Source organism: Tauraco erythrolophus, chromosome 16 (assembly GCF_009769465.1).
Source record: "Tauraco erythrolophus isolate bTauEry1 chromosome 16, bTauEry1.pri, whole genome shotgun sequence".
Taxonomy (NCBI): domain Eukaryota; kingdom Metazoa; phylum Chordata; class Aves; order Musophagiformes; family Musophagidae; genus Tauraco; species Tauraco erythrolophus.
The window spans coordinates 15378094-16353268 of record NC_141480.1 but is presented as its reverse complement, the minus strand read 5'-3'; the positions used below and the strand labels follow the sequence as shown (position 1 = coordinate 16353268).

The 975175-nt window shown below is 38.1% G+C and overlaps 1 protein-coding gene across 5 annotated transcripts; it reads right to left on the bottom strand.

The window, feature by feature from the left end:
- Positions 1–731: 731 nt before the first annotated feature.
- Positions 732–524557, bottom strand: TENM2 (teneurin transmembrane protein 2). Of its 5 annotated transcripts, none has more exons than XM_086621658.1 (31): positions 524332–524557; positions 481763–482038; positions 309408–309491; positions 230551–230760; positions 179347–179581; positions 166363–166601; positions 127288–127410; positions 115853–116058; positions 107638–107833; positions 104746–104847; positions 100799–100831; positions 85339–85533; positions 80103–80303; positions 78394–78606; positions 53643–53789; positions 42489–42699; positions 38125–38244; positions 36380–36641; positions 35373–35640; positions 34084–34227; positions 32274–32523; positions 29285–29305; positions 24265–24497; positions 23117–23271; positions 21748–22622; positions 14787–14962; positions 12985–13220; positions 8412–8708; positions 5901–7515; positions 2706–2836; positions 732–1493 (listed from the first exon to the last, which is right to left on the bottom strand). In XM_086621658.1, exons 1-31 carry the CDS (start codon positions 524555–524557, stop codon positions 732–734), a joined length of 8442 nt encoding a protein of 2813 aa, XP_086477784.1. The 5 variants fall into 5 exon arrangements, with proteins under 5 accessions (XP_086477784.1, XP_086477785.1, XP_086477787.1 ...); XM_086621659.1 differs by having other exon boundaries at positions 78421–78606; XM_086621661.1 differs by lacking the exon at positions 100799–100831 and having other exon boundaries at positions 78421–78606.
- Positions 524558–975175: the final 450618 nt, after the last annotated feature.

Genomic DNA, 975175 nt, shown 5'->3' with positions numbered 1-975175 from the left:
CAGACTACACCCTGTAACTGTGTTATACTGTCCACAATGGAAATCTTCAAAGACAAACAGAGTATGAAATTTATTTGTGGTGATTTATAGCCACCATTTTGAATGTAACTTTACACTCTGCCCTCTTTGAATAAGTTAAGCTTCAGGCCAGACAAGTGGAGGGTCAGAGTGCAAGTGTGGTTTTGTTACTTTTAAATATAATTTTCTTTACTATTTCCAGTGCGCTCTCACTTGCATTCTCATTGTCCTCCAGTTGCTACACACAAATCACCCCAAAGTCATGTTTTAAATGCACCTGTATTTTGCTTTAAATGAAAACCTCTTGGATATTTATCAAACAAGCAGTCTGAATCATCTGTGTTTCATCAGCTGGTTAGTGAAAGTGGCCCACTTGGATTTCTTAGTTTGCTCACGTGTGAATGGAGTGAGGTAATACAATACGAGGCCTTCTTTTTGTTTTTCTTTAGACCCAGAACAAGTGGGTAATATTTCAGGGGTACTTTTTAATTTGTATGGTTAGAGTTTTCAGTCTGGCTTTAGTCCACTTCAGGATGTGGTTTTTAATCACTTGAACAGTAGCATTTAACTCAAAAAATATGAGCTTTTTTGCCACTTACTATCCCAAAGTAGCTCAGCCTAGTGCCCCCATTTAGGTCTTCATCTCCTTAGGAGAGGAGATAACAGTTATGACTACTGATTCATCCAGCAAAGGATGACAGCAGGTTAATTTGTTACCTCTTTCCCATTTCATTCTGTCTTAAAAACTGGATGTTGCTGCTACTGTCTGCTAGCTCTGGGTACTGCTCCACGGGCAGGACATAATATCCCTCGTAACCTTGAACCCTTCCCGTGTTCAGAAGCTGCTGCTTCTCTCCGTCTGTCCATACGCGGCTGCCCTCTCGGCCATCCCGTGCCTTCTGCTGCTCTTTGGCCCAGGCTGATCCCAGGGCTCGCTGCCGAGCCTGGTCTAACACTCTCGCCTTTTCCTCGTCCAGCGTGTCGGGGGTCAGTCCGTAGCGGATGTTGATCAGCAGGGTGGAATACTGAAACTCAACATTCGTAAACCTTCGAGTCCTCCCGTTGACGAGGAGAGTGGGCTGGGAGACGGTGACGTTGACTCCGCTCTCCAGGACCTTCCGCCCGCTGGTCATTGCGAGGGTGACAAGGTCGCCGTCGGCCGAGCCTATCTTCACGAAGTAATGGGTGTCCTTCCCCTCGATGCTGTAGTGCATTTTTTCCAGGTAGTGAGCACTGTTCAGGACAGAGGCAATCTTTCTGCTATCGTCTGTGGCTATGCTGGAAATGCCAGTGGTTACACGGCCTTCCTTCACAGCAAACATGATTCCTTTCCCAATGATAGGAGTGGTTGTTGCGAACCAGTGACCTGCTTTTTCTCTAATACTGGCATGTAATCTTTTAGATATGACCTGTCCCTCAAGAGCCATGAAAGCTTGGTTGTGTCTTTCTGTCGTCTGCTGAACTCCTGTAATTAGCTGGGGAAAACAAAACAGAACAAAAAAACACCAAGGAAGATATAGATCTGAAAACACTCATTTCAGAGACCAATACTAATCTTTGCTTTGCATTTTTAAAGGAAAGCCATGCGGTGGAAAATTCTACACTATGGGAAGACCACCCTCAGTTACCCAGCCCTATACATGTGCCATTCAGAATCAGGTAAATACTCATTTGCCAAATTATTTTGCTATCAGTAATAGCAAATAAAATACTTCTCATTAATCACCCTTTGTAGCATATACATAGCACAAATCTTAATTTTGGCAAATTGTATGATGTCCGTTACAAGAATAAGTAAGACCCAAGTCTACCACAATTTTAATCAGAGCTTAAACCAAACAGAATCAGTTTATTAAAAGATGGCACTTAACTTCTGGACACACTTGCCCAGAGATTTCAACCTCTATGTATGACTAACGTGCTTATGAAGGTAAGCCTTTTGGAAAGTAGTTGAGATTTGGGCTCCAAAATACCAAAGCAATTCCCGAAGAGGGGATTTAGATTTTCAAACAACTTAGAAGCCTGTGAAAGTAGTATGTTTAGATGTATATGACCATTTTGGTTGTCTTACCACAAATGTTGAAGTAAGCCTAACATAGACTTAGCTTGAAATTGGCCTAGTGCTCTAAGTTTATTAAGTGGGTTGGAATTTATTATAAAGGTTGAATGCATGTACCATTTTCCACCTTAACCTGAAAAATAAGTACGAATGCTGTAACTGAAAGTTAACTGTAGTAGCAAACCAAAGCCTCTGCGAAAAACGTCAGATAAAAAATGATGAGAAATCCTATTACAGGGTGAGAAGTAGAACCATTTCTTAGCAGTACAGCAAGTACCAACCTAAGTTTATTGCTACACGTGTTATTAGGATGGTTTTACCAAAGGTAAATGATGATAAATTACCCTGACAAAGTCTCCCTTTGTCATTGCTAATCAAGTTAATCGAGTTACAACTTGTTAATCAAGGAAGAACTCAATAAAAGACAAACTAATGACACTGTAATTATGATAACAACGAAGGCTGGCAAGAAAGGCATATGTTCATTAGTATAAAATCTAGCTATACTCACTTCATTTTACACTGAAATAAATTCTTGGCCTTCTGCTGTATCTACAGAAGAGCCAGCAGTTCTATTCATAGAGTGGGGCAAATTTATCAAGAAAAATAACTTCATGTTTCTGCCTACCTGTCCATTTTCACACGCTTGACTCTCAGACAACTCGTATGGCGGTGACACAAAGTACATTTTTGCTCTAGGGAAACCAGGAATAATGTTGCTAAGCTGAAATCCAAACATCACCAACCAGCTTTTGACATCTAAAAATCAAAAGTAAGCAAGTGAGAAATAAATGTGTGTAATAAATACAAGAAATCAAAAAAATTAGGAAATCCATCCTTGACCCCCTTAATTTCATGTAGCAGTGGAACTCATAATTTATATTCTGGCGTGGCACTTAACAGAATTGTAGTAATCCACCATGAACAGGCACAGGAAATATTGCTTTAAATTTACCCTAAATAGTTCATCAGGGATATGGCACCTCTTTCATTCTTTTTCCATTTTAGCACATGGATTATCCAAACGTTTTATTGCATGCAATACTTGTTCCATCTCTGACACCTTCTGATGAGGCTACTGTAACCTATAAACTGTATTGTAAAATGATGTTTTATTAGGTTAGTACTCCTACAAACATCTGCAAAGTCCTGTGGGAAAATACATGGCTTCTCTTCTGTGTCCTACTTCTGTTAGCTGTCATCAGGTCTCGGGAGACTCCATTAAACACAGTGAGAAGCTAGACTTGTAATTCAGATGTCTAAATTTAGGTACCATGAATAACCTCCCCATCCCTCCAGGCCCGGTACGGAAAAGTAGGAGCTGCATGGGAGGGTTACAGCTCAGCTCCGGGGAGAGCTTCAGGAAGTTCCAGCTCTGGGTTCGACCAGTAAAACTCTGTCTTCATATCTAGTTGAAAAAGCTAAGTAATTAAATTAGTAACAGTAATTCTCACTCAGCAGGTATTAAGAACTAACGATGCATTTTAGTTATCAAAATGATGTTTTGAACTAAAAAAAAAAAAAAAGCCCGTGACCCCGTTTTACATTTCTGTTTCCTGCTTCTGTTTCTGGCAACAGCAGCAGTGTGGGAGCATGGGCACTTCTCATTTGATTTGGACCTATGTTTGTGACCATTTTTGTTTAAAAATCTCTCCTGTCTTCCCCAGTGGCCTTCTTTCCTTGCTGGCCTACGATGGCTCCTGATGCCACTATTGCCACTTCTTCACGCGAGCCAAACTCCGTGTTTGAAAAGAGACAAGACTGTGGCAAGGCGCTCTCCACGCAAGGGTCGCTGGCTGAATTTAGACGACTCCGGGCACGGTGTCTGCAGCAGGTAGGTACACCACAGGCTCGGCGCGCTGCCCACCGACACGCAGAGCGCCTGCAGAGCACCCGCCTGGACATACAGACCTCTGGGACACGCTCAGCCACAACATGGCACCTGCGTGCTATTCCAAAGTGTTTTCCCAAAATTTTTACCAGAGATAACGTTACATCGTAAAAAGTTAACACTTGTTGGTTGTGGACATCTGACAGCAAAAGTCTTCTTTTCTTAGTCATTCTGACACTAAAACAAGTAGTAAAATACTCTGCTTCTACAAAGATATTTGTGTTTATCTCCCATCACACAGTGCCTACTGTATTTTTCCTCTACCTTTGGACAGCACAGAGTTACTGCGTCTTTTTAAGGCTTCAATTTATTTTATGGTATAATGGTATCTCTGGAACAATTCCCTTCAGCTGCCATAATTCCGCAATAAAAGAGGAGGACCTGTATACAAAGCAGTTACTATTTTGCTTAGGCAATGTGCTTTGCAGCACTGCACTTGCTACAGGAATTCCTTTTCAGCAAAAACTGTGAATAAAGCAGTGTCAGGGCTAACAGTAAGAATGGATTGGGGTGGGGAAGTATTTTGCTTGTTCGTTTTCTGTTTGTTTGTTGTTTTTTTTAGAAACGATGACAATCAAGGTGCCACCATAATGACTTCTTGTGCAAGATAATCTGTTTAGTTCATACAGCAACAAATATTTTCATCACCAATGAAGTATTTTTACAGACTAAAAGGTGTGTGTTATAGCAAAATGCAACATATCTTCCTAGATGTCATGGAAGTCTTCCTAGATGTCTTCCAGTGCATGGATAAATTAAATGAATGCAATTTCAGAACATAGCAAAACATTGTAAGATGACACTGAAAATCTAAATCAAACCGTGGTGGATGAAAATAGGAATTTTGTTGAATTTAGGACAACAGAATTTGATCCCAAGGTAATTTTTGTCACCAATGTTTTCACACTATCAGATACAAATCGCATTATCTTCAAATTGCAAAGTAGCTACAGTAGAACCTGTGGTGTGTTACACATACGATTAGGTCTCAACCTACTAATGAAATTTGCTATGATTTTCTTTGAAGGAAATGCACTCTTTTCTTGAAATTCAAATTACTGCTAAAATTAAGATAGCTCCTTTTAAAAAATGGTATCACTGCTCTAATTATTGTATACTACATATTCAGTTCTGAAAAAAGCTTTTCCTGAAGACATATTAATTACCTTTCCTTTTAGAAATTGCCAGCAGCTTGTTCAAGTACTGTGTGATCTTACTAAATGAAAAATTATTACTAATTAAGAAGAGGTTACAAGTTTTATCCAATTCTAACACACACGATCAAAACTACTTCACTGTTTTCCTTACTCAGCTCTACACATTCCGTAAAATTTCTTAGTCTTTCAGGAGAAAATAAATTTTTAAAACATCAAGATTTTTGTTTTAAAGGCTAAAGACTGTTTGCATATTAAAAGTTAAATGGAAAAAAGAGGTTTAATTAAATCCATTCATAGTGCTCATTCATAATGTGCCCATGGGCTTAGTCAGCAGTAAATTTTGAAAGTAGCCCTGTAGGGAAGAGATGCTGAGCAGTTCTGGTTCCCGATTCTGCAACTAACCTGCCAGTGACTCTTGTAGTTAACTTCACTTTTCTTGATATAAAATTAGAGTGAACACATTTTCATACAGTACTAGTTCAATAGAAAGAGCACTATGACTGTCCTGAAATTGAATATTTAGGCAATTTTTTTAATTTCTTTTTTTTTCCCCCCACTCTCCATAATTCATTGTGGCTTCTCATTTATTGCCCTTCATTGAGGAAGGAGCAGTATCAAGGAATCAGGACTAACCAGCCCTTTTCATTGCACAAAAAGGAAAATGGCCCAACCTTGATGAGAGGATTCAGCAATTGGCTAGTAAGAAGTCTCATTTCTTTCCCAAATCAACTTCCTGAATGTAGTGTTATTTATAAGAAACGTAATGATATCTCACCTGTTACATAATTCTTTAGATCCAGTTCATTGCTGAGAGGGTTGTTACTCTTGAACATGTACAGATTGAAAGGAGCAGGTTCTTTACCGATGTTTTTCCACATGGTGTAATCAGGAGACGTCCAGCGTCCAGCTAGGACATCATAGTCCCTTTGGGTAAAATGGACGAGTTTGGTTAAAGGATCATACAGCCCTCCATGGAACCCAATAACCAGCTGAAAATCAGGGTTAGAGTCGTAATAAATCTCCCCATATGCTGTGTACTGAAGTTGTTTGATCATGAGGCCGTTGATGCTGAATACGGCTAATGGAGTGCCTGTGTTATCAGAGGCGACGTAATATTCTTCCCCGCTGCTACTCTCCATCGCGAAGAGGTGGCCTTGCAGATCATAGTACAAAGAGGTAATTTCTGAATTGGAATGATTGTAGACGTGAGTTACCCTTGTTGGATTGTGAAGATCAGCATAAAAGTACTGTAGGTGATGCCCTAGGTTAGTCTTACAAGAAGCCCTTCGGCCAAGTCCATCGTAACGGTATTGAACGCTCCACCCATTTGCTTTGTTGTAAGCTCTTGTTAGGAGTCCTTTGGAGTTGTACTCAAATATATCTGAGCCTCGCTGACACAGGAATCCATCATCATCAATTTTGTATGGTATGTCACCCAAGCGCGTAATCCTGTCTCTTAGGTCATAGCGCAGAGGCATCAATCGGACGCTGTTTCCAGGATTCAGGAGATGAAGGTTTCCATTCAGATCATAACTGTAACGCCAGGTTGGCCTGTCATTTACTGCTACGCTTTGCAGTTGCCCATCTCCATCATAATCATAGGTATACTTCGTTGTGTTTGCATATGGACCAAGTTTCAGTTCTCTCTTAGTTACCCTTCCCATGCTGTCGTATTGCACAGTCATCCAGTACATCAGGGATCTGAACATTTCATATTGGACTTCTTTAATGCGTCCATGGGTATCAAAGTGCTTACTCAGCGTCATGACTGCTGTGGTAATAATTTGATTTATATCATAATAAATAACTCCGAATTTGCCAAAATGTTCTACTTTGCCAGAAATCTCATCGTAACGGTAAAGATCAACTGGAAGAGGCGTCTCACTTATTATGGGTTTGATGCTTGCAATGCGAAAACTATTATCATGATATGTATAATCGAACCTTGCATTGACCATACCTTCCTCAGAGAATCTATAGATTTGTTTGTCAACGAGAGGACCAATTTTACGATAGCGGATTGTACAAGAAAATCCTCCACTTTGCAAATTCACCATTTTTAGCACACCTGTAGTTTCATCATATCCAAAAGTAACTGCAGTGCTGTCATAAACAATTTCAGATAGTTTGGATAGCTTTCCATACTTGTAGAAGACTTGTCGGCCAGTACCTAAGAATGCTGTTTTCAAAATCCTCCCATCATCACTGTAATCAAAAATCACTGATGCATTACTTTCAGGAGGATTATAAATATTTCTGATGTAGCCAACAGAGGTGTGAGTTGACATGCTGTGCCGAGCAACGCTAGGCATGGTAACAGCATGAAGACGGTCTGAAGAATCATACTCGAAGATGTACTGTCGTTGACTCTGAAGCAGTAGTACCATCGACTGTAGGGAAAAAAATTAATACACAGTTACTAGCTTTCAGCATGTGACCTCTAAAAGGCATTATAGAAAAGAAAAGTTGAGGCACTAATGTTAAATGAATAAAAAGAGAATTAGATACGTTAGTTAGGGGCACAAAGCTGCTCAGGAATATTGTCAGATTGCCAGATGAGAGGATCTGCTACTTGGAAATCAATATGCTGACACTCCAGAGAAAGTTTAAGTTACCAACCTATTAGCTACTCTCCCTATAGTAGGACTTTTGTTTTTTTCTTTTTTTTTTACGAGGGATGCAGAGGAGTTAGATAACTGACTTGATTTATCTTTCTGCTAGCAGTTGTAATTCACAACTATCACTGTGAAAGACGAGAGAAACTAAGCAGAGAACATCAGCTCTGGTTTGCTTAAAACAACAGATTTGAAGAAGGAAATGGAAAATAATATGCAATTTTCAAGTATTTAAGACACTTATGATTGAAGTGTCTTAATTAGGCTAAGTAAAAATGCATAATCATATTTTCATTTCATAAATAATGATTAGAGATGGATTACCTGATTCTACCTGGTTTTGTCAGGTTTAGTCATGCATTTTTTGTCTTAATTAAGCACAATTCATTGTGTTAGTTTATGCCATTATATGGCAGCCTAGCCGCTTTCAGGAAAATATCAAAAGACACAAACTATGAACAAAATACTTCCCATTAAAAATTAGTCAAATTCAGTTGACTAATTGACAAATACGGAATTTTGAGACTAGGTACAAAGCGATTCTTAGCAGCTGGAATACGTCAAATTTTAGATAATCTGTGTGGGTATGTTATGTACAAAGCTTAAAATGATGCTGCGTAGTACTTTGTCTCTTTGTAGCTAAGGTCAGGCGATAAAACAACACCACCTACTTTTTCTAGGTAGGTGTAGCTCCAGACTTTCCCATCTGCAAACATGCGCGATACGATCCTGCCTTGCTTATCGATGTCTGTTCTCTCACTCATGGCACCGCGCTGAAGCCCAGCCAGGCGCCCGTTGAAGAAATAAGACACGTTGACAGCAGCCAGGCCGCTGCTGGGTAGCCAGAGGAAAGGCCGTCCTAGCTGATCGTAAATGATCCTCAGCGTAAATTTCCGGTGATCATCATAGATTTTTTCTGTGCGGATGTTCCGGTCGTAATCAATGGACAGTAAATTCCTTCCGTGCACCTATTGAATGGAAGAAGGCTGCATTCAGCGAGCAGTGGGCACTGCGCCGCCGCAGGTTTTCGGCGTGAAAATAGCATGCACAACGGAGAACTCCATTGCTCACGTTTGTGCAAAGGGTAGGACATCTTCCTATTAACTGGCTTTTGCTTCCTCCTTCTCAGTGTATTCAAATACGTAACTTGGAGTGTTTTACTGCGATGTTTCCCATCTCCCTGCAACACGGGAGCTGTAATCTTACAGACAAGGGCTTCCCTTGTTGTCAGCACAGATGGACATACTGCACGCTTAGGTCTCAAAGTGCAGTGTTAACATGGAGCAGAGAAACAAATTATTTTGCATGGAAGTAATTTTCCTACTTCTGTCATCAGTAGCTCTTAGCCTTTTTCCCTACAATGACTGAAGGAACAATAGAAGAAATCATAATTTTGTCTCTTCACTGAGGTTTAGCCACTTAGGTTCTGTAGCTGCAACACCCTGCTTATGAATTCATTCATTTAATGCTTTCTTCATTTATTTTCCAAATACTCAATAGATCCCTCAGCAGCCTGATCACTTGGTATGGCTTTCATTTCTTCTGATTAAAAGTCCTGATCAAAAATCCTGATCATAGACTTCTAGTTTTGAGAAACAAAAGTGCTAAATAATTAGGTTAAATATTTTACTTTTCCCCCCATTTTTTTCAGTTACAATTTCCAAATCAAAGTGCAGCATGAAGTGTTTCAGTCCCAGATTTTTTTATTATTATTTTATTTTTTAATAAAAGAGCAAAACAGAAACAAAGGCATATAAGAATGCCAAATGGAGAGGCTTCTAGTGAGAGTGCTATAATGAAAGATACATAATATATTCACTGGAGGCTAAGCCACAGAATTCAGGCTAATGCTGTAATCTGATAAAGCTTCTTAAGTAATTTAATTGTAGATGCATCATTAATAAAGTAGAAGTCTATAAATTAGATATAATTTGAGAGAAATTACTACTTTAAAAGTATTCATCGGTTTCTGGGAATTTGTTCTTCAGCTTATATTTTACAGTAGCTTTGATTAAGCAACGTTTTCTCTTATCCAAAATTAAACTGCACATCAAACAATATGTAAATTAACCCTGAGCCTTTATCGAGGACATAAAAGTTATTCTGAGATATTTCCACTGGCAGGGGTAAACCCAATTCCCATCCCAACTGACTCTGTAGGAATTCAGTTATACAGAAAGCAAATTTAAAATTAATACAATTTTGTGTTTGTAAAGAAATAATTATTTCAAATTATCGCTCGTTATCCTAATTTTTGCCATTAATAAAATTTAGCTCTTTAACAGTTTGCATTTCCTCAGTGGGCAGTCATTAGAAAAAGCTCTTTTCTGTAGGTTTTCCCAAAGGTTATCCCAGCAACATCATCTCCTGTGACTCAAAGAAAAGATAGAGTAGTCGTTTGTTTTTTTTTAAAACACCTTGGCAAAATAAATCATATTCTGCTCTCCCATTGTAATGGAAACAAAGCCAGGGAAGCCAAACTCAACGTTATTACTGTCTCAACTGGTTACTCTAGTTCTGTAAATGTAGGATCAATCCTGGTGACAGAGACACATCAAACCCTTTCCTTCACAGAGTTTTTAGGGAAGCAGAAGAGAGCTTGCACTTCTCAAAAACATTTAACTATAACATTAAAAGGTTAGCGTATGACTGAAAGAACCGAATTTCTTAAGACAGGCAGATACAGTAAAAAGAAAAAAAAAATCAAGTCTTAAAAATATTAAGAACTGAGTTTTAGCTATTGTGTTTCTTTTATTTTTTTAATTTCTGAAGCTTCATAAAGCAGTTGGAATTTCTGAGGTTTCTTCCCTCCATTACAGTAATTGCAATGGTATTCTGCATGTAGGAAAGTCTGACACCAGGTATCCTCTCTTTTCTCAAAACCACTATAAAGGTTATTTGTTTTTTTCCATACAAAACTAAAGTATTAGGGTTTTTAAAATGATTACACAGAAGAGCTATGCACACACACAAACATCACTTGGAGAATAAAGAAGCACCTGCTTGGGTGCTTCATTTTTATTTGTAAAATAAGTAAAACCAGAGAGTGTAATTGTAGTGTCATATTAATTATATAGAAACCCAAATAAAATTACTAACTCCCACTCTTCCTGGGAACACTAATGACACTATTACAAGCATCATGACTGAAGATTATCTAACAAGCTCTTTCTCTTTTGTTCCACTACCTACATGCACACCTGCTTTTGCCTTGGCTGCTGCTGACCACGCGGCAGAAGGGACGAGCCCTTTGTGCCTTGGGTAAAGGTCTTGCAACAAAAGTCACTTACATGATGCTGCACTGTAACAAAAAACTCTTCAGCGGGAATCTTATCAGGGCTTTATCTGGAACTACCGCAGGACACGGAACACGTGGCGCATAAAACACTAGCGGACAGTAACTGGGATAATATAAAGGTCTTCCTTTCTCGGCTTAATGAAGTTTGCCCAGGCTTGTTTGTGGAGGCCGACACGTAGATCTCAGTGTGCCTACAGCACCTGGGGGGGCACGGGTAGCAGCGCTACCTGAAAAAAAGGTAAGTACTCCTAAGAGGTGAATCCCTCCTAATAACAATCCCTTTTGGTAATTCTTGATTCTGAATTTGGGATTGAGGTGACGGCTCCGCACGCTCCCGCACTGGTCGTCCTGGCGCTGTGTCAGTTCTGCCGCAGTGCCCCCCGGTCTGTGTCGCGACGTGCCACAGCTGTCCCAGCTGCCGTAGCTCACCCTGCCTGCCACCTGCTCCCCGCAGTGTTCCAACACGCTTGCTCTATTTCATTCACTAAACAATTTATAAAGATGAATTAGAATAAATGAGATGCAAATAAATTCTATGCTTTCTCCCTCATTTTCAAATTTCATTTTCAGTCCACTCAACCTGTTATAATCTCATAGCGATTTTCATTTAAAAGAGCTAAATGGATATGTGATTATTGTTACAGGAACTAACACCAGACAATTAAATGTTGAGGTGTTGCTAGATAAAGCGGTGTTTTGATTTGCATAAACATGATGCAAGAAAACTCATCTCGGGCAAGGTTTCAGCTCTAAGACGTGTTTAACTTCAGCTAATTACCACAAGTACCTCTATTAAATTTTTAGTATTGAGAGTTAGGATTACAGCAATTTCATTTCAGGGTCCTATTTCTTTTTATTCAGAACACCTAGTCAAAATGCAGAGCTGTTCTATTTTCTACTTCTAATCAACTTCTGCAGGTCAACACATCAAAAATCAATTACACAGCCATGAAATTTAGTCATTAAGGATTAGCTGCTAATCTCATTCCATTTTTTGTCTAACCTTACCCCTCTCCCCAGTAGGTGCATTCGAAAGATTTGTGAGAATAAGGAAAGACTTGTTAATTCAACACTGTGAATTAGATGTTAAGCAATAAGAAAATACCTAAATTTAACATCCCAGTCTTATTTTTTTTTTGTAAATTACGACATAGTTGCTTACATATATTGCATTAATATATCATCTTAAACACATACAACTGTCTCACGTGCAATGATGTTGAAAGAATTATGAAAAGAACGAGGACTTGATGAGTGCTACATTTGTTTTCTACCCAGTATCTCAAAGCCCTTCTGAAACTGTATACACTGAAGGAGCCAGTGAAAGTTCAGATACTTAAGGGGTGAAAAACAGGCCAGCTAAGCACAGAATGGGATTAATCCAGCTGCAGCAGATCTTTAATTTGGCAAGGGATGAATTACGTGACCTGAGTGTCTTTCTTATCCTATGCTTATGACTTTGTAATTATGGCAATTATTTTCCAATCGTGCCATTTGGGAAAAGGAATAAACACAATATGCCTGTCTCAATGAATCTGTAGGGGGATTTACAGAAGCAGAACCTAACTGCTCAAGCTGTAATTGTGTTTTCTCCCCAGGACTAAGGGTGATAAGTGTGCCACAGCATTTTTACAAATGGTGAGTTGTTGGATTTCTTTTTCCCCCACCTTCAGAAGCAGAGTGACCTGCAGCAACATTCTGTGTATTTCTACCAACCTCTTCTGGAATACTTTTAGTAATGAAGCTTCTGAAGCTGATTGCAGCAGATGATCCTATGCAGTCCACTGACCTCTCAAATAAAAAGAGATTGTCATGCCAAAGACAATCCCAGAGTTGTACATTTTTAACAAGTAAAAAATCAGGAAAGACATGTCCTTCAAAATGGAAAATTATTTTTTTTGCCCACAGAAGAAAAGATCATTATTGTAATGACAGATTCTACTTACCCTGAGCTTTCTTCCAAACACAGTCACTTTGCCTTTAATCTGTTCCTTCCTCAGACGCCATTCAATTGAGTTTAAACCATTTTCCATTGGTAGAGAAATATTACATCGTCCTATGGTGGGAGTCACAGTCCCAGCCAGGACATGAGGCTCGCTGTGAAAGCTAATGCTCATGCCATTGGCATACATCACTCTCAAAGTACCATTATTACAGAGCTGGTAGCTGTTCCTCACTTGATCTACAGCAATAATGAAAAGAAAATAATTTAGCTACTCCAGTCATAAAGAAAACATATAGCTTAATTTGATTGGTTTTTTATTGCACTCCTGTTGATGTTAAATGAAGTCAGCCTGCAATTACCATTTACATGGTACTATGGTGGAAATTACAGATGTTACTGATTCATGTAAAGAACAGTAGTGTAACAGGGAGCCTGCAGAGAGATACTGTGTTTATTTCATTATGTTTTCCCTTTGGTCTTAATTGTGAATCAAAATGCATAGTGATATATTTCAACCATGTCATTTATTTCTAACATGAACAAAAAGTCCTGAGAACTGAACTGCTGGATAAACAACAAACCATTAAATTCCAGGACAAAAAGAAAAAAAAAACCCAAACTGCTGGACTCTTTGTGAACAGGAAGAAGCAAGCCTCTTCTTTTTCTTTCCCTCTGCTTAAAAACTGTCTCCAAGCAGAGGCTTTGTACAGAACTACAGTTTCAAGGTGTGAGGCTGCAGCAATGCAAGCTGGCAGCCACGGTCCTTTACTTGCCTTCCTGCCACCCCACCAGAAGTTCACTAGCCCTTTGCACACCTGGCCTTTGGCTTGTGGAGGAGAGTCATAAAAAAAATCCCGTGCTTTTATGGCTGTGCTGTTCTCCAGCTGTTTGACACAGCGAAGTCCTCTCTCAGACAGGATGGAGCGCAACAGTGTGCAACTGTCACCAAAGCATCAATACTTGTCTGACAGAGGGCAGCATCTACATAATTATTCATCTGGTATAAGAGGAATAAAGTCTTTGTAACCAGATGTGTCACAGTATAATAGTCTATAAATGTTGACATTTATGTCAGGAGGAGACTATTGTTCGATGATGGCATTCTTATTCCAGTGATACTCTGTATTAATTAAAAAAACCTAATCACTCACCAAATTCCTTTCAGCCTATCTTTGATAACTGACTGGTTTTGCTTCATCAGATACAATGCTCGCATGGTGTTGGAAAGGTCTACGCAACCATTTAACCATTTTGTTGCTGATCTCTCCTCCATACTTGGGCTGTAACACTGTTCTCGATAGTGCTAACTATGGCACACGATCATCCACTGCCCTAATGCTTTTACATTTTATTTAACAAGAGTGTATAAATTTGGAAGATTTCATTTCCAATAGTAGGATACTACCTGAGCCTCTCTCCCCACAAGGATTTCTATCCAGGCAGCCAACATTCAGCAGTCAGACTGCATCTCTGTGGCACTGGAGTCAGTACCAATTTCACAGTGGAGTACAGAGAAACACATGAGTGGGTAAAGTGAACCTGGCCCAAGAGGTAACGGCAGGCCTAACTTACACCAGCAGATAATGACCATACGGGTTTGACACAAAGCGTGATTGTGAAATGTCTCTTACCTGTCCTGATGACCTGTCATTTTAGAAGTGAGCTTTATGGGAGTTTTTCTTGCAAACCTTATACTTTTTTCTCCCTTGCTCATGAGTGTACTAATGACACAAATCTTTTGCAAATTGCTTTCTCAAGTTGTGAGTGTGGTTAGGAGATGTGCTGAGAAGTGTGCTTTGGTACCTTGAACAACTGTATAGGAAGCCTCCACAGAGGAGAGATTTGTGATGACCGTGACATCGTCATCCCGATTAGAATTCTCAATGTCGATGGTAATAGACTTTTCCATTTCTCGATGAAGGCTAGTTACCACTCCAGTGGGACGTGTTACATTGGTCAGACGCCCTTCATGATCATAGCTAATAGAAAAGTTAGTAAGAGCAAAAAAAGCATGAGGATATATGTTCATTTCAATACCCAATGTATTAATAATGCACCACATTTGTGCAAAAAACCCAGAATGAAACAGATTTTCAAGAACATCCTGGCCATACCTATTTCTCTGTTCTTGAAAGAGTCTATAACGATGAAATAATAGTTTATAGAGATACTGATCTCAACTACATGAGTGTAAATCAAGGCTAGCATGTTTTAAATTATTAATTAATTAAATTATTACACATATACACAGTGATATTTGGCTCAAACAATTAAAATTTTAAATTCATCTGTATTTTAATAGCTGCATTTCACTGTAAGGAAGTGGACTTACGATGGATACTACAACATACAGTTGCATATACTGCACATTTGCAATTGAATACTTAGTGGAAACTACTAAGTATGGTCTTAAGTCACGTATCGAGGAATAAAGTTGCCACAGGCGATTAAAAATACATCAGCTTGAGAACACAATAATTTAATTTAGATCTTATCTGTGGTATTGAACTGCATTTTGGGGTCAATCTTTTGGCTCATAAACATGAATGATGAGCAGTTAAAGCACAGGATAGGTTGGAGTTGCACAAAGGGCGGCAGTCAGCACTGAGAATATACCTTAGAAGCTGATTTAAGTGCTCCAGAGGCATGAAGATAGAAAAAAAAAAAAAAAAAAAGAAAAAGGGCTCTCCATGAGTTTATTGAGTTAATTTTATTTAGAGGTATAAAGCCTGAGGAAGGGGAAAAGAAGGAATGCTGCCTGAAGTGAAATCATACTGTTTCTCCCTTTCCTTTAGTATGCTATATTTATGTGCATATGTATATGCTAAAGAAGAAATCCCCTGGATCTTAAGGGCAAGAAATGGGGACCTGAAACAAAATCAGTATTCCGGTCTGATACTCTGCTTGCTGCAGTTCTCTACTTGTGCAAGAGGCTCTCACCCAGCCGCTACCAAAGCGCACATACTTCTAAATAGCAGAAAGGCAAGAAAAAATGTCCTGTGTAGATAAAGGGAAAAGTTTAGGTAGAGATTGAAACCAACTGGCCATCCTTCGAACGTAGAAATCCAGGGAGCGGGAAGCCTGGAAGAGAACTGGTAAATCCATTGCACTGCCTGAGAGTAACAGAAGAGAAGAGGAGCACATTTAGTATCATGGAGCTAGCCGAGTTCTTTGTACATCTGTAGTAGGCTGTAAAGATGAAAAAAAAATCAGTGCTTTCAACAGGACTTTTTACAATTAAATCATTCAGAAATCTGAAAGTAGGCCACCTGCACTGTATAGCGTATCTCCAAAATGAATACACAAATTGGCTCCTCGGTTAATACGGATATACAATGTACCTTTCCAATCCATTGCAAATGGTTGCACCCATTCAACTGAATATTGGGGAGGAAGGGAAAAAATCACCTGTGGAGCAACAAGCCTTACCAGAACCGATGGAAGTATTAGGCAAAGAAGTAAATCAATAAAACAAAGCACCATGCGACCTAAAAGGGACCAATAATAGTGTTCATTTAAACAGTTCAGGATCAAATAAAGATTAAGCAGCATGATTTTTCTTAATGAAAGTCACAAGTTTCTATCCATATGTACATATATATATAATATTTTTTTTTAGCTGTATCAACAAGATACTGGATAAATGATCCTATGTTGAGGTAATCTATGAAAGGGGATTTGGGTAAGTCGATATAGAGGTCTTCACAAAAAAAAAAATTGAAAAGTACTCATAAAGCATAGATGAGGGAAGAACTTGATCCATTCAAGCATCCATCTAGCAAAGAAAAACAAAAAGTACAAAAAATGGACAGTTTCAAAAATCTGGAAGGTTAATAATGAGTTACACCCTAGGAGTCTGCACGTGGACTACTTTGGTATGTTTAGTAATTAGCAGAGTGATGAAGAGAATACTTAGGTGTCAAATATTACAGAAGAGACAATGTTAAATAAAGACAGACTAGAAAAGTCTATGAGTGGCTTCAACATGACTATGCAGAGCTCAGTGAATATCCAGAAAATGGCCAGCAAAATTCCCCATCAGCAAATATATTTTAGGCAATGCAAATGGGACATTAATTTAAACTCTTCATTCACATTGCTGGGTTTTTAATTAACCCAGGAAAAATTCCTGGGGATTGCTGTGGGCTACTCACTGAAAACCTCTGTTCCACGTGCAAAGGCAGTCTAAAGTAAATATGGATGAGGAGATACAGAGACTGAAACAGAAAAATGAAAATATTCTACTGCTGTTTCTAGAAAGCAGTGTTTTGTCCCCCATCACGGGTCATGTTTCCCAGTGCTGGTCACACTATTTGAAAAGAGCAATGGTAGCAATTAAAAGGGTTTATAAGCAAGTGATGGACATGCTTAAAGCGATACATGCAAAAGTAATCTCTGTGAAAATCTGCAGACTGTTTAGTTTAGGGGCTAGACCTATAAAAAATTCACAACTTAAATGATATACACGCACTGCAATACCAATGTATAAAGAAGGCATTTCTATTTTATCCATTGCATCAATAAAATCTTATGTAAAAAAATACCTTAAAGGTAAAAAATTTAAAATTAGTAAACAGAAATCTTTACGTACTACATAATTTCCATAATTTAGAAGTGATGTATATTGAGGGCTTTTTTTTTTTTTTTAATTTATGTATTACGTGACAGCAAGTGCTTAGTAGAATACAACACCCAGACATTTATCTGAATAGTAAGAATAAAGCTATAGAGGAATTAAATGGTTATACACCTCTCTTTTTCATGACATGAAGGCAGGTCTAATGAAGTAAAAAAAAAAAAATTTGCAATGGAAACTCTACTAATCAATCTGGGACTTCTTGATATCTTCTTCAGAAACAGCCACTGCCTATCACAGTCTATGACACAGCATCAGGCTAGATGAATCAGATCTGATAAGGCAATCTTTATATCTTCAGATGAGGTGGATTCTGGATACACTCAAATTACTGAGCTTTTGTTACTGACTTCAGTTAGAGTAAGGTTTCATCCCAGGTTTTTCTATTAATAAAATTACAAGGAGAGAGATCCTTTCTTAATCCCAGTATCCTAAATAAGCAGCATCTCCTTGTACCCTCTACTAACTTGCTAACATCGCTAATTGCGACCAAGTCTGCCCAAGCAGGTGCAGGTTTCTGAGACCCTAGTTGCCAGGCTGCTCTGGGTAACACCACCCACCAGCACCCCTGGCAGACGGCAAAGCTGTTGGCCGGTTCTGCCGGCAGCCGGAGATGGTTCCTGACAGCTCGGCGGCTCCGAGCTGGCCGCAGCCAGCTGGTGTGTGCTGGGCTGCCAACACAGCTACGCAGGGGACTTGGTGGACCCTGAGTAGCTCAACCATGAGACACAGCTGAGCATTTGTTTGTCACCTTCTCAGCTAGCTACACCTATCTGACCTGCGATCCCTTCAGCAGGCTTGTGACAATGCTCTGTAGGCTGCTCCCTATGACCGATATTATGACACCTCTATATCTTCCCCATTTTTATTGCCAGCTTTCTGGTCTATGAGGTTTGAAACGCGTACTGCTCAACAGCTTGTAGGTGGGAGTAGCTAGGACAGTGCCATACGCAGTATTGCAGAAAGGAGTAACGGCAGCTTTTGACTTAACATAGGGCAGGGTGAGGTGCAGATCCACATACATTTACGTATATCCCTATTTTCTCTCCCTTATAAAAACTGAGCTGATTCAAGAAAAAAACTGCAGCATTCTCTTAGGATGCTCCCAAGACCAAGCGGAATACCTCTGAGGACCACTTCAAAGATCTGTACTTCATGCCCAAAACCAAGCTTAAATTACCCCATGTGAGCCTGCTGGTAGCTGTTACATTATTTAAGAGCCTTGCCTGTTCCTACTGCAAATGAACAGCGTGCGTATACACATGCACTGTAGATATAATATATGTATGGAGTGTGTATACACACACTCGCACACAAAAATAGTTAGTGTATGCATTTCTCTGCATATGCACATGCATACCTAGATATACTACACAAATTTAATTCTGTTAGCATTTCAGGGTACAGTTTCAGATAAAAGAAAGAAATACACTCAATAAGATAGAACGGCACTTCAGCATCTGATTGATTTAAATGCACCAAACCAAATTTTTCCTAAGAACTTTAGTTCATGTAGTAGATTACTGCTTAGAAGACATATGTTCTCTTCCAGTTCTGCTGCCTTATTAACAATTTTGGGTACTGGCTATCTCTGTATGAATCCATGAATGTAATGGCACAGAAAAAGATTTTGTTCTCCTTATAAACTCTTGTTGGCTAAGTATTTCTTTCCTTTTCAGTTGATACTAACTTACAGCTACCAAAATAACTTGTGCAATAATGAATACAGAATTTTCCCCTTGGAGCTGCTTTGAAGAACAAATAGAAACCAGAAACCAGTACTGAGTGACTGTGGACCGTGACTGTTTAGGTTTGTAAATTTGATTTAAATAATTCTCACAATCTTATTAATAAACCCCTTAACATGTGAGGGTATTTGAGATGACGAAGCATATTAAGGAGTTACTCTAAATCAGCTGATCCTAAGAGCAGCCTAAAGGAGATGCCTCTAGTTTTCTGGTGGTTTGTAATGAGTATCTCCAGTGCATATAGCTAACTTCTAGTCCTCACGTAGGGTTTCCCATGCACGTAAAAAGATACGTATCTTCTTTTAACATCTTTGTGAATAGCATTTTATGGCTTTTTCCTAACCTAGATAACAGTCATCATGTATACTTTATTTTATACATGCACCATAAAGTATATGGATTTTTAATGCAAAAAATGCCTATACTGTCCTCTCATCTATGGGCTCTATGCTTATGAGAATGTATATACAAATCTGGGAGAAAGTTAGTTATTTCCACTGCCTCATCAAAATTACTAATCATCTAGGACAGTACCTCAGGCTGTACTATTTAGACCTAAATTTGGTACTTAACTTCCACAGACCTGAGGCAAGGGTTGTGCATCTTTTCTTATTGAATCTTGGAAAAAAATCTAATCAATGTGTCAGCACTGTATACACATTACATTATATTTTCAGATGCATCTCAGTAAAACATCAAAGCACTTACCTTGTATGTTTACTTAGGAATCATAGGACAATTTTTCTAATGAATCGTGCCTAGTACTTCATGTGATTCTCAGCCATCGGTTACACCAGTTTTGTAATTTGTAACTTTAGGTGACCTTTTTAAAGTTTCACTGATTTTCATGTAGAGCTTTAAATTACTTTGCTATTTAATTTTCTACAATTAATTACTGGTGCTTTGAGAAATAACTATAGTTTATATGACTTCTGATCTGAATCTTGAGCTAGCTATTGAGGAAAAAACGACAGGAAAACCTACCTAGAAGGGCATCTCATCAGCACTAACGTACAGTGAGCTTTTACTCGATCTCGTAATCAGCAGGCAATACTTTCATGTGCTCACATAACTGGATTATTTTTGTAACGCATTTGTAACTTATGCGTGGTAAAGAAATACTCTTTGCAAAATACTAAGGAGAAAAAAACTCCACATCTCTACCCACAGTCTAGATGAAAAATCACAGTGGTCCGATTTCCAGGGCCACATAGAAGGGGACCACGAGAGGGCACTGCTTTCCTTTTTACAGAAACGAAACACAGCGCAGAGGAAATACTGTTGCGCAATGCTGATTTAGATATATTTTGAGCATATTGAACACAGTTCTTTTTATTTGTGCATTACTTACGTTGTCTCTAAAAAGTAAGTAAGTGGTGGCCAAGATGAATGCATTAATAAGCTAAAATAGGTGTGCGTCATTGCTAGCCTGTAACCTTAAAAATAAGCCTACAATTTAAAATTAAATATAAAGCCCTATGCGTGCTTTCTACCCGCTAATTTGAGAAACGGTATTTAGTAATCATTAATTCAAAGAAAATATATGGCGTCAGACTTGCCATGCTTAAAAGTTACATATATTTTCAATGTATCGTTTAGCTTCTATTTTTAAAATTGTTTTGATCAATAAATGGCAATGAGAGTACTAAGAATAGAATAACTGTTAATAAAAATCTGAATAGTGTTGCTAGATTCTTAATATACTTTTGAACTTCATCTCTGATGAATTTCCTTTGAAGAGGAAGTTCTGTCTTTTTAATCTATATGCTCCTGAACACCAGTGTGCTTTTGGGTTATCTACAAATTATGGAAGTTACACCAGGGGTCTGACAGATAGCTGGGGATCTAATTTCCTCACTTGTCTCAAGAACGAGCTATCAGTGAAGTTAATCAACATTTTAACAACCATGAGTAATATAGGAGTCTGAACAGAAGGATTTGAGTTGCAAAGGAAACTGCAGCGTTAGGGTTCCTAGCGAGAGGCGGCTCAGTAGGAGCCCCGCATTGCTGGGGGCTGGTCTGGATGTGAGCTATCTGCAGCCTTGCTGGCGACCAAGAGCAGGGCCCCAGTCTGGCAAATCAAACTCCGTTTATGAATGCGGTACACCGACCTTTGTGCTGGAGGTGGGTGAGCTTCCCCACTGGCCTCAGACTGCGGGCAGGAATCTGGGTGGTTCAGTGCCCACCCAAAGGACCTGGCAAAACTGATGAAATCAAGAAGCCACTTAATCATTTCCAGCACCATACTAGACTCAGATGTAACGGCCTTATTCAGTATCAGTGAAAAGCTTACAGCAAATTTCAGCAGGATCAGTTTAGGGCCTACTCACTACCATTTGAAAAATAAATGTACGCTTAATATATCCAAAAACATTCTTACTCATAAAATGTTGTCCATCCTGTTTCATCACTCTTCGTTGCTAAGAGACCACTGTTTCCGTTATATGTCATTAATCCGAGCTCCAGGGTCTGTGTTGAGACTAGCTTGAGTCCACCATTAGTGCCAACAGCCAGCGTGACAATCTGATTATCCGGCATCAGTAAATGGCGGGGCATCCCACTGGCATCTCGTCGGACCTTCAAGGAGTTGCCATTGTTGTCCATCACCTCCGTGACATCGTTATCGCTGCTATAGGTGAAATTGTACAAGTACTCCCCGGTAACAAGGCTGAGAGTGTACTGGTGAATCCCGTCAGCATTGAAGACATACAGCTCCTGTTCTCCTGGAGATGCAGCTTCATATTGGTTAAAAGAATTAAGAATGGGCCTGTTTTTACTGACAGCCCTAATGCGGATATTTCCAAGATCAGCTATGTAGATGGTACCGTCTGGGGCCACAGCTAAGGAAGATGGTGAATTTAAGATGGCATCAGTGGCATACCCATCATCCCCAGAATAGCAATTACAGTTGACATCATTTTTGCAATCACAGTCTGAAGCTGCCCCTGCAAGAAGGCATATTTCTCCATTGGTAGTTACCTGGCGTAGCCGATTAATTTTTTTTTCATCTGTCTCACTGATGTAAAGAACTCCTGTGTGTGAGATGGCAATGGCACTGGCTGATTCAAGTGCAGAATGAATAGCCAGTTTGCTAAGAGAGTAGTCTATACCAGGAACCTGGCAGTGCATGGGGCGTCCAGCAATAATGCTAACTTGATGATTTTCTGTGATCCGTAAAATAACATTGTTCTCTAGGACATAAAGTGAGTTGTCCATGGGATTGACAGCGAGATCAGTAGGCCACTCCAGCCGTACCTATGAGTTGCACAAATTATTACTGTAAAACTCATAACTGAAAAGTACACTCCTAGTGTTTAAAATTCCACGTGTAACAACAGCAAATTAGTGAGGGGTTTATCAGCGTAAATCATGAAACCAAGTCATGAACGGCAACTATTTCAAACAATCATTTTGGTTTTCGGAAATATTAAAGCTACGTGCAGTGGTAACTTTGGCTAATTGTGTTTCTGTGCAAAGAATGAATGCTACATTGTGGAAGCTCTACAATAATTACAGAAAAACAGGCAATTAAGACAACAACTCCCATTATCTCAACCTTATTTCTCTATAGTTGCATAAATAAGCTGTGTTAGCCACAGTAAAAGGATGGTTCACTCATTTCAGTAATGAATCAAACATGCTATCATCTTGTGCTGCATAATGTATTTATTAAGTGGCCAGGCAGTCATCCAAAATAAATGCCCAACTCTTCTAAGGCAGAGAAGAAAATAAATGCAGTAAGAGTCTACCTGGGTGACATCCATGCTGGAATCGCAGCTGAGAGGTCGAACAGCAGTTAGGTCATTGGAGCCCAGCAGGGTTGATATAATTCCGTTCTGATCCACTTTTCTAATCATAGTGGCATCAACAAAGTACATGAGTCCGTACTTATCCACTGCAATTCCTGCAAATATGAAAACCAGGCATCAGTGAAGCAGTGTGGCTCCTAGCTTCAAGGCAGGCCTTGTCTTATTAACAAGTTTACAACATGGTGACGTTTGTTCTCTTCCCCTGTTCTTTCCTGCCTTCCAACCTGAGCACAGGTCCTGGAACTCTCCAAGTACCTGTCGTTCTGCTGAATAAAAGGCATCAAAGCAGGTTTATCCTTTGGGGCTTTAAAGAAAAGAAAACCACAGAAATCTTGAAAATATGCTGAAGAGCCAACAGAATGCATCAGCTTATTTCTAAGTTCACTTCCTTATCTTCTAAACTTCTATGTAAAGACTTAAAACATGCAAGCAGCTCTGTCCTGTTAATGTACTCTGTATGTATTAACTGAAACTATTACTTACACAAAGAAACAGGACCTTTCATTTTTATTCGCTTTTACAATCTTCTAGTTATTTTCAACCATTGAAATAAAACACAAAGATGTTTGAAACACCTGGCAATACACCTGATTAATTCATCCTTACAATTAAGATGAAACAATGGAAAAAAAATCTTGATAAGAAACGCATCTCCAAATATCTACATCATCTTGAAATCTTTTTGTTAAAAATCAGACACTGGAGATGGCAAAAATCCTTTTATTTTTCCTCCGTCTCTGAAGAAAAAGGGGATACATAGAATAAAAACTCTGACAAAAGCCACAGCAGGCAGTTTTTCTCCCCACAGACTGTATCTCAAACAGTAATTTGTTTCCCAGTTTACACGCTTGCTTCTTGGAGTGAGCGGTACCCTGCTAATTTGTGTTCTGTTCTCCTTTTGCAGCATTCAGTGTCGGGGTAATAAAGTTTGCTTTAACTAAACAAAGCACGAACACTTGCCAATCCACTGTAATTAAAGCCCAGAATAAAAATTACCGAGCAAGGAGTGATTTAATTGCCAGATAATTATTTCCACATCCAGCCTAGCCTCACGCAGTCATTTTCTCCAGCTTCTTTTCCTACTTTACCTCGAGGGCTCATTAGGGTTGCGTCCACTGCCTTCCCTCCATCCCCACATCTGGCTTCGTCAAAAGGCAGGCATTGCTCTCCAGTCCCCGCTACCACTTCGGAGTTACCAGCTAGGTCTTTTGTGCCTGTGAGGGACTTGACTTTGTATATCCGTCGACTATTGGTGTCTGAGACGTACAGCGAGCCTGAAACAGGGTCCACGGCCAGATAGTATTTATGAGCAGGATTGTTGCTTTAGAGAAAAAGAAAGCATAAAACAGAAACAGCTGAGTAGTCTAGAAACTTCACAGGCTTTCAGAGCTTAGATACTCATCAGGCACAGAGAGATCTGGAAAGAAAGTCTGACACCTTCCTACAGAGGTGAGGTCTGAAGGACTTCCATCTGAGGACCTAACTTGATTAGGGCCTGGCCAGTGTTTCAGAAGGATTGTCATTTTAAATCTCATTCATCCTGCTACCCAAAACCTTGCGCAGCAGAGCCCGATAAGCCAAAGCTGCACAGCAGACTTTGCTCTTGATCTCTTTAGCCCTTTAGATCTGCTGCAGGTCAATTCTCTTCGGCTTATCTCTACTTGTTGTCCCCCGTCCCCGCCACCTTGTTTAACTTCCCTTGAAAGCAGAAGTCATAGGAGTAAGATCAAAGATTCAGCTTCCGAGTTACTTATATTATGCCACAAGACTTGTGAGGTCTTGTATAAATGGGAGGCAGAGGCATAACAAATTTATTCCTAAAGCAAATTTGCTCTCATTCATTTTTATCAAGAATCTCATTTACGGCAGATGAAGTTGGTTATATAACTAGAACCAGAGACCCCAAGTGTCTGACTTTAACTCCAAACCTTCTGTTATTGAAAAACTGGTCCTCAGTTTGCGATTAGAATGGGTGCTCATATGGAAAGCTACTTCTCTTCTGAAATATATGTTTTTTGACAGCTTGTCACATTTTGGAACTACTTTCGCAAATCATCTGCAAATTGAGAAACGTCAATCTTAGCAATATATATACATTCACGCACAGAGAACTTCAGTGCAGAAATATTTTCAAAATCTTGCCTGGCTAGTTTAACTCAATTTAGTTGGATTTTAAGCATGACGTGAATTTTCCAGCCTTTGGAGCCTATGAGTGAGTGTAAATAAGGTCAATGGTGGTTTCAAAGCATAGAAGACAAATGAAGACAGCAAGAAAAAAAAATGAAGGTTACTTACCAGTAACCAGAGATATTTGCCTCCAAATATCCACACTCCTAGCTTCATGTGCAAAAGTGCCCATCTCCAAGAGTGAGGATACACAGAGGTAAGTTATGATGGACATAAGCCATTTCTTGATCAGACTCGCTGAAATTATAGTAAGGCCACTTTCGGCAGATGGATTATCAGCAGCACAAAGACAACTGCGTTCATGTCGTCATGACCAGATTTGGAGGAATGAGGATGCCCAAAAATATCACTTTCTACAGTTATCTTCCTCTATGCCAGTCTTTGATGTGTCATGATTTTAGGTCAATAACAGTTTGTTCTAAAACTGTAGAAAGTAGGAAGGAGATTGGTGCGATCAAATTCAGTAGGCAGAGGTAATACCATCTGCTGAAGTCTAGGAGTGTAGAAATTAGAGATGAAAAAATACAGTAAACAAAAATACTTGGCAGGTTTATTTCATGCATGGATCTCAAAGTACTTTAAAAAGACGGGTATTATACCCATTTTACAGAGGAGGAAACTGAGGCACAGAGAGGTTAAGTGGTGTAGACAAAGTTATGCAGGGAGACTAGTGACATGCTTGAGATTAGAGCACAATCTCTTTATTCCCCAAGTTCCTCTCCTTATCTTCAGCACCAGACTGCACCTCTTCGCTAGACCCTCATCACATTCCTTCTCATCCCTCCAAAACAAAGCTTCCTCTTCGTTGACACATGGAAAATTATTTCTTTCCGCTTACAAGATTTCTCCAGTCTCTCGAGTATCTGAGCCACACAAACACCTGCACATTTGTCACCGTTTTGCAATTCTGGTCTCTTCTTCCACCATGCTTTTCCCTTAACACTGAAGAACAAACTTTGCTGTGTCACTGGAGTTGTGCCGTGCTTCACAAACACACCCGAACTGAGCTCAAGGCTTTGCGACAGCAGCAGATGAGCCAGCAAGCGAGTGCTGCTGCTGCATCCCTCCCGCAGGGCTCCGGCCCAGAGCACCTTCTGCCTGGCCCTTGTCCCACACGTGGCACCCCACCTCGGCCGAATGGGGACACCTCAGGCAGGTACAAACTGGAGCTGAGCACAGCCATTGCTGCGGGAGGCAGGGGCCTTGCTTGCTCTCAGTGATGTCTGCTGCTCACAACGGTGCCTGCGGGAGCTGCTCTGCTGCCTGACATGGAGCAGCAGCCACCAGCGAAACTGGAAGGATTCCTCTTTTTTTCGGACATGATTTTGCCAGCTTGTACCTGCCTTCCCGAGTGAGCACACCCCTGCTTCCCTTCTGTCCACATTTAGCCTTGGGTATGTTCCACTGTTACCAGGATAGGATAAGGCATGAGTCAGAATAAAGAGCAATGGCAGAACATGGGCTTATTTCCCTCTCCTCTCCTGCAGTCATTGGTGTCCATGGAGCTCACCCTGCCTTCCTTCTCTGGAATCTCCCTCAGGGCAGTTTTACCAGGGAGTCAGTCATGAGCTTTTGTTCCGGATCATAGAATCATAGAATAGCTTGGGTTTGAAGGGACCTTAAAGATCATCCAGTTCCAACCCCCCTGCCATGGGCAGGGACACCCTCCACTACACCAGGTTGCCAAAGCCTCATCCAACGTGACCTTGGACACTTCCAGGGATGAGGCACCCACAACTTCTCTGGGCAACCTGTTCCAGTGCCTCACCACCCTCAGAGGGAAGAATTTTTTCTTAATATCTCATCTAAATCTCCCCTCTCTCAGTTTAAAGGCACTACCTCTTGTCCTATCACTTCAAACCCTTGCAAAAAGCCGCTCTCCAGCTTTCTTGTAGCTTTACATACTGGAAGGCTGCTAGAAGGTGTCCCCAGAGCCTTCTCTTCTCCAAGCTGAACAGCCCCAGCTCTCTCAGCCTGTCTCCATAACAGAGGTGCTCCAGCCCTCGCATCATATTCGTGGCCCTCCTCTGGACCTGCTCCAGCAGCAGCTCCATGTCCTTCTGATGTTGGGGGCCCCAGAGCTGAACACACTACTGCGGGGAGGACTCACAAGAGCAGAGCAGAGGGGCAGAATCCCCTCCCTCGACCTGCTGGCCACGCTTCTTTTGACGCAGCCCAGGATACGGTTGGCTTTCTGGGCTGCCAGAGCACATTGCCGGCTCATGTTGAGCTTCTCATCAACCAACACCCCCAAGTCCTTGTCCTCAGGGCTGCTCTCAAACCATTTTCAATCCAGCCTGTATTTGTGCTTGGGATTGTCCCGACCCACGTGCAGGACCTTGCACTTGGCCTTGTTGAACTGGAGGTTCACACAGGCCCACCTCTCAAAAGAGATCTGGGAGCAACTCTCTGGAGCTGCAGACTTGTTGTATATCCCTTTTCTCTTCCCTGAGCTTGGTAAAGGAACAGACAGTGTAAGCCTCTCCATGTAAAATATTTGAGGTACTCTGGCAGAGGACTGGTGGAAGGTGACATGCACTCACTGTGTCCCCAGAGAACCTCAACAGGGATGCATTTTATAAGTGACTAGTACATATTTCTCAAACTGGCACCTGAGCAATTAAAGACCTCTGCCTCTCTTTTCTCCAAGCCAGTGTAATCTTTTATGTAAATTACAGACAGCCAAAGAATGTACCTTGTTTTGAAAGATTTTCCATAACATTTGGTATTGCTTAGAGGCCTCTGCCAATCCTGTCTCCTCCTCTAGCCCTCTCGGTGGATGCAGCAGTTACCACCAGATGCAGCCTTACTCTGGTCTGTGTGGGAGTCTGGTGCCTGACAACAAGTACAGGCAGCATCACCTTGTCCTCACTATCCTTCTCATACGTGCATCAAATTCACAACAGTGCAACAATAGCTTTTCTTTAAATTTAACCAAATAGAGAAGCTGCCCAGAACAAGTCTCTAAGAACCTGAAGAATTAACTAAGCTTACAGTTGCGAATAAGGAGCCTCCAGCACCACCAATAATCATTAGCAAACTGTGAACGGATTCATCCAGATAAAAAAATTTGGTGGAGTTGCACTTGCTATACCAAAACATATTGTAAAGGGGAAATGATACTGTTTAGTCCAGACATCGTTTGCATCTAACTTGTATTATAGAAATGGAAAGTATGGTTTTAAAAGGGGGATACGCAGGACACTATGGAATAGTTTACAACAGCTCTTCTTGTTCCTGCCCTTGATATTCTCCAGGGTAAACATCCTCGCCGTCCCAGGTGTGGCCTGAAAAAAGCTACAAGCATTTCCTATGCCATCCAGAAGGTCTAGTGCTCAGGTGAGATGATGAAAAATCTTTTCTCCTAATGTCTGGAAAGGTTACACCTCCCTCATGAACCTTACAGCGACTGCATCTAGTGGTTGCATACAACCAACCTCACTAGTCGACTGACTGTTAAATGTATTTGATGAAGGAAAATAGAAACTAAATTACGAAAAAGGACAGAGGGTTCAGAAAATCATTAATGACCGGAAAATGAGGTTTTGACCTATTTGCAGTCATTAGTGCTTTTGTGAACCTTTCTGGCATTTATAAAACTGCTGTTGTAGTTTACCTCAAACATTTAGACCAATTATAGACAGCAGGGAGAAGTGTTTATATAGAAGTTAGCTTGGGGTTCATTATACTTGCATTCTACTAGAAATTTCTAATTACTGTCGGAACTTATTTGGTTGCTTTTTGACTGCATTTAGTAATTGCTAACGCTTATCATATTCATAACACACAATTAGCACATAAAATGTTTCTATATATGGTACATGGAGAACATAACATTACACAAGAAGCACAACACAAAAAGCAAACACAATGAAGCAAACAAACCATATCAAATTATATGGGAAAGAGCTCGTGTCTTACCTATGTTTAAACTCTTTATTTCTTTATAGAAAGGGAACAGAAGAAAAAAGAACAAACAGTTAGCTGAAGAATAGATGGTAAAGCAAACATAGTATTTGTTTTATTTTACAAAAGGACACAGGAGAAGATATCTCTTTTCAGCACTAGCCTTAGCTTGGGTTACGGATGAGGAGTGGCTGGAAGAGCTAGAGTTGCAAGCTGGTTCCCTAGTAGGATACCTCTGCCCCCAGCCCACCCCCCGCCCCATATATTTTACAGGAAACTTTCTGGACCACTGAAAGAGTTTTCACATGGAAATACGTGTAGCTTGTGGGCTAGGAGTGAGAGAAGCTAGCAGTTTTCTGAATACAGAACTGGGAAGGGGGAAACACTGGTCTTAGGATATTGTCCGCCAGTTGGGGTCAACCTCTTTAATCAAAACAGTTTTCCAACGGGCTATTTCTAAACACATTTCTACTATACCGTTTATTTTCTTCTCCCTCCAGTCTCTAAAATAATTGCTTAAAGAAAGTATGGATGTTACTTGGTACCTATTTAAGCCCATCAAAGCAAATCTTAAGGTAAAAAACCCCAACCTTCTAAGTGAGCAGTAATATACTATAAAATAGGAGAGAGATAGCATTAATTGATCCCTCGCTTAACTTTGACACAAAGTCAAAAGAAGTGTCCTCTGCTTTCCAGAAGTGAATTAATACATTCTCCACACCACAATGTTTCACTGTGTTTATGTCATTTCCATTGAGGAATAGCCAGTGAATGAAACAAAGAGGTGCACGACTCCTGAACTGCACTACTCGATGCACAGCCCCAAACTTGCAATACCGACATTAAGTGTGACGTGCAACACTCTTGAGTCAAAATTCCTCTCAGCCACCCAGATCAGGCACCTTCAAAAAGGACAGTGTGAAGCAAATATGCACACTGGGATATTCTGACTTATAAAGTTAGTCAAAATCTACATTGGCTGTTGTAAAACCAAAATTACGTCCACTGTGAAATCTAAATAAAGTGACATATTTGGTTTGTAATAGTTATGGACATACTATTGCAACGTTATTCGAGCTACTTGATACTAGCTGAAGACTGCTCTCGTTCACACTTACATGGCTCAACTCTTCAAACTCTTCCCATGTAACTCATACAGATTTTAAGATAACCACTGAATCACAATTACTGCTACTGATGTTGTTTGCTGGAATGGACCTTAACTCCCTTTAGAGGAACTAGGGGCAAAAGACATCCCTGCAAATGCTAAAAACCTGCGTGTCAAGTCAAAACCTGTGTGACAAATGTGTCAACATGTGTGCTGTCCAACAGCACTCAAAATACAACAGCTTTATTGTTCATTGCTGTATAGTTATGACAGAAGCTAAAGAAGCTACGCTATGGAAAACAGACTTTCATAAAAGAAAAGAGAAAGTGGACAAAAGCAGATTAAGAAGTTTATCTTCTGTTTCTTTACTGATGTCCTTTCCCATTTTCCCTTACACGGGCTGAAAAGCCCAAGTTCTCTCTTGCATAGAGAAAGGAAAGCACTCAGACTAATGGGCTAAGACTAACATTTTCAAATATCCGGTGTGCTAGGAAACTTTGTCACTGGCTGATATTAGGAAGAGAGGTGCATATAAACGCCTTATATTAAGTACCCTAATTCAAAAATGTTTCTCTTCACCTATAAAGCTGTAGTCCTATTTACTAGAGAGCTAAACAGACTGGACAAGCTAGAAAAAAAATCAGCATATTCTATCTAATGCAGAGTTATAGTGTATATTGATATAAGTATTTATAGCAGGTCACACATCCATACCAGCTACCTTCTGTGGTTTATGCTTGGTTGCTGGCAGAAAGCACTGGATGATCTATGACTTTTTTTTTTAAGATATAATGAGGCAGCCTGATGGTGTATGAGGTAGGTGTCAGAGAGTGATTTCAGAGTAGAATTGGCCTGAATCAGATCTCTTTTCTCTTATATAAATCAGAATTCACAACAGTGACATCAACAGAATGACATGAATGGAAGAGAGGTGTAAAATAGAGCTAGGCCTCCTATTGTCTAACAATTCAATCATTTTGCACTTTTTCCCACTAATTAAAAACTAAAAAGTACAGTGGAAGCAGAGGAATTGGTTATTAGCCAATCATTAAAAAAAGGCTAATGACCTAAATTCACCCAATGTACTCTGCAATGTACCATCCAATTTTCAAGAGCGCTAATCCTCCTGCCTGAGTGGGCTGCAGAAGTACCAGAAGACAGCCAATACAAACTATTTTTCCTCATTTTTCTGCAAATACTCAACAATGCTGTAACTATAAGGTCCAGTTACATGAGTTACACTTCGAAGCAATAGCTCTTGCCTCTCCTAGAGGAATGAAAAAAGGAGATGGAACAGAAAAGGGCGAAGTGGTACACTCTACACTCATGCCTTCCCTACTAAGTGACCAAATCTTATGGCAGAGGGAGGGGATGTGGGGCACATGGGACAAGGGAACAGAGATACAATCTTAAAAAGAGTTCTAATGATGCAAAGTGACTCTCTATGTCAATCTTAACTGCACTTGCCAACCTACAGAAATAGACTTATGAGCATGGGAAAGAAGTGGGAAAACAGCTCTCAAAACCATTGCTAGGAAAACCTTCCTTCTAACCTTGGAAGACTGTTACACCTTTGCTTATCGCTGTGGCTCAATGCCTAAGGGCAGTCGATTCTGTAGTTTTCAAACAAAACTAAATGATGTAAAGTACTGAGAGAAGATTGTATCCAATGATCACCAACAGGACAGAAGAAGGTGGTTTGTACTCTTTAGTCCTTCTCTATAGTCACTGCTCTGGTAAGCTACAGACTTTGAACTATGCATTTCTGTGCCCCATTTCTCCACTGAAATATAAATATGTTGAAAGTGACAATGTTTTACAAAATTATAAAAAGTAATGGTAAAGGCTGATTTGAGCACAGGCTACAGAAATGAAGTGCTAAGATTAACACCTTACCTCAGCTCCAATATACTAGTAACATTCCTGGATGGGAAGATACGCCGAATATAGTTAAAATCCCCAACAAAGAGACTTCCATCAATACCCACTGCCAGTGCCACAGGGGCCAAAAGCTTATTTCCTTCTGCCAGACCATTGCAGCTGGGACAGGATATGCTTCTTCGACGCCCATTCCCCATAATGCTGGTTATCACGGCCGGCTGCTGAGTTAGAAACTGATTTTCCCCATTGCCTTTGTGCAATATACCTAATAACGAAGAGGAGAGGAAGTGGTTATTACAATCATTCATTGCAGGGGGTTCAGGTAGTTCTCTTTTCAACAGCTGCTGTTAAGGACTGTACATCGAAACAACTCCAGCACTTGGTTCTTCAATGGCACAAAAAGAGTGACAGAGCTTTGCAGCAGTAAAAGTAAAGGTGTAATGAAGATTAAAAAACACACACACACATACACAACCACAGACCCAAACCTAAGTTCAGAGTCCTTTGGTATTCATTATGAAAAGAAATGCTGCCATAGATCCCTCTGGCCTGGCACAATGGTTTAGACTGTCTTATTAACTGGGAAGTGAGAAGGCAAAGAGTGGAGGGGGCATGTTCCTTATTTGCATCCCTGGATCCTCTCACTCCAGTTCCTTGTGTTACGTTTTGTTTGGAATTTTGCGCCAACCTTATGTTCACTTTCCACCTCTCAGTCTTTCACATTTTTTTCATGGAAAATGGAAAATGAGAAATGGAGATGCCAGAGAAGAGGACAGCGCAGAAAATGAAAAGATGGGAGAAGGAAGAAACTCCTAGAAGGGCTGCTGAGGATCAGTGATGAAAGGCAAGAGGGAAGCTAGTGGTAATGACCTTTATTAGGCTTCAAGAAATGCCTTTAAGATAGGATTTCTTTTCAAAATATTTGTTTAAAGAGCAGACCCTTGCTCCGAGAAGGGAGTGGGTTCTCTGACAGAGTGGCCATTTTCAGTGTATCAAAGATTGTAGATACTTGGCCAGAAACTTTTAGCCTCGTGTTCTTTTGGAAATGCAGTTATAGATGATCCTCATTTAAAACAACTGGCTCCCAACTGGTGACAACAGTGAATATCATGCACTATCCAAATGGCTATCTCGACAGCGTTTGATCCACTGCACAACATTTAAATTGCGTTCAAATAGCCTGTCTGGCCTATTCTGAACACTCCTGTAGATTTCTTGAGCAACAATAGAGTTTGCAATTTGTTAATGCTGGGATCAGCAGAGAGGGTGTAGAAAACACTTTACAGGGATCAAATGAAAAACATGCTAGGCATTCAGCTCCCTAAGAGTCTCTCATAAAATATGAAGACCAGGAACCTTCAGCTTAGGATATGCAAAGACAAGGAGAAATGAGGAAAAAACAAAGAAGTGACGAAAGAAAAAGACAAATGAGGCTCAGTACCTCGTCACAGACTCATACGCCTTTTAAGCCCCATCTCAGATTAGAGGGAAAAAGGTCACACAAGAGGAACCAGGAATGGATGTGGTTAAGATCAGAAAAACAGGGAAGGAAGACAGAAAGACATTACAGGGGAATAAAGAACAGAATAGAGGATAAAGATTTGGACTTTAAGAAAGCCATGCTATGCAGAACAGTAAAATATCTGTTGAAATTCTACAAAAATTTTCTGACAACTGAAACATGTCCCATATCTTAGTGAGATAAAGATAAAACAAAGAAAGTGGAGAAATTGAATTTTTTAAAGTGGAAATATAATGCAAACAAAAAGTGTTCACAGACAAAACTCCATAGAGCACAGAAAACACATGGTATTAACTAACTCACCACTCTTGACGTTAAGTACATGATGTTTATCCAAAGACCATCCTCCTAGATTTGAAGGATCTAGTTCAAATCCTTGAAGCAGTGCTGTCCTCTTCTCCCACAAAATGAGACTGGGGCAAGTCTCATATTCAAAACCCACAGAAACTGAAATAAATAAAATAAAATCTAATATACTTGCTGAACAAACACTGAATTAAATGTCCAGAGCACATTCAAATCATTCAGCATTCCAGATCCCCAGCCCCCTCAAGAAGATGGAGTGATTATATTCCTCTCTTTTATTATACAATATTAAATTCAAATCTTTGACTAGACAGAAATGTGGAACTTCATTCACATGTACTCTGCAGGGATCTGATCCCTTCTCTTTGAATAGCTGGCACTGGGAAGTGACAGGTTTGGTGAAAGCAAGAAATACAATTTCTAAAATATAATAAAATTATTCTATCTATAACAGGGCAAGATCAAACTCTTAATTTGTCAGATGTTCACAACATTTATTTAGTCTGTTCGTTTTACATACCATATACCAAGGAGCAGTGAAAATTTTGTGTGCTTTTAAGCACACACACAGTGTAAGGATTACTCAGGAAAGCAACACCTTATGCAATAATGTAAGAAAGAAAAGCTGTAGCAAAGCAGATGTTAGAAAATATAGAAAAGAAATAAGATTTTTCAAGTAAACTGGCACATTTTTTAGCACTGTTGTATCAAAATTGTTCTGATATTCAAATGAAAATGAAAACTTTAAAAATATTATGATGATCACTCTTCCCACTCACTAGAACCAAGTGAACTAAGGCAGGTATAGAACTACAAGACTGAACAGCATTAGGAAAACACCGTTTTCATTTCAAATGTATTATACCACAAGAGGCTATATTCAGAATATATATTCAGAATTATATTTTCAGCATGCATGAAAATCCAAATGCACTGAAGAATGCCAGCCAGTTCAGCATGAGGGTCATTTGTTAACTGAAAGAAAATAAAAACATAGTGACAGACTAGGTTTCATCTAAGTTCTGGTGGCTGGTTTTTCGCATTGTCTGGTCTAAGTCTTCCAAGTCAGGTATCGATCAGGAAACACAGGGATGTTGATGAAGTTTAGACGCTCTGAATGTGATCTTTAATGTGTAAAAGAAACATAATACAAAGATAAATTGTGTCAGGAAGACAAGAACTGGTTTAGTCCATATTTGCTTCTCCATAAGAAGTCTTTGCAGTTTTCTTATGAAGAATTAGAGGCGTTATTTGGAAAGTTTCAGATCTTGTATGTGCTGACTTACCTACAGCATCTGACAACCCATAAACCTTCTGACCATATGCATCTGTTTTGTCCCAGATAAATGTATATGCCAAGTTGGGAGATGCCTGAAATGATTTTTGAAACAGATGCCCTTCTACTGCTACCATCAAATGAACTTTGATTAGATTCAGCGGCACAAGTGACTGGGTCATGGCGATCTTAAGTAAGGATTTGTATCCAGCAGTACGGGAACTCAGGTAGCTGAGCTTTATACTAGAGCCAGGGATCTCAATTTCTTCATGAAGAACCTGAACGTGAAAAAAGATCAAACATTTTACCTTAGTGCTTTGATTTTGTTTTTTGTTTTTTGTTTTTTTAGAATAATATCGCCTTGCATATTCTTATGAATTTATGAATTTCTTCCACTGGAAAGGGTTATCCTCAGATCAGTGCAGTGATACAGTTCAGCTGACATTTCTGAACACATAATTATTTGGTATCTGTGTACACTTCCTTTTAAGGGCCCACTGCTGGCAAAAGTGCAAATAAATACAAGTAGTTTTACTGCAAGTTAAATGCAAGGGGAACATGAGAAATACAGTCACAGGAACCCACAGCTTCCACTAACTGTTAGCATAAAGTAAAGACTAACTGAATAACGTAGTGAAACGACGGCACCAGTAGAGTTTGCCTTTGTCCTAAATAGCATACAAGAAAACAGCCTGCAGTTAGCAGCACACATCAACCTTTGCAAAATTCTCTTGAAACACCTGAGCTGTCAACTGAAATACAGAGATATACTTGATATATTGTATGATAATGAGAAGGTGCAAGGCATTCAAAGATAAATGTGTCTGGGTGACGTAAACCTAGGGTATCGCCCGCAGACCTCATTAGAAAACCCAGTACCTGTCAGAATGAATGCAACTCTACAGAGGCGTTGCTCCAGCAATTCCAGGGGACACACGGTGACTCTGTGTAAGTGCTCAGGTCAGCACTGCGTCTGACTACTGATTTCTATATCCTTTTCACGCACACTGTTCTTACCTGTGTTTCTGGTACAATAGGATTCCGGCCAGGAGCATCACTGAAGAAAGTTGAAAGTGGTGATGAAATGATGACTGGATCAGGACGGACAAAACCACTTAGATCACAGCTGGGAATGGAGTTCTCCTCTGTCTTCATCACAAGCGTGTCCATGGCATAGAAGCTATTCCAAGGCAACCATACTGTCCTTTCCTGACTCAGAAATGGGGCCCGTTCAAAGTGCAAGGTTAGGGATGCTCCACCGTTTGCAACCAAGTCAAATCTAGAAAAATGTGGGCTTTAGAAGTGACAAGACTGAATAATTCCAGTAATAGCATTCCTGGCTAATGAAGTAAGCATATAGGTGAATGTTGTGCTTCAAATGATCAGTAAGACATGTGAACCTTAGCAACTGAACAACTGAAATCCAGCCCAGACAAGCATTGATTTGAAGTCACCCAGACAAATCTTGTTCCTATATATTATAAAATCTGCACTAAATAATTAAAAAATACCCAACAAACAAACCACCACATTTATTATTACAAGTCACCTTTATGTATAAAACCAGCAGAGAAGCCAAGTTCATACTGAGCAGAACACGGATTTCTCCCTTTCCTAAAAGATGCCGTCCATCCAGCACAGAATGGGTACACATGGCAGTAATTAAAACTTTTGCTGTTTGTGTTCTACAAATAAGATCAGAATTCCTGTCCCCAGGACAACTGGTCTATCATTTTTCAGAGACATTAGGTACTTAGTCCCAACTGCCTACAAAACCATAGCAGTAATGTGGAGCTGTGCAGGCATTTTGAAATCTGCCCCAAACGAGTAAAATACTTCTGGGTTGTTCTGACAACAGAAGTAGGTATCAGTTGTTTCATGTAAATGCTGGCAACGTAACAAATTACTCAATGATTTCAGTAATCTGTTCAGATCTAAATACAGTTCAGCTCACTATTTACGGTAGCATTAAACCACTGAAATCAACATCATTATACTTTTATTGTAACAGAATAATATTCTGGGAAATGTGGAAATGAAATACTCCCCCCGATAGTTCAGTTGACTCATACTAATTATTTCAATTCAATTGTTTGGATGCAAGATCAAGATAAAATGGCAAATGTTTACAATGCGTGTGTCACAGATACTCTGTTTTGGTTACCGCAGCCAGTAAACGAGATAAACCATGACACGCTGATTTTTGTTTATCTGAATTTGCGTGCATTTCAAATCAGCTGATACAAGGGGGAAAAAGCCCTTTTTTGCACAGCAGGAAATTGTCTAAATATATTCAATCAGAATGTTTTGATTACATTCTACCCTGAAGAAACTCAAAAGATAGTGGATCTTCAAAAGGAAAGAGAGGTAGAAGGGAACTTTTAACAAAATATACTATTCTATAATGATACTACTTTTTTTTTTTTTTTTTTTCCTAGAAGTGTTAGCCTGCCTTGCATTTTAAAATAAAATATTTCTGGTCTCAGCTGGATATTACTGTAGTCCACAAACGTTTTCATAGATAGAGAGCCATTTATTTGAAAGGAATCTGCCTGCTAACCATTATTATCACAAGTCAGCCTTTTCATATTTACTTGCACTTAGTATTCAAAATGCCACGTGAAAAATTACTTTTGTGTTTACTTAATAGCTGTTTGCCCTGGGAGGAAAGCAATGCACATGGTTCCATTAGATCATACCATCTGTTAATCAGCAAATATACTACATATGAAACAGGTACTCAGTGAAGCAAGCAAACTCACGTGCCATCCTGACGAGTGATGGTATAGCCATACTTTGGATACTTGACAAATGACACGTTGACCCCAACTAGAGGAGTTCCATCTGTAGTCACCACTTGGCCTCTTATAAGAGACACAAGACTGAAAAAGAAAAATAATTAAAGGTATTAAAGTTAGTTACAAGGTTACACTGTTTATAAACTGAGTAGTGGAAAACTTGTGCCTCATTTACTCTAAATCCAATTTACTCCAAAGATTTTTAGAATACTGAAGACACCACGATATTGCCCAGCTCTCTCTCTATGCTTCAATGAAGAAAGCTTTGATAAGATAGTGAGGTCTGTGTACACAGAATGGGAGTTAGTGCCTTCTTTATCTAACGAGGCTTTGTCTCATTGTCTAACGAGGCTTTGAACCTGAAGTCCCTCTGAAACGATGACTGGGCACTTCTCAAAAACCTCCCTGGGTACAATAGAGTGTCCCTGGATGCCTAATACACTTGAAAAATATGGTGTAATGCCATACCTCTTTTTTATGCAACTGATTTTCCAAATCAGGGTTCACGTTCCTTCATCTTAGGGAGTGACTGATGTTTGTACACTGCATCAGTCCTGATCTGTGACCCTTGCTTTTCACTTTGTCAACAGGAGAAAGGATTTAGTTTTAAGGCCAGCTTTACGCACAGGCAAAATAAAGAGTTTTCTTAGTGAACTTTGCTTAACCTAAAGGAGATGAAGACGAGTTATTCCTGTAAGAGGCACAGTTAGTCTTCTCTTTTGAGAGTGCTTTGCTGCTGCAAAGTGCACAGCGGGCAGAAATTGCTGCTGCCTGCCTGGCTGCATCCTCAGCCTCCCGAGCGCGGGAAGTAGCAAGCCCCACTTCTCCCTGCTCTGCTGCTCTCTGCCACGGCCCATCTGTTCCTGCCCCTCTCCTCTCACAGCTGGAGAGGAGTCTCCATCCCTGGGCTCCCTCCCCTTCCACCTTCCCTGTACGCTGAGAGAAGCAGATTGGTGAGTGGGAGAAGCTATGCAGTAAAAAGGAGATGGGAAAAGGAGAAGCGCCTTGCAGATGGTTTCCATTTCTACACTGGAAACATGATCCTGGGAAACAGGGAGAAAGTTAAATCCCGCCACAACCCATAACCTCAGGGACTGTAAAATTGTCTTTTGCTTAGCCCTAGGTGAAAAGATTTCTATTTGAGCACTACACACTTCCAGCATGGTCCACCAGCTCTCTGCTGTAGCTACAGTGAGAGCCAGAAAATGGAAAGCCCCGTTTCTGAACTGGCTGTGCTGGCAGGACCGGAGCTGGCCCTGGCCCTTCGCAGGTTTCAGGCACACCAAGAGGCACAGCCTCCTGACACCGCCTGCTCCTCGGAGCAGTCTGAGCTGCAGGACAAGGGGGTTAAAGTCAGCTGTGCTTTGCCAAAAACAGACAAAATGCCGTTGAGTTCTGGGACGGCTGTAACGCTTGCGTTATCTCCTGTGCTTGCACTTCTGAAGTGAGGTACAGATCAGAGCACATCTGTTTTCATTAGTAATACCGTGGGTTGTTTTCAGGTCTTTTCCGTTAACTCTGAAATGTTCAAGGTGCTGTGAAACAAATTTTTGATGGTGTTATACTGGCTGTTTAACAACTACTTCTGCATATTTTTATTCCAAACAAGGTGTAAAATTTTCTTCAGTATTACATAAAAAAACCCCTTTATTAATGAAAATGTGCCATTTCTGTTACTTTTCTTTTAGAACTTTCAACCATTTCTTGACCTTCCAGGTCAATTTTTAATTTTTGAAATCAACATTTTGTAACATATTTTGAAATTTAATAGAAATCAATACCTGTTGAGAAAATCTACTCAGAATACATTGGACCAAGATAACTGTCTTGGCATTATTCACTTTGATTGGATTACTTTATGTTACAAACACACGGAAATAGTTGTAGGAAGGTAGTCACTCCAGCTTCTATAGGGGAACAGTGTAGAAAGCAGATTTAGAAATAAGTCATCATATAGCAGAAGAGAACTAATAATGTTCATGACTTGTTTTTTTCTACCTTCAGTTTTATTATTTCAGGAAATAATTTGAATAAGCAAATTTTGGCCAGTAATCTTCCTTTTTACTTCTAAAAAGCCAAAATATGTAACATAATGAATATTAAAATCTGTAGCTAAAATCTGAAATCACAGAAACAATCAGTGAAATCTAAATAATGCAATCAATGCATTTTGTTAGCTATTGCTTTAGCAAGCTAGGAAATAACTTCTTTTTCTTATACTGGAAAAAATCATAACCACTATTTCATCCCACTTGTTCATCTTTTTCAATGGAATGAGAGGTTGAGCTAAGAAAAGAGAAAGTCCATTATCTTTCACGCTATTTTTTGAGACTATGGCAGCTTCAGTATATATGAAACTTGGAGTCTAACCCTGTGGCACTTTCAAAAAGTAAAAAAATTTAGTTTTAAAACTTTCAATTTGACACTATACACTAGATTTGCCTAAAATTGGTACCAAAAATAACAGCTGAGCTGTAGAATTCTCAAAAGCACCTTCACGACTTAGAGGCTAAGACCCATTTTAAAATGTCATTAATATGCCATTTGCAAAGATATGTTAAAATACATGACGTACTTCAGATGAATAAAACAGAACTAAGACTCCTGTCAGCAGGAACCCTAGAAAATACATTTAAATAAGACCCCTAAAATTTCAAATGAGATTTTCAAAGGACCCACAGGATTGAAGTGCTCAGCTCCCACTTAGTCTAGAGCTCTAGTCCAACCTATATCCATCCATAAACAGCTTCATTAGTTCTAATGTAATTTCTAGTATTTCTTGGATGGTGCAAGAATGTCTGCAAATCACTATACTTGTCTAGAAATTTGGAATGAAAATCACCTGCTTTTGTCAGATACTTCCAGATCTAGGAATAAAGTGTTGGATCATGTTAATAACACAACTAAACATTATCAGATGATAGTGGAATACGGATACAGGGAATACACTCAGTGTCATTCTGAGTGGCTTAATGAGGCAACAGCTCTAGCACTGGTTAGCTAATGATACACACCAGGAAACTGCCTCCTCCTCTTCACTCGAGCAAATTTTGCTGACCATAACATACACAGAGCAGCATGTCTCAAACAGTCTGTGAAAAATATGCTTTTTATGCTGTGCCTGTATTCCTTTTTGGACAAATTATTCAATCTCATGAATTAGTAAGCTACTCTCTTGCCTTGTTTTCCTTTTCATGCAACATTGCAGAAAATTGCAGTAATTCCTCTATTTTATTTTTACAGAGTTGATGAGAAAAAAAAAGTCACAACAAATTGAGATGAACACAGAATAATTTTCTTCAATTTTTCCTAACAACTCCATGTGTGTACACATAGAATACTATATAGAAGAGAATAAAATCTGTATTATATAGAGTAGGATCCAACAGGGCTTTTCTGATAGAATATGGAAATTATTGTGCTATTTGAGCATCATAGGGATGAATACAACAGAGACCTGCCTGGTGTGTCCAGAAACATTATGATCCTTGTTTTACAGACAAGTATTTAGCGACCTGCTCTACATCACCCAGTAAGCCTATAATAAAATCCTGACTGAAAAGAGTCTCCTGTAATGAAGTCCAGTCTTTTGGGTGTTATCTCAAATGAAGTTCGTTCTTCAATGTTAACTTTGGCAATATGAACATAATTAACACGTTCATCAGTTTCTTAGCATCTTTCCATTGAGACATATTTAAATAATATTAATAAATAGGGACACCACTTCTTGTAAGCATACATGGCATCAAATATCAATTAATGATGTGCTGGCTTTTAGATTCATTATAAATGTATCATTAATAATCATAGGAAGCACAGACAAAGAAAAAGAAAATGAAGACCTAGTCAGATATATTGATGAAGCAAGTAAAATAGTTTTATATAAGGAATAAATAATACACCCCTCTAAGTTAAAAAAAAAAAGTTATTTTAACTTTAAAATAAATTGAAATATTATTCTGTTATTAAAACCTGTGTTACCAGTACTAAACAAAATGCCTTCTCTTTCTAACTGGAAACTAGTTTGCATTTTCCCTTGTTCTAGATTGCAGTTTTCATAAAACAAACTTCAGAAGCTCCTATTCAGTGGAAGGAACCTTCTTCTAGGTGTTGCCTGTATGTTAAAATGCTAATAAAACTCAGTGTTACAAATAAAAGCAACATCATAAATTGGAGCAGAGTGCCCTCAGTGGGAATGATGCCTGAGATGCGAACACATGAAGCACCTGAAAGCAGCATCTCATATTAAAACATGAATAAAATCTCCGTGAAAAACATTCCCATACCATGCAACTGCACAGATACAGGGTCATATTTACAGCTGCTACCTGCTGTTGAAGGGATTTTCTCCTGGGATGATATGAGTGCTGTCCTTCCCCACTAAGAGCTTGATTCGATCATAGAATGACTTCACAGCTGGTGAGCCAGAATGACTCTGTTGGATGATGTCAAGAGGATCACGTGAGCCGCGGCACAGCAGGCTGTTTTGACAAGTAGACTGGAGGCAGCAGTCTGGGTCTAGGCAGTCAACCAAGCCATCTGAAAGGTAAGAAACATCAGGATTCAGCCGGCTGCACAGTGCTATCAGGCAATAATATCTAATGGACATCTTGAGGCACTGGGAAAAAATGGTAATGCTTACTCTTCATAACACCTCTACGCCATGAAACTGGTAATTGAACCAATAATGCAACGAGGATGAGGCTTTCTCAAGTACACTGGTTAAAGACCATTATTGCTACAATTAGTTTAAACCAGTGTTAGAAGAGAATCAATCTCAAAGAAATCTGTTAAGGGTTGAAATTAGGAAGAAGGAATAGCAGAAGGAGTACAGGATTTTTTATTTGTTTGTGGCCGTTGTTTGTTTGGTGTTTTTTTTGGGGTTTTTTTGTTGTTTTTTTTTTTTTTAATCTTTCCAACTGTTTTGTTTTACAAAGTTTTTAGATTTCCTTGCTGGGCTATAAGAGTCTTGGGAATTATGCTGTTTAGTTTCCTTTGTTCCATTGGGGCAGATGAGAGGAGGAGATGGGGGTGACAGAGTAAGTTCTCCTTACCTAAGTAAAATAAAAATTACATCGTACCCATTTTGGCAATTAATAGGAAAGTGCTGCTGGAACTCCCACCTCCCATAAATATCTGAATCAGAACTTGTTCACATGCTTGGACAAGGAAGGATCACTCACAAAGCTGGTGGGTTCAGTCATCGTATTACATATTAGGTTGTCTGTCAAGAATATTTAGGAAGTATTTTTTTTAAACATTAGAATTTACACATCAGAAATAAAATAGAATACTCAATGCAGAGACTGATCTGTATACTTAGATAAATCACAAGTGACTATTTATAGCACATACAGTAACAACTTCTAGCATCATCCTTTCCTTTGCTGTCATCATTTATCTGAAATATGTTCTCTCAATGGAGTTCTACTGTAATTTAGAAATTAATAACAATTTACTTTAAAATATCATCATCTCTAACAATTTAGAAACATTTTTTCATCTACTCTGGCAAGAATCAGGCATTCAATCTGCAATCTACTTAGATCTGTAAACTTTCAGAGACTCCCAAAGGCATATTAATCTAATTTTTTAATACAAATATGGTCTGGGCACATACTGAATATCATACACAAGCCAGAACATTCCAGTAGGTTAGTTAGCAAAAGTACCTTAGAGTAAGTCATGACTCATGTATTTTCAAGATTTTCAAATGCACAACAGGCCAGCATTACCCTAAACGGCGGTAACTGGAAAAACAACAACAAAAGAAAAAACAACCCAAACCTATAAAAAGCTTTCTTATTTTACAATTAGCCTTGTATTTCCAATGGATTGTGTGTGCCTGAAATGACTGTTTTTGATTTAAAACCAAAATTGCCAAGGTATGCTGATAATGTTTTATTCAGCCCTCTAAGGAGATTTAAGTTAGACAAACTACCTTGTTGGAAAAGCTACACATTGCTTTAAGGTCAGTCGCCTATTCACATTCAGAGCTCCATTTGTTTTGAAATCCTTTCCAATGTGGTGGTAGGAATTTTCTTTTTTACCACAGTCCCTTTTCCACCCAGTTTATATAATCGTTGTAAGGACACCATTAGCTTCAGATTATAACCCAAGGCAGTTTTCTGATTAAGCTCCCAGAACTTTTTCTCAGCATCCTTTGTTCTTTCTTGGTTTGTGACACCTCTACGACAACGAACTTAAAGCTGTCCACTTAGTCTGCTCAGTTCTTTTATTCAGACAACCACCAGTCGAGAGAATCCTATCAACACATTAGAAATAACAGAAGCAAAACACAGGATATAAATTACTCCCTTCGACAAATTTACATTTTCCTGTTGAAGCTGCCGCGCATTTTTGCTGTATCTGTTATGAGAGGTGAGCATATGTTATGTCAGTAATGACCTCATCACGCAGCAGATTATGGGATGCTGTGACCGAACACTTCTGATGACACCATGAACTTTCAATTGGCATATCAATCTCTCAGCGTCCCGTCAGTCATGCGAATCACATCTTTATGCTCGCAAGCCCCCTTGGATATAGTTTGACATTGCAATCTTCAGTAAATTACCCTGTCACTGCCAATCTCACCGTTATCTCACAAACAATCAAGCAGGCAATCAAACTGCTCTGAATTGCCAGTTCAGGACCTGGGAGGCTAGAAACGTCTCCATTCAATACCAGGGAGAAACCTGTGTATGATTCCTTTCATGTAGGAAGGTTTTTATGCAGTTATGTGAATTCAGACTTGCACACTTTCAGATACAAGAATATTTAGAAAAGACAGACGTGTACTGTAACATAAACATACACATGATTTACTGGTTTGGAACATTATTATAATATATGGCTCTATTTCCCCATACTAATTTATTCCCAGATCGCAGGATTCGGGAGTTAGGATGTTTTTACCTTATGCCAACTAGTTGATCCAGCTTGTGGCAACAGCAGAACTGAGGTAGGGATCTGTTTGGCATATGCAGCCACAACCTGCTGCACTGGGCACTGCTGTTTGGTGTCGAAGGCTCATACACTGCTATACTGTTTGCATTCATAGCTGCATTGCTGCTATTAGTTGCTCTGAAATCTCTGATGCTATGTGTGAAAGAGTATTGATTTCTGTCTGAATGCAATTGTTTCTAGTTCATGTTTTCCTAATTTGCTATCCAGACGTATTATCACAGAACGGCTGAGGCTGGCAGGGACCTCTGGAGGTCATCCAGTCCAAGCCCCTGCTCAAGCAAGGCTACCAAAAGCCAATTGCCCAGGACCATGCCCAGATGGCTTCTGAGTATCTCCAAGGACAGAGACTCCACAATCTCTCTGGGCAATCTGCTCCAGTGCTTGGTCACTCTCACAACAAAAAAGTCTTTCCCAACATACATGTGTGCCTGGGGTTGTTCCTCCCCAGTTGCAGGGCCTTGCACTTCATGAGGTTCCTGTCAGCCCATTTCTCCAGCCATATTGTGGCATTACATATGAAATGAAGTAAATTGTTACAGAATCATTTAGTTGCATTAAACTCACTTGATTAAAACAAGGGATAGAAAAAAACGTACCTTCTGTAAGAGAAAACTCTGCCATAAGCACGAATTTTAATTAGAATTCAGTACTTTGTATTTTAATATATATTTCAGAGCTTGTCGTCTTCCAGATTTCCTCCGGCACACTGAATTATTTATATGGTTAATTCAATGACAAACCCCTCCCCATTAGCTTCACCAAGATATCACTGCTTTTCATACCATACACATCGGAGTTAAAGTGGCCAGTTAGCAGCTCCCTGAAACTCTGTATGCTAAAGGGAAGGGACTGTGGGGGGAGTTAAGACAGTGCTGAACCTCCTTCAACAATTTGAGACCAAAAGAAGTCCTGACTTGACCTTAAATGAGATGAAAGAAATAGCAATTTTTTTATCTGATTTAAACTGGCAGCACAGGATTATCTCTCCATTGCTTTTCGTGGTTCTTCTGAATCCCCAAATCTGTTCAGAAAGCAATCAAGTGATATGGTACTTCTGCTAATGGATACACACCTTTCTTTACTTTCTCTGAACTGTTCCACAGGCTTTTTGGCAGAGTTAGCTATACAGCAGAAAGAAAATTTTGAAGTATTACATACAAGTAAAATAATCTGCTTGTGTAGGTCATGTTTCAAGATGGCTTTATTATTGTGTTCCCCTCGAACACCGTTACAAGGCCTAAAAAGCACTCAGTAGAAATAGTGATATATTTTACTGCTAATGTCTTTAGAACCTCCTATCCTCAGTTTTCCTTCACCACTGAATGTATTTCTCATCACATTCGGGTGACTGGATTCCAGAATTGTGCTACACCTTTCTTTGGAAAGTTGATGCTTGAGCTATTGTTTTGTTGTTGTGTGGTTTTTTTTTGTGTGTGTGTTTGTTTTTTTTTTTTTATCTCCTATGAGTAAATTATCTTTAATTTCCACTCTACTTCAAATACTTGCAGGTCGTGCTTCAGGTTCAATTCATGATGCACGTTACAATGAGTCAACTTTGACCTGACATCCAGCTGCTTGAGAAAATGCTTTCTGTACCCAACAGGGGACAATTTAGTTGCCAAAAGAAAACCTCTGAGCACATAATCAGTAGAGGGCATCCTTACACTTCGCTAGCGTCAGGAGCTGGTGACTTTCAGAGTAATTCCTGGAAATTTTTCTTTTTCCAATAAACATTTCAGACTGATGATTAAAATGGAGGCAGGGGAGTGGGGGGAACAGCAGCTACTATGAGTCCTGAGGGCAAAAGAGCCTTTGATCACTCTGAGGGCAAATTAGTTAATTTATCATGATCCGATTTTAATTATGTGTAGTATTAATATACCCAAGGTGAAAGAATTAGAGATGCTCTATCAGATTATCAAAAGAGTAGGCCTTCTCTCTGCCAACACAGAAATATTTTAATTGAGCTCTGAAACTGCATGCAGAACTGTTTCCACAGACTGGATATTCCACAGCCCAGCAGAAGTTTTAGCTAATATTTAACCCAAATTTTCACTTTTGTAGCTTCATCAAATTACTGTTAGCTATATTGGCATACATAGTTCAAAAGAATTCCTCAGAAGTTCCTGGTGCTAAACAAGAAAGGAAATGCTTCTAATCCTGTTCCAGCCCTATTCCTCAATTAGCCAGACTGGAAAGCCTCTGTAAACTCTCAGGATATCCATGATACCACTGGCTTTTCTAACAAACTGGGAGCACAACAGTATTTTCAGAACCATAAACCTAAACCAAAGCTGTCTTTCAGAAAAACTGGATTGTAAATCCCAAATTGTGGCAAAGCAGAATAAACCTGGCTTCTGCGTAAGCTGAGTGTGCCTCTGAATGCCCGAAAAGTTCCCTAACGAGGTTCTGAAGTACCCTGGAATATGACATTGGTAGAGCAACAGCCCCACTTCCCTTGCCCACTCGGGATCCCTGTGCTGCCCAGAGCTCTGATAATTGGGAAAACTCGCATCTCCTAAGAGCACCAGTTGGAAGAAACTACTGCAGGTGTAGCTCCAGTGATGCTCTGAGCACATGGTGGTCCTTCCCAACCTATGAATACTGGTGGGTTATTGATGCTTCAACTTCAAACCACACATCACCTAGAGCAGAGAGGACCACGAGGGCTCCAAGGTGAAAGCAATCTTAAAAAAAAAAATCATTTAGGTCTCGTGTGTGCATGGATACCTACATGGCAACCGGTGGCTTTTTAAAGCATGGAGTTCGCAGTCACTGAATTTCTTGCTTTTGCTTCTCCATGGGTTATAAGAGCGTGTTATTGTAGCAACACATCCCGTGAGGGACAGCGTAAGGATAAGCTGGCTAATGTGCGTAAAGGCGATTAGAGGCTGACATGATGTTTTAACAAAATCACATACAAGCACACTCATTAGCTCTTGTCAAACGTACATAATGTCTAGTTTTGATACAGATTTTATACTTGAGCCTACATAACTCACTTTGGCCCCCATCCACAATAGATTTCAGCTACTCATTACATTTAATGTTCTAAAACTGACTATTGTACAGGCTCTGCGAAGGTATTTTCTGTGCCAAGAGTATTCTGGGTATTTATATTGAGAACTTCATAAAATCTTTTGTCTGTGCTGAATTAGAGACCCCTGCTGAGGCAATGCTTGTTGAGGCAAGCTAAATTACATGATTTGCTTTTGTGCTGTGAAATACTTGTATTATCTTAAATGTCACGAGCCTGATGCAGTATCAAGTCACAGGATTTGTAATTTTCTAAAAGCAATTTTTTTCTAAATGTTTATTGCAGGAAGACACTTCTCTTTTCTTTCTATTTTCTTTCTGTCTAATTTCAGAGATGAGTTTTCTAAGACAACTCAAATAAACAGCCTTTCAATCAGTCAAGTGCACTGTCCTGACAGTGAACTTCTCTAGAAATGTATTTTTTCTCGTGAATTGAAGAGAATTCGTACTGGAGCAGATAGCTGGCTTTCTCTCATTCATTATCTTTAATGTATTGTGCCAAACAGAATTACCGCCAACTGTATTTCTTGGTGGGGTTACAGCTATATAGTAACAAACGGAAGGGCAAAATCTGCCTTCTGAGATATGCACAACTCTCTTTGGAAAGCCAAGTGGAAAGAAATTAAAATGTATTTTAAAAAGAACGTTCCACTTTGCATAACAAAAAAGGAATTCCTCATTCTATTTAGCTTAGTATTCTATACTGCTGTGGGTTGCTTCCTTTCCTTCCCCACCCAATTTTAGCCCAGATAATTACATTTTGAGGAGAAATGTGACCTGCGAAGTGATATAAGCAGTGATTGCATTTAAGGTTTCTTCTTCTTTTAAACCCGTATGCACCTGTCCTACCTGTCCTGATCAAATCTGAAACAAACCGTTTTAGAAAAATTTTGGTTATTTTCTGCTTTTCTTTCTCTGAGATGACATCGTTTAACTGTCTTGTCAATAAAAATTTTAAACATGAGTAGAGTAACACTGAAAGGATGCAAAAGCTGGGAGGAGAGAGAAGGAAGAAAAAGAAAAGCCTAGAAAGAGCAGCCCCAGTGGGCAATAACGGGACTCCTACCAGGGCTGCCTCTGCAGAGGCCAGAGTTCTTCAATCTCTTTCCCAAATTATTCCATTTAATTCAGGACGAAGGCCCCTGAAACATGAGCTCCGGCTATCAACTGCATGCAACATCTAGTGAAGCTATTCTTTAGAAACGAAATATGATTTTTGCTGTGCATTACATTGTCCATTTTACTTGGAGGCATTGTAAGGTCTAAGGTGGAATCTAAACATACACAATTTATAAAGTCTGTTCCGAGATACTGAAAAAATTTTCAATTTAGGAACAAGCAAATTATCATAAAATATTTCCTGTAAAAAGATGGGTATAAATAGCCACTGTAGTGATTTCCTTAGGCCATATGTCAAAAGACATACGAACTTTAAAAGTAATGTACCTTCTCCCATTCCTCAAAATATCATTTCTAATCCCTTAATTTCCTAAAAGAAATCTATGGTGAATTAAACGGGTTATACATGTCTATTGGGGGATTATACATTGTAATCACAATTATAGGTCTTAAAATAAAGCTATTTCTAATCCCTCCAAAAGATGCTTAATACCTATTAGACTACTGAGGGACTGATTAAGGAAAGGGATTAGATTTATAAGTGGACACAGTGAGTAACTTACGTAATCCAAACATGTTTTGGAAAACAGAAGCATTTTCCAATTAAAGAAGATCTTAAAAGTGAGTCAATGCCAGAAAAACCTTACCTTTCAGTTAGGCTTCCTCCTTAAAAATAAATAAATAGATAGACACACAAATAAATAGTTAAATATGGGACTCAGGCACCATAGTCACCCTAGACAGGTTCATAATGAAGACCCAGTTAAGCCCATATCTAGATTTGACACCTGATGGTAAGGACAAACACAAGTGAATTTGACAGTGCTACCTCGGATCAGGCACAGCTTTAACTCGGACAGCTCTAAGAGGAGAAAGTGGCTCTGGACACTCTCTCCTCTCTCTGCTCTGGAATCCTGTTTTATTTATGTGAGTAATACACACTGACATCTCATTTAAAATGAAGATTTGTAAGTCTCAACAGAACAGGGACACATCTGCCTCTTCTAGGAATAAACCAACAAAAGGGCATTAATCTGAAATTGAACGAAAATATTAAGTATAATCTTTCATTTTTCTCTTTTTGAACTATGGTATGGAGTTCGCATTGTGGCAGATAATAAGACAAAACAGGACAAATGGGAATCCCTTCGGAGTCAGTGGCAATGCTCTTCTTGACATCCATGAAATGAAGACTTGGCCCAAGGCCTTTGAATCTGATTGTGAGATGCGACTGCAATAAGAATGGCTGAACAGTGAAAGAGCACCAAAATATGTTAAATCTGTCGCTGCATGGGGAAGCATGGAAGACAGAAAATGATAGTTGCGTTTCAGTGACATGCTGAAGCAACTACATTTTAAAAACATGAATAGATGGATGGAAAAGGAAGGAGGTTCAGCTGTCCAGAGAACGGATCTCATTTAGGCAAAAAATTGTATTTTTAACTACCCTACTGCCTTTTAACAGAACAGCTTGTGTCTTCAGTACTGCTCCAGAACTACTTGCTTATGTTAACAGAGCAATGTCGTTAATGGAGCAGCAAATAAGTCCAACATTTTGCTGCAAATAAACTCGGTTCACTTTCAGATGAAAAGAGTGACTTGCAGGAGAAGTGATTTCTTTAACTCTCAATAATCTCACGCTTTATGTGAAACTTGGGGTTCTGGTAACTAGCTGAATCTTTAACATCGATTCCTATAGTACAGTTTTCAGCTTCGTCTAATGAGAAAACTTAATTTTATCTGCTCCTTTATATACACAGTCACAATTACATAAAAGTGCACCTTTAAGCACACAGCACACACCCCTTCCTTCCCCTTCATTCCTGCACACTCCCGCGGTCTCCCCTGTGTCAGCATTAATGAAGAGAGGTCACAGGTCGTGTTCCTGGCCAGATGTGTAGTGAAGCAGGCACACAAAGAGCAGTGCAGCTTAAGGCAAAGGCAGAACCGCTCTCTAAGATACCAAATGATTCACGTTATGTTCAGTCTCAAGTTTTGTTGTAGCTTGTGTGACTGGCAACTTGACAAACTGATGGGAACGACAATGACTCTGTCCTTACAGCGCGTATTGGAAGGGACCCCATGCCATCTCAAAGAAATCGGAAACCCAAAATATAATCTAGCAAACTGAAACAGCAAAAATCCCAAAGGCCTGAGAGAGACAGAAGTGCAGTGCCAGCCAGCCTGCGGGGAACTCAGCCTGTGCCACCTGCACCATGTACAAAACACAGCGCGGCTCAATGGAGGGGTTTGTCTGTTCAGGTTTTCAGATACACCTGCAAGTATGTGGAGAAACAGGTAGCTGAACAGTGGCTGAACAGCACCTAAGCTCCCTTACAGAAAAACTTTACTGAAATGTAGTAAGGACGAGACTCAGAGAGTAAGAATGATCCTCAGATTAAAATACTGACCTAAAAGTCAGGAGACAAGAGATTAATTTCTGCCTTTATCATAAAATCCCCATGTGAAAGCATGTGGTCAGATGGGCTTTTCAGGTTGTTTAGACATTGGAACAGGCATAGCTTTTCAAACTATCTACACTCCCACAAGAAGCAATGAGCAGTAATCCCTCCGCCTTTGGAAGAATCCAACTTCAACCTGCAAGTGTTGAGAACATCTGAAGAGTTCTCCTCTTAGTCTTTTTCTTTCAGGTGCACCTATGGTAAACCAGAAACTGTGCACCTTGCATGGTAATGCTGATTAATATTATATGCCCATAGTATGGCATATTTATTCTATGTAATCTTGGACTCCGATGAACTGCTATTTGCCTTCCATGAACAAAGTTTTAGAATTCTGCCATTTTAAATTGGGATGAGCAGCTGAATGGTCTCACTGGTCATTTTCTTCCCCTGTCTTTTGCCTGTCTTTTTCACAAGTGCAGAATATTGTCTTGGATAAGTAAGTAAACATCTTATTCCAGCTTTTCTAATGTTTTCCAAACTCATGTCTTGTTTTGAGGAAAATTTGATGATACATTCATTTTCAAATTTTCCTTCATAATCTTCAAAGCCTGTAAAAAACATAAACCTAAGCAGTTCACCTTTTAGTTTATTATACTGCATCTTAACACAAGTTTAGTGGGTTTTATTGTACAGTTAAATGCCAGCTAATGTAATTTGGCCATTAGGTTCTGCTCTTTACAATTTAGTAACAGCTATAAAGCAAGTTCCATTTTTCTTTGAAATTGAATCAGCTCTAGCTCTGATCTGTTCAGCACTGATCACATATAAAACCAAGAACTAACAGAAGACTTACAGATTAAAACTAGCAGAAGATATCGAGATGTGGTTAATATCATGTAACCAAAACCAAATACACTTGTTCCTCAGCTCAAAGCACTCATCTTAATGATAGTTTTACCCTAGAAGGAGCCATTCAAATAAGCCAAATGTTTCTTTGCAGTTTTAGGAAATACCATGAGTAAAACATTATTAATCAGCAAACGAAAGATGCACCCTTTAGATTAATTATTGGCCAAAGAAAAGCGAACAAGTCTCAAGGAAGGAAGCTGTGTCTGACGTTTGGTTTTTAACAAAGAGCAGAAGCACGTGAAAAAGGATCGACATGACGTACTAAAGACACTGTAATGAAAGGTATAAGAAAGCTACTTCGAATGAAGGAGATAGATAAGCGATCTTATTCAGGTGGCTTAATACACCTAGCCTAATAATACACATAGCCTTAATACACATATAACCTAATACACCACAGAAGGCTCTATAAAATGAGATAAACTAAAGCCATCTTCAAAGGTAAACACAGAACACAAATTCTATATTTAATGGGGATATGCCCGATAACAGCGAGGGAAAACGCAACGGGGATCTTGGAACCTTACCATATGTGACTGTTCAGCGCACCTCCCTCGGCCCGTTAAGGCTGGCACACGAGCTGTGCAGTGTGACACAACACCACGCGAGGTACAACCACGCACACAGGTTGTGTAAACGAGAGCGTGACCCCGGCCTCTAGCACGGAGCAGCACAGACGCTGCTCAACATCCTGTTCAACCAGCCGCTGTGCTGCGCACACAGACGCGGTAAGTGGGTTTGCAGTTCACATGTGCCAAGAGCCCACAGGAAAAGGTTCTGCTCCGCTGGGCCATGCCCTCCCCTGCGGGCTCCAGTGGGACGCGGTGTGCCCCAGCCCGCCCGGCCGCCCCTGGGGCAGGCGCTGGGGGTCACCGCGTCTCTCCCAACCACAGCTCGCTCGGTCTCGTTTCTTTCAAAAGAAACGTAACAACATCACTTGACGACCATGACAGCCGAAGCCTTTCTGAAGGAAAATGACTCCCGAAGAGGGCGTTTATAACCCTCTGTTCTTCAGGGACTGGGAATCGAAAGACTTTTGCTTACCTCCCTCATTGTCCTTGTTATCAGCACAGGCGGTTTCCATGGCAACGTTGCATCCAGGCCCCCTCCAGCCGGTCTGGCAGACACACTGCCAGCTGTTCTGACCCAGCGTGCATCTCCCATTGCCATTGCACAGATCAGGGCAGCCATCTGGTTGAAGAAACGGAGAAGGTAAGTACTAGACCCACTCACTCACACCGCCGCTCACACTTCTGACAATATCACTGTGCAGACAAAAAGGCTCGTTCCTGCCGGTGCGACAAACGCTCTCCTGGCCCAGAGCCACTGCCCTGGCGTGGAGAGAGAAGGTAAAGAAAGGGGACACCTCAGAGAAACGGGGACTTAACTCAAGCCAAAAGAGGAGGAGTCCTACCATCAGCCATAAGATGCTTTAAGAACCCTGTGAAGTTTCAGATCTTGAGTTAAAGGCAGTAGATAGAAGTAACAGTCTGCTGACAGAAGATATACGTGTGGGAATATACGTTCTGCTATATGAAGGAAGATGTCTTCTGCAACAAGCATGTCAGTGTTCAGGGTGCCTTTTACAGTGTGCATTGCATAACTCTCCAGAGTTTCTCTAAACACAAAGTTTAAATAAATAGTTTTGAAAATATTTTCCTTCTTGAATTGTCACTTTAAAAGACCTACTTATTTAACACTGAGTTTACCTATATTATGCTTTCTGAAAGATATGTTAGCAGAGATATCCCACAAAAGACATATGTTTTGAATTGACTACGTATATGACGTGACTTATTGCACAGCAAGCGCTGAATTAGGAACAAAAATATTAATTTGCTAAGGTGCTTCCAGAAACCACTCATTTAGACTACCTGTGTGTTTCTATAAACCTGTTCAGAAAGCCACAGTTCTGAGTTTCTGTTTCTTCCTACTCCTCCCAGCTGCCTTTGCTGTAGCCAGGTGATGTCAGAGAGAAGTTCCTCTGACCCCATACTGGTTTTTACACTGCTGCAGGAGCTTCCCATGGGGGAAAGCAGCTGCCTTGTATCCCTGGGACTCGCACAACTGGTATCACAATATGTAAGCATTCACTTTGGCTTGTTCTCCTTGTGTTGTTACCTGATACATTTATAGTCATTAATTAGATTTTAATAGGACTCAGTAGTCCACAGCCACGTTAATTTTAGGTGTAATCCTGAAAGCTTCCTTCACTATTTTTTAAAAAAAATGAATGCTGGGCCTGTGGAAGGTGCTGGACTAAGACCTCTGAGACCTCAGCTGTCCCACAGAAAACATTCTTCATAGATAACAGCAACCACAGTTACTGTGCATTGTCCTACCAAGGTACCTCAACCTGCATCCCTTCTAGCAGTGGCATGGCAGCCTGATCTCCACCAAAGCTCTGTGGAATAAGACATCAGACCTCTCTGACCAGGGCGAAAACCATTCAGTTCATTTTACCCAGAAAGCTATCAGCAGATAGAAAACAAGTCCTAGCGGTTTTATTTCAATGCTGTTGTGTATTAAAAAAATACAGTGCCCTTTTCACATAAATGTAAGGTTATTTAGGAATAACATATCTTAACTATAAAAAACTGCACTTACTTTGCAGCACACGTAATATATTTTCAAGGTATTTATTTTATCTCTTTCATTTGTCAGGTTGTTTCAATGACCAAAATGATAAAGTTTGAGGGGAGGCATCATATTGTAGGGCACGCTATTTGTTTTAAATGAAAAACAAATAGTAATTGTGAATATACACATGCGGTTGGCTTTATACTGAGGCACTGAAGAGAATTAAATCACCGAGGCAGTTTGCTTTGCAGCATATGAGCAAGATGAAAACATGAACAGTAGGGAGCTCGCAAAATCTCTGAAAAGTTTTACGTGCAGCTGGGGATTAATGGACATGAGACGCAAGCATCACTGGTATAGACATGATGTTGCTAGGAAACACTATGCTACCTCTATAGAGTTTATTTATTTAACTGTGGCCTTCCAAAGACAGACTTTGTGTTTCAATAACATAAATATCAGAAGGAAGTGAAAACACTAGCAGTAGACTACAATAAGATCCAAGTACCTTGACTGTAATGTCTTCCTTAAAAAAAAATCTATTAAACTAAACTAAATTAAACCTTCAGAACAGCTTTAAGTAATGGACAACCGTTTAGATATTTTGCACAGTTATGTGTGTTTCGTACATGCATGTGGGCATATATGCATTTCTGTTTATGCCTGTCTGTCTCTAGCAAATATTTACATAGCATTATAGTCTGTTAGACCAAACAGCAGAGCTCCATTATGATCTATTAATAACAAGTTTTCTTCTGAAAAAGTTTGTATTTAGGCAGTACACTGAATAGCTCTATTCAAATCTTCCTAAATTGTTCTGCAGCCCGAGCTCACATCGAGCAGCGTAGCACCTCCTGGATGTCTTACGCTTTCACTCACAGAGTAAGGTAGTCAAAGAGAGACTAAGGTAGTCACAGAAGGAAGGGCTATCAACATCTAACCTTGAGAAGTAATCTGCCTTGTATGAAGCTCTCAGTAACAGCCCAGAGAAGGACCCTTCGTGCTAAGCAGATAGGTTGCTATTCGTAGCGTGTAGAGAAATTCTACTCATCTTTTCTATTACGGTATGCTTAATGGAAAATGTCAAAAAGCTAGGTTAAAAAAGAAGAAAGTGCTTGCTTAAAGTGCTAGATTGACAACCTATTTATTCACAGAACAGGCAGAGTACGGGCAACAGCAGTTCAAGTGTCTCACACTTTTCTAGCAATGTCTCACAGGCTGCTGGTGCTAGAGGTGAAATACTAATGCAGCCTCCCTCCTCTCTCAGCCTCCAACTTGCCTGTGAGACTGGTAACTGGGAGCTTTAATGCAAGTACACGTGCATTTACAATTAAAACAGCAAGAAAGGTTTCAGTACGTTTTGCACTGTAGCATCAGGAATCTGTGAATAGCATGGTGAGGGGCCATCAGAGTACGAGAAGGTTTCAAAATCAAAACAGTAAAATGCATTCCTCTCCGTACCACAGACAGACAAAATGCCCAGCATTCACAGAAAGTCAATGCTGGAAGGCAGTGGTAAAGGAAAAGGAGAAAATAAAGGCATTATATCTCTGGGTCTCACAGAGAATGATGAAAACTGGTGTTTTGTACATATGAGATCCCAAAACACTTTTTAGCATTGTCACTTAACAGAACAATCTCTATAGAAGTTCTCGAACACTAGGGCTAGTGTTTAATGCCTGATTTGTTTCCTCCCTTAGTTATTTATCCAGCTACCCAACTATACTGGACTTCCAGAACGAATTCATTAATGGGTTTCATAGTGTTTCTTCTTTCCCTTTGTTCAAACAGGCTGTTACATTCTTAACTTGCTCATAGTTTAAAAAGCCCATTTCTTGGCAACTTAACATCATAAAACAGTTACAGCGGTAAGTAGCAAGAGAATGCTACTCTCACAGATCACAACCAGGGCTTGAAGACAACTCTGAAACTCTACAATTTGGTAAGCAGAGATTCAGCAAATGTATCTGTTTGAGTGCACGAGGACACTTGCCCCCTCTATACATTCATGGATGGCTTCTCAGTACTTGAAAGCCCATCGCTTACATTTCCTCAGCTCATCCATTCCAACGCGCACACGATGACAGTACATTACAACAAAAGGAACTTTGGTGATACGCAGTACAAGTGCTCAGTAACAACATGGGAGGACTGTGGCTTAAGAAAAAGTGTGGTGTCCGCCACAAAACAGTCGAGTTCCTTCTTCTAGGAATGAATTAGATGGCTGTCTCTTGACTGTGCCTGTTACTAAGAGGAATAGGATCTACCATGGATGCTGAGTAAATAATGTAGTATCAGAAGAACAGGACCCTATTTAACAAAACACTATGACAAATGAAAGCCTATCGATATGAAGAGGAGTATTTAGCCAACTTCTACTATATAGATACAATTATTACATTAATCTTGTTTTACACTATTAATATTCATGGAGAAGAGGGATCAAAAAGGTTTGAGACCTTTGGTTAGACACAATAGGAAAAGAAATCGCCTATCTAAAAGCTCTTATAATACAAAAGGAAAAAATGAGCTTAAAATAACTAGATTTTGTTACTTGTTTGTAGAGCTCCACATTGCCACAGTCCATGATGGGGCCTAGAGGATTCTATAACAATACAAATTAAAGTGTTTTTCACAGCAACAACAGAAAAGTAAATAGTCTAGAAAACAACAAACATTGCTCTTACTGAGGTCATTGCGAGCAAAATTAAGTGTACTGGTTCCTCCAGGCCTATGTAAACTTTATCTATTTCTATAGTTTCACATTTTCAAAACTTATAAGAGATTTATGAAAAGCTGAATATAACAAGAAAGCCTGCAGAATTATGAATAGTAAACAAAATCAATATGGACAGGGCTTGTTTCTGTGAAAGTAATAGTGCTGGATATATTTACGAGAATACTCATAGGTTTTATCTACAACAAAATTATTCTGAGACTAAATTGTAAGGTGATTAATTCATTTTTTTTTAACTCAGCAAATTAATTTCCAGTATCTAGGCAGTAGGTCAAAAATTCTAATCCAATTTTGGGTAAATTCTGCACAGAGTTCTTTTTCATTCCACTGATACTCACAAACTCCAGGTATACAAATACACACGTACCCAACTACCCAGGCATATGTAGATTTTCCTTTGCATAAATTACTCTAAAACTCCCAAACAAGCACTTCAAGTGCATGTGTAGCGCAGCTATAGTCTGGAATGTAAGATGTCTTGTTTATCTTTCCACCTAAGCCCTTTTTACACATCCTTATCCAAAGCCTGCTGGCAGTCAAGTGGAGTCTTTTCATTGACTTGAACTGACACTGGACCAGGTGGTCCTATGGGTGAAGACGCCCTGCAGTAAAGAGTATGTTGTACAGCACAGTGTTTTCTTGCTCAAAAGATACACATGAGTTTCAAGGGGAACATTTAAATTACTTTTAAATCCTCCTCACTACAGCTGTTAACTACAGAACTGTAGCAAATAAAAGTAGTCTGGGATATTACGGTGCCTACAGAATACAGAGAAATGACATGAAAACAGTAATGATGCTAGATGATCCTTAAGGTCCTTTCCAACCCAAACCATTCTATGAGTCTATGACAATAGCCTGTTTAATTTGGATTTTAGAGGATAATCACTATTTTCATATTTTCTCTTCATTCCTTCAGTGAGTTGCTGGAATGCCTACAGCTATCTAGCAAATAATAAATGAGGTACAAAGAACAAGGTACCTAGCAACATTGAAAAGAAAATTATGCTTTTTATTTGTTATTGTTATTTTTTAATCCTTCAATTCCAAAGCCTACAGAGCTTAGTTAAAGCCAAAGAAAGGGCATACGAATAAAAATGACACATAGTATTATGGTAAGCACACAAAAGTTATTTGCTACGGAGTAATATTTCAACTAAAATAAACTCAAATGCAAAACACGTAACTAAATATATGTCAGTGCAATATAGTTTCGGTTGAGTGAGAGGTGAGTCCTCTTTGAGTGAGTTTGGACAGTTCCAGAACAGGCTAGAGAGACACAGAGAAGCACTAACTCAGATCTTCAAAGCAGGATAGTCACACAGATTGGCAATTTGTTAAGAATTAACCCAGCCTTTCAGTGTAATAAACAGCCTGATTTCACCGCTCAAGTACCACAGCAGCGCTGCTCGTGGTTCCAGAGAGTGCTCACACAGAGCAGGAGCTTCTCCGTGGCACTGAAGCGTTTGTCACTAAGATGCTCTGACTGGCTTCCTTGCTGCTTCTTTTTTTCTCCCATTTATTTTTTAAAGAAAGCATTTTCTAAAAAGTACCCAATACCTTAAATATTTCTCTAAGCTAGATATCCAACAAAGGAATGTATGGAATAAATAACTATTTGCAGATGTGTTGGGAGAGACGAATACATACCTGAGTTAAAGCTAAAGAATGGGCCAGCTACAATTTTATTTATTGAACAGGTTGTAAAAAATGGAAAGGATGAGAAGCAAGTTTCAAGATTTCAGAATCCTGATTTCTTCCACTGTAATACTTTCAGTGCAGGTGAACAATTGTGAATGTTAAGTAAGGTTCCTTAAATTGCCTGGGATGTGTAAGCCATAACAGAATTTCCTTCCAAATTCTATTTGCTATGTATCTATGCAATTTCTGTCTTTCACTTGTAAAGGTAAGAACTCAGAGAACATCCAGCTTTCCAAACAAAACAGGAAAATGTTAGAAAAACAGGTATGATTGTTTAGAAGAAAAGTAAACCTCACACAAAGGGTAACTGCTAGTATTAAAAAGGAAGTCTCAACAAAAGTCACTTGCATCTTTCTGAAAGAAAAAAACTATAAAAAAGACAGATATACACACACACAAAAGACAGAGGAAAGCTCATGTTGCAATATAGGTCACAAAAATTTGAGACTGAAGAAACCCCCACGGATGTCAGACCATCACACCTTGTTAACAAGGGATTGTTCCCAGCAGTACATTCCATTTTATCCAACTTCATTTTATGCAACCCAAGCAGATGGGCTCCCATCACTTTCTTGAAGGAAGACACCCTCGAGGTCTCCCCCTTGTGCACAACCAACAGAGCTCTCTAACCACCATCAGCTTTTGGTGTGTCCCCCTTCAAGCTGCCAACACCTGGGCAGGGAAAAGAGAGTGACAGTTTGTGCTACACTGTCCTGAGACTTGAGGAAACCAAACAGATCCATGATCAAAATAGCCACATCTGCTTAGAAGGTTGGGTATTTGCAAAGAGCTTCAGCTGAGCCCAAGAATTTGGGTTATTATAAAAGACAGTTTCAAGAAGGAAGGAAGACTGCACTGATGGGAAGGTTAGTCATAAGACCGAGAAGCTTCTGCAATGCTGAGACCGAGTGCTCTGCTGTAGCCAGGAGGCCAGATCCAGTCCTGCAAATGCGAGATGTTGATGGGATCCTGCCTCCACACAGCCCCCACAACATCCACAGACTGCAGGTAGTGGTAAGGGATGGTATAAGTGCTGTGTGAAAGCAGTGCCCTGTCTGCGTGCCCCGATATTGTTCACCTTAACACAGAAGATGCATCACATTCTGCACAGAAATCGACTCTGTGCAGGGTGGCTTTATCAACCATGAGGTGAGGGTTGTTTCAGAATGTCCCTATCAGGACATTCAAGTTACACGGTGTATTCTTTTCAAACAAGACTCATATTTAACTCATATTCATACACCAAATAAAAAGATACATAAAAGATGCAGTAAAATTTGTATTTAAGATAGCTGGTTCTTTCAAATTAATCTTACTGTAACAAAATCCATTTAGAATATAATTCCGGGTGAAATTGCATTCATAAAATCGGTACCACAACCATAATCTTTTATTGTATTAATGTTTCTGATATGGGACACAGGACTGGCATCATCCTTTGTAATATGTAATATCGTTTCTGAGAAAGAAGCCTTCTCAAGTTGGATTTATCTCTAAAATAATGTCTATATAAATAGTATACTGGCAGTGAATGATAAAGTGACCTATCAGACAGGATGTGTAAATTCAGTCAATTGAAGAGTAACAAGCAAAACATTGACCTCATATTTAGAAGAATATATAACCTAATTAAAATGTAATAACTAAAATCCCTATATTAATCACAGCATTATGGTAGGGAGTTTCAGTCATCCGTTCATAAAAATTAGGATTCACACAGTAATTGCTACTCAACCTCCTTGCACACAATGCAATTTGCTTTTTTAATATTGGAAATACCGGCAGTCATAGCTTTTCAAAAACATGCATTTGAACTTTTTTGAATAAATGCTTTGGTAAAGTGTTGGTATACTTCTGGATATACTTATTAACTACTAAGCTTCAAGAATCTCATATAAGCTGAAGCACAAAGTACGTCACATTTCAATACTCCTTACCCTTTCTGTCCTCTTTGTGTCATAGGGAAGGACAAAGAGGAAAAAATACAGCTTAAGTCTTATGTTAAGTGATAACTGTATTTGGCAAAAGAATATTTCATATTGTGCTGTCAAATCCCAGACTTTAGATGTCAAAAGGTCAGTTTCATTTGGCTAACTGAAATTTATAAAATTCAACATAAATAACTAATTTTCCTTGTTTCAGACAGAAAACAACGCAAAGCCCTAATTCTGCAATTTTTCACAGCTAAGATGATGCATGAACTCAGAATCATACCAAGTTTACTGAAGTATCTTTGGTATTCTACTCTAACTTTGGAGAAAGCATGCAGTCACGTTGTTTTAAAAGCTTTTCTGGTTCATGTTCCTTTGTGCAATTTTCATATACAGCCCAGGCAACAAAGGACGCTGCTAATCCATCCCATGCTCCCAGTCAGATGAAGCCTGCCAGTGGAGATGGCATGGTGCCATGCTTACCCAAAGTTGAACCCAATTTAATGACATGGTGAATGCAGCCTGTATAAAACTAGAGGTAAGTCCTATCCTTTACCTGCTCAGATATGAACTTTTAAAATCCCTGTAGACACCAAGATGCCACAAAGGTAGGGCCTAATTTCAAATATTTAGAATCTAGACCCTGCTATATACATAGACCTAGATATAAAAAGCAGATGATCAGGCTTGAAAAGGGCAGGATTGCTCACTGCTAGCAAGGCTTTGTCTGGCAGTACAGAGCACTCCCAGATCTCTCATTCGGCTGAAAACCCCCCAGTGAGGCAGATGCACTTTCTCTCTATGAACGCCCCGATGGGTCAGCAGAGGAGATAGGCTGTCACTGCTAGCTTTTCTCAAGACACAAACGCCACCCGGCAGTTGCAGGGCGCTGCAGTGAGAACAAGCAGACAGGATGTACTTATGTTGCTCCATTTGCTACAGAAGACGCTGAGCGACGGCACTGAGCGGTGGCTAACGGCCCATCCAATGCACAGTAAGGAGGGCTGTAGGAAGTCTGCCTTAAAAACTATAGGCCTGAGTCCAACCTCTGGCCTCACAACTAACCCTGCTTTGAGGAAGAGGTTGGACTAGATGATCCCCTGACACCTCTTCCAACCTGAATGATCTACGAACCTTTCAGCTTTAGAGCTTTAAAATTCATAATTCTCAGGGTGGAGAATCCCGGTTTTCTCAGGCATTATTACAAAATAATCACTTGCTATTCATTAGATATTGATGTCTGCACAGAATTTATAATTTAGCAATTAAGTTTCAGGTATGCAAATGCAAATCCTGTGTACATATGCAGGTTTATCTCTATCAGAAGAATAAATATGAGCCTTAACATAAGTCTGCATTTTCCTCCATTATTGCATAACAGCTTAGTATGCTCTATGAGCAAATAAGTAAGGGATATGGTACAGAACTTTGAAACCCCTTCATGATGAAAAGTGCTATACAGACAGATGTATTATATTTTGCAGCTGATGTTCTTAAAGTATTAATTACATGGACTCCAATAAACGGCTGCAAACTGTACAGTTTCAAACTACGGAGTCCAAACATCTCAGCTGTCCCAAAGGAAAATCAAAAGAAAGTGCTGAAGAAAAAAAGAAGTTTTTACGAAGTATTGTGGGATAGTTTGGAATGCAAAAAGCGTTAATAACATCTACTAAATGCTTCTCATACCTCTTCTGGCTTGCAGGAATCCTAAATCTTCAAGACAGTAAAATATAATTGAGAAGTGACAAAAAATAACTGAAATTTGAATGTTAAAATAAATATACCTCACATGTTTGTTAGAGCTAGAATTTATGGAGTTTAAATATATACAAATGTAAAATTTGAAATAACACCCATAAAATAGGAGTATTCTGCCACATAGGCAACATATGTAAAACAAATTAAAGTACATAAACAATGCATTCTGAGTTATGTATTTGTGTATGCTGAGTTGTTTGGCAGATGTAGGATAGAAGATGAATATTTCACTACAGAAAATATATTTTCTAAACATGCCTTTAATTCCAGAGTGCTAGGCATCCATTCTGCATCTCTTTTCAGTATACATAAGCCTCATAAATCTAATGCAATTTTCCAATTTCTTTATCTACCAGCTTCGCAAATAACTAATAAAAGCTACAGAAAAAAAATGTTGTTTTCACAAACAAACTGTTTTTAATCTTGCATGCACAGACAAAGTGTAGGTTAGCTCTCTTTTTGTTCCTTCTTTATCTGCCTAAGCGGTGAAGGAAAAAAACCTCATAATCCTTCAAACACAGCCAGTTGCCTTGATATTTAAATACTGAATAAATCTGGCAAACTGATTTTGATCTACTAGGGAGATCATCTTCACCATTTCACCTCCAAGAAAGCCAAGAGTATTTAATCTGCACTTGGAAGAAATCCGAAAGAGAAAAGACTTTAAGCTCTGCTTGCTTTGTATTGAAAATATTTATTATCTGGCAACTGATAGCTCTGCTCCTCCCCTAGCCTCACTAGAAATGACATTAATTCTCTGAAACAAATACTTCTTTCTGCTTAGAGACAGAGTATTTCTTTTCCATTTCTCCGCTGAAGCCATCAGAAGCACCAACTAGGCTTTTAACTTGGCTGCCTTGCATCTATATTTGACAAAATTTTAAAGCCATGCTGGGACAGGCAGGTTGTTATTACTTATAATGGGACTTTCTGCTAGGAGCACTTCTCTCACGTGGCAAAACACAACATCTAAGTGTGTTGGAGATGCAGCCAAGAAATCTAGAGATTGCTCCACCTTGGCTGCAGTATGATTGTATGATCAATACATCGGATTAATCCACTTGAGTCATCAATTCATGTCAGGTGAAAAGGTGCACAACTATGTATTGTCATTATATTTGTTTCAGTTTAAAAAAAAACAGGGAAAAGAAGGCTTAGCACTATTAAAAACAAAGACCAATCAAAAGGAATTTCCAATAACAAAAAAACAACCACAAAAATATCTGCATGAGACATCTGAAGGACATTTGCTACAGTTTTGTGCAATTTGCTCTTTCTTGGCAATACTGAAAATAAAGCATTGAGTAGCTAATAGTAATTCTAAACATATCAAATAGATGTCAAGGAAATTTTACTTTCCTGTTTTCTATCCAGGTTATTAATTAGCATTATTTACCCTCCGCGTTCAAATAAAATTATAGCTTTGGTTACTGTACTCTGCCTGTTTCCCATCATTTCAATTGGGTATAGTGTCATTTTTCATTTCTTACCCACAGTTGAACTGTTACCACATTCTAAGGAACATGTTAGAAACACATATTAATTAGGCTTTCCTTTAGACAATAATGATTTGTTCAAAGCTGTGAAACCAATCAGCATATAGCAGCCTTTCCCACTGCACAGAAACATTTCATCCGTTCAGAGCAGAACGGGAGAAGCACTGCCCCAACTCCAACTGCAGAAGACTTCCAAATACTCCACTCTATATTCCCTGGCCAGCTCACGAGAGAACACCTTGCAACGTCAAAATGTTAGTTGAAGGTCCCTCACCTGAGGATTGATGCAGTTTGACTCTATTGAGTTTATGAGATCTCCACGGGTCTTAATCAAGCAAAGTGAACTTCGGAATGGCTTTAGGTTTTGGAGTAAATACTTATGTGGGGATATGTTTAATCAGGCACGGTGCATATCCAATTTACTGTAATAACTTCTGTAAGTGGTTCGGAAGTTTTTGCAAAAACTCTTCTTGACTGGGTATTACTCACTGGAAAAACCATCCTGCAGTGTAACGACATCACCTTTCTCCTCAAGGTACAAAGCAGTAAACTGAAGACATCTAAGTGCATTTCCAGCATGCATACCTGCTTCTCACTCTAAACGAAACAACTTAGTAATTTTAATTATTTCCTAAGCTGGAATGAAGTTACCTAGCTCAAGCAGTAGCCTTGTGATGCATTAATAAATACATAATTTTTAGTTATAGAACAACAACAACAAAAAAGCAATGCTGAAAAGAACAAATATCTTTTCACTTCACTGTCATCTGTTCACATTTCAATGACACCTCTCCTCACATTCTGTAACATCTTTATCTGAAGCAATAAAATACAAAAAAATAAAATAAATAATTAAGATATAGAGGCGTATTTTACAAGTAGCTTTTAAGAAAGCTCCCATTTGATATTGATAGGAACATACACCTTAAGAAATCAGATACATTATATACACCTTGCTAGAAATTTTTAAAAATACAGTGTTTTATCTTAGAAATGCTGACAAAAATCCTTAGTGTAGCAGGGGAAAATGAACTATAAAGATTGAATACAAACATGCAGTTTTAAATGGAAGGTAAATAAGGCACATTGCTTCGACTCTGTTGAATAAATATTTCCCTTTACAGAGCATCTCATACTTAAAGCTTTCCATGCAGTAACACTTTTAAATTAGGTAATAAGGATTTTAGGAATTTCATGGTAACTAGAAATACAAATACTGGTGAAAGAAGACAGACTTGACTTATCGAATTCCCTGTGTATGGAAGATTGAAAGATTAAAAGGAACAGAGAATCGTAGGGTTGTAATAAGCACTGCATTTTATTTTAACAAAATTTCATGTGTTATGGAAATATTAACAATTTCAGGAGACACTTCAGTGTATCCACAAAGTTTGATATCAGAGTAATATCTCTTATGTAATTAAGTCTTTTGATAAAGGATATGAACTATGGTTTGAAATTAAGGGAGGGCCTGACCAATTTTGATTCATTTTTTTCTTCAGCATATAAGCAATCAAAATTGTTATAGAATATATAACAAAAGATTCCAATGAAAAATCATAAAACTGATAACCTCAGCAGGGCCCTCTGGATTTGAATTAAGGAAAGCCGCAACTGCAAGCTAATGCTTGGGCATCAATATAGATTTTTTCATTTCCCCTTCAGCCTTTTAGCTACACATGCAAGAGCAACACCGTATATACATTGTTTAGGCTCCTGGTTCATAACCATCTTTGCAGAGGAATAATGCAGAAACAGTGAATGCAGACCTGGTTACACAAGCTTAACATATTCTATAGTGTAACGCTCACCTAGTATTTCCTTCAAGCAACTATTGCCCTCTCTGCTTTCACAAACAAGGTGACCTTGACTCTAATAACCCATTCTCTTAATATGGAAGGCTTTCTCCATTCTAAATCAGTATTTCTGACTTATTTTGGAAAGAAAAAAAGGTTCAAACATTCACAGGACACAATGAAGATATATATGGATTGGCTTCATGATAAAGAATCAATTAATAATGATCCAAGGGAGGCAGTAACAAAAAGCAATTTTACCCCTAGTTTCCAAAGCAGCCAACAAAAAGATGCTGTGGTTATAAAAATCTATGTCATTACACTTTCCCTCCCCACCAAATTCAACTATTAACAATGCTGCATGGTGAGCAACATCAACCTTCATTGCATATTCCTAACAAACTACTATGCAGTGATTTTCTGTCTTGAGCCTGAAACATAATTTCAATTTTTTTTTAAACATGAAAAGGCATATTGCAATTATTTTTCCAGTAGTATTATCAAATTGCTCTAAATATATATATATATATATATGTAAGGGGTAGAATTAATCAGAATCTGTTAAGATTTTAACAAATTCATATAGTGCTTTCACTTTTCAGCAGTAAATAATGATCCATGGCTTCCTGCTTTCAGTAATAATTTTCTTGTTCAAATGCAAGTTACTCTGCAATTTAAAAAGAAAAGAAAATAGGGAAGAGGGAGAGAGACATGCAACTTCCTTTTCTATAACTGCTTAATTCTGGGCACACTATCTTGCATTGTAAAACTGTATGCTATAATGCTAATTTCTCTATTAATTTCAGAGAGAAGTGATCTGTAACCCAGCATATACACATTTTGCCTTGAGTTATTAAACGGAAGGCAAAGAAGTCAGATCAGTTTATATTTAAAATGTGCTGAAAAGTTGATGGCACCACGCTACATTAGAAACCGAGTTCTACTCTGGTATTCCCGGCGGTTAAAACAAAAAGTCAGTTCTCTCATCTGTACTAATGTGTCTCTGGTTCTAGGAGAATCAGCATCTTCTGGGACATTCAGGGTTTTGTGTTTGTGCATGCTGAACTTAGAAAAACAACTTCATTGCTATTCTTGAGGAACTCATTCTACAAGAAGCTCATCAATCCCTTTTGATTCTTAACAATTGGAAAACCACAGTATTTGCAGCAGTACTACTTTTAAGATCAATAAATCACCATATTCTAGGCAAACATGTTATTCCTAAATTGATCTTTTTTATTCTTGTTAATTTGTTCTTTTGGATAATTATCCTCTTAGTATCGTTTCTAGACTAAAATCATAACCTTGTAATATTTTCACTGCAAACTGATTTAGTTTTTAATTAAAAAGAATGTGTTTTAATCATGATTACACCATTGTATTTATTTCTTAGATAACAAAGCTATTATCAGTACAATTTCTTTTCAGAACAGGGACTGCATCTTGATGTACTGTGGTTCTTTAGCTCAGTTTAATGCTCTGAAAAATTGATAATTTGAAGGCAAATTAAAACATATATGGTATGAATGCATTATGAATCTTATTCATTTGTCACACGAATAACTTTACTCTTTCAACATCTACCTAAAAAAAAAAAAATTTCATCTGCAATTTTATAATTAACTGGAATGAATACAGAAGAGATTCCTCATTATACGGGTTTCTGCAAAAATATACTAAAATGTTAAAAGTGTACATTCTTTTTAATTATATGAAAGATCAACTATCAGCTTGCGTAGCTCAGTCAACCCTAATCACTCCAGAACATTTAAGAAGAAATACTTGAACCTTTCCTTGCAGCTGTTTTTTATGGCATCTTATTTTACAGCATTTTAAAAGCAGGCCACAGTCTATTGATGCCGAGTTGATCAACCTGCTCCACACTGGACTGTTCAAAACTGTGAATAGAAACTGAAAATACAAGGGAATTAGGAAAAAGCAGTAGATGATTGATTGGCACTTTGTCAAAATTATGGCTCCCTATTTACAGAATGCAGGAATCCTACAACCTTTTAAAGGGCATTGTACATCAGAGAAAATACAAACGTGCTGGGTAGGACCTAGGTGCCATTATGTAAGCTGTGTTTGAGAGAACGCAGAAACTGTTTTACACTTGAACATCTGTGACTCACTGCATGGCTCCCAATAACCAGTGAGACAGCACGAGAAAAGGCAACAAATCCCAGATGTTAGACATCGGTCACGGACCATAGAGCTGGCAGTAAGGCGAGAGCAAAAGTATCTTTTAAGTTCAGTAGAATGAGAGGGAAAAAAGCTTTACATGGATAAGCAGACAAACATATCTACTCTGCCTAAATTTTCATTAGGTTTAATGTTATGATGACTGAAATCTTTGTGAAAGCAAAAGTTACTACTTTTCCATGAAAACTGCTTAACTTTAGGAGAGGTACTTATTTGGAGTAAAGTCATGTGTGTAGCACCCAGTGCTAAGGGTCAGCTCTCAGATTTGAAAATCTTCAAGAAGAGACCTGGACCATGAATCCTTTCTGCTCTAATCCTGTTATTGAATTAAGAAAGAATGAGGATAAATACAGTAACCTTAATTTTATAGAATCATAGAATGGCATAGGCTAGAAGGGACCTTAGAGATCATCTAATCCAGCCTCCCTGTCATGGGCAGGGACACCTCTCAACTAGATCAGGCTACTCAAGGCTCTGTCCAACCTGGCCTTGAACACCTCCAGGGAGGGGACATCCACAACCTCTCTGGGCAATCTATTCCAAAGTCTTACCACCCTCGTACTGAAGAATTTCTTCCTAAAATCTAATCTTAATCTCTTCTCCTTCAATTTAAACCCATTTCCTTTGGCTTTTAGTACTATCACTGTGAACTGCTGCTAGATTAATGAGACACCAGGATTGCTTTGTCTCTGTCTATCCCATCATGGATGTGTTTTGAATACAAGTGACAGAATGAGATGGACAGTTATATGTCAATCAATACCATATCACTGAAAACATTACAGAAGTATGTTCTGGAAAGTGCAGAAATCTAAACACTTCTTGCAATTTTCACGGCAGCTATAAATCAGCTAATCATGACCCCAATATTACTCCAACTATCTGCACTTTCAACATACAGAATGAACATGGACCATAATCTTCAAAGACCTGAACACCTTCAAGAACACTCAGGCTGTATTTAGTTCTTACATTTCAGTTACATAAAATGATGTTTATAATTTCTGTGGGCAAATGAGCTATGCTACATTATATGACGATTTCTGTTGGACAAAAAACTTTGTTTCTTTTTATATTTGTAGAAAAACTATAACTAAAATGAAATAGACTGAGGCTACCTACAGGAATAATCTCCAGAAGCGAGGCTATCCTAACAAGCATTTCATAAGCAGGTCAGAATAAGAATGGAAAAAAAGAACAAGAGAAAAGAGCTGAATAACACAAATGGAAAAACTTTGTTCAGTAAGAACAGCTCAAGATACCTCACAGCTGTTACCCTGAAAAAGTTCCCATATTCAGTCCTTAAGGATCTTTTAAAAAATTGTCTTAGTAAGGGCTTTTAGTGAAAGAAGGATGTCTCAATATTCAACATCAGTGTGTATTTCATCCTCAGTGAGTAGTTACTGCACAAGAGATAACTGACAGTTTAAAGAGAAAGCTTTCAATAGTTTCATTTTTTCCCCAAAGCCCTAAATAGATCACACAGCAAAATCCTAACCCGACACTTCAGAGGTGCTACGGAGACCACTTTTTCCTTTTTCTTTTTGACACTAATATTTTTAATACAACGTTAAACTAAGAAAATATTAAGTGGAGAATTTCAAAAGCATCAAATATCTTAGGAAGACAAGCCTCTAATTTCTAATGCATCCTACTGTTAATTTGATACTATGTAGGAATCTGAGACAAAATTGACAAGATGATGAAAAGGTAAAGCCTTGTGTCTGAATTGTTATTCCATAGAGTTTGCAGCAGTCAGGCAAAACACATTTGGCTTTATTTGCATCTTCAAGCATGAAAGATTATATGAAACTGATACCGAAGACATAAGAATTGTACCTTGAGAATGTATAAGTAAGAGTGCAAGTGATTAAGGAAAAGATATCTTTAACAAGCAGGCCTCGAAAGGATAGGGAGATATTGCTCTCTTTCTCAGTAAGTATAAATATGATATATATATATATATGTATATACATACATATTTCTCAAGATCTGGTACTGCCTTTCTATCTCTATACAATCTATGTCGCTGACCTCTCACAAGCATTCCTGTGTCTTTGTTGTTTTGTATCCAGCAACACCATGTAATTCACTCACTTGCTGAAGCTGTGCTTGACACCACAGGGTACAAAATAACACAGAAAACATTATCTGTGCAAGAAGAGAAGATTGCCTGACACTGTGAATACTCCTATGAGCAGCAAAATCAGCTTTGCCCTTTCAAAAGTTAGATCAGCTGACTGATTGATTGCCCTCCCCCTCTTTTTGTGGTCTTTTAAGAGCTCAAGAATTGGCCAAAAAAAATCAATTTAACTTATGCAGAACCCCCTCCAAAAGGAGAAAAAAGAAATGTGATTTTAGTTTGGGAAACTATTCACCAGTATCTGCTGGGTGCATCTTTGAAGTACCAGACAAAATGCAGGAAGCTTTGCTGAAAACACGCTCATTAAATTTTTTGGGCTAGAAAGGGAAGAAGTAAGGTCATGTTCTGCAAATATCCTATATATAGAGAAAGAAAAAAGCCACTCAAGTGTTTTGACACTGCACTGTGACATATTTCAATCATTTACAGGAAGCCCTCAGCAAAGAATGCAAACAGGAAAGTTCTTCCTCATGAATAAGCTTGCCTTTTAGCCAAAAAAGATCCCCAGCTGCCCCGTGAAAATTCTGCAGATGAAAAGGAATGCTGTTTCTAAACTCCCTGAAAGTCACACCACTCTCACTGTACACAAATCTCTACATAGACTATTTCCTTCCAAATATATATATAATCAGCTGTCTTGTTCAGCTATGATACAGTAAGAGGATGCATATGGTAGCTCTGGATTCCTTAGTGCTACAAAAATTGTTTTAAAAGTTTACTCATCTCTGAGACAGAAAGTAGCAAAGTATATTTTAGTTACTGGGATAGGAACTCACAAGGTTACAAATCCGAAAGAAAAATCGGCATGAGAGTCAAAACAAGAGCTATTTACACAGTGCGTAATCTGGGGACTTTACAGCCAAGAGATCATATTCATCAGTTTTGGAGGTGAAATTAAAGATGACACATTTATAAAACCAAAGCACCCCAATAGCAAACCTAATTGGAAAAGATAAAAAGCATTATCTTTCCAGGAGGAAATTTCTAATTGCTTGTTTACCAGGAACTTGCATCTTTACTGAAGCACAGGGATGTTGGACTAGATGCCTACTGGTCTAATTGACTAGTACCTTTCCTTGGGTTTGGTTACAAAGCATAACATGATATAATATAACATATGTGACCAAAACGTCACTTTATAAAGAAAACTTCTACTTCACGTGTCTCTCTATGCTTGCATGACAGAAATGAAAATGAAATTATGTGCAGAGAATGACAGAAATTGTTGAGAATCTCTCAGATGAATTCATGAGGTACCTGCTACTCTTCCGTTTTGCTGGAGAGACGCATGGAGCAGGGGGGAACCACCCTATCACACTCCAGATGACAGCTTGACACCACGTACCTAAAAGACTGCGTCACAGATGTGCTTATCAAGAAAGCTGCTACCAGGTGTAAAGACAACAGGATGACTGTATGATACAGGTGATGAACCTGTATCTGCAGATAGAGAAACAGCTGATGTCTCTAACATTTATGGTCATGTCATCATATATATTACTAACATATTTCTATACCAGCAGTAATGAAACGTGGTCATGACCCAAATATTCTAGGCATTTTTCAAATAAAATGAAAAAATGTGTTCCTCCCTCTACAGAACATGCAATCTAAATTTCTATCATCGTTAGAGGTTTTTTTTATGCCTTGATAGGTTATAAACTGTTACAGATTAATTTTAAGTTAGAAGTGCATTGGAGAAATCTAATATATCTAGCTTCTTCTAAATTGCTCTTTGTCAGATATGATGGCTTTCCACTGTCTCCTCCCACACACTTTCCATCTCTCCTGAAAATTGCCTCATCTTTGAACCATTACTGTTGTAATTACAACAAGAAAAATCAGTAGTAAAAGAAAAATATCTTTGACACAAAGAGCATTATCATGGCACAAAATTATTTTGCTGTATCCAAAGATAACACAATGCTGCATTATTAATGTTCCTATCGATTATTGACTTAATGATAAGGTAAAAATCTAAATTTTTACACTTTATAGTGGTATTCCTTCCTGTCTACAAAAAATCTAAACACATCTAAAAGCTGGAAAGGGCATTGTCATCCCAAAACACTCAGGGGAAAAAAATTTTTAGTAAACATTTTTTTAGTTAAAACAGAGGTGGAATAGGATCCATCTGATGTTTATCTGGGAAAGTCTCAGTACTTCAAAGGGAGTGGATTTGAAGTATTTACCTATTGGGTGTAATATTTGCTCTTTGTTTGGATGTTTCAGAGTGGCTCAATATATACATTGACATCCCATTGTTCTGCAAATATAGAACACACAGATTAGTCTCCTTGGTTGGATAAATGATCAATTCCACTTCTAAGAGCTGTATTAGATTCTTAAAGAGGGTGACAGCACAAATCTTAACACGGGCCATTATAAAATAAGGTACTTGGAAGGAATGCTTCCTTTTAAGCTCATTTAAAATCAGACTGGAAGAGAGCTCATACAGTTCAACGATTTTCTAGTCACTTTTCTGCCTCATGGCAGGATGAACTACCTCTCTGCTAGTCCTGACAGACGTTTGTCTAAATTGTTGTTAAAAGCTTCATTGATGAGGATTCCACAATTTCCTTAGACAATCTACTTCAGTTTTTCATTTACTGTTACAAGGTTTTTCCTAACACCTAACTCAAATCTCCCATGCTGTAACTTAAACTTCTTATCTTAGCCACCGCAGACACAGAGTCTCCTCTCTTACTCCTGCACATTTTTATGTATCTGAAAAATTTTAGGTTATTTCCCACTGTGTAGGTGGAAGGATCATGTTTTTTTCAAATCTTTCTTCTTTACTCAAGACCCTCAAAAGGGAGAAGATAAGGTACAGGGCTAATACAGATTTCCAAATCCGCGATTTACTAGGAATCATGTCCTATCATTTGACGTTTTCAGTGCAGAGGCCAAGGAGTCTGTGGAGGAAAGGCAGTGGCAGCTGCCCACCTCTGGAGTTACGTTCTCAAAAGCAGCACCAAGGCCCGGGAGCAGCATCTGCAGAGAAGCGCGTACCACCCCGTCTGTGTTGTGCCTAGCAGGTGGAGAGCTGGAGGTTCAGCTCCCGCGGCTGCCGGCCCAGGTACAGCTCATTTGCATTGAAAATAAAACAAAAAGGAACAGAGAAGATAAGAATCATCTTGATCGTAATCTGCAGCAGAGTATCCGTATTATCAAATATCCTTTACTATAACCTGCTTCCCCTTTCTGTCTGAAAGCAGGAGTGATTAACCTACATCTAATGTAGGACGCGAGCAGACAAGAGCAAGGCTTTGGGAATATGACAGGCTGCCGCAAAGAAATCCTCATATATCGTCTTCTGGTGAGAGCTTACCTTACAAGACACAATATGTCTGCAGACTTGAAAATTTTACTCATAAATATTGGGGATTACATCCTAGTTTCACTTGTGTCTCAGTGGGATTTTTACAAATGACTTAATAACAGTCATATTTCATGCTGCAGGGATATGAATTACGGGATGGAATTATGCTTTTTAAATGCTATGTTTGACTGCTTCTTAACATCTCCATATATATCACACTGTCCTTAGTATACGATCCTGACAGTTTATATGAGAACATTGTCCACAACAGTTTAAAACCAACAGTTTTAAACATTCGAATATTATTTTCAGTGAGAGTAACAGATCTGTTTTATAACAGCACACTTCAGCAACACTCAGATGACTCAAGGACAAGCTAAATCCTCCATCTTAAAATTCTGGCACGAAATTGGTTCAAGATGTAGCAACTGCTATATCTTAAGTCTTTTGCTTTGTTATTAGTTTTCCAATATTTTTTTCCTCATCTAGATTACCCTCTATTATTTAGTTATAACTTCCTCCATAATTGCAATCAATGAATAGTAATCACTTAATAAACATATCCTGACAGGTCTATTTTTGCACTGGGAAAAGATTCATTTTCTTTATCATCACTCCAGTAAGCAATTTTTCTTCTTACCTGAAGTAGCAAAGTGAAATGTAGTGCCTGGTGTAGAGTTCTGCTTTGCTACGTACAGCATTTGAGCAAGACCAGACACCCCTGCTTGCATTTTTATATTATTTGGATATAGATTTATCAAAATTTGTGTAACTTGGAATTTGCACTCACTGATTTTTATATGCAATTCTATTACTGCACATAGGTAAAAGCTGCTTTGCACCCAGAGCTTGTTAACACTGAGCTAACAGTAGCATTCGGGGAGGCTTTTCAGAGTGTTCTTCTCAAAATGCAGGTAATGCAGAGAGAAACTGTGTTTTTGTTAAATTTTTTGAGCTTTGATACTCAACATCAAAACTCCAAAGAGTGTGTATTCTGTCAACTATCTATAAAGGCCTAATGTGATATTAAAAAGAATAAAATATCCTGAATGAACCTGGGTACCTGCAGGTTGCTATAATGATTTCTTTTCCACTGTCATGTGAATACAGCACATAAAACTGGTACAGAAACACAAATAAAAGAAAATGTATTTTGGTTTGTATATAGAGACCTGTTTTTTTTCCCCACAAATTAGATTGATTTGTTCTAAGTAGTCTTGGCCTAAAGTCACTGGAATCAAAGCCAATTTTTCTACTGTCTTCAAGAGATTTCAGACTAAGTGCAGCAATAAATGGAAATTCAGAGTAAATAAACTCTCCTATGAGATTCACATTTTTTTTCTGCTTGCAGTCAGTCCATATGGAGAAATTCTCAAACGTCTGGCGAGGTGACCCTGGCCATTCATTGCTCCTGAAGAACTAATATGGGTATTCAAAAATTCCAACTACATACAGGGAAGGGAGAGATTTAACCACTGCTCATATGCTATTTCACTGGCCTGGCTTTGCCTTAAGACAAACAGACTATGCAGTTTGCCAGGTACCTTCCAAACAATAGCTTAACAATTTTTTACAAAAATTAAAAAACAAGGTTTTTTCATTCCTGAATATTATCTTTTTAGTGGATGTTCCTTAGTGAGTAATTCTGACATTAATGGTCTGTCAACCTTTCAGTCGAAAGCGAAACCATAAATGGAGTACTCTAAATTAAAATGAGTTTTCATAAAATTTAAGTACACATTAAAACACACGCACTTAAAACATCTTGAGCAACTCCTCCTTGTTCCAAAGTATCAATGCACTCTAAGGTAAAATTTTCCAGTAGTAAATTCAAGCGGGTCTTGTATAAATACTGACAAGTTTTACCACCCTTATCCTCCAAACTCTCTGGTTCGGCCCCACGTAACACGAACCAGTGAAATCAAGCTGAGATGTCCCTCGGAACTCAATTCCATTTCTGGCATCATGTTTTGTGTTTTTGTAAATGGCCTCACAATCAGGCCTGATGATACGAACATACAAAAATTCTTACTAGTACTGTCTTGTCACAAGAATCTGTATCTGTCTATGTACAACAGGCAACTTATGACTGCACAAATTTGATATACGATAACTAGAAGGGCAAATCTAAATTTTTTGCCCTAGTCTCATCTTTGCCACAGGCAGCCCCACATTAAGTTTCAAGGAAATCTTTCTAATACATACCAAACAAAAAAAGCTAATGCATATTTTAATCACTTCAGCAGCATCACCCTTCCTCTGAAAAGAAGAATTGATTATGTACATCAATAATAGGGCAAATATTTATTTCACATCTCTGAAAATTAGACTAATAATCTCACTTCAGAGTTCACTAGTTCATCTTGTAATTTTCAGAATTCTTTCAAGATATCAGTACAAGGCATCTTTTTGTTTGCACAGTAATGAAGACTTTAAATACACTAATTACTTCTAAACATAGGCATATTACTAAGAGATTATAAAGCAAAACAAATTTTGCACAAAGCAGCAACTTTTAAAATAAGCAATTATTACACTATTTAATGAAAAAAAATATATACTAGGCATTTTGTAAAGATTTGGGAAGTACTTAATATGAAAACAAAACGCCTGGATTAATCTAGCAGAGATATGTTGATATGACGGAAGTCAGAAAGCAATTGTGAAAAAACACTCTGCATCTATGCTAGTCACAAAGTGTTCAGTCATAAAAGCTTTGATTTAAATCTTATTAACATACTGTGGTGGAAGCATGCAGCACCACAACATCAAAGGATATGCCCCTAAATACCTATCTCTTTTCTTTTTATTTTTTTTTCTTCTCTCCAATAAAATCATATTTTTAGTTTCCAACTCATGCGTGTATCGGAAATGGTTTGTATACCCAAAGAGAAATCAGAGGGGAATGAAAAAGAAAAACAGCTTGAGGGATGCAAGAATCTCACCATACTTTTAAATAAAGAAATAACAATTCACTTGTAATAGGGCTGTCCCATTAGGGTCCCTGATTGCCATGAAAATCTCAATTGACCTACTCCTTTTCTTTGTGAAATTTGCCACTTTGAGATAATTAAAACACTATGACCTTGGATTTGGACTCACTAGGTTTCTTTTAAGGTATACCGCACAGTTCTCCAAAAATTCTTTGGAGAAAAGTACACTTGCCTGAATCTCACATTGTTTCCACAGCTGGATGCTCTTTATCCAGATAATTCTGCTCAGACTTCTCAGAAGAGATGTGATCACTCAGAAGTCCCCATTTTTGATTACAGCATAGGGAAAATCACCATTTTCTCCTTTGTTTTCAGTAACTTTGCAAAATAATCCAAATACACTACCTGCCTGCTTGTAGAGACAAAATAAAGAACTTCATTTAGGAGCAATTAATTCCTCTCCAGAATAGATTTTCAAGCATGGTAATTGAGAGGATAGAACATCATTGCTTTGTGTAAGCATAACCTTTTTGAACTTCCCAGGCTGACACATCACAGCTGAGATGCAATCGTGTTAGTCACGGCGCTCTGCGTGATGCCCATGCTGCACTGAGCAGCCCGCTATTAGGAAAGGGTACAGCAGCACGCTGCACCGCCGGCAGGGCCCTCCCATGCTGGGACTGTCTATATGCAAACACCATGCCCACTGTCACAGCACAACACAGGAGAACGCTGGGGAGCTATTTCTGTAACACCAGGAACACTTATTCCTCCACAACTTGACCCCTGCTCTGTGTGGTGATGGTGGCGATGTGTTTCAGATGTGATGTATAATAGCAGGAGAGCACTGATGCATCAGACCAGGAAATTAAAAAAGACACCATTCACACAAAGGAATGTTTAGTTAAGTTTGAAAATTTTGGCTCAGATGATACTGTGACGGACCATTTGTTACATCTTTACTGACTAATGTTCGTTTGTAGTGGAATTTGTTACTGTTTTTTTTTTTTTTTCCTCTACAAATCAGTTTGTTACTGATTTTAAACGATTCCAAGAGCTCATCTGCATTTCACCCAACGCATTTCCAGTCGGAGATAATGTCTGAAAGCACTAGGGTCCTTAAAGGAACAGCCTATTACAATACACAACAGTAACTATGTTTCTACGATTTATGAAAAGAAAGCAATATGTGCCTGTTTCGGTGCCTGTCGTTTGCCTACCAATGGTGCAGTGCTCCCCATTCCAGCCCTCTCTGCATTCACATTTCCCATCTTTACAAGTTCCGTGCTCCGTACAACGGGGATGACACACACGCTGGTCACACGCCACTCCTGTCCACCCTTCTTCACAGCGACATGCTCCGCCAATGCACACCCCGTGAGTGCCACAGTCCACGGAGCACACTTCTAGGAGAAGAAAAGAATAAAGGTCACAGCGAGCTCGTGCCAGCGGCAATGGGGCAGAAGCAGCAGCCTCATCACCAAGGAAGAAACCAGCGGAACATGAATGCTTTTGCTGAAAACCATGTGCTGTCAAAAGCTGGCCTGTTTGTACCCTGATCAGAACTGGCATTTACTTTTTGCTTAAAACCAAACTAAATTATATTAAGAAGTTGTTTAAAAAAAGAATGTGCTGATGTATGCTGGACACCCTGCTGCCCAACTGCATCCTCCATTCAGATGCAAACAAGTTTCAGAGGTACCTTCCTCACCACCTGTCAGCGGTGAAGAAGGGGAGCACGTAGCTCTGTTTCACTCAAACCTGGACCTCTGGCGATTTTGATACAGACATTGATCTGCTAAGAATGAAACTGAAACTCACCTAAAACTCATTCGGCTGCGAACGGTGGCAGTTCAGGGTCACTTAGACTCTAGGAGTGATGGGTAAAAGACACTTTCAAGGGAGAGATTTTGGAATTCTATTACTAACACTGTCAGTTATTTGGTGTCTCACTCCAAAAATTCTTCTACTGCTCTCTGTCAGCTGAAGTTGCAGAAAAGCAGAGGGGTCTTTCGCCTCATGCATCAAAGAAATTGTCAGTGAAACTCTTGTTCATTAATTTTTCAGCATGAAGCAGAAAAAACACATCTTGATATTCATTTCACTGGTGAGGTATTTCAAGTCAATAATCTTAAGAAATAACTGAATATGTGTGAAAATCATAAATATTATTTTGTGAGAGTTGCTTATGGCCTACAGCTCTGTCTCAAGGTCCAGCTTACAATATAAATGTAAAATTCCCTATTTTTTTTCCCCACAAATAGAACATTTGCTGTCTTGTCAAAACTGTTTTTTTCTCTTTAGCTCCTTCTGTTAGTTTTAGAACTGTAGCTTTGAAGAGGATGAAATCTTGTAGCTTACACTTTTGTGCCTGCTTTTTAGTGTCTCTTGCTCTAAAATAATTTTTAAAAATATTCCATGTACAACTGAAAAGGGAAAAATACCCTTTATTTGAAAAGAAATTTTTCTGGTTTGTGATGTTTTTCATAAATGAGTAGCTTTTTGATGCACAGTAAAGCAAACCCCCAAAATGTACTTAATTGTAGTGTTTTCTATCCCTCAAATGTTATAAACATATTTATAAATTATGGAAGTTTTCATTTACAATTGGGAAACAGATGTGAAGCACGTAAGTAACTTTTTCAGTCCAAACAAGTAGAACGAAATACGAACCCCTAACCTCCATCCCCCTCGCCCCCCAACTAACAGTTGAATGACTAAGAATGTCACAAAAAATAGTATCTGAGATATATACACACTTCTTCCCAACATAACTAAACAGGATCAAACGTGTTCCAAAGACAATTCTCTAAATAATTTGCATTTCAAACTTACCATAGATATTAACATCTTAACAAAACAGGAACATTATTGCAAAATCAGGAAAAAATATTTTTCTTACCAACGGAGCAGTCAGGACCCATCCAGTTGGGATCACAGCTACAAAGACCTGTGTCAGACAGGTAGGTACCGTGCCCACTACACTGGTCTGGACACTGGGCTCTAGGAAGCTCACAACTTATTCCACCCCAACCTGGGCTGCAGAGACACTCTCCATTCACGCAGACGCCGTGGTTGGAGCACGTTGGCTCTAAGCAATCAACTACAGAATAAAACAAAAACAATGTAGAGAAAGGTCAGTTCACACAATATGATGTTTGGAAAACACGTAGATGCCTGCTCTGAAAAGTTTATATCACTGCGACAAATAAAGCAAACCGATGTAGTTCTTCAAGTCATATTAACACCTGGTCTGAACGGGAAAGTGCAAAGTACTTTGTGTTTTACATTAGCTGCAAATAAAACAGGGTATGACTGAACAATGAAAGCTTACTGCAGGAATGCTGGAGTGAACAAGCCCAAAGACTTTAAAATAACACTTAAGTACATATAAGAGTTCCACACATAAGCATTCACCTGCGGACATTCCTTCTGAAATACATTGAATGACTTATGTACTATATTTAAAGAAATAAAAAAAAAACCCCACCGCACAATAAATTGTACCTTTCAAAGGATATTTTTCTCTGGGGTATCTTCATCAATACTGCTATTACTACTATTGAAGTGCTAGAGCTTTGTGAGAATAACATTACGACATCCACTTTAAGTTCCTAGAAGTCAAAATATCAGTGGCTTTCAGCTTCATTTAGACTCCTAAATTATTCAGGCACTTCTGAACATTTGATTCGTGTTCCATTAGTAGCTGAGCTGCGAAACTGAGAGTCTTAGATACTTCAACCCATATTCTAACCAGCAGATAATTCTGCTGAAGGAAATAAAGAAAAAACAGATACAGACATGGATTTCATCTTTTCTTAATCTAGAAACAGCAGAATAAAAAAGTGAAAATAGTTACGATCAAAAAATCATAAAATGAAATTTCAGTTGCAATTTCAATCCTGATAAATAAAGGAATGTTATGATCTGACTTTCAAATAAACTCTATCAGTAACATTATAGTTTTCCATATTTTTATCTTACATCATGAATTTGTATAAGTATACTATGCTGTACCACAAATACCAACATAGAGGCTTTACCAGCTGCCTTTTGCTGTGGAATTGAGGGCCAAGGTCAAATTCATGTCCTAAATCAAATGAATTCATCTCATGACTGGTATATATTAGCTCTGAACAGAAGGACCAAGAATGATTGGCATTCTCTCTTGCAGCTCCAGGAAGATCTGAGTTTATAATGAAAGTGATTTATCTCTCATCTTTTCCAAATTGATCCTTCTAAATTAAGGCAGAGACATTTTCACTCTACCTTATGTGAACAATACTTGATCTTTCAAATCTCAACTTTTCTACAAACATAGAGGCTTGTCAAATTATTTTATGCAGTTGCAGAACATTTAAAGTAAGTATATAGATTAGATACAACACAGAGGATTGAGGCAGGCCCATTTAGAGATGCAATAACACGAGTTACCAGAATAGTTTTGATTTTAATTCAGATTACAGTAGTACAGGAATAAATTACTACAAAATTTCTTACAAGATTTTCCTTTTAATGATGACACTGGCTATAGGTTTTTCTTTTCTTTTTTTTTAAGATTTAAAGCTTAGTTAATTGGACATGAAAATATTGTAATGCAATTTCATGTTTATAGGTAAACTGAGATTATTTTGTGATTCAGCTGAGATAAGACTAGTTAAATTCATAAATTGTTCTAAAATTATCCAGATTGCTTGTCCTGTACTGTTACTCTTTCTTAGTGCTTAACAAAATTAGAAACTGTCCAAAGTTCTGAATATGTCTTTCATATCATTTCTGTTGAATCTGGTAACACAGAGCTGCGATAAAACAATTTGATTGAATAAAGAAATACAGAACACAAAGATTTAAGTCAATTTACATTTAGGATGAAGGTTACCTCTTCCCCCTAAATTAGTCTATTCTTTTTTTTTTTAGATGAACAGAAAATTTAAAAGTGTAATTATGTGTATGACATTGTATGTGGCAGGACAGCTAACTTTAGGAGATATTGCTGAGTCCTAATGTACTTTCAATTCAGAAATATATTGTCTTCCTTCTCAAATGAAAGTAGTAATGAAAGCAATGTGGAGCATATGAAAAACACCACCTTCTCCTACATATATTAACTGTCTTTCCTCTCTCCTGAATTACAGTATTCATGCAGCTGAGACGTATTTCCACAGAATAAGCCCATCAATACCCCTAAGCCTCCAATCTCTCTTGTTTTATAGAATCACAAACTAACCATCTTTGTCCTTTGATCTGAACAAATATACTTTATAGCTGTTTTGTTCTATCATATGGGTAAGTAATAGCTTCCAAAGTTAAAATTGAAGAGAGTTTTTACCTTGAGCCCAAATCTTGTTCTATTTTAATACCTGCTCTTGGAGTTATCATCTTGGGCCAGATCCTCAGCTGCTAAAATTAGCATAACGTGATTACCTGCAATGGAACCACGCTGACTTATGCTGAGAAGGTTCTGGCCCCAAGTCTTTAGAAAGGTTTACAATGGTATTTAATAAGGATTTATAAACGGAGCTTCTTTGGTGTTCAAACAAAGGAGAACGCGCCTTAGCAAGTAAGTGCGTTAGACTTGGAACTCACAGCCCCTTGGCGGCTCAGATCATTAGAGCTCATTTAGTATTGGGCCCTCTGTAGATTTGACAAAAAAGGTACTGAAAACAATTTATATCCCGAAGGACAGAAAAGGAGGTCAAGGAGCTTTCTGAACAACATGTACCAGAAAACCCCCAAAGAGCCATGAATTACACTTACAAAGTTAAATGTCATTGAAAAATGACTCGACCATAAAACCGACAAGAAACACACCCTTAACTTAACCTAATTTGGCAATTTCACTTGTCTCCCCCTATACCAGATTGAATGAAACCTGATACATGTGCCACTTCATCTTGTGTGCAAATTTGTTAATAGAACAGCAGTGTTTATGCTGCAAAAATTGTGCATCACAAATATTGATTTTGGTGCCACTTTCATTTCAGGTAAATTGTTTGAACAATATGACCGTGATGAATATCAGAAATAAAAGCTAACGGGGAAAAAAAAATGCTGACCCACTTGTTCTAATTCAATATCTTAGTTGGAAAAAGGTGAACAAATCAACCTTCGCCAATCCTTTCGGAAGCTCAAATCAGTAGAGAAGATTTCATATATTATATATAAATACAGACATGTTATTTTTTTCATTCTATCATTAGAATGGTAGAATTTTAATTCATGCAAAAACTTTAAATAAGATCAGAAGATTACCTGCAACTGGAGAGACAACACTTCATATTATACCCTTTTTTCCATAGCTCTTGAATTAATATGAGAAATATGTACAGAAGAAATGGAACTTTACCGTAGAAACATGATGATTGTTTTTTATTTATCTGTAGATTGATTTATTGACTTATTTATTGCCCAATGATGTATGCACAAGGTTATTTTAACCTTTCTTGTCATGTTATTGACCCCTTCCAAGTTTGCAGTCAATACCTCATGCCTTTGTAATCCAGTTATCTTTTTAAGAAAAACTTATCCCTTCAAGCACACTGTTAGTTAAATAATGTATATCCTTTCACCTGAAATAGTAACTCACCTCCACAAAAACTTGGTTGACCGATGTTTTGTAGTGCTTCTAACTTAGAATGGTGTTAATGTCAACACCTTTGCAAAAAGATGCACACTAGCTTGTTCCATAAACTTTTCTGGAGCTGGTGAAGTGTTCATTTCACCCATTTCAAATGTTCACCTTAGGATAAGGTGAAATAAGCACTACAAGAGTGACAAAGGATTCAAGATGCCTAGCTCGGATATACCACAGCCATTCTAGATAACTGAAAGTGGAGAGAGAATTCCATGCAAGTAGCTGGAAATTACAATCAAGATGAGGGAGGAACTGCTTACAAGGTAAAATTTGCAGAATCAATGAAAGAAAGATCATTTTAGGCCACCTACCATAGTCTCTCTAGTAATACGAGCATTTATACGACAACACAAAACATGATGAAATTTATATAACTTAATTAGACTAAGCAAACAATTGCAGTTAGTACCAGAAAGAGAGCTTCTGCGTACCTGGGGAATAGACTAGATGTTGCAGAGCATGCTAAAAACATTAGAATCATAGAGCGGTTTGAGTTGAAAGGGACCTCAAAGATCATCTAGTTACAACCCCCTTGCCATGGGCAGGGACACCCTCCACTACACCAGGTTGCTCAAAGCTCCATCCAACCTGGCCTTGAACACCTCCAGGGATGGGGCAGTCACAACTTCTCTGGGCAATCTGTTGCTGTGCCTCACCACCCTCTGAGGGAAGAATTTCTTCCTTATACGTAATCTAAATCTATCCTCTTTCAGTTTAAAGCCATTGCACCTTGCCCAATGACTACATGCCCGTGTAAAAAAGTCCCTCTCCAGCTTTCTTGTAGGCCCCCTTCAGGTACTGGAAAGCTGCTGGAAGGTCTCCCCAGAGCCTTCTCTTCTCCAGGCTGAAAAACTCCAGCCCTCTCAGCCTGTCTTCAGAGGAGGAGTGCTCCAGCCCTCAGATCATCATTTGTTAAATTTTCTCATTCTACGTACACAAGGAATAGGCCACATTCAACATTAAGAGCTTTTCTGCATGTAAAGGACAGTTATTGTTTTTGTGGGCCATCTGCCTTTCTTTAATCCCATATGATTGCAGCTAACAGGAGCACTTTGCTCTACATGAAGTCTGTAAGTAACACGGACACCTAGGTCTTTCAAATTTGTTTCATCAACTTCTGTCTTAATAGTGATGGATATATTTGCTTTGTGTGGAGCTGCAGCTATACAATTTTGTCTACTGCTGCTCCTTTTTCCTCTGCATTTCACATCTAAATTGTTCAATAAATATAATCCATAAGAAGAGATTTATCTTCACTCAAGTTTGTGTGTGGCAGATATTCTTAATACTGCAAACAATGCATACAGAAGGCCAGAAGTTTTGTCTGAACTTTGATAGATCCGTAAAATTGTGATGTACATTTTTACCCCTCATTTACAAAAATCTACTACAGTATTTTTATATTTAAATTTTTACTCCTTTTGGGTTTTCTTCTACCCAATAATAACTCCAAAACCCAGAAAACAAGCTCACGACATAGACAGAAAACGTCCTACAGTATTACCTTCTTCACAGTTTTCTCCTTTATAGCCAACAGAACATACACAGTTCCCTTCGATGCAGGAACCATGACCTCCACATGAAGGATCAATACACTGGCTGATGGGTACATCACATTCTGGACCTTTCCAGCCACTGTAGCATAAGCAGGTGCCTTTAGAGTATTGACCATTGCCACTGCACAGAACCGGGCAGGCAGCTGGAAAATTGAATGAAAGAAAAACAGCACACAGGGTCATACATGTGTTCATGTAAAAGTGCACTAAAATCCGCTACCAAATACTTATACATATATTCAAATATGTTAATTTACTGGGGAAAGTATCTAAGATAATTTGTAGATAAGTTCAGTTCTTCATTTCCCAAAGAAATCATTTGATTACTATCTAATAAAGCACGTATGTGTTGGGCATTCTGAGAATACAACTACTATTCTTTATAGACTACTGATGATGTTTGGGGTAACTAATGAGGTAACGTGAACAGATTTGACTCTGACATTCCTCTGCTTTGTTCCACTAAGTTACATCCAATTTTCACAGATAGCACAACACAAAACATCCAGTCCCCAGAACACTTTATTTTATAGCATCTTTCTTCTTCCATAACGCTTTTCTAATGTAATGCTCCCAAATTTTTGTAGACCCTTTGACTTTTTCAGTATCAGAATCTTGAACACAGGAATAACACAAGTTTTCATCTACAACAAATGCACCTTGCCACCAATATCCCTGCTGAACCTTGTTTTCCCAAATCCCAGAGTGATTGTTTATAACCTGTGTGTATTCACAGGAAAGCACCATTAACCCTTATCCCTCCCTCTTGTATTATTAAAGGGGTAAGACACATTCTGAGCAAGTATTAATTTATGCAAATGAAGTGAAGCCTATGAATAATAAAGGTAGTCAGCAGGTCTTGTATGCCAGGAATCAGATGTCGTACATATGCAGAGCAATGGAAAGAAACAAGTGGTTTATTAAAAGCCAGTTGCACATACTGTTACACTAAGGCGTATTCACACTCCTGTATGCCCGTCTCCCGTGTGAACATGGAACACAGCAATCTGTGCACTTACATGCCTGCCAAAGACTGAATGTGTGGTGACCAGCCAGAGAAATGGAAAAAATAACAGCGAAATAACAGAAAATGGGAGTAATGAAGTGAACATTTGAGAAAAAGTACACTTTGGTGCTGTTCTCTCTGATGGCAGTTTGATAAAGACAGAAAAGTATTTCTCTGTCTTTTCACACTTCAAAGTAATTAGAAACTAACAGCCAGTTTTACAGTGCCAAAAATATACTCAAAAGCTACTATTAATCATTAAAAGGTCCTAATGTCTTCTCGCTTTTATTATCCCTTTAACCTGCATGATCAAGAGCACCACAAGTAATTGATTTCCTAGAAAGAACTGTGTAATGTCTAGCTATACAACTTCTCCACTGTTCAGTCCTGTAACCCTTATTAATCTCAGCTGTCCCATTGATCTGCTGCAAAACACATTTCAGGAAGATTTTTTTCAAGAATTTGCTTATTTGAAATGGGAAAAAATGATCAGAAAAAAATATATTCATACTTGTAACCTCAGACGTTAGTTAAAATTTAGAGTGCTGAGAATTATTTCAGTTAAGACTATAAGTTGATGGGCCACATCATATGTATAATCTTTTTCTAGCCCAGTGTTTCTACAGTAGAATAATAACAAATTCAGTATGCTGAAGTTTGGGGGTTTTTTGCTACCTCTCCTCTGTCATAGGGCCACATTGTCTGTCCTTTAGTAGCAACAGGACTTCATTCCACTTCACTCCTGTTGTTCTCTCTTCCTATGAGTCTTGTTCAATCTTTTTCTTCCTCACTCCAAAATGAATACAAATCTGAATAAAACATAATTTCCAGCAGCAACTTTCTGATTTCAGATGTGACATATGTTCACAAGTGCTTTACTGTGTTCAGTGAAAAAGTTTATGCTAAAGTTCTGCCAGTTTTACTTTTTACAGCTGGTTTCAGAATTAAGTTTACTGAACCAGCTGGATTGAATTACAGCCCGGACAAACATCCATTACGTCCACACGGCACTCTAGGCCAGCCTATTTTACATCTTTTTGCATGTCATCCTGAAATACCCTTCCGTGATATACAACACACTGAACTAGTAGCAACTTGAAAGCCATATGACTATTCCTTCTGCCTGCATGCATTACATCACGGGGTCTATCACAGTTCCTCAGCAGGCACTGCTTTTTCACTGCCTAGATATGCTAACGGCTGCTACGGCAAGTCATATTGGTGAGCCATAAAAAAAAGCATCAAACTAGGACCACTTCCACACTTCAGGTACGAAGACTTAAAATTCTTGGTTTCACTGCAATTAAAAGTCTTTTTAGGGTTGGCATTGATACATTTTCCCAAATTACTATAAGAAAGGTAATCACTTCAGTCCTACTCTCTTTACTTGCCATGGTGTAGAGGACCTGGAGGTGAGAGTGATCAGAAGGCAGCTTGTCCTGAAGTTCTGGAGTAATCATGAATGGCAAGATTCTTGGTGCCACCTTCCACACCCTGACACATGGTAGACACTATCCTTTATCTGGGCCTCAACTTAACACAACAACAACTCTCTAGAAAAAGGCACCTCTCAGCTCCTGTATGTGGTGGTTAAGCTTGTAGTCCCTTTGTTCAAGTCCACCACAGAAGGGAGTAATATCGTTAGATGCAAATTCTCTACGTGCTCCAAGCCATGGCAGAGACTCAATGCTACCACTTTTAATGGTTGCTCAATGTGGATTCTCCAACTGCACTGGGACATGCCAGGATATGGCTTGCCTTTGCCCATCAAAATCCTCCCCATGCTGTGATAAAGCTGCATAGACAAGGTCCCAGGAAAGCTAAATGAATCGGTAGGCAGCAGACAGTTTCTTCACATTTGTTCAAGTAGTTACAAAGACAAAAAAGTTAGAGCTGACTTACAAGCTGGATACAAGTGAGGAATAGCTTTTTTTGTTTTGTTGTTTTACAGGTCAACATGGTGCTCAACACCAGAAAGGACTTCTGCAAATCTCTCCTCTGGAGTCAAAACTCAAATAAAAGCAATAACTCTATTTGAACAACATAGTCCCTTGCAAGAGAGATTGAGCAGAAATAAATCCATTATTAAAAGAAATAAAAAACACAAACCCAAAAACCAACAAGCAACTCAGATGTGACCACTCTAGGCCTAGCTAGATAATACTGTGCCAGCCACCTGCTGTAAGATCGCTTCTCTCCTTGACTTGCCCTTAAGTCTCATTAAGCAATGGCCAATTGTGGTCCAGCTAAGAGAGATGTATACCTGCTATTTGGAACATGTCTATGGAAAGGACATTCTTAGCTCCCTCTTTTGATGTGAATTTGCAAGGTTCAGCTCCTGGGACATCAGAGACTGGCACAGCAGAAGAAAGATTACTAGATGGTGCTGGGTCTTGGGCTAAAGAGCTCCCACAGTAGTTCTTTTAGTGTTCCCTTACTCTGTTACAGTGCTTCAGGAGTTTAAGTGAAGCTGAAAGCAATGTCACAGCTTTTCATTCCTCTGCTCATGCTTCTACCAGGTCGGAGGTCTTGCTATGGTTCATAACTCTATTCAGTCACTGTGAAGCTTGTATGTAAGTTGAACAGTAATCTGCCTTCAGTGGTTTGCCACTGCAGTAAGCATTGCCAAGATGTTAGTGACACCAGAACTGACTTTGGACAAATGAGAGAATCTGTCATTTAACCTCAGGGATGAAATGAATACAGTTAAGATCAAGGCACCTGCAACCTAAAGCCACAAAGTTTAATTTAAAATCCTCTGCTGGGGTTATTCTACAAACTACGTAACAGGAACATCACTCTGAGAATGAGAAAAATGACAGAGGTTCTTGGTCAGATATTGGCATTTCCAAGACTGCCATGTCACTAAGATTCAAGAAGAAACATGTACGCAAGAATGCAAGCAAGCATAAGTTATAAGAAGCGGGCTTGTCCCTGCTGTAATAAATAGCTCTTCATTAATGTTTCTGCTATGGATTTATAGGCTGTCCTAAGTGAAGAACAGAGAGAGAATCAAGCTGCTCTTCCATAGAAAATAGAAGCAGGCAGTCTAAAAAGAGGTCTGCTACGCTTATTTGCTAGATCATGTTGCTGCAGGGCGAGACCCAAACCCGTCCACTGTAATTTTACATCCAGGTGACTTCATTAAAGTGCAAACAACTCAAGAGTCATCTGGAGTTCTTGTTATCTAGGACTTCTTATTTTCCCTATGTGAAATGGATGGCCCCTATTCCAGAACTGTTCAAAGTCTGTTGGAGTGTGAAGGAAGGTTGGTTTGTCTAATGGAACAATCAAGTTCCATCTCATTTCTATGGACAGATAGGTTGCATAAAGACAACTGTGTATCACACACCAGCACTGTCAAAAAGTGGACAGAGGTCTTTAGGAGTAGATATGGCAACACTCAAGTAATTTAAGCACAAGGGTGTATCTCCTGAGTGAAGTCTGAATAAGCACAACAGATACTAACCCTAAATGTGTTTTTGGTGATATGATTCTGCCCTTTACCAGTATTCGAACAAAACCAGGCTAAGCTCTTGATGTGGGTCTCAGCTGATCAATGGATATTACAGACCTTTGAGTCCTGTAGGGTCCACACATTGAAGAGCATGAATTAAGTAGGAAGACCAGCCAAACATCCCTCTCTAAGTTCTCTCTCTAAAGGTTATCTTTGGATAGGTATTTTGGAGTAATGCTAATATTCCCTGATGCATGAGGAAAGGTGATTTGGCAACAGCCTGTTACACATGGACTAGGAAGGGAAATGGTAAGGGATAATGCCCAAACGGTCTGGCATCACAAGCCACCATTTTGTCCAGTGACACTTAACACATGGGTATCCCAGCTGCAGCCTGTGTACACACTCCTTTCACCCACCCTTAAGGTATTCACACGTACATACTCACCAGAGGTGTTCTTCTAGAGCATGGCAAGAAACCAGTAAAGGATATCTGAGGAGTCAAACTCTTGGAGGCTGTTGCAGAACTTGGTTTAGTTACACAGCTGCTTGATTGAGAGGCCTTCCCCTGCTACTTGAAGTTCCAAACAGGATTTGAAGGCAGAGTTCTGGCTTGGTTCCTCTTGCTGTAGAGCAAACATTACTCTGGCGCAGAAAGAGTCCTGTATCACTGGGACCTAGGCTGTCAGTTCTCTATTGCAGGCTTTTTTCAGTTCCTCCTCATAAAATAGACAAATTGGTATACTTCTCTTGAAAGTTATTTGAGTTTCTGGGCACAAAAATACGCAGACTTGAAAGGTTTTTGAACTCGCATCTGCAGTGCTTCCCTGTCCTGGACCAGGTCACAAGCAATGCCCTTAGATTGCTCTTATTTTGCAAGCAGCTCAGTTTTACATGCAAATCTAAACTTTCAAACAGGGCATAAGAAGCTTAGCTTCCTTTGTGCCTTCTACAGGCTTATTCAGAGCCCAGACAAGCTGTCAGGGGTCACCCCGTATCAAGTTAAAATTTTTCAACATATGTACCACAGAATTTTGTGGTGAGATGCTCATGGCAGGTTGGCGAGGGGAGTCACTGGTCTGGATGGACAAAACTGCATCAAGCCTACAGGGGTATTGTCTGAGTAAGGACCAGAACGGTTGCATCCATAATGCTTGTAAGCCCTACTCTTGCATATAAATCAGATTCTTCTTACCACAAGTTGGTGTGCATAAAAGATGAGCTTGACGGCCTATTCACAAGGTAAGCAGTAAGGAAAATTAGGACTGAATGTTGAAGTGTAAGTTTTAATGCTGCATTAACAGAGCACTTAGACTCCATCTGAAGTACCTTTACAATCCTAAGTACTGCTAACTGTTCCATCAACCAATTTCAACAAGATTATCTGAAAAGTTAAAACTCATGGAAGAACATTCCTTGATTGAACACATAATTAGACAAATTAATTGAATGAAAATCTACAAAGGCTACTATACACAAAGGGACATCATCTACTGTGGGAAGTCCTAACACAAGTTCTCTCTAGAAACAAAATAATTGACTGGAGAAGCATCAAAGACAGGTACAATTTTGACTTGCTCTCATCTATCTGTTGTATGCCACTATCAGAGCTGAAATCCTGGCTAAAATGGAATTTTGCTCTGAGCCATTACAGCTTTACTTCTGTAATATAACCTCTATACAAACACACACATTCAGAAAAAAACATTCTGCAGAGACACTATTTATACTCCTATGTAAGATACGTTCAACCCTGTTGAACTGTACAGAACCCTGGCAGACTTAAGAGAAATAAAGATTATTTTTATCTGTAGATGATCCTGTTTAGGAGGAGGAAGTGAGTTTCAGTCCTGAAACTTCTGCTAAAGAACACAGCTTAAAAGATATGTGCCTGACAGCATATGTGCTGACAAAACTGCATAAGGATCACCTCTTCTGTACATGTGATCACATATTTGCACACGTAATCGGTCTACTATAACCACTGTGACCCAACAGCGGAGGATATGCACTACTATTAGCACTCATGGCACTTGCAGTTTACACAAAGTTTGCCTGGGGCCAGACAAAAACTTGGTTCTACTTCCAAACATACAGACACATTTTGAGCCTTCACATCAAAAAGAATTTCCAAATATTTTGAATCTGGTTTTACGCAAACAATTCTTCCCTATACTGATTAGTGCAAGTCAGCCCAGCATCCCTAAGCTTGGGGGAAGCCATTATGTATCATGAAACAGGGTAAATGTTTTTTGAGCCTTTAATACAACCATATTAACATTTGATAGTTGTCTTTCAAAAACTGTCTGAACCTACGGATTGGGCAGGTTTTTATGTCCTCTTTGGACAGAGCTGCATAAACGCCTAGTTATATCATAAAAGAACATACACACTAGCATAAGAGAAATCAAGTTTTTCTTTGTTTCACTGACCACTGGGAATTGTACTGAAGACAGATTTAGGTTGAACTTCTTACCAATGAACTCAATGTGGACCTTCTGGGTGCAGTGCCTGTAGGGTATAATTAATCCAGACTCTGTAATAGCTCATGCTTGGACTTCCTTTTAGCGGAGATTAAAAGCTGCTATTGCTGAGAGATCACGTGCAATTTTGCAAGCACATAAAAAAGATGGATTTATGACAGTCTAATCTAAAACCAATCAATGCCTTCCAGGCCAGCTCCAAACTGGAGTAGAAATACAGGAAAGATCCAAACCCAATGTCATCTACAACTGCTTGGTCCAAATACCTAAAAAATTAGGATAGAGTCACACTGCACTGGTGTTTTTCTCTTTTTGGTCTTTATCTTGCTGATCCATATGTAGTGTTTAGTCTCCAAATGCTAATTTTTCTTCCATGGACAAACTAGACTAAGATGTAAACAGGTGAAGCCCTAAATAATTTTAGATTCACTCCAAAAACTACAACCAAGTTGTTACCTACAGGCAACTTCCTAAAGTGAAGTTATACCTATTTAGATATAAACAATCTTAATTTATAAATGGCTTAAAATCCAGAAAATCACTAAACCCCAAGGAATTGCAAACATTTGCATTGTAGAAAATCAGCTCAGCTATTTAAAAAGTTAATTTCTGACAACCTGATTCAAAATGTTGATTTTGGATTTTACATTTCAGTTTTAAACAAAACAGTATTCAAACATAAAAAATCGTCACACCCCTTGTTACACCAAGTGCCCATAAGATATTTCTAAAACTTAGAAGACATCAGATATAGGAGTATTCTTGTTTTTAGTTTAAAAAGACAACGGTTTTGTCTGACAACGCTTTCCTTCATATTTTATGTTTAAATGTATTTTAATCAGTTGAGTGCACATCTCATTATTTGCCTGCAGCCCTGTTAGTTTTAACTGGAGTTCATTTATGAATATGAACATCTGATATAACTCCTAAGACCACTGAATGGTTTAGGTTGTTTCACTTTTACTAATTTATGCTATGTCTGTGCTACTTTCCCGTTAAGAAGCTGCCCCGCCGCAAACAAACTTTCCCCCAAGAAAATAATTCTGGAATAGGAGACTGAATGAATCCAGGCCACGTTTTTCTCATCTGTTCTTTATGCCTAAACAAACATGATATTTGCATGGTCATAAAGAATGGTGTTTGACTAGACTTGCCTGCTCTTCAGAGATCACTAACTTCAGTGAGGCCAAAACGGTCTTACGAACACTGACAATCAGCACGATCTAGAACATCTTTTAGGTTGCTCTAAGAGCTTGTGCTCTTCCAAGCAGAAGCCATCTTGTAGAAATTCACCCAGAAGCAGAACAACAAACAACTTTGAATAACTGATACTGACACTATATGCTTTATTAGTTACTTCCTGAAACTGTTTACTTTTGACTACAGAACTCACAAATAATTTAAATTATTTAATTGTAGTGTTACTCTGTGCTTGCAGGCATCGGGTCTGTATTAAGACAGAACGTACAGCCCTTCATAGTAGTCATGCTCTGCAATCCGTACCTCAGTTGCTCAAACTCAAGCCTTACCAAGCTCCCTTGTCTAGCTCTGTCAAACTGCACATTAGTAAGCAAGAAAGATTCACAGAAGAATTTCCAGAAGGACAAAAAACCCATCAGGTGTGTCAAATCTCTGACATTCAGAAACCATTTGGGGAAAGCAGCACACGCTGACTTAAGCACTAAAGTATGGATGCTTTAATTAATCCGGGGTGAATTTAATTGCTTTAGTTAAGTGGAAATCGGGTTAAAAATGATGCAGAGCATGCTGGGGTGTGTTAAAAACATGACATATGAGTTGGATGAATCGATAAATTAAAAGCGCACAGATGTTTTAATTAAACCCAGGAAAGTTAACAAAGATCACTAGAGACTTTTAAGCCTATGATTAATTCAATTCATTTAAAATACCTGTAGAGATATGGAGATGCCTCCATTTTGGGAGTTATAGAAGTTCTCAATCGATAAGTACTTATGCTGTTCTACAAAAAAAATGGCAGGATTTTTATAGAAATGACTAAACAGCATTAATTACACAATGAATATTTACATTCTTCTGAACACTTAGCAGACTTTTGATTTGGCCAAAATTTATCAAAAAGGTCATAGTTTTTCTCATTGCCTTCAGTGTGACCTTATCTGCCAAAAAGATAACGCTTGCTGTTCCCTCTTCTACCCTTCTACAAAGTATCTATTTCCATTAGATAACTGCTTTGCTTACAAATATTACCAAAAAAAAAAAAAAAATCTATGTAAGAAATATGAACATGTCTTCCCACACTATCTAGCAGCAATTTCCAGAACCACAGCAAATTTTTAAAATTACCTCTTTGGGGTTGATCACTTGATACAAGAAAATCGAATGTATAGACCCTTATAACATTTTTAATAGCAATAACAATGCAGTCTGTAAGAATAGGGAAAATGAAAATTAAGCAAATGTCAGATACATTGGAACTAATTCAGTGTTGGAATGAAAGGGCTGAAGCTAGCGTGAAAATGAGCTTAGACAATGTAGCTAGCCATCGACAAAGACCTAAGTCTTAGTTCTCTAAAGATACTGGAGTCCCAAGGGGGGAGAGAAAAAGGCCACTGTACTGTCTCACGGGAAAAGTCACAAAGAAGATTTTCAAGTGGTATAAAACAAACTACAAATTTGAGATAGAGAGAAAAGAGGACATTTGAATACAGCTAGACACTTGAAAACTCAGCTAGCTGTGCCAGGGTTCAGCTGTCTAGAGGACTGTCTCTTGTCAGTACCTTCTGGATTCAAGACTTTGCCAGTCTGTTTGCTCCCTCTCCACTACTGCAGAAGCTCTGCAACTGTCACTACCTATATGAAAGACTGCAGACCTCCATGCAGTACACTAAGATGATTTGCAAAACGGTGGATTGATTTGCAGCCAATCCAGTTAGGGTCCTCCCTATCTACCACACTGTTCAAGAGCAGCACAGTTCAATTTCTTTTCCATATGCATCAATGCATTCAAGGAAATGGAAGTTACCCCACACTGCTTCTGGTTTACCACAGAAAAATGTGACTGATCAGTTTGCCATAAATTTTGTGCCTTGGAAAATAAAGGGGGGGTGGGGTGGGGAAGAATTCTTTTCTACTTCTCTGCACGATACATGGGATTGGAGGAAAACATAGATGGTGGATACAAATGCCCTGAAAACATTGCCTTGCAATCTAAAACTCGTTTTCTGTGGGAACTAGTAATAGAGAATCAGAACTGTGAAATTCCTGCTTTAGATATAAGCAGTGAAGTTGATAAAAGAACATGCAGAGAAACAAATTTTACTTTCTACCAACAGATGGAAATAAACAGATGCTGAAATCGACTACTGTCATAGGCAAGCATGAAGATCTTCATTTGTATGTCTTGATAACTTCATCACTAGAAAAACTGAGGAGGAAGGGAAAACTAAACTATTTCAGAGGTTTCAGTTGCTATCTCAGTGGAAAGAGCCAGCGAGGAATCAGAGAGACGATGCTTCAAGCTCACAAAAAGCAGCAGTAAGGACAAACAACAAATACTGGAATTATCCTTCCAAACATATGTGTTGTGATTCATAACAGAGAAGCACTAACAGCATGAAGTCATTCATGCATGTAGAAAAAGAAATGAACAAGTGAGACACGTCTTCAAATAATTTTGGTAAGACTTTACGCCATTCACTTGGAACGGTGTAAAAACTATTACTTCTCTGGTAAAGGTTTACTCCGGCTAAAGAGCAATGCAGTAGGTGTAGGATTGTACCCACGGGCTGCGGTATTCAGGGTATTTAAAACCCAGACTGCTTTGGTCTCATTTTAGTTACTACTATTTGCCTTACTAAATTTACCAAACAAGATTTAAATCACAACATGATGAATTGCAGAGTTCTACGTTAGCTGGAGATATTTAAATATTTTTTTACATTTGAATTAGAAATGTTTTTGTTTGTTTGAGAAAGTGAAGGGGGATGACAGCTAACTGAATTTAGTCTCACTCAAATAGGGTCTAAATATATGAAAAGACCTAAATTTACAGGTTCAAATCTAGATATAATGTAGATATGGAAAAAGTCATGCCTATTGAAATCTGAAGCTGTGATTCAGGGCTGTTTCTGTTATTCAGGGATGGCAAACCTGTAAGGATCTCTTAACAGCTGTATTGCTAAAACATGATTTATAATAGTACTTAATCATAGTTGCTTCAATGACATTTACCGTCATTGAAAGGACTCCAAGATGATCCCAACACAACTGCAAAGACAAACTCTTATAACTTAATGAAATAAACAAATACCAGTACAAGTCCATGGAGACAACGCAATCTAAAAACAAAATGTAGATTGCAACACAATTAAATAAGCTAACCAATTAAACACAAAAACAAATTACAAAGCATACATTACAGTGAGCACGGTTCAGCTCAGCAGAGCATAGTCAGAGCAGAGAGCCACCAACGGAATTGGAAGAAACATTTTTGGCTTGCCACAAACTAAGCTGCACAATAGTTTGCATCCTTCATGTATTTGTATGCATGTCCACCTTTTTGCTGCACTGGGAACCTCTTGAAATACTCTATTTATTGGAATCCCATTGAAACAGAAAGTATTTGTGCAAATAGATGCACTGCTGCTGCACAGGGGTAAGAAGGCATGAAAGACAAAGTGAAGTAACTGACAACAGAACGGAGTTCAAAAGCAGCTGTGAGAGATCAAATGAACGTACGCTGCTTCTAATAAGTACGCAAGTATTACTATAATGCTGTTGAAGAAAAAGCCATTAATAAGACTTTACTGTGTTTCCATATATTTTCCATCTTGGACATAAGCAAAGCAAAGTTCCTTATTCTACTAAGTCAATAAAACTTGGTTTCAGTTTGTTGGCTTCAGCTACAGCACTGCCTGTGCCTGTGTCTTTGGTCTCTGAATTTCTACAGGTTGGGTAATGAGTGATCAGATATAGAGGCACTAATGTTCACTGAAATGAGAGAACCATAATTACCTACATGCCCACTTCTTTTTCCCTATCATGTTTTGTCCAGCAGTGGCATTAGCAACTTTTCTGAGTTATTTCCTTCCTCTTTCATTACTGAATTCCTCAACATTCCTCATCTTTTCCTTAATCCTTTTAGCTTTGTCTTCAAAATTTTCTCCTACAGAAATAAGTCTACCTTCTTAGCTACACCACTATCCTGCAAGCCCTTTGGGAATAAGAGTCATACACAATTTCAAGTTCATACGCTGCAACACGAAGTGAGAAACATATGAAAGGGCAAGGCAATACACAGGCACAGATTTGGCTGTATGTTTACTGGTGGTTTAACATAGAAAACAAATGCTTATTAAGTTGCTATACTAGATGCAAGTATTGGGTATATTTAATAACATTAAAGAAATATCTTAAAAAAAATTAAAGCATATTTGCTGCCCTGTAAAGGCACAACTATAACAAACAGAAGGAAGGACGTGCTCACGTCCTTCCTCACGTTAATCCTCACGCTTAATCTACAATGTACTATAGGGACAGTTACATGTTTCTGAAAAGTAATTAAATGTTAGGATGCTAAATGACTTGTGTTGTACCAGAAATTTAACAAGGTACGTGTGGTACAACTCTGGAGTCTAGACTCCCCAGTCCCCTGTTTTTACCCCTGATCTCCAGAAGAGTTCATGAGGATTGATGAGGAAGGCTGCAGACTAGAAACGATGGTTCCTGTATTCTATTTCGTGTTGCACCACTGAGTGTGTGCCTTGAGCCCCTTTTGGAACCATGACCGCTAACAATCAGAAAGAGTTCAGCCTGTGACCCCTTCAGTTCTTGGCTCCTGTTTAAATTGCCAATTAGAAAGAGTTAGAGCAGTGGATTTTGTGTTGGCTCTACTTGTCTACCTGACACTAGATCAAAGCGGCTACCTCATTTCGTGCAGGTAAGCTACCACCTGATAGATGGCAATGACTGTCAATCATTGTCAAAACAGGTTACATGTCCATTTATTTATTCTGCAATTATTTTAGGCACAGTTGATGGCACAAACCCCATTTCAGAGCGTACTGCAATTCCATAAAACTAAGAAAACTGAGGGCAGACAGGCAAGCACTGCCCTGAAAGTAGAACTCACTGGAAGGCAAGTGAGAACATGATCAGTTTTCCAGAAATGAAAAATGTCTGCTAATAAAATATGAGACTGGGAAAAGAAGAAGAAAATTTATAAAAAAGGCATTTTAAGGTACTGAGTCAGAGAGGTGGGAACTGCTGGAGAGGAACACTGCCAAAGACAGCCTTGTCTGTTCAAGTACCAAAATGATGCTTCCACCCACTGTGAGAGAAGATTTGAGTGACAAGCCAGGGCTGTGCTGCTACTGCAGCACATACGGAAGTTGGCACACACACACACATAAACACACAAAACCCAGAAACAAACCCACCCAGAAAGAGATCTAAGAGAGGAGCTGAACATGCTGAATTTTGTCAACTGCAAGAAAGGATGTGAGATATGTGTGGGTGACAAATCATGAATGCAGTATTTCCAAAGAAAAGCACACTTTTTTTTTTTAATGAGTACAGTGTGAGTGATGAGACATGCTTTCATTATGAACACGTAAAATGCTTACCAATAAAGTTGTTATTTCTCTAATTTCTCTTTTCTCTCTAATCCACTACTTCTCAGCAATGCCCTGCATTTTTGCTCTATCACAGTGGGAACACCATCGTTCTACCTGTCATTAAGGTTCATAATCTGGATGTTATTTTTGACTCATCTGTTTCCTTGCCTCACGTTCAGGCTTTGACAGTCTTACAGATTTATTCTGCATTGCATCTCTTCGTCAGAATTCTTGCCCTAGCTTTCAACAAATAAAATCTACATTAAATCAACACCTTTTTCTCCAGCGTTGATAAAATCAGTAGTCTTCAGTCATTTCTGTGTGTAACAGTACTGCAAAAATCATGTTGTTAATCTGTTAATCTAACCTTCAGTACGTGGCTCTTCTTTCCCAGCCCTGTTTCAGGTCCTTTCCTCTTATCGCACAGAACATGAACTTCATGCTCCAACTTCATTTACAGACCCACTTCACCCTAGACTTCTCACTGCTACAATTCTGACTTCAACCTTTCTGTGACTTACAATGCTTTTGAAAGTCAAATTTAAAAATAGCTTTTTTGAGATCTTTCCTATGCTCTGCCTCCTTTGGAGGCCCCATTTGCCCTCCATTACAACATGATGTTATCTATCCGCCCTATTATCTCTCTTTAAAACCGTTTTTTACCACACTGTTCTCCAGAAAAGACAACAGTCACACTGCTGGTGGGTTTTTTTCCCCGCTGCATATCACATTTTTTCCTTACATCTCCACATCTGTCAATCGGTTCCCATTCGTTCCCTTTCAACTTGTCTTAACGTGGTAAATCCCTGGAGGTAAGCACTGTTTCTATTTGTTTTGCTTGTAAAGCACTAACCACAATAGATGAGCTTTAACAAGTACTATTGCTCATGACAATCTCTTTATAATGCCATAAAACCGGCATCTTTCCTATACCATTGCTCCTCGTCCGCTCTTTTCTCTGCCAAATCAATCTGCTTTGGGTACTATCATGTTTAATCCAACCTACTTCACTTGTGTGATCTATAAGCTGTTATAGTACAGATTTGCATCGAGTCACTTGAATGGTACAAGACACACATTCACGAGTTTGACTGTGCCATGGAAGATCTGAAGTGGTGCCTCACCACAGGTCTCATCTCTTCTGTCAGGCTATGAACATGTGCAGGACAGGCAAAGGAGAAAGGCTATTCCATATAATCTTTCACTTTTTACTTTTAAGTCTAGTGATCTTCTGTCTGCTTGCACTATTTTCAGTTCCTAAAATTTCTAGCCAAGTTATGAAGGCAAATATTGTTTTCCTTACTCAAACAGAGAGGAAATACTAACTCCTATACATTACCAGCATGTGTCAGGCACCATTCATTCATGCGGGACACGAGTCCTACAGCAACTAACCAAGTACTGAATTATTCAGCAAGATGCACTCCAAAATTCATGTTTTCCCCACTGCAATCACTCCCAGAACCTCTTATGCCACTCGGAGCATTCTGGACATGGCACTAAGAGAATAGTTTCAAGCAGAGTATTCAATGGACAAAACCCCATTAATTTATGCACTATTGTCCAAGCAATGAGCCTCTGAAAAACCTCAGAGCAAGAAGAGTCCCAAACAACTGAAATTTGAATAAGAACTGACAAAAAGCAAGACTTGCTACTTCTGGCAATTATACCTTACTTACCTAATAATTGTCAGCTTTTCACATTTTTATACAGAGATTAACAGTACACACATAACAAATAAAATGGCTGGAACAGCAAATCCATTAGAATAAATTTAAAAAGACAGACTACACTTTACAGCTTAGTAACTATTCCAAACTAAATTGATGTTGCAAAAGAAATAAAAAGAAATTTAAAAAAACCTACCCTTCTTTTTATACTTATTAAAGTGGCGCCGTCCTTTGCCAGTAAGCCAAAAACAAACAGAATGAAAATAAAATAATGAAAAACCCACACAAGGAGAACAGGAAAAGAAACTGCGAATAACACAAATCTGAATTATTAGAGTTCTTAAAATCAGATTAAAAAGTCAACTGATCAAACATGGTACAAATTTCTGGTTTAAAAAATCCAAAAGCCTTCAACCCATTTAGATTAAAATATTAGACATGTTTCTTATTACATTGCGTAATCAACTAAAAGTATCTGCTAAATGGAAACTTCATGGCAGCTGACATCAGCTACTTGACTCAATTTTTTTCCTTCTTTTACCAATTGGACACCATCTCTGAGCAGGCTACGCTCATCATGTCAGTGTAGAAACCCCATGTGACAGTGCATCGTTTCACCTTTTCAGATTAGCCAAATATGCCTCTGATGCAAATCCTAGTATTTCAAAATACAAAATTAAAGGAGGTTCTGAGCACATTCGCAAAATAGTATATGACAGTGTCTTTGGAAACATTTTTGTTAAAGGAGTGGAAGAGTTGCATGCCCTTCAAAAATACTATGAGATGAAACAAAATTATAGCCAACTCTGAGTCACTTGTAGGAACTCAACTCATTGTAACACTGAACTCTACAAATGGTCAAAAGCAGGACACGATGAAGGAACCCTGCTTGCAGATTTATCACAGAACTTGGCAGTTGAAAGACCAAACTATTATCAGACATTAACAGCGGGAACATTAAGTAAGAAGGACATTTTGATATACTTGGGTGGTTATGTCATAGAGGTTACAGAAAAATAGAGATGAATATAAAATAGTGAAAATACACCAAAGTAACATAATCATAGCTGCATGTCTGATTCTTTAACTGATCCTTGGCCATAGCATCACTTCTCATCAGTAACTCCTACAGACAATTGTGGACAGGAGGTTACTCACAGTGCAGTTTGATTTACAGCAAATCTTCCACTGGCTTTAACTACACACATTTTCTTTATAAAGATACATCTCCATCCACTGAATTATCTTTTGATTATCAGACTTTCTTTTTCTTTATATGTCATATTTTATTCACATGAGATTGAAATGTATCATTATCTTTTTTGTGTGTTAGATGCAATTCTTAATTAGGTTAAACTCCAAATGATTTCAAAAGGAATCATGCCTGAGCAAGGATAGAGTAGATCTGTTGATACTGGCTACCTGAGAATAAGTTATTTCCACAGATAAGGGTGAGAAATAACCCCCCCCCCCCCCCCAGTATTTGGCAAGAGTGTTTGAGAGGGTAAAATTTCCACCACTTCAATCAGGGTTATGAAAGTATATTTCAGTCTGTGGGTTTGGCCAGAAGTTCATCTCTTTATAATAATTTTCATAGTATTTTCCTGGAGCTAATGGACCTGAAGTCAAATCTGTGCTGTCTCTCATAGATTTCCTTCATTTTTATCTTTTAGAACTACACAGATAGAGAAAAGTAACAGAGGGAGCACCTGCGCACAGTCTGCAAATAGTTTGCAGATGACTCCTCTCAAGATTCATTGCCTCTGATGCCCTTAACATCAGCCCTGTAACAGGGGATTCACTGGCCTAAAGGATCATTCTTCATATCTATCAAACTGGGGTTTCACCCAGTGTGAAGCTCTTAGACTGCTGTGTTATCATCGCATGAATGGAGTCCTAAAAGCCATCCGAGGAGCTTGTTCGCATTTCCTCCACGTTCCTCTATTTGTGTCTTACCTTAAAATATTTTACAGTGGAGAACTGAGACATTGAGAGATGTGTTTCTAGGGAAATGATAATTTAAAAAAATCAGATGGAGAGAAAATAATTATCCTTCCATGCTTCTGGCAGCTTAAATATAAATTTAAGATTATGGTAAATGTATATTAAACATGTGTCCATACCTATAATACGCTGGAAAAGATTTAATTCTCTATCTCATTTTACCGTGTTTTACCATGCATACAATCCCTATTGTGATTTCTCTCTTCTGAAACTGCTCTGACATATAATCAGCATTTGAGTAAGTAGAAAAACCTGCGGACAGGAGAACAGGCATGATAGTGCCTGTGAAATGGGTGAGGCATACAGCTCTTGCACCCTAACTCAGCCACACACTTCTGGATATATAGCAGAAAGATGTGGAGGCTATGTCCTTGCCCAGAACTGCGAGAATTCTGTCAACACACCTACTTTGCCATTTTATGTAGCTTTTCAAGCTTCTTTGTTCTTTAGAAATACCATGACGTCTGACAAGAAAACAGTAAGAAAGTTGAAAAGAAGCTTCCAAGAAACCAGTTTTGCTTTTGAGGGGAAAGAGACAACACAGAAAGGACAAAGCAGGAAGCAGAGGGAATGTACTAAGGGGCAGGAGAAGCCTGACAGATACCATTTGACGAGCACCCTATAAAAAAGCCATTTATCTGACATAGCCTGAACAACGTATTTTCTAGCATTAACACAGAACATAGCACAGAGGTTCAGTACACAATGCAGGATTGCTCCACAACTCCAAATGCCAATGAGTTGATTTAATGGCCATGTATGTGTGAAGAGTGGCAGTGAAGCACACAGTCACTGCATGCATACTTGCACAGGTTAACACCACAGAAACGCATATAGCTGTCAACGTGTATTTATAGCACACATTATCACACCATTTACTTTGTAACACACAGATATCTCCTCTATATATTCGCCAAGTGTCTTAATTTCTCAGGTAATCAAACAACATGCATGTGGGATTTGAGGCATTCTTTAAAATGAGTAGGGCTAGCACTGAAATAACATTATTAGCTTTCCAAGGCCCTTGGGGTCTTTTTTTTTTTCTTTTTCTTTGTACTGGGGCACCTTCAAGAGCCAAATATGGAGACACAAAATGGAAATTACTCACTCCAGTACAACTATAACAGCTATTCAAGGAGTATTTCATAGACACGCACAGGTATGCTGGATGCCAGCCTGCTACACCAGTGAAAGAGGTGGGGCACAACAAACTGTCCTCAGGACTGGATCAGGAGTCTAAGAAGAAATGAGCACATTTCTAAGGCCCTTCAAGGCATTTCAAAAAGCTTTCAAACACCTGGCTTTCCCCCTTTGAACACTAACAACCCTATCTCTGTGGAAAATAATTGTAAGCAGATGATATTGATAGCGTGCCCAAATCTTACACAAACTAAGAAGGAAACAAACCGTAAAATGTTATGGTTGTGCTCAGGAACAGCAGGGAATACGATCTAGTCATTGAATTTAGACAATGTGTGTGCTACTAGCTGTACAAACTAAAGAGGTCCTCCTTTATGAATCTTTTCCCTTTGACAGCTATCCCAAACTCTCAGAAAAACTTAGTAAATGCATACTGCCAATCCATAGCTGTCTTTCACATTTCTATTTAATCCTTGATAATCATGCATCTCCCAAGTTTAGTTGTTAACGTTTACAATTGACATTTAAGAAAAGGTTTATTTTCAGACTTTATCAAGTCCTACTTATTTGCCTAAAAAAGGCCAACTTCCTTTGGTCAAAGAGTAACTGTATATGCAAGAAAGATGCTATGTACTAGAAGTAAGGCTCAGCCAAGCCAGACCATACACTATTTGCTATCAATGAAGATAATCAGTCTTCTGTTGCAGATCAGTTAATGATTATCAGAAAGCATTGATAATTCATTCACTTTTACAGAAAATAAATATTTTCTGCCATTTCTGCCTACTGCCTTTGATACAGAAAAAGTTGTAGTTATGCAAGCTCATCAGCAAGGTAGCAATACTTCCACTTGATCATATTTAACTAAGAGATCTAAGAAAAACCATGCATATTGATCTATTTGAGTCTAGCTTGGACCCATGCTAACTATCAGGCACTGTAGATCCATATATCACAAACACACACTGTGGCTATTTGTAAACACAGGGAAAATTATACCTTTAGCACAATCTGCTCCATGAAATCCTGGAAAACAGTGGCAGACACCTGATACACACTCGCCATTCCCATGACAATTACGTGGGCAGTCTTGCACTGAATCTGAAATACAAGAATCACATTAGTTGGTTCCTATTTAGGCTACAAACACTTTGCTTTATTTTTCTTCAGTTTACGTTGTCTACAATACTTAGAAGAACAATCCCTAATAATATTAACACCACAAAGTCCAGGTGAAGCAGAAAGGTACCAAGTTATATGGCAGCACGAGCACTTGCAGACATCTAGTGATGTACTAAGGTCACATCTTAAGTCTCTGAGCACCATTAGAACTCAAAGTCTTCTGATAGTGCTCAAGTTCTCTGTTCTAACAGGTAGACAGGACTGACTCTTCAGACCTCTACAGCTATGTTTGAATTCATATTATGTAGCAAACATAATGCTTCACCAGAAAAATCGACAGTCTCCCTTTTGCGATGAGACCAATCTTGCACAACCACTCTTCCTTGTGAAACTGATTATCTCAAGAAGTGTTATCTTTTCCTTCTACAGACATTTAAAGCCTCATTAATTAATTTGAGAGAAATATCTGCTGAACATGACAAAGAGAAGCTCTTTTGCTCCAGCAAATATTGTTTATCCTTAAAAAAAAAAATAAAAAAAGGTGCAAGTAGCTATGGAAAAGGATGAAGAAAAGGTCTGTAAAAACAGAGGACAAGGTTAACAGTAGCGTTTAAGTGACCGACTGAAGTGTTGATGATCTCAGTAATCTGAGAAGAGTAAGCACACCAGTGTGATGATAACAGTTCAACTATAACAAAATACTTATTTTCCACAATTTCTGTTATTCTTTGGATAATATATACACTACTTTGCATAATAAAACCCTAGACGTAAAATTGCAATTTTGAAATTAATACTTAAAATCACTTTCATTTAAAAGCTTTTGGATTTCAGTGCAACATATTTTCAGTACTGAATTATTGGAACAAAAATCTAATTGGAATGTTGCTTCTCTTCACTGTTACTCCCTGTTGCTGTGGGATCTGTGGTTCCCAGCTAAATGACTGTCACTCCCAGACACCAAACAAATAGCAGCTGTACAACACAGAATATGAATTTTGGGTTTGGAACTTTGGTTTGACAGAGTATTTTTCTGTCAAATCAAACTGAAAGGAGGGAAAAGATTCAAACACAACTTTAAATCTAATTTCACAGTTGCAGGACACAATAAAAAAAACTCTAAAGCAAATTTTCAAAGCTTGGCCTCTTGCAATGATTCATATAAACAATGAAAATAAAAATTGAAATGTAATGCTCAAAGATAGCAATTTGTCCCATAAAGAAGCTTGTCTATGGATTTATTCGTTATTTTGCTTCATGGCACAAAAAAGCATTTTCTATGTATTCAAAATCATGGTAAATTTAGTATTGTCTGGGAGTTAACACCATTTCTGTTAGTCTTTCTCCTCTTCCACACCAGAGAAACTTTCAGCTGTCTCAGATCCTTTGATTATGAAACGTCTGATACTAGGTGTGTGTAGAAGACCCTCTGACCTGGATAAAACACTATACTTTTCTCTACATTTCAGTCCAATTACTATTATTGCACTATCAAGTAGTCTACCTGACTATTAGACCTTTGATGCTCTTGAAAGCTGTAGCCTAGACCAGGCAACTCTTTTAAGGACAGCTTATCATATCTGAAGGTTTTCTAAGCAGAATAGGGGCATAACAAGATACAAGCACAAATGTTCTTGGTTTTGGAGAAGCAGAAAAAGTCTTCTATTGGTGAATATGGCAATATATATATCAACATGCATAGCACCTAGTCATTCTTACAAAATCACATATGAGCTATGGAAGAAAAATCATTTTTTCATCTTAACTGAGGTTAACAGAAACAATTATATTCATACTTAATGACACAGTATTGGCTATCCTCCTACACTCTTTGGGACTTAAGCCAACAAACTTAATTTTTTACTAATGTAAAAGATAAAAATTAAGCTTCATATCATTAATCAGGCAAGACTGGCAAAGACCTTCAGCTATTTTTCATCCAGCTTAAAAACTCACTTGGACTTTTTGCAGTTAATCTCCCTAAACTACAGGGAGGAATTACAGATTTTATACAATATAGTGTGATTTAACACTTCATCAGCCAGGATGGAACAGCACACAGACTATCAGAAATTTTTATGCTACTGTGACAAGATATTCAGTAAAGTTCATAAAGGGTTTCAAAGTTCAATAAATCTTTGATAAATCTTTAGACACCGTTTGATTTTCAGTTAAATGGAACTCTATTCTTCTAACAAAAATGCGAGCTTCTCAGTTCATAGGCTAGATGTTCTTCTGCTCTTGATTCCACCATGTTGAGGACATGACCCGCTATTAGGTGAGTAGTAAGCTGTAAGACAGCATATGGCTCATTAACTGACCCAATTAATCTCTGAGGTGACTTCCAACAATAACCTCATTCACAGGTGTCAGCTTCTTGTGCTGTCTTTCCTAAGATTAAACAGCTCTCTCATTGGATACTATTCCACCTGGGTGTAAAGAAGCTTTTTGGAAGAAACAAATAATATAAAAATGACAGAGACAAGGGAGTGGAATATTAACTGGGGAACGCTACAACCCAGACTGAACTATCTGAGTCTTGTTTTCCAGAAATAAACTCAAGATTTATGGGAATGCTAAAATCTTAAAAGAGAAACCAGAAAATTAAAATCAGCACCCCATTACAGACCTCTTGACAGAGTGAAAAAATGCACAACTTAACATAAGGATAAACAGGCCAAATACTGAAGACTGCAATAAAAGTATTATGACTTTAAGTAAGGGAAGGTACAAACAGAGGCAAAATGTTCAGCTTGTGGAGATACCTACCCAAAATAACTGTACTGAAAGAGACCACTTCTTTGTCCTTGCCATCGTTGTAAAATGCCAGGTGCCACAGACCCACATCCAAATATTGAACAAACACAGCCTCATTCTGAACAAGGGTCTGAATACTTCGACGTTCCCGTGGGGATTCCACCACACTCCATTTCTCTTTACCATCCAAGCGTTCCATGAAATCATACTGCAGGATAAAAACACAGGAAAAAAAAGAAGGGAGGGGAAAAAAAAGAACACAAACAAACAAAACCCCAAACAGACCTGAATACAGAATGATAGTGCAGCTCAAAATCTCGCATTATATTTTTCTCTTCTACATTGTCCCAAAATAGTATTTCTGGAAGATATGTCTACATGAAACTAATATTTACTAGTCGATCATGGAACACACAGAGATTCTGTGACTCATCCTTTACTTAAACAGTAATATAGGATTATGCACCTTTACTCTGCATAGGTGATCAAAAAATGTACAAATGGTATTTCTTGACAGGCTGGGTTTTGAGAAAGAAGTTGAAATCAATAATTTGACTCATCAAATTTTAGGTTCCTACACAGCTTTAAAAGCCGGAAACCTTCAACCTATGAGACACACCCCCTTTTCTAAGCCATCGCCTTCAATAAATTCTTGCTGCAAGAGGAACAGAAGTCTCAGATGTAGCTCCAGACATATAATTGAATGGAAGCCCCCAGAAGGTGAAAACAAACATGAACAGCACAAACAGGAAATGTGTTTGCCTAATGTTAGATAATTCAGCACCCAGTAAAAATACACTGTACAAGTTTTACATCATAGAGTAAGGGTTGCTTACCTGAGTTTGTATGTGGAACAATCACAGGCAAGTAGGATACAAAAACCAGAGGGAGCATGGAAAGGAATAACACAAATCAAGTGACTGAAGGAATTGAACTTATATTAAGGAAAACTGAGAGTTTCTCATTGGATGGTTTCCAAGTAAAGTAGAACATTACATTAATCTTTGGAAAAGGGATAAGACAGAGCAAGTGATTATTTAGAGTGTAAGAGAGATGGCACCATTAATGGCATGAAACAAAAAAAAAAAAAAAGGAAAGAAATAAATTTTAGATAAATGTCAGATAAGCTTCCCACCTATTAAGCTCAGTAATAGCCTCCCAGCGGAGATGCCACTGCATCACACAATTAAACAGGACTGGAAGAAATATTGGTTAATCTACAACAGGGAATAACTCTGCATAACAAAGCAGCTGGACTAGATGTCCTAACAGTCTTTTTTCCTGTCTTTAATATCTGTGATTCTGGAGCTCTCAAGCTGATGCTATGCCCAACTTACTAAGTCTCATAGTCCCTATCTAAGGGAAGCCCTTAAGAAACAACAAAACCAATATATCTAATCTTTTGATTGTTGTATAACAAGTCCCCTATGAAAACGCATCTTGTGTTAGACACATTTATCTGTGTGGGAGTAGATAGAGATAGATAGACATGTCTAAAGAAAGATGCATGTGTTCAATAAAATATAGTAATAGTATGTGCTTCCTTGTCAGTCGTTTCACCGCATTTCCCTCCATTATCTCTAGCACATACAGTCTGTTGCGACAGCTCTGAGAAAACATACACCTTCACTTGCTTTCAGTTTAAATAGAAAACTTGTAATCTGGCATCCTAAACAGACTAAACATTCACAGAGGGATGTCTTGTAAACTGTATTCCACTCATTAACAGTGACTACTAGCAAATAATATACAATATGCAATAAAATAAAGATTCTCCCTTCTGATAGAAGAGACAGACAGATGAACTGTTTTAACACTTTAGTGCCATGCTACACATCTATCAAACTGGGGTATAAAAGTTGACCTTTCTATTTGAAATTCTGTAACAGTTACATATGAGCAATATAGAGTCCTTGATACACTTAGCCTTACAGCAAAGCGAAAAGTATGGAAGTACTCTTATCTTCCTGTTAAACATATTGAACTGACATCAGTATGCAGCCACAAAGGAAATCCATGGCAGGGTAGGAATTTGAGCACAGGTCTACTAATGCTGTAAGCTATTGTCACAGTAAGTGCATTAGCCCCTCTTTCCAATGCCTTTAATTGTGGGAAAGAGAAGAAGTGGAATAAAAAGTTTCACTGAACTGTTCATACCAGATTGTCATCCATTTGAGCCTTTTTTTCACGCAGGATTTTTGCGGGAGAAAGTAAACCAGGTAAACTAGTATGCTGAAGCCAACACACCCAGAGATTTTGAGAATTCTGGCACATCAGTAACTTCCAGAGTATCAGAGGTGCCAAACACACATATATCTCTCTCTTAAATCAGTGACATTTGGAAATATTGCTAAAACCTATCGTCTAACAGTCAGAGGTTAAGGACAGACTCATCACCTCCTTGGGAAATGTTATTACTCGGGCAACATCTCGGGAAAAAGAAATCTTGCTCTTCAGAACAATCGTTCACAAAGGGTCAACTAAGGAAGCAGCAATAAAAGCTGACATTTCTCACTGGCAACATGCTGTTCGTCTCTGCTTGTGCTGGCAGGTTCCTCTGCCTCCCCTCTGTTTGATGCTGATTCTACCTCATACAGTAGAGAAGGCTCAGCAGTTGGCAAGATCGAAGGGGAAGAGTATTCAGGCTGAAACTGCTTGAAGTAGTTTTAGCTGCAGAATCTCTTTGCACAATGATGGGGTGTGACCTAGTGAGAGCAGGTCCCTTGGCGTGACTGCCCATAAGGCTACAAATTTAACTTTGGTAAAGTTAAGAATGGTATTGCCCCTCTTTAATCAAACTATGAAGAACTATTTCATGCTCAGGCAAAAGCAAATAGCTAAATCTGAATAACTTTATGAACGGTGAAGTACCGATGTGAATTGATACAGAATATAACAATACATTTTTGTCCCTCTTTGGATTCCTTGGGACTGAGGAAAAAAGAAGGAAGAAAATGTATCTGCTGGTGGTTCCCGCAGCGTACAAATCTTAATGTGTCAGCAAGTACCTGGTATATGGACCCCAAAATCTAAAAGCCCTGACTGAAGAGTCAGTGAGATGATACTGTGAATTCGTAACTGGCCAAGATTCTTCATATTGTCGGCTGAATCACCATTTTGCTTCTTGTGGCCTTGTTGATTTCCTGATTTACCACACTTGCGTGATTAATTACTTTTATATAATGTTGTGTTGAAGATATCACTCTTGCTTTAAGGCTACTTATTGACAAATATGCACAGATTAGAAGAACCATCTAGGAAAATAATGAAATTACTTTCATGATCGTTAAGAAGAAACTATCCTAGAATCATTAAATGGTTTGGGTTGGAAGGGACCTTAAAGATCATCTAGTTCCAACTTCCCTGTCACAGGCAGGGACACAGCTAGGGAATTTTTAGTCTAACACACACAACCACTAAGGAAGAGACAACTAAATCACATGAATTAGGGAACAGATCTGTCAAACCAAACTAAATCTCTGAAGTAATTCAGAAGTTTCACCGACTCTCTTTTTTTTAATAATCCCTTATAATTCATGGCTTCATATCGAAAGTCACACCAAAATAGCAAAAACTGCTCAGAAATAAAGTGCACCAAAAATCCCACAGGGCTACATCTTCAGAGTTCAATTTTGCAGGGGGGAGTACTTACTATGATTAAAGCTCCATATAAGCAAGTGACTTGCCAGCCTACTACTTTAAACAAATTACAAATTCATATTCTCAGTGAGTTTGTTTATTTTTACTACACAGCACACCAAAAGCCTACTGCATATTTTTATTTACAAACCTAAATCTCATACTAAGTTCTTTCTGGGCAATTTGTTTTTATAATTTCTCCATTCAGTGTTTTCTAGCCTCTGATATATAATATTCATAGGCTAATAAGGACTTTCTTTTTCCAGTAACCACGGGGAGTCAGCAAAAGAGTTTTGGAACTTTACGTACACAGCAGTGACCACATTGCACAACGCCATCCATACAGCACAGATCCACCGAGCCCAGCTGCATACAGCACGGCACAGCCGAGAGAGCTCGCAGGGCCAAGACTGAAAACGCAAAAGCCTGCATAATCTTTCTTTTTTTCTTAGCTTTGAAACTATGTGCATGCCTCCACAAAATCCCTAACAGTGTCTGAAATTAGGAATTGAAAAGAAAGATTTTTGGAGCTCTTGTCTTAGCAATGGATGCATCTTCAAAAGGGGAGGGGAGAGGGGGGCAGAAAGAAAAACATGTCTGGCGTTGTGGCTAGCAGTTGTCTTTCTGCCAAAGTCTTGTAAGGCCTAAGCAGCCAAGAAAACATATGTCAGGGAAACTTGTTTGCAAAGTGCTTTAAAATTAATTCTTCATAAAATCCAGTTGGTAATTTTTCATTAAAATACACCCATGAAACATCTGATACCCACAGTGACAGCCAACCGATTTGTTTCAACGCTTGAATGTGACGCAACACAACCAGTACAATGCAGCACAGCACTCAGTAATAACAGCACAGTGTCCATCGGATAACTTTAAGGTGGTCAGAGCATCTAAATGTATTTAAGCACTGGCTAAAACCCAGAGTAACACTGAAGCTCCCAAGCTATTTGAGTTGTTTCAAATACAGACATTTCCTGTTCTAAATGAGAAGTTTTCATTTTGACATGAAAAATTTGTGAGTATAAAACACTCTGCTGGAAATGAAAACAATATAACTTCATGCACTGCCTTCTCCAGACATTGCAGTGATGTTTCTATAAGGTTACCTTATTTCATGCGTCATTTGGAATGTTCTACCGATGTGTAGTAACATCATAATTGCTGTAATCTCTGTAGAGTCACTTCATGCATTATTTGACATTTACAGTTCATTTTCTATACATTATCAATTTTATTAATATGACTATCTTCTGCTAATTTCCCATTGATCATTCAAGCCTTCAATGTGCATTCTGTTATTTCTATGTAGCACTACACAGGTTGGAAGAATTTTGCTTGAAAGCAACGCATTCCTGTTTGTAGTCTGCTTGCCACTCAAAACTGCATTTTTTCCTCTCCTCTAGAGCTCCATTCCTTGCTTCTAGACAAGTTTACAGCTACATCAGTTTGACTGACTAAACCAGGCATTTGGAATATTTGCTAAACAGTAATACTGAGAAGGTTAAATCTCAGCAGGGCTCTCAGACAGGAACTGCATCTTGTTGTCTCAGGTTAATCATGTACCTAATTTGCTGATTATTGACTTGCTCCCACAAAGGATTTTACTTGGCTTGACATATCAGCACTGATCAGTGATGAACTGTCAAGTGTGCTTTACAGCTCATGTCCCTAACCTGCAGAAACAAGGATTTTAAATTTCAATTTTAAAATATCGTCTGGTGTCAACTTCAGACTATTTTCATTAATACAAAACCATTCTGCTCCTTTCTGTCAGAACAAGGCTTCTTTTCACTAACTCAGGTCCGTAACAGATTGTCTTTCTTTTTCTAAAATTATTTCTCTTGGTAGCAGCTTGGCTGAATGTTGATTGCTGGGCAAAAATGCCAAGCAATCTTCTGCTGTACCACCCTGTTGACAAGCACCAGGACCCTGCATGAATACAAGAAAGTAATTCTGCAGATTATCCTGGTGGATTTCATTAACTGCAGTTGTGGAAGAGGGTTGGAACTGCTTCCTCTGAAGACTGGAAAACAGGTTCTCTGAGGAGGAATCCAGCTCAGTAGGAAACACAGTTGATAATTCTCATTATTTAATTTAACAGAAAGGTCACAAAATTTATATCTCATCCACGTAAGGTGGAGTGTAAGAAAGAAGAGAAACTTTACCTGATCAGAGCTTTCTCAGATGAGAACATCATCATGAAACGCAGAATAAATACATTTGATCACAGCACAATAGAACTTAAAGTTCAAAATGAATTAAAAAGATATTTTGTACTACCAGTTACATCCAACTGGATTTTTTTTGTAAAAGATACAGGCATACTTCCTTAGTCAGACAATTATAATTAACTTGTATTTGTAGCAAACTTTGATGATTGCTTAGGAGCTTTGGTTGCCATAAGTAATTTTCACTTCCTGATTTATACTTTTTTGTTTGTTTTTTTATTTTCCTCAACTAGATTGCTGTTTTTTTTTCATGGTGGAATGAGGGAGGAAGGGAAAGGGAGAGCCAAAATTCTGAATTAAATGAGACATGCTCAATGAATTACGCCATTGCCTCATTGCAACAGTTAAAGATCCATAGGCATAACTTCACCCTCAAGACAACATATTGAAGTATTACAGCCAAAATCAAAACATTCTTAAGAAACGCTCCCATTCTGAAACATATTCTCTGCGGATATCTTCTGTGTTGCATGGATGTCTGGAAATGGCTGAAAATTAGTCAACAGCCGAAAATTAGTCAACGGCCCTCTACAATTTCCCCAATTTATCTAGTCTTTGTATGGAAATTCAGGATTCTGTATGCTAACCTCTAGCTGTATGGACAACCGATCACTTGCCCTCTCCTCCTTGGGTTGATCCTTATTCTTACCATTCTTATCCATTCAATAACTCACGGAACTTTTTAAAATAGCATACTACAAGAACTTGATGGAGTTTGGATAGTCAAAGCTCCTTGTTTACAAATTCTTAGAAGGAGAGGTCATAAACCCATGTAAATGCCTTCTCTCCTTTCCCCTCAACTCTGTTTAAAGATTTTTGTTCTCAATTCAGACTACAGGCAAGAACAAATGCGAAGGAACAAGAGGTAGTACAGAACAGTTCCATAAATTTGCCTCATATTGAGAGGCAGATCCAAAATTCCGTTAATATAAGTGTAGTTTTCCTCCGAGAATTAATTGGTTCACTGTTTGTACATGCGCATGGACACAGTTCATTTAGGGTTGACCTCTCCTTGCAGGCAATATGAACATACTTTCTCTATATGGCATTATGTAGCAATGAAATTATGTTAAAGCCTCTGGGCTTTTAGCTTAGAATTTGCATTTATGTAATTGCAGTTTGCTTTGCCAAATGAAAAAAAAAAGTAGTAGTAGTTCTTGGTAAATCAGGGCAAGGCATCTAGAAATGTTAAATGAGGCTGTCCCAAAAGGGATACTGGAGTTCTACATTTCTTTTTTGGAAATCATACACTAAATAAAGCATTTTAAGTTTAGATGATAATTTTTGAACAAAGAACCAATTTTTAGCAGCAAGAATATGCATGAAGGAAGAGGTCTTTTCTAAAAGCTGGTTGCTATTTCTGCTTCCCTTGCACTCTAAAGAATGGACGCTCTTTCCTTTTAGTATGCATAACTGCAAATATATTATTTCTCATTTTAGTTCTAATCTAAGTAAATGGGAATCCTTCCATTCACATTAATGAGTTTTCAATACAATAAAAAAATTTCTCTCTGTAACAGAAAATATAGACGTATCTTCTCACAGCAAAGAAATCAAAATACTCACCGCATAACCTAGAAGAAAAAGATACTTAAGTTTGGGCTCACTAACTTTAAAACTATCTTCACCTCAGCCCTTAGCTCTCTACTACAGGCAACTGCAAAAATGCGGTGTTGCTGAGTTTTGATCCTTAAGGCCAGTTAGAAATCAAGAACAACTGAGTTTCCCAACTGCAACATTTGTCCCATGTCTGAGTCAGATATTATACCCTAATACCATCCTTGAGGGAAAAGTAGTAAAATCAAAGCTCTCAAACACATGGCCACTGCATTATGTTCTTGGGTAGGTAGCAGTGGCTGGGTAGCAGTGATGCCAAAGTCTGTTGCATACCCCAGCGATGCCATTCTAACAGCCTGTGGAGATTAAAACTTCTGTGAAGATAGAAAATTATATGTTAACACATTCAGCTGTGCATGCATTCCAACTGTACACAGTGCTTTAATACTGTGAGTTTGACCAGCACCACTCATCATTTTTGACTAGTGTATAATTAGATAAGTTTATCCCAATTGGTGCCAAGATTTTGTCAGAGATTTAAAACCTCAAGTGTCAAACTGCAAGTTACCTTAAAAACCTGGATGGCAAGAACATCATGGATTATTTCTTTTATCGATGTACTGTTGAGGTATATAATAACCTAGAAATTTTAATATCAGGGTGTTCAGTCAAATATCACAAATTATGTAATTCCCAGGAATCCCTAAACTTGAGCTCCACAAGCTCCAACATAAATCTAACGTAGATACTCTAAACTTTTGCATTTTGACATTTAAAGCCAACAAATACATTGATAAAAGTACCTGGGCATGTGATGGTGGAAGTCCTCTTCTTATATAAACACCAAAAAGAGCATCCTTCCCCAAGGATATGTTGAACTTGAGGAACTGTGGCTGGCTGATATGGATCTGAGACCGCCAAAAGACTCCAGGTGGCACTTCCTGGGTGACTCTGCGGCCAACTTCTGTTTCTCCGCTATCTATGCTGCTGTTCCTAGTGACCCATGGTCCTACAAAATAAAAGCAAATATAAATCAAATCAGATAACTGCTTTCAATACAGGTATTTTTATTCATTCAAGATGAACATCTATGGTAATACCACCTTTTAAATCAAACTATAACTTTCCTTTCTTATTCTGATGCAATCTGCTTGCTGTTTCAACCAGTACGCAATAATTTGGCCCCTGTATTTGAAGCAAGAAGACTGTGAACCTTTTTCTGTGGAGTATCTGCAATCTTCTAATCCCTCCAACCCTTTAATTCTGCGATTGCTCTTTACTGATCAAATATAGTAAGAGTAGAGAGTCAATTAAGCACATATGAATCTCCCTGTGCTCTTTTCAGTTCCCTCTTTTACACAACCAGGGTATAAAAAAAATTATCAGAAAGGGGAACTGAAGGAGTAATTTCAATCTAAACAAACTGATTGCAAATTCTTATTACCATTGTTTTATATAGTAAAGCAGTCCAATAAACTCCAGGTCATAGACAAGAGAGTTGACAGAAGAAATGAAATGCACAGAAAAGTATTTAGAGGACAGTTTTTGTACTCTAACATGCTGCTTCTCCTTCTTGAAAGAAAGTTAGTACAACTCAATGTGCTGCTTTTTAAGTTCTCTCTGCAAGTCTTTCTCCCTAGTGCTCTGGTTAGCTAAAATCCATCATTCGATGGTTCTTCAGCATGCATTATTGAAGACAAGATACAAGACCTTTCTGGTTGAGTACTCTGGCTTCCAGCCCATGAAACAGTCAACCTTTAAAACATGGTGCAAATCCCTTCTGTTCTCAGTTGAATAAGATGGTTCTGAGGATACACATATCTTAAACACGGACAGCGATACGTGAAGAGTTAGCAGCACTTTCAGGCTACGGTATGTAGCAATGTTTGATTTTGTGTTCCATATTCCCAAACAACATGGTGATAAATCCATTGTAAAATCATTACAACACTATAAAGATCAGGAAACCACAGAAAATATTTGTTAACAATCACAGAAATGTAAAGGTATCATTAATATCACTACTAATACACACCAGATGGTAGTGATACCTTCGATACAACCTGACAGTATTTGTGAAAAGTTCAATGTTTACTCCTTTTTCTTTTTTTCATGGTGCAATGCTATTTTCAATAAATGGCAAGTTACTTTTGAAATATATTCCAGCACTGCATGAATGTAACAGGATGGCACAGAATGACATATAATTCCAGCAGGTAAGTACATAACAGCTTTTTGTCTTGACTCTGTCTTTAATTGAGAGAGCTGCAATACCATGGTTTCAATTATAGATTCTAAATTATCTATGTTAACAGCACTTACACTTGTACATGATGAAACAGATATTATGTTGGCAGTGTTTTGAAATGGTAAAAGAATGCTCTGAATACCAACTGCTATACAGTTTTTGGCAAATTGTTTGTTTTTTCATTTTCTATTTTAATGAGTCTAGAATACCATCACAGCATTAAAAAAAAAAGAAAGCAGAAGAAGCTGCAAAGAAAGGAAAAATGGCTGAGAATGTCAAGCAACGTGCCTTTAGAGCCACTCAAGAACACAGAAATCAACCAGATTCAAACAAGTAATGTTTTATAAAAACTACAGGATTTAATTTCTAATAGATTACCACAATAGAGGGTATCTCAAAGTTCCTACTTTAACAAAGCCAGGCACCATCTCGCTAGAATTTAAACCAGTCCTTACCCACATGGACAGGAAAACCAGGTACAGAGCATGTAAAACCACCTGGTGAACGCTATATTGCAATCACTGGCAGAGCTGGGAAGTCAGTGTAAGACTGAGGGCTCCTTCATCTCCTCCTCTGAGTACAACCCTATACTTCACAGTTCCAAGTTATGGTAATAAATGACGATTTTTTTTTCAACATTCTTAAAAAGTGCACTGTAAATTATTTCCTTGGAAGTGGACTGTGAATACTTAAATGAACATCAGCTGTACCTAATCTGAAAACAGACTCCTTGAGACACTCTAAAGAACCTTGTTCTTCAGGATCAGTATGTCCGTACTCAAAGTGAAACAGCCAAGGAAAAAGCTATTTCCAGAAAGTATTACAGTAGGCATTGTCATTATAATAAAAGTTGTATAAGTAATTAAGATGGAAAGATTAATAGACCAGTGCCTCTTCCAGTATTCCCTGTCCACATACTAATACTGACTTCTGATACTCACTGAATTATCTGCATTATATACTTTTTTGACTAATCTCATGACTACAACAAAGCTGCTCCAGATCTTGGAAGCTAGTGCAAATCTTTGACATAAAGAATACTGAAGTCAGTAAGTGTAATCTATTTCTGAAATCCACATGTAAAATGGGTGGGAATCTGGAGCTTAGATCAGTTGGAAATCATTAGCCTCCGCCCATGCTGGAATCTGCTTCTCATTTACTTTCTTTTTAAGCAATAATTTATCTTTATACTTTTTAATATAGTGTATATATAATACTTTATACTTTTTAATACAGTTCTAGAATTCAGTGGAGCTGTGGTCACACATATTTAGAGATATGGCTTGTATTAGCAGCACAAATCTAATATTCCAATTAGTTAAAAAATAAGCAGCTTATAGCCACTTACCTCATGTTAAAAACATATATATGACATCTATATATAAACATATATATATATCAGGGCAATTAAGTACTGAAATTGATACTAACACATATAAATAGCTTATGCCACAGAAGAAGTTTTAGAAACATGAATGCTTGTCAGAACACTTTAAGAAGTGACGTGGTGTTAGAAAGCCTTCATGCATACATTTGCTTTACAAATTACTGAGTCACGTGTTTTCCATCTACATCAGACAGAAATGATCTGAATATTGCTTCACTTGTACATCACTTTTATCCAGTGCAGCAAGCTTACTGAGCATGCAAATGGTAAGACCACCACAGTCTGTGTTGGAGATGATGGTTTGATCGGCTATTAAAGCTGCTCCAAAACACCACCTCCAATGACTTTTGCTGATTACATTGCTTCCAAGTCTGCTGAGTATATATTCCTTAGAATTATTATTTTGCAAATAAATTTCATTCTTATGGAGGCTCAGGTTTTAGTATTTCTGGTTGAATTTAGCCTTAGTCTCCATTGTTTTTCCAAAATTCTGTTTTGTATTTCCATCTGGGAAAGAGCACTTTTCAGCAGTCAAGAATCTTCAAACACATCAATTAAGCTAAAAAGAGAATATTCCAGTCATGAGGAGAACCACAGTTACATTCACTACTTCAGCATGCACCTCACAAGTAAACAAATATATGTGATGTCAAACTTTCCCAACAAAATGTTATTGGAAAAAGACCGTTCCTTTATATTTCTCTACTAAAATTTCAAAGTTGTTAGCTCAAAAATTGGTGAAAACTGCAGATAAGACAATTGAATTTGTAATTATCAATCAGCCTAAAGACATGATTCAGGTTCCTAATACTGAAATGATTCAGTTCAGTTTGGCATTATCTTTGGAAGCATCTCCCCATAGATGCTCTTTTTTTTCTCTACAAAATAAATTACCTGGTTTCTAGTTGTCCAAATCACTCCTTTTGTAACATCTCAGTGTCTGAGGAAAAACTACCTAGGAAGAGAACTGTGACAGCTGTAGGGGTTCAGCATAGCAGAGGATTTTAAGAGTAGTTAGATGAGCAACTATCACAAGTGATCAAGATATACTTAAACTACAATACAGAATGGATTGGATGGATGACCCCTTACTTCCAAGTCTGTATTTTTGTAGTATGGCATGTCTCTGCTCTACATCCAGTCTGTGCCACATCTGTGAGAAACAGCTGCTGCCTCACCTCTGGCATGATGAAAGGGATCCTTATTTTTGCTTCTAAGAATTTAATACATGATATCCTGTTTTTATGGCTCTGCATTACAACGCTGAAATAACACGATTTAGAAATGCTTAAAGTTGCACTAAAATGTAAGTTTTATATTTGCAAGTTTAACCAAAAACTTAGGAAGTTTTAAGTCCAGCAAGCTCTCAGAGCTCTAAAGATTATGCGTTATTGAATCATAATCACAAATTCCTGCTGAGTTACTCTTGTTGGTATGAGACACAAGACTAGTGACAGCATTTTCGTTCTACTCCTTGCTTTGATACAGCCAGTGCACTTGAGTTGGTCATGATCTTGAGGCTCTCAGATGACTACTTGTAAAACAGAAATATTAACAATGACCTATTCAAAATTCTCACCTTGAAGATGAGTAATGCAGACAGAGAAGTCACATCAAAATACTACAGAAAGTATCTGAACATTGGCCTCTTCGTGTTCCTTCCTCCCCAAGTTAGAAATACAGAAATGAAATGCAAACTAGATACGGCAACTGAACCTCTTTTCTTAGTTAATAGGCTTAAGTTTATTTTTTTAAACCTGAAAAGCAGAACATCATCTTAGCTTTATATCTGCAATGTCTTTTTCTACACTAACAGCTTCACTTATAAACTCTGTCTCTAGAGACTCCTAAACATTTTTTTATAGCTCCTTTCAATCTTCATCTCCTAACGTAGAGAATGTGTCGTGCCACCTGACTCACTCCCCTCCAGCTATTTTTAGAAGCTTTTCCATTTTGATGGACCACTGCAGATCACATTCAAAAAACATCAACTGCATTTAAGTGAAGTCACAGATGTGACAAACTGAAAAATCTGGGAAGAAAGACTAACCCACGCAACTCATACTACTGTGAGCAAACAAATCCCAACATCATCATCTCTGCTGTGGGTGACTGTTTTAGAGTTTCGTCTGTTTATCTCATAACACCATGGAAACTTGATTTTTTTTTTTTTTCCTGTGATTTCTTCTCTATAAACATCTACAAAAGAGAGTTTTAAAAGCATACTTCTTCATCTTGCCCAGGGGAGCCATTTCAATTGCTCAGTCAAACATATATTTATCAACTAAATAACACTTATTCATTTAAACTGCTGTGTTATTTACCCAGTTGAATTACTATTTTGGCATATACATTTGAAAAGACTGTTTTAGCACTCAAGTATATTTGCCTTTGAAGCTATCAAACAGGCAATACATGACAACAGCAACGCAAACTCCCCCTGCTAACTTGTCAGCAGGCCTCATCTTTGAGCTGGAGGTCAGTTTCAAGGTGGCAGCTGATAGGACATGCCCAGTCAGCCTTTAATTTAACTGATGTCAAGCAGTGGCAGCTTTGGAGGCAGAACTGTATCTACACTGAAACCAGATATACTTGGAGTGTTTATTACAGGCTCCTCTTCCATACTGTAGTTAAAATCACAAAAAAAAAAAAAAGAAATCTGGCTACCAGCAGTGTCACGCTGCAGACATCACATTTAAATAGCAATTAACTCCAGTGCTTTGACTGTGTGCCTTCATAACAGCCATGACTGTAAACCGCGTCTTGAAAAATATCTAGCAGAATAGTCATTGCAGTGGATCCATAATGAACTACCAAGATAATATGGACCATTTCAAATTAAATACAAGGAATAAATATCATCAATGTTGGTTAAAGAGAATTCTCTTTCACTTCTCTTCTTGTACCTCTGCATTCCTTATAAATCACTGCTACAGACATAGCTTTCCTTACCTTTTTCTCTAACTTACTCTTCTGTTGTTGTTTGTTATATAGCTAGGGATTGTCACAGATGACTCGGAATTCCAAAGAAATCTATGGTGCAGCTGTGTAAAGGATATCATTCAATATAAAGATGCAGTCCACTGACTTTTTTGTGTCAAAAAAAAAAAAAAAGCATGGGAGTTACTATGGTTTTCAATGATAGCTTGATTTTTTCCTCAGGTACATTTGCTCCTCATATGATCAGACATTTCTTGTTGTTTCAGAAAAGCAAACAAAAAAACTAGAAAATGTCTTTTCTACATCAATTTTTTCAGTGGAAAAATCAGTGCAATGCACTATTATCATACTGATCACTTCCTATATGAACTTATGCTTTGAAATATCTACTACTAATACCTAAGTGTCCTAGGACCCATGTGAGAAAAGGTTCTTTTTGAAACGTGTTCAATAGATGACTGCGGATGCAAAACAAATTCCCACAGCTACAATAAAGCAAAAAGCCAGGAAATGAGAGTTTGTCTGGAGAAGCTGCTATGACACGTCTTGAACTTCAGTTATGCTGAAGATGCTGAGGTACTAATGAGATCTATTTTGTGAAGTGAGGAGGAAGGAAGCTTCTGAATTTGTATGAGTTTTCAAGAGTCCAGTAAAACAGCTTCTGAAACAAAACAAAAATCTCAGGTTTTCTGGTCAGTATCCCGTATTTCTGTTGTGGCAAAAGGAAAGAAATGCTGCAAAGACAGTGTCCGCTTAAGACCACTGCTCTGGTTCAGCTGCAGTCGAAAAATCTGGCCCTGCAGGTGGAATTAAGAAACATGCCTTAATACCCTGATACACCTAAAAATTTAGGCACGTCTTCACATTGATGTGGGCATGGCTTCACAAGATTCATTGATTTCAGAATCAAAAGCAAATTGTAACTGAAATAAAATTAAGATCTGTTAGTTCGCTGCATTTCACAAAGAACAAATACATACTAGCCTGAATTGCTACATCAACGTAACAATCGTCTCTGACGGTATGTAACACACTTCATCACCTACCTTTAAACACAGCAGCTCATACTATCACATTAACACAATCACAAAAATAAAACTCTTCTACTGAACTTAGTCAAATACTTTGCTTTTGCCAAGGCAGCCCTAGAGCCTGATTTATTTTCAGGAGACCACATCTGCAAGCCTTCACAGCGTCCATATTAATACTTCTGCTTGCTAATGTGTTAATTAAGATCTACATTACATTAGCCACATAACTACTTAATAAGATTAATCCACCTGGAAAATGATGGCATGTCTTGATTAAATTGAATGAAGGTAACGGAAGTGACATTTAAAATACATTGATTGTTATTACGTTTTGATCATCTGTCTCAAAGCGTCTGAAAGGAAATAGTAGAAACAAAAAGATTCATGTTGTTTACATTGTTAATGAGGTATGAGTTTTTTTATCTTTTGCAACATGACAAAGAGTTCCCTCCAGTTGTTCCCAAGTCCTTACACTGTCTGATGAGGAGGATTAGGTTTCAGCAGGAACACAGCTGGGGCTGCACCAGTGTCTCCAGCACTCAAGTCGGGGCCTATTCCATTTGCATCTGAACCCCAACTCATCAATATGTAAGGGTGGTAAATTTTCTCATTTAATAATTTTGTTATTCCTTTAACATTGCCTGTCTGCTGCAGTGCTAATAAAATATCTTAACTATTAGAAAATAATGATTTCTGTGTGCAAATCAAAACGTAACTGCAGCATCTGGCGGAGGTCTCAACGGCATTTTGAGAGAGCTGAAGACAACCTATACAGCTTCACAATGACTGCTGAGCTTAGCTTTCCATATCTATTCAAGGCAAATTTGTGCTAGATTAGTAGAAATCTGGTTTTCTCCTCTCTCATTTCAAGCCAGTAAGATGTTGCCAAATCTAACAGCAAATTTAACATTCTTCATTTTATTATTGCCATTATATTTACAATGCTGAATTTGATAACTGGAAACAAGTATTTTTCATGACACTTCAATACTTTACCATTTAATTAACTGTAATTGTCTTTTCAAAATCCACTCAGTGAAGCAGACTTAGTGAAATATCTCATAAACTGAGCATGAATCTGAACCAAGCTGGTTGGTCCAAAGAGACGCAAACCCTGGATTGTGTGAGTATCAGAACACAAATTCAAATCTACCTTTTCCAAATACTATATTTATGGTAACTGAACCGATCTTTCAGGTCCACAATCCTTGCCCATAATTATCTTTAGTGTCTTTTAAAATGTGGGTTTCTAAGATCAGAGACCACAATTTCTTACTGTGTTTTTCAGCTTTACTATAGCAAATAATCGAGATAAAAGATACTAAGTCAATTTTGAATCAGTAGAAAATCTGCTAAATTTGTGAGCACACCGAAAACAATGACTCATAAACAAAAACCTCTACTCTGAAGCATTCTTTACTTGGATTTGCAGGTGGAGTTAGTTTTGGTATTTCCACATATATGGCAGTTTATCTTAGGTGTTCTCTGAAATGATTAAAGTTGACTTTTATAGCATATTCTGTCAATTTGAAAGGAAACAGCATATAGATAGTCACATACTTCATGGAAATGTGTGCCTAGCCTAATACATAATTTTAAATGTAGAATATATTTTTGGCATAGATTAACAGAATCGAGGCACAGAAAAATCCCATAAGGTCATCTATGTGATGACACACATCTTCCTTGTGAAGAAGCAATTATTCTCAAACATGCTTTTTTTTTTTTCCTCCACTTTTTCCCCAAACGTAGATTTATTACACCAAACTTCTAGCATTATCTTTATGCAACTGTAACAGGTAAATTGGCTTCATTCTCAGAAAGTATTTTTAAAGTCATTACTGTAGCAATTCCACAATCCCAGGTCAGTGCCAACTTTTTGGGTTTTATGTACTATGAAGGGATATTGCCTTATCATCATTAAGAAAGGAACTTTTCTTCACTTTGGTCTCAATCTAAATCCCTAGTTCAGCACAACTTCCAGAGCCTAAAGGCAAAACTAAAAAGCTGTCTGGTGCTTTGTTTACTGTCAGAGCATGGTGGACTTCACTTGCCGTTTTACAGCAGCACTGAGGATTTCTTTACCCATTGCACTTGCCTGCTCCTTTCAGACATCTCCAGTGTTAGCGAGATGTAGTGTGTAATTACAAAAAACCTGCAACTGTGTTATCTTAATAGTGAATTTTGTTTTCATTCAGATAGGAAAATGCAGTAATAAAGTAATTTACATTCCTCTTAAATTGCAGTTTTATTATTTCATACCAGAATTTAGTCTTTTAATAAGGAACAAGCAGATCAAATTGAACTATCTGCTTTTTTTTTTTTTTTTTTTTTTTTTTTTTTCCCCCTTTCGAATTGCTCTACTTTAAAATGCCTTGCTTGCTGAGTAGGCACAGCTTGTGTTTAAGTGGCCGTTCTCAGTCTAGGGGTTAAAGGTTTCTTTGGGAGACTCGTGTTTTGAAAAGAATGGCTTCATCCTGAGTTGTGTCAATTATAGAAAGGTCACTCTCCACAGCCAGAGCCCTGAGCCCTGAAATGGTTGTTGTGTTAAAAGCTGTCAGAGGCTTTCCTAAAAACTGCTGGGATAGCAATATTAACATGGACATAATAAAAGGAAAGGTGAGGTAGAAAAACTTTCCACCCTTCTCTGCTATAAGAATTCATCTTTTAGATATTCTTTGTGTTCACCCAAACCTGTCATTCATGTTATTCCACTGTGGAAAATTACTTGTCTAAATATCGTTCTCCCCCCTTCCCCCAGATTATCAACATTTCAGCAACCTTCTACAGAACGTCAGAAGAACAAGTAAACTTTTCCAACATGCTCTGAGGAAAGCTAACTGCAGCACTTTAAGACATAACTAGCAGTTCTGTCTCCTTGTCTCCTCTACAGGAGGTTACCACTCCCAAAACAGCCAGCATCTCAGCCTCTTAAAATGTGCAAAGCTAATTAGAGTGGGGCTGGGATAAACTGCCAGAACTTGCACTGAAGTGCCCGAGGCAGATGAGCACATTCCAATTCAACAATCCTGCTGCCCTATATTCGCACAGAGACAGCAACAAAAAGCTGCAGGGGAGGGAATTTGGAAACGTGTTAAACACTGCAGTTGTCTGCTAAGTGACCATAATTGTGGACCTGAGCTCTTCAGGTTCCTGCCTAAAACCATAGGGTCTCTCACCTGTGTACAATCTGGAAGAAGTTCAGCGGCAATACAAATATTCTGCCTTGTACTTAGGGATGTGCTGTTCATCCAGTCTGACCTACAGTCAGTCAGAGATGAAAACCAAGCCAACAAACAGCTGTCTGAAAATCTACAGGTTTTTGCCACCACTAGGATGTAGGATGTTATGAAGAGGAGGAAGCCAAAATTAGTCCCTCTATGGAAAACGTGAAGAAGCTGAGGTGCACCAGCATGATTTATTGAAAACAGAAGCAAATCCATGAAACGATCGGGCACATCAAAGAACAATGCAGCTTCCTTTCCCAGCTGTATTTTAGCTGAATTTTTCCCAATACATCCAATGCAAGTATCCTCTGTTAGCATTTGTTTCTAATACTTGCTTCAGCAATCAGCAAGTTCAACACGAGCCACAGGTCCTGAGAGCAAGATGGTGCTCAGCACTGAATAAATGTCTTCTATTGACCAAAAGCAAGTGCTCTTAGTCTCCTCTGTTTCAGTTACCCCATCCCACCTTCACAGCACACTAAGGCCTGGGAGGTGCTTTGACTGATTTAAACATTCTGTTCTGTCTTCTTATCGTAATTTTTGTATTAACCAGGGAAAGCCTCATTGCGATGTAGCACAGAAAACACCTGAACCTCAGCAGCAAAAAAGTGTTCACTCTAAAAGATTGAAGTCCTTTTTATGTCTTGTAATTCCTCTATATTTTTAATAGATACTTTCTTTCTCAGTTTAAGAAAGTATTTCTGTTTCTAGATTTTTTCCTCATTCTTTTCATTGCCCTGTGTCTGCCATCCCCCACCAAAACAGAGTTTTTCTTTAAGAGAAAAAGAAACCATCTGTTGCCCACGTTGCTCATATAAGTATCCCAGGACAGATTATACTCATAATCTTGTATGCTCATAATCTTATATAGCTATATGCTATACTTATATGCTCATATTAGTATCCCAGGTCAAATTCTGCTGTCCTTGATGTTTTCTATTAGAATTACATCTGAGAAAGAAGAAAAAACAGAGATGTGGTCCTGGCTGGAAGCCAAAGTTCTTGATTTCTCCCAGGCAGTGCAATGTACTTCTGCTGCTAAATCAAGCTTTTTTCTTCGCGATTTCTAAGCTCTAAGGTCCCTCAGGCCACGGGTACGACACATTTGTGTGGTTCACGTACACGTGTTGACAGAGCACCTGCTGCGTCAGTGTCCGAGGGAGCGCAGCCTCGTCGGCAGACGGGGTTCCAGCAACGACAGGATCCGCGCCTCATGCAGGGACAGGGACAGGGACAGAACAGCCGCCACCGACCAGCAGCAGGACGGGGCGCTCGCCGGCGGCGCTCAGGGCAGCCTGCGGCCGAGAGGCGGCGCGCACCGCGGCGGGAGCGCGCACCGCGGCGGGAGCGCGCACCGCGGCGGGAGCGCGCCCAGCCCCGCGCCGCGCCGCAGCCGCAGCCTCACCTCTGCCTCCAGATGGCGCCGCCGCCGCGTCCTCGGCGCCGGGCGGGCCCGGCCGCAGCCCGTTGTGGAAGGTGTGTCCGTCCGCCGGCCGCAGCTGCCAGTTCAGCCCCAGGAGGTGCATCGCTGCCGGAGACAAAAGCCGTCAGAAACGGACAGGTCTGAGCGCTGCGGGAGAGACTACGGCTAATTTCGGTTAGGCACCGTTTGGGAAACACGGGAAAGCAACTTGTCTCAGAGGAATGTTCATATGCTTAAAAAAAAGGCAAAAAAAAAAAAGCAAGCTCTGATGCATAAACCTTATTTTTGTTCAGTTACCAGGTCTGCTAAATTACTGAAACACAAAAGGAAAAACGCTTGCAATCCAGTGAATCAAAACAGAGAGGCGAGCGTTTCGTTCCCCCTTTGGCACCGTGTACTGCCTTTCCCACCCGCGCGTTACAGGGGATACACGCTTGGAAACCAACTGCAAATACCAGCTCCGAGTTCCAATTACATCTCATAATTTATATGCTGATTATAAAATTAGCTTTAGCCCTAGGTATACTAATGACATTGTAGTGCAATTATTTTGTGTTTATTACAACTTATTTAAATCAACAGATTTAACAGCCCCAGTCTTCATTTTGTAGATTGAACTTTCCTGACAAACCCAGGTCTTTTCCAATTCTTTGACCTCACAATTTTTTCCTAATCCGGTGCATGCAACTCGTCCCCCCGGGCCACATCACAAAGAGCCTTGTGCAGTCCCAGCCGGGGAAGGTTTGCCTGCCAGCAGAGCTTTCTGGTGGTGGCACAGCACCGTGGCCACTCTGGCCACCCCTAAGGCGGAGGAAGACCCAGGCCGGCCGAGCAGCTGCACCTGACACGGAAGATACGGAATGGGAGAAAGGCCACGGCACCACCTTCGCCAGTGCATGAGTGATAGGCACTGTGGTAGGGGCTAATTGAATAAATCCTGTGCATAATGCATGAGACTTGACAGGTCTGAATCATTCAGCTAGTGGATTTATGTGCATCTTCAGCCTGTATAAACAGAAGCTACCTGCATACATCTCCATACTTGCATCGTATTATCCCTACGGCATCCTCCCAATAGAGCACAGTGGTGAGGGACAGAAAAGCCCACAAAGCTTTTTTTATTCACTTTCTCCATGTCCACCGTCAGCACTCTTCCTGTTTACACAGGATGTTTGTGAACCTACATACCACAGAGAACAGCACTTTCAGTTATATACCAAAATGGCGTTTGAGGGGATTCACTGTCAGTTTAGGGGCAGAAAATATATATGATTATGAGCACCCTTATAATTGTTCACTTCTGCAGTGTCAGAGCCATGGAAGATTAGCAGATATTTTGCATCTAATTTCAAGCAATTGTAGAAGAGCTGGTGCGGTCACAAACGGACCATCAGCGGCCACACAGTAAGTGTTCAGAGATTAAACATCAGGGATAGGTCAGGCAAAAGATTCACCACAGGAACGGCAATTTAAAGGGCTTAAGACATCGCTCAGATAATCTTTGAGTACAGGGAATCCATTTAGATTTGACTGATTCATATACATATTCCTAACACCCAAGAAAACAAAACAAAGCACCTCCCATCCCCAGAACCCATCTATCCCCACTCGTGGAAATCCCTCAGCACACAATCTATACAGAGTTTAACCTCCATATTTTCGACAAAAGCAGCTGAGAAGAAGCAAGACAGCTTTCACAACATCACCTTGCCCCAGACATTCCTGCGTATAAAGCAAGTGTCTAAGAATAGCAACTAAAATCAGGAGACATTTTGTGCGAAGAGGGCAGTTGCCACATTTTGCATTCATGCTGAATTTGCAAAATTTTTTCTATTGGGAAAAAGAATTTGAAAATACATTAAATCATTTAAGCATCTGGTATTTTAAAAAGTATCAAGTATGAACCCGAAAAGGATGTTTTGCTGAGAAACTACTCCAAATTAATTTCTATGGAATATTTAAGAATTCCTGGAAAATATGCAAAAATTTTATGCAGGATCACATGTTTTATTCAATCACAACTTTTTTGTTTCGCCAAAAAAAAATATTTCAAAAGGCTTTTCAGTCTAATCTCAAGCAACTAATTTTCTTTTCAGTATGGCAGTGAAACTGGAAAATTATTAATAAAGCTCAAACGAACAAGTCTCTAGCTCACACAGACTCTCCGCATCGAGTGAGACACATGGTCTATGTTGTAGACGTGAGAGTGCCGAGGACGCCAGGTAGCAGAGCAGCTCGTGGCGTTGGTGCTGCCGGCGGTTCCCAAGCACCAGGGCTCCAAAGCCACCGTTCAGCTGGTCCAGCCCCGTAAGCAAAGAGTGCATAAAGATCCAGTGAATTTCAGAGCCCCAAAATGAGAACAAGTCATAGAGGAGACTTAGACTTTTGTGTTTTATACTCTCAGTGCGTCTATTCAAAGTTGCATTTCTTTTCTATTTTATTGCAAGCGTAACCAGAAATGTAGGTCATGTGCAGAGACGAAAGTCTGCTGCTTCGAGTGTGAACCACTCCTTCTGACAGAGAGATATGGAAATATAACTAATAGTCTGTCCAAGAAAATTATAGTTGCTAACTCATAATTACCAGGTAAATGCATACAAGGAATTAAAAAAGATCTTATTAACATGGTATTAAGAAAAACTTTGATCGATCCACTTCCAAATATGCCATGATTTCATCAGTAACTCCTTCGCTCTGTGTTTTAATCATAGATGTACATTAGGTAGGAGCAATTAGAGCTTCTTCCTAACGGGGCAGGGATTTGCACATCTGCTACAGTGCCTTACAGACAGGGAAAAGATGACAATCTCCCGCACAGCTCACGTATCCATTACGTGATCTACAAACTTCCACTAAGACAACTGAAACATGAGGAACGTTCACCTTCTACCAAGAATACCTCGAGAAAAGTATGTCACAGGGGCCTGAGGGGAAAGCTCCGTGTTTGCATTACATATAGCAAACCTGACTGGCAGCCAAGCAGGGAGAACACGGAGCTACCTATTCTCTCCTGCTTCGGAACGCTATGAGATGGCAAATTTATATGATTAACCTTTTGTTCTGTTAATCAAACAGAAATGCCTCCAGCAAACGAATAAGTAGAAGCCCATTTAATTAGAAATACAGGGATGCACTCGGAAGTTGAGTGCATGTGTATCAGAAAAGAAATTTGGGCTAGTGAATTTGTGCCTGTTGCCTATTTTTTCTACTGTGTCGGGTTTTTCTTTGTTTTTTGTTTTATTTTGTTTTGGCTTTTTAAACTACAACTAAATAATCTGTGATGCTGTTTTGCCTTCTTCCCCAAGGACACACTTTTATCAGATACTGCAGTACCGACCACATTTTCTCCAAAGGATATTCACCAGACAGCTGAGTTGGTATGCTCAGCTAGATCCAAAGCTGATCATCAAGATGAGCACTGACTTTCCAAAACAGCCCACTTACTCAAACACATTTCCAGAGCTCCTCATTTGGTTTACAGACTAACCTTCAGGGACAAACACATCCCTGCAGATTTAAAACACAAAAAAGTGCCATTTTATCTGTTACATGTATGGTATAGTCATAAATTATATTTTACAGAGCGCTTACATACGTTTTGTAGGTATTATTTGGATTTGTTTAGTTTTTCTCACTTAACATCTGAGCATATTTTCTAAGTTCTTGTCTCTAATATCTGATTTTTCAACATTGAGCTTGTCACAATTTATCTGGTTTATTTAACACTAACATCTAGTAACTGAGGATAGTGAATTGTGTATTTATATTCTCTAAAAAATAAGAATATAAACCCAATAAATTCTGAAGTAGAGGTTTAAGTAAAAAGTAATAATCAACCTCTCACTCCCACTCCGGCAACACACACATACACACAGAGCGAAAGCATCTCAAGCTGGAAGCTAAACCTACATGCCCATCAAGAACAAAAGCAGAGAACTAGTTCATCACTCCAGGTGGTAGAGCTGTCACAGATCAATCTAAGACTTACATAAGACAGGGCTTGCTAGAGTGAATCACACATTATTTTAAGAAATCCCCAAAGGTATAAAATCCACAGAAAAATGACAAAACTTACATGCAAAATTTTCTTGAATGTTCTCCAAGACGCAGTAGTGTCCCTACATTCCTCTTCCATTCAGTCTTCTCTCATTCTGGCCATAAACCCAATGCTCACTCCATTCAGAGTTTAGTCTAAAGGACAATGGTTTCCAAGCTCAGAAAGTTCTCTGTCTTCCCTTTGTGATCTAGTGTCACCCTTGACCACATATTTTTAAAATGAGAGACCTCTGGTGTCTTCATGTGCTAGAGATCTCCCTGTAGGATGACTCAGCATCTGACAATAGGCAGGGCAGAATCAGGTCCTGCACATATCCCTTTACTCTGTGGTTTTCCTCCTTAAAGGGAGAAATACGCAGATTAGCTATCCACCATTTTCCCTGTTCCTACTCATCTTCCCAATCGAGATCTGGGAGATATGCATCGCTTGCTTGTTAGAAAATTCAGTATTCCCTAAGTGACTCAGAAAGATGGGAAGATTATAAAAGCGAACAGCATTCAGAATGTTTCCACATATTAATTTTCCAAGTTGTCATGCTCACTAAACCCCAAATTATTGTCATCCGAAATAAACCCATCAAACTGTGCTCTTGCTTTGTCAGGATATGTCTAGTCATACTATGTTTAACTGTAGCAGGCCAGCCTTTTCTCATGTGAAAAAGAAATTGGTCCATTATATCATGAACAAAATTATCAAATAAACACTAAAAGCACAGTTGCTATATGGAGGCTATTGTATTACATGGGAGTGAAAACACTAGATGTTCCCTTTCCATCCACTCACGAGGTGAACAATGATGTAACTCTTGCTGTTCCAGTATACTTAGTCTTGAGCAACATCAATGTGATTTCCAAACCTGGCCTAATGAATCACAGACATGATTAAACAAAAGGTACCTAATAAATCGTAGCAGCATGTAATTTTATAGCATATCTACTTCAAGAACTATCTGCACATCCATATTTTATTTAATATGGTCTGTACATTGTTCTAATGCACCCCAATATTTGTATGAAGCGAAAGAAGCTTAAGTGTTTTACACTGCTGGGTGCATATAAGTGGGTAACCCAGGTAACCTGAAAAGGATAGAAGCCGCTTAAAAAACTAAAAAAACAATTACACATTATTGCATGCTTACTTTGTACTAAATGTTATTCAGCTGAGACTCATGGTTCTTTACTAGTTACTACTTCATGATCATGCAACAGAACTCCAGGAATACCAGAAATTGATCTTACTGATCTCAATTACTATTCATAAAATAAATGCTACTTAAAAGACTAGAAACATAGTAGTTTAATGTTCCACTACTATTCCTCTGGAGAAATAGGTTCAAGTTCAACCCAAGTCATAAATTAAATGAGTATGTTAGGCCTTTTCCCTAGAGATTACTTGCCCCCATTCCAAAATGAATGCACAATTCATCACAGCTGACAACCTCTCCTCAAGAGATGCCTGAGACAGGAATAACAGGGGTCTGAAGGTCAGAAAAGAGCAATGCAGGAACTGCATGGGAAAAAACTTGCATTGTGCCTGGAAATACTACACTTGATTCTAACTAGTGCTTTCAGGTCCCTATCTGAGGAGCACGGACTATTGGGTAGCTATAACAAGAAAAGTAAGAAGTCTTCCCTAGCTCCTCTCATATCTGAAGACGTTACAAGACAGTTCACAAACACACACACAATCAGAATTCGCTGTTGAGATCCGTGTTCTGTGAACATGTTTTAGGATTAAAGGAAACTGAATATAGAGGACAGCTAGGCTTTATCAGATGGGCAATTCGGCAAGTGTTTTTATGCATGAGGTTCCTCATCATTGCAGGCACCAGTAAAAGTCCTCTCCCACAAAATTTGGACCTGGCAACAAATATGCCTGACAAAGTCGGATTTCAGCAAGCGGTAGATGTTTTACAGAGGCTGACACCATCCATTGCTTGGTAATTTTGTTGGCCAGCCTTCAGCTGCAATTGCAGCAAGAGGAATACAAGCCCTGTCAGTATGCAGCTGGAAAGGAGGATGTGACTCCTTGCATTAAATGATGGCTAAGGCAGTTGTCTCAAAACAAGCTGCTGAATCCAAGGACCTGGACTCACAAATTCTACTAACGCCCTTTCGTATTCTGTTACTGGCAGAAAGGGCCGCGTCTTCAGGAAGTTCTAATCTGCTATTCCTCCACTTTAACATATATCAAAGTTGTTGGAAAAACATTACCAAAGAATATGAGTCTTTGTTACTTAAAAGAAGCAGTCTTACAATAAACAATGTGAACAAGTATCACCTTTCCTTGCTAGAGAAACAATGATGTCTCTCCTAAAATTCAGGACTAACTGCCAGAACTTTCTATTCTTCCTTGAATACCCAGTGTGACTGTGACAAGGATGCCAGAGTCCTCCTGAGTGTATCCAAGAGATCTCAGAAAAATTTATCACATTCCTAGGCCTTTTTCTAAAAGCAAAACAAAAGCCATATGGCTTGCTGGGTGGACATCTGCCATTTTTGATATATTATCTACAGGAAAGTTTAAAGTAGCATTTATAAAAAATCCAAACCTATCATATACGATATGGTAGAATTCCAAACGGAAAACAGACCATGCAGGGTGGTGACAGTCTGCTGCTACTGCATTATTCAAGAAGAGGGCTGACCGAGAACTGTGGAAGGACATAATGCAAGTGAGTGACTGGGCCCTAAAATGGCAGACGAAATTCAAACTCAGTGAAAATAAAATAACGTACACTAGAGAGGGGTAATCTTAACTCCACATATAAAATAATGAGCTCTGAGCTGACTATTATCAAACTGAAGTGAAATTTTGGGCTAGATGATAAAGTTCGCTGAAAATTTCAACTAAGTCAAACATTGAATCACCATGAGAAGGGTGGACAAAGCAAGGAATATTGTTATGCCACTTCCCCTCATCTCAGAAAGGACCTAGAAAAACCAGAGGTTGGAAGATCAGCAGGGAAAAGTACATGTATGATTTGCCTGTTCTTACAAGGCAATCACTTTAGGATGGTGGAGATGATAAGTTAATGGATTTTTTGATTTTTATCTGACCCAACACAGCTGCTCCTACATGCATACAACACTCTTTGGTGTAGTCCCAATGTTTCTTGAAGTGTTTGATGCATTTTTATCCCTTACAGCGGACCACCACAGCATGTCCCTACCTATCCCCTAGCCCACAGAATCCTAAAATGGTTTGGGTTGGAAGGGACCTTCAAGATCATCTAGTTCTAACCCCCCTGCCATGGGCAAGGACACCCTCCACTACACCAGGTTGCCCAAAGCCTCATCCAACCTGGCCTTGAACACTTCCAGGGATGGGGCATCCACAACTTCTCTGAGCAACCTGTTCCAGTGCCTCACCACCCTCAGAGGGAAAAATTTCTTTCTTAGGTCTAATCTAAATCTCCTCTCTCTCAGTTTAAAGCCATTGCCCCTTGTCCTGTCACTACATACCCTTATAAAAAGTCCCTCTCCAGCTTTCTTGTAGGCCCCCTTTAAGTATTGGAAGGCTGCAATAAGATCACCCCGGAGCCTTCTCTTCTCCAGGCTGAACAGCCCCAACTCTCTCAGCCTGTCTTCATAGCAGAGGTGCTCCAGCCCTCGGATCATCTTCGTGGCCCTCCTCTGGACCCACTCCAGCAGCTCCATGTCCTTGTTGTTTATATCAATGCATCACAGGCAAATCCTTGAATTTTTATACCACAGAGCACTCCCCAGCAGCAGTGTGATTCTTAGGTACCCTAGGGCATACACTTCAGTACATCTAAATAGGCTTAGAATGTTGTATATAAAATGGCAGTTGCTGACATGCCACCAAGTTTGTGCAGGTTTCTCAACCTAGTGTAGTTATGCACCAGCACAATAGTAAATACTCTAATTAATAGCAGAGTCAGTTATGATTATGAGAGACGTATTTTCAAAATATCTTGTTGGAGATCTCAGGGACACAGGAGGTAAGTATTTAACTTTTACATTTGATACCGGAGATTAAAGATCAGGTAAAAAAACCCAACATTCTCTGGACTACCAGTATATAGAGAATTTACGAACTTACGTTGTAATATTAATAAGATCTTACAGACCTCATGTAAAACATTTGGATGTACTCCAGATCATATTGTCTCCTCTACTTGTTAGCATCCAATTGTTTGCAGGAAAGGTTAAGTCAGTATATCAAAAATAGATCGCTTGATCTAAATTTAATATCACTGTTGTAGAATGTATGCAAAAAGTACATCTTATTGACTGTGACTATTGAAGCTCAACAACGAATAGATGGCTTACTTTCAAGGTCATTCATTCTCATTAAATCATCTTAATCACCAGTATGCTATCTGGTATATGCTTAATAAATTTAAATTAAAAGTTAATTTGGGAAATCCATTTAAAGCATTACCAAAATACACAACTTTAAGAATTAACAGATCACACTATTTTCACTAAAACATTAAGTTTGCCTATATTATGGCTAGAGAGCACAACAAAGAACAACTTTTCTGTTTTATTTGTCCTACACATAACATTGAACAAGACCTTTCACTTCTCAGAGTCACTGGTTTTAGTTTACATTGCTAAATATTGAGAATTCCATTAACTACAATGGCACTGCTGCATATTTTTATATCTTGTAACATGTTTCTTTTCACTCCTGCATCAATTGAATTAAGCTGATATTGTTACCCACGTACAAGCTTCTATACGTTACCCATCTACACGTTTCTACTCTTGTTAACTGTGCCTGAGCTCTTCAATAGCTCTACTTAAAATAACAACAACAAAACCAACTTCTTGTAACTTTCCAAAGAGAAAGACAGGGCGTATTTTCTGACTACACGTGGAAAGCCGTGAAGACTGATTACCCAGTAATCAGAGGTATATTGATTACCCAGTAATCAATAGGTATAACCTACCTAAGAGTAGGTTTATGAAACCATGAACGTAGTAAGAAAGATGCTGCCAGCTCTGCTAGCCTTCTCACAGCTGCAGAGAGAACACAGCTCTGTGCTTCGCCAATCCAGGAGTGATCCCATAAACACAACCACAGTAAAACTGGAATTTCAGCACCTCACTTTGTGGGACACGAGCAGAGGGAAACAGAAGCATACCCTTATCTTTGCTTCTGCACTCTTTGTCAGGACAGTGCTTGCTGCCTAAGAAGGGAAAGCACGGTGCCCCCTTCCGTGGCAGAACTGCCAGGATGCTCTTTCTGCTCGCTGGAGACACACAGGCGATGTTGTGCCTTTTAGAAAACATGAGGCAAAGGATAGTTGACTTCACACAATCTTAAACATAAGAAAGCAGTCCTTAGGCATAATTTCACCCTCAGCATGTAAACTCTTTTAGACAATAACTGTTTAGAACAGGGCTTTTGCTTCATGAAGCATCCAGCCCAAAAAGCATTTTATAGAAATACCACAAAGAATCTATGAATGAGTGTATTGTTATAATTAGCAGCAAAACATCTGCTGGGATTTATTAACTGCTTTCTTTTAAATAAATGTTATTAAAGGTGAAAGAGGACATGGCAGAAGGGCTATAAGATGGCTCACTGTCACTGTGTACACATGAAAGAAATAGGGGGACCCAAAAAAGCAATTTTTTTTTTTAAATTGGTCACCTGCCCCCTCCAAGCTGACTGATTTCTTTCCCTCTGCACATCAGTAAACTGAATGGAATGAATTTTCAAAGCACAGCATGAAAGATATACTCACAAATCCCATTAGTAGTAATGTGATTTGTGTGCTTATCTGCCATGCAATGCTTTGAAAGTTCATTCCTCTATCTCCAACTTCAGTCTTTCTACTTCCAAAATACTTGAAAAGCTTATGCACACTTGCAGTTACTTTGGGGGTGGGGAAAATTGGAGGATGTGAAGACCTGGCTCCCAATTCCAAGGACAACAACAGGCAAGCAAAGCGGGAACAAGATTTGTACCTTGGGTGGTTGTTGGCTCCCCAGTCACCGTTCTGACTGTGACTGAGAAAAAATTCCTCCTTTAGACTTTTTGACTTTTCTTGTTTCAGTCCTCTTTACTGAAATGTTTTGATTTTGTGCCACTTTGAATAATCTTTTTGTCACAAGAAGGGTAACAGCACTGCATGCTACCTTCAGCATCTGGAATCTCACAACAAAGACCTTAAAAGAGAAGCAGAATACAGTGCACTATTCATTTATTCTCGTGACAGGCCTTAGATTGTATAGAGCACAGAAAACTGGCACAAGACTGATTAGTTCCTGAGACTGTATGAAATGAACTCACTTCTTACGGCAATTTTAAGAGTCAAGGCTGCAATCTTTATGGTCTTGCATCTGAACTAGATGGCTGTAACTAACAAGAAAGGTATTCATATTTTCATTTACCTAATACAGCATATTTCAGCCTGGAAGGTCCTAAATCACATTGTACAATATCCACTTCACCAGCCTTGCCAAAATACTGCCACTTTTGAAATAGGCTTAGAATAGCAGAAAGGGATGCCCTTGACTAAAACACAATGGAAAACCTCTTCTTTTTTTTGAGCAATTGGGAGCATTTAATATGAATACAAAGCAAATTGTATCCAATTTTAATTTCACACCTAAAAGACATCATTATCATGAACAAAGTACTCAGCTCGTCTTTATTCTGTTTCCAAGAGGAGGAAGAACCTGGCTGAGATTTGAAACTGGCGTTTCAAGGAATATAGACACAAACATATGCTCTTAAATCACTGATGCCTGAACTTACAGGAATTGGAATAACTGCTTTACTTTAATACTGATTGCAACCCCAAGGGATGTCATGTCAAACAGTTACTCGACTACGCTCATCTTCCAAAACTGCAACTGCCCTAATCTCTACAAACATGATTTTCATAATCTAACTGTTCCTAAGCATTCAGACTTAGACTAAACCTCTGATTGCTAGACTTATTGACAAGAAAATAGTTTTTACCTTTATTACTCCTTTGCATACACTAAATGAAGTGGAACTGCATGATTACGAATGGCCAAATTTTGGTTCACAATGCAAAAAAGTATGATTTCTAATTACAGAGTCTATTCTTCCCTTAATAGAAATTATCCAGAAGAGTTTAATTTAATCACCTGACTGTAAAACCTTGCACGAATGATAAAATTTAGGATTTTACTCTCTACACAAAGTAATTATTGGAGTTAAAAGTTCATTACAAAGAGGAAATAAATCCAAAGATGAAAAGTAAATATGATTTTGATTTCTTCTCCCAAAGCTTCTCATTCATTTTCAACACTATATAAACTGTTTATACTTATTTCATGATATGCTTCAAAAGGTATACATAAACATAGCCTAAATCATATCTTGATATTGAGATAAAAGTACAGATTATATTTAGCATCTAGGTAGATTTAGACCTCCTATATGCCCTGCAAAGCTAACGTTACTAATGTGTTGTGAATTAGACTTTCTACTGATCCAGAATAGAAACATATTGAAAATCAAATATACGGATAAATATCTTACACAACCAGTCAGTTACAGCCTTGTAACTCATATTGCTTTGTGGAGTTTTTCTAATGGTAACTTTTAAAAATATAAACAATTATCAATTTGGACTTTAGATATGTTTTTGAGAAAATTTTTTTCAATTGTCCTTACATGATTTCTATTAAGCATTTCCCATGATGGGTTTACTCTAACTGGGGTACATTTTATTTTTGATCTTATACCTCTCTTATTCTTGGCAGGTTTCCAAGTCTGAAGTTTGCTTATTTTGCCTTCACAGGAAAAAAAAATAATTTCTAACAAAGCAGAGACTGAAAGCTTGCCCTCCTGCCTCTGTGCCTTCTCATCTTCCCATATAGAATTCCAGAGCAGGTAAGGAAGTGCAAGCTGCAAGTGAAGACATGATTTCAGTGTGATCACACCAATATGGAAGCACATTAGGAAACAGAGAAATCAATGAAGGGTTTATACGGTGCCAGGATTTTAGTTTCAGATCACGGCTTTATTTTGAAATGGCAGAGTTGCAAGATTTCAGACTGCAGCGATGCGTATTTCAGAAGGAATTTCTGTGTGCACCTGTGTGTTCATATATGATTATAAGTCGCATCACCAAAATATCCTGTTATTCATTAGCCAATGTAGGAATGAGGAAAAGCTTGCATATGCATTTTAAGTCCCAAGAAACACCATGATAGCACATCAGTCTACATAAGTCCATTTCAAGGACTGTGCACCATGCATAATAGAAGACAATTATATTTAAATTGGATGCCTGGATACCTACATCCTGATTCATCTACGGAACATCATCATAATATACACTTAATTAAATATTCATATTTGTATTACTTTTCTCTATCTGTTTGTCTTAAATTGCTTTTTATGATATGGGTTTTTAAGACTAGCTCAGTTTGATCATCTTCTTGATATAGAAAAATTCTAGTAGAAATCACTGTTACAGATGGAGCTGCTGTCCACAACAGAAAAATGAAGCCAGCTTAGTGTACAGAGCATCTGATAGCTGATCATTTTAATGAAGCTTTCTGTCTTGCATACAAAATGGTGCAGAAGCCAATTCTACTCTCTGAGGTCAGCAATGCAGAATGCATCAGTCAGTTTAGAGCTGTTTAAAATCAAGGTCCATCGTAATCAAGGTCAAAATTGTCACTGACTTCAGTGGAGAGAGCTTCACTTCAGAACTTGTCTATTTATTTTAAGTATTTGAGACGACTATCATAACAATGCACGAAAAAATAGTGTTTTCTACAAGCAACAACAATGCAATCGATAACAAACTTTGCCCTCCAAAGTCAACAGTTTAAATTGAAGGGTGAATTGGACATGAGTGATGATGCATTAGCATATGCATCACTGTATATAATTAATTAATGAATCATGGAATAAAATATGAGCTAGATTACATACCCTCAAAAACCTTTGGCTTCACTTACACACACTTTGTAAAGCATAACTAAATTATGTTAAATGATTAATACAATAAATTTTAACATATGTAACAATACTACTTAATAATACCAATAAAATAACTGGGAATTATCCTTCAAAGAGAAGACAATTTACACTACAAGGGGCAAAAAGCAATATATTGTAGCTAGAATTATACTATTAATACTTCACATAAACACATTAATACTTCATAGCTAACACTGAAGTTCTGCTCCGTCATGTCTGTAACACCCAGCTGGCCAGCAACCAAGCCAGGATTATATCGGTTTTTTCTTTGACGGATGAAACAGTAAATACTGTATTTAAAAAAAAAACAAAACCCCAAATGCTAAACTATATTGAAAATCCATCTAGTATTGCAGCCTCAGTCTTCACTAAGAAATTTATTTTCCTTTTTTTTTTCCTTTCAAGAATTTGCTTCATCTTGGAAGCAAGTATCAAAGCTGTTCCTTGATAACTTAAAAGAAAAATGACTAGAAACTCCTCAGTGTCACTGTATCTGACAAGTTTCTGCAATGTTTTTGCCACCTTCTTTCACAACATTACTAACATTTAAGTACCCAGAAAGTGCTACAGCTGAGATTTTTTTTCATCCATTTCAATTTGAAAAAGATGCATTTGATTTTATGGTCTAATAGAGAAAATCTGCCTCTGTCTGCTGGAAGTGGCTGTCCACACTAATTAGTGAGAAATTAAATACACATAAACTTTATTTTGCTAGGATATGAACGGAAATGAAAATGAAGATGCTACCGAACCTATTCATAAATCTTTATGAATCTCACTTTCTAGGACAGGTTTTAAAAAAACCAAGCCTGTGACAACAGCTACAGAGTTATTTCACTAATTTTTCCATTTAAATGTGATTTTGACATTTTAATGACTGCATTTTTTCTAAAATAACAAAGGTATTATATGACTGTCATGTAAATGTAACTCAGGATTGCTATAAGTTCATAAAATTATTTCAGAAATCTGTTCACATCGCATGTTTTTGCAGAGTTTACATAAACTGTAGCTCTCACTTCATTCTTGAAAAGTACTTTAACATTTGCATTCAAGTCCTCAGAGGTAAATTTTCAGTTCAGATGCAGGATCAACAAATTTCCATCCCTATGCTACATTATGCAATCTTATGCAAAAGCAGTTCTCTTTTTATAGAGGACCACAAGCCTTTGGGACAAAACAGTCTCTGGAGCATTGCATTGTTAGCACTCAGGTTGCAGAAAGCACCATGAAAAAAAAATTGCTTTCACATTGTGCTTTCTAAAAAGTAATATTACCCGATGCAAGAAGTGATGAAGCTGAAACGATCAGACATTGTTCTGAACAATGTAACTGACTGCACAGCACCAGCGAGGCCTGAGGAGGGAACGCATTATATTCTGCTGTATGTTTCTGAGGCAGACCTCTGAAGGTCTTTGAACCTTTACTAAACCAATTTTCTATCTGAAATATTTTCAGAACTTATCTTCTCCGTTTTAGCAAGCTAGACACAACACACTCACCGAGTCCTGCCAGGGGACAATGGGAGGGACTGAGCACGCGGTGGCTAAGCGCTCTCATTGAAAAAAGCAGAGGATGCCGCAATAATTGTCCTGAGAGGCTAGAAAGGAAACAAGACTCTGTGCTGACAGCTTAGCTCAGCGTGAACTCTCATTTTTCACACCGAGCTAATTAAAAACTGAAATTAGTTAAATATGGAAATGACACTTGCAAGCACTTTAGCTGAATTCTGGCAAAATCCCTCTAGAGTGCTGCGACACTACCTGCTGCTTCAAAACTCCCCAACTGAATTTCACAGTTAAAAGGCTGAGCAAAGGGAAAGTTATTACAGAGATTTCCAATTCAAAATGTGTCTGTAAAATTCTAAATTAAATTTCATGGTAGCCCTTTCAGTAACTAGGGACATACTGTGCACTCCAACGATATGGTGCTCAAATAACGTCCCTGCTTGTATTCTCTGATTATCTCACCTTTAGGCACTGTGCTGGTTGTGCCAGAACTGTGAAGCTCACAAGGATACTGGTGTTACAATGCTACAAAGATAAGCCATGTACTGCTGCTGAAGTAGTTATTTGAAAAGTATGGACACACAGCGCATAAAGGAATTACTTCCACAGTTTAACAGCGAAATCTCAGAAAATCAGACCCCAACAACCAAAATATTTTATGCCTCATGATTTTAATTTATATTTGTAAGTGCTGAATACATATGCAGAGAAGTGTCTATACTGCAATAAATTACATGGCCTATATATATATATCTCACTGCTTTACAGGCAAGGTAATAGTAAGCACTTCTGCATATTTAAACGGGCATAAAGAACCAAGGGACTGGATATGCATAAAAGGTATGATGACTGACATTAGCTTTTTGACTAAAGCACCATGTGAATTCCATTTTGGTGCACGTGACTTGCCTGGTATGCATAAAAGCAAGGGTATTTGCCCAAGGGCAAATATGATTTCTGAATGCAATTTAACGAAACCCGCCCACAGAGCAGATCATTTTGGATCCATACCAAGGCATTCAGGATAGCCAATCACCTTCAAAACAACTGGAGCGTTTTGATTTTATTGTTTTTCCTATATTCCATCCTTTACCCTTGAGGCAATCCCCTCCCACTGGCCTGCCGCCACTATTGCACCAACAAATTTCTGTCTAGGAAAGCCAGCAAAAGATGCCACATAGCATGAAAGCCACTGTTACTCCCAAGTCTGCTGGCAGGGGGTACTGCAGCACCCAGCCTGCCAAAACCTCTTCCCTGGCAGCTATCTGTATAATCTGTATATCACACCCAGGCTTTGCTAGTCCAGGGCCTTGAAACATCCCAGCTTACCCAGCTGGAGGGGATATGCTGCAGCTGCACCATCAGACCCTCTTATTTTATTGAATTTTGAATACGCAGTTTCAAAGCAATTCAAATGATTTTGCCCAAGGCCTCAGATCAGTAAAACTACTGATACCATCTGCAGCAGGCTTCCTAAATTTGAAACATTTAAAAACAGGTGACAGGATAGGAGCTTTCAACGTAAGGACTGACACTCATGAAAAGCGTGCTAAACAAACTTGGTTGTGCCCCATTTTGGCAAGGAAGGAACTGTATGGCTTTCAGCCCAGTTCTCACAATAGCACTGGTAATAATGGGATTTATTTTTTAAATCACGTATATTTTTCCAGCTTAAAAAGGAAGCATTTATTTGATCACTGAGTTTCATCTATTTTAAAGCGTCTATTTGAGTGGAGATAAAGAGCAGACTATGATGAATATGAACTCTTAACAAGAGGGTGTACTAAGAAATCCAGAAATGGAACGTCTAGCAGGTTGAGGCCTCTTTCAAGTTTATGAAACTCCAGTGAGGTTATTAAAACACAAGTTGCCCTAAAGGAGGAAATCCAAAGGTGTGATTACAACACCCTTCCTTTCCAGTAATTTTTTTAATAATGCCCATTGCTTCATCAATTAATTCAACACCCTTAAACATCCTAGATGATGTTGAAATATATGTATACACAGCACTATTTAAGTCCTGCAGGGACACAGAGACTAACAGCAAGAACACCGTGAACAGATGTTACATTTTGACCAAGGTCCCTTGTTTAGAACTCTGCTTTTACAAAACAGTGGAACTGTAAATATCGAGAAAGGGCAGAATAATAATAATAATTAAAAAGATACCTTGATGCCTAGGGACGTATATAGTTACATGGAGCTGAGTCTCCTGCAGACTCTGCACTGCCAACATAACCCAGATCTGCCAGGTGGGAAACCACTAATGTTTCTCCATTCATAATGACATTCAATTCTTCTTCTAGCAAGCAGAGGCAAAAGATTCCCTATATAGCAATTGTCCACGCCCATGGTCTATTTGGAATATAGCTGATTGACAGATACAAGCTTAAAAACTACTGGGATATATACTTGGCTGGCTATCAAACCAGGAGCTACCTAGCCTCAGCCAGAGGAAGCAGGGCACGTCAGCCAAAGGCCTTTGCAAGAACTGTGTTCGAGGTGGTTGTGGTCCCAGCCTGGCACCTTACACTTACTCACTTCACACTGAACAAGGAGTCAGTGAGCTGCATATGGGTTTCTGTTTCTCATTGCCCTGACTGTTTCTATATACACAACCCTGTCCAGAGCAATGCCATAGCAGATATCTAGTACCGAATTTCTCCTGTCTGTGGGTTTTAACAGCACCCATATTATTTGTATGGATATCGAGGATCAGTATTCTTAAAGAAAGAAATTATTTTTATCTTTCTTCTCCCTCTTCTGTCGTCCTACCTGAGTATACTGACAGGAAGATACAGCTTGGTAAGGGAGCTAGAAACAGAAAAGGGGAATCTGGGGAAGGGTACTGTCAGATACAGTCAGGCAGCTTACTTTGAATAGCAATCATAAGCCACCGACTTAGGCCTTTTAAAAGATCCCTGAAGAATAAACTATAAAGAACTTGCTAGAAAGAGCAACATATATTCCAATCAACTTGTGATTGTACTTCAGATCTGCAACGAACATTCACTATCCCAAGTGCTTTATGCTATACTCAGCACATGACACAAATCTGGGTAAGCACCACTGGGATAAACCTAAGACATGCTTACGAGGGGGACATCCATGCAGGCAACTGCTGTTGTCACTAACGCTTCTGGAAAAGTATTTATTCAAGAAGAAAATTAATAGTGGCTTAAAGGTGAGAAATTGAGACTTAAGATTTTAATCTTCAGGCACTTAAAGGTATGTAATAATTCCCTTGTTCTTTTCCCTTCTCTTGCACTCATAAATATCCAATACAATTTAAAAACTGGAATTAAGGAAAAAAAAACGGAGCCTGCAGCCTCCCTTTGGGGAGGGAGAAGAGATGAGGGAGTAAAGGGGGCTGACAGACAGAAATACATTATTTAATCTTTCCATAACCAATATAGCATAGCAGTGAGAGCCAGAGAATACATCCACCTAGCACACATGCTACACCCGTCTTTGCTCTCGTAGGAACTATTTCAGTGCTCGGAAGATGAAGCATGCACAACCCAGAAATGTCATCTTTGTGACATAAACCAGCCTCCATATGCAGAAAGCAATGGAGCAAAGATTATTCCCAAAGCTGGAGCCAATAAAGGGCTGCTGGTTCCAGGAGACTGGTGGAGCCAGGTACCCCCAGAGAGTTTCCAAGCTGGTTCTTCGAGCCACAGGCGAGAACAAGACTCGTAAGATCGTTCAGCCTCACTCTGAACTGCTGCCTCATGCCGCTTTTCTTTGCCAATGCAGCCTAAAATCATCCTGTAAGACGCAGGCAGAGTCACTCTCTGACTTTGTCAAACACAGTTCAGTGGGAGCCACACAGGTTTTGCCCTGTAAAGTGATTCTGGCATTCGAGATAGTCTAAATCATTAAATGAATTCCTTGAATTGTAAAACTTTAGTCAAGGTCATTTGCAAATGCAAACCTTGAGTTCAATTATGTTTTACCAGTGGATGACACAATTACAAGAAAAAAACCCTGTTTTTATAACTCAGCAGTCTTTTCCCTTTGGTTATCAATTTTTAAATACAGGGCAAGAAAAAAAAGTGTGCTATTGAGATAATTCTGAACACATAAATGTTTCAGATCAGTTCTACTGCACAGAACAAGAAAATGTTTCTTTTAATACTGTGATTTGATGTAATTTGCCTTATGATTTTTCTTAAGGTACAGCAAATGCCGAACAGAAAACGGCACATATTTCATTTCAAGATACAGAGCCAAATTCATCCCTGCATCCTTTTCATGCCCCATTGGTGTAAGCCAATTATTTTCAATGTAGCTATACCAGTGTGAAAAAGGAATAATGCAATCACGAATCAGTCCATACTTTTCTTCATGACAATTCCACTCCAGCAAAGCCTCAGATATAACCTAGTGAACCACAGATCACAGTAATATTTTATAAAATTTATTCAACAAAAACATATTAAATAAGCTTACCTTTCTGCTTGTATCTTAGCAACCCCTAAAATACCAGAACATTGGGAACATGCCTCCAAAATCTTACCTACAAATGCAGACTTTACTTTTGAGAATAGCTGTGCAGCATTGATAGCCATAATTGCAAGAATAAATTTTGCAGAATGAGGCCATAACGCATACATTTTACCTGTATCTGCACCCAGTCCTTAAGGTATCTCTTAATTAGTGGTATCATTTTCTAGGCTGTTCACTAGATCTGTCATATTAAGGTTTCATTACAGGAGATATCAAAATAAAAGTGGCCCTAAATAGCTTAAGTGCTCCACAGCCACTTGTTGCATGTTTTATGGTTTCCACTGATTTCAGTAACCGCCTCCAAAGTGAGCTGGAGGAAAGAACGTGCCCCATGGCACTGCATTTTGAGCCTGGGCACCCTTCACAGCACGTTTATGCTCTGGGACTAACTACGGCCAAAGAAATACCACGTCCGTGCTGTCCCTTAACAGGAACCCATTGCTAGGGAGTCAAGAGCAGGGCTGTCTAACTGAATTTCAACAGTTGCATGCAGAACAGGGAAACAAAACTTAATTCCTCATGACAAAATGCAGTGGGATTTTATGAAAATCAAAGAAACTGGTCCACACCAGTTTTAGTCATATGTTTAGATAGATGGCAATAAGTTTTTAGTATTTCCAAGGAAAACTGGTTTACAGTAAAGCAACCTGTCATTCTCCTGTAAGAGCCACGAAGCAACTCCACTGCACATGGAGGGTACAACCACCGTCAGCTTTGTGAGACGAGGGAAAACGCAGCGCCAATAGGACCGTGTCCAACTGATAATTAGATCAAAGTAAGAAATCCGGGGTTAAGCCCCATAGCCTTAACTCAAGGTTGTTCCCTCAGTAACTTCCATCAGCTTCTGCATGATTTAGAGTTTAAATTACTGCTTCTAACCCTGAGCTCAGCACTGTGAAAAGCAAAGCAGTGCAGGAGAGCTTGGCTCTTCACTGGGCTACAGAAAGGGCCAGATCCTCTCTGCTTGAGCCTCCGGGGCTCCTTCTCTCCTGTGGGCAAAACAAGTGTTTTGTGACTGGAAAAATTAAATTCCTTCTTTATTAGCACCAGGTTGACATGGCAGAGGTTCCTGGCCACCCCCTGGTTCCTCACACACCTCTCGGCTCCCTGTGGGCGCTGGGAGGCTGCGGGCACTCCCGCCGCAGCACCGCGCTGCCTTCCTCCGCGCCGCCTCGGCACGGGGCTCGGCCAGGCCCGGGCAAGCCATCCTCCAGCGGGGCCACGGCATGCGATAAACACGGGGAGGAGCGATTCAGTCAATGTAAATATTGATACAGCAGACGTAAGGAATGACTTTAGCAACACCCCCTGTCAAATATCCTCACTTTGGGTTTGTCAGAAACACCGTCAAATGCCGTAACTAAAAATCTGAACAGTTCTCAAGCGGCCACAGCAACGTCACTCCGGTACCTGAGGCACTGGCGTCCTGGAGACTGAGCTGGCAAAAAGTTAGAAGACAAAGCATAATGCTGCTGGTTTTCCTCCTTTTTTTTTTTTTTTTTCCCCTAAAAGACAAACTTGAATTTATCATTACTAGAACTTCCCTTGGCACGAGCCCTGTGAGGAACAGCTCGCTGTGCAGCGACACACGCCCGCCGGGCGAATGCCTGCCTGGGCACTGCCGGGAGAAGCGCGGTGCTGTGCCCGTCCCCAACACCAGCCCTGGCACAGGAACTGGCTCTGCCTGGGCACCCTGCTCGGACAGCTTCCCGCTGCTAGCCATGACACCCTGCTTAGCTCAGTTCACCTTACAACCTTCTCGTGGGTGGCTGCACTGTGCACTCGTACCGGTTGATGACTCAGTGGTGGCCGCTGCTATCAGGGACAGAAGCGTTTTTCCCTTCGGTGTCTGCTTTGCAAATCAATCGCTAAACGATGTGCTGCTTCATTCACATCTTCTTGGGCCTTGATCTGACATAAGACACCTGCTGTGGCAATAACTGACAAAATATATGGAATGTGGAGACGGGATGAGGAGAAGGCAGGAAGGAGGGGGCCTCTATCTCTGCACATACGACCCATTGGCAGAAAAGCTCCGGCAGCGGCATACAAATGCTGTAGGCTGAAGCTATTGAATTTTTTAGTAGCACAAAAAACTGCATACCATCGCTGTTGCACCAGAATACAAGCACTTAAAAGAGTAATCTTCAAAGCAGTAAAATAAGATGTACCCAGCTGTGTTTCAATTCATATACATCAACAAGAAAAACTTGAACTTTTCTATACTAATTTCACAGAGAAATCAAAGAATAAAAAGCTATCAAAAAACTGAACAAAATTCTACAGAGTCAAACTGTAACGATCGAGAAAAATAACTCTAGTTTATTAATCCTTATCACAGAAACACAAGTGATTTAAAGGAGCTTTGCAACATCTCTCCTAATTAATATGCATCAGGTTATTTGGATGAAATCACAATCCTACTGTCAAGATCAAAATATTCACTGTCTTCTCCACAAAAAAAACTATCAGTATTTTTAAAAGCAATTTGAGAATGTTGGCAAACAGAATTGTCGACATGACATTACAAACAAATAGGTACTGCTAACATTCACATCTTATATTTTATCTTTCTTTTTTAAGGCCTTATATTTTTTTTTCCAGTAGTAACATAAAAATTATTTCCCTTGGAATCAGATTCCTACAGTTTCTTAAATGAGAAAACACGTTACCACCACTAACAGTCACACAAACAAAACAGAACTACTCCTACACATGATAGCACTGAAAGGAAGAGTGTGTAGTATCAGCACAGATGAGTAAATCAGAGGTGGGAAAAGGCAGATTACTGTGCAAGCAGAGTAATTTTGAAAGCTTTACTAGGGAGATGGGATTTGCTCCCTCCAAAAGAAAATCATCCAGAAAGTAGAAATAATACACTGTTCTTTTTCCTTGTTCTGTGAAGTTCTTTTTATCAAGTTGTATGGGAAACGGAATAAAACTTGTCTTCTTCCCTTCAAAACAGAGCATTAATGTAAAATATTTAATTATTATTGTTACAGCTTCCATGACATTAGATTTTACTTTAACTCATTTTATCTTTTAAGGTGAATATCCTGCTAATAAAAGACACTAGACTGATAGCCTGAGGACCTGATATTTGCCATTTATTCTCAGAAGAGAAATAGCACTGAAAGATTCCCCAAGTGGTCCAGCTTCACTCCTACTCTGAAGAAATTACTCCTTTAACATCGTCTATTCTGGAAAACTAATATACCTCAGCTAAAATAATAGTAAAAGTGACATAGCAATGGGTGTGGGCAAAGGGTGTCATACCTGATACCCTGGCAACAACCAGAGAATTCACTTAATGTCATGGGCTTGGTTCCCCTCAACAGAGCCTTCTCCGAGCTGGGCAGTGCTGATTTCTATTTCCCCTCTGCTCAACTTACAGAAAGAAAAAAGTGCAGAAATAGCTGCACACCCCCAAGGAGCAGTGTTTCCCCAGCAAACAGCTTGAAAAGCAATTACTTTGCCCCACAGAGACAATAACTTGTGGTCCTGAAATAAAAATGGGTAGATAAGGTTGTGCTGGGAGAGCAAGTCCTGCATCCTAAAAGACCAGAGGAAGATGTTAAATGCTTTGGTAGCACCCAGTGCTACAGCCCTCTCCTTGCATAAAATTACCTGGGAAAATCAAACTAGCTGGGGAGCAAGTGGTGAGGTAGAGCAGGACAGTGAGAAAAACACTCTGACACACAGATCCCCAAAGCTCAGCTGACTCTCATATAAAGTTTTAATGGAATATCAAAACTCATCTTAAATAGCATACTGATATTCTTCATTAAAATAATTTACAAAATGTTAGTTATTCACAATTAAAGGTGTTGAGATGTTGTTAGAAAAAATTATTTTGCCTGTTGTAAGGGAAAATACTGATAAAACATTGCTCTAAATGTGATATGAACATCTAGGATTCTTTGGAAAGTGAGTGTAGTGAATCTCACGTTATTGCTGCAGTACTTGGTGAAGAAGTCTCTTCAAAACCAACAGACACAAACATTGACATGCATAGATCTCTCCTTCTGAACTACCTGCAAACGGCCATGAATTGTCCATCATGCTTTACTACCTTGTGCTACGATTTCTTTCTGAAAGCCAATGCTCTTCATTAGATCTAGTTCTTACATTAGCTTTAAATATCAGAATATAGAGCCTGATACTGCTCAAAACAAACACTCAAAATCAGCAGGCTCGAGATCCATTTTTCACCGTAACGTAAAATATATACATTACTGAAGTCACCTGGAATGTAGGAATAATAACATTTATTTTCCCTACAGTAAAATGCTTATAAGCTAAATTAGCATTAACTATTTTTCATCTCAATTCAAGAAAACAGTGAATCATAGCCTTTACTTCAAGCATTATTCAAAAAAATAATGAATAAGTAATTTCATTGAGCAGGAAATAAAACTTTTGTCTTTCTTTTCAATTCCTCCAACTATCATTATTTACCAGAAGCTAATTTAGCCTATTTACAGAAAAATCAAGTCCTTTTTTTGGCTCCTCTGTGCTAGAATTAATCAGAAGCAGCATGATTCCATGTTTAATTTCAATCACAGCAGCTCTTGCTTTACAAATAAATAAAACTTACAAAATTTGTATTACTCCTAAATAAGATGCGCACTTTTTCTTAAGGAAAATAAAATTTAGAATAATGGCTTCTAGACAAACTTTTGTTTAATTATGAGAGTTCCACAGAATATGTGCTTTCCCTTAAAAAAATCCAAGTGCATAATTAAAAGTGCATTTTCTTAAAAGACGTCAGCAATATCTGGGTCATCTAGAAGATGTGCAGACCTTCATGAATTATAATGCCCATAAGGAAATACAATGTGTGGAGGAAAGAAGAAGAAGACGAAGAAGTAGTTATGATTAAAAGAAATCTATCAACCCTAATTTCAACCACAGAGGCAAATGCTAAGAAGCAATACATGGAGTTCCTTTTGTAGATCTGGGACTTGGTTTATTTCAGTTTACGTTGAAAAAGTTCGTTATCAATTTTCTAGCTAGACGTACTAAGACGACAGCAGAATTCAGCCCCATCTGTTAGTCCTTGGCCAGGACACCAGTGCTATTTGTTTTCCTAGCATGGCATCCCAGCCCAGTTCTGACTTGCAAGCTCATACAACAGATTGATGGTGCCAGAGAGACACTGTGAAGCGGTGCCTGCACCATTGCCAAGGGCAGAGAAGAAACGGATGGTCAAACCCAGACGATCTTACATTAAGAGACGAGCAAGTGAAAAACCTGCACTGTCCCCCCCGCCTCCCCCTCAGCCCACGCTTGCTGGAGATTGCATCTAAGCTTTAGCCAGCAAAACAAAGAGAAAACTTTGCTTCAAAGCTTTAGAGTTACCTAAGAATACTTTCAGCTCAAGTTTTGCCCAACCATGGGCTGGTTTTAAATCCATACCATCAAAATGAGAGTTAGAGGGGTTTTCTCCAACTTCATAACTGGGACAAACTGCTTTCTCCTAAATGGCTTTTTCCTAAAGACTTTCTCTAGTGCCCTTATGCTCAAAAACGTACACAGGGAACGTCGGTTTTCTGCAGACCCAGCTGATCTGTAAATCTGTTGGGACAGTCTAGATTTAGTGTGCAGTGAACCTTATGTATTGTATACTAAAACTTGTACAAAATGTTGTACTGAAACTACAGGCAACCCTGTAACAACGATGGGTTTAAGTCACATTTCTCATAAGAACAGAGTACAATTTTGTCATTCACTATCAGCAAGTATTAGTGGCCAATATGTACTTGATTACTCCAAAATATTAAGCACTTTGAGATACTGTGAATTTCACTAAAGAAAACAAAAGCATTTCCAGTTACTGCCTCAGCTGTTTTTGTAAACTTCTCTCCTGCTGCAGAAAAACCTACACAAACTATGATTAATTTTCCCATTCCTGACTTTAGTTACATATGCAGTTCCAACAAACTTCAGAAAGGTATATGTGGAATATTTTCCAGAATGGATCTAGGCTAAAATTCTGACAAATACATTAAATAAGCAAGCTAAAAAATAGGGAGAATATTTTCATTGTTTCTGTCAATTTATAGCCATAATAGTTATTTTTAGTACAGCACAAAAATATTATCTACATGTGACTTAAGTGCATCTAGCAACGCACAACAAAAAGTAGGTGAAAGAAATTAGTAAAATATATATAGACATCAGTTCAATTTTCAGATACCTGCATATATAAACAATAAGCACACTAGAGACATGTATAATATAATTCTGTCTACTACAAATTTGGCCTTTTCATAATCCGCAGCCCAAACTCTATTATAAGCTTGCCATTTCAATCTAGACCTTTGACTTCCAAGAAAAGGCTTTAGGGAAAAACTCTGTTTATATCTAGGAAAAGCTTTAAAAGGTACAACTATCATAAAATAATATTATCTTACCAGACTAGTCAGAGAGTTCAAACTCAAATGGCATTTTATACTAAGCAGTAATGTCTCAATTTGTAAATGGCATGCAGGGCATCTATATTACTGAAAACCAGGGATAACGATTGCAGGATTGGCAGTTCCTGAGCTGACAAAGAAGATATTTTCACAAAGGGGACACATGGGGGTTTCAAAGGCCTCCCCCAGTTCACAGCTGGCACTGGTAAGTAGCATGACTTACTAAAGACTGAACACATGTTGCATAGTGCACATGCATGTTGATGTAAATCATATTTAACAAAATATATCCCAGCAAAAGAGGGTAGGAAGAAGCCCAACAGCCCTACAGACACTTCAGGTGAAGAGAAAGCATCTAGGATTTTGTATTTTCCTTCAGCCAAGGATGGACACGATTATGTTTAAATTTCCAGCCCAGGGAAACAAAGATTCACTGTTGTTTTCAATACAATTGCATGCCTTCACCTTTATCTACCAGTACCTGTGTGGCTAACTTACGATGGAGACAAGCTAAACAGTGACTGCTTAAAGGACTCAACTCACTTTCAAAGCCTGTCTCCTGCCCTCTCATCACATCAGTAGATCTTTCATCTGAAGATTTTCATGAGCAATCTTACTGAGCAAAGTAAAAGTCTGAATTACTGCCATCTCTAAACCCCCGTATCTTACCCTTGGTATCTGAGGCCTGTTTTGCCTTGTGAGAAATACAAAAGTGTCTTTTGTCTCTGAAAATAGAAAGATTTGAGGTCACGCAGTAACACTGAGTAAGAAAACCGGCATATTTTGGCTAAAAGCATCCACACAGAAACTTGCTGGTGATCTGTGGTGTTCAGTGATTTACCCATGTGTCAAACCCCTGAGTACTGAACTTAGGAAACTGCTTTGTACAACCATAAAAAAATATATACGATTCCAGAGTCATGACTATACTAAAGAAAAAGCAAGGTATGCAATATATGCAAACACTACCACCTTTGCAAACTGCTCTGGGATTGTCGGAGTACACAAGTTGTGGTACACAGCAGCACTGTTAAAGGAGAGCATTTAAAACAAAATCTGCTGAATGTATGTAAAGGATAGGTGACAGCTGAAAAAGAGAGTCATCTACGTGTAAAGAGAACTAGAATTCCTAAGGTTTGGGCCCAGAGCTTTGGTTTGGACCTTTCTATTAAGAAAAGCTAAGATCTGTGCTCAGGATAAGGATCCATGCTCAAAAAAAAACATAGGATGGATTCTATGAAGTCATTCCAAAGCCGTGTGCTGCCCCTTCCCGGGGAGATGGCCGAGTGCACGCTGGTCACAGGGACAGGGCAAAGGCATCCACCATGCGAGGCGACAGCCCGAGGGCCTGGCCACAGAGCTGTCAGGGCTTGGCAGGGCAGGATTTGTGGCACAACCCACAACCTGCAGTTCACCTTTTTCCTGTGTCTCTGGGGCCCTTGAAAAAGAGTGCCAGAATGAGCCCAGGGAGTGTAGGGATTGTCCTGCCAGGCTGCACCTGCCCAAGGACCTAAAGCACTCAGCTGTGCTGGACCAGTGACTGCTCACCAGCAAAACACTACTAAAAGTAGCTACTTGAAGGTCTCCTACTTTAGACTCGGGCTGAAATGCAGGTTGGGATGTGGATCTGTGTACCCAGGATTTCCAATACAGTGGATTCCATACCAAACATCTGTTCCTCAAATCATGGAAACCACAGTTAAAATTGTACATTTTTAAATGCACACAGTCAAAGCAAAGAAAATTCCCATTCCTTCAGTTTACCTGTCGTGTTTCTAGTATTCCAGGAGTTTCAAATCAATATTAAGCAAATTGCACTGTGCTTAAAACTCTTTTCCTGTTCTAGCTGTTTACAGTTTTCTACTGCTAAATATGGGAGAAAAGATGAGTGATTTATGATGCTCACTTTAATGTCAAACAACATATTAAAACAATACTTCACGGCACAGTGAAACGGAGTTAAGCAGATGGTTTTCACAGTGATTTTTATAGAAAGAACACGTAGAGATTTTTGACAGGGAAAAAAAATAAAGATGAAGACAGCTGCGTGTATTAGATGTTGTTAAACCTGTATTTGTCCTAAAGCAAAAGATAAAACTCCTTCTGTCAGAGATCTATATAAAATCTAAAAGAAGAGATGAAGATCATAGCTTTTCGACCTCAGTACTTTCCATCTACAAGTATTCGAAGACAAGAACGAGTTAAACCCTCAAACTCCATCCTGAAAACCAATACTATTTCCAGTCTCTCTGTTAATATGAGAGTGGGTAGTGTTGATCAGACGACACAAAACCAACCCAGTAGCAAGATGCATCTTGCTGCTTTCTTGAATGCCTACAAACTCTCTGCTTTCAGTGGCAGCGGCACCCTTGCTGAGCCGCAGGGCCTAATTGGCGGCACTTGCCGGTGGCTGCTCAGGCAATTGCAATGACCCAGGTTGTGCAAGCAAATAACGAGTCCCCGAATTGACTAAGGAGTGTCAGAACGACAGAGGGAAAAATTGGCTGAGGGAGCACATCAGCAGCTGTACGTACATCCTCAGGTGGTGCTCAAGGAGAACGTATATTTTAATTTGTAGCCCATTTGCTGCAAAAAGGATAGAAGTTTAAGACATGTCATGGAGTACAATATGGCAATCCAAGCAAAGAAAAGGAAAACAACTTTTCTGTATTTCTGAGAACAAATAGCTGTCTCTACCATCACATCATTGTTTTACCATTACCAGCTAATACAACAGCAGACAGAAAGTGCAGCTGCGGTCCACAGAATATTTGGCGTTTCTGGCCCAAGCATAATCCCTCATGTAATGAAAAACCTATTTCTATTTCTGCATCCTCGCTACTCTTCATACTGAAGAGGCTTGCGTCTGTCTCCCATTTATTGAAGCGTATTCTTCATCTAGACAGCCAGGTCTGGTTTGTATTAGAAATTAGGTTTTAAATCACTATTTTTCCATTATTTATTTTAGGATTTTCAGGAAGCCTCCAGAGGTGCAGAAAAATTCTTGTTGTTGAAAAAGACACTAATGCTCTCAATGAACCAAGCCTGACATCTCTGATGCATGTTAAAGAACTTTGATGTTTTTAAAGTTCAAAATACATTCTGGCTATAAAGACAATAGCATTATTTTAAGAGTTAAAATTACATAAAAATATTAAAAAAAACCCAACACAAACTTAAAACTCCCCATGCAAGAGTAAGACTAATCAGATCCCTGAGCTTTTCTTAATGAGCAGGCTCCATTCTGGGCTGCTCTTTCTCTTTTCTCATGTGGTTGGAGTGTTGCATTTCAGTGATTAATGGAGTCTCAAGATGTAGAAGGGGATATACATGAAGAAAGAAACAACAGGTGGAATAAACTTTGGGCTCAATAAATCTTACAGGCCTAAATTGCATCTCTCTTCTCTTTATGCTCTTTGCTGCCTTGTGGCCAGTTTTAACATGATTCTCTGTTTTCATGTCCAGCTCTGCACCACGTTCTTATAAACATGCACGGTTCTCTCCTCGGAAAAAACCTGGTATGATATAAGCATACTAACCCGTTACTGCGAGGTAAATGCGACTCCCATGTTCCATTGCCTTTCTCTGGGAACTGTTAGTACTCCTGCTGTGAAACTGCTTAACTTCTGTTTCACTTTAAAGTATTTTGCATTTACCACAGACCAGCAAAGATGTGGCGAGTTCGTATCTACCCTTATATTACCTTGGGATACTCGCTATGTACTCCTGACATTTTCCCAGCAACTATTAATTTTCTCAGCGTTATCAAGCACTGGTTTCCTTTCTTTAATGACTTTTTATAACAGAACACAAAAATCCTATAGCAGCGGTACATTCTTACAGAAGAAGAATCTTCTCTCTTCTGCAAAAGAAAACATGACCCCCAAAGACCGATTCCAGCTGTCAGGAGCAAAACCTGAGTTTGCTGACAAGCCATGTGCCTTGGATCAAACTAGCTCCCCTAGAATTACACAGGGCTTTCACGGTCCCATATTGAGGAGGCACAGCTGTAGCATAAAGTTCCTGATTTCAAAATGAAAATTTGTCATTTTGTTCCTCTGACTACACTGAATTATTTCAGCTTCGTCACCAAACCTTTCGATAGCAGCTCTGTGCTTGCTGTTAGAACAATTGCGCTGAACTTGCTTGATGCAGCCAAATTGGGATGCTGAGAACCGGCAGTTGGTGCCCTGCCTCCTGCTGAGGCAGACATGGATAGGGCCTTCTGATCATCTCCTGCCTTCCTCACGTGGTTCTTCAGCCTCTGATTACTACCTCAGCTATACGCAGTCATCTGGACCTCACAGAAAGTGGGAAGTCTCTTGCAGGATAAATGAGTAAATTGAAAGAAGAAGATGCAAATATACAAAATGTTAAACATAAGTGCAAGAACAGTGGAGTACACTGAGATTCAAACAGAACAACTGCTGACAGACAGGTACAGGCAGCATATATGCAATAGACGGACTGACCTTTCAAAGAGCCTTGTCTAATCCAGCTCAATTCCTGCAAGGCAAATAAAGTACTGCAGAAACAGAGTACACCAAATGGGGAACCTATCCTGCCAGACAGACATTAGTATGTAAAAACATTTTCTATTCTGTGGCTTTCCTCAGAAAGTATTTAGTAAGAAAAATGTTGGAAGAAATCAGCAGATCAACCAACCAGCAAATTAAAAAAAGCTTAAAATTAAATTAACTGCAGCACTGTTATGCATTATGTATATTACCTTTTAAAAATTAAACACGACACAGGGGGATAAATCTGGACATCCCAGAGAAGAAAACAAACTAAACCCAGAGCATATTTAAAGTTTTAGGTAAGGTTCTGTAAGATCAACATAAGAGAATGAAATTCCTTTTCCATTCAGAACTACATTAATACAAATGCTTGTCTTTTTTAGTAATTATTTAGTAATAGCCAAGATAAAGACATTAATAGTGTCTAATAATCACACAGCGGGGCTCAGTAGTGATTCTCTCATTATCAAATCTGCTCAACATACAAGTCAAAACATGATTTTTCTAACCAACTACATTCTTCATTTTGGCATTGCAATTCAAGCTTCTGACATCAGAAACAATTATGAGAAATGAAGTAGGACAGAATTCCCTGAATATTAAGAAAGTACACAGGCACCAGTCAAAACAGGAGCCTCTCCTTTCTACACTCCTTACTCTATAAAATAAAATAAGCTTTGGCTCACCTATGCCCATCATGCCCCAATTCTGTTGTGGAAAACAAACATTCAGCCAAACTCAGAGAAAGCACTACATGACTTAGAGTTTGGCACTCACCATTATTCTGGCAAAAATGCCTCCAATCACTAGAAATGGGAATAACTCCTCGCAGCAGTACAACCCGGGGACTGACTGCCTGGGGAGCAGCTCTGCGTGAGAGGTCCGGAGGTCTCGGTGCACCGAGAGCTAAACGTGAGCCAGCACCATGCCTGGGCAGCACAGGGTATGCACTGAAACAAAGCCAATGACTTTATTGCTGGACATATGGAATATATAAGATGGCTGGGATTTTTTGTATCTGAGTAGCAAAGTGAGCAGGCGGCTCAAAGGATGATGCAACAACACTACATAGAATTCATGCCTGAATACGCAAAAGCTGAAATGAACTTGAAAACTGTTTCTTAAACAGTTTTTTAAATTACTGAAAGAAGGTAGTTTCATCACATCATATTATATGGTGAGTAAAGGTTTCTGTCATTTCGTAGTGATGTGTCATTTCTCTTCCCACTGTTCAACTTCTTTTGCTCCATAATTTCTGTTGTCTGTTATCCTGTCTTATTATTTTCACAACTCGAATTTCATTCCTATTTTTATATTTTCTCTTCCTGCATGTTCCTTAAATATTTTATTGTCTTTTTAGTACACTTAAGTATTTTTTATTTGTGTTTTTTTTCATAGTTTTCATAATAGTGTTGTAAGAGCTACGCTAGCTGCACTTAGAAAATCCATGTTACATCTTTCAATTTGCTATTACCCCATTGAGCCATAGTTATATTCCTAAAGGCAAACATGTACTTCTCCCCTTAAACAAATAAAATCCCTGAGTACCCAAAGTGCAAACAACACAATCAGTTAACAAAGCAGCACAGCAATAAATAGTCAATATAAATGAATCCATAAATGATCAGCTGGTGATCTCAGTATAAACAGCTGCTAACAAAGCAGCATTTCCCTAGGGAGAACTGAGGCATTTTACACTAATATTGAACATTGACTTTTCAGAGAAAATGACCACAGGTTTATTTGATAGGTATCTCTGACTTGGCATTATATTAGCAAAATTTAATCTTCAATATCCCTTATGCTCCCCCTTCCCCTGAAAAATGGTCTCATCTCAGTATGCTGGGCTAGGTTATAAAGCATGTCTCACTACAGTATCTCAAAGCTTTTTCATCATTTCCCCCCCTCCCTTCCTGCAAGACTTGTTTTGCATCTACTTATCTCTGCTTTCTCTTTGCCCTGACAAGACTTCATACCTGTGATTCTCAGATTAAATCCTAGACTACTAAAAAAATTCATAATATTCAGTATTTGCACTGATGAAAATGAGAACAGGCTCTATTCCACACCTACCACGAAGCTCAGGATATTTTCTAGTTTGTGGTAGGACAACAGCAGTGCACATGCTTCACGGCTGAGGGGGAAAAAAAAGCAGCACTGAGGAAGCCATTCTCACAACTTTGAGTAGAAAAAGCCCAAACCTGTACAGTATAAACAATACTTTTACTACTAAACTACTAATCTTAAACACTCTCTACAATTTCCCAGCTGGCCATTGCTATCCTGTTACATCATGTTGCTCATTTTTGTGATACTAACCTCTACCACCTGCCATGGTTTGAGCAGAGCAGCATCAGCTCGGCAGGTACAGTACTCTGCTCAAGTTCACAGCACATTTGAACAGCTTCTGGGGAGCACTACCAGCATCTGTGAAAAAGGTATTCTGAGACCCACCTTAGATTGCGTTGTGTAACAGGCATTAAAAACCAGACAAAAATGTGTCCCCCAAAACACAACCTCAATAACACACAGAAGAAAACATCCTCCTGGGCTCCTGTTTCTTGCCTAGGTTTCGGAGCATGCCCGTGCCACTCGGTAGCTGAGCAGAAAGGGTTTTCAATTTCGAGTGCTAAGCACGTGATAGCACTTTGTGAGTTATGGAAGCATTAGTCTCACTCTAGTTTCAAGTGCTGAGGTTTACTGTATGAAAATCCTGAACAAAGACAAAAGGAGAATGGAATAGACAGATAAAACTGCCCCTTCACACCGAAAGGTAGCTACTTCCATTATCTCTGAGATCTCTGCTAGGCAAAACAATAGGTACACCGTCTTTTCTTGGAATAAATCTCTAGATCAAGCTTTTATTTTTAACTCAGGAAAAGCACAGGCAAACTATGCCCAAGGAATTTCACATAAAAATCCTCCTGTTCTTTGTGGGATTATGCATATACAGCAGCTGCAGCATTTTGTCTCTAGGAAAACTGTCTCCACCTAATGAATCTCTCACACCTTCGGACTGCGAAATAGGACGCTTGCTAGGCTAGAAAGCCACATCTACAGTTCCTGGAGCCAGGCTCCATGATTCCCAGCACTTGTGCACAGTTGTCTTATGCAACGGAGCCAGAGGCTTTTCCCTGAAAGGCTCAAAGCCTCTCTTCTCAGAGGGTGCGTCAGACAAGCTTATCGAGCTCCTCCTCCTCTTTTCTCTCTCAGAATGATTGATACCAGTCAATAAGAATCACTGAACGTGTGACATTTAGAATATGACAGGCATATTCTAAAATTTAATTAGTGCCCCTTAACTGACACCTATTTTCAATGCAAATTTAAGAACAGAACCTTCTGTCATCACCTAATCTCACAAGATGCAGAGCTCCCTCGGTTTACATTGATTTCAAGTGAATCCGATAGCAGTGATTGGCAGCCAGATGACCTCTGCCTCTCAGAGGTTCCATCTTTGCATGATTTTCCCTTTTTTCAGTCTTGGTTTCCAGAATGTCTAGCATATTTGATTTCAGTGAAGCCTGGACAAGACAAAGTCAGTGGTTTTCTGAGCCTAGAAGTTAAAAACCAACAAATGCAACCTAAGAAATCCAATGAAACACAGGTTGCCAAGAGAGAAAAAAATCAATTGATACATAAGATAGCCACTTGAGCATACTGTTTTGATGAGTCCTGATCTGTGGAATCAGGGTCAAAAAGACAATTGGACCCATGAGTGGAAGAAATTACAAAGATGAATGAACAAGAAACTTCACACAAGCACTTACATTAGCAAATATCTGACTCATTTGTGGGAATAAAATATTCAAGTTGATACCAACACCTAAAAATACAATTTTATGCAAGCTGTGATATGTACACATATTTGATGCAGAGTAAAGATGAGACTTTTACTTCCAAGTCTATTTTTTTCAGAAACCCTATAAATTTTATTATCTGACTGTCACAGAAACAAGTGAATACTTTTGTGGGTACAAGAGGGATAAGCAAATAAATTAACCTTTTAAGGAACAAAGACATAAAGGCAAATAAATCACTTACTATGATGCCCTCTAATAGCAAGAAATTTTTTCAAAATATTTGTTCTGTGCACAGCTATTTTTCAGGCTCTAATTTTAAATACATATAGGGAATAAATAAAACAAAAAATAAGACATTTTCATTTTCTTAATTAACTGCCAGGCCCTTTGGCAATTCAGTCCTTTCTTTAGCACAGAGCGAATATATTAATTTAAGCTTATGCAGAAAACTGAAATTTAGCTTAAACTTCCTGTGTCTTTAAGGCCAAATAACACTGAAGAATAAATAAGTAACAACATTTTCATGTGCAACATATGCACTAAAAATGTAGTGCAAATATGCTATTCTCATTTCTTTCTATCATTTTCCTTTTTTTTTCCCCTCCTGTATCTTCTTGCACATGTAGGAGTAGATAAAATAGCATCAATACTCTAAAAGTTATCAGTATGAGTCTCAACATACTATTTTCAAGTGCAGCATCTTTAAACCCATTGTAGCATTTAATTTCCACAGGAAATAACGGGGGGGGGGTGTGTGGTTTTTTTTGTTGTTGTTGTTTGTTTTTTTCCAAAGGAAAGTCTAAATACTTTAAAATAGCACTTTTTAGCATTCTGACATGTTGATGGTCAGATGTTCTTTGATGCTCAAAGTTAGATTGGCAGAAATCAGAGCAGGGTAGGGGGTTACAAAAACGTGGTATTTCTGTTTGGCAGCAATTACTTTGTGAAAAACACAAGGTGACTCTCTTTTTCCTCTCGCTCTTTCTTCTTTTTTATATTTTTTCCCCTCCAAGTTTGGCAGGAATCTAAAGAGCTAAAAACTAATTTAACATGACAAATGCTTTCATCACTCCTTTAACCTCTGAAGCGAACACTCTGACAAAGACAATATGTGTGGTATATTCTTTCCTTTCGACACTTTATAAATTACTTTCTTGTAACTGGGTTTTACCACCAGTCCAATATCTTCAGGATGTCCTAATTTGAATGGTTGGTTCTACATTCTTCAAATGTCACCCCAGGATAACAGGAATAATTCCTGGGCTTTGTGAAGTGATGTGTGTCTCAGACAGGACTGTAGGACAATGTTATTTACATACAGCACGATGGAATTTACCAAAATGTTGTACAATGGTACCAATTTATACTCTGCATTTCATTTCCATCTGGCTATGGGAGAAACAGGGAGAAGGGACAAATCTAGCTTTAAATAAGCAGACAACGTTTTGTGCACCAGGTAAGGAAAAAGTTAACTGAGGTGAATTTTTCTTGTTCTCTGCTATTAAAAATAGTATAGCACTTGGCCACACAAACATCTTTAAATGCTCTTTTTCATGGAAACGATTTGAAAATCTTTTGCCTCTGTCTATTCCTTTAGCAAAAAAGCCCAAAGTTGCTTGATTTTTTGTCAACCTGGTAAATCTAATGTGTGTCAGAGTTTCTGCAGAAACTCCATCAAGGTACTCGGATACTGAACAGTATGTCTGAGATGGCAAACTGCAGGCATACAAAACCAAGCGTATTTTGCACATACATGTGCCGTGTCACTGTAGACCAGTGCCACGCAGACCTGCAGGAATTTTTTTTCCCCAGACATCAGCCAGGATAATTTTCAGCAAAACATTTAGGAAAACTCAGATAATGATGGCCTATAAAGGATAATCTTATTTAAATAGCCAGACTTTGATGGCATTTTATGGTCTAAACCATCAAACTACATGTATCTTAAAGAAGAAAATAAACCCCAACATTTCCTTCTAACAAGACACATTGTCATTATTTTGACAAACATTCAACTTCTTAAAATCTCAGTAGTATCTTTATTTAACATCAATTATGTAGTGTGGCAAAAAGTTCCAAAGGTTATTATGCACTATGAATTTATTTTTAAAGCTTTAAACATACTGCCTTTCATTTCAATCATTGTATTTTTATTTGTGTGTTATCAGAAAGGCAATAGGAATGTCTAAATAATTTTCTAAATATTTATCCTTTTCCATCTGGTATGATACTTTTTTTGCTTGTCTCTTTAAATCACCCCTCATTAGATATTTTTTCATGCCACCCATAATCTTTGGCAGTCCTCTGAAAGTCCCCTGTTTAAACGTGTAGACAGTATGTTTTCAATAATCTATCCATATCAATTCCCTCATCTCTTTTATTATAGGATAATTAATTTAGTAATCTCAAAGACTATGAGAACTTCAAAATAGTCTTACAGTATAATTTACCTCCTATTTGCCAGCATTGTCTTTTTCATTTAGTCCTGCAATAGTCTCGATTAGCATTGATACGACCATCTTCACACAGCCTAGATATATTGACAAATCTAAGTAGCAGAACCATTTGCTGCAAATTTTGATGACTTTTTCCATTAAAAAAAAAACGGCAGAAAAACATTATCAGCACCTTTAGAACATCTCCCATGCTTGGAGTTCTGACAGCAAAATACATCAAGAGGAGCCACTTCAATATGGAGTATTGCCCTTCCTCCTGTGCAGCTTGGGGGAACTTAACATCTTTCTTCATCCCTAGACTGCCAGCTCTCCTGGTAGTTTAACAACTCTCACTTTCCCACTGTCTCAATGATTAGGACAGAACTGGAATTTTGGTCTGATCCGAACATTATTCTCGTCACTCTTTTTGAAAACAGAAGAACATTTTTCCTCCTGACAGAGCAAGACAGAGTTATTTTTTCTTCACAGCAGTTCAAGGATTAGTAGGTCAGGAGCTCCGAAAATGCTGCGGAAGAGCAGGACAGCTGGTATTTTGCATCGCTGCTCTTTCCTCAGGAAAGAGGATATTTAGATTTCCAGGGACTCGAGTTTTGCACATACCCAGGAGAAGTTAACCCTCCAGAGAACTGCAGAACAAGGAAAGATTCTTAAGGTTTTGTTTGTTTGGTTTTTTTTTGTTTTTAATAAGATGATTGAGCACCTTTAAGTACCAAGCACCTTAAATCAAACTATTGGAGGACAGCAAGTCCCAGCAATTAGATGGGTGAATTAGTATATAGCTGATGGTCTTGCACCCGCTCTTCGTCGTGTAGAATAAATCCTCTGATTTTTTGCTGAGAGTAAGGGACTTAAATTAGTGAATGGCCTAACTAAAGCACATCCCTTTTACCTTTTTGTTGTTTGCATGCACCTAAGGCAATGCAACTTCTTTTTCTCTCTTTCCATCATTTTAAATTATGATCACAGTGGATTTACCAAATTTATTCTCAGGATTAATTGCAGCTGTTTTCTGGTTTTGACAGCTACTCTTCAATGTACTTATTCTTTACTGTATATGGCATGAAGCTTGTCAGGTAGCTTCTCATTATTTAATCCTTGAGCCAACACTCTCTTCCTAAAACCTGCTTTCTTGCATTCACTAGACAACTCTATTGCAGTCATCATTCTTTAGTCAGGAAAGAAGACCTCAAAAACTTCTGTCAAAATGGATCACTTGTGTCATTACTTGAAATGATAGATCATTCATCAATTATTAAGAGTCAATGCATTGCCTTACATTCTCTCTTGTCTTAGATAGTTTATGAAAGTGTATAAAGCAATAACCATGTCGCAAAGCTTTGCTTTAGATTACAGTAACCTAAATATCAAGGAAAAATACATTTCACAATCCATCACTTCAAAGTTATGCACATGATTAAAACATTCAACTTGCAGTATACCATTTCCCATGTGCATAATCACTCAAACGGAGAGCTGTTGTATGATAAGTGTCAAGTTCAATAAATCATGTGCTTTCCAACGTTTTTATTTATGTATCTGAGTAAGGCTGTTATTCTTCTAAGGTTTTCTACGGAAGAGATATAGAAAGATGGTTAGCTCTGTAACATTGTGTAGGCTGGGATGTAGGCCTGGCCTAGAGGGACAGCAGCAAGAGAGTAGCCAGTCAGCCCTCTCTCACTTCTGTATATATTAATAATATATGGAAGCTCATTAGTATGAAAAATGGGGTTTCCTTAGAGAACCGTTTCTATCCCATTGACTGAGATTATAGGGGACCATAAATAAATAAATAAATAAACAAACAAACAAATATCTTTAAATGGAGAGAACAGGAAGAAAATTCAGTACATCTTCTTAGGGCTTTTGAGCACTACATACGAGAATAGTTTGGAGATGAACTAAAACCCACACAGAACAGGTCTGGAAAGTATTAACAGACAATATTGACAAGCTACCATAATTTCACCATTCACTCAGAGAAGCTACAGTTTGTGCAGCATGTCATTGTCATCAATGTATTGTTGAATGCACTGTAAAAGGTACAAAATACAGAGCTAGCTTGTGCAGACACTTAGAATAACAGGCAATGAGGGGGATACATGGGGCGGTGAGAGAAAGCAGAAATGAATTAAATTTAAAAAGATAAAATAACAGGAGCGTGTCAAAGAAATCTCAAAAGACCACCGAAAGAATTAGAACATGATGCGGTCATTATTAATATATTAATCACGGGAAACACGCCAACATCCAGAGCTTCCTTTACATATTTTTGCTTACAAAGTACTAAGGATGTGTGGAATACAAAAAATAACAGCACACAAAATGGAACTATCTAACTATTCAGATCTAGCACCACTAGGAATTTAAGTTCACAGATAGATATAGACTAAGACTCATTAATCAAAATGATTTTATGTTTTTTATCTAAAGGCAGCATGCAATGGTAACATTTGAATTAAAATGCTAGTAGCTTCTGTTATTTATATGGATTCACCATCTATCACATTTTTTTCCAAATATTTTTTAAACATATGGTAGTACATCAAAAAATCGTTACGTCGCCCTCTGTTTGGACCATCTATGAGACGCATATCTGACACCTAAAGTTAACTGCACATTGAGAATCCTGAATCGATTTCTTGCTTCCACTGCTCTTATGACCGTGAACAGGACTTGAACATTTTATTTTTCTTCATTAATCAGTATAAAGAATGATAATTTTCTTTGCTCGGTAAGAACACAAATTTGTGAAACAGACTGACTATCCTTTTATCTGCTGAATTTTCATTTGCTGACATAGCTACGCGATTTGACAGAGAAAACACAGCCTTACCTATGAAATATGCTAGCAGGATGGCAAGCAGGACTGCAGCAGCAATTGCAGATAAAGCAGCACATTTCCAGCTACAATACTTGGAGGGTTTTTTCAGCTTGAACGCATTCCTGGAGAATGTATTTCTAGGTAACAGTCTGGGAGGTGGAGTATAAACTGTTCCTGAGGTCAACGGGTAACCAGGGGAAGAACTACTGAACAGCGGAGTAGTTCCAGAAGATGTCTTAAATAAGAAATGCCTGAAAAACATGAAAAGGAACATAGTTGAAAATGGCAAGCCTGCAGTTAAGAAAGAGTATTTCCTGTTCCTGTTCCAATTCCAGTTGACATAACGTGTTAAATTCAACTAAAAAGAAAAAGGATTTTGTATGAAGAAATAAGGAGATGAAAACTCTTATCGTCTTTTTGCTGCTCGAGCTTAACAACTGCCACTAAACCACAGTGTCAGGATATCTTCTGACAGGATATCTGCTTAATCCTGTCTGCAATTAGATGCAACTTGACCAGATACTCGCTGAAACACCATCGTGACCGAAGAAGTGTCTTTGAGTCCCCGTTGAGATCACACCTGTAAGCAGTGCGAGCGGTCTGGTAACAAAGCTTGTATTCAGAAGCGACGCCACTATCGATGCCTTTTTGCCTGTGTTTGGTTAACACAACGCAACTAATTCCACTACAAAATACCTGCAACACTTATTAGCATAGCAGAACACTTCACTTTATGAGAAAACATCTTTTCTGATTTCACTGGTTTACATGATTTCCCTGTGGAATCCACTACCCAACAAATATTCTAACACAAAAAAATAATGAGTCTCATTAACACTCTTGGCAAAGGCTGCCAGCAAAAAAACATTAAGAACATATTAGGCAAAAAACATAGGCTTGTAAGAAAAGATCTTGCCAGAATTAGAATTAACCATTATTTTTTTTAATGGTGCACAGGTTTAGTTGGAACAACTAAGACAAGCACCAAAAGCACAAGACTCAGCAGAAAAAAAAGAGGACTTCTACTACCCATACATTTGTTGAGAAGAAAATAAGGGACAACGTAAACCACCTAACAAATTCTCAAAAAATGCTGCCGACAATGGAGAAAGCTAACTAGAAGACTGGCTTCTCTAGATTAACTTCTCAGTCTGGAACAACTGACTACGAGCAAGTTCCCAGTAAATGATAAAAAGAGAAACACAGAATAAAGGCAGTGGTCCTCAAGAAGGCCACTTGTTTTGAGATAAAAGAGCATGTGCACACTTCCAAACATAAAATTTACTGTGTACTTATTATACAGAATAACTGAAATGATTTTAAAGAGTATTAAAGCATTTGGTTTGAAATGAAACCCAGAGCATTATGAATTGCAGAGAATTTGCATACAGGTAGGAAACAGCAAAAGGAAGGCTGCCTAGGTTTCCCAGTTTTATGATTAAACATTCACACTTGAAGACAATCTCAGAAAGTACGCTCTTTTTTATTGCAATCATTTTTAAACTCTATTAATGAACATGAAAGGTCCCTCAGTTTGATTCTACCTTTGGTTTGGGGTTTTTGTTGGGTGGTTTGTTCTGTTTTGTTTTCCTTTTTTTAAAAAAAAAAACTTCAAATGACCTTGTACATCCCTTACAACAGTGATCAAAATTCAGTTTCTTTCAGAAAATATTTCAGTCACCTAAGACAGTGGTAGTATTCACTGTCATGACTTTTTCTCTGTACTTTGGAGACACTGCAGAAAAAACCTGATACACAAGTACACAATCCCAAGTGGCCTTCAAAGCCCAGCTGAAGCAGATTAATTCTGTGTTTTGTTGCTTGTTCTTTTTTTTAATGTAGTATTTGTAAAACAAAGAATTAGAATTAAAAGGGAATGTTCTAACCAGTCACTTAACAGAAACCTGTCTTGTTTTTCAAATAATGTTGCTCTTCTTTTTTCCTCATCAATGAGGCTCATTAGATATTAGAATAATTTCTGCACATTGCGATCTATGAGAAAACACAGTAAAGGCAAATGCTAAAAGGGTTTCCTCCTCTAGCCTTTTAAATTAAAAACCCCACCTTTCAGTTACAAGAAAGTAAGAAATAATGAAAGTTTGATTTCACCAACACTTAATTTTAAATGTTTCTTTACTTTTCAACAATTGTATTAAAACAACTGTTGGGAAAATGATGCTATCAGCCTGGTTGTGTTATACCAGATGTAGCTGATACATTTTATCTGGTTAAAATCTGATTGACACTTGTTAGCAGAAGCTGTTTCAGTCCTTTCTGCTTGATCTCTGGTGTTGGGAACACGATACCACTTCCAGGATAGGAACTAGGGACTGAAGCGACATGGAGCACAAGGAAGGAAGGAAGGACGGACAGAAGGACAGCGAGATCCGGTGACACAAAGGCAGGCAGGAAGGCTCATCTCTCATTCATAGATTCATAGATTCATAGATTTCTAGGTTGGAAAAGACCTTAGAGATCATCGAGTCCAACCATCCCTAATCCCCATTAAACCATATCCTCAAGTAGCTCATCCACCCTATTCTTAAACACATCCAGGGATGGGGACTCAACCACTTCCCTGGGCAGCTTATTCCAGTGGCTGACAACCCTTTCAGAGAAGAAATACTTCCTAACATCCAACCTGAATCTCCCCTGACTAAGCTTATGCCCATTTCCTCTTGTTCTATCTCCCATCACTAATGTAAATTCAGGCTAACTCTGCATCTATCTCAGCCCAGGAGCTGCTTCTCCTCTTAAATCCTCATGGAGTGAGCGGCCCTTTCAGGCTTGGACCTAAGGGTCTACAACAAACAGTTCTTACGTTTCTTCCTTTTTTTCCTGCCCAAAAGCAGATCTCACAGAATCAAACTGGAAATTGCAGTCCTTGGCACTGCCTTTATCTGAAATATCAAGGGTTTTAAAGCCAGGAATTTTATGTTCTCTTTAGTTGAGAAGGCAGCTACAGTACCAACAGAAATTTTAAGATAAAGCATGTTTAAGTAAACTCAGATATATAATGAAGCCCTGCTTCCATTAATATTGGATTAATCAATATCTAGATATGTTTTAATAGAACATGTCACTCATATACTGTTTCATGGGAGATGACAAAAAAATAGAATAAAAAATAGTTCCACTGGGATCCACTTTGAGATACATAAAGTATATAAAGAAAACCTAAATACTTATCCATGCAAACATGATCTCTATTATATTGTTAAAACTGATCAGAACTTGATAGAAGCAAAAAAGGCCAATTGCAACGGATATGTGGAACAAGGTCATTCTCAAAGCAAAAAAGAAAAATGCATTTAGATAAACTCTGAATTCTGCCACACCTGCAAGTGTGCTAGGAGATAGCACACCAAGTCAAAGTATAGTAATTATGTCTTAAAATTTTTCAAAAAGACATTTAACTAAAGATATATTAAATATCCACCAAGTCCTTTTGGAAAATTGGCATTACATTCAGAAGTTGGGGACCAGATTAGCAGAAATATCTTCAGTTATAGTAAAGCACACCAGAAAAACTGAGAACATAACGGGCAAAACACTTGGACCCCCAGAGTTTTACATCTAGATTCAGCTACTAATGGAAATAAATTGACTTGTCTCAACTCTATCCCTAAACTCAATGACCTATAGCTATATTTTTATGTGGGATTTGACATACTCTGGAACAACCAATTGTCTGTGGGCCCAAGCTGCCCAGAGAGAACGCGAGCATTTATCAACATTAATTACAGTCTCACAGCGGTAAGACTGGGAGGTATTGTACAATGACTGCTTATGAAAAGAAATGAACTTATATGTACCCATTCAATTAATTTAAAATAGATTCCATATTAGAATTAAAAACCTGTATATTCTCTACCTTACCTGCTCATCTATCAAACACTATTAAGAAAAACACATTTTCTACCTCACAATTAGCATTAACACTTTGATTTAGAGTAGGACTAAATTCCTATTTTGACAACATGGGAGTAAATTTGCTAGGTCTCCCTAATTTCTGTGCATCACGAAGACATTCCTATACTGGAAAACTACAAAATACGATTGTCAGTATACAGCAATTCAGTAACGTAAGTATCCATGAGAGCTGTGGAAGGAGCTTGCATGCTGCTCAGAAAATAAGTTAACCCTGTAGCTGGCTCAGCGCTCTCCTCTGCCGCGCTGCAGCTGTCTGGGCTGCAAACCGCAGCCCCCTTTGTTTTAGGCAGCGGGTGCAGCTGATGCGCTGGATCGCAGATGGCGACCTCATCACTGACGCCAGGAGAAAGGTGACATCTATGAAAGTTGAGCTTGCAAGGGGACATTTGTCCACAGCTCTGTGGACTAATGGTAAATGGAAAAAGCCGTATTTTTCTTTCTTCATTAATTCAGAGCGCTCTATAGCATTTATTTTCCCATAGGTCAAAGGGATCTCTGGTGCTCAGGGAATAGTGGTCTGACAGGGACTGTATTAACTTCTATATTCTTTGAAAGAACAATGTTGGGTTTTTTTTCTTCCTGCTTTCTGGACAGATTGTCATGGCAGCACACTGCAAGAATCAGTTGAGGAAAAAAAAAAAAATTGTTTTTGTGAAGAAAAACTATAATAGAAAGGAAGAACAAGACCCTTTTTAACATAAATTGCTTCTTTCCCTCATACCATCCTAAGCTTGTTTTGTATGAAAAAAGAACTAGAGCGCTGTAATGCTAATTTTTTTATAGTTTTTTAATAAGTTTTTAATAGTAATTAATAAATAGAAAAGACACATAGCAAAATAATAGTAACAGCTCAATTTAGTGGTTCTAGGGCTTCAAAATATCCCAAACTGTGGTAAAATTACATCTGTCTACAATTTTATTGGACATTTATTCTTACCAGAAAAAAACAATGCAATATAGAAAGTAAGGTGCTGGCTTTCATTGGGGCGGGGGAATCTGTTGTCTTCTAAGTTCTCCAGAAAAGTAACCATGAGTCATTTTATGTCAGTGGAAGCCTCAAGGTTTCTGCCAAATTCAGACAGTAAAGCGTTATGGCAGTTTTCTAACTTCCATACACAAAAAGAAACCAAGATTGAAGAAAAATACAAGCTGTTCTTATGCCTTTTATGCTAAGAATGAACTCTGAGTGTTAGACTGGTGCAAGCTTTGGTTACCTGTGTAAGGGGGTCTCAGTCTTTCCTCAGATGAGATTTAATTGCATGTTCTTGCAGAGAAACATAGGATCATCAGCCAGGATGACACAGCTGAGGGCTCTCTGATGTGCCAAAATTGCAGAGAAGTCTCTACCCTTTTCAGTGTCTAGAACACAGAGCCTTCGGCGTTCCCCAAATGCACTAACGTTAGCAATGAAGGTTTAAAATATAATCTATACGCGTTTAAATTGTATAGTTGCAGGATACTGTCTCAAGCACCTCAAATCTACAGACTAAACTCAGCAAGACACATTTTTCCACGCTGAGCTATTTGAAATACACACTTAAGTAAATGCACTGGCCGTTTGACGCGAACGTGCCTACGTGCACGCTCACACCCACACGCCTGCCGCACACAGAGGACAGCCCTCCCGAGAACCCGCTATTTCAGTGGTTTTCAGCCCACTGCAGGTAATTAATTTGTAACTAACCGTGTATGGTGCAGGAGCTAAGGACACTATCAGGTGCAGCAACGATAATTCGGAATGAACCCATCGATACCAATGGTGCACTTCTATCCGTGGTAACGTAACTCTGAACCTTGCAGCAGCCACTCAACTTCCATTGCAGCTCTAAGACCAGCGTCCCAGCTCTGGAAAGGCTCGAGATTCCTTAAAGGCTGGGTCCTTCACAGCCCCAGGCAGTGTCTTCTGAATAACGCAGAGCGTTTAGCAGTGTCACCGCTGTTGCCTCCAGTACCAGACCAGCTCGTCACTGCCCTCTCTGCACTCTTAACAAAGACACAGTCAGACACACAGAATCACAGTAATTGAGAGCTGCCTGGCAGGAAGGTAGGATGTTGTACAAAAAGGCAGGTGCCAGCCTTTGGGCACCTCGATCTGTCATGTTACTGAACAAAAACAAACAGGCAATGTTCACAAAGCCACAACTGAAAACAGAGTAGGTAAAAAAAGACAAAAAAATCTGTACTGTACCACAGCTGCAGCGTTAGCTCTGCACTGGATATGTTTTTACGGGACTACCTGCTCTTCATCTGGAAGATGTTAATTGAGATAATGTCAGATAAGCTTTTATAACCTTCTCTCTCTCTCTCTCTCTTATCCCCGCTGTGCCAGAGTCTGCAGACAGAGAACGTGAAAAATATGGAGAGGGGAAGGATTGCTGAGATGGGGACCATCAGTAGCTCAAGAATTTGAGAGGGAGAACACCAAGATGGAAAGAGATGAAATCTGAAAGGGGAAAACCCGGGAAGGCTAGCGAGGATGCACAGGGTTGCGTGGCTGGTGGTGATGAAGCTGGCGGCACACGGCGGCTCAGCGACCCCAGACGGCTACCAGGGCCACCCCTTACCTTCCTGACTGGTGTCTGTGTGGCCAAAAAAGATTCTGGGTGCCCTGCAACAGGTGCTGAGCACACTCACTCAGCACGCCAACTTAAATCCTAGTTAGCTTTTGCGTGACTTAGCCAGTAAATAATTGCTTTACCCTTTAAATTTATGCATAACTTTCTTGCACTATCGTTTACTCTCCAGGAATGCAGCAATGAAACTGCTCGTTAACAGCTAGTAAGAAGTAAGGAATAGCTGCAGACAAACACAAAAAATCAGTTACTTTGCGTATGTACTTAGATTAAATGAGAGCAGGATCAACAATGCAGATATAGGAAGATTTTGGCAGCTCTGAATCAGCTCAAACTATAGATCCTTTCCCTTCTTACGTAGAAAAACTCGCGTCTTTTCTGCTGTACGGTTCTGAGTAGCATGTTGCATAGTGCAAAGTGACGAAATCCAATAATGCCTACATTTGTTATTCCAGTAATGATGATAATGACAACAGTATTTTGCATGTCAGTAGTTCCATTCATTTTTAGCTTTCTACATCAATTAATGAACAGAATTTCAAAATGCTTCTATTTTAAAAGGCATACATGTAAGCTGTTCACTATCTCTTAATTCAACTACTTGCTTAACTGGAAAAAAAGGAAAAGTACTAGCAACAGTGCTATTTCAAGTCTATAAATAATAGAGTAAAAATAATAGAATAATAAACTCAAATCTCTAAAATAATTTTGTTAACAATCTACATGTAAATGTAAAAAGTAGAAACCTAAATCACATAATTTGAGATTAATTTCTTTTAAAATAAAAAGTAACACCCTAGATGTACCTGCCTCTTCCCATACAGTCACTCACGCTGCCTGTTCACTCTGCACAGCCCAAAACTTAAAATGCAAACCAACAAGATCATGAAAACATGCAATTATCTGCAATCTGTAAAAACTGCTTTGAGCTTATATGTGTGTGAGTAGGAGTACATCTAGATTCTGAACCATCATTCCATATCCTGCTTTTGTAGTGTTTTCCTTCACCCTTTTTTCTCTCCTATCACAGTCTACATTTGTTATGAAAACAATACTACAGAAGCCTGCTAAAAATGACCTTTCCAAAATGTTTTTGAAATTCCTCCAAGTACATGGCCCAAAATTTGTGTGAAGTCCTTGGGGATGCTTTTGACTGTGCTTTACTTGACTCTTTAAAATGCTTTTGATTTTTAGATAGGTCCAGAATCTATCTGTGCAGATTCCATTTATTTGGAAAGTCCACAGAACCTTCCTGAGAACAAGAGAATGAAGGAGTTAGTTCTTGCCCCAGTCCTCAAACTCAGAGGACTAAACTGCTGTAGCATACGTGACTGTAGCCTTATAGTTGACGTAAGTAGTAAGAGCAAGCCACATAAGACAACGTAAAATTAGAGCAAGGAGTTATTTCACTGTTCCAAGTAGTTGTTTGTTACGCCAAATATATCCTAGAAATTTGCGTTAACAAAACAAATTTTGTTTTACTATTCTATTCCAGAACATTTTGCATCATGTATAAAGTTATCAAACTATCGAGACATTATTCAAAATAGGCAGACAATTGTGGAGAGCAGCTGCAACTTCGAACTTCTACACGTTCAGAAACTTCACGTTTACATATTCAGTTCAGAAGTTCTGCAGCTGATCCCGACACCCTAATATGGTACAGCATCTGAATTCAGCATTAACATTTCAGATATTTCTTTCTCTTTAAAAAACAAACAAACAAACAAACCCTCAGCACTAAATCATGCTCTTCATGTACTCTATTCTTGGCTTTTTTGCCATGACTGCCTCAGCCTGCACAAAGCCACTACACACCGCGTTCACTCCTTCGCTGCCGGGAAGCTGCAACTACAAAACCGCTGAGCACAGATGCTGCCCCGCTCTGACGCCCCGTGGTTGTGAGTTCATGCGCTGCATTGGTACAGTATGGGATACAGCTCACATTGCTCCTCCAGCCATTAATCTCCCTTTTCTGTCTGGGCTCTCTCTCCTCAGGCTCACCCAGAGCACGTTGGAATCAGGCTGGCGAAGTGAGAAATACAGCTTGAACCCCAGGAGCAGCAAATATTTTGAAGAGCAACATGGGAGATTTTTTATGGCTAATTTTCAGGTTGCTCAATCTTTAAACTGAACTTTGTTCAAATGACCCCAGATTTGGACCACTACTCTTATACTACAACCCACAAGATCCAAAGACACTGATTTTTTCATCACCAGAAGATTGACCATCATCCTTTCTCCTAAAGTACAGGAGAAACGTTAGTATGTTACAGTCTTCTCTGAAGCCTAGCAAGAGATCCTTGTGAGCAAGCTCAAAGAAATTACAGACGTACATACAGAATTATCTCTACAACCAAAAGATTTGGACTGAAAAATATGTGAAAGTATGAGACTAATTATGAGGCTAAAGAATAAGACTAATTTCTATGTAATTTTTTCTTTTCTTTCTTTTTTTCCCCCCTCCTGGAGTAAGTATTATTAATTATAATGGTACTAAATGAATTAATATCAGTATAAAGTACCGGAACAGGCATTAGTACATCAGGCAATCTCAGTCAAACATCCATCCATGAAAGCTCTTCTGTTATCCTTGCTTATGAGTCATTCCATTTTTGACAGGTGCGTGCAGGTGGCCCCGTGTGAGGTTTCCATACCAGAGGACTCTTACAGTGCAAAGAGTGATGCAAACCTTCCTTGCAAAGCCATACTTTTCTCCTTATGCCCTCAAAGCATTTCAAGCTTTAAAGCACAGTGCTGCCTCTCTAGCTGTCTGGAAGTAATGAGACCCACACTGGGATGTACAAAGGTAGTATTTTTATCATTCATCCTCTTCGAAAGCAATGATTAAAGAAGCAATAAAGGAACACCTCTTAACTGGAAAACGTAGAAACCAGCACTTTGGAAAGGAGAAGGAGGAGATGGTTAGAAACAGACTGCAAGAGGACAATAAAATTTAAAGAGCATTAAACAGCAGCTCCGAGCCTAAAGGTAAAGCAGCTAAGTACTGCAGAAATGAACCATAAAAATAGCACTATAAAAATTCTATGGCAATGTGTTACTACATCCTTAGTTAAAGATATTTCAACCCTTCCATTACGGACTCTTATTTCAAAGAAAACAGAACAATTATGTGGCCAACCTGGGGGCCTGTTGCAGCCATAAAGAAGCAGCAGACTAGGGAAGATACAGCCCATATTTGTTTGCCTTGAACCAGAAACAAGCACACTAAAATCAAGCACACATCCCTGGAAGTGTTCAAGGCCAGGTTGGATGGGGCTTTGAGCAACCTGATCTAGTGGAAAGTGTCCCTGCCCATGGCAGCAGGGTTGGACTAGATATCTTTAAAGGTCCCTTCCAACAAAAACCATTCTTTGATTCTGTGACTCTACAAAAGTGTAATTAGCAACTCTGCATAAGCATTTTGCAACCTTGTAACTCCACTAAAAGCAACAAGCTACTGCAACACTGCTAAGCATACTTATGTAAAAAATACAGAATCATAAAGGGTACGTGGACACCTGAGGTAGAGTTGTCTGAAGAGGCGACATGGAAACACGTGCAAGCAGTAAAAGCTTACTTTGCATCACAGAGAAAATAAACCAAATGTCATCAACCCCCTCAATCAATATTGAAACAAGAGGTGGAGAAAAGATAAATTTGGAAAATGTGCTATTTCCAAACAGTCTGAATTTAGCCCAAACTGCCCAAGACAACAAAGGAAAGAGGGAAAGGAAAAATACTCTGACCAGAAAAAAACTCACAACAGGCAGACAGACACACGTTGTATTATTCAATGATTTCTGCGTTTAGTACCGTCAGATAAAGAGACGTCTGGAATCTAAATCGTGATCTGAGTTTTGTAGTGCTGACATAAAGCATTCCCTTCAGACAGCTCAAGTACTGCTTTTTGTTTCATGATCAGTAATGTGACCACTTGCATACTATTTTCACTTGAGAGCAGAATCTGCTGAAGGTAACTGAAAGGTGAAAACTAAAAGTTGTGAAACTCTTTCCCGACAAAGCAGGTGCTGTCAGTGCTGGCTTTGCCTCCTGAGCATTCCACTGCTGAGATTAATAAACTGACAACAAGCAAAAAAATTCAAGTGTAGTGCACTGTGAAGAGGCAGTATAAGAGGGATCAGTGTTTCACAACAACGTAAAGTTATAAAGTAAATGTTGAACCAAAAAGTCAGCAAAAAGCTGTCATCTGTTTTTCTGGCTACTGATATGAATTTAGACAAAATATCAGTTTTAAAGTAGAAGAATTAAAGGCTAATTCTGAAAGCCTTTGATGATTCTGCAGGCATCAATTTCAGCAAAACACTGCAAACCAGGGGGAAAAAAAAATAAAAATCATCATCTTCTGAGTTAATATTCTTGTGATGAAACTTGTCATCAAGCCCTGTCAGGTGTGTAATTTCAGAAAAGAAGGAAAATCGATCCTGTAGCAACTCTGGAATAGTCTTAGAACACAGCAAGCCTGTCAGGATGTTTTCAAATATCTTAATGCTTGCCTATGACAAACCCATCTATGGAAAAGCTCCAATTAACTGCTGGGTATCTTGCAACCTCCAAAAATATCGGTATTTGCAAAGTAACCTTTTGTCATCACATGAACACATATATATTCCCAGAGCTTTTATGATAAAAAAAATAGAAAAGGAGAAGAACCAGAGTTAGTAACAGAATTGGTGGTCTCCACATATAGGGAATTTACACAAAATCAGACAGTAAAAGAAAAACAGTCAGATAAATGCTCAGTCTTGTTTCTCAGGGATGCCAGTATTATGACAACTAATCATTTTGTGAATATCCCAAAGAATTCCCTCCCTATAAAGTGTCTGGTAAATTGGGACAATCTTAACCCATCAGTATTGACATATTTCAGGTACTGTTGTACCCAAGAACAACTTCACATGAAAACAGATGGGCAAGGAACAGTAAGGGGCTACTCCACACTAGAATTAAAATTATGTTGTAATCCTGTGGGCAACGAACCTCACAGCAACTGGCCCAGGCTGAGTAGGACCAACATCGTTATCTTGTAGTTCTTAGTAATAAATACCAAGCCCAAGATACCAAAATTAAGTTCTAAATTGTAGCAGATGCTGTCACAGAAGTAGCAGTTAAGAGCAGAGCTTCACTCTTTTTTTTTTTTTTTTTTTGGCCAAAGTTGGCTCCAAACCTTCAGTAAGTGAGAATTCCTTTCCTTTCCTTTCTTGGACATCTCAGGCTTTGCATAAATTGCATTTGCTTTTCAGCCCCCCCACTTCTGCATGGCACCCATGTTAGCACTTCAGCAAAGCAGGGCAATGTGAACAAAGCCCCTCGTGAGCGTTCCAAAACAGGGCACAGGCTCCCAGCTCCTTTCAGTCTCATTGGTTCCCCACGGTGCTACAACCGCTGATGAACTGCTGGATAACAACAGCCTGGGTACTGTAAGCGTCAATCCAGCTATACCAACTCCTCCCAGAGCTCCAAACCAGAAGGCAATCTTTAATCAAACTCTGGGAGGGATGGGGCTTGCTGCACGGCGGTGTAACTGTACTGTACCTAGCTACTCTGGGCGTAATCCAGCAGAGCAGCATTAAATTCCTGGAAGGCTGTAATATCTCAGAAGCTGTGGCAACCAAGCAGCTGAAACCACTAAGCCAGCGTTACAAGCAGCCCAGCTCATCTACCTGTCGGCTGTGTTTGCATCTATCTGGGCAAGTGAGAACACCCTACTGTTCCAACCACTTCTTTCAGCACCCAGTGGCTAATTTTAAATTCTGGGAGATCAGCTCTGCCAGCTTCGCTATTTAGGCGCAAGTTAAATATGTTTGACATTCCATGCCCCAAAATGACAACAAACCAGAATATTTAGAATGGCAGCATGTCAGGCACTTATTTATTTATTTATCTGGCAGGCCTAAGTGCTGCACCTTTTCATTTATATGCAACTGTTTGCCCCACGGGCATCAAGCTGTTAACACGTACAGAAGAGATTAAAATGAGCTTGCATGTCAGATGAAATATAAATTAAAATTATAGTACTGTCAGTCTTGAATCTGGGATTGTTTCTCAAGGTCTCCCAAAATGCATAATTTCAAATGAGCCTCTGTTTGTTCCTTCAGGAAAGGCAAAATGAGTAATTTCTCAGCAACACAGTCAATATGAATTATAAGTAAGATGTCCCTGAGCCTATGAGTAAGGTACGCTGTACTAACACCACGAGCTGTGTGCGCAAGGATGGTTCAAATCAATAAAAAGCTTTAAAACGGGACATGTGAACAGAGAGACATCCACCTGTCTACCAACACAAAGCACATCAGAGGCTTGTAGATATTCTAATGCCAGTAACTCCCAATGCTGTGTCAGCCAAAACCATCGTTGGCACAAAGCAAACTAAACCCGAGCTCCTAGCGAGCCAAACAGTTTTCTCTGGGCACTTCAGTGACCCGGGCAGTGGCACCCCAGGGAAGGGGTGTCCGTCCCCGCGACCCACCTGGTCTCGAGTGGGACGTTGCTGTTGAGCACCCAGCTGTCCTGGAGCTGCACGGACTCAGGGGTGGTGGCCAGGTCATTGGGCGCCGGAGCGGGCGCGTGGATTTGGTTCCGGCGGTTTGTGAGCGAGTTCCTGTTGAGGGAGTTGGCAGAGGAATGGTGATGGGACAGGGAATGGTTGTGAGGAGGAGGGAGAGGCGGCCTCAGTGTTGACTGGCTGTGATGATTTGAAGGGCCTAAAATAGAAAAGAAAAATAAATCACAAATGTGTGCTGATGATATTATTCGCCTTGGTATTTTCAAGGGACCGCTGCCTGGAAAAAAAGCCAGACCCTGCAAACAGGAAACTAAGCCTGCGTGCCTTTGGACCTACAGGAATCAAAACATGGTTACGTCAGATCAGCGATTATTAGAGATCAGACGTTTTTATAAAACAGTGTTTCCAGGGTGCACAGTTGGGATGTTCACGAAGACTAAATTTAGATTTAAAAATACTTCTTTATGGATTCTTTCTGGAGAAAGGCTCCTCCGTGGAGGAGCCAGGAAAGCAGTCTAGCTTGACCATTCTGTACATCCACTCAGAGGAACTTTTTTCTCTCTCTTTCTAGCAGAGACTTTAAGGAGACAAATCTTAACAGATTAAAAACAGCTTTTGAGGATACGGTCTTTAGGCTTCTATAAAACTTAATCAGAGATCTCAATCTGCTTTCACTCACTGTTATTTTACCAATCAGCTTCAAATGAACAGTATTTGTGCCCGTGAAAGAAGATTAAACTCCAAATATGAAGAGAGGAACAATGAAATTATTATCTTTCCTCTTCTTCCATGTGATCAGGATTTGGCCCATAGTTTTCTGTTTAGTAATGCCACAAACATACACCAAGATCTGAAAATTATGCTACTCTTTCACCCTCTTTCATTGAAAAGTGAGAGATGATGTTTTTAGAGATAAAGAAGGATATATGCTTTTCTCCTTCTTTGAATACTGACATGTTTGCATTGATAATGAAAATACATTTTTCTAATCAACAAGATGAGTAGATTAAATTAAAAAGTACAAGAAGAGAAAATAGAACAAGCAGGTATCATTCCAGCACAGTCACTTTTCTAAACATAAACACAGAAAGGTAAATAACTTTAAGTGCAATTCTATATGTTGCAATAGTTTAATTCTAATAAAAACAGTGAAGAAAACCAACACTGTAAGTGAATTATGAACCACAAGCTTTAGTCATTATATCAATTTGTATTTTTCTACTGAAAAATAATCAGAAAACCTAATATTAATGAAGTTATAATTATAATGATGTATGTATGTTTTTAGAAACTGAAACACATTCTGTAGTTAATGAATCAAACAATAAAAAAACATTATGGGGAAACCATTTGCAGCGAGACTAATCTATTTTTATATGAAACAACGAAGTATAGAAAAACTGCTGAACTGATCAATTAACTGTAAGTTAATTAAGGCCAATATTTTAAAAAAAAACATCCAAACTCGCCCAAAAAGCCAATAAACCATTCAGGCAGGACTAATTCCACTTGAGAATCAGGCGACGCAGCCAGGAACCAAAATTGGTGCATCATTTCAGGCCTCTGAATGCTGAAGTTCTTATCAAAGCACCTTTCAGAATCAGGCACGAGCCACAGCACTGGCCGTGTCCACCCGGTGCTGAGTGCCCCGGGAGCAGCCATCCCTGGCACTGCTCTGCGCCCGCCCTGGTGACAGCGATGGCAACGCCTGCGCCCGATGGCGATGCAAGTGGGGTACAGAGGGACAACAGAGTCGTTCGGAGCGAGGTCACTAATTGTCTTAAGGAGTTCTGTGGGCCTGGGGAGGCACAGACAGGCTGCCTGGGACTCGTGCACGGCGAGTAGACCTTGTCCTGTCACAAGAAACCTGAAGGAGAGAATAATAAACTCTGCATCCTTCACATGCCGCTTTAAATCTGCACAGAAGTGTCTTTAGCTTTTTTGCAGGTCTGCTGCCCGAATGCTCACCCTATGGGAAGGTCAACTGCTTTAAGTACAAACACACCTTTCACAAACACATTCCAAATTTTAGGGCCATCATACGCGTCGCTCGCCTCACTATCCTTGCTTCAGGTGTGTCTTACATAAGCTTGAAAGAGACTGTTTAGCCCAGCAAACTTTGCATTTAAAACCCCCATTTGGACCTCCTAAAACATAAATGTCTAATCTACACTAGGTCCTGTGCCATTCCCCAACAGCGTCTGGAGCAAGACACAGCAGGAAGAAAATGTGTTTGGACAATATCCACACACATAGAAGCTTAAGTGGAATTACTGTCTAGTCTGTGCTAGCTTCAAACAAAGCATGTTTGGATTTCAATAAATGGATATTTATGAGTGATAAAATACAAACATGTGCCCTTGTGTTAAAAACTACTTCAGAAGATTCATGTGCTTCATATTTTCTCAACTTATGTTTGATGCAGCTTTTACTTTTGTAGAATAAACATGGCAAAGTCGCACCTACATAGACAAAAAAGTTTTGCTCTCCGAGACACAGTAGTGCTGGGTATAGAAAGACTCTGAATCTTGCAGCCACAGAATCAGAGAGGCTGTTCTTAAAAGCGAGCCAACTGCACATGAGTGAGAATCAATGGATTTCCTTTCTTCATTAACTGATGACACCAAGTTGTGTGGTGTTGTGGACACGCTGGAGGGAAGGGATGCCATCCAGAGGGACCTTGACAGGCTGGAGAGGTGGGCCTGTGAGAACCTCACAAAGTTCACCAAGGCCAAGTGCAAGGTCCTGCACGTGGGTCGGGGCAATCCCAAGCACAAGTACAGGCTGGGTGGAGAATAGATTGAGAGCAGTCCTGAGGAAAAGGACTTGGGGGTGTTGGTTGATGAGAAGCTCAACGCGAGCTGGCAATGTGCACCAGCAGCCCAGAAAGCCAACCATGTCCTGGGCTGCATCAGAAGCAGCGTGGCCAGCAGGTTGAGGGAGGGGATTCTGCCCCTCTGCTCTGCTGTTGTGAGTCCCCACCTGGAATACTGTGTTCAGCTCAGGGGTCCCCAACATAAGGAGGACATGGAACTGTTAGAGCGAATCCAGAGGAGGGCCACAAAGATGATTTGAGGGCTGGAGCACCTCTCCTCTGAAGAGAGGCTGAGAGCATTGGGGTGGTTCAGCCTGGAGAAGAGTAGGCTCTGGTGAGACCTTCTCGCAGCCCTCCAGTACCTAAAGGGGCCTACAATAAAGCTGGAGAGGGACTTTTTACAAGGGCGTGTAGTGATACGACAAGGGGGTAGTGGATTTAAACTGAAAGAGGGCAGATTTAGATTAGATTTAAGGAGGAAATTCTTTCCTCTGAGGGTGGTGAGGCACTGGAACAGGTTGCCCAGAGAAGCTGTGGCTGCCCATCCCTGGAAGTGTTCAAGGCCAGGTTGGATGAGGTTTTGAGCAACCTGGTGTAGTGGAGGGTTTCCCTGCCCATGGCAGGGGGGTTGGAACTAGATCTCGAACATCCCTTCCAACCCAAACCATTCTAAGTCTATGACTAAGGAAGCAAGAACTGAATTCAGGCTACCACAAATTAATTCTGTCTCAAGACTCAGTTCCCACACAGTAAATAAAATGTACTGCACAAAATAAACTGTGCAGAAGTAACTGAATATATACCGCAGCTGCAAAACCTCAGAAATATGGCATAAGATGAATGTAGCATTTAATATAGAATAATAAAACAAATACAGATATCAGTGTTATGTAGGTATTATATAGCTTATATTAAAGTATATAAAAGCTTATACATATATAAAAAGCACTAACTAGGGAGCATGCACACACACTCATGTGTATATAGGAGAAAGATAAAAGCTTAATATGCTGCTTCTTTATGTTTCTGTTTAAATGAATCAAAAGCAGAAGTTGAACACCATTGAACTTGCCAGAGATATGAAATTGGATTCACACCTGAACATCTGAGCACTTCTTTATGAGCATCTTTGCCTAAATTAAAACTTCAACAGCAGTACCTGCAAATTTGCTGAGCTCAGAAGTTCAGAAAAGTAAATCACTTGTTCCATAATAAAAGATCAGCAGCCTAAAGGACTGGCACAATGTACCTTAAATGCTCTGCAGCCTCTTGCCAATTGCTTTATTATTTGGAAGCTTAAATGCAGTAAGTGTCTTGATGGACTACATCTGGCTTTATACATCAGGAAAGAGATTTTACTTCTGATATAGCAGTTGCCAATATTAGTTTGGGGAAAAATACTGAGGAAATTGTGACTTTTCTCAATTATTACATGAATTAGGGGTTTCACATGAATACACTATACAACCTCAAACATTCAGGATTTAAAGAGAAGTCTCCTAAAACCACAATGAAAACCAGAGCACTGGAAATCTGAAACACTGGTACCGTCCATGTTTTGGCTTTTTTTATTTTTTAATTTCTGATTTAAATTCACAAATAGACAAACATACCTAATTCCAATGAATTTTAGTACACATTGATCGTGTGGAACAGTTCTGAAAAGTCAGGGCCTCATGACCATATAATCAACACACAATTCTTCAATAGATCTTACTGTGGTCAAGAATATCGGCAACGCTCATTTCAAATGCACAAATTAGAAGCTGAGCGAGGATAAATTGTGTTCTTATTAAGTAATCTGAGAATACAAAGTCTGATCTACATATCTTTGAAGTAATCATAAGCTACCCAATTAACTTATTTGGGTCTAATCAAAATAAAAATGCTAAAAAAGAAAAAAAATAATAATGTTTTGTTCTGTTCATTCTTTTATCCAGTACAACAATTAAACAAACCAGACGAGCACAGAGATAAAATTCAGGTAAAGATGGATGCAAAATAGCACTTGTCTCCTTAAAACCAACCAAACAAAAAACCACCAGAAAAACCAACGCTGAGCATAATTGTGTCACTATGGTCTTCCCTTTCTTTGCTGTGGTGATGCAGCAGCCCGGTCCACTCTCAGATCTCAGGATAAGCCCTGTTATCTTGGATACAAATCATCTTGGATAACTCAGATAACAAGTTAACTTGGAGAACTGTTATCCTGGATACAAGCACAGTGACCTGGGCATCAGGCACGCTCTGGCCCCACTTGGGCCAGCTGCTGCCTGAACGACACATTCGGATAAGCCCGGCATGCTTTGGGAGAACTACCCTTGTGCTGTTATCTTGGTTGCAAGTGCAGAAGCCTGGAGCAGGGGTGGCCACACCTGGGCCAGCTCCTGCCAGAATTGTCTACCAGAAGCACTCAGCACGAATTGTGGCCAGAGTGGAGAGCACTGATCAAAGCTGATCATCTTGAGATCCTACAAATAGCCATCCCAAAGTGAGTCCCTTTGAGCTCTCTAGGACCACGGAAGCTGTGTGACCCAGCATCCCCCCTGAGCTGAGACACCTCAGGAGATGTCACCAGGATTGAGAGATCGTCTGACGACAATTTCGCGGGGACTCGAAGGGCTGATTTCGCGAGGTTCACCCACCGTCTGCTGGTGAATGCCGGCACATACAAGTGAGTCATTCATGAAACTCAGGGAAAGGGAAATGTTAATCATAGGTTATCCTCTGTGTATGTGTGTGCAATCTGATTCAGAATTGTTTGCCTGCTTGCCTGTACGTGTGATTCGATTTCACCTCCATCTGTGTATGCAACCCTGCTGTAAGTTTTGGGCAACCCTCACACTCTTGAATCTTTTAACTAAGTCACTATTTTGACTTTAACAAATTCCATAGAATCAGTCTGTTTAATTGGCTGATGATTTGGTGCTCTTAGTAATTATATAACCTAATCTTGTGATCTATCTCAAAAACATTAATTAATCCGATACTGCTGCTAAACCAAAGCTGTGTAACAAAACAGTTTGCCTACACAAGAGAGCAGAGAATCTGCAGCCTGAAGTACAAGCCCTTGGCTATTGCCCTGCTGCACGGGATGCAGGGTGAAAGCTGGGGTGCCACGGGAGCACCGTGTGATGGGCAGCTGTTGCATGTTCTTCGGGAGCCTGTGCTGCTGCATCCTAACAGTCTTATTCTGGCATGAGCCTGGCAGCCTCAGGGATCAGGAAAAGCCACTGGATGTCACAGCGTTACAGATACGACAGCAATGGCTGTGTGCTCCTGAGCACACCCTTCCAAACACCACTTCTCAGCTATTTTTGCAGTTCAAATGTTGCTTAGAATACAAAATGAAACTTCAGATCTACTTTAACATAGCCAAATTATTTTTCAAAGTTCTTGCAAGGCTTCGGTACGCTCACTTAACACGTGCACTAAATCCATGCAACACAACGATCTGAGGAGAACAAGTTAATCTCCCACCTCAGATTAAATTCAAAGCAGAATCAGCAGCATCTGTAATCTAAGCAAAGCAATCGCTTCCCCACGTCCCAGTTCTTTGTCAATACTACCTCAAAAAATAATGTAGATTGTATCTTAGATGTGCTGAATTAGCCTCTGTGCCGTGATTAAATGCTAGAGACAATAAATGCCTTCTCATCAATCCTTTTCACAAAAGAAAAAAACCAAACATATTATTTTTCCAAAATGAACAATGATGTAGCTATTTCCTTATACATCTAAACAATATAAATATTGAACACAAAAAGATAACAAAGTTGATGTATTGAAAAAAAAATGAATTAAGTAAACCCACAGAAAAATCCTTGTTAGCCAGCACTAGAAACCCAGTCTTTGGTATTCCTAGTTCTTTATTCAAATAACTCTACCACGCTGTCTTCTCAAGGAAACCACATCATATGCTATCACAATGAGTAACAGTTTTTTCACAGGACCACAGGGCCACCTTCCAAGCTAAATTCATCTTCAAAGGCAGATCACATTACTCAGAGTCAGGAAGAAAAGAAAGTATTGAGACACCCGGGAATATAATACAGCATCACAAGGAGCTGCCGTCTCCATGGCCAGCTTTCACCCTGGGATCTCAGCCTTCATTTGAGTTTGGCAGGGTGGGACCTGGGCTCCTTCCCAAGCAATATAAACTCTGTTTTATGCTATGTCTGCTTCAGTTCTTCTGTTCGTTTGCTTTAATTCTCTAAATTATTTTGTGCAAGGCCATAGTTAAATGGAATCTAAACGTTCTGAAAATGTTTTCAACATATGCTGTAAAGAAGCAAGTTATCTCACTCATAACCATGGATATCATTACCTCACTCTCTTGTTGTTGTAAACCCAAAGCATTTGCCAGGTGTTCCTTCTTTTGTCCGCATGTTTTTACAGTGTTTGAGGCAAGAATAGGTTGAATGACTGGCTGTCATCCCAGACTGTACGTTTCAAACTGAAAATTCAGAAAACGTGTGGTATAAAATTGTAAGTCACTTATCAGTCTCTGCCAGTGCACTGCAGCATCTCCTCAGCACAATATTAGAATAGAAAATTAAACATTGCTGTGGCAAAAAAGAAACCAAGAAAAAAACAAACAAAAACCACCCCATTGCTTACCCACGATATCCAGACAACCACAGAAAAGGGGAAAGGTGGTTTAACGGATAAAGTCTAGGACTTTGTCATAGTTTCCATATCCCGCTCTGACTGAGGCAACCCTTGAGCGATTGCGGCTGGATCACTTGTTATCTCTAAGCGTCTCCATCCATATCCTTGGCGGGAGCACGGAAGGTAAATTACCTTACCACTTACAAGGCAATCAGATAGCAGTGCAGCACGAGGCAGCGAAACGCTCGGTGGCTGCCGGGCTGCGGGGCTGTGGGGCACGGGTTCATCGCGTGGGAGGCAGAAGCAGCAGCAACCAAATTAACTCCGCCAGAGCGGAGGTGTGCCTGTGTACACAGAGCGCGACTGCTGCTCCATCGCGCTCCCGAAACCGGAGAGAGGGGCTGAGGCGCTCTGTGCACGCGTCCAAGTGCACCTAGACGGAATTAGCCTGCTTGCAGCAGGAATATTAGCTTGTTCTCAGCATCGCTGGGGACAAAGAAATGGAAAGTTTAGTCTTTGTGCCAGATAGATTGGTTGGTTGTGAAAAAGCGGTGTGTGTACCTGTGCGAGCGACAGGAAGGATGCAGGACCCTTCACCAGGAGTCTAACCTGAGGGATTACAGTCATATAACCAGTTTTCACCAGTGAGGGTCACCTACAAAAAGGTTAAAAACTACTGCCCCACAAAGTAGTACTAGCTGAGATACCATGTACTAATTATATTTGCTGAAATACAGGACTTGAATATTCATTATCACACTACACGAGGTGCATGGGCTGCATAAAATAATGGCTAGTCAATGGCAAAACACATCTCTTTAATACTAATGCTTTAGGTGGATTCAGTGTCCTGTCATACTTTTATATATATGTGTATATGTGTGTGTATATATGTATAAAGGTAGCCATACTATTTCAATTTTTACGTATCATAAAAATGAGTCAGAGAGGTTAAAGAAAGAAGCCTTCTTGCCAATTAAAAAACAATTCATGTATTTCACAGCTTTCCCAATCAACTTTTTCATTCAGTTTTCCAATAATGACACAGGTATAAAACATATTTCAGAGAAACTAAGGGTGTATTTATCTTCTTTAACTTAGATATATGACTTTTGTCTGAAGAAGGCACTGATATAAGAATAATTAAATAGATCATACATATGTATTTCTAAGCAATAAATTTCATCATTACCATGGACCATTTCAGTACAGAATGCTAAATGTTGCTCTATATACCTGGTTCTGCAGAACTGGAAAGAAATGAACCCTATCTAGAGACTTACACAAACCCTCTCCAAAGCCTGCACAGTCTGATACACGGAGAACCACACCAAAGAGAAAGTGAAGACATACATGTTTCTGAACAACCTACAGAAACTTCGGAACAGAAATATTTAGGCCAGCATCGTAAGCCTGGTGACATTTTCCTGATCGGAGCACAGCTTGAAAAGTGCTGTTTCCCTGGATGGTCCAAGGGGGAGCCTGAAAATTTTCATAGTGACATAAGAATAATTGTACTGTAATTTCCAATTCATTGTGAGCCTGCAGTCAGGTGCAATAGAAAGTCATCCCCGGAGCTATTACAGCAGTACTTCGGGTTTTACACAACCCAGTCAGTTTGCACACAAAGCTGTTTTCCAAGGGGGCAAAAGAAATGCTAGTCACAGGTGTTCTAATGTAATGTTATCTTGATTATTTCAGAAACACCACAGAACATATTGTCCAAAAATATTTTTTGTGTGTTGTTAAATATAACCTCATAAAAAAAATATACAAGAAAGAGTCTCTCAAAATAAATTACTTAAAGTAACTGTGTCAGAGAGAAGATCTATTAGGAGACTGAGATCTCAGCAATGTCTCGTGAGTTTTTTAATAAATCAGCCTTACAGGCATTGCAGATCCTTTAAGAAGGAAAGGTCTATCAGCAGAGTAACGATTTTGAATCCTTCTGTTGTTCTAAGAGTCTGTAATGTCAAAAGTTTGGCAGCTGAACTATTAATGAAACTAAATATACTGAACATGGCTTTTGGCATCAAGTAATTTTTCTGTTCCTCAGGCAATATTATCATCCTTCCCAGTAGCACTAACTTTTGTCAACTGCTTAATTTTTTCATATTCCATTTTATACTACTGCCTTGGGACGATTCCCCATAATGCAGACTGCACACCAATCTAGAATTTTTTTCAGTTCAACAGCAGTATCAACAAAAATACACTTGTTTTCTTTTTTAAAAGAAAAAAAAATGTTCTGTCTTGCTACAATGCTCTTCCATGGGTGTTCAGGGTTAGAGGTTTTTTTTCAGCAATATTACCCCTTCAGCCCAAAGAAAGTATGAAAAAAATAATACAGTTTTTCCTTTAGACTGAACCACCTGATAATCAAATGGTGGAAATAATCACTGACGTATAAGAATCATTAACATGATGACTTACTGACATATACCAGTAAATACAAGGTTCCTGGAGGAGCTTCCTGGGATAATTCAATTTCACAGCTCCTGGGAAGCCAGTTATTTACTGCTTGGACAATCTGTTTCCCAACATGTAGAATGGGTAAAAATAATTTGTGTAGACTATATGGAAAAAGTAAGAGGAACATTGCATAACGCTGTAGTACAGAAAAGCAAATATAATGCAATGTATATGTCGCACTGAACCAGACTTTTCAATAGGTAATTTCTCTTTTTAAAAGCAGGCAAGATGCAAATAGCTACAAGAAAGAAAAGAGTATTTGTCTGCCTCCAGGGTACCGCAAGCTGCAATACTACATGACTGGCATTTCTTCCACAGGCAGTGGAATTTGGTTTGAATTCTTTATTGGCTGGTACGGGACAGAAAAGAAAGTCACAGACCATTCAAAAAAGAGGTCCTGTTGAAGGCCCCTGACTTTTCAGGGCACCAGAGAGGTTAACTTCAACCACCACAAACAACAGGTTCTGTTATTCAGAAGATGAAAGCATGGGTTAATGAGTAAAAATAAAAAGTATTGTAAGGTGGTACATGAAAGCCCTCACACAGCTTATCGCTTGGCAGCATTAAGCCAGAAGTTCCTATAGAAGATTTTAATTAGAGCTTTTAGTGTCTGAAGGAAAAAAACCCAACCAACTACACCCCCAAAGTCACATGTGGAGAAACAGAAAAATCAATACAAGAGAGTTTCAGCTATAAAAACCATCAGTCACGGGCTGCTGCAGCTGGGCTGTAACGTCTCAAACACGATGTCTGGCGTGATCGGCTCTCAGGGGCTGACCCCAGGGCCCACCATCCGCAGGCTCGGTGCCGCGTGGGTGCCTGGCAAACCACTGTCCTTGGCCCTCAGCGCGGCAGAGCTCAGGGAAAGGCAGGGAGTACAGGGCTCCGAGCGGAGCGGAGCTGCCAGCGCAGGTGAAGCGAGGCCAGCCGAGCGCGGGGAACGCCAGCCGGGCTGGGAACCACCTCCCCGCACCGACCCCGGGCCGTGTTCCAGCTGGTGCCCAAGGGCTGCTGCTTCGGGCACAGCTCCCCGCCAACAGCGCAACAGCTTCCACCCTGCAGCTGGCGTTCAGTCAGCTTGGAGACCAGGAAAATTAACTGCCTAACACCGCTGGGATGAGGGACCTACTGAGTTTATGCTGTCCAGCAATCCTCTCAGTAGTACCCCATCAAACACTTAACTGCCGCTGCACTTACCATGAATGAATTCACCAAAAGCTAGAAAAACACTCTCCAGCAAAGAAAACTAAGCAGCCCACTGGAAACTTTAACTAGCTGGACAAGTTCATGTTGTCTTATCTAAATAGCAACATCTTGCAGAAACTTAATCCTCATCAAGACATTAAACCTCAGTGCAACTTTCTATTACGTGAGTCTGAAGAGGCTCTCAGGATAAGGCTGGGGGTCTTTTTTTTTTTTTTTAAAACAAAATACACCTGTCTCATAACTTATGATCAGTGAAAAAGAAAACACTGTCACTATTCATAAACGAAGCCTCCTAAGGTGAGGATGTTATCAAAATTTTACAGGCACACAAATGGAAGCACAGAGAGCAATGAATTAATACTGAATTGTGTGACCAAACCCTAGTTCCCTGGCTTCATCCTGGTCTTTCTTCTTAAAACAGGCCTTCCTCATCTGGCACATACGTTTCTCCAGTCACAACAAAGTAAAACACATGAAAGCTAATTCTAATGGGTGCTAACAGAAAGTGACTTACGTTGGGGGCCAAGAGGCTGAAAAGTGGTTGCACAGAAGGAGATCGGAGGTGTAGGTTGATGGCAAGTTGAATATGAGTCAGTTGTGCGTCCTGGCAGCCAAAAGGGCAAATCATGTCCTGGCGTGCATCGAGAGCAGCATAGCTAGTTGGTTGCGGGAGGTGATTGTCCCACTCTATGCTGCACTGGTGTAGCTCCACCTCGAGTACTGCGTGCAGTTTTGAGCACCTCAGTATAAGGACGACATCAAACTATTAGACTGTGTCCAGGGGAGGGTGACAAGATCGTGAAAGGCCTTTAGGGCAAGGCTTACAAGGAGCAGCTGGGGTCACCTGGTTTGTTCAGCTTGGAGAAGAGAAGGCTGAGGGGTGACCTCATCACACTCTACACCTTCCTCAAGGCGGGCTGTGGCGGGGGAGGTGCTGATGTCTTTCTGGCGACCAGCAATAGGACACAAGGAAATGGAATGAAGCTGCATCAGAGGAAATTCAGATTGGATATTAGGAAAAGGCTCTTCACTGAGAGAGTGGTCGGTCATAGGAACAATCTCCCCAGGGAAGCGGTCACGGCACCAAGCCTGCCAGAGTTCAAGGACTGTCCGGACGTCACTCTTAGTCTTACAGCTTAGTTTTAGGTAGTCCTACGAGTGCAGGGAGTTGGACTCAATGATCCTTATGGGTCTCTTCCAACTTGAGATACTCTTCTAAATTTAACTCTTATTTCAAACAGGTTTGTTTTTTTTTTTTTTCATGCAGAATATTTGAATAATGTTTTTAAGTAAGCAGAAAAAAAGCAGGCAACTTCTACACTGGATAAAGATCCAAAAATGCAATATAGTTCTGCCTAATCTTTTAGCTAGCTGTTAAAAAAAACAACAACAAAAAAAAACAAACAAAAAACCCATAGTTGATCGTAGAATTTCCAAATGATACATAGCACAAGTCCTACTCATTGGAGAGGATTACGTTTTTAAGCTAATGTCTAATTGGTACATTTTAACAAAAATGTAAAGAGCAGAAGCTACCCTCTATAGGGCATGCAAGTCAATCATTGCTAAAGCTTAAAGACTGTTCCATGCATATTTTCTGCATTGTAAAAAGTAGTTTGGAATAAAATCCAAACTACACATCTGTGTAGGATGCTGATAGACATCTTGATATAGTTTCACTATTTCAATTTACTTGCATATTGTTTGATATAAGCTCAGGGAAACACAGCAAGCTGTGCCATGAACAGAGAGGAAGAGAACTCTCTGTTGCTGTACGCTGTCTTGTTATTAAATGAGACTCCACAAACCTCTAAATTTATGAAATACTCAAGAAAAAATTCTTAAATTATTCATCAGTGATAAGACAATTAAGAAGCAAACTAAGGAGCAAGTGGAAGCTTGGTCCTGAAGGAGAACAGCTGGTCCTCTCATTAAAAGTACGTTTTGGCAGCAAAATACCCTCTGAACAGAGGGAACCTGCTGCTAAGGCAGCCTCAGAGTGAAATTTAGGAGCAAGTGACAAAGAAGGACTCACGTGAAGAGTAAGGTGGGTATACTCTGGGTATCACTGTGTGGCTGAGGCAAGCTGTGTACCCCCTGCTTTTGGAAAAAAGGTGCCGAGTCTTTATTGCACTTTGGGGCCACAACATTACATGGCAGCTGCCTCAGACACTGGGCAACTTTCTGCTGCTGTGTGAAACTACACTGAAGCAAGCCTAAAACCCCAGGAAAGACGTTACTTGTACTGAACAAACCCTTAGCTGAGCAGGGAATCTAGTGGTGAGGATGGTGTTCAAGTCATTGAAATCACACTGCATCTCCATTTCAGATTCCTTGTGCATTAAATAGAAAGGCATGCTGCAGACCATGAAGGGACGTTGGGTGGGTAAGTACAGGAACATTTCATGAGTAGCCTGGTATCTTCTCAGGTGCAGGTACCATGGACACGCTGAACATGAGCACTGTCCAGCTGCAGTGGACAACCCCCCATGGTCAGGAAAGGATGATCTACCTTTGCAGTTGTGATGGTGCAGGTGCTAATGGAAAGAAAAAGGACTCTACGATGTTAGTGAAATGGAAAGCCTTTCAGAGGTGGAAAAAAGAAGGAAAGGGAGTAAGAAAGGGAAGAGAAAGCACTTTGGTACGATGCCTTTTATGGAGTGAAACAATACGAGCAACTACAGCATCATCCTGCTCTAACAGACTGGTTCATAGCACCAGAGCTCTGAGGGCGTCCAGAAAACTCATCAATAAATATCATTGCTCTACTCCTCCTCCTCCCTCTCTGCTATCTACTATTTTTAGTTTGTGTTTTTTTCATACTTTGCTTTTGTAGTTTTTCTTCTCCTGTCCTGCCATCTCAGTATTACTGAATCTGCATAGTTCAGATTTACCCTTGAACTCATCATCTCTTACAATCTATCCTCTAAGACATCCATCTTAAACTTCCAGGGAAAAAAAAAAATCCCATCTCTCACCACAGCATCCAAAGGTCTTATTCATTTGTACAACTCCATTGCTGAAATATATAATTGGTGACAGGTATGCTTATGTTCCTTAAAGAGACTATCCTTAAACATATCTGCAGCAAAAAAACCTTTCTGTATTCACTGTATTTCATATTCACTGAAATATGAAATTCCCGCTCACTGGCACACCTTGTTCTGTATGTTTGAGAAACTTTTTCAAAAAACATAAAAGTCCGTAATTTTTTGGTGACACAGAAATGCAAAATCATATACTTCATCTTAATTTTGTACAAACTTACTTCCTATTTAGATAAACAAGTGCTAAGAACTTTCTTCCCTAAACGCCACCCTCTTCTTTGCCATATTTCCTTATGGGTGTGGAGTATATTTATAACTGAAAGTAGAAAGACACAATTCTTTTATCCTATTCAAATAATCCTGCTTAAAATTGGTACTCCAATTCTTGCATAAGATTCAAACATCTTGCATAACTGGCAGGAATTCTGACATCCCTGCATAGCACCACATTAGTCTCAGCTTGTTTCAAAACCTGATTCATCATATAAAATATAACAATTTCCACCTCAATTCTTCCGCAACTATTTGTTCACTTGGTTCAGCTGGCAAAATAAACATTTTAGCCTTTCCTACTGCTCCAGATATGTCACACCAAAGTGGGTTTTGCATAAAAAGAAATGGCATGCTACTATCTTTGTAACATTCTTAGGGCCTTAGTTATAAATACTTCAGATGATGCTCTAGACAGGAACTCAAGTGATGCAGATTTCAGCTCTTCACATGAACAGCAGAGAGTTACAGAGTCAGTTTGAATCGGTCCTGTACCGATTTGCCCTGGGTGATGGACGAAAAAGGAAGCACAGACAAAGTAGAATCTCTCAAGTGATGGAATTCATACATGCCACGTTAACAATTCATTAGGTACACACAGTTACCTGGGAATATATAGGCACTGCGTATTCGGGAACACACAGGACAACACCCTGATGTACAAAACCAATCCCTGATACACGACACTGATCCCTACCTGCTTGGGAACAAACGCTGAGCAGGTGAAGCAAGTGGATCCCACCGGCCCTGAGCCGGGCTCCCAGCAGAGCCGCCGTGCCGAGCAGCAGGAACCGGGCTGCCGGAGCAGGGGCAGGCACGGCATCAGGCCCCGACGGCCCAGAGCCACAGAGGCAGGACGGGAGGAAAGGAGTTCGAAGGAAGATTGCCGGGTGGCAAAGGCAGTGGGGGAGCTGCCTCTCCCCAGTGCCCCTGACTGCACGTTTCTTAGGTGAGAGGGAGCTACAAGGAGATGGGCAACCACGAGAGCAGAGCAGGCGAGTTGAAAAAGGAGGAAAAGGTGCAGAGCTCCTCCAAGGCAGTTTGCATTTCTCTTCTGGCAAGATTCAGGTTAAATTAAAAGAGAGGGAAGCAACCAGGAGAGCTGTCAAGGACGAGACAAGGGAACTGCGTAGGCAGGAGGAATGCAGCATAGAAATGGGGTAAACTGCACTGCACACTTTAGGTATATCTATATAGCTATATCACATATAGCTATATCACATATAGCTATATCACATACTATAGACATATCTATACCTGTAATTACTTACAAATACACACCTGTCTGTTTTTGATTAGCGCTACCCATGTGCAGCAGTTTGTGTAATGTACACCTTTTCCCTTATTGCTAGTAATACTGTCTTGTTTCCAAACTCAGAGACTTTACTGGGAAGTCTTATGACATGTGTCCTAAAGCTCAATATTATTTCAGAGGGTTTTAAAAATAGGGAGCCAATAGTTATACACCTGTAGAACAGTAAATTAAAAAGATACATTCATAGACACAACATTATTCTTTCAACACTGTAGCTTTTGCAAAACTAAAGTAATTTTCTTTCTCAAGAAGGAGCAGTTTTTGCGAAAAGCGCTTCTGCTAAGGAAAAAAAAAAAAAACAAAACAAAACCATGATCTTAAGCCATGTTAAAGAAATTATTTTAATCTTGCCACTTAGATGTACTCTTTGATGGGTCAACTTCACCCAAACCAAAGACTGATAAAGGAATTATTTTAACCCCAGCACTTCAAGATACAATCTTTGGAGTCATTCCTACTCAAAGCAGGCAGTGACAAGACAAAATTGATACTTCTATATATTCTATACTCTTCAAAAAAATAGATTGTTATTTCCTGGGCTAACATAAACAGATCTGTCTCTTCTTTACACATTAACAATTAATATGGATCCTGCTTATAAACATCTGTAATGCTTTGGGCTGTATTTATGGTGTGATAACTGTGTCATTTTGAGACACAGTGCACCAAGATGACAGAAAGACATAGCTGAACTGTTCACTTATGCTCCTATCTAAGGGACAACACGGTTATCTTGTTACAAAATACTGCCCCAAGCAATGAAAAGTTTCATAAATCTTTTTCTACCAGCGTTGTCAGCTTCTATTTTTGCCTGTGGCTGAATGTGATTATAATCTGTTTTCACTGTACAAGAAAACAAAGTGATCTAGAATATAATGACTGGGGAACATTTTGGAGCCCTCCTGAGCTGCAGGATATTTCCAGCTGCTAGCATAGCTGATAACGGACTTAATAGAGCTAATGATTTCTAATACCACTAACACAAGGCTATTTTCACAGTGGGTAAATAATGACTCTTTTGTTTTGGAAATAGTTAAGGAGTCATGTAGATGTTTGATAAGTAGATGATACAGTATAAATGAAGCAATATTTGAGTAACTAATGGTAGATTACACCATAGCTAGAAGATAATATACTTTTTTTGTTTCCTTTTAAGAACTTAAAAGTTTATAACCCTGTTAACACCACTGTGACAGCAAGGAGATTTCACTGTAAACAATTACAAGTAATGTTTTAATCTAAGCATAAAAATGCATCCATTTGTTTCAGTGCACTGCATCTTTGTTTTTATGGTGGTAATTAATATTACGAATCTACACTAGAAATAAAATAAAAACTAATTGGATAGTAAAAGACATTTTCTTGAGGTTTGAATGCAAAAGCTGCATCGATGGGGCGAACTATGAGTACCATATATATGCCTACAATATTTTACTTGATCACGACTGTATGTTTCTGATGAGTATTAACAACATTTACTTGGTTTTCTTCTTTCCCAGCGCGCAATCTGTGTTCCCCATTCAAAGGCACGTGCTCCCACCAGGGAGAACTCCACTCCGCAGGCTAGAAGATTCCTTCCAGTTTTTTGTTTGTGTTACATTACATACAAAAACTTCCTGTACTAAAAACGTATTTCTTCTTCCCTCCTCTTCTTTCCAGAAGTTACGTATCTATTTATGTCACACACAGGAATCTTCTATTTTTCCTTAAAGACATTTAAGCATTATTTCACATTAAGTTCACGGTAGCTATAAGGACCATTTGGGACTTCTATCCTACTCACTGCAGCATTCTGCAAACCCAGTGTTTCATGTCCTCCTCCCTTACCCCTAACTTTTTCCCTTCTAGCATTCCCTGTCCCAAGCTTGCTTCTCTGCTTGGAGCCTCCAGCCCTTCTGTGGGCCTGTCACCGCTGAGCGGGGATGGGGTCAGGCTTTGCTGCAGGGAAATGCAGGCAGCAGCCAGGAACTGCCCCGTCTCCCCCCCGGAGGAGCCTCCCCAGTTCCGTGGGGTGGGCTGAGACGTGGCATGGTGCGAGGGGCAGGGAGGGGCAGGCAGGTCTGGGAGGAAGGAGCACTGGTTTGAAAGCAAAACTTCATGTGAAATTCTGCACTGTTGAAAGCGTGGCTGTTAGCAGATAGTTCTACGGCCATTGGAGTTTTCTGAGCTGTAGTCAATGACAAACGGGATTCCCTAAATGGGGTTGTATCTCAGCATGCTCTGTGTTCCTGTACCACCCAAAATAGGTGCTATCAAGCTGCTTACGATCCAAACTTCTCAACAAGCAGAAGGAAGATTAATTATATTTCTGATGAAGGAAACAAAGTAAGGTTTAAATAAAATAATTCAAGCTAGACAGAGCTCCTGAAGTTCAAATAAAAGAAATAAAAGGACTTATGGCACAAACAGAGGATAATAAATGGCATAACGCAACAAAGCAATATCTACTCATTACAAACTTTATAGATTTTACGAAAGCATATGATAACCCCCATTGTGATTCATTTTCACGTATCTTGAAATATTACAGGAAGCAAGCAAAAATAATTAAGTTTACCAAACTGTATTTCAAGGTAGGGCTTCTACGGTTAAACGAAATGCAAACTTAAGCAAAGAGTCTAATACAGCTGCCGGTGTCAAACTGAGAATGCAATCTCTTCTCTTGTTTGTCACTGCCATTGTTCCATTATGAGAAGCAATTTTAGACTGGAACAACAGAAATATTTCACGGTCTAAGAGCTAATAGCAGATTTTGTTCGTGCTGGTGATACAGCAGTTCTAAATCACAGGTCAAACATGCAAGGAACACCACAAGATTGTTCCACATCACAAATAAATCAGGTTAAATATTATGAAAAACAAATCTAGCAGGAACTCCAGGTTCCAAATCAGGTTTTGTATTAGAAGGCTAAGAAATACAGGGTTTGTAAACTCATATACTTGACAGGCATGAGCAAGTCAATGGATATAATCATAAGGAAACAATACTAAGTAACATGACAGCTGCATTCATTAACTTCAATGACTTGCTCAAATGTTACTTCTCTCTTAACATACAGATATGGAAACAGGAAAGCCACTAGATGCAGTTATTTATGCATTCTGAATGCTAAGGCTTTCAGAAAATATTATGTTACTTCAATTCCTAAATACTAAGATTCAAAATTCAACTTTTTTTTCTTTTAAAAAAAGCACTCAGTACGAGATGAATTCAAGAGACATTAAAAACTAAGGTAGAGCACACAACATAGCTGGCGTACCACTGACAATTTGAGAAGCATGTCAAAGGGCCTACACATTCTTAAAACAGAGAATATTGAGTCAGTTTGAGAACAAGATGGCTAAGCTGCCAAAAGAATGAGAATTAAGGATTGCGTAATTAAAATCAGCTATATCATAGGGTTGAGAGATATTGCATACATTAGCGCATAAAAAATGAAAAAGTGGGAATTTTGGAGATCAAGAAGCTCTTCTGTACCAATACAGCAGTTGCAATGCCAACAAAAACTACATTTAAACATGAATTTACATCACGAATTTATGACAGAAATAGATGGTTGCTAAAGAAAAAGGTAATAATCAGACAGCGAATTGAGTATTTCCATTATTTGGAAAATGTTTATGGAATAGAAAAAAGTATAGTAGAGAGTACTTAACAATGGCCGTCTTGAAAATTGAGAAGATATATAGGGAACAAATCTTGCTAAATCTAAAAGTTTTCATATTGTGTTAAAAATACTTAAAATACATTATACTATGCAGTCCTTCAAAAGGAAGTAAAGCTATGTAACAGGTGGTGGGGTAGGAAACGCAATTCACTGTTGCCAAATGCAAGAGCAACTTGAAATTCTTGTATTATCTATTGATTCTAAACGACCTAAACAAACTCCAAGAAGAAAAAGGTGTGGAGGGATGAATCTTGGTAAACAGACCAATGAAAATAACTGTAATACAGTAGATATTACAGAATAACATTCTAAATGCCTAACAATGGAAGAAAATAAAAATGCAACGTATCTGTTAAGCTCTGACATCGAGTGACTGCATGCTGCACCCTTATTACAAAAGTGAAAGACAATAATGGGCTGACTTACGGCATACCTTGCGTTAACACGCACGGGTGTGCCAAGGTAGGAAATGCAGCATCATTCACTCACGCTGTGTGGCAGGCATTACGTGTTATCCTACAGCCACCCTGTCTCATTCATGCTTAGTATTGTGAGAAGAGCAAAAAGATTTAAAATGTCTACTTAACACAACCGTTCTCTGTAAACACAGATTACATTGAGAACATGAACCTCATAGTGTCCTCCACCCCAGACAGAGCTGATCCATGCTCACGGGGAGCAGAGGAAACTCGGACCTACCGAGGACCTCAAGGCATGTCCCTGGCTGGCACACAGGCTGCTGACACCTAGGGTCACCGTGCCAAATGCGTTCCCAAAATCTCCTAGGACTCTCTGCATTCCCATCTGTGTATTAGCGAACACAAACCCACCACTTCTTTATTGACTATGTCCCTGACAAAGTTGTTCTTTCTGTCTATATAACGTAGAGTTAGGTAAGAAATCTTACTGGTTCTGTTGGACAACTAAGAACTGGAAAAACTATGAGGTGTGCAGACACATGTTTTTGACACTCAAGTCTCAGCTGAGCAAAGACAGTATTTGAGAGTCAGTCAGCAATCTCTTCCAGTGATTTCTTATTCTGGGGTTTCAGTGAGACATGTGCATACCTGACTATGGTGGTTGAGCACAGGCACTTACTGTAACGTCACCATCCGTGACAAGCACAGAGTTTGGCTTGATGACACGATATGGCTTGGAATAGTAAAGTAAAGAAACTTACCCAAAGGCTCAGGTAGCCAAAAGGAAGCTTGTGATTGACTCCCCAGACACAGCAGGAAGCCATGAACACAATCATTGGGTTTCAGACCTGACAATCAGGTACGCTGCTATTGCTCAGAAGAACAGGCATTCTTTTAACAGTCATGACCCAGCATTTCTGTTGAGAGATCACCTACACTGTCACATCAGATGCAGCAACACACTTCTCTGCTGGCATGTATAACCAACTATACAGGAAAACTAAATACCACGTTCTGATAACAGTTAGATCCATTGACTAAGCCAAATATATTTTCTAAGTGTGCAGAGCTGTTTAAAAAAACCCACCAGTTGCACACACATCCACTGTGCAGAGATCAGGTTCCTGGCTGGATGATGCCGAACAGAATGTCTCTGCAGATGGTTCAGCAGCAACATGTCTTGGAAGCAGTGGCTGTGCAGCACCTACCCCTCCTGCGGCTTTTCCGGCACGGGCAGTGTGGGCAGGAACCAGCACCCAGCGGGGAGGGCAGAGGCCAGGCTGGGCACCCCGAGCTCTACGACGAGTGGCAGACACCTGGTAGTTGAGTGTCCTGCTGGTTCACCCCAAAAGATCCCTAACTTGTCAAAGGGGCTGAGATATCCCCAACTCCAAACGGAGGAGTCCTGTGCCTATATTATAAGCACAGTTTATGGCTGCACATAAACTGCATAAATGAAGTGAGAGCTTCCTGTTCAATGAAACTCCTTTGCGTTATATGTATTATTCTTTTCACTGTGAGTCTAGCCAGTTATTGGTGTATGTTGCTCAAATGAACTGCACCATCAACAGAGCAAAATAAAAACACAGGCATTGCTTAGGCACAGCCTAAGTACTTACATTACTGTCATAAATGATACACGACAATACATTCTCTTCGATTTTCTAACACTTCATAATTCTTCAGCGAAAGAGGCAATGCTCTTCTGCTCTCATTCTTTGGTAATTCAGAAGACTCATACTAACCAGGTCAGATGCAATGCTAACACATTTGTTCTTCAGATATTATTAGTTTACATGTCTGATTTTCTAACTCCAAGCAATTAGAAGCCCAGTGCAACTGAAAACAAAGCTGCTGGTCAAGGAGATGTTGCATAGTAAAAACAGAATAAGGCTTCTCCAGATCATAAATTAAGGAGCTACAGTGTCACAGGCATTGTTTATTCACATTTGATAAGACTGTAAGAGACAGGCATGCTGTCTGCCTCAGTTTTTATGGGGGATGTGTAAAAAAAAAGATTAATCTCACGATTCATAAAGGATAGAAATAGCTCATCGTTTATTTGTGGTCCCTGAATTATCTATCTGGCACTGTCACTGTCAGGCTTGTGCAGGCATACTGCTGGGCTGCTTTCACTCCCATCCCACAGAACAGAAGACCTCTGAAAAAGGAAAATCTATTTCCTTTTTATTTTTCTTTCTAAACACCATGTACTCTCCCAAACCATATTTATTTTCTTGAAGTAAAAACAACAATAATCGTTGCGTGAGAAAAGAAAAAAAATAAGAGAAGGAAATAGAAGTGGGAAATGCTGTCACTGACAAGGACACTGCTGAAGGAAATGTGCAAAATGTATTCACTTGCTTTGATGCTTCATGAAGGTAGGCCTTCCAGAGTTGAGCAAGGCAGGTGAATATTACCTTTGTTTGTCTTTATATATAGGTAGATACATATACATTGCTGCTATTAACAAGTAACTCAATAAACACTTCAAATGCACATTGTGCTTCCTTACAACTTCTCTATCAAATTTTGACACAGAGGTTTTTTCTGCTAAACATGTTCATCAGCACTGTTTCCTACCAAGCTGGTGATTATCATTTACAAATCAGTCGGTATTTATCCCGGGATGTACATGAACGCAAACAACCTTTGCCTTCCTGACCATGTTCTCCCGTACGGTGCAGCATGTTTTCCTCCTGAGAAAGCACTGTGTGCCACCACCACAGTTGGTAACAAATGGTGAACTCTTGGTGCATGAAATTTACTCCAAGCAAAACAGAAGAGTCACCGAGGCACTTGAAGGCTGCGGAGCAAGTCACAGGCCCTGGTCTATAGACATGAGAAAAGGAGGAGGCAGGTGCCCCAGCTATCACGCTTCTATATCCCTGCTCACCTCGGATTATTTTATTAGGTTCCAATTATCAGCCTTCATACCTAAATTGCTCTATCGAGTATTGCAGAACCCTTTTTCCACGCCCGCTCTCTGCTAGTCTGTTCTGACTGCTCTTGTTATTCCTTCTTTCCAACAGAGAGATATTCATTATTCAGTACGTAAATCTGACTCATTTCAGCCCTTTGTTTATAGCTCCAAATCTGTCACTATGCAGAGATTATGCTGGTATTTCTTACCTACCAAACTATTTCATATCACAGCTTTTAAATGAACAGATTTAAGGAAGAAATGAAAAGCAAACTGTTAAAATGATTATTAGAAAGCAAAAAATCCACAGGAAGCATAACAGCTTCCTGTGGCCTCTGGAAATTCAAACATTTCTTGTTTAATTCTCGTTTATACCCCTAAGCTAGTCATTTGAGAAAATTAAAACAAAAAATATTGTTTACAAAGACAACCATACCTGTAAAGCAGCCCATGCTCTACAGCACTCTGGACTTTACTCGGCTCCCTGCTAAGAATAAGGGATAATGCCTTTAAACCATCATTGCTTCCGTTCTGTGACTTCCTCTCTATTGCCACAGTATTCCTCTATGGAAATCGTAGGATTTAGGTATTCATGGGCATTGGCATACCATTACTTTTGTCAAAACTGGTCTCGCACATACTGCTGTCTCTGCGTTCTTATAAACGAACTGGAAAAGCAATTAAGATTCCCCGGCATTTGGAGGGGGGGAGGGGGCAGGCACCGCACTGTTGCTAACACAATCTCCGTAGGCGTGCGCTAGTGCAAAATGACTGCATCTCTGTGTACAGGGAGATAAGAGAAGTGACACAGATTAAAACAAATTGTTGATCCATACCAGAGAGGAGCTAGGCAAACAATAGCAGTAGAAGCATAAACGTCAATTTGGGATGATAAAGGATACAATCTAAATGTAATATGAGAGGCCTCCAGACAAAAGGAAGAAATAGAAATTACACATTACTGAAGTACCAGATGCAATAAGCAAACAAATATGTAAACACACACATGAATATGCATACAGAAAAATTCAGATCACAGGGCTGATTGCTCAAGAACTAGGCTTCAAAGTAAAATACCAAACGATTTCAAAAAAGTTTGCTACATTTGAAGGAAAGATCTTATTTATACTCTTGGCAACTTTGTTTTAATTTTGAATAACCTGCACGTATCTCGACATGCCTTCCCCTATGGCATGCATTTGCATGTTGATAGCACAACTGCCCATAAGACACTGAAACCAACACCAGGAGGTTTTTTCTCACAAGAAGCTGGCTTTTCATCTGCTGAAAAGAGCTGTCAAAAGGTTTCTCTAATTGCTTTCAGAATTTCCTCTCCTCCTCCCCTTAATGTTTTCTAGTACCCTACAGCAGTTTGCCAGAAGAATTAAAGTTTCAAAGCTCATTTAAGTAATCTTATGCCTATTCTAGCCTTGGCAAAAAACCCAAATAGTTTCATTCAAACTATGACCTAAGAACTAGTAACACAGATCTGTAAAAAGACTTATCAAAATTCATTTATCACGGTCGTCTTCAGTAGTGATTTTGCTACATTCTACCTGATACTATTGGATTATCCAAAACTTTATTTTGTTATGAGAACACAAGACACCTAAAAAGGTTAAATTTAACACAATACAAATGAAATATATCAAAAGCTACACGTAAGTAATGAGTTTCTAAAGCACAATATTGCAACAAAAATTTCCGCAGTACCACCAAAGTGGGAGATATCCCATTTATGATTGTGATCTATACTTGGGGGTGTCTGCAGACATACATCAACCTGTCAAGATCAATTTTTTGATGTGAACAAAATCAACACAAAACCAAGTTATCAAAAAAATGTGCATATATAGACATACACAGCTACACACAAACACATTCAGTCTGTGTAATTACACAATAATTATAGCAAAATTGCCTCTGTACTGAGTTTCACATTTAAATAATCATATATATCTGGAGATAGTACCATGCTACAGACCGCAATACTGAATGGTAACAGTGGCCATCTTTACAGTTTCCTGTTGACTCCTCTCTCCTTAGTTTATCATTTCAAACTCTTACATCCAAACATGTAGAGACGAGAGGAGGTGGGAAGAAATGAAAACTTACAGGCAGATGTTTTATTTCTCCAGGTTTGAAATGCAACTCCTACTTGAAATATAGCCTCTAAAGAGTACGTGAAAAATTTTAGAATAATGTAATATGGCATTACTGATGTTGCGTTTGAGTCCTTCAGGAGGCTCTCAAACTAGTGGAAGTTACTGTGTTTCAAAACTATACTATTAGGCAATTCTATTGCCTAACACCTAACATCTCACAAGCCAAACTCCCTTTTGGTTACTAAGAATGAGCTGTGCTAATCTCATATTAGAAAAAATGTAATATTATTCCTTCAAGTATTTTTTTAGAAATGTGAGCTTCTAACTGCATCTACCTTATGGTGTGGGGCTTCCATTCTCAGCAACTCCATATTCTGTTAATGTAAACTTCCTTTTTGTTTACAACCAAACAGCTCTGATATTTTGCATTTTTAGTATTTTAAATTTTGATTGTATCCTACGGATACATCAGAAGGAAATCTCAACACGCAACATGGCTGTTTCAAATATCGCAACTACGCATTGTTATTCCAAGCAAAAACGTATATTTATTTTATAAACATTCTACTATTTTCTGCATACTAATTTTTCAATATGGTTGTTATTCTTAAAGATGCACATAAAGATTAAATTCCAGGTAGCTGCTCCTATTCCAATATTAATAAACTTGATAAAAGTATTTGAACAAAAAAAGAAATACATAAGTTTACATGTCCTCTACATTTTCTGTCTGTACATCTTTTATCCACTACGCCCTCTACTAATTATTAATCTTGTCCTATATTGCCTGCTCTAATATTCTGGTTTTTTTTCCTTATTACACCCCAAAACTGCCTGGTCATCATTCTACATAGTCTGTTTTGGAAAACGTGAGGAAAAAGGCTTACGTGTTTTCTAGAAAACAGGCAGCAGGAATATTTTGGTTTGCCCATATTAATGAAAGCAGAGGAACGTTGTGTTTGAACAGCTAGAGTACCCTGTGCTCTACAGCAGAAATGAGGCATGAGGAAGCGCGGTCAGCTCTGTATCAGGGAAATACTTCTTGCTCTCCCCGTGTCCGTGCACACAACAGCTTTGTTTCACTCTGAAACGTCACGTTTTCCAACACTCTCTCTGCAGTCAGTTGCCTGCCTGGATCAAAGAAGGGCTTTCCTTTCTTCCCTGCAACCCAGACTCCAGGCCACTCGGAGTGCGCCAGCATTACGACAGGCAATGCAACAATACCATACTAACATCACATTTTTCTACATACGTGACAACAAACTCTACCAAAATTATTAGGAACTGGCAGTAGCCTTATAGTAGTCCTCAGCAGTCCCCCGCACTGCCTCGACTCACAGTGTCTCTGCTCACATGGACTGGTGACGCAATTACCAGCAGAGCATCCCTGCTGCAGCGACGGCACATCCAGAAAAGAGCAGAAGTGGCTAACGTTTCGTTACCACCTGCTCAAAAAGCAGCACTCTTTTGTCTCCAGCCATCAACTGTAGCAGGTAGGGGCACATTACTGTGCGGAATCCACAAAGCCTGAGAGTCTTGGACAGGGTGATGCTGTGGTAGAGATATGCCCATCTCTCAGAGCAGTGACATTAATGCTTCCCTTTCCTATCTTACACTGCAGTCTCCACCATAGAGAGAAGTCCTCTGCATTCCAGTCCTGCTACAATTCCACCTACAGAAGAGATTAGGAGGACCAGGGGTTATGGAGAGGAGAGGAAGAGTTAGAGAACAGGGGCTGTGCTCATAATGAACCTTTGTCCAAGAGTTCTAACAGTATCATGAGACTTGATGGTGATGCAAAGCTTTTCCTGATGTCAGTGCTGTAGAAGACACTGCTGCACAGTGTGCACTCTCCAAAGCATTTCTTGCTGAGCAGACACAAAGGATCCTACTGTGCAATTCAACACAGAGGTGAGAACCAGGCCTGCAGAGGAAGCCACCCAGGGATGTTAAGCTGCTGGGACAGGACACTGAAACTAGTCTGAACAGGACTTGTCTCTGACTGGTTAGTCAGGGAACAGGAAGCCTAGGACTGAGAGCCAGAAAAGATTAAGGTGGGATGAGGAGCTGGTTAGTGGAAAGGAGTCAGTCAGGGTGGTGGAGGCAGAGAATGACACATGGAGGTGCTGGGAGAAACAAGACAGAAAGACGGACCTAACAAAGAGAGCGGAGAAACAGACATGTATTTGGAGATCTTAGTAAAGGAAAGAGAGACTGAAAACTATTAAGAAAGGAGGGAAAAAACAACAACAAAAAAAACCACACACACAGAAGCAGACAAAGAAAAGAGTGAAAGCCAGTTCATAAGAAACATTAGAAGATGAGCAAGGAAAATGAGAATTAGGACTGGCTAGACAAGTAGACTGTGTACTAAACAAACACGGAAGCTGGAGGAAGGCCATCACAAACCTGGTGGGAAGAGTACCTTGTTTCCCTTGGGCATGGGCTGGGCACAAAGCTGCTGGGGCTGAGGGGACAGGGGTGATGCTCCAGCTTTCTGTACACTGCATCAGAACGTAAAGACTGGGCAAATCCAGACTGAACAGATAGCATTACTTCTGACAATTAGCAAGCTTCTACATGCTTGATTTTGCAACTTAAGTCTAAGACCTTTTTAAGTTCTTTGTTTTTTATCCCTCTGGCCATTTTTATGTGAAACAGAAAATTACTAATAGTGAACAGAGCACTAGAGCTTCAGCTGATGAGCAGGAGGAGTGGCAGCTGCTACCAAACAACACACAGCTATTAATTTATTTGAGGGTTATCCTTATTATTTCTCATCACGATAATATCAAATCAGCTATGCACATACACTGATAAAAAAAAAGACTTCATAGTTGCTGTATTTATTATAAGTTTGAATTTTGATTTGAAGTTTCCTGAGCTGCTTTGTTAGCTAGCGAGTTGATCTCAATTTTACGTTGACACCAAAGCAGAGCAGATTAACTTGGAGACGATGCCCAGAGCTTGAAGTGCTGCTGGATCATTTGTCCTTATTGAATGAAGGCAGATTTCTGCATTTTATTACATGCTGCGACTGGTGCCACAGTTTTAAATATTGTTCTTTTCATCACACTTTGTCAATTTTCCTACATTCAGAGGATTTTTTAACTAAATAAATATTCCTGCATGGTGAATGTCAGAATTAGGAGAAAAGTCCTGAAAAGCCAGCTTGTAAATGAAATTCTGATTTCAGTAAATTCATTCTTCTCAGATAGCTACATTTCCAGAATAAATTATCATCTCTAATATCATTACCTGAATATAGCAAACCTGTATTGTGAAGGGTCTTGGCACTGAATGATGATAGGCATCAGAGGCTTAATGTTTAATTACTGAACAGAGTTTTCTGGAGAGTTAAGTGCTAATATCGTTCACTCAGTGCTCTTGGCTATGTGGCAGAATATTGTGGTGGTTACGATCTGTCAAGAAGTGATTCATAAACTTTGCTGTGTGCTACTCAAACGCACAGCTGGTGGGAATAAAAAATGGACAGCTATTTATGGCAGTAAATCCCAACAGGAAACGTCTGGCTTTAAACATACATGAAAAATAAAGTCTTAATGAGAAGAGGAACATGCATTCCTATACATTGTGAAGCACAGAACACAAATTAGTTACTGGTATTTGCCTTATATTTGTATGTTTTAGGGGCTAAGAGTAATCTCTGAATCACAACTGACTAATTTTTGGTTTGCTGCAAACCGTAGGAACACACAGTTAGTTGATCAAGGAACTAAAGACTAGAACATCCCCATACGTGCTCACAAGGGTTGATAATTTCAGTGACCCACTGGCAACAGTTTCACAGGGAAGAACAGGTGTAGGTGGTGGCTGACTCACAGATCTAATAAGATATTCCCCGCCCCCCCCCAGCCTGTTTTTTTATTCCAAACCATTGAGCAAGCTGAAATATAGTGAGTCAAAAATCCAGCACCCCCCCAATATATCAAGAATAAGATATACATCTGAGCATTTTTTTCACTTTGTCCAAAAATGTTACTGATAAAGAATGCAAGGCGGAGGCAACAGGGCTGGGAGTGTTCCTGCAGGCACGGCATCCACCAGGGCTGCTGCTCCCCACCAAAGCAGGCCTTCTGCAAATGCAAGCTCTTGGCACCACAACTGAGAATGTTCACTTTCGAAGACAATTTCAAAAGGCAAGAATGTGCAAGTCTCATTTCTAGACATGTTCAACAGTAGTAAGAACAAACATTTGTTGTGGTACTAACAAGAGGCCCAATTTCTATGCTAGATACAGCCTACTTTAAAAAAAAATCTACACTTTCCCTTATTGACATGCGTAAGCAGTTGCATACATGTTTAAGAGCAAAGGAAAAAACAAAGAAATCCTCCTTTTTTGTACAGGAGCCTAAAAGGAGATTAATTCCTGAAAATCTCAAGCTTGATTTTGGGTATTAAATACAAATTTAAATTTGCCTGTCACAGCTCTGTTCTCCACTCTCATCTGTTTCAATCTAGTTAATGGAATAATGTTTTATATAATAAATAACAGAGGAATGATGCTATAGAGTTAACAGTAAGCAGTAAATAATTAATCAATGCAAGTCTTGCACAACACATCACTTAAAGTTTTTTGTAAAAGAACACATACATTAGATTTGGTCTTTCAAAACGAAGCAGAACCCAAAGTTGTTTGGGAAAGGTGACAACAACTCCTATGTTGTACCTGCTGGCAGAAGGCCCAATGATTCTGCAAAGGCTGCAATCAGGAGGAACTGAACTGTTTATGGCTAACTGATAGCTAGAAGGAGGAAGAAGAATAGGAAGTGGGAAGAAAGCAAAAACAAAAACAGTGCAGAAAGGCAAAAAATAGAAGAGAGTCTTTCTCTGATAAAGGTCTCTGTACTTTATTCTAACAAGAGGCATGGCGTGTTTCTGACACATGGTCCAGAGAGCTCAGCAATGAGAATTGGTTTAGACTTAGGCATGAAAAGACAGACAAGGAGCAGCACCTCTCGGCATGGTAGGACATGCTTCACAGGAGACACTGCCAGTGGACCCAAACCAGCGGTAATTACAAGCTCATCTTTGCACAAATATCTGTAAGAGCGCGGCTTTCCAGCTGGTTTTGACAAAGTCCAGACTGCTGCCAGAAGAGGCAGTTTGGTCCCAGCCCGTCCCTGCTGCTGGCCAGCATCAGCATGCTGCAACTCAAACCAGCCTGACAATCCCACCGGAAACAAACCCTGCTCTCAGGGCTGGCCGACCCACCGCTCGGAGCACTGAGCTGGCTCAGCTACCGAGAGCCGGCACAAAGGGAGGGAGAGCGGCGGCAGCAGGAGCCAGAGGCAGGGGAAAACAGGGCTGAGGCTTTCGCAGGCAGCAGCCTTCACCCAGCAGTAACCGGTGATGAAAATGTACCCCGAGGTACGGATCAGCAATGGGATTCCCTGGCCAACAGCTGATTAACTCTGGATCGCTACCAAACTCCACCCTCTCCTGCACCGTCCTTAATGCTCATGCAGCCGTGCAGGGATGTGGTGCCAGGAGCTATCAGCTTGTGAACTGAGCACTCATTTTTTCCCTGGGGGTGAGATTAATTTTCATATCAACTCCATGGGTCAGCCCTTTCTTGGGAGTACTGGTGATGATACGAGAGGTGGGCATGGCAAGAGGAACACACAGCCCTCGGGTAAGCGCACGTTCTGCCCTCAGCCGCAGGGACACAGCTCCCAGAGCACGGGTTGACGCCTGGCCCAGGTCCGTGGAAAGGGAGTGAGGAGTTCTCAAGCCACATGGAGGTGCATGGAAAAATATATAGTGTGAGAGGTTATGCATAGCTAAGTACACGTGCTGTTGTTTCACTTTGCTCTGTTAAGCACTAGTTACAGAAGATGTAGGCTTTTAAGTAAATAATTAACAAAAAAAAAGTTTTCTGCAGCCCTCCAAAAAAAATTATAAGTGATCTTAATCATAGTTTTAAGGGAGGGGAAAGAAGAAAAATATCCTAATACACATTATAGTGAACGCATTTAACACATTTTGAAGGATAAACATTTCACCAGTGGTTTTACGACCAAAGCACATATATTCATAAACTCCACTGACTTAACGCATTTGTACAAGTGGACAAAAAAATTTCTGGCATAATGGTGTATTCAGATACATACGTGTCTGCTCCCACAGAGTGTTTTATAGTTTTACTAACTCCTGAGTAGCTTTAGTTGGCTAAAAAGGGTCATATTTTAATTCTGAATTAATATTAGAGAGTATTTCGCTGTGTAGATAAGTCCCTATATAATAACAGGATATTGATAATTAAAATTTATGGCATCTATAAAGTACCCATTTTAGTAGTAAAAGAGTTGTATAATAACTTGTGGTTTTGTAAGACACTAAACTAAGACTGAAATAACCTTTGTTTATGAACTCTCTCACAGCTCTCTACGGCACTCTCTCAGTCATTATGAAGACTCTCCTACTTGACTAAACACACTACTTGGCCAAAATTGTACGGCACTTCAACAGGAGACACACGCAGGCTGCATTTATAGATATCATACCGTGAAGCCGTACGTCACTTCTATGAAAACGAGGCACTTTGGAAACATGAATGAATTTTAAGAAAAAGTCATCAGTCTTCTGTAGAAGAGACATCGGTGAGCTCCTGTTCTAGAGGGACCGGGAAGGGCAGCTCTGGCCGTGCAGCTGGGGCTGCTCATGACAGTCAGCTCAGCTTGAGCCAAGGCCAGAGCTGACTTGTGCTGCCAAATGAAGGCAATATTTTGTCCATAAGCCTCAGCACTGGTGAACAATCAAAAGAAAAGGCTCTTAATATAGGCATCATTACGGAGACACTCGGAAACAGAGACCTTTTAGAAGAGCCTGGATCTGAGGCTTGCTGCTTGTCAGCACGTAGAGAGGCTTGTCAGCAACACTGATTAACCCGAACCCCTCTTCGTGCCGTGGTAACACAGCTCCTGGTCAGGCAGGAGCACGGGCAGCGCAGGATGGCAAGGAACCACCCTCTGAATCCGGTCTGTATTTCTACACGCTGAGGGAAGCGGTGTAGGGTTCACTAATCAAATAAACTGGGGATATATCCACTTAAATGAAGGAATAAAGGTGTTTCAGTCCTGCACATTTGAGCTCATGTTCTTTGTTTTAGATGCTTTAAGCTTACTCCTCTGTAGATCAGGTATAATTTTTCTTTTTGTCTTTTACTATAAGTAAAAAATTAAGGTGGCTAAGTTTCTTTAATCTGTTCTTTTTATGTGAGTGTAATATAAGTGAGAGCTATAGATTCCTGCTATTATCTAATCGAGTTTTTCTGTGGGCTGGCCATCGGTTCGGAGCGCTACATTACTCACTCCCCCATCTTGCTCGGATCCTGACCCCCCAGGTTCGACAGCTCTGCAGCGCTGCTTCCTAACTGGAAGTATTTTAACAGGACTCGGTAACCTACAGAACATATATACCAAACGGCTGATTTCCACAATGTAAACATCGTTTGGATTTCCATACCTTAACATCTTTCCTCAGTTTTAAACTTTCCACTACCTCTGCAAAAGGAAGCTCTGTCCTGGGCTTGAATTAAATTAGAATCACTTTTAATGCAGAAAACCAAGAACCTTTCTTACATGTTTCCATAACATCTTAAATTGTCCTAGCAGCAACATTAGAGCATTTGCTGTTAACAGACAGACAGAAGTGCTTCATAATAGTATTTTTGTGTATCTTTTTGCAGAAATTTCTCAAAACACAGTGTGATTTGAGCAGCGTAGCATGACTGACCATTTGAAAAAACACAAATCCAAGAAAAACCCACCCCAACCAAACCAAAATAAAATCTTACCCACTGCTGTCTCCCAGGAAATTGTGGCAGAATCTGCGAGAAACCTGGGACCTGTGCACATTAGAAATTCTTTCCTGCAGGGTTAGCAGGTGTGGGCTATGTCAAATAAATTTATTGCAGTCTGTGCTAATAACGAAAATTATAGATAACCTAGATGAAAGTGCTCTGCATCCAGCTAATTTGAAGCTACCTTACGAGACAATAACAAGCTTCTAACAGTTTTTTCCCTTTTTAAAAATACACTAATTATGCTTAATGTTCCCTGTCGCATTAGCTTTCACGGTAATTATATTTCAAAACTTTTGCAATTAGGGTACAGTTAATATTGTGGAATATTGCAATTATTTTTCATTGTGACACCTCTATTGAAAACTGGTGGCATAATGATCACATTGTTCAACTAAATCAGAACTGTAGAAATATGGCAAATGAACCAATTATACATTATTATTTCTAATTACAGATAATGCCCTTTTCCTTGCTTTTGTCCAGAAGAATTTCTCAAATACCCAGACTCTTCCTAATTTTTTAAAAAATAACTAACCAATTTCTCCACCTTTCATTTCCTTATACACATACTAATACATATGTATGCATATATATGTGTGCTGCACATTATGTATTTATAACACACGCGAGCACGGACGTGTGTGCACGGGTACATCAACACACACAGAGATCCCCTACAGTTGGTAGCTATAAATGTAAGTATCACTAAGATATATTTACTCTGTGTAAGGATTTCACTCACTGATTGATCCTCAGAGGTAACCTCAAATGCATAACAAATGCACTCTACACCTTTTCTAATTCAGCCCCATATTGCCCCCAGTAATATTTCCTTATTTCCGCTCAACCTTCCTCTTCAATAAACGCCAGGTCTTCGGGCCGCTTTCCTGAAGCCTCCAGCTCTCCTTTCTGTCATTAAACCTAAACATCAAAACCCCCAAATGTACAGCCCTGATTCTGTGTTTGGTGATGCTGAATGAGCTCGAGCACTCAATAAATGACGACGGCAGACATTTCTAAGAACTAATGTATATAATTGTTATATAAGGAGGCTGTTTGTAATTAAGTCATTCTATAATCTGGTTACACAAAAGCACATTCTGAGAAACCCAGTGGAGGAGACGGAAAGGAAACACTCAAACAAAACAACCAGACAGGTAATAGGAGACATTCTAAGCATTTTCAGTACTTCAGCGATTCTGAGAGTAATTATCATTTACCTACGTTTACGTTCTTTGTATGGAATTTTAATCAAAGCTTGCTTAATTAAGTTTTCATTTCAATTACAACGAACAAGTGATAAATAAATCAATGATCAAATCACTGACTTCAAACAGAGAAGACCTTTACCAAAAACACTGGCTTGCCAAACCTCACCATCTGTACACTTCCCAGCTACCAGCCTAGTGAATTTCAAGGTTATATTACCAAGTGTAAGATATAATTTCTAGTCAACATCAGACAATGGAAATAAAACATGAATAAGATGTCACACCATTTCTAGCATGAAAAAACATCAGGAAACGAGTTTTTTTGACTCCTTATTCCCCTCAATAAAGAACTAAATAAGATTAAAGCAGAACTCCTCAAAAGATAATTTCAGGCAGAAATCTGAAAATTGCAAATCTCAGCTTATTCAATATTGTGGAGTAAGGTGGGTTTTTTTATGACTAAAGCCTCTTTTGGTAACCTGAACAATAAGCACATTTTCAAAATGAACAAGAACTCTATCTCCTCTGACCCTCTGGAACTCTAAAAGCTGATTTGAGTGATTAAATGACAGCTGGAAGTCCTGAAAAATCTGGCACAGAATACAATTTTTTTAAGAATGCCTCAAAGTCCTGCTATCACTAATGTCTCAGTCATCACCTACCTTTCCATCATTTCTTGGCTTGTATTAATTGAATTTTTTAAGTTTATGGGACTTTATTTTTCTGGACATAGAATTTTTCATACAATTTTTGTTTCTTTTAACTTAGACATGCAGTCTCCACTGTCTGCTGAGCATTGCCAAAACACAGGACAAGTAAACTGAGCAGCAGCACCTGTTTCTCCCACTCTGGGTAACATCACAAGTACATATATACACGAAAAGTAGAGGGTGACACAGGGATTACGTGCTCATATATATATATTCGATATGAAAATCACCTATAAACAATACAGATCTCCAGGCTGGATATAGTTAATAACCAAACACATCTAGCAATATAAATATCTGTTAAATAATATCTGCTGAAATATTACCAATAGCAAAATATTATAATAGTCCCGAAATAGTTTGACATTGGGGTTGTACATAGTGATTAGTGGTTTAAAAAAAGAGATTGAATTATTTTCCCCATGAAAAATATAGTAAGTATTCAAAATAAACAGCTTTTTTCCCTAAACTAATGGCCACATATAAGACCAGTGCTATAAAGTCCATCATATTTGAGAATAAATTCATCTTCAAAGACTCCTCAAACATATTCTTAACAAGTAAATTCAACAGTGAGAACATATTAAACCAACAACCATTCTGCAGGACAATTTTTTTGTTTTCTACGGAATAATTCTGTTAAATTCTTTCAAAATGTTCTGTCACATGACAGGTAAAAGTTTTAAGGTAATGATCATCATAAAAGTAAGGGCTGTAAGATTGTGAAGATTTATGAAATAAAGACAATATTTATGTGTATTATACCTATTTAATTGCTAGCTTATTCCCTGCATAAGTATCATGTCTCTTGGATCAATAATGTGGAGCACTGAAGCATGTAAGCATAGGTGTTAATTACCCTATTCATCATAATGATCATTTTTTCCATCAGATAATAATATTTGCTTTACTGACAGCTGTCAGAATAATCCATTACAATCTCCAGAGGACACAGAATGTACACTTCATCATGTGACACGCTGGGTAATGCAATATTTGAGCATAGTGATGACCATCCAAATTACATGAGTAAATTTCACTTGGGTATTCCATCACTTTTGCAGAAGAAACCTGAATCTTCCAAGATCAATTAGAAATCCACCGCTATTTTAATTTCCTTCATTAGACAATTTTTTAAAATTTCTTTTAATCAGATGTGTGTTGTGTTTGTAAGTTGATGGGCAATTTTTTTTCTGAAAACTTTACTATGCAGTTTTAATTCTATGGAAATTCTTGCTGAATTGATCAGCCAAATAGTGCCTATGTGAGGCAGAGCAACTCTCTGTAATGACGCACAAGAGCGGTACGTTGCTCTGAGCGACTGATAGTTAAGTACTCCCAAAGTAAGTACCAACTGCTTTTTTGGAGCTCTTCCAGTACTCAAAAAAGCAACTTAACTTTATTATCACTAAAAGCAACAGCACTATATTTCTTTTACTTGTCTCATCTTTGTGAAGTTTCAACTTTTTATTTTTCCTAGTGATTTAATTTTCATCACTATCAAATCTCAAATGTCTCATGAAAAGGGTTCAACAGAGATAAATGGAAGTTGCAGGAACTTGAAGTTTGATTCTCAATTCAAAAACTTCTTCACAGTTCTGCCTCTATATCTTGACTAAATAAATAAAATTTGCAGTGGACCAGTCAATAAATCAGTACTATTTTAAGCTTGAATATCTATTACTTTTTAAATCCAGTAGGTAAGCTTTTAACACTTTCAGCTAAAGAACTGTGGCATAAGGATTTCTGCAAAAATCCCAAGGTTTACATCAAGACAGCACAAAAACTATTCATATTCTGATATGGATCACTTGTAAAGTATAAGCAGCTTTAATACCCTTACTTTAAATTGCTTAGCAATGAGAATTCAGCTATAGAGCACATTCTTTTGTTGGTTTACGTTTCGTAGTTGTGAAACAGATTGTCACGTGAAAAAGCGCTAAGGCATTGGGTTTGTGGCTCAAACAAGATTTAACAACAAATAAAAGCAAGAAAACAGTTTCATTACCTGAATTTTGATGAATAGGGTACAAACAAGGAATCATTAGAGAGCCTTTAATGATCATCTAATAACAGAGATTAATAAAAAGCAGCTCGGAGAGCAGTATGACAAGATGTTATTTTTAGTTGTATGAAGTCTGTTAGAGCAGGCAGATTCGTGCCACAGGTTGTACCGTGTTTAACGCTTTGTTGTACGTCTGCTCTAAACATTCTTCATTGCTGTGAATTTTGCTTATGGGAATATTTAGCAATGTTCACATATTGTTATTATACTATTAAATTAACAATGCTCATACCCTTCAACAGATTTCAAAATAAAAACTGAAGGTGGACAAGGCATCAAATCTTATGAAAATATGTATGTACTTTCATGTAGAACTTGGCAATTTCTATAGGAACATGGTGGCCTGGCAAGCTGAGAATCCTGCTTTCATGGCTGGGTTGCTTTGGGAAGTGTTAACCGCTTCCCACCTGTGACATTTGCTCTGTGTTTGCTTTGCAGTGACAAAATAAAAACTTTTATCTGATGAAAGGAACAGAAGTCTAACAGTTGCTCAGACTGAAGACTAATGGAGGGAGATACAGAGAGTTGTGGTGTCGGGAAAGACATGGTGGGTTAAAAAAACTATAGAGAAAAAAGCTTTCTTTTTTATTTTCTATTTATTTTTATTTTATTTTTCTGTTCTTTGATAACACTATGCTTAAACCAAAATCTGAAATTGTGTAATTTCACTACAGTTTTCTCAAACTTTTTAGATGTTTTCTCATAAAAGCACCTGAGAGGATTTTCTGGTAACTGGAAATAATTAAACTGCAGAATTTTTGTACAGCCTGAAACCTAAAGGGGACGTTTCTGTAGATCCTTTTAATATAAGTCAGCATGCTAGAGCATTAATTCCTGAAAAGAACCAACTGAAATTTTTTGTTAATGGAATGAACTTAACAGATTGGCTACTTAAAAATAGTTCAAAATTAAGATTCCCAGAAAGACAACAAAGTATTTAATGTATATATTTAAACATCTAGCTAAAAAACCCCACAAAAAACCCAAATCAAAACCACATGCATCCTCCTCGCCCCCTCAAAACCAAACAAACTCCAGCCACCTAGAGAGAACAAACATCAAACCCGCTATCCAGAAACTGAATTTGGGCCTGCAGACCCCTTAGGAATTTGGAAATTTGAATTGAATCTGCATATCCCATACAGAAAATAATATTCTATAAACTAACCTATTCTATCCTATGAAGAAACTATTGAAAGCAAAGGCTTTTGATCCAGCAGGATCCACCAGTACTAATTTCCTCAAAGAAATGTAAATGTTAAACATTAAGAAGTTGCTATCATCCGAACCAAACTTGACTGAACAGTTTAACTTCCACGTTACCCAGAAGAGTGAGCTACGCTGTTGGGGTTCTGGGTCCCAATGAGCAATCGCTGCAGCTCCCCAGAATTAAACTGCCATGATAAAGAGCTGTGAAACAGTACCAGTTGCTTTGAGCCAGCAGGATATTAATGGAAATTGTTCCAAAACCAGAAAATGAAACAAGACACACTAATGCATTTGTGTTTCTGGCAGGATCTCAGAGCAACTGAAGAATGTGAAATCTTTCCAGCTGCCAACAATAAAAAAGAAAAGAAAGAAAAAGAAGGATATTTAGAAGAATTGGTCTGCAGTTGGAAAACAAGTGACGAAATAAGTTTTGCAGCCACCTATATACTTCCAGATGATGATTTCTAGATATTTGTATTACATAATTCTTTTCTGTAAATGATGTGGAAAAAAAGGCTGTGCTACCAGTGTCGACGGACTGGGCTTTAGTTGCTGACAGTACACTTTTCAAAGTTTGTTTTTTAGCCAGTGTCCCAAGTCTTTTCCTCAGATTAGTTTTATAAGTACAGCCCCTCAGCAGCCTTTCTGCTTGACCAGAACCACCAATTCTCAGTCTGTTCATACACACTGGTCTCCATAATCTCATCACGCTTTCAAGTCAGTCTCAAATCGGAAACTCAAGTCTTGGAAACTCCTCTTTTTCTTCAAGCTAGTCTGGTGTTCTCTGCACTCTCTTCTCCAGCTGCCTGGAGCACTCACAAGTATAACTGACTGGCCTCACCTTGTCTACTAAGTTCATGGGGTTTAGAATAAATAGCTATTCTTTAACTGGCTTCTGCCTACTGCCTGCTTCAGACCACAAGACGACAAACTATTCACGAATAGCTAATCAAATTTTGCTACATTTTGAGCTTAGAAAGATAGAGGAGAAAGGGAGAAGGGATTTGGAAAATGCAGAAACAATAACTACCTCATTTTTGAAACGCTGAACCATTTCCTTTGGAAGATTTTTAAGGAAATATTTTCACCTCACGTTTTGAGGATTTGCATTCTGTTATTTTTTTTTTTTACCCTCTCTGAAAAAAAATTAAACAAAAAAGTTGAAATTAAAAATGGAAAAAAAACAACCTACATTTTGCTTTAGATTGAAGTAACTCATACTGCTCTTCCTAAACAAATTTGCAAATTGAAAAGATCCAAACTTCTTTCATTCCACATAAGCCTCACCAACTGCCTTTTTTTTTTTTTTTTTTTAATTTTATTTGGCCTCCACGTTACTCCCTTTTGCTTTCATAGCAAGTTTTCAGCTAGACTGGAAATGAAGGTGCCACGAGCTGATGAAGCTTGTATCACAGGGTCACTAAGGATTCAAACGCACTCTCAAACCATCCCAGTCCCAATCCTCATTCTCAGCACTTGACAGAAAAATTCAAAGCCATCATTTACCACTTGAGCTCCAATTCCCCAAACTCCCTTCCCTTAACTTAGTAAATTATGTCTTCAGAAACTTGGAGATCACAAACTTACAAAGATTCTAATTTTTTTCATGTTTGCTAGTCCCTGTAATTGAGATTTATGTCAGGTGAAACAATCGTCCACCTGTTTGTGGGAATAAATATTAAGAAACATGCTCGCACACTGTGTGTTGTTAGGCAGAACATTTCACACTTCATTACATAACTAAGCAGTTAGCCTGGTGCTTGGTGTGCAAAATTCCCACTGATTCCAGTGGAAAAAGTGATCTGTAAAGCCAAAATAATTACCATGGCCTATACATCACAGATTTAATTAATTCAGTGTATGATACTGAAGTCCAGATTTCCGAGTTCTCCCCCAGTCATGTGAATTTGCAATTGGGACTTCTTATTTTATTATATACTAACAACTGCCCCCCAGGTTCGGAGATTCAAGACCAAGAAGGATCTTTCAAAATAAAAAGGTCATAAATCTTTTTCTTGGGGAGTACTGAGACAATACTGAACTTTTCTGTTCTTATGAATGGAATTTTTGGGGCATGGTACTTCACAGTAAGGCAGTCCCTCTCTGGCAGATTTTGAAAGATCTAGCAGCAGAGTAAGAGTTCCCAGCTTTTAGGGCTTTGGCATACATAGGTTTCTATACTCACACATTGCTTTTATCATTTATAAAAGGGATTCTCATGTTCTACAGTGTTCTAGTTATTGCTCCTAAATTAACAGAGCATCAAGGACAAGGAGTCTTCTGAAAACAACACAACTTCCATACTCAGTTGTCAATTTTATTTCCTTTTGATTTACTAGGGGTTTTTTTTCAGATCCAAGATATGCAAGACAAGTACCAACTATCACTGCAATCATAAAGATGCTCTTACGTTTCTGCTTGCATGCATTTATTTATTTATTTCACAAATCATTAGACCTGACTGGAATAAAAGGAGAGAAAACCTCAATTACTGAAAATCACACTGTTACAGCCCCATGATATCCAACACAAATGCATTGAACAGTGAGGAACTATTGTGAGAGAGTGACTTGTAAGGCAATACCTTGGTGGGGTGAGGCAGGGAACGAAGGAGAGCTAAACAACAAATAGCACCCTATGTAGATAGAAAAGGTCATGGCAATAAAAGCAACCTAGGGAACTGGGAGCAAGGGCAGCCTTGATACAAACTGGAAGAAAACACAGAATCCAAACAACCAGAACAGAGCAAGAGATGAAATTTCATTCCTGTGTGAATGCCACAGATTGAGCTGTGGAAACATTTGGGGAGCTGACAAAATGGAACAGGATTCCTTCTATGCCTTGATGTAGAGTTATCTGAAAAAGTAAGCATTTACTCATGCCAGTAATTAACTTTTACAAACATTCGAAGTCCTCTGTAAGAATCAGGCAGAAAAATAAATGACACATATTTGTAATGTAATAAAGAAGGTAATATTGTTTGGTTGATTAGCTTACGTGAGAAAAAAATAACACCTCATCTATAGTTTTAGTGTGTAATCATTATAAACAACATCAGAATTACAAACTACAAAGAAATCATTCAGTTCAAGACTTGCCCTCAAACTCCTTCAGTTCCTGAATCTGTAGAGTGGGGTAGTGTCAGCTATACAAAGGCAACAGCAGGACAGACATGATGTAAGCAAAGAGCATCACCACAGACAGAACCAAGCTGAAACGCCCTGCTCAGCTCTGAATGCATCCCACAACACCAGAGCCTCCCAACATAAACCTCATGGTGTGCACCTCCATCGTGTTCTATTAGAAGTATTTGTAAACCTGCATCGAAATAAAGCAGTTGTTTAATGGAGGAACCACACATTTTTGTTACATTTCCACTATAACATGGCTGTGCAAGGTTGCTAAAGTTGATTGTAAAAAAGACAAAATCCTGGTCTACAAAAGCATGCATCAGCAAAAGCCAGCAGAAGATGCCATGATGCAAGCAGAGGAGTCCTCTTTATGATATGGCTTAATGCATTTGAGGAAGTGGATTAGGAAGTAACGAGAGCATCTTTTGCTTGGATGAGCTGTAGTTTCAGTGGAATTTTTAATCAATAAAGCTCTATGTGCAAATCCTTTTAGTGTACATACTCCCAGAGGGCAACAGGGCTGTTGCAGGTAAACAGAAAGAGAAAAATATTCAAAGTAAAATGACAGAGTTCAGACTTCTTTCTGTTTATGCTGAAGGAATATAAAAGACATGCATAGGAGAACTGTCAGGCATAGAGTCAGGCATGAATGGGGAAAAAAAACAGTGCAAATAATTAATAATCACTGATTAGCTTCTCCAGTGATGCGGTGAGTTCTCCATCTCTCCTAGTTTTTGAACATCTCATAGTGATTGAACATCTTCTGGAGGAAAAAGAAGTCCTAATTTCTATTGATTGAATCATGCTTTATATGAAGATAAACTCAGTTTCTAGAGCTGTTCATGGAATCAATAGATGACACATATTTACAGATCTGCCTGATAAGGTGCTAATATTTATAAGCATATTAGAAATAGGTATTATATAACTGTAAATCTATTAGATTAATTATTTTACCAGGAATAATAATTAAGCACTAGATAAATGCACAATTTATCATTTAAATAAAGCAGAAGTGTATGGCTTTGTTTTATCAAAATCAGAAAATCCATAAGACAAAACACTGACTCAGATGAAAAGTGCCTCCTTGCCTTCAAGTGTTTGTAACAGCACTGATTTGGATTTGTAGGGAGAAAGAATGAAGTTATTAAACTTTTTGTTATAACAAAACCAACCAACCAACTCACAGAACTTCCTGTGAACAAATATTGCAAAGAATTCTGAGAAAATTATATGCTAAATTTTAGGTTCTTGATTTTATAGCCCGTGAAGCACACATGGCTTACATACGCTTGACTCTTCACTTTGAATCAGCTACCAAACTGTGTTGCTGACAGTTAAAAACATGAAATGGTTTTTAAATGTTGCTTTTCCATATAAAGAGTAGCAGAATCCACTATGGAAGTCATTAGGACTATACTACTGCCAATGAAAAAGAAGATGCAGTTCAGAAGATTAAAAACTCTGTATCAAAAGACAAAATCATTAGAAAGTCTGAGAAATCCTTTCCACACAGCACGGCGTACAGCAGAGAGCATTAGCAAGAACAATTTTAGGCTTTTTTACACACAAACAGCGGCTGTACTCACCATATGAAAGAAGAAAAAAAAAAAAAAAGAAAAAAAGAGAGGTTTTCTGCTTATAATTGTAAAATCCCCAGCACCTTTCAGTTTTCAAGCAAGGTACCAAGTCTCAGAACCCATTTTCTTGGCACAACGGCATAGAGAAACAATATCTAGTCTTTAAGTTTCGAAAACATGGTATTTATTGGCGATCTCCACCTCGCTGCGGAGAGACAAAGTAAGGATCAGTAAGGAGAACAAACAAGGCCTGACTGGCCACACTAACCACGCTGTTTCCCAGCCATTATGGTAGACATCAGAAAACAGCAGAGGAACATGCTGGAGAAATGGAGCCTTGGAAAGTTCGTACTGCAGCTGCTTTGCTGTGCTGCTTTACAGCTCCAGAGGTTTCCAGTTTAACACATTGACAAGCCTTAAACTAAGATGATGTAAATGCAGCTAAGAAAAATATCTCCAGCTCTCAACATCATGGTGAGCTTAAGAAAAATACAGAAACAACAGAATTAGAATCTCTTCTCAATTCTATAGCTTTTTGCAATGCATTATCATTTTTATTACCATAGAACCTTCTGGTTTAGATTTGTTTGTCTGTTATAATTACGAATTCATAAATTAATAAATACAATGTTTCTGCAATAAGTTAATATCTAGAATCACATCTTCTGGCTGCAATTCAGACATCTGCTGGCATCGTCAACATATGCTACACAGATCAGCAGCAGTAATAATATCAGTAATAGTTGCAGCAATATGGAGCTAATACTTAAGAAAAAGTACACCCTTCAGTTTCAATGGGAAAACATGGCTCGTGCTGTTCCTTCCATTTCTAATTCCAGTCCAAAGCTCTAAAATTAGACCTAGTGCTCAAGAGATGCAACAGAATTAGAGTGACTGGCCATTAAGGATTTAGAGAATTTAAGTATTAAAAACAAATAGGAAAATAAAGAAACTATTTAAAGACCTCACTGCTAAATACATGCAGCATTTTAAACTATATGTGTAGAAAGAGAACATTGCTTAAAACCTCCAAGTTCAGCCAGTCTTCATAGCATAAACACTAGAAACCAACAGGTTTTAGTTTCCATTCAATCTGATCCACTGTAATACAGGAATCTTTATCGGACATTGTCATCTGCTGAAGAAAAGTCTTTAAGAAATATAAGGTGGTTTATGCTCTTCAGCCACATTAAGCATTAAGGATAGAGTTCCTTAACATCAGACCTGGAAACAAACACGCATAATTTACTCTTAATTTGGAAATAAAAATTCAAATTATTAGTCTGCAACTCTTTTTTGCATTGTTGTAAGATGTTATAAGAAAAAAGTTGCTTATGGTATTTCCCTGTGAATATATTGACTAGGAAGTTCTGTTCCTCAACATCATTGCGTACACAGGTGTAAGCCAGGGCTGCCTTTCAGAGGCAGAGATTCGAAAGTATATAAAATAATTTAGAAAAAACAACCCTGGAACCTTAACTGATTTTAACTGTTGCTGATCTAAGCATAACTTAGCAAAGTCTAAAATGAAATATTCTGAAAGAGATTTCAGAAAGAGCTGCTGCTGAAATCTTAACAAATGTATACAGCAGTTAGGACAGAAGAGTGAAGATGAAGAAGGCTGAAACTTTTCTTTCTGATTACTGTTCCTCCTTATATGCTCTCAGAAGTCATGCAGAGAACAAAATAAACAAAACCAAAAGTAAACAAACACAAGAACCAGCACCCAAGTAAAACAACACTCCTCCCTGCCCCCAATTGTAACTGACCAGGAGAAGAGGAGTTCAATTTCAAGGCAACAGTTTAGAATGACTTCCAAATGAAAAAAAAACCCAAACCTTTCTGCAAAAGGAAAAATACATATTGATCGAGCACCCTATGCTCATTTTCTGTGCAAGTGTGTGGGTAAGACCTCTACTACCTGCAGTGACACTATATGAGCACGACGAGGTCGATGGCACCATACTGAGTGGACTGAGAAAGAATGCCCATGGACTTCGAGTCACCTTGAGAAAGTCGCTCTGAATCTAAGCAGAATTAAATCTCACCATTTTAATAGTCGACACTGGGAAACTACAAAACTTCTGAGAGTGTAGAGCGTGGAATGAGCGATCTGTACCTCCTGGTGGGGCTGCACAAGGAGCTAAGACAAATCTACTCAGTAAGACCCAGCCAGTATTGGAAGGTTTTCCCTGGAAGGAAAACCTGCAGGTTTTCCATGCCTCTGAAAGCTACTAACTGCTGAAGTTGTTACAGAGGATGGTTTCGAGTCTTTCCAAGGATGCAGACTTCACAGCCTCTCTGGGCAAACTGTGCCAATGACCGATTTCCCTCACGGTAAAACAAGTTTCTTCTTATGTTTTGACTGAATTTTCTATATTTCAACTTAAGCCCGTTGCCTCTTACTCTATCAGCAGACATGACTGAGAAGAGCCTGTCTCCATCTTTTTATTCTTCCCCACTGGGATAAGATCCCTCCAAGCCTTTTCTTCTCCAGGCTGAAGTGTCCCAGCTCTCAGCCTCACCCAGTGTAATAGATGCGCCAATCCCTTCATTACCTCAGTGGCCTTTCACTGGGCATGCTCCAGTATGTCCATGTCTCTTGTACTTGGGGACCCTAGCACTGTACCCAGCACTCCAAACATGTCACACCAGTGCCAAGCAGAGGAGAAAGACCCCCTCCCTGGACCCAATGGCAGTGCTTGCCAAAGGCAGCCCAAGGTGCTGTTGGCCTTCATTGCCCTAGGGCCCATTGCTGGCTTACGGTTAACCTGTTGTCCCCCAGAATCCCCAGGTGCACTTCCGCATAGCTGCTTTCCAGCTGGTCAGACCCAGCGTGTCCTGGTACAGGGGCTTATTACTCCCCAGATGCAGGACTTTGCATTTCCCTTTGTTGAACTCCATGAGATTCCTGTCAAAATGTTTAATGCTCTGTATTGAGCCTGGTTAATGGTGGAACAGTTCCTCAAGCAACTCGATATCATGCTGGGACAGCTGTGCATGCCTATGTTTCTTATCTACAGTTTAAAGCCATGTTGTTCTGGCAATAAGATGAAGGTGCTACCTACTGAGATATCCAAACTCTTTTATTTAGTGTCTTCAGTAAGCCAAAACCAATCCTTTATGAGAAAAAAAAAAATCTGCATTATAATCTTTTTTTTTCCTCATAAAGGATTGGCATGGATTCTAGATTTTTGTTGTTGCTACTTCATTTTCTATTAAGTAAGTTGGCAGATACAGAAACTACTTTCTCCATTCAGTAGGGGATGATACCTCATTATCTGAAGGAGATGTAATTATTTTTCTATAGGATTCATTTATTTCTTCAAGATGACTATCTTCTGTACAGGTTTGCATTATAGACTAGAAACTGAAAATATCTGTTTATCTGATGCCAAACTGCAGAAGGTTATAAAACATACACTTCCAAGCACTCCCAGCAGAGGATCTCAAATAAAGCCTCCAGCTACAGTGTGTTAATGAAAGTTTTGCCTTCCTTCAGAAAAAAAAACCAACATTTTTACATACTGTATTAAACCGCAAGGAGGTGGTGGTAATTATATGTGAATGAATAAATAATAAAATCCTATAGACAGGTAATATCTGTTGAACCCAGGAGATCCTTCTGGATATTTGTACTGAATATAATGAATATTGATATTTTACATAATATTAGCACATAATTACCACAATCTTGGGTCATAAACATAAGGAGCTGTCTTCTTTATTTCAGCTCTAACTCATAGACAACATTACACAACAATTCCTTAATTCAAGAGAACCTATTTCTCCCTTCCTCTCCTTGCTGCCAACAACTGCTTGTGAAAAAAATCAAAGCAAACCTTGTCTTCTAAGCAGTGTTCAAACAACTCTGCGAGCAGGCATCGTTACATTGAGCCAAATGCCTTGTATTATTGTCTCTGAGTCACAGAGACATGTAAACACCAAAAAACCAGGCACAATCTCCCAGTGCAACTTCAGTAACTTCTTGGGAATCATGACACTAACTAATCCACAGTTTAGAATTTTCCCCAAATCAAAATACATCATTCTGCATCTGCTTCCTCATTGTTAGAAGGGTTGAAGATGATGAATGTAATGGAATACATTATATCAAAAACTATTGTGAGAGTAGGTATATCCTAAGTGTTTTACTCAGGTTGAAAAACATACAAACAAACAGTTTTTCTGTTGGGATTCCAAAATTTGGTTTAATAGGAATAAAACCTATGGAAAAAAGTAAAGGCAAAGGTGCTGGCAACAAAAACCCTTATCTTTTCTTTTAATGTAAGACTGAAAACCAGGCTGTTATATTGTATGATGATTGAAGGCATTAAAATGGCATTCCAACAGGATGAGTCACCTTATATTACCAGAAAGAAAATACCTACAATGTAAACAGGAAGAAGAAATAAACCTATTTCTACTGTTAGTTGTAAGAAGCCATTCTAGAAAATGGTGTGACAGGCACAGACCTCCTTTTAAAAGGCGAAAAAAAAAAATCCATTAAGTTTTCATGGATAAAAGGTCTCATTTCCTCCTACAATATTTGTGTTTTTCAAAATACTATCAGCAGGTGCACCAGATTTCAAAAACCTCTTGTCCTTCATCACATGTAATTGTGCTGCATATTATATTAAGAAATACAAGCAGAGGAATGTAAGTGATGAGAGTTCAATTAAAACCAGCATAATATCTGTTGCATAGAAAATGATTCTGCTACTGAAATCAGCTTCTAACGAGAGAAAAAAGGAATACATTTTCACATATTTTTAATTACACAGAATTTCCTCAAACATGATTTTTAATAATATATTCCATTAGGTTAACATCATATTTAAAGAAAGTGCATTTTCTGATTTCATTTTAAGTCTGATTTTCAGCAATTATTGTGTCATTGTTCTGCAGCAGAAAGGTTGAATTCATTTGCTGTGTGGTTATGCTAGTTATGATTGATGTCGCTTCTCCAAATGATAAACCAATCACCCCGATGATGTAATGTCATTTTAAGAGCGCTATAATCACATTTCTTTCAAACTGGAAGCTCTGATGAGTTCTAACAAAGATTTATTGTAGATTAAAGGCCTTCCTAATATCAACAATAGATTGCTCATTTGATGGAAGATTTGATTAGGTAATTTTTTTACGCAAATGAGTTTCCCAGATATATCAAGAATGGCTATTGTGAAGGGCACAGGGCAGCACATGTGGATGACTATCACCTCATAGCCAAGAAGACTCATCTTAAACTTGTTGAGGAGCTGTCCTGTAATTGCAGAGGTTGCAGCCAGCATAAGTGTACAATCAGACAAACAAGAGGATGCTTATTATATAATGTAATCAGTGCAAGACTTCTGTAAATATTTCATCTTCAGCACTTACTTTGAAGACTGTGAAGTCTTAAACAGTCTGAAGAATGTTTAAAGCAGAACCTACAAAGTGCTAGCAAATATTTATTAATGATCAAAGATTATCTGGAATCTAAGGCTTAAATCTAGTGTATCTTCAAATCTTCCTGTTTAACCCAATCCAAAATTGAAACAAAATATTTAAATTTATTTACTCTCTCCCAAATGTTTGCGTTTCTGTTGCTAAGTTTCCATAAGAACAAAAATAGATTAAATAAATAAATAAATAAATAAAATTAATCAAAGCATGGTCTATCTTTCCCTTTCATGTAGAGGGTGAAGTTACTCTGAAAATCTTTCAAGAATAAGGATGTGCCACAAAAAAAGGGTGATCTTTTTCAATTTAAGGTATATGTCACTATCTGTAGTATTTTCTTACAAACTCTCTAAAGGAAAGATTGTGAGAACTACAGAAAAAAAGACATCGCTGGAAAATGCTTATTCGTTTCCAGAGGATGTATTAAGTCCAGAAGAGCTCATGCTATAGAACAGTCTCAGTGGTGATTAAACAATTATGCATCTGTCTATGGTCAAAAAAAAAAAAGACAGCTGTTTTTTTATACCCTGAAAATTAAAAGTCATCATATGTTATATGACTGTTTATTAAAGAAGGAAATGGGATATTTAGGGGGAAAAAAAACGTTAAAATGTAGAATCAGCAAATCAGCCATTCTTAAACAAATCAAAGCATATCTGAGCATGCCAAAAAGGTTCTTTGGGTCAGTCCACGGTAACAAGCGTGAAACACAAAGCTTTTAAGGATATGGAGAAGAAATGATTATTATTTACAATGAAACATAAAGAGCTCTCCCATCGAATTTTCAGATGTTGTTTTACTGCAACTTCCTTCATTTGGCTTCACAAAAAAAGCCATGCTGGTTCACTCAGTCTCCAAGGGCAGCCATAAATACCAAGTATTCAAGTATCTACCAAGTATTCAAGTATCTACCAAGTATTCAAGTATCTACCAAGTATTATTTTTTTTTGTTGTTCATGTTCTCTGACCTTGATTTTCTTCCACTTAGCAAATTTGGTTGCATCTTTCTCCCACTTACTTTTCCCATTCTCCTTTAAACTCTTTTAAACTGTTTGATCCTCTCATCCTTTAGACAATGCTCTCTCTTTTGTTCTTTATTCCTTTCTTCAGCTGTCAACATTTACCCATTCCTGAGCTTGAAATGAAGCACAGATGCCTCCAACAACTCACTCCTGATTGGTAATGGTCTACGACTAACCAGTGAACCGGACCTGCTTTTTCATGAACATCACTTTCAGTTTCTCTGCCCTGAATTTCCTCTGCCATTTTATTGCCCTGTTACTTGGTCTCTGTAATTCTTCACAGTCTGATCTCATCCTTAGCACCCTGCCATCAGCTACCGTTCTTACCTCACAGCTCATCATCTTCTCCAAGTATCCTCATATCCCATGAAAACTCACGGGGGAGCTCCAACTTCTGTTTATCATCTTTCGAATAACTACTTACCATGCAGGGACCTTCTCTCTTACCCCATGTTAGTTTAGTTTCTTTAAAAGCATTTAGCGACAGATTTTGCTGAGACCCTTTTGAAAGTGCAAAGGCCCTTCATCACCTAGATCACCATTATTCAGAAATAGTTGACTTCTTCAAAGAACTCTGAAATGTTTCTAAGGCAGGACTACCCTGTACAGAAGCTATACCAACACATCAAAGATAGATCGCATCCATTTTTTTTTTTTTTTAATTTTTGTGGTTTCTACTGAGTTGCCCATTACAGATTTTGAGGTCTGCAGCTCCCCAGATCCGTCTGAACCTATTAAAAAAACCTCTCAAAACTGGTGTCATATTTTCCACCCTCAAACCTCAAGTAGCAAGAAAGCATGCTCAATCTCTGAATTATTATTTCTTTGCATAATTATATTTTAACATATCTGAACAGATCATAGGGTTAAAGGATGATTCAGGATGGAAGGAACCCCAGGAGGTCCCTAGTCCATCCTCCTGCCAATCAAGGGCACACGTGAGGTCAGATCAAGCAGCTCAGGATTTTAACCAACCTGTTCTTGAAAAGCTCCAAGGACCGAGACCGCACAGACTCTTGGGGCAACCTGTTCCAATCCAATGCTTAGGGAAAAAGTTTCACCTTATATCCACTCTGAATCTTACATTTCAACGTCTGCTCGTTGTCTCATCCTCCCACCACACACCACGAGTCACTGTTTAAAGGGCACCGTTCAAGGGTGCTCTATGCACCCACAAAGGCCAAAAGTTCCACACCACATAGTGTCTGTGATACTGCTCAGGTCTGTATTGCTACAGCAAAGGGTGAACTTGAGCAGATCAGAAACTGCATACAAGACACAAATTTCTAGTGTTTAGTTAAATAGACAGGAACTGCACAACAGATATCTATGCTTAAAATAAAAAAAGGCAAAAAATAAGGAGCCATAACAGCCATCTTTTGTTTTGCCTGTGTTTCTAAAAAGGGATTGCAACTTCATTCCTCAATTTTTGGCTGTCAAAATGAAAAGCCAGCATCTGCTAATAAAAAATTAAAAAAAAAAAAAAAAAGAAAAGAAAGAAAAACCTAAGCACTACAGATTATACAACCGATAGCATAGCAGCAAATGTTTTAAAACAGTGGTCTGAAAGACAAGAATTAATTTGCTGAAAAATAGCAGTATCTTAGTTAAATGTGACATTGGGAGTACAGGATCAGACAGATTCTGAAACAAGAACAGACATAGAATGGCAGAAGCAACACACATTTTTAGATACAGAAGCACATCACCTACATGAGATACTGGACTAGCCCATGCAGAACAAAGAACCATGTGTGTACACCGCTCTCTTACAAGATTCATCAAAAAGAAGGAAACCTACTTTGAAAAATAAATCCCTCTGATGACAAGAATTCAATAATTTTTTTTACACTGCTTATAACACTCCTTGAAATAAAAAGTTGTCTATAGTAAAACAAAGAAAAAACATATATGACATATGGTGTCTCCAAAAAAGCTTCCGTGAAATAAAACAGCAAGATTTTTGTTTGCCTTGTTTCCATAGACGCTCTCAATTTTGTGGTGATGCAAGCACACATTTGCAAATAAAAAAAAAAAATAAGGCAAGAAAACCCCACAACATAAAACTGGCACAAACATGTCACAAACAAACTCCATATGTTTGCAATTTTCTTACCACTGCTGGAAGTCTGCTGTGGCCCTGAACACGCTCTTAGCAGATATGAATTAGGAGAGAACTCCTCATCAGGATTGGTGTCCATGATTTGATGGGACGTATTGCTGTCTAGCAATGGCATCTGGCAGCTAACTGGTGGAGGATTATGAGAACTGGGCAGCTGAGCAGATGGGAGAAGGCTAGACGAGGATGTAGGTGGAATGGGACGACCTGGGAAAGAGGACACAGGGATCAAAGATCAGCAATGAATGTAATGAAAAAACCCAAACAGCCAAGTAATTGCACTGTAACTGCCCGTCGTCATTACATACGATCACTGCTGCGCAGTGCCACCAAACCTCTCTGCTGGCACGACCTTGTCCCTTTGTACCATAGTCAAGGCATTGTGAGCAGCTGTGTTGTGAACTCATTCCAAAATCTCTCCTCACCATCAGCCTGTAAGTCACCAGGTGAGCAGACGCCGGGTGAGCGGGAGCGGCTGCACACCGTGGACGGGCAGCGGTCCGTGCCGCGGGGGCACCGACACACTCAGCAGCCACACGCGGACAGGCCCCGAGCGGCGTTCTCAGGCGCTGCAAAACGCACGCGCATCAGCTACGGGTTGCATCAGAAGAATTTGCACAGAAGTGGTTTGTTTGGCTAAATAAGACCAATGAGAACGGAGACTATAACGAGCTGATTCCTGGAATTACAACACATGTCTGTAATCATCTCTTAAAATAATGGTGTGCTGTAGGTTTTTTTGTTTTTTTCTTTTTTTTTTACCAGGGAAATTGCTCCAACATGGGAATCTGCTAGAGACATGCAACCAGAGCCATATGAAGGCTATCTCCAAGCTAAGGTTCTTCCTGTATTGTAGATCTTTCCACAACCCACCGATGCACGTGACGGGAAGCATAGGGAACAGACAGCAGGACAGAAAGGGAACAGTTCCATTTGCAGAGGGCTAAGCTGGGCCATGGGTTGGAAACTCTCAGCTTTCCTGCCCTTTCACTCTCATTTCTTTCTGCGCTGGTGCTGTAGGGGCAGAATTTCCTGTCGAGCTCACCGGACACATTAACTTCAACTCTGAAACCCAAGTCTTGATGTGTAACAACCTCTATTTGGTCAGCTAAACTAGTGGTACCAAGACAACAAAAAACCCGTTCATACTTATTCACTATTTGCTTTTGTGAACTTTCCTCATAACTTTCTATCAATCCATTTCATCAAATGCACACAAATGAAGAAAGGTTTTGCGGGTTTTTTTGGCATTGCCTGTTAGAATATGACCAGTTACAGGGATGAGAGGAAGAAGAGCAATGTGGATTCTGATCTTTGCAAGTTTCTCTAGTGCACTGGAGAAATTGTTCATGAATAATTTATACATAGGAAAATATGACCTCTGTGATACTGCCAAAGTCTGTGAGGCAAAGACAGATCTGCTGCATGCTTACTACAAATGTTAAAATTGAGCAAAAAAACCTACACAAAACAGTTCATTCTTCTTTCCATCACTCTTAAAGAAAAAGTAGCACAGCAAATACACTCTGGTTTTCTCATTAGTGACGTGCTCATTTTTGGAATCAAGAACCCCTCACTTGATATGAATTACACAAAGATACCATTAAGCTATCTTCTAGAGTAACACAACAAATTCCAAAGGAGGGGAAAAAAAAAAAAAGAAATTCAAGAAAATTTAAAAAATCCAGCCATCACATAATCACATATAAATTATCTTTGGGAGCACCCATCAACCAAAAGGTACACATAGGAACTGAAAAAAACTTTCACTGCATGGTACCAGCAAACAGCATGAACTACTTTCTTACCTTCAAAAAGTTTAAAATCAAATAAATACCTGGATATAGGCAAGTGACTATTATACTTGTTTTTTTATTGTATTTTTAGCACTGGATAAATTGATGATAAGACTAAATGACCAAGTCATCACATGACAGAAATGGGCCTAAGCTACTCCATAGTAACCCCCATCTACCATCTTTTATGCCAGAGAAAACTCAATATTCATTGAATGTTTTCATTGTGGACTTGCATTTACAAGGAAATAATTCTAATATTGATGACAGGAATAATTACAGTTATTATTCATCATTATGCTATTCTTATGAAATACTACAGTGAATATCCTAAACATTCAAGGGATGTGATTGAGCAAAACCAGTTTCTAATTATTTCTTTGCAATGTGTTGGAAAAAAGCAGAGAGGCTGAGGTTTGACACACTTCAGACAGGAATGTGACACTGTGCCCATTGTGTGCATTTCATTTTCACATGTTCTGGCTCTGATTCAACATTATGAAGTTAAAAGAAGCAGCTTACAAATTCAAAACCTGCATTTACTGTATCATATGGAAATTTTACTGTATTATAAAAACGTTGGGCATGTGAGGTGATGAGATGAAGGAAAAAGATTTTGCCTTCCGTGTAAACTACATATGGTATTTCAGAGACATTTAGGTATGTTTTTGCAGAATACATTGAGAGAAACAAAAAACCACAAGAATTCTGTTGCCAGGAAAGCTAATCACATTGTTACCTTCATGAAATAATATGGCCCAAATCCCTGAAGACAAGGTAAAATGTCTAATTACTACAGCTCTGTCTGTAGCTTAGGGGAAACAGAAGGTATCGAGTTGTTAAAACGTTGCATTATTTTGGCAAAAGTTGGCTCCTGAGGAAGATTTGTCCATAAGCACGTATTAATTGAAAAACATGGATGTCTGTGAGCCACAGAATCTATTGCAAATCTGTCCTGTGGTTACATTTCCTAATAAGCTGCCAAATTTGATTTAACCTTTTTCAGTGGTTGGGGCATTCATGATCTTTCTGTCAAGTTGATTTTTGGCATCTACTAGACATTCTGCTCTCACTACAGCCTTTCCCTCTACAGCAGTGGGGCTCTAGTAGAGCTGCTGCTCTCCACCCCACCCCTCGAAACACATATGAATATCTTAAGACACCCAACCTTTTGAAAAATTTGGTAACAAGTCAGTTGAAAAATTACTGAAGAGGAATAGAAAGAGCCACCACTTAGCTTCGTTGCCTTAGGAAATTAATCTAAAGGGCAACTATCTGCAGTACCACAGTTGAGAGAATGGTTGTGAAATTACTGAAGAGAACTGAACGTATGCAGTTAGGCTATAAAAAGCATGATAAATGCAATTTATTTGTTGCTATATACTCTTAAGTTAGAAATAATGGGTTCAATTCATACTGTTGAATACTAATATCTTGGTCAAATAAGTTCAATATATTACTGTGCCATTGAAAATAACAGAGTAAGCTGTACAGGTTCTATAAACCTGAGCTTCTTGCCAGATCCATTCATGTGTCTGTGGACACCTTAACAGTCATATCTTGGAACTCCTCATCTCTTGAAATGATTCTAAATTTCCATCACTTCACAACAGGACTTGGAATACCCTACTGTATTATAAAACATACTGTGATATATGGTAACATCAGTGTTCTATTACACTGCTGTTTCAAAAGTTAAATCCATAATGTAAATAGGAGTTCGTAAAATCTGAGTCTACTCTTCATGTATTAATATGATAAAACTTGTATGAATAAGATTTTTATCTAGTTGTGCATTGACAGAAACCCTATGTAATGGATATTTACTCCCATTGACAGCAATACCGTAATTGTGTAACATACCCAAAGAAACATAAACCAGATACAAATGTTAGAAAGGGAAAAGTCTAAAAGCTGCTATATTACTAATTCAATAGTAAAAATTAATATAAGTTCTTCTTCAAATACCTGCTCGGAGGCATGTTCATACCACATACACCCATGCATGGCAGATCATAGAGATACTGAATATAGTATTTCTAAGGTATTTTTTTTAAAAAAAGCAAGCAGACAAGAACAAAAATCCCTTTTCTCTCCCCCATCCCCCCCAATCTTACTTTCTCCTGTCATTTATCTTATCTTACTACTTAGATTTAAGGAAAAAAACTGGTAACTCTCCTTCTGGAAGGCATTCTGATTTGGGATAGCTTTGGGCTTTCATGTCACATGGCACCTCATTCTGCAAGGGCCTTTTTTACCCTCTTATCACTTATATTCCCTTTTTCCCTTTAAGATTATATATATAGCTGACAGCATAGACTTTTTATTTCCATTTTTTCTTTTTAACAGCATCACATTCTTCATCAACCCAGGAAGTTTTATGAAACCATTCTTCAATTACTGCTGTACTCTAAGTCCCAAAGGCTTAAAACCTGTTGTAGAATCTACATTCAAAAATCGGACCGTGCTTGTAGCTGGTAATGACGCCACAGCTCCACAACCATTTTTAGGAAGACATCCACAAAAGCTGAGCATGACAGTCAAACATTGGTGCGAGGAATTCCTTTATTCTCCCCATTAAGAACAGCTTCACAGCTTTTGTGATGCGCTTCCCATACTCCCCCTCTTCTTCCTCCTCCTCCTTCAAAGGACCTACAGAGTTTGGTGGATGAATAAAGGCCATGTGTGTGTGAAACCCTGGCCTCTATGTTCCACCATGGTGCATAACAGGAAGCAGGGAACAAAAATTCTAGAAATTACTGAAATTTAAGGATTTTGACACGTGAGCAGTCACTGTGTAAACATGCATTACAAAAATACATCTTGAAGAGCTGTTAAGTAATCTTTGAGCTAACTGTAATATAGTATAGCATTACTACCTAAAAACAACAGAAAAGAAACAAATATATTCATAGAAATACTTATGTATTTAAATATATTTACACACATTTAGATAGATATACACAATAACAAAAAAATAACACTATTTTAAGAGGTCTAAGAGGATCAATCCAGACTCCTTAAACAACCATTTTGCCATTAACTTTTTTTGGGGGGGAGAAGATGACAACCTGTATATTGCCATTGCACACTCCTAAGTTATCCATTTCTCTATAAAAACTTACTTTGTTAGAAAAAAAAATCTGCCTCCCAGACATAATAAATACACATCTCACAGCTTATTGTACCTGCAGCAGAATTCTCAAGCTCTTCCTTTCAGGAGAATCTCACGTCTAAGGTTAACACGTGTAGCAAAAATCCACGTAGGTTGTTCAACCCCATGCATTTTCAGCATGTCACACTGAGAATTCCATATGCCTAGCCAGCATATCTTCATCGATGAATTACATTTATGAAGGCATCTTCCTATGTTTAGAGGCTTTTATAAGCAAAATCAAGTTGCAAATAGCTTTAAACAGCTGGCAATCTTTCTAATCAAAAGGTTATGATATAACTATTCTTTACTTCTCTAAGTTAGGCTACCTGCTATTCATGCAGAAAATAAACACAATGATGTGTAATAACTACAGTTAGTCACATATATTACTATCAATAAAGTCACTTATGTCTTTGTTCTACAGCTCTGGTTGCAAGGACGAGGACCCAAATAGAAAAGATATACGCAAGCCAAAAAGTCACTTTGCAATCCTTGACACATTAGGTTGTAGAAAGAAGGGAAACTTTAAGACTTTTTTTTTTTTTTTTTTTTTTTTAAAAAACCACAACCGTTTGGAAGATGAAGCAGCATTCCAGCATTAATGCAGGAAGCTAAGGAAGTAAAAAGCGAAAGGAGATGAGATGTTTCTACATAACTGATGGCATCATAGCAGAAACTGTGTAACACTTAATTGGCAATTAAGATTTTGACATTTATTGATTGAAGCTGATATTCACGTTACCAACACAAAGTATAGAACCCTATATGAAGTAATCCCATAAAACTATGGTAGTGACTTAAACGATGGACAGTATCATCAGCAGCAGTTGCTGCGTTCCTCATATTTACTAAAATTACACAAGGAAGGCTGGCTGGACGTTAACTAGAGACGATAAAAAGGAAGGACCAGCTATCCCTCTCCTTTGCTCCCCTACTCCAGGACACAGAGCTGGAAAGCCAAATGAAGCTCATTCCAAGCTCTCACTCCACGGAGAAGGTCCAGGACCCGTGAGGGGTAACACCCACCCTGTCTCCACCTACAGCACCCACCACCTTCTCACTACATTTCCAATCAGCCTAACTGAAGCACCCACATTGTCACCTTAGGGAGTGAGAAACGTTGTTAGATGTGTCAGGAAACAACTAGATAATGTAGGATGCACGTTTTTGCAGTGCAAAGCACTATAAATTAAGCAGCCAGCTGATGAAGGGGAAACTTTCCTGAAGTATAGCACATTCAGCAGACTCTCCTATTCCTCCCCAGAATAATTGCTTTCTGCAACAAAACAACCCTGTCCTTCAAATATTTGTGCAAAGCACGTCTTACCGATGGGCCGGGCACTCTCAAGCAGAGTCATATTTAATAAATTAAATGTATATTGTCAAAACTGGCATAAGGAATATAAATATTTTGTATTTGATGAAATTACTACAGTTAACTGACAACAGGAAAAATCACCCATTTTCTGTACAGTGAAAGCATCTATTATTTTTGTAGCTAAAGAAAGCAAAAAAGACAGACATAAATCAGGATTTGGATGATAGTTATCAGTAAAGACAGACACTTCCAGGACTTCTGAAGCACCTGTCTCTCTGAAAGCAACAAATGAACCAAACCAGCCAAGCTAAGAAATGGGTTTCCACAGAGTCTATTTCATAAGAGTCAAATGAGAAAATAAGGTCTTTCTAAAACATGGGGCTGGCATTCTTCCACAGACCTGTTTATTGATGTTTTTCAGTATTTCTCTGCATGAGGAAGGATAGTCAGGGCAACTAAGGATGAAGTCGATACCACCACAGCACACCAGAGAAAGACAGGAGAAGGCTTGGAAACAATTAAAAGAGAAGGCCAAGAAAGAGATCTAGACTCAGTAAATCATCATCTGGGATCTACGTAACGATGAATCAAGGAAAACAAATCAGTACTATGGTTTTGTATCTTTCCCATTTAGCAAAATGAACATGACCCTATTTGCCTTTCTTAGTTTTTTTTCAAAACTTTTGTTATGTAAAAAAAAAAAGCATAAAATCAGAGTGAGAGCATGAACAGAGCAAAGATAATAATTTTTTAAAAAATGTAACTACGGTATAGGCAAGAATATGCCCCAAAAGGCAATTTCTATCAATGTATAAGAAAGATTTGTATCTTTTGTTAGTAGCTCCCCTGAGAGCAGCACTGCAGAAGCCTGCACAGCACAGCCAGCGTGGTTACACAGCCTTCATCAACGCTTTGTAGATTCTGCTCTGCCAAGTAAGAAAGGGTGGAACCGTTTGTGGAGTGAAATGGCTACGTCTACAACTGCATGTACAACAGGTTGGTTACTGTCCACTCTGCTCCCTGGGGCTGGGCATACATGAACGTAGCCTGGAGCTACATTCCTTCAGAAAGACTTCACCTGCACCCCTGAAGCCTTGGGACCTCTCTTCGTTTAATTGTTTTTGGTGGGTTTTTTATTTCAAGGTATCTGAAACACAAAAAGGCTCGTGTTGCACTTCCCTGCAGCAGCAGGAGCCAGGTGTGGGTGTCGCTGAGGCACAGCTACATCGCAGCATCCCCACGTGAACTCTTGTTGCGTTCAGCATCAGTGAAGGTACTTATGTTGATGAGATGTCCAAAGATAATACTGAAGACAAACGTAGTGCAAGCAGCATCCACTCCCTCTCCTTTCCAGCAGGCAATGGAACTAACTCAGAATTCTCTCAACCACACCCAGGTTTCCTAGAGCCTTTCCGTGAAACGTCAAACAGCAAAATCAACTCTAAGGGGACTAAAGCCCTTAGGAAAAGGGCACTGGAGAAATTAACACATACTTGCCAAAATCTCTATCTCCTTTATGAAAACATGAAATTGAGTAACATAGGATGATCTGATGAAACATAAAATACACATTGTACAAGCAAAATAGTGTGTTTCCTTAGAAAATATAATCCTAGAAATCATGATCTTACCTGTGAAGTTATAGCGTTTTAGGAGTCTAGAAGTTAAAATATTGTTTAAATAAAATTATCCTAAAACTCCAGTCTACTTTTTCTTAGGAACAGGTTACTAATTTATATCTACATTTCCAAGCAATCCTACAGAGGGGTAGGGAAAATCAAGACAATTCCAAACAAAACAAAATAATCATAGATTCTCATGACAGTAATGCATAAAGTCTCATGGCTTTAGCATTGTTGAATTTCTAGTTACATTTTGCTGACAGGACAAGAAATTGTTTATAAGGTATTACATGTGATAGAAAAAATGAAAAAAATTTAAATGGCAACCAGTTTCTATTACCAAAAAGAAAAAAATTGAACATTAAAATATATTCATATTTAATATGTTCCTCCTCCCTGTCCTGTGAAGTAGAACCATTTACCGCACACCCAGGAATACAGTTTGAGAGCTATAGATAACAGAAGAGGGACGAATGAAGAAGTAGCAGCAAGTCCTGGTCTTTTTTTTTTTTTAACACAATGTGTTCTACAAGCTTGTTCTTTTATTATCTTCCTTAAAGCATGTGACCTCTGCATATGGTCAATATCTCCTGAAGTACTGTGCATGTGCAATTCTTGAATATGAAAATCAGTGTACCAGTGCAAGGTACTATCACTACTAAAAATCTATGCAGAAGAATAAGACTAACATAGGAACCAATCACTTCTCTTCCAACTTTCAGTGTTAAATTTAAATTAATTTTCCTAAGCAATCTATCTGTAAAATAGATCAGTTTTATCAAATTTGGATATTAAAAATAAGTAGACAGTCATGACTTAAAAATTATCTAAACCAATTCAGTACGTAAAGGAATAATTTGCTGCTGTCAAAAGCTAATCTCACTTAATTCTTGTCTTGTTAAATCATCTGATGCCCCTTTCTTTTTTAGTTAAACAAAGATAAATAATAAAAACAATTTACAGCTAGATGATGTTAGGGGTTTGCAGCTGTTCAATGTCTTTTGGGTAGATTAGATTCTGTAATGAGAAGTTATAAGCCTCATTTTATAAAAGCTGTTGCTGTCTTGGGAAAAACATCAGTGAATAAGATTAGAAAACTCTTCTCCTTCATGAACCTATTACACTAGCAAGCTGATTACTTGGCATATGTTTGATACCTTCATAGCTGGAAAACAGTAATTTGTTTCAACGATTTTTTCCCATCACTCATAAAGTCAAAATGTCTTCTCTAATCTTACCGTACCTCTGATTTAACCAGTAAAATCAGAGCTGGAAGAAATAGACAAATCTACACGAGCAGAACTCACAAGAATTTGCATTAACTTCCCTAAATAAGCTTCTGCTGAAGTAACTGTAACTAACATTAAATTATAACAAGTCATAAACTGCCTGTTCCTTGTGGGACAAAAATAACATTGTAAGATTAGAAATTTATTTAGAAGAAACTTACTGAAAGATTCAAAACCATCATCGTATGCGACTGAATTTCCACCTTTACAGTAACTTCATAATACGTGCGGCTTTTGAAAATTGGGAAGGAAGAAACAAAATTTCTTATTTATCAATCTTATCAGCTAAGTGTTCATGCCAGGGAATTCCACTAATGAAAGTGTTGTAATTAAGCCCTAGGTAGGTAATTACCAGGCACCCTACGAAATGTACCTCCTTAGATAAATCTCGGAGTACTTGATTTGATCTTTATTCTTGTGACACAGAGAGTTCAGACTGTGCTGTGCTACAAACTCGCTTCCACTATCCAAACACCTCCTCTGTTTACCTTCACCTGATTTTATTGAAATTCTAAACATTGTTAAACAACCACTCACACCATCTCCACTATGTATCTTCCTGAATGATGCTGGCTTTATTTCTATTAGAGAAATTTATTTCCAGGAATGTTGCAACACTTAGCAATTCAAGTGCCTGGAGTCATTAATAGGTGGGAAAAATAACACTGTCTTCAACAGACATGAGAAAACTCCGACCTGTAATTATTTAACATCCGTGAAAATCAGACATAGATAGCACTAGCTGGTGGGAGTTGGATAATGATCAGAGAGTTTGTGTTAACTTTCTGCAACCTACTTAAAAAGCAGCTCTAATTTCTGGTGAACAAATGTGAAAGGAACACAAGGCTTGACGTGACCAGTATTACGCAAATGGCTACGTAATCTGAATGGTAAGCTTTACATGTGCTCTATCATATAGCGCGGCACCAGCGCCATGTTCTGCCTAATTCTGCTTCGGGTTATTAAAGCCTCCTTTCCTCAGCTACACCTACAGATTGGATACGGTGTTCCCACGTGCCTTCTAAATGTGTGCGGAACGCACTTCTGAACCAGTGCTAACCATCTGCTGCGATACACTCCAGAGATGTCTGTATTGTAGTGCTGGGAGATGCTAAGGTGCAGTAAGAAAAGGATCAGTACGATGGGAATTAATCTTCCCTTACTCTTGATACTGATATGGTATTATCTTGATACTTACATCTTTCTTGCGTCACCTGGTTTCTCCTCTCAAGATCCAGTCTTGCATTTTTTTACACAACCTGTACTGACACTCACAGAAGTTTTGGGTGTACAGGGAACTAAAGGCTGAACTTTTCACTCACGTATGTCACTGGCAGGATTTTCCAAAGCACAAAAGAACATAAGCATTTAACGCCCCTGTGTCTTACTGCACCTTCAGGCAGCTAAACATCTTTCTTTTCTTAACATTTAACAGGTGCTACAAATGTTTAAGACGATTATATTTTACACTGAACATGTGTGCCCTGACAAGAAGCTGTTGGGCTCTGTAACAGATCCTGCATCAAGAACGAACATTCCACCATTTAACAGCAAACCACAGCAGAACCTCAGCTCCATATAAGTCCATACAAATTGTATTTTGCCCTTCTGCACAGCCAGGATTTCACTCTAGAGTCCTAAAAAGCTTTTGCACAGAGAGAAGCTCTCCCAACAGCAATCTTTTCCTGACTGGAATACCAGGCTGCTGCTCTTCATTCAATTCAGGATGGTCCACTGCGCTCAGATCTAGAAATACATCTTGGAGCTAAATTGCAGTTCCAAATCTAAGGGTGAAATGAAATATGGAGCAAGGTCTATTTAGCCCTTCAAAAATCTCTCTGATGTCTTCTGGTAGAGCTGGCTATTCCCTGAAGAAGACATGGAATACAAAAAGTACCCAAATACAGGTTTATGGACAAAACTAACACATCACTTGGCAGATAAGCAATTTGAGTGCAGAAAAAATTTCGTTCACTCCCAGAATTGAAAAAGGTTTTAAATAATTTTGTTCACTCCCAGAACTGAAAAAGGTTTGAAATATTTCCATCTTTGTAAAGCTGATTTCCAATTCAGAGTTTGGGAAGTAGACTTGAAGAAGCAAAACATAAATTACGGAAGCAAGGACAACTATCATTCCCTTTTGTGGGCCACACCTTAAATGAACACTGGAATCTGCTCACTTTCATTACATGAAAGCTGAAAAATGTCGATTTCTTAAGAGAAGTTTACATCAAACTTCACTTTATGTGAAAAGATTTAGTCAAAATAAAGCCTTTCTGAGTGGCAGACTGCAACACTACAGCTATCGGACCATTAACTATTTTAGCATCGCTGTTTATTGCCATAATTAACGGCACTCTGGGAGAACAGTACAGGAAATTAAAAAGATAAAATTTCCTTTTAATGAAAAGAAATTGCAGGCATGAAAGACTACTATATGGAAAAGGGAGCTTCACTCTGCAGTGCTAAGAAAACCTGTAACCTGATTAAAAGGCATTTGCAAGCACAAAATTAGGTGTGTTAAAAAGGTAAGAAATCTCTTCATTATAGTTACAGTTAAATTTGCCAGAACGAAAGGATAAAGATACATGTTCTTCCTCTAAAACCAAACGGGCTCTGTTCCACGCCTTTCAGCAAAGCAACACCCTCTCCCCCCCTCCCCCCCCGAAAATCAAACAGGCTACAGAATATCTTGAATGTGCCAGTCTGTATTTCAGCGTGAACTGTATCTTTAAAATAATGACAGTTTCTCTCATCTTTTCGATCTTAAAGCACTTTATAACTACAGCTCAGAAATACATGGACAGAGAAGAATTAAAGCAACTGAAGCTGAAATATGCTACATAGGAATCCAAAGTTTGTTTACACCATTAGAAGGCACTCAAATATATATCCCCATAAATGACAAGGTCCCAGCAGCAAATTAACAGGAACAATTTTCCCATCTCACGAGCTGTCAAGATGGGCTCTGTTAGCCAATTTATCTTACTCTAGCACATCTCTGGTGCTTGTCAATCAATATGTGAAACATTTGGTGCTGATTGCCATTTTTCTATCCACTTCCTTTTGCCTCTCGTACCAGGCAATTTACTGCAAGTCAATCAAGGTTGAAGCAGACCTTGTTTAAATAAAACACTGTTGAGTTCTTTTCACACCAACAATTTCAAAAACAGAATGAGCTGTAGCTTTTCACATTTACATTTATACTACTTTTTCTGTTTTGCCCAAATGCTGTGCTCAAGCTATAAGTCATAACTAAGCTCAGTCGAAGACTTATGGAGGAAACGGTCAGGGAAGATGAACTGACTATAACTGTATATGCTTTCACTGATAAAAATTCAGTCTACCAACAGAGACAGGGAACATGAGAAAGCGCTTAAGTAATACAGGATTGTTTCTTTTTCATTCTTACTTGAGTCACGTCTTCACGCCATAAAAGCAAGTTCTAACTTGTCTGAACTTCTTAACTCAGGATAGTTATCTCAAATACTCATTTACACTGCAATTTTTAGGTAAGAAGAAGATCAACTACTATATTTATAACTGCATGTCACAAGTAAAAGCATGAAGAAAAACAATTCTCTCAACTAAAAACTTGGCACTATGTTAGATACACTGACAGCTTCCTCTCACATCCAGACAAACCGATCCCACAGCCACCCAGGTCACATCACCTCTAACTTTGGCACTCCCTTGGCCTCACCTGTAAGCAGTGAGGTAGACAACTACTGCAGAAAAAGCCTCCCTTGCAATATGTAATATCACCTGATGCACAACTGAAACAACGTACAATTATTATACATAATGCTAGCAAATTAAATTTTTTGAACTTTGACTCCTTTCTGCCCCGCAAGGCTTGATTTTACAAACAATACCTGTGTAACTTTTCCAATGTGTGCAAAACTATTTCAGTTTTTAAGTCCAGCATGGACTGCAAAATTAACCACATGATCATTCTCAACAGTGGAGCATAAAACTACTGTCCTCTGAGTTAGAACAGCAATTAAATACCTCAAGCATGAATTTTATGTGCTACAACTAGAATGACAATAACAATTTATTCAGTTTAATCTCATTATTTAGTAGACCCACATACACTAAATCCAATGACGTACGACAGCAACAAAAGAAAGTGCAAGTTGGGTCAACCCCTGAGATCCCACAAGTAACAATCTCATAAGAGAAATAGAGGACATATTCCTTTAATAACAGAGCCTTTAATAGAGTGGCTACGTCTTCAGTTGTTACTGTTCTTATAAGATTATCTGTTATTCCCTCCTTGAATTTTTAATGATGCAGGGTGTCAGACATCCTCCCCCAGTTCAATAGCATATATTTATAATTATATATATTTATATACATTTATATATATAAAAATATATATGCTAGAAAATAAACTGCTGTATGTATGCACTAGAAAATTAATGGCTTTTGAAAGAGAAATTTATCAGTTTCTTCGCTAGTCAACAATTTACAGCTATCATAAAAGTATAAAAAGGGCTTAGATTATTAAAAACAATGCCTGATGCAAAGGTCTCAAATTTGCTTATAGTTAATATCTTGTAAAATTTCATGACAGGAATATCCTTGCTTGTTTACTAGTACTTTAATATGAGTCTTAATATCTTCTCAATCTGTACCACATATGATAAAATCCATAACAAATCTATAATGAAACAAAGACTGACTGAAAAATAAAGCAAGCATATTATAAGGCATATAAAATCACCAATCCTATCCTGTGCAGTATTTAAAAATCCTTACAACAATCTTTTTGGCCAACATAACACATGATACAAATCAAACAGATTGTATTTCACTATCTTTTGGATAAAGAATGTACTACTTCAATTATAAAAGAAGAAGTGTTAAGCATTTTATAACAGTAGTCTCCTAAGAAGCAAAAACGTCTTGCTGTTTATCCTCACTAGGGGTGACGCTGTCCCCAGTTTAAGGATCTTCCCCTTTAGGGTGCCACAAGTGATAGAAAAAAAAAAAATCCATATAATATATGAGAGTTAGTTGCATACCATGGATGTGGGTACTACATAAACACATACAAATGTATACGTACACATACAAGTATACGTGTACGCACACTAGGATATGAGGTGTCCTAACCTTAACTTTACCAAGAGTTGGCCTTTCAGTTAACAAGAAGTTTCTCATTACTCATCAGAAGGAAGATGTATGTTTCACTTTATTTTAATGTCACTAAGAAAAAAAAAAAACAACCAATCAACCAACCAGCAATACAAAGATAAGAAAAAGTTACTTCCTGCAAGGCAAAACCAGATAGCCTGATTCATGCAAATATGATCTAAGTATATGCTTCAGTAACAATAGCTGGTAGCCCACAATAAAAATTACCATAAAAGTAGTACAACAATTCCTGATTCCTAGTTTAGGCTTAACTCACAACAAAAGACAATGAGTGGTTCTCTTGCCTAGTCTTCAAAAAGATGCCTCCCACACTAACCCATGAGGAATCACACTTACATAACGTTTATTTCATCATTTTCAATGACAGGAGAACACTACGTATTAAGAATTATTTTCCATTCATTCCACCTCACACATCTAAAACATTCCTGCAGAAAAAAAAAAATCGTTTTAATCTTCAGAAAACTCCGAGCTTATTCAAATCTAAACTTTGCCACTGGCCAAGGCACATGTGGTATGTTTACATTCCTCTGAGCTCTGTGGAAGTTACTCCAAGCTTGTGGAAAGCTCATGTCTGGAATGTAGGTTTACAGCTGGGCTCGGTCAATTTACTGGAAATGCGTTTCCTCCAAAATAAACACAAACACAGCAAATAAAACCCCTTACACCTGCTTATGAACTGTTTCTTTTCACTCATAGCAAAGATTGCCTTTTCATCCCTAACCTATTTTTCCCAACAGTTATACCAATTTCTTGGTATATGCTTTCTGATTATGAATGTAAAAGGGAATGTAAAATGTTTCTGCCATAGAAAGAAGCAATAAATGATGGGTGAAATTATTTGATAGCTGAATGCCTTAAATAAGCAACAGACTTTGGTCAAAATGGTCTGAAGTCTGTTCCCTTTCTGCCCACCCTCACGCCCAGGTCCTCTGTTCCCCAAATCTTTTCAGACTTTCCATTAGGGCCCTACGAAGACTGAACACAACATTTGATGGATTTTAGGGGAACGTAGATGAAGTTAGTAGGACAGAGAAGATCGATAGAGAGAAGCAGCACAGACAGTCTGACATGGCACCTGCCAGAGGGTTACAAAGGAACAGTTAGTTACGATTCTTTCTGAAAACTCAATCACATATTTCACTAACCCTACTGCTAGCCAAAAGTCCAGGATTTCTATCTGTTTCTATCGTCCTTCTTTTTCCCCCAATACCAGATTGTTTAAAGCCTGTACCTTAATTTTAACCCGAACCTGCAATTTTGGCTGCTAAGAGAATTGCACTTCCCTGTCTCTCTACAGCCCCGGGGACTAATTGAGAAGATTACCTGAAGGCTCGAGGTCTAAACGCTCGAGGAAGAAAAACCTGCTTAAAATGATTTCTACAAAGAAGAATGACAGAAACAGGAACAACTAGGAGATCTTCCTGTCACTGGAGGCTTTTCTATCACAAATGACGGTACGCTGTATGTGATCATGTGCTGGGAAAACCAGTAATAAGACAGTGAGTTTCAGTCGTTTCTTTTATTGCAACACATTGAAATCTAATTGATAGATAAGGAGTTTGTTTTCACTACAATTCACAGCACTAAAAAGGAGTCTTGATCTGAAAATATTATAATCTAAGCAGAGGTCGAATTTCTTCTGTCTTTGCTAACTTGCCATGGTGAACAGCTGAAATTTGTTAAATGGATAAGGCTGAAACAGTGCTTGTCTCCAGCTATCATGGAGATCACGTTCAAGTGGTACTGAGGACTAAATGGAGTAGATATGTAAGGAAGTGTGAAAGACAATTTGAAAAGATGCCGTTTTACCTACACTTAATGAAATGAAAACTAGAAAATCCACACTCCTCTTCCAGCAGAAGTCATGACCCCATCAAAAACTGATGCACAAAACTGTTCCACCGAGGTGGGTTAATAGAAAGAATACATCACAATGCCGGCCATTTGGGGCTTTTGTTCTTAAACACTTCAGTAAATGGGCCTGTTTGTTAACTCCAACAGATAATTATGAAGTGCAATAAAAAATTCAAATTATGTTAATAGGCCAGAGAACAACGGCTGTTTCTGAAATCACTGGCAATTACTAGACATAATGGTTCTCAATTAAGCTGGAGGGTATTTTCAATAGTTCATAATTCACTATTTTAAAAGTATCATAAAAATATATAAATGTAAGCTGTTGGTAAAACTTTCAGACCAACAATGTAGTAGTTTGTCACAGAAAGTAATACCTATGCTACTTTTATAGTGTTTTTTCTCTTGTGAACGATATGTGAAGATATAATTAGTGAAAGGAAGATAAGTACATGGGATTTATATTTCATAGTGCTGCTAAGTGCAAGAGGAGCTATATTCCTTTCTTATGCAACTTCATTTTCCCTTAGGAATACAGTCAGCAATCACGTATGTCTTTAACAATTCTGGTTTTGGAAACTGCAGCTCACTATATAAACTTTAATGCATATGCAGATGTGAATCGGGGCACTTGCTGCTTGTCCACTTTCAGATTTTACTTCAGATATTTTTCAAGGGAATAAAACGGATCAGAATTAAAAATGGAAAAATTAAGGCCTAAAATAAGACCAAGATATCCTAAGGATCATCTTTCCATTATAAGCTAGAAATCGTAGATTTCCACCAAACCAAATAAAATAAACACCTTTAATAAATGAAGCCACTAAGGAAAGATCAATAGGCAATAATTGCTATCCACATTTCCACTGAAATTACCTCTGATCCAGCACGTGTAACCTTGCATCAGGAAAATGGCACATTTAGCAATTGCTACATTCTCACCATAACTTTACCACATATGATTAATGATCAATTTATGGGAGACATGCCTGAATACCCTAAGTAGATATACTGAAACACACATGGGTGCGCATGTGTTTTATTTATGTATTTCAAAATCAAGCACACCTTAAAAACATTTTCTCTAATCCAACCACTTCAGATCATCCTCCTGCCAAGAAGCAAAACTTCTTTCATTTTGATTCAAACGCATTTGCATATATATTCCTGAGAAAGAGTAAATCATTCAAGAATAGTTCCTAACTGTAGAAATTTGTATTTTCTTATTTAAACAGACACCCAAAGACTCTGCGCAACACTGTGAATCAGCAGTGGAAGACAGACATTCATCATCCAGACCTTAGGATCTGTTGAGACTCTCTATTGCTTTGACCTCATTAAAATGGTGCAAACCACCAGCTAACATAAATCTGTCTCTCTAAATACTATTCCCTTTAATTTTTTAATAGTTCCACACAAAGGGAAAGGTTAAAGCCAATTAAGAGAGATACAAATACCATTATTATTGCGCTGACAAACTGTTAGTGATTGGATTTGGTCATTTCACTTTAGAAAACCATTACTCCCATTTCTGAAAGAATTAGTAATTACACTGTTTATTGACTTTCCTTGGGGTTTTTGTTTTGTTGGGGGAGGGGAGGTGGTTTTTTTTTTTAGTCTCTTCTTTTTTATTCCATTTTCTCTTTCTCCATTTACTTTTAGTCTCAAACTTAAAGCTAAAGTAAATCTCAAGTGCTACAGCTGGATAAGGATATCTACATAAGGACTAAATTATAATTTTATCTTCATTTCAAACCGGGAAAAAATATTCTGAATTCATTCCTATGCAGTAAAAAACCTGTTTTCATCTCATTAAGATCACCATACAATTCCAACAGATGCTTAAAAGCATCTAGTGCTGAAGGAGCTATTGAGAGAATTGAAACAAAAGTATTGATGAATGATAATTTTTCGGTCTGCAAGATTTTGCTTTCCTGCACTATGTCTAGCAAAACAGACATACCCCCAAAAAACAAATGAAAAACTTTATTAAATAGCTGCTATTTTAATGTTACTTCATACTGTTTGGCACTGCAAGCAGCAGTCATGGTTTACTTAAAAAATAAAAAAAAGGTTAAAAAAAAAGTAGGGGTTACAGTCTCCCAGAATTCCCAATGACCTCAGTAGCTGCTATGCACAGAGAACTGCGAGCAGGATATTACCATTAACATTATAATCATAGTAAACAAGCATCTGGCTGTCATTTAAAATACAGCTTTTCTGTACTGATAATAAGAAGCATTTTCTGCTAATTTCTGTTATCTGTAAATCTCTCTTGGCATTCCAACTCGGTACTTAATGTGCTGTACACACTTCACTTTATGCACAATGAACGCTCGCATCAAATGTCAGTGTGTCTTCCTCTTATCTTAAAGATAGGCAGGGATTCATTCAATAAAACATTTAAAGAACAAGGAGATAAGGCATAAGGAAGTATCTACTTATTATACCACAGATACTCAACAGAAACATTTATTTATTTCCTTTTACATTGGGGAAATAATCATAACCTTTTGGAAAAAAAGCACTTTTATTTCTTGGCTAGCTCTGTCGATTTAATTGCAGAACGGGGCAAGTTCAGGTCAGTTATTTATCTATGTATCACATCTCTAAATAAGCAAAGTATTACAGTACCTGAGCCCCAAGTTAATTGTAGCTGCTCACGTTCAGGTACCACGGATGCTCTCTGCTAGTCTATTCCTACAGGATACCTGCACAGGTGTAAACCACAAACTGAGCCGCAAACAGTTGCCATATTTTGGTTTTCATACTTCCTATTCTGTTAGACTACTAGAAAATTAATCTTTAATTGACCTTTAAAAAAAACGACCAGCACAGCACAGAGGTAAGAAGAAACAGCCTTGAAAAATTAAACTTGCATAACAAATTTCCTCCTTGATTTACTGGTGTAAATGACAAGCAAGTCAGCTGACTGAATTCAGTCATATGAAGGCAGTACAAGGAATGTCACAATTCCACCACAGGTTTTGAACTTGAAAATGGACTTTACAAAGTATTTCATATGCATCAGAAGTAGCAATATACTTATTAAATAAAAGAAAATTTTAAGAATCTAAATTGACTTCAAATTGAGTGCCTATCTTTTTAATTTTTATTAAACTTTGTTTCTCATTCTCCCCCTCATTTAGATGCTTGCAAAATAAATATAATTATATCCAACTTTAATAACTTGGGTACCTTGAGCTGCAGGTGCTAGTATGCTGTATCTATTACCATATTTTAAGCCCTTTTAAGAAGATTGCATTAATTTCTATGATAATTTAGAGCACATAATGCATTCCAAGATGCGAATAGATGTTAATCACCACGGAATGATTTTCCTGTATACTAACGAAGTCATGCTGTAACCAGTAACTACTAACTTTTAAAATTCAATATTGCCACTGAAAGACTAGATTAAAATTTTGTTACAGTAACGATACTCCTGAGAATGGTTTAAAAAACCCAAACTAATCAACAGCTACAAGAACTGCTTTACCTTTCCTATAGAAATTATTAGGACTGAAAACGTTTATAGTATCCATTCCTTTCTTTGCCCAGTATCAAAAGAAGTTATCCATGTATATTTATCTTCTGCCATGACCATAGACTTAGTACAGCAGTAAGTTCAAAGACAGCAGGCAGAAAAGAGTCTTCATTATTAAAATTATATTATGCTCAACATTAGAGATACATCACTGAGGAAAAGCTGACGTCATTGATAGCATAACTATTCTGATATTAGAATATTTAGTTTGATAAAGTAAGGGACTAGTTTGTCTCTATGACTCAAGTCAAAGCTCAGTTTGTTTCAGCACCTTGAACAACCTCTAGCACAGCAACATTCAAATTTAAATCTCTACACAAAGAGGTGAAAATTGGCAACATTTTTCTGGAACAAGCCTATTTTCAGCTTTTCTGCAGCCTAAAAGTAACTAAGGGATGCCTTTTCTGCCTTAGCCTGTTCATGGTTGTTGCTTCTCAACAGTTATTTAAACCACGATGTACCAAGGGCAGCACATTGCTTTGTCACTCCTAGAAAGGTGATGGGTACCGCAGGAATACTCCCAGCTTTTCAAAGATGTTGCCAAGTGACCCATTACACAGGCTGAGAAAAGCTTTCAGCTTTGCTACAGTCCGCCCTCCGGACATGGACACACAGGGACACTGGATATCCGTTTCATTGCTAACTCAACGTGTGTGGCACTGACTCTATTACACCTCGAATCTGCCTTCGATAAGCAAGGAAGAAACAACCTCAGCAGAAATTATTGCTGTGCTCCACAAATTCATTGCACTTTACAATGGATAGTTTCAGCCATGTTATTACATACGAATAGTTCCACCTTCCCAGAACTAGAGTACTAATTTCTTGAGGACTGTGGTCAAAAACCAAGCTTTTGGAGAGTTGACCACGCAGTTGATTTTTTTGGTTTCAGAGTTACACTGCAGAGTAACACCACCATCTTTGTGTCTGCCCAGGTCCCAAGTGATCTGAACAAAAGAATCAAGTTGACGTTTCAAACTTTGTGTGGTTAAAATTTTATATCTTGAATTCTTATAAAGGCAAATTACTGTTTTAACATTTTTTTTGGCCTGTAGTCAACAAGCAGGTTCAGGCGAGCAGCTGAAAGGCATTATGACACAGTGATAATTCAAATCCTTGCTCCCCCTGTCAACAATTAACCTACATGCAGAGATTTAACTGGGTGCCGTGATTCGGCAGCGTGAGGACTGCATGTACGGCGTTCTCATTATAATGAGTATTTTTCCCCAAAGTGTCTTCAAAAATTTTAAAACCAGTAATCACCTCAGTGCCTAACTCTGAGGCGGATTTCAAATTCAGGGGTCTCTACGATGCTGTCAGCACAATCCTTGAAATACATTATGATGTGCTGGAAAAATATCAGCTCCTATGTGAAATATGCCTCAGAAGAAAATAATAAGGAAAAAATTGGGGAGCTTCTAGATCAACTTTCATGGCGATCACTTAAAAGACTGCACTCTTTCTGCCATCATGCTTGATACTGTTGAATACTTTCAAATTCTGCTGCCTTTAACAGAAGTTCATTATACCTTCCCAAAATGCGTCAAAAGGTAGAAGAAAAATTTTAAAAGACAGCATAAAAGGTCCCAAATACTTTGAAATCCACAAATGTAACATTAGGATTCCAGATGAAATCTGAATTTTGAGAGATACATTGAAGGATTCTGTAAGAAGAATAGTGTATTTACTCTTATTTTACATTTAAGCAGCTCACTTTATGAGATTAATATTTAATTGAGAAATGAAGTATTTAAAGCTGTTTTAACTTTTTTAGAGAAAAAAAGCCCACACAAAACAATCTGGGATTTATTTCCTGGTGGTGTATTTTTTGTAGCAGCAGGCAATGTCATTTCACCAGTGACAGGATTTAAACTACCACCAATACAAATTAAATCATTAGCTGCTGTGTGTCGAAAAATTCAGAATCTTGAATTTAAGTCTCAACAGATCAGCAGAGGCAGAATTTATTCTCACACGTTTTATATAAATAATAACTTAAATCTGTACATGTTAAGTACAAAGTATGTGTTAGCATAACCCAGTATCCAGCTCGTACAAATGTGATTCTTGCCTTCCTTATTGGAAGAACACAAATTATTAAAAAAATAAAAGTATAACACAAAGCAACTGCTTGAGGAATTAAATAACTAAACAAAGTAGTGCAGTATATTTACTGAAAAAATGTAGAATGGCTACAGGAATGTTATACCTAGAAGATGAAAAGATTTTTAATAAAAAAAATGAAGTTTCAAAAGGTGCATAAACACCTAAGCAAGGGGTTTATCTGGAGAAGCCTCAGAAGAAAGATGATGAAGGGAGCGCCCGGCCCCTCACTTCAGCCCACAAACTCCAATCTCTCATCTCTTCCTCTAGCTGCCAACAACAGTGTATTCTTCAGTGGTTCCAGAAAACTCGAGACCAATAAGGGCTCACAAGCCCACCTTTGAGTTTCTGGCCCTGTTTCCCCATGTTGGATACCACCCTTTCTCCCCGCAGCCAGACCCCAGGCTGACACCCCACAGGTGCGAGAAAGGACCAAGCGGCCAAGGCTTGGAGAGGAGACACCGACAGAGAATGGAACAGGTTTTACTTTCCCGGCCACGGGCTGCTCCAGGTCACAGCTCTTCAGACCTGGTTTGTCTTGAGCTGTAAAACTTGCCTTGGGGATGGAAGGATGCAAGGGGCATTGGGTGGAGGGGTGTGGGAAAGGCTTTCGAAACACAACGGTAAAGTTGAAAAGGACAGATCAAAAGCGTGGAGTTGTAAAATCAAACCCCATTACTTTCTACTGAAATAGGTCTTAGACATCCTGACAGCATAACCCTACAACAAAACGTGTTTCTAAACCAACATAATAAAACCTCAGAAAACGCTTACTATCTCATTTGCTGTAACTCCACTGATTCAATACGATTAAACTCAATATACAGTCCTGAAACGAAAATCGGGCCTACCCACAGACTGGAGTAGGAGACAGAGACAAATAGTAAAAGTTAAAATAGCCAGCTCTCAATATAGAAAAAGGATTAATGCTATGCTTTGTCAGAAACCTTTTCTCCTCACGTTAATGCTTTACATAGTTAGAAAAAACAAAAGGGCCTCAAGAGGCAACAAGCCTTACGAATGCCTCTGGGAGCTCAAGGGTCTCCAAAGGACCAAGAGGCCACAAAAAATTAACACCACTTAGAGGAACTGAGGAGAGGACCAGGCAGAGCAAGGACCAGAAGTATCTATAATAATTAAGTACACATAGGGACTCTTCTGTTTTGGTTCACAAATTCTTCTTCCTGATATCAAGCTGCAAATTGGGTAGCTCAAAGAACAAGATAACCAATAAAATAAAAATTGAAATTTTTAAAGATAGAAACAGTTGAATAATAATAATTTGTTGTTTTTCTTTTTTAAATAGGGACCCCTGTAATACCAGTGATGGTAAACATTTAAAAAAATGTTGAACCCTTGAGAAAAAAGGACACGATAAACTTCAATGCTTAAAAAAAATAATCATACTAGTTAGAATACATGACAGTTTTTATTCAAAATATCTTACTTGAATTGTACAGTTGAAGAGGAAATTTCTATTCTATAATTTATTATGTCAGTTAACCCACAAAAACCCTATGCTAGAGTTAGGAAGAATTTTCCCATTTACAGCATCACATTACAATATGTGTACACTATCGATATTTTATGACTTATAATAAAGCATTTGCCCTTTATCACTGTCAAAAATAAGACAATTAGTGTAGCTACCCCTTCAGCCTGTTCTGCTGTAGAGTGTGTCTGGTATATCTTAGAAGATGAAAAATATTTTCTAAAATGCTTTTAACTTGAACTGCACAATGCATGCACCTCCAAGAGACTGCTCCGTATACCTTTTTCAAAAAGTATTCCTAGGTTCCAAGAATTAAAAAAAAAAAAAAGAAGAGTTAAATATAGACGTGTGTTAAAAGCTTAAGACTTGTTTAAAAATTAAAATCGGTGGTGATGCACAAAAAATGCCAAACACTTGATCAGCATTATTCTTTAAGAAATCTAGCTCCCTTTTAAAGTTACATTTTTTGAGTCAAGTTTCTTTTTCAATGTAACAATTTCCCTAAAACTTCTTTCTCATTTAGGCTGTACTACCTAACAAATGGCTTCAATGTCCTTTTCATCCCTTGAATGGCCATGCACATTTTGCCAGAAACATGAAAAGTCGGAATGCAATTGCGTTTGTGCTGATGCTAAATGTTAATAGATTTGCCTAAATGTCTGCTAATAGCACCCCCAGAATTAGCTAGACTAGTAGTGCATGCCTAATGTGTTGTTTTTGTTGTTGCTGCATTAGCTGTTTTCTCCTTTTTTTTTCCTCAGTAACAAAAAAAAAGGCATTTTTAGTAAAATGTTTCTATCCATCCACAGCCTGTACAGCAGCCACGCCACTAACATCATGTAGCACTGACACAGTATCGTTAGGATTATAAATCCCAACACTCTACTGTTTCCTTAAATTAAACATGAAAAGTTTAATGTCTTTTTTAAATTAAACATGAAGTCTTGACTTTGCCAGCCAAAACATGTCCTTCTATCACCTCTTCTAATTCCTCCAGGTCACTTTTGCTAGAGAACTTAGCTCCGTGCAGTCGGAGGATGATGCTCTTTTACTGGCGTGTACTTTCAGAACGTTGTGGGTGAACAAAGCCCTTGAAAAACCTTTTCTACAGGCCAAAATATTTAATAACTATGCTTTACACTTCCAGAGCTCATTTACTTTGATTCACAAAGTAATTTACAAATGTAAAAGACTTTTAAAATAAACAGTTATAAGTGGCTTCATTTAACAATCCTATTTTTTTCTAAACTAAATAATCTGTGAAAATCAGATAATACTGTATTATGAAAACCATCAGTTTTCACAATTTGTGTTGGCAGCAGCTGTACAAATGCATCACGTTAGCAAAGTCTTCGACTGTTTCGAAATGCAAAAACATTTTGGAAGACAATGTCTTTCTTTCGATAAGGACTGTTAATTGCTATCTATCAGTTGACTAAGCCACCTTGAAACACTTTACTATTATTGTTGTGCAGGACAGATACTTAGTCTTTCTATTTCTGTTAAAAGTATGTAAAAAAGCTGTATTCTGACTTTAGTCTGCAGATAGCCATTGCAGACAGAGCATTTACTACTAATGGAAAAAACACATTGAAGAGAAATAAAACCAGTAGTTGCTCTAGGTCCAAGAAACTAACTTGCAAATCTCTAATTAGAAATTCTGGTCCTGATTTTAAATACAATAACATAAAAAAACCTGTGCCAAACCTGCAAGTCTTCATCTATGTCAATGGAAATACACCACTGTAAAGGGTATGAAAAATAAGAATCGAGCCGCTGATTATATTACCTTTCAGAAAATTTGTTAGCATGTTATTAGCAAAATGTTTATTTGTTAATTATAGTTTTAATTAAGATACAACAATAAATTATCTTTGCAACATTTCTGCAGCTATTTACAACCCCTGAGACGTAGATATCTCACTCTGTATCTGTAAGGCTGACTGCAGTAAATTAAAGTTATAACACAATGATCACCCTTTGCTCACCCAAAATTCCTCCTGAAACTTCAAAGGAGGAACGCAGTGTTCCTCCAGATGCCTCTGCAAACCACTGCAGCATAAACACTACAACCGCTATTCTCATAAAAAAATGTCTCGAAACTTGTTTTCAAGAAGTAAAATCCTATTTTTTCATTATTTTTTTAAAAACTAATTGCTACACTGTTTCCATAATCTAGACTCTTGCTAATAGCAGTCAAAATTAAAGAAAACCGCATGACTGGGAAAGAAAAGCCTAAATGTAATGGACCATTTACTACCTTACTTTGGTGTCACCTGTTTCCCTCATCTCAACAACTTAAGATAATTCTTTACAATAAGCTTCCACTAGAGAAGATCCTGTGTGGCTTTTCTGCATAATAAAGCATATTCTTCCTGTACCGGTAAGGCAGGAATGTCTCTAGGCATGGGAAGATTCTTCCAAGGTGGACTGCAATGACACATGGCTCATCTATCAGCCACACATTTATGGTGTAACTTCTAACTTGAGTTTGGCAGCACTGCCTTCATGACCTATCACAGAAAAATATATCCATTTGATTTCACATGAATTTGAAAATGCGAGAGCACTATGGAGAACAGGGTATGTGATAAGGAGCACACCAGATAGAAAATATACTCCAAATGTCAACACATTCTAGGTTTAGCAGGAGATGCAGGACCCACCTGATCCAAGTCTCAGCAATATCAATTTTCAGAATTCTGCAGCTCAGGGGCATTTTTCCAATTACAATTAGCAAGCAAAAAAAAATGCAAAACCAAAAAAAAACCCCAAACTCTCTCTCCTGCATACACACTGCCATGATTTGAAAAGTAAGGTACGCCAGAATCAAAAGCAGTGTTTTTTCTTCCTGAAAGCAAGAGAGCTTCATATGCCCTTTGAAGAAACATATACATTGAATTTTTAACTTTCAGTGATAAGTGTGTGTATGTATATATATATGAGGCACAGCTTTCATTCTGGTTCCTACCCAAAATAGCAGAGAGCTCCTCACACAGCATAGGACAGTGAGGGTTCCCTCCTCACCCCAAGGCCAACCCAGAGCAGCTCTATCACCCTATAAACATGTTACTTCAGTTGAAAGAAGAATGCTGAATTAGTTTCATAGGTATTCCACTGTAACCGTAACAGGAAAACAGAGTTTTATTAATTTATTTATTTTCTTATTTTTTCTGCCTGCCCTCCAATTTTAATAGAAAAGAAAGAAGAGCCACATGGGTACCTTCCCGTACCACATCTATACACAGCACCTTCTTCTCCATGAGTCAGAAAGCACAAAGAAATGCAAAACTAAACCAGGAATATTTGAAAGGCAAGTATATTTGTTGGATGATGAAAGCTACGTGGTAATTCAAAGCAAAACACATAAGATCTGTTTTCTGTGGTTCAAGGATGCAGCAATACAACAGCACTAATAAAACTATATTGCAGCAGTTGCTTTTTTGTATTTTTTTCCATATTAATTGCATTTTTCTTGTTACCTATTGATTATCTGGATTTTTATGGTCAAACATAACAAAGGCAACATACTTATCTGCCAGAAAACTTGCAAACAGAAATTGGTTTTATAAATAAAATGAACAATTACTCAATTTTGTATCACTGACATGAGCAGTACTTCCTCATGCTCTGCATCAGAAGTCTTAAAAAAATTACTAAGGGATATGTGTGTGTAAAATAAAAATTAAACTCTTCAGACTTACTTACTTAGTATTTCCACACAATTACTAACGAGTAAGTTAATACTAGAGAGAAGTACTGATTTTGTTCTTTAGTAGCGGCTCCTGGAAATGCATGGGAATAAAGAAACTGTACAGTATTATTCAAAAGCATAAAGTGCATCTAACCGAGGAGGTTTCACAATTTTCCCACCAACTCTACTCAAAAAGATTTGCTCTTCGTCCCTCCTTTAAAGAAGAAAAATGTCTTTCCTCTCTTCATTCAAAGTATTGCAGTAGAATGGTACTTTAGTTTAAAAGGTACTGAAGCTGTTTCCATTCTTCCGCTTTAAAAAGTCTTTCAAGTGCTGCTATTTCTGCATGCCTCTGGTAAGTGTATTTTGCTGCCTTAGTTTTGCATAAAAAGGAACAGGACTAGGTCAAGGATGCAAAACCACCCTGTACCATAACAAAGAGAAGACCTAACCAGTCCTATCTAATGCTGTGTTACTTATCAACATCTTATTTTTTTCTGATACTATTTTGGTATTAATGTCACACTGCATTTCATTACGATGACTTTTGCTTCATAAATATAGATACATACGCTAGAAAAAAATTCTGAAAAATATCCCAGAAGAAATGTGTTTTCCTACAGCAATAGCAATTGACAGCAAACAACTGTTACCCTGTTACCTTGGATTTTCAAAGAATGCACTTAACATCATTATTTCTGCATCCATGTTGTTTGATTTCATTACACAGCTTAGCAAAATCTTGTCTTTGAAGTGTCTTACACTCAAAAAGTGACTCTTAGCTGGTAACAGGTATATTAAAACCAAGCACCTTCAAAGCTGTAAACCAGGGAAAGATATGGTCACCACCATGCAGAGCTTACACTGGAAAGACAACACAGAGAACCAGGCATTGCACTGGATATACTCTAAAGTGTTACAGCCTTGTTGTGGCTTCTTTTGTTCCCATATTAAGGAATAGCACAAGAGGTGAGACCACTTGATTGCAATACCAGTTCTATTACATAATCAGCATATATAGCAAGGATTTGTTAGAAACATAATAAAAGTAAGTGAATTGATACTGGAAAGCGTCCCCCAGGAAGAAAGTCCCTTTGAAAGTACTAAATCTGATATTTTCATTAGAAAATGTACTAATGATAAAGTGCTACCAGTGTCACAGTAAAAAAAAAAAAAAAAATATTTTATTTCACCCTGTGTATTCTAGTAGAAGCAAAGAAACATGTTTGAATTTGGATCAGATGGTTTTAACCATGGAAGTTCAACCTTTTGACAACGAGCTATTTGACAAGTCTTACTTAGCACTGCAGTCACCTGAAGCCTATACTATACAGAGACATCTCTTGCAGAAAGACAGGAAGGTAACAAAAAAACCAGAGTAACACATTTCTTAAAAGATCCTGTCGTAAAGTCCAAATAAAAACACAGGACATACTTTTCTCTAATAGGCTTTATACTGAAATGTGATAGTCAGAAATACACACATATTCTACTCTGCTCATGTCCTCAAAAGCATTCACTATCATAGCCAATTTCTTCAATGGCTCTGTCAATATAGCTACAAGGAAGTATAAAACATTTGCTGTACTTAGAAATATATCACCTTCACTTAAATTTCAATTCTTGTATCTCATGGAGTAGTTGGTGATAAAAAAGTTGACTACAGTTGGCCATCAGTCAGCTGGTCCATGCGTTCCCTACCCAGCCACTGCTAGCAACCCCTTGCCTTGCCTTTCCTTCCCTTTCCGTATCAATCAGTAAATTATTCTCCAAACTAAGACACTTAAACCTTCAGGAGACTGTAAAAGTATTTGGGAACACGTAAAACCAACCCGAAATAAGGCCAGTTTAAGCAAGTTACAATCACCATTACAGAAAGCTTCCCTGTCATACCTGTATCTCAAAGCAGTTCAAACACAACTCAAAGCTAAATCAAAAGCTTTAGTGGATGCCAAGAAGCAGTAATGTGTGGTGTCTAAAAATGCAGTCTTTGTATCATTTGAGACTGAATCTACAGATCTTGTTATAAGGCATCATTACAGTGCTTTCTACCCACACAAAACTCTCTCCCTTCCTCATCCTCATCAGATGGTCAGAAGTACACCCTTCATATTGTGTTCTTCCAATTTGAGCAAGGAATTTCAAGCCACAAAGATTCGATGACACAAACCGTATTTCTTTACCAGGTCACAGGCTTGCTTTGCCTCATAGTGCTTCACAGAGCTGCTCTCCCTTTCATACCATACTTTCTTGTTACTCTGTTTATCCCCTGACATTGCAGTGTATTGCTGATTACTTTCCTCCCATCAAGTCTCCAAGATGCCTCCTTACAACAACAAGCAAAAGGATAAGGCGGCCACTGCTTTTGATTTGGACTACAGGATGTAACCTGCATGCAACTGTCGTTTTTCAGTATTGGAGATAACAAAATACTTTAAACCAGTCACACACTGGATTCTAGCTCTTTAAACCAGTCATAGATGGGATTAGGTAGGAGATTCTGATTCATTAACATCTTCACTACCTGTCCCCATCAAAAAAAAAAAAAAAAAAAGGCCTTATTTTATTTTATTCTACATCTACTAGCACAGTACTCATTTTCTGCTTAAAACTACATCTTGAATGTAATTGACTGAGCTGCACCCTGATGTTGCAGAAGATTTGCATAGATAAATACACTAGTTCTCCATTTCCCTTAAGGTGAAGCCGTGATACAGAACAAAAGAATCTCCTGGTAGTCACAGCCCCATCACAACCTGAAACTAAGTCAGAAAATTTCATCTGCTGTACCATGCAGCACATCCCTATTTTCACTTTGAGAGGCAGGCTTACTGTCTGCTGCGATCCAGAAGGAACTAGCCTTGTAGTCCTTGAGTCCTTTGTTCCAATCACATTGTGCACAGGTGGTTCTTCTCAAGTCTGGCCTTTTCTGACTTATCTGGAAAGCCCCCTATTCCCTTCCTTTACATCAAGCCAGTTTTTGTATTTGTTTACAAAGAGATCGATGAACATTTTATGAAATGACACTGTGTTCTCTACCTAGGCTTCTAAGATTTACACAGAAATACTTACACACTTCCTCTTGATCTCACTATTAATGTGTATGTACCTTTGTAATTTGGGCTTCATTTGATTTGCTCATCCATGCCATTTGCTATCTTCATGTTGTCAACTTATGTTTCGTTCTTTTAATAGAAAATAGTTTATGATTGAACGCCTGGAGGAATGAATCCTGAATGATGTGTGCTTTTGCACTTGTCAATCTTTTCCAGTCTTCTGCTTAAGATCTTTTGATTATATTTTAAATGCCAGCAGTATGTAGCTTAGTACCATTTTGGTTTAGATGAACAATAGTCTTTGAAGAAGAGCAATAGAGAGGTTTACTGGTTCCTGAGAGTTGCTGTCTGCCAGAGATCTGACCTACAATGCCTACATCCACTAGTCGCATATGGGAGAAGAACTTGTAAATGTGGCACAACATAATTCATGTAGTAATTCACAAGCTTCTCAAATCCGCATTTTATTTTGCTTCTAGGGACTTTCAATCTTTCGTATCTTTCTCAGCTTAGGTCCGAGAACCTTTACTGCCTGCATATTTCAATCTCTCTCTCCAACTCAAAATTTAGTCTCAAAATTTTCCTTACATGTTTTGTTTCATATGAACTGTAAATTTCCAGCTCAAGTATAAGTTTCTTGCTCTAGTCATAATTTTTTATTTTTGGATAGGACTAACATCACCTTCCCTGAACAGTTCACAGCTTGCTTCTATACATATGCACTTTTAAGCATAACATCATAGTCTGTGTGAAAGTCTGTGACTAAGATATACTAATCTATACCAGTGTCTTGCAGCCCCAGGAAGGTACAAAACAACTGTATTGTTACATTTGCTGTTGGCTATGTTCCTGTATTTTAAATATGAAGATTAATTTAATTTCTAATTTGACTGTTAATTAAATAAAGTTTATTGTTCTAGGTTTAAAATTTAATAATTAAGATTTCATTTTATTTTAGTACTAATAAAATCGTATTTGGGACATATTACCAGCAGCAAATGCTAAGCTGAATTCATCCACCGCTCTCAAAACCCTGAAAACGTAAACGATTACAATAACTTTGAATGAGTCCAACTCAGGAAGTTCAATATTAAAGTGTTCAAACTATTGTAATATTCATAAGAGTATGTTTTACATGAGGAATACAACTCCATGTTCTTTGTTAATACTGCAACTGCAGTTTATGTTAAAAAAAGGGTATTACTCTGCTTTGTAGAAAGCAACTCGTATTATGGGAGAAAACTGAACAGTCATTTCTTCCATTGGATCTTAATCATTTGAAACAATTGCTCTTTTTTCTTTTTTTTTTTTTTAAGAATTCATCCCTCTGTTCTTCCATTTCTCTTTTCTGCTCTCACAGAAAACAAGTTATTCCCCACGTTTGGCATGCTGTCTTGTTTACGTTGTTCAGACATTTGTCTGTTTGGTAGGTGCGAAGTGAGACTGTCTAGTTTGCACAGGCTTTAGTGTGCTAACGCATGTCGTACGCTGCTGAACAGCACGGAGGTAAAAAAACCCTGCACCTTTATGAAATAAAAAAGCTGCATACGATGAGGTCATATCTATTCAAGAGGAAAATATTTTCTCCTAGACCTTTGTGCCTGACTTCTACTGCCAGATACTAACGCAATTGTTTGCAAAAAACACCCATCAAAGCCAAAGAAATGGAGAAACAGAACAACTCCTTCGAACGTTCTGTTATGAAATTGGAAATCAGTTACCTATGCTCATAGGTAGTTCAGGAACCTGTCCTCTTCCTTGCTGTCCCTGTGTCTAACAGAGCCCACAAGACCACCAGGGCAGGGATCAGTGACTGTAAAGCACTTAATACTGTATACATGATGAATAAATAATGCAGCAACTCTCAAGGTCACAAAATGAAAACAAGACATAGCTAGGAATATTAACATGAACCTGTACCTTAGTTGCCTTTATGAAGCAGAGGTCCTGACAAAATAGCATGTCACGATGGAAGCTGTGTGAGTACCGACACCTTTCAGAAGTAATGGTTTAAAAAAAAAAAAACACACATTAAAAAAATAATCAATATTTACACTAATTCCTATTCCTTAGCTCTTCAATGAGGAATCATAGCGGTTCTATGATTCACTTACATCTTTCTGAGCTATGTCACTGATACACCTTCTTCCCGACTGCTTTTTCCCTCAGGTAAGTCTCTATCCTCATAATGTATTTCTCAGCAGAAATTGTATGCCAATGCTGTTCTCCACAACAGCTGTCAGCACTTCACTGGATCAACAAGTAAACCAACACACTTGTTCACACGTACTTAGTTTACAAAGGTTGAAGATGCTCTTCAGAACCTGAGGAGGTAAGATTTCTGGACCTCTTTTGTATGTGCTATCACACACGTAAGATGATAATGGAAAGCTTGCAACAAATCCGCCTACTGGTGGTAGAACTTCAAAATGCACTTCTCAGTGGTGACCTAGAAGAACTGTGCGTGCTGGAGCATCAGTTCAAGCATTCAACAATACTTAATGTATTTAGGAAGTAATGTACTACCTCCCTACAACCACCTGTCAGGATTTAAACTTGCTGCAAAAGCTGCTGTGAGGTCAAAGTTACCAGTCATCTTTGAAGCACATTCTCCTTATTAGAAAGACTAAGCAATGCACTAGAGAAAACAATCGTTTCTTAAAACATGTTTAAATATAACCAATAAGAAAAATATTTTAAAAAAATCCCTAATTTGATGTGGATTAATCAACAAACAAGATGATCGAGCAGAACATATTTCAGACACAAGTGCAGAGACTACCAGAAACAGTATCCTTAATATTCTCCATCAGATTGGAGCTAGAGCTGACTGGTTTGTCTGTAACACAGGAAAGATTACTGCATTTCTCTAAATGAATTAATATTTCAGTGCTCTAGAATGCAAACACAATCTTTCTTCCCCATTTCAGAGGGAAGAGGACAGTCTCAGGTAATAAATGCAATTCTACAACCTGCACCTAGGACAGGTGAAACTCCTGCAGTGCCTCACGAGGCTTTGCAACACACAAAACACTGCAGACTAAATCTCTTAGAAATGAAACATTCTCGGCCACAACCACGAATCCCCGTGACCTGGAGCAACTTGTTGCAGATGGACCGTATAAAGATGAATTAAAAGGCCTTGAGCTTTTTTAGGCTGTGTTGGGTTTAGAGATTCTTTCATTGAGGATCTTTTCTTTTTTCTCAGGCTTCGGTGTGCTCCTTTCAGTGAAAACTGTACTTAACCACACACTGTTTCATCTCAGCTCAGAAAAAAAATAGCATTTACGATGTGTACGGGCATACAGCTCAAGTCTGAATAATGCAAACCTATAGTGTTCAGATATGTGTCCTAATATATACATAAAACATGCTTTTCATAGACAACACTATATATACACACATATAAAAGCTTATTAGATGTAAATATGTATATTATATAAGCATATTGCATGTTTTATATACGAAAAGCATTTGTATATGTATGTGATGAGACATGGGTGGAAAATTTTGTCCTTAGATTTTGAGACAAGTATCAAACTTTGAACATCATATCCTCTTTGCTGTACTATATTAGATAAAAATCTAATGTTTTTAAAAAAGGTTTTAAATAGGAAATAAATAATCTCTATAAGTCTTATTTGCCTTCAATGTTTTCAAAGCTTTATTTTTACATGAAAAAAGAAAAAAAAAAGGAACTTACTTTGACACAGCACAAAAAAGAAGTTAAAGGTAAAAAACACAAAGAAGGAAAAGAAATAGAGCTCAACTCTTGGGAACTCAGGGTCAGGTTTTTTCCTTCTTAAATATTACATTCATGAACAAGTGCAGCTTTCAGTCATTTTCAGCAAGTATATAAGCATTTGTTAAATTTGTGGAATATATTTAAGTTATGTTTAAATGTTTCAGCGAACAAGGGCAACAGTAGCACTAATCAAAATATAACAAACTATAGAGAATCTAAAAAATAATGTTTATAAGCACTGAGATGACAAATTGTTCTTTGGAATGAAACCAAAAAAATGGTATTTAACCTATTATGGAGTCTAGTTAGTTTCATAAAAAAAATATGCTAAGGAAAGCTAGAAAATTGAACTATGAATATCACCAAAAAAAATCAAAAAATTTATTTTATCATTTCAGTTACCTTTCTGATTTACAGTGTTTTCCACCAGATAATTTCTTTCTCTCTCTTTTCAGTCTGTAAAGAGTTAAGGTCTATCGTGTAACGGTGACACCACTAATCTAAAACTTCGAGAATCACACTACTAAAATCTCTTACCTTGTTTCAAGCAATAAATAGATTGCACTGAACGGAATAATTTTTGCCCAACTGATTAATAACTACATTTTATCAATTTCTGATATCAGTTTATCAAACTCATTTTTTTTCCTGTTGTTTTATAGACGCAGTCCATTTTGACATGGCATCGGTTCTAATTCACCAGAACAAGATCAAAAACCAGTAACATCAAGGTAATCAATCATTTGATGTTAATCTGAGACTGAGTAACTTCAAATGAACACACTCATGCTAAGGGATGTCCATATATTTTAATTTTTTTTTTTTTAAACAAAAAACACAACTACTACTAAAGTATTTTAAATTATCCTGGGGCATCAACAATTTGCAGTTTATCTGCTGGCTTCCAGCTATTACATAATGGGTAATTAGATGCTGAATCTTCTAGTGACTTAGAAAAATAGTCTACATGTTAATTGCTTTTATGAGTCCTTTAATGTAATCTGGGGACAGAAGGAATTTTGGACTGTCTCTGAATAACAACATTACTGGTAGCAAGCTTAATTTCTTTCCCTTTCTTCCCCAGACATTTCTTAGAGGTTTTAAGAGATATCCTTCCCTCTTCCTTGTACACAGCATATATATATTTTTTACCACCACACTATTAGATTTTCTACTTAATTGCAACCAATGGTCACTGATCATTTTCAATCTAGTGTCCTAGCTACCACTAGGTTTCCCCCCCCGCCGTGAAGAGACAATTGTATTTTCAATTGGTTATTTGTTTCTAGTAAAAAACCTTTGTCTCTTTCTTGTTTAGTATCATTTTTTGTGAAATTATAATTGAAAAAGGGGCATTTGCTTTCCTGTACTCCTTCCAAATCCTACCAGTGATCTTTGACCTTTGACTTTCCTACAGACACGGAACCACGAGCAATCCCATCTTCATCTCCAGTGGCTGACAGTGGTGAATATTTTGGCAACAAAACTACTACTGCCACAGACTGCTAAAGGCTTGGCTTAGAACACTGCCTACAAAACTTCAAGAAATGAGGTGAATGTCTCATGCTGAATTGTCAAAAGCAAAAGATTTGTGAAAAGCGGTTTAGTTGAGAAAATATTGAGTGTATTTGAGAAAATAGAAAACAAAAAAACCCACAAAAATTAAAACCACTAGAATGCTCAAAATTAGCGTGGGAATATATAAATATAGGAACTTCCAGAATATTACATCAACACTGTATCTGGTCCACAATAGCAATAAGTATGTCTATAAAGAAGTATATGAATAGGACAAGTATATAGTTAGGCTTCTCAAAAGATTTTCTCCAGTTTTCACCAACTTAAGCCTCTTAAAGTAGTAAGACAGTTTTGTACTCAGAAGGGAAAAAAAAACCCACACAGCAAGAATTTAAACAAGGAAATAAATCATATGGCTTTAGTGAAAAGAGTAAATCATGGAAATTTATATACATGCTGCTACAAGAACGTAATCTTTTTGTGATGCTCTCCACTTTGACCCTCCAAATAAAGAGAAAAAAAAATCTGTTCAAAATTTTTACCTCATTCATATGTATCAACTACAGGATAATCCAGAAAGTTCACAAGTTCCCGCAAATCTGTGATCTCCCTTAACCACCTACTCTAATAATGATGGTAGTCAACAGCAGGAGAGCAGGGTACAAGAGACAGAAGTTTCAGGAGTTTCAAAGCAGATCAGCCTAAACACTGAAACTCATCGGCACAAGACAGGAGAAAAATACTCTTTAATGAAAAGAAATCACAAGTGTTGACATTAACTGTAAAAGGTGTGGGTTTTTTTCCTCTGTTTTGTTACACTTTGGGGATGTAACACGGAAGCATGCATTAAATTCCACAATGTTTTTGAAACCTGTGCATTCTCCAGTTATTCAAGTATGGAATCCAAGAATCCCTTCTTTGAAAGTCCTCTGCGAATCTGAGCATATTAAGTTCCATACTTATTGAGTCTTCCTAAATAATTATCTTTAATCACAGAATTCTTGAAGGGAAGAAAAATTATCAAGAAGCAGTCTGTGCTACTGTGAACAACAGGCTTCCGAGTTGTAGAAGTCTTAGCTCTCAGAAAAACCTATAAAACCAGAAACTGCTTCCAGAATATACCTAAAGAGTCCAGGTTGATGCATAATTCCTGACTCAAGTCCACTACTTACAGGAATGGCAAAACTTCAGTTTTACCAGTGTTTATTCCACTCTGTGACAAAATGGTTCAACCAAAGCATAAACTAACCTCTACCAAACTCTGTCAGGAAGAATAGAATTACTAGCCTTAGGACTACGTAAAACCAGGTGGAAACAAGTGCTTTGCTTGGAGACTGTAGTGGAGAATGATTAATTGACACAGATCTTCAACATAAGAGGAGATGCTGGCTGGCATGAGGAAGGACACTTTTGCCCTCAAGAACTCTACAAACAGAGGAAGCAGCCTGAGCTCAGGGTCCTGCCCCTAGATTCAACATGTCCAGGACTGCACATACAACAGTCCTCTTGCTTTTTGCCTTTTAAAATTAAATTTAGTCTCATTTTCTCAAGATTTCCTGCTCATGATCCTATTACTACTTACATGCACCTCTGATCTAGTAAAATAGCATTGTTATTACAGAGATATTTAAGTAATAATATGAAAAACAGAAAGAGGAGATTATCAACATATGTAATTATCCAAAGCAGGCAGACAGATCTTTTTGCCAAAGTGGTTATCAAAATTTAGAGTACAAGATATTACTGTATTACATACACTACTGGTGAGCTGCAATCAGGCTGTGTGCAAGTTGGTAAAAATCAGAACAAGAAAGATTTACAATTAAACTAATCAAAATCTTACAGGCTGTATAATAAGTACTTCTGAATTTTTGATGTGGCATGCTGATTCTTAAATTTTGAGAACTAGTGCTCTACATGACACAAGCACCCTATTGGGCTCCGTCAAATAAAAGTCTACATCTTAGAAATCTCAATTCCTTATCACAAATCTGGATGTCAGACTATAGAGACTGATGTGTATTGCTGAATGAAAAATTGACCTTTGTGAAAAGAACCTAAGAGCTTTAAGAATGTATTATGGCATGCACAGTCATTTGAAACTACAGTAATCCATGTGCTTACCCTCCAGTGCTTAAGAACTCTTTTTTCCTAAACGTACAGACATAAAAAAACCCACACCCAGCAAAGGGTTCCCACAAAATTTCTTTCAAATTAATTTCTTTAAAAAAAAAACAAACCAACAAAAAAACCGACACCAACAAAAAAAAAAAAACCCTACCACAAACTTTTAGTTTTTAGCTTCATAATATGATGTCACATCAGTCTTCTTACTCTTACAGGGTTAAATACACATTCTATAACTGTCAACACAAATTAAATAATTTGATATTGCTACAGTTTCAGCTCTACCATTTTGAGTTAATTTTACGGCATTAAGATGTTCTATCCATTTTCATGTGTACCTGCCCTCAAAACCTGACAAGTAATTTATTTAGAAGTCAGCATTATCTTCTAAAAAAGAGTGCTTCAAACTAGTCAACACACACTCCCCAACATCCACAGAATTCGACAGCATATAGACGAAAAAACTTTTCTATAAATACTTCTTAAGTATTTTTTAACTACCTTCGATCTAAAAGCTACTCTCTCTCTTCACACAGAAGCATCACTGACTTTGCTTTATCAAGCAAGCCCGGAATAGAGTGGGAAAGAAGGCTGTGCCAACTCTATTGAGGTCAAGTGGATTGAAGTCTGCTTGTGCTATCTGAATCACACATTGGCAGATGAAAAGACATGCCTTTTACCATCTGTAAATTTTAATGTGCCAGATTTTGGCTGCCATGCAACCTAAAGTATTTACTTCACTGAGGTACACAGAAAGAAAAAAGGACACAAAGAAGTTTTAATCCAGATTCAAGCTGGCAGCACTAGATAAAATCAGTTTATGATATAGTTCAACCATTTAAACTTAAGCACTGAAGTAAATTTCTCATCCATATAGAGATGTTCTGATGAAAAAGATACTGATTGTCTCTTGATGTCTCCATGGCTTCTTCCCTGCCTTTTAGAAGAAAACAAGTACGTGGATTTTTACAATGGCCTTGAAAATGCCATTTCACTAAAACTGAAGGTACATACAAATGTCTGATCCTTTCAGGGCTTGTAGTCTCAAAAGACTATTGCAAATGCAAATAGCTACAGTTGTTACTGAGGAAACAGAAACAATGAGATGAATAAGAATGGCAGTGGTGGTAAGGAGGAGAAACAAGATATGTGACAGAAATGATCTTCCTTGCAGCAGGAAAGCTGAAATCTACCTGTATTTTGCAATAATAAGTCATGTAGCAGACTGAGTATAACTTCCATCAGCTGTATAAGCCTCATAGTCTATTTTAAACGATAACAATTTATGCTTTGTTTAGAAACAGAACACAGTGGTGCAGCAAAATACTTTGGGCATATTAATACATTTGCCCCATTGCTCTTCCCTTTAGTCTTTAATCCCATTCATATTAACCCACTGTTTGTCCAAAATCCTTACTGAATAGACTGCTATATTTTCCCCTGTATTTGTGAATGATTTTTAAGGAAAAATCATTCACATATTTTTTTTTGCTGATCTCTACTGAAGCCAGAAGAGTACAACAATATCTACAGTTTTGCACTGCTGCTTTTCTCTTGGCACTAACAAAATGAGAGGAAGGTATTTTAAAGTTCCAACTTGGAAAAAAAAACCCACAATGAGTGAAAAAGTACACAAAAGGCAGATGTGGAAACATGTCTCTTATTGCTCCCATTTCAGTTTGACTGTTCTTTTTTGTACCTTTCCCTTGTTTTCACACATTTAGCTTCAAGAGCCATAGACTTCTATCGGAAGAATTTACATTAAGTAGGGTGAAGATTGTGGAAATTTAAGCGAAGTTCTGCAGAATAGCTGAAATTTTGATCAGTTATACTCTGAAATGGAGGAAACTCCTTCATAGATATTTCAGGAACAAAATCCACCATTTCTGGAACAGAAGGAGGAAAGCAACAAAGCATGCCACTCAGATACTGTCATCATTGTGGAAAAGCCTTTAAGCAAATGCAAATCTGGCAGAATGGAACTATCTGAATATAAGGGAGAAAGAACAAAACATGAGATACACAGATCAGATTTGAAATCATGCTTTTCCTCCAGCTAAGGTCATTTTAATATCCACTGACAATAAAAGAGAAATTCTAAACTGCAAGAGTTTTTCTTTATTTTGTTTTCTCAGTAGCTCTGTAATCAGCAGCAAAATACCAAATATCTAGAAACTTTAAGAAATACGAACATCTTCCTAAGCTAGAAAGATTTGAATTCTGAGCATTTGTGGCTACTGAAAAGCACAAGACCCCTTCCTATGAGACCATTCCCATTAAACAACATTCACTTTTCTGTTCCAAAAACTGGTTTGATGTTGCAATTTATCTTTACCCTGTAGAAAGTGAAAGCCCAGGTGCAAACTCAGCCTTCAGACCCTGCGCTGCAGTTCTCCTGGACCACTGCCGGCCGCCTTCTCCACTCAGACACGTTGACTTTTGTTGTTACCAGAGATAACAACAAAAAAGCAGAATCATCACACAAGCACAGAACACAGGAATTTGCAAAGGATTTTCGCACGTCAGAGATCCAAATATTTTACAAGATACGTGCTTACGGGCACCACACACACACGTAGTGTCTTGCTGTACCGCACACAATTTCATCTATTTGCCAATCTGCCCTAGCGGTGACTATTACAATGCATTCACACAGACACTACGAGACCACTATGGTAGAGGGAATGGACTAAACATCCCAGCTCTGATTTCTATGATTTTCAATTATACTTCCTTTTCTGATGGAACACGGATCACCTGCTCCACCATGCATACTTCTGTATTATTAATTTGTTAGCTTGCTGGAATCACAGTTGAAAACCTTTCAGCCTTGGTTTGCAGCAATAAATTCAACTGACAGCTGAAATTTGGAACGCTCACTTAATATTGATTCTGAATGTAATAACAAGCGACATGACCTTTTGGAGGGTGTAAAATATGGCTGCCACAACATCTGTGCCACATTTCTTGCTGTTTAGTAATATGCTCTAACAGCATGGAGCTGGCATTGAAGTTAAGCTTTATTATCAAGCAGATCACTCCATCTCTCTGGCTTCATTAAAAAAACTCCACAAAACCTTACTCCTCACCCCACCCCCAAAAGGCTTCCCACATCCAGGTCTGGCGCACACATCGCAGTTTCTAAGACCTAATTTATCCTGTGGTAAGAAAAGAGATATTGGCCTACTAAAAGAGACACCCCCCCCCCGCAGTATGGCAATTCCAGCAGACTGAAAATGAGCACATGTCTTTAGGCAGTGAGGAGAAGGGATTTTACATCAAGTATCCTAACTGAATATCTATCAAGCTACGCTGCTTACAGTTATCTTCCTACATATGAGAAAATACCTTTACATCTTTCCTTCCCTTCTGACAAAAAAAAAAGAGAACACATTAATGCCATTTTAGTGTGCTCCGACACCACAAACACCATTTTAATTTAGCATTACCCCAGGATACCTTGAACTAATTTTGCTAGGCTGGATACAGAATTGGTTGCATCTGGTTTCCTTTCAGTAATTTCCTTTGAAGTGCTGGTATCTTTAAAATATAGTCCAAGTAGGCAGAATATCAATTTCTGTATTTTTCAAAATCCAATTTAAATAACTCTGAATTATCTAAGTTTCTAAAACAAGTTTCTAACCAAGTTTCAAAAGCAGATTTCTGCTACAGAAAGCACGAACCCTCAACACATTATAAAGAATGTTTTAAGAATCTTCTCACTTTTTGTTGTTGATGTAACAAGTAAACTGAAACAATGTATCCCTTTATCCTTATGAAAAACACCTCTTTTATCTCTTCATGAATAATAAATGCAAGGAAGCAGATCTTTACTGTGACATTTTAATTTTGAATTTTATGATTTCAGTTTCTACACTGCCAAACACTTGGTAGCAGCTAAAATTTCAAATGGTTTAAAACTTACCCTTCAAAAAAAATTATTAATCTTCATGGTTTACAGTTAAATAAAGCTTATGAATGAAAGACCAGCTGGCACTCTAACAAATAGGTATCATACAAAAAAGATGAAAATATTTTCTTTTAAAAGTCTTAATGGATCATACACTACAAGCTCTGCTAGTATTTATACCTGTACTGGCCTTGTGGCCAGCACATTGTATTGTATATACAATTTCATATATCAAAGATATTATGAATACCTCAAAGTTACACACTGAGTAGCAGGGAGTCGTTCTTCTAATAAATATTTCATAAAAAATTACAAAGACAAAAACCTGAAGTATATAGAAGTATACAAAGTGTATAAAAATATTCCTTGCGACATAACCCTGGGATAGCGGGAACAAATTCCCAACATGTAAGTTTGAAAAGCAGTAAATATCATTGTATGCATGTACTGACAGATAGTAACTCACACATATTACATTTAATAAATATATGTATATTTGATTATTACTGAAGGCAGAAGTAATCTTTATTGATTGCTAGATACTTAGAGTTTGAAATTCATTTAGATCAATTATATATACACACTATCATATTGAAATGGCTAGTTCCCACCTTTCTCTCCCCTGCTCCGAACATAATTTAATTTAATTATAAGATCAGCACCTGAACCAATCAACTCTCCCATTGTGCTACAATAGATGAAACTGAGACTATAGCAAAACACCATGAAAGACTGCGAGGGCAAGACGCGGGAAAATGACTAAGAAAAAGAATTGTTGAATTGTTTCATCTACAATGAAGCCTGGGACTCATTTGAAGGAGCTGGAGAATAAAATAAAATACTTTAAAAGCTGTAACTGACATTTGAGTTCCCTCCAATCTCATAATTAGCTGTTATCATAGAGGAATAAATTACTTGAAAGGTGAAAGTACTAGAACAAAGTTTTATTGAAAGACCCTGAGAAGCCATGGATTTGTTTTTTTCCCTAAGCTTCCATGCTACATAGAGAGTGCCCAGAAGCTTCAGCAGTTGGATCTCTGCTGAAGCACATTTGAAATCAGCACACTTCAGCTGCATGACAGTTGTTCTCTTGAAGAGCGGTATTTGCAAGTCCTACAAGATGGAATCAAGTGAAGTATCAGAGATAGCCAAACACACACAGCTTTGGAAAAGATTTCCCACTATGCAATTGTATTAAACTTGAGAATTTAATGGCACAACCAGGCTTTCGAGCTTTAAGTAGTACGTACCAAACCCACCGTGGTTAGTCTCAAAGACTTGAATCTACTGCTTCTCTGCACCATGAAACTAACTTCCCTCCTTACTGAGGTGCTGATGTGGCCTTGCTTGCTTGCACCCTTTGAATCATCAGGAAAAGCAGAGAAAAATCACCAAGAATTGGATCACTCCTACATTCTCAGCTGAGCTAGAATTCAAAACTAATCTGATTTCATGTATATTATAAGCCACTAAGAATCTTTTTGCAGCAATTACCAAGCTTCTACACATAAAAAAGGGCATTTTCTTCAGCACTAGGCTAATCTATCAAGTGGTAAGCTTCAAAGGGAATATTGGGGTAAAAAAAAAAAAATAATACGAAACAAACAAAAAAACCCCGAAGTAGGTTTATAAAGCAGGGATATTTCTTTTTTATTGAACTGCAAAGAATTATTTCAGACTTTTAAATGCACTAAAAAACTTTCTAATAAAATACAATTTCTCCTTTGGACTTTCAAAACTTAATTCTCAGTGATATAACTTCTGTAAGTTCTAAATGGCTCCAGAGCAGCGACTGGAAATGCTGTCGCTGTTTCTGATGCACAGCTCAAGCCCAAGAGCTCTGGCTGGTGAGGGCAGGCATGCTAACCAGCACTGGCTGACACCTGCTTTAAAAATTCATAGCCAACATTACACGACAATTACCTTTATGCTTCGTAATTGCAACTAAAATTTGTCAGACAACCAAATATGAGCGATATGTGTGTTTATAGATAAAAGAAGGCTGGAAATGACAAACTGGAGGAATACAATATAATGTTATACATGCATATATGCTCATGCACATCTGTAGAACTAGATTTTTACCAAAGCTGTCAGTGAGAATCTTTAACATAGCTGTAGGAGTACAAGACTGCGACACAGGGTGAAAATCAAAAGTAAAGGAGGAGGAGCTGTAAGCGGAGGAGGACTGCAAGAAGGAAAACCACAAGAGGCATCTTCCACATTCCTGCTCAGAAGTGAAGGCCTTCAGACACTTTCTTCAGGTGTCTGTCCACTACCGTGCAGAGACTGGGCAACAATAAGAAAGAAATTCAAGTTCAGTCAGAAACCTATGACATGATCATGGAGATATAGTAAAAGAGCATATGTGACTGGAAAAACGACCACTGATTTACAGAAGACAAGCAAGGATGAGAAGGAGCAGGATTACCACTTGACTGCACAGAGTACTAGTTTGAAGAGATCATGAAATGACTAGTTTGGGATCCTGACAAAGCCTGAGAAGGCAACTAGCAAAAGTTTGGACTCTGAACTTGAGAGTAGGCTTTGGTGTAGCCAAGCAATTGCTTGACAGAACCTCCTGGGGCATAGCCATGAAGGACATGCCCAGGAGGTATGGCCCACAGTGAGGGGGCAGTGAGTTCGGGATGGATGCAGAGGACCGGATAGGGTTTCCCAAGAGTGCTGAAACAACTGATGAATATTGTGATAAGGTAACATCCACTTGTGAAAAATCATTGCTGTGAGGGCAAGCCCTTGCTAACATTGTGCTCATATAATACAGGCAATGAAGAAAACCTGGGGAACTATAGGCTAATCAGTCTCACCTAGAATGATTCCTAGAAAGAATATGGTCTATTTCTCTTTGGAAACCTTTTCCAAAAATATCAATGACAAGAAGATAACTAGGAATAGTTAATTCAGATTTACCAGATTGACAAATCACGCTTGACCAAAATAATTACATTCTACAATGAAACAACTGGCTGTAGAGGTGAGGAGAAAGTAATCAACATTGCACTTAGTTTTTAGTGAACCTTTTGACACAGCATTCTCAACTGTAAGCTGAAGAAATACTGTTTGGACAAATGGACTTTTCAGTGAGCCAAAAACTAGCTGAATTGCTGGGCTCAAAGGGTAGGAATTAATGACTCAGTGTCCAGCTAGCACTCAACAGCAAGCAGAACACTGCAGGGGTAACTAGAGTCTGTATCATTCAATATCTTCTTCAGAAACCTGGACAACGAGACAGAGTACACCGTCAGTATGCTTCTGGTTGGTGTTAAACTAGGGGAATGGTTGACACAACGAATTGCAGAATTTCAACCCAAAAGAGCCTTTAAACTTGAGAAATGGCCCACTGAGGCCTCATGATGTTTTGCAGGGAAACACAGAGGTCTCCAAAGGTAGTGGAATAATCCCAAGCACTAGTACAAGCTGGGAAGTGAACAACTGAGTGGCAGCCCTGCTAAAGTCTTTCTTTAGTTCTATGGAATTCACAAAACTCTATTCTGTCACCTGAGCCTTTGCAGCCAAGTGAGAATCTGCTTTGTTGCTCTCAGTAAGCAAGGAAAAAATAAATGAACTACAGTTTTCAAATATCATAACATATAAGGAATACAATGGCGTGCAGGCTGATTTTTTAAAAAATATTAATCATTAAGTCCATTTAATTCTTGCTCTTTATACCAATCAATTAGCAAATACCAGTTTCAGCAGTACCCGGCAGTCATCATTTTTAAATTGACTCCAAAGACTGGACGAGTGCCTCGTTAGCTATTTAGAACTAGATCCAATAAAAGACACAAGAACTTGCAGTTAAGCCTCGTAACACTTGCTCCCAGTTACGCAACTGCGATTCTCCATAGATAATATAGTAGGAATTTGGTACCTTTGAAAGTGTGAGTAGAAACAGCAATAAAAACTGCAGAGGTTTCTCACAGAACTGCCTTGAGTCAGTCAACAGGAAGCACGGAGCATACTGAAGCATCCACATCCCATCCCACCTCCCCTTCCCTGCAAAGCACAGGCACGCAAGTCAGTGTTGCAAGATGCACTTCCATTCATCTAGGATCTAGACTTTTGAATGTTTAAAATTAAAAGCCTGGAATAGTTAATCCAAAACCCTACCTACAAGAATGGGATGTTTTTAAAAACAAAATAAAAAGTGTAAATAGACAGCTAAAACATAACCATAAGTCAAGTGTACTAGTAACAGAGACCGAGATGAATACTAATAACACAAAATACAAAACCATGTGTATTTTATAAAAACAAGTAACCCTGGCTCTAAAGAATAATCTTTTCATTATCATCAAAACGTAAGTGTATATGAATCTAAAACTGACTATACGGAAAAACAAAATAAAGTTAAATTCCATGGATGCCATCAACTCAAATTCATTACAGTATGCATAGGTGCAACTTTGTTTTAAATTCATCATAAAATAGGAGTAAATTAAAGTAGCACAAATGCCACTAATACAGAAACCAGTGGTGACACACACCAAGCAATATACTTCCTAACAGGATACTATACGTGCTATGCCACAGACATTAGAACGTATGAGCTCTAAAACTGATTCCAGTGTGCACCAGTGTACTTCAAGTACCGTATTGCCAAAACTGACATCTGTTTTATTGAGATGTCAGGTAAAGACTCTGTCATGAGGCTTTCTTAAGTGACTCAGAAAATCGACAAACTCAAACAACATGTAATATGAGTTTATAACTACAATTTGACTTTCTGAGCCAAAAGATAAACACTTGAAAAACAGTGCAGAACCAAACCACTGAAAATAATTCTTCAAAGACTTCCCAGCTAAACCTAAGGCAAGTCACTTCTATCTAAACTCAAGAATGTTTATTTTCCTCTATATTATCTTCAATCAGCAAGAAATTCCTTCAAAAAACACTCACCTGCATTAGTTTTGGTGCTCTTTTGAGAAGTTTAACTGTGGAGACTCTGCCCCAGCATAGTACTTTTTGAAGTATTACCAAGATATCTACTTCTGTGGTCAAGGTTTGTTTCAAAAATCTTTAAATGACAACTGCAATAAATGCTGTTGCCCAGAAATATTTTAATAACATATTTTAATCCTTCACTTTTATAACTCCATTTCTAGGTTAGCAATGCTGTTCTTTGGAAATAATTTATTTTCCATTGTTAAATTTATCTAAAATAAAAGCTAAGTCAAAATAAGATTACAAATAGGGTTACTTTTTCTTATCCAGTTTCTGGAGAATATTTACAAACTAAGACAAATCCTGGGAATATCCAAATTTAGGTTATATGTCCAAAGAGCCTACGAGTGACAGCAGCTATAAATTAGCACCTCTGGTCTCCCAGTGCCCTCCATAAAGAAGCAGATGGCAGCAAGACAACTGATCACAGAATCATAGAATGGTTTGGGTTGGGAGGGACCTTCAAGATTATCTAGTTCCAACCCCCCTGCCATGGGCAGGGACACCTTCCCCTAGATCAGGTTGCTCAAAGCCCCATCCAACCTGTCCAAAAGACAGAGCAGAGCAATTAACTATTGAGATAATTTGACCTGAAATACACTCTCCTATCTTAACTTAGATGTTTAGGATGGGCTTCAACTAATTCTAACAATTAACAAATAGTTGTCTAACCATAACTAGTCAAGTAGTTACCTCTGCAGTTAACGAACATAGATAAACATCACAACAGGGAAATTTCTCCCATGCCACCCTAAGATGAGGTACACAGGAAGGATCACTCTGTAAGTGCCTGTCTTATTTTACCAATGATTAACTTTGAGAAATAGCATATCTTTTATATTAATGCAAATAAGATGAATTCTATCTTTATTTTCTTATTTTGAAGTAATAAGAATCTTAAGCCTTCAAGCCAGACATTTGTTGGAGCCTATAGAATGGTAGAACAATGTAATTTGCCTTAGCATGTCATTTGTGCCACCTCCCTTTAATCTCTAACATATTAGCATATGCTACTCTTTATTACCCTGTTGAATCTGGTGCTATTTATGTCTACTGAGTCACGTATGTTCTATTCTGCTAATGTGACTAACCTCCTTATTTGGTATTTTGCTTCAAGCTCCTACTCCTAGAAGGAGCCGATTATTTGAAAGCCTCAGCGTTACAATCCTCCTAGCTTCAGGAAAAAACTTTTCAAAAAAGGATGTGGGTGTAGTCTAAGGATTTAAAATAAAAAGCCCTCTAAAAATAATCCATTTATAGAAAATAAGCTCATGATATTGTCAGACTTAGCCCATAACCTGCACTTCAAAATCCTTCTTATTTTTAGACCTGTCATTTAACTATATCTATATATTTTAACCTCGTTGATGGACAGAAAGATGACAGCCACAGAATCATCTAGACAAAACACCAACATCTAATTCACATGTTGACTAGTATTATACATGGCAAGATGAGGGCTTCTTGTCCCCAGTAACTTCCCTGCTGGTATGATATCATACCAGTGACTTCTCTGTATATTTTCAGGTCATTCTTTCATTCAATTGCTTTCCTGTGCGGGGAAACCTCTAACAGGCACAGTTCCACCTACTACGTGCCTAACTGGACTGCAGTACTGAAGGCATCTGGCTGTACGTAAAGGCTAATCTGCTAACACAGCAAATACAAAGCCATCTCCTTTCATCATCACCTTTAGAGGCTGAGCATACACCTGACATGGCACAAGTGCCAAGATGTTAATCTCAGGCTGCGGGTAAAATTTATCTCCCAAAGCTTTATCATTCTATGTCTGTAAACCTCACTGTGAATGTTTACTGTGAGGCCTGAAGAGTTCATCTGCATATCTATTTCCATGTGCATATCAGTCAGTTGCAGTAAAAACAGAAGAAAATAGGATCGGTAGAGTTCTCCATTGACACACTGAGCATGAACATTTATCCAGCAATCATAAATATGTATTCTGACAATGTTCTTCCATCCCAGTATGCAAGCGGAGACGAGAATAGCAAAGAGTAGTGAAACATACTCTCAGAAACTCACAGTTTCCGAGTATTTTCCAGGAATATGAAATCACTAAGAACAGACAAACGCAGGACGTTCTCTGGAACCTCTGTAACAATGTGGTTTTTGTACATGTGATAATGTATTCACACAGTCAAGTGGAAAAATATTCCAAGCAGCTTATTAATCACAAATACTGAACAAATATACCAGTGCAACTGAAAATCATCAATGCTAATGCAGAAAGCATCTCTGATTAGAAAATGCTCAAAAATGATTATACAGATGAGCAAGCCTGATTTTTGGGATCATCTTCTTTCTGCATCTGACATGTAAATGTAACTATTCTGATAAATCAGAGTAAGAAGCAGTACAGTATAATACCAAAAGTTGTATTTTAGCTTAAATTGATTTGACCAACTTTTTAGTAAGGAAGTTGTGATTAACTGTATGTTTATCTCTTGCTCTGCAGACAGGTTGCGAAGTGAAGATGCAAAACATGGAAACCATGTTTTGCAGAGTGGGTCAAATTCTCTTCCCTTTATACTAAAACTTCCTAGGACTAGTATTTTGTGACCTTGGGGAAAGCAAAATTATACACTTAATTTAAAAGAGAAAGAAGAATCGAGAGCACCAGGAGAAAGGAAAAGGAGTTAAATCTTGAAACGAGTCTAGAAAAAAACCCAGAAGCCATTTGCCATTAATTCAAAGAACATTATATATCAAGAATAGTAAATGTCATCCCTTTCTTTTCCCTGTTCCTCTGCTGAGGCATAATTATGTCACATTTCACAGAACTGGAAAGCGGGTTGACTCACAGGACACATCTCTTGGCTGGGCAGAGCTGATGGCTCGGTGCTTGCCATGCACTGGCTGGAATACACAAGCATCGCTGCATTCCATAGTGCACCGCTTGACAGCTGGCCTATCAAAAACCCACATGCATATTGGCCAGAGGAAGAAAATATGGCCAGAGTAGCACACGCGGTACTTCTCAGCCCAAGAGACGAGTGCAGAGGAAGCAGTGTCACTAGGATGAAGAGGTAAAGAAATGCACACGAGGGAAAAGCAAGGGACCACTGGTGAAACCTTACGCTGGTAGGTTGGAGCCTGCAATATGTCCCTGCTCTTTCTGAAGGACGCACGCTCCTTCGCCAAACGTCTTCCCCTCCCAGTTTTAGGACATGTGTTGCTGAAATGTCTTCCCGGGTATAAGATTAGCTAATTCCCAGCAAAACTAAAGTTATATTACATTTTAACTGTTCCTAGGGTGATTATATATATATATATATATATATATATATATGTATATATATGAGCACAAGCAGGTGCTCACACCTGCCCAAGGTAAGGAGGGCACCGATAAGTGCAGGGAGAACAAACGCTGTAATGCTGAGGCCCTGCTTTTGTCAATCCCTGATGCTCATGAATTTGCGCTTTCTATTTTGACCTCTCAGGAATCAATTAAAGAAGCCACATTCAGAACGCAGCACTTCAATAGCTCTGCTGGCAGCAACGCTTGATTTGTTTGACATTTACTGATCATCTGGTAAGCTGAACGCTGCAAATTCTAGGTTGTGCAAAGACTAAGCTAAGGAAGGAACAAACACACAGCAGCACTGTGAGGCTGGAGGAACAGAGAAGCTGGGATAGCATTCAATTAAATAACTTCAGACAACTCTACACATAAGCATGAGAAAGTGAAGGATCAAGCACCAGGGATGAGTTGTACTCATTGAAGTTCTTTTCTCCAACACTGAAGGTCTGAAATGGTAATGTTTCCCATTAAAAAAACCTCCATGAAATTTTCAGTGTAAACAATAATTCTCTCTCTTCTTTTTTAATTAGGCCCCTCTTCCTGCCACACTTAAGAGTAACTTATCATGCTTTTAGCACAATGCCATTAATAAAACATTGTCTGAAAATCAGGATTAAAATAATTAGAGCACCATGGAATCGCATCTTCAAATCCCATTAACGCTGACTCAGACCATCATTCAGAAAGTTACAGAAAGCTTCATGAAAATGACACTATTTTAAAACATTAGAGGATTCAAAATACTTTTCCATTTCTTCCTCCTCTTCATTGGTGCTCAGCCACAGCTGCATTTCAGTGCTGATACATCAGAACAGAAGTTAAAATATGGTATTACAGACCTTTAGGAGTTCTGCATCGCTTTCTAACCTATGCCTTATTCCATGTATAAATATCTCAGCTTTGGGACTACCATTTTATTAATCAAACTACAGAAGAGGAAAAAAACTGAAGTGAAAGCAGATTATTTCCTAATTAAATATATTTTACTAATTTATTGTAAAAGGAAAACAAATAGAACCACATAACCATGAGCTTTTATCATACTGAGTTTTGATCTGAACTTGTGACATTCTGTAACTTTGTCCATGCATGCTAATGGTTCTTTAAAGAGAATAATTAAACCACTTTACAGTGGTTTGATAAAACCATTGGTAATGATATGAAAAACATGGACAGCCATGTAGTATCACTGATGCTTTATTAACCATCATTACTGAACGTTTCAAACTTCGGTCTAAACTTAATGCAGATACCTCTGGTACCACAGAGGCATAAAGTTCCAGCAGGAACGTTGAAATATTTCTGATGAGGAAAATACAAAGACAATAAGAAATGAAAATAATTTTTTTTTTTTTAAATCATCAACTACATGAGATTATGGGAAAAAATGAATCTTCAAGCCACTCCATCTAGAAGCTGGTATAGCCTTTTGCCTTCAAATGGAGTGTTAGATATTTTTCTCAAAAACGAGAAACCAAAACAACTAGAATCAGTTACTGGAAAAGTAAAGTCTAGTCCTATAGTTTGCTTCTCATATAACACTTATTTATAACACTTGTTTCTTAACATAACTCTGAGCATATTTACACATTGTAACAAATATTAAAATTTCCATGAAAAAAATGCAACACCAAGCTAAAAAATGTGAAAGGATCTAGAGGTGTCACTGAAATTCTCTGCAAGTATCCCAAAACTATCAAATTCTCTTCCTTTTTTTACGACACCAAAGAATAAAGACTTTTCTCTATCCACAAGTTTAAATGGTCAAAACGACTTTCACTTCCCAACCCAACAGACAGAGCGGGAATCAAAGTATGGTTCAGAGGAACAGTAAGGTCCTCAGGCTAGCCCCAAGCACACTGAAGAACTACAGCTGTTGAATTTTTTTCCTTGATAAGCACACTAGTTACAGCTGTGCTTAGGTTTCATTTGAGAAAAACTATAAACCAAAGTACCATTGTGCAGTTTCAGGTGGTTGGTTGTTCGTTGTTTTTGTTTTTTGTTTTTTTTTTTTTGTTTTGTTTTAAGTGTTTCCATGAAACTACAATTTCATAAATAAAATATGATTACTGCACCTTTTCCCCACATCACCTTAGACATCATTGTATATCCGCCTCTGCTTGACAACACACTGGTGACTTCATAAAGAACAACAAACATTTTTACTAATGTGGACAACCTATGCAGTCTCAATTGAAAGGTGGTGATAATACAGCTTTTATATCCTTTTTGACAATAATATGTAGTCCAATAAGTTGAACATCTCTGAATATATGCTTTGAAAACCTCTGAAAAAAGGCTTTTATCGTTCATCTACTAAAGAACTATTGCTCAAGATTAAAAACGAGCTTCACTAGTTCCTACTTGTATTTTCCCTATGTAGTTAACTACAGCTAAGAACATAGAAAAAGAAAGACAGTCCTGCTGCATAACATTTAAAGTCAAATAATGATTACTGCAAGAGATTAAATCTTGTTCAGCATTTGCGTCTATTTGCTGTTAGTGAGGCTGCAATGCACAGTAAAACCAGAATTTTGTCCTAATCTTGAAAAAAATTAATGGAACAATTTTCCATGAGGGAAAGCTAGACACTTTAAATATAGATGTACAGGTTTTAATATACTTAAAAAAAAAAATTAAGGATCTTACATTCCACAAATCATTTTTCCTATTTAGAAAAAAACTATGATTTCACAAAGGGTTGTGAAGAAGTTTTGTGACTTCTTCCTAGAGGAATGAGAGAATTCTTTCATTTGGACAGAATCAAAAAGCCTGTCTTTTTTTTTTTTTCTTTCCCCCCTTTTCTTTCTTTCTTTCTATTTCTATCTTCTCTGGATTCAGAACGAGATGCACTCAGTTACTGCATTTTATTCATATAAGAAAACACTGTCTTACTGACAGCAAAAATAGTAACATAACACACCTTGCTAACTTAAAAAAGACATTTTCCAAATCTAAAGTCTACATAATTTTTGTTCATGGACATTAAAATTTAAAACCATATCTACCTGAACCAAAGTCATACTTAAAATGCCAAATGTACTTTTTCTTAACGTAAACTAGCCTTGTTGTTTTTTTGCTGCATTCTGACCATATTATAAACAAGTGCATCCATTAGTGGTAACTAATACTATGTCAAATAATCATAATAAACATGAACAATTTGAAAAAAAATGCAATAAGGAGAGCAAACTATTTGCTATAAATCTGACTTTCTATTCAATGTTGCTCTTCTATCTAATACTACTGTTAAATTTGCATAATACTGATTCCAATGATTAGAGTTTATAATCTAAAAGAGGTTAAAAACCATAGCTCTTTGCATTTATAGTGTACCTGCCAAGCTCTCCATGAGAAACACTGGTGCCTAAACTTAAATTATAGCTACCGACTATATTCTGTGTATTCATTAATATATTGATTTTAAGTGATACTATCCTGTTGGATATTTGGTTCTGAGTTTACATTAGCGATGCTTAAATTCCATTTCCCTACCATGCTCTTAAGTCTACACACCACACCAGTCGCATCAAATTAAACATCTGTAGCTCAAATAAATAACTGGAATGTTATCAATAGTACTGCTGGGATAGCGCATATTACGGGGGCCAACATTTCCAGTTTAATTCAATAGTACAGCAAACAGGTTTTTTTATTATCTGGCAGAATTGAGAGGAGAGGAGGCAAAGTAACTGAAACGGCTAAACCAGGGAATCAATTTCCCCACACATCCCCTTTCTTAAATCTGAAAATAGATCCCAATAAAACAGCACTATACAGGTCCCCCTGCAACAGTCATAATTCAGCAGCTAATATTTATTAAACACACCTGATTTGCAAGAGAAGAGATTTTTAACCGACTTTACATGCAGCATACTAGTATTTGCCCATTTGTACCTGCACGACTAATGAGCTGCACAGTTTGATTCGTGTTTTGCATAAAACATGGATTTTATTCCAACTCCAGAAAATTATCATACAGAATGACTGACACAACTCATGGTCTCCCCTTAAAGAGAAAAAAATCCTGTAATACACCTCCACAAAATAAACAATATATGCTTCTACCCCTAGCCCTTCTTCCTCCCTGCAGACAGACTCAGCGTGTGGTTCCTGAGGAATTAGTTGTAGAAGAACTCCCCTGCTGACAGCAAAATGCCAAATGCACGTCCTGCACATGTAATGTGCCTGACATTTCCACATCTCACCAGGTTAACGTTTCTGACAAGTGCTTAAAAATATATACCTTAAAATGTATGTTTATTGCTGCCTTCCTATCTCCACTTTATAATGTTTTAAAATGTTATTTTACTCATGAAACCACCTCCACGTTTCTCTTTCGATTTAAGTAGAAGTAATTGCTTTCCGAGGGTCAAATACCGTTCTGGAATCAATGGGTACATTTCAGTTGATGGATGGTATAAAATGTACAAATATTATCTTCTTCATATGGAACAGAACTGTTAAAAACTGAAAAGAATCAACATGATTGACAGATTTAACAGGGGCACCACTGAAAATGTTTTAACACCCTACCTTCTTTAACATTGTTACCCTTTGCAGTAGGAGACCTTGGGAAAATCTACTAAATTTTCAAGTGTTAAAGCATTTATTCCCTACTTTTATTTTTTCCCATGCATGTACGAATCCCCGGCCAGGACCTTTTATAAACCAAATAGAGATCTGGCATAGACACAGGATCGGTGCATCAACTGTTGTTGTAGAATCTTTACAAAAATTTTTCTTACAGAGCAGCGTATAGTATTTGCAGAAGTGCAGCTCTAAAATTGCACCTATCAGATTTTGTGCACGCCTTCCAATAAGTCTTACGACATTACATACAATGGACGTTATATTAATTTTTCTCAGAAGTTCTAAAATGCTTCTGGACAGCAGGTCAGTCCTCACTGTAAAATGCAAATCATGGACAGTGATTTTGTCTAACTCATCCAAAGAGACTCTTTGTTGTACATATGGCTTTGTATAAAATCATTCTAGTACACATACACGTATCTATCTACACAGGTATCTCATATATATGCCTTTGAATTAATACTTGAAACATTTTCTCCTCATTAAGTATATGTTTTTCTCTCAATACTAATGGTATTGCCAATGACAGTAAGAGTCACTGATGCTAATTAAAGTTTAGGATTTTGCAACAGTGTTCATCAATTACTATAATTTCTTTTAGAAATTGAATTGAATAATTAGGCATCCCTCAGTAACATACTGCACACCATAAAGACAACAAAGTCCAAAACACCAGTGGCATTTTAAACTCTGCTACAGAATAACTGCACCATCCACTAAAAGCATTTTTTCCTTTCTGCACTGTCAGTCCTGTACTTTTTAACTTTGCCCGCCCCTGATCATGATAGAAATAGATTCCAAGGAAAATTAGAGGTTTTTGAACTTTGTTGGTATTCAGTCAGAGAGGTCATTCCTGTTTCAAAAGAAGACAGACCTCTTTGGATGCAACACAGAACACCGAGTTCTCTGTAAATTCCTGCTATCTGACCCAGCCATAGCTACTCTTTTTTTTCTTCTAACTCACAATATATACCGACAGAGTTATGAGGAGGATGGCAAACATCACCAAAATATTTTTCGCTTGAACTGAAATCCCAATCTTTCAAAATATTTCTTACAAATCAACAAAGGAAATGAAGCTTATCATTCTACCAAACAGAAGACAATCAAGCTCAATGGCCTTAAGCATAAAAGCTCTACCTCTGGTGCACAAGAACAGCTGCAGGTACAGAGTAAACCTGGGCAAAAGAACTACAATGTTTTTAGATGCAAGACAGCCATGCCATATAATTCGCTGAAATACATCAAAAACAATAGAGTATTATAACATATGCACTACAGATGATATTATTTAAATCTGGTTTCACCTGAGTTAACCTTATCAAACATTGGTAGAAATACACCTAGAGCACTGACACACTTTCCTAGTGCCCCACACATGACATAGTAGTGGCCTCCTGACAAGGGATAAGGTATAACTGAAGCCATACCTTCTTAAACTGTTCTGAGTTGACTAAAAAATGTGTATTTATTCCTTAAACTTGGCATCCAGTGCTTTCCTGCATCTTCCTGCAGTTTTTTGTATATTCTTTGGAAAGACAAAATTCTCCAGCAATCCACTGGAAAGAAATCCTAGAACAGCTCGTTTTATTACGCCAGACATACTAGGCATATATAGTGGCGAGGGCAACACGAGAGAGGATGGAGTAGCTTCAGACTGGCCGCCTCCTGTTGATGGCCAGTATAGCATCACATCGAAGGTACGCACTTCAAGGGTTGAACTCCTTTTGTTTTTTTCCCTGCCAGGATCAAACATTTGGTACCCCTTTCTGAACTGCACACCTTCCAGACTACTGCTCGCACTCACAAGCTGAACTTCATCAATTCCTCTTGCCTATAGACAGGACAACTTGGCCTTCACTATGGATATATTCTGTTTCTGCTTGCTTTCATTAGAAACGCATTCTGGATTAACCTGTTTTAGAAGTTATTCAAAAGTCACCATTTCTAATATAATTTTGATAACTGACTCCAGGCTCTCTGTCTCATCACAGACTGTGAATGCCCCTGACTTTGAGACAAGGTTAATAAAGTTAATTCATCTAAATAAATACTTGGTTCTGTCTTGTAAATCTGTTCATGTGCTAGGGACTATGTAAGCATGCAATTAACTAATCCTTAAGATATCAAAATGATCAAATGTTAATCTCTTAACACATACTTCAGACATTCACAGACTATCATTACGTGAACTGTATTCTACACTTGCAAAAGATGAAAAGTGAAATTATTTGCAGGCTTTATCTGATAAAGTTTGACTTCATTAGACTCCTACCGTGCTTAATACTCTCAAAAGAACAACTTGTAATAATAATAATAAAAAAATGCCAGTTTTATCATTTCTAATGGTCACCACGCAATCTCAGGCTAAGTAGTAGATCCTATCTCAGTGCTATGAATATTTGTGTACAGGTGAACTTTTGCCTATGTTGCACAGTCCAGGCCTACTGAATGCAGCATGACATAGCAGCACCTGATAGTATAATAATGCTACAACAGGTAACAGCTACAGAAGAGTCATTTCGCACATCACAGATCCTCAAGAGCTAAAAGAACAGATTTCTCTTTCTCCACCTCCCTCTTCTTTTTAACGTTAAGGCACAAATTTCTGATAAGGTTCAGATGGAACTATGATATTTTTGCAATTTGTAAGTTTTCTCTCTGAGTCCTGTAAATTATCTTCTCAGTTTGAGTAATATCTTGCCTTGGCATATGATCGTGTTTTTATTAAAACACTACTGTAAATATACTGTATTGTTAACCGCATATTAAATTGCTTCCTTTTGTTACAAAGTTCTTAAAGTCTAAAAAATTTCTTGAACTCTTGTCTAGCTAACAGATTGAATCATGATTGTGTAACAGATTGAAATCTCCATAATGGCAGATCATATCAAAATTCCTCTGGAAGTCTGCTACTTCTTAAATGAACTATTTAAGATGCAGGGGAATACAATTGTGGGGGGGCAGAAGAGAAAGAAGAAGACTGAACTAGCGGATTCAACAAAAGAAAGGAAAACAGCGCGTAACCAGACTTGCTGACAGAGAGCTCAAAAGCACAGTGAAGAAAAAGCTGTGACTAATTTATTTATTTTAACCAGAGGATGATAAAAAGTACCTGTCTGCTTGATTTAGGGATCAATGTGAAAAACACAAGCGTACCTGTCTGAGAAATTCTGTTTTACATCAGATGCAGAAAACCTGTCTTGCTATGCCCCTACAAATATCTAACAGCATTCTCAGACCTGTTGAAGGGAAGGAGACAAAAAGACGACACAAAAATTTCTTCTGTATTTTCATTTTATTATTTCTTTCCCCTGTTTTATTTACTAACATCCAGATAAGGTATTAACACAGATTTAGCATCAGTAGAAACTCAGATGCTAACTTGTAAATGGGTTTTTCTGTGCTTTGTGTTAAAGGTGCTCGAGCCACTCATATTCCCTACATACCATATCTATATACTGTATAGTGCAGTGTCATCAGCCAGGCAGAGAAATATACGTTTCAATAAAAAGAACAGCTGCTATTTTTTGACATACAGGTTACCAACACGTCCAAGCTATTTTAACTAAAAAGCAGAGCAATTAAGACAGCTGAATGCCTGCAGTCCATCAATTAAAATCTAGGCATTCAGCTTGAGGAATCAGGACCAAAGATTACATAAAGGTATTAGCAACCAACATGTTTAGAAAAGGAAAAGTAAATTCACTGGAGGTACAAAAGCAACATTACACTCAATGCGGAGGGTTTCTTCTGGATATTCCGTGAGACAGCACTGCCTATGGAACCAAGACTGCCCAAACTGCAGAGAATCATAGCATAAAACAAATTGGAAAGAGCTTTCTAATACTGAAAAACAAACGAAGAAAAAACTTCATTATGCCTCTAACAGACTTGCTTCTTTCTTTTTCTTGGTGTTTGTGTTTGCCTTTTTTTTTCCCCCCACATAGAGTAAGACGGACTATTGTAGTCTCTGCCTTTGTCTAAACTCCACCAGTGCGATAATGTGATGTTGCTCTAATTTAACCCCATTATTCTTTTGTCTTTCCCGAAGTGAAATGCCACTTCTCTTCTTCCCTTTGAGGTTTCATCTCAAACAACTGTCTTTGTTCTTAATGAGACCAATCCATATGTTTGCTCCTGCATATTGTGTTCAGTTAATGGGAAGATTTTCTAACACTATAAAAACCCTTCTATTATTTGTTCCAGTCAGCTTTGTATTCTTTTCAATAGCTGTTGTAACCATTACCTTTGATAAAATGTCCCACGTCCAACATGTTCTACTTCTGAATAGTCATCCTTCCCATGAACTCACGCTTATTTATGTCTCTTCAGCATCTGCATATCTCTTTTCCTTGATTTATTCTTTTCTCATTGTATTGCACATGTTTAAAAAACCAAAACCACAATGTGCAGTGAAGGCATTGACCAGGCAGCTTGCAGCAAAGCACTACACGTGAACTGATGCATCAAAGCTATCATTTAGGTTATTCATCTGCAATTATGCTTTTAAATAATTACTTTGCTGACGACCAATAAATCAACAAATAGCCATTATCAGAAAGAAGCAAGTCAATCTCTCTTACTTTTGCTGTTTTTCAGCTACTAATCAATGAAGAAAAAAGAAATTATGTCTACTAACTACTCAGGTGCTTTTTTTTCAATAAAAAGCAGGAATATGTGTAAAAATAACATAAAAGTAACAAGATGAGTATGTTGATGACAGATTTGTATGAGTGTACATGCACAGTGTGAAAATATTATAAAATTCACTGAAATTACTGGCTTCTCTTCTAATGAGAAATAGCTTAATGACTTTCTTGATTTAAATGTAGACTCCTGTGGCTCAAACAAGTTGCTCTGGCAGCCAGACATTAACATGATATTGTCAAGTCTCAGATAAACCCTGTTTCCATGCCACGCCACCTTACACCAGAAGCAACAGCAGCACAGAACGGCGTGGCACAGAATGGCAGCCGTACACTCACCATGAGAGAATACAGGTAATCCTGGAAAATATTGAACGTTATCGGACACTCGAAACGGATGCTGGATGTTTGCTGTTGCTTTGCTCACAAAGCCATGCTGAGAAGTCCCAGTGTTTTAAATAACACTCCCATTTTTCTTTTTTTTTTTTTTTTTTTTTAAAAAAAAGATCTCATGGCTCTGTAAACAAAATATAAGACAGGAAACAGGAGCTCATACAATTGATTTCAATCCCTATACATATAGTGCACATAACAGTTGTTTTGCTTTGGTTTATAGTAAATGTGAGTCCAACAATTTATGTCCAATTTTATTTTGGTGAATACTTAGTAAATTTTTCCTGCACTACAAAGTGTCTCATGGGCATTGTTACTTCAGTTTTCTCTTATGTCCTTTCCCCATCAGATATCACTTGAGTTTCCTCAAACACGCTGGCCTGCTGTAATGTAACTAGTACAGCATCTATCTTGAACAAGTTTTCTTTTTTTCCTACTAACCTGCAACTATGACAGGATTTACTAAAGCAGTTTCCCTCTCTACATTCTATTCCCTTGACAAAAAGATACATGCTTCTTCTCAAAAGGCTTAACATCATTATTCAAATATCACTTTTACAAAATTCCCTTGTTTCAGGCAGGCTGATGGAACTTCTGTGATCAAATTTTACTTTCCCGAGAAATAAGAACTAGGGCTGGAATCTGAAGAATTCCTACTACAGTCTGAAAACATATATCATACAACAATTAAAAACCCTCACAACCTCACTGCATGGGACTGCACTGGCCATACAGTAACCATAGCTACTCGTTTGATTGAAAATGAAAAGAAATCGCAATGAATAACAATGAAACAACAAAATACATTATGAAGAGCCATATCAAATCCTGAAAGCTAAGAAAACCTTCTTAATGTACGGATGAAGAACAAAACTGCCAGCTTTTTGGTTTGCATTTCCCATGGACATATTTATCTCTTCAGTTACACATTTCGACAGTACATACAGGCAACCGTTTCAACATCTTCAGACAGGACACGAACAGGAGAATTTACCAACTGCCTATCATTGTCTGATAAATAACAAGAAACGTGCAATTTTCGTCATAATCCTGTTACATTCAGGTATGTAAAGTAACATCTCCAGTAGAGAACTTAAAGTGAAGAGAATGAAGAAAAGAGTTTGTTATAGTCTTGGGAAACCTAGCACGGCACCAGACTCCCCATCGCAAATTTACACAAAACAGCCTGAGACTAGAACGTTGATCCAGCACTGGCAGCCTGCCACTTTGTAAAGCAATTGTTACTGCTGACCTTCCTTCGCACCTGCTAGATCTACTAAATAGATGCCATGAAGAAAAACATCAGCCAATTCTCTCAAATACAACATGGGAGGTGTACAGGAGAATTTAGATCTTTTACTTATTTACAGGGTAGTTTCTAGTATTTTTAACCGACACCATGTTACGAGGCCTTAAACCTTTTGTTACACATAGCAACAGGGCTCCATAACAGCCTGCCTTTCAAGTCTGCAAGCCTAGGAAAAAGCAAGTGTTGATCATCTGGCATCCTCATCAATTTAATGTTTAACTAATGCAGAAGTTGAAGTACTGCTGTCTTACATGTAACAGAGAACTTTGTGATCCGCTAAGATTTTTCGATGACATTTTATATGAATATTTCTGGGAAATACCAGAAATTTGGGATACAGGTGTCATTTCTTTTTCAGAATGGTGAGTCTCTACTCCTTTGCTATTCATGCTGCTGGAAAAATCTGCAGCAATACAGTGGACCAAGCAACAATCCGGGTTCTGAATAGATTGGAAGTTCCAAAAATGACATCAAAAGGCTCAGTAGCATAAATGCCTATACTTAGGTCAAGATGATTATGATTTCAGGAAACAAATGACAGGGCTCACACAAATTAATTATCTTCTTTCTGTGCCGCAGAGATATATAGGGAGATATTAATACAGATTCGTGGAACAATTAAGGTTAAAAGGGGCCTCGCGAGGTCATCCAGCCCAACCCACCAACCTCAAGAGTCAATCTTAAAGTTAGATAAGGTTAACTTCTCGCTCTTTTTAATTCTTCATATGAATTCTAACATTTTGTCACTTCAGATATCTATTTTTGGTGCCTCAAATAGGAGCAGAAAGAGGAAGAGATGAGCTTAGAACCCTTACCTTTGCTAGTAACTACAATAAAGGGCCTAAATTTTGTTGGCACAAGCATATTAGATACTCTCACACATGCAGGCTTAAACAATAAGCAGTCTTCTACTCTATGTACTCTGTGTTTCTAAGTTTAGAGAAATTATGCAATGTGCTTTTACAAGAATAACGGAGGTGATTTTTAGAACTTAAAAATTTGTTAATTAATGAAACCTATATGAAATCGATGACAGTAAGACACAATGTTGAAGTGACTCCAATGTCAGAGCTTCAGGCATTAGAATAAATGTTTCTCTTTGTCAGATCTAGCACATTCGTAACTCATTTGTAAATCGGGAAGACTGCTTCAAAGTACCCTCATTCAATGACGAAATCACATTTTCCTCGTAACCTCAAGTATGTCATTTATCTCCGCCAGAAGAAAGCTTTCAATGAACAATAAAACAAGTGTCATCACTCTTCATTAACAAGGAATCTGTTAGCAACCCTGACTCTCCCAATCTACGCGTGATATGGATGAGAAGAGAAGGATGAGGAAAGAAATGTGAACATCTATGAATATCAGCATAATTAAAGAAATAGTTGTCATTTTCATATAATAAAATAACTTTGAAATCTGTGATTTAAAAATAAGGACCTGCCTTCTCTATTTCTTCTTGTGTTTTTAGCAACTCTTGCACATTAACTAATATTCTGTCTTCATTTTTTTATTGGTATTTAAATGCAAATCTTGCATTATTTCAGGATGAGTTATGAATAGCAAGTCACATTTAGAAGAAATATCGACGTTTCCTTGAGGTCAGTTTTCTTTTCTTTAGAAAGAAATGATGAAACAATAATAAAGTAATTTGTCAGATCACTTGACTGAAATATGTGCCACTTAGACCAACATGGATCAGCAGGTACACTGCTGCATGAAGTGCCCCCTCCTGCTATTACTTGCAAAGTAAAATTTGTAATGTATCACCATGAAAATTAAAAGTGGGATTGAACAACCTTACAAAGGTATGGCACTCCAGGGTTGCAGATGTTTAAGTACAGACAAATTTAGAAGAAAGGTTATTAAAGTTGCATTTATACAAAACATATTAATCTGCCAAAAGCCAACTTCTGCAACCTCATAGGGATATTTTAAATAGCAAAATCTCAGAAAAATAAATATTCAAAACACTGACTAGGGTATATGAAAGCTCAAAGTATGCTACACAAAGCCACAAACATAACTGAGTGTACGAACATGTCAGTGCTACACACGAAATCCCAGCTGGCAGCAAATCAACAATTTGAAGAAGTATAAACTAATGTCTGAGCTGAATTTAAGAAAAAGATTTTTAGATTAAAACTCTAAACTCAAATATAATTAGTGTCACATTATACATATACAAAAAAAATCTCCTTTAACGAAACTTCAGTAGCATTTATTTCAGATCTATAAAAAAACTGAAGGTCATGCTGAATGTAAAATAATAGTGTAATCCAAGGACTACGTTATAGAACTCATATCTACACAAACAAGAGAAAGTTCACAATCACCACATCTTCTTCTCAATGTACTTTCTATGACACAAAAACCCAAATGGCTAATGCCTTCTTCCAGTTTAAGAACAACTGGTATCTCTCTCTCAAAAAAAACCCAACCCACAATCAAGCTGTTAGAGGCTACCATGATGCTGACTGGGCCTAAGCTTCTTGAGGAAAAAAGAAAAAGCAAACAAGCAAACAACCCAGAGAAAAAAATAACATAATCCACTCCAAAACGTATATCTACAGAACAAATCATTGTTACCACCAGGAAATGCACGTCTTAAATTCAGGGTCTTCCTTTTGAACAAGCAAATACGACATTCTCTGACTTTACCATACAAACAAGAATAGGGTATTTGTATTTTAATTAAGTACCTTTTAGCTCTTAACCATTGATTAAACAGTTTTCATGCCTTATGAAGATATACTTAAAATTATATCAAAGATGTCTCTAGCTGTCAAAGCCTAACTGGCTTAAGAAATTTATTTTTTTTTTTAAAAAAGTACATATATTCCGTCAAGGAAAACCATATTCTGACCTAGCTGCAGAAACAAGACACCTTGGGATAACTAAAGATCTGGCAGACAGTTAAGACTCATGGGAACCAAATATCACATACTTCAGAGGCACCTGGAACACCAGAAAAACTGTGCAGACAAAACTATGTTGGGAAGCATTATATAGGAAGAACAGATGCTATCCTTAATGCATCCTGGAGAATTCTACTGATTTATGTGCTTTGCTTTTAACACAGAACTGAACGAACTATGCATGTTATATTCCCAGCTAACAAACCAACAAAACCCTCAGTACTGTTTCAGTCCATGTATCAACGGCTTGCCTTAAACACAGTTCCGTTAGCTTCCGGTAAATGTTCACCTCTGGTGCACTAATTGTTGAGGCCCTTAACTGGCTGATTAGAATACAATACAAAACGTACGCTGGACTCCTTTAGAACAAATTCTTCAGCTTATTAAAAAAGAAATTATGTTAAAACAGCTGCTAGAGTATGTTTAGTACTTAGTTTCCTCATCTACATCTCGTGCATGTTCAGTATAGATCAATTACGCACTATGCCTCTTAGCATGGCCACTCAGGAAAGAACAACTTGCGTTGTAGTCTGGATTTACAGTCCTTGGTCTTCACTTGCATTTTGCAACAATAAACATCTGCTCATGCTACCACTCGTGAACTTTTCCATAGTATGAACCATACTTAGCAATGACAAAACGCTGAAGGCAGGAGATTTTGTGAGGTGTACATAAACAATAAATAAACTACGTGTACATCTTTGCTATTTAAAAACGTAAACTCACTAGAAACACAACTTACTTTTTCTTCAATGAAATTTATTTTTCATGTCAGGGTGCTTCTAATCTTTTGGATACTAAGTTTGACGTAGGTTTTCAACTAACAAAAGAGTGCCCGCATATGACAGGCATTCTAGTGAAGACAAGGGAGCATGAGCTTACCACAGATTTTATTCTTCTCTAACCTCCAGTAACGCACCTGCTGAACAGCACAGTCTACTTGAGAACTATATTTTAAAAATAAAGAACTCAAAGAGCACATCAGGAATGTTAAGACCTTGACAAATTTCTCAACTACTCTGTGCTCTTCAGGAAGCATACTCAGCTCGTGCCACCACTTCTCTAGGTTGTCAGCAGCCAAACTCTCCTTTACTGTACAGAAGATGTATATATACACGTAATATGTGTTTATCTATACCATTGCCACAGTGTAACACTCTCAGTGCATTTTTTCCACCCAGTTTCTGGACATGTAACATTTTTCATAATAAAAGAAAAACTTTGGGTTTATATCTCTAAGTTATGTTAAAAAAGCCAGTTTAAAACCAATAGAATTTTACTACCTCTTTAATTATACCTTCTGATGTAACATTCTTAAGAAGTGATTTACATTCAAATTGATAGGTTCAAAAATTACAACAAATTAATGATTAAGAATTAAGCAGGCAGTGAGCTACTGCCATGTGTTGCTCACACTACCAAGTGTTTGCTTCTGAGATGCGGTACCTAGAGAGGAGTAGACGCGACAGCTGAGCTTTGCTAAGAGAACACCCATGACACAGGGGAATCTAATAACGCAAGGTGAAATCAGAAGAAATCAGCTGTGACTTTTGTCAACCGGAGCTTACAAAGATGTGGATTATGAAATCAAATTGTTTTTGTTTTTGCCAAGATCTCTTAAAATTAAAGGTAACTTAATTACCTTACCATGTCACAGACAGTAATAGTTGCCACGTACGAGACACAGGAAAGAGAGACATACTGTCACTTTGGACTGAAGGGCAAAAGCTGGCAGGTTAAGTTTAAAAGTCAACACCATTCTGGGAATTCAGAAAGAGCCGAATTCTGTATGTTTTTCTATCAGAAACGTATTGGGTTTGCGTGGCAAGGTTTTGGTAGCATGGGGGCTACAGGGGTGGCTTGCATGAGAAGCTGCTAGAAGCTTCCCCCATTTCTGACAGAGTCAATGCCAGCTGGCTCCGAGACAGACCCACCACTGGCCAAGGCCAAGCCCATCAGCAACGGTGGTAGCTCCTCTGGGATAATACAGTTAAGAAGGAATAAAAAAATCAACAAACCAAACTGCGCAAGAGAAAAAATGCAGCCAGAGAGGAGTGAGAATATGTGAGAGAAAGAACTGTGCAGACACTAAGGTCAGTGAAGGAGGAGCACCAGAGCAGAGATTGCCCTGCAGCCTGTGGTGAAGACCATGGTGAGGCAGGCTGTGCCCCTGTAGCCTGTGGAGGTCCATGGTGGAGCAGAGATCTACCTGCAGCCCACAGAGGACCCCACATCAGAGCAGGTGGATGTCCAAAGGAGGCTGTGAGCCTGTGGGAAGCCCATGCTCAAGCAGGCTCCTGGCACGACCTGTGGACCAGTGGGGAGATGAGACCACACTGGAGCAGGTCTGCTGGCTGGACTCACAACCCCGTTGGGGATCTGCACTGGAGGAGTCTGTTCCTGAACAACTGCACCCACCCCATGGGAAGGGCCTACACTGGAGCAGTTCATGAAGAAGGGATGTGGGAAGGACTCACGATGGAGAAGTTCATAGAGAACTGTCTCCTGTGGGAGGGACCTGACACCAGAGCAGAGGAAGAGTGCAAGCAGTCTTCTCCCTGAGGAGGAAGGAGCGGCAGAAACAACCTGTGATGAACTGATCACAACCCCTGTTATCTATCCCCCTGTGCGACTGGTGGGGAGGATGTAGAGAATTCCAGAGTAAAGTTGAGCCCGGGAAGAAGAAAAGGCTGGGGGGAAGGTGTTTTAAGATTTAGTTTTTATTTTCTCATTATTCTACTCTGATTTGATTGGCAATCAACTAATTTTCCGCAAGTCAAGTCTGTTTTCACCTGTGAAGGTAATCAGTGAACGATCTCTCCCTGTCCTTCTCTTGAACCATGAGCCTTTCCTTGCATTTTCTCTCCTCTCTCTAGCTGAGAGGGGGGAGTGACAGAGCAGCTTTGGTGGGCACCTTGTGACCAGCCAGGGACAACCCACCACAAGAAATGACAGAAGAATGGAGTTTGCTGCATATGTATCTAAAAAACAAAATTGAAATTACATTACATGTTCTCCTCCCACTAAAATAAGCAGTCATCTGTCAGTCTTTTATTAAGTGTTGCCACTTAAAGAACAGTACCTTCATTTTCCACTCTAAGCAGGCAAGGAAAGGAGAGTTGTTCTAGCTACAGGTTCTCACAGCACATCTGAATACTAATCAGATCAGTGCTTAAAAAAAATAAAAAACTTCTGTTATGGTCTTTGTACAATCTGCCTTTTCTCGTGAACGTAAAAAAGGCTCAAAGAGTTGCACCACAGTGCAACAGATGATAAAGAATATCTATATATTAGACATATTATGTATATTAAGAAAAGGACATAAGGCTATTTAAGTCCTGTACATTATGGCAAGATAAAAAGACCTTCTATACATGACACTTCAGAAAATGAAGGGATTGAGATGGTACTCTGAAAAGATTCATTTCATTAAATACAAATTATTATTCACCAATGAATTTTGTATTTCAATAAGCTCTGCCTCCTATCATTATGTGACCTATAACCTTTCAACTGCACAAAACATCCATTGACTATGCTCCTTTAGCTTAATAAAGGCTGTAAATTTAAGAAGCCTAAGAACAGAAAGGTTTAAAGAAATAATTTTATCTACTACACAATAACAAACTGCATATCATTTGTTAGAGTCTTGACTGTACCTGGAATCTTCTCAGAGTACCTCTTTCAACCATTGTCCTGCAGCAACCTATGGAAACACTGCTCTACAGTCATCTCCCATCTTCTAAACGTACTAGCTGAAGGGCTGGCCCTGCTCAAGTTGACAGGAATGGTGCCACAGAGTTCAGGGATACAGAGATGAACACATTATTCCACTCTATTTCAAAATTTGTGTATAAATGAATATAATACAAAGACATGTTTCTGTATATGTAATAACGTGTACACACGTCACCTTCTTGACTAGAAATACACACGTATGCTCCTGTAATTTGTACATACAGATTTTTTTTCATCTATAAATTAAAGAAATTCAATTAGGAGGTCTAACTAAGGAAATGGGAAACTACAGGGAACGCACGCAACATTGAAGTTGGGTAGGAAAAGTCACCCAGACTCAACTTCTCTCAGATATTGCTGTTACAAGTTTAAAACACTCATATGCAGTTACCTGAAGTGTTCAAAATTTTCTAATTTTCTGTAGTAGGAACCTTGAAGAAAATATGTTTGTGGGTGGTTTTTTGTTGTTGTTTGTTTTATTTTTAAAGACAATCTCAGTAGCTAATTAAAATGTTTTAGGAAACAGCTGTATGTAAACAGCTGACAAAAGCTAAGTAGATATTTTAATAAATTCTAGAATTTCCAGATTGATTTTACAAATTACATATCTTTAAAGAAATGCAATTCTTTTTAATTTTTTGAAATGGATCATATTCTAGGTTTGCCTCATTGAGCTCCAAAGGATCAAACAGTGAAATTAAAAAGACTTCCTCCTCTCTACATATGAAATTTCTATACAGCCCAAATGAAAGAAAAACAAAACAACAAAATCAAATGCTAAAAAGAAATCTAGGGGTTTATGAAAACATTGGTTCTACTCTATCTTCATTTTCAAAAATGTATTGATGTAACTGAAAAAGACCAAAATATCTGTGACTGATCGAAGTATATCGTTGCAATTATCAGTTGACAGTAACACCAGAAAAGGTGCTTGTAGGAATAAACAGTTTTTGAACAACATGGCTAGTTCTGACGATGCAGGCTAAACTGCACATGCTGCACTGTTCATCTTACTTCCAGAGTCAGGTTTAAACATATTTCTAGCCTGGTTATGTTAATGCCAAGCGACTTAAGCTTGGGCAGTATAAATTTATGGCAGATATGGGGAAAATAAAAGGAGAGCAGGTCACTATGTCAAGAGAAGCAGCACAGTGGTCTGCCCTGTATTACTCTCTTGGGAGGTCCCTGGTATATGGGGTAGGGCACCTCTGAAAGCAACAGCACTTTAATGATGACAGTCTCATAGAAGCCCTATAACTCCAGAAAACAGCTAACCGCAACGGGAAAACAAATTGTAATGTATCTTTTAAACCTATAGATTACGTATAAACAATAACTTTCCATAGAATCCCATGCTTACATTCCACCTCAACAAGGTGGAGGTCAAGGGGGCTTGGCTAAACAACTCCTATCTTTAATCAGTTTATTTTTGGCAGTTTTACTGGAAACATATTATTAAAAACACAGAACAATTTTCAAGAGGTTGAACACATTCCACATTTCAGTAGTCTGTCTAGCCAAGGGTTATAATCTTAAAGTTAGGTAAGTATTTATTAATGAAAGCCTGTAACTACAATTAATGCTAATCTTAGCTGGCTAACTCATTGCAAATGAGAAGTCAAGTCTTTGCAACACACTCTAGGGTGAAAGAGAAAAAAACACGTTTCAGAAATTACAGTTTCTCAAGATCTACAATGTAATAGAAAGAGACAACACTTCAGAGGGATTTTGAAAAAGTCTGAGTACCTAATACCATCCAATTCCTCCAAAAAAACTTGTATTTAACCTCAGGTTGAGGTTAGAAAAAAATATGAATACTGAAGTAGCTATTTCTATAGCAAGAACAATGAAGGTGAAGGAAAGGGAATTTCTAAATGTTGATTTGATTTTTCATGTGAAATAACACTCAGAATCATGACCTGGGCAAGGAACTAAATTTAGAACTGTATTTAAATTAATTAAAAGCAGACTAAAGAATTCAGCTAAGTACATATATTCAGCGTACAAATTTTTTAAAAAATATATTTTTATATTAATTTCACAAGGAAAACAGAGGTAGAAGCATACTATAATTGTACTGCCTCCATATTTTTAAAATAAATTCCCTGAATTTTCTAACAATACAATTTAATGTTTACTTAGAAGCCTCAATGCCTCAAATTCAGTCCTTTTGTATTGTTACAATAAAGCTAAATCATGAAGGAATGATCACACAAAGAAGGTCTGAGGCTATAGCACCATCTGTACCTCCACAACCTACTCCAACAGAACGATCACAGAACTATTCTAATGCTTTATCAATCCAAATACTTCTCCCCACCCCACCTTCTCACGCTAGAGAGCTAATCCATTGCAAAGTCCCAGTGACCTGCTGAACTTCCTAACTAAAATGCAAAGCTAAAGTATCACCAATCAAACCAGCTACAACCAAGTGCTCCTGCTCAGGAATGATTTCGCTTAAAATCCTCGAAGCTGAACAGCAGCAATTGTTTTTATACAAAATTTCTTAATTTGTATGGAGCAGCTCAACTGCTTAGATTTTTATTGATCTGAAATTTTGTCTGTATGAATCTCCACAGGTATTTAGTCTATCTGTCTACTTAGAGAAATTTCTGTCCTTTCCCATTACTTCACATATAACTTTAAGACAATTTGATTTTTGCTACGACCACACATTTAGAAGGACAGATATGAAAAAGCAAAGGAAATGAAATGTTATTTAAATTTTTGTAATAATTAACACATTTGCAGTGCTTTTCATATTACTACTATTTTATTACTTAACTCACAGTATTAACCATGCTGACAACTACACATGCCTGAAATGACATCGCCTCCTGACACTGTAGACTTGACCAACTCTGAGCCACCATAAAAGGAAGGTCAATAATACATATCACAGAAGTGACTTAGAAAACTAAGAAATCAATACAATACATGTCAATCCTATCTATCTTCCTTAGATTCACCTAAATCTAGCTGAAACATACTTTCCTTATTTCAATTCTGTCTGTTGGCAGAATTTGAATCCTTTAGCCTTTATTACATGTAGCAGTACTGTGCAGTCATGGCAGTTCTGTTCTTAATTTCCTGTTTTAGTCTTAATTTCTCCCCGTATTCAAGAGATTGTTGATACAAACCCTCGATTTAAGCTACAGAAATGCAGGAGCATTGAATACTGCCTTTAAGATAAGGAGCTCGCAATTTTTTACAAAAGTAACTTTTAATCAGATATAATGTTCAGAAATCAACCTACAATGAGGTTAGTTCTGAGTTAGATCTACGAAATGAAGGATCCAAACCCTACTGTCCAGAGCAGAGACAATTTGACAGCAAGTGCAGTTCTTGACATTTTGACAAGGCTTTCTATAAAGAGAATCAGGCCTGACAGTGGCTAAAAGCAGAGATGCCCTTTATTACTCCGAAGATGCCAGAGCCAGGCACCTGGCAAATTAGCACACGTGACTGTTCAGGCTGTACTGTGCAACAAGCCATCAGAGAGGGTGCACAAGCTCTTTACTACGGAAAAGAAGCACCAACATACGTTCCCCAAAATGACGATGATATCACATGATACACAAAGACAAATTTCAGAATCAAAACTCAGGGGCAACATCTACAACTAATCCTCAGAATCCCCAGGTATCCTTTGAGTGGAAAGAGGAGGGAAGGCAGCAGTACAGTTTTACCCTAACAATGAATATATTACAGTGCTCAAAGAAGGCTGAAGATTTTGCAAGCTAGACAGATAACAGACGAAGATTTCTGGTATCTGAAGAGAAAGAGGCCACATGATTTTTGTTCCTAGTTGTAGATCATTTAGTTTTTCAAAATACACTCAATTTCTCACTTTCACACGCTATTTAATCAAATAAAAATCATGCTTTATTTAACAAAACGATTATGTCAGTATGTTTCAGTAAGTCCTTTTGGGATCTTCTGGCATTAACACCACATTCAATATTTTCATTAATCAGGACCAGGTAGTTCAAGCCATGCGGGATTTGAGGCACAGTATTTTCCTACCTCAGACTTTGAGAAAACAAAGCTTTCATTCTAAATAAAAAAAAAAATGAACCAAGTACAATGAAGTATGGCCAGATTCTGAGGATATACAGTACAAAAGAATCTGTCTCTGAAGCACGTTAACTCTACTGAACCACCACTCAAAATATAAACAATTATATTGGGATCAAATACTAACTAATACTAACTAATGATTCTGTTGAAGGAAATAAATTTTGAAGAAGCGTGAAAACATATCACCAGACATGTCTGTAAGTCTTATTGGCAGGACAAATCCTGTGAAGTTGGTTGAAAACACTGAACTCAAGAAGTGTGCTGTGTAAGTCTCCGCTTTTCACCTCTGCTTATTATCCCAAGCAGATTTAATTCCTCAGATACAATATTCTCACCCACTATCTATGTTTCTATCAAAATGCCTGGCCTTCCACTGACAATTTCTGAATGTAGTTACGCATCATCAATGTAAAAATCTTTAATATGGAGAAGAGTTTGCAAGTAACAGTTCAAAAGAATTTATTGCCATCATTTCCTCATTGCTTCTTTGTATTAAAAAAACACGGTGTAATAAATTTTGTTTTACTTACTATTATGGCATAACAGACTGTAAAAGTTTTGCCCCAGATGCAAATTCAGTTTGGAATAAAGCACATTGTATTTCCAAGTTCACTATTCAAACAAATGAAACTGCCTATAAAAGCAAACTACAGAAATTCACAAAGAAAGCACTGGTGAGGCTCCCTCCGCTTTTACGCCCTAGCAGTAGATATAAGTCAACTTAAACCAAGGAATTATGGCACTAGTATTAAAAAAAAGTATACAATTTTGGTTGGGTTTTTTTTTTTTAAATCAGTTCTTCTTGTCTCCCTCTTTATTCAAGTTTCACAGCATACATATGGATATGAATAAGTAAGGAATTCTTCAGCCTAACTTCATGCACAGCAGCTTGAGAAATGTTTCAGATTAACATAAATGATACTACACATACATAAGGCTGTCTTTCAAAGAGGTTTGATAATTCGTTAATGCAATGTTTACACAGATCAGGTCAAGTCAAAAGGTTTGTCATATACGTATTTAACTTATGTAAATCTGTTTATCAGTGCTAAGGAACACGGGATGACTTCAGACGCTCACTATCTAATATACGCAGTACACATTTAGCGCAACTTGCATGAATTCTCATTCCAATTTTTAATTACTATGCAGTCTGCAAAGACAAAAATCCACTAAGTCAGATTGCTCTTTTTTTTTTTAATCAGAATAATTAACATTAATCGCATATTACTTCACAGGCTCTGCTTTTCTACACATTCATTACTGAAATAATAAATTGAATGAAGTTTGAATAAAAGTATTAAAATAATGGCAAGTACAGAAGTTCACCCTTAAACATATTTCTATCAATATTTCCTCAGCCACTGTTCATAAGGAGGTAAGGCAAAGCTTCATTTAAACTCACTCTATGTTCCACGACTCAAGAAAAGCAGAAAAGGCAATTCCTTTTAAAATTGTTGATATTATTTTTTTTTTTCCAGAAGCAATTCTCTGTTTATACTGTATACGGTTTTACTTGCATAACTTGTCAAAATGTTTTGTGAAATCATAAAAGGAGGACAAGGATTTCCTATCATTAAATAGACCTTGGTGGCAGGAACGGAACACACAGAATTTGTTTTTACTTGAGACTTTTAAAGTTTTAGACAAAGAGTCTGAATTCATGTCCCTGTGGAGTCCATCCTGTGCTTTCACCTACTAGGAAATAAAATAGCCAAAGTGGTTTTTTTTTTTTTTTCCAGTTTTTTTTTTTTTTTCCATAAGGTTTCCAATCCATGGCTTCAATTTCTATCTCAAAATCCGAAAATTAAATATCCACCTATCCCTATGGAGATCCAGACATATAGTTTTTTTGATTTATTAAAATCTACTTATACTGGTAACAGCATAGGGACATATGATTTGGCACACTAAACGGAGGTTTAACAGCCTAATTACTTGGATTTTGTATAGTGGATCGTTACGTTAATGCCTCTGCAGTGAAGTGCTAAAGAGGAATTCCCACAACAAAGACTTCTCATTGCCGATTGAGAAGGAAAAGTTAGGACATACTGGGGTTATTTGGTAAGGACTGCTCTTCAGGAACACAAGAGAAGAATCTTCAACCCAACAGGACTACCAAGCTGTACCAAAGGAATGAAAATATGCCACAACATAGAATGCCATGAGATGATTACATCTAGTGTTAACAACCTTGCTTGGGAGGAAAGATAGCTTCATAGAGCTTTAAAGGATAAAGACATACTCTAAAAGCAAACAACTCTGCTTGTACGTAGAATTTCTTATCAGACAGTATTGAACTGGATCTTGAGATAAACCTCATTGTTTTTTTCTGCAGTTGCAATCATGGCCCAGTACATTATGCTCCCTTAAATGTTTTCTGTCACGTAAAGAAATCTGACACTGACCCACATGACACCTGAACCTGCTCTGTCTTTACAGCCCCAGATTCATGGACGTGATAGAAAACTAGGTTTGCTTAGAGGACTGAGAACGTCACTGTCTAAAGATTTTTGCTTTGGTAAAAGAAAGACTAAATGAGAAGTTTTCCATGATAACCAAGTATTTTTAAAGAATAAATTTAACATGTTTGATCCAGTAATACACTGGATCAAAAGGAAAAAATAAATAAAAGGCCTCACCATAGCTATATATTTTGTAAGTTTCTTTTAGTAGTTCAATTTTTCCTTCAAATTCCTCAAAAAGTTTCATTATTGTTTTCCCTAAACTTATGTCCACATTTAATCATTTAATCACCCAAAATGCACCTCCACCACACAGCAGATGTGTCATTAACCATTTCTGAAAAAAAAAGTGAAATAAAATCACCCAGCATGAGAATACTACGGAATAAGTCGACACTAGCAGATGGTGTTTATTTTGTCACTGTTTGTGTTAAAAATTACCACCTATTTAATCAGTTTCTTTAAGGTAGAAGCTTCATGTAAAAAGTGGAAAAGCTATTTTTTATAAGCTGTCGCAGAAGTCCTTAAAATACAAGCTCTTGTTTTCATGGCTTCCAGTTTTCTAGGACATGGTGCAATACACAGGAGATTGGTTCGTATAAATCTGACATGATCGAGTATTTTGCTAGCAGCTCAGTCTTTCAACACACAATCTGTTTTGTTTCTCAAGCAAATTTGCAAATTCTTTAGTTCAAATACCAGTGTTTTCAAGACAAATTCTGCAACAAGTGTTAAGTCTGCTCCTAGGAGAGGCACCTGGTAGAACTGTCAGCTTGCTCTCTTCTAGGACTCAATATGCAAGAGAGTTTTACTTTCCCCTCAGAATTTCCTACATTCTCATTGGTTTATTTTATCCCACACTATGGGATATGTGTTTCACATTCTCTGGCTAATTGTTTCTTAAAAAAACAGTATGTTGCATGAAGAACAATTGTACAATCCGGGCTTGGCTACTTAAAGAAATCATTGCTAAAATTCCATGACAAAACCAGGTTTTGCTCACGTATCTGTGAAAGAATTTCCATTAAAGTGGAAAGCCAAAAAACCTCCCAGAAATGCAAACTTATATAATCCTCAGTAAGGTAAATCCACATTGAAAGCAGCAAGTGAACTAAATTCCTCACTACTGTGATTATAAACATCATCCGCAGTATCCATACACAGTATTTAAATATGATTTTCAACAAATTAAAACAACTTATTTATATCTGAATGCTACTGGACATCAGTCTACCGTTCTCACTGATGATTTTAATGTCATTCCACAGAGAGACCATCCTCCTAAATCAAATCCCTATACAACCAGTTACATTTTGTATCTAAACATCATAAGCACAGGACAAAGTTAAAACCATTTTCTTCCCCCAGAAAAGGCATAATCCTTATGTTACCTAAATTATGGTTCAATTGCTAATGTTCCAAAATTACTGTAAGAACTTCCTCACACATCACAGATTACCACAGATCTTTGAGACAGTAGTGTGCTTGCTGTAACATGTCAAATACATAGCTTATTAACTACATTCAAATCTCTTTTTGGTATTGACAGGAATATGTACGAATTCAGAGACTATGGACTCCACAACAATGTCCAGATTTGCATGCTCACAGCTTACTCAAGATCATCATGTCGAAACAAACAGCAAAGTTGCTTAAACTGCACTACAATTGCTCCAAAGTGGACCAAAAGATAGGAAATGGTCAAAAAAAGGCTGCCTGGACAACCACCGATACTGCACTGCAATGTGTTTTTAATTACTTGACTCAATCCTTTCTCCCTGCCTGTGAAATCTTCTGTTGTACTGAATGGTCACGTCGACTTGCACACACGGCACAAGGAACCGACCCTTTAATCTTCATTATTTCACGAGCAGCACAGGCCTCTCTGTGTTCTATTGAAATCATACTCTAAGCGCAGCGCTATTCAATTTCTTCTTTTGCTTTTACGTGCTGCTCAACGTTGCACTATCCAAATGCTTTAAGCGCATGAATTAATGGCTTGGCTAAATCTCTGAGCTTTTGTTACGTTATTTTACAGCTATAAAAAGAAACCCAGGCTGGTTTTGTTTGTTTGTCTGTTTTTGTTTTTAATTCTGGATGCTTAGTTTGAGAGAGTTCGGACTTTTTGGTAGTGTTTTGGTTTTGTTTGCTTGTTTGTTTTGGTTATTTGGTGGTTGTTGTTTTTAAAAATCTATTAAGAAATCTTCTCCCAGAAAAGGATAAGTCAGAAAAGGTGAGATTTAGGTCTACTCCAAATGCTAAGTAGGGGAGATATTTTCCTATAGGAAGCTTTTACGTTTTTCCTTCCAGAGTCTGAAGACGGATCCGACAACAATCCTTCTGCCTGTATTTCTGAAGCACTGACCATTGTAATACCCATGTTCAGCACTTAACCTTTTCTCCCATTACCTCTAGGTCTGCACCAGCAGCATCTTTCTCCTTAGCAAAGCAAAAGTCAAATAGATCAAGAAAGCTAACATTTTATTAGAACATAGTAAAGCAATCCACTCCCTAAATGAGCACACTTGATAACTGGGTACCTTTAAAATGAAAAGTCTGAGGGCTCTACTTACAGTGATACAAAGTCCTCTTCTGTTGACACAACATGCACACTGAAAGTTTAGCAACACTTTGGATGCATTCTCAGCCAGCTGAGGCTTTAAACCAAGGTTAGTGCCATCTGTTTGCTTTTGGCAGCATCCAGATGTAAAAAATTCTAAGGCACTTTTTAAAAGGAACAGAGATAAAGCTTGGTTTTGGTCAATTCCCTTGAAGTAGTAACATAATAGATTTGGCTGACATCAATGCCAGTCAGCACATCTGGATCTATAAGCTCACTGCACCTTTCTTACCACTTTTAGAGCATGCAATGAACTATTTTATTAGCCATATCAGATTTAGTATGTTCAAGTAATTAGACTCATAAAAGTCATAAAAAGTACTAAGTTTTCCTATTGCTTGACTCAGTTCAATTATTTTCTTAAATGCATGTTACTATCAAGCCAGAGGTGAGAATTAATGCTACTGTAAAGTATTTTTGAGTTGTTACATAGTTATTTATACATTCTCATATAGTCCTTGATTTCTAGAGCCCTGAACAAATACAATACCAAAAATTAAAAGCAATATGTAAATTAAATTTGTTTCAACTGGGAAAGGTATCAGGTTGTCAGGAAAAAGAGCTAAACCAACGAGAAACAACGTCTGATGAAAAGCCTCAAAGCTTCAAAAGAGAAAAGACATTATTCAGATTGTTACAATCTGTAGGGCAAAGCCTTCTGTGATCCTGGAAAACACGCTCCAGTATTATTCTTTCAGATTTAGCATGGCCTAAATAAGATAACCCATTCATTTTACCTGCACCGAAATCCCTTCCACAACACAAATAATCATGAATGCTTCAGATATGCAGATACATATACCTGGCCATTTCTGTTCTTTATTAATTTCAGCTTTATTACCAACCATATACCTGCCAACTTGGGCAATTTTTAGAATTATATACCAGCATTATGAAAATTTAATTGCTTTACCAAATGCTCTGGCTCCCACTCTTCTAAGAGGCAAGGAAAAACAAAAACCAGTCCTTAACTCCAGTTTGAAAACACACTAAGCATTCTTGGGCTGCAATAAGTATGAAACGGTCACAGATGCTCAGCACTTTGCAGAATTTGATGTAAGAAATTGTCCCAGTATTCGGTCAGACACTGTTTGAGATTCAAAGCATAATGCCATTCACTAGTTTTTACCAAAACTCAAGCAATTATAGAACGAAATCTATCAGAAAATCAAATTGGGAGTGACAAGAAAACCTTGTTTTATCTCTCATTTAAATATTAAGCAAGCAGAACATAATTTCTGGTCAGGGCCTAATTCAGCAAAGCACTTATCTAAGTGCTTAAATGAGAAGCCAAATGGAGAGGTATCTTTCATGTATGTAACTAGGTCACGGTTGCAATGGAAGAAAAGAATGAAATATCAAAATATGTCTTTCATCTCATTAGGCAGTCAAAGACAAGGCCAAAATTGCAGTGTTGAGGACAAAAGGCATTCTAAAAAATGGCCCCTGCTAAAATAGTAGGAGAACATACTGATCCTACAGTTAGTATAAGTGCACATATAAAGTGAATGCAAACCATTTTTTGAATTTAAGAAACATCAAGAGGAAGATGTCACTGAATCTTTATCTTCCTTAAGATGCCTTCGGATTTATTTTACTAGAGCTTATTATTTTTTTCTTTTACTAAAAAGTACATTGCAAGCTTTTTTTTCCAAATATCATCCTCCTCCCAAAGGAGTTTTGCTCTCAGGGAAAAAGGTGTGGGTGTGGAGCAGTGGTACTTTAAAAAAAAAAAAAAAATCTCTATCAGTGAGGTAATTCCCTACAAAACAAAAAAAACCACAAAACCCCCTGATTGTTTTGCACAGCCCCTAAGATACAAAACTCCCATGTCACACCAACTGTGACTGTCTGAATCCAAAACTCTTAGATCAAAAAAATTCAAATCGAGATCAGACTTACCACTAAATCTTTCATTAGAAATTCAGATTTAAGAATCGCTGAAGCAACATGTATCAGATTCAAGTTTTTATCAATGGGACAAAACATATGTAATTGCCTTTGTGAAAATAGTGCATCTAAGTGCCATATTGTCTTTAAATCATGCCTGTGTGTACCCAGATCTGGCATGTTTTAGCTCTCTTTCTCTCCATGGAACATGCCCAGCCCTGTAAAGCAACATCAGCTCAGGAAAAATGGAACTGCCCACTGAAGACTCTCAATAAAAAAGCCCTCCCTTACTTAGTTAAATCAAATTAAATTGATTGAGAAGAATGAAGGAGAAATAAGTTGTCAAGAGAGACCAGGTTTATTCAACAGAATATGAACACCCAGGACAAAAACCCAACCAACCAAATCCCGCAATACACAATAAGCAGAACATAACAAAAATAAGCAGAACAAAACCCACAAATTCTAAACTAAGTTCTAAGTTTACAAGGAATACAGTTTAAGCAAGATAAAAACCTTACGTATTAGAGAGTTCTTTGTCTCAGCCAGCTGCTGCCAGCTTGTCTGTCTGTCTTTCAATTTCTCAGAAAGGTGTGTGTGAAAATCTAAATGAAATAAAATAAATACATTTTAGAGATGGCTCTTTTCCTTCTTTTCTTCCATTCCATTCACCTTTGGTATAATACAGCCCATAGAATGTTTCACCTCCTCCCACCCAAAGCATCTCTGAAGAATAAAAAAATACATTACTCATTATTATCTAGAGACTGAGAAATCTTTTATCGTGTTATCAATGACATATCAAAAGGCTTATTGAGCAGCAGTAGTACTGGTGAAATCTTGCTTTGCAGGAGGCACACATACCCACTGTCGGTATCATTAACCACAGAAAAGGACAGAATGTATAAAAAACTAGCTATAATACATGCACTACAATTTAACCTGGAGTCCATGAGAGTTTCCATACACGCTGTACAGTAGGTATTTAAGATCACACCAACTTATTTTCAGTGTATTATCTATTACTGCTGTAGTCGAGTATGTATCATTATAACCTTCTAAAAGCTAATTTTTATTATCTAAAAACAGACACTTGAGATACTTTTGGAAAACAGACACTTTCAGCTGTAATAAATCACTTCCCACATGTTTATTGCAGCAGCATGATGACTTCTACAGTGACTATCAACATAATCAGGCTCATTCTGCTGCATCTCAACTAGACATGAACCAATGAAACTGCACTGTTGCAAGGATGGCAATTTTTTTTGTTTGTTAGTTTGTTTGTGGTTTTTTGTCCTGAAAAACTCTCTAGCTTTAGGAAGGCAGATTTTCATATACATATAAACAAATAACTCTCTAGCTCTGAATAGCCTTTCTCTTTGACCAAAAAGACAACAGCTTTCTTTTGGTTGTATAACTAATTCAAATATACCTGGATTTTGAAATCACGAAGTAACTAGGGAATTCTCTTATATTCAAAAAGCACAAAATCAACTGAAAATTGTTACTGAATTTCATAATAACAAGATTTTTCAGATTTGGTACACTTATTTTTATTTATTTACATGAATTTCCTTGCACAAACCAGTAAGACAAGAAGCCTAATAATTAATGTATGGTCACTTCAATTCTTGTTCCTCACTGCCTTTAAGGCTTCATTGGGAAATTATTTTACCGGGTACATCTCAGGTTCAACCTCTGAATAATTTTTATAAGAAAATAATAATCAAGACTCACCAGAAAATCAAAATTAATCCCTTAACAGTTTATCCATTGTCATTTTATCACATTACCCTTTCAGCTTGTGTACGTTACTGAATCTGCTGTTTTCTCTTTTTACCTATTTGTGGTCACTTTGGGATATTTGATCCTTACAATTACAAAGGATACAGAGGAGGATAACAAACTGTTCCCTCAGGAAAGCTGAGCCATCCCTCTTTTTGATGTGAAACATCTAAAACTAATGGCTAAATCACAAGTTTCCAAGCTCTGTTTCCTCAATAATTTTTTTTTTTTTAAACAAGTTTGTTCCCAATGCCCAAAGGAAAGAATAATTTAAACGTTGAGACACTTTAAAAATAGTGTCATCTGAAGGGAAGTCTCTATGGGTATTACCTTCCTTTGACACTTACAGGGAGTTAAACCTAATTGCATTTAGGGTTATCTCTAGCAGCTACACTCAGAATCCAACATCCTCATGAGAACTATTGTTCTAACTAATCTACTTATTAGGCTTTTATTCAGATTTAGTAGAGCATTTTATAAAAAACATCTCAAAGGGATAGTAATGGATTTTGCAATTATCAGACAGGAAAGAACAGACTATGACCTACAATCTTTGGCCTTCCCAAAAATTAGGAATAAAGTCTTTTGTAAGTAAATCTTTAGACTATTAAGTTAATTTTAGTCCTGATGAGACACCACACTTCACATCTGGAAAAAGTAAAACCTGAGTGAATTAACCATGCTTTCTTCTAAACCACAAACCTCCTATTTTCCACAGGTCTGTCTGCTCCTACAGTAACCGACAGAGAAATCTGTTTTCTGTACACTACTTTCAAAGATGAATGAATAGCAATTTTCAGCTTGCTATCTTAAGTTTCAGTTTAAAAAGTTAAAAAAGTTAAAAATCAATTCTGATACAGCTAATTTTAAATAATAGTATAAATACTTGCAACACTTTGAAAATTGAGAAAACAAGTACTGCAATTCCTAAACCAGTCTCCTGATGTTCAGAATAGCTGTTTGTCTTCTGCACATTAAACTCAGCAAAGTCATTTTCTTCTCCTTTCCTCACAGCAGCCTCTTCAGAAACTGATATTCTGCTTCCGCCATTCAATTACTTTTAAACATTTACCTAATTTCCCTCCCACCCCAACAGTCTCCCACGAGGCCTGGCACTCTGACAAGACGTACACGACATCTTCTTGCTGTCCAAGAGAAAGGCTGACACGAGAAGGCTGTAATTACTCTCCCAATTTTCATTCCCTCTCTATCGCTATGCCGCGTAACCAGCAGCCAGGAGCCCCCTCTGAACACCATGCAGTCAGAGATCCCATTCCTCAGGATCCCACCACAGAGCATTCCTGGGCCTCAAAGGACATGTCTTTCTAACAGTAAAGAGGCTGATCACCAAATATCGTGTTGGTCTTAATTTATGGTTCCTCTTTTGAGCTGGTCTAAAAATGACTCGTAACTGTTACCTATTCAGGAACAAGTATGATTCCTCTCTCTTCTTTCTTTCTCCCCTCCATCCCTGATTGTTTTCTTCCTTTGCAATTTTCCCCTTCATAGCCCTGCATGAATGGATGCTTCCAACTATGCACTATTAATTTTCACCCTTATTCGTTTCATCAGGTATTCTGGAATTTCACTTTTTAACATTTCCCAAAAGGCATCACTAAAAGCTGGGCTACCAATGATACCGTATAGGGTCCACTCTTTAAGATGATAGTACATTGTTTATGATTTATTTTTAGTATACTATTTATTATTCATAAAAGTATGAAATCTTTTTGCATTTTATAAGGCTTGGTTTCTCCACCCATAATTCTTATGCCTCTCTGTCAACCTTCATCTAGAAAATAACTGTGGAACTTTAAATATGACCAGAGTTTAAATATCCTCCTAAGCTCTGTTCTCATTTTCCCTCTTCTATTTATCAAAGTGACATAACCCAATTTTTACAGGTAATAAACAATAAAAAAAGATGGTTTATTTTTATAAACTAGCCCTTCAGAAGCATTTAAAAAAGTCTTACAAATAAACACTCTTAAGTTCTCAAACAGCTTCCCCTCCCTCCCAATATTCACACAAAAAGATCCAATAATGAACACTTGCTCCATTTCTGTCACACCACGGGGCTGAAGGTTATCCCAATTGTCTCTGATTTCCTCTCTATTGAACACTTTCAACGAGCAGAAGTTGCTCCTCTGTTAGTACCTTAGTACATTTTCATTGCTGTTTGCTCCCCGTTTATTACTGACCATCATGGTTTTTGAGGACTAGGACAAAAACCTAACAACTGAGAGAACACACAGTACTGGGTAGGTCAAAACTCTTAACCTATATGAAAATAACTTCTAGAGACAAATAATGATTATGAAGAAATGAGAAAAAATCATGCACCAAAGTATAGGAATATCAACTGTTCTGTAATAAAAGTCACACGTTTTTTCTTTTCCTGTAATTGTCTTAATAGAATGACTATTTGCTGGTTTACTTTTAAGTTATAGTGCACATTTTATATCCAATGTTTGTTTGATCTTTACAGAAGCTGTATTGTTTTTTCTCTCCTCTAAAGCACATTCAACAAGCCAATTAAACTCTAAAAAGCTTTCCCTACATAGTATACCAGCAGCTCTCAGGCAGAATTATTCTCCAATACAAAACATCCATGACATGTATTTAAGTGTACACTTCCAAAAAATCAAATATGTTACCACACCACCAAACATTCATGCAAGAATGACAAACACTACACAGGAAAATGCTCAAACATTAGTTCAAATACATTTGAAAGCCTATTATAGTTCAATGAACTCAACAGAAAACACACCATTTTCCTTCTTCTGTCTACCAAAGGTAAGGTTACAAAATGGGAGTCAGAAGAATTTTTGATTTGTATTGCTATTTGCTATGACCTAAATATTACCAAACACTACCAGCAACAGAGTTACTGCTCCAGGGCTGGATTTTCCAAGCACATTGCCTATGTCTCTTATACAGAATCAACTAAGCAATTAGCTGCCTTAGAGAAAACAGCATAGGACTTAAAATGACAAATACGTTCATTTTGTATTTTCATTTCCTATGGACTGATAAAAGCACCAGGAAGCACTAGTACCATAAGAATCACAGGGACATTCATAACTCAGATCAGCACTTAGTAGAGTACATAGATGTGTCTATTTGTGCAGAAGTCTGTCTACACTTATGAGCTTGAAGTGAACTGAAACTAAATTTCAAGTGGATTTATTTAAGCCAAATTAAATGGTTTCCACTTGTCTTATTTCAAAAAAAAAAATTAATTAAAGGGCCTCTTAAGTCCAAATGAATATGTCTACATAGGAGTTTGCATCAATTTCACAATACCACTTTAAAATCATGCCACAAAATCACTGGTAATTTGGACGAATCTTCTCAAATGTCCTTGAACAGTGAAGCCCTAACGCCTAAAATATCCATAACTACCTCTTAATTCAACATGATCATTGACTCACACCAACAGAAAAACTCCAAGTGAATCTTCAGAACATTTTTTTCTCTTTCTCATAGTGTTTGCTACTGGTTTTGTTTTGCTTTGCTTTTTAAAGTAAGGATCAATTTAACAACTATTACTTTATGCTGTTAGGAACGGGTTAGTATCCCCAGACAAGTCAATGACTCAGCTGCAGGTCAATATCCTTATAGTTCACAAAACCATAAGCCACAACTCTCATGAGAATAATGTATTAAAAACTAAGAAAAGCTTTAGTCTCAAGTAGCAACTACAGGTACTCCAAGGTTGCCTTCTCTTTCTATAATAGCTCCTCCATGCGAGTCTTTCTCCAAAATAACACTTTATTATTAGTTCAGCCTCTGTTCCAATGACTATGTTTCTAGATCAAGAACTTATGCCTGGAAAGATCAATATTAGAATTACTAGGCTAATGGGGAGAATTTAATTTACTGAAGTACAAACTAAACAGTTCCTAGCGAAAGTTTGTATCGCTTTTTAAAATCTAGCTATTTGAAAAACAAAATAAAATTAAAACCAGTATCCTTACATAAATGTCCTGACAAAATTTATATTAACCAAGTTTTACAACAGAAGTGGTCAAGTACAAAGTCTAAATTTAGAGTGGGCTATATACCTGGTACTACAACCAATCAACACTTCAATTAAAGCACCTACTGCTGTTCTTCATCACTTTTGGCAGCACACAAAACTGTGTCAATAAAAATAGAGAATGCTAAAAAGAATTTTAAGAATTATAAAAAGAATTCCTTAACAATAATTTTTCTCCTTATTGTGGGATACATATTGATATCCAGTACTTTTTCAGCTTGAAAGTGGAAAGAAAGAATAAGTCAACCAAAACGCTTCAGTAAAACTTATCTGCCACATAATACTTTGCTGCTTCTTTTGTAAGGGAATAAACCAAAGTTAGTTGCTCTTGATAAGATCGCACTTCTTTTAATTTATCAACTAATGTCAGCGAACAGAGCACTGTGACAGCTGTGAAATGAACATTAAGGGATTCATAAAACAACAGAGAGAAGGTTTTCCAGTACAAGCACGCAATTAAATAGCGCTAAATTATTATAACCACATGTTGTGTGTCGCGTCACCCCATCCCTCCATCAAAAGAAACAAATAAAAAAGTAAATCCCCAAAACATAATTTCTTCTGTCAAAAGAACAGCACAAAGCTAAGACATACGGACAAAAAAACATAAGAAAGACCAAAGTGCTATCTAGTAGCTACTACCTTCTAGTCCTTCTGACATATTAGGCACTTTTTTTCAATGACCTGAATATTCCATAGGCCCTACGACATCCTGTATGCTTCTAACACCGCAGTTTATTATTCATTTATAATCAAGCAGGCCCCTACAATCATACAGAAAACCTTAAACACATACAGTTGTGTTCCTAGGGAGCTGGTGATTCGGATCAATAATAATCCTCATAAAACAAAAAAAAAGCTCTTAAATACCAATTTCAGTATGTGACACTCTTATACAGTTATGTTCTTCACTGTTAAGAATTGTTGTTTTCAAATTGTTAAAGTGAGTTAATTGATGAGCCTCAACCACCTTTAGACCTACTTTTACCTACAGATCTCTCATCATTCTACAGCAAGTTCTATTAGTGAAAAGAAAAAAAATCAAATTACAGTTTTCAAGTAATTTAGTTGGTAAAATCTAATTTGTCATCTGTGCTTGTAAACAATTTTGAAGAACTAAGAACTGACACACAATGCACAAGAAGACAAATAGACAAACTTACTATCTTACTACGTTACTTCTTGAGGAAAAAAATTATGAAGGGCAAGATTTCAATCTCAAATTTTACCAACTATCTCTTCAGCCTCTGTAATGAGATCACCTATAGCTTTGAAACAAATTTATTCTCAGTATCCTTTGACAAAGCATGTAAGTACAACCTGTAGCAAGTCAGATCAAAGATCTTTTATCCCATTTCTAGCCTAAGGAAAAGCATAAAACTAGAGTAAATAGATAAAGATAATCCTTCAGAATAGGCTCTGAAACTCTAGGAGTTTCTCTCAGATTTCCTAAGATTTTTATTTAACAGCCTTTGTTGGATTTTATTTCCATCAATTAGAATCGCAGAATCACTTAGGTTGGAAAAGACCCTCAAGAACATGGAATCCAACCGTAATTTCTCAAGTCTGTCTTTGAACGAGTGCAAACACTAAGTATTTACAAAGGCCAGGGACAAGAAGTACGACAACTTCCCTGAATGTTACATGAATAAGTAGATTTTCTTCATTTTGGATCTGCCATTTGCTAATTTGATACTGTATAGCTCCCACATGGGGAAAAAGCAGCGAACAATCATTCTTTGTTCACATTCTTTAGGTCACTCACCACTGTGCAGACTCAATTACGTCAGCAGTCTCTGTTTTTTTTACACTAAATAATACTATGCTATTAAAGTCATTCTCCACAAGGAAAACTATGCCATACTTTGGGCAACCCCTCTCGCTGGCTTTCATTTTTTGCAGTTCTACTATATCACTCTTTAAGTGGAAGAATGAGAATTCAACATATCATTCAAGGCATGGACATCCCACCCCTTTATACAACAGCAGCGACGGCATTTTCTGTTTTGTTCTTTATATAAACCTTCCTCTGGTTTCTCTTGTTTAAGAAGGGAGTTGTTGGCGTTATTGTAGTATCGTATGGATATCCTTTCACAGATTGTCTGCTGTCACACTAACGTAACTTTGCTGAAAAGTAATGGACAATCTAGATCCCGTCGTATTTCCTCAGCAATTATCAATTTCAACTTCTGTTGTCTCTCCCACCCACTCAGCACCACAAGATTCTTCAGGAAATTTTTCACTGTCTTTGTCTTCACTACCCTGGATAACACCTGGCATACAGAAAATGTTCACCTCAGTATCTGTTTTCTCAGCTACTTTAAAAAAACACTTTCCCCATGAATGGAACAACAAAGCGCAGGAGGAGGCTGCGACGCACTCAAAGCAACAAGACAAATTCAGTTCTTTTATGCAACGATGTACATTTACCTTACGCATCATGGTAGCTGCTTCCCTCTGCATACAGCATAGGCTGTTTCCCGACAGACAGACTCTAGCCTTAAGGACTCTGCCCAGTTTCCACAAACCAAGCAGTTGACAGAAGTGCCAGCAGAATTGCCTGGACAAGGCAGACCTACATAAACATATTACAAGTTCACGCTGTGCACTGTCAGAGAGAAAGCATTAACACAATGACTCAAAAGGGATAACATTTTTGAGTAAATAAATGCAGACAATGCTTTCTGCCTGTACCAGAAGGATATTTATGTTGTGCAAAACACTGCAATATATTCTAGCTAAGCTACAAATACTGAGTCATGTGGTGAGTGACCTAGTTTCCTTTTCATTTCCAGTGTATTTTTAGTTATTCCCTGTTGATCTATGTTTTCATTAGAACCTCAGGGATACGTCCTTTTGAAGTCTGCTGGAGACTGAATGGACATATGATGCTTTGTAAAGAATACCTAGGCATTTTTCCCCAACTTTCTCTCTCTTGAAGTCATACTTCTAATAGGAGCTCAATTGAAGAGCAAATAAGCATCATTTTTTTACCTCTTTATCTTATCTTTCCTTCACAGGAACTTAAATGTAAATGCGAAGTAGAATGAACACCGACCAATGCATCAACTGGTAGTGCAGTGTAATGACTACAGCCAACAAAGCAAAGGAGACTGCTGTGCCCTCTGCTTACCGCCACAGCATTCTGCAGTTGGCAATACTAGCAGTGTTCTGTATATTTTGTTTTTGAAACTGAATTTACATAGAAGTACATTGAAAATCACTCCAGTATTTACACAGAGGTGGCCTAATTCATTTCTGTAACCTTGTGGAATGGCATATAACATTTCATGTAGACAATTAAGGAAATTATATTGATTTGAAATAGAAAAGACAACTCAATTAAGGGAAAAAAGCTGTCTGAGTGCCAGTCGTGCAGAACATGCATTAGAAGAGTTTCATTTTTGGAGCATTCTGAGCTTCATTTGCAATAAGTGAAAACTTCTAATTGTTCTCGGACCAGAAATGTAAAGTCAGTGAAATGAAGTCCAGTGCTGTCGTGTTGTTTTTTTTTTTATATATCAAAACAGACCATTCAACTTCAAAAATTCAAGTATGGACTCTAAAAGTTCAGTGCAACACGTAGCCAAATTTTTTCTTTTGCCCCTTCTCTAGCACTGAATTAAGTTACAGCATTAGATTTTGTATAATAAACAAGCACAAAATATTGCATAATGACCTAGCTTCAAATGAAGGCTCAATTACAGTAATGATCTTGATAATTATATTAGGACAGCCTAGGTTTCCCTACAGCTCTGTTTTTCAAATTTAAAGAGAGTTATGTGCGTGATGACAGCTCTGTCTGCTCATAAAACTATTCTTACTTTATCCTGTCTACTTTCGCGTGCTCCACAAATTCAGTTTTAAGCTGAAGTTTTCAAGTATTTTGTCAATCACAGTTTATCAAATGCATTCTGCTAAGGCAGCTGTCAGGACAAGATTCAGCAATGACAAGCTGTCTTAGCTCCTGTTCATTCTATCCTTAAGTCACCAACTCTTATTTTTATCTCTGAGGAGGAGAAATACTCTGGCTAGAAAAGGCTCTACCTGTTCACTAAACAGGCAGTTGAGTCACTATGTTGTTGAGGCTCCTGACCAACAGAACTAGGAGTACCAATAAATTCTCAGCAGCCCATTTATGCCTACTTTTTCCTTATCACAAGTGCTATTCTGAAAATACTACTGGCACTCTGCACATAGAAGTGATTGAGTAAAAAAGACAGTGCACGTTGTCAATTTATCCTGAAATAGCCTCTAGTGGATAGATAAAAGCCATCTAAACCATAGCAGAAGACAGTGCTATCACACAGAATCACCAAATTCCCCACAAAACATTCCAGATAAAATTCTGGCCTCTTCACACACACATGCCAAATGACGACAGCATAATCACTATTTGTGTACACAGTGAAAGATCAGTGCATACCGAAGTATTTTCTTATCAATTCTGGCAATTAAGAACTTCTTCATGTCCTACTCTGTATAAATGTTGTAAGCGATATTTCATAAAGGCTAAAAACTGGGATTATACCAAACTTGCCTTTTAGCATTAATTATTAACTGTATTACTTAAAAGAATGTTCACCTATAATAGCAAATCACGACTGGGAAAAGAATGTAAATCTGATTTCCACGTCCGTCCGTCCCCGTTATTATCATGGAAATGCAGTAAGCATGAGGCAATACACATGCAGCTTATCTCCAAAAATTTTAGTTGATCAAAATGAATGCCATCTCATCCTGTAAATGGTCTGTTGTGGGATGAAGGAGGGAGTTTGAAAAGTAGTTCCCGTGTTAATCTAAATCAAATCCTTCTGCTTTAAAGGGAACAGAATGAAGAAAGTTTCAGTCTTCATTAAAGAGGAAGCAAGAAAAACATGAAATAGTGACTTGAATTTTAGAAGTGCTGAATATTTCCTACACGAGTCGAGGTTAACAGAAAATAATACTTGAAACAGACTGGCATTTGAACATAGTCCGCATATGAACTTGTGACAAAAACTTTCCATTTTTGTCCATCCTCCAAGTGTCCATTGTTGTCGATTTATGCCATATAAACAGGCATAAAGTAATAAAAGAGCTAGAGCAGTCTCAAAACAAAGAGAAAAATCACCAGGATTGAACAGGAGACATCGAGCTACCTCAAATTTATGTTTCATTGCCGATCCGAGCATGAGACACCTTTAGAAACAGAGCTAGAGGTGAGAGCAAAAGAGCGGGAAGAAGTCAGAGCTAAGATCACAGCATGCAAACATGTCAATAAGCAGCTTGGGAACAGCTGGCCCGATGTTGTTTCATAGCACAGAAGATTGCTTTTGTGACAGACCAAACTGCAATCAGAAGTACACAAAGGACTCTCGCATCTTAGCAACACGCCCCAACTCCCTCTTAGGGCAGTTATTTTTGTATTACGGTTCTTAAGGTCCCAGATAAATGAAACTATAAAGAAAACGAGAGAATTTAAGTTTCATTTGTATCCTATATCCTCAAACAGTTTGGAAAAAATATTGGAATAGGTGAGCAGGGGCTTTTTGCTACTTTAAAGGGAATCTCTTTGACCTAATTAAACGGTGTGCTTCACTGTATCACATAACTGCATTAAGAATTTTGTATCTGTGAACATAATGCAGATGATGCTCAGTGTTCATAGTGTAGCAGTTATTGTCAGAAATGTCAAAGTCTGAGGGCAAAACGGTGGTGGCTGAACCTTACGGAAAGACTAAGATGATCACTACAATGAAACAGCACCAACCCTGTGAGTACATCTGATCATCTCACAGGAACTGTCAATGCTTCAGTTATACTTACTAGCAGGATGTGTAGAACATTGAGAATATTGACATAAAAGCAACAACAACAAAAACTCGAGTACACGTAAATGACAAGTTTTCTGTTTTTCAGCTTTACAGAGAAGAGCCAGATGTTTCTAAGTAGCTTTCTCTCTTTTATTAGCTTAGCAGTAACATTCTTGTGTGTGTGTGTGTGTGTGTGTGTGTATACACAAAAGTAAGTGTTGTTCCACTAGAATAAGCTGCTAAATGTCTGCTAAAGACAGAAGGACATATATTCATATACTGGTTATTTCACAGAACTCTCTTCCTCTACATGAGTAGGTATAGAACAAGGTTCTCATTCATTAGTTTTCGCAGAAACTCAGCATTGCCTTTCTCATGTCTGACATACAGATAAAAATACTTAGCTATTTTCTGATATTTTTAAACAGATTCACAAGTCTATTTTCAACACGTCTTGTTTTCAATACTCAGCCAAAATTACCTCTTTCTTCTTTCCATTGTTCTTAATAGTCTTTGTTTGACATACCTTTTAGAAGATATTATTGTGGATGTGGTCCAAATTCATTATCTTATCAGTGTCCCTATCAGAGCAATTTATAGGAAGAGGCAAGCTTGGTAAGATATCAGGAGACACATAATTAGACTTCATTAACTTAGAAGAAAATCTATTCCCAGGTAGCTACTGTCAAGGGACAAGACTGGAAAGATTACAAACAGACCTGAAATAGATTAAATAAATATGTAGCTACTATTTCTGATAATAATACTTCAAAAGTTAACAATGATGTTGGACAAACAGCTCTGCTGGATTTTGTTATGGTAGCTCAAGCAGCACAAAAATATACTACAGTCAAGGAGCTTTCTGAGTATAGAAAAAAAATCCACCTCTGTGCCTCAGATTCCTATTTTCAGGACACCTATAACAGCTCTAGCTTGGCTGGCAGAGGAAATAGTTAAGGAAAAAAAAAAAAGTGGCCAGAATACTACTGCAATTCTGCAATCTGCTGAAATGGCTTTGGGGCTCAGGAGCACTAGCATGTAAAAAAAAGCTAAGCTGAATAAGCAGTAAAAGGTCTTTTGGGTTTTGGAGGGTTTTTTGCAAGTTTTCTTTTTCTTTTTTTTCTTTTTCTCTGATGTTTTGCATCAGGAATAGCTCATCCAAAACAGAGAACCTACTTCTAGAAAGCTAAACAGTCTTACAAATCTATTTATGTAAGATTCAAACCATTTCCTTAGAGTAAGCACTGTAATACTGATTTTTATAAGCGAGAAACTGAGGACACATAAAGTTACTCTGACTTGACAACCCTGCTCATTCCCATAAGAAAAGACAACTAAATCTGTCTAAAACTAGTGGTACAATGGATGTTCCTGAGTTAGCTAGCTCACCTAGAAGGATAAAGAAGAAGAAAGCCAATTAGATCTTGAAGTACACAAGGTAGAGGAAAAAGTAGTAAGGTCCAGTATTCCACAGAAATAACTTTTGCCTCTCCAGTAGCTTGGGTAGGAACTGAACAGAGAGATTAAGTCTGAGTATTTAAAACCAATGCAAAAGCAAAGCTATGCTGCTAGGAACAAAAAAATTGACTGTCAAGAAGTCATCCCAGTGATGGAGTGGCTCTGTCTCTTTCAGGTAAACTTGGCTAGTCACTTGAAATGGAAAGATTTCCCCTTTTACCGCTCACGACTCACTGAGACCTTGGTATTAATGTGAGACTCACTAAAGTAACCATTACATGTTTTATATCTTCGTATTGTGTCTCCTAGAGTTGCCATTCTGGACATGTACAAAACAGTGTAAAAATCCAGGGTTTTGTTTGTTTTCAAGTGCAACAGCTTAATCCTGTTGCCATCATAGTGACTGACAGAAGTTCAGCAAATCCTTCAAAGACAGATCCCGTTCCTTGTTCTCCTTTTTCACTCTCTACATACACCAAATTAATTTAGATGTTCATACAAGAACTGTACCTTATGTTCACAGCTAGTTTTCCCAGTGAAAAACTGCTATAAAAGAAACTACATAGGTGGTTTCTGCCTGTACATTGCATGCTCCACGCTGGCATATAAAGCAGCAATAAACTCAAAAACCTGTAGGAGAAGCTGGAGTAAGAGTCAGCATACCTGAAAAGATATTGTAACAAGCGTAGCCGAGCATTTTATTCCTCCAAGACAAATAAACTTAACACCTCACACATCCTTCCAGATAAAGGATTAGTTACTGTCCAAACACAAGACTCTATTTAGAATGGGGCAGAGGAGGGTGCTGGCCCCATATAGAGGCCATATTTCCTTTCCTTCACACCCTGGCATGGCACCCTCGGTACCAGCTTCTACCTTCTTCTTGTGCTGGGCACAAATACTGAACACATCATTACTGTTCAGTGAATCCAAGGCTGTATTAGGATGGAAAGTATGCTTTATGCATAAAATACTACATGGAACTTCCAGTTTGCCAATTAATGTAAAAATACGTCCACAAATAAATTTAAGAACACAATAAAAAGAATTGCATTAAAAAGAATTTTCCTTTTTAAATGTATGTCATTTCTCCCAAATAAAAGATGATGACTCAATATCTCCCCTCAGAAACTGGAATTCTAAAATATATTTTCTAGATGGTGCACTAATATGAACAAAGGATTAATGTGCAAAATATGACAGAAATCTGCATGCAATTGTCAAGAAAGCACAATGAAGAGATGCAGTAACAGGACTCTTCGAAAGAGAAATGTTACTTAAGCACTGCCAGCGAGGTGACCACTGGTTCTTGTTTAGTTTTGCAGGAGGGACAAGAGAAAGGTAACAAAAATGTATTCCAGACTTCTTAGGATGCTATATGGAGATAGAAGAACACAGGCAGGAGAAGACAAAGTGAGTGAACGGGTCATTAGAAACCTGATTTCTAAACAGTGGACCTCAGTGGGCCTCAGCCCAGTTGAAATCCTCCAATTTTCATTTCTTTATTTCTTTTACCATGATACCTCCAATGTGACTGAGTGGTCATTAAACTGGGATATTAAATATTTCACCAGTCACCCGTGGCGCATGAGCTGTACAACATGCTGGGCTATTGTATGGCCTATTACAGCTATCAAAGCATCTGGGAGTAAAGGTATATACTAGAAAATAGGATTTAAACCCAAACCTTTACTGTATGCAATGATGTTTATCATTCATAAAGTCTGTACACCTGCTGACCATGTTCCAACACAGAGAAACTTACAGTTGTAAAGCCAGCATTCTTCTCAACTAGGCAGCGAACAGAGTTTGGCAATTATGACAAAACAGAACCTCTGCTTTACGGAGGAAGTTGCAAAGGCGCTAATTCACCTCTGGACATAAGAATTCTACAAAGTAGCATAGTGTGATAGAATTCATGCATTCACTGATGAAGCAACTGATGGCACTCAGACATTTTAACTAGTCTTTCACAACTGAAAGGCCTTTTTTGTCTTAGCTTTTTTAGAATTACTCAGTCTTATTAATTCATCTCAAGCATTTGCAACTACTAAAGTTTCCATATATCAAACCCTATTTTTCAGTCATGACAGACCCTAGCTAATTATCTGGTACAGAGAGACCATTAGGAAAATCACACCTACAACAGGACTTCACAAAAGGTACAACTGCAAGGTGGACCATATTACTTCTGAAAGGTAAAAGTAAGCAATGTCACAGCTGAAGTACCCTTTTCAAAATAAAATACGTTAAAGTTTATGACCCTTCCACGCTGACACTGACAAAAATTTCTCTTTTAAGCTGTTACTTACTGGTCAACATATCCAGCATGCATTAAAAAAATTACGGGTAGGATCTTGTTTACCCAACTTAGGCACTTAGAAGATGGCCAAATTCTTGTCAGTGAGGCCAAATTCCTACTCTCTACAGTCAATGAAGAGAAATAAGCACTCCACAGACATGTTCAGAGGGAGATCTTGCCTACCTGACTTAAATGAGTGAACTCAAGACCGAATGGTCTTCCTCTGGCAAGTATCCAAAAGCACCTGCCACTCTCTGCTGACCCCATAAGGAAATAAAATGCTGTAGTTGCAAACTTGCTTCATTAAGCACAAGCTAGGCGAAGAACTACGTGGACTAAACCTGTGCTTTGGATAGTTCGTTCGTTTAATCCTCAGAACAGAGTGTAAAAACAACCTTGCTAAAAAAATGTTCTTGCACGACTGGGTAACATAAATTGATACAGTAGACAAGAAAAACGTTAAATTTAAATGTCACTAAGCATGAACAACCCTTGGATGCACTAAGGTTTGAGTTGTTCAGCCCAGGAAACAACACTAAGAGAAGTCAAGGCCTGTGACTGAGCCTACATCTCCACTGTCAGAAAATTCTAGAGAGCCACTTCCACTACTTTTCACCAAATTCCTGTTGCTTTGTTCCTGGATTCTGAATGCCCAAGGAAGTCCACTCTTTGCACAGGTATTGAAATTACAGAACACATCACTGGTTTGAGGTAAGAAGTGTATAAAGGGCCTTTAAAACCTTAAAAGGGCCTATAAAAACCTTTAAAACAAGGTTTTAAATTCATACCTGAAAATCGTACCTAATGACTCCTTAAATGGAGAAGTGGAATCTTCTTGATATTGAAGTAACACACTGACTTTTTGAGTAATTGTGTCAATGTATACACAGGATTTGTCATATATCCCATCACAAGAGAACATACTGAGAGAACACTTACAATTCCAGTAGATGGTAACAGTAACTAAACGAACATTCACGTGCCAGATGACTTACGTACACGTGCAGATTCAATGCAGTGTTCAATATTACTGTATCAGATCTATTTATTTAGACTGCCCGATTTTATTTCAAGGTATGCATATGAAGTTTTTTAATAGAATTTTTGAGGACTTAAGTTGTGGATTTTCCCAGAACATCTTTGATGTTCCAGGAGTCTTCATCTGAAAATTAGAGATTAATGGCTCTAAGTGGGAAATGTAGGATGGTAACTACATTGCATATAGCAAATACAATATGTAAATATCACCGCAGTCTCCCTTACATGAAATTAGGCTACAAAGGAAGATAATATCAACAGAACTATGAGATACTGAATTAATTTACCTTCAAATATTAGAAGCAGTAAATTTTCTGCTCATATCCAGTTTTCTAAGAATCTTAACACTAAATATGTTAATGGACCTCTACTAGTTAATGCATTTTTATACCACAATGTTCTTCACAGCATCTTGCGGTTAATACAGATAATGTATACTATGTTTATGGAGGTTCAAATTTTAATTATCTTGGCTTTCAGAAAAAGAAAGAAAATGTTCTCATTGAGTGCCACTTAGCCTAAAAATGATGGGAGTGAGGAATAGTAAAGTAGTGTTGCTATAAACTCCTTGTTTTATTTTGTTTGGTTCACCTAAGACAGACAGATATATAAAAAACCAGGATGATTAAAAAGAATATTTAGGATTGGTTATTCAGATGTACCTGCCAGAGCTGCATAATCAAGATGGATAACATCTGTCCTACAGCAGAAGCATTTCTCCTTTTTACAATCACCTTTATAATTCAACTAGTCTGAAGATTCTGTTGAACTGCAAGAGCTAAAGATAAAGAAGATTTTAATGTTACTGTGAATCAGTTAATTTCTGGTTCTGCTTTTAATTACTTTTCATCAAACAATTATATCTACAACCGTCCTTGCTTGTGTCCCTCCCCAAATTCTAATTTGTGCGACCAGCACACGCAAAACAAAAGATGAGAGGGAACGATATCTATAGCTATGGCAGCACACCTTTCCCTGACAGTGACATACTTTACTATTTACAGAGTAAATAAATTGTTTTTCTGCATTAGGATTATTCCTCTCTCACATCTCCACAATACTACTTCAGAATTGGGCTGTAAAACATAATAAATTAATCTGTCATCGTATCACTAAACTCAGTAAGTATTTTTTACATCCCATTTTCCTTTGGTAATTCTCCTGTATAGGCTCAAACCCCTACATAACTAATCATTTATACTTTTTTCCCCCCTTCACGTTTTTGTGTGTCAGACCATCATTTTCTTCAATTAAACATAGATACGGCCAGCTGTGGCTTTGCAGACAGCTACTTAAGGTCATGCCAGTGGGAAATTACAAGTTATCAACTCCCCAACTATACTAAAGGTCTGTAAGAATTTTAATTCTCCAGCAAGTTAATACTTAATTTATTTTGCTTTGCTTATTTTACAACCAGAGGTTTTTTCCCCCGCTGTTGAGAGGGCCTTCTTTAATGATATCAATACTCCCTAACAATCTATGCCATGTTCACTCCTCCATAGATCTAGTGTTTAATCACTTTCGCATGTCCCTGACCTTACTATTTTGGGGAACAGAAATACAGCAAGAAAGGACAAACTGAGATGATCGGGTAAATGAGTTTCCTAAATCATTAACACCATGAAGAGCAAGGATTCAGTGTGTTACTTCAGCTTCATAGGATATAATTACATGTTTTGATTAGCAGATATATTTTCCCAGCCTCAGGTGTCAACAAGGGTTCAAGTGTATAACATGTATAAATGGGTGCTAATTTTACTAGTCATGAAAATGTGTTTCGCTAATTACATTTATATCCTCTTAGCCAATTTTCATTCGATATTGCTTCTCTGTAATACATCTTCCTGTTTATTTCCTTACAATGACATTTGAGCTCTTCCAAATGACACAGTGATTCTAAAATTTAGTAGGCATGACAAGTTACTTCCCCACTGAACATCTGTTATAGCCATGAAAAAGCAACAAGATTTACCAAAGTCTATACAATTTTGTGGTCATTTCTGTACCTCTGTGAATTGTATCCCATTTAAAACATTACCATCTGGGATTAAAATCTTATGGCAAAAGCGGTGCTCTTCTTTTGCCCAGGTGATTGCCAGGAGTTCAAAAATTTCTGATGTTGACACCAAAAAAATAAGGGAGTAAGCCTGCTTTAAGAGAGTGAAGCCTTTTTACCTGCCCTAGCCTTAGAATAGTTTGGGTTGGAAGGGACCTTTAAAGATTGTCTACTTCCATGCCCTATTCAAAAGCATTACGGAAAATATGGCTTTGGATAGAAACATGGGATAAAACAAGTTGCTGAAAATTGGAATGCCTCACTAAGAGCATGGTTCTACAAATCAGACTGCAAAACAAGAGAACACCAATGACCCAAAAGATTTCCAACAGTGATCCTCTTATCTGTATGTTACGATCTTTTGGAGTATTTTCCAAGAACAATCTAGTGCATGAATGGCATACGGACCAGATTGCACTCTCTTCCCTGAATCATCAGTGTTACCCAATGTTATGTAGGAAATGAAGTGGTATGAAATGAGTTCAAAGCCTCTTCTGCTGCTTACGCCTCTCGTTATACTGAAAAATTGGTCGTGATGCTGAATTGCTGCTACCTACGGGCACATATGGCAGTACAAGCAAAGTAAGCACCATTATATCCAAAATCTTACTCTCTAGACATCTTTGTTTATTTCAACATGAGGCAATTATTTTAAAAGAAAAGTTATGAAACTTAACTTTAGGATGAGATTAACCTTCTTAAACTAATGCTAAGATCTCATACCTACCTCATATAATCAAATGGTTAATATGAAGCCATAATTCACTAGAGAACATTAGCCAATTTTAGCAAACTGCTAAAGACCTCAACGATTCAGTCCTTCAGTTTACAGTGTGGCCTCGTGCAGTGCTGTTGACATGGTTGAGGCAAAACTTCGGAGCATGTAAGAAAGAACAATAGGCCAAGAAGAGAAAATTCCACAGTATGGCTTAAGGGGTTACACGAATGCATGTGATTAAATAGTATTTTAATCCACCCAGTCTGCTATTGCCACTGATGCTTCAAGACTCTTACTAATTATTATAAACATGACTAACTCAAAAAAATAATTACGAGAAAAATCACATAGAAATTACTAACAAATTCAGACTGTGTTGAGTTATTGCAGAAGAGTGCTAGCACAGGGACTGGATTTATAAATTTTCACATGGACTGATATATCATAATTACTAACAACTGACAGACTACAAAAATGATATTAAGAACTTAATGCAAAAACCTTCATAGTGAACAGATTTTAAGAGAAGCCTAACCACGCTCCCCAAAATGAGTATAGGTGATTTACATTCCCCTTGTAAATATTCTAAAAGATTGTTTACAGATTATATACTACATATTCTTCTGATAAAACCTGAGGATGCTTCATGCTTATCCAGTATGTAACAAAAATACTGACTCAAAGCCTAACTGGCACTCAACAAGTACTTGAGCACTGTTGAGAGTATTTGTAAATAATAGTGTCAATACTCTCAAAAAAAAAAAAGTAAAGGAAGATTAAAACTTCCAATTTGTAGTGGCACAGTTTGACAGATAACTGAGCTATGCAACACCTCACTGAAGCTGCATGTAAGGCTTATTGCAAAATGTAAGCTTTAAAAAACAGTAACTAGACATCTGTAAAATGTAACCTTAAAACTAGCATTATATGTTGGGGCACAACAGATCAAGTATGATTATTTTTTTTTTTTTTAAAAAAAGTTTCTGCTTCTTTGCATTAGTTATATTATGTGTCTTCAGAATTATCTACTTGGATGGAAAGACACAATTGAAGTAATCAGAAATATGATGACAGGCTTCTTTTTTTTGTTGTTTTACTCTAAACGTTGCAGAGAGCTTTGCCTTTAATATTTTAAGATTGAAAATGGGAGCAATAAGGACATACATTCAAAGATCCTGCATGCATGTTCACTTCAACGGGGTCATTATACTCTTTAGTTACGGAAGCACAAAACCTCTTATTTCACATGGCCTTGCTCAAGGTTTTAAGCATAAGCAGCCTCATTTCAGAGAATGAGAAGACTCACAACAAGACTCACATGCACAAGAAAAGTGCATGTTTAAGCATTTTAATCACAAGGGAATTAAACGCGTATGTTCTGCACTTTTGAAAAAAAAAATTAAAAATACAATTTTCTGGGCTTTATTTCTTTTCATTAAAGTTATTCTAACTATATACAGTAGTTCTAGCAAGTACAAACAAAAGCACTATGGATTGCACAGTATTTAATGTATGCAAAGAATGTTCAAAAATTAAGTTTTCAAGGTTTTAATTGTATATACACCCAGTCGAGTCAGCTGCCATAACAGAACAATTGATACATTCATGCTGTGTGTTATGAACTCTAATTATTGGAACCCCTTTTCAACCTTGACAACATATACTAATTTGTTCTGGGTTTCTTTGGGTTTTTTTAATGATATTTCTGTTAATAATAGGGTAAGGTTATACATCATACTTTTATTCCTGATCATTAGAAATGTAATGCACAACATGAGCCAGAAATTGTAAGGGAAGGAAAAAAAACACTTAAATATAAGGGGGAAAAAAAAGGCACAAAGTTGTGCTAAACCTGGATGAATTATTAAACACTGATTTTGCTTTTATCTCCAAAAAGACAGTATATTATGATTGAAACTTATAATTAAAATAAAAAATGTGTACAATATTTTTAAAAAAAATCAATTAATTAAAGACTATTTTGGTACCACAGAAATATTCATATCGAGAATAAAAAAAGTTGAGCCTACAGCTTTCAATGAAATACTTGAGAAAAAAAAATAATCCTGCTAACCAATTAGTGATCATCTGAGAACACTCAGAGAGGACAAAGCGCCCCAGAGGAACAGAAAGCAATATCTGCCTTTACAAAGTGAGGAGCAGGGTAGAAAAAGGAAATTAATAGACTCATTGGCTTAACTCTGATATCAAATGACACGGAACCAATTGCTAAACAAACATTTTAAGAAGATGAGAAATGACGATAAGGAACAGTCAGCACAGATTTGTTATGAGTTAACTAAGAACCAATTCAAATTTGTTTCTTTAACTAAAAGGGATGTGGTACTCTTGGAAAGGATTTCAACACAGTGTACCAGATGATGTGTTTTATAGCAACTTAATCTTCAACATGAAGAGACAATGAAAAGATGCCTGGTCCAAGGCAGGACTAACAAGTCACTCCTGAAAGATACTGTAGAGTGTTTCCATCCTTAAGGACTACAAATTTTCAAGATGGCTATCCTAAGAGATTGCTGTATCTAGATTTTATTTCTTTTTTTTTTTTTGAAATTGACACTAAGATTTTTAGAAATCACCTAGTAAATCAACAAGTAAACATCTGACCCAAGTCAAAAAAGGGAATATAATCCAGGTGTACGTTTTTAATTGTACACACCACAAACACACTACCTTTTAAAATACTCTATGAATATTATATTATTATATAAATGTTATTTATGACAGTTCCTCCAGCAGAGATTTTCAAGTGAAAAGAAGAAAAAAGTGTTTCAGAAAAACATGAAGAAAAATAAGACTTGCAAGAGAAGTCATGGAAGGAAAGCAAGCCCCACTCCCCTGCAACTCTAACTTATTTTGAAGTGACAGGGAAACAGATGCTGTAACACATTTTTTAAATTGTTACTGAACAGACAAAGAGGAATGCATCATTCAAAAAGCCATGGACAGCAACCACTTCAGGAACATGCTAAAAAAGCTCCTCTCCACATCTGTAAGTACTTTCTGAGAGCAGTATTAAACATTTTTAATTTTGTATTACACTATTTGTCACAAATCTGGGGAGTCCTTGTTGTGATGGTAAAATAACAACTTTGGCCTGGATGGGAAATCCCAGAAATGGAACCGTCAGGTGCGGAACGGAACTGAGACACTGACCTTCCACACACGTTACCTTCTTCATTTGCTCAGGTGGCGATGAAGGGATTGTCTGACAAGTGAGCCAATTCTCAACACACAAATCAGCAATACTACGCAGTTACTACAAGCCACGTTACCCCAAAGCCTAGTCCAGGCTTTAACTGCTCAGTGGTGTTTACCATATATTGTAACTTTCTTGGCTCTTTGTTAATATCTTCTGGACATAGAAAAACCACGTCAGTCTCCATTCATAGTTCAGCACTGTGCAAATAATGCCGACTTCAGAACATTAAATACTTGGTTACACTTACTTTTCACCCATAGAAGCCTAATTTGAAGAGCTATTTTCAAAGATAAAGACTCGACTCTTCCTCTGAAGGATGAGAACTCCATTCCTTTATTGCAGTGAAAAGACTGCTAGAAGATGTAAAGCACCTTTCTCCTGCTGTGCTGTACACCCAGTCTGCACATCGACGCTCACGTAACTCCTGCTATACAACATCCTGGCTGCTATTTATTCGCTGAATTCACAAATTAAAGTTTTCAAGTAAAATATAAAGACACCATTACCTTGCTCAACCTAAGCACACTTTGATGCACTTTCAGGTTATTATTAGTTCATCTAGTTATTCAGAAACAACAAGGTAAGAACAGTGAATTTCTAGGTGAGCACAGCATGCCCTTGGGTAGCATTATATAGCCTGGGAAGTGAAATAATCTTCATAAAAATACACGGCCTGCCGTGCAGATGTTCCTTTAACAAAATGAACTCTGTATTTAAAAATCGGGGGGGGGGGGGGGGGGGGGGGGAAAGATGAACAATATTTGAGTACACGTGCAATGACATCACTACCACGGCTTTAATGGCACTCAAATCTCAAATATATTTTAATGCTAAATTAGCTTATAAGCCATTTCTGTTTTCCTACTGTTAAAATCATTGCCAGCTTTTGGCATGAATTACACTGTATTTTTAGGACTTCTGTCAGGGGAAACGTTATTTACAAACACCTATGTACTATTTAGCATGCCTGAAGTAAAACAAGAAACCCCCAACACATGAAAAAACCAAAACAAACCCCAAAACAACCTCACATATCTACTACATATAGCAACTATCTGTGGTGAACATCTTTGAAAGGCAAAGAGCCTCAAGCTTCTCTTCTCCTTTTCAAAGCAAAACTACTGAAGAGAAATAAAATGAACAGAAATTTTGCTATCCCATTTTCATGTACCTTTATTTCACAGCATGTTATGCATAACACAGAACTGTCTTTACTGTTGTTAGCAGTATTTACACAGCAACCGTATCGCGGAACAACAAATATTGTCCATAATTAATTCACAGTGTTACATGTGGTTTGTTGCTTAACTATTGATGAAAACATTTAATTTAATGAAATTCAGCCTTTTCCTCTGTATTCCCTCTCCACGTTCTATTGTCACTAATTACAGCACCTTCTCTCTCTCACACACACAGAGAGGGAAAGCTGCCAAGCAACTCCCTCCGGAGCCAACGTCACGGCTACTTTTCAGATTACTAGGAGGGAATATGTAAACTGCACTGCCAAGTATCCTGTCCCTAGGGATTAAGAGTGTCATTTCAGAATCCCCAGTCTCGGATGAGTCAATCTGAAGTCCTCTTGCCTCACTTTGATACCTCAGTCAAGTCATCCCTGCAGGCAGCTAGTCACCTTATACTCTTGCTAAAGTTAAACTAGGAATGCTTATGTTTAAATTGGGCACCAAAATATTTTAGTACCAAAGCTCCTCATTTGTAACCAAAGTATTAGCTACTTAATATTTAAATTAGATATTGCAGTTTTCAACAAGAGTTCAGAAAACTGAATTTTGATATAGTTACAGACAGATGTTTGTTAACCCAATGAAATACGCTCCATCTGCAAAAACACTTATCATCCTGTTTTGCTAATGCTTATTTAGAGACACACCTGTGCTGAACTATTTCATTCATTATTCCTTATTTTTTATTATTTATCCAATGCTGAACAAAACCAAATCCAAACAGTCCCCTCACTTGCACATTTTAAACATCTGTCATTTCTCAAGGTGCAAATTTGTGAAATAAAGCAGCAGCATTTATTGTAAATTGTCTTTGCTCATGGTTTGCTCACCTAGATACAAATGACTCCTCTAACTCCAAGGGGCTGCCTCACCATGACATTTGCTATCACAGGCAAAGCAGGAGCCATGTCTTCAGTTGGTCAGTTCCATACAGAGAGCAATCTCCAGAGCAGCTATGTGCAGCAGAAAGGGCTGCAGTGAGCTTTGCAAAAATAGAGTATCTTCCTTTATTAAAGAAAATGTTTCATTTAGCCAGATTTCAATGGCAGTATCATACGGAGAGCGAAAAAATCTCAGTCATGACCCCACATTAACAGCAAAGCCACCTTGTAGTTGCATCACTACTTTCACAAACGAAGTAACTCTTATGGCACGTGTCCCTTGATATACGCATTACGGTTCTACCCAAACTCTAAGACATCAGTGCTCTCCATCTTGAACACCCTTCTGCTTGGCATTGCTCATGAAGAGTAACCACCATTTGCATCCCTGTTTCCAGGCTCTTCCTTTACTCTGTATCGCACACGAGTACCTTTCCACTACAACCACACTCAGCCAAATCCAAGAAGCGGCCAAGAGAGTTTGTCCACTAGGAATTATTTTGACACACTGGAAAAGAGCACTGACTTCCACAATGATATCTAATTTCACTGAGTGCAAAGTTCTTATCTGCTGAAGCAAAAGTAAGTCTGGAAAGATGACTTCACCCACTGGATTCCTGCTGTTATTGTACAGACTCAGAAAGCTCTGTAACTAAGGACTACTACTGCTGTGTATCTGTAGCTTAGAGAAGTATCTTTTTGCTTCCACATACACTTACAACACAATCAGGACAAGAACAAATGGAGAGTAACCAACAGATGAGAAGAGAAATAATCATAGAGATAATTCTGTATCCTTAACAGAATATTACTCTATTGAGCTAACAAACACGTTTCATTTCCTTTTTGTTTTCAGAAAAAATAATTTAAATTTAGCAATCTTAGACCTCTCATTGCAGGATAAATATAAACTAGACAGACTAAAGCCAAACACAGGCTCTTTCATGATGAACAAATATGTGTAATTTCACTAGAATAAAAGCAATTGTAATCCCACAACATAAAAAAACCTATCTACTCATACAGAATTAGGAAATAGGTTTTTTCATTATGCAGAAAGATATTCTTTGCAAAGAGTTCTCATAAATTTAATAACAGCCTATCAAATTAATACTCCTGTATTAATTCTAAGATTAAAATTCTCTCTTTTTTTGAATTATTGCTTGAGATTTGTTTCAGAATATTTTATGTACAATCTCTGATTTTTTTCAGTAGAAATTCAGTAAGGACAAACACTGTGGGCTATTGTATCCGTAAGATCTCATTGCAGCAACGTACATCTCATCAGATTTCAAAAAAAACATCAAATTGATGTCAGAAGAATGATGAGAAAAACAATAATTCTGACTATTTAAGAAATCAGTATTCAAATTAAATTTAATTTCATGTTGTCCAGAATATTCTCTTTTATCTTGCAGAAAAAAATAAAAATTAAAAATCGACATTATCTCATTAAGAAAACATAACAAAGATACTGGTGAGTTAGCAGCAGTTTCAAAACACAGCCAGAGATAAATAAAAGACAAAACAATCGTCAACAAAGGAAAGGATTCCCAACTCAAGCTCCTCTCCAGCTGTTCAGATGTGTACATACAGAGAATGAAATAATCATAAGGCTGTTTTTCCTTCCTTGGGGAGCCGCTGTCTTTTCCATCACAGCAAACACCACTTCAAGCAATTGTCATGTCTGAAGACCTCTTTGCTTCTCCGCTACCCTTTTTTTAACTAAACATACTATAAACCTTGAACTAGAACACTATAAAATAGAGGAAAATTGTCACCGAATCTTAAATTTATTAACAAAATTCCTTCACGCACCTATATTTTAAAATACAAGTAAATAAAGCCTTTATCTTTTTTACTCCCTTGAAGTAATATCTTAATATTATCTAATCAGGTAGGTCAACCAGTACAAGAAAAAGAAAGCATTATCAACTTCCTTAACTCACCATGTTCATAGAGTATAAACTTACACGGTTGTAAGAAATGGGAAACTAATATAATGTGACTAAGAACAAGTACGTAAATAGTTTAGAGAAAATACTTGCTGTTTGGAATGTCTCATGAATTTTCTCTATCAGATTTAACAGTCCTTTATGGAATATTTCAAACACAGCATAAAATTCTGTACATAAGCAAGCATTATTTTTCTTCAAAACCTAAAGAGGAGTTGAACTCATCCAGTTACAGACTATTGTTCCACCCTTTTCAGGCAGTCTATTACAAAAAGAGAAGCATGCCAGGGAGGTAAAGGACAAGTGAATATTCCAAATTAAATGATCAAGAAAGGGACCATCCTTTCAAGGAAACATCAAAGTTACGTACAAATAGAAGCGTGCAAATTTTTATGATTCCACTAATGCTTGTTCAAAACATAGTATATTGAAAGAAGGGCTTGTCCTCTACAAAATATCGATTTTTAGCAGCGAACTCTGACACATTCAATATCTTCCTGTCTCCTTCAAATTTTAATACAAATAGAAAAGTCTGAAAAAGCAGACAGATGTATGGATTTAGTGTAAGGAAGATCAGCTAAAGCCTAATTCTCCAATTTTGACGTTTGTATGAATGTAGCTTCTCATCTATTGCTGGTTGTGCCAGAGAGAATTTTAATGAAAGAACACATTTATCCATATAAACCATGTGCAAATGGATGATCCTATTTGCATTCTATGAAGACAACACAAATACATAAAGCACATGCAAAGCTGGGGTGAAGTATGCAAGCAACAATATCCATAAACTACCGACAAAGAAAATACTCTGAAATAAATAATTCAATAATCAGATGAAGCACGGCTTCATTTTGTACCTGAAAAGATTCCTCCCATTACTGTAGCAGAAAAGTATCCCTCTATTTTACACAGCATTCCCCTTGACCAGTTTCATACGGCTCTACTCCTATTCTGCCATATGAATATTTGACATTAACAAAATTCCAAGTGGAGACTATCACCATGTTTCCTTGCTGCACTAGTGAACTTACTTTAAAAGCCTTTGAAATGGTCTATTGACCACACCCCTCCCTTATTAACTTCTGAGACATAATGATGCTATAACCTATAAACCTTAGAGCTTCTTTAACAGTCCACGGAACAATCATTAAGTTGGCCATTCCTCATATATCCCTGTAATTGTATTCCAATATGCAGTGGAATGCAGTAAAAATATTGTTAGAGGAGTTCATCGGTAAAGATTAGAGTTAGTTGGAAAACCCAGCTGTCACAGTTCATTATTTTCAACAGATTCCATGACAGTCTGCCAGAATTTGCCTTACAAATTGTTCCACGCTGCCTTAAGAGAGAAAACCTTCAGAAAATGCCTACAGGTTTCAAAATCCACCTCATCTTCCTAAGGCACCAGCTGATTCAAGAACCTGACAGACTGCTCAGGGTTCATGCTGAGTAGTCATCAAACTGTTGGGAATTTCATTTCCTACCCAAACTGGTGTGTTTTGGGTAGAGAAATGTTACGGAAATTTCCATTTTCCAGAAAATTCAAAAAGACTTTCACTCTATTTTGGAAGAAGATCAAATTCAAACAGATAACTGCAGATTTTGATAAGCTTATTAAACATTGTATGTTGTATGTTCTTGGTTGTGTGCAAATTCCAATAATAAAGAATGTCTCTGGACATTATTTATCCAGCTTGGTGAGCTAAACATGGTCTACATTTGTTAACGCAAATACAGACACATTGATGACATCTACTCAGAAGAAAAGAAAAGGGAATGGCAGGGCAATAAAGCCATGATAATGGAAGGAATGTTTATCTTCTCAAACCACTCTTTTTAAAGCACAGAAATCAATATTTTCATGCATATTAGGATATAATACAGTGAAAAATACATAATATCTAGATAGTATTTCAGTTAATTTCATAGGTTCAAAATATTCTTAAGTAATCATTTTTCATCAGTAGGATCTAATTTTAACGGGATCTTTCTAGTGAAACAAACATACAAAAAAGCTGTTTGGATGTTTTGGTACAGAATTACTACCACATTTGCAGATGTTAGAAAGGCTTAGAACACTTTTAGTGGAATCTCGGTAACTAAAAACAGATTTCGTGTTATGTTTTGAAACACACTGCAATTACCTTTTTAAGAAAAGAATTGATTCTAGCAATCCATTCTTAATTTAATTAAGACAGTAAAAACCCCCATGCTAATACTTCCCAAAGCAGTAAGAATCTGAAGAAATAAAGCAATGATGTGTCCAGCTAACACACCTGACACCTTTCCTAATAATCCAGGAGGTGTGTCGGTTTTATTTAAATAGAGATCACAAAGAAGAATGTCACTTTTCAAACTCATTCTCCCCATTGTTTCAATGTGGTAGCAAATGCTGCACTGCATCAAATGACCAAAATGTAATTGAGATTACTGGAGGAAGGGCGAGAGATCTCCCAGTCTATTGTGCAATGTAAGAAATGGATAATTTCTATTCAGCAGAAGAGAAGTTTACACTCAAAAGAACATACACAACAATCAACTACATGTGAATATTCAAAGACGTCAGTCAGCTGGACCCGTGTATGCAACGATTTCTGTATACTGAGGTTCTAATCTATAACACAAAGTCAAAAGCATCTCAAAGAGACCCACAGAAATACTGATGTCTTTCTCACCTCAGATGAATTTCCTTTTCTCTTTCCTGATGAATGCAAGTTTAACCACGCACAAAAAGAAAAGTAATACCTAAGAAAGTTTTCCAAACAAGAACCCATGTGCAACTGGAAAATCAAATGCAGCTTTTCCTGGGGCTAACGTTTTGTTTGCATCTACAGTGTTCAGAAAAAGGCTTTGTTGTTTAAATTGGTAATAATTAGGGTAGGACAACTGTGAGGTGAAACTTCTGGAAAAAACCCACAACATATCACGAAAACTCCACATGGGCAAATAAATTAGCAATTGACGGCTTTTGAGAGTTCTGAGTTGCAGCATTATTTTATTCATTCACTGTGAGGTATGCTCTGTCACATATTTTTTATTCTTTTTCAAGTCAAGATGAAAGGTTTGAAATCTGAAGTAGAAAATCTTCTACAGAAAAAACTGTGTTGAAAACAGTATTGGCATTACCAAAAATGTAAAGTAGTGATTCTCAAAAAACTCTCAAAACAGTTCAAGTGTAAACATGGTTGAACTTAAATACTTTTTCAGGACTTTTTTTTTTTCCTCCAGAAATTATTCTCAATTTTGTGTCTAGGAGTCTATAAACCAAGAATAATAATTTTCTTACTTGCCCATCTTCACCATAGATAGTCTGATAAAACCATAAAATGACAAGCAAGGCCTCTATTCATCTTTAAGCTCACTAAAATACAGAAGGCTAATGAAAATATATAGCTCACTTTCTTTTTGCCAAGGCAGAAATTATGATTATTTCATTAAAATAAAATCAGTTCTATTTATTGTGAGAAAAATCCTTTACAACATATTTCAGTTTCGCAGCATTCATATATCTCTATATATATTTGGCATTTTAAAAGGCAGTTATTTTGCACTAAAGTTGTGCAATAGAGGTTCATAAGGATGTGGACACTTAACATACAGTCATAGGTGGTGAAATATTTACTTCTGAACTTAAACAAATAATATTCCATGATTCCATGACTGAGATTTAAAATAGTAACAATTTGATACAGTAGCAAAATTTTATGTTAAAACATCACTTACACAACCAGTATAAGTTATTAGCTTAGAATGATTAGTAGGTCTGTCAGATGGGCTCTATTGTCCACTCACATCATACTCATTGTAAGACCAACACTTCACATAAGCAAAAACTACATCACAGAATATCAGCACTATTTTTCTTGGCATTGTGCAGTATCTTGAAATGAATGGAAGACAAAAGCAATTTTTAAATACCTGTTTGCTAAGAATTTTCAACAAGATTTACAGTTAGAGAAGTAGCATGACTACAGCCATACAAGTGATTCCATTTTAACACTTGGTTTTTGAGAATATAGTGTAGAACTGAGCACACGCAGCAGAAATTCTATATCAGAAATCTAAACTGAGCTGAGACTGTAAATATAAAAAAAACCCGAAACTAATTTCCTTTAGGGTTTTACATTAGGAAGAATAGAAGAATTAGTTTTAATTATTTTAGATAGTAGACGTTTATTAAATCTATTATCGACTGAATAGTGACTAATGAGTAAGTGAAAAGTAGAATAATTCTGTTTCTAATAAGCTCTTAGGAATGGCAGTTTTACAATCTAGAAGTAATACCAAAATTCTGCTGTTTCTTTACGGGACAGGCCTATCCTCTTCAACAAGGATAAAATCAGGTGTTCTGGATAGAAATCACCATTTCCAATGATTTAATTTACTATAAAATTATGTCCTTTCTGTAGAAAGAGGAGGAAAACGAAACAGCACAAATTTGTATCTGAAGTTGAATTACATAAATAAGTATTCAAAACATCTTTATTTCACAAAATTAAACAAGCACTGTAAGTTAAAGGTAGTCCTATTTTCCAGTTAAATACTTCAGTTCTATATTTACTTTTTCTTTCATAATAAAGGAATCTACCTTTTATGATATTTCTAACTTTCCAATGATTGGACAGACATATGGAACCCTCAAGAAGACGGGAGAAAGAAGCAAGAGTAAGTAGTTATGACTGAAAATATCAGTCCATATCCAATTCTTCAATTACTTATATTTTTGAATGAATTCCTATTATATAGTATCTCCATTAGCATAAAACCACCCACAAACCACCTGAATTACGCACTTCAAAGAATTTTTACAGTATGCATTGTGATTCCCGACTGCATTAGCATTCTACAGAACACAGTCTCTCAAATATGCTTCAGGTAGCCAAAGCAGCCAAGAAACTTTTCAGTCATCCATAGCCGAAGTTTGTACTTCTCCCTGTTTAATTATCCCATTGCACTCCGCAAACAGAGAGTGTTTTCTCAAAGCACTGGTCACGCCATTTTGCAAATCTGCTGGCTCCTGCAAGACCCAACGTAGCGAGCTTTAGTCCATTAGTATGACAGGTAGTGCTCTTACTAACAACTGCTTTTTACTCCCTCTGACAAATGTGCTCTGTGCCACGGCTGACGTTTGTGTAGTAATCAGGACTGATGGATAGGGACGCCAGTGCTGCCGAAAGTGCCCCCCATTTTAATGTGAGCGATTTGTCAAATGTGCTGCTATCACACTGCTGTCAGGCACAGCCAGGAAAGCATTCTGTCATCTTTCCACCAACCAAGGTCACTTTGGCAGGGACAGGAGAACTCTCCAATGAAATTTTCATCTTTACTGGCTATGTGAATGGCCTGGTCTTCACGGCATTTAGTTTATTTCAAGGAGTCCTTAAAAGCTCTTGTGAAATGTCCTTGTTAACAAATACTAAATTAAAATATAAAAATAAAAGCACATTGAAGCAAAAAGTTGCACAGCTAGCTAACAACACAAATTGAGTTTCAGAACTGCAGACTTATTGGAAATCCCTGCTTGTCAGGTTCCCACAAGACAGACTTCATTTAAGAATTATTTAACAATCCAAGGACTTTTGCCACCAGAACACCTTAAAATACAAAGACACCACGGTATGGCACAACAATTAAAAGATCAGAGTGACAACAAAATATGTCTGTGTATCATCATGAAGTTTTGAGTAAACTGGAGTCTCCAAAACCAAAAGATGCAGAAATACAAAGAAAAGTTGAACTTTTGCTCTCTACCATATAAAATGTAGAGAATGGGTAACTGTTTCTGCACTAATTGTCATCTAGGAGCATATTACAAACATTTTTTGCAGTTTAGCAGCCTCCAATTCTTAAGCGTGCTCTTTTTTTTAATAGTTGTGTTTCCATTTGTTTATATCAACAGTCAAACATATAAACACACCAATGAGATTTAGATGCTTCTGCATTTTACAAAACAAGTTACCTGTATCTTCAGTCACTTATTGTCCTGGTTGAACCCCAGCCAGCAACTAACCCCTACTCAGGAGCTCGCACACTCCCCACCAGTGGGATGGGGGAAAGAATCAGAAGAGTGAGAGAACTTGTGGGTTGAGCTAAAGACAGTTTAAGAGGTAAAACAAAAGCTACATGTGCAAGCAAAGCTAAACAAATCCAAGCATTCCTTCACCACTTCCCATGGGTGTTCAGCCATCCCCAGGAAAGCAGGCTCCATCACATGCAATGGTCACTTGGGAACACAAATGCCATCACTCTGAACGTCCTCCCCTTCTTCCTTCTTCCCTCAGCTTTATATGCTGAGCATGTCATATGGTATGGAATATGCCTTCGGTCAGTTGGGGTCAGCTGTCCCAGCTGTGTCCCCTCCCAATTCCCTGTGCACCCCCAGCCTGCTCGCTGGTGGGGTGGGAAGCAGAAAAAGCCTTGACTGTGTGAGCACTGCTCAGCAATAATCAAGACATCCCTGCGCTATCAACACTGTTTTCAACACAAATCCAGAACACAGCCCCATCTGAGCTACTGTGAAGGAATTGAACTCTATCCCAGTCACAACCAGCACAGTCATATAAAGACCTGGTCTTCAGGGACTAAGGAATTTAAAGAACTTAGTTGGTGACTGCAATGCAAAATGGAAGAGAAAAGTTATACCCAAGGCATTTTTGAAGTAATGGCTTACTGGGGGAAAAAAAGTAAAATAAACCCCACCTTTTACAGATCAACCCAGAAAGCAATAGATAAGTCACATCATTCCTTTCACTTAAAGAAACACAATACTGCTTTGTCCATGAGGCAGAATACAAACTGGCGTGTGTGCACACACACACTTGCCTACAACTCCGTCCTAAATCTTCAGTATGTACTGACAAAAATCAAAGCCTGTAAGAAAATACCATTTGAGGTAAAAAGCTGTAAGATACATAGGCAGACAGTAGCTGGAATAACAGAAAATGAGATAAATCAAACCACACTAATCTTTTGCCTGCTACAACAATCTGAATGGTATGGGCAGCCCTAAGCAGTTACTCTCACAGCTACATCCACCTCAGTCCTATTGGCAATTCATTATTTTTTTTCCCAAGGATTGCAAAAACGAAAGACGGACAGTCTAGTTCACAAACATTGATGCTACATCCTTTTTTGCGATGCATTCCTCCAGCACCCCAGATGAACTGAAAACAGCTTAGAAAACCTCTACAACTCCAAAGTCACTTTCAGTGCTCCCATTCACATTCTAAACCACGAGCACAACTGGGTGGTTTGATAAAACCTTCACACACTGGAAGTGCATTATCTCTAATTTGAGTGGACATTCATTCTATGACTATAAAGCAAACACACATTTACTGTTTAGTGAACACAGAAAAACTACTCTCTCCCTTTTTCGGTGGCATATCATTACTTCACACCAACAGAGACTCAAGGATTAACAAAAAGGAAAGTTGGAAAGTCAAGACACCAAAAAAAGGTAGATATTGTTTATATTTTATTTAGAAATTGATCCAGCCCACAAATAATTCTCATATAAAATGTGTTAAAAACCCATCAGAACGTTTGACTAGTCTCTTGTTAAAGGTCTCCTGCTCTTCTTCTGATCATTTCTTTTCTAAAAATTTGGATCAGGTAGTGATTTCAATTTGCTGTGAAAAACGTAAACATGTTTTCTGTGCCAGAAGGCCTTTGTTTGGCTGCAAACTGTGGCTTGGCATTAGTTTAAGCATAGAAGATAAAGAACGACTACGTATCTATATAGTTAAGATTGGCAAAACCCTTTTATTCCAGGTCAAATTTCTGGGAAGGTTCAGAAAAGTGCAAAAGCAGCATCTAGGAATATAGTTAAAAGAATATATAATTTATTGAGAAGGATGAACTCATGCTGTTTCTTCTGTTGAAATCTTGAATACCTTTACCTTAGACAAAGAGAGAGTCATCCTACAATTGTGGGTGAAACTTCCGCTGTTACAAAAGTTCATGCCAAAATAGTCAATGTATGAGACTCCAAAAATTACCGCTTGTACAGGTAAAGTTGTACAATAGGAGAAAGATATCCCCAAGGCCTGTGTTCCTTTAGAAATCGGTATCACCACATAAAAGTCAACCAAACCTTTGTGGAACTAAGGTAACAATAGGCACAGGACAGAAAGGAGGAATATCTGCTCTGCTGTACTTTAAGTTGTAGATGCCCAGAAAATGAAAAATAAGAAAGCAGCTGAGCTTGAATGAAAAGACTTGAAAAGCAGCGTGGGGGAGGAGAAGAGGGGGAATAAAAACAGAAAAATACGAACATTGAAAAGTGAAAATAGCAAAAATCTAACTGGAGCAAAGATTAACAAAACTGCATTCAGGATGGAGGTATGTCCCTAATTTATAGAAATACATATGCAAATCCTGTCATAAAAATGTTTCAAGTTGATCAACTGCAACGATAGAAAGCTTTGGCCAGTCTCCATTTAATATCTCCAGATATTTCCTCAGGTGAAAATAAAGGTATCATAATCAGTTACCAAACACAAGCACTTGCACAAATTACATTTGGACAATTGTACATAAACACACACGACTAACACACAAGTAAATGCACATGGAAAAAACCATACAGATGGAATCCCTTGGATTTTGGAGACAGAATAGCAGCAATTCAAGATCTAAAAGTTATAGTGTTAAGTTAAGGCTCAAAGTTGCATACAATATCAATCAGCAAAATTAATATGTAATCACAATGGAAAGTAACACAGAGTGTGGAAGTTTTAAAAAAAAACAATTACCACAAAACCAAAACTTATCATCATCAAAACAAAAAAAAAGAGCAATTTCTAATCTACTCTTACATTGATATCAAGGAAACTTTCAGCATTCCTTATCAAATAGTAAATATTCAGTCTTATTCTCACAGATTCCTTGCTCACACTATTTCCTGTAGAGGACATGATACACTGAACCCAGGTATACCTTCCAGTTTCCTCAGCTAAGTGCTTCATACTGCCTATTAAATATTTGAAGACAGTCTAGGAGTTACAACAGTATTTGAAAAACTTCAAGCTGAGACACCAAAAATTTACTTTCTGCAAGATGAAAGTAAGCACAAACCGAAACTAAAACCACGAAATGGTAACTTTGTACAAGATGCACAGCTGAGATATACTTCTCTCAGTTCAGCCTATATTTCTGAAGGAACTACAAAATTTTTCCACAGACAAAGAAGAGTTATTAAGCACACTAAATGATGGTAAAATGATAATTACACTGGAGGTTTGTCTTAATAAGTGAGATGCAAAAGGGTCTTTATTATCCACCCATGTGCATGTAGGATTTAATTAGTTATCACCTACAATGCTAATACCAGAGCTGCCAATCAATCTCCTACACAGTAAATGAGGAAACTCCCCAAAATACCACAAGTGAATGCTGAAAAACTCTTTGGTTAGAAAATAGTTAACCCAACAGCAATATGGAGAGAAGGAATTCCTCAGAGAGCCTCAAGAAAGAGATGTTTTCATCTCATTACATCTACCTTCATAATTATAACAAACTCATCAGCCTCTAGATGAATACCACCTATAATCATTTTCCTGCATATTTTCCAAAGCAGGAAACTTAACAAGATATAAATGCTCCAGACTAATTTAAGCTATTTGCAGTTCTCATCTCATCTTGAACCGAAATATGAAGAAAAGAAGGATAGTTAAGCTAAAAATAACTAGACAGACACTTTTGCTTATTTATTTACTGTAATCCTTACTCAAAGCCAAGTAAGTAACAAGTTTATCCTTTTTAAAGGAAGGCAAATTTAGAGCATGGTTAGACTGTGGTCTTTAAATAAACAAAAAAGTAATGCAAATAACTTGAAAAGGTGGCATGCTTCTAATCCACCTAAATGGCTGCTTTCATTAAACCGTTTTGAAATATAGAAAAAAACCCCACAACAACAGCAAAATCAAAAAATGTAAAAAACAAACAAAAAGAATTTGAAAAAGTTGCCCCACCAAAGATTAATTTCACTTAGTTAAACTAACATGAAAAAACAAGCAAACTAGAGGATCACGTTCAGCTGAACAAAATCAATCACATATGAAGTGCGATAATAATAGTCAGGAAAATCCTGACCCACCCAGTCAAAGTGGAGCTCTGCCAGAAATACATTTCTTGGCAAGGCTCTGTGCCCACTAATTAGAGACTGAACCATTTGGGGAAAGTTACTCTGAGTCCTCAGGAACTGATACAGAGCTGTCCAAATCCACCTACCTCTCCACAATGAAATTGTGTTGTTGAACATATTGGCACAGAATCCGATCAGGCAACAGCGTCCAACGCGAATCAGGAGGATTACAGATGAACTGGGGGATAAAGGGTGGGTGTATGTACACATGCACAACACCTGCTTTGCATTCCCCCCAGAAAGGCAATATTTTTCATCATTAGCTGACTGTGCTGGAGAGCGTGCAAAGCTGCCAAAGCTTTGCTTCCACAGAAGAGATGCTATTCCATAGCGCCAGTACGAAGATCACTGAAGGGAGTAATAGTCTGTCCCCTATTTTTATTGACACATATAGAAAAGGAAACCAGTAAGTATCCATGTACCCATTTGACACCAAACACAAATTCCCTATTTAATCCCAAATCTTTCAGATCTGTGTTCTTCACAATCTACCTCACAGTATCAACGTGGACCTGCAGGGAGGAGAGACACTGGGGTTATCTCCAAGAGTGGCCCCAGCAATGACTTGGACAAACACATCTCTACGCTCCCTGCTTCACACGCTCCGCAAGGAATTTCCTCCTAGAGTCAGCGTGCACCACTCCAGTCAGGATCACCGGGAGTTTTTAAACTAACTACTCTGAGAAGGGGTACGCACACCGACCCCATTGTGAAATAACAGCGTTTACGTATTTCTAAAGTCACCAGGGCAGCGGGAGCTCTGCTTCAACAAGCCTTAAAATCTGGCCTGGTAAGGAATTGGGTTTTAACATATGAAATAGACACTTTTAATAAGCATAATGGGGGTCTTTCAGATGTGACATGATTAAACCATATGCTGAAGGAGAATGCCGCTTGCTTTTTCTACTTCACAAGTTAAACTTCAATTTCCTATACTAAGAAAGAAGTATTTAAAAACGCCCCCCTGCCCCAAATCACCCCAAATCATCAAGCAGTATTAACAGGTAACTTATGACAGATAACAATGAGCAAATGCATATGGATAGAGGCAGTTAAAAAGAATTGATATAATAATTTGTATTTTTTCACAAAATATCTAAGAAGTTTTACACAAAACAATTTAAGTTTACTTTTAAATGCTTTGTTTCTTGCCAAAAGCATATTTTACACAAACATTAAAGACAATATATAGCTTTGCAAAAATAGCTACTATAGCTGAAGGGCTAAATTCAACCTGAAATAACAGGCTGAAATCATGTGAGTACAAAGATTTCAGAACTTTTTTTTTTTTAAACCCAAACATATTAGCATAGCAGGCGTCTCACTGTCCTTCCTGTCAGCACACTTTACACTGCCTTTGTGCGCTGATTGGTATGCTGAAAAGGCCATAAAAGAGAAAGAACCAGAAAAAAAAAAAAAAAAAGGAGGAAATATCCGAGAACATCATAAAACGAGCCGAAGTGCTGACTCATGCTGTAACTATACAAAGCTGAAAACTAGGCCATCACAGGGAAAACGATGGAAAGTCTGAAAAATTCACTGCCTTCAGTAATGTGTAAAATTTGTACTCGATAAAAAAGCGTACAACGGAGGAGTTCAACTTTCAAGCAACAGCCTTAATTGGAAAAATCTTCTGGAATGTATTCCTGTCCTAAATTCCTGGTGCAGACGACAGACAAGAGGAGCAGGGCGGCAGCCCTCGTGCCAGTCGCCCCCCAACAAAGGGGAGCGTTGTTCTACGCAGGCAGCCACAGCTGCTTCCCGGAGTTCTAGTGGGAACAGTTCTGAAGATCCCAGTTCCGAGACTCCGAACACTGATGGTACGCTGGAGATACTACCTGCCCCCCCGGCTCAGCTTCAGCTGACTATTATTCTTCACTAATCAAGTAAAGCAGACTAATAACTTTCCTATTCAGACATAATTCATTATCCTTATTTACCCAAGCTGGCAAAATTTAGAAAGATTATTCCTTCCAGCCTTTTTAATTACCAAAATTCTACTTGCTTTAAAATACCATAGTCTCCCTTGAGTATTCAGCAGAGCTGAAGATCACCATGGCAATAAGAAAATGGTGCCAATGTTATCTTGGCACTGACTGTCTACGGATCTCAGGAGACTTAGCACAGGAGAAAACTGAGCTCACGTAAAAGCAGAACTCGCTCTCTCTAATGATTTTAATATACCTTTTATTTTTTGCTAATTTGATGTTAAAGAAGTTGAATAAAAAAACCTTAGAAGCATACACTTTCCTAAACAGACAAACAAAATAGCTAATGAGTTTACTATTTCAAGGTGAAATTGACTGCACTTTTGTAAAAAAAAAAAGCTGAGTCTTACAGTTAGTAGCTGGATACATGTGAAAGTGTTGCCAAAGCACTGGAGAAAAGGAAAACAACCCACATGAAAACAAAGTTTAAGGAAACAAAGTAAATCTGGAGTCTTTCAGATCCCTTTAGATCTTAGATTCAGGCATGCCATGAAGCTTTCCACTACAACCACAACATGCAGAAACCTGTAGTTCTGCTGCCCAGCATAACAATGTCCATGTTTAGGGTTTGTTTGCTTGATTCCCCCCACTCCCTTTTTTTTTTTTCCCCTTTCCTCTCCACTAAACTGCGTCAGGGAAACAAGAAGGGATACTGTTTATCAGGACTACATCTGTAATCTAACACACAACACGAGCACACAAAAACTGGTAGCAATACAAATGCGAAGGAAATGTACTGCAGTGACTGCAGTACTGCTCCAAACTTTCCAACTGGCCTTTGTGTAACGAGCCAGTGCCGCACAGGGTCATCTCCCGAGGGCCCAGCACCACACGGGCAACAGCCACAATGTATACAGAGCAAACTACTGCTAAGCCACGCAGGTCAAGACATAAATAAAGGGCGCCTTCCCTTCAAATTTACTGTAGTGCCAGTACAACTGCAGGTTTTCTTTTTTATGGTATCAAACCAGTCCCTGATACATAATGTTCTTTCGTAGTCAGCAAACAGGACAGAGGGGTAAAATAGACTATACATCATCCCAGTGCCTACACACACAAAAAGACAAGCTAATTCTCTACTAGTTGAAAGATGCATTAGAAATTTCAACGAAGAATGAAAACGCTATATTGCGAACACCAAAAGAATGATTTAACTCATTATAGTGCTGAGTGACTCTGAATTACCAGACTGCAACACGAAAAGAAAATGCCAGTTCTCCCAATTCTCATTTTATAAATCCAGTCTCTAATGTGTACGTACCTCTCTCCCCATATTTACACAGAAAAGTTTTATAGATGTTGAATACAAACTTGTGCCAATATTTCTGTTAAGGAAGTAACTGGAACGTATTAGAATATTGTTTTACAGTGATGCATTAGTAGCAGCAGTACTTCTGCTCAAGATATATTTTGGGGGAGCAAGGAGACAGATTATAGTGGGGAGTGGGGGAATCAACAGTGACTCTTCCCCTTCCTGCATTCTGATGGTCAGAACCATCAGAATGGCATCAAGGTGTAAAAGCCATATGCAGTGCCTGGCTTTTACAGAGTCAGAATTCCGTGCCTAGGATATTCAAATCTTTAATTTGAATCAGACACTTGCTTCAATCAGCATCACTTGTGTCCCTCACAAGTGTCAGAGCTAGCAGGGTACAAGCTCATTCACAAATTAAACGGAATGTTTTAATTCAGAAAGCAAACATTCCAATGCAGGCAGGCTTTTTGTTAATGTAGATGAAAGGTTCTTTTTTTTCCATCAGAAGACAGGGAAGGAACAAAAAGCCCTACACGTGCCACCACACAAAATTATCGATACCCGGACAGCTCTAGTTTAATATACAGGCATTGCAAGTACATTGTACAAACCCCGCAGTTTAGAATGGGCTTGAAATACAACCCCAAGATTGCACAGAAAGCACTCCTGCTTTGCAAAAGGATACTGCATTTCGCAACACTAAAGGAATTCAGATCATCAGGAGCAATACCGATGCCACTAGCGAGGTCAAAAAAGGCTCACTGCTTCCGCAAGCTCGCCAGAACATTTTAGCAAGAAACGTAACTAGTTGCACTTCGGATAAGTATAGCTGGTAAAGGCAACAATCCCCAAGTTCCCATAATGAAAAATGTGATACCATGTTGAAAATTATTGGACTTGGAAAAACATGAATAGAGACTGTTATCCTTTGCCATGCCAGCCTTAATTATGGAAAAGGTCCAACCACACTCCTGAGCTCACTTGAAATCAGCAGGGCTACGATCCGCACAGCGCTGTGGAAGGATGCTTAGCTGGTCACCAACACACACAAAAATATCTCAAGAAGGAATCGCCACTTCCTGTTTAATAACAGAATTATAGATGGACAGGTTATTTTTTGCCCTCAAAATGTATGTGTTTCAAATGAACATTCCTAGACGACCTCTCTTGCACTTCCCAGGATGGACTCTCCAACTGATTGATTTGAAAGTGCAGTTCCTGCTGTTCAAAACAATGGAGGGTGGGAGATGGGAGGAGAATGACACCTTTCAAACTGCCAGGCCTCCTGACATTTGCTTCACAGACATTTTCTAAAAAATAACAGAAATACCTACTGGATTACCATTAGAACAAAGCTAATTCTGACTCAATTAGCTTCTTGGCTTTTCCCCCATATGGTATGACAGTATCAGAAAATTGCAAGAAAGAATTAATTAATTTACCGTTTTTTTAGATATTAAGCTCAACCTTTCAAGTTACTTGCCTCCCCATAACAAGGCTCTATCCTTCCCAAATTAATTCTTCTAAGGAAGTTATTTCAGATGTGACCAAGACAAAACTTGTCATCCAAACATGAACAGATCATCTCGCTTATCTGAAATCTCTTCTGCAGACAAAGTTACTGAACCAAGTACACACAAAAGGGCATAATCTACCTCTTTGAATATAAATGGATGCTGCAGGCTATAGGGCTCTGTGCATATAGCATTTTCGCACATTTTAGTTCCTGGTTCTTCACTCAAACCCACACAACGGAAACCGTATTTGGAAATCCATTTTTTGCCATTTGGAATAAAGAATCTGTTAGTAACAGAAGTAAACAGAAAAATAATGGTAGCTGTAGAAAGCTCTTTCCAGCAATCAAAAATTTATTTTGGTTTAAAAGTACTAGACTACTTCTTTAGACTTCAATCTTCCTTTTGAGCCAAATTCAAATAAAATACTGGTGATACTGAGTCCAGAGAGGATCAAATTTCAATTCAACGGAACAATTACTAAGTAGAATCAATGATCTTCAATAGTCAGATAGACTGTTTTACCTGACTAACATTATAGATTCTAGGCTGCAACCTTTCTCCTAAATTATTAGCCCAAGGCGTAACAACTGACCACTAAACCTGCAGGAAAGTTATTTCATTCACGATTACACAACTCTATGTTCAGCTCCTTCCACCTTCCCTGAGCGTCTCCCCCAGGCACTGCGGTTTTGTTTTACAGATTAAAATTAAAATACTGCATGCTTTAATAGGTTCAACTCTTACAATTATATCTGGGCTAGGAGACTGATGCTGTCTGTCAATGCAAAATGCTGCTCTTTGGCACAAACATTTTATTTGCTTGTTGTTTTTCCCCTCCACCTCTCTGGCATATGTCAAATGTTTAAACAATATGATCTTGATGGCAGATTAACGTTACTACTTAATGTACAAGTGCAGTTTTCCAATGCAAAATGTAAACTGAGAAAATGCAATTGTTTTAAAGCTTTTTCTAAAAGTTAAATCACAATGTATTTAAAGGAAAATAAAACTCACATTTGAAAAAACAAAACAAAACCCCAACACTCCAGAAACATAAATCTATGCCAGCACTTTCCAGTGTATGGTACATTCTAGAACAGCAGTTTTGAAGCATATAAACAAAAATATAGTAGTTTAGGTTTGAAATAAAAAAGTTGTAATGATAAGCCTTTTGTAAAAAAAGGCCTTCTACTAGCTATATTCCTAACAAGCTGTAGCACTATGAAACAACAATCCAGTATAGAGTAAGGGTTTCAGATCAAAACTCCGTTGTATCATAGGAAGTAACCAAACTGTTTTATGCCCACTTGTGATGTATCAGTAGATGATACATATCAATGATACAATTATCATTCACATAAAAGTATGAGCGAAAGTCCTGTAACATTGCCCCTCGTTACAATTTTGTCATCGAAATGGCATTTTTGCAATGCCTGTATTGTCAAACGTTATTTATTGACCTCCATCAATTGTACACTTGAGAGTATACAAATTAATTAGGATCTGTGCCAGTATTGTTACTTCCTAAATTTTTGCTTTTCTAAGTATGTTCTGAAAGGATGTAGCAAAATTCTGAAATTTATACAAAATTCAAATAAAGAAATGTAATATATATTTCATCATTCTAGGTCCTACTGACAAGGACAAAGACTCATTCTGAGATTTAGGAACAAATCTTTTCTAAACTAAGCACATATCTGTTAGCAACTTCTTATTTCAAATTACTCATAAGCAAGAAGGAAATCCCTAAAATATTCAGATACTACATCTTTATGTAGGTACGTTGTAATTGGATCACTAACTCAACAATGCATGGATCATACCTTCCCACTTGAGCACTTAACACAACTACACTTTGACCTACTGAGACATATGGACTCTACGCAATGTAAACCAAGAAGGTGGTTTCAGTAGGGAAATAGTTTGCTGACAAATTAGTTGATTTGGTTCCAGCTGTAACACTGACCTACTTGTATAACATACTGTAAAGAATTTAAAATCCACTACTTCTTGTGAAAGAGAAGACAACCTATCTATTCCACAGTGAAGAAACTGGGTTACTGTTTCCTGATTTTTTTATTCGAAGGGAGCAGATTATCTAGGTGCAATTTTTTTTACAGCATATGAATTCAGGCTCTTTCCAGCATTCATAGCAATTGTGATATTCCATTCTGGAAAGTAATGAATGAAGAAAGACAAGGAGCTACTCAATCCCTTTTCTCCAAGACCCAGTATTATCAGCGACAGAAAACAGATCCAAGTGCTTGTCCGCTTGCAAGCACGCATGCGCGTGTAAAAACTGGAAGGCCCCACAAACCTAACCAACGAAATAGTGCAAAGATAAATTAATTAATATTTATAGAGCACTCAATCTCAAGTGCTTCTGTGAAGATCTCTGTCTTGCTTTCTTGTGTTCTGTTATCAAACATGCAGGAGGTATAAATAAATACAGGTAGGACACGACAAGCTACTCACATGACTATAACTGATTGCACTTTGGGAAAGAGTAGTCCATTTCTCTTCTATCAGATCCTTCTCTAGCCTTTCCTACTACTCGCACGCAATACCCCAGCTATTCACAGTAAAGTGAACCGTTATATTTATAGGCAACACTACGGTAGAACGAAACACAAACATTAGAGAACACAATAAAAAACCAGTTACAAAGATTCCAATTCTTGCAAGTCTCTTCTGACTTCTTAAACAAATAAATAAATGATGGTAAAGTAACTGCCTTGAATAATAATCCCTTTTGTCTTTATTTAAAAAGAAAAGTATTAGCTAGAAACATTTCATGAATCAAACTAATTCCAACTCGATATGGTATGCACATCAGTGTATCAGATATTATTTATCTGAAAAGTTAGACGGACAAGTCCCTCTCAGCTTATCTTAGAATACCTATTTGAAATCCTCCCCTTTTTGATCCTGCCCCGAAATCAGAAGCTAGTTGCCTCTAGCGTTTGGAATTTAGCTGTCAAATAAATCTCCATGAAACACTTAAAAAGAAGAAAAAAAAAACCAAAAAACATACCAGATGCCGAAGAAGCTACACAGTGGCCTCATTCACTACTGAAGGCAGACAGAACCTCTAGATATGACTTTTTCTACCCCCACCTAATAACTGTTAATGCTTCACATTCCCTTCCACTGGAAACTTTTAAGAAATCATTTCTCTAGTAAGAGTTGCTATCACTGGATGCGTGCAAAAGTTTGACTCTTACCACTTAGGCCACTTGTTTTTCTCATTTGCTTTACATTTTGGGTTACGTTTTCCACACCGTACATTTATGAGGAAAGGAATAAGGTGCTTGCATTTTTTTTGAAAAGCAATCAGAGTATTACTGTATCAATGCAATTAAATAATTAAAAATATAATGATCTTGACAGAAGAGGTATTTCAATCTACCTCTCGGCGTTAATGATCGCAATTGAAAACCCCTCTAGACCGCAGCCTACTTGGCACTTGTTTATTTATCAACTTACTCATTTCTGTGCTGTTTACAAAGCGGAGGCAAGGAAGGAAATCTCAAGGGTGTTTTGGTGTTTTTTGGGGCTTAGGTCTGGTTGACATCACTCTCCCTGCATGAAGGAAAAGACTCCCATTGAATGATAAAGGACTCACTGTTACACTATTACAGGAGATGAATTGCATTAACCCCTGCCCTTCCCCATTGTACTCGCTGCCCACTGGAAACAACAACAGAATTACTAAAATCCCACACTCTCTAATGGGATGGTAATAGGATTCAGAGGCCATTAGGGTAAAGGCAATCCATATTTCACAGTTTAATAAGCTCTTGCTGAAGATGCTGGATCCCTCTTCAAAGCCAACAATTACTGATTTAGTACTAACAAATCCACAACAAATGTCAAGACTGCAAAATGCATTTGAGATGAAGTCAGCAGCTTATGGTGACAGACTTTAAAACGTGCGTAGAAAAATGAAACCACTTAAATTGAAATAATTTGTAATTTTACAGTGATACTGGTTATTACTGTCATTTCAGATTTCTTTACATCCAAATGTCATGGTTACGCACATAATTGTCTCAGTTCTGTGGTGTTTGTTTTAGAAGGTGGGCACTTTTGTCCTGTTTTCTAAGCGTATAACTCTCAGCAAAAAAATAAAACACTGAACAAAGAACTAGAAGAGACCAACTGAGAATTTATTAATATTATGATTACCTATAAATGCATTGTCTTCTAGGCTGTAGATTAAAAAAAACTCATCATTCTCCAACAGCATGCCTTGAAGTGTAGGGTGTAAAATACGTACTTTGTCGACTGTTATCTTAATTATTCTTTAAAAACATTGGTTTATGTATTTTTGAAAGGTGAATGTGTTGAATATTTTCTTAGGTTCTTTTAAGATAGAATCTTGTTATCTATATTTTTGCTGTATCCAGTTCTTCTGCATTCTCTTGTCTAACTGACTAGGGACGTAAAAAACACTCCACAGAGGAACCAATCCACTCCTTACATTCGTGAAACCAAAAACATGCCTCACTTTGACACCCACCATAAGCACTGCTGGATCTAAACCCCTTCTTTCCACTATTCTTTTATTTACACGTCTGATGGGGAAAAAAATCCCCATGAAAATAGACGCATTTTTTAGAAATGGTAATTCTGAGATGCAGTTTTGCCCCCACAAACATTGATATAATTCTCAGTGAGGCAGACAAGAGCCACCGTATCTAAAAAAAAAAAAAAAGAACCACTGCTGTTATCATAGAACCATTCCATGCCTGAGAGTTCATATCAGATAAACACAACAACAGGTAAGCAAAATAAAATATATGGACATAAAACAATGAAAACCAAAAGCCTGCAGTCATTTCAAACTGAGGAAATTGATTATTCACCATTTGTTTTCAATAGCTCTTGACAACTTTGCCACATTTTCCAACTTTAATACACGTAATTTATAGAAGTAATATTTCTTTTTTGCTTTTATCAACTTCAGTTAAGTCTTCAGTGTTATGAACTGTGAGATCAGGCTCTTCAGCTTTAATTCCAGCACGTGAAATAACTCTGTATTAAAGACCACAATACAAAATTCTGAGGGACTGGACTAGTTTCTTTTTGCTCAAAATATAGAACAAGCAGGTATTCCCCAAGATAGTGGTTTTCTGGATATTAATTGCCTAGTATGTCCTTCTCTCAGAATCCTGCAGCGTGTCCAGGGGAAACCTGGTTCAGCCTAGCTTGCTTTCTGAAAACCTCCTCTTGTCCAGTACTTCAGTGAGGTACTTGCTTTGAGTGGGAACTCAACAGCTTACTAAAACCCCACCAACTCCCTGAAAAACAGTAAGGAGGCACAAACAGAATACCAAATTAACTGTACATTTCTCTGTCATGGATTGAAAACACAGGCTTTTTCACACCTCTTCTGCCTTCTCAGCAGCACCCCGTCTCAGTGTGTCTGTCGCTAGGAGCCCAAGCAAAGGAGAATTCACCAACAGTTATGTTTAGCTGTGCAAAGGCATTACACTTAGACTTCTTTCTTTCAGATACACTATCCATCTCTGAGGTGATGTTTTCATATATTCAAATATTGCAACTTGAAATACCAGGACCAGCCTGACATTCAAATTTTTTTTACTGTTTATGTTAAGAGCCACCAGACTTCAATAAGGACCACGGATATTCACTACTTATCAGAACGCTACATAATGATTTAAGTATGTCTTTCATTACCTCCACAGTTTGTTAAAAGCATACATTTAATGAAAATTTAGAGTTGATAGTGTTCCCGCTCCTTCAAAAGTAGATACACTGAAGTTTGAGCTCCACTTCAACATCTTTGCTTTGTCACATCTAATGCTTAAAGAAAGTTTTCAGTACACTCAGAGAACAGTGGGGGAAGAAAAAGAGAATGATTCTTATAACAATTAACTGTCTTTAGCTCACTATTAAAAAAATTCCATGCACTACTTTGAAAGATGCCTTCCAGAGTATCTAGGGACATCACAGAGATTTTTGAAGCATAGCTTCCAGGCAAACTAACAGAAATAACTAGAAGCCAAGTAAAATGGGAATTGATGACCTAACTAATTCTAGGACAGGAATCGTCCAATCAATATTTTACGATACAAAACATAACTACAACATCAACACAAGATGCCACACGAATAGTCTATTTGAAGAGAAAAACAGAGAGCATACAAGCTAATAATTTCTAAGGACATGTATATAGAGAGAAATTTAACAGCCTAACTACACTGTTTATACAACATTATGTATGTGTCACTGTAACACAGCCTGACTCTAGGATCAGAATTTTTTTTTGTTTGTTTTAGTTTAGGTAGTGTGGTTAGGCAACAACTGCAAGTATCTTTGAAGATACTAAAAGCCAAGTGTAACCACAGTGGTGTACAGAGTGCTAAAGCTACAGCAAGTATGCCTTCCAAGGACCTATGTTGTGGCACAATCCTTTATCAAATTGAAAAGTAATTTGTGTGCTATGGATACATACCATCTGCTGCCACTTTTTAAGAACTACTGTGCTTTCTTTCTGGACTAAAGGTGAAAAACATTTGATCAGTGGTTGGTGAATTAATGCTTGGAGGGTATCAGTAAGTTTTAAGAGAGTTTTGTTTTCTTCTCAGATGTTTCTTTAAAAAATGAGGAAAAATATGTTATTAACAAGACAGAAATAAAACCCCACAATCTCACAGTACTGAAGCCAAACATGCCCAGCAGGTGCCATCATGGAATCGCCTCTATGAATCAACACATAACTGAATTGAAGCTAGCAGAATGCCATCAGATTAATAAAGCTTATTATTTCTGTATTACTATAGAATCATAGAATTGTCTGGTTGGAACAGGCCTTCAGGATCATCGAGTCCTATAGAGGACTTAGATTCCAGTATCTTTTTGGTCTGACTCTGACTAAAAAAAAATAAAATAAATCAGTTTCATAACATAATGAACCAGTTTATCATTCTCCTCCAGAAAGAAAGGAAATATAGAACAATGTACTTGCCTATTTTCCAGAATCAGTAAACCTCTTAAAACATCTACTTTTTCATTGAGCTAGCTCACATACTTTTATTGTTCAGAACAGACTAAGTTGATTTGATTTTTTTTCAACATATAATTCAAAATTCTGCACCCAAACCACAATCATTGTGAATCAAACAAAGAACAAAAGAAAAACTCTGTACACCCTGCTTGCCTGCTCTAATGTAGAGCTCCTTGAACGGACCATATCAGCGTTAACTCACACTTCATCTCTAATACCCTTTCCTACCTTTCTCAAGAATTCCTTAGCACAGAATTGCAGTTGTTTTAAACGTTGATGTTAGATCTATAAAACACCACTAGAAACACAAAACTCCTTTTCACGTACAACAGAAACTAGAATTTGAATCAACTCCTTCAGAGATAAAAGCTCTACATCTGCTTAGTTTCCCAGAAAACAAAACAAAATCAAGTCATGCAATATTAAAAAACCTTCAAACTTGCAGCTCATAATAAGAAGCTATCAAAATAGTTTTTAAAAGAAAACAGAACCTTCAACCTTAAGTGATCAGTTAATTTAGAAGATTTCATTTTAGAAGGTGGTGAAGAAGGATGAAACAATTAATTTGTGAAGGCTGGCCAAAGCTAACTGGGTAAACATGAAAAGAAAATGTGTTGCCTGCACTTTAGTCCTGGTTTGCTTAGCATTGGACATACTGTGTCTCAAAAGACCATTTTGATTTCTATTTTAGTCATTCTAAAAAACTCTCTCAAAATAGGTAGTAGTAAGGAGATGCAATATAATGAACTGCAATACAATAATAATTGTTTGGATTTCTGTCAAATTTCTTAGAACTAAATGAGCATTTATCAGGAATTTGCCCAAAACAAATAATTTGCACTCATTTCCGCAACAAGACAGACATGATTTTCTTTCATTCAGTTCTTTGTTAAGTCTGAATAATCACTTCACTTTCAAATTTCATTAGAAACATATTAATCTTTTCTAGGTAGCAACAACTGACATGCTGCTTATCAAAGACTCATATTAGAAAACTGAACATCTGCCCATTCCTTACATTCTACTGACCTCTAGAGACTGTATGTATATATGGATAGCACATATACATTATTTATGTGCAGGTACACATACTAGAGCAACGTGACCATAGATTGTCTTTAGAGAAATCCATCTGCAGTATTTGATGTTACAGTTTTTACACTAATCACAAGTTGTTCTTAGAAACATTTTCTTTCCTGTGTATCCTAGACATAAGAATCTCTTATTTTTTTTTCCATTTCCTCTCTGTGTCCTTCCAACCCAAACACGCCATAGTCTTCTTTAACTGTTATGTACACAATTGAGCGACAAGTATGAATATCAATATAAATATTGAGATAATCCAGGTTTCATTTAAGCATGAATACCTGCTGCAACAAAGGGAGTGCAACAAAACCAGGAGCTCCTAGTTACTGTTATTATCGTATGTAGGGAGAGAAGACAAGTCTCTCAACTCAGTATCAACACTTCTTCCTCTCACCAAACGATAACATCTTGCAGCAGCTTCCTTGTCTCCATTTTGCTGCTGGGGAAAAAAACGTACAAAAGTCTGTGTTGGGTTTGACATTTAGACGAAGCAGAGAGGGCTGAAGGAGTTGAATTTGTCAACTAAAACCTATTCAAAATAGACATTAATGCAATAATAAAGAGAAATGAGGGGAACAGAAAGGACTGTGTTCCTCCATAACAATGTTAGCATGACTAATGTTATGAGCCATTACTTGGTAATACTGTGTGGTCAAGTATAATGAAAAACATTACCGCAAATATATACAAAATTAACATGTGGAATTTTAAAGGTGCATTTTTCAACTGAAAATGCTTCGTATTAAGTTTCATATCAAAATGTCCAGAAAATATACAAGGGATTTTCTAAAACTGCTGATGTTTTATGGAGAAGGACCACTCCTAAGATACTTTCATATGACTCTGTCCTGTGGAATCTCACAGACAAAGATAAGTCTAGGGAAACAACCTGAAATAAATGTCCTACTTAAAAAAAGGTTTGGCTATAAAGCTTTTTTAGTTTGGGTTTTGGGTTTTTTGGGTTTTTTTTTTGTTTGTGTTTTTTTACTCTGAGAGGTGGGGGGAATAAAGCTTTTTGATGCAACATTTTACACTGTTATAATCATATTGCATATGATAACAAAGTACAAATTTGATTTAGAATCAGGTATGAGCTACAGACTGAATTTTCTTAAACCATTATAAGCTATAGATAGCAACTGAACTCTGTATCTTTCAAAAATCGCATACATAAAGATGGAGTAAGAACTGCGTTAGCTAAATATATTTTATACCATGCAGCTAAAAGAGAACTTACATCCACTACTGCAAGTTACTCAGGAGTTAATTCAGCATAAATGAGGAAAATACATACATCCAAGTCTTTTCTCTGTAAGTAACATCCTTAAGGTAACTTCATTGCCGAATCCTACTTCTATTTTTTCAAATTATTTTTATTCACCTTATATCAAATTTTAATGAAACTATGACAGTGACGGAACAAATTATACAGATGCATTTGAAACAAGCTTCCCAAATAAGTCATTAAATTACTACTATGTGCAGCACATTTTCCTGTGTACACATCACAGCTTTATATTTCAATAACTTACCGCGAACTCCTAGACATCCATTCCTCCTGTACTCCAATAATGTCAGAGTAGCTATGTATTTCTAAATTTTATATAGGCTTAAATTGAAATACATCGATTGAGATTTGTGTGTTTGTTTATACAACATTAGTGTCATAGACAAACCTACAAACACAATATTGCTGCTACTGAGAAATGTGGCCCTAGACTCAGTTGTGGCCAGAATTATTTACCCTATTCAGCCATTCTGAACTTTTCAAAGTGTACTCATGAATACAGTTCTGCTATACAAGTATACTTGCTTTTCTCTTCATGACTTTGAGAACTGAGAAATACACAGATAAAAGTTTATTCCTTAGGGCTATATTGTGTTATAAGCCTTTAAAGTGAATTTGCCAGTGTTTTCAATAGGGAATTCTCTTTAGAAGCTGATGACATATTACGATCTTTTAAACTAAATAACGTACCATTTCATTGAACTGACAAGTCTGAAAGTAAAACTGAAGTAGGGAAGGTAAAAGAACATAATTCTGGTAATATTCTCTTACTGGTAACAGCCACGCTTATTTTTCTGAATGACACAGAACTGTAAAAATCTAAAAGTGCTCATGAACTTTTGGCCATGCCCAGCTGAGATGCACAAAGTTCCGTATCAATTGCTAATTGTCTCTAAAGACTCAGGAACCTCTAAGTCTGAGAAAAAAAAATTGCAAAAAACTACACAACTACTCAGCAAATATATATAGCATTGACGTTTCCTAAACCATACTCATGAAACACAGGAAGATTTCACTTCTTCCGCATATAACATATGCAAACAATTTTCTGAAGGTTGAGGAATTACCTTCATATGTACACAGCTGTATGCATGCACAAATTCAGCAGTAAATGAAAGTAGCAGAACATTAAGGAAAACCCCTACTGGCAACAGCAAATCTGTACGCAGAAAAGACAGCAGCCTAAAGCTTGTCAAATTAAAGAAGTTTTGGCGCACGCATCTACGAAACCCCATAAAAATACGAAATCATCTACAACACAAATTACATGGGGGATGACTGTAGAGATCTGCCACACATTGTTCTATCTGCATTTTTTTTTTCCAATTGTAAGCAGAATTTTTTTTACACTAAGTAGCAAACTAAAGCCATGCTGCTGCATATTATAAAATTCAGTGAAACATTGTAATTTTAAGTCTAAAAACTGAAATCTCCCCTCTAAAAGGTTTCCAACTCTTTTTTGGTTTTCCTTTTTTATTTAAGGTACCAACAGGTACAAACCAGCTGAATGCAGAGAGATCACATTTTTATTATGTCTAGCCTAAGTATTGCATGTCTATCCTACTTGACATGAAAAGCTAGGACTAAAAAAAAAATAAAAAAATCAACACAACACAAATTACTGTTTTGAATTTGAAATCAGTTATGGTTGATGATCATCTCCAAAAATAAATATTCCCACAGATAGAGGTCAGTGGTTGCCTGAAATTGCATCAGTTAGTGCCTGTATACTAGAATCATCTACTCCTTTGGGACTGCTTTATAATTTTATCAGATTAATTAATAAAACAGTAGGTTTAGCATAGGACATCACAGTTTTCTATCCGTGCATTTGCCATTAGTTACTCTACAATTTATTGATCCGAGACTTATCATAGGATTTCTCTCAGAATTTAAGCACATAAGAAGATAATTCACTGCTGTTCACAGCTAAAAAGAAATACATGTACAAATAAAAAAATAACACAAATTAAGAAAGAGAGGGGGGTTTTGCTTTTAATTATGTTATGTGTTGATCTCATAAGCTCCTACTGTTCTCAAAGGAATACAACTTCACTGCATTGGCATTCTAATTTTGAGGTTACATGCATTTCATTTCTTAATTTATAATTAGATATTTGAATTTTGGGAATGTATTTACACAAACAAGCCAACCCACCCCAGACTTTTAGGGATACTCTTTCAGCCCTTTCTCTGCAAAAACATGCATGTGAAACAATGTTAATTCTAGTGATAACATGTTAGAAGGGGCAAGTAAAAACTAAAAACCTTAAAAAAGGACAGTTATCTCTTCATGTGACTCGTTTCAGCACATGTACCTCTTCAGGTTTTCACACTGAACAGAACTTAGGATGATGATGTAAAAAACTATTGATCTCTTATTATTAAACTACCAACAGCCGGTATAGCCATTTTCCTTGAGATTTTTCTTTGGCTTTTGTAATCTCACTGCATTTCTTTTCCTCTATGAAGTAATCTTTACTTTGCTCTCCAGCAACATCTACTGGAACATCAGTAAAACGCTGCTATTTATATTAATCACCCATTTAACATCTAGTAGGGCAGAGTTAGCAAATGCCAAAAGGAGAGATAAATGATCTGCAATTCAGAGCCTGCATTCTGGGCTCAAACAGATCAAGTTAGCTCATCTTCAACCTTCTAGTTTTCTGTCATTTCATAAGGAACGAATTCTTTATGAGTAATTCACATCTAAAGTCATCTACCGTTTACTCAGATGTACTTACTTAAGTCACGAAATATCATTTAAAATATCACGTTACATCCAGGACTTCCATTTTTGTCACACAAGTTACCCAATTTCAGTTTGATCCAACATGCACTTGAACAGATCTGAAGCATAAAAAGACCTTGGAAGAACGTATAGAGACGTTGTGAAAGGTGAAAGAGGTGTAATGGCGATTCCAGTGCCAAATAATAAACAATAACAAGTTCAGCAAAACTACAGTTAAAAAGTAAAAACGTTCACTGTAGATCATGAAACATTTACAAAGTCTTTTGTCTAAGCCCTCACCAAAAAAATCTGTCCCTTTATACGAGGGTGAACATGGATGATTAACTAGGGCTGAAGGTACGAGTAGTAAGGGGTGAAGTCCCTCTGCACTGATGGGAGACCAGGCTTCCCTGGGGGCTCGATCCCATCCAGTTGTGTGGTGGCTCCTCACTGCTTATCTTGGAAAATTGGCTACTGCCAAGTACACAGAAAGCACTGCCACTGAATTTTGCAGGGTGCGTAGCACTGCGCATTCTACGCCTGCATGCAGGATGGAGTCATTAGGGTAAACTTGCATAAAGACAAAAGTTCTCAAGTCAACACACCAATTTCCAGCTGCAGTACGCTCATTTGTAGGTCTGCAACACTAAAACCTACCTATCAAACAATGTTTACTCTATGACAGCTTACAAAGTTAGCTTTTCATCGTTCTGCTTTCAGAGCCAGTTAATTAGTACTCTACTTTTACAAATAACTCTGATCACTGCACTATTGTTTGCTTTCCTTTAAATCCCTAATAACGGTCTAACTATCCTTGACTGCTTGTTCACTTGTCAGTATGACAATGAAATTCAGAACATCACTGCTGTCAGAATCCTTTCCTTCTATTTAGAGTCTCAGTTTGCTCATACAGAGAGCAACTGTAAAATATATGCACAGAAATGTAGGGAGAGAAAAAAAGGCACCAAAGCCAGCAAAGACTAGAAACGAAAGTCCCAATAGCTAAATATTCCAGTTGTGAACAAAAAGCACGTATCGGCATGTGACATTTTACAAGTAATTAAAATAATTTTTGCCCTTGGAATCCCTATAAAGCCTCAATGTATTTTTAAAGAGAATAGAACAGCACGTTTCCCAAAACCACAAACACTTTAAACTATATGATTTTATATTATCGCAAGACTTAAGTTCATAGGCTTTGCCTGATAAATTAGCTCCTCTCAATAACTGCTAAACAGAAAGCCCTTTATTGTAATCCAAGTGCACTTGTGGACAGCACTTTCAGAGTTAACTCCATTTGACAACTGACATAAATCCATTATTCTAATTCGGTGATTGCTTTACTAAACACAGATGCAGTTTATGAGTTTTAGTCACGTATTTCATTCAGGATGCTACTTAATCTCAATTTACAAAACATAAACACGAAATAGGTTTTACAGTATGTCTAGAAGGGTATAGCTATTCATCCGATGAAATGCCAGGCAAATAAACCACAATCACCTAGACCTAAACTCAATGCTAGATTTTACCTCACTAAATAAACAGTAAATAAGCACAATTAATTTTTAGTTCAGCTGTTGCAAGCAAATTGCAGCATGCCAAGCTCCTCGAGGGTTGTAAGACTCAAAAGCTTTTCTTATACCGAGATTTAAGCACCGAATTTAACCTTAAGCAAAGTACAGCTTTCACAAAAGCTGGTTCTCTGATTTATTTTGATACACAGAGAAAAGGAGGAAAAACAAGAATTCAGTGTGAATACAGCATCTTCACAAACCCATTTCTAATTCAATTTATACCACACACTTTACATCTTAAACAAAAGGAATCTGATCCACCACCGACGCTGCCTCCCGCTGCAGTTGCTTGCCTCAGTTACAGAACGCTGAAAATCTACCGCTCTGACCAAGCCACTCCATAAAACATTCGGATTCAGGCACTTCTTACCTGCCTCAGTTGAAGGCTTCCTTCCCTTGTTAGCAGTATGAAGCATCCTCTAGCCTTCCCAATCCTCACCACCAGCCTCAAATTGCACAGCTAAGTCCCTTTTTTGCAAGAAAACGCTTATTGAAAGTGATTAGTTTTTGTTGTCCCTTTTAAGTCCCTCCTGCGGGAAAGAGCAGGGGAGCGATGTGACGCCACCTTTTAATCTTTTGCAAGAGTGAAAAGGCAGAAAAGGAGCGCTCGATCAAACTGAGCTTCACACATGACTAAAACTCGCCTGAGAGGCTGCAAGCTCTGGCTAAAGCACCACTAGGCGTAAGTGTAAGAACAGAGAAGAGGGGAGAGTCAATGAAATGTGACAACGTATGTGCATCAAAGACAGGAAAAGAGGGAGAGAACAATAAGAGAGAGATCGAGACAGCAATGAGAGAAAGAGAAAGAATGAGAATGCGAGGGAGAATAAGCATGAAGAAAAGATCGCAGAGTTCTGAAGCAAAGAATTCACAGAATAAAGCCAAAGTGTCTGGCAGCTTCTGTTTTTATCTCAGTGAGCATGACATACTGCCTCTCTCATTTAGCAACACATTCTTGTCTCTTCCAGGTTGGAAAACTGAGATAATCACAATGTGTGCCTGTTTTTGCCTGATTGGCATACCCGTGTGCAGTATACCTGAGATTCCCCTCAACCGTCTTCCAGAGAGGCATTTATGTGCAATTAAGTCTGTATATTCATTAGGAAAGACACCTCCCCCCACCCCCAAAAACCAGGAGCTGCTGATTTTTACATCAATTTACAATATAGTTCAACTGGCAGATGGAATTCTACTTATAACTACTAACAAACTGCTACTGATAAACAAATGACTGAACAAATGTTTAATGTTGATAACTGAGTTTTCATAGCAACAAAACATATTAGCATTGATAAATCTGTGTCTGAAAAAAGAGGTATTACACTTTCTTCTATTCATCTCGTTATTTCTATATGAAGTTGCACTAAGTAGTAGAAGAAAAAATGAGACCCAGAACTGACATTTTAATGGAATCCATCAGAGATATGATCAGACTTCCAATTTTTTAAAAAACAATTATAAGCTAAAAACTAAATTTAAAATTTAAAATTTAATTATGAATTCCTACTCATTTAGAAAAGGTCCACATACTAAGTCCTCATACAAGTAGGGTTCATTTTCATGCAAGATGGGGGTAGTGCGTGTGTGGGGGTTGTTTGGTTGGCGTTTTTTTTTAAACTATATATACCATTTGTAACATTAGGACAGCTTCTGTAATTTGCTTTGTTTATACCTTTTACCTTTTTAAGGTAAAAGCAAATAGGCTTTTAGCCAACTGGCAATTAGTCAGCTGGCCAGAAGGCATACTACTTGTCTGCAGAACCAACACCAGTCTACAATCAGACTTGGCTTTACATGGAGATGCAAGGTTAGGAGAGCAGCAGAAACGTAAACAAACCTGAAAAACAACATATTTTGTCTTTGCTGTAGCATCTTACTTTACTCGGGCCTCCCCTTGGATCTCAGCATCTCAACGCTACTATGGAAAAGGAAGGACTACATCAGTGACATAACATTCTGGAGATCTGGGTCTAGATCTCCACTGTACAGCATGCTTCCGTGTTAGCTTACACAAGTCACACAGTGCTACGCTCAGGCATCTGTGACTTGAGGCACCTAGCTAGTTTTAAAAAAACCCAACATTTTAACAGCTCTACACAACTCGGTATCCTCTTTTGTAAGAGTTTCCCAATTCCAGAGAGGAGGTTATGAAGATGTGTTTACTAATGATTATCAGGGAATCAGAGGCCAATTTCAACACTGAGTACTTATATATCATTATTGTACCATCAATTTTACAAGAATTAATATTTTTCTACAAACGTTAACCTCCAGAATCTCACCATGAACTGTTATAATAAGCTCTGGGCAGACGGAACCCAGTTTTCATATTTATAATGCAAAACTTGAAAAACAACTCTTTAAGCTTGCAAACTATTCCAAACCCCACACTTACTGACAAATTTGTGATTGTTTTGGTGTTTCACCTCCTAGTTTTTGTCCCCCGGGCACTGGCAACATACTTATATAAATATGGATCCATTAAAATGAGTTTCTCACTAATCTTCTTGAGCAACCTTCATCACATAAGCTTAGAGTAAAACTTACCATAAGGAGAAAAATATTCATAAGAACATGAGGCTTTTAAACCTCTCTGCTTATGTGTATCAGTACAGCATTAGCCTGACCTGGCAAAGGAGCTTTTTGTGTGATGGTGGTTGATATCAAGTATTTCTCCTTGCTCTGTTGGTGTAAGGAATCTAATCGAAGCAGTGTAGCTGCTTTAAAGTCCTCCTGTTTTCTCTTGCAGACATGAAGGAAATCAACACTGCCTGAAGATTCGGGAGGACAGGAGGAAGAAGGAGAACTAGAGATCCATGTGCTCAGTTATTGCAAATTTTTCCAGAGTATTATTAGTAAATAATCTGATGGAAGTGCTTAGCTACGTTTTGAAAAGAAAAAAAAAAAAGGAAGTCCTAAGGTCCTATAAGAAGCTCACTCTGCCTACGCAATGCGTGCATAGGCACACGCCTGGGCCAACTTCACTTAAAACGAGTAACAGTAACAATTAGGGAAGAGATCTCTCCTGTCTATCTCCCATCTCATTTTGTATTTTCTCATCCTTATTGGCAAATTGCTTTTCTCATGGAAGTCTTGATAAGCAGTTCCCACATATCTTACAATGCACTAGATTATATTCATGACAACAGTTTTCAAAACCCACAAACACATATATACGCACTAGAAGTATTTATTCATTCTCATAGGCTTATCTTCCAACCCACAATGCAACCAAAACCCTGTATTTACATCCCAGGTCAACAAAACACTTGACAACATGCATGCAGTTTATTTGTTTTCATGAAAGATACAAGATTGTGTGGCTACAACTAAGCATAAGCTTACATACGATACTAAATAAATTTTCTACAAGAACTGACCTTGTGTTTAAACTAAAAACGTTTGGACACTGAACCGCTTGAGTCCTGACAGCTCCAGTGACCAAAGCAAGTCATTTTCCTGTGGAAGTAAGTTACTCTATAAATCGGCCACATTTCCACCAGACAGGCTAAGTCTTTCACTAACTCGAATGCAAAAACTGTATTTTACTGCTGTTAAACGTGCTTCCACTTAAGCTTCCTCAAGCAGTACTCCAGTAGCGTACAGGCACCACACCAGAGAACATTACAAAATAACCACACAAAGAAACGTACTAGTAATGTAATTTTGTGTAGAGATATAAACAAGTGATTTCAGCCCATTTTTCATATTTTCACCCTTACAGAGAAAACAACTAATCAGAGCTTTCCCTCGATCTTACCTGAGGAAGCCAAGTCAAGTTTAATCACAGAAAACCTCTTGATCCCTTACTTCTCTACTCTAATGGAAACTGGGATCATTCTTCTGTTTGTTTTAGGTCTAGGATTTCATTAGCCTGCACGCAAACACATACTCTAGCTCTGTAACTTAGAACTTGCACAGTAATAGAACAGTGAGGAACATTCCACACTGCATTGTTTCAGTGATGCTGAACCCCTTTCCCACAAGCCCTGCTGGGAAAACCCATTGACAGTATTACCTAGAACATGGAGCATCATGACAGCAAATTATGGGGGAATGAAGTGGCAAAAGACTACAAAAGTACTCATGTCTATTAAAGGGACTACCGCCAGAAATATTCATCGACCACATATCCTTTGGAGCTAAATGAAAGCCCCTGGCTATGCAAAAGAGCTAATGACCACTTTCCCTTACTAATATCCTTCTGTATTTTCCATCTAGCCAAGCCTTTTTCGTCAGCAACCTAGTTGGATGGCATGAACATAGAACCAATTTTTGCAACCTTTTGGTTTTGTTTCTTCTGTTCAGACCTGAAGAAAGACTGTGTCTGAGAGGATCTGTTTTTTGTGTGTTTTTTTTTTTTTCTCAGTTATATCGGTCAGTTTAATAAAACGTACCACCTTTTTCCCCACAAACCTTGTTTCAATAATACCTTTGGATCTTTCTCTTAGCCCACAACCACTATAAAAGTAGAACAGCACTGTGAGGCCCTTCATTCCTCCCCTATCACCATTCCCCAGACTGTGATCTGTTCACTGCCCAGAGGTAACACAACAGAGTAGCACGAGGGCTAGAACAGAGACGGAGCATAGAAGAAAATCTCTCGTGCCTTCTATTGTCTATACTTAACTCCCTGGCATCCAATTTATGACGTGACACAGAATTGGTGTGGTAAAATAACTGGCACAATCAGACACAATTTTACTGGTGAGAGGCACAAGTTAAAGACCTTGCACAAATATAAGCTACATGTAACATTCTGTCAGGGTGAAGGAAAACGTGTGATGCTATTGCTGGTATGAACCATAAACCCATCTAAATACTGCTTTTTGAGCATAACTGAATACATGCGATAGCATCATTATAAATTAAAACTGCTTCTGACCTCTGTTTGGTCCAAACACTACAACCTTGCTCACTATATGCATGGCTGAACAAATTTATCTATGACCGCTGGTGTTACATGACAGAAGAAATAGTCAAGTTTCATGAAAAGTAAACAAAGAGAAAACACCAGCAGAAGCTTCGTCAGTAGAAGCAGGTTGTAATTTGGCTCTGAGTCATACAGATTTCTTAATGGCTACTGAAAATAATCTTTGATTCTCATTGCTGTCAACTCAGTAAGTGATAATACCTAATACCCAAGTTGTTACTTGTTTATATAGTTAATTTTTACTTTCTCTATATCATAAAATAAGTGTTGCTATATTACAAAAACAGTCATTTCATGAATGAATGGAAATCAGTATTTCTGTAAATTTTGCTTGACAGAAGAACTAAAATAGGAGACAATCAGGATATTCCTGGTTATTTGGGAATATTAACTCCAAAGGACACATCATTCCCCCCTCTCCCCCACTATATTTACTAAAAACATTGCAAAACCATAACAGAATATGCATTAAAATGATATCTCAAAATTCATACTTCTGTAGCACCAACCTGTACTACTGTTTGCTTGGTACATTTCTGTTTAGAATTTTTGCTCCAACTCTAGCTCTGAATACAGCCACACAAGCTAAGGCCTTTTAAGACTGTCATCAGTATGTCAAAACAATTCCTGAATTATCTCCCACAGGTGATTTACATTTTTTAAACAGCAGTAAACTGATCACCTTCACCTGTGCCTAAACAGCAGCCAGTTCATGCGAACCTCGTGTGCCTCAATTGACATTAGGGATGAAAAGAACAACTTACCTACAGGTGTGCCTGCCACCATTTCTTCCCATAACATGGGCTGAGAGCTCCTGCACAATGTACAGATACATTCTGCTTACAAAGACAAAGGCCAGCTTCCAGGAGAGAGCTGTAGAGCTCATAAAGGATTTTCTTCACTACTAGATAATTTAAGTTCTCTACATGAAGCACAAATCTACACTGAGTCAATAGAGTACATAGCTTCACAGAGCGTACAATTTATTTTAGAGTACTGGGCAACACACTTAAAAGCTGAAAAAAAACTGGTTTTACTGCCCAGTCCTCTGAATTAATATGCAACATTCATGCCTTAAGTATACCCTTGAGCATCCAGTGCTTCTCTGAGCCACAGTTTTGAAGATGTGTTGGTTTCCTATGCACTAACCTGACCTATATTCAGGCTGATTTCTATTCTGAGATTATTTCTGCTGTGAATTCAATTTCAGATGCTATATACATTGCTTTGCTACACCTATGATACAGATCCCCAAAAGCAGAAGGATGTCAACAAATTAAAAGGCCACTGCTGTCATTCCCTAAGAACCAAGGCTCATCAAAACATATGTTTTTTTGTGAGCTGATCTTTGCACAAGCACATGTCCTTGATAATGTGAAAGCACAGAACTGAATCTAGAAACCTCCTTAAATTATTTGTTGCTATGCCAGGGTCCAAAGACCTGCTGACTCGCCTGGAGCCGAGCTTGATCTGTGTCATGTGCCAAGAAGGGCTAAAACTCTTCCCTAGAAGGGAAAATAAACCTGCAAGAGATGACTGAAAAACCAAGGGTGGCGGGTGAGGGGGGTGGGGGGAAGAAAACAAAAGAGGAAATTATTAAAGAACAAAGTTCCAAGATGAAAACAGAAAAATAGCTCTCCATCTCTAATAGAGGGCACAGTAGAGGAAATGGAAAACAAAACCAAAGGTCTTACTTCTTTAACATTTGCTTCTGTTTACTCATATCCTGATCCACAATTTTTGCACCAAAACTCCAGTTTTCACATTTATAGTGCAAAGGTGTCACAGGATTAGGTCTTAGCCTATCAGTAACACCTGACAATTCACTAAATGCTTCCAGCTGTTTCATATAATGATCAAGGGGAATAGGCCTATACTACAACAGAAGACCTAAAATGCCATTTATCTCATGGTACAAAATTGTAAAGCCCTCTAAGTCTACCAGGTCAGCTGAAAGACGCCTAAGAGAATTCTGAAGACTCCCATTTCTGCACATTTATAACAGACTCATGATGAACAGTTAACTTCACACCAACAGTTACCACAGCGGTGATGACGTAAGAATCACTGCAGACTGCCGTACCAGCAATGCCATAACAGCAGTGCATAAAAACAACCTCACAGTCCCACCTGGCTGCCTGCATATGTGCGGCGTCCTACTTATGAGTCAAGGTTTTTTATTAAGCAGTTTCATGCTGGATCTATACTATGACTCAAGCAAATAAGTAGGTAAGGAAAAGGGTGGGTAGTTTCAAGAAAGTCTGATTTATTATCTGTCTGTTGTTCTGTCTGTTCAGAATATAGAGTAAAATTCCACCAAAAAGGCTTGACATGGCATGTAAAAGCACCCTCAAAACACTTCTCTTGGCATGCCATCAGCTCCCATCAGACACAGGATATTGGTTTTGATGAACCTTTGGTATGAACCAGAACAGCTGTTCCTGTCTTTATCCCTGTCACACTACTAACAGAGAAAGCAAAGTGAAGCAAAAGACTAAAAAAAATTTGGTAAACGTAAAGTACTGATCAGAACATCGAGAAGAGCAAGAAGTAGACATGCTTGACTCTTGAGAAGTTTAAGACATAGTATTTTAAGTAAATTGTTAAAAAGTGACAGAAATGTTCAAAAAAGTATATGTATGTTAAAAGTTCTATAAAAAGCAAAGATGATATTACATTACAAATTATTAAAACTAAAAAAAAATTCAATGCACATTTTATTTTTGGGTTTAAGACAACTGTTTCATAGTTCTGAAAAGCAACCAGATCACATTACAAATAGCAAGATGTGGTTTTTTAGGCATGTTCATTCTCATAAAAACATCTATTGTAAGTAACTTGCTGTATTTAAAAATACACAAAATTTAATAACAACATACAATTTCCCCTCCCATATCTTTTTTTTTTTTTCTTTAGAATATACAAATCTTGGTTCCATGGAAAGTCAATTAGGACTGTGTCATTTCTTCCACTCAGATGACTAAAAGCACTGGTGAACTACCTGGCTGTTATTTGAAATGTTCTTCAACTTTACAAAGTCAAAGACATTAGAGCAAAAGCTTTCCAGTAAACAGTTTCTGACTAAGTGAAAACAGTAATTAACAAAAAAAAAGAAGTGTTAACTAGCTTTTATATTTTTCAGCCAACCAGTTTATTACAACCACTGTCGTTTTTTGACGTCATCTCTCCTGTGACAATCACAAAAACAATTCAAAACTTTACTTATCAGCTAACTCTCCTTTACAATAACATGATTCTTACTTGTGAAATCTGGAACAAAATGGTACAATTTCAGATGCTGAATACATAAAAAAAACCTCTGGAAGCCGCCAGGAATAGATATGAACTCTGCTATACAATACGATGGAGTCATCACATACGTTTCCTGGAAAGTGACTGTCTTAATGAACACCAAAAGCATAATACTTAAGGGGCCTAATCTTGGGGAAAAAAAAACCACACCAAAACAGAGAGGCCATCTTATAAGTGATCAAATTGTTCAATAACCTCCATTTCCTCTTTCCCTGAACATCCTGGTTTCTTTTTTCAGGGCTTTTTACAATACAGTTCCTTTCTCTGTGATGAGAATATAAAGGTATCAGCTGTTTTGTGAGGGTACTTTGAAAACTACTGTTGAAGAGATCAGAGAGGGGTATCAACACATTTAAAAAAAAAAATCACAACTTTTCAGCCTTTTTTTAAAAAAAAAAACACAAACCTTTTTCTCCATTAAAACTGTGCTTATAGACCTCAACAGGAAAACGTTTGGATCCCTGATGAAATTTTATATAACCTTCCTCCTCACTCATGACAGATTTTCTGCTGATTAAGGTTTCACAGTAACCAAAATAATGTAAAGCAATACTATGCTGTTGTGATATTTTTAATCTTAAGGATATGGCTGCAGTCATGCAACGCCCAAGTCATGAAGGATTAGTCATTTAAACATTCTATTGCTTATCTCTCTCACATCACCTAGTTTTTGTCTCTAACAGATTTTCTGTTAACCAAATTCACAGGGCATTAATTGACATCAACCGAGACATGTTCATGACAAAGGGAAAAAAGTGTGAAGAAACAGTACTGCAAATTTCATTTTTAAAATGCTTCTCAGTTTCATAAGAATTAGCCAAATCTATTCTATCATCACAGGCAAGGTCTGATTCAAGGCCTCAGTAGTTCCAACACCTTTTCTGGCATTCACCAGAACAGAAACATTTCTTTATGCTTGTCAAGAAGCCCTTTAAGAGCAATGAAGGGGCATCACTGAAGTCCTTCCAACACCTACTGATGTTTAAAGCTCACGAGGCAAAATAAGCGTTTACCATAAAGGTAGCAGGAAGAAAAGTTAGCCCAGGACACGCCAGCTGACACCACAGACACACATGCGTTTCTGCTACACACTCTGTTGAAATAACACCCATGCAAAGCCGACGGGCCGCCCCGCGTTTCTGGAGGCAGGTGCCCCCCCCAGGCAGCGACTGCACGACCGCCCCGCGCCGGGACCACCAGCCTGCCCGCCCCCGGCTGTGCGAGGGGCCCGAGCCGCAGCCATCACCGCCCCCGGCGGCGGGACACCCACTCGCCCGCCCCGCTCCGCAGGTGCCGCCTGGCAGGGGGCTGCGGGCGCCCGCCGCCGCCCTGCTGGGCCCCGCGGGCCGGCCCGGGGCAGGGGCAGAACCACCCGCCTTGGCTAAAGGTCTCCGAGCAGCTCATTTGGCGAGCACCGAAGAGCTCTGCTGTGTCACACTGAGCGACCCCTTCCCGCCGAGGTGTAACGGAGAAGTTTAACAGCGACTGAGTCCGCCAGACCTCAGCTGCGTCCATCACCAAGCCCGTAACGCACTTAGAAGTTTTGTCGCTGCACCCGGTATTGACCAAGAGCCAGTAAGGATGTTGCTAATGCTCAACCTCCTCAGCCACGAACACAATGCTTCGCACTGCCAACCATTCAAAGTGAATTTCAGTCTAACACCGCCCCGGCACCGAGGGCTGGGAGCTGGAGGATTCACTCCAGGTATCTGCATCTCTAACACGGCGCTCACGGGAACACTGAAACTCTTTTAAGACGGAGTCTCTGCGGATGAAGGTGCTCGGGCCAAAAGAAACCACAGCTCACTCTGTCCCCAGCCGCCCCCGGCTGTCCCGGGGCGCCCCGGCAGCCCCGCCGCTGCCTCGCCTCCCCCGGACCCTCCGCGCTTGAGCGTCTGCCCGAACTCAGTATCTCTTTAAACAGGGGGAAAAGGAAGAACAAAAAAAGAAGAAAGCAAGCAATCAATCCTGAGTTTTGCTTTAGTTGTAGGCTACATTTTTTGTCAGGTTTTGATGAGTGTTTTTCGTGTTTTTCTGTTTGTTTGGGGTGGTTTTGTGGTTTTTTTTCCTGTTTTTTTTTTTTTTTTTGGGGGGGGTGGTGGGGAGGGGATGGTTTTGTGGCAGCTTCTGTATCTAAATCAGAGTTACAGAGAAAGACAACAGCGACAATAGCCTTGCTCCTGAAAAAATCCCCAACCCCCAGCGGGCGGCCACGGCCGCCGCCCGGGCGGAGCGGAGCCGCCCGGCGCTCCCCGCCCAGCAGCGCGGCGGCCCGGCCCCGGCCCCGGCCCCTCCCGCACTCGCCCCCCCGGAGGGGCGGCCCCCCCCGAAGCCACTGGGGAAAAGCCCCCGCGGGAGCCCCGGCGCCGTCCTTCTCCGGCCCCGGGACGGCCCGCGGGGAGCGGGCGGCGCCCCCGCCATGCCCGGCCCCCCGCCCAGCCCATGAGACGAAGCACACACCTGCGGGCGGGCGGCAGCCCCCCGTGCGCTGCCTTCCCCTTCGCTCGGCGCCGGCTGCCGCGGGCCGCGCTGGCTTCGCTCCGCGGGGGCGGGAGAAGCGCGGCCGCCCCCGCCGCCTTCCCCTCACTCTGCCCGCTCAGCCGAGGGCAGGCGGTGGGCGCCCGCAGCCCCCTGCCAGGCGGCCCCCGCGGAGCGGGGGCGGGCGCTGCCCGGGCAGGTGCCCCGCAGCCGGGGGCGGTGACGGCGCTGGCTCGGGCCCGCGCGCAGCTGAGGGCGGGCAGGCTGACGACGGGCAGGTGTCGGCACTTAACGCCCACCTGAGGGGGTTTCCAGCACTGAGGTTTACTCTGGGACAAGAAATAAAAACCAGCATCCCGTGCCACGGGAAGGCGGCACGAGGGAGCGCAAGAAGTTCGGGCGGCTGCCCGGCGCGTCAGGCGAGCTCCGGTCCCGGCTGGGCACCAGCGAGCGCGGTACGCGGCCGCGGGAGCTGCGCGCACCGGCCAGGGCGGCCCCTCTGGGTAAGGTCAGCGGAGAGGGGAGCGGGGCGTGATACCAACCAGAGCCGACAGCGTCTGAACGCAGGAAGAGCTCCAGAAAGAAGAGGGCAGAGGGATCCTCCGGATAGCCGTCGCGGCTGCGATGTGCGAGGAATAGCTGAGCAGCTCGGCGGGCCCGCGGATCGGCAGGAGATGCCAAAGGGCCAACGCTAATGGCAGCTCTGTCTCGCCGCAGTCACCGGCCTGATAAGGCCGATGCTGCAGGTGCCTGGAGGAACAGATCTTTTATCTTCTTAGAGAGCCAGGTATAGCCTGTGCGCTGTGCTCATGCATAAAACCCCGAATTAGCACAACTGATAGCTGCTAGTAAAGTGAGCACTTAAGGTGTATACTTTCCACTTCAGATTAACGATTTTAAACACTGGATTTCCGTGAATTTAACTACACTGCTGCTGAATGAAAAAAAAACCCCAACTTTTTACATGAGTCCAATCAGAACTGAAAGCTTTAAATTAAGTTATAATCAAATAAAATCTTATTAAAATTTAGTTTCCCTATTAGCCACTTGCCTACAATTCAGCACAACCAAAAAAAAACCATTAAAAATCACACAAAAAAAGAGTAGGAAATTGAACAACAGAGGGAGACAGGGACACGCAGAATCAGTACATATTCCAAAGAACAATATGTGACATGGAAATGCTTTTGCTCTGGCCACGAAGACCTCACTCAATATTTGACTGTGTCAGTCTTCAAGCAAAGCACTTACTTGTACTTTGACCTCAGCCAGTTCCTCTATGGCCTCAAAGTACATCGATGTTATTTCCTCAGTGGTACCTTTCGTATTTCTCACATGCACATCCCAGATTCTAAACGTGCTACGTACCATCCGTTGAACGCTGCTGAGCCGTGTGTGTATGGGCCATAGGGGACAGGAGCGTGTTCTCTTTACCAGCGCAAATGGACACTGCCATTGCATCACCTACACGTTCCTAGGAAAGGATTGTTATTCTAGGTAGTAAAATAAAAAAAGTAAACCAAACAACCCTTCTTGGAAAAGGACGAAATGAGAGCTCCGACTGAACTTCCACCTCTCAGTCTGTCCACACAGGTGACAGATGCTGCCTACTCCAACAGTCACCGAGTGGAAAAGGAGGTTGCATCTATTTCATTTATTAAGTGGATAATGACTCCATATGCTGTCCTGCCGCCAAACAACAAATAAAAATTATAATGTACAGGCCAAATAACTTGCTTGGCATCTAGACACATTACTATGCATAATTCCTGTCTTAATGGTTATAAACAGACCAGAGCAATATACAAAAATAACATTCCACACAGAAGCATGATTATAATCAACTATGTATGACATTTCTGTGCCATTTGGGTTAACTTTCAGCAGCATTCTAACATAGCTTTCATTTTTCAGGTAATGTCTTGCTTCAGTAATTTTATTTCAAAGTAGCAAACAACACCTAAGGTTACAACTAGTAACATAGTTATAGAAGGCAACCCAAATACAAAAGAATATTTTTTTATTTGCAATAAGGACCCCCCAAAAAACCACAGGGCTAGTACTGACAACTTATTTCTGGTGTGATGATGAGAAAATGGAATGTAAACAATAATATTTCTATTGTTCAGACAGGTTACATTAAACTCCTGGGAGTCAGTGTGTTAAAGCATGCAAAATCCATGACTTAAACAGAGCTTTGGAGATCAAATCACATCTCAGTTTGTGATTCACTGCTGGAACTTGGGAAAGACAATTATCTTTGATGTGGTCAATTTTTTCTGTTTATGTAATGGTGGTAATGATACCTCATAGGACCCATTTAAGGGTTTAATAACTAATGTTTACACAAATTTTTCGAGTTGCTAATTATGATTATTTAGCTAAGTGTTAACCTAATACATATCTAAGAAAACAATATTAACGTATTCCCAAAGATGATTATCATCATTATTATTATTAATGCCACTTGCACAAGTGCAGTCGTTCCTCACCTGCCAAGGCATGATGTTTGTACGACATTCTGGGTACTTGACAGGAAAGGCATGGCATGGTGCCCATGCAAATTGCTTTGGACAACTTAAAGGTCATAGTGCATAGGAATTACACTACAAAAGGAAATGCTGGAAGGAAACCGTGCAAGCAAGCACAGTTCTGAAATGCCCTAAAAGCCCCATTTAGAGTCGGCCTGAATCATTTAGATTTAGCATGGTGACTTGCTGGCTCTGCTGTTGGGCAGCAGCAGAGCTGGTGAGATGAAGGAGAAAGCAGCAGGAGACCCAGCACAGACAACCAGGGAAGCAGCCGCAGCAGTCCTGAGACAGAGGAAGAAGTGAGGAAGTAGCAGGAGTCCTGGTGAGAATGGGAGGACCCTGAGAGAGATCTAGGGAAAGAAATGTTGTTGCCAGTTTCCTCAGGTAATGTTTCACCCAGAAAAGACTGGGAACCACTGCACTTGGTGCAGTCCTTCTCAAAATAGAGCAAGGTTTTATTCTAGCAAATACGAATACATTAGGGAAGCGAATAACTGAGAAGACTTTAGAAGACCTCAGGAAAAGAAAAATCCTGTAAACAAGATTGAGCAACAAGTCTTTGAAAGAATCCTTTTGTTCCGAGCACAATGCTCCCAAAATCTGCTTCTTCAGAGGAGTATGCGTTTAAGATTAAAAAAAAAAAAAAAAAAAAAAGGAGAGATAGATAAAGGGAAAGCTGAGAACCCATTTTAAGGAAAAAGAAAAAGCACTTTAAAACCATTTTCTTACTCTTCAGATTTTTTATACCTGTGCGTGGAGATATATTGTCCACATTCCTAAACACTGGAGGTTCTTGGGCTTTACTGTTTGCATGGGTTTCACCCTAGCTGAAATAGAATTTCCTAACAGGGCCAGCACAATTTTGTAGTCAGCAAGAAAAATTCCATTGATTGGCCTGCCAGTGGTTAAAGGACAACACATCCTATACCGTCTGCCCTGGTGCTTATGGGCAGCCAACCGGTGAAAATATATATACCTCTTAGGTGCAGCTTGCTGCTCAGAACACATGTAATTGCAGCTGTAGGTAACAGAGAGCGTTCCACTGCAGTTAGGAATGATGTGTTCTTCTCAAACTGGGCAAAAAAACGCACCACCCCTTTCCCAGAGGAGTTTTCAGAAAGCCAGCTACCTGCCTTTGGCCAGCAGTACCTTCTGCAGAGGTGGGAGCAGTGTGACGAGGAAGCTACAGACTAAGGCTTCCAGGGGAGGGTACCAGACAAGACGGGATGACAGCAGCGGCCTGGGCAGGAGCAGCACAGCTCAGCACTGATAAGCTGGAGACTTTCAGTGACCCTTCACTCTCATGGGGACTGACTGACAGTGTTTGCATCATGCGATATTAGGAGCAACTTTCGGTTCATTAGCTTACGGCCATGTCAGACCAGAGTGGAGTTTCAACATTGTAAGGATTTCCCTAACAAACAAAAAGGGACTGCTATTAGCATGTGAAATAAAAGCATAAGTTTCAATTTATTAAGCAGTGTAGAAAAAAAACTCTTAATACCTACACTTCTAGCTCCTATAGTGGACTTACAGTATAGCCCTGAGGCTGTAACGATTATTGTCACCTTTACTAAAGATTATAGCCAATCCACCTCTGCCCAGAAAAAGCAAGGCTCGTGCTTCAGCTTGTCACAGTCTGTTGCACATAAAAATGTCAGTGCTTTAAAACTATGACTCTTAACGAATAGACACAATAGCAATAATAAAGAGGAAAAAGGAAATTCCAGTTTTTATAATGAAGACTAAAATTCTTCTGAGCTCCAAATGGCTTCAGAAACCAAACATTATCATTGGGACATTTTTACCCTGCCTCTCTGAGAAAATCTGCTTCTCTGTCAGTCCTTCCTTGAAATATTTAGTCAGCTAGGTACACACGAATTTGTGTCAAACTCCAAGGTCTGAGATTCCTAAAAGTTTCACAAAACCCGTAAGATGAGTACAGAACAGGTACCAAAGTTGTTATCCCTCCTGACAGAAACAATCACAATCCAGGAATTGCCTGTCTGTCAGACCTGGCACACGGATGTGCACGTACCATCCCGGACAACCTCGCCAAACCTGACAGCCTGCGTCCTGCGAACGGACGGTGGGTACGAGGAGGGAGGCAGAAAGGAGGACTGCTGGCTGGGGGTGCTCAGGTGTCAGCTGGGTTTTCTTTTTATTCCTACGTGCCAAAATCCCAAAACGCGATACGCTCCACTGAAGTCCGTAGGGCTCTAGCAACATACACTAGTTTACAGTGGGATCTTAAAAGTTTGCATTTTTCGTTCTCTAATACTAGCACCTTTCACCTCACTGTAATTAAGTCTTTACTAGAGTAAACTTGTTTCTAAACTGGCCCCCAGACCCTTCAGCCTGTTATATTCATAGCATATTTCTCAAAGCAAAAATAAAATAACTAGGTTAAAAAAAACCCACCCAAATGATAATTAACATGTATGTATTTTGGCTGCAGTCAGTAGCAAAAACTTACTGTAAAGCAAACTACAATTATACATATTCATGGCATTCAACATAGTAAAATTAGATGACAAGTCTTAGATAAAAGTGACATTTAAATGAATGATTTCCATAGTCTATGTCCCCATATGTTCTCAATGGTCAAATGCTGTCTCTGAAAATATCATACTGATATGGAAGCCCTCAGAGATTTCTTTCAGGGCACTTAAAAGTTTTCTATTAATAACTAATGAAATACAGTGACTTATTGCAATATTTTTATACAATGCTCTTCCTGCTTTGAAACCAAATCCAAAACTATACCATGAATGAGCAACATAAGATGCTCCCTGAAGGGCTATAGTGGTGTGGGTGACACATTTCTTGTCTCCCCAGAGGTGAAGAATGTCATATCCTCAGTACTTCCAATCTCACCCGTCTACAAAGCTACTGACTATTCCCAGAGCAGAATATCTCATATTCACACATGCTTTTTATGTGCTATGGGACTAACAAAAGCAAAGCAAAACAAAACCTCATTTTTCAAGCATACATAAATCAAAACCTAAAAGCAGAAGAAACGTAGACAAATAAATTCATCTGAAAGAAATAATTTAAACAGCTCTAACATTGGACCTCTCGTGTGCCTATCTATTAGAAAACACAGTGAAGCAAGCAGTCAATTTAGGCTTCACTGACATAGAGGCAGAGGTACTTTAATGAGGCCAGGGGATTTAACTATGAATTTAATCTAGAAAAATTGCAGTAGTACTTTTGCAGGATAGGGCAGGGCAGATTGCTACATGATTGAAAGGGGCACATAAAAGCGTGCCGAGTACGTCACCAGGACACGCAAGCCATATTTTGATGGAATGAGAATGCATCACAATGCAAGGCTATATATTGCATTGAAGGCTTTTTTGCTTTGGTCATTACTAGGATCTACTATTACTGATTTTTATTAAAATTACACAGAATTGCAATTGATAACATCTTATTATATCCTCCATGTGAGAAGCAATGAATGCCCTAAAGTAAGCAAAGAACCAAACTTGTAGGTGAATGCAGAGTTGTTCCCACTGGGATTTATCGCAGGGAAGTATTTATCATCCTATGGATTGTTTTAAGACAAAAACGTAGGACGACATTTGCTATGTTTTTTACCAAAAGTAACATTAGAAGTTTGTTTTTTGTTTTTGTTTGAAACAAACTAGAGAGAGATCCAATAGGTTAAAAAGTATAGAGTTCTACTTTATTTATTTAAATTTTCAGAAGTAATCATTTATGTACATACATTTTCCAGTAGTTCATAGGTAGTACTGTTCTGGGAAAGCTGCAGCATAGGTGCAGCTCACTCGACCATATGCTGCTTTCCTTAAGTAACCTATTATACAAAAAAATAAATATCTTGTGCCAGATTGTTTTGACAGCTAAAAAAGATTTTCATTTTTTGAATGCATTTGACTGAAAGGCAAAAATGTTAGATAGATGTTAATTTAACAGATGTCTAGTTTTGCATCATCAGCCTGAAACAGGCAATTTCTAGCAAGTCTCCTTGCTGTATCACAACATGAAATCCTATGGATTCCATACAGATATGCCTTTCACAAACTTCAAATGAGCCATTCTCATTCAAAGGGAAGTAAAATTGTTGTGAGAAGATGGTACCACCTGGTTGTAATTTTGATCAAGCAAGTAAACACATCCAGGGATAATAAAACTGATACACTATCATTTACACTACAGTCTGGAATAAAAGAATATTACTTCAGACTATATATTAAAAGCATTAACTTACATGACAGAAATAAATCAGGTGGTCTCCTAAAATCCATACAGATTCTTGCAAATCTAAATATCATATGGCTAAATATGGACATAGGATTTTTTTTATAAATTCTGCTTTGCATATCTTAAATAAAAAGTTTTTGTATATTAAATATATTGTCATACTCCATATGTATATATGTCTGCAAAATAGTTTAATTCTGGTTTTATATTGGTCGTAGAAGAAACTGAAACAAGTATAGCTTAACTAAAGCTGTTGTTGCCAGCACAGTTACCTACAATCTTAGGAAGCTTTGGGATTCAATCATCATCATCATCAAAAAAACTCACGTTGGTGGTTTCATGACTTCAGTGGGTTATACTGTATAAAAGAAGTTAAACACAGTGAAAAATTTTCCTAAAAAAAGTACAAGGCATTTGGCTATATCTATTTTGGATCTCGCAAGTGGCAAAAACTGTTCTGTGCATTTTTATATTGAATTTGCATATAGTGGTATTGTTCCCATTTTACAGAGGAGGAAACAGAAAATAGAGACATCAAGTTACATGGGAGATCAGGAACTACTTGCTCCTGATTTAGAAAAGATCCCAACATTCAACTGACAAGCTTGAAAATCTGTTGCTGAAACCCGTGTGTTTGGTAATGCTACCTGATCTCTAAATAATGAGGATCAACGATATTTACCTACTTCATAGGCATATTATGAGACTAATCTAACTCACGAAAGGGTACTTAAAATTACACTCTGATTTATATGCTTACATAAACTGCAGTTACCCATTCCAGTTGTGATGTACGTATTGTGGCAAGCTGACGTATCTGTGAAATTTAATCCAGACATCAAAATCTGCATTCTTGAAAATGGAAAACATGCTTCCCCAGGAACAACATTCAGCTGCTCCAGATTCTTTATCAAGTTTATCGCCTTTTACTAAGTAGACACCTGTGTTTCATGACCCTAACTCAGATTTAACTCTTTTTTAAAGAAGCATTTGGGTTGGATCTTTTCCATTTTCTGTGGGTTTGGAATATGTCCTATTTTTTTATCAAGTAAAAATATGGCAACATGTAATTTCTACAAGTTGCATAATATTAATGATAACTCAAAGTTAATTCTGGAAGACAAAATAAAATATTTCTAAGATATTTTTTCTTTGTTTTAACATAAACAGAGTAGAAAAATTTTAAGTACATTCAGATTATTCAAAAATAACTTTCTCAGGAATCAAAATTGAAAAGTTGAGTTAAGGGAATTAAGTTTCTTTCTCTAGCAAAGCCACATCCCAAAACGATTGAAAAAAGGCTTTGAAATTTATGGAAATTTTTTTACGGGGTAATTTTTTACAACAGAGAAAGGTTAAAAACACAAGGAGACTATGAGCTAAAAAGTAGGAAATACAGTAAATAAAGAACCCAACAGAATGGGTTTGCCTACCTATCTCTAAATTGATATGTCACTACATCAAGCACAAAATGTCTTTTTTTTTTTAGTCTATCTTTGCAATAGGAAAGAGAAAAATCAAATAAACCATGAAGTTTTCCCACAGGTAGTAAACCATCATGCGATACGAAGAATCTGCTTATGATTCATAGTTACGATCTGGTCATTGTTGCTTTATATACACATCTCTGATTTCTGACCTTGCTAATTAGGCTGTGTGTAAATATCAGCAAATGTTCGAGACAGATGTCAAACACCTGCAAAACCTATCATGAATTGATGTTTACAGGCTTGATTCCATCTGCTTAATTTAACAGAAATCTTCTTAGAAACACTGAAACACATTATTAGAAGGTATTCTTTATTATTATTTTTCTTTTCACTAGTATAATGATTCAACAATACTGACTATTTTCATTTTGCTCATTATTCTGCTACATAAAATCAATACCGAACAATAAATCTTGGTATATGCAGCACATCTCACGTTGATCACAAAAAAATATTGGGCTTAAGTTAAAACAAGCCTCCCTTGCTCCTGGATTGACACAAACTAGAAGATGGCACACAGCAATGGATCAATCGAAGGCATTTCTAGAGATCCTTTGAAGAGGAGATAACAGCAGTGTCTCAGTATCCCTGTTACCCATGGGGAGGTTGCTCTTGAATTTTCATTGACATGTCAATTACTTGGAAGGGGAGCAGGAATAAAGCCTAAAGGTGTTGAGTTATAAATTAGGACACTCAAGTTGACAGAGAGATTAGCTCGGTCTTTGAGGAAAGAAGAAAGACAGAGTCCTATAGAATACCTGCTATCAACTGATTCTTCTTTCACCTCTGAGTGGTGTTTTAAGACAGACATTCTCCGTAAGTATGACAAAACTCTTGTCCTGGCAAACATACCCTGCTCTGGCAAACATGAGGAATTCAAGAGAAATGAAAGACTCCCCTCAAGTTTAAACAAACACAGAAGACTCCCACAAGTTTAAACAAACAAACAAAAAATATTATTCAACACAAGAAAACCCTCCTGTGTTGAATTTTTCCATAAATATACTAAATTTAGAGTAAACACACTCACATTAAAAAAAAGGTAAAAATGCTAAAATGGATTATGTACTCTATCTATTGTGTAGCAATTCCTGTCCAATTTCCTTAAAACCAAGGAAAAACCTGTAAAGCAAGATCGCTTACCTAAAACCAGCAGTATACACTTTACTATTTTAATAAAGTTCAGAAACTCTTATTTCTAGTGCAGCTAATGCAGCAGTGAGGACAAGTGACTGGAGTCTGGAAAAGTAGGTTGTACTCTCAAATTTGCTTCAAGTCATTTGCCTCCCTCTTCCTCCATGTTCTCATCTGCAAATGGAGATAACGACACCAACCTTTTCTACAGAAACACTTTGCAACTGACTGATCACCAGCTGCATGCAATAGCTAGGCAGCATTGTTGTAAACAGTAGTTGAAATTAGAAAAGTCACAATATACGGTAAACTGCCATTATGCAAACTATTTGTGTAGCATTTCGATGATGAATAAGGCGTGCTGATATGCCCCTTTAAATTCTAAGGAACATCAGGAGACCATACCAGTGTGAATCAGTTCATTTCCAATAATGCTGTTAAGTCATCCATGGAAGCTTCCCTAAAACACACTTATTTTTCCATTTTCATGGATTCAATGCAGAAAAATACCACTTCCCAAATATGCTTCATTTTCCAAGGGTCTCTTTCTAAACTTCCTTTTTTTTCCCTGCATTTTTATTAAGCCCTCACACAGCCTTTATAATCTAAGCACTGTTTTTCACACTTAAATTTTCATTCGCATGTTTAAAAATTTCAGCTCTACTCAGTGACCCACAATTTAGGAACATGCAGTGGTTTTCAAAAGAGGCTAAGACAGAAAGCAACATAAAAGAAAAAAATGAAATTAAGAGTTCACTGGGACTGAAAACAGGGAATAAATATTTGCTCAGCAGTAGAATGGATAAGATTTTTAAAAAGCTGACTCTTGGTCAAACACTTGACAGTCACTTCTCCTGTTGTAGGGTAGGTGTTGGTGACCTATTGATGGCTTTCTTAACAAACTCGGGAGATAGGTGTAAACCCCATGCAGATCTGCCTGCCTGAACAGAAAAAAAAATAAGCACTTCCAGCCTTTATGCTATTTATTTACCTATGTTTTCCACTCAGCTCCTTCAACAAAATAGACTACTCAACTTCTCTAATATTTAGGAACCAGATTCTGAACAGTATGACAAGTTGATATTGTGCAAACACTGCATCATTTGGAGGAAACATTCTGCTGAGGACAGTTGAAACTTCAGTATAAGTCATTTGCACTGAAATGGAGATCAATTCAGTGGAGATCACAGATGAATTGCTTTTTTCTCTATCCATCTAAAAGCTACATTTTGAACCCACATTATCTTTAAAATTAAACTGATAGTAAACAGTTATGGAAAAAATGTTTATGAATATAAACTAGAAGACACTCAGATTCGATAGACAGGCATTTCATTTTCAGAAAGTTGAGCAAAAAAGGTTGCATTATCAAATTCAATAGAGTCTAAAAAGACTAATGCTTCAGTCTTCCACCACTTATTAATATTTTGTTGCATATTTAAACAGTATATAAGTATTTTATCATTTACATTGTTTTCATACATTTCCTACAGTATGGTCATTTCCTGTTTGTATCATTTTAGAGTGAATTTAGAAGTGTTGCCAAAACCAGGAATGAAAACCAGGAATGAAGAACAGCTGGTTTTATTTCCTCCTTTGCCTTTGTAATTCTGATGCTGACAGAAGCACAATGCTATATATTGAGCACTACCTACGTTTCTAGCTAAAATGCATTTATCTGTTCTGTAATAAAATTACTAGTAAGGTAGATTTTATTTATATAGAATTCATGTCTCTCACAAAATAAAAATGCAAAATAAAACCTACATAACTTAATTATTAACTATCAGAACAAGGAGCTTATCAACATGACATACTTGAACTATAAAACTTCAAAATGGTAGAATTCCTATAGCATTTTTCTTCTACCATCCTTAGCAGTACTGTATGTTCAAGGAATTTAGAGTAAGCATAGTTATCTATTTTGTAAATAGGAACATTACAGATAGTTTTTCACCTGGAAAGTAAAACCAAATCAAAATTATATTCTGTTCTGTATAGCGAATTTACCAGCATCTGTAGAAGTTTCAAAATACCTGTATTTTAAGTGTTCTGGATCTTCCCTCACTCATTGTCAATACAGGCATTTTTCCACCCCCAATTATTGGAGCTTAATTTTGCTTTTTACTTTAATTCGCACAGTTCAGAGAAAAATAAAAGTTAAAGTTACTGTACCTTAACAAATGTACCTAAAGTGGCACTATTTTTGCATGCATGAAAGCTCAAAGCCTCAACAACTCCCATGAGTGATTACTCTTCTAACACTAATTAGATATTTGCTAATTAGTGTCTGATGTGTGAAATGAAAAACATTTTGAAGCTGAAATGGATAGGGTCTATAAAGATAGCAGCGCTATCCCAATTCCCTTTTTTCTGTTATCATATTTCATAAATATTAATAAGATCACATGATACTACCCCTTCTACAAAATTATCTTTCTGAAAGAAGTCTATTGTTTGGTATAATAGGGCTGTGTCAATATTTTGCATTTAGTGTAAAGCACTCAATGGAGGGAAGTGTTTTCTCTCAATGTTAAAGAGATGTCACATTTCATGCATCATTTTTATGCTGCACTAACTGGTCCCTCTTTTTATTAGTTTATTGTGCTGAAACGAAGAATGCAAAACAGTATTGAATAATCTTTTACATTTTTGAATAAGCTTGCTAAATTTATGTCATTTCAAATGTATCTGGAATAAAATATAAATTATGAAATAGTTTTTTTTTCCTTAAGCAGATACTGAGAACATCAAATTAATGTCTCTACTGGTCATTTCCAGGAACAGTTCTGGAATGTTAGAATACTTTAAATGTAATAGTGTCTTGAAAAGTAACTTATAAATTTATACTACAGATGTTTGAACAATATCTATCTTTGATATGCGTAGAAAATTGTTCCAAACTGCCAGGGAGAGTTTCCAGTGTCATTTGAAGACATAAAACTATTTATCTATCAGAATATTAATACTTCAATCCAGGAATGAGTTTCAAACAAAAAAAAAAATCATTATGGTGACACAGGTGAATAACTTCAGATGAGGAAGTTAATTCCAAACAGGAATACTGAAGTGCTGTTTTATTATAACTGCTCACCTGTAAATACTGGCCATATCACAAATAATATCTAATCACAGGATTGATACCGAAATTTTAAATGGTAGCTACGCACGAATTGACAAAGGTGACATTGAAACATAATAATGACTAGATTATCACTTTCCTCAGGCTGACATTTTGTGATTATAATAATACCGATCAAGATGATTAAAACGATACTAAAAGGCAAGTTCTAAGAACCAGAATAAAACAGACGCAGGCAAGATAATATATGGCAAGTGAAGCTACAATTTTGCATTACACTTTTTCAATGAAATTTCTTCATTTCACTTCGAAGTCAGGCACTTCATTAGTCCCAAAGGTGTTTCTGAAATAGATACTGCCTTTTCTACAAATACAATATGCTTTTCATTTTTCACATATTCAACAGAATAATAAGTTCTTCAATACCTATTTATCCTGAGACAGTAATTTGTACTTTGCATTAGTTTGATATTTTTATCTCACTTTCATAATTAAAGCATCACAATATTATTCACACTGAGATTCAAGTTCTGATTTCACTTAAATTTGTTTGCTTACTGATGTAAACATATTAATGTCACGTACAATAGCTACGCTTTCTACCTTGAATTGCTACTCCTTCCGTAACAAACGTTACAGGTTATTTTCTAGAACATACTGAAATATTTTGCTATTTACAACCCAAAAGATCACTTCTGTAACAGACAGTGATAGGGATACAAAGGAAATCAATACGGTTCTGATTAAACCTCCATACAAGTGGTCCACTGAGGCGGACAGAAGCCTAAGACGAAAGATGAGCACTTTTTCTGTGATTACGCAGAGAAGCAAGAACCAATCTATACAGATGTGTACGACATGATACAGTACATCCACACACGTTTGTTGGGGGTGTTTTTACATTGCGGTAGACTGAATTGAAGAGTTTCAGGGTGCCTATTAGGTACTCCCTTACGCATGGCAAACCTTCCTCAGCTTTGCCTTAGCAATCATTCTCCTCCCAAGTCCATGGCAGAAGTCACCAAAGGCAACTTCTCTGTAAAGAGCACCCGAGTTCTCTCCTTCGCCGACGAACGCAATGCCCATTAGTTACTTTACATCTAGATTCAAGACTTGTTTGTCTGGGGAGGACAGGGTTTGCACTCTCAGCTGCCAATTAACATCAGCTAAAATGCTTCCAAATAATTAAACTTCACATTTGTGAGCTCTGCACATATTCATCTAGTTGTGCTCTGCAGATATTAAGAAGTAGTGAAAAAGCCACTACTTGTTTGTTTCTTTGATCTGCAAAATAAATGACTGGTTAGAGCCAAACATCTCACAAATACTGTATTTATGGTGCATCTATTAGGAAGAAAAAAAGCAAGAAAATGTAGGTACTTAGGCAAATGTTTCATTTGTTAGGGAAAAAAGAGTGCAAGAGCCACTCAGCTTTAACAAGTTGCTGTGTTCAGGGAAGTACAAACTGATACCGAGCATGCCTATAATCCTGTTTTTCACTGCCTTGGATATGACAAGGATATCTTTCCAACAAAACACAGAAACTTATTCTGGTTCAAACACATCACTTCCAAAACTGAAAGGAACCACTGAGCATTTTGAAGTATTATGAAATAATACTAAAAGTCTGCGCTGGCATATTTTTGATGAACGTTTTGCCCATGCATTTAGAGTTCAGTTAGGTTACACAGCTGCCTCAGTGAGAAGTGAGGTCAAGCAAGCGTGAAATCTGAGGTAAGCACAAGTTGCTATTTCTTGTAGAAATCATTATGGTCCCAAAAAGATTGATTGTATGCTCATTGCTAAAATTTACCTACTGTATCATCAATAGAGTAGTAGCAACTGCTGTCCTGAAGCAATCCATAAGAAACATTTTTGCCAGGGATGATCAAGGGATAAATCAGATTTTCCTTCAAGCTACTTTTACTTATGTAAAAATAGAAGTAGTCTTGGAAGGGCAGGAACATATCTATTTTCAGAGAACATGGAGTTCAAGCAACAAGCTCTATTTTTTTTAATATGTAACTTCAAAGAAAGCCCACATCATTGATGTGCAGAATACTAATAATCTGCACCTTTCTGCTCTTCTGTTTTTCATCAGTCTTACAACCTGTTAAAGCTATTTCATTAATATATTACAAATATTTAATATTCAGTATCTAATTCTTTTAATTTAAACTGCTTTCTTGACACTCTTGCAGCAAATATGTATGGGATTGCAGTGTAGGGCTAATCAACCTCACTGTATGGCTTAAAAAAAATAAATCCACTAATTAAATGAATTTTTGATAAGACTTGTTTTGTGAGCCATCATCTATATGCTCAGGAAAAGGCTTGTCTAGTAACTCTTAGCAGCTTACTGCTTTCGGTGTCATTTCTGCCATTTCCGCATTTCCTTGCATGAATTATGAATTAACTGAATCTCTAGAAAGGCTTTACTTATCTAGCAGGGAAGTTTTTTCCTAAAGAACAGAGAAAAATCACAGTAGAAAAAAAAATCCAGCCTTTACTTAAAATAAAACAAATTTTTAAAACTGTTTCTGTTATGACTAAACATTTATTCATTTAAATGTCTGCAGAAAGAGTAATAGCTTAAGTTTTAAGATAATGAAACTCACTTTCTATGAAAATGAAATGGTATTATATTGTCTAATAAATGATAGTTTCTCCATTTTCTCTCACTTTCACTAACTGAAATTTGACATTCATTGGCAAAGTTTAATTATTGAACTTTTTATCTAAATAAAAACGGAGAAGAATTTGTCAGAAGACTGATTTTATACAGCTGTCAAAGAATAACAGGAACATATTCTTAGTAGGTATTAAAAGTATTTGATAGCCTCGGATTCACGTAGTTGCAGATCTTTCTACACCTTGGTGGAAAGCCTGAAAACTCAAATGCATTTGCATGCTCTCCTAATGTTTCCTGGCATATGGAACCTGCTATTTTTTATCAAATGGATTTTGGTCTTTCAAACAATTCAATTGTACTTCGGAACTGTTCAAGTTTCTACATTTTAATTTTTTTCAAATATTTCCAAGTGCATGAGCTTTTATTCCAAGAATGGAAGTCTTGCATGACTGAAACTTAATGAGCCAAACATTCTGCTTTAATGTTCCTCTTAACGGATCAGATGGAGAATGTGCTAAAATCCAAACAAACAAAAACCAAACAACCCCCTCAACAAAACCCAGCCAAACCTAAAACCCAAAAGACTCTGCAAATGACAGGTAAGAGCTGGTTGACAGTGGTATCATCACCAAAGCCCACAGAGCCAATATCCACATGCTCTCCCCCACTGGTCCTGAGAAAGTTTGTCGTAAAAAGGTTCTGTGCTCAGCGAATTAAACCAATTTCTGTATCTCCATTATGGCCACAGCTGTTTCTAAGACTGCTCTCATGCAGTTTAACTCCATGGATCTGTGAGACTGTTCTATCCTATCGTACTCATGTGGATGTTTAATGAAGGGTCAATGGTAGGAACTATTCTGGAGAAAAAGAGTAACCAAATAAAAATCACATATATTCCTATCATATTTATATACATGAGTGTACAGAGCATAAAAATGATAGAATATTTCCGTGTCATTCATTAGATAACAGGTACTGCTGTAAGGAGTTCAGAAGTTTAATTAAATAGACTCTTTGAGTACATATAAGATTCATAGTTTTCGTATTTATTTTCACTTTTTTTTTTCTCTTTGGTTATCCTTTTACATATAGTATTATTTGCCAGATAATATTAACCTACTGTGGGAGGTTGAACTCCTGAGGAGGAGGAGGTGGCGTTGCAGTGTGGAAAAGTCCCGTACAACCCATTGCACAGATGCGCTGTCAGAGTGCCCAGGCAATAGGACAGTTCAGTACTTGCTGAGAAACAGGAAACACGACAGCAAAGGAGAGGAGTTCAGTTGCATTCTCCTGCTTACACGCTTATCCAGCCCAAGAAACTGGGACAGTTGAATAAACTGTCAGGGTAGCTGTTGAGCAGCTAATGTTAATGTACTGTTACTCTGTGGAGCTCATTGCCAAACTATCAGTGGGATAAAATGCCTGAATGCTGAAATCCACTTGATATGGAAATACCAAACAGAAACGATCACAATCACAGTAAAAGAACAAAAATGGTAAACTGTATAAATCCTTATGCTATCACCAATAACTCTTTAAGGCTTAGGTTTTTCCACTTAATAATCTACATATTTATCGTTTTTATCTATTTATCTATCTCTCTTCTTTGCAAGTTGTTAAATATTCCTATGACATAATTGCTATCGTGACTAGAAGAAAGAGAAGCCTGACTGGCTACACCAAACTCCTACAGTAACAGTAAATTTCCCGTGGTAATAAATTGCAAGACAAAGATTGGCCCCTAAACCAGCTGTATGGACATGGCTATAGATAGTAACTACTAACGGTGCAAAGTAGTTACGGCAGCACTAGGATTATAAAATATAACCATATTGACATAACGTTTCTCGTAATGTGACTGATTTTCGTTTTGTACCTTCAATGTGATAGATTTTGAAAGAGTCACTCAGATGATCAATAGCAATTTTTCACGGCATTTTTGTTACTTCAGACTTATTTTTCCTTTGCTGCTTTTACATTCATTGGACCCAAAGGAGTAACCTCAGCCTCCATTTACAAATTAGTTGAATTTAAGAAAACATACACATTCATTTCCATGTCTGCAAAAATCTGTGAAAAATACTCTTATCACATTGTTACCATTCATACTATCAACAATGTTATCATCAGTATAAATAAATGCACGTAGGGAAGACAGAACCAGACAACGCTGTCAGAATCAGACAGCAGAGCTCTCGCCGACTCGTCTATGAGTGCGGCGGTGATGCCAGTAAAAGAGGCACCAGGCTTTACGCTATCCAACAGCACGGGCCTCTGGCCGCGCAAGCCTTTGTCTGGACTTGTTCTGGCCTCGCTGGAGCTTTGCTTTTACCTCTAACAATGATTTTTTTTGTGGCTATTGACTAATTTGTTTTACTTTTCCTTAGCTCTGTACACTCGTGTGAAATACGTATAATTTTAAAAGTATCGCGATGACAAATGGTTAGTCTGGGCAGCATTAAGCATTTCTGACCCTAGCGTAACGGCACAGCATGGCCGCAAAGAGGGGGACACAGGGTGACACGGGAAACCTCAGCACTATAAACACTCCAGGGGTCAGTGAAAGAAAAAAAGACCTGGGAGGCTGGTAAAACTGGTTTTAAAGGTAGCGAAGAAAACAATGAACAAGTCTATACCACATGTGAGACACTGCATATACAGTAAATTCAGAAGTTACACAGAGCTGCAGATCAGTGAAGGAGGAGTAAGGTGCCAAAGCTTGTCAGAAACTCAATGGGAGCCCCAAGCGTGCCTTAGAGTGAGGAGGATGAAAAACCACTGACAGCAACATGATGCTCTTCCCAGCAAAAGAGAAAGACGAGCTCCTCACCCACAGTGCCATACTCCTCCTCCAAAATGAATGCCTCACCAAAACCTCCCTCCCAGACTGAAGTCCCCAGCCTGTTCACCCAGCGCCAGTGGAACCATGGTACAACGTGGGAAAGGAAGGGGTAGATGCTAGGTAGTGTGTGCAACAATTTTAATTGTATTATTATTGACGTTTGTATTATTCGGGGTTTCTTCATCAAGATTTTTCCTGTAACAGCGTTCTCCCCTCTTCATTTCTTTTTCTGTAACAGCTACATCTGGCCTAACAGTAATTTTTTTATTAGCCTGTTATGATTTCAACTACATTTATAATAAATTCTTGACTTTACGTACAGTTGTTTTTCTTTTCTGTCCATAACAAAGACCTGGGTGATAAAAATCAGGAGGTAACCTGCATTTAAGGCTAGGTCCCCAGTTCCCCAGTGGAACAGTGAGCTTTAACAAAAGTGGAAGATCCCAATCATCTTATGCTTGTGCAAGAGAAGGAAACAAAAGCGGAATGTATTCTTTTAATTATTCATGTTCAAAATCCATATAGATTTTGTTTTGAAAGGCTAACAGTGTGATTAAAGAACAGAAGGAAAACATATGTTTAAAGAAGCACTGTTAAAAAATACTTTAGAAAAATGTTTCATTGCATAAAAAGATCTCTAACTTCAGGAGCTATTTAGCCAGATATTTGCGCACAACCACCAGGAAAAAATGACTGAGTCACTCCAAATGAGTGCGAATTGGCAGGTCTGCAGAGCTCAGCACTCTCTCTGTTGCCAAGTGTCATGCTTCATACAGAAGACTCACGCATCAGGTGTCCATGTCACACTTTTATTTCACTCTGCATAAATCTCACACAGAGATATCTTGACAAGGTTTGTTTTATGCCAACACAAGTACTCCATCAGCATTGCTCTGATGGGAACTGGGAGACCAAGAGCTAGCAGCTAGATCAGCTTAGGTGCAGTTTTGATTCTTACATCAGACAGAGAAGTTACTGAGCAGACAATTGTGCCAGTCGTTGCTGGGACATCAGCACTTACCCAGTAACAGGCGTGTGAAGCCCTGAGAGCTTCAACTACCCCAGCAGTCATGGCTATGCTCTGCTGCATTAGCAAATCTAATACACGTTGACCTTGGTAATACTTCTGCTTTTAGGCTCTGGAGAAAACTTCTTTGTTTTTGTCAAATGAATGATATAATGAAACCTGTCATGTGGCAAAGCACATTCAAATAGATTTAGTATGTCATGTAACTGGTATTTTATGTTTTATTCTATTTAAAGTTCACTCTTTTCTACAACACTCATGAGTTTTGTTTCATTCTGTCTATATTTTATTCTATTTTGTCACATCTGATTAACCTCTATTTGAAACTCTTACTTTGCATTAGCACACTGGCCTCTGTTCATATCTGTTTTGAGCTACATGGATAAATCATGTGCCTGGAGCACTGCCTCAGCAATCAAATTGTCTGCTGAGAGTGCAGTTCCATGCTGTAATTTTTGCTGGTGGTGAACCCAGTGTAAACAGACCCTGCCCTCCTCCTTTTGCACCCACTCATCCCTGCCCGTCCTGCCAGCTCTCCCCCGCTCAGCACACTCAGCTATTTGTGCCGATGAAAGTGGCAGGAGAAGGGGAGACAACTGCAAACACATTAGCTGAGGATCTGACTTCGAGTAACTGCTCTATCCTCAAAAAAAAAACAACCCACCCCAAAACAAACGAACAAGAACTCAAAGAGAAAAAAACCCAAACCCATCAAACTGAGTGTCATTTATAAACTGATCTGGAAATTTCACCTGTGCAATTTCACCTGCACAACTACAGGAACTGTCACAGGGGCCAAGAGTGAGAAGTTGAGCAGAAACTAGGCGGGTGGCTCTTAAATCAGCTCTGCTGGAAGAGATCATTAGTGCAGACCTCTGCCTGGAGGGCAGGAAGGTGATGGGGAACAACATGCATCTTAGTGAAAGGTCATGACCCTGCACATTCCCCAAAGAAGATAATCATGCTAAAGATTTATTCCTCTATAAAGAAGCAATTTCAACTTTGCGCTCAGTTTCCTTTGTATGCTTTGTTCTGTATATATCATGGAATCCATCCATTATTGTATGTTCTGTTTGAAGAAATAAGGGAACACTCTGCAGATAATGTAATCTTTGAAACACTCCATCGCAAGTTTACATTTTGATCATGTTTTTTCTCTAAATATTGTCCATGAATATCATCCATCTAGTTTTTTAATAGTTTTTAGAAATATATGCCACATAGGAAAGAAATCCATTCTAAGATTTACTGGAAGCTAACAACTCCATAGTCATCTAAGAGAATTGTTCTTCCATTCATACAACCCCTGCAGTATCTACAGACTGATTCAGACCACAGAGCGAAGCTGACACCTGCTTTACAAGACTCAGGAACCCTCCGCATTAGCATCTCCAGGTCTTTTATTTTCATGTGATACTGGTTCTCCCTTTGCACTTGCTGCCGCCCTTGAACTTCCCAGTGCTCTGATGCCACACACATTCTGGCTGCTGGCTTACCAAACAGTTCTTGTAATAAAACGTGCTCTGTAATCATTTCATTCAGAGTATGAGGTTTCATTCTGGGAACAGCAGTTTTCAAAAAGAACAACATTTAGCAGGAAAAGGAAAATCACTGTTCCTTTATGTCATAATATGAAAATTCCCTTGAAGAGTATATGAGGTAAGCAACTAAAGTACATTGCCTTTTTAAGCACACGATTCCTTGGAAATTTTGTACTCCAACAGAGAGAATGTTAAATCTGCCTGTGTTATATATCTCCTCCACTTGCACATTTATTTCTTCATCTCATCTTTTCAACTTACTCCTTAAAAATACTTCAAAACATCCCTGATTCTTGGACCAACTCAAGACAGTGAACTCCTTTCCCTGTTAAAAATGACACTCAATATCCCACATTTTAAACTTTACTAACCTGAAATCTGAGCTAATTTAATTAGAGAGGAATGCAAGCTTCTTAATAAGTACAATAATTCCTTTTCCTTTTCAGTGACAATTTCTTGACTTCCATTTCAGCATACATTCTATTTCATATGACAGTGGAAAGCTGGAAGAAGATTCACTGGTACATTACTATAGTTTTGTTTACCATGTGCAGCAAAATGTTCTTAGATAACACCTCTATTTGTCTGTGACACAGCAGGGAGTAAATGAAAATGTTTATTCTGACCCCTCAGCAGAAAGAACTCCCTTAATCCACTCACTGATGAGATAACACTGTAGGATTACAATAATCAACTTGCAGTATGTCCTCTATTAGGGCACTAAAGATACGGCATTTCATATCTGCCAGGAAACCATTCCTCGCTTACATAACAGTGACAGGCTTTCGCCCTTTGAGATCACGTTTTTCACCCCATGCTGAGCCCTCAAACTGCTTCTATATCAAATGGCTAATATTAGGCTAAATACTACAATTTGAAAAGCCTGCAACTAAGAGAAAAATTGTTTGCAATGCCCACTATTATCTAATGCAACGATAAAGAGACAGATGTTAACAATATACTTAAGCTTCTAAGCATCCTCGTAGGGGTAGAGTTACAATGAACTGCTTGTGAAGGGCTCTTATTTAAATGTAGATACAAATCTCAATCACTTCCTGCCCTAACAAATTTAAAAATTGCTAATACTGCAGGATTGCTAGTGGATTCCACCACAGTTCAAGTCATGACCATTGCCTAATGTCACGCAGGAATTCTCAATTTGCTACAAAATTATTGAGTTTTGTCAAAATTCAAATAATGAAACACAGGGAGGAGGGGAGAGAAGACAAGAGAATTCAGATAATTCATTCAAACCTGGATTTTTTCTTTACGCTTTTCTAAAGGAAATTTTAAGTGTCAAAAAATACATATCTTGCGCTCATTATTAAATGCTAAATACCACAGTGTTTTGAGCTGCCTTGTGGCCATTGTAAAGAAAACAGGTGTTCTGATAGATTATAAAGTGTGAGTCAGAGGATGTGCAGAACAGAATTTTAATGAGGCTGTGAGCACAGAAGTCTGACTAGCCTTTTGAACATGATGCTAAAACACTGAAAGTAGTCTTAAAAGAGACAAATAGCAGGAACACAACTAAAAAATCCTCATTAATGTACACCAAGTGAATGCGATATGGAAAGTCATTAAGGCAGGTTTTGTAAGGCGCTGGTGGAGCTGATTACGGCCAGGTCTGCAGTAGAGGAGTCAGATGCTCCGGACAAGCCCCTCAGAGGTGGGGTTGGCTGGTTCAAAGGGGGATGCATCATTTTTGCCTTTGGTCCATCTGACTCCTGCTGCTAAAACATGCAAATTTCTTAATGATTTGCTCGGCTATGTGAAGGTCTAGTCTGACGTTATAGTAACAATAGCAGAAAAATCTTCCCTGAGCACCCAATCCAGCCTCCAGTCTCCATTCTCTCCTGTACTAGCAGCAGATGGTACAGAGCCTCTGTGTGGGCTTGCTGACACCAGCTCTGAGACCTTCCCAAAACAGGAGCTAAAAGCATCCTTATCACATCAGATAACCATTCAAATCACTCCTATCATTACCTTCACACAGAGCCTCTCTAACAGTTTTAAAAGATTATAAACAAAGACATTGCATGATTGACATTTAGGAATAAAATAATTTTGAAAAAATTAAATAACTCTTGCAAGCCTGGTATCTCAGGAAAGTTTTTTTCTGACTGATAACAAAATTGCTGGCTGAAAACCAAACGCAGGCATTACTAAAAGGAGCACATCTGGGCGGGCGTGAATGAAAACAACTGAAAGTGGTTTGGTGTCCAAACTGACACCACACCAATCGCCCTTTAGGTAGTTTTATTCGCATAATTAAACCAAAGGAAAGGATGGAAGAAAAAAAAATGCATCTCTATGCACAGTTTAAATGAGCACTTGCACGGATACTCCGTTATACAAAAGTGTTTGTTTTGTTGTCTGTGAGCTCGAAGTTAAGCGTGAATGTAAATACAGGAGTGGACCTTAGTACTAGCAAGAGGACTGCATCAGATATAAGCCCATGTGCAAAATATAGAGAAAAAAATTCTGAGCAAAAATATGACATTTGCTTTATATGAATTTACTGTTTTAGTATAATTTAATTAGACTGTTAATTAACCACACACTTCATTAAGGTTATTCTCTTCCTACAAATTTCTGTCAAGCACATACTATCAGTATCAGCACTGTGTTTCTGCAGCTATCTAGTCCATGCTTTGTGAAGCTCACAAGTTGTTAAGTGTATGCATTTTTTTGCCTCCCACACACTCTTGGACATATGCTGTTTACTTTTTAAACTCCAAAAAAGTGAGCATAGAAAATTACTTCTACGCAGAGAGGATTTCTTTAGCTCAGCCTTAGAAAGCAACATCCACTTGAGTTTCTGATGTTGGAAGCTAATGAGAAATCACACAGCATTTAACAGAAGAGGACTCATTACTGCAAGACCTACATTAAAAAAAATCAGGTACATAAGTCAGAACGAGAATAAGAGCAGCAGTTTGCTTTCATAAAGATCATTATAACACCAATGAACAAGCTCTTTGGATGACACTGCATACATGATTTGTAACACAGAATGAGGATCCACAGTCTTGAATACAAATGCAGAACAGTCCGACCAACTGGGCTGTACAAGTTTTCAATAGAGAAGGACAAGGTTTTGACTATTTTCCTGAAGGAGAGAAGGTAAAATGGCCAAGCAATGGGGGTAACCCCAGAAAACGTACGGAAAGTCCAGGTAAGAACTTTCAGGAAGCCTGAATAAGAGACATCTTTGGGAAAAACAGGCTGCCAGGCTACTGCCAGCTTTAGCGGCTTGGCTGACTGTCACCTCCAAGAGACCTAGAAAGTGTAAAAATCAAGAATGCCAGGACAAGATTCAAAACCCAAAACGTCAAAAGTTGCTTGGAAAATGTGGTCACATGTTATTTGAGGGAGGAGACTGTGCTCTTCTGGTGTCCTTTTGGGCACATGGATATATAAAAGAGAGTGTGTGTGTGTATATATATTTGTACGTATGTGAGAATATATATCTCCTATGTATGTGAGAGTATAAATCCTATGGATATATAAATGACAGCTTCAGCTTCCACCCAAAATATCCTCTAGCAGGGGCAAACCTGGAACACATCTCTCAACAGCAGAACTCGTCAAACATAGGTCAGGTGCATACAGAATACTCCTAGGAGTGGTTTAATCTTTTCTCTAACCTTCATAGTGTATACTTTGTGTTATTTTCTGTCAGTTGTTTCAGTTCTGCTGTTCTTCTGGATAGATTTACATATTTTTAGAACTACGTCAAAATAAATTTATTCTTTTTTAAATAATCTTATAAAAACTTTAAGGATGTTTCCTGTTCACCTTCATTCTTCTCCCTGCTATTATAGCTTTGAAAAAAATAGATGGAAATACATCTGGTAAAGCCTAATTAAGAAAATCCTGAAGTGGAAAAAAGTGCAATAAAGAAAGAAAACAAGTAATAGAAAGAGAAAGTATGTTGAAATTCCAGTTTATATCCTAGTACGCAGAGGAAGGATCTACGACTAAAAAGTATGCACCAACGCCTTAGTACGTACAAATATAATGAAACTACACCGACTTGCACTGAAGTGCCAGCCCACACATGAAATGCCTTTTATTATAGCTTAGTATAGCAGGTGGTGGGAAAGGTGACTGTGGGTTTCATTTTCCTTGGCTGTATACTCTGGTCTTTCTTTAAAAGCAAAAAAAACATAATGACAAGAAACTGGAAAAACAAGAGTACATTGGGATGAATACCTCTATATTATTCCACACACCCACCTCTCCCAATCATATTCAAAACAAGTCATGATGCAGAAAACCTGTGACCTGAACACACTTTCTGCACTAGAAATACAATTTATATGACTTATTTGCAATGCTCATGAACAATACAACACATACAGCGGGTACATCTGTATCACAAGCATTCCATCTATAAACTGCCAAGTACCTTTAACTAATTCTTTAGCGCTCCCGATTTCCCCCCTTCAGTCAACCGAAGATCAGTGGTGCCAAGGATATCCATTCAGCCATGAATGCAAGATCCTCTCTGAGCACTTTACAGAATTTTTCTCTTAAGAAGCTTTTTAATGTATAGTTAGGGATTTCTGCACCAAGTGGATACTTGTTAGCACTTTACAATCTAGTGCAAATCCTATGTTCTAAAAAGATATTAAACAATAGCTTGAACGGGTATTTTAGTCATCTCAACAACAGTTCCTATCTGGATATTCCTGTGGATACTGGACATTTTCAAGGCATTTATATACACCCTGCCAGAAAACACGAGCATTAGAATTTTGATGAAAATAAGAGAAGCTTCACAGATATCTTTGTATCACAGGCTTTATTTTCACTAGCACTTTTTATTTCAATTTGTAAGAAGGAATTATACAAATGGCAATTTTACAAACTTTCTTTAGAAGAATAAATGTGTCTGCTTCCAAAGCTGTTTCACCTAACTCCCTGTTCTCTCAACATCTCTGTTAGGATAATCCAGCTATATTTAATAAGAATACAAATTATTGTTTCAATTATCAGCAGATGGCTTTCGTGCATACTTTTTCTCAGTCTCACATTCAAACACAAACCTGCTGTAACAACAACTTCTTCCATGCTTCTGTTTTTTAGAGTCAAGGTGAATCAAAGGAGAGGAAGCTCTAACACTAGCTTAATGGAAAATGTGTACTTGATTGTATTCTTACTGATTTCAGCAACAAAAGTTACCGGTAGTAAAGCCAGACTCAGAGCAAGTAAATGTTCTGAAGTTTTAGCATTAGTGCACTATAGATACTATTTAAGCTACATTTTAAAATAACTCTATTGTAAACGTTGCATATTAATCACTTTCCTATGGAGAGGAGGTAGGAGTTTGACAGTGTTGCCAAAGAAATGTTAGTAAATGAAAACTAAGTGCCTAAATTTTCAGTGTGAGAACAATAACCCTTCTAATTATTGCACATAAGTTATAGCTTTTGTGTGGTAAACACCTAATAATCAGTAACTGAAAGTTAACCCTTCAGATTTGAGAACAAAACACTCAAAATATTTAAATGACAATACTAGCACAATGGCCCTTTAAAATTAAAATGCATGAGGTTTAATAGTCTATACTCTGCCAATTCCCTAATTCAGTTCAGAATGCTCAGATCTTCAAGGAAATAATCTTGTTATACCATTTCAAATTCATTCCATAATGTCTTCCTTAGCATGTAAAAGAATAATCAAAGCAAAAGGACCACATACATTTGATTTTTAATTATTTTTTTTTTAAAGTTGATTCCCTGGCAATAACCAGTGTATGAGCACGTCTATAAATCAAATGCTTCAAAGACTTATTCCAGGCAACTAGAAATTGTCCCAAAGGAATCTTCAGCTTTTCTCCTCTTCCTCACTATGATAAAACTGAAAATCGCACAAATACGCATTTATTTCCAATATCAAATTCATCAGTTGCTGTTCTTATAAAAAACAGTATAATCCAGGCCAGAGAGATCAATTTACAATTGACATCAGAACTGTATTGTCCTTCCTTCATCCACATAAAATAATCTCCTGCCAGCCCAGCTCCCAGAGCTCCAGGTGGGAGCTGCATGGCTCAGCTGGGAAATGAGAACCCCACGAATGTCCCCTTAGACCACAGAGAAGCACAGCACAGCATCACCTGGCCATGTAGAGTATTCATCTGAATTTCGATGACTTAGAAAAAGAGGCAGAGGCAACAGAGTCATTGACGTTGCTGTAATAATGGCCACAGACCAGTAATCATACAAAGTTTCCAATTACTGTCACTAACGCACTAAATGGCTCAACAAACTTTGTCCTTAAATGAAGGAAAACATACAGTAAGATGTAAAAAAGACCCCTCTCTTTTTTTTTTTCCCAGAGATTCATTTACAAGCACAAATAACTTTCAAAGGATTTCCATATTTGATGTACAGTCAAACATGGTACAGTAGGAAACAGCTGTAACACAGTCTGTTAGATGTATTCATTTTTGTTTTCTGAGCATCATTCCAGTGGCGCAAATGATATTTCCCACATGCCCCCAGCCTACAAAGATGATGATGGAAGCTTCATAAATTACTGATGCATTGCTTAGACATACTTTATAAAATTAATAAATTCTTCATGAAGCAATGGAATGACGTGAAAGCTTCCAATAGAGATTGTATGTAGGTCTTCCTTGGGTAGCTGTTGAAAAGAAAAGCCCCATCAGAATTGAGATTAAGATGGACCAGCTTCACGATCAGTCAGAGCACTCACACAGCAATGAAATCAGGAACAACTTCATTATTTTCCGGAAGTATGCACAAGAGCCTAATAAAACTTACAAGCCAAGAATGTAAAAGAGGAGAATCAAGGCTGCAATGGGTAAAGACAGGACTGGACTGGGCAGTGAATGCTGGTGCACAGTAACAGACTGCTGGGTACAACTAATACCTAGCAAAAGCAGGCCTCTACCTTCTATCATCTCTTCTGGAAAACTGTCAGTTGAGAAAGTAACTGACTTTACAGCACATTAATTAGTGCACATTGCATATTTAGTGACAACTTCAAGTTCTCACTTGGGTTACAAAAAATCCACAAGGTCTGTAAGGCATATACGAACATGTGCTCCAATCTATTCCCATTGAATGTACAATTTTTCAGCCCTAGAAAACTCAGAAAAGCAGCACACCAGAATAAACTCAGAGAGATACATATTAAATAAATATTAAAATGTTTTCAAATTATTTATAGAAAGATTGGCTCTGCCTTCTCTCAGTGGATGTCAGCATTAAAGAAATTCATATTTTCTTTTCTTCTCCTAAATGTCAGATGTTTCCTACTTCTTATTTTCACTTGAAAACACAGGACCAACCCAAACCTGCTGCACAGATAATCCTGCATGGCTAATACACACAAACAAACTGAAAACAGTACATGCTTTTCCGGAGTGGGTTTAGAAACAATATGCCATTTTCAATTAAAAGTCATACGACGAGCTTTTCCTATGCCAGGGCAAACCAGGAAAGGAAATGGTAGCCAAGGCAACTACGCCCAAATACCCATGAACTATACCATGAAAGCTGATGTTCTTCAGCACTAACATTAGGCAGTCAAGACTGCTGCACGCTGAAGACTACAGCTGAGAGACCAGCGTTCAGGATAAATGCTAGACGGCTGGCACGGAGACGTGGAGCTGGAGAATTCCTCGTGACAACAGGACAGAGATAGAATAAGACAGAGATCCTGAGTGCTCTGATCCAGCAAGGTGTATAAACGTGTGCTTAGCTTTCAGAACGTGCAAAGGACTATGCAGGGGCTGTGGAAACGCTTGGATAGAGTGTATGCTTAATTGCTTTGCTAGACTTGAGGCCTGACTGTTAAAGCATCTGGCGACCCTACTGCAAACCAGATTTGTATGTGACTGCACTCAATGGAGCTAAGCCAGCCTGCTGAAGAATGTGAACGTTTCCAGGGTAAGGACCTCATTTGTTTGTTACAGCCTTTTCCTCGCTACTAGCTTATATTAACATCAGTCAGAAAATCTTAAAAATCCAACAGAAACATGGTGCTTCGTTTACAAAAGCATCATCACACACATATTACCATCACTCATGCGGCAACTGGCTTATATCCGTGACAGGCTCTATTATTTTTCTTTGCTGCAATTATTGTCATCATTGCTGCAATGCCATAAATAGGCCTTGCACTTAAAATATTAGCTTTTTTCTCAGCTTTCTTGGATGTACGATTGCAATATTGAGCTGTTTATGGTTACTAGATGCTATGAATTCCTATGCCATTTCTAGGAACCATTTCTTTTAACTACATATCCAGCTCTACCTTAAAATGAACAGATCCACACAGGAGAATTTAACTCCTTAAATTATGCAGTGGGCAGCAGACACTGTTTAGAATATGAGGGAAATCGTATTTGTAAACCCACCCATAAGCTTGGGATAAATGCATATTTTAAAAGACTACTGAAACGGAAGTACTTTAGATGATGGGATTGAGGAATTAATCCATTGAGGAAGCAGAGAAGTTTATGGTAAAAAAAAAAAAGTTATTGGAAAGTTTATGTGAAAGTTTGCAGACTAGAAAAACCTATTAAAATCAACCCTTTTCATAAACAACCAAGTACTTTTTATTTATAGAAGTATTTGGAGTTCATTATTTGTGAACTACTTATTTCACAAGTAAATTAATACATCATTAAAGCCACTACAAATAAAAATCATGTGCAGAACATATCCTTGGCATATCAAAGTTATTCAGGAGAGTGACAAATTACATTTTTAAATTATTGCTGGTGGGTTAAAACTAGAGAAGCCTTGTGCAACTTACTTTGATCAATATTCTGAGTCGACACAAAGATCAAGGTTAAAATATGGTCATCACATCTTAATGAGGACCTTGCTTCCAGAGGAACCCCATATGAAACTGATCCCTGAGCGCAGCTACATATTATCAAAATTTTTCTCTAAAAAGGAGGAAATCCGGAGTTCAAATACCTTTACAACCATAACAAGAATTGGTACTAGTCTCCAGCTGAAGGAGACCAGAAACAGATTCAATGAAGGAATCAGCTAATTTTTTTTTTTTTGTAAGTGATTCTCCATCAACCTTAATGACAAACACTGATGAGCTAAAAGTTTGGTGACAGCAGAGACATAGGTCTAAGAAACAGACAAAGGAGGACAGGAGCTCATGCCAGTCACCCCCTAGCAGTAGTGGTACAAAGCTTTGCCAGCATCTTGCATCTTTTCAAAGCAATGACTTACGTGTGAAAAAACATGTTGTACCTACAAAGCCAGTATGTCATCCACACCTAGCAGGCAACACCTATGCACAGTATAATCCCACACAAACAAGGACCTCACAATAGTTCAACTACGCAATGCTAAAAACTGACCTCATCGTCCTTACAGTTAAAGTACCCTACCCATAGAGGAGTCTGGGTAACAGTGACAGACACGATTTCCTTCGCCAACTGAAATTAGTGAAAGACTTTCCAACTGAACAAGAGTTTGTATTTCCGTGGATTGTTAGGATTAACAGTCTATTTTATCGCTTTGTTTGGCAGAAGGAGCTCGGTAAGTTTTCTAACAGTCAGGTGCCCTGAGTACTTACAATCTTGAACATCCTTACGGAAGTGTAATGTGCCTCTGGAGCCACCCAGGGGAACCCGTTCAGTAATGGTTTATGGAATACACTGACGGCAAAGCCAGCACCACTCTGTAGCACATACATTTGAAAAACCACATATGAACAAAATCTAAGAATGGCCTGGCCAGTCCTACTGGGTATGAGATACTACGGTACATGTCAGAACTGCACACTACTGTGCCACTGAAAGACCTGATGCCGACCGACGTGAAGTTTGGAGACATCCCAAATGACTCATTATTTGTGTCAATTCAAGAAAGTCATATCCAGATTCATAGAAAACATATAGCACAATTCCATGCAGACAGAAAAAAATAAGAAAGTGTACTTCCTTCAAGGCTGCAGTACATCACATCCTATGCAATACGGAATTCTTTTTTCCTGCTGCAGATATTCAATCCAACAGCATGTTTTGGTTTAGAGACAAAAAAGCACAGCCTACAAGATCATCTTGAACTGACAGGGGTTTTTTCCCCTTCTGAAAGCCTCAGATTGTGAACATCTATCAAGCCATCCTTTCTAATTTAACCGGGTTGTAGTTTACAGTCGTAACCAAACAATAAAGTTAGAGTAATGAGTTTCAGTCACAGGACTCTAGCAAAGACTTTAATTTATATAGATAATTAAAATCGCCATCTTACTGTCCTTTCCTTGTTCTTGGTACTGCACTAGAAATTGTGGACAGTGGAACATTATCACTAGTGATATTCTCAGAGTATTAGAAACTTCTTCAGAGATGAGTAGCAATTTTCCTACTTGAGAGCAGTATCAGGCTCCAATACACTGAAATGAACTGAGCAGAGCACAATCCCAACTTCTTTTACTTATCCCATCTTTTAAAGATCCAACAATACCTTTTGAAGGAGCTTCTAGCAACTTCCTATTTTTAATTATTAGTACTACTAAAATGCTATTAAGTAGTGATTTTAAATTTAACAAAAACCATATACATCTTCTGACTTAATAATTAAACAGATGCAGACCCAAACACAAACAAATTTATCTTGGCATTCATTATTTTACTTAATTTAGAATCAAGAGCATGTTTAACCTTCAAAATGTTAATTAGAAATGTGAAAATAAAATCTTAAAATGATTTCAAAGAGTAACATTTTGCACGATTTCTGAATTACCCTAAGCCAATCGCTTCTTCCTCCTAAGAATTAAACAAGAATTCAATTAGACAAAACCATTACACTGGCAGCTTTAAGAGCGACTCTTCTTTTTACATTTGAATATAAACACTTATCTTAATACCAAGCTAGGCACTGTTAAAATCCCTTGTATTCATGAGAATCCTTGACTCTTGTTATATGAAGCAATTTTGGTATCAGGAAATCAGCTTGATTATTTTTGTTTATTTATTTATTTTCCAAACTAAATTAGTATTTGCCAAAACACTTCAGATTAGAAAACAGCTTTATTATGAAATTACAGCTAGCTGGTTCAGACTTCTTACAACCCCCAGTTCACATAAAACGTCAGATTTGCAGATGTAGAAGTAATCTGAGCAAACAGTTCCAGAAGAACCTGGCCAGAGGATCTATGTGTATTTCCATGGGATCAGTAAGGACTTTCCAAAACAAAACATTTGCAAAACTGTATTCAAATAAGGACTGGGAAACATTGACTGCCCGTATTATTCTGGGATCCCAGAGGCAAAACCTTGTCCCACACTCTTTCAAAGCTCTGCAGGTACATCATATTGTCATGTCTCTGAGAGCTGGGCTGGAAAAGTGGTAACTCGAATCTGTAGGCAGTGTGCAAGGATGAGAGGAATTACAGGCACTATTCTACTTTACATGTCAATAAAAATACTGAATTATTACTGCATTATCAGTTGCTTCAATTGCTATTCACGTTCATCAGGTATTTTCTTAGGACCAAGTAACATTAGAACCTGCTCACTGTACAAAGAAGAGACGTCTTTAAAAGAAAAAGGCAAATAACCACCTGTTGCCCCTTCTTTGCTAAGTGATACTCACTTCAGAAGAACACCCCACATTCATACGTACGGAAAATGAAATTAAAAAGCAGCATAACAAGCAGCCGCTGGTACCTCCCTGTACCAGGACACCTAAATGCCCATTGCCACCCTCCTGGAGTCACATTGCTCGGGGAGAAGCAGCACAGCACATGAGAGGAAGAAGAGCATGACACAGCACTGGTCTCCATGCTCCTCCCTGACCTCCTTTTCTGAGAAAGGGCAGAGGTTTATTTAAGAGGGAAATAGCCACGAAAAGTCAAAGGAAAGAAACCCTGAAAAGTAGTAGCATTAAGAGACCAAGGCAAGGCTAGAAGGAAGCCACGATAATGAGGGCAGGAAAGGAGCCAGCAGAACTGACAGAGCAGAGCACCCCATCAAAATCTCAAAAACTCTCCTTCAATGGCAGAAGGTCCCTGTTTTGGCTACCTTTTCAGCTGCTCCAAACAACAGGGCTTCCTCATGCTGCATGAGAAATGGAAGCAAGAAGGTGTCACACTGGCCTGGCAATTCTGCCTTCTAGGAAGAATCTTGGCGTATTAATAGATAATTAACACCACCTGCTTATTGCTCTCCAGGCAAGGGAAAGGAGCATCTTGCAGATGAGACTGCTCATTGCTCTTCTCTCTCCCATGCACACACCCCTCTTGAACACGACCTCTGGTACCAATTACCCATGAAGAAAAGTGAAATCCTTAACGCTGCCCAGTTTCCCTGCATGAGCAAGTACAGTCACTGCATTTCCCTGGATAAACAAGGGTTTGTTTTTCTCCTTCTTGCATTGTTTTGTGTTACAGTGTTTTGCTTTTCAATAAGGTTGGCATTGTTGCAACAGGTTAATTATATTCTATTTTAATAAGCATCTTGGTTTAACCTCTGCTTGTATGAGACTAAGCTTCAACCTCACCTTTGCTTATTTTTTTTTCATCAGGGAAATACCAGACTGTCTGAATTTTGCTTAACCTTTGTGATAGTTTTTCCAATACATCTTAATTTATTATTAACTATTGGTGCAAGTGTTCTGCATACAGTATCTGCAATGGTCTTACTGAACATGGTCTTAGTGATTATCCCAGCCCTCAAAAGTTTGCTGTGAGGAGTTGCCATTGCACAGACTGCTAGTTACAAACCACTGGCTCTGCACAAAGCACCCTGAAGTAACCAGGAGACAGCAGTGGTCTCATGGTCTCCTATGGAAGAGCTTGTGGACAAGTCACCCAGCTCCACTCCTCCCTCCCGTTGCCAAAAGCACTGATGAAGGGGCCCGTGTGCAGGTCAGAGCACTGATGCACTTGTGCCACATTGCGGATCTTTGCGCAAATGAGAAGCCAGTGCGAGCCTCTCCAACCCCCTCCTCACCCACCTCAGAGAGGTCCCTCTTTGGCGATGAGAGCCTCAGGGAGGGGACGTGGGTGGCACTGCTCAGCCCAGAGGGACAGACAGGCCTTCTGGCCCAAGGTTCTTCGCCCCTCTCTGATTTTGTGAAAACAAAGTATCGTGTTCAATAGAAATGCAGAAAATAAATCAACTGCAAGTAAGGGTTGAGAAGTTTACAGATTGATCTAAATCACAATTTCAGCTACTCTCAGCAGACCAGGCCAGGCAATTTTTTCTGACAAGTAGCTGGTGCTCAGACAGCGGAGGAGAGCTGTGCTCAGACGTTCAGCAGTGCACCCAAGGCAGCCACCAAACTCAGAGCTGGGCGTTAACCCGTGCCTACCCGTACGCCTTCCCCACCCGCTTGTCAAGCAGCAGATGAGAAATACCCATTGCTCTTTCCTCTTGGCTCTCCAACCTTCCATTTTCATACCTAGAGTTCAAGGACTCTTCCCAGTGGTCAAATGACAAGTGTAACAGTCCAGCTAAGAGCACACTTGTGTTTAAAAACTTTTCTCCATTTTGTGACTTGCTTAGGATTTGCTGACCCAGTCACCGTCTCCCCCACAGCCACGGAGTTTTGGTTACTGGTGGAAGCAGAACGCTATGAACACAGAAATGACCATACCACAGCCAATCCCATTCTTCAGTACATACTGGGTTTTCCAACCCACACAGTTGTGGGAAGAAATAAGGAAGGTGAATTCAGGTAAACAAAACAACCAAAGGAGAATGGAAACCCAAAGGCAATTCTTTCTGATCAAAAGCATGGACATGGAAGAGAAATAAAATATTGATTTTAACTAGAGATTGAGGTTGGGGGTGTGTATGTCCCAGATTTGTCCAACTTCAGAATTTCTACAATCCTGTGTTATACTGAAGCCCTTAGTCACTGCTTCTAGCTGGCAGGTTAAAGAAATATTCTCTCCTGCAGGACACAATTTTTCATACTACGGCTTTAAGAAAAGCTTCATATTCAGTAAACAAACGAAAAAGAAAAATCAACATTGTGTTGTATTTAGATTCTGCATATCTAAGTAGCCACGATGAATTAATCCCAGCAACAACGAACTGCAGGAAAAAAAAAATACCAGAAATAAATTGAACTTCCGAATTTCACATTGAAGCAAAACAAACCCCTCAAGTATGATTACCATAACACTGATTTGGCTGTGCACAGTCAGTTAAATAAGATTAATTTAGCAACTTTTAAATATCAATAAGTAATAAACATCTTCATGTATAGGCCATGCTCAGTCATTCATGTGCTCTGGAGTGTATTCAAAAATGATTTCTTCAATTAGCTAGACATAGTGTCTAACGAAGGACCTACTTCTCATTAAGGATTATTTAATCACATGTGGAGATTGGAAGGCATTTTCATCAGCTATTTTTGAGTTCTTGATTAATTTAAGGGATGCTTAAAACGTTTTTCAAATGTATTTTCATCCAATAATAATCCCAAAGAACGCTCTTTCGCAGTCCATTTTTCTACTACCATCAAGCGTAGGAAACATGCAAACGTTGTCAGAGATGTGCCAACAGACCTCCACCTGTACTGTTCCCCAGTCTGTAGCCTGTAACAGGAAAAGGGGAAAAAAATAACAGTTCTTACAAAACTACAGGAAAAAAAAGCAAGATACAATCCTGCTGCACAATTCCACTTTACAATAGCTTGTTGGTTTGTTTTATTTAAAATCTATAAACCTCTAATGGTATTATATTTTATTAGGATTTTGCAACTTAAATCAACACCTTCTAGAAACTAGAACAGTAGTAATATTTTTAGTTTTACTTGCAACTCATTATCTTGGCTTCTACCTATGAAAGATTATATTACAGGAGGTAAGAAGATACTTTTTCACCATCATCTGTCCTGAAATCCATATAGAAACGCATTACACAACAAAAAGGTCTCTTATAAACCACTATTTTCACTCTAGACAACACAGACAATGAAGGAGACATGAAATTTGTATCTTAAGTACTGAGGTAAAATAAATAAAGCAGTAGATGTCAACATATTAACCACAACAATCTCTTGAAAATAAGAAGCAGAAATGAAAGCAGAAAGAATACGGCTGACAGCTACGGTTACAAGTGACACGCACAAATCTTGCTCATTGTTCTCTTTCCTTGTGAGCTGGTATTTTATGTATCCTACTACTTGGGAGTTGATTATGAAAGCAATGCTGGGGTCAAAGATTTTCTTACAACTATTCCTCTGTTTTAATTCCCACCAGAAATAGGGAAATAGGTCACAGCAGCTCGCACACTGCTCTGCCTAGCTAATTTAGTACGCTACCTTCTATTAGCAGGACGCTAATTTTGCCAATAGTACATCACAAGCTGCTGACATTTTCATACACACAAACAATTGCTTTTACAGAAGGTAGTACTTCATCAGTACTACGTTATGGAGTTACTAAGTAATTTCTGAGAAGCTCATCTGAGAAGTCTACCACATGGCAGGGTTTCCCATTCATTTAAATAAAAACAGCTGAAAGGAAAAGTATCACACACCAAGTGTTCCTCTTCCCTCTACTATTATTTCCATATATTATCATGAATACTGAATGAGCTTTAGCAAATACAGAGACTGACAAACAGCACTGCTTTTGGTGAGATAAATCCTTCCCTGAACAGCCTCATAACCGCACTCCTTTTCTGCCTTATCTCCTGGCTCTATTCTGCACCTGTTCAGACAACTATTTTCTCTGCCAATCTTCTAAATCCTTTGCCTTTCTCAACTCATGTTCTTCACTTTCACTTTACTCCCATTACCTCTCCTGCTTTTCCGTATTTTAGCTTTATTTCTTACACAGGAGAGTGTGTTACAACACGTAAGAAAAGGGTAACTGTTACGAACAAACATTAAAAATCAGTACTCCGCACATGATGCTTCATTTCTAACATACCTGCCATACACACATCATTACAGACCTTGGGCACGAGACACCAAAGAAAATTCAAGAACACCAGTGATTTTTCCAAGTTCCACACTTCCCGTAACTAGACAGTAATGTCATTAAAATAGTGCAATTTCTGTGACATTTTTGCCTGAGTCCTTTTTCCCTGAATTGTTAACAAGAATAGAAAACAAATTATATGGTCTATACACTTAAGTGATTTGTAATGGATTCATTTCACACCAAGACATGGTAAGTAACACCATCCAGCATGCAAAGTCAGTATCACAGAGTTTGTGATTAAACGTGAACAATAATTGTACAAAATGCAAGTGAGATATCCAGGAAAAGTGACTGAGCTCTCCCAATGCCCTTCAATGACAGCCCAGGCCGATCAGCCTCTGGAAGGGCCCAGAGCAGCAAAACCGCAAGGACACTTAGTTACAGAGGCACGGCTGTAACATGGTTAAACTGTCCTGATTCCTCACATCGATTAAAGAATCCATCTTCAAGAGCATGGCCTTGGACAGGTCAGAGGGACTGGGAAACCTTGTGAGATGGCTGCAGCAGCTATAGTGTACTCAAAACTATAAAAAAAAAAAATCCCCAAACCAAAACCCAAACAGCTGTTCGTAAAAGGAGATCTTACTCCGGTTTGAAATTTGTTTCTTTGATTTCTCTTGCTAAAGGAAATTAAGTTGTCTCTCAAATCGAACAGAGAGTATATGGGGTTAAGTCCCATGCAAATCTATTTTGTTTGCCTCTGAAATCTTGTCGAGTCTAAAGAGACCACAGACACTTAAGGCTCTCTAGTGAAATGATCTCCCAGCTCAGTCTTTATAGATGACAGGAATGCCCAGAGCTGTGATTTCTACATGATGGAATAGCCTTTTAAAAGGTAAAATCAAGACACCTGACTAGGAATTGCAAAGCCGTATTATTCATGCTACAAAAAGCCTTATGGGGTGTGTGTGTGGGGGAGAAAAACTACAAACCCAGCAAGGTATATGCAAGCACAACAAAAATCTGAACTAAATACAGAACTAGCATCCATAGAAAGACTAGTAGAAATGCACAGGTCACCATTTTCAGACCAAAAGTTTAGTTCATCAAGATGATGGAGAAGCACCTAGAAAAGTAATGACTTCAAACTAAAATTGATAGAATAGGGCAGATAGAATAGGTACACACCAATTAGCACATTATAATGGTAATGTAGAACTGAAATGTTTCCAGTTCATTTGTCTCTTGATTTATTTTATTGTTGATTATTTAATCGTCCTTTTTTTTCCTTTCCCACTGAAAAATACCTGAGATGTGAGAAATGCAGAACCACTCAGGTTAGAAGGGACCTCCGGAGATTATCTACTCTGAGCTGCTGCCCAGTTCAGGTTCAACACAGACTGGAGAGCAGGCTGCCAGGGCTTCCTCCAGCTGCTTCTTAAGGACCTGCAGGAACAGAGATTTTCCCAGCCTTTTTTGGGCAACTCTTTCCTGGATCTTTTCAACACAGGTGAAAATCCTAACCAAATCTAAAGAGAAAATGGTTTTAATGTTCACAGATTGCGAAGAGTTTGAGCAGAGGTTGTGAGGTTTGTTAAGTGTATTTTCAACCTGGTTTATACAAGACTATCTACGTACAGCAAGTAAGTATGTTCAGGTACGCAGCTGAGTGTCTCCTGCCTAAACAGCTACCTGAGCTCCAGCATTCTGCAGTTTGGATTTCTCAGTGGGATTTTTTGACTTTATTTAGGAGGAGAAATTGTACAAATAGAGTTTTAGGAAAAGAAAATAAAGTGCAAAATTTATAGTTTTTCCTTGCCTAGACTTTTTCAATTCCCAATTATGAGGACTTATAGAAATGCCACATATATGAAAACGATATCATTACTTAAACTGATCCAAGAGGACTGCCTCAGTATATTTCTCTTAAAATTGTGCATAATCCTTGGACTAAATAATAGATGGTCCCAAATGAAAAAATAACACTGAAATCAAATTACTTACCTTGCTTGTGCCTCCTTTGACCAGACTCAGCAGTTAAGACAAACATTACAAAGTTTTCATACTTACTGTAATGTGAAGAAGGAAGCAACATAAATATTTCATGTATCACAAATGTTGACACTTGAGAAACACCCTGTACAGGTACACAGGGTATAGTTATACCCATGGTGACTCTGGTAACGGCTGAAGAGATTATTAGTTTATCATTCTCCATCAATGACCTGCTTAATTTCTCAAACCCTAAACCAACCCTAAAACCATCTTATGGCAGCTTTTGCACTTAGCAGAAGACATTTTGATTTTGCAAAGCTTTGTATCCCACGGGAAGTCAAAGCACTTACAGCACTTTACAGATACAGAACATCTCTATCCAGGTTTGGGCAAGAAGTTTTTTAGGGACAGGACTGATAACCCCACATATATTGTAACAGAGATCTTCCTCCTTACATGCAGGAGGGAGAACATCGGTTCCGTAAGTGTCTACGTAATCTTCAAATCACCATGAAAAAAAGAAAACAAAGGAAAACAACACACCAAGAATCAGTTTTAAAGATCACAGTCATGGTCTGTTATGTTGACTAGAATGTTTACCAGATGGTTACCTTTGATTTGTTTTTGAAAACGTATTGCTTCAAGAATCAAGCAAAATTTAATCCTGGTATTATGTTTCTTATTAAAATCCTAGATGGTTCTACACTTGTGGATTACTATGGTTTTGAGAAGCACAGCTGTGTTCTAGAAGAAGCTTCATCAACTCCTCAGCAGACAAATCCCTACTTCTAAATATTATACTAACTCCTGCTCAGGAAATCTTATCACACTGAACCCTCTTTTATTAGAAACTTTATGATTATCAATCTCAGCACAGTTTAAACTATCTGAATACTTTTCTCACATAAATATATTAGCTATATTTTACTGTAGCGTACTGCATGGGATCAGCTTCAAATCCTACTCATAACAATTATATTGGCAATAATACAAATGACACATAATTGGATTTTTTTTAAAGTGCTAGTCTTCCACCCCCCACCAGCAGCATGCATAGAAACCTTTCCATTATTAAAACTTTTCTTTTCTTATTTTTTTTTTTTTTTAATGTATTCCTCTTCTCAAATTCCAATAGACACAGGATACTTATACTATACAGGAAATTAGTGAATCTTTACAAAACTTCTAGTAGTACTGAAAAGAAATGGTAAACAATTAGGTTGTCTATCTTACAACATTCACTATATTTGAGAACATGTTATAAGAGAATGATGTACTGAATATGTAATTACATTATTTCATTTTGAAAATACAGATGGTGCTAACAAAAGTTTTTTAATATAGATATTTAGTGCATGTAATCTTTAAGCCATGGAAAAAAGTAGTATCTTAAGGTTCATTTTAAGTAAGATTTATGATAAATTTTTTTTTCCAGTTTTCTGCATAGATTAAAACGATACTGTCTCAAAGATACTGCAATGACTTTTTTATAAGAATATTTATTTTGAATGATGATTATTATTTATCATGTACTATCTACTAATCCACTTGTGAATTAAGCTATATTATAAAATCTATATCAAAATGAGAAACTCAAAATACAATGCACTTTTTACTTTTGAATGAATTCCATGAAATAGCTTGTCAAAAGTATTCATATCCTGACATTTCTATTTCTGTCTACTGAACAGAAAACTGAGTCATCAAACCTGATGTAAACAGTTCTAATTTTACCTAGCTTTGGAGTCTACTTAAAGGGCTATAAAAAGATCAGTTGTAAAAAGCAGGAATAGTCTTCCAGATATGATCAGGGCAGGGAAGCTGTCTCCTATGGCTGCTAATAACCCTCAGCAGAACATTTTATACATTATGGCATTGGACAGAGAGAATCATCCAAGCAGCAAACTTGTGTAAAAGAGCCTTTTTGGAAAAGGAAAGACATATTCTACCTTTAAGGCAACTCGTTTTAATGAAAAGAATTAGTAGTATCTCTGTTTGAATTCTTTGAGGTTTCTAAAAGATACTGACTTGCCTGATACACAGAATCATCTCAGGTGAGATTCCCTTGCTATACTGCAAACCCAAACGTAGTATCATTCTCAAGGAAATTAAAAAGAATAAATAAACTCTGAATTGATCCCATCTTAAAATACAGTGAAATGCAAAATGCAAACAAAAACCATGTACAGGAAAAAGCAAATTAATCACTTAAAATCTACATAGTAATCACAAATAACTGAATTTGGTTAATGGTTGGGTTTTTGTGTTGTGGGGTTTTTTTCCCCCTAAAAAATCATGATGGCTTGAGGTACTTCAGGAACATCAGCATTCTTAAAACTAAGGTCATTTGTTCCAGTTGTATAAGCTAGTTTCGGGTTTTTTTTTTTTTTTCCTCCTCTGCTCCATTAACAGTATAATTACTTGTGGAAACTAATCATTAACTGTGTGTATTTGTCACAGCAAGAATCGGAGTCCATTATTTTTAAGTTTCTTTTGAAAGCTCCCCATGATTTTTGACATTTTGGAATGAAATGAGTGAGTGGGAGGGTAATGTGCAGGTGAACAGCTGCACTAACTTTGCTGAGAGCTTTAAAATAATAGTCCCCAGCGCTGCATATGCGGCTGGCAAGGAGCAAGATTGCGGAGCTGCGCTGCAGGGAGCCACAGCATCAGTCCAGCAGACTTGAAAAAACGAGCTCAAACACCCGAACTGGCCAAAGGCGATCAAAATTAAAGAAAAAAAAAAAATCTTTAAATTTAAAGAACCTTGAAAATCTTCAAATTGAAGACAAACGATCTCAAGTTTTCAGCAAGGAAAGGGATCCAATCTTCTATCTGGCTCTAGAATCTCAGGCATTCCCTTTGTGTTTCTCATCCTTACGCTGCAGAAGAATGAAATACAGGCAGATTTCAACACGCCTCAGGGCCCCTGAGCAGCCTTTTAATGGAGATGACAGACATCGTGCGGGACCAAGGAGTTAAAGCAAATTCTCAGGGGCAGCACATAAATATCTACAAGAAGTAAAGATTTTATAAAAGTGAAATTAAAAAAAAAAAGACCTATTGATTAATGCAGTACTACAAAATGTACATGTGTAGTTTAATATAAAACGAATGGGGCATTTATTATCGTGGCAATTTCCGAAGCTCATTCCATTTGGTTCCTTTGCCATTATTTATGTTTAAGAAATCTACAACAGTATTTGTAAACAAGAAAAAGACCACAAAAATATCCTGAAAATACTTCTTTGAGAAGAAACTGAGGAAACTGGAAAAAAACACCTTTGGAAACAAGTATTATATTTACAATATAACATAACATCTTTATATTAAAGAAATATTGGAGAGTTGCAAAGGACAGTATCTGAAAGCAAAACAACTGTGAAAATTCTAACCACAGCTACAGTTTCCCTGAAACAAAATTCTGTTTGTTTTTTTTTTTTTTTATACATCAGAGGTTGTTTTGACATGTCAAATGTAATAGATAATTTCTAAGTTGTCATGGAAGTGAAAGAATATTTAATGTTTCTACTGCAAAAACAATAGCTACAAGAATGACTCATTTGTTCACAATCATGAACTGCTAAATAGAACAGTCTGCGAGATATTTGATAAGAGTCTCACATGCCTATTTGCCAGAGCCAAAAGCAACACTTGTTATAGTTTTTCTGTCTTCATTTGTATGTGTAATTTATTCAAGAGACAAGTAGGTGATAAATTATCCATAAACTTAATTTTAGCAACAGAGCACAGAAGAGCTTTGCAGATTACCTGCAGGTGATTCGCTCAGGGTGGCTCTCTGTGTATCTAACATGCTATCACACACATCGCTGGCACGTTTCCTTGATGAACAGCATCAGTGATGAGCAACTAAAATCCAGGGACAACACGAAATCAGGACAGGCACCTATTTGTGCCACTCTGTTCTATATACTCATATGTAGAAAAGGTCTAAATACAGTGAGACATCGTAACACAGTGGATACCCCATGAATCATAGGTCACACCACTCAACTTCTCTTTTTATCCTATGCCACTTAAGAGAACAGTTTTCTGTTGTATGTTTGAGCAAGACTGGTCAAAGGTACGCTGCTAAATACCATGATAATCAGAGTATCTGTGTTATACAAAGCAAGACTTAAAGGAGAACTCCTAGTGATTTATTTGAACGATGCAGTTAACACTTCGTACCTGAGATCCTGCATGTGGAAGGACACCTGGTCCCACCGTCTTCAGCGGGAGACTCTCAAACCTCAACTGCTGCCAAACATACTTTAAGCACATCTTGATTCCCTGTGATGACCTATGAGCAAGTCGCTAGAAATTCGCTGCTACTAGTCGAGTCTCTGATCATCAAGCAGATTTTCAGCTCCGTGACTCGCGTCTGGTAAAAGTAATGCTCCTATTGAGTTCCTGTAATACCTGCCTTTTGTAATTCCTGAATAGTTCAAAAAAACCCAAACTCCATGAGGACTTTATTAAAGATTTTTATTGTAGCTGATGATTTGTATCATCAAAACAGTTTTCTCACATAGAATTTTTTCAAAACAAGACAATATGTATTGTGAAATCAAAGAAAAACTAAGTTCACTTTAAGAACTTGGGCAATTCAAAGCAGCTGCTTGCTTGTCAGTTAGGAATGTGATATTCAATGGTATGTACATTAAAGTACTTCAAAAAATAGATTTGGGGTTTTTTTTCCTCCCATTGTTCCCATACTCAGAAGTATACGGAGTCTCACTGACTACAGAAAAAACTCTCTGAACTTTGATTTAAAGACTTTTCTCTACCAGGGTGACTGATACTGGTTTTATAAACATATACATCTATTTCAAACACTGCCCTTTAGATCATGAATTTCATAAATATTTTCTCTGCCTATAGCACTGGTAAGTATAATCAAATAGCTCCAATGGATTAGCCTTGCAAAGCCAGAACTTTCATCTCGATATACATGAAGGACTGGTACAGGAAGAGAAATGGACCAACTCTGCAGCTGACACTGAGCAAAACCATTCCTTCGCAAAGTCAGAAGTTTTACTACTGGACCTTGGACTTCATTCACTGACTTCAATTTAAATAGACAAAGGAAATAGATCACAATTAAAAATGGAATTTAGATCAAATAATTTTAATAAGTCCTCTGTTGAACTTTCTAACGGCCTGATATTTGTATTCTTACCTGACTGTGGATTACACGTGATTAAGGAGGCTTGCCCGGCACGTATTTGAAACCGTGAGTTAGGCACACGTAGCACCACTTGTACGAATAATGTTTACATTTGCCCTAGCAGCCTGTCTGGTAACTACTAGTCATGAATAGCAGCTCTCAGGTAGGTGGGACATCTTCTGGGAATAAGGTCTGAAACCCTTAGTTCTACTTCTCAAGACTGTTGTATTCATCGGATGGCAATTGAATAAAAATAACGCTCTGAAAACCTCATACAACTGCCTGGAAACATACTGTTCCTGCAAGGCTGACAGATTTGGTTAATTGTAGGAACTCCTTCACTCATAAAACGAAATGGCTTCGTGTCATTTCAACAAGTGTATACCTGGGAACTACAATATGAATTAGTCTTAATTTATCTGCAGTACTGCCTGTATGCTTTATGAAAAGTGTATGTGTACATACAAACAGGGCGGAAATTACCTTCCGCCTAAGGCTACCACCAAATGTCAATTAAGCTGCCAGACTTTCAGGGGTTGGTATTCTGTCTCTCTGCCTGGGGGAAGCTTTGTATTCAATTTATTGTTGAACGAGACAACCAGTTTGGCAGGAAAAACAGATTAACAAATTATACAGTATTTTTTTTAAAGGTGAACGTAACTTACTGCAAACAAATTTAAGGAAGCTTTCTTATTATTGTTATGACTATTTTTCAATATGTAAAGCTGGAGAGGGAAAAAAACATTAACTGTCTGTAAGCAGGATCTAATATGAGCCGTAAAAGTTAAAAACGCACTCTTGGCTTTCTTTTATTCTTTCACTATTTTATTAACATATAAATATTGGTGGGAGAAGCTGCTGCCGTACCCAGCCAGAGGATGTGAAAACCAGTTGTGTTCTAAACAAGATACTAATTCACTGACTATTAAAAATGCTTTGTTCTTTCTATTAAACAAGCACATAAATTATCTCTGAGTCTGTCCTCTTTGCAAAGAAATACTACTTCTCATTTCAAGCTTGGGTCTGTCTTAATATTGCCATACCTTCAGAGATGCTCAAATAGTTAGGTGCTAATTGGTATCTCAATTCTATCCAAACAGAGCCATTCAAGCCCAAATTAATTAACTACACTAAAACACACAGAGTGCTATTTTAGATAGAAAGGGTAACACGTTTGGGTTCACCTCACATAATGCCTACACTGATTTTGTGATTTGAAGGTCGTTCCCCCACTCCTCAACCCCCAGAACTGACAAATTTTCCACGTCAAGCAGAATGTCGTTTCCCACATGCTTCCATGCTGAGTTGTCTGCACACTGGTGCTCTTGCTCAGGTTGGCAGTTCCCATTTAAAACGGCCTATTTTTGGCATTGATTGTGCTGAGATAAGACCTAGTTTGTTTACTCATATCATTATACATACGATCAAACTCTTCCTCTAGGGTGTAAACTGAGCCATTCTGAGGCAAAATCGCCACATGCAGCCAAATGTATGGAGAGGACCTACACCCAACTAGATGTCTTCACTATCAAGTTGTTGTTAACTAATACGGCCAAGTGTCAGAAAGGCAACGTGGTCTTTAGTGGTTTGGGGTTATTTCTAATTTTGAGTAGAACTCTGTTTTACCTTGTGAACTGAAGAAAATCAGTGTTTAGAGAAGTTACCTATGACTGCAGGTACAGGAGGACTTCTGTCTCCTCAACATGTAATTAATTCAGTGTTCTGAGAGGCTGAAGAGAAATCAGAGCTATAAAAATCACCGAGCAAACACACATTTTGTTTGGAGAGTACAATGAGAACATCTTCCCCTGGCTGAGGGGCTCCTGGAATATATATGTGTACTGTCTTACACTGGAGAAAAACTTAAGCCAGAGAAGAGCGTGACCAGTCTGCAGGATTGAACACGTGCGCAGGTCCTGCCGGAGCGGTGCTCCTGCAGCATGGAAGCCTCTTTCATCAGTCTGGCAAACAGGGCACTGGGGGCAAGGGGGCGTTTCGTGTATGAGAGCTGAGTTTCTTCTGCTCCCTCCAAGTAACAGCTTTCCTGCATTTAACTCTCCTCCCAACAATAACACAGGGACTAGAATATGCCATGACTGTAGGTGTCCTGTAGCTCAGATGCTTGGAGCGTGTGCTTTCGCACTTTCTCTCCATACCCCGAGCATATTACACAGTGTCTTTGCCACTCAGCGTACACTCAGCTTATGCTTTTCCAGGATCCATTAAAGGTTACCAACACGCTCGCCGTCAGCTCTCAGTGTCTGGCAACAAATATTGGCTAAAGGGTCCTTTGCTTCATTTGAATGATTTGCAAAAAGTTACCAGTTTACAAACATAGAACGTCAGAAATAAAAAGGCCCACGAGAGCGCTGTGGCAAACAAGAAAATCCTCACAGATGGAGCTCTCATTTTCTCTCCAGGAGTACTCTTCACCATTTAGATTCTTCCTGCATTTAGTTGTACAGTAAAAATATCTTTTGCTGTCTCTCTTCAAGCCATCATTTAGTAAAGAGTGGAAAACGATTGAAACAAATGTATAAAAATTACTAAAAAAGAATAAAAACAATTGCACAGAACTACTGTATTTTCCTTTAGTGTTTTGTCTGTCATGGCTATTCTAACTTTTAGTCTTTTTCAACAGGGCCCGATGTGCCTCAACCTTTGCAACGCGAAGGGCCTTCCTTCTGCTCTTCTCCAGCTCCCCATGACTTCAGCCCTCAGCAGTGGGCAGAGGTTTCCCTCTGCTCCTATGCTGATGTTCCCGTCCTGTTATTCTCATGGCCTTGCAGCTGCAAAGCCTGAAATTGGTATGATGGGTTGCTCATGGCATGAAAATCACTACTTTCCTCCCCCTCTTCCTACTCCTTGTTTTGTAGCTTCTCCTTTCTTTGGAGGAAAACAAGACATAATGAATAACGAGGTAGATAATAGTCATTGCAGAGGTGATAAGCATGACCCAATAATATGCCTGCAGAAAGCTTAACATCCAGAGGGCGTGTGACACCCACCCTGGTCACATCGCACGCTGCACCTGAAGCAGGAATGAGCACAGGGATGCCTGAGCAGGCCCTCGCCAGAATTGGTGGGACAGGTACCGGGAGGGGGACCACCTGCACCACGGGAGAGGCATTGCTCCGGGACACGCTGCCTTTCCTCTACCCAGCTGACCACTGAGCAGTTTTCCTTTTTTCTGTCTCTCTCTCCTTTTCTTTTTCACTACTTACACCCTTAGAGTTGACTCATGTCATTAGCCATGGACCCCACAAATAAACCTTGCAGCGTGTAACCCTGTCTCATCATTCCTTCTGCAATGCTCTGCAGTTATATTCACCAGCTATTCCAGACTAAACCTCAAAATAACTCCTGACACCATTTTCTTATGCTGTGGAAGACGAAGGTAATTTCAATAGGAAACTGAGTTATCACATTAGCAAATTTTCTGGGTCACTGTCACTTTAAGGGGCAAACAGGGGTGTACAGCAAAGCAAGCAAGTTCCGAAGGAAAAAAAAACAAACCTATATCAAGGCAACTGTACTTGTTATCAAAAATTGTATTTTTGATTGTATTTTGATCTTATTTTTGCCTAAAATGCTAAATATTCACTCCAATAGCAGCTTTTTTTTTTTTTTTTTTTAAATTAGGTACAAGTATACTATTTACCATGGCAGCAGTGCTCAAATCTCATTTATTGAATGGACATCATTAGAGCAAGCAGAGCTCAGAAAAGTTATTAGAGCCTCATCTGAACTACGAAAATGTCAAGTCAAGTGGGAATGGTGAATGGTGATATGAAACTTATTCCAGTTACCTTATGTTAATGAGAAGAAACAACGCAGAGTTTTCAACAAAAACAAAACAAAGCAAGGAAAACAGCAACATGAGATGCATTTGCGACCAGAGCCAACAATATATTCAGTTTTATGTATTCCCAACATCATTAAAATATGTCCATCCTACCATTAGTTGATCATTGCTTTTACCTCCAATTCACCAAGTCAGCTTTAGCATGCCAGAGGTTACAACATGGACAAACAACGGCTGTATGGACAGGCAAGTGAAAAACATCACCAACCTCTGCGAAAACAGGGATTTATAATTGCTCTTCTCTCACTAGTGCAAGCCATGTGTCACATCACTTCTTTTTCTCATAAGCTTTTCTTTTCCCCAGGACAAGTCTCTCAATTTATTTGATGAAGTCAGAGAGGTCTGACAAGATTTTAGAAAAGACAAGTATACATTAATTCTACAAATTTTAACAAAATATTGATCGTGTTCAAAATCCCTGTGTTTTCCTTGTTACACACCTTTACTATTTCAGAGCAAAGATGTCTTAATAGGAATGGCAAATGATCATATGACTATGAAGATCCAATTTTTATATTAATTTTGGAACAACATGTTGTAATCCAAATTAAATTAACTGGGCTTCTTTTTTCGTTTGAGTGCGTGCTGGTTTGGTTTTTTTTGTTTTTTTTGTTTTTTTATACAGAATACATCCTTCCTGTTTTTCAGACATAACTTTTATACATGTAGGAAACACATGAACTCAAGAGTGTTTCATGTAAAATACACAATGCCAAAAGCCCCAGACAGAATCTTATGAAAAAATACTGCCTCACCATAACAGCTGACATACATTGCACACATTGTGTGTACTGAGGTTAATGCTCTCAAAAAAGGTTTTTTTTTCAGGGCCAGTAAAGTAAAAGTATCAGCTATGATCTTTTTTCATCTTTAGTGTACGTCTAAGTGTTGTTTTTTCTTTCACATTCTGTTCTACAAAAGATCTTTAGCACCTATTTTGGCAGAAAGCTTAAAATACTATGGCAATCAGAAAAGAAATGTAACAGTGACTTCACAGAAAATTGAAGCTGAGCAATAGGGAGGAAAAAGGATCTTCAGTAATCTGTGTAGGGCACCTGTTTGTTGTTTTTCTTAGAACTGTTTGATATAAATTAATACCTATATTTTTGACCTTTTTCTGTTTTTTTAAAAGACCTCTTCAGTTTTTCAAGAGCTACGCTTACACGATAAGCCTATCTGCAACCCCATCAGTGGTCATCCAGAAAAAACAAAACCTACAGAGCAGTCAAGACCTGAATTGGAAGACTTAATTCTCAAGCAGAAAAAATTAAACATTATTAAAAAATAATAATTAAAGGCTCACACTGTAGTCCTCCTATATATTTCACACTAAAAACAGTATGACAAAACAACATTAAAAAAAACCTGACAGATGACCTTCAGAAATTAATATATAAGAATTGGTTCATTCCAACACACGTTTCACATTCCTTTTTTCCTTATTTCTGCTTATTTAAGACCATGCCACATTGATTTGTTGTGTGGGAGGATTCCAGGATCAGTCTTTGATGGGACTGCAGCAAACGTGAGTCTGCAGAGCAAATTTCCAACCATAAACCTGCACATATTTATACAGGTGTTGCAGTAAAGTAAATTGGACTGTTCCTATGCTCAGTTTACTGAGCTTAAATTTGAAAATAAAAGTTTCTAGAGGCCTGACACAGCCATCACATCACTGTAACATAAACCTCGAATACAGAGAGACTTCCAAACGCAGGCCTAAACATAACGGCACCAGAGACAGTACAACAGTTCAGAAGAAATGGAGTCAAGGCAGAAAGGGCACAGGCACCGCACAAGAAGGGAGACGGGGAGGGAAAAAAGCCGAGTAAAGAAGCAAATAGAATTTGTGCCTCAGGTCTCCTAAAGTCACGGTTGCATAGTTCATAAGGGTTGATATTTGAAAGGCTATGTTGCCTTATTAAGAAATGTTATCTTGATCTATAATTACATCTGGACCATATAAAATAAGCAATTAATTTTTATCAATACAGATTCATACAATTTACGTATTTAAGATCCAAGGAACTGATCTATGTGTTTGTAATCTTTGCTCATTTCATTTTGTGAGGCTGCCTGTAACTGGCTTATTAAAGCCTCATTATATTATTAAATATGAATGTCAATCTTGGTTCCAGTCCAGGCTCTTCTCTCTGTATTTAGTAATTACAAACAGAAGTAATTTCCAATAGCAATGAGTTTGACACTTGCTGACCAATACAATGTTTACAGTAACCTTCTGAGGCTTCATTTCTTTAGCTAAAAGGATATATTTACTCAAGACTAATTTGCAGTATTGGGAAGTGTGGAGCAAGGAAGATCTTTACATGCACATGATAAATATGTGTATCTTTTGCACTGGGAGACTCTCAGCAGAGCTACTTAGTTTACACAACCGTTTGTCTCACCCATGACGAAAACCAGCCACATATCCTGGCAGACTGGCACATGTTTGTTAGAAATGGACAGCAGAATCTGCTCCAGCTCACATCTTTAGCTTTCAAGTCATCTAGAGAGTAGAAGCTATTATTTGCTTTCTGGAACAAATTAAGCTTGTCATATTCCATATTATTTTGCATATTCGTGAGAACTCTCCTCAGTAGTGATGACCATAAATCAACTAAGATTAGCTCATTCTTCCAACAGGTGGTATTTTGTTGTTGTCTTAAAGGTATTATGGCAGGAAATTGTAATTAAAGCAAATGAGTTAAAAAGTGAAAACTGTCTTTTAGAATTTGAGAAATCAATAAAATAATGGCTTCATAGATAACCATTCTGCAGTTCAGAGGACTATCTAAGAGATCTCTAAGTAAATAATTAGATATATCACTGTAAGCCTAAGAAGCATTTAATAATTAACCCAAATTACACCGAACTAGGAATTTTAAAAATACTCTCCATATTAAAACAAGAAGACCTAATCTACCAGGAACAGCTTCCAGGATTCTGTCTAATGTGTTGTCAGTATATTTCAAATTCAGAAATTTGATTTTAAAAAGCAACAGATTTTCCAAAGATTATTCTCACACTGGCTATATATGATACCCATCTGTGAATTAAAATACAGGAAACTATCAAAATGTTCCTTAAAATCAAACATATGGTAAGTGTTCACTATGCCAGGCTCAAGCTAATTTCTGCAGTAGCTGGGCCTCTCCACATCTGACCAATTTCAAGGTTTTGTTTTAGGTTTTTTCCTTAATTTTAATACGTTCCAAAGGCTTAATGAGTTCGTAAGGAATACGTGTAAGATCTGAAAGAACAAGTTAAGGTGGTTTCATTTTAAATGCAGATCAGAAAAGTATGGTTTTTTTATTTATCTTCAGTTTAGAGAAATAAACATCATACTGAAAAAAAGGTTGCTTATGATTAGGAGAAAAAGGATGTTGAAAAGTGTTTTTGGAAGAACAGCCAAACTACAGGAAAAAGCTGAGCTGCTCAGCTTGCTCAGCAATATTGTGCTGTGTTATGATCTGAACCTATTCCAAATGATAAATTTAGGATACAGCGGGAAATAAAAAAGAGGAGTCTCAATCCTTTCTAAATTTCTCCATAGGCCCTGAGCCCAGTACCTTTGATATCCACGTTGAGAAATGAAAAAAACTAGTGGGAAATTTCCAGAAAAATTCCCTAATGTATTAGGGGAGAGACCAGACTTCCTTTCCCATAATGCAAGCAGCCTCCATCTTCCTTTTCCATTTCTACCTCTAGCGGGGGCATCATCTGGACGAGAAGCTCAGAAAAAGATGTTCTGAGTGGGCAATGTGCTGGCAGTGCTGCATGCCCTGCACGGGGAGGCTGTGGGCCATGCTGGTGCTCCAGTTGCTTGTCAGCAACCGGGAATCATCGAATCATAGAACGGTTTGGGTTGGAAGGGACCTTAAAGATCATCTAGTTCCAACCCCCTGCCATGGGCAGAGAAATCCTCCACTACACCAGGTTGCCCAAAGCCTCATCCAACCTGGCCTTGAACACTTCCAGGGATGGGGCATCCACAACTTCTCTGGACAACCTGTTCCAGGTACCTCACCACTCATACAGCGCCTCTCTCTCATACAGCAGCACCAGAGAAAAGCATCTTCCCTCTAAAACATAAATGCACCTGCCTGAGAAAGGAGAATCTGTTTTGGGACAGAGAGCTTTAATAATTCTGAATATTAAAAATACAGGTTTTTAAAAATGAAACTTTGGGCTTTTAAAAAAAAATGGGAAAAAATATTATGAATAAACCATTTCGGCAAGTCAGTAGAAGAAACAGGGAACAGAAAAAAAAAAAGTAAAAATATAGTAAACTATGATGGTAAAAATTAAAGAACTCAATTTCCAAAGTTTGAAGCCTACTTGAATCAGAAACTCCCACTCTCATTTCCCTTTCTTGGTTTATGTATCTATTTATTAACTTACATTTCAAGATGTTATTTTAAGGACTCAAACCTGTACTGTATGGGGACACCTGTTTCTCTTTGAAACACTGTTGGGAGATAGATTCTAAGGGACAATCTGTTTATTCTAGTTGTCAGGCTGAGAACAAGAGATCCAAACACAGATTTTTTCAGATTTCTCTATTAGTTTTTCCTGGTTTTCTAAAATATGTAACAATATCTTTATTAATACTTTTGGCACAATCAATGAGTGCAAGTGGGTGAAAACCACTGGAAGGCTGTGGAAGCCTTCTCCAAGGCTGCAGGTATAGAGAGGAGTGCAATTTCCCAGCAGCAGCTGGAGAGAGGCTCTACCATACATGAGTTTTGACAGTTGTTAACAGCTCTGAACATCTCACTCACCAATGGTTAAAACTCCCTACAACTGGGTTACTCAAATTGAGGTTTTTGTGCTGCTAAGTCCCTCAGCCTGTCTTGGATAGGTTTCTTATTAAAACCAAACCAAAACAAACAAACCACAAAACAAACAAACAAATGCCCCCCTAAAAAAAACCCACCACAATTTAACACTAAAAAAAACTCCAAATAGTTAAAGCTGATGTAGTGCATTATTTTTAGGCAGCTACCTTTGAAGGTCAGTGGACGACAACAGAATGGAAAATTCCTTTCCTTCTGCAGCTCTGCAGGTGCACTTGCATCATGAAGGAGCTTCTGAATAAAGCAAACTGTACATATTACTCTGTCTTCAAAATAGCTTATGAACTTTTCAGTCCATTGTGAACACAGTTCCCTGTATTAGAAGGGAGCCTACTCCCTTTAATCCTAACTCTGTGAACCCTTTCCTTTAAAATATCCAACACGAGAACTTTTTCAGGAACAGGCAAGTCAGAACTCTAACGAGACCCTCTCTGACATTTGTAGAAGAAAACCTTCTATTACATGTACGACAGAGATTGGTAACACATTTGCTCTACCTCTCATTTTTCCTTACGATCCTCTCAGTCACTTCACTAGAGTACAGTGTCCCTGACTGGAATCTACATCATGCTTTTCCAGATGCAAAAAGCAGCAGATTGCAGAGCTTAATCGCTTAAGGAACGATAACTTCATGGAGAGACAGACTACTGTGAACGAGATTAAACAAAGCAATATATTAATGCCTGCAGTAATAAATATATAAATATGGACAAAGTGACACTGCTTCGTACTCTGGCTTCCTTGAAAACCAACCAATTGACTGACTGAGCAGCAACCAAAATTCATTTGGAGTATCCAGCGTCAAGCAGATTTTCTGCAGTGTAGCAAATGACTGAAGGTTAAAAGGTAGGATCTAAGCATCTGAGTCTCTGTGTACAGGAAAGAGAGTAAGGGAGACAATGCCCAACAGGACGGCACAAATCTTGGTATCTTGACTGTATATCCTCTGCTACCTTGCACAACAAATCTAACTGTAAGGTACAAGGAATAAAATACGAGGCCTAAACTTGGAAGCCCACCTAAGGAGATCAATGCAATTGGGTTCAGGAGTTTCCTAAAGCTCTGCTAAAGCCAGAAAGCAATGGAATATCAGTTGTTGTTATTTCAGAACCATGGAAATAGTTTTATTGATTTTAAAGTTTAGAAACTGTGGCCTTCATAAACACATAAACATTAAGTTCAAGTGAGGAACTGTATCAAGATCCTAAGGCAGAATACAAGCTTGTAAGACTTGTCTTCCTACGTGCTGTGAACAGTGGCCACAAATTAAGGCTAAATTTTGAAAGCAAGACAATGCCAGTGTTGTGAGTTTGTTTGTTTGTTGAGTTTTTGTTTATTTGTTGTCCCCCCCCCCCCCCCAAGAGGACAAGAGGAAGAATATCAAAACAACCGTTGAAATATGTATCTCAACTATCTGTCACATGATACTACTCGCTCTTTTCACGACCGCACCACCTCTATCTCTTTTTAGATGGAGCTATTTAGCCAAGCAACACGGAGCCTCATTAAAACTCAATTTCTGCTGAAAGTGGAGTACAGGTAACATTACTGGTACATTATGAAATGTCCCACCTCTTTATTTGGATAGTGCCATCAATATTTGAACTGAAGATGAAGTAATCTTAACTACTGACAAAGGTCAACTACAGATTTAGTTACAATGTCACAGAGAACAACAACAGGCTTATGAGTGGAACCAGCACATCAGCCCCCACTGGCAAACAGCGTTCGAAGCGTTTTAGCTACGAACAGTAACGATAATATTGTGTAGATACTAGTACACTCCCTTGAAGGACACTGAAAAAATTGACACACAGATGTCTTACAGGTCAAAGCATTCTTATGGTTAGCAGATGTCACTGCTATTACTGTCATCCTACAATTCAGAAAAGGGGAAAAAATAAAAAAAAAAGACTAAAAAACGTCCCCAGTGTCACAACAGTCACAAAACAAGGAACAGCACTCAAATCCTCTTCCTCTTCGTGGTCATTATAATTTTTTGCAGCAGCACCCTGTGAGACAATGTTTCCTTCTACCCTTCACTACTGCATACATCACTTCAAAAATTCTTCTTCCAGAAGAGGAAATTTTAGTTTCATCACAATAGTCTGTTTTATAATACTGGAAATATATCTCAAAACAACCGAGTCTTCAGCAAGCCTGTCTCAGATTGTGCCTACAGCATTGTATGCTATACGTGAGGATTTCCAGAATGGCAAAAAAATTCACTCTATGCTTGGCGTTTCTTTAGTATTACATGTCCTCCTCTGTTCATTACATGCGTTCATTGCACCCGATCTATGCAGGTTAAACACCTGAATTCAAAAGCACAGTGCAACCAAGAGGTATATTCTCCCAAAATGCTCCCTTAAACAATCACATGATTTTTAAAAAAGAATAAATATTCTGCCTCTCTTTATTTTTGCTTTTTTGTAAGGAACGCCATTTGACGAAAAAACGTTATGTGCCACAAAATATCTCCTAAAACTAAATTTTAATGATTGTATTAAATAATGGCTAGAGGCCAACAGGAAAAGGGCTTGCATGGCAGTTTAATTGACAGAGTATCTGAAGTGCCCTTGAAAATTATTTAAAAGTTTATTACAGTCCTGGAGGTCAAGAATGAAAGGCTTCCAACAGCAGTTCTGCTGAGGTCCTCCTCTGACCCAGATGCTGTATCTTTGATGTTCCTATTAATTCAAAAATTTAACTTAACACACAGACACCTTCAAAAACTCTCCTCTTTTGAAAATCTGCCATCGTTCATATACCATACAGCTCCATAGTGTTTGAATCTCTAACTGGAACATAAATCTGTGATGAAGCATAATTACTTTAAACGAAATGACCTACAAGATGCCACAAGCTATGGGATTACGCACTTTAAATGTCACTAATTTAATATTCAAGCTGAAAAGAAATGAAATATGTTGAAAATAGGTATAAAGTGACATAAGTATTTCATATATTTATGAAATACCTTACAGTGTTCTTACGGCATTCCTTTCTCATGAACATTGTCACTGTAATGAATTTTTCATGTCAATACCTGCTAGATAAGTAGTTATTGCTCTACTTAGTAACAAAGTTTGCAAAAATTAAATCACTTGTGAGAAAGAGAGTATGCTTTCTACATTGGCATTGCCTCCATCGGACATTTTGGGATCCAGTTTATACATTAGAAGCATTTGAGCACATATATTTGTGTAGAAGATAAAAAATGTCTTCATAGTGAATGGGAAATCTGAGTTTTCGTTCTGCCACAGGACAGGGAATACCTTAATGACTCTGCCATATATACAAAATTATCAGTATGGCAGGCTGACAAAAAAGAGGTTAACTGACAGATACAGTAGCTTCACCTTAACCTAGATGTCAGGAAACGTCATTACTGATATTCAAAGCTGGAACAGAACAGTTAAAGAGAGTCACATAAAGCTGAATAGGCAAGTATTTAAAATATCACGCGTGTAAGAATAAATTCATAGCTCACCTTATCTTAGAAAAAATGAGGTCTTTTTTGTTTTGTGTTTGTTTCAGCGTTTATCATTCTGTTAAGGATCTTTTCTATATGGCTTTGGATGATCCTACGATATCCACATGTGGTCTAAGATAAACAGGCTGATTTTTCTCTGAGTTTTCTGCATTAAATCAAGAGAATTATTCAAAGTCTTAAGAAAATCTGAGCTCAGAATTCAGCCTAACTGATCTCACTGTTATGTATGAATACAATCTCCAGTTCAATCTGATGTGAAGCACAGTTTAAACATGTTGATGACAGTTGGTCAGAAAACGTACATGGTGAAAAAACAAATCTGCATGCTTTGCTTGCTTGATTTTCAAGAATGCAGACAAAATAGGATAAATGTTTCAAGGAAAATGAAGGACAACAGATACAAACGCTGGTTTTAACTTATTTCTCCTCTTCCACACACATATCAGATATTCTTTAAAGGACTTACGAACTGTCAAAACAAGGCTCATCCTCTTATTGCTTTCCCAGCACGTATTTTTATATCTACATAGAAACCGAGAAATGTTCACCATTACATATGGGAACCATACAGCATGCCATTGCAGAGGATCTTGTTATGGATCACAGGACCTGCTCACACACACAGAGGATCCATACTGATTCTCTTATTAAATGTAACTAGCTTTTCATATTTCCAGCAAAAGTACAGTTATAGACATTTTAGGAGAATTTACTTTGAAGGAAATGAGTCACTTGCTAAATATCAGTGAAAGGAAAAAGAATGGTGAAAGGATATCTAGCCTTAGTCCAAAAACAGACTCCACATACTGAAATTACGATACAAATTAGTATCTTCAAGACATGTTAGAAACCTTTCTTCACTTTCCTTAGAACAGATTTATAAATCTGGTCTCCTCAGTGGAGGTGAATAATTTGCAGTTCTCCATCCCTAAGCTGATAATGAAAAGGAGTCCAATTTGAACTTTTAGCTCTTTGACATTGCAGAATAGATAATACAGAATTAGAATGTAATATAAATGCAGGCTGTATCAACCTATTAATCATTTTGTGATCTTAGTAAAAAAAAAAACTATTAAGGAAATTGGTCATTCAAATGAATCATTACATTTCAACAAATGTTAGCTTTTGTATTCTTCATTTAAAAGGAATCCCTACTTTTACCAGAAGCATTTTTCCAGTCACCTTTTTTCTAAAACAATAGACAAATATGCCCCCACAGACTTAAATAACAAAGATAAATTTTAACCCAAAAAGAAAAATTTCCAGCATTTCTTCTAAAAAAATTAAAATCCTTAAAATTCTTTTCTACTTTGTATCCATTTTTGTAACTGTGTGTATCTTTATTACAACTACATATAAGACTTTACAGAAGGGCAACAATGCAATAACAGCCAGTTTGCCACAGCTAACACTCAAGTAGCAATACAACTTGATACATAGATTAAAACCATCAATTATGACGCTGTCAGCCCCTGGTAATGATACAGAATGATTTCTACGATCAAGATCATGAAATTCATCGCAATCTTCACTACAATTCACACCTCTGTTTGATCTGAATTCATAACAAAAGGGACAAGAAGGTCAATTTACCAAACCAGACAAAAAAGAAGGTGCCTGAACACACATTGAATATTCTACTTCAAGCATTCATCCTTGACAAGCAAGTTGCAATTAAGATAATTTTATTTTTATGCATCAAGTGCTTTAGTTTGATCTGTGTAGCTGCACACACTTTCCCCTATTGTTTGAAGCATCATTTCAGGATGTTCAGCACAAACATACATAAAACACTATTAGAAAATACAGTTCTTTCATTCTGTCACAGAGCTGGTCTGAACCAAGGACAGAGAGGATGGTCTGAGCAGCAGCACACTCAGCTAGAATTCAAGACTCCCAGCTTTATTTCTCAAATCAATGGCAGCCTTGCACAGCCTTGGACAAATCTCTTCCGTGTCTCTGTCACCCTCTCCAGTCTATAGTGCAAGTGTTCATAACAATGGCATCAAATTGATATTAAAGTAATAAAATTTATTGATTAATTTTGATGCTATTTAACTACCACACAAGAGGGACTACTATCACTCAACATATGGGCATTTCTTATTTACGCAAACCCCAGTATTCCAGTAGAGCTAGTTACTCAGCAAGTGTCCTATCTCCTTGTTTCTAATTCCACTGAGAAACAAATGAATTTGTATTATATCTGTCCACTGAGCTTTCCTGTAACAGAAGAAAATCACACAGCATGAGTTCAAATATAGGATTTTAAAAAACCTAACCCAAAGCAGCCAAAGACCACACTGCCTAATTTAAGTAGATCTAGACTTTAACTTTCTTCAGATACATGGATATACCAAAGATTCACAGAATCCTGTAGATTGGAAACCAACTCCAGAGGTCATCTAGTCCAACCTGCTGCTCAAAGCAGGTCCAAATACAGCAGAATGCTCAGGACATCATCCAGTGGAGCTCCAAGAACAGATCAGGCGGTACCTCTCTGGGCAACCTGTTCTAGTACTTCATCGCCCTCATGGTAAAAACTTCTTCTGGAATTGGAATTTCCCATGTCAAAGTTTGCATCTATCGTCTCTTGTCCTATGGCTGTATACCTCTGAGAACAGATCTGTCTCCCTCACTCTTCCATTAGGTAGTTGTGAACAGAAACAATGTCTTTTATTAGGGGAGAACAAATCCAGTTCTCACAATCTCTCTTCTAATGTCGCGTGCTCTGGATACGCACTAAATGGAGCTACTGTCTGTACACCTGCCTTGGTGATCGATAGCATCTCAGTTACATGAATAGTGATCAGATCTGAGATTTCCCCAGTTTGCCCTTTGTCTTTTGCCTTAAGCAGAGTCTGACCGAAGTTAGAGCTTCAGTTGAACGATACGTCACTCTATCATTGAGTCACATTAATTGCTACAAGGCCTGCTCACAAAAATGATTATATATCTTTAAAAGGGATGGCTCTTGCTGCCCCATCTCTGATACTAATTATCTCCTTCATGTGTCAGATTTGTCACAGCCATGTGTCAGGTAAGTCGTTGGTCAAGGTACTCTCAAATGTCCACTAGTTATGACAGGAACTCAACATGGTAAGAAAATACATGATCTTCACAAAACAAGAAAAAGGCAGAAATTGGCAGACATGGAAGACTAGGAAAAGTTTTTGTGATAAAACACCTGAAAATTTGGCAGAAAATAAGTCTCTAAGCCATTATTTGTTCAACTTCTGTAACATGGGAGCATGGCTCAAGGAACACGGCTCAAGGAACACCCCATGAGACAGAGATAAGTACCAAGGTAACGTAACTGCTGTATTGCTGCCCACACACAGAGCATTGCACAAGTGACTGATCATTTCTCTCTCGAAAAACATTACCAGGACTGAAATCTAGCTCCTTCTCCTTCCTCCTCCTCATTATCTGAATGCTGTGTCATCAGACCAGTAGCAGCAAACACGTATTCTTGATATGTAAGAGGCCAGAAAGGAGAACAACGGCTTCCCCAAAGGTTCACAGAATAGCAACCTAATAACCACATAAATGATTAAGGGGATTAAACTGAAAACCACCACAAAGAAATTGGAAATCTGTGATGCCTGGCAAGCTGTAAGAGAAAATTGTGTCCTCTTTGTATGATGTGAACAAACGTCAAATGCACGTATAAAATGAGCATCAGTACTAAAGAGCAATCTTTTAGGGATGGTAAAGTCAGTAACTTAAGGAATACAACTAGCTAATACTGTGTATAGTTTAAATACATATTTTTTCTTTGCTATCTGAATAGCCACTACTTCATTTAAAGGGGTATTTTTTGTTTTGTTTTGTTTTTTTTTTTCGGAGGGTTTACTTGGTTGGTTCCTCCCCCCTCCAGTTTCTATATTAAAAATGCTTTAGCCCATTGCTGCTTAAGTTAGGTAAGAACAACTTAACCTTTTTATCTGATTACAGATAAATCAGATAAAAATGTAGCACTCAGATTTTAACAGCCTAAAAATGTTCAGGGATGCCGGATATTTTTACACAGACCCATTCTCTCTAGTATATTACAACTGAGAAAGCATGAGAGAGAATGACCATTTATGTCATTAGAGCAACATTTTCTACTCGCCTAACTGTCTTCAGAGCCTAAGTTTCATTGATTTTCCATGGGACTTATCTTCCTCAGTCACTCCAGGGCTTTTGAAGACATCATCATTAAGCAGTAATCTAATCTTTTTTTTTTTTTTCATCAATTGCTACCAGCCCTGACTGGCGGAAGTCAAAACCATCCTACTTGCTGGCTTAAAATAAATACTTGAAACTAAACCATACAATAAAATTTTGACTTGCTATAAACAATATTGACAGAAGACCACAAAAACACACCTTGGAAAGCTGATGGGTGTTGCTCAGTGAAGAGGAACATATTAAAATAGTCAGAAAGGTGAATCCCCATTAGTCATCCAGCCTGTGAACCACACATAAAGCTCCATTTTGCCATAGATTTTTTCTTTTAATAAACTACTATCTTCAAGTGTTAAGGTGGTTCAGGACAATTAAACTACCTTCCGAGATAGGCTAAGCTGGCACAAAATTTTAGTCATGCGGCTAGATCTGATCTATTCCAATCTATTACAGTCTGATGAACTGTGTGTAGTATGACAGTGAGTAAAAATTCCCTTATTTTGCTGCTAAAAATACCAGTAGCATGTTAGAGATAAGCATTTAAGCCACACAAAACAAGGAAAAGACAAGAAAGTTAATAATATGCGCAGGTATCTATTCCTTGTGTTTTGGGGAAAATTTGCAGCAGCTCAAATTCCTTTTTATGTACATCTCAGACATGACAGAAGTTCTCTACAGTTGAATAAAACCAGCAGACAAATGCGACTGAGAACTTACTCTCAATATAATCGGTAAGATACAGAAACAAGGACAAATTCCAGAAATTTTCAATACTCAACTCTAATTTTCATCTCCATAACTTTCAGACCAACTCCCTGCTTGTGTGGGCTGGAATGGTTCTCCCTCGTGTTATTACAAACTCACCTAATGCTTCCGAGGCCAGACGTGCCCTAGCTATACCTTCTCTCTCATTGGTGTCCCCTTTTGGGAAGTGGGGGGTATTCAGTACGTACCAGCAACATGTTCACCAGAAATTTTGAAGGACTTATTTTTTCCTGGAGGACCTTTCAGTCCTGTCCATGCTCCTGCATTTTGTGAAAACATTTTTAGGCTTATTTTGGCTTGGGTATTTTGACAATCTTGGAAAACAAACCTAGCACAGTATTTTTTAAAGGTGGACTAGCATATCTGCAGTATAGAACTAATTTCAGTGATCATTCTTTGAATATCATTTAAGGTCATCCTGCCCCCCAAAAGGGAGGAAGGCATGACTACACAGCATAAATGTTACAATTTCTCAGAGAGCTCCAGTTACAAGATAAGATTATATCCCTTATATTTCCGCAACATATTGCTCTCTTGCAGGTCAGCATGAGGGGATAAGGAGGTAATTATCCTGCATTGTCCTCACCCACTTACTAATCATTTCTTCCCTTTATCCCCTTTCTACACTTGTCAGCATATCTAGTGATAGACAAACGCTACTTCCTAGTGAATACTATTATTCCTACCTTTTTCACAAAAGCATAATAATAATAACATAAGGAATATGATGAGGAACATTATTAGGTGGTTTAAGACCTCCATGTTTGGCCACATTTCAGCTCTGAAATGAATTAAACTGAGAGAGTGTCCATTTGACATTTATACAGAAGCTTTTGCGATGACTTGGGCTCAGAAAATCAAGCATGTACAACCACTCTCCTAAATTTGTTTTTGCAAGAAAGTTGTTTGATATGTATTTCAAGCTGATGAGACTCAAAACCAATTGTCAGTTGCTAGTTGATTTTCGGAGCTTCATTTTAGCTGTGTTAGCTCCTGTTTATTAAATTTAAGATATGTATTTTTTATTTTTAAACAGCACTTTGTAGTTTTTCCATTGCTGGCAATTAATTTGTTCAGTGAAGGAAAAAAAGAATACTTTCATGTATTGCTGTGTTTTTTAATTCTTTGCTGATGTGTGATTAAGTATTCTCTTTCACACAGAACAAAGAGACTTGTTTCTCTGTTATTTTCTTCTCTTTTGTTTTAGGAAGCACAGATGAATCCATTTTATCTTAATTTGATATTTCTAGTAGAAATTAAACTGATGATTTACTTTATAAAGTTTTTTAAAGTGTCATTTTTTTCCCAAAGTTATAGATAAGCTGAGAATTATGTATTTTATGTAGAACTTTTTTGCCTGTGATAAATACTATGAAAGGAAGATAACCGTAAAAAGTATAGACATAAGTTTCATATGAAGGTTTAAGTCTTAAGTCCAAAAGCACTTCATGTTGCACAAGAACTTGCCAGTCAATTCACCTTACATATTTCCACTCTCAACCTTTTCCAGAAATCAAAACTATTTTACAGAAAGGAAAGAATCACATAGTTAAGTGACGTATTTTAAGTTCAGCATAGCAGAGCAAGAAAAAGCAGTTGCATCTAGTTTAAATTAGCAAAGATGAAACAGAGTTCTCATCTTGATTCCACATTTCAAGATATGAAAAGTCACATAAAATTGAAGTTCCAGTACTTAAAAATGATAGATGTCAATTTAAGAAACAGGTTGAATAAGCTCAAGGAACCGATTGTCACGATTTGAATTCAAATAACTATAAAATAATGGCGATAACTGAAGAACAGAAGAAATAACGACTGAGAAAATGTAGATGTCATGCTTTGGTCCGGTCTTACAACAATAGAAAAGAAAAAGGCAATATTGAAGAGAAGGCACACTGTTGTAAGGTTAATAAAATGGAAATCAGATATTGTAAAGACTAGATTATTTTTGGCAGCATTAACATTTACAGTAGACTGCCTCCTCAAACTCATATTTATCCAGGCATTTATGATATTTTACTCCTGTTCGTTGGGTGCAAAAGTATTTTAAGCAACAAAGACTTTCTGGGAGCAAGAGAAGAACCATTTTAGATAGACTGAAGATACATATTGGTCAAAAAAGGCTAGCTTAAAAACATTAAATGCTTATGCTAGATAGCTTCTGTGTGGCAGACAGATCTTCCAGAATGAGAAGACAAAAAAGTGCAATAATGGTAATAGAATGTATGTTGAAAACGGCTTTGGAAATACTGGAAAAGCACGACTGATTCCCATAAAATCCTTAAGATGCAGTCCTTTATAATGGTGGCAATTAAACAGAAGCAACGCTAAGTGACTGACAAAATGAGTTTAATGAAATACAACCTAATATAACTTTTTAAAAGCAAATATGTATCACTGGATTTAATAAGCATTGACATAGCTTATTTTTTAAAGCAAAATGTTGTAAAATGCTAATACAGGTAGACAATTAGGAAATTACCTTTTCAATACTTTTTTATTCATCTGCTCCAACTGTACAAAGAATATAACCTTTATGTAAAGCAAAATCTAGCAACCTACACATCAAGGCACACCTTCCACTCCCATCTGCATACCTTCAATTACATTAGATGGTCTCATTTTAAGAAAAGTACTAAATAATCTGCAATTCCTACTTTGTTTAATCATTACAACAATAATTCAGTTGAGTTGCAGTTGGAAACCTGACTATATTATTCTTCCATTTTAATAAGCTTTACAAATGGAAATCTATTATGCCTAAACAGCCTGTAGAAATAAAATACATAAAAAAATCTGAGAGTATTAGAAAGCATTGCTTCCTTTAAAAGTGTGCTCAAAGGCTTTAGAAAACATTTAATAGTGCTTGATAAAGCGATTCATTCTCTTCCCACTCCTCGGCCATTGGCTCTGAAATAGAGATGAATCCCTATAGAAGAGGTCTGGAGGACGGGTCTGCATACCCTGAATGCCACGATGTCCCTCTTTGTTGGGCATCCCAGGACAAACGGCTCTGCACACAGTCTCTAACATAAAGTCTATGGCAATGCCAAAAAACCAGTTGCTATGCAACCTCAGTACCCCTTCACATCAACAGAAGGTGGTGATGCATAAGCTTGAAAAAGCTAGTTGTTTAGGGCAAAAAGCCTGCAAGGATGTTACAATGCCAGGCTGGCTCACAAGTCATCCTCAAAAGAACGTGCAGTAGCTGAAAGGGAGCACTACGGAACTTGCTACTGCGGCCCTGAACCGAGGCGAGCCGAAAGCCGGGGCGTCAGCTGGCAGTCTGACCGGCCAGCAGCAAGGGGTCCCGCAACAAGTGGTGGGTCGGTGCATCTCCACACGCTAAAACAATGATTATTTGTATTTCTTAGAGGAGCACCGGACAGTGAAACATCTTCAACATGAGGAACGGAGACTAGAGTATCCTATAAAGTGACACAAGTGTTTGCGTCCCTCCCTCAGGCTGTGGAGGTGGTGAAGAGATGACATCGCTGGACGTGTAAATGATTTAACTGCTAAGTAATTATATGAAGAGGGGACTACGACCTTTATTTTGCTAACTGTCTATTAGAAGAGCTTCTCTAATTTTGACTGGGACAAATTAGACAATTTCCAGAAATAGTTCTTGACCTTGAGCACATAAACCTTGAAGGCAACTATCGCACAGCAAATAATTAACTAAGTGATATATTACCAGATCGTACTACAGCCTCCTTGAACAAGACGATATTCTACATATTCAAGCAGTGAATTCCTATTTTCCAAGTCTGAGTTCTGCACAGATAAAAGTGAACATTAATAAGGGAAGAGAAACCAGAGGCTCAAGTATCTGAACCATGAAGAAGAGAATCATTTAAATTGTTTCAATCTTTTGTTTCTGGCACCATGCCGTCTAGTCACATAAAGCTGTAATTGAAACCATGCGGTGTGTGTAGTGGGTTCATTACTGGCTCTGACTGAGTCGTCTCATGTGCTAACCATGTACTGATTTTTTGCATCCTTAGGGTCAAGAACTCTTCACCTACGTATTTGTTAGCACATATGGGTTCTTATTCCTTCTAGGAAATTAAAACGATCTAATATTTAAGAGCCACAAATTGATTTCTGAGTCCACTCCCATGCGATACTGAATGGTATCTCTAAGCATCCGTAAAATACATCATCTGTGAAGATATTATATTCATAGACCTAAAATATAACAATGGTTTAAATAATTGATTCGTAACACTTTGCTATATGATAAATACTCAGTTTACTGCAAATCCTTATTTGCTGAGTAATAGCTTTCCACTGCTAAAAAGAATGCATCCACTTTAGAATTAAGTACCTTGCCTAGAAATAATTAATACATGTTCTTAACATTAAGTATAATTTTAACTACATCTGGAGGAGACACCATCTAAGTATCGCCTCTAATTTGCCCTGAAATGAAACCCATATATTTTACACAACATATAAAATTGAAGTTTGATAACGATACTTTCATAGATTTTAACATAATTCTATCTATTTCATTTAACTTTACTCATTAGCTTAGAACCGTTATAGAATTCAACTTTCATTCAGGAAATACAGGTGAAAAGTCTGTTACTGTTCAAAACACTTCTTGTCCTCTAAAGTAAGGCACTGCCAAGTAAGCTGACGCAACAGAAAAATACAAAGACACAGGTCTCTGCAGTGCAAGAAAGCTGTAAATTTTGGCCTGAGAACTGCAAGAGGTTTTCAGAACGAGTACGGTACTTTCAGGCTCAAATCTTGCTTTTTTTCAGAAGCATAACCAATACATTTCACACAATTGATGCATTTACTACTACTCCGAAACATTAGCCATTTTAAACCTATTTTACTATCATATGACAAATTCTGCTATCTATAGTAAGATTTTGTAACGTTTCCATAAACAGCTCAAAACAAGAGGATTAAATAAAACCTTATTGTCAAAGGTCTGTCCTTATTACCTCCCTAGAATGTTTTTATGCTTTACCATCAAACAAAGGCTTGTGTTTCCTTGCAAATAAACTAAATCTGTGGTGAAAGCAAGAAGAAAAATCTGAAGAAAATCAGGCCCCCTTTTAAGTTTTACCAAAGTATCACGAGATATTCTAGGAAGGGGAAAGATATACAGGGAAAGAAGAATTCATAGATTGCTTATTGTCCATCCTGAGGTCAAGATTTCACCTTTCTTCTTTTGGACAGTGTTAGTCATTTCATCAGCCTATGAAACCATAAGCACTTAACTTTTTGATTTCAAGCTCTAATAATCCATGGCTGCCCTGGGAATTCACGGGGGGGATAAGGTAAGCACTTCAACTTAGGAAGCAAAATTATTAACATGAGGTATTTCAGCTTGTATTTATTTGTGGGTACGAACCTAGGTTGTGTTGTCCGTGAAACTACTATATTTAGATATGAATGGAAGTAACTGCAATTCTGAAATAAAAATATATTGTTCTTTCTCACTATAAGGGAGCTACTCGTATTCATGTCTGTACATGTCTGACCAAGAAGCTTATTTGACGAAGAAGGTGATCTAAACATAGTTGCTTTGCTATTTCTAAGTACAAGTATTCTCATAACAAGTAAAGACAGGAATATTTTAAAACTAAGATGGGGGCTTTAAAGAAAGTACCCATTTTATTTACACTAAATAAAAGCTAAGCTATAGCACACGATTAGTGTAACATTTAAAAATCTGTGCAAACAGTCAGCAACTTGTAGATTTCCTCAGCGTGATCCATTTCCTTCTGTAGCTTAGCAACATTAAGACTATAACAAACAAAAATTAATTGTGCCAATTCTAATTTCCATATGTGATGCTCATCCAAGTGCACTGGAACCATTTACATTTTAACCTGCAACACACCCTACACCCCATGCATGCAATAATAAATTATTACAATGCAGCTCAGGGAAGCGTGGTGGTGGTGCGCTGCACGTAAGCAGGAACATCGGCGTATCAGTACTGCTGACTGTCAGTGGGAGCCGGCGCAGCTGAAGCAGATGTTTCATGCTGATAAGCAGGAACTGGAAAAGAAATTTCTAAGCCACTTTTTTTCCTTTTTCTTAATTTTCTCTACCATACTGGGCAATAACTGATCTAGTACATTTGCCATGTGCAGTGACTCTGCTTAGTGTAGACTTCCTCATCTCTTTCCATAAATCCAAATTAGCATTAGTCATGCTAAATCACAAACCTCCTCCTTTCAAAGCTCCTTCTCACTCCTCCAATTGGGAACTCTCTCTTGCTATCAGATAGGAGTGTTTAACTTCCTTTTGGTTATCCTTTCTTAGGGATTTAAGAGGGAAACACTCGGCCTATGTCAACACTATTTATCAAAGCACTTATAAAAATTTACGTACAACGGGAATCTACAATCTAAGGCATATGTTATCCTATTGCTAAGACATCTGAATTACAAAACGCAAATTTCAGTACAATTCCATAAAACTGTAATTATACCCTCCCATATTCCCAGTATTTGTTAAATCCACTACAGCATGAATAGTCAAAACTAGACTAGCATTACAAGCCAGAACTAAGGTAATTCAAACCCATTCTGAAACTAAGCAAACAGGTATGTTGGTACAAAAGCTACCCTACAATAGTTTGTATTAGAGGAGAGCTCTGAAAGTCATCTGGTCCAACCCCCCAGCTCAAAGGAGATCCAATAAGACCTGGTTGCTCAGGACCACTGGTCCAGTCAAGTTCTCAGTATCTCCAAAGATGGAGACTCTGTATTGTCTCTGGGCCCTTATTCCAGTGTTTGACCATGTTTCAATCTGTGTCTGTTGCACTTTGTCCAACAGCTGTACACCTTGAAGAACAGACTGGCCTCATCTCTACATCCTTCCACTTGACAGCTGTGGACAGCAACACATGTCAGAGAGGCAAGGGAAGGGTATTCATGCCAGCCCTGAGTGTACTTGCCTGGTGTTTTGTCATTTGAGAGCAGGATGGGACACAAAAAGGTTAATCACTTACCCACCACCACTCCTGAAGAAATAACGCAGTCCACATTGAAATGGTCTCAGATTACATGCCTGTTTGTGGAGTTCCTCCTATAAAGCAGTAACTTTCCCTACTGCCCTTACGGCATGGCTTTGGATATCCACACAGGCTGTAGTTGTCCTGGTTGGTGTAGTTCCAACACTTCTCTCCACTCTTCTCTGATCACACTTTAGATCTGGTAATAAACTCCTCCTTGTACGTGACATCCCAAATATCAACCCAAAGGGCAATTTATTTTTCGAGTATCTCTGCAGTTTTCCTCTCCATCACCACAAGGGCCATGTTAGCTGTACATTCCAAACATCTGGAAGTCAACTGAGCTATGTGGAGCTTTAGGAACTATGTATGAGCCTGAATTTAGAGGGAAGACAATCTTTTTCCTTACAAATTAGTTTAGAAATCAGATAACCAATAGAGAACTATGTTGGAACACATTCTGGAAGATGTGAACACACCACTCAATCTCAATGCAATTGGAGTTATAATTAAAAAAAAATGCACAAAAATCTAACAGTAGGATATATTATACCTTCCTCAATGGTTAAAATATTTGAAGTCAAAAATAAATAATAAAAATCTATAAAACACAGCCTGGAATTTATTGTCCGTTAGAAGCTCTATAATATTAGCTGCAATCACATCCCTACTAATTAAATATATATTAGGCTACAGAAATCAATGTAGTTGGAGAAAGTAAATCAAAGGCAGAACACAGCTTAGCAATTACAGTGAAAACAGCTTGCTGAAAATGCAAGGACTCCAAAATACTGCGAGGCTTTTCAACATATTTCCTTATCCTTAAGCTGCTAGTTTTGTGATGTCAGAAAATATTTAACATTTATTAAGATTTAGTTGCAGCAGAATGTTAATATGTAAAATTTCATTTTAAGAACTACAATTTAGTTAATTAACTGAATTCCTAGGATAAAAATGACAGATGTTAGAAGGTATTAGGGACAAATTTTTAACACTAAGATAAACATCAGAAAAAAATTCTCCACAAGCCATTATCTAATCGCAGAATCTACATTGCCAAAATTTTCAAGAGTAATGCAGGTAAAAGGCAGCTTTTGTTTTAAATTTCCAGAGGTCTTCATTACAGTCATTGTAACTGTGCAGTCTTTTCCCAGTCATTGATCAGTGTAACATCTGCCCACCTTAAAATGGCAACAGGAAAAGACTATTTATTCCCAAACTCTGCCTCATGAGTTCCCATCCTATGAGGTTTGCTGTGAAGATCTACACACAGAGTCTCCTTCACTTCCACTGTGAGATGAATCCAGCCTGTTTGGTCCACTAGCTCAGGAGAGATGCTACCCTGAGAGGCAAGTCAGGGGTTCTGATGCAACAGGTTGGCTGCAGAACCACTGGTCCAGATCTGCTTCCACTGGTGAAAGAGTGGGAGCTGAGTGGACATGTGCAGAGGACAGTTGGCTTTGACCTGTTGGACAGCTGGGTAAAAATGAGCAGAGCTTACACAGGGAAGAAGGGCTGCTCATACAGATCCAAACTGCTTTAGAGCCATGGTTTTGGGGAGATATTCCCTGCTTATGTTATGCAGGGAAGAGAGAAGCTGCTCTGGAATAATGGTAATGGACAAAAGACAGCCCTCTGACAGGGATCTTGGTGGAAAAAAGGGAGAATTCACACAGGTATATTTATTCAGGCAAGTTACTGCACAGAGTTGAGTCTGTTCAGCCTGGAGAAGAGAAGGCTTTGAGGTGATCTTATAGCAGCCTTCCAGTACTTAAAAGGGGCCTACAGGAAAGCTGGAGAGGGACTTTTTACAAGGGTATGCAGTGATAAGTCAAGGGACAATGGCTTTAAACTGAAAGAGGGCAGATTTAGATTGGATATAAGGAAGAAATTTTTCACTCTGAGGGCAGTGAGGCACTGGAACAGGTTGCCCAGAGAAGCTGTAGATGCCCCATCCCTGGAAGTGTTCAAGGCCAGGTTGGATGAGGCTTTGGGCAACCTGGTATAGTGGAGGGTTTCCCTGCCCATGGCAGGGGGGTTGGAACCAGATCATCTTTGAGGTCCCTTCCAACCCTAACCATTCTATGATTCCATGAACAATATTGTATAGGAAGGAACAGGGTAAAATACTCTGAAGCACCTACATGACTTGGCAATCTTTATTTTGGAAACAGATCAATTTTAGTGGGAGTCTCAAATCCCTGTCTGCATCTGACAGTATGTAAAAAATCTCACTTAAGTCCTGTGAAAATTTTACCTCGATGTAAACCATTAAATCTGAACCAGAAGGTGAGCTCGATTTCATATCTTCTGGTACAGTATAGTTTAAAAATATATACATATTTAGCTTACTATGTAAGTAGCAAAAATAACACAAATTGATTTCTTAATTCTTGGATTAAAAATTGTAGCATTGTTAAGACACCCTAGTCATTGATAAAGACTTCTGCACATATTAATTGCACTTCAAGTGAAAAAATGCAAAACCAAAACAAACAGACCTCTAGCAATGAAAACCACCATGAACCGGGCGCTGTCTGTCAGATCTGTGCCCGCAGGTATAAATTGGTACGTTGCAATAACTTTATAATCGTGCATAAAAAAGAAGTATCTTTCCATCTGGACGTAAATGAATCATTTAAATACCATTAAGATTCTACACCTGGTGATTTCTATATACACATAAAGCGTCTAATCTCCTTTCCTTTTTTTTCATCCATTCAACTTTTGTGGTATTTATGACTGGTCAAACATTTACATTTGTTTGAATTAACTAATGGCTTAGGGTTTTGTGAAGGTCATCGTCCTGGTTTACACACATGGCTGAATTACACATCTCCAGAGCTAAAAGCATCAGATATTCAATTTTGAGTTAAGTATCTTTTCTAGCAGCAACGGCAAATCACCATGTGCAGCAGCAATGCCTTCCTTCAACCTTGACATTGCCCTAAACGTCAGACACCACCCAGCCATCAAACCCGTGTGCCCTGCTGAAGGTCACTGCTTTCCCATCGTCCGCTCTGAGCTGAGACATTCCACACAGCTTTCTGGCATGAGCAAAGCCCTGTCCCCACCAGCATCCTGCGGTGAGCTGGGCTACACCTGCAGCCCTTCAGCACAGCCACACTCACTCCTGACTCCCACTCTTTCCACGGAACGAGGGACCCTGTGAAGAAAGGACACTGCAAAACACACTAATCTGACGGGCCCGTCGTTTTGTGTCCGGTATAGGGCACCTAATCCAACCCACAGGAAATCGAGAATATGAAAAAGACTCTGAGCGTCCATTGAAACCCACAAATATTTCTAAAACTGCAGGACAGATCTAACACGTGAAACGCTCACTGTCCAAAAAAGTACATCAGTATTAACTATGTAATATTCATTAATGGCCGCTTCTGTCTTTTCCCTCATAGCAGCTTTGCTATAGCTCCCGCAGCACACTGCCAAAAAGACAAGAGAGCAGAGAAAGAGAAGGAAAGAAAAAGAAGAAAGAGGAGCAAAAACTTAGCCAAACTTGCTTGGCTTAGACACCTACAAGAGGAAGCAGCCATCTCCCATAACTACACTTGACTGCAACCCATCACAGAAGGAAAACACAACAGGCAAAGAAGCTGCAGCTGTTACTGGAAAAGATGTACGAAGAAATGCTGCCAAATTTATTTCCAAAAGTATCACAAACCTGAACATCCCAGGAACATTGAGTGTCTGCAGTACGGCTGTATGGAAAGGAGATGAGAAATGCCATTACATATGTTTATCTGCCTGCATGAAATAAAGGAAAGTGTAAATATTCATTGCCTCTTTCACAAAAAGCAACCAGCCAAAAATCCCACAATTTACTAGCAACTACTGTGAAGCCAAAGGAAGCAGTAGCAATGGACCTTGCCTGAGAAGGCTGGCTCTCTTTAGGGAATCTTGTAGGATGCTGGAAGTTATGTTAACCTTTTATTTCAGAACTCTTTCTGAGCATTATTTAGGTGTAACATAATACATGTATAATGAAAATGGAGACATATAAATGTAGGCAAAAAGAAACAAAAAATGCATACAGATAAACTGTATAAGCTAATGCTGTTTGAACTGCTAATGTTTTTATCATATCCCATAAAAATTAAACAGATACAAGTTTCTCACAGCACGGGGTCGCCAATGTGCTGTAGGCAGAAGCAGATGCACGTTACAATGTACCTGAAGATCTTCAAAAATTTCCTGTGTAATTGTACTACAAAGTTTAAAAAATTCTTTGTGATCACAGCCAGAAGGGCTAACCTTTCACATATCGCCCAGATACCAGAAGATTTTGTTGAACACAGAGTCACCCAGAATGACAGCACTTGGAGATGTAAAACGCTGCTGTTCATCACAGCACAGCCTTAAAGCTGCACCTTCCAATCACGACTGTTCAGCTCTCAGCTTTGTTAGCTGCCTCATCCAGCCACTTAGCTGATTCAGTGAGCTGAGGCTGGTCACACAAACCCATCTATCCAGGCACAGTCAGCTACTGAGGTGACTGCAGCACTGAGGCAGGGTGACAGGTTCAACCATTTGTGGGCAAAAAGAACAAATCTCAAGTCACACTGCTCTCCTTTCCCTCTTCTAAAATGCACAGTATGGAAGTTGATGAGTTATTTTACCTTTACCAGAAGCCTTAACCATCTTGTAATACCAAAAGTGTATCACAGAGTCTGAGCAGCTGACGAGAAAAATATATTCACATTATGCTGAATTCTCAAGGAACAAACGACGACATTCATTTTGAGTCATTATTAACCTAACAGACCATCAAATGCAAATTCTCTAAAGTATGATTCAATTAACGTTTTAACAATTACAGCTTTTCTTACTAAACACATCCATGCCTTCTACAGGTTTTTGAAAGGAAATAAAGGAGAAAAAGCAGCTCAGTTCCATCTCAACAAACGGACTGGTTTTTAATAAAGTATAATGTAACCAAAAGTGTTTCAAGTGAGGATGCACTGGCACAAAGGAAGCCGAAGAAGCCAAGACATATACTTTACGTACGTGGGATCATTAACCAGCCTTACTGAGCCTGGTAGAATTTCAGCTCCATCTAGTTTATCATAGTACTTACTAAGATCAATTTCCCTCAATATTGAGATGCAGTGCGCGTTCATTACTTAACAGCTCAAGATAAAGTCTCCAGTTTCTGGGTTACCAGTGTGGTGACTAATTCTCACCTTTTTGGCACTGTAGGCTTTACTGCTCTGCAAGGTGAGACGGCAAAGTTAGTTTCAACTTCGTTAATTGATATAACTTGCCTGAAGTTGGCAAGTATTTGTCTCTGTGGATGTGCTACACGTGTATGTACGTATATACCTTCTCTTTTCTCCCTTTCTTCCCAAAGAATGACTAGAAAGCTGCATTTGGAAAATTAATAAATAATCTGAGAAATAAAATAAGATTTATTTTTGCTGTCTAATGAGTTAGTTGCATAAAGACTAGTGATGCTAGCAACACAGGCTACACAGTTGAGTGAGGGATAATAAAACCCAGAGACCAGCATTCTCTGAAACATTTCAGATCTGTCACTCAAGAGGGTGACACACTAACTGATGATAAACCAACTCCAGAACATTTCAGTGTATGGAAGTCAATTTAAAATCCTGAAATGTACAATATTTTCGAGCTTTGAGAAAACTAAACTTTGCTTTGGTTTCAAAAGATTTGGCTTTGATAACAGCAAAAGGTAATATGGTAAATAAATGGAAAAATATGGAGCTATTTTAAGTGCAGCAGCTTCTAGAAGAGGAAATCTTAGCAGAATTGCTATCTCTGTTTGGAAGGCACCAGCCATGGGCTAAAAAGGGAACAATATTTCACAAGCAAAAATGAAAGTCATTGCAAACAGACAAGCTTTCCTCACTGCAACTCTCTTATCCTGAACTTAACTTCTAAAATTAATTGAACCCAATTACCCAGGTCTCTATATGAGGAAAAAAGAAACAAAAAAAGAAAGAAAGAAAAGAAAAAAACAAACCACCCCAGCAGAGGGTTTGAAATGAAGCTGTAATATTTAATCGGTATTAAAACTGAGTTGGGAGCCAATCAATACCCGATACATTCATTTTGGTGGCAAACTATTTAAGTTACAGGCTATTAAAGGATTTCTCTCCTCTAATGAATTGATGTCTCACTGCTGAAGAGAATTTCTGCAGTGTTTTATTTAAAAATTCGATTAACCCTTTGACAAATGAAACAATACTTTGTTGTACTGTTCCAACAAGCAAAGGTGTTATAGACTTAACTAAAACATAAAATAGATCTACTTTTAAATTATTAAGAACTTTCAATTCTATTTTGAGAATCAATCACTTTTCTTTTTCCCTATTTTGCCTGACATCGCATCAATGGTGTTGATGAGGTGACATTAACTTCAACCAAAGTGAATTCATATCCCTCAGACCCGTGTGAGATTGGCCTTCTCCGCGCCAACTCCAGAGACCCTTTCTTCTCAATCTGCTTGCTTTGGCTAAATAACCCCACTGACACACAGCACAACTCGTGTGGGTAGCGCAGATCCGCAGGAATTCAGATTGGCTTCCTGTTCCAGAACTTACAGAAATAATTGCTGTTCTCCAAAATACACTGATACAATTCGTGTCAGATCTACAGCAAAAGATAAAATTTCATGCAACCATTGATCAGTACTGTCTGCACAATTATTGCTAAAAACCTCAGGAGCTTCAACAAATTCTGCATTCAGCAGACACACTTTATCCGGTACAACTGCATTTTTGTTATGATAATTTAAAATTGACAACACTATTCTTCATGACAGAAACAGTTCATGATATTACATGAATATTAACATCGCAATAAAATATCTGCATTTTGACAAGATAAAACATAAAATTAGAAAAAGTTACTAAAATAACCTGAATTAGATTTTTTTCTTAAAATACATAGTACAAAGTTCCTGAAATATTATAAGTTGTTCTTTTAAACCGCATGTTTGTTCCTTATCTTCCCTTTTCCCATATCCTAAAAATAACATCCCTTGCATGTTGGGGAGTGTGTGTGTGTGTGTGTGTGTGTGTGTACATCATTGTAAGACTTAACAGAATCAGAGAGAGAGGACTGTTTGTCACATATGAAGAGCAGCACCAATAATTATTCAATGAATTCAGAAATCAACTCCAGCAGTGAAGTATATGAGATTCCTGCTGATATTGGTCATCTGAGAAATAATGATTTATTGCTGTTCAGTGCATGCTTACTTATGTGGATACAATTTTCCACTAAGAAATCAAAACAAAATAAGAAGCCCAAACATTTGCATGGTTCCTTCAAAGAGAACGAGAAATAAACTGAATACCAATAAGTATGTTTAGCACAGCTGATTTAGTTCATGTCCATAAAGTGTAAAACATGCAAAAAACCCAAGGCAGTCAAGTTAACTTTACATGTTTTTTTTTGAAAATGGGTAAAGAAATAAGTACTCTTCTGCACAAAATTAGAGGAAGTCTCTATAACATTCATTTTTTGAGAACATTCTTAATGCTTGCTGTTACTTATTTTAACCTCCATTCATAACTTAATTCATTTGAATGCAGCCACCTTTGATTTACAGCAAGGTAATCATACGAAATTTTAAATCAACTTTGATGGCTTAACAGGGGGGAAAAAAAAAAAAGAAAAAAAAAAGTCAAACTTTCAAACCTGGCCTTTCAATTTGTGCCTTCAACTTTACACCTATTTGATGGCTGGATCTGAAAATGGGTATTAGCATAAGCATGAAAAGCAGCCAGGTACCACAGTACTATAGAACACAAGAATATCCAGCACTATACCCCACAGACTCATCATAAGCAGGTCTGGGAGACTGGATTACTCAGAAGTGGAATGTCCCACACAAGCATTATTTGATTATTTTTTTGCAGAATGCTACAAGACCTACCCAGTCACGGTCTTAATTCCAAGTATGTTGTGCGTTATGTATATTCCAACCCAAACCATTCTATGATTCTATTACTGGGGTCAAACATCTTTGCAATCAGCCCCTTAAAAACCAATTGAACATCACCACCTCAAAATCCCCATGGTAATAATAACTGAAGAAAGCCTTTCAAGATGTTGAGTGAACAATAAACCAGTTAAAACTAAACACATTTCTATTGTGAGCAAGAGTTTTGCAGTACTATGAGATAAGGGTAAAGCGCTGCCACTGATTTTCTGCACCACTTCTCTGGGGGCGACATCCCTGAGGGAAGAGAGGAGACGTCATTCCTGCTGCTTTTTTCTACACGAGCAATACTGTCACCATACCTGGTTCTCTGCAGTTGCCCCAAAACATATGAACAGTAACTCTAAGGTTCCTGTTTTAACTACAAAATGCACATTTGAACCAACAAAAATAAAGTAAGTTTTCAAGAAAAAGAAAAGCAATGAGAAGCTGTATGTTTTTAGTCTGAGATGCTATTTCTATAATTTTATGTGGTTAACCTACATGGTAATAAAATAACTGTAACTTTTTCTTATTTGAAGCAGATCTGCCTGTTCTTCACTTTGTTTTACAGAAAAAGAAATCCAAAAGCATTGTCTTAATGGCAAAGCTTGGATTAAAGTGATTTTTAAAAATAAAGGAAAATCCTCTGAACCTTTGCTTGTAGATGTGATTGAACGTTCCCAAAGTTGGTAGAATTAACAATTCTAAAAATGTACAGTAATGCCAGATGCTGCAGCCAGTTGTTGTTGACTATTTAAAAAAAAAATATGTAAATTTGAACACATCCTGACAGCACGATGCTCTCTTACAACTCTTACGTTTCTTACAGAGTTCCAGCTGGGAAATTATAACTGGAAGACATCTGTCCTTATATCTTATATTCCAAAATCTATAAAGGACAAGCTTTTTATCAGACTGGTGAGAGCTTTTTGTTGAAAATATAATTTCTCAGATAATCAATTATCTATCCAATTAGACAGCTTTTTGAATAAATCCATCTTTTCAGAAAAGGGAGTGACAACTCCTCAGCCTCCCACTAATATCCTACAAATATCCTAATCAGCTTCCTACAGTCATGCATGCTCTGTGAAGCAAAAGCCTGATTGGGTCTCCTTGTAATTGTGAGCCTAACTTCATCTAATAGCTCTTGCTAAGTAATAAGCTTACCAGATATCACACGAAAATTATGGCACCAAGTTGAATACGTACTTTGTACTGCTCCTGAATGAATATGAATGCCTGTTTAACTTTACTTAGCACTCGATCCTGATTCCATTCCGCTCACAGAAAAACAGTCCTTGATATTAATGCCGCAGAATCAAGTCGGTAGGCACGTAACTCACTCAATTTCTGCAGAATACTCAGTTAAGAGTATTTAACTCTAGTTAAACAGATGTCTATGCACTCCGAAAATTGGGTTTAAATATTTGAAATTCGAGAGCCAAATATTACATGGTGAAAGACCACTTCCTTCTGATCCAGTTGTCATACAACTGTTGACAGGCTTTAGTCAGGGAAATCGGATCATTCTACTCACTGAGGTGCCCAGAACATTCCTCTGCAATCACCACGTTTAAGACAGCAGACAGCCTGTACTACGCGGGGGAAGGCAAGGCAGGATGAATAACGCACCTTACGAGCGAGACAGCAACCTCTAGATGATCTCCAGCCATTCCTTCCAAACTGAAATGTTCCATGGCTCCTTAACACAGACTTAAGCCCAAGACACCACTTGTCTTTTGAAAACATAAATAAATTAAAAGATCTAGATAGCTCCTAGTACAAGCCCACAACTGGTTGTTCAAGAGAACCTGTTATAGTTTAACCTGGCCAGCAACTAAACGCCATACAGTCTCTCGCTCATCCTCCCACATCCCCAGGGAATGGGGAAAAGAATTAAAGAGGAAAAGGGAAGGAGACTCATGGGTTGAGACAAGAACAATTTAATAATAATAATAATAAATAAACATATATACATATGATATAATATAAACAAAGAAGAGAGGCACAGTGCAATTGCTCATCACTCGGTGACCAACACCCATCCTGTCCCAGCAAACGATCCTGAAACAGGTCAGTCCCAACACCGCAATCCTGGACAAGTGAGAGGCCCAAAGAGAGAGACAGAAAGAGAGAGACAGAAAGAGAGAGAGAACTCCGAGAGACTGAGTTCCACAGAAGAGAGCACCCAGAAGACAGAGTTCCCTGCTTCCTGGTCAACTCCAAACTTTATACTAGGCATGACATTACATGACATGGAATATTCCATTGGGCAATTTGGCCCTCAATCCTAAATCTAAATTCAAATTATAAGTGGAGCTGTGGACTCTTTGTCCTGGCTGCGCTCCCCCGCAGTCTGTTGTGCTCCTGCACACTGGTAAAGCCTGGGAAGCTGAAAGGTCCTTGATTTCTCAGCACCAACTATAAACATCAGTGTGCTATCAACATTCTTTGCATAACAAATCCAGAACTAAATCCAAAACACACAGCTCTTCTACCTTTTAAAAAGAAGAAATAACTTTGTCCAAGTTAAAACCAGGACAAAACATTACAAAGCTAGAACTGTACATTTTGAAATCTGATTTGTTTTATTTATGCAGTCCCCCATAAAACATAATTCTCTGTGAAGTCCTAGGTGCATATAATTCTTACACTTCCAACTGAGATGCGAACAATCAGGAATGGACTTCATTCTGCTCACAGTTGTATCACAGGTTACCTACCTTTTCCCCTCCTCTGTTAAAATTACATACATAGTTAAGAGAAACAAGTTAAAAGGCTTTTCATGATCATTTTACCTTTAAAATTCAACAGAAAAGTAGCTTTTCTTCTATATGACTCCCCTCAAAATCTTCCAGACACTTTTACTAAATCAAAATCTTGCTAAACATCACAGTTGGATGTTAGATACTTGTACTCCATCAGTAATTTCACTTTCAACGGTCAAACAGCAAAGTCAACCAATTGCTACTTTGTTCCACTTCCTCAAAACAGATGAAAAAAATATCGCAGTGGTAAGCACAAAAAAGAAGCATTTGAATTTTAGCTGGAACTAGTAAGGTCAAAATGAGCTGTGCTTACGCAGCCAAGTCTAGTAACACGGGTATGAAATGACATTGGGTGAGTATTCCAAGAGTTAATGAATACCAAGGGGGACACAAATAAATTTATGTTGATATTTTGATGGAGAATTTGAAAGAGATTAGGTTCGTGGCAAGCTCCTGAGGGAACCATGACGAAGATAAGAAGTATGAGCTATGAGACTTCATTTCTGAGAATTACTTAGAAAATAAATAAATAAGCAGCCATGGAAGTTTTGATGACTGGTGTACGGAGACTTATACCTGGCATGCAACCCTTGGGGAAGAGTTAAAGAAGAGAGACCAAGAAATAATGGATTTTCAAGCAAAAATGAGATATATTGAAAATAAGTGAATAGAAAATACAAAGGGGGGTGGGAAATGAAAACAAGATGATTCCAGTGAACTACAGAAAAGTAGCAAATCGTAAATAACACATTTAAACCATCATGGAGATAGATTCATTGAAGTCCTTGGTATCTAAATGTCATTGTTCTATTTTTAGGTGACTGGTATTTAAAACAAAATATGACCTGTACTAATTGATATTTAACTACTGTATTCAATTTGTAAACATGACATAAAGGAAAAGACAAGATGAATGCTTTATAGACATTAAGAAGACGGCGTCGGCAAGGACAGTGATGAAAATTGGAAGGGTTTAGTTTACATCCTCTGAGATAGCATACTGTACACATCAGTCTCTCACTGTCTGTTTCACTAATTTGCATGAGCATTATAATTGACAGCTTGTTAACAGCTTATTAGGGACTTTGAAATCCTGTAACAAACACCACACACAAAACAGCAGAGTGGACAGAGACTCTGGTCTTAACTTCTACTTTAACAATTCCAATTGAAACCCACAGGTCAAAAATTACGTGTTGACCACACAGGACATAATTATGACTGGGGTGGGGCTAGAACGTCAGCAGATACAGCAGTAAGAACATAAGAACAGTCACATCAGGTCAGACAAACGGTCCATCCAGCTTAGTTTCTTGTCTCCAACAGCAGCACGCGCAGCGATCGCTCCCACACACTCTCTCAGCCTCAAGCAATCTGCAGCTCTGGGACTGCCTAAGCCAGGAGTGGTGTTTCATGTCTAACAGCTGCTGATGGATTTTCTTCTGCTATGAATCTCTCTAAATGTATTTTCAACCTCTGTAAAGTTTGAGCACAATTAAACAGTTTAAAATACCTTGCTATTGCCAAACTTTGTGTAGATACTAACCCAATGATCATTCTGGGGGATGAAACAAACAAACAAACAAATTAATACATAAGTTGTGACTCTTATTTTTCTGCATTTCTAAATGTAATGTAGTTACAACACAGCCTTAGCACGGTCTGGAATGGAAAATGTCTATTAGCATGAATTGCAACGTATCACATGAAAGACAATAACAGCATCATAACACATAGAGAAAGCTATTTGTATTTTCTGGTGAGGGAGTACAGAGCTACTGAATGTTGTCCTTACTTATCTTAGGATGAAAGCCTTATTATAAGCTCATTTCAGTTGAACAAATCTCTCTGGGCTCCCTGCTGAGCAAGGCATTTAAACTTTAAAGCTAAAGGCATTCATTTTCCTTTGCTGACAGTGAAAACCTTCCTGCACAAGCTCCACGATGCACATGGAAGCTTTTAGATCGCTCAGTGGCAGAATGCATTAAGGCATTTAGCTGCTTACTGCGTTTCTCTGCAGTGAACAGACATCAAAGGTATTCATTTCCACGGGTAGCAAGAGTGGACTCTTCAGTGCAACTATCCTTATCTCGCTCAGGTTTAAGTGCTCTTTAGATTCCAAATACAGGATATGGTGACAAAATATTCTGGACAATATTTTTCAGATCATTCTGACTTGCTGTTATTTCTGAGGAGTATTTAGCATAGTGGTCCAGGCCCTGGAGAGTCGAGAGGTCCTTCTCTGGATCAAGGCACATAATATCCATCAATATGGAAAAGACCCATGTTACAGAACCACAGCTTCCTATTTTTCACTGTCCATGTTCCTAACAGCTTCTACTAACAAAGCTTTTTCTGTTTTCTTTTTAAATACAATAATCTTTAGCTTATTCCAGCTGGTAATCTCCATCTACGAAAAGTTACTGTCAAACACAAATATTCAAAAGCCTGACTACACACTACAAAAGGGACCAAGCCCTTTTGTATACACACTTAGAAGCAAGAGCTTAAATGCCTACTCTCTCATGCACTGGGTGACTCAGAGCTCAAAGTTTAATCACTCCAGTTCACCCAAGTGTAACACGTCCCCAAATCAAATACCTAAATCACAAAAACTCCCTGCGACATACAGCAAGGCAAATAAGAAATAAAAATATTTTCATCTCATGCATCTCTTCAATTCTACTTAGCTTAAATGTTGGATCTAGTCCTACACTCACTGATACTCACTGGAATCAAAGAAGTTTGCTTTATTTCACAAGGGCAGCTTTTGATCATCTATTCTCAGAAATAGTTTCTTCTATTGTTACGCTGAAAAAAAAAGTATTTTTAAATAATGATGCTGTAAATATGGCAAAAAGAACAACACAGAAGAAATATTATGTTGTCTGTTATAATTTATGTGTGGGGTTTTTTTTTGTTGTTTGTTTGGTTAGGCTTTTTAAAACATATTCACAGTTTACTGTTGCAAATAAGCATGACAGTAACTTAATGCTAATTGTTATCAGTACATAGATCAGGAAGATTAGGAAATTACTGTGTGACTGTACTGTTCGTTACCTAGACAGCAGGCAGGTAGCAATACGGAGTTCACAATGCTGCAGGAGTAAAGCATGAGACCAAGCCAAGATCTCACTGGAACATGGACTGACTGACATCTGCAGAGCTCAACAGAGGCAATAATTATGGAAACACTAGCTTACCAGACTGTATTTTTTAGTATGTCCTTCACAAAGGTAAAGGCAAAACACGAACCAAAACCAAAAGACCAGAAACCACCATTATTATTATTAGGTTGCAACTTCAGGGAAGATTCTGTGCAGGTCAGTTCAAAGAAACACATAGCCCTAAGAACTCATTCTGTTAGTTGACAAAAACTTTATCTTAGTCTACAAAAATACACATGTACGCTATTAACTTTTAAATGTATAGGTATTTGAGCTATTTTCGATTGAAGTCGAGGGACTATTTGCCTAAACTGAAGAACTGTATAAACAGTTTTCTTAATTAACACCAGTATTAACAGTAGTATTTAGCACTTTACTAATATTAAGACTTCTACCAGTAAAATAACAAAACTGTTGCCAGTTCATGCTACTGAAAACTGTGGTGGGGACATTATTTTTATGACCACATTACATCCATGTTTTGGTTAATGTATTAACTCTAAAAAATTAATACACATGACTCAAACACAGGATTTGAAATGAACCTAATTACTAAATGAAGACAGAAAATCTTAAGTAGAAGAAAAAAAATCAATTCTTGATTAAAAAAAAACAACAACCAAGACTGGGCTTCAACTGTGGTAAAAAGACTCAAACACTAAGAAAAACTTTCTAATTACAAAGATAGTAAAACAAAGGAACAGATAACGACAAGTGGTTAGGTCTTCATCATGCTTATAACTGGTATGCCTTGCCTATGGACTAGGTAATCTTTAGAGGGCTACTGCAGACTACAGCTATGAAAATGTTTCTCTAATGTCAAATTAGCATGTGAAGCTGTTTTATGAAAATGAAAAACTGTATTTGTTCTTAAAGCTGTTTAACAACATGCATAAAGAAAAATCTGCCGGAGCAGACAAGAAGACGAAAACAGTCCTGCTGCCTGGGTGTCAGGTAGCAAATACAGAAGTCTGAAGAATTGTCTCCAGCACCTATGTGCCAGGAAGCAATCCCAGAAGAGATCAAAAATTATGTAGTGGTTACCTATAAAATTAAAAATTCCTCATTTTATAGGATTCCATCATATAACTACTAAAAATATAAGAGTATTTCATGCTTTTTCTTCTCTTGACAAGAGTTTTAACTGACATAAGCAATATTAACAAAAATGACTTGCTCCACTTTATAAAGCTCAACAAGAACTTTAGTCTGATGTTCAGCAAAGATCCATAGTACTACTGACATACCATTTATTAGGCTCACAAAAAGAGTGAGTTAACTACACAATCTGTTGTCTCTTGTATAGTCTGCTTGCTTTTATATTCAGGCTTTGCCTGTTACCACTTAGAAAATATATTTGTAGAATTGGCTTTAATGATTATTACAGAGATTGCCAACCCGCAATATGGTAAATGTTAAAGTGGCAAGATTTTAAATTTAAATTCCCAGTGTCCAGCAACTAAGCAGGACAAGCTGAAAAGAGTGGGAATTGCTACAACGTTGGCCGTGAGTCAATTTTTACATGCTGATTACCTACTGTAACCACCAGCAATTTTGATGGTGTTTGGCAATCTTTATCTTACTTAGAAATATTTGCATAAAGGCAAAATAAGACATTTTAAATAGCCTCAAATCAGTTGTAAGAATAAAAACCAGCTGTATTTACTGTCCTCCTAAAAAGGCCCTGCTGCTGTACCAAAATTTGTGGCACTCTATAACTACTGAAATTGTGATACGAGATTGCATTCACTTTTATCTTACCCTGAGTAATACTATTTTCTACATCTGTAAAGGAACTGCACTATCATATACTATGCACTATCGTATCTTAAACTATTTAAAAGAACTGGCACAGCTACAATAAAAGTCATCCTTTTCTGTAGCTTGTTCTTTGCAAATCACCCAAATGCTAGCAGTTGAAGAGAGCCTTTGATTTCTTTTCATGTTGGCACTGTAAACCCCCTCTTGTTCGATACACACATATCCCTCAACTTCTGTCAAAAGCAAGAACAAATTTCCTAACCAAAACTGAAAAGTCCTTGGCTTTTCAAATGACTATAAATTGCATGGCTAAGTGCATATGGCCACAGGGCTGTCACAGTTACTTTTCTTGACAATTCATCATAGCATACTAATTCTGTAATATCATTACTGTGTCTCTTCTCACTGTACAGATCCAGCCAGCTAATTTAATCAACTAATAATAGATTCAGAAATGGATGCAAAGGGCCCTAGCACTTCAAATTATATTACTAGAGATGCACAGCAGCGAACGCAACATATTCTGTATTTGCCATTAAATATAACTCCAGTAAGTTATATTCTTCTAGTATGTTGGAGATTTTCCTTTGAAAAGCATTTTTGGAAGTTCAGGAAAGGTCTTTTTCAACAAGGCTAAAAAAGCAGTTTTTTCACAGTAAGCATAACTTACAATTACATTGCATTAATTTGAAGAAAAAATTATAATCAACTATTTAATCAATTATCATAATTACTGTAGGTAAGCTTCAAGGTAAAAAAAAAAAAAACACTGCAGGAAAGAAATGTGTGTCTGTAGTGGAAGCTAAAGGTGTATGATTAACCGCAAAGTGAGCCATTCAAAAAAGGACAATTAATTTTATTAAATTTTAATCTTCTCTGAAAATGTCAATGATGATTAAAAACACTATTCTATAACATCTCAGTCCATTTCGCATGCCATGAAGACTAATACTTAAACTTTGTATGATTTAAAAAAAAAAAAAAAGTAACCCAGAACACAGGTAAAACTAAAATGCAGACTGCATCCAATTTTTGCTTCTAAAACACTGACCGTCAAAGCAGAACCCCATGAAATTCCCAGGTAGGCAACAGAGACTCTGATCTCATATCCACTCACTGCAGCTAAGAAATCTGCACAATCCAAAGGGCACATCTTGCAAGATGCCCCAGACTCGGCACGGGGACAGGTGTACTTCATCCCTCACAGAACAGTTCTGAGGTACACATCTATGTGCCTGCGTGCGCGCCAGCGTATGTAACAGACGTGTACGTTCAAAGTAGCTGCATCCTTCATCACCAACATATCTTTGCTTTACTGTTCTCACAAGATGAGGAGCAAAGCTCTCAGGCATGGCTGCATGGAGGGTTGCACCGACTGCGTGGTGGCTGCTCCCTGGTCCTGGCAGCGACCAGGGACCGCGCTCACCTGAAGCCTCTGTCTGAGTTGCTGTAAGTCCCGTTTGCGCTATCGGAGCGCTAAAAAGGAAACGGATGCTGCTCTGGATATGATGTACTGTGAGGAAATCACGTTGAACAGACCCAATTTCAACCCCCACGTAGCATTTTCTACTTAAGATTAAATCTAGACGAATTGCCGATGTCAATCCAATTAATCTTTGGGGGAGCTCAGACTAAAGTCAATGAATCTCTTCACTTGCTGAGGCATTTTGTGTATTGGGGCCTAAAGAAGGCAAAAGTGTGTTTCCTGATGTAAACAGAGTTAATTTTGGCAAAACTCAGTGAGCAAGGCTGATAGAGATTTATAGACTTACTATCTGGCCATGATTCAGGAAGGCAAATATTTAACATTTCAAAAGCGATTAGAGGCCTCCAAAACGCAATGAATCTTCTGTACCCGCCAAAGCACTCTCCCTGAAATGAGGGTGCCCGACTCCAGACTTACATTAAGGCCACATTAAATACACACTTCTTAAAACACATTATGCAGAGATCACCGTGTTCTCTCTCTTTAAGGTGTCCAACGTCACTTGTTACTAGGCGCAACTCAAATTATGCCTACCTAGTCTAAAAGCAAGGCATCTGCTGGAGTACCATAATCTAACAAAACAAATAATTTTCCTTTCATCAATATACAACAGCTTTGTTCATTACTGGGAAACGTTAGGTGGTGAAGTATTGAGTGCTATGCATTTTACGCTTAAATCAATGTACTGTCTTGCAGTTATGCCACCTAATGTGTTTTTAAGCCATGCGCTACAGAAATCAATGTGGTTCTTATTTGATATTCAGTGTTAAGTTCAGCCTCATAAATTTAGAATTGCACTCTGTTATTTTGATGGTTATGTATTAACCATGTCCTGTAAGTTTTATGATTTTATATTCAGGCGTGCAGTAAATCATGCCAGTTATACACAACTGGCATAGGGTGGCTTTATTTTTACTGTCCGTTCTGGAAGAGAAAGAAAAGGATGATTCATTTGACCTATCGGGGAAGAAAAATACAGTATATCAGATGAATTTCAGAAGGTGTATCAGTAACAAAATTAGGCTCCATAAAATTTAACTGAGTCTTTTCTGAGACAAACTGATTTGCAGCAGATAAATGTGTTTGATATACTTCATCTTACCGATATTTCACACTGGAACAGGCACACAACAGTTGATCATTCTTTGTAACACATCTAGCAGGTGCTATGCTATTGTCTAGAAATCAAATGCTATGCTGTAAATATTTTTTCTAAAAAACTGATATTGGTATACAGAATAGAAACTAAGCCCTTCCCAGCAGCTTCTAAGATGCTTTAATAATGGAAAAACTTTTCTTACTTGTTATTTGTCTGAAGTATCTAAATAAACTTCCTCTTCTATAAGAAGCCAGAAAACCAATGCTCTGCAAAGTATGCTTTTTTTGTTAAGTGGAAATATTATTTTTCTTCCAATCTGCAATTTAATTTCTTGCCACAAAACGAACTACAGGTTCCTAGACCACATGACAATATAAAGATTTTTTGCTCGCTTCATTAAATGGCTTCTCTTCACCATTTTACACCATATTTTTCATACAATAGTAATGTCAGTGCTTATTCAATATATTTCAGAACAGTTGGGATTCATGGTTAATTTGAGAATTGTTTATCCCTTCATCATTGCGTTGGTTTGGGCTGGGATAGAATTAATTTCCTCCATAACAGCTCGTGTGGTGCCGTGGTTTGGATCTGTGGCCTAAATAGCGTTGATAACAGAGGCAGGTTTTAGCTTTTGCTGAGCAGTTCTCACACAGCATGAAGCCCTCCTCTGCCTCTCACATCGTCCCACCCGCGAGCAGGCTGGGGATGCACAGGGAGTTGGGAGGGGACACAGTTGGGACAGCTGACCCCAACTGACCAAAGGGATATCCCACACCATAGGACGTCATGGACACCATATAAAGCTGGGGGAATTAAAAGGAAGCATCGGAGTGATGGCATTTGTCTTCCCAAGTCACCACTACATGTGACAGAGCTCTGCTTTTCTGGGGATGGCTGAACACCTGCCAGCCCATGGGAAGTGGTGAAGGAATTCCTTGGTTTGCTTTGCTTGTGTGTGGCTTTTGCTTTTCCTATGAAACGGTCTTTATCTAAACCCACAAGTTTTCTCACTTTTCCCTTTCTGACTCTCTCCCCATCCCACTTGGGGATAGTGAGTGAGCAGCTCATTCCCCAGACAGGTACAAAACATCCTCACGTACCACTGAACTGACTGGCACCACCAGATTTTCAGAGTCTGGCAAATTTCCAGATCAAACGACAAGCCAGCAGTGAGACAGTGTAATGCCCCTCGTGACAAAGGCCACTATGGTTACACCGGACTTCCTCTATTGTCTTCCACTTTCTCAGGTGAAATCCTGAAACTAAAATCCTCTTTCAATTTCCAAGAGCTGTTAAAGACTGAAAAGGCCATTTAAAATCATGCTGTGCAGCGTTGTCATCTTTTTTTCTAATGTCACTATAACTTAAAAACTAAATGGATAAGAATGACAGGAAAGACTGTGTTTCTCCTGATAGCAATTCAAATCACAGAAAATAATCTGACAGTATCTATGGGGTAATCCAGGAGAAAAACAAGAAAGCTTTTCTTTAAAGTTAGCAATGTATATACTGGACATTTGCATGGATTGCTATCTAATCATACTTCAACAGTTCATTGCTTAGCAGAATAAAAAGGTGTTAATTTATGTCATCACAAAGGGCTGGAGCATCCTGGCTCTGCGGGAGGAGGTCCTGTACTTGTCTGCCCAACATTTACCCTGTCAAAGTTTCTTGGTGTTAAGCCCTACATTTTCTGAATTACATGTTAGATCTATATTCCAGTATAGGCTGCACTCTACACTTCAGAATCGGCCCCACCACTACAGTAATAAAACCAAAACATAAATGAACCATGAAATGTCTTAAATGAGGCAGCGCCACACAACCGCATTTGGGTTTGCACGACTTGGAACAGGCCTCACATTTTACACTGACTTGGTTTCATTTCTGAACTTACTTTCATTAGTTGCTTTTGTTAATAAATACAGACTGACTGCACAGGTCTAATTTGGGTGAGTTAAGAAGCACAAATAAGGCCACTTTTATGTGGCCTTGTTAGAGGAAGGCAACGAAAGTTCATTCTGTTTCTGCCTCTGTAGCCCTTGCCTGGGCACTGGGATAACGACTACAAACGCATCATGATGCAACAAATTCTTTCAGTGCAACTTCTATCAACTAGAACTGCAAACAGTCATGAAAGATAATCAAGTGCATTGTACACACAGAGAAAGAAAATTAACAATTGTGTGAAGAAATTCTAACTGACTGATAAGAAATATAGTCATAGTCACTTAGCTGTTGTACAGTTTACTACATATGCAGTGGTACTTGTATTGTTTTACAGTATTTTTTTCCGAAACACAACCTGCTGGCAAGCAAAATTAGATGATCCTCTTTTCCAATTTTTACTGTAATCCTGAGTCCTGATTTTCTCTGCATAAACCACATATAGATTTATATTTTGACAGCAGGAAGTGGGAAATATTTATAGCTAAAGAGACAGAAAAAGGAGTGTGCGCTACGAAGTATGTTACATAATAATTACCGCTCTCTAAAAGAGAAAGGTTTTGTTCATCGTATCCGTTAAGTTGGAGTTCATGCCACAGTAATTTACGGAAAGGATTCCCTAGAACTCTAGCAACTTTTTGGTTGACTAAAGCCCACAGAACTATATCATGAGGACCGTGAAAATTTCCCTTTGAAGAAAAACTTCATTTTATGTTAACAGCTAAGGTCAACGTCCAGCTAAAAGTCATTTCACAGACACACAGAAATGAGATAGAGGGCAAAGGCAGGAAGAGAGAGACCATGATATGGAAACACAACTTCATTGAAAACATTAACCTACAGGGTCCATCTCCTGGATTCCTTCAGCTAAAAAGTTTCTGGGCAGGTTTCACTGACACACCAGTAGCCCATGTTTTAACAATCCAAGGGAAGACACAAAGGCAGCACACTCTTGAAGGATAAAAAGAAAATCTGTGAAGCATATTTCCAATTTTGCTGTAATGGTGTGGAGAAAAAAACCCACAAAAACAAACAAAACAAAACCCAAACAACAGCAATAAATAAACCCCTTCTGAAAACCACAAACTTTGCTGAATGACACAGTCCTTGCCAAACCAAGAAACTAAACTCTCGGAAAGGGCAGGGCTAGAACAGATCAACACAGTGACTTCCATGGAGCAAGGGGATATAGGTCAGACTGTACAGAAATGTCAAGAGAAATGACTCCTCCACACTCCCACTCTGGATCACAACTGCCAGTGGCTGGCACAGCAAGGACCAGCTTTAAAGGAATTCTCAGGTGACACAGACCTCACACCTGAGTAAGAGAGGTGGGAAAAACGCAATCAAGGAACACACTCTGTTTGCTAGAAAGGGAGAGCACGAAGATACTCAGAAAACCTCATTCCAGGTATTATCTTACCATTTTCTCTGAAGAAGGAAAGGGAAAAAAAACCTCCGCTACCACCAGACTCTTCACACCACACCTATGCCTCAGTATTAGCACCAGAGTGCAAAGGAGCCCTGGCTTACGCCAGTATGGATGGAAAGGATACAGGATGCCCATTCAATATCTGGGCATTTGTATGTGATCTTCATTTATATATCCAAGGTCATTAGTATTTGCTTCTGCTACACATACCAATGCATTACATCCATCTGTTTAATCTCTGCTACTCACTGGGAGAGTACTGTGCTTTAAAATCTGAAGTATATTTTTTCTGAAATGTTCTTCCTGCCTAGTATGGGAAAAGATCTTCCAGCAGCCATTAGCTACAGCCATTTTCACATCTCATTTTAACAAGCTATAAAAGCAGAACAACATGCCAATTACATGAAATAAATAAAATGAGTGGGTACAAGATGGCTAAGAAAACCTCTTGCACTGCATATATTTGTTAGAGAGTGGGTTATTAGGGTTTCACTAATGCATTTATAACGCTGCAGAACAGTCTGGCACATCTGCATCTTCAGTACAACAGAACGGCAAAGATGATACAATCCTCAGAGAATTTCTATTTGAAATAATTCTAGATCTGTTTTATGTATACCAAGGAAGCTGCCAGTCAATCTGATCTTCAAACACACTGAACTCCACAGAGGGAACTCTGGTAAACTGCAGACTGTTCACCTAAATGCATTTCTTTTAGCAACATGAAAACTAGTTGCTGTATTTGGCTAATAATACGTTGCACATTTGGAGCTTTGTTAAATGCCTTAATTGTGTAGCAGAGAATAAAGTAGTTAATTTACACAAAAGGACACAGAGGTGAATTTTATGTCTACATCTCAGAACAAAATAAGTAAATTCACTGAACATATGGCTTATTAAATTTAATAGTTCCTTTCCAAGATGATTCTGATTGCCATGTTTTGAAAGATAGGATTTAAAAAAAAAAATTCTTTTGGATATTTGCCGTTAAGCAGATACACCATCTGTCTCCCCAAACGAAAAGAAACTCGAGACTTTGATTACTATTTTCCTAACCAAGATTTAAGGTAACGTATTTCCAGTACACTGATTAACTAGATCTGACATCACATCTTGGACCTGTTTATTATTCTTTTTCAAAGAACTACCCACATACATGCACAAATGTACCACGTGACATACGTACAATGAGAACACCATAAGGAAGCACCAGCACCTCTTGCATCATTTTCAAGCACTGTTGGTGACACCGTGTTATTCAAATAGGCATCTTGTATTTTCACTCAAGTTTCAAGGAGACAGATGTCTAAAGCATAACACTCTAAGTCGGACTTGGAATTTCTGTCACAAAATGCTCACATTAAAAAAGAAAACAAGAAAGGAAGCCACTCACAAATTTCATTGTAAAAATATATATCAAAAATAAGATCCTGGACTGAGCAGATCACAGAAATACTGTATATGAAGGGAAAAAGTGTGAGCCTGACAGTAAGTCAAATTCTTGTAATTTGTATATTTTATACTCCAGATCTTCAGAAGTCCAACTCATTTTTCCTGTCTATTTATTTTATAGGGAAATCTTTTTCACTAGTAGCCTTCAAGCCAACACAAGCAGTAACTCACCTGTGTCTGAACCAAAGTGATTCTTTCATTCCTACCAATAAGTGTATAGATTATGTGTCTGCTTCTTAAGTCACAAAGTATCTCTTTCAAATCCAGCACAAAGTGGGAGAGAAGCCCAGGAGCTGGGATCAATGGACTACTGGCCCCCCACCAGTCACAGGGGCCAGCAAGCCAACACAGCCATCGCTACCGCAGAAATACCACACCGTTTGGTCCTGACTCGGAAGGTGAATATTGCTGTTCATGTAAATCACACGAAGCTTCAATGGGGACTCCAGGCATGTCATGTTCAGCACTTTACAAGAGAGCTGAACAAAAATAAATCCTATACATAGTCAAAGGCATAGTGAAAAACCACAAGTGACAAAACCCCAAAAATAAATAAAAAGCAGTTTCATCACCCAAGTCCTGTGTACACTACGGAACTGATTTACTGCTGCAACATTTTTCTACTGTTCTAATAGCTGCATTAATCAAAGTATTAATCAAAGCAGCTTTTGAAGCAGAGCTTGACTCCTAACTCACACCCTCTCAAACAGCAGAAGGTCCACGTGCTGCTGCCCTCCCTGTCCCTGGTTACCACGGCATGGCAGGACAGTGCAAGGTAGCTGCTGGCAGCTGTAACAGCTCCCTTTTCCCTACGCTATGGACAGAAATGGGTGATATGAAGGCTGCAATGATGTTACCAAAAATTGTTTCAAAAGTTGCATTTGCTTTTGTCCTGAGACAGCACAGCCAGAGCAGAGGGTGCTGTATCCCTAAGGCAGGCTGCCTGCCTTCTGCCTAGACAGAAGGGCTCTGGATAAAACCTGTACAGCTTGCAACAACGTATGAACATTTTTTGACACTGTAACACTGCAAGAAGCGCAACCAGTAACAGCGAGGAAGCATTTTGTAATACTGTTAAATTAAGTACATAAATAATATATAACCATACAGAGGCAAAAGGAGAGCTGTGATATAGCTGGGCAAATGAGGCACAGGAAAACATACGTAAGAATTAAATCTGCAAGATAAGACCGGGGGCTGTAGAATAAGCAGGAATAGATGTCCAGAAAAACATGGTCCTAAAAACAGGATAGACAATGCTGGGAGCAAATGAGATCCTTGCTTTCGGGGGAGGAGGACAACAAGCATAAAAACACTGAGGAAGAGCAGGGAAAAACGGGGAAGATAAAGTTACTCACGTTGGCTCCAGCTCCCCACTCACAAGGTCTCCGTGGCCGCCGGCTCAGCCCTGGCTGTGGCACACGCAGAGCGGGCTCAGCGTGAGGCTGGTGAGCACCAGCTCCGCAAGCATGTAGGCAATCCCCATCAAGAACTAAATGTTTACTGCTAACGACTATTGATCTAGTAAAGTCTTGTTCTGAACTTCCAAACCAGCTGGTCTTTCCAACGCTCCCCTACCCGGTACACAAACCGCTCGGTTTCGACACAGAAGGCTGTTTGCACCAGCAGCTCAGCGGGTGCAGGCGGGAAGCGATGGTCGCCCCAGGCCGGCACGAGGCAGCTCACGGAACCACGAGCGTGCCAGCGCCTCTCTTCTAGCGCAGCACAAGGTAAAAAGAGCCTCAGCCGAGGGGCTGGGCAACGCCAGCTCCCCATCAAAGGGCATCCCTAATCGGGACACACAAAGCAGGAAGGCCCGGAGGCTCCCTAGGCTCTGGGTTTGGATCGAGCACATGGTGTGAATGCAGCTCGTGCTGCCTGCTCTGGTCCCATGTGAGGGTATGCCTGGGTGGCAGATAATAATCGTTAGGTAATAAAATTCCCATCAGATAATTTTTCTTCCAAATATTTGATTCAGAGCATGAAGCAGTACTCAAGCACGTGTTCGACCTGCATGTGATGTTACCATTGCTAATAAAGGCTGCTTGGCTTTATATTAGCTCTTTAGTAACAGCAGCTGAAATGAATTACCTAACAGGATGGATCTTCCATGGAAATCCTTGTACAAAATTATCAGAATTCACTTACTGAACTTGATGTTTAGATAGCATAAGAAAAAGTCTGTAAATAACATTGCCTTTGTCATTTTAATTCCTCAGACTTCAGAAACTCCTTGAAAGATGAATCAAGTATTTTAAGACCATCAGTACACAGAAGAGACTTCATCAAGTTATCAGCCATTTCCCAGACTGATGAATACTTTTTTTGTGCACAAATTAACAGAGCACAGACCACACGTGAGTACATTCAGCACTGCTTGACCTGTGCACATTCATTCTGGGTTCCGTATCTACAATCATCAATTTTTTATAGCATTGCCATAAATTCACATTTTGTATGCGTGCAACTCAGAAGTTTCCATCATTATTATTGATAAATCATCATAATGAAGTTACTCTCTGATTATTTCTTAAAATCCTTCTTAAAATACCATTAGTATTAATTAAGTAAAATTAAATAGACTTGCCAAACCAAGCTTTTTGTTTCTAATACTTGCAAAATTCCTTTGAATGCTAAGATTTACTAAACCTGATTAAAATATATTAAGTTTACAGAGGCATCTTAACAGCTCAGAGTTGTGGAATTTACCTTTCCTTCCATAAATAAGTAAAATAGATCTTGAAAAATTAGAAAAACTGCAATGAAGACTATAATTTTAATTACAGTGTATCTTTCTTTTGGTGGGATGGGTGGATAAGGCTTATCTAAGAACCTCACATGGAGAGCTACATACAAACCCTCCTTTCCTTTCCTGCTGCTAGCTTTTGTCATAGTCGATCTGTTAGACGATGTTTCACCATATTTGTATTCTGATGCAAAAATATTAACTAACCAAATGATAAATCCATTCACAAATGCATTTTAAGCATGAATGAGCCATACACGTGCTCACATAAGAAATGTGAAACAGAAATTATCATAGTATTAGGTGTTTTGGTCCAGCCTTTGAATACATATGTCTCATTGCTATGAAAGTCTGTTGGGCTTTTATTAAATAGCAGAATTTCGTTCATAATTACAGAGTCAAGTCTGTTGGTTATAACTCCTGTCAGAAATATGCAACTTATGTCCATACTGATATATATTAGCTAATTACTTTCAGTTTTAAGAATCATTTCCCCCTCCTTTAAGGAAATTACAAGAAGGTATAATTTTATTCACCCTGCTTGGTATATAGCTTATACTGCTCAGGAAGATTTGAGTGACAATGCTGGGCTTATGAAGAGTCACTGCACTACTCCTGATTTTTTTATGTCAGAGCATTCGAGCATCTCTGTAAATGCAATAAAATATCTAATAAAATAGGATATTTGTGATTGTATCAATAATTTTATCATCACACTCACCGTGACACAGTTCAGATTTCTAACAAGTGAAATGCTACAGTACTTGTCTGTTGGTTTATAAGAAATTCTGAAAGCGTGTCTTTAGGTCTATGTCTATGTCTATACTCATTTCAAAGCCACTGTCTACTTTCTCTCTTCTCTCCTTGTGCAAGTTTGTACATCTTTATAATGCCTTCTGATTAATTTATCACATAGTAAAGATTTTAAAAAATCATTATCCTTTTGATCTAAAAATCCTTATATTTCATCTTTAATATGTTCTTTTGAGAGGATATTTTTGGAGAAGTTGCCACGTATGTTCTACTCCTCTGAGACATAACAGCAGAGCTCAGGTAAGACTTCAGGAGCCTCAAATCGCATTTATAATTGTTTGAAAAGTTTTGTTTGTTAATAAAAAAACATTTATTTCACGATAAGAAAAATTAAAGTACTATTGCAGTATGTATGGCACAAGAAGACTAACAAAAAGAAAATACAAAAAAAAAACAATATATGAAAGAGTGTCAAAATTTATCACCACAGAAACAATTTGAAGCATTCCTAACATACAGTTATTTTGTGAACTAGACTCAGATAAGGAGGGACAAAAGTAGAGAAAAAGAAAAATATTGATTTCTTCAGATTGTTTTTCTAAGATGATCATTATTTCTGTAAGAAGATCTGTTTCTCCTTTTTTTTTAAGCCATGCAAAGAAAAAAAAAAATAACCCTCATTTTGCACATTCATATTGTAATATTCTGCTTTACAAAGAGTGCTTTTAAGCCATCACGTGTCAAATAAAACTAGGAGATTATCTGGAACGACATTAAAGCCTTAAGCTCAAGGCACTATGTTATATTAAAAAAAAAAGAAAAGCAGAAACAGAGAATAAATGGTCTTTTGGGCAAAGACTAGCAAATGCCATAATATTTTTACCAAGACTGAAAACAATGGGAGAAAAATATGGTGAATAATATCCATAAAAAAATGAAATACCTTAAAAAAAGAAGATTCATATAAATTATCAGAGGATCGACAAAAGCCATAGAAACTGTACAGCTACCTGCTCTACCTCCTTTACACTTCATCATGTACAATTATTTTTCTTAATAATGCTGACTGTGAAGTCCTCAGAATTATGTTCAAATCCTCCCCCCACAACTCCAGCCTTCAGGTTGAAGCACAGCAGTACTGATTGCTCCCGGAATGTTTTCTCAGGATCTTTAGCAAAACAGCTGGACTGGGGGTAAGACAGAATACACTGATCATCAACGTCTGCCTGCTGTGGTTATGGGTCAGTCTTCTAACATTTGTCATAGGTCTCTTATTTAACTTTTTTCTTTTTTTTTTTTTTTAAAAAAAGGGGGCCACACAAAATCACATAATGGTAATCACACCAGGCTGCCTTCATCTATCCTGATATCTATGGAAGCAAAATGCAATTAATTCGAACCACCCAGAAATCTGAAAACATAGGGGACATTTTGCTTTCAAATTCGTAGTTCATTTGAAAAGATTAGATGGCATTCTGTCACCTAAGAGAGCTGATACAGTGCTCCATTATGTATAGAATGTCCTTATTTGTGAGTAAGGACATTAAGTCCACAAATAGAGAGTCCACAGAGGAGAGGATGAGTCCTGATTGACACAGACAAGAGGACAGGCTTGGAGCGTGATCCAATCCCAAAATTTAGGATTAAACTGAATATGGGTACCCATCTCCAGATACTCTCAGGGAAGTCAACTTAAAGGTCAAGAAATAAAGAATAAAAACTGGTTAAGTATCACAATAGAAGTGGTCTTGAAGTATGCAGTAATTATCCAGAAAATTAGAGCTGGCAAATTAATCTAGATGATCAAGACTCAAGGAGTCTCTGAGCAGCTCCCCAGGGATGTATTGACAGGACTGTGCAGATAAGGTTTATTATTTCACTATTTAATAATGAAAACGTTGAGAACTTCACAAAGGAAGGAAACAAATGGAATTATTTACATATATTGTTACATTTAGAAATAACTGCGAAATGCATAAAAATGAGAAAAAAAACCTCCAAATATTTGTATCCCATTCACAAACAAATCACACAAATAAAAGCACCCAATTCCTAGAAATCTTGTGGCATTCACTGACACATTAACCCTTCAAGGCCAACAGCTTAGAAGGTTTGCTATAGTAAAAGAGATTATTAAAGTGAACGTCAGCATTTACACGCAGATGAAAACCATCAAAACTTACTCTCTGTAGTGCTACAGCACGCTCTTGAAAAACAACATACATACAAGTTTAGTAAAAATATTTTTGATGGCAGATTACTACTTGCTGGCACAGATGAGTTGTTTCATTGGCTGTGCTAAACCTGAGCATTTGAGTTCTCTGCAGCCTTCTCAGACTCCTCTTTCCTTTGCCCCTCACGTCCCACTACTTGTTTTCACTCATGTCTTTTCACTCTGAAGGTCACAGTTTGAGCCTTTACCTAATCCTTCCGACTCCACACCTTCTTTCTATGCAGTGTTTGGAAATAACTTTTTACTGCAACTGCTAGTGATGCTGTATTTTACGTAGCAAAAAGAAGTTTAAAAAGGGAAAAAAAAAAAAGAGAGCTAGAAAAGACAAACCCCATTTCTGTTAAGTAATTATATCCATTCCCTTGTTTTGTCCTTATTCACACTGTGTAATACAGCTTCAAACTATAAGATTACGTGGGAGATACAAAAAATAGCATATAACTCCTTAAAAATAATTCCTCTTTTTGGAAAGAGAACTGGAAAGAAGAGTAACTTCACTGTAATTCATCTTACTTCAAGTTTACTAAATAAAAATGTTCTATGGAAAACTGATAAATGCATTTCTTATCTAGCATCACTCAATTTTATTTTTTTTTTAAAAACACACATATTTTTCCCCCAGGAATCATGATTACTCATTCTTACAGCTCAGCATCTGAGGAAACAGAAGTTATATTCTCACTCTTGAACACTAATTTGATGTTGAGAAAAGTCCCTTAACCATTTGTGTGAAAAAAATCCAACTGCTACCTTTCAATATTTCTGAATGACAGTCATGGCTCTAAGCAAACAAATGATGCTCACATATTGTGCCTTGCCTACAGGCATGTTGTTGTAATTGAATGATATTATGTCTTCTTACAAGATGGTATCTCAGCTTCAATAGGGCAAACATGGCAAGGAAGTATCAGTTTCCACAGGCGTCTTGAACTTGCTGGCAAATACAACTTCATTAACTGAACGGTCTTCCTCTCGTTATCAGCAAGGCACTCCTGGAAAGCCTTAGACCAACTTGAACAGTCAGGAACTTCTGAGATATTTGTAACTGCAGAAATCACAAAAGCCATCCTTTCCACTGAATTGTTGCTCAGCTGTAAAATCTGTCCCAGAGAGATGTTACCTCAAGGCCCTCAATAATACCAGCATAGTTCTTAATTAATTAAGAAGTAAAAAAACCCTACCAAAACTTCCTCTTCCATCTCAGCTTCTAGGAAAAGAAGCTTGGTAAGTTTATATTTTTATTTCATTTACCTGGATAGCTGCATTGTGTATTTGGGAGCACCGAAAAAATACCAAAGGACAGCAGGTATAAACATGAGTTCATATTGCATCTACGCACAGTCTGATAGCCTCTGCAAATGAACTGTACCTGTGATATACTCCATGCATCCACTAAGCCTCTTAGAGACCAGCTTGTGTCAATCTCTCTCTCAGACCCCACCGCCTGACCACAGATGGATAATCACTGCGCAACCACGGACTCAGGTGGACAGACAGCACAGACAATACATGCAAGCCTAAGGCTCTTACACATTTCTAATGTTACAAAAGGCACCTTGAACTGGATGCCTTGAGGAGACGGGACAGATGATATCAGCAACTTATTTTGTAGTAACTACACCTCTTTCTGTCACTTCATTCACAACTAAAACTGCCTCTTCTTCTGACACCACTATTGTTCCGCTGCACAGCACTAAGCATCTAGAAACTTCAGGCGATTTTCTCCGTAAGAAATGAGTGATGTAGAGTTTGTACGTAACTACAGTGTAAGTGGTGTTAGTTAAATGCATTTACGTGACAAATCCAAGTGGATAACCAAGAAACAGTCCCTTTTTAGGACTTGGTTGTTCCAACTACTGCTTCATATCCTGAAAGCAATAGCACCTGAAGAACTGAATCTACACACTGCTCTGCTGCTAGTTGTGCAAATTATTGTCCATAAGGCCACTTTTTCTCACCATTTAGAAGCAGTACCTCTTCCAAAATTCAGTGGTTTTTAGCACAAGAATGTGAAAGATCACAGCAATGGCACCCTCTGGTGACAAACAGTAACACATTATAAGATAAATTATTCAGCCTCGAAAAGCATGTAAAGCTACTGCTTGATGTAAACCTATTACACGGAAAGCATTCCTACAGCAAGCTGCAAAATGTAGGTGGGTATTTTTAAGAATAATGAAAACTAACCTTCAATAGCAGGCAACTTCAGTGAAAAAGCAAGTTCTTCAAAATAATTCCACCTCTCCAGTATCATGATATCTTCCTCGTATGGGTTCTAGTCTAACCTGAAGTTCTTTAACCATCAGATAGACAAACTATAAACTGCAAAAACGGTCCTCTATTTTTATCATAGATAGTATTTCATGTTCACATATGGTTAAGATTTCAGTATGGCCTCTGTAGTGCTACCAAAAGCTTTTGAGATGTTGGAGAACATCAATGAGAGGTCTGGGAGCCATAGACTTAACAGGCGAGTGTTTTGGAAGTGGACAAACAGCTGCTCATAAGAAATCTTTCTCTTGATTCGAGAGGCAGAACTTCAGCCTTTCTGAAGCATTGCCAATCATCGCAATAGCTTCTTAAAGAAAGAATGTCAGAGAGTCAGCAATTTCAAATGCTACAGAAAGACTTCACAAATATCCAAGTACACCCCTTACCAATGTCAAGGGAGGAGACTGTCACAGAATGTGTAAAAGCTTACATTAAGGGGAAGGTTGTCTTCAGTACATGCGAAATATAGTGAAATTAAACACAAAGAAAACAGCTGATTTCCAGATTGCTCCTATAGCATTTGACAGAAGTAGTCAAATTCTGCCAGGAGCCTCTGCAAAACCTTGAGACAGAAAAAAAATTTATAGGTAAAATTATCAAACTCAGGCTCATGAATTAGATTTCTTCTCCTTTGATCTAAGGAACGGAACTTATGGCACATCTTTATCATTTACTACTGAAGAACTAAGTAAAAAGAAGGTCTTTAATAAAAGAGAGTAAAGTAATAATAATCTGTCTTGAAACTCAGTAATGACGGGATTATTTAGTTTTCAACATGTTCTGTTTATGCTAATACATGCATATTAGTTTCCTATCCATTTCTAACTGAAGAGCAATTCTATTCTACCTGAATACAATGCTACATTTCAACATTATGTTAACAATCAACTCAAATATATTGTCTTCGACAAACTGCCAGATTACCTGAAAAGAACAGTGTGCAGAGTGTAAACACAAAGCATATCAAATGAACTATTTAGAAACAGTAATAACATTTAAACATCCATATACAAGTGTGGTTTTACACTTATGGGAAACAGGCAGTCACTGTACTAACAGACAGACTTCGTTGGTCAGACTCAGGCCAAGCTTCATAAATGAAGGGCTGACTAGAAAAAACAGTAAGTACCTTGACCTAATTATGCACTAATCAGTGAAACATGCAAGTCTTTGTCATTAGCAAGATTATTAAGAGTGGGATATGCTACATGAGCAAAGGTGCCACTATCTGGCTTGTCAAATTTAGAGGAGGCTTTCAGTAAAATGTCACAATCTTTCGAAAAGGAAGATAGAAACTAAATTCAGTGTGTGGTTTCCTGTGATGTGTGTTTCAGTTTACAAGGGAAATGTGAAATACACATTCTTTTTGTTTCACCATGATAAATTTTGTTAAACACCACGCACAGGCAAACCTTCCTGCAAAGGTTTTATCGCTCATCAGCCACTCACAAGGCATTTATTACCAGGCTGGATTGCCTTTATCAGATACACTTTTCTGTTACCGAAAAGTATCAAAAGGCATTATTCTAACTCGGTTACGCTTTGAACAAAGGCACTGCCACTCGCTTACCCAGGTGACATATATCATCTAAGTTTGCTTCACTAAAACTAATAATTGACAAACTGAATGATGTGCTGTAACAGTTTTTGTTAAACGCAGTTTCATCATTTCTCTCTAGTAGATGGAACGGCTCATAATTAAAATATTAATGGAAACATCTCACGGTTATTTTGATAGCTTTTTCAAAAATCTCTGCATCTTGTGACCTTCACATAATGATGTGGATACAGCTTCATGCAAGAGCTCTTTCCTTATGAATCAGGAAACAGCAAGATCACAGCTAGCCTCAGCAGCTTATGAACCCAGCCGCTGCAGTATTTTCCAGGTAGCCTTAATTCACCAGCCTATACTTCTGTTTTCCTCAGTTTACTGGCTAAATACTGGATTTTGTTTCCCAGGTCTCAATTCATGGTTGCCCTGGTTCATGCAATTACATAGGGGGCATTCATATAATCCAAAAAAGTCACTCTGAAGAAGACTGCAAATCAGCCAGGTCCTCATGTGGTATATGGACAAAAAACACTACAGTCAAGGCTCAGCAGCCAGCGCGTGGCCTAGACTGTGGCAGATGTACTGAAATCTCTGATACCTCAGAGAAATGACAATTTAAAATTTTACAGACACTGAAGCCCTGACTGAAATGAATGGGCAAGAAGATTACAGACATTCATGGTGTAAGACCTCACCACACCATGCATAAGAGATTTTCTGTTTTCTTTTCTTTCCCTTCCTTTTTTTTTCTTTTTTCTTTTTTTTTTTTTACATTCCACCCATTTCTTCTATAATCAGGAGGGCTTATATATGTATCGCTTATCAATAAAACTTGAGATCCCAGTGTACGTCCCTTTGGTCAACACTGAACTGATTGGAAACTAACGGCTGCCAAATTGCTAAATGCCAGTTACAAGCAACTGAATGTCAAACCAGCATTTATTTCATCCTTTTAGGCCATCTAAGCAGAGCTGTCACCGTTGCCACATCTGCATTCTTACTTCCTAGAATATCACCAAACACTGTGCTTCGGATAGCACTTATTTAGCACTTTCAATATCCCTGTACGTTTAGCACTACTTCCATCGCATCATCCTGACCTAGACTAGAGTTTTACTGGGTTATAATAAAATTGAAACAAATGTTTAAGATTTGCTATACTGTCATTTCATATTCTTGTCTTCCACAAGGCTTTAAAGTTTACCAGAACCACGTATCCATTTTTTGTCCTGAACCCCATCATCTAGCCTCCCCCTGCACTGAATGCATAAGACATTTACCTGGACAAAACTGTAGTTGATGTGTAGTTAAGTCTTTAACAGTCATTCCTGCTAGTCAATTCCCTCATTAGGAAACCACTTCCTATCAGAAGTGCCCTCAGGTTTTGAGAGCACATCAAAATTGGATCCACTTAAGCAACCGAGCTTTGATACTGCGCTTAATGACTTTCTAAATTTGTCATTTACAAAGTACTTTATAAGCTTTCCTAAAGAAGAGATGAAGTATGCCCATGCACGAGCTAACCTCCCTAGCACTCCTTCTTAAGAAATCTAGTTGATGTATGACGTACGCGATTCCATTTTCTGAGTATATGACATTTCATTTAAATTTCAGCATTTCCTTAGGACCATCTGGGCACTTTCTCAGCTATGAACAGATCGTACAACTGTGGCAGCTCTTCCTCCCTTCTCTTTCATATCTGTCCTTCCTGCTCTTTCCAAGCTACCTGGGTAGATCTGGGAGGGAAACGGGCACAATGTTCCCAGACAGTGCTAACAGCTGAAATTAGCACTCTACTACTGCAATATACAGCAAGTCTGCAACTTCCCTGCTTCTTCTTTTTACACAAAACATAGATACACTATCTCAAAATGTAAGGGCATATTGTTTTTTTTCCCTCAATTAAAGACTACACAGATCTGCTTCAACTGTATCACCACTGTTTAAACACTCCATTTTAACAAGGAAAGTATTTCCCATAGGCAAAATGGAGTATTTCTCAGTGAGAAGATTAAGGAAGGAAGTTTAATTTCCCACCTTTTTAACCCAAACAGAATTCTGTCACCAGGAAGGTTAAAACCTTCTACTTTCAAACTGGTCTTACCACTCAGAGACATTAGCATGCATGTAACAAAACGAAAATCTTCTCAAGAGAAGAAACACAGTTTCACTATAACCTTTTCTGCAAATTATACAGTGTGAAAAAGAAAGTGGAATAAAAATTGAAATAATAATAAAATATTGAGAACAACATGTCAAAATTAAAACAGTAAAAATAAGAAAATAAACTCCTCGGCTGTGATCTGATGGTCTGGTGCCTCTTCGTATGCTCCTCTGATGTGGTAATATCTTTTCCATTGTAAGTCTAAGTCTGTTATTCAACATCAGGCCAGGAAAACCCCAGATTATACCGCTCATAAAATTGAAGCAACAATAAAATATGAGGTTAGTTTGAATTATAGGGTTTTGTTTGTTTGTTTTAAGATTTACTTTACGTATGCATTTGAGAAATTACTATATGAAATCACCATAGCAGGGGGAAAAAAAGATTCAATCAGAAGTAAAACACATAAATCTAGTTTCTCATACTTTATCTTACAATTTTCCTGACTTCACTTTACTTTATTCGTGGTACTCTATTTTATTGTAAGTAATATAAACACGATATCATCTGGTATCCAAACTTTTAATTACTACAACAAAAAACATTACCAAAGTAATGGGGAAAAAAAAATAGAATTCATTGTCACCAATATGTCTAGCATAGAAAATACCCGAAAACATCTGTGAAGCATCCTACAACACCTTTCCACGTGACTTGAATCCTCACACCTGATGCTGGAGACAGGCTGGCTCCAGTGGAGTAGGGAAGATCTTCTCCAGGAAGAAAGGGAGATAAAGTGAGGAAAAGGAAAGTGCATGGCACTACCAGATTCAATGACAGGACTCTCCAGGTTCATTCCAATAATGCACCACTTTTCCACACCTCACCAGGCACAGCTGGGCTATCAACACAGAAATGGTTCTGTGCATTCTAAACTATTTGCTTTTCACAGGCATTATCTACAAAGAACTACCAAAATCACAGTGGATTATTGCAGATTTCTTTAAAACAGACACACGGATTGCCACAGTATGACCTTGAACTATTTCCCTTGTTTTGCTGACGTTCGAGATTGCTTTATTTCTTCCCACTCATCCTTGTCTTGCCACTCAATTCAGAACCACTACCAGTAAGATAAAAGCATTCCTTGATCATTTTTTTTTTTTGGTCTGACATTATTTTAAAAACGTGGTTTCAGTCCTAGAAGTTCTCCTCCTCCCCCCAAGACACGCTTTTTTTTCCTTTTCTGACACACAAATGTAAAACAGAAACATCTCAAGTGTTTGATATTATAACATCGGAGTAGAAATCTCACAAAAACATTTTATGTTATGTCCCATTCTACCAGTAATATTATCCATTATATACAATAATAGTACTAATACAAAAAGTGTCAAGGTAACAATTTTCAACCAAAAAGAAAAGTCACCAACACCATTCCAGATTTTTTCTCTTTTACAACAGGAGAATTAACATGATCTAAATTCATATAAAACTCATGGATTTCCTTTGGGTCTGTTGGTTCATTTCAGCACTCTGAAATATTACCGAGATCTGCTCTGAGTTTACACGCTATTTTTCCGTTCTCCTTTCTTCTGTCTAGGATCATGTTTTCTCTCCTGTATTACTGTTTTTTTCAGCTTTTCCCTCTCCTCTGTCTAATGTTGGTTGAGTCTAATCGCCTTCCTAACAGCCTGTAACTGGTCATTCAGTAACAGCAAAGGCAGGAAAAGAGAAGATTGCAGATCTCTTGCAAAAGCATTCAGAACCTCAATCCTCCTTAATGATGACTATCATGTTTTCATAGATTTTTAAATTGAAAGCAACTTTAATTTACAATGGGTTTTATATTTTGGAGAAGAACATAATTTTCAGCTCAACTTAAAAGAAGAAAGAACAACTGCTCTACTTCAAAGAAAGAAAGAAAAAAAAAAGCCCTAGAAGACTACTTGCTTCTAGATCACTACCTAAACATAATCAGCACCTAAGCTTTGCACTGGAAATAGGAATACTGTAGGCTTAGGAAAGAACACAAGCTAACCGATGACAAATGCTACTTTTGAAAAGTTTTTGTCACATTTTTGAAAAAGCAGTTATAGGATTTAATAAAAGGAAAGAGAAAATAGGCATTCAGGAACCCTCCTGTGTATCTCCTATACTCTGTACCTGTGGGTACTAAAAATAATTCTCTCTGCAAAGCTGGCACATGGTATCAGAGGTGAGCAATATTTCTGATAGATTTTTTACATTTGTATGTATCACAAAAAGATTAATTTACCTAAATCTCACCACTCAATGCATCACGTTGAATAACATCTTGGTGATGGATTTGCTGTTACACATTGACATTGCCATGTCCAATGAGGAGATGGCCAGATCCAGAAAGCAGTAAAAGCTGGGAGATGCGGTAAGAACTAAGAGCCTAATCGGACTTGTGAAAATAAAAGCGTTGTTTTTCAAACTGGATCGTCAATAAGGTGTTCTGTTGAGGAGAATTTTAGTACACCAAGTAAAACATTGAAGTTAAATGAGTTTCCATTATTTCAATTTATCTATAAGCATTTCAAATCTGTTAATATTGCATGGTTCACAGAATTTTAATTTATGATAAAACTAAATCATAATAAATCTAGAAGTGTAGAAAATAGCTTTGTGAATGGATTTGAATGGGAACAAAATCCCATTTTCAGAACAATTTTTAGAAATTAAGCCTCCTCTGTGTTACTTAGAGATGTACTAAAAGTGACGAAACAGATTTAAAATTACAAGAAAAGTGAGAGGTATAGTTTGTTGCTTTTTTGTGTGTTTTTTTTTCTTTTCATTTTTTTTAAAGTACAATGACATAAATTGTGATAGTACCTCAATATTTTAAAAAAAATAAATAAACTTTTGGAGTTGAACTACTGTTTTGTAACACAACAGTTGAATCGTATCAGGGGAAAAAGGTTCAACGGTACTTTAAATAAATTCTGTGGTCTAGGCATCATGAGGTCCCTCTAATATTGCTGGGCATAAATGGATAAAAACTCATACCAAGAAATGTCTTGTTTTATGCTGCTATCCTGCAAATCTTAAACCATAACAGAGACTGAATTTCTCTTGAAGTATAGATTCTTGTTGCTTCCTCTTCAAGATGAATACCTAGCAGGTTATCGATCTGCTTCTGAAGGACATGGTGTTTATTATGTAGGAAAGCACTGCTGAGCACAAGCGTGAGAAATTAATGATGGTTTTGTAAGTGTCCACACTGTGGTGCTGAACCAGTGGGGCAACTGTCAATCTGTATGATAATGCATCCCAAAACTTCATAAAATCAGTGATGTGAAGAAGCATTGATTTTTGAGCAAACCAGGATTTGTGAGAGAGTAAGACTAAAAAGTTTACTGAAGTTAACACCTCTGTGTATATAACAGTTCCTTCATACTTGCGTGATTTTTTTTTAAACACCCGGAGATACAGAAATCCTTATCCCAAAAATCTTTCCAAGTACAAATGAATTGCACGTACTGTTTTGTTTCTTGAATGATGTTTGATCATGTCCTTCTTTCTCTTATTAACATCACTGTTAGAAAAATTACCTATTCAAAAGGAAGTCACTGCACTTTATTTCCAATTACTTAATAATTCACTTATTATAAGGAGGAAAATTAAATGCAAGCGAACAGACTCATTCTTTAATCAATGTCTGCAACAGTATGTATGAAAGTAGGTCCTTCTCAGAATGGCAAGTATCAAAACCTTTAGTTCATATTTTAACTAAGCTGAGTTTGCACCTTTATCACCCTGTATGATGGAGGACAAATCCCTGCAAATCCATTTTTACTATTTTTCCTCTTCAGTTTAATTTAAAAATATATGAGCACAGAAAATTCCCCAGGTAAAAATTTTTAGCTGATACTTACGAAGAACATGAATCTGGGTTATAAGCATTTGGAAGGACAGCTGGCTTACTGTAGTTTATTTTCAGAACCAACCAATGTCTAGGTTTTTGTCACAAATGATTGTTGCACTGCATAAAGTCTCATTTCTATGAACTTAAACTATACGAAACACAAGTGCTTTGCCTCAGTCTGATGCACAGGTTTGCTTTCTAAAAGCCCCTCAATATTTAGCAATAAGCAAACAGTGAATTAGTTTTACTTTTTTACAACTTCAAAAACATGAAAAAATACACAAAACTAAATCTGGTTGTTAAAAATTAGCACCATTGTTACAGCTACTAGCATACTGTAGATTATGAATATTACTTCAAGCTGTGTATAAAAATCATGTATGAGAAACTATTTCTCTTAAATTTCTTTCTGCTTCTCATCATTAAGTTTAATTTAACGTACTCTGAGCACAAAATTCTGTGAAAGATGATTGTGTGGAAAGTAAATTGTAAGGTAAACACTACATATATTATATGATATAGGTGTACTAGACTTCTCTGATACTGATGCTAAAAACCCCCAACATTAAAAAGCACCTTTAGTCAAACTGAGGAAGAAAAGTGAAAAATTCACCTGCAGAAGAATACTCATGTATTTTTAAGCACGATTTGTATTAAGAATAAACTGAAGAAAAAGGCCTACCGTTTTCTTCGTCGGACTTATTCTCATTGTCGGAGTCGGTAAGCGTGAGCGCTGAGTTTTCACGACTTGACAGACCAGAACTTCGCCTGGATTTGATCCCTCTTCCCCACAGCCTGATAGCATGCTCCGGAGACATTCCTCCCTCTGTGTCTGAGTCAGCATCGGAGCCGGTGCTCAAGGAATAGCCTTGATGGAGTATTCCTATGTCTGAGCAGTAGCCACTTCGATGGGGAGAGGGCTCACAGATTCCTAGTTCTGCAAGAGTGAAGTTTGTTCCTAGAAGGGCAATTTAAAAAAAAAAAATAAATAATTTAAAAGCTAGGGAATGAATTTTACGTTTGAAAACAATACATCTTTTAAATTTCTCTTAACTATGCTGTATCCCAAGCCTTTGTAAAGAATTACATACAGAGATCCCCGGTGCAGAGGTCCAGCAAGAGGTAACTAAAACTTACTGAGCATAGTTAAAATGGATGAAATATACAAAACAAAGTTAGGAGAGGTCTCCAAATTTTAGGTCACTGTTTTGACCCCAAATAATTAATCACTTAGGTATGGGATTAATATAAAGCTCATGACAAGCGCTAATGACATGATCAGCTTTATTATGTTTCTAACGTTATATTTGTAGGACCAGAGCATGAGCTTTGAAGTTCAGCATTTGGTTACTCAAAAAGAGGATTTTTTTCTTATGAAGTTAATTTTCTCATACACAAGTCTTTCATACAGATAGGATTTTTTATTCAAATTTTCATATCGTTTCCTATTTCCTGGAAAACAAACACCTGTTTCGGAGAACAGTTTATAGATCAGGATCACTTGAAAGAATGCAAACCTATCAGTGATGTAACATCAAACTTTGTCATCAGTTTTACACTTTTACATTAGGTGAGATTGGTAGTTCCATATCTGATATAGAAATCAAGATAGATTTCACAATCTTTGTAATTGTTTTCTACCTCTTTTCATCATGTTCAAGAAGGAAGTGTGCATCAACACCAAAATCAGGAAGTCACTGGTTTTAAAGGCAAAACTTTCAGGAACAATGTCAAAACGTGACCTTTAGCGTCAATAATGACTCAGTGGACAGTGTCTCATACATTTTTAAAACACATGGAGTCCCTCAGGCTTCTCAGAAAGTATAGACTTGCTGGTTGATTTCTGCTTGTGCATTGGTTTCCTACAGTAATGAACAGGATGGTAAAAAAAAAAAACAGGGAAATATTCACTGGTCTCTAAGGCTTTTGAAGGTTTTGAAAAGTGAAATGATTTTAGCTTCATTACGTTGGGCTAAAAATGAAGAACAAAGACAGACTTAAGTAGCTGGAAGTGTAACTGCCAACTATTCAATTAATTTCTTAATTCACAGGGAAACTAAATCTGTGGTCTCTGTTTGTAAAATAGTAGCTTTATTTTATAAAGTTTGTATTTTCTCCTCTTCCTCTACATTTTTTCAGAATGAAGCTATACAGTGGAAGTTCATACACTCAAAAATATACTTAAGTGTCTTCTATTAATAAAGATGTTAATTGGATTTTTCTTTTTTTTTTTTTTTTTTAAATATTACAACTTCTTTCACCGATTAGCCAGGAAAGATCATACAGTACTAAATCATTCTGGTTCATCTATCTGTATCAGCCCTCCCCAAGTTTCAAACCTAGTCGAAGTATTTTTTGGATATGACATGTATGCACACATCTACAGAAAGTAAACTGGGCCCTAGTTAATGTTCATTCCTAGAGCTCATCCACTAAAGGAAGGTGATGGATTTGTTCTGGAAGACTGAACTCCAACTTCCTCCAGCAACAGCTAGGCAGTAACACCGAGCATGCCAAAAGGGAGGAGATATGCTCCCTTTCTCCCCTAGTGTAACCAGTAAACCAGCCAGCAGCACGAGGGTGGCCAACAAAATCAGGTAAAGAAGTATCACTGACTTCAGTGCTTCAGAAGAAACGCAGCGTTTAGTAGCAATGCCTAAAAAGAATACTAAAAGGCTGACATTAAACAAGTCAGCTCTCTCATCAACACCAAATTAACCCAAACCCTCCTAGTTAGGAGTAAATTGTAACCTGCCTTCTAATATTTATTCTAGTAATCAGAAATTTTGTGGTTTAGTCAAAAGCAATGAACTGAACAGCCCTAAAAATGAGCTTCTCAAGTGCACTTCAGTCTAGAGATTTTTTGCCTTTTTTTTTTTAAACAAGAGCTCTAGCATGACACTTGGATGAAACTTTTAAAGAAAATGTAAATTTTAATCATGTGCAATTTCAGTAGAAGGCATTTAACAAAACCAGCTCAATTGATTAGTGTTGGTTTAGTCATATTAGCAAACTAACCTCAGACTCATTAAAAAAAGGTCAAAATCAACTTAACATATAAAATATATATAAAAAAACAGAGTGAACTGAAGCCTATTAGTCTCACACTTTTTGACCTACACAGGTAATGTGCATGTTGACATGAGATACATCTTAACATTTCCAAACTCACAGTTAAAGTGAAGTTTTTCAAGTTTTCTTGTTTGCTAGTGGCACAAATGTATACAAATGCATGCCAATTATGAATATATTAGCTTAATTAAGCTGTTTTACATTTTAATGATATTCTGTGGATTTGAACAGCCATTACGAGCCCACATGATTTCACCCTGATTAGCATCTTGTATTGACGTCAAAATCTGACTACAACATCTGATGCAAAAAGCAATCTTCAGAGAAATTCTTACTTCATTTGTCCGAGGAAAATGGTAAAGGCACTGGAAGTGGAAGGAAAATATAGTATTTACAGAAGTCATTCATCCATTTGAGTTTTATTATCTCGAAATTTGGCATCTTCCAGAAACACGGAGAAAAAGATTTGAAAACTGATGAAATTTTAAAAATTTGAGAAGTGGATCAGATCAACTCAAGAACACAAATGAAATCAGCCTCTGAGCCTCTGGGAGAGGATCTTCTATGCTGCTTCTCACAAATCTTACAGTCTTACAACAGAAAATCTCAAGCATCCTGATAATAGACCCAAAATATTCTAGAGATTTCCCTCTCTAGCAAAAACATGTTTTTCTCCGGAAGGCTCTAAGCTAGTTTTATTTATTAATTTTCAGAAAGAACCCTACTATTACTTTGCAAATAAGGCAGAGTCTCATGAACAACAACAAAATGTCTAACTCATTTCATATCCACTCATACTGGCGGAATACTCCATACGAGATCCTGATGACAGAAAAGCCACCAAGGACAATGCAGCCTTCCTTGCTCCCACAGTAGGAACCACAGTATCTACGAGACGGAGCAAAGAAACACAGAGACAGCCTGGCCTGGGGTTAAGATTTAGTGTCTCCTTCCCAAATTATCTTCCTTACAGCTCTTTAAGTGACTAGGAGATCAAGTAAATCAAGACCTCCTACAAGAAAAGCAAACAAAGGAGGGCAGCAGTACCCGTTGCTTACCATACCCTGGGAATTAAAATTGTACTGTTGCGTCATCACAGAGAGAAATCTGGCCCGTGAGCTAAAATGCACTACTAGCACTAGCAGCCAAGGCAGACGGATGGCTTCTTACGGTGCTATTCAGCATACTCTAGGGCTTGCAGGGAGTTGAGAGTAACTGTGTTTTACTGAAATGTCACCTGCAAAGTAGGACTGCAATGTGCGAGCAGAATCCATTCTTGCACATTCAAAACTTGGGGTTATTTCTTTCAGATTTTTGTAGCGTCTACTACATTGCTGGTGACGCTAAGTGAAAAGAGATAAAGAACACCAGATCATTATTGGTGGAAAAGAAACCTCTCCCTCTCAAAGAACACACCACCAAAAAAAAAGTCGCAAGTTTTTTTTTCTTTTTCATATGCAACAGAGATTACTAGCCTCCATCCCCACCTGCAGAAATCAGTGGATCATTTCTATTAAAGAAAAGCAGTTAATACCAGCTCCTCCCCTAAGGTGTGTGTAATCTCTCGTACAAAAAGAGACCAGTAATATACCAGTTTAGAAGAGTAATATAATGTTATGTACTTGATCATCATTGCCCATAATCTACATGGTGTGAATAGCCTCTCAAGAGAGTAGGAAAGATGTTTTCCTTTTAATTAATACATTACTTCTATTATCTTTTGAGCACATTTCCTTTTACAGAAATTTACTACTTACTTAGTATATAAATGCTTACTAAAAGTGTGTTTAGTTCAATGACGTACAATTCTACTCATTATCTCATCTAAGACTGGAAAGCATTACCACACAAGCAAAGGTTATTTTCACCTAACCTCTAGGCAGAGGTCTCATTTGGGTAATTACAAATTGCAGGAATTGCCCTTCTGAAGATGGATCTAATCCAGCTGTGATCGCTACAAGATGCCCCAGAGGAAGATCTCTGAAACCAGTAATGTACAGAGATGATAAATTTCCCTTCAACACTAGATCAGCAGTTCAAAGCTGGGCTAAGTCTAAAATCAAAAGGATAAATATCACTTACATTCTTTGCTACTATTATCAGCTACAAGAAGTCAGGATAATAAGAATACATTTATTGTAGACATTCCATCCTTTCTCAAATTTTTCTTATTTTCATAGCTATAATGATTTTTGCTGGCACGAGTACCACAATTTAACTCCAATCTGTGGTATATGAAGAGGTCATTCTTTTTAATAAACTCTGATGCACACTTGATTTTTCTCAATTCTTTATGAATTTATTATATAGGATTCTCATTTATTATAATGACAGGGAGAACAGATGATCACAATCTCTTTTTTTTATCCACTTGTCGTACACATTTTTAACATTTACCCTTTTTACTTATCTTCCTTATCTGAAAAACAACTGCCATTTTTTAATTGCTCTTTGTATTTCACCCGTTTCAATACTTGTCTTCCCCCATAGTTAAAGATCCTGTTTTACAAAACCTTTTACTTAATTTTGTTTCTAATTCTGTACTATCTGATACTCCAAACCTAAGCTGAGGGATACACCACTGTCTTTATGAATTTTTGAAGCTTTTCAACTATTTTATTTCTGATTTAAAAAAAAAAAATATATTAAGGTAAGTCCTATCTTTTGTAAATGGCTCCTTCCCCTCCCCCCTTGACACATCATTATAAAATATACTGCATCTTTCTGGTGGTTTAAATATCCTTAAACCAGAAGTATCTCTTCTGTGCGACACACAGAAATTTTAACCATGTAATCACAACAACTAGCCTCTGTGGCAAATTTAATATTAGCATGAAACATGCCTGGAAAATTCTGTCTCCTAATATCACTGACATTACAATGACTGCAATATTCCATTTGTGAAGAAAGCACAAATTCAAAAAGAAAAGCACAAGGAAAAGATAAGCTCTTCTTTCACTGTGATCCCCTCAAGTAGAGGAAACATCCTGTGGATCGGGAGGCCCGGTAGGAAAAAGGAGATGGTAGCCACGCTAGCCATGAGACTCATCAACCTACAGAAGGTTTATGGGGTAGCTTTCCTCCTCTTTATGATATCCACAAATGTTATTAGATAAACTGAAGTGTTTGCCTCAACTCTCCTAACACTCCCATTTCCTAACTCTCTAACCAGTTTAACTATAGTCCCTTGGTAGCACAGGGAAGGGGCAGTGCAAGCTTCCGGGGCACAAACTCACCACTGATCCAACACTAAAAACACCAGAGAATGGATCCCTTAGAAATTAGAAAACAACAAAAATGAACAAGCCACACCTTGTTCTAGGTTTTAAAATGTATAGCCAGGGGTTAATGACAGCAGGGTTTCCTACACATTTCTGTTATTCACAGATGACATTTTCATTTAAGATCACTAAATCCCAGCTATTGCTAGTCAGGAAAGCTCAACATTTTATAACTAAGCAAATGTTAACTTTAACTCTTAATGATGATAAATCCTACTTTTGTAGAGCACATTTGTGACACGGGCATCTGTAAATGCTTTATAGACGTTACTGAGAAGGATGAGAACACCACAGGGTCTTGATGCTCGTCTCTAACGTGCTGGCTCCCGGCCAGCACACACATACCCACACAGCCCGCTCCAGTAACAAATCACTGCCGTTGAGGATACACATGCACATCCTGACATCTTGTTACAAATACTAGCAAAGTAGTATGCAGACAACAATTTTTTAAATTCAACAGAAACACAATGGTTTTCCTCAAAGTGAAACTCTGGCAGCCTTGGTCCCTTCTGCAGCAAACAGAAATCCATACACACATTACAACACGTGGTTTGAATTTGAAATATATTTTCTAGCTTCTCTCATCAATGACAGCAAAATCCTTTAATTGTCTTTTTCATAATCCTCTTTCTGCCTTGCTTCTTTCTGACTCAGAGATCCCCAAGCCTAATACCAGGATACAGATGTTTCTCTTTTTGACAATAAGTCTGTTGACAGTATTAACTCAGTAGATTCATATCCTAAAAAAATTGTAAGGTTTATAAAACCAGGCATCTAATTAGATTTCACTCTAGCTCACAATATTACATAATTTTCAGTTATGTGATTGTATTCTGTTTTTTCAGTAAAATTTCCTCCTTCACTGACTGTGGAGCTACACTTTTTTCACTTTTTTTTTTTTAACCTTCTTCATTCAGTCTTTCTATAGCAAATAGAGAATACAACATTTTTAATTAACTCATTCTCATTTTCTATGGTTGTGCTGAATGTAGTCTCTGAGAACATCTCAAACACTACTTCATTTATCTTCGTCTCTTTGTGAGGTGAGCTTTTATCATCCCCATTTTATAGCTTTTAAACTAAGGAAAGGGAGACTAGAGCAGCCTCCTTCCAGAGCACACACTAATTTTGGTGGAACAAATACCATCTAAAAATCGTAATTCTGGCATCCCCTTATGGTGATGAACTTCTTTTTAATGATATGCTGGTTTAGGGCAAAGTACGCACTTCTTGTTTTCTCCTCAAATGCCCATGTGGATTAAGGACAAAATCAGATTTGGGAGGACCAGAGGATGGAGCTAGGTGGAAAGCATGATTATTATTTATTATCCACCCAACACGTCCCAGGTTAAAATGCAATTCTGCAGGCTAATGCTTTACTTTCTTAGGCAGTCTTTCATTTATTGAAAGCTTTCCAACTTCTCTAAGCTCTGAGGAATGGTAAAAGAAAAACAGGTTCATTTATTACAAAGGGATGTGTTATTCCTACAGATCTGTCCATTCTGAAACCTGAAGGAGACAGGAAAAAAAGTACGCAATTCTGTAAGCAACTGCTGTGCTCTCCTCTGCTGCTTCGCCCTTCTGCATTCTGCCTAGGTGCACTTCTCCTCCTCCTCCTCCTCGCTGATTAAGTGCCAGCAGAAAGCCAGTTCAGGGCAGAGCCTCCCCCAGTATTCCCAGTGCCAGTGCTTGGCAGTGGCGCGGGCAGAACAGCCATGGGAAAGTCCTGCTCAGCCCTGAGCCCGTGGCAGCCCCTCGGCACACAGGCAAGCTCCCGGCAGTTCTGCAGCCAAACTCCTGTAACTATCGCATTTCAGCAGAGGTGCACGCATTCACAGCAGGGAAACATTTCCTAAATGTGGAAAAGCTGGAGATACTTTAGTTTAACCAACACGACGGCAGCGTGATGTTCGCGCTGCAGGCAAAATATCGCGTTTTCTCTAGCGCGAGTCTCAGAACCAGTCGGATACTCCCCGTCCATCTCGAAACAAATCAACCTGAAGTAGACAGAATTCATGGCAAATTTCAACCCAAATCGTTCCATCTATTGCAGTTTTGAGGTGTTATTAAAAGGAATGTATGTAAACTCAAGTATACACACAACACATTACCATGCAAATAAGATCTTTCTTTCTCAAAGCAATTTTAGACCTCCCCATGTACCTACCTATCTCTAATGAAATGCATCATCTATCATTTAGAAGACAAAGACTGTTTTGTGATCAAAATCAAAGTTAAAAATCCACAGGGTTTCGTGTGCTAAACATGCACAACGCATACCTGTATTTGCATAAGTATGTCCCTTGTCATTGATGGCTTCCTGGGCAACCTCCAGAAGAAGGGAGGGCTACTTTAGGGCTACTTAGTGTCTAGGAGACCATGGCTATGACCAGTAAACTAAAACAACTCTAATCCAATTTTCTACACTTCTTGTTAAAGTGACAAGAAAACATGAGAAATGTTTTCTATTTAAAACTACAACAATACACATTTTTCCTATGTGAACAAGACTGGAAATGCTTCTGCCGATGCAACAATAGACATTTTAGCATTCTGAAATTAGTTGTGCCACATTACTTATGTCAAAATACACTCACTAACATACAAAGTTAACAACTGGGCTGTTGTGCGGTGCTGGGGACGAGCAGAAAGTAACTTCCACATATTAGATAGAAAGACTGACAGCAACCCACAAAAACTGTGGCTGGGGGAAAGCCAGCACAAATTCTGTTCATCTGTAAAGTGTAGACAACAACAACGTGCTAACACAACTGTCCAAATGATTTAATGTGAGACTGCAGTGACAAATAGTGCATTTTGGGGATAAAATCTGTGCCACTTCACAGCTATGTACTGTGATACACTCCAACAAGAACGTGGTTATCAGTGACTAAAATTCAGCTCCTATCACTTTTTCTTTTACAAGCAGCAAAGAAAGAAAAGAACAGGAAGTTTCATGGCAAGTAATGATGTTCCTGCTGTAAACTTACCAGCTCCAGTCCAAGCACCATCAAAGTAACATTGTTTTTTAGAGGGGTTTAGGTTGGTTTTTTTACTGATGGAATCTTATGAAAAGGAGTTAGAGTGCATATTTTCTATTCCCAGTCCAAAATGACTCAAACTATGGAATAATTTTATTATATACTTCTTTCCTTTTTAAAGACCATGAATTTCTAAATAAAATTCACTACAGAAGCAGCCAAAAGATTAAGAATATACTGCATTTGTCTATATAAAGCGATAGGTACCATAAAAGAACACAGAAAGAATTACTTTCAAACTGCTTTTTCCATGTTAAACAACGTGCTCAACACCTGATAATACCTCCTGTCACACTAGTGTAGCACTTTCGTACAAAGGAATAACAACCGTGGCTTCAAAGAGGAGTTGGTCTTCTCCCAATAGAGAAAAAACTAGCATTTACTATCGGTATTAGCTACTTGTGTTTGAAATGCACAGTTAAGCTTATATGACACAAAGAAGCGGTATAACTAGACCATGATACCCACATAATCTAAGACCTCAGTTTCCACCACTAAAAAATGGTACAAGTTATTTGCATTCCAGTGTAGCTCACGAAGATGGTGGTCTTCTGTTGTAAAAGCATTTCAGTCACGTCAAAAAAGACAGTAAGTCCTCCTCAGAGTCCAGAAAAAATAGTGCAGAAAAAAAAAAAACCACAGTTGACCATAAACATTTAGATATGGGTACTTTTGGATAAATCTCTGTACCCTATCAGTGATAATTTTCTGAATTCATGTAAAGCCTTTTCTTATTTTTACACTGCTAAATCAAGATTTACAAACAGTAAAAAATAAACCACTGTTCATGATTTGATACATAAACTGTGCTCTCAAGAAACAGCAGAAGTCACAGGTAATAAGTTTTCTTACTTCCATAACTGTTTAATTGAGAACTCTCGAAAAACCTCAATCAGCTGTCATCACAGACAAAACCTTAATTGTTTTCTTTTATACCTTGCCTCACAAGTTAGGAACATGGATACTCCATATTTTATGAAGGTCCCCAGGCACATATAAAGATTTCTCAGCACTAGCAGCTGTCAGCTGTTTAGTCACAAGGTGCTTCTTCACTGTAAACATCATGTCACTGAGAAATAACGGTAATGTAAATTGTATCCTGTACAGTAGAGTAAAAGAAGTTTAAACCATTATTTGACTCAGAATGTCTGTGTTTGCATTCTGAATGATGCTGCTCATAACAGGTTTTAGAAATGCCAGAGATGTTAGCCTTTAATTCTGCATTTCTGATCCTGCTAGGAGGACCATCAGGAGACCAATGTGAATGACTTTGAGGACTGTCATCTAAAATGGAAGGAGCAGCTTCCCAAAAAATTCAAACAATTTAAATGCAGCATTGAACAAACTCATATAAACTTTGTGCCAAACTTAAAGAATAATGAAATTAAAAATCATTTGAGCACTGTAAGTTTGAATAAAAAGAGATATACGTATGTTATAATCAGGTATAAAGGAAAACAGATTAAGTTCTCAGAGACACTATACCTACTAAGAAACAGGCACAACCACATTTTATTGTATTCATCACTTGTGCTCATTTTATGAAGAGATCAGGAAACATCTTTATTTACTTGATTGAATTATAAATTGCTTTCAGCTTTTAATTTTTAATCCTAGTAAAATAATTCATTATTTTCACGGCTGGTCAGTTGTGGTATTATAAATGGAACAGCTGGCACCAGTTCAGGTTACTCTTGGTCCTGAACTTTGCTACACGTGAAACATACACCCTTAATACAGGACTTCTTGTATCTGCCAATGACTGTAATTTGTAGACTGCGTATTCCATGGCGAAGACAGAAACTGGGTGCATCCCTGCCTTTCCAGCACGTACAATAGCTGCAACGCTACAGGTGACAGCGCAGCAGATCCACCAGTTCCACTGCTGGAACTGACTGGTCTTACCAGGCTTGTGCAGAACAACGGAAGGGAGAAACATGACCTCCTTCCACACACCTCTTTTCCTTCCCTTCATTTTACACACACACAAAACAAGCCGCTATTTTGATTCCCTGTTTGCTAGTCACTGTATACCCAAGTGCAACACCTTCCTTTCAGCCCACGTGGGCCGCTGTGCTGGCAGGCACATGCTGTTCCCAAGATTCTCCTCCTACCTTAGGAGCACAGGTCTGCTTGGTTAATATAACCTGTTTCTCTGTTTTATCTAAATTTCTGGCTGTTCCAGTGGTTTAGGATTTCAGTTCCAGTGTTCTAATCTTAATTTAGATTACTTTTCCCTTCTTCAATGAACAGAAGTGAAGATTTGTAGTATGTACCAATAAATAACTTATAGATTATGTTTACTCTAACTTTATGCTTTTTGAAACAATGTCTTTGTTTTTAATAAAATTTCATTTTAACAGTAGGACCACTCGTTGCTCTTCCATTGTCTTTTCCCTTTCACTTTTGTGTAAGATTTGAAGGACTGCTGGCACTGACTTTAATTTGGTTAATAACAGAATGGAGATGCAAATGTGCCAAGCAGTTCAGTTAAGCTCCAACCATCACTGCAGCATTGATCCTCTGAAGATGCAATATCAAAATATCTCAACTAAAACTATGATTTCGTCAAATCTTCTTTTATGTGTGGGAAAAATGTTGACCCTGATTTTTAAAAACTGATTTTAAAAAACTGTTATTCCCCCACTAGGTCAACTATTCTACACAAGAACCAGCTGTAATGAAAAACACTTTACTGCCTACCCTGCATTAAAAATCTTCAGTCTAAAACGGAAATCATAGCGAGGCGTTAGTACTAGGGGTGCGGTGGTTTAAACCAGCAGACAATTAATCCCCACCCAGCTACTCGCTCACTCCCCACCGGTGGGATGGGGCAGAGAATCAGAACAGTAAAAGTGGAAAACTCATGGGTTGAGATAAAGACGGTTGAGAAGTAAAGCAAAAGCCACACACAGGCAAAGGAAAACAGGAGTTTCTTCATTCCTTCTCGTGGGCAGGCAGGTGTTCAGCCATCCCCAGGAAAGCAGGGCTCTGTCACGCGTAATGGTGACTTGGGAAGACAAACGCCATTGCTTTGAACATCCCCCCCCTTCCTTCTTCTTCCCTCACCTTTAGATGCTGAGCATGACGTCATATGGTGTGGAATATCCCTGTCCCAGCTGTGTCCCCTCCCAACTCCCTGTGCACCCCTAGTCTGCTCGCTGGTGGGGTGGGGCAGGAAGAAGACAAGGCCTTGACTCTGTGTCAGCATCGATCAGCAGAACTAAAACATCCCTGTGCTATCAGCACTGTTTCCAGCACAAATCCAAAACACAGCCCCATCCCAGCTACTGTGAAGAAAACTAACTCTACCCCAGCCAAAACCAGCAGAAGGAGATAACACAGTAAGTATTACAGAGAGAGCCAGACCAAAATTTGGTTCATTTGAAAGAGAGCTACTGTGCAGACTGACTATTTTTAACACACGTCATCTCACTTTGTAAATGCCTTTACTTGCTCCCTGAGTGCCTTGCAGATAAGGCGAAACGATAAATTCACATCTCACTGATTAAGGTCAAGTATACCTGGGTTATATGATGCCATTATTATTGTTGTTGTTGTTGCTGCTGTTGATGTTATTTAGTTTGCAGACTCCCAATTATAGAAATCTTTGGGTGCAACAAGAGCAAGATTAGATTGGCTTATTCATTAATCCTCACGCCAGTTCACACTTTTTAACCTACTAATCGTTTGCAAAGAAGCGTTTTAGGCTAGTTCACATATTTCCTTTTTGGCTACATGGGAGTCACTGGCAGTTTTCAACCTAAAAATCAGGTTTGTTTGCAAAGGAGTATGGAGTAGGTAAGGACAGCACTGAAGACTGAAGATGGAAAATCATCTCTCTCCTGCTTAGAGGATACCTGGGATGAGAGAGCTTGCCTATTCTGCTCTCCTGTCTTTTCCCATTACATAAATACTGGCAGAACTGCTGCGGCTGCGTGGTACTGTGGTACATCTCTTGCCTGTGGCCCTTCAGTCATCGTCTTATCTGAAAAAAATCATTGTGCGGTGGAGCACAAGAGCTAAACACAAATCGTGGTGTGACAGAGCACAAGAGCTAAGCCAGCCAGTAGCTTCAGATGGCTTCAGCTACCATGACAGGCTCTGGACACTTCAGAGATTTATCCATCACTTTCAGGCGGATGAATCTCTGATTCAGCTAAGCATATTAAAACTTGCCAGCACATCACATTAAATTTCAGATTTGTGGTTCTCAAAGGCATTTGGTTGCTCTGTTTTCTTCTTTGTCATCTCTTTAACGACTTCAGAACACAGAACAGGCATACATGCTGGAAAATTACCCTTGATTTAAGTTCTCCTACAACTTCCTTTTGTCATGGAAACTGAACACTGCATATGTTTTATAGGGCTTTTTAAATGAATACTTTTTTCTTTTTTTTTTTTTTTTAAAAACAAGGAATTTGGCAAACAATGTCCATGGGTATCTAATCAAGGAGAAAGTCATTTCACCATTTAATGGAAAAGCCAAAAGAAAGAATTCTCAACCCAAAATAGCAAACAACCCACAAGTTTCCAAGGATTTCTGATCTGGAAAGTCAAAGGAGAAACCTATAGCTAGATAATCAGAAGTGTGCAGTACTGATCAGCTGTGGTTCTCTAAGTCATTTTAGGGATAACTTTAAGAAGTCCAAAATGAGGCATCCACAAATCAAGATAAGCCAACTATATTCTCTGTAGAGAGGAAAGATAATTTATTTTTTTTTAAAGCAGAAATGATCCACACAAAATCATAAAACGTTATGAAAGATGGCCTGGTAAAAAAAAATCATATTCCCGTGGACTCTTTAAAATTATTTGTCTCTAAGAACGTGTTAGAAAATGAGCTCTAAAGTGAAGCTGCTTTTAAAATTACATGTAGGATAACACTGCATGGACACCACGCACCGCACACCCTCAGGATCTACTCACCCACGTAACTATTGTGCACTGGCCACAACACACCAGAATTTTCCGAGGTGGTTCCGTAGGCTGGAGCTGCAGCGCCTTTGTTAGCACTGCAGTCTGTATGTCCTCCATCTCACAGGACATGCTTGACCAGTGACATCAAGCCAGAACCAGTAAAACCTGACTTCAGAGGACTGGTAGCAGAAATTTTGTGAACAGGGAACTGAAACAATGATTGTCAGGCACACGCTCTTGTGCAGCTAACCCACTGCAGCCAGATCAACACGAGAAATACACTGTCATTTCGTTTTCACTTTACCTAAAATTTTGGCTTTTTACCTTTGACCTATTTAACACCACTTGCCTCTTTAGAGTTCCACACAGGCAGGCACAGCACATGGCAAATAGCTATTACTGCTGAAAATTTGTTGCCATTGCAGGCTCACGCCATTGCCATTCTTTTATCAGCTTTTAACACTTTGTTATCAGCAAACTGCCCTTTTTGGAGGGGGGAAAAAGAATCCTACAGAAGTCTGCTCTTATGAATGCCTCAAGCCTTCAAAATTAACGGTGAGAATCTTGTGGTCACTGTATACTCCTGTCTTAAGAGCAGATGTGGCACTGTATAGTTTTGGTATTAAGTACTGTCAAATTTCCTTTCAAGCGAAGAACTATTTATCTACTTAACACAGAACATAGCCAACTTTTGTAAGTTTCATATATTACATTTATTTCAAAATGCTTGGCATTATTAATCCTTTTTATATTGTTAATATAAAGATTTTGCTTCAAAACCTCAAAAACCCAGAAAGTTTATTTTTTTCCTCTCTTTTTTGCATTGCATGCACTGATGAACTAGCCTGCTCAGCAAGCATTTAACAGATTAGACACTTGAACATGGTTTCAGGCAATGCTCTCTCATGTTTCTGCGTATTGCCTGATAAACACTTCAAAGTAAACCGCTCATAAATATGAAATGAAAAGCCGAGAAGTCGTTATGCACAGCTTTGAGATACAAATCTCTTTATTCCCCTCTGAAGTGGAGTTTGATTGACATAATGAGTCATAGATCCTGTCCAGGGACACACTGCCTTATCCCCTTTTCCTCAGGAGACAGGGAGTCTTTAAAGAAATCCACTTCAGAAGTTTCTGATAGACAGCTACAGAAAAGTTGAACACTACACAAATTTATTATTTTGTATTAATACCTACTTTAACAACTATGACATATGTCAAAGACTGATTCCAAAGCCACGAACAGGCCCAAGCAGCTAAACCTTTTCAAGGAGGCCAAAGCCAAGACACATATTTTATCTAGTTATCACTGACACGGCAACACAGGCCTTGGATCTGCAAACACGGGAACACTTGTAGAGCCAGAGAGGGACCTTGCTGAGCCGGGTACGGTGCCCCGCAGCTGCAGGGATCTGCCTATCCATTGGGTGGGTACCTTTGAGAGTCTGGGGACTAACAGCTTCGTTCCCACCCATTCATGAACAGCTATTACTAGCAGAGCTTCACGAAGAAACAGGTAAGCCCTTTTGGCTTGGGCTAGTCCACTACCAAGCCTCACACGCTCCCTTCCACGTCTGCACAACAGCTCCTGACTGCAAAACTGCATCACACACCCCTGTGGCAGACCCCTCTACTGCCTGGCTCTACCTGCCAGACTTGTCTCACCGTGGGGAGAGAGGAGAGGCGAGGTGAGAGGGGGTGGCCAGGGGATGCTGGCACCCCAAGGAAGTCCACGTTGCTACGACCCTCGTTAGAAGGCATACTTATCAGGTACAGACCCCCTACAGTCACTTCCTACACTTCACCAATCTATGCTGTGAAGGAGATTGAGACTTCCATGTGAGAAGGAACAGTTAAAATCATGCAGCCTGAAAAACCTCTGAAATGCTAATTTAGATATTGCTGTTAATAAATGATACTCATATGAAAATGACAAAAACTATGGCATGTGTAATTGCTGGTCATTGCTATTCCACAAAACGTCTGTTCTACAAGAAGCTGAGCTTTAAGCCACCACGGTGAAACTGCTAATCAGCAGCGCTATAAACAAAATTACAGTGTAATAAATTGCTACCTTACAATGTTATATTCACAACCTGCATTCGTAGTATTGTGGAGGTTTTTAGAATGAATCCAGCAAATATCTGCCTAAACTGAGATGCAACTTCTGGCACTTGATTTGCTAGCCATACTGTATGCAGTAAATTATACATCGTTACTGGCTTTTGTTAGTCGCTACTCCCTACGAATTAACCACATATAAAGTATACAAGATCCACCACTCACAACTTCGCTTTCTTTTGTTAATGGTAGCGCTATTATTACTGTTAGACATGAGCCATTCACATAATTTATACGGTAATACATACATCATTAAGATTTAAAGAGTAACGGTAAAAAAATAGCTTAATTTGTGGTGTTCAAAATGCACTCAAAAATATATTTATTTTGCCAATAAAAATGGAAAGGCTAGTATGCATAAAAAGCAGACGGTGAAACAATGAAATGGTGAGAAGACTAAATATTAAAAGAATTGAATTCATATTACATGTAAATAATGAAACATTCAAGCCTAGTTTTTCAGCAAAAGCCTGAAAGGGAGATTTGGAAACTTCAGATGATGAAAAAGCCACACTGTGGTATTGCCATCCATCTGCAAAAAACATTGCTGCTTCTTCTCAGCCCTCAACGACTGAGATTACTTTATTTTTCCCTCTGAAACAGTTATTGTTAAAAACTTTAACTGTTGTTACTTATTGTTTGCAAATTGCAAACACATTTTGACCCTGCCCTATATATTGTTAACACTCGTCCTTCTCTGCTGTATATAATCCTTCATATCTTAAAAGTCAATAGTCTGCAATGGCTTTGCTAATCACTAGTAAGCAATATATATTTACATTTAAATACAAATACACAAATTGCAACAAATACCGAGCAAAATGGGGAAGTGCTGAAAAAGCCAGAAACTAAATCAAAGCTTATGACTACAAACAATTCTCCAATTTTGTAATTTTTGATTACAGATTGTCCTTTCTATGCAAATTAAAAGATCTTTGGCCCAAATTGCAACTGTTTGTAACTATTTGGAAGATTTGTGAGGAATCATTACCATACATACAACTAAGGAATTAGTGGCATGCATCTTGGCACATTCTGAAAAACTGTCATGCACAAGTATTAATTTTAACACATGTATTATTCCAGGGTACTGTTGATAGATTGCCACACTGAAAGGCAAATGAGGCATCTGAGACATTCTAAATTGCCAAGAGTCTTCACAAGATCTTCTGCAGCACTCACAATTCCTATGCAATTTAATTAATATTAGACATATGTGTAAAATTAGATCCTTCAAAAAAGAACTAGACCTTAAAATAAATAATCCTTTTCAATGAGAACTATGTTAGAAATAAAGCGTGTTTCTGTGAACTAATGTTATTTTAAGAGATTATACCTCTGTTACTGAGCTTTCATTACAAGATGTCAAATATTTTGATAGGGTTTCAAGCAGTATTAGGTATTCTGGTGAGGTCCAAAAAGCACAGCTGCCAGTCATACCCTTGGCTCTGTCAGTCACTTCAGCACACTGAACCCAAGTTGTCTCCAGGATAAGTGCTCCTCGGAGATCTGCAGTTGCTGCTTGACCTACAGCCAAACAGCAAGTGCTTCGCTCACTAGATCTATTAGCCCTTTGACTTCATTCATTCACTAGCTAATATAAATACATTGCTAAAGTGAGTGATTAATTCAATTTCTTTAGAGAGAGTGCTAAATTCTTGAAGCCTCTAGCATGACTATCCATGGAGGCTCCAAAACATTCACATAATTAGTTATTAATTGTGGAATTGCAGTTAGAAATCTGGTAAGAGCCATTAAGTTTTTAAATTTTTTCTTTCCATCTTCTCTGCAAGAAAACAAATACCCTTTCCTTACTGCACCATAGCTTCATTTAACACTAGGCACTAAATATTAGACACTAAAACAACAACCATTTCCAACCATTTTTATGGAGTTATCTTTGTGCTGGAAGTCTGTTCAACAAATCGTCATCTTTTCATTTCTTATCCATGCTTTCCAGGTTTGACATCGATACAACAGCTTAAACAATAGCTTACTGTGACTCCTAAAGGAACAGAACTTCCATTAACAAATGCAGGAGACAGACAATTTAAAAGAGAGGAAGAAACCCCAGAACACTTATGCATGTACTGTTGAATGCAAGCCTTTCTCTCCATTCCTGGAGAGAACCAACAAATACTTAAAATTACCTAAGATAGCAACATATAACAAGGAGCCTGGAAAACCTTCTGACATAAAAATCTGGTAATCTGACCTGACGGTCCATTGCTTGGACACAAAAAATGCCATCTCATCTTGGCATCTTCTGATCCAAGCATGGCACTGTGATGAAAAAAATACTAGACAATGCAAGTGTCCAACCTAGAAGACAAAGTTCCCTTCCAATCATGCTGACATTTTTTTTTACTTGTAACCAGACAGAGTATTTATACAGTGAGTTTTCATTCTGTCTTCAGTTTTGAAAATGAGACTTATGTTAATCAAACAAGTTCCACACAGCTGAACTTAATGGAGTAAAACAAATCCACAACATATTTTGGAGCCATCTATAGCGACTTTCTTCCCTACTCCTGCTTAAATCTCATTCTGTGGAGAGAAAAGGAGGAATGCTTTTACACGTGTTACAGTCAATTCTAGTTTTACATACTGGAAGAGCTACAACTGTAAGAGAGAGGCCACATCTGCTAGTTCACTCATCTGAATTGCCTTAAGCTTCACCACTTACAAAAAACGAACTAAAACAAAAAATGCACACAAAAATGCCACAAAACCCCACAAAAGTCTGCAAAATGTGAAAAGAGGAGGGCTTCACTTTTAAAGCTGCTGGTAATGCAGGCGTTCATTTTCAGTACACACAGAACAGTTGCAGCTCAGTCCAGAGAAATGAGCAAGAATATTTTCAACTCATGCATATGCTTATATTTACAAAAAAACTCTTCCTATTTACACCAACAGCTAAAAATTATTAAATTAGCTAAAAATTTCTGATAAATAGTGAAGTGTTCAACAATGTTGTAACTCAGAGCTTATTTGAAAGCTGGAAACCAATTGGAAGAATATGTTTTTGAAGTCAAACTAAAAACCATAAAATATACGTAACTATATATACACATGCACTTCTTTGGTTGTCATTTTCAACAGTGACATACACATATTCTAGTACCGTCAACTAAGGAAACAATTATTTTTGGATACAAAATGCTTACTTGGACGACCTGCACTGCATAGCTGTCTGCACTATGGCCAACAACAACCTGAGCTCATCATAACTTGAAGGATGCCTTCAGACAGACTGCATTTCAGTGATGGAAAGCATGATCCTTCCTACGCAGTATGCACTGCACTATGCATTTAGTCCTATGAGAGCTTTCAGGATGAAAAGACTACAGCTATTACTACCATCATTATTATTAATGAAAAATACACATGTAAAATTAGGTTGCGAACACAATGTTTTATAGCCCCTATTTGTCTCTGTGGACATACGCCATAATGGCTTTAACAGACCTTTAACACTCACTGACTAATTAATCTTTACACTCAGGACCCAGCACTGAGTTTTATTCAGTAAGGAGCAGAAAATAGCATCTGTGGATTGGGCTTGCAAGGTCCACTGCATGAATAAATTGACAGGCTACAGGAAGAGTCGGTATTAAACAGCTCCTCTCCTCCCCTCAGTACTCCTGTAACAGCCTTCGCCAGCCACTGAAGCTTCCCGTCGCAAACTTCTTACATACACTTTATTTTTATTTCCTAAAGTGACTCTTTTCAACCTTACAGAGACTCAGTCTTCCAAACACATTGACACTGATAGAAAAAATATTACAGGGACTAGATATCACTCTAAAATATAACTGCACTTCAGACACAACCAAAGTATGCACCAGTAAATTCAGCTTTCCTATGGAGAGCACAAACGAACCATACAAATTAATAGACCCCAGCAATTCGTCAGAAAAACCTTTAGGCTTCCATTTCAAACTCAAACATGTTCTAAATATGAAAAAGCACAAGGAAAATAGTCTGCAAAAAGAAAGCACAAAGAGAAAATACACCACGCAATTTCTTAATAGAATGAATGCAATCTTTGCTCCTCTAAAAAGAATTTTAAAGGTATTGTAAAAGAACATGCACATGGGGGTAAATTTCCCTCATCTCATTTGCGCGATCCAGTTATAGTCAATATAGCTTACCTGGAGTCTTGCCTTACTTTAGCTATAAAGCCAGGCAACCAGAACACCATCTCCGGTTACAAAAAATAAAGTGTTATGTGTTTACTAGTTAAGCTTCAGTGCTAGAGATTTCATCAAGATGAAATTATTAAGGATTCTAATTGCTTTTTCCAGTATAACTATAGGCAAACCCTGGTAACACTATGAAATTGAAGAGCATGACATTTGTTTTATTCCATTAATCTAACTTCAAGAATAGCTTACTCCATTTCTTCTACAAGTCAAATGGCATTAGGAAACCAGCCTTGTGAACAGCAGGACAACAAGCAGTAACGACGCCAGTACAGCGCTCGTTTTGAGAGTCAAAAATGACCTCCTTAGACTACTGCTTTATCAAGGAAGATCACAAATTAGTTATGGTATATTTCTTACAACAAAGCATTTATTTCTCTGTATACCTATAGAGATAACATTTGTCAGATTAGGTCTTTTTCCTTTGGAGTTGTTAACTAATTCTTTAGTGAGTCTACTTTTCATGGCAAAGAGCTATTAATCAAAGTCCAGTAGGAATGAAATCTGCACTTACTAAAGGTTGGACAGGCCCAAGGAAAGACAAGCATACTCCTACACCTCAGTCTACTCACTCCCCTTGTTTTTCCTCACTTGTTGAAGCACATTTTCAGTCTCCCTCCATAAATTCCACAAAATCCTCCCTATCAATGAGCCATATTCTACTCTCAAGCCACCTCTAACTGGTTTCTCAGCCTGAAAAAGGGAAAGGGAGGTCAATCAACTAGGAAACAAAATCCTCATTTGCCACTGTTTGATCAGTTACAGCTTATGGTTTTATCTCCCCAAGCACTTTCCCATTATAAAAAAAAATGAAGAGTAGTAATGCTCCATGCATCAGTATATACACCAAAAGACTTCTAAATTTAACAGGAGTTTATAGGGACTCAGCTTTGTGAATTATACTCACACACACACACACAAAATCTAAAGTCACTTCTATTTGATTCGAATCCCATTTATGCATGACAATATCTACTATGTTAAGAGATGCTGACAGGAACAGTCCAGCTGAAATTGCAACCCCATGCAGCTGGCAGCTGGCTCTCTTCCCACTTACCTGCAATCCTCTCAAGTGGAGGAGAAACGTTACCGAGCACTGTGCAACCCTTCACTCCTGCTTTAGAATTAAAATAAACCCTGGCATAAAAAAATAAGGAATCCATTAGATTTCTACTCAGACTAACCATTTACTCAAAGGTCACATTTAGCCTAAATTTCTAATTGGAAACACATTATGCAAACATTTTAAAAGCAACGTGGTGTAGGAATAGTCATTTTGTGACCAGCTATATCACATTCATCATTAGGACTAAAATAGTCCTAGCCCTGTCCTTCAGAAAACTGTAAGCACAAGGAAAATACAATTCTAGTGTAAGAACGAGTGGGAAAAGCAGCTGCATAATTCCGGTCTGTTGCTCCAGTTCATCACAAAACACAAACAATGACCCACAACACACCACTGACATATAACACAAAGAGTATGGTTCAAGACAGAAAAGGAAGGGAGCTCAGTGTTAAAGCAGAAATCTAACTTCTGCACCCTCCTACCATGGCCTCGTCTTCATGGTGACGCAGTTTCACAGCCAGGAAAGAACAGGCTAATGGCTGCTGCGAACCGAAAACCCTATTGCACGCAAGTCCAAACTCATGTAGGACGGGATCCACATTGTATCATCTGTGCCATGATTCCTTCTGCTTCACGTACATGAATTGAAAAGAGACAGTGACCCTTGGACCTAAATTTCCTCATGGCACTTCCAAACTGGAATAGTAACAAGCTTTTTTTTTTTTCCAGACTAGAAGAGAAATTAACCCCACATTGCAAGGTAAAAGGCAACCAGAGGACTCCAGCTTAGGTTTCTTGGTTTTGCAACATTTGTTCTGAACAGAAAAAAAATCATCAAATGTCTCATAAAAAAGGTCAGACCATATATTCCTTACAGAACAGTGCCATTAAAGTGCTTATTTATATAAAACATGTAGTTTTACTTGGAACATATCTCACTGTTATTTGGAAGCTCCAGAACAAAATATTCAGCCCCCTCATTCTGCGGTGTCAGTTCTGTAAAACAGCACTCGCAGCCACGGCTGGGACGCGAGAACAGGAGCTTGACTTCTGCTGGGACCCCTGCACTGGGTCGGTACCTTAACACGCTTGATAGCCAAAGTCTTTCTAAAACTGAATTATCTATATAAATATGTCTGGATAAGAATTTAACTGAAAAAACCCAGAAATGTTAAGAACATCATTTGATGATTGCACTAATAAATATACCTAAACGAGCTCCCATTTTTAGTAATGTAATACCTTTACTTTGATGTAGTGGTTTCCAAAAATCAGCTAATGAAACTGAAGTAAGGTCACTGAAATTCTGAATAAGAGTGCCACAAAAGGGAATTAATGCACTTCAACTCCTATTTTAAACTCCTAGTATTATTTTCTTCTCAGTTTTTTCATTTAGATATACCTGTAGTTTAATTTTCTTGGAGGCATTGATAATTACAAGCATTGTCTCCTTATAAAATGTTTTGACTTTTATGAATAGACTTTTAAATTTCTCAGATTATGTATGGATAAGACAGTTTTGTTTAACCATGCACATTTAAAATTACCTGGAATTTAAAATACTTCTTACATGCATTTTTTGTAAAGTTCTGTGAATTCTAAAGACTTTATCTTGCATGTTTCAGTTACCTGACAGTAACTCATATTTTCTTGCTTTCTCAGTATAAACCAGTGGATAAAGAAAGTCTTGTTCTTCACAGACAGATGACACTGGCCACCACACATATAATCTATACGTGTATATTTAGCACCGCCCATATTTAAGACACTTCATGCTTTGCAAATATACTGGAGCATCATACAGAGAGGAGACCCATACCATTACCATCCATGTTACAGAGGAAAACAGAGCTTTTAAATGAGTGCTTGCCTGAAGACTTAGGGGGATTATTGGCCAAAGTACAACGAATCCTCAAATCCTGCATTTTAACTTCATGTTTTAAATCAAGATTGGCTAGGTAATTCCCTAAAAGGAATATTTATTTTTGTCAGCAGGACGCACCCTGAATTTCAGAAAAACAGAAAATAATCTTCTTTCAGGTTTTTAATGAATGCAATGCAAGATTTACATTGCTTATAAGCTAGTCTGGAAGACTTAGCTACTTCATTTTTTGCTAAACACCGTAAATATTGCACATGGGACTGCAAATTATACTGGCACAGGCAATACAAGTTGTTATCAACACCAGAATTGCAAAAAATCAAGTGAACACAACAGTATACTTGAAACACATTTTTCCTTTTGCACTTCAACCACAAAAGCACTCATCTGCTAGAATAACAAAAATCCCTCAGATTTAGACCAAGAGAGTGACTGAACTATATGTGCCAGGGCTTACAAATGTGACAGGGGCCATATCCATGCCATGTTAAACATGGCCTTTTCTCTTCCCTCATGATGCCAGGACAGCCATGCTGAGCTCAGGGGTTGCGTTTTACCTACTGCCTTTTCCCAATGAAGAGCTGATTTATGATTAGATCTCCTGAAACCACAGCACACCAATAAGCAAGAGAGTTTTACAGTACTGCAGAGTGTGGTACATTCTCATTTAGAGTATCACTCAGAGGATCAGCAAAAAACCCATCTCTGGAAAAGGTCCTGCATAGTGAACACAGGATTTAGCCAGCAAGGCGAAAGTCGTCTTACAACATGCTCAGACAAGTAGTATTTACATTTTCTGAGGAGTCACCACAGTGAGAAAATGAACTTTGATTCACAATGAAAGACATAGTTATTACTGACTTCTGAGATCTTACTCCTGCTTGTAAGTCAGAGCTAGGCAACTCCTAAAAGTTTTGGCAAATTCAGCTCATTTTTTTCTTCCCTTCTTCCTTTAGTTTTCTTTTCCTTTAATTTTATTGTTCATCTCTAAGGTGAGAGCCCTCACTCAGCCTCCACTGTTGTCTCCTGAAGCCTACCTTTCCCATTTCTTTGACTATCTTTTGTTCTCCCCGATTCAACAGTGTCAGACTCCTTTATTAAATAAATTATATTAATAAAGCTGTCAAACTACTTGAACATGAGTAATTCCTATCTTAATAAAATTCAGTAAAAGCATATCTTTGACTTCACCTTCATTTTTTTAAATTCTATTTTGTAACAACAAATAAAGCACTCTAAGCTTTATTTTTTTTCTAAATTATTATTACATTTCTGTGATAGATAAAGGCAATATGCATTTGCCAAAATTACCAGAAAATTAGATGAAGGCAAGACACATGGAATTAACTGAAGTTCTCCCTTGTGATGGATGGCTTGAAGTCTCCCTAATCAGAGAAGTTTGCTTAGAATCAGAATAATTTTTGATTAGTTAAGAATACATGCTACATAGACAATAGATAAGGAAGGAAAAACACAACAGTAAAAATATTAGCTAATACAAATAAAAATGGATTACTAGTCTAAGTGCAAAGACTTTTTTTTTTGTCCTTTTTTGTCCAATGTTATTCATGCCCCTAAGCAACTCACTTAATCTTTTTTCTCACGCACTTTGTCTGTAAAATGAGAGTGAACCAACATAATTTATCCCTATGGTATAATATGTGAGAGTAAGAAAAAAATAATAAAATCCAAACATCTCATAATTATTTAAATAGGATTTGGTACATCAATATGACACATACCATCTTAGCTTTTGTTCTCTTCAGGAAAAAAATCATAAATTACTTAAAATGTATACATTTTTCACTCTTAAGCATTCAACTGAGTCTTTGTCTTCTTCCATTTTATATTATTTTCAGCTACATAAAAGATGAAGTAGACGCATTTCAAGTTGTTTTCCTTAGACTTTAAACCTTGGGTAACTCTTCTCATTTACCACCTTTCACCACAAATTAACACGCACATCCAGACAAGTTCATTATCATTTAGAGGCCTGTTAAAAAAATAGAAAAAGAATTGCACCTTAAAGTGCCCTGGACTATCTACTGGTTAATAAAATCAGTCCTGAATAATTTTATAGTTCAAAATAATCACTTTGGTTTTCTTCCTTTCTAATCAAAAAGCTCTGAAAGTAAAATTTACATTCTAAGTAAATAAATGCTTATTCTTGAAAAGTACCATCATACCTGTTTTCTGAAGGTAAGATGTCTATATAAAGAATACAGACATTTTTGAAGAATGATGTTTATATAAAAAAAATAATAAAGACAATTATATAAATAGAACTAACATATGAATACATTTGATTCTTCCAAATACAGTATTTTAGGGAACTGTATTTGAAAAATTACTCTTAGCATGTAACAATCTTAATTCAAAGAAAAGCATCATTGGCATCTTACAGATTTATATGAAAGTTCCATTAATACATTGCAAATGTTTGTGCACTACCTAGGAGAATAATTTATTACATTCTTTTGGAAAAAATAAAACCAAGCTTAGCATATGATTGTCCTACTGATATGAAATTTCACTTCACATTAGCAAAGTGACAGCTGCTTTACATACAGCCTCAGTGCAGAGGAACTGTGAAGCATTCCAGTACATGAAAAATGGTGGTGGCCAAACAGCTACAAAATCATTGCAAGCAAGCATTAACAACATTATAATGAAAACTGTAAAAATTAAAATGGCTGCTTTTTTAGAGTGAACTCGGATATACCATGGCTATTAAATATTAAGGATTAAAAAAAAAAGAAAAAAAAAAAAAGGCAGCATTCCAGCTATAGGCCCTGCAGCAGTGAGGTATTGCAAGCTCTGAAGTAGCCTCAGCGAGTTCAGTCAAAGACGTAACGAAAACGGATTGTGGGGGAAAACCACATTTAGGTGGGGAAAGATGAGAGCACAAGAGCAATTCCAAATCCACAGAAGCCGATGCAAACACTGCTCAGCTCAGCATTGCCTGAGCTTAACAGCAACTAATAACGCCCCACACACTACCTCTGCCTCCAACAAACTCACGTACCTTGGTAGTTATTTTGGTCTCAGTATTATATTTAGATCTGCACTGAATTTCTATAAAAAACACCTTTAAGTACATTCTTCAAAACTTGTGTGGGTTTTCTTTTTTTTTAAGGAAAAAAATAATAATTCCACCGACCAATACAATCTTCCACGCCCAACAGTGCTCACATAAAATTAATTTTTGTATTGCTTATCATTAAATATGAATTCATTCTGTATTTTTACATGCGCTTGGAAATTTAAACAACAAATAAAAAAATCACACTCTCTAAAAGGTGTCAGGTGACCACAGAAATCCTATCTTGCTAAAGACCAATGTACTCCCAGATCATAAAGTCTTTTTAAAAGAAACTGAATCTTTGAGGTTGATGAAATACAGTGACAAAATACTGATGTAAAAGAAAAAATACGCAGCATTTCAATCACTCATTGTTTTGTAATGTTTTGGTTTATTTATGCCATTTTTCCTTTTCCAGTCTTCAATTTACTTTTTGATCCAAATTGCTTTTGAAAGTCTTACTATAATTTGTGCTGGAAAACAGACCAAAAAAATCTCCAAATAATATAAACATCACGGTCTTTTCACCTGTCAGCAGGATGTGTCGAAACTTCATCTGGCCACAAAACCCAAACACTTGCACATTGACATTCCCCCAGTGGGCAACTGCTACGCTCAGAGCATTTTAATGTATTGGCATTTTAGCACGCCACTTGCCAGCCTAGCACTCTGAGCTGTATCTAGCCGACAAAATAAACACACAATGACCTGGAAGGTGGAATCATCATACCTACTTCATAATATTTTGATATTTTAATTCCTCAATTTTCTATGACATTAATGCATTCTTGGTGGACAAAAACTGGAAAAACATAGTGCTAGTAAAACATTTGATTCTGTTCAACAGTTGAGAAGTTCTCCTAAATTCTGATCTAATTATCTAGTTAATTCATATTTAATACGGAAATATTTTTTTCTGAACTCTACTTAGTTAGGTGGAGCTGCTTTCCAAGGAGTAACCGCTCACCTGTCCCACAGCCCCCACGAGGCTCCCCTGCCATTCACATCTGCAAAACCAGTCTCAGTGCGTCACTGCACGTGTTGCTGGTTCTGGGCACGTCGTTTGCTCAGGCCTCATTGTCCTCTCTCAGATGATGCTTTCTGTGATTCCTGTCTTAGAGCACTCTTGCACCTATAGGCAAAGCCTCCTATGTTAAAACTATGTTTAACATAGGGTTATTTTGAAATCTAGCACATTAGGTATCCAATATAGATATGGACTTGATTTTCACTGCATTTTGGACTGTGTTCCAGTTACATAATTGATTTTTCCTTCAGTCAGTCTACGGTTTTGAAACATTAAACAACAACTATATGGCAACATGAATTAAAGAGGCTTTTTCCCTCAAAAGCTGAGATAGTATTTATATTTGCAGCCTAAACACTTCTTAAACGACACCACTGAACTCAGGAATTACTAAAAAGGCTCTGTACCAGGAGAAAATTTCTAAGGGTTTTAGGAAAGGCATTTTGAACTATTTTTTTCCAAGTTAACACAAAAAGCCAAATGACAATTTAAAAGAGCTGGCAGCAAGATCATTTGAAAAAGCTCATTAGCTCTTGTTAAATGAGAAACTCACAAGCTGAAGAAAGGAAGGCATGCCAAACGCGGTTCGGTCACATCACCTTCAGGTAAGTAAAGCCAACCACACACATTTCAGCCACCCTTAGGCATCAGTTGTGCCATATGCACTGAGCAACAAAAGCAGATAAAGAAATAGAAGTATGAACATGCATTGTATTTGTCACCACCACTCATAACCTCTTCCACATTTCCAGTTCTCTCCATGGTTGGGATTGCCTCTTTCCCACATTATTGATAAGACTTTCCAGATAAAAGCTAATTCCAAAAATTCTGCTATAATGCTTCCTCTTCTTGCTGCTTCTGTCCAGAGTTAGCACCCTGAAGCCCATACTGATACCCTTCTTTCTTTATCCCTCTTTCAGCACTGCTCCTGACTAACCTTATTCATCTTCTCTTTGTAACTCTCTTTCGTATCGACCCTCGTATCTCAAAATTTACCTTGCCTTTTCAACACTGAAGATACTGATACTTCAGTCAGCTTCACTAGACTTTTTTTTTTAATGTGATTTTAAAAGCCTTTATTTACCAGTATAATTCTGCACAGGTTAGGAGTCCTCAAGAAAGGACAACCAACACGAGAAAACCAGGTAATTGGTTGGTGAATGTAGAGAAAAAATTAAAAAACACAAACGCATTCAAAGTATTTTGTCAAGAAACTAAAGATTCTTGCAAAGAATTCCTTGAGAGAAGAAAGAATTAGAAACTTTGAAAGACACACTCTACCACCTGCATATCCAAAAATATCTACAGATTTCAGCAGAAATATAAAACCTCAAGCATAACAGTCTCCTTGACAGTAAGACAAGAAGCCACTTTGCACAAGTGCCCTCTCTCCCCTCATCTGCATTTCAGATTACGCTGTATGTTAATTTACAACCTCGAGTCATCAGAAATTTAAGATAGTCCGTACAAAGATGTTTTTAAGCAGAACAGGAGGAAGTTAAATGATAAGGATACACAGTTTGCCCTCCTACACAACAGGGTCTACTTATTACTTTATCTGCTCGAACTGCTAAAAGATTTCCCTTGGATTTTTTGCGAGGGGGTTGTGGCTGCCAAAGATCCTATGCAGAATTAAACCACAATACTCTCTTCTCGGAGCTGCTGACAACAGAAAAATATCTTTTAATAAAAGGCTGTAGGAAGGTAAAGTTTGTGCAGAGATTTAGCTCAACTTCACCCTCTGTCTTGAAAGCTGAAGTGATAAAGCCTTTTAGGTAAGTCGTCTCTGTAGGGGAGAATTTCTCTTACATGAGCAAACAATAAACGAAGTACTTATTTTAAACATCTTATTACATATGAACAAGATCAATTTAAACTGAACAACTTGGCATTTTTTCATGCATATTGTGTAAGCATAGCTCTTGGTAAATTATACTGCTGGACTTAGTGTAGGCTTTAAACATACTAGGTACAATACATCTTATTTTAAAAAAGCATATTTGATATTCACTGATGTTACCAAAATCAGAGTCTGTTCCCTTGCTAAATACCCATGCGGCCCCTAGACACAGAGATTTTAATTCCTGTTCTGAAAAACAGCACCATAAACATGTCCAGTGGCTTAATTTATACAATCACTTTGTGGAAATTTACTGTTCATTTTGGTAACAGCATTTCCTGATATGCCTCCATATCTCCTCTCTTGTAGAACGTTATTTAAGTCACATGAAGAGGATCTAAGGTAAATCTCTACCAGTTTGAGCCATTCGTTTAACGCTTGTACATTCCTGGTGCAAACACAAGTATAGAAGACTTTCCCATGCCTGACAAATACATTAACTACTGCAATTTCTCTGTTATCTGGAAAATGTAAAGAGGGACAAAAAGAGTATCAACTCCACCCTCTCCAACTATAGCTTGAACAATGAGGATACAAAAATAGTGATGCTGGGATAATTAAAATATTTTTAAAATAGCATTCGAAACCACTATATGTTAGGAAAATCATAATTTTCAGGAAAACAAATTTGAATCTAAATTAAATTCCTATTCTCACAATCCACTACTCCACAGCTGAACAGCTGAGCAACAAATTGATACTTTGAATCAATACTATTAAACAATATTCGTATGTTTCACAACACAGTATTACAACTGTGAAAATCACCTCTTAATTTTGGGTTTCTTCAATCTCAAAGACATTCTATTTGTTTGAAGTTATTCCTATGCACAGATACCCCACCTTCTTCTACAGATAACAATCATGTTTTGGAATGTCAAAGTTTCTGATTTATAAATATCACATCTGTATGGTAAGAGGACAGGTTGCCACACTTCTGAAAGTTTTTTTGGTATACGTTTATTCAATTGGATACTAAGATCCTCAGCAGTAAAAGAGATACTGGAGAAAAAATGGATAAATCCTACCTCATTATGTTTTTGTAAGCTGTAGAAATTACAAGGAGACACACAGACAAACATAAAATTCACTCTAAATCAATACTTCAGAGGAATTTTATTAACAAGGACTGTTCTGTGTAGTGCAGTGATGTCCACAGAAAAACCACCACACAGAAAACTCCCTGTGTTGGTTAGATATACTTGGATCAAGGTATAACATTGTTATGCTGTCAAAAAAATGAAGAAAGAAGATTAATTTAAGAGACTGAATTTAAGATGGAGGAGTCTGTCAGGCAATAACAGCTTATGAGAGTTACAAAGTCGACATATAAACATAAAAAGCAAAGCTGACATATTAGATAACCACAAAGCCTGCTTATTCCAAATATACTCTCAATTACAGTCATTCTGGATTACACAAAACGAAAAAAACAGGTTCAGGGAAGCTCAGTATTACAATGCTCCTCTCAGCTTCCATGCTGTCAACCTCTCAAAGCTTCCCGACACGTAACGGAGTCTCCCAACCTCCCGCCTGGGCAAACGCTTGCGGGAAGACAAGGCGGTTTCACCGAGCCCGACTGTGCAACACACATCCCAGCCCTGCACTCACGCTCGGGCAGCGCAAGATCAAGGAAAACGTCATAGCAGCTGCTTGCGGTTTGAAGCTGGACGTCATCGTGCAAGTTAGATGTTCTCTTTGAGGCTCAATTCTAAGAACCAAGCTAAGCCTTTGCTGTGCAAGAGCGTCTCTCAAAGGCCAACAGTTGTGGGCAGGGGACTTTTTTTGAAAAGACCATAACATATTAAGCCAGCACCTCATCTGTGTTGCTTTGTTGCAATTACCCCAGAATAGCCAATGCACAGTAACAAAAGCTTGTTAACAGTAAAAACAAGCACAAAGCTTTGTTTTACTCAAGAAATGGTAGAGAAACGGGCAAACACAGAGAAGAGATTGTTGCGCTGAGTCAACAAGAGAGAAGCACGTAACTGAAGCACTGAAGACATCTAAAACCACAATCTGTTGTGTACACACTGATTTCAGAGAGCAAACAACATTTCACTTTTCTGTGCTGTCTTCTGGCTGAATTTCCACGTTTGAACAATCCTAAATACAAGTACAGGATTTTAGTCTTCTATCAATACTAGATAATATATATTTCCAAATCCCTCAAATTTAATGCTCTTTCCTTCTAATTAGACTGCTCCTAGATCCATAGGCAGCCTTATAAACCACTTTAACATTATTTTAATTTTTCATTATGAAAATTATAAGTGTTCATCAACTTTGGAAGACTCAGCCTTGCAGCTGTGATGTATCATTCCTCATATTATTAACAATGTACTTTCTCAATTCAGTGCTTGAAGCTGACATTGGGGATAATGTCCTAGGAGTTTTATTTTTGTTTGTAAGAATTTAGAAAAAAAAACTTAATAGGAGCATACACATATAGTTGCCTATCGACACACAAAATTTTATTCACTATCGTGATTTTAAAATTAGTGTCAAAATATAATTGCACTAAATTTAGCAGACTCCTTAGAAACTAAACTCCAAACCCCAAACCAAGAAACTATCTGACTAATACTACTCTGTCCAGCACTCCATCCCTTTGGTAAGATTACTTAAGCAAGAATGATGTCCAGACTACCACTTTTTCTGCAGTAAACTTTCAGCATATCGTGAATAATTTTCATTGAAGGTAATAGCTTCCCAGAAAGAATAAGCAACATTTTAGATTTGCTTCAATATTGTTCAAATGCGTATCTTAGGGATACAAAAACTCCAAGAGACAACTGGACAGCGCTATGAAATGGAGTGGAATATTACTTATAAAAAGGGTTTTTAGCCCTGTAACTACATAATTTGAAATACTAATATTATATTTATAATATTTAATATGTCATCTTAAACTGCCATCTTTAAAACACAGTATTCTACTGGAAGTAATTTGAAAAAGCTAGAATACTGTGCTAGACCAGTTACCACAGAATGGACCATTTGCTTGAGGGAATGAAATTTATGCCATTTGTTCTATATCATGGGGTTGTTTGTTTGCTTAATTTGTTGTCGTGGTTTTTTTTTTTTTAATTATCAGATTTAACATTGCCTCTGGCTTACACAGCAAAACCTAAAATACTGATAATTTTTACTTCAATACTTATACAAACTGAGTTGATTAATGTATTTGAGAAGACAAAGTTGTACTGAACTGAGTCATTCCGCAACTGAGCTCTTACTGTTTCATCTAATCAAAATTAAAACTTATTTCTAGTCAGCATCAGCACACGACATGCTAATTTCCAGGTAAAAACTGACCAAATGCTATTCTACCTTCTTCACACGGGAAAAAATACTACTGATGTTGGATATTTGGGGTTTTTTTGTTAACATTAGACATTTCTTGACATTCTACAAACAACAAAATTCCAAAAAGCTTCAGCTGTAGCACGCTCTGTAATCCCACCGTACATGAAACTTTCCATGAAGTTTAGGTCACACATGAGACGCTTACAGAAGCAGCACAGTGACAGCAATTTCAAGTACCTTACTTTGCTGCAGCAATGATTGTGCAAACATTTCATGGTCGCGAGGAAAAGAGCTAAGTAGCATCATCGAACACGACGGTAGTTACACAGAGTGCAGAGAACAGAATCATACGCAAGACAACAGGTGCTGCTTTTAGTGTTATGCCAAGAACACTTTCAAGTGTCAAATTCAGTTTGCAGCATCCAGTTTTTTTACCAAAGTTTACAAAATGGCCTAGTTTTTACCTACTGTGTTTTCCATAACATTTCTTTAGGTGGGTAATTCCTCTCTCCGTTTTAGAGACTTGCTCAAACTCAGCTAAAATGAAATCTCTTACTTTACTTTTCACTGCATTAAGAAAAAAGATAACTGGGTTTTGAGTTTTCCTGTATAAAATTTCTGCATCAATTTTAACAAGGTTCTATCACACACACACACAAACATCTGAGACTCACTCTATTCCATGTATAAGAAACAGCATTCCTTACTGGGGCTTTTCTCCAAACAGCTGTAACAGAAATCTTTTGGTTCTGAACTAAACAGGACGTAGGGATTGCCACCAGTGGAGGAGTAGGAATCACAAACAGCTATAACCCAAATATTCTAAGGAAATGTAAGCAAGTAATTACAAATAAAACTGCTTACATTCATGCAACTTGTTTGGCAACAGCAGTATACCATAAGGAAAGCTGCTACAATTCATAACAGCATCTTGTAATAAAACAGCTTTATGCATCCCTCTCAAACTGTTTAATGCTCAAATCTCATCAGATGGCTGAGTAAGCATTACACTTTGGGACAGTAAATCTCTGTTTCCAATATGCTCTACATCCACAGACATGTACTTTTGTATTCACTGTAAGACACTTCCAGCTAAGCACGCATTAAAAAAAATAGCACTATATAAAAATATCTGCATGCTATTTTGTCTAGTCAGCTATCTAGACTCTGAAAAAATTCGGAAACCTTGAAGGACCAGCAGCTCAACAGAAAATGACTGCTACCAGGAAAAACTCATTTGAGGTTTGGATTTACAAACATGAAAGCAATAGGAAAGGGCTATCCTTATCCACATCACTAAGGCATATACGGGATTGCTATGGTATGTTTCGCTTCCTTTAGAGACTAAAAGATAGGAAAGAGTTTAGAAATGAGCAACAAATCTGAATTGATGACAGAAGATGATACTGTACAGGCAGATGCTTGAAGAGCTCTACCTAGACAGAACAAGCTCACAGAAAAGATGACTGGTTTAACTGCAACATCTAATGGAATCTGTAAACAAAAAACACTGGCTATTATGGGTATTCAATAAAACAGAAAAGGGCATCACCAGATCTGACAGCTAGCAACTGAAGCCAGTTTCCAAAATCCAAAGAGAAGCTGGCATCTGCTTTTAACGTGGAGGCCAACCTCCCACAGACGCTGCCTGACAATGGAAATGATGGATTTTCTGCCTATTCATGTTTTCAAGACTCCAGAATGTGCTTCATTCAAGGACAGATTACTGGGATCAATGTAGAAATAATCTGACGAAAGTTAATGAGCAACTGGATAGCAGGGCAAACAAGATAACTGGTAGGTCTTCTGACCTTAAACTCTGAATCCAGAGACAAATAATAGACATATAAAAAAAAGAACAACTAAAAAATGCTAGGCCCTGCTTACCCAATTATACTTGCTTCTCGTTTTCTACTGATTTTGATTCTCATTGACAGGCTTTAAGTGAATTGGTCAGCAGCACTTTGACTCAACTCCAAAACATCCATGGTTCTGTAAGGAAGAAAATGAGTTTTGGGTCGTGTCTTTGTTTGTTTGTTTGTTTGCTTGAAAGTTTCCTTATGTTTTTCTTACTAAGTAAACTGTGTGTATTTGGATCCAGTCACAACATTTGAAAAGCTTCTAAAAATCACTTAATCCATTTGAGGTATTAGGAGAACAAACAGGGACAAGAAAATATAAACACAGTAATCATCACCACAGTCCAACTCAGTTGTCCACTGAGTCTAGAATTTAGTCCCCAACAATAGTAAGATATTTCAAAAGAACGTAGGGGAAAAAAGGTGTAAAAGACGATTACAGAATAAACATAATAAACACCTCAAACCTGTTCCCAAAGCGTTTGAGATGAAAACTGCCTTGTGCATTGGAGCAGTGTACACACTCTGGTGCTTAACCCATCTTCCACATACTCCAAAAATATACAACTGTCTTTTATTGTCTATTATTTGACAAATGTCAAATTTCCTTATTTTCCAGAAGATGCAGACCTTAAAAACATCTGATATCAGAGAGTTCAACAATGTATAATCCAAAATAAATGTCTTTTGTCAGTTTAAAATGCATGGATTTCCATTTTATTTAAGTATTTATTTCTTTCTGTATTACCAGAAAGAAGGAAGAGAAGCAGAAGGCTTAATTTCTCTTTACCAGAAAACGAGCTTTAGAGGAGTTCCCAGGTTCACAGCAGAAACAAAACAATATTCAATAGAGCAAATTCTTGACTACATGACTTCTAAAGACTAATTTTCTGGTACATGCCTAGGATGCAGGGACAAAGATGTAAAATTCAATCGTAAAAGCTTTTTTTAAATCTAATATTTTCATGGTAACAGGTGTATTAGAAAAGCAGCTGAGTCTCTTCTTTCTATGAGTTTGAGAACACTCAGAAGTAATCATCCTCCTTTCCAAATTCTTGCTCGAAGATACACCCTGAAAAATATCTGTTAAACTACAAATCCTTGTGAAGATAAGAACCCAGAGTAGGTGCAATATTTTCAGAATTTGCACAAGTTAGGAATTTTTGTTAGTAGGATTAATCAGTAACTAAATATTTTAATTTAGAGTATCTTATTTTAAAAAGAAAAATATTATTTCATCTCCTTGGAGTACATCATTTCCCTTTACAATGGATTTTAATATGAGAAAGAGCATCCACATGGACACGCCTAAATATTAGAAACTTCTTAGAAAAGTGTGTGCGTGTGAGAAAATGGAGAAGGATTTACAGGATCAAAAATTATTATTTTCAGTATCCAAAGTCTTAGACTTCTATTAGACAGCCGAGCAAAGGGATGAGGAGAAAAGAAACCATACAAAGAACAGGTTTTCTTCCACATTTATTTAGGCCCTAGCGTCATAAGGTGAGCAAACACTACTCCTATTTTGAAGCACAGGATTTTTTTTGCTTCATACAATATGTAACTACAAAGTATGGCAAGCGTAATTCCTATGTTTTTGTAAAGATTTTTGCATTAAAATGGTTACTAAGCCTATTCTAGAGTAGTCCGAAGGCCTTTAAAAAATTTCATTTATTCACACTGTGTGCCTACTACATGAGTTGATAATTTCTACTTTTTAGAAGTTATTCTTTTATATTTAGTTTACATAATTTTCATGTAACTTTGTAAATAGTTAAAAAAAAGAAAACCACTAGTTTAACTTAATCATTAACTAATGAGGAGCCCAGTACATCTGCAGTAAAAAAAGCATTGGAAATCCCTGCATTCTGATTCTCTAATTTAAACTGTAAACAAATGCTGATTTTTAATGATGATCACCAGCAAGAAACTGACAAGAATAACAAATTTTTCTCTGAGAGAAACTGCGTGTGTACACAGACTTCAGCTATTATGTCTAGCTGTTGTTTATTCTACGAATATATATTCATAGTGGAATTGTACTACGCTTTTCAGCACTGGTCATACTAATTATTACTGGAGTTCTCTGTCAGCATCATAGCCTCTCTGTGTAAAGTTTCATAAGACAGTATTTTATTAAACTCCAACTTCACCTCTATTATGTTCTCCGAGAACAAGATTCCCGGCAATACTTTAATTGATTAATTGTGTATTTAGCTTGCTAGCTGATTACATTCTTTCCATAGCAATGACGCGTTAAATACTGCAACGTGCCACCTCCGAATTGCTGGGCTGGAATACACCTTCTGTCAGGCAGGATCTGCTCTCTCAGAGGAGGACTCCTAACAGCCAAGATCCTGCTCCAGAAGCTGGCTCCACCAGCCAAACCAGCCAGGTAAGAGAGCAAGAGTTACACTTCCATTCACCAAGTCTGTGTCAGACAGTCTGACTTCTGACGCTCTTTCCAGCAGGTCCGAGCAACCAACCTCACTCAGTAAATTAAGTCATAACATATGAAGATATGAAATGGTGCAACACCAATAAAGGAGGATGGGAGGGGAATGAAAGGGAAGTGGGAAGTAAGAGATTATCAGGAAAACTGATTTAAACTACCATTTACAAATCAGGGAGTTTGTGCTCAAAAGGGAAAAACCAAACACAAAAGAGCAAAAGGAAAAAAAATATGCATACTGACTTGGAAGTACTTCGAAGACTGATCGTCTATGCCATGATATCTCCTTGAAAAGCCACTTCTAAAGAGATTTCTTTCTGATTTTATGTTATTGTGACTCAGATCTAACATACACAAAGTTTTAGTTTAATTTGTATTTATCAGCAGATCTTAACATTACAGCTCAAAAGGCTCCTTGACTGACACTAGAGTATCAAAGAAGGGAGACATGTTACATTTTCAGTGGTCTTTCTTATGTTTGCCTTTCCTAAAAGCATATTTGGGCAAGGGCGCTATAAGGGTTTGCACTTTTATTTATTTACTACTATAGTAATGCTGCTACATAGCTTCATTATTAACAACATCAACACAGATGAAAGCACAGATGAAAAGTGTTTTTAAATCACATAACAATAAGAACAATATAATCTTTTATGATTTGAGGAGGAAGAAGGTAGGGGAGGGAGGTTTTTATTCAACATCTTTGCTTTATTAAATAAGGTATACATATTAAAATATAAGTTTTTATTTCGTGCTAATGCCATGCTTTCCAGAGAACATAAATTGAATGCAGTTATCTCACCTTAATACCTGTTTTACACTGGGATCACGTATCTCTTAGGTAACCATTAAAACCAAAGTAAATCTTCATTCAACAGCAGTGAAAGTTACATGTGTGCACCAGTTATAACAGGAAATTTGCCTTGAGGCCTTTTTCCCTGCCACAAGCTACCCTACATCCGAATCCCTGTTAAAGGCTTCCTCCTTAAGCTTCTGCCAAAAATTCTGTTTGATTATGTAAGTGTATGGATATTCCAGAAAGCAACATATTGTAGAATGCAACTCACAACCTAACATGACAAAAAAAAAAAAAAAAAAAATGTGCTCCCACTCTAACCAGAATATGAGAAAAAGTTTTATTTAATATCTTTAATCCAAATCTATATAAAGAAAATGTAATTTTCAAAAGGTCACAGGTTCTGGAAAGAAGTATTAAAACTAAAATTAGTAAAACTCAGTCGAATTTGGAAGGGATACACTAATTTGAGCCTAAAAGTTGAGTATGACTCACGTTTGACGACTCACGTTTGACCAAAATCTCATCTTGGTGTTATTGGGAATACAAGCAGTGAGACAAGTCTAGTTAGCCTGTGAACGTGTAACAGCAGCTACCCCTCTGCACAGCAGCACATTGGACATAGCACAACACAGAACATCTGACCACAATAACTTTAAATCTGAAGAAACTTAATCACTCTCATGAAATTTTCTTACTGCAGTGCAGATCTTCAAATGTGTCCCAGTAAACTATCCGGTGACATTTATAAAGTGAAGAAGAACAAGAAGAGAAAACAACATTTGCTTTTCTCAGAAATCAGAGCTGCCCCAGAGCAGGCTGTAAAAACTAAAATGTAGATTCATCAAACTGGTTTGGGTTACTTTGGTGATTGTTCTGTTTTTGGTTTTGGTTTTTGTTTGGGTTTTTTGTTTATTTGTGGGTTTTTCCTTTGTTTTGTTTTGTTGATATTTTTCTTTTTTCTTCAAGAAATCTATTCAATATATATGGAGAAAAGATGCAGCCTGAAACACCCAAGAGATGACGAGTAGTATGGCATAGTGACACAACTTCATGTGAAAGAAACCTGAGCGCATGACGCTGCCCAAGTGTCCCTCTCCGAGAATTCTGCTGCGATAACTTAATTTGATATTTGATGTTAATAAAAATGGTGAGCAATCTTAAGAGACATTATAAGGGATTTATTATAATCATTCTCACTACTTTTCTCTAGCTCCCGTTAACATGTCTATAGTGTTAAATAGGACACAAAAAGCACACATTTTTTAGTATATGGAATTTGAGCTAACATACAGAAAGGTACTGGCTGTTGTTCTTTACTGAAATTATCTTGCCAAACAAAAAGAGATGCTGCGACATATACAAAGCAATTGAACTGTGCTAAAAAAATTCAAAAGATTTCATAAGACTGTTGGGACCAGTTTAATATGATTGTGGTTTTTTGACTTACTTTCAATAACTTCAATCATACACTCTAGTTGTTCTAACATTTCACAGCAGAGATTTACTGCTAAACCAGACCTGACCTGAGAATGAGAAAGCAGTCAATTCAGTGTAACTATTGGCTAATAAATTTTGCATCAGCTGAAGCCTGGCATTTGGCTCAGGCAGAAATACAAAATCCATGAGCTATGAATGCCAAGTGAGGAACTCTGGAATACTAAGCTTTACAATCACCCCTTTGAAACCCAGTTTAAAACTCTTAACAACTCAGTAGAGTGTTCTTCTAAGCACATGTTGGTTCCAAAGTATACTCAAAGAAAAATTGCCTTTTAAAGCAACCTCTTTAAAGAAAGGTTTTCCAAAATCCTTATTTTTGGCCTTAAAGGACATCTACCTTCACCATACTATGTCACCATATGAAGTCAGAAAGAAGGTATCTTTTTTATTAAAAAAAAAAAAAAGGGTACAGTTTAATAGCATACAGAGAAATTCACATATTGCCAGAAGATTGCAAAATATTCCAAATATTCAGAGGTGTCAGAACTATTGTCAAGCTTGTGAGATATTCTACCAGAAAGTAGAAAAGTTTCTATTAATCTTAAACCACAGCATTCAAAAAGGTCTCCTCAACTTTCAGTAAAAGTTGTAATGTTCGAATGCTCTCTCGGATCCACTGAAGGACAATATTTTTCAGAACAATTGACTAATGAACATCCAGTGCAGGTATTGAATCACAAACACATTTCTATCTATATTAGGGCAAATCTAAAACAAATTAATAGCTCAAGCATGCATTGGACCTTTCATTTTAGCCAAGAAACTGAACATGTGTTTTGAAAAGGATCAGGCAATAAGCTTGACACAAAAATACTAAACCTATTCTGAATCACTTTGTGCAAATATTGTTACTGATACATTAAAAACAGATTTTAGAAGAGGAATTTTATTACTTAAGAAATCACAGGTAAACATCTTAGAAAAAGCACAGTACAAGTAATGCCATACTAAGGTGCTTCAGGTAAATATAGAGTCACGTCACCCCTTCAAGCCTTTATACCAGACCTTCCAAATACCACACCAGAAAGTAGCATCTACGACAAAGGAACTTTTCTTTGGTAGGCACATTTGTCAATGAGTAGCAGAAAAAGCTCATTTCAAAACACGCAAACGATGACAAGGTTTTTAGGTTGTATTCTCAGAGTTGAACTGTCATAAACAAAAATGGAAGTAGTACAACTTGGTCTTTTCAAAACCCACTAAGACAGCAGCTAAAACCAACTGCTTTGCGCAGTTCTAGTGCCATGGTTAAACCAGATACTTTTCAATAAGTCAAATGCATATAGCTTTACTAGTAGAAGAGACAAAATACTGAGGAAAATATCTACAATTGCTTAAAAATATGTCAAACTTTTTTATAACAGAAGAATAAAAAGTTCTCTAAAGACTATTTACTTTAAGCATGTTTATTTCCTACAGAATTTAATCCCATCAAAACACCCTCTCAAATTTAGAATAAATTTACATGTATAAATTCCTAGATTTCTGCAGCTGGATACTGCATGTGTAAGATGTAACGCACAGTATTTCCTACTACATGAACCACACTTTTATCCATATAATAATAATGCAGAAAGTGAGAACACGTACCAAGTTTTAATCTAGATCTACCTGGACAGCATCTCAAATATCATGCCAGTAGAGGAACTTCACAATCAGAAAGATACCGAGCTTTCAAATACGAAGAATCATCATACAGACTTATTTTCTCAAGAAATGTGTTTTCTAAACTTAAGAAAAGCAGAAAAATAAGGAGCTATTGCTCACGTTATTTAACTAAAAACTTACTGTGGCTCTCTAAAATAAACTTTATTAATCTAGATATAACAACACAGACTAGCAGGAGGGAAAAAAACTAGTAACAGTAATAATAATAATAATAAAAAACACCTTTGGAGCGTTTCAATTCAGTTACCAACAATTTGCACTCCCCTTCATAAAGAGGGCAGATAAGAACACATTAAGAGCAGGAGGAGGATGAACAGTTGTCAAATCAGTAATCAAGAGAAAAAGAACACCCTCATGAAATGCCGAATAATGACCTGGAAACTAACACGCAGCACTTGAGCTGAAGCATCAATCATCCAGATAGGGAAAAGTAATATTTAGATGACTCCTGTACACAAAGGCTGAACAAACCACAGTGAAAATGGCTCCAGCAGCTCATATGATCTAGCTGCAGTTTGATGTGTTATCTCTAGGTAAATATCTATAAGCAATGAAAGACCCTACAAGAACAGAGATTACCTTCAGAAAATAGAACTGGATGTTTGATAGACCAAGCACAATGCAAACACTTCCAAATGTCTGTACACAAATGTGAGAGAAATAAGGGATTAGACAAGGGTTTAATTAGCGATGCTAATTAATAGATATTTTGATTTAAAGGTGAAGACAGACACTGACTGCTGGCAGAATGCTTTGAACAAGTTGCATGACAGGATATCAAGTATAAAAAATGACCTTTAATTGAATGATCTCCACAGAGAAGTGTGATAACTTAGAATTTCCTGAGTCAAAATACTGGAAATGTGCAGCAGAGAACTATCATAAAGCCATTAACAAGCACATATATAAAATAGCAGTTTCAGAAATTAAAGATGTACTAGATAATTCCCCTTCCATAGAAAGGGGCACAAAGGGCTACACATTTCTGCCTCAAAACTGCCTGTATCTTGCTGGATATAAACCATATCTCATTCTTCAACTGAAACTAAACCACGTAATTTATTTTAAAAACCTTATCTAATTGTTGACTGAGTGACAAGTTAATCAGGCTATTTGGTCAAGTTGACCAGATGATTAAACACTGTTCCTATCAAGCAACATTCACTACTGGTTTCAACACACAGACTTGTGATTTACTGAGACAAGTAAAAACCTGAATGAGAGTAAAACTAGGTGTGTGTACAGTGCAAAGGCATAATCACAGTTTTTTCAACTAAAACCATTTAGATTGTTAGTTCGTTACTTCATTGGACACAACAAGTATTTACACAGAGGAACATTTTATAAAAGAACTGATTACTTCACCTTGCTTACAAGTTCACATGGGCAGGTTCTTTCAAATATTAGTTCTAGGATCTCGATACTGCGATAATGTGTTATAGCCTATTATAAAAGTAATTAGATGAGTTTCCTCCTGTCAGATTTTTTGAGGTGAAGGGTAAGCAGTGACAAAATGAAGTCAGAGGAAACAGCATTCCCATTCCCACATTTCAATTACACAGCGGTTAAGAACAGGAAAGGAATTCTGAGGCACCTGATTAATAAAGAATATATGTTGGTTGTATGGGGTTTTACCATAACAGTGGTTTATTTATCTTTTCAGTACAGATACTCTGTTAAAGATGGACAAGTGCAAGTGAAAATGCCATTATTTCTAAAATGAATCTAGGAAACAGAATATAAAGTTAGAATCCTGGCAACCCTGAGATCCATGACAAATACAACACCTGGTTAAGGGTCACCAGCGTTCGTGTTTATCAGATGTTTTGAACAGTGGATCCTGGTTTGCCTCATTTACAAATAGTTAATACCGACAGTATCAGAAATCTGAGAAGAGAAAGAAGTTCCTAATTTAACACAAACCAGTTGAAATAATGGTAAAACAGCAACCATTCTCCTACAGTTCTTTCATTAAAACTCCTTATAACACCAGTATACTTTAACAGGCAACAGAGATTGTCTACCAAGGATTACTGTAAAAGAAACTGGTTCCGACTTTAAACATACCTTGTCTTGGAAACTCATCCGACTCCCTGTGAACCAGGTCAGAAACTCGATTTCCATAGTGCATCCTGGTGTCATGATCATACGCCTTCAGTGTCTCACTTGAGCTGTAAGACTTCTGAGTGGGTACTCTGCAGTCCTCACTGTCCAGTGAAGAACTTGTATAGCGACATTCCTTTCCGCACCGGCCCCTCGTCAGAGAACGGTGTCTTCTATCTTTTATATCCATTATGCTCAACCAGGTAGGAGGTTTTCAGAAGAGTTACTCTTTTATTTGGGGTCGGTCACTGTCACCTATAAACAAGACAGGATAAAAAGAGTGAGCAATGTTGCTACTACTTTTGTTTTACTCTACTCTTCCTGACTTATCCTTGAAGATCAATGCAGCACAGATTGAGAAGAAAGAGAAGACCCATATGATGCATCCTTAGAAATTGAAATAATTGACCTGAATGGGTGGGGGAAAGAAGAATCAAATGCTCTAAGAGAACTGCGTTCTATCTAAATTATCATCTCATTGAAGAGTTTAAAAAATAATGATAAAACAAAAACACCTATCTTTTGATTTTTGAATGAGCACTGACAACAACACAGAACCGGCAGAATAGTATCTGTTCCTGTTACACAACAGCACAAAGAAAAGCAGACTCAAACTGGCTGTAATTATTTCCGTTCTTCCTGCAGGAGGGCTTGCAATTAAGAATGAAGCATTCGAGAGAGCTGCATAGAGGAGATTATTCCTACTCAACATTAATACATCACAAAGGTGTACATTATCCTTTAACCATGTGCTCACAAGCGGCAGCAACTGATTTTATTGCCACTGGATAACACAATCCAAGGCCCTGTTCGCAATAAAAGTTGGGCCAGGTACCTCCGGTGGTCCTTTCCAGTCTCAACATTTCTGCATTTTATGAATCTCTGAACACACTTTGGGAATTGGCTGCTCTTGAGCTCCACAGAACATGACTAGATGCTCTTCTTCACAACCCCTCTAGAAACTGACCAGTTTCCCCATCTCAGCAGCTGGAGCTCTTCAAAACTGTGTAAATATCTTCTTGCTCACTGGACCAGAAAGAAAGAGATTCTCACAGTCAACTTAATTAGCACACCTTTACTACAGCATATATTCTTTAATATAACACATGGTTAGCATGCATAAACTGCACAACGAAAGATACTGCAGAAAGCAAGAAATACACTAAGCATGAGCACCCTAACCACTGGAGCACTAATTATTTCGGGTTGGTATATGTATGTATGTCTTTCTCTCATGGCATCCCATGCCCAGCTCTGTACTAGTCCTGAGAAATCCCCATGACAGCTTTTTGCTGGAAATGAAATTTTCCCACTCAAAAAATACCCAGATTTGCTAACAAGCAAAAATTGGAACAAAAACTCTGCTTTTCTACATATGGCTAATGAGGCGAAGAAATGGTTTTAGCAAAGGTAGCTGGGACAGTTGAAGAAATTTTCTATCCCATTGTCTCCTCCCAGTTCAGATGGCTACTCGAAAGCCCAGCCAGTAGAAGAGGAGCAGGTCCTACATGCCAGCTACACTCAGTCCCAGGTCAGAGTCTTTACTTAAACTACTAAAGCACTTGGGCAGTACGACTCCTTCTGCCACCCCTGCCACCAAGGTAACACACTCCAGCGAAAGATGATAAAAATCCCAGGAGGCAGTCATGTCTTCCATTTAGATGTTTGCACCTGTAGGAGAGGAGGTCATAACACTGGCTTAAATATTGCTTAAATCATTGCTTTTTTGGCTGGAATAGATTCTGTCCCTAAGAAAGAATAAATGCACATGGCCAGAGGAGCTAGAGAACTTGAGAAAAGGTTTCTTGGCTTCATTTAGACTCTGACATTTAATTCATGGTGGTGTTTTTTTTCCTCTTTATATTTAAAAAAAAAGAAAGTTAGGTAACCAGGAGAAACAGCTGCTTTAAGCCACCTACAGGTACTCTGCAATCTGTGAGTGATGAAAAGTGTAAACTGCTTATTTTTTTCTCCTTTTTCTCTTATTTTTAATTATGATGGTACATTTTGGGGGGGGGGGGGGGGGGGGGGGGGGGAAGATGGACACGACGACAATGGCACACAAAACTGCACGCTTAGAAAAGCCAAAACAAAGTCAGAAGACATTCAGCACTTAAAACTGCGAGAGTTAGTTTTAGAATTTTAGATTAAGGAGAAAGGAAGACTCAAGATACGCCCCCATTTCTTAGCCCTCTGAACATCTCGCGGCTAAGCTGACTTCTCTATGTCCGAACTATTCAGTCCAATTCTTTGGCCCTGTAATATTTATTAAACTGTAAAGCATGTTAACACTGGTGGGACAAACACTTGCTTGAAGTTTGAGAAGATACATGAGCATTTAGATTAACAATTCCTAGCTCTGATCCTAATTCAATACTATCTCATCAAATTCAGATATCGAGATATCACAATTATGAACACAGAAACAGATGAACACAGCACCTACTGAGCAAAACCTGCCAGTTACTCTGCAGGTCTTCCCGCTACTGTTCAATGCAAAAGCCTATTACTCCATATGAAGGTATTGTCTATCATTTCAGAGAAAAAAAACAGCTTTGTGTTTTGATGATTGCTAAACTTTATGCTGCCTGGCCTGATTTCGACAGTTTCTGAAAGAACGTTTCATTCCTTGTTACTATAGTTAAAAGAAGGATTTACTCTGAGATAGAACTTCTGAGTATTTCCATGATATTAGCTTACTACAGCATCTTCTCAGGCAGACAAGATTTTTTGAAATTGTTCTCTTAATAAATACTATTTTGTAGACTTTTGTGCAATTACACTACAAATACAAAAATAAAAGGAAATGGTAAGACAATGCTCTATTGTTGATAATGCAAAGAAACATTCCTCAGTCACCCTGATGTGCAGAACGCAAGAAGCAACATCTGCACTGTCCTCGCCATGACAAGTCCAACAGGCTAACAGAAGAAAACACATGTAGAAATATGAGACATATGTCCCAACAGCTTTACTTTGACTTTTCTTAAGGAAAATCTTGTTAAAAGAATCTGATATCGTAATAATTTGCTGAATAGTTTGATCTTTCTAATACTATACTAGTAAAAATTTATTGAACTTAAAATTTAGTGAAGAGATGCTTAAAAATAGTATAGATAATTTGAAAAATATTGTAATTGGGGTTTTTATTCAATGACATATTCATATTTATTACAGTACTTGAATTTTTTTCTCATTTTTCTATTACTTGAGGACGAAGCACAAGCATCTGAGACTAAATACATCTAAATAAATGCAACAAAACATTGCCACAGATTCTTCTCTTGTCCTCATCTCTGCTTTGGGGATTTCTGTGAACAAAACAGGCAAAAAAAGCAGTCCCATAGCACTGTCAACAAACCACTCTTAAAATTCAGCCAATAGTATCACCGTACATGGCTAAAACCACAATGAAGTTGTAACGCACTACTACAAAACTTGTTTCACATTTTTAACATGCTTATCTTAAATGGAAGAAATACTGTTTTGATTCAGTGCTAAACACCTTCTGGGCTAGACAGTCAAATCTTTACGTAATTTATTCCTGGGAATGTGATAGCTTTGGTTAAGTGAGAATAATGGTGAGATCCGAGTTTAAAATTCCTGATACTCTTTGGCTTGCCAGTCTCAAGGGCACTCTATGAATGGTTTCTTTTGAGTAATTGACCTAAATAGTAACTGATTTAATAATTTCTTTTGTTTCAAAGGATTTCACCAAGACTGCTCGTATTGTGCACAGCCACTAACAACTGAGTTCAGCTGTTTTTCTCATCTATCATTGTTTTACTTATCTATGAAGCACTAACAGGACCCCCATCTAACTTTCTGAGTAAGGTATTTATGGGTTGCAAAGAGATTGCTCAAGTTTCAAAGGCCCATAGTCTCAGCTGATCCCGACCCCTCACGGACAGCAAATCTAAAGCCATAAATGGGACAGGCTGCACTTACTGCTGACGCGCCGACACGTATCGCATTTGCTGCAAGTTACTTGTGTCTAATAAACTTTGGACTCACTATTCACTCAATGTAAGATTTCTTGTGTTCATGTGCAGCAACTATTTACCTGAACATGACTACAGCAGCGCTAACAAGGGTGTAAGTGTAACTCTGGGGTAGTCCAAGGGCATTACAACACTGTACGTCCTGAAGAGAGAAGAGAGAAAGAAGGAGAGAAAGAAAAAGAGAGGGGAAAGAGAAAGGAAGGGAAAAAATAGAGGAAAAGAGAGAGAGAAGAGAGAGAGAAAGTTGAGGAGTTGAGAAGTGGAAAAAATTTTTTCTTTTTTTTTTTTTTTAAATGACCAGTTTTTTTGTGTTAGCAAAGTCAAATCAATAGGAGGCACGGAGGGAGGACTCAAAATGAATTTTAACGGCTTAGCGAAGCCCATGTGAAAACTCTCTTTAAATTTGAAGCTGATTCGTACCCGGATCTTACTTAAGTTACGTGCTTGTTTCTTGCAGTTTCTAATGATCCCTTCACTGTGACAGCGCACACGGCCATTAGAACTGCCACTCACACAGACAGAATGCAGTAATCGCTTGGAAGTTCCAGAGAAAACAAAGCACTTCACGTTACTTTATGCCCCTAAATAACCCAGCACAACTAGATCCCAACATTACAAACAATATTAGAAACAGTCCAGGTTTTGTTTTGTTTTTTTAAGTAGTAGTACACCACGTACCAATCTGTTCATTAAAAAACAGGTCTCTCAAAAGCCTGTACTTCTTTTCATCGCCAACAATTGAAAATAAGCTTGTGATTTAGAGTTTCAAATGCTGTTCATTATTTTATGCAAAGACTATTTTTAAAATGAGAAAATGGAATAATTCAGATTTGGTACAATACAAGTTTTCAAGGAATACATAAAAAGGTTATTTAACTGCTTGATTTTTTTTTTGCTGATTTTAATATTAGTGAAAAAGTAAATCTCGACTTTTGGATCACTCTGCCTTTTAAGAAAGGCAATAAATAAAATGCAATTTTTTAATGAAATACTACTGTAGTATGTATGCTTCCTTATACAAAATAATGTTGATAAGTATGCTAGTCTGGTTTGGGACAAAAATCAAAGTATATTTGGACAGTGTGTTTGGTGTAATAATGTAACCTCATTTTCCATTGATAAGTCTTTCTTCTGTTTTTTCATATGCTTTTTTTTTTTCTCTGCAAATACTGAATTTTCCTTTTCATGTGGCTACTTTATATATTGCTTTGACAGTTAGACATATCTAGTATAACATGTGAAATAGCTATTTCAGAACAGTTTTGATGAATGTTTCAAGTTTAAGTAATAGAAGACATACAGTGCTTATAGGCATTCAGTGTTGCGGTTTACTGCAGGGAAAAATAGTGCTTTTTTTTCTCCTTTTTTTTTTTCTTTTGCTAAATAAAAGCTAATAGGAAGTATTTTCAGACTAATGGCAGTCAAAATTGTAAACACAACAACAAAATCATTCAGACTAATGGCAGTCAAAATTGTAAACACAACAACAAAATCAAACACTGTGCCAAATATTTTTGTCATGCATGTATTTTTATCTACTTAAACATACATATTTTTATTTCCAGACTATCTTCTGAGATTTCTGTACTCTGGGAACTTCTCACAAATCCCAGAACTCTTTAAATCTATTATGAAAATAACATCCCATTAAGAAAATAACATGCCATCAAGAACTGATGAAAAGCCCAGGAGCTTCGAGACAGCTTTCTAACAGTCTGAGTCTCACATCTTTCACTGACTGCTAAGGATTAACCCCTTATTTTCCACTGTGTGTGGGGCAGTGAGGGTTGATACATGTGAGCACAACCTCTTCTCTGTACCGAGAGGCTTCAGAATCACAGATGACCAGCTGACAGAGGAAAAATGGGGAGTGAGTTTCTCAAAGGTACTTTATGTCAGTTGAAAAAGCAGCTAGAAAAACTCGGATACAAATTCCTAAATCTTACCAAACATGGATTCTGGTTGATGACCCTTATGGGCTGGGGATCATCACAGATTCGGAAACTGGACCAGTAAAATTTCACTATTAGCTAAGCGTGTTTTGCAGTGTGCAAGGTGTGAGTCAGTGTGGTACACCTGAACCAACCAATTCTTCATTTCTTCTGCTGTGAACTGTGTGCTTTTCCCCCTCTGAGAACAACATGAGAAACAGGAAGCTACATAAATGCATGTGAGATTTCCAGAGCAGGAGGAAAAATATTGGCCTTTAAGCTTCCATCACACAAAACTAATTTAGTGCCTTGATTAGCCCACACAGTATGTTTACATGATTTTTCTCAGAAAGTTATTTTAAATTCACTAAAATATTACTTGCATCCTACATACTTCAGTAGCTGGTCATCAAAAGAGTATGGCAACTAAACTGTTGATTCCCATCCTAGATATTACACCAGCCACTACAAGTGGATTGCATCAAACTGACTCAAAGATGGTCATGTTTTGTAAAAACATGTGACACGAGCAATGAAAAAAGTACAGACATTTACAAGTCGCAAAAAGTTAACTCATTTTTCAGAGAAGGGATTATAAACTCACCAAATTACTACTAAGCAGAACATTACCAGTTATATAAATGAGGCTGAAATGACATCCTCTTTTCTTCCTAGATTCACAGAGGTAAAACAGTAGGAAGAGTCTGAAGGACTAAAAAAAAGAAAGTGACAGAATAAAAATATTTTTTGTCCTAGAATTTCTCAGCTATGTGAAGTTTTCAAGTTTTTCCTCTTGGAGAGTGTTTTTCCTTCTTCTCTGAATGAGACATTAACATCCCTCCATCCCCAACACTGCCCAATTAGGAAAGCAGAGGTTTCACCCTAGGATAATATATTTCCACTCCTAACTCAAAGCTAAATACAAATATTCATTAGGCTTTAGGACATCCCAGAGAGCTAAATCTGTATCATCCTCATTCTACAGAAAAAGTTAAAACACCAAAAGGGAAAGTGTTCCACCTGAGGTCATATGACACGTTTGTTGCACGCTGGGAACCCTGAGTTCCAGTTCTCAGGTTTCCTGCTCGCAGGATAGATAGATGTATCTCTAATTGTTATCTACACACTTCCATCATTCTATGCCATGAAATAATAAAAAGAATCAGGTCACCATAGAACAATACAAGCCAACTTCTCAATTAATATAATTTCTTAACGTTAGTATAGCCGAACAAGTTCACAAAACAGATTTAAAGATCAAATACAAACCGGCCACTTCAAAAGACTAAGTTTGCTAAAAATAATTGCCTGAAGAACCTTATTACTCTTCTAATGCCTAGAAAGAACAAACAATACTATTATCAACTTCTAAAATGCTGTTAATGAAGAAAGGTAGAATAATTTATCATTGCATAATTAACACAATGCAGTTAAGCATGCTTTAATGATTCTGTATAATAGTTTCCTATCACTAGAGAATACTTTAGAATCAGGAAATAATTGTCTAAATAATTTTTTATTAAGTCTTTGATCAAACTGATCAACATTTATGGAAGTGAGAAAGATCTAAATGCCCATGCAATGAGTGACAGCTTGCTTTATTTAATTGTCCATTGATGCTGTTCTTTTTCTTTCTAATCCTGGGATAGAATGCTGCCTTTAATTAAGTTAATGGGATTTTTAACCTTACTAGCCATGGAGCCAAGACATCAAGCTGGTTGGAGCACAAGTTGTGCTCCAGCCATTCCCCCTCTCTTTTGCTTTCACCAACACTTAGTCACTAGTTCATTTAATTTTTTACCAGCATTTTCCAGTGTTCTGTCCTCTTATCAGGCTCTGTCTTTCCATTTTCTCAAAACCTTTATTTATGCCCATAGTTTCAGTTATGGACTTGAATGCCGTTCATTTTCACAAGCCTTTTCCTTCACACCCAGGCTAATCCATCAGCTGTCTCTGAGAACTCCTGGGCACTGTGCTTCCACAGTAGACTCAAGGGGGTTGATTTTAAACATGCAACTGTGCTATGAAGTTGGAAAAATGTAATTGACGTGAAAGAACTTGTACTTTTCTTGCACCCAAGCAGGTTCAATGTCAAGAATTTTAGGACAGTTCCTTCCTAATTCTTCTCTACTGCCTTATGTTAAAACATTCTGTAATTCTACGCCCGTTGGGCACCTTCATTCCTGCTGGCAATAGCAGAAGCTGTACCACTGGGTAAAAGATCAGCCAAAAGAAAACCAGCAGGAATGCACCTTTCATTTCTTGTTTACTCTTAATAGATGAACACGCTGTTAAGGGGGAACTATTCCAGAAACTCAGATCAAGCAAAGCTCCTGCGTACATCTCATGAGAGGATACTACTATAAGATCATGTTGCTGAAGAGGTTTCTTAGCGATTTTCAAACCTCTTCAAGACTATTCTCAGAACTCATCAAATGTAGTAATCATGCAAGCAGTTACGAGTTTAGGTACTTTATCATTTCAGTTGAGAACGCCACCTGCTTTTGACTCTAAATTTTCATCATTTTCTCTCATTCTGTCTAAGAAACACTCCCCTTCCTTCTTTAAAGCTTCCATGGAATCTCTCCTACCTCAACTTTATACTAAAAATTTTCATATGCTTATTAACAAGATGTATTAATATGCTTTTTCCCTGCTAGTAGAGTCAACCTACAAACATATTATTTGAAGAAGGCTTTACTAGAGACCATTTTTAAGGCTGCATAAACTTATCATGATAATAAAATGCAACAGTATTTTCAAATGCCTAATAGCATTTAGTACAATTTCAATAAAGAGAGCTATTGCCAGTTACACAAGTAAATGACCCACTCAGCTTAGCTCTGATACTTGCCTCTATTGGGGTGGAGGGGAAGGAAAAAAAAAAAAAGAAAAAAGAAACCTTTCATTTCTGTAAACTATTAGCCTTTCTCCTTGGGAGTTCTCTGCCTTTGTAAACACACAGATTTTATCAGAAATAACTTCCTAAAGTGATCCTTTGTTTTAAAGGTTCAAGGTAAGCTAAGAAAAAGTTGAAGGGAAAAAAGAAATATGAACGGAAGACAATTGAACATCACGTTAAGGCACACGAGATAGATGACGTTATATCTCAACAGCTTCCATAAAAGTATTTTCTGAAACATGTTAAACTCTAGATCACCTCAGACAGCGACGAAACTTTGCATAATGAAGTAAGAAGGCTGCATTATTAAGTTTCTCAGTTAACAACTACAACTCAAGTGCTGTTCCATCTTTCAATGGAGGAAAATGAATTGCTTCAGAAAAATTAATTAAACCTTGCAGCAATAGATAAAATTATTACAACTATTATATAAAATGACAAACTGTAACTCAAAATCTCTGAAGTGGATTTCCAGTGTCCACACAGCAAAGGGTTGGCAGGGACAGAATTGAGGTCTTGTCATCCTGAAAGCAGGTCCACCAAAACATGCCAGTGCAAGGTTTGCTTGCATATTATCGTAGCAGAAGTTAACAGAAAGGGTTAACTTGATTAATGGAAATCTTTTTAATAAGTTCAGTCAAGAAAAATTCACTTCTAGGAAATCAACCTGTCCAAGACCACAAGAAGCAACAAATACCTCATAATATTGTACAGTCACTATGCAGACATTACTACATCCTCTGTTCCAAGTCCAAATCATGAAGAAAAAGGCCACATCACTCTGGAGGAAAATCACTCTGGAGAAAATGCCTCACGCTTCAAGACATGTTACCTACCTAGTTGTTTAGAACAGCACATGTAATCCAACGTACACTCCTTCTGCAGGCCTCTTGGACTGGACCATCATTTCGCTTACTATCCTCGATTTGTGGGTGTCTCCAAAGAAAGCCTGGCATTTGCTGGTGATAAGAGGCTTCTTCTGTATCACTTTGCCAGCAGTCACTGCTCATGTGACTAAGTAGTCAGAAGTAAGCCCATCCTGGCTCCTTAGCTGCCACAATTCTCAATCCTGTATGTGATCTTCATCCAACACCTAGCATGAGGTGCCTGAAGGCACCTGGAGGCAGCAAGGTCTTAATCTGTACCAGCACAGAACATGGGAGCTCACATTCTCAGATAAGCTGTTTGATGAGAAATGCAAAGAACCATCTCCTACTCACCATGTGTGGCTGAGTTTTAGAAAGGAAGAAGAGTCATAGGAAGTAACTAGATAAAAAAACACTCTCAAAACAGCAAGGAATCTTAAGAAAATCCATTTTCTCTTTCTTTCCATTGCCATTTCACAGAAAGAACAACAACAAAGCTGCAATGCCTAATTTCTTCTCGAGACAAAGTTCACTGCATTAAAGCCAGCCCCCACAATTTTGCCATCTGGTGTTTAGATTGCCATGTATCCATCCGCAAACAGAGATGCCTACATTCTTCAACTGCCGTGTTCAAACCTTCCAGACAAAAGCATCAGCATTTTATGACAAGGATAGAGATCCGATCTAAGGGAACATGGCAAGAAAGATTTAAAATAAATTTAAAACAGATGTTTCACTTACCACGTTCAGCTGTACCACTAACCCTTGCAAAATAAGATTTATAACTTAAATGAAGACACTTTGTTTAAACTAAGTATCTGTTGTATCTCTACAGCTATATGGACACCCTGTTCTACATCCTCAGTATATAGAACTGAAAATATTTTAAAATTGGTATTAAAATTTCTTCTTCTGTAAAGTTATTAGAATTGATAAAGTTTATCGCTTTGTTTTTCGAAATAGAAAAGTAACCAGAGGTTCAAAACTGAGTTAATTTTTCTACTAAGGATTAGAGGTTATGTACAGAGGAACAAATAACGCAGTTTAACAAAAATTACATTGTGAAACTAGAATTCTCTACAGTCACAGCCAACTTGTTAAAAGTTAAACATAAGCCTTAAAATGCTCTCTTTGTTACAATGCTGCATTATCTACCTAGGTAAATGATTTCTTAATAGTAGTATTTTTAGCAGTACTTTACAGATGGCAACAATACTGCACCAAGTTCTACTCCTACACAAAACAAGAAAGACGTTCATGAACTGAAGCAAGTCCAGGGAAGGACACCAGTGTCTCAAGAGACTGGAGTATGTGATCTGCATGGAGAAATGAAGGAACTGTGCTTGTTTAACCCAGGGATGGCTAAGCAGGACCTAGCAGTGGCCTTCCTGAACCTAAGAGGCCACGGAGAAGAGGGAGGCAGAGTCTTTTGTGTGGGGAGTCAAAGGCGAGTGAGAAACCATAGTGAAGTACAGGAAGTTCTGATCATAAATGATGCAGGTAAAAAACACTACCCATTTCTTGAGAGACAAGCTAAAAGAGTGGCAAACCCCAGACTGGGCAAGCACACTACGAGTTAACAACTGAGAAAAGAAGCAACACAAATCAAGATCCAACAATTTAACAAGACTGTCCAACCCCACAATTTGGATTGAAAAGTAAATTTTAGTCAAGATCTGATTTATATACACAACTTCCAAATTTCCTTGCTTGGATTTTTGCATAGGATATTCTTCAAATAAGTAAAGCAGCTATTTATTTACTTAGGCTGTAAGTCTCATTCCTCATTCTCATAAAAATATTGACAAGGACAAAACAGTTTGCATGACCTCTTGTTCCTTTAAATATTTTTTTTAATTATCTAATATTATTTTTAAGCTTCAGATCAACTTTCAACTCCAACTTTTTTTTTTTTGGTTAGAGTGGCATAACAGCATGTTCACACACTAAAACAATAAAATGCAAAAAAAGAGTACAAGAAATACAATACTTTTAGAGTTGCTTACGGATCAGGTTTGTCTTTTTATCTAATTGGTGGGAACTAATATTAGTTCTCATAAATTGTAGCCTGAACAAGCAAACTTTCCCCTCTATTTTGCAGAGGTGAAAAATGTTGGATATCTGCCTTTCTTTAAGTCCTTTAGCCATCTGAAATGTTTTTATATTCACTACCAAAAACTTACATGAGACTACGAAATGCTTTCCAATAATCAAGATTACAGAATTAGGAAATGTCCCATTTAGAAATCAAGTTTGGAGTGACAAGACTGAAATACAAATTGTTTGGTAGTTCCATGACTCCACTTAGACTGCACTAATATTAGTTCTGGTACAGTGCAAGTGCATCACCAGACAGATGGTCAGAACAGTGCTTCAAACGGGAATGATTTAAAAATTGTAATTCAATATGAAATTGTGACATATCAGTTAATTAGATTTTTAAAATTAAGAATAAAAATGCTTTTAAAAGTTATTTCTTTATATAGAGAGACTCATCCATGCTTCCTAAGAATTCCAGAAATCAGATAAGTCTAAGGATAAGTATACCTATCTATGTAGAACCAGGCTAATCCTCACCTTGCTAAGTAACAGAAGGACCAACAGTATCAGAAGGACCAAAAGGACGTTTCCTTATCATTCTCATTACAACTTAACTATGGAAAAGTAAGGTGTCATATCACGAACACCACCCTTAATTTCTACTAAAACTTACACATACTAGACTACAAATGCTGTGCTCAAGCTTCCCAGAGACCAAACCTCTTTAACTCATGTCAAAGTAATAAAAGAGAGAGTACCAACAAAGGAAAACATTTCAGGCAGCAGATAATTTTGCTCTAGATTAGCGTGTGACAAGAAGCAAAACAAGACATACTGAAAGCGCCAGAAACAGATTTAATGGACAACTAGATACAAAATTTGTAGTACAGCAGGTAAAATTAAAAAATTAAAAAAAAAAAAAGAAACAAAAAGAAACCAATACAGGTGAGAGTATGGTGAACACATTTCACAGCAGTATACTGGCAATACTGTGAGATTTATTTTTCACCATTTATAATCAGAACTTCATTAACATTCCTAGGGTTTCAGCTACTTGATTTTGACCCATTTTTGCCTCTTAACTTTTACAAGCTTCTTAATTTTGACTGTTCCCCAAACCCATCTGCATTTCTGGAAATCCTACTCCTTCATTTCTCTTGGTTTCACAAATTCTAGGTGGAGTTGCATTTGAAACAATCTACAATTCTCTTTATAAATGAATCCAAATGGGGCAACAGCATAGATTTGTAAAATTCAGCTATTCCTCATGTGCATTTCCAAAATTACTGAAAATTAATGAGTTGCTTCTGTGTATATTTATATGCAACTCTTTGAAGTCATCATTAATAGTCAGTAAAAGTCACTTGGAGACATGGGTTGACAAAAGAAAAATAGCTAACACACTGCCCCTGTACCTGCAGTATCATTCAGTAATACTTCTAATTTTTGTCCTCGATTGAAAATGCACTAAAATAGACCAAACTATAGCCAACAAGTAATGCTGACCAAAATATTAATTTTTAAGTATGCTGAACATGCCTTAAAAAGTGAAGTCTAAACACTTTTCCTCCCAGGAAGATAAGTTTTCGCTACCAAGACTCAATTCCCTTTCGGCCCAAAATAAATACGATTTCATGCACAATTGAGTTTATCTGCCTCAAATCGATAAAAGCATTAAAATCAATATTTAAAAAAACCCAAAACATAGTTAACCAATCTGATTATTACTGCAAGTCTTGTATGAACACAGATGTGCTAAATAAGAAATTTACTGGTTGAAAGGTACTTTGGAAGCTTTTTAGGCATTGCTAGAAAGCTCTCAAAACATGTGCAGCCACTTACAAAAAGTATTCAGGTGCTTTACCCAGTTTGAAAAGGAGTGCTTTTTCATGGCATTAGTTTTATAATGAGTCTTTTCAGGCAAATTTCAAAGAATGTATGGTTCACATACTTTAAATTGAATTCACTTATAATTCTGTATTTGACAGAGCTAATGCTTAATTGTTTCTAGAGAGTCTACAAAGGAAAATATTTCTTTTCTTATTCAACAAACATTTAACTAAAATTACGTTTTGCTTTGTTTTCATACTGAAGATTGAATTTGACACTCTAACAGAGAAAAGCAGCCTGCGCTAGCTAATGTGATTTTAATTATTGTAGTCACAACTCTCCTTGTTTTGTATTAGAAAGAATTTAATAAGACCCAAACTTTGGAATACAGCATTAATGCTGATAGAAGGGGCTTTCTTCCAGCAAATTCTGTTTCATCACCCAAGGAATTCAAAGAATTACTGACAGGTGAGTTAACGCTAGCAGTGTGCAAGTTTGAATTCAAATGTGGGCACAAAGGCATGTTTTCAAAACCTACAAATCCACGGACACAGCTGTTTTAAGCTATAAGTAATGTTTATGAGAAGGCCAAAGTTATTGTTTCAAGTGCTACAAACTTACATATTCTTAGACACCAGAAGCTACTTTCTGTTTAACAGTGCAAGGTTAATAAACAACTTTCCAAATAATGTCACAATCTACTGTGTAGATCTTCAGAGCCAGTTTTATCTTCTTCACACAAATATTATGATGATTATCAGCTCTGCAGCTCCTATAAATCACTTCACCTCCACTGAGTTGATAGAGATATGCTGATTTGCATCCGCTGAGAATTCTGCCAGTTTCTGGCCCCAAGCAGGGTTAGCATCACCATTTTGAAAGCTCTTTTTCAGTCAAAACGCAAAGATACGTACCAGTAAAAGTTTTGTTTTTGTCAAAAATTCGTTTCATTAAAATTTAAACACACCATTTAGAATTTCAGTCAAGTCATCACAGTACAGAGTTACATATCAGCTGATTTAAATGTCTGAGCAACTGAGAACAATAAGATCTCAATGCCATTGGACACGTGTGCCGCGTTCACACTATATCCGCAAACCTGGGTGTACGCACAGCTTAAAATCTAAAAAGTGGAGAGTTGTGAACTGTTGTGTCGCCTTACATAACAATCTAAGAAAACATCTATTTCTCTCAGGAAAGAGATCTGTATCACATCCCAGTCCACAATTCTGGAAAATGCTCCTCCATTTCTTAAACTTCAAATAGATCTTAAACAGAGCAAAACAAAGCTGACATCACACAATCGGCAACGGAAAGTTCGCCAGCTTCTCTCTCTACAGGACACGGCTAAAGCACAGACTATTGAAATATCAAATTCAGACAGCTGGTAATTCTATCGAGATCTGAAACCTGCAGTTCTCACTCACGGGGCTTCTCCCCCTTCTGCCCCACATTTACTGCTTCCCAGTAAGTACCAGAGGAGGACAGAAGTGTTTCTGACAACAGGTCCCTCCCACCCAGCATCCTGTTTGCAGCGGTGGCAGTAAGCAGAAATCCAGAGAAAAGAAGAATAGAGGACGTAGGTCTGACACGTCCAAACTCAGAGTCTTTTTAGCTCAGGATTTACTCAAACTGATGTGAGGTAACTCAAGCTGAAAGTACTTTTCAGTTTTCTCTGGAACTTATCTCAACTTTTTGCAGCTACAAGAACACGTTGGCGTGGACGCTCACAAGCCCAGGCTACCAGCTGTATGAAGAACTACTTTCCTTTGTTCATTTTAACTCCAGCTGGAACCCATACGTGGTCATGTGGGGACTGAATATGCTTCACAAGGGCATGGACTTAATTTTTTTAATTGAAAGTCTTCAAAAAGAAAAGAAAAAAACTTGAGAAGACTTACATGATCTGGGAGGTTGTGTAAGATGACCTTCAGAGATCCCTTCCAACCTCAACCTCTCTGTCATTTTACCTTTTTATCTCTGAAATTGTATGTTCTTTTGAAAGACCGTTAGGAAGGATTGTCAGCAATTCCCTGTGTACATAGATGATGAAGAGGAAATGCAAAATAAGATGTAAGATTTGAGGCCCAAACTTGTAGTGTTTCATTACAAAATTTGAAATTAGCTCTTGAAGGTCCTTCCAAGGAGACAGGAACCAACACAGAGGCGACTTGTTGAATATTTGTACACAAGCTTTCGCTTAGTTTTCTTTTGAAGCCAAAGCTTTTGCTTCTCATTTCCCCTTACACATGACAAACACAAACATTTACATGTAAACACTCATTTTCACTACGGAACATAAGAAAGTGGGAGAATAAATTCTGCTGACAGGGCAGACGGAATGGAAAACTCTCTAGTAATTTATAATGGACTAAACAAATAGTATGTATCTTTTTCACTTCGGTAACTGTGCACGTCATGTATTCAGGTATTTATTTATTTATACAAGCAAATATTCTAGGTAGTTTTAGTAAAAAACCTTCAAGTTTGTTATTACTTGATGGATTTTTAATCTGAATAGATTAATTTCAGAATCTATGGGAGGCTTTAAAACCTCCCATAGACCTCCAAGGGCAATTATAGCAGAGGAGGTTTTCAGATTTACACCTGACTGAGATGGAAAGGTCTGTGTACATCAAATATTAAAAACAAACTCACTATAAATAACCTCTAACTGAAGCACAGCCCCAGTGACAACTACCTTTTTTTTTTTTCTTTCCTTTTTGCCCCTTGACATAGCAGTGTGAAAACAGTAAAAGACAAGATGGAACATGTACCTATAGAATGACCTAAAATTTTCCAAATCGCATGATGGTGCAGTGAAGGAAATGTGCAGGCATGTATGTGGTCATTACACCTTCACATCCAGTTTCTTCATTGCATAAACAAACAAAACTGACCAGAAAACAGAGTGCAGTGTTAATTACAATATCCTGCTACATAATTTCTAGTGAGCTATTTGATTTTTAATGCTATAAAAAATAAGACTGTTCTGTATCCCTCCTAAAATATTTGTAAATTATATTACAGATTAAGAGGTGGCCCTAACTATATGAGCACCACTTAATATTTGCTTTATGTTAATAGATATTATCTTGAGTTGCTGTGCTTGAATATGTTATAAGGAATAAAAGGAAGTACTATTTACCAGTGTTTTTAAAACCTGGAATAATTTCCATAATTTGTGACAGTCGGCAGATTTTGATAGTATCTCATATTGATTTTCATGTTTCAAGATGACAATCATTACACTATTATCTGGAGTTTGAGCAGTGCAACCTAGCCTTCTAATTAGGATGAAAAACTGCTCCAGTTGCAACCCCAGTAAGTCACAAGTCAATAATTTTAATAAGAATTAATTTTTAAAACTCTCCAAGGTTGTAGTGGAAGTTATTCTGGCATGTCTATTGACTAACACTTGGTATTACATCATATAAAGGACTCATTAAACACAGCATCAATCTAAGCGTATTTAGAATGTATTTATTTATGTATTATATTTTAGAATGTATTTATTTTTTAAAAAACTTATTATAAGGTGACATGAAATAGAACAAGCACTAAAAGATGATTAAGGTAAAGAAGCTTTCTGATTGGATGTGTTAACTTCACACTACACTTGAGAGTAACACGATGGAAGACTTGACACTGCGACACTAAAAGCATACATGGCTCGGGAAGCTGGTACTTCCCTTCTATGTCAGCAGAACTATCTCAATGAATCTCACAAATTTCCAGATAGAAAATACATAGTTGCTGCATGTCTTGATCACTGTGATGCTGTTACTATCTATCTATCAAGACAAACTTGGAAACCATTATTATATCCTGTTTCCGTTTGTCTAAATTAAAAAGCTTTTCCCTGTAATATTTGAGGTTTACCATGTAAGAAACGCCTTTTTCCAGCATAAGCATTTATACTCTTAAAGATCATAACAAGGTTCAACAGAAAAATAACTTTAAGCAAAGGCCCGAGAGTGATACGGTTGTAAATCTACAAGTACACATACAAATCTGAGAGTTGATGCTAGGTGGCAGTACGGTGTAATTAAACCCCAAAGATTTCTTCTCTCTATCTGATTCACTTCAGGCATTTTTCAAAACAACCAACTCGAACATTTTGAATAATAATTTAAACTACAAACAGATCTCTCTTTTCCCTTTAGTTTCACCTCCTGAGAACTCTATTCCTTATACTTAAAAGGACTCAGAATTAGATTTCCTATCCACAAACCTGTGTTCTAGCACAGCAGCATTATATGAAACAGCTCACAAACGAGGAGCCAGACTTGGTTTCGATCCTGCAGTATTACACCCCTGTTCTTTGGTATTACACCATTTCTAACTCCTGTGTAGGTTCTGACCTCGCTTTTCTGTGCATCTCAAACAATTACCTAGCGTTTCAGGTATGCTCTTTTGAAGCCTGTTTTAGTCTCAAGATGTATTTGATTGAACAGGTCACTTCTAATCATTTGATCCCTTTAAATGCTACTGCTTTTAACAAGCTATATGTTCACCACAGAGTAGTTATAATTATTTGTAGCTACCACAGATGATCAAGGGTTACCCACATTTTTCTATACAGAATTTTGAGAATGTCTCTCACTTTGTACAATGCTTATTTCCAGAAGGAAAACTTGTTCAGTTCACAGAGTCATTTCAAGTATGATTCAAAAAAGCTCTCCCAAGTAAGGTAAGTCAGCCTATTGGAGACGCATCAATGACAAAAAGCTGTTAGGAAAAGTTTGGGTATTGTTATGACTACAGTAATCACAATAACATCCAAAGTCAGTTAAAATCAGCTTATTCAACAGCGAGTACTGCTTATATATTATGCAGTGTATGTAAATAACACAGTGAGGATTTCTTCTTCATTTAAACACACATCCAAATGGGGATACAGAAGAGCTCTCACTATAATATTAATACAAGAACGACATATTTGTTTTTACTGTGAAACAGACTGTTAAGGACCTGAGAATCACTGATTATGTACGAAGAGGTATCAAATCTCTCTTCCCAGATTTCGCTAATGATCCACATACATAGACTGTATTCATTACAGAGTATTAACCGAGATGTACGGAGTCCCAACTCAATAAAAAAGCAGAGTAGTCAATTAAGTGGCCTCAATCACAGCACTGAGACACAGATGAAAGTAGAGGACACGTGGCTGCTCCCTCACTATCAGAAGAAAACTCGTCTGAAAGTTCTTGAGTCTAGTTACCAACAGGTCTGACATCATTGCTTACATCGCGTGCCCGTGTAAACAGTTTTCTTGTCCAGCTGATCTTATCATTTATTTCTAGGAGGTTAATTTCATGTTCTAGTACTCGTATCACATTTCTCTTTCCTTCCAGTTTTGACCATCGCTTGACATTTTACTATTTGAAAATTCTGCTTACTTTGGAGTTTTCTAGCGCAGAATGTGGACACTCTGGTGTCCAAACATACCTGACAAATCCCCTACAATCACAGACTCTGACTGTTTCAAATACACATATTGGTTGTTCCAACTTCTACAACATAGAGTGAAGAAACCAATTGTGGTACTGAAACACAGTAAGAACTACTTACCATGACACTACCTATCCGTAACAACAATGTGATCTGCAGAAATGTTAAATAATAGAGGGCGGTTCTATGTCAGTATATCATATTCACATTTACATAAAGAACGCTCGTTTCTGCAACTGTGGTTCATCACTCAGTAACTTTAATGCCGACCTGAATTTTTTTAAGGCACACGAGAAAAGTTACTTGGGAACAAAAAGAAAGAGGTTTGCAGACAATCCACATCTGCTGAAGAGCTGAGTCAGTCCTGTAACGCCTGGTGTTGTGCCACGCTGCTGAACCAATGCTTGAGGAACTGAACGGCAGCTGCAAACATTTTTCTCAAAAAACTCTTTTCCTCTCACCAGTCAAATAGTAATTGTGGCCTCAGTGGCCATGCAAAGACTAAGGATCATCATTTCAATCCAGCATCTCAATCTAAATAATCTCAGAAAGAAATGGAACTCAGCTAAGGAATGCTGAACTTGAACTCTCATGCAAGCGAAAGCAATACCGCTTCCTTCTTCCCTTTTAGCAGCTTTTCTAGATCCTTCTCACTGAACCATAATTACTTATTTATTTTTTAGTAAAAGATTAAACCCTTTCTGGAAATGACAGCAAGCCAACGTACTGTGTTTTTCTCCACAACGCAACAGTTCATAATTGACTGCTTATGCAGTAATTGCTCTATTTATACTGATTATTTGCGCGAGAAGTGATTGACATCACCTGGCATTAATGATAGAGGGTTTATTTCACATTTATGACATAAAGCTCTTTTATATAAGATCCTCCCTTCCTAAGATGCTGATGTTCTACAGTATTAGGAATACATCTACGAAATGAAATGCCAGTCTTATCTTTTGTACATTAAGTATTAATAAATATTACTATTCTTTCAAAATTACTTTTACGGACCTCTCTTTCCGTAGCTGTCTAAAAAGACTCTTGCTAGTAACTTAGCGCAGCAACACTTAGCAGCTTGGATCTCTGCCTTCTGCGCATCCATGTTTGCAAGGCTGTTTCTCCTGTAAGTATTCCAGCACAGTATGTACTACACATCCTTTAATTTTGATGGACAAAAGCTCTGACATGCTATCAAGCAATTCCATTTGGCTATCACAGAATAAAGTAGAACAACCGGTAAAGAAATTAGGGATAGAGAGAAGATCCTCCTTTTAAGTTCTGGCTCTCCAGCACTGGAAAACGTAGAGGGGAGGGGAAGGAAAACCTATAAAGGTATTATAGAACATGGGTCTGTCCCAGAGGAAAAAGAATAGCTGGCAAAATTGATCAAAGAGTATTTCAGATTGTAACTAATCATCAGATTCACGTCTCATATAATTTCATTGAGGTCAAGTGAGACTAAACAGTCACTGTACAAGGAAGCAAAATATTCACAGAAGGCTTATAAACTTGCAGCATAATTCAGCTATTCATTAGAAGGATAATAAAGACCACGGCCTTTGAATTATTATGCATTTTCCAGGCCTGTGTTCTAGAACTGGAGCTTGTAGATATTTATACTTCGAACGGTAACACAAAGCCACATTTCATAGGAACGACTGAAAATATTGTCTGTCCTGGATTCATTTGTCAAATTAATTTTTAAGAGATGAGAGTTTGAATATGATTACAATTAATCCCTGACAACACCTTCTTCTTACTAGAGCCCAAGACTATAAATGAAAGGAAATGCTCTTTATTATACAACACACTTGTTCTTCCACACAACAAAAGGCATTTACATTATTGTTAAATAAATAAATTAAGGAGAAAAAAAAATAAAATCAAAGGCAGAACCTGCCACACCAGGTTTGTGTGGCACTGTCTTCTTAACGCCATTACAAATCGAAACTTTACATTTTGGGAAGTTATACTGGGATGTTACAGGAGGGACTGATAAGAAGACTTGCACAAAGCATAACATCTTAATTCAAGGCTTAGCTTCACATTTTACAAGCTACTTAGGAAGTACTAACACCTCTGTTGCTCACAGCAAACCTTTGAAATTTATCAAGGAGATAGCCTAAGGGTTAAAGAAAACATTCCTTTTCCCCTTACGAGAGTTTATTTAGTTTCAGTAGAGCTTTAGCACAGAATTTTGCTTTCCCTTCTCCACCTTTTTCTCTTGGCTGCACACGGAACTCGTCAGTACAACAGGAATAATGACAATTTACAATGAACTTTGAGATGGGTCCCCTCTCTGCTGCCCAAGCTGAGGCCCTGTGAACGCCGAGGGGGCACAGAGCGAGCGATGGAGGCAGCAGGAAAAACCTTCCCACAGAGCTGCTGCTTGCTCTACATTTAAAAACCAAGAACTGAGCTCACAGCTTTGCACCAGCAGCTGCACCAGCTGTTCTTCCTCCTCCCTACAACACACAAAGCTGCAGCTTTCCTGACTGCAATGAGGGAACTGAGACTTGGAGGGACCCCTCCAGATACTCCCTGAACTGGGAACTTGCTGAACTGGGAACTTGCACTCCACTTGCTGTCCGTCTCTCTCACCTTCCTTCCATGCCAACTAGCCAAGCCCAGCTCAACAACAAAGAAAATTCAGATTTCAACTGATGATGAGAATCTTGATAGGGTTTATCACAGATGCCTCTGATGCAACATGCAATGCTTTTCGGAATTTCTTTGAAACCAACTTACAAGCACGTCCACGCACTGATTCTTATTTACAGGTAGACAACCCTAATGCACCAATGCAGCTCATTAGGGTTTTTGTGGTGTTTTTAAACATACTGTTAGCATCTTTCAAGACTACACCATAATATTAAACTCTCTCGTTAGTTGAAATTTATTTTCAAAAACATAAGGATAAAGTATAAAGCAGAACATCTAAAGAAGTAGTTTAACAAATTAAATATATATCATGACCCTAAGCCAACCGTTAATTCTGTAAAATCAAAAGCAGACAAAAGAACTGCTAAATCATGTTTGTGAGTATTGGAAAGCCATGAAGAAAAACCTTTGCTTCCCTCTCTCTCTACACATTTTTTTTTTTTCCTAAAGGCAATTTTCATCTGTTACCTTGTATGGAACCAACATCCATTATCTGAAGAGACAGCGTCTTAACCTAAATGACATCTTTTACAAGTCTATTTAATAAAAATTCATTGTTTTAATGCAGCAAGTGTAATATTCATGAAAACTAAATGGTGTCTCTTTATTATTCAGCTACTGATGCTGCTCTGCAGCTTATGGAACTAGTTCTCTTAAAGCTGAATAGACTTCAAAAACACAATAAAAAAAATAATCAGTGGCATTTTCTAATGCAACAGGAAATGGTTCGTCCAGTATCATCACGGAGGCTCTACAGCTCTGTGACTTGCACACCACATCTGAAAAACCCACTTTATCTCATGCAAAAAAAACAGGTACAGAAACTACACTCATATAACTAGGGTGCTTAACAGGTATATTATTGTTTAATAAAAATCAATACATCTTGGAGTGAGAAAGCAACTTGTAGTCATATGCTGGAAGGATACACTTTACCCAACATAGTTTCAGAGAACACTTCACTTAGTATGTATGTTCTGGAAAGAACTAATGCAAATGGAAATAACTGAAGACAAAATAATTGTTGTGATACTGCATGAGGAATTCTTTTCCTTACATTACACTTCTCAATATGCAACCACGGATCAGTTTGGTCAGTGGGACTCCTGCCTCAGTGCACAAGTTCAGAACAATCAGCAATAGACAATTTAGGTATACTGCTGCAGCATACACTCATTTCTTGAAAACAAAAGTTTTTAATAAATAAAGAGCTGAATGCTTGCAGCTGTTAAGAAAAGACTGAAAACGCAATCCAAATTTTTCATAGATCAATGAAAAGCTTCACCTGTAATGACATCTACTGCATTAAAAAAAAAAATTGTCTCCGTGACTGAGACCTCTAAATTTCTCTCCTAATGTTGACTTCTTATTCAGACCAACACCTCATATGGTAGGAGAAGCATGATTTCTTTAATCTCCCATTTGAACTCTGTTCTTCAGATAAAACCAATTCCTTGGACTTCCTCCAGAACACAATCCTACAGATCTCCTAACGCTTCTCGGACTTTCAGCCCCACTACTTGCAAATGCATTGAAGCAACAGACCAAACTCTAATTTGCACCTTTAAGAGCTTCCCCATTGGAAGCCTGTGTCCAGCAGCGTATCTGAGTAACTCAAAGCACACTTTTCCTAACAAATTTATTTATTCAAACAATCAAAACCACAAAGGATTGCTTTCATTCCTAGAAGTAGCTCCTAGTAATCACCTAAAGTTAACTGCCTCAGCAATATGCCATACAGCCTCATTCGCAGGCTCTGCCCGCCCTCATCACTAGGCCATGCTTCCTATTGAGGGAAAAGTTTGCTGCTGCTTAACAAATTTATCTCTTGCCCTCAACCTTAGTGTATAAAGTGTGTGACACTGAGATGCAGAAGAGAAAAGAAGAAACAACTAATTAGTGATCCAGTCGCGGCCCTAGATAATCTCTTGAAATTATTTATCCTGAGACATTTGATCTTTGGACGTTGCTTCATTCATTAAGAGACTAAAAAATAAAAGTAATTTATTAGGAAGCAAAGTCACTCAAACATACTTGATAAAAACAGAAGCGCAGGCCTCTCCCACGTCTGTCAGAATGACTAACACAAAAAAAGGCCAGAGTCTTGAGGCAAAAAGCGTGCACCTCACGGGCCTGCAAATCCTGCCAGCGCTTCTTCAGCCCTGACGCTTCCCAGCCGTGCGAGTGACGTTTTACCTGCTGGTGTAAATAGGAGGTGGCTGAAGCCCTCCTTTAAAGATGCTTTTGTAAGGGATTTTCTCATTTCTCTCATCTTTCCCTGTCAAGTCACATTACTGCCAAGTACGGCGGCTGAGGTATGACAGTGGCGCTGAGATCTTCTGGGAGACGATGTCGTGGTACAGCTCAGAGCTCAGCTCACTTCCTACAGGAGAGTTTTTCCCTGCCCTCTCTGCCAAGTCACGTACAGAAATTAACAGTGTGCTGGTTTTGGCTGGGGTAGAGTTAATTTTCTTCACAGTAGCTCGGCTGGGGCTGTGTTCTGGATCTGTGCTGGAAACAGTGTTGATAGCACAGGGATGTTTTGGTTACTGCGGATCGGTGCTTACTCAGAGTCGAGGCCTTTTCTGCTTCTCACCCCACCCCACCAGCGAGCAGGCTGGGGGTGCACAGGGAGCTGAGAGGGGACACAGCTGGGACAGCTGACCCCAACTGACCACAGGGATATTCCACACCATATGATGTCATGCTCAGCATATAAAGGTGAAGGAAGAAGAAGGAAGGGGGAGGACGTTTGCAGTGGTGGTGCTTGTCTTCCCAAGTCACCGTTACATGTGAGAGCCCTGCTTTCCTGGGGATGGCTGAACAACACCTGCCTGCCCATGGGCACTGGTGAAGGAATTCCTTGTTTAGTTTCGCTTGCAAATGTGGCTTCTGCTTTAACTCTCAAACTGCCTTTATCTCAACCCGTGAGTTTTCTCACTTTTACTCTTCCAATTCTCTCCCCCACCCCACCACTGGGGAGTGAGCGAGTGGCTGGGTGGGGATTAGCTGCTGGCGGGGGTTAAAACATGACAAACAGCAATAGCTCTACCTGTTTCATATCACATATATCAACCTTTTCTAGGCTATGAACAATGTTTTAATACTTACATTTGTTTAGAAGCCTTTCCTTCTCTAACTCCTTTATTTTTTTCAGGTCTGGTACCATCTCCAAATGCCCATTACCTACAAAGCCTCCACCAGATCAGGGCAGTACTCTCAAACTTCTTTTAATGGTTATTCTTAGATTTCTTAAACTCTAAAAAAACAAATGAAGCCACGCTCCTCTGGTGGTATTGAATGCAATAGGGAGAACTGATTTCGATTACTTTCACTGAAATCTGAGGGAAAGGAAAGGAGAATTTATTTCCCCTCTGCAGGGAACTGCCATGCTTAACTGCTGACAGAAATGGCTCAGACCTCTTCCAGCTGCCTCCCTCACTAACTGTACGGAGTTGTGGTAGGCAGCTGTGGTGGAGTTGTAATCATCTAAGGATATAAGTAAGACAAGCAACAATAATGGCTGTCATTAGACCAAATTATAGGTTAAAAAAAGCTTTGGCAAACAAGCTGTGATTTTTAACAAATTTCTCATTCCTCTTGCAACTAGGAAGCTGTCAGTGAAATTTCAGCCCCCTGTCCCACACAGTAATGTGTAATGCTCTTTCACTTCCCACTACCAACTTCTAAGAACGCGTATTTTCTCTCAAGCACCGGCTAAACCTTGATATCTATAAGCATTCAGAATTGAGATCTCTTCAAAATCCAATATGAAAAGCATGTGTGCCCCTCAAGACACATTGCTGGCAGTCAAATCTGTGGCTACCGACAGCAGCACTATGTGACAGAGTAATAACTACGGTGCACGACTACATACATTATCCACACTAAAGTAATATTATCAATTACAATCAAAATTCATGAAGCTCTACAAAATGCCAGCTCAAGATGATGTAAGTGCCATTTTACATTCTAATCTTTACAAGCTAATGTTTCACAAAATGAGCAGGATATATTCAGTAGTATCACGTTTATTTCCTGTGGAGACACTAGCTAAAGCACTCCTAACTTTTATGTTAAGATAATAGTTGAAGGGTGTTGACAGTTTTAACCTACATCCTTTTATTCAGAAAGACTTCTAATCCCGAATCTCGGTTCTTTGTTTTAAATCAGGGATATATTGATTAACTGTGAGAGTGAATGTATCTCAGCGGTGGCTGAGTCGGGTATCCACTATGGAATTAGGACAGTTAAACACTGGAATCGATCCTCTCATTGTAGAGCCACGGCTGCTGTGGCAAGCAGTTTCTCTAAGCTATTAATTTTATTATTAGCACACCTGGAGACATTGTTTCCCTGAGGGAAAAGCAATTCAATCGTGTGTGCTGCAACGACTAGTGGCATATGATCAATGAGACAGCTGGGACCACAAGCTTTCTCTTGGAGCTTGGGGTGGGTATGACAAAGTAGTTTGTAAAACAGTGACGATACTAAGTAAGATTGCTTTATGTTTTATGCACTCACTGTAAGCATACAGAGAGCTTACAGTTTCCAGTGTCTGGCATTTTTAAGCTTTTTTGGAGTAGTTTGCCCTTCTCAGTCTTTTGATGATATCCTCGCTATGACATCTGATATTAACTGATGTTCATCCTTTTCCTGACCACTAACTCCTTCCATCGTTCCACCGTGCCAACAAGGGAGCACTACACCACCCTCCCTTAAAAGGCAACAGCAATGCTCATGTAACATCGAGGAGAAAAATCTAAATATTTTAACTAGTCTATTTCACAAGCTTGTTAACAAGGAAAAGACACAAAGCCCAATAGGACTGGCAATAAAGCATCAGCTATAACTGACTTTCTAAAAACAAAATAATTGATGTGTCTCAAAAACTCTGATCCAGCAATACCTGAAACTTCCTCAATATTTAAACATAAGAGTAGGTAGAAATTAGCAGGAAAGGAGGATAAAACAGACATTCTTCAGGTATTACAGGCATATATAAATGATGCACCAACATTTACACACACACAAAAAATAAAAAAAAAAAGGAAGAACAAACCAACTAAACCTCTCATAAAAATAAGCTGAAGATAACGCTACATCTGATAGAAACCATAAGGCCACAATATCCATTGCAAACCTTCCAGGAGCTTTGGATCATTACCCTGTTTCCTTCTGAATTGCCACTGTAGCCAAAACAAGTTCTTCATTGTGAAACCTTGTAAGAGATCCTACGCATGATGTAAAGACCAGAAATTAATAGAATTTTTTAGCATTTAAGACTTTCTGAAAATTTTTAGGTCAAGTTGGTCCCCAGTCCACTGTCCAATTCATGTTTATTGACCTTGTTTTTTTTTTATCTTATAATTACATTTCTAAAGACCAATACAGTCTTTATGAATCCATCAGAATGTACGCCACATTTTGGAGAGCAGAAGGAGAAATCGAAAGAAGAATGACTTTTGGGAGAATGCAAAGCTGTGGATTTTAACATACAAACTTGTATGTTTTCTCTTAAGATGCTTCCGTACCATTTGTAAATGTGTTAACACTGTCTTATTTTAAAAAGTAAACCATTGGAGAGCTGCAATTTAACAGCATATTCTACCATTTTTCAAAACACCTAATTATTTTTTTCCATAACTTCTCCTAGTCCTAACACAATTAGTGACAAACTGTTACTGTCTTAAAATCCCCCTCCTGTCCCTTCCCCCTAATAACAGAAACCCTACAGACTTCTTTTCATTCCACAGGCACCAAAACTGCAGTTAAAATAAAACCAACTCTCTTCTAACCACATATTCTGAACCAGGATTTTATTTCTCCTGCACAACCCAGACACACACAGGAAAAAAATTAGGAACTCACTCAAAAAGCAACTGTCATTTTTTAAGTTCCATTCCACTTCATTTTTCTTCCTCCTCCTGCTTAGTGTTTGGCCTAATGTAATCTAAGAGGATGTAGATACAACTACCAAATCTCTTGTTTTTCTGCCTGCTCAGTTTGGGTTTTGTACATTTGACTGGCAGCTGGTCATCAGCAATCATCTATTAAATTCCTTCTGACATGTTCTGGGGCCTTTTCAACATCAGTCTAAATGCCAAATATTCAGGATCTGCTTGTACATACTCTCCAAGAGAAGGGAAAGTAAATTTCTTATCTTTACAATTTAGATTGTATATCCACCTGGTTTATATAAGGATTTTTTTGTTGTTGTTTTGTTTAAAAAAGAAAAGAATGCTCAATCAGCATTCATCATTCTGTGTGCTCTTCTGGAAGGGCAAATTGTTTCGTAGCTAGAATTATCATCATCTGACACAGGCTAAAGCTATGTAAACTGTATTACACACGACAAAACCTCACAGTTTGGTTCAAATCACTGTAAGACAGAATATTACATGGAATAGTATAAAAAACCTGTAGTAAAAGAGAAAATCAGAAGTGAATCCTTCTGTCTGCGTGTTTCCTTCCACAAGCTTTATTACAAGTCTTCGTCATAGAGAGGAGAGACATGTAAAGGTAGGTGTACGTCACCCGAGGAAGACCCCTGGCAGCAACAGATACAACGCAGCCCGACACCAGGCAGGGCTCAGCTCTCCCCTTCCTGCCTGTGCAACCACGGGCACTCCTTCGCGGGCGGGCAGCAGTTGTTACTGAGCCCAAGCTCTTCATTCCAAGTGTGACCACCTACGGCTGAAGGCAATTCAGGCCCCTGGTTCAATGACCACCTGACCTGTCAGTGACTGTAACCTGTCTCACCAACTACAACAGCTGTTTGACCACCATGCCAGCAAGTAAGGCAGCTTTTGGGTATGTTTAGTTTGTCCAGGGGCTTAAGAACTTCCTTTTGAGCAGGTAAGCAAAAAAAAAAACCACAAACACACAAAACCAAACAAACAAATCAGGCATCTCTAAGGCCAACAGATGAGCAGAACATGTATATGCTGACTGGTTGTTTTCAGCTACAAGACATGTACCCCCTGGCTAGTTTCCAAAAGCCTGACAGAAGTTGGTTTGCACTCTGAAATACACCTTTGTGCAGCCTCTGTGAGCACACTAGAAAGACTGTAATATGACAAGGAATAGGGTGAGGGTTTTTTGAATACATAAACTAGATATACACCAGCTGTACCCTCTGATCTATAAGCTCATTACACAAGCATGCTTGCTTTTGCAAAGGAAAAAGGCACTCGCTCCTCTGGAAGTTGCTCCAGAGCCACGTCTTCTCCTTCCACTTGGTGTACAGCACCCAGAAAAATGTAAGGATATAGCCATCCCTTCTGTCAACTCGTATTTACAGTACATATAGTACATAAGCAATTACTCATCAAATGGAACAGAGCACCACTTTAGGACATGGTCAAAAAGCATCACAGGCTTGGAAAAAACGTTGTGCTGTTTGCTGTGGAGAGCAGTCACACATACTCTTTGTTATCAGTCGATATTATCAGAGAACAGAGACAGAATCCTGAAGAGAGTAGCAAGGAGGTAAGAGACATGGAAGCAGGAAAGCTTTAGTAACCAGGAGAAGAAGCAGAAAGAGCGGGATGGTGGGCAGCTCTGTGCTAACGCGCTGCAGTGACCTTTAGTGCCACTCGTGGTCCCTGAGGCAGTTTTGCAATTCAACCATATTCAAACCCTTCTTGGTGCATCCATTCACAGTCCACAAACTTACCTAGTGTCCTATACGCTGGCAATCAAGGACCACTCCAACACTCTATCCCACGTAATTTCCATTGCAGGTTTTGACGACAAAACATTGACTGCAAGTACAATGAAATTTCAACGTTTTTACGATTATTTAATATGTTCAAAATTAACCTATCATAATTGCCACTTCTGCACTAAAATAATTCTGTCAGCCTGCTGTATCCATGTCTAATTTCTGCAATCAAGCAATGAAGAGACTTGGGATTCACTACTCTGATGCCGACAAGCTATTTCAAATAATCTAATCTTTGAGTATTTCTCAAATCAGCCAAAGAATCTCAGTGACTAACCAAGAAACAACAGGTATCCTCGACAGCAGATGTTATAGCAAAACCAAGACACAACCTTTATCCTTCAGTTTCCACTATTTCTAAAAGTGAAATAAAGTAACACCTTTGTAATCCACTGTCTGCATACCTAAAAGCTTGGGGCGTGAGAGGGGGAAGGAGATCTAGCCAAGCCTTCCAGGTATTTCAGTCACCTGAACTTTGGGATCTCAGCCTCAATGAGAATTTTTCTGCACAGAGAAACTACAAGATGCCTTCATTTCAGTAGATTTGAGACTATACAGTTCTACGGTCAAATAAAATCTTTAACCCAAGCTTCCGCAGGATAATCAGTATGATCTCCTGTACAGGACAAACAAGACCAAGCGTTTAGGGATTTAACTGATTTCATTTACTAACAGAAATTAAGGTCTGAGTTTAGAGTTATTTTGGTTCTCTTATACTTTTTACACAGAGAACATTAAGCGCAGAAATTGCTAACATGGAACACACATTCACAGCAAAGTATGGAACGAATTAGCACAGGCATTGCAAGAATAACAACATCATCAGCACAGAATATCATTAATCTAATGAGATTACTTGTTTATAAACAACGGACACTTCCATTTTCTGACATACTTAACCACAGGTCTGCCTAGGCAAGGAATACCAATTACGCTGAATTTGTTCTACAGCAGAACCACGAGCAGGTTTAGAGTCCAAGCAAAGAAACAAACAGACCACCAACCGCTTCTGACACATGCAACTGGAATGAGCCCATTAAAACGGGAATGATTAAAATGAAGGTCAAATAGAAGCCAAACTCCTACAAATTCAAGCTGAATAATCAATTCCCTCTTTGAAGATTTGCATAAGAGTTACAACAAGATTAAAGAACAGTGTCTCAAAAATCACATCCTAATATTTTTCCTTTAATACTTGATGTACTTAAAGAGATGATGTCATAACATCCCACATAAGTAAGATGTGCTCTAGATCCAAACCGGGAATAAATAAGGAAGCATCAACACATGGTATCGGGTCACTCAGACCAGGACCAAAGGCAGAAGAACGTGACCTCACAGCTGTGTTTCACAGGACTCACATTTCCTTGGTGCCTAGAAAACTTCTGGGCTGTTTTGTTTTCTAGCCCACCAATTCCACCAGCTATGCACTCATGTGAATACACTTAGGAAAGCTTGCCTCTGGTCTCAGGTTTCTTCTCTTCATGAGTTAGTTCCTAGATTTTCACAGATTTCTTTAGTTATTCAATAGCTACATCATTTTGAAGTGACAATTTATTGCCAAATTATTTTATTTCTGCCTAGGGAATGCTATCACCCAAATATTTACATATTTTTTGAAATTTAAATCAATTTATAGTCCCAATGAAGCTATCCAGATTATTCACCGTCTTAAGCATGTGATCAATTATTTCCTGAACTGGACATTATTATTAATTTCAATAAAATTAATTTAATGTCTTTCCATCATTTTGTACTGGAAATATTATTTCTACATTATAACACTGTAGGACATTTACAAGATGAAAAATAGTAAAGACTATTATTATGTTTTGGAAAGCATTTTCCAGTGTACTTTATACATCTAACATACCTCCTTGCTTTTACAGGTGCTGGCAATTCATATGTGAAAATCTGTCTGCAGTAGTGTTTTATTCATAAACATAGAGAAGGCAATATGATTTCAACTTGTAGTTGGTGGATTAGATAGACTGAAGCTTAAATAAAATTGTTTTGCTAAACAAAGAAACCTCAAATTTTAAACTAAAAAAAAATAATTTTAAAAAAAATTTCTTGCCACAGACAATTGGACAAAAATATATCAGGAGACCTCTATTTAAAAAAAAATAAAATCAGTCAACCAATAATATATTAAAAAAAAAATATAGCGTTCAACAGAATACCAGAAAAATTATGTGTGAGCGTTTTCATTCAGCTGGCTGTAGACAACATGATTTACATCAGTGGAAACACAAGAGTTCCTGGAAGCACAGAACCAAATTTTCAGCTTTTAATTTGCGGACTGAAACCCAGCACAGCCACAGTCACAGCCGTCATGAATGAGCAGATGTCTGAGCAAGACAAGTTTTCTCTGATTTAAATATCCTACAGCTTCCTAAATCTTACACTGTATTTTCTGTTCTCTTTAGCAAATAGGAAAAGGAATGACTAAGGAAATTTTTTTTTCGAACAGACCAGTTTTAAATCCACCAAAACATGGGCATATTGTCTGAGTTGATCCTATGAGAGGAGACTGCAATTCTCCTCAGAGATCCATCACGATTACTTCCTAACTTGGCAGAAGTTCAAGGATATATTTTTCACCCCACAGAAAAGTAAAATTCTCACTGCGTTTAGGGAGACCTGACTGATGTTTCCCCAGTTATTCTCTGTATCTTTGAGATGTGTACCAAGTAGCCAGGTGTCTGTAGAACAAAACCACCGTCATTACTTCTCAGTTTTGCCACTTAAACAGCTCAGGACCTGTCACGACATGCAGTGTTCACCCGTGCCAAGGAAAAAAGGAGACACTGAAGATTTTTCTTCCCATTTCTAAACCTTCCAATCACTTCATTCTCCCATTTGTTTGAAACATTAAATTAAGAGCAAAAATTAAAAGATAACTCAAACTGCAATGCAAAAAGAGAGCAAGCTGGCTTCCATATAAAAGCATCCAAATCCTTTACAGAATTCACTCTGTTAGTGAATAAAATTAAGAAAAAGATATTTGCTAGATTCCTTTGTTTGATTGCCATCACCTGTACAATGCTTGAACCAAACCGGTGAGATATACACAAACTCAAAAAAGGAAATAACGTTCGTATTCCATGCAGCTTTCTTTTCAAAGAAACTGGTTATCATTCTACAGAGGTATATTAACATGAGATAGGAATTACTGGACAATGCATTAATGAGCAAAGTATTAATTACATAAGACACATGCCAAAATACATATGCAAATTGGGCAAATATTTGAGTTATCACAAAAAAGTACTGAAATAAAGATGACTTTTTTGCATTCCCTGGTAGGACTTTAAAATCCTTTAAGAATTCAGTTGTTTTCACACTATTATCTGCCCCAGTGAGACTAAGAGAGAATTATATGTAAGTGCTGACCCTGCAAACACTTAAACACAGGCAAAACTCTACTGATACATAGCTCTCGTCTTAACACTCCTCATCCTTCGCAATACAAAGCCCTTGTACTACCTTGATCAGTGGAAGACATAAAATATATGTAGTTTTATAAACAGCACATCATCAATGTAAAGACTTCTTCCATTTGATAACTGTAGCATTTGGGTAATTGCAAAGTAACTTTAAAAACTTCATAAAATAATTAAAAAATCATGGTTTTGAAGCTCTCTCAGTAATAATGATATAGTGATTTGTTTTTAACCTGCTTTACATGTTATTAAAGTACAAAGAGATGGGGAGAACAATAAGATACTGAAGAAACGAGATGTTCTATGTAATGTATGTTTGTAAGCGCATCTTTGAAGATTAAAGATTAAGAAGGAAATAGATGAAATTTTGCAAACGTGAAAAACAACAGTTCGGACTCCTACGAGTATCGCAAAATGACGACTATTAACAACAAATACTCGTACATAATTTTTACTTATCTTTGTGTTTCCTTCCTAGTTCTATAGTGTATTCTCACTGGGTTTCAAAGCACACTCTAATGTTTCAGAAAAATGTCTTTGAGAAAAGGACATAGAGACATAATTTCTACTGGAATATTTTAAGTGCTGCACTGAATGACAAGCTGAGTACACATAATTCAGAGGCTAGAACTAGTCTAAACTAAAGAGTACTTGGATGGATGTAGGACATAGGCAGCATATGAAAAACAAGGATATGGCTGCTTTTTTTAAATAAGACAACAGGAAAAAATTGAAGATAAACATCTCGTATAACTAACGGAAGGAGACACTGAAACTAAGGAAAATAAATTCTGTTGTAAATATGCTGCATCAACTCTCTGATACAACTGCGTGACTGACTTACACCCCACGAAGATATGAGGTAGTTTGCCCATAAGTGACAAAAGCATTTGCTGTAGTCTAAGAACATGATTAATCAGTCACCACAGAACAGGTGACTTGTGAAAACAGCTTGACTTACGCTGCGATTAACTGATAACGTGCCCATGTCTGAAATGGTAACTGTGGATGTGAAATGCAAGGGGATGCTTAAACACATGGGTTTGGTATATTCCTAAATACTTGCAATGAGATAGCTCTTTGCTTAGATTATATACATAAGGGCACACAATTATGTCACTCCCTCTCTCCTGAACGCACTAATTCTGCTCTTCTGCTTGTAAATCTATATGCTTCACTATATGTTGCTTCTGGTATTGCCTGCAGATCTAACTTACCTGAGATATACAAACAAAGAATAAGGTGAAATCAAGTACTTTCTTTTATGCCCCTAGTCCCTGGCAGATGAGAGGAGAAGTCTCCATGTCTTAAATAAGACAGTGTTATCAGTATGTGAAGCGAACACTTAGAAAACCAAAGCTGGCGAAGTCCTTAGATATTTGATGAAACGTGAAGGAATGTGTACAGATTGCACTTGGAGAATTAGTACTTTCTGTATTGTTAACTGCTGTCGGCCAAGGAGTTGAACGGAGGGAAAAAGATAAATTACAACTGCCTTACTCTGAGGACTGGGAAGATCCTTCAGTGCTACTGTAATCTACGAGGTTACTGGAAGACACCAAGGCCTGCTGATGCGTCCTCTTTCTCCTTCACAGGGAGAAGGAATGCCTACATGGCATCTGCGCTGGGTCTCTGAGCCCCATGGTGAGCTGAATGAGACCCCAACACAGAGAAGGAAAATTGGCAGAGAGAGCAAATGGTTGTTAGTATGTAGATAGAAATATATATATGAACAAATACATCTAATCTCTGCAGACACAGAATTTATACAGGCACCCCTAAGCAAGGGGTATAGACTGGTACAAGCTACGCTTCCCTCTAGCAGCCAGCGGTTCAGCTCTGCGGGCAGACCTAGCAAGCAAGGCAGGATGTGGAAGCGAGCTTGATCAGAAAAGGGATGTATTCGAGAGCATATGGATCTTTCCATTAGACATTTTTACACGCTACGAGCAGGAAGGGTGCTTTTTGAGACTGAGATTGTGTTACGTGCCACAGACTGGTTCTGCATCAATCCTACCACAGTGTTAGGACAGCTTGCTACTAACCTGTGGGGTGTGGCTTAAAAATTAAGAGCCAGTAACAAACATAGCATATACGTTTTTGGCAATATACGAGCAAATTGTTGCATGTTAAAGCTTTAACACTGTAGTTTCCACTTAAGATCTCTTATAAATTTTCTCTGTGTCACTTCATTAAGGTATAACATGCACTGTTATAAACTTTTCCTATCAATGAAAAGCAGACACGCTTAGGATACAAGGGAGTAGCTGTTTAATAACTCAAAGCATTATTATACTGTAGTTAAGAACAAGAAGCACAGAATTAAACTGGTAGGGAATTTAGACCCAATCTAATTTCACAAGTTGGAATTTATCCAAGACACTGCATTTAACACCTTTACTCCTGTGAACAGTGAGCGAGTTCTTTAATGACCACAAGCGGTCAAGACCTCAGTTTGAGATCTCACCTGACAGACAGGCTAATGAGACTTCCACTACTACTAGGCTTTGCTCAGATTGACAGCCGCTATTCCATAATATTTCCACATTTCTGATCCCTAACGGAACCAAATAGCAAAGCTGTGCAAAAATGGTAATAATAGAGAACCTTTTTCCCCCTCCAAATCTCAAAAGCAGTTTCACTCAGGGTCAGGATAAGCTTTAAGTGCATGCATGCATCAGTTTTTACCTTACATATATTTTGCAGTCTTTGACATACAAACACATACACACACCTCTCTGAAAGACACCATGTCAGAAAACCCTGAATATTCTTTCAATATATCATAACTATAGAATATTCTTTACACAAATATCAAGGATTATTACTGTATCTATGCCTTTTATACAAAAGTGTAATGCATACACAATAGACTGGAGTGTCTCCAAAGGATGTGCCCTGTGCTAGCTATAAATAATTCAGATGGAAAGAAAGCAAACTGGAATTAACCAGAATATCAGAACTGAATAATTATTCAGAATGCTTCTCTGAAACAGAAGTATATAATTTATCCAGTGACTACGACCTCTCAGTTTATCAGATAATCATCAATACTTTTTAATGTTATGAGCATTAATTTTTAAAAATGCCCCAAACCCTAAACACAGCTCCATATAAACCACACTGCTTCCTAAACACACAGCTGAGGCACTGTTGGTGGCTGTGGAATAACTTGTAGAGAGGTGTTTAACTTGTAGAACACGTGCTGCCTTTTGTCTGCTGGAATTATTCATCTCGGCCCATGATCTTCATTTTGAAGGGTGTTGGTTTTTTTTTTCAGGACAGAGAAGGTCAGAAGTACAGATTAATGGACTGGCACCAGTACCTGGCCATTGGCAAGTGACATCTTTCACCGCAGCAACCTCCCTTACAAACCGAGGAAGGGATGGCAATGAGCCGCTGGGAAACGGTGTGCCTGGGATTGGCATGGATGCAATTCCTGGTGTCAGCTACTTGCTCCCAGCTACTGTCTTCCACAATGCAACTGAAGTACACAAGATGTGCAGCGTAGTCTACGTGCACATTTACAACACACCGAGTACTTCAAGGTGGAATAATTTCCACCCATGGATTAGCAAAATGACTCTTGTTTGTGGGTCTCCTCTAACACTCTAGAGCCCTAATGGCTTGGTACAAAGCTTGGAAGAGATGGAGCAAGTACTGCACACTACTGTGCATTACCAAATGCATACAGAACAACACAGTATTTTTTTTTTCCTAAAAACTGAATTCCTGTCCTTCAGGAACTGCACTGTTGTGACTACGCTGACTGTTTTTAATGCGGTGGCATCAATTTAATGATTTTTATTTAAATTACTACATAATGTTTTTTAAAATCCAAAGTCTCAAGGTAGTTTAGTAACTTTGAAAAGCATGTGGGTTTTTAATTTATTCATTTTTACTTTTCAGGCACAATCCTATTAACTGGCTTACCCATAACTTTTCAATATATCGGCAACAAAGGCAACAACTGCTCCAGCTGCAATTTACCAATCCAAACATACTATCACCTTTCCCGTACTCTAGATTACATTTCACAGATAGACAGGAAATCTTAGAGACATTTCATCATATACCTATGCTGGTAAAAATGAGTACATTCTCAGAAACGTTTTTCGCGCAAGTACTCATACATGCTAGTAGCCTGTTTATAAGCACAGTATGATTTTTGCTATCAACCACTCTCTATAAAGTTTCAACTATCTGAATTAGCAAGGAACTTATCTGTCAGCTACATGTTGCATTTTAAGCCAATATTTCTCCAGTCCACCCTTCGAGGCCTGAGTTCATCTTCAAACTGTAATTAATTAAGCTAGAATTTATCAGACTGGCAATCTAGATCATAAAAAAGAAGAGCTTTATTAAGGTATATATCTTTCTTGCTTAATTATAGAAATAAAATATTTTTAACATTATTATTTTCATACTATACAACAATAATAATAATTAGCTAGATACTTCAGTACTGATTTAATCATTATGTCATTAGCACCAGAAAATCAGAAGATTCGAAACAATGAAGCACTTCTCTATGTTGCTTCAAGATTGTCTTAAAATTACTTAAGGAAATGAAGAATTCTGCTGTTATTTATCAGATACTTCATGGCATACGTCGTATTTTCTAAGCTCTGTGAATTATATCCATGTGCCACGTGCAAACCAGAGATCTTTTTTAAATTATTCATTGTCAATTATCTGGTTTTGCCCTCAAAATTGATTTTTATAACAACTCATTTAATCTTGAAATTTTTTTTCTAAAAATATCCCTATACCATATGAAACAAAAAGAAGAAAATATGGTGTTGCCTGACTTCAATGCCAATTACCTGTTTGCAGTCCTATTACTCTGCTAGTGAATAGTAATCTGTGTAAACAATGTATTCAGTGGATCACTGCACTACAATCAATGCACTTCACTATTTTCATTATATCTAAAATTGAATACGAGGGATTTTAAACTTTATTCCTGTTATTCACTGTAACAACTTACAGGCAGAAGAATCTAAGACTGAATCATCCTGAAAAGCAGAGTAGGAGGGAGTTGAGATAATGTATCCTGAGAGATATTTCCTATTGCTCCTGTCTAAAGTTAACTATTGGCTTCTTCCCAATTAATTGCTGAATTTCTTATCTGAGAAAATCATGTGTGGGGCAGGCAGCCTTAATCACATGACACAGGACTGACTGAGACTCTGCTCTTTCCTGGTAGTCTTTGTATTCTTGCTTCCACATCATCAATATGGAAAACTCATAACTTCCTTACAATACAAGTCACATAATACTTGCTTGCACACTGTTTGAGAGTACAAGTGGTAAATGATTCTAGTAAAGCAAGTGGAGAAATAAAGATATGTTTTTATATGGGATATAAGTTTGGTGACGTTTTTTGATTGTTTAGGTTTGTTGGTCATGGGGTTTTTTATGTTGATTTTGGTGACTTTTTTTTCCAAGAGAGTCTTCTTTTCAAGTCAATCATTGAAATAACTTAAATTTATCTTAAAGTTTAGCACGAGGTGCTTAGACTTGGCTGAACAGTCAAGGTAAAGGTGTGGAAGAGCTCCTTCCATAGCTACAAAGGCCTGCAAAGCAGCATACAAGCAAAAGCTGCAAAGCAAAGCCCATGCATTGCGTTCAAGGACAAATGCCCTTTGGTTCTAGGGATAAGGCACTTGGGCTGCAGGGGAGAGGACATGACAAAATATCAGTACCACCACCTGAACACAACAGTCTTCCAATTTAATTTGTTTTTTCTACTCCAGCTCTGCCTCAATCATCTGAAGACAACATGCAGTCCAGTAAGGCACCGAGCAACAGGTATTGGCATCCAGCCTGATCTACAGCACTTGACGCTTTTCTGGTGACTTTCAAAACAGAAGCTGAGATCCGTCACATTAACGTATTTCTCAGTAGGCACAGGCCACCATGAGAAGCAAGAATCTGCGCTACTGAAACTGAAGGCCCTTCAGCATTCTTTTGAAAACCTGAGGCACTAATGCTCTAAGTAAGCAGTACTGAAAAATTTTGTAAGCATCTTCTGCAACTGCTGCAGCAACAGAATTGTGTATAACAGAGAAGTGGGATTAACAGGACAAATATTTATGAAAAGATGTCTGATAGTCTTTTATTAAATCTTAGACAATCTTTGTTCACCCCTATAGCACAAATAAAAAAATAATGGCTAAGTAATATATCGTAGAATATGGGGAGGAATGAGAATTTGAATTCTCTAGGAAAGCTGTCTGGTCAAAGTTGAAAATATTTTTTTTCTTTTTTAATTATGCTTATATAAAGTGAAGTTGGCCCTATCACTTGCATCCACAGATGTAAGGCTTAAAAATAAATAATTATTCCAACAAATGCAAACCTCCACTCTGTGGATTTTTTATCATGTATACACTAAAATGCCAGCAATATGTCATGCCTAAGAAATATCCTTTTATCCTATTTTAAAGCCAGTATTCAACTTAAATGGTAAGGCATATCTCTTGATCTTGTTTTGTAAAGGTTGTACTTGCTACAGGCTTAACACAACTGTGGGAGCCAGTACAGGAAGGATCGATAAAGCAGTATTACCCTTTGTGATAGAGAATCTCTGCAGGACATTCCAGCTTAACTCTGTTGCCTGCACTTAGGCTTCACACTTTCCCACCGGGAGAACGGGCTAAAATATAGTAACAAGACAAGAAGAGGTGTGTAAAAATTCCCCTCTTGTTCCTGCCCTACAGTTGCTACCTTTCCGTAAGAGCCATAAAATAAAAAAATATATTCTGTTAAATTACAGGGTTTGTCTATTAAGAGAAAAATATACTCACAAGCCCTGTTGAGCACAGGTCCTAGCTTCATCTCACAGTGTAGATGCAATAGGTCATGATTTTAGTTTTAGCAGCACAATTAAAAAAAAAAAAAAAAAAAGTGTGGTGCCAGAGAGCTATATATTATCCCTGTGAATTTTAGCAAATGGCAACTCTATTTGGTCTCATACAAGCATATAAACGGAAAGAGTTTTTCTGTTTCAGCACAAACTGGGCTGTTAGAAATCACATGCGGGTGATTTTAGCAAGTCCAGTAGGCTGTATTGATGACAAGTTCTATATAGGAGAATTTGAGTTATAAGTAAAGAGGGTTCTTATTATCTGAAAAAAGATGTGAGGAGACAGGGGTATTTTGGGCACATAGCAAAGTAAACAGCTTCAATTATAAGTAGTAGCATGGAAAAAGTCACAGGCACGTAACTGGGTCAGACATAAGATGAAGACTGGAATAAAGTCAGCAGAGAAGAGGAGGATGCTAAAACCATAAAAAAGTTTTAAATACAGTTTAGAGGAAAAGTTTCAGAAATTAGGACAAGTGTTTTAAACTTGAGTCTGACATGAAGGGTCTGACAGGTAGAGGATCCAAAGGTGGAGATGACATAGCTAGGACAGCAGAAAGGGAGCCTTCTTTTAATATACATCCAGACTGCTGCAGAATCACCTTGCAAAGCATTAAAAATCATTGGTACAAAGACTAACACCGGAGCCAAGAGGCAGTTGTGTAACAGCACTTTATCAAATGTGCTAGAAATATAAATGCACACATATAGAAACAAAATGAACTATCAAAAATCTCTGTGCCCTTTAAAAGGTAAGCGTTCTAGAGCAGATTACAGTGAGCCACTTGTTCACTGTGTCCTTGAAAAGCAGCACACAATACGCGTCTTATATTCTCACTCAGACTATTTGGAGTTTGAGATAAGAAACTTCTTTTGAGTTCTGTAAAACAGGGCAAACTAATACCAAATGAAACGTAGGAGTGAGGTAGGCATGAAATTGCAAGCAGAAGAGTTAAAAAACAGGCAATAGCAGCAGGTGGAAAAAGAAAACGACCCATTTGGAGACAGAGACAGACAAATGTCAAAACTGTTCAAGTGAAAGGACGTAGGGAAATAACACTGATTAACGCAAGAGGCCCTAAACCTACTGAATTTGGTGGGAAAGCCATCATGTAAATATGCATCTCTGCTCTCACCAATTGCAGCAGCTATCATTTCCCTTTTGTATCTTCCTTTTTCCTCCCACATTGCCCATCACCTGCATCTCTCTACCCCTTTTCCACCTTTGCCTGCAGCCAACTAAATCCCATGAGGTTACACATGAAGCTGTGTCTGGAAGCCACAGGTACATATCTCAAAACAAAGGTCTGTGGACAATTATAGCCATCAGTGTCGTGCATTTTTGTGGAGAATGGGAAGCACATGTGGGGAATGACAACACAGTGCTGATTTTTTTTTCCCTGAGGCTCATTATAACAACTTCTACAAATGTTTTTTAACAGCAAAATGATGATACTCTGCCTCCTTATGGGAAGTTATCAAACATGAAAGTGACAATGTGCAAATGGTGCCATAGGAAGAGCCTCATTTCTCCAACAAAGTATAGTTTTAGAAGGAATTACAATGAAATCCAAAAATGGGATTCAAAATATTTTTTTTCAAATAAACTCTCAAGAGCAACTACTTGTATTAGAAAGATGTTTCCATAACTTCACAGTTTTAAAGCACGTGTATGATTTCATAAGAGCAACTTCAAATCAACCTACAGAATGTGAAAGGTTACCTGACGTACGTACATTGCCCTTCTGGACTTCAGAATTGTAACCTTTCCATGTGCTGTTTTGTTTGTTTGGAAGCAGGCTTTTGTTTTGCTTTGTTGTTTGCTTGGGTTTTTGTTTTGTTTTGTTCTAAACAGCAATTGACTATGAGTCTGAGTAGCATGGAAGACAAACCGAGCATGTGCTTTCTTGCCAGGAAAAAGCCTTGTTAATGATTAAGCAGAGAGAAACCCTTCTGAAAGAATCCGGTATGATGCAGGCATGTCGTATTTGTTCACGATACAGATAACGTAAAACTTTTGAAATTTTCTGAAATGTCAGTCTGAAAGTATTGCTTTTATTTTATTTTAATATTTCAAATATATCCCAATATTCTTTTTAAAGAAAGACATTTTATGTGTTTCCTTCGCCAGTGAAACGGGTGCTGTTGTTTACCACGGCTCCATACAGGTACCACATGGGACCAACAACTAAGGTGCTCACCCTGCAACAGCTTCTTCCCCCCAGGCTGCAAAACAGACAAACTATTATCTCCAGACAACAAAACTGACGGTGAGATGTTTCAGACTCAGAAGGCCAAGAGGTCCCTACTGCTCCTGAGCCTGGGTGGTGTCTGAGCACATCCCTGTCCCTCAAACTAACTACCCTGCAGGATCTCAGGCCTGATCCAAAACCCTGCAGGAGCCTTCCCATTGGCACCAATGGGCTGTTAATCAGTCTCCAGGGTCTGGCTGTAAGAAGAGAAATTCACCCAGTCCCAGGGGCTGTCAGCCAGGGTACTATTCTGAATGGTCCCCAGCGAATTAAAGACTTTGCCAACCTCAGTTCTAACCGTACCCAGTGCTCCTGCCAACCGCTTTGTCATCCCATAAGCAATGCTTTCTGAAAATATGGTAAAGAAAAACCCCACCTTGCTTTATACTCAACCATCTCTAAGGCATCTTCATTATCAGGTGGTTTTGCTCTAAACATACTCAGAATTTAGACTTTTTAGTACCAACTAGTGCTAGTCACAGAGAGCAACTGATGAGCAAAGTAACCTTGAAAAATAACTGTAGTTACATGTAAACATATTTCATATTGTTAATGATATAGAGAAGTGCTTTTATTGCACAGGGGTAATAAAGAACAAATGAAGATGATGAGTTTTGTTCATGCTCAGAGTAAGTACTGTTAATATATACCTCACATTTTCTCATTTTCAGTATCTACACTCCACTGTAACAAAGGAAAGTGGAAGTTATTTTTGATCCCAGCTCCTTTGCTAAGTGTTGGAAAACAGCTACTACATTCCTTCTCCTGCTGGCTTTAGCTGTGGGAAACATATTTAGATATTTCACACACAAAACAATTTTGTCCTTTTTAATCTGCTCTACGGGTTCTTATGTGTGCTGTCGGATCACTAGAGAATATTTTGTCCTTTACTCTCAGTTTATGATCCAATTATTAAACTTCCCGCCCAACTAAGTGCAGGTGGCATGAGCAGCTTTCTTCGGAGCTATTGCAAAATCGTGCATGTGAAATAGTTTACACAGGGAATTGATTGTCACGGTCTCACTGAAAAAGAGCTGTGCTGTAGATAAAACTAAGCCAGAAGTACTAGTAAAGCTCTATTCATTGTCTCTTGTTACAAAGTGGAATCAATTAAAATAACACATTATCTAAAAACATGTTGACGACAGAAATAATTTCACACTAATATTAGTTAGCACCCAAACAACTAGACTTCAGAGTTAATCTGAAGTTTTTCTATGTTAAACAATGCAGATATATAAAACTATATATATTGCTATGTACATCTTTATATTTTATGTATATAAAATATACTCAATTATACATAGATGTAATAGATATTTATACAGATATAGATGCTTATAAGATAAGGTAAATAGATTAGGACCATTTCTACCTTTACTTGAAAAAAGTGATTGTGATAAAATAATCTCATCAGTCTTTAATCACTGAAGATTTAAATGAATAATTTCTCATTTCCTAATAAGTCCAGACTGACTGATGAAATTTCAGCAAAAAAAGTAGTTAAAATTCATCTTAGCTTTTCAGTGCAAATCTGGGTTCCAGTTTTTATCAGAGAACTTTCAAACGCAATATTACTTTTTTGTTACATATACAGCCTGCAACTTACCTAGGGCACTATTTATCATTCAGACAACTTAAGTACAACACAAAAAATCACCTTGAGACAAATGAGAATTTCTCTCTTGGGAAACCCAAAACTGTATTAATATGATAAGCAGCAGAGCTTCACTTTTCCTTCATTAATTCTAGCAGACATTTCTGATACAGACAAGAAAAGTTTAAAAAAAACCCAAAAAGTTTAAAAAAATAAAACCAAAAAACCCCTCCAAGGTTTAAACATCCTTCTGGTCATATCAATCATTTTCAGCTCAAATAAGTTTATTCATTGTTACAAAAGCATTAAAATCAAGATGGAAATCAGCTGAAAAATTCAATGCCCACAGGGAAGCCAATGCTTAGATAATCTAATCCATTTGGGAAACAAAAAGTTCATGTCAGGTATTTAGTAACGAAAGCAATTATCAGAAGCTGACTATTGAAATTGGGCTGAGTAATATTTCATCAGATTTCATCAATCCTGCTGGAAAAAAGAAAATCACGGGAAAAAATAACCACACAGCATTGGTCACGTAGCTGAGATAAACCGAAAAACCATGCAATTATTGCAGTTCTCTTTCTGTTAGTATTTCCTAAATACATTGCTCAATATATGAGAAAGTTAATATTTTCAAACCACCGAAACATGCACAGCAGAGCAGCCATTTCATTTTCTGTATCCGCAGCTCAATTATGTTATTCCAAGCTTTACAGGCATTGCAACTGTGTGCACCTCTCGCTCTTCCCACTCCCCTCTTAAAACCAAGAGAGATCCATCCCTGAGTAAACGAGATGTTTAACACCCTCGCATTAATAACATTAAGACCCATCAGTTGAGCAGTTTGTAGGAAACCAGTCTGTGTCATGTACGCAGGGTTTCTCAAGCAGACGTGCACCCGTAGTGGACATGAGCTAGAGATGTTGAAAAAAGTACTTTCATTGAGAATTCTTTAAGTTAGGATTTCTTTAACTTAGGATGATGGAAATAGTTATCATTCTACTGAAAGACATCCTCGGAAAAAATCACATTTTTAAGACACTTCCCTGAAAAAAAACCAACATCGTTTTCAAGCGAAAACACTAAGTTTTAAAAGAAATTTCTACCCATGAACATAAACTAGCATCCACGCAAATGTGTTTTATGCCTGCAGAATCCATCATACCAGACAGTGCAGTTTGATTGAATGTTTTATGCTCATAGTTTAAGGTGGCTTTATATTTAGTTTAAAATAAAACTCCTCATCATCTTAAAAGATCATCAAGTAGGCCTTGAACATCCAGACATTATGCAAATGCTGGTTAACAGAAAGGCTTGTACCCATAGATCGACGAGCATGAGACATGTCTGCTCTGGGAATTTACTGAGTCATATTTGAAAAAACAACAACTTCAACTCAAAAAACTAAGATTCCATCAGCAGAATGGGATTTTTCACAGGGAGCTGTACGCTGAGGATCAGTTCTTACTCATTCAGCAGCAGCTATCCTCACACCTCTGCCTTATAAAAGTGAACAGGAAATTCAGAGTCAGAGACAAGTCTACCATTGCTGCCATGGCCCTCAAACAATCCTACATCTCAGTAGAGTGAGATATCTGCAGCACCATTACCGCTTTCCTTATCCAACTGGTATTTAAGGTCATACATAAGAGAACCATGACTGCCTAGCAAACAGCACAACTAGTCAGCTATCAAGATCCAGCAAGAAACGGTAAACATAAATTAACATTTTTAGAGTTGTATTAATTTGGAACAGCTGCTGCTGCTTATTGAACCATTAGTGTCCAAGATGTTGGAAGTATCTTAGATAAATGCCAAAGAAAAATACAATGCAAAATCTTAAGAGCCTCTCACAGGAAAATAACAGCACGGCCTCTACTGCTTGGTTTGTATAATCAGTTTGTCTACGTAAACTATGTTTATGCTTAATATAAAAACATTGTACCAGTTTTTTTCCCCGAGATGCATTTTTTTAGCTATGTTCCTGATAAAACCTGTTCTTTTTCTGGAGTCACTAACATAGATAAGAATGACCTGTGGAATCCTCTGCCTTTGCACCTCTTCTGGTTCTAAAAGATTCTAGTTCTCAAAGATTTTCCAGTGTTAGCAAATCCATAACAGTTCATCTTTTTAAACAGTTAGGAAATACAGAATTTATTCTAAGGCAAATTAATTATATTACTGGTCTGCATATGGCAGACGTCTGCAAAGAGTTTTTGTAAAAACCTGCCGTACTTCAATGAGTCAGTAGAGGTATTAGAACATCAAAATATTTTAAGCAAAACACTAGGTTACAGGATATTTCAAAGGAAAAAGATAATCACCCTGAACATATCTACAACCTTCCTGTAGGCTAATTCTTAGCCCATGATTCACAAGTCCTCTGAAGAAAATAATGAAACATACCAAATAATAAAAAAAAACCAAACGAGTATCAAGATATTCATGACTTGCTAACAAGCATAGCAGGACGGACGGAAGTAATTTAACTCTGCCCTGCTGAGCCACTTTGGCTGTCCATCTACACAGAATGAACCTCATTAGCTGGTATCAAAAATGCCACAGCTTGAGCAATGGGCAAAATGTACGAGGGAAATAAAATCAATCAGCATGAGACACCTTCATTTCCATTTACTAAATATTAAGTGCAGTACTTTGTCCCAAATTAACTATCAGCTAATGAAGGCCTTATTTAACGATATTCTTCTCAAACTCGGAATGGAAGAGAGATTATTTCTGAGTACCCAAGCTTATCCATCCATTTCAAATTCTTCCAGAGTACACTACATCACAGCATATTTCAACTCGCATTTGTAACAGAACATTCAACTACAGAACACAATATTAAAATAACATTAATGGTCTGTCTTAAACAGACAAAAGTAGGGACAAAAATTCATGGTGACACTTTATTAATGGTCTTCTACTGCTGCGCAACGTATACCCCCCACTCCACCTCCACCAGACACAATGTCTTTGATTAGAACAAGAGTATCTGTCCAGATTTGTAACCTTTCCCCAAAATGCTCTGGCTGTACCACATGTACACAACCACCTAACACCTTAACATCTTCCATAGGTGTCCGTCTGTCTTCAAGGAGCAGATCTGGATTTAAGGATGAGATGCATAATATCATCTTTTTAGTTGTACTACCCATCACTGTCACATAACAGCACATCAGCTAGCAAAAATAAAGATGCATTTTAGTTCATGTATTGATTAGTGCATTCATTCTACCAAGACGAGCACGCTACATGCAGTAAGAGGCTCTATTTAGCACACATTTTACATAGGCTGTAGCTGACTTTTGCACCTCGTTCACACATTTTGACCTTGCTTTTAGAGGCTCTTTACCATAAAATAATCTTAGTGGTTAGAGCCTGCAACTTATGCTGAATTATGGGTACTTTACAGTAAGGAAATAAAAAAGCATAGTCAAATGCTAACAGTGCTCCAAATCTTTTCCCACAAGTCCTCTGAAGAACCAGCCAATTACCCTGCAATTGACACAAGTGACTGAAAAAGGCATCCTCATTTCTAGCATTCGTGTATTTATTTGCAAGTAGCTCATCAAAATTAAATGTATACTTATTACAAAGACATGTTTAAATCACGTTAAAGGGATAATATTATGATACTTGTAATTATTTTTCAAAAAAAAGATTTTTCTATGCTGTTTGTAGTAATTCTTTGCAAGCTTTAAACTTAAATCTGTTTCTTTACTAAACTGTTTTCTTGCAGTGTGTGTGAATACTGGTTTGCTATAATAGGATTGCTCATGAGCATCAGACTTCTGGCATTGATCTTTGTAACAGAAAAACCAACACCGAAACATTTGCTCCTGAGGGTGAAAAAATACACAGAAAGGACTGCATGGTGTTTTAGGAAAAAATTACAAAAAAAGAAAGATCAAATTTGTGACTAAATCAAAGACTGTTGCGTTCCTTTTGCAGTCATGACAAACTGTCAAACATTATTGACATTAAAGAGTTTTATCTAATAATAAATCGTTAAGATCTGGTATTGGTTACCAACTATTTCTGGTAGAGGACAAGAAAAGGAAGATAAAAGGCAATGCAAAGGCAATAATGGCAGCACTCATGACTGTGATTTTAAGCTTTACTTAGAAGTTTATTCACAGTGCTTGTCATTAGTTTATCTGAGTCTTTTATATATATATGTATTTATGGACACACAGACACATCTTTTTTCCTCCTTTTCCCTGCAAACATGAGAAGCCTTTTATTTCTCTAAATAGAAACATGAATTGACAAATACAAAAATTTGTGGCAGAAAACATCATGGATAACACCATTTCCATGAGTCTTGCTCCTCTCATCTGTATTATTACTTCAATTATGAGGGTTTTATATTTTTAGACAGAATGCACCTTACTCTATAACAAATGAAATTGCATTAGAGACTGAAAGCATAATATACTTCTAAAAGGCATGTAACTTAACAGTAAAGAAAAAAAATATCAGAATTAACATCTAAGTTTCAATACGAAATAGTCTGCTCTAGCCTTCAAAATGAAAAACCACATTTAAAAGCCAGGAAACAAACAACTTTGCAAAGGATCATATTTAAATATGCTCCAATAATCTCATAAAACATTCCAGTATTTTTTTTAAACTTGGCTTTACTCTTCCTCAGTAGCAAAAAACAGGTCACAGGTATCAAGAGTTTTTAAAGCTCATTTCTAATCAAATGATAGGAAACTTCATGCTTTAACTTTCAAGCCAAAACCCAACCCTCTGCTCAGGCTTTCTGCTTTTATAGCACTGGCAGAAAATTCCTCAGCGCTTACAATAATCCTCATCATCTTGTTCTCATCCTAGTCATCTTCCACAGAGTTGACATCTCTTTCTGATGAAGGCTACTTTTCATAAGGCCACACACCCCAAAATTGTCCTGAGCACCAATTCAGACTACGATACATTCTAAACCCTCAAAGTAAGCTTTAGGTTCTATTTCCCAGAAAGCAGTTGATTTGCATTGATCCATTCTAGCAAACTGCTTCCAAGTTCCTAATTCAAAAGCCTCTGCGTGTGAAAATCTAGACATGAACTGTTCCAAGTGTCCCCTAAAATAGGGAACAGAAGAAAATACTGCTTTCTTAGTTCCTGTGCCCAGGAATGAGAAGGTTCTAGTCCTCATGCAATAGGCTTATTTTTGAATATTTTTCTGTCCTCTTATACTTAGTTACTCATATATTTATTTTTACGTTTCCATCGTACAAGGAAAATAATGGGATGATGTTTCCTGGTTAAGTACAGAATAATTGTAATCAAGTTTCCAAGCTGCGACATGGCTACGGCAACTCCTGATTGTTGTGGTTTTCTATATATAAACCATCTGAATTTAATTCTGATCTGCTCTTTCTGAATAAATGATGTCTCTCTCACTTGCAAAACAAGACCTCTGAAACACAGAGAAGCAGCCGCAGTACGAAGGGCACACCTCACATGATGCAACAGACCCACTGGGGCTAGCGCAGAAGACCTTCTCCTGCCACAACAGATTGTCACATTACCACATTAGGGTAACGATTTCACACTCAACTAAACATTTCTGCAATGGTAGCCCCACAGACATTTACTGCAAGGGCAGTGACTTCCACTGAGGGCAAAAAGCACGCTGAAGAAAAAGTTGTAAATTATTGACTCGCGCAGAGTTAAAGCTTGGTGGAGATGAGAACAGATGACACAGGAGACCACCCTAAAAGAGAGTGCTAGGTAACATGCAACCGTGCAATTCCTGTGGGGAAAACGGAAAAGCATCATCACTAGTCTTGCTGTTTCAATCACAGAGGAACCACAATGTTACTTAGCAGTCCATCTTAATCAAAGGTGAAAAGATAAACACCAACTCTACAAATCTGGTCTAATCCCTCACCCAAATACTGATTACTTGAGATGTACGCAGAAAAGGGTAAATTTAATCTTTCATCTAAGTTGTAGCAGCTAGATAAATTACAGAAGCCCACATAAAATTGACCTTCAACTACCACTTTCTGATAACAGAGAGGAGTTTCTCCCCTTTTCTTTTATCAGATCGGTCTCAAAATTTCCTACAGTAAGAGATCCCTATATTTAGAAAGCAATCAGTGCCAGCAACTGCAAGATTTGCCCTCCAAGCAATCAAGAGTGGGAAATACGTAAGTAAAAAATCCAGTGAGGCAGAAATTTGTGATCAGACTTTAGAGGAAGCTCTTCGGAATCTACATTCCTACTCTAGAAATTGAGAGATAAAAACTTGACTCTTGCAAAGCACACCACCTTGAGGAACAGTTCCGAGGTTGGAAGTTTTCAGGATAAATTTAAGACCAACAGTTTGGACAAGTGGCATGAACCTACCAGGACTCCCAAAAACTCCTCAGCAGTTCAAAAAAATTATGTGACCAGTATAAGCTGCAGAAACAATTAATACAGCAGGACATAGGGGAAACATGAAGCTGTTCTGAAGCACTGAGTCTCAGTCGCCAAGTATAGCCATCTGGGTACACGGTGGCTGTTGCAGCAGTCGATCTACAGTGTTTGATCACAGCATCTCCAAACACTTTGTGTTTTGAAGACTCCAGAATCTGAATTTTACCACGCATGCGATACAGAAAAGAATGTTACTAAAAGAAGATGAAGTAATATTTCATCCAGCATGATTACATCAATCTTCAGACTGGAAACATGGTACAAAGCGAAATATTTCCTCACAAACCACAAGTTATGGTATTGTCACAGGATTTCAGAACTACCCAATTCATTTTAGGCAAAGCTATTGGATTTCGGAATCGCACTCAGGCCAGAAAAAGGGAAAGGCCTAATGAGCAGGGTACATCACAGCAGTCAAGTTAAAGATTGAGGACGTTATAGATACTTCCTTATCAGTACAAAGCACATATTTATCTTGGTTTATTTCCAGTGACAGCACAACATAAACTAAGGACATGTCTACCTCTCGCTCTTTTCATGGCACTACGCGCTTCAGCTTCACCGGCAGCAAGACTCGATGCACACCCTTAAACAAAGGTCATTTGCAATCACCTATATGCTGCACTTCCACTAAGAAAACCCTTAAGAAGTAACAAACCTTTCTCAAAATAGATGCAATCATGTTAGTGTTAAAATTTACGTTTTGATTTACTGAAATTTGGATTCTCAGGGTAGTCCTGTTAAACACATGTAGAAATACAGGTAAAAAACATCTTACAATGTATTTCAGAAGAAAACTGTCTTTAAACTCCTCAATGATTTAGAAACTATGCTTCAAGACAGAGCGGTGTTATCAGAGAGCATGCTGGAGCTACAAAGTTACATGAACCCACTTGAAATACTGTCTTAAAAGATCGCTATTCTGCTAAATCAGATATTGTTAGCATTTTGCACAGATTATTTAAACATGCAAAAAATATTTAGTAACTGCAGCCTGTGACCTACTATTGTCTTTTTGCAAATTCTAAGATTGTTACAAAATAGGGCATTATACAACCATTTCATTTGCAAATTGCTTTAAGGAAGCTTTACTCATGGAAACCAGGCTAATTCACTTGCCTTCTGCAAAACATATACTAAGATGAACCTACACTTGCTTCTCATCCATTACCTCTTAGCTTCCAATCATTATTTTAATATTGGCAAGTTGTATCTGGTTTAGACAGAATAAAATCCAGGCAATCCTAAGAAGAACTAATCACTGTTCATTTTCACTTAGAGAATTACAAATTATACAAGTTGCTTTCTATTGATTTCGTGTTATACTGAATTTAAGTTTCCATATGGTTGTCAGAAACATCCACTCAAAAATTAGCAACAGGTTTTCAATAGAACCGCCTAAAGAATCTGCTCTTCATAGCTTCTCTCATGCAAATTTCAGAGTATGAACTAAAAAGATCAAACTTCTCTAGAAACTGTAGTTATATTTCACCACAGATTTTTAATACCACTGGACATGTAAGCAAAGATCCCTCAACAATAAGGGGTAAGGGGCTAACAAAAAAAAAAAAAAAGAGGAGAAAACATGGGAAGAAGGAATAATTTCCTACTTTAAAAAAATCAGTTAAGGCCATAACTGCCAAGAGCCTGAAAATATGTAAATCTGTAATTAAGTCTTTAAAAGGTTTTAATATCTCTCATAGTATCTCTCCTACGGCCAAAGAGAAGAATGGAAATCCTCAGCTTATCGATAAATCCCCACAAGTTATTGTGGAAAACTGATTAAGCTACATTTTATTTAATTAAAACAAAAGGAGACTATGATCATAGCCATATTCCACCTCTACACAGAAATAATTTTTTTTACAGCTCTACTGGCCTAGTCATATTGCAGATCCTGTTTCCATCTAGCAATAAAAATAAGTCCTATTCTTAAAACATATGATAGGTGCTAAAAAAATATGGTATTCATTAGTCTTCCAACTTCAGTAACACATCTTTCCATAAGAGGCATAAGACTGACTATCTCAGATATTTTGGAGATAAAACCTCAAGTCTTGCTCACTAACTTCAAAAACACAGCTCAGTGTGGAATTGCACTTTTACAGGAAGGAGCCAGAACATTCTGCGATTCTTCTTTTTTAACATGTTAATTGCTCTTCCATGCACAAGGAGAACAAAAGCAGCAGCATGCCATATTTATCAATGAAAGTTGAGCCACAGGGGTTACGGTACATTCTTTCTCCAACATCAGCCAAATTATCTCAGTGCCCAACTTTTAAGAGGCTGCAATAATACTCCATCATTTGAGAATGCTGGTAGGCTTATGCATCATTTTAACAGCATGAAGGCAGATTGAGATCATCTCCCTGTTATAGGAACCTGGAGACAAGCAGCAGCCCTGGTGAATCATTTTCATACGTTCTTACTCTTCACAATAACCTTAAAGAGATACTACCATACTAGTCCATCTTCATTCAGCATGTACAACAACTTATGTTAGGATTGAAAATGAGTTTATGTTGTGTCTACAATAATAGCTACTTTATATATATATATATATATTTATATATATATATATATATATATATTTGAAAGACTCCAAAATAAGTCATTCTGTCTACTGAGAGAACTCAAGTTCCCTGAAATTGGTGTTGGGAAAGAAAAAAAAAAAACCAACTTCGTAGGTACGAGAAAATGCATGATACCCAATTCTCTTAAATGTTTCTATGTTAAGTTATTGCTAACAAAATTTGGTGACTATGCATACAATGTAACTACAGATGCAAACCTTCACATACACACCGATCTTTAATAAATAAGAATAGTAGACACCACAGAGTGGCGGCTGATGAAATAAAGGTGATAACTTAATTCTTAACGAGAAAGCTCATGGCCCCTAGAATATCATTTTATTTGAATACAAGATGTTAGCCTATGTTCTTCCCAGAAACCTAATCCTTTAAAATAGGCTTTTTTTCTCATTTTCCTTTTTTTTCAAGTAATTTTGATTAGAAAGAATGGTCAAAACCCTCCCTTTTTAAGGAAAAAAAAAAAAGAAAACATTTAAATCTGAGGCCACTGAAATTCAGTTAGTGTTGTCTTCATATTTGTAGGAAATTTAGATATTTGTGGGTATTTGTAGGAAAATACTTCAATTTTATTTTCAGTTTGATGTAAAGTAAAACAGACTTAAAATAGGGCAGCAAAAGGGCTGCCAATTTGTATTAGGTAAGCAATACACTTGTCCTTCCAATGTCACACATTTCTAATTATGCCACAGAGGTTACTCCTGCATTGTTTCATGTATTTTAAAAAAAAAAGAAAAACAAACAAAAAACCAATGTATATCTCATTGAAGTACTTGGAGAGGGTAAGTTGGTCCAAATGGCAGTTTAGGGAAGAATACTATCCTCAGTTTTAAAATCTAACATGTTTTCCCAGAGCATGAGCAATCAACAGTACGTTAACTTATGTCCTCTTTGAACTCACACAGGAAACGATGGAGGGTTGGGAAGTAAAAACGTACCTTCAACACAGCAACTGCCTGAGTCAAGAAAAAAGGGTAAGGACGCCCCTGAATGAGCGGTGTTTTAGAGAATGGGCATCTCCTAGTTATTAGTGCTTTAAAAATAATGTTCATTTTTCTTTGGATATGCAACATTGCTCTATAAGCTCTGACAAACATGGCAGGCTATGCAGTGCATGGCTGTACATTTCAAAAGGCAGTTGTCTAGTGCAAGTTTGGCAAGTGGGTGAATGGAGGGAGAGCAGGAACAGCTGGCTGAGCCAGAGAGCCTCCTTCTGCTCCACCACACCCCTGGACCAGATGAAGTGGTAGAGCATTCATGTTGCAGGGTGTCTGAGCCTGGGACACCAACAGCCCAGAGAGACAAGTGGGAATAGCCAGTTGGTTTCAGGTCAGGGGGAAAGCAAGTAAGACATTTCCCTCAGAGGAAAGCAAATAATAGAGTCATAAAGGAAAACTGGCAGTTCAGAGACTAAATCCCCAATAACATGCTCATTTTTTTGGTAGAGCTTCCTATTTAAAAAGTACAGATTAATTCAGGCCATTCTGAAATCTGCAGTCATATGTTAAAGACTTATTTTTTCATCCAAGGTAGAGATTTGCCTCAATACAGAAACTGAGGCACAAGGTATGACCCGACCCAGACTACGGGATGCCACCCATACGGAACGTTGAGTAACCTGCAATGACTTTGGCCCTTCTTGCCATCCAGACACTCCCAGGCTGTAGCTTTGGGTCACAGGCTCCTATGCTGTTTTATCACAGAAACTAGGAGAGTGAGACTACTGCAGGTAGCTCATTACCCAGCAATATTCTGCTTGCATGCAAGTGACCTGGCAACCTGATAGCCTCTGAACAGTCTTCAAGATTGGAAGAGATGCAACAAAAGGTTCGTTAATAACACCACCTAGCAGAAGAACCTATAAACTCACTGACTTTGGACTCGAGCTAAACGCCAGGCTAAGTATCTTTCACCTTCCCTCAGGAGAACAGAGACAGCTCTTTGGTTCTTGAGTCATGAGGCAAAAGAAGCTTCAAAAGTCATGTTCAAACAACCACAGATATTCAGATCAACTGCCCCAGGTAAATTTTTAATGCTAGCAGGAGCCACTGTTGCCAGGGAGGAAGCATGTCACTATAGGAGAATGACTGGCACCAAGAGAAAGGAGGTGTGGGATCCTCTTCATGGCCCACTTTAAAGGGATGTCAGTATGCTCTTCAGATTGCGACAGGCAGTAGCATTAAAGGCTTGGCAGGATGTGCCTGAGGGTTTCTACTTGATCCTTCTTTTAAAGAAGTGCCAACAAGCCAAGAATCATGGAAGGAAGCAGGCATTACAAAATACATGCCCTTATCAGAATTTTTCTCCACTCTAGGAACAAACATAGTTGGAAGAGTTTCAGAAAACGTAGTCTAATTTGCGGTGTGAGAAGCAGTGTAGTAGCATACACAACCAAAAGTAAAACAGTCAAGTTCCCAGAGGGCCATACGGTCAATGAAGACTTTGTGCTTCCCTGGCCATGATGTAACATTCTGATTTTTGTGCTGTGCATATGCTTCTCCTGAAAAACAGCAGAGCAGATTTTCTGCTCTGCTCTCAGAGAACAGAGTTAAAAATCTGGCACTCATAGGATCCTGGGAGTCCATGATCATGCATGTTCAGCATTGGCAACTAGGAAACTAATGTCTTCCTGTAAGGTAGAACGACTTTTTCATCAAATAAAGAAATATTACTCCAAATGCAGGACCCCAAGTCATTTTGCTTAGTAATTCACAGAGTCATTTTGCATGTGTAAATGGCACCGATACCTGATGAGAAGGGTGAAGGTGAATTATTCTATATACAGCTGAAACAGAGAAGATATTTTATTTCATATAGTCTTCTTGACTTCCCTCTTGAATCTTTCTAGGCAAATGCATTTGTCTCAAAGTGTTTTTAAAATAAGTTCAGCAAGATGCATGGATTGGTCAGTTTGTAAAATTTAATAGAAAGGATCAAGATTTTGCTCACTTAACTCACTAAACAGTTTCTAGTTGATAGCAAGAGAGTCAGTTTTTCACATCTTTTTTAGTGGGTTGAAAAGTCAGATTCCATTTATTAGACCCTTAAATAAATCAGAAGCTGTTACTTGATTCAAGCCTGCTACCTAGATACATTTTCCTTTATTTAACCATTCATTCCATTTGATCATGCACTCAGTGCCTTCTTTGTTACAGAACCTCATCTATGAAAAATCAATAGTGAGGATATATAAACACTTGGTAATTCGAACTCACAAAATAGCTGAAAGAAGACAGAAGTCGATTATACGTAGGTTCATCAATGGTGTTAAGACATACAGACCTGTTTGGGAACAGTGCATACTGCTGATTTTATGTCCATAAAGATACAAGGAGCCAGGAATCACTTGATATTGCTACTCCCTAACTGGGAGAAGACAACCTAAGGACTACTTAAAGGTCAACTCTGATGTAGTTTCAAAAACTTATGTATAAAAGACTGAGGTTCATGTGGTCAAACACACATTTTGCTTGATGAAATGGCTCTAAACAAATGAACCCAGCCATATGAAAGCAAAATCACAACCACAATTATAAAGTCACAAGACTTGTTCTCTATGCCAATAGTATGGTATTCAAACAACAGTATGGAGCAATATGCTCGTTCACGGCTGTTTGGGTACCCACTAACGAAGGAAAAGATTTATTATGTGTCTGGATTCAACAGCAGGGACTGACCGAATACCATCTCTTGGACGTGTCATACTTAAGGGACATCTAACACGGAAATGAAAAGAGCTAAGCAAACAAATTACATCTATGCCCAGGGCTCGGCAAGAAGTGATGCTACACAGCCTGGGCATGCTTAGTAAAGAGAAAAATAGCAACCCATGGGAGCAGCTACCCATCAACAAAGGGTGTGGTGGACAGAAGAGCGCAGACTACTTCACATACAATTTCCCTCCTTCCTTCCTTCTGTTCAACTGGACCGAGTGATTTCAGCATTGCCTGAGACATGGATCACATGGCTGAAGTGTCGAACTGATAACCAGAATATAATTTATACCACAAAATATTTTTTTTTAAATTGTGACCTGCCTTCATATATAGAAATTCTTTAATGTATATCCTTCCTTCAAACTGCCATTTGGCCTAGAACCCTACGCTAGGGCCAAGCAAATCCTGCTGTGAATACAGAACTTATATTTACAGCCTTCATTCTCCGCCTGCTTGGCCTTAGAAAAAAAGGCTTAAAAAATAAGAAAGTATTAAACGTCTTGACTAAAAAAAAACTCCAAAATATTTAACTTCAAAACTGACATGGAGTAGATTATTTCCTTTTTTGTAGCACAGAAGAAATGAACCACTACCAACCTGCAAAATATTACACACAAAATCTATGTCCCTCTCAACATCATGGCAGGGAGCCTAATCCAAGCTATCTGTACTCTGGAAGGAAGTTCATAAATACATATAATAAAGGTGAAAGCCTGTGAACAAAAAAATCAAGTTAGTTTTAGTTTTACTAAAATACCTGCACCGTTCATGTTTCAGCCAATGAAGGACTCAGATGCCAGTGCCTCCATGCAAGGTTTTTAATTGCCATAATCAGCGTAGGGAAAGGCAGTACTTTGCAAACAGTATCCCTTTTCAAGTTCTTAGAAAATAAATGAGGTCCAGTTGGTTTCCTTAATATGACAGGGACTGCACCCATTGAGGTTGAGGCACTATTCTTTCTCAATTTGTTTTCATTATTATTTACCCACACTGCATCAGTCCAATGAAAATCATATCTATTTGCTACAGCTATAATTACTGCCAGTCTTAATATCAAACTATTTCACATACAAACAACAGTTAACTCATGAACAGAATAACATCTTGCTGAAAACAAACGTAAGACCACGTTTCAGGGTTTTGCAGAACACAGGACTCTCCACCAGGCTTGAAGCACCTACTTGAATACCCTGTGAAATTCAGGCTACGGCTACACCAAAGGCCACAGACTTTCCTACATCATTGAAATATGAGAGCGAAAGACAATTATACATGAAAGAACCATTTGTCTTATATTATTTCTCATCTCTGTGCATTTGGTAACTGGAGGCCTGGTAAAGGCAACAGTCAAAGTCTCATTAACCTGTTAAGAGCCCTGATAAAAAGCTTATAAACACCAAAGAGATTGCTTGCCTTGAAAAAAACTCACACCCAAACACAGGAATCAAACAAAGCACATACAAATGCAATGTGTTGTTTAAAGCCTATACCATAAAAATTGGAACAGCCTAATTTTGTGGAGTTTTCTGTTGTGGTTTTTTTTTTTAAACTGAATTGTAAGTGTCCCTTGACAGAGTGACTTAATGATATTTTGATTTTGAACATTTTTTCAATTCAGCTTGATTATAAGTCTGCTACTTTGACATTATCTACTTAGAAGGAACTGAACTAACATTCAAATATTTGACATTAGAGTGGCAAATCACTTGACTGACGAACCTTGAACAAAAATATAATTAAACCATTATATAGATAGGTATTCCTATAAAATCAATCACATAAGATATCATTACTGGTCAAGAGAGCTATCAGCTCTGTCAGTCACACCTGTATTCACAGATGTGCATTAATCAACGAGATAGAGGAATGCTCCTGTAACAGCTGCAGAGTGCATTCATCTTTCCTATAAAAAGTGCAACTACACAAGCAATGGAACTTCTGCTGAGTAAGTAAGGAGGATTAAATAAATACAAAACCTAAAGACCTATTTTAGACACTAGACTGAAGTAAAGCATGTGAGTTAAGGAATACATGCAATCAAAGACAGATACTGACACTGTACTTGAGATCTGTAAGGAAAAAGCACACACAAAAGTAGAGGCATAGCAGATGCTGAAGAAGTCCATTACTCTCTCTCACTGTACCAAAGTCCTGCTCCAACAAGCCAAAAACATAAAAAGAATCTCAAGGAAAACAGTAACTTTACCTCAGGTTTTTCTCATCTTTTATCTTCTGACATTATATTTCAAATACTAAAATTTCTATCAAAAGCATAGTTTTAATGAGATAGCTACATTACAACTGAATTCTCTGTAATATAGAAGATATAAATAAATTACTGTAGTTTGATTCTTGTCTTTGAAACTTATGCACACTCATGAAGGTGCCTTTTTTGTTCTTTTTATCGTTTTTTTTCTTAAAGGAAATCATTAAGAGAAGCAGACCATTAAGCACAAATGGTACTGAACATTTATAATCACAGATTTTCCTGTGATGATAATCACATTAGACTTGATTCTTCTTCTCCCGTTTAGAAAAAAAACAGGCATTTCCTTTGAGAGGGAAACTTGATAAATGCTCCAACCACAAGTGAGAAAAAAATAAAAAAAAAATAATCCAGCGAGCACTTGTAATCCAGGGAAGAAGGCTTCATTCCACGGTTCTTGCGGTTAAGGGAGCCTTTCTACCACAGCATCATTCAAAAGAAATAACACACTGCATGTACAGAACGCAGCACAGTCTCAATACTACCTCTTTTTAAAAAAAAAAAAAACCACAAACAAACACCACCAAACACCTGTTGGTACACATGCTTCCAACACCTTAGAGGTGCTTGTGATCTGCAAGTCTCTCCCTGCAGGTTCCGAACTGGCTGTGCATGCCTGCAGGCCACGGGATGCTGACCTTGGGCAATCGGGGCCTCAGGCACGGCGCTGACCTGACGTACCTGAAACCTCCGTCACAGAAAGGAGGCCTTCAAAGATACACTCAAACAAAATCCGTATGAAGAAAAAGAGAACCTCCAGCAAAGTTCTGATCAATTCTCCAGTAATGGGCAAAACAATGCCAGTTCTCCCTCAAGTTTTATAGGATCGTTTGTCCTATAGCCTGGCAGAGTTTATCTGTCTTTAGAACACTCACTCTTTCGCCCAATTTGGAAGAAGTCAGTCTAAAGTTTCAAAGTGAGTGAGGACAGGAAGGGAGAGGCAGAAACAGGGAAAACAGCGAAAGACTGACAGCATCATCACATTAAGACCCAAGGATAAACATCTGTTATTAAACAACCATCCCTCACTCTCTGTCACAAGTTCCCCATCTACAAGATTGAGGAGCAAAAGCAAAGTAAAATATTCCTAGTGAGTAAATGGTTAATTCGTGGTCTTTTCAAGTCAGTATCCATTCTACGTATTTAACAAGTTATCATTATTTTCAGGAATTCTAGTATATTAGCTTCCTTCAAGGTCAGCTGACCTACCTGTGGTGTTTTCTACCATAATCAGTTTTGTTTCTTTTCTCTTTTCTTTTCTGCCTACTGTTGCAGTTCTGGAAGATATGTCATTTCATCTACGGCCTGAATTTTCTGACACCCAGTTCCAAAATTTCTTGTTCCAACAGAACATTCCATTCCAAATGTAAAAATCAAACCAAAACAAAAAAATGCACCTCCCAGCTATTCTTAGCACCCTGTTCTGCTATGCCATCACCACCGTAACATTTTTCAATGCCGCTTCTGTACATTCCTCATTATTATGTGCTCTGAAAGCTATACATCTGAAACAAATAAGAGAAACATATGGACCATCAAGGTCACCTATTTAGTGAAAAATCCTGCTATGAGAAGGGACTGCTGCTTTGAGAATGCTGCTGTGAGGGATGACCTTAGAGATGATAAATGCTGTTCTTTACTGTGCATGTCACAGATTAATTCACTTCATCCGTTCTGATGGTTCCACAGCGGGCTAACAGGAGCTAAGTGCTACCGGCAATAGGAACTGATTGGTTCAAGAGATGTCACTATCTCTGAAAAAAGGCACTGGTAAAAGAGAATCGTTTCAGACCAAGAGTTGACAGAAGTAACTGATACATCGTCATAATTTTTTCCTCATTCATATAATTCCCAACGACATGCATATTTGTGTATGTTTCAGCACTGCAGTTGCTTCACTTTTCTAAGAACATCCTCTTTTTCTCTTGCAAGAGTATTTCTATTGAAATTCACACGTATGGTACACTACTCGAGTAAATACAATTCGTTTAACAATACTACTCGTCTTGCATTTACATGGCTCAGTTAAAGAAGCGATACCAAAACCCACGCCATATAGTGGTCTAACCACAGGAGGAAATAAAACTCACCAACTCTTTCCTGCCATTGTGCAGCCGGAGAACTACGACATAGTTGCCGTAATGGAAACATGGTGGGATAACTCGCACAACTGGAGTGCTGCAATGGCTGGCTACAAACTCTTCAGAAGGGATCGGCAAGGAAGGAGAGGTGGTGGGGCAGCCCTGTAAGTTAGGGAGCCTTTGGACTGTCTAGAGCCTGATGACGGTGACAATAAGGCTGAGTGTTTATGGGTAAGAATCAGGGAGAAGGTCAACAATGCAGGTATCATTGTGGGAGTCTGTTATACACCACCTATCCAGGAAGAAGAGACAGATGAAATATTCTAGAAGCAGCTGGGAGAAGTCTCACAAACGCTAGCTCTTGATCTCATGGGGGATTTCAAGTTACCAGATGTCTGCTGGAAATAAAATACAGCAGAAAGGAAACAGGCTAGGAGGTTGCTGGAGTGTATAGAAGATAACTTCCTGACACAGATGGTGAGTGAGCTAACTAGGGAAGGCACCCCATTGGACCTTTTACTTTTGAACAGAGAAGGACTTGTGGGTGATGTGATGGTTGGAGGCCATCTTGGACGTAACAATCATGAAATGATACAAGTAAGGAGCGGGGTCAGCAGAACAGCCACCTTGGACTTTCGGAGGGCAGACTGGACTGATTAGGAGCCTGATTGACAGTCCCTGGGGAAGTAGTTCTGAGGGACAAAGGAGTCCAGGAAGGCTGGAACATTCTTCAAGAAGGAAATCCTGAAGGCGCAGGAGCAGGCCATCCCCATGTGCTGAAAGACGAGCTGGCGGGGAAGAAGACGAGCCTGGCTGACCAGAGAGCTTTGGCTGGAACTCAGGGAAAAAAGGAGAGTTCGTGATCCCTATAAGAAGGGGCAGACCACCCAGGAGGACTACAAGGATGTCGTGAGGTTATGCAGAGAGAAAATTAGAAGGACCAAAACCCAACTAGAACTTAACCTGGCTACTGCTGTACAAGACAATAAAAAATGTGTCTATATTAGCAACAACAGGAGGCTAAGGAGAATCTCCATCCTTTACTGGATGTGGAGGAAACATAGTGACAAAGGCTGAGGAAAAGGCTGAGGTACTTAATACCTTCTTTGCCTCAATCTTTAATAGTAAGACCAGTCGTTCTCCAAGTACCCAGTCCCCTGTGCTAGACGACTGATGGGGAGCAGAATAAAGCCCCCATAACCCAAGGGGAAACAGTGAGAAACCTGCTACACCGCTTAGGCACACACAGGTCTATAGGGCTGGATGGGATCCACCCAAGGGTACTGAGAGGGCTGGCAAAGTACTCACCAAGCCATTTTCCATCATTTATCAACAGTCCTGGCTAACTGGTGTGGTCCTGGTTGACTGGAGGTTAGCAAATGTGACGCCCATCTACAAGAAGGACCGGAAAGAGGATCTGGGGAACTATTGGCCTGTCGGTCTGGTTTCCTTGCTGGGGAAGGTTATGGAGTAAACCATCTCGAGTGCCATCACACCACACGTACAGGACAACGAGGTGATCAGGCCCAGTCTGCACAGGTTTGTGAAAGGCAGGTCCTGATCTTCAAAGTTTCTTCCAAGTTAAATGATCCTATGATTCTGCTGCTCTGCCCAAATGTTTCACGTACGCACAGCAGCACTTTGTTTATGCCTAAGATTTATAGCGACTAAGGAATGTGGCAATAGTAACAAATCCAGCACAAACCAGGCACCTGTCGTTAATTCTCCTTAAAAAAAAATCAGAGAGAGGAAAGGACTAAGTTCTAACGACAGCAATGCCGATCTTTCGCGCAGTAACACATAACCTTATGAGAGGACTGCAGTCTAGGTTTTAAGTTGGCAGAGGCATCTTGAAGCTTTTATATGAGCTTTGCATATTCTGAAATGAGACAAGAGTCGAAGGATATTCGTCTGTCCAGCATTTCTGAAAAAAGCAGCCGGTTGGAGAGGCATCAGCTGGCTTTATGCTCAGCAGTGACAGCCCCTAGAGGTGCTCAGTATCACTTTTTCAGTACAAAAATCCTAGGAATCTAAACTGAAGTATAAAGAGCCCACTCTTAAGTCTTCAACAGTATCTTAATGGTGCTTTATCTGTCACGTGTTTATACTGACCTGAGAAAACACTGCAGGTTCATACCCTACGAAAGACTTGTGCATACGCACTGTGATAACTCCCCACCTACTTCTGAATCTTCACAGAACACATACAAGTCAGCACAGTAGAAACTCACCGCTTTATGGATCGGAGTTAGAATTGTTGGAATAAGAGTCCCCCTAAATGTATCAGTAACCTCTCATACTTCTTGCACACAAATTTCTACATAAAACTCCTAAAAATAGTAAGACTTCCTTAATCCAAATTATAAAGTTCTGCGACATGCATAAAAACCTTCAGTTACTTTGCCATCAGAGCATATTTTCATGATTATCAAATAATTTTTCAGAATAGTACATATACGTACTACCTTCATGCTATTTATTCTTTCTGCTGTGAACAGAAGGTTGGAGCTTAACTCTTTTATTTTTAGCATACTCTACCTCCATAATGGTCATTATTATAACAGAGTGTTACTTGTATTATAGTGATGTCTCCTAATTACGTTAAGCCCCAGAGGAGTACTCCTAAAAGAACCACTCAACATGCTCCTTTTTCCAAAGCAATATTTACAAAAAATTCTAGTGTGATAACATGCTAACTATTCTATCTTACAAAAACACAGTTTAGCTTTGGTTCATTCTGGAAATACGCGAAACTTCAATGTCAAGAAAACAGAATTTACATTGAGAGGAAAAAAAAAAAACCAAAAAAACTTCTAACCGCAAGGGAGAAAGGATCACCTTAATTAGAACGGCTGCTCTTTTTCATTTTGTCATCCATGCACCCATTTTGCTGTAGCACAGACTCTTTAGTTCTACAGTTATGCAATGGAGTACTTTGTTTTTATAGCAATTCAGATTACATTTGGTTTTAACTTGAACATTCCTCTAATTTATGTTCTTTTTAAAATATCCATAAAATAGAAACTTGATACAATAGACTAATTTTGTGCACATTTTTAGAAGGCATCTTCTAATCTATAATCATAATTAACATGATCAATAAAGGGTTCCTTAGTTACTAGAGTACAATGATTATCACAAATATAACAAGCCATACATTTATTTCCCCACACTTAGGGGCTAATCCACATAATCTAGTCCTTCACTGTAATTTTTCTGATGTTTTCCCTTAGCATTCTGGGAATAAAGTACCTTTTCATTTGCCCTGGAGAGCAGATTACCAAGTTACAAGCATGTATTAGACAACTGCAAAAAGCAGTAACTTATGTCTTCTTTTTTCTACTTTCAATTAGATATTTTAAAAGTACACCAACAATAATATAAGTAAAAGAGAATCATCTGTGAATTTAGTTTGTTTTCAGGTTTTTTCATGACCTCTTCCACATGCACAGTGGGATCTATGCAAGAACTTACCCAGAAGTGGAAATTACATACTGACATTGTTAAATGTGTTAAATCTATTAATTATTTGCAAATCTCACATATCTGATGTGAGAAAAACAAACAAAAACACAGAACAAAAACACAACAAAAAATTCATAGAACCTAGATGCTTAAACTTCCCAAGAAATTTAAGAATGACATAATGCTTTTATAGAGCTCATTTAAAATAATTAGGAGGTAATAACAACGTAGGGCACATGCAAACTCACTGCAAACAAAGCATAATGCCATGTTTTCCTAGCTTCAGTAATTTCCCTCATTTTCCTCCATTGTACATGCTAGACATAATGCTTATAGTCTGAAAAACGACTAGAAAATTGTACCTTTTATCATCTCTTATTGTTTTCCAGTCATTCCATATTGCATTTGTTTATCAAAGCAACTCTCATACCATACTCACACAACTCCAGCATTTCTTTTGTCCCTCTCTGCCTCAATAGAGGATATTCAACAATATCAACTATCAATTTGTTTGTCAGGTTTAAATTAGGATAGTTATTACCTGATCAATCAATTACTCATTCACGTCAATAACTATTTCAAGTCTCCTGCTTTCCAGAGTTCAAGCTATCTTCTCTTCCACAGGGCAGCTGTCATTTCATTGCTCCCTTTTGCTACAGCAGTATTTCAGACATGTCATGTTCACAAATGTCTCGTTGTAGTTCAGTATTTGTCATCTGGAGCCACAAACTTAATTATCCACATAATAAGGAATTTGATTTTGAGTTGGCAAAATTTCTTTTTACATTAGGCATGCAAACTGAAATGCTTCACCTGAACATGTCCTCTATTGGACTATGTAGGAGACACATCTGGCCTCTCCCTACACATAACCAACATTGATAAGATTTATATCTTAAAAAAAGAGACCAAAACTGTAAGGACCAGAACTGCAAGTGTTACTACATATTTAAGTTCTTTGGTATGTTTTGATAGGCTGATTATAACACAACATTTGAGAAATAAAACTTGTATCTTCTTTATAAAAAGCAGAAGATACTGTATCTGCCTAACAAAATAAATTCCTTCTTGAATAATCACACTGAATTATTGCATCACTTGACAGCTTGTACCCTCCCGCTCCCCTCTTTTGAAGCAGAAGAATCTCACAAGAATTTTGAAGCCCATCACATAGATGAAGAAATCTTTCCTCCTCTGTGACCCAGAGAATCTAGATTTTGACATCACGGATAAAATTTGACCTTACTTATATGCCTGAATTAGGCACTGCTTTGCTCTAAATTTACCATAAATCCTGAGCATACTTTTAGTAACTCTCACACAGAACAGAATTCTGCTGTGCACTCTGCATTGAAACATTCAGGCTACGAAGATAAATTCAAAGTTTCACGGGCTTAAGAATAAACCAGCACCATGTGCTAACTTGTCTCTGTACTTTAAAAATGAACCACTAAAATGCGTTGCTTAGTTTAACAAATTGTCTTCTCAAGAGCTACAGGCTTGCCTCAGACTGCTCATACCTTCTCACATTTAAAGGAAAACAACAGGCGATAAATCATGACATAAGGTCAGTGAAACCCCTTCAGCTCAGATTTCTTTTTTCAAAATAAATAAGCATATGTACTAATCAGTACATAATAATCTCATATTAACATAAAACTAATATAATGGGCAACCTTATGTTAGCTGAATTAATTCTTTCCACTCCTATGTATTTAAGTTCGTCCTTTCTGCTAATTCATTTATTTTTTCTGGTTGTTTAATTTTTCTTTTAAGCTACCTGACTTAATTTTAAGGTTATTTTTTAGTCTTTCTGCAATTATATTCATATAATATGAAGATGAAGGCACACATATTGTTCAATTCAAAAAAGCATTCATAACGCTCACTTCAAATTATTTGTCAAAACACGTTTGCATAAAACTATTTCACTCTGATAAATTGTACACATTGCTTTTTGAATCCTCCTTAAACAGCTCCTTTTGTTTAACTTATCAATACTGCAATTCTCATTTAAAGCTTAATTTAAAATCATACGTGTTTTTTTAAATGTCTTTTTTTCCTATATTTTGTTCCTCTGCAAAACTAATTAAATGAACACTCATTATTACTTTCTTTTGAAAATTATTCTTCTTTTTATGTTACATATTAAGACTGCAGTTGCCCTTCCCAAGAACTGAATCCTGCGAGCTCTATCAAGGATCATTTGATTTCCACAAATATTATACATTTTCTCAACTTTCAATCAACCATTTTACATTAAGGATATTTATATAAAGGAAACAAATCCAATTGTCTCAGAATTTCAGCATTAACATATATTCTAAGGTTTATAATAAGAAAACTAGGATATAATTTTACTCCAGCGTAGTCATAGCCCCATGACTGACAGAAAAAGTTTCATTTCAATCAATTTCAGTTGTGTTGATTATAATTCCTCTTTTTGGTAGCTCTTTCCAAATAAACTCTGACAATTAATGTTGAGAACTAAAGGTAGTCAGGAGATTCACATGCATTGTGTTACGAGGCACAGCTCTCTAGTCACCCTTCCTATATATACATGGTCACACAGAAAAGGAAAAAAATAGAAATAGCCATTTGAAAAAAGCAGCCATGTAAGTATTCCGCAGAATATTTTTTTTAAAACTGCATCAACTGAAGCATAACATATACAATACAGAAAGAGAGAATTTCAAAAGGCATGTATTATCACCGTGCCAGTTTTATGGCATATAAAACCTGTATCCACAATGGAGACTGGAAGCCTTTTCAGACAGAGCAGAAACCAGAGCACTAAGCTTCATTACTTCAAGGACCACTGGTCCCTGACAACTTTGGTAACAAAAAATGTCACAGTCACAGGAAAGAATAAAATTTTAAGTTCACACCAAAAATTACAGTTGAAGGCACTTTCTGTATTATGCAATTATTTGCTCACTACTGTGGAGCAAATATGGGCTTGGATTGCAAAGGCAGCTTGTCCGTATCAACACAGTTCACGTCTGAAGAAGCTGCAAACCCATCACGGTGAAAAGCTCAGATTAAAAGAGCTGACTAAAGGCTTTAGGAAGCAGCAATGTAATCAAGCACAGAGAAACATTACTGAAAACTCAAACTGACAGAATTGTTTAACTGACAGAAGTGACTCTGGCACTTAAGGTAATGAAAAATGCACTAAAAAACAGATAGAAATACGTACACAGTATCTTTCAATGCCAAAATCCTTGCAGGATCCTCTCCGAGTCTTTGAGGACAGGCCTTCTTTAAGTTAACTGCAAAATTTGATACTAATGCATCTAGAAACGTTATTACTCTCGCAATAACATAAACAAATTCAGTAACTGACTAATTATTAATTGAAAACAGGAACTTTTGCTAATCTATAAGTGGCAGCTCCAAGAAATACTTCAGCTCGCTGAACAACTCTGACTGGTCTACTATGAAGTACCAGAAAAAATCTGAGTTACGTTTTATCCATAAAACACTGCTACATGCTTTGCTAGTAACTAGGAATGTTCATACCTCATTCATTTCCCATCAGTTAATCTTTCTAAGTGCAATAAATGGCAAGAGACACATATTTAAGCAAATATCTCGCATTACAAATCTACGAACATGAATAAGTAATATTTAATTCCAACAATCCCCATATACAGAGGTGGGGTGAGGAAATCCCGGGAATATCTTTACCCTTAAAATTGATTCGTACAAAGGTAATCCAATGTTTGTGCACAAGAGAAACGCAAGTGGAACACGGATGTCTAATTCCATCGCTCTCGTGCTCATCCAAATCTCAGCTGCAGTACTAGCCTGCCCCATCCAACACAGTCTTTTACGATGAGAGGTCAACACCACGCAAAAGGACATGCAAAACCTGCACCGCCAAGGGAACCGCAACAGTGCATTGGAACTGAAACCGAGCAACAACAGTGCAACATCCTGGTTCACGTGGCAACCCAGATTTCTAAGTCAATTGATCTCCTCAGCTAGCTGTGGCTTCAAAAGGTTTTGGACTGGCTGATGACGAACTACGAGAGCACATGACATGATGCAGAAGGGCAAGACTGAACGACATCAACTGTTACTCGCTTTTTGCTCTCTCTCAACAACGACACTCAGGACTAGCAATGCTTAATACTGTAATTCATGGAGCTGCTATCAATGATCAACAGAAGATATAGCTCATTATCACTGAGAAATAGGCTCGTCCGTTTTCTTTCAAGAAAACAACCTAAGTGTAGGAAACTGCTGTTACAGGGGATCAGCTGACAGTGAAAGCCTTGAGACAGCAGAGTAACACAGAAAGACATCAGACCAAAACAAAAAAAATAAACCCCCCAAAACCCCAACTTGTTTATATCACTTCAGGCAGCTGCTAAAAAACACTAAAGCCATGTGCGTAAATCTGTTGTAATATTCACCATTTCAAGATTTTAGAAACGTATTTTAAAAATTGCTGCAGGGCATTTAACTCCTGAAGCGTATTCACTGTTCTGTATGCAATGCCACCTCACAAAAACGTGCATTGCCTTCCTCTCTGTAAAACAATTAGAGTGCTTAAATAGTAAGTATTTGACGTCACCTGGAGAAAATTCCATCATTTTCTATATACTCTGAACACTGGGACCGAAATATCATTCAGTTTTGGCTTCCCATTATTAGGCTTCCTTAAAACGAATTAAACTTGATCTCTAATCAATGCCAGTACATCAGGAAAGAATTTGATGCTTTATTTCTTCATCTAAGTGCAAATGTATAGCACAGTCTACAAGAAACAGCCTCAGAGACCAGATATAGAATTATCTACGTTTACACTACAACCTCACCAAATTTCATCAGGTCCATACACACTTTCACTTTCCCACTATTTATATTAATTTTTCATGAACACTCAATATAACCATTTTGAGAGAGATCTTTTCTAGTACAATTTCCAGAAGCAAGATGTGTAAACTATAAACACACCTACAAATGTTTTTAAACCCCTGATGATGAAACCTTGCATTGTTAATTTCTCAACAAAAACTATTAATTCTGTGAGCAATGGAACTAATGAAATTCAGTTGCTGATAAGATATATAAGATATTTTTGTTGGTGTGTTGTTGATTGACTTCGGTACCTTACAAGATACACTCACTGACGTACACTTTTCTGCAGCTGAGGCATTTTAAAATCTGTTTTCTCTTCTGAGAGCTCCTCGTAATATAGGCATTTAAAAGTTCTCTGTCATCTTGCAGGAAACTTGTTGTCTCTGAGGTCTCAGCCTTGATTAATCAAAGCCAGTGGACATGGTGACAAATACAATACTTGGGTTGAAGAAGCTGACAGAGATGCTGGAAACACCATCTCAGAAGCCTCGTTACCACACGCAGAAGCCAAAAATGCCTCAAGAGAAAGTTTTCACTCCTAGTCTCTGTTAGCACTCCTGTCTTCCAAACTCACATAGAAAAATACAAATCAGGTTATTTAAACTGTAAAACATATTAAGTGGGAAGCATAACTGTAATCTAACTACTCAAGAAGTAGCTTTCTGAAATTACCAGCTTTTCAAAACTGAATGGAAATTGTACACTCAATAGAACAAAAAAGAGCACAACTATGAATTGTACACATACTTCTAGTGGCTTAATCAGTAAGAGTAAACCTACTCTGCACATTCTTTAACGAGAACTTTCCAAAAGCAAAGTCTAATGGTTGACTTTTTTTTGAGTATGAAGCTTTAGCATTAAACTTGAGCAATGGGCTGCAGAAGTTAACTTAGACTATTTCTACTATGACACTGTTTCATCCAGTTTTACTTCTTTTTTATGGCACAGAAAGGATATTTTCCAGTAACTTAAAAAGACTTAACTATTTTCTGTGCATTTCACTTCTTCCTGTCTGCAACCAAACTAGCACTCTATGTAGTAAAAGTATTATTTGCATATTAATTATTAGTTACTCGTTTGTGTACCTTCTTATTTCTCACATTCATACCTGCACATGGTCCTCATTTTTCCAATAGTGTTCCCCCGCATCCACAGTAGGCTCTGGGTTCCGCCAGTAGAATAGCTCTAACTGGCTTGAACTTCCCATGCCTGATTTTCAGTCCTTAAGCATCTTCCTTCCTTTGTCTACTGCCCCTAAACAGAAATGAGCTAGAAAGAATATGTGTGACTGACTCCCCCAAGGACCTTTCCTTTCAAGGAGCATAAAACACGACATGAATAACCTGGATTCAGATCCATGGGAAGATGTAAATGTGAAAATGCAGCATGAGGTTGCATAAGCGCAATTGTAAGAAGTTTGTCTTCGAAGTCACGCAGACACATGCAATAACAGAGACAGATATTTGACCTATGTCTAGAGAAGTATCTTCAATGAAAGCAGCAACACGACAGGACCAACCACGAATTGAAGCAATGAAGAGAAACCATAATAAATGGGCCATTTTTGCACTTCAGCTCTGCAACACCTGGTGCACTATCAAGCTGAAGAAAAAAGAATGGATTGTGTTCGATAGCTACATATTCAAACTACACATTCAACTGTATTTTTTAAATTGGTATTTCATTAGTCGTGCTATATATAGTTGTTTAATAAAATAGGAAATGATGCATAGTTCAAAAAAAAAATCATTTAAACACCTGTTACATAGTTTCTTCTACAAGAGCTATTAATCTTCAGACAGCTCCTATAAAGATTTTACTGCATTAAATCACACGAGGAAAGACGGAGCAATCCTGATTTACATTAAAACAGAGAAAAATGCAACAGCTCTGACATTTACCCAAGCACTCAAGTTGTCCTTAGGTACTTGAGTGCATCTCTCATTTCAGTGATGAAGCTGTTCAGAGAAAAACAGCTCCTATACGTCATATATAGATTGGTCTGCTGCTGGCCAAGTGGGCTCTCTGTCAAATCTTTCCCATGTCCCAAGCTAATGTGTATTTTATGGTGTATGATTGTTGTGTTAGCTCAGAAACGTGGCACCAAAAGGGACAAGAGAAATAACATCCTCCAAACTAAGGTACGAATATCTGAACAAGTATCACTTGAGCCATGTCCTTCAGGTAGACATGCTTCATGCACATCACGTTAGAACCAGAAGCATACTGCTTTGACGGAGAGAGGAAGGAGGCACGCACTCCCTACAGCGCTACGCCACGTGCAGGTAATACTAACAGTTCAATTCGCCTGTTTCTACGTACACGTGCATTTCATAGCTACAGAGCTGCTAATTCATTGTATGTGAAATAACGTTTTACAACAGAAGCAATTTCTACTTTGTTACACATGATAAAAATAAACATACTTCTATCCATGCAGTTTTTCCTGAAACAACTGGGAAATTATTTGTACAGAAGGTTAAGGAACCAGGCCTGCCATGTATTTTCCACTTGTAGCACTGTATATTTTTGTGTCCACACGATGCAAAAGCTTAGCATTAATTTCTACTTAGCCAAACACATTTCTTTTTAACAGACCTCATCTTTTCTTTAAATTTATAAGTAATTCCATTCTCATTCACAACATTCTAGTGCAAAAGTAACTTTTGAGTAGACACTTCTTTTGCTGAACTAAAGCCTTAAACTCTTCAGACTTTTAATACTCTTGCAATCAGGAAAGCAAGCAATGACAAGAATGATCTTGTTAACTTCCTCCGAGTAAAGACAACCTTCAATCACTCTAATTCAGGAGATATTTCACCTGGGTTGGAGACTTTTGCTTTGCTTTCCCCTTCCGTTCTGCACTTCCAAATTACAACTGAACAATATGCAGATTTCCTTATGGCCACAACTAGCACTCCTTAGACTGATACAAAGATAGTCTCAAAGCAACTGAACGTTTACTGCTTTACATGAAAATTTGGAGTCATCATATGCGATTTTAACTTTAACAAGAACCGTGAAATAGGAAACTCTAATCCTTTTTCTGAACGTTATGTTATAAAACTGAACTCTAGACTCTATAGTACAAACTTCAACATATACTAACGTTCAAAAACTCAACAGGAGCCTTGTATTGCTCTACAGAGATTTAAGGTTTTGGCAACCTCTTCAAAAGAATTATGCTTCTCTTAACAGCTACGTAAGGGCTAAAGTAGCTTTGCATATACACAATGAAAATCTTTTTAAATTTTTGAGATCAATAAGAAATTCTCATTGAAAAAGAAAATAATATTGTCTCTTCTCACAGAACTATAATACTGCAAAACCTTTTAATTAATTAGAAATTGAAGAGCTATTCCTCAGCGTAGACATGCCCCCTTCTCGTCCCGCAAATTCTTACTCGGAGAAGAATCTGGCATGGCTCCATAAGAGTCAGGGAAAGGCTTAGCTGAAGACCTGTGGTTCACAGGTGGATGTAGGAAATGCAAGCTATACAACGGACAAAGCAGGGAAATTTGAAGAAGGACTGACAACCAGTACTGCTCTGGTACAGCGAGCAATTCACAGCAACTACTCACCGCAGAACAACCAAACGCACCGCAGCCACAGCAACCGCAGCCGAGTGACCAGCCACAGGGCGTTAGTTCAGATGCAGAGCTCGGAAGAGAAGTGAGCATCTCGCATCACCAACAGTCCGTGCCTGCGGTTTATCGTTCCAGCTAAACCTAAACCAGCTTAAGGTGTCCTATCAAATGTCTACCTTCAAATTAAATGTATTTTATCTATATGTAATAAAATAAAGTTGATATACAGGGTCTGACAAAAAACCACTTTATCTACACATTCTGATAGACAGCAAATCAAAATAATTCAAGCAATGAAATGCACTTTGTGGAAGTAGCTTATTTCACTGCGTAGGCTAAACGTATTTTGAGGAAGGATTACATTTTGTTTGGCAATTTATTTTATTGACAAAGCACATTTCATCAGATATTGCTTCGCATTTTGTAGACAAATGCATGTTGTCAAATACCTTATTTCCTTTGGTGGCTGAAAAGCACTTTTCCACCAATTCTAAACTTCTCTGGAGAGCACAATGGATTCCATACAACAGTAGGTTCTACAGAGAAGGTGTTTGTATTATAACTTTGTTAAAATTAGTATGATTTTTTAAGAGTATACCTGGAACATACAATAAAAAATAGCTTTTCGTATTGAGATGTGTGTATCGCGATCTGCCACAGTAATGAATAATCATTACAGTAAGGTTAAAAAAAAAATAAAAGTAACTCAACATCTAAGTAACTTTGGGTTCCATAGTTCTAATTTATGCAGTAGTTTTACTGAAAACTTACACTCAACCCAAAATAAGTGTGAAGTCTTAGAGCGGTAACTGCCAAACAGGTTTTCCTACCATTTCTTAAGACAATTCCTTTTCATATCTTTTTTCTGTAGTATTTCTTCTATTACAGGAGTACAGTCTAACTTTAGTGTTCTAACATTGTGACAGAATTTAGATCCAACTCAAGGAGATTACTTCAGATGGTTTTAGGCTAGTTTTAACAAAGCCACAACAAACCAAGGCAATCCTCCCAGCCCACAAAAGCCACACAAAAACCATAGATGAAACAGTCCTTGCAAGAATATGATTAAACAAATTATATGCACGTTTTGCACGTAGTCGTAACAAGTTAAAAAAAAAGAAAACAGAAGCAAAAACAGGCAGGTTCTGAATATTCAGTCCAGTTAAAGCACACATTAACACCTATATTCTAAAACTTACTTCAAAAATATTAACTTTAGATGTATATTTTCTCTTCGCTGTTACCAACTGTAGTAATTTCAAGTTAAATCCCACTTAAACTTCAAACATAAAAAATTGTGTCTTATTCACAACAGCATTAAACTGACTGGGATTCATTCTTTGAATATCAAAGAAGTATTCTTCATGAGAAGTCTATCTTTAAAAATAACTTGTGGACAGAAATTATGAAGAGCTGCTGAATTATCAGCTATTATCTTTAGGGGTAATTTACCAAGAAGGTTAAAAAGGCACCCATTTGCTATTGGAAGCATTTGAAGAGTTCTATCCATTAAACATACGCGGAAGCGCTTCTACTGAGAGTGCTACCGTCATCAAGCACACCGTTTGCTATTTCTTTTTCACCCAGTGTTATTTTTTTACTCTATTTGAATGATAAAAGAATAGTCTTTCTTCTAAAGAAATTCCATCCTAAGCAAGTAAGCAAATCCATGGACAGTAACAGATAGCTTGTATATTAAACCTAAACACATAGAGAGCATAAAAGAAAATGTGCAATTTACTATCATATACTCTGTAGGAATCATCTACATTTATTTAGAAAGAGCGTCAATATGTAAGCAATAATTTTCCAAAATCCAGGAAACATTGAGACAGCTGGTACTAAGGGAAATTTTGCCCTTCAGTGAAGGGTAAAGTGGGAAGAAGCAACAACAAAAAAAATCCCTTTCATATTTGAAATAGCTGGATGGTCAGCAGAGAAGACAGCAGGTAACTGAAGTTTCTGCTCTTATCTTAAACCGACTTATTCTTTTTCCACCTTGCAGTCATAAACTTTCAGGCATTCCCAAAGAACTAGGGCGTCTTGCAAAGAACCATGCTAATGACTGTATCATTTCTCCAAGCGACAAAGTGTTTCCCCACTGCCTGGTTTGCAGCCTGTGATGCCTCCCTGCCTACCCAGCAAGACACCAGGGTTTGGTACTTCTGTAAGGCTCTTCCCTGCAACAAGACCTGTCATTTTTGTAACGCTGTCCCTGATCACAAATGATGAAAGCCTTCCCTTCTGAGGTCCTCCCACAGATACTTTTCCTCATCCCTCATCCACAAAAGTTACGGTAGGATGAACAGACAACGGTGCCCGACTTCACTAAAACTCACTCTCTCGCCTCCCAGCGTTCCCAAAATCATCTTTCTTTACCTGCCTACAGCAACCTCATCCCTGAGGAGCTCTGATAACCAGCTCCACTTTCAGCATACGATGGATACAAAGAACGCGTGCTTACTGAGAAATCAGAACAGTTTAATGCTTGTGTTTTGAACGACTCTGCGCATCTAACTTGAGCGCAGATGGCTTCCTCTACTGCTTTAGCACAACCAAAGGAGGGGTATGGCCTGCTATCTAAAACTCCCAGGGAAATGGCATGTGGGCAGCCTGCCCACCTGTCTGATGTGCTGGCCAGTTAAAAGGATTACAGCCATAGTTTACTGCTCGCTGCTCCACCCAGCTAATCAGTTCTTCCATAGAGGAAGTTCTCAGTGTTCTTGGCCCTCATACAGGCTCCAGATGGTTCTTTGGTAAAGCTTCTCAAAACCATTTTTGCCACCTACATGTGCCAGAAGTAGTCTCATGCAGAATTATTATTTTCAGGGTTGGAGAGAGAGAGAAAGAAAAAGAAAGCATCAGGAAGAGTACAAACATGATTAAAGGTTGTAGCGTAACAGTAATCTTCCTCACTTTCTCCTTCTATAATTCAAAGTTTTTCTAGTCCTTGGAGTAAAATTCAAGTCAAATACTTTATTTTCTTTTTCATGCCGTATACATGCTATAGTCAGAGAGCACTGCAAGCAATAAGAGAACATGCTCCCCTCCTAAAAAAAAAAACAAAAACAAAAAACCACCACACTAAAAAAAAAAAAAACCCACACAACAAAACCAGAAAGAAAACCACAAGAGACATACTCTGCAGAAGCGTCCAAGAAAATCTATTGTGTGGCTTCAGTGTGCAAGTGCACTGAAAGAACAACTTTTTTTTTTTTACTAAAATGGGTAAAATGACTGATATCGCTATTCATTTCACTGTAGAAGGTGGTCAAATTAGAAAAACACTAGCAGCCCTTCAGCAAATCCACACTGTCACTGATTACCTTCTCATGCTTGACATGTTTGCAAGTAGATTTCAAATCTACAGCCATGATCTTTCCAGGGACTGAGGTTAGGCTGGCCATCATGTACGAAAGGCATAAACCTTTCATCAGCCTGGCTGCACCTCTTCTCCTCAACAATGGTACACAGGCAGGTCTGGAATTAGACTTTGCTTCTGAAGAGCAAGGCAAAACTGGCATCAGGCAGTTAACCTTTTTCTATAGCATCCATCATTAAGATTTCTCCCCATCCATCAGTGGGCACATGAACACCGAGAAATTCCTTTTTCAATGAGCACAGACTCCTGTAAGATCTCTTCTTTTCACTCTTGCTAGCCCTTGCTAGTTTAGCTCCAGCTGAGCTTAAGCCTTCCCAGTTTCACTCATCTGAACATTTCCACATCCCCACCACCACTGTTACTTATCTCCATGTGATGAGCTTCGCAGGTTCACACTATCAAGAAATAAGTTTCATTTTTGCACTAGTTTTCAAGCACGTATGCAAGTCCATCCAGGTGCAGTTAGCTTTGACAGTCACTCAAGACTACGGTAGTAGCAAAGGTCCTTCCCTCTCAACACTGCAAAGGTAATCCTATTTCTCTTGGCTTAGACAGATGAGTTCACATCCTGATCCTGCAGTCCTAGCTCACTGTCCAAATCTCACTTACATGTGCCAATTTCTCGTGATTTAGGAATGCACACTTGGCCATACAAAGATTATGGATCAGTAAGCCCTTTTGAAACCAAATACCGGCTTTAGATTGGGTTATCAAAATCTACAGAAAAATATACAGCAATTAGAGAAAGAGCATCACTATAAAACAAAGTCCATATTCTGAACTAATTTTACTGTTTCATAGCGTAGATTGACGTAGAAAGATATACATATTTGTAAGGCCATGCACGTTTAGTTCTCTGTCTTCAAGGCAAACTGTTCACCAACTTGCTGTGAAGTTGCAAGTTAATAAAACATTAGGTGCAATAACAATCTACACGTTGATACTAAATCTCTCTTAAATAAATCAGAAATAGTCAAGCTTACTCTCGTCTCTGTCACACAGAGGATCACACAATAAATGCATCATAAGAGCTGATAGATTATAGCTCACCTAACCAGCACAGGTTAACTACATAGCTATATTTCAATTAAAGAAAAAAGCCATTTGTTGCATGCCTTATTATCATAATAAAACATCTTGGCAACAATTAATAGCTATCCAATTCATAGAAATTGCTTTCATTATTTTTGAAGCAGCTACTTTGAATGTAATGACTAAGAGAAAAGAAACAGATGTTTCTGTTGCTAAGGAGATCGAATAAAAAAGATGAGATAAAGCAAATATTTAGAATATTTTTTTAAAAGGAAAATTCCTTCCACTTGTACTTAAATACTTGCTTTATAACCAGCAGCACAGTCAGCTATCATATAACAAAACACTAGTGTGTTTCTTTTTTTGCCCTGTGATTGTTCTGCTGCAATACATTCTGCATATTTATTCTGGGACAACACAGCATAACAAATGAAGATGCCTAGACACACGCAGCAGCATCTCCACGTCTTGAGAGGCTGCAGATGCTCATTGTCAAAAGCGGGTATCTGCAGAGCAGCCAGATTTCTGCTAAAGTGAGGGAAACTTCAACTGTCCGTGAAACACGCCACATCAGTTATGACAAAGCTAATATTAAAAAGCAAGAAGAAAGACGCAATCTTGTAAAACAGAAAAGCTCTCTAACAGTAGGCAGGTTGTTTTAATGTAAATGTTCGCGTTATTGTAATTAACCTCGTGTTATACAAGCACGGACCAGATTGCTGGGGGTACAAAATGCTAGGGCAGCAAAGACCTGCATGAAGTAAAGCTGCTTCTAGTGTACCTGCTCAAAAAGGCAAGATTATACTCATCTGCCTGTAAAACAGGCAAGCGGGTGCTAGGTTAGAAAAATAAAATCAATATGCAGTTTTATTATTGTATTAAAAATATAATTTTATATTATTCTGCTGAAACCCATACTTTGAAAGTTGTGTATATTTTGATTTTCTGTAGTAGATCAGGTAAGACAATGGCAGCCATACTGTTTCTCCACCTCAGGCCACTGTAAACACACCAACATTATGAGAAACGTTTATGTAAACGACAAACTTGTATAAGGCACAGTGAAACCAAGAATAAATAACAGCTCGAAGACAACTAGCAAACCGCAACCTTCCCTGCATACAACTTCAAATTTAAAAGAAGAATAAAAGTGCAGAACTGAAATTATTTGTGCTATGAATCATCTTGCCTCATATACCTACTGGAATTGCAACACTGCTACAGTGCAGCATAATCTTGTCACTCTCCAATGCCCTACTGACATGTTTTTCTACTGCATTATTAGCACCCTTGGAGGACTCCCTATTACTCAAAAATGATTTATTCTTGCAAGGCATCTTGCTCTCTCTAATATCTCCTTTCCTGCAGTCAATAGCAGCCATCTCCAGGATGACATCTGAGCCTGTTCTCAGGCTTATTGTAACTGATTCATGTCCCAGCTTCAGTGGCAAATACATCTAGCTGTCAGCTGGAGTGCTGATGGTGGTAGCTCTTCCCAATACCAAAATGTCTGCAAGTCCTCAACAGTTTGATTTTTAGCTGTCATGGCAGTTTAGCTCGGTCTGCTTCTGTTTCCTTTCCATAATGTCTGATTTTCCAAGAAGATACAGCTTGCCGACTAAAAGTTACTTGTGATTTCATTTCAGACTGATACGGAACTGCGGAGTATTTTATAACAGGCGTTCAAAGCCTAATGAAACAGTTTATACCTGCTACTTCCATAAACACAAACAGTGCAATGAAAAGAAAAGGAAAAACCTGGAAGAAAATGTCTATTTACACAAGATTCCCTTCTCCTAAAAACTTTTTTTTTTTCCTTTTTCTTTAAATACACAAAAATAAGCTGCTCATGAGGGCAAAGGCACCAGGGCACCAGCCTGGACTGGAATAAATGGAACTGAAATGCAGCTTTATCCACTCATTCCTCACATATGTGCTCTATTTCACCAAAAATATTTATCAGACACCCACACAGTCACACTACCTCAACCTCCAGTCACAAAGTAATTACAGAGGGTTGATTCCAAGAAGGATGCTGACTGTAAACCTTTTTCTTTTCATGAGGTAGCTCTGAAATACTTCAGTTCACGATTCATCATCAAACATGAAGGGCTACATCTTTCTCAGGCACACAGAATTCCTTTTAAAATCACACCCATTTTCCAGTAAGACTTCAGAATCGGTTCCACAAAAACCTAGAATTGCCAGGACTGAGTTTTCAGTACAGGAAAGAATGGATAAAACCATAAATAAAGGACAGATTATCAAGAGCATCACAACTAGGATTTTACATCTTCCTTCATGTCAGATTCCTTTATTCAGTGCTTGTAGCAGGTTACACAGAAGCATTTCAGAGAGCATCACCTGTAACAAGCTGTAACTCTTTTCTTTGGCTCTCCAAGGACAGCCACAGAATGCCATTTCAGAGTGTCAGTAAAGATCTGTCCACTTCAGTCTCACTTTAAGTAGCCAGATAGTTATCCCAGTATCTCCCTCAAGCTTCCATTCTAGGTCAGCTTGAGTATCTACAGCATTTTGCCCTCACTCTCACACCCATAGTCTCATACTCCCATGGAAGCAAAAGGATGAGTTTTTTTTTTTAAATTATGACATATATTAAAACCTGCTCTTAGTTAGAAAAATCAAAGGTCAAAGCTCCAATGTGTTTTGTTTGGCTTTTTGTTTTGTTTTGGTTTGTTGGTGGTGGGTTTTTTTTTCCCCACAGAGCCTTTTTTTTTATACAAAAGTCGATATTCCACTGAAGTATATAAAAAATACATGCATTATACAACTTCATGGCACAGAATGCAGATTATTGTTAGTACAATCTGTACCTAACTCCAAGAGAATCCTTATAAAACAATACTAACAACATCTATTTATCAATACTCAACTTTGTATGCTACATATTAATCAGTTAGAAATCCAGGTTTTAAAATACCTAGTTATCTTTGCCAGTATGTTCTTACTTTGCATTTAGTGATAATTTTGTGGTTTTATACAGTTAGTTTTTCTCATTACAGCCTCTCAGTCTGGATAATCATATCTAGAGTCCAGTAAAAATATTTTAAGATACCATAATCCTTGGTTTTTGGTTGGTTTTTTTTCCTCCTCTAAATCATCTTAGACTTACTGTTCTGCTTGAATTATTCCCATCTTCCATACATCTGACAGAGGCCTGAATTTATCCAAAATAGGATTCAATTTCTCATCTATTCATGCAAGACTTGAGAAATGACAGTGTTTCATTTATTTTCTTTAATCAAATCTTGAGTCTTAAGAAATGCTGCTAAATAAATTTATCTCCCAACAAGTATTTTTGCAGTCCTAAGGCCAATGTGTGGCCATATGTCCTGATAAACTTAAAGCCCCTTCTAAAACTAAATAGGTTAAACCTCATTAATATTCTACTAGAAGTCCATAATAAAGACAGAAATGGAAAGAAATAGTGTCTTTTCTGTCTTAAAATAGATTTTAGTAAAACAAGTAATTGGTGATAAGGCACAATTTACAAAAGCATGGGTAACATCTGAATCCTACTTCTGTAATCATAATTCATACCACAACAATCCATTTTAATTGAATATATAGCCTTGCTTTTTCATCAGGCTGAACTATTGCTGGTAATTCCAGGAAGTGTCCATTTTACTGTATGCATTTAAAAAAAAAATCAAAACAATTTTCTGATGCATTGTTTCTTATTTGGGATACAGATTTTAAGCGAGGGGTGAGGAATGGGAGAACAACACTGTAGCAATACTGATTTATTGGTTAGTTCAGAGTAATTTACTCTAAGTAAGTTTTATGCTTACACAGGATGGTATTCTGTCCTTGCTGCCAAATTAGTTACGCAGGAGAAAAATCGATAGCAGAAGTTACATTGGTTTTGTGGTTCCATTTCTGAGTGCAAATATTTTATTTATCAGGCTGAGATTGTGTGTTTGCTGCTTAGAAAATAAAAGATCCAACTATTCAAAAACACAGGTATGCAAAAAATCAATTGAAAGGAAATAATTTGCTTTAGGGAAGGATAAGAGCATACTTAAAAATAAAGTGTTTACAAAACTACTTATTTAGAGAATATAGACTTTTTCCTCACATCTATTGACTACTATTTCAACAAAACAGTATCTTGTATCTTTAAAAGACACAGAGAAGTGCATTTATGCAATTTCATGGAAGCGAATCCATTCAATGGAAGTAGAGTTTGGGGTTTTGCAGAAGGGTTGGGTTTTGGTGGCTGCATTTTGGTTTGGGGTGGGGGTTTTCGTGAGGTTTTCTGTTTTGTTTTGTGTTGGTGTTTTGTTGTTGTGTTTGTTGTGGGTTTTTTTTGGGGGGGAGGGAGGGGGCAGGCAGGGAGTAAGGCTGTGAGCACAGAAATACACTAGAAAGGGAGAAGAAGTCAGAAAACTGAACAACTATGAAAAGCAATAAGCACAAGCACACTAGAAATTACTGTTAACTCTCACTGAAGGTACCTCTCAGGAGCCCTGCAAACATATCGCAGGATACAAAGGTGTGTGCAACTGGCAGAAGTAGCCCTGGAATTTGGCAGGAACCATGCAAACCAGACTTGAATCTATAAGCTCGAAACCAGAGCATTAGTGTTGGTGATTGATGCCGTCACTTAGAAAATCCACGATCATTTCACAATATTTTATACACTTCTGTGTCCTTTAAAAATCATCGGAAACTACCAAATCAAACCTGGTAAAGAGAGGCATATAAGCCCAATCGATAGTAAGAAGAGGGCTACTTCAGCAATTTTCTCAAGTAGTTTTGATTATTCATACCAATGTGAGTGTACAGAAGGTTTCCAAACCATATCAAATACAGTCTTTTATACAGAGTGGCAATTCAAAAAGTGCAAAAAATTCCGCACCCTCCATACCCAGGACTAAGAAGAGCACTGAAGGTGGCAGTGACTGAGAGGCTGTTTTCGTTCCCCTCCCAAAGAAGAAGGGAATTTACACTCACGATGTGCAAAGCAAAGAAACTGAATCCCCCCTAGAGGATAAGTTCAGGAGGGCTTTGTTCAATAAGTTAAACTTTCTTTTTTTTTTAAGGTAGTTACTTTCTAAAGGCTTTGATCTACCATGATGGGATGATTGCAGCCTTTGTTGAAAAGAAAACAAATCAAACCCCAAAACAAAAAGCAAACCTAACAAATATGCTGAAACGTTAATGTTGCAGCAATGGCCTCTGAATAGCACAGAAGATGCTGGAGAAGGAAATGAGAAAATGAGAAATAGGAAATGAGTCTCGATATTTGTTTGGGAACTGATGGCAAGTCTTTGTCAGTTGTATAAAGACGAACAAATCAAAAGGCAGAAACAGGCAGTGCTCAGAGGCTGGACAAACAACACAAACGGGAAGTAATTGATCAGTTACCAGTACTACTTCATCACACCAGCAAGTCCACAGGAACACAAATTTAATGAAGGAAATAACGGATGGTACTGGTTCAACACTGCAAAGTCAACAGCAGGGTCTATGACAGGCTGACAACAAGAGATGTCACCAGCACTGGGGACAGAACCCAGGATGAATTCCCAACCTCAAATCCACAGCTAAGGAAAATTCGTTGTGGCATCTAAAAACAGAACATCTCCCAAAGCCCCAAAATAAAACCCCAAATCAGCTGAAGTCATCTACTATGTGTGATCTTCCTGTGGTTCTTCCCCTGCCCAGGGGGTCTGTGAGAATTCCTCTCTAAGCTAGAGGAACTGGTGGAAATCTTCTTAAGCAACTACTTCACTGCTAGTGAAGGAAAAAATCTGCTCCTCACAAACATCACAGCGTTAAGCTCTCTTGTCCTGGCATGTGTCTCGACTCAAATCAAACCCATAGCAAACTACGGCCATACGATGGGAAGCAGTAGCAAGGAATTATTTTTCTTCCGTACCTGAAATCCTTCCTGGACTCAATATTTTCCAGAGCAACATAAAAGCACACTATACAGAATCTAGTCACCACTTTGAAAGCTTTAAGTGGACACATTCTCAACCTCAATTACTGCAGGGAATTATGAATGCGATTTCACATTCAGCTTTGCTCCTGACCTGCTGTCTGACCTTGGCAGATCACTTGCTGTTATTCAGGTCCTCTCATAAAAAATAGGCAGCAAAAGCAAACAAACCGCCCGCCCTACCTACACAAGACTACAGCGGGGGATTTTGAGATTGAGCTATGAGGTGTTTTGAAATTCTCACTGAGAACCTACTTCTGCAAACTTTTCCTGACAAACTGCAGTTGAGATACAGAGCAAAAGTGAGAGCTTCTGGACCAATATCCTTGATCGCTTAATGTTTGTTCTCCGGGAATTTGGTATGAGAAGTACTTGTCGATCTGTTCTTTGACTATTTGCAGATGTGTTACGAAGATCCCTTAACACAAGCATACCAACTTTTACACAGAGTATATAGATACATTTATAATCACCAAAAAAATTTTCAGGAATAGCCTATTTAATTTTTCTAATTATACAGAATTGGCAGAAAACAGTCATGAAAGTCAGACTTGTAAAAAAAGAAAAAAAAAGGTATGCAGAATTACTTATACTGAAGCACTTTTAAAAAAAAAAAAAATCAAAGATTCAGGTACTTAGAATAATTTACTTTATGAGTAGGGAGCACAGAACTTAATGGTCTGAAAACTGAAGAAACACAATCATGGAGTCAGAAAATCATCTTTTAGTAGAAAACACATGACACCCAATTGCCCCATTGCAAACAACGCAGAGGGATGTGTTGTACTCCTGAGCAAGACAGCCTGCTTCCTCTGCTGGACACACAGGGATAAGGGTGCTACTGTATGGAATTACACGAATTCCCAGAGTGCATGTACAATATTAATTAAATTATAGGGTGTCTTGTGAGCATTCTGTTCAGCAGTTAGAGACACCACAAAACAACAGGTAATTTGAAAGGTGCTTCTCTTTATCTTTGCATAGCATGTATTATAGGATACATGGATTTACAACTTTATGATACACAGCCATTCATATAGACTAAATAGTTTTTGTTATGTTAAGAATCTGAATAAAAGACCAACTTGAGTGAAGAAAAAATTATTTCATGCCAGGAGCAATAAATTCTTAACATCCTTATTTGATCCTGAATTTGTCAGGATGGGCAACTCCAGCAAATGAAAATCCAGGGAGGTGGGAAAAAGGCGTATTTCTCTTAGTGAAGCATTCTGAAGTAATTTAGTTGGGCCGGGAAAGACTGAAGTAGATCCTATAAAAGAAAGTGCTGAGACAAATTGCTTTCCTCTACAAAAACACTTTCCCGCAGAGATCTTTCCAGGCATTTTTCAAGCATAGATGGAAGCACTTCGGTCGACAATATAAACACATCTCAGAGCAAAACAACACACAAAACTGAAGTTGTGACTACTCACTGAAAGAGGAGATCAGCAATGCTCTATTTTGCAGTTGTTACAGATGGGGTCTTTAGGTCATCAGGTGAGAGAGAATTCTTACTGTGTTGGGCAATGACAAGCAAGAAGGATCTGGTAGGAAGAAAAAAAAAGAATAACTTTCAGGAAAAAAAAAAGTATAAAATACTAGTAATAAGCAAAGACTTTGAAAGTATTTTGGTATCTATCTGTTTTGATTTTTAACTACCAAAAGGGCAACACAATCTACGCACTCTAGGATGTAAAAAATAATCTTATAGATGCCCCTTTTCCTCATGCCTCTCATTTTCCCTCCTCCTTGCCCTGAATGTAGACACTCAAGCAACAAGAGTGCTTAGTCATTTAATCTTTACACTGCTAAAACTAGCAGAGAGGAAGGGACCATGTCCTCTCTACTTAATTCCCAAAGGGAAAAAAGATATAATAATCTGCGGATAACATTCCTCAAAACTTTTAGATCAAGACATTTCTTTCCTCCAGGTATCTTCACTACGAAAAGCTTATTTAAAGAACTCTCAGATGTCACCACTTCACAGACCACGTGTGCCAATTTATTCTTTTCCTTCTCAGTATGCAATACTTTACGCTACCTGTTTGTTCCCACATTTCCTTCAGAATTTTCATTATCCTCAAAAGTATTTTTTAAAAGGAAAAGTTACATAACATGTTCACAGCCTCACCATCTGATTTATTTTTCACCTGGTTAATGAAATGATCCAGGTAGAGCCACAACTACTTTTACAATTACATGGAAAAAAACATAGATTTTACTTTGCATTATGAAATTTAACAATTGGAAATACTGAAGAAGTGATGCTGCCAAATGAATTTGAACAGCTGATACCCACCCACTCAAAAAATTACAAAAAAATCACCACAGGCTGGAGGTGGAAACAGACAAACAAACCATCGATGCTAGAGCCAAATATTTTATAAATACATACAAAAACCTACAAAGACAAGCTAATGCTTTCCACTGTTACTCGTGCAACTTTAAGCAATTTTCTTTTAACATTGAGAGCATTTAACAGTCATCTTTACCTATTGCTTTCACTGAATTTAAATTACTGGTACTTATTATTGGTTAGAAAAGAAGCTTGATGTACTAGCACTACTTAACTGCTGAGGTCTATCTCCCTGGAAATGAATAGGCATAATTGTATTTCAGGCCAACAGCTTTCCATAAAGCATCAATTATTTAAATAAGACAAAGAATTCGATACACATTGTACATTAGTATCATGTAAAATCTTTAAGGCCAGAATCATGGCATAAGATCTTCTAAGACTATGAATCAATGTGGAAAAAAAAAAAAACAACAGTGCTTTTAATTCGCAAATGTGAAAGCTGAAATACAGATAACCTCACTAATTAGAGGTTGGAATGCAGTCTTTACTTTCATGATCTCCTTATTTTCACTACTATGCTTCCTTTCTTTTGTGCAATCCTATCAACCTGTGCCTTAATGAAAAATTACACTTGTAACACATACTTCCCACTTTGGTAATTCTGCGCCATTTACAGTATTTGCTTATAATTGCTAATTTTTTATACCTTCCTGGTTTGTACATCACCGTTTCAGTACCTGCTGAATTTGGAACAGAAATGTTCATAAATGCAGCATCCGGTTACACAGAGATAGAAACACTGATAATCTACCAAGAAAAAGAAGAATAAGTAATTTGTGAGAGCTAAAAACTGTCTCAAGTCAGGCTCATGCAAAAACTGGCAACCGGATGTGCAGGATCATCTTTTGATCCTCAACAAAGACCATCTTAAACAGGCTTTTAAAACTGATCACGGGAAGCTGTCACTAACAGGAAGACACGCGTGGCGACTCCCAGCCAAAGCTGAGAAGTATTTTGACTTTGAAAGCCAAAAGAACAATTGGAGCCCACGGCACCCAATGCTGCTCAGGTGGCAGCCTAGCACAGCGCGCTGCCCAGCTCACCCAGCAGAGCCGGGCCCGGCCAGCCCCGCGCCAGGAGCAGCCTGCAGCCCGCCGGTGCCGGTCCCTCGCACGCCGTGCCAGCCAAGAGGCTGCCCGGAGCCGCTGCGCACGCTGGCTCTCACTGGGCTCTCCTCGTGCTGCTGGTGTCATGTCTTTACTCATAGCAATGTGTAGCGAAAAAACAACAGATGATGCAAAGATGACTGTGAAAGAAGACTAAGTCAGTATTGAGTTTTTCAAACTCCTCGGAGATGTAAAAGGATTTGATTTGCTTTCTCCAATGACACTGTTAAAAAAAGCAGTAGTGCTACAATCACTGTTCTCGGTTTCTCCTTTGGCCGGTTTTACATGTGAGAGGTCCCAAGAAAGACCAAAGAGTCTAGCTGTAACGGAATAATAATTTAAAAAAAAAAATCCTAAATCCATTTAGTAAATTAATTAAGTAATGAAAATAAAAACAAGTTTCGTGTTTCATTATGGGGTATTTTGGTAAGCTACTTGTTGCCAAGACTGGCTAAAAACGCAATCTGAAAAGTCGAAATGTCTCTCTAAGTTCTAATGACTAAAGTTTTACCTTCATGTGCCTTTCTGTAAGAGGACAGGTGAGAAATATTTGTACACATCCACCAGTGTTTACAAATAAGCAAAACCAAGCAAGAAAAGATGCAAAAATAGACGGGATGGAGTTGTTCCCTTCAGACTTCTCTTAAAATAACAAATAATATCAGATTCTTGAAAAAGAATTTGGGCAGACACTACACAAGCAGCACAAAACAGAGTGCACCATTTCTGAAAAGAGAAGGCACGTCCCAGGCAGGGCCTGTCGCTGACACGGAGCATTGCTGGAGCCCGAGACGCTCCGTCCCTCTTCTAATTTCTCAGCATCTAACGACGAGAGACGGTCATTTTCTAGGCAGCCAGAGGAACCGGGCAACACCTGTCTAGTACCTGGAAAAGCACCTATTTGCTTCACATCGTACTGCAACTTCCTGACGAAATTGTGATTAAGCAGTCAGCTAATCAGTGAAGAAGAGAAATGAGAATTAAGTTTGCAATGAAAATAAAGTAAAAAAGGGCAATTTTGCCAGTTCCATTCCCATGAACCATACGGGTGCCCGAGCCCTGGCGCTGGCCGCGGGGCGCTGTGAGGAGAGGCTGGGGCTGCCCCGCGCCGGGCACGGCCGGTTCCGGCCGGTTCTGCAGCAGCCCCACTCAGGACACTCCTGCAGCGGAGCGTGCGCGCTTCCACAGCCCGTCTCGATGCCAGTGCCAGTGAGGCACGTGGGAAGATTTAAAAGCCCCAGTGGGTTCTGTTTGCACCACAGGACATACAAACCCCTCATGTTGCCCGTGGTCTGTGTTGCCATTTAAATTTCAGCTAATACCCATGGCGCTGGTAACCGCCATGGTGCACGGTGCGCCTCACGAGAGTACAAAGAGGGTAAATTAAAGGTAAAGAAAGGCTGTAACTTACTCTGGGTGCCACTGGAGTGATTGATATAAAAATCTGTACGTTTCCTCCTATACGCTGCGAGGTCTGGTCCTTACAGAGCTATTGAGGCGGCATCCACAACCAGTCAGACACTGAAATACTTTGGGAGGATTTGGGACACTTCATGCTTGTCGCATGTCTTGCCCTTGTTAATGATTAATTAATGAGTCATGTTTCTTAGATGAAGGTTATGGATTACGCACCCAGTAATGACAGAAGTGGAATATCACAGCTGCAAGCATAAAAAAGCCAGGAACTGCAAAATCGACACAAGACAGACAATTTGTATTTGGTCTTGGTTGGTACATACTTTATGCTGCAGCCTAGTACTAATGTATTTTAATATATGTGTTTTTAGTCACTAGGTCACTTAGCGCAAGGCACTCGCCCACTGCACAGCACTAAAGGGCTTTCCTGCTCCTGTTGGCAACAGCAGCCCCAGGCCAGGCAGCTTGCCTGGCTCAGCACTGTGGCACCCGCTGCCACGAGCACTAACCACGCCACTTCTCCGCTCCCAACAGGCCACTATTCCCATTTAATTGGCTGGGATCTTGGCATGGAAAGAGCGACGACAAAGCACCCCCTAACACCATGTGCCCAATTTTCATAGCACTTAGTATTATACAGCACCTTGCGTGCTACAGGAGAGCTCCGAGTTCCTTCAGCTGCATTCTGAGAATAATAAACATTTTTATAAATTAAGGTGTCCTCCCACCACAGTTTCAGGCTCCATCAGTTCTTCAACCTGGCACAGTGCATTGCCATGTAAGTATGTAAAGCCGGCACGTGGGGCTGAGGAGTGCACGGGGAAGGAACGTCCTGGTCAGGTGCTGACGACTGATGGCAGAAGGGACTGCAGTATAAGACAACACGCAGCCTTTTACATTATAAGATGATCCCACTCCTGAACTCTGTTTCATTTACTTCGCCTCAACAGCTAAAAAAAGGCCAAACCAGTGATCTTACAAACCACACCATACTTGGTTTCACAAGACTAATTTGTTCTTAGACAGCATCTGATCAAAACACCACATAAAGCAAGTGTTCTGAGGAAAAGATATCATCATGTAACTTCACTCAAAGGCCAGAACAAATCCGAGTTAAAGATTTCAGTTTTGGCTGCCGAGCCCTTTTACTGTTCCTTGCCACCACCACCATAATTCAAGTTATTGTCAACTTGAATAACTGCACTTTAATATAGCCCATGCTTCAACATAGACAGATAGGTGCTTGCAGAGAGTCTGTTTGTAAGTAAAAGTGGTACACAGCATTTAAAAAATGAAGAAATGCAGTATTTTTATGTCAACTCATTTTGAATGTACAGTGCAAACTTTATCATCAATGTGTAGCATTATCATCCTCAAGAAACTTCATATAAACTAATGCTTTATAAAATACCAATAATTCCAACAAATCAAGGAATATCTATAATTTGTATACTTTTGATACTTAACATAGATGCCAATTATTGAAAGCGATATTGATCAAAACCCAACGTCCTTGACAAATAAGGATAAAACTTTCAAGATATGCTTCTCCTCATCCTGACATTGATTCATATAAGTTAGGTTTGTGACCTTTAGGCCAAACTTGAAAGAAAAAAAAAGGATTTCTTCTTCCTATTAGTCAGCAAAAAGATATGAGAGAGAGAAATAGATTAGTAAATGGAAATTAACTGAATTTGGTGTAATGAATAATAATAATAAAGCTTTTAACAGTCATGAAATTATAAACACAAGTTTTTCAATATTACAGCTGTAGAACAAAAAAAAAGAAATGACATTACAAAAAAAGAAGAAATTATAGATTTCTCAAGTATGTAAATTATGTACTGACATCTTTCCAAACTACCAGCTTAAAAAAAAAAATCCTCTTTTCTAATGAATATTAGTAACAGTTGAAGATAACAGTTTAAATTTTCAAGAGAAATATTGACCGAAGTCAACTAGAATGGGAATGTGGACCTTGACGGTAACAGAATCATGGCAAAAATCTAATAGCACTCCTTGCGAGAGGCAGAGAATGAAAATCGCAGACGAATCATAGCAGAATACAAAACAGAATACACCAGAGAAGTAACTTTGCTCACATCTTCAGAGACACAGCAACCTGAAAAGCAGTAAAAATTAAAAATATATCAGCCTTTGTGATGTATCTAGTGAAATACGTACCCAGAAGAGGAGGGAGAAAGAATGCAGAAGTTGAAGTGAAGCAATACGGTCATCCAAAACATGGAGGAGACCATGATTCCACAAATAAATGAAAAATGCTACAATGGAGTAACACTAAAAGTTGGTGCTTAACAAGCAACAGCTGTGGTACCATCCCTGCAGGAAGAAGCCTCTTCTAGCACATGAATCAGGAGAGCTGACACTAATGAAGCAAAATCATGCTCAGGGAAAAAAATAAAAATAATTCACTAGAACTGCTGGACGTTTTTATCCATGGTTTATATGTAGGTTTATATGTAGTTAAAAAACAGGGCTTTAGATAAGAGTAGAAGCCCCTGGATAACAAAGTTCAAAGATTCTGTCCTGTTCCAGGGCATCAGGAGTTCCGAAAACAGCAAGGGAGAGAACCTGACAGAAAAAGGCCAAAAAAACCTCTAGAGGAGAAATCACTGAACCAAATATTTTCCTGTGAATTTAAAAAGACAAATCTGAAAGGAAAGTTTATTAATTTTTTCAAGAACAGGTACAGTGTGTATTTAACACTTACAAACAATACTCCTTGTTTGCAAACAAAACAAAGCACTGAAAAAGTGTCCGGTAAACAGAAAAAAAAAATCTATCAATAATTTAGAGAGCAAAGAACAGGCCAATTGTGAAGAATTCATTAGTTTCTCAATAGGAAGAAAATGGAGTTGGAAGGAGAAAGCAAAGTGTCTGAGTCAGATTCCTGAAAGGCACTCGGGTGCCGTGCAGCAGGCCAGCAAGAAACACCTTCTGGGCTGTGCCCACCCCAGCCTGTGGCTCAGTACAGCTTCCACCTGTGTGCGCAACAAAAAACCACTACCTCTTGCTATTCAGCTTTGGTTTAGTTTTTCTTTTTAAGCAGCTCAACTAAGCAAAACATTAATCAGTGTCACTGTAGAGAACAGACTACAGCATAAACCTGAGCAATTACTAAAACGTGCAAAGTGTTAGTGTATACACATGCACACACCAACACCACTACTAGCAGTCTGACTCAACCGAGTCCAAAGGATCATTGAAACTATATAAACAAACAGCCAACTAGATAACAACCAGAGCAAACGAATCAGGAGCTTCACTTGTAAGCATGAAAATAAATATAAAACTGTATTTACCATTACTTTACACTGAGAGTTTCCAATTAGAAAGGAAAAAATAAAATTGAGAGGAAAAAATCCCAAAACAACCTTACAGTGAAAATGCCAGAATATCATTAACTTTCAGAACTACTGCAAGCTTCAAAGATGGGCATCATGGTAACCGGATTCAAACAGCAATAGACAGCTGCTCAGGTGAAGCTGCAAACATCAGAGGAGGAGGAAACGGAACAGGAGAGGTGGATAATCCTATTAGGCCAAACACAGCTCACCTAAGGATGAAAGGAACTAGGGTGACCAGAAAGCCAAGGGAATATCAGCAGGGGAGGGAGGAAAAGTGTCTCTGTGAGTCATTCAGTGCTGCTAGGAGCAGCAGCTGGCACACGGTTATGGCTGGTCAACACCTAAAATGCATCCATCTGCAGCCTTGATTCGTAACACGCCCTGCAAATCAAGTCCTGGTCTTTCCTTCTTCACGTTGCACCAGCCACTAATGTAAAGGCACCCGAAGCAGCTTTGGGCATTGAGAAACAGGCTTTTGGTGGGATGAAGGAAACTCTGCAACCATTCACAGCACCATCGCCAGGCACCACTAGAAGTCCGAGTGTAATTTGGTCTGGATATAAGCAAAACTTAAAATTCCAATAAATTAAGAACTATTCCAACAGTAATTTTATGAAAAATCAACAGCAATGGCAATCCCAAATCCTGCCTTTGGATAAGAGTTACTATTTACATCACACTGAGATACCAGTGTATTGTCTCTTTAAAAGGGATGACTGATGTAACTCCAGGAGAGCGCCTCTCTCACAGAGACACACAGAAGCTGTGTGTGCACAAATACATATATAACTTTCTCAGAGGGATACAGACATATACCTCCCCTAGAAATGAAGAGCAGCTGAACTGAGCTGCTACAGGCACGTGCACTTGAAAGGCCGATGAAGAACGCCTCTGTCACCGACCCGATCTCACACAGGTACGCGTGCCTACAAACCATCTAGACCACGACGGGGAAAACGCTGTGCTTCACCGCTCTTCGCATTAAACGCTCAAAATCCCAGTGTTCTTTGATCAGATCTGAAGAGAATGAGCAATACAGCAGCGACCGCCCCGGCAGCCGGGAGGAAGGCTTCCCCTCCCGAAGCCACAGGGTGGCACCTCCTCGTCCCAGCCGGTGACCAGTACTGCCAACAGCAATGCAGCAACAGACTTCATGTACTCCCCTCCGACACAATGACACCGCTCAGAGGAAAGGACACCACAGACAGAGCAGCAAGGTATATTATCCCGACCTGCCTGACTCGTTCCATGCAAGAACCAGGGGACATCAAATAGAACGAGCAGTAGTCCAGTTCAAAACCCTTTTTTTTTTTTTACTTCTCCCCACCTCCTTAAACAAGGCAGCTCTTTACACAGCAAACACACATTTGCTGGACGATGCTGGGGAGGCCACAGGTGGACCAGGACTTAAGCAAAGGCAAGAAAGAGCCACAGAGGAGAACCCCGCTGAGGTTTCCCAAGCAGCCGAGGCCACATCCAGCTCTGGAAGTCCCAGGACCAAAAGGGCTGAAAGCCTGGGAAAGACTAAGTGGCATTTCAATAATGATTGCCTCTTTTACTGTCCCCAGGTATCCACTTACAGCCATCGATCTGAACCAGTATGGCCTATATTCTACTTCTTGTTCCTTCTAGCACCTCTCTGCCTCTAGACAAGACGCAGAAAAGAACTTTTTGACTTCATACCTACCAGCTCATCTTGGTAATGCCTTTTGCACTGGCAAATGAAGACAAGAAGTTATACTTTCACCTTTCACCAGACTATTAATCCAGCCCCAAAATACTAAGTAAGTGCATCAAGCTATGTATTACCTTATTTATTTAGACCACAAGATGGTATGACTTAAAGACACAGAAGAAAAAAGAACACCCCCCCCCCCAAAAAAAAAAAGGCATGAGATGTTAATCCACTTCAGCAAACAGCAGATTCAGAAAAACCCTAAAACCCTGCATAGTTCACAGTTGCTTTTTATCCTGTCATGATTTTAGTAGAGTCTTTCTTCAATTACAGATAGCAGAGACTCTGTTTGACAAAGTGTCACAAACACCATGCATTTTCACAAACTGTTGCACCTGTAGATACGTTCTCTACTGTACACAGTATTAGTCACCCGGTAACAGCAGTGGCTGCTGAAGAGCAATGTAGCACCTTGATGCTGATACATTGCTGCTAATGAGCATAAACTGCTCTTTGCACAGAACTGTGTTGTTGGAAAGTGTGGAAAACTAAAAGGAATTTTTTACTCCTTACATTTATCCATGTTTAAGAATATCTAAATGTGGCTTAAAACTGCCTTTATTTCCTACCCCTCCAAAAAACGTGAGTTCTGTTCTAAAAAAACCCCAGTAATGAAATTTCCCCATCTCTAAGTATAGCACTGCTCTAATAAAACAGTGACATAAAACCACACGGTTGGTTAATTTGTGACACAAAATAAAAGGCCAACTGAGTGGCAAGCCAGAACTGTCATTTGAAATTAGGGCATACGACAACCCTAATGTGATTTGAAATTCAGATTTATATTAGGCCTCATTAACCAGTTTAGAGAAATTCATGCATCTTTTTATTATTTTTTTACCTAATTACTTTTTCAGAATGATGTACATAAACACGTAAATAAAAATACAGTATTTCTAAATCATAAAATATTTTAATGCTACAGTTTTTCAAGTCTTATCATCTCTCAGCTATGAAAGTAGAAAAGGCAAGAGCCTTCACAGTCCACTAAGAAAACCAAAACAACAAAACTATGATAAAAAAATCTGGCGTATGTGTTGGATACACATGCCAGAGGAGAAAGACTTGGGGGTGTTGCTTGATGAGAAGCTCAACAGGAGCCGGCAATGTGTGCTGGCATGAGCCCAGAACACCAACCGCATCTTGGGCTGCGTCAAAAGAAGTGTGGGCAGCAGGTCGAGGGAGGTGATTCTGCCCCTCTGCTCTGAGAACCCCCCTGCAGTGCTGCATTCAGCTCTGGGACCCCCAACAGAAGAAGGACATGGAGTTGTTAGAGTGAGTCCAGAGGAGGCCACAAAGATGATCCGAGGGCTGGAGCACCTCTGCTATGAGGACAGGCTGAGACAGTTGGGGCTGCTCAGCCTGGAAAAGAGAAGGCTCCGGGGAGACTTTCCAGCAGCCTTCCAGTACCTGAAGGGGCTACAGGAAAACTGGAGAGGGGCTTTTTAAAAGGGCATGCAGTCATTGGGCAAGGGGCAATGGCTTTAAACTGAAAGAGGGGAGATTTAGATTAGATCTAAAGAAGAAATTCTTCGCTCTGAGGGTGGTGAGGCACTGGAACAGGTTGCCCAGAGAAGCTGTGGCTGCCCCATCCCTGGAAGTGTTCAAGGCCAGGTTGGATGAGGCTTTGGGCAACCTGGTGTAGTGGAGGGTGTCCCTGCCCATGGCAGGGGGGTTGGAACTAGATGATCTTTGAGGTCCCTTCCAACCTATAATTCTATGTTGCTTCTAAAATGATTTCAAAGTAAAGCAGTACCAAGTATTCAGGGAAGCAGCAAGTTGCCAGTTGCCTTTTTGGTACGGGTTATATTTATCATAAGACTGAAGCCGATTTACTTGTACCAGTCATTGTTTAAAGACCGATTTGCCTTTTTTAATGTAGACTCTGTTTAGTATTTCTAGTCCTACCCACTTACAATACCTGTCAACTCCTTAGCTTAGGGTTTAAGCCAGGACCTTGACACCACAACACAGCAATAAACCATGCGTACCTGTAAATGCTTATGGCTTATCAGTAGCCCCTCATTAACGGAAATAATTCCATTTGTTCATTATTCCCTAAAGAGCCAGCTGTACACTCTCTGCCAGTAGAGGATTCAATGACTGTGGTTTATTTGTTTGCAAAAAATTTCTGCTCAGTATATTTATGTGGTAACCATTGTGGTCTAAAAAATCTCAGATTTTTTTTTTAAACATACCTTTGGGAAACTAAGACATAGAAAAAACAACTTCATATTCACCAAGAGGTTTGGTGCTGTGAGGCTAAGCAAATGCCATCTTGCCAAACACAGCGAGATTCTTCTGCTCCCAGCTATTTCTATTGCCAGTGCTCTGCACTCAGCAAACGGGACAATCTTAAAACTTGGAGCTGTTTTCATTAAATACATATTGATAAAAAACACTGTACATGCTTTTGTTTTTACAAAACACAGAAAGGCTCAATGCAACAAGCAAGTTTAAAGGCCTCAACTGAAAGCACTGGCATTTGGATACTGAATACTAGGCAGCACCTAAGCGAGCATAAACACACTCAGGTAGGATTTTCAAGAATTAAAAGCTAAAACAGTAAATCTATACACAGCCACTAATAAAAGTAGAGCTTAAAAGGACACGGATTGCTCCTGGCTTTGCTAACTTAAAACAACAATAGGCAACAAGTTTGAACTGTTTCCCCTTTGCAATGAAAACAGCAACCTTAAATATCCGTACATACATGGGCAGGTGCACTTTTAGGTAGTAAATCCCTGGAAAACATAATTAGTACCTAAATTTCAGAGTACAGAATTTAAAACGACCTTTCGAGAAATACTTGGTTTATAAAAGAATGCCACGAGTTGCACCTACATGTTCAGTATCTAATACAAATATTGATGATGTAAAAAAAATATGATACGTAAAGTACAAAATTTCATATAAACACAATGGCTAATAGTTCATAACATGACCAAAAAAAAATATCAGCCTGGTACCTTATGTAGCTATAGCTGACAAATTCTGTCTGTATGTCTGCTGGGTTTAAGTTTTTAAAATATTTTCTATATTATCATGTTACTTGCAAAGAATCCTGAAGAAAGCATCTTGAGGACAGGCTGCCATCCAACTTTTATTCTCACATAGTGACGCTCACCTCTCAGATTTTTACACCTTTTCCTGCTTTTACCAGAAAAGCAAATGTTCACATGTAGGCTATTATTCAGAACTGTTCTTTCTCCAGGAAGAATCTGTATTCTGTGACACATCTTAATACGATCGCGGTCAAATTATATTCAGAACACATTTGTGCGTCGCACACGCTTTTGTGTATTACAATATCTGCGGAGAGCCTGGGAGCTGGGACTGTTCTGCCTGGAGAAGAGAAGGATCAGGGGAGATCTCACCCATGGGCACATATTCCTGCAGGGAGGGTGTACCTGAAAAGAACCCACCAACAGGACAAGCAGCGAGGGGCACTAACTGAGGCACGGGACATTCCGGTTAAATGCTGCTTTCCAGCAGAGGTGGTCAAACACCAGAACAGGTTGCTCAGAGAGGTTGTGGTGCCTCCATTTGTGGAGATACTCAAAATCCAACCGGACACAGTCCTGAGCAACCTGCTCTGGTTGACGCTGCTTGAGCAGGCAGCTGGACTAGAACTTGAGAGAGATACTGCAAGGAGGAGGAACTGGTAGGACTCCAGGAGTTCCTTCCAGCCTCATATATTCCATTGTTATTTACCTTTCAGTATCATTTATATGCTGTAATTACCCGATTCACTATTTTTTATTTTTTGAAGCTAAAGATTGTCAGTATTCATCTTCCTCTTTTCTTTTTGGTATGCTTAAAGACAGTCATTTTATACTGTTCTCAAGTGCAAGATCGAGAAGTTTATTACTGGAAGTTGCATACATACCCTTAAAAACAGTAAGGGGCTAAGCACTCCTTTCCTGATCTGTGCTTGCTTTCTCTCCAATTAAGAACATCATTAAAAGGGTGGTAACCATTGCACTCAATTTGCGAAATAACAGAGAGCAAGATTGGAGAAAGCAGTTTAGCAAAAACAAATCAAAATTAGTCTAACAAAGACCAACCACTGGAACAAGGAGGAGGGAATAAAGACACACGTTTAACATCTGTTGATTCATTGCTATGAAATTTAACAGAGGGCAGTCATCTTGAAGACATTAAACTCCCCCGAGCTCTGAGAAAAATCTGTCAAATTGTAAAACAAGAGACTGGAATTAGCATCACGTCCAAGAAGAGAAATCTGAGGCTAATAACTGTTTGTGAGCTGCCCAGCTGCCGCTCGGCACCCGAGTCCCCCAGCGCCAGCAGAAGTGCTGCTGGTGGTTACAGTGGGCAGAAGGAACCTGCGGAAGGGATTGCAGGGAGGTTTAAAGGATGGAGGAAAACAGGAACTGGCATTACTGTAGGGGAAAAAGGACAAGGGGAAGATCATAGGGAATACGAGCAGAGAGAAACGGGTAATCCTTCTGGTGGGAGGGGTGCTGAGGAGATGGGGGATGAAGGACAGAAATCTGCAGGCAGTGAAGCTTCATTAGTTCCACTAATCACAGAACAATTTGTTTACAGGAAAGTATTTTGGTTTGTTTGTTGTTTGCCTTGCAAGGATGAACAGGTGTCTTAATATATTCTGTATGTGGAGTAACAGAGGAACAGCCAATACTGAGAGCACTCTGTTCAGGCTCAATTTATAAATGGAAAAGTGATTCTGCATTCAACAGGAAGGATAAAAACGGTATCCCGCTGTTCACAGTGGGAGACAGAATTTAAATATCCTGTAATATAATTTGGTACATCACTACATGTCAGGCTTGACTTTCCTAATTTACACCAGTAAGTTCTCACACAAGAATAATTTTTTTCAATTCAAGGCGGTTACTTCTGATTTACACCAGGGCAAGTGGAAGAGGATGAGGCCCTTCTTAATAAAATTTGTCATCTACTGTTAAATGCATTAATGGCAGATATAATCATATGTTAGTACTGTATTACAAGATAACCATATCGGCAGTGGGTTGGAAGGGGAAACATTACTATTTGCTGTTAAGTCATTTACATCCCCATTCACAAAAATCCATTAATAGGTTGCAGTGTTCTCCAATTTCAGTTGCTTTTTAATTAAAAGTATAAATAAAATCACAACTGAAAGGAAAGCAGAAGCAGCCACTTTAGGGAAAAAAGTCTTTAAAGAATGGCTTTAACACAAGCTATTATGTTCAATTTTAGATAATACAAGGTCACAACAAAGGTATCACTTCTTTCCGTAAAGTCACACTTCTAGCTATATGGGGAGTGTTTTTTCTCCTTCAGTTCCAGAATTCTTACACAGTACAATGGAGTTTGACCACAGCTACACAGTCTGGAGAAGACAACTCCAACAGAGCATCAATCACAATCCAAATATCCCTTGCCTAAATAATTTTCATTAACATTTTTTAAAAAATATTCCATTTTGAAACAAAGATAGCCAATGTAAATGGACTTAGACTACAGCTTTCAGCACCATTCCCATTTTCAAGCTGCAGTGCATTCTGCCCGCCCCTGTGGCTCACCCATATGGGCACAATTCCAGATGCTTTTGCTCATACATTTTGCATGTAACTTTTTTAAATACAAAACTTCATTAGAAAAGGGCATACAGACTCCTACAAAGACATATGATTTAACTGTTGAAAATTATTTTGCTTTTTAAATCAACAGGATCTGCATTAGGGGAAATTAGAAAGTGAGTTTAAGCTTTGCACCAAGAATTGAAACTTTGTTGGCTTTGCTCAGATTCTCTAATTCTGTGGATAGATGACAGGCAAATGAATAAACAAGAAAACAACAAAATAGTTGGATCAATGCTAAGGAGCATCAAGAGAGCAGGTAGCTACAAAGACAAAATAGAAGATTAAAAGTATAGGAACAGAGACTGCAGAAGGGATCCAGCATGGAGATTCAAGAGAGATCGCATACAAAATCCATCCATGAAGTAAACTGTTAGGCAGCTACATCCTTCGCAAAGTGTAGCTACTAAATTTGCAGAATTCAGAACGAGAAAGACAGAAGGGCTAAACACAAATATACAGGGAAAAAAGAAGGTGTTAAAACAGGTTTTGGAAGAGAAAGTATACCCTGGATCAGTGGATAAATGGACAATATAAGCAACCTCAAATTCGGGTCCAAGATGCAACTACAAGAAAAAAGTTAGATATCATTTGAAGGGAAAATAAAAATAATATATAAAAAAAATATCAATAAAGACTGACTTTCCATTTGGCTAAATTAGATTTCAGCCCTTCATCAACTAGGACGATGAAGTCAGATGTCTCCATGTCATTTCTCCAGTCAGGAGATGGGTAAGTCGTCCGTTGTTTTTCCTTCTGAACCTTCTCTAAATCTACAGATGCTTATGTACTCGAGAGAGGCTTCTTTTGATTCCCTTAAGCTCTGCAGCAATCTAGTTCTTCAGAAGCTCAGCAGGGGTAACGGGAGTCTTGTCTAGCTTTGAGGAAGGAGGAGAGCTTCAGCCAAAGAATGCTATTTATGTGAAGCAGCAATGAAACAACGGAGAGATAACTGCCCGGACCTGAGAAAGAACAAACTACTCCCAAGCTGCTTCACCTTTTCCTGCTCTTACCTTGCCATCTAGATCCTTCATGATGGAAACAACACAGAGGAGACATGTATTCTTTCCCTTAAAGATTACAATCAAAAATTGTGAATTTTTTTTAGGGTAGAGTGTTTTCTCTAATAGATGAGCAACAGGACTGATGCAGTAAGAAAGATCAGTAATGCCAAGAACCACAATTAAAACTCAAAATTGATCTCAGGCTGCCCCTATAAATCTTTCATTATTCTTACCATTAGCATTAGTTAGACTTGTATAATAAAATAAATATCATCCTTCAAACAGCAGGTGGAGAAATCAGCTTTCATGCTTGCTAACTGAAAGACTTGATAAAGGATACTAAGTATTAAGACGGACCCAGATCATTAAGTCTTTGTCTTCAAAGAATTTTCATCATTAGCCAGTTACTTTTCTGAGAGTTTTTGGATGCATGTTTAAAAACATTGTAGTCTCTTCATATTTAACATAAAACTAAACCTCAAGCACTAGAAAAAACTAACTTTCAGTGTTTTGCTAAACCTAAAGCAGTTTTAGGATTATTAGGATCAATCTTCTAGTGCATTACATGAACTTTAATGTCATCAGTTACCAGGGGGTGGTGGAATAACCAGGCTTAATAGATTTAAGCAAAATACAGCCACTGGCATTCAATGACGTGCAAGTTTTCTGGAAGAGAAACTTACCACACCATCTCTGATGCTACTGTACGATAAATCCATTTTTTAAAAAACATAGTCCATTTCATAGCCATAAAAAACAAAGCCAAACCTATATCCACATAGCTAAAACAACAACGAAATAATTAAAAGATGAACAGGCACCATTCATTTTTCTGCTCAATTTAGACATCCACATAACAAAAATACTCATTTTAGTTCTGCTTTTCTAGCAATAGGTGGCACTATGAAATACAACTTTCCTCAGTAGCTATTGTGCACCATAGCGTTCTATATTCAAGTGGAACATCTGCAGGGAAACGTGGATAAAGTTATTTTCCTTTCTGCTTCCCCTGAACAGAACAGAAATTACATCTTGCAGTTGTTTTATTTTCTGTTTTAAACTGTAATAATGCTCAAACACATATTTACAACAGTTAGAAACTCAAGAGAAATATATTGTTATTGTTTTGAAGAGTATACTACTTTAGACAAGTGGCAAGCAGATAAATATGCTACATGCTCCAGCAATCTGCACAGTAGTAAAAAAAAATAAAAATCACAGTTTTAAAATAGGTATTCTTTCAGCTACCTTTTTTGTGACCTGCTAAAATATTGCTATTTTTTCCTTCAATTTTCACCTTTTCCTAGATTTGTAGATAATATGCATAGTTGAGAAACGACACAACCTCTTCACTTGCAAAAATAAGCACTTTGCTACTCTGCCCTTTCAACTTGTTGACCACCTTTCTCTTCCTTCTTTCTTCCAAACTCATCGGTTTCATTCTCTGTGCAACATTCACCCTACGTGCTGCTATCTTTTCTTCTCCCACTAGTGGTATGCTGGCTCTGCAGTCCTCATTTCAGAAAGCTGCTTAACAGTTGCAACACAGAGTGAGAATCCTGAGCTCGGTATTTACGAGGCTGATCATGTACATAATATTGTTTTTGAGATTTGCCACTTCTCCAGTGTAATTTTTGAAGTCCCAACTCCAATATAACATGCTTCTCACCTAAGCTGTTTACATAAGGGATATACTTCATAGCAAAGAAAAGTACACCAGACTGTCTCTTTTGGCTTTTAATTTCTTTTGTTTCACAGTAAAATGCACTGGAAGCCCAGGAACAACTTCTGTTTGTCTCAAAGCAAGGAAAGAATTAAACACCAAAGCTGTTTTCTTAAGTCTTTTGGTTATTAGGGCAAAAGCATTAAATCAGTCTTAAAATTACTACACCCCATTAGGCAACTTCCTACTCTTTCTCCAAAGACCAGCCACATGCCTGCAATTTCACAGCACTTTCTAATGCAAAGCATGCCCAGACTCCGCTGACAGTGCGCTGACACGACAGGCTTCACTCTCCCTTGTCCGCTGTCCTTAGCCGTTCGTTATCTTGACTGCTGTTCCTACAGAATAATGACACACTTGGCCTCTGCCTGTGACCAACACATTTTGCTACGGGGCTTCTTTTAATTGAAACACACAGCATATACTTTCTGTTTGGAGCAACAGCCAAACACTTCCTAGAGAACTTATTTGCTACCCAAACTGATAGAAGGCAAAAAGTAAATACGTTCTTAAGCACCGGGTACGCAGCCCAAATAAAATAGCACCTCCCTTGCTGCACAAAACTTAGGAATTCTCCCTGTAATCCAAGAAACAATGACTCCAAGTTGCGTTGTGCTGAAAGATGCCTTCTACCAAGAAATCCCCCAAATATAAACAGTTTCAATAATAATGAAATAAACATGAAATTAATAGAAAGTTTTCTCACCTTTTTACAAAAAAAAACACCTGCTTTGTGACTGTGTGAATCTTCACTGACTATGTGAAGATTTCAACTCTAAATAACTGGAATGGACTCTCTTAACTACAGAATGATTTAAAGCTGAGCTTAGCCAAAAGCCAGCAATCAGCTCATAACTACAGCAGCTGTTTCCCCAGCTGAAGTCACTCAGTCTAATTCTCTTACCCAGTGACAAGAAACTGGACATCTAAGACTCAGGAACTGTCATATTTAGGCTCTCAGTGAAAAGGAATTAATACTAGAAAAGTTATCAGGCGTGAAACTGTCACACATTTAAATGAGATGATAGCTCTGAATAAAAAAATCTTCCCCCAAAAAGGGCAGCAGATTTTGTTTTAAAAGCTTCATTAGAAAAATTCTGAACTGCAGAAACGCTCAGTTCCTTCAGCTCCAGTTGAACAAAGGAAAACAAGCAGTTGAGACATCTCACTACCTGGCTAACAGTAGCAGCAGCCAACATCTGCAGAAAAAAAACCAACAACCCCATATAGTATCTTGATGCATCAGGCAGAAATTGTTATTTTTAATTAAGATAAAATTGCTAACTTATGACATGAATCGCAACATTTTCTGTTTCACTGAGTTCTCAGTTACATTGCCCATATGTCAGCAATAAATCCTACTAATAAATACATTTACCATTAGAGTTCCAGTTTATATTTTCACCTTACTGTCCTGTATATGTTTAATCTGGGTCTTTGTAGCACATCCTGGTTGCCCTGGCCTCAGATATACCTCAGGACAGCTTCATTTCGTGCCAGAAGTAAAATAACTTGGCATAGGTGTATACACACAGGAAACCCATGACAGCAATATCCAGTCTGCAGCTACTGAAAGGACTCAAGACGACTGACACCTGAGCTGCAGGTCAGCAACACCCATCTGCAGCAGGTGACACTGACCAACAGTCAGGAGGTAACACCCATCTCAATGCCAGAACAGGGTGATTCTGGCCCATGCCAAGAGTAAGGCTGGTCTTGCTCTGCAAAAGAGGTGTCTGTCAAGAAGCCAAGCCTGTGGCAGAGCAATGACACCTGCTTTGGCTTCAGCTCTTGAGCCTGGACATTTCAAATTCAGCAACCATCACAGCCAACATGGTATAATAAAGCTCAGGCTCGCCTGGCTAATATTTGTAATTACTGACTGCTTTTCATTGTTATCAGATAGATTGCCTAGGAATTGTACAAAAACACATGGTTGGTTCAAGTCCGGAAATTTCGCTGGTGTCTCAATCTCTCAGGAAGCTCCCATCGCAGTGACCTCTCCCAGTCCCCTAATAACCACAGCCACCACATCTTCTACCCCACTGACTCATAGTGCTGTACAAAGTTAGATGGTGCTGTGACCCAAAACTGGGAAAACAATGTCTCAGAGTAGCATACTCTCATTTACCATGAGGAACACAGCAGGTTAAGATTGAAAAGTAAGGTTTCTGCTGTGCAAGAGAAGAACTGTTACAGAGGACACCAAGAGGTGTGTTCTATAATAACTTCCAAATTATCGTCTTGATTTATATATAAGATAAGCGTGTACAGCATTACATGTCCTGAGTGATTACATTTGTTTGCATGTAGATCATCAAGGTTTAGCTGCTAAGGGCAGTAAATGTTGCATTGATCATGGCTGCAAAGCCAGCTAATCCAGATACCTCCTTCTCAGAAACCCGTAAACTAAAAAGACATACATTATCTTCATTGAGCAATTAAAATGAAATTTTATTTATGAAAGTTTGAGTTATTCCAATCTGCTTTAAAAAACAAGAGTAGACTGCATAAGCAATAGACTTTTAGAGGACTTTTGAAAATAAGCTACTAGTAAATCTTCCCTGCATGTGGAACAATATTAAATTTCAGCTCTACCTCTAGCATAATTAAGTACCCACAACAGCATAAAACCTTCATTAAATTATGGTGTTTGGAGTGAAATGTAAATTTGTCTTCAGATATGAGGTTGATATTTCAACCCCTTCACAGCCTGAATATCATTATGAGGGGCAGAGGAGGGGGAAGCCACAGAATAAGCAAAACAGACACTGAGCAATCCTCTTCTCTGGTACTGCATAATCAGTAAAGATAACAATTAAATGCCCATGTCTCTGCCACCTCCCTCCAAGGGAGAAAATAAAATAAAATTAAAAAAAAGAAACAAAACAAAAAAAGAAGCTGAGGATACTTTTTAACTACTGTCTCACTAGAAACAATGACTACTTTATTCCTTCTTATGACATTCACATGGAAGTTATTTTTTCCCCCCATCAACAATGGCACTCTTCATGGGAAACAACAACCAAAACAAAAAAAGCTCTTTCCAAAATAAAAAAGAAACAAAAAGGCTTGATTATGCACCCACTCAAAGTCTATAGCACTTTGGCCATTGCAAGAGTGTGAACTGGCTACTAAGTGAAGCACAACACCAGCCACGCTTCACCAATGGGAACAATTTCTATCACCTCCTCAATCCTACTACCATGGAGAACAGCAACTGCTCCCTGAAGATCCTCCTCATCTGTTCATGGTGCCTTCAGAGAGTCTTACATCTCCAGCCCTCCACATCCTGGAGCAGAGACGTGACTGATGCATGTACTTATTTAACACCGGATGACCACCCGGGCCAGCACGCGCCCATGTTGGCACGCGCCACTGAATCCACTTTTGCATCAGGCCGTTGGTCCCTCGAGCAAGATGCGGTGTGCTGAACCAAAACGGCCAACTTACCATATGTAAGACAAACTTCCTGACCCAAATGTCTCGTGGTCACAGTTGGTACCTGCTTAAACATTTATAAATGCACCACATAAAGCTACAGAAAACTGGAAATAAAGTAGCTGATGAATGACCAAACAAGATTAATTCTTTTTTGGTAAAGATCAAGCTGGTTTTATCTTGATCTATACTTTAAATAAATTGAAAAAGATGACATTGGATCAGGTTTATACCAAAATTGTCCTTACTATTAGATTACATTCAAAAGCCCTTTCATTTGTATGCATTGACTATTAGACAAAACACAGAAAATATCTGACGTTCAAGTTAAGGATTTTTTTGGAAGGCCATGTACAGAAAGGCGACATCAACCATGACATCTTAAGCATCTACTTGGGAAAAGAGCTAAAAAAGCCCCCACAAAATAGAGAAAGCCTTATACAATGTCACTTCCTAATATTTTTTCCTCTTTCAAGCACTTTACAAATTAACTTATCTGCAGAAATACAAGACACGAAAATGATGTGTCAATATTCCAGTTTTTTCAAAACATTAGGATTGAACAAAGTGCTCCTGGAACACAGGTAATTCAGTATGTTCTTCACACAACAAAATACTGTCCCTTTAAATATTTCTGTGAATATTTTATAGAAAACTCTTTCATAAAGGTAGTAACAATATTAGAGACACAAAACCTAGGAGTACCATAGAACTTGTAAAAATATTTGGCAAATTATAGTGACTTCTGGAACACTGAACACTCTCCTTCCTCAGAATATTCAGATTTGTAACTCAAGTCTCAAATTCTCATTGAGTTTAATGGCCAGAAACTGCCCTTGTCTAATTTTCCATTCTATAAAATAATTTCATTAAAATTAAAATTTAAATTTAGAATTTTATCCTACAGCATGCCTGTATTTCTGAATATGCAGATGTGGGGTACTAAAATACTTCAGAAAGCCTGATATAAACATTATTGTAAAACAATTACTGTCAATTTAAGAACTGCAAGATTCAATATATTATAGGATCTTAGAAAGATAAGAATATCTGTGAATCCACCTTATCACTTTAGCTACTTACAACGTAAGTTAGAACACAATTAGGTAGCTTCCCGGTTTGTCTACACATCATGTTAGTGTTTGAAGCCTCAAAAGACGATTTACAACAATCAGCATTTTAAAATATACGTCTTCATCTACTGAAATCTAGAAAGCGTGTACATTAAAACAAGCTTGTACTATTAGATTGGAATAATAATTACTTTTCTGTATTTATCTTCCAAAGTTAATACAGCCAAATAAGAAAATAAGCAAACATTCAAGCACTCATTTACAGACATTCTCTTCATAATGAGAACAACAATAAAAGCTATTAGATGGTACATAGCTAAAGGAAAAAGCTTTTCCTTTAGGTCAAATATATCAGTACTAGCTTGTAATAATCAAAACAGAAAGATTATTCCTTCAAAATCCTTTAATTCTTGATATCCACAGTTCTAATCCTCAAGTCATTGTTGAAGGCCACTTTAATGTTTGTGTTATACTGTTTAAATCTTAGTGTCAAGACTTTTTTTCCAATACTAAACCGCTCATGCTTCACTTTCGTAATTTATGTCATTTTAGAAGCCCTTAATTTAATTAAAATCTTGTAAAATTAAGCAGGTTTGACTTCATTCTCTATATGCAAAGGAAGAGAAGCACATTACTTGGATATTTTGTTTGAACAGCTCATTTCAAAATTTATTATAGGTTACTATCATACTGAGAATAATAAAGATATATTTTTAATTACTTTTGCTCACAAGAACAGGCTAATACATATTCCATCAATATTATGATACCCTTGGATGGAGAGAAGCTAAATGCTAACCCAAACAGATTTTTAAGCTATAATTACTTGGTAAACAAGGGAATCATACTAAATAATTATACATTGAGTTCATATTAAATTAAATGAAAAGAAGTTTTAAAGATCCACTGCATAGTATTTTTCTCTTTTGCTCCTGTCTGCTGCAGTGTCATTGAGCATATCATTATCCCAGTGACATTGCTCTCCAAATGCATTTTACACAAAGCAGGCAGACTTTGTACAGCGTGGTGTGCTGCCTTACTTCTCTCTCTGGTGATGAAGTATAGATAAAGATACAATGCCACTTCAAGTACACCGTATTAAACAGCAGCATGTTGCTTTGATGATGCAGTGCCCAACTACACAGCAACAAACCAGGAGGTCACCTGGGCAAGGTCATGCAGAAAGATTATTTCTAATCTGCTTTAAAAATATTATTAGGGCTTTTTGTTGTGATGTCTGTAGAAAGGCTCTCTGGTTGGCTGAATTATAAACACTGCTATCTGTAACATTAAAAAAGAAAGAAAAAAAACACAAAAAAACAAACAATAGAAAAATGTTCCCCTGGCTCTTTTGCCCATTCAGGCATAAAAAAAAAAAACAAAACCCACAACTTTTCATTTACAAGGACTGATGAAGTCCTCTGTGAAATTTAGTATTTCAGCATTAGCAAGAAATGACCTCCTTAAAAGACCATGCCGGAACACAGCACTGCATACACAACACAACTAAGTTTCTCAGAACAGTCTGTCAAAGAAAGATACAGGCTGTAAAGCCTAACAAGTTCACTAGAACACTTGGCTTTTCTCCTCTGAGCACTTCTGTCCAACCCCAGAACACACCAACAGTGAGCTTTGATAAATCTGCAGGTATTGCTCTTCAAGGTCTTGATACGTCATGCCCCTGTATCCCAGTGAAATCACCTGGTAACGTCATGGTTATCCAGAGGCAGCGTTTATCACCTTGTATTGGCAAGAATTTACCAAGTTTCCAGAAAAGTGAAACATCCATTTGCTCTGAACACACAGGAACCGACACGATTACAGGTTGTGCTTTTCGGACCTGACCCAAAACTTCCCGAGGCACTTAGGAGCTTTTCCAACAAGCCCACTGACTTGCACATAACACTAAGGCTGCAAAGTCACCAGCAAATTTGGCCTGAGAAGAGCATGAGCACTGCAGGCCATACCGTGGGGCAGTACAGGATAATCATACTCATCCAAACACTTATAGGGTAAGAACCAGTAACAATGATTTTTAAGCTGCTACAAAATTATGCAAGTGTAGAATGATGTTACAATTTTGTATCCTGTTGCAGATTTGTAATCTTTAATTAGACTAGAGAATAGCAAAGATGAATCAAACCTTATTAAAAAAAAAGTTAAAAAAACACAAACAAACAAAAATCAAACCTTGCTATTAAGCTCCTTTTGCATACTTAGCACATGGAATATTTTGTACAAAAAATCCCAAACTATAGGAGTCGACATTGGTTTAATCTATTAAGTAGCTCTAAAACACTTCTCTGTGTTAAAGAAATTTGGAATCTTGACTTTAAACAAGTTTGCTTATCTAGCCCAATATCATCATCAAAACCTGTCCCGGAGTCTCCTGTAACCTCAGGATCAAATCCTAACACAGGCCCTGACTTAGTCCATCACAGCACATGCGGCCAAATCTTTTGGATTAACCATACTTGGTAATTATTCCTGCAGTTATAAAGCTGCATAACCTCTCCTTGCAGCGTAAGCCCAAACTGAAACACAGCTAATCACAGCTCTGCTTCTCTCTACCTTCTTCGACACACCTCCAGCAGAACATGGCACCAACCTCTGAAAAGTCAAATTCAGCTGAAGTCATCAGGCAGCTCTTGATTTAGCTCTAACTAATAGGCACTGGATCAAAATAAGGATTTGCATCTTTTTGCAAATTTAGGTCACCACAGATAGGGATTTATAGCAACAACTACTGCCAATGATACATTTTTTCCAAATGGCCTTTCCTCTCACACGTCAAAACCTGGCATTCTGAAAGGAGTTGGCTTCTCTCAACTTAGTGGGGGATGCAGCTGAAATTGGTTTATGCTTCCAAATAGTAAGACCATGCCCTGAAGATACGCAACTAACAACCAGGTACTGCTTCAAGGAAAAGCCAAATGAATAACGTCCATTTATGAACGAGTTAGCACTTAGACACACTACCTAAACCTTTTGTTTAACCCTGAAGTATAGTAGTGAGAAACAAAAGCTTTTTTTTTCTGAAAGTATCACAATTTGACCTTCTATCTGACAACAGAAGGGACAAGCTGACTAAGCTAGTGAAGCACAGTCTAGGTAGACAAGTGAGGGGTAAAAGGAGAAAGCTATTTCTAGAATGCTCCATCCCAGAATTCTCTAAGGGATCACAGTCAAAATACAATAATGCATTGTGTCGAGATCTGTAGGGACATGTGCTCCATCTAGTGCAACAACTACCTTGATTGAGAAGCTGCAGCAAACAATCTCCCAAGGTCCCTTCGAAACTAAATTATTCTATCATTTTACAGACTAAAATCTGGAGTATTTAAATCTAGGAACAACATAAAGATGAGAAAGTAGTGCACAAATGGACAGGTTTCAAACTAAAATTCAGCTTGACATACGGGTGAAATGTTTCTGAAAAAAAGAATTCACAACAGTGAGAAAAAGGGCAAGATTTTTCTTTTATGCAAAAATACTCAGCTGCACACAAACAGATGAGAAACAAGTAATTCTGCAGTAAAAAAAAAGCTGTTGGCTGTGGCAGATCACAAGCTGCACATGAATCAACAATATCACGCTGTTGCTCACTCTCTAAATATATATTATGTTTATATTTATATAGGGCTGTATAAACAAGAAAACAGACTCTGAAATAATCCAGCTCTGCTCAGTCGCAGTTCTGCGCATAGTTTGCAGCACCACACTTCAAGAACAAGGAAAAGCCAGGCAAGGTCCAGAAGAGTGCCATAAAGATAATCAAAGAAAACATGACCTACATAAAACCAGACTGAAAAAAATCTAGATTGTTTAGTCTAAAGAGGAGCTGACACTGTAGAGGAAGGGGATAGGACAAGATAACACACTTTCAACTGCATACAATGCAAAATTAAAAAGGAAAGGAAGCGTTTTATTCATATTCATGTAGTTATTAAGTTAGCAACAGTAAGAAATCTAACTGCACAAACCAAGTAAAAGGTTGAAATTATGAAATACTTTTAATGATTAAGAATGATTTGGGTAGGTGGGATGGAGGTTCCACAGCTTCACCATCATTGGAGGCCTTTAAAAATGGCTTAGCCAAGTACCTGATAAGAAGCATTAAGGAGGCTGAATCCTGTCCTCAGGCAAGAGCCGAACCAGAGTCTCTCTTAACGTCATCTCCAGTCCTATTTTTATATGATCCTATCATTTCTGCTTGGCTGGAAGTTGCAATGTTATCTAACATTGTATGACTCTGCAAACATTACTTGGTTTTGTTGGCAACTCACTGCCCTTAAAACCTTTACCTCCAACAGCAGCTCTCATACCTTCGATGCCATTCAAGCATGCCCTCAATCCCAGTAAACCCGTGGCAGTCCTCATGCAGAGAGAGGTTAATGGGTGAAGTCCAATGTAAAGCCCACGGAAGCCACATCCTAGAACTCAGAGAATGGTACTGGCTGGTAAAATACACTATTCTGCATTTTTGGATGAGCCCTGATCTGCAGAACAGCCAATGCCCAGGTTCAGCATGAGGATTTTACACCGTCTCAAAGTGTTGTACAGGTGTGCATGTGATAGGGGGTTTGAAAGTTTATCGCACTTATGTCTCAGTAATTAAGGGAATCATGTAGAGAATGGATCTTTCATAGGCTTTATAAAAATATTTCAAAAAATCTGAATATTCTCATTTTTCCCTTGATTCATGCAATGATTTGCGTTAAGATGCTGAGGTTTTTGGTTTTGACAAGATTCATCTCGGACCAAACCACTTCAGTTACAAGCACACCTGGTTAAGAATTCAGTCTGCTCCAAAGCATCAGACCACATCACGTGAGGTCTGTTATTTCACAAAAATCATAATATTCCGTTATCAAGTCCTTAGGTTAAAAAAAGTTACTATATCAATAAAATGTACACATTGTTTCTTATTTACACTAACTAAATATTTAGCTTTATTCCATGGAAAACCTGTATGATTTATTAACTCTTCAAAACCTTTAACTCAATGGCTCTAACTCAAAGATTCAACTTAACGTTCCCACGCCCTCGATGTGGAATCAGAGGAACACGAAGGCAGCTGCGCGCCAGCGGAGAGCAATATTCCCTCCAACATTCAACCACGTGTTTTTGTAACAGTACATACAACAGCGCTGGGTGTGAATCACTGTTGTGTTTGTTTCTGCTTTATTTCTGATTTTCAAGTAGTCATGAGTGAAACACTGTGCTCAGCCTTCCAAGCATTACGTATTCTCTGAAATAAGAGACAGTTCACTGGTTAGGACAGCACCTCGAAACCTGTGCCGCAGCAGTACAGCTCTTCTGAGCAAGCCACTTTGCTTTCTTCATCTCAGGTCTCCACATGTAAAATAAAGAACTTTCTCTTTCTTACTATTCATACTGTGCATTTTAGTTTCAGATGTTCAGGTGGACCTGACCTTCAAAGTTTGTGTGTGTGTTTCACAAATTTCTCATGCTACACGGCAAACACCTCCATGCTGCTACGTTAGACACAAGCACTCCAAGCAAAATTTGATTTCTGCTCTTCACTGGAATACCATGAAAAACCTCTTCTCAAAGACATCTTTACCACTGTCTTATTTCCAAGATTTTCTCACTTTTCGCCCTAATTCGTACAAACGGACCAAGAATGTTCTCCCGGCCTCTCCCACCAAATTCTACACCTTCATCCTAAAGTTGGGGCTTTGTTGCTACCAACTTCTATGTCCTGAGTTCTCCCTACCTTAAAAAAAATTCAAATGTTTTCACAGGTCTGGGTTAATATTAACAGGCCTCACATCAATATGACTACCAAGTAAGTCAGCATAATATATAGCATAATAGCTCATATGCCTGAGCCGGAATCCAGACAAAAGATCTGTAGAGCCTTATTCAATGAGAACAGAAAATTCCTACTTGGCTCTGCTTTTTCATGGCTGTGTTGCAATCTCACACGATGCAACTTCAGTTTTCCTGAGGGAATGTATTTTTTTGCTGTTCTTCTGAACATAGAACTAATCTCACCATGTATTTGTCATGTCGCTCTTATGGCTTCCAATATTTTTTTGGGCATCCATGCACTTCGTAGAAAACAAAGCACGTCTTATTACCGTACACTTCACTTCAAGGCCACTAAGGTAATCACCTCCGCAATATTCCACCTGTGGTTTTCAGCAGCAGAAGACCCTCGTTCTGCTAATAGTTTTGTAATAAACAGATACTATTTTGTTTCACATAGCCACTCAATTAATTCATTTTCCATTCATATTTAATAGAAATTTACTTATACCAAAGACTAAAATTAACTCACAAGAAAAATAGAACACATCTCTCCCCACCCTGCCACTCTCTCCTTCCACAAACACCACTGCCACACACAGACACTCTCCGAAGAGCTGCTATGCAGCTAAATCTGGTTTTAGAAGGTGATTTGAAAGAACACTGCAATTTAACTTAAAAAGGAAATTAAAATTTTGGCAGGGCTGGAAAACAAAAATCCAGGCCACGCTTCAAAAAAACCCACAACAAAGCAAAACATGCAGAAAGGTGAATGCAACAGCCTTCATTTGTGCTTTATTCAATAAGTACAAAAAAATTTTCAAGTCTGAAATGAGATCATTTTCTCTTTGTATCTAAAAATATAACCTCTACTTTAACAGAAAACTTTTTATACTGGATGTAATGGTAACACAAGTGTTAGGAGTTTAAAGAAAGACAAGTCACAGGCACTTAAACTCTCTGTAAAATTTCTAAGGAATACTTCCTTAACCTACATCCAAGTCTGAATCATTCTTGAAATATTTCACTGACTACAGGAGAAAATGTAACCTCTTCGCAAGGGCACTTCAGTTGGCAACTTCTTGTGAGGTGACATAAATGCCTCTCAATACCAGGAATTCCGGAGCAACATGAGGGATCGTAAGCCTGAAGGACACTAGGAAAAGTAACTGGGAAAAGAGGGGGAAGCACACGAGTCCTCTCTTGACGCTCTTTGCAAGCACTTCGGCGTTTGCAAAGATAGTGAGTGCTGCTCAAGTTGAGACTTACTTGTCCGGGACTTGGCAGTCCTTCTGCAGCACTGCCGAGTCCCAGGGACTGCACGTACAGGGCTGATGCACAGAAAGTGTAAGGTACAGACAAAACACTGAATACAGCAGGGACTGTGGAGCATATCTGCCACTGCAAATCATGTTAGAAAAGAATGGAAAGAGCCTCCACGTTTCCAGTGCTGCCACAACAGAATTTCAGTCCCTGTGAACGTTAACCAGTTCGTTAAGAAATATGAACATCACAACACAGCACTGTGTCACCCGACTTACAAGTTCACAGGTGATTAGTATAAGCCTGACAACAGGTGTTCAGGTTTCAACTCTAAATCTGCTCTTAAAATATTTGAAATTAATATTCCCTTTTTCCATGTCTCAAAATAAGTTTCCTCTCTATGTCAAAAATAAACTGCATTTTTAGGCAAGAACGTTTTTTTATCACAAGTCACAAAAGCAGTATGAAAAATGTCTCTTATTCTGGGAAGCCTTTAATTTGTATACACGTTTTGCTTCAAACTTAAAAGGAAAAACAAAGAAAGAAACCCCCAGTGTTCTAGACTAGCATGTTATTGCATCAGAAAAATTGACAATTTAATTTGTCTAAATTTAGTATGTGGGAAGAAGCACATTTTAGCGGAGCCTAAAACATACCTTCAAGCTTAAATTAAAAGGACAAGTGATTTCCCCTAAGAAGTACAATAGCTTCTCCAGAAAAGTTTTCAAACAGTTTTGCAAGTCAACACAGTACTTTCTATAGATACAGTTCAAGGTCAAGGGGCAACCCTAGTTCATCCAGCCTGACCTCCTGTACATCAAAATGCTGTGACGTTTCATTGGAATAATCCTGGTTTGAGCCAAATAATTCATGTTAAACTATGGCAGAACTCCTAGTCTTGATATAAAGATTGAGAGAGATGGATAATTCACAATTTCCTTTGGTATTTGGATCCTAATTCTTACAGATAGTCCATTACTTACTATTTCTCTGTCTACACAGGTCAGGATTGTCTGGGCCCTTTCTTGTATTTGTAAAAGTAGTGCTGTTTTCTCGGTTTCTGAGTCCTGAAGCTTCTCAATGCTTCCATTACTTACTAGCTTCACTTAATATGCTTTTCCGTCTTAGCTGTAAAGCCCAGCACCTGACTGAACCACAGAATACACTGTGCTTGAATACAGGCAGGATCAGTTCAGATAATTCTGTATTACTCCCATCTCTCACTATTTACCACTTTGGTAATCTTTGTGTCATTTGCAAATTTTATCACAGTTCCATGTACTTCAGATCAATGACTAAACTGTTAAACGGTGTCAAGCACAGTGCTGATCCCTACAGAGCTGCACTCCATTATTATGACTAATTTTTTAGGTTTGTCAGTTGGCCAGCTCTTAATCCCTTTAACTTGTGCTTTGCCAATGCAGAGCGCTGCTATTTTTCAAACTGCAATGTCATGCAAAGCAAAGAACTGTCTTTCTAAACGGGCTGTTACAGCTACACCTTCACCTTTCACAGCCAATCCTTTGAACTTCTTGGAATATTGAAATAGACCTTACTCAAGATTCAACTCCTCTAAAGCTACGCGTACCGAGAATCACATCCCTATTGCTTTTTTCCTTGTCAATCAGTCTTCTGAAAGATTCCCAATACCCTTTCCAAGACTAATGTGTGGATGTTATTTCATGTCTCTCCATGTTTGTCTCCAAAACAGAAGATTTCTGAACGGAAACAGACATAGGGAGACTTGGAATAACTATGGATTGAATATCTGATCTTACCATGGTCTTACCATTAACTCTTCTTACCACATCATCTCCTGAACAGAAACGGACATGGCAGGAACAGTCCCCAGTGAAAGTGCTGATGCAGTAACACAGCTAATGACATGAGTTTTTTGGTAAAGTCTTAGGACATTAGGACACAGAAAAACACCTTTCAGAGTTATGTCCACTGAAGACGAAACAGGTTCCCCTTCTTCTGATCAAACTTTTTGAGCCCTATAGAGAAGAAACCACAGGATTTTAATATCTTTAGTTTGTCTTTAGAAAGGAGACCGTGGTAACTCAGCAATAAATTCTGTAAGAATCTGAATGCTCCTCACTTCTCTGAACTTCAGATGTCGAATAACATCCAAACACTGTCCTTTAGTGTAATTTTCCATTCACTCATTTCTCACCACTGTATTTCATTCTATACTGCTGTGACAATCCCAGTGAAGTGAACCGCCAAAGCGAACACCTTAAATTGTGTTAAGGTCAAGAACTGATGTAAAGCTGGAACACGTTGTTCAGAGAAAGACATAGATCAAACACACTGCCTATGGGTAGTGATCGTCCAAAGGGTCGTGCATATGCCAGAACTCCAGCAACATGGCTCAAGTAATATTCCACCTAAAAAAGACCCCAGGCATACCAGCCCGTTTAGCCCTGCTCCCTATCTCTAACTGCAGGTAGGAGCCAAGGTTAGTGGCAATGACCTTGATGACAGTACTTGGCTATTCGCACCCTCAATCTACAAATCAGCCTGCTCTGTGACAGAGCTGAGGCTGCTGTCTTTCCACCTCTCCCAGAGAACTACGCATACCTCCAGCTTAATAAGAGAACAGCATAAGGAGTTTTCTGTGAAAACATTCATAAATAGGAAAAGAAAAAATACCATTAAGCTATCCATATTGATTAACTTGATTGATTCTAATAGTTACAAACAAGTTTTCCTTGCTCAGTACTGTTGTATTTTTAAGCAAAGATCCCAAAACATGCCATCCCTCTTAATGGTGCATTGCACCTCCCTCCCCTATAATCAATCGCAGAGTAGACGGCAACTCAACATGAGTGAAGGCAGCAGGCTGAGCTGTATGTAATTACCCATTTGATCCTATTAAGACACCAAATTCTAAAATTACAAGGCTGAGGACTGTGCATTGGTACACTGCCATACACCTAGGTACTCGAGCAACTTCAGCCTGAAAAGCTCCCTATCGTTCGCAGTTCAACTCCTCTAAAACAAACAGACACGTATTACTTAAGCTGTTATGCGTACCTTCATCACTTTTAACAAGGTTAATGTAGAGAACAATACAAAGTAAAACTCTAGGAATGGAAAATATCCAAATATATCATTTCTTTTTCATGTCGTTAATGAGCACAGTAATGTATAGGTATTAATCTGACAGGAACATATGTCTGAAATCACATGTGAATTAAACCTACTTTTGAGGAAATTCAAGAACTTGATTTTTCATTATTGGATATCTGAAATCTCTACATAATCATTCATAATGAAAATTATAACAGCATAACAAATGTTACAATATTGAAGCTCAGAGAAAAATATTCAGCACCACAGAAGTGTACAATAAACTGTCAGAGCCGAATTTGGCACATTGTGTCAACAGAAATAGTAAGATACTTAATTTACAATGCCAAAGAAATCTGGTTATTTATCTCAACTCATCAGGAAAAAAAAAAACTTCACTCTGGAAAAAGTACACACGTTACCATAGCTTTCAGATAAACATCTCTATCAAGCATTTTATGCCCATTTATATAATTTGCTTCTTTGCTATCTCATTAATAGGCACCAATAGTCTTCTACTATTTACATAAAGTGCAGAATTATTAATCATAAATAATCTAAGTTTATTTTTTAAACTTTTTTTTCTCCTAATCTCAATATATTTGTCCAAATACAATGTTATACTAAGCATAAAAGACGAGTATCTCAGAGTCATCTAAAAGTCAGAAAACATTTTACACTAAGTCTCCAAAACTTGTCTGAGTGCTATCCTTGTCCCCACAGGATAACCAGCTCCCTCAGCAAGGGAAAAGAAAGGGCTTGCAGCAGGCTCAGAACTTCAAGCTCTCTTGATCAAAAGACTTCCAAAGAAGTAAAAGAAGAGGAAAAATTGGAGAGATGAAGGCATTCAGTTGCCATCAGTTTGAAGTTCTATTAAGAATAACACCTCCACGGCTCGAGAAACATACAAAGATCAAGCTAGGAGGAAGCTGAGATCCTAACTGTTTACATGAAAGCCAGAGCTACTCAAACATCTTATTTTTCTAGATATTCTAAAATGTAACGTCTTGGAAAAATCCTTCCCTCAGCTGCCGCCTGTAACGGAAATGAAGACTGACCAACCAAAAAAGAAAAAAAACAAAACAATTTAAATTAAAAATCAAACCTTCTTGGCAACTGCAAATAACAAATAACAGTGTTCTTGATAACCACATCTACCTGAACATCCAGCAAGAGCTCAGCAACTGATACCATTGCTCTGCTGCCTGGGTACCATATAACAGCTAAAGCCCCGTGAGTAGGTCTGTAAGGAAAACAGTTTCATGGAGGGTGGGGAAGGATGACGAGAGTCAGCGTCTGAATCAAGGGGGAGAGGTTAATCTTGATTCTAAGTGTAATTAAGCAATTTTTTTTTTGCACAAAAAGTAAAAATTCATAGTACTGTCAAGTGAATTGAGTATCATTCAAATGACGTTTTTGCTTCATTTGGAGATCACCTCATACCTTTTAATATTACCTGGAAATTGACATTTGAAATCAAGTAGTTAAAAATTTTAATTATGAAACAATTATTTTCTATTAACTATATAAATAATATTTAAAATCCCATTCTTTCCTCAGAAATCACTATCCAAAATATTTCACAAAGATATCTGAATGGAGGAAGGAAGAGTGCAACAATAATTTTGTCTTAAAAACTGTCCTAAAGGCACTTTTTGTTTCAGTGGTGAGAATTAAGCTCCACGGGCCTTTGGCACACAATGTTAATTATCAATTAGTAAGGATTTTTGTGAATGTTGCTGGACTGTCAAATTACATTTTCAGTTACACACAAAGCCATCGGCAGCATGGAGTGAGGTGGCGGAAGTATCAAACTTCGGCGCCACCCACATGTCAAGCCCCAAACCCTTCTATCACGAGCTGTCCCAGAAACCACCGATGACAGTTTACATCAGATGGTAACACACCATCAGATGGTAAACTCACTGCTCGCAGTATTAAGCTGACATTTTACAAGGCACACACAAGAAGCAAGGACATAACACCATCAAGTTGGTATGGTAAAGGTCTATTCTCCTCCTATAGTTAACAAAAATGACCTCTCAGAAAAGCAGTACTTAAGAAAAATGTTTAAAAGCTTCCACTACAGCTATACTTTTTTAATATGACAGCCATCAACAAGGTTACACAGATTTACACGTACAATCTGATATTAAATGGTTCCTGCTAGTTGACTTCAATTGATTTCCAGTATTTTGTATTTCCAATGTGTTTATCCCTGCTCATCTCATGAAGGAATCTGAACAGTGCCAGTGAATCTGTGCTACTCCTGAATACAACAAGATACTACTTATGTTTATTAACAGCTTGAAGAAAGTGTGTTGAAATAGAAACTGGGAACTTACACGGCTTACCACTCCAGACTAACGTAACTAGCTTTGTATTCATATAAGTGTGTACCTACACTCTTACAGTGCTGCTTGAGCAACAAAAGGATTTGTTTAAAATAAACATTAAGAGCTGAATAAGGTGTAAAATAAAGCAACATTAAAATACAAACTTCTCAGTTTAGTTAGTAGAAAGACGAACAGAGAACAAGGCATTTTATCAGCAAAATTTAAATACAAAAATGTAAATATCAGCTAATATAGATCACTGCCAACTTTTAGTGAAAGAATACCCAAATAGCCTAGTCTGATACTATAGTATATATGAAGCCTCTGGAAAAACAAAGAAGTCATAAAGTTAAGGACATGAGGAGCACTTTGGTGGAATTTCAATGCTTTGATCTGACAGCTAGGTTTGAATTCTAGATATTGCAACAGGATTTGTGACCCATATAAGACTTCGGCTCTCTTTGTACCAAGAACAATACTCCTATCTTTATTAATGAAACAGCAGCACAGTACAACTGACAGGCATAAAATTATGCGGAAAGGTATTACCAAGACTGCTAAAAGAAGAAAGAAACTGAGAAAAATGAAGCTTTATTTATTATCCTAAACAAGTCCACCATGCAGTACGATGAAGACATTTACACGCTGTCAGCCCCAACTTATCTCAGAACCTGCCCTTTTTCCATGGTGGACAGCTAGATATTTATGACGGACGCTTGTCTGGGACGAGGAACGTAGGAAGTAACTTCACCAGTGTTTGCCTGCGGTTAAGCATAGCTACGACTAACTTGAAATTACCTAAATCCAGTATTAGTTGCTTTGGAACACAGCAACACAGCTTCTTCCTCAAAGAAATAACAGAAACCAATCCTCAAGGAGCTCCACACTGCCAGACCACTGCTCCCCCAACCACAGACAGCCGTCATAGATAACTCCGACATCTATCGTAGCACAAGTCGGGTCTGTTCTAGCTCTGGCTGTTCCAGCATAGAGCATTTGGAAACAGCCACCTCAGAGAGCAGCCACAGCCCCAGGCCCAAGGAAGGTGGCACATACACAGTCCTATCAAGACTAAGAAAGCCAAGTGGGATCGATTATCAAATCCTTGACAATTTTACCTATCAAGCCTGTACTTCCATTAAGCTTGTACTTTCCACAAATTCCAGCACAATTTTTCAAAAAGCTTATTAACGCTTCAGTAAACACAGATGGATTTTAGATGACCAGAAGCATATTCCTGACACCATCTTATTCACCAGATCTACCAGTCAAGCACCAAAAAAAAAGAGTCTTTCTCATAGAACAAAGCTCCAACTTCCCAAAGCTAACCCACCCTGCAGCCGGCCCTTTTAGTCATTGAGGAGTCTGTTTTTCTACGAAGTGCAGGATCCCTAAAATATGGGTCTCCACACAAAAAACAACTGTAAGCAGGACTGCTCTCTGGTATCTGTGCGCCCCTGCAAATTGAGTCTGTTCCCACCTGCCCAGCAGTTCCGAGGTGAGCGTAGCAGGGATAAGAACTAAATAAAATGTCACGGGCAAGACAGACACTACAAGGAGCAGTGCAGGTCCAGCAAGTAAGCGCAGAGCACTTCAGCGCGATGCAGTGATCCTATGGGGGTAAACTGAGCATCTAACTGTGGTTTACACAGTTCTCTCTGCTTTAATAAAAATGGAAAAGTGAATATAGAACTTTGGCCTGACTTATGTTGAAAGTTTATTCTATAAAGATGTCTTTAAAATATTAATGTACTCACACTTTTGTGTTTGTTGTTGGTTGTTTTGTTTGTTTGTTTTAACTAATTCAGACATCTAAATAGAGAATTAAAAGTTTGGGTATGTGCACATTTGAAATACTCTTTGAAGCACCATACACAAACCAGTAGACAAAACACACTCGTCCCTATCTTTGACAGATACTGTAATAGATAACAGTTCATTTATTGAGCCAAATATTATTTAACATTATAATAATACTGTATATTATTTAACATTATAATAATACTGTACATTAATGCTGTTCTTCATTTTATTTAACAGTTTATGATGTATAAGCCAGAAGAGCCTGGGATAAAAATTGAGAAATTATTAAAAAGAGAGGACATAGTAAAGCAATTTCTTAGTAGTTAATTTTATCTTCTGATTTTTGTTATGCCTGGCAAATGATGGGTTTATACTTCTTCACATCAGAAAATGCTATTACAGGAATTTCTACAGTGCCCCCATCATTTATCCTCCTTAAAATTTCCCACGTTGCCTACCTAAAAGTTAAAATAGGAAAAAATAAAAAAATGTGGTCTCTCTCTGTCCTATAAAGCTTCCATCCTGTTATATCCTTACAGCAGAGACCAGAGATGAAGACTGGGAGACCAGTGGAATGGAACTGAGTGATGCTTTCTCTAGCCAGGTGGAAAAGCTCAAGATCTGTCTTATTTTTTCAAATATGCTTTTCACCATCTGTGCTCATGACAGTTTTATTCTGGGCTAACAAATGGCCTTTTTTGAAATGTAAAATTAATTTGCACTGTTTTGATAAAGTAGACTGAAGAACAGACACTTTTTACAAAACCATCATCTTAGAGTGAGTATTCCTTTTTGTATATCAAATCAATATAGATGGTTGTCACAGAAGCGAAACATCAACCACTCACAAAAAGACATATAGATGACCACATAAGGACAGAAGTGTAGCTAAAGCATTGTATATTTTCTGCCAGAAAAATACTTTAAAAAAAGAAAACGAAGACATTTGCACATACATTCACAGAGAGAAATATAGATATACCAGTTCAGTGGAGGGGAGGAAATCATAATGTCATTTGTCACATCTCTGTGCTAAAAGATAATCTTTTTCTCAAAAAAGTGAACTTGAACTCTATCTACAACTATCCTGAATATTTATCTACTTTGCAGTCTACAGCATTTTTTTTTTTTAGCAAACGTATTTTGCCATCTACTTAATGTTTCATTTTGCAGTTTTCTAATGAAGGGAATTGTAATAATTTCCATTTTCTGCAAGTACCAAATAAACCTCCCATAACTGTGTCACTCTCCATCATCGGTTTATAGCCTGTATAACCTAAAATAGCTTTCTTTTTCTAGAAAAATTGTACTAAATCCTTACAGAAGAAAAACTTAAAACAAACCCCATATATTTCCAAACAGTCTATTTGAAACATTCTTTTTATTTATATGCACAGACCTAAGCTTAGAGCATTCTATGTCTCCAGCAAGAAGAGAGATTATCACTATCACTTAAATCACCACAAGAAATACTGTTCCAATTCTACTTAGGTTATAGTGATGTTATCAGCTCCTACAAGAGAAAAGAAAATTCAGAGGTGGAGTTTGGCAAGCTTTAAAATAAAAGTTTTTACACTTAAATCTTAGTATAAAGCTTACAGACTTGATTCAACGTTGATGACTGGAACAGATGTAGCTTCAACTCCCAGCTAAATCACAGTTAAAAGGCAAATGAGAAGATATAGTTATGCTTATGTTACAGAAATTCAAGAATTTTTGTCCAATGAATAGCTATCAAACATGTTATTGGTGTGTGTCTATCAGTTACAGGAAATATTTATGTGAAAGTGAACTAACAACATGCAACAGGAAGGAAAACAAGTCAAAGGATAAAATGTTACATTTCTGTGACGTGATTGTGTACCACTATCTTCCAGTAGTTTCATGTCATTAATACAATCTCTTTTTCATCAGAATATGAATTTTTATGATGAAAGTCTTCATGTAACACTAATCTTTCCATTATGACCTGAGGGAATATACTGTAATAATATTAGAAATCTTCATTTTTTTTTTCTTCATTCAGTGATTCAAAGATGATGTCCTGGTTTAAACAGAATTAAATAACTAAAAGAAATTATATTTATGGGCATCACGCCATGCCATGCCATTTTAACTTCCCCTACATAAACCAACGGCACAACTCACTTATTGGAGGAAGCCAATACCCTCTGAAACAAACTCTCACAGCCTTGTAATCGTCTACCTGTTATCCTAAGGTCACAGCAAAGGTGGTGTGTCATGGAGCAGTAAGACAGTGGGAGCCCAGCGCTGAGGGCATGCTTCTTTCTAAATGCTGGGCAGCTAGGAAAAGACTGAAGAGACAAAAGAAGAGCTGTTGTACTAGAAACATTAGGTCAAGAATCTGGAATCTGGCTAAAAATCTGTTAAATAATAGCAACTACAGCAAGGACAGATTTTCAGCCCTGTAAAACTCAGCTCCTGCCATGTAAGCACTCTTCCTGCTACTGCCTTCAAATGAAACACAAAAACAATCCAAAAGCATCCAGATTACTCTGCTTTCAGAGTAAGGGTGAAGCCCACGGCTGCTGCCTAAGGACCTGTGGAGAATTAAAGGGATAGAGTATGAATCCCCCTCCCAATTCTTGATAAAATGAGGGGGTGGGGGGCAGAAGACTACATGCCCTCCTTGTTCTCCCCCTCACTGGGCATTAACCTGATCCCTTCAAGGACCAGTTAACCCCACCTGTCACCTTGCATGTAGCTTTTTGAGTCTGATACGGCCCCACTGCACCATAAATTAGCAAGTCAATTTGGCCCTCAAAATAAATGTATTTGCAAGAGTTAAAAGAATTGTAAGGATTTTAAGTGATACTTTCCATTGGCTAATCATTACTCAGCTTGAATTCCTGATGGTGAACTCCTTGACACTAATGAGCCTACATCTGTTCCTCTAACTCAAAATTACTTTGCTCTATGAGCTACTTCTATTAGCAGACCAATGACCATAATGAATTTTTGACAATGGACAGCTATTCAGCACAAATCAACTTAAGCAATTCTTCCATCAAGTTTAACTGTATTGTGTTAGAGGAAGTAATTGATTGCTACTGTAAATCCGCGCCTCCCAGGCAAGCTGATTTCTTCTCATGCACAGTTTAAGTAACCAAAAAGCAAACAAAAAAAACCTCCACGCACTGGTTAGGGATAGCCAGACCTACCTGTTAAGAAGAAAGCAGGGAAAAAAACCTGTGTTTCACTGAAGGTCACAATGTTGGGTTACAAAGCAGATTATTTAGATGAAACAAAAATAGAAATACTTAAAGCAACCCTGAACTACCTAACCTAAATGACCTCCAGATGTAAAGTACTAATTGGTCTCAAATCAAAAATACTGTAAGTAAAAATTTGCATGGAGGTCCAAGTGGTACTTTTTCCCCCAGAAGCGATGACATGCTTTGGCAGCTGGCTGTAGAGGATCTATTTCTCTGTGCGCAGCTATAAACAGTAGCAATTCTCATATGAACGAAATGGAGAGACTGGAGCAAAACATTCTGTGCTTAATTACATGTGGTGAGGACTTGAGAAAGCTGGTTAACTTTATGATCGCTGACAAAGCTCCAAAGCTGATGTTCTTGCTCAGTTGTTTTGTTCAAGTGACCACAAATGAGGTGGCAACATGTTGTTTCTATCAGCTTCAAGAAGGTTTTAACCACTGACATTTACAGATACATATCTTATGTCTGATATACCTAACAGCAAATGGAGAAACAAACAGGTACAAGAAAAAACCAAGCTGTATGTCTTGCGGTATATGAAATATGGTAGGCATTATGACCTAACTTCCAAAGGAAAAAAAAAAGCCCCTCTAAATTCACTCACTCACAGCTTTCGATCTGAAAATAAAACCATCACCTCCTCATCTTAATAATTTTGGACTCCCCTTTAGACCCCAGCTGTAAAGCACAGGATGGTGATGACACTTCAACTCTAAGGTACAAACACAGACTCAGAGGTAAAACAGAAGGTGAAATTTATGGGTCAGATATATCAAAAATACCTTACGAGAAATCATTTGCTCTTACTAATATTCTCTGAAAGCTCACAGGCGTTGTCAGATCTTTTCTAAATTCAAACCACCGTGCCGATCTGGATATTTCCTTACATACACATACATACTGCATATTATATGTGCAGATGCTGAAATATGTTTGTGTAAAACACAACCTACACACCCCTAAGAGACAGATACTGCTGATGATGCCTGACACTTGATAAGGTCTAAAACAGTCTGTATAAAGGATTCCAAAATTTTTTTCAAGAGCGTTTCATAAGATGTCTGAATTTAAAAAGTCACGGTTACCAAATAGGCAGCTGACAGTTATTTCTTGTGGAAAGTATTTCAGAAATAACCTAACACGATCACAGTATCTCCAAACCTTACATTCTCATTAAGAAGTGAGCAGGTGGGTTTCAGAGTACATGAAAGCATCATGCTCCTAGTAGAGGTAACCTTTTTTGTCCTCATTAGGATGAGTGATGACAGCAGTGAAAAAAAAATGAAGCATTTTCTCTTTTCTTTTTCCGTCCTTTTCCCAGTATAGTAACAATAACCAGCAGAGAAGATTCTTTGCAGCAGATGAATAGATCCACACTGGTTTCATGGTTTAGTTTATCAGACAAGAAGTATCCCAGGTATTTCTGTCTTGTGTTTGACTCAGGATGACATGAAAAGAAAATGCTGCTTGCTATTGCAGCATTTGATCCAGAATTCTTCTTTCATCTTGCTCTTATAACTTTGCATTTTGTCTTTCCTTCTATCCTTCTTTCCAACATACTGCAGGATGCAAAGCAAACAGCATACCACCAGAAGGGCAACGGTTGCAAGATTAATAGAACACACCAACAACCGTATGGCGAAAGACAGCAACAAAGTTCGGGAAGATCATCCTTGTGTAAAATCAGCTGGACACTTAATTCAAAGTGAAATCGTAAGGAAATCAGAAAAACTTGGCAGTTAAACCAAAAGTCTCTAGAATTTACACCAGAGAATTTTAACCTTTTCCATGACAATTCATGCTTTCAGAAGTAAATACATTTATACACACATGGAAATGCGCTCTCCTAACCTTTCTGTCTTTCCAGGCTAATCATTACACACAGCTTCACTAACAGTCCTGCCTTCCCAGAGAATGTAGAAATGGGAAGGCGTGTGCCCATTGGGCCACTGTCAGGCTTACTGGGTCATTCTACTCTGTTAGGAAAGATCCAAGAACTTTATCTAAAAGTTGTATAAGGAGAAAGGCAAATAACTCCATACTGTTTCACAGGTTAAAAACCAAAGGTCATACTCCCTAATCTCACTTCAAATTTTCCCTATTCTGATCAATTCCCTGTAAAATTCTTCTGCCTGCTCTTCAGCCCTCACGCACAGGGCAGAACAGACAGCATGTGTGTACCACCCCGCGGCTGTTCGTCACAACACGGCCCCAGACTACCAGCTGCAGCAAACTCAGCGCTGACTTGGAAGCGATACAAACACAAGGACAGGGAGAGATTTCAGACCTCCTCAATGTCACAAACCAGTTGTGGCCCATTCTTTGTGGCCCAGGGGGAGAAAAGTTGAGGGGCTCTCCAGTTTGTTCCAGCCACGGGTACAGCAAGGGAAAGAAAGGGGAAGAGTATAGAGGAGCTGATACAGTCTCACAAATTCTCCATTTAAGAACAGCGAGGAACAACCCATTGCATTTCCATGCATCACTATTTAATTCAATCTTCCTTCTACCAGTTTTTCTGCAAGCAGCAGACTGAAAGGTCATGTAAGAATATACGTGCTGCTGCAAAACTTACAGAAATAAAGAATAGCAAGAATCAAAACAGATGAGTCCCAAAATCAGCAAGAACCCAACTATGTTAGAGTACAATTGCACCTGATATGTAAAGTTAAAATTTTGTGTAGAATTTTTTTTGATTCAAAAACTCACAAATAACATTGCACTTAAGAGCTCAAAGGGTAAAAAACCATCTCTCTCTAACATGATGATAACAAGAGGTCTAAAATATGCCCAAAAGACTGAGGCAGTAGGCAATGCCATAGTAGAAGAGAACCACAACGCTTCGTGGTCTTGAAAAAAATTAGTTGACATTAAATACTCTGCAGCACATCATAAGCAAGGCAGAGGGGAGAAGAAGGAGTATTTTTTTTTGGGTTGTTTTGGTTTTTTTTCTTAAGTTTCTTAATGCTGAAATACAGTTCCTGTTCAAAAATTCCCACTTATTTCAGTTTTGAAAAATGGACATATTCTGTTTTCAATTAAAATAAAAAGCTTTCATTTTGTTTACAAACAGAAGTGACAAAAGCAAATATTTGCAAAATAATTGTGCATAAAAAAAACAAAATAGGTACTAGCATTGATTCCCACAAATACAGAATACTAAGTAGGTTGCCTGAAATTAATTTGAAAGCATTAATTGCATTCAGTCACAGGACCATAAAATTAAGCAGTTTAATGTTTCAACACTTGAAAAATGCACTTGAACATACTTCCCTAGTGAGCAGTGGTCTAAGCTATGAGCTTCTGTAAAATTCAAACACCAGCACCTCTATCCCCAGAGTTTCCATGAGAGCACTCAGTTACCAGTTAGGGTGTTAGTGGTTACAGCATTGCTCTCCTCCATCTATCGGCAGTTCCAGCACTTCTCCTACAGCCCGGGCTATTCATAAATACCAGAAGGAAACAAACAGCACAGACTGCTGGCATAGCTCTTGCTCAGAAACACACAAGAGGTTTTGCAATTTATTTTTTATGCTGCAGCTACTGCTTCAGAAAGTCATAGGGCTGGACTCAAATTTTTCCTTGAGAGAAGCAGAGAGTGTGAGGAACAGGGAGAATAGCACGTCTGTCTTTTCTTGCCCTCACCTATAGGCAGAGGCTTTGAAGGAGAGGGTAAAGACATACTAACAGCAGTTTTGCATCCTCACACATCTCAAGTTGAAGTAGGAGAGGCCACTGTGCTTTTCTTGAACCATCACATTTCTTGAACGCCTACCTGCCTGAAGTGGCTGTAAAAGTTGAACTCTTGTCTTTACAGACAGTACAAGCTATGTTCAAGGGTGTGGTACGGTCGACACACCACAGTGCTCTCTCTTCTGATGGGAGAGGTAAAATTCTCTATAAAGTACTGCTTTTGAACACACCTGCCATCCGCTTTCACCCTTTTCCTCTCTTTCATCTATTTTTGGCCAAGTATGTCAATTTTCTACCCCATAAATAAAAGTACCTGATACATTTTGCAGTTACTGGAATTTAGGGTTTGACTAATATCATTTCAGGTCTTGAAGCCCAATCAAGCTCTCGGTACCCTTTCCTCTTCTGTTTACCATATTATACAAAGTTCAAAACATTGAAGCTGAGGCTTCAAGTTCAAGGTTGCAGCCCATCTTTAATATTCCATTAATATTACAGAAAAGCAGTTCTGGAACATTATGGTCCTTTATATGAATAATTAGTAATGATTTGCATGGTCATATTTTACAAATAAGACTGTGCTCTTACTTCTGCAAGCATAATCGATAGTGTTCTTATAAAATTTGGATTGCTAAATCCACTGGCATGGAGGGACTCGATAATTCCCTTTTAAACCTACTTTTACAATTTCCCAGCTCTCTAGTTCTCTACGTTTGTCATGACAGACAAAGTTAAATTAAAAATTCTAAACCATCACCCTAGGGCAAAGCTTGATAGGAAAGTGTAGAGCAATACTCTTTAAAACCAGTAACAAAATACATCCCAACACTAGAGAGAAAACACACTGTAATTTTTCCATGTGCATTTACTACCCCAGCCCTTTTTAATAGATGAAATTTTCATGAAATCTAATCACAAAGCCCAACTCAAATGGGTGTCTCACACTATTCTTTTTTTGAATACTCTAATTCAATTGGTCACAGCAATGGAATCTCGTATTCATGAAGGCATGTGTTTAGGCACAGAGGTTAGATGTCACATCTGTGATTGATAATGTTTGTTTTGTGCTCTGCTTTTCAATAACTCTTCACTTGAAGCAGCATTTTGCTTCTAAACAGGAGTGGGTGTAAGGACACTCAGCATAATGGAATGGGCCAGGTTTAATTCCCTTAATCACTTGGTCAGGGCAACAGAATTAACTGTCCACATCTGTTCCCTCCGAGCACACATGCTTAGTTCTCCCTCTTATGCAATAAAGGAGCGCGGGGTCACGATGCCACAACTAGTCTGCCTCTTCCTCCAAAACTGAATCCACAGAGTACCCATGGACTGACTGTAATCAACACAGACTGATTTTGGATCAGAAAATACTTCTGATGTGGCAAAACCAGCTCAATCTTGAGTCTCAAGAATATTTTTTTATATACTTGCTATATTTGTCCAAAGGAAAAATCCTAACAAAAAATGGTGGCTTATTGAAGGTGGTCTTGACAGATCACTGAAAACAGAGTGTAACTGCACTCAGAGTCATCTGTCCAAACAGGTTCACAATAACCACGGTACAGATGATGTTCAACATGATTAGTCACCCCAACAGAGCGCTCTGGACAGCTGCTTAACAAAGCCCAGGGAGAGCCAGATTCAAAAGAAAATTTGAAAAGACATCATTTAAAATGGCAATTAATTCACACCCATTGGTTCGTGCTACTGACCCGCCTCTGAAACCCTGTGTTTCTATGCTGCTGAATGCAAGATGATGGAGGTCAATTGCTCCAAGCCCCTGGTGTCCACAATATGGTGATTATCATGATGCTCAGTCTCAATCTGGAGCCAGTAATAAGCCACCTACGCTCACCCACTTTCGACATTTGTATCAACTATGCTTGTTTAAGGATGAATAGACACAGAAATATTAAGTTCAGGGGAAAAAAAAAAAAAAGGAGAGTTTATGCTGGGAAACAAAACAAACACTGAACCACCAAAAGGGGAAGGAAGGAGTCACCAACAGCCAGTTACGTACAGGGAACAAAACATGGAGTAACAGACAGGGACCTTCAAGAAAGTGACAAAACTGATTAATTTATAGAAGCGGCTGCACTACTTTCTGGTATAAGAAATAAACTAGTTTTACAGAGAAAGAAAACAGCTTTCTCCGTTGAGGCCAAGGACTTCACAACGGGACAGGCAGTAAACACTGTGTTTCACCAAGAAGTTGTTCTCTGCAACAGGCATCTGAAGACATACTGGATGCAAAAGGAGAGGCTGCCAGGGAAACCTGCACGTCAGCTGACAGCAGGAAGGTGAGGGAGAACTTCCTCAAAGTATTTCACTAAAAACTGATTAAGAACCTTTTTCCTCCCTTACACCCTTTGCAGCAACATTTGTGTTGTTTCGTTTGGATGCTGTAACTACTTTCATTTGACATTATGTCCTTCGCCCGACCTGAGCTAAGGGCGATTTCCAGATAGCAGCAGGTTAAACACAAAATAATCCCCTCTCAAGGCTGAGGCAGTCTATGAAATGAGGCAGGAGGTGACATACCTCTTAACTCCTTGGTATACGACATCCCACAGGGTAATCCACGGCACTGGAGGCGGCCGGTGCCCGTGCAGGAGCCCGGCAGACCCAGGGAACAGGAGAGCGGCTGGCACAGTCCGGAGGGCAAGGGCGAAGCACCGCGGCACTGGGGCAGCAGGCAGGGCAGCAGGGAGCAAGCCTGAGCCCCAGACTCCCTCGGGCGTTTGTCCTATCAGCAATGAATCCTCATCCTCCTGGTAACTGCCACCGGTTTCTACATACGCAGAACCCAAGACAATAGCACTTCAAACCTGCCTGTGGACCTCTGATTTTATCACTACAGTAAATAATAAAGAAGTGCAAATGAGGATGGTAATATTGCTTGTTTTACATGCAGAAGGTCAGAGAGCATGAATTAGTTACTCTCCTGTGTAGGCCACTGCTGGCTCTCTGACGGGGAAGAACAGACTACAAAGGACACCATTTCCTCTCTCTGAGCTAAGGAGACACACGTGGTGCTGTGATTCTGCCTTGCCTCGTCCATGAGCCCACTAACAGCCAAGGAACGCGTAGGAGAAAATAATCAACTACTGTCTGGAGATAAGCAACATATTATTTCTGCAGCAAGCAAGTGGGGGAACCAGGATGAAACAGCTGTTTTCAGCCACACTAGTTCTGCCTTGGACTGCTCCCACTACGTACTCTGCCTTACTATGGCTTGAAAGGAAGAGCCTCTATTTATAAATAGGGAGAGATAAATAGATACGTCTGTGCGCGTGTGTGCATCTGGCTGTAGTGCAAAAGTAAGGAGAAAATATCCTTCCCACACACATTAATGCAAAAGTAAAGAGAAAATATCCTTCCTACATATATTTATTTTAAAGTGTGTGTGCTAGCATATTTTTATTTTAGAAAACTGGCTACTTCATCATTGGCTTGTGTCCTTACTGCACTTAGCAGACTGAAAAAAAAAAAAAAAAGGAGTATGAATTCAAATGAAACTCATAGGAAAAATAAGTATTTATTTGAATTTTTAAACAGCCTAGAGATTTCTCCCCTCCGTTTCCTACTATAATATAAAGCATATTAAATGGAAAAATGTGTTACGAATGCAAATCCTCTATAAGTAAAAGTGTATGGAAAGACATTTAAGCTATTGACAAAGTCTAAAATAATTTTTCTACCAGCAAAACTGAAAAGTAACGTTACCAAAAGATAAACATACTTGCAAAACCAGATGTAGGTAGTAAGTCAAATTCTCTGACCTGTATATTTTTGTAAATTGATTTCGAATTCATCCAGTGAACACTTACAGATAGTACTTGAAACAACAATTTTTCGTAACTGGAAATTTTAGAAACAGTTGCTTCAATATTGTGGTGTGTACCTCAAAGAATGATACGTTTAATAGCATTCAGTCATCATATAATTACGTACACTGTACACAGCAACCATTTAACAAGGTAGCTAGAGCCAATTTAGGACAATACGCTCATCCACTAAGCTATTACAGCTTAGAATGACGTTCTTATCCACTTTAAAGTTCAACTTACCATTAATTGCTTAACACTAATAGAGTTCTGAATAAATAAAGTCAACAAATTAGAATGCTATAGTTAATTGTAATTAATGTTGCTGTGTGCAAAATCCTACTTTCATGAAGAATAAGATGGCAAAGAAGATAGCTTTGCATTTTGCTAATTAAGTTTGAATTCTTCTACTGCAAAACAACTACTTAGCATCATCATCTTCACCCAAATAAAAAATGACCAGATAAAAATTAAGAATTAACAAAGAACAACCTATATTTCATAGAAAAAAATACTCTCAATATCATTATTGAGTTCATAGCAAGGGCATCTGCATTGTAAGCTTTCCCACATATGTACGTATAGACACATACAGAAATATATATATATAGTAAAGCCAACCCATCTTCTCAAGAACCCTGATTTATATAACTTCTAACTGCAATTCACTGCCTTCTTTTCCCAAGTCTGTGTTGTACTTCTTTCTGTCGAGCTTCTACATTCAACTCAAATCTGGGACACAAAACCAAAACAAAACAACCCACAACAAAACAAAATCAAAGCCAAATAATACAAAGGATTTTCATCTTTATCTATCTGCCTGTATCTCTTGGTTATATAATCACAGCTGTAATCTCCAGTAAATGCAGACTCAATCAGATAGCACAATAATGCTGGGGAAGATCTCTCAAAGCTGTGATGTGTTGTAGAATCTAAACCGACCGTTAAAGCTTCAAAAAGTTTCCATCAAATGACCAGATGGGGATGCAATCCTTCAAATCTTCTACAACAGTAAGTGTAGCGAGACCGTGAAACGGTACCTTCTTGATCATCTGTCTTAGATTTTTATCCTTTAGATTTTTTTCCTCAATGTTTGTTTCTCATATGTTTCTCCAAAATTATGCACAAGAGACTGCACCGAAACATATCCTCTTTGGTCAAATAAGGACTACTTGTTTGTTTTCTATTTTGTGAATCAAATTACTTTATATTTACTTTGCTAAAATCAAACTGTGAAGTTGCTTGTACTTGGCGAGAGCATCTGCATTTGTCTCCTGAAGACAATGCCATCGTCTGTTGACATTTGCAGGTCCAGAAACATTTTGTGAGGTTTTAAGAATCAATTTACCTTAAGAATCAATATGAAAACTGTGGTCAAGATGTGTGACATTATCTAATTTTCAAAGTTGCAACTTAACTGATTTAAAGCTGAACTGTTTCTCCTGAGTTATACAAGGAGATATCTCATCCATAGAACTAAATGGCAGAAGTTTGGAGAAGAGTCCTGAGTGCAAGACTGTGCAACCTAGAACAGAATGGCGAGTGCTACCATCATCTGCTTTGTTTCTATGTGCTATGAGAAAGCTGAAGAGAATGAAGTGTTACCATTAAAGAGAGAAATAAAATGTTATTGTACATAATAAAGGGACTTGAAAACACTTTATGCTGTATGAATTCAAGTCACATAAGCAAAGATACTCTCCAATTAATGGTGAACTTGGTGGATAAAGTCAGAAGCGGCACATCCCAAATGGAGGGTGAGTCATGGATCTCCACACAGCACAGCCTACAAAAGAAAACACTTTAACACAGTATTACAATTCCTAGCTATCAAAGGGATGTGAGTTGACAAGAACTGGTTCAAATGTGGCCTTACTTCTCAACCAACAGACCAGATGAAGGTGTATAATCACTGACACACCTGTAACACTGTTTGCACAAAATGTAAGAGTAATGACTTAGAAAACAACAGAGACCTTGCAAGAAGGGAGTAGACCCAGCATCTACTGTTCACACACAGAGAACAGGGAAGTCCTATCTTGTACTGGTTTATCTAACACTGGATTTAATCCATTTTCCTTGAGTCTGAGGCAGAGCTATTTTCCATATATTTAGATGTAACACCAGGTGTTTGAACACCACTGGATAAGCATTCTCAAGACGCCATATTAGGCTGCTCATTTCTATTCAGCAAGGCAGCAATCAAAGCCGACTTAAAAATCCAATATAGCTATCATGGCTTTTTCTTTCTCTTTCTTTTACTTTTTTAAGTATTAGGAAACACTGTCTCCTTGAGAATACATTTTCTGTAAAAGAATGAAAGAAATCTGCAGTACTTGCAGTCTGAATCACACACAGAATTTATATTTCTTTTAACTTCCTGTTTCTGAACTTCATCACCTTTAACCAAAATGATAAACCACCCACTTTTTATAGACAAGCTCCTCGGAAATGATGTGCTTACTATGCAAATTTTAGATGATACTTGCAAGTGGCCAGGACAAAGAAATATCTCATTTTCCTCAGATCTATCAAGAGAATTGGCTGCAGGTGAGATTAGATCTAACCATCACACGTACTTTTTTCGCCTTGTCTGCTGTCATAGAGAAGGTACTCACACCTAGACAGACAGAAACGTCTGAAGCAGAAAGGCCATCATATTTTCTCAAGTTCTGTCAGCTTGTCACAGATTACAAAACGAAAAATCTGTTCTCAGATATTAGGACCCACTCTTTAATTTCTCGCACAGGGTACCGTACCAATAAAACGATGACGGACAGCACTGCTGCACCAAGCGAGAGGAGAAAACGACTTGCCCCAGGAACAACGCCAAGAACTCCGACCCTTCTGAATCACTGAACACTTCATTCACTTCGTACTTCACGCCCCAGATCCACGGGAGGGCAGGACACCCCGTGCAGTGTGGCGGCCACGTCTCTTACGATGGGCAGGCACTGCAAGGCAGCAGACACTAAAATAAAGGAATCCTGCGTCGCACAGAACTCACCAAGCAGTTTGCTGACACCCATGCCTGCCACACCAGCTAAAGGCAAATGCTAGGTGATGACTCCACATTACGTGACTGGTTTTGACATGCCTTGGTCATTAGGAAGCAGTGTGAACTGCTCAGACAAACCAAGTTCCGCACTTTTCTGCACCACAGAGAAGAAAATTGACAGAGATCAGGACCACGGCCAATTTGGAGCCAGCAGGACCATCAGCTCTGCCTTCTAACCTGTATTCCTGTCATTCTGCACGGCCACAAGGATCAAACTCACTCTGAATCAGCTACGAATTTGTAACCTTCAGTGCAGCAGCTGAACAACACACAAATTCCCTTCTTAACGTCTCACCTCAGAAAGTTCCGCAAGCACCACGCCGAACGTATTAACAACACAACAGCCACTCCTTCTCCAACGAGGTGTTGGATAACTTCATTGCATTTTTCCCACAACATCATCAAAGATTTAAGAGTCATTGCACAAAAATAATCACTACACTGAAGACGTATGAGAAATCTGCTAGGATAGGTTTTGCCCCAAAAATGCAAATTAAAGAGACAAATGTTTTAGAAATTAAGAAAATAAATTAATAAAGCTTTAAGAGTGGGTTTTTTTAATTCTCTGACATAGTAAATTTATTTAAGACTTGGAGACAGAATGTATTTATTTGTCTGGTATTCTTATAGAGGTTAAATGCAACCTAATGAGGTACATAGAGATATATTTTTTTCCCACAGCAGTTCTAACCTGCTTTATTTTTAATTTTAGAAAACTGAATATTAAAACAATATTATGCATGTATAGTACAATTAAGTACTATATTGTACATTGTACTATATTGTGTTTCGGTTTTAAATTTGGATATAGCACATAACCCCCTTCTCCAATAAACTGAATGGAAAATAAAATTTTTCAGATCAGTCATTAGAAGCCTTCTAGTATTTGACGAAGATTCAAAGGTTTTAAAAAAAAATTATCTGTATTCCTTTCCAATTTTCACATACAGATCATAAAATGGGAAACAATATTTTTGTATGAAAAAGCTCGGACATGATAGGAATTATTTAATTCAATAATAATTCTGTAGTTACATACCTCCTCTTAACAAAAATTTGTTTCAGATTTTCTCTTCCATCTTCATGGAACCAGTAACCAGAAACTTAACTTCCCACATTTACTTCTTTTGAAGGAAATCATATTTATACATCCATGTCCTTCCAAAAGTTAAACAAATTTATCTCAACACAGGAACAAAATAACAGCCTATATGGTGTTGTGCTTTCTCCAAAATAGATTCTGAGCAGCAAGGATTTTATGTGAGATTGTCTGCCAAGTCTTAACTTGAACTATACTTTTGTAGTATTACCCTCACTTTAAACTACTGATTCACAAGAAAAGGCAGTCTCATCATTTTTCTTTCAATACTCAAAGACTTAAGACTATTTTTTTAGATTTTTCTTCTGTGTTTGCTTTCTACCACTAAGAAATAATCACAGTTATCTAATGCTTCGCAGATGAATGTTTTGCAGGTAACATAACTAGGCCATAATAGGAATCAGTATGCTGTACAACAAAATCTACTTTGTAGGTAGCTAACGGAAATTCACCTACTACAGAAATATCACTGGTTGATGACAGATGAATGATTCACAAACGCAAATGAGAAAAAAATATTGTCTACAAAGAAAACGCACATTCGACTTCAGCCATAGTTTTGAAATTTTTACAAGATGTTCTAAGACAAGACACATTCCTTCCAATGCCCTTGTAAAAGTCCTCTACTCGTGCAACATGAAAAGTCTTGACCACTAAACGAAATCTACAGAACTACCACTACACCCCTCAGAACACCAGTGCTGCAACAGCTAACGATACTACAAACCTACAAAATCAAATTGTGCCTAAAAGTTCAATATTGTGGCATCACTCCGTAACTGACTTAGTCATCTACAGTAAAGACACACAGTGGAAAGCGCTTAGTAGAGCCACAGTGATATACTCACTTGCCCCGTGCCATCGGGTTATCTGTGAAGGCTGTTCAACCAGTAAGTAAAAAAGCAACATGAGAGTTCACACCGTCCTGTTTTAACCGTCAGGCTCAAGTATGCCATCTCACCTAAAAAGTCTGAAAAATAAACTGGGATTTGGTATCATGCATCAAGCTAAGCAGCACCAATTCTCTTCTTCAAGAGCCTAATGGACAAGGTCTGATCTTCCAACAAATTCATGAAATATCTGTAATGATCACAACTCTGTCACCGGGGAGAAAAAGTCTGCTTAACAAAACCTGAAAAAAATACTGCAAAGTTTGACAGATTTTTAAAACTAATTATTCAGTAGCCATTTGCTATCTGACCTTCATTAATATTTCCTTCATTATCATGTTGCAAATATCTATTACATTACTGACTGAAGCTATTAGTCACCAGAAAGCCACTACCATGTTCCCCAAAATGGGGAATCATCATTGCCATTAATTTCAAAGGATAGCATTAAAAGAGACAATATTCAATATTTTACTTGCTAATTCCACTCTAATTTATATTATAAAAGCATGCAGGAAGGTTTTGCCAGCCTGGACGATCGGTCATTTTTTCTGAACCACTTGGTTTTCTAGGGAAAGCCTCAACAGTATCTAGGGCATCTGGGGATACCTCAGTGGAATTCAGAGTTCAAGGAGCCGTTCTGTAGCGCTGATACAGTGGCAGTCACAGAGGGCACCTATTTCCACATTTTAAAAGATCAGTACTGATGCAATACCGGGAAACAAGGAGAGAGGCATGGCATTCTCTCACAAAGCTATTATAGCTTAAATCTTTCATCTTACTCTATTTCATGTGCATTCTAGGGACTACCATGAAGACTTTGCTCCTATTTTCCTCTCCTCACAGTATTTCTGTATGATCTAAAGCATGATCTACCTTTCTGTGCTTTTATTTATCTCATGTCAGGTTCACTTACCAAATAAGAACACTTTCATTTTCTTTACAATATATTTGATGAAGTCTCATTAGCTACTTGGGTGCTATTCTCAGGACACGTGACGTCAAATTAATTGCCTGGAATATACTAATACTGATTAGTGCAAAATTTCAACTATGGAGTTATAAGGTTGCTGCAGCGCTTACAGAACAGCTCAGTGAAACAGCTGTCTTATTTTGATCTTAGCCTCTTTCCATACATTAAGGGCTTGCTTAGACAGGAAGCCTTAAAAGGGAAAAACAGTTTCACAAAAACAACACAATATCCCCACCTTGTAATCACAAGGATTTTTGCATCCAAGTTGCAAAGCCATACACATGCATGCATGCACGGATACATACCTCTTTAATCTCAAACAGCAGTAACTGCTATAATCCATTTTTACCACTCTCAAAATACCCAAGTTTTCAGTTGTCCCAACTCTAAATTCCAGTTCAGTAACTTGAAAAATACGTTAAATTTCTAAGAAACATACTTGGAAAAAAAGTTGGAGGGTTTTTCGCAGACATCTGTTTAGATCCACCTCTTTGTATTATAAAGTGCTAGTCCAGTACATTGCAGAAACACGCAGCTGGGAGTGATGCCCACTGCAAAGTTGTCGATCTGTCCCTAACTGCACGACGGTATCAATGGCAACGCCATCATTCTAGAGGGATGCTTGTCTAGTCTGTACTGTAATACCAGTAAGGGTGAGAATTTCACAGTCTCTGCAGATACACAATTCCAATGCTTTACTATTGTTGTCATTTGAAAGGCGATTTTGGGTTTGTTTGTGGTTGGTTTTTTTTTTCTCTAATTTCTAACCTCAATCTGTCTTGGAGAAAATGATTCAAGTTTTAAGGAAGTTCCAAGCAACAGCAGGGTTGTGCAAAGGATACACAAACTGAAGCACTGTGGCAACCATGGAAAATAACAAAAAATCTTCCTGGGCTGAAACTCCTGCCAGGAGGTGGGAAAACAGAAAGATGAGACGATCTGAGGAGAAGTTCTGTGGACCTCAAGACTAAGATGAACAAAACTGAAAGGTTATTGAAGTGGTAGCCAGGATTTGAGAAGCCAGGTTAAGAGCTCCTTTGTGGCTGTTTTGTGTGCAGGTATAATGTCTTTGCCATGGTAAGTCATGGCACCGTAAAGGGAAGATAACACACACACGGCGGAGGGGTGGGGGAGAAGTCTATTTTATGGTTAAAGAAGCTACTCTCTGCTAATAAAACCATGCAAATTCATCTTGCAAAGTCTTGAATAACTCATGCACAACAGAGTTAGACACATCTAAAAATAAACCACTGAAGAAAAGCAGGTAGCTCCAAGGTTTAACTTACTCAGTTTTCCCAAAAATACGTTTCCCATTGAGCCACTGTATTCCACTGTGAGCCACGGTATTCTGTTATCCCTGTGGATAACAGATTAAGTCATATGAGAAGACTGAAATAGTCCTTGTCAGGTATATTCCAGGAGTAAGAGGAGCTCAGCTCTTATATTCCAGAATTTCAGCTTTTAGCTAACACAGACCTTCAAAGATGGCAAGGAAATGGGAAACAAGATGAGAGCAGGATTTTAGTGCTGCCATCCAGTTCTCACTGGGGAGAAGCAAGCACAGGTGCTTCTGCACTATGTGTCATAGTCCTGGTCTCCAGTAAGGTACGTCTGCCCTGCTCACCAAAGGATTTCAATCTTGTAGAAGTTTAAAAAGAAGGGCTAAAATGGGCAGTCATTATTCTACTGAACCTGAGCCTCAGTAAATGAAAGAAGAATATGGTCCCATAATGTGCTAAAAGCAGTCAGTGAACAGGCTACCGAGTTATCACATAGTTCAAATATAACACAGACATCTTAGTTATTTCAAAAGACTTTTTTCCACATTCAGACTAATCACAAAGAGATGAGATAGCCTCTGTAATAAAGCTGTTTATCTGAAATTAAAAATTGGATTAATTTTTCTTCCCCTCCCACACTACTGGAATCTCATCCAACTTCTATCATCTTCCAAAACACTTTCTAATTGAAACACTTGCAAGGAAAAAAATAATCACAGCGGCAAAAGGTGTGCAAATAGCAAACCTAAAGACAAGCATCTTTCCACAAAACTGATACATTTCGGGCAGTAAATCCAGCTCCCAAAGGAATCTACTACAGCAGGCCTGGAAGGAAAGCGCAGTTGTACATTGAGTGGGTGAACTAACCAGCAGAATTTTGTCTGGCAAATTGAGAGGCAATGGATCCAGACCCTTATCTGCAGGTCCGCAACAACCCTTTTTTTAAGTGTAGAATAAATTTCTTTTTCAGTACATTACCTTATCCTGCGCCACTGCTTCCCTACTAAAGGAAGGATTGTTTTCCATAATACAAAAAGCTATTACATATTTACTATGTGAGCAAACTGATACGTTGAATAAGTGCTAAGTAGGGAAGATGAATAACAGCTCTATGGACTTCCAAAGTAATCAAAGTAGAAATAAACATTCATTTATAATACTCTGAGTTTAGCTACAATCTACTGGTAATAGACACAAATAAGTTTCATACACAACAGGACAAATGGCACCAAGTATTCATACAACTTCTGGCAATAAGATAATTAGTCAACTACAAACATTGAACTATACCTGTAAAACCATCCCCATCAATGCCATGGCTGGGGGAGCAGGGTAGGGCGGAGGGAGGAAGGAAGGTGGAAGAGAGAAAAAGAATCACCATCCAACCAAAGAGATTCCTTTCAGGGTCATGGCATAAACGTGACAAATTCACCACCCAACCACCTGACACAGAAAGCACTATTTTAAAATACACAGCAATATGCATACTGTGACTTCTGACATGGACAGACCTGTTCATAATAATTCTGGGAATTATTCTCCAAAATATTCATGAACGGACTGAACCAAGTCAAATAACCCTTGGTCAGGGAGCTTATGTCATGGAGCTTAAAATACAGCTGTGACAGAGTTAAGTTTAGAGCAGATAAGCAAAGTGAGAAGGAAGACAGCAAGAAAGATTTTAATCCACATTTTTGCTAGCTCACCACCTGGACCCAGGAAGCAGCACACCGGCCACGGTCCTTCCAGTCTGCCAATATTCTTTTTTGCAACCAAGACAAGACACAAATGGAGTAACGCATAGCTGCTCTTGAACTACCAGGAGAGTCCCCAGTTTTACTTCTGTTTGCCCTGCCTGAATGGAGAGAGATCTTAAACCAAGCATTGAGTATTTTTTCTTCAACCAAGGCAACTGTTTGTATAATGTGTAGTGCGAGGTCTCATCTTTTTTTCTTTTTCTTTAAAGAAAAACACTTAGAAACAATAGTGCTAGCTACCCTCCCCACGCAGCTAAAAAGTAGCATGTATAAGCAAGGTTTGATCCAAAGTCGCTACAATCATTGAGAGGCATCCATTAACTTCAACTGCCACAAATTCCAACTCAAAAATATGTTTGGTGCTGCTTATTTTGAAAATAAAACTTGCTAGCCATAAATGATAGGTTCTGCTGTGCCAGTATTATGGCCTACTAAGCACCAAACAGCATTTCATTATTAAAATTAAAGTGACATTTATCCATCTTTTAAGTGTCCTTCTTTCAAACACATCAATTAAACTGAACTGCAAATGGACAACAAGGGGAAAAACATGTTCCAGCAGAGCTTGCCTTAAGCAGGTGATCCTTTCTCACACACAGTCATCGGAACAACAGCAGGACAATAATGACTATTCACAGGATCAGAGCCTAATATTCAAACATAGCTAATTCAGGCTTAACTGTCATTATATCTAACTATTTTTATGTTGCAAATTTAAAGATACTCTAAAAATCATAGGGATGAATTATTTGTTTTCATGGAAACTGCTTAAAGATTTCTGGAATACCCACTAGGTTTCAGCCTTACTAGGACTAACCCAATCTGACTATACACAGGACTTCTAACACTTCGCTCCAGGGGCCAGGGAATTTTCAATAATCAGAGACTCTTTGGTATCCAGGGCTAGACGGAAAACCTTTGACAAACGGAGGTAGTACAAAGCAGCAATCATAGCAGCTTTACAAAAGATCCAAAGCCCACACCTCCAACTGCTTGTTATCTGTAAGAGAAAGGGAATGAAAAAGCACTGTGGTTGTCTCCTTTGCATGGCATCACCAGGGAAGAAATGAATGATACTCCCATCTATGCTGGGAGTATCAACAGAATCCGAATTCTGACTTTCCCCAAGAAGATTGCTGAGGCAAACATGGCTCTCCTATCCCAGTACCCTGCGCAAAGGGGAAAGGCCATTCAGAAGCTGGCCTTAAACTAACTGGGGTCCAATTACAAATCTTAATTTTGTAACACACACTAAGTTCAAGATCTACAGAGCTGACAACATATAAACTCCAATCCTTGCAATTAGTGAAGGTTATGGGCAAAGAGTGACAGGCATTGAGGAAATGCGCAAGCTGCTCTGTCAAATTGCAACTGAATAAGGGCTTACATTTTGGATGGTTTGAGAAACACAGGGAGAAGTGATAACTGCTCCTTTAAGGGAACAATGCAGGAAAAAGAAAGGCAATTTAAGCCTGGAGGTAGCTGATACAGAAAGCCAGCTGAACTAGAGGAACCTATGGAGGCCCCTGGGATTGCTAGAGAGATGGAAGAAGAGTTTCAGTTAGGTAATTAGAGCTTCAATAGAAGAATAAATACTCCACAGGCAATCCACAGGTTCTTCTCACCTCTCGCCACTTCTTCTCTCCAGCAGTGACAGCTGCTTGCAAAAGCAAAGGGAAAGGTCTCTCTCATTCAACTCATTAGTTGGTAATCCTCACCGGTAACACAACAAGGAGCACAACACCAGCAGGAGCTGCCAGCCCTCCCCTCCACCGCTCCGAGGCAGAGCACAGAGCTTGAGGTCCCGTAGGCGCTCACCCTAGTAACAGTGATGCTGTGGCGGAGCCAACGGCCATGGATACACTTTTGAAGGAGCAAAGACACACCCAGGGCAGATAAGGCAATATTCTGGTGACTTGTTTTCCTGCATTATTCTCCTGCTTCCCCGTCTTCACGCCCCTGAGGGAAAGAGACTTCTGAAGCAGGAGGTAGCACCTTGTGAGGGAATGGTCCTAAAGAGGCAGGAGGAAGGGAGCGACAACAGTGATCCACTGAAGATCCACTCTTTCAGCTTTTTTCTGTGACGGTAAGATCAGTTACCAACGGAAGGCATGATAATTATCAATGTTGTGGTCTGAAAGAGACTACTTCCCTCCTTTGCCTTGCAATGATGAAACAGTATGATGAAGGTATATCCACCTTCCAGAGGGTCTGTTTTTGAAGGACGACTGAAATAATTGTGACTTTGATTCCACAGAAAAATGCTGCAGTAAGTTCTGTCGCAGTGAGCCACTTAGCCACTGGTCCTGACCACTGACATGATTTTCTGAAAAGATATATTCTGTGCAGCTCCACTGCCATGTTATCTCACAGCCTCAAGTAGGTTCCACAGAAGAAAGAAGGTGACAGTGTTCTGGATGTCAGTCAGCATCCCTTAGCAGGCAGGAAAGCGGAAAGAAAGACAGCAGCACAGCTTATTCTTTGTTCTGTGGCTGGGGCCATTGGTGTCAGCTAAGATTTGCACGGGAATACCATGTACTTCAGTATCAGTTAATAAAGCTGTGACCCCCAAATTCAGCTCTGCACTAAGAGACTTGTCCTCAATCTGCTCGGAGCCCACAACAAGCAGCTGGGGAGACAGGGACAAGGAGAAGACTTAAGTTAGTCTCTAGGCAGGGAGACAACTAACGCCATCTCACTTCTCTGAATAAAAAAAAAATGGTTTAGTTCCTTTTGTGATCAAGGCTATATACAAATCTTTTGTTACCAAACCTTGCTTTTTAGCTTAATAATAATCTACCTGACGGTCTATGTCTCATAAATCTTCCCTGAAAAAACTTAACCATGAAACACACACATTTATTTCAGGTACCTTAACTGAAAAACATGGATGCAGGGTTTTTTTCTCAAAGATTTTCCGTGGCTACAGATGCAGAATGAAGTCCAGAGGGACACTAAGAATTGACCTTCAAGTGAGTAAAGCTAATAGCAAGTTTTGATCATCTTCTAGGCACCCACTCATCTCTAAACAGTCAACTTTCCTTAAAAATCCGTTCTCTATTGGTTCACTTCCAGTAGCGATCTGCACATTTACAGTTTCCCTCAACGGCGTTTGCCAGTGTTCTTTAGCTGATATTTAGGCCACATGTTCCCAAAACAGAAGGAACTGATTGAAGCCATTCACCACGGAAATCTTCTTTATGTTCATTGCTAGCAGACCTTCACGTGTCACACGAATGTTTATAAACTTAATAATGCTTGAGGAAACTGTACACATGTAATACAAATACTCAGACAAATCAAACGCTTATGAGATTATTAAAATTACAGATCTACTTTCATGGTACTGTTGTATTTACTTACAGCTATAGTTACAAGTATAAAGTTTCAACTCATTCAAATATTATTCTATAAACCAAAGCTTGTCTAAAACTTCCCCATGACTGGAAGGAGTCTGCCAAAACAATTATTTTTCTATGAATTCATCAATAATCCTTTTGATTTTAGTGCCCAGTCAGCTATGTTGAAGTAGAAGAGAAAATTCTTTCCCTATCCTGTTACGGGTTATGTATTTGTGGACGTTCTCATTTGTATGTTCTCACACCTAACTAGTATATCAGCCAGAGCTCACTCAAAAACCACAGATAAAGACAAGAACATTCTCTCTGTGTCAAAGCTACGTAGAGAAAAGTTAGAAGAAAGGCCTAGACAAGAAATCATTCCTTAAGAGAAAGTTCTGTGTTCCAGACTGTACTCTTGCCAACTCCTAACGGACCGTGACTTTCTGAAGGTCCCTAGGCACAAAACCGAATGCACCGAGAACCTCCACACATGCACATCCAAACCTGTAATCTAGGTAAATATTAACTAAGATGAAAAGTTATTTTCTTTGTATTCCTAATCCTTCAGCCACGGTGAAAGGAGGTATCTGCACAGCGACAGCAGAACTAACAACAGCACGCACTTACAGGCGTTTTAAAGAATATTTAAAAAATCACATTTCATTAAAGTGTATTAAGCTGCATATCTCTAGTTTTAATTTGGTTCAGAAAACTCATGTAATGTTGCAAGCATGAAGTGTGTACCATTGCTCCTCACAGAATGTATTTTTATACACTATGATACATTTAATATTTACCTTTGCTACTTTATTTCAATTGGTGTAACGCCAACACCTCGCTTTTCTCCCAGAACCTGATCCAAACACAGTATTTCCTATAACATTAGCAAGATAAGTGTAGCAAGAAAAGTGAACTTTATTTTCAAGATCAAAAAATCTTTTATCGGTTGTCACTGTTATATTTCAACACCAAGTATTCTGCCTTTCTAAATACTCAACTATTATTTTTGTTGTTGTTGAAAAAGGTCTTCACCATTTTTTTCAGAATGTGGTACAATGTTGGAGCACACTATTATGGTAACTTGTTTCATTGAAGATGCTGCATTTTAAAGAGAGATTAGAAAAGTCACTAGGCAACTGATACTTGCAAAAAGCTTTGGAAAAATCTGTTGCTGACATTTAATAGGACTTTCCATGTTTTACTGTTTTTATGTGTGTTTACATGTAAGCCCTACACTGGTACATAACAATAACTTCAGAACAGAATCTGTACAGCTTCCACTTCCATTCATCCACACCTCTGTAAACCTACATTTTCCACGATATAGTTTACATGTAGCACTGTACAGAGCCATTTAAAACCCCAACAGAACCAACACTCCTAAACTTCATCAGTTTAGAAAAAGTGACTTTCCTAAACATTCTCCTTTTTCTCCCCTAAAAAAAAAAAAAAATAAATCAAAACAAATAGATTTTCATGTTCAGAGTTAAGGGAACACACATAAAACTTCCCAGAGGGCATCTAGATTCTTACATAGCTAACCAGAGAAGTACACACATGGACAAGCTCTGTCTGCTCTTGGACACATGCACACTGGTGTAAAAGATGACTTACAACGTAAAGGTGATATGCTAAAACTCGGCAGACCTGGACTAATACTCACACTGAAAGCTTCTCCAGGTCTCTCAGACTGTGGTTCAAAAAACTGACACTAGCTGATGCCGCTGTGCCCACAGAAGTCTTCCATGAACAAGGACAAGCCAAAGAGGACAGCTTTGTTCCTATCACTTGCGCTGCTTCTCCCAGAGAGCACGCAGGATACAACCACCTGCCGTTCTCGCCTACCGTGCCCGCGGTGTGCCCAGCTGCCGTACAGAGCTGGGCTGCGGCTGCTGCCTCGCCACGTACCTCACACGGCACCTTCCGCAAGGGCTTCATACACAAGTCACTGCCACGCTCGGAAAGTGTTCCACTGACACGGTCATTAAGGATTTTGTTAGGCTGGCACACCGCTCTGAACGATCCCTCGTGCTCCCCTTGCCTGTGTGGGCTGGAAAACAACAGATAAATCTGGAGAATTGAGACCAACTGAAAGTTTTAAATGCTCCAAGGGCACACAGGGAGCTACGGTGCGCCCCCAGGTAGCAGGAAAATCCTTCAAGAGCAGCTACGCATACATTTTATACATTCTTAATACGCATCTGTTGTTCTGAAGGGTTACAGTTAGTGTTTTGGCTAAACGTACAAATTTATATACCAAAGAAGTGTTTTAAGAACAAAACTAGAATGAAGACTCTATTATTCAAAACCAAAAAGAGTGATACCTTGTTCTTAATTTCCCCATACTACTTGGCTGGCATTATAGTTTAAAAAACAAACAAACAAACCCCAAAACAAACCAAACACCAAACAAAAGAAATGTCCCAACCCCAAAGCCAACCCCTCCACCTCAGTGCAACTTTGCTTCCCATTCATCAAACCATAAAATCTTCTACAAAATCTGTTCCTGAGTTAAAGCAAGAAGCGTGACTTAACATCAGTTGTTTCCTTAACTATTACCCCAGAACGTGTCTGGATACTGCCGCTGGCGTGAGGCAGTATATGCACCACGTATCCATTTGCATTCGCTCAGCTAAACATAAGTTTATAATTCAATGATGTGCAGCTTGTTGCTAAAAATCTTATAATTACATGCCTATTTGGATGACTACTAGGTTATTAATGTTCAGCAATAAACAGCAAAGTAGACAATTTATTACTACTTGGCACTGAACGTCAATCAATTCAACCAAAAAGAATCTATTTGAAAAATAATAAAAAATGAATAATATCTAAGCTTAGCGTGCTTCCTGCTTATCCGAAAAGTCTATCTGATAATATTGAGTTACTCAGCAAGGTGGATTTAAAGCAACCTATTTGAACTTCAACAGCATTATGAGATCCCAATGCAGACCAATAATTGTGAGACAAAACTCAGCTCACAGAGAATGCCCCAAAGTATCTTTTAAATCCGTACATGGATTAGGTGAGACTGTATTGCGGAAAACATTTTACACATCGCTGCATCTGCTCAGCTGAGTGGCGATGAAGAAGGAGCAGAACAAGGGGCTCTGTGAGGCTACAGAGATGACCAAGTCACAAATTTGGTCCAGCCTGTGGCTGGAACAGTCCGATGCAGTCAGAGTCATTTCATGCTCTACCTCCTACATAAACTAAAGTACATTGTACAGGAGCTGGTTTGTGCAGTAAGAAATTAGAAAGGTGAGTCACTATCAGTTGGTATGAAGGTTCTGGGGCGTGACACCTCAGGTCACAACGTAGGGACCAGTTCTGCATATGTTTAGTATCAGCAAAACGATGTTTTCTACTATAGCACGGTAGGTATTACATAAAATTATTCTTCCTGATAAAGATCTTGTGAAATTATAAGCATAGTTAAAAACAAATTTTTAAAAAATGGGAAAAAATTGCCATTTCCATTAAATACAAACCTGAAAAAGCAAGTCAGGACTAAAACATCATCAGTTCAGTAGAAATTAATTTAATTTATATTCTAAGGTTGTATTTCCTACTACAGATCCAAGGTGGGGGAGGGCAGGGCAGACTTTTTACAACTATCTATTTATATAGAAGAATATTGTTATTATTCAACGGATCAGTCCAATAATTTTTTTATCTTATCTTTAAGCATGGACTTCAGCAGTGCTGCTCCTTTTGCCAAAAACATTAAGGAGCGAGGGATTAAATTCACAGTAAACTGCAAACACAAAACAGCTTTTCAAACATCAGTATATTGACTCGAGTGGTCTAACAGTGGCTCGAGCTTTGTCTCCGTCTAATTTGACCTTCAGTTCAGTTTGACCTCTCAGACAAGAAAGTCTAGACATTGACCTTGATTGCACTGAACAACTGTTTTCCCTTTTCTGTGTTGTTCTAAATAATTTTAAGCACAAGATCGCTAAAACAGCTTATACCCTTACTCTAACACTAATACTGTTCACAAGACATTTTCTTTGACTGCAGAAAAAAATTGACAGTAGTTGACAGAAAAATGCAAAAGCCATGACCATAATATATCACAAGTTGATATATATCACTGTTTTTCCAAGAATAAAAATGTTCTTTAGAAAAGCGAAGAAATTTAACTATTAGCTCCCTCAAATCGATGTTCCTACCACTGTTAATCTCTGCAACGTAACACGAGAAAGTACCCCTTCTATTTTCTCATGCAGCTCTTTGACTTTTAGTATAAAATACTAAAAATGAAAGTACACTTCAACTTAATTAGAGGAAAATATCGCTAGTGATGTTCATGTGTTAATTTTTCCCAAGCTACATAAACCATTGAAATCTAATGACACAGAAATACCATTATTTTATTTCCATTATCCACATGAAAAATAAGCACATAGGGAATTAGAAGATTATTGTTTTCATATAAGCACTGTCTTAATAGGAAATGTTTAAAAATGTGCAGAATAAAAATTTGAACATTATCTGGATCAAAACTTTTTCCTTAAATATGCTGAATGTGTGTTAACAATTGGAAAAAAAAACACTTCTGTGAGTTCTTAGGTATTGCCAGGACACCAAGAAACCACAGCTAGAAAAGTTTTCCTTTCAAAATGAATTAAAGCTCAGACCTCACAGCTGGCTTTCTGAATACCACAAACTGTATCAGTGTAGTATAGCAATAGTTTTTATTCATCACTCAGCGACTAGAAGCCTCAGCATATGGGCCAAGCTAAATTATTTGTCAACCTGGCTACTGATTTGCCACTGCACAGGAAAACGATGCCCAAATACATTGTTTGCATGTATTTTAAACCCTGACAATGCAAGGAATGCCACTTATCTTTAGGTTGTCAACGCCTCATAAAAATCCACTTTACCTAGTGCTTACATAAGCCCCTTAGAAAAATACCTGTCATCGTTCTACACAGTCAAGATTCACCAGTTTCTCAAACCAGTACAATTTGAACGATAATACAAATTTCTTGAAGAAAAAATCACCTCTCTCTAAATTCTTCTGAAGTTTAAAGAAAAACTTTGAGACTGTAGAACCAAGGTTAACTATTAAACTTGCATAAAGTAATCGTATTAACAGGTAATGCTACTTTTTCATTAACTCTCCACTTAACAAGCAAAGACTAAGTTTTTTAATACATCAGATTTCAAACAGCATTCCATAAAGTGCTCTATGAGGGTACCAGGTAACTACACATACGTACTGAAAGCTTGCATTCTGCATTGTTTCCGTCAAGCTTTATTTTCTTAAATTGCTATGATACTACTTCTAGACTTCACTTTTTTAGAAGGCATTTTTAATTTCTTTGATCTTATATAATCTTTTAGCTATAGAACTCAATATTATAAACAAAGTCTCCTTTAATTCTGTGTTCCTGCATTTCAATTCTGTTATAATACCTGTTTTTTCCATGTAATACAAGGTTTGGTAAATTTAAACAAGTACAAGCCAAACATTACATATATAAATATATAAATATTTATGTTCACACATACACACACACGGAGAGAATACCTGCCATTACATTTTGAGCCTTTTAAAAGGACAGAACACTTAAGTATGGAAATTTAGAGAATAAAAGCATAAAAAGCACATATTAAGACATCAGCAGCATTAAATCATCTGAAATTGCTACAGATAAATGTTTACACTACCATTTACAAGCATCCTAGCAAGAAGTGGTGAAAAAGGAGTCATGTTCGGAGATGAAGAGTTAAAGCTCAATTCTCAGCCATTAAGCCACCTTATTTAAATTTCGGTTTGGGTGGATGCAAGAAACAATATAGCACCTCGTCAAACTGCCACCCCGTGTAAGGTCTAGCAGGGACTTGGTCTGGTGCTCGCGTACGTTGGTACATTGTCTCAGCAACGTATGCAACACATGCCAGCAGCCTCGTCCTGCACAGCTGTGAATTTATTAAGTGCAATTTCGAAACAGCTCAATCACAGCACTATACGGGAAACACCACAGCGCTTCTCTGTTTATTATCTTTGCAAACAACATAGTATTATCGTCCCTTACTGCTTCCTGCGAACCTGCAGCAATGATGCAAAGCAGCATTTTTTTTTTAATTCCCTTTCAGAATACAAATGCCTGCCTTCTCTTATTTCTGCCTGTTCCTAACCAAGACGCACTGTGGACAACAGTTTCTGAATCAGTGATGCCTTTCCACGCTGTTGACAAAAACTGAAAAAAAAGACACTGTACTTCGATCCCAGAAGAGAGGGAAAAATGAAAAAAAAACATTAAAAAAACAGCTTAAAGAACAAAAGCAACATTAAAACACTGTAAAAATAAAAGAAATACCAGCGATCAAGAATGAGAATTAATGGGCAGCAAAGCAGCAGCAGCAGCGCTTATTGCAGAGGCACAGAGAATCCTCCTTCCCTGGAACTCAAGCAACTCATGACCTCTCCAACTGCTGAATTCAACAGCTCCAGGACACAAAGCACTCACCGCCTGGTTCTGAGACACATACCAGAAGTTGTCAACTCCGCTAACGCAATTACAGAAGGGGGGGGGGGGGTAGGTAGAAAGGAAAGGAGCGACAGAGACAGAGACGCTGCAGCTCCAGGCGCTGCTGCCGAACGGAGAGCGGCGAGGGGAGCCCCGAGCATGTAGGCGAGTAAGAAGCGAAGAGCATTTACCAGCAGCAGCAGCAGCAGGTTGAGCAGCCCGAGTGCCTCACACCGCCTCTGAGAGAGAACTTCGCGCCGGTGCGGATTCCTTCACTGACGAGGGACCCCCCTTCCCTTCCCTTCCTTCGGTTGGCTCCGCTCTCCTTTCCTCTCCCGTCCCGTCCCTCCCCCGAGGAGCGGAGCAGCGGGACCAGCAGCAGCTTCCCCTGCCCGCGGGGAGCGGCGCGGCGGAGCGGGCGCGCGGGCGGGCGGAGGCAGCGCGGGCCCCAGCAGCCGCGCGCGCGAGCCGCGCTCTGGCTGCAGCCCCGCCGGCCCCCGGCTGCACGCGCCGCGGCCGCGGCCGCCAGCCAATCCCCGCGCTCGGCGCCCGGCCGCGCGCGCGCAGGACCCCCGCGCGCTGCCGGGGCCGGGCGGCGGCGCGGGATGGGCGGCTGCGCGGGGCCGGGGGCGGCCGCGTCCCGCCGTCACGCCGCGGGCGAGGAGCCGCGGGCCGCCGCGCGGGTGTCCTTGTTTCACTGACCGTTCCTGCGCATAGCGGGCGTCAGGGCTTCCGCCGCGCCCGTCCCTCGGCGGAGCGGCCGGGCTGCCCCAGCCTGGCGCTGCCGCAGCAGCGCGGGAGGCCGCTGGACTCTGGCGGGCGAGCTGGGCTAACGGCCCCGGGCCGCTGCCGGCGGGCGGAGCCCGGCCTCAGGCTGCCTGTCCCGTCGCCCCGGCGAGGGGACGGGGAGCGGGAGGGGAAGGGCGCAGGCCGCCCCGGCGGGGAGCTGCGGCCGCTGCCGCCCCTCTCGGGCCGGAGCCGGGAAGCGGCAGCGGCGCGGAGGCAGCGGCGGGCGCGCCTGCCCCGCCTGCCCTGCCTGCCCTTTCCGCCGCCCCGCGCCTCCAGCCGCGCCGCCTCGGCGTGCGGGCTGCGGCTGCGGGGCCGCCAGGAGCGAACGGGCAGCGCGGGGAAAGGGAACAGCAACACCAACCGCAAACAAAACAATCTCATCACGGGAAAAAACGGTTAAAAAATTGCTCCCGTCTTTTCGCCACAACTTAGAAACGTTTCAACGAGCTGTTCTGCACTTCTGCAGGAAGGAATTACTTGAGCTCTGATCCTCCCCTTGTCAATGAGCCGGCCTTGGGTGAGCCTCAGACACCATGTTCTGTATAAAGTTACTTCCAAATACTGCACAGAATACTTAGCTTTTCCGTAAAGTGTAATTAAACGTTGGCTGTTTCTTACCCTTATTTTTTCCCCTCCCTCTTTGCTACACATCTGTGAAAGCACCAATGGCACCAAAAAAAAGGAACACTAAAGCAACGTAGATCAGAAAACGAGGGAATGGTGAACTGCTAGACACAAGCTGATGTCAACCTATAAAACTTTATCCAGATTATTGGCAAAGCCAGAGGGAAAATAGCAACTTAAATTAACCAGGATATACAAAACCAGCAGTGACAAGGAACCTGGACGTGGATTATGCACAGCAGCAGGGCATAATAATCTTCATGTCTATTCCATCAAATAGAAAAATCTGTGTGGAGACATGAACTAGAGCACATTGGATTACCTGTAGCTGGGAAAAGTGTACTGTAAACGTCTGATCAGAGGGAAAGTACAGCAGAGTTAATTTTCCAACTGCAACTGTAGTTTTTTGACTGTCAACAAAGAGCAGGAGTTTTAAGGGGCAATCCAGAAATCAGCAGGGGAGTATCTCTCAGCTTTTCAAGGTTAATTGAGAAGAGGGGAGAGCTGGGCATACTGGTAGAGCTTGGTAAATTACATGCAATGCTGTAGCTTGAGGACTGCATCTATTCACAGGGGTGAAGAAGATCCACATAGCCATAACTTCTCCCTGGCCTCATCTTTTTCTATGGCATTTCATAGATTTCAAGATGTGTCCTTGTCTCAAATGCTGTGGTCTAAATTTTTATGTAATATGCATGGTGACATCTTGATTCTGCAGAGAGACTTCTGTACAGAGATACTGTGATAGTCACGGAAATAATCTCTCTGCTTGAAAATGAACTAGATTGAAAAATGAATGTTAGAGATGTATCAAAAAGATTGTTGCAGTTAAGTAATGAGTTGTCCCTATCAGGAAGAAAGACAGAATTACACTCAGATGGGAAACAAATCTTGTCAAACTACATTTTGATGCAACACAAGTTTCAGTGAAAAAGGTAATGGAACATCTGTGACAGCAGTTCATAAAGCACGTGACTTGATACTTACGATGAATAAACAGAAATTAGCAAAACTCAAAATACGTTTAGCCCATACAATCTAAAGTTATTTGTAAATCTTAATCTCATTGGAGTATTTCTGGTAGGGATATGCAGAACACTACAAAGCTACTTAATATACCAGTGATTTGAGAGAGAACAAACACATGGCTGGTTAAATGCCACACAACGAAGACTCGTTGATGGTCAATTATGATGGATACAGGCTAATGGCATAGAATAATCTTGGTGCCTTGGTAGGGTGGCCTCATTTGTTCAACAGAACTCTTGAAGCCAAGGTCAGGTATCTAGTGAAAACGAACACAGGTTGGGGGTTCTGGGTTGAACATTTGGGGTTGGGGGACTGTTTTCCAGAAGAAAGTTGACAGTAAACAGCATTATTTTGTCGTATTTGGTGAATATGCTCCCATTGTTAGGGGTTAGTCAAGATGACAGCTGTGAGTGGATGGGTAGCAGAGAGAGTATCAAAGCAAAAATAGGCATGTGTAGGCATTATTAGTTAAGACCAACGTGGGAATACAGACCTCGTGCCTACACTTAGGATGAACAGTAACTGTTTAAAAATCAGAATATCTGAGAGGCAATTAATGTATGTGCTAGCAGGACAACCATGTCTTCTCCCTAAAGTGAGAGTCCTAGATAGCAGACAGGGAGCCATGCTCTCTCTTCCTCTTGTTCTCTATTTAAATTGATCTTGGATTCTTTTAGATGTGGTGATATCACCTCCACGGCAGAGAAGATTGTTACCATCCCTTTCATCTGGTGGTAAGGGTATTCTCCTGGGAATGGAAGACGTGAGACTGAATTTGCATGAGGCTCAGGAGAATAAACCAAATACTTCCTTTCTTGGTTTAGAACTCTAACTACCGGATTAGTAGGTAAATGGTGACCACAGGCAGCTACTCCTCTAGCAAGTTTTAAATCCTTTATCTCCGTTTGGTTCTTCAGAGGAAAGAATGTAAGTGCCTACCTTCAAGGACGAGTTCCAAGCAGTGAATCCCAAGTGAATCTTCAGGCTATGGTAAAGTGCCTGAGGAAGGGGACTGCAGACATATCCCTGTCCAGTTTCCTGTTGGCTCTATTAGTTCGTGCTCTGTGCCTGAGATGCTTAAAAGGTTGGCCTGTGATACACAGCCTAGACCCTGCATGCTTTATTAGCTTCAGTCCCTAAGATCTTTGGAGTCTCTCTCAGTATCACCTTGTCACTTAACAGAACCTGCTGACATGAGAACATCTTGTCCACTTTCAGAAGGTCCATGGTTCTCTTCCTCACACTTCTTTGAAAAATGGACAGGCAGTGTGATTTGAAAGGAAAGGAAAAAGGAGGCAACTAAAAAGATATGCAGCTTACTGGAGATAAATGTTGGATGCTTGTCTCCTTGCCTTTTAAGCACGTGTTTGAATTTTCTAACCTGGAACTGCTGATTTTTCAATGTGTCTCTATATATCATTACTACTCTATTAGTATGTAGCGGCTCCACCACACATTGCTATAGCTTGATCAAAACACGCATAATTAAAGACAGTTTCTGGAAGCTGATGCTATGTAAATGCATTGTACAATTAAGGTGAAAATTTAATACTGCAGCTAAGTAACAACTGGAACATTTTACCTATGGAATGTGAATTCTGTGTTGCTTGGAGTCTTTAAATAGAACCGAAAATCCTTCTGAAAGAGATGCGTCATCTCAAACGTAAGTTATGGGATTGATGGAGTGGTTACTTGGGTGAGGTTCAGGTGAGGTTCACCGGCTGGCATTACACAAGAGGTCACAGCAGATGATAAGCATAGTTTTTTCCAACCCTGTAAGCTATAAATCGTGATATTCAATGATCCACCGTAAAAACACAGGACTTACCTCTTCAGAATAAAGAGCGAGCTTATCTTACTGAACAATGCCTCTCAAATGCTTTAACACGTTGTAAAGAGAATTATTTTAATTAATTGGTACAATTTCCCACATTTATTATATGTACTGGAATATCATTTGTTGCACCTGATTTAGATGTCCTATTTTCATTCCTAGTCTCATGCCTGCAATTGCATAGCAAGAAATATATTCTCCAAACAGCAGTCTGAATTAAAAAAAAAATAAATAAAAAAAATACACATGGGAGTATCTGTTCCGAGGAAGTAACCACACAGTGGTACGGGAGAAATATCCGTGTATCGTGTAGTGAGCTACCAACAGAGGAGGAGTGGCAAGATACAGCATTTTAACAAACTGGAATTACCATCTTTGGTAATTGTGTAAACGTGGTGCATGTTCGACATTAAAATAAGGGAGTTTGTGTCCCCTCTTAAGTATTGCCAGAAGCTGTCCGTAATTTGTCACACAAAAAGAAGAGGAACGTGTTGAAGTTGTATTAGCATTTTCAGGTAGTTTCCAGTCCCTTCAGTGTTTTGGTTTTGTTGGGTTTTTTTTTTTTTCTTCTCCAGCCAGCCCATCTACCTTGTAAGAATTATAGCCTGTCTTTGAGATGGCTCAAATGGAAGTACCGAGCAGGTAGAAAGCTACTCGCTATATGCTTGAACGGCTTTGAACAATTCAAAGCCATCAACAAGTTTGCAGTTCTGGAAGAAGAGGAGAAAAAAAGATGGAAAGTCTTTGTAGGTGATACCTGCTCAGTGGAAAGTAAAGAAAATGTGCAGACTTTTATAGGCACAGAACACCATTGTACTGAAAGGGCAACCATTTTTCTGTAGAGAATTTGCTATCTGCAAATGAGCACGTTCAGTATGCACAGCCATCCCTCATGAAACCCCCATCCCCGTGCAACATTCACCAGAATACCACCTGTCTGTCGTGGTGCACATCGACAGTGTGTTCTACATGCATAAAACTCCGGACTTACACACCTAAACCCCTTCTCTCCTATATTCTCGTTACTGTCTGCAAATATTTCAAAAGAATTCCGAACAATATGGCTGCCAACTTATTGTTAAAGTGGACTAGTGCCATCTCTAAGTGAATGATGAGCCTCTCCTCATCTGGCAGATCAAGAGGAGAATTCACTGGGCTCTGAGAAGAATTTTTGTGTTCAAATTGTCCAGCTCTCGGGAAGCAACACTTTGTGGGTATTGAAATTGGGTATCACTGTTGACGAGTTGGTGGGATACACTGCTTCAACTGTAGTTACTGTGCCAAGAGTGCTTACTTAATAATCCTCAACTACTAATACAAATGTTAAACCAGATACACAAATAGCAGGGGAACTCTTACTAGTGTGAATCAGGAGCCAGGTCTCTTCCCTTCTTCTGGCCCATCCAGTTGCTGGAGTCATACTGGCTTCTAATAGACATTTTAGATTCCAGTTCCTGCATAGCGAAATCTGTATTCTCCTTTCTGTTGTAGCATAAAAGGGAGATACAGCTGTTAACTAGTCCTTAGTTCGGTTTCGCAAGCTACTGAGTGCAATCACAAGCTATTACAATGTTAATTCTCTTAGCTGTTTTAACGACTCTGACACCACAGAGGATGAACAGTGTCACTTGTCTTCCTACAGTAATTACTGAGAGGTCGTAACCATTACATTAAAGAAAAAGTATATGCTTTATGTACCTGTCTGTATATAGAAATGCCTTTGCCTTTTTTGTCTGGGAGAAAATACTACAAGGTGATTATTAGAAAAAACACGGATGGAGGTCAGGGAGCGTTCTGGTTAGTAACAATGAGTTCCCTGACAAAGTGGACTAAGGATAAAGTCAACATTTATTTCTGATATCAGAAGTATTTTTTCTCAGCTCTGCATGAAGTGGTGCTGGTGTGGATGAGGTACACCACAGATACACACTCTGCACAAGAGTAAGTGAAATGAAGTTTAGGTAAACGGCAGCACACCCAGACAGTTCTAGTACCTAGTCTAGGTGAAAGGTCAGTTAAATCGTTTCAGCTACCAGAAGTGGCAGAATCATCTAGCTGGAAGAACTCAGAGAAAAAGAAAAGAGAAAAAGGAACTAGCAAGGTGTAAAGGATACAGTAGCTGTTTTGTATAATACTGAAATTAGTTCAGCCAGTACAAGCTGTAAAGTCTGACTGAAAAGCAGTGCGAAGTTAGCCGTCTGCTTCAGCAGTGAGCACGTGAAAAGGTGCAGACGAATCATCTGCTGGAAGGTGCGTGTGAAAATGTAATGAATGATTGGGGAAAGAACGATGAGAACCAGAAAAAAGCAAAAATAGAAGCGTACAATATATAAAACAGGGTATGTGATTTGTGACAGTTTACCTTCTAAGTGCTACACTTCTATCCCTACATAAAATGGCAATGCAAACTTCACAAAAACCATTTGCCCCTTTAAATAAGACCATGCTGGAGATTGAGGGAGGAATTAAACAGGGAGAGAAAAAGCTGAATTTATTACTTAAAAATACTATGATCTTTTCACTTTTAACTTTCATAGGCTGACTTGGCATTAAAAAATAAAATAGAGCAATTTTTTTTATTATTTTCTTAGTATGCAAGAATTACCGAGACAATGAGAAATATTAAATAATAATAAACCAACATAAAATTCTCAGAATTGGAATAACTTTTTTCAACAGATAACATAAATTCTGTGATATTGCATAGCATTTTTAATATAATAATGAAACAATAGAGGGTATGTAACCAATGTTTGTTTCCAGTAAGCTGAGTTTAAAAAAAAAATTTTTTTTTGCTTAACTTTAATTTAGCCTCATCTTTCAGGAGGAATCTTTATGCTCTGTACCTTCTTCTAAACTCTTTTATTTCAATGCAAAATATTTTCCTTGAAAAGCAGTTCCATACAAGCACACAAAAGTGTTCACTTGCTTTATTTATCTTCTGACAAAATCCAATGACTCCATTCAGGATCAGGGCCCCATTTTTGCTACTGACTAAACAAGATGACACAGTCCTTTCTCTGTGAAGGTCATGGTTTAAGTGCCCGATTTCCTGAATATTGTATGAAAGAAGGATGATGAACTTAGCTGTTATCAGTTACTGTGTGTCACGAAAGGTGCAAGATAAAGAGGAAGTTTTCATGCCTGATCTTTCATTATCTGTTGTGTTGAACTGCAGCGAGCGGTCCATGAGAAGCCCAGTTTTTAATGCATTGCCATAACAGCACTGGGCAACAGATGTATAAAGTGATATGGTGTACACAGTTTATTTGCTGTAAATATGTATAATGCAAAGAAACACGTTCATTTATCACTCCTACCAGTAAGAACTCCTGCAGTGCAAAAAGAAATGAAGGCAGCCATAGAAGAATGGGAAGTTAAAGCAGGAATTATATTCGCAGGGATGCATAATCTAGAACGTTTGTTTTAAGATTACAAAAATAATGTGTTATAGCAATCGCTAAACACAATAACCAGATTCCAAAACATGTTCTTTTGAACTGCAGATAAATAGGAAAGAAGACAACAAAACATAAGAATTGTAAGGTTTACTATGTCTAGATGTTTTATGAAGTTGAAATTTAAAGTGCCGAAAAAGGTAAGAAAAGAGAAGGCAAGTAACTCAAGGAGCACTGAGAATGTATATTCAACTAGATTAGTTTTAATGTCACTTCATTGTTATTTTTCCTGTATTTTCAAACAATTGTTTAGTTTACCATGCTCATTAAAGACATCATTCCTTTGTACCCAAAGGACCTTGTAATTACGGGTTAACACACTACTACCTCAGGACTTCCTAAGCACGTTATTCTATTTCCATTCTCTTCCAGAAACATATAGGTATACTTCAGTTATTTCGAATAATCATCCTGGTGTTCTCACATTATTCACTGTAAAATGGGAGAAGGGCAGAACTTTCACACTGATACATGTTTGCCGAATTGACATTTGTGAAACGGTATTTATATGTTCCCTGCATTCTCCTGTCCTATTAGTGTTAGAAAGTTTTGGGGGATCCTTTGTATTTCTCATGTCAAAAGCGATTCCCAGGATAATTTCTGATCTCAGGAAAAAAAAGGCGTAAGCTGAGACTGTCAGTGCCAGTGTATAAATGGGATGTAAAATTACCTCAAGAAGAGAACTTAAAATTCTCCCACTGTTTCCTTAGGAATGTGAAACTTAGCACACCTTTTTTTTTTTTTTAATTACTGCTATTGAAATAGTAAACTGAAATAGCAACTCTGAAATGTAAATGTATTAAATAGAAAAACATGTACAAAATAAAAATAAATATATAAAATCAAATACGTTTTTTACATTGCTAGTGAGATTCTGCAAATAGAATTCCCTCATCATTGAGTTCATCACACAGAATTTATCATAAGAATGCTGCAGTCTCTCAGGTTGGATGACCTGCTTCACTTAAAGAAAGAGTAAAAAAAGACTTTTCCAGCATTCTAAATAAATATGACTCTAAATATTATTAAGAATATATGCCTGTTAGGTAAGAAGACATGAATTGTCCTAATTCATTAATGCATTCATCTTCAAAGTTCAACACATTTCTAACAATGGGCCACAAAATCTTGGTGTCTGTCCATGACACCAGTTATTACTGCTGGCATAATTAAGCTTGTCTCTCGCAATTAATCACCTTGACTGCCGACAAACAGTGTATTTATCTTCATTGTCTTCCTACATGTAAGTCTTTCCTCTGTGCTGTAGAGCAGAAGCTGATAGCACGTTTGGCTACAGACCGGTGAAAATCCAGCCGTACCATAAAGGAGGCACAAGCTGCCCGTCACATCGGTTACTCAGAAGACCAGACCGTAGCACCAAACGCCGGACTGCCGTTTAGTGGATCTGCACAACTGGCAGCAAACCAGCCAACGAGCACGTGTGACGTGAAGTAGAGCACACCCCTTTGGGCGAGGAACTCCATGGGTTTAAGCATAACTCTACCCTACAGCCATATGAAACCTCAGTATCGTTAAGATTATGATTTTGTATTTGCAGCTTCCTCATATATTTTAATTAAAGACAAACAGAATTACGGACAGCACAAATTATTCTCCTCAAATAAGAAACAAAAGAAGGGATGCCAGACAAATTTATTTGCTTTTGTTTGCATCTCTTTTTCCGTGATTATTTTAACAAATGAGTTTACTAGAAGGAATGTTTGGTAAAATAATGAAGCAAATATTGTTAAATATTGTGATTATTCATAGCAGAACCTATAAGTTATGTTTCTCCAATTGGAAAAGAGAAATGTGTTGTACGACCTACATACCCATTCAAAAAAAGCTTGAATATTCAAAAAGCTCTGCTTATGAATGAATTACAGACAAAAAATTATGCATAGATATTATTCAGCAAACAGTTTGAACATATACATCAGAAAAACTAGTTTGTTTGGAAAACTTGCAAACACGAAGTGGAGCAAAGAAATTATTCATTATGAATTATTTGCACAGCATCTGTCTTACTTTCTCATGTTAATTGCCTCTGCTAAACCATATTTTCTCCCCCTCAGTATGTAAATTTAAATGATTTTGCATATTCTCTGAATACCCAGTAAATGCAAGTTTCATTACCTTACCACTTATATCTTTTTTGTCAGACTAATTATCATAGAGTTTATATAATTTTAAAATTTGACCTACCAGCTTCCTGTAGATTGCAACCTCTTCCGCTGGATTTTGAGTATTGCCTAGTATTTAAAAAAAAAAAAAAAAAAAAATTAAAACCATGGAAATTAACTGCATTTGTGAAAGACCTTTTAAGGTATGTGTTAATTCCTACTGTATTTATAGATATTGGAAAAGCTAGGGTTTGTATTTAATCACAATACTTTTAATGTAATTATTTTGAATCTAGGACATGACCCACAGTCAATTTGAATTAACATACAGAATTTTACTGACTTTTGAGAGGTTACACCAGACCTTCCGCTGCCGTAACTGGGCAATGTATCACTGCCTCCTTTTGCACTTCCTAGGAGGTACCACTCTAGTTATATATAATTATTCTTTCTACAAACACAAGCTCATATATCAAACAGTTTGATTTCCTCTAAATTTTTTTTTTCACTGAATTTTCTGACTTTTTCATTTTTTGACCACTGACTCGCATCGGCTCTCCAAGAAACACCGCAAGAAGAAAACGTGCACATCATATCATGCCTTTTCTTTGCAAAACCTTCATGCCACCAATAGAAATAAAAGCGTCTTGTCAAAAACTGTGCTGTCTTAGAAATGAAATGCAAGTTTAATCCTTCAGGCCTGTTAACAGAAATGCCCCCCCCGGCCAAATCTGTCCTACTGGGTCACTGAGAATGTCACCTAAGTAAAGCCTCAGGATCGGTTCAACGTTATCAGCATATATACTTTGTTAAAAAGGCAGATCTGCAGAAAGCACTCTTTTTATAGTGCTACACTTAGAAGCCAAGCACTTTGAGTAGTACAAAGATAAGCTTTTCTAAAGGCATAAAACCTTCTGTTTAGAATTCCATCTTCAATGTACCACCAAATATATAACCCTTGAAAAGATTTGGTTTTTTCTGTTTTATACTGAGGTTACAAAACAATGCGTTAAGATGGGTAGCACAACTGGGTAAAAGCATATTTATTCATTTATTTCTGCTGTGGGCAGAAACCAGGCGAATGCTTACAGTAAGTGTTTGGCAGTAGCCATTAGTACATTGCCAAGGCACAGTAGGTAGATGTTATTGCCTGCACATCTCTACTGAAAACTTGAATTTTCTAGCATCTTAATGGATTACAACAGGGGAAAAGGAATCATGATATAGTTTTATGATATAGTAGGCTTTGGATCAATATGAAATCTGGTTGACTCATGCACTACAGCTATTTGTGGGTCGTAACAGAATTTGTCTGAAGAAGTTCCCCAGTACATGATCGAAATCTCAGTGCTGTTTTTTGCCCTCGATCCATCTGCCCTTCTGTTCTGTAATGCACCAGGCCTCTGCTGTCAGATGACTTCTGAAATGAATGGTGCAAATACGATTTTGGGCCTCAGCTTCAGCAACTCATTTTTCATTATTTTTTGTAATATACCTTTAGGCTACGAAACACATCTATAGGTTTTTCCTCTCTACAGGATGTTTTGTCCTGTATGCTTTAGCAGTTCAGTGAGCTGAGCTGATTCAAATGAGCCTTGAAATGTTAAATACAACTTGTAATATCAAAGGTTCTCATATCAAATAATTTCCTTCCTGTGGATCCTAGGGAGATTAAGGACTTGTGCAGGGACTAAAATGTCCACTACTTACATCAGATATCTCAGCACTGGCTCTATCATTATCTGTTCATTGAAGGAACGGCTGGAAAATACAGCTGCAGCACTTCCTACTTTATTTGTAAACCAGGTGCAAAGGGGCATATTATTAAGTCCGTATGGCAATAAGTGAATGCTGAACGCTGAGTAGTTGTGTGACAGTGTGACAGAAGCCTTCATGTACAACCCTGAGGTGATGTTTTCTTTGCAACTGGTGTAGAAATTAGTTTTTGGGTTAGACAGTAAATGAAATGCAGTATGGCTGCACTTCTATTTTATCCTCCAGTCTGGTTATCTCAAAGCCCAAAGAAGTTGGCTCGTTTTTGTCATTTTTCTGCTGTTGCTGTTTATAGATTGCGTACCTTTCTTTACTTCTGAGCAGAATTAAGGTGAAGTATAGTTTGATTCACCCAAAACACCAGCCCCAAAACGCTCCTGTATTTTCTGAATTGAAGAAAAGGAACTGTCAAGAAAGTATCTGCTTCTTTCCCACCCTTTGCTTTGCGGATGCAGAAGAGATACTTGGAGAAGAGTCCTCTTTCAAATTTACATCTTGGATCGGGTCTGTGTGTATCAGTACAGCCCTTGTACGCGTGCCATCATATGCAGGACAACCCTACCAGTGCTGAGGGGCTGAACTGCATCTGCAGTCCTAATTCTGGCACGTTCTTACTGACACACATTTCTGTACTATAATTAACTTTAATTGTCATATCATAAAGCAGGAATACAACTTCTATCTATGCGCTTCATAATAGTCTTATAAAAAACAAATATTTTGAAAGGTAATTAGCAAGTAACTCAGTGTGAAAAATAGAGAGATTGTGTTTTCCAGGGCTGGCATTCTAATTGTAAATGCAGTCACACATGGAATCAAATGTTTCTAAAGATGCTATTTGAATAACTCTAAGAATGACAACAGAGTATAAGTGGGCATTACTCAATATTGCCAACAATTCAAAGATTTATATTAGGATTTAGAAAATAATCCCGCGTTTATTTCAGGATCCTTGTTTAAGGAGAAAATGTGGAGTCTCGATACTACTGTGGAACAACTGTTAACTGCATAATGACAATCACAGTATACAGAAATGAGTAGGGAGTATTTTAATGGAAAGCATATTACCATTTTCATTGCATTAAAAGTCAAAGGCAATTAAAACATAATTTAATTAGAGAATATCTTATCAGCTGTAAAAAGTAAAATTGATTGATATGCAGTAGGGATAACTTGGCTGCTGCTACTTGTAAAGTGATGGTGAAGCTGACAAATTAGTCATTTGGTTTTTTTATTTGATAATTTCATGTATTTTTGTATTTTCTTTCACCACTGAAGGCATTTTAATTAGCTAATGTTTGATTGCTCATTGTTTGGAAATGGAAAATGTTATAAATGTATTGTGATCTGAAGAGTCGTTGGCATTCAGATTAAGCATCTAGCATGACTATATCCTGCTCTCTCATCACTAAAAGCATTTATCTGATAATAGAAATTTTTTTTTATGGTTCTTTCTGTCTCTGTATTACTGCCCAATAAGATGTTTTAGTCTCCAGCTTAAACATTACAGTTAGCTGGAAACAGGTCAGTGTAGCTCACAGCAGCTACAAATCACTGAGCAACCTCCCCATTTGGAAGAGTCCTATCCTATCGCTTAGCCAAGGGCTGAATTTGGCCACGCAAGGGATAACCAATCAGAAGTGATGGATGCTGACAAAACAGCAAACCTATTTCTATTTTTAAAAATTCCAAAAAAAAAGGAATAGCCAAAAACAATTTTAAAAAACACTCTCACATTCATTAATGCAGAAATGCGTGCTCAATCATTACTTCAGTAAAAATTTGAAAGATAGCTTGAGTCCTTAATAAATAGTAACAAAATATCTAACTATCTATTCTTTTATGTTCATTTCGTTCTTTACAAATTAATGTCCTGATGACATGGTTTCATAATTTTTTTGCTATTCATTTAGTTTTGTACTAATATTTCTCTTCTAATGAGAGAATATCAGCAGACTAATGTCTACATGGATTACAAATTAATGCATTTAATAATGCTCAGAATGAGCACTTCTATAAGGAAATCCTAGGACGCTCTCACAGGATTGGTAAATAAATTAATTAAATAATTAATAATTTAAATTGAATTGGTCTGCAACACGTGACTACAAACCAGATGCCAGTGCTTTAGTGGTAGGACATTTGAACTTTTTTTATAATCCCTCTGTCCACAGAACTTCTACAGCACTTGTGTAGATTGACTGGATAAAGAAAGAGAGAAAAATATTTTGCTTGACTAAGATAATGTTTTCAAGGATTTTTTTTTAATGGTGTTTTTAAGGTTTCTGGTTCTCTTCTACAGATAGAAATCCATAATCCATTATTCTTGGGTCTACCAAATCTTTTCTGACTGTGTCACCTATGGTTTTTCCCTGTCAAAAGGTATATCTCTAAATCCTAGTTTTCTATATGGACTAACCTTTTTCAAAGTGGAGAATCATAACAAGTGAATATGATTCATAAGATAATTTCTGTTTTGATCAAAGAAGAGAGATCAGTGTACATTGAAATTAGAGTAAACTTAAGAGGACAGTTTTTCGTATTAAATAGGTTAGGAATAACAATGGTCTCATTTCAAAGCAAGAAAATATATAGAATTCTATTTAAATATTCGAACAGTCTCAGAAGGGGGAAATAATTTGAAGAAATAACTCAGTAGGTCTCTGACTTCACTGTGATATGCTTAATTTAAAAAAAAAAAAAAGCTAAGGAATATCAATTAGTTGAGTTTCCCAGGCTGAAGACAACTGCCCTCAGGGATATCAGATTTTATATATATATTTACATGTTCTTCAATTAGCTAAAGAGAACAAATGTTAAACCCTGCATCCCGGATAGGATGTATAACATCAAGAAATAAATCTGTATGAAAATGACATCACTGTGTGGTAAGATGATAACAGATAACAAGTAGTATTAATACATTGAGATATGGTCCAGAAATTTACTTTTTTTGCTCAATTGTTTGTACATGGCAAAGACTGGGTGACAAGGAGGGAAGGGAAGGAGAGGGGACAGACAGGGCCAACGCTGCTCAGCAATTCATAATAATGCAAGGGTTTCTGTGAGAAGTAGTGCTTAGGAGTTGGCTGAAAAGGATTACTTCGTTAGAAAAGTCATACAAAAAGCTGTAAAAAAACAGCGACATGTTACTAGAGACTCATTAGTACGCTGTTAGAAAAGTATATTAACTAATAACTAGTCTGATCTAGTTGAAGATGTCCCTGCTCACTGCAAGGGGGTGGACAAGATGACCTTCGAGGATCCCTTCAAACCCAAACTATTCTATGATTCTATGAACTAATACCAGAGAGCAATGTATAAGTTTGCGAGCAAAACCACTGAGAAAGCCTCTAGCTACGTCCAAAGGAGATGGTTCATGAAAAACAGTGCACTTATTAGGTCAAAAGCTTAAAGAGATAAACCAGCAATTTGTTATTTCACCAATTAAAAGTAATCGGCAAGTGGTAGTTTCACAGCCTAATAAAATATATCTCATTTTTGCTGCTCATTATAAAATCTCAGTGGTTCAGATACTTTGTACTGTGAATTTATTAAAACTATCTGAAAGCACTAGGTTTGCCAAAAATGTATGATCACCTTTAAATAAGTAACAAAACAAAATCTTAGAAGTAATGGCAGGCGTGACAAGTGCTGAGGAACTGTTAGCTCCCCTCCAATTAATTTTACAGGATGCTTAAACCTTCTATGCTAATCTATGAAGATAAAACGCTACAGTCTGTGCGTAAAGTTACCGCTGTTTTCCTTATCGCTGTTGAAACTATCGCACGAGTGTTGAGCCAGGGTATAAAGAATTTAGCAAGAGGGCAAGTTCACGGCCCCCAGTTCGTGCCTTCGGTGTATTTCATACAGCTGGGTGCTCTCGGAACGCGGTCACAGACAGCCTGCGCTCGGGTGTTCACTCCATCGGACTTGAGCTGAAGGATCTACAGCAGTATAAGCTGTACTGTGAGGACGAGAATAAGGCTCCTAATTTAAATGATTGAACGATATTTCTGAGTCTTCATTACCTTTACAGAGAGTCCTCTCAGGGCTCCGAGATAGCCAGCAAGATAAAAGCCTCCTCCCTTCAGTTACAAGGAGATCTACAAGAGGACTATCTGCTCTTCACTTTATGTTTCTGTTTTGAGGGGAGTTTTTTGTTTATTCTTTTGGGTTTTGGTTTGGTTTGGGTTTTTTTTGGTTTTTTTTTTACAAAGAGGATAAGGAATACCTTAAGGAACATCTTACACAAATCAAATTTACAGAAATACTTTATAGTTTTATATATTGATGATCCAAAATAATTTTTGTTTAGCCTAAAAATTCCCCTGAAAAAAACATGAAGAATAATCTGTGATGTAAAGTAAAGCCATGTCTTTAAATATCCATTAAAAAACCAGTTGACTACAAACAGACAATAAATTCTGGGAATGCGTCTCTCTAACAACCTAGAGGAGATGAATGATTTAAATATAATACTGTTATTTCAGCATGCCAATTTACATCTGGGAGGATGAAGAATGCTGGTAATGTCCACCTTGGGAGCAACAGCTACAAGGTTCAAATGTATGTTTTCCCAAATCTCCCCTTTCTGTTTAAAAATCCTTCTCTAATCATCTGAGCTTCAATGCTAGCAGGAACATATCAGATGTTGTTATTAATTATATAGGACAAAAAAAGATTGAGGGGATGTTAGAATGCATTTTTAGTATACAATGTTTCTGTTGAAAATGGCTGAAACACTGGGTTTTTACTAACATAACCAGCTTCTTAAAGAATTGTTAAAACTTCCTAATAAAAAAATGTAAATAAAAAAATAGGGCAGACGGTAGTATGTTTTTGATGCATATTTCACTCAAAAGAATCCCGAAGACCAACACAAACACTACTGATTGTGCAAACCTTAGACTCCAGGATAATCACTGCCATTTAAAGGAACGTAGCCCCACGTTCCCAATGACTGGTTTCTAATATAGTAAAAGAATTCCTCCATAGTTCTTTTGGGTGATGGTAGACCTGACAAAAATGGTAATGGATTTTTGGCCAAGAAACTCAATATAAAGGCAAATATAGAAGAGAGGTGTTAGTCAAACATAAGTTATTGGACTCAGTACAGAGTAAATGGATGAAATGCTATGCTATGCTATGGAGAAGGTCAGGTTACACAATCTAATGATCCCCTTTGGCCTGTGATTCTGTGAAACCCTGCTCCTGCTGGAAGTCTGTAATTCATGTACTACTATTGATTTATTTATATGAGACCATACACAGTAGTAATACCTGTGCATGATTATTCACGGGATTTGTCTGTGAATTATGTCAGCAGAAATGTGTTTAAGCAGAATTATGACTTGCATGTTTTTAATTTCATGGTGAGATCAAGGCCTAGGGAGGAGAACAGGCATATTAATTTCCTAAAGGGAAAAAATAAAGTGAATTTTTTTTGTTCACTGTTTCCCACCATTGTTATTATCAGTGTGGCTTCTCTGTAGCAACAGAGAGAGCTGGAACAGAAAAGTCCCAGGTGCTGTCACTGTAAAATCCAAAAAATGTCTTTTTCCACAGACTTTTACCAAGCACTGGCACTTCTCTATGTGTTAACATTCACATCATAGCTTTCACTAGAGATGGACTGGTGATTCACTGGGCATTTTGGTAAGAAAAAGTCCATTAATGTGTTGACTCATACGATTTACAGATGATCTCCATGCAAATCAAACAAATCTTTACAAAGAAATCAAGCAGTATAATACAGTGCGACCACAATGCAGAGCTCACACATTTCTGATTCTGACTCCTGATTCTGTAAAATGGACATTTATTTTGTACTTCATAAAACGATGCAGCTGGCTTTTTGTTTTCAAGCATCATGAAGAAAATAAGAGAAGTAGTAAATTACTATATAAATACCATAGAGCACTAACCATAAAGTATTATAGCCTAGTAGAGCCTAGCGTTCTACGTTTGTGTATTTCATTTTATATCTACATATATAAAACTGCTGTCTAAAAAATCTGTGTTTTACTTAAATTTGTAATATCAAATCTTAATTTTGGATAAGAACAAAATGCAATTAAAAATCCATCAGATATATAGAAGAGAAAATCTTGCATTTATATTATGTCCTGCTCTTACAAATACTTTGGGTCTTGAGTTTTAACAGCTTCTCCTCATGATCAAATTTTCAAAATAAAATCCTGAAAGATACCTGGAGCTGTTCACTAGTAAACAATTATTATTTGTATGACATTTCCTACTATTTACTATAATTAATCCCTGTAAAAAGCTAGTTGGGAAAAAAAATAACCCTTCAGATATATACCAGAATACATACCATCCACTTATTAAAATAAAATGAGGAAAACTGTTTTTACTTTCTAAATATCTTTAAAATCCTATAACAAATTCCCACATTCAATGATATTAATATCATTATTTGAGCCTTAAATATTACTGTAGCAGAGAATCCATCTAAATAACTTTTCTTTCCTCCTATTAGCAAACATCCCATAAAGTGGATTTTGGTTAAAAGAAAGTGTTTGCTACACATACGTTACTACTATGGTATCAGTTTATGGTTTGTTATTAAAACGGGGGTTCCTTTGCTGAGCCCTGGCCTATTTGCTATTAACAAATCGGAGTCGTGTGATGACGTCAGAGCTGGCTGACATGGTAAGTAAAGCCATATAATGGCTGCATAAAGCATGAATTGCAAACAACTATCTAACATAAATACACAGTGTATGATCAGAGGTTACATTTGAGTCAAATTACACCAAAAGACTCATGCACACTGTGAAAGCAAATAAAAACTAGGAATTTAAAAATGTTTACCAATATGTTGCCCCAACAAAAGGTACTATTTTAAAACTAGTTATTTTCTGTTGGTGTATTCTGAGTAATGCCATGTCACAGTAAAAACAAATCATTTTTTAAAGATGGTAACATTTAGTAAATAGTCTAAACAGTGTTTCCCAAATGACTGGTCAATAGCGTGTCATCCTGTTTAGTTGGCATTCCTAAAGGACTGCTCAGGTATTTTATTTATGTGTCAAGTATTGCAGTTGGTAACCATTTGACTAGATAAAAAATCCTACACATTAAAAATGCACGAATCAAGCATGTACATGTTTAGTTTCATATTTTAATACCTATTTATAATTCTACTGGCAATGAAAACAGGCAAGGTAAGGCCTGTTTCTGAAACAGTATTTCCAATTAGACCAGCAAAAATCATTTGAAAAAGTTGACAAGCTTGTGGACATACAACAAGTCTGTTTTTTCAGATCCTGAACCACCAAAAGCTAACAATGCTGGTTGGCCTAATAAAAGACATTATCCCTTCTTCCACACCGTGACAGGCTATAGCTCACTGAATACGCTTGAGACGTATTTACGAAGGAATTTATGACCAGATTTTCCTTAAAAAAAAATTTAGAAGTACAGATGTGTGATAAACCTGCAGTCATGTTGACAACTGTGTAAAGCAAAAACTGACCAATTCAACCTGTAACTGCAATGAGGAGGAAACTACTTCACGACCTCTTTGCGGTAGAAGGGCTGCAGTCGGAAGCAGCGGCTGGTGATTCGAAGTCTCTTAGAGCTTCCAGCATTCCTGTTGTTATCAAAAGCAAGACTGTGAAATGATCTGAGCCAGAATACAAGCACATGCTAACGTGCAAATGCTTCTTGAAAGTGACTTTATTTTTTTTTTCCAAGGATAGATTATGCCTGTGAAATAACATAGACCTATGTATCCTGTCAATTTTTCACCCGAAAAGAAAATCCTAACAACAGGATAATGCTACTGTACTTTATTATGGGATAATTTATTTTCACTTCTGAAATCTGACCAGATATTTCTGCTCTCAGAGATAATTTTTCTAGGTAAATGAAAGGATAGGAAATAGTGCTGAACAGCGTACCAACTCTAGGAGTAAAGTAAGAGGAGGTACTTATATTGAATCAGATAGAGTATCCCGAGCCTATCCTGCTCTCTCAGGTACATATGAACAGCTCAAGGATACTCACAGAATGCCACGAAGCTCTGTCCCTGCTGTATCTCTGCTATAGGTTCCTAAAGGGGCTAGCAAGAATCTTGGTCTTGGGTCAGGTTACTACTTTCTTCCATCACTTTTAGCTGTGGCTGTGCACTCAGTAGTTTGAACATCTGAATCATAGGCGAGAAGGGCAAAAATGGAAAGCATGTCTAAGACCCTGAGGCATTCTTCTCCAACGGACTGCTAGCATACATTGATCCTTGGTGGTTTACAGATGCTATTTCTCGTTCAAGTATAGCACCAGGAGGATTTTTATTCCAAATCTTTCTGGGAATGTTATTCCAGAGGCAGTAGATACTTCACTGAATCTCATATTAATAAGCTATGATGTTAAATAAAGCACCCAAAATCTTAATCAAAGTTATGAGTATCAACAAGAAGCAAAGAAGTAGCTAATAGAAGATTAGCTGCTGAACAAAAGTTTTCTATGATTAATTATATCGTAGCACAGTAATTTAGTTTCTCTCAATCTGTAACTTCAAATATCTATACTAATTAGTTGCCAACCTACAACATAATAAATGAGATAATGAAATAAAGATGTTTTAAATATCCCTTTCTATTACATGAACGTTTTGCAGCATGCTAACAGACAAGATGAATTCTGATTTTTTTTTTAAGGATATATTAGCATATCATTATGTACATGAATGCCAAATAATAAATTTCTCACAAGAATAATGTTCAACTACTAAATCCACAGGAATTTGAAAATAAAACAAAACATTGTATATTAGATAAAGGCTGGCATGGGTTAAGCTTATAGCAAACAGAGACATCACACCTTTCTCCATCACATTTTCACCTGCTCATGTGGTGCACACTTCTGCTTTGATGGAAAATTCCTTTGGGTCTTCTTGGTGTAAAGCTGTTGGTGCTTGCAGCAAAATTTGCAGAGCTCGTGGTGAATAGAGAGTGTTTTCATTTGGTTGTTAAGCCAGAGAAATATCTACAGCATTTTTCACAGTTCATGAAAGAGATCATCACTTTTCTCTTAGCTTTGTTCAATTTGGGAACAAGCTATACAAGCGTTTTTCTTTCATGAATTTGCTTGGGAAAAAAAATATTTCTTTTTCTGAATTTGTTTTAGAAAACTGTAGTTCTTAGATTCCAAATTCATACAAAAGAAATTTCCAGTATTCTCCATGTAAACTGAAGAAACTCTTAAGGAGCATTGCACAGACTGAGGCAGTTTTATTTATTTTCCTGAAAGCAGTGATGACAGTCAAAGCACGAGCAGCGTAGCTTGTTTTATATATCAACCTCGCATGTTTTCCTGTCAGCTTTGCAGTTTGTCATCCACAGCTTAGCCTCCAAACGGCATGAACTTTGAGGACAGCGTGCTGAAATGAAAGACTTGCTGCCTCCTACAGAGAAGAAATAAGACCACCAAGGAATAGCAGAGTATCTGTTTATTCCACTTTATGTAGCCTAAAATTGTGGAGAAATATTCCATTATTAGTAGAAACATAATTCAATTCTGTTAATGGTAGTATAATTTGTTGTTACTATTTGGAGTGAATCTGTGAGGAATGTAGCTCGTATCACAGACCAAATCACAAAAGAAAATACCAAATGCAAAAACTGATATACAAAAGCAAAGAATGAGTCGGAGCAGCTGCCATAGTTTATTATAAATACTTATCAGAATTGTTCGGCTAAAGCAGTGTTTGCCAGCTGGAGTGCAGTTGTTCCGAGAGGGAGGTGAGACATCCCTCCTCCCTGTGCGGAGAAACCAGGCAGCTAAGTAAGCAGAAATGCACAAAATAGTACGGTATTTTATTAGTGGTGAGTCTCGGAGACAGAAACACGTCAGACCACTTCATGGCAGTGTTGCCGGAGAAGAGACTGGCCAGGCTGGAGCACACCGATAAAGCTTAGTCTCCTATCGCTGCCATCTTTTTGTAAACATTATCAGTTGTTGGGTTTTTTATCCCTGTTACCAGTGTTGGTTACAGATGCGTGGTCAGCAAACTACCTGGGTATAACTTGCAGATTTTTCTCCTGGTTCTGCCAGGGGGTTGAATGGCTGGAAATTGTACGTGTCCTGAGCAGCTGCATTTATGACAAGAAACTTCCCATTACATCACATTTACAATTTACCTTGTCGGGTTATCATGGGGAACATTAGTTTGCAAGGTGATAGAAATTAGTATTGCATGAATTAAAAAGGAGATCCAAACATCCATCAATATTTAAAATAAGTGCAAGAGGGCTTTCTCGTTAATTAAAACTTGCAGACACTGAGTTTATTAGACTGAAGGCATACGGCGTGTTGGTCATTACGTTACGATCGGTTTGAATATGCTAAAAACACAGCATGAGACTAAGTTCATGCAGACTTGCTGTTATACTGGTCAAACAGCTCTAATCAAACTGTTTTATTTGAGGTTTGATCTGAAGCCCATGAGGGTCTGGCTACTGGGTTCAGTGGGCACAGAGTTCAACCCTTGATGAAACTGAGCACTTTATCCTTGTATAATTCAATTACTTATTTCACTTGTTGCATATATTATTTCTTAGATAATTCTTTACAGGTTTACCAATAGATAGAACATCCAAAAACCTCAGACTGGTTGTTTTTGTTGTTTTCCTTTTCAACTCTTTCAAATCCTTTACATTACTGCCTCCTGTTTCTGCTATCAATAGTATCAGCAAAAAATAGTGGTTTTCCTGTAACAAGAAATATTTAAGATATCATTGTGAAAGGCTTTCATGTGCTTTCGGTTACAATACACCACATCTTATGTTCATTTTTGAAAATGATATTTTAGCAACTGGTATTTTACTAAATTAATGGCTGCAGCGTGGCTATATTTTAATGTGAATTGCAGGTACTCAATATAGTCATGCATGTCCACATGAAGGTGGCATGAGCTGTGTTTATTACATTTGTCCATGTCTGGTGAATTTGATCATAATCCTACACAATCACACAGCATCACAGGATGGCTGAGGTTGGCAGGGACCTCTGCAGCTTATCTTGTCCAACCCCTCTGCTCAAGCAAGGCCATCTAGAGCTGGTTGCCCAGGACCATGCTCAGACAGCTTTTGAATATCTCCAAGGATGGAGGCTCCATGACCACTCTGAGCAACCTGCTCCAGTGCTTAGTCACCCTTACAATAAAGAAGCATTTCCTGATGTTCTGACAGAGCCTCATGTGTTTCAGTTTGTGCCCATTGCCTCTGGTCCTGTCACTGGACGCCAGTGAAAATAGCATGGCTTCATCTTCATCACAAAGATGATCCAAGGGCTGGAGCACCTCTCCTATGAAGAGAAGCTGAGAGAGTTGGGGTTGTTCAGCCTGGAGAAAAGAAGGCTCCAGGCAGACCTTAGAGCAGCTTTCCAGTACCTAAAGGGGCCTACAGGAAAGCTGGAGAGAGACTTTTTGCAAGGGCGTGTAATGATAGGACAAGGAGTAATGACTTTAAACTGAAAGGGGGGAGATTTAGATTGGCTCTAAGGAAGAACTTCTTCCCTCTGAGGGTGGTGAGGCACTGGAACAGGTTGCCCAGAGAAGTTGTGGATGCCCCATCCCTGGAAGTGTTCAAGGCCAGGTTGGATGAGGCTTTGAGCAACCTGGTATAGTGGAGGGTGTCCCTGCCCATGGCAGGGGGTTTGGAACTAGATGATCTTGAAGGTCCCTTCCAACTCAAACCATTCTATGATTCTTTTTTTTTGTTTATGATTCTATGATTCAGGGATTCATACACATTGATGAGATCCCCGCTTGAGCATTCTCTTCTTTAGGCTGAACAGTTCCATCTGTCTCAGTCTTTTCCTCATATGTGAGATGCTCCAGTCCCTTCATCATCTTAGTGGCCCTTTGCTAGACACTCTCCAGTAGCTCCAGTTCTCTTTTGTACTGGGAAGCCCAGAACTGGACACAGTGCTCCAGATCTGCAGGGATCAAGTCTGAGAAACATTTATTGACAAGAATACATGAACTAAAGAATAATGTGAGTTATGAGAACTTATAGTTTAAAAAAATTAAGTGGTGTCAGAAGTTTCTATATACAAACATCACTAAATGAAGGGAATGAGATTTCAGATTTGTAACTGAGTAGACAAATATAGAGAACTTTTTGCGTTCTCTGAATAATAGAACAGTAAAAGCATGTCTGCTGTGGAGAGGATGAAACATGGCAAATCATCCATTAATAAATATCTATTTTCCTTGACAAATGCCTAATTATTCAGCAGAGTAATTTAATGTTCTGTATTAAGCTAAGAGGCACATGGATTAAAATACCCACATCAATGGGCTCTGTTTAGTATTTCCTACTCACTCCCACCAAAACATTCACAAATCTCAGTAGGGAATTTTCCTGAGAAGATCAGCCAATAACGTATTGTATGCTGCAAATGAGCTCTTAAATCTCTAAAGTTGATATTTGTCTGTCAAACCACAAAACGCTCTTTCTCTCCCTCTTCTGTTAAGAATCCTCTCTGCCCACGTGCTGTACCTCTGTATATGTGCCAAGATGTTACTCCAGCTATTGAATCTAAAGAACAGAAATATCATGGTTTAAGGCAAAGCAAGTATTTAGTCTTTAATAAAGAGACTCAAATAAAGCCAAGGAGAAGTGCTTATATTTCAGGTGAAATAGAAGACTGAAATTTGGAGGCCTGTGGAAACAATTGAAAAAAATTAAGCCACAGCAGAAAAGAACTAGTAAAAAATGTTTCCAGTCTACCAAGCAGCAAGCTTGTAAGGAAGACAGTGGATCTACTGGACCAACAGGAACTGAAAGGAATCACTATGTAGAAAAGTGGCATTGCAGAGCAGGTAAATGACAAGTCTGTAGAGGTCTGCCCTAAAAATATTAAAAAAAACCTACCTACCTCCTGACGTAATGGTCCCAACCTTTAGTTGGACACCAACAGTATAAATCAGGATGAAATCAACTAAAAGAAAGGGACTTGCCATACTGTGAAACCAGAGATGATGACAAATTACTTCATACTATTATTTTAATGAAAATAAAGATGAGGAAGATTTAGCCGTATTAGAAGATACTGTACTGATTAACACGAAATTGGTAATTGCAGTAGCTTAGAAGTTACCAGCACTGAGTAACAGTGAACTTAAAAAGTAAGCAACTGAACTTTTCACAAGGTATGCTATTTATTATTTAAAATCAGGGAGAAATGGGGGTAAAAACGTAGCCATCTTTAAAAGTAAGACAAACAAAGCCCGCATCAATAATAGATACCTGGCTAACCTCGCAATTGAAGGACAGTGTATTCGTCAAATACCAAAACAAGTATGGTATGATAGAGTCAAGCATCTTTAATCTCCAATTTACTGTATGAAACGAAGAAGCATTCAATTGGAACATGCAGAGATCACATTCCACGTACTCTAGGACATTAAATGTCAGTGGAATTAGCTATGAACCTGACCTATAAAAAAATAGTATGTGCTTAAAATTACAGAATATTTACATTTATGTCCTTTTTTTTTTTTTTCCAATTAATGTCAAGTTCTGCTTAAGTACTGCAGATACTGGATCTTAATGACTACACAATTTTTACCACAACTAGGATTATTAAGCAACACCACCCCTAGCATGGGGGACAAGGAGAAGGTAGGGCTATTAAGAGCCACACTTTTCTCTTAAGCTTTTTCTGGTTTTAGACAATGTTTTGTGTTCGTCTGTATCAATGTTTTTATGTGCTTATACCTATCAAAACAATGCAGCAGTAACACCTTTCAGTTACGCAGTTTCATTCACGTGGGAATCTGAAAATATTTCACATGCTTTAGCCCCACATCTACAGCAGTGGGTGCAATAGTGCTTTCTGCCTTAAGGCTGGATTCAGGACAGTACTTACACATCTAATTTGTATGGATTTCACTAGGCAGGAGGGTAGAGGGTGCACTTGGGCCAGGCAGCGGCATGAACATGTTTAGCATGATCCTCAACATGCTTTTGCCCTAAGTTGGCCAGCGTTCTCCCAGACAACTCCTGCACTCAGCTGAGGTGACAGCATTGGCCAAAGACCACTCCTATCCAGCCTGTTTTGGATATAAGAAAACATAGCTGTATGCATGAGAATGCTGTCATACCAGTTTCTGCCCATTTTCTTCACTATACAGAACCCTATCCTTGCATAATGCACTTTTAGCCAATAATCATCCAATGTAAAATACAAAAACAGTGCAGAGAAATGAACGCTGAAAGGATGGGCTTCCTGTGCTACAGTCCATGCTACTTCTTGCGCCCTTTTTCCCCAGCAAAATAAGGCTCGAATTCCCTTCTGCATATAGCAGACCTTCAGCCAGAGTGTGAGAAAAATGTGAGAGAGAAATTCCCCCTCCTAAAAGATCATGAACTCAGGCCTTCCATTTCCATGAAGAGAGCCCTCTTTTATAGCAGATAAAGAGGTGGTATTGCTGTAGTCACGATAATCTAAGGGTACAAGCAAAGTTTGAAGGAAAAGTTATTATCTCTCTAATGTTAACTGATACAGTGAGACAAAAGAAAACCTTTTCTTCAGGTCTAGAGGTTTGTTGGTAGGCAAGACAAGCACTGGTACTACTACTGCTGCCTTCCAGTGGGCTGTGAATGAACACAGAAGGCTGGCAGAGTATCCATCAAGGACAGGGCTAGGAAGCGGGAGAGATCAACCCCAAATCATCGTTCCTTTCTCCTTTCCAAGTGATTATACATCATCATCTCTAATCACCTCCAGGCCAGTGATGAGCATGCATTAAGCCCACTTACGCAGACTGTATTAAGTATGATTACACATTCCGCTGCAAGGTTATAGGAAATACGTGGATCGATGTATGGCAAGGCTCCACATCACGGCTCAAACATGCTTTTGGCAGTAGCAAGGGCATTTCTTACTTTTTAAATTTTTGAAGTAAGGGTAATTTAAATGTAATTGCTTAACATCAGAGCACACTATCCTTAGACAAGCAGTGGTCTCAAACCTGGGGAAATGTAGTGCTCTCTAAGACATTCTCTCCAGACTGTCTAAAAGGTAACACAATACACTTTCATTGAGCTAAAACTGGTCAGGCTGTGAGCCGGGAAGATGAGTCTGTGAGGAAGAGTCATCTCCCACTGCCCAGTGTTGCCCAGGAAAATGCCATAGCTGGCAGCAGGACTGCGGGGAACACACCTGAACTCACAAGGCTCCGGGCAGCTTGGCACTCAGTCACTGCTACCTTTGGTGCAGAGTTTGCTCTTGTCAGATCCGAGCGGGCATTGGGAGCCGCAGAACTGACACACGAGAAAGGAGGAGGGGAGTTAAAACAACTGACACAACCTGCAAAGTTTTGCACAATCTGAGCAGAGGTTTTCAGGAAAGCATTTTTCAATTTATATTCCTATATTTCTGTTTAAATTCATTACTGGATTTAGGGCTTAGGTTCGATTTTTTGTTATGAACAACAGCTTATTTCTTAACCAGTCTCTCTTGCAACAAATAACTATTGTCTCTTTTGTAAACTGCAGTCCCCCTTGTAGCCAGTAATGCGTGTTTTGGGGGAATGATTTAAATGACAAAATGCTTACTTGTAACAACAAAAGAAGTGATAAAATATAAGCTAAGTTTTAATAACTGAAAAGATCTTTAATTAAAATTGCTTTTCATTCAGGGGCTAGAGTTTTATTTAACTGGCTGCCCTATGAAAGTTATTACTTCGAGTTTTCATTTTCCCAATACACAGCTGCAGAAAAGATTTTATTCTGGTGAATGAAGCGCTGTACAACAGCAAGGACAAAGCTCACTTAAACTAACAATGGAGCCGTGGCAAAAGTCATAACCTTCTGCTGTCTTAGGGGAAGCACACTTTCTGAATATAATCTCTCTGATTATGCCTAGTATGCAAAAGGCAGTTTTATATCTGCAGCTCAAATAGATTTCAGTATTACCACGGAATACTAATCACTGATGCAAAAAACGTACAGCTCCCTCAAGGCATTTCAAAAATCTTGATTATTTAATCAGTGCTCTTGATTTATAAGGCGAGCTGGTTGATGACTACCAAAATGTGACACATTGGACACTATCCAGATGGAATGCCAGTTTTCATTTGAGGTTAAAGAGGTAAAACTCTACAAGAGAGGTTTTCCCGTATCCCGGACTAGAGCTAGAGTTATATCAGATGATAAATAAAACCTGGCAGTTTGGCTTGCACATAATATTAAAACAGAAACTTCACTGAACTGTCAGCTGTAAAATGAAGTAATCAACTTTCTTTCTGATTATTCTACATTTCCACTATGGACTTTTTATTTATTTCATGTCCTCCATCTTAAGGTCCTTTTATCTTTTTTAATAGGAGTACTTTCTTTTTTTACAAATACGTAAGCAGTGAGTGCTGCCTTTTCATAGGTACTGATTTCCCAACCACCTGGAGGCAAAATTCGAGGAGGTCTGTTGCTTTCTCCACCATAACTACAGATTATGCATTTGAAAGTAATTTTGTATCTGCATCTCTATATATTAATATATGCTTAAATATATATGAAAATTATTGTAATTCCTGCTTTAAAATGGAATGGAATTGTCTAAAATTGTTTAAGATACACAAGCATGAGCTCCAGTTGTTCATGAACAGGTTTTCCTACCAAAGTTGCTTGGGCTTTGCGAGTCCCATCTCCATCTTTATTTGTCAGCAATGATACTCTGTTAAAGAAGGCTTCTAGAATTTCCACCTCTTTTCCTGAGAAGACTTTAAGGAGCAGAACGACTTCAAATTGAGATAACAAGGAAACAAATTCATATAAGTCACCTAACTCTAAGGCTGAGCCCTGGGAGTTGGCAATCTGATCATTTTATATATGTGCCTATATGGATAGAGAAGCCTAACATTTCAAATAAGTCTTGAAGATATTGTCCATATCAGAAGCAGTGACTGGCACTTAAATATTCTAAGCAAAGTTACAGCTACAGAGAATTATTTTACCAAATCAGTCCTTTGTCCGTGTGCCATAAACAAAGCTTGATGGAAAGTTTAAGTAAGCACTAAAATTATCAAAAGCCGTCTCTCCAACACGCTGTAAAGTTACACGTATGCCAGCATCAGTGACTGAAGCAAGAGACTTGTCATTAACCGTCCTGTGCTTTTCCAGGAGCCGATGGTGAGGTGAGGGGCCTGCTACCATGGAAATGGGAACAGCCCCTCTCCATAAGAGAGGAGGCGAGTGCGGGAATTCACCTCGCACCACGGGGCTGAGGAGCAGGCAGGAGGCTCCCAGCCGTTCCCACCTCGGGCTTGAGAATCATAGAATCATAGAATGGTTAGGGCTGGAAGGGACCTTCAAAAGTCATCTAGTCCAACCCCCCTGCAAGGAACAGGGATATCTCCAACTAGATCAGGTTGCTCAGGGCCCCATCCTGGCCTTGAACGTCTCCAGGGATGGAGCATCCACCACCTCTCTGGGCAACCTGTTCCAGTGTTCTACAACTCTCATGGTAAAAATTTTTTTCCTAATATCCAACCTGAATCTACCTCCCTCTATTTTAAAACCATTACCCCTTGTCCTATCACAACAGGCCCTCCTGAACAGCCTCTCCCCATCTTTCTTGTAGGCCCCCTTGAGGTACTGGAAGACCACTATAAGGTCACCCCGGAGCCTCCTCTTCTCCAGGCTGAACAGCCCCAACTCTTTCAGCCTGTCCTCATAGGAAAGGTGCTCCAGCCCTCTTATCATCTTCGTGGCCCTCCTCTGGACCCTCTCCAACTGGTCCATGTCCTTCTTATGTTGAGGACTCCAGAACTGGACGCAGTACTCCAAGTGAGGTCTCACGAGGGCAGAGTAGAGGGGGAGAATCACCTCCCTCGACCTGCTGGCCACGCTCCTCTTGATGCAGCCCAGGACGCGGTTGGCCTTCTGGGCCGCAAGAGCACATTGCTGGCTCATATTGAGCTTCTCGTCCACCAGTACTCCCAAGAAGGTGCAGCTTGGCTGGCAGCAGCGCAGATGTGCAGCGTGATGCCAGCACAGCGTCTGGCCTCGTGTAAGCCAGGGCTGACAGGGCCTGTGTAGTCCCTGTGCCCTGGGTCTCTCACCTCTCCACTAGAGATGTTTTCATGCCATGTTTTCCCATCCCTGTGTAGCCAGTGATCCAACTTGCAATGAAGTCTGCAGGACTTGGCCCAAGCTCCCACGCTGCATCAAAGTGTCGGTGGCAACACAACACCGAGATGCAAAGCTAAACTGAAATGAGCTTGCTTGAGTACGAGCAGCAGCACCACCCAGAGCAACATGAAGAGCAGCACGTGCTGCTTTACTACACGTAGCAGCCTTGCTGACTGCAGCACAGCTGTTCGCTTTCAAAACGCCCCGTGTCCGACTCCTTTGTTGTGTTCTGTCTTCAGTACCTGCCTGACTAATGCTCATAAAACATTGTTTTCATTCCTCCTTTTAAGAAGTTTGCTAGAAATTTCAGTAGTCTGTATTGCAGAGAGAAGTGCGTACGGTGCCCGGAGCCCCCGGGTGCCCTTCCCCACCCCATCCTGCAGCACTGACAGCGGGGCAGTGTGCAGGCGGCTCTGGCCACGGCTGCTGGGCACCAGGTAGCCAGCGTCCCTGTGCCAAACCGCTCCCAAAGTCGTCCCAAGTGACAGCGTCACCTCCGCGGAGGCCTCGCATCTAGGGTTTGGCAAAACCGCAGACTTGTGTTCTGTTAGGAAGCCAAAACATTTTAATAACTGCAAGAGTTCACTTACAAAATCTGTGTGGTTTGGCCTTGTGCCCTTTATAATTACATCCCTGTATCCTTCTCTGTACATGTAGATTTGCATCATCTGAAGCTTTTGAAAGAATGTCTTACTTAACTGGTCTTGTGGGTAAGGCAATCGTGGGGCAGTTCAAATAGCTGCACGATTTCAATTTTCTGTCAGGATGCCAAAAAATCTACTTGAAACACAGATGGCTGTTTCCCTGTCACCGCCTAGCTCCTCGGCTGATCTCCTCACCGTTTCTACCCTCTCTGTTCCAGTTTTCCCTGAGTAGGGAAGCTTTTGCACGTTCTTCTTCGAGAGAACAGAGCTACAAACTGTTAAGTGAGGATGTTCTGGTGGTGTGTGAGAATGTCTCACCGCAGACCGCAGTGCTGGGTCACACGCTGAGCGGCCGCCTCAGGCTCCGCGTACTGCGAGTAACCATGTCATACGTACCACAGGTACCGCCAGCCTTCTGGCACGAGTACAGCGTGACAAACAGCTCGCAGGGATTATGTCCCCACGTCCCAGCCTTGCTTGGCAGCAGACACACCGCAGGAAGAACACTGGAGCCAGAACTTGCCTACGCAGGCAAAGAGGGATCTCTTCCCTGCAGGGCAGAGGCTGCCGGGGAAATCATAACCCTGACCGAGACGGGAACTTCTTTTTACACGTAGCAACAGACGCCGTTGCCCACCTCACACTATCCTTCCCCCAGGTCCCACCTAGTGTCTCTACGTGTAACCTTGTCATGGAGATCAAAAAGCCACATGATTTCATGAAAGGCTCCATAGTTTTTGAACCTAAACAAGGGAGTAAAGAATCCTCTTCTGCTACCAAGCTGTTCTGTTTCTGCTGTTTACAGTGGGGCAAAATTTCAATTGTCCTTCAGTGGACCTAGCTAAGCAAAATTAAAGCCAGTTCTCTGGATGCATCTGAACCATTAAGGACTTCCTGAACGACAGACCCTCTGTTACACCTCTGGTATAAAGCCAGCAGGACAGTGACTCCTGTCAACTTCTCCACATCCTGGTATAGACGTGTGTTGTGTAATCATATGTTTAATCTTATCTATGGTCTTAATTCTTCTACTTCCCACTTCATTCCTATATATACACCTTCTCGAACTATATTTTTTTTAATAAAAAGAAACCAAAATATTCTTGGCAAAGCACCTCATGAGAATCATCTCATGGATGGGGCTAGTGGTTAACAGAACATTGCACAATAGAGAGGAGAAAATGATCTGAATAATTTCACATGACTGACACCAGCAGCAGGATATAGATGCGTTAGGTCAGGACAGAGAGCTAACGTATTTCAGGAAAATGTTTGGACTACCACTTTTAATGTGTGAGTAAGTGTACATGAAAGCTGAAAATGTCATTATTCTTAACTGCTGTTAAACCAATGACTATGCAAAAATCTGCCTATGTTCAAGGAACTTTTCTGTTTTTCTGCTGCAACTCTATATTGCTGTACCAGAAATATAATAGATGCAGTGAACTTTTTTTTTTCCCCTGGTTGATGGTGCAACTACGAGAGGAAAGATCATGTAGAATTCCAATTTGCCAGAGAGGCTGAGTTTAAATAAACATTGAGCATTTCTGACACTTTGAACAAAGGACTTGTTACAGAAGTAGAAAGCAATATCCTAATATTGCCTTGCAAAACTCTGCTTCACAAAAATTACCAACAGTAACATCAATACAGATAAAAGCTGTACCCAAAAAATGAAACATATGTAGAATTATTAGGGAAAACAATAATAAATTCCTGTTTTCAACAGTTAAGTTGATTCCAATCTGTCCTACATATGTGGGGTATGCTATTTGAATACATATAGTAGGAAAACTGACTACTCCTTCCCAGAATTTGCATATGCATCATATATATTAAAAATAGAAAGTAGCAATAAATTGACTTTATTAGTGGGAAACCTGAAATTTTGTAAGATTATAAAAGGGCAATAACACCTCAATCACTGGGAAATCTGAACGTTTCTGAAAATATACTGCAATATGTGTATTAAATCTAGGGAGAGAGAATCTATCTGCTTCCAGATAGATTATTCTGATTTGCAAGGACAGAGAATTGAGAGACTTTATTCCTTCAATTTACACACACCTTTGTCAGAACTAATAACCCAATTCAAAGGCAAGAAGTTTCATAGTACTTAACTATGTGGCCTCTAACACGTCACGCTGATTGAATTCATATGATCTTATATATTTGGGCATCAAAAGCCCTTTATTTTTCTTAATTAGAAACATAGATTCAATGCAACTTGCCTAGAAAGCAAATTAAATTCATATACATTACCTCTGAGCAATGAGAAATAGAACTGATTGAACAGGGCTGTTTAAATCTCTGCGGTTGGCAGTGTTCATCAGCGAATTTGTTTACGAAGTGGAAAGAATGAGATGCTGTCAAAGAATGAAAAATAAAAGCTAGATTTCTTGGGAAGGAGACATCCGTCTTTTTCTATTTGTAAATGCTGACGAGCAGGGTTTAAGGAGGGCTAATGTCATCCATTCATCTTAATTAAAGAGTTAATTGCTCGTGTATCCTGATTTGGTTAGCTGATCTTAGTAGCATGAAAAGCGTTTGCTTCCATGTATTTTATTGACCACTATAATGACATCATCAGTAAGACTCAGGATTTATTCATGCCTCAGCCTAAACTCATAACTTTAATAGCCTCCTACATGATAAAACTTTCAAGAGGGAAGGAGTCCTTTAGCATGGTACAGAATACCGAGAGGTCTGTTCAGACCCTGTTCAGAAACTGTTAAAATGCCTCAGTTCAGCTGTCATTGAAGTATTACTTCAAAGTCTAGAGTCATGAAGATAAGTAAAAAGTAATTTTGAAGACTAGTTCTCAGCAAACGTATGTATGGAAATAGCACAAAACATCTAAAAATCGCATATCACATATAAGCAAGAGACTTATTACTATTCAATTTTTCACATCTGCAGTCATAGTCAAGTAAGCACTGACACAAAAACAGACAGGAGAGGTTGACAGCATGTTCTATGGATTAAAAACCAAATTGGTTTAGTCATATGTCTTACAATACAAAGAGGGGAAACTCAGATCTAAAGAAAGACCAGTTAACTAACTCGGAAGCCTGTGAGGTTTTTCTGCACAATGTCTTTTAGCGTTTACTGCGATTCCTGATGCTATTTCTTAAAGATTATTCACAGAATTGGATTAAATTTTACACAAGAGGAAAACAGACAGTACTACTGCTTTTTGATTAATCAGCTCTGTGGTACTTCAAAATGAAATTAAAAAGTACATTACAAAACATAATACATGATATTCGCTTATCCTGGTAATGACTCTTCCGACCTGATCTATTTATGTGGTGCTACTTTCATGGGATCCATTTTTATTACTACCACTGCACATAACTTACACGAAGGGTTCAAGAGGCCTTTAAGAAGCGCCACGCACCAAATGTAACTCATCCTTACACAGTCTCTCATGCCGTGAGCACTCACTTGGTTTTCTAACAGCCTCAGGGGAGCTCCTGTGCACTCTCCCGAAATATCTAGAAGGTACTAAGAATAATGTGATAGGGTGATACAGCTCATCTAGTTTTACGAACTTCATGGCAGACTTCACTTTGTAAGTGTTTTCTTTATGCAGCTTAAGCTCCTCAGCTGACTGGTTCAGAGGCCAACACCGGCTCCCATGCTGACTCTGACAGACAGGAGATTTTGGTTTTAACACTGATCACATTTCAATGTTTTCTCAGAAAACTTTATGTGAAACATAACTGAAAAAATTCCAATAGCCTCTGTATGATGTGAACACAAAACTACACTGCCCCTCTCATGGCAAAGCAGCAGGCAAGTCCAGGACACACTACAGAGCATGATGCAGCGGACCCATGGTACCCTGGACCCCCGGTCGGTCTGCCTGCGTCAGCTTGATGCTGCCTCCAAAATAGTTAGTCCCGCTGAGAAGCAGTGTGTGGGAACATGGACACAGGACCATGCCTCTGCAGCTGCTCTCCTCTTCGGTCTCTAGTACGATGCCACGTGGCTCAGGAATGTGCCTTCAGCCAGCTCATGCATCTCTACAATTACACAATAGTGTGCAACGTGTAAAAGGAACAGCATTGGAAAGCTGGAGATTTTTTGGCCATCACCACCTCTAGAACTGCCTGTCTGGGTAACCTTTAACAAGTTGCTTCAGCTCACTCTGTCTCAGCTATCCCCCAAATCATCTGTATCTCTTTTTAGAGATACTTTGGGATTCATTCATGGAAAGGTGCTGACCGAGAATTAAGCAGTAGTAGTATTTCTGAACAGTTCACAACTGGAAAAGGCAGCACAGTCAATGTGTGTGGGTTACAATCAGAGAAGAGGACGACAACTGATGTTGGCTAAGACCTCAGGAAGTCATCTGTCCCCGTCCTGAGCTCAACAGCAAGGTTGTTCCACGACAGCCATTCAGTTAGCTCAGAAATCTCTGCACTGCACTCCTCTGACTGACAACGTCTGCAGTGTGGTGGAGTAAACAGGGAGCTGTTCAGACCACATCTGAGCCTTCAAACCCTGCCAATGCGTGCTCTTTCAAGATCCTAAGTATACAGATCAGTCACCTTCAACATAATTTTAAGCAACTGCAACTTTTTATTAATTTTAAATCTCTTCTGTTATCTGCAGTTTCTTTGTTTTCTCATGCCTATATTTAAACTACAAAGTTAAACACTTAAGGGAAAAAGTAAAAATGTTCTTGGATGTAGACTGTGGACTAGCAGCAATGACTGTCACTTTTGAAAGCTACTTTACATAACATTAATATAGAATGTGAGTAAAGAGAAAGGCTTAACATTTTGTTGTTCAACAGAAACACTTTGGAAAATGATGAAATAAAATCTCTAGTGGCTTGTGAAGTATTTATTTCACTTGTTTAGCAACGACACCTTTTGATTTGTAAAGCTTCTACAATATCTTAAAATAACCTAAAAAAGAAAGTTTTAAAGTTTTCTTTAACTAGCTAAAACCACCTGCTGTAGCTTGAAGAGAAAGTAAAAGTTCATGAGCACAACCTTTTTTTGAGATAACACATTTTTGAATTACTGTACTGTAATTTTTGTACACTATATCAGGCAATGGCTACTGCAACTTCTTACAACATTACTAGCTTACTAATAAACATGTGCATGAAGCGGAACGGCGCATACAAGTTATAATTCTTTGGCTGTGCCTTGTAACATAAACAGGCCTGATACCATCGGTTGAAGAATTGAGGAATTAAACCAGCCGAAAGACTGATGTAAAGGATTGGACATGCTAAAAGAGATGGTGAAAAGAGGCTGCTAAGAAATGGAACAACATTCAGAAGTAAAGCAATAGACCCACAATGGTTTGTGAATGGAAATAAACATAACCATGAGAAAATGCTTCATCAACATAAGAGCCACAACAAAGCTGTGAATCTCAAGATAAGCAAAAATTGTTTTTGAAGGAAAAAACAGTATGCTAGGTAGGACTTCAAAGACTAGAAAAGATCTAATAGAAAAAAGATGAATAATATAAAAAATACAAAAGAAGAGAGACCAAAAACTCATAGCAAGCACAAGAACTCTTTGTCCCTGGTAATTCTCTGTTAACCCTTTGGTGGCAACACTCTGGAATCAGTTTTGCTGTTAAAGAGAATGAATGTTTCAATACCACAGCAGTCGGCTGTGTTCAGCCAGCTCTGCAGTTCCTCTCCTGAGCCTGCCTCTTCAACCCTCCATCCTGGGTTTCTCCCCACTATCTATCTCTAGCAACACACCCGCAGTTTACTTTTCGGCTGGAAGGCACAACAGCTACCTTGCCCAGCTCTTTATCACGCTGCTCCCATGCCTACCCACACAATGCACAACTGCCTTTCCAGAAAGAAGCTACACAAATCATTGTGCCCTGGGTGGAAAGCCCACTCGATATCATTTTTCTAATCACAGACAATAAGAGACAATGCATTCAAAAGAGGGACACAGGAGAGGTAATTAGATGTCATACTGGTTCTAGGGAAGAAGATACTACTATTACAAGAAATACTGGTTTGCTAAATTAAAAAACACCCACAAAAACTATTTTTAACTAGATTAGAGGAAAACAGGCAGGTAAAGCTATGGTAACTACCAATTAATATTAATAGGTAACTACCTATTAATGGACTAAAATATCAGCTATTTTCTTCCTAGAAATTTCAAAACAATTTTGAATCCAGAGAAGATATATCCACCATTAATCTACAGTAAGCTAGGAAGGTAGGCAGAAATGGAGTTTAAATGGTGCTGGGGAAGCAGAAAACTAGGTGGATACCACACAGAAAATTACGTGCAGAAAAAGAGATTTAAGCTAAATATCAAAGTCTAACACATGCCCAATGCTAGCTGAAAACAGAAGAAAAAAAAAAAGTGGCATTTACTTTCTAATGTCTTTGCACATGGGTTTCTTTTCTTTGGTTAGTTGGTTTTCCAAAATTTCATCCTGATAGCATAGTCCACATTTAAGGACATCTAAGGACAGCAGACTCCAGAAACTTTTCACTGAGAAAATCTTGATCATGATTCATACATTCTAAACATCTATTTCAATCCTCTTTTTCAAGTGATTTTGATAGCCATTGAAAAAGCGTGTATTGTTTTGGTTCAGTATATGGTATGTCATGAAAACCAAATTCTGTTTATAGCAGGGCCAGATTTTCTGTGAATTGATTTTAGACAGTCATTTCCACAGAAAAGATCCTTTGTATGTCGTAACTAATGACATTACAACCTTCTCCAGCTGCCCTCAAGACCTAGCTGATTTGTAGCAGACAGTATTTGACGTCTTAGTTTGCAATCTCAGAAAAAGCCAAGAGAACAAAAACTGTCCTAATAGAAAAAATGGCTTCAGAATTTGGTAAATAAAGCACATTTCTATGATGATGTGATAAACATTGGTGTTGGAATCAAGAGCGTACCTGCTTTGTGATTAATTGTAGATGTCAATACCTAGAGGTACCTGCAAGGCAATTAGCACTGTACTTGCCTAAATGTCATCCCATTGTAAATACAGGATGGAAATAAATAGACAGATTGGCCTAGTGCATGTTGTTTGGATTTGGAACAAGAATCTCAAAAATGTGAATCTTAACCGAGCCAATTTTTTATTATGCACTGCCGATAAGCTACAAAAGACTTCTCTCTTTCTTCTTTTTCTGGTACACTGTGAGGCTAGTGCCACCCATCTCTCAAAAATGACATGTGGAGATCTTTACTAATCAAAGCCATCATCATATTGATGAATCCTAACAAAAACAAACCTATACAAATTTCTGTATTTACGGCTGAAAATGCTGAGACTGACTCAGGTCGAATATTCTTTGTCATTGGAGCCCAGATTACTGCATTTTATGATATGCCTTACAGTGGCCATTTAATTTCTGTCCTATCTTCCCCAATCTTATAGTCACGTACACGACTGAGAACAGAAACACAACTAAAGGCTGAGAGTTAAGGAGCTGACAAACAGAGGCTGATGTCACTGCTGTACAAGACTGAATATACATTACCAGAATATCTATCACAAGTGATATTTAATAGGTTAACTTCTACAAAAGGTAAACAATAAAGTTGACCACCCCTCCCATCCCTTTGGGCATTCAATCATGTCTTTACAGTGGATTAAAATCTTCTGGAAAGTAACTGTATCTAAAGATTGCAGGGGGCTTTTCTATTTCATCACATAGCCAAGAATTTATTTTTTCCAGTATTCTCCTTTTAACTATAACATATTAGCTGCTGGTGGCCTTTGGAAAGCTAGAAGATCATATGATGCTGGCTCTCCTTCTTTCCATCTGCTAGCTTGCATCACAAGAAGACTCAAATATATACTAAATACTACTTTTTTATGAAACTGATTAGTACAGATGCTGCAAGAATCTCACATGATGATAAAAGGTTTCGTGACAGAACTTCTCTGTTAAAGCAAAGCTCATCTAGAAAGTTGGAAATCCTTGTCTTTAAGGGTCTTTCATTAGTAGCACACACTAAACAATGATCACTGCTGTACGATGAGAGACAAATTAATGAATCAAACATTACAGATTTCCTCACATTGGCTCATTTGCATTTAAGCTGGTTTCCAGCTCTGTCATGCGTTTGCTTTTAAACGAGCCCCTGTGGATAGTGCTGCAATGTTTGATTCATTAATTTGTTTCTCAGTGTACAGCAGTGCTCACTGTTCAGTATATGGTGAAATACTTTGAAAATATTTGTTTTAACAACCTGTCTTTTATTTTAACAAAGAAATAATAACCCTGACGAAGGAAATGCTGGCCATTTTGCGACATAGCCCCTGCCAAATCTCCCAGTTGCTGCCCCAGCCCGTCGTTATACCACTGTGATATTATCTGGATTAAGTCTTCACAGCTTGCTTTCACATATTCTACAATTTCATGATGCTTTGAGCCAGCTCTTTGGGTTAGTATTACGATGCCCAATTCAGCTCCTAGGAAGCTAAAGGTGGCTTTAAGCCTTTACTCACTGATCCTTGGATCAGTCCCAAAGACTGACTTAGATCAGCCTCCCGGATGCTCGGTGACATTCTGCCGCTAGTGTGCCTGGTACACCGGTTCCTCCACATTATAACAGAGTGGGTTGCTTGGCAAAGCCATCTCTGAAAGAGCTGCAAAACTTTGGAATTGGTTTTTGGTTTGTAACAGCTTGAATTTGGTGACCTTACAGTATGCTGAAAGCACCATCTGTTTCCGAAGAAAAAAAGAGGCGTGTTCCCTAGCTGGTCAGTGCATGGAGACAAGTGTTTTGGTAATTAGCTGGGTAGTTGAGTTCCCAAGTTCCTATCTGAACCTCACATTTTTAAGTTTATGTACTTGCATACAACACTAATTATACATGTACAGCTTTGTTGTAGGGATGATTGCTCATGTTTAATTCTAAAGAAATAAATACCTGTAGCAAATGAAAAAGATGGAAGTTGTTCCAGCAGGCACTAGGTATTGGAGAAAAAAATACTTTAGCTAGAACTTCCCCTCCTCTAACATGGCCATGATGGATTGCAAGGTTATAAAGGCAAGCTCATTTGACAACAGGATACATTTGGACTATGGGATTCATGGAAATGAGGAACTAATTAAGTGAGTTGCATGCAGGTTTTCATATGTTGAGCAATGGAGTTAAGTAGCATCAGCATATTACATTGCACAGCCTTTTTCCTCCCACTTTTCTTTTTGTTTTAAAAAGGAATCTCTCTGAGCAGTGTTATACGTGTTAAACAGGCAAAAAACAAATGTCATTGATACCAAACTAATGAAAACCATCAAGACAGAAAGGCAACATCCTGAACCTACGTTTTAGAGGTCTTAAATGGAAATTAACATAATTTTCACCTTTGCTTAATCCAAGTAATCAATAGATACAACTGTGCACTAGAAAAAAACAAAACAAAACAAAAAATCTAAAAGATATAAAACCCCTTACCTGGCTGTCAAACATATCCAGTGAAGCCACAGTATGTGAAGTGCAACCAACACAAAGTCTACCCTACAGCCAAAATATGATACCAGGAGAGTCTAAGTGAGCTGTCTATGAGATGTTGCCTCCTACTGATTAACACACACAGAGGAAAGCTGTCTCCTGTTTCTATCACATCAGAAAGCCCCCAGGAAAGACTATTCGTTTTCAGTGCCTGTGTAGAAAGGGGGATGAATTTTGTAAGGAACACCCACACCTTAGGAAAGACAGCTTGGCATTCTTCCTAAAATGTATACTTGGTATTTTCTGCAGCAGAAAACTGCCTGGACTTTCTTTACAAATGCAATAAATGTCATATTTAACCATATCCTGAGTTCTACCTGCAAGGAATTACATAATACTTATAAAATGGGAAATTCTAAAAATTATTTGAAAGGCTAGAGTAATTTCAACATTTATTATGAAAAATATACCTCATCGTAAAACATTTTTTTAAAACAATAATCTCCACGTTTTTCTTCCTTGAATGATTGTATTTCACAAAGACAGATCAAATACTCTCAGAGAAAAGCTAGGCTGTCTTCATATGAACACAAAAAATTTATAAATATTCTTGTAGGAGCTTGCACAATCCAATTATAAGACAGTTTTATATTAAATGCCCAATTATGTCACTCCTGCTCAAGGCAGAAATCACTTGCTTAAGCATGTAAGTATACTGAGTCAAATAAATATGGCAACAAACGCTCAAAAGAAGTGGCAGTACGATGAAAATGTGGACCTTGGTGTCAAGAGCATGTTAACTACCCTATGCTATTGTTTTCTCCCCAACACTCCCATCAGACTCAGATGGAGCTAGAGCAGTAATGATGGAGGAGAAAATAAATTTTTTCATGAACAAACGTCTGCTCTATCGTACTACTATCTTAATCACAAGAAACCCTTTGTCTAGTTGCTTCTCTAACTCATAAAACACTTCCAGTGCACAACATGGCTTAGTGTCTTAGAATAGCCAACTTCATAACAAACAGTACATTATCAGATTTCACAATATTTTGGTCTGCCTTTCAGAAATCAACCATTTAAAAGCCCCCAAAACCACAACCCACACTTACAATTTCATACCCCCGGTAAGCAAAAAAAAATCAAACTCAAAACCCCCAAACAACCCAACAGTCTTAAATTGTAGCGAGGAAGATTCATGTTAAACGTTAGGGAATTTATTTCTGTTGTCTAAATTGAGGCATTTTGAAGCCAGGCTTTTAGCCACCTACAAAAGAGGACTACCCTCATTTTAAGGTGGGTTCAACAGCACTTGTGACTCTCCACTCACTGGAATACAAGTCCAGTTGACACCTGTACCTTAGACGGCAAAGTTAGGTGACATTGGTCACAACCTAACGAAATCACATAAAGTTTATTTAAGCACAACGGATTGCTTATGATGCCTACAAATTTCCATCACACACTTACTATCAAATAGAGACAGCAGGCTAATACCTGTGAGGTACAGTTGAGGCAGAGTATCGTGTTAGGAGGCGCTCTGACAGTTAGCCATTGTTCTGGTTAACTCTTCCTCACTCTTTGCAATATTTCTATCTTCTGCTTCATTTATTCATTAAAGAAAATTAATTAAACAAAAACATCAATGCGCAAATAAACTAACGGTCTTAAACTGTGAGTATGAAGGAGTCCTCCCATATTTCTCACTGATATCCTTTCCATTTACAGAAAAGTCACATATCAATTAAACTCACCTGTTAATTAAAAGCTTGTCTGGAAAATTCCTTGCTAGTTGGAAGCAAAAGAAAGGGTAAAAAGTATCTGAATACTGAAGCTTTGAATTTTAATTACTTACTCCCAGGTTTGTTTGTGATCCCTCAGGTGTTGGCTGGGCAACAGCGAGGAACTGGAAAAGAGTAACAAAATTATTTTGCAATTCCTGCCGTGGGGAACAAAATGTATTGAGAAGGCTTCTAATTTTCTCTCCTTATCTTGTTTAGATTTATTCTTTATTAATGTACTTATAAGAAAGTATCTATGCACAAAGAAAAAGATTCTAGAAGATTACAGGCAACTACAGTGAATAATTGTTCTACGAATTTGATAGGTTTTTTTTTAATAATACGAGCGTTCCCATTGTGTTTCTCTCACAATGGAGAATATGAGTATAATTATAAATGGACAGGGGAATAACGTGCATAAATTTGGCATAAGGGCTACAGTTTTTATCAGATCATCGATTAGAGATCTATATTAAATTTGATGTGTTATTTATTTTATATGCATCTAAATAGAGAAGACATTAGCAGATTTAATAAAAATTCTGGGACTCGTAGGAATTTCATCCCTTCTCTCTAGCTCCTCATATAATAATAGCTGGGTTTCTTGACCATTTTCTTCCTTTCCTATATTTTTTAGGCAAATGAACTTTTTTCTTAACAGAGAAAGATACTTCATCTTAAGAAAGATAGTCTGTAAACCAAGTATGAAAGCAGTGGGTAGTTTTTATGCTTATCCTTAAAACCACCCTCTCCCCCCCAAAGTCACAATATTTTAATAACCTGGATTTTTCAAGTGTCCCTTTATTAAGGATAAATATCTGAGATTCTGATTTGGATCAGTAATTCCTATAATAAGAAAACTCATTTGTGACATTTTACAGAGGAACTTAAGGATTTCATGAGGTTTCTGATGAATCTTTGCATGTGAAAAATCAGGCCATCTGAATCAGACAGAAGATTTACACTTTCAGTTCTCCAAGAACTGGAATGATGACTTTCATCTTTTTATGACGTACACACAGCATATGTACATCTGTTTAAAAAAGTTCAATTATCAGTTAAACTACTTTTGCAAATTAGCTTGCTTGCAAGTAGATGACAATAGCATATGCAATTAAAGTAACTGTGTTCATATAATGTAAGTTTTCTTCCTCAACATACTTAAGAATGATTTTCAAATTAAAAAAAAAAAAACAAAACCCAAAAATGTTCAAAAGGAATATAAGTGATAAACAGTTTATTTGCTATATATATACACCACATTCAAATATATTGAGTGAAAATACTAAGCAGAAACTGAACATACATGAGTTATTCAATTCTGATACGGGTTATATGACGGTTAAAGAAGCGGATGCTTCTTTAGAGTGCATTTAAGAGACTGGTAACATTAAATAGCTTAGATTCTGCTTGTATTATGTTCACGATGAAGGTTGCCTCATTGGATGACGAAGGCTATGAACTGTAACAGCACAAGTCAATTTTGGCTATTACACTCATCTGAGTGCTACTGTTTTAGTAGTGAATATTTAGTTATATATTCAAGTAGAGACTTCTGCTCACTGTATTCAGCTAAAAACTCTGAATATGTGCAATTCAGTATTTTTAGGACCCTTAAATAAAGTAAAATAATAAGGAGTGGATGAAGAATAAAACATAAGAAATGTTGTCACGGTTAAGAAGGAAAGGGAAAGGGAAAGGGAAAGGGAAAGGGAAAGGGAAAGGGAAAGGGAAAGGGAAAGGGAAAGGGAAAAGGAAAAGGAAAAGGAAAAGGAAAAGGAAAAGGAAAAGGAAAAGGAAAAGGAAAAGGAAAAGGAAAAGGAAAAGGAAAGGAGAAAAGAAAAGAGAAGAGAAGAGAAGAGAAGAGAAGAGAAGAGAAGAGAAGAGAAGAGAAGAGAAGAGAAGAGAAGAGAAGAGAAGAGAAGAGAAGAGAAGAGAAGAGAAGAGAAAAGAGAAAAGAGCAAGCAGGCCTCTATCATCCATTTTGTATTGAAGCTGAAAGTCTTTCAAATGGAGGCAACATCGTGTTTACTGCAGTCAGCGATGTTGGAATTCAAGGATCTAGGGGACAGGCCTTACAAGCAAAATCTTATTTATAATGTAAAATGCATTGCACCAGGAGTAGCCATGATACATTCAAATACCCAAGCTACAATTACTGAGACATTTTATGAATCTGTAATTCATAAGAGAATGTTTTATGAAAATTCAAGGCATGAGCAGGTCTTATGTAGGTTACTTGTAAATATGACTTTAAAAATTAATACATATTCTTTCTGGAAGAATGAGAATCTTCTCTGAAAAAACGACAATGCCATATGCAGCTGAACTTCAACATTAAGAGCTGAGGAATTATTTTGTAGTGAACACAAAATGTAATTTCAAATGTTTCCATTTAAGAATTTATTCAAATGACAGTTATGCCTTCTATTGTTATTTATAAAAGGCTTTTCTTTTTCAGCATGAGATGGACCCACTACATTCACTCCAAAGTGATGAAAATACCTTTTACAATGTTTTACATCCAAGGAAAACATCTGTTCTAATGACAGCAGAATGCACTGCAGACACAACAATATTACAACTAACGTACAAGTGTCTGAGACAATAAAGGTGGCAGGATAACTGGACTTTCCAAAGGTACGGATAACATCCATCATTCATGTGAAATCCATCCATCTCATTCCTGACAGGTTACGTACAAAAACATGACATGAACATGTAACAGAGGGAAAGTCTGTGGTGTTACTGAATGTGGACAGCTGGGGCTCCTGAGCATGCCCCAGACCAAGGCACACCAGGTGAAATTCATTCTGGACTAGATTTTTTTAAGATATAATGGCGTTTGTCAAGCCAGCTTAGGAATGTCTACACTTGTGTTTTGCCAGATCTGCAAACTGGATAATCCTTCCACCAACACCAACAGTTGGTTGTGAATATATTAGTTTGAGAAAGAGAGAAATTTTTATGACCTGACACTTGATAGTCACCGATGTAATGAGTAAGTCACTAAGAGTCACAAAAGTCTTTCTATTACCAATTATAGTCACAATTAGATTCTTTTATTTCCTTAGTTTTATTGATCCTCTCTAAATGAGGGTGGAGGATAGAAAATCTATGAGAATTTTCCAAAATATCAATTTTCACTTGTACCTAAAGTATGAGGAAATGTTATGCATCCTTTTCTGTTTATGACTGAACAATTAAATCAGGAAGAATGAACAGTGGGAAAATACATTGAGAGTTTTCTCAATGTTTTGCATTGTGCAAAGCCTTCAATAAAAACACCAGTTGGTAATAATGGTAAGTTCCTAGGAGAAATGGTAAACGCTGAAGATCATTTTTGGTCTAATTCTCATGAGTTTTTCTCTCCCTAATCCTAGTTTCCTATTTTTTGCTTTTTTTCTGTACATGAATTCTTGAACTATTCTTCTCTTCATATATACATTCTATCCTTAAAATTCAGACATGTTTAAATAACACCACAAAAACTTTAACCAGTTTGACTATTTCCAGGAAGCATGTGTCAGTACACTCAGTTCCAAAGTGCTCTAAAAGTGTTACTTAAAGAGCAATAAGAAGTTCTTATTCATGCAGTGATGCTTTTTTGTTATTCTTACTTGTGGGCATCCAACATGAATTCCAGTGTTTTCTGCATGTTAGTTAATTTGTGCTTCCCAGGGAGAGGCTGTTCTTTTCCTTTATGGCAGCAATCAGTGACTGCTTCTCCATAGTTAAGAGACAGAATCCTATACAAAAATGGCAAATCATATTAAGCTTCTACATGATCCTTGATCTTTTGCCAGCGTGTCTGATCTATTTCCAGAGTACACGAGTCAGGCTATGTGCCTTGGTTAATAAGTAAACAGTTCCTGTAAAACTTCTCTTTTCTCCTACCGTCTCAACCCTCCATGTTGTTTGAAGAAATCCATGCTATATTTCAAACAGGAGCTCTTCGCTTTTCTTAAGAGAATATTAGTAGTGTCTTCAGTCTAAAACTTTATAAATGAAGCAAATCTCTTTTTGCTGGTGAAGCTTTTGGCAAAATATTTTTCTGTGTATTGCACAGTATGTTATCGTCATGATCAGCACAGATTTTGTAAGTCCCAACAGCCTGGTCTCTTCGGAGTGAGAAATTTCACTTCTCCAAATGAAGTGAAAGAATAATGTCTGTGAGTTAGAATGGAAATCATTCTCTCATTCTTGAGCGCTTTTCTGGTTCTATTCTTGGCAAATATGAAACAATATATCTGCTATTATGATTAGTAATATAGACATGTATCAACTGAGACATGGACTATAGCTCTCAACACAATTTGAAGAGGCCACTAAACATTTCAAGTGCTCAAATTAGACATTTTTAGCCACTGCCAACTTGGTCTGTATTTGACGCTTCTGCAAAAAATTATGAATCAATTCTTTTATCAATTAAAAAGCTGTTTTGGATTTACTGTTATATTTAACAGTATAACTATTTTAGACATACAAACGGTGGTTTAATTTCTACATGATCTGCTTTTCTACACCTCTTTCTGGTGTAGCAGACAGACATACAAGGACAATTCCTCAGGAAAGACGCACCTATGCTGAGCTTAGTGGTAGTACAGCACAGGAGACTCTTATCAGCTGAATACAGCTAATGTGGGATAGCTGCAGCCTCAGATAACTCACACCCAGAAGAGCGTGGGATGGAATCAAAATCTGCATTCTCCAGCACTGTACAAGACAGCTTTTTCCCAAATCTGGCTACTTTTCCAATCCTGCTACTGAAAGGGGAAAACAAAAATTCAGAATGTGAGCCTGTACCTTCAGCTTGTACACAAGGTACTTCTGCTTTCAGACGAACGCTGCTAAGATTGGGGGTTGGGTCACAGTATATCCTATTGGCATCACGACCTTTTAGCAATTTGTGAACGTCTGATTTATATCAAAATTTTATGGAGATGACTTGTGCTAATTGCAAGGATTTATAAATGAGTAGAGAATACTTTGTCAGTACAAAAGAAAGCACAGATCAATAGATCAGAGAAGGATCTGAGCAGAGCAACAAGCACACGATAAATGTCAGAGCTGAGCAATTTCCACACAAATAAAATAAAGCTGCCATCGGCAAACAGTTTCAGACTTGAAGCGTCGGGCCACTGCTGTGTGACTGCGTTACAATCCCAAGGTCACTTACACGGAGCGCAGGTGGCGCGACACGCGGCAAGCCAATATCGCAGCTCTGCCTTTACACAGAGTTACTCCCCAGGAAGACAAAGCTTAACACTTCAAAGTGACTTCCACACCCCGCCCGTTCACCAACCAAAGAGTTCTAAGTCAGGAACTTTTACTTAACAAGAAAATACAGAGGTTCTCTTTCTTTTCTATTCAGTTTCTAACTTTGTCTTTCAAGTAGAGAAAGGGGAAATAGGGAAGATGCAACATTCATATCTTGTAATTTGTTACAGCCTATAGTTTCATATCCTCCCACCAGAACATCCCAGAGGTCTGACAACTGACCACACTTTGCCTTCTGATACAGACAACTTCCAGCATCAGGTTGGGTCTTGCATGAGAATCTGAAAAGCAAACGCGACTCTCAGTCTTACGATTTGAGCGTTGTGCCACAATATGAAAGGAAATTTTTTTAAGGTAGGAAAGCCAGGTATTATTGATCTTTATGGTCTCTTCCAACCCAAACCATTCTATGATTCTAACAACAATGGCTTCCAGTTTTTCGCCTCAAAGCTGCTGCTTTTTCATGAAAACAACTCTTCAGTAATAGACTACTCCATCTCATCTGCAACTTGAGATTGACATATCAAAGTCCTGTTCACCTCACATATATTTGCAGTTTCTTTATCATCTTATTTACCTAGAGGCTGACCAGTCTAGCCTTCTGTACTACTGTTCAGACCATCCATGCATGTTATGTCAAATTAAACATCCCATTTTAATGAGATTCTAATATTAAATTAGAGTCTCAATATCTGGAATCTAAAATATTATTTAGCATTTTTAAAATAGTATAAAATAATTTCAAAATCTAGGAACCAGATAAATAATGAATATAAGTAACAAAATTGGATATTTGGGAATTTTTAAAGTTTGATAAAAGAGTAAATGGGAGATTTTCAGGAGGATTCAGCACTCAAGATTTCCTCTCCTGCCATATCTATCTAGACATTCGAAACCAGTCAACAGCTCACGTAATGAGAATATTTGAAAATGTGACCATTTATTTCAGTATCTAAATGATAAACGGACTTTTTAAAAACATTGCCTTACTGTCTCTAACCATAATGTTCTGGTGTCTTAGGTTAACAATAATTAGATATGAAAATTCAGACGTGATAACTCAACAGCTTTCTTGAGCCTTAAATTCACAAAGACAATAACTTCTCCTCCTCAATGTATTCAGTAGCTTCTATGTGAAATATTACTATAATTTCAGCTGATCTGTAATCTCTTTCTGAACCATGATGCACATGCAAGCGTTGTAAGCCTCTACTCTTGTACAGGGTAACCAGAGTTTTTTGACATTTAAAATATCTAGCGGCATGACAAGAATTTGTATTTGCATATACATAAATTGTGCCAGGGAAACTAGATGAGTGACAAACCATCAACAACAAGCTGCAGCATTGCCTGTGGCTTTCACATCAAGCATGGCTGCATATAAAAACGTTACATTGTTGAGGAAAGTAGCTTGACCGTCACAGTCTCTGTTTTATGTATACGCTTCCAAAAAAGAAAACGTATCTTTAAAAATTACCGTAAAGGAGAAAACTGTTTTTTCTATTTATTTGAAACCTTTTTGTATTGGCAATCCATTGAGGGGAAAAAAAGTTTCCTTTCTGATATGATACTTGACATAAACTTCTACATGAGGATTTTCTTTCCCATTCATCCCTATCAGCAGTGGTATCTCCTGAGGCTGTATGATGCCTGTGAAAGGTTCGTTATAGCTCACTATTGCATCCCACTGGTGCGTCTTCCTTCCCTCACCTGAAGAAGCAGCTGAACTGTACAACTAAACCTATGGCTAGTCAGGATTAATGTCACAGAAAAGTAAAACATGATTTTGTTTACATGTGACTGATAGTGCATATATTCCTCAGAATCACAGCAGAGTCCAGAGGGACATTTCATGCAGTTGAAACAAGCAACTCATGCAAACCATCTGCAGCTTAAGCACATGACAGACCCAGTGGTGATTTCATAGTTGCCAGTGAAACAAACTCCGATTCCTCCCAGAGAGACAAATGCTGCTGCAAAACAATGCAGAACGTTTCACACCTTGGTATATGAGTCTTGTCAGAACTGACCAAAAGAAAAGGAGAATAAAGTAACAAAGAAACTAGAGCTAAAAAGGAAGCTAAACTAAACTTTAAAAAACCCCCTAAAGCTAGAAACTAATGCACAAAGTAAAACCACTTCCATTGCATAACGTCCTGCTTTGCCTCCAGCTCGTGAGGTTACAGCACAGTACGAGACACTGCAGTGAGCACACAAGCGACAAATTGAGCATTTTTTAGTTTCAGCTAAGACATTTGTACAATGCAAGATAAAAATGTGGAATGGAATGTGGAAATATATATGAAATTCCTTTGCTGAAGATTTTTTATTTTTCTAATGATGTCAAATTTTTTAGAATTGCTGATGTGTCCAAACTGGTATCACAGGGAATAATGAATGTTTCCCTGGTTTTTGCTGGGGAGTGAGTAACTACTGTCCAGAAAGTGCCCCACTCCAGCTGCTGGGAGAGGACAGGTTTATCAGTGACCTGTGTGGTGCATTTCTGACTCTGCAGACTACCTGTCCTGGAACCCCTGAAGATCCATCATTATTTGTTCTTCAGAAAACTTCAGTAATTTGGGCAAATTCTCATCTCTTTCAATTTAGTAACATGAGCCATGCAAGAGGTCCTGGGGCACACACCGGCTCATCGACAGACGCTGATGAACTCAGAGGGAAGAGAGTTTTGTGGCACACCCTTCGCCAAAACCCGACATTTGTAAATGAAGAGCACAGATGTATTTAGGAGACAGAAGAGTTGCACTCTCTCTTCCTAGTGTACATTTTGAAAGGAGGAATGTTATTTTGTGAGAAAGGAGAGTTACATTGATGCATGCTCGGTAGGTCATAGCACTTCTCTTCAGCTGATTCAACAGATATCTGTCACACAGCTATTAATCAATCATCTCTAAGTTGATTTTATGGTTGCAAGTAGCACAGTTACATTTCAAGCAATTTCTACAATTATGGAAGCAACTAATAGCTCTATCCTGAATTTCATTACACAAAAAATTAGCCTGACTCTATATAAAAGGCTAAATAATGAAGGTTCTTTTTCTCTATATCGCTGCTTTTAACAGGGTTAAATGAAAGGCAATTTAAGAAAACCACTTTGTTTTACACTGCTGAACCGATGGTCATTTTGTTACATCACCTCTTCGTTTGACACGACCTGATACTATGTATCACAAGATGACTTCCCACTTGGAAGAAAGAAAACATCCCCAAAAGGCTTTATCAGTTTCAGAGCCTCATATATTACAAAAACTTGCTTCTAACCCTTCTGTTAGGAATTACTAGTTGGAAGAGGGTTTAGGCTACATTTTCTCTGTCTGTAAATTCTTGTCAGTAATTTCTGCCTCTGGTACCAAACATATTTTGCCTTCTTGCTGCTGTGACACACTATTGTCCACACTGAGTATGAAGCTATGGATCTCAAGATTGCCAAAAATATAGTCATGCCAAACTGCCAACTAGTGAAAAATGATTAATTGTTACAGTTCTATGAAATCTTTTCAAATTCCCAATTCTCTGGCTATGTTAAATCTTCAAAAATGCAACCAAACAGCAAGTTTTAGTGATATTTCTATACAATATCATACAATATATTTGTTCTTTAAGATGCCACTAAATATTGCTTTTATATTCTGTGGCTTGGGCTACATAATTTGGGGAAATGAAAAAATGGTTCTATCAAGCACTTGACTGACAGTTCCTTACCTGGATGCCTACATAATCGTACCTCAGAAAAAAACAACCCTGTATTAAGGTTTCTGTGTTTACAAGTTAGGGCAAAACCTTTCTCTAAACCTTGCAGTTCTAAAGTTGCAGTGTAGTAGCTGATACCTTTGAGATACGGGCTGTCATCAAACCCAGCAGCCATTTCACAACTTAAACCAGAGAAACACAAGGATATAATTACATAGAAAATATATAGGATAATCTGCAATGCTTATTGCTTTGTTCAGTACTCTGCAAGCTCCTAAGGGTAACAAACATGGATTATTACATTACAGTACCCATGTTCAGGAAATCTTTGGAGTTTAAGTGTTTTCATGCAATGAATTTTCTGTCAAACGAAGGAAGTTCTCTTTCACTAACAAACCTGTAAGGGCATCAACCAAAGACACTCCAAAAATCAGTTGGTTTAATTGCGCTTCATGGCTGAAATGTAAGGAGGGGAGGGAGGAATATTTGCACTACCTAGTCTTACATCCAATAGAAACACTTACATTAACCACTGGGTACCCTGTACCCTAACTTAGAGATGACATTACTTAGATTTCCCTGAATCACTTCAAAAGTCATCTTCCTCTCCTGTCCCTGAGTATACAGATAACCAATGACACAAGACGCCTATCTTGGGAAGATCAGCTGAATTCCTAAAATTAGACTCTATGACTACCTGCAAATCTCCTATCGTATTGAGCTTCCTCACTTTTCACAGTAACTCCAGAAAGAGAGCTTAAGGCAGTACGGCACTCATGCAAACAGTGTCAGCCGTGGAAAGCGCCTTTAACAGCAAACACCACATCCAAACGCCTTTACTTTGTCAAGCTCATGTTTTAGCAAAGCAGTACAATATATTTCCTTCCTTCTTGGAACTCTCTGTTTTCTCAGTTGCTATTTCAAATTAACCTAGATATAGAGATTAAACAACCATTTGGGGAAAAAGTGCTAATCAGAGGGAAATAACATTGCCTAGTGTTTCTCAGCCAGAGAGGCTTTGGTGTGGATTAAGTCTATAGCACAGAAAACGGAGATGACTCTTAGAAATAAGAAATGAAACCATCTATTTTCTGTGACCTCCTACAATAAACAAGGCTTGAGCACAGCAGCTGTGAGAATCCCCCGCATATGCTGCCTGATGGCAATCCAGGGCTGACTTGATTTCAGGCCGTATCCCTTGTGAATGCCTGAAAAGCTGGCTTATTCATTTTGTGGCCTTATTCCAGTTGCCAAGGTTTATCTCCCCAGTCTCGCAATCCTTTGTGCACACAGCTCTCCATAGGAAGTCCCGAATAAAATTCCCTTTGTCACCATAAAACTAAGTGCTGAGAGTTGATTTTTGCAACCACCGTCCTTCTTCCGCAGTTTTGGGTTCACGTGAAACAGTTTACTTGTGGCACTGGGTAGGCGCGTGCTGAGTCAGGGTGGTTCGCTTCAGGTGCACCTTAAACGTGCCCTGAGGTGGAGAATCGGGTGGGCCGCGGTCTCAAAGTGACTGAGTGTTCATGAAGATGGCTGAATCGGACTCAAAAGTCTGATGATAAGCCTGCACTGTTCAAGCTGCCTTTACAGTCAATGGAAATGGACTTTACAGTCAAATAGAAAAAGATGAGGGAAAACCAAGAAATCATCTGAGGCTCTAGAAGTTGCCGCTACTTCTGGGAAACAACAGTGATGCTAAAGGTCAGAAAGCTGTACGAATCCGCCATCTCGCACGACCAGAGACAGCGGAGGATCAGGTAACACCACCTCCAAATTTCAGCCACTGGCAAATAACACAAAGAGGTCGCTCTGCCTCCCTGCAAGGGCTGATGGAGGCTTGCATCTCAGGAAAAGATACCGGCTTCACTTTAATTGCTCTGAGGAGCACTGAAGTGCCTTACTCATGCTTGGATTAACGCCACTGTTCCTACAAAACTCAGCTTACTTCAAAAATAACCACTCGCATATTCAGTAAGCCAAATGTCTGCTTCCATGGCTACCTTGATTCCTTCATTACTTACAAGAAATGCTCATAATAATGTTTTAAGTCAATTTATAGAGCTTTTTAGCTTTTATTTTTTAAAATTGTGTTTTTCAAAAGAGCACATGAATAATCAAAGCAGAAATAATGAGTCAAATCAGCAAACGCAGTAATTTCTGTGTGTAAAATAGTTTCAAATCAAAAAATTGAAGTTATATTTATACTAATGACAACCTTAACATCCTAACAGGCTCCAATTTTTGCATAAAAATGATACATTTTAAATATCCAAAAGCTTGATGGGAATTTTATACTCTGTTTATGTTAAACCAAAAAAGTGAACTTAAAGTAATCATGTAAATTGAATGATAATAAGAGTTCTTTTATATTTTTAGACTACTTCAAATGAATAATTTAAAAGGCATCAAGCAAAATATTTTATTAACATAAAGTTAATGGTATATTTTTATAGTATCTGATTTTCAAAAATTTGTACCAAGGCATTATCATAATCAGCTCATGTCAGTAGTATGCCATTTCACATGCTTTTATTTTTGACTAATGTACTCCCTGGCACAGACATTAAGTCTAAACCTTATTCCTAAGCTATCACTGCTGCCTTTATTAAAATGCTTGTAATTTTTTAACTTTTACACAAATAAACCCTAAAATAAAGAGGACTTTGCTCTGTGAATTGAAATTTCTGCTAGGATGTATTCCAATGACAAAATCAAGGGCACAACAGTGGGAAATTTCAGCACTCTCAGACAAAGGGAAAGGAAATAAAAAGTATCAGCCAGTGCATGTATCACAAAGCAGATATTATATTGTGCAACCGAGACAATTATAGACTATTAGAGAATTCCTTTTCATTCCCTGGCTAGAAAAAGAAAATCACCTTACTCAATGCCAACTTGAGGACACGGAAAATGGTCCAACTAGCAGAATATTTGGGTTCTAATTCAAAGTATAATTTTTTTCAGAAAAGAGATATACTCTTATTACCAGTGGTGAAGAATACTTGAAATGTGGTATTTCTCCCACAGCCAAATGTTCATTCTAGCTGCAGAATCTGGCTGCAGGATGGCCACAACTGGCAGTAAGTTTCCGGCTTCAACAGCAGAAACCATGCAAAAAGCAAGTAGTTCCTTGGGCTGGAATTTTCAGGTTCTGTTAGGCGATGAAGGTGACGACACTTACTGTGTGGCAGGTATAGGTTTGTAAAACCTCACAAAACCTACATTTAAACTACATCAAAATCCACAAAGTCTATACTACATTTATTTTTAAATATATTATTATTTCACATAACTGATTTTTTTTTCTGAGAAATAGGGATGCCTTTTTTATTTCTTCTTCTGTCTTCCCAAATAAAGGACACATATAAGCCTCTTTTTCTATCCAGACAACTGTCATCAATAATTGATTTAAAACTGACACTTATTTCTCTGTGATTGCACTCTCTAATGTCCATTGTTTTATTATCTATTCCAAAATAATTCTTTATCATTAACTCTGATGATAAATATACCAGCATTTAGAACTGGATAGAGCATTGCCATTGGCTTTGCTGTAAATAAATAGAGTGAGCTGAAGTAAGTCATGTAACATAATGAAAGACTAAGCAACTGCAGACTTAGGGCTGTGGAAACAAACTTGGCATGTTTAATTACCCTTATCAAAGAACTCGATACTTTGATAATATACTGTGTAAAAATGCTGTAACATTTGAGAATAGTTTGAATTAAAAATTCCAACTGATGGTTTGTCAAAATAAAATATAAAAAGGCTACGAGGGTGAATATGTAGCCTCATGAGTCTTCTTCAGTACTTCAGCAGTGTCTTAATAATCACCCAGTAAACATTTGAAGCCCCCAAAAATGTTCAAATGATTAATTTAAAAAAGAAACAAAGCAGAAAGATTTTCGACTGTGGAGTCCTATGACAGACTTCAAAGACCCCTTGAAAAGAGAACACTTTGTGATGGAAATATTTTTCCTCGGGGGTTTTCTATCACCATTTGAAATTTCATATGCTTTCCTCATCATGTTTTGCCCATTATATTACCATCTTCTCTACAGCAGCAAGAAAATTATTAAAAGATGAGAAGATGAAGAAAACCCACAAAATTGCTTGGTCTCACAAGTTTTGAATTGGGAGAATGCGACTTTTTTCATTCAAATTGAAAAATTAACAGTCTATGAGGAAGGCATCATCAAATTTAAGGCAATAAACTCTTCTGACACTGTGATGTGTTTTTTTTTTTCAAATTATGAATGACACAATAAAGATTTTTCATTTTATTTATTAAACGGTCCTAGATGTAAACTGAAGTTCCACCTGGAGTTCCACATCTCTGGCAGTGAAATTTATCCTGTGGAAAGATTCAGTTCAAAACCTAAGCATTACTTGAAACATCCCACTTAAATTTTGAAATCTCAGAGGACTATGCTCTGCGGAAGCTACAGTTTCCTAAATATACAACTTGGGTCGGCGATATGTGCATCCTTGTATTGAAAACATGTCTACAAGATGGTAAAAAAATACACAAAACCCTACAAATATCACTTACTTCTATTGTTCCTATTACAGAGAACAAAAATAAAAAGAAACCCCAAACCTAAATGCATAAAAAACAACAAAAAAGAATCCACAGCCTCCTTGTTCTGTTATTTTGATAGTAAACAGAATAGTTAACAGACTTTATTATTCTTTAAATGTTTGAGCTACTAGAAACTATTCCAATTCCTATTCAGTTTATCAGCAAATTTGCAGTAACTCATGAACGGAAGGAAAATTAAACACAATGAAATTTCTATCATTTCTGAACCTGAGAATTTTCCTATTATAGTCATGTCAGACTCTTTTTTTTCTTTTTCTAATCCAATGACATGTTACATTAACATCAATTAATCATTGGAAAGAACTACCAAGTGAATTTGTACATTCTCATTTCCTAAAATCTTTAAACCCAGACTGAATGAATTTCCAAAATATACTATTCATAAAAATAAGTCATTCCTCTTATTACAAAAGCAATTAGATAAATACCTATCTCTGTGCATAGATCTAGAAATCAGATTACATGACCTTTCTGACAAAAATTCACATATCTAACTCCATCAAAATGATGAACAAAGCATGCAGAAAGGTGGAGTCCAGAGAAAGCCTCATTCATCAGACCCTCTGCATTGTTGTGGCACCTACGTTAAATTTGTGAAACACAGATCAGTGAATGTGTTGTGAAAGGACTGCGATAGCTGGGGAAGCCTGGCTGAACTGGAGTAAGGCTAGAGAGTACATTAACTTTCTGGAAACGCTGGTAAACAGCTGTGGAACAAGGGCAAGTCTTTAATATGTTCTGAAGGTGAGTGATTGTGAACATTTCAAAATGATGCAAGTAGGAAAAACAAAAGATCTTTCACAACATTTCTTTATATACTAAGAGAGGTAAATGTCACAAATCAAGCTTGCGCTCTTAAAACTGGGTTTCAATGATAGTTAAGATCCATGCTGAGGGAAAACTTTCATCCATTATTACAAAATTGCTGAAAATTAAACTCCATAGAGAAATATACCACTTGCGTTTTACTGCTGCAAAATGTTGATATTTTTATAAGTTTTAAAGAGATAGGTTTGCTGTTCAGGGCTGGTTGAACGGCAAAAAAATATTCCCCCCAAAACCCATCCCACTTACTATGTCTCTACTTTATAAAAACATTAATTATTACAAGCATGGCAACATTTCCATGCAGTTTTATTCTCTTTTCATTTGTTATATTAACAGCACCTTCACAATCAATAAATATTTAAGTCTAATTGCATTAAAGTGTACCCAAATTTAAACAGTCCAATCATCTAATTGAAAATAATTTTCACTAAAGTTCTAACTATTGATGCATTGCCCTATTGTTAACACTTGTTTAATTTTGATAGTAACCGCTCCCTGGAAATCAAGGAGATGGAATGCCTCCTTTTGGTCCTACTCTGTACCAGTACCTCTCCTTAATTCTCCAGCTAAAGAGAATTGTACAAATACTAATTCGTGAAGGAAAAAGAAAAAAAGACCAAATAAATGAAACTGCCCTTTTGACAGTTTAATATTGTAACTAATCATTGCCACCTTGTCCACGAATAGAGAACAATGAAGATTAGCATCTCCTCTGAAAATTCTGGGGAACTGACCAAATCAGACAGTATTGGTAAACGTTCCTAGAAATGTTGTAAGACTGGCTTAAGGTTGACTACCCATGACTGCAAGCAAAACCTTGACAATCTAGAAGACAATTATTTAAAAATTATTGTGACCATCTTGCTTGTGAGAGCAAGGAATTTAAAGCCAGAACTGCTTTTTTCTTCCTCTTTCTTTTTTTTTCCCCTTCTAACAGGACAAGCCCTTCTCTGGAAGCGATTATGAAAGATATGCAGTCTGTTTTTGCCTAAGTAATTAGGCAAAATATTGTTTTGGAGTGTGCGGCTGACCAGCCTTTGTAAATCAAGTGGAAGGGCTTATTAGAGAAAGAAAGCTCTATATCACGTCTCCAGAGGAGATACACACACAGATGGATGGAAATGGTTTGGTGGCCTTAGTTCTTTACTGTTTAATGCAAGTAGGCAGGAAACAAGATCCACAATTTTCTGTGGCCACCATGCTGTGGTTATTTTCTGCTGAATAGCACAGAAATAAAACCTTTCATATGTATTTTTGGAAGTAGAATTCTTACAGCGGTAAAATAACTGTAATCAAGAACAAACTGAATATGGAGTGTAGGAGGATAAGAAAGGTTGTGAGGTCTAGAGGGTCCTGCAGAAGACAAGAAAGTGTGAAGTAAACATAATACTTTAAATGGAGCTTTACAAGAAACTTTTAGATTTAAAAAATCCTCTTTTGGGGGTCCATGTGAAAATGTTGTCTGTAAAACATTTACATGCATATTTTGGGGAATATTCTTAGCTGTTAGTGCATTTACACAACCTTCTGTGATTATCTCATTTGAATTAGAAAGCCATACACAGTCAGAATAATTCTTCATTGCACCTGCACCTACACAGAGGAATAATTCCTTATTGCTTAATGCCAAGATGGAAAAATGTTGGTGGCCCAGATCAAGAATATGTCATGTACTTGAGGAAGTGATTAAAACGATAAAAAATAACCAGCAGACAGCCAGTCAGATAGCTGGGATATATCCGAATGCTAACATTCACATCTGTTTCCTAGTCTCGTCCAAATATGATGATCGGATTCAGGAATTTGGCTCCGTCTCATAAATAAAAATGAATTAAAAAGTAAAAATGTTGACAGAAACGGTGAGTGCATACATTTACTATCCTATAGTAGGTTTTGTACTACTCCTTTACTTCAGCTAATTGTAAACAACTCTTCAAAAATTCTTTGTCTGCATTGTCAATACGATTTCTCCCTCTGCCATGAATAAGTACACACAAATAGTCTTTATCTACTGTGTACTTACAGCACTGTGGATGCCCCCTCTGTGCGAGGGAGACCTGACACAACCACGCTCGAGCTACCTGCTAAGGACTGTGTTCTTTGTGTATACATTGTTCTGTAATGACTCAAACAAATTCCTGCCTCTTCACTGTTTATTTAAACAATGGCATTTATTTCACAGATTGAAATACAATGCTTCAGTCTTATTATGAGAATTACTGAGGGAATAATAGCAGTGCACATACTAAAGGAGAACAAAGCGCTCAGATAATGCCCCATACGTTTTATTTTCATCCATCCACGCAGTACAGGAAAACACACAACTGTATGCACACACACACACAACACTAAAGCTTATATGACAAAATTAGAATAAAATACAAACGCACTGCGTTATTGTGTGAGTTTTCGTCACAGTGTCAACTGAACCTTTTTCTACTGAGTAATTAACTTCTCTTAACTCTTAAAGGTGAGAATTTTCATTGGGTGATATTCATCTGGACATCAATAGTATTTTCTCTGTCTTGCCTTATCATGTGTTATTATTCAATTCAACAACTGTAATCTATACAGAAAAAAAATGTTGCATCTGTTGATTACAGTCCCAGAAAGAACAGCAACACCAACAAAAAGAAGGAAACAATTAATGATTTTAGAACAAGAATAAATGATAGTATATTGAAATACTAACACAGAGACATCCATCCATTGCAGGTATAAGAATAACTTTCCATACCAGTTGTAGCAGTGTATCCTCAGTGGATGTGAAGTTAATCATAGCTTGACAGTTAATCCAAAAGAGCTGCTGCTTTGTTTTCTTTTCAATCTTCCCTTAAACTCAAACTTCCCTTTGCTCTTGTTTTTTAATATTTATTTCTACAAACAAAACAAGTTGCCACTGCTTAGGCTGTTGATTATGTTGAGACAATGCCGATGGATCGTATCTCATAGTATCCTTATCCTCTTTATTTTGTTTCTTACACATAGTTTTATAGTTAACCTGTAATATCTCTGGGACAAGGACAATCTTTTGTTCTTTGTCTTTACGTATTGAATAATGTAAGGTCCTGATTTGTGACTGGGCTCCCAAGTGCTATGATGTAAAACAAATAATGAAAGCACTTAATTTTTAATTTAAAATAAAATTGTCAAATGTGATTACTAATTTTAGACTTATCAACCAGAAACAGCTGGGATCTCATTTTAGGAGATCCCAAGCATCTACACTCTCAGATAATTCAAGTGCAGCTGGAGTGCTCAGATTGAGCACCCAATATCCTCAGCCCCAAAATTAACTGAGGATTTTGAAAGTGCTGGCGCAAACATTAGCATATTCCACTGATTATCCTTTTGAGGGGTCTGTTTTTCCTGTATTCGCCATGCAAGGCAAAGGAGCTGTCTTGTCTTGTGTCGTGTTTCATTAACTCCTTTCTTTTTGAAAGAACAGGTGCAAATTAGGTCTCTACTTGAGGATATCCAAAGAATCAAACAACCTATATACCTCAATATCTCCATGCATTTCTACCTCTCTCTCATCTTTACCTATGCCATCCTCTGCCCACATACTGGGCATCTTCCAAGAATTTCCTCCAGCAAAGAGAGCTGGGACAAAGCTGCCTTGGATGCTGCCGGTGTTCTTGGATGGTCAACAAAGGGTGCTAATGGCCATGGCAGCTGGCTTTCTCCCCCTTGAGGCTAAACATTTTCCCTGCACTAACTCCACACTTGACTGATCCAAAAGCTGACAGCTGTGAGTTTGTCCTGAAACCATGCTGCAGTAACTGCTGCCATTTCACAATATAACTCTACTTTCTCATGTGGATTTAGTGCCAAGTACACAGCAGTTTGTGAGCCACGCGGTATAGAAAAAAGCTGAGAGAAACAAACACATTTCATTTCAGTCTACATTACCACCACTTTTCTTCCTTTATTCTGAGGCTATGAGCTAAGGAAGAGTGCAAAATGAACCTGAGGCGTTTTAAAAGTTCTGCCAGTAAAATCTGCTTTTGCATGAATGACAAATAGATGGAATTACAGAGTCTAATGGAGATTTAACTGGATTAGCTCTTAACACTATATTGTATTTTATTAACATTCACGAGTGTGCTTCTAGTAATTTTCATTAGGAATCAGCTGAGGAGTATAGAGATAAAAAAAACTGGAGGATGCCTCTGAAATGACGCATGTATGTATGATAGCTAAAATGCCCTCAAAAGTTAGTGCAGTATTTTGCAACTTAGGATTCTTGCTCCTTCTATGTAAAGCTGGATACTTTACTTATACTTCGCAGGCCAATGAACTATGGATACCAAAACAACTGAAATATGTAACCTAAGTCAGGAAATTCGTAGACGGATACTCAACACGTGCAGTATGTGTAGTACAGTATAGCAACAGATGTCATTTCACAGTACTCCCTTATATTTCTGCTTCCATTTGATGTCATTCTCACAGTCTGAAGTAGAACCAAATGCTTAAGAGAAAAACTAGCAAATCATTAGCGATTATATTCCACTGAGCCTTTAGAAAACTGGACAGTTGACCTGATATTTCACAGGTAAATAACTCTTTCAGAAGGCAAACAGCTACTAGACACTATTTTGGCATTCTGAGCATTTCAGAAATGTTTGTATGTCTCTCAAAATCCATCAACATTTAGAGGAAATCAAACAACTAAGTTATACTTTATTTTCAATAATTCAATTGAATATAAAATATTCTCAAAAGCTAAAAATTCAGTCCTAAAATAATCACCAGAAATAAAATGGGTGTAATTATCAGAAATGCTAACAACCCTCAGGAACTCCAGCATCTTTGGAAGCCAGGCCCCTTCTTTCTTCCATGCCTGCACACGACCTCGAAAGCCCAGAGTAACTCCAGGTGCCACACCTGACATTTCCAGCTCCTGATCTCAGCAGCCAATTCACTTTGAATGCTAAAATTATTTTCTCTCTCTGAAGTTCTTATAACAGCTCATTTGTGAAAAACACCAGTCTGAATCAATTCCTTGAAGCCAAAATTCAGGACTGAAGAAAATATGCATGCATTTATCACAACAATATAGCACTGGGAAAAGTAAAACTACTGTAACGAATCTGGAACAAACAATGAGTACTGGGAGAGGTAGAAAACAGACAGCTCCACCAATGCCAGAAAGATTTCATGCTGTAAGACAGTGCTGTTTCTATTTTTTCCTGCCTTTTTTTCCTCTGCCTTTTTTTCAAGAGAATCAAAACTAATTTAAATAAGAACTGTGAACATTCTCACGCATTTGATACTTATATGCCTAATTTTATTCTTCTAATACTTCACTTAACATTAGGAAAAAGCTTTTTTTAGGCTGCTGAAAGATTCCACAGTCACAGTCTCCAATATCCAGAAGAGCTAAAGCTCAGACAGCAGCAATGCTGATTTCTCCACACTCCTCTCAGCAAAGCGCCTCAGCCTTGAAGATCTCAGCTGCAACAGAAACAGGGTTTTTCAGCCTCCCCAGCTCAGATGGTCTTTGTACTCCCTTCTGAGACTGTCAAAGGGTGTTAATTATATCTGACTGCAGCCCGAGGCTTGGGATGTGAGCACTTGCCTATTAGGAATGAACTTTCACATTGCTGCAAACCTGTACCAGCTTTAAAACAATAATGAAGAGGTAGAAATCCTTACGTTTCTACCTGTCACTTGTCACCAACATCTCGAAACATTACTACTCTTACTTCATTTTACTTTGTGAATAAGGTAAGTGTGGGGATTACTACCATCTCTGTGGGAAAGATGAAACACCCTGAGCTGCTCCAGCTGGAGCACCGCGAGGGGGTGCGAAGACAGGACAGCAGAGGCTGGTGCCATTCGGCACAGAAACAAGGTCTCTGCGTTCACTCGTTCTTTTTGCTGAGGGTATGGCCACACCAACGTTGTGAAAACTGTGCTGAATATGGACAAAGGGGACGAAAGGAGCTTAAAATGTTTTAAGTAGTTTCTGTGGAAAGGGATACGTTTTGATCACTCAACTTCAGTGCAAGAGGAGCCAAGCGCTGACACTCCGAGTGACCTGTGGAGGAACCTGCTTCATTCCACTGATTCTTGAGCAGCCTCTGAAGACTCACCAGCTCAGTGCCTTACTGTTGGGTGCTGCGAATGATCCTCAAAAGATCAGCCTCACCTCTCAAAAAAATCTCCCCATGTCCTGCTACTAAGGAAAACAGCACATGGAGAGAGAAGGGAGATGGCATTCAGGCCACACTCATTCTCACATGTGGGTATTCCAAAAGTCATGTGTGGAAGGCCCCTCGAAGAAAACCTGGGCCCTCGGCTGTCTGTTCCTTACATTTGAAACCCCATCTTTCTTCTCAATAACTTTTTCATCTCTTTTGCTTTCTAATTGTTTAGGAAGATGCTCAGGTTCCATTCCTTCACAACACATCTTCTAAAAGTCATTCATTAAGTAATGATTCTTTCTGACTTGCACTTATTTAGGAGAAAAAATACTGTTTTCATCTGCTAGTAAATTATCAAAACATTCATACTATACTCAGTTTTGAGTTTAGAATTACAATTTTGAAACGAAAATGAAAACGCAACTTGAGGCAATGGTTACTCGTCGTTCATAACTGCTGTATTTTCTTAAAATTGCCAATTGCTTATCATATGGAATTATGTATTTAAAGGATGTGAAAAGGGCTAAAGGAAACGTAGCATGTTTTTGTCTTTTCCTCCCTTCAGTACCTCACAGAAAGAGAGCACAATCACAGTAAATATCTAGTCCTTCTGATACTTACGTCATTTTCATAAAGTATTATTTTGTTTGTCTGCTTAAAAAGTAACGGACAGAGATTTGCTGTAAGGCTGAACTAGGAAACGGATGCTGTTTAAATGCTGAATAAGGAAAGCAATTAATTCTATCATTTCAGATCAAAATAGGATACAGCATAAGGAGCCAGATTTTGAATCAAAATGAAAAGTTGTGACTGAAGCTGGTAAAATTATTGAAAATACTGTTTGTTTAGAATGTATTCCTTTTTCTGTCCACAATGTATTTATAAGCAGGCTACTTTACATGACTCAGATCACAATTACTGGACCCTGGCTGAGAACATAGCATCAGAGTTGCTGATGAGTTATTCATTTTACTCTGCATTATTCATGATGTGCAAGTGGTCAACTAAAATCACGGTATCACTTTTGTTCCTGGTGTAGACAAAACACTTTTAAACTGAAGAATAGAAAATATGCTTACTCATGCGTGAATATCTTTGCTTGTAAGTGGTTAGGGCCATTTTTATACAAAGAACGGTCATTCCACCAACAAAACGAGTTTAAAAATAGCCAATAAGGTGAAGAGCAGAACAGCCCTTTGGAATTCAAATAATGTTTGTGGTTGGTTTTTTTTTCAGTATTTGATGAGCCTTGTTTGTGATTTGGTATGTAATTAGAAATAATGAGTCCTAAAAAATGGGTAACCATGTGTGTCATTTAGGTTTTTTTCTTAGATGGATAACATCTCTACTAAGCCTTGAGAGAAAAATGTATATAGCAAACCGTCCTTTTTACATTATTTTTGGGGTTTTTTATTAGCTTTAGTTTGATTTTTGAGAACTATGGGCCAGAAGTCCCCTTCCACATAAATATTAGCACAAAAGGATTAACCATGGCTCCACTAGAGTCAGCAGTGATATTGAAGACACTGATCTAGTGAGGCACTTAAACACACACGTAATCACTTTGCTGAAAAGATTACTATTGGCTTCAGTAGAATGTTCTTTTTGCCATATAGTGGAACCTAATAATCTTGAAGTGATGGTTAGACAAGCCGGAAAGTAATGGAGAGCACCGATTTCCAACTACCTCTCCTCTCTGTCACGGGCCTCTGGTGCAGGGCAGAGGGAAGAGCTACCCAGCCTTTCCTTGTGAGAGCAGGCGGAGCGGAGCAGAACGGCAGCATTTAGGCTACCGAGTTGTCAATACCAGCACAAGGCAGATTTCTTCAGTAGGCAAATGTAAGGAAAACAGAGATCCATGCTGACCTCTATGTTACATGTGCAATCCTGGATGAATTTATGTACCTCCTGCATGAGGCAGGATACAGGCACTTCTTAAACCTTAAAACCTGGAAACTTAGGAAGTGACAAATCTTTTGGTAGAAAGTAGAAGACAGCAGATCAAAAAAATGGTAAACTGAGTACAAAGTATGTGATTAAGTCTTTGTAATTTTGTGTTTCACCTGAGACATGAAAAAACTCATCAAGCTCACACTCACACATACTAACACTTTCCATTGTGTTTACAGAGTGTGCCCCTTAAACACCAACAGGTGTCTGAGCCCAGGTTAAAGAACAAAGAGATCAGACAGATTAATAGAGAACATAAGCGTGTTTCTGCTCCATAGAAAAATACTAGGGGAGAAATCACACATAAAAATCTCAAATTGAGAGCAAATGCCAGAAGTAAAATCAAGATGAATAGACGTGAGAGTGTCTTAGCAGGGTAAGATGATAGAAAGTTACAGATTAATAAACGTATGTAACTGATACATCATTCTTAAATGATCATTCCTCATACGTAGGCAAACATGGATGCATACATCAATGCTCGGAGGTTATAGTTAATCCCTCTTTAGCAGGGACTTATGTGTCCGCAGTCTCCTTCTACATTTTCATGGTACTAATTTGTACCACCACAAAACGTATCTTACTTTACTCGTGAAAAACGCCAGTTTAGTACTGAAAAATAAAGCAACATTTAAGCACATATATTTCTTCAGCAGTTACTTTAAAATGGATATCTTTTCTTTTTACTTTGTGTTGTTAAAAACAGCCTTGGTCAATCAAATACAGTTTCCTTGTTGCTGAGTCTTGATTGCTTCCATGACAACAATGCTATTTTATAGCAGGAATATCCTCATATATAATTAAGGTACAGGATGCTATATGCTTGTTTATATTGAATTTAAAAGATAACATGAAGAACTCATTATATTTCTTCAATTGTGGTCTCTGAACAGTATTGTTAAATAATAAATATTAAAATTTAAGGTAATTCAATGTTCTGTTCTGTAATGGAGCTGTTTGCATAAGTGCTGTTAAAGCTCTAGACTTTTCCGTTTAAGCAGCATTTAATATGACTGACATGATTTGGAAACTGCAAGTCATCAAAATCTAATAATCAACAGAAATAAATAAATAATGCCGCCTCCTAAAAAAAAAAAAAAGAGAGAGAGAGAGAAAAAAACTAATCCGTAAATGAAAATAAAAGCTCATTCAAAAATGTAGTTTCTACCACAGCATGCACCTGGTGTTTCCTGCAGCCCTGCAGAATGCCTTTGACCACCCAGACACAACACAGCCCACACGTGCTGCATGCAGTGCCTGCTGCCAGTAAGTATCTGCAGGAAGATGTGGGTTTGGAAGTTCAGTGTCACTCCTGATTTCTTTGCTTTTGAGACTTCAATTCATACTCAGAGTAACAATTTTGTTTTGTACTTCAGCAGTGATGTGACAGTACTAAGGACTGTGGCACAGAAGAATCTGGAGTTCAAAAGTAAACTCATTTAATGAATGCACAGCACATGTCTTATTCATTATGCTGAACCCAGCCCTGGAGTCGGGCAATGCATACACTAATTCTCTATTAGAAATGTGATTCTACATTCCTTATTTAGAAAATAGCATTAAAAAATCAAGATGTTTGGCTAAAAAAGCTTTCATACCGTTTTGAACTTTCCTAGTATGTTTTTAAAAGCACGAGATAATCCTTTCTCTCAGCTATTGTGTTTTATTCTGTTGAGGGTTGCTGGCTGTAAAACATTGTACCTCCCTTTAAACTTTTCCATATAACTTGATTAGACAGCAGTAATCTCTAATGCTTTCATGTGCAAATTTAGGAGTGACCCGGAACAAACGAGTTTCCTTCATCACCATAGCAACCAGGACGATGGAAGAATGCCACTCACCAGGCAATGCAAGGCAAATTTCATCCCTTTGATGTTAATTAACAAATTGCTTTCAGAAAAGTCAATGCATTTTTCTTCTTTAAATGTTTGTGATAAATTTTTAATATGTCTGAAAATGAAAGGGAAATACAGAAGCATCAGCTACTGACAGGTGAAGTGTGGACAACTAGGTTGGCAGATAACCCACGCCCCGGTGCTACAGCAGCAATGCACCCAAGGAAGGGTTTGCATCAACTGGCTGCTCATAAATCACCATGGCTGAATTCTGGGACTTGGAGTCAAGGACCAGTGCCTCCAACTAGTTCAAACCGTTTCTAATGCACAGGGTGACGTGAGCCTTGCTATAAGAAAGTGGTCCATTCATTTTGAGTTTCTGGCATGAAAGAATAATAGCACAACACACACACAAAAAAATTGTGAGGATGTGGTTATAAGCATATCGTAAATCATTTTAATATATGTAGTGTGGAAACCAATTCTCACGTATACATTTTGTTTGCATAGTTCTTAGACTACTTGTTACTCTTCTTGTGCTTTCCCCTATTGTCCTAATGCTTTACAACATTTATCAGTTCTTAGTACAAATTCCTTTAGGGACTACTGAATTGTTCCTAATTTTCCTGATAAGAGAGGGCTTGAAAGTTGTCAGATAGCCAAAACTCATCAAAAAATCCCATCAGAGTTCCTGCTATAAAGGAGTACACCAGTTACTGATCATTTACTAGGAGATGAAAATGGTATTTTTTCTCCTAAATAAGTGCAAGTACGTAAGAATCATTACGTAATGAATGATTTTTAGAAGATGTGTTGTGAAGGAATGGAACCTGAGCATCTTCCTAAACAATTAATCCTGGTTAAGACACTTACTTCACACTCTTAGAGGATATGTTTTCCCTTCTGTTCCTGGCTTTTTAGGTCATCCAAGACTAGTCATTTGGGCTACAACTTCACTACAGAGGCCATCTGAATAACTCCAGCACAGTTAAGTTCTAGTGAAATAACCACACTGCAAACTAATACCCTACACAAATTGATTTGATTGTTATATGATATGTGCGTACTCAACTCTGTTAATTTGATCTCTATCTTCTATTTCCTGATATAACCACTTTCTTAAATAAGGTTTTTGCTTGCAGAGAAGCTTTTTGTTAGAGGCGACACTGTAACTTAGTTAACACCAACAAAAAAACCCAGTTCAGACTCTCTTCTATTCCCACTTATTCACCAGAGATAGCAGTCTCTCACAGGTCACAAGATGTTCAGGCACTGAACAGGTTCCCCAGAGAAATTGTGCTGTCTCTGTCCTTGGAGGTTTTCAAGACCAGGCAGAAAGCCCTGAGAAACCTGGACTGACCTTTGAGCTGCCCCTGCTCTATCCAGGAGGTCTGGACTTGCAACCTCCTGAGGTCCCTTCCAGCCTAAAATATCCTATGATGCCATTATCTGATGGTGTGAGGACGGACGCAAAAAAACCCTGCAAGATGACAGATATTATGGCAAAAGGTAAAAGAACAAGAAGCAAGTTTAAGAAATCCATGTTTTTGTTGGCACTTACTGCCCCAAATTACCTTTACCTGCAGCTGAACTGAAAATAAGGCTTTGATTGGAGACTGAAATGCAAATTTCTAATCCCCAGCAACGATACAGTTATACCAGGAAAACCTTCCCTTCCCTGAAACTTACAGATTCCCCTTCTCCAATGCTATTTTGCACCTCCCCATCAGTTAGGAATTCTGTCATAAACTCCACAATGTTGTTCTGGAGTGCTTTACAATGAGAGATTCTCCCTACTCGTCAATTAAAAAAAATTACAGAATAATTTCCACTTGTCCGGAATATCTGTATGATCTTATTGAACGAGCATGCATTCAGCACAGCAGGAAAAGTTCATTAGAAGAATAATATGTAGGAATCACACTAGAGTATAATGAAAGACTTCACAGAGGGTAAGAAGTCACCTCCTTACTGCTCTTTGCTTTAACTGTTGAAAACAAAAAGCTAAACATAAATCTGCATGGCTGTAATCACAGGGAAGTAAAGCTGGTGTGCTGTCTGGCGACTTACTCCTATCTCACCGTAATTCACCCTCACATGAGCTACACGTCCCTCTCCAGAACATGATTTTACAGTCCAGTCTGTATGTAGTGAATGGCCAGATATTGGCCTGTAACTCCCTTCAAGCAGGGCAGATGGTAGGAGTGAACAATAACAAGATAAATATCCCAGCTTGTACAAGATAATGGACTGAAAAAAATAGATTTTGAAGATGCATGGGACCCTTTGTGTCCAATTCAATGGAAAGAGAAATGTTCAAATTAAAAAGCTCGAGCCAAGTTTTAAAATAATTTTCTAAATAAGAAATTTTAAGATACTTGAAATGAATTTAAGGAGATACAGTTTGACTCCGTATCTTGAAAAACATTTAGATTTGAATTCAGTATCTGAAATCCATTTCCTCTTTGTATACAGTGATATGAAAAGCACTTCTTTCAACAAGACTTACATTATTTCCTAAAGAGGACAGGACAGTTTCAGAGACTCTAAATGTGTTGTCATTTGCTCAAATTTCTCTCTCAATATTTCAGTTTTTTAGTTACCTTTTTAATTTACTTTTTTAATGTACAAAACTATAACAGAACAATTGTATTTCGACAAGATCTCCTTGTCAAATAGCTTTAACCGTTTTCTACCAGGCAGGTTTTCAGCATTGTCTTTCCATGCTGATTTACATACCTGGACCTGTTTTCTAAAAGCTATGTAGTTTCAGAAAAATATGACTCATTACGTGAAAGTTGAGGGATTTTTAGCCATCTGAGAAGGTGTCACTCCTATCTGCCAGTTGGGGGGGGAGAGGGGGGAAGGCAGGGAGCAAGCTTGTTCTCTCAGAAAAACCTGAAAATATGCATATGCAATACAGTAAATAAAATTAAAATAAACATGAGATTTTGAATTCTATTTACTGGAAGTGGCTGGCTTAACTGTGAACTGCTCAGCCTTGTATGTGAGTCATGCTAATGTATGAATTCATTCCATACAGTATGATTATTTTGCCAAGCAATATATTAGAAAACTCTTACCAGAACTTCCCAGAGCAGCCAATCATATAAATTCATATCTCTGAATGAAAAGAAAAATCAGACTGTAGTCTAATATGGAGCTATATAAGGATCCTTCCCAGTACCCTAAATATAAACTACTCTATATAATCTTCGTACGATTATTTTCTAAATTAGCATACTAAACCCAAATTACTATCAAAATTTATTGGGAAAATAACTGGAGTTTGAGAAAAATACAGATGACTGCCCAAGGGTTGATCTATATGTTTCTTATGAATTTCCAAGATACTTCTGTTACAGGTGTTACAAAAAAAAGTTCAATTTTATATATACTACATACAATATATTCCATTTGCTACAGAAGTGAAAGCACCTAAGTACTTTTACAAGCATTAAGATGTAACACTTTCGAAAGGGCCTGCCAGCATTAGAGGTGGTGCCTGACTTGCATATTGAAGGAGACACGGAAGCAGATATGAAGTAAAATACTGGAATATTGTCCATGAACAGCACTGTTGGAACATTGTCTTATTTTCTACATTTACAATTTGCTATTTCTAAGATATAAATTAACCCCAAAGTACTAGGAAAAAAAAAATCCAGTGTTTGAAAGGACCATTTTAAGCTGGAGTCACCATTTAGATGAAACACAAAGTGTGTGTATGTGTATATATATATATATTTGCTGCACACTTCAGTTCACATACGTAAGCATTAGAAGTACACGGCTGCCACAGAGATTCCTGAATGACCACAAAGGCTAGGAGCAAAACTTTCCAGAATAATGGGAAGGCTTCACCTATTTATTTCAGTTTTCACTCTTTGTTAATATGTATGAAACAAAACAAAAACATAGAAAACCATGCCGAAATATTAGTATTTATGTCTATTGATGGTATTTTCTATTGCTCATTTATTATGAATATTGGTATAGAAAAAAGATTAAGATAGTAGCAGTAGTTTGGTAGTGGTATAGTGTCATGTAAGGAACTGAGCCAAATTCATGTTGGCAGACAGAGTAAATTAGTAGCCTTAAATATTAGTAAAGGTATTTCAAGCCTAACGAAGGAGGAATTTCCATAGCTACTTTGCACAAGGATCTGGATTCTTCCAGGAAAAAAAAAAAAAGAAAAGAAAAAAACCAAAAAAAACACCTGGGCAAATTTTCCTTCATATTGAGCAGAAACTTAGAGTGTAAGGAGTAAGGAGGAGAGGATGACAGGTGACAGTTCTTGGTAGTGGCACTAAAATTAGGCAAATGGAACTTTAGAGCAAATAATTTAATTTACACACACACTGTATTAATTGGTTATTTCAAAAGCAGCGCCTCAGACTACTCTGGATTTGGGAGGTGCTTTGCAGAGCAGTGCCATACAGCACCTAACACAACAGAAGAAGTAGCTGTTACCAAAAAAAAAATGCTACTAAAAAGACAAAGGGAGAAATCTGGGTTGCACACACGCAACTGTTATTAATAAATGTTACAGTAGAGTGTTTGCAGAAAGCAGACACATCTTAAATATATAAACAGCCTCTGAAAATCAGAGAAACAACTCTGTCTAACAAAGAAACCCAGATACAGCCAAGAGGACAGGCACCTTCATTTGCGACTGGCAATCGAGCTGTGCAATTTCATATTTTCCCATTATGTTTCCTATTGAGACCCTCTATATGCTCTCTATAGTTTACAGCAGAAGGCTGAGGAAAAGAGACTCTGTTGACAAAAGAGCAAAAAGAGAAGAAAAGAAGTTGTAATTTTTCCTGCTTGATGGCTGAGCAATCACCACGACACCTTTCCCTTTTTCAACAACAAAAGGGAAATGTGAATATGTAATGTTATTGGTATTTTCGGTGCTTGGCAAGGAAGTAGTTTGCTTCTGCAACTGTGATGTGAAAAATCTCTTCATGCTGGATGGCTTTAGTCTATCGGCACCCTGACGAGCACTAAGAAAGAATCACAGAAAGACCTGACATCAAATTGGCTGCCAACACCCCCCTCACTTTACCATAGTGCAAAAAAAGAAAAACAAGGATATGCATGAACAGTATGGGTTTCCTTTTCTGCGCTTGGTGTCAAGTAAGTTGCTAATATGTTCGTGATATGAAAACATTTCACACGTACATCAGGGCTTCCAGGCACCCAGTTGAGACCATAGCAACAACAGATTTCACTGCATTACTGCAGGAAAAGACTCTCCTCCTCTGCTTGCTCTGCGTCCTTTTTAAAGCCAAATCAGTGACCACTTGTCTATACATCAGCGTGCTTGGCTTCCCTCCATGCGCACCGCCAGTCCACTGCAGAAACACAACAGAACTTGCTTATTCCTGACTGCATCAGAGAGAACAGGAGGTGTAACATCCTGTTCAGTAATCACTAACAAGTCAAATATTTTGTTGACTTCATTTCATACCCTTTTAATGTCGTTTTTTTCAGGCTGTCATAACACACAGCGTTGTGTTTAATTTACAGCATGGAATAATATAAAATAAACATTCTGACGAGGAGATGGCGAGATAAAGACAGTTGCTTGTTATAAAATAATAGAGCATAAATATTGTTCCTTTTCTGCGATGCCTTACTTTTATGAAGCATTCCCTATCAGTTTAGCCAGGTAAATACGCTATGTGCTACTTTCACTGCACCAGCTCTAAATGAGTCAATAGATAATTACTTATCATAACTGTGCTGGAGAGATGCATTCAGAAACAAAGTAGTCGAGAAAACAATACCTCATTTATTGATAGAAGGGCTGTGCATTCAAAGCTGACTTATGCTGGCTATTTACATTCTTATTTAAAGGATTCATATTTTACTGTGAATCCTTTGACTTTCTATTCAATATACAACAAACCATATACTATTTAAAAGAAACTTCTACTTAATTAATCACGAAATACTTATTTAATAAAACCGTCAGAAATCTAACAGAAATAAAATATAATAATCTAATTACAACACCAGCTGTACTATGTCCATTAATACATTCTGCCCAATGTTTAGTAAATAGTTATGTCCATAAAGACATACTATCAGTGATAGTACTGATATTTTCTTTAAACATATTTCTTAAATGTGAAGAAAAGTCAAAACACTAAAACTACAATAATTCTACAATTCTGCTTTCTTTCCTCAGATGCACTTACTTCACTTTTGCTTATAGCTCTGCTCACATTCTACCCAGAGTAACAGCACAACGTTATGCTGTGCTGCAGGCAGTATAGGAAAACACCCCAGAAGGCTTTTGATTTTTCTTTTTTTTTTAATTTATTTTTACTTTTTATTTCAAGATTTTGTTCTTAATACTTTGACACTGTCAAAATATGACAAAGACTGTTTGCTTATCAGTGTCACATTCAGGATAAGAACCAATTTTGCATATTCACCTATTGAATAATCACAACAAAATATGTTAAAGCACAACAAGTCAAATAATTTAGAATTTAGCAAAGAGCTCTTGTCCTCAGGCAGGCTAACACAAAACTTAACTTGTGACAATCTTCCAGTAGCTGAGAAATTATAAGATGTACTGTAAAAAGCTCTTATCTGTTTTACAAGCAGAGTTTTCCTGAGTGTGTAAATGCATGCCTTTCATCAACTGCGTTTCAAACACATACATTTCCCAGGCTCTAAACGACATTTTCCTATAACGACAATACGATTCCAGTAAATATTTTCCAACTTATATTTAAGGAACTATTTTTCATTAATAATGACGTTAGCTTACTGGGGTTGAATTTGGGATACCAAAGTATAGGATTTTCATTTTTCGTCCGTATTAAAAATAATTTTTACAAGAGTCACATTTATTTGACATACCCTAAGGCTTGTGTGTTTTTAGGTTCCAGTGTATTATCAGCATCAAGTGCTGCTTATTTGATGCTAAGCTGGTATAATAAATCAATTTCTTATTCTGTATTTTAGTGGCCAGCAAGGAAACATCAGAGCATTGAGAATTATATGTGACATTCAGCCCCGCAATTCCCACATCGTTTGGTAGATTTGATTCTCCTTTTTAAGCAAAGTAGGGCTACAGATGCTTTTTACACCTCTGCTCACTTACAGGTCGTGTAAGTCATAAGTGTCCTTGGGACATCCTCTATTTACTATTCTAAATAAAAATAAAAAAGATAAAAAAGATAAAAAAAGATTAAACGAGAGTGATGTCAATGCATTACAATGTCAAAGTCTTGTTTCATGTTGGTCAAGACAGCTCATTTCACAATCTTTTCTCACTTTGATGTCAGGGAAGTATGATTGTGCTGTAGTCTCTGAAGCCCTTTCACTTGTCAAGTATTTTGAATTTTATGATAATAAAATGAGGAGGGGGAGCAATGAGGTTCAAAGACCCAAAGAGCATGCAGGAATGCTGCCATAAAGCTAAACAAGCTAAGTCTAAAGATTATAAGCAGAAAGCGATGCAACAAGGAATCAGATATTTGATTTAATTTTAAACGTTAAATGAAAATCCTCCATTTCAGCACTTAGACTTCTAAACAAGACATCATAAAAAAGAAACACACAACCCAAGCGAAAAAGCCCATATCTGACTACTTCACATAATCGAGTAGTGATTATTAGAAAAAAGGTTTATTTTTCTGTATCTTCTTTAAAGCAACTTCCTAGAAATAATCTGCCTTCACCGTCATCATTCACTGTCAGACTGGAAAAGTTCTATGAAGTGCAAGCATTGACAGGCCTGTTAATTTGTAAAAGGTTTTGTTTTAATGCAACAAAATCATTTTAATTCTGCTTTTGAAATAAAGTGGGAAAGCAAAAACACATTAAATGCTCGCTATTAATATTTCACTCCAAGATAGCTGATAGCCCTTATCTTCAGGCCACCCTGCCCTCACAGTCACCCATCCTGTCTCCAGGGAAATTGCTATCTACACTGCAACATGTAACTCATGTAACTAATATCACATATATATTGCAGATGTAAGACACCTCTTACTTTTACCTCTTTAAAAAAAAATTAAGCATTACTACAGCCACTCCCCAAATATTCAATAACCTTAGTAAAAAAAGTGGTATATTGCTGGCACAAAAATCAACAAATATTAAACAGGTCAAATTCAAAACTTTCCTGTTCTGGAATCCACCTCCCCTTACGTGCCCATCCACGTAGCAGCCGCAGAGCTGAATGTCTACAGCCAGGATTTATGGTATCGGCAAACATGAATAACAGATGAATCTAACTGGAGCAACAAACGACTGAACATTCCCCTGCCCCTGTATTTCAGAGGCCATTTGCAGGGGATGACACTTTCTCCATGCACAGCTGACAGAAAAGTGCCACAGGCTTTTCCAGCACCTTCAGCAGAAGCACACAAAGCAGCAAGACTGCAGGCGGCTCCCTGACGTCAGCTCCACAAACCTCGCAGCCCCACCAGGCACAAAGAACAAATGGAGCGACTCTCCACAGGGCTGCCCAGCGCTTGCTGTGGAGCACATAGAGCTCTGGGATTGCTAATGGCCAATGTGGCAGCTATTGGGCAAGTGCGTAAGGATGGATGAACTCATGAGGTCATACAAGGCCAGAGCTGAGAATCCTATACGTACCAAAGTCAGAAAAATGCAAACGGTCATCAAAAAAATAAGGTTAGAAGGTCACCTTGACATCATCTACTAAAATCTCCTTTTAAAGGAAGGGCTAAGTTGTCTCATAGTCAACTTCCTTTCCATTAGAACCCCCAGATCCTCCTTGAGGGATGCTCCTCCTTGTCTTTCACTGAGTTGAGTGTAACATTTGCTTTTTTGGGCAATGAAGAACCTTCCCCGTTTGTCACAGCTTTTCAAGGACAGTAAACAGCAGCTTCACAATGACATGGGCCGACTCCCTCCGCACCTTTGACTGCATCCTATCCAGTCTCAGGCTGCTGCTGTACAGCAGTACAGTGCTGTATTGTATCACTTACAAAAATATTGGAAAGGATTTGGCACTCATATAACCGTGTGTTATGTTAACATAACACATAGTCCCAGATGGGTTCACAACCACAATGAGAGATGGGCAGAAATGATTGCTGAGAAGAGGACACAAGACTGAGAAGTCACTAGAGACAGCCTGGAACATTTGGGTTTTTTTTTTTTCCTCTGTTATTTGGACAGGGAGCATAAACTCTCCCACCTACAAGGAGAATCGCAACTGTGGGATATGACAGTACGTGGCCTCTACAGTTGGGTGAGGTGAATGTAAATAGTCTTAGCCAGAGATTTTGAGAGTGGGAAGAAGGAAGAGTCGTGTGTTATACAGGTGTTTCAACAGGAACTGTAAAAGACTGCAGTGATTGATACTGTACAAATATATGGGTAAATATATACCCTTTCATACCACATAAATATTTGGTAATTATGTATGTTTTCTATACGCTGTAAAAACAGGATGTTTACATCATCTTTTATAGAAATAGGGTGACGCAAATTACACTTCATTGCTCTTGTGCTGTGCTGATCTACGGGGGGATTTGCCCACAGAGCGAGAACCCCTCCTGCATGGCAGACTTCCCATGGGGGCCCCAGGGGTGAGGAGCGCCTGGAGAAACTCATCATTCTCCTGTTATTGAACATGCTCTTTTATTCTGAGGAGGAACTGCAACATTTTTTGAGCTGCTGCTATGCTTCTACCATTGCTTGATACGCAGCTGCTTTAGGCTTTGATGGAACATTTTAACAGAGACAGCCTAAGGGTCATACGCATCATGTGCTTGGTTGCATAAGCTTCCCCCAAAGGAGGGACAGATTTTAATACCTCCTCTGCATCAGGAAATCTGGAAAGGGCACAAGTGACTTAACTATCTGGAGGAATTTTCACAGAGCAAATGACACATGCAATATTCTGAAAGGAAAACCCTACCTGCACTCTGCTGCTGTTTGCTTTCCCATTCAACTTAACTGAGGACGATTATTTAACAAACAAAATGTAGAAATATTCTAGATCCAAAAATATCCTGCTTGCAGAGATTAAAAAGAAAAAAGGAAGGACCACAACCATAAGAATGTGAGGTTATAAGAGTCCATTGAAATTTCTGCTTTATCTGCTCTCCTTTGAAAATAGCATTGTGCATTCCCGGCCATCATGTTTTGCTGTTTCCCAACAGAAGGGATTATACAATTGTGTCCATGTCATTACCAATGACACCACTATGCTATGGAACCACTGACAGTTCACACTTAATTACAGACGGCAGCTTATGAAATAATTATAAAGAAAAGAGTGGACAGCAACCACAGTGATTTCGTGCTTTCTCTCCATGTGTGTTTAGCACAATACTGTTGAGTCCCTCAACTTTGCAAAAACAACACGAGCCATCAGATAGTACCATTACAGACTGGCAGGTTGGCTCACTGTTGTAGGAAACGACATTATGAAATGTTTGCCACTCAAAGTCCACGTCTTTGCAGAACACTTCTGCAGCATGTGAGACTGGCTGTTGGCCACACAACGACCACTGCAAAAGTAAGTACTAATGAGCAAGCCAGGGTCACAGGCTGGTCAGTCAGGGCCATATACCATATTGAACAATGCGTTTTCAGAGCAGCAGAATATTCCCTTGGACCTAAAGATCTGAATTGAAAAAGCAGAATTTGACTATGAGGATCTAACAGCTTCTTGGTTTCATTCTATGGCATTCATTTCCAGCCCCAGTGAAATTCCCTCCCCTCCATGAATTCACTAATTAAATTGCCAATGGCTTTGATACTTATGCTACCTCACTCCAGGGAGAGTTTTGCTGGCTCTCCAGAGATTATTTTAATGTGTTCCATCTTAAATTGGTAGGCGCTTTTTAACCTATTCCTTCCTGATTCCCTGTCACCTTTATGTTACTACCATTAGTGCATTAAGCCTGTAACTATTATCTTTTTTAGTGAAGGGCTAACACAAAGTAGCTATTAAGCTTTTCAGCTTTCTACATACCATTTTTTTTCCCCTTCCATCCTGTTAAGCAGAGGACCCGACAATTCCTTTTGTTATTCCCTGGCTTCTTATGCATTTTAAAAGCACACTCTTTCTGCCTTTTACATAGTTTGCTAATGGTACCTCATTTGGAGCCTTTACCTTTCTGACTCTTTCTTCAGATTCATCCCCTCCACCCAGATTTACCCCCTTCCTGTAATTTTACTCTCTTCTTATGTAGGTATAGTTTTATTTTTCCAAAGATTTTTTTTATTGGGGCTTTCTGGGTTTTGTGGGTTTTTTGGTTTTGGATTTGTTTTTGTTTCTTTTGGTGGAAAAAAGAATAAGGAAAGCAAATTAGGAGTATTTAAGTACAGTAAACTGGATCTGTGTAACCCTTATCCTAAATATCTTCCTTCTATTGTTTCACTGGAGCTGTCAAAGCTCTTTGTGGTGAAGAGCATTTATTACAAATGTACCCCTCTATTGTCACTATCTCATAAAATGCTCATGATTTTCCCAAACTACAGAATGCCTGCTGTTTCAAAAGCACTCCTGTTACATGATTATTTTGTTAACCACGTGATTAAATCATAGAACGGTTTGGGTTGGAAGGGACCTTCAAGATCATCTAGTTCCAACCCCCCTGCCATGGGCAGAGACACCCTCCACTACACCAGGTTGCACAAAGCCTCATCCAACCTGGCCTTGAACCCTTCCAGGGATGGGGCATCCACAACTTCTCTGGGCAACCTGTTCCACTGCCTCACCACCCTCTGAGTGAAAAATTTCTGCCTTATAACTAATCAAAATCTCCCCTCTCTCAGCTTAAATCCATTACCCATTGTCTTATCATTACACACCCTTGCAAAAACTCCCTCTCCAGTTTTCCTGTAGGCCCCCTTTATGTACTGGAAGGCTGCTAGAAGGTGTCCCCAGAGCCTTCTCTTTTCCAGGCTGAAAAACCCCAACTCTCTCAGCCTGTTTGCATAGCAGAGGTGCTCCAGCCCTCAGATAATCTTTGTGGCCTCCTCTGGACTCACTCCAACAGCTCCATGTCCTTCTTCTGTTGGGGGCCCCTCTACTGTTGCTCTGCACCAGCAGAGCAGAGGGAGAGAATACCCTCCCTCGACCTGCTGCCCACGCTTCTTTTGATGCAGCCCAGGACACAGTTGGCTTTCTGGGCTGCCAGCACACATTGCCAGCTCATAGATTTCACAGATTTCTAGATTGGAAAAGACCTTAGAGATCATCCAGTCCAACCATCCCTAATCCCCCATTAAACCATATCCCTAAGCAGTTCATCCACCCTTTTCTTAAACACATCCAGGGATGGGGACTCGACCACCTCACTGGGCAGCCTATTCCAGCGGCTGACAACCCTTTCAGAGAAGAAATACTTTCTAACATCCAACCTGTACCTCCCCTGACTAAGCTTATACCCATTTCCTCTTGTTCCATCGCCCATCACTAATGTAAAGAGCCCTTCTCCCACCTCCCCACCATCCCTTCTCAAGTATTTATAGGCCGTAATCAGGTCTCCCCTCAGCCTCCTCTTCTCCAGGCTAAACAGCCCCAACTCCCTCAGCCACTCCCCATAAGTTTTATTTTCCAGCCCCTTGACCAGTTTAGTCGCCCTTCTTTGGACCTGCTCCAGGAGCTCAATATCTCTCTTAAAGCGAGGGGCCCAAAACTGGACACAATATTCCAGGTGCGGCCTCACCAGTGCCGAGTACAGGGGCATGTTGAGCTTCTCATTGACCAGCACCCCCAAGTCCTCATTTTCAGGGCTGCTTTCAATCCATTCTCCACCCAGCCTATATTTGTGCTTTAGATTGCCCCAACTCATGTGCAGGACCTTGCACTTGGCCTTGTTGAACTTCATAAGGTTCTCACAGGTTAAATTCAAGTTCAACATAAGATAACCTGATCCTTCTGGACTTCAAGGTCGTGTGTGAAGGAAACATCTATGCAAACCCTGCTATACTATTGAAAAAGGCAAGCTGAGTAAAGAAATAACTGGTGATGTTTAATGCATCACCGACCTGTTCCCACTCTTTAAGCTCCCTGATACATTGGACAGCTATTAATGCACACGCAGTTGCTTTAGAGTTTCTTCCTAGACTAATATACTGTGGCTGCAGAAGGAAAATTTTTCAACACACTTTCCGTGTGCCTAGCATTCCTGAGGCTTTCTGAAGTAGCTGCAGATCACACTCACTCCTCTAACTATAAACATTTTTAGAGTAAAACGTCCTTTTTTTTTTTCCAGTAAAAGTATGCAATAGTTATTTACTTGTTTTCCTTAAATGCAGTTTTCACATTGCCCACCAATTATGAAATGTTAAGAAATTCCATAAAGCACTCTCTATAATCTGTTCTTGTTCAGAAATCTTACTTCTACTTTTATTTAACAATATTTGTATTACATTCTGTATTTTTGAATATATTAGATCACACCTTTTAAAGCCTCAAACTCTACTCCAGTCAGAATTCCTGATGCACACTAAGAATTAAATACTTTGCTCAAGGAATATATTTTATATATATAGATATATTTTTAAAATCTCAAGTCTTACACAAACCAGAAAAAATGAAGACCGCCATATTTTCAAATAATATCATACAGAAGTCTAAACTATTAAGCAGCACCAATGTGTTACGATAGATAATATTGTAGTTCGGAATTTACATATAATGTGATTGTGATCTGAAAGATGTGTAGTTTAACATTAATAATACAAAATATACATTACAGGATGACAAAACACAAAATGAATCACATACAGTAGCATAGTTTAAGGGACTGATTTTCCTCTGTGTTACCATGATACGAATCAGGAGCAATTCTGTGAAATCAGTGGAGATACGGTGTGTGAGAGACATTAATCAAGTCCAACCTTTCTTTAATCTATTCAGCATTTCTTTTCCCTGTTAGCAGACTTGCCCTCCATTCTCCCCAAACAGAAGGGACAGAGCAGTAACTTATCAACTATTGGTTACAACAGTGACTAACAGATCTCCTATCATACCAATTATTTAAAATATTTCCATGTAATCCTTCCTAAGCCACTACATACAATTAACAGATGGAAAGAAGAAAAATTACAGGCAAAACGCTGAGCAGAAATACACATGCAGACGCACTGCTGAGCTTGTTTGAGACAATCCGACGTCTCATGGTAAAAAAAAGTAGAAGCAGAGAATGGTTTGAGTTGGAAAAGACCTTAGAGATCATCTAGCTCCAAGACCCTGCCATCAGCAGGGACACCTTCCTCTAGGTCAGTAATTCCAGAATGACTTGGTGAGGCAACTCCTATGAATGCAGGCAAAGTAATCATTCAAGAATATATCAAAAAGAAAACAAGATAGAGTTAGATGTTCTTAGAATAAAGCTACGATGTGTCCAAGAGATGCCTTATGAGTAAATCATGTGCGTTTTCCCTATTCTTGGAGCTTTGCTGGATCCTTAGTCTCATCACAGCCAAGCTCAAGTAAAGTATAACTGGATATAAGAGATGCATTGTACATACACCAGTTAACAGATTAAAAACTGTGCTTTTTTTTTCAATAATAGAAATGCAAGATTTATCCTTTTTTGTGCTTTCATGCCTGCATCATATAAAACTGGAATAAAAATCCATCTATCATGCTTACAGGGCTGTTAAAAAAATGGAATCTTTTGGCTTAAAATATGGAAACTAATCATTCAATCTTCCCACATACCATTAATGCAAGCTGTGTCAGTGCTTTGTGTCAGTCCAGCTCCTTACCTGTACAGAGTGAGTTAGTGGTCTGGCTCGTTGTGAAAATCTGATTTTTCTTGCCTCAGTTTTTGCTTTGACCAAAATAACTGTTATCAAAAGTTGCTACAGAAATCCAGTGAATAGCATATTTCTCTTGGAAACAACATTGAACTAATGTCCTAACAGAGTGTTAGAGATATTTGTCATTAGAGATTACATCTCGTGTGGGAGTTGCAGAAAGTGGCAATGTTAACATTGTCATAATTAAAAAAATTCAGCCTCATCTCCTTTGTTTTGCTGCAGAAAAGCCCGTCTGCTACTCATGGCATCCAGTTAAATCCTACTGACATATCCTCCTCTTTATTTTTCCTGCTGAATTGTCATATTACTGTTGTTAAATAGTGGACGACTTGCCCTCAGCCTTTATTCAAACATTCTATAGAAGACAACAGAAAAATGTAAAATATTAAACCTATTATTTCTAGAACCTTAATAATTTGCTTTAGTAATATTATAGATATACGTCTGTGGTTTAAAAAGTTAAAAATATTTATATTGGTTTCTTTAGGTGTTACAAATATTTCTAGAAAACTATCAAATGCATTTTTTCAAATGCTATTTGATTAAGAAATGTTAAGTTCTATAGGGTTGTATCACAAAATTGCAATAAGCCAAATTTCAGCAGTGCTGAGGCAATTCCTGCGTGTACTGACAGGACCTGATCTTGTCTGGCAGACAGGGAAGCTGGAGGACAGGTGTAACCTTTTCTGCGTATACACACATTCAAGTACTTTTTTCAGGGAATGGAAATAATCGCTGCACACCAGCCTGCCTTAGCCTAGCACTGATAATAGCTCCAAGTTCTCCAGTCTGGTCTCACATACAAAGAAACAAAACCTGTACACTTTTGGAGGGTGTAACGACAGCCACGCTGCCTACTGCTCCGTTTTGAGGCCCACTGAATCCGCCTCGGGCACCTTGTGCCATGGGAGACCTCCCTGGGCTCAGGAAGCCTCTACTTAACCTCTGCCAGGGCCAGAGGTCAGAGTCACAGCTGAGATCCCGCTGTTCAGAAATTGCCAATAGTCCATGCCCGAATTTACGTTCCATGCCATGGGTTGTGTTAGGGTGGTCAACAAGTAGAAGAGTATCAAATGTTTGACATGACTTTTATTTTTTATTCTGAGCTTTCTTTCTTTAGAACAGACATCCTCCCAACACACAACATCCAAACCCCTTTCCTAAACAATAATTTCGGAGTCCTTGACAGCAGCAGCTCATCTGCTGGCATAGCATCCCTTAATCAGGCCCCTCCCGCAGCACCGTAACTTACCCATGTGCTGCTAGCAAAGTACCCGCTGCCTCAGTTCCGCTCCTGGGCTGTTTTGAAAACCAAGACCTTGAGCTGGGGTTGTGATACTTCCATAAACTGGAAACTAGGGCAGAGCAGTTTGAAGTGCCTTGCTGCTGACAACTACGTACATTAAGCGCACATGCAAAAAGTCTTTTTTGTCTCCTTGGATTGGTTTGAACTCTGCTCTCAGAAGTGACAGAAGATGAATTAATCTCTCTCTCATCCGACTTTGTGCCAGTTTCGCTGGCCCGTTCTTACACAGTGAGGTTTAATAGAAAGTGATTCTCTGTACTTTTTAAAGGTATATTCCCATTCTCTGTTCATTTGAGTTACTTCGCTTGTGAAAGGGGATTATAAAGCTGGGGAGGGAAAAGTGGAAATCAAAAAGGAAAAGAGATTAATACAGTGCCTTGCCTCTATAGGAGCTCTGCCTTGAAGGCTGCCACATCCCCATTTCTTGATGTAACGTTATAAGATGATTTGACCTAACGCACCACATTATTTATAAATTATACTGCATATGCACTATGACACCTTTGAAAAGATGCCATTAAAAGAACTTCACACGTAGGGAGGGCGTATAGGCTTTTTGATCAGAAAAAGAGGACGTTTGCATTCAAAGAAAAAATGTCTCAAATCCTAGTTGGAGATGTCAAAAAATTTAGTTCACTTTTATTAATAACAGAAATTTCATTTTCATAAGATTCTCCTTCCAGTATCACGAGCAGAATTTTAAAGGGGGCCTGGACAACATTTTCTTATTTCAGATCAGGTACCCACACTTTTGACAAAGGCAATTTTCTGTGTGGTTTCTCTGAACATCTGAATTTTCCACATTAGAAATTCTAATATAAATACTGAAGAACCTTAATGGTATCAATTTTATTTCTCAGTGATTTTGAAAACACTTTGCATTATATGATATTTCTCATTCATCGAGCTAAAATTATTAAAATGAATAGAGCAATAAAGGTAAGTTTTAAGAGGTTAATGGCATAATAGCAAAAGGAAAAGGAATTCAGTGGAGAAACGATGAAAGCACTTCTGCAACGATAATAAAAATACCAGGCTTCAAGGAGTTTTGCAATATACCAGGGGAGGAAGGAAATAAAGCATTGCCAACAAGTCACAGGTATACAGTATGAGGGAAAGTGAAAACGTTGCCAAAAGGGAGTGATAATGGTTTTGTATCCATAATTCATTCATCTCGAGGGATGCAAGATTACGTAACGTAGTAGCACTGCTGTTTCCTGACTCATTAGTAAGTCCTACAGAGTATTTTCTGCATTCATAAGTTTGGATAGTGTATGAAACGCAGAGCCACTTTGTAAATTACTGACTCACATTTTCCTGACAGCGCTGAATGCTTGCCCAGTTTGAAGTTCAATTTCATAGCAGTGGTAAGACAGGGTGAAAGTTTGAGCGACAGCTCAATCATCATTGCATGGGCCAATCAGAAAGACCAGGATTAATCACACCGGTGTTGAAAGAAGAAAGAATGAAAGAGCAGATACACTTCCCACTTGATCATTACTTTGCAGTAACACAAAGGGTGATGGAAGCTTGAAGGAGACACAGATAAAAGTGGCAGTAATAAAAATTGGCACTGATGAAATATGGGACTCAGAATAGGGAGGTGAGGATTGGAAGAGTTCAGAAGGAATAGCAATTAAACAAGGGGGGAGAGAGAGAGTGAGCATAAGTATGTTAGAGAACATTTGGCATAAACATGGCAAGTGAAGGAAAAAAGGATGGTGAGAAATCAGAATAAGGTCAACAAAGAAACAACGTTGCATTGTAATGAAAGAAGAAGAAAAAAATCAATTTGGAAAATGACAGATTATTGGAGGAGGGGTTATTGTAGAACAGAGAATGAATGCTAAAATTTTAAACAGGGAAGTTCAATCTGTAAGTGAGAAAGACAGAGGGAAATGAAGTATGGTGCGACCAAGAGAAATTACAGTGGTACCTAATCTGAATTAAAAACACATCTTTCATTTCCACTGAGCATAAATTCTTAGAAGATTTCTTTCTACATATCATCTCACATTTTTGAATTAGAGGAGAAGTGCAAATGTAATTCATCATGGAAAACACTGTGACTTTCCCTGCCTTCACCCCAACCATAGGAAAAGCTGTGGGATATCCCCAAGGCTTCCAAGACATATCTATATGATTTTTATGCTGCAACAACTCTGACATGTGTGATATCTTCTTTGGCTTTGAGAGCTGGGTTGTGTCAAGGCTGTACAATCAGGAGTGTTTCCTGGAACAGTTACTTTTCAGACCCTTGAGGTGGGACTCCAGGAAGAACACACACATTGTCCCTGAATTTACTGCCTGCCAGGATAATCTACACTGGTTAGAGAACGTACAATGGACATGTGCTCTTCCTCAGTCTGGCATCTTGACTTTTCTTTTCACTCAATCCCCAATTCACCCACACCCGCAAGTGCAATCATAAGGATCCATGAGGGCACTCAAGAAGCAGCAGGGCAGGGCAGGCAGACTCATGGCCTCGGAAAGGCTCAAGGCCAGCAGGAAGGCCTGGGGAAATGCTCAGAGGACAGCTGTGCTGGGCTGCACTGGTGAAGAAGCTGAGCTGAGACCTTTCATACCATTCTCAATGTTCCACTGCAGTACTTGACAAAACAGTGAGCAGATGGAACATATTTCACAGTAACGTATTTGGAAATTGCCAAAAACAGGGCAATGCTAATATTTTGACAAGCTAAACAAGTACATGTAGATGCTTGAAAGCCTTTATTTTTATTCATTTAATTTTTAATAGTGCCCCAAAAAGTGACTTTCTTCAAGCTCCATGTACTTTCCAGCAACAAATGCTACTGAAGTGAGTCTGCACCACACCCACAAATAAGCAGTTGGTGGCTCTCTCCAGGTTCTGGGGTGATAAAAGATACTCACAAAAAAAAGATAGTCAGTTCTGTGAAAAACACCTGGAACTGTGAATAACTTATTCTGAATGCTCTGTTTTTCCCATCCAAGCATGGCAAGTGATGTACATTTACTATATAACCCAGAATTTGGAAAAAATAACAATATATCAACCTAGTGTCTCATGAGATGGAGAACCTGATACCAGGTGATGAACACCTCCAGGAAGCATGGAAAGAAAGTGCATGCTCAAAAACGTAAGGAAGCAGGGGCTTGCTTTGCACAGAGCGCTAAGATCTCACGGCGAGCCCAAGGTCTATGAAAGCTGATTGCTCCTTTGCCTATCGATCTGAAACTGCCTTCAAATTGCTTCTAGCTTTTCTTAATTGCTATCTTCCTGTAACCACTTGACAGTTTGACAGAGACTGCATTTCTGAGTAATTTGTCCTTTTTGTCGAGTTAGAATGAGGTTTAGGGTGTGGTTAATGAAGAGAATTTGGGAAGGAATATTTTGCATTGAAACATGGGCGCACAGTGACACAGAAGGGGATTAGCACAAATAACTGGCACAAATTCTTAGTGGCAGCACCTTACAGCTGTGCCCATGAAACCGACTTCCAAAAATTTAATCTCGCAGAAAAAGAATCTGCATTTCACAGTGGACTTGAACCTAGTGGAAGAAAAAAAGATGTGAATCTACACCACAATCTTTTGTGGTATCATCAGGGCAAGCATAGAAGACAAAAGGGATGGAGAGATCCAAAAGACTGAATTGAAAACAAAGGATAAAGTACTTGGCTCCCAGTCATTCTCTTATTTTACTGTGGGGACCTAGTTATTGTCTCGCTGACCCACTGAAGTGACTGGTACCTTATATTAACAACATTTCAGCCTGTCACTTCCACGGACACCTGTGCCTGTCGTGTGCCTGCCATCGTCCAGCTGGGTGTCCTAATCAAAGACACAGTAGTGTTCTCGGGGTTTCTTGTTTTACTCTTCGTTTGATTAATGTGTACATCTGGACTGAAAAGTCGTGCAGAAATATTGTGCTTAAAGCACAAGAGGCTTAGCAGGCAGCACCACCAGAAGTGAAAGACTGCTAATTGAGCGCTTCCCAATAACTTATCGATTTCCATCAAGTCTCCCTAAAGAAGCATGCCAGCAGCAGCACTGACAGCTATGTACGTGAAGAAACAACAACAGGTAATGCAGTGACAGTGGTGTGAGAAATATTAAAGACACTGCTTTTCACAGAACTGATCTGAGTCCAAATTCTGATCAGTACTTCTCCAAATAGATATATGACAAGAAGACACCTTAAATTACAAGAAGGAGAATCAGATTTTTCAAATTGCTATCATTTGAAGCATTTTGTTGTGTTAAAAATAAGCAAAGCTCAAGGGAAACCCATTAATAAACATCCATATATTGGCGTTAATAAAAAGCTCTCACTGAAAACTAAGCTATCAATTTTCCTTTAGACTGAAGGTGTTAACATAAGAATGCTTAAAGAGTTTTTTGGGTTTTTTTAATCAAATATATCCTTTCAGATAACGGAAAGCGATACAGAACCATATCTTGATTGACATGATTAGATAATATGCATTGGTCAAAAAGGAACACTTCCAGAAAGTCCTGTTTCATACACAGAGATAAAACATTATGGCAAGTTTGGGCTGTTGTAGTATTGAATTGCTATTAATTTTAAATAAGTATTTGACAACTGTTGGACAATTTGCTGTGTATATTTCCAGTATGTGATGAACTAAGAAGCCTCTGGTTTAGATACTCGATGACTGGTGAAAAATACTGTATGCAGAAGACCCTTGAAGACCATAGCCTTGAAGTACGATGCTGGGTTTTAGGGCTAACACACCTTTTGCTTTGTACTTGCACCTGTGACTGAGGTATGTTCAAATATGCTCTTTTGTCTCAGATCAAGTTGCCTTCAACTGAGTTACGGAGAAACTGTCACTATTGTCTTGGGAATTTTTCCCATCTTGGAACGAAGGACACTTTTTTTAAAGCCACTGCCACCTTGATTGTTGGGTTGAATTGTTGCTTCCTGGAAATCCCTACAGGTTCCTTTGGATATTATAATTCTCTACTGTAGCCCTTTTCTGTTTTAGAGAGCGACAATTCAGTTTTTTCCTAACAGAACTGGGAAACTGATCAAGTCTCTACAAATATTGCTATGAATGTACTGCACACAAAAGTGTATTGGTTTTATAAAGTTAGGGATATTCTTTAAGAGCTGTTGGATAGGAAATTCCAAATACTGGAAATGTCAAAGGAATCTTTTAAGTATCTTTATCAGTAGTAGTGACTACTCTGTTTTTAAGTCGAATGACTCAGTCTCGTCAGCCTCTGCCAGTTATCTTGAGATCACAGCACTGCCCAGAGTCTTTCCTGTCTCTCTCATCTCCCTCCTTGTCATGTCTTCTACACCAGAAAATGCTATCCCAAAAACGTCTTTCCTTGAATCAATTAAGAAACATGGATCAAGTTTATGGCTAGAGAGGACATTTATTGGTTTTCATTAAGGTTGTCTTCAGTCAAGTAGCAAAGCAACTTTGCAATACAGTACGAGTATTGCTACCCTCTCAGTAACCACTGAGGTCTAAGTGTCTATCAGCTGTAGTCCAAAATTTGCTCATCACAGCTGTCTTCACAGCAAGTCTATGTTCTACGCTGCTGCATTATGTATTCGGTGCAAAGCATATTCATGGTTATCCTGACCATGTGTTTGGATTACAAAGGATGCACCCTTGCCATGCTTGGATTACTTCAATTTACCAGTGAATTTACCTAATTCAAGCTTTTGAATATATAACTTGCAAGCAGATAACCATACCTGCAAGAGCAGGCTGCCTGTACCTGGTCGAGATGACGATTATTCAACATTTCCAAGTAGTTACTGCATATAATCTTATGCTTTATTACAACCAGATGCTCAGCAACCTGCAACACAGGTGCCAGGGCAAAGGCACAGCCGAGGCTCATGGTGGGGCTGGAGCTGAGGCCGAGCAGCTGCTCTCAGCTCCTGGCTCCCGCTGCAGCCCAAACTGAGCTGAGCCAGAGGACAATGCTGATCCACTTACTATCCTAATTCTGTGTAAAGCAGCATTTCTCATCTCCTGCTAAATTTCTTTACCCGCACACTTTATGTTTGGGAAAGAAACCCATGGTCTGGCACGCTGCCCTTCAGTGGCTGAAAACCCAATTTTGCTGCAGTACCTGCCAGGGCTTCCTCAGCAATTCAGGCAATGAGATGATAGACCTGAAGACCCAATTTACCGGCTCTTACCTAATGTGGAGAGCCAGGAAGGAACATACAGTTGTTCCCTGTCTGTTAAATAGCCGAGATCAACTGGTTTTGTCACAAAAAACAAAACCTCTCCACTTAGGTCTTGGAGACCAACAAGATAAAGGATTTAAGTATCAACAATTATAATAATAACTGGTTATATTATACTTTCTGTTAGCATAAATTAATAATACCGGTTATATAACAGTTTAAACATTTTTAGTAAACCATTATTGCTCTTTGTTACCGTATTGGCTCAGTTTTATTGCTGCTCCAAATTCTACTGTAATAATGAACTCAAGTTTAAAAGCTTTCCATCTGCTAAGAACACCTGGCATGGAGGTATATCTCACGTCACTCTCACCTCCTTTTCTCTTTCCCCGACTTCTCAACATCTCCAAACTATCCCAGCCCTTCACTCCTTGCCTTTACTGTCATACCACAGAAGTGAGGAGGTGCCAGCACACAGGCCAGGATATATCCGTCATTTTTAAGTCACTAGCCCTGAAGAACACTTTCTAACACAAAAGCTGTGCTAATTTGTGTCATGCGACTGCAGTCCCTCACCTCTCATTTCACTGCTGCAGGGGCCACATTTACAAAAGGAAAGCAAGTTGGTGTTAGGGAAGATCAGTGCCAAGCGGAGTATGCAGCTTATCCCACCCACTCGTGCCAGCCACCAAAGGTACCGTAGCCACGAACGTGTTTGAACAGCAGCAGCAGTGCGGGCTGTGGCCGGTTCATCGGGTTCAGCCCACACAGGAGGAAGGCGTTTCCTGGGCAGACGCCATTCTTCGACTCATCAAATGCACTTTTTACCGATATAGGCAAATACAGACTGTAACTGAACCAGTACTAAGCAAAGTAAAATACTACATGAGGCTGTAAGCCTGAAAGAGAATTAGGCAGAATCATAAAGAACACTCAGGAATTCTTTCTTCCACAAACCCCCCATGTTTATGTCATCCAGACACTAAGTAGATTTCTTTGAGAAAAACTGTTACATTATCTGAGTAAACATGTCAGTCAAGAACAACAACCAGCAATTTACAAAAATGATGCTCCATTATTTAACGCTGAAATGTTAACATCCATGGGGAGGAACGTTTTTATTGACACATGTATCTAAAACAGGTTTAGGCTGAGATGGAATAACCATAACAGACATTAAGGGTTTTGTTAACTCAGCAAAACTCCGCAGGCCTAGTACTGCCTTTTTAAGAATGTTTGGCTGCAGTTTCACTATGTGGCTCATTGATATATCCAGCTCCTCACTCCATGTATCTTCCAAGAGTTCTTTTAAAGAGCAAGAGGTTTTCTAGAGTAAAGAGAGATTCACCCTTTTTTAGGACAATAAGGCAAAGCCTTAAAGTGAGCTGGGCCCTAGCATTACAGACTCCTGAGAACTCCCATTTATTTCACTGCGCTCAGCACATCACCTGATTAGGCTTCGAATCGTTAAATATAGCTATGCACAAAAGGAAATGATGGAATTACACATTGCTCCCCAGTTATCAAGGTTTTCATCACTGCAGGCTAATTTTCTCATTGTACTTTCATGGGGTTTCTCCTAACTTAACATTCTTTTAAGGTAGCCTGTGTTGAGGGAATTATCTTGTTTTTCAAAGCAAATTTTAGCTGATTACTAAGTATTTACATACTGTAATTTGAATGTCTAATTATACAATTAGTGTAAATACATGTAATATGGTTTATTTTTCACAAAAGCTGATAAGGTACATTGCTTTTTGCATTCCAGTGGTACGAGATTTTCATTGCTTGTAACATACAATCCGAAAATTCACATTAAAAGCTTCCGGTAAAAGATGCTTATTCGTCAGTTAACATTTTCCAAATGATTGGAAACATGCCTCCTACCATAAATCAAAAAAAGACATTTGCCTTATTGCTAAAGACTAGAGCTCCCAACACCTTCCACTCCTAAAATTTAGAGTTGCCTTAAGCCTCTGTATTTTTAGTTGCCTTAAGTCTCTGTATTTTTCGTTGCAGGGCTTCATGATAAGTTTACTTCCATCTTAAACTACACAGCACTGCATGAAAATTCACCTATTGACTCCATTAATACATCACTGCTGGCTTAAGAGATACTTTCATGTAACTTGTATTGACATTTACAGTGATTCCCTTGATGAAATAAGGAAAAGAGCACTTGGGAAGATGAACAGAGAAGATGCCCCTCAAGTTTTGGAGCTGCTTCCTTTTTAAGCAGCTATAGGTAATAACTTCCTAATTAGCAGGCAGGAAAGTGTTTCTTTAGTCTCAGTTGCTGAAGCAATAACGCACAGGCACCGAGCTGCCAGCCATCTTTGCTCCTTCTCAAAAATCTGTTTCTAGAATCATTCGACTAAATCACAGGCTTCAAATATAATGATATTTCTGTAAGTTTTATAAAATTTCATCTAGTAGCAAAGAAAAATTTAAATTGGTGCCTGTGTGAGCAGCTGTGTGCACTGCGGTAGGCAAGCCCATCACCGCAGCCGAGCAAGACACCCCCCAAAGGACACGCCATGGGGCACGTGGGGACAATGAGGTGACAGGAGTTACTGTGATGGAGGACGTGGGCGACCCAGAGTGGACACCAAGAAAAAAATCCTGTTTCGCTGTTTCATTGCTCTTGGGGCAACCTGCTTGCAAGTGACCAGGACTCTTTCTTAGAAATATTTTACTCTCCAGAGATGCAGCACCTGACAGTGATTAAAACAATTATTTATATACCAAATATACAGAAAGCAGATTAACACTTAATTCTTTTAAATTACTGCACAACGTCTGAAAGACTGAAAATCAGCAGAGGCTTCCACAAGTCCTGTAAAGTATGGTCTTTTATTTCTGGTAGAATATAAGTATACGTCAGACTGGGTTTATATTCTCCGTTTAAATATGATTTTCTCTCACCCAAGCTAGTGTTGAACTCACATGCTCCATTTTTTAATACTTTTTTTTTCCAAACTTGACTTTATTTTAATTAAGCATATGGAAATCTTATTTAAACAATGTGGAAAGATCAATTATGTAAGGAAGGTTTCTGAATTAAATGTTATAAAAAGAGTTCTTTATGTATATTTCCTTAACTTAGTATTCACCTCACAGTGGAGAATTACTTCAGCTGGATATTGGATTTTACAGCACCCTGGAAAATCATGTCAACATTTCATGAGACTAAGTCTCTTGTTGTCAACATGAAGCTTTAACTTCAGCAGCCATTGCCATTCCCCAAATGTCTTTTATGGAAACGTCCTTCACAGAAATTAACTTGAAAAAAGCAACTATAAGAAAAACAAAACTAAAACCAAAGACCTTGACAGTGGCCTCCATAGCACTAAGGGATATGAGACTTGTCTTGAGATGGCCACTGGACTAGCCTATGTTTCTAAGGTACAATAGATGAAACTCTGCAAGTAAGTAGTATTTTCCTGATGTATACAGCAGGTTTTGCTGTCCTTGATCACACTGAGGAATATCTTATCCTAGGAATAAGATAAATTTCATATGGTACTATTAAGAGTAGGTCACCTTGTGACATGTGAAGATGTCAGATATTGGCCTACATATAGCGCTCCTATACCTTTATTTCCTATTCTTATTGAAAAACGGGACACCATTGAACCACAGTCAAAAGATTTCGCAGTATGAAAGAACAAATCAAACCTACAAAATTAGTATATTTGAGGGAAAAAAAGAAGAAAAAGGATGTTTACTTTGTAAATACACTGCACCACAGCAGAGTAATTTCAAAACTACATTTTTCAAAATTCTGGGCCCAGCAACAGAATACAGTCAAGTCAATAAAGATGTTGAATATATAAGTAATTTTTATGCCCTCCCTTGTCTTAGTGAGATTTAAGGATGTGTTTAAATGTTCTATTTAATCAAGGCTTCATTTATGAGGATAATAATGCATTTACAGCATTTATTTTTCTACTGTAAGACGCAACTTACAAACCAAACGTGAGGAATATCACGTTTGGCAGCGTTCCCTAAGGGAGCCTGGATCTATAAACACACGGATGTAATGCAATTGTTAATGCAATTCTTCTTCCATTCTCTGACAGTTATAATATAAATAACATTTTCTCCTTAGGAAGCAATCCAAATACAATCAAACCAGTATGTTAATATCTGTTAAGGTAATCTTCAACTTTGTAACTGTTTTAGAACTCCATTTTGTGAGAGACTGTAAGAAACCGGACACAGACACAACATAGCAGTCATACATCACATCCCATTGCACGGACCATGCAACGCTAGGACAACTCTGTTACACCTTGTGTTACTTTCCCGTGGAAGACAGAGATCTCTCCCTGCCAGCCTATGATGGATGCTTAGACATTATTCTTTAGCTTTAACCTCTTCTTTATTCTTCCAGTTTACTCTCAAACAGCCTTTCTGTGAGCACTCTGCAAGTTAGGAGTCTCACCTGAGAGCCTGGACAAACGGGAAGGCAGGATGGAGCTCCTGGTCCGTACTCACACCCATTCTGCACGAGAATGTATTTCTGAGAGTGTAAAAAGGGAAGGGGGGGAGGGCTGTGTTCAGCTCAGATGTGAAAGTTACACCTGCTTCCATCATCTACCACTTAAAAGCACTTCAATCCTACGGAATATCTAAGTCAGGCCATCAGGTCTAGTTAAGCGAGATCAGAAAGATCTCTTGTATATCAGCCAGAATGAACCGATTCAATCTGTCTCAAAATGAAATAACTCACAAATAAACACAGTCATACCAGCCACTCATTTGTACGTGCTGGACTAACGAGCAGATATTCAAAAGAGTATGGCAAAAAAGCCAGAAATCCGCCCAGGTTCAGAGGAAAACAAGGAATTCCTAAGATGGCTTTTTTCAAGAACTTGCCAGTTAATCAGGAAATACACAGAAACACAGACTCAACAGATTGGAAAACTCAGCAAAAGATCTAGAAGTTGGAAAAAATGTGGGCTGTGAATATTTTGTTCAAATTAATATTCTGGCAGCTACATTTTGAACAAGCTGTAATTTGTATAAGGCACCTTCTGTTAAATTTGTGGCACAGAACTACAAGGACCAATCCAACTTGAAATTAAACCATGGATTTGCATCAGTACATCTATTTACCCTTACTCACCCAGGCCTCAACTACTGAAAACGCGATATTTAAAATAAGAGAATGCAGATAAACGCTTAATAATTTTCCTTCAAAATAAAAGATGCATTTTATCTCTCCAAAGAAACTAAAGTAAAAGGACCTGCATAAGTGTCTGACCAATACTCATGCCCTGACAGCCTTTGTTCTACATATTAATTTTGTACAACACATAAATTCATAGCTAGCAATGAGGTTTGAGGAACAGAATTAAGAAAAGGGCTAATCTATCAGCTATGTTGTCAACATTATAGAGAGATGACGGCAGAAGTATTAATCTGTCAAAATCAAAGCCATGGACAATGTTCACTTCCACAGAGGGGCTCAATCAAGATTTTTCTGCCACACGATTTATTTTTGAGTGTTTACTAAAACGTAGATCACTTTAAGAGGGGTATGTAGCACAACAGTGACAAAATAATCTGGTAGAGAAATACAGCTGACAAATTATAACTTGAAGAAAAATGACTGACTGACTGTTCTTGATAGGATAATATGGAAACTAATGAGAAAATAGAAGAAGCAGCATGAATTTTTAAAACGAAAAATACCAGCAAAACTATTTTAGCTTTATTGCAACACTTACGCATGCTACAAACATTATTTCAGCTCTGATCCAATGTTTTACGTATCTCAATTTTTTGTTCCTTACGTTATTATTAGCGATGTCAACCACACTGGTTGTGCTCAATACCAATACCTAGAAATCTAAGCAGGTAATTTTGCTTTCCCATCAGTGATCAGATGTTGACTTTCCAGAGACAACGTCAACTGTTCTATGGCACAAATATTATTTTCTGAACGTCACAAACCAAAATGGTCATTACAATCACTGATTTAGAGAACAATGCTTTAATGTCAGCCAAGCTTTAGAGGCCACCCGGCATTAGGTGGATTGTACATGCTCTCTGGAACGACACCACTGATTTCAGCTGTGCTACCACGCTGGTTTATAGGCTGATTATGTGCACAGCTTCCCTAAAGTCGTATTTTATGTATTCAGCGAGGCCACACCTTGGCAATTGGATGACACATAGTAGGCATACACCTGAGCTGTAATTCAAAACAGCAAAGCACATTTCTGCTGTAATGGAAAGTGTGCTATATATATCATTTTTGCTTCTTTTCATTCAATACAAATGGCTGTGATAACCAGTTCCAAATTATCACGATCCACCCAGCTTTTATATTTTGATGATCAAAATAATCTGATTATTGTAAAAAAACTAGAAAGAAAATATTTCCGGGTCTGCAAACAGTGAATTTGGATAATCCTAAAGACGTTCCTGCAAGTTATACCAAACAGGCTAACAGTCTGTGTATTGACCTTGTGAAGAGCGTGCTGAAAACCAGCATTGTCACGCTTTGGAAGAACAGTACTCATTCTCCTCTATTGCTTATTGGAAATCTACGAGCAGTTATGGAATAATTTAGGTTGGACAACACCAAAGGAGGTCAGCTAGTTCGACCTCTTCAGAGTTAGATCCAAGGTGAGCTGGATATAGTGATCTTAAATGCCAGCCAACATCTAATAAAAAAATACTGCAGAGTGCATTAATTTTATGAAATTAAGTCAGAAAACCTAGAAGCATTTCCACCTAATAGATGTCACAAAAAGGCCTACATATCACCAGAGATAAATGCAAATACTACAGCCACATTCATCAAAATAATGCCATACCAGCAAAACCATCCTATTGAACTCTGTGAACACTTCTTCAAAACACATCGAGCATGCACACAGCCTTTACCTTTGCAGTAAACTTTTTCAGTGCACCATGTAAAAAAATGTCTTGCCTATGTTAAGTCCCAGAAGGATTGGAGTTGTCGTCTTTGCAGAGTTCCTTCATAATGGAAGCACAACTACAGCTGGGAAACAAGTTTACAAATACCCACACATCTGGTAAAAGCACAACATAAACCCCAAACCAGGAAGTTCTGAACTTCTCTCTGTGGACTACAAGAGGGCTCCACAGTCTGTTGCAGGATCCACAATATCAGAAAAAAAAGAGCTGGATTCCAATTCTGAAAAATTTCATAGATTTCATAGATTTCATAGATTTCTAGGTTGGAAAAGACCTTAGAGATCATCGAGTCCAACCATCCCTAATCCCCATTAAACCATATCCTCAAGTAGCTCATCCACCCTATTCTTAAACACATCCAGGGATGGGGACTCAACCACTTCCCTGGGCAGCTTATTCCAGTGGCTGACAACCCTTTCAGAGAAGAAATACTTCCTAACATCCAACCTGAATCTCCCCTGACTAAGCTTATGCCCATTTCCTCTTGTTCTATCTCCCATCACTAATGTAAAGAGCCCTTCCCCTACCTCCCCTCAAAAAATGCAATGAAAGTCTCAAGAGGAGAAGAACTGCCCAAGATGTCAAAAAAAAAAAAACCCAAAAGTGAGAGTATGTGAAGACTGGAACACTGAGGTATATATGGGTTAATTACCAGGACAAGCTTGCAAACTAGGATGCCCATCCTATACATGGGAGTGCCACAGTCCACCTGCAGTGAAGGCACTTCTCCTAAGGAAGTACATCACAACAAGCCTGGCACCCTGTTTGGGTGCAACAGACACAATAACTAACAAATCTCTTTACTTTCCTATGGATATCTAAACAAAAAATGTTTGCTGAAACATCTTTAGTTTCTTCTGACTCTCTTCTTCAGGCTGGGTACATAAATCTGCAGATTTCTTACAGCTGGAGAGTAATATAACTCCAGTGTATAGGGACACTGCCCAGGTCTTCACATGACCTTAACGGCTGTATCACCACCCCGTCTTCGCACCCTGCAGAGCTGCCTATCGCACGGGCACGCTTTGCTCGCCGTTGGCAAGACGCAGCGCTTGGCAGTTATGAACCTGCAGAATTCAGTTTAACAGGAAAGACTCAACTCTCAAACCAGTTTGCAAATAGAGATAAAAAGGCTTACGTAAGGGTGTGACCATAATGTTTTCAAAGTGACTTGAGGAGCTGAGCAGCCCCTCTGAATCACCAAAGAGCGACTGCTCTTCAGACGTCAGAACCAGCTGCTGCAACACCTTCTTGCTCAGGAATGTCACTGGTAGAAAAGGAACTGTTCTTGGAGAGGATGTAGGAAACCTCTGCCCTCCCACTAGAGCTATTCCTCTTTCCCTCTTTTCTCCTTCACCATCACTAATAAGATTGTAAAAAAACTTTAAGAAGGGAAAAGGAGCCCAGATCGATTCGATTTTAATTAACTTTATCTAAAAAAAAACTGTCAGACTCATTGAATCTGTGTTACAGTAAAACAAGATGTTCCATTTTCCAGAGCATATGATTTCTTTCTAATACACATGAAACCTTCTTCTGTCTCCTCAATGAGCGTAAAGTAAAAACCACTTATGTAGGATATTTTGTGAAGGGTATGGAGTTGCATAAATGACTTTCGAAAAAATTGCTTTACATTGTTCTGTTTGACATATAATTCTTTTTCCTCTTCATGGGTAAATTGTAAAAGTATTTCTAAACAAAGTCTTATCATGAACTCATCAGTATGCATATTCTGTGCTCACATTTAGGATCTATTTATAAAATCAATTCTGTTCTGAGCTCTGACAAACAAAACTGAAATGCAGCTGTGTGACATGTTGATAATTTTCATTAGTTCTAAAAAGCCTCAACAGAAATTACAATCTTACTTGTTACAACCAGATAATCCCAGAGAACCCACAGGAAAGGTGACTTTTCTATATTATCTTATTTGTTAATGGAAAGAAAGAAGAGGGAAGAAAGAGGCAGATAAAAATTGAAAGGAAGAAGTAAGATGAAAAGTTAAAAATCGCAGACGTACACGCTTGAAGCCGTGCTGACTGGAGAAAGTCTTCAGCATTTGTCAGAGACAAACGCATATTGAATTACCCTTGCATTATTTGCACATCCTTTATTACATTGGAGGAGTATTTGCTCAAATTTTGAATGAACTCATTATTTTAAAATCTGAAAACCTCATGGTATTTAATATAAAGAGGCAAAATTCAGCAACTACATCTTTGAACAAACAAACACAAGAATATATTGTGTGCCAAAAAAAATATAGTAGAGTTTACAATGCTTCCTTTTTGAGAATTAGGTCATGGTAAATTAAATCACAAATACTGGAAAACAGTAATGGGGGAAAGCTTTAGAGAAAATGAGATGAATTTCATCATTAAATTGTCTTTAAATAAAAGTCCACAAAGTAATAGAGTAAAATTAACGTTTATTTCCCATTTTCCTATGTTTCATAAAGAAGGCATTTAAGATTGTGCTATTTTTCCTGACAAATATTTTGTGGGGTTTAATTTTGTTTCCTTAAAATATAATGCTTTTTAAATTCTGCTGAAGAACTACCTGAATTTCTTTTTTTCTTAAGGATATTTGTTGATTAGAGGGAGATTATTCTGAAGCATTCTTTAGGCATCAGAATTATAGAAGAGTTGCCAAAAAAATAATAATGAAAAATAAATGTCCTAATTAAACATTCCTTCTAAGTTAGATGATGAAATTTGCAGTCTTTCAGATTTTTCTAGGGTTTTATTTCATTAATTCTCCCGGCTACATGTGAGTCCCAGAGTAAGCAAACATCAAGTCTCTAAGTGTAAAATAGAAGCAGGAAAAGAGGAAGGAGACACTTCATCTGCTCAAAAGAGTCAAGTTCATCAGCACGGGCCCCATGCCAAACCAGGCAGCTACTGCACTGGCCTTGCCACACATCGCCCCTCTGAGAGGAAACAGGAGCTGATCCTCCCACGCATGCCCTTGTCCATCCTCATGTGACAAAGTTACTATAAACTAATCCTTCAACCGAAAAACTAAATTTCACATGGAGAAAAGTTTAAGATATGCCCTTATTGTCATCCTCATCTCCTGGCTAGTGCAGAAATATCCATTGACCCCCTTCCCAAGGTGCCCAACTCCCCAGGCTCTGACTGGGGAACTTCCTCTCAACACCTCGTGGCTACAAATTCTTTAACAGTTGGGAATGTAAAAATTAGCAGCTTTACTCCCAGCTATCAAACTTCCCTAAGTGCTAACTGGGCTTACACTGGGAAGTTTGCTGTACAACCTGAACAGGATTTCAGAGCAGACAGATCCCAAGCTGCTCATTTTTAAGAACAAGACCCAAAAATACAGGGGAAAAAAAAAAATCAGAAGAAAACTGTATTGCAGACAAACATCTGAGACTGTATTTACTGACATAGAGAAAGAAATCAAAAGCATTTACTTGACTGAGAAGACAAAGTCTTCCCCTCCTTCCCTCCCAAACGATTTAAGCAGTAGTCTTCTAAATACCGACAGACCAGATCTTTTTAAAGATAGTTCTCAAGAAGCAGACAAGCAATGACAGTGGTATTCAGAACTTCCAGACTACATTTGTTTCAAAGGAAGTCAGTATATAAGCACTTTTGAGAATCCACTAACCGATCCTTTACACACTGTAAATTTTTTTTTATACAAGTCACTTTTGCAAATGAAATATAGGTTCATAAAAGGAAATAAGTATTTTTTCAATTTTCTTCATTTTCTGACTATCACAATATGAAGAAGTTGGTTGGCTTTTCCCTTTCTGATCTGTTTAAATTGCTACTTAAATTCGTACATTTCTGTGCACACTGCTATTTCTTTAATTCCATAAGAGAGATAATGAGGACTGGTTTCTTTGTAATTCTAGTGTGATATTTTTGTGAGTGGTTTTCAAAGTACATGGTATGTAATTAGGGATAATGCAGACAGTTCCTTTGCTTTCTGGTGGATACTCAATTTTTTTTTTTTAAATTGGGGGCTTTGGATTTTTTTTTGCTAAGGAAACACTATGTGATTGGACGTAAAGTGGAGAGTGAATTGATGCTCTTATTCACTTGTGGGTGTTTACACTTTAACATGACAATATCTAGTTTTAAACAACATGTCCTGCAGAATATTTAGAAAGAAGGAGGATTTCTTCAACTCAGATGCAAATGATTTAGGAAAGAACAGCAATTATGAACCAGATGACTGCTAAAACCTTCCTGCAGGACAACTAACATAAGCCAGCGAGAGCCCCTTGTGAACTGCGAAAAGCAAAATCTGAGTCAACAGTGCAATGTCGTACAGCAATATCATTGCACTGTGCAGATGCAGCCACGCTTTTGAAGATAACGTAAACAGAGCATTCTCTTATGTTTCACTGAAAAATGAATGTGTTTAGCTGCTCTGAAAATGATATCGCTGAATGAATGGTTTGCACATAATTGTTGGGCGTTAAAAACTTATACTGAACAGCAGAATATACTTTTCTGAAAAAAAGATCCCAACACCATGCTTAAGTGATTGCTCTTTGCGCAACAGTACGGCAACAAACGTCTCACAAGCAACTCTAGTACATGTAAAACCAAGTATCATGCTGTTAATGATTTCAATGCATTTTTACCAAATAAGCATAATCTTAAAATGTTTGTATTCAAATATCAGCAAAAAGAAGATTACATGATATATGGAATACTAATGTCTTGATTTAGAATCTTCTGCTGTCTATAGTTGTACTTTAAAGTCTAGTATGAAGAAAAAGATCTAGAAACTTCCAACTACTCTTCAGTTCATCTGTGCAACTGCTTACATGAACACCTAATAAGACAACAAAGATGACTGTAAATAACTGCTTTTTTCCATTATTGTATAAAACTAACATGCAGTCAGTTATTTGGGAAAGATATCCCAGATCATTCATCTTGTAAGGACCTATGGTTCACTTTTTTCACTCTGTTTTTCTTCCTTTTCCTGAATTAGTTTTGCTTTGGGGTGTTTTTTGATACACTGCATTTAAACTGAGAAGACTAAAGCCTTGATATCAATATTCTGCAGAGATGTAAAATACTATTGAAAAATGTCCCTTTCCGGTCCTGGAGACAACAGGTTTGAACAATTAACTTCAAATGTACACAAAACAGTGAGCTCTAAACCCCACAGCTCGGGTGCATTAGTGGTTTGGTTTTTTTTTTTCATGACATTTAGTGAATTTAATTTTGTTTGATATCAATGAAAGAAATATCTAAACACTGGGCTCTCACAGAAGCTTGCACAAACACTGAAATAGAAAGATACTTTTGCTGTCCTCTGGGATAACATAACTTTACCTTGCATGTAATACCAACATAAAAAATGTTAAAACAAATCCTGTAGCAGTAAATATGAATAAAAAAACACATAGCATATAGTAATAATAGTGTTTCATTCTTTTGTCAAAATTTGAAAATAACCCTTATTATATTGCTTATTCATTGTTAATTTGGTTTTGAAAGTCTAGAAAAAGCTTGTGTTTCCTGTACATGCTATCTTATGAATACTATTTTAGTGGAAAATTAATTAAAATATTAAAGTCCCAAGGTTTTATTCTAAACTCAGTGTTAATGGGAGTATGATTTAGCCTGCTAAAGGACCAGACCTGTTCTCAAAGCTTTTATACTGACTATTTTTGCCTTGATCACAAAACAGTCATGGTATGAAGACTCAATTAAAAAAATTCTTTTAATGTAGGTTATATAGAAAGCCACTTGAAAATTTATTTGAAAATCAGTATCATCGATACTTTTACCAAGTTACCAGTCAAAAAATTTACTTCTAGGGCTTTTTGTTTTAAAAAGATCTTGTAGAATTTCAGATTTCCCTTAAAACATCTGGAAGTGTAAATATTCCTGTGACCATTACTTTCTCTTTTCACTACAAACTGAAATCCTGTCCCTGTCATTCAGGGAACAAACCTCGTCAAAGTCTGGAATATTTGTTTTCCATTAATTTTCCAGTATCTCAAATACAAAAGATTTGCCCAACCATGCCTACACAAAAGGCAGAAATAACACCAAATCTGTTTCAAATTGGTAAAAACACAGCTTACTTTGCCTTCTCACTTGACATTTTTGTTGAGTTACTAGCCAAACAGACACTAAAGGAACTAGACTTTCTGCACGTTATCTGTGGGTCTGTAAATGTTAACATTTTAATACACATATTTCTCAAGTTAAATCGCCAGATAAAAACTGTATATTAACAAATTATTTTGATCATGCTTCATAATAACTCCTGAGGATCTTTTCGAGTTGCCTCACTGAACTGACTCATTCTTTTAAATGAAATTAAATCAAATCAAACTTTCATCATTCATTCACCATCTAGATTAAGATTCACTTCCACAACCTTCATTGCTGTCAGGGACCAGATTACTGGGAAACACACATACACTTTTCTTTCCAGTGCACACTGATAGTTTTCAAAAGTTTGTCAAAGTTTGGTGTTTTTTTCTATTTTACAGTAGTCCCACAATACTTTACATCCTGTTCCCCACATTTAGATACCAGTACAGTTTCCATAAGTAATAAACCTGTTCTTTAAAAAGCTTTGTCACCTATTTGAGCACAGGTTATATAGTACAACACTCATTCAGAGCAAAAGCATTGTGCTCTTTTATCATTTTCAACAAAAGCATCTACAGGTCAATATTTTATATCTGTTAAGTTTTACACACACAGTTATTGCTACTAATTCCTAGTGAGAGGGTCCAAGAGTCAGAAGGGGACCCCATCGTGCATAGACAAGGACTGAAAGTGACTCTGCCGATGTGCTTCCTGGGATGAAAGAGGCAATTCCACACAATTAAATCAAAGGCTGAACAGATGATCAACAGAGTGAAATGAAGGAGATACTGTTTCAATTTGTAACATAAATGTAAGGATCCTAAAGAGGCATTGATGGCCGAGCTATTCACACCTTGTTGTCACGAACAGGAGGGAATGGTGCACACTACGCAGGTGATTTCTGTGGACAAGAAGCGGATGGACTGTAAAGGAGGGAGTGGGCAAAGCAGGACAGCTGACATGACAGCACCTTTTTACAAACTAAACACAGGCATACCTAGCTGACTAGAAGTTGTCTTGTACTTAAGACAGAAGCCAAAAAAACACTCTGCCACTAAAGAAATAATGTAGCCATGTGATTTTTGCCATAGAAATCTCCTGTTTCTTATCACATTGTAAAAATTTGGCACATGCAGTTTGTACTTACGGTACTTTTTAGGTGGGATGTCACTGTCTCAACAAGAGCTAAGTAAGAAATGAAAAAAAACCTCTATGGTATGTACTTTCAAAACCACGCAGCTACAGCTGGCAAATCCAAAGTCTAAAACATCCAAAACCTCCATAAGTTCCTTAGGCTTACAGGAAACCAATACTAGAAATGCAGCAAGAGAAATCTTACTTGTTATTGAGATAACCACGCAGGATCAAATACAGATTTTGGCATTTGGAAGGAGTTTGACCGAGCTGGTTAGGGACAGAAAATACGTATTTCACAAAGCACCAACCAAAACCCTGTGTGCATGAATTGATTGCTTTGGGGCCAGGACATCACCCACAGGTTGAAACAAGAGTCAAATACTGCATGGAGAATATCAGCAATGGTGAACAGACTCAAAACCCTCAGGAATATACTCAGTGAAATACATGGCCTTCTATTCCAAAATTCAGGTTAACTTCAAGTCAGTTATTAATAGAGTACAGTAGGTTAAAAATATGGCAAAGTTCTCTTGATTATAAAGAAGATTGCTTATTTTTTTTCAATCAGTTCATGGGATCCATTCCTGTTCTATGATCACACTTGTCACATTAATGATGTCAAAAAGGACAGACAACGGAAATTCAAAGAAATGTATGGTTTCTGGAACGACAACAACGGAACAGGAAAAGGAAAAAGAAAAAAAAAATTACCAGGGAAAGGGGACAGGGAAAGAGATGCTGGTATCATAAAATCACAAAAGCTTGTTTTAATGCTGGATGCTCTTAACGAATTCACAGTCCTCTCAGAGGTTTGTGATTTAAAGATATCATATATGCGACAGCCAGAAAGCTCACAGGAAAACAAATCCTCGTAGAAGCAGCAAAGGGCAAAAGTATGCAGTCTCTCTAGTACTGACACCAGCCATCAGCGAAGATATGTGGGCTGAACGAAATAGATACGCACGCAGATATTCTGAGCAGAGCAATTAGATAAGGCTCCTACAGATACAAGAGTTGCAAACCACTAGGAAAACACTTTGCCAAGATGAAGTGTCATCACCACCCAGAGCTCCATGGCTGGCTGATTTTGGAGAGGCTGAGTCTTGTTGAGCTGCTACTCTTCTGAACTGTCTACCCATTATCCACCATACAGTGCGGAGAACTATGAAATTTGCACACTTCAGGAAAAACAAAACAGAACCAATCATATCAGAAGATGGAAGCATACATAGGAGGTAAGCCAAACTGAAGTAATTAATACCAAATGTGAACTATTTACATGATAAACTTCTATTTTGTAATACTTTCACTTGTGCTTATTTACTGTCATCAGAACAAGGAGATTCAATAACACATGTATAGTAGAGGCAAAGTAAGGGTATAGCATAAAATGAAAGTAGAAGCAAGCACCCAAAACTACTTTTTAACGTGTTCAAGGAGTGTTGATTTGATTGGCACTTTTTGTAACTTGGAGAAACATAACTATTGATTTCTTCCCAAATACTATTTGATTCACAAACTCCAAAGACATTTGTTTGCATTTTAAGAGATCAGTATATTTTGATACTATCAGTATGAAAAGATAGTAAACAGAAAGAGCAAATGGTAAAAAATGTACCACCTGCAATACAAACTAGATTTAAAAGGACTTATAAAGAGGCTTAATAGGTAAATATAAAGCTAGTGAAAAATTTATGCTCCTGGAAACTATATATACTCTCAGATAAGATACCATACCTTCCCATTCCTTCACCCTGTCATACACCAACACTATCTAAAAGAGCAAAGTGAAAGTTTTGGATGAGAAGACAACTAGGTTTCCATGCTTAGGTGTTCCTCTGCTGCGCTTCAGGAAGGCTGTGCTGCGCGTTGGCAGGGCTATCCCAGCCCGGCAGTGCTGCCCCAGAGGACAGTTGCAAACTGATCCCCCTGGCTTCTGCTGCAGATGCCACCACAACTCGAGAACCTAACTAACACCTACACGTGTACAGAGAACTTGGAACCACATCAACCAGCTTGAGTTTCAATGACGTTTACATTCACACCTGACTTTAAACAGGAGCACTCCTGATTATGTGAGCTCTGTTCTCAGCCACTTGCTGCACCAACTCCTTATGACGTGATCCAGATTTCAGGGAAATCAAGGGTGCACTGTGCAGCCCTGTGCAGGGCACGCAAGCACCTACGGGCTCGTGTCACATTAAGGTGTTTGAAATTTAAATAAAGCATATTACTTTGAAACATTCAATACACAAAGGCAAGTTAGCACGTTTGGAGAAGCAGCAAAAATTTTGCTGAGAAGGCTTCTCAAAATGGTAACAATATTAGAAATTCATGAACAAATATCTCAAATATCTTTTTTTTTTAATATAGAATGTTCTTCTTATTTAATATTGAAAAAAAAAAAGATACTGGAATTTGGACTACGTTCCCACACTCAGCCAGACTAAGAATCACATAAGGAGAAAAAAAATCTTGTGTTTACTCATCTTTAGGAGATGCCAATATATTGACAGATATGAATAAACATAAAACTCACCACCCAGTACCAGAATTAGAATATTGAATATTGCTGATGGATTAATTATGTTTTTCCAAGCTACTCAGATAATTAGACATACTAAGTTCAGAGCTATTTTTACAATGATAATGGACTTGTTTTGTTGTGGTCTATTTAACAAACTGTTGGATGTGTTTTCTAAAGCTTGTTTACATTCCTGTACATCCCAGCCTTATTGATATTCTGTCCTTTGGATTATAGTGTCATGACAGTAACACCATTGAAACAGCTCAAGACAATACAAACCTCACATTTCAGAGCTTCTCCAATAAATCAGGCTACAGGAACTCTTTAGAGCTTTCCGAAATTGACATATGGCATACTATGCTAAATAACTTTCTTTTTAACTTTGTACGCACGCACACATGTGCGTGTGAGAACCCTAGACATAATGTCTTCCACTCAGCAAACCGTTCCAGAGTTTCCCTTAGTTAAAATTGTTCAAAGTTATATTTAACCTCAAATCATACATAGAGCACTCGCCTAAGTCACAAAGAAACACAACAAAATGTATATGTTTTCGGTTTCAATGCTTATAAGTAACATGTTAAAGCTTAGGCACATACATGCATGAAGAACCCTGATCACACCAGGCAAATTCTTACCCTTTTACTGAGTCAGCTTTTTAAGATGCAGAGAATATTGTACTGAATCCCACCGGTCTCAACAGCCCAGTATCACATCAGTCACATCAGTCTTTGCATTTACGCTACCAAAGCGGCAGCGTGTGAGGTGCCAGACATCCTCAGCTTCCCGCACAGTTCGAGACAACATTCTGCACCTTGTGCAGTCAGATATTCCAGCAAAAGCACATAACCAGCTCTGGCTATTCTGAAATACGGAAAGCTTTAAAGAGAAGCATTTATACAGCTTCACACTTTCTTGTGCTCGCTCAAAATCTGATTAAGTGATCGAAAGAACTATCTACTGTAGCTGTACTAAGAAATCTTACCTGCCACAGAAATCTCATGCATAACACATGCATATGCATGCATACACTTGCTTGAGATACACACATACGTGTGTGGTCATTCAACTTGTCTGGCTGCAATGAAAATCAACAAAATTTGCACAGCATTTTAGAAAGACTACAAAGTGTCTACTAGCATAAATACATTTCAAAACATGGCTTTGTTGTTAACATGTTCCAAATGAATAGAATCAAAATACGAAAGGTAACAGAAAGAATTGTAGAATTACATAAACACTGCTGCTTTCCTTCTGGGTGCCATTACTCACAACGTGCAAATATATTATGCAAAATAACATTAAAACAGAATCTGCATTTTACCCTTAGGTTCATTCAATAATCAAGATGAGTTACAGAAAAATAAGTTAATTTAGGATGAAAATAAAGTATTTAAAAATAAGATTTTTCTTATTGTCCTTCAAAGATCAGGCCAAACACAGACTTGAAAAGAACAATATGTCTGTTTCAGTGTAGGTCCATTTAAAGCTCCACTTTTCAGTCATATCGCACATCCCAAGAGTCCTGCACAAACCACTTTCTTGCTTTTATTTTTTTTTTTTTTTAAAAAAAAAGAGAAAAGTCAACTGTATTCTCAATCAAATACATTATTGGAACACATATTCTATGATTCTATGATTCTATGATATAAGAGCTCTGAACACTAACTTGAATATCTTAGCCCTGTGAGTATTGTATTTTCAAAGTTACAATTATGCGGGTTGGAAAGGATTACACAGTATGGAATCACCTTATGTAAGCAAAATTTTAGATGAATTTCCATTGTGCATTCTATTTTATAATCCCAAGATATAAAATTGCATCTATGCCTCATCTTTTTCAAGTTGTTTGTTGGTGGCTTTTTTTTTATTAATCCCTCATGCAAATTAGAAATGAAGATTTATTTATTTATTTACAACATTCATCCAAATCAGCTTTGCTGGTTTATTCCTTTAGCTTACGGTTTAGCTTGAGACTCATCTTCTCAGGGGATTCATGTTCTCTGTCTGTAAAAGCTTTGCTTCTTTAAGCAATGCACCGACTAGGTATGAGACTGAGATTGCAGGAGTTCATTTCTGTGTTCTTCATTGAAAATTTTATTCTGTAGGTGGCAATTAAATATTGCACAGTGCAAACGGATATTCATCTCCTTAAGGGGCGAACCTCAGTTCTGTCCTTGCGTTACCCTTGAGTCTCCAAGAGAATAATGAGTTGATGCATATGAGGACTGACACGCTGAGCATGAGATTGCACAGTGGTTTTGGTCAATTTAAGCAAGGATTCCACCAGACAACCCTGCCCGGTACTTTCTGTGCCCTTCCCTTAGGCTAGTACTGGGCTTTTACAAACACGTAGTGATCTAGTTCATCCTCCCGATCACTCAGCCTCCCTCCTCAGTAATATTTTGGTTACACCCACACCCTAAATCCTCTGCACACACAGTGACTAGATTGTCACTATACAGAAAAGGTAAAAACACAGCTTGAAGGCAGAAAAAAGTAAGGCGTGACTGTTCCAGGCCTGGTCACCCTAAGAGTCACTTGGCTTTATCTCATCTGGTGTGCACCGGTACCCTGAGACAACATGTGAGATAGTCTTCGCCTGCTCAAAAGGGAGCCATGCCTCAAGGCTCTCACAGCATGTGACAGTTCTGGAAGTGCACTGGCAGAGAACGCCAGGGACAGATGCAAAGCTGTAGTGTATCAACCCGCAACACAGAAAACAAAGAGTGAAGCAGCTAATGGTACCAAAGCTATAGTAGTGTAATACCAATGCGTGTTCAGAAAGCATCCCGAATCATGGATCAGTGATATAACCTGTTAAAAACCACCTGTGTATCCAGCATTTCTTTTTAGTAGTGTTAGCTATTTTGGATTGTCTCTTTTCATGTGAAACCAGTTCCTCCAGTGCTAGGTAACAAAATATGCCTCTAAGTCAGTCAACAAGCATTTACACTTACTTTTCCATCTAGAAGAAATTCAACTGCAGAAAGTAATTAAAAATAGTAAGCATTTCCAGTGCCTTTTCTCTCTCCTCCTTAAAGAAATTAAACCACTGCTGACACAGGAGGAAGTGAATGGTGCTTGACTGCAGCTTACACTTCATAACGCCTTTGAACTCTGCTGGTGATCATGACTGTCTGCCATTTGAAATACAATGTCCAGAAACAAGCCACAAAAAATTATTTATTAGAACAGAATTCTTCATCACCCTTGGCATTATGGTTTCTCACCTCAAATGACTCATTAAAACTCAAAACTTCAGTTAAAAATAATTTATATCACAAAATAGTTTTAATCGATAGCAAGAACATACATAGTTGCTTGAAAGTTACTGATGATGGAAAACCTTTATGCTCCAGTCCCAGCATCTCTACCAAAATGCATTAAAATTAAAAAAAAAAAAAAAAAGGAAAAAAAAGAAAAAGAAAGTCTATTATTTTTATCTATAACTTGTGGTGTGATATATTTCTTCATAGCATTCTGAATCTTCCACCCCAAAAAAACAATGAACTTCAGAAAACAATCCAAGAGAAAAATTCTCTCTTGCTTTCAAGAATATAATTTCAGAAGTGATTCATTGAAATTAGCGTAGAACTAAAAAGAGTTGGGATAAAAGATGAAAATGGCTATTCTACTTGCTTTGTATCGCTTCTGCTTTAATCTCCATGTAAAAACTAGATATTTCTAGGTGTGGGGAGTGGCAAGTAAGTGGAATGAATGGGACATCAAAATGACATAACAGTACTTCAAGTATACTGCTCTTTGTTATGTAGACTGTTGTATCTATATCTATGAAATGCTTCTCTCTGCATTAATGCTCTGCACATATAATTCCAGGAAAAGAAGAGAGAATATTGTCGCTGTTACTCCCTCCCCCTCCCCCACTTTCCATATTTTGGTAATTGTTTTAATTAATTTGTTTAGAAATTTCACAAAATCGAATTCAGATGAATCTTACATTCACATAACCATCTAACAGAGAACAAACTTGATTAACTGAAGTCTCTTCTGTTCTTGAATTCAAGTAGCAAGCTACATAACTTGAAATGGTTTTCTATCTGAGTTTTCCCGATGGCTACTGGAAACTTGAGGGGTTTTCCCCCTTTGTGAGAACAACAGAGAACTAAATCAAAATTGAGATGCTTACCTCTTGACACCAAAACAACCTGATTGACCTGAACATCAATGCTGGGCTGAAATCCTTAGGAACAGGGACGCTAATAGACTATACAATTACATCCCTGAGCCAACATGCTATTTCCATAAATGGATTATTAAAAGCCTAATTAACGTTTCTATGAGCCTGTCACATTAATTTTAAGTAAACAGTGTTTCTTTTCTTTTCTCTCTTCCTGCCTTCTCCAATTAATAATGATTTGGTCAATAAAATACTCCAGGATGAAAAAGACAACAGACATCCTCTTCACCTATAATACACACCATAAAAACGCAGGGGCAGGTAACAAAAGCCAGACGGTTATTTGGAGGCAGAGAAACGGTCGGTATCCCAGGAAAGCAGCAAGGTAACAGTTGCAATACAGACTACAATGATGAGTTCACCCTGAACCAAAAGCCTCCATGAGCCAACAGACAAAACCAGCCTACTGCTCATTGTACACTTTGCAGTTCAGCACAATGCTGTTCCTGGCGCAGCTGGGACCAGACAACAGGACCAACCTAAGAATGCCACAGCTAAGAATCTAGTAACGGAGCTTGCTGTTCAGTGAAGCTCCTAAGGACATGCAGAACCTCAAGTGCGACTTTGTATGTTTAAACTTTTCTGTGTTCACTATCCCATACTTCTCTTTTTATGACTGGGTTCGCATTTATATTTAAAAGATACATACCTAAGTGTTCTGCTACATGGTATGTTCACAAAAGAATCCAAGGGACAGCAGAAACAAGTGAGCCCTTGGCTGCCATCATCTTTTTGCAATATCAAACTCACCTGGGAAAAGTAGCCATTTCTAGGGAAATGCATTTAAGATGCTTAAAAACAGTCTACATTTTTAAATTCAGTGGAATGACATTTTTCCTCATATTTTTTTTCCATCCTACATACTTCAGACTCTGTTTTATCATATTATGCCAGTGTTCATCCAGCAAAATATTTGTGTTCAACTCGAAGCACATCTGCAGGCTCACATCAACAAGATTATTTAGTCACCTAAGAACCTGTTTAAATATTTTTTTTTTTTTTTTTCAATTAAAGACAGAGCACTCAGTGCTCTGCTGGACAGGACCCTTTAGTAAAACTAGGATAAACTGGAACCCTGATAAAAAAAATATTGTAACTAGTTAGAAAACAGAAAAATAGTTCTGTAAAATATATTAATATTTTCTTCCAGTTTATAGGATTTATCTGGACCAATTTCTAGTTCTGAAAAAAGGTTTCTGCAATACCTTTTATTGCTGTTTAAACCACTATCAAAATTGCTTAAAAGTAACAGACATGATTTTATGGTAACAACATGGATTTCTCGGTAAAGATTTTACAACATAGATTCAAGACATGACTGACAGAATTCTACTAAAATGTAAGAGAAATGTCAAAAAAAAGCTCATACTACTTGCAGCAACATTTTTCACCACAAACAGTACTTTGAGAAAAGATAAAATATCTTTACTCATAATGAACAGAAATATATTCTACGAATAGACCCCACAACATAATGTACAGTAAGGAATCCATGTTCAGCATGATTTGCTGGATATGGCCTAGAACAACTCTGGGCTTGATCATGTAAACATGCTGACTGCTGTTATTCAGCTTATTGAAACCAGCAGGACCAGTGTCTAGCCCTAGTTCCTCTGCAGCACATACACACTCTTCTACTCATACCATTCTGTTCTTCATCATGCTACAGAAAGTCTTTCTTCCTGCATCCCTCCAGGATCATATAGATAAGAAGCACAGACAGAAGCCATTCACCTACTTCTCACTTGGGCTATCCACACTTGGGCTATCCCACACTCCACCCAGTGGTGGAGCTTACTCAGGCACCGCAGGAGGGAACACCAAGAGCAAGCCCTGCTGGTCTACAAAGCCCTGACACTATCTGTGTACCCTGGTAAGAGGCAGGTGCTCTTTGTAAGTCACAGGACTTTGTGATTTATTTTACTTCCACCACCCAATTCAAAGCACGCTTTCCTGGCTAGATGAAGCACTCTGTCTAGCTATGCGCAAAGGAATTTTGAGTAATTCCTCCTTCGTAATGTGTTTTGAGAGCAGCTGACTGGCATTATTTGCCGCAGTCATTTGGGATACAGATAGGGCTCTGAAGAAACAGAAGTTGGAGGAAGATGGAGATGAGTGAGCCAAGAAGGAGAGAAATTCCTGCAACGCTTATAGCAGTAACTACCACTGCTCTCTACTCTCCATGGAGCAGAATACAGCCAAGTATTTACTTGGCTTATTTTAAACAGCTTTTTCCTTGTAATGGTGCATCTAGAGACAAGACTAGCAAAGAGTGCTTAGTTGGTATGTGTTTTCAGTGACAGAAAATCTTTTTACTCTGTGTGCAAGTTAATCTTTTCATCTGTGAAACCCAGTGCTAAACAGGCATTTTAAGGATGACAATTTCTGCCTATTGCAATATGCTCTTATAAACAGGGACCCGGCCTAGAATTGAACTACCTGGGCTGGATCAGACAGTAGCCTTCTCAGGAATGTTCCCATTTGATGAGAGATATCAAGCATATGTAACAGGAACGATAAGAGACACAGGACTTTGTACTTGAATAATCCCTTTAAATCAGACAGCAAAAATAACACTATTACACACAATAATACACTGAATTACTTGTTGATCACATAGACATAAAAGTCAGGATGAAAAACTCGGTAATGTTCATGATGAATAAAGACAAATATTACTGAACAACAGCGTTGGTCCTGAGAGGCCACATTCCTGGGCATAAAACGTGGTAAGGCAGGGCTCCACTCCTAAATTAACATGAATTTGAGTGTCCAGCAGTACTTAATGTTTTTAAAAAATCTTCCCACAAAGTTGATTGCTAAGCCTGTCTATACTAGTGTATACTAGATTCATTACAAACTCTAGTCACATACTTGATGGAAGAAAACGTCCCACAGACTCTTGCGAGCTACTCTTTCACATCACAATTTTCTGAGTTTTATAATTTCTGTTTTCAGTAACTACAAAATATTAAATATTTTCAGCTGATGAAACCCAGTAAGTCATTTGCAAACAACTCCCTTACGGCTCTTCTGTTCCACACATCTTCTTGAGCACACAGCCAAGTCCTCAGCTTTGCTGGGCTCCAGGTCAGAAATTAAGGATGACAGAGGAAACTCTGGACTGTGCACTGTGCATGAACCCAAGGACTGAAAACTAGTCCAGTCCTCACTGCTACATCTGGTATGCAACTACTGACAGCTGCAAGGGACCATTCTAGCATTGGGAATTATTAGGTGGTGTAGCACCTTAATCACTCTTCTTCTATTTGAATAATGTTTTCTGCTCTGGGGCTTGTAGAGAAGTTTTATAAAGAAAAAAAAACCTTCAATTGCTCAACATCCAAAGGACTTTTTTTCGTGTCAGTGAGGCAGCACACTGTACCCAGACAGCAATGAAAAATTGGACTCTACGTGTGTTCCCATAATGCATACATACGAAAATGATAACCCCTCTTTAGTCAAAATGTCATCACGTAGGCAGTTTAAGTCATGTTAACTGTTCAAATATTTAAAAAGTCAAATGTATTCATTTGTATTTTTTAAACTTCAAAGTCCTTATAAATCTTATTTTGTAAGAAGAGCTGCCTCCTTCCTGCTAAGCAAAATAACTGTTATAGAAAGATTTAAATATCAACTTTGATCCTAAAGGCCTTACTCCGGAACATTGTCTTGGAAATTAATACTGAGTTTTACCTGAAAAAGGACAGATTTAGCATTGACTTCGAGCTTCTTAATTGCTTTTAAAGCATGCAGGCAGCTTTTTCTTTGCTTTTCATGACAACTCTCAAACACAGACTTAGGATAGTTGCTACTTAAGCTTCGTATGACTGTTCAAAATGGCCACCATCTGGCCAGTGTCTCCTCTCAAGTCGCTATCACAGCACATGACATACAAGCCAGACAGAAAAGAATAGCGATAGTTCTTTCAAACTTTTGTTTTGGTATAAAACACAGAAGTGAAAACACTATTCAATCTTTACTGGCTTTATAATTCAGTTTAGAAAAAGGCAGAACTAAGGCCTGCTTTAGTAGATAAACCACTAATCCTTTCACCTCTAGGAGAGCTGTTTTGTCTAACACAAGCTCCTACACAAACAGAATTTGGTGATAGTAGTTCATATCACAAAACTGATCACCACACATGATTCAGAACAATCAGCAGCCTGGCAGAGCAGCTCAGCATTAAGCTATCACAGGCTGTGAATCATCTCTTATCCTAGGAAGGGTGTAATTGGGAGAAAAAGGGCAGAGGTCAATAGCAAGGCAGTGTAATGACAGTGTACCTTTTCGACCAGATGCACACTATCTGGTTATATGAATAAAAAAATCACAACTCTCCATTTTCACCATTACTCTGACCTTCACTGTCCCACTCACTCCAGGATTGGTAGGAGTAAATGAAAAAAGAAAATTAAAATGTTAAAACAATTATAGTCCTGTATATGACCTTTAGAAATTTATATTTGAGCTACTGAGGGAGGTTGTATGCATAAAGGTCTGACAGCTGTAAAGTTTTATACATACCAAAACTGTAATATACCTGTGCAAAGCTTTCCAACGAAATCTTAACTATAAGCAGCCTCTGCAAATTTGAACTGTCTGTCAGCAGCAGGAAATTCAGTATTTTGATCAGTGCTTAGCTTTTTGAAGACATTTAGTCTGAAACATTCTCTATTCCATAAGCTGTATGCCTTGTTTGTCAATGAATCAGTTCCTGTTAATAAGTCATGCAAAATGATGCAGATTGAAGTTATGCAAAGAAAATTATCTTTCTTGAAACTACTGTGTTAGCTGATTTGCCTACTTAACATGTTGTGACAGCTTCAAGATCTTGAAACTGTCTAGAGATATACACAAACCATTAAAAACTCCAAGAAAAGCTGCATTTGAAATAATAGCAAGTGTCAAAATATCTTGGAAAACGTAGGGCAATAAAATATTAATAACAAAACAGCTGTTTAACGGCAGCCTACCAAACACTTACAACATGTTGATGTTATTTATACAAGGAGAGAGGGTATGTCACATTTTGAAAATGATGTCCCATGGTTCTCCAGGATGCTTTAAGCATGTATTAGAAAAAAAAAAAAAAAGAGGAGCTATTTAACTGTATTTAGATGTAACCAATGTAGTAACAAAAATGACAACTTACTTAGCTAAAAAGCTTTCTTTGTACACGGACGCTTGACAGCCTTCAAGAAAATAAGAACAAATAATGCCTTTTTCTGATATTAACATTTTTGTTACCTGTCAGTGGTTTTTGTTTGTTGGTTAGTTTGGTTTTAAATACCAAACACACAACAGCAGCCAGAAGACCACTATTGTCCATATAGGTTGAATGAGCTTAAATAGACATAAGTGACCTTCAGCTCTAAGAGACAAAAAGAAAATTAAAACTTCATATGGCACACTGAATATCTAGATAATGCAGGATTATTAAGAATCATTAGAGTAAATAATTTGTAAAATCCTTTTAAAAAACTAGATAGTGACAGGTTTAAGTACTCAAGTCTGAACCTGTAGTTGCAAAACTTAAGGAGCATAGTGTAGTTGCCTTTATGAAAAGGGTTACCTCATCTTGTTTTTTACAGTTTGATCTTCTGGAGTCTTAAAAAAAAAAAAACAACACAATCAAACCCCAAAACATTTACTCTTTTTTTTTTTACTTTTTTTTTTTACTTTTTTTTTTTTTTTTCTCCTGAGTGCCATTTTCCTAATGAGAAATTGATGAATGATGACATCTGGCAAGAGAAAAAAAGCATATGGTCTAACTAGCTGTTTCTACAGAGGTTAAAATCAGCTTCGCAATTTTCTCTGGTTGCCATTATGATTGACAGATCATCAAATAAATCACTCACTCTTCTCCCCTCTCTGCTGGTCCACTGTACCATCAAAGACACCAGGGGGTAAATTTGCACTGTAGTGTATGAAGAATTAGACACGCAAGATCCATTAACATAAATGGGATTTTTGCACCTAATTCCCTTCACACCATGCTGAAAAATGTAGCTGTAGGATATAATATTCATGTTTTCTTCTTTATTCTATTTATAATTTTTAATTATTAATTTCTAGCATAATTGGTTTCTTCAAAAGGAAATTAAATGCCTAGGACGTTACCTAAAATATTGTTTAAGACCCCTTGGGCTTGATGTGGAAGATGACAGGGAGTATGTATGCAGGCAATCCAAAAACTCAAAGAAACTAGGGGGAAATAGGATTGTTGATCACATATTCAAATTGGCTCTGCTTCCTTCACAGCTGTTACCCAAACCTTACCTGTTTCAGCCCAACTCATCTTATCCTCATCTCTCTCAAGAAGTGATCAAAAGTTATAGAGTATTTGAAAATCAGAAGAAAGTAAAGGGTGCTTCAAACTAACTCAGTCACTGAAACATGGGTTTATTTTTTAAAAATTATTATTAGAGCAAGTCTGTATGAATGGAATGGGACAGAAGAGTTCTGGTTTTGAGGCACTTTTTTTTTGTGATTCCTCAAACTATTAGATAAAAGCAGTTTTTCTGAATGAAACTTAAACACAGTCTACTTCCATTCCTTTGCTTTCATTGAAAGACTCTGAAATGGATTTGATTTCTCTAATTTTGATTTACAGCAGTTTTAAGTCTTTCATTTTGATAAATAGGCAAATCATCAATTTGGGTTAATCCATTCTCTTTTTTAGAGGCTTAATGGCTATACTGAAAAAATTCTAATTCAGCTGCATTGACAAAGAAATGAGATGAAAAGTTCATGCTCAGGACATGATTTGCTATCCTAAACAACCTCCAGTTACAGAATATAGAACCTTTCCATAAGCAGACAACATCCTTTGCTTTTCTATCTTAATGGCAAAGGCATCAGAGTTGTTGAGACCAGGCTGTTCGCATTACATCTGTGCGGTATGACCAACATTTTCCAAAGATTCAAAAAGTGGTCCTTCGTACTGAAGAGCTCAAAAAGAAAATAGACAAAGTTTAAGGAACAAAAACAAAAACAAAAAAACAAAAAAAAACAACAACAAAAGAAGTGCCATGAGGGAATATGGGGCAGGTTCAAAGAAAAATAAAATTACTTGAATAGCAACAGAGAGTTGAAAAGGGTGAGTTTGTGATCATGCAGTTTAAGATTGGCAGAATTGAGATAATATTAACAAATTGCTAGGTCAGAAAAATAATTTATTGTATTTATTAGGGACTGAAGAGAAGCCAAAGCAAAGAATGCTGTATCAGTAAAGAAGTTGACAATGCAGATGAAGTCAGTCAGTCTGATATCGGACATTCTGTTGAGGGAGATACTGTGAGGTTTTGACATAATGGGCAAAACTGAAAAGTCCAAAACAGCCATTACTTCGCAGATCTGAACAAGAATTGTCTTTTTGAAAGTGAGGAGGAAGAAGGGGGAGGAATGCTGGAAGATTAAATGCCTCATTCATTTTGGCTAAGATTAATATTGATAAAAAAGTCAACGGGATATGCCAGAGAGATAGAAAAACACTAGGTGAAAGATGAAAGATCAGAATAGGAGCATTAATTTTGCAATCTATTCAACACATTTAAATTTAAAAGATACAATATATAACTGTAAGATACTATTTGGATCCTTATTTCCAGTGTTTGCTACCACATCTTCTTCTACACTTTCAGAATCCACTTGAAAAAAAAAAGTAAAGTCAAAGTCTAGATAAAGCATGTTCGTATAAGAACAGTATGAACACAAAGTTTATTTAATATCTCAGTCCTTTTCTGATAAAGCCTGATGAACAGTGTCTCTGTTCTTTACAGGTCCGTTTTATATAACATAAGCTTGTTTTGAACAAGTATTTTGGTAAGCAACAGCTATGTCTGAAATTATTTCTATAAAACATTCTGCTTACCGGTTAATCTAACAGCTTTACACATCACTTCAGCAGACAGAAGGGAAATCTGCGCCCGTTTGCTTCTTGTATGGCAAGTTTTTACACAGAAATATATTTTCATACTTTTGTTTTCTTAAGATTTTTGTTTCTTTTTACTTTTCAGAAGCATTGATCGAGAAAATGCTGCAATCTCTTCAATTTTCAAACAGAAAAACTCAGCAATCGTGTTTGCTTCTGTAGGTATTTTTTAAGTTTCTCTAGATTTTTTTTTTTTTGTCTTCCTACAGCTGAATACAATGGGAAAAAAATCTCCTGTTCATATTAATGCTTTTTTAAATGTTAAGGTTTAGTTCATGTTTACATCATCTTATATATGGTACGTAACCAATTATCCAAACAGTGCTAACACTATTTTCATTTCTGCTGAAGAATACAATTTTTTTTCAATCAGTCCTGAAATTACTGAGTAGGAGGTTTTTTGGAGGGCTGCAAAAATAGATATGGTCATATTCATCATCATTTCTCTCTGTTTTATTAGTCTGCATTTTTCAGTGATGAACAGAACTTGAACTGACAGGAACATTTGTAATGTCTCCAGAACTTCTGTGCTGTTTTCATTTACCTAACACTTACGGTACTCCCATTGAAGTTGAATCCCTTGTGAAGGTACTTTCTGTTTACTATTGCTAGATTACAATGAATATAACAACACACTAGGCAACTCAAACATTGTGTGTCAAACGTAGGTTATGACAAATTGCAAGTCAAATAGATCCCGTTTTATTTCTATTGAAGACATGATGAAATGCCTAGCAAGTTACCAGAGACGGTGCCAAGAGATTAAATCTTCTTGTTAATAGCATAGAAAAATCAATGTTACTTTCAAGAGATTGCTGATAAAAGATTACAGAAATATTGTTTTCTATAGGTAACAACTACACCTGTTGCCCTTATCTTTAAGTTCTTTATTAGGAGACTCAAAATACTCCTGGTGACATATTTATTGTAAATATTTGGTTTTGTATGGATTCAAGTTTAACAGCTTGTTTGTTTCCATTCCCTTGGGAAATATAGTTCCCTGGTGCTCCAAAGAACTTGATTTCCAACAAGGACACAAGATACCTATTGTATCTAGAAAGACTGATCACAAGCTTAATTTGTACATATGTATGTACATATATATGTGAGTGTACATAATCTAAGTTGCCTTCATTGTGGTTTTTTTTACTTGCCCGGATTTGTTCAGAAGTAAGCAGCCCGGTGAGTTAACATTAAATGTATGTTTTGTCCCTTTTCAAAAATGAAAGGAAAACAGTGAAGGTATTTGTGCATGTAACTGTACACTGTTTGAGGGCACTGCATGAAAATAGTATGTATTATGCAGCTCATATTATACATGTTTTAGAAGCTCATTATCTGCCTAAAGTATTTAAGCACTGTGAAGCTTTAAAAATGTGGCCTTCAGCATCTTCATGCTAGAATAACAAAGCTTGCAGTTTTGTTGCAATGTAGTTGAGTAGGTGAACAATATATCCCTTAAAATGTCAAATGAAACTGCAATTTCCCAAGCATTTCTCAATCTTATCTATCTCGCTTTTGTCTAAGCAGATTGTAATTGATCAGATCTATCAGTAATGCGGTCCCTTGAGTTTATTTCATGAGTTTTATTGAAAGGGTCTCTTCTCCTCCCATCTCAAAACTGAGATGACTTTTTATATGCAGCTTATGGTAGTACCGTCCACTCTTGCGGCTATATCACTGCGCAGAGTAACATCTAACTTGTTTTCCCACTATCACCTCAAGGTCTCTCAGTGCTATTACTTCCCAGGCATTTCCTCTCAGTTGTTTGAGTTTTCATTTTTCCCTGAAGGATTTCCCAATGTTCATTATGAATTTTTACTAAGATAATCTATCAACAAGATATACAAGGCAACAAATAAGCAACAAATACTTTTTTCTCTTTTTTTTTTTTTTTTTTTTAATTCCTGAACAATTATGCTGAAAAGGAAGACCCTAAAAATCATCACATGAACTTCTCTGGAATAATGTTCCGTTCTTTTTATCAGAGGAGGCATCTTTTTGCCAAGCTGCTTAAGTAGTTTCATAAATATTTTTCTCATCATTTATATTGGTAAATCACTTGAAAAACAAATTTCTTCAAATGAATTGCAGCCAGTGCTGTAATTACAGCCAGTTGGGAGGTGCAAGTAGAATTTATTTTTGGTTTCATTTCAGTGACATGAGAGATACTGTTCCTTCATTGTTCAACATAAGTCTGTCTCCATATTTAGCTTTACACTGTAGAATCTTCCTACCTCATACAAAAACCTTAAGCCAAATTAATCTATGGAAAAAAATAATTTTAAAAAAATCAATTGAACTAATTGTAAACGTGATTACTATTGAATTTATGATACCACGTGCCTGGTTCTTTATACTACCAATGAAGAGGCTAGATATATCTAGATGAATATATCTAAATATTCAAAATCACCAAAGAAATGAAGTTAATTACACCTCACTATGGCAAAGTTACTCAAACATAAAGTTATTTAGGAAATCCTGATTTTTTGAGGGAGGTGATTCCTTGGTTCAGATAAACAGTACCTTGTTTTCTATCCTAATTCATGTATTGTTTTATATGTAAGTGTATATACGCACACAAAGCTTGTAAACTGAGACAGAGATATCTACATGCATGCTCTATCTTTTAAGCAAGTATCATATTTATATGATATTTATTTATAGTGAGCTACTTGCTAATGAACATTAATTCACCTATTTCCTACAAATTGCATACTGACAAATGCAAAAATCTTCCCACTCCCCATGGCCAACGATCACACCGAGAATACTTAGTCCGTCCATTTTATGGCAATAAGTTCTTCAAAGATGGCACCATCTACTGAAGTACCATTTGCAGACCTTAATTATTATGACTGTTTACAGGAAAACTGTAGAAGAAACCTACTACATAGTTAAAATTATTGGACAAAAGCACCTTCTCTTTCAGTGGTTTGTTGCTATATTCCACAAAGAAATACATAGGAAACACTATCCTACATAGTCCTGTGCATAAAATTGAACAGCTTAAAATAGACAGACTTCTTGTGGGCTTAGTTTGAATAGTTATCAAGAGTGCTAAAATCCAACCAATCAATCAAAAAAAACCACAACCAAAACGCAAACAGTAGTAAATGACTTTAAATTGATTTTGAAAGATGAAATATTTAAGCAAAATATCCCACTCAGTTACGGATTATTTCTTTCTAGACCAATAAACAGAAGAAATACATCTACATTACTTTAAGTATTCAGATTTTGCATAAACATTTTTGTAAATCATAACAGTATTGTGTTTTGAGATTTTATGTAAATATAATTTCTCTTAATTTCATTCATTATTGTATTTGTATTTCTGAACTGAGTATAAAAGCCATAGATAATAAAAGTAGTATTCTCATGCTTAATTCCTGAGTGGAAAAAAAATAAGAAAACTGTCATGAGGCATTGACCTAAAAGAGAGATAAATATAGAAAGGATGGAAAAATTTCCTCAAGAAAGCAAGAGACCTGACTGTTTCTGTTGTTAATTAAATAAAACAAAAAAGCTAAAACTGCAACACAAAAAGGACAGAATCTGCTTCCCATCCCATGTAACAGTATTCCAAGTTCACCAAGCAGATTCTTTCTTTCTTAGAGTCTTATTTCTACACACGTGCTGTACAAGTTAGAAACTTAAAAGTTTTTTGTTTAAATGTTTGTGAAAACAAAATTGGAACTGTGAACACCTACGTCTCAAACAACAAAAAGGAAACGAAAATATAATATTTGAATCTTAATTTCAAGCCTGTTCATACTGGTCTGTTTCCTATTTGAGTATGTAGGATTATCTGTGCTAAGACAGTATCTGGTTTTGTCTCACCAAACCCTGTACTAACAATGGAGGAAACGAAAGATTCTGACCTAAAATAAATGGAGAATATTATCTTAAATGTGTTAGCAGTCCCTGACCTTTCAGACTTGGTTAAGGAATGGACGAAGGGTCTAGCAAAATTAAAGGAAGCTGAGAACTCCAGACAGGGCAGCTGGCAAGGATAAATCCAACATCAATGATAAAGACAAAGGTCAGGGGGCAAATATATGAAAATTACTTTATACAAGTGAGGACAGCAATACTGTCACATCTGTCATTTCCTTAGAACCTCTGAATAATAATTTCCCTTGGATCAGGACCCAAATGAGCCTTATAATATGAGACTGTAATTCCCCTTTGTGTAAAAACCTCTTTTTAAAAAATGGAACAGGAATAAAAACCATCACTTGGTCACACAGAGGAACCGCACCGCAGACAACTCACAGTTACAAGAGATTCCCCGCTAGCAGAATGCCCACAAAAACTCATGGGCGTTGCAAGACAGAAAGAAAGAGCTTCTGCAAAAAGGATTCAAAGTCATCAGAATCGGAAGACTAAAGCAATTCCTTTCTGAGCTTAGATATGTATGGACAGGTTAAAAAGTTCTTTGCTGCGACAGAAGCTTTTAGCCCATGACGAGTCGAGGTGTGTATCCCCCTTCTCTGCGGCATGCTGCCCAGCACAACCAGTGGCTTGCACAGAGAAGGGAAAGATGTGTGATCCACACCTGTACTCCAAAGGTAAAAAAAAGTAGAAGGCTAGAGAGCTTAAAGCAGTTAATGTGAAATCAATGGCAGCAAAATATTTCTTAGAGCGTCCAATGATGCATAAGCCCAGATGAGTAAAAGGCCACCACAGGCTGGGAAAAATAAGCAACTTTTGATCTGAGACTTCATCCTATGCAAATCAACCTTTTTCCTTTCCCACACTGTTGGGGTCTTCAAGAAAGGAAAAAATTAGTATCAAGCTTTAAATACATGTTATTTAGAAAAGTATACTCCTACTGGTCTCAGGACTCAGATGATAAAACTGGCTACTGAACAAAATGGAAATATATCGAACTAAGGACACTAATCACAGTACTCAAAATGTTTTTCTTCTGAACTCCTTAGCAAGATAAAAGCTCTACATCTGATAAATTTGTCCTTCTACATTTGTTTTTGCATTTCCCATATCTGATGGAAGAAAGCATATGCACACATGTGATCTGCCACTTTGCAGCAAAACAATCCATATTCATATCTGATAGTGCATTATGTAATCCTGTCTTCAGATAACATAATTGTAAAGTGTAGCGATAAATGCTGAATAAATCACTGACATGATAAGTGTTTCTGTGCAAATGAAAGTCTAAAGACACCACAACACCAGGGAAAACATTCAAGCTAAAATAGGGCTGGCAATTGTACAGAGTGTTCTCATTGTCCTCACGACATGCAACAGGACCGGACAACGTTCAACACACCGTTAATGTTATTTCCGAAAGAAAAAAAAAAAAAAATCCAGCTGCATAATTTAAGATTCCTGTGTGGCAGTGCAGTATTCAGCCAGGATTAATCACGGTCATAATGGATGGTAACGTAAACACAATGCCTTCGTTATTAAACTCTCGCTTCAAAGTCATAACGCTCCCCGTGCAGTAGCTGTACAATTCATAAATTAGGGGAAAGCATTTTCCATGCATTTGTGAAATAACCTGTTTCGGAAATGGAACAATGGGTCAAGAGAAGTCAATTACTATTTACACATTTATCCAGCTGTATGGCAGCTGTAGTCATAGGTAAAGCACACACTTGCATAAAGGAATAAGGCTGCTGAGAGTGGAAAACTAATGCAATAATTTGCCGTGGTCATCTTCATTCCCAGCTTCGCCCTGTGCCATCCTCCGTCCTGATCCCCCATCCTCCTCCCGCACAACAGAGTTTGAGCAAGGGTGGCAGATTGTTGTAACTGCACCGAGTAAAACAACATACATTGCTGAGCTTGCTCTCCCCAGAGCTAGAGACACAAAGGCCAAGAAGAGTTTTGAATTTACCGTGGCTGCTACATGTTGCCCTCAACTGAAGTTGTAACGAGCTTTGCCTCCGAAGAGGGAAAATCCCCATGCTTGGGGCAGCAAAGAGGGAAGGGAAGAAGGAAGGACATAGCTTCATTTTCCTCCTAGTATTGGGGTGTGTTTTGAGAAAAGGGCTGTAAAATTAAAGAGAATTAAACAGAAATTGAAAAGTAAAAGCAGAAAATGAAGAGTAGGGAGAAAGGAAAAGACAAAACGTAGAGATAAGTGGGAAGCGATGGGAAAAAAAAAACAAACAACAAAAAACAACAGGGAATTAAATACTTGCAGTAGGAAGGAAGCAACAGGATAAAGTTACCCTTTAGTTACTCTTTTGTAGGATTCTGTTTACCTAAAGCATGGAGATGAAACACAAAATGATTAACAGCTGACGGAGTAAGGAATATTTATAACCATCTATCATTGTAGGAAGTAAATTCAAGTTCATGTAAAAAGAAATGTCAAACTTGCTGGCATTTAAAATAAGACAAGGTTAGATTATTTTAAATTAAATTTTAAATGCAGGTGAAATTTATAATTTGTTGTACAGCTGCTGACATTTTTGTTTTTCCCCTGACTCCTGGAGAGGCTAGAAGGCTTTATCTCAAAGAAGGGAGGGAGGACAGGAAGCAAATTCTTCCTGCAAAGAGGTATACCTGAAAACATTCAACTTGCAGTATCTCATGGTTCTGATCGCAATCTTGGCCTTTACATCAGCACAGCTCATTGACAGTGAGAAGAAGATGTGGAAAGGGGAGAAAAATCACACAGGCATGTATAGGGAAGTAGATTTCTACATGCACTAACAACCCCTCGTTAACATTAAAGCCCAGGATACAGCCACCCTACAGTTGATTTCTATCACCAGTTAGTTTGGGTAGTCCTTTATATCGACACAAAGTTAACTTTTAATATTTGAACAGTCTTTCTTCTTTGGTAGTGTTTGATACTCATTTTGCACTGATGCATGATTCAACCGTCATATAGGGAAAAGGACAGTAAAGTCACTGATCTCTGCCTGCAGAGAGGTCTGGTGGTTTTAAATAACATTTTAATTTGAATTATAATAAGATTAAGAGCGGGATTCTGAAAAGTTCATGATAAGCGATTCCATAGGCCATTACAGCTGCGATCATGTGAACTTAAGGGCAGGGAGATTTTGGTCTAACGATTCAAATTTCATTTCGCTTTAGCATCTGTGTGTTTCTTTAAGCCAAAGCATCACTCTTAAACATGCCTCTGACCCCTGCGGTGAGGCACTGAAAGGTTACCCCAAGATAACAGCAGACAACACATACGCAAGACTGAAGTGTTACCTTTGCAACGTATGAAAAAAATCCATTTGGCAAATAATCAAAGACAGAATAAAAACAGGTACATGTGGGCAAGTTTGTCACAGAGTTAGAAAGTCGCCTGTTCTTCTAACTTCTGCACCAAGTCACAGCTGTAGCTAGTGTCAAGGCTTTATTCCTGTGCTGATATTTTCTTTATTTATCCAAATGAACAACTAACTGCCTCACAAAGATCCTGTTCGATAGAGATCCTCGGTCTTCGATTTTGAAATCAGTCTTTAGAATAACAATACCCAGAGAATGCAAATGGATCAGACAACACCAAAAGTTTCATATAAACTACTGACTAAAGCTTCAATCCTACACAGGTATTACACCTGAAGCCAGAAGGTAATTTCATCTTTTTTTTTTTTTTTTTCCCCTCCCCCAATAGGGCATCCTCAACAGGAAGACCTGGTTAGGGCAGACTCTGTTTCAGGCCCCAAGCCCATCTCGACCGCTGGCAATCCCTGTTAGTCACTCTAAGTGCCTCGCTGATTTGTTTACTAGCAAAACTGCCACTTGTCACAGTGCTCGCAGTACTGTTGTTTACAAGCTGCCGATGTAAATCATGATATAACCATAGCAAGGTGACAGCAACAAAATGTCCAAGCTCCTTTGAGGAGACAAGATGACAGGGAACAGAACAGACCTGCTCAAATGTTAATTCCCTGACACTAAACATAGGTTGCCAATATTTTAGCCAATATTTTTTCAGTTTCAAATAAAACATGCATCATTGATCTATAGACATAATCGATGGATATTGCTGAGGAGAACCCATCTCACTTCAGAGAGTTGTGGGTCACACAATACAAGCTGTCAAAGTAGGGATAAGGTAAGAGGGCATTTGGAGATGAAATTATGTCCTGTCTGGCGATTTCACCCAAGTCCACCAATGCCCTCTGGCAGGGAGGACCTCTTATTTCTCTTTGGCTATTCTTAATGAAGGAAAAATAATTTAACCGCAAACATATTGACTTAGATACTTTCTTAAACTCGCATGTCATGAACCTTTCAATATTTTACAAGAACAAAGACTCCTATCTGAACTAGGTCCACTGCAAAATGGGAAAAGTAGAGAGAGATGCAGATGAGAACATAAAATTGGCATGATAATTTTCTCAGAACTACATACTAAATTGGAAAAAACAGCAATGAACATTCATCTTCACTCAGTAAAATGACCTTCTGTTACTCCTTAAAGAGCTTGTTAGTACTTGTTATGTCAACAGTTGATCCTAACCTATTGTTGCAAGTCAAAAAAACTTAATAAAAAGTTGCTTTGGGGGCGTGAAGACATAGCTGTTTCTGAAACCCAACTAAGCTGTTGTGACCCCTGTGGGTTCCAACTTGGCCTTCACATAAAATGTACAGCTGGGGAAAAGGGAAAGTGGGAGTTGATGACCTTTTAGTCCCCATTATGAACCAGATCTAATCTGCAGAGGTCAAAAGAAGTATTCCTAATATTTTACATTCTCCAGTTGTTTTCAAAGCTTGTTGATTTTTTCTAATGTTTTAAAAGAAATTGCGTACATGGGAAATTGAACATACAAACAAGAATGCCAGGAACACACTTAATAGCTTTTTCCCAACTGCTCACAGTGTTTCACTACAAGTTAGTCTAATTTACCATTCTAATTTCCATGAAAAAATATTCAAATATATGCTTTTAAAATAGCTTAAAACTTGCAACTAGTGTCCATCCAGAAACTTGATACCCACATCTACAGAAAGCATGGTCATGAGGACATACTGTAAGTTCATTTTATAGTCTTCTTTCCTGTTAAACATGAGGCTATCAGTAGAAGCAGGCTGAACATAGATGCTTAAACTGCACCTAGGTTGGACTGTGGACTACTGAAATCTCCACCCAATCTTAACTTTCCACTGCTGAGGAGAGGATGAGAAAAGCTAAAGAGGCTTGAGAATTCATCTGAGGCACCAAAGGCAAGCTCAAAATACAGTGTTCACCAATTTTTTTGTTGTTTTTGCCCTCTCCCCCCATCACTGGCATTTGCTGTAAGTGCTCAGCAAGTTTGAGACTCATTTTATTGGCATGTGCACAGAGCACAGATATTGGTACATGTACTACATTAGGGCTTAGTAGCATCTTATGTCCAGATTCTGTACTAGTTATATACAGCCAGAGAACATAGAAGGAAATTGGACAGCATGTTTCGTTTTCTTCTCTGCTGCTTAAGCTGACCACCTGCAAAAAGACCACTGACATGGTATCAGAGATGCTAATGTAAATGTTACTGTCTGGAGATTCAGATATTCACTACTATAATCGCCTGTCCCAGACCAGTTAAAAGTCAAATAGGAGGATTGCTTCTCACAGCTTTCTGGTGCTGTTAAGATGATGAACCGAATCACTGGGATAAGCATTTGAATCAGGAATAGGTATCAAAGAATACATAATTTCATCAAGTCTCACAGGGAGGAATGGCTGCCTCCAGAACGTTTCCTTCCATAAAAAGCATGAGTAATGCAGCAGGGAGGAAAAACAGACGGCAACCTCAATCTCTCTAAACGGGGGCACTGTGTTGTCATTAATGACTAACACCAGAAAGTGTCTAGAAAAACTGCAACAATAAGCATAAGGGAAACTGAAGCACTAACATCACACTTTCACAGTTGTAAAATCTCTCTGACATGCCTGGCAAGGAAGTTTAGCGTGAAGGGACTAGTATATGCAGGATGTAGTAGCAGAAGAAGAATGAAAAAAAAGCCTCTCCATTCGTTGATTAATCACAAGCGTGTCCTTGAGTTCCCTTCAAACATTTGATCATGATAAAAAAAAAAATGACTATCCAATGAAAGAGAAAGACACCGTCTTTTGAAAGCAAAAAATCAACAAGGCACCATCAAATTTGACAAATCTATGGCAATATACTGTATACTAGCCTACATGACTGGATGACATTAGGGTCTGTCTAAGTCAGTAGATGTCTAGTAGTATTCCGAGACAGATGGAACTTGGGAAGAAATCCTGAGCAATACTCTGCTTGTACCTACGATTTTTTTTCTAGCAGTTAGTTTGTTGTTACTGGGAATAGAGATTAAAAAATGGAAGAAACTTCAGTTTGAAGAAGCTGGAAGTCTTTGTTGAAAACTCAGATCTCAAATGAAACCCTTGTGTGCTTAAAATGCGTAACAATTTTGGTACCTATGGATACATACTGACTTTTTCCATGACCACTGTGCACTTCTTTCTTATGGCATGGCTGTGGGATTGATTCTCCATCTAAAAGAAAGCTGTTCTCCACATAAAGCCATATTTTGTAATGACTGCACTTAAGGTCCATACGGTATCTTTTCTTCGCAGCCGCGCGATTTTCCATGAAAATGGATATTTTGGTAAACTGATGGCTGCATTGAAATGAAGCCCAGGACAAATACTCACTGTACGCTGACAGATTGCTACAGGCAGGGCAACACCTACTTTCTGATTGCTTTCGTCAGGCAGCTGACCTGACACAAGGAATTCGGGCAAAATTATCCAAAAATTAAATTTGATGAGACAACTTTTTTTTTTTTACTTTTTTTTTTCCTCCTATTTCTTTTCTGTTTCCTTTCTGTACCACAGTTTGCTTTGCAAAGCATTTCTTAGGGATGCCCTAAAATTTCTCTGAGCTATGGGGGAGCAATTTCTGCAGCGTAATCTCTTCCACAAGACTGTAAAAACTGTAGGATAAAAGGGGAACTGTAGCGATTTACCTACTAATTAGTTGCTCTTATTAAGAAGAGCGAGATAATTGATTTTAGGATGCACTACTCCTTATTAAGACCTAATTTAACTGTATATCAAAGACTAATTAAATGGCATTATTCCATCTCACTGATGAGTTTTGATGCTTGGTGAATAGATTTGGGTGAAAGATGAACACACAGTAATAGATTTCTAGCTCACAGAGATAACTATAAACTAAGCAGCTGAGCAAAGGGCATTTTGGATTATATAAAACTAACACATTTATTGGTATTCCTTCACACTGATAGGTAGAAGTGAAAAAATAAAACATTTAAACACCTGCTGAGCATTATAGGGAAAGGGAAAGACAATGAAAGTGCTCTCAATGTAAACTGTTTATTTAAACATTTAGGTAATTTCCTTAGAGTGAAAAATTGCATTTGTGAAACAGACATATACTTTCATAGCATGTTTCCTTGTTTATTCTGAAAAGTTGTGTAGCCACAACAAATCAAGAGACCACAAACAATATATACTATTTATTTGTGCCATTTGTTAAAGGCATTTAAAGAAAACTGACAGCATCTTAAGAATTATTTGAATTTCTGACTATTTTGATACCTTGTGGAATTCCAAGTTTATTTAGCACTGAAAAAGAGTAAAGACACAGGATTATATACCTCCAGTTCTTCCAAAGAGTCTGCAAGTTAAAATAAACATGAAATAAGAAAAGATTATTTTGCTTTTGAACAAAGGAATGGCAGGGACTGAGTTTGCTAATAAATTCTGAGGTTTTTTTATCTTTCACTCTTCATTTAAATAATCTGTCCTAAAATAATTCCTTTAACAATCCAGTGGCTGGTTTAATAAAAAACAACTTACAGTAAATTTGTGTGTGTAAAGTAAATAAATCCAAAGCTTAATCCCATCAATCTAGCCCCTAAATAAAATGCTATGTCCTCTGGACAGAATTTGCTCTGACAATGAAAACTCATTGTTCTATTTAATCTGTTCGGTCACGGCCCCAGAGATTACGATGAGCTGCCTCTCAAAGCCCCAGTGCCCTGCAATACAATGTCTCTTAGATAAATCACAGATGCTCACCAAAAAGAGTTTGCGACAACTCTGGGGTGTATTTCCTTGTTTTTAATAGTTGCTTTCACTCGCAATAAAATAATCTGTACACAGAAACATCAGTCATATGTCACTTTTTGATTCATTTTTGGTCAAGGTATAACTATCCAGCATTTTTAGACATCTAAAATAAAAATCTCCCTGTATTTACTGTACTGTATTGGTCTGAAACTGAAATTTTGCAGCTATAAAGTTTATTCTGTATTATCTGAAGCATATTTACACATTAATTATTCTTTTACTAATGCAAATAGAAATAGTAGTACTGTAAAGGAAACAAATATTTATTTCATTGTTTGCACAAATCATATTTACAAATAGATAAATGAGCAAACTATTTGTGTAAACAATCCCTGAAGAACACGCAGTATGACCAGCCTCGCAACTAAGCTGTACATGGGAGATTTTAGAGCAAAGAATTGTAACGCAGAGCTTACTCTCCAGTTCACACAAAGTGATGAGGTTTTACATATGAAGAGAATTACATCCAAATACCTAAATGTCACTAGAGAAAACTTCCAGCCGTGTAAAAAGGAAGAACTAAAATGCAAATAATCTTAAATATCGCATAAGAATATAATGCTTTTCCTTCTTACTTAACGCACATGTCCTTCCAAAGTACCAGCAAGCTGACAGCTGGATTTAGAACTGCATATGTCCATGCCCTTCTGTACACACGCATGTTCATGAGTGCACATGCACACTGCATGCAAAAATGCTCACCGCTGAAGTTGCTCTGCAACTAAGCATCATTTTTATTCATGTTTTTGCCTAGCACTCAGTCTTACTGACACAGATATTTGCTAAAACGGTAGGTGAAGAATGGGCAGCTTCAGTGATTTGGAGTCAAAATGCAGACGCTGCACAGCTACTAATGCAACATAACAGGCAAAACAATGTTGCTCCAAGACCTTTCCATAAGATCTCCCCTATCCATCTTTTCTCCTAACTTGATCTTTCATTAGAAACTAGCAGGTTATCTTCCAAAACAGGTTTCTGCACTTACCCTGAACTCAATAAGAATAAAACATCCCACAACCCTCTGGCACTTCTACACAACTCTCTGTCCTCCTGGTTTCTTTATTTGCATTTTGCTCTTTCGAAATTTCTGCTGGCATACTCTGATTAGCACCTCGAGACGTTACAGTACCATCACAGTGCTTTCATATTCTACTCAGGCCTCTCTTCTTTATGGTCTCTCTTTACCACAGAGACTCGCATTAAGTGAATGCAACCTTTGATCTATCCATAAAGTTCCCGTACTACTGACATTAAAAGACACCTCACCATTGCACAAGAAAACGCTACAGGTACAAAAGTAAACAGTTCGGATCCTCCACATTAATGTGACAGCACTATTCTCTTAATGGAGTACTTGTTATAAAATCCTTGCAGGCTTTGGTACAGGAGTTAGAGAGATTTTACTCTTCAATGGCTTTTTTGAAGAAGTCCACTGGCAAAATGGCAAAAAACATTATCAGTGCTCAATACGCAGCTGCACTGGCAGTCCCCCTTTCTATTTTGTTAAAGGTGTTGGCGCAAGGATGGATTTGGCATTAAATACAGGACGTTATACTGGAAAGAAGAACAAGTATTTCATTTAGATTTTCACTACACTCATCTGATGAAAAGGTTAATCATATGGGGAAGTTAAAATACCAAGCTGGATTTTGTTGTTGTTTACTCACAAAGCAACAGGAACATAAGGAGGCTAAATTAAAAAAAAACAAACACACAAACCTTTTTTATTCCTCCCTTCAGTTAACATTTACAAAAAGGAGAATCTGACAGTATGGAATAGCCGAACTTTAGGAATTATTAAAAAGCATGACACAAATACATTATCAAATCATATATTACTAAAGAAAGAACCAATGCTAGAACATGCTAAACAGGAAAACAAGTTAAGCACTAGCTGTCTAATCCAAGAACAGAGATTCAAAAATGATTGATAAGCTTCTCCAAAATGAAAAAATGCTATTCTGGCTGCAAGTTGCTATTGCATGGACAGTTTGCTTCCTTCTGGTAAGCAGTAACTAAAGAACATGCTAGTAGAGTTTTATACTCATTACAGGTCTCTTGCCCACCATGCTAGGAATCAATCTTTTGTTCTATGCCTTTCTATCCTCAATTAGAAACCTGCTATTAATTTGCAAATATGAGCATAATACCAACTTTCTTGTCTGTTTTTCGCATCGCAGTCCTAGCAACACGCAAGCTCACTACCCTGGTCATCAGAAGAGCAGACTTTGGCCTCTTCGGGGATCTGGTTGATAGAGTACCATGGGATAAAGCACTAGAGGGAAGAGGGGCCCAAGAAAGCTGGTTAATATTCAAGGATCACCTCCTCCAAGCTCAGGAGCAGTGCATCCCAACAAACAGAAAGTCAGGCAGGAACACCAGGAGGCCTGCATGGATGAACAAGGAGCTCCTGGACAAACTCCAAGACAAAAAGGAAGCCTCTCCCTTGTATAAGAAAGGAATTGAATTTACAAAGTAATCTAATATTTTCCTCACAAACAATACGGTGACTATCTCAACACTTGTCCAAGTAAAACTTCAAGAAATTAATCCACTAGCTGATGAATTCTATATAAACAAGTTTTCTGGAAGGCCAGCAACAATGTATGGTAATAAGTTAGATATAATTAGTAGTAGAAGCCTTAAAAATAACTGCATCCTCCTGAGTTTGCTGTCTTCTGGAAATGATAAAATCTTTTTTTTTTTTTTCAGTGTAACTAAAACGGTAATTGAAAGCTGTTTTAGGATCAAAGACAACCTCAAGGTTATATATATTTTTAGCAGGCTGTGAAGTATTCTCATCAAAATATCTTGAAAGTGGATATCCTGCTCCAATGGTAGTACACTTGCAGGAGCCAAACAGAAATAAGATATTTTCTCAAAGACACATATAAAGAAAAAAATGGAAAAAAAAAAAAAAGAGAGAAAAAAACCCAACAAGCTTTGAGGGGAAAAAACGCGACAAAAAGCTTTCACAGAGAATTTAAGTGCTGTTAACTGCAGATTATTATGAAATGGTCTATTTGACATCGCTGGAAAAAAAGCCCAACACCACTAATGAGTAAATATTGATTGCCATTGAGAAGTCAGAATTACTTGAGTAATTCTTTATTCTTTCCATCCAGTGTTTTCACAGGACACCAGCCATTACAGCAGCTTTGCCTTTTCTTTATGACTGGCAATATCTGTCCAGGTACTAACTTAGATATTTACATTCATACTTACATTATTTTCTTCTATTGTAAAATGGTTTCCAAAACAATGTACTTCAAGTTTTTAAAGCAATTCCATAAATACGCAATTTTTGAAGTGTTCTTTTAGGCATTCTACAAGGCAGTAAAGCAGGACAGAAGCAGTGGAAACTTTGAGAGACCTAACAAACTGTCTAGCCAATCCCTTCCTCAATTGCCCTCTGAGGTTGCTTGTGGACTTAAATAACCTTAATATCTCTTAGATTGAAATGAAGGCATTGGTTCCAAACTGAGTTGATCACATTTAGGGATATTAAATATGCAAACAAACAATTCCCATGCAGAAGAAAGGTCTGAAGTAACAGTTTTGCATAAACTGTGAGCTCTTCAATCACCTGAATCTCAAGAAAGAAACGAAGAGGATGTGGTTTTGAATCACTGAAAAGTATCTTACATTTTCCTTAACTGTAACTACCAACTCAGGAGAAACTGTTCTAACACACCTAGTCAATACGCAGCATGCAAAAAAGTCCCCTGTAGATTGCTACTGTGTATTCCAATCCAGTTGTTTGGGGCATATCCTCTGGATTGCTTTCACTTCCTTTTAACACATTTTTTCATTTAAAAACTACTAGTACAACTATTTATTCCAAACTGCTGTCCTCTTGAGCAATCTGACCAATTCATTTAAGGATTTGAAGGAATTTATGTAATTAATACAATTTAAGGGATGACCTATGATACAAAATGTCAAATTTCAAATTGTTTTTCTCCCCTAGTTATCAGTGCTGAATAATAAATGTATGCACAAAACCCGAGTTCATAGCTGAAAAGTGCACTTGAATATTTGGAACCTGCTTAGAGACTGTTGACCTTTCAGGTGTTGCTGCTAAGAAAGTGAGAGATCAGATCCAACAACTTGCTCATGGGTTATGGTGTATTAGCATAACAAATTCCAGAGTCTTTGGGACCACAGAGGCTGGCAGTCACCAGGGGAAGGCGATGGGGAAACATACAACAGAATGAAAAAAGTCAGGTGACAGAGGAGGATTATGATTTTCCATTGTTAATTAGCATAACTCTCTGTTTCTCTCAGTTTCTGACCACATCCTCCCCCCGACAAGGGGGTTCATTTCCTCTAAGTTGATTAATACTAAGTTTTCCTGAATATTCACTGTCTAAGTTTTTCAATCCTCTAACACATCTTTTGCCTGGCTGTACCATGTAGAGGCTGCAGATTTTTCGTCTGGCAATTCTACATAACCTGCATACACAACCAATCCTGTGATCAACTGTAACCATCAAATTTGTCTCCCAAAAAACAAACAAACAGTGAAATCATGAAGGTAACATTCTTAGGTGTTACTGTGTTGAATCTCAAACTCAGAAATAGGTCTTTCAGTATGTGTCTGACTTGAAAGTGGAAAGGGAAGCTCTAGACAGATACAACCCCTCATGTCATCAATTTATATGTGTCATAATTTCCTGCTGACACGATGTTTTTTTTCTGTGAAAAAGAACCATATTGTACAACACACCACTAAACACCTAGAGAAATAAAAAACCCAAACAAACGTGCTAGGGTAGGACACAGGAACAGAGGAAAACCCTCCTCAGTAATTCCTTACAACAGTGAACCACAAAACAATGATACAATTTACCATCTTGCTGCATCCTAATCTAAACAATACAGTAACAGCAATCAATACAAGTACTTTAAATGAATCATCATTATGTCCTACATCTTTAATTTTCAACAAGGAACCAAACGTGTGTGAATAACACACCCATTTTTATTTTCCCAAATACTAAGACTGCCTCATAAAGGAAGACGAAAAAGAGAGGAGACTGCTGCAAGAGTGTCAGTAGGAATCTAAAAACCCCTGTGACTACAGCCTGTGCTATAACACAATAGATGTTGTTTATCTTGCAAAGCACAAAACTATCAACATAGCTCAGGAAGCAGATCAATAGATTATAAGGACCTTGTAGTCATCAGAATGTCCTCTCTTATCAAAAAAGAACTCATTTAGTGATTTATAGGGAGAGAGAGAGTTTAAGTGCAGCAACAAAAGTTGCAGGTGTATATACATATACACATACATACATTCACATGCATATATATTTTACATAGCCATATGTAAATGTGTATTCAGATGTATTCACATGAAAATACACAGACACAATCTTGAGGATTTGAACATACAAATGTTGCACCAGAGAACCCAAAAGTAATCGTTATGCTGGAAAACCGTTCGAAACTCACACAGGTGAGCTATCTCCAAACCGCACCACAACCAGACCGAGAGCTGTTTCAGAAACAGAGTGCACAAGCTCATTACCATGATCATACACACAAGGAACACCAGAAATATTTTTAACAGAGAAGTAAACTAAATAGTTGAGTAGATGTGGGAAAAAAGTAAGAACAGCTAGAGGCACTAATCAAACTGATTTCTCAGGGAGGACACCAAGAAAAATTCGAGCAGGATATTGAGATCAGATGACTGCAAAAAAGGAAAAGATAGCACAAGCAGAGGTATGAAACCGCAAAATTTGGACAACAGCATGGAAAGTGGAAGTGCGATTAAAAAAATTAACTGAAAATAACCAGAAAAGAGACTTGTATGGATATTTAACCAGCAAGACTGACAGAGGTTGATGCTGCTGAGAAGAATAATGCAGACTATAGAATTCACAAGCTCTTTGGATGAGCAAGAAACATTTTTCAGAAATTTTGTTTACAACATGCCTGCTGTCATTCGTAACCATTACCTTAGAGGAGACTTTCAGCAGGGGATAAACTCCGAAAACACTTCACAGAAAGGTGTTTGGATTTCTCCGTTGAATCTGAAAAACAGAAAATCACTAGTTAAAGCCATCAGCTTATGACACAGAGGTAGCACTGGCAAAAGTGATAGAAAATATCCATGTAAGAAATCTGCCCACTGAACAGAGAATGTGCCAAGGAGAGAGGTGGATTAGTGGGTTTATCTCAGAAGTGACAGATTTCTGCATTTCCAAAGTGCTATGCTGGAGTGGGTGATGGAAGGACTTACATGATCAAGAAGAACCTGTGGTTCACCAATAGTCAAGGGTTTTGATTTGATCTAAACTCTGCTGTAAAATCCTGAGATTAACCCCATATAGCCACTTTCCTCCTTTGAATTTCAGGAAGGTTTATTTCAGGGAGGTTGAACAACATCAGAAATACATCCAAAATAACATAACCATATGAGGACAGGTTAGCAAAGAGTGTAAAACGGACGTTTTTAACCTTCCTACACCTCCTCCCCACCCAAAAAAATAAAAAGCAGGTTTGGGTGGCAATAAACTTTGTCATATATGCAGCTGGAAGGCAGCATATTTTTTTAATTTATCATTTAAAGACAGATCATAAGGAAGCCTTTACATCGTAAAGACTGGATCTCTGCACAACTGTGGTGTAACTGAGCACTGCAGTATGCAGATATTGCAGACAATAACACACCAAATGGATCGCAGGATTGGACTTTTCCTCCTACATTATGGTGTCAGGTTTAATTCAGCCAGCAAAAACAAAGAACAGAAAGTTTCCACAAAACTCAAAACAGAGTTTAGTGGACTGGAACTTATTTCCTTAAGTACTGCTGAGCTTTACAATTAGATAAATTTGGCCCCTATGATTCTAGCTAGCTGACGGCTACGATCTGAACCCCATCTCTATCTGACAGAGGGTTACCAACATGAAAGGGGTCTACTATAAGAATATAAAGCAGCAGTAGGGAAGGTGGAAAAGCAGGCAGTCCAGCATAATGGACATGTCTCACTTCACGGGTGAGCAGAGGCTACACCGCTCTTAAGTCAGCACCAACGCTCTGACAGTATTTTTAAGCTGCTTCTTGCAACATCAGCTGCAACATTAGGATCACCATGGATGACAGGCTTGCTGCAGGCTAAATTCAAGGAATATGCAGAGATCCTGTAACAGCTACAGATACTTCAATATATCATGTCTGGTTTGGCAGGGGATAATATTAGCACTATTGAGATAAAGATACAGTAGTGTTGTTTGAAAATATCTGTATCCTGCCTTCTGGGCTATGATAAACCAGTGGTGTGTTTCACGCATTGAGTATGAGTATTAACAGTATGCATGCAGGCACTTAAAAGCAGGAGGAAAACACAAATAAGTTTGCAAGTTTGATCAAATTCACGGTATGCTGGTAGTAGGAGCAATTCTGCATAGACGAACTTGTATTGCTTGACTTCCATCTCACTTCATGATCTTAAATGCTCACCTCAACTGTACCGGGTTCAGATTCCGATTAGAAAATAGGATAAAAGTAGGAAGAGAAGAGGCAGAGAGCAAGAATTCAACACAGAGGAATGAAGCCAAGTGAAGACCACATAGATACAGATACTCTGTGACAAAAGAGGGCCAGACAGAAATATTCTGTAAAAACATGAATACCACATTTTTATTCTATCTACAGCATCAAAATGATAAAACACTGCTTTTAAGAGATGTTTTGGCTTCTAATATACAGCAGAGAATCCTTGTCTCCTACAAAAGCACTTTTGTTTCAGTCACTTCTTGGAGAGGAGGATACTCTACAACTGCTTAAGACTGAAAAAAAAGAGATAGGAAAAACTATCTGCAATCAGAATGGTTTGGCTATGGCCACAACTAGTTAAAGAGATTTACAAAACTCTACCATGCCGTATGTCTACTCATTCTCACAATAAATTATTGCTTTTCTTTCTCCTTACTACGTTTTTTCACTGTGATTAAATACCACCTCCAATTTTTCCAAGCATTCTCCTCTGCCTTTTGAAGGGACAACTTATTTAGAAGTGTCTTTGCCAATTCTAATGCACAGAACAAATCTGACTGCAGAGGTCAAATCGTATCAGAGTTCTGAGGCATTAGGATTTGTTTCAGACATAGAAGGAACAACTGTGAAATTTCCAAAATGAATTAAGGTTCTGGAATTCTTGCTCCACAATAATTTGAGGCTAAAGAGTTGCAGCTCAAGTGACTTCGGAATTGTAATTTTTTAAGAACAGTAATAATAGGCTCTCATGGATTTGTAGTCATTGTAGTTGCTCGTGTCACTTCACTTCAGCAGAACTGCTCAAGAATTATTTCCTTCAGAATACTCTCTCTACAAACAAAAAGGGTAACTACCTCAAAGTAATTTCCTTTCTTACAGTATATCTTAACATTAACATAATCATAAACACTTAAGACAGCATTCCCTTTCCATCCCCATTATTAATCTCTTAAAGCTGAGTTATGAACAACATAAAACATTAAACGCATCATGCCCTAATAATTATTGTCTTATTAGAGCATTTGCCCAATATGGCTTCTCAGATGGTTTGTGTTCACAAGGAAGATAAGTTTCCATTTACCAGAAGATATTAAAAAAAAAAAAACAACCTACAAACAAAAAAATCCCACCAAAACAACACACCCTGTCAATATTACTTCCATCAACAGCATTGTCATAAAATATTAAAAAATTAATGAAGCAGACAAAATGTAGTAATCTGGTTAAATATTAATTTCATACTTCCTATTTTTTTTAAGAGCATGTCTGCTGAACTTTGAGCACTATTTATTGACAGCACCAGAGCCGCCACCACCCTGCCCTCCTTCTCAGAGCAGCTTTCTGTACTCACAGAGAAGCGAAGTGATTCCGCTCACCCTGGTGGGGATGACCTGCAGCCCCAGCCATCACACTCAACAGCTGGCAACCAGGGAGAACTAAAGTCATGGCACCAACAGTTTCAACATCTGCATGCCAATCCCTGTACTTGCTCCTCACAGACAGCTAAATAGCTGTTCTCATGGCAAGTGGTTCCTCAACTGGCAAATACGTCCAAATACTTCCTGGACATCCAAGAAATGCAAGTCAAGTGGTCAAAGCACATCTCTAAAGGAGATGAGGAAAGTCTTCAACCACACCTGAAACTTCTGTCCTCTGAACTTTTACAACTTAAGCCTTCTAGTGTAGAGTTAATTTCATTTCAGCAACAGGGTAAATTCGCAGGTTTTTAAGTTCAATTGTATGATAATAAGTATTTTGATAAACTGGCCGCTGCATTCAGACTAAAGGAATGAAGCTTGTTTTGCAATTTCTGCTTCTTGCCTAAACATCATGATTGCTTGCTGATTAGTTATGAGGTTTGCAGTCAGAGAATACTGATCCTACAAGAAAAAATTATCTTTCAAACTTAGTTATATCCTAACTTCCATATTCTGTCCTTTCACAGTAATTTTTAGACTATTTAGCAAAAATAAACAACCCTCTTCTAGTCTTGATTGCTTTCCTGCTCTAAAAGAGTTTAAGTCTGTGAGATGCACATTGCTTAATCTTTCATCTACTGATACACAATGTGCAAGTAAGAGACTATATTTTCAATTTAGTAGAGGAAACCAACCCTGGACACACATGTGAAGAAGGAGCAAAACCTTTCGGAAGTCTCCTTCTGACACTTAACATACCTCAAAATGTAAGGATCTAAGTTTATAATTTCATATTCTAAGAGACAGATCTGGAGATCTTAAGAATTTTACATGTAAAGAAAAAAAAAAAGAAAATAATAAAAAAACGAATCAGCCATACAATGGCAGCCTGTCATACAGCTTTCCAGATCTTTCCATGTACCGTAGGCCACACAGCCTTGTGCTGCTGCACTAGTTCAAATCTCCTTAATGCTCTTTCACACTGAGCACTGCGGAGCAGAGGTTTGCAAAGAGGCAAACTCAGATTTTAAAGAAAACAGTTTCCCAGTCTCATTATACATCCTCCACTCAACAGGCTAAGTTTTACATCAAATGGTAGTTTCTGCTTAAGACAATATATTTTTCCTCTGGGCAGCAGGAGCATTAGCCAGTGGGAGTGAGGAGTGTTTTTGTTTGTGTGGGAGTTTGACAATTAGTAAATTGGGAGCCTTCTTAAACAAGGTGCAAATCCTTAAACAGAAGGATTTTCTCTGTGAATTTTCTGTATGGTTTTTTTTCCAGGCAGATCTGGGCAGTCATCACTACTTTACTACTACAGAAAGCATAATTAAAGCACAATGTTTGTGTTCATTGTCAATTGACCTATGCTCAGCACTGCATTCACTAGTTGCCTTAAAGTTCATGTTGTGATCCTCCTCATCCAGTGTAAGTATCACTGATATCATTATTCACAAAAACCTGTGAAAAATCACAGACGAAAACTTGCCCTGTTCCCCACTATTGCCTATACATCCATGCCTTATCAAAAAAGATGTGGCTACCCAGATGTGTAACCTAGTTGCTAAATCTAGTGATTTCTCAAGGCTCCACAAAATAAGAGTTTTGATAAAATTTTTCAGGGGTAAGAGAACAGACTCTTCAGTAATACACTTTTTTTCAGGGAATTATCTATTCTACTAGGAGAAAAAGAAACATAGTACATGAGGATCTGCAAAAAATTCTCATCATCTGAAAATATTGCTGTAGTAGTTAGCTACAATGTGGGTGCCCCCATTCTTGTCCTTCTCATGTCCTCATGAGGCTTCCTTGCAACAAAGTGCAGCCAGGAGTTCATCTAATGCATCTGAAGTCTGCAAGGAGCAAGTCCAGGATACTCAACACGTTAGCCCACTAAGGAATTTATTCCGTAGAGAGCACAATGGATACAGATCATGGATGTTATTTCTGACTTACTTTCTTGATGATGCACTGAAAAATTTAAGTTTTATTTTCTGAAGAGTTTAACATTTTTAGTTAACATCTCAAGTCTTTTTAAAATCAGCTATAGCTGTATCCAAAGTAAATTTTTTTCAAAGGTAACCCATTGGTACTTGCACTCTGGACCACTCAGGAAGAAGTTGCACAAGAGGGGTTTAAAAAGGTAATAGTCTGTCTGACTACCAAAAAAACCCCAAAACAGACCCACCCTCCCACCAAAGCAATTCCTAACAAGATTCCATTAACAGAAACTCAGTCCTACTTAGGGCATTACTACCTACATGTACATTTGTCGCGAGAACAGCATGGCAGTTGGAGCAGAGAATCTAGATGTGCAGGTCTTTGCATTCTAATTCCATCTCTGTCACTAACTGGCTGGGTGATCACGAGCTAGTCACAAAGCGTTTGCTTCAATTCCTTCATCCGCGTAACAGCAATGATATCTAACTCAGAGCGACGCTGTGAGGATTAATTAGTTAATGTTGGTAAGTGCTTTGAAGATGAAAAGAGCTACAGAGGAGATAATCAGTTTTACAGTCTCTGAAAGCTTTTACCATGTCTTCAGAATTATTTTGGAGTACCACATGAATATTATCTGAGAGAATCTGTCATTTATCACGTACTTCCAGAAAGGGGGAAGGGGGAGAAAAAAAAAGGAGCAGGTATGTAAGTGTTTCAGTGTTAAGTCACATATCCTGTCCTAAAAACTGTAGAGATGGTTTAAGAACTCATTTCTGAGCCCCCATAACCACAAAGGGTATGCTATTTTGGATGCTGACTTTATCCAGGGGCAAACTCAGTGGCAGACGCCGAGAGCCAGCGGATGGAGCCCAGGTAGAGCCTAGGCCCAGGTTCGAAGAGTGAAAAGCTCAAATTCCTTAGTACAAACTACCTGTGCACTGCTACCACTTTCTTCAGGAAGCAAACACCAAATGGTTTTGTTGGCTTAACTCTTTTTCCTAATTGGAAATTCTGAAGTCACAATGATTCTCGGGATTCTTTTGTGCGTGCCTGGATGCTCTGGCTTTTTCACAGCACATATATTACAAAGGGCCGGGAGATCACATCCCTTTCTTTGAAGAAACGTCCTCGAAGCAAAATATATATATTTAGCTTTGGCAGATTTACTCTTGGTTTTCTATAAAGTCTTCAATATGTACATCCCAGCTGCAATTCCTCCCTTAATTGATTTTCATTCCCAATAATCAAAATGGAAGTTTTTAATGAAGTAGTCAGATACCACTTAAACTTTGCTAAGACAGTCAGGATACAGAAGCATAAATGGTTGAAAAATTCAGAATTTTCAGAAAAAACATGTCTGTAATAACTACACCTTACTCAGATATTTTCATCTCCCAGATAAGAACAGCCATATCTTCTCTCTCAAATTTAAGTAGTTTTCATGAATGATTTGAAGTATAGAACATTAAAAGAATTTAAATAGGTATAGAGGAAACTAATTCATAGCTTGTGTGTTTTTCTGGACAAATTGCTTCCAGTTATCACGTACAACATTTTGATTAACATCATATTCCTGGATACACATTTTTCAAATGACCATCAGAAAAAGAAAAAAAAAAAGAAAAAAAAAGGATTTAATGTGAAAGAGGCTCTCTACATAGAGCACAGCATGACTTCAGTACAGGTAACAGATCTATTATAGTACAAAGGTGGTAAGACATATACCTGTGCTTTATTACAAGCAAAGTACAATACTGACTGGCACTAGTTATTGTCAGAAAAGAAGAACATGTCCTATTACTGCAACACTCAAACTTTAAAACTTCAAGGCCCTTTCGTCTTTAAAAATAATGTACAGTGGCAGTCTCAGTGATTATCACTAGTACCATTAACACATTATCAGGCAATCCACATTCAACATTATTCTACAATGAAACATATTTTGCTGTTGCTTATAATCATTACATTTTGACCCCAGCCCTTCTCCTATCTTATGTCAAACGTAGACACTGATGGGGTTGAAGGGAAAAAAGCAAGTATTTCATCTTGCTCTTCTTTCTTAAGTCCTTTGCGCTTCACATGGCAGCAACGATTATTTATGGTCCCTCTCTGCTCCCAAAGATGCTACCAACTAAACTCCCACCACGTTTAATCGTGCGAGGCAACACCTCTGTTTTGTAAAAGGAGGTGGAAGGTCTTGACTTAGATGTATCCTTTTACAGAGGAAAAGACACCTCAAGATTTGGAGAAACAGTTAGATGTCTGGAAAATAAATTCTGGGTAACTGAGACAATCCTTTGGTATTGCAATTAACCCCATTGTTACATTCTTTGTAAACTGACACCACTCTTCCTTAAAATAAGTCAGTTCCACTGACCCCATTAAACTATTCAAAGGCGACTCCAGATCCCCCAGTAGGTAGGACAGAAACAGAGCTCAGTTTAATCATGGCCAGACGGTTGGGCTCTTTTACCAACATTTTCCTTCAGGTTAAATAGTTCTTTTCCCTTTCCCAGTGTTTATTCTTAATGCATTTATAACAAGTAGCCATAAATTCAGATCCTTTCTCATGCAGGCCCAAAGATTAAAGGCCTTTTAGACTCACTTGCATGACAGGTTACCCGTTATCCTAATTGTCATTGTACTCATCCATTTTCCCCCTATTTATTTAACATGGAAAAGCAGATTTTAAACACTGGACTCCAGTGCAAGTTCACTGTAATACTTCCCTGCCTATAGCAAATATTTTCCCAGTTGCGTTCTACGGGAAGTGGCACTGGTGGCCAGCAGTCATCCTCTGCCCAGCCAGACACCCAGCTCTTATTTTGTGTGTCCACCTCATCAGCTTCAAACTCACCGCAGAAGTCTTCCGATTCCTTGATTTCACACCCCGGAGTCACACTACAGGATTCAAACTCCACGTCTGCTACTGCTGCTCACAAAGTCATCCAGCTTTGCTGTACGCTGGGATGACAATGTCTTCCTATTTTTAACACCAGCACACGTCACCTATGCTGGTGTGTTTTGCACCAGCTACAGAACTACTACAGCAAATTCATCCCACTGCTTCCAGTACCACCACCGCTTTCTGCCCTGTAGCCAATTTCTGCCTCAGTTTACCCTCTCGTTTGGCTCCTCAGGCTGCCCCCGGGCACACCTGCTGTGCGCTGAGCCCCTGTGAGGAGTGGCCGGTTCCGGCTGGTTCCAGGCAGCCCCGCACACATGAGCTCACGCAAGGGCAAACCACCACCCGGCAGGAGGAAACCACCCCGAGAGGCAGCCCCGCGAGTGGCGCCGCAGGAAAACTGAGTTTCTGTTCAGCCACCGCCGGGCCGTTTCTCGGTGGATTGTGTCTTTTGCCGTTCATACTCCACACACGGTTTTCAGGGAGTCGTTGGTAGCTTGATAAATATAGAAATACATTTTGAGGCCTCCTGTATTTTAAAACCCCGGAGCTTTTCAGTCAAGATCAGCTTCGCAATTTCACACATGTTCCTGTGTACACAGGGATAAATCCTTCATACCGGTCTTGGTCACAGTGACAGCAACACCACCAGTACTGTCCCCCGAACACCAGTGTTCTGTTGCACAGTTAGAAATGTCTTCATTACTATTTATTTATTAAGGGTTGCTTTAAAAACCAACAAAACAACTTAGAACTACCACATGCATCAAAGCTCAGTGACACCATGATTTTTCTTCCCGTCTTTCTCAAGAGCAAATTCTTCAAAAACTTCTGAAAGAGGATCCAAGACCATTATTTCTGCTGCGTTGCCTCCCACGTACAAATGCATGATTCCTGCTGAGTATTCTAGACCTGCTAAGCCAATTTATATCCCTCAAAATGCACGGGACTTGGTGCACCAACCACACAAACACTAACCATTAATTTCATGCTGCTACATATTAACCAAGACTAGAAAAAATATGAAGACTTAAACAATGGCTAACTGCTGCAAAAACTGCTGCACGCCCGTTCCTGGCCCACAAGGAGTGCTGGGGTGAGCTCGCAGAGATCATGCTTGTACCTGAATTTTCCATGGAGTAATTGACTCTGAGAGGAAACAATCCTGATGGAATTAGAAATGCACAACTTTCCAACACGGGTCTAAAAGTCATTATGCTACACACCCCAGCAACATTCATGAATCGTACACACAGACACAACAGTAAGTTATATATTTCATTTAACTCATCCGAATTCAGGGAGAGTCAAAAAAAGGGTAAACATAGTTCTTAAAATAATCATCCTCTCTGATCTCTCACTCTTGATGATCAAGAGGCAACATACACTCATCCTGGGGAATTAGCAACAACTCATCTTTCCCTTTACAGATGTTTCCATTCTGCTCTGTCTGCACCAACTATGCTTCTTGCACAACAGAGTTTCAAAACCAAAAGACGTATCTCAAATTTCCTAGCTGATCAACATCGTCAGAGCACATTCCAATGTAAGTACAGGTTCAGAAAAATTTCTGAGTTTTTGTGGTCATACCGGACTTGAGCGATTTGTATGCCATCTTCACTTAGCCTCTCTAAGGCCCAATAAAAGGTTACAGAATTAATCAGGGTTAATACCTTCCTGGACTATCTACAGGTCTCCATACTGCAGAAATGAAAAAGCAGGCTGAGAAGAGAGACGGTTATAGGTATTTCTTAACAAAGGTTTCCACTGCCACCTTTTTTCCCCCCTCTCTCCTTTAAGGAACAGGTTTTAGTACTATTTTCCTTTGTCTTCCTTAGCTTCAAAACTGTGCATTTTATAACACAACTTGTACCACAACTTGACTTTCTATTTTTTTTTCTAGATTAGAGAACTAGAAAAGCCCTATGACTAGATTTCCTGGTCGCTCTCAGCAAAGCTGTTACCAGGAAGAAAGCAGGCAAAACGCCTGTTTTTCTCTCTGGACTCTATGAAGAGTCTACACCCTTTCTCACTTCTACCTTTTTGTTTGTCTACTTTCCTTCTCTGACAGAGCTCACCATTAACACGCAGTGGCCAGTCTTTACTAAGAAAGGGTCCTTCGTGGTCAGACCCATCTAAGAGTGACCCTCAGCCCATCATTTTTTTCTCTTTATGGACAGTGTAGAGAAAAGGGGAAGAAAGAAAGTGAGAGGGGAAAAGTATACATCATAAAGCATGGCAAAATACATTGGCACATTCTTGCCACAACGACTTTTGAAATAAGTTAGAAAGCATTTTGGATTGATTTTCTCTTCCTCTCACCTGTTTAATAAGCATATTTCTCAGAATTGTATTTAGTCTTTCTGGCTTTGAGAATGCTCAGTGAAGAAGTGTTTACGAGAGAACCAACTGAATTAGCTTTCTCTCTTCTTAATTTTGCATTATTTAGGTTTTTCAAAATACCTTTTAAACCACAGAGAAAATATTTTTCTTCTTTACTGAATTCCAGAGAGTAAGCATGTCTGCATTACTGACATGCAGACATCACTTCTAAGTAGGCAGCTCAAGCACTGCTAAAATTAACACAGCAGCTACATAGAAATGCACTTTATCTGTTAAAAAAAAAAAAAAATAAAACAACAAACCAAACCACAACAACAACAGAAAAACCTCAGGGCAAATACTCAGGTAGTTGATTGTACTGAGGTGCAGTGGGTTAGGAACAGCGAACTAGCCAGCCTGCATAAAAACTGTAAAACTGTCATTGCAGCAGTATAGACATACACTATAATTACCTCAGTTTGGCATAACAACAATTAGCACATAAAAACACAGAGAAAAGGCAAAAAAGAAAATAAGAAGAAAGGAGACATTTTTAATTAATTAAATTTGTTTGTTCTATGTATAAATACTACCTTACCTAATCAGAAAATAGAAATATCCTCCATCTCACTTCGGATCTACTAAGGAAATAACCACGCTCACAGCAACTATCCATTAGCTGCAGCCAGCTCAGCTGTAGCTAATTTAAAGAATCACAAGCACAGCAGTATGAAATCAAGAGAACTTAGGCAACTGAAAGTACTTTAACTGTGTAAGAGCTCAGGTGCTCTTAGTTTTACTTTTGTGTGTTCCAACTGTGAGATAGTAGTTAGCTAAACTGTTATAATGTAGCTCCAATAAGTTTAATAGAAATCTCATGTCTTTCCAGAATCCAGGAATTTTTTATTTCATTTCAAAACAGGTGTTGCTTAATACCTAAAAAAATCACTTTAGTTCCTTTCTAGTCACTCCATTTGTGACACAGCAGAAAAAAATGTAACGAGTTTTGATCTCCTGAATCACAATCTACTAAACCACAAGAATACCTTGTTTTCAAACCTTAAATAGTTTTCTTTAAGGTAATCCACTTCTCAAATTTGGTAAAACAGATTACTAGCCACTAGAAGCAGAATAGAATAATGGTGAAAAAAATATGGGAATACAGCTGAGTCTAAAGCTGCATTAACTTTAAGCGCACTCTGATGGGGCTGTACAACACAGGAAGGCACTTTTGCTACTTCAAGTTAAGCTGAGCTGGAATATCATCTCTTAATGGTCCATTGTTGACTTGATGAAAATGTTGCTAACATCCGTAGACTCTCTGCCTGCTTTCTGAAATGTCTCCTTAGTGGTATTTTGCCTGCTGACTGGATTCCTCTGGCTCACTCTCCTCATACCTACTTTCAACAGCACTATAAACATGGTCACTAACTTCTTCCCTCCTCAATTCAGAGCTGCTCTCATGATATAAAGATGCAATAGTGCAAAAACTACATTGTCATATTTCAAAGCATGGAAAATGCATCCAATACCTGCTGAAATGCAAACTTTGGGTGACAATTCTTGAGGTGACAACATAAACATATTGGAGAGATTTCAGAAGTAGAACTGCTGGTTTGCAGAAATGATCTGCTGATCAGGTCAACCTGATTTTTCATGGCTGGCACCTGGAATGGAAACGGGGTGAGGAGTGTGTCTGTGTGCAGCCTTCCTCTGCCACCTGATGATTTTCATCAACTTCCTCCATGAACAGAATTTAGTTCTGAGCAGAGGGAGTCATTCAAATGCTACGCTACAAAGAGGGGATATTTCTCTCAAATATTTCAACCACTAAAGCATTTTCAAGAAATAATTAAGTGGGCCTTGAGATCCTACTCTCAGCCATTATTTGCCTAATATGAATTAAAATAATGGTAAAAGGAATACACTGGAAAGACAGACAGGCTGCAGCCAAGCTGGAGAATTTTCGTGGCTATTGTATTTTCACATTAGGCTGAAAATCAGAAAGAATGTAGTTCAGGAGCTAACTGAGTTCAGGGATGGGTTGCTCAGAATGGGGTCAAAGTATGTCTTTCATCGAGGAGCTGGTCCTGGACTGCCAGTGCTTTAGCCAATTAACAAAGTTGAAAATGAGCTGAACCTCACCACAAGTAATCTTTTACATCATTATTCTACTACATCACACGGTATTCTTAGTGGTTTAGAAGCCACAAATATCAGGCTAATGTATCAAAAAATCAGGACTTATTTTATTTTAAGTCTTTACATCAAGACAACTTTTCACAAATCATTTTGGCACAAACGATCGTATCTAAAATTAAGCAAAAGTGCTTCAGAAAAATGTCCATCACAGGCAGTTGGGTAAAGAGGCTGGAGAATCTCCCTGACGTGCCTTTGAAAGATCATTATGAGACTCTGCTCTGACTTTGGCATAATAAATGTATGCTATCCCAATGAAGTGGTAGAGGTTTATTTGATTTCAAATGCTGTAATGGTTGCTTAGTACTAATACCACAGACTAGAAATGAAAACCATCTAGCACTATCACCACTAAATAATTTATTCAGACCTTAATGTTGTCTGTATAATACGTTACTCAAAACAGACTCGTTGCAGTGCCAGCAGGTATTGAAATATTCCCAATAGGATGTGATCGTATAAATCTGACCTTGCTTTTTATAACAAGTCAATGTAAAGCGAGGAAGGAGAACAATCTAAACACTGGTTAACACCTTCAGCATCTGTTTGAAAACAAAAATGAAGACTAATGTTTTCCTAGATAACTCATTCCGTGTTTATCTTAATGAAGGCGAAACAAGCAACAGAACAACTGTTGAATGGAATTACAATAAAATATATTTTTTTTCAGACAGAAGGGCAGAAAATCAGTTTTCATTTGGCTCAGAGACTATCCTGTATTTGAAAAGAATGTTACATATTCATTTCATTTATCATTTAAAGTCAGATAATCAGGAAGTCATTATGTGGCCTACATTGGGCAGCTATTCGATTAAAGCGTAATTGAACACTCTGTAAGGCAGCCAAAGCTGACAGGTTGGGAATGCATAATATCCTTCCCATGGTATTTTGAAGCAGGGGAAAACTGTAGGAAAATAATTGTCAATCAAAACCTGACAACCAAGTGAGAAGCTCAAATCTCCGCTCCTTTGAAAACAGAGAGCCAACTTTATTTTGTAAGCTAATGAGACACATTGTGCTTTCTGTGTTTATCAAATTATAAGGCATTGTTACTAAAAGATTATAACTGAACCCAGAAGTCTTCATTTGGCCCACTTGTCTTTGTCATTTATCTGAAACAAACCAGTGATCAAATACGAAAATAAGCAGAAAGGTTAGAGTCAGTAGGACAATGTTTTAAACCTGGCTTTGAAACGTGCTGATTGCTGAGAACAGCTATTAAAAATGCACACAAACAAAACCCAAACACATGGCTTGCAAAAAAATTTGCCTTCCAGTTGAGTATTTAAATTACTGATCAGTATTGTAAGAGGCTTGAAATTAAAATGTTATTTTTATTAAGAGATTTGAAACTGTATTTCCAATTAGTAGCAATATAAGTTTTCTAATTAAAGCCTGTTTGTTTCTCAACATTATCAGTGTATATTTTAGTAGAAACTTACAACTGCTTTGATAAGCACTTACGCATTTTTCTGGGTATCTAAAACATGCCCACGCACATAGATCCATAATGTTCATGTCACTAAGATCAGGGAACGGCCTTAGAGTTTTAGAGTTGTAGCTTTTACTTGCATAAATATTCTTGTATCACTAGCAAGCAGAATAATAGGGCCTGCAGATGATGTCTAATGTCACTGAAATTGATAAGTATGTGCTCCAGGTACTCATGGGAGACTAACACCACTTTTTAGACCCCAGCATCTTTGAGCAGCTGTAAATGATACCATGGAAAGCAATTGTCTTATGCTTTCCAGCCTGTCCGCACAGAACCGCAGGTCAGAAGATGTTAGAAGGTGGTCATGAAGTGAAAAAAACATGTTCAGTATATTTCCATGTATGGATAATTAAACTAAATGAAGGGAAATAACAACTGACCACTGAAAGATTAGTCTGATCTCTACTTGGTTGCCACAATGGTTTTTTGTTTGGGTTTTGTTTTTTGTTTTTTTTTTCCCCTTCCCAGAAATCTAAGTCTATATGCCCTGCACATAAAAGGCTGAGAAAACTACATGAGTGGGAAACACAAGCAGGAAGCTCCTCATGTTATCCAGACAACACAATAACCTCTGATAACCACCATCTTAAATCATTCAGCCTACGCCACTAACAAAGCCTGGGACATAATGGAGCCTTTCAGCACAAGCTGTAAATCACTTGAGGTAATTCAAAACCAAGGGGAGCTGTATCCCAAGCTAGGATAAATCCAGGCATTACACACCTTCCTTTAAAACAAAGGTGACATCTTGAGCTCTTTTGTGGGTATAGTGTCAGGACCCGGAGGGCAGAAGAGTACTGCTTCAGGCTGTACTCTGCGAATTCCTCACAGTTGCCAAAGCTCTTGGGGTTCACAGTGAGATTAGCAGGTACACTGAATTCCGTCATTTCACTCCACGGAATTCATCCATCAGATGTGCCACTGGCTGTATGTTAGCACAGAGGGGGTGCGTCAGGGGGGTTGGCATCCTGGGAGAGCACCTTGTCCCAGTAGGGAAAAGCTCTTGTGTGAAAGAAAGGGAAAGCGAGGAAAGGAATTGCTTGGAATGACAAAATTGTCACACGTATTCTCTCTAATTCTCTAACATTAAAATACTAACAAATGCTAACTAGATGTTGTTCATGAGATCCTCTGGAGTTATTTCACAGAAGATCAGCACCTGATTCATGAAGAAACAGTAAGATACTATATTTAGCCTTCACTACCAATTTATAATTATTTTAGTATGTGTATTTATGCCAATTAATTTGTAAACTTGCAAATTTTGTAATTAATATCAAAGTCATAAAATTACTACAATCTTCCCAAGCATTTACTTTTATTTGACATTCTTCACACTCTTTTTCTTTCTCCTTGCTGTCTGGCTTTTTGCCTTCTAACGCTAACAAGCACAAACAGGAGTAAATCCAGCGGAGCAGCACTAAATTGCATTATTCTTCCAGAGGTCATCTCTCTCCTCTATTTAAGGAACAGCCTAGAGTTTGCACTCTGCTGCATTATCCCAGCTTTGTTACCTGATACTACAAATCTTCAGAGCTGCTTAGGATTATATCCAATGAGGATATAATTAAAATTAAACAAAGAAAACAATAATTACTTGTCAGACATTTCGATTTCTCATATTCATATTTCAGGTCCTACAGCCAAATGAAAGTACTAAATGATGGGAAATTTTAATTTTATTTTTATATTTTAGAGTGGAGGATGGTACTGTACTAGAACTAAATTTGATGGAAACATCTTTATCAAAGTAAATGTTTGCACACAGACATTTCTTTTCCCATCTGACAAAATAATTCAACTGAAAGAATTTACCGACTTCTAAAAAAATCAGTCCTTGATTTTATAAAAGCTAAGATAAAAGGGGCAAAGAACAGTCCTATGATGATGATTAAAATAGTATGAACAATATAAATGTCTTTATTAAAATTGTTTCACCAGCAGGTCTCCTCTTATTTAATAGATTCCACAACTTCCTCTCATGAGGTTGCACGATCCATCTGGATTCCTGAGACCAGCCCAGAGAAACTTTTGCTCCTCAGTTTACATTAAACTAATGTATATGTAAAGGCAGAATGTCCCTCTTTCTTTGACAGCATCACTTTCTCTCGTGTTATGTTGGCATATTTCTATGTTTTTTATCAGAAAGCTTATTATTAAATATATACTCAAAACGACATCCTGGGGAATATAAAAGTTTCCAAAGTTCCTAAGGGGCTACAAATCTTTGCAATGCTCCTGATTCTAGAAAGGTCTGACTTAACCCCAAATACAAACCTGAGTGCAACAAAATCTTTGGGCAGTTTTTCACTTAGAGATGACACTTTCAACTCAGATTCATTTCTGTCTGAAGTTTAATCATAAATTTGTCATAAATCATGGAGCACTAGTAAGGTACCCACATTTCTTTCGATTCCTTCCCTCAAGCTCCTGAAATAGAATGTTTGTAAAACCAAATTTATTTCAGCTGCTGTGAAGCATCAAGTTTTATAACTAAACTAGACATCTTTACAAATTCCAGAGGGTTGCCAGTGCCTTTATTCGTCTGCATTCAGTATAGACTTCTGTATTGAAAATGTATTTTATTATTCATGTAATGTATACTTAGAATATGCACACGAGTTTTACAAGCAACAAAACTCATTTGTCCACAGTGTGTGTCAGTTCAAAATAAGTTTATATTAAAAATAGTACTAGAATAGAGACATCAGGATGCTGATAAACATGTCCAGATGCATTGTAAAAGTCTTAAATAAGTTCTTAATGGTATTCTGGCAAAAAATTAGCCCTGCAACTGGTCACAGTGTGGTTGAAAAGACAGAGCTACATTTCTCAGAAAAGCTGCACACCACTCAGAAGCTTCAGATATTCAACTTAAGGGTGTAAAATTGAAAGCTATAATTTAAGTAAGATTCAAAGAGTGCTCCGACACGTGGCTTTATGGGATTTTCAATTATAACTAAAATAACTGAAGATAGAGACAGAAATGACTGTACCATCAAACATCTGCTTCATAATTATTTGAACAGCAGAATGCTTATGAATCTCACATCTATTTATAATCCTGGCATATACTGAAATCTCTCATTTTGCTTTAGTCTACTTAGAAGGATTCTGTTCAGTTAAAATATTATTCCCCATACTGATATATTGTGTTTACTCTATGAGATAACTTACTCTTTGAGATTTGGTTACATGCTGTTTAAAGTCATGATTTTAAGAAATGGTGTAAGAAACCACATCTGGCAGTGGTCTGCATCCTCCATTATCTGAGGTTTTACAGATTGGCACTGCGCAACATGAATATCTTTTATCTATTTATCTGAAGGTAAAATGGAGGCCAGGACTGTTGGTCCCAAACACCTCTTTACCAATAAGCTATAAAATAGAGTTCCACATAGAAATGTGTTTTAAAGTCAAACCACATAAAACATTTTTTCCCCATAATTCATAAAATTAAAAAATAAATGAAGTTGGGAGTGACTCATTATTACAGCTCTCTGTTATAATCAGCTTTAGTCCACAGAAATGTTATTACACACAAAGTTAACTCAAGCAACTTAGTCTCTCTGATAAAAAAATTGAAATGAATTGAAAAAATCATTGCAATTTAAATCCTTCCAGTGAATTATCAGAAGACTGAAAACATCTGAGATGGTCAGAAAACACATGGGCACAAGACCACAACTTTGAAGGCAGCATCGTTCCACCACATTTTACAGTGGCTTAAGAAAAGATTCCTACCTTTTTATTTTTGAATGTGAGGCAAACCCTTGCTCTCTAACCTCATCCCTCTTTCCATAAAGTGTATATGTAAAATTTTCATTTAGCATCTTTAGCAACCTTACATTTGGTTTGAATAGTACATTTTCATTTCATTCATCATTTAAAGACAGATAATCAGAAAGTCATTACATTGGCTGACACCAGGCCCTCCGCTCGATTGTATTGTAATTGAGCACTGCAGAGCGTGTGCCAGATCTAATGGATAATGAATATATTATGTCAGCAGAACCGCCTCGCCAAAGCTCCTGGGGAATCAGAGGGGGCTACTGCAGTGAAATGTAGGGTCACAGATGTTGTGCTGATTTACTGACAGAGTGATTGTGTAATTAGGTAATCAATGGTGGGTAGAGGACTATATGTGGACAGCTTATTTTATACAAATAAAGACCACATGAGTACGAGGCTCCTGTTCTGGACAATGTAAGACTATATTTTGGTTTGGCTTAATTATTTGTAAATTCTTGATGATACGTTCCAAAACTCTGAGGGTGAAAGGCCAGCAGCAGAGGTCTGACTCCAATTCAAACACTACAGTGACCTATTTTCACAAACTTTTTACAATCTTATCCATGTAATTTAAAAAGCTCAAATTTTCTACCTTGATTAAAGTAAAATTCACCTTGCTTTGTGGTTTAGCTATACTCGTATTACAGCTTTTAACATTTCATGCAGAGGTAAAAAGCAGTCCTTGCGATAAAAATGTGAAACATCTCTAAGCATTTGCTCTACATTTAAAAATTAGCATTTAGTAATATTTACTTTGTTCTTCTGACTGACAGTACATTAAAAAAAAAAAACACCACCCTTTTGGTTCACATCCAAAAATATTGTTATAAACATTATATATGTTTGTGATAGAAGTGGCTGTTAACAGAAAAATGTCTTACTTTTTAAAAAAAGTCAGATGATTGAACTCTTTACTAAAGATGATGAAAGAGTACTAATTCATATTTCTGTCTTCTTCCTAATTTAGACTGACTGTATAACAACAGCTTCTCTCTAAAATGTATCTCTCTGGTTCTGTTTTAGTGTATGACTGACACTTGGCTTCACATATTGCACTCAGCGGAGGTCTGTGCAATCCAAGCACTCTCCAATACGGGAATACACCTGTCCGGTTCCCAGCCATGTTAATGACAGAGTCTCGGTTGGGTTTTTGGCGTCCATGGGAACTTCCCTACAATGTCTGCAACAATGACTTCCAGTAGGGGTTTGGCATCCATGGGAGTTTCCTCCCAGGAGTCTGTGAGGCCTTTGCAGTAACGTGGATCTTCAGGGAAAAGCATTGTTTACTCATTACTCAAAATCAGGAAGCAGGGAGACAAAAGGTATGAACAGGGAAAGGCCAGCAAACGCACTGATCACTTATACCAATTTGTTTCATCCATGGTAAAAGGAAGCAGATGGCTTCTGCTTCATTTTCTACCTTTCTCCCTCTGTAAGCCTTTGCCAAACTGGCAGTTTTTCACTGACACCCTGGGCGGTCATTGACTCAGTTCACCCAGTTCTCCTACCTTTACTGTGGACATGGGATCTTCTTTGATGCCAGATGTTAATCATGGAAAGAATAATCCATTCTAGCCAGAGGGCAGCCACATAGAGAACACGTCTTAATGAAGCAGGTCAAATGTTTTTTTTTCTCTTCCCTGCTACATTTCTTTAAGATTTCTTTTTCGGCAACTCCATAGTAGGTAGACCACAATAAAGAAACAAACGGAAAAGCAAGGCGTGTTCACAATAAGTAATAGAGATTTTTCTCAGTTTACCACAATCAGAAATTTCATCAAGAATAATACAACTTCAATTTTAACAGATACTTTTTCCTGTACTCTCTTTGGAGGTATACAAACCGCTGGAGTGGGTTGTAACCATTTGGAATTATGCACTGTTACATATCAAGCATTTCTCTCCTATTTAATGATGCATATATAGAGTATGCTGTGTCTAGATCAACCTAAACTTCACTATTACATGGTTTAACACCTCCTCTCTTTCCTCCCACTCCCCATCTTGTGCACTCTTCACTAGCAATCATATAGGTTAGTATCTAGAATGAATCCAGGCTATTACTTATGTTTTCTCATCTAGTTGCCCACTTTCTACACCCTACCATGAGATGAATACTTGTAAGACCCTCATGCTACAAATCCTTTACTGCTATACATTTTGGTACAGAAGTAAATAATATCTTGAAGCTTTTTGATTGGTCATTGATTACTTTCCTTACTTAAAGTTTTACTAGGCTATCTGAATGGTGAACTTTCCTTTTTTCAGTTCCTCCTTGAATAAAAAAGTATTCCTTCCTCCCAAATCATCTCTACTTTTCACGAATCCTGAGAAGTAGAACAGGTGTACCTGCTACTTAGCAGGAACAGGGAGAGATTTGCTAAACCAGGCTTCCAATACAAGACAGCAATTCTTCAGCGCTTAATTGTGAAGAGCCTAGGCAATACCTGTCAAATGTGTATCTGTCTGCATTTTTTTAGACTCTAGAGAGCCATCAGTGCCAACCTCTTTCTGAAAGCAGGACCTATTCTTCTGTTACAGAGTAGTGATTAACGTAAACAAGATTTACACACTGACTTAACTAGGATACTCAAAATATCCTTGGTGTCATTAAAGAAACACTCTAAAACATGCTGGTTTCATTTTGGTGTTTTTTGTTTTTTTTTTTTTAACAGCATCACCCAAACTGTCCCTTGCAAGGCCAGAGCAAGCAAAATCTGTGTTTATATTTAAAGTACTGTAAAATATAGCCTTTTTGCATATCAAAATACTTACCACTATCATTTAACTCTGTTCTCAAGTAAATATGTTTCTTTCAGCAATCAAATTTTGACAGAGATTCTACTGTAATTTCAGAGAAAAAAGTAAGGGAAAGCTAAAGTTTCAAAATAAACTTCCTATTTTTATTCACAAACATGACTAGGAGATATCAGCCATTCTTAAACTGAAAGCCCTTCAATCTCTTTAGGACTATCCAACTACTTAGCATGGACAGCCTAAAAGAAAATTCAGAAGTCATCATAAACAAAGAGGATTTGCTGGCAAACACAGGCCAAAGTAAAGCTTTTCTTCGAATTCCAGCACATTCAGGCTGCAAGGAACTCCTCAGGCTATCCTCAAAAGAGGTACTATCATCATCAAGGGGAACTAATGGTTTTTGAATGGTATTTGGTAATGTTGCAGGATATTTATGATGATAATGTGATAAATCACTCACTTTTAAAAGATATGAGGAATGAAATATGCATATTTATTTAAATAATTAACTTCAATCAAGCAGCATCTATCTATTTCACAGAACTGCCTATCTCAAGTACTTTACAAGGGTCGTCTTTGAAATCAAAAGTTAACCAACTTATCCCTACAATTTCCCACTCCCCTATGAATCCTGTAGATCTTCTAAGTTTCTGCAGAATCTCAGGATTATCCTGGAGTCAGATCCCTCATCTTCATGAGATGGTAAACAAGCCTGTGCAAGCAAGACACACTCCTCTCCAAGAATTGTCCAGATGTGCATAATGAAAATAAAACTTATCAAAAGACATTTATCTTGGCACACACAGAGTAGTTTTTATTCACAAAGGTTATGGTATTTCATACCAGTTCTTCTAAAACATGTATTGATTGTGGGAGATGACAAGTGAAAGCATCATTCCCAGAGTTAACGATTAGGTAAACCTCTAACACAAATCAGTCGGAAGAGTAAGTTTTAAAAATTATAATAAACTATACTAAAAATCTCCTATATGGGCTGTGTCATAGCCATAGCAATTTTAAAACTGAAATTTAATCTCACCCTGCTTCAGTTTCCTTATGTGGCAAACTAGGGTTTCTTTAATTTTGGAACTAGAATAATGCTGCAATGATATTTTGAATAATGTTTTTATTGATCTTTAATGTTTTCATTGTGTTTAGCCCTTTTAAAAGTATAAAAGAGCGAGAGGGTGAAAATTCTTGAAGATATAAAGAGACATGGCTGGAGCAAAGTGTGCTCTAATGCTTTACAAAATCTAGAGGAAAGACAGCAAAAAATGTTCAGACAAGCCAGAGAAGAAGGAAGGGGTAAACAAAAGAAATGTATGGATAAAAGAAAGGAATCTTTCGTAACAGTTCCTCATTTCTTAAACAAGAACAGAGAGAACAGTCTTCATACACCAGAATCTTTTCAAAGCACAGAGAAGGAAGGAAGGAGAGAAAAAAAGAACAGACAAAAGATAAGTAAAAATGAAAGGAAAATGAAACTGAGTTGGATGTGGATAGAATGACTATAAAATTGCTAACCTTGGCTATTATTCAGGTTATTTGTTCCCATTAAAAATTTCACAAAATAATTACTCAGTATAAAACACTGAGTTTTCAATAAAACAGAATTTTGAAACAATTTTTTTCCATGAAGATTTTTTGAGCTGATTATAATTGAAAAAACTTCTTGTTCTTAAATATCTTCATATGAACACAGGACTTCTACACTTTTAATCATCTCCAATGGTCAATATAGATATTTTTCTCTTTCCACAAAAAAAAAAAAAAAGCATTGCTCATTCTTAAATTTAGAGATCTTTGTATATGCAAAACAGGATATGGCATTTTACTTCTGAAAGAAATACATGTTCTTGCTAGGCTAAGATTTATTGGAAGTATTGATACCTGACGTGTTGAGGCTCACCCTCACTTTCTATGGTTTCATAAAGGAATATTCCTGAAATTGCAGTGCTTCTTGCTGCTTAACAGTAATTCCAACGAGTATGACTGCTCAGTAGTTAATATGTAATGTCCTTAGTTCAGCCGCCGTGTCATCACACGCTGCCATGCCATCCCAAGACTTTTGGATTACCCTGAGACTTTATTTGGCAGCTATTTACTCCGTGCTGTCAATTCTGCAGCATGCTGACTGTCACAGCACCACTTCAATCCTACCTTGTTGCTTCCTTGATGCTGTCTATCGTACTCTTGTACTCCCTGCACAACAGGAGGAAAGTTACCTACTTCCAGAAAAAAAAAATCCAGATCTACGGTATTGTATAATGTGTAAATTTGTACATGATAGGGAAATGGTTTTTTCTCAAGTCTGCCTCTATTGTGTCAGAAATGAAAAACGGATTAATTATCTCCTACTCATGTCTGAGCTTCATCTGAAAAAAAGAGGACAATCTTAATCCTGAAGGATTAATCCAAAGAGAAGAACAGATATTCTGCATTTTCTCCCTCAGTTCAGTGTCTCTCCCAAGCAACAGCATGCATTGTACCTATAAAGTCTTTCCTTCAACTCATATACCCTAAACAGTTTTGTCCTTGCCAGTGAAGAAGAATATACATTACGACAAAGTGTGCAATAGAGATGATTTTTAATGGAATTTTTCATTGCTAAGGAAGTAATGATACAGCAGCCTCACAGCACAGTGTCTTATTCTAGAGATGAACTGTCATTTCACTCATGTCATTCAAACAGCAACTGTCCTTCCTTTCCCTATAAAGCCAAACATTCCGCGTTCTCATCATTTGAGAACTATAACATTTCCAAAGAGGCCTAAGACAACATTATTGCCTGCCACAAATCAGTCTTGCAAGTTCAAATGAGGAAATGTAAAATGTCAAACTTACACTTTTTCATGTCAAACTGATATTCTTCTACTGTATATTTAACGTACAACTTATATAACTTCCATCAACTTGCTGGATTTCTTGAAGGCAAAAGGCAGTTACTCTTAGGCATTTTTTAAAAGCCAAAACCACGAGATTTTAGAAATGCCTCCTTCTTCAAATCCTCCCGGTATAGATTTTGAAAAACAAGCCACTACACAACAATACCTATCGTGCCTACCTTCTAAAGGGCTTACAATTGTATTGGTTTGGAATAATTTTTCTACATTTCTGAACATTTCTCCGAGCAATCTACTTTCAAAAAGCTCTTGTCTTTGCATATTCAGAACCTCATGGCACTCTCGATAGGGGTGACAAGCTGTATTTCACGGAGCTGAAGCATAATGGGGGTAAATAACTTGTGCTACTCAAGGCTACACCTGGAGAATCGACTTCGCTGTGGATTTCATGTACTATTCCCATTCGACTGTTAAACATAAACAACAAATTCACTATCATTAGAGGTTTTCAACCCACAGTTCCAACAAAAATACATTTATATAGAACACTACGAAGGCATAAATATAATTAATGTTAAATCATTTGCAGGATCTTTGTCATGAGATTCTACTGTTATTTTTAAGCCCCAAGGGAGCAAGAGCACTCAAGAACACCTCTGATTTAAGTGGGTTCAGTCCCATACACTTGAAGTTAAGACTGGCTTACTTTGCTGAGTTACAACATAATGATTAAAAATATATTTATACATTGAAACTATTTATAATGCAACCTCAAACAAGCCTCTGCTCCTAAGGCTTCTATATTAACTGTTGCACAAAGACTATTTGGTGAAATTTGTCTAAGTTTTTATTGGTATGAAAATATAGAACGGTTTATTGTTTTCTTCCTTTCTGTCTTAGAGAATATGGTGGGTACTTAAGACAACACATTTTTCCCCTCTCTAACCTCCATTAGAATATACATGCCAGATTTGTGCTTTATTTCTTTCTTAATTTCTGTTTTGCATGGTGGTCTAAAAGCATTTCACAGGTGTTTGCTGGAACTCATTAGACTATTTGGAACTCCTTCATGCTCTCTAAAAGGCAATTAAAATGTGACTACAAATTACCTCATGTGGTCTGAAGCACAGCTGCCTCTCATCGCCCTGTTCCTACGCTGTGTGTCCAAACAGAATAGAAAAGCTGCTTTGATACCTGCAGCTTACAAAGGCAAATCATGCCTTCCTGAGTGACAAAAATCCTGTGTGCTTCTTAAGTCTTCAATGCAATTGCCTTTGTTGCCACAAAAAAAAAAAAAAAATGTTGATAACGACTTAAGAGACACAAATAGTTAATTAAGTAGATAATATAGGCAAAGGGAAACCAGCAAGTACTTAAGCAATTTAAAGAGCAATTGCTGCATACTTGGAAAACATAGGCACGTGCAGGTAAAGCAGATGTGATTCTAACTGGATAAGATACATGGGATAGTATTTCTATTTCTTGTTTCTTTACTTAAAAGGGAGTAAAAATGTAAAAAATTCATTATCCAAGCAAATGTACTTATAGAACTTACTATAATTCTCCAAATATCTGGCAATCAAAAACTCAGTTTAAGTTTCTATTTTAGCTATTTTTCAGAGAGATCAAATTTGCTAAAATAAAGACATTTTTTACTTCTCAGTTCTTACTGAACTGCCCACTTCATTGGAAATGATGTCTGAGTAAAGACCGAATGAAAGAATCTTTAACCTTTTTTGTTTCAATTGTTTTGTCCAGTCAATTTTACTTTTAAATATGAGCTATTTATGACAGTGAACATTTATATTTTCCCATCAGATGCTGACAAACTAAAGTAAAATTCAACAAGGTGTTTAATCACTTGCATTACAACATGCATTTGGTAGTTGCAGAGAAGCATGGTATTATTTAAGTCGAAAATAAAAATGTTCAGCTCCAATTTTTATTTTTTTCTGGCTAGCTGCAGAAAAGAAAAGGAATGTCTGGCCTTTTTTATATTCTGGGGGTAATGCAGAGTCCAAAACAGTTTCCAGGCTGTAGCCCCATCCTCCTATCTCCCTTCTGTTCCAAAATCACTATCATAAATGGCAGCAAGAGGGCTGAAAATCTTTTAACTTTCCTTATGTCTTCAGCACCCATCACACCAAACGTACTTTGAGCTCTAATGTTTGCCTTGCCCTTTCCAGCTATAGCTGATCCCTCATCCCATACACGCCCCAATATTTTCCCACTTTTTCTCTCCCACTCAGCTGTGATGTCTGCTTAAGACTCTGTAGTCACAATACTCCATTACATTCAGCTGCAAGAATACAGCACACCTGTATTTGTTCCAAACAAATTTCCATCTCTCCCATTTCTCAGCTTACCCTCTCTCTTTCCTTTCAGTTTTCTCTTAGTCCTTAATACTCATTCCCTTCCTGTTACTTTCTTCCAGTAAGCCATAAAAGATAAATAAGTAATTACCATGCGTTTTAAGCAGAGCAATGTCTAGCAGTTAGGAAACAACATACTGTAGCTTAATGGGAAATTTTACATGAGACGTGTCGAATTGTGGGCGCAATAAGACGCTTGTGAAAGGAGCAGCTGTGGGTCTGAAGGCAACCCTAAATATATTCGACTTCAGAAAGTGCAGTTTTTCGGACAAATTGCAGTTCCTAACACATAGAGGAGACCTGCAGATTACAACAAGATCTCTCTGAAGATACAGAAGAATAAAGTGTCTAGAACGTAACATATGTAGTAATTACACAAACCAGCAAAAATCTTTGAGTGTGATCCCACAAACTCTTATGAGAATCATTTTGGTAGACTCAGTAGGACCATGTAGTTAAATATGAAAACAGCAGCCCACATTTCTGGACCCTGAGTCTTTATAGCACACTTGCAATCAAACAGCACATTCTTTTCAAAATAGCCTGAGGGATAACCTTGTCTTTTATGTGAATACAAAGTTATTAGCTTTGTCAGAATCTTACAAGACATGGAAGTAATTGTTTTGGTTCTCGATTTCACATCTGTTTTCAGTGATCAAAAAAGAACTTATTATCATATAACATTCAACCATCAGATTTACACAATGAAACTTCCAGTAAGTTAAATCATGTACTCGTTTAAAAATTCTTAGAGATAGAATCATAGAATGGTTTGGGTCGGAAGAGAACTCAAAGATCATCTAGTTCCAACCCCTCTGCCATGGGCAGGGACACCTGCCATCAGATCAGGTTGCTCAAAGCCCAATCCAACTTGGCCTTGAATAATTCCAGGGATGGGGCATCCACAATTTCTCTGGGCAACCTGTTCCAGTGTCTCACCACCCTCAGACAGAACAATTTCTTCCTTATCTCTAATCTAAAGCTCTACTCTTTCAGTTTAAAGCTATTGCTCCTTGTCCTATCACTACATGCCCTTAGAAAAAGCTTTCTTGTAGGCTCCCTTTAAGTACTAGAAGGCTGCTCTAATGTCTCCCTGGAGCCTCCTCTTCTCCAGGCTGAATGACCTCTACTCTCTCAGCCTGTCTTCATAGGAGAGATGCTTCAGCCCTTGAATCATCATCTCCTCTGGACTCCCTCCAACAGATCCATGTTTGTCTTCTGTTGGGGGCTCTAGTACTGAACGCAGTATTCCAGGTGGGGTCTCACCAGAGCAGAGTATAGGGGCAGAATCACCTCCCTCTATCAACAGATAAAGAAATTATTTTGCTACCTGGTAACTGAGTACAAAGAGATTCTCAAGGCTTTGGAAGACAACTAGTGAAAGCTCTTTTAAAACAGAAGTATCCTGAACCTTCTAAATCTCATTCAGTGCTTAGCTGGAAGTACAGTCAGGCTCAGGCCAAGACAGATGGACACACACTGTTAATTGCATTAAGTAAGCATATTTGTAATTTTGTAAATAAAATGCACCCACAATTACATCAATGAATCAGTGATTTGATACTCACAATAATTGTAGTCTTTTCATAACCACAGAAATTTTGGGGTGTCATCTTGTAAACTCTTACATGACTTACTCTAGTGGTGATGTCAGTGATAGCTCTGAATTTCCTTGCTTTGAATGCAGTTGAAGATGCTATCATTGCACTAATAGGAATTTTTAAATTCAATGATAGCTCATGTTGTGTCATACATTTAATACAGTATATTTAGTACTGCCTGTACTCAAAATCTTGGTACTTGTTATACCTGTAGCAAAGCTGTGTAGAAGTTTTACTGAGTAAATCTAGTTGTTCTCTACCTATGACTCACTTAATTATCACCTCATTTGTAGAAGGATGATTCATGTAAATGTCATGCAGGATCTATTTCTCAATAAAGCAAAATTTCCATTTACTTTAGAAACCAAAGATTAAAAAATGGACAAGAATTCAGGAAAATGGTATAGATTTTCATTCAAATTTGCTTTGCTGTAATTTTCAGCAAAGTATTGTGCATAGTTTTTCAGACTTGAAGGGAATGTGTATAATGAAACACTATTTGCAATGTTCATAATGAGTAAGAAAATAAAAAGCTATGACTTCATTATGTTCATGCCCGTCTAGTCACTATTTTAACTGCCTGCTTTGGAGCGTCAGTTTGCACTAGTCTTCTTGTCTTAATTGCACTTTTTAGGAAGTGTGCCACTTTTATGTCTTTGTATAGTAGCTGGAATAGTTGGAGGAACTGTAGCTCCCATGTAGCACAAACTCCTGTGAGGCTAGTCATCTGCTTTCAATCAAGTATTAAGTATGTGCTGAATCATGTTAAAAAGATCCTTCTCTTCATGTTGCATTAAATAACATTTATTCTCCTTCATCCTACAGACATATCATTTTCATTTCACTAGTGACCATTCCACATATCTCAGATACTGCTACTAGTACGTTCTCCCACACTCTCTCGAATTGACACTACTCGTCAAACTGATTGACATCACTCAAATATCCTTACCAAATACGAATGTAAAGTGGAAATTCTGAAAGACTTTCACATAAGAATTCCAGGTTAAAAAAATCCCGACCTGACTGCTTCTTCTATGGGTTGTTTTTTGGTATAAAAAGAGTATATAAACCAAATGTCTGCCACCAATTCTGTACTTTTACAAGCACTAACATTTTAACAGCAGAAATGTTAAATATCAAAGTAATAGATGAGCATTCCACTAGAAGGCAATTTCACTAAATACCACAGGTATTAATCTTTCTGAATCTTAATTATACCCTTTTGACATATTATCCTTATCTGACCTTTCCTCCAGAACTGCATGAAAAGATGTGAGATAGGTAGGCAAACTCAGTCACGGTTGCCACCAGACATGCATCAGTTTAATGCAAAGAATGAATGAACATAAAGATGCAGCTCATATGCAGTGCAGGAAGCCATTAAGCTGCTATTTTCTGAAAGTTATCATTTAAGTTCTACCTTTGTTCCAGGATTTTCTATCAGCTTCTCTTTTCTGGCTTTGGTCATGCCACAGAACATAAAGTTTTAATGAATTACTAAGAGTGTAGAACTGTAAGATATTGCTGAAGAACTAAACTTTTTGAACTAGAACCAGCCAAGCAACATTTAAAAACAATTAGTAATGGCAGTCCTTAATCGAAGAAACTGAATTTCAGTTGAGAATAGTAAGGGCTGGCAGTTCCAAGATTAAAAAAGTAATGATTCTGCCATTAAGCCACACTTACACCAATCAATACTGAAAAGTATCCAGATTTTATTAGATCAACTGAATAAGCAAAAGTGGGCAACTTGGGCATATAAGATACAGGAAATGTCACGTGAAAAGTACAGCACAGTGATGATGCACAAGAGATCTGAGTCCTACTCTGACCTTAAGCATGTTACTTCATCTTCCTTGGTCACAGTTTACACATCTACATACATGTTTGAGATATTTTCCCTTAATATTATCCACTTTTGTTGGATGTTCACCTTGCTCTTCATGGCATTTACAAATCTAAGGCAACTTTTTACTACATGTTACACAATGTGACTCTCAAAGTGAAGTTTTGCAATGCAAATTCTCAGCTAGAAGAATCTGCAGCTCAAAACCATGTGTATCTTGCAACAGCATGATAGCAGTCCACGCTCTCCAGAAAGCTCCCACCATGATCTGCTATGCAGCATAAGTATTTGCCTGTACTTCTAATGGCCTTCCATTAGAAAAACCCAGCCTCTAAGGTACTGCCTGAAGTACCTGAAAGCAGGATGACACATTATAGAATGAACGAAGTTGTTACAATACTGCATTAAAGGTGAAAGTAAAACATGAATAGTTTCTTAAAACTAACCATCATGAGAAGAAGAGCACAGACAAATTCTGGAGCCAAAACACTTGCCAACTCAGTCTGAGATTTATGGATGATTTTTCAGAATGTTTTAACTTTGTAATTACCTTGTCAGCAATTTTTCAGACGCATAATCATTCTCATATGTGTCATTAAGCTGAACATAGCCTTAAGATGAATTCTTATCAATTTCTGTGCACCATTCTACTTGAGAAATACACTGTCAACTAACTAAAATAAAAATATGCTATCTAATTGAAACACAAACATATCTCCAGAAACACAGACTTTCTGTAAACTGAAGATGTTCTCCTCACTGTGTATTATTTACATTTTTAACTGGAAATTACCATAAAGACATAAAATAAAACGAGAAATTACAATGATGAAAATTATCAACTTCTGAGTTGTTACTATATAAATGTGATTTTTTTCAATAATACCATAAGCTAGGTTTTTGCTTCATCATAGATAAATATGATCATGTAACTGAGACAAATTCATGTCTTTGAGAGTCCTTCTAACAATGCTTGTTTCCTGAGTGGAAGCCAACTGAATGATAATATTTGATAAATATTTACCCTGCATACCTGTACTGATTATTATTTTTTTTAATTTTCTATTTAAATTTGTATTGCAATAAGAAGTGCCATTTTTCCTAGTATTCTATTCATTCGAAAAGGTTAAATCATTATTAACTCTAAGTGGCAGGATAAGTGTCCTTGAATTTTGTGATAGTTTCATCAGGGCTGTTGTTCCACTTTGTTGTATTCTTCATTTCCTCTCATGTTTCATTATTAAAGTTATTTTCATAATTTATATCCATGCATACAAGAGAATTAAACAGAGAACTCCAAAGCTCTGCCTCTTTGCAAATCCTAAACAGCTTTAATAAGAGAACATAAAATTGTATCCCTACAATCACTAAAGTATTCACACACGGCATCTTTTTCAGGATTAAACCTGTTGGATTACGTATAATCAGTGCCAGTGATGACCCAGTCTGTTTTTCTGAGAAGCGTGTGTCTAAATTCCTAATCATGCACTTCTGAGAATGGGGTTTGCTCTTAAAATTTCAAGCATCCAAATCTGAACTTTCTAATCTGTGAGAAAAGTGAGAAGTAGACAGGAACAAGGAGATTGTTTTGCACACATATATGAGAATTCCAGGGGGGAAGCATATCAAAGGGTAGTCTAATTTCTTTAACTTTGATTACGGTGCTATGCAAGGTATGTTTGTGAAAATGTCTCCCCTACTATTAACTCCAAATGCATGCATATGTAATTATAAACGTAATTATGTTAATTACTCTAATTAATGTGAATTGTGTCTGCACAATTTGGGTTTTATTGATTGTGAAGATAAGAGAAGATTTCAAAATTGATGTAGAGCGATACTTTTTATTGCTCAGTGGATTAACTCTCTCTCACATTACTGATGTCTTACCTGGAGGTATTGTACCTAGTGGATTAGGACTTCAAATACTGCTAGGATACAAAAGCTCTTTACACTAAAATCCAAGACTCTAGTAATTATTATCCAAGCCTTTCAATGATTTTTTTGAGGTTTGGGTTGAGCTTTCAGCAAGAAGATTTAAAGAGAAAGAGAAACTCCCCCCCAAAAAATATTTTCAGTTGATATAAGAGTCTTCAATGTCTCATCTATTGATTTTCTTCAGATCTTTAAATTCACAGTGTGACTTATATTCCATGAAATAGGGTCATTGACATCTAAAAACGTACTACAAAAAATATACACTTCATATCCCATGGACTGAAACACATAATTGTCTAATGAAAAGGTTATCCAGTGTGTTAAATCCATCACTTACAGAAATTTTTCTTGCTTCTAAGTGAACAGAATTTGCTGCATTTTAAGAAAGGAAAAGCTTCATGGTGACTGAAAAAGTCTGTGGGTACTGTACTGCTTGACCATGAGCTTAGAGTGCCCTTGTTCTAATTTTTTTTTAAAATGTAAGATTTTATACAGTGATATCCCTAAATTTACCACCACAGTAGCACACTCTCTGGCCTGCAAATCTGTATTTCTTGTACTACTGCCTATCCCATTTCCAACACTCATCAAAACAGAAAATAGAGAAGGTCTAAAATTTAAAGGAAGTCTTGAATTAAATACTGATGAATAAAAGCAGTCACATCCATTAGCAAGCTGTTTCACAACATGATACTGTCTTTACAAAGTGCAATCTCTAAAAGAGTGCTTTTTGTAATATTATTTATTTTCCTTCTATAAAATATTTTCGAGTACGTTTTCAAGCTTTTTTCTTTATGCACATGAAAGCTGTGATGCTCAGTAATCAAACGATCTCTAGAGCAGAGGCTTTAAGAAAAACATGGCATAATGTATGATTAACTTTTCTCTTGCCAGTTGTCTTGTAACTGCAAAGTAAACAAAAATTGCAGTTTTCCATCCAACGAAATTACAGATTAAATAAGAGAATATGAAACGCATTCTGTAAACTACTAAAATAACCAGATTATATTTTAAAGTCATGAACAATTGTATATATATTTAACTTTTTATTATTCCCAATGAAGTCGATTAAGTTACTGACATTAATCACACCTGTGCTTATCAGAATAGACTTTAAATTTCCATTCTTGAAGCAGACTAATTACTGGAAGAGCTTTTGCATTTCCAAGAAATCCTAGCTCTTCCTTATTTAAATTAAATTAATTATAAAGAAACAATTAGTAGACTATTTACAGTAACTTTGACTGGAAGAATAATATTCCAGGTTCTTTATAAGGGTTATCAAAGCTGAGCAGAAGAATGTATTTATTTTACTTTTTATGTTATAAGTGATGTCAAACTGTGCTTTGCAGAATTCATTCATGGGGAGCAATAACCATGTAATCTCACCACACCTCACTGTCATGTTAAAGGAGATCTCGACATTGCCTCTACCAAGACATGTAAGTGACTAAAAGCTTTAGACGCACGATAAAGAAAAAGAAACCTCCATGCTAGGTATTAACAGTCAGAAATGAAAAATAATCAATTATATTTCATCCATTAAAGCCTTGCAGAAACAGAACAAATCTATTTTATAGGTTTTCTTTAAAATGATCATTTTTATCCAAACACCCATCATTATATGCTATAAGAATTTTCAAAGTATCTTATACAATGTAGTTTAATTTAATCCTTTTCATGAAAGAGGGCAATTTTTGGTACTTCAGTGTGAGTAAAATGGGATTCCTAAAGGAATAAAATGATGAAATGGAGAGTTTACATTCCTATTCACTCTCTGAATGAAATTCTCCAGAAAGAAAACAGAAAACACCCATTAAAAGAGAAATGTGGATATCAAAATCCCATAATAATAGTCTTCCCAGCATCCCGAGTTTTAAGTCAGTCAGTATTTAAAAGCAGAGCCCTAGAGAATAGTTTCAATGACGTATCAATTCTATCTTAGCCTAACACAGGTTTCACTCAGCTTTTGAGGATTTTTAAAAATTTAATGGGGTGCAAAAGTTGACATACTTAACATGAGGATAAATGGGTTTTTTTCCTTAAAATATTCAGGCTAAAGTAATACTTTCTTCTCAGTTTCAGAGGACTCTAAGAGAGATTGTCCTTGCACTTCTCAGGAGTACCAAACAGTGAAACTGCCTGAAAATAGTCGCCACCATTAGGTGTTACAAGGCATAATACAAACAAACAGAAAACGCCAACAACTACCATCTCAAACACCTCTCTACAAGTTGCCAACCTTTTCAAACCCTTATGATCATCATGAAGCCCATACATCTAAGAAACCACACTCTGGATTGTCTGAATCCTAACATTTATTTTCTACTTATTTCAAAACTCAAATTTCTTCCTTCAGCAGATTCACTACTTTAGAAGCTCTCGTTTTTTGTGGCCTGAGAGATAAAATACAGTATTAAAGTAGCTAAAATTACCATTGCAGTAGCAACTTCAGTATAGATTGTTGCTACGGATACAGTTTTTCACTGAAGGATTTTTCATTTTGTCATGTGCTTGTAAGGCTCTGACTTAGAGAAAAGGTATGACACTGCTTTATGCAAGGGCGATCCTCACTGGAACCATTCACATACTTGGATTTAGCCATGTTTAGTAACTCTTTCCAGACACAGACCATGAAATCTGACTGTAAGTCTCCTGAAGCCTCGGGAACATTTTTTACTGATTTCAATTAATTTTAGATCATACATTTATCCACATGTTGATAGTATCTTAATTCTATATTCCATATATATGTCCATTTATCTATCTCATACAAAGCTTTCACTGAATACCTTTCTACTGTCCTATATCTGAGGAAATAAGTAGTTGAAGTTCAAGGGAAATGATGTTAAACTGATGTTCGCCCACCTCAACAGGGATTTATTTGTTAGAGTACCATGGGATAAAGCACTGTAGGGAAGAGGGGCCCAAGAAAGCTGATCATTATTCAAGGATCACCTCATCCAAGCTCAGGAGCAGTGCATTCCAACAAAGAAGTTGGGTAAAAATGCTAGAAGTCCTGCATGGATGAACAAAGAGGTCCTGGACAAACTCCAACACAAAAAGGAAGCCTACAGAGGGTGGAAGCGGGGAGAGGAATATATTCCTCCCTAACCTGAGAGGAATACAAAGAAATTGTCTGAGCAGCCAGGGATCAGGTTAGGAAAGCTAAAGCCCTGATAGAGTTAAATCTGGCCAGGGACACAAAAGGCAAGAAGGAAAGCTTCTATAGGTATGTCAATGATAAAAAGAGGACTAGGGAAAATGTGGGCCATCTCCATAAGGAAACAAGACACCTGGTTACCTGGGATATGAAAAAGGCTGAAGCACTCAATGACTTTTTTTGCCCCAGTCTTCACTGGAAAGTGCTCTTGCTGCACCACTTAAGTCACAGAAGGCAAAGGCAGGGACTGGGAGAATAAAGAACCAACCACTGCAGGAGAAGATAAGGTTTGAGACAGTTTAGGGAACCTGAAGGTGGACAAGTCCATGGGACCTGATGAGATGCATCCGCGAGTCCTGAGCTGAGTTAAGATAGAAAGATTAAGATAAGTTTAATTCTGAGTTAAGATAGAAATTAACCTTTGGCTGTTTTGATTTTTGCTTCTTTAAGGGCTTATTAGAAGCCACAACAAAGTAAAATGAAACAAATTTTAAATTAATCAAAGAAAAGAAGTTATATTGGTTTCAGAGTGGTAATTATTGTGCTTCCCCTGTATTGGAAAATAGGTATTTCTGTTGAAGCACATGCTGGAAAGAAATATGCCCAGGTAGCTAATGTACAGGGTTTTCTGAACACCCCATGAACAAACTCTCCTCTAATACTGCTCTTGTTTGTGAGCAATGAGCTATTTCTAACTACAAGCAAGTGAGCTTCAGTACAGTTGTAAGCAGGTACAAAGAAGTCAAGTAATGACTGTTCTTATTGATGGGACAATGGGAAATACCCTTTACTAGTTTGCGGTAACAATACATTACAGTATTGATAACGTTCAGATTGACACTAGCAGAAAAGCACAGCAGGAATTTATTGAAAATTGATTTATCAGTGAATAAAAAACTATGATGTTTATCTTTAAGGCAAAAGCAACCAGGGCACATTGAGTAACAGCTCTAAGTGGATGATTAGCTAAGGGGATTCAACTCTTAGTAGCCAAAATAAATTACTATAATTATTTTATTACCAATGCTAACCGATTTCATTGTTTTTATTGAAGTAACAGCTCCCTAAAGGATAGAATGTTGCTTCAAAGAATCCCAGCTGGAAGCTTCTGTGGTCTCTTGTGGCAATCAAAAACAACAACAAAAATAGCTGTCATTAATAATACTCCTAATAACTATGCTACAGCATCTTAGAAATACATTTCAGATTTGTCTGTACACCAGGACTTGAATATGAAATTTTCTAGCCACTAGAGAGTTTCAGGTGGAATTAAAATAAATCTGTAAAGCACTTATTAAAATAAACATGAATATTTATGGAGAACAATGGAATGTTTTAAATAGATTTTTAATAAATAAGTGTGTGATTAGTTGAGAAGCCTGAGAAATCTTTTAATTTGACCTTAGAGGTCTTACTTAAAAATCTGTATACCTCTGCTTTTGTTCTCACTGTGAAGTGTTAAAAATATACACTCTATGCCAGAATGATTTTCAGAAAACCTTACCGAAACATATAGTGAATTTTTATAAAGTTCATTTACATCACTTTTAAGTTCCTACCCAGGTCTAACTTTGAGCTAATTTGTATTCATATCAGTCTGTATTGCTGTTCAATACCTTCTGCACCCTCCTTTTTCCTGCCTTTCCCCCTCTGCAGGCTCCCTTCTTCCATCCTGCTACAATTTAGAAGCTACTGGAAAAACTCCAGTTAACTGCTAGGAACTACAGATCAGACTTGTTTTCATCATTTCCTCTTGCAGCCTTAAAAAAATAGTATTAGTATACCAGAATGAGTACTGATGGCTTCATTTGCGGGCAGCATTTTCCTGATTCACGCCAGATCTGCTACAATCGGATACTCGGGAAATGAGCACCCTCCTTTTCCATAGTGCTTAACCAGCTAAAACTGTGCCACTGCAAGGGCTATTACATCGAGGACAAGAGAGCTGAAGTTCTCCATGTTACACAAAACAGAGCCAAATAATTCTGGGACTGAATCCAGTAGTGAAAATGCACATCCTAAGGACACTGATGAACAGCATATTTTGACTGACCAGACTATGTTCTCTTGCTTTCTAACGCCTTAACAAATGCCTAATTCTCCTGCACAGCTGGGGAAAATGATTATCATTATAATTTTTGGTGCTGCTTTTTGGTTATTCAGTATAACATAATACACTAATTGAACACTGAGATCTTGTCATTTGTTACTTGTGAGGCTTCAACAAAGTTTTGGAACTAACAGATGTTACCCTGAAAAGAGCAAACACCTACCTATAGTACAGGTCGTCATCACTTCGTCACAAGAGTCAGGACTTCAAATCAGAACAAGAAATGACAACTGGCAGAGCCACAGCAGTGGCACAAGCTACAGAAAGGCCCACTGAGAAACACCTTTGCTGTTGGTGAGATGGAACGTGTGAGTCTCAGTCCCCAGTACAGAAATCGTCTGATTGCCTTAACAAAAGATACCAAGTCTAGAATCTAACCTAAACTCCATTTTGAGAGATTGTTCTCAATGCGCTGATACGGCTTCAACGTGGTGTCACAAGCCCAGTGAACTGACCGTAAAAGTCAGTACATATCTCCTTACTGTGTGGAATCAAAAGAAAATAGATTGATGAACTTTCAGCTAGTGTGCAAAATATTGGAGAATCTCCTTATATTATTTGCTAGCCTACAGTGATCCTACAAACTGTCAAAATAGGCTTAGCATGATTCCATTTCTTTGTTTCGGTTTGGACTTGTTTTGTTTTGTTTTCCAAGGAAAAAAAAAAACTTTCTTGAAAGGAAAAGTAAAATACTTTTAATGTAAAAAACTTTCTATAATTAAATGACACTTGCATTTGCCAACAATACTGGCAGAATTGCTCGCAATGCTGTTAAAAAACCCCGGTGTCAGTTAAGTAAGAACTGGCATTAATGAAGACCAACTTAAAATGTAAACCTCCAACATCAGGCATTAAATATGTTATGGCTTCTCAGGATCATTAAATCATATTCACTGTGTGTATCTTGTGACATTTTCAAAGTTAATATTTGGACATCTAACACTGATAAGAATAATATAATCCTCATAGGGTTTTAAAGAAATAGCATTTGCATTAGTAGTCATGTAACTGAACATGGACTAGTATGAAGAAAATTGGTGAAATGCTGTTTGGTGTAGGAAACATTCTTTGCACTGACTTTGGACTATTAGAATTATAATTTTAATGCCTCAATAATGCAAATGTTGAGTCTTAATTTCCTTAATTTTGTATTTAAATAAAACCTAAAATATCTCTACTGATTACACAGTCTATCTACTTGTATCACTGGTGTTAGAAACTCCAGGATATCACAACAGCAGTAAACAAGAGCAAGGAGCACTGACGTTCAAAACCTGACACTGTATTTTTAGTCATCTCCTACTCTGATTAGGCAAGGGGAAAGCTGACTGGCTTTCAGCACAATAGTTCCTTCATCCACTCTAGTAGGGAAAAAGTGTAGTCCAAGTAAAACACGGATTAGACACGACTGTTTAATACCACCTTAAAACTCAGGGCAAAGACAGGTTAGGAGAGGGAAGGGGAAAGCAGCCTGCTGGGCACCAGCCCCAGCACCAGCCTGGACTGGCACAGTCACGCGCTCTGGGCAGCTCCCACCACAAGGCCAGGCTTCTGCACATCTTTTTGTCACTGCTAAATGAAATCTGCAAATAAAGCCAGCACCCAAACCAGAAACCTTTCCCCAGCAATCAGTTTGAGGTTTCCCAGCAGTTCTCTGCAGGGCCACGCAAAGAGCCATTCCCGCCCCAGCCAGGCACGGGGCAGGCGGCAGCTCCCTGCAGGGCTGCCCCCTGGTACCAGCACAGCTGTTGGGGGGCCACATTGGGAAACTATCTGGATGTTAAAAATCCAGACACTCCTTTTTGCCACCAAATACAGTTATTTTGTTTCTATCTGTAATAATTTCAGTCATTCTGGTTATGATGCAACTCAACATTAGCTCTTGCACCAACCCAGCGGGGAGCAGGGTGAAGAGATTAGCAGAGACTCCTGAAACAGAGCTGCACCTGAAAATATCACATGATTTTGAGACTAATGCTACTATTTCTTACATTTTAACTCTTCGATTTAGAGTTGCTCTTCCTCAGCACTGGAATTCAATCTCTTTGAATGTGTCTATCAGTCAACAAAACATTCTGTAATCAAATTGTCAGCTAATTCAAGTTGGATATAAATACCCTTAATCTTATTTCATCTCTTAAGGACAAAATTAACCTTAGATGCGTGAACTGCCTTTTATCTTTCATATAACATCACCTTCAAATAATTTTTTCAGTCCTCACTTTCAAATCATATCTTTTAATAATTCTATTTAAAAGTATTTTTGTGTATTCTCTTCTCTACCAGTGCTGATTTCCCAGACTGTGCACGTGCACATGTACCACAGAAGCAGTTTCCCTCCTAATTACAGTCTGTTCCTCTTCTCAGCTCGAGGCACAGGGAAGAAAACAATGATTCTGTGACATCAAACTCACTTACGCAGTAATGAACTGTGATGCTACAAATGCTTGACTGTGGCAACCTGGAATGAATTACAGCCAGGGAAGGAGGATGAGAACAGAAACGCTTTTTCTTATGCACACATCTTAGTAATTAGCTGAAGCCGACAAAGGCATGCAGCAGCAAACATGATGCTTCTTTAGTTTAAAGGAACTTCATGAATCAAAATCTGTCTGGAAAAGCACATGATCAATAACACTGTGGTCATTCACCTGGATATAACTAAAAACTTTACCCAAAAATTAGGATCCAATAAAACTGTGGATTTAACATATTTGTTATGTAAAACACTGTGAAATGGTTGTAATATAAATTGTTTGGCTTATAAATTTTAAGCCTGGAGATAAAGACTGAACCATAATGTGATGTAAATCAGTCGAACACCAAGAACACTAAAGGCTGATTTACACCAGCTGAAGATCTACCTCTATGTGTTAAATCCGTCTTTGCACAGAGTGATCTCACAGTAGTAATGACTCACAGAGATGAGAGAAACAAGCCCAAGTTAAAAGAAAACAAACCAAGAACGATGCAGGCACATTCAAAAGCTGTTCAATAGCTTTCACAAGAAAGAGGCAATGGGGAATGTTTTGCCTCTACTGCCATTCATCTTGCAACAGCTAACACTCAAACAGTGTAAAACATAAAGGCAACAAAATCCATCTATTTTTAGTTACTCTTCAGTGCTCTCGGCGACTGCCCAAAGGACGTCTCCCACTGCCAGCTTGGGTCTGCCCTTCCCAGTGAGATCACTTTGCTTTAAAGTTAGTTACATATCTGTTGTATGAAAAACAGAAGCACACTGGGGAAAGCTTCACACCAGGTTCCTGGCAAACACTTTGCTTAATGTAACTAAACAGTGTCTACTTCAAGGTACAGAGAAATTCCAGTCTTGATTTTACATAGAAATCCAAATCTCAGAAGGAATACGGGTACTCTTTATATAAATGTTTGTCTAACTGATTGCTAAACCCAGTGAGAAGCAGCTCTTTCTGTTATTTGTATCAGTTTTTCATCTACTTCTACTCAGCAACTGTAAGTCATACATCAAGAAAAATTCAAAATGTAAGGTAAACTGGAATATAAATTACACCAATTATGAATAGGTCAAAAAAGGAGAAAGAGAACTGAAATACTAAATAAGGGAGTAAAAGAAGATTAAATAAATAAACTAAACATACAGTTAAGTATTTGCCACTTAGTCTTGGCACTTTGTTTACTCTGACGGTCTAACATCCTTCCTCTAACTGCCTGAGTGTGAGAACAGATGCAATTGTTTCGCAGGGTCATTAAAAAATTATTTCTAACGGTGAACCTTCCTTCCCCCTCCCACCCCCAAAACAGGACAACTGTTCACTCCTCAGATTTACACGCAGATAGTCGCTCTTCTGAGTAGCCTTACATGAATTTCAAAACAGAGGTGTGGAAGATGTCACAGCATCACATTCCCCTGAGTACTAGCAGGTGAAGATGTGGAGAGTCAGTTTATTCTGCTGCCTTCAGAGACCCCCTCCCTCTCCCCTGCTCCCAACCAAACCCGCAATACTAAAAATCTCAGAAGATATAAACCATTTCAACAGACCTGCTTCTACTAGACATACGCTAATGCTCTTTAACTGATTTTAAATCCACCAAAGAGCCTGTGTCAAACTTTATCTTCACATTTTATTTTCACAGACATGATCTTAACCCAGGTTTCAGTTGTTTAGATCACTGCTGGCTTTAGACACAGCACACACCTCTGGGAATTACACTAACAATATTGCCATACTTAAAATTTCATGTGATACCAATGTGACTACATTTGCCTCCAAAAGCAAATATTTTCAGCTAGAGAAATAGAGGGAAAAAATGCCAAATCCAGAAACTGGAAACAATGCTATCTGCTAGCATAATATGAAAGATTCTGCAGTACTGCTTTCTGTATTTCTATAATTTAACAGTGGTTTCAAAATACAAGAAAGAAAAGCAAAAGGAAACAATGAAGAGGCCCAAAGTTTACATTGGAATAGAAAACTTCTGGTTTCACACCGAACAATAAAATGAATGTACACACAGGTACACATGTTGCATATGTGCATGTACATACTGTTTGTTTAACACAGCTCACCAGCGAACTTCATGCAACACTGTTGCTACCTGCTCCAGAAGTACAGCTCAACAGAGCTGCCAGGCACTTCTGGAGTTTCTCCTCCTTTATAACTAGGAGGATTTTAAACATTTCAGTCTGTAGACCAGACTATTCCATGCCATACAGAGACTAATCTATGGCAGGACACAGTTCTCGCGGCAGGACATGCAAGTTCTCATTCCTTTAGATGATCATGATGTATTTCAGGGACATGTAACACAACTCATTTAAAGTGAGAGAGGGATAGGGACAACTTTTCAGGGAGGAGCTCTGCAAGGAAGCATTGTAAAAGAGAACTAAAGAGGTTGCACTGGTGGAGATAAACCACTAGCTTTACTTCTGTTAGCATCCCCTGGGCAAAGTTACAAGGCAATGATTCTGTTATCATTGTCACAAGAGGTGCGAATAGCACAGTATTTACCTACTTGAGTAACTAGCCAGAGTAGCCCCTGTGCCTTTAGAAAGTAGTCAGCCTGTGCTAGCCTGTGAGAGTTCGACTTCACCAGGTAGTTAAGAGGAGAAAGGAAATAATCATCCTACCTGTACTGTGCTCCATTTTGGGAGAGTAGTGCTTGTATTATCTTTAGTGTGAAGATTACAGACACTTAAGCCACTGCAAAGTCAGCGAGTTTTACAAACTAAACCAGGTAAAGTACACTCAAGTACTGTGGTGATGCTATAAGCTCATCAAAGCGACCGAAGATCAGGTCTTTCCCAACTACCATGAGGAAACACATGTGTTGCGGAAAAAAGGAGATTTATAAATGTTTTTATTGTTAGGAAGAATGTATCGAATCCTCTTATCATGTGGCCCACTGCAATTTTACTAAGGACCCTTAGATCTTTGAAAAAAAAAGAAACGCAGCACTGGTAATGGATGCTGCACTTCTCAGCCAGAATTCTGACATCCTGAATCAAAGTCTAGTTTCAGATAACATCATTGTTTACATGTAGTCTGTTCTCATATGATGCACTTTCACATGATCTCTGAAGACAGATGCAGAACTGGTCATAGAATGATTCCACAAAGGATCTCTGGATTGCGACAGTCAAAGAACAAATAAATACAACTGTTGTGAGCTGTTTCAAACATTTAACAAAGATGAGAAAAGGACAGCAGACAGAGAGAAACCTAATAAATTATCTTATTCTACTTTTATTAACATGGTCCCAATTTCCACTGATTAGCATTGAATAGAATTCACTTTGACAGCACAAAATATTACAACTCTCACTCAAGCCTTGTCTTCAAAGATCTTTTAATCTTACGTAGCGAACTTGCTTTTCTAAGGCTATGGCTTGCTTGGAATTATTTCTTTGCCTGCCCAGAGATGATATGAATATGCCATGGTGTATTCAAGCTACACAATTGCCTCCAGTAACACTATACAACTAATACATTTGACCCTGCACTGTAACCACACAGTATCATGTTAGCTATACTAGTCAAGAATCTCTGTAGAAGCAGGAAAGTACTTTTTACTTTGCTTTTATCTCTTTCAGTAAAGACAGTATCCAGAATTCTTACTTATTGTTTCAGAGCTTCAAACGTATTTATTTGGCATTTTGTTTTATGCTGGGCCATGTTCTCAAAAAAGGACTCAGCGTTATTTACAAAAGTCTTACAATTCGCATTTCTTATTTGTGGCATCAAAGCCACCAGCCTCAAGGATGAGGCAATCACTGCGACTGACACAGCAATGCAACCAAGAATTAAATGTTTAAAAGGTTCCTCTAACGGTTTCTAAAATAATAGTGGAAGGCAAAAGATCTCTTCAGAGATAATACATAGTATTCACAGTGAGAAGGCATTTACATTCATTATCTAAGACGATAGGAAACTCAGTATTTATGGAGAGAAAGAAACACATAGTGTTATGTACATCTCACAGACACACTAGTTAATCTTAACTGCATCCTTGATGTATGTACCAGTATTCTCCATCTCACAGATTGCAAACTGGCATAATTCCAGCAAGTGTTACAAGAATTGCAGAAGTCAAACAAAGCTTCCTCATCTGAATGGGTACTGAACAGCAAGCAATTGAGAAAGGGTGAAAGCAAGGGTTTGTTTCAATTTTAATGATCTACTTTGATCAAAACACAGTAAGAACTCAATGCCTTCCAGACAACTCTTGAGTAAATCAGGGCCTGAATATCTATTTGTTTATGCGTTATTATAATGCACTGATATGTGCATTCAGAGTTCAAGCATTGTTTTAAAAACTTGTTTTTCAGCATACGTACAGACACAGATTTCAAATGTAATACCACGAAGATGATAGGTGGACAATGTTCTAAAACTGACATGCCATATAAAAAATAGAAATGGACCCCTGAAAACGTAGTTATCCATTTTATAGGAAATGCATCAGAATTCAGATCACATTAAGCTTAAAAGTATGATGTAATTCTATACATAGCAGTTATACGCAGCTATTATTTTTTCAGTGTTGCTACCCTAGTTTATCAAATGTTTTTCTGCTACTGTACAACCTGTCAGGGTATGAGCTCCACTATAACCAGTAAAATAACAGTTTGCAGCCAACTCACCAAAAAAAAAAAAAAAATTGTATCAGACTCCCAACTGTGATTAGAATGTCAGTTACAGCTGCTGCCTTGTTATAACACCCCCACAGTTCTTAGCTCACAAGGATAAATTCAATGACAGAATGCCCTGCATTCATTGTGTAATTATCAACCTCATACACCTTGGAAACGGAGTACAGATCCAACGTGTGTATGACTAAAAACATTACTGCAAGATTACGGTCTGGAACAACAAAACAATTTCCTGCTGTAGTTAATAGACTATTGTAACAGGAAAACAATGGCAACATAAACCCTTTTATTTATCTTGATTTTTTATAGGAAGATTTATCATCAGAAAAATGATATGATTCAGATAATTTAAAAAAAAACCAAACAAACAAACATAAAGGAGTCAAATGCTGGAAGAGGAGGGCCAAGAACTTGCTTGTGAATTGGCAGGCTGCCGAAAGCACCTCTGCTGGGGAATACACAACTTTAATCTTTATTATGGAATGATCACAAATGGACTGTTTCAGAATACCATCTGTTCTCACTGAAGCATTGGATCAGCAGGCTGCATGCTTCAGTCTGTCCTTCACCTTGGGTGTGGGATTTTCAGGAAAGCTCCCATTTTGGAAAGGGAGAGTTCTGTTCAAGAGAACGCTAGTGTAGTACCCAATTTATAATTCTTTTTTAATTTATTTTTGCAGTGACTGTATTTTGACTTTACATATTTCTCTGAGGTAAGCTCCAGATAAAGTGTTCATAGCAAGAGAGCGTTTAGTTCTGATTTGTACTTCCCCTTTGCAGAAAACTAAGTGTTGTTACCAGCTGCAATGTCCAGACAAGCTCTCATCAGACCAACATTCCTCCCAGCACTCCTTCCGGCGTATCGCATGGTTGAGATGTCTGTATCTCTGCATCTACGAGGCATGTGTATGAACAGATCTGAATTTACTATTAATTCCAGATGTTAATGTATAAAACATGCTAAGGAAATTACTGGCACAAATGAAATGCAAAAGGACTTGACTCAGTTCAGCACTACTCATCCTTGTGTAGAGGGCATTCTGATGCACAGCTGGCTAAGCCACTGCAAAGCCTTTAGTCCATCAGGAATTAATCACTGATCCTGTTTCACATCTAGCTAGATATGCAATACTGCCACTGGACATGCTTATGGGGTATTTAGCACTCCCAGAAGGGGGTAAACAGGAAGAAAAAGGAACAAATCCTGTTGACCGAGATAAAGATTCAGAAAATCTTTGAAGGACTGAAAAATGGCAGAAAGGAGAAAAGATTTATCAGCAAAACAAAATATAACAAAGACACTCAGAAATGAAGAGGATGAAAAGGTTAGTGTAGCTTGGCTAACCTGCAACTTTCTCCTCTGAACACGACTAGTGGATGTATGGTATGTATGTACCATGATGGAGTCCGACTACAGGGGTTAAGTGTTTGTCTGCAAGTTCCAAATTTGATAAAGACAGAGAGAAGTCTCTTAAATTCAGGTTTTGGATAAAGATAGTTTAACTGTATGTCTTGCAAGTCCTAGAAACCAGCTTTTTCAAAGATTCAGAGTTTCAAATCTTATAGATAAATATGTTTATCATAGTCTGTAATAAGAATGATTTATCAGTAGAAGTGAAAACCACAGAAAATGAAACATACTATTCCTACATGAGCAGCAATCCTTAAGAACTGGATATACCTGAACGCTTCAGAAGAGTATTTGGGGCAGCTCAGCATTACTCAATTATTTCGAGAGTGACAGGATGCTCTCCCCATAGAGCTCCCCAAGCTACAATGCAGGGAGGAATACAGGGGGTTTGGGAAGAAGTACTTTCTGAGAGTCACTGTTAAACCAGCAAGCACCTCAGATGTGGGAAGTTCTTAGGAAAAGAGGTTAACCCAAAGCACATTTGTGAGAAGCCCAGGGAAGTTCAGGACATGTTCCATTTTCACTCCTTTTACTGCAAGCACTGCAGTTGAAAAACAGCTCTGTTGTGTTATGATCTAGTCTTGCACAATCCACACATCTTATGATCCATACAAAAGTGAAGAAAGTTGTTGTTCTGGAGAATGGTACCAATGTGCAAACCTATCAGCTGAAAAATCATTTTACCTAATATAAGAAATTAGACCCGGCTATGCAAACTAACAGGTGGTTTTCTGAGAAACTTTCATATTGGAGGGAGGAGAAGGAAAAAGAATATAAAAACTTGTGTTTTGGGGCATCAATATATTTTTGCACCTAACACTTGAAGAACAAAGAACACAAAATTATTAGTTACTTCTGAAAGTCTTAGCTAAGTTCAAATATCCTACGAGGGCATTCCAGGCACACTCAGGAAGCATAGCTTAACAGGTGGAAGTTTTCGTTAAAAATCATAACCCCTTTAAAAAAATAGAGACTCAGTTTTGCTTCCTCAGAAAAGAATGTTTTCTTCCTGAATTAGTAAGAATAATAAGCCTTGTATTTTGCTATGGAAAAAAAAAAGTAACAATTTTATATAAATCGTGTACTCGAGAAAATAAATAAGCATGAACATTCTCTGTTATGTTTCCAGTTTTCCAATTTGATTGAAGATTCAGGGATCACTAATCTATCAGCAGACAGAAAAAATGTGGGTTTTTTTTTCTGTTCCCTTTCCTTTTCCTGCGATCTTCTCCCCAAACCAACAACACAGTAAAGGAAATTGGAAATAATTTCAGGAATGGATTATTGATCTAGTAGATAAGCAAAATTACAGCCTACCTTCAAATTTCTTACATGCAAAAATCTTTAGAAAAATCATTCTCAACAGAATCACGGTTTTATTCTTTTTTTTTTTTTCCCTTGTGACCACAACCTCTAGTGTTTATTTGTGGAAAAAAAAAAAAAAGTAAAAGTATTACTGTCAACACGCATACTTACTGCTCAGTGTAATTAAACTCTTCTGACAGCATTTCTACCATTTTCTCTTACTGAGATTGGTCTGTTCATTAAGGTAAACTTTGGAAGAAATAAAAAGCATGCTAACGAGATCCTAATTTGCAAAAACGATAAAGAAATTGCTTTAGTCTTTTACTAAAGTGATTACGAAGGATCATGTTCTACGTATGTTTTTTCCTCAAAGAGAATTTTTAAGCAGATTCTTGTTTAAAGCTGGAATATTGCTCGTCTGAAGCTGTCCTTGTGCAACACACACAATGACAAACAGAAGGTGGCCTGGGAGGGAGGTGAAAGTACTAAGTACGGGGAGTAAAAAAGGATTTCAATAGATTGGAAAAAAAGCTTTTAATTTACAGTACACGTTAAAGGATGCAAATCAAAGTAGATTCAACTGACTGTCCTTTTAAAATGAAAAGAAACACATTAGTGGTATCTCTTGTCAGCTACATCGCTTAGAGTCCATCTTAACTCAATACACGGACTGCAAGATTAGAGGAAAAGTCTTGTATTTATTGGTGTAAATGGTCACATTTGCTGTGGCTTTAGTCAGTCAGGGTAATACCTGACTTCAATGATTTGCATAACATCCGGCTGGTAATTTTTCCTTCCTTACCATAGCGATGTTCCTGTTACAGATACTGCATTTACAGAGAAGGCGACTACTCAAATGTTCACCCAGTTCCCCCAGAGCTCAGTGATGGTGTACAACATTTCTGAAATACCCCTTAGAAAAACCATAACACTCACTACTTTCTACCACCTATCAGCAAAAAAAAAAGCAGTAGCCTTCAACGGACTGCACAAATGGAGAGTGTGAGCAGTGATCTGCATGGCAGCAGGTCTGATCCACACTAGGCACTCACATCCTCAGGAAGTTTGTACAAAACGTGTCTGAATTTTAAGAGTCTTTTTGTAATGCTGCTTTCAACTATAAACTTGTCCCTGTGGCTAAAATACTGGGTGGACTGACATTATGTTACCTTGCTTTCTGGGTGGAATTACTATAAGGCAGCTGAGAGAATTCAGAATTTGATATGAAGTAAAACCAGACCAATTCTATAGAAAATCTCATGAGATTGTCAGATCTCAGGCAAACGGTAAACCACAGCACGCTGCTGCGAGGGGCACATCACACCCAGCACGTCGCCAGGCACACGCGGACGCAGCGCGCTGCCTCCTGGCAGGAATCCAGCCCGGACACTGACGGCACCGCATGGTCGCTCTGTGTCGAAGGAAACCAAGCCGCATACTCCGAACTGTAATTTGGAGCAGTTTGCAGTGTTGACATGTTGAAACTTCTAGAAACTGTGGTAGGAGAAAAAGCCAACTGCTGACAAACTACCATGATACGAAGTAAACTAGGATGGGAAATCAACTGATGATTTAAACAATGGGTTTTCTAGTACAATGTCATACAGATGCTCTAGAACATGGAAAGGAATCTGCTTTGCTTTCAGAAAGAGCCCAAATCCAACACCTTCGATGTAAGAGTCTGCATTTACGTCTGAACTTAGGGGAAGTACATTCTTGCATTTCACAATGCCTTTTTAAGGTCTAGCTAACATTAAAAAAGATGAATGAATAAAAAAATTTTCTGAAATTAGATGATGCTGGATTATTTTTCATCTCGATTATCTCCATTATCCCTTTCATGACACAGCTGCGCAAACGCTTGTAGTGGCAGAGAGCAGAAGTTTGAAATGAAAGGCCAGCTTGGAAAATGGAGAGGTGAGGACAGACACTAATTTATTTCAGTAGCAGTGCTGAAACTGTGGCCCAAGATATCTTGCTATTGAAAACATGAAGTCCTTTTAATCTAGTGGAATATCTCTGATACCAGCCAGAGGTAACGGTGACTAGCCTTGAATTCATCCTGCATTATGCTTACGGAAGCTTAATTAAATTACCTGTTTAGTGCGGACATGCTCATTACAACTTACTGTACTCTGTGTTTAAAAAACAAAAAGAATAATTTTCCTTTGGAAACACATGCTTTCATCAGCTGCACAGATGATCTTCAGAATAAAGAAATTTTTACCAGATTATTGACTATGGTTTTCTAAGTCAGCTGTGTAATTTATAATTACAAGAACATACACCAGTGCCCTTCAATTAATCACATGGGTCACTACTGTATATGTTGCAATGCATACTCCTTTTCCCTGACATACACCTCTGCACCTCCATCCCATAAGACACAGACCACTTTTCACCTCCATGAGTATAATACACATGCATTGCCATAGTATCAAATCCAAATCCAAGATTTGTTAAATATGCTTCTTTTAAAATGATTCAAAACTGTTTCTTATCCCATTAAATACTGCATTCTTCTTCTCAAAGGATGAAGATAACTTCCCAGCTTCTGCTAGTCTGGAAATAATACTGGACAAACTTCTAAGTAATTAGCTGGGGAGTAAACTTTCTTTTTCCATCAGAAATGTTAATGAGGAAAAAAAGAGTAAAATCCTGCAAAGCTAGCTTTATCTATTTTATGCCTTTTCGTTAGCTGTAGTGATGGAAAAAGGAGAAGAATTTGTGATGAGTGTTTGCATGCCAGTTAGAGCTAAGAACAGAAGAAAAGTCAGGTGATTAGTTATTATTCTTACTATACGTAAGACTTACTTAAATCTAAGCAACATAAAATGAGAAGTACAAACAATATGGCTTTAAGCATTACAATTGGTTAGGAACCCCCAGAAGTGTTTTATGTCCCAACATACTCACTTGTTTATGGATCCTTCAATTCTGCAGGTCAAAGATTCCCAGGACCCTGTAAACTATACTTATTCCAAGTACTGTACATTCCTAAGTGACTACACATCCGCATCCTCTTTGCACTATTCACCCCAGCTGGTTCTAAACGTTCCACTCACAGGCTAGCAAGAAAGGCATTTATCTCCGTAGAAACCTTTAGCTTGCTAAAACATGCTTGCAGGTGACACATAAATTTCTACTTCCCAAAGCCACTTAGCTCAAACATTCCTTGCTCAATAACTACATACAATATCGCTTAATAAAATATTGCAAACTGGTAAAATAGAAGGAAGAGTGCTGAATTTCCCTTTCTTTACTGATGGTTTGTGGGGATCCCAGCACAGAGTACCTAGAGCTAAACACGTAACCTCTGGACAACGGTAGAATTACTTTCTGCACAAGCTCTGGTCTCTGCCATGGGAATATCAATAGCAAACAAATTGTTTTAACCACTTGAAATAATCTAAGTTTTAATCAACAGTGCTCACTTTGCTTATCCTCTACACAGTTTCAGGCAGTTTGGAAACAAGTGCTTAATATTAAACGATTAATTTCTTTAAAACTGTCATGCACGAGATATTCCCACAGTCTTATTACTGGAACTTACAGGCAATGGTATTGCTGAGGTAAAGGACTTTATTCAGCCCCATGGAGTCACAGATAAAGATCATCAGGAGAAGCTTTGCCTACCCTGCTTTGAATCACATAAAATTGCTGCTGCCAAAGAGCTCTCAAGACATCTAACTTGTCGGTTTTGCTTACCCACTCACACAGCAGGTGCTACTGGTTTCCATTAGGATTGGACAGTTTCTCCTGTCACTAGACAGCAGTCCCTCTGGTTGATTATAAATGAATGGTGCTGATGGGCTCTGAGGGAAGTTTCATTAGTCCTGTCCATACCAGAGGAAAGTTTAATTCTTTTTGAAAAGCGTTTTCTAACATAGGTGAACTGTGTTAGCAAAACAAATTAGCTTGTCCTGGGCACTCCACTAACTGCTTTCAGGGGCACATTCTCTTCCCACTGAAGTCAAAACCAAAACTCTATTGCGTTCCAGGGATCAAGATTTAACTCTAAGTGTTTCCGACAGTGTTGTCAAGGAGAAGCATCTGAGAAACATGTTTCATTCCACAATGCCTACTCTGACACCTAAAAGAGCGAACATGGCTCTTGACGTATTTGCTGGGCAGCTGCCAATGTATCAGAGGAGCGTAAACTTGGTCCCAAACTTCATTCTTAACATAAATCAAGATCATTTGTATACTACAGCAGTTACAAAGTAGAAATGCAAAGCTCAGAGCAGAGGTGGGGTTTTATTCCTCTGTCACTGAAGCTGGAGTCTGGTGGCAGTGAGAAACAAGGGAATTTTGTGAACACAAGATTTTAAACCATAGTAAGTAATTAGGCTATCAGCTTATTACTTACATTTCCTTGGCACAATGGTACTATTTCCCAGTGAAAGTACCTCTTGGAATGCCTCTAGAATGTCCCAATAGGATTATATCTTGAAGGAACAAACGCAGCACAAAATTCAAGAATTGTTTGGTTGTTTGTTTTTAAAAAATGACCATCAATTTGAGTGTAGTGATGTTCCAGAAACATTGGTTTTTGTCTAGCTGATTTTCAGTGATGTGTTTCTATAAGGAATGTGTAATTCAGGGTTTATCAAAAGTAAATACATTTTTAAAAATAGGGTTTTAAAATAAAATTCGCAATTATTTTAGTTGAAGTATATAATAATTGAGTTTAAGTATAATCATTGGAATAAAAAAGCGCTGATGAGATCCTGTTTAGAGGTTATGCACATAATCATGACAATCTCATTCAGAACTGCTTGGGCTATTCCAGAATCTGCTGGAGAAGGACATTTCGCTCTCAAAGTGATTTAGGAGGATGGAGATAATTTAGAGAGAGAGAGAGTTAGTCAACCATTCTCTGTTCCAAAACTTAGAAATTCTGCAAGATAAAAGCATTCATGCTATCATCCCTGAAAGACAGGAGACTCTATATTAATGTCTACCTCAGCAAGACTGAGAGCTATCAGGGGGCAATTCCACTTTCCATAACTCAATAAACACTTCATTTTTTTTATTCCAAGACCTGTTTTGTTTCAAGTACAATGATGAAGTACTGGTGCCAAAGATTTACACAGTGTATTCAGTTAATACAACATCAAGCAACTAGCGAAAGATATACTATGTTTAGTATCTGTGCCTGTCAAAACATATGCTACGCAATAGCAAAGTGAAGCTCCTTGAAATTCAGACTTCACATATTTCATAAAACATATAACATACATGTGTGAAGCAATATGCTGATCTCACCAGGATGATTCAGATAATGGACTTCCTTTATTGGTCATAAACAACAGATATTTCTAATAAGCATCCACAAAATAAATGAAATGCCCAAATCCATGGCAAATTTTATGACCAACAAAAGGCTAACACTCAAAAAGGAGACTCTGAAATAAATAACAAATCTCCTAATTCCTTCGTCAGGGTTAAGATTTAAGTCTAAAGACTGATTTGTAGATAGTCTCTGTTCAGTGAGATAAAAGGTTGTGTGACAAGAAGAAAAAGATGAAAAGAAAGCATGGGACACCACCTAAAAACTTTAAGGACATCTGTAATTTCACAGTAACAAGAAGAGGAATGCAAATATTCCTCCTGAAAGAAGAATAAAGACAGTTAAATCACTACTCAAAGCCCTCTAAGTTATTGCTATTTTAACTTGAAGTCTTTGTGGAGGGAGATGAAGGAAAAACTCAGTTAACTCCTTCTCTTCATTTTAGGGATGCATATTTTCCTAGACAAGGCAGAGCTCAAACATGAGGTTCCCAATACTCTGAAGAGTATTTTCACAGTAGGAAAGGTATAGGTGACAGAAAGCAGGAAATCTGATTACACAGCCTGTTCTGGGAAGTTTTCCAATCCAAGTTTTGGAAATGAAAGACGTACATAATGATTTATTTCAGAACTTTTGGTTACTAATCATACATAGCTTAAGAACATTTGTAAATCACCTGTCTGCAAAGAATACCAGCCTAAGACAAAGCTCTTGGAAAAGCACTGACCTGCTACCTCTTCTATTTGAATAGAAAACAGAAAGAATAGAAATGGGCTGTAATGACTGGTTCAGAACTGGGAAGGTAGCAATGAGTAAGGTATTTTTATAAATACATATATACTATATAGATAGACACTCGCACACATATATATGGGAACTCAGATATACTCCTGGAGGAGCCACCACTCTGGCTCTTTCTGTAATGATACTCAATTCTCTGACACTGCTTGCACCAGTACTACAAGACATTCAGAATTCATGCTAGTACGAAAAACCAGGACTTAAAAAATGAAAGTTCCTCTTAGGTCAGTTGGGCAAAAACTTATAACAATGTGGCATTATTATGCAGCAGTGGGCAACAAAAGCTAGACTGACTCACAGCACTCAGGAGAACTCTCCCAAATTTTACTGTATTTGGTGAATGTTTAGCTTCAGTGCAGAGTTATCCATTCATTCTAGTTAGACAAAATCATTAAAAAGTAAAATAACAAAGGTGAAACCCTATGAGAATACAGCTTGCATTTGAAAGTAAAACAAAAATACACGTACTACATTCAGATTTGCAGTAGCGGCAAATTGTCCTAATAAATCGGTATTTCAGTTTGAAATATATAAAACTATACATATCATAAGGAAATACATTTTTTTAGTTGCAAGAAGTGTCTAGCTGTGTGTCGAGCTTCAGTAAACTTATAATGCGCTTCTGCATATCAACAAGGGATACAGATTACCAGATTTTCATTTGCCAGTTTACTGCAAAGCAGACACATGATTCAATCTTTAGAAGGTGGCTCACTTTAAAATCTAATCTCACATTCATATAGCAAGTCCTAATGAGCCCGCTAGGAGTAAACAAATTAGTCTCCAGGATGTATTATGCATTAATTAATCAGACTAATAGTATTATGAAATGTGTAATAGATGAAAATTAGTTCCAAGTACAGTACTTGCATTGAAGAATGAACATAAAAGAATTAGAGCATAATAAAAGTATTCTCAAATTTCTACCACTGTCAGCTAAATCAACTATACTTAATTAATGACATATATTTCTCTTCCATTTAACTGCATGTTTTGGTGAGACGAATTACAACATTTCATGCTGTTTTATTCTTGACTGCCATGTTAAATTCACTTTTTGAAAAATCACTGTTGGTAATCACGGTGAGGTATCTAACCTTGCACTGACCCAACTATAACAGCTCAGCATGCAGCATATAAAGTCACTTGAATCCAAAAGGGTGGAAACAAGGGACTACCACTCTTACTGCGGTTCTTTAACTGAAGAGCTTATTTGGCCCTGAGCAGAAAATCTGAAAAGTGCACTTAGTACTGAAAGATGTGGAGATTCCAATAGAAACTGGAAGCTGGAGAATCTTGGGTCCTTAACAGGGAGATGCACTGTATTTGTTCCTTTCTTTTCCTCCTTGATTGTGAATGATCTAACTTTTAAAAAGATATTGGAAAAGATCCCACAGGAGAGATAAGATCATTAAACAGATATATTGCATATACTTGCAACTACTTCCACTGATGGGTTGCCACCATCTTTCACACAGTATGACGCTAATGCCTCACCACCGGAGCCTCCGAGTGCCGCAAAGTGTCGGGTTGTATTCAAATGCCATCCATACTCTGCCGAGCATGGCATCTAGATGGACACAGCTGAGAACACAACAGTACACAGGCAGAGACATACAGCAGTTTTCCTAATGTGAAAGCGTTGGGAAAAAGCCAGGGAGCACTAAAGTCTGCATACTAAGACAGACAGGCACACCATGTGAATGTTTCACTAAATAAACAGGCGAATGTGCCAGACAAAATCTCACCCTGAATGAACATGGTGGGAAAAACAGGGTTGAGGCAGTGTATATTTCTAAGATGACAGGCATTACAATATTCATCAGGTAAATATTTTAAATTGTCATCAGTCAGTTTAGCAATACTTCTGCTGTTTTCAGTCTTAACCACTTCCTAAACAAGAGTCTTGTTAACCTGCATTTTGTTTCTTCAGCAACGTGAGCTAATGCCTGTAGGAGACAGGATGAAGAGAAACAAATGCTCCAATCATTAATTCTGTCCAGAACTCTCTAAATGTAAATAAGCCCACTGAACCACCAGTCAGGCCCAGACTTCAATGGTTACAGCTATGCCTAAATCTGGCTAACCATTACAAATCAAAAAAGGAAATGAATAAAAGGCCAGCTCCTGTTCTGAGCCACTTTACAATTATCATTGGCTGCAGAAAAGGATAATCTAAAGCAGAAATGTTAGCTGTGGTTTTTGCTTCAGAATAACTCGGAGTAATACACAGACCAGCTTTCTTACCTGAGCTTCCTGAGGTGCTTTCAATATCCAGCTCAATCAGCATTTTCCCTGCAGGTAGCTGAACTCCAACTGAATTCAGGTTGCCTACAACCATCATCTATCTTCATAGCAGATAGCATAATACCCCTTTAGGAAAGACCTGTTTGTCCAGCTACAGTCAAATGATACTGTCTTTCCTAAGGACAGGAGAGATGCGCAAACTTGTCAGAGTCCTAGGACTGTTTTAAACATGGCAGATTTTTCTCAAATACAGACTAAAATCAGTTTTTCCCCATGATTTTCTTCCAGACTCACTTCCCAGCAGTATTACAGCGTTAAAGCAAAAGAAGTGAATCACGATGGTAGCTTGGCAGAGCAGAGGCAGGACACCACTGTCCTTCCCCATTTCCAGCCCCGTCCCATGTCAGCACACAACCACAGTGGGAGACAGAATGAGCATCATGCATTCACCTTCGAGAAAGGAATCTGGCCTCAAAGCTTTCGGCTGCCAATGTGCATTGGCAGTGTTCAGCAATAATAATGAACAGAACCTTCTCATAGATACGAGTGAAAGTTAAGGAGCTCAACTTCCATGTGCTTTCAACAGGATGCTTAACTCACCTTACTGTCTCTGAAAATCCCCTTCTCAGTGACGAAACTTAGCTGAGAATGGCAAATATTTCAGTTGCTGTTATTATCATTTATGATTTTCTATCTTATTGGTCATATGCAATATATATTTACCTAAAACCAGTAAAAATGTATAGTTGTAAATATAGGCAGGCTATAATGGTAGCACTTCATCCACTCAATGATTAATACCAGGTACTATTGAATACCATAATAATAAACAAAACATTTTTTTGCGTAGTACCCTAAAACATGAACTATGATTATTTCAAAATAAAATCTATGTAAAAAGTAATTTAAACCAATTAGCATTTCGCTTCCCGACTTCATTAGAACAGACAGCTGGACTAAGAAGTCAGTTCAAAGAACAAAGAAACATCTGTCATGGGGCAGCGCACGCAGGCAGCATGGACCCCAGACAGCCCTGGGAAGACTCACTCCACAACCGCAAAGCACACAAGAAGGCTACGGGGGCTGTGGATCTGTATAACCAACAGCCAAGTACAGTCCTGTCTTCCTACAGTGCAAACTTCTCTAACACTTGTCTAACTCCACTGACTCCAAGGAAATTTTAGCTTTTTTACATCAAAGAAAGTATAGAATCAGACTATCACAAGCAGAGCTGTGTAAACACAAGTGACAGTAGGCTTGACCACTAAACAATGAAGCAGGCTGACTCCAATTAACTGAGAGTAAAATCCTGACAAGCCTGAAAAACTGGCAACCAGATTTTATATGGCACCCTTAATGTCACAGAAAGTCAATGAACCTTGAATCAAGTGCCTTGATTTCAGAACCACAGCACAACAAGGTTTAAAGCAAGAATGAAGCCAGAACTCAAACCAAAGTTCTGGGAACAGCTTTAGTATCCCAGAGTTACATGGTCAATGTATAAGCTCAAGTTAAGCTTTAGGAAACAAAATCCTATTCACTTAAATCCTATCTCCTATTGACTTAGGAGGAATGTATATTTGTGGAAGAGTGGACTTCTAGTACAGACTGAAATAAGCAGAATAACTCTTGCATTAAATCATCCTGTTATTTTAAGAAAAGGTTAATTTGTAAAACAAATTGAGCTTCATTAGAGACTAATTGACTGGAAAATTTTCTTTAAAAATGTCTTCTAATTATACAGGTGAAAAAAAAAATCTTTTCAAAGCACTTTTCTAATTAAAATTCATCCTTGATCAATTTCTTTTAACATTTAGTCAAGAAAAAAATACCACAGGAAGGTTTAGCCAAAAGTCGAGAGTCATAGTCCACACCAGTGCAACAAATACAACAGGATAGATATATCGGTAAGACAATGTCTGGGAACACTGGGAACAATCTTGAAAGAAATCCATAAGCAAGTTCGAACCATTGAAGGAGAATACGAGATTTTCTGTGCTGGGGCTGGAGTGATTCCGCAGAGATGGAGTTCTCTTTTCACAAGTGTAAAACGAATGCCCAAGGCAAGACGACTTATCTCACTTGGAAATACCCTCCTCCAATGGAAATACCGTCCTCCAAATGCTGCATTAGACTCCTCCTCTTCACCACGGCTCCCAGTGCCTATGGCACTGTACAGGAAGACTTTGCTTCTGGCTGAAGTTTGGCTTACCGGGTTCAAAGCAGCTAGTCCACAGTTTCCATTTTTGAAGAACTTCCAAAACAAAACCAGGACATGAAAACTGACTGCTTTCATTCTCAGAACTTCAAATGCTACTCGCACAGCCTGAGTGAGGTCTGCTGCTTCACTGCTTTGCACTTTGTTTACCCCCTCGAGAGTATGCAAAATGTAATATTCTGAATACTCCAGATGATGAATCCTCCTTTGTCTCTTTACCCAATTAGGACTTCACTTCCTAAAAAAATTTCACTAGCAGTTTCACTTGAAATTGCATAACATAGTATAGTAGGCATTTATTTCTACCATATGACTACAGAAATAATATTAGTAGTTAACCCACACTGATTGTAAAAACATGCTCCACTTATTCCTATTTGCTATAGTGCTAAGAAATTATAGATTTTAAAAGATTTTGTCAATATCACAGAATGCTGTTTCCTATCATCAGTTGTACAATGACTTTTTCTGCCTATATATATATAATCATGGGGGGGTGGCTAGAAAGACACTTCATATCTAATATCAATTTCAGAATGACCTTGTGCTGTCTTGATAAGAACTGCAGTATGGTTTACAGTTAGAGCTTAGAAAGGGGGAAAAGGGTAACTCCCCCAAAAATGCACAAAGACGACGACAGTACTATGCAGTAAGTTTCAATAACAGATCTAAGGAATTCATCCTCTGTCAAAGCCTGCTATCAGATTAAGAGATGGTAGCTTAGAGTAGGCTCACTGAATAGACACACATCCCCACAACCCTCCTAAATAAATACATTTTAAGGCATCAGCTTAAATATCAGGACTGTGCCCTTTTCACCACAACAAGAAACAAACAGGTTGGACTACTAAACTTTCTCGTTTGCAATGAAATCCACAAATAAGAAGCTCCAAGTGTCATCAGTCTCAAATTCATTTAGTGAACCACTGCAAATTAGTGTCTTTCCTATGTAGTGGAATATCTAAATCGAGCAGAGTCCTCCTTCATGTAGTATAAGAGAAAGGGATGGACACAAAACCAAGAACGAACTGTGGACACTCTGCAGCTCCGAAAAATAAAGAGTCAGAGTTCCAGTCTCCAAAAGAGTGGAATTACAAAAGGACATAATATAAACACTTAAAGTAAAATAAGGGATTAAGGAAACAGGGAACATACAAGATTTTGTGTGCAGTGATTAGCAGCAGGTGCTCTTTGTAAGGGGGAAGATCTTTTTGGAAGATCAGGACTTGCCAGAAAACAGGCAAAGAATTTTTAAAAAGGCAGATAGAAAAGGTCAGATTTATTTTATTTCATTTTTCTGCCACTCCTTTCCCAACATATGCTATATGTTAGACTGCAAATAATCCTGAGAAGAATGTTTTCCTTCATACATAAAGAGCCTCAGTTCTCTTTTTGTGTACTATTAAAAAAGTAATAATAATGATGAATAACGGCTCCAAGCTTACCCGCACAGGAGAATCTATTTTCAGACCTGGAAAGTGATTGTGTGGATTCAGGCACAGCATGCAGTGCTTATCCACAATGAATCTACCTAGTTTGTTTTGGAATGTGACCTGATTCCAGTTAAATTAATTAAATCAAAGCCTGTAAGTCAAAGAAGTATCTGCTTGCATCTGATTTTTGAAAAAATTTCTAGGCCTTTGGAGCTCCTAGTTTGTTGTTGATCCTGTAAGGTGTATAGTGCTTATTTTCACATATTCCATATCTGTTAGCTTTTATATGTGTAGCCTTGCCTGTATCAACTATTTCTGAGATATTTAATGGTTAATCATCCTACTGAATTCACAATTATTGTCAAATAAAAAGAAAAGTAAATAGATTCACAGAAAACCTGGATCTAATTCTAAAATTCTAATTTTTCTGACTGAACTTAAAGTAATAACAGAATTAAAAATATTGGGGAAAAAAAAAAACATGGAAAAAAAAAGAATTAGGTACAACCTTAGGTGACCACCTTGAAACACAATAGCAGGTGTCACCTCCCCATGATGCACGAGAACAATATTATCTCTGTGTTTTGGTTTTACAAACCTGAAATGCAATTTAACTATTAGTCTTTGTTCACTACATTTCTAGAGCAAAAATTCCAAAGGAAATGCTTTAAGTAGAGGATTCTGGTCCCTTGATATGTTTTTTTATGAGGTTGTTTTTATTTGCATTGGCTCCCTGTCTGGGCTTACCTGCTGGGTTGCACAGACACCGGTACCAGAAGACAGCACAAACATGACCAGGAGTGAGGGCAAAATCACAGCAGCCTGGACTGAAGTTAGCTGAAGGTGTGGTGAATCTTTACCCCAATATAAAACACAAATATTGTAGAAAGAATTTATCCCTGCCACAACAGTGTGAAGAAAGTCCTTGGATAAAGACACAGAAAACTTTCTGGTGTAATGTTAGGGTAAGGAAGGAGTGTTTTTTAAGTAAAATGATTTATTACTTTGCTTGTTTTATTTTTTCACTTACATCCTTTACAAACATTTGGGGGGTTTTGGATGCAGGGAAAAACTTGTTTTCTTTGCACTTGACTTTAACCTACCTTGAATCAAGTGTGATTCCAAAATGATTAGGTAAGAACGAGGTGTTCCTCATCTTAGGGTGTGCAGATCTACAAACTGAGCACCAAGACATCCGAACACCAAGCACTCAGGTGCTGCGGTTCTTAGCCTGGTTTTCAGAGCATCAAAAAGTGCTCTTTAAGATGACTAATGGAGGTAACACCACAAAATCTACAGAAGCATCCTAAAGAGCAGGCTAAGACAAAGATCAAGAGAGAGGGAATTGTCTCCAGCTGTCAAGCTGTATCAAAAGAAAGCTTTCTCATAGCAGGATACTGCAGAGAACACTTGAACACCAAGGGCGTTTGGAGGCAAGTAAGACATAATTTTTGACTGTTATCCATGTAACATAAGGAATGGCTTATCCACAAGAACTCTAATACAAGGGACATTGTTCTAAAGAACTAGAAGGGCTTGAATTTTCAGAAGGAAACTGCTGAATATGAAAGATTGGCATAGTAAAGGACTGTCATCTAAATGAAAAGCTCGAACAGTATGAACTGAGAAACGTCTGTGAAAGACAGCTACAACAAGTAGTTGAACTCACTTAAAAGATATCTGGAATTCAATCAAATGCCCTATAACAAGCAGAGTGCTCCAAAAGGCTAGAAGGCATTTAAATTATGCTAGATGAGCTACTGGGAAAGCCTTTGTCCCTGAAAGAATGGCGAAAGGTTGGGACAATTGGGAATGGTAGAAATCAGCCCATGATATGGAAACCTGGAAGTCTTGGAAGTTGACTGACCCAGAGGCAAAACAACTCATCCAAGAGACTAGGCAATTTTGTCAGACTATTCATAGTGTAACAAAGGAGTATATAAGTGAGGAATAAAAGAAGTTTATTTGAAGAATAAAATAATAGCAGATGATCACAGAGGTCTTCCTTTTAAATTTGAAGTAAAAATTCTGTTTTCAGCCTCTCTTGCTTAGAGACTACACTAGCTTTACCACCTACTTAAAAAGGATTTATTAAGAAATGGTAGAATCTCCCACAGCTGTATTCCCAGAAACTCCAGAACTTCAGAAACAGGACAGATTAATTTCAATATAATATATCCCTTTTAAATATTGCCAGATGAGGCATGGAATAATGAAGAAACATATTCAGAGTCAGAAAATAAGATACAGAATCAATGTATTCTCCCTCTGCTACTTAGTCTTTCTATATTTACACACCCAAGAATTACATACGTCCTTTTTCCCAGGATATTGCAATGTCAGCTGAGATTCAGGTAATTATTCACTGTAATTCCCAAATATTATACAGTTTGCTACTTAATATAATTATATATCTCAATGGGATGGCTTACACTAGATATGGGCTACAGATATGGCCATCTGACCAAATTTCAGAAATTCCTATCACTTCACATTTTCTACTACAAGTATCTCTGAACCTTGTCCCATATCCGACTTCATTTAAAAAAGGAAATATTTTAAGCGTATATGTATTTTTTTAATTAAATTGGTGAAAAGAACTTCGAAAAACTATTTTGTGTGCATATACATATCAAAACTATATGTGAAGACACATACTAAGAACTCGCGATGTCAACATAGACTTTTTTGTACTTAGAGGCAGATTCTCCTTTCTCATCTCCTCTTTACAAATATAATTTTTAAAAGCTTAAATAAAAACTCAGGTTTTGAGCCAACAGTACAACCTGAATGAAAGGAACAGGCTTATCAGAAGCGCTTGGAGTGTGGCAAGTGCTCTGAATAGCATTTGCTTCCTTCTGATCTCCACTGCAACTTTGGACACGGCATTTTATACTACACTTAAAATGTAGAACTAGAATCACATGAAAATGATAATAAAATGTTTGGAACTTCTCTGTTCATTGCTAAGCTTTAACCTTCTTTGTCCACAGATTCTCCAAATGACAGATAGACAACTGCCAAATGGACATCCTTTTTACAAAGGTAACAGTTAGCTTCCCTCTCTGAAATGAGCAGAAGATGGTTACATAGTCTCAGAGATCAAGACAATGGTAGCTGTTCCAACACGAACCAGACAGAAGTTATAAATCAACTGCACAAGGCTTATTTTTAGTAAATAGACAATGATGAAGCTAAATTTGCCTAGATAAATAGTGATTATGTAGGGTATGAGCCCTTTTTTGATGCATGCATGCAAGCTTCATTAATATTAATGAAGCCGCATATGCCTTGAGAAGACACAATCATTGTTCAGGGATCCAAACGCTCTACCTAGTCCTCAAACATAAAGATACAAAGACAGTAATCACTTATTAGCTCATATAAAGCACTGCTATTTTAGCAGCCCTCCGATGGAATGCCCTGATTGTAATCTCCCAGTGTCCCTTGCAACCATCTCAAAGCAGTTAAAATCTTATTGGCATATTCAAAGTACCTACTGCTGACAGAGCTTGCTGTCATTAAGAAACCAATGAAGTGATTTGTGTTTGGAGTGTGATTGTGAAGCAGCAACATAATACTCTGTGATTAGGAGACTGAGTGAACCACTTCTAAGAAGAAGAAAGACCACAGGATTAAAACTTAATATGACATATATTTTGGGTTCACTTTTTCTACTGCAAACTCTAGTGCCCCTAAAAGTCTGTGAGTTCACTACTACATTTCCAGTTCCAATACACGGCTAAGCTGATGGGAATCGAGACCCTCTGCTGAACCTGACAGATCAAAACTGATTTACATCACTGAGAATCTAGATCAAGATTCATAGCCACTACGTGTTGTGAGCAAAGTAACATGGAAGCTACTTTAACTTCTGTTTGACCGTATGATTCAGCTTTAGAAAGAATTATTTAGTTTTGATGCCGATAAGAGCATATCCTTGTGAATTAAGCTTGTGGTTTTACCCACAAGAACCATGGCAAAGACTTGACTTTATATGGACATATTTTTCCCCCAAAGGAACACTCGTCAACGCTCAGATTGATAACATGTGCTTTGTATTTTAACCAAAAAAGCAAACAGTTACAAAAATTCACCATTACCCATTCTGTAGATCAGTCCTTTGACATGGATCGGACATAAACATTATGATTTATTCTCAACAAGCAATACTTTTAATGTTCCATCCCTTGATAGATGGCATGAGTTTGTTGCTTATTTATAATCTGCTGTGCATCATAGGTTATCCTCCCTTCAAGTGAGAATGAATGGCTGGTAATGTGGGGTCCGTATTACGTTTTTCTGGCTGCTGCTTCAGAAGAGGGAATTGGATGGGTCTTCCTCTGTGTGCAGCTGACACTGGAGGTGGGTGGGTGACCATTTTTGCACAGGGGCAAGTGGGACATTCAGATTGGTAGAATCTATAGTTCAAGCAGAGAGGAAGAAATTGCTAAATAAAACAAGAAACAAAACTAGGTTTCTGAAGTAATAAGGAAAAGGATTTTTCCGAAGAACCTGAACAAACGTAATGAACTTATTACCAATGAGTTGCTGGACTGAAAGCATGGAGACAATAGCCGTTCCTGCAAGGTACGATCCTTTGATTTTGATCTTACCAAGCTGATTGCAATTTCATGATTCCAGTGGATGTTTCAGTAGAACTTGACCTCTGAGATTTAAGGTCCTTTTGGGGACACTTCCTTTAAAAGGAGAAGGTGTGGTAAGATCTACATCAAATCTTCAGATGAGTTTGGACTCTGCTGCATCTCTTTAAAAGCAGTCTTCTCTGAAGCAGCATTTACAGACTAAGTGAAAGTCTAACAGTCACGTTTTTACAGTCACATTCACTGAATGACTGAGCTTGAGCCCTGGGATGAAATATCTGTGTGTCAATTCCTATGTCAATATATTCTAGCCTTTATCATATTATGCGTTCACCGCCCACTCCCCGCCCTTCCTCTCCACAGTGAATCACTGCTCGTAAACAGTTCCATGCTAATGAGGCATCACTGGAAAGTATTGCAGGACCCAAGATGACACGGCAGTGCTCCCTGAGGGCCAAAACTCAAGTGCTTCAATGTGTTTTCAGGCTTTGACGAAGAAGTACAAAGTGGTTTGAAATGTATTTTGGAGTTTCCAACTGTATAAGCTGAAGGGTAGACTTTGCCATTGAGTTCTCATATTCAAGAATACGGTTAAATTCTAAATCCCCTCTGTAAGCTCACAATTAAGCACATATACAAATGAAAATAAGTGGGTTTTCCTTACTACTGTTGCTATTCAAAGTGTTAGTCAGCAACAAAGGTTAGGAAATCCTAACATCATTCACTAGAATGGGTGCTGGTCTCTCCTCTCTTAGCAGCATTTCCCAAAGGGTATGAAATGTTCTCTTTACCAATAGGGCAAGAGCAATAGGTTGGGATTATGCACTGCTTTTCGATCTCAGCTTAACTTTTAAAAACTACATAGGTAATTATTAAACATTACAGCTGCACAGAAAATAATCAAAATACTCAAAAGCCACCTGTGTAACAAATGACTGTGTTTGTAAAGAACCCACAAAAGGAGTCTGCAAATGTGAATTCCCCATTGAGAAGAGTAGGTGCTAATTCACATGACAATAACGTAATGACATCCTCTGGGAGTAGTAACATGATATGTTTTCTTTTGGGAAAGCCAACAAACAGAATTTCCATCCTCCTGCTTTTCAATGACTTTTTCTCATGCCTAGGCCAATTCGCTAGTCTTCAGCTATTTGAGGGCTGTTCTAGAAACTACATGGCTGAAACGAGTACGGAAAACATTTTAAAAGACAGAACAAGAAAAAAAACCAAAGTACTGGACCCAAATCAATGAAAAGGCAGCAAGAAGAGATCTTTATATATGCTAGGAGCCAGTGTGAGTCAGCTGGTTCCACTGACAACAGCAGAATTCCTCCTGACTGCACTTTACACCTTTTTCTGTTTGGTGTTCGGTTTTGTTTGTTTGTGGTTTTTTTTTTTTAAACAGAACTGACACGCAATTTTTCATTTTCAGCTATGTTAATATATACTGGAGCATGGACTTGATGAGTTGACAATGGAATGTGGTGATATTTAACTTGTAATGCCATGCACAGTGTTGCTTCATAACATGATTCTCTGGAGACATGGCAGAGTTTCAAACAGCATTACACTATATTTGCCAAACTATACTGCTAAATCATAATCCTATAGACTTTACTAAATTGCTCATTGTTGTAGCAGCTGCTACAAAAACTACAATAACAATGTTCATTACATTCGGTTGTTGAGTTTTTTTTGTGTTTTGGTGTGTTTTTTTAAAACATCCGATATTTTATCTACACATAACATTGCAGGTGTTGAAAGTCTGAATTGGTCAGACTGGATGAGAAAAACATCCCATGAGGCTATCTCCTAGTCTTTTCGGTGATATGAAAATTCTTGCATCAGGCTCCTCTATTTACTGTGATATTACGATAATTTTCTGGTAGTCTGAAAGACAGTAGATGTCTACAGTGCTTATACAATGACACACACTATCCCATTACAAATTAATTTACAGTTTAAACACTTTGTGTAACACCACCCCAGGAGAAAAGGTAAGGGAGGACAACGCAAGTTTTTTAACTCACACAGTATCACTCAGTATCACCTTGCTATTAAAACAGAAAAGTGTATTTCAGAAATACATAGGCTAAAGTTTTTTATCGTTGTTCCTTGAGTAGCAGCAGGTAGCTCAGGTCAACCATCTACCACCACTTCAGAAACTGTTAAGAACTATAATATGAATGTTGACGAAAAGTGTCATGGCATCTGGTTTTTAAAATACAGTTTATTTCTGTATCATTACAAGACAGTAAATCTCTAAAAAAAAGAATAGAAAATCTTTCTGTGATGAAAGCAATACCCCAAGAAACAACCAGTAATTCAGTATCATAGCAACTTTTTCCGTCAATACAATGCAATAACTGTTTTAAAAAACATGCAATTGTGGAATTAGTTGAGGGTAAGGTGAAGGTCCTCACCACACACGAAGGGCATGAGTTTAAGGTCCAATCTGCAAGATGGGTTAGGGAACATAAACTTTTTTTTTTTCTGTAAACTGCTAGACTTTCCACACAAAAAAATAATAGCTGAAAAATCCATGCAACTGTAAAAAACTTTTTCATAAATGCCAAACAAGAAGAAATAGTCAGCAAATAAAATAAGAAATGATCGTTCATCGCGAAGCGACAGCATAACTCTAGGTTAGTACTTTGTCTGGCCCTTAAAAACATTGAAGATCTAGTCCAGACAGTTATCGGCAGTGGAGATTTGAAAAGGTCTGGTATAAACTTTTAAAAATGAAACTGTGATTCAGAAAAAAACCCTCAAATATTGTATCTAGGTTTCAATTATTTTATATATATACACAGGAAAGAATAGTATGTACATACATATTCATCCTAAAATATATTAAAAGAACGATTCTGATTAAAAGTGACTTTTAAGTTAAACTTTAGCATTCTTTGAGAGGTAAAAGTGTATCAAACGTGTATCAAAATTTCAAAACTGTTCTTTCAAATGTAAATTCTTTCACAGGAGTGTTATTGCTATTCAACTTTCAAAAGAAATTAAATACAAAGTTATTCTAATTATATGTTTTAAGGATGGGGAAATATTTCACTTGAGTTTATTCTATGACTTCCCCACACAAGAGTAACACCGCGGTTAAGTAAAATATTAACATGACTTTTGCAAAAATACTCCCATTTCACAGTTAGAATAAGCTCATTGCTCAGAAAGGCAAAGGATCAAAACTAGGGAACAAAAATTTTAAAACCACTTGTAACTCCAAATTAGTCTGTAGTATTCTTTTATGTGCACCTCTATTTGTTTAAAATTCCCATTAAAAGACCACTATCACCGTCACTCATAGTTTAGATCACAGGCGTCTCTGAAGTGCGAGTGAGGTGGAAAAGTACAGAAGCTTTGTGCTGTTTTTTGACACAAACTGTAGCACCTCTTTTATCTAGGTATGGAAGCTTCTGGCTCGTTTCTCAGTGTGTTTTCCAAACAGCATTTAGTGCTTCAGCAACTCCTCCTGACAGCACAGACCATCTTCTCCTGAAGGACTCATTTCTCCACCTACTCCTCCCTTCCCACCAGTGTTTTATGGAAATCATCCTTCCAGAATATAAAAGTAGATTGATAGCCACACTGACTACTTCTGTATCCTTTTATATGATTTATTCCTGTCTGTTTCTCATAATCTCATAATACCAACCATAGTCTACTATTTTCCATTCAGATAGTAAAAGAAAATAAATAGTGCCCTACTTTATTTTGTGCTTACACTGCATTCAAAACTGCTAGTCATGGAAATGTCTTCTGCAGAGGCAAGGTTCTCAGGATAATGATCCCCCAAAAAAAGTTCTAGTAGAGATGGACAATAGTAAGAGTTTTTTGTATCCCAGTTTACTATAGAAACCACCAGCCTAGAAGAATGCGTACTCCAAAGATGAAAATAACACCTGTTTTCTCCCCACTGGATTTGGATCACAAAGCAAAGAATTCATGGAAATACACTGTTCACTTCAAACACCACACACCAGTTCGTCACTCCTCCTTTCAACTCCTTCTTCCAAAGCTCTCACGACTTTCAATACCTAACAGTAAACTTGTAATTCAGAGTAAATCTTGATAGCCTGCAGGTTAAAGGAAGACCAGTGTAAATGAAACGTTGTCAGAGAGTTGGTTAGTTTTTAAGTAGAAGTGATTACAAATATTCTCACAGACTGTTGGAGAAATAGATTGTGGGGGACTTTTGAGAAAGAAGTCTTTCTTCTTTCAAACTGACAGACTTCTTCAAAATGTATAAATTGGAAGGAAGTTTCCCTGCAAAGAAATAGCAGATCAGAATGTTCTGCCCTCAGATAGAGGATGGTCCAGAACAATTTCTCAGGTCCCTTCCAAGCCTGTACTCTGATAACTGTCATTCTGATCAGGTGAAAACGTTTTCATTCCGGCTCATAACTGATGTGATAGTGAGCAACTTAATGCAGATAAAATTCTCTCTCAACATTTGCTTTTATCTTTGTGGAACGAGATCACATAATGATTCTTAACAGGCCCCTCAACACCTTTTACTTTTTTCCCCTATATCAGCACTATTGATACTGAAATTTGAATTAAGCAATTCCACATTTCCAGCACAGTAGGATTGTTAGCTATTCATTACTCCTAATGATACAGAGTAGAATTTGATTAATTCTCTTATTTAATTTATTTAAACACATTAGAAGCTTTAGTGGTATTGAGGAAATTTTATTGGCAACAAACTGCTTTGGAAAAAGAACGACAGCAGAACATTATTGATTCCTGTGGTTTTTCAGATTAAATATTTTTGTATTGGAATACCTGAGGAAGGAAACACTACTAGAATTTCCTACAATTATTCTAAAAATGGCTGAGAAAAGAAAGATAACGGTAAGGAAGCAGCACTGGCCTCGGGTGCATTAACACTAGAGTTGTCTGAAACATTTACTATCAAAACTAAAAATATCTAAGCCACATAAAATAAGAACTCTTACTATTTCTTTGTCAAGTATCTAGATGGATGCTACTTAATTATATTCCTTGGATATACCAACTACTAAATTCAATCTTCCTCCTATTTCAATGTTGGACTGAATATTTTGTTGGTATTTGCACAGACATCAGTAAAACATGCCCATTTGGCAATTTAAGTAAGGATTATGAAATAAGAAATTACTCTGAGCTAAGCCACCTCCCATCAAATGTTCAAAGACCACTAAAACGGGTCAGATGCGAACCATTTGTGCAATATCTTCTAGCAATTGAAAACATTTCCAAATTTAGGTTGGAAACAGTCTTTTTCATTTACTCCTTTCTCCTTCAGACTGTCACTTTTGATGAGTAAGTATTTTCCTACAGAAAAATATTTTCCAGAATACACCAGCCTATCTCTGCTTAGCGATCTTGTGAGAAGGTGCAGAAATACAAATTTGAGCCTGCTTCACTTAGAATTTTTAAAAAGTTCCAACCAGGCAGAGCATACCCACTGATCTGAAAGCCAGCTCCATCGCAGGACCCCTGTTAGAGTGAAATGCTCTACAACTCTGCATAAAAATCCTGACTTACAACTCTTCCAATGGCATTTGCCCTGTCTGAAATGTAGCTGCTTGCTCTAAAGACAGTTACCCTCCTACAGATGCACAGCATCCAATTCTGTTTAGCATGTGATAACCCTTTTGCTTATAATCTGAACTATTCTTTCTGTATAACCTCCTGTAGTTAATTGTATCGAGGAAGCACCGCACTAACCAATCCTTTTCAAAATCTTCAAGGCAAAGCAGCCCAGCTCCCCTGCAGAGCTCTGCCCACTGAAATGTCCTCAGCCTTTTCACCCAGTAACTTTGTTCCACAAGACACGGAGAGTCTGGCACTGATCCTGCAATACACACAAACTCCAGCTTAACTTCTGATAGATGAGTAACTCTATGAAAGCCAAAGACTGTTTATATGCTTGTAGTTAGGCAGAGTACAAGCTTTTAAAGGTTTCAAAGGCTTTTAATTGAATAGCTGTACTGCCACACATAATACCCTTGAAACAGGAGTATTCATTTTCATGAGGACTCTCCACAGAACTAAACGTTTACAGAAGTAGGCTGTACATTCTCATGAATTTTATTTGTACACAGTGAATAATGTCTATTAACAATATACTCTACTTAGTGTGACTGTTATAGAAATAAGAGCTTCTTGTAAGATCAAGGATTGCAGAATCAGGTCCTTCCTTTTGTTGTGTTGTATTAGCAGATGAAGAAGAGAGAAAAAAATACGTTGTTTTCAAAACCAGTGGGAATGTGATAGCCTTTCTTTTTAACCTTGGATTTATTCACTTTGATGTTGAGTGTATATAAGATTAAGAAATGCTCAATCTCTTGACTATTAAACTCTCTGCCTACTTGTAGCTGATGATTCATAGCTTATTGTTTCTCTAATAGTTCACAGTTAATTGGTATGGCGAGGAATTAAAGATTAACTGTCAGAATGTAAAAGTGTCAAGACTTTTTTTTTGTTAAGAGAAAGAACAGAAAATATCTGCAGATGAAGAACCACTATCCAAATAATCTCACACAATACGTACACAGCTACAGAATCAACCTTTACACCATTGCACAAGCGAGAATGCTTTTTAAAAAGGCAGTTTCAATTTTATAGCATCCTATAACTTGCAATCAGCAGCTCTTTAATAAAACTGAAATAAGCACCTCACTGTCAATGGGTATTTCTTATTTTTTTTGGACAACCAAAACCAGGATTCACATTAAACTGAAAACGGGGTCATGCTTCAGTACACAGTAATTTGACCTAAAGATAACATTCCTATCCCACAGTGATAAAATGTGCCTTTCAGACAATGAAAACATTTAAGAACTACAATTTTAGGTAGTTTGTATAATGTAAAAATATCTATCATGCTCGTGGAATCCAAATCATAATGAAACCTTTCAGTCATGGCTGTATGTAGCACTGTGTTCCGATAGAACAGACAGACAGAAGTATTGTATCATGGCAAAATGTTGGTGTAAGAGAGAGCACACAACAGGAAAAATGACATGTCTGATTGCATCTGATGGTTTATTTCTTACTAATCATCTGCAGCAAAACTAAACTTACAGTTCGATGGGAGGCAAGACAAGTGGTTTTTGGTGTCTGGTTGCACCATGAGAAAAGTCCTTGATTCTTTGATCATGGCAAACTTTGTAATATCCTGAGGCGTGTTTCACTCAGCTCAGGTAGATCAGGGAGTATTCAGATCAAGAAACAAAACACAGGTTATTTACCAGCTACCAATTACACTGGGTTGTAAGCCAGTCACTGACTGGAGAAGAAAAACTTAAGGCAAAAACAAATGAGGAAAAGGAATACCAAAAAAATATTGCTAAGAATAAAGGTACGAAGAGAAATTTTAAAAAAAAGGCTATCAGTATTTCAGATAACGACAACGTCAAGTCATTTGGATATAATTTAGTGTTACCTTCAGTTTACCATTTTCAGCATTTACATCAAATACCTTGCAACTAGCTCTTTCAGTTGCAAAGTTTAACAAAGCATAGAACCTACTGTCCATAAATATCCACACAGAGCCATATCTTATGAAAACGATAACATCCTGACAGCCCGGCCTCCGTCTGCTGCCTAGCAATGAGTGAGTTGGACACCACCTGACAGTTCAACCTCAGATAAATATTTCAAACATATCATGCAAGAGATTCACAGATCAATCCCCACCTCCAAGAAAGCGGTGGAGTGAGACAGAAAGCCATTTTGAACTGGCGCATCAGAGCAGAACACAACCAGCAGGTTTTGTTGGGGTTTTTTGGGAGGAGGAGTGTGTTGGTTTATTTTAGCCTGTGCCAGAGTAGAGTGATTAAAGGTAAGACTCTGATCCGTGAATTTGACACCTCAACACTAGAACACATCCTGACAGATGAACGAATATGCACAGTAAACTCCTGTTACATTTCCTGTATAATGCTCTGGTATAGAATTAACATACTGTACATTGTCTACAAAACCACTTAGAAATGGATTCATAAAAAATTCCCTGAGGCACTAGCATGCCGGACTTCTGAATCTTTCTACGTTCCTCTTCCATACACAAGATGGGAACATACTGAAAAACAGGAATCGGAGACTAACATACTCCATGTATTTCTAATTAGGTTTGAAGTCCATGAAACAAGCAAGTGAATTATCTTTTCAACACCTGTCTTGTCATGGTGTAGCCCAGCCAGCAACTAAGCACCACGCAGCCACCTGCTCAGCCCTCCCCATTGGTGGGATGTGGAGGAGAAAATATAACGAAAGGCTCGAGGGTCCAGACAAGGACAGGGAGGGGTCACTCACCAATTATGGTCATGGGCAAAACAGACTCAAGGAAAAAAAACAGTTTAATTCCTTATGAATCAAATCAGAGAAGGGTAATGAGAAACTAAGCCAGATTTTAAAAACACCTGCCCCCACCCCTCTCTTCTTCCTGCCTCTACCTCCCCTCCCCAGCAATGCAGGGAGACAGTGAATGGGGGCTGTGGTCTGTTCATCACACATCATTTCTGCTGCTCCTTCCTCCTCAGAGGAAGGACTCGTCATGCTCTTCCTCTGCTCCAGCCTGGGATCCCTTCCCATGGGCGACAGTTCTCCACAAACTTCTCCAATGTGAGCCCTTCCCATGGGCTGCAGTTTTTCATGAAATGCCCCAGCGTGGGTCCTTCCTGCAGGATGCAGTATTTCAGGAACAGACTGCTCCAGCGTGGGCTTCCCACGGAGTCACGGTCTTCTTCAGGGGCAGCCACCTGCTCTGGTGTGGGGTCCTCCACAGACTGTGGATGGATCCCTACCTCACTGTTAACCTCCATGGGCTGCAGGAGGACAGGCTGTCATCTCACCATGGGCTGCAGGGGAATCTGAGCTCCGGCACACCTCCTCCCTCTCCTTCTTCACTGACCTTGGTGTCTGCAGAGTTGTTTCTCTCACATCTTGTTTCTCTCTCTGCTCCAGCCACACCAGGCCCAACTGGTCCAATGTACTCTGGGAGGCCCCAGTGGGACGAGCTCTGCCCAGTGGGTGTCCCAGGAGAGAGGGGCTTTGGCATGCTCCAAGCTGCCACCCACTCCCTCAACCAGATGAGGAGCAGGGGATCCAGCGCAGACAGCTGCCCGTGTTTCCCTCTCTCTCCGCTGCGGGTTCTGCATGATGCAGGTTGGTTTTTTTTTTCCCTTCTTAAATATGTCATTCACAGAGGCACTGATTGGGCTGGCCTTGGCCAGAGGCAGTTCCAACTTGAAGCCAAGGAAGCTTCTAGTGCTTCTTACAGGGGCCACTCCTGCAGCCTCTTCCCTGCTACCAAAACACCACCACACAAACCCAACGCATCTCTGAGAAAGGGAATTGATTTACAGGTATGTAAAATGGGCAACTCTATAGTTAAATAATTTGAACCAGTCAGTAACAAGTCTGCCAACAGAGAGAGAATTAAAACTATTGGAACATTTTCCAGATACGGTGGAATATGCTTTGCCCAAAATTTACCTTGGACCAATGGCTCTTTAGAGCTGAGTAATCAGAACAAAACTATGCTCAATGAGGCTGAAAATCAAGCTTTCATCCGTGATGACAGAAAAAAAAATGGCTCAGCCACACATATTTACGCACTTACATTACTGAATTCATGTGAGTATTTTGCAGAATATACCATATTTTAGGACAGCAAAGAATCATGGACTAAAGTCTGTAGGACCCAGCACTCTCATGAAGGCTAACCACATACTGAATCCCAGGGCTCATCATACACTTTTTAGACATTCTAAATAATGACATCCATCTTGTTGGCTATGCCCAGGGTAACTACTCCCACCAATCTTCTTCCCATCCCTGCATACAGTGCATACCTGTGAACTACGCACTGGAACTGCATACAGCCTTCTGCACATCACCTTTATCCTGCTGAAAAGCTCATGTCAGAGAAGATGTAGCAAATGTGGACCCCAGCAGAAGCTCATACTTTTTACAGGTTATGTGAGGACACACCTATTTCCTAACTTGGCTAGGCTGCTCCTGAGCTAGTATCTTATCGTGAGACTGCATATATCAGCATGCTTGAAGCTAGATTAGGAATCTCAGCACTTTGCTCCATTACACTACGTAGATAAACGTGAAGGAATTTCTTTCTCCCTTTTAAAATCTGTTTTAAAATATATATCTTCTTATAGTCCAAAATAAAAATTAGATATGGTCATTTATACAGCATAAAATAGGAACAGGGTATTGCACTGGTAATTAAACAAACATTTATAATCAATGAATAGTACAAGAAAGGAAAAAAAATCCGACATGAGGGTGTACGTTTAAGAAAAAAAAAGAAAGAGAACTGAGACTAATTATCTGTATTTAAACATGTGAAGATCTTACTGAGTCTACAAGGTTGAGATCTTGTTCCCTAATCAAGTGCATCAAAGGCATTCCCCAAGGCTCAGAGCAAAACTGCAGAACATCCATACAAATCATTTTTAGTCAAGAAAGCCCCTGAAGTGGAGTGCGTTTTCCTCTCCTCTCCGTCATACAGCTACAGAGCACCGTGTTTCTGGAGGTGTACAGCTCTATACCATAAGGCTTTGCAGATTCACACTGACATTCTAAATGAGCTCCTTACTTTTGTTCTACTTTAATTATTAGAAGGGCCAGACTCTGCCCTGATTCACAACCTCTTGAACACCATCGACTCCAGAGTGTAAATTAAGTCAGATTTTGGCCATCATTTGGTAAGCACTATATAATTTAATGTTCTTCAAACTTCAGAATGACTGAAGGACTGAATTTACTAATAATTAACTGCATGTAGCCTCTTTAAGGGGTGATACTGAGTTTAGTTCTAGTTTAAGGGGCTAATACGTAAAACATAAGTAGTTGTATACAAGCCATACACTTTCAACCCTTTGTTCTGACTGTAAAATGTCAATTGCACTCATTCTGGTTTTCATTCCTCCCCCATTTGTTACTGCCTCAAAAACCATGCTGCGAATTTGCAGCTGCCACAAATGCTTAATGTAAGAGCTAATTGTGCAATGCTGTCAGAATTCTCGTTTTAATACTTTTTAAACCAAAATTTTACTTACACTCTCCTTTCTCATGTCAAAAAAAGAGTATAGACTTCAATGTCACAGTCATAATAAATGCACAGTAACTTACAGAAGATCATAAAGAGTTGTTGTACCCTTCCCCTTTTGTCTTCAACAAAGGAAAGACGCATAACATTATTCTTAGTAGGGGAAAAAAAAAAAACAACCCAAACCTGTGAGTAGCAGTCATGGCTTATTAGAAATTTGATTCAGAATCTCCGACCTCTACATTCATTTAATTTTTTTAAAGAGAGAGAGTCAAATAAAACGACAAATAAGATTATCCATATTTTCTTTCAATTATCATGTTATGGAACAATCACTTAACAAACATAGATTGCTCTTCTAACACACAATAATCAGCTGGTACAATCAATGTTTGATCTTCTTTTAGTCTCTAACTTAATAAGCACAATTTTGCTGTGCCCAATTCTAGAACAATTAATAGCACTCAGCTGCATCTAGCAACCTACAGATCCAGCACTAAAGACAGCAAAGTGCTACCAATTCCACGCAGAGCACAAAACCTGCACAGAATTGCTAAGATAGCGAGGGTATGCAAAAAAACATACCTAAAAATTAGTTATCTGAAACACAAGCTCTACAGGGGTGAATTAAAAGCTTCTGTAATTTCTTGATTTGCTTATTTTTATTTCTGCCTGTAAAAGCTACTTTTACTTCTCAGGAAAGTAAAGCAAGCCTCAGAACTCTTAAAAGAGAAAATACGAAACCTGCTGTTGCTAGGTATCGGTATTATATTATGCTGTTCTACTAATAGCACTGAAAAGAAAGTAGACATTTGAAAGCTGGTCTAACATTTAAGTGTAAGCGAGAAGTCTGAGTTACGTTGCAGAATAAAGCACAGCTGAAGCTTTCATTTGATTTGAGATATTCTTTATATGGGATAAAATAACAAAGATGTGTACTGGTTTTGGCTGAGATGGAGTTAATTTTATCGATAACAGTTCATACGGTGCTGTGCTTAGGGTTGTGGCCTAAGCGGTGTTGATAACCGGGAGGTTTTAGCTTCTGCTGAACAGTGCAATAGCACTGCTCCACCTCACCTGCAAGCAGACTGGGGTGCACATGGAGTTGGGAGGGGACACAGATGGGACAGCTGACCCCAAATGACCACAGGGATATTCCACACCACATGACTTCATGGGCATCACATGAAGCTGGGAAAGAAGGAAGTGAGGGACATGATGGCCTTTGTCTTCCCATGTAATCAACGCATGATGAAGAGGAAATGGCTGAACATCTGCCTGGCAATGGGAAGTGGTGAATCAATTCCTTATTTTGCTTTACTTGCACACGCAGCTCTGCTTTCCTTTTTAAACTGCCTTTATCTCAACCCACAATCCCCATCCTGCTTGGAGGGAGCCAGCGAGCAGCTGTGAGGGACTTAGCTGCCTACTGGGGTTAACCCACACCAAGATGTCACAAGGCTTAATTCACTAACCCTTTAACCACCAGGAAAATCTTTTAAGTCTCTGAAGCTATTTCATAAGAGTTTGTGGGTATAAAGGCACACAACTGCCTCTGAGGCTGTTTCCCAACAGCCAGCAGCTCTGCCAACACATCACAAATGCATACCACAAAAGCGAGTGAAGAGTTGTGCCTGTCACTGGATCAAACCAGATCACATTCAGTCCAAGCACATTCTGCAGCCTTCAGAAAGTAGCAGTAGTATTATTCAGTGCAGTTGTAAGACAACCATATTAAATCTTCCACAATCTAGAGGTAGGTACAAAATCAGTGTTAGCATTAACAAAACTAAGTCAATGCAGACATGCAGTGTTTTGTACTCAGTAAGGGTCCCTACAGGACTAATGATCCGAGAAACTCAGTGAGGCGTCATAAAATTTCTTGTAAAGGTCTGCTAAATCAGCTCACCTCTGCCTGCCGTATCCTGCTACCAGACCAAAAGACACCATTGTAATGCATGTAATGCTATTGTTTTGAAGCCACCACATAGCAGTGGCTGTGGAGGTTCGACAATGCTAGCAAGACTGGTCACCATGAACTATCTGTTTACAGCACGTGAAGCAAAAGCTACTGGAGGCCCTGCTGATAAAAATTCAGTTTGGCCTGTCTCAATTTTTTCCTATATATAATTCTTGCATGACGGTATAACATGGAACAAAACCAGCTAAGTCACTTAAAACTGATGACATAAGTTTGGATTTGAATTCAGGTCCTCAAATTTTGGACTTTAACTAAGTTTACACAGTACAGATAAGGTTTCTTTATTGCTGTAAGCCTCTTCTTTAACGTCTGAATCGTGACATGGCTTGATCGTCATCTAGGCTTACAGTAAAGAAAGTGACTTATAAAAGCCCCATGCTATCCAAGTTCTCAGACACAACAGTGAAGAATGGCACAGAACATACTAAGAGGACAAAACGTGGGTAATTTTTGAAACCTCTAATAAGCAGAAGGTCATCTTGGGCCCTGCCAAAACACAGGGTCCAAAACTATCACAAGCAGGTAGATATTGACACACATCCGCTCCCTCAACTCCACCGTAGGAAAAAAAGTGTTGGGATGTTCTTAAGGCATTATATGGGGGAAAATTACGGATTTTCAATATATACAACTCCAGGCAGTGCCAATACTACCATAACAGCTCAGGCAATTGCCTTAAACCCTGCTCAGTGCCACACTTAGATCAGCCTCTTTGTCTCCATCATCTTCATTCCCTAACTTCTCAGTTCCTCAGCATTAACAAAAGTATCACAGCACCAGAAGTGCAGAAGGAGCAAAAGTATCACAGCACCAGAAGTGCAGAAGGAGCAGGACTAAAAGGATGTCACATTATCCCTTTCCCTAGGCTAATATTAATTCCTGTTCTCCCCAAAGTACTGGAATAGATTTGCTGTCAGTGTGCAGTCAAAGGGAGTCTGTGAGGCCCTGGAGAGATGGAGTTAGGGAGATTGTTATACTTTGCTAAGGCATCATTCCCATCACGAAGCATGAAGGGAATCCAGCCATATGGGTGGGAGTCCCGGCTCCAAGCAACACTGAAATCTTCCTCAGAAAGTGAAATCCCTGTGGGCTTAGCTCCCCAGTGAGATCAAGCAAGAGTCGGACTGGGGAAATGAGAAATAAGACAGTCGAAAACTGAAAGATATCTTAAATCTCATTAATTCCTTGTCTAAAAGTATCCTTTTTTGGGGTTGGTTAGTTGTTGGAGCAGGGATTGTACTGTGAAAATTTCAGCTGTTCTCACCATAACTGATAGAAGTTCTTTTTAGGAATCAAAAAATATGAAATTAATATAGTCATACTCTAGGGAGCTTTAAGGCAGGAAGATCCACATCTTTTCAAGCAGGAGGCAAATCAGTTCTTAATTCACCTATATTTTGAAGGCACCTGAATTCATTAGATATTTAATTTTAATTTCTCTCTCTCTAACCATCTGGCTAACAACCAGAGACTGAATCTCCCTGTTTGTTTACATACGTGATGCAGGGAGGCACGATGCAGACTTCTACATTGTTTGACGACTTTAACGACATGAACGTGGATGAATGGGAAACGCGCACTTTGATGCCAAGATAATTTGTGTTTCAGTCTGATTGTACCTGACTGGAGCCTGCCCCACTGTGAACCTGTGAACCACCAGTGGCGCTGCGATATCGTTATAGTTATTCTTTGTGAAATAAACTGAGAGACCAGTCTTGTTCCCTGAGCCCTAGAAAATCCTAGAACTAATGTGATGGTGAAAGTAAATGCCCAAGGTTTCGCATACATATAGATATACTATAGTATAAAAACTATCCCGTTCAAGTAGATTCTATAGCTATGTCCTACTCATACCTTCTGAAAGAACTATGTAAACCAGCATTAGTAACACAGAAAGAGCAAAGGGAAACACTCTTCAGAAGAATATCTTTAAAAGATGTGTAGACATACGTAAGATTCACCTGAAAAACCTCGCAACATTAAAAAACAAGAAAAAATGTCAATTATCCTCAAATACTCAAGTCACTTTTTCTCTGCAACAATGTATTCTGTAATTATTCTTGCTGAGGTATGCTTCCTACTTCCATGTGTGTGAAAAGCTAGCTGGTTTTCTCTACTTGTTTACAGTAGAATCATGTGCACTGTTTTTTAATACAGCATTTTTTAAGAATTTGCTCTCTAACATACAGTAGGACATCAAATTGTTACCAGTACTTCCAAGTTGAAAACATGAGGATGAATATTATTAGTTCATGAAGCTATTTGTTCAGAGCCACTGCAAAAAGCCTTGAACAAACTATCTCTAGAAGTACTTAAAAATGCTGAATATAAATGCAATATCTAAATTTACATTCAGTCTCTAATTTGAAGATTCATATAAGTACTTATATAGCTACACAGGAATCATATTAAACTCTTATGTAGTCCCTGAATGTAATCTTAACGTATCGTGGAAGGAAGAAAGGCTTCTCCACACACATGCACGTGCAAGTTGTGGCCAACAGGGATCTACATAAAAAGTTTCTTTTGAGGCACAAAAATACAGCTTGCCCAGTTAGCTCAGCAGGATCTGTATCTCTTAACAAGTTTGGGAAATCAGATGACATTTTCCCCTAGAGGTAAACTCTATAAGTCTGAAGCTGAAAATCAGTACCAAGTACATCAGGTAAGAATGAAGTACATTTTTCTTACGAAACACAGAATCACAGAACAGTTTGGGCTGGAAGGGACATTCGAAGATCATCTAGTCCACTCTTCCCTGCACATCTAGCAAGTTCGAAAATATGGAAAACAAATGCAAGACACACACACATGCACACAACCTCATGAATGCAAGTATTTCCCATAGAATTTATGTAAATATTTCCTGGAAGGGGCTTAACCTCAGTAACTTGATTGAGAGGCTGTATCAGCCTGCTTTGAAACTTCAGCTGCACTTAGAGATGATTCGTACACAGCTGCTTTCCTCTGCTTGAAAATAAATATTTGGCAAAATTAATATAGGAAAGCCTCCTAGCGCTTTCTCTTGTCAGAACTGAATAATTAAGATAATGGAAAAAAAGCACCTTATAGTTTTATCCCAAGAATTTGGAACCTTGCAAAAGTCATTCTACAGTGGAGAAAATGAAATACGTAGTTTTTAAAGAGCAGATTACACGATGGATGAAGAGTTCAGGTCCCACCAAGTAAACACACAATCTTTTAATTCCTCTGTGTTTTTTGCAACGAACAGAAAATCTAAATTAATCCATTTAGTGGATAGATCTCAGACAAATGAAGAAAAGAAGAGAAGCAGCAGTTTACACACCTGAAAGAAAAGTAATTTTCATCTGCCTATTCATGCACAACTATACAATTCTTAAAAAGACTTTCTTATTTCTGATCACTTAACCTTACTGTGCAAAACAGTTAAATATCTTTAACTACATTGCAAATAAACAGTAACTTTTTTTTTTTAGTATTTTTTAAAACTTAATCTTTTATCCTTCACACTCCACAAATGTTTGCATCATCCTACAGACAATTTTAATTCATACTTCATTTTCATCTTTGTCTCCAGCATTCTCTACAAAACAGATGTATCCTATTGTACAAATGAAAAAACTGGGGCAAAGACACGACAAATATTTTCAATGTTTACAGTCAATCTGGAGACTGGTTGATTTTTTTTTCTTTTGGGGTAAATTCCAGGTCTGCAAACAGGTTGAAGTTTGAGCTTAAGTCAATGGGCAGTGTTAATGCTCAGCATGTTAGGAAAAAAAAAAAAAAAAAGAAATTACAAAGTTACAAACTGTTCAAAAAGTCCTCCAAACTAACTGTAGTTCAAAGGAAGGCTCTGGGAACTAGTTGAAGGTTACACAAGTCATCACCGGCAGAGTGAGGATTTTAAATCCTGTTCATAAAATTATATTGTCTCAAAACCATAGCTTTATGTGTGAAAACACCAAATAAAAACCCTGCATGGTTGTTCTGTTTTACTTCATTTCTTCTTCCCATGGAACAGGTGGACACAAAGAAGAGGGATATAACACATGGCCTTGTTCAGTGCCTTCAGCCAGGTCTTGACTTTTCTTACCCTTTCATACAGAAGACTCAATCATGGCCATTTCTGTCCCTCACCGTAAAGGAACTAGTGAAAATCAGCTTTGCATAACTGTAAACAAACCAATATCTCCGTCTCTTGTGGCAGAGTTCTATGCAAGCAACTAAGACTTTTTTTTTCTTTTTTTTTACTATTATTTTTCTTACTCAGATAAGCTTTGCTGTAGGCACTCAACTGGAGCCAAATGGAAAAATATATTCTAATATAATTATGTGCTGGTCCACTAACAGTCTCTGCAAATGAACACTAAGATCTTCAGTATGATCTAATCATAATTGTAGAGCTAATTTTGTGAATGAAGAACAAGTTATAAATTTTCACCCTTACTCATCTATTTCTTATTTGGATTAAGTATAAAACAGCTATTACAGAGAACTGCCTTACTTCACTCAACGAAAAATTTACTCTGAAAAGAATCTTTTCATGATGAGCAAATATACAACTGTTGAGCATTGGTTTCTTAGCTCATAGCTAAATTACTTACTTGATGGATACACACATGTTATGGCTCTATGTTTATAAATTTTAAAATTATCAGTCTTCAGAGACTGATCATTATCTTGCTGAAGTCCTACAAAATCAGTTAACATTTGAGGCATAAGAAAATACAAATAGTTAAATCCGCTTTAACTATATGGTTGGCCTCATCTTACTTATAAATGTTCTTTACTAAGGAAACAGAGTTTCTCTGAGTATTCCAGAGCGTTCTCTTTTTACTCTAGTGTAATTTAGCTAAAATATCCCTTGTGTCTTCAAGTAAAATTATACTTTCGCTTCACAGAATTATTCATATGCAAATGCACATAATGGCCCTTTCATGTATATACCACACTCACTGGAATGAATACTCAGGTGATACAACAGGAAAAAGCTATTTTACTCTCATAAACAATAGTTATAATTGCATCCTTGCTTTATATTTTCTTAATGTTTTTATAATGCATATACCAAAATTAATTTTTTTATTGAATGCATTATCTAAAAAGTGATTGTTTCCATATGCAAAAACCTAAATAAACTATGTAGACATACTGTGACTCCGAGAGAGAATTAATATTCTATTAACTCAATGTGGATTAGACTCGCTGCTAGCCAATCACAACTACAGAAGCTGTATCCCAGCCAGCTATAATCCAACCCGCAGTGTACCTTTTGAAAAAAAATCCGCTTCTGCAGCTCCGTGTAGCAGTGTTTCAGCACTGCACATCAGTTAAGGACTGCCCTAACCTGCTGATGGACCTGTTTGAGAGAATTACTAGTACCAGTACACCAGGCAAGCGGCTATGCTCCTAATTAAGTAAAGAGAAGCTTCCCTGAGGAGGTAAGATCAACTGGATCAGCCAGTCTCACACAACTACAACTAAAAGGGTTGGGGATTTTTTGGTGAGGAGGATTTCCCCCGCCCCCACCCCTTTTTAATTTCTAAGACTTGGAGGTCATTGAGGAAGAAGCTATAGCTGAAGCTTTGCATATCATTTGGGAACTTACAGTACTACTGCAGGAAAGTACTGCAGCTCCTGCAGCGTAACCGTATTCTGCCCTGCCTTAGTTTCTATTCATTTGCACAATAAAGTAAAAAACCAGAGTATGATACTCACTGCATCTTATAGTATGCAACTATGTAGCAGACAGCTGGTACTGGAGCTTTACCCTAATTGTGGGGTTTCCCAGACTGCATCCAATGGCTGCAGCAATTCCTGGGCGTTTTGTTGCAAGGCTTAGCCAGCACACATTCAACTAGAGAGAGCCGGACCTCAGCTTTGAGGAGCTGAGAGAGGCCTAGGCCAAGAATTGGCGAGATTTCCCAGCAGTGTAATTCTGCTGATTTTAGTGGCTCTTACTGGGGGTATCTCTGCCCACTACCTATATACCGACTGTGAACACAGCCGTCAGAAGGGAAATATTCAGAGCACTGGAATTTGAAACCTGGTGATTATAATGCAATTATTTTGATCCATTTATTGCTGATTGACTGTGTGCTTTTATTTATAGGTGGGTTTTTTTAATAATATATGAATTATCTTACAACTCAGACTATCTTGGTTGGCAAGCAGGCAGGAAAAGTATGGAAGAGCGGAATTCTCCTCCCCCTTAACTCCCTTGCAAAACTGTTACTGTTACTTTTTATAGCGTGTTATTTCCCTGGGATCATTTTATGTCAGAAAACAAAATATTACTGTCATTTTAAATATCTGAAGGGGAAAAAAAACATAATAGGAATATGATAGATTGTCCTAGTTAAGCACTTTCAAATTGATTTTTACACTTTCAGATTGATTTTGTCATAAATGTGTAAGTCTGATCAGTGGGATTTCTGGGCTTGTGGAATAGGCAGGGTTCAAAATCTCACAACCTGTACATCAGCAGCAAGTGAAAATACCTTCCCTTTCTTTCCATCCCTGCTGCCTACTCCTGCAAGAATAAGTGTCCCCAAAGATGTTTAATATAAGGAAAGGAGAGATTATAAAACACTAACCTCCAGAATTCTGAAATCTATAGAATGAACTACGAAAAATACTGAAGTATCCTTTATTTCATGTCAAAAGCCTGGCTTAGCAGGGGAGGATCAAGTGACTAGGCTCTCTGTGTAACCAAAGAATGGCATATCAATAGTTTCTCTTCATAAGAATGGATATTCTGATCAACAGAATATTCAGAATTAAACTTACCAATTTATAATTGAATTAACATTTCCATTGGACCTAGAATTTTCCCAAGTAGTAAAAACAAACCACCAAAATAAAAATGCAATCTAAATGTTCCTTGAGATAGGAAGACAAACAGAACAAAACTGTGCTAAACCAGACTGAAACTGATGCTCTGCTGAAAACATAAGCCATTAAATAACCACACTGGAAGGAAAAAAAGAAAGAAAGGATCAGCAGAGAAAGATAAAGCTGGTAAGGCTAATTTTGAAAGTATTTCATTTGTACTAAGGTGTTATTAGTCTCCTAGGCAAAACACTTTGAAGAATGATTTTGATAACGTTACTTGCTATGTCCATGTAGGAAATATTCCCTAAGAGTCATTTGCTAAAGCTATGTGATGTGGGCATAAATAAATATATCGTATTGTAAAAGCTGAGATAGTGTCTGTCTGTCCACCTACCACAGAACTCACTTATTGCTTATTCAACATAAAGCCTGCTTCTATGATTTGGCACATCTTTATTCAGAAAGATGGGCTGATTGCTGACAACTTTGATGCAATAAAGACTGCTGCAGCATTACTGGAAGAAAGTCATTTGATAAATGTATATTTTCCATTTTGCTTAAAAGGAATCTATTATAAGTGCAGCTGCTTTCCGAATGAAATTAATGCCGAAGCGAAGCTTTGTATTACAAAGTAAAATGGGACTCGCTCTCTAATATTAGACTGAAAGGCATTGTAATGCAGCAGGAGGATTGAACTTTGACTCTTTCAAGAACATTGATTCATATAATAAAAAGGGGAAAAAAGGCTTTAAAAATGCTAACATCCTCTTTTCAAAGCTTAGCAAAGCTGCTGTCCAAAAAACAGAATAGCAAATACAGGTTGTGCGCATCTCCAAAGAAGATATCCCTAAGGAATATCGTAAGGAATCCACATAACAAAATTCTCAAGATTGTTCTAAAGTTTTTGAAAGATATTGAAACATACAACTGGGAGGAGAATCTCATACTTTTTGCAGCCAGTGGTGATATACATTGCTTATTTAAATGTGTTTTAACCAAGCTATATACCCTTGCAATACAGGCAAGATTTACCAATCCTTTATGATTACAACTTCATATGTGAGAAGTTCTCCCATCCTTTTCAAGATTTCAGAAATATTCCTGTTCAACGCTGGTTATAAATGAGGTGGTTTTTTTTTACTTTCTATTTAAGGTGTGTTTTTGTCTCTGTCTCTGAAGCAGACAGAAAGCAACAAGAATGGGGTGCTCTGCCGGGATGTGGGCTTTCAAGGACGTTCCTTACCACTCGCAGCACCCATAATTGTTAGGACTGTGCTATGGAGGGGTTCCCTTTCTGAATCAATAACCATTTAATTTGTTACAGAAATTCGAGTGAATTTCTGATGAGAGGACCAGCACAGGCAAGCCAAGAGGCTTGTGATCACTGTATGCCTGAAAAACATGCAAAGGGATCATGTCAGAGAATGCCAGAACATCTTCAGCTTACCTACACGCCAGAGGTATTTTTTGGTTTGAGGTTTTCAAGCTTAGAATCTGAGAGTGCTCTTTCACCTAATGTTTTATCAAAAGTGGGTACATGGCCCACTGAAAAATATAAGTTGTGAAAAATCTGCTTTATTAAATGAAAAACTGTGCTAATTAAGACAGTTTATTTGTTGACCATGAAGCCTCCTGTCTACATACATTCTGGAAAAATCCAAGGACTGCAAAGCCAGAACTCAAGTCAGGAACATTTTATAGCCTAGGGAAGAAAACCAACAGCACTGCTCTTCTTTCAACATGCTTTGCATTTTCCTGCAAATTGAGCTACATTTTTCCACCTTCCTTTTCTCTTGGCAAAACTCATGTATTACTATGATTCTAGTAGTTGAGGAATGGGTTTCCTCTTCTCCATTTACATGGTTTAATATATGACTGTAAAATGGAACAAGAAGATATTCATAAACGTTACTTTAACCCATGTCTCACCTGCCCCTTTCTATATTCAACCAAGTTAGTGAGTTCTCAAGAGAGTGATTTTGGCTTTGGCTCTGGATAAAACCTGTGTTTCTCTCTTTTCTACACTAGAAGCCTACAGAGATCAGCCCCTCTGTTCACATTCATAAATACCCCATAAAAACCTTCTAAAGAGCAGGCCCATCTGCTGATGGGTGCACCCTGTAACAGCCTACAAAAACAGAAAGTCATGCACCCATGGCCTGAAAGTTGGAACATTTAAAATACAGTATATTCAGGGTTCCTGTTATCTGTTCTGTGAGATTAAGGCCTCTGATGTTCCCACTTTCCATCTTTCCTTGTGCAACTCCAAATAAATCCACATGGTGCAATGGTGTGCTGTGTCCAGTGCATCGCAGTGTTAGTGCCCCAATCTGCCCAGACTATTCAAATGAGAAGCTGATAAAACTTTACAGCACTCTGATACTTAAATGAATTTACTTGATCAGCATGAACATACACTTACTTTATTTACGTAGCTCGAATACTTGAAGCTGACATTCCCTTGACATCTCCCACAAGCAAGAGCCTTGAAAAACTTGACTTGCCATGAGCATTGGCAGTAGACAGAAAACAGGTAGGCATCTGCCTCGTTCAGTCAGATGTCTGTGATGTTACATAAAAACGTTCCTTAGTTTTTCAAACAGAAATAGGTTCCACCATGTAATTGACAAAATAAGCAGTAAGATTTCTACATACAAGCATTTTAATCATTAAGAAAATAAAATAAAATCCTGTCACATCACCAAAATATTTTAATATGACTTGTTGAAAGTGAGGAAAAATAACATATTTCAGGAAAGATTCTTTCTTAGTAATTATATGTAAAACTGTTCATTTTTATACATAAAATTCTTTACAATTGTCTTTTAATTATTTTTAAAAATCTCTCAAAATCTTCAGTGACAGATTATTTTTCATAAGTGAAAAATTCCAATATTATTTCAACAAGAATTTTGGACTACTTTCAGCAGAAATTTTAATTAAGGGTATTGAAATAATTTGTGGGGAAAACAAAATTAGAAAAGTCTCACTGTTTTTAAAGAAAGATGTTTCTTCCCAAGTAATGCTTATGGAGAAAACTTTGTAAGTGAAAAGTAACCACCAGACGTGTTCTGTGGCCGTAGCAATACAAACCCTCAAACCAGAGATGATGCGCACCACTATATCTTCACTCCAGCATAGAAACCAGAGTGATTTGCATCCTCTGTAAAGAAGAGTTTTACACTGATGCAGTTAAGCTAGCACCTTCAAACAAAGCAAGACAAGGAAGACAGTATATTCTGTTGAAAATTCAGATCCTATGCAAATTGAGCAAGGCTCTGATAGCAAATATTGTTAAGGTCCTTTACCAGATTAGTTTGGATTTGCAATTAAAATCACAACTAACTGCTCTTTGGCATCATTGTTCAAACATGGGAATAATTGGTCTAGAGAGACTGTGGTATCTGCATCCTTGGAGATATTCAGAACTAGATTGGACAAGACACTGAAAACCTTAGCTAACTCAGTCCTAGTCTGAGGAGCAAGATGGACCAGACAACCACCAGAGGCTCTTTCCAATGTGAACTATTATATCATTCCAGAAGTACACTAAGATTCCTTTCCTTAACATAGCAGAAAGGAACAGGACAGTAAAATCTCCACACAATACATTCTGGAGCACCATCTCCTTTTTCATACAAGTCTAATGTGATTTTTTTCCCAGGTTTTAATGAAAACGCTGTTTCATAAAAATAATAAAAGCCTTCCAACTACTCTTTCTTCCTTTCTAGTAAAGACATGGCAGCAAGAAAAGTCTGTCTCCTATTTTACATATGGATTTCATACTTCCAGATGCAGTGTGTAGATTTGAGGTTCCTGTTTCTGCTAAAGAAACAAACTCTAAATGTCAAACTGATAGCTGGATTTGGACACAGATTTTAAAACCTCGTTACAGGCAGAGATGAGAGGTGTTGGCTTAATAGTAAAATATGAACCAATGTCCATTTTTTGCCAGTACTGCTTCTCAGTTTTTCCTCCTTATCATCTCAATTTTTCTTCAGAGACATTAAGGCAAAATAATTTGGATCATTTTATCTGTCTCAATACTAAAATATACTCCAAGCATTATATTCCAACTTTCTTCTGTACTGTCTGTTCACTCAGTATTTCCTTCTTAAGCATTCAGAAATAGAAGCTGCATGACTTTTCCTCAGTCTGTTCTATCACAATTTCCTATTTATCAGCATTTTAATCTTTTGAGCAATCTAGACATGATTTTGTTTCTGTGCATTCTTGCTTTTTATGTCTGTAAAATATTTTGGAAACAGGGAGAAGTCTTTTTAAAAGAACACTCAATATTTTCCCCTTATTTTGCAAGAGAAAAGCTGTCTTATATACCATCAAACAGTCCCTCCTCCTTAACAGACTTGTTTGTAAGATCACAAGTCCCAGTGCAGCCACCTCTTTCCAAATGTTATCTTTTGTTTCCCTGCTTTCTTTGTGTTTCCGTTTGCAATAGTCTGTACTTTCCTGCTGGATAGCTGGCTAACTCATTTCTAATATTTAAACGTTTTAGGTTTGCTCTCATCATGACCCTAATACAGTGCATTTACACTACACTCAAAGGAGATGAATAGCAAGCCTACCAGATAAATGGCCACAGACTCACCGCCTTCAAGAGACTTATTCACTGGAGTAACAGTATTAGCCCGCAAGGGCACTTTCAAAAGCTTTTCATGTCTTTCTACATTCTTGCTTCCAATCTCTGTCATTACTGGGTGATGTTGCTTTCAGATGGTTAGGGCTTTTGGTCACTGCCAGCTTGGGAAAGATTCATATTTATGACCTTGAACTGAAAAGCTTCCTATTGCACTTCGGCCACTTGCACCGTTCCTTCCATCTCAACACTCTCGTAACATTCAAACTCATTTCCTTTCCTCTTCAGCTTAATCACTCTGCTCTTACATTTCAGTCCTCGTGGCTGCCTACAAATACAAGGGAGCACCAGGCCTGCAGAAAATGTAAGGCTACCGTTGTAGTTGTTAGTGGTTGTTTTTAATGGCACCATATTCTGTGATGTACAGCCCAAAGAAAAGAGTGCTCCATCGCACAGACAATTCACAGCCTAGGGGTCAATCTCTACCCTGTAATTCTTAGACCAGCAACTCACACTTACACACGTGCCCAGTTCTACTCCTGACCTTAGTCCAATCGTATGTGCATAACCAGTATAAAATTTGAGCATTGTATGTTATTGTGCCTGCTCTACTCTTTCCGTACAGATGTACACATAAAGCTCACACTGACATGCAACGGGAAAAGATAAGGTTCCATAGCCAAATGAATACTCAATCTGTATAAATTGCCCTTGCATAATGATATCAGAAGTGTGTACATACATTTCTGTCATGTTAGCCAGGGTCCACCACACATCCAGATTTATGATTTCCCATTGGTTTAGTTTTGGCTATGAAAGAGCAGATAAAATCTGAATTGATTCTAAATTGCTGCTACAAAAAAAAACCCCAAATAAAACAACTGGCATGTAAGGACACCTGGTTTGACAGAGTATCCAGTTAAAGGCTATTCAGCATAAAAACAAAGACAAGAGACAGAAAAAGCAATAAATCACACCTAGATACACAAAGCCTAAGAAACAGGAGATAATGAAGACAATACCAAAGACAGAACTCACAGGTTCCTGAATGATGGGCCATTGAAGGAACCATTCAAAGTCCTGAAGAAGTGATAAGATGGAGTAGAAAGAAGATGACTAAGTCTCAGGAATGAGGATTTTATTGGGTGGGGGGGGGGGGGGGGGGGGCGGGACTGTGCAAAATTTATGGGATGTTTTAAGCAGCTCATGTGAACACGCAGGAATGTTTAAGGTCAAGGTGGACGGGGGAGAAGTAAGCATGGGAAGATGGAAAGGAGGGTTACTATAAAAAGAAAGAAAGAAAAAAAAAGACTGGTTGCATACAAACATGCTGCTGTTCGGCATATTTGTCTGGCCAAGCCCTGTGCCTGATAAATGCAATCTTATGGAACTCCATCCGCCTATTTTCTGTGTAATTTCACTCTCCGGTGTGTTTGTGTGTGTGTGATTTTCTAGCAAACTTAAAGCTCAACTAGTCAGTAAGTCCTGGAAATATGTGAGGCTGGAGATGGAGACAGGATAAACAGGGCTCAGGTTCTGGGCTTGGATTCTGTGTGGACTTATGGTCCAGCGTAGGGCTTAAGACACCTGAGGAAGTGAGAACTTCAATCAAGCTGCACTAGTTGACAAGCAGGAAGAGAGTAGAAACTGGAAAAAAGCCAGGTTGGGGATGGAGGGACCAAGAATCAGGGCATCAGTTCCACATGGTTTCATAGCCAAGGTTCAAGGGCTCTGCAAATACAAGAGGCACTGGGAATCAAGACAGAGTGAGTTTATAAGCATATATTTGTATGTATATGCGTATACACACACTAAATACCCAACTTCCTAGTGATTTGGAGAGGAGGAGTGGGAGTGGGCTATGTTGTTCATGTAAGTGCTGTGGGTGCCAATAAAGGCAATGCTCTGTGTCGATCTATGTATTCGAGCAGGTGAATGGTGGGGGGGTGTACAAGTGCATCTATCAGGAATTCATACACAGCCTCGCTATTGGCACAGCCTGCAAAAGGGAACAGCAGGAAACAGACTGGGAAGGAGAAATCCCGGCTGCCTCAAGAGCCTCAGCCAAATTTGGATCTTTGTTACAACAATGTAAACAGACTAACTCCATGGTTTTCTGTGAAAAGACAAATGCCTGTTTACACTTGCAGCAGGCCTCAGAATCTTTCTTCATATTCATTTTTTTTCAAACTACACAACTGTAAATTTTGAAGTTCAACCTTTCTTGTTTCTTGATTTGTTCTACACCTTCTGTGTTCAACAACTCTAACAAGATGAACTGGAAACAAAACAATCACACTATGAAATTAATCCCTTTGTTCCAAAGATACAAATCAAAACTTCAGTTGATGAGGCTATAACCAGGGAAGTGGAATTACCAACTCTTGGAGTCTGTGTCAGGTTTAACATAATACAAAATCATAACAAATATTATAAAGAAATAAAAAAGAAATCACTGCTACCATAGCATTGGTATAACTCGATTACTGCTCCACAGTCCAAGTTGCTGGAACACAAGCTATTTTAAACACTTACCTGAAACTGCAATAGCAGTGGGAACACTTTGGGAGGTGTTGTCGGGAGGACTGTGGCCCTACTTAGCTGGGTCCTATGCAGACACCTGAGAGGACAGGACAGAACTTGCCTGGAGCTCCACATCATCGTTACACAGGACTGGATATTTCTAAAGCAATGCTGGGGATGAGCTGTTCTTGCACGTCTGTGTAATCACAATAACAATGACTTTCCTAGTCATTTGGTGACAACAGTTGCTGATCCCACCTCTCCATTGGGACAAACAGTGTAAAAGACCAAGTTTCTAGATATGACAGGGTTATAAAGCCGACAAAGTCTAGTGTACAAGCTATCCCTTTTTTGCTTACTGTTGCTTCATCTGGCTTTCTTTTGGAAACCTTATAACTAAAATAGCTGGTGTGGATGCTACCGCTACATGGTTTGAGTAGTAACCACACAGAACGCAAGATTTTTCAGTAATCCAGTTAGCAAGAGAACACTAGCAGAAACATGGGGTTTATTTTTTTGCTCAGAAGCTAACAAGGAGTTACCTGGCAGAACCCAGGCACAAAACCCTAGCTCTGGGTCTCATAGGAGCTTTTCTCAGATGCTCAGGCTCTTACAGCTTCCTTCTTTATCCGTTGTTTTACCACTTCGGCTACCAGCCACTTATTCACACGCGCATACATCCCATAAAACACCCCATGGAAATCCCTGGCATTCACATTCCAGGGGAGCACTGCATTGCCTTTGCTGCAGCTGAAAACTTCTGCCTAATTGCCTTTTACTACTCCTCACACCAAAATAATCTTAATGTGTACTGACAGCATTTAACCCACTGATACTTCGTTCGTCCATCCTTGAGCACTGATACAAGTGTGGACACTGCGCTAAAAGGGCCGTACCAAGCCTCCAGAGGACCATAAGGCACTGAGGATGTCTCTGCTGAAGGAAAGAGAGTGAAGAGAAAATAAAAAGCAATCAGAAGATGGACTGCAGCACCTACTAGAACAAGAAACCTGTGGCCAGCCCTGCAACCTTTATAATAGTACATCTTCTAAGGCCAAGATGGAGAGAATTCCCCCTGCTTTTTCTAAATATGATAATGTGAGAGTGTGGAAGGATTAAAAAACTGTACTCTAGGTAAAGTATTTGTTCCTGCTGAACAGTTTTAATGACAAGGGGCTCATAAAGTCATTGTCTATTTAAACATCATTACTTCATTTTTCTTTCACTTTACTATGACTAAGCTAACCTGCTCCATTTTTCTATCCCATGACAGCACAGCAGACTATGTTAAACCAAAGCAAGTTTTTAAAAGATGCTATAATACACGAGCAAAACGGAAGCAATTAACATCTCAAACCCCGTTCTTCCAGCTCCAGCTCCATTTTGAGACAACAGTTACGATGCAACTATGAAGAGGCTACTGTTTACCGCTTGCAAAATATTATCAGAGGTTAATTCTCAAACATCATTACTCTATCCTGTCCAAGACGCAAAGTAAAAAAAAAAAAAAAAGTGAAGGAAAGAACAGCAGCAGTGATGAAAATGAAAATACCCTGCAGGAGCTGATACGGTAAGATTTGAGCCAGACAGCTTCTGCTGTTTTCTTCCAGCTCTTTTTGGGGGTGATAATCAATATCCGTCTTAAACACTTCTAATCTTTTGCCTTACATACAATAGCATCTTTAGGGAATGGATATAAATAGCTATTTGACTCAAAAATAATTCCTTAACTGAATATATTTAGAAATGTCTTTTTTCCTGTGCTTAGGAGGAGACACTTCAAAAAGATGCAATCAAAGTATAGAGCGCTGTGATAAAAAAATGACAATGCAGCAGCTGTACTGTCTTTCTAGCATGAGGAAAAGAGCATCTGTAAGGAAAAAAGTTGTGTGTGCACATGTGTGCACACATGCTCACACACAGTTTCAGGGCTGAGCAAAGTAGCTGGTTTGGCAGATTTGCAAGTTCAGTAAAAACATATGTAATAAAAGCGAATGTATCTTTGCAATTCCCCTGTGTGTCAGACTCTTCTCGAAAACTGCAACGATGATTCAAGCCACCGAAATGAATCCTTTTTGGCTTTCTGAAACTGGCAAGGCTGAAGAGGAGGGTATGGTGGCAGGTGCCCTGCAAATGTTCCCACCCACCTACGGAAGCCAGTGGGGACTCAGAGCCACCCCGCGCAACTAACACAACCCCCAGCACCCTGTAATCACTTTATGACTCTCCTTGTCTGGACTGAATTTGAATAAGCCGCCCATAAGTGAAAGACTGCTGGTTTCATTCCTGTTCCTTTAAGTCAGATTAATGTGGTTACTATTTAATGTGGCTATTAATGCATTTATTATTTTTGACACTTAAAAAGGCTCAGAAAGTGAGGGAGCTGGAAGTTTCTTGCTCCTTTGTTTGCTTTTAAGATAAATCATGTCTACAAGGATTATATGTGTAATACTATTTTTCTTGCAAGTTCTGAGAAAGATGCTTGAAACAAAATACACATCTTTCATTAGCTAAAAATCTTTGCCTTTCTCAATGTAGTCAAACTAATGTGATGACATTCGCTACCTCAATATCAATAATACATGTTCAAAGTAAACATGGAATTGTATATTCAGAATTTTACTAAAATACATAAATAAATATGGTTGTATTGTTAGGTATATATAAAAAAATTATTTAGCATCCTATGTCAGAACTGATCTTTAGAGGTATTAATGAGTGTATGAAATTCTTCTCAGCCTGCTCCTGGTACATATCTTCCCCTTCCATAAATATACCAAGGAAATTTATTACTAATCCAGTCAGTTGGATTATCCTCCCCTTCACACTTGAGAAAAACATTATGCAGAAGAGTGGCTAAACCAGAAGTCCCCATACATTGGAAGACATTCAGTTTATTATGTATTTTCCTTCGGTAAGGATTATTTTACTTATTTATTTATTTACCTAACATAATATCACAAATTAATTTTGTCACAGTATTATCAGCACTATGCATTAATGACTTCAGTTTCAGTTTCTAGAACAGCTCCAGAGACCAAATCTAACTGACTGGATTAGCCAAAGGACAAATCTGCACACGTATAGATTTTTAATAGCTTTTATACCTCGATGGCCCCTGGCTCCCGAAGAGACTCTATGATAGTTTTGGCATCTCTGTGCTGCAACACAGTCACTGACTGCGGGGCAGCTACATGCTGCAGGGCACACACACCCCAGAGTGGCCTCGGGTCACAGGACAACACAGAGAGGGAAATGAGAAGGCAATCCAGAAATGCCTAGTTTTACCTTAGTTCTGTTATTTCTCTTTCCTTTTTTTGCCTTCTCTTTGATCAAAACGTTACGAGCTAGCTGCCCACAGGAGAGACCAAAGAGCAGTGCAGAACCATGGGATGCAGCGTTAGGGTTAGTGAAGATGATAAGCTCAGTAGCTGTTACTGGAGACTCATCAATCACCCAGAGCTGTACGAGGAAATTTACAGTGAGAAACAGACGCTGTTGTGCAACATTGTCTGTGCTTCTCTTTCTTCCAGGTGCTGAAATTAAGGAACAACAAACAGAAGAAGTACCAAATTCTGCGCCTTTACTTACTCCTATTTACTAGATAATATTTTTCATAGCTTCTTACTTCTAAGTTCGTAATGAACATGATTTCATTAATCCTCTGTATTTTACACTGAATGAGCTGTAGAGAATTCAAGGGACAGCAAAAGGAACAGACAACACTTGGGAGACACAAAGTTACTTATTAAAATTGGTTTAGACATTTACCTTTGGGGCTTTTCAGGAAAGAAATGAGCCTTCCACAATCCAGACTGAAATCTAATGCAATGTGGGAGATGCGTACTAGCTACTTCTGCCATAATCACGGTGTGAATGTGCACAGCAAATCAGCTAACAGGCCAAAATCTTGCATGAGAGCTTTAAGAAAACAGTCAATTACTCTGTCAAATACACCTGGCCAGGTAATTCTGCTGTTGTGCAGTAAATGCTTTAGCATTTAGAGACACAATATCAGCTGCCACCAGTGCCCACAGTTCCCTTTGGTACAGCAGGGCTTTTGTTCTGACTCGGAAACACTAAGCAGAACGGGACTGCCCGAGGATTGATTGTGTCTGTGACGAGATGTAACTAAAACTGGTTGGAAGTTTCCTCATGCTGGGACAGTGTTCTCTGGAAAAGCTGCAAGGCTAGTCTGAGATGCGCCAGGGATAAGCTACATATCCTTACTTCTTTTTATTTATTTAATCTGCTAAGCTTCTCAATCTGCATTTTCATGAGTTTTCAGTAAAATGATGGAATCCAAATGGAAATAATCTGTCTAGCTAACAAGGGTGCACCAACCAGCTAATTGTATAATCTAGTGGAATACAAATGAACAGGAAACAGCTTTGAGCTACAGCACAATTGGAAGCGCAACAGTGAGCGCAGGAAAAAGGAGAGCTACAGCTGATCATTTATTGCAGCAGTGTCTAGGCAGTAGGAACCATCAGCAGCAGGAAACACACTAATCCCCCAGAATATCTCCTCGCAGATTAGTATTAGTTAGTAATATTTTGTCAACAAATCACAACGGTGTTAATAGCATTGTAAAAAAAAAGCACACGTAGATAATGTAATGTACTTAAATGATCATCTTTTGACAATGGTAATTAAAGGGTGATATTCCCATTTTCAACAACCACATTCTATTACTTACATCTAGTCTGCAATAATATTTTTTTCTCTTCTAAAATGACTTTCAGCTGTAAAAAAATTAAGCAGATTCATGTAGTCTGAAAAGGTCAAAGAGACCTGAATCTGAATGCTCTTATTTTTCATACTGTTGACCTACAGGGTAAAGATAAAAGTCAGTCTCCATGATGATATTCATAGATGACTTTTTAAAGGTAACTTTGTTCATAGTGACAGAAAGATACAGTAGTTTCAATACAAACTCCAGGAGTAAAGAATAAGGAAAAATACCTCCCTGAGGAAAGAGGGCCTAATCCAAGGTCCATTGAATTAATTAGCATCAACATCAGTTTTGCCTAAGGGGCTAAAGCATCTCCTGTTTTACTTTTTTTTTTTTTTTTTGGCAAGCTGCATAACCCAATATGTAGGCTGGCATCCAAAACCACACTTCAATCATCTTTGTTAGCTAATCCATTTACGTATCTAATACTTAAAAAGATAAAAAGAAATGGCATTTATAATGCTGGTATATTTTTCTCACATTTGATCTCACTGCCTTCAATTCAACTGCTACCACTTTCAAGGCAAAATAAAACACTCTCACACAGCAATCTGAAATAGGGAAATATCTGTAAATTATTTTTACTATTAGAAGAAATTTTGTACTTTCACCAATTTAAATCTAACGAACTTAATCCATGCTTGAATGAGAATGTAGTATCACCCGTCCAAATAATTTGCATTAGTAACTTCAAAAGTGTTTAAATGACAAAGACAAAATGGAAGCTGTTCGTATAACAGGACAACTGACCAACAACTCACTTGTAATTTGGGAAAATACCAAAACCTGACCTTGCATGGCCCCTTGCCAGCGGAGTGTAGTTCAGCTGGCAGTGCTACATGTTGCCACTGCCACTCATATTCTGTAACTCTTTCTCTGTCCTTGTTTTCTATCTATGCTACATGGAATCATAGAATGGTTTGGGGTTGGAAGGGACCTTAAAGATCATCTTGTTCCAAGCCTCCTGCCATGAGCAGGGACACCTTCTACTCGACCAAGTTGCTCAAAGCCCTATCCAGCCTGGCCTGGAACACTTCCAGGGATGGGGCATCCACAGCTTCTCTGGGAAAGTTATTCAGAAGATGCTTTAACTACATTCAAATGCAAAAGACAGTGATTAAAAATGAAGTGTGAGGAGCAACCTAATATGTATCAAAGTATCTCCTTATCTTGCTACAACTTATACCTCTACAGAAGCAAACGTTCCTTTAATCCCCTACAGGGCAAGTGTTATGCTTCTTTTAAAGAAATAAACTAAAACTGAATAAATTACATCTTTTGATCCAAACATCAAAATCTTGATGTCAGAACTGGGACTGAAATTTTTAACTTTCTGTGCATTAACTGGAAATACTTTGCTGTTTTATATGTAATTTTGGGAGGAAAATGTAATGATTGTTCCAGTAATGATGCAGTCCACATCTGAGTTTTTATGTTTTATTCACTGCTAAGATTTATCATATCAAACGTTTTACACAACTATAAGAATAAAAATAATTTGTTGGCTACAACTTCCTACAGTCTGTGACATCTATGAAATTCCTGTATCGTCTTGACTGGTTATAACTTAGATACAACATCGGAGGACACAAGGAACCAAATTCTGTGCTCTTGGTGCTAAAGTGCCTGTCTGAAAGTTTCAAAGATAATAATTCCTCTAAAAGGGAAAGGTGACCATGAAGCACTACATTTTATATAAGCAGGACCTGCTAAATGGTATCTTATTAAAATCATATGCATCCTCTTAGTTTTGAAAAAGGCTGCTTACACAGAGAGCAGTTTTCTTGCTGGACTCAAATATTCTAACGCAACTGTCTCTTGGAGGAAAAGGAAAAGTAAGGAGCACCTTGGAGTGACTGATGACAATATCCAGCGCATTTGTGGGACAGCTCATTAGATACTATAAAAAGGGCCCCTCACAATGTACATTAAAGAACCCGAGGGGAGCACATTCTTGATAAGTTTTAGATCCCAACTCAAAGGCACCACACCAGCTTTCTAACAATGAGGTGAAGCCAATGTGGAACACTTCAGAAAGATTTACACGAATAAGGTGTTCAACCATGTATCAGGGATGATCAATGAGGAAGAAGAGAGAAACTTCTCTACTGATGTTACAGACTAGATAGCGAAGACTGCACAATATGATAAAAATAAAATCAACCTTCTAAGTCAGAAGATGATAACTTCTGTAACAGTCACCCCTGCCATCACTGCCTCTTTTTCATGACTTTTCTTTTGATACACAATAATCTGCTATACCATCTGAAAAATAAGTCTGGGTCTGGTTACTAGCTTAACAAATGACCCAATTTCTCCAATAGTCATTTCCAATGACAAATCATATTTATACAGCATTTTTCATTCGTAGCCCACAAGAAGAATTCAGTTACTCTTAAGAATTTTATTCATGTCACCATTTAGTTGTACATATACAGTTGGAAGGGCACCACATTAAGCATAATTCTTAGTAGGGGATGGAAAAGTGACTAATCTTTGTGGCTGTACCCTGCTTTTAACTTTAGCACTTCCACATGACTGAAATCAGAACAAGAAAAAGCTGAATGACATACAGTGTGCAGTGTGGAAAGATGTTAAACAGTAGCAAGACAATTTTTGAAACCTAAATAGACATTTTTCATGATGAGGTAGCTGCTCATAACTAAATTCTAAAATGCTGACACTAAGTCTTACCTACTTGTTTCCATTTACATGTTTTAGTGAAATGAGACAGGCACCAGGAAAACAGTAATCTGGAGCACTCCCCCCTCTGCGGCACGATTCCTGTCTAAACACAGAAGACACTTCCTCCTCTAAAGCTGCTCTGTCAAACTAACTGTTACAACTTCTATTTCTTACAAGATATTTACATTTCCATCAGCACTCATTTCTCTGTCAAGAACAGTAAAATGTCATACCTGGAGATAGTTCAGTGGAGCTGAAGTAAAGCAGGCCTGCGAGCTCTACAAATCAATCTCCATGTGCAAGTTGCTTCATGCTTTTAAGAAACCTTTTCCCCAGAATTAATTTCTCCCTAGTCTGATAGCCCTGACAATTCTGAAGTATCTGTTTCCTCCTCTACGTAAAAATCAATCACAAACAAGAATTATACGTTGTACACTTTTTAATCCTTTTCTGATCTGGTGATGCCAAGAGTAAGTGCTTTTAGGAGAAGTGAAATACAGGGGTTTAGGCCTGCCGGGTGCATTAGGAACAGACACGGGGCCTGGTGTTACGCCGCAGCAGTCGTGATTAGTATGACTCATTTCATCCCACCCAAAGGCAGTCGCTTACAAAGTACAAGAACATCTGATCTGGAATTTTCCTGTGACTATCACAAATTAACAGCATTAAGCTTCGAAGTCGGAGACTACAGACAGATGAAAGTTTATTTAGTGACTAATTCGCTCACCAAAACCAGTACTAGTCAGAGCCACAAATAAACCTATCTCAGGGAAGCTGTGTCCTTCCGAAACGGGGTTGAACAATATCACTGCGATTTTCATGCCATGGACAGAAATTTCTGAAGTGACATAGCTTTAGGATTTGGGTACCAATCTTGAACTGACCCAAACAAGTATGACTTACAGAGAAAATGTAGTCAGCGCTTTAGGAAAATCAGCTTCATTACATTATTTCAATTGTCAATCCCAAATCTCTACATTCTCTTGACTATGAGACATACACTTTACTTACTCAGTCTACAATCTAGCTGTGATGATGCTATTTTGCAGGTTTGATTAGACTTTGGATGCAGATAGTAGCAGAATATGATGGGAAGATTTTGTCCTCTCTTCCCCCTGACCTCCCCTGCCCTCTTTCAAGGCAAAGGGAATTGAGGATACTTGCAACATTGCAGGACCAAAGAGATTTTTCACATTAGAAAGTGCGGTGATCGCTACCAGGATAACTTAATGGTTTCATCTGAAAATGGATCCTTCAAAACTGATTTTATGCATCTGCAGTTTACTTAACATTGCATAATAATAAACATAAAGCTGATAACCATCACAAGTGTTTGTTGATGACAAACTTAAGGAAGAGAAAAATATGCTTTTGTATTGTACAAAATTGTATTATATTAATCCTGCCATATACTACACTGATTACAACTATTATACATCCTTTTGTTGATTTTGTGAAACAGTATATTCCAAAGACTTTCACGTATTTTGCATACATTTGTTTACAAAATATCTTGAAACTAAATCCATGTTATATATTCACATACTTCAGGATGAAAACAACCTGCTTAGTGCTTACATACAGAAATGCATAGTCACAACATGGATAGGCCCACTGAACTAATTTAGACAAAATGTAATGTAAAAATAAATAACAAAACCTGATACTATATGTTCTTTTTCATCAGCATTTCTTTACTATAAGGTAAAAACAATTGATGCAAAGTCCTGCAAAAGGTTTATGAAAAACCTAGGAAAAAACTATAGATCCTCCAAGTCCTATTCCTCCAATCTTCCATACTGCTTTTATTTATTTATTAGGAAGGAAGGAAGGAAGGAAGGAAGGAAGGAGAGAAAGAAAGAAAGAAATAATTCCTGAGGACTATAATCAGAACTCTTAACTTTGGAGGAGAGTCGATATAAAAAAGCAACAAATAAATCTAATTTAGACTCACTGATGATTATGGACTGATCTTCAACTTCTACAGTGTGGTGACTGTGACAAAGTAAAACTAACCAGATTTATCTTCTATGAAGACCTGACCCAAAACTCCAACAGGAACTAAAAAAAATGCTGACACGCTTACTCAGTTCCTCATTTAAGATCTAGCAAAGCAAACCTACAAATCCTTTTCCCTGTGTTCCTATTTGTCCTCTGAGTGCTGGTGTACGTGAAAGCAGGAGAGCACAAGTTTAACAGCCCATACCCAGTCATCCTTGACAGAACACCGAACAAGTACATTAATACTAATTAATCACTGTCACACGCTGACCATGTGTCAGGACGTTCTATTTAAGGTCAGAAAAGGAAGTCAGTAATTCAATACTACAAATGTTAGAGAAGACATGAAAAATGTGATTTTTCATTTGAAGATATAATATACAATTAGCAGGTGCTTCTCATATTTCAGAAGTTAGCTGTAAAGTATTTCCATTTACTGACTGATTTCAAACAACTGCTGCTAGTAAATGGCAATCCTTTGTAGTAGTAGCAGATCTGTAAATTAATTTTATCAATGTACACAGCATTAGCTGACTTCTTCCTCTGGCTTTTTAATTTATTTTCCTTAACTTTCTGATTAACCATTACTATGGTGCAAATTACAGAACAGCAAATCAAAATTGCTCTAAAGCATGACTCAATTTTAGAGCAAAACAGCAATATGAACATCTAGCTAGGGTCATACAAAGCACAGAATTCTCAAAGACTTCTGAAGTCCGACGCTGACCGAAGGTAAGTTGCTGACCTTAGGCCTAACCAAGTATCACAGACATTTCATGTGCCTCTGAATCATCAGGGACTGGTCAGTTAGAGAAGAAATCTATGTAAATGGATTTTGTGGCTTGATCTGGCTTGGTATATCATATGTTTCAGACAATGTAACATTAACTTCTTCTGCTTTGACAGCATGCAATAGTAAAGGAAAAAAAGACTCTGAAAACCGAAGTCATGGATGCATCTGGAACAAACTTAAATATTACAAATGTTTATGAGAGCCACATAGGAGTCTGTGTATGAAGTAGGATCTAAGTGATATAGCAGACTCCTAAAATAAGTTTTTCTGGTTTTATTGTCAGTGAAGCTGGTATCGGTTTGATCAGCATTTCCAAAAACAGTTTACTTCTGTATCTCAGGTGTATCTACAACAATTTGGATATGAAATCAAGAACTAGACTCCTTTAGGAGCTCAATACTTATAAAATCAGGTTCCTTGAAACTGTAAGGATACTCCTGCTTCTGAATCACGAGAAAACAGAACTCTTCTGTGTTTTCATCAGTCTAACTAATCAAAGGCTGCTTCTGCCCTTTCTGAAAGAGTTTCTGCACCACAGTTACCTGTTATTCAATTTCCCAGTGTTTCATGAAAGACAAATTTTGGTCTTGAAGTTCTACGAGAATATTCGATCCCATCCACCTCCCTATATCTTCATCTGTCTACCAGTCTCTATCAGCTGAGTCAACTCAACAACCTTCAGCTCAGTCTTATTCTCCCAGTCTTTTATATCAGTTCTATCTCTACACTTCCTCTGACTTCCAAGAAGCAAAAGCAGTACACATTACCCAAAAATGGGTTGTCAGCAAAGAGAAAAGGCTAAACAAATAAAGAGGAGAACAAAAAAGCTTCACATGAAAATATAATAAATACGCAACAGGTCAGTTGTCAAAAGATAATTTCTTGTATTAAGAAAACATATTTCAACTGAAAAATACACATATATCCATCTCATAAGGACTTGCTGTATACTCGGGACTGATAAAATGAAGTGTCTTCTATAGTTCTGAAACTACACTGTCAGAGAAGTGATTGAAAGCTTGGCTACATAGCATTTGGTCCTGAAAGGTATCTCATCTAAAACATACTTCCTTGGAAGATGCATGAACTAAGTTATAATACTGGATAGGAACAAGAGTTCTCATTTTCCTTATATTTGCACACAGTGGCAGTTTTTCAAAGATGAAATTATAAGCTGCTAATACACAGTCAAAGTTCAAACAATTTATGTTTAGTACAAACATTTCTAATAGAGTTACACTGCTGTATTGAAAACAGCTAAATAGACGATGGACCATTTCTCCTCCACTTGGTAGTGCTGCACAAGTATTGAGAACGGTATTTCACAACCTGGGCACACATGTTTTTTTAGTGGTTTCTCCATGAACATCAATGCTTCAATGGAAACACTGCTCATAGAGCATGGATGCTCACTGAGAAACCACACCAAAAAAAATTACTTTTCAAACACAACATAATTCTCATCTCAAATTTAAAGCAGAATTAATTTACTGTGTGAATACGCAAAGCTGCTTTTCCTATGAAGTTTATGATTTTTAACTGTCAATAATATCCTGAAAAACCCAAAAGACTACTTAGCTTACTGTTGTAATCAAACAATCTGTATTTGTTCTAACAGGTAAGACTACAGTGGATTTTGTGCAAAATTCCTGCAGTCTCTGTATAATACTCCATGTGTTCACATTATTTAACAACGAAAATGTACCAAGAAACGTGTTCTTAGAACGTGTGCTAGAACAGTTTCCAATAATCTGTTCCCCTTCTTATGTTGTCAGATCAGTCCCTGCATCTTCTGGGTAAAGTAGAGAAAGCCTTCTGGCAGTTATTGAGATCTCCACCAATGCATGCAAAAATCATTTCTCCACTCATCCCAGCAAGTACAAACCCATCTCTTCTTAAGAGATTATGATCAATGCTGTAATGACTGTGTACAGATACAGCGAGACTAGCTACAACGCATGGTCTGAGACTTCTTTGCAGATCATACTGACTCAAGACTGCAGCATTGGATCATGGAACCTAAGACAAAGTTATCAGGCAAAATATGTATACCAAAAAGTATTTTCAGAAACTACCTAAATTTTGCCACTCTGCATTTCACTAGCATTGAGTTCGAGTTGGTGTGAAGTTTGCAACTAAATTAACTCTATGACTTAAAAGGGTCTATCAAAAGACGAGTGACTTCTTTCAGAATGCGAGTCTCAAAAAACATTGTTTTGCTTTTGTTAAAATGAAATGGCTATCAATATAGATTTTTTAAAAAAGTCTTTCAAAGTGTACTGATGGCTTACAGAATTTCTATTTGCTTTGTCTCACACTGGTCACAGTCTTCAATTTCTGAGCACTGAGTCTCAACACAAGGTCTGAGGGAGTGAGTTTTAATTCTAATTGTGGGAATCTTCAAATGCTCTTGGTTGTCTTCTGAAATGTAGTCATCCTTCCTGAGCCCAAAAAGACCCTGTTTATCTTCTGAATTCCACAATATGGCTTTGAAGTTCTGCCCAGCATTTTTTCAGCAGCTCAGCCGAAGTATAAGCTCAGCAAAGCTGTTGATGGCTGGAAAACTTCCTCTACAAACACATCTGCTGCTGCGCCTGGCACTGGCTGAAAATTTCAAAAGAGCTCTGGTAAGACTGATGCTTGGCAACTTCTAGGAGAAATTTAGTTTACTGTCACATCTCGAAACCAGCCTGTCAGAGGATGCGTTGAGCCATAAAGGATACCAGTGTCCTGATACAGCAACTGGAAGACGGTTGCTACAATTAACAGATTTTTCACACTGGTTTCTTTCCTGTATACCATTTTACACATGCAAACACAGAAACACTGGTATTGCTTTGAGTCAAGGTCTCAAACATGGAATCACCCTTGCACTTCCTAATTTATATTTATATTTACACCACAAAATATTGCACTTTGTGAGTTTTTGTTTGTTTCTTTGTTTGAGAGAGTGTTGGATTCTTGCGATACTATGATTAAAACCCACGCTTTCTAAGTGAGTTTGGTTTTTTGCTTGTTTATGTGTTTTTTTTCTACCGGTAATCTGAGAAAAATGTGATTTCTTAATCAGAGAAATAATTTTTCCACAGAACAAGACAGAATTTCCAAAAATATTGTTACTTCTTACATTCAGGAAACTGACTCCATCCTCACAGTACATTTGTGACAGTTCAGAAATCCTGATATAAGTCCAAGCTCAAAATTCCTATAAAAACATGACCTAAAGCTGATGAAAATCTATTTCTGTTAACTTTTGTGCAGCCTGGCCTTTAGTGTTTCTCACCATTTCCAGTGAAATTGAGGCTGATATTGCTGGGGGCATTTGGTAAGAGCAGAATTAAAACTTTAATTTCAGCCCCAATGAGGAGAACTGAATTTTACCCGTAATAGTAGTAAACATTTCACCATATTCTTTTCTAAGGTTGCATCCAGTTTCAAACCAGGCATGATGTATTCTCCCTTGAGATGCAGTAAAGCAGAGTATGTGGGCATATACTTCCAAGCTCATTTAGACATTCTGGCCACCATGAGCTCAGGAAAGCTCCTCTCCCTTTCTGCTAGTCTAAATACCAATTGCATTAGCTTGCTTTTCTTCTGTGATGCGCAGACAGACAAAATGCTAACTTACTTTAAGTGGTTATATTATGGTACCATGATTAGGATGCGAGACTTCTAATGCTATGACTTTGTTTTCAAGTAATGGAGGAATTCTTCATACAAAATTCTATTATTTTTCTTTGTAGAACAGTATTTCCCTTTGACTGATCTTTTCCATGTAAACAGAAACGTGCCTTTAGATTATGTATTTGAAAGACACGCTCACTGTGACAAGTTTGAATTGACCCTGCTACCGATGTCAGAGAGAGGTTATATGTAGCTAATAGCACAGCACTGCCCAGACATTATTAATTCAGAATTTACTATAGACATTTGGTTTTAAAATTTAAATTAGAAATGCATATTCATACAGCCTGGTCTTTCAAATATATGCTCACATAACCTTGTTTACCAAAAAAATGCAAGTGAGACCATTTATGATGGATTTAGAAAACTAAGCAAAGGCTTAAATTATTTCACGTCAAAGGGGTAGGAAAAGCATATTTAAACATTGAACTGAATATCAAATGCAAATGATGAAAGACACTTATAATTCATAGCTGGACTATACATGCTTTCCTGCTTCAGACGTACACGACAAACACTGGTACACACTGTCCCTTCCCCTGCAGGCTCTTCAAGGCAAAGACTCTGCTTTACCATTTCTGTACGGCCCTTGCTTATATTTGGACTACTGTACTGTTATTATAATAAATAATAGCAAAACAGAGAGGAAGTAATAAAACCCCAAAAAAAGTCTCTTAATAGAACCATTTATTGACTTCATTAATAGCCTAAATGCTTAAAGGTTTTATATTACAAACTGTGCAGCACAGAGACATCTACACATACCCTAATTACCAGCAATCACACACGCTAATAGTATAACCTACTGCTTAAGTAAATGAACATCCTTGCCCCCTGCTGCCTTGAAGGGGCTGATAGGCATGCGCTTTATTGACAAAGTAAGCTAATTTACGGAGTGATTGTCCAAGAGGGAACTGCTGTTTATTTGTAGAGTTTTTTCCCATTGAACTCGCAGGGCAAACAACGCGCTGAAATTGTTAATTAAAATATCAACAGCTGAATGTAAATACTATGGTCTCTGCAAGTACAGTGACACATGTTTATTTCAAAAGAAAAAAACACTCCTGGCAGTTTCCTATTTTAAAGAAATGCTGTAAATTAAATAATGCTGCTACCAGGGGCAAACAAAGGGACCCTTCTCTCTCTGGTTCTCCAGTAATGGCCGTCAGTGGTTGCACACCTTAAAGAAGCCAGAGACGCACAGACCTACACCGGGTTTAACACTTCACAGTTTGTCTGAAGATACATTATTGAAAAAATAACCAGACAGGCTGCTTCTGGCAGAAGTGAAGTTTGAACGAGACATGACGGTACAAACTTTTGTGGAGCTTTCAACACACCAACTAAAGGCCTGCTTGACTCTGCATTTTCATTGGCTCAGTATGGAACCTTTTCTCCCTGACAAGGAAGATTAATAACATTTAAATGGTCGAGTTATCAAAACCTGCTACCTCATTCTGCCAAGAAAATGAGGTTATGTTTTGGAAATCATATTGTCTTTGGAAAGAAACTGGTCTGGAGAAGATAAGGAAAACACACTCTAATATTAGAAGGCTAACTTTTTGATGCAATACCAAGTGAACACACACTATTCAACTGTTTTAGTACGTGCTTCTCTCAAATGCCTTTGCTGAAGCTCTTGTATTTATTTTAAAAGCTCCATATTGGATTACTGACTCAAACTTCAGTCCTTGCCTTTCTTCTGATGAGAGTTTCAAATTACAGACTGTTATTCACTTCTCCAGAGAGATAATGAAAAGATTATTATTTGTAAAAGTTATAGTTTCATTAGGATTAGAACTTGGACCTCGAACGCAACACATCTACCTTTCACAACTGACCAGCAGATACACTAAGATCAATGCCAACTTCCTCCTCTTAGGTTTATCTTTCTCAATTCAATGATCTCCATATTCCTACTTCTAAAATTATCAAAATTAAAACAAAATGCTGTGTTTCATGTCAACTTAAGTGTCTTGTCTTGCCAAAGGTAATTTTTGCTGAGTGGTCAAAAATAACGTCAAAAAACGTTTCAGGACAACCCAAACACATTTACAGACAAATAAACCGCATGTTGTTCACAACACCTCTACCTGAAGTGAACAACTACATCACCACAAATCAGGGACACAAAGCTTTCTCCTTACATACTAGATTAATGTCTACAAAGGAAGAAATAATTTGTTAGCTTTCATACAAATTTCTCGTTGACACTTACTTTGTCACTTTAGAGTAAGTGTCGTTTTCTCTGTGCACTTTAATCTTTAAGTGCATGAAAGACAAATCTCACTTCATGTTATTGCAACGAATTATGATCAGCTGAGGTGGTATTTCCAGAAAAGGGCCTTTAATACAGTTTCTGTGCCAATCCATCAGCCCAAACTTATTAGACTTCTAAGAAAAGCGTAAAGCCTGTATATCTACAGCCCTAAATTGCAGATTACACAAGCCAAAGAGGGCTCCGTGAGGAGATTTAGATTAAATTTTCTTTTTCCTGATAAGCAGTGTATATCTTTAAGGAAGAAAAATAAGTATGCTATTCATAAGTGCAGACACACACAATTATTAAACACCATTTTACTGACATTTGAGTAAAACATTATAAGATGAAAATTAATGTTGAAAATTATTAAACAACATAAAAAACATTAAAAATAGCAAACAAAAAGCATCAAGACAATCCTCTCAGATTATGTATACTAGCTATTACTGCTAAAGAAAGTGATTTGTAGTCATTGTAGATGCTGATTTGAAAATGCTAGTTCTGGGCTTGGGGGCAGCCAAAAAGAAAGTCTTGAATTATTAAGAAACAAATTTGGAACAAACCCTAAATCCATCATTACACTGCTGTGTAAATCCATGATGGATCTATCTCAGATACTGATCCTCTATCTTAAAAAAGAGAATTAGAATACGTGCCACAGACTTCATAGGAGAAAAGATGAAGTGACTAGAAGTTTTCATCTTGAAAGAGGTGACCTAAAGGAAATATGAAATAGGTCTACAAAATCATGCACAGTAAACAGAACGTAAAGAAGGGTTATTCGCTATTCCTCATGAAACAGGAACTAGACGGAAAGGCAAAGAAATGCTCACACAGCAAGTTTAAAATGGTAAAACGTGCAATTTGTATTTGAAACTGTGAAGGTAACTGCCACAGAATGCCATGGGGGGCAAAGTACAAATGGGTTAAAAAAATGCTTACATGAATTCATGATATACTGATAGCTATTAAACATGATGGTCTGAATTCAAATTCCAGCTCAGGAAGCTACAGAATACTTAGCAACTGGCGAAGTAAAACACGGCAAGCACCATTCCCTCCTCGCTCTTGTCTCCCCAGGCATCTCCTACCATCCACCCACTGTCGGCAGAGTGAATACAGAGTTAAATGAACCCTTAGTCTGAATCACTGCTGACATTCTTACCTTCCTATAAAATTGCATCTCAACACACCCATTTAATTATTCTGTGTCAACTTGAACAGTCTAGGGCTTGGTATGTGATGCATTTGCAAATTAGCTCTGAAAGACTTCATTTTGCAGGAGGTGTTGTAAACAAATTTTTGCAAATTTTCATCTACTATTGTTAAAATTTTGGAGAAGGAAATGTATGGATTTAAAAAGAACTTGGTCAAAGCAGTCATGTTACAGCTCTGTGAATGATTTTCATTGAGATTACACAGCTTTTCATAGCATGATCTAACTTCTGAGAAAAAAAAAACAAAACAACAAACAAATCACAGCTATATTTGGATAGGTTTGAGTTTTAATACAAGTTATTGCTCTAACTATGAAGTACAGATGGACTTTACAGCTTCAGTTTACATCTGGTAACCAGTTCGTACGGTTTCAGAATACTATTTTTATATATAGAAAGAAGAAACTGCTCCATTTCAGATGTGTTTGGGTTTTTTTTTTCCTCATAGGCTAGGAAGTCTTCTGGGGACATGCTAGATTTCCCAGTTCTTTAGTACTTACAGATAAAGTGAACTCCATTTTGAAGATGTTTGCATGGGTAATGCTGAGTGAAGTCTGAATTACAAATAAGTCTGCACTGTAGTTGAACCACTGTGCAGTCAGAAGTGGAGTTCCAAGATTTGCACACTTACGGAGAAGAAAAGGAAGGGGTTTTTTTTAATCACAAACTTTATTAATCACTTGTCATAGATGTAACCATAGCAGCTATTAATCATTCACATACAAGAGCACTCCTGTTGGTTTGCTAGCCCGGGTATAAATTATCATGTCAAAGATTAACCCGTTTTGTTTCATTAATACTTTGTTTTATTTCCTTCCACCCCACATTTTCTCTTGCAAAAAAGGCTTGAATTGTCTTTTTGGACAACTGGAGTCTGAATGATTAATCATAGTGACAGAGGGTTGACCACAGGGTCAACAAACAATGAATAAAAACATAAGATACGGGTTCATTCCAGGTTATACTCATGTTTCATCTCAGAAGTGAGAGAACAGCAGGCTCTTTTCTTCGGAATTTACTGCCTAATAGTCAGAAGGCAACCTTAACACAATGCATGTGCAGTCACTTCCCCACGAAAAACCCAGAGCCATTTGTTATTAGAGTTGCTGTGTAGGCCACCCTATCTGGTGGAACAACATACTTCAGCAATTTCAAAGCACAGTTAAATGCTGACGTCTCCAGGGCTTTGACTACTGCAAACAAAGCCAGCAAGCAAGCTACACAAGCTTTCCCTAAAGTCTGATAAAGAATCGTAAATACAGTGTGATGGCTACTAAGTTCGTAAGTTGTAGTCAAAAGATCTTATAATCAAAAGTCCTCAGGGCTGTACTGCTAGAAATAAAAGAACTATAAAAGAAAACAAAACATACAGAACTAGACATTACAGATTGACTAAGAGTCTTCTAAAGAGTTCTAGCAATTCTTACAAAAAAAAAAATGGGATGTAGATTACATAGAAATCTATTATTTTCACAATTACGATCATATTTAAGCCAATAGAATTTCTTGACACATTAGCTTCTGAAACCAAGTATTTAGTGACAGGCAGAATCGGGTTTAGTTCTGGTAAAAAGCAAGCAACAAAAAAGGTAACAAAGACATTTGCTCCTCAGAGCGGTTTAAAAGGAAGTCTTCATTTTGATGGTCATGAGAAAGTCTTCTTCTGTTGGACCACGAGTCTTACAACAGTGATATTTTTTCAGCCCAATGGAAGAATCCTACCAAAAGATTCAAAATCTCTACCAAAATCTAATTTGCAAGAGTAAAGGTCTAGAGAAGGATGCTCATTGAAAACTCTTCAAGAGATGAAACTCTATAAAAAGCTCTTTAATAACCTTCATTTATATAGTGACACTTCACTTTTTTAATGGTTGGTTGGTTGTTTTTTTTTTTTAAATGATTGCAGAAACTAAACGGTGAAAATCAAAGAAAAGAGAAAGTCTTCAAATGAGAGCAAAAAGAACGGGCAAACACTCTGAAAGATGATATGGACAGGTTTTCTGTGGCTTTCATACATAATCTACACTCTGATGGACAAAACAGCTACCCTGTGACTTAAGACAACCATAAGTAGTGATCCTTTCTCCAAAGTAATTATTTTTCAACAGACTTAAATCATCTCATATCTAAATTTTCAGAGCTTATTCTGAAAGAAGTGGGGACATGATTGCTCAAACAGTTGCCACCTCTTCTAGTTTAAGTCAATTCTTGGAGTTTTTTAAGATATTAAAGTTGTATGAATGGAAACTCCAGCATATAATATTTTAATTCTTTTTTTGCCTGATACTTAAGTTGGCCCGAGATGTAGCTAAAAAAAGATGCAAGCGGATAAACATTTCATTTTGTCAAAATCTTTTAGAAATAAACACATTGTAAATTTAGAAATCAGCTAAACTCCTTAATGCAACATTACATTAAGTAGAAAAATGATACAAATGCTATTTGTACTCCGACTTCATTTCTCTAATGCCACTATCAGTGTCGGACCATGCAGCGGAGACAAAAAACATTTACCAAATCTGTCAATCTTTGAACATTACCTGTCTCTTGGGTAGCATTTTCTAGCTCAATCTCAAAGCACACTACAAATACGAGCATCGCATTCCTGTCTTAGAACATGGAAACTCAGGTGAAGAGAAATGCCCAAGTAACAGAGACAGGAACCAAACCAAAGCGATCTAAATGCTGAACTGCGTTTTGTTCAACACGGCCCCTCTTCCCAAAGGTACTAACCACAGGCACCTTCGAGTCACCCAACAGTATTCTCAGCAAAAGGGTGCTATGGGAGGACTGTAACGGTACAGTTTATACTGCATGCAATGCTGCCACATCAAATAAAACTACCAGCGTTCTCCATGTACTTAAAGCAGTGTGGGGATTTCTTGGAACATATAGCCTTATCAATGCTCATTCTTTTACATGCTCACTGCAAACAACAGCATTTTACAATAGTGTGTGGGCATATCAATATTTCCATACAAAAAAAAAGACACAAAAGAAAACAGCTGATAACTACTCACACAACTTTACCAACAGAAGTCAGCTGCAACATAAAATAGTGAATGTATTTCAGTAAAAGACAATTCAAAACACACAACTAAGTGACTGTGAAGATTTGTGTGTCTGAACTTAATTTCAATCATCCTCTCATTCTTAAGTGTTCTCCTAACCACTTCATTTTGCTTTGTTTTATAACTCCCACAATGACCACGAGTCTTTCCAAGAAGGCAAATTTTGCCAACCAGTTAAACGCAGGACTCAGGAAAGATCTCTATATACAATCTGCTTGATCTAGCTCGTCACCTGAGAGGATAAACAGGATTTACACTGGTCTGCAGGCATTAACTGTGTGAGCTTTAAAATCCAACCTGTTCTCAGAGAGATTGCCTGCCCAGCTGCACTGTATTACACCGAGTTCCTCTGAAATGCCAAGACTTCTGGTCACCCCGAGAGCTGTGCAAACAGGACTTTTGCAGAGTTCCATAAAACAATGGTTTTTCAGTTTGGATTTGGTGTTTTATCAAGTCCTGGATAAAACTGAAATAACTTTCCCCATGCTTCTGCTCAGCAAAATTAGCATGAAAGTATTTTGCCTTGAAAAGAAGTGGCTAGTTTAATTTCAGATGCAATACTTTCATTTTCAAAGTTTTCCTTTTTCAAGAGATTCAACGTTACAATTTAAAATAAATTAAAAAAAAAAAAGGACTATCAATGAAAACCTGAAAGTTTTAACCTAGAAAATGTGCAAATTAAGTCTTTTAAGTCTTCAAATTTTCCCAAGACTTTTGTTTTTCATTTTTCAGACAAACTATTTAATGCAGTATATAAAAAACATATTACATAGTCATGGATACTTGAACAACTTTACCTTTTGGGCAAGTAGCATACTCCTTGGAAAATTTAACTCAGTATTAATTAATATTTTTTTTTAGTAACAAAGTCTTACTCAGGATATGATTTTCACTACTTTTCTCAGAGAAACTTTTACTCTTAAATTCATTCCATGAAATGTAAGACAGATTTCCAACATGACTACTCTTGTTAATATTTAGTGTGTTTCATAACTTAATGAGAGACGAATGACATGTCTGTGAAAAGCTGAGATTTTTAAGCACACATTCAAAGGAAGTGAGGTCAATGTTTCCCATTCTTCTATGTCCCTGTTGAACCTTCCCCAGGTTAAAAAATAGAACTGCAGAGTGTTTAAGTGTAAACCAAGTTTAATTCTGAGCCTTGAAGCCTAATGAATAAATATTACCCATTTGCTTAAACTAATTGTTTTGCACACCAGTTGACTAGTGTATTTTATATACTTTTAGACATAAACAGAGAGTTAAGACTCCAGGGAATATCCATTCTCAGTAGCAGTCAGGCATCTGCCTTTAAAAATATTCTTTCAAATTATTAATGATGTTAATCTGAAGTTAAGAATTAAAAATTTCACAAAGCTTCCATCTGAGGAAGGGAAGGATTTCTAACTTGAGAGTCTCGTATGAAAAGTGTGACGATGCTTTCTCAAATCCGTGCTCAGATTTGTGCTCCGCAACTGCATGAACATTTCAGTAATGTTCATACACTTATTTCACAACATGCTTGTAAGATGTCAGCACTTCACTTGCATCCACCGCCTTACTCAAGATGTTCATGCTGGAGATAAGACTGCCATTTTCAACACTGCAAGAATCTATTTTGGAAGCCAAAGCATTAGAATACAACCAGCTGCTATGTGAAGGTAAATATGCTTGCCATTCAGAGGCAAAGGTGAAGAATAAGTGGTCTACAGAAAATATCAGCATGGCCCTCAAGACAGGCAGATTGCCGATAGCTCTTGCTAAAGAGATATAATTCATCTTGTGCATACCATCAGGGTGCAGCCAGCAAGGTAGAAAATGCTCAGCAAAGGAATGTGCTGCCCCTTGTACACTTCCCACAGTTAGTAGGTCCAAATAGGCCCATGGAGAATGGATTGCTCATTTCTTGTTTATCCTGAAAGAAGTGCAGAAGTGCTGGAATTTATGGTGGACCCAAGGGTGCTCAAATTCAAAAACTACTACAGTGAAAGATCACTCTCTCTGCATGTCCTCAGTGATGTATCAGCTACAGATTGACTTTATTTATGACATTACACCACATATTCATTATCTAGTCGTTTACTATTATGTGGGAAAAAAAGATGGAGACAGGGTTTTTTTTTTTAAAAAAAGTAAATTTTGAGTAGTTCTGAACAAGCTCCACATAAACATACTAACTTGGGGGAGACAAAAAACATCTGATGAAAAATACATCTTCAACCCTTAAAAAGCTCTCTTGCAACTGTTCTACCTAATCTTTTGTTATAATATTTCTATATTCCATGGATCACTATGGGATATTGAACTTATCTCATTCTAGTAACAGAGGGAATATATAATTATGCATCAAACAAGTTGTGAAAACCAGAGCAGTTACACAAACTAAACAAATAAAATTAAACTAATTTTAGTTGTCCTGTGCAAAATTACAAGGTGAAGAGTATGAGCTATAACACAAAAGATACTTCCAGTGGTAGCTTATACCTGCATGTCAAAAAAGCCTGTTCAAATTAAAAACTACAAGACCTGGAGGTTTACTGAGAAACCCTGAAATAATTTTCAAGCCTCTTCTTGAGAATCAGCAGTGTTCCATTGGGAGCATCGGTCTTCCGAAGACCTTCTGTCCTATATTAAGCCACAGGTGTAAGCAAAATTGAAGACGCTGCCTCAGGAGAAGCATAAACATTATATTACACAGGATGACATTAGTAATTCAGACGATAGCATAAAATCCTAATTTATTCAGAAAACGACATTTTATTTAGCGTAGCTCTGCAATTTGAAAATTTACCAAAGACACATCAATACCAATTTCTTGCTAAGAAAAGGTATAAGCATCCGAGATCGCTGCCTGCTGCCAACAAACCACTTTCGGTATTCACACAGGATTTCGCAAGCAGCGATGTGTTTGAAAACAACAGGGAAGGCCTTTCTAATGAAATGCCCATTCATTTTTCATGTTACACTGTTCTGCCCATTCTTTTCTTCTTTCATATATCATGCTTTTAACAACACCAGTTTTTTGCCACTGCTCCATTAGCTTGGTATCCTTTTTCAAACTGTTGTCAACTTGTTATTTTTCAGTGGTTGACAACCTGCCTACGGAGTGCTGTACCTGGAGGAATATTGCTTGCCATATTCCTACATAGATTACATGGAAAAAATTTTGCAATCTATTATTGAACTATTAGAAATTCTGTAAGAATAACAATGAAAACAATGGATTTGTATTCTAATTGTTCTCCTGAATAAAGCCTGTCTGAAAATCTCAACAAATTTTCCCTGAAAAATCTGGTTCCATCAAAATAAAGATGTATTGTGAGACCATTTCGATTTCATCATAATAGTCTTGAAAATACTAAAGAATCCTTAAACAATGTTTAAGTTTTGATTTTTATTTCTGATTCAATTATTATTAAAATATTTTCTATTATGTATATATTATAGATAAAGTAAAATTTAGGTAGGAAGAACAGATTCTTTTTTAGATAAATAAAGATCTGAAGTCTTAAAAATACTTTTCTCCTCTATGAAATTGCTTTTAAAATTTGAAATATTCTTATATTCTTAAATATTTGACTTTTTTCAAATTAGCATTTTTTTAAAAAATATAATTGGTTTTCACACAATTGAAATAGGTATCCTCATCATAAGTCAAAGTCCTTGGTTGTACTAAATGTGCAACAGTAAGAAGAATGGACTACACAGTATTGCAACCAAAAAAAAAAAAGGACAGTTACGGTAAAGTGAGCTTAACTATTTTATGTTGCATCATACCAGATGTTGTGAAAAAACTGTGTATGAATGATGTGTCCACAATAAAATATTCAGAACTCACGTCAGCCCTATATTACTGTTACAATATCTTGTGTTGGGATTTTCCATGGATCAAGAAGTCTGGAGACCCACATCGTACAGCTGCACAGTCCCACTCTACCTTTTACCTGTGTCTACCTATGATTTTTCTTTTTTGAAAAAGTAAACATAATTGCTTACACAACATATGGAAGATTGAACTAGAATTGTTCAATGAGATTTAAAACCAGAGCAGATGAAAACTTTAGAACTCTAACAAATTGTAGAAATAATTTATTCCTTCAGCACAAAACCTAAATGACTGCACATAACAACAGCGTCTAACTCTTTATTGACATTAAATTTGAGATTTTATGAGAATGCTCAGTATAAACAAAGTACTTGGAACATTTTGTTGTCTTCCTGTCTAAAGCTCTTAATTTTACAATTTTCTACACAGCCAGCACTGAGTAGGGATAAACTTTCCTAACATCCTTTCTCTAACCACAATACAACTCCTGTATCTGTTCCCCAACGCAAGGTGCAGCTAGAGTTTCTGAAAAAATAGATAAAAAGAATGTATTATATTAACGTTGTTAATAGATATGACTATCTCAATTACTGTTTCTGAAATGACACAACTATAATTTCTGAAGTTATAAATATTTAGAACCAAATGCTGTGTATTTTTTACTTGCCTCCATGCAGAGGGGCTAAAAGAGGGCTTGTTACAAACTGGTGCTAGAGAAAGGAGCCACAGCTGGTGCTTCAGAGAGGATTACTCCATTAAAAACTTTTAACAGGGTAGAACATGTCTTCCATAAGACAAGAAGAAACACATTTCCTGTCCTACACATCTCCCTTCCCTAGTTCCTATCCAGACAAAACTGAAATCTTGATTCACAGTTTCTACGCAGCAAGGAAAAGAGACACAGACTCTCAGGAGTACCAGCAGCAGGACCCTCAGAGCAGGAAGGTGGGTCCAAGATCGAAGGCCTGCTCCCAATCTTCCAAGCAAATGACTGAGCAGAGCGTCCTCTTGTCTCTGCTGGGTCAAATGCTTCTTCTGTCATCCATGAACTGATCAGAACCCTATCTGCCAGCAGAAAACCCCTCTTGAAGAGCATTTCTTTTTTTTGTTGTTGTTGTGAAAGCCACACATATTTATAAGAAGGTTCAGATTCTAAAATGAAAAGCGAATTACTCAGGCAAAGCGTCTTTTCCAATGAATTTCCATTTTCCCCTGAGAAACTGAATTCTTTAAAAATTTCTAAGCAGTTATAATGTTTTTTCCAATCATGGTTCTAGTTACTCAAGTGAACTCATGAAGGCTACTGAGGAAGTCACTGTTACTTGGAACATTTTTTTTTTTTTTTTTTTTCTGGAAGCAATCATACCAGATAACTGCAGGTTTCCCTTATGGGAAACATGTTTTTCCAGAATTCTCTGTTTTCTTTTTTCATTCTCTTTGTTGAATGGTAAAAGAAAAATATTTCTTTAAAAATCAGAGTACTCGATCAACCCTAGATAGCTCATGGTGCGCTTCCATAGAAGCATGACGGAAAAGCCGCAATACTGCCTAAGCTTTCTGCTCTACTTCTGCTATTTTAACACCACAACCTATCATCACACTCCAGCAGGGTGACCCAGCTGGGAGACTTCAAGGACTTGCAAGCAAAAGATCATCTTTATTTTGTGTAGTTTCTTTCCAAACTAACTGATTGTAAGCCTTCTGAAAATTAGAGCCAAGTGATTTTTTTTCAGTTTAGAAACTTTCATGACTAAAAAAAAAATCTCAAATTTTTGGATAGTAGGACCCATGACCTAGAGAGTGTGGGAAGGGGGCTGGTTTAGGCAGGAGAGGAGAAGGCTTTGGGAAGATCAGAGCGCAGTCTGCCACCCCTGCAGAGAGGTCACAGTGAGGACTGAGCCAGGCTCTTTACTGAGCTGCATGGTGTGAGAACGAAGGACAACAGCCATCACCTGAATCAGGGCAGGTTCCAACAGGATATAAAAAAAGACATTCACTATGAGGGTAATTAAGCATTGGAACAGGTTTAATGGCAAGGTGGTGGAATCACCATCCCTGAAGAGATGAGAGTTGTCAGAGTCCTGAGCAACCTGGTCTGAATTCAGCGCTGACACTGCTTTCAGCAGAACATTGGGCTAGAGGCTCCATAAGGTCTCTCCAGCCTGAGCAGATCCATGATTCTATGAGTACTGGTATAATATGAAACAATTAAACTTCTCCATACCTCAGAAAAACAAGAAATTAAGTAAGAATTGTTTGTTTGCTTCTTAACTTATCAAAAATGCAGTCACTTTGTCTTGAATAAAAATAGTTGACATTACATAGACTTTTTAGAAAGTTTCTATCGATATTTTGAAATGTCATAGGGTTTGAAGGCAGCAAGGCTTAAAACTGGATTTGTATGGAGTAGCTTGCCTAACTGACTGTTAATGGAACCTACCCCTTAGTTTTTGAGCATCTTGGATTTCATTTTTTCTTAAGAAGTAATTCTTCACCCATCTAATTGTATGAAAAAGCCTTGGGAAAGTGAAACTAATGGAATGACCTCTGCTGACTTCAACTTGTGGCTGAGGCCCTAATTAAGGGAATGGTACACAGAAATACACTATTCCCCTTTTTTCCCTCTTTGAGCTCTGTTCATTTATAAAAGCAAACTTACTACTTTATTGTCATGCCCACACACATAATAAAATACGGTCCCAAAGATCTTATAAGCCAAACATAAAGAAATCAACTGCTCTTACTCTGCAGGAAACTAACAGGCGTCCTGCATTACAAAGCGATAAGAGAGAAGGGCTTCTGTGATGTCCCAGCCCACATTAACTCAAATGAAAGGAATCAAAGCCATGAATGCTGTGAGGTGTGCATATCTGCAGTCATGAGTCTACTATTCTTGTCTTTAAATAATAGTTGAAGAAATACAAGTAAATATTGTGCTAGAGTCACAGTTTCTGCTACTTCATCATGAGAGTGCTCTTTTAGTAAACATCTTCTGTTCTTCAGAGCCACAAAATATAACCATATGATCTCATTCCTAGACTGAAGTGAAACACACACTGAAAGATGATTGATGTTACAAGAAATTTATTATTTTTTACTGCAAACAAATGCTCTGTGGAAAATTTATTCTACAGCAGTGGCATAAGGAACAAGAAAATATAGAAATGCATGAAGAAACCAGCCAGTGCTTCTTTTTAAAATGACTGATTAATCATTTGCTTTAAAAAAAAAAAAAAAGTGCAGTTCAAAATACGTATGCCAGAGGACTGTTTGCAGGAAGCCTGCTGGAGGTGAGAACCGACTGGTAGGTGGGGCTGGCAAGTTTAAGCACTTTAATACTGGGTTGCCATAGAGGGAAAAAAAAGTATTATGTCACAACGTTCAGAGGTCTACATTTACACAGTTTCTAAAGCTGTCAGTTATCATCCTGGTTTTGATGCAGCATGCTGGGTTCTGAGTTTTCAAATTTATCTCTACCGGTTTTACATAAATGCTTTTAAAATAGAAGTTATCAGTGCATGAAGGACACTGAATCCCACTGACTTCTAGTTACCTGGAAGTACAAGGCTGGTTAAGAATAAATTTGGAACTTTTTCAGAATTACAGGAGGCAAGGAAGAAGTAAGCGAAGTACAGATGTGTTCTCAAAGATATCCACCAGGTCATCAAGAGAATGAAATTTACCTCTTGTAAACACATCACCAAATACTACTACTGTGTAATAGCACCGCCTCGTTTATACCACCGGTAACGTAAGCTAAGGATTCAGACAGCTATGCTAACAAGCATATAAAAAAAATAATTTCCCAGCCCTCTCACTGATATGTGCAAGTTCCAAGGAGTGAAAAATGATGTAATTTGTAATGCAGACCAGTAATTACAACTCCAGTGGTTTACCGCTGTAATAAATACGAAGTGCTAAGCAGTACTAATCTGGACTTACTCATTCAATTTCTCCCATCACCCCAGTCCACTGTGAACAAGTCTGAGATCAATACTAACAAAACTGGTATCAGGTTCAGTTCTGCTAACTTACTGTTGTATCTTAATTTTCCTGGACATAAAATCCAACATAATTAGACATAGTCTGGAGAAATTGTTTCATTTATTCCCTTACTGTCATTAGTATTGAGATCATGGGGGGGTGGTGTGTGGGGTAGAACAGTAACCTGCACAGCAGTGCAGTAAACAATTTACCACGGCTGCCTTCTAGCAATGTCATTTGTTATTGTTTAAGAAGGCTCAAGCCAGTTCATACCAGTTAACAAAACATTTCAGCCAACCTAAAAATGATACGCCTCCAGGGCTTTCACTAAAAAAAAAGTTGTTTGAATTCAACAATTATTATACTTATTTTCCACACTGCTATACAGAGCTATATATTCTTTCATGAAAATTAATAAATCATTAAGAATTTATTATAAAACACTAATCATTAATCATGCTTTCCATTAATAACTCAAAAATGTAATAAAAATTGGCAATAAAAAATTCACCAGTTGATATCAGCCTTTTATTTTCTGTGCTTACCATTTTAACTAACATGATTCACATTTTCTAAAATGCTTTATATTACATCAAGAAAGAGTATTTGAAATAACGCATTTGGAAAGCATTACCAAAAAAGATTTTGATTTATACTGGATCGGATGCCCATTTTTCAGAAGAAAATGATAGAACACTTCTAGTGAATCTAATAAGAGATTATTATGAATGACTGGTAGACCCAAAAGCTTGTTTTTAATGCTACAGTCAAAGGCATGTTTAACCTGATAGTAAAAGATTTTAATTCCCAGTTTTTCTATTATTTCTGAACCCTAAAAAAAGTGCCCCTTCTCCCGGGGCAGCTGAACGGCTTGAAGGTAAAATCTTCCTTCTGCACAGGCCAAAGCAAGGTTTGGCCATCTTCACAACACGATTCTAACAAAATCAGACAAAGCCCACTTGACTAAAACATTTTTCCTATTTTGTTTTGCTACATATACATACACACACACACACACACATATAGGCACAGGTTTCAGCTTTTCCCATTCTCTGTTCCTCCAAACAGATGTACAGGAAATATCACAAAGATGTTACTCATGATCAATTTGTTTTTGTTTATGTATGTGCAATCTGAAATAGATATGTATTTTGAAACAGATACGTATTTTGGCACAAATGAGTCAATCTTTTCATTTTATGGAAACTAGATGTTTGCAGCATAGGTACGGGCTCACCGAGGGCGAGGGGTTACAGATGTAAATAGCTCGCCTTCCTCAATCACCTTTTGCAAATTCCCTACGAGTACTTCGCAAGGCTCCCCTAGGCCACTATAGCACAGCATTCTATGTACTTGCTTCATTTTGTCTATTAAATGCAAATAAAACTATTGAACTTTCTTTGTACAAGGAACGTTAAACGTGTAAATATTTGAAGGATCGTGGAAACAAAACTATTATGGTTATCAGTAAAACAGACTTTAAAATACATCAGACTGTCCGAGTCATGACAGTATCAGCTCTACAATTCTGGCCAGACTTTAAATGGAAAATTCCACGGGACTGAGGAGGGGAGTTCACTGTATACTCTATAATGTGACCACATGAAGGTAAAATAAAGGGAAATGGTAAGCACAGTTCCATAGACTAAACAGGCAAGATCCTCAAAATCCTAGACTGCCCAAATCTCTAAATTTTTGACACAAAGCAGGAGGTCACAGGTAAAAACCAAGAGGACCTGTAAGTACTCAGCCGCAATGGCTATCTCCAGTATATCCACACCCACAACTGACATGTTTTGGTCTTCAGTCCCTCCAGTGCCACACAGCAGAAGTAAAGTTTTAGACTTGAAAAATTATTAACAGTCAAGCAAGTTCAGAAGCATTCCTTGACTCGTTTATTGCACCAAAGCCAACAGATTTTTGGAGTGACTTAGGACTAGAAGATGGCTGCTTGGATCGCTGTAGACAGCTGCAAAAGCCCCGTTATTCTAACTGCCTCCCTCATTAAATAAAATCACAGTATTTTGTGACTGGGAAAAATTCTGATAACAAAAACCAATCTACTCTACCAGGCATACATTAGAGTTACTGTCACTCTCAACCTTGCCCTTAATATTTTGGAAGAGCCACTACTCTAGATTTACCAAAACATACTGGTGTTTGACATTATTATTTAAGGCACATAAAAAATAACCAAGTGGTTGGTGACAGTCAACAAGGCTTCACTAGGGGCAAGTCGTGCCTGACTAATTTAGCGGCCTTCTGTGACAAAGCTACAGCGCTGGTTGACGTGGGTAAAGCAATGGATGTCATTTTCCTAGACTTGTGCAAGGCGTCTGACACTGTCCCACATGACATCTTTGTCTCTAAAATGGAGAGACACGGATTTGACAGACGGACCACTCAGTGGATAAAGAACTGGCTGGATGGTCGCACTCAAAGAGTTGTGGTCAATGGTGCAATGTCTACATGGAGACCAGTGTCAAGCGTTGTCCCTCAAGGGTCGGTTCTGGGTCCAGTGCTGTTCAACATCTTTGTCAGCGACATGGATGACGGCATTGAGTGTACCCTCAGTAAGTTTGCCGATGACACCAAGTTGTGTGGTGCTGTGGACTCACTTGAGGGAAGAAATGCCGTCCAGAGGGACCTTGATAGGCTTGAGAATTGGGCCAGTGCAAACTGCATGAGCTTCAACAAGTCAAAATGCAAGGTCCTTCACCTGGGTCGGGCCAATCCTAGGCACAAATACAAACTGGGCACAGAGTGGGTTGAGAAGAGCCCTGAAGAGACGGATTTGGGGGTGTTTATAGATGAGAAGCTCAACATGAGCTGGCAGTGTGCTCATGCGGCCCAGAAGGCCAACCGCATCCTGGGATGTATCAAGAGAAGCGTGGTCAGTAGATTAAGAGAGGTGATTCTTCCCCTTTACTCTGCCCTTGTGAGACCCCACCTCGAATACTGCATCCAGTTCTGGTGTCCCCACCATAAGAGAGACATAGATCTGTTGGACCATGTTCAGAGGAGGGCCACAAAGATGATCCAGGGGCTGGAGCACCTCTGCTACGAGGACAGGTTGCGGGAGCTGGGATTGTTCAGCCTTGAAAAGAGAAGCCTTCGGGGGGACCTAATAGCTGCCTTCCAATACCTGAAGGGAACCTACAGGAAGGCTGGGGAGGGACTTTTTACAAGAGTGTCTACTGACAGGACAAGGGGAAATGGGTTTAAGTTGAAGGAGAACAGATTTAGATTAGATCTTAGGAAAAAATTCTTCAGTACGAGGGTGGTGAGACTTTGGAATAGATTGCCCAGAGAGGTTGTGGATGCCCCCTCCCTGGAGGTGTTCAAGGCCAGGTTGGACGGAGCCTTGAGTAGCCTGATCTAGTTGAGAGGCGTCCCTGCCCATGACAGGGAAGTTGGATTAGATGATCTCTGAGGTCCCTTCCAGCCTGTGCCATTCTATGATTCTATGATTATGAGCTAAATCTCTACGTTGTCTTATTTCTCAAATGACATTGACAGTTTTCAGAGTGAGAACACAATCTACCAATCACTGTTATCTAAAAGCATCAATTAACATAAGAAGAATAACATTGCAACATTAGGTGCTACAGTGCAGTTTTTTCCTTGAAAACAGAGAAATTGTTAGCAGAAATCTGTTTGTTTTTTTTTTCCCTCATTCTATCTAAATAAATAAACCCAGAATGAAGTAAATTCATGATTTGCATGACAGTGGACTAAGCAAAAAAAAATCAATCACTCTCATGGGATTAAGTAGAGCTTCAAGTTGACCAAGGTTGCTTACCTCTGAGAATAAACTATTTCCTAAAAGAGACAATCTCAAAGACTTTGCACAAGGAAGTTGCTTTCAACTAAATGAAAGCAAGGTTTACATTTTATTGGATTTGTGTTTGCTATCTAATGTGGTAACAATGAAGCATAGCTAAACATTGGAATGAAATTACATAGAAGGCATCTTTGATTTGCAGAAAGTCAAATCAAGTGCAATTTTACTTTGAACTAGAGGTATAATGCGGAGTGGATACCCTCAAAAAAGTCTCTTTAAAGGTTTCACATTAGGTTGGTTTTGGTTAACTGTGAGTTTCTGCTTTTGAGTTTTTGGGTTATTCCCTTTTGAATGTATGACACATTAAAACAACTGAGAGCAACAGCATTTCCCCACTGCTATAATTCTTCCAAATATTTGGAACACTAGAGGTACTCCTGCTGAAAACAACAAATGCCAAGTGTCAGTGGTAGTGCAAAGCATATCATATCCCCACCACTTTCTTAAATATATGTATAGATACGTGTCTGTAGTTGCTAATATGCAACCATGAAAGTAAAGAATGTATCTGGGCCAGGAATATCTTAAACTGTTCATTTCATAGTTGATAAAATGTTTCAGTTTTATAAACCTTTTTCTTTGTTCTTTTTCATCTATTTGTAAAGTCATTCATTACTGGACTTTTCTTCTTTGCTTTGACAGTCTGCAGGTGACAGTACAAACACAGACCATTCCACCCAGTTTTCTTATCAGCCACCAGGCACTGCTATCTATATACAATGCCATAAACAGCATTTTACCGTCGCACTGTAGTTAGAAACTTATACCTGGCCATTCTTCTCCTCTGTTTTAAAACAAGTCATAAGTATTTACTTGGGAAATTCAACCAAATGAGTTTGCACACAGTTCACACCGTAGGTCTTATGTCAGTAAAGCACTCTTTTCCTACATAAAGTATTTTTTTTAATTTATACAACACATCTCATACCTAAGATATGCAAATTTCTCTTAGAAACGTAGTCAAACAGACCAGCAGACAAGCTACTTCACTAAACGCACTCTACATTTTACGCAGGTATTACACATGGGCTCACACATACAGACTTGCACCTTCCTTTCTGAAAGAGGGAAGCTTTAGGGGTATTTGCTTTCATTAAGATACTTTGGAATGATGCCAGCAGAAAACTGATAAAGATTCTTTAACTTGAGGTGAATGAGTAAATAACCCAATAATGATTTCATTTAACAGCACAGGTATTTTTACTAGCCAGACACTGGTATCAGAGGAATCCTTAGAAGGTTGTTAAACCTTCTTCAGTTCAGTCTTTATCATTCTAACAAAACCATATTTGATTCATCTCTGATGTTAACCAGGCCAAATATGATTCATTCACAAACAGCTGGTGCTACCATGCTTTTCCATTTTCTTTCAATGATCATATGTCCTGGTGGGAATAATGTCTTAGCCAGATTTCTGAAATGAGCGCAATCTTTCTCTCTCTCCCTCTCTCTCATGCATATTCAGAATTTGTATTTGGGAGTGAAAATAGTACTTGGATTCATGCACATGAAATTTCTCAGACTCAGACTCTGAACTGAGCTATTTTCTGGGATTTATGCTAACGGTCTGTAGATGCTGGCAAATCTTCACTGCTGTCCAGCAAGTCTCCAGCTTCATGTTAGTAAGAGTCAGAACCACTTACTCTGCCCAGTTGTCATAAGGATACAAGGATGGACTGAGGAATCACAAAATGGGGACAGAGTCTTTGGGGGAGAAGAACTGTCATCTCATATGTGTACAAACAGACTTGGACTGAGAGTGAGGGGAAGTCTCTACATTATTAAATAATATAAATAATAAAACTAATCTCTTAATTTCTGCTTCCAGTTTAGAATTATTGTAATTATTGAATCTAGAAGAGCAGAAGAAAATATCTTTTTTCTGTGGAAGCCATGATTTGTTCTACAACAGAACAGTGAAAAAGCGTTACAGACTCTACCTTCTGTACTGCTGTAATTACGTGCTAACATCCTTAACTCAAGTCTGCAAGGCAAATGGTACTTGGCCATCGATGTGATTTGGAATGATGGATTTTTAAATATCCATGGTTGAGAGCAACTAAGGCTTTAATCTATATTAGCAAGTCATTCAGTGCAATCAATGTATTGTACCAGCTAGTAGCTGAGGTTCCTACCTATGCCCTATATGTACTTCACACATCTTATTCTGGAATACATTCAGCCTTGTACCCTGCTACCATCCCTAAACAAACTACTGAGAAGTATACAAGGGACCAATTATTTGTGTGGATGCTTCTTTTATGGGCTGGAGTGCGTTTTGTGCACCCATGGAAAGAAGTTTCAAAACTTGTTTCCTTTGAAAACAATCTACTTTATACTTTCAAATGCTTTATGGATGTGGAGCTATAAGTGGGGACAATATGGCACAAGTGAGAGCAATCAGGACATACACTCAAAACCTTCTACTGTTCTGAACTAAAACACAAACGAAGACACAGTTGGAGATGATTACCATCGAAGCGCTCTGCCAAGCAAATAGTAACTAAACCTAGGTAGAAAAATATGTGGAATTGCTGACAAGAAAAAAAAGGTAGAGAAGCAGGCAGATGAGGTGCAGCCAACGAGACGCAGCCTGGGCAGCCCAGATCCAAGGAGACAGGAAAGCGATGCGAGGGAGCAGAGCACAACAGGGGCTATAACATTTGGTTATGAGATTGGCTGCTGTTTTAACAATCGGTCTGCACCTAACTATACTGAACTCTAGCTTTATGATGAAAATTATGGTTCTATGGATTAGATATAATTATATGAAACTACAAATCTCAAAAGTACATTTTTGAAAATACATTTTGAAAATGAGCTTCCAATCCATTTTCTCTAAAAGGGTAAAATGGTTACTTAAAGAATACCACCAATACTTGCTGCAGTCACAACCAAAACTACTGTTGCTCCAAAGAGTGTTTTTAAAATTTAAGGTTGAAGTCACAACTTGAAAATTATTTCAAATCCTTTAAAAGGAGTGTTGCTCTTAATTCCACGCATCTGTATTCATGCTCGTGAATATAAGATCAGGACTAGAACAAACACTAGTTCAGTTGCTAACATTTTTTCATCCATTATGAACAACTGAGCTCTAACAGGCTATAACTAATTCAAATGTTACCCTGTATCTACAGCCAGATATTTGTCTTCACTTACTTTTCTTTTTTTTAATTTATTTTTGAAATATCAAAATCATGTGGATGGATGAATTTTTAATATGTCTAATGATAAAGTAATGTAAAAGTTTCACAACCTGTAACAGTGATCCCACACAACAAAACCAAGATGTCAAACCTACTGCCTCTGAAGAGTGATTCTTTTCTTTACAAGCAAATCCTCCCTTAATTGTTTCGCCACATGATACAGTAGTTGCCAATTCCAACTTCATCAGCATGGTACTCTGCAAACCGCCATTATAATAAAATGTGACTGCGCAGCAGTGCTCCTCTGCCTCTGTTTTCATGGATTATAAAGACAGGTATGCAGGTAGGGAAGTTCACTTTGAAATATCCTCTGAAGTTTCTGATTAGATACTAGCTATTATTTTACAGGAAGTATCAGAACTAAATTGACTGTCATGAAAAGAAACAATGCAAATACGAAAGTTTGTAGGTAGGATACCTCCACGTGCATGACACTCTCCTGGCTTGTTTCCTGCAGAACAGCATGGTGCAGTGTTATGACACCACAGAACAGTGAGACACTACCTCCTTGAAAGAAACAGTAAACTCACAACAAATGCTGGAGTTGAAGCAGGAAAAAATAGCTATAAATTCTGAATATCATTAAACATGAGAGATACCAAAATCTTTGTTCAGGGAAGGATACACACAGGAGGCATTCAGAAAATTTAGATGCGAGGATGAGACTGCACTCCTTTAAATTCCATTTAATGCCTTTAAATTTCAAAGGTTGACAACTCTGGAGATTTTTCTTTTTTTTATCCTTTTGCAGGTAGCACTTACAGTTGGAGGTAGTCTAAGGCTTTGTACATAAGAATAAATTTAAAAATGTAGCAGGTCAATGTGTCCAGATGAAAAAGCAATAAATATATGCTACAAGCCCTAACAAGGGTTTAGGTGTCCCCCAGGCAGAGGTAAACATACCCCAGTAAAGCATTACTATATTTCACATCTGCAAATACCAATTTTTCAGTCCAGCCTGAGCGTTTTTCACTATTTTCACATGCCCTGCTCCTAAGTAACAGCTGCCAGGATGCAGTTTGCATGAGGTTAATGCCTCAAGCTTTGCCTCTACATTTTTGTGCCCAAGCGCAAGTAAATAAAGCAGCAGATCATTCAGCTTTCAAAGATGGTAACCAAATATGACTTGAATCTCACCAGCAGTGTCCACTCAACACCATTGTTGCTCAAATGCTTGTATACCAACTAGTATAAAGTGACCAGTTCAACACCTTTCATGTCAATCCTTCTGGATCCATTTTCAAAGGCCCCACAAGGTGGAACATTGAGACAGGGCTACCTGTTAATATACAGTCAAGGTAGTTTTTCAGGAAAGAGGTCTGTGATGATTTCAAAAGTTTTTCAGATGCTTTACTGTAACAATGACTATAGTTCACTTGTTGGCAAATGCCTTCTCTGTTGTTAATTGGTTAGTCATTAACCTTTCTAATATCAAGTGTTGTTACCATGAATTCCAAATATTTCAATAAGCAGGATAAAGCAGACAATAGCACTTTTGCTGCAAGATAATGCTGCATTGCTTACTATACATACCATGACCCTATAGGGACTTTCCTGGATTCTTACTACTATTTTATTTGCAGTTTTCCACTGTTACTGTATTCAATTTCATATTTTATGTAGATAACTGACAGTGCAAAATCTGAAGGACAAATCTCATTTCAGCAGCGAACTGAAATAGTAGTGTGGTTATGACACCAGACATTAGGCATATTTATAATATTTAGTGATGGTAGTTCAGATAAAGATCACTTGTGTCCTTCGGAATGACCGACAGAACATAATTCATAGTTCATGTACACAGATGAAATGATATTTATTTTATACTATGATTTTGAAATATAGTAAATGAATAGTGCACTAAGTTAATGCATACTAATATTCATTTGGGCACATCTGTAATGTCCACTGTTTTTCCACAGTTCTCTAGCTGCCATCTCACCGCGCTATGTATCACTCTAGAACAATGTGTACATACTTGTGTATCCTCTCCTTCTACTCTAAGGTCACATTGGCTGGGCATTGCTTCTTTCGGGCACGTATCTCCCCTTCTAGCTCAATAGGTTGTTTTCTTGGTAGTAATAATTATAACGTATTACAAATGGAATGTGATGTTTATTTTATTCAGATAAGAAGTTAGATTCTGTCAGTCTGAGCAGATGTAAGATTGCTAGCCCTCCCTTCTCTGGCCCAGCTACCACTTCTGGCCTTGAATCATGGCAGGCTGTCCTTTTTTTTGATGTGCTCAAAAAGCAGTCTAGCTGAAAACAGTATCATTGTAATGAAAATTTAATACTTGCCTACACTTGAAAGCATACAAGCCAAACACGCCTTAGGAGACTGCCTGATCCTTCTGGCATCACATCACTAACAGTTTCCTCTGGGTATTCATATAGAGGCAATATAGAGGCCAGGTTTAACCCAGCAGTGTCTCGATGGCTGCATCGACATTAGTGACTTCGTGTGCAGGGGAGCTGCTCTTTGTGACAAGCTTGCCTTGCACCTCCATTGTTTCAGAGAGATGAGGCACGAGTGGTGTGCTCAGAGGTGTGGCAATCCACATTGAAGCTGAGCACCTAGACACCATCTATAGTGCACCTCTTGCAACATGGAAGCACCCACGACTGGTAACTGGAGTCAAAGTGAAAAGTCTACACGAAGTGCTGGAACCATAATGGATTATTGCAATTCAAATTTCTGTCCTTCCTCCTTCGTGCTGCAGTCACTACTGCTGACGTACTCAATGAGAACCTAAAAGTTGATCTCTATGTCCTCCTAACTACAATCCTTCTGCTCGCTCTACATGTTCAGAAATCATACTTCTCCATCGCACTCAGGTTACTACGTGTTAAACAAAAAATATTCATTTGATATAATGCTAACAAGGAATAATGTTAATTTGGATATTAGCTTCAATTCAATCAATGAAAATTAGAGTATAACTTTCACTATCTGTTACAAGGTATATATTAAAGACACCAAAAAAAACCCCCAACTTTCTAAAGTTGAAAGCAATGTTTTCCTTAGTACAGTAGTATTTGTCAGGGTGGGAGGGGGGGAAGCAGCCATGTGGCAGAAATGTGAAAACACTACCAACATGCCAATAAAGCGAAAGAGAAAGAAAATGTAATCCCTAGAGATATGAACAATGCTTGAATAGCTCCTTTTATTTCATTATGAACTCTATAAATTATTTCAGGGAGTATCAGCTTTACCATGACAAGACAGAGCTGCTTTGTCATTTCTGCAACAGGTAATTATATCCTTCGTCATGCAGGTATGAGACAAAAACTATCTGATGAATAACACTTAGGGACATTCTGTTGGGCTTCCTTCTGCTTTCCTTTTCTGTCTCTTGGCCCCACTCATCAATGACATGTTCTTCAACATAAAGACAGCCTTGCAATGTGCAAATTAAAATGAAAATTTGACCTAAGTCAGGTTTTATTGTCTTCTCCCACATTCTGGTAGGCCCAAGCCTTCAGTCCCCTGCTGTAACACATAAATCATCTGTATGCTGCTACACAGTCATGAGTAGCAGTCTGCACTACTCACTCTAGAATTTACAGAGTTCAACATATACCGAGTGACCTGTCTTTCTGGCCTCCAAAACTAAGGAGACCACATGAACAGAACCTCAAACTCAGGGACTAAAAATTATTGTGTATCACGAAACCTGGTAGTGAAACTCTGGACTTGGCAGTGTTAGGTTACTGGTTGGACTCGATGATCTTAAAGATCTTTTCCAACCTAAATGATTCTATGAAAACCAGACCACACTTGACTGTGTCTTTCTTTAACAAGATCAGTACTCAAGCATAACAGACCATTAAGTCCACAACTTAAGTAGCAAGCACTACCAGGGATATCTGACTGTGAAGAACAGAAGCGTTCCACAAAGACTGAGAAGCCTCAGATGAGCCAAAATGAGTGGCTTTACCATGGATGAAAAGTAAAAGAACAAAAACATCAACTGGGACCTGGCAGAGACGGGTCTCTCCAACCGTTTCTGCACTGCAGTTCCTAGAAAATCCCAGCTCTTGGGCCTGGGATAAGCTTTGGCTACAAACTCCTTCCATGCTGACAGAGACATTCCTCCACTCACTCTTGCGACTCCTGTTCAATAGTTTCTATAGGAATGAAGTAGTTCCAAAGTATTGGAACTAGAAGTGAGCTATTGTCTGCTCCAGTCAGATGTCACCTTGGAAGGTTAAGGAACACAGCCTATAGAGCATGCCAATGGTATAGATCAGTCAGTTAACCGAACAACGACAAATTCATAACGTGAAGGCAGCAGAGGGAGATCACGAACATATGAACAGCTTAGTGAAAAAACATTCCATGAAAGCCCTTTCTCTACTTCTTTCTTTGGTTCACTATAAACTGGTCCAGTTTGTTAGAGAGAATTAGCCAATGCATTGCTGGAAAGAATAAAAATAATTTCATTTTCCACTGTTAAAAACACTGGTACGTATTGAAAGCAACAACTTCTACAAGTCCCAGAAGTCCTCCTTCCTGACAGGGAATTTAAGAGTAAAATCCTAAAGTTTCCTGGAAGGTGATTATTTAGAAGCAGATGACAAGAGGTGCAATCCGCTTCAGCTGCCATGTAGTACTTCTTCACTCTGCATCTTAGCAGCTGACTAACATTTACTTGACTACAGCCCTTAACCTTGCCCTTCGTTTTACTCAATTATGAAAAATACGTTAACTTTGGAGAGTATTATCTATTAGATGGAAAAAAAAAAAGTATTTCAAAGATAAAATTTCATCAGCCCTAGACAGTACCAGTGATCACGAAAAATATTTTAAAGACTGAAATAGAAATGGCTTAGTTTGTGCTATAACACTTCGGTTACACTGTCCGGGAGACTCTTAAGCAAGGCTTGCATAAACTTAGAGTTCAAGTTACAGGGTACAGCATATAACAGACATTTTGCTGTCCACGGCAAAACATATCTTCTGAGAATGTGAATATATCCATTGTTTAGCCTCAGTGCTTCTTCTGGATCCCTCTTTCTTGTTGAGAAAGGTACTACAGTAGGAGGCTTAGGATAGCCTGCAGGCAGGAAAACTGCTCCAGCATTTTAATTAAAAGAAGAAATTGACTGTCTATTCCATGTAACTCTGATGTAAGAAACTGTTAAAGAACGACTGTCAATTCTAAGAACCTGAATGTACTTAAAATTTGGTTTGTTTTAAGATGTTTCCCTCACTTTGGTCCCTTCTTTTTTTCCCTATCCCACCACTAACAATATAAAGACAGAAGAAAAGCCTCCTGCACTGCCTGCTACCTGACTTCACCTGTGATGAAGGAGCACAGGTGCGTACTGTGCCAGGGGAATTCATTGTGGGACCCATTATCACGACCTACAGCCTGCACACAGTCCAGTTTCTTTGCTTCCTAGTGCGAAGCATATTTGTGACAAGTGAAATTCCCCAGGAACTAGATATAGAGATAATCTACAACTATCTGAAAGATAACTTCAGAGGCACATCAAGTCTCTTAAAGTAGAAAAGCCAAGTAAAACTGGTACTAAGACAGCTCACATCAAAATACAATGCTAATGAAAACACAGTGGTAGGCTGGTATGCCACAGATGAAGGTTTTTTTTTTTTTCATTGAGTTTCTTTTGTCTCAAGTTTATCCAATCAAAAAAAACCCCATTTCACTCACATCATATCAATTCATTAATGACAAGGGTGGCAGAAAAACTTGTCTTGATCAGTTACTGATTTCATTTCTTTCTGTTAACACTATTGTCTGGGTAAAACAAAACAACAAAAGATCTCTGCATGCAATCAAATGGTTTTGTGGTGAGCTGACCACTGGCCTAGATTAAGATGATCTGAGGATTACCTAAACAGGTTTGGCCACTTAACACAACACGGTGTTTTCAGCTGCAGTATGTTGCTTTTACAGTTAAAAGTACCACCTAAAATATCCATGTGTTCGCAAAACATGCAAAAAGGTAATCCAACAAGCCATGGTATTAAGTGTGCCTGTCCTGATGTCTCTGAAAAGTCATAACACACAATTGTGGAGATACCAATGCCAATTACTTTCCTCCTCTAGAAAAAAAAAAAAAGTGGATTCAGTGCTGGCAAAGATGCCAAATTGACAACCAATCACTCTCCTGGCAGCCAGAGCATAAACAGGTGGATGTAGCTGGAACACACTCACCCAGTGACAGCTCAGTGAGAACCTGGCACTCCACCAGTTATAAGGGCTGGCAAATCACAGAAGTAAAAATCAACAGCTTAAGTCTCTTGACTCTGACCAAATAATCCAATGGAATAAGAAAGGTTAACAAAGTAAAATATGTTGCCATCCTTCAGAATGATGCCAGTGCTAAAATAACCACTTACTCTTCCTTAGGCCAAGTCAGCAAGGTGGCAATCAGCTCTCTCGGGCTTACATGCATGTGCCACAGAATGCTTCTGTTAACTAAAATACTCCGTCTAAAAACACCCGCTCTCCTTATTGCCTCAGGAAACAGGGCAATACAAATGAATCCACAGAGATTTTTATCAAATCAAGACTGAGGGCTTTTCGGCCATCTTCCTAGTTTGATAGTTAGGAATACCAGCTGTCTGTGCTTGATACTGTACAGTACTGACCCAAGACGAAAGTCCTCCTTTAATTCCAAGATAGACATGGGCTCTCAAAATATACTATTCACATAAAAATCCCATGCTGTGCAAAGAAATCTAAATGTACAGTGGAAAGGGATTTATTACATTAAATAGAATAATTACTAACTGGATAGTTATCTAAATGCCTTAGGGAGGAAGAAGACGAGTCAAAGTAGTTTTACAATGATTTGGAAAAAAGTAGCTGCTCAAAATTTTCATTATCTGTTTACCTTTAGGGCACGCTGCAAGGTAGGTCTGTTTGGTGTGGCTGCTGCACAGGTTGCTTTGAGACAATGAATTAGTGAAGGACGTTTATGTTCCGACAGATGTTTATTTAAACATATATATGGTCACTCTGACTCTTGGAAAAGTACATAACTGTCAAGTTCCATGGAGGTAAACTTCTGATATTTTATGTAAGTTAACTATGTATAACTAGCACATAATTTGCAAAAGGAGGTTTAAAAGAGACAATTATTTTAATGCCATACTTCCCTCTCAGCCATTTTAAAGCAGATGTAGGATTTATTACCTATCCACAGCTGAAGGGCCACAATCAGGCTGGGATTGGAGAGAAGTAAAGTGGAGTCTCAGCAGATGTGAATTGCTAAGCAGCGTGGAGATTGGTGAAATGTGGGGAAACATGGAGAAAGCACGTGTGGGGTTTATGTGGTGGGGTTTTGGTAGTGCAGGATGGGCTAGAGGGATAGCCCCTGGAAGGAGCTGCTAGAAGCTCCAGGACAGACCTGCCTCTGGCCAGGTCAGACTCGCCTCTGGCCAGGGTCGAGCCAGCCAGCACCTCTGTGAATAAAGATATTTAAGAAGGGACAAAGGAACTCACGCCATGTGGGACCTGCAGCTGAGAGAGGAGGAAGGCAGGAGGACACACAGGTGGCTGTCCTCACTGAGCTGCCACCACTCCGCTGGTGGCGGCTGTGGTGGTGCAGCTTGGAGTGCTCCGAAGTGCCCCATTCCCAGGGCATCCGCTGGGCGAAGTTTATCCTGCTGGGACTGCTGGGGTTGGTCGAGCCAGTCTGGCCCGGCATATTGCTGCAGCAGAGGGAGAAGTGAGATGAGAGAGAAACTTCTTGGGCAACTGGCTCCTGTGGGAAGGGACTCCACACTGAAGCAGGGGAAGAGCGTGAGGAGTCCTTCCCATGAGGAGAAAGGATCAGCAAAGACAAAGTGTGATGAACCTATCACTGCCCCATTCCCTGTCCCCCTGCGCTGCTGTGGGGAGGAGGTAGAGCCGGGAAGAACGGAGTGGTAGGGGCAGGTGTTTTCAAGACATGGCTTTGTTTCTCATTATCCTCTCTGATGTGATTGGTAACCAATTAAATTAGTTTGTCCCCAAGTCAAGTCTGTTTTGCCCGTGACCATAGCTGGGGTGTGATCCCTCCCTGTCCTTGTCTGGACCCTGAAGTGTTTCATTATATTTTCTCCTCTTAATTTCACCAAGGAGGGGAGTACAACTGAGCCAGCTGCTGCGTGGTGTTAGTTGCCAGCTGGGCTAAAGCTAAAGCACGACACAGCAAATCAACGCTTCACTCAATTTTGCTTCTCCTTCTATTCCCGGTTAGCGTATTTCCTGTACGAATAACAAATTTCAGGAATTCCTATTTCTCATGTGGCTTCCTGATTAGCTCTTAATAACCTATCAGCCTGGGTATCTCTTGCTCCATGCAGTCTACAAAAGTAACAGCAGAGGCAATGACCATTCAGCACAGAACGCAGAGAAGCAAAGCTATAGCTTTGTGACAGGTAAACTAAAGACATGGGAACAGCTTAGAGATGTAATTCTACAAGATGTCTATTTATTACCAGACAGAGAGGTATAAAGACAACACAAGTAAATACAATAATGAGCAAAAAAAGTTGCACAAATACTCCAAAATCATAATCAACACTGGTAAGGTCAAATGCTATTCCCTACTCAAGGTGTTGACTGAAGGAGCAGCCTGCTCTTGTACGGGATTCACAGCCAAGGGACTAGTTTAAGAAATAAAAAATACATGCGAGTTAGAAAAGTATATTTGTACCTATTCAGTATGGATGACCATTAGGAAAGTTCTTTGCTGTATTTGCCCCATTTGCTAATGAAACATTGACGAGATATCGAAGAAATTTCTTTCCTGCACAATCCCTAAACTCCAGACACTACTCTTCCAGATTTGTTAGCCCATTTTCCATAACTCAAGAGTACTACAGCTGCTTTGTCTTTTCTAACGTGTAACTTGGTAAGAGACGAGCTCTCATCTCTTCCTCTGTGTGTGTTTGCACATACAGAATTTTGTTTGTATGTAAATGCCTGAAAAATTTGGAAATAAAACCAGTGACATGTAAAATCCTGATGAAAAAGTAGCTGCTTCTGAAAAGTGGGTTTTGATGAATTTTGTATGATCTCTTTAAAGATTCTCTAATGCATATTTCAAAAGATGTTTCAATACTGTAAGTTTTAGATCAGCTCATAACTGATAATTTAGATTTTTCCAGGACTATTCTCCTGTGGTATCTAGCTTCCAAACTGAGATTTAAATGTATAGCAGTTCTGAATGAAATCACAGGCAGAATATTCGATTACAGCATATAAACCATCACAAAATCCTTTGTTAATGCTAAATTAAAACCTCAGCTAAGGCAAACTTACTAAAAGTATCTGGGAATACCAGAAATAGATGTCTTTTGGGCTTAGCAGTTTTCTTGTATGACTTGTTTCTACTGTCTCTGTATAAAGAATGATCAAACACTACCAGTGAGTTTAGATCCTAAGACATCCACAAATTGCAAAGAAATACATTATTTCTAAATAAGGTTATTTCTTATTAAAACAATCCTAGGCAATAAATAAATACAAATTCTCATCATTGTATGGGTGTGTAGGCTTTAACCTTGAAATAGTTACTGGATATTTTAGATAATTTAATTTTGTTAAGTGAGCTCTAGGCATTTTACTGACATTAAACTCTCTGGGCTCTATACTGCAGCATTTCCCACCCTCTCTCCCCAGCCCCCAGCGTTGCGTCCTCTGTTTTTCCACAAGCTGAAGTCAACTCACTTCACACCAAAATCAAAAAGGCAATTTCCTACTCCTCCTGCTAAACCTGGCGCAAGGGAGCAGGGGCTAGAAGAGGGGTGGGAGCATGAGCTCCCATGTTAGGCAGCAGTGATAAATTAGATTGGCTCAGCTGCCTGCACAATTACAGGCTCCATCATCCTCCTGGGATCAAGATGCTGACCTCTTTTGTAAAGTGCTGTGAGGACTTTGGATGGAAAGCACTGACTGAGGGCTATGCCTCGATCTAAGCCCCTGTGGAAAAATAACAGAAATTGGGGAGGAATGGGAGAATATTGTCCTCCAAAGTTCAGCTTACGTCTTAACATGAGCTGTAATATTAGAGCAGCCTTGAGATAGGACACAGTTGCTGCTCCCAGGAACAGAACGTGCTCGGAAATGGACAAGGCCTGCATCTAGTCGAATGGAATGTGCAATATCTGTGACATGGGGAACAGAGTGGTACGGAGGTACCAGTGCTCATCCCTGTTATCATGGATAAAGAATGTCTGGCGAAGAGAACCGCATATTTACTATCAAGGAAGATGGATCACAACTACTGCTTCAGCAATGATGGTGAAACCATGTCCTGAAGCTGAACTTTGCTCATTATAACATCATTATAATACTAAAACACACCTCCACCTCAAAAGCTATATATGACTAGAGTCACTCAAGCTCCACCTACAAGTAAAGAAATAGTGGAATAGTATAAAATGGCGAAAGAGAAGGGGATGTTAGGGAGAAGCCCTCCATCGAAACATGTGGGATCAGTCGACGGGCTGGACCTCTCTTCTCCCCCCATAGGGACGCCTGTTGGGTAAGAGCTCTGTGCTACACACATTGACTTACTAACACCTTGCAGCTATTTAGTATTATCACTGATCAGTTCTAGTTTTATATTATTCCAAATCAAATCTGTTTTTGCAGTCAGTCCCTATCACTGGTTATCTTTGAATCTGTATCCTGTCACGAGCATATATAATAAAATTTATCATACATATATAAAAATATAAGTTTCCAGAAACTCCATAATTGATATAGAGAATATAAGGAATTTGGCTCATTGTGCTGCCCGTGGGGTCCCTGAACAGGTCAGGCGAACACCCTCCGACTTAGCGGGCTGCCCGGGGGGGGCAGGCGGCTCGGGTACAAGGGTCTCATCTTTCTTGGGAAGCCAGTAGACCGGTCACATTGCTCCCTGATCTCTGTTGACCTGACCTTGTGTCATAACGTGACAGCCCCACATAAGGATGCAGTCACAGCACAATTGCAATAATAACATGTAAGTAATTAAAAAAAGCATAGGATAGAATCAGCTTTGTGCACAAAGAAGTTAAGGCTTAAATTTCCAAAAGTTCTTGGTTCTCATTCAGGCATCGAAACAAACGGTCTCAGTGGGAGCTGAACTCCCTCGGGAAATCCTGCCACACATGCTGCAGGGCTACCTGCAACTGAAAATCATTCTTGGGCGTTAGAATCTGTTGCATTACATGAAGAATTGAAAGTAAAAGGGAAGTTAATGGTACCGTAACTTTTTATTTAACTCTTTTGCCATCTTCAATATGACAACGAACCAGTTCCAAATTCTAGCTAATGTCAAAAACAAACTAGTTTTTCACTCTCCTAAACTCATGTTTATTCACATCGCACTTCATTTTGCTGTGCCTAAAGCCTGTGTTCTCCAAAAGGCTGAAACATGAGGAGCAAAAATGACAAAAAGTACTTTCAAGGCATCATGGTAAAACTTTCCCAAAGTCTGTCTGCACCACCGAGAACAGATCTATGCAGCAGTGCTCTTAGCCATAGCGTATATACCTATTGCTTAGTCTCTACACATCATATCCATTAGCTCCATTTGCTGTGATCGCAGGATGAGTGCAGAATATCCAATGGAGAGCTGCACTGCAGACAAGAAATTTCAGGTCCAAGAGGATAAGTCTGCACTAGATCAGAATCAAGCTATTATTCTCTCAGCTTCATAAGCATCATACCATTCACTATAATTATATATTAAAAAAAAAATAGAAGTGATAGGTCTAGTTGCTCTGTCCATTAGCAAACTCATGTTCAGAATATTTGTCAACTATTTTCATTCATGCTTTAATATACAGAAAATCAAGATCACAAGTAAATAAAACATGAACATAGAAATGTGTTTGAAAACCTTTAGTTCCCCTGCCATGATAATTGCTTAATATCTGGCATTAAGTATGTTTTTTCTAATGTCAGATAAATGACATTTAAACATTAATGTGCAGGCATTCATGCAGGGACGGGATTATTTAAACAGGAAGGAATACAGCTTGAGACAAACAAAGAAAACATTTGCTGTCCGGCTGCAAAGGACAATCTGAGTTAATCACGGTTAGGTATGTAACAAGTTTTCATGCTCGGCTTTACAGCTATAGTAAATAGATACTTGTGTGTACATATATTCAAAAGGAGGATAATTTCAAAGTTAATCCTGCAAATTGAATCTGCCCATAACAGCCCACCTATCATGCTTTTGTGGAACATCTAGTACAGTTAATTCTAAATCACATTTGTTTAGTTGCCTTCTTAGTTTGTAGCACATGAGTTGGAAAATACTTTCAAGACACAACCATGTAAAATTCTCAATGGTGAAATGCTGCACTTGCTTATATTGGGACATCAAGTACTTTCTTAACCCCTGATCCTGTTATGCCAATACTAAGATTCCCAATTTTTCCTTGTAACTAATAACTAATCTTTTCTATTCCAAATTACAAACCGTTTTCGGATACAGTGCTTGGCCAAATTTGACTATCTGCTGTATGACAACACATTGCTTGGTGGTATTCCTAATGCTAATAAGGGGTAAAGGGTTGTGTACTGGGCATTTCAAAGGGCTCAGAAGAAAGACATTCTTAGCTAGGGTTTCCTGACAAAGGAAGATTGTGACCTATGCAATTGGTCACCAAATCCATACTCACAAGAATGATTTAATTTGATCTCATGCTCTATATGGCCATTTATTACAACAGACACCATGGCTCATACTGCAGGTGCTACAGGTAATGAATGTAGGGGAGAGGAAGAAAAAAAAGAGTAATCAAGGATACTGGATTTTACTGAAAAAAATTAAGAAAACATAAGAAGGTAAGCCACTGCATTTTTTTTACCTTACTCTTCCATTTCAAGTAATCAGAAACACTTATGTAAAACCATGTAATGAAGTTGTAATAGTTGAAATCTTTTCACTTAAGCATAGGGCAAAACTGCTAAAGGACTTGCACTAGTGTCTGTGACACTGATGGAAAAATCCCTAAAATGGAATCAACGTAATTATCAAGCACAAATGGAATCAACAGGAATTTTGATTTTTATTTGTTTCATACAAGGACTTGACCTTCAGCACACAATATTTCAAAGAAAATTCACTAATGCTTCTGCAATAGTCTGGAGACTCTATTTGCTGCAGAGCTAAAAGAAATACCTCATCAGACCAAGAGATCTGATTGTCTAAAAGATTGGGCACAGGCCCTTCTCAGCGAGGGGAGAAAGCCCCAGCGACTTCTGTCTCGGAATAATAATAAGGAACTAGACATCAGATTCAATGCATATTATTTTGAGTTAATTCCACTAGAAGATAAGCTACTTCTAAGATGCAACACATTTTTTCATGCCACAATATGAAACATTTAATATCTGAAACTCTTATTTCCTGTGAAACCATAATACCCAATTGTTACAGCTCTGTGAGTGACTCATTTAAATTTCTTAATTCTTGCAAGCAACTTTGTCAATAGTATAACATTTTCAAGAGATTAACTTTTTTTTAAAAAAAAAAAAAAAGCAATAAAAGCTTTTGTGCAAGCCAGCAAATCCTTAAAGGGTTTGATCTGTTTTGCATTACTAAATGGCCAGAGCAACTCAATATTCACGGACAAAATAAAATGTTTAAATAATGTAATGGTTGCGACACTGACCGAGGAAGAGTGAAATTCTACGTTCACTTTCCAAATCAGAACGCAAAGATTTGTGCATTATGTGAAGATATCTGCTAGGGTTGTTTTACTCACTATGTGCACAAACTGCTCACTGAAAACCAATAAATTGAAATTTGTATTAGAAGCGTAGTAGCTTCTTTTGCACACTGATATACAGATAAGCTACAAAACATAATGTTTCTCTGAAGTATTTTAACGGGAAAAAACGGGAAATCTAATGTCTTCAATATTGCCTCTCCCATCATATTTTTCTAAATGTAACTCTTCAGATACTCAGGAAAGAACAATGCTTCATGGGTGATAGTAGAGACAGCTTTCATTTAATTAAAAAACATAAACTGTACGTAGAATTTTGTTTTCAGAAAATAGAATTAAGAACATTTATGTTTCATTTGTTTCACCATTGCAGCAGTTCTCCAAGGAAGCAGGAGTTTCTCAAGACCGATGTGTGTTTACTTGCTTTCTTCTCTAACTAGGTATTCCACGCAGGTTGAAGACCTGAACAGCACCTTAGACCTACACTATGCAGCTACTTCGAATAGAGAGCTTTCGAATAGCACGCTTGCCGAGGGACAGCTGCGACCTCTGAAGACTCTGGGTCCAGTCATCAGTTCTACATCCATTTATGCCTTTCCCTAACAGGCCTTCATGAGCTATTTTGCACTTGTTGAACTGTCTTTGTTTGAGCATAGGATACATAAGCTACTGAAACTTTTCTAGCAAAGAGCAGAGGATTGTATGGTGCATACATGTTCTGCAAACGCACATATCAAGTCACTGAGCTTACATGATTACAAACATCAAAATGTCTCTTCTTTCTTTTGAAGAGAAAAAACAGATTTTAACTGAACTTGAAAAAAAGATCTCTGATGGATGAGACAGTGAATTTGTACTCCTCTGTCATGAAGAATAAAAAGCCTTCAGTTTTTGAAAATTTGAAATACTGAGGATAGACTTGACAGACTGTCATCAGTTTGCTCCAGACATGAAGTAAGCATGCCATAACTATGTCATTATGGTTCGGAAAGCATTTTCAGAAAAGTACATACATGTAATAGGAAGAGAGAGACTTCCAAGAAAAAACTCATCTATTTTGCCTACCCTCACAGTAGGCTAAAACTGTAAGTGACACGGGGACAATTTTTAGGTGATACAATATTTGTTTACGCCTATATAGGTATTTCATTACATGTGTACGAAACACGTGGATAGATGCATAGTTAATATACACGTAACGAGGTATTTATATATACACACACACATATATACAGACACAAATACATACCTATAAAAATACTTGAATAGCAATGAGATCAAAGACTTGATTTACAAGGTGATTTTTCAAGTGCAGAAATTCTAGGTTCCTATCACAATAACTCTTAGAAAAATCAGTTCATAGCACGTGACAGAAATAAAGACCACTGTGTGAGTAAGAATATAAATATCATGCTATTTCTTGATTTCAATACATTCAGAAACCCTTAACTCTATACAGAAAATCCTAGGCAAGCCACCTAAACAGCACTATATCACAACTTTAGAAAAATCCCTTCTTAAAAGATGGTATTTGAACTGGTTACAAGAGCTTAACAAGTGTCATTAAATTTCTATTACTGCTCATAATTCAATGCCATTCTTGATGACCTTGCTGTTTCCAAATACCTCAGTCTCATGACAATTCTCCAGCTAATTACACCTGATCACCATATGGACTGGTGCTGTATAACCCCATGTTACCCAAACTACATATAATCTAAATTGTAATGATATTAAGCTACAGTACACAAACTGAGCCATTCCATAATCTCACCCGTGCAGTAGAGACTAGAAAAATTCACAGACTAATAACTGAATTAATGACTTCTTTTTCCTTTTGGTCAGAATGCAAACGCTCATAAGCAGCAAGTTTGTGGAAAAGGAAACAATAGGTTCCTTCTCTTGTGCAAAACAAACAGGTCCAAACAGTCACAGAAATAACATTTCAGGCTGCTGTTTGAAATGATGCTACCACGACAGTTGGTCATTGTGGTTCATCTTATGAGAAATACTGATTAATGTTAAATACCTCTATGTATCCGTGCATTCACACAGCAGCAAGAGTATCTGTCGTGGTTTAACCCAGCCAGCAACTAAACACCACACAATCGCTCGCTCAAGCTGCCCCACCCCAGGAAACGGGGAAGAGAATTAAAGGCGAATATGAAAGGAGACTCGTGGATTAAGAGAAAAACAATTCAATAATAATAATAATATAAAATTAAAAGTAACAGTGATAAAACAATAACAATAAATATCTATTATATGATAATAACATACACAAGTGATGGACAGTACAATTGCTTACCACTCAGTGACCAATATCTGTTCTGTTCCAGCAAGCAATCCCAGAACAGGTAAATCATGACACCGTAATCCTGGTGGGATTAAGAGAAGCGAGAGGCCCAAAGAGAGAGAGAACTCAGAGACCAAGAGTCCGAGAGATTCCTCAGAAGAGAGTCCCACAGAAAAGCATTCTAAACTTCCTGTTCAACCCTCATCTGTATACTGGAGATGACACTGCACGATATGGAATACTCCATTGGTCGATTTGGCCCTTGATCCTAAGTCTAAGTTCAAACCATAAGGGGAGTTGTAGGCCCTTTGTCCCAATCAAGGTCCCCCCCAGCCTGTTGTGCTCCGGCACCCTCACAAATCCCGGGAAGCTGAAAGGTCCTTGATAACTCAGCACCAACTCTAAACATCAGTGCTCTATCAACGTTCTTCTGGTAACAAATCTCGGACTAAATCCAAAACACAGAGCTCTCCTAGTGGCTAAAAACTAACTCTGTCCTAGAACTTGCATCAATTCTGTTGTGTTCTGCTCCCTGTTTTTTTCAGAAATGACACCACAGTTAGACAAATGATTTGATACTTGAAACTGTCAGAAGTTTCCTGGACCCCTAACTGAGGGAAAAAGGGGGGAAAAAAAGAGGGGAAAAAAGTCTTAATAGCCAAAATACTAAAACCTACCAGTGACTTAAATATAGCACAGAAGACCTACTGTGTTTAAAGGCCTGTTTATTACCGTAATTCAGTCTCGAAAATTGCCACCTTATTTGTAGCTTAACTCACTGGTCTGGCAATCAGACTACAAGGTTTCAGTTGAGGCCATGTACCTTCTGCAAGGAGAATGTTAATGCCTAATGATTAAACTTCTCGACTTTTTATTGCCACAGAAGGACAAGGAGCAAAGGCCAAAGATACATTTCCCTATTAAAGTGACTTCCAAACATTTCTATTCCTACAGACCCTCATTTACTCTGTTCTGAACCCCTTCCTGTTCAGCTGATTGGGATGTTATGAAAAAACTGTGAACGTGTGTGGACCACTATTTTAACATGACGATATTCACTAGGCTCTGACTGTCCTATTTGTGTACGATTTAGATCTGATAGACAAAAATAAAATAAATCTAGCTTGCAGATGGTTAAATAACTGAATTTATAAAGCTGACTGAGCAAACTGGTTCTATTCAGAGGTTTCGCTTTTAAATCTTGTTACTGCTCATTGGTGAGGATTTGCAGACACTGTGCCTGTCAAGCTTCCTGATCAGTGATAGCTTTGAAACTCAGTGAAAGCAGCATGGAGGAAAAAGCCAAAACTGGATTTAGTCTCATTTCAACAACCATTTTAAACCTGTTCTCACTCAAAGAAATGAAAGTTAGGATATTTTCATGCTCTCAGTTTACTGCATATCTTTAGCAATAAACTTGGCCTGAAAAATAAAATTCCCCAAAGCAAGTACAGAAGGGAAATGTCCTGATTTTTTTTTCCGTTAATTTCTGAGGATTGTTTTTGGACTGGATTTTCACTGACAGTCAAGAGAGCTGAATCAGGTAGCTAAATTTGGAGAATCATTACATGTATGATTTTCTATAGCATGGGCAGCCCTAACATTTGCTGGTTCCACAGCAAACTGTTTAGACAGGCATTACAGGTTGATTTACCTCCCTCCCCTCACATTGCCAGAGTAACTGAACATGTTCCTCGTAAGATTGTTAATACATAATGACTTCATAGAATTAAATCTAATTTCATCAATTCCAGGATAAAAAGTATGGGAGGTTGAGAGTGAGCAAACGTACATATCCAAATGTGTGTAATCAGCACATTTTGCAAAAGGGATAATTAGAATGAAGAACATTACATTACCTCAGAGAACACCGCCTTATCCTTAGATTCCAGAGATAAACAGAGGAAATAAAATTTTTGAGTGAACAGCAGGATTTGAGAGATACATAATTACTTGCATATCTTAATGAAACAAGAGGATTCTCGAGTGCAGGAAATGTCCTGTGATCTAACCATTACAGTGAAAAAAACAGTGTAAAGCTGCCTTTTTCTGTGCAAAATTTTACTTATATTTTCCCTGCTCTCTCTCAAAGAAGTGATGAAGACTTATCTTCAACTATAGGCTCATCCTCCTTCGGGGGTACTGGCGGAAGGGTGAGCATTTTGCTTTTCTTTGAAGTGCAAGCACACATCGGAGATGAAAGCAACTGCATTATTGTCTTTGATGTTTTTGATACTGAATTTCTCGTTTGATTTTTCTTTGTAGACGTTCAGAAAGCAGATTTATTTCCTCAATCAACCTTACCCTAAATCCTCACTAGGTACTTATCCCCTTAAATATCTGAAATTGATATCCCTATTTTTGAGTTCAGAATACTTTAATAAATGCAATAAATTCTAAGTCATGCCACAACCTCTTTATTTGTGCTGAGTCCTTAATCGCAATATGTGCTATAAAAAGAGAAGAGACAAAGGAAATCCTTCTAACTTACGTAAGACACTACAAAGACAACATCCTTGAAGTAAAAAAGCCTTATTCACAGCAACTCTTCATGCACAGCTCTTAATATTTGCAAAAGTGAACTCATTAGACAAAACTAAAGAAAAAACCACAACAAGTCTGAAAAGCTGTTCTTCCTAGCAGTCAAGATTTAAAAGCCAAATAACTCAAAACTATTGTTATGCCTCCAAGTGTATTGCTCAGATCTGTACGGACTATCTGAAGGTGGGTTCTAGGACTCCTTGATAGGAATAGCAAGAAACAAAGGATAGCTGTAAGGAAACAGAGAGCAGAAGGGATAAGGATTCATATGATATGGAAATTTGCATAGAGATTGCCTATCTTGCACATATATCTGGTTAGCTCCTTTAAAAGTCAAAATTTTACACTTTGGGAGCAAGGTATTAAAAAAAAGAGGGGGGAGTGGGTGGGAGGTGGGTATAATAATCACACATACTACCTTCAAATTTGTTTCCCATAGATATATTCTGTTTTACTTACATTTGGAAAGGTAGCTGAATCTCAAAGCTGAGTAATTATTGTTTCGTTCAAAAAGTACTTCATATTCATCTTGCACACAAATGTATCAAAATGGAAGTGGCTGAAATTTTCCATATGATTTAGCACCTCCTACTTCAATGTAATATTGGCCAGATACATTTTTCCAGAAAGTAAATAAAACTCAAATCCACACGCAATCACACCTGGCTGTGAAAAGCCTGCCAAGACAGTTGGCATCATCACTTTTGGTCTCTGATCAGAACAGAGTATATCCAGCAAGCATAGCAGGAGAACATTTACAACTCTAGTGTGCTTTACCTTACTGACTTGAATTTGAAGGTGCAACAGAAAAGCACATTACTTAAAGACCAGTGGGAGAAAGAAAAAAAAAAAAAATTTAAAAAGGTGAAAATACTAACAGCCGTGTCATGAGCTAGCAAACAGAGAATTTTTGTTATGAAATACTTTACAGGACTGTCTAGTTACCTTACAATGTTTCTAAGTACCAATACCAGTTGCTATATGATTTTTAAGAGCTCTTAATAAAATGGTGAAATAACATGAAAGTAGTAGTTAAGGATGTTTTCATCTTTGTGAAAGGGTGTCTCCAAATTACAGATTTCTCAAAGAGAATTCTGGTTCCAGTGTGACGTATAGTAGCTTTGTTATTGATGAAGAAGCTGGGATTTCATTTTTAGAAGTGAAAAATATTACAACAGAGAACTGCCCAAAAAACCTATCTGATATTTCTTCGAAAATCTTAGTTCTTCCTTTCAGAACTACAGGGACCTCCTCATGAGTGCTTAAACCTAGGTAACAGCTATATTAGCTACTTACACAAAGCTAATTGTAGCTGAAAGTCTCTACAGGCAGTTTCTACATCTGTGTTGAGCTTAGTTTGCTTACGCTTCATAAAGCTGAGAAGTTCTCCTTGTCTCCTTGTACATCTTTCTCCTATCACATACGTGTAATTCAAGATAGGTGCTAAAAGAGTAAGTCAACATTAAAATCTGTCCACAGTAATTCTTTCTCTCCAACTGGTTCTATAGGTTAAGTCAGCAATGGCCTCAGTGTAACTGTATCAGACACATTTGAAGTCCACCATCAGTAAGGAAGCCAGTCACCATCATGTCAAAAGCTTCCATCACTTCTGAGAATTGACTCGCCCCAAGTCCAGAACTCATTTTCCTGGCAGGGCAGCAGGGAATAAACAGCCTCTTTCTATAGCAGTACAGCCTCCCCCAATCAGCTGCTCAGACACTGGATTAACTGGTCAATCTCTTCACATCATTTTGGTCATACTGGAGAAATCGGTGGCAATCCCAGAATACTTGCATACAGGGAACTCTGATTCCTTCCACAGTGTAGGAATCCTGTGCCAGAGTACATATGAGGAACTGGCAGCAATTTCTCTGTACCAAACAGCAGCTTATCCAGTGAATTAAAACGTTTGTCATCCAGGTCTAAATGGAGATAAAGTAGAAGCTAGTTCTTAAACACAACTCGATAGATGTGTAGAGAAGAAAATACTGCCAAAGGAACTGAGACAAGACAAGCAGTCTACTACAATTTATTGAGCAGCTCCCAGTAAAAATACAAGTACTGAGTGTGTTTTGCTGTAACATCAGTACAAGGATGCAAACGTGAAGTGGATATGCCTCTCCATGACGCGAACACTCACAAGCAGACTCACTGTACGACAGTACATCCCATACTGCCCTCGTGGCGGTACACTCTGCAACTTAACTTTGAGATGGCACAAAGTTTTCTCTGAGAAGTTTTAAGTTCTCAGCCATTCTAAGTTCGGATCAGCAAAAAGGAAGGTTAAACACCTCTTCTACTGCTGCTGCCTATAGTCTCCTGGCATGCAAACGGATTATCTGGCCTGTGCTACATTTCTGACATCTTTTAGCAAGCAAGAGCTAAGGGGAAACAGTAGTTTCACGTGACGCATTGATAATCCTCTTCTCTTGATCAGTCCATAGGAAAAAATATGCTGAACTTAAGGCCATAATTCACAACCTTCTCAGGGTCAGGTGTAAAGTGATGTCCTTGAAGGTTCTTACATAAAGCTGTATATTGTACAAACCCGAAAGGTTCCCAGTAAAAACAGAGTAAGCTATGTGGTTAACAGGACAAAGTTTTTTGTTTATTTACAGAAGATAAGCATGGTTTAATTTACCTTCTTTTAGTCTTAAAACCTGCAGCATTTCAGGTTCCAGTTGTACACATGTATAGATAAGACAACAGATATGCAATTATTGGCCCTGTCAAGAATCAAAATGAGATAAATTAAGACATCTTTTTCCAGAGACAAACAAAACTTTCTCTTTTATCTTGAATCTGCCCTATATAAATAAATATCTGCCATTTCTCGATCTATTTCTAAATCACCATGTTGTAAACACACAATCATATAAATATACACAAATATATTTCCACCTTTCCCTGAATATACAAATTATAAGGCTAGTTCCTACCATTTCTCACTACACATTTAGTAACCAAAGCATTTTTACAATTTTCAATACTTCATCCTGCATTTTTCTCTATACTGGGTACACCACTCCGGAGAACTCCTTGCTCTTCAAGCTCTGTAATTAAAATTGCTTATATTTGTTAAGAAAAACCAATTATTTGACCCGCAACTGCAAGTTGCAATGACCTCTGTTAACTCTGTAACTTTGTATGAGGCCTGCAGATTTTAAAGTCAAATAAAAGTAGTAAAGTAAAATAATACATAGAATAAAATTTTTAAATCCTACAGGACCTGGGCACTTAATGGTGTGTTTCCTTGCTTCATACCTGAAAAAAAATTAAATCATGTGCTGAACTTGTATATTTTCAATGGTGATGAGAGAGGACTTAGTTGACATTGGGTCTGTAAAACATATTTAACACATTTCTTCTCTCCAATAATTTGTATTCTCCACTGATGTCAGGACCAAGATATCAACCTCTCAATACAAGCAGCACTGGCTACACTGGAGCACAGAAAGGAAATATTCCATTTTCAATATCAGAAGAGGATGGAGGTGGTGTAGCATGTCATGTGCTTGCTACCTCACTTCTGCCAAACATTACCACTGCTATCCAGCAGAAAGAACTGAAGACGTGAGTGCATTGCCTCTTCATCAACAGACTTCAACTTCCAATGGTGGGGAAAACTGTTTAAATTGGCTGACATTGCACTGGAAAGATTAGAGAACACCTCCACCACCCTAGCAATCAAACAGATTACAGGAGAGGCTTTCTTGTGCTGGTGGGAAGTAAAATACTTCACAGATGCAGAAGAACACGGCTTGTTTGCAAAGGTTCCCATTCTTTTCTAAAAGAATGAGCAGGTAACTCCCTCTTTCCAATTTAAATATGCACTACAACAGCAAGGCATCAAGTGCCTCCAACAAATGAAAACGTTAACCGTAATGTTTAAAAACAATCTAAAACAAAAACCAACAAGAGATAGAGTAGTACTGTGTAAAAATCACTTCACATCACACTAACATTTATTCTGTATTAGAGCTGTGCTGTCCTTTAAAGGCTGAGCAGCAATTAATAGAGAAAACTGCAGCCTAAACCTCTAAGACATGGTGACCACTCCAGTGTTCAGCCTTTCCAGTGAGGACTGCTTACATACTCATTTCAGTTACTATTTTCTGATAGCTACTGAAGAAAACAGAACTGCAGGACATTTTTTTTTTCTAAGACATGAAAGAGTTAACTAAGTATGTTACATGACATAGTAGGTGAATGTTATTAGTGACAGTAAATTTGCTGAAACCTGGAATAAATAGCCGACAAAGTAGATATTTACTAAGAAATGACAGAAGCTTCGTTATTGTCTAATCAAGATTTTTACTAACTTCAGAAACTTCTCAAATAAACTTCTTGAAATAATTAAAGTGTCCAGTGAATTTAAGAAAATTTTCAAACCCTTGCAATTACAGTTAAAAGAAATTAAGACTATAATAAGATTGTTGTGAATGAACATCACAGTGATAAAAACCCCAAAAAACTAAGCAGGTATATTGGCAAAACCAATCCACGTACACTTGCTAGCAAACAGAATGAAAATAAATGAAGTGATTGAATAGAAGGAAAAACAGAGCTAGAGAAAAGGGGAGAGATGTAGACAAGTAAAAACGGGACAAGCAGAAAAAAGATTAAGTGACCACAAAGAAAAACAGAACTATGGTAGGTGGGAAAAGAAGCATAATGAAGGCAGAGCAGGAATTTAACAAAGAAACACGCTCCAGAATATACATGTAAACCCACAGCTGAATAAACCGTGTTAGTGAAAGAAGCCACTGGAACAGGTTGCCCAGAGAAGTTGTAGATGCCCCATCCCTGGAAGTGTTCAAGGCCAGGCTGGATGAGGCTTTGAGCAACTTGGTGTAGTGGAGGGTGTCCCTGCCCATGGCAGGGGGGCTGGGACTAAATGATCGTTAAGATTCCTTCCAACCCTAACCATTCTATGATTCTATAAAAATTAGAAAAAGAACCAAAGGGGCAAAAAAAAATGTTACTTTTATTCAAATTTATATGACAAAATATTTCTCATATAGGAACAACTATTCAAGGTCCTGAAGAGCAGTGTATGTATACTGTCTGACAAATCAATTGCTTGTATTTCTCTAGCTGATAAAAAACTCCTTTCTATGTATCTATTTGCCCTGTCTTTTTTATTTTTCCTTCTTTAATCCTGATAAATCATGTCAAGTTCTTGATTCTTTCTAGAGCAATTAAAACTCTTGGCTGCGTGCAGACCTGGAAATAATAGTCTGGCTCTGAAGCAGACCTTCTTCTTTCTGATTAAAAACTGTGTTTAAAAAAAAGGGATTTTTCCGTACTTTACTTGTTGTTAATATTCAGGCCAAATTGCTTTGCTATGCAGCTTCTAGAGAGTTAAATTTCTTTATGAATGTTGTATTATTTTTTTTCCAAAAAAGGCAAATGCAACAAAAATGCAACAGAATTGCACATTTCTTTTTTTTTTTTCCTTCTCCACATTCAACCTTGAGAGAATACAAGAACTTCCTCAGTTTCTGAAACTTCTCTTTTGGTCCCTCTCCTAAGCGATGACAGGCAGAGTAGAAAAATCTCTGAAAGAACAGGTATGTTGCATGATGTAAGGCTCACAGATGCAACTCAAACTAAGCCTACAATCACTTTCTGTGGCTTGTTGGAAAGAAGTCAGAAAGTTTAAAAGAGGCCCCCAGCCATGTTCTTAACTTCTCTACATATTTCTTCCACATCCAGCCAGGTGCTAACCAACACAGCGCTTGAGCCTCTGATCTGTCTGCTACCACTGCGCAGTGAAACTACGTCTGTTTGATTCTTAGGGTCTTGTCTTTCCCCCGAGAAATGCAGAGTCTGTAGTTCAGAAACTGTTCATCCATATGCAGTCTGCCCATCATTCTGCAGCACCCAGAAGAAAAATTCAATCATGGTAAACTCCTGCTTATAGCAGAGCTATTCTTTGAAAAACAATGGTTGCAGTGTAAGACAGCTCAACTGTCCCTAGTTTGTAAGAAGATATCTAGCTGAAAGGAAACTGTACACGTTATTGGTAATTAGTTTATTTTTCTTCTTTGGCAAACAGAAATGTGTTTTCCACAATAGAGCTCTCAGAGCGCACAAACAAACTTCTAAAACCCTCTTACAGCAACAAACCAATCTGATGTGGTGGAATCATTTAAGTCCTTCATTTTACTAACAGCAAAACACCCCAACAAACAAAAAATTCTCACAGAGCTGCCTGCCTTCAGCTTAAGATCAATGAGTTTTGGTTTAAAACTTTTAGCTAAACAGAATTGTTTCTGATTATGGAGGTGCTGATTTTTCCAGCTTATCCCAGTTAAAAAAGGGAGCTATTTCTTGTCTTTTAGGAGTGCTACAAACTGGAATTAGAAGGTTTTGCCCATGGCAGAAGCCTGAGACACTCCCTAGGCCCAGTACAGGTAGGACCTCTAAGAATCTGAGTGATAGAGATGTAAAACAAGAGGGCTGCCTCTAGGGAGGAGGTAAAAGAGACGTCCCAAGAAACTCCTATGAGAGCACAGACGAATGAAGCTCCACGTTTCTATGCACGGACCAGCAGATCTCTCATCATTCTACCCATTCCTGGCCATCTCTCGAAGAAATTACCTAATAGTCACTAAATAGTCACTAAAACACAGAGGGATACCAACACCAACTGGGCACATCATTTTGATTCCAAGTTTAGGAATGCTATTGATACTACCAACTGCTAGTTAGTGCTTCCACAATCCCCTTTTCTGCAGGGGCTACTCCTAGTCACTCAGTAATAAAAAAATATTACCCACCGCCATTCACAACACTCTCTCCCAACTCTTAGGGCTTTGAGTCCTAACGAGCTCTATGGTAGGCCACAGGGACACACAATTCTCCTTTTAAGAAGGCAGGGCTCTATTTCCCTATCTAACAAAACTTACATTCCAGCACCTTACTGATTTGCACTAAACTCTCAGCATCTCAGTGAGATTTGGAGCTCTGTATGGAATGATGTCCACAGGTAAAAGAACCATTTGTGCTTAACATAAAACAATGAACAGCTGAGCAAGTACTCTAAATAGGTAATGACTAAACCATACTGGTCTTTAGGAAGTTGGCAATAAACACTACTATTATAATTAGAATTGAGAAAAGTAGTTACTTGATAGAATTTGGGTTGTTTTGGTTTTGGGTTTTTTAATAGAGAGAGAGAGATCTGAAAATTAGAAGCAAATAGAATTCTTCACTATGAACAAATCATAAACTTTCCTGCATTAACACATTACAGCTACTCCGAAATAAACTAAACGATGAAACTTAACATGGAAGGATTATCTCTATAGTGAGGCATTCATTTTTAATCCGTTCCAATTGGCTATTTCTTTTTAACATTTGGTTGCCTTACCAATATTTACATTTGCATTCTGCACAAACTTCCTTTATAGCATATCTAACAATATTTAATTGCTTCAGCTACTGGGTAGTTACACCTAAGATCCTTTTTCATAACACTCCCTCTGCTTTCTGAATAAGCAGTTTCTTCCCGCAGTAACTCCTGGATAATTGCCAGCAGAGGTGTTAACAGATGAGCAGCCATGCAAACAGCTTTTCCAGTGGGACAGACACTTGCCTTGCCACTCCAGATCAGAGTAACGCTCCCTCATATATGCCAGGGAACTGCTCCTCTGTGTGTTCCATAACCTCTTTTAATCTGTAACACGCAGGTGATTTTAAGCAGTTTAAAAAGAGCTCGCTTTCACTAAACCAGATCTTTGTACTCAAATAGATTAAGGAGAACAAACATAAAAAGCTCTGCTGTCAACTGTCAGAGACTGATAACATGTGGCATGTGGGAAAGGTTGCTTCAACCTAGTTTGGTAAAGGAGACCTGTCCAGCTTGAGGCGTTCAGAAAGCAACGCAGTTCTGCAAGGAAATGGAATTTTTCATTTTCTGGAAAAATGATGGGTGTGTTGAAAGACACTTGAAGAGTTAATATAAGTAGCTTTAACTGCACCCGGCAGTTGACTGAGTATTAGTAGCAAGCTAACATTGTTGTTTTGTTATTTAAAAAAAAAAAAAAAAAATCCTTTTCTTGGAAAGAGATTTTTTTAAACAGGTGATCATTTAGAACCTTAAAAAAATATATATCGTTTTATCTGAAGAATTTTGTTTTGAAAAAAAAAGAAAAGAAAAAAAAGATATTTTTCTGGCTCAACTGTTAACATATTCTGTGTCTTTCTGGGATCTCTACTCCTGCCTACGTTGCAGTGTGACAGTATCAGAACTAGCTTAATCTCAGCTCCACGGAGGGGAAGCAAAGCAGAGTTGGAAGCAAATGAAACTTCTAGCTGTGCAAGAGGAGGGCTGGCCTGCTCATGCTTATCATACAAATAAAATTTTGCTTGGACTAAAAGACAGATGGAGAAGAGAAAAGCAGATAGAGACAGAAAAATTCAACTCCATTAAGAAGGATGTGCTGGGATGCTGAGCTTGGAGCCAAAACCAAAGCATCCTGCCGCACGGAAGCCCAGCTCATCTAGAAACAGTGAGAAAGGGAATAATCTCCACAAAAAGCAGTAACTGAAAAAAGAAGAAAGTCTTTTCTGAAGAAACTCAGCTTTCAATGTACAGAACAGCATTGGGGTAAAAAACCCAAACTAGAGGTCATCTGAAATATCATAGAAGCTATTTTCAAGAGTAATGACAGGGTGATTTTCCATGCCTCTTACAAGAGCTCAGCTGGTACAGAACAAGTCGTTGTCACCAAACATCATTGTTTCAGTTACAGTTTGATACTATTCTGAAAATTGTACAACCTTCACGGAAGGTCTGAGCCTTCACAAATGTTAAAGAGAGAGCAAAAAGCATAGTTTAGATGTCAAGCTCATCCATTCTGCTTGACTAGGAACTTGCTCTGGATAAGATGGACATCTCCCTTCTCTCTGCTTGCCCCCCTGCCCTGCCCACTGGGATGCTTCTGACTGAAGAGGGTCACTGCACCGAGAGCAGAGAGGAACAGGAACCTTGAATCATGTACAACTTCTGTTTCCCCACTGCAACCACACAGACACGTACAAAGCATCAAGCTGTCCTTACATAATCCCACTCTGTTAGTGCCCGAGTACCTCACCATTCTTGCACATTCAAGTTTACACCAAAGCCACTTGATACGAAAATACTATTATGAGCAGAAGGTACTAAAACACTAAGTCCTGGATTTCAGTCTCCAAGAAGGAACTCAACCTAACACAGTCAGATCATTCAGCTTCTACATGAGTGTTTCAAGTGTTTCCTGTATCTTCCTTCCTATGTATGAGGTGAGAGTAAATCTTTTTTCCTTCACACCACTGATTTCATTGTTGGAAGATCATTTCCTAATAATATGATATTTACATGATTCATTAAACCTTTCTACAAGTTATATTTCAGGAATCCCATTTTGAGTGATTTGAAAGTAAGCAAACTTTACTTTGGTATAGTTTGTTCCCATAAGTGCAAAACACACACACACTAAATTGTATTCAGAGACTTTAAAAGGAGTTTTCCAACTGTGAAGCCTAGTATTGTTGATTAAAATGGTATCTGGAGCAAAGTTAAATAATACTTCTGGGGTTAAATGCTGCAGTTACTAAGCAGAGAGACCAGGAAGAAAGCCAAGTTTGGCTGATTTCCCCAAATGCATCACTCTGACCATCTGTGAGAGAGGTAATGTTCTCGTAAGAGAAGAAACAATTATCCAAAAATGGGTTGTGGGATTGTTTTGATACGTATTTTGTTGTTGTTCAATTAACTCTTCATGTATAGTCTTCCCAAAGCACCAAAAAAAAAGGTGAACCTAAACATTGTTGGCTCTGCTAATGTGAGAGGGTTTTTTTAGATGTGAGTAGGCAGACAGAGCCATAGGTGAACCTCTCGTAACTCACCACTGTTACATATTGCAAACCTTTTTTCTTTGCAGTGTTTTATCAGCCTTATAACCAGAACACAGGCTATGGATTTTTCACAAGCAGAGAGGTGGTGCACATCTATCGATACTATTTATGTATATGTGCATAACCACGTGTGCCTGCACACTGCCCAAGTTACAGAAATTGAAAAAGGAAACAAACTTCAGAAAAACAAACTCAAAACTTGAGAAGGTGATGATTGCCCATCTGTAAATCTGGTCTTGCATCTCCTGGAAGGTGCTGCAGATACTGGAAGCACACCTACTGGCATTAAGAAAAGCGTCCATTTCATTGTCATATCTAGACAGGCAGATTTCACTTTTCCTTGACGTTATTTCTAGGGTCATAAATCATCGACCCTGAATGGTAGAGACTTTGCTTCCTGACTGTTCTCATCTGCTGGGCTGGCTACTGGGACACATCACACCACTAAAGCAGTCTGATTTGCAGGGGTTACTGAATGGACTGCTAGCTGGCCTTGCTACAGAGTCCAGAGCTGCAGAAATACACTGTTGAGGCCCCTTCCTCTACAAAGTCGTTCAGCCATTAGCGTGAAAAAGATGTTAAAACAATTTTGAGCAAATCATACCATCTTTTTGCTTTTCAACTGAGATTTGAGCTTTATGCTGCGTGTGATCTCATTAAAAGCAGCATTTTCAGGGGCAGGCCAGAAATAAATTTCTAATACTAAATAAAACAAAAAAGCCCAAAAGATGGTTGTTTTAAAAATTCTGAAAGCTGCACAAGCTTATCTGTCTCCACTCACGCACGCTTCTGTTGCCCTTTAGCACCAGATACAACACTGATTAGTTTATCTCTACACACACTGAGGTACAGTTACTCTAAAATAACTATAGAAAAAAATAAAACACCACCAAAATAAAACATACTTATTCAAACATATTTTTGCTATGCTGCAGAACATCACAAAGAGAGCAAGGACTATAGAGCTAACCACATGAATCTAAGCATTATTTCTAATGCAGACAGCAGAAGATATGATTACCCGGCCTGAGGCTCAAATATTATTATCCACTGAGATGTAGACATTAAAAGTAATTGCCAGGAAAATGTTCTTCATCAATTACTTAAAATACATTCGAGGTGGAAACTCCTTGCTATTTCTTCTTGGAAAAGCAGAGAAGGAAAGATATTTTTAAAATATCTTTGTTTTGCCCTATTCTTGTTCAATGTTTGGGGTTTTATTTTTGGATATTCATTGGTAAAGTACAATCTGAACACTAACAGTTTGTTAGATTATTTTCAAATATGTTTTTTTCTTTTTCTCTTATCTGTATTTTTCTGTTGCACTATGAATGATAAAAAGTAATTGACCCTATTCATTGATTAGATGTAAAAATATCATTGAAAAGATAGTTCATAAGTACATTGAATTACTACGTGTTGAAGTTTTGATATCCACTGGATTTAAATTATAGGGGGTGAATTCTGAGTCATGAATTCCAAAAATTTACATTATTGTGCATGGAAGGATCTGTCAGCTATGATGTAGTTAAGACTATTCTCTCAGTCCATTGATAAAAGTTGGTTCTAATGACTGCGGGGAAATTAGATTAACTTGTTTGGTGTCTATAAGGGTATTCTAAAAGCTCTAGTTAAAAGTATTCTTTATGATACACTCCCTGAATTAAATGGGAAGATATGTAATTCCCATTACCCACTGCAATCTTCTTCTGTTATTACCAAGTATTTACACATACCCCTAACTGCCAAGAAGTCTGAGAAAATCACTGGGACATTTAGAACCAACAGAGAATTGAAGAATAACAAATAACTTTCAACTAGGGATAGGTCAATGAATTTGAGGAAAAAAAAATCCCACTGAAACTTGAAATTGAATCATGTAATGTTCTGGATTTAAAGTTTATATTAATTTAGGCAAAGAGACAAAAATATATATTATATATATAAAAAAAACAAACCAGAAGAAAGCTTTTCACTCATATTAAAAAGACCCATTTTTTTCCTTTTTTTGGGCACACTTGAACTGTAGTCTCTTGAGATGCTTGCCTGACCCAAAGCAGAACAACTGCCAAGATAGTGACACAGAAGAGCGTGGATAAAAGGGATAGAACATAAAAAGAGTGACTCAAAACAATCATGAAATGGAAGCATCTTTGCTTTTCCTGTCATAAAATAACTCTTATTTCATAAAGCATCTCAAGGTATGGTGACAGGACAGGGCAGCAGGGCAGTAGCTTACATGTATGTATGCCCCCACCTTGCCAGCAGTGAAGCACGCATCGAGACTGTGGCACTGCCTGGTACAGGACTGACTTTTTGAGTCACAGATGTTAGAAGCCAAGACTTCAGCAAAACTTAAGTGAAACCAATTAAGAGAAATTTCCAAGGAAAAAAAAAAGATACTGAAGAATTAAGGGAAGGGTTCGGGTGTTTGTGTTTTGTTTTTTTTTTTTTTTCCTACTTTCCTTCCATTCTTTGTAATTCAGAATAGTCTGCAGATAAAAAATTAAGATTCATTATACTTTTAATTTACCATGATATAAAATTAGAGGAAGCCATTAGAGAAGGCATCTTCTCTGTAACTTAAAATACTTTGTCCCAAAAAGCTTTGCTTACATGTACAGATGGATTCCTTCTTTCCAGTTTATGCTACCTCTGATTTTGCCTACTGCATCTAAATTTCTTTCCCTTTACAACAGAATATATTGTCTTCCAGATATTACACACAATAATGAGGCTGTATGGGTTTGCATAATGCTATCTTTTGATGAGGGCTGGGTTTTAAGTTATACGAGAGATTGCTTCATCTTCTCACACCTTGAACCCATTTCTTTATTTGCATATTTTTAAATGGTCAGTTTCAGCTATTATCAACACTTTTACTATTAACTTGCCCTAAAAAAATCTGTTAACTTACATGAATACATTTCGTAATATTTTCTTCTTGCATTTATTCTACAAATTCCTAAGCTGTATGTTTCCCTCTGCAATTGCATGAAGCCGGCGTTTTTAACCAGAGCGGGATTAAATTTTCTGTGTGATCGTGAAGCATTAAAGCTTTACCGCGCAAGACAGTCCCCTCTGACCTCAGCTAGAGAAACAGAATAACTTTAAGGATGCTCTTCCTTGGAATACTCCCCCTCCACTCCCCTTCATATCCCTCCTGTTACTTTTATTAATACTGCCAACTACTTGATACTTTGCTGGATCATTATTTGTTTCTCTGGATGTTTATGATAATGCAGACGTTACCGAACAAATGAAATCAACCTCTAAAAATTCACAAATTTGATTTGAACCACCGTAGGCATAACAAGAGCAGCTTTTAAGTCAGATCACAGAAATAGGGAGTTTCTTTAGAAAATGAGGGACCTAAACTTTTTATTATTTCTTGCAGCACTCAGGTAACTCATACATGAAGTATGAAAAAGTCTAAGCATCTTCCTATCTACATTTACATCACTATTTCTCCATATCTAGTATTTCAGTTTTATTTTATCTAGAATTTATGCCCCAACTTTCCATCTAATTTCACCTATTATAAGCTAAACTAACTGGAGTCCAGATGTTCTTGCAACATCTGCTTCACTCCATCGTTTTCTTGGAACTCTCTCATCTTCCCTAATTATTTTCCTTCCACGATGCTAGGGAAATGTAAAATTCCATCATTTCTAATATGATAATCTCAGAGCAGAGTATGCAGACCAGAATTAGAGGAGAATCACCAAAAAAAAAGTAGATAGTAAGACGCTGACACTTTTTGCAAAACCTTGGAATTTCAGTGACTGTAAACCAATAAGTAATTCTGGTGTATTTGTAAGGAAGAGAATTACCAGTAGCATATCACTTACAGCTCTGTAGGCTTCGCCAGTCTAAAAAGGTATAGAACCTCAGTATGCTTTATGGGCAAAAATCCATGACCACACAGCAGCAAAGTCATGCCTTTCCCACAGTCACTGTCCCACTCCAAAATCAGGTATCTCTCCTTCTCGTAACTGAATTCGTATACAGGTCTGCTCTTCATGAAACAGAAGCCGATAGGATTGCACATCACAATTTTGATATGCTCTACTTAAACCCAGGCACCAATTCTACTAAAAACACAGCTGAGCAGCATGAAGGGCAATTTCTTTTTTGTGAAACAGCACCAATACTTAGTTCTTACAAGTGGAAGGAAGGATGGGAAATACAAATGGATATTTCTGTAGTTCTTCACCAAAACTTAATGACTTTTGAATGGAAACTTGCATGAGTATTAACAATAACAAATTCAACATATCAAATATTCTCAAGACAGCACATTTTGAACATACACAAAAATTGGAAGAAAACGTTTAACGACCCCACCACGATTCCTTCCATGCAGAGTGCCTGATGACGAGTTGTAGTTTGTGTGGGTTCCAGGATTATTTTTGCTTGAGAAAGGGCCATTTGAAATTATTATCTCCATTTATGGTATGTACATAAATTTCACTCTCAAGATAAAGTCTGACCAAAATGTAAAGAAAACAGATCTTGATAAGGATCTAACAAAGCGATCTACGAATCAAACAAAGTAACAGGAGTTTTACAAGTGCTAAGTAATTAGCATGTGACTGTAATATTATTTTTTTTCTTAATGTTCAAAGTGGTCTGTACTAGATGCGTGCAAAGCATGCTAGCAGTGTCCTCCCAAAAGCAGCAGAGTTCTCCTCATCCAGGCACAATGTCGCTGACATATCTATACTGTTCTGGACCCGAGCTACTGTCTGTCACAGTGGGACATACGGCTCATTGTCTCCAGCATGATGCTGCGGAAGCACCAAAAGCAACGTGTACTAATGAATCAAGTATCATATGATAAATCAAAACAAACAAACCAAAAAAGAACAGTTTATTCACTACTTTGAGTGACAACTACAGTATCTTTGCATCTCTAGATGTAATTTCTATTCCAATTTTTCAATTGAGATCCCAAATTTTAGGTGTTATTGACTTTTATGATCTATGATTCAGGTCTTCAAAAGGTTTTCGGTTTTTTGAGAGTTTCAGTCCCACTTAATATAAAAATGTTTAATTTAACTGTGAAGACAGCACTAAGAAATAGGTGAGAAGTTTTCACTTCCACATTATAATTGAGCAGTCAGGTACAGTCTAAGTCACCAATAAGCACAAGAACAGTTAAAGATGAGAGCGCTATTGAAAGATAAATATCTGATAATTATTTCATTGTCTCTATCTTATCAGAACACATTATTATTTATATATATCTTTAAAGCAATCTTCTGCCCTCTGAACAGCTCCATTATGAGATTAGTCTCTGTCAACTAAATTTTCACTTGTTATGTATAGTAACAGAACAGACATTGGACATCTAATAAGCCTTCTTTAAAAATGAATACAAAACAATTACCGAAATTTTTAAAAGACTAGATATAAACGGCTTCTCAAAGGCTGTAAGAAACTTGTTTACCAGAGTCACAAGGAGATCTCGCACAAACAAGTTCAACATCTCTATAACAGCATGGCAACAAATAAGAACATGTGGTCTGGATTATTTTTTCTGCTATTGTTTTGTCACTTTAATGCAAATATTCCACAAATCAACCAATGTACTGAATTATCCATGTGATAATATATTCAAACATTTGACATTTACATTAATTGGAGGTAATGAAGAAAATATTTTTGTTGTTTGTTGGATGAGACTAAATGGGCTGGAAATTCAAATGAATAAAACATCATTACAACACACACTGTACACCTGTTCAGAGCTCTATTGACAGCTTGATATTTTTATTAAGTGCATGCAGAGCAACATAAGAACAAATGACCATTTTCCCACTCACAGGATAGAAGTAAGCAACCAGAGCTCAGAGTGTGAGGTCACTTAAACCACAGAGCTATGACAAGTGCTTAACTAGCCCCAAAATGCCTCCACTTAGTCATGACTTCTAATTTTATAAATTATTTACAGTTTAGTAGGTGCAAAGCTAGGGAAAATGCCTTTTCTGGCGGCTTGATTGACAGTATAATTATACTGTGTTTTTGTTTTTAGCACTGTTATGCAGAATCATAATGCCATAAAAACAAAATATGAATGTTACGAGCTTTTAACTTTGACAAGGTCATTCTGAAGCCTACCAAAGAGATGTCATGAAAAGCCACAGCCGTGATTAGCAGTGTCCTGTAAGTACAGCAGTACTTTTAGTTGTATTTTAGTAAGACTAAATACTTATTTCCATATAAATTTTAAGATTGAACTTTTTAAAATCAAAACAATCAGAAGAAACAATCCAGCTATGTATCCATTTTAATGAATATGATTTCTTTTAAGGAAGTGCCTAGACCCACTAGTGACAAGTCTGATTCCTCTATGTGAGGCTTTCTACTTCAGTGTAGTTAATTTGCAGAAATTTCCATAGAATTTCAGCTGCAAAAGAACATAATTTAATAGAAATGAGACAGGCCTATAGAATTTACCTTTTAAAATATCTTTTATCAACAGTTTATGAAGATTCATCATTATTAGGGACTTCAATAAGAGAGATGAGTATTCAGATCTTCTGAAAAAAGGATACAGATTATTCTAATTCCTTTTAATTTTTCTGAATGTGAAAAGAATCTAACTTCAAAATACAAAAGACCACAAACAAAATCTAAGGATTGGCATTAAATCACATATGTCCAGCTAGGATATGTAGGACTTTGCATGAAGAAACAATTTTCCAATTTGCAAGGAAAATCCTTCAGCGTGTAAAGTGTTAGTATTGACCTGGCCAGATTTCCTATACCTGCCTTGATCTTCACCCAATACAAGAAATCTCACTCCAAGCTGTACTAAAAAGGTGCCGATTTCACAGTTTTAGCTAAAAGTTTCAGTTCCCTTTGGATTTATTCCACATGAGAGTTCTTAATCAAAGGCAAAGCCATCAGGCTGCTCCTTCAAACTCAAAGTAACTAATAGTGCTAAATCAGGAAAGGGACCCATATAAAATTCCATGGAAGAATAAACCAAAATCCATAAGAGGCACACTTTATTGCTGTCTAAACTTTCTATGTATTACAAACTCTCCCAGGGGGCTCCAGTTGTCATCATCCAATGCTTAAAGAACAACAGAGCTTCACCCTGCCTCTTAACTTCCTTTTGTCTGCAGCTTTTTGCACCACACAGTATGACTCTTGCATTTCCAAAGACGACAGAAAAGCAGTTGGGAGAAAGTCGCCTCTGCTGAGTGAGCTTACCAATGACAGAACTGTTGCAGACCTCTACCATGCTAGTCTGGCTATCCTAGGGAAGAAGCCAGGTTGCTACAGAACTACATGATGTGCCTTACTGTGATACAATGGCAAGTAAGGACTTGAATTCCACAATTGCTATCCTCTGAAATAGTAAAATAGCATGCATTCTGTTGCACAGAGGATGTTGAGAAAGGCTTAAAAGCTCAGGGTCTGTAACTGATGGCATACAGCAATGTTAACAGGAACATTACTTTGTAGGAAAAGAAAAAAGGCTACAAGAAACATTAACCTCCAATTGGTATGACACCTTCAGTTGATGGTCACCGTCAGACTCTTCACTGATATTTAGCCTTGCATCCAGTAGTTATGTTACTTGGCATGTGTTGTAGTACTAGTCCTGATATTCCTGCAGCTGCTGTCATATAATATCAGCATGGAGATTAGAAAACTTGGTTTATTACACACAACTGAACCTCCACTCCTACTGTAGGCAGGGGTGGGACACTGAATCGGGGGCCACCCTGGAAGGCAGACCAGATTGCAAGATTCTTCTCTTTGTACGCTGGTCACAACTCATTGGTCCTTCTGAACAGCAGCCAGGGTTGCACAGTGCTTTAGGTGTCTTGGCCTTTCTAATGCTACAGGTCAGCCGTTTGAAACCTCTCTAACATGGCTTTGCTGACAGCTCTTACAGCTTGTACTTACTTCCTGTGTCTTTCCAAAGCCTGCGTAGCAGACTGTTGTGCTTGCTGTTCTCATATTGCTGTTTTCACGCTATTATTCTTATACTTTTGCACTTGGCAAACCCCAGTACTGTTGGGGATGTTACTTTACCTAGTTTTATTGTTGCTGTGGGAAGCAGCAACCATGGTGTGAGAATCACCTCTTCTCTCCTTTCCTCTCCTAGCTTTGTAGGTTTTCATTTATATCAGAGAAAACACAAAACTTAGTGCCTAACAAAGTAGATAACATTGTTACGCATATTAACTATAATTCATCTGATAAGCAGTATCCAATACTGTATATGCCAGGAGGCGTGAAAACCAGTCAGCATACAATACACTTGATGAAGCAAACTCCAGTCAACGCTAGCATCATCATAAATAGGCACAAACAGTGGGGTTAGTGCAGGTCCCAACAAAGAGTATATAGTAGCAGGGATAAAGCATGCTCCAAGTTATTTCTCCTCCCAGCTATGCACTGGAGAGTTTTCCCCTTTTCCTTCTCTCACTCTCCCAGGTGTTCGGGTTTTTGGTTCTGTTCCCCACCCCTCCAGACTAACTCGAACTGTTCATGAACGCCATCAGCTACAGAAGCTACTAATACAGCCTTTCTCAACATCCTTTGTGCAGCAGCATACTGTCAAGGTAAATCAATTTGTTTAAATTTCCTTAAAATTGTATGCTTTCTACAAGACATGGACACGTATTTTCTCACTGTAACACAGCATTTCCTCTTTACTTTCTACTCGTAAAAAGCATGTATTCAGACTTCGAGTTATTTTTCAACTCTTTTCTTACTTTTTTACCAATTTTCAGCATTTTTGTTGAAGAAAACGTAACAGTTGGAAACTATATGATAGCAACGGTTCTAATGCTATTTTAAGGACGTGTGATGCCTTCTTCCTACTCCTATCCATACATGTTCTTACACACATTTTATGTTCTCACATCACCAATGGGTCAGATTCATTCTTACATGCGTTATTATGGCATGCTTACATTCAGTAGGTATCTATTTTTGTGCATGTATTCTAGGGACCCACATCAGCATCAACATATATTGTAGTCCACCATTATGTTGTTTCCTTTGCTATTTTCCAATCTTTCCATATATTTTCCTCAACCAGCTCCATGATACATTCCCTTACTCAGTAACTGTGACCTACATTCCTTTTTCCTAGAAGGAAATACTGTACATATGGTTGGGTTAACTAAGTCATACTGCAGTGTTGTGTCCATGTCTTTTTCACCCCTGTTGCTATTTACTCCTGCCAACTGCAACCTTGATTAGCAATTAAAAGACTCAGATCATTGGTAAAGATATTGAATAACAAGATGTAAGAAATCTGGCAGAAATTAGTGTCCCCTGAGGCCCAAACAGTAAAGCAATAGCATATATATAGCACTCTGGGAGCCAATGAATCTTTTGAAGAACAGGTGTAATTTACTCTTTATTGCAAAGGCTACTAAGAAGTGAATAGATTTCAGTGGCGTGTCTCTAAAGACAGAATTCCGATAATGGAATCAAGATGTTATAAAAGCATAAAGAACATGGGCAAGGTCTCAGTACGTAGTACGGAGAAAGGCTGCAGTTATTAGGTGACGAAGAATTTTCTGCCTAATGTATTTTCCTGTCGTCTTATTTAATATTGCAACTTCTACTCATGCTGGCAATCCAAGAGAGGACAACAATGAAGTCAATGCACTGTTGTCCTTTTTGCATGACACTGTTTATGCCCGCTCGCAGAACTGCAATAACGTCTGAGTAAAACCAAATACTCTGCACGGAATCTTACTGTTCTAATGCATGACTGAAAGGGCAGGGGACTTAGAAAGATACAACACCAAACCGTATGGAGCAACCAGGGTCACTCTTTTATTTATCCATAAGTACTCTTGTTCAGCTCTTTTTCCTTGTTAGGAAAGATTCTCATTTCCTACCCTGACTGATGCTTTCACAGAAACTTGGTTTTTGCTTTGTGGCTGTTAGTATCCCTCTCCTTTTTTATTCTCTCCCTGCTGTTGCTCCTTTACATACCTGCCCACATGCATTATACATAAAAGTGTGCTCATCATAAAGCCTCTAAAAGAACACCATGTCAAAAATGTCAGTGAAAAAGAGAAACAAATAGATTCTACTTTAATATATCTTATTCCTCATTATGTCCAAATGGTTAAAACAAAAGTTCTTCCTATCCACTCCTCCTCATCAACCTAGGCAGCATTTTATCTTTCAGAAACACTGCAGGCAAAGTGCATGAAGGAATGAATACACGAGTGGTGTCGGTAGGACTCAGCTATCAATTTGGGCTTCCCCGCTGCCTTGTTACAGACAAAAAACTGTCTGTAACTAGCTTGAATGAATGATGGCTCACCAGTGCTTCTCTTAAACAATTTACTATAAGGCAAGGTGTTTTATCAATTGACCTCTTCTATTATCAGGTACCCACTATTTCAACTTCGCTGCGACAGGAGATCCCCAGTTTCAGCCTGATACCGCAGTCCGTTAAATCTGACAGTCCACATGGAGGCTTCTGCAACTGTTCCACAGCTGTTTGGCTTCATCCACTTTGACAGTTCTGCAGAGAAGCCAACTCCAGCAGTAAACACAAAAGACATTTCATAGATGGCAGATACACTGTGCCTACACATAATATTTTCAGGTAGAATCAAATTTTTGTAAGCAGTTATGATAGATTAAGAAGGAATAATACCTAATATGGGCAGGAATATTATTCCTCATGTTAAAAGCAAACACGGAAGACAAATGTGCATAATACTAATATCTTAAAAATGTATAATTACTGTAATAATTCTAATAATATCCACAAAGAAGAAAGATGCATATAATGTTTGTCGTTGTTATTAAATATTTTCTTTAAGACGGACTAGAAAAAAAAATGCTAGGCACTTTGTCTTCTCAGGAATTCACCTTTCTTGGGAAAGTATACACCATCTTTCATCAGGAATACACAGTTTAGTGATTAATTTAGTACAGCAATAGAGGGACAGGCCTTCTCCCAACATACTGCATTCTTCAGAAGTCTCTCAAGCAAATGCCAGAAAGATAAAACTGGAATTATCGTAGTGCTGACCCTGAGTTTTACCTTAAATACAAGCTGCATAAACTGTTCTAACTTTCTTGGTACAGTATTACATCGCTAGCAGGCACTCAAGGACTAAACCTGACTCAGTATAAAGGATCCTTTTGCTCACTTGTGTATGCAGATACATTACAGAAAGAATATACAGCCTACAGGTGTTACAAAGGGAAGTTTAGACTCATATAATTCAGCTTAGTGGTCTGCGTACCACAGCCTAAGACACCATGCCACATGTGAAATAAGAGGTAGAGAGGAGCTCTCAAACCTCCTTTATATATGCCCATAAACTATGCATCAGTTCCTACTGAAATATGCTATATCCCAAACACTAAAACCAGGGAAGCATATAGTCACTACTTATCTCCTCATAGTAGCAATCCTGATAACTTAAATAACTGCAATTACAATGATAAACTGATGAATTCATAAATCAATATATCCTCATTTATGTCTATTACCTTCCTGCTCTTCATAACAGTGATGGTTATTATGGACTTTTTTTCAGAGTGATTAGATCACATCTCATCTGAAAACATTGAGCTGCTCTGCCAAGGCACACTCAAACTAATATAAACTAGTATGAAGTTGAAAGGATTTTCACCAAATGGCTTTGGCCTATGCAACAAAATTCCAGATCCAAAACAAGATAAACTTTGTATTAAGAAGCTAAAATAGTACTCATGGATAGAGACAATAACCCATAGCTATCATTGCTGTTATGACTGTTGGACTCTCAAATTGGTTTATATGTTATTTAACTATGAATGAATAAATTGGGGGTAATTTTCATAACCATACATGTTACTCCGGCTGTCCTTACGTAGACCACAATATGTCGATACATGCTTTAAGCAGAATGGGTATGCTGCAATTTCACATGCAGAAAATTTTAAATTCCTCATTTTTTATTTTCCTTCATTACTCCTCATACAGCAATCTAAACTTTTTCTGTGTAAGATGCAGGTGAATGTGAGGGTACCAACAACACAACTACTGCATTTGCCATATTTTATACAGTAGAAAAAGTCCCTACTGTTTCAGCCTGCCTGACTCCTGATGCAATGTCTTGAATCTTGTCTAAACTGAGAAGCTGGCCTTATTTTCCCTTCCGTATAAGTTACTTTTAGCTCAGAGAAAATGAAACCTGTGTATCACAATAGAACTGAAGGTCAGGAGGTTATTCAGCTTGCTGTGGCAAGTAGCGTTGATCTAAATCACAACTGCCTGATCAGCGCTACTCACACACCAGAAAGAAGTGGAAGGGAGGTTGCATAAAGCCAGTATCAGGTTACTCCTATCTCAGCCTTTGAACTAATTTTCTTACTCCTACAGCTTTGTTTCCTTTGTAATGTTAATAAACTGAACTGCCAAGGGGGAAAAAAGAGATAAAGAATGCCAAGTAACGGCTTAGGTGTCTTCCAGTAGATATATGGAGGACCTCACCTCACTCCAAATGATAATCTAATTGAAAAAGGCTTCCTAAG

Excerpts from the sequence above, each read along its gene's own strand:
- TENM2 (XM_086621658.1), bottom strand. The coding sequence starts at position 524,557 with ATGGATATAAAAGATAGAAGACACCGTTCTCTGACGAGGGGCCGGTGC. Across the intron at positions 166,602-179,346 it reads AACGTCCCACTCGAGACCAG|GCATTTCTTATTTAAGACAT; the intron begins GTGGGTCGCGGG and ends CATGTTTTTCAG. Across the intron at positions 107,834-115,852 it reads TTCCACCATCACATGCCCAG|TATGATTTCATGGAACGCTT; the intron begins GTACTTTTATCA and ends TTTATCCTGCAG.